The following is a 1,153,433-nucleotide window of genomic DNA, read 5'->3' as shown; positions in this document are numbered from 1 at the left end:
CTGACAGGAAGATGACAGTAACTCAGATAAACACACATTACAACAGTGGTGCAGAAGAGCATCTCTGAATGCACAACACGTCAAACCTTGAAGTGGTTGGGCTACAGCAGCGGAAGACCATAAACATGCACTCAGTAGTCATTTTATTACATCGGGGGTACCTAATAAAGTGGCCATTGAGTGTATACTTGTGATGTCCTGGAGAGAGGTCTAAAAATAAAGATGCAAGACGTAAATGACCTGGCCAAAAGCTTTGTCCACAATGGCAGAGAGCAGGCTGTGGTTCCAAAAGTGGAACATTTCAGAGGCACCCAGTGGAAAGCCTCATCAGACCAACTATGATGGAGTCTGAGAAACTGAGACTGATGCAAGAAAAGATAATGAAACACTTGTCCTTGACCTTTTCCTTTCCTGCCATATAAGGATCCTAACTGTCCAGCAGTGAAATTGCTGCTTCCCTTGCACTTGGTCCTGGTCTAGTTTACTGCATTTGCTGTTCACTGTGTGCGTGTGTGTGTGTGTCGAGGTGTTATGTACAGGACAGAACCCAGACTGAGTGATTACTTTGTGAAGGATTAGAGTTCAGTCCACAGGGCATCCTGTCCATAGCCATTTCTGTTAGAGGTCATCCATCTGTGACATTGGCTCAGTTATTCTCTTTCTATTAGCACAGCCTGATAATTCATAGTCCTGTACTTGACAAAGTTTTATACTTGTGTTATGACTTTGTAACTGCCTGTATTAAACTCTGGTCACACTCTTCACAAATGTCTTCTTTTTTATCTCTACACTTCTCTGCAATTTAAACTAATTGCATTTTACTTTGCCAATTCTAATAAAAGGGTCTTTGACCTGAAAAAGTAAGTATATTTCTCTTTCTGTAGGTACTTCCTGTCTGGTATGTGCCCCATATTTTTATTTACTATTATTTCATATCTTGTTCAAGGGTTAGAATCCTCTGCCTTCTACCTGTAGTACCTTGAGCACATAGTCAGAAACAAATTAAGTATATTACCTAAAAGCACTGTGTAAGATCTCATCTGAAAGGGAGCATCATGTAGAGATAAAATCCCACAATATCAGAAAACAGCAGCTTTTTGTTTAATGCCATGTAAGAAATGGGAGCAGGTGTTGGTCAGCTGGCCCAACATTCAGTAAAACTATTGCTGATCTGGTTATGGACTCAGCTCCACCTACCTGTCTTTTCCCCATAACCCTTAATTCCCCTGCTATACAAAAACTTACCTAACACCACCTTAAAAATACTTAACATAGTAGCCTCTACTGCTTCCCTGGACAGAGAATTTCACAGATTCACTACTCTCTGGGAAAAGCAGTTTATCCTCATCTCTGTCATAGATCTGTTCTCCCAAATCTTGGCCAATGTTCTCTAATTTTATTCTCACTAATCAGTGGAAACAGCTATCCTACCTCTGTCTTTTTCATCTCATTCATAATTTTATATGTTTCTCTAGGATCCTCTCTTATTCTTCTGAAATATGGCAAGTATCATCCCAGGTGACACACACAACATGCTGGAGGAACTCAGCAGGTCGGGCAGCATCCGTGGAAATGAACAGTCCACGTTTTCGGCCGAGACCCTTGTCTGACATGTTGCTTTGACCCCAGCATCTGCAGAGTATTCTGTGTTTATCATCCCAGTGACCCAATCTCTCCTCATAGTTTAACCCACTCATCTTCAGAATCAACCTCATGAACCTCTGCTGCACCACCTCCAAAACCAGTACATTTTTCCTCAAGAAAAGAATATCATAACTGCATCAATACCCCAAGTACAGTCTCACGAGTACCCTATACAGTTGTAGCATCACCTCCTTGCTCTTAAATTCAGTCCCTCAAGGAATGAAGGCCAACATTCCATTTGCCTTCTTGATAACCTGTTGCACCTACAAACCAACCTTTTGTGATTCATGCACAAACACTCCCAAGTTATGCACTACAGCATGCTGCATCTTTCTCCATTTAAATCAGTGGTTTCCAAAGTGGGCATATTGCCCCCCTGGAAGTAGTGGGAGTTTCTAAGGGGATAAAGATAAAGGGGGTAGTGTGGGGTGTGCACAATAGCAACAGGGGTAGCTGGGGATTTACAGGCTTAATTTAAGAAATGAATGACTTTGAGCTGATTAACATGCACACAATACTTCTGATCAACAGTGGGGCATGATGGGAATTTTTTCTTTGGAGAGATTGGGCTAAATCAAGGCATGGCAACAATGTGATGACATAGGCAGTTTCATGTAGTGAGCAACAAATCTTGGCGGAAGTTGTGCATGGCAGTTGAAACAAGATTTGTTGGTGTTAACCAAGGAAGTTGGTAAGGTTATGGACTGGCGGAATGGTGCAGGGACAGGAAGGAGAGACACAGTAAGAGAGTGAACCTAGGGAAAGGCAGTAGTCACATACTAAAGGTTTTTTTTGTCATTAAAGGACTTGTTGGAGAGGGATAGGGGATTGTGGAGAGGGTTGGACAGTTATGGGCCTTGGAGCAAGGGACTGTGATAGTTTTGCGTGTTTCATCTAACATTTCAATGCTTTTGCCAAATCTGGAAAGTCCTACACGATTGGAGAAGAACTGATTCTGCCAGCAGAAGAGAATTTCTGAGTAAGCTTTTGTACAAGTCTCCAGATTAAATAATTAAAGTGATACCACTCAATGACAACTCTATTCAAAGATGAATAGATGAGATGTCTAATAATGTGGAAGACACATTGTGCAACATACTCAGGACAGCAGAATTTGCTCTGCAGTTGGATGAGTAAACTTTGCCAGGCAACAAGTCTTTGCTTCTTGGTTATATGTGCTCAAGAGTTGTTACTTTTAAGATGACTAGAAACAGAAACAGATCTGAAAGCGGAGTCAATATTTTTGAGCAACTTTTCAAAGAGAAGGACCTTCTGCTCACCAACATTCTTGTTTATGCAACAGATGGGATACTATCAATTACAGGATGTTACTGTGGGATTATTACTTTCTTGGAAAATGCTGGAGCAAACATTTTTACCATTCACTGTGTAATTCACAGATAACATCTTGTTAGAAAAACATATGTGGTCAGCTGCTCAAATAATTAAATGCTGTTATTAAACTAAAATAAAGTCCTATGCTCTCCATTCTCAACTATTTCAAAAGCTTTGTATTGGGAATGATTAACGTTTTGTATGCTTGCTGTTGCACACAGAAGTCAGATGGCTCTCAAAGGGAAGCTACTGAAGATACTTGTATGTGCTTTTTGAAAGTGTGATAAAATTATTTGAGGACTTGAATGCTTCTTTCAATAATGAACTCAAGAAGAGTAGGCATGGCATTGCTTATTTGTCAGAATTATTTGTAAAGTTTGATGAAATCAGTCAATTGCGAGGAAATTATGTGAATCTTATCAAAGTTAAATCAGTCATCTCCACCTTTCTGTCCAAGTTAACCCTATTTAAGTGCAACATTGACCGTCACAACCTTTTCCATTTTCCAAACCCCAGGCATACTGTGGGTCTTCCAACTATACTGTGCCCACCTGGGTGAGCAGCATAAAGACGTGTCAGAGAGATTTCAGGATCTATTCTCAATCCAAATTCCAGATTGGATAATAAATCCATTCCTGAATGGTTGTAATGAGGAATTAACAGGAAGGATGGAGAATGAACTGATCTTGCTACAAAATTGCCTGAGCTGAAATCATCAAGACTTTTGGTTGCAGAAGAATGCTATCCTGCACTAAGGAAAATGATCAAGGTGTTCACTGAATATGAGGCTCAGAGACTCCTGAGTGACATTCAGCCTAATGTCGAGAACTGATATCAGTGCAACAAGCCCATCCATCTCATTGAAAGGTGAAAAAGCAATGAATTCATGAATAGTTGGACTCCTAATGTATGCTCTAAACTTGATGAAAATTGTTTTTACTATCTTTAAATAAGGACATATTTTTATTTGTAGCTTTAAATGGATTTGAATAATTTTTGCAATTATTTCTCACTGCTTTGAGTTTGCAGTTTCCATTTTCTTTCACTGTGCAATATAAATCAAATTCTTTGTAGCTTTTAATGTAATGGCCAAAAAGGGAAAGTGGGGTACTGAAGTTGTGGATGGGGAGACAAGGGGGCAGTAACGCAAAAAGTTGTAGGAACCACTATTTTAAATTATAATTTAATCTTCCAAAGTGGATGACTTCACATTTCCTAAAGTTGGGCTGCATCTGCCTGATCGTTGCCCACTCACTTAATCTATATCTCTCTGTAGACTCTCCGCATCTTCTGCGCAATTTTCTTTTCTACTCAATTCATCAGCAAACTTAGATATACAACAATCAATCTCCTATTCCAAATCATTAATGTCCTGTATATTGTGAATGTTTGTGGGCCCAGCACTGGCTCCTGTGGTACTCTGCTCACAGCTGACTACCAACCAGTGAAACACCCACACATCCCAACTCTCTGCTTTCTAACTATTTACCAGTCGTTTCTCTGTGTGATTACCTCAACTCCATACGACTTTATCTTACGGATAAAAATACCTTCTGGAAATCCAAGTGTACAACATCCACCTGTTCCCCTCTATTCACTGTAAGATATAGGAGCAGAATTAGGCCATTTAGTCCCATCGAGTCTGTTCCACCATTTTGTCATAGCTGATCCAATTTTCCTCTCGGCCCTAATCTCCTGCCTTCACGCCCTGACCAAGAATCTATCTACTTCTGCCTTAAATATACATAAAGACTTGGCCTCCACAGTTGCCTGTAGCAAAGAATTCCATAGACTCACTACTCTCTGGCTAAAGAAATTCCTCCTCATCTCCATTCTAAAAGGACACCCCTTTGTTCTGAGGCTGTGTCCTGTGAGATTCTCCCATCATAGAAAACATCCTCTCCCCATCCACTATATCAAGGCCGTTCGATTCGATGGGTTTCAATAAGGTCAGCCCTCATTCTTCAGAATTCTAGTGAATACAGGTGCAGAGCCATCAGACCCTCTTCATATGATAAGCCATTCAATCCTGGAATCATTTTTGTGAATATCCTTTGAACCCGCTCCTGTTTCAGCATATCCTTTGTAAGATAAGTGGCTCAAACCTGCTCCAAGTGAGGTCTCACCAGTGCTTTATAAAGTTTCAACACTACATTCTTGCTTTTATATTCAAGGCCTCTTGAAATAAATGCTAATATTGCATTTGACTTCCTCACCACAGACTCAACCTGCAAATTAAACTGTCGGGAATCCTGCACAAGGACTCCGAAGTCTTTTCGTGTCTCAGTTTTTTGTATTTTCTCACCGTTTAGAAAATAGTCAACCCTTTCATTTCCTCTACCTAAGTGCATGTCCATACACTTCCCAACACTGTATTTCATCTGCCTTGTAGCGTTGTGGAACACTACAGCACAGAAACCGGCTCTCACACTCTCACCACCCTCTGACTGAAGTTTTCCCCTCATCTTCCCCTCAAATTTCACCTTTTACCCTTAATCCTTGATCTCGACTTCAGAAACAGGTTTATTATTACCAGCATGTGATGTGAAATTCGTTAACTTAGCAGCAGTTATCCAGCAGAGAGAAAAAAAAATGAAATAAAAAAATAGTAATAAATAAACAAGTAATTCAGTTACCATAGAAACCATAGAAAAACTACAGCACAGAAACAGGCCTTTTGGCCCTTCTTGGCTGTGCCGAACCATTTTCTGCCTAGTCCCACTGACCTGCACACGGACCATATCCCTCCATACACCTCCCATCCATGTATCTGTCCAATTTATTCTTAAATGTTAAAAAAGAACCCGCATTTACCACCTCGTCTGGCAGCTCATTCCACACTCCCACTACTCTCTGTGTGAAGAAGCCCCCCCAATGTTCCCTTTAAACTTTTCCCCCTTCACCCTTAACCCATGTCCTCTGGCTTTTTTCTCCCCTTGCCTCAGTGGAAAAAGCCTGCTTGCATTCACTCTATCTATACCCGTCATAATTTTATATACCTCTTTCAAATCTCTCTTCATTCTTCTATTGAATTGAATAGATTGAAACTATTGAATAGATTTTTAAAAAAAACATGCAAAAACAGAAATACTGTATATTTTTTTAAAAAGTGAGGTAGTGTCCAAAGAATCAATGTCCATTTCGGAATCGGATGGCAGAGGGGAAGAAGCTGTTCCTGAATGGCTGAGTGTGTGCCTTCAGGATTCTTTACCTCTCCTGCCTGACGGTAACAGTGAGAAAACGGCATGCCTTGGATGCTGGAGGTCCTTAATAATGGACATTGCCTTTTTGAGATACAGCTCCCTGCAGATGTCCTGGGTACTTTGTAGGCTAGTGCCCAAGATGGAGCTGACTAGATTTACAACCTTCTGCAGCTTCTTTCAGTCCTGTGCAGTAGCCCCTCCATGGCAGACAGTGATGCAGCCTGTCAGAATGCTCTCCATGGTATATCTATAGAAGTTTTTGAGTGTATTTGTTGACATGCCAAATCACTTCAAACTCCTAATAATGTATAGCCGCTGTCTCGCCTTCTTTATAACTACATCAATATGTTGGGACCAGATTAGATCCTCAGAGATCTTGACACCCAGGAACATGCAGCTGCTCACTCTTTCCATTTCTGATCCCTCTATGAGGATTGGTATGTATTCCTTCGTCTTGCCCTTCCTGAAGTCCACAATCAGCTCTTTCATCTTACTGACGTTGAGTGCCAGGTTGTTGCCGCAGCACCACTCCACTAGTTGTCATATCTCACTCCTGTACACCCTCTCGTCACCACCTGAGATTCTACCAACAATGGTTGAATCGTCAGCAAATTTATAGATGGTATTTGAGCTATGCCTAGCCACACAGTCATGTACAGTATGTATAGATAACAGAGCAGTGGGCTAAGCACACATCCCTGAGGTGTACCAGTGTTGATCATCTGCGAGGAAGATATGTTATCACCAATCCGCACAAATTGTGGTCTTCCGGTTAAGAAATCGAGGATCCAATTGCAGAGGGAGGTACAGAAGCCCAGGTTCTGCAACTTCTCAATCAGGATTGTGAGAATGATGATATTAAATGCTGGGCTATAGTCGATGAACAGCATCCTGACATAGGTGTTTGTGTTTTCCAGGTGGTCTAAAGCCATGTGGAGAGCCATTGAGATTGCGTCTGCTGTTGACCCATTGTGGTGATAGGCAAATTGCAATGGGTCCAGGTCTTTGCTGATGCAGGAGTTCAGTCTAGTCATGACCAACTTCTCAAAGCATTTCATCACTGTATATTTGAGTGCTACTGGGCGATAGTCATTAAGGTAGCCCACATTATTCTTCTTAGGCACTGGTATAATTGTTGCCTTTTTCGAGCAAGTGGGAACTTCCGCCTGTAGCAGTGAGAGGTTGAAGATGTCCTTGAATACTCCAGTTAGTTGGTTGGCACAGGTTTTCAGAACCTTACCAGGTACTCCATCGGGACCTTCCTCCTTGCGAGGGTTCACTCTCCTTAAAGACAGCCTAACATCAGCCTTTGAGACAGAGATGACAGGGTCATCAGGTGCAGCAGGGATCTTCACAGCTGTACTTGTGTTCTCCCTTTCAAAGCGTGCATAGAAGGTGTTGAGTTCATCTGGTAGTGAAGCATCGCTGCTATTCATGCTAGTTGGTTTTGCTTTGTATGAAGTATTGTCTTTCAGACCCTGCCAGAGTTGCCTTCAACTTCATTCGAAATTGTCTCTTCACCCTTGAAATAGCCCTCCGCAAATCATACCTGATTTTCTGGTTCAGGCCTGGGTCGCCAGGCTTGAATGCCACAGATCTAGCCTTCAGCAGACGACGTACCTCCAGGTTCATCCACAGCTTTTGGTTTGGGAATGTACTTCTAGTCTCATTCAACCTTAGTGGGAAAAGCCTGCTTGTCGTGCCAAAGGGTTTTGGCCTGAAACGTCAGCTGTACTTTTTTCCATAGACACTGCCTGGCCTGCTGAGTTCCTCCAGAATTTTGTGTCTGTTGCTTAGATTTCCAGCATCTGCAGACTTTCTCTTGTTTGCATTTAAGTATCTATACCCCTCATAAGTTTGTATAGTTCTATCAAATCTCCCTCACTCTTCTGCATTCTAGATAATAGAGTCGGAACCTATTCAACGTTTCCCTATAACTCAGGTCCTCAAGTATTGACAACACCCTTGTACATTTTCTCTGCGCTCTTTCAATCTTAGTGATATCTTTTCTGTCGGTAGGGACCAGAACTGCACACAATGCTCCAATTCAGGCTTCACCAACATCTCATACAACTTCAATATAACATTTCAACTCCTGCACTGAGTAATTTAATTTATGAAGGCAATATGCCAAAAGCTCTCTTTGTGATCATATCTACCCGTGATTCCACTTTCACGGAATTATGGATCCCTCTATTCTATCACAGCCCTCAGTGCTCTACCGCTCTCCCTGTAAGTCATACCCTGGTTTGTCTTCGCAAAGTGCAACCTCACAGTTGTTTGCATTAAATTCCATTTGCCATTTCTTGGCCCATTTTCCCCACTGGTCCGGATCCTGCTGCAAGCTTTGATAGTCTTCCTCTCTGTCCACTATGCCTCCAGTCTTGGTGCCATCTGCAAATTTGCTGATCCAGTTTACCACGTTAACATCCAGATCATGGAGATAGATGACGAAACACCAACTGACGCAGCACTGATCCCTGCAGCAGACCACTAGTCGCAGGCCTCCAATCAAAGACGCAGACATCTACTACCACTCTCTGGTGTCTCCCATTAAGCCAATATCTAATCCAATGTACTACCTTATCCTGAATGCCAAGCAACTGAACCTTTTTGACCAGCCTCCCGGATTTCACATGGACAGTGTGGAATCTGGGTCTCTTTCTCTTTCCAATACACAAACTTAAAACACAGATAAGACAAAACAAAAATAAATGCTTGCACTTTTCTTCCTTCTGAAGCTTCACAAATAAATTGAAAAATATTTGGAACAAACAGTTGTTACACGATAAACATATTCCAAAGAACAAAGTTTTAAGAAACAATGGAAGAATGGGGCTTCCACACACACACATTCACACGATTTCTTAGAGACGTCTTGAGATAAGATATCCAACAAAATAATTTCACATTAAGTAACAAGATATTCCTCTTGGATTGATTCAAACGCCCTTCCAATACAGATTTTACAAAGACATAACAGACTATGCACTCACTCTCTCAAGCATATTCTTCCTCTCACTCGTGTGGTCACACTTCACACAATAGGTTTCAAACCATTTATACTTTTGTTACTTTCTCTCAAAGGCTAAACTCTCAACAAGACATCTTAAAGTGCACATTCATAACCACCTTCCAGAATTTTAGACCTTAAGGCCTTGAAACAAAGAATGTTGGAAATTATTGGCCCTGGACAAGTAAACAGTCAACCATCCCCACATCAATCAAAAATCCAACATCTTCTGAGCTTTCTAAAATTCATATCTCAGAATTATAGAACTCTGATTATATGACCTGCTTATCTTACTGTATGGGTGGTGTGTCCTACTTTAGAACAACACATCCTTCTAGTCTAGTCCCTAGCTTCCACTTATGTCGGGGATATATATATGTGGGTTTATATGGCTCTATTCTAATTGGGTCTATTCTGACTGGTTCATAATCTTGTTTGTGTTCAAAGTGTACCCTTGGGATCTCTTCATATTATCCAGATAGACCTTCCTGGCTCCAGGCCCTGCTGATCAGGGCTGCTATGGCCATATAATCAGTTCTATGAACCTTAAGTGTTGCATATCCTGATTTGTCCATGTCCTGTCTCTAAAACTACGACAGCATTATCTTACTAAATGCATTTATCCCCAAGATAGTGGCCTCTTTGTTCAGGCAAGCCCAGAAATCCACTGGAAAGTACACTCCCTCTATCTGGAGTACTTGAGGCTTACCTTTTCTCTTTCCTCTTTGCTTTCCTCCTTCACCTGTAAGATAAATAGCTCTCCAGTTGTGGACAAGGACAGGTCATTTATGGATACTGAAGCTCCTGTGTCCACTAACATATCCTGTGTACATATCCTGTGGGTGACCAGCTCTGGCAAAAGGGGCTTCCGATAGCGGCTTATCTGATTTGGATGCTGTCTTTACTAGTTCTATAATTTGGTCAGCGGTCAACATGGGTAGAGAAGATTCAGCCTGTCTTGGTGGGTGACTGTCACACCTTCTTTCCTTCTTGTGACATTGCCTCGGACCAAGGCCAAGAGGCCACAGTTGTAAAAGAAAAATCATCTTTACCCTTCTTTGTCAGTTCTGGTAGTCCTTTACTAGGTGACCTGGTTGCCAGCACACAAAGCAAGTTCTCCATGTCCTTGCGGCAGCTATATCCATTACAGTCATATTATGAACCCTTTTCCCTCTCTTTTGGTTTATTTCCTCAAGCCATGGAACTACTGTGGATCCCACCATTATCCCCAAGTCTAAAACCTCCTGGGGGACTGAGCTCAGCCCTTCCTTGAGCATTTTCAGGAAGACTGGATCATACTTCCCTGGATTGCCCAGCCCTGATTATTCCTCATAGGTCAAATAATTTCTCTCTGCATTGTCCATGGTGGGTTCATCGGCCTTCTGAACAACTGACATTGTCATTCCCCAGTTACTCTCATCTCCTCCTAGTCACTACTTCACTTTTTCCTTAAAGCACTGACATCTCTCCTCACTACTGGCATTCCCATTAGTTGCCCAGGTTCGATTCTGCAAAACTGGGGTCATACTGTCCCACATATTTCTCAGGCACTTAGCTTTAACCAATGCATCTGTGCCTTTGACGTGCATCTGGTGGATTTTGATCATTTCTTCTAACCCACGGGAAAATTCTGCACTGCCACAGGCAACTCTGAGAGCAGTTCAGATAGAATGCTCTGCTTTTCCCCTGAGGTGAAAGGTTTGTGGATGGTGATGATGAGTGTGACTGGCTGGCTGGGATCACTGGGGTTCTGAGCCTGTCTTTGCCTGGTCTCAAAAGGTACCGTTCAGACAGGCAGTACTGGGTCTACTGGGTACTTTCCCACTTGTCAACTCCCTGGTCCAGTTTCCCAGTTCAACTCATCACTTCCCTCAGCACTTACTCCCATGGCTGCTGCCCAGAGAGCACCCAGCTGCTGGGCCTTATCACATTAACTTCTCAGTATGCCCAGATCCCTGACTTGTTTTAATTGCTTTATCTGTTTTTCACCCACGTGCCTCTCTCTCTGTCAATGTTCTAACTGTTCTTTCAATCTGTCCTGCCCTACCTGTACACCGTTTCACTGTTCTCTGTGTTCATCCCTTTCCTTCTGTAGCTCTAATATTTGTACATGATGTGATCCTGACATCTTGTTCCCTCTCTCAAATACACATGAGATAAATTGACATAAATTCCCTTCTTCTTTAATTGGCTTTTCCACCATTGCCAATGTTCCTCTGGGCTCCAGGTCTTATCCCACCAGGCTTTGTCCATTCCCTGTTCAACCGTCCCAAGTTTAAGGAGTATATACTCTTTGAGTTCTCCACTCTTCATAACTAAGCCCATAATGTTTATGTAGAAAGCTAAATATTTCTGCACTATTGCCTGTCATAGGCTTTGATGTTCAGGTTTCCCCACGCACAATCAGACCCACACAAACAATTTCCTGACCGAGTATACATGCACTCTCTAGTGTTCTGAATGGTATTTTCCATTCTACCCACATTACACTTAGCCTACTGCCTGGGTATACTGCTCTGGCATCTCCAATGTCAGTGACCACCTTTCACAACTCGTGGCCCTGAGTCAACAAACTACCCAGCGTCGTCTGGTAACTGGTCCCTGGTCCTTTACACAAAACAAACAAACACACTATTACACTTTCACATCTACCCCTTCAGCTCCCCGCCATGTTCTTTGATACTTTGTGACCCCATGGTGACATGGTGAATGGCCTTAGCAGATCTAAACATCAGGCGTCAGGATCAGAAAAACTTACCCTCCTCAGACTGCAGAAGTTGCTGGCCATGCAACTGGGTCACAAATGTATCCTTCAAATGTTGCGATTGCAACTATGTCACTGGAGAAACTGAAGAAATTGTAGATATGAAAGACTTTATTCATCACAACAAATAGACACTGTCGTGGAATATCACATCACATTCTTATACCATTAAGATCAAAGATAACAGTAGGTGATTCAACACAATTTTAATAGTAACAATGGTATTGTTTACTTCAGTACTTTGGGTTGAAAATGCTTCCTTTGAATTGCATATCTACAGTAGGAGACACTTCTGAAAGTTCTAACTACTTAAACCCATTACTCAAACCCTAGATTGATGCAGGCTAATTAACACAACTCCATTGTCTTAACGTTTGGCTGATGTTTATGCAAATGTCTCATGGTCACCATTTTGAAAACCATACCTCTTAGTCTGTGCTACACAGACGGTATTGTTTATTTGTAAAGATGTGCATTTAACTTTAATCTACTGCTTGCAATTTACAATTTATTTTAAGAACTGAAGACTGCTTATTGCTTGAATTAATATCTGCTGTGTTCACATAACTCCAAAATACCTAAAGGCAAACAAGAGAAAATGCAGATGCTGGAAATCCGAGTTACAGAGTCGACATTTCAGGCTGGAACCCTTTAGCAAGGCTCACTGAACTCCCGTTGAAAGGAAGACAAACTTCTTCAGGGTAGGCATCCCTGGAACAGACTTCGCTGAGTAGTAATCAAATCACAAACAAGAGAAGGTCTGCAGATGCTGGAAATCTGAGTAACGCACACAAAATGCTGGAGGAACTCAGCAGGCCAGGCAGCATCTATGAAAAAAAGTCCTGCCAAAGGGTTCTGGCCTGAAACGTCAACTGTACTTTTTCCATAGATGCTGCCTGGCCTGTGGAGTTCCTCCAGCACTTTGTGTGTGTTACTTTGTCAAATGCCCAGCTAAGGTCTATGTAGACAACCTCCACTACATTTCCTTCATCAACTTTCCTGGTAACTTCCTCTCAAAAACTTTATAAGATTAGTGTAGACATGGCCTACTATGCACAAAGCTATGCTGACCATCTCTATTCACATCACATCCCTGTCTATCCAAATACTTATATATCCGATTCCTTAGAATACCTCAAAAAACTCCAGGAAGTATGTCAAACAGAATCTTCCTTTCATGAATCTATACTGTGTCTGCTGATGGAGCCATTCCTATCCCGTTGTTGCATTATTTCTTCCTTAATGATAACTTCAATCATTTTTCCAGCTACAGGTGTTAAACCAACTGACCTATTTGCCTACATCCCTTTTTTTGAAAAACATTCTCTGTCTCCCAATCCACTGGAATCTGCCCAGAGTCTAGAGAATTATGGTAAATTGTCAAAAACACATCTTCTATAACTTTCACCATTTCCTTCAGTACCCTGGGATGCATTACATCAGGGCCAGGGGACTTGTATACCTTTAGACCTCAAACACGAGGAAATCTGCAGATGCTGGAATTTCAAGCAACACACATAAAAGTTTCTGGTGAACGCAGCAGGCCAGGCAGCATCTATTGGAAGAGGTACAGTCGAAGGGTCTCGGCCCAAAACGTTGACTGTACCTCTTCCAAGAGATGCTGCCTGACCTGCTGCGTTCACCAGCAACTTTTATGTGTGTTGCCTTTAGACCTACCAGTTTGCTCATCACAACCTCTTTAAAAACAGTGACTGTATCGAGTCTTCACATCCCATCACATCTCGAATGTCTGCCTTTGGCATGTTAGATATGTCTTCTATCGCGAAGACCAACACAAAATAAACATTCAGGGCAGCGGCCATTTCCACATTAACCAATATTAATTCCACCCTTCTCATCTTCCAAGGTACCTACATTCACTTTATCCTCTCTTTTCCTCTTTATATGATTATAAAAATTTTATTATAATTTTTTATACTTTGGATTAGTTTACTTTTGTAATCTGCACTCGGTGGTCACTTTATTAGGTACCATCTGCTACTTCAAGGTTCAATGTGTTGTGCATTCAGAGATGTTCTTCTGCACATCACTGTTGAAATGCGTGTTTACTTGAGTTACTGTACTTTCCTGTCAGCTTGAAACAGTCTGGCCATTCTCCTCTGGCCTCTTTCATTAACAAGCCATTTTTGCCCAGAGAAATGCTGCTCACTGGATGTCTTTTGTTTTTCACACCATTCTCTAACTTCAAGATTGTTGTGAAAATCCCAGGAGATCAGTTTCTAGGATACTCAAACCACCCTGCCTGGCACCAACAATCATTCCATGGTGAAAATCACATTCCTTCCTCATTCTGATGTTTGGTCTGAACAACAACCGAACCTCTAGACCATGTCTGCAGGCTTTAATGCACCGATTAGATATTTGCATTAACGAGCAGATGTAGAGCTATACTTAATAAAATGGCCACAAACTGTTCCTTGGCTATTTGCTTGCTTAGCAGTTCTCTGTTGCCTTTTAAGTTTTTCCCAATCTTCCAGTTCCCACTACTCTTGGTGACTTTGTATGCATGAGCTTATAGATTGATGATCTCTTTTATTTATTTAGTTATCCACGGTTGGCTTTCCCCTCCCTTCCTGTCCTTGCTTTTACCGGATCTTCATTAGCACAAGTGCACCACAACTGTGTGTGCTGAGCACCCTGCTCTGCTCACTTTACATTTATCACTTTGAAGCTAAGCACAGTTTCATTGCCATATTTAAGTTTTCTGACAACACCACTGCCACTTGCCCAATCAAAGGTGGTGACAAATCAGCACATAGAAGTGAGATTGAGAATCTGGCTGAATAGTGCCACAACAGCAACCTGTCACTCAGTGTCTGCAAAACCAAGGAGCTGATTATTGACCAGGAGGAGGGACCTGGAGGTCCGTGAGGGAGTCCTCATCAGGAAATCAGAGGTGGAGAGGGTCAGCAACTTTAAATTCCTCTGAGTTATTATTTCAGAGGAGCTGTCCTGGGACCAGAAAATAAGTGCAATTATGAAGAAAGTGACAGTGCCTCTATTTCCTTAGAGGTTTGTGAAGATATGGCATGACATCTATAACATTGACAAACTTCTATCCACAAGTGGAGGAGAATATTGGTTGACTGGCTGCATCACAGCCTGGTACGGAAGCACCAATGCCCTTGAATGGAAAATCCTACGAAAAGTGATGGATACAGCCCAGTCCATCACAGGTAAAGTCCTACCCACCACTGAGCACACCTACACAGAGCACCATCACAGGAAAGCAACATCTATCATCACAGACCTTTTCAATCCACTCATACTCTCTTCTCACTGCTGTCAGTTATTACCCCTCAACCATCAAACCCTTGAACCAGAGGAGATAATCACTCAACTTCACTTGTCCCATCTCTGAAGTAGTCCCACGACTTCTGGAATCACTTTCAAGGACTCTTCATCTGATCTTCTCAATATTTATTGCTTATTTATTTACTATTATTATTATATATTTCTTTTCTCTTGTATTTGCATAGCCTGTTGTCTTTCGCACATTGTTTGTTTGTCCAGGGTGCAGTCTTTCATTGATTCTATTATGGTTCTTAGATTTACTGAGTATGCCTGCAGGAAAACAAATCTCAGGGTTGTATAAGGCGGCATATATAGTATGTACTTTGATAATAAATTTACTTTTAACTATTGATCTTGGAACTTCGAATATCCTTTCGTTGAGCACCATGAAAAATCACTTTGAAAGCTTTCCACTCCTTCAACTGCCCAGCATGTAGTCACAGTCTACATGAGCCAGCTCCTCCCTCATCCCCTCGTAATCCCCCTTGTTTAGGAATAGTACACTGGTTTTAGATTGCACTATTGCACTTACGTTTGTATGAGAGATTCACATATATTGTGATCTCTCTTGTCCTGCCTTCTCGCTTAGTGCTGCTCTCTAGTGTTTGTTCACTGGAATAACAAGCTGGACTAGGACAACGCATAGTCATGCCACTCAGGGACTTGGGCTATATATTTTTTCCTTTGTGACTGTAGGTTTTTTCTCAAATCATAACCACATGTGCTATTTGTGCCATGTGTTGTGTGCTGGTTGCAGATGGTAATGTGTTTAGCACCATGGCCTCAGGGGAGCATTTTTTCATTTGGCTATACTTAAGTATGGTTGAATGATAATTAAACTTGAACTTAACCGCAAGATTGTTAATTTTACCTGTTGCACGGGACCAGATCTAAATAGCACGTTCATTAGTACCGCACTTTTTTATTTGCTGGATTGTATGGGGCATAAATTTGGCCATGGGTAGGACTGTTACCATCTTCCTTAATCACAGCTTCTCTACTTCCCTTATGAAACATTACATGGAGCAGGTAGGGACATCTGTGAGGTACAGAAATTCAGTTATCTCATGCAATGTTGGAATAGGCTTCAGGGCCACGTGACCAACCAAATTTCTACTAAGTTTCTCTGGCTGCTACCTTGGCACAACAATATAGACTTTAACAATAAACAGACTTGTTTAAAAAAAAGTATGTTTTAGAAACATTTGAAAAATATTGCAGACAAAACAAAAGGAATGAGACCTTTCGTTGGTTGGGGTCAAGCATGGATGTTGAGCATGGACGTTATATGCAAGCCAGGGCAATTAGGCACATAGACTCAAAATAAACTAATTCTTTGTGTGGATTGATGTCATTTCTGACGAGTGCATTTTATTATGTGCCTGGCTTCTGAAAAATAGAAAAGCACCACAGAATAAAGCCAAGATTTATTCAACTTGTCACTCGCTGCTGCGGAAGCTGGCTCTGATAAAGAGAAATTGAAGTTTGAAGATTTCCGATTACTTGGCCATCCTGTCACCTAACTGTGAGCTCTTTTGCTCATTTGCTTTCTTTTTGTTGTATTTCATTTGCATCCATAAACCTCCTCAGTGTGGTGAAAAGAGTTGATAGCCACAACTGACCAATAGCTCATTCACAGCATATCGGAATGATTACCCATGGATTTCAGCTAAGCCTCATTTCCTACAGCCTTTATGTTTGGCTTAAGAAATAAAAAGAACCTGACTTTTCTCTACAAATGGAAAGGAAATAAGAGTTCCAGTCCAAAGATTCTCAACTTTGATAGCCTCTGCATAAATACCTTTGGTGAAATTTAAACAAGCTTCATAGGTCATAGGTTAAAGAGCTTCAAATGCACAATAAGGACACAGGGAGAAGCAGGGATTAGTTCCCAGACTTGTATATGACCACTGTCACTGCTCTGATGCAAAATTCTGCAAAAACACGCAGTAGGCGTCCAAGTAAATGATGGAAATGTGCTTTTCATTGGTCCTGCGTGCAAATTAATGGAATATCCAGTGTGGGACAAGCTGATCTTTTTTACAATTGTTGGAGATAAATTTATCTGATTCTTGCTTTTTGGGGAATAGCTTTCAAAGACTGTCCCTCACCACGTTTGCTTTTCCATCAGTTGGTTCTTCCCAGGTGCTGTGGTCAATGCTGAGTGCTTTCACATTTTCTCTGTAAGTATCTTTAAATCTTGACTCTGTCCTACTAATACAAAGTAGTTCCTCATGTAAGATTTCTGTGAATAATCAGCCATGACCCATTTAATTGGCATGGTCTCGGCGTCATGAGCATCTTTGGCCAATATGGGAAGCAAAAACATTACAAAACATCTATATTTGCTATCGAGTCATACTCAGTATGATTCAGGATGCAGCTGATGCTTCTTTCTCTGTTTTAGAATTGTCCTTCAATTTCTTACACCTGATTCTGAACATGTAAGGTTTTCATATTTATTGTTATGCTTGATGGGATTGACATCTTGCCAGTGCTCCTAATGGTTTTGGTTCAGGGCAAAAATCTCTGTGAAGGTTGAGCCAAGGCAGATGAATTTTAGCCATCATTGTTAACTTTGGGAGATGACTCTGCCGTGTTTGTTAATGGGATATTTTAAATATCTTTCAGTTCTTGTTTGGGGGATTTTCACCCATTCTTCCTTGCAAAAGGCTTCTAGTTCTGTGAGATTCTTGGGCCATCTTGCATGCACTGCTCTTTTGAGGTCTATCCACAGATTCTCGATGATGTTTAGGTCAGGGGACTGTGAGGGCCATGGTAAAACCTTCAGCTTGCACCTCCTGAGGTAGTCCATTGTGGATTTTGAGATCATTATCCTGTTGTAGAAGCCATCCTCTTTTCATCTTCGGCTTTTTTACAGACGGTGTGATGGTTGCTTCTAGAATTTGCTGGTGTTTAATTGAATTCATTCTTCCCTCTACTAGTAAATGTTCCCCGTACCACTGGCAGCAACACAAGCTCAAAGCATGATCGATCCACCCCCGTGCTTAACTGTTGAAATTCTGCACCCTTTTTTCTCCAAACATACCTTTGCTCATTGTGGCCAAAAGGTTCTATTCAAAAGGTTCAAAAGAAAATCTAAACAAGCCTGATACATTTTGGAAACAAGTCCTGTGGACTGATGAAGTTAAAATAGAACTAGAAGCCTTTTTCAAGGAAGAATGGGGGAAAATTCCCCAAACAAGAATTGAAAGACTCTTAGCCGACTACAACAAGCATTTACAAGCTGTGACACTTGCCAAAGGTGGTGTTACTAAGTACTGCCATGCAGGGTGCCCAAACTTTTGCTTTGGGCCCTTTTCCTTTTTTGTTATTTTGAAACTATAAAAGATGGAAATAAAAAAGTTTTCTTGCTTAAAATATTAAAGAAATGTGACATCTTTAACTTTATGCCTTTTGGAAATCAGTTCATCTTTTACTCGCTTAGCTATTCACAGTAACAGAAATTTTGACCAGGGGTGCCCAGACTTTTGCATGCCACTGTACATCCTGAAATTCTTTTTCTTCGCAGCTATCCATGAAAACAGAGGAGTGTCTCGAAGAATGAACGACAGTTAAATGTTAGAACCCCAAAGTGCCCCCCAGCTCCCCCCTCCTACACGTAAGCAGCAGCAAAGCAACGATTCCCCCTTCCCCCACCAGCAAAAAAAAGCATCGGCACCCCCCCACCGAGCACTCAAGCATGCAGCAAAGCATCAATAAAGACACAGACTTGCAGTACCCCAAAGGCTACTCGTTCACCCAGTAATTCGACATACCACAGGCTGTCTCTCTCCCTAATAAGGGAAAAAGAGGTGTCTCTGTTTCACAGCGAGAGGGGAGACTTAGAAAACAACTCACTGATTTACGATGTTAAAGGTCAGTTGCATCGCTTTTTCTAAGCTCTGTGCCCAAAGAACTCGGGTGACTGGGCTCACAGCCAGCTCGCTGCTTTCGATCTTACGTCTCCCACGACACACTAGTTTCCTGCAGAGGCACCGACCTCGAGTCTGTCCACCTCCAGAGCCACGAAATCCAGAAAATCCAAAGGCGCCCTAATTTTCTAGGCCACGTCCTTGGTATATCGAATAATGGCCAGTCATGAGACCCCGAGAGCAAGACCCATTCCTGCAAAGAACTGAAGTCAGCATGTAACTCCAGGTCAGGGTCTTCAAAGGAACCCTGATAGGGAAGAATAGAGATATTAAAGGTAGAAATAGAGCTGTTTACAAAGATGCAAGCAAAGTAGTTGCTGTTAGGCGCCATTGTCTCCTAAGCTCCACCCATGGGGAGTAATTCAGGAGGTGCTGTAGATAGGCCAGTTTGCTTGACCCCAGTCGTTGGTAGAGTCCATTATTAAGGATGAAATTTCAGAGTGTTTGAAAGTACTGATAAAATAGGATGAAGTCAACACAGTTTTATTAGAATCAGAATCAGAATCAATTTATTGCCAGTATGTGAAACATACCAGAACTGATTGTGACTCTGTGCCAAGCATAAAACACAAGACAACACCATAACAGCCAACACAACAGCAACCAACAACTTAGAAGACAATAGTGCAAACAGTCATGAACAATCAACAATTAGCAGAATGGTCACATATGCAGATGCCAAAATTCAAACTTAATGTGAGCATTTTGAACAAATTAAATAATTATTCACAGAAGAAGGAGAGCAGAAAAAAACATTTAACAGATGTTGTGCAGGGGCAGTTAGGCTATTACACCTGAGTGAAGCTGAACACCAGCAGGAAAGAAGCTTCAGAGAATCTCAGGGTGAGATCTTTCCTGGCAAATCATCTAAATCTTTGACGAGATAATAATAAACTTGTTTGACAAAGGAGAGTTGGTGGATGTTATTTATTTACTTTTTCCAAAAAGCCTTTGACAAAGTGCCACACACAAGGTTACTAAACACGATAAACGCCCATGTGTTAGAGGCAAGATACTAGCATGGACGGCTAGATTGGTTGATGGTCAGAGGTCAGAAAATGGGGGTAAGGGATGGCTGCTGATGACCACTGGAATTCTGCAGAGTTCATTGTTGCGACCACAATTTGTCGCTTTATGCATTACTGATCTGGATGGAGGAACTGCTGGTATTGTGGCCAAATTTGCAGGTGATAGCAAGGTAGGGGGAGGAACAGGCTGATTCGCAGAAGCAGAGAAGGACTTGGACAGGTCGGGATAGTGGGCAAAAAAGTGGCAGATACAACACAAACTAGGGAAGCATGGGGCAAAGTACTTTGGGAGGAAGAGTAAAGGTGTACACTATTTGCTAAATGGGGAGAAAATTCAGAAATCAGACATGCAAAGGGATTTGAGAGTCTTGGTTCAGGGTTCCCTCAAAGTATCTTGCAGACTGAGATAGAAGTAAGGAAAATGCAATGTTAGCATTAATTTTGAGAGGACTAGAATATAAAAGCAAAAATGTAGTGCTGAAGTTTTGTAACATGCTGGTTACATTGCATTTAGACTATTGTGAGCAATTTCAGGCTCCATATCTATGGGAGGATCTGCTGGTTCTGGAAATGATCTAGAGGAAGTTCACAAGAATGATCCCAGAATGAAAAGTTTAACTAATAAGAAGCACTTGATGCCTCTGGGCCTATACTGACTGGAATTCAGATGGGAGGGAGGGGAGGTGGTAAATCTTATTGAAGCCTATGTGACATTGGAATAGATAAATGTGGAGGTGATGTTTCTATTAGTAGAAGATTCTAGAGATCACAACCTCAGGATACAGAGACATCCCATTACAACAGAGGTGAGGAGGAATTTCTTCATCCAGAAGGTGGAAAATCTGAGAGATTCATTGCCTCTGAGGGCTGTGGAGGCCAAGTCACTGTGTGCATTTAAGGCAAAGACATAGAAGTTTTTGGTTGGTACAAGGATTAAGAATTACAGGGAGAAGACTGGAGAGTGGTAAAAAAGGAAGATCAGCCAAGATCAAATGACTTGATGGGCCAGGTAGCCTAATTCTGCATCCTACGTCTCAAGAATTAGGGGAAATGAATAGTGATGTTTTGAAACATCTGCACTTTATAAAAGAGGAGATGCTCGCAGTATAGAAGTAGATTAGGGAGGGTAAATCCCTGGATTCTGACCAAGTATGTCCTAGTTCATTGTGGAAAGCTAGGGAAGAAAGTGCAAGGGTCCTGGTGAAGATATTTACATCATCTTTAGCCACTAGTGAGATACCAGATTGCTAGAGGGGGACAAACTTTATTTCTTTAGTCAAAAAAGGCTGCAAGGTCAAGCCAGGGAACAATTAGCCAGTGAGAATAACATCTTTGGTGGAGGTGGGAAGGTTATATAAGAGGATTCTGAGAGTCAAAATATACCAGTGTTTGGAAAGGCAAGGATTGCCCAGCCTTTGTGTGTGGGAAATCATGTCTCACTAATTTGAACTTTTTGCAGAGAGGTTAAAACTGAAGAAGTGATTGGTAAGGCCACAACTGGTGTATTGTGTGCAGGTTTGGTTGCCCAGATGTAGGAAGCACAGTGCTGTGCAAAAATTTTAGGCAAATATGTATAGCTAGGGTGCCTAAGACTTTTGCACAGGATAGTAGTAATTTTATATGCTGTACTGTAATGCCACTGCAAAAAAAAACAAATTTTGTGACATATATGAGTGATAATAAGCCTGATTCTGATATGGGTCTCTATTGTGGACTGAGAATAGGAAGCCGGCAGGGAAAGGGGAATCATGGTTGGGAAAAGGGGAAGGGAGAAGGGAGAAAGCACGAAGCACCAGAGAGACATTCTGTAATGATCAATAAACCATTTTTTTTGAATCAAATGATCTTGCCTGTTTTCTCAGGGCTGGGTGTTTCTACACCCTCATCATCCCTGTTCCGGCATTCTTCTCTGCCACCAGCCCTGCACTCCTTCCAGGGCGCTCCACTCTTGCCTCTCCCAACATCCTTTTCTCCCAACAGATTCACAGGCTCGCTCTCCGGCCCATGTTGACAACTACAATATTGTTCCAACGTCCTAGGCACCCTAGCTATATATATGTGTGCCTAAGACTTCTGCACAGCACTGTATATCATTATGCTGGAGAGGGTGCAGATAAGATTCACAAGGATCTTGCGGGGACTGCAGAGCTTGAGTTGTAAGGAAAGGCCGGGGCTTTCTTCCATGGAGTGCAAGGGGCTATGGGTGTCCTTATAGGGGTAATAAAATCATGAAAGAGTATGGATAAGGTAAACGGACATCAGTCTTTTTCCTGGGGAGGGTTATATAAAACTAGAGCGTGTAGGTTCAACATGAGAGGAAAAAGATTTAAAAGTTATCCAAGGGGTAGGCTTTTCCACACAGAGCAGGCTGGATATTTTGAATAGGCTGCCAGAAGAAACTGTGGAGGCTGTCACAATGACGGCACTTAAACAACATTTAGGCAGGTACAGTGATGGATATGAAAGGTTTAGTGGGATATGAGACAAATGCAGGCAAATGACATGAACTCAGGCAGACAGTTTGGTCAGTATTGATGTGTTGGGCAAAAGGGCATGCTTCCAAGCTGTATAAAGATGACTATGAGTGTTTATTTCACCATTATTACAAGGCCATAGGTGTAGCTTGTGGAAACCTGTTAATGAAGAATTGTAGAAGAATTATAACCATTGCTGTTATGTTTTGTAACTTCAAAACATTAAACTAATTCAAGGGAAGAGGCGCAAGTCCGAAATACAGTCTAACTTCAAGCTTACTTTAAATGAGGCGAGCATGCATCTTATGGACATATACGATTAACACATTTTTACACTAACCCATAATTAATTATCTAAAGAAACAAGAATGCTTAATCAAACAATATATATACCAGATTACTCAAATATTATTGAATTACTAAGTACATAACATAGTCTGCTAAAAGCATCCTTTGACAATTGATTTTGAGGAGATATAAAGAGGCTGGTAGAATAGGCAAATTGGTGGCTGTTGAACGTTAATGATATAATCTGTAACATTTTGGTTAGTAGTACAAGAGGAGGCAGTGTAGAGGGCAGAAACTTAAAAGGGATACAAAAACATGGATCTGCAGGTTGAATAGCGTTGTTTGTTGAAATTGGCAGGAGAAGTTTGAAAATATGTGTGGAAAATACTGGGTTTTATATATAGAGATACAGCAAATATATGTCAATTTCAGTACAGTTGAAGTTCTGGGGAGACACAATTTAGGAAAAAAGCAAAGGAGTTTATAGAGGGTGAAGGTGAACTACAAAGGTGAGATATTTTAGTTTGGCAATAGATCGAAAAAGCTGGAAATATTCTTGGAACACAAGAGAATCTGATCCACAAACTTAAAATAAGTAAGAATGTGTACAAAATAAATAGAGAGAGACTAATTTTATTGGTGGAAGGCAAAGATCCAGTGGACAGGGGATGAAAGGGAGTAGCAATAGAACCAAAATGGAGAGGATGAAAAGCTGCTATGCAGCAATTGTTTTGAGGTGCAAAATGCAGTGCTGGGATAATAATGGAGCCAGGTACTACTGTTGCCTTTAAAGGGGAACCACAGAGAAAAGAAGTCAAAGATCAAAGGTTCATTTTATCAAGGTATGCATATACAATACAACTCTGATATTTGCCTTCTCCAGATAGCCATGAAATACAGAAAGACTTTGGAAGTTGAAAGAAAAGACATCAATTCCCCCAACCCCAGCACAAAAAGGAAAAGAAAAATAAACACACAGACCACAAAATCCCCCACCCACTGAAAAAAACAGTAACAATAGCATCAAAACCCCACCCCTCCCCCACAGAAAAAAAGAGACAAAGACAATCCCTGACCCCTCACTTGCAGGAAAAAAACAGCGACAATAACAATATCTGAAAGGAAAGAATTTACAGGGCTATGAAGAAAAGGCCTTGAGACATTTTAGACTGTAAAGCAATTCCTTTTTACCATGTGTGGAAATGTACGCCTTTGGCTGTATTGCTGGGAAAACAGAGCTAAAGCAAATAGGAAGTATAATCAAACTACATAGAACAATCTATTATGCTGCTCTGTTCCCTGCATTTTGCAATGAAAAATGATCATTTTCAGTACTGAGAGGGCAATGGATTTTGTTTTTTAAATTAATCACAAAGAGGCCTTCCCATGAGTTCAATGTTTTCTTAGGTCAATAAAATAAAGTCACCATGGTGTTGAGACTTCACAGTCTACAGCTGATCTATCTGTCTTAAAACCAACTATATACTTAAAATTAAACATCTATATTTGGGTCAGTTGCCTCTACTTCCTGAGGAGACGAAGTTCTTTGGAGTATGCAGGCCTCTCCTTCACATGTTCTACCAGTCTGTTACCACCAGTACAATCTTCTATGCAGTGGTGTACTGGGGCAATGGCATCAACACAGGTGATTCCAACAGGCTCAATAAACTGATTAGAAAGGCTGGCTCTGTTGTAGGAGTCAAACTGGGCAACATGGAGGCTGTGGTAGAACAAAGGATCCTATGGAAAATCACGGCAATTCTGGACAATGTTTCTCACCCTCTACATGCCACCTTGGCTGAACAGAAGAGCACTTTTAGTCACAGACTAAGACAACTGCGTTACTCCAAAGAGGTCATTCTTACCCTCAGCCATTAGGCTCTATAATGAGTCAATCTATAGCAGAGGAAGTGATAACCCCTTCCCGTTAGACTGCTTGTGGTAACTTATTTTTTATTCTTTCTTTCTTCTCTTCTAATATTTGCATATCTGTGCACTTGTAATGCTACTGTGACACTATAATTTTCTTTGGGATCAATAAAGTATCTATCTATCTATATTCTGGATCAGCATTGCCTCTGCCTCTGCACTTCTCCCTGCTGTCCACTACCTCTGTGCCCCATGTGACTGGCTCTCTCTTCCCTCTGCTTACTCAGCCTCTTCATCCTTTCCCCCTTGAATCTCTTCGTATTTCAGAGACCACTTCAAATCACTTCGCTCTCCCTGCTCCACCCTGCAGTGATGACCTGTGCACTCTGGGGCTAGTTGCCCCTTAAAACTCTCTCTATTCTGGCTCCTGGGTCACTCTAAACAGCCCACTGGGCCATTGCCCTTTCAAATCTGCTTGAGCTCCTCGCTGTCCTCACCCTTTCAAGTCGACATGAGCTCCAATCTGCCCTATCCCTTTCAGGTCTGCTAGTGCTCCACCCTGCCCAATTCACACTGTGTTTGCCAGATCCAGTCCAGACCATCCTGCTGTCCCCACGTTTCTCCCCACTGCCCATTACCACCTGGTTGCTTTCTTGATACTTTAACTCTAGAGTTTAGAAGATGAGATGATCTCACTAAACTGTATAATGTTCAACAGGATAGTTTCAAGTTGATGTTTTCCATTAGCTGGAGTATCCAGAACCAGGAGTAACTGTCTTAAAATGAGAGAGTTGGCCTTTTAGGAAGAAGTTAAGAAAAAACTCTTCACATCCAGGGCAAACAGCTCCGAAGATTTATTACCCAAAAGTGTTATGGGTGCTCAGTCTGTAAATAGATTTAAGACAGAAATCAATAGGCGATTAAGGGATTATAAGGTTACTGTAGGCAAGTAGTGAGGAGGTAAAAGATCAGTCATGATCTTAACAAATGCTGGAGGAAGTCCAAGGGACCTATTAAACTATGGTTGATTCTGGTTTTTGTGTCCTCTATGCTTTAATGTTTATATTCTAGTCATCCCAAAACACCTCATACAGGTGTCATCTTACTAAATTTAAATCTGCTAACTGAGACGACAAAGTGCTTAGATGAAGAGCAGCATTAGGACAAGGGTCTTTAAAAAAGGATGGAGAAGGGTTGTGGTTTAGGGAAGGAATTCCAGATCTTGGGTCCAGGCAGAAGACACTGTTAGAATGAAATAATCCGGTATGCAGGGCAAGTTTTTCATTTGGGTACTTGTGACAATAATAGACTTATAAATTTATAAGCCAATTTCTGTTGTAGTGTTGACTTGATTGTTTTTTTTTGGTGGGGGGAGATCTCAAAAGTATTTGGTTGAGATGTATAAGTCATTCATGTCTGCTTGGTTGATTGATATTAATTGGCAATGTTTGAAAAGAGTAAATAATTTCTACAAATTCCAATCAATCCTTTGTCTTAATTAGGTGTTAGTTTTAGTGCAAAAAGTGCTTGCACCAGTTTTCTCTGCAGTTTTTGAGAGACAGTATTGGATAAATCATTGATATTTTATAAGATGCAAGGTTGTACTTAATTGTTCTTCCCTGTACGGAATGAATTAGTTGCCAAACAAGAAGAGGGTATTAATGATGTTAGTGTTGTTCAACTAGTGGCATTATCACCTAATTGAGATGGTTGACAGATTGCTGCATTCAAAGAGGTGCTGTTCTTGAAAGGAAAAAATAAATCAACTTCTTTCCTGCCTTTTCAGATGAAGTTTATCAATGGGAGATGTTATTTTCCAAATGCCACCATTTCTTTCAATTACAGAAGGGATGACTAAGGCAAAAAATAAACAAAAGTCATTCCCAACTAAAGGCTAATATTCATCATGATTCCTACTCTCACTGAGATGTGAAGCAACAACCTGGCACTCAACATCAGTAACATGAAAGAGCTGATTGTGGACTTTTGGAAGGGTAAGAAGAAGGAACACATATCAATCCTCATAGAGGGATCAGAAGTGGCGAGAGCGAGCAGGTTAAATTCCTGGGTGTCAAGATCTCTGAGGATCTAACCTGGTCCCAACCTATCGATGCAGTTATAAAGAAGGCAAGACAGTGGCTATACTTCATTAGGAGTTTGAAGAGATTTGGTACGTCAACAAATATACTCAAAAACTTCTATAGATGTACCATGGAGAGCATTCTGATAGGCTGCATCACTGTCTGGTATGGGGGGGGGGGTGCAGGGTGGCTGAATAGGACTGAAAGAAACTGCAGAGGGTTGTAAATTTAGTCAGCTCCATCTTGGGTACTAGCCTATAAAGTACCCAGGACATCTTCAAGGAGCGGTGTCTCAGAAAGGCAGCGTCCATTATTAAGGACCTCTAGCACCCAGGGCATGCCCTTTTCTCACTGTTACCATCAGGAGGTACAAAAGCCTGAAGGCACACACTCAGCGATTCAGGAACAGCTTCTTCCCCTCTGCCATCCGATTCCTAAATGGACATTGAACCCAGGAACACTACCTCACTTTTTAAATATATATTATTTCTGTTTTTTGCGTGATTTTTAATCTATTTAATATACATATATTGTAATTGATTTACTTATTTATTTATTATGATTATCATTTTGTTTTGTTTTTTTCTTCTATATTACGTATTGCATTGAACTGCCGCTGCTAAGTGAATCTCGTCACCACCTGAGATTCTACCAACAATGGTTGTATGGTCAACAAATTTATAGATGGCATTTGAGCTTTGCTCAGTCACACATTCATGGGTATATAGAGAGTGGAGCAGTGGGCTAAACACACGCCCCTGAGTTGCATTAGTGTTGATTGTCAGTGAGAAGGAGATGTTATCACCAATCCACACAGCTTCCAGTTAGGAAGTTGAGGATCCAATTGCAGAGGGAGGTGCGGAGGCCCAGGTTCTGCAACTTCTCAATCAGGATTGTGGGAATGATGGTATTAAATGCTGAGCTATAGTCAATGAACAGCATCCTGACATAGGTGTTTGTGTTGTCCACGTAGTCTAAAGCCGTGTGAAGAGCCATTGAGATTGCATCTGCTATTGTCCTATTGGGGCTTTTGGGAATTTGCAGCGGGAATGTATACTGCTATCAAAATGACCCTGGAGAACCCCATGGTAGGTAAAAAGGACGGCACTTAACTGCTAGATATTCCAGGTCTGGTGAGCAGAATTGGGACAGCACTGATATATTTGTGCACCAAGCAGAGTTGATCATGAAGCATACTCCTCCACCTCTGCTTTTGAGAAACTCTATAGATCTATCCTGACGGTGTATAGTAAACCCGTCAATCTGAATCGCTACATCCAGTATGGAAGGAGTTAACCAGGATTCCGTGAAACAAAAGACACAGGTGGTCCTAAAGTCCCTCTGATTCAGCAGCTCTGAGATCATCGATTTTATTCACCAGAGACTGCGTGTTTGCCAGCAAGATAGTCGGTATAGGGAGTTTAAAAACCCCATTTCCTTAAATGCACTTGTATCCCTGACCTGCAGCCATGCTTCCTCAGTGGAGTTCTACGTGGACGCTTCTGTCCACAATCAGTGTTGTTTCCTTCAGTTTTAAGCAGCGGTAATTTGTTTAAACATATTAAGACATCTTTGTTGACTGTACTGACCTTGGAAGCAGTTGTGCTCTTTAGCTGTATCAGGCTGAAACGGGAATATTTAATCGTATCCATTGAGAGTACTGCCGCTACTCGAGTCGCCACTAGGCGCCCCGGAAGATACATGTACCAGTCAAGACTATTCCCACCTCTAACACTTCTTCTGGCAGTTCATTCCATTTTTATGTCTTTCCAAACATTCCGAAGTGTGTTACAATGGGCAAGGTACTTCCAAGTATTCTTATTATTGGAATTATTGAAGAACCTCACAAATAGTTGTTTCTATCCTCTGGAAGAAGGACAAGGGTAGCATTGTATGGAAGGCCACCCACCGTCCACATGTTTCCCTCCATGTTGTATCCTATTCTGATTTGAAACACTCCGTTATTGCCACTGGCTCCAAGTAGCCATAAGTACATGCAGCAGAGAAACCACTAACATCCATTTTCATCTCCCTCCCCTTCCTGCCTCGATCCATTTACTACCCACACATTTCCCCAGCTGGTTCTACCTTTCCTCCCGTATGATTCCCAATATCGCCCCTACTAAATAGATTTCAGCATTGGTGTCCTGTGGTTTCCTCTTTTCACCCTCCAGTATCCTTTTCACCCTTGTCTGCTTCCACATATCGCCTACCTACTTTTGTCACCAAATTCTACCTCTCCCCTCCCCCCACTGCCCATCATCTTTCACCTCTCCTTGGTCCAGCTATCACCTACCAGTCCCTAGCTCTCTCTCCCCTCCCCCTCCCTCTTCCTCTTTACACCAGCTATCTCCCCTCTCCACTCTCACTCCTGATACAGGGCCTAGACCTGAAATGCCCACATTCCCTCCCCCTCCTACCCACAGATGCTGCTCGGCCCAGCAGTGCTTCCTGGCTCCATATTTTAGCATCTGCAGTCTTCTGTGTCTGCATGAAAACAGGCCCTTCAGCCCACTGATTTAGTGCTGACCATTAACCATCAGTTTACACTAATCCTACATTCATCTCATTGTTTAAATTCTTCTCACATTCTCATCGTCATCTCCCGATTTTCTCACGTGTGCAGTTCATACATGCCAATCCAAGTGATAATCCACACACCTTCGTGATGTAGGAGGAAACCAGAGCACCTGGAGGAAACACAGGTAGAAACAGTAAGAATCTGCACACAAGCGACAGCCTTAGAGAACGTTGAGATGGAAACAACATCTATAGAGGATTGAAATTTCAGATGACTGGAAGCTCAGGATGTTGTGTAAAGTCAGCCAGTCTACATCTCCACTGCAGAGGATGCACATCATTAATAGTGAATGCTGCATGCTTAATTCAAAGGACAACTAAATTGCTGGAAGGAGCATTAAGGACTCTGGACGATAACCCATTGTATCTTCTGTGCATGCTCTCAGAAAGGGGAGTGGATTTGGAGTGCTTCAAAGATTTAAATTAATAGAAATGTACATTCCTTTGGAATGGTATTTTGAAGATGGCAGATTAGATAGGAAATGATCAGTTGAACTCTGACCCTTCTCAATCAATGATGGAAATGCCAACTTCAGTATCATAGAGTAGGTAATTATGCAAGATAACATTTATCTCTGTAGCCAACAATGCATTAATTTTTCAGTTGATTTGACTTCACTTTCTCACTTGTAAGTATTCTACCCTTGATATTTGCATAAGATGAAAGCTTAGTAAACGGGATCAGTAAGCTACTTGCCTCCTGGCTTTATAGCATTTTAGCTTAGTGCATAAATGTACCAAATCCTTTGAGAGCAAATTCCTTAAATACTGATTTTTTAAAAAACTTTAATCCTCACAGAGATTTGCCCATATTCATAAACAGACTCTCACACATAGTCTCACATAGACAGATTAACTTGTACCCTTGGAGGCCACACATTCTTTCTCCTTCTCTCTCTCTCTCTCTCTCTCTCTCACACACACACACACTCACACAACCACGCACACATACACACACACTCACACAAACACATCTTTCCTGATAGATGTACTTCTTTGTTCCGTTGCTCTTTTTGTCAGTGGCTGTTCATTTTGATTCAAGGAAATTGCTCTTTTATCCAGCAACACTCACAAGAGTGTCAAGTAGATCAAAGCATTTTCCCAAGTGTAGAATTTACAATGAGAAACTTCTCTCTCTTTGTATCTGTGTATATGTGTGTATGTGCATTCCTATGATTATTTTTTTTTCTGACCTAGTGTTTTTCTTCAGCATTCTGGCTCCCACATTCTCCTTCTTGCTTTTCCTTCGTAGATGGTGCAATTTTCCCCACGTACAGCTACTGAAAATGGAAGCCTGGATCCCCTTTTTTTTAGCAATTCACAAATTAACTGCACATTCTGCTGTGATTCAGAAGATTAGAGGTCAGTCCTGCAAAATCTCTAATGATGTCGGAAAGAATGATTTCCAGTAAGAGGTCTAGAATTTTCACTAATAAATCTGCTTTGTTCTCATCCTTAATTATGTCATCTGAGCTCCTTAATTAGATTGGAAACTTATAAGGATTTCTCACATATAATCACATAAGTTTTGTTTCCATCCAGCAAGAAGTAGTCGCATGGCCAAGACGATTGTTTCATACATTGTTAAAGTTTTATTTGGTTTGCCACCACTAATTAAAATCAACCTCCACCATACTTTTAAGTTTATTTTTAATTTTATTTGTGATAAATGTAGATGGGGTTATACCATCCATTTTTACTTTTCTATGTCTCTAAACACTACCTTTCATTTTCTCCATTCACCTGTTTGACCAAGTACCTACCCCCACTTCCCGACGTTTGTCTCTCCACCCACCCCTCCCTCCACGCTCTCACTAAAATCAAAAGATAGGTGGCTCCAAAGCAAGGTAACAAGATAGCTTTCACTCATTGGATAACTAGATCAATTAAAATCAATAACGGGCATTTACTCCAGACATTAAAAATAGCTGTTGGGTGAACAACATAAATATGTTAAAAGGGAAGCTAAATAAATATAGAAAGGATGAAAATGTAGAAGGGTTCATTCATACAGAGCAAAGGCTTGTTAATGACAATGGCCTATAAGACAAAAACAATATAAACCATAAGACATAAGAGCATAATTAAGCCACTTGGCCCATTGAGTATATTCCATCACTCCATAATGGCTGATCTATTATCCCTCTCAACCACATTCTCCTGCCTTTTCACCGTAACTTATCAAGAACCTATCAACCTCCACTTTAAAGATAGAGGGATCAGAAGTGGAGAGAGTGAGCAGTTTCAAGTTCCTGGGTGTCAAGATCTCTGAGGATCTAACCTGGTCCCGGCCTATCGATTCAATGCAGTTATAAAAACAGCGGCTATAACTTCACTGGGAGTTTGAAGAGATTTGGTGTGCCAACAAGTACACTCAAAAACTTCTATAGATGTACTGTGGAGAGCATCCTGACAGGCTGCATCACTGGTTTGGTGTGGGGCTACTGCACAGGACCGAAAGAAGCTGCAGAGGGTTCTGAGTTTAGCTGGTTCCATTTTGAGTACTAGCCTACAAAGTACCCAGGAAATCTTCAAGAAGCGGTGTCTCAGAAAGGCAGTGTCCATTATTAAAGACCTCCAGCACCAGGGCATGCCCTTTTCACACTGCTCCATCAGGTAGGAGGTACAGAAGCCGAAGGCACACACTCAGCAATTCATGAACAGCTTCTTCCCCTCTGCCATCCGATTCCGAAATGGATATTGAACCCATGAACACTACCTCACTTTTTAAATATATGGTATTTCTGTTTTTTGCACGATTTTAATCTATTCAATATATGTATATTGTAAATTGATTTACTTATTTATTTATTATTTAAATTTTTTTTTCTTCACCTTCTATATTATGTATTGCATTGAACTGCTGCTGCTAAGTTAACAAATTTCACGACACATGCTGGTGATAATAAACCTGATTCTGATTCTGAATATATTTAATGACTTGGCCTCTACAGCCATCTGTGGCAAAGAATTCCACAGATTCCCCACCTTCTGGCTAAAGAAATTCCTTCTCATTTCTGTTCTAAATGGACGTCCCTCTATTCTAAGGCTGTGTCCTCTGATTCTAGACTCGCTCAATAAAGGAAACTTCCTCCCACATCGACTCTATCTAGGGCTTTCAATATTCGATAGGTTTCAATGAGATCTCCCCTCATCTTTCTAAACTCCAGCAAGTACAAGCCCAGAGCCAACAAATGCTCCTTATATGTTAACCCTTTCATTCCCTGAATCATTCTCGTGAATCTCCTCCGGACCTTCCCCAATCCCAGTTCATCCTTTCTTATATCAGGGGCTCAAAATTGCTCACAATACTCCAAGTGCGATCTGACCAATGCCTTATAAAGCCTCTGCATTACATCCTTTTATACTCTACTCTCAAAACAAATGCTAAAATTGTATTTGCCTTCCTTATCACTAACTCACCTTGCCAGTTAACCTTTAGGGGATCCTGCATGAGGACTCCTGAGTCTCTTAGTACTTCTAGATTTGAATTTTCTCCTCATTTACAAAATAATCTACACCTATAATCCTTCTACCAAAGTCCATAACCATACACTTGACTATACTATATTCCATCAACCACTTCTTTGCCTATTCTCCCAATATGTCTACGTCCTTCTGCAGACTCCCTGCCTCTTCAACACTGCCTTCCCCTACCCCTATCTCTGTGTCATCTGCAAACTTGGCCACAAAGTCATCAATTCTGTTATTCAAATCATTAAGATATAATGCAAAGCACCACTGGTCACTGGCAGCCTACCAGAATAGACCCCCTTTACTTTCACTCTTTGCCTCTTGCTTGTCAACCAATCCTTTGCACGTGCTAGTATCTTTCCTGTAACACAATGGGCTCTTATCTTATTAAGCAGCTTCATGTGTGGCACCTTATCAAAGGCCTTCTGAAAATCCAAGTAAACATCATCAACTGACTCTCCCTTGGCTATTCTGCCTGTTATTTCCATAAAAAGTTCAAACAGTTTTGTCAGGAAGATTTCCCATTCAGGAAACCATGCTGACTTTGGTCTATTTTTTCATGTGCCTCCAAGTACCCTGAAACCTCATCCTTAATAATGAACTCCAACATCCTCCCAATCATTGAAGTCAGGCTAACTGGCCTGTAATTTAGAAGTTGCTGGTGAACGCAGCAGGCCAGGCAGCATCTCTAGGAAGAGGTACAGTCGACGTTTCAGGCCGAGACCCTTCGTCAGGACTAACTGAAAGAAGAGCTAGTAAGCGATTTTATGTGTGTTGCCTGAAATTGCAGCATCTGCAGATTTCCTCGTGGTGGCCTATAATTTCCCTTTTTCTGCCTCCCCTCCTTCTTAATGAGTGAAGTAACATTTGCAATTTTCCAGCCCTCCATTACCATTCCAGAATCTAGTAATCCTTGAAAGATAATTACTAATGCCTCCACAATCCTTTCAGCTACCTCTTTCAAAACCCTGGGGTGCCCTGCACTGCCCTGACTAGCATGTGATACTGGGAGTAATCCAGAGATTACTACCTTGGAGCTCCTGCTTTTCAGCCTCTTACCTAACTCACGGTACTCACTGTGCAGGATCTCGTCCCCCTTTCGACCTATGTCATTGCGCCACAACCTCTGACTCTGGCTGCTCAACCTCCCTCTTGGCAATCTTCCACAGCTGCTCTGAGATATCCTGGACCCTAGCACCTGGGAGGCAACACACCATCCTGTTGTCTCTTTCTTGGCCACAGAATCTCCTGTCTATACCCCGAACTATTAGGTCTCTTATCACTACCACTCTGCATGACTTTATGCTGATCATCAGAGCCAGCCACAGCACCACTGGCCCAGCTGCTACTGATGTACCCCGATAGGGCATCCGCGCAACTGTATCCAAAGGGTCCTACTTGTTGCTGAGAGGAGTGGCCACAGGGGAACCCTGCACTGACTGTTTACTCCCCTCACACCTCCTGGTGGTCACCCATCTACTAACTAAAGCCTGCATCCTGGGTGCGACCACCTCAGAAATCGTGGATGAGTTTTTCAGCCTCCTGGATGGTCCTGAGTACATCCAGCTCCAGCTCTAGTTCCTTGACCTTGTCAGTCAGGAGCTGCAATTGGATGAACTTCCCAGAGCTGTCATCAGGGAGACCGTCAGGCATTCCACTGCCTTAGCTATCATCCTGTCTACGCTTGTTATACCTCTAGCTTCTCAAGCTTAAGTTCTAGCCTATGCCTGTTCTTGCCTAAGCCTGTTGAGCCAAAGCCTTGCCATTCTGACACTGTTCACTCAACAGTGGTTGCACCTTGCTTCTTTTTCTTGGCCCCTGCCAAGTCCCTACGAGTTGGTTATGATTGTAATCTGCCAAAAAGTTCCAAAAGGCATGAGCTCCTTTTAAACCTCATGCTGCTTCTTGCAATGATTGCAGCCAGCCAGAAAGTTCTGAAAGGCCCCAAGCTCTTTTAAAACACTGCACTGTCTCAGCAATGAACAACTTCTCACAATAATTGCAGCCCGCTGAAAAATAATGACACTCATTAAAAATAGTTCTGGGGACTCTGGGGATACGGACGTGGCTGGCAAGGCCAACAATCAGGGATCTGGGAGGTTGTATTGCAGAGTCCCTTGTGAGTTGCTGCCACATTGTGCTGATGGCAGAGAGTGATGTTGAAAGTGGCAGATAGACTTATAAACATGTGGGGTGTTTTATCCTGGCTAGTTGCAAGCTTTGTGAATGATTTATTGTATCACCCATCCGGGAAGGCATTCCTAAACATTGCTCTGTAGCTATTGGTAGGAGTTGGAATTGAGCTACTTGCTGCAGACCGCTCCACACAGTTCACTTATATGTGACTGGCTCGTCTAGTTGAATTTCTGCTCAGTTCTGCCCATTCAATGTTAAGAGACGGAAAATTAATAAGTCTCCTGATAGTTCTCAATCTTGCGTGCAACAGAAAAGGAGAAAGTAAAAATTATTTTAAAATGCAGCAAGGCACTGGCTTTAGACTGGAGAGCTGGCGGTTCTGACTCATTGATACTTTTTCCTAGTTCAATGTCATCATTAGAAAAGGAGCAAGGATGGTCACAAATCATCTGCACTTCCTGGACCCTGAGCTTATACCCTGACTGTGCTCCAGGAAATTTTCATTCAGAATGTTCAAGAGAAGAGCAGTGTGTCTGTGCAGGCTGGGGAGAAAGGGCAGGACTCAAGAACTGGGTAGAATACGACAGCAAAATAAAAAGAGGAGTGTGTCAGAGATCAAAGAACAGGCTCTCAATACACAGAAGTCCTCTTGAATTCCTTTGCTTTTTAAACTAGTGAAACATGAAGGGATTCTTCAAAGTTTATTATTCTTCTTGAAAAATGAAGGAAGAACCTTCAACACAGTGTAAAATTCAGATTCTTTAGCTTTCTGGGGAGTAACATCTTTGCTTATCCCTTTGACGAAAAGCTAAATAGATCCTTTCATTTCCTCTACCAACATCAGTAATTCTAAAGTAGAGTTGAACCATATGTCATTCCCTTTCCTTGTTGCACATACACTCAGCCCACATCTTGAGGATAATTGGAAGCATAGCAATTGGAAGATTAGTTAAATCAGCTAGATTTATTGTCAAGCTCCTTCCTCTGCACCAAACACAAATGATAAAATGTAATTGAAATACTGGAAGTTGTTCTCGTACAAGCAGATATTTTAAATGCAGTACATTTACATAACACTTTTCAAGATCTCAAGATGTTGGACCTGTTAACTCAGAAGTGAGAACTTTGCAGTCAGTAGGTAAAATTCACTGTGCCATGAGGTTTTCAGCACTTGCTGCTTTAAAGTCTTGGTAACGTCCTCATATTCCCTCACTTGTAGTGCTTACCTAATGTGAGAATATGGTTCCAACTTTGCCGTCTGTGCAATGATCTTTGGAGGTGCTGAAAATGGTAAATGACTTGGTGGTGTTGGGTTCTGATGTTTTTAATCCAAGATTCTTTCGGAAGTCAGGAAAGAGGCAGAAAACGCGTGGCTACGTGATCGTTTTATTAAGCTATTAATAAAAAAGATATTGAAAGCAGACAGTAACAGGAGCAGAGGCTAGAAGCAGAAGAAGCAAAAAGAAAGAAGAAGATGCTGCCATCATGTAACCAGATCTTTTAATACTTCATAGCAAAGGAACATTCCTTTCAAATTCACCGATCAGAATCAGGTTAATGTCACTGGCATACATCATGAAATCTGTTGTTTTGTGGCTGCACTACATTGCAATACATTGTAGTAAAAACTGTACATAAATTGCAATAAGAAGTATATATAAAAATAAAATTCACTTAAATAAGTAGTGCAAAGTAAGGGGGAACAATATTGAGGCAGTGTCCATGGTTTCCTTGTCCATTTAGAAATCTGATGGCAGAGGGAAAGAAGTTGATCCTGAAACATTGAGTTTGCATCTTCAGGCTCCTGTAACTTCTTGATGGTAGCAACAAGAAAAGGGCATGTCCTGGGTGAGGGGGATCCTTAATGATATGTAACTCTCTCACTGGGGCTCAAATACAATTTGGTTCATTAGGTAACTCTGCTAAAAGCCACGTGACTCCGCGGTGAGAAGGCCTCTTTTCATAAACGATATACATCTATGGTCAGTATGATTTGGGGTTCAAACAAACAGGAAAGTCATGATATTTCAATTAAAGGTATCTCGATTTGAGTGACTGCTGTGCAAATACTGCCCATACACAGTCATTAGTAGCCCAGAAATGACAGATGGTACACCAGTATAAAATTATAAAGAAAGTATATTTACCAGATTTTCAACTTTAACAAACAGTTACAGAAAAAGAGAAGGAAAATAAAAGGGCCCATTACAGTTAAACCAGTCCAATGTGCACATATGTTGGAGCTCATACTGGACTACTCGGGAGTTATCCCTTATTCAAGTGCTGGGCCCACGGTCTGTGCAAAAGCACCCACCACATTCTGAACTCCCCTCTAAGACCATGTTGAATGAATTGGCTCTCTCAGGAGTATTGGCCCTTCCTCACTGGAGCTATCCATCTGCACAAAGCACTTCTTCCAATGGGGACTTGCCTTCAAACAGCATTCTGCAGGATCTCCCCTCGTGCCCCGCTCTGCAGTTCCCGCCAAAAGACACCAAACCAGACTACTGTCCTTCAGAAAACTCTTCCCTGTTCCACCACCCCCCCAGCTCTCCAGAATCTTCTCTCACATCCCACAGTCCTGAGTGGCTGACACACATTCCTAAATTGGACAACATGGCTCCTTATCTTAGCTGAAGCCAAAACACACTTCCCAGCATGGCACACTGCTTTTACAGAAAATTGCTAATATAAACTACCTCAATGCACAGCAGTAGAAATCTTAATCAGGGCATTACAGATGAATGCCGCCTTTTTGAGGCATCGCCTTTTGAAGGAATCCTGGATGCTGGGGAGGCTAGTGTCCATGACGGAGTTGACTAAGTTTACAACTTCTTGCAGCTTTTTCTGATCCTGTGCAGTGGCCCCTCCATACCAGACAGCGATGCAATCAGTTAGAATGCTCTCCATTGTACACCAGTAGAAATTTACGAGTCTTTGGTGAAATACCAATTCTCCTCAAACTCCTAATGAAATATAGCTGCTGCCATGCCTTCTTTGTAATTTCATTGATATGCTGGGCCCAGAATAGATCCTCAGAGACGTTGACACCCAGGAATCTGAAACTGCTCACTCTTTTCATCGCTGATTTCTCAATGAGGACTGGTGTGTGTTCCTTGACTTCCCCTTCTTGAAGTCCACAATCAATTCCTCTGTCTTACTGATGCTGAGTGCAAAGCTGTAGTTCTGACACCTCTCAATCAGTTGATCTCTCTTGCTCCTGTATGCCTCCTTGTCACCATCTGAAACTCTGCCCACGATACCTGCACCAAGCCTTCTATAGTAATGCTCCCAACTCTTAATGTGCTGCTTGTCAGTACCTCCAGTTGAACTTTGTCTCTTTGTGTGTTCCCCCCTAGCTGTCAGTCTGTGGTTTTGTAATGCCATGTACTCCTGTCCCTGCTCCTGTTCTACTCCGGCCCCTGTATTATTGAGTACTCCGTCTCTCTTCTGTTTCTCATTATTACCTGCATTGCTGCCACCTCTGTCTCATTGTGCTCCACCTATCATCTGTATTTTCTGTGTTTTCACCTGTTTGTTGCCAGATTGTGCCAGTGAGTTTTCCTGAGCCTTTCCAGCATTTGTATCTGAACTCTGTCTGTCTGAATATCGACTCTGCCTGTTTCCTGATTCTGTTTTTTGGATTTTTCTGGATATTTTGATCTCTGCCTGAACTTTGACGCTGACTTTGTTTGCACCTCTGGATTTGTTACTCCATTAATATCAGTGTGTGCACAGTACTGGGTCTGCGATTGGATCCCTGCTCCAGCGTCCTGACACTACGTTAATGACTGCATTGGTTCTGCTTCATGCACTCATGTTGACCATATCAATTAATGAACTTTGCCTCCAACTTCTGCCCTGCCCTTAAATTCACTTGGTCCATTTCTGACACCTCCCACCTCTTTCTCGATCACTTTTTCCATCTCTGGAGACAAACTGTCTACTGACATCATTAATAAACCTACTGATTCCCACGACTATCTTGACTATATTTCTTCTTGCCCTGTCTCCTGGAAAATGCTGTTCGTTTTTTTTCAGTTCCTTTGTTTCCACCATATCTGTCCTAGGATGAGGCTTTGCTTTTCTTTCCAGCACATCAAAAGTCCTCTTTCTTCAAAGAGCATGGGTTCCTTTCCTCCACCTGCATCTCCTCCATTTCCCAGACATCCACGCTTACCCCATCTTCCCACTGCCTTAACTGCGTATAGATTTCCTCTTGTCCTCACCTATCACCTCATCAACTTCTACATTCAACACACCATTCTCCACAATTTCCACCTTCTTCAATAGGATTCAATATTAATCATATTGTTACTACTCTTCCACTCTTTTTCCACAGGGATTTCTCCCTTCATGATTCACTTCTCCATTCATCCCTCCACACTAATCTTCCTCCTGGCATATATACCTGCAAGTGACCAAAATGCTACACCTGCCCATTTACCTCCTCCATTCAGGGCCCCAACAGTCCTTCCAGGTGAGGCAACACTTCATTTGTGAATCTTTTGGGATCATCTACTATATCCAGTGCTCCCAATGCAGACTCCTCTACGTTGGTGAGACCTGTCATAAATTGGGGGACTGCTTCGTCAAGTACCTCCACTCCATCTGCCAAAAGCAGAACTTCCTGGTGACCAGCCATTTTAATTCCTATCCCTATTCCCATTCTGGCATGTTGGCCATGGCCTCCTCTTTTGCCACGATGAGGCCACTCTTAGGGTGGAGGAACAACACCTCGTATTCTGCCTGGGTGGCCTCCAACCTGATGGCATGAACATCGATTTCTCCTTCTGGTAAAAATTTCCCTTTCTCTTCCCTCTTCTTCTATTCCCCACTCTGGTTTCATACCTCCTCCTCACCAGCCTATCACCTCCCCTTGGTGCCCCGCCTTCTTCCCTTTCATCTCCCTTTCATGGTCCATTCTCTCCTCCTACCAGATTCCTCCTCCTCCAAAACAATTAAAACTTTTTTTTCCACGCTCCACAGGCTTGTACATATTTAATTATTTCCATACTTCACCCAATCATGTACTTAATTAGCACTCCACTGGCTTGCATATGTAATTATTGCTCTGCTGGCTTGTGTATTGAATTTTTACAGACCTGTATTTTTCAAAATAGCAACATAATAGTTCCTCACTCCTACTTCTATCTGATGATATACTGAAGCCAGAACTAGTGGGATTGTATTACAGACCACCCAATAGTCAACGAGACTTGGAAGAGCAAATCTGCAGAGAGATAGCAGGCAACTGCAGGAAACATAAAGTTGTGGTGGTAGGGCACTTTAATTTTCCATACATTGATTAGGACTCCCATACTGTTAGGGGTCTAGATGGTTTAGAGTTTGTAAAATGTGTTCAGGAAAGTTTTCTAAATCAGTATATAGAGGGACCAACTAGAGGGGATGCAATATTGGATCTCCTGTTAGGAAACGAATTAGGGCAAGTGACGGAAGTCTGTGTAGGGGAGTACTTTGGTTCCAGTGATCATAACGCCATTAGTTTCAATTTGGTCATGGATAAGGATAGATCTGGTCCTAGGGTTGAGGTTCTGAACTGGAAGAAGGCCAAATTTGAAGAAATGAGAAAGGATCTAAAAAGCGTGGATTGGGACAGGTTGTTCTCTGGCAAAGATGTGATTGGTAGGTGGGAAGCCTTCAAAGGGAAAATTTTGAGAGTGCAGAGTTTGTATGTTCCTGTCAGGATTAAAGGCAAATTAAATAGGAATAAGGAACCTTGGTTCTCAAGGGATATTGCAACTCTGATAAAGAAGAAGAGGGAGTTGTATGAAATGTATAGGAAACAGGGGGTAAATCAAGTGCTTGAGGAGTATAAGAAGTGCAAGAAAATACTTAAGAAAGAAATCAGGAGGGCAAAAAGAAGACATGAGGTTGCTTTGGCAGTCAAAGTGAAGGATAATCCAAAGAGCTTTTACAAGTATATTAAGAGTAAAAGGATTGTAAGAGATAAAATTGGTCCTCTTGAAGATCAGAGTGGTCGGCTTTGTGCGGAACCAAAGGAAATGGGGGAGATCTTAAATAGGTTTTTTGCGTCTGTATTTACTAAGGAAGCTGGCATGAAATCTATGGAATTGAGGGAATCAAGTAGTGAGACCATGGAAACTGTACAGATTGAAAAGGAGGAGGTGTTTGCTGTCTTGAGGAAAATTAAAGTGGATAAATCCCTGGGACCTGACAGGGCGTTCCCTTGGACCTTGAAGGAGACTAGTGTTGAAATTGCGGGGGCCCTGGCAGAAATACTTAAAATGTCGCTCTCTACGGGTGAAGTGCCGGAGGATTGGAGAGTGGTTCATGTTGTTCTGTTGTTTAAAAAAGGATCGAAAAGTAATCCGGGAAATTATAGGCCGGTGAGTTTAACGTCAGTAGTAGGTAAGTTATTGGAGGGAGTACTAAGAGACAGAATCTACAAGCATTTGGATAGACAGGGGCTTATTAGGGAGAGTCAACATGGCTTTGTGTGTTGTAGGTCATGTTTGACCAATCCGTTGGAGTTTTTCGAGGAGGTTACCAGGAAAGTGGACGAAGGGAAGGCAGTGGATACTGTCTACATGGACTTCAGTAAGGCCTTTGACAATGTCCCGCATGGGAGGTTAGTTAGGAAAATTCAGTCGGTAGGTATACATGGAGAGGTGGTAAATTGGATTGGACATTGGCTCGATGGAAGAAGCCAGAGAGTGGTGGTAGAGAATTGTTTCTCTGAGTGGAGACCTGTGACTAGTGGTGTGCCACAGGGATCAGTACTGGGTCCATTGTTATTTGTCATCTATATCAATGATCTGGATGATAATGTGGTAAATTGGATCAGCAGGTTTGCTGATGATACAAAGATTGGAGGTGTAGTAGACAGTGAGGAAGGTTTTCAGAGCCTGCAGAGGGACTTGGACCAGCTGGAAAAATGGGCTGAAAAATGGCAGATGGAGTTTAATACTGACAAGTGTGAGGTATTGCACGTTGGAAGGACAAACCAACGTAGAACATACAGGGTTAATGGTAAGGCACTGAGGAGTGCAGTGGAACAGAGGGATCTGGGAATACAGATACAAAATTTCCTAAAAGTGTCGTCACAGGTAGATAGGGTCGTAAAGAGAGCTTTTGGTACATTGGCCTTTATTAATCAAAGTATTGAGTATAAGAGCTGGAATGTTATGATGAGGTTGTATAAGGCATTGGTGAGGCCGAATCTGGAGTATTGTGTTCAGTTTTGGTCACCAAATTACAGGAAGGATATAAATAAGGTTGAAAGAGTGCAGAGAAGGTTTACAAGGATGTTGCTGGGACTTGAGAAACTCAGTTACAGAGAAAGGTTGAATAGGTTAGGACTTTATTCCCTGGAGCGTAGAAGAATGAGGGGAGATTTGATAGAGGTATATAAAATTATGATGGGTATACATAGAGTGAATGCAAGCAGGCTTTTTCCACTGAGGCAAGGGGAGAAAAAAACCAGAGGACATGGGTTAAGGGTGAGGGGGGGGGAAGTTTAAAGGGAACATGGGGGGGGGGCTTCTTCACACAGAGAGTGGTGGGAGTATGGAATGAGCTGCCAGACGAGGTGGTAAATGCGGGTTCTTTTTTAACATTTAAGAATAAATTGGACAGATACATGGATGGGAGGTGTATGGAGGGATATGGTCCGTGTGCAGGTCAGTGGGACTAGGCAGAAAATGGTTCGGCACAGCCAAGAAGGGCCAAAGGGCCTGTTTCTGTGCTGTAGTTTCTATGGTTCTATGGTTCTAGTCAAACCTCAGAAAATTTGGAATGAGGACATTGACCCCAAGCTCGCTCAGATCCTCCACACTGCCAAGGGTTTTACCATTTATATTATATTCTGTTCTCAAATTGGACCTACCAAAATTAACCACTTCACACTTATCCAGGTTGAAGTCCATCTGCCACTTTTCAGCCCAGTTCTGCATCCTATCGATGTCCCGCTGTAACCTTTGACATCTCTCCAGAATACCCTCAACACCCCCAACCTTTGTGTCATCAGCAAACTTACTAACCCATCCCTCCACTTCCTCATCCAGGTCATTTATAAAAATCACAAAGAGGAGTGATTTCAGAACAGATCCCTGCAGAACACCACTGGTCACTGACCCCATGCAGAATACGAACCATCCACTGCCAGCCTTTGCCTTCTGTGAACAAGCCAATTCTGGACCTACAAAGCAGGTCTCCTTGGATCCCATACCTCCTTACTTTCTGAATGAGCCTTGCATGGGGAACCTTATCAAATGCCTTACTGAAATCCATGTGTACTACATCCATTGCTTTACCTTCATCAATATGTTTTGTTACTTCCTCAAAGAATTCAATCAGACTCGTAAGGCTCAATCTGCCCTTGACAAGGCCATGCTGACTATTCCTAATCAGATTATGTCTCTCCAAATGCTCATAAATCCTACCTCTCAGGATCTTCTCCAACAACTTGCCCACTCATTGGTCTATAATCTCCTGGGTTATCTCTACTCCCTTTCTTGAACAAGGGAACAACATTTGCAACCCTCCAGCCCTCTGGTACTTCTCCCGTCCATATTGATGATGCAAAGATCATCGCAAGAGGCTCAGCAATCTTCTCCATCGCTTCCAACAGTAGCTTAGGGTATATCTCATCGGGTCCCGGTGACTTCTGTAACTTAATACTTTTCAAAAGCTCCAGCACATCCTCTTTCTTATTGTTTATTTGCTCATACATTTCAGTCCACTGTAAGTCACCAATTTGTCGACGACACTACATTGATTGGCCTTATCTCAAACAATAACAAGGTGGTCTTCAGGGAAGAAGTCATCTCTCTGACACGGTGGTGTCAAGAAAACAACCTCTCCCTCAACGTCACAAAAACAGAGGAGCTGGTCGTGGGCTACAGGAGGAATGGAGACGGGCTAACCCCTATTGACATCAATGGATCTGGGGTTGAGAGGGTAAACAGCTTCAAGTTCCTCGGCATCCACATCACCGAGGACCTCACGTGGTCAGTACACACCAGCTGTGTGGTGAAGAAGGCACAGCAGCGCCTCTTTCACCTCAGATGGATGAGAAAGTTTGGTATGGACCCCCAAATCCCAACAATTTTCTACAGGGGCACATTGAGAGCATCCTGACTGGCTGCATCACTGCCTGGTATGGGAGCTGTACCTCCCTTAATCGCAGGACTCTGCAGAGAGTGGTGCGGACAGCCCAGAGCATCTGTAGTTGTGAACCTCCCATGATTCAGGACATTTACAGAGACAGGTGTGTAAAAAGGGCCCGTAGGATCACTGGGGACCCGAGTCACCCCAACCACAATCTATTCCAGCTGCTACCATCTGGGAAATTTTACCACAGAATAAAAGCCAGGACCAACAGGCTCCGGGACAGCTTCTTCCACCAGGCCATCAAACTAATTAACTCACACTGATCTGAGTGTACTCTATATTACATTGACTGTTCTAGTTATTATAAATTACTATGATTGTACATTGCACATTTAGGTGGAGATGTAATGTAAAGATTTTTAGTCCTCATGTAGGTGAAGGATGTAAGAAATAAAGTCAATTCAGTTCAATTCATCCCCACAATTGCCAAGGTCTTTTTCCCTGGTGAATACTGAAGCAAAGTATTCACTAAGTACCTCCGCTACCTCCTTCGACTCCATGCACACATTTCCACTATCGTACCTCATTGGTCCTATTCTCACACAGCTCATCCTCTTGCCCTTCAGATACTTGTAGAATGCCTTGGAGTTTTCCTTAATCCTGTTTACCAAGGCCTTCTCATGGCCCCTTCTGGCTCTCTGAATTCCATTCTTAAACTCCTTCCATGCAACGTTGTACTTTTCTAGAGCTCTAATAGCACCTAGTTTCTTGAACCTTTCGAAATCTTTCCTTATCTTCTTAACTAGATTTTCTACACACTTTGTGCACCATAGTTCTTTAATTCTACCATCCTTTCCCTGCCTCAATGGAACGTACTTATGCAGAACTCCATGCAAATATTCCTTGATCATTTGCCACATTTCTGCCATGCATTTCCCTGAGAACATCTGCTCCCCATTTACGCTCCAAAATTCCTGCCTAATAGCATCATATTTCCCCCTAACTCAATTGAATGTTTTCCCAAATTGTCTGCTCCTCTCCAGTGCTATGGTGAAGGAGATAGAGTTGTGGCACTACCTCTAAGATGCTCTCCCACTGAAAGATCTGACACCTGACCAGGAGAAGAAGGAGATCAGCCTTCCTGCTATGTCACTCCATTGGAGATTATACTTTCTTCTCTGTGGAAGTCACTTAGTTGCATGAAATCTCTTCTAGTGATTCGGGTAGGGAATACATCACTGCTTTCAAAGGAAGCTAAGCACAGGCATCCCAAGATCAGCTTTTCCATATCAAGCTAGAAGGGATGATCCATCTGGGTCTCTTATTGAGAGGGGTGTCAATCTATGTCATTAGTATTCTGTTACTGTCTTCCACTGCTGTTACTTTTGACACTGGAAAACATACTCAATCTAAATAAAAAATATGTTCTCACTTACCTCACTGCTTCATGGAAAACTTTGTAGATTGCTGCTGCAGTTTCTCTCCAGCATTGGTGTCGCAATTCAGCACGGATTGTGCACTCTAGTGTCTGAAGTCATAGCAAGTCACGCAGCATGGTAACAGCCTCCCTAGTTAAACAAGTCCAAGTCCATGCTGACCACGAATCCCCCATAGCACCAGTTGCGTTTTACACACTCCCATCAACAACAGCTTACTCCATGAACTACCCTACCCACCACCAATTTCAAATGCGTTCAACACGCTAAATACTATCCACTAACACATATATCTCTGGGAACTGGATCGCCTGGAGGAAACCCACACCATCACAATTAAATCATGCACACTGCACACAGAGAGAGGGAGGGCACAGAACTGAACCCAGATCCCTGAACCAACAAAGCAGCTGCTCTGTAAGCTGCACTACCATTCTGCTCACAAAGTGGGATAACTTCCACTTGCTTCTGACTCAGAGGCAAAAGTTAACTGCCTTTGCTGTACACATAATGTTGAGAAGTGTTAACAACACATTTTTAGACAATGAAATAATGCAGCTACGTTTCCACACAAGTTATGTTTTGCAAGAAGTGACAGCAATACGCTTGACATGGACTTTCAGAACCGACAGATGTTGAAGTTTTGCAAAACGAATTTCAAAAACCAGCTTTGCTGTATCATTAAAAGATGAACAAACAATGCACCTTTGATCTTCTACCAATGTCTACTTCTTCTTGTAAAGTTTAATGGTAGTTGGCAGACCAACACAGGGTGCAACAGTGAGGTAGAGTGTGGAGCAAAGATACAGGAAGCAAACCCACTAACTCTCGCCCCCGCTCCCAATCTTCAAATAATATCAAAAAGTCTAATTGTTTTCTGAAAGTCAAATCTGCACTCATATACATTCCAATAGCAATGATACCATAACAACATTTCATTTTAAACCATGTCTGTCCCAAAGATCTCAATTTAGTAATTAAATGTTTCTTTCGCACCCCATAAGACCAGCATCCAAACAATATGAGCTGCACCATCTCTTGCATATTAATTCCGAACAGGAAATTATTCAACCTAGTATGTCCAATGTGTAAACATGTACATTTAACTTCTTCCCTCCTTTTATACCCATCTCCCACTTGAGTTCTCACCATCTTCTGAATTTTATATAAATGCCATCCTTTCTTTTTCTTATCACAACTTCGTTGCCACAGTGATTGAATACTTTATAATTATGGCTTTCACTTCCCCTTTATACAAAGGGACTACTAACTTTACATCCTTGATTATAAGTGATTGTTTAGCGAGAATGACCGCCACCTCATTTCCTTCAACCCAACATGGCAGGGACCTATAAGAAATGGATACACAAGCCCAGACCCTGCAGCCTCAACAGATATGTCCATTCTCAAGAAAAATGCCTGGCCTGCAATTTGAAATCAATGTTTTGATAGATATCAAAACTGAAAATAAATCAGAGCACAGGAGTAATAATCAGGCATACTTCTTCAACCCATTCCAAGGCTAAAATGATAGCAACTATCTCAGACGTGAATACTGATTCTTTGTCTGATAATCTTTTCTCAAGAGTCACCTGAAACCCTGGAACGTAAACGGAAATTCGTTGGGTCTTTTGAAGCATTTGTATAGATATGTAAGAAACCATACTATCTGCCTTGCATATATCGCAGAATTACCTGTGCCACTGATGTACAGTCCATCTTCATCTTGATCGTCTCTTAAATGCTTAAATCAACCACAGCTAAAAGGGAAAAAAAAAGGAGTGACAGAAAGGGGACCATACTGAGACCATAATCCATATTAAGGAAAGGTACGTCGCATCCGGAGTGTCTCCGTTTAGCGGATGATTTCCTTCCACGCCTCTCTGACGTAGTGGGGAACTGCGTACGAGGCAAGTTACAGCAGTAGTTTGCCATTGGCTTCTGTCGGGTGAGTTTCCAAAGAGATCACCAGCTCGTAACCCAGCACGGATGGAAAGCGTGCAGGGGAGCCGGCTGGATTCGATCTCAGGACCTTTCGTCCCGAAGTCCGACGCCATATTAAACAAACCAAAAATTTGGGCCCATTCACTTCCCGTCCACCCAAGACTGAAGACCTTCTGAATGCAGTGCTCTCAACACTCTAGTAAAGTTGCCAATATTGGAAAACCAACTTTATGTCTTCTTACATTAACCCAATAAAACATTGCAAACTGTAGCCTACATAGGTGTAAAGGTACTTCACCCATTTCTACCAGCAATGCCGAAATTGGGGGTGATTTAACAGCACTGCAACATAATCTCAATGCTTCAGCTTGAACTTTTTCTAGGGGCTTTAAGATGACTGGTGAGGCAACCCATAAGCAACACATCGATAATCAAAGACAGATCTGATTAAAGCAATCTACAGTTGTTTAAGTGACCTCCTATTCACATCCCAATCACACCCAACTAAGCACTTGAGCACATTAAGGGCTTTTTACGCTTCTCTAGAATTTTATTCACTTGCACCTTCCATGTTAGACTTTTGTCCACCCACGTACCTAGAAACTTTCCCACTGACTCTTGTTTAAGAGATTCACCTTATAACTTGAGATCAATATGGGGTAATGTTCCTTTTAGAAAAAAAGACAAATAACCTGAGTTATTGCAAGAGAAAATGTAAATCCTCACCGACATCCCCATTCCTCTGCTTCACTAATAGCTGCCTGCATTTTCCTAACTAGATAATTTATGTTCTTGCCTCTCCTCCTCACTGCATTATCAGCATATAACAATCTGGAAATGCTGAGCCAACGTTTAAGAATATATCATTAATCATAGTATTAAAAAGGAGTGGGCTACACACACATCCCTGTGGAGTCTCATTCTCTATCTCATGCTCCTTAGAGAATGTTGTTCCCACCCTAACTTGTGTCTTCCTGTAACATAAAACATCTCGAATCCAATTGAACATTCTATCACCTATTCCCATCTTTTCAAGTTTAAGCAGCAATGCTCATGTCCATAATATATCATACACTTTCTCTACATCAAAGAAAACTGCTAGCATTGATTCCTTATTAACGTGGGACTTACAAATCTCAGATTCCAAACTTAGCACTGAGTCCAAGATCATTCTCCCTTTATGAAATCTAGATTAGTATACAAACAATTTTCCATTACTTTCCACAAAAATAAGAAAACCTTCCTATAATCATTCGTTCCATTACCTACCAATGTTTAACCTTCTACTGTTACATGCCTCAAGGAGATCTGTTTTTTTTTTGTGAGAACGATGTAATGGTCTTTTGGAGGTCACCTGATGTGATTTTCCCACCGATGTGAGGTCACGTGATGACATGTGAACCATAGGTATATAAGGGAAGACCCCAGTTGACGCAGTTAGTTTTAAGTTTGTAGATTTCCAGTTAGAATGTGCTGTGTCTCCGTTTCTGTTGCGTGTTTGTTTTGGTGACGCAGTTTCATTTTTGAAACAGTTGTGCGTTCTGTTGCAAGATACGATATTATTGGACTGGAAATTTTTGGCTAGATGTGCTGATTTACCCTATTCCAGCAGTAGACGGGAGAGTGAAGACTTTATTGAAGTACAGGACCCGAAGGTGAGAGAAGTCAGCATCGTTTGGCAGTTTAACAAAGGCTCGACCTTATTGAGTCTTCGTTGAAGGAGTAGCGACCTGCATTAAAGATAACTCTTGCCAAAAGAGAAAAGAGTTCATGCAAAGGTTTGCTCTCTCTAAAAGAATTTAAGGTCAGTTGTTTTAAACTGTTTATTTACTGCATCATGAATCCTTCGGACAGAACCAGCAGGAAAGTCGCGTCTAGGAAGAAATCCTTCTCCAGAGAAAGTCTCTCCCAATTGAATATATAAATCTGTTGGACTTTCGAATTTACCATTTTAAGAACTATATCTGACTTTATCGCCTTAAGAATTGTTTTCGCATTTAACACTTTAAGAACCAGTGCTGAGTGACGAGTTGTTGAACGGCTGCATAACGGTTAACTTCTGGTTAAAGTTTTCGTTTTTTTTATCGTTTATCCATGTTTAATAAATGTTTGGTTGTTTTTATATAACCTGTCTCGATTGATATTGATTGTTGCCGGTTATGTAACACTACAATTAACTTTTGATCTTATCTCTATTTGCTTCTCCATTCAATCCTCACAATAGTTAGTCAGCTGTGGTTGAGCGAACTTCGGATTAGCGAAGGTTTCCACACATGACCACCTGTAGCAAACTACCATTTCCCTTCTGCCATTCTACTTTCAGGTACACAGCCTTCCTGCACCAATTAGAACTAGAAAAGTTCTTCATCATCCAATTGGATTTCTCATGACCAGCAGTGAAGTAGCTTTTTTCCCTGTAGACACAATGTTTTTCCAAGTATTCAAAGAACACACTTCTCCCTTTTTGCTTGGAACAAAATCCTGGAGATTAAACTTCAGTTCCCAGAGACTCCAGGAGGAATGACAACTGTAACCCATGGAGATTTCAAACTGATTAACATGACATCAATGTTGATTTAATTTTCAAAGGATAATTCAGGCTAGAAGTGGGAAAAAGACACGACAAGAATTATTTATTTATAATTGCAAGCAGAAGTTGAATGATTCATTAATCAAATTTTCCCACCATGAGTAAAATTTAAAAAAAAGTAAAACATTTCTAGTTTCAAAATGACAGACTGGTTGCATTCCAGATGTTAGTTTCCTTCACGTAGGCCTCTGATATTCTGTTTCCAGTACAAGAGTGGCCAAAACCAAAGCTGGCTGTGGTCAGTCACCAACTGGAGTGCATCAAATCCTCCCACTGATCCTTCATAGCTGTGCTGAAGTGTTATTGGCATCACTTGTCTTGTACCAGGGCGTCTCCATTAATTGTGAAAACCCATGGGAAGAAAGAGAACTGAAAAATAACTTTAGGAAAATGTTTCAGGCTTTCTCATTCAAAAGGCTGTGGTGATCGTAATAAAATCATCAAAACAGTAAAAGGATTTGGTATGTTAGTAGAAGCCTTTACATGAACTGAGACTGTGCTAATATTATTTTGTGCCTGTATGTGCTGGATCATAACTATATGTGCCATGTGTATTATGCTTTGGGCCTTGGCCCCAGAGGAGCGATGTTTCATTTAGCTGTACACATGTTGAATGGCTGAATGGCTATAAACTTGAACTTGAAATTGAAATCATTGAAATGTTTTTAAAAATCTGCACATGCTAGAAACATGGAGCAGGTTAGGTAGCCTGTGAACAGATACAGTGTTCACATTGCAGGTGAGCATCTGATGATGGATTTCTGACATGAAATATTAATTCTTTTTTCTATCCATTGATGCTGCCTCAGCCCTGGTTCTCTACAGCTTTTTGAATTTCCCTTTTATATTCATTTGGCACTGTTCATGATCTCAGGATTTCTAGACAATCAGATCTTATTGAACTGCAATGTTGAAAGCACAGTAGCCAATTTGTACTGGTTAATGTCCCTAAAACAGAAGTGAGATCAAGATCAGATAATCCATTTTAACCTAGAGTGTAGAATGGAGAAACTACATTCTATGTCAAGGAAATACATAAAAGGGCAGAATCATTAAATAGGAAAGAGGCCATATGGGAAAGAAGTCTCAGGAGATGTTTCAATGATTGGGGCAAGGAAATTTTCAATTCTCATTCTCAAAAGTTTGTGCATTCCGGGCCTCAGGGTGGAAGATGTTCAACTCTTAAGATGGATAAATTTTCACATTGAAGGGAGGATAGAAATATGATACACATTGACCATATTTAGCTTAGATGAGTGGTGGAGATGACCTAAAACATGAATGGCCCTGTTACTCACTGCTCTTCTGGATACTTGCTGATCTTGTTGAATAGCCTGCAATATATTTCTTCTGTGTGAACCTAAAATAGATTTTGCCAGGTTACTAATCTGTGGAATAGACAGAACAATGCAGTTGAAACTAATATTTCACGCACAGGTAGGTATCCATAGAAATGCACCATGCAACAACCTTGGTGGATATTATGAAGAAGACTTGTTTAATTTTAGCCAGGGTTGCCTTAGCTTCATTTTGCACTTTCAGTTGAGCTAACTTGGCTGTACTTGGGATATCTCCAAAAAGCAAATCTTTGCTTTAGAAGTGAATAGTGAAACAATTTAAAATTCAGGCTTTGGTGTCCAAAGCAAAGTCAGACTGACTTAGTAGCTTTTACAGATTAAACTTGTTGAAGGAAACATTAAATTTACAGTGCCTATCGTGCACAATTCTCTGCAAGTTTATTTGAAGAATGTTGTAGATTGTGGCAGATCAGTTGCATGCAGTTACAGATTGGTGAAGATGAATGTACCTGACAATCTGACATGAAATATCCAAAGAAGAATTGACCATCTCAAGCTGAAGCATGGGAAGAAACTGTTTATGCCTGCTGTGATGGGACCTTTTCCAGTCTATCACAGGTAAAGCCCTCCCCACCATTGAGCACAAAGTGTGCTGTTGCAAGAAAGCAGCATCCATCATCATGGATCCCCACCATCGAGGCCAAGCTCTCTTCTTGCTACTGCTATCAGGAAGAAGGTACAGGAGCCTCATGACCCACACCATCAGGTTCAGGAGCAGTTATTACCCTCAACCATCAGGCTCTTGAACGAGAGGGGATAACTTTACTCACCCCAACACTGAACTGTTCCTAGAATCTATTGCCTCAATTTTAAGGACTCGAAAAGTCATATTCTCAATATGTATTGTTTATTTTATTATTATTATTATTGCCATTTTTTTCTCAGCTCAAGCTGTTAAAACCTGAGGTATGGCATAGCCAAACACACTCATTTCTCAATTGCAAGGAAATTTCAGATATTCTAGTGGTGTTTAGTATTGTGGCCTTCTGGAAATTTACATAAATATTGATCTGTAAACCTAATTGTTTAATGCTATTGCGTAGTGTCTTTAGGATGATACCAGTTGTAGATATTATTATTGGGATGGTGCATACCCTGTTCATATTCCATAGTCTTCCAATTTCCTCTTTCAATACAGCATATTTCTGGTGCTTTTCACATAAGTTATGTATGTTTGGAATGGCTATATCTATAAAATAAATTGTTCTTGCTTGTTTATCCTGTTTTATTATATCCAGACAGTTATTACGGATTGTCATATCTGTTATAAATGATCAGTTGTAATATAATTTGTGCTACTCTGACTCTAAAACAGGATCAGGCTTGGATTTATAGGCAGGTGTGATTTCTTTTATGAGTTTGTACTTTAAAGCAAGATGTTGCTGAATGATGTTTGCCACTTGATTGTGCCTGTGTAGGTAATCAGAATGTGTTAAACTGCTACAGGATCCCGTAATGTGTTGGATTGTTTCTGTTTTTTCTGGCCATTTTCTACATTTATCATCTTGAATTTGTTTGTCTTTTATTATGTATTTTTGATCATCTTTTGTGTTAACCACCTGGTCCTGTATTGTTGTTGTTGTTATTATTATTATTATTATCCTTTCTTTTTGTATTTGCACAATTTGTTGTCTTTTACACATTGGTTATTTGTCCACCTCTGTCATGTGTGTTTTTTCATTGATTCTTTCTTTTTACTGTGAATACGCACAAGAAAATGAATCTCAGGCTAGTAGATGGTGACAAATATGTACTCTGGTAATAAACTTACTTTGAACTTTGAACTTAAAAATAACTGGTGAACCCATAATGGATTTCTTATGCATAATGCAGCTTGCAATTCCAATGATAGAGCACGCAGTCCATTAGTTATTTGGACAACTACACCCTTCTGATTGTACCTGTAGATGCAAAATTTACGACACCATCTAAAATGAAGGACAGTTGCTCATGAAAAGTGTACCCTACAGGACATCATTGGCTATCCATATAGCACCTACTGCAAGCCATTTGGTATCTCAAATCTTACTTTATTTATTTAGTTAGAGATACAGACCCTTCCATCTCAATGGCCCACGCCACCCAGTAGCACTAATGTGATAAATTAACTTTCTAGCCATAATCATGTTGTTCTTTTTCATGCCTTGCGGCGCATCAGATGGCAACCTTGCTTTTTCTTTAGGACTTTGTCTGTTTTTCTCTAGGCCTGAGTTGCTATCTCGATGTTCAACCCAGCGTGGATGGAAAGTGTGAAAGGAGCCGGGACCAGTCACACCGCAGTCTGATGTGGATGCCACTGCACTACTGCCTGGGACCGCCAAATCATAGTAGCGTAAAACTCCACTAATCTGGATCCCTCAATACATTTTGCAGAAAGTTCAAATTGCAGCTATGGTGTGCCTATCGGGGAATGAATGAATAATTATACTGGTGGATGGGACGGCAATCAAACAGGCTGTTTTCTCTCGAATGGTATTGAGCATCTTGGGTGTTGATGGAACTGCATTCATTCAGACATGTGCCTGTTAGATTGTGGAAGGGCTTTGGGCTTCTAGGAGATGAGTCATTCATCACAGGATAACCAAGCTCTCACTTAGGAAAGGAAAACTACTAAAAACTGACCTACATGAGACCACACTAAGTGAATTATAAGTAGCAATGAGCAATAAATCAGGCCTGGCAAAACCAACATACCCATATTTTGAATGCCTCATGAATGCACGCTAATAAGTGATGCTAGTTCTACTGGCTAAGGTCACTTAATCTGCTTATTCTGTCCAGAGGAACATTACAACATCTCTGGATACCCCAGCAATTTAATAACTTTTGTTTCTTTCATTAGGAAGCTCAGGAGTGTTCCTTTTCACTCTAAAATGAAAATCTAGCCCTAAATAACAAAACAAAGGGAGGCTTCCATCTATCTGGAAGCCTTCTTTTGTAAGATTGTCTAATACTCTGTTGCAGACAACCTCTTTATCCCTGCTTAATGTTACATCTAAGCCTCCCAAAGAGGTCGTGATGCAGCCAGGCTCAGTTCTTCCATTCTTGTTGCCCTTCCTGCTGCCCACTCCCCTTCATCCATCTCCGTCCCCTTCCCTGTCCTCCATCCACCAAATTCACACAGAGGCTTCTTCCCCAAACATCCCCCCTCCCTCCCCACCCACTTCCCATCTGGTTCACCTCTCCCTTCTCCTTTAATGGCTCCAATTCTCACCTCGTTTACTTATCAGAATACAGCACTGGCGCACCTGCTTATCTACCTCCAGCAGTTCGCCCCCATCTTCTCACTCCCCTCCCCCAACTTGCTCTTTCTGTTGTTTTTAGATCTCTCTTTCACCTCCACGTGCCTCCATCTATCATTCACCTGTCACAACCTTCCAGCTCCACACCTGCAACACACACCCCTCTCCAGCCCACTCGTCAGTCAGAGTGCTTTCTTGTCATTCCCTTTCTCTCCTCTATGCAGACAAATCTTACCTCTCCACTCTCAGTCCTGACACAGAGTTTCGGCCCAAAATGTCACCAATTTCTTTCCTCCCGTTAATGCTGTTTTACCCACTGAGTTCTTCCAGCAGATTGTTTGTTGCTCCAAATTCCAGCATCTGCTGTGTTTTGTGTCTCACTGGGATCTTCTGTTTCCTCAGACCCTTTCTGACCGGGAAACGTGTGAACACAACCAATAAAAGTGACCACTGGTTTAGCACTTTAACAAGGGCAAGTGATCATAGATACACCAAAGGAGACTTTAACTCACAAGATGTCAGAGATTATCGTCTTGCAATGCACATCACTCTGCACATAGCTGAGATAGGGGTATAAGAGGTGGGGTTGATAATAGAAATGATTTAGAATTGGAAGATCATCTCAGGGTCAATTACAATGCACATCAACCTGTGCATAGCTGAGGTAGGATGGAGACAGACTATGTTGGAGACATTCTAGGTGTAAGTTGGTGGTTTTGAAAATGGGAAGGTTATGGAATTGGAAGAACAGCTCAGGGTCAAATAGGTTCGAGGTTGTAAATATTCTGCTTTGGCTTTAAGTGGCCAAGGAGGTGGGTACAGCAAATGGTGTCATTTTGGCAGGAGCACTGTAGTCTTACAAGGATCAAAACATTTTGCAAATTACCTGTGGATCAACTAAGACTATAGAGCCATTGTTAAAATGCAACATATTTCTGAAGTGATGAATATTAAAATGAAAGTTCTCTGTATTTGTATTGGGTTAATCACATGTCATCCACCACTCAAGTGCATTAAAGAATAGAACAACATTTACTAATTTTGCAGTCATGGTGTTCAGAAACAATTGAGATGTTACAAAGTTGCAAAGTAAATATATTATCAAAGTACATATATATCACCATACACAACCCTGAGATTCTTTTTCTTATGGGCATACTCAATAAATCAAAAAATGACACCGTGTCTCCACATGAGCTCGTCTAGTGAGATGTTGTGGGTGGAAATGAGTAATAAGAAAGGTATGACCATGTTAATGGGCAATATTACAGACCACCCAACAGTCCGAGGGATTTAGAGGAACAAATTTGTAGAGAGTTCGCAGACTGTTGCAAGAAACATAACGTTGTTTTAGTAGCTGATTTTAACTTTCCACAGATTGACTGGGACTCTCATACTGTAAAAGGACTAGATGGGATAGAGTTTGTCAAATGTGTTCAGGAAAGTTTTCTTAATCAGTGCATAGAAGTCCCAAGAAGCGGGGTATGGAATGTCGACTCAGACCATGAGAGGCCTGCATCCGGCATTTTCATGCCTTACAAGGCACAGATTGGAAGTCTGTGTGGGGTGCACTCCTCGCACAGACACTAGAGCAATGTGTGGTTAAGTGCCTTGCTCGAGGACACAAACACACTGCCACAGCTGAGGCTCGCCTTAACCACTTGGCCACGTGCCCAACAAGAGTGTGTTGAGACAGGGCCGGTGACAGAAGTTTGTGCAGGTGAACACGTTGCATCTGGTGATCACAAAGCCATTAATTGCAGAAAGGTCAATTTTGATGGTATTAGAAAGGATCTGTCAAGTGTGGATTTGGACAGTTTTCTGGTAAAGGTGTACTTGGTATGTGGGAGGACTTCAAAAGTGAAACTTGAGAGTACAAAGATGGTATGTGCCTGTCAGAGTAAAGGTAAAGATGACAGGTGTAGGGAACTTTGCTTTTCCAGAAATATTGAGGTCCTGGTTAAGAAAAAAAAATGAGGGCTACAAGAAGGCATGAGATTGCCCTAGCAGACAAGGTGAAGGAGAATCCGAAGAGATTCTATAGATAGGTTAGAAGCAAAAGGATTGCAAGGAACAATACTGGTCCTCTGGAAGATCAGAACGGTAATCCATGTGTGGAGCCAGAAGAGATGGGGGAGATCTTAAATGCATTTTTTACAAATGTATTTACTCAGCAGATGGACACTGTGTCTACAGAAGTGAAGCAAAGCAACAGTGATATGATGGACCCTATACAGGCTACTGAGGAGGAGGTGTTTGCTGTCTTGAGGCAAATTAGGGTGGATAAGTCTCTAGGGCCAAACAAGGCATTCCCATGAACCCTGTGGGAGGCAAGAGCAGAATTTGCCGGGGCCCTGGCAGTGATATTTATATCACCTTTAGCAACAGGTGAGGTGCCAGAGGATTGGAGGTTAGCTAATATTTTTCCACTCTTTAAGAAAGGCTCCAAAAATAAACCGGGAAATTATAGACCTGAGCCTGACATCAGTAATGGAAACGTTAGTGGAAGGTATTCTAAGGGACTGGATATATGAGTATTTGGATAGACATGGACTGATAAAGGATAGTTAGCATTGTTTTGTGTGTGGTAGGTCATATCTAATGAATCTTATAGAGTCTTTCAAGGAAGTTACCAGGAAAGTGGATGAAGGCAAGACAGCAGATGTTGTCTACATGGACTTTAGCAAGGCACTTGACAAGGTCCTGTGTGGAAGGTTGGTCAAGAAGTCATTTGGCATTCAGGATGAAGTAGGAAACTGGAATAGACTTTGGCATTGTGGGAGAAGCCAGAGAGTGGTAGTAGACGCTTGCCTCTCTGACTGGAGGCTTGTGTCTAGTGGAGGACCACAGAGATTGATGCTAGGTCCGTTGTTGTTTGTCATCCATATCAACAATCTAGATGAAAATGTGGTTAACTGGATCAGCAAATTTGCAGATGACACCAAGATTGGGGGTGTAGTGGGCAGTGAGGAAGACTACTGTGGCTTGCAGTGGGGTCTGGACCAGCTGGAAAAATGGGCTGAAAAATGGCAGGTGGAATTTAATGAAGCCAAGTGCAAGGTGGATAGGATCAACCAGGATGGGTCTAACACAGTGAGTGGTAGGGCATTGAGGGGTCTGGGGGACCTAAGTTATAAGGAAAGATTGAATAGGTTACAACTTTATTCCTTGTATTGTAGAAGACTGGGGGGAGATTTGATATAGAGAATTATGAGGGGTATGGATAGGGTAAATGCAAGCAGGCTTTTTCCACTGAGGTTGGGACTACAACCAGAGGTCATGAGTTAAGGGTGAATGGTGAAAAGTTTAAAGGGAACATGAGGGGAAACTTCTTCACTCAGGGGGGTGTGAGAGTGTGGAATGAGCTGCCAGCACAAGCGGTGCATGCGAGCTCGATTTCAACGTTGAAGAGAAGTTTGGATAGGTACATGAACAGTAGCCATATGGAGGGCTATGGTCCTGGTGCAGGTCAATGGGAGTAGGCAGCTTAAATGGTTTGACGCCGACTAGATGGGCCAAAGGGCCAGTTTCTGTGCTGTGCTTTTCTATGACTCTATGAAATCCTACCACACATTGTAGTTTATGCATAATCTAATATGTATTTCCTGCGGTGAATGTATGGTTCCATTTCACTTCTTCCTCAATCGCACATAGTTTATACTGTACTGTAAATCTGTATTGTAAATTTTAGTTCTCTAAGGGATTTGAATTTCAGCCACCAGACCACTTCATTCTTCCCATAGAACAGTGCAAATGGCCGTCTCTTGCTGAAAGTTAAACAGGTTGAGTTCCTTTCCTGTTTTAGCCTGTAAAAAAAATCATCTAATGGAAATGGAGATCTAAAAATACTCAAGAGTATGAAAATAACAGCAGTCAGACTTTTCAACATGGCACGCCAACTTAAACATCAATTCACACATCACCTCATCATATTGTACCACACAAGTGAAATGTAGAACCACAGTTTACACACAATTGCCTAGAAGTTGGACCCACTTATGCATTTCTCATGCATCATTTGTGCATAAAATTGATTTGGTCATATTAGATCATGCTGGCCATCATTTCCAGGTTAATCATTGGGATATTGGTTTAAGCACTTCCAAATGGAGATCCCACTAGCACAACTAATGTTTGTCTGGCATCAATTGCACACTTAACAATGGCAAATGGTTGCATAGCAAACAATTCTTCCATTGCCGATAGAAGTGGGGGCTTCCTTATAAAACAATAGAAAGATCATGAGCATAAATTCAGGAATGAGATGGTAATTAAATTCACTTTTGTTCTTGGTCTGAATTGTACCTTTATTATTGGTTTGCCTCCATCTTAAATTTAATTAAAGATTTGTATGCTGGTGAACCCTGTCTGCATGGCAAGTGCTCGTTATGTGTTGACTCCCTTCAGTGTATCAAGGATATGACAGCAGAGAGCTCTGCAGGTAGATGCCAGTAGGCAATATGTTTTCAAGAATAATTTAAGAAGAAAAACACTGATTATTTCCTTATCTTTTCTGTTGTAAATTTTGCAATTTTTCTTTGCAGATCACCCCCTTGTGAACCAAAAAAAAAGGGCAAACTTGAGCAAAAGCCTCGACTGCACACTGGACCCTGGCTCACGTTCCTGACTAATGTGTGCGCCAAGTGCTGAACCGTCAAGATTTCAGAATAATCAGAGTTTTACTGCATTAAACATACCAATTCAGAGACCACTCTCATGTGAGTGCAATATATTATTAAAATAATAATTTACAGCACTGCCAAGATATTTCGGCCCCAAGAATTATTGGGTGGAGACTGTGCCCACGGATTGCTGATAATCAAATTTGAATTAATGTCCAGCAAAGCTACTGGAAATAAAGAGGATAAGCCAAAAACAGTATGTTTATCTTACAAAGTACTTTATAAGAATATATTACATTTATATGCAAAACCATATGATAAAAAACAGAAATTACAACCAATCAATGAAAACTAAAGGAAAAACTGTCTGGAATAATAAATATATTGAAACTAATTAAGATTTATCCTTGACAGAAAACTCATCTCATTTACGAGTAGGTCTGCAAGAAAATGAATCTCAGGATATATGATGACATATATATACTTCGATAATTAATTCACCTTGAACTTTGAGCATTCTGGGGCTTTCGAGTGTGTTGTCTCGCAGTTCATGGTTAAAATCGGCTGCTGCAATGAGAAGTCCAGCAGGCTTTCAGTGGACACAAGATGACATGATAAATATCTCAGGTATCGGAATATAAATTCATAATTTTAATTTTACTTAGGCCTCATTAGAATGCAGCATGCGGTTTTGCTTTCTCTAGTACAGGAAGAACGGAAGTATGAAACAAAGATTGATATCCAGCATTCAGGATTGAGCTGGTAATATTTCTAAATGTTAAACAGATATTTATTAGAGATATCAGAATCAGGTTTAATATCACCTGCATATATCATAGAATTTGTTAACTTTGCGGCAGCAGTCCAAAACAATACATGACAATATTAAAAAACAGTGAATTACATTAAATATACACACACACACACACACACACACACACACATATATATGTGTGTGTGTGTGTGTGTTGGCGCATGGCCAAGTGGTTAAGGCGTTCGTCTAGTGATTTGAAGGTCGCTAGTTCGAGCCTTGGCTAAGGCAATGTGTGTGTCCTTGAGCAAGGCACTTAACCACACATTGCTCTGCAACAACACCGGTGCCAAGCTGTATGGGTCCTAATGCCCTTCCCTTGGACAACATCGGTGGCGTGGAGAGGGGAGACTTGCAGCATGGGCAACTGCTGATCTTCCATACAACCTTGCCCAGACCAGATCTATATATATAAATTAAATAAGTAGTGCAAAAATAGAAATAAAGAAGTAGTGTTGATGGGTTCAATGACCTTTCAGGAATCAGAAATCAGAAATTAGATGGCAGAGGGGAAGAAGCTGTTCCTGAATCGCTGAGTGTGTGCCTTCAAGCTTCTGTCCCTCCTTCCTGATGGTCGCAATGAGAAGAGGGCATGTCCTAGGTGGTGGACTTCCTTGAAGATGCCTTGGATACTATGGAGACTAGTGCCCAAGATGGAACTGACCAGTTTTACCACTCTCTGCTGCCTATTTTGATCCTGTGCAGTAACCCTCCCACATACCAGACAGTGACGCAGCCTGTTAGAATGCTCTCCATGGTACATCTGTAGAAATTTGTCAGTGTTTTTGGTTACGTACCAAATCTCCTGAAACTCCTAATGAAATGCTTTCCTTTTTTATAGCTGCATCAATATGCTGGGACCAGGTTAGGTCCTCAGAGATATTAATATCCAGGAAATTGAAATTGCTTGTTCTCTCCACTTCTGATCCCTCCATCACTGCCATTCACAATGTTTGCTTTGTAAGAAGTACTGGCCTGCAAACTAGTGAGAGAGTCACACATGTATCTACTCTGTTGAACCTCCTTAGTACCTAACATGTTTGAATAAAGTCACCTTGTATTCTTATAACTAAGCCTCAATCTCTCTAGAGCCATGTGAAGAATAAAGACATGCTTTGACCTGTTGATTTGTTCCAGTCCTATAAGTACCTAAAGATCCATAAAGTTTAAGTATGACGCCAGAACTTGTATTGGCAACTTGCTTCTTCTGCGCCCACACACGAAGAAAATTTTAGAACAAAAGGCAGAAAACTAAATGGATCTCTCTGGTAAAGTAAGTACAATACTTATTCCAATAATGAACCAGAAAGGCTGGAAGTGCCTTGAGATTGACAATCCATTCAGCAGCAGGAATACAAGAAGGAAGTTTGGGCACATAAACATTAAAATACCGGTACTGTACCCAAAAGTAGGAAAGCCTACAGAAAGCAGTGGATAAAGCCCAGTTCATCAGAGAGAGAAAAAAAAAAGCCCCTCTCTTACCATTGAGCACAAGAGAGCCGCTACAAGAAAGCAGCATCCGTCATTAAGGACACCCACCATCCAGGCCATGATCTCTTCCACCATCAGGAAGGAAGTACAGGAGCCTTAGGTCGCATATCACCAGGTTCAGGAGCAGTTATTACTCTTCAACCATCAGTCTCTGAAACCAGCATTGGGCACTTTTACTCACCGCATCTCTGAACTGACCATTGAACACAACCTTTGGACTTAATTTGAAGGAGTCTACAACTCAGGTTCTAAGATCTATTTATTTATTTTTTTATCTATCTATCTAACTATTTATTTATTTATTATTGTTGTTGTTACATGTTTCTTTTTGTATCCGCAAAATTTGTAAGTCGTTTCTCATTGATTCTTTTCCCTTTCTTTGTTCTACCATGAATGCCTGCAAGTAAATGAATCTCGGGATAGTATTTGGTGACATATACATTCATTGATAATAACATTTAATTTGAACTTTGAACTTTGAAATTGACCAGATCACTCCATAATTAAATAAGTCTTTACATCAGTTTGCAGTATATATATTAAAACCAATTGAAAGATCAAGTTCATATGTTTACTTGTAAGGTAGTTAACAAATGTGTTTTAACCAAGCAACCCAGTCAAGCTTGTATCATAAAATTTTAATAATTATTGAAAGTGAGCCAAATTATACACTAGGAAGGACAAAGCCAGAAATACAGCTAAATCCTGATAGAGTGTCACTTTTGAGACTGCGCTAGTCATTTGGTCACAAGGTAGTGGATTTGATGGACGATTGGATGATACTCCCTTTGATACCCAGAAACACTTCACGTGCTTCACTTTTTTGCATGTTACACAGTAGTTCAATAAATCCCCAGTGAACCCAACAAGAGTCAAGGGAGCAGGAAGTCCTCACTGTGAGGACAGCTGAGAGGATCATTCGGTCTGTCTTCCACCCATCAGACATATTTATCCGACTGCATACGCAGGGCACTTAACGTTGCCAATGATGCCTCCAATTTGTCAACAATTCCTTCGATCTCCTACCATCAGACAGAAGGATAAGAACTGTTCAGATAGGAAACAGCTTCTTCCCCCAGGTTGTAAAGCTACTAAGCTACCTGCCACCACCTAGATCTCATCATGTATGAAGCATCAGTAGTGCTATACTGTTTACTGTTTAAGTGTGTGTCATAAATGCATCTTATTGTGCGGGGCCTATCAGTGGTGGCAACTGAGCTCGATGAAGGAGTGCTTCTCGCAGGTGAGAGTCGGTGATTTAAAACAAGAGCTTCGCAGGCGTTAGTCCATTGTGTGGGGGCTATCAGTGGCGGCAACTGAGCTCGACGAACTAAATAAAAGTACAGAAGGGATGAGCGGGATGGCCATCGTCAGGAGTAGGCCAGTGGCGATGACCTGAGAGAGGACAACCGTGGCAATTGGGTCTCTGGCACTGAGCCTGGTTCCCTGGTACAGAAGGGAAAGAGGAAGATGAGGAATGCAGTAGTCACAGGGGATTCCATAGTGAGGGGAACAGACAGGAGGTTCTGTCAGCCTGATAGAGATACCCGCATGGTGTGTTGCCTCCCAGGTGCCAGGTACCGGATGTCTCAGATCAGGTGCAGAGTATTCTGAAGGGAGAGAGTGAACAGCCAGAAGTTTTGGTACACGTTGATACCAATGACATTGGTAGAAAAAGGGAGGAGGTCCTAAATAGAAAATTCAGGGAGTTAGGTAGGAAACTGAAAGGCAGGACCTCCAGAGTGGTAATCTCAGGATTGCTGCCTGTGCCACGTGCTAGCGAGTGCAAGAATAGCATGATCAGGCTAAGAGACTGATGGGTGGCTGAGAGACTGGTGTAGGGGGCAGGGAATCAGATCCCTGGATCACTGGGGCCTCTTCTGGGGGAGGTACGAACTGTAAAAGAAGGACAGGTTACACCTGAAACCAAAGGGTCCAATATCCTAGCAGGCACATTTAATAGAGCTGTTAGGTAGGGTTTAAACTAATTTGGCAGAGGGATGGGAACCGGAGTGATAGCGCTGAGGAAGGGGAAAACAGAAATAAATCAAGGATAGCATGCAACAGAGATTATAGAAAGAACAGGCAGGAGGGATCTCATAGAAACATTCCGAATGTTAAACGGCCTGAACAGGTTAGATATGGCAAAGTTACCACCCGTGGTGTGTTGGCACATGGCCAAGTGGTTAAGGCATCGGTCTAGTGATCTGAAGGTCACTAGTTCGAGCCTCAGCTGAGGCAGCGTGTTGTGTCCTTGAGTAAGGCACTTAACCACACATTGCTCTGCGACGACACCGGTGCCAAGCTGTATGGGTCCTAATGCCCTTCCCTTGGACAACATCGGTGGCGTGGAGAGGGGAGACTTGCAGCTGCTGGTTTTCCATACAACCTTTCCCAGGCCTGCTCCCTGGATACCTTCCAAGGCGCAAATCCATGGTCCACGGATGCCTATTTCCCATGGTAGGGGAGTCTAGGACAAGAAGGCACAACTTCTGGATTGAAAGATGTCCATTTAGAACAGAAATGCGGAGAAAAATCTGTGGAATTTGTTGCCACGAACAGCTGTGAAGGTCAAGTAATTGTGCCTATTTAAGGTAGAGCTAGATAGGTTCTTGATTAGCCAGGCCATCAAAGGGTATGGGGTGAAAGCAGGGGAGAGGGGATGACTAGAAGAATTGGATCAGCCCATGATTGAATGACGGAGCAGACTCGATGGGCCGAATGGCCTACTTCTGCTCCCATATCTTGTGGTCTTATGGTCTTATTATTTGTGGTAATATTATTTTATGTGTTGTGTGTTTTTTGTGTGTGTGTGTGTGTGTGAGTTATTGTACTGTGTTGTGAACCTTAGTCCAGAGGAATGTTGTTTTGTTTAGCGGTATGGTTGAATGACAGTAAACTGGATTTGAACAACCTCTGGACCTTGGCTCCAGCCACAAACATACTCATATTGCTCACTCCGGGGGTCTGCACCCACTCCTGGTGGGCTGACCTGCCCCGGCTCTGACTGTACTCTGCTCCTTTGGCTCATATTCGGGACTAATGAGTGAGCCAAGTGTTGAAACACCAGGATGTCTGAACAATTGGAGTTTGACTGGGGCACCAAATCAATTGTCGTCGCGAGATCATTATATGCCCTATGCCACCACACCAGCAGATGGCAATGTCAGACCACACACATTCCATCCTCCCTTTAATATGGACATTGTTTCATGTGAGAAGAAGATCGGATAATTCTCCATGGTTTTAAATATTGCACCTTAGCAGAATGAATACAACTGAAGTGTAGACACTTTGGCTCCAAACTAGTTACGATTCTTACAAAAATCCTTTGATCCTACTTAAATTACGTTAACTTGATATCTCCCGCTTACCGAACGTTCTTTGCTGGAACGTTAATAATCTAATCTAATCCATGTGTTAGCTCCTGTGAATTAGTGCCCGTGCAATATTTTTTACTACTCTACATCACCGTTCCTGAGGAATCAGGTAAGGACCGGCTTGGTATCTGACATCCATTAGTCCTGTGAAATGGTGAAGAACTGTGGAGCTCCAATTCTACGTCAATCAGTACTTTCAACAGAGCAAAGGCAAAAACATGATACATCAAAGAAAATTAATGGTTGGGGTGAGAAGAGAGGGAACAGGAAGCCAAGCTAAGGGTCTTTAATTTATTAAAATTGAAATGTGGATTCAAGTCTTATCCGTATTTCCTACCTTGACAAAATCCTGTTGTAAATTTGGAAAGACTAAGATGCTTCATGGGGAAGGATGAAAAGCTATTTATATACTCACGAGTGAAGCCAAACCAAGGTCACCCTTAGGAGTTAGAATATAAACAATATTTTATGACTTCGTCTGAAGTATTCCTTTTTAATATTGCATGTAAAAATATATTCACATACACTGGTAATAAATGGAGAGCCTTTTGAAAGTTGCTGGAATAGGTGAAACTGACTGAGACACTTGATCCACTTTATGATGTCATGAGGAAATGGTCTTGATACTTGAGAACTTATGACAACAAGAAAAAATGCTTAATGGTAGATTATAAAAGGTAAGAAAAATAAAAAAAAATGCTTGTGGAATTGACAGCATTAAGTGCAGCACAGGTTTAATTTCATTTGCACAAAAATAAAATGATGAAAATATCGGATATTACAGTGATGGCTCCTACAGTCCCCAGATCACGTATATCAATTCGTGTTAAATAAACCCATGTTCCAGTTGAACTGGAGGGGGATGATATATAAATGCAATCAAAGGAAGGTCTCTATGTTTGTCCTTTAGTGGCCAGACACTCTCTGCACAAACGCGTACATTATGTACAGTGGTTGGCTCTGAATTCAAATCAATTATAACCAAACCTGTCCAAACACTGGAAAAATTCTCCATCGGCAACTTTCACTCATGTCTACGTCAACCTGTTTCCATTGGGGGGGGGTTGCCTTCCCTTCCCCCATGCCAACTCAGTCCGAGTCATTTTAACAAGTAAATAACAAGTGGGGTTTAAAAGCAAGCAATAATCCAAAACAACACAGAGCTTGTTGTGCAGATCAAAGAGATCTCTTGTACTGAGGCTGTGCATGGGCTGCCTGTTAAATGAAGGCTGATGGTGTTGGCTTTGTGTGAGTGCCTGTGTTTTCTTTGGATTGGTTGCAGAAGACTTTGATTATTTATGATCTGGGACAACTAGAATGTTATGCTTCTGCTGCCTATTACTCACATCTGAATGTCAAGACACCCAAACTTGACATTTAGGGCCCTGGCTCCTCTTTGATCTGTGCTGCGTGAAGAAGCTTGGTCTCCAAAAGTGCTCCTCCTCATTGAAATGTAATCTCTGTGTCACCACTTACTCCAAAAGCACATCAAAGCCACAGTAACCTACATGCACATCAATAGGAAATTTACAACAGGGCCTCCTGAAGAGAGTCATAATCCTGAAAGGCGGGCATGAAATTCTTGAAGCTCGCATAGGAGGCCACTTGGCCCTTCATGCCTGTGTCAGCCATACAAAAGAGAATGTTTCAGTTAGTCCCTCACTGTCAACGTTACTGCTGAGCTTGCAATTTTTTTGGAAGCTGAAGGTTATGGTTTCTGCCCCTCACTTACCAACTTGTAGAGCAAGTTTTCCTACCCCATCCCCCACCACATGAATCAATTCTTCTCATGCCGTCTTTTGTTACCCACCATCTGCATACACATTCCATAACTATCATCACATATTCTATGCTACCTGCAGATATTAGTGACAGTGTGCCAGCCGGTCCTATATTAATGCTGATTCAGCATATTTCTGAACTATAACCAGCTTGGCTTGAGTACCTTTGGATCAGACAGGCCTCTTGCTCCCTGGTGTCTGATGCTTCAGTTCAGATGAAGTTAGAAAAACATTGAGAAAAAAATAATTTTGAAGTGTTAAGTCTTTGATATTGTTATCTTTTTTTTATTATTCATTGAAATGAAGAGAGTTTTAAAGGCTGAGTCAGCAGTTAATTGTCCCTCCTTAGTTGCCCTTGAGAACATAGAACATAGAAGAGTATAGCACAGGAACAGACCATTCGGCCCACAATGTTGTGCTGAACCAGCTAAAAAGCAAATCAAAAACGCCCAAACACTAATCCCTCCCGCCTGCACCATGTCCATATCACTTCAATGTCCTTTCATCCATGTGCTATCCGATTGTTTCTTAAAAGCCTCAAACGTATTTGCCACTACCACCATACCAAGCAGCACATTGCAGGCATCCGCCACTCTCTGAGTAAAGAGCTTACCCCTCACATCCCCCTCGAACCTAAAGGGGTAGTGAGCTGCCTTCTTGAACAGCTGCAGTCCTTGAGATGTGAGCACAGCCACAATGGTATTAGGAAGGGAGTTCCAGGATTTTGACCCAGTGATGGTGAGGGAATGGCAATGTACTTCCAAGTCAGGGTGGTATGTGGCTTGGAGGGCAACTCCTAGGTGATGACGTTTCCATGCTATTGCTTCCCTCGTCCTTTTAGCTGGTCAAGCTTGTGGACTTGGAAGATGCTGTCTAATGAGCCATAGTGATTTGCTGCAGTGCACCTCGGAGATGGCACAGGCTGCTGCTGGAGTGAATGAATGGTTGTGGCTGGGGTGCTTTTCAAGTGGGCTGCTATATCCTGTATGGTTGCAAACACGAGGAATTCTGCAGATGCTGGAAATTCAAGCAACACACATCAAAGTTGCTGGTGAACGCAGCAGGCCAGGCAGCATCTCTAGAAAGAGGTACAGTCGACGTTTCGGGCCGAGACCCTTCGTCAGGACTAACTGAAGGAAGAGCTAGTAAGAGATTTGAAAGTGGGAGTGGGAGGGGGAGATCCAAAATGATAGGAGAAGACAGGAGGGGGAGGGATGGAGCCAAGAGCTGGACAGTTGATTGGCAAAAGGGATATAAGAGGATCATGGGTTAGGAGGCCCAGGGAGAAAGAAAAGAGGGAGTGGGGGGGGAAAACCCAGAGGATGGGCAAGGGGTATAGTGAGAGGGACAGAGGGAGAAAAAGGAGAGAAAGAGAAAGAATGTGTGTATATAAATAAATAACGGATGGGGTACAAGGGGGAGGTGGGGCATTAGCGGAAGTTTGAGAAGTCACTGTTCATGCCATCAGGTTGGAGGCTACCCAGATGGAATATAAGGTGTTGTTCCTCCAACCTGAGTGTGGTTTCATCTTTACAGTAGAGGAGGCCGTGGATAGAGATATCAGAATGGGAATGGGACGTGGAATTAAAATGTGTGGCCACTGGGAGATCCTGCTATCTCTGGCGGACAGAGCGTAGGTATTCAACGAAATGATCTCCCAGTCTGCGTCGGGTCTCACCAATATATAGAAGGCCACATTGGGAGCACCGGACGCAGTATATCACCCCAGCCGACTCACCTGGAAGGACTGTCTGGGGCCCTGAATGGTGGTAAGGGAGGAAGTGTAAGGGCATGTGTAGCACTTGTTCCACTTACAAGGATAAGGCCAGGAGGGAGATCAGTGGGGAGGGATGGGGTGGACGAATGGACAAGGGAGTCACGTAGGGAGCGATCCCTGCGGAAAGCGGGGGGTGGGGGTTGGAAGGGAAAGATGTGCTTAGTGGTGGGATCCCGTTGGAGGTGGCGGAAGTTACGGAGAATTATATGTTGGACCCGGACGCTGGTGTGGTGGTAGGTGAGGACAAGTGGAACTCTATTCCTAGTGGGGTGGCGGGAGAATAGAGTGAGAGCAGATGTGCGTGAAATGGGGGAGATGCGTTTGAGAGCAGAGTTGATGGTGGAGGAAGGGAAGCCCCTTTCTTTAAAAAAGGAGGACATCTCCCTCGTCCTGGTATGAAAACCTCATCCTGAGAGCAGATGTGGCGGAGACGGAGGAATTACGAGAAAGGGATGGCATTTTTGCAAGAGACAGGATGAGAAGAGGAATAGTCCAGATAGCTATGAGAGTCAGTAGGCTTATAGTAGACATCAGCAGATAAGCTGTCCCCAGAGATTGAGACAGAAGGATCTAGAAAGGGGAGGGAGGTGTCGGAAATGGACCAGGTAAACTTGAGGGCAGGGTGAAAGTTGGAGGCAAAGTTAATGAAGTCAACAAGCTCAGCATGCCTGCAGGAAGCAGCGCCAATACAGTTGTCGATGTAGCGAAGGAAAAGTGGGGGACAGATATCAGAAAAGGTTTGGAAAATAGATTGTTCCACAAAGCCAACAAAAAGGCAGGAAAAGCTAGGACCCATACGGGTGCCCATGGCTACACCTTTAGTCTGGAGAAAGTGGGAGGAGCCAAAGGAGAAATTATTAAGAGTAAAGACTAATTCCGCTAGACGGAGCAGAGTGGTGGTAGAGGGAAACTGGTTAGGTCTGGAATCCAAAAAGAAGCGGAGAGCTTTGAGACCTTCCTGATGGGAGATGGAAGTATATAGGGACTGGATCTCCATGGTGAAAATAAAGTGGTGGGGGCCAGGGAACTTAAAACCATCGAAAAGTTTAAGAGCGTGAGAAGTGTCAGGTAGGAAGGGATTGAACAAGGGGGGATAAAACCATGTCGAGGTTGACTTCTCAAACTTTCGCTAATGCCCCACCTCCCCCTCGTACCCCATCTGTTACTTATTTATAAACACACATTCTTTCTCCCTCCCTCTCCTTTTTCCCCCTCTGTCCCCCTCACTATACCCCTTGCCCATCCTCTGGGTTTTCCCCCCTCCCCCTTTTCTTTCTCCCTGGGCCTCCTGTCCCATGATCCTCTCATATCCCTTTTGCCAATCACCTGTCCAGCTCTTGGCTCCATCCCTCCCCCTCCTGTCTTCTCCTATCATTTTGGATCTCCCCCTCCCCCTCCCACTTTCAAATCTCTTACTAGCTCTTCCTTCAGTTAGACCTGACGAAGGGTCTCGGCCTGAAACGCCGACTGTACCTCTTCCTAGAGATGCTGCCTGGCCTGCTGCGTTCACCAGCAACTTTGATGTGTGTTGCTTGAATTTCCAGTATCTGCAGATTTCCTCGGACTTGGAAGATGCTGTCTAATGAGCCTTGGAGATTTGCTGCAGTGTATCTCGGAGATGGCACAGACTGCTGCTGGAGTGAATGAATGGTTGTGGCTGGGGTGCTTTTCAAGTGGGCTGCTATATCCTGTATGATGATGGGCTTCCTGACTGTTGTTGAATTTGCACTCGTCCAGGCAAGCGGAGAGTATTCTGTCACACTCCTAACGTGAGCTTTGTAGATGGAGGACAGAACTTGGAGAGTTAGAGGATGAATTACTTTCTTCAGGAGTCCTAAATCTCTGATCTACTCTGAATGCTCATTGTGTATATGGCTACTTCAGTCCATTATCTCTGTTACTTCCTGTTCCTTAATTTATTTACTTAAGGGTTGTACCTTTATTCTGTGTCTCAGTCCTTATGATAGACTTTAGAAGGCGTAACCTCTGACAGTAGGTCTTCCAAAATGCATTTTTTTACACCAATGTATGTGAAGTGTAAATGCTGACCCATAATTCTACTCTAGGTTGGATCTTATTAAATTCAGTAGAGAAGAACTGTGAGAAAGTCCCTGACATCACCTTTATCCATTGTTAAAAGGTTAAAAAAATGGAGCTCTTTAAATTGACCTTCTTAGTGATTTAATGGAGTTAACTTTGTGATGTTTCAGATTCTGCAGGTACATGTATACAGGCCTCTGAACAGTAGCCAGAATGTGGAGTTCAAATTACAACAAATTGTCAAAAAGGCAATGTTATTTCAGTATGCAGGTAGCTTGGGAATGTTGGGTTGGTGTTGAATCCCAAGAGAGGGAATTTGTAGGATATCTACAAGAGAGTTTTTTAGAGCAGCTTGTGGTTGAGCCCACTAAGGAAAATGAAGTATTATGAGCAGTTCTGGGCCCCTTATTTAAGAAAGGCTGTGCTGACATTGGAGAGTATTCAAAGAATGATTACGGGAATGAACGGGTTATCATATGATCAGCGACTGAAGGTTCTGGGCCTGTACCCGCTGAAATTTAGAGAATGAGGTGGGGGAGAAATTTCGTTAAAACTTATTGGATGTTAAAAGGTCTAGGTACAGTGGATGTGAAGGGGATGTTTCCTTTGGTGGGTGCATCAAGCACCAGAGGGCACAGCCTCAAAATCGAGGGATGTCCATGTGTAGTGATAAGGAGGAATTTCTTCAGCCAGAGGGTGGTAAATCTGTGGAGGCCAGGTCATTGAGTGTATTTAAAGCAGAGGTTGATATTCTTGATAAATCAGGGCATGAAAGGTTACGGGGAGAAGGCAAGAGAATGGGATGCAGAGGGAAATGGATCAGCCATGATCAAATGGTGGAGCAGATTTTCCATGGGCTGAATGGCTTAATTCTGTTCCAATGTCTTAGTGCCTTATGATAAAATAGGCCGAGTTCGGCGGGATTCCCTTATGAGGAAATCTTGCCTGAAAAATCTGTTGGAATTCTTTGAGGAAATAGCAGACAGGATGGACAAAGGAGAGTCAGTGGATGTTTTACTTGGATTTTCAAAAGATGTCTGACAATGTGCTGCACACCAGGCTCCTAAACAATTTAAGAATTCCACTCAAGATGGTGCCAGCGAAAGACTCCATGGGCGACATCTTCTAGATAGTCAATTATTTCAATTATTTCACTTTTTCTATGCCCTCTATTTATTCTTTTTATCTGTTTCCAAAACATTTGGAGCCTGTGACTTACAGTTTGGAGTTCTACTGAGTGATCTCGCGTTCTGCTGTCCCCAAGAAAATTCCGGGAGAGGACTGTGAGCATGAGCTGCCTTGCGCAGAAGACCAAGGATGGGCGCAGGGCCATGATCGTCTCCACTTCTCGCCGATCGAAGCCTTGAGGAAGACTGGAACATTGAGGCGAATGTGGAGGAGGCTGGGTTGGCAGTCACTCTCCACGAGGCCTCATCGGGTTGGTGGTTGGGAGCCCGCGTCAGGCCAGCAATTGGAGGTCGCGGGTCGGCCGTCACTCCCCACAGAAGGATTGAGTTTGAGCTGTCACTGTCCTCGACGTTGATGGAGGATGTTTTCAGAATTCCAAGACTTACGTGATTATTGGTGTGGACTGTAGTTTATATACTTTCCTTCAGTTTCTGTGTTTTCTTTCTTGTTGTCATTTTCTAGGTGGGTGATGCATTAGCTTTTTGTGTGTGAGAGACGGGATTGGGGGTTTAATGTTATTGTTGCTGTTTTCTTTAGTATGGGAGGAGGTTGGGGGTTAGGGGTTTGATGTTCTAGGTCCTATTTTCCAGGTGTGCATTATATTAGTTTTTGCGCAAGGGAGGGTTTGGGGATTTGGGGTCTGATGTTCTTGTTGGTATTTTTTCTGTGTGGGCGATCTGTTAGTTTTTTTTGTCTGAGAGAAGGGGTTGGGAATTTGATGTTATTGTTGCTGCGTTATTTTGCATTGGAGGGAGTTGGGGGTTGGGCTTTGATGTCCCAGCTGCCATTTTCCATGCGGGTGATCTGTTTGATTTTGTGCGAGGGAGCAGTCAGGGGGGTTTGGGGTTTGTGAGTTTTGTTTCTTTTTCTTATTTGTGTGGGGGATTGATGTCTTTCCTTTCAACGACCACCATCGTTTTTCTGTAAGTGAAACATAGACACATAAAAAGCCTACAGCAGAAACAAGCCCTTTGGCCCACAAAGTAGTGCTGAAAATGTCTTTACTTGAGAAATTACCTAGGGTTACCCATAGCCCTCTATTTTTCTGAGCTACAGGAGTCTCTTAAAAGACCCTATCATATCCGCCTCCACCACCGTCGCCAGCAGCCCATTCCATGCACTCACCACTCTCTGCATAAAAAGCTTACCCCCAACATCTCCTCTGTACCTACTTCCAAGCACCTTAAAACTGTGCCCTCTCATGCTAGCCACTTCAGCCCTGGGAAAAAGCCTCTGACTATCCACATGATCAATGCCTCTCATCATCTTATACACCTCTATCAGGTCACCTCTCGTCCTCCGTCGCTCCAAGGAAAAAAGGCCGAGTTCACTCAACCTATTCTCATAAGGCATGCTCCCCAATCCAGGCAACATCCTTGTAAATCTCCTCTGCACCCTTTCTATGGTTTCCACACCCTTCCTGTAGTGAGGCAACCAGGAATGATCACAGTACTCCAAGTGGGGTCTGACCAGGGTCTATATAGCTGCGACCTCTCGGCTCCTAAACTCAATCCCACGATTGATGAAGGCCAATGCACCGTATGCCTTCTTAACCACAGAGTTAACTTGTGCAGCAGCCTTGAGTGTCCGATGGACTTGTTCCCCAAGATCCCTCTGATCCTCCACACTGCCAAGAGTCTTACCATTAATACTATATTCTGTCATCATATTTGATCTACCAAAATGAACCACCTCACACTTAATTCCACATTTTAATTTAATAACACATTTTAATTCCACATCCCATTCCCATTCTGACATGTCTATCCACGGCCTCCTCTACTGTAAAGATGAAGCCACACTCAGGTTGGAGGAACAGCACCTTATATTCCGTCTGGGTAGCCTCCAACCTGATGGCATGAACATCGACTTCTCTAACTTCCGCTGATGCCCCATCTCCCCCTCGTACCCCATCTGTTACTTATTTTTATACACACATTCTTTCTCTCACTCTCCTTTTTCTCCCTCTGTCCCTCTGAATATACCCCTTGCCCATCCTCTGGGTTCCCCCCCCCCCCGTCTTTCTTCCCGGACCTCCTGTCCCATGATCCTCTCGTATCCCTTTTGCCTATCACCTGTCCAGCTCTGGGCTGCATCCCTCCCCCTCTCGTCTTCTCCTATCATTTTGGATCTCCCCCTCCCCCTCCAACTTTCAAATCCCTTACTCACTCTTCCTTCAGTTAGTCCTGACGAAGGGTCTTGGCCTGAAACGTCAACTGCACCTCTTCCTAGAGATGCTGCCTGGCCTGCTGCGTTCACCAGCAACTTTTATGTGTGTCACCTCACACTTATCTGGGTTGAACTCCATCTGCCACTTCATAGCCGATTTTTGCATCCTGTCAATGTCCCACTGTAACCTCTGACAGCCCTCCACTTTATCCACAACACCTCCAACCTTTGTGCCATCAGCAAATTTACTAACCCATCCCTTCACTTCTTCATCCACGTCATTTATAAAAATCACGAAGAGTAGGGGTCCCAGAACAGATCCCTGAGGCTGACCTCCATGCAGAATATGACCCATCTACAACCACTCTTTGTCTTCTGTGGGCAAGCCAGTTCTGGATTCAGAAAACAATTTCCCCTTGGATCCCATGCATCCTTACTTTCTCAATAAGCCTTGCATGGGGCACCTTGTCAAATGACTTGCTGAAATCCATATACACTGCATCTATTGCTCTACCACCATCAATGTGTTTAGTCACATCCTCAATAGTATTTCATGGCTATCTGGAGAAGACAAATCTCAGATTTGTATTCGGCGTACGTATTTTGATAACAAAATGAACCTTGAACCTTTGTAGATCCCACGGTATTACAGTAAAGATACTAGCATGGATAGAAGATTGGCTGACTGGCAGGAGGCAAAATGTGGGAATAAAGAGGGGAGGGCTTTTTGGTTAACTGCCATTGACAAGTGATGTCAATGATTTGGATGATGGATTAATGGCTTTGGGGCTAAGATTATGGATGATATAAAGATAGGCGGAGGGGCAGGTAGTGTTGAGGAAGCAGGGAGTCTGCAGAATGACTTAGACAGATTAGGGCAAAAAAGTGGATGATAGATATAGTGCAGAGAAGCGTATGGTCATGCACTTTGGTAGAAGGAATAAACGCATAGACTAGTTTCTATATATGGAGCAAATTCAGATTCTTTTCTAAACGTGGAGCAATGCCTTTGTAAGGGATTGGTCAGACCATACTTGGTGTAGTTTATGGAGTAGGAGTATTGTGAGCAGTTTTGGGTTCCTAATCTAAGAAAGGACGTGCTGACATTGGAGAGGGTCCCTTGGAGAATCACAAGAATGATCCCAGGAATGAAGGTTTATTAGAAGCATTTGTTGGCTCTGGGTCTGTACTTGTGGAGTTTAGAAGAATGAGGGAATCTCATTGAAATCTATTAAATAGTGAAAGGCCTAGATACAGTGGACCTGGAAAGAATGTTTCCTAGAGTGAGGAAGTCCAGCACCAAAGGGCATAGCCTCAAAATACGAGAAGGTCCATTTAGAGCAGAGATGACAAGGAATTTATTTCGCCAGAGGCTGGTGAATCTGTGAATTTGTTGCCGTAAAACGGCTGTGGAGGCCAAGCCATTGGGTAAATTTAAAGCAGAGTTTGATAGTTCTTGGTTAGTGAGGGTGTCAAAGTTTACGGAGAGAAGGCAGGAGAATGGGGTTGAGAGAGATAATAAATCAGCCATGATGGAATGGGAGAGCAAACTCGCTGGGCTGAATGGCCTAACTCTGCTCCTATACCATGTGGTCTTATAATCCGTTTTTTTAGAATATTTTTGCCTGATTCCAAACTTTTTTGGTCGGATAGCCTTATCACATATTATTAGTCATACTGCATAAACACCCACAATACTGTAAAGGACCATTTTTAGTGTATAAACATCAGAGTCAGTAGCAGAACAGGGTTTATAACCACTGACATATGTTGTAAAATGTGTTGCTTTGTGGCAACCACATAGTGCAAGACACAGAAAATTACTATAGGTTAGGATAAAAATAATACACAAATAAATAGACAGATAGATAAAAATAAGGCAAAAGAGGGAGGCAGTGTTCATACATTTGTCGACTATTCAGACGTTCAATGGTAGGGCAGAAGAAGTGTTGAGTGTGTGTCTTCAGGCTCATGTACTTCCTCTCCGATGTTGGTACTGAGAATAGGGCATCACCCCTGAGGTGAAGGCCCCTCGTGTTGGATGCCACCTTCCTGGTGCACCGCCTTTCAAAGATACCCACAACAGTGGGGAGGCTTGTGCCTGTGATGCAGCTGGTTGAGCCTGCAACCTCTTTTCATCCTGCAACTTGGAGTCCCAGCACCAGGCAGCGAATCAAACCATCAGTAGGGACATGCTTTAGGAACTATGACACCTTGCCGTCCTTAAAGGTTATGTGCTCATACAAGAAGGGACAGAGCCAACTTTACATCCTGAGGAGGCTCCTGTCATTCAGCGTCTGCAGTGCTAGGCCGCAGACGTTCTACGACTCGGTGGTGGCCAGCATTCTATCCTACGCTGTAGTCTGCTGGGGCAGCAGGGTGAGAGCATCTGATACCTAGAAGATCGATAAGTCAGGAAGGCTTGTTCTGTTCTGGATTTCCTCGTGGTTGTGTCTGAGAGGAGGATGCTGCAGAAGCTACGGAGCATTATGGACAATTCCTCTCTCACCCCCTCCATGACATACTGGACAAACAGAGGATCACCTTTAGTGACAGATTGATTCCACCACTGAACTCCACAGCAGATCCTTTGTCCCTGTGGCTCAGACTCCACAACTCCTCCTCCTTTAGTCCTTAAGCATATGCTTTCATTGCATAGCTATATTTTGCATGTTACTTTTTAATGTACATTTTGTATTTTCTTTTGTATCTCAATGCTCACATTTTTTATTTTAAAGTATATACTTCTGACTGAGCAACCTTGCAACAATAATTTCCTTTGGGATAAATAGTCTTATTTTTATCTTATCTTACTTATCACAACATAGACGGGGGTCATTTATCACAATTAAGTGCATGCCGGACACAGCAAAACAATACCAATTCTCCCATCCCCTTCTCCCAGTGCTCAATATCAATTATTGACATCAGATACAATGGGACAGACCTTCAAATTACTTTTGAGATGTAAACCTGTCACTTGTGGACTGACCTTCCTATAACACAAGTAAAGGATTTACTTTTGAAGAATTAGCTATGATTCAGTGATGATCCTTTCATCCAATTCTTCACTGACTTCTAGACATCATGACATGGTAAGATTGAAAATGTGCAATCTATATGCACTTTGAACTTCATCCCTGGTTTCGGGTTCAAGATTTCCTTAGGCAATATAGTAACTAACCACTTTGCAATTGTTAGCTCTACCCGTTTAATTTCCTGAATGAAAATATGTCTAAACACTAATTATTACTGCCAAGGAAGAACATGCACTTATATGGTATCTTTTAAAATGAAATTTTTGCAGCATACAGGGTATTTTGAAATGTTGTTTTTGCTAAGTGCAGGAAATATGACAACCAATTTGCACACAATAAGCTCACAGACGCAATGCTAATGGAATGACTGCATAATTATGACCTCCCACTATAAATCTAAAGGAACTGAGCAAATTCAGTACAGAATTGCAGGTCGATTACTGCACAAAAGCAGGCCTTTTGGCAAGAGTGGCTCAGAAAATCCTTTGGTGAAGCAGTACATTTTGAATCCGTTTATAGTTCCCTTCTTTGTAGGAAGGTCTGCCAACTATAGTTTAAAGTATTCATAGAAGTTTAGCAACTAAACTTCCTGTCTCCAGCCTCCCTACTCCCACCCACCCAGTTATGTTACCCAGAAAGCTCTTCTTGCCAATCTTTACTTTTAAAAGTTACAAACTCTTTTCTCATGGATACAGACAAAAGATTAACCTTCTTGGAGAGTGTAAGTCAGTCCCGCCTCCTCCTCACCCTGTAACAAAGACAATATGGTGAAGGTTAAGCTTAAGTGGGGTGACAATTCACCTTTGAGAAAACTAATGAAATTGTGCATAAAAGTTCTGAACAAAGAGTTCTCACAGATAATTTACTGTAAGTTGCCGCTAGATTCGAAAGGCCTTACGGAAAATCAGTTGTTTATGGAGCAGGAATAGACTGTGGCACTGAACATATTGACATTTTCCAGCTAAGCACACTAATGAAAGTCACCAATCACTGGAATAAGCAGAACAAAGGAAAAATATACCCTTTATGGGAGTGTCTCACTTAATTATCATGTTAGCCAGTGTCTCTGGTGACATACTTATTGGAAGTGGAGATCTTGTAGTTTGAAAATAAGGCTGCTATTATGTTAAAATGGATTACAACAAACATCGTAGAGCAAGGGCCAGAAATCAGGTTTTTCCCAACTGCACCAACTTTATTGGTTTTCCGCTCAGTTGGTGATGTACTAATTTTGAGCTTGAGTTCACTGTTCCATTTAGACTTAAACCACAGATTGGATTTTACTCCAGGTGAAAAAGCAACAAATGGAACAAAATCAGATCAAAAGCTCAAACTTCATGCAACAAATGAATTAAAGAAGCTTGAACTACTATGACCATCCAGAAGTACTTCATAACTAGTAAAGTGTAATCACCATTATATGGAAATTTGAGAGTTACCTTCCCCAAAAACAGCAGTAAAGTAACCACCAGTCAACTCATTTTACAGTATGCTTTCTGATGGTTGCAAAGCAGTGTCTAAGTATTTGTGACTAAGTTTATATCCAATACCATATTGATGAGATCACTGTGTATCTAATTTGCCCAAAGGAGTAAACGCTTCAGTGTTAGTGAGAGGCCGCATTGACTACATCCCATTCTGGCTTTGTAAATTGGACGAGGTTCTGGGATATGGGGCTAGCGGAATAGTAAGGAGGGCCAGGTATGAGAACAAAAAGTGACTCTACCACGGCTGGGAAATCAGCACCAGTCAGTTCAATGGTAGCGAGCGTCAGCTGAGTTGGGGGTGGGGTGGGTATGGTGAAGGGAAGAGAGAGAGAGTGCACGAAAGACACAGGAAAGGGGGACGGACATACGAAGACCTTTGTCCCAATGGCATCATTAGTGTCATTTCTAGGTGTACTTTACAAAGACCCGCAAGAGAGAGGGAGCAGTGCATAGAGGACCGTGCTGCAGTCTCGGGAATGCACTTGTCTTGGCTGAACAGCAGGCTGTATGTGCCACCTGTGAGGACGAGGTGTGGGGCTTGCTGTGGTGGCAGGACCATAGGGGTAAGGGCAAAACTTTGCTATGTAGGAATGATTCTTGACTTATACACAGCCTGGTGAGTGAAGATGGCAATGGAATGTGCAGATATTTTCATAGACTTCAACCTCACGTCAAGTTTTTAGACTTCATATCTGCCTTCAAATTGCCCTTCAATGGCTACCTGTGTCCATTAGCTTTGGAGAACTTTCTGACCCCCCTCAATAATCCACATCTCTTTCCCCCTGCACACGCACTCTGTTATGGCTTTCGGCCCAAGTTTTGTCATTAATGTCCAAGTCAATAATAATGCATCTCCACTTTAGGAGCAGGTTGCCTTTAGCCTTAGCCCAGATGTGTCATTGGCTCCTGCTGAGAGGCTTCTACATGGTTAGCATTGGATGCACACAGCAGACATGGCAGTCAGCAGCAGCGCCAAGCTGGGATGTTGGCTGTATGAGAAGTAAAAAGCAGTCACTAGCTATAAAATCCTGAGTTTGTCTCCAAGGGCTATCGAACCTAGCATGTGATCTGTTTCAGGGATGTATGGTGAGAGATAGATATTGGCCCTGGCACTGTGAAAATTTCTTTGCACTTATTTGAATGGTGCTTTTGAATTGGTTACTTGGTTCTTTGATTTTACATCTGAAGTGAATGATAAAACCTCAGGAGGTTGAACCTTTCCTTTAAGATTATGAACAGAGTGTGAAAGATTGACGCAAAAGACTTAAAATGCTGTTTTCTTTCCAGTCCTGATGAAGGGCCTTGGCTCGAGATGTTGAAATTACTCTTTTCCATAGATGCTGCCTGGCCTACTGAGTTCTCCAGCACTTTGCGTGTGATATTTAAATGAGTATCCTGGGCAGCATGTGATAAAATCAAGATGCTTTTCCACATCTTTGTTCAACCAGTCTTTCATGGTTTTCTCCCTCTTCCAAATGATCTTAGAAAGATGTTAGAGTTTATGAGGTTAACTTATTGACTTGTCCCCAAAAGAGAAGCTGAGAAGATCAGGTTATAACATTTATCTACTTCTTGGAGCAGCTCAGGATATGGAAATTGAGCAATGAAGTTAATGATGGGTTAACTGAAGGGTTAAATGGGCAATATCCCAGTGCTCAGTGCTGAGAATTATAGTTTAAATGAGGGGCTGCCAACTGGTTCAAGGTAAAACTGTTTAGTGGAATCAAGAGCATAGTTACCATAATTTGGCAAAGATGTAGATTCCCAGCAGTCTGATCTCTAATTTATAACATCTAAAATCCAAATTTTCCAAAACCAGAGAGGCTTTGGGGAAAATCTTTGAATTTCACCCTGGGTGGGCCCACTAAATAAAAGGGGATGTTTTCTTTTGCATGTTGTAATTTAAATCTACACATCCTGTTACCGACCCACTGTGAAAAAACAATGGGAAATGGGAAGGCTTCTGGTTGTGAAAGTCTGTAATTTCAAACTTTTTAAGAAACTAATTATTTTTGCAGCACAGGAAGAGGTTGCTCGGCCCATTGTAGCTGTGACTGTTAGAACAATCTAAAACAAACCCACATCCTCGGCTTCAAATATTTATCCAATCTTTCTCAAAAAATGCAAACGGTGCCTGTCTCAAATACTCCCAATGGCAAAACATTCCTCATTCCAACAACCTCCGCATAGAAAAACTTGCCCAAACTCTTTCCTCTTACTCTACGGCAGTTTTAGATTGTTGACCCTCATTCAGTTTCTCAACAACTGGAGTAAAGGTTGCTATGCTCAAACTCGGGAGCCCCAAATAAATTCTGATCTGAAGGCTTGGAGTAAATAAGCCCTCAAATTCCAATGGCAATGAGCTAACGAAGTTAACAAGAACGCCTCTATTCAGGTCTAGACAGAAACCTTTGTTCAGCCTATTTCAATGTCAAGGGTATGGGGCACATCAAGGGACTTCAGCACTAAATCCTGGGTTGAATCCGCAGTCCACTACAGGCAGAGAGAGCTGCAATACTGAAGATGTCACCTTTTATCTGAGCTGTTGCTTTATATGCTCTCAGCTGGACAAATAGTATCAATCAAAAAAAACAAGGACTAGTATAATGAGTAGACATTAGCTTCCAAGATGGTGGCAGTGACCAACAGTGACATTTTGGCAGACAGCTCATGAAACAACTAGATACTCTTCTTCTTCTTCTCCATTTTGGGTACTAGCCTACAAAGTACCCAGGACATCTTCAAGGAGCGATGTCTCAGAAAGGCAGCGTCCATTATTAAGGACCTCCAGCACCCAGGGCATGCCCTTTTCTCACTGTTACCATCGGGTAGGAGGTACAGAAGCCTGAAGGCACACACTCAGCAATTTAGGAACAGCTTCTTCCCCTCTGATATCCGATCCCTAAATGGACATTGAACCCTTGGACACTAGCTCACTGTTAAAAATATATGTTATTTGTTTTTGCATGATTTTTAATCTGTTCAATATACATATACTGTAATTGATTTACTTATTTATTATTCATTTTTTTCTTCTGCTTTATTATGTATTCCATTGAACTGCTGCTGCTAAGTTAACAAATTTTACCTCACATGCTGGTATTAATAAATCTGATTCTTCTAACATGTACTTCTTCTGAACGGTGATTGATTGCAGCCTGTAATTTCCCTTTTCAGGATGCATTTTTGAGCTGACTAAAGGATTTGGCACTTTTGCGATCTCCTGGGGAATTCTGCGTGGACGATAGTGGAGGGTGCAGTTACAGTTGTAGTGGCCATCGCTAGGGGTGGCTGCATTGATTCCTGATGGCTGAAGATGAAACCTCTGGTCGGCTCCATTACTCTGCGCCAATTAAAGCATCGGGCAAAATTGAAATCATCGAGAATGATAGCGGAAAACGAACAGGTGATCAGTGCCGTCCGCCTGCGTTTGACTGGTCTCCCTCTCTTCTCACTGCTACCATCGGGCAGAAGGTGCAGCTGTCTTGGGCACCACGTTGCCAGGTTCGGGAGCAGTTATTGCCCTATTGCCATCAGGCTCTCGGACAGGCTTTACTTAGTGCTAAATGCACTCCACAGCTGTGGACTCACTTTCAGGGAATATGCAGATCACGTTCTATGTGTTTTTCCTTACTTTTTAAAACTACTTGCACAATTTGACCAAAGTGCTTCAGCACTGAACTGACTCCATGACCGTGGCCGTGGCCCAGCTATTGCCAAAGCCAGCGCCGCCTTTGGGAGACTCCATGAGAATGTCTGGGAGCAGAGAGGACTCAGCATTACCACCAAGCTGAAGGTCTACTGTGCAGTGGTCCTTACCACCCTCCTTTACGCCAGCAAGACCTAGACTGTCTACAGCAGACACGTCAAACAGTTCAACCACTTTCACCTGAGCTGTCTCCGCAGACTCCTCCACATCAAGTGGCAGGACAAAGTTCCCGACACGGATATCCTGGAACGAGCTGGGCTCTGCAGCGTCTACACCCCCCTGCTGAAAGCCCAAGCCAGGTGGGCTGAACATGTGGACAAGTGGACATGTGGTCAGAATGCCAGACAGCCGATTGCCTAAGCAGCTGCTTTACGGAGAACTGTGTCAGGGCAAGCGCTCAGTCGGGGGGGCAGAAGAAATGTTCCAAAGACTGCCTCAAAGCATCCCTCAAAGGCCTGGGTGTCGATATCAACACATGGGAGACAATTGCCCTCGACCGTCCAGCTTGGCGCAGCAAGATCACCACAAGAGCCCGTGCAGCTGAAGTCAGGCGCATTATCGAGGCGCAACGAAAGCGTGCTGTGCGCAAGGCCCGAGCAGCATCCACTGCCACGACAGCACCCACCCACTTGTGTCCCACATGTGGGCGAGCCTTCAGGGCCCGGATTGGCCTCTTCAGTCACCTCCAGACCCACAGCCACCAATCTCCCATTTGACTTTGAAGCCATGGTCATCTTCGACTACGAAGGACGAACAACAACAACAACAACAACAACATCAGGCTCCCAGTCCGGCTTCACTCACCTCAGCAGCTCTGTGACTGTGGGTTCACTTTCAGGGACTCTGCAGTTAATGCTCTGTGTGCGATTTGTTTACTTTTTATTATTTGCATGATTTGTTCTTGTTCACACATTGGGTCCTTGATGGCCTTTTTTGTGTAGGGCTTTTCTTTAAATGGGTTCTCTCGTGTTTGCTTTGTGGCTGCCTGCAAGAAGATGAATCTAATGGCTGTGTACTGTATACGATGGTAATAAATGTACATTGAACTTTGACTCGGCACCAAGCTGTCTGTGGCAATGAATTCCACAGATTCACCACCCAAAGGTCAAAGTACATTTATTATCAATAACACACATAAGATGGTGGAGGAACTCAGCAGGCCAGGACGCTGCCTGCCCTGCTGAGTTCCTGTGTGTTATTCGGATTCCTGGCATCTGCAGATTTTCTCTTATTTGTGATTGGACTATTATCAATAACTTTGGGTGGTAAATCTGTGGAATTCATTGCCACAGACAGCTTGGATGCCAAGTCAAAGTACCTTGATTATCAAATTATGCATGCAGTATACAACCCTGAGATTCACCTTCCCACAAACAGCCACAAAGCAAGAAACACCATGAAAGTTATTGGGTATATTTGAAGCAGAGGTTGATAGGCTCTCAATTAGTAAGGATCTCAATGATTCTGGGGAGAAGGCGAGAGAATTGGGTTGAAAAGGATAACAAATCAACCTTGCTGGAGTAATGCAGCAGACATTATGGAGCAAGTAGTCTAATTCTGCTCTTATGTCTCATTAATTAACAAAAAATAGAAATTACCTGGCCATTTATTTCATGTTTTATGCCCAAATTAACAGCCTTTTTACTCTATATTATTTTATTGGCTACATTATCATCTTCATTGACTGTGATTGGACTTATGAGAAGCTGAAGGATTGCCCAAGGATACGGAGTTAATTTAGGAAGGCTGCTCACTTATCATCTATTAGCTGACTTCCCTAATCCAAACCTCCCACCTCTTTCGGGCTTTAAATCCTTTCCATCTACCTCTGTGATGGTCCTCAGAGATTAAATGCAGAGCTCCTTTAAACCTTTGCTTTTTGAAATGCATGATTTTGATCTTTTTTTTAAAAAGGTGTCAGTGATACTTAAGGACTAATCTTCTGCCTCAGTTGCAAATTACAGTTGACTGGAAATTGCATTACGTCAGTGCTTTGTGAATGGAAATGGAGTCTTTGCCCCACCTCCAAGATGGAACTTAATAATTACCATTTTCCAGCACAAGTTATACTTCCACATTTTCATCCAATACTCCTAGGATCAGGGCTAAGAATATTTATGTCCTGGAAGCCTCTGTCATTAGGCCTACCAGGGCAAAACAGCTTTTAATAACTTATTCCTTGCTGGAACCCACTAATGCAAGTTCCATTATTTACGTGTTATTCTTCTTTACCTCTTTGGTCCTACTTACTTCAGTCACCAATTACCTGGCTTATTCCCCAGACTCTTAATGCACAATGCTCTGCATCTACACTTCTTCCAATGCTTGCCCAGACTCAAATCAACTGCCATATTGCAATCTTCACTGCTCCCAGTGAAAATGAAGATGTGAAAGCTAATGTGATAAAATGCCAGGAGCAGTGGTTTAAAATAATCCACCAGTTTTCACCTTAATACCCCCCGCATTAGCATCTTCATTCTTGCAATGACCAACCATCTTTTTAGATTTACTTATATAACCATATAACGATTACAGCACAGAAACAGGCCATCTCGGCCCTTCTAGTCCATGCTGAACTCTTACTCTCACCTAGTCCCACCGACCTGCACTCAGCCCATGACCCTCCATTCCTTTCCTGTCCATATAGCTATCCAATTTAACTTTAAACAACAACATCGAACCTGCCTCAACCACTTCTGCTGGAAGCTCGTTCCACACAGCTACCACTCTCTGAGTAAAGAAGTTCCCTTTCATGTTACCCCTAAACTTTTGCCCTTTAACTCTCAACTCATGTCCTCTTGTTTGAATCTCCCCCACTCTCAATGGAAAAAGCCTATCCATATCAACTTTATCTATCCCCCTCATAATTTTAAATACCTCTATCAAGTCCCCCCTCAACCTTTTATGCTCCAAAGAATAAAGACCCAACTTGTTCAACCTTTCTCTGTAACTTAGGTGATGAAACCCAGGTAACATTCTAGTAAATCTTCTCTGTACTCTCTCTATTTTGTTGACATGTTTCCTATAATTCAGTGACCAGAGCTGTACACAATACTCCAAATTTGGCCTTACCAATGCCTTGTACAATTTCAACATTACATCCCAACTCCTATACTCAATGCTCTGATTTATAAAGGCCAGCATACCAAAAGCTTTCTTCACCACCCTATCCACATGAGATTCCACCTTCAGGGAACTATGCATCATTATTCCTAGATCCCTCTGTTCTACTGCATTCTTCAATGCCCTATCATTTACCATGTATGTCCTATTTTGATTAGTCCTACCAAAATGTAGTGTGACAAGAATACACATAGATTAAGATGTTAGGTGTCCTGTGGGATCAGCAGTTGGTCTGCCACCTGTCTTCAGGAGAGAGAGAGATAAGGAAAACAGTGGAGCAGCATTTGGAGATGTGTAATGAAGGGACGGGAGAGAGAGTAACAGAAGCAGGGAGCTGTCAAGAGCGGCTCCTCCTTTGAACCCTGAACTGTTTGAAGTGATGGACAGGAGATACCCCAGCAGGGGGATAAAAAGGGACAGGTTCGCTAAGGCAGGACACACACGACACTCGAGGTAACAAGACCCTGGAAGCGGTGCGTCTCTCACAAGTCGGTGGGAAGTACCGGGCCATAAACGCACAGGGTGGAAAGGCACGATCAGCGGGAACCTGGTGTGTGTCCACCCTTGCCTGGGTGCCAGGTTCAGCGCAGGGAAACGTTCGTATCTGGAAACGGAGGGGTCACGGTCGGTGACCTCATATGACATCACAAAGGACTCGCCCGACAGCTGACTGCGAAGGTCTGTGTGTGGAAGCCATTTGAATATTCATTCGTTTTTGCTCTCTCTCTCCTTCCCCCACACTGTCCATCTCCCACGGCAGCGATTACTGCGAACTGAACTGAACTTTGCGTCACTTTGAAACTGGTCATTTGCCCCTAGACAACGATAGAGCTTGATTGATCCTGTTATCTGAATTCTGTGTACATGTATGTTTATCATTGCTGAACTGTTGCATTCATTATCCTTTTAATTAGAGTACTGTGTTGCTTGTTTCTTTAATAAAACTTTCTTAGTTCTAGTAATCCAGACTCCAACTGAGTGATCCATTTCTGCTGGTTTGGCAACCCAGTTACGGGGTACGTAACAGTAGCACCTCACATTTATCAGCATTAAACTCCATCTGCCATCTTTCAGCCCACTCTTCTAACTGGCCTAAATCTCTCTGCAGGCTTTGAAAACCTACTTCATTATCCACAACTCCACCTATCTTAGTATCATCTGTATATTTACTAATCCAATTTACCACTCCATTATCCAGATCATTAATATATATGACAAACAACATTGGACCCAGTACAGATCCCTGAGGCACACCACTAGACACCGGCCTCCAATCTGACGAACAGTTAACCACTACTACTCTCTTGCATCTCCCATCCAGCCACTGCTGAATCCATTTTACTGCTTCAATATTAATACGTAACAATTGAACCTTCCTAACTAACCGTCCATGTGGAACCTTGTCAAAGGCCTTACTGAAGTCCATATAGACAACATCCACTATTTTAACCTTGTCAACTTTCCTATTAACCTCATCAAAAAATTCAATAAGATTTGTCAAGCATGGTTTTCCATGCACAAATCCATGTTGACTGTTCCTAATCAGACCCTGTCTATCCAGATAATTATATATACCATCTCTAAGAATACTTTCCATCAATTTACCCATCACTGACGTCAAACTCACAGGCCGATAACTGCTAGGTTTACTCTTAAAATCCTTTTTAAACAATGGAACAACATGAGCAATATGCCAATCCTCTGGCACCATCCCCGTTTCTAATGACATTTGAAATATTTCTGTCAGAGCCCCTGCTATTTCCACACTAACTTCCCTCAAGGTCCCAGGGAATATCCTGTCAGGACCCGGAGACTTATCCACTTTTATATTCCTTAAAAGCTCCAGTACTTCCTCTACTTTAATCATCATAGTTTCCCTAACTTCCCTACTTGTTTCACTTACCTTACACAATTCAATATCTTTCTCCTTGGTGAATACCAAAAAGAAATTATTCAAAATCTCCCCCATCTCTTTTGGCTCTGCACATAGCCATCAACTCTGATTCTCTAAGGGACCAATTTTATCCCTTACTATCCTTTTGCTATTAATATAACTGTAGAAACCCTTTGTATTCATTTTCACCTTACTTGCCAAAACAACCTTGTATCTTCTTTTAGCCTTTCTTAATTCTTTCTTAAGATGCTTTTTACATTCTTTATATTCCTCGAGCACCTCATTTACTCCAAGCTGCCCATATTTATTGTAGATCTCTCTCTTTTTCTGAACCAAGTTTCCAATATCCCTTGAAAACCATGGCCCTCTCAAACTCTTAACCTTTCCTTTCAATCTAACAGGAACATAAAGATCCTGTACCCTCAAAATTTCACCTTTAAATGACCTCCATTTCTCTATTACATCCTTCCCATAAAACAAATTGTCCCAATCGACTCCTTCTAAATCCTTTCACATCTCCTCAAAGTTAGCCTTTCTCCAATCAAAAATCTCAACCCTGGGTCCAGTCCTATCCTTCTCCATAATTATATTGAAACTAATGGCATTGTGATCACTGGACCTGAAATGCTCCCCAACACATACCTCTGTCATCTGACCTATCTTATTTCCTAACAGGAGATCCAACACTGCCCCTTCTCTAGTTTGTACCTCTATGTATTGCTGCAAAAAACTATCTTGCACACATTTTACAAACTCCAAACTATCCAGCCCTTTTACAGAATGGGTTTCCTAGTCTATGTGTGGAAAATTAAAATCTCCCACAATCACAACCTTGTGCTTACTACAAATATCTGCTATCTCCTTACAAATTTGCTCCTCCAATTCTCGCTCCCCATTAGGTGGTCTATAATACTCCCCGTAAGCATTACTACACCTTTCTCATTCCTCAATTCCACCCAAATAGCCTCCCTAGAAGAGTCCTCTAATCTTTTCTGCCAAAGCACCGCTGTAATAGTTATCTGACAAGCAATGTAACACCTCCCCATCTTGACCCTCCGATTCTATCACACCCGAAACAACAAAATTCAGGAATATTTAGTTGCCAATCACACCCCTCCTGCAACCATGTTTCACTAATAGCTACAACATCATATTTCCAGGTATCAATCTATGCTCTAAGTTCATCCACCTTTCTTACAATGCTCCTAGCATTAAAATAGATGCATTTAAGAAACTCTCCACCTCTTACTCTCTGTTTATCCCTAATGGTGCAAACAACTTTGTTATCATTTTCTTCCTTCTCTCCTACTTCTTCAGTCTGAGTGCTCCCATTGTCTGTCCCCTGCCCACCCTCCCTCACACACAGTCCACCAGCTCTCTCCATCTGTGAACCAACCTCCTCCCTCCTAGTCTCTTCAATTTGATTCCCACCCCCCCCAACCATTCTAGTTTAAAGTCTCCCCAGTAGCCTTCGCAAATCTCCCCGCCAGGATATTGGTCCCCCTAGGATTCAAGTGCAACCCATCCTTTTTGTACAGGTCACACCTGCGCCAAAAGAGGTCAATACATTCTCCAGTTCCTTTAATCTTCCTCCAATATTGCAGACTTTGCAGTGTTCAATTTTACATTTATTTTTAAAAACAAGATTTCAATTGCTTGAACATACACATTGAGATCTATTTATTTAATATGGGGCAAGGAACATGTCATTATGGTGCTGGGCTAAAATCTGCTGCTCATATCCCACAAGCAGTAGGAGAATTTGAATAGTTTTCTTAAAATCTGAAAATTAAGATCCTGGCATTATTAATAGATAAACTGTTGAGGTAGCACAAATCTGACTGCTTCACTGGCATCTTTTAGGGAAATAATTTGACCTGACAGGGTCGACTTCAATGGAGCTGCTGACACACCAAAGTGAAGGTATGATGAACCAAGAATGGTAGTTAAATTTTGGCATTTCCAACATACAATGATGACACAAAATAAACTAAAAGAATGCTTTAGTTTAACAATCTTCCTCAACTAAAATCATGGTTTGCAGATAGCTGAAAGGAATCCATTAATTTCCAAGAATCTCCTGTTTGTAAGTTGAACTCCTCATGGATTGTGACGTGCAAGTACCTTTAATAATAAAACAAAAGCTGAGGGTACTCTCAAAGTTTCACTTGCTCAAATGTATCAGCAGAGTCAAGATGAAAGAATAAGAGAAAGTAGGAGCAGTTGGCTATGAGGAATGGGATTTCCATCTCTTCTGAGAGAGATTTTCCAATTCCATGCTCATTCATGTATCGCCCTTCTCCTCAAAACACCTTCACTGATCCATCTTCTACTATTCTCTGAGGTAGAGAATTCCAAAGATTCATCACCCTCTGTGAGAAGTTGTTTTTTTTCTGTATCTCAGTTTTAAAAGACAATCCCCTTATCTTGTAAACGTGACCCCTTATTTAAGGTTTTCTTACTACTGGGGAAAAAGTTTAATACACCACTCTTTTATATACGACCCCCAAGGATCATATCCATCTCGGTAAGATGGTGCTTTTTCCCCCCTAAACTCCAAGTATCTAACTTGTAGCAGTGATAAGGATGTGAGAAAAAAAAAGTGAGGTTATTGTACAATGAGTGTAAAGGCTGATTTATACTTGTGCGTCAAATGTACGCCGTAGGTATGCCGTAGCAGTGTACCCTACACTGTACTCTACGCCAACCCTATGCCGTAACCTAACGCGCACCTCTCCTAAAATTTAACTATGCGTTGCGGCGACGCAGACCGCAACAACTGTGATTGGTCCGCTTGGTAGCATCGCATTTCCTCCTACGCTGCGATAGCTTCCCATTGGCGACTGAAGGGCAGGGAAGGAACTCTGGCTGCAATGCTTTCAATAAAGCTTTACAGACCTCTGAGATTATGGAGGACCCTGTGCTTGACGCCAGTTTGTAGCTAGCTGCAACGACCTGTTGACTTCCACCTGAAGCTAAAACTCGAATGGTGATTGCCAGTCTCTGAGTATACTGTGCGTACACGGATGCGAAATAACTGGTTGGAGATGATGAACTAAATCGTCAAATCTACCTGCTGACATCTGAAAATATTTGAAATGCATTTCCTTGTCCATGTCTCTCAGTGGCTGGACAAGCACAGAACACTCACCCTCCTTCAGTTTCAGTCACCATTGTTTTAAGTTTGAGTTTCTTCATGTTGAGTTTCAACACGAAGAAACTCACAGTGGCATAGAAACCCCACCGCCAACTAGTGTTTTGGCGGTGAATTGCAGAGCGACACAGACACACCAACGCACAAGTATAAATGCTCACAACGGCGTAGCCCACTTGTGTAGGCTGCAGTGTAAGCTAGTACACACAAGTATAAATCAGCCTTAAATGGATAACTGACGGTCAGCACAGACAAGGTAAGCTGAAGTGCCTCTTTCTGTGCTGTATATCTGAATCGGTGGACAGGACCATCCTTTCAGTGCAGGTATTAGGTTTGAGATTCTCTTTGAGACTGCCTTCAATACATCAGTTCTTAAATAAAGGATTTAAAATTGTGCTCAGAACTCCAGATGTGGGTAGTATGAAATTTCTGGCAAGTTAAGACCATAAGACAGAAGAGTCTGACAGCACTTTATATTCCAAATGAAAACACAGTGCTTTCTGTTAAATAAATAATGCATTTAATTAAGTCCATATACAACACTATACAAAAAAACCGCAGTGAAGTCCAATAAAGTAGAACTATTATGAAAGGTCTTTTTCTTTTACAAAAATATCACTACAATATGGTATTGACTACTTTTAATAACATATCTGGGAAAATACTGTCAACATAATATGGGAGAAATCCACACAAAATTGGAATGTAAGTATTACAGTGACATATTGCCTTTGTTCATAAACAAATGGGTCAGCTCCAAATTGTGACCAAGTTTTCAATACATTTCAACAATGACCTGTGGTACAGAAACATTCTGGCATCTTGACAAGGCAGTAATGTTTTGCAATGAATAACAGATTGCAAAGGGTTTGCAAAAGTAGCATTATCTAGATTGGGGGCTCATTTTTTAAAAAAAAACACATAGATCAGTTTCTGAAATGGAAAGAAGTAAACATTCGACATTTCGGGCGGAGACCGTCCCCTTTCGGGCAGAGTTCTCCTCTTTCTTTCCAGTCCTGATGAAGGGTCTCGGCCTGAAATGTTGACCGTTTACCTTTTCCATAGGTGCTGCCTGACCTGCTGAGTTCCTCCAGCAGTGTGCGCGTGTTGCTTTGGATTTCCAGCATCTGCAGATTTTCCTCATGCTTCAGTCTCTAAAATAGTCTGTTCTAGGTCTTGGGTTGATCAACGGTCATTTCAACTTTCTCCAGGAGTTTTATTTTAATAAAAAAAAAGAATTGACAGCGACACAACTGAAGATATTTCTCAAAACCCCCCTTGTCAAATACAATGAGGTTCGTGAAAGGAACTGTACCAAGGGTGAACCAGAACAGAGGTGGAGCTGCTGTGTTAGCAGCCTACTCGCAAAGCATAACATCACTAACTGCTTCAAGGTGTACAGACCTCACAGGTGTAGAGCTTCTTGTAAATGCCTGGTAAAGACAAAGCAAAACTGTGCACATTGCATTGAAATCAATCACAATGCCATACACACGAAATACAACAAAAATTATGAGGTGTTTCTTAAGAAACAAAAAAAAGCCAAATAATTCCCGATGAAAACCAGACCCAATTGATAATGTTAGCAAGATATAACTAAAAATAAAAGATTTATCAATATATGAATAAATTATATTTTTAACAATGGTTACTATGTGTTACATTCATCCTTATGGTGTTTTTTTTAATACATGCTGATAGACTATTCTATGTTTTGGTTCATAACATTAAACACCGATTGGTATCCCACAGTAAAGTTAATCTTGCTTTGACAGAGGAAGCAATTCACTAAATGACTCGTGGAATGAGCTAATGGCTCCGATAGAGATGGGACATCATGGTAGCTCATATCTGTAGCACCACAGAGCAAGCGAGTTGTAATGTTTCCAGTCCAGTAAAGAGAAGTGGAAGTCCATTTCAGCTAATATTAAAACGATAAATTCTGACGTTTATATTTTTTTTTAACGCAGCGGAGTAATGGCAGTGGTGTTTCAAATCTTCTTGGATTATTTTTCAAATAACATTATGAATAAAAAGAAATATAAAGTAGGCCTGTGCTTTGTGATGGGCAGTTCCCTGCGTAGCTAGGAGCTGCACGTTTCACACCAGTCAAGCAGGCACTGGGGATGAGGATTAAATAAAAGTGATTATCAACCCTAAAGAGATTTGCACATGTATCAGTTCAAACGAAAAAAAAAGTCCCCAACTGTTGCTTCATTGCATCAGCTCAAAAATGTTTGCTACCATCATACGACATGTACAAAGTACAGTAGTGATGTGGACAGGCCCACAACTGGGGGCTTTTGTTTTCCTGCTTGCTTGCCGCTGTTGCCGGCTCTTCACGACTGATGGTAGTGGTGGTAGTGATGGTGATGATGGTGCTCGTGGTGGTGATGGTGCTCATGTCGCTGAACGACCGGCATTACGTAGCCGTCGCTTGACATGACCGGTGGAAGGTCACGGACGAACTCTTGCTCCAGTGCCAGGGGCTGAACGTGAGCCGACTTCAGCGGAGAGTGGATGTCTTTTATTCGTTGCCTGTACTTTTTGTGGTTGTGCTGCTGCTGCTGCTGCTGCTGCTGGAAGTGATAATGGTCGTGACCCGGGTGGCTGGGCTGGGAGTGGTAGTGCAGACCTTTACCTGCCTTGCTTCCACTGCTCTGGCCGGGTGCAGCAGAAACTTTCCCCACCCCTTTAGGAGACTTCCCCAGCATCTTCTCCTGGCACTTCAGTCGCTGGTGTGCTTCGCCTGGCCGCAGCTCGCCCCCACTTGTTGGAGAGGGCTGCTCCAGGAGCAGCTGCGATCGACGCTGGTGACTGCTGTGGGTCTCCGATTCCTGGGATCGTGACCTGCTTTGGGAGTGAGGGGTTTTCCCGTGGTGTTCTTGCCTGGTTTGTAGCGGCGGGGACCCTGAATGGGAAGAGACAAAGCAAAATCAGCAAGATTAGACAAGTACAAGAAATCTGATATAATTGATCATTTTTACTAATAATCAAATGAAATTAGCCTCTTTCAGATTTTTCATATGCCAGATGTTTGGATGACTTTACACGACTTGGAAACTTTGATTGCTTCCAAGTGAAAAAGGCTTATCTGGAAACTATCAAGGTAATCAAATAGCAGCTATATTTAACACTGGAAGACTTGGCCTACGATTATTTCATCAGAAATACACAAACAAAAATATAAAATGGCTGATGTAATTTGAAATAGAAGCAAGAATGTTGGAAACACTCAGCACATCAGGCAGCAAATGTATAAAGGGAAACAGAGTTAACATTTCTGTTCCAAGAATCCTTCAAAAGAACTTTAAAAAATTAAGGATAAACATCTTTTCATCTGCTTTCCTCCCTACTACAAACCTCATCTTCTATATTCTCTTTAGTGTTGGCGCGTGGCCAAGTGGTTAAGGCGTCGGTCTAGTGACCTGAAGGTCGCTAGTTTGAGCCTTGGTTAAGGCAGCGTGTCGTGTCCATGAGCAAGGCACTTAACCACACATTGCTCTGCGACGACACCGGCGCCAAGCTGTATGGGTCCAAATGCCCTTCCCTTGGACATCATCGGTAGCGTGGAGAGGGGTGACTTGCAGCACAGGCAACTGCCGGCCTTCCGTACAACCTTGCCCAGGCCTTCGCCCTGGAAACCTTCCAAGGCGCAAATCCATGGTCTCATGAGACTAACGGATGCCTATAAATATTCTCTTTCCTACCCCACTTTGGCTACATCTTTACTAGTTCTCCAAAGGGCATCCATCTGCCGATGTTAAGCTAGTAAGCCAAGCATTTCCATCACTTTTTTCTGCTGATAGCCTTTCAATAACACCATCAAGAAATGTGCAACTGGCAATGCAAAATTATTCCTTCATCTTTAGAAGTGAAGCATCAATCATGTCCAGATAACATTCTTCTTCAGTCCTTTCATACGAATTAAGGTCATTTTTAACAACCTGGAGGGGAAATAATGGGGGCAATGGCTGTTGTGCAGGGTGAGCTGGAGATAATGGAGGAAGAGTCATCATCTCTGCTCCATCCAGAACTTGTGTACTCACTCAATCACTTGGAAAACTGATGTTTGAACCTTAAATACTTTCATTTCTCTTTGTTCGAAGCAATCAATGGACTTTGCAAAACACACACACAGAAAGTGCCCGATGAACTTAGGCAGCATCTATGGTGGGAAATAAACAGTCGACTTCTTGGGCCGAGACCCTTCATTGGGACTGGAAAGGGCCAGAGAAAGGTGGGGAAGGTGAAGGTGGCAGGTAGTAAGTGGAAGACAGGTGGGTGGGGAGGAGGGAAGATGACACAAGAAGCTAGGTGGTAGGTAGAGACGGTAAAGGGTTGGTGGAGGAGGAAGCTAATAGAAGAGGACAGTGAACCATGAATTAAAGGGAAGGAGGTGATGGGCAGGGGAGGAAAGAAGGGATGAAAGGGTAACCAGAATGGTAAAAAAGAGAGGGGGGTGGTGGTGTGAATACCAGAAGTTAGAGAAATTGCTCTCTCCAACTGCCATTTAATTCAATACCTGGTCCAAATTTGGATGTATAATTTTCTATCCCAGCCAAGTCTAAATAATGGTTTCTCCTCTCTGTGTTTTCATCGACACAGTATTGCTCACGAATATTTGACTGCTGCTGGTCACTGTTGTATCTTCTGTAAGGGAAAAAAAAATCAAAATTGGCATTTCTTTTTATTACTCTATGGTTGATTCACCCAACATAATAGGAACTGGGTTCTGTTTAGATTCAACCTTGAACCAGTGTTCTCAATTCAAACACTGGCCATGTTTTGGATTTCCTCAGCCAGGCCTGGAACATGCATCGTTACACTTCAAATTAAGTCTCTCTTTACATTCTTCTGTTGTTTTGTTTGAACTTTGACCTGGCAGTTGTCCAATCCACTGAAATGTGGCATAAAAAGGCTGAACAGTCAAGTACTTTAAGAGTCCCTTCAAGATAAATACAACAAATGGAAAGCAACCAATGAATAAGAATCCAGAAGCTAGCAGTGTTAAGGAAAGAAGAGTCACCAAGCAGTTAGTTCCTATTGTTCTTTCTGTTAAAGAGAAGAAATAGTTAATTGAGTGGAACAGATTGTTAGAGACTATCAAAGCGTGGCAAGTAGCTAGTGTAAATATTGCTGAAGGAACAGCGTCTTTACAAATTACAGTTTGAACGTAAACCACCCACCCTAGATTTTATCTGTTGAATTGTGAAAGAGTTACACACTAAAATTAATGGAGCTGTCACAAAATATCTCGGCAATTATGCTAAATTTAAGAAAGGATCAAAAGGAAAATGAATAAAATATTCCCAATTTAAAAAGATTGACGAGAAGAAAAGTTGCTGGATATCCAATTTGGAGAGATTTGGAGTGAGTGATCTTCAGTAATAGGAAACTTCGAGCTTTTAGAAAAAGATTGTGGATGTGGGGAAAGAACAAAAACCAATCCAACTGGATAATTCGTTCAAGGTGCACCAAAGGAAAGATGAGCTGAATGGCAAGATGCGGTGCTGGAAGGTTCTGGGCAAACTGGGCAGGCAGGCTACAGCTAAACAGCACAAGACACCAGTGTTTTTGACAGTCAGTATGGACTTGGAAGGCCAAAAGTATGATTCTGTATACAGAACAAAAAATAAGCATATTCAAATCAAGGGGCATAAAGTTAATAACACAAAGCAAAATGATTGTAAAGCCATACGTACATACACAGACTATGGAGGAAAGTTACCTAAAACATTACAAAACATCTTTGGATGCCCTTTAATGGAAAAAATGAATTAAGAATTAGGATGAATAAAAAGTAAATTACGTGCAAAGCGGATACAAGTTTATCCGTTAAAGAAAATAAGATAATTCTTCAGAGTTCCTCTCTTAGTTTTGGTAACACAAATTGAGGAGATGGTTCCAATTATGCAGGACTGCTTAAGCAATCAGGGAGGGAGATCATATCAGAAGATCAGCCTCTCAGAAACACACCACTCAAAAGCCCTCACCTTGCCATATTCTGCCAGGAAATCAGAAACATATTTAAATGCTCAACATTTCCCAAGCTGAATGTGTTTCTTTCCCACTTCGTCTCCCTTTCCAATGATCCCTGTAATACCTAGATCCAGCGTTGAGGAATTGGATTAGCTTCCAGTACCTCAGCTGGGCAGACAACCTTTTGTCTGGACTCTTCATTTCTTCCACATGTTCAACTTCATTTCTGCTCCGGTTGCTTTCTCGATCTGCAAAATGTAAACGCAAAAAATCGGTCCGTAAATCCGTGCAGCTCAGCTGCTGCTTGCTACTTCACAGCTCTCTGAAGCAAACTCCCCCAAGTGAAATCTCGCATGCTTATCATGTGGAGGAGAGCAAGATATCCAGGACAGAATTCTGAACATTAAAATAGCCTCTCCTTTCTGTTAACTGCTAGGTACACAAAACTGAACCTCTTCTGTTTACAATCAAGGTCTTAGTGACCATGAAGCAACTTAGCAAAGTGATCATAAATTGCCATAAGTAACTCATATTTGGAGACTGTTAGGAGGGATGGGAAAATAGAAGTACAGTGGATTCTGGTTAATTGGGCCATTGGTTAATTTGGACAGCTGCTAATTTGGGACAAATCTTAAAGAACAACTAATTGAGAAAATAGGCAGGATTCCCTTGGCTTCTTTGGGACACTATGCTGTTTGACTAGGACAGGAAATGGCTGCTGAACGATTTCTAACTAGCCTCAGTCACAAGCAATTGTGTGGCCATTGGGCACTATACTGTGCTTAAAGCGAACAGTTCTAAATAACATCAGCTGTGTGTGTGTGTTCAAAAAGCAGCCAGTTTTGTCAGAGAGAGAAATAAGCAGTAAGACAACTCAAAATTTTTGCTCACTGCGCCTTCAAGCATTTGGGGATGCCGGAAATGGCAGAGAATGAAAATGAAACAATTTCACTACTTCAGTAAGTTAGGAACTACAAAGAACTTGAAGGTGTTAACATTCATCTTGAACGTTGCAACTAAAATTAAGACTTGGAGGATGCAATCATCCCAAGCATTACCTGAAAGTAGTCCATTATCTGTACTATGTCTCTGTACTGATTTGATTCATTTACACTGAATCGAAAGAACACAGCAGGGTATGCTGGATGAATTCCTCCATCCTTAGCTATTAGGAACTAATACAGTTTTATTGTACTATAGTAGTACTGGTAGTATTCTAATTTGCTCCGTGTTTCATTTAAATAGACAATTTGTTACAGGGTTAAACAGTAGCTTGTCTTTTTTTAATGCAACTTTTTAACCATGTCCATGAGCTTCGGCTAATTGGGACAGCCACTTAATTGGGCCAAAATGTACTGGCCCTGATGTGCATTACATTCATATAGCTGGTTTCCCTTAAGGGGATGGAATTCTTGCTGAGGAAAAGACAAACTGCACCTTTTAATCTATCCATTTTTGCCTCACGCTCTCTTGCATTGTCCAGAAAAACACTAAATCAAAAATGCCCCCCTCCCCACTCTCATTTTGTTAATAGCGTGATCAAGTACATGCTGACTAACTCACAGTGGGATTAATCGTGCCATGGTGGGCACATCAATTCAATCATGATTTCCTTTTTGAAAAACACCTTTATTTTTACTAATGTAGTGAAATTAGTGAGGTACATTGGAATCTCTAGCATGTTATGAAAGCAAACACTGACAAAAAAAGGAAAAAAGAGACAAGGTAAACTATTTAGTGCTTGGCTTATGCTACATGAATAAACATCAGGTGGCTGACCTTGACCACTGGTAGGACCATCTTTCTTCCTTTGAAGAGGTTCAGGGGTCACTGTCAGTTTTACCCTCAAGGTCTTGCTGCTGGTGGATGACTGGTTCACTGAAGCATCTACAACTTCATAGATGGTGTGCATCAGGCTGGACATGTCCTATATGAAGAAGACAGATATACAGGTGGTGACCAACTTCATTTTTCACACTAAAAAGCTCTTTGGTGCAGAGAAGTTTCTTTCCATAATAGAAAATGTGCCCAATTCCAACTCCTATATATCAAAGTTGAAAGCATACGAAGTACTCTGTTTAAACTTCATGTTTCTTGCATGTTCCTTTGATGGCATAATTAAAAGATTTTATTAATATTACAGTTAAATTTAACATGGCAGCCAGAGATTTCTTACAGCAACAGAAGAAAGCCAGATTACCATTGATAAGTTTCAATTTAGTGGGCCACTTTTTCCCCATATCTCTTAATATTCTACTCCAACTAAAAGTATAGCCTGACATTAACAATTAGTTAAGCAACCATAACCTCTTTGATCAAATTCTACCATTCCTTGCACTTTATGACTGATAGCAATCTAATTTCATAGTTACATTCCCAATGTTCTGGATTCTTTCACATGTGGAAGTAGTTTCTACCTTTTCATACATCAAATCTTAACTATCTTGATATGGTTAAAAATGAACCTCTTCTCTCCAGATTAATCAGCACTGCATCATCTCAGACTAAGTATGTGTACGTTTCCTCTGTTGAACACCGAAAACAACTGAATAAGGTCTACTGATGGTTTCCTACATCTGCAGCAAATTTCCAACCTGTCATATTCAAACACCTTCAAGGTAAAGATTGAAAAAAATCAATTGCGGCCACTTCGGTGGTGATGTCTGTTATCTGTCAAGTAGGGGACGGTGCACAATTATGATTTGATGGAGACGGATGTGAGAGTACGGAGGAACATTTGGAAAACTTCAGAAATGCCCGCTTTGCTGCTGCTGCTACTCTGTGGGTAACCGGAATCTCCGGAGCAGAAGGACCCGAAATCCTCGGCTTTGCTTATTTCAGCGGCCAGGGCGAGGTCGAAGGCACTCAGCAAAGGATAGCGTTCGGGAGGCTGTATTGGAGAGGCTGGTTGGAAGCTCTAAGTTTTCGGATGGATGTACTCAGTGTCAGCTGTGGCCGGCTGCTTCCAAGGCATTGGCAAGTTGACGGTGCCTGGAGGTTTATGGCAGAAGGTTTCTCCCTTTTGCTGCCTGCTGTCGGGGACTCAGGAGTTGATTGACTCGGGGACTTTTGAGACTTTATTTACCATGCCCATGGTTTGTTCATCATCAAATTATGGTATTGCTTTGCACTGCTGTGATTATATGTTATAATTATGTGGTTCTGTCAGTGTTAGTCTTTGGTTTGTCCTTTTTTCTGTGATATCACTCCGGAGAAACATTGTATCTTTTCTTAATGCATGTATGCATTTCTAAATGACAATAAAAGAGGACTGAGTGTACTCATAATCTAAAATGTAATGTTCACCTGTCCACTAGGTTCTTTGCCTTAAATCCAACTCTCACTTCAAAAAGATTGTATCAGAAAGAAAAATCCAAAAGCATTGAACTATTTAGAGAAGTGACTGGTAATTTCCACAGTGAATCTGACACCAGGTAAGAAACTATTGAAGGAAGTGGTAAGAAGGCACTGGGGAAAACATGAACAGGATTAAGGGGAGACAAAACGATTTAGAAATGATTTATTGACACTGAAAGCAACAGAATAGCCAAGGAGGAATATGGAGTATTAGGGTTTTCAGAACACCTTTGAGAAGTTGTCATCCAAGATATTATCGGGTAAAATGGGAATACATGGTAACAAGGATAAATATCAGCCAGGACTAAGGAATGGGAACAGGAATAACAGGTCATCTTCCAGTCAAGAAGCCATGACGAGCAGGACAGGGAAAGTGTTCACAATTTAGAGCAGTATAGGTGAAACACATCCTTGTTTGTTGATGATTCAATCCTGGATGGCACTGTGGGTCATGAGAAAGATGCTGCAAGGCCTCCAGGAGATTTTGACAACCGAGTGGCCTTGAATGTATGAGACAGACTATAATGCAGAAAATGAAAGATCATATTTGATTAAAATAATGCATTTTAAAAAAAAATGAGGATACATTGAAAGTCATTGATGTTCCAAGGGACCTGTGTGTTCTTTGTACATTAATGGTTAATAATTAACATGCAAGGTAAGCCATCCATTAAGAAAGTTGCAGAAGGATTCAGGTTTAAAACATCTTGCTTCAATCACAGTTGGAACATTGTGTACAGGTCTGGTCTTCTTACCCAAAGGAGATACATTTCTGGTAAGAAGGTTCTCCAGATCGATTTGTGAAAGTTATTTTGGGGACGTGGGGGTGGGGAGCATGCTGTCCACTCAGCGAGGTTCAGTATATTGAGAGAATACTCTTTTGTATTTAGAAGAATAAGGGTGGACAGTGCAAATACAAGGATGGGTCACCACCTCGAAATAAGAGTCAGCCTTTCAGGACTCGGATGAGAAGTAACTTCTTTACTATAGACAATAAATCTTTGAAATTCTTTACTCAAGGCGGCTGTGGTACTTATTATCTCTAATACATGTCTAGCATTTCTCTGCAAGGCCCAGTGTAAAGACTAAAGGCTCTGAATTGTTTGGCATCAGTTGGCAAGTAACCCATGTTGCATTGAATTGACTCCTAACCTGCAGGGCTATTTTCTGCAAAACACAATAGTCAAAGGGCTTGTAAGAAGCCAGCTATCTTCAGTATCTTGACGATGAGTACTACTTTGACGCTTGGAGCCCAAATCAATTTGCAACATATTAACCTGTTACCTGCCAACCTGCGCAGAAAGCAACATGTCAATCAATTCCCCACCACAACCCCTAATTGTCAAGTCAAATCTCAACACCAGTCAGACCTTTACACTTCCCTTCATTGCCTTTGCCCAGCCACTGCTTGTTCTAAAATTAGCCAAAATCAACAAAGGCAGAAAAAAACCGTTACAGTTCACACTGATAATTCAGTTTAAATTTCAACGTTCAACTGAACAATGCATGATAAATGTCTTGTTCCAAAAAGGCAAACCATATAAAACACATAGGACAAAGAACAGATGTTGGGACAAATCAATTAAAAAATATGTAATATAATGGATGAAAGAACTTGTAAAGAGATTAATGACTGTTCCAAAGCTAACAAGTTAAAAATTACTGGAATCTCTTTGCAATAAAAACTAAACTCACACTAGATTCCCCACAAGAGATTGTTCATTTCCTATTTTCAAAGTATGTGTTTGAATAACACTGGTGCCTCAGCTTCTCCCATGCCAACAATGCTGATGGACTTAAGATGGGTAAAACTGCTTGTAGAACACATTACTTCCAAGTTGCCTCCTCTGGTCTTTAATTGAAGCATTACTCAAACGTTTCAATATACTTTAAGCTTCACATCTAAGCTTTGAGAAAAGTTTGTTTCACAGCTCCATTGTTAAACAAACTGTCTCCTTCGTTCCCAACTGCCCTCCTGTCATATTTTAAACCCCTCCACCCCACCTCTATTTCAGCAGCTTCAATACTACTTCTAAACCAACTGTCTTCTTAAGCACAAAAACACAACAGATGAATAATGGAGCAGGAGAAAGTGATCATCCACCCAAGCATGCCTCACCATTCAATATAATCATGGGTGATTCTAAACAGGCCTTAACGTGTTTTTTGTGCCATTTCTCTATACTCCTCTATTCCTCAATTTATCAAATGTTTACCCACTTCCACAAGAACTATTTCCAATGACCCATCTTCCACACATACTGGGCAGAGAGCTTTAGAGATTCATCACCCTCTGTGAGAGAAAAAAATTCTGCAGATGTGTCTTAAACGACCCCAACCCCTGACTTCGCCGTCAACGTTTACTGCCTCCTTTTTACGAGCCTTTGTGCCCGACGCTGGTCCCCTCGGCCTGAGTCGATGTAGCAGTAGTTTTTCCGAGCTCGGCTAACTGCAGTGAAGTGCTTCCTCAAATTATTCTAGCAGCGGCAACATTGGAACCTGCACTCCTCGAGACATTGAAGAGATCTCAGTTGAGGCAGCAAGCTTTAGTGGGTTTTATCTTCTAAAACACAATTTAGAACTTCAGCATTGTCAGAGTCACTGAGCCCAAAAATCAGCCACTCAGCCCACAGCTGCCCATGCTAACAATCCAGTAACCATAGACTAAGGAGCAAGCTTGGAAGGATGAAAAATTAAATAAAAGTGAGGATGAAGGAAGTTTGTCGAAAGTTGGTTATACACCTGCAGACAATTCGCCCACCCATGAGCTGCTTAACCAAGGGTACAACAGCAAAATTTGCAAGTTAAAACACCACAACATCCTAAAAAGCAAAACAAATGTAAATGTACCTCCTTAGTAACCTTGCCACTGTTGTCAAAATCATAAAGAGTGAAGATCCATTCCTGATGGTTATCTTCTTCAACAGACACGTCACATTCTAGCTCCTGAAAAGAAAGTGCATTTCTCCGTTCTAAATCTCTCCTCTACTGTGGGATTCTTCAACAGACTGAAATTGTGTAACCCAAGGTAAATCACCACACCGATGTATAGCGTGCCAGAATGGTAGATTCTGCTGTAGTGGGGAAATACAGGAGGCTTAGCGTTGCCTCAAACTTGGGGCAGCTTTAGCTCATTTCTAACTGAAACAACAAAATCTTTTGCCTTCTTGTTCTTAGTTCCATTAGAATAAAATTGAACAATACGTGTTCACTTTTTGATGAATTACTGGCCGGTGATTCAGAGCTAGTTGATGCAAGTTGCGGCCTTACACATCCACAACAATTACCCTTATTAACAGGTTCTATATTTGTTGTGTTTTTGTGGCATTTCAGAAGCAGTTAAAGGTCAATAGGCTTTCCTTGAAACTGGTCATCAAACCCAAATTAACTCTTTCTCTGCCATAGATGTTATCTAACCCTGCTGAGCAGTTCAATCATTTTTGCTTTTAATTGTGGGAAAGGAGTAACAGGGACTGAAAGGTCCACTCCTACACCAATATTGGCCCCTGGACACTCAGCGGGGATTTGAGCTAACAATTGTGTAGAAGGCAAAAGTCCCCAGCATTATAATCTTGATTATTCTATCCATACTCAAGATCCCATTCCAGCGGGATTGCAGAATTACCTCACACTTGGTACCTGTAATAAACAAACGTCTTGTCAACGCAACAGCAAAAGTTGAAAAGACTGTTTCGCTTGTGAAGGACACAAACTGACTTTGTTCTCAATATTTTTCATGTCACACAATATACCCCATAGCCGCTTGATAACAAATTTGCCATTTTCTTGGTTTTAAAACTCACATCAAAGTTCAGCCTTTTTTTGCTTGTGCCTCTACTGGTTTCTTTACTGGGACACTTTTCTCCATCTTCCTGAGTGAAAGTTGACGTAATTCCATCACATGGTTCCACCTTTTCTGGGGGAAGCACCACTGGAGAAAGGAGAAGACATGAACAATGATGAATTCAGTTTTATTCAGTATTGAGGAAGAACTTGTTTTTACATAGAGACCTTTGAATCTTAGAGCACACAACACACTTTATAACCAATGAAGTAGATTTGAAGTGTAGGTATTGTTTTAATGCAGGAGATATGGAAACCAACAAATTTTCAAAGTTAAAAACAAATTATTCATTTCAATGGCTAGTTGAGGAATAAATATTAATCCCATATTGGGAGTGGCTCCACTATCCTTCTTTGAATAGAGCCATGGTGGCTTTCACATCCACAGGTAAACAGACCCTTGGTTTATCTTTAGAAATAACTGGAATTTTTAATAGTGCAGCACCTCATCTGTAGTCTTTGGAAATGTTAGACTCGGAGCTTGATTACTTTATATTTATGACAAGCCTTCCTCAATATCTAATCCACTTAGCCAGGGAGATTTGGCTACATGTGCATCATCTTTTTTGCTCCAAAGATAAAGGTGAAGTTGTTCTTTCAAGTTTGAAATTAAGTGATAATTTTGGATCCATAATTTTGAAACTGGCCCTGAATTACTGATTGGAAGGCACAAGATACCATAATCTTTTGCCATGCCAGAAGGAAGATACTAAAGACTTCCAGACCAATATACACTGGCTATTAATACTTGGTTATACTTACTTACAGATTGAATAATAAACAACAAATATTACCAAGATATAATATGTCTCAACACAATTGTGTAATTCCTTCTGGGCTCAAACTGCAAATGAAGGAATTGAAGCATACAAGACAAGTTGATGTTCTTGGAGCAGCAATGAAGACATTTCAAATTAGTTTACATCCACAGCAACTGAGTGTTAACATTTCCTATATTATAACAATGCTGAAAGATTGGATCCCAGAAAACAAGCCAGTGAATGATCAACCAAGCAGTATTCCGATAAAAACCATTTGCTATCCAAACTCAATCCTATTGGCTACTAGCTCACAACAGGGCCAGAGTCCCATAATCTTGATACAATTGTGCAGCAAACCTTTACAGGACCACATGATAAATGCTCTTCTCTGTATGTATATTAGTACTTCAGTGTTTCTGTGTTATTCCATGTGCCATTTACAGCTTATGAGTGGATTAAGGTCCCATTCCAGGGACTTTGGACAACAAAAAAAAGATATTCTCAGTACTGTACCAAGGGATTGCTGCACTAACAGGACAGCTGCAATTCAGTTCAACCAAAGCCCTGCGTCAGAGGGCTGCACCATCCCGCTGTTCTGGCTACACCCATTTCTCAATCAATATTAACATCTTACCTTCAGCACAGTGCAAAAAATTCAGGAGAGGTTTAGATATTTAAGAAGGGGGTTCCCGAGCCAAGTCCCAAATGAGCTGTTAGCCCGGTTTCAATGGTGGGCTGAAATCCAGAATCCCCATCATTGACAGAAACCTAAATTGATGACTTTCTGAAGTAGCATGACTGATGGAGGAGATAAAGGAAAGAATCTGAGCACACAGATGACAATTCTGAAACAAAAACATTGGCATTGCCGACATCGGTTTGTGAGCAAGGATGAGGGGGGGTGAGGCACAATGAGATACAAATGCCAAGTTCAGAATTAAATCAAATTTAAGGTAATGCGGAAGAGTTAGCTTTGAGAATGTTAGCATTCACAAAAGTCCATTGGTTGGTGCTTTGATATTGAATCTTCTTTCCTTCCTTCTGGGTTTCATTATTTAATTTTTTCTGTGTATGCAGGCTTTTTGTCTCCCCTTATACAATTCACAAAAATTTCCAAAGAAATAGAAATATTTTCCCGTGTAAACAATGGACATAGCTTTTAAAAGAGCAAAGGAATGTATGGCTCAGGATCAAGACAGCCAACCACACTGGGCCAAATGGCCTGTTCCTGTTCCAGATTGTTAAAGTTCTTGCAGTCCCAATGTGAAGTCATATAAGCAGTACATTAATTAGGTCAAAGGCAACTCTGTTTCCTCAGTGTATCATTCACGTTAATTATCTTGGCCAGCCGACAGCTCACCAAAGCCGGTAACCAAAAACAAAGTAAAATTCCTACAGCTTCTGAGCAAATACTTCATACCTTCACCTACTAAAGGTTTGGAACTTGTACTTATATAGTACATTTTATGCTTTCAGCATCCTCAAAACATTTGCAACAATTTGCACTCAAGAGAAAAATTTGACTCCAAGTGAGAAGAGGATTTCAGGACAGATAATAAAGATCTGTCTGTTGAGGTAGATTTCAGGGAGCATCTTAAGAGACAGCTGGAAATTGAGAGCCTCTATGACTGAGGATTTTAAATGTTGCACAATGTCATAGGTTAATGGAGGTGAAATAGGTAAGCTCAAGTATAATGGGTGGATGATGACAGTTTTATATGGTAGATGATGTTAGCTGGAGAGCAACAGGAAAAGTCAAGTCAAGAGATAAAGGGTTGGAGTGGGATGCAGGGATGATCCAAACAACAGGTGTGCTGACGCAAGGACTTAATGCCAAAGTTAAAGTTCAGAAGCATGGAGAGAAGATGTCATAGAGAATACTTTGGCTGCAAATAATAAGAATGAAACCCACTGATAATTTCAAAATCAGACAACCATCAGACTGAGACACCAGAGATGTTGAGCAATCATAGGGTCATGTCAGTGTAGGACTATCCAGCTGGAAGATAAAGGAGGGACATAGAGAAAGATAGAGTGGCAAATTTTAAAAGAACAAGATAATTTCAGGACTACAGTTCAAAAACAGAATTGAGAAAAAGGTGGGCTTGGATTTGGAGATGTAGACACACAAGGAGGTTGGATGTGACACAATACTCTGAATGAGCAATAAATTAAGAGAATGATGATAGAATTGGTCTCAATAGATTTAGAAATGGCGCATCAAAACAGGAAAGAGAACTGTTAGCAAAATTAGCTCTCACTGGGCCCAGAAAGAGATCGGAAGTCAAGAATTTTGTTGTTGAACCCAGAGGCAGGTCTCATGGAAAAGATGAGACCAGAGAGAGCAAGACACACTGGGAGAAAAAGTGGCCACAGATGTTATTTAATAATCAGAGAAGTGGGAAAAAATAGCTAGTTTTGGTAGTGGATATGGCCTAGTCCATCACAGATAAAGCTCTTCCTACTATTCAGCACTATTAAGCGCTGTCACAGGAAAACAGCATCCACCATCCAGGTCATCCTCTCTTCTCGCTGCTGCCATCAGGAAAATGGTACAGGTGCCACAGGGCCCACACTATCGGGTTCAGGAACAGTTATTATCCCTCAACCAGAGGGGTAAATTTCACTCATCCCATCACTGAACTATTCCCACAACCTGTGGACTCACTTTCAAGGATTCTTCCTCTCAGGTTCTTGGTATTTATTGCTTATTTATTGATTTTTTTCTTCTGTATTTGCACAGTCTTTTACACATTGATTGTTTGTCTTTCCTGTTGGGTGTGTTTTTTCACTGATTTTATTGTTTCCCTTGGATTTACTGTGTAGGCCTGCAAGAAATCAAATCTCATGGTTGTATATGGTGACATATACGCACTTTGATAATAAATTTACTTTGAACTTTGCTTCAGGGCAAGTTCACACACAGCAGGGGAAAATATCATCCATCTTTATGATAAATTATGCATTTCTCGAAGGCAAGACTAGTTTAAAAGTTTACTTACAATCAAGAGACAACAGGGTTTTCCTTGTATTTCAGAAAAACTTTGGAGAGCAAGACGTTTAGAATGGTCCAACCAAATCTGGCGAGAGATGGTGAAATCAGTTTCCCATCAAAGACATTCAACCTTGGTCTGAAAGTACTTCAGTGGAAATATGAGGCATGGGGAATGACTAGCCTGAGGGTGGGATGCTTTTAACGTTTGAAGTGCAAAGCTCCAAAAACTGCCATGCAGCCGAAGGAGATAATGAGAAATGTATTGTGATACCTGTCCGAGAGTAGGTACTGTTTAATGTAGGAAATGCAGCTGCCAATTTACACACAGAAAGATTGCAAAAAACAGCAACAAGATAAGGGATCAGGTCATCAGCCTTGAAATTATGTCAGCTGAGTGATAAATATTGGCCAGGAATTCCTTCTACTGGAAAGGAACGTGCCATGCAGGAAGGCCTTTAAGTGATAGCACAGATGGGATTTTAAACCAGCCAGGTGGTAGAGAAGGCCAAAAGTAATGGAAACTTTGGTTGCAGGGGAAAGATTCCAAGACAGAAATATTCACAGAAATTTATTTCATATTAGAAAATTCTGGAAATTCCTAGAATTGCTGGGACCATTTTGTTTAAAATTATTTTACAAGTATATACAACTTACTTCAACTGGGTAATGAGCACAATTGGACAACATGCATTGCCTTGATTCCATATGGCTACAGTTATCTCAAGCTTCAAGCAAGAGTCTTCGATTAATTAGTTCTCTTGGAATCTGGTCAGGAGACAAGTGTCATCCATTCGTGTTTCATGATTGGATTCCCAGAGATATGGTTATTCAAAGATGGGTGCTTGAAGCTTGTGTGTAACTGCAATCATTTGCAGACATTACCCAGATGGGAAACCAAAGAGAAGGAGTTAGTGAGTGAGTGTGTGAGTGTGTGTGTGTGTGTGTGTGTGTGTGTGTGTGTGTGTGTGTGTGTGTGTGTGTGCGTGTGTGTCTGTGCACGCGCACAGTTGGTGAAAGAGCACTCATGCCTAATTTGGGCCCAGACTGTGTGGCAAAGCCCAGTGGTAAATGTTAAATATTGACAGTATATTGAGCACTGCACAGTAATGTGCTGCAGATAAAGCAGTGTAATACATCCATTGGTTTCAAGGTTTCCAGAAGGCAAGTTGCCACATCAAATGTTATCGCTGACAATAGAAGTTCTTGGTGCAGGAGGTAACATGCTAGTGTGGACAGAAGATTGGCAGGCTAACAGGGTGTAGACATCACGTACATGTGGGTCTTTTTTTCTGGTTGGCAGGATGCAATGATAGGTGTGCTGCAGAGATCAGTGCTGGGGTAAACATAAGTAATTTAGAAGGCAGACCTAGAAAATGATTGCTAAATTTACTAATGAATTTACTAATGATACAGGAAGGAAAGGCATGTTAGCTTTAGATGACTGGTTTAGTACGACTGGAACAAGTGCATTGACACACTTTGGAGACCAAGTTGGCTTGAACTTGTTAAAGGCAAATTAACAAGAAAAAGAAAAAAATCCACAACTGCTCTCCAAGAGTCAGGAAGACTCTACGGTTCTTGTAATGGTCCCCATTTGCATCCATTACTGTAATTCCAACTCTACCTGCAAACTCAGTCCTGGTAAACTGTTCCATCTCCTGGTCCTGCCACATCATCAGTCTGCCTCTAATGATAAAACTTGCTTGATGTCTTTTACTGAACCAAGGAATACGGCTGTATAAGTGAAGCAAATTGCTTTAAAACTTCCATTCAGCCAGATCAAAATTGGTTCTCCCAAGATACTGAATATGGACAAACTATGGACATCCAACCTGGATCTTCATGGATTCACTTTAGAAGCAATAATCTTGGTCTCACAGGCTACTCATGAACCCATGTTCTTTAAAAGTTGCTTTCAGATCTACAAGCAGTTAAAAAGGGTTGAAATCTATTGCAAGGGGCTATTATATTTCCTAATCTGCTAATAGTAATCAAAAGACTCCAGGGTCCTCATGTATCTGTTGATCAATAAAAAGCAAGCATTCCTGACTTGATCCATGGAGATATTTGGATTTTTGCAGCCAAGGGCAACAGGAGGAAACGTAAAGCCTGCATACCCATAGCATGTCTTCAGGCTCTGGCTTCAGTTTCCATCTTTATACGCCAGAAACTACAGCCAAAAAAGCTTATTGATGCCATTTCCGTTTGAAATGCACAAAATGTGCAATTCTTCTCAATGTAATTGTGTAATGATATCACATATCATTAATGCAAGCTGAAGTAATTTCACTTACAACAGGAGCTAGGTCTTTACAAGGAAGAACATATACTTTTGTGTTTTCACAACCAGTCACTGCTGAAATAAAAGGAAATGCAGTAGCCTATTTGTGAAAAACAATATCCCATAAATATTAATGAGCAAGTTACCAAAAGGTTAAATATTGACAGACGTCTGCAAGAGCTCTAGCATTATTTCAGAATAGCTCTGGTGGACTCTAAAAGTCCAACCATTAGAGGTTGGGAGGAAAGAAACTTAGGAAGTGGTATCGCCAAAGTACCACTTAGAAACTTATAAATGGGCTTGTACCTATGAAGGATTGTACATTAAAAAACAAGCAGCTTGCATTGGACTACTAACATTTGATCAATTATTAAAGGATTTCTACCATTTAATAACTATCTTCACTTTATTTTCAAAAAAATATATAAATATTTAATTCATAACTGCTGACTCAAACATCTTTGCTGCTTTGTTTTATCTTAAAAATGGCAGATGGTAAACTAAAAATACCAGGCGGTAAAGCATTCAGGACAGTCCCACAAAGCTGCTGGAGCCTTTATGTTTATCTTTATACCTTTTTCCATTCCTCCTATCAAATAGTTCTTGCCTGAACCATTACCGCAGAAGTGAATTCCACAGCCTCAATGTGAATGGCATTTCTCCTGTCAAATACCTTACCATTAACCTCGCATCCAATATCCTTCCTTTAAAGTAAAAAGATATTTGGGTTACTGCAACTAATTTCATGTTCATAATTGAGTTGAAATCTCACATTTAAAGATGGATTAAAAAAAACCATGCTGCCTAGTTTTCTTTCAACAAATTATAGGCAATAATCAGAATTCATCTGCAAGATGCCATGGGTATTTCTTCCAGCAAGACTAAAATGCCAAGATTAACGCGAATAGTCCTGGATCTTGGGTTAACCAATCTTAGCTCATCACACTTTAATGGACTTAGTATTCCCCAGACTATAAGCACCAGACCAAAACCAGCCAATTGTTCGTAGACTATAATAGAACGTTGGAACAGAATTAGGCCATTTGGCCAATCAAGTCTGCTCCACCATTCTATCATGGTTGATTTATTATCCCCTTCAACCCCATTCTCCTGCCTTCTCCCCTTAACTTTTGACACCCTTACTAATCAAGAAACTATCAACTTCCACTTTAAATATACCCAATGACTTGGGCTCCCCCACCATCCGTGGCAATGAAATACACAGTCACCACCCTCTGGCTAAAAAAAAATTCCCCTGCATCTCTGTTCTAAAGGAATGTCCTAAGGCTGTGCCCTCTGGTCCTAGACTTCCCCACTAAAGGATACATCTTCTCCATGTCCACTCTCTTTAGGCCTTGCAATATTTAATAGGTTTCAATGGTCATCCAAATGGCTGCTTGACCATGTGCTAGCCATGTGGAAAGTGGGCATATTGGATGCAGTCTATAAGCTGCCCTAGCTCCACAATTCTGAACAGATACACACTCCTCCATTTTTGACCTTCGGCCTACACAAATTTTCTTTGCTCCAGCACAGATAGCTGTGCCTTCAGCTAACTCAGGCCTTAAGTGATGAAACTCCCTCACTAACCCGCTCCTCCTCTGTTATCCTTTAATAAGCTCTTTAAAATTTGCCTGTCCAAGTATGCCTTATTGCCGGGCATCACATTTTCCCCAATTGCAGTATCGTGGATTATTCTGGGACCTTTTAAATGATCAATGCATTTAAAAATGCAAGTTGCTATGTTTGTCAGGATCAGAGATGTATAGCAAAGAACTAAGAGCAAAGAACATTGGCAGTTCCCTTACTCCTTGCTCTTTTTTTAAAAAAAATAGGTTTTTACAAAGGCACGACCTCAGTGAATGAATGAATTCAAGAGCAGCAGCAGCAAGAGATCACTTTACTGAGATTATAAGGTTTATACTAACCAAACCAAAACCAAACTGATTGGCAATTACACACCATCTAGAATCCTCCAGATCAACTATTTTAAAAAGAAATTTAGCCTTTTGATAGACGGAGGTAACTAAGAAAAGTATTCTGCAAATCTTAAACCGACAGATTGAAATAATTTACTCTACAAGAGATTAGAGAGAATAAAGGGTACCTGGAAGTTATTATCAGGTTATAATCTCACTGGAGAAAGGTCAAACGACATATTAAAAAAAGAGAGAACCATGAAATTTGGAGATGAAATGTGAGCCGATTAATTATTTCCAGATACGAATTATTCCTTTTTCTTTACTAAGCATACATGGACAATTTACTCCTGGTATTCGATTGGGATAACCTTGGCTCAATTTAGTAAAGAAAAAAAGGTTTTCCTTGGAACTTGAACATCAAGTCTCAAATGCTAAACAGAACCAGGTGGCTTGCAGATTTGTCACAGAGAGGTTTCTGTCATCTATTCATCTTTTCTATCACACATGCACACTCATTCATAGAGATAATTAAAATGCCCACTTTTATTCTCTTGAGAAGTCACGGAGACACGGTCCACCATATCAATTTAGACTGGCCCCAACAGATAACGTCAATACAAAGAAATCAGGCAGATTTTGAAATAAGATGTCAATTAGTGTTTGCCTTTATGGTCCAAACACCTGCAACCTATTTTCACTTTCAAAAAACACAATTTTAGATCACACACAAAAGTGATTTGAGACATGATGCATGGTAAATGGAAGAGGAATGGGTGACTCTTAACTATTACTTCCCAAACCTTTCCGGTACCAGGCATTTCCTGATATCACATACACTTCAAATTGATAGGAGATCGCTAGAATTATTCAACAAATAACAGAATTGTAAGAGACAAGTTAAACAGTAAATCCAAAGCAAACTTTACAAAATTCTCTGAAACACCAATGGGATCAAGTGTCAGAGAACAGGTTTTCATTTAGTCTACCTGCATACAGGCTTATGACATGGTGCAAACATCAGTGATTTAGCCGAGGGACTTAAATGCCACTTTTCCAAGTTTGTTGATGATCCAGAACTTGTTTGGATTGTAAATATGAAGGGGGATGTAAAAAAGCTCCCATTTTTTCAGTTTGCAGTACAAAGCAAGCTTGGCTTTAAGACAGCAAACGTTTCACCCACCGAAGTAGTAATACACAGTTTTTAATTTTCATTCACTGAGTGTGGGTGTCAATGACAAGAACCATCCTTAACTGCCTTTAAACTGAGTTACTGCTAGGCATCTCAGAGATCAAGAGACCAATCACATACGTTGCTAAGGGATCTGGAGTTGCACTCAGATTTGACAGAAAGCATGAAAGAACCGATTCCTTGAACATCAGTGAATAGATTTTTGCAGACATTCGAGGGTTGGGAAAGGCAAGGAAGTATGAAACTGACCAGCAAACATAACCAGTGCAGGCAAAGGCTGATTTGATTTGAACAATGTCTGCTTAGCAGGGGAAACAGAGCAATGTGATGACGGTTTTAAGCATTCCCTCAATAGCTTGTAAATTTCAGGGTTCGGAATTCCTATCTGGCCCACTCCCTCTCCGTTGGTAGTAAACGCAGGTTTTGAAAAGGAACTAAAAAGCTGCCACAGACCCTAGGGCCTTCATTTGAAGACAAGATTTAATGACTGTTTTTAGTAAATAAGCACTTAGAACCAACAGCAATTTTATTCACCCGTAACTAATTAGAAATGCACGCAGCGTCACTGGGAAGTGACATTTAAACTCGCATTATCATCCCTTTGAAATCCTAAAACAGCTACTGACTTATTTAATTAGAACCATTCTTTAGAATACTTAATTCCTTCACTAGTGTGGGTGAAGAAATGCAGTAAACTCCAGGGTGTAGTTGACTGCTCTGTCACGAAATGCAGTGGAAGTACATCAGCAAAACAGGATTGCTCAGCTGAGCTGGATTAGTATGGGAATCAAACCTCTGAGCACGTGAAAGGACAAGGGAAGGAAGAGAAAAGCAGGATCAAACTCATTAAGCGATCAAGTGCCCAACATTAAATATGAGTGGAATGTACCGTATAATAACCATCTAAATAGGGTCAGATATAGCATTTCTATCAACTAGTAGAAAGACCATTAAGGTTGTTCTTTCCCAGTTGCCTTTGAAGTTGTGTTGGCTAAGGAATTCTGGCTGCAAAAAATTGAAGTTTTCAAGACTTCAGGTTTGTAGTCGTCCATATATTTGATATTTCTAAAATGTATTTTCATGTTAAAGTAAATTTCTCTTCATCTTTGAATTAGTACAACTGATTATTAAGGGGACCTCTCCATCTACCATCTTTGCATTCTACCATCTTTTCTCAGTCCTATGTACAATTGAGAAATCAAGGAGATACATAATTATCTCAGCCAAGACCTGCCAATGCTACTGAGATGTACAAGCTAGCCAAGCCGAGCAACTCACTCTCAGATTTTCCTCATTTAACTGCAAGTGGCCAACAAGGTTCAGGAAGGTGAGAATTGTGGTGTTCTGATGCCTTAATGTCTGTTGTATCATTCTTAAAAATAAAACATTTACACACACACAGGACAATTCTAGTAAGGAAGCAGTTAAGCATTTAACAGAACCAACCCACCACACCCCCCCCCCCACCGCAAGTACACGTCATACTCTTCCTAGAGAAAGAGGAACGAGGGAGGTGCCTGCTGTTCAGGAGAGAAAGCAAGAGTGAGTGATCGGGAGTCAGAAAGGAAAACAGAAGAGAAGCACAATTAGATAAAAACAGGGTGAAGTGAGTGAAGGACTGAAGAAAGAGGGAGACAAGAGAGAATGAAAGATGAGAGAAGTAGGGGGTAAATTTTAATTTGCTTAATGGAATACAGGTCCAAAGAACCCGAAACTCTTAGTTAACAAATTCAGTTTTCTGTAAAGATTTAGTTGTGCAACGTAGAAAAATGTGAGATTCCAGTTTCAGTACAGCAAGGTCTCGTGGAGTAGAGTCAGAGTTAATGTCACCAACATATGTCGTGATATTCAATAACTTTGCTGTAGCAGTACATTGCAACACATGATAAATATAGAAAAATAAATGCATTACAGTAAGTATACGTATATTAAATAGTTGAATTTAAAATAGCAGTGCAAAGTCAGAAATAAAAAAAAAGGTGTTCATCCAGCAGCCCAGCTCTTTTCCCACACTTCCTCGGTAAATAGTGCATCTTTCCAGGTTTCCATCGACGCAGTGTGTTGTTTGGCAGCTCTGAGGTAAGTGGACGCGTTCCGCGGGGATCGATCTGCGGGTCACGTCATCGTGCGCTCCGGGTTGGGCCGAGTAATGGGGGAGGCACCACTGCCACTTCCAGCTGCCGGGGACCTGGGCTGTCGATTGGGTTGGGCCCCGAAGCCGACACTTAATCCCGGATGGCCGGGCTCCTTGCTGAAATAAGCCCTTAAGCCGAGTCAGAGTTGCAGAGGTGAGAGTAAGAGTTCGGCATGGACTAGAAGGGCCAAGATGGCCTGTTTCTGCGCTGTAATTGTTATATGGTTATGGTTATAAAGACGAATAAACTATCAGAAGGCTTTACATAATGGAAAAAACTTGGAGAACAACTTCCTTGCTCTTCTTCAAATAAAGCAATGGGATATTCTATAAATCTGATATTTATAGTATTTGATAAGTAGCATGCTCATAATGCTCAGTTGCAGCACCTTATTGTGTGCTTTCATAACCCACAGCTTTTATAACTCATGTGATGTCTGGACATAATCTTAGAGTGAGACCATCACAGCTGAATGGTTTTTCTCCTATCTGTGGATTCTACATAAACCTCTGAAAGTACTCCATTAAAAAAAGCATTTTGCAGAGAAAAAGAAGGTTGGCACCCCCCCCCACCCCCAAATAAAAACTACTTCATGTGTTCTCTGAATAGTTTCTGAGCCAACAGATTATTTCATTTCCAGGCTAGCCACAATCTCCCCCAAGGTGAGATAAAAGTGGACTATTTAGTGTGCATGAAACAAGATGAAGCAGAGACATGAGCCACCTGCAGGAGGTTGTGCGTTCGACTCCCACTTAAACAATCACAAACAATGCCAACACAATTACCTTTTGGAGAGAAGGGGAGGGGTGGCTTTTTTAAAATCCTGTTGATCATCCTTTCTTTCTACATTTCCCCCCATTCCACGTGGGCTACAGGAAAAATGCATCCCGCTCAAGTCTTGTTTGCATGTGACCCCACTTAATGCAGTCTCAAGAACAAAGGACAGCAATTGGCAGCAGTAGACAAAACACTGGAACAGGAGATTTTAAAATAACACCAGCAATTATAGCTACTTTACTGAAGGCTCCACTGTGAGCAGCCAATACCGGCAGCTATATCCAAAGACTGTATATAGCTATACGATACTGTCTGGGTGGATTAGGCAAACACACAGAAAACTAAAAGACATTGTTACTTTCCTCTTTGCCATCTGGGCTTGTTTACAAGCATGTTATGTTTCACCCTGTCAGATTCCGATTGAATGCAGGCGGCACTCTGTTCTACCTGCCCTGCCTCTCCCAGTTGCTTCACTTGTTACAGTTTGTCATACCGCTCGCCAGAATCCACTGCCTCCCTACCATGCGTGGGAAAGGTCAATGCGGCTGCCTGCAGCCCCAGCTACTGACTCCATCCCTGTTCCTGACAACAGCTTGAGGAGCTTGTTGGCAATCATGGCTATATTTGACTATCAGGATAAGCTTCTTGGTTCCATATGTGCCTCATCCCAATTCTACTTCTACCCCCCGTAATACCACTCGGTAAAAATCGGGCAGCCATCATTCATCTCTTTGCTCCTTCCAGAGTTCTGAAGCTTCTGGCTAGGGTAACAGAAGTTGAAATTACTCAAACCTCTCTTGGCCAGATTCAAACATGTGAAAGCAATAATTCCATTGCTTTTTGACTAACAGTGCCTCTTGGTTCAGAAATTCTGCTCCATACGCAGAAGTCCTCCCACCAGTCAAATTGCACTTTGCTTTCTGCTCCTCTGATTCCAGTCTCTTGGGATATCCATGATTTTCATTTCTCCAGCCCTGGTGGCTGCACCTCCTAATGCCTATTTCCCTCCACCTCATTCTGTACCCCCAAGTTGGTCCTTAAAAGCCACTTGTGGCCAATCCTTAGGTTAAATGATCTAAGATCTCTTTATGTGGTTCAAAAAAATCAGAAGTTGTCAGATAATTCTTGTAAAACTTTGAATATTTAAAACGTCAAAAGGCAGAAATTGATTAAAAGAACCCTTCACTCTAGATTCCCATTGGCAACCTCCTCTAGTCTGACAGAACTTTCGAAATTCCCACCATACACCTTGTAAAAGTGAGGACCTGATGTTCTAAAACTTTACAATGCACCACCCTCTGCCTCATCCATAAGAGGTGAGAGAAAGCGTCTAAAAGCAAAGCAGCTTCCTTAACTGGAATCTTGTCCACCACCCAGGACATTCATCCTTTTGCCCCCAGTACACAGTGCAACCCGTCTCCAAAAGGAACAGCACTTACTTGCCCATACTACTTTGAAGGTACCTTCCAAACCCACAATCTCAGATAGCAAGAGGATTAAAAGCAGCAGGTGCATGGGAATACCAATAACTGCATGGTCCCCTCCACCACACAGCATCCAGTCTTAGAAATATTTGGTCATTCCTTCATTGCTACCGGACCAGGAACTTCTTCCCTGAATACATTCTGGAGGTAACTTCACTTGATGACACCCAATGGTTCAAGATGGCTACTCGCTGTCATCTTCCAAAAGCAATTAGAGTCAGGTATTAAACGCTGGCTTTGGCAGTGACACCCCAACTCAAAGGCACAGAAAAGACATCCCTCACCAAAATACAGTGTTAAGTATTGCTGGATTCTACCAAATTTCATAATTTAAATCTCTCTTAAATTCTTTTATATGTGTAATGAGATGAAAGCACTAGCTTTATGACTTTGAGTGAGTACTTTCAACAGTCAGCTTCTGATGAATTGAGCACACATAGAACAAAATCAGTCTTCTAAATGTTAACTGACTTGCACCTTGTGGGCTTGCTACTCATTTTAACTCTACAATGACTGACTGTGCTGCATTTTTCACTTACCCTCTAGGGGGCACTGGTCATCAAGGAACTGAGCACCTTTCAGTTCTCCATTCAAAAGTTCCTGCAAAGAGAGAGAGAGAGAGAGAGAAAATACATTTTATAGACAAGTAACAGATGTGGGGGGAATAGGAAAGAATCTCAGTCGATGAGTCATTAACAAAGGATATGCACTTCCCTGCAGAGAGGAACTCAGATAAAAAGAGCAGCAGCAAGTTGCATATCTGCTGCCCCAAATTCAAAACAAAACCACTGGCGATGAACAGTTTGTTGAACTGATTCAAGTATCCTTTCATTATTTCGAAAAGGAAGAGTTATGTATACAGTTGGACAACTTTACTGACATTGTTTATATTCTTTATGTAGAATTGTACAAAAGTGGGAATTATTTGACTTTTCTACTTGTGCTCTCATTGTTATAAGCTTCATTTAAGTCACTATGTTCTTTGTACTCAGTTTTCAGCTGCTTATCCACTTTCCCTGCCTGTTCTGATTAGGCATCGCATTGCTCAATAACTACCCTTCATGGTCCAAACCTTCAACATAAGGAACTTATCATCTGATGCTTCATTCTTTCAGTGAATAATTTAATCCCCCCAAATTGCTCATCCACTGAGCAGCAAAATTCATTTTCCATTTTTACTTCAAGAAACACCACCTCCAGATCTCCCCTTTAACTTACAGTACTTTGATCTAATGAAAGGGACCCAGTTTGTTGATTTTCTTTTTAAACAAAACCACTCATAATAAATTTCATCTGTACTTTCTCACCACTAGCACAACCTTCCTGAGGACAAGCAGACAGACATCCTGTTCCAATAGTACCCTGACAATAGATTTTCACCAGTTTAACATTCGTAATTGAAGTTTATATTTTATGATTTTATCCACAAACATTTCTTGTTAAAGCACATTTTTATTACAGATATTCTTCTCACTTCTCAGCTTTGTGGTTATAAACCTTTTCCAATTTTAGCCAAAGATGCCCAATATTTCAACCACATGAACCTTCCCACCTCCCTTCTTAAAACACACTTTTTAAAATAAACTTTTGGCCACTTGTCCCAGCGTCACCTCCTGTGGCTCAGTGAAAGTCTACCAATAATTTTTATCCAACAGCAGTGAAGGTGCTTGACAGGAGTTTTGTCACATAAGTGCAAGTTGTCCAGTTACACTGTCATTCTGAGACAGCACCAAAGAATGAATGACCCAATACTCCCTGGATGAGCTTGCCCTATGAAATTAGATATGAAGAGATTTGGCAATAAAAATAAGTACATGTTGCATAGAATTAATGCCAGAAATAGCAACGCAAATGCGCATCAAGAAAATAAAAGCATGAAACAAATAACAAAATCTGCAGAACCATTATGGATCAGGCGGCAGAGAAAATTGCAAACATTAAATTGCACAGAATAGACAATACTGTGGGGTGGTGGGTGGGAACAACTCAGTCAACTGTTTTATTAATGCTGACCCTTATCGCATTTGATTCAGCCTTCTCAGCACATCTTTCCATTTTTTGCATCCCCATTTATCTTCTCAATCTTAAACATCACATTCGTGGATTAAAGCAAAAACCCATTTTTACATTGAGTTCCGTTTGTAAGACAACTACCGCACAGAGTTCTGCAGCTTGCCTTTGCATTGGGACTTGCACCTGCAACTCATGCAATTGATTATTCTAGCCTGCAGAGTTAAAGCTATCTGGTGAAATCTGAGAAACCCTTTAATCTCCCTTTTCGACCTCTAATGGGGCTCAGTTTCTTATGAGCAACAGTGAATTGTTTAAATTCAACTAGCCTCTTGCAATGAAGTTTCTCTAGAATCCATTACCTTGTCCTTGTCCCAGCCACCTTCTTTTTCTTCAGTTCTTTTCATCCCTGTGAATCATCTGTACCATGCCCGAAAAGTCTAAGTGCATAGAAAGTTTACAAATCTACCAGCAAACAGCTGCCACTAATCAGAAATCCTAACAGATGATCCAGATTTTTTAAAAAAAAACTCAACTCACACAGATTTGCTTTAAGGGGGAAGGTTAGGGGTTGCTATAATTTTTAAAGTTGTGTTGAAAACAGAATACAATCTACCCCACATCTTTAATACTACCTTCCTCTCTCAAACCCATCAGCTCACCGATGCTCGTAACAAATTAAGAGCAAGATTACAGAAACACAAATATTTAGTACCAACTATTACAAAAAGTTACGAGGCCAACTCCAGATTACAAGTGATTTCTTATTGCTTTAGTCGACCTTGATGGGGGGTGGGGGGGTGGTTCGATTTCCAATAACTTACGGTCAGTGGCCACTTTAATAAGTACCTTGTGTACCTAATAAAGTGGCCACTGAGTGTATGTTTGTGGTCTTCTGCTGTAGCCCATCTATATCAAGGTTTGACATGTGCGTTCAGAGTGGCTCTTCTGCAAACTACTGTTGTAATGCGAGTTTGCAGGGTAATGTAATGGGTGGAAATATGCATAATTCACAACCACTGACATTGAGTTGGGGTTCACTTAAAGAGGCGGGTCTGATGTAATGACATGAAGTTTTTTTAAAACTTTTATGTTCTGTGTTAAGCTAACAATATATGGAATTGTTACGGTTTCTCTTAAACTTACAACGCCTCTGCCATTTTATTTACAAAAACCTACAAGGTTATTTGAGTTACTGTCACTTTTAACAAGTCTGCCCATTCTCCTCTCTCATTAACAAGGTACTTTCATCCACATAGCTAACACTCACTGGATTTTTTTTTGCTTCTTGCACCATTCTCTGTAAACTGTAGAGACAATTATCCATGAAAATCCCAGGAGATTAGCAGTTTCTGAGATACTCAAACCACCCCGTCTGGCACCACCAATCATTCCACAGTCGAAGTCACTTAGATCACATTTCTTCCCCTTTTTGATGTTTGGTGTTTGGTCTAAAAAACACCTAAACATCTTAACTATGACTACATGCTTTTGTGCACTGAGTTGCTGCCATCTGATTGCCTGATTAGATATTTGCATTAGCAGGTAGGTGTACAGGTGTACTAATAAAATGGGTACTGAGTGTATTAAGAAAGGGTTAACTTTTCAAGCTTTGTAATTTGATGCTGATAACTGGGCAACAGATTTCACGGAATTCTTAAGGGCAGTTTCGAGAATAATATTTGTTTAAATTCTACTGCTTCAACAGCTCTACAGCAGATACAATCTCACTAGCTCTCCAATTTGTTCTGCAGCACCCAGAAAACAGCAAAACACACATCAGGGAACAGTTTATCAATGACAATTTGGTACTCTATACCAAAATCCCCCTCAGTATTAATTACCAAGTATTAAAACCTGGACCTCTGTACCCCACTCGAGAACGGATCCTGAACTTCCCCATTGGAAAATTACAGTTAGTATGGATCTGTAAAAAGAGCACTTCCTTGCTGAAAGTCAACATAGGCACCCCTCAAGGATAACAACTTAGCCCAATGCTCAACTCTCTCTGAACTCATGACGGGGTGGGAAAGAATAGAACAAGTGCCATCTATAAATTCACAGATGTCATCACTGCGCTGGTAACATCTCAAAAGGCAATACAGGAGTGAGATAGATCTACTGGTCGACTGGTGTTGCAACAACCATCTCACTCTCCATCAGCTAGACCAAGGAATTGACTGCAGACATCAGGAAGGCGAAGTCAGGAGGACTCGCACCAGAACTCATTGAGGGATCAGTGGTAGAAAAGGTACGCAGCTTCAGGTGCCTGGGTGTCAGCATCTCAGAGGATTCATCTCGACACATCGATGCAATCGCAAAGGCAGCATGCAGTGGCCTACCTCATTAGGAGTTTGAAGAGAGATTTCTATCGATGGACAGTGGGGAGCATTCTGAATGATTGCACCACCGCCTGTATGGAGGCTCCAATGCACATGATTGTAAGAACAGCAGAGGATGGTAGCGTCAGTCAGCTCCAACACAGGCACAAACCTTTCCATTATCAAGGTCATCTCCAAGAGGCGGTGCCTTAAGAAGTTGGCAGCCATCACTAAGGATAGTCACCATCTCGGGCAAGTTCTCTTCTTCCTACTACCACAAGGGAGGTGGAAAACAGGAGCCTGAAGACCTACACTCAAATGGTTCCTCCCCACCATCAGATTTCTGAACAGTTCATGAACCCAGGAGCACTATGTCATGCCATTTTGTTTTTGCGCTATTCGTTTTTGTTATTATAGTAATTTTATGCCTTTGCTCTGCACTGATATGGCAAAGCAACAAATATCACATCTTGCAAAATAGTGACAATCCACCTAATTCTGATCACTGGCTCAGGGTGGTCCACAGTAAAATAAGGCAGGAATTTTGTGGGCAGTCCAATAGCAGTAAGGGCCAAGATTATGGGCTTTGCACTGAAAGAAGCAATTGGTGAAAAGTGCATAGTGCATATTTAATTTACATAAAAGTCAATAGTAGTGATGTGCTAACTTGTATTTATTACAGAAGCATAGGGAAGGAAGGCATATGGCTGGCGCCTCTCTCCATAGACCTAGACACTGTTCTTTGCTTATAGTTCAAATGTATCTTTTTCTCTTCATGTATTTATAAAATCCCTTTTGGTAAGTTCCATTGAATTTGCTTCCAACATCCTTTCTTAAAGATGCACATCTATCATGACATTTAAAAAAAATATGTAGCATCATTCATGTTATTTAACTTGCCATACCTTAGATAATCATGTGGTACAGAAACAGGCTGTTTGCCCATCCATCAAGCACCCATTTAAACTAATCCTGCATTAACTTCATTTTACTGCCACATTCCCAGATTCTTCTATTCCCGTACAGAGCATAACACAGAGAATTTAGTGGTCAATGAGCCAAGCAATCCCCACACTCCTGTGATACAAGGAAGAAAATGTAACATTCAGAAGAAACACGATCATATGGAGAACGTGCAAACTCCACACAGAAACACCAGAGATCAGGTTACTGGAGCTGTGACACTCTGGCTGTACAAGATGTACTACTGTGTGGTCCTTTAAGTGCTTTGAATTATAGCCATTGCTCTGTAGACTAACATGCAAGTCCATGTTCAGCTAAGAAGTTCGTCATTTTCTTTTGGCAAGAAAACTTAATTGCAGTTTAAGGGATCGCCCCAACAGATCTTCAAAAACAACTGCCAAAGTATTTTTCACACCCACCCAAGACAGCAGACATGGTATCAATTGAACAGTCCCTTCACAAGGATTTCAGTACTTCACGGGAGTGCCAATCTGGGTTAAGTGTTCAAATCCCTGGAGCGGGACTTGAATAGACAATATCAAAGATTGAGAAATGGAGAGCTACCCATCAAGTTCAGCTGACAGGTGATAACAAACAGGCAGCCTCTGTATAGCGTTAGTTTCCTTTCCAGTCAGAAGCAACAGGGTAATCTCTTACAGTTTGCCAATTCACTCTATGGTTGGAAAATTACTATGGATCGTTCTGCACCTGAACATTAACCTGCATGCTCAAGATGAGCCCCTTCCTCAACTTGGTGGATTTTAAAAAACCCTATACCATTTGAGCTTTGAGTTAAAATCCCTTCTTTAAACAAACCTTTCCTCATCTTTGTATTGTTTGATGAAATCCCAATATGCACCATTCAAGGCAGTAGATTATAATCTCATACACAGATCAATTGTCCAAAGCCAGAGCTTCGGTTTCATTCAGAAAGCTTCTGTGCAATGAAGCTTCGAAGTTGACCTTTCAGATTTATTTGGTACATACACATATACACACACACACACACACACACACACACACACACACAAATAATCAGCTGACAGCTGCATCTGTAGATTTGCCACCAAACACCTTTCAGCTCTACCAGTTCCAGCCTTTCAAGTGGAGTTAGGTTACGGAGATGCTGTCATGACTTAGAGGGGAAGAAAATGGATCATGTGACTTGATCCCAAGAACTGCCAACAACTCCCATTGCCAGCAAACATTCTCCCTTTCATTCCCAAGCAGCCAAAAGCCCAGAGCTTTGATTAACACTTCCCATTAAAGGCAAACTTCATGAGCTGCACATTACAGATTAACAAAAACATTGCACTTGTACTCAGAGAGAATCCCAAGTACATTCAGCCTTCTGGGTATGGGAATAAGCAGACTGGAAATCATAGATCCAATAACAGAACCTTAAAGGTTAAAACCTTGACCAAGATCATAAAAGGACCCTTTCTGTTTCACTTCCAATAACATGGCACTTTCTGAATGAAAGATGTTTCTTTTCAAAAATCAAAAGATGAGGAAACTAAAAATTTGTGTTAGAGTGAGTGAGACATATATATCATCTTAAAGTGTGTACAATATGTGTATATATTCTATTTTCTAAATAACAACGATTTAAGTGCTTTTATCAGTGTGAAAACAGCATGGCAAAGCAGGATATTGTTTAAATCAGCGGTCCCCAACCACCGGGCCGCAAAGCATGCCCTACCAGGCCGCGAGGAAACAATATGACTTGGCGATAGGAGTCAGCTGCACCTTTCTTCATTCCCTGTCACGCCCACTGTTGAGCTATTACGCACGCGAGGTCATTACCCGCGCGTCATCCATGTCAGCGCGGGAAGAAGATCTACTCCTCGAGCTTGCAAATGGCGGCGGACTGAAAAGTCTGATTGACGTAACATCTCTGCCGGCATTCTGGATCTCAAAGTCAAGGCTAAATATCCTGAGGTAGCCATGAAAGCACTGAAAATGTTGCTTCCATTTCCAACACATCTCTGCAATGAATGCAACGAAAACCAAATTGCGGAATAGACAGGACATAAGGAACTCCGTTCAAGTATCACTGTCTCCCATCACCCCTCGATGGGACCATCTTGTTGCAGGGAAACAAGCATTCAGCCCAGGGCTCCCACTGATTCAGCGATATTGGTGTGTTGCAATAGTTTTATATGTTCATACGGGAAAAATATGTGCTGTGTGTTTAATATCCAAACGTTACTTAAAATGTTATGATGCTATTGACTTACTTATATAACCATATAACAATTACAGCACGGAAACAGGCCATCTCTGCCCTTCTAGTCCATGCCGAACGCTACTCTCACCTAGTCCCACCGACCTGCACTCAGCCCATAACCCTCCAATCCTTTCCTGTCCATATACCTATCCAATTTTTCTTTAAATGATAATATCGAACCTGCCCCTACCACTTCTACTGGAAGTTCGTTCAACACTTACTTCAAGCTCCCCTGTCCTTCCCTGATAATTAATTTATCACTATATTCTTGCGAGGAAAATATGCGCTGTGTGTTTAATATTAAATTCGTTAGATAAACCCTTTTAGAAATGAAATTGTGTGTATTAACCACTTATCACCTATATTCCGGTCGTGATTAACAACCCCACCCCCCTAGAATCGCCAAAAACCATTTGTAGAAAAAAATCGGCACGTACACGCATGCGCACTGGTGCCCGCACAAGGCTTCATGGTCATTGTAGTCTCTCTGTGTAAACAACGTATTTGGCTCTACTCTTGTCCGTTGGCAACCCTATCCCCTCCCCCCACCCCACCCCCCGGGTCAGCCACTCCGCATGAGTATTGTCAATATGAAACCGGTCCGCAGTGCAAAAAGGTTGGGGACCCCTGGTTTAAATGAAGAGATATAAATATAAAGGTGGCAAGCATGCTAGTAATAAGGTGGGCAAATGGCAAATTGCAATAGTGAAGGAGAATAAAAAGTGACAAGTCCTGCTTTGACTATAGAGCTTTGATGAGACCAGACCTGAAGCATTGCAAATCTCCTTACTCAAGATAATATATAATTGCATAGAAGTTCACCAGGTTGAATTCTGTGATGAAGGGGTTATTTTTAAAAGAGGAAAGATTGGCCAGGCTGGAGTCTTATGGAGTAGAGAACAATGTGAGGTGACCTATTGAATGAAAGGTTTGCAGAGGGACAGATACGTTGGACACAAGGATGTTTCCCCTTATTTAAGATGGGGTTGAAGAACAGTTTCTTCATTTATGGTTCATGAATCTTTGGAATTCTCTGCTTCAAAGAGCTGGAGTCTGAATCATTGAATATGTAAAAAGTCAAAACAGTCTCCAATATAGACCAAAAATAAGTATGTTTATGGGGAACAGGCAGGAAAATAGACCGAAGGCCAAGATGAGATAAACCACGATCTTATTGAAAGCAGAACAAGCTTGTGAGGCCACACGTCCCATTTCTTCTCCTATTTCTTATTTTCCTTATATTTTTCCATACATTGTACAATTTTAAACATTTAAGACAAGGATAATGAAAAACTGACATAGAATCTCTTGTTTCACTCCATGACTGTCTATTTGAAACCTGTCCTAGATATCCAAATGTAACGACTGTGCCTCAAGCAAGATGTTCTCTTCCAAGCCAGATGTAGTAGCCTCAAAAATCCCCAGTGGGTTTATCCTTGGTTAGGGGGAAAATACCTCAATCTCTTTGAAATAATGCTGCAGCAACTTTTACATCAAGCTGTGGGTGGACACCACTTCGGGTTTAATGTTTTATCTGCCAGGTACCATGTCCTGCACTATGGTACATCCGCAGTGCAAAACCAAGGTGAGATTAATGTAAAATTAGTCTGAATGTGCGGTTGATGCTCAGCATGAATTTAGTGGGCTGAAGGGCCTGTTTCCATGATGTACGAGTATATTTAAATACTTATTGTTCTGCTTTGGATCTATAGATCCCAATGAGTTCTCGACTTCAAGACTGGAATCTTTCAACCAGCCCCAAGGCTGTGCTGAGACAGCCCTTGGCTTTGCCCTCTATAGCAGTCTCCAAACATCACCGTCCAGCAGACAGCGGCGGTACCCATGACAACAAGCAGCTCCGTTCAAGGAGGCAGCATGGTGGCTTGATTCAGTGCAGCCGCAGAATATGCAACCCCTGACGCATGTGGAGCTGCTGTCTACTATTGGCACTTGGAGAAGCAATAGTCGCGAATACCTCATTGTCACGTGATGTGGAAAAGTGTTAAAAAGGTAACAGCTTCATTTGTTGATTTGTGCATTTACAAATCAATTATTTTGGACAAATTAATAATTGGATCCTGCAGCTAAGAATTGGTGCCCTTTTCTCATTTCAGTTCTGGGTTGTAAAATCAGAAGACCACAAGACATAGGCACAGAATTAGGCCATTCAACCCAACAAGTCTGTACTACTAATCCATCACAGCTGATTTATTTTCTGTCCCAATCCCATTCTTCTTCCTTCCTCCCGTAACCTTTGAAGGCCTTACCAATCAAGAACCTATTGAGAGCCGCTTTAAATAGACCCAGTGACTTGGCCTCCACCGCTACCTGTGGCAGTGAATTCCACAGATTCACCACCCTCTAGCTAAAGAAATTCCTCATCATCACAATTCTAAAGAGATAGCCTCAGAATAGAAGGACATGAGCTCTGGTCCTAGATTTCCCTACTATAAGAAACATCTTCTCCACGTCCACTTTCTTATTCCATAGGTTTCAATAAGATCTTCCCCCATTCTTCTAAACTCTAGCAACTACTGGGCCAGAGCCATCTGCCACTCATGTTAATCCTTCCAGTCCCAGGATAATTTTTTTGTGAACAGTAATTAAATAGGAGATTTCTGGAATAGGTGGTGAACTATATCAAAACCTCACAGATGGCCTCCCATTCTCTTAAAACCCACATAAATGAATAAACAAAGAGTCAGTTGCATGTGTTTGCATTCAAAAGGCAGTATTTATGCCATTGATAGATGGTGAGAAATAAACAGCAAGACAATTCAGAACTGTTTTGTTCACTGTGATTGCAAGCATTCAGGCATGGAGATGCTAAAATCTGCCAGTGTCAAAAATGCAACAATTTCACTACTTCAGCAAGTTATGAACTACGAATAATTTGAAGGCATCAACAGTCATCTTGAATGCTACAGTGGAAGTGAAGATTTGAAGGATGCAAAAGTTTCTAACTAGCATCAGTTGCTTAAGACACTACAACATGCTTAGAGTGAACAGTTTTTAAAATAGCGTCAGTTGCATTTGCTTGGGTTATGTTATTCATCTGGGCTGAGATATTGAAGTTTGACACAACTTCGTGCATGATAGCAATGAAGTCAGTCCACTATCTGCACTTGGTGTCTATGCTGATATTATTCATTTACAGTCACGAGAACATGGCAGCGTACACTGTATGAATTCCTGTGTCATAACTATTAGGAAATAGTTTTATAGTACTGTACCAAGTGGTAGCATTCTAATTTGTTCTGTATTTTATTTAAATACATAATTTGTTACTGTTAAACATATAGTAAAGGCATCCGTTAGTCTTGTGAGACCATGGATCTGCGCCTGGCAAGTCTTCACTCTCCAGGGCACAGGCTTGGGCAAGGTTGTATGGAAGACAGGCAGTTGCCCATGTTGTAAGTCTCCCCTCTCCACGACACCGATGTTGTCCAAGGGAAGGGTATTAGGACCCATACAGCTTGGCACCAGTGTTGTCACAGAGCACTGTGTGATTAAATGCCTTGCTCAAGGGAACAACACGTTGCCTCAGCTAGGGCTCGATTCAGATTGCTAGTCGAACACCTTAACCACTTGACCATGTGCCCACAAATAGCTTCATGAAAATAGTTCAAAAAGACCAACTTCAGCTAATTGGGGCAGCTGCTTAATTGGGCCAAAATGTACTGGTCATAACATGTCCCAATTAACTGGAATCTACAATATTTGAAAATTCCAAGATATCAGTGTCACTTCAATTGTGACCTTCCTTAGTTTTCACATCTGTATTCTAAACTGTTCTAGGTTCCAATTCCTTCCCCAAATGAGCATTTCCCCTTTAAGATTATCCTAAAATTTATCCCCTGGACCATGCTGTTGCTCTATATGACTTGTTATCAATATTCATTTGAAATACTTCTGAAGTTCTTATAGAATGTGCTGAGGTTAAAGGCACTATGTAACTGCAGGTAACAATTCTTTACATTAAAAGCTGGCATGCATCCAGGGCTTATGGTATCAGTTAGCGTGGAAGACCAGGACAGAAAGGAGGAACTTTGTGCAGTGCTTCATTCACACACAGCACCCGAGTTAAAACCATTGATTAAACAAAGCTGTTTTAGTAAATTTTGATGAAGGTTGTCTTAAAGCAGGAAGCACACCATTTGATCAGTTGATTCCCGCACCGGCCCCATAGTGAAAGGAAATTAAACTGCTTGGCTTCAAGCAAACTCTTCAGATGAAAAAAAAAGGTCACAACCAGATTTAAAACCACTTAATACTTTAAAAATCCAGAAGTCAATTTATAATCTGGTCAGGTTTTCCTGGAACATTTTAGGCAAAGATAGAGCTTCATGCTGTTTCTTCAAAATGAAACTGTTCATTGATCATATTACATTAGATCAAAGTTGCATTTTAAATCAGAGCACAGTAAGTCCATGCATGATAATCTGAATCTACTTCAACAATTAAGAGTTAGCTATATTATACAGTCACAAATTAAATTTTAAAGTACTTGCTACTTGATTAAAGTAAATCACCAAGTACATTTATGTTACAACATACTACTTTGAGATTAATTTTCTGGCATACAATTTCAGGAAAAAAATGGAATTTTACAAAAAAAACTATACATAATCTAAGACCGACAAACAACCAATGTGCAAAAGACAAACTGTGCAAATAAAAACAACCGAGACCACGAGTGGTAGGTTCCTTAAGAGTGTGTCTACAGGTCACAGAATCAGTTCAGAGCAGTGGTGAATGATGTTATCCATGCAGGTCAGGAGCTTGATGGTTGCAATGTAGCGGTGTGGGTCCCGAAGCTTCTATACCTCCTGCTCAATGGTGGTAGCAAGAAGAGGGCACGCTGGGAATCTTTGATGATGCATGCTGATTTTGTGCAGCAGTGCTCCATGCAAATGTACTTACTGGTGGGAGGGTTTTGCCTGTGATGGACTGCTGTGTCCATTACTTTCAGTAGTGCTTTCCGTTCTTCAACATTGGTGCTTTCATATGCAGGTAGTGATGCAACCAGTTAGGACACTCCCTACTCTGCATCTATAGAAACTTGTCAAGTTTTTATTGACATGCAGCATCTACCGTAGTTTTCAGAAAGCAGAGGCACTTTTGTGCCTTCTTCACTTCACTTGTGTGCTGGTCCCAGGACAGCTCCTCCGATTATGTTAATACCAAGGAAATTAAAACTAAACCCCCTCTCTACTCTATTCCCCTAATGAGGCCTGGCTCATGGGCCTCCGGTTTCCTCCTACTGTAGTCAATAATCAGATCTTCGGTTTTGCTGACATTGAGTGAAAGATGTTGAGGCACCACTCAGCCAGATTTTCAATATATAGCAATTTAACACAACCACCTCTGTTTCAGCCAACAGTGGTATCCACAAATTTAAACACAGCATTGGACTACAAAATGAGTAGAGCAGGGGGCTAAGCCCACAGCCCTGTGGTGCACCTGGCTGATGGCAAGTGTGGAGGAGATGCTGTTGCCTGTCCATACTGAGGTCCACCAGTGATGAAATAGAAGATCCAGTTGAACTAAGAACTGAGGGCCAGGTCTTGGAGCTCAGTGATGAACTTCAGGGAAATCCTCAGTATCCAGGTGTTCCAGAGCGTTGTGACGGTAGGGAAAATGGAACAGACTCAGGTCTCTCCTCAGGCAGAAGTTGATGTGCTTCAGGACCAATTTCTCTCAGCACTTCCTCATGGTGGATGCAAGTGCTATAGGATGATGGCCATTGAGACAGGTTGACACATTCTTCTTGGGCACTGGTAAGACTGAAGCCTGCCAAGCAGGTGGGTACCTCAGACTGCCGAGGAAAGAAGCTGAAGATGTCTGTAGACATTCCAGCCAATTGATTAGCAGAGGTTGTCAGTACTCAACCAGATATCTGGGCCAGATGCTTTCACCCACCTGAAGGATGCTCTCATGTCGACCTCAGGCAGATCACAGGGTTGTTGGGGGCTGTGTGGGCTTGTGAATATGCCTCCACATACTGTTGGTCAAAGCAAGAATAAAGGACATTGATTTAATCGAGCAGAAAAGTTTGGTTGCCATTTATGTTGCTTGGTTTTGCTTTGTCGAAAGTGATGGTATTGTATACCTGAAGGAGTCCGTCCATTACTTTTACCAGAAGCCCAGGCCCAGTGAGAATATACCAACTGACAGCAGTTGGTATCAGAAACAGAATGGAGTACAGAGCAGATGAAAAACTTCTCTCCCCCCCCGCCCCCCCCAATCACCTGGTTATATTCATCATCTAGAAAAGGGGAAAAATTGCAAGCTAACAGGATAAAACAAGGAACTGGAATACCTAGGGGCCTCTTTCAACGTGGTGGAATCACAGAACAGCGTTGGAACACAAAATGACCATTTAAAGCCAAGTCAGCTAGGGCCGGGTATGAAAGCAACTTTTTCAGATGAGCAGACAGAATATGAATTTCCAACCACACGACTTCATCATCACCATCTCAACTAACCACAAGCAATTCCCAGTTTGGTCTTCACCAAGACCAATCAGCCCCCAATCTCTTCACAGACAATTCAAAAATAGACTTAAAAGCAGAATTCCAAAATGAGGTGAAAGTGACTGTCCCTGACATCAGGTATCATCTGACTGAGTGTGGCACTGAGGATCTGGGCAAAAGGCTGAAGTCAACAGTCAGAGGAAACACTCCAGTGGGTGGAGTCATACCTCCCAAAAAGGAAGATGATTGTGGTGGTTGGAGGTCAATCCTTCCGGCTCCAGGGTATCATGGTAGTGTTCCTATTTGCAGTGTTGGACATCAATGATCTTTGGCTGCTTTATCAGTAACCTTCTTTCTAGCAGGATCAGAAATGGGGACGTTCACAGCTGTATTAACAATGTTTAATTTTATTTGCAAGTTTTCAGCAAAGGAACTGATTGCACGTATCCAAACTAAGACAACATGTAGTCTTGATGTGACAAGTAGCATTTTCCCTATGAAACCAACCAGAAATGACCAAACAGCTTAACTACCTGATCTTGACACTCAATGGCAATGATATTATTGAGTTACACCACCAACACCCTGTGGGTTTACATCAACTAGAAACTCAAGTGGATTAGACAAGTGAATATTGATGCTAAGTAAAAGCCTGGCTTTACCATCATAGATGCTACTTGCCTAGAAGAGAGCAATTTCAATAACCCTACCCAGTCAAAGCAACCAGTTTAATGGGCACCATCCACTTATTTAATCAGTCATTCCTTTCATCGCCAGTCTAACCTGGCAGCACCTGCTAAACCTGTGATCCCTTGCCATAATGGAAGGCAAGGACTTCAGAGATTCGCCACACAAGTCCTGACTTGGAAGTATATTGTTGTTTCGTTTCTGTCAGCAATTCTAAATCTCACCTATCCAACACCCCTGTGGAAGTACTTTCACCAGAAAGTGCTGTGGTTCAAGTCTGAGATTTAACATCATATTTTTGGGAGCAATAGGAGATGTTCACAAAATGCCTGACCTACCACTGATGCCCAAATCACAAGATATGAATAAACAATAAAAAACACTCCCACTTAAAAAGCATCCACTATTTGGATCAATCTGCAACCTACTGAACTCAGAACAAGGTATTGGGTTCAGTCTCACTCCAGGGATGCACACAAAACCCATGCTCTCTCCTATTTCAGTGGCACACAAGTGGCTAAAAAATCTTCAACCCTGAAACATTCTTCTCTCTCAAAGACATAAAAAGATCATAGTATCTACAAAGAATACCGACAGAGCAATCAGAGTCCTGGCCAATCTTTATCACTATAAATAACCTCATGCCTCTTACCTCAAGCATCCATCAAAGACTAGCACCGTCTAGGTCATACCCTCTCCTAGCTGCTACCATCGGACAGGAGGTACAGAAGGGGATTGTGCGTTTTCCCTATGACAAACCCCTTACAGACAGTGGCAGAATTTAACCTGGGCTGCTGGTACTGCAGTAGAGTTTTACTAACTGCTATAGTGCTACTGCATGTATAGCTTTGTTTTGTATAGTTTTTGTTCATGTATAATTTGTGTAAAATTCTGTTGCATTTTTTCTTGTAAATGCCTGCAAGACAATGAATCTCAAGGTAGTATATGATAATATACATACTTTGATAATAAATTTACTTTGAACTTAAACTTCAAGGCTCTTTGAGAAACATTTCAGCACATAGATGGACTACAACAGTGGTCGACCACATATAGAATTGTGAAATTGAAATACAGAAAATGAGTTCCATTTCATTCTCCTTGAATTACCAAATTAATTTGGCTGAACTTTTGATTTAAACATTCTAGTTCAAGTATTTTTCCCCTTACCTGCTTTCAGAATCCATGTATGCAAAACCAAATATGGAAGTAGCTCATAATATCCAATAGTTATTTCTGCTGAAATAACTATTTCTTCATGTCTCCAAGGAATTTCTGCACTCGTCAAAGAAGAAGTTGCCTTTTCCCATAATCTGACTTCCCTTCTTTCCTCTCCCTCCTCTCTTCCCCTCCTCTCACACACCAGTCACAGAGAAAGCTTGATTTCATTAATATCAAACAAACTATTCCGGGAATGAAAAGAGTTTCCAATGATCAAAGTGTACATTATTCACAGTATGTTGCCCAAAGAAGCAGCTCACCCAACATGTCATGTCATTCCCACAGAGGAGATCTTGGTGCACGTCCAACAACATGCATACCATTATATACACACAAAAACATGTCGTCAACACAAGTCAAGGCATTGGGCAGCCTTCAAACATTTTTAATCACTGTAACAGCTGGACCAAATATCAGTGAAAGCAACAAGGTCACTCTCTGTAGTAAGTAGAATGCAAAGGCATTTGGCAGAGCTTTTGAGGTTGCTCCCTGGTCAAAGAGCAGCTACATTCATTTAATTAACATTAACAAGGAGAATAACACCTCCCCCCCCAGCCCACCCCAGTCTAACTTCCATTTAAAAAGGGGTTTATCTGCCCACACCTTTTCTCAAGTTTCATTTTATCCTGGAAGGGGATTGACACCAACCTGCACATAAAGCTAGATTCATTAATTCACAAAACACAAGCATGTAAATTGCACAATGAGCGGACTTAGCCCTGCGGAGGAATTTTTAACCTCTGTATATCATAGTGGGCACAGATCTTGAAATGGAGCATTTGAAGGAAATTTGATTGAAAACAGAAAATACATCTGATGTAGGGTTGCGGAACAAAATGTTAACTGTTTCTCTTTCCTCAAACACTGCCTGACCTGTTGAGTGCTTCCAGCATTTTGTTTTTATTTCTAAGCTTTCAGCACCTGTGATTTTCTTTCCATTTTCATGCAAGAGAATACTGTTGTGGCAAAATCTACAGTTTTACAACTTGGTCAAATTGTTCCAATTACAATCAGGTGACCAAACGAAGAATCTATTTGGCAGATAGACACAGTATACAGTTACCTCCATCCATCTTTCTGCCTGGAGCTCAAGTATGGATTTACTTCTTATAGTGGTTGATGATTTTATTTTAATAAGCAAGGCAAGTCTATAAATTATGTTTTGTGATCTTTCACCCATAGCGCTGCGTAATACCTATTCCTACAGAACTTGCCAAAGGTTGTTGTTTGAGTCGAATTACAGTAAGTTTGCCACAGCACCTCACCCCGTCTGGAAATGTTGTGATGAAATTTCCAAAAATATAATGGAAAATGTATGAGCAATTGCTGTTTGAGCTGCACAGGGAGTTGGAAGACAGCAAACTGAAATGCTTTGCCACCAGTCTTGTCCCAACCATATATTCCCAGGAGTCCTGACGAAGGGTCATGGGTCTGAAATATTAGCCGTTTCTCTCTCCATGGATGCTGCCTGACCTGTTAAGTATATCCAGCATTTTGTTTTCATTTTAGATTTCTAGCATCTGCAATCTTTTCTCTGTTGTTCATCCATCTGAATTGCTAACTGTATTCCTCTTTCCACAGATATTGCTTGACCACAGTTCCTCAACGGGGTCATCTGAATACAATGGGAATACTTAACCAAGTTTTAAACCTGCAGTACGTCACAATAATATCCACTTCTCTTCAAATAAGACCATAAGATATAGGAGCAGAAGTAGGCCATTCGGACCATCGAATCTGCTCTGCCATTCAAACATGGGCTGATCCAATTCTTCCAGTCATCTCCACTCCCCTGCCTTCTCCCCATACCCTTTGATGTCCTGGCTCATCAAGAACCCATCTATCTCTGCCTTAAATGCACCCAATGACTTGGCCTCCACAGTCACTAGTGGCAACAAATTCCACAGATTTCCCACCCTCTGACTGAAGTAATTTATCCGCACCTCAGTTCTAAATAGACGTCCTTTAATCCTGAAGTCATGCCCTCTTGTCCTAGACTCCCCTACCATGGGAAATAACTTTGCCATATCTAATCTGTTCAGGCCTTTTAACATTCGGAATGTTTCTATGAGGTTGCCCCTCATTCTCCTGAACTCCAGGGAATACAGTCCAAGAGTTGCTAGACATTCCTCATACGATAACCCTTTCATGGAAATATGTTCCAACTCAACATGTGCCCATCCAATATATAGCAATTCCAATATCTTATTTTTTAAAAATCTATTAATTTAAGCAAGAAAGCTACTTGATAGAAACCAAGTTAGACACAGAAAATGGATCCAAAGTCATTGATGTATGACAAAGTAAAATAGTCTGGGGTATCTCCAGACTTCTTGAACCTGCTTAAACGTTATACCACTGTGGATGAGCACAGGCCAACGGAACACAATTAGGTAATAACTGAAAAATAGCAGATCTATTGGAGGCAAATGGAATTAATGTGGATGGGCAAAAGAAGCCCTGTTTTGACTAAGACGGATGCTAACTGATCAAAGAAAGACTTAAGAAATATCATGCGGATCGCAATCAGAACACGCCGATTGAAGTGGTAGCAGCAAAGAACATTGATTCACCCAATGCATACTAAAAGATTTCAGAATGGTCCGTGAGTCCACAAACACTACCTCGCTGTTTTGATCCCTCTCATTATTATATATTTTTAAGTAGTAACTTAGATTTAAAAAAAATATGTATCACACTGCACCTACAGAAGCAAGTTGCACAACATATGACAGTGATACTAAACCCAATTCTGCAAGCTGGGATACATGGAAAGGATTTGAAGGAATTATAAATGGAGAATGTATGTGAAGCATCAGCAACGGCACAGGTCAGTTGAAGCAAATGACCAATTTCTACCCTGCCTTTTTTAAAAAAAACAATCCTATGGAAGAGCATGACTTGGGATGCATGGCTTACACAACGAATGGAATACAGTCACTGCTGGCTGGTTCATTTTCTACTAATAGAGGATTTAGCAGTGAAGTATGAATGAGAAAGAGGGGCAAAGTAAATCCAGAATCAAAAAAACAAATGCATGATGAAAAATTTTGACTGACACAAACTTAGTGATAAAAGGAAAACAATAATCAAAGGGTGTTGGGAATCATAGATCTGAAGCAGCATTCTAGATTACTCCAAAACTTTAACCCAAGAAGTTATTTTCTGAAACGTGCCTATCCAAAATGTGTTGGAATGAATCAACGCTAACTACCTTTACCGTCTCCCAGGGATGCCGAGTTCTTAGAAAAGCAAACAAGTTAATTTGAAAGAAAAGCATCAGGGAATAAACTCATCAAACCCATAAAAAGGTTGTGTGGGAAACAATTTAACAGTTCTAACAAGATGCTAGCTCTGCTTTTGGCCAACTGAGCACATTCCTGCAGCAATATTCTCAGCATTTGGCCCAAGCACTGAACTCATGGCGCACACACAGAATAACTGATAAAGCTTAAGGGATTTGTTACACATTCCAAGGACCTTCGGAAAAGTTCTGACCCCATGCTGTGACATGGATGGGTCGCCAGCTGGGCAGAGCCTCAGAGCTACGAGGCACCAGATGAATACACAAGAACAAAGAAAATGACAGCAGTGATATCTCACTGCCAATTCTTCCTGATCTCTCACTTCGTTAGCTTATTTTGCATTGCTTAACAGCTGGAGTTTAGTTTTGTATCATTTATACAAATTGGGAAACCCTTCAGCACAGAGTTAAGTTGGATTTCTAGGGTTTATTGATGGAGTGCGGTAGAAATGAACCATTAGTTCAATGCTTGCTCTGAAAATAAATTCCAATAAGCATCCCATGACAACACATTTCTGGGGAAGAAGCAAACGCATTAGATAGGTCTAGACCTGCCCCTTATAAAACCATAAGACACAGGAGCAGAATTAGGCCATCTGGCCCATTGAGTCTGCTCCGCCATTCAATCATGGCTGATCCTCCCCAACCCCAGCTCCCGGCCTTCTCCCTGTAACCTTTGATGTCCTGTCCAAAAAGTGGAGCAGCCATCCCATTTCACGTATTCCATCGGCCCCCATCTACATTTTGAAGGCAAAAATCTTTGTGACTTTGATTCTGCAGAGTCCAAATGCACTAAGAATGATAGAACAATCAGTGGATCCTTAAACTATCTAAAGACAAGAGAAAAGCGGTAAAATGCACAATACTGGTACAATTAAACATCAGTAGCTGTATCCTCTTAAATTTTGGACACAGAATTTCCATCAACGGCAGAAAACCAATTAAACCCCAAAAATCCGGGAGCAAAGCATCACCCAGAATTGCTTATTTATGGGCTCTGAAACAATGAACATGGATAAGGGTGCAACAAGTGAACTGGATCACTCAGTGGAGCGTTACCCCATTCAGATCATGACCAATCTGCCCTGCAGTGCCACTTACCCCTGCTCAAGCAGTCCAAGTGTAAACCATCTGGTGAGGCATTAACAGTCTTAGTGAAATGTCAACCAAAGGTCACTAACCATTACCAGCGTAAAAAACATACCATCACTAGACAGGTTTAACCAAATACACCAACACCTGTAGTAGATTTGATGCTTGCATTTCATCAAGAAACTTATGGTGATGGATCAAAGCTGAAAGTTACTCCAACAGGTCATCTTTTTTTAGCTGTCATTTCTCCACATCTCTGCCCATCCTTTGAAATACTAATGGCTGCACATTGTAGATACGTTGACCAAAATAACAGGTATGTTGACCCACATTTTGGGCCACGAGCCTTGGCTGAGTTCCTCCAGCTTTTGTGCGCATTGCCCTGGATTTCCAGCATTTGTAGATTCTCACGGTTATGGTCTGTAGTCTTGATGAGTATCACTAATTTTGCTACAATAAACGAGGAGAGCCTTAGACCAATTTCAAACCAAGTCCAAGAATGTATATGGAAGAAATTCAGAAATTAACCACTTCACACTCCTAAAAGGTTCAATTTCTAATCTGTTAAATTCATCAGGCTTCTATAATTAGTGGAGATTGATTAGGAGGTGTAAAGATTGTACATGGTATATTGATTAAATGACCAATCCAACCGTGGAAAAATTTGACAATTGAGACCAAAGTTTATGCTTGAGAGTCTTCAAGTTGAACTAATTCCAGTTGTTACATATGTATTGAATCTAAACTATCTACACACAAATTTCAGACTCTTAATGAAAAAAATCTCAGTCTCTATAGGCCAAAACTGTGGTCACATGTTAAGGGACTGGTATTTCCGATTGCTCAATCATTAGTGGGTAAAGGTATTCGGAAACTAAATTTGGCCATCAGCCGAACAGAAAATATTTTCTGTTGCAGTCACAAAATGTGTAGGGTATTTTTTTTGGACAAAGGCAAAAAGCTATGTAATAAAAAAGGATACAGAGGCATTAGAGAAAGAAGTGCTTAATTTAAAAAAAAAGTAGGATTATAATGGACACAAAATGCTGGAGGAACTCAGCAAGGCCAGGTAGCATCTACGGAAAAAGAGTAACAGTCAACGTTTCGGGCTGACACCTTTCTTCAGAAATATAACAGAACGGAGATTAGAAATATCAAGGAAAGGCTGGACAAGCTCCAGTTTCTTTCTCTGGAAAAAATACTGTGGCAGAACCAGATGAACACCTATAAAAATGTTGACTGTTGCACAGGGTGGGCACAGAAGCTGACAGTACTCAGAGGAAACAAATTTCGGGTGTTTAAATAGCCAGTGAAAATCTAGCAGGAAATTCAGAGCGAAAAGTAGTCTTTATCAAGAAAGTGGCATAAATGTAGAACTTAAAGGTGCAGACAGGAGGCAGAAAGCACACTGAAGTTTAAAACAAAAATGCAGAGGGAAAAAAAGGACAAGGATAAGTGAGCCTTTAAGACTGAAACAAAACTGCAGGTCAGTGGCACTCAGCAGTGATGAATTTCAGAAAGTTTTCCCAACAGGCAATGTTGAGTTTCTCTCACCATGTGTACTGCCCGATCTGCTAATCATTGTTATTTACTGCTTTGATCTCAGATTTTCAGTATCCACCACATTTTATTTTTGCTTTACAGTAAGTAATATCTCAGTTTAGGGGTCAAACAAATAATCCAAACTGACAGGGTGGTGCATCTGCCCAGCAATCTCTTTGTTCCTTATTCAGAATTTGCAGTGTACAAATAAGCTTTTTAAAAACAAATGTACCTTAAAGAAAATAAAGCGGGGAAATGATCAGGACAGGTGTAATGATCTCTCGACAGGAATCTAGCCAAATGAGTTGTGGAGACACTGCAAGTGGGGCAGCTGGAATCAATCTTCATAGGACATGGGGTGCAGGCAAGCAGAAAAATCACCAAGAGCTCCTACTGCTAAAAATGAACACTGCAATAACTGGAATGCCCTCACCCATCATCTCTAACTTGTTCAAGTAACAATGGTTTGGACCAGCCAACAAATCGGCAGGGTGTGTGGAGAAGGGGGACATGGCTAACAAGAACATGCAAGGATAGCAAGTGTGAAAGTGACATCAGCACAATGCTTCTGCAGGTAAGTGGATTGTGTCCTTCAAAAACCACAACTACTGTTTAAACTTTATTTCAAACCCAACTTAATAAGTTTAAAGATTAAGATCAAAAACCTACAAGTTTAACGTCTTTCCTCATTTAGTTCTAATCTTGCATGGACAGATGTTTTTTGTTCACAAACAAAAACTGCGCAGTATTCTCTCCTGAACTGAAATATATATTCTCTTTAGCAGCAGCAGTGCTCTAAACAAACTAGACTCCTACTGAAAATACAAGAGTTAGAAACAGGCCTATTTGTATGGATGTGGTAGGCACTTTACATCATGGAACAGTAATGTCAGTGGAAAATTAATGCTTCAAAGAAACCTCTCAGTTTCAGACCTGGGGAACTCCTTTGTAAACAGTGATTGAAATATTTGACAGTGTGGGTTCTGCAAGGGTAGGAACTGATATATATGAACATGCTACAGTGTTTCACAATGTTTGCATTGTACACTTTAATACAGGTTTCTCCTGCAATTTATTAGATTAGTAAAAGCAGTCCAGATAGAAGCCCAAACTTCTATCTGCTTGTTGCATGATGCCATGCATGGGAGCTGCAGACCTAATACAGAAAATTATCGTAACAAAATAAATACTCAGCAAAACAACCTAGCGATATAATAAAGACACGTCATTCTGAAAATACAGATGAAAAGTTGGTTGAAGGGTAAACAGAGTAATGGCCTATTTTATTTCATTGGGGTACACACACCACTGGCGAAGGAGATACTTGTTGGCAATCTTTTGCTCTTGGAAAAAGGGATGCAGGTTGCCGATATCTCCTGCAGCCTGTGAGGTTTGATGCTACTGAATGCCTTGGTGGGCTCCTCGGAGTCAAGTGTGTTGCTGCGACTCTGGAGTCATACACTGAAAGGACATCACTAAAAGCGGCTAGGTTATTGAATCAATGCAACGGCTACACTACAACGATCACTTTGGTTGATGGCAGTTTGTAAATCCCAGATTCTCAAACCACCATGTTGGTGGTGGAAGTAGCATTCTGCAGATTTTTCATTGTGCAGTGGTATCAAACAGGAGAGCCATCATCAGATAACTCAGATATTCAAAACCCAACATCTCAAAAATAAATAAATGGAACTCAAAAACTTCAAATAACAACTACTGACTTAACAATCTGCAGTCACACACCCACATACCAAAAGCTTTCATCTAATTAACCATCCTCAAACAACAGCATACAACTCACATGGGCTTAGGGCACCCCAAGCTATCGCAGTCACCCTTTCTGGTGCTCAAATCTCCACATATTCTCGGGCAGCTGTATTTGTAAAAAAAAAGTTCAAAACCCACCATGAACAGAATGCTCCTCCAATGCTCATTATTATTGCCAATAGGAAATGCAGTATTAATCACGGCTACACCAGTTTCACAACCACTTAGTAGAAAAATAATCCTTTTAAAGCCAAGTTCTCTTAAACTTCAAATGACCGAAAATTAGTGTCCAACCCTCCCGTTAAAATATGCTTTAGATTTTAAAGTGTTTCCTTCAAATGAGAATTAAAGACTCATACAGAGCAAAACATACTCATAATATGTTCTTCCACACAACAAGTTTGGAAATTAAGACCTTTCTCACACCCCCACCTCCATCCACTACTCCCATCACCTTCCCATCTATTAATATCCAACCTTAGACACGTCAGCTGCTAGAGCAAAGAAATGAGGGGAATAAGGTGTTGATGTGAATAATAGAATCAAAACTTAAACCTCAACATGACAAAAAGAGCCCGAGCTATTTCCGTAATATTGATGCATGACACATAATGTGCCAGCCTGGCAGCTTTTGCCTTTGTGAGGAATAGTCCGGTTAGGATAAAGAGGCTCTGAACTCTTCTCAAGTACTCAAAGCAAGCACAAAATGGATTCAAGGCTTGAGTAATGCACAATGCAACTGTGAATTGCCAAAACTCGGGCTCACTAATAACAAGAAAATCAGGCAGGCAGCTGTTTGCATTTGAACATTCCTACAGGTTATACTTCAGAGAGAGAGAAAAAAATAAGAAAATCACAACAAATTCCAGACTCCCACGGTGACAGTACATCTTCCAAAGTACATGATGTTCATGTTCCACTCCCATACCGGTAGATCAAGAGAACTTTTGAGCATCAACTGGTGCATGAATCGAAATGTATTTACCCCATCACTTAGCAGCAACTGTTTCCAGTTTTTGATTTCAGTCCGATAAGCACATCACAAGGGGGTCACAGAAAGGCTTATCTGTCATCAACCTCAACAGGATTATGAGCGTCAAATCTTAGATCACTCCTTTAACGGAGACCTATGCACATTCTTCCTGTCACTTAAGTAGTTTTCAAAGAAAAAGTTACATGGATAGCTAAACCAAATAAAAAGGAGCTTCCTTCATGGTGAGGACCTGGCAGAGTTTTACAACCAATAAAGTGCTTAGTTGTGACTGCAATTTAAAATGACAGCTTTTTTAAAAAATGTGTCACAAAAAAATAGCATGACAATGGGCAGATAACATTTGCTTTTGTGAATGAATAATATTGAAAAGTTTATCAGAAAAATCTCCAAAAATCACTTCAAAATTGGGTTTCCAAATTTAAAAAGCAGGTGGCAACATTGTTAATGTCTCCTCCGAAGGACAGTACATGTTGATCAATTTCACTTCCAATCGGATATATCAAAACAGAGCACTGTCAATGTGGTACTCTCCCAGTATTGGAGCACTAGCTTCTGGAGTGAGATTTCAGGAGGCAAAAGAACATCTCTTAAATATTAAACATACAAAAAAACACTAATTTTAAAATGTTGGATATATTATTCTACATCCTTAATTGTTCAAACATTTGTGTATTTTTCTCCTTTGACCCCACTTCCTTCTTCCTGACTGTATCAATTCACCAACAGTCAGAGATCCCAGAGTAGGGCACGAAACAGTATCTCAAATCTGGCTTCAACTGCATCCTTTATCCTCAAGCCACATTTCCCTCAGAGATTAAAAGGTCAGCCATCAGAAGCAGCAACTCATTAACGCCCCAGTTCCATCACAGCAGCTGGTAGAAACCTTAACCCAGTTTTATTCAAGATCAAGCAAACTGAGACTTGCCTCATCTCTAACAGACCCAAAGATATGGCGCAGAAGTAGGCCATTCGGCCCATCTAGTCTGCTCCACTGTTCAATCATGGGCTGATCCAATTCTTCCAGTCATCCCCACTCCCCTGCCTTCTCCCCATACCTTTTGATGCCCTGGCTAATCAAGAACCTATCTATCTCTACCTTAAATGCACCCAATGACTTGTCCTCCACAGTCACTCGTGGCAACAAATTCCATAGATTTACCACCCTCTGACTAAAGTAATTTCTCCGCACCTCTGTTCTAAATAGACGTCCTTCAATCCTGAAGTTGTGCCCTCTTGTCCTAGACTACCCTACCATGGGAAATGGCTTTGCCATATCTAATCTGTTCAGGCCTTTTAACAGCTTAGCTTTTAATTGAACCACCAAGTTAAATGAGAGGCACTGAAAGTTAAATTGGGAAGGATACATTAAATGGGAACATTTTACTCATAAGCATACAAAGGGATGATGATCTTTAAGGTATTAAATATTTACTGAGAGACCTGTGTCCCAGTTGTCCACTCCCTAACCTTGCATACGTCCTTATCTCTGCTTTAACAACAATGGATTGATTCCAAACAGGAAGATTCAAAGAGAATATTTGTGACTTTACTTCAATAAAGCGGCCCATAAACATGCTGGTTTTGGACACATTAAGAACTGCATCTGCTTGGAGAAACATTTTACACTGATCGTTCCTGAAACCATAGGGGTATATACATAGCATTGCCCACATCTTAGTCTCCCCAGATGCAAGTACAAAACAGAGCTCAGGTATAAACTGGATCTTAGGTCAAAGTCGAACCACTGTAGTTGGCAAGCATGTTCTCTGTTTTCTGTAAGAACGTAAAGCCAAACACTTCTTCAAGGTGCAAATGCACTCTAAAGCAGAGCCAGTGTTCCAGTTTCAAGGCTTGAAGGTTGTTGCCCAACACCCAAACAGCACCTACCACAGCCCTTAAAGGAACCACTTCAACATCACACACACCTCAGCAAGTGACAACACAGGTGGACATGGACACAGGGGAGCATGTCACCATGTTCTCAGGGAGAGATAAGATTCTTTGTAGAAGCAAATAGTGAAAGAAGAGATCTGCTTTGTACAAGGGTAGAGGTACCCAAGCTCTAATACTGAAGTGTTAGAGAGTGGCAGAAGTGGTTAAGTTTGATCTCAAGGACAAGGTACATAATATAAGAACTCTGGGTAGCCCACACAATATGCCAGTGTCCTTTATGTACAATGGATTCCAGTTGATTGGGCAAATCAGGACAAAGTGTCATGGAAATAATTAGAAAAGTATAGAGAAGACAAACAAAATAACAGATTATGTACTTAAATGCAATGGAAAAAAGAATCAATGCAGCAGAGATTATGGTTCCTCAGAAGAATGCTATGCATATCATATACAGACAGGATAACCAACAAAGAAGCTCTACAGAGAATGAACACAAAATGTATATTACTTAAAACATATATCAGAAAACAGCAATCAAGATTCTTTGGACACATCATGCGAAGAGAGACATTAGAACATTTAGTTACAACTGGAAAGCTGGAAGGAAAAGGAGCAGAGGCAGACAGAGAATGAAAATGATAGATGGAATAACATCATGGTTAGAAACAGTGGAGGCAACAACTACAATTCGGAGGGTCAGGGACCGTGATGGATGGAGAGACATGATCGCCCACGCCAAACGGCAAGGCACCTGAATGAATAATGTACTTAAATGAAATACAGTACAAATTGGAACACTACCAATACTACTATAGTACTTTTAAACAGTGTTTTAGTTCCTAATACTTATTGACAGAGGAATTCATCAGCATTCTATTGACTGTAGATGAACAATCAGCACAGACACGTAGTGCAGATAATTTACTCCTTGATACAATGCTGTTAACGACTGCATCCTTGAAGCCTTCATTTTCATTGTAACATTGAAGATTATCATAGATATTTTCAAATTCTTCATAGTTTCCAACTAGAAATAGTAAAATCATTTCCCAGCCGTTTCTGGCATCTCCAAGCCAGAATGCTTGAAACCGTAGTGAGCAAAAGAGTTCTGCATTGTCCTACTGCTTGCTTCTCTCCAACTATCAGTGACAAAATTTGCTGTTTTTTTTAAAAACACAAACAGACTTGATGCTATTTAAAAATTCTTTGCCCAAAGTACACTGTTCAGTCGAACAGCCACACAAATGCAAGTGACAGATGCTAATTAGAAACTGTTTGGCAAAAGTCTCCTGCCTCAATTAAGCAGCATCGTGTCCCAAATAAAGGAAGGGAATCCCAGACAATTTTATTTTTAGGAAAGAACAGTTAAAAAAGCCGTACATTTTCAAACATCACTAAGTATCTGCAGTCTTCAGTATCTTAAGACTGAACATGGCATACGATTTTGGGAAAAGCATCGGGGGAAAAGTTTAATGGTGAAAGTACCATTATTTGGCATGAAAAAAGCATCAGTTCAAGACATTAGCCAGCTAGAAGACCATCTCAATTAAATTCAATGGCTACAAAGCTGCATAAACCCATTATACGCAAACAATTTTGATTCAATCTAAAGCTATTCAAATTGTCACCCTGAACATGCCTCAGGTGGTAGACAACAGATGATTATGGGACTGACTGGATGCTGTATTAAAACAGATACCCAATTCAGACTAGTGCTATCTTCACAACCTAAAATGGGCTAAAATCAGCACCATCTTATATCTGCACCAGGTTAACCCAGCCTTCTGTTTGGTCTATTCAACTGACCTTCTGAGATGGTTTTCAAAGAGTTAAGACATTCATTGGTACCTCACACAGAGCAGAAAGGCTCTTATCCTTCATAAGTGGGATAAAGTTCATTTCTCCTCAACTTGGAAGTTATAGTGCAACAACTTCAATGCAGAAAAAAAAAGAAGCTGGTTCCACTTACTGAAATGTTAAATGATAAAGTATTCAGCGAAAAACAAAGATATTTAAATAATGAACATTCATGCATACACTAGTGCACAAACATAAGGTTAAGATCTCCTATTTTGAAATACTGAAATTTCCTGCAATTATTCACATATGCCCATATTCAACTTCTGTGAAGCACATCTGGCACAAAACCTATCAAAAAAAAACTTGGTATTAAAAAGATTTGTGCGAACATAATAAATGCACAACTGCTCCACACTCACCATCTGAATGGAATTCAATACCAAGGTGATCTGCTATGAGGGAGTCTGGAAATACCATCGAAGCTTTTGAAGCTCGAGTCTCCTTTTCAACAGCTAAAACAGTTTCAGATGTGACAATGTGGTTTTATAGCCTGAATAATACCTATATACTCAGGGCTGAGGTCCACAGGGGGTGCATAACAACAATAGTGAAAGATGGTTTGCAGATCACTGGGCCCCTCTAAGTGTTAATATGTATTGCCCTTATTTTTTTAAAAACAAAAATGGAGTTTAGAAAACTAGAGAAAGTTAAAGGAAACCAGAGGAAAAATAAAACATTTATTTTGGCTCCAGGAACCACTAAATAAAGTTCTGTCAGCTAATGTTTCTCTTATTACAAGATAATCCTGCTTTTTAGCCTTTAACCCAGCATATAATACTGACCAGAGATACCCAGTGTTGCTTCATACATAATGGCAACAAGCCCTCTGAGAACAAGAACAAACAGATATTCCCTCCCCTTATCTGGGCGCACCTGCTTTATTGACTTGGCTCCTGCCTTGCAAGAACTTGCCAAGATAGGACACTAACTTTAATGTTTTATAAACTACTAATAAGCTCTGTTCATACAGTAGTTCTGTTATTGGGCTAATAATGTAGAGGCCTGCACTTATAATCTGGAGAAGCAGAGCTCAAATCTCTTCCTGTCAGTTTAAGAATTCTACGTTAACTTTTAAAAGAATAAAATAAGAAAGCCATAGAAAAATGCTACTGTGAATTAGGGTCCAGTTCATACACACCAAGGGAGAAATTTACATCAACACCCTAAGCCTGAAGCTCACAGAGTTGCTTTCAATGATACAACAGTATGTTGGCCATCTGGCCCATCTTATACAAGTGGAAGACTATTCCATAATGTTACATGCCTGCCCTTTCCATGTAGCTTTGCAAAATTTTCCTTTCAAATCATCTATCCATTGCCTTTTGAACACAGATCAGTTTCAGAAAGTCTATTCCACATCATTACTAATTGCAATTAACATTTCTCCATTTGCCTGATTTTTCCAATTTCCTTAACCTGTCCCTTCTCTTGAAAAGGGAAAGTAATTCACTTCATTTATGATCCAAATCCTTTCATGATTTTGAACACCTCTATTAAATGTTTTTGTTGACTATCATCAACTGAACTAGGTCAGACAATTCACTACACAAGTTTTAGTCAAGTTTGCACTTTATTGTGTACAACATCAATGGAACAATGTTGATCTCAGACCAACAACTTAAAACATGAATTCTACTGTTCCTTCTGTACCAATACTCACTCAGCTACTTCTCCAATTTATAAGAGGAAAAGGGGATCTCCTGTTGGCCCAACAATTGATCCTTCTCCCAACCCCTGACAACTTCTGATCCCTCTATGAGGATTGGTATGTGTTCCTTCGTCCTGCCCTTCCTGAAGTCCACAATCAGCTCTTTCCTCTTACTGACGTTGACCGCCAGCTTGTCGCTGTGGCACCACTCCACTAGTTGGCACTAGTTCTCACTCCTGTACACCCTCTCGTCACCACCTGAGATTCTCCCAACAATGGTCTTCCTTGCAATAGTTAGTCTCTGGAGTTCTTGCTGATTTGCTTTTGAAGCTCCTCATTCTTATAACCCTCATGGATCAATTCAAATGTTGTTTTTCAATTTTGGTTGGCTCTGGCCTATCTAGCTAACGCATGTCAGCTTCCCATTGACTCTGACTCAGGCCAGCATCATTTTATTGCCCTTCTTGCAGTGGGAACTTGGAGTTAATGTCTCTTTGCTCTGCAGCCGAACAGACCGGCCAGTTATTAGGGTCAGTTATTCAGGCCAGTCACAGACTCCTCCATTCATAAATTACAATCAGGTTTATTATCACCGGCATGTGACATGAAATTTGTTAACTTAGCAGCAGCAGTTCAATGCAATACATAATATAGAAGAGAAAAGTAATAATAATAATAAAGTAGTAAATCTTATTCAGTATACCTTACACAGTATATGTATATGGAATAGATTAAAAATCGTGCAAAAAAACAGAAATAATGTATATTAAAAAAGAGGTAGTGTCCAAGGGTTCAATATCCATTTAGGAATTGGATGGCGGCTGGGAAGAAGCTGTTCCTGAATCGCTGAGTGTGTGCCTTTAGGCTTCTGTACCTCCTACCTGATGGTAACAGTGAGAAAAGGGCATGCCCTGGGTGCTGGAGGTCCTTAATAATGGATGTTGTCTTTCTGAGACACCGCTCCCTGAAGGCATCCTGAGTACTTTGTAGGGTAGTACCCAAGATGGAGCTGACTAAATTTACAACCCTCTGCAGCTTCTTTCAGTCCTGTGCAGTAGCCCCCCACAACCCCCATACCAGACCATGATTCAGCCTGTCAGAATGCTCTCCACAGAACATCTATAGAAGTTTTGGAGGGTATTTCTTGACATACGAAATCTCTTCAAACTCCTAATAAAGTACAGCTGCTGTCTTGCATTCTTTATAACTGCATCAATATGTTGGGACCAAGTTAGGTCCTCAGATCTTGACACCCAAGAACTTCAAACTGCTCACTCTCTCTACTTCTGATCCCTCTATGAGGATTGGTATGTGTTCCTTTGTCTTACCCTTCCTGAAGTCCACAATCAGTTCTTTCCTCTTACTGACATTGACCGCCAGCTTGTCGCTGTGGCACCACTCCACTGGTTGGCATATCTCACTCCTGTACACCCTCTCATCACCACCTGAGATTCTACCAACAATGGTTGTATCGTCAGCAAATTTATAGATGGTATTTGAGCTACGTCTAGCCACACAGTCATGGGTACATACAGAGTAGGGCTAAGCACACACCCTGAGTTGCACCAGTGTTGGTCATCAGTGAGAAGGAGATGTTATCACCAATCCACACAGATTGCAGTCTCCCAGTTAGGAAGTTGAGGATCCCATTGCAGAGGGAGGTACAGAGGCCCAGGTTCAGCAATTTCTCAATCAGGATTGTAGGAATGATGGTATTAAATACTGAGCTACAAGCCCATGAACAGCATCCTGACAAAGGTGCTTGTGTTGTCCAGGTGGGCTAAAGACGCGTGGAGAGCCATTAAGATTGCATCTGCCGTTGGCCTGTTATGGCGATAGGCAAACTGCAGTGGGTCCAGATCCTTGCTGAGGCAGGAGTTCAGTCTAGTCATGACCAACCTTTCTAGTTTAACATATTATCAGGAGCGTCACTGTGTCCACTTTAAAGCACTTTGTTCCAGCTATTTCCAAGCAAAACCAGTTCACAAAATGGAGGTTACAGAGCAGCTTCAGAAAATGGCAGCATCCATTCCTTCAACTACTTGGCAAGAAAAAACGACAATTAGTTTAACCATTTCCACTGTCTTTTACTCTTTTAGGTCACATGTTCTCTTCCATACTCCAATTCCTTCATGGCCAACATTTTAATCCTACCCATTCTAAAATGTGCACACCAGTTTAGCTTGTTCCTAAAACATAGGTACTGTAGCCCTGATACAATTTGTTGGTCTCCTCTACCCCCTATGCAATGCTTTGATACTTTTCTTGAATAGTGATGCAGTGAATATGGGCACCATCTGCTTTACCTACTTGACTCTTCATAGTGGTGAAATGTATCCTTCTTAAATCGCTGCAGCCTGGAGTGGTCATTTTGGCTAGGGTACTCCACAACTTCGAACTTAATTGAACTGGAGACAATCAGTCCTGATGAAAGGCCCAGTTCCAAAATTTTGTGTGTGTTGCTGCAGAGCTTGTGTAACCTCTGAATACTTGGTTCTAGCAATATGGTAGTTCTGCACTTGTTAACCTGGTGAAGTCATTTGACCCGTGGTACAGTGGATTTGCTCATAGTCAGGATCGAACCCAGAGCATTAAACGACTGCAGTGAATCGCCCCCAACCCAATAGCCCCTTGAACAACAGTGGTAGGAGGATCACCTCCTGGAATACAAGACCCAAGGAGTTTCTACTCCCCAGTGGGTGCAGTCAACTTGCAAGGTCAGAACCCCTTGCCCTCCAGAGGCAGAGAGAGGGTAAACATCAGGTCAATGACCTTTCATTAGAACTGGTTATCGGGTATTTTAGTTTGATGAGAAGGAGAGGCAGTGACTGACAAATGGTGCTTGTTGTGCGGAGGATGGAGAAGTCTTGCCAACTGCAACCGATGTGTCAGGTGCAAACTGGAGACACACAAGACAGGACAGTGCAGTACAAAAATCTGCAGCTACTGGAAATCTAAAAATTCAACAATTGTTTGAAAACTGGCTCGCTCTAATAAAAGGGTAGATGATGAACTCTGACCCCCTCTCCTTGCAGATGCTGAGCGCCCTGCCATTTCTACCAGTTTCAGTTTTTATTTCAGATTTCTAGCATCTGCAAGTATTTTGTATCTCATTTCCAGCATTGTCCCTTCTTTGTTATCATTCATCACTTCCTGTTCACATCCCATTTGAACTGATCAGCTGCAATTACCAAGACTTCACCTACCCCAGCAAATACCACTAGCACTTTGGCTTTGCAGTCTCTCAAACCCTCTCCTCTAACACTGGGGCTTCTCATCATCTGTAACTTAAACATATTTATCCTTACTAACCTTTCCCAATTCTGACGAAAGGCCAGCAAACTGAAATGCCGGCTCTGATAGTATATATATTGCCTAGCATGCTGAATATTTCCAGTATTTTCATATTTGCATCTGCAGTTTATTGCCTTTCAGACTCTTTAATCTTGAGAAGCCCATGGTATTTCCTACGGCTTTGATTATTGCGAGCATACAAAATCCCCTGATGTATCCAAAAGGTGCAACAAGTGCACTCCATGAATTTTAACTCTCATGTTTTACTTAAATGGTTCTCAATTTGCAGTGTCCTAATCCTTATTACATCAGATTTTGTTCAATGCATTTCGGATCCTTTTAATGTTGGTCTCCAGTTCTATCAATGTTCCATCTTTATATTATTGCTAGTGAAATTAAACGATGCATTTTTCTAATTCCTAACAAGCATTAACATTTCAAATCCACATACTGTTTTATCTGTCATTCTCTCTGTTGGTTAATCATGCAGTTAATAATTGTTCAATTCCCAATTACAAATGCTCGAAAGCTGACCAACTTCCTCGTCTTTAAGATTACATTTTTGATATTGGCTTAGCAACACTCTAATACCTGATAGTCAGAGGAATTTGATGAGTGGAAATTAAGTCCATACTCTGCAATTCATTCAGTTTAGCAGATCAAACACTGCATTTCAAGCCCTGCCAAATACCTTTTTCCAGGGGCTAACAGTACATAACACTCAGTTGCATCAGAGTATAACCTTGTTCAACACTCCCCACCTCCCAGCCTTGGAATGAATTCTATGGTTTTACTTCCCTGTGTGGAGAAAATAAAACAGGTTCACTTGATTTCCTTTCCAAGTTATTTGCATTTAATCTACTGTCACTGCCCCCTCTGCCTTAAATACTGGATACTTCCTACTTTTATGTATCCCGCCCAATTGTTCCAGTTTTAAAACCTATTTTGTTATCTGTAATTTTCATTGCTGTAACAAAATAAGAACCCAGTTTTAAATCTGTCTTAGACAATAAAGTTTTCTGAACATTCACTGCGCAGATTCACAAAAATTGCTAAAGGGTATTATAAACTATTATAAAAAAAAAGACATCTTAAAAAAAAAACCCAAAAGCCTTGAAAATTCCTTGGAGCTGGACAGTTAACTTCAGTATTCAATAACCTTCTACTTCTGCCAACAGCCTGCAGCCTGGCTTCATTAAGCCATGTTCATAAGTCAAGCTTAAACACAATTTGCAGACTCCAGAAGGAAATCTAATAAATTATCATTTTCATAGTGGTTGATTCTGGATTTCTAAATGATTTTGGTTTGGCACATAAACAAAGAATATGAAAATATTCATTGCCCAGCCAAACACTGATATGCGAAAACAAATCAAATAACACTAGATATTTTTCACATTAGGGGCTCCTCCTTCAGTGATAAGAGCCTTCTCTCAAAATAAGAACATTCATCATTTCACCAGAACAACTAAGCAAGTATTTTAATTGGAAAAGCAAAAGGAAAGCAACTATAGATGCTGTTAATCTGAAATTAAACTGGGATATGCAGGAATGTTCAGCAGATCCGGTGAAATCTGTGGAAAGACAAACGAGGTTAATATTTCAGTTGCTATATCCTTTCAGCAGGAGGTCTGGTGAAAAAAATCATTTGACCTGAAACAGTAACTCCAACCAATGTACAAATGTTTGTACTTAATTCCTTTAATATGCAAAAGTATGGGGTGTATGGGGCGTCAGGGAGGGGTAGCACCTCATGTCACGCCCTTTTCAAGGCTGTTAGCACACCTTTGGTCCCCACCTGGCACTCAGCTGTCACCTGTGCCTCCCTGTAGCTGCTTGCTTGCAACAGCGGCCACACCCCGGGCAACGGCTTCGACAAGCTGGCTAAACCAGGTGAGGGTAGCCGACGGGTCTCAAACCCTTGGTGAGATAGGGAGTTGTCTATCCCAGCATGTGAAGACAGACTCCAGCGGATTGAGCAGATGAGACCTATGTAAGGTCCAACGGTCAAGAAAGTGGTCTCTGCAAGCGTTGTGGAAGGTGTAGAGCACAATAAGGCACAGAAGACATCCTGGTCATCCACTGCACCTAGTCCCATCTCTAGCTGTCTCGACTCTGTCTTGCCACTGGATCCAGATGGGAATTGGGAAGACGAGAGTGAGGCTGATGCTGCACAATTCTCCCTCACTTAAATCCAAATGACGCGCTAGTCTCGACACCATCATCATGGTGCTGCGGTCCTCATCGATGCCGATGTTGGACGAGCACATGCAAAAGATCAAGACTCGAGGTGCAAATTATACACATTGTGCAAGTTTCATGTAAGAATAGGTTGTCAGATGAAAACTCTGAAGAAATAACTAGAAAAAGATTAAAATGACATTGAACTAGTACATCAAATTAAAATTGTAAAAAACTTTCCGGCATCATTACCAGACACTGGACAAACTGGAGGCCAAGACACCAAAATGACAAAGTTATATGGGTTCAGTAATGCAACCTAATCCAAAGATTATTCCATGTTATATAGATGAAAAGTTGTAGGATATCTCAGTGTTCATAAACAGATAATATCCAACTGATAGTATGAACTCGAACTTGTATGAACTTTAAAATCATTTTGCTTACATGACCTGAAGATGATAATGACTTTCATTAATTGCTAATTGCAACTTCTTCCTCCAGCAATAGTCAGAAGAGAGTGGGACTGGCTGTTACCGCTGAAGTACGAGTGCAACAACATTTCAATTAAAGTCTCCTGACTCCATCGCTTCTTCATCACTGAGGCCTGACATCGTCATCCTGTCAGAAACTTTGAAGCAATTGCTCATGATAGAGCTTACAGTGCCTTGGGAAGACTGGAATGAGGTGGCATACAAGTTAAGAAAAGCAAATACCGACAGCTGGAAGAACAATGGCAGAGACACGGGTGGAGGGCACGATGTGAGCCTATAGAGATTAGGTGTAGAGGTTTTTTGGCTGCTGGCTCTGCAGGACCTATTCTCACCTTGGTATTACAGGGTTGCAAAGAGAAGAGCCATCAGCACCATCACAGAGGCTGCTGAGCGAGCCTCCAGAAGGCTGTGGATCAAGAGATGTGACCCGTGGACAAGTGGAACCTGATCAACGCTGGCTGGGTCACCTGGGTAATGGTACTGAATGTTGAAAGACCCAAAACACCCGATGACCCCATGTTACATCACTGATGATGTGTCCCAGGATGCATCTCAGCATCAACAGTTGCTTATTTGGATAAAGCAAATCGAGAAATCATCCCCAAATCTTAATACAGGTGCCAACAGTTATACAAATGTCTAACGCTGAACTGGAATATTGCCTGAAGGATCTTAATTATGGGAAGAGATTAGAAATAGAGATTTCTTTAGAGTGAAGGAGGCCAAGGGGTGATCTGTTAGAGGTGTATGCAGTCATAAAGAGGCATAGACTGGGTAGATAGAGTATTTTTCCTATAGTCAGGTTATCAGAAAACAAGAGGGCAGAGGTTTAAGGTGAGAGGAAGGAGTTTTAAATGGGGCTTCAATGCAGAGAGTACATGGTATCTGAAACCTTTTAATGGACTTTTAAAAAAACAGGCACGCAAGTAGGTGAGGCAGATAAGGATAAAGATCTAATGTGGGCAAATGGGATTAGTGTAAATGGGCAAAAAGATTGGCATGGATGTAGTGGACCCAAGAAAGCATTTGTGTGTTGCTCAAATTCCATGACTCTAAAGCCAAAAGACGAGGGTGTTTCGAGAATAAGAGCACACGGAAAGGAATTTGTACAGATACAAGATGTAGAACTAGAGGATATGGCAGTGGAGCAGAGGAAATGGTGGTGGTGGGGGTGAAAAAAAAAAAGAAAATCGGGACTGCACAGTAGCGTAGCGATTAGCACAGTGCTCTACAGTACAGGTAACCTGAGTTCCATTCCCGCTGTAAGGAGTTTGTATGTTCTCCCTGTGACCGCATATGGTTTCCTCTGACAGTCTAAAGACATATCGGTTAGTAGGTTAATTAGTCATTGTAAATTGTCCCGTAAATAAGCTGAGGTTAAACTGGTGGGTTGCAGTGTGGCTTAGTTCGAAAGGACGGAGGAGCCTATCCCATGCCGTCTCTCAATAAAATAAAAAACAATTAATAGACAGGCAAAAAAATTAAGCCATTATCTCATATGAAAACTTATGGTAGAAATACACTTGTGATGCAGACAGTTGAATTTGAATGTTGGCGCCAACCTGAAGTTAAATGCCTGAAATTGACTCAACCTACCTCTCTGCTCCTACATCAACAATTAAGGATTTGATTGTACTTGTGCAAAACAGTAATAGCCCTACAGTAAACAAAAATATTATGAGGCAATTTTCAGAGATTTTGCAGTAGATAATTTACTGGATGTGTGGGAAATCATTTCAAGCCTCAAAAAGGAAATAATAAATTTGAGTTCTCTAATTGGAAATTGAATTTGGATAAACGTATGGACTGTAGATCACCAGTCACTCAGAACTTACTCTAATCCAATTATACTGTTGCTGATTTCACAACTCTATAAACCTATCCAATTTTCATACTCCCAAGATAGTAATTTATCTTGGAAGCATCGTCAACACAGGATTCACAGCTTTTTGACTATGTTCCATGTAAGTGCAGAAGAAATCTATGAGGTCTCCAATTGCTTTCCAAAATGACCCAATTTTATATTTTAAACTTTAATACTTGTTATTGAAGAAATTGCTCCATAACTATCCTAGCAGATCGTGCAACATGTTACCAGATTAGTCTTCAATCTCCTACCCCAAGAGCCTGAACTTAGACATGCAATTTTCAGGTTTTCCCCTCCCCCCCGCCCGCCTTAAAACTCTTCTGAACTATCTTCAAAGCATTCTACCACTGTCAACTCTGAAGGCAACAAATCAGAGCATTTCAGCACTCCTTCCCAATTCAGAACTAATAGATGCCAAGACTGAATTTTGTTTTTTTGCCAGCAGAATGAACAAACATATCTTTAAGTAGGAATAAACACTGACAGCTAGTCACCAGATTAATGGGCATTTTTGCTCAACATTGCAGCTTAAGTTCACATTTCATCAGCAAGTTATTCACGTTCTGTGAAAGACTAGAAAGTTGGCACTGCCACTGAAATTAGGCATATCCACTGATTATTAAATAACCTGAAGAATATTTTATTTATTTAAATATTTACTTATGAGATGCCTCACAGAAAAGGCCATTCCAGCCCTTTAAGCCACACCACCCAGCAACCCTGATTTAATCCTAGCCTAATCACCGGACAACCTATAATAATCAATTAACAATAACTGATACATCTTTGGACTGTGGGAGAAAACCTGAGCACCTGGAGAAAATCCACACGGTCAGAGGGAAAACATACAAACTTTTTGTTTTATTTTACACGGACAGCGGTGGGAATAGTTCTACACAGTGATAACACCAATCACCACCCCCAACATCCCCAAAAGCAGGCAAAGGAGGGATAAAAAAAGGCGAGGCCACTATTTCAAAATAAACTTGAGTCTGAACATCACAGATTGGGTTGTGGTTCACACAAACCGCAATGAGCCAGTCTGCACTGGCTCATGTTCTCCTTCATCCTGAACACAGAAAGGCTTTATTGTTCTTTGAAAGCGATGATGGGTTTCCAAAAAAATATAGAGGGCAAAGCTTTACTTCGGAATGGTTTACACACAGAGTCCAGCAGAAACTCCGTGCCTGGTGAACTGGCTGAGTTTTGAGTTATCGAGAGATGCTCACTGTTGACTTAATGTTAATCTGGCAGGTTTCACACAAGACTCCTGCTGCTCTAGAACATGTTCCACAAGCAGGTCCCAATCTGTAGTGCCTGGCCTGAGAAACCTTTCTCAGCAGGATATTTCATGAAAACAATTAGCAGGTTGCCATTATATCAAACTGTACAAACGGAATATTATGACACTGAGAAGTAACTAGCAAAGAGAGAGAAGTTATGGGTTCAGTCTTTACCAGAGAGAGCACACAGTAGGTATATGTTACCATATGCTACCTTGAGGTTCTTATTTCTGCAGGTAAGTATTTATAGGGGGAAAAATACAACAGAATTTTATGAAAAACACAAAGAACAAACAACCAGTGTACAAAAAAAAAGAAAAACTATGCAAATAAAAATAACGCTGAGAACACAAGTTGTAAAGAGTGCTTGCAGTGAGTCTGTAGCAAGTGGAATCAGAGGTCCAAAATGAGGCACCATTTACCCCCTGCAGGTGCATGGACACTCCCTCTCCACGGCCAAAGGTAGAACAGTAGGCAAGTTCACCTTGTGTCTTGGCCAGTACTGCTCTCTCAATACCTCTTTTTATATAAAAAAAAAATTGCCTGCTCACCTCCAAAATGGTGTTTGGACAATTTTCTTTACACTAATAAGCCGGTGCATTCCGTAATTATGAAGTGACCAAAGTTCATGGACCACCTTAGAGAAGACTATATTTAGTAATGGTGCTAGTTCAAGACAGTAGATGTGATTGGGTAACCTCTCTGTCAATCAACTCTGGCGACTACATTGCTTCAATTACTTGAGGCAGAATTCAAACACAAATTCACATGCAGCCATCCTCCACGCCCTGAATGGGGCACCACAGTAGCATCACGGTTAGCATGACGCTATCACAGCTCAGGGCAAAGCTCAGACGCCATCTGTAAGGAGTTTGTATGATCTTCCCGCGACCACGTTTCCTCAGGGCGCTCCAGTTTACTCGCACAGTCCAAAGACACATAGTTAGTAGGTTAACTGGCCACTGTAAATCGTCCTGTGATTAAACTAGTGTTGAATAGGCAAGTTACTGGGCAATGTGGCTTGCTGGGCCAGAAGGGCCTGTTCTGTACTGCGTCTCCAAATAAATAAATATTTGGCAAAAAAATATGCTTAGATTGGAAGAATTTGTTGCTTCTTTCCTGAGTTGCATCCTATCAATAGAGTATACATTAGAAATTCCCCAAGTAAAACTGAATTAATAGCTGTACATTTGACTGCTTGTTGCAAGCACAGGTCTATACCCTTCCCTGTTCAGCATTGACTGACAACGTTCGTCACAGACATTCAGGTGGTAAAAACAACCAACATCCAGCTGCTGGCAAATCTTAGCTCATCCTAAACCCAACCAGTAGTTTACTATCTACCATCCCTTTTCTACTTGCACAAGTGTTTTATTGACCATCATTACACAAGGTTTCAGAAAATTATAAGTACAAGCATTTTGAGGGGGATGGGTTGAGGGGGGAAATATTAAGATTTCACAGAGACTAGTTTTTGAAAGACAATAACTGACAAAAATGCCAGTGAAATGCGCACCTTGTATGCAAGCATGAATACAGAAGGAATCAAGACAAACTTTCCTTGAGAAATCACGACTACATGGAAGGCAGGCAAAGCAACTTGTGTCCTTCAGACTAACAAAATGCCCGTCACCCATCAAGTCACCCACCCTGACAAGATGCCTTTTCACCATCACAGTGTCAAAAACCTTCACAACAGGACTATAGGAGCATCTTCATTACTTGAGACTCCAGGAGCTCAAGGTGAAAGCGTACCACGTCAGGGGCAGTAGTATATTCAAACACTGCTAACATGCTTAATCTTCCCAAGACTGAAAGCAAAACACAAAAAATCTTCTTAAAGGAATGAGTTGCTGAGTTACAATCAGAATGTTTCAAAGCACACTTTCACAATCCAAACAACTTGATGGCTGAAAGAGAAAGGTTGAAAGCACAGTTGTTCAGAATGCATTCACATGTGCTGTCACAGGTTGAAGTACTTTTATAGGACGACCATCACTTTAACAGCTGAACTGTGCCAGCACATTAAAAAACTTCCTATGCACGTTCAACTGTTAATAAGTCTGTTGTTACTGGCTAGACTTAGCTGGAGATCAAACAGGGAATAAAATCAAGGGAATTGAGCCAAAAAACGTGTGCAATAAGCTTTTCTCCAAGCCATGGTATTCAATTCACTCATTCAAACAGCTAAAAGACAGTCTTATGTAAAGAATTTGGGGGAACTGTAAAATATTACTGTGGCTGAACAAAGAAGTGTGCTTCTAATGAATTTATACTTTTTTTCTTACTACATCCGGGGGTACAGTTAAATACCTTCAGAAAAATAGACAACAAATAAAATAATGCATATTTTGAAAGAATACAGCGGTGTCTTTGTTTTCTAAACAAGTTTGCCTGCTGCTATTTCACCATACAAGATCCTTGACGAGAAATAACAGTGCTTTTGTTTTAACAAATCCTACACTTTGGCTTTTCTGAATTGCCTGATTTCTGCCCTGCCAACATTAGGATTATGACAATTGAGCCCAATGCTGAATGGGCAGGAAAGGGTTTGAGAAAGCCAGATTAGCCTATGGAACGGTACCAATGAACCTCCCCTTGGCCAGCAAGTGGATTCCTGGCCAGGAAATTCAGAGGTCGGTTATAGTGTTGCTATTGAACAAGATACTTATGGAAGAGATTGTTTTTCATTCTCATCTTGGAGGAAAAAGATGATTTGACACCCCAATTCACATATTATGGAAAAAAAATCAAGTGTTTTAAAATGATTAGAGAATTGATCCAGTCAATTTCTCCATTGGCATCATTTTGCTCTTTGCTGCCTAGTCTCTTACCGGATGAGTCAATGTTTGTATAGTCATTACCATGAATCATATCTTGACCAAAGTGGGATGGAAGCACTGAATTGCAACACCTGCTACTGTACTGAAGACATATTCCAGAAAACAGGATGCAACATGTAGGCATTACCATATCATGTTTAGCATAAGAATTTCTCCATCTTTCCAAGCTGAAAGGGGTTGAGGTGGCTGTGCGGGAAGTGACAAATAGTATAATTTGCTATGAATGAAATAGCAGTAAGTGGAACTCCAAAATAATGGTGCATTTTAAAGTCTCTGCGTTAATATTTAATGGACTGCATGACGCAAGTTTGGAGTAAAGAGCAGAAGACTTATTTTTCTTAATTAGTGTGAGGCCTCCATAGGTCGAAATTGACTATGGACATTCCAACCTGGCTGTCTAGAGACATAAGCCTGGGCAGTACAATACGAAGAGCAAGCTGTTGCCCATGTAGCAAGCTCCCCCTCTCCACGCATCCGATGAACAGAAAGGAACAGAGGAGACAGATACAGTTTGATACCAGCAGCGTCGCAGGAGTTGCCAGTCAGCATTGAACGCAATGTAGGATTGTCTTCCGGACTCCAGCTCTGGATTTTTGCCCTCAGGGCTTACTCCCGAAGCCTTCACCATGAGCACGTACAGGCGCAAGGCAGTGGTGGTTTGAGATAAGAGTTTTCCTTCTCTCAATTAGTAATTTAAAAAAATCATGTTGTACTAGGGGTTCAATTTATTTATTTTTTAAACGACCTGGATTTTTGGTCAAAAGTGAATGAATGACAACCACTTACAAGGGAACAAGCAGGGCAACCATTCACTTACAGATTTCCACAGGCCTTACATGAGCTTTGGAATAGTAATGTTATTTAAAGACTGTTTAAAAAACACCATCTCCTGCAATGGATCTACGATAGACTCAAATAGAAAAAGCAACAGTAGATTTTTTTCCAATCAAACAGACCAAAGATTTCTCTGCCTTACATCCAATTAATTATCAGATCTTTAGCAAGGCAACTGCATTGCAAAACTATTGGAGCAGCAGAGCCACTGGATGAAAATACCCCAATATTTTCACTTACTGAGAACACATGGATATTGGAAGTTACTGTCCTATTTACTTCTTGACCAAGGGGAATTGCAAAAACCTTCCGGTTTGACCCACTGTACAACCTGAGCACTAGAGCCCTCCCAGGGAGCACGGTTCACCTCATAAAAGCCATAGGAAATGAGAGGCTTCAAATACATACAAATAATTTTGAGCACATTGTCCACTACAATCCTCATTGTACAGCATCAGGCATATTGCTCAAAATAAATCACAGAGGTCACTTTTTCCAGGTGAAGCAATTACCCACGGCTGACTCTCAAAAGATCCCAGAAGGAGCAGTATTTGAGTTTCCTTCTGCTTTCTGACTAAGCTTTGCCCTATTACCTATAAAATCTGACCTTTTACCAAACTGGCTTCCTACGCAAGTGCAAATAATCTCTTTACAAAGGAAAGGTACTTTCTCAGCTTGAGTGGAAATTATTTATAATTCTGTGCGCCACGATTTTGCATTCTACAGAGCACTGAATAAAGCAAACAATTAGAACTCTAAAGTTTCATTATCTAATTTCCACAGCCATCTAATTACTGGGAAGTCCATTGCATTATCCATTGCATCACCGTGCACTGACAACCGTCACATCAAACCACAAGGAAACTCCCTCCTGGAAGTCGAATGCACCAGTCCCTTCCTCTATCTGTAGCAGGGATTTGGACAAAAGATGACACACTGCTACTTTCCACTGTTTACTAGAACGCTAATCAACTGAAGTCTAGTCAGACTGGGATCCCATTCCACTGCTCTACACTCAATTCAGTGGCACTGAACAAGCAGGGCAACATTCCCTTGCTTGGACGCTGGCTCTTCATCTGGGGAGTGGGGGGGGAGGGGGCACAAACAACCCTGCCGTTGAAATCCATGCTTGGTTAATCAAAGCTGGTCCAAGTCCAAACCTCAGTTACAGAGCAACCCACACAAAAATCCCCTGTGAAGTGTTGATAGAGGTGGTTTTGGAAAACATTCAAAAAGGCTGTCAGTCAAAAAAATGCACAGCTGTCTCTGCAACTCCCAAATAATTGCCCCAGTTTTACAAAATGTTGTTCTGCCTTGTGCTGCATAAATAAGCTTACTATTTGGTAATCCCAGCGGTCTCTGTGACCCGAGCATCCAAAAACAACTACTCTCTAGTACTTACCAGCAACTTCAGAATCAAATCAAAATAATTCTTGACATAACATTAAAAAAAATACAATAATGAGACATAAACACGAGAAAGTCTGCAGATGTCGGAAATCCAAAGCAACGCACACAAAATGCCGAATGGAACTCAGTATCTGTGGAAATGAATATAATCAACATTTCAGGCCAAGACCATTCTTCGGGACTGAGAAGGAAAGCGGAAAATGCCAGAACAGAAGGGTGAGTGGGAGAAGGGGAAGGAAGCTAGCTGGTAGGTGATAGGTGAAGCCGAGGTGGGGAAGGTCAAAGGCTGAAGAGGAAGGAATCTGATAGAGGACAGTAGGCAGAAGCCAGACCCTAGTCAAAGCTCAAAGTTTCCAAGATATTGTGCATTATTCATTTATATGCAATCCAGTAGGATGAAGTTACTGATTTGGGTCCAGGTGGGAAAAAGAAACACAAATATCATTGGCAGGCCATTGTCAAGTGCAGAAAACAATCTGGATTTGGTGATGTTTTTGGTGACGCAGAACAGCCTAAAGCACAATATCAAATTCTTTTTGAATATAGAGCTACAACACACAAAATGCTGGAGGAACTTGGAAGGTAAGGCAGCATCTATGGAGAGGCTCATTTGACCGAAATGCTTCATCAGGACTGGCAAGGAAAGCAGGGGGGGTAGGAGCCAGAATAAAAATATAGGAGTAGGGGGTGGTGTTCAGCGCCATCTGCCTGCGTTTGGCCAGTCGTCCTTTTCTTCCTACTACAGTCTGGCTTGAGGTGCAGGAGCTATGGGTCCCGCGCTGCCAGATTTGGGAGCTGTTGTTGCCTTGCAATCACTGGGCTCTTGGACCAGCTTCACGTACCTCAGCGCTGAACCGGCTCCGCGGCTGTGGGCTCACTTTCGGAGGGTCTGCAGATCACCTTCTGTGTATTATTTGTTTACTTTTTAAAAAAAAACTATTTGCACGATTTGTCCACTTCTGCACATTGGATGTCTGTCAGCCTTATTGTGAGCGTGTTTTTGTGGATTATATTCGATTTCTTTACTTTGTGGGTGCCTGCAAGAAAATGGACCTCGAGGTTGTATTTGGTATGCATACTCTGATCATAAAGTTGAACTCTGTACAGTTGGCAGGTGATAAGCGAGTCCAAGTGCGAGGGTGAAGGTAGAACCAGAAGATAGTGGTGGTTGGGGGAAGGAGAAGGGATAACAGGTTCAACAAAATGAGGGAAAACAAAGGGGCAGGTGGGAAACAGGAGAGTGGCCACCAGAAGTTAAAGAAATGAATATTTTCTCCAACTTGATGGCATCAACATCCAAGTACTGCATCCAGAATTTGGCTCAAAACTGTAACATTGTGCCTGAGCAGTTAAAAGTGTAAGAAACTGGGCAAGTCAACGCCACTAATGCATATTGTAATACAGTCCAGAAAGCAATACTGCTCAGTTCTTGCATGCTGGCAATGAACCAGAAAACTTGGAGAGGTTTGTGAAAGACCAGATGCATTCTTGGAATTTCTTCAACCAAGCAGCTAGAATACAAGGGAACACCTTATCGTACTGTAAACACCGGTCCTTTCAACCATCCTTGCCTTTACATGTTTCTCAGGCATGACATTTTAAATACATCGTGATCCATAAGGAATGGAAAACACAGGCAAATATAGTAACATTCAAATTGATTTGACAGTGACTATTCTAAAAATTAAATTTAAGATCCATACTATAAACTTAAGAGTTCTTAAAATTATAAATGGTATAACTTTAAAGAAATAAATAACATTAAAAATTGCCTCCTCAGCTTATGATAAAGTAGCTTTTGTCAGCAATGGTGCACTGAAATCATAGAACTTAGATCAAAGACGTGATTACACAGGAAGTGCATGCAAGAGGTACAAAGATTAAAGTTGTTATCTTTAAAAACAAATGCATAAATACTAATTTTTGCATTGCATCGAGATGAAAGATCTCACTGCGATTGAAGAGAGAAACAATGGAAAGATCTGGCATTTTGATTATATTGAAATGCTGAGAAAGAACTCTAACCTGCCAACATTGGTTTCCCTACAGTGGCCTGGGTTCAGTGGTAAAGCTTCAGCAGAGTCTGCAATACCAGAGTTCAAGGCTCTCGCCAGGAATTCAGCATAAAATCTTCAGTTCCGTACCACTGGGAAGCATTAGACCAATGACACTTGCCCTTTCAATTTAATCGTAGCAAATACCTCATTGTTCTCAAAAGACAGGACGTGTCTTCAGATTATTAGAAGATCTCTGTAGCATGGCTGCATTATAGTCAATACATTAGTTTTGCAATGTGCAAGTCTATGCACCTTCTATACTTCAGAGACAAGTAGGTTTTACGGAATTTTATTTGTCTTTAAAAGTTAAATCAAACTCTTGAAAGAAAATTATAGGCTATAGAATATGCCCCAACATATTTTAACCTATAGATAATATATGGGGAGATATTATTAAGATATGGGGGGGGAGGCAAAGAACATACACCACTAGCAGCACATACAAAATGCTGGAGGAACTCAACAGGTTAGGCAGTATCTGGGAAAAAAGAGTAAACAGTCGATGTTTTGGGATGAGACCCTTCATCAGTACACATTAGTTATACTACTAATTGTGTAAATGTCAAGGAAAGTCAATACTTAAATTTAAGCCACCTTATCCCATTAATTGCAAGAATGGGTGAAGGGCAGTTTGTGACAGGAAGTCATGTGACTACCACCAGGAACACATCCAAGCACAGCTAACAGCCCTACATGGGTAGCTCCAAGACATAGGAAATACATTTTGCAAAATATGTAGTTATTTGCCAGTTCTCTTGTTATACAAACATCCTCATGCTATTCCAACTGAGGCCTTGCGTTCCCAACTGCCCTTGAATTACAGTGTGGTGCCAATTTGAGGTGCATTCGCAGGCTGCACTACATCAGTTAATACCACTGCTGAAGTCTCAACTGTGGTTTTGATCATCAAAAGATCAAAGGAAAACACACAGGCTCCAATAAGCAGTGATGAAATATCCAAGACTCTATAGACAGTTGGCAATCTTCAGGCAATCTTTTTGATGTGCTAATTTTGAGGTTAACTCAGTAAAAAGGTACAGATTGTGCAAATACAATTATCAAATAAAGACAGACAGTTTGGATCAGCTTGGATTCGAAGATAATCCTTTTGTCTTTAACTCACAGTATGGAGAATATACAGTAATGCCTTTAATTATCAATTTCCACAATGACTATTTCCCCCTAGCATATTTAAAATTAACTGAATTTACTGTTGAGAAAGTGTATGTATGCAAATTGACAGTTGAATTTCCCATGTTAAAATATGAAGGCCGTAATGTGATTCCAACCCCACAGAGTTATTTCAAAAACTTACCATCAACTTAATTGTGTTTGCTGGTTGACCTCGGTTGCTGTCTGTGTTTGCTGTGCAACTGGATCCTCGAATTTCTCACTGGTAGACCCCAGCTAGTAAGTGTGCAACAAGATCTCCTCCACATTCGCCATCAGCACAGGTGCACTGAAGTGCGGCGTGCTCATCCCTCAGCTCTACTCACTTCATACTTAATATCGCGTGACTAAGTACAGTTCCAATGGCGTATTTAAGGTGCCAAGATAGCCTTGTTGTTGGCCGATTCATAGGTGGTGATGAATTGGCAGAGAGAAGGGAGACTAAAAAATACGGCCGCAAAGCAGAATCGGTTTAACAGCACTGGCGTACGAGTGGTGCCACAACCTCTCACTCAACGACAGCACAACCAAAGAGCTGATTGTCGACTACAGATAATGAGAACCGAGAGGTCCATACGCCAGCAGTCATTCGGGGAGCAGAGGTAGACAGGTTCATAACAACACACACAGAATGCTGGGTGAACTCAACCAGGTCAGGCAGCATCTATGGAACTGAATAAACAGTTGGCATTTCAGACTGGGACCCTTCATCAAAACTGGAAAGGAAAGGGTGAAGAAACCAGAAAAAGGTGGGGGGAGGAGTGGAAGGAGTACAAGATGGAAGGTGATAGGTGAAGCCAGGTAGGTCGGGGAAGTGTGGGGGGAGGGGGAGAAAATGAAGTTAGGAGGAGGTGACAGATGGAAAAGGTAAAATGCTGAAGATATGATGGGAGGTGAGAGTGGGTCATGGGAGAATGGGAAGGAGGAGGGGCACCAGGGGAGTGATAGGCAGGTGAGGAGAAGAGAAGAGGCAGTGGAGCAGAGGAAGGGAAGAATTACAGCAAGTTGATGAATTCAATGTTCACATTATCAAGTTGGAGGCTTCTCAGACGGAATGTGGAGGTGTTGCTCCTCCAACCGGACAGCGGCCTCATCACGGCAGTAGAGGTAGCATGGATTAACGGTCAGAATGGGAATGGGGATTGCAACTGACATTCAGCCTTTTGCAAATCGAGTGAAGGTGCTTGACAAAGCAGTCCCAAAAGCAGCATCGGAGCTCACCACCGTAGAGGAAGCCGCAACAGGAGCATCAGATCAGTTGACGACTACGACAGATTCACAGGTGAGGAGCTGCCTCACCTGGAAGGGCTGTCTGGGACCCTGAATGGAGGTGTGGGAGAAGGTGAATGGGCAGGTGCAGTATTTTTTTCTGCTTGCAGGAGTAAATGCCAGGAGGGAGATTAGTGGCGGGGGGGGGGGGGGGAACAATAGACAAGGGAATCATGGAGGGAGTGATCCAGCAGAAAAAGGAGCCGGGGGATGGGCTGGAGTAAAGATGTGTTTGGTGTTAGGATCCCATTGAAGATGGTGGAAGTTGTGGTGAAAGATGTGCTGGATGCAGAGGCACATGGAGTGGTAAGTGAGGACAAGAGGAACTCTATCACTGCTAAGGCATTGGGAAGATGGGGCGAGAGCAGATGTCCAGGAAATTGATGAGATGCAGGTGAAGGCAGCAAGAGTGGTGGAGGAGGGGAAAGCCTATCCTTTGATATTCTGCAAAGTCTTATCCTGGGAAACCATATGGTGGAGAATAATGAACTGAGAAAAGGGAGCATCATTTTTACAGGAAACAGAGTGGGAAGAGATACAGTCAAGATGACCATGGGAGTTAGTAGATTTATAATAGACATCAGTAGAGATTTGGTCTCCAGAGCTGAAGAGAGAGAATACTCGTGAAAGCGGAGAGAGGTGTCAGAAATGGACCAAAGCAAACTTAAGGGCAGCATGGAAGCTGGTGGCAAAGTTGATAAAAATGACGAGCTCAGCATGGGTGCATGAAACAGCACCAATGCAGTTGTCAATGTAGCACAGAAAGAGTTGGGGGAGTATTACCAGGGAATGTTTGAAACATTCACTGTTCCACAGAGCAAACAAAAAGCTGGCATAGCTGGTGCTCATGGCTACACCTCGAGTTTGGAGAAGGTGGGAGGAGTCGGAAGAGAAACAGTTGAGTTTGAGGACCAGTTCCTCTGAGGAAGGCGGTAGTGGAGGGAAACTGGTCAGGTCTGTTGAGAAAGCGGAAGAGAGCTTGAAGGCCTTCTTGATGGGGGCAACAGAAATATACAAGGAAGAGATATTCACAGTGCAAAGTGAGATGATCAGGGCCAGGGAATTGAAAGTTGCTGAGGAGATCAAGAGCATAGAGAGATTCAGTAGCTTTAAATTCCTTGGCATTAACATATCCAAGGATGTGTCCTGGGATCGTCACTTCTGTATCATCACAAAGGTGGCACAAAAGCATCACTACTTTCTTATAAGTTTGCATAGACTCACCATGTCACCAAAAAACTTAATCTTCTACAGAGACTCAATGGAGAGCACCAAGGCCTGATATGGAAACATGAATGGAAAAGTCTACAGTAAGTGATGTATACAGTCTAGCCCACCCACCAGTAGGCACTTTTACATGGAGCACTGCCACAAAGCAACACCTCTTAAAGACACCCAGCATCCAAGCCATACCCTCTTTTCATTACCAACACTGCGCAGGAGGTACAGAAGCCCCCTGGGGTGCCACAGTAGTGAAGCAGTTAGCATGACGCTATTACAGCTCAGGGGGTTGGAGTTCAGAGTTCAATTCCAGCATCCTTTGTAAGGAGCATCTGTACGTCCTCCTCATGGAATGAGTGGGTTTTCTCTAGGTCCTCAGCTCCCTCTCAGACATACTGGGTACGTTAATTGGTCTTTATAAATTGTCCCATGATTAGCTTTGGGTTAAATCACAGTTGTCAGGGGTTGCTAGGCAGTGTTGCTGGAAGGGCTAGAAGGGCCTATTCTGCACTTTAAATAAATAGTTTTCAAATCTTTGAATACATAAATAAACATTTATTTATTTTTGGACGCTTTACTTCCCATTCAAATACATTGGTGTTTCCATACCAGGCCATGTTGCAATCAGTCGGTATAATAATTAGGCCCCACATCACCAGGCTCAGGAACAGGTTTTACCCTATAATCATCTGGCTTCCAAACCAGCATGGATAACTATTCTCCACTATACTGAACAAGTTTTACTGTACAAGATTCACTTTCAAAAAAGCTCTTTATAACTCATCTGTTTCATGTTTGTAAAATTCTACCCCATTTCTTTTTTTCATGTAAATGCCTGCAAGAAAATCTTAAGGTCGTACATACTCCTTCCGCCTTTTACCTCTTCCACCTATCCCCTCCCAGCTTTTTACTTTACCTCCCTTCTGCACCCTTCCATTACAGCCGGGATGGTGGGGGTCCCTGATGATGGATGCTGCTTACAGTGACAGTGCTTCATGTAGATATGCTCAATGGTGGGGGGGGGAGGGGGGCTTTACCTCTGATGGACTGTAGTCATTACTTTTTGGAGGCTTTCTTTTCCATACCAGTCCATGTACATTCCCCATCGAACACCTATAAAGCTTTGTCAAAGTTTTAGGCGACATGCCAAATCTTCATAAACTTCTAAGAAAGTTGAGGCGCTTGTCATGCATTATTTTGTTTGGCACTGATGTGCTGGACCCAAGACTAATCCCCTGAAATTGTAACGCCCACGAATTTAAAGTTGCTGACCCCCTCCACCTCTGATTCCCCAGTGAGGACTGGTCATGGATGCCCAGTTTGCTCTTCCTGTAGTAAATAATCAGCCCCTTGTTCTTCCTGGCATTGAGTGACGAGATTGTTGTTGTGGCACCACTAAGCTAGATTTTCAATCTTCCTCCTATATGCTGATTATTAGCTGCGTTTGATTCAGTCAATGACAGTGGTCTCTTTTGAAAATATAAATATGGCACTGAAGGTGTGCTTAGCCTCACAGTCCTAAGTGCAAAGCGAGTAGAGCAGGGGAGAAGTACACAGCCTTGAGGTGCAGCTGTGCTGGCAATTGTGGAGGAGATGGTGTTGCCAATCGAAACTCACTGAGGTCTGCAAGTGAAGAAATAAGAGTCCATATGCACAAGAAAGTATCGAGGCCTCAGTCTTGGAGCTGATTGATTAGTTTTGAGGGGATGATAGCATTGAATGCTGAGCTGTAGTCAATGAAGAGCATCCTGATGTATGCATCTTCGCTGTCCAGATGTTGTTACATTTAGGAAAGGGCAGGGAAATGAGGATTATAAGGGAACTGGCACAAGAGAAGAAATAAGGCCTGGCAGATCAGTCATAATCACATTGAATGATGAAGCAGGCCTGAAGCGTCAAATGGCCTTTGAGCTCCTATTTCCCTTGTGCTCGTTTTCCCAAACCTCTCCAGTTCTCATTTAAAAGATACCATTATCTTGACTGTGCTTTTGCTCACTTCAAATAATGGGCATTTGACAAGGTTGAGCATGGGAGGCTGGTCAAGAAGATTCAGTCGCTTGGCATTCAAGATGAAGTAGTAAATTGGATTAGACATTGGCTTTGTGGGAGAAGCCAGAGAGCGGTAATAGATGGTTGCCTCTCTAACAGGAGGCCTGTGACTACTGGTGTGCTGCAGGAATCAGTGCTGGGTCTGTTGTTGTCTGTTATCTATATCAATGACCTGCAAGATAATCTGGTTAACTGGATCAGCAACTTTGCAGATGACACCAAGACTGGGGTGCTGTGGACAGTGAGGAAAGCTATCATGGCTTGCAGTGGGACCTGGAACAGCTGGAAAAATGGGCTGGGAAAAAAAAAATGGCAAATGGAACTTAAGGCAGGCAAGTGCGAGGCATTACATTTTGGGAAGGACAACCAGGGCAGGTGTTACACAGTGAACAGTAAGGCACTGAGGAGTGTGGTTGAACAAAGGGATCTGGGAATATAGGTCGATAATTATTTGAAAGCGGCATCACAGGTAGATAGGGTCACAAAAGGTTTTGGAACATTGGCTTTCATAAATCAAAGTACTGAGTACAAGAATTGGGATGTTATGTTGAAATTGTACAAGACATTGGTGAAGCCTAATTTGGAATATTGTTTGCAGTTCTGGCCACCTGCCTATTGCAAAGATGTAAATAAGATTGAAGTGTGCAAAAAAAAATTTACAAAGATGTTGCCGGGAATTGAGGACCTGAGTTATAGGGAAAGATTGAATAGATTAGGACCTTATTCCCTAGAATTTAGAAGATTGAGCGGAGATTTGATAGAGGTACACAAAATAATGTGAGGTATAGATAGGGTAAATGCAAGCAGGCTTTTTCCACGTAGGTTGAGTGAGACTAGAATTAGAGCCCATGGGTTAAGGGTGAAATGTTAAGGGAAACTTCTTCCTCTAATTCAACGCTTAGAGAAATTTGGATAGGTGCATGCATAGGAGGGGTATGGACGGCAACGATCCAGGTGCAGGTTGATGGAACTGGGCAGATTAATGGTTTGGCGTGGACTAGGTAACCCAAAGGACCTGTTTCTATGTTGTAGTGTTCTACCACTCTAATAATGTATTTGCAAAGATGTGGAATGATTCAATACAATTACAAGTGATTGTTTAAAGAGCCCTTTTAAAATACATTCTGAAGTTTTTGTAAATTATAACTACAATAAGCTTCCCCAGGATGTTATAGACAATATTTGGATGTTTTTAGTTTCCACAGAGACATATTTGATACTGCCGCCAAGAAAACATACAAGCCAAGAGGAGGAAACCATACAACAGAAAAAATAACTTTTATAAATCTGGTAGTGAAATGCCATTGTAAATAAAACTTAATGACCCCTTCCTTTTAAGCATTATTTACAGATGGTGTTTCTCTTCCACCTCATTTTTAGTTTCTAGACTTTTAACACATAGTTATGGTAAAATGAAGCTCTATACAAAAGTACAAGCTCCTTCCCCAGCCAACAACTACAAATTCCATTTATTGTAAGAGTTTTTAAGCACGATGAGATGCCTAGAGGTGCTTGTGAAACAAAAATATGATAGAATTTGATGCATCAAGAAGATTTTAAAAGGAGCATATAGAAAGCAAGGGATAAAATACAAGGTGTTTCCAGTGATATGGATGAAAAGAACTTAAAACATAGCCCCATAATCGTGAAATATTAAAAACTTGGATGCACAAGAGGTCAGGCTTGGATAAAAGGAGACAATTCTGTGTTGGAAGAGATTATGAGCGGTAGGGATGAAACAATGGAAGGATCTGAACAAAAAGATGACAACTTCATAACTGAGGTAATTGCAGGTCAACAAATTCAGGACTTGGTAAGTAGGTCTAAAAATTGCCTATTTATTATTCGTCTAATAAGGACTTCATTTGATGAATGGCAGTTACCAGAGGGGTAGGGACAGCAGCTAACCCAGCTGATTCAAGAATGGGAAGTGGACAACATCGACCCGTTCCTGCTGCATGAAGACGGTATTGAGCTTATCTGCTATGCCCACTGAAATCAACTAGCCTGATAACATTCATAGTCTAATTTGACATTGGAGTGAGGCACTGTGGGTGGCCCAGCTACAGCAACCAGGGTTCAATTCTGACCTCCGGTACTGCTCAAGTGGAGTTTGCGTTCTGTCCCCCAGACCTGCATGGGTTTCCTCTGCATGCTGTGGTATCTTCCCACCCGAAGAAGCCCGAGGTTTAGATTAATTGTAGGTTAGTGGTATAATCTAAGGGGAATTATGGGAATACAGGGAAAATGTGCTATTGATAAAATTAAAGGTGGGGAGCGAGGACGCAGGAAGCTTCTGTGAACTGGCATAGATGGAGCGAGTCAAATAGCCTCCTTCTACGTTGCAATGTATGTGAAATCACACAACAGTTACCGTCCAGCACCTTTGAGGAAAGGGAAAGAGTAGTAGGAAACAGGAAAGGCCATTCAGCCCTGGGAACCTAGTTCACCAGTGAATGAGATGACGGCTGATTTGCATCCGGTCTCCAATTACCCTCAATGGCTCCTTACTCCTCCAAACGTTTTAATAGCAAAATTCCAATGATCTCAGTTTTAAAATGATTAATTGAACTAATGCCTAATGCTTTTTAAGTGCTCCACACTGTACAATAGATTCATTTTTTAAGCAAACAAAGAGTTATTCTCTACAGCCTTCGTCATTTGCTGCTTCTGCCTAGCCTCCCTCCTCGTACCCTCTTCCCCCCCCCATCTGTCCTCATCCACTACAACCTGCCTTCCCTTCCCCAGGCCCCACCCCCACTCCTCTGGTGGGATTTGTTAGAAAAAAAGCACAAACCCATAGCAGATGTTTACTGCTGTAATGATGAAAGACTCTGCTGTTCTGGATGCCAGCCATACGTTTCTCATTCAGAGATGAAAGGTTCCACATGCCTCTCAGCCACAGTACAGTCTCAAAAGCCAATAAAAATTCTAAACCCCCCCCCCCACCATCAACAACAGAAACACTCTACACAAGAAAAGCTTGTGCACTTGGCAACACACGATATCCTGTGTAGATAATTCTTCCCCCAGTACGCATTGTTCAAAAACTTACCTCTTGTGCGTTTGCTTGGCTGCGTGTTCAGGCAGCCAATTTTAAACTGATTTTTTTTTTAAAACTCTCAGGAGTCAAGGAACTACAACTGGCTGAGGTTAGGGTCATCAGCTTCTGATCCTCAAGTTACCAGCTTCAGCCGCGTGCTTATTACCTGCTGGTTTGCAGCCTGCAGTTGGGCTTTCTGTGTGAAGTTAATTGGAAGCCAACATCCAAAGAATTACTGCTTTGCCGAATTTGTGTGTGCTATTTGATGCTGCAAAATTGATCGTTCAGAATGACGCAGATGGAGTGCATCAGCTACACTATATTGCCCTCTCAACTGCCTCAAATTGTCCCCACAGCTTTCTCACAGGGTCACTACAAAAGGCCATTCAGCCCATCCCCATATGCACACAAACACAATCCACTTGTTTCAGCATTCAAGTAATTTCCATAACTTATCCCTGGATTCCTGACTACACCCTCTGCCGATGTGAGAATACATTCCCCTTTCACTTACAATCGCAGTTCCATTGCTCCCCAGTTCAGCATCAGCTACAAATATGTCGATTTGCTGCAGACATCCAAATTCAGTTATGTAAGTTAATAGCCCATTATTTGCACCCCACTGAGTTCTTTGCTTTTTGCCTTTGACACAATTAAAGTCATAAGCACAGAAACAAGCCCTTTGGCCTACATCATTCATATTGACTTTTGACTACTCATCTCTCGTTTACCAGGATTTGGCCTGTAGGCTTTGGTTGCTTGACAAGTCAAGTACTCATCTAGATAGGTTTGCAATGCTACAAGAGCACCTGCCTACTCCACTCATTCAGGCTGTGTATTCCAGATTCTAAACCATCATAGACAATAGACAATAGCTGCAGGAGTAGGCCATTCGGCCCTTCGAGCCAGTACCGCCATTCACTGTGATCATGTCCAAGTCACCCTGCATTCTCATAACATCCTCCTCACATTTCACACTGCCACCCAGCTTACAGGCCAAATCCTGGTAAACGAGAGATGAGTAGTCAAAAGTCAATATGGATGATGTAGGCCAAAGGGCTTGTTTCTGTGCTTATGACTTTAATTGTGCCACCCATGATCTAACCAATCAAAAAAAAAATCTTCCTCATAACTGTTCAAAACCTCTTAAGCCTTACTCTAAACTTATGCCCTCTAAATTTAGATATCTTTACCACAGGAGAAATTTCCTACCATCTACCTACCCAATGCCCCTCAATGTTGTATTCCTCCATCAGGGCCACCCTGCTCCAAGGAAAACAAATACCATCTTTTCCTCACAACTTAAACACTACACTCCATCCCAGGCAATGTGATGCTCTCATCTCATGAAAATTGGCTTGGTAGGATTTGATATTTCTACCCTACTGCTCATTCAAGTTTCTGTTCCGAATATGCACCTTAACCTTCTGTACAGAGCTTTTGGAAGTCAAAGTACACTGATTCAATGTCCCCCACCTCCATTTGAGTTGTCATTTCCTCAAAATCATTAGATGGTTGGTCAGGTGGGGTTCGGCTTCTCTGCAATGCAATTTTGAAGGCCTTTTTGTACAGACTTCAATGCCATTTAGAGATAATTTTAAGACCATTATCTCTCCTCTTCTTCATTTCACATTAGTCCCTCATTTATAGATGATCACACCTATACAGTACGTAGTCTTTAAGTATCACTGGTGTCCGCTGGCGGTCAGTGCCCCTCACCCGTTGTCTTTTGACTCTGAGACAGTCCGCCCATCCATGAAGCCTCATTTGCATATATGCCACTTAGCCTGGCAAGAACTTTAGTAGCAATTCCTCAAGTAAAACCGAGGAAATGTTTGTTGGAATAACATAACCCACGTCTCAACAGTATCACTGACGTCTTACAAACAGAGTCTGCTGAGCCACAACGTTGCAGACTGACACTTCAATTCAGCGTAAGGAGTGCTGCAGTGTTTGAAGTGCTGACTTGTGGATGAATCATTCATTCAGATCTCTCTGCTATCTAATGAAAACACAGAGACATGAAATTGCTGCACAAGTAAAAAGGAACAGATTTCAAATACGATATACGAGGAGCAGATACAAGAACTGCAACTTAATAGGGTGCAGAGATCCTTGGGGTATAGAGATGTAAATCTTTGAAGGCAGAGGGACAAGCTGAGAAAAGAGTTTTGGGAAAAAAAATGAAACAGTACCCGTGGCTTTATAAAGAGCATCTAAATGCAAGGAAGATATGCTAAACAGTAATTAAAGGATATTGTTTAACCTCAGCTTTAGAGAATCACATTCAAGTTTAAACACCACATTTTGGGGAGATGCCAACATGGAGAGAATACAGAAAGCCTTTAGTGAAATAGTACCATCAGTTATAAAAGTCATCACAATGCAAGGTTTTCTCTTGAAGCAGAAACAAATGAGATGTTGAAATAAGTAAGATCGAAGGTTCTAAGCAGATCCATGACACTTACTATGTTCTGTGACACTTAAATAAAAATTTCAAATCCCTCAAGAGATCTCCCAAGATGTGTCAAGCCATTGTTCCTTCACTTTTAAGCACCTGCCAGTCAATATTTCACTGTCAAATAACCAAACCTACTGTGCATTTTCTGACCAAAGTTATTTCCTGCAACAGCAACTACGTCAAAAAACTATTGATCTGGGAAAGCCTTGAGAGTCACATTTTTTTTTAAAAAAAAGTACAAAAGGAAGGCTTCATTATATGAGAATATTGTCTAGAAATTCCTGTCCAAATTTCCAGACTTTCACTCTCCTCAACTGCTGTCTTTGCAGCAGTGGTCCTGAAAGTATATAATCAGTTATATTCATTCAAGTCACCCTTCGTGCAGGTTTCCATTTTAGTGTGTTTGTCTCAGTACCCCTCTCCCCTTGTAAAAATGCAATATTTTTATCTTTGATCACTTTTAAATCCGTTTTTGGGTCCACACAGAAACCTGCATGGTAACTTTAGGAATTAGCTGTTTAAATACTGCCCCTCATCCCTCTCCCAGATTTCCACAGAAAGTTAGAAACATAGAAACCTACAGCAAAATACAGGCCCTTTGGCCCACAATTCTGTGCTGAACATGTACTTACTTTAGAAATTACCTAGGGTTACCCATAACCCTCTATTTTTCTAAGCTCCATGTACCTACCCAGGTGTCTCTTATAAGACCCTATTGTATTCGCCTCCACTACAGTTGCCGGCAGCTCATTCCAAGCACTCACCACTCTCTGCGTTATAAAAAAACTTACCCTGCCATCTCCTCAATACCTACTTCCAAGCACTTTAAAACTGTGCCCTCTTGTGTTAGCCATTTCAGCCCTGGGAAAAAGCCTCTGACTATCCACATGATCAACACCTCTCATCATCTTATACACCTCTATCAGGTCACCTCTCATCCTCCATTGCTCCAAGAAGAAAAGGCCAAGTTCACTCAATCTATTCTCATAAGGCATGCTCCCCATTCCAGGCAACATCCTTTCTATGGTTTCCACATCCTTCCTGTAGTGAGGTGACTAGAACTGAGCACAGTACTCCAAGTGGGGTCTGACCAGGGTCTTAGAGCTGTAACATTCCCACTGGGCTCTTGAACTGAATCCCACGGTTGCTGAAGGCCAATGCACCATATGACTTCTTAACCACATAGTCAACCCGCGCAGCAGCTTTGAGTGTCCTGTGGTCTCGGACCCCAAGATCCCCCTGATCTTCCACAATCAAGATACTATATTCCGCCAGTATATTTGACCTACCAAAGGCACGACCTGCCTTTGACAAAGCCATGCTGACTATTCCTAATCATATTATGCCTCTCCAAATGTTCATAAATCCTGCCTCTCAGAATCTTCTCCACCAACTTACCAACCACTGTAGTAAGACTCACTGATAAATAATTTCCTGGGCTACCTCTACTCCCTTTCTTGAATAAGGGAACAACATCTGCAACCTTCCAATCATCCTCTGCTGTCCCTATTGATGATGCAAAGGTCATCGCCAGAGGCTCAGCAATCTCCTCTCTCGCCTCCCAGAGTAGCCTGGGATATATCTTGTCTTGTGCCAGTGACTTATCCAACTTGATACTTTCCAAAAGCTCCAGCACATCCTCTTTCTTAATGTCTATATGCCTCAAGCTGTTCAGTCCACTGTAAGCCATCCCTACAATTACCAAGACCCTTTTCCATAGTGAATACTGAAGCAAAGTATTCATTAAGTATCTCCGCTATCTCCTCTGGTTCCATAATCACTGTCACACTTGATTGGTCCTATTCTCTCATATCTTCTCCTCTTGCTCTTCACATACTTGTAGAATGCCTTGGGGTTTTCCTTAATCCTGCTCGCCAAGGCCTTCTCATGGCCCCTTCTGGCTCTCCTAATTTCACTCTTAAGCTCCTTCCTGCTAGCCTTATAATTTTCCTAGATCTCTATCATTACCTAGTTTTTTTTAAAACTTTTGTGAGCTTTTCTTTTCTTCTTGACTAGATTTTCAACAGCCTTTGTATACCATGGTTCCTGTACCCTACCATTGATTTTTCCTTGTCTCATTGAAACGTACCTATGCAGAACACCACACAAATATTTGGCACATTTCTGCCGTATACTTGCCCGAGAACATCGGTTCCCAATTTATGCTTCTAAGTTCCTGCCTGATAGCTTCATATTTCCCCTTACTCCAATTAAATGCTTTCCTAACTTATCTGTTCCTAACCCTCTCCAATGCTATGGTAAAGGAGATAGAATTGTGATCACCATCTCCAAAATGCTCTCCGACAGACCTGACACCTGACCAGGTGCATTTCCCAATACCAGATCAAGTACAGCCTCTCATTTTGTAGGCTTATCTACATATTGTGTCAGGAAACCTTCTTGAACACACCTAACAAACTCCACCCTAGTTAAACCCTTTGCTCTAGGGAGATGCCAATCGATATAGGGAAATTAAAATCTCCCACCACAACAACCCTGTTATTATTGCATCTTTCCAGAATCTGTCTCCCTATCTGGTCCTCAATGTCCCTGTTACTATTGGGTGGTCTATATAAAAGAAAACACCCAGTAGAGTTATTGACCCCTTCCTAACTTCCACCTACAGAGACTCCGAAGACAACTCCTCCATAACTTCCTCCTTTTCTGCAACCGTGACGCTATCTCTGATCAACAGTGCCACGCCCCCAACTCTTTTTGCCTCCCTCCCTGTCCTTTCTGAAACATCTAAAACCCGGCACTTGAAGTAACCATTCCTGTCCCTGAGCCATCCAAGTCTCTGTAATGGCCACAACATCATACCTCCCAGTACTGATCCACACTCTAAGCTCATCTGCTTTGTTCATGATACTCCTTGCATTAATATAGACACATCTCAAACCATCAGTCTGAGCGTATCCCTTCTCTATCACCTGCCTATCCTCTCTCTCATACTGTCTACAAACTTTCTCTATTTGTGAGCCAAGCACCCCTTCCTCTGTCTCTTCAGTTTGGTTCCCACCCCCCAGCGACTCTAGTTTAAATTCTCCCCAACAGCCTTAACAATCCTCCCCACCAGGATAGTGGTCCCCCCCAAATTCAAATGCAACCCATCCTTTTTGTACAGGTCACTCCTGCCCCAAAAGAGGTCCCAATAATCCAGAAATCTGAATCCCTGCCCCCTGCTCCAATCCCTCAGCCACGCATTTATCCTCCACCTCATTCTATTCCTATACTGGTTCAGGCAATAATCCCGAGATTACTACCTTTGAGGTCCTGCGTCTCAACTTCCTTCCTAATTCCCTGTAGTCTGTGTTCAGGACCTCCTCCCTTTTCCTACCTATGTCATTGGTACCAATATGTACCACAACCTCTGGCTGTTCGCCTTCCCGATTCAGGATATCATGGACGCGATCAGAAACATCCCGGACCCTGACACCTGGGAGGCAAACTACCATGTGTTTCTTTCCTGCGTCCACAGAATCGCCTGTCTGACCCCCTAACTATAGAGTCCCCTATCACTGCTGCCATCCTCTTCTGTTCCCTACCCTTCTGCGCCACAGGGCCAGACTCTGTGCCAGAGGCGCGGCCACCGTTGCTTCCCCCAGGTAGGTCATCCTCCCCAACAGTACTCAAACAGGAGTACTTATTGTTAAGGGGGGCAGCTACAGGAGTACTCTCTAGCACCTGCCTCTTGCCCTACCCTCTTCAGACTATTACCCACTTATCTGTCTCCTGAGGCTCCAGTGTGACTACTTGCCTATAGCTCCCATCACCTCCTCACTTGTGACCAGAAGGTGATAACTGAGCTGCGTCTCCAGTTCCCTAATTCTGTCCCTAAGGAGCTGCATCTCGAAGCACCTAGCTGGGCGTCTCCCGGACATCCCACATCTGACACCCAGTACAATACACCGGCCTCACAGACACACTTCCTATTTCTATTCTACACAAGTAACTTACCTCGCCTCAACCCTTTATCACCGAAGCCCCGTTGAGCCAAAACCCTCCTCCTCTGACTCCCTCTACTTTCATCTGCTCTATAAAGCTGTCCTCCTTTTAAATTCTTCCCGCCAGTCTAACTCGCTGACATCCACTCACCTGCACAGTCGTGCCAGTTAAACATCGGCCTTTAGATTCACCTAGAGGCCATACAGATCCATCTCCAAATCCTTATCTGCTTTATAAATGGCAAAGAACTGAAGCAACTTCTTTAATGCTTTTAGACTACCAACTTACTGATTGAACAGAAGTTCCAGAATGCACATGTAATATACAAATTAATTTTTCTTATTTTTATGCAAAGTCCTACCACTATCAGCACCTTCTGAGGTAAACAGAGTGCATTTGCGTATTACTTAGGACACCAGGCCTTTATTCCCCTTCGATTTTAAGCAATTGGCAATCATTTAAATGTCAATATACTTGCCAGGCAAAATATTTCTGATTATGAATATCCATAGAATTCTCTTTTCCTCCCATTTCTGTAAAATATTTCTTTTTTTTAAAAAAAAGATGCATTTCAAACAATTTATAAAAATCAGAATTTTTCCCTTCGCCACCTTATAATTTCACTATGTGAAAAAGGGAGCACGTCTGCATCTGAGGAGTGTTTCAAATGCACTACCTGAATATGCTAAATACTCCTGACATTGTGTCAGTCCACAGCAAATCCATAGCATGGACCAATCAAGTGGAGAAGATGGCAGAGCGAAGCAGCGCGCGCGGCTGCTCCGAAATGATATCGTATTTGTTAAGTAGGTACCATGCACAATCCTGACTTGATGGAGACAGACGTGAGAAGCACAGAGGAACACCTGGAGAAACTTCTGAAATGCCTGCTTCGCTGCCGCTGCTACTGTGCGATCGAGAATCTCCAGAGACGAAGGCCCCAAATCCTCGGCTTTGCCTGCTGCCTGCTGCTGGGGCCAGGGACAAAGCGCTCGGCAGAGATGGTGCTCAGTGCTCGGCGTCGGAGGGCTGGTCAGAGGCTCGAACTTTTCGGACGGACTCAAGAGTCGGCTGTGGTCGGGTGCTTTTTGGTCAATAATAAACAGAAAGTAAATAACAAATATATTTGGCCAGTACACAGCAGGCACTGCCTCAAGAAGGCAGTTCTATCAAAGATGCCCATCACTCTTACAGCTAACACTGGACAGTAGGTACAGAAGCCTCAAGTCCCAACTACCAGCTTCTAGAACAGCTACGACCCCCTTCAACCATTCAGTTCTTGAACCAACCAGCAAAACCCTGATCACTACAGTCTAGTAACACTATGACCACTTAGCACGAAAATGGTCTTTTTACCACAACACAATTTAGAACAGAAAAATTGTGTATAGTGTAGGTTTTTCTTGTGAATGCTGCTTATTTTAAACCATCACCCTGCAATACTGCTGTAATTAAGTTTTTCCATTGTACTCATGCATACATATATTCTTTTTTATGACACTAATGCTGACTGACTTTATAGCTCTCCCAGACATCTGTTTTAAAACAGCATTAAAGGTGACATAGAATGATCAAGTATCACATTTTTGATGCTGTTAGCTGTGAGAGGAACACACATCAATGCAGAAGAACCTCTAGTCTTTAGATCGACACCTTTGTTAGAGGGGGCAGAGAGGCTGCTAAACACAGTTCTGCAGATGCCGGAAATCCAAAGCAACATACACAAAATGTTGGAGGAACTCAACAGGTCGGGAAGCATCAATGGAAATGAATAAACAGTCAACATTTCCTATTTAACACTCCATGTGAAAAAGAACTGCTCCATCTTCAATACTACACTATAAACTCTGCTGCTGCTATAAGAGGGTGAGCAATTTCAAGTTTGCAAGTGTCCATATTTCTGAGGATATAACCCAGTCCCTATATATCAATGCAGCTATAAAGGCGGGGAGACAGCAGCTATATTTCATTAAGAGTTTAAGGAGATTGTTTTGTCACCTAAAGCACTCGAAAATGTCTACAGATGTACCATGGACAGCATTCTGACAGGCTGAGTCACTGTCTGCTATGGGGGGGGGGGGCGTAAATGCACAGGATCGAAAGCAGCTAGAGAAAGTTGTAAGATTAGTCGGCTCCATCATGAGTACTAGCCTCCATAATATCCAAGAAATCGTCAAGGAGCAGTGCCTCAGTAAAGCAGCATCCATTATTAAGGACCCCCACCATCCAGGCCATGCCCCCTTCTCATTGTTACTGTGAGAAAGGAGGTAAAGAAACCTGAAGGCACACACTCAGCAACTCAGGAACAACTTCTTCCTCTCTGCTATCCGATTTCTAAATTGACATTGAACCAATGAACTTTTAGTGCAAAACTTGTGCTTGTGCTCTCAAGGAAATTATAAGCCTGTCTTTTGGGTCACCTCTTCCTTTTTATTGTGCTGTTCCTTCTTGCTTCTGAAAGTTCCTCCAACATTTTGTGTGTGTTGCTTTGGATTTCCAGCATCTGCAGACTTTGTGTTCAGGAACCTCTTCTGCCCCCTCTAGCAAAGCTGTCTGTCTGAGAAGAATAGAGATTCTTCCTGCTGTGTGTATAATATACACACACACACTTATTGTAATTGATTTACTTTTTTCTTTATTTATCATCCATTGTATTGTACTACTGCTGCCAAGTTAACAAATTTCACAAGTGCTGGTAATATCAAATCCGATTCTGAACGCATCATTGAAGACCCTAACTATACCAATATGCCTGCTTTGTAGACAACTGATTGGTATGAGCGTTGCCTTCAAATAGGAACTAATACAGTAGTATGTTTTACATTAATCACCAAAAGGTTACTCTAAATGGTGGACAAGATGCAGAAGGCTAGATGAATAATTTATGAAAATTATTACAATCATCTGTAAGAAACCCCAAAAACAATAAGGATGCAAGCACCATAAAATCTTCTCACTGTGCTGTGAGATGTTCTACCTGGATTGGAAATACGGCAAGAATGGGTTTCAACCATTTTGGAAATAATTGGGCTGGCTGTCCAACAATTCCAAAAGGATTTCAAGTATTCATCCGCTCCAAAACAGGCAAGCAACAGCCCAATGCAAGTTAGGGGCATGTTAATTAGCAGTACCTGGCACATCTCACACCGCACCATAGCTGGCCACTAAAGAGCTGGCAAAGGATTACAGGATCCTTTCATTTTAATGAGAACGAAAAGGCAAAAGTTTGTTTGTTTATTTAATATTTAGTGGCTTTAACAGAGCAATTATATTGATTTTTTTTTAATTGAATAGCTATTATACATATCTGAGATAGCCCATAGGTTTTAAACAGGAGATAAAACTTTGTCTCCTTTCAAAAATTGTTAGAGGCTCGTAGGGGACAGGGTTTCTGCATTAAACCTGTTAGGGTGTTGGAATGCCTCAATTTACACTTCCCAGGGGTAGTGGAACAGATCTGTCACTCCTTTGTATTCAGTCTAGGTAAAATGTGCAGACTCAGTGTGTGGAATGTCTGGGTGCCGGGAACGTATCGAGCACCATGTGGCTCAATATCATATGGACAGCTCTCATTCAGATTCTTGCTTCACCAAGTGGGACGTCCACCACTAGAACAGCCTAAAGAAGCAGTCACTTCTCAGAGTTTCACCATGTCCTCCCACACTAATCAGACCCTTCCATAGGGATAAAGTAGTACCAGAGAGCAAGCACTGTGCCACCAGATGTGGCTTCAGCTGTTGCATGGTGTTACATTTCAGAATTTTTGATCATTTTACTTGGCCTTTGCAGAATGAATCTAGGGAGGGAGTTATGCTTAAGTGCTGCATGTTAACAATGGACAAATTCACACAGGTTTTATATTTTAAAAAGGCAGCGGACTGCAAACCTACTGATGAGGTTTATTAAAGCCAGACGGGCCAGCTTGGGGAGCTGAAACTGACAGGGTCACTTGAATCATCCCTGGCCCATCAATCAGGATGGCACCCAGTCATCTTGAGAGCAGATGTGGTGTTTTTTTTTTAAAAAAGGAAAGAAAATACACCTAAACACAGAGGAAAGGATTACTGACCAGCCTTTTGATGAATCATTGTCTAGAAAGTTAGAGTCACAGCCCTCATAGTAACAACACTTGGGGGTGGGATTAGAGATCTATCAGGAGAGAGCAGGTATCGGAGGAGCAGCAATGGAGGCAAGTGGCAATTCTCTCACCCAGTTGTGGTGGTTTCTTGTGAAAATATAAGCAACTAGAATTGAAATTTTATGGCCTCAATCTGAAAATAGAGAAGGTGGGCAATTAGATTTTAACTTTCAGAAGCAGGAAGAACAGCAAGCCAAAAAGGAAGTGGAGAGCTCATAAAACAGGCTTATAATTTCCTTGAGGAGAGCACAAGGTTGAGCTATGGAATTCACTATGTCTGTTACTCTCCATTTTTACTTGATTCAAAAAAAAAGGAAATGAGACCATGAACGCATAATCTGATCTCAATATGTCGGCAGTGAAGCATGCAATAGCACAAGTCGCAAAACTCCATCTTAAATAATGAGCACCCGTTGGTGGTCCTGTCCTCAGGTCAAAACAGGCATTGATGCCAGTTGACCAAATTATTCAGAGCGGACCAGCATCATCGTAGACCACAAGCTAGGCCAGCAACGTCTCGGCATTCTGCTTCAGAGAGCATCACCTTCCAGAGAGAACTTAAAACAGATGCTCTGCTTGCTTGAGCGAAGAGTAAATATTGAATGGTCTTATCCAGAGCCAGTTCAGAGTTTGACAGTGGATAGGGGTGGAAGGTTGGATTCTTTCACGCCCTGGAATTCATCAGAAATGGTAATCTGCTCATTTACTTCTTGCTGTCAAAACTTATACAAATTGATGCAGTGTATGCCTACTGAGCAAAATGGTGGCTACACTTCAGAAGTGCGGCAAAGTTGGATGTCCAGAGGGCATGAAAGATGATATATAAATGCAAGTTTGTTATTCTTTTGAAAATGACGTGGATATTTGGGAAGCCTGCCAGGTGGGATAAATTGTGAACCCAGATTGGTTGGTATTACATTTCCACTGGGAAACCGTTAAAAGGCATTTCCCCAGCAAACGTGGCAGCAGTCAGTTGCTTTATTTAGAATATGAATTGGAGACAGGCTTATCTGGCACATCTCCAACATGGTCTGGATAGATCTTGTTCCACAGACGCTTAATAATGTCACGACCTTCACAGCTACAGAAAGATGTGCTGTAATCTTGATCAGCTGCAAAACTCAGCCTGCAGGTGGCATAGGTTTATTCCCTCGGCATTGGAAAGAATGCAGGAAGAAAAAAGTCTTCACTGATTTTTTTTATTGATCAGAAAGGCATCACCTGTAAGCAAGAGGCAGGAATAAGGAGAGGTTCCTGGCAAGTGGAAATACATAGATGCTGCTAAGAGGGTTGACAGACCCAAATATTTTGGCTGTTCATTGATTGGTTTTGCATCTCCATGGTAATCTAAATGATCAAAAGATGCATGCTGTGTGGGGAAGAAGTAAAGTTGGTAAGAGTTTAGATAATTTAATGCGATGAATAAAAGTTCATTTTGCATTTGGCAATGGGAGTTCCTGGATGGATTTAGTGAAGACCCTGGAGTGCTCAGCTAACTTGGGGCAAGCAGCTTTTTGGGGGGAGGGGAAGAAAGAAGGGGGGCACCATCCAGGCCATTCTCTCTTCTTGCTGTTCCCATCAGGAACAAGGCACAGCAGTCATAGGTACCACAGCACCAAGTTCAGGAAAAGGTATTGCCCTTCAACCACCAGGCTCCTGAGCCAGAGTGGATAGCTTCACTCACCCCAACATTGCACTGATTCCATAACCTATGGACTCACATTCAAGAACTCTACAACTAATGCCTGTTTGAACGCAGTTTTTCATTAACTTTGCATCTGTATTTACTAGAGAATCTCAAGGTAGTATACGCATGTCACAGTATATGCTCTTCGATAATGAACTTACTTTGAACTTTTGAGATTGCCTATTTGGATGACTGAATTTGTAGGGCTAGATTTGGACCAAACCCAACAGGCTCAAAAAGCTAAGCTTTGCCCTACAAAAGCATGGAGCAGTGGAGGACTACAAATATTAAGTGCTGGGACACAAATGTCTTTCCTTTACATTCAGTTAGTTGCTAAATCCTCAGTGATGCTGATAACTTCAAAAGCCAACCCCACCTAATACAATAAACTCAGCTTTTCCCCAGCATTCACTTTGCCCTCGCAGTCTATTCAAAAAGACAGAATTCTAACTACTCCTTGGTTGGTGTGAACCAAGGTCCAATTCTAAAAAGACAACAAAGCTAAGAATGGCATGATCAAAACTAATAAAGCCTCTTCATGCTGGGTTTGATCTCGCTTGGCATGTATGCAACTTGGTATGCTTTTTATGTACGGATATTTCAGATTTGCCCCTGTAACAACATTCAAAGGCCAAGGCTGTATTCACTCTTCCTGAGAACTCCTAGTACTTGGACCAAAAAATGCACAAAAAGGCATTCACTACTACTCCATCTGAAGACTGAGGAGGCATCGTGAAATGTCAACTGCTGGTTGAAGCACTGCCTGAAAAGAGTGGAAGCACTTGCATTTTGGAGAATGTACAGTTTATGCTGTTGAGAATGAAAAAATTCTTTAAGCCTGCCACAGCTGCACTCGATCAGCCAAGTGTAATAAAAAACGAGCAAATCGAGAGAGCCAGCCACATGCCTGGAAATAAATCCTGCCGATTTTCCGGTACACACTGTGGCGAAGTTATCCATGCAACCTAGAATATCAACCACGCAACCTCCCCCTGCACCAGATTTTCTTTAAATTAAAAAAGGAGCACACCTTTCAATCAAAAGCAAAGCAAAACTCCATCCTAAACAACATTCAAAACAGATTTCCCATATCTAATCATCAGGAGGCAAAAGTTTCCTCTAATTTCCCCTCTGTCAAAGATTTTGCTTTAGTTTAAACATACAGAATGCTGTTTACAATTGGTTTCATTTATTTGATGCTGATTGCCATGTGGGTCATTTATTTAAGTATTACCGACATAGTGAATAGGCAGATGTTAAGCTATTGTTTTCCCATAGCAGCAAAGTTCTGAAATGGTTTGCTGAATAGTGTGATATTGCTACTCTGCACTCCTTTCAAACAGAGATGTACAGCTGCTTAGCTGGGAGATGTTAAACAATTTATAGTTTGCATAAGCAGCCTTCTGGATTGTTTGAGTGAAGAGGACAGTGGGAGTTTTCAGATAATGGGTGAAATCAAGATGATAGTCAACCACTGGTTCCAAAACAATCTGAGGTCAAATGTTGATTCATCTGACCTCCTCTTCATTGGCAGTGTCATCATTCAGCTCAGTGCCGGCACACTGACTCGCAGTCCAGGTGACATTTATGTCCAGCTGCTCAGCTTGAGTCTGGATACCACACTAGAAACCGGCACGTCTCTCAGAGCTGGTTCAATCTCGGTAGATGATTCTTGAGTGTGAAGGGTCGCTGCATCCAGCAAATGGAAGCTCCAGGAAGTTTTGGGGGGGGGGGCGGGGGGGGGTTCAGGCTATGATGGGTGCAAATTATTATTTTTTTAATATAAAAAGTCTGGGAAGCAGTTCAGTGCAATATGTTCCTGTCTTTCTTGTCATTTTTGGAACAGGTTTTTTTTGTCTCAAATGATTGTGTGCATCTGTCTAGAAGAAATGGAAGTCCTTAGACATGCACTTATGCTGAGAGGAGAAAGTTTAAAGGAGAGGCAAGAGCCATTTTTTATTTTTAGAAAGCACAGAGTGGTAATCACCTGAAATGGGTTGTCAGGGGTGATTGTAGAAACAGAGAATAGTGGCTTTTAACGGAATTTCTAGATGGACAGAATAATAATACAAGGAATGGCAGAATATAGATAACGTGCAGGCGGAAGAAATTTTAGTTTAATTTGGCATTAAGTTCAGTGCAGTCACTGTGGGCTGAAGGACCAGTTCATCCACTGTACTGCTCTCTACTCTATGATGCTTCAAACCTGATAGTGTTGAGTATCAAGATATGAATGCACTTTGGCTTGAAATTTGGTTCCATTTCCATCTGAGTTACATCCTCCAAATCAGTCATTCATAGAACAAACGAAAGTGGCACGGCAACTGAAGGTTTAAAATAAAAAGTAGACAAAACGTAGCAAAATAATGTAGGACCTCTTAAACACGACAAGAATGCACAGAATTGCAATTGCAACATCTGGGAGTTAGATATTAGTATTTTGACTAAGGCTTTTGATGGGAGAGTGTTGTAGAATAATCCAGGCTTTCAAGTCCTTTGTATTTGTGCCAACTCTTTGAAAGTTATCTGATTAGTCTTATTTCCCAGTGCTTACCTATGGCCCAGATATTACTTGTGCTTCAAACATTCACCCAATTCCAAGTTCCAACTGAAGTTGCTTCTACTTCTTAGGACAGCTCACATTTCACACCATTTTATTGCCATGACTGGTCATTTTAATTCCGTTAAACGCAATTAGATCGAATCAGATTGGATGTCTGACCTCAATTTTGATTTGATTCATCCTAAAGTTTGGGAAGCTCTCCCTTCCCTTTGTCTGCTTTGAACAAGATAGAACTTAAAAATGCCTAGCTTTCAAAAGCAAAATGTTAAAAGGAATCCCTGGAACACATGAAAGGAAAAGCTGCAGCTCGGAATTTGGCAAAGGTACATTTTCCAATATTTTCAAAGTCAAATCTGCGCAGAGATATGGTCCCATGCCAGGTGATGTCCTACCGCAGAACTACAAGACTTAAAACAAGCTTATAATTCCATACAGGAAGATCTGTAGCAACATAGGGCAGAGAGTTCAAGTGGTATACGTTTCACCACATTAATCTTTGGGGTCAGGGACTGAATTCTTGCCTTTGAGTCAGAAACAGCTGGATTCAAGTTCTATTCCAGGAAGTTCTAAGGAGGAGAGACCAAAACATAGTCTACAAATACTGGACTGACATCTAACAGGAGCCTCAAGCCCACACAAACCAACTACCACTTCAGGAAAAGTTTTCCTACACAGAGGTTGGGCTGGACTCAACCCGTTCTGGACAGTCCTGATAAGCGGAGACCAACTGGATTGTTACCCAGCAAGGGAACCTGCAGTGAAACTGGCAAGTGGTTGGGGGTGCGGGGAGTAATGAACTTAGGTGGAGCTTTTGGCTGTGTTGGGAGTTCCACTCTATAATAAAAGTTCTTAAACTGCATACAGAGAAGACTCACTTCATTGCCACCACTGCTCCAACCCCCATGCAACCTCACAAAATGTCATATTTCAGGCACTAAACAAATACAACATCCAATTATAAAGTTTCCAGTTACAACACACAAACAAGGCCCAAGAGGGAAGGTAATCCAATGGAAGTGGAAATTTTCAAGTAATATCCACCAGGTCTACCTTTTTTTGGAGTAGGACCAACATTAGTTCTGTTCTAGTACATAACTAGTAACAGGAATGAATATTTCAAGATTTCTATCATCATGCAAGGCAATTCTAACTGTAGGTCCTGAGAATATTACACCACGTAATGTAGATATGGATAGGAAATAACACATTGTTAATGTCTGTTAAAAGAATATATTGTTCAAAATAACCCATCAAGTTAAGACAGCATTAGATCAAAGGAAAAGTCTTATTATTGTAGCAACATAAAAAGCAGAAGATGCATGATTGGGAAAATTCCAGAATTCAGCAAGGGCAGTCCATGAGCAGAATAAGTGAATAACAGCATCCAATAAGAGTACAGCCAGCAATTAGGAATGGCAAATGGTACAGTGGTTTTTATTTAAAGGATTTAAATACAAGCACAGTACATTTTGTTCCAATTACACCTCCTGGCAAGATTTCATCTGGAATATTCTGTATAGGTGTGATCTCACTCTACCAACAGAGAACCGCATAGAACTGCAACAAAAGTGCAGCAAGGTTCCAAAAGATTGATCCCTGGGACACTGGATTTGTCATACAAGGAGAGATTCAGCCTTTAATGTCTTGAATTTAGATGAATGAGAAGTGATCTCATCAAAACATACAAAATTCTTATGGTGCTTTACAGTATACATAGTTAAGCTTTCAGGACCAAGGCAAGAAATTTCTTTGCCCAGAGGATAGCGAATTACTTCTCACTCTAAATCTTTGGACCATCTACACAAGATAGATGTGAAGGTCAGATTTTTAGATTTTAAGGGAACCGAGGGATTGACACAGGAAAGAAGCAATGAATTGAGATCTTATTGAATGGCATAAGAGGCTAAAAGTTTTCTTCCACATTATATCTCATTTTCTTGTGACACCACATTGGTATGTGACTGTACGATATGGTGACAACTCTGAAACAAGCAGCATCTTTTTACAATTCACAGAATATCTAACTTGCTCAGAATTCATATTTAAATCAAATTCCCAGCAATCCTTCATCTGTTAACTTTTTGAAAGTGAAGGAGTTTGTGCCCGAAACCAACAAGCCTACAACCCGTTTGGAGAAAGGTTAGTCTTTGGGTGCCTTTAGTTTCCATGGTACAGTCCCTAATAAAGGTTTATGCTTTCCAAGATTTTCTTGCGTAGTTTTTTTTGTTATTACGCCAAATCTAATTCATTACTACACCTGATTACTTCTGGTGATACTTTTAATGAACATTGGTTCCAGCTTCAGTTCAGGGGGATTGCTCAAGTTGGAGCCAGAAAGTTGTGCATTCAAGATATTTGAGTGTAAAATGCACGTCAAAGCATTCATGCAGCATTGAGTGAGGTAATGTCTTTGAGATGAAATTAATGAAACATTTCTTAAAAGGCCAAGTATCTGATGATATTTAACTTCTAAACTTCCCAAAAGGTTATTTCTTCGTTCATCTCATTGCAGTTATGTGAGATCTTGATGTATGCAAATTCACTAACAAGTTTCATACAGTGCAATTATAACATTATTCCAACACTTTGGGAAGAAGAGTTTTAACAAATTTAATACACTGAGGCAGCACTTCACAGAGCACATTTAAGTGATGAGAATATATCATGCTATTAAAATATTTAATACTGGAGGACCATAATCATCATCTCTTTGCTAGAACCTGTACAGTTGAAGGTAGACACTTTGCCTTTCCTTTCACAGCCGATGTCCAAACTGAAAGCGACACCTATTTAGCTTTAACACTTTGCTGATGTAAAGGGTTTGCAATTACATGACTAGTCCATTAATTGATCGCCATCATCTCAAATCTGAATACCGCTGATTTGATTCACACCTGAATTCTTTTGAAACTAGCTTGGTTTCAAAAAAAATTTGAGGTGCAAGTGAATTCCGAATAACCAGAATATTCAAGTACCAATATTCTTTAGAAGAGCACTGGGTAACATCTGCCATTAATACAGAAAGGAGAAAGGCCAATTTCTAAAATACCCAGGAAAAGCTTGATCAAATCCCATAGTGGATATGTTCATGTCATTAAATAAACTTTGAATAAAACAATTACCGTCTACCATTTCATAAACAACATCAGTAACCCCAGTTCAAAACCTCAGCCTAGGCCACACAAGATGAGAAAAAGTGCTACTGAATGAAATGGTAACAATACAGTGGTCAAATATATTCACAACCCTCTGAAATGCTTAAGGACTATTAGGACAGAAAATAAATGCAGGCTTTTCTAATAACGTCTGCATTCTCTGAACCAAATGAAAGTAAACTATATTTAAATTCTCAATTCAGCATTATGGGATTTGAACTAACATTCTCTGGATTACTAGTCCAGATTTCTAGACTCCAGTCTGAGTAACACACCCACTATGCTGTATTTGCAAATGTGTTTACCAATGGGAAGACCCAATAGCTGCAGGTTTTGATACGCACGTTGGGGAACATAATTTGTGGAAGCATAGTCTAACTTACACTTCAAATTAATACTTTGAAAATAAAGCTACATTTCCAAGCAATGTTCTTGAAAACACAAGGTCTGTGAAAATTTTATGCAATCACAGCTGAGTTAAGCATTCTCCAAATACAGAAATCCCTTAAACTACAAAAGCTTATCAGAAGGAAACTAATCTTAACAGTGATATATACACAAGTCTCTTCTCCACTCAACTTGAAGCCTCTAATTTAAACTTTCTGGATGAGAAGGTGGAGCAGATGGTTCTGGCTGGACACTGCCATTCAAGTGATGGAATAACCCGGAATAATTCTCCTCTCAAGGCACTTTGATGTTTATGTGGAGCAGCTGTGGAATCCAATTACCCAACTGCTTGCAAAAAAAACGCCCTCATCCCCTTCTCAAATGTATCTTAACGGAGTCACCGCATTAGTATCCGTTCATAGTATTTAACACCACTTATACATTAACGTTTGGGGTTAGAGCACATTTCCTTTCCATAAAGGAGCCGAGTCAAACTGGTGGAGATATGAAAAGTTTTATGTTTTCATATTTAATTATTCACATACCTTTACACCTGGAGGTCAGTACATGCTATTTAATGATATAAATATGAAGTAGCTGAGGTACAAACATAGATGACAGTGGCACTTAAGAGGTTGATGATGTACAAGCAGAATGCATATTTGCATGAGATACAAAAAATGCAATGGAAGTGCTTTTCAGCTATGGGTAGATTTAATTAGATAGTAATTAAATTAGTTATTTTTTTACTATGATGCATACAAGTTGCATATTACAATGCCAAGGATTAAGCAGATCAACAATTCAGAGAAAGGTAGAAAAATAACCGCAGATATTCACATTTCTTCTGCCTAACGGGGACCACAGACTGGCTTCCTTACTGATGAACAGAACTAAATAAGGCCTTAGTTCTAAATAAGAATTGACAAATACATACTGAAAGAACAAACTCTTCCTTGGCACTGGCATGCAAGAGCAGTACATAGAAAACACCAATGAGGTTTTCAATAGTCATTTACCCAAATTGTTCAATTCATCTAGAACCTTTATATTTATTAACAGAATTTTCAGTTTAGGTTAGTCTGTTCCAACCCAAAACATATAGCTATTTATAACTTAACAATTCTGAGCACACAAGTATCTTCAACACTATCAGATGGGCTTTCAAACACTAAAATCTCAAGATCTGGAATACCACCCTTAAGCTTTTCCATCTCTCTAACTCTAGATCCTCCACAAAACCCAAATGCTGACCAGATTGTGACATCTCCCATCTAATCAAAGAACTTTATTTACTAATTGTCTTACAAGGCACCAAGGTCCACATTACCAATATTAAAAGATTCAGAATAAATACAAATTAGTATTAGGAAAAAGTACCCTGCACTGCATGACTTTTCTACAGCTTCCAAGGAGATGAGCAATAATTTGCAACTGAAACATGGCTGACAATATTGTCCAAATCACAAGGTCATGGGATCAAGGCTTGTTCATGAGAGTCCCAAATCTTATTGGCAATACAGCGTGCTGCACTTAAGTAACAACCAGTGCTTCACCTATTTCTCAGATGATGCCAAAAGCCCCAGAGTACAAGATCAAGTGCATACGACCATTGCCTCTTGCAATTCTCAGATGTTCATCCTTTAATCAATCGTATTTCTATTGTAGCATGTTCTACATTGGTTATCGTACTCAAGCGAGGCATCACCTGTGAACTGATAAGCAGAGGTAACATCTCACATTGGTGACCTTTCATAGAACAAGGAAAGGTAAAAAACACATTGGGTTTTAGAGAAGAGGGAGGGATGGAATGAAGAAAGGGAATGTGTATGGGAGGTAGAAATCAAGACAGATAAATGGTAGTGACTGCTAAGAGAGGATGACTCTCAAAAATTGTGCCTGACCTGTTTAGAGGAGTAAGGAGTGCGAGAGGAATGAGGACAGAGGACAGAGGCCAGTGAACAATACTGGAATTGAGAATTCCAGAACATTACAGTTACCAGAAATCCAAATTAGAAGTGGGAAAAGCCCAGGAGGTCTAACAGCATCACCACAAGGAAACAAAAAAAAACTTGAGTCAAAATTGTAGGTTGATGACCCTTCATCAAAATTGGCCATTTCTACTATGAACTGGAAAGGCCAATTATCTGACACTGTTGAATTCAGGGCTGAGAGCTGCAGCATGCCCATTTGGAAGATAAGCATTCTCTTTCATTTCAGATTCTAGCAACTGTGCTTCTTCGCGTCTCAGCTCTCACATTGATTTTTTATCTTCTCTCTGTTCTTCTCCTATTTACACCTCCTTATCCGCTGCAACTAAGCCTTCATTATTCTTTCATACTGAATCCCATCATTTGTGTCCCTGAACACCTCTCAAATCATTCCTTTTATTATTTGATTCTTTCCCTTTCTCAGAAACCTATTTATGGCTTTTCATATTTGCCCTGGTTATGTTTAAACATTACAAATGATTAAAAAAAAAGAACAGAGAGGTTATGCTAGTTAGGACATGGACTGAACAGTTCTTTCTGTTCTGGGCACTCCATTTGGAAACGTGAATGTATTGCCGAGGCTGCAGCAGAGATTTACAATTATGCTACAAAGATTGGAAAGTTGTAGGTATGAGGAAAGATTAGATAATCTAAAGTTGTTTTCTTTGGAAGAAAAGGGCAAATCTAGACCCAGATGCACTACACAGAAGGGAAGTATTTTCCTTATCAATGAAATTCAAAGTCAGTGGCTTAAGATTCAGGCAGAATTAGATGGGGGGGGGGGAAGAGTGAAAAAAAGGCTTCTTTCATTCATTGTATGGTTGGAGTTTAGAACTTGCTGCTTTAAGAGTGGTATAGGATGAACTCTAAACATAGTTTGAAATAGCTGGACGTGTACTTGAACTGTCATGACTTGAACAGCTATGGACCAAGGTGGGATGAGATTAGGTGCTTCTTTTCCAACTAACATGGACACAGTGGACCAAATAGCCCTTACTGTACTGTAAACTTTCTGGGGTGATTAAGGATTACTGATACTCATATCCAAGGTGAATCCTTGGTTCTTCAGTTAAGAGTAGGGTTACACATCAGAATTGCCAGAAGTTGGCAGCAGTAATAAAAATTTTCACCTTATTAACTATTTGGGTTTTTCTGAAAATTTGAAGAATGTCAGCTTTGCAAGTTATAGCTAATAATGTTTAACTTTTAAAAAAACAGATTACTAGATTGCTTACAGGGCACACAATTCTTGTAGAACTTCCAATTTCTCATTAGCCAGGCTTTGCTTTTACCACCACCACCACCCCCACCCCTCTCGCCCTCAGATTTCATGGCTTTATCAAGTATTATAAAGAAAATGCCAAAAACATTTAATTCAGTGATTATATCCATCTCTATAGTAAAGGAATCATCATCATCAGGTGCCATGCCCAGTTTGAGCTTTGAGTGCCATGGCCCACACACTCCTGTTTCCGGTCAAGTGGATCAATTCATTGATATTCATTTCCAGTTCCCTGGCTGCTGTCTCCATCGTCATTTGTCTTTGTCTTCCTCTTGCTTTCTTCCCTTCAAATCTTTCCCATAATTACTGTGCATTCTAACCCCTCTTTCCTAATCACATGTCCAATGAAGTTACGTTGCCTTTTCATGATCTCATACATTATTTCTCCTTTTGTGTTTGCTCTGTTCATGACATCCTCATTAGATATTCATTTCGTCCATGATATTCTTTGCATCCTCCTCAAAAAGTAAAGGAATACCTTGTCAAATTTGCTGAAAGATAGCAATTACAAATAAAGAATGAATCTACTCTTATGAGTGCCTTGAATTGGACAGGGGAATAACCACAGTGAGATGAAGAGATAAAAATTCTAATACTCATTCAGTAGATTAGAATACTTATTGGAGGACAGCTAATAAAAAGTAATTCACGTCAGGTTGCTGGAATTAGAGGAAATACAAATACAAAGAAATATTAGAAAGGCAGGCAGCGCCCATACATGCATGCCAACTGGTACATTGGATTTATCTTTGGTTGTTGGGGCAATCAAGTGTGGAAATTACATTAGTGCTGGTCATAATCTAATTCACCATAAAAATTAGGTGGTACCAAATGAGAAAGAGAGGTGAGGGTTGCAAATCGTTCAATGTAAAGTAATTTTGGCCCTGGGCTTTATGAACAGATATATCAAGTACAAAAGCTAGGAAGTTATGCCATATTCAATTAATGGTCCAGGATAGTTAGTGTCTAAGCCTGGGCACCATATTTTAAAAAAAAGACATGAATGTTTTGAAGGTGATATACTAGATTGCGAAAAATGCTTTAGGGATGATGAACCATATTTACATCGATTGGGATGGAGCCAGGATTATCTCCATAGAACTAAGGAGGCTAAAGTATGACTTGATAGGGGTTATTCCGCATCATGAAGGGGTCATGAAAAAGAAATTATTCCCACTGTTGGAGAAAAGGGCAGATGATTAGGACCAACTAGATTGCTCTTTGAACAAATTGGTGTACAACCCAATGGGCTGAATAGCTTCTTCTACCGATATACTATTCTACATTCATCATCTAGCTAATGAGAACAGAAGCTAATGGTAGCCTCAAAGAAGGTAAAGATAGCTAGAAAGTAGTGCTTGATTAAAAGGCAAACAAATAATAGATTTAATCATAGGCGGTTAGCGTACTGGCAGGACACAAATAAAATTTTCCAATCAGCCTGTTTAAAATGACCATCGGAACATGAGAAATTTTAATCTTCAAAATGAAATTATAGTTCCGTAAAGTCATATCATTTAGACCAAGATTTTCTTTTAAATGAGCAACAGCTTGAGACTTGGAAAATAATCCAAATTCAAAGTCAAATCTGAAGCTGAATGTGCAAGTTATCTTGCTTCTGGACCCTAGTCAGGAGGAATTGATAAGATCTTGCCTTTGTATACACTAATTGGCCTGCATATACCATATCAGCTCATGTTCAGCAAGGTTTCACTTGATGTGTTCCAATTGCTTGCAGAATTCTTATGATGAAATTTGTTTTTAATCTCTTTAAATCTGTCTGTTCCAAGGATAACAATCATTTTGTTGGCATTTCCTTCTTTCCTCTTATTTATGCATCTACTTCCTCCCCCATTTTACAGACTCAAGCTACCACCTTATCATTTAGAAATTAATAGAACTGACATTACAGTGAATAAACCTTCAGCATCCTGGTCCTTATTTAACTGTCAATCATCACAAAGCAGATTATCTGATGTTATCACATCATTTTTTTGTGGGGGAGGAAAAACTGCAAATTGCTTACCACATCATAACGATTACACTTTATAAGTCCTTTACTGACTCTAAAATGAGATCTCACATATAATGGGGTGATAATGACCAGAGGATCAAGGTTTACTGGCATTTTCGAAACACAAGAATTGCCAGGGCACAGAAGTGAACGTCTGAACACTACGTCAGCATCACAGGGAGAGAGGGCGGTGAAAGGCAGACCGTGCATTGGTCTTATCAGTTCGGGCACTGAGTTGAGGGGTTGGGACATTAATTTGCTATTGTACAATTGACTGGTGAGGTTGCACTTGGAGTACTACATACAGGTTTGGTCACCTTGTTATAGAAAAGACATGGTTAAAAAGTCAGCAAGAGTGCAGAGAAGATTTACGAGGATCTTGCCAGGATGGGAAGCCCTGACTTGTAGGGAGAGGTTTACTAGGCTACGCCTTTATCAATAGAGCTTAGGAGAATGAGGGGCAACCTTAAAGCAGTGTTTAAAATGAAGAGACACATAGATAAGGTAGATGGTAATTGACTTTTCCCCACCTCCATTTGTGGCAGAGTCTGAAGATCCTACATTGGCTTTGTCTGCTTCCTCAGACCAGCAGACCTTCAGACCTTCAGAAATGACTTCTTTAAAAAACTCAAGGCAGACTATTTAACTCATAATAGTATTGATCTTCATGTTTAAGTATGTTCCTTTTCATCAGCTGACAAGGTATGTGGATAATGAAACTTCCCACATCCCTCTGAAACTCTCAACATGCTCTATCTCATCACTAAGCTCCAAGACCTGGGCCTTGGTACCTGTATGTGCAGTTGGATCCTCAAATTTCCCCACTAGCAGATCAGTTAATATACATTAGCAACAACAGCTCCTCCACACTCACCATCAGCACAAGTACACCGCAGGGAAGGCATGACAGAGCCCCTACTTTCCTTTACGTTTGAGTAGATTCAGCATGACCTGACAAACTTCTACAGGTACACAGTGGAGAGCATCCTAACAGTCTGCATCTTAACCGAGATGGAAACACCAATGCACAGGAACAAAAAAGGGTGCAGAAAGTGGCGGATGCAGCCCAGTCCATCACAGGCAAAGCCCAACCCATCACAGAGCACATTTACACAGAGTAATGCCACGAGAAAGTAGTTTCCACAAAAGACCCCATCATGCAGGCCACGGCCTTTTTGCTACTTCCTTCAGGCAGGAGGCACAGCAAGCTTTACGTCCCACGCCACCAGGTTTAGGAAAAGTTATCACCCTACAACGAATCAAGCTCCTGAGCTGCATACACCAATATGCTATAATGGTTCTAGATTAACTGATTCACCTTAAAGGGCTCTTTACGAGTCAAAGTACGTTTATTATCAAAGTATGCATACAACTGAGATTCTACGTCCCACAAGCAGCCACAAAACAAAAACATCGATCACCCAATGCGTCAAAAAAAAAACACTGATTGCACAGCCGGCAAGAAGTGAGCAAACACTACAGAATATTGAAGATCAAACCAGGTGTCTAGTAGTATTCCATTCAGTTCAGTTCAGCACGTGTTAGCAGGCTGCAGAGCCATTCTTCACCAAAGCATCTCTCCACATCGATTGGCCCAATCACACTGCTCAAGAACAGCAAAAGTGACCAGAATCCAGAAACGTGTGCAACATGAACCTCAAAGTCCCCCAAAAACAAGACCACAGCCTCGCTGATCAATCCTTGTAATGTGGATCCCAAGACTCCTGCACTTTCCTCCCACAGCAGCTAGCGAAAGGGAGAGGAAGATTCGCCAATTGCAAGCAGACGGCATTGAACACCGGCCCACCTCCCACTGTTGTCCGTGTCAACTTCAACCTTACTCAACGCCCCAATCGGAGAGAAGCAATCGGGGAGATCATGGGTTCACAACCCGTCTCCAGGCCACACACTCCACTCCCAACCTCACCAAACTGCCTCAGGGACAGCAAAGTGCCAGATTGCTCAATCAGCCCAAAAACACACCAAAGTGTTAAGTCACAGGTTCCAATTACTTGCAGCTTAGTAGTAGAATCATATTTGAAAGAAGTAAATTTGTGTACTATCTGCAGGATGTAATTGCTGGTTGCATTGTTCACTGATGCCATCTTGAAGACTTTATAACTCATGCTCTCAGTATTAATTTATTTGCATAGTTTGTACTCAGCAGATTGGTGTTTATCAGTCTGTCACTATAGTTCTAAAATTCTATTCTACTTTTTTCCTATACATGACTGCAATGAATCTCAAGGTAACATACTGATTACATACTTTGAAAACGACCTACTTTGAACTTCGAATGTAATTAATTTGTACATGAACAAAATAAAAGTGAGAAGGCATGGCCTCCCGACCCAGATGAATAACAGAAAAATTCAAAATCAAAATTATTAAATTACTACAATAAGCTATCCAAGTTGCTTTAGTTTTACATAGACAAACTCCATACCACATACATTTTCAAAGTAGTAGTAGTATGGTATGAGAGATCAAAAAGGAGACAGATCCTATAACTCAAATGAAAATTGTGACAATTTAGAAATCTTTTCATAGGGATAATGTTCTCTCAATAACACAAAGCAGGGTGCAGTTAATACTAATTTAATTCATGAGTCACAAGGAAAATATAATTTCTGACAATACATCCCATTTAAAGTGCCTTTCAAACTTGCGCAATGATGTGCATTTTGGTGCAGACTGCATTCAGTGTCCTGATTTCAGATAATACTGCTACAACAGACACCACTATAACCACAAATGTCACACCCTCATACGGACAGTCTGAATGCTGCCAAATTGCATTCAGCCCTCCAGGAGCATTGGTTAACATGCAGACTCAGCTGACTGCAAGTAGATATAGTCAACAGTCTATCACATTATCAATGCCAAAGTGCCTGGGTAAGGAAATTAGTGAAATGGACACATTAAGGAGTACCAATCTCTCGTTCGAGGTGTTGAATGCGGAAAGCTGTGCAAAAAAGCAGCCTCTGATAAAAGATGGACTGGTGCTCAACACCTCAAGACAGCTGCTTCTTAAGGTCATCTCAACTGTTCCAGAAACAACTCATTTTAATCCCACTTCACCTGTGAGTCGGCTGGGGTGATATACTGCGTCCGGTGCTCCCGATGTGGCCTTCTATATATTGGCGAGACCTGACGCAGGCTGGGAGATTGTTTCACTGGACACCTACGCTCTGTCCGCCAGAGAAAGCAGGATCTCCCAGTGGCCACACATTTTAATTCCACATCCCATTCCCATTCTGATATGTCTATCCACAGCCTCCTCTCCTGTAAAGATGAAGCCACACTCAGGTTGGGAAAACAACACCTTATATTCCATCTAGGTCACCTCCAACCTGATGGCATGAACATTGACTTCTCAAACTTCCGCTAATGCCCCACCTCCCCCTCGTACCCCATCCGTTATTTATATACATTCTTTCTCTCTCTCTCCTTTTTCTCCCTCTGTCCTTCTGACTGTACCCCTTGCCCACCCCCTGGGTTTCCCCCCCCCCTTTCCCTTCTCCCTGGGCCTCCTGTCCCCTGATCCTCTCATATCCCTTTTGCCAGTCAACTGTCCAGCTCTTGGCTCCATCCCTCCCCCTCCTGTCTTCTCCTATCATTTTGGATCTCCCCCTCCCACTTTCAAATCTCTTACTAGCTCTTCCTTCAGTTAGTCCTGACGAAGGGTCTCGGTCCGAAACATCGACTGTACCTCTTCCCAGAGATGCTGCCTGGCCTGCTGCGTTCCACCAGCATTTTGTGTGTGTTGCTTAATCCCACTCATGAGGTTTCCATGCATGTGACAATACAGAAATTTCTCCCATCAAGGCCAAGAACAGCATCAAATCTGACTTTAACAAAAGGTAAATTAAATTACCCTTTCTCATTTGTGACCTCCTGGCCATTGACAACCAGTCACAATCTCCTTCAACGTCATCCTGCAGAGAGAGACAATGCTCATCCATTTGCATTCTACCTAGTTAAATCACATGCAACTGGTTCCAAAGTATTCCCACATGACCTTGTCATGGTGCTTAGCCTCCTCATTTCTGAACTTCATGCAGACCCTTAGTGCTAGTGATTCAATGCAGTGTGTCAGGTTTCACATCTCTCATTCACTTTCTCTTGGCAACTCCTGCCTCCTAACCTTCAGCTTGCAGGCAAAAAGTAGAAGATAGAATGGTCAAGTGCATCTTACACTGATTGCTTCCTTAACACCATCACCATTCCTCTCCTTCAGAAATGTCAAGCTATTGCAAATATGATGCACAGAAGAGCCTCAAAGCACAGATGCTTCATCGAAATATCACCCAATTCATCTGCTAAATAAATCTTTGCTCGTCTTTTTCAGAAAACCTCTAGACATGGCTACTTCTTGGCCCACCTCAGTTATATAGAAACATAGAAAACCTACAGCACAATACAGGCCCTTCGGCCCACAATGCTGTCCCGAACACGTACTTACTTTAGAAATTACCTAGGGTTACCCATAGCCCTCTATTTTTTTAAGCTCCATGTACCTATGCAGGATGATCTTAAAAGACCCTATTGTATCTGTCTCCACCACTGCCACCTGCAGCCCATTCCACACACTCACCACTCTCTGCATAAGAAACTTACCCCTGACATCTCCTCTGTACCTACTTCCAAGCACCTTAAAACTGTGCCCTCTCGTGTTAGCCATTTCAGCCCTGGGAAAAAGCCTCTGACTATCCACACGATCAATGCCTCTCATCATCTCATACACGCAGGAGTGAGATGGATTAACTGGTAGAGAGGTGTTGGACAACAATCTTTCACTCAGCATCAATAAGACCAAGGAACAGATTGCTGACTTCAGGAAGGAGAAGTTGGGAGAACACACGAACACACGTCCTCCTCTGGGGATTAGCAGCTTCAAGTTCCTGGGTGCCAATATCTCTGAAGGTCTATCCTAGGCCCAACATATTGATGCAATCACACAGAACGCTTGCCAGCAGCTATACTACATTAGTTTCGTATGGCAACTGAGACTCCAGGAAATTTCTGCAGATGCATTCTGTGGCTGCATCAGTGCCTGGTGTAGACACTGCAATGCACAGGATCAAGCAAAGCCGCAGAGGTTTGTGGACTCAATCTGCTCCATCGTGGTCACAAGTCTCCCCACCACTGAGGACATAGTCAAAAGGGAGTGCCTCAAGGCAGCATCCATCATTGGGGGCCCTCACCCTCCAGGATATTCCCTCTTCTCACCACTGCCGTCAGGAAAGAGGCACAGGAGCCTGAAGACACACACTCAATATGTTAGGAACAGCTTCTTCCCCTCCATCTTCAGATGTCTGAACAGTCCGTGAACAATACCTCGCTATTCTACTCTTTTTGCACCATGATTTATTTTTAACATTTATTATAACTTGCAGTAAATCTTTGTGTTGCACTGTGCTGCTGACACAAAACAAGAAATTTCACAACACATACCAGTTATAATTCAGTACAGCCCACATGTACAAATGTGCATTTGGGAGATTGCCCTCTGTGGGACTGCAAGGCGTATCATGCCATAGGGGGACTTCATTCACAACTGCTTTTCTGATTTGGAGCTTACAAGCAGTTCATGGGAATAGAACCTGCCATAACCTGCAGAGGACCTTTAAGTCACTTTAAGGATGTTTGGTAACATTATCGTCACAAGGTTTTGGACCTTCGACTTTTGCTGGAACAGTCCAGTTACATGAGCAGCAACTGCACTGCAATTACTCCATTGAAGCCTGCTCACCCTGTTCCCAGCCCCCATTTTCTTGAGCGCTTCCCTTTCCACACAGCCTTCCTTTGGGGATCAGAATATATTTCTAAAAACCTGCAGCTGTTGAAAATCTAAAATACTGAAATTCAGGGCACATTCAACCTGAAACTCTGTTTCTCTTCCAACAGATGCAGACTGACCTGCTGTGTATTTCCAGAATTTTCAAGTTTTACTTTTGGTGGGGGGGGGGTGATATTTAGGCATTTTTTTTCATTTTTGTATTTCTCAGGTCAATTGCTCAGAGAGGTGGGTGGAAAGAAGAAAGCTAAGAAGAAAATGGAGACAAGCTGAAGATAATTGTTTGGGTGGCTAGGCACACATCCTTTTTGAAGCCAAGCCTCCATTCCCCTGGTCTCTTTGCAACTCCCCATAGCAATGAAATTAATGTCATAATTAGCTCAAAAACATCGCTAAATTCCGCAGTTCTCAGTGAGCATAAGAAAATATCAATTCAACCCATTTGTACACATGAAAAGAGCAAGATGTATTCTGAAAGAATAATTAATGTTCAGAGACCAAGCTTTACAACTGGAATGCTACTTTCGTATGAAAACAGAATAGACAGTTCAAATCTGTTGCAAGCAAGGTTATATTTTTCCATGGGATATGGGCATCACTGGCAATGCCAGCATTGATTATCTATGCCTATGCTATTGTTGAACTGAAGGGCCAATTAGGAATCAATCATTTTGCTTGACAAGATACGAAGGGGCGAGTTTCCCTCCCTGGAGAACATTAGTGAACCAATTCATGACACAAATTTCTGAAGAAACTTGCCAAGGCAGGCAACAACTATGGAGGGAAATGGACTGTTGACATTTTGGGTCAAAGCCTTCAGGTGCACTCTCATCAGTCCAGATGACTGGTCTCATTCTGGAAATATCAACTGCCCATTTTCATCCATAGATGCTGCCTAAGCCACCGAGATCCTCCAGCATCTTGTATGTTGCCTCTGATTCCAGCATCTGTAATTTCTTGCATCCTTGTGGAATCATGTAGGGAGTCCAGGAGCTTCACAATTATACTGTACTAGATAAGACAAACTTTATTTGAACACAAGTTCCCTAGCCATTCTGGTATTGTTTGAACAGTGTCTTTGAATCAATAATCCAGAACACTGGTTGCAAGTCCAATAATGTAACCACTACACTAGTTAAATAAAATCTGTACTTGAACCCCTACAATTTACGTGATTATGGAATCACAGCAAGTTAATAGTTTGTCAGCTTTGGTAAATATCTAAATCATTCAGATTTGGTTGTTAATGGACCAAAATGATAATTCTCATCGGGAGAATTCTTTCCCTCGTAACAGGATCCATGTTCCAAAGAATGATTGCATCTGAAAACCTGCCTGGAAGGCAGAATATTAAAAAAAAAAGAAAATCGGTTTGATCTAGAATGGATGGTGGTAGTACATGTCATCTCAGGGCTTCTCTCTTCTGCACCCGCACAATTCCAGTCCCAAAACTGAACTGGAGAGAGAGAGAGAAAAAAAAGCCGGCAAGCACTCGAAATCACAGGCAACGAGTGAGGCAAGCTGGAATCCGAGGGGAACGGCTGCGCTGCAGAAACGGGCAATTGCAATTTATGGAGATGAATTGAATCCCAATTACATCGTATGAGCAGAGAGGAGACTTGAGAATTAAATATTTGCAGTAAAAAAGCTGAGATGGAAAGCGATTTTTTTTAAAAAACGAGGCTGTTGCCTCTTGCGCTGCATTCCCCTCGGATATATCTGGGTATATACAGTAGATGTGTTTTAAAGCTCCCTAGCTAGGGCCGTGTCTATTACCGTGGAGAGCGGTCGACATCCGCGCTGCTTCGTTGGCTCCGGGACAACGTTCGAAGCCCTTTGCCGTTCATACTCTTCCAGACCCTGGCGATTCAGATAGGCATTCACCACGAAGCTGTCTCCTACAATCAAAACATACAGAGAGGGGGCAAATGCAGGATTAAAACTGATGAAATTGTTGCAAGAAAACTAACTGCAAGAATAAATACGAAGGTTAAAAGTACAAGTTGAAGAGTGATGGGGAATCAAATTAAATTTAATACAAAAAAGTATATTTCTATCTAGATTAATCCTTGTTAGTCGGTAAAGCCATTAAAGAAAGAATCTCACCTTCAGGATTTTCTCTTCGCTTGCATGCTGCCAGTTTCAATCGAGCCATGTTTAAAAAAAAATTAAAGTTAGCAAAGCTGGCGAGTTTCCTTTTTTAAATTAACTAATCTTAAAAGAAAAGCACCCTGTGAAAATGCGAACAGACCCCACGTGTGCGCGGCAGTGGGATGAGTTTTAATTTCCCTACCATGTTTTGATTGAAGCTTGCCCATTTTCAGCAGTCTCTTCTTCGCTTCCTCGCCGAGAAAAGCATTTGGAGTTTTATTGTAATTCTTCCTTTGCCGAAGAGAAAAAGAGAGAAGAACAAAAAGGAAAACAAACAATAATCCCACAAGTACAAATTAAGCTCTCCCCAACGAAAGGAATATCTTCTTCAAAGAGTTTCCAGGAGAGCTGTCAGAGACCAACTGGGACAGAGAAGCGAGGCGTGCTCGAATACATTACTCTCCGCTCTCACTCATACCACATTAAAAACCTGCAGTTTACACTCAGCGGCACTTTAAAGTGGGAGAAGAGCCTCCCCTTTGAATCCAATGCTCCAACCACTTCAGCTCTCGCAGACGCGATCAATCGAATGCCGAGCCCTAAGCAACTGTTTCAAAGTAGACATGCAGCGCACGTTCAGAATATCGTGCAAGAGGCCACGCTTCGTGTTTTCTTAAAGAAGTACGCTCAAAAAAATCATAGCTGGAAGAGGCTTTGAAAAGGCTATCCACTCCGTCTCAGCTGGTTAGCCATTCTCCACAGTTTGTATACTTTACACCTTTCAGTTCTTGTCCATGCACTGCTTTCATAGGCATGGACGTGTGTGGATATACAGTCGGAAAGGAGAGTTGTCTGCTTTCTAACGACGTAACCAATGACAGACTGGAATGTGCAATCTGTAGTCTGGAAATTCAGTGTGTTCATAGGTTGTCTTCACTTGGAAAAAAAACCATGCGCTAGTGAAAAAATTTTTAAAGTTGTATTTGATGGGCGGATGATCAGACGGTTTTACTTCGGGGTTGTTGGATACAATCGGAAAGGTTTGTACTCTTACCCCAATCCATTACATTTAAGAGTAAAAAGCAATTCCAATTGAGGCCAGGGACGGAATCAGACGCACATCAACTATGGTAGGGTGTGCAGGTCATTACTTTCTACAAAGTGAATCCTACCATCACGAATAGCTGCAATGCTTCACTCCCAGAAGAGCTCAAAACCTTTTATGCGCGCTTTGAAAGGGAGAATAGCACTACACCTGTGCAAATTGCTGCAGCATCTGGTGACCCTGTTATCTCTGTCTCGGAGGCTGACATCAGAACATCTTTTAAGAGGGTGAATCCTCAGGAGGCATCAGGGGTATGCGGTAGGGCTCTGAAAACCTGTGCCAACCAAATAGTGAGAGTGTTTAAGGGCAGCTTCAATCATTCTCTGCTGCAGACTGAGGCTCCAACCTGCTTCAGAGGGATGATAATCAAACCAGCCCAAGAAGAACAGGGTGAACTGCCTCAATGATTACACCCATTGGCACTCACATCTAAGGTGATGAATACTTTGAGAGTTTGGTCATGGCTAGAATCAACTCCCGCCTAAGCAATGACCTGGACCCACTGCAATTTGCCTATCACCACAATAGATCCACAGCAGATGCAATCCCTCTGCCTCTCCACTTGGCCTTGATTCATCTGGACAATAGAAATACTTACATCTGGCTGCTGCTAATTGACTACAGCTCAGCTTTCAACACAATCACCCCCTCAGTTCTAATCAAACTCTCCAAATCCTGGGCCTCTGTACCTCCCTCTGCAATTGGATCTTTGACATCCTCACTGGGAGACTATAATTTGTGCAGGTTGGAAATAATATCTCCTCCTCACTGGCAATCAACTCTAACACAAATCAAGGATACGTGCTTAGCCCACTGCTGTACTCTCTCTGCACCCATGACTGTGTGGCTGAGCACAACTCAAACACCATCTATAAATTTGCAGACACAACTATCATTGGCAGAATTTCAGGTGGTGATGAGGAGACGTGCAGGAGCTAGATAGATCAGCTGTTGAGTGGTGTTGCAGCAACTAACTTGGTAAGACCAAGGAATTGATTGCAGACTTCAGGAAAGGGAATTCGAGGGAACTCACACCAGTCCTCGTCAAAGGATCAGAAGGGAAGGGGTGAGTAGCTTCAAACTCCTGCGTGTCAACATCGCTGAGGATCTGTTCGGGGCCCAACGTATTGATGCAGTTAAAAGAAAGTACAACTGGGGTTCTATTTCATTAGGAGTGTAAAGAGAATTGTTATGTCACCAAAGACACTCTCAAATTTCTACAGATGTACCATGGAGACCATTCTAACTGGTTGCATCATCGTCTGGTATGGAGGGGCCACTGCACAGGATCAAGACATTGTAAACTCAGGCCGCTTCATCATGAACACCAGCCTGCCCAGCATCGAGGACACCTTCAAAAGACAATACCTCTAAAAGGTGGCATCTATCATTAAGGACACCAATCACCCAGGACATGCCCTCTTCTCATTGCTACCATCAAGTAGGAAGTACAGGAGCCTAAAGACACACACTCACCATTTCAGGAACAGTTTCTTCCCCTTCATGATCAGATTTCTAAATGGACAATGAACCCATGAACATTTCCTCAGTATTTTTCCCTCTGCACTACTTATTTAATTTAATTTTTATATATATTTCTTATTTTAAGTTATTGTTTTTGTTACTATGTATAGCAATGTACTGCCGCAGCAAAACAACAACTTTCACAATATATGCCAGTGATATTAATCCTGATTCTGATTCTGATTCTGACACTTGCCTGGTAAGTTTTGAGACCAATTCAGTTAGTTGCTCTCGTTGCTATAGCTACCACTCTCCACAGTTCTATCAGTTTAGAACAGTCAAATGTTTCAGTGGTTACAAGACCAGAACTCATCTCTTACATGCAATCATATCTGTTTAAGGCTAATATCTTTAACAACAAAAATGTGTTGCACTGCATGTCACAGTACAAAAGGAACAGTGATAGAAACATAGAAAACCTACAGCACAATACAGGCCCTTCGGCCCACAATGCTGTGCTGAACATATACTTACTTAGAAATTACCTAAGGTTACCCATAGCCCTCTATTTTTCAAAGCTTCATGTACCTATCCAGGAGTCTCTTAAAAGACCCTATCGTATCCATCTCCACCACCGTTGCTGGCAGCCCATTCCATGCACTCACCACTCTCTGCGTAAAACACTTACCCCTGACAACCCCTCTGTACCTACTTCCAAGCAGCTTTAAATTGTGCCCTCTTGTGTTAGCCATTTCAGCCCTGGGAAAAAGCCTCTGACTATCCACACAATCAATGCCTCTCATCATCTTATATAGCTCTATCAGGTCACCTCTCATCCTCCACTGTTCCAAGGAGAAAAGGCCAAGTTCACTCAATCTATTCTCATAAGGCATGCTCCCCATTCCAGGCAACATCCTTGTAAATCTCCTCTGCATCCTTTCTATGGTTTCCACATCCTTCCTGTAGTGAGGTGACTAGAACTGAGCACAGTACTCCAAGTGGGGTCTGACCAGGGTCTTAGAGCTGTAACATTCCCACTGGGCTCTTGAACTGAATCCCACGGTTGCTGAAGGCCAATGCACCATATGACTTCTTAACCACATAGTCAACCCGCGCAGCAGCTTTGAGTGTCCTGTGGTCTCGGACCCCAAGATCCCCCTGATCTTCCACAATCAAGATACTATATTCCGCCAGTATATTTGACCTACCAAAGGCACAACCTGCCTTTGACAAAGCCATGCTGACTATTCCTAATCATATTATGCCTCTCCAAATGTTCATAAATCCTGCCTCTCAGAATCTTCTCCACCAACTTACCAACCACTGTAGTAAGACTCACTGATAAATAATTTCCTGGGCTACCTCTACTCCCTTTCTTGAATAAGGGAACAACATCTGCAACCTTCCAATCATCCTCTGCTGTCCCTATTGATGATGCAAAGGTCATCGCCAGAGGCTCAGCAATCTCCTCTCTCGCCTCCCAGAGTAGCCTGGGATATATCTTGTCTTGTGCCAGTGACTTATCCAACTTGATACTTTCCAAAAGCTCCAGCACATCCTCCTTCTTAATGTCTATATGCCTCAAGCTGTTCAGTCCACTGTAAGCCATCCCCACAATTACCAAGACCCTTTTCCATAGTGAATACTGAAGCAAAGTATTCATTAAGTATCTCCGCTATCTCCTCTGGTTCCATAATCACTGTCACACTTGATTGGTCCTATTCTCTCATATCTTATCCTCTTGCTCTTCACATACTTGTAGAATGCCTTGGGGTTATCCTTAATCCTGCTCGCCAAGGCCTTCTCATGACCCCTTCTGGCTCTCCTAATTTCATTCCTAAACTCCTTCCTGCTAGCCTTGTAATCTTCTAGGTCTCTATCATGACGTAGTTTTTTTTTTAACCTTTTGTAAGCTTTTCTTCTTGACTAGATTTTCAACAGCATTTGTACACCATGGTTCCTGTACCCTACCATCCTTTCCCTTTCTCATTGGAACGTACCCATCACCACGCAAATATCCCCTAAACATTTGCCACATTTCTGCCGTACATTTCCCTGAGAACATCTCTTCCCAATTTATGCTTCCAAGATGTTAAATGGTAACCGTACTATTACGTGCACCATGCTCAAAGGTCAAAGTTCAAAGTAAACTTATTATCAATGCAGAAATATGTCACCATATACAACCCTGAGATTTATTTTTTTTGTTAGAATTCTCGATCCATAATAGAATAATAACCATAATGGAATCAATGAAAAACTGCGCCAACTTGGGTGTTCAATCAGTATGCAAAAGACAACAAACTGCAAATACAAAATAAAGAAATAATAATAATAAATAAATAAGCAATATATATCGAGAACATGACGTGAAGGGCCCTTGAAAGAGAGCCCATAGGTTGTGGGAACATTTCAATAATGGGGCAAGTGAAGTTATCCCCTTTGGTTCAATGATTATGGAGTAATAGCTGTTCCTGAACCTGGTGGTGTGAAGCCCGAGGCTCCTTCTTCCTGATGGCGGCAGTGAAAAGAAAGCAAGACCTGTTCAGTGGGGGTCCCTGGTCATAGATGCTGCTTTCTTGTGACAATGCTTCATGTTGATCTGCTCAATGGAAGGGAGGGCTTTACCTGTGATGGATTGAGCGGTATCCACTAATTTTGACAGATTTTCCATTCAGAGGCTTTCCATCCAGCTCAGGCTGTGATTAAAGCCAATCGATATAATCTCCACCACACACCTATATAAGTATTGGAGGGTATATTGACTGGCTGCATTACATGTTGGATAGGAATAGCACAACATGGCTGTTCGAATTATCTGTTTCAGGAGCCATAGCATGTGAGACTGAGCTAGCAATTCATGTGGCTGATATATCAAATGAATAGATGTGTTTTCTTTAAACTGAACAAATTGTGGAGGTTGAACGATAAGTGATTTTGTGAGAGCCCAAGACAATGTGATACTCACATCTCATCACATGCACATGTCAGATCAATATACCTGAAAGATGTGGTTGAATGGCAGATGGTCTAATTCTTATGACTTATGGACATATTCTGCACTGTTATTGTTTTACCTCGTATTACCTCATTACACTATTGGAATGAATTGATCCATTTGAACGGTATGTAAGACAAGTTTTTCACTTTACCTCAGTATGTGTGACAATAAGAAACCAATTTGCCAGAAATATATAACATGCTGTTGAAGTTCACATCACACTAAGGCAAACAATGTCTTGCTTAATGATGCTATGTGGAATCTGGAAGATTACCCTAGCCTGAAGCCATTAGAAACAGATAAAATCTGAAAACCTGGGATGAGAAAAAGAAACAGATTACATTGCTCCATATGGGACCTGTCCTTGCATTGCAATTTTGATGTCATGTTTCTTGATAACTTCTTCGTGGGCTTGTAGATGAATACACTTGGTCAAAGCTGCTGAGCATGAAACAACTGACATATGAGTTTATCAGTGAAACTGCTGTATTGATGAAAAGAACATCTAAGAATGTTGGAAATTTTTGTTCACCACAAGCCATATATGTAGTCCACAGTGTGAACATGTAGCAAAGTCCAAGGCTATGAAACCAGACCCCAAAGTATCCAGTGAGATGAATTCAGTCAGTTGCTACCATTGTAACAAGCACCACTCACCGCCAAATGCTTCTCAGTTGCCAAAATTAAGATCACTTTTTGAAAGCCTGCAGATTCAAGGCCAAGATATGCAACAAAAGGAATTTTAGTGCCGTTCAAAATGACAGATGGACTTCATAGATTGAAGTTTATTCAGGCAATGAGGAATTGCAATTATATAGTATCTATACTGCAAACAGCAATGACAATAAACAAACAGACTTTTGAATAACAATGTTGATCAACAACCAGTACATTGGGGTGTGCACTGTTATTATCACAGTGTCCAGTCATAAGGGGTCAAGACCCTCTATCTAGCAAGTTGAGCCAGAATGGCAACAGCATCACATAGGAAATATTGGGAGGCAGATTTTAGAAAGTTGCAGAAATAACAGGGTTGTTGACATGCGTGATTTCAACTTCCCTAATATTGACTGACACTTTCTTAGTGCAAAAGGTTAAGGTGGGGTGGAATTTGTTAGGAGTGTCCGGGAAGGATTCCTGACACTATATGTAAACAGTGAGGCCATACTGGATCTTGTGCCAGGCAATGAAACAGGTCAGGTGTCAAATCACTTAGTGGAAGGGAATTTCAGAGACAGTTGCCACAACCCTCTGACCTTTATCAAAGCTTTGGAGAAGGGATAGGAACAGACAGTGTGGGAAATTATTTAACCGGGGGAGTGGAAATTATGATGCTCTTAGGCTGGAACCTGGGAGTGTAAATTGGGAACAGATGTACTCATGAAAATGCACATTGGAAATGTGGAGATTGTTTAGGGAATACTTGTATGGAGTTCTCGATATGTTTGTCCCGTTGAGGCAGGAAAACAAATGGTAGGGTGAAGGCTCCATGGTTGACAAGAGATGTGGAATGTCTGCTCCAGAGGAAGAAATCAGCTTACTTAAGGGTTAAGAAGCAAGGACTAATCAGGGTTCTAAAGACTTACAAGGTAGCCATGACGGAGCATAAGGATGAACTTAGGAGAATTAGAAAGGACATGAGAAAGCCTTGGTGAATATGATTAAGGAAAATCCCAAGGTATTCTACACCTATGTGAGGGACAGGAGGATTCAGAGATTAAGGGAGCTAGGGCTTTACTCTTTGGAGAGAAGGAGGATGAGAGGAGACATGATAGAGGTGTACAAGATAATAAGAGGAATAGATAGAGTGGATAGCCAGCGCCTCTTCCCCAGGGCACCACTGCTCAATACAAGAGGACATGACTTTAAGGTAAGGGGTGGGAAGTTCAAGGGGGATATTAGAGGAAGGTTTTTTACTCAGAGAGTGGTTGGTGCGTGGAATGCACTGCCTGAGTCAGTGGTGGAGGCAGATACACTAGTGAAGTTTAAGAGACTACTAGACAGGTATATGGAGGAATCTAAGGTGGGGGCTTATATGGGAGGCAGGGTTTGAGGGTCGGCACAACATTGTGGGCCGAAGGGCCTGTATTGTGCTGTACTAATCTATGTTCTATGACTAGACTGAGGATAGGACTAATCAGGGATAGAAGAGGAAACATGTGCCTGGATTTGGAGAAGGTAGGGGTTGTCCTTCATGAATACTTTGCTTCAAAATTCACCAGTAAGAGAGAACATGACATTTGTGAAAACAGTGCAAAACAGGCTATTATATTAGAATATGTTGACATTAAGAAAGAGGATGTACTGGAACTTCTGAAAAACATTACCACAGATAAATTCCTGGGTTAGGATAGGATAAACTTCCTGGTACTAGATTAGATTAGATTATGAGGACACTCTTTTATTGTCATCTAGTAATGCATGCATTAAGAAATGATACATTGTGCCTCCAGAATGATATCACAGAAACACAAGACAAACCAAGACTAAAAAAACTGACAAAAACCACATAATTATAACATATTGTTACAACAGTGCAAAGCAATACCATAATTCGATAAAGAACAGACCATGGGCATGGTAAAAAAAAGTCTCAAAGTCTCTCGAAAGTCTCATCATCTCACGCAGATGGTAGAAGGAAGAGAAACTCTCTTCCTGCCATGAACCTCCAATGCTGCAAACTTGCTGATGCAGCACCCTGGAAGAACTCGACCACAGCCGACTCTTGAGTCCGTCCAAAAACTTCGAGCCTCCGACCAGCCCTCTGACACCGAGCACCGAGCACCATCTCTGCCGAGCGCTTTGACCCCAGCCCCAGCAACAGGCAATAGGCAAAGCCGAGGATTTGGGGCCTTCCCCTCCGGAGATTCTCGATCGCACAGTAGCAGTGGCAGCGAAGCAGGCATTTCAGGAGTTTCTCCAGATGTTCCTCCGTGCTTCTCACATCTGTCTCCATCAAATCAGGATTGTGCACGGTATCCTACTTAACAAATATGATATCATTTCGGAGTGGCCGCGCATGCTGCGTTGTGCTGCCATCTTCTCCTCCCATCTTATTACAGGAAGCAAAGGAAAAGATTGCAGTGTCTTTGATGATCTTTGTGTCCTAACTGGCCAGAGAAGTACCAGAAGATTGGAGGGTGGCAAATGTTATTTCTATGTTTACGAAAGGGAGTTGGGATAACTCTTGGGAATTATAGACCAGTGGTATGCATATTATTGGAGAAGGTTCTTAAAGACAGGTTTTAAATAGTTGTAGAGACATAGTCTGATTAGGGATCGTCAGCTTGCTTTGTAAGGGGCAGGACATGCCTCCCAAGTCAGATTGAGTTCTTCGAGGATGTGACAAAACCCTCCAGGAAGACCACAACCATGTCAGGATTTGGAGGCTTGTGTGCCTCGATGACCCAGAGAGCTATATTGACTGGAGTCAGGGCATTATGCTTTGGCTCTTGGTAACGTTACCCATGCCAAACAGGTCAAAGAGTAGAGGCCAGATTAAGAGTGGTCCAGTGGTCCTCTAGGTTCGTGGGTTCAATTCAGTGCCAACAACCCTGACTGGTCAAACAAAACTGTTACGGGACCAGCAATGAACTATCTTTCTACATGTGCAATGGTATTGTGATTCTCCAACAAGAACTTGCATGACTGACAGTAGTGAAAACTGAGAGGAAGCTACTGATGCAATGGAGGGAGCTCTGAACACCACCAGAGATGGAGGACCTTCATTGTTGCCCTAAACACCAGTGATGTAATGGGCAGTAATGTGTGAGCAGTGGATGTAGTGTATATGGATTTTAGTAAGGTGTTTGATAAGGTTTCCCATCATGGGCTTATTTAGAAAGGCAGAGGGCATGGGATCCATCCAGGGAAACTTGGCTGTGTTGATTCAGAATTGGTTTATCCATAGAAGCAGAGGGTGGTATTAGGTGGAGCATATTCTGCCTGGAGGATGGAGAACAGTGGTGTTCCACAGGGATCTGTTCTGGTAATCCTGCTCTTTGTGATTTTTATAAATGACTTGTGTGAGGAAATGGAAAGATAGGTTAGGAAGTTTTCGAGTGACACAAAGGTTGGTGCTGTTGCTGATAGTGTAGAAGGTCGTCATATGTTACAATGGGATATTGACAAGATGCAGAACTGGACTGAGAAATGCAGATGAAGTTCAACCTGAAAAAGTGTGAAGTGATCCTGGAAGATTGAATTTGAAGGCAGAATACAGGATTACTGGCAGGATTCTTAGCAATGTGGAGGATCACCCTGGGTCCACATCCACAGATCCTGCAACGTTGCTGTACAAGTTAGTAGAATTATCATCTTCTGGTAAGATGGTGGTGCACTTGGTTGCAGCATCCTCTCAGGATCCAACAAATGGTGCAAATGTGTGTCTTGTGATCACAAGACCCCGTTGGACATTGGTAATATAAAATATTGCAAGTCCAGTTCATTGGTTCATTGGCGAGACCAATGGCAGGGGAGCTGCGTGGCCTCGGTTGTTGCATGGACCAGGTCCCTATGCCACGGCACTGCCTGATACAGCCATTCCAGGAAGGAGTTGAAGAGGTGATGTGAGAGAGTACAGAGGAGCGGTGGGTGTGCTGGAAGTATTCTCCTTGCTGGCTGTGGGGCTGGCCACTCCTTTCGGTGCTGCTGTCCAGAGCTTACTCCCTGGAAGACAAACTGGATCACCTGCAGCTGACTCAACATGAGGCAGGATTATTTGCCTTTGTCTGCTGAGTCAGCGTTAGATGAGGCACTGCTACGTACTTGTTTTTGCAGAAACATGGCTCCAGGTCAACATCCATGCACCATCAGTATTCAGGTCATACCACTCAGGAACTTATGCTAATTTTTTGTAACTATATGCTATCATTACTATATGTGCTGTGTGTGACTGTGGGTACAGTGTTTTGCACCTTAGCCTCGGAGGACCACTGTTTCATTTAGCTGTATACACATGTGTGGTTGAATAACAATTAAATATGAACTTGAACTTGAAGGCATATGGTGTGTTGGCCTTTATTAGTCGGGGGATTGAGTTCAAGAACCATGAGGTAATGTTACAGCTCTATAAAAACATGACTAGACCATAATTGGAATATGACGTTCAGTTCTGGTTGCCTCATTATAGAATGGATGTGCAAGCTTTAGGTAGGATGCAGAGAAGATTGACCAGGATGCTCCCTGGACTGGAGAACAGTTCTGATGAGGATAGGCTGAGTGAGCTAGGGCTTTCCTCCTTGGAGCGAAGGAGGAATAGAGGTGGCTTGATGGAGGTGTATAAGATGATAAGAGGCATAGATCTAATAGTCAGCCAGAGACCTTTTCGCAGGGTGGAAATGACAAATACAAGAAAGTAAGGTGATCGGTGGGAAGTGTAAGGGGATGTGTAAGGTAGGTTTTTTACACAGAGAGGGACATACTGTGAAAGAGACTCTTAGATAGGGACATGGATGATATGAAAATGGAGGGCTACATGGGACTGAAGAGTTAGATCAGGGGTCCCCAACTTTTCTTGCACCGCGGACCGGTTTAATATTGACAATATTCTTGCGGACCAGCCGACTGGGGACGGGGGTATAGGGTGTTCAAGTAGGGTTAAACTCACCTCAACATGTCTTTTACAGTTAGGGTTGCCAACTTTCTCACTCCCAAATAAGGGACAAAAGTAGCAGTCAAATCCTGACGAAGGGTCCCGGCCCGTAACGTCAACTGTATCTCTTCCTATAGATGCTGCCTGGCCTGCTGCGTTCACCAGCATTTCTTGTGTGTGTTGACGGGACACTTGGGCTTACCCCAAGAAAGGCTACCATGATCATGAAGCCTTGCACGGGCACCTGTGTGCGCATGCGTGATGTGCGCATATGTGACGGGCGCATGTGTGTACTTTTTCCCCCACAAATCGGTTTTGCTTTAATCTTCCCGACTATGCTGTACATACATTATTTCTACTTTATATGGGCTGTGTATTTATCGTATCATTCCTGCTTTTACTATATGTTAGTGTTATTTTAGGTTTTATGTGTTATTTGATATGATTTGGTAGGTTATTTTTTGGGTCTGGGAATGCTCAAAAATTTTTCCCATATAAATTAATGGTAATTGCTTCTTTGCTTTACTCTATTTCGGCACGAAAGGTTTCATAGGAACGCTCTACCTTAGCAGGGGAAATACGGGACGAGGGCGGTCCCGTATGGGACAAACCAATTTAGCCCAATATACAGGATGTCCCAGCAAATATGGGACAGTTGGCAACCCTATGTTCAAGTTCAACAGTGCGTGACAGGGAATGAGGAAAGGTGCAGCTGACTCATATCGTTTCTTCGCGGCCCAGTGGTTGGGGACCATTGAGTTTAGAGTAGATTTAAAAGTTGGCACTACATTGTGGGCTAAGGGGTCTGGACTTTGCTGTAATATTCTATGTTCTATGTTCCATGTTCTAATATATTGATGTAAAGCACTGCCAAAATGAAACCCAGGTCTGGTAAGGTTATACAGACATTTTTACTCAAATGGATTTCTAGATGCACTATAATAGACAATGATTTCAGCTACCCATCATTATTGCAGTCCAAATTTAATGGGAAATGAGTGGTAATTCAAGCTTGACTGGAGGCAGGATTTCATCATTGACTCTTCAAAATCTTACCTTGAAGCTTGATTGGAAAGCTTTAAGGATATGTTCAAAGTTTTATATATTCACATAAGACTTATTAAGTCATTCTTTTGCAACTCCACATCAGTCCAGTTTACTTTAAAGATCAAAATGGTGTGGTTATGATAAAATGTGTAGAGTGGATGGGCCACATCAATGGATTGTGCCTTAGGCAGACGAAATTAAATAGTGCTGCAGAGAGCTAGACTAAATCAAGCTGCGACTTAATTTGCTAGACTTGTGTGCATAGTTAGCAGTATCAAAGTTTTCACAAAATTATCTGCATAATTGAGTTTAAGGGAGATAATATGCAGTTCCTGACCACCAATCAACTCAGGAGTCTCCACACTTCGGCAATTTTATCCTAATGAGCAAAAACATCATCCAAAATTTTCCATAGATTGATATGATAAAAAATCTTGCAATGAGTGGGTGTCTGGTCATCAAGCTGGGATGATTGTCAATTAACATGGCAATAGAAGGATGTATTCTGATATTAGAGGAAGCATGCGGGGGACTGCATGAGTACAAAGGTCATCGCAGTGTGACATCTTCTGAAAATACAGCAGACTTACGATCACTCCCAGGGGTATTAGAGCCTTATGTGTGATTCCTTCCAGATCTGGTGACAGTCACTTGTTAAAAAATGTAAGGAAATCGATATGGACAGCGAAGAAACCGGTTGAATTTAATGCATGCAGCAAAAGGTTGGCAAATGAAACTCTCCTTATTCTTTGTGCCTCCCCGCCAAAAAGCTGAAGTTGACATGGGATGAGTCAAGTTATGTAATGGGTGCAGTGACAGGCAAAAATAAAATTCATCTTTTTGGGGTTTTATACGTATCAGAAATCAAGAAGGAAGTACTTGCAATAGTATCTGGAGTCAGGGGATTCCATCATTTTCCACCATCAAACTTTACTTCCTGGTAACAGATCACAATTAACTCTCCACAATATTATTTCTCGGATTAATGACATCTATCATGGAGGCACCCGAGAGATTGCAGATACTGCAAATCTGGAGCGATGTGCATAACAAGTTCAAATTCAAGTTTAATTATCATTCAACCACACATAAATACCTATGAATACAACCAAATGAAACAGTGTTCCTCCAGTGCCAAGGTGCAAAGCACAGCATCAACAATTATACACAGCACAAGACACATATAAAATAGCAGTAAACGTACAGTCACACAAAAAAAAATGCATGACAGCCCAAGTCCCTGAGTGACATCTCATGCAGATTGACAGTGCATGGATGAACGTAGAAAAGAACAAACCCTCAACAGTCAGCAGATAAACACGCGCACACACACACAGGCACACATTCCACCTGATCTTACACCAAGCGAACACTGGGGGCAGCACTGATCGGAGGGTCATGCTCCCCATCCAGCATAGATGCTGTACCATAGCACCTCCGACATCTCCTCTCCTGGTAGATAGGTGGGGGAGGGGGTAATTGGCATGATGCGAAAAGCAGGATGGTGATAGGTGGAAGAGAAAAAGGGATGAACAACATAAAATCTGATAGGAGAGGACAGTTGACCATGGAAGAAAGGAAGGGAGGTGGGGAACAAGAGGGAGGAAGGTGTGGGTGATGGGCAGGTCATGAGGATGGTGGAGGGGAAAAAGAGGAGGTGAAGGGGCCAGCGGAATAATGGAAAGCAACAGAGAGGGGAGGCATGAGGGATGTTTTCACCGGAAGTCAGAGGTATTGACGTTGATGCTGTCAGGTTGGACATTACCAACACAGAATATGCGGTGTTGTTCCTCTAATCTGTGTCTTGCCTCAACCTGACAATAGGAAAGGCCAAGAATAGACTTGAGAGGGCGGGAATGGAAGTAGAATTAAAAAATGATGGTGGTATCAAGGATGCAAAGATGAGCAATTGTCCTTTGTCATTACAACTATACAAGTTCCAAGCAGAAACCATTGCAGGTGATCCGTTGAGGTCACCTCCGTGAACTCTTATGTAAAAAATGAAAATGTACAGTCGATGAGGACGTTATGGAAGTTGTATCCAGAATCATAGACAAGAAAGACCCTGTACTGAGAAGCGTCTATGAATAGATACACAAGGTGGACAGATCATTAGCAATGTACAGATAAGGAACTGAAACTACTCTAACAACACAATGAGTTGGATTCCTGATTGGTCAGGGTTTGTAGGGATACAGCGGGATAGCAGGAGATTGGGGCTGAAAGGAAAATTTGATTAGCCGTGATGAAATGGTAGAGCAACCTCGATGGGCCAAATAGCCTAATTCTGCTCCTATATTTTATGGTCTTTATGGTCTTATGAGTTGTCATACGAACAACTAGTGGGGTCATTGATTGAAAAGTTTGGATCAAGTTTCTTAACGAACATAAAAGAATAATTAGTGTGCAAGCAATTACAAGCAGCTTAGTTTACCATCCCTTGAATTGTTGGTAGGCTCATGCACTATTTACCTAAATTGTAGGAACAAGCAGTCTGAAACCCCAATGGAGCCAAGGACCTGTAGTCTCTGAAAGGTAGACTAGATCACCTGAACTAATGTGAAATAAGGATTGACAATTTCCCAGAACTGATCAAGTGAATTGAAGTGGAACACTTGGTTTTGTGTAACGCCACTAAACATACTATAGATGAGTTGAAGCCTGAATGTCTATGTCATCATTAACTTGAAAAGCTCTTTCTGACAATAGCCTCCAGGTTTGGTCTAATCAGTTTGCAAAATTCATGTAAAAGAAAGAAATCAAGCAAACTATTTTTCCTTCATGTCTGTCTTCAAATAGAGTAGCGAGGAGATTATTCAGAACTGTTAAAGAAACTCACAAGAAACAAGTATTGAAGAAATAATCAAATCTCAGCATGCAACATTGCTCATCCAATTTCTTGCTGAAATACAAAAATAGTGCCACACGCTACCATGGGTATGCATCTGCAAAATTCTTAGTGAAGAGATTAAGAACATGCTTGAGACTTGTTCCAACTGAACTTGTATTCAAGAATGGAACAAAAGCAATTGAATCCAAAATGTCATGGGGACCTAAATCAGTAAGAATCCATTTTCAAAGAAAATGTGCATTTGTGCTCTCAGCCCCCCTGCTGGGCAAACATATAACAGTGGGAAATGGGAAATGGGAAATGGAGTAGCTTGCAAATCTAAAAGTTATTTGGTTGAATTTAATGGCAAGATCCAAAGTCTACATGTAGAATCATATGATCACCTCTAGAGATAAAACAAGTCTGGATGGTGAAATACTCAATCATGAATTATTGTCTGAATTGTGTCCAGTGCAGAGCTCAGGAAGTGAAGTATCAAATCCAAGAAAGCCTAAAAAAAGTAACTGAACTTTCTTTAAATTCATCTCCTAAACCAAACAATATAAAGATTTATTGTAAGGAAATCAGGAAGACTTTGAAAACTGATTGCTGGATGAAACTTATTACTAGTTCATTTAAACGAAAACCCTTTTCTTGTATTTATTCATTGCTGCCAATTCACAATTGATTGCCAGTCTCCAACTGCCTTTGATAAGGTGGTGGTGAACCATCTTAAAGAATATACAACAGTACAGAACAGGCCCTTGGACCCAGAATGTTGTGCTGACCTTTTAACCTACTCTAAGATCAATCTAACTATTCACACCCATATAGCCTTCCATTTTTCTCTCATCCATGTGCGGATATAAGAATCTCTTAAATGTCCCTCATGCCTGTTTGAACCACAGCAGTCCTTCATGGTGCAGGGCACTGCAAATATCCCAAGGAAAATAGGTAGGCTATTTCCAAATATGAGAAAGAAAGTGTAAAAATTATTATCAAGATGTAACCCTCAGGCTCGCCCACTGGTGTTCATTTAGGGGAATCAGCTTTCGGCCCTGCCAAACTAGGTATTCACGTTTGGGTGGATGCTGTGTAATGTATCCCCAATCACAAACCCACAACGCAACATATCAGACAGTACACCATATGCAATTAAATGATAGGCTTTATGAATCTTAATCTGAATATAGGGTTAGTATGAAAATAAACAAAACAAAAAAGGGCCCAAAATTAAAGTCCCAGTTGGAGCTCACTCAGTAGGCGTTCCTCCACTATCGATCTCCGCTGAACGTCGCCGACCCTCGGATCCTCGGATTTCAGTATACGCTGTCCGGTGGTCTGCCAGCACTCTCCACATGCGTCCTTCCTCTTCCTCTCTCCTTGACGAAAAACCTGCGAAAAACCCCGGCTCCCAGACACACAAGAAAGAATAACATTTCTCCCATTGGATAGCCACCCGTTATCTCTAGTTATAACCCAAATACAGCTGCTACAGAGAAACCATTACCTCAGCAGTGCTAAAGGCAGAAAAAGCACTTGGAAGTGAATGAGTGATAGAGCACTTCCGAGTGCTTTTTCTGGAGGTTTCTCAAAACTCAGAGTTACAGGTATAAACATACATGTTTAAGAAAGGGTGTAGGCAGAAAGTGAGAAACTATAGGCTAGCTAGCTTAATATCTGTTGTTAGGAGGATGCTGGAATCTATAATCAAGAAGGAAATAACTAGTCTTTTAGAAAAGTATATTGTAATCAAGCTAAGTCAACATTGTTTTATGAAAAGGAAGGGTCCTTTGAGATTATAATAAGCAAAGTCGATAGAAGGGAACTTCTTGTTGTGGTCTATTTGGATTTCCAGAATATATGTCATAAGGTGCCACATAAAAGGCTAGTGCATAAAAGAAGTGTTTTTATCAAGGATTGAAGCTCTGTGAAGAGAGAGTCAGAGTAAATTGATCTTACTTAGAAATTCAGAATGAAGAAATTCTGTCAGGACATTGACAATCACATTAATGGCTCATTCAAAATATTAGGGGTATGTAAAAACTTCATTCCTTTAAATGTTATTTGTTATTTATCAGCTCATGCCAAAATGTTGTCCAGGTTGTGTTACATGCGGACATGGACTGCTTCATTCTTAATGAATGCATTCTGGCAACATTGCCTTCCTCTGTCGTTGGCTCACTTCCATATTATTCACATGAGGTGTCAGCTTTGGTTCAGCTGGCGGCACTTCCAAGTTTGAGTCAACAGATTAGTTACGTTCCTCAGAACTGATGGCACGATTTCTGTTGATGGTCCAGTGCAGTCATAAAGCACTGCTGCACTTGCAGAAGTGTAGCCTTTCAGAAAAGATGTCAAACTGTGGTCCTGACTGCCCTTAAAAAAGAAACATAGAACAATAGAAAGCCTACCGCACAATACAGGCCCTTCGGCCCACAAAGCTGTGCCGAACATGTCCTTACCTTAGAAATTACCCAGGGTTACCCATAGCCCTGTCCAGGAGTCTCTTAAAAGACCCAATCGTATCTGCCTCCACCACTGCCGCCGGCAGCCCATTCCACGCACTCACCGCTCTCTGCGTAAAAAACTTACCCCTGACATCTCCTCTGTACCTACTACCAAGCGCCTTAAAACTGTGCCCTCTTGTGCTAGCCATTTCAGCCCTGGGAAAAAGCCTCTGACTATCGACACGATCAATGCCTCACATCATCTTATACACCTCTATCAGCTCACCTCTCATCCTCCGTGGCTCCAAGGAGAAAAGACCAAGTTCACTGAACCTATTCTCATAAGGCATGCTCCCCAATCCAGGCAACATCCTTGTAAATCTCCTCTGCACCCTTTCTATGGTTTCTACATCCTTCCTATAGTGAGGCGACCAGAACTGAGCACAGTACTCCAAGTGGGGTCTGACCAGGGTCCTATATAGCTGCAACATTACCTCTCGGCACCTAAACTCAATCCCATGATTGATGAAGGCCAATGCACCGTATGCTTTCTTAACCACAGTCAACCTGTGCAGCAGCTTTGAGTGTCCTATGGACTCGGACCCCAAGATCCCTCTGATCCTCCACACTAACAAGAGTCTTACCATTAATACTATATTCTGCCATCATATTTGACCTACCTAAATGAACCAGTTCACACTTATCTAGGTTGAACTCCATCTGCCACTTCTCAGTCCAGTTTTGCATCCTATCAACATCCCGCTGTAACCTCTGACAGCCCTCCACACTATCCACAACACCTCCAACCTTTGTGTCATCAGCAAATTTACTAACCCATCCCTCCACTTCTTCATCCAGGTTATTTATAAAAGTCATGAAGAGTAGGGGTCCCAGAACAGATCCCTGAGGCACACCATTGGTGACCGACCTCCATGCAGAATATAACCTGTCTACAACCACTCTTTGTCTTTTGTGGGCAAGCCAGTTCTGGATCCACAAAGCAATGTCCCCATGGATCCCATGCCTCCTTATTTTCTCAATAAACCTTGCATGGGGTACCTTGTCAAATGTCTTGCTGAAATCCATATACGCTACATCTACTGCTCGACCTTCATCAATCACATCGTCAAAAAATTCAATCAGGTTCGTAAGGTATGGCCTGCCTTTCACAAAGCCATGCTGACTATTCCTTAACATATTATGCCTCTCCAAATGTTCATAAATCCTGCCTCTCAGGATCTTCTCCATCAACTTACCAACGACTGAAATAAGACTCACTGGTCTATAATTTCCTGGGCTATCTCTACTCCCTTTCTTGAATAAAGGAACAACATCCGCAACACTCCAATCCTCCGGAACCTCTCCCTGCCCCATTGATGATGCAAAGATCATCACCAGAGGCTAAGCAATCTCCTCCCTCACGTCCCACAGTAGCCTAGGGTACATCTTGTCCGGTCCTGGTGACTTATCCAACTTGATACTTTCCAAAAGCTCAGCACATCCTCTTTCTTAATGCCTACATGTCTCAAGCTTTTCAGTCCACTGTAAGTCATCCTTACAATGACCAAGATCCTTTTCCATAGTGAATACTGAAGCAGAGTACTCAATAAGTACCTCTGCTATCTCCTCTGGTTCCATACACACCTTTCCACTGTCACACTTGATTGGTCCTATTCTGTCATGTCTTATCCTCTTGCTCTTCACATACTTGTAGAATGCCTTGCAGTTTTCCTTAATCCTGTCTGCCAAGGGCTTCTCATGGCATCTTCTGGCTCTCCTAATTTCCTTTTTAAGCTCCTTCCTGCCAGCCTTATAACCTTCTAGATTTCAATCATTACCTAGTTTTTTGAACCTTTTGTAAGCTCTTCTTTTCTTCTTGACTAGATTTACAGCTACAGATATAACAGCAATTTAAAATTCTTCCTCATACCCCTGGCAATATCTGTTTCCTCACAAACATTTCGGGAGTTCAGTCAAGAGTGTGAAAAATTGCGGATGTTGTTCCTTTATTCAAGAAAGGGAGTAGAGATAGCCCAGGAAATTATAGACCAGTGAGTCTTACTTCAGTCGTTGGTAAGTTGATGGAGAAGATCCTGAGAGGCAGGATTTATGAAGGGATACTGCTTATCTGATAATTAATACATCACTGCTTCAGGAGCCTTGTTGGGTGCTACTTTGATGATAATTTCCCACATAAAAGGTGAGAAGCATGTCACCAGAAATGAGTATGAATAAATACAAGGTTTTTATTATTTATTTCAAGACCTGACTTCACCAACACCCTATTAACTACCCCTTGATTTATACCTTGCACCATTTCCAAGCAGAGACTGGGGCTTTTCCACATCTGTCATGTGTTCATTTATCCCCACTGACTTTCACCTACACTACAATTGTCATTTGGTGGCCTCATGACTTAAGAAAGATCAAAATGCATCTTATTCCCTACATGGAATTCATGTTATAGTTCCAAAAAAAGATGTGGAGGATAATTCCGGAATTTGCAACAGCACAGAATTTACTTGCTATCACATCAAGGGTTTTAAACAAAGCATAATATACAATTTTTCACACTCTTGTCTGAACTCCCGAAATGTTTGTAAAACACACAAGGTGCTGGAGGATCGCGTTGGGCCAGGCAGCATCTATGAAAAAGATTAAACAGTCAACGTTTCGGGCTGAGACCCTTCATCAGGACTGCAGCGTCTCAGCCTGAAATGTCGACTGTTTAATCTTTTACATAGATGCTGCCTGGCTTGCTGGGTTCCTCCAGCATTTTGTGTGTATCACTTTGATTTCCAGCATGTGCAGATTTTCTCTTGTTTGTGTCTCCCAAGATGTTTGTTGGCTAAAGGTTTTCAGCAACGATCAGGCAGAAAATGTTATTTGATAATATTTTATATAGGGTTTCTAAACCAAAATCGAGTGAGTCACATGCGTGCCCTGTGTAATTGCACCTTCATGGTCCACTTAATGGAGCAGATGTGAAGGAACTCAAGTTATAATGAACTGGAATTTATTTAAATCAAAATGTATAAGTATTTGCTACTTAACCAGAGGTGTTATTGATATTTCTTACGACTACAATAAAAGAACTTAATAGAACATGAAGCAAGAGCTAAATGATCTGGGTGTTTTTTTTTCCTGTTCTGAGAGGAGAGTATGGCAAAAGAGAGTGGTGGTGAAGTGTGGAGCCATAAGAAAAATCTCTGTTCCTCCTGCTCGGCTAAATCGCTAAATCAATATAAGGCTTACAGAGCTTCAAACGCCTTTAGCTAGATAGGTGGGCAGGGCACTGGTAAGAGCAGTTAGTGCCCCTGCCTCACAACTAAAAGGACCCCAATTGACCCACCAATTGATCTTGACCTTTGATGCTGTATGTGTGAAGTTTGTGCATCCTCTCTGTGACTGTGGGAGTTTCCTGTAGGTCCTTTGGTCTACTCCAGTATCTCAAAGATTGTGCTTTAATTGGCTATTGTGGTGGGTGCAGTTTGATTGGAATGTGAGAAGAAAAACTGATACATTGGTTCATGTAGAAGGGTTCAGAGGATCAGCCTCAGCCAGCACTCATGGACACAAGCCTCCCCATCTTTGAGGAGATTTTCAAAAGATAGTGCCTCGAGAAGGCAGCATACATCATTTAGGACTCTCATTGTCCATCTTCTCATCACTACCCTCAAGGAAGAGGTGTAGGAGCCTGAAGATGCACACTCAATGTTTTAGGAACAGCCATCAGATTTTGAACGGTCCATGAACATTACTTGCTATACTTCATTCACCCAATTTATTTATTTATGCAACTTAAGGTCTTAATGTCTCACGTTGTACTGCTGCCACAGAACAACACACTTCATGACCTACATCAGTGATTATAAGCCTGATTCTGATTCTAAGGGAATGCAACATAGATTCACCAGCCTAGATCCCAGGATGGCTGCTGTGTCATACTAAAAGAGATTGAATAGGTTAGGCCTCTATTTTTTGAAGTTTAGGAAATCAGAGATGACTTCACATAGTTCTCTCAGGGCTCAAAAGGGTGGATACAAGGAGGATGTTTCTCTTGGCTGAGGAGTCTAGAACTAGAAGCCACAGTTTCAAAATAAGGGGTCAGTCATCTATGACTAAAATTTCTTCACTCGAAAGCTAGTAAATCTTTGGAATTATGAATCTTAGAGGTCTGCAGAAGCTTGGACTGAATTCAGAGATCAATAGATTTCTGTACTTCTGGGTACCATGATAAGAGAGAGATCGGGCAGGAAAACGTTGGTGAGTTACTAGATCAGCCATTATCTTCTTGAATTGTGGAGGGCTCTCAATGGGTCAAATTAATGATTCCAGCTCCTATTTCTTATGTTCTAATGGGCAAAAGCCTGGAGAACAAATTTGTCTTTGGATTCTTTGGATATTCTTGTGTTATTTATCTGCTTCCATTTGCTTTGCATTGAAGTGTAGGTGAGCATGGAGCTAGTGAGTAAATAATTTCTTTGCTGATTACTCCAGGTTTCTCAGTCTGGTTTGATAGATCAGTTGTTTTATTCCTCCCCAATATAACATTAAATCATTGAGGAGATCAGGTAGTATGGAGAGAGAAATAGTTAACATATCTGTTCCAAGACCTTCATCAGAATTGATCATTTCATCTGTCTTTCCTTTATTTTTATATATTCATATGGTGGGAGCAGGATGAGTAAAGTTTAGTGATTTGGTGACACTTACCCCCACATTAGACCTTCACTTCGTGGTTTCTTACACAATTTGTCCAACTTCCTTCAAGATGGAAATCTAGCTAGTTTAGCCTGAGTGTGACTTGATGCTTTCCAACATTGTTGCATCTTAACAGCCAGGGGCAATAGGGGTGGATATTAAATGCCAATATTACAAGGAACGTCCTCATTCTGGGAATGAATGAGTAAAAGGAAAATCCAGGTTTCAGTAAAATTGTAGAATTGGTTGTGTTTGCCAAGACTTGAATTTTCTGAGGCTATATGTTATTCATTTTTATGATAGCCTGTAGTTAAAAATTCAACCAATAATAGTGAATAAATAGCATTTTCATTTGTGAGGTAATGCTACGAGGCAAATGCACTGAGTAAAGTACTGTTCAACTGCTTTTCAACACTGATTAGAAATTATCCATCTAAGACAGAACATTTGTGAAGCAAGTCATGGGTAAGAGAAGTACCGGGACTTGAAGAAAAGACAGAGAGGAAGCTAATTGTTGCTAGTGACCTTCTCAGCTAATTTTATTTCAAGTCAACCCAATGTTTACAATAACAACAGCTAGCATTTAAATGATGCCTCAAACATACAAATTATAGCAAGGCCCTTCACAAATGGATTTTAAACTTGATCTTGAGCTACATTAAGAAATATTACCACAGGATATAGTAATAGATTTTGAATTGGATTGACTTTATAACTTTCATCCTTCGTATACAGGAGTAAAGATCTTTACATTACGTCTCCGCCTAAATGTGCAATGTGCAATTTATAGTAATTTATAATAAACAGTTTGTACAACAGGACAGTCAATATAACATAGAAATACAATTGTATCATCATGAATTAATCAGTCTGGTGGCCTGGTGGAAGAAGCTGTCCTGGAGCTTGTTGGTCCTGGTTTTTATGCTGCAGTACTGTTTCCCGGATGGTAACAACTGGAACAGTTTGTGGTTGGGGTGACTTGGGTCCCCAATGATCCTTCAGGCCCTTTTTACACACCTGTCTTTGTAAATGTCCTGAATAGTGGGAAGTTCACATCTACAGATGCGCTGGGCTGTCCGTACCACTCTCTGCAGAGCCCTGTGATTGAGGGAAGTACAGTTCCCATACCAGGCAGTGATGCAGCCAGTCAGGATGCTCTCAATTGTGCCCCTGTAGAAAATTCTTAGGATTTGGGGGCCCATACCAAACTTCTTCAACCATCTGAGGTGAAAGAGACACTGTTGTGCTTTTTTCACCACATAGCTGGTATGTACAGATCATGTGAGATCCTCAGTGATGTGTATGCCAAGGAACTTTATCTTAAAGTTGAAAAGAAAAGGGAGTTTCAGGGAGGAAATTTAAAAGCTCACACTCTGGAGGGATGGAGGCCTGGCTGTGGGTTTGGGATGAAAATTGGAAATGCACAAAAGGATAGAATTAGCTAAACGTATGGATCTTAGAAGAGGTTGCAAACAAATGAAAAGGCAGACTTGGATAACAAGGAATAAAAATTCTGATGTAAAGGAAATTGCATACACCATTTTTTGGGTGAAAATGTTTCGCCCATTGACTATTTGAAAAGTTATCTTCTACTCACTACTACTGGTCCCTGAATCCCCATCCCATGCCCCAACCTATTATTAAACTGTGACAACCAGACTCATGTAAGCTTAAATTTCATGCTTCAGAAGTATCAAAAAGATGGAAATTTATGACTGCTAGCTACGCTGTTTGCCACAAAGTGTTGCTCACTATTGTGCAAGTTGTTCTTATTGGTATACCATGAATCAGGCAATTTACCATTCCCTTCTAACTGCTCTTAACATCTTTCATCCAATAATAATTTGAAGGGAGACTAAGATAAATTGGTGAAGGTAATGCTTAGTACTGTCTTAGTTGTGGGTAGTCTGTGCTGAATAATCCTTCTTAGATCTTGCAATCACACAGTTCATGTGCTAGGTTTCATACACTTTAAAGAAAAGTGTTTGGTTGGATCATTAGGATCACAAGGTGTACAGCTGACAATTGGAATAATGATTTGTCTTTGAAGTGATTTTTTTATGGAGAAGCTGAAATGAGAAGAGCTGCAGTTGGTGGCAGCTCTGGAGAGATTAGGAAATCAGTGATCGAGCGGAGCAGAAGAAGATAGATAAAAGATACATTCAAAAAATAGGTTATTTTGATAAAGTAAATAAGGTTCTTATTGGCAGTAATCAAAAGTGCACAGATTCAAGACAACTGGAAAATTAGCTAAATACAAAACACAGTTACAATGATAAGTATATACAGCCTGAAAGTTTGATAAAAACACATTCTAAAGTAAATTCCAAAGTGCTGGAGGCTAATTTTAATGAAAAGAGGAAGTTTTAATTATCAAGGCTGAAATATTTGTTCTTTTCTCTAGAAAAAAGAAGGGTGGATTGGGCTCATCAGATCTTTAAGGGCTTCAATAAGAAGGATATAAAGAAGCTGTTTTAAAAAAGGTAATAGATTATATTATATTATGTATATATGGGAATACATTAATGCATCCAGCATAGAAATCAAGAAAGGGTTGGTTTCTTTTGTGGATTTCTTATTCTGACCACTTAATTATAGGCTAACAACATTATTAACCCTTGTATGAATGGGAAGGTAATAATGTAATAATGTTGTTAACCTTTCTGACATTATTACATTACTCTTGTTGGGCAGGAATAACTCCACTTTTCCTTAGTTGTATGTGTGTGTGGGGTGATTAGCCCTTTCTCCGATGGTTTTCATACCTCACACCACATCTACTTGAGACATCTTTCCTTCCAAGTAATTGTTGCTAATGGTTTTCAGCATAATGTCGGATTCTTGACGTTGGTCTCTTGCTGGGAGAATACCTGCTCTAGCCCACTAGACAGGTTTTGATTCCTTCCAGCTCTGAGTAGATGTTCAAAATTTAGCTGGGTAGGTGACATGAGAGCTTGTGTCCCTTCAAGGCTGTCACAGAAATAGAATGTAAACATACTCCATCTCACCATTACAAACCATTGCCATTCTAATTTCCTCTTATTTCTGTCGGTCTGAAATAATGCATGATACAAAAATTAGAGTCCTATATGTGTTGCACTTACTGCAACAACCTGCTCAGTTTGTGCTATGCCGAGACCATCTAAAACCAGTCCTGATTATAGCTTTAGATCAAACACGGGTTAATTTCTGGAGTAAGACATGAGCGGCTGCCTTGTCATCAAGGTAGCATTTAACTCAGTGAAGCAAGGTGTAATTGGCATTGGTTTATCATTGTCACATGTACCAAGATTCTGTACGGCAAAAAGCTTGTCTTGCATACTTTTATAGATCAAACTACTACACAGTCCATTGAAATAGAACAAGATAAAGCAATTACAAAGCGAACTAAACCGTAAAACCTACAGAGAAAATGCAGTGCAGGTAAACAAATAAGATCATATCAAGGTAGATAGTGAGGTCAAGAGTCTACCATGTTGTACAAGAGGTCTGTTCACACAAGTTTGATAACTGGGATAAAAGCTGTCCTCGAGCCTGGTGGTACATTCTGTGCCCCTTGAAAGAGAGGAGGCAGGTTCCTTTAGTGTGCTGTGCTGTGTCCACAACTCTGCTGTTTCTTAAGGTCACATGCAGAGCAGTTGTCATACCAAGCTGTTATGCATCCAGGTAGAATGTTTTCTATGGTGCACCAATAAAAATTGGGAGTAACCTGCTCAACTGCAGAACACCACTGCAAAACTTCATCGTGGCATATTCCAAGGTAAGTTCAATAGTGAGGTGTGTGCTAATGATTGTTTTATTTAGATATTTATTGAGATACAACGCAGAATTGGCCCTTCCAGTCCTTCGAGCTGCATCGCCCAGCAATCCCCAATGTAATCCTTAGCTAATCAAGGCACAATTTGCAATGACCAATTAGCCTACCTACCGGTATGTCTTTGGACTGTAGGAGGAAACCAGAGAGCCCAGAGGAAACCCATGCAGTCACAGGGAGAACAAACAAACTCTTTACAGGCAGGGTGGGATATAATATCACATTGAATTTGCAACGCAAAAAGGTACAAATCCTTCAAGATTACCATTCAGAAGTGAATCCATATGACATAAATTGCACACAGGTGCCGGAAGATAATAACTATTTCCCCTAAGGAAGAACCCAACCACCCATCCTTAACATTCAGCAGCATTATTATCGATGATCCACATCATCAACATACTAGTAGACACCATTGATCATAAACTTAACTGGATTAGCATATAAATAACGGTGGAAGAGAACAGAGGCTGAATAACCTGCAGTATGCATGGTTTCCCAAACCATTCCACAACGTCTTAAAATTTCTTTGACAGTATCTCCGAAAGGTTAATATGCAAGTATGGTAAGCAATTAAGAGGACGAGAATTATAGTAACCATTGTTGTAAAAGCATATGAAAATGTCTTGTTCCAGTTGACATATGAAATGATAAACGTGTGATAAGTAGCTCACCATCATGGGCATTTAGAGGTAGGTATAGATGAAGGCCTTTCCGGCTATGCACACATCACAAGAATGATAAAAAAAAAAGCAAGTAAAGATGTAATGATCATTAGAAATTTGTATAATAATACAGGTCAACCTTTACTAATCCGACTACCTGTAATCCGGTTCCTTCGATAATCCGGCATTGATTATGCTTAATGTGATCCTTCTGTAATTCGGCATTTTCACTAATCTGGCACTTCTCAGGTCCCAATGGTGCCTGATTAGTGAAGGTCGACCTGTACAATACGTCATAATTGCTCAAAAAAAGAACTGACATTCAAATGAGTCACTTTAAGCTTTTCAATTTCAGTAATGTATCATTGTCTTAACCCGGCTAGTGGCGTAGTGAAATCAGCACCAGACTTTGGGACAAAAGGTCCCGAGTTCGAATCCAGCCAGCCGGCTCCCCTGCACCCTATCCATCCGTGCTGGGTTACGAGCTGGTGATCTCTTTGGAAACTCAACCAGCAGAAGGCAACGGCAAACCACTGCTGTAACTTGCCTCGTATGCAGTCCCCCACTACGTCAGAGAGGCATGGAGGGAAATCGTCCACTAACCAGAGAAACTCCGGATGTGACACACCTTTCTTTCTTATTATTGTCTTACCAGCGACCATTGCAGCTAACCTCTGTCCAGTACAGATTGGTTAGAAGTATCAGAACTGAAGCAGTACATGCAGCCATCTACAGTTCACCCATATGGAGATCTTTCCCCCTAAAGTATGTATCCAACTTCCCCAGAAAGTGCTTGTGGCATGCATCACACCTACTGTGGATTAATCAGCCTCTCCTGAATTCTTCATTAGCTTTATTGGCAATGTTAACTATAGCAAGATTAACTATAGGGGCCTCTAGTTCTGCCGTTCCTCACAATTGGAATCATCCTTTCCATGTCAATATCATGAAACTCTTCATTGTTTTGAACACCTCTAGCAGAGCAGCTGCTAACAAAAAGAGCGTCACCTTCTTCAATGCATTTGGTTTATCACTTCCCCTACTACACTTGCGAGACAACTTTGCTCCTTCTCCACTTCTTAGATATTTTTCTTTTAATGGGGAGACCAGACCTCCTCACAGAATGCAACTTGACTTTCACTGTTCTTTCAGTTACCTACAAACCTACTTATTTACCTAAAGTCATCACCCTTACTGGGGCATAGGCTTCCGGCAGCAGCTCACCAGAATCTTCTATCTTGGGCCAATCCCTCAAGTTGTCCCCAGGTGTAGCCCATTTTCTATGTCTTCAAAGTGAAGATCCTTCCTCTCTCTTTGGATCTTCTGTTGGTGTTTCTGTAGCTCTGGGTTTTTACCGATTGGGGTGCTAACTCCATGTTCAACCCTCCTCCTTTTGGAACTAATTACTCGCAAAGCCTTATCGTATTGGCACCACTTTGTTTTTGAGGCAGTCTCACTGTACAATAAAAGTACCTTATTCTTTTCATTTAAGGATATGTTCTTTATTCACAGTTCACCTTCTCTGCAATTCACCAATGATCTAGAACTGGATTTTGCAGACATGTTACCCTTTGTCTTCATCACTACTTTTGAAGAAAGTTAAATCCATATTAATTTAACCCTCATACCAAAATTAGTCAGACTGATTTTATTCGTTCCACATTGGATTTTATTTCAAACTGATATACATTTCTAGTTTTAACAGTGTGCCAACAAAGTGACACCTAAAGTTACACAATTTCATTTTGAGTTTTAACTGCTACAGTTAGTGGCTCAGTAGAGAAAGAGAAAAAGATATCAACCAGAGATGAACATTGCTCTGGTTTTAGTACTGTTCTAACACTGAAAGACAAAGAAGGGTTCAGGTAGTTTTATCTTTACTACCAACAGCTTTCTCAGCTATGAGCAAGCCCTCCTTTAATGATAGGGGGCCTTCTGAAAGGGTGAAAATTCTCCATCTAGTTTCATGCTGTTTTACGCTGGCAAGACACCTAAGACACAGTCTGGAATCCTGCTGTGTTCGTTTCCTGAGGAATTAGACTAGGATAAGTAAAACTAGAGAAACAGCCTGTTCTTTGTTGTTACAGCACATATGTGTTAGGGTTTTGTTTCATCCATTTTAACAACCATGTTTTTTTCAATTTGGCTTACATCCTTAAGTGTTTGGAGAGTTGAAACATTTGGCAGATGTAATGGCCTTTAAGAATGTGATTCTTTAGCACCAGCTGAATATCACAACAAAGTACGCTTCAGTTTATATCACACTTTAAGAGTATATTTGTTTAGTTCCTCACTTCTGCGCATGTTGTATATAGATGTAACTGGAATGGCAGCACTCCTGAGTTTAAATTCTGAGTCAAGAAATATTAAGGTCAAATCCTTTTCTGGAGATTTGAGCCAGGGAAGGCCACCTACCCCTAGTCCTGACCGAGAAAGTCCAGTTCTCTTTCCACACTACCTGGCATTTGTCTTGTTCCCCTGAACTCCGAGAGGCATTTCACTCAGTAGCTTTCTAATGAATGTGGTTGCGTTTGCAGTTGGATTCTTACATGACAAGAGTGACATCCTTGACTTTTTGAGGTGATGCAAAAAAGGCTGCGGTCATCATTAAGAACCCCCATCACCTAGGATATTCCCTCTTCTCATCGATACCATCAAGGAAGAGGTGCAGGAGCTGAAGACACACACACACACACACACACTCACTCAACGTTTCTGCAAGTTTCTTCCCCACCATTATCAGATTTCTGAATGAATAATGAACTCATGTATACTACTTCACTATTTTTGCTCTCTTTTTGCACTACATATTTAATTTATTTATATATAATTTTTTTCTTACTGCAAATTGTATTTTTATATTAAACCAGATTCTGATTCTGTGCAAGAGAACCTAGCACCCTGTGGGAAAAAGTTCCCATTGGGTAACCTTCCCATTGTCTCACAGTGTTTGAAGGGGTTGAGGAAAGGAAGGGTGAAATGAAATGAGGTGGGATTTTAAAGTAAATGGCGATTTGGGAGATAGAGGGATTATACTGAGCTGAATTTCAAAGATTTGTGGGAAAAGGTCTCGAAGTGTTAAATATTACGGCAGTATGGGGTAGGTGAGATTGGAAATCAAAACAGAAACGCTCAGCCAATCAAGAAAAAATTGTGGAAAGAGAAATAGTTAATGTTTCAGTTTGCTGACTCTTCATCAGAGCTCAGAAAGAGAGAAAATAAATGTAGGTGAAAGAGGTGTTGGGGGAGGAGGATGGGTGGAAAGAATGGAAAGAAATCTGGCATGGTGAGACTAGATGATCTAGTCTGATAGATAAGAGGCAGTTTAGATTACATTAAGATTCTTTTTTCTGTATAACATGTTACTAATGGCTGTGAGACATGCCCAGTCGGTTAGATTATAAAAAGAAACAGAAATAAAAAGAAAAACCAAGCCAAAATTATGGTAAACAAAGTGGTCATTTCTGATACAATGATTAAAAGTGAGTCAAGTATTTGAACTTCTGCAGGATGCAAGGTACCCCGGCAAAAGATGATGTGTTGTTCCTCAAGCTTACATTGGACCTCATCGTAATGGTGCAGGAGACTTATAGGCAGAATGGTCATATTGGGAGTGGAGGGATGAATATAAGTGGCAGGGAATTGGTGAATCAGGGCTGTTTATGCCTGTAGACATAGGGAGGGAAGGCACACATCCACAGCTTCCAAAGATCTTACTGTTAATTTCAGATACCATTTCAGATGGAGTTTAAAGCCAGCAATGAGCTAGAGGCAATATTGCAGTGAGGGGATACTAGAAGTGGAAAAGTGAGAGCAGGGGCAACAACAGCAAGGAAACCCAGCCCTCCTCAGCCTGAACTCGCTTCCTTCTTTGTAGGAGCCCAGTATGTATGTTTTGCAGTGCTAGGTCAGTCAGTTGATAAAACCAGTGCTGGCAGGATCTTTCCTGCTGCCAGATTAATTGGTCACCAACAGCATTAGAAGCCAAGACACAGTTCAACCCAGTTCACAGTTCAAGAAACGTTGTCTCGTTTCTATAAGCATTACATGGTTATAAGTTATATACATGTATGTAGTTAAATGACAATAAACTTCACTTGACTTGACTTGATATAGGAACAGAATTAGGGCCCCTGGCCCATTGAGTCTGCTCTGTCATTTCATCAGGGCTGATTCATTCTTCATCTCAGCCCAGTCTCCTGCCTTCTCAACACATCCCTTCATCCCCTGACCAAGAGCACTGCTTCCACCTCTCCAGCCTTTAATAACATTCTGACTGAGTCTGAGACAAAAAAAATTTTATTTTCAAAAATAAATTAGGATTTACGATAGCTTATTGTTTAGAGTCATGTCTAACAGCCACAGCTAAACCTGTTATGTCAATACATCATTAGTCCATAAAACCAATAGGGTACATGGTACATTCTATTGACTTATCACACATCCTATTATGTTGAGTTTATAATCCAGACTGAGAAGCCATTTTCACGATTCAGTGTATCTTGCATCGTTGAAAATGTTACCTTTAGAATAGGTTCCAATACGAGCAGTTAAAGATTCAATAGCACCCTTTAAAGAGAAGGGGTTGTGGAGGGTTGTAACACTTCCAAAAGTCTTGCCCATTATTTAAAAAGTTCTAGAAACAATCAACCAGCATGACCAAAATAGCTATTTCAGCATTATCCATTTTCTAAGGCCTCATTCTGAGCAAATTAGTTCCGGCACTTCTTGCAACACAATACTAATTACAATTCAGTTATTTCAGTAGTGGTAAGGTGTTTTGAAATGTTGTAAAGTGAGAGGTGATATAAATTATCTATTTATTGAGATACAGGGTGGAATAGGCCCCTCTGGCCCTTCGAGACATGTCGCCCAGCAATTCCCAATTTAACCCTAGCCTAATCATGGGACAATTTACGATGACCAATTATCCTACCAACTGGTACATCTTTGAACCATGTGAGGAAACCGGAGCACCCGAAGGAAATCCACATGGTCAAAGGGAGAATGTATAAACCCACAGGCAGCAGTGGGAATTGAACCCTGGCCACTGGTGCATTAACTTTTAATTACTATGAAATTATTTTGATGTGATTCTTAATAATTGTATTTTACAACTAGACGGATTGAATTAGCACTCAAGCATCCATTTAGCTGGGGATGTGATAAAATGGACAATTTCAAACTACAAGCATCAAAGAGTCTGACACTTACGATGACAATGGGAAAGTAATGTAGATTTCAATGAATTTCAACTGTTTTCTTTTCTTTGTTGGTAATGTGGAGAGTAGTGAAAGTGGGATTAATCATCTAAGCACAAAATATCTGTGGTCCTTTTTCACCAAGACAGTGTTATAAATTTCATCTTCAGAGTCAATGGCACTGGGGTGACTACTTTTATGAGGATTATGAATGAGCTTGACTCATGGTCAAACCCAGTATGTTTTCATAAAACTGGAATGAATTGTGAGTATAATTAGAACCAGTTATTAAGTAACCCTTTGGGTACTGAATGTCCTGCAGAAAGTTGTAAACTCAGCCAGCTCCATCATGGGCACTAGCCTCGCCAGCACTGAGCACACCTTCAAAACGCGATGCCCCAAAAAGGCAGAATCTATCATTAATGGCTTCCATCACCTAAGACTTGACCTTTTTTTTCATTGCTACCATCAAGAGGAGGTACAGGAGCCTGAAGACACACACACAACATTTCAGGAAAAGCTTCTTTCCATCCACCATCAGATTTCTGAATGGACAATGAATGCATAAACACCACCTCACTAATTTTTGCCTCTCTTTTGGCACTACATATTTAATTAAATTATATAATGTATGCTGTAATTTTAGGCTGAATATGTCATGAATTGTTATTCTTTCGCATTGATGGCTAAATATGAAACGCTGTGTGTGTGTCATCACGCTCCTGTACCTCCTCCTTGATAGTAGGAATGAAAAGAGGGCATGTCCTGAATGATGGGGGTCCTTCATGATGGACCTTTTTGAGGCATCACCTTTCGAAGGTATCCTGGATGCTGGGGAGTCTAATACTCATGATGGAGCTGGCTGATTTTACAACTTTCTTCAGCTTATTTCTCCATATACTCCAACTGTACTCCAACCAACACTTTATAAGATTGTACCATAACATCGCTACACTTATATTTTGTACTTCTGGTCTTGAAGGCAAATATTAGTTATGCCTTCTTCACCATCTTATCTACCCATGCTGCCACCTTCAGGGATCCTTGGACTTGTACACTGAGGTAATTTTATTTCTCAATGCTCATTAAGATTCTGCCATTCATTGTGTATGTCCTACCTTCATTAATCCTTCCAAGTACAACACCTCTCACTTATCAGGATAATATTCTATGTGTCATTGCTCTGCTTAGCCGGTAAAATGGTCAATATGTAGAAACATAGAAACATAGAGAATAGGTGCAGGAGTAGGCCATTCGGCCCTTCAAGCCTGCACCGCCATTCATTATGATCATGGCTGATCATCCAACTCAGAACCCTGTACCTGCTTTCTCTTCATACCCCCTGATCCCTTTAGCCACAAGGGCCATATCTAACTCCCTCTTAAATATAGCCAATGAACTGGCCTCAACTATTTCCCGTGACAGAGAATTCCACAGATTCACCACTCTGTGTGAAGAAGTTTTTCCTTATCTCGGTCCTAAAAGGCTTCCCCTTTATCCTCAAACTGTGACCCCTCGTTCTGGACTTCCCCAACATCGGGAAAAATCTTCCTGCATCTAGCCTGTCCAATCCCTTTAGAATTTTATGTTTCATCTGCAGTCTTTGACAATCCTCACTATTAGCACTGCTATAGATTTTTGGATATTTGCAAACTTATTAATCATGTCACCTGTATTCCTATGCAAATCATTGATGTATACTTTGGAAGTAGAGGGTCCCAATACAGATCTTCGTGGTACAGCATTTGCCACACGCTTCTGAATGCAAAAGGAAACATCCATCATCTCCTTCTGCCTCTGGTTACCAAACCAATTTTGGAAACAATGTCCTGATGAAGGGTCTTGGTCTGAAATGTTGACTGTTTACTCTTTTCCATAGTTGCTGCCTAACCTACTGAGTTCCTCCAGCACTTTGTGTATGTTGGTTGGATTTCCTGCATCTGCAGATTTCCTCTTGTTTGGAAGCAATTTGGCAATTTGCCCTGAATTGCATGGGCTCTAACTATTGAATCTGTTGGACTTTGTCAACAGTCTTACTGAAAATCATGACATCAACTGCACAGATCTCAATACATTTTGTTAATTGTATGAAAAATTTTTTCAACTTGGTCTCCATAACAAAATCATGTTGGCTATCTTTGTTTAATTCCTGTCCTTCCACACGTATATTAATCCTGTCCTCTGGAATTACTTCCAATTACTTTTCACCAATTATACTAGACTGACGGGCCTTTAATTACCTGACTTTTCTTTGCTGCTCACCTTGAATACATATGTTTCCTTGTCCTACAGTCACCTGGTACATAACTTGTGTCTAGTGCAGATTCAGAAATCTCAGACTGGGCCCAAGCTTTCTTCTCCCATGCTTTCCATAAAAGTATGGAACACATTTCATTAGATCCTATGGATTTACCTGCCATTAGGACTGCTCATCGTGGCTATCCCTCGAAGTCGAGGATAATGGTCTTCGTTCCATTCGTTCAAGTGGCTTGTGAGTCCAATCTTGGCTTTGAAAGTTCTTCCACATTGAGGACAGGTAGTTCCAGATGGCAGATCAGGCTTTGGTTGTTGCCGCCTCTCTTTCCATTTTCTTCTCTTTTCTTCTGATTCTGCGCATCTGTTGGCTTCGAAAGTTGCTGTTCCTTCTCGAATGATGGTTTGCCAGAGTTTCTTGTCCTTGGCATTGGCTTCCCAATTGTTGATATCGATGCTACATTTCTTCATGTTGGCTTTTAAGATGTCTTTGAATCTCTTCTGTTGTCTGCCTCTTTTACAATTGCCTTCTTTAAGCTGGGAGTAGAAGATTTCTTTCAACAGATGTTTGTCTTTCATCCGAACAACATGACCACTCTATCTTAGTTCGTTCTTGATGATGTAGGCTTCAATGCTTGTAGTTTTTGCTTCATTTAGCACACTGACGTTGGTTCTTCTATCTTCCCAGCTGATACTTAAGATGTTTCGAAGACAGCATTGATGGAACATTTCAAGTGTCCTCAAATGTTGTCGGTGTGTTGTCCAGGTTTCTGATGCATACAGGAGCGTTGGGATCACCACTGCTTTGTATTCTAACATTTTGGTGTCTGTTCAGATGTCACAATCATGAAAGACTCTTGTTTGGAGACGTCCAAAAGCTTGCAGCCTTCATCGGCCTTCACAGCCGTTGAGTTCGAAGTAACTTCGTCCGCCTATTCCACCGTTGAGGTCTTGGTTGGATTGTTCTTTGACAGGGACCTCACCCTCGACCTTACTGCCATGGGTGATCCTACCAGGAGCATAGCTCCAGGCAGCTTTGCTCTCGAAATCTCAGGACCTCACAACCTTCTCCACCGCGACAAGATGACAATCCACAGAGAAGTATGCCTGCTAAGATATATGTAGATCCTGTTTTTAATGGTAATGTACAATATTGTAGCATATCATCATGACCCTTCATATCATCATGCATTGGTCATGATCTTCCAGAATCACTTGATTCTGGCATGGTCCTGCAGGTCTGGAAAACTGCAAATGTCACACCACTCTTTAAGAAGGGAGGAAGGCAAAAAAAAAGGAAATTATAGACCTATTAGCCTAACCTCAGTGGTTGGGAAAGTGTTGGTGTCTATTATTAAAGATGAGGTTTCAGGGTACTTGGAGACTATTGATTAAATATAGAAACATAGAAACATAGAAAATAGGTGCAGGAGTAGGCCATTCGGCACTTCGAGCCTGCACCGCCATTCAGTATGATCATGGCTGATCATCCAACTCAGAACCCTGTACCAGCCTTCCCTCCATACCCCCGATCCCTTTAGCCACAAGGGCCATATCTAACTACCTCTTAAAATAAATCAAAATAAATTAAAAAATAAAAATTAAAAATAAATTAAAATAATTTAAAGTCAGCATGGTTTCTGTAAATGGAAATCTTTCCCTTAAGAAATCTGTTAGAGTTCTTTGAGGAAGTAGCATTTACTTAGATTTTCAGAAGGCATTTGATAAGGTGCCACACATGAGGCTGCTTAACAAGATTAAATCCTACAGTGTTACAGGAAAGATACTGGAATAGATAGAGGAATGGCTGACAGCCAGGAAGCAGTGAGAGGGAGTAAAAGGGGCCTTTATCTGGTTAGCTGCCAGTGACTAGTGCTACTCCTCTGGGGTCAGTATTGGGACCACTACTTTTCACATTGTTCGTCAATGATTCGGATAATTGAATTAATGGCCTTGTGGCAAAGTTTGCAGAAGATTTGAAGATAGGTGGAAGGGTAGGTAGTGCTGAGGGAGAAATGTGATTGCAAAAGGACTTTGACAAATTGGAAGAAAGGGCAAAAAAGTAGGAGATGGAATACAGCGTTGGGAAATACATAATGCATTTTGGTAAAAAGAACAATAGTGTGATTATTATCTAAATGGGGGGAAGGTTCAAACATCAGAGGTGCAGAGGGACTTAGGAATCCTTGTGCAAGATTCCCAGAAGATTAATTTACAGGTTGAATCTGTGGTAAAGAAGGCAAATTCAATGTTGGCATTTATTTCAAGGGGAATAGAATATAAAAGCAAGGAGATAATGCTGAACCTTTATAAGACTCTAGTCAGGCTGCATTTGAAGTATTGTCAACAGTTTTGGGCCCCAGAAAGGATGAGTTGTCTTTGGAGAGATTCCAGAGGAGGTTCACAAGGAATGAAGGGATTAACATATGAGGAGTGTCTGGCCGCTTCGGGCCTGTACTCAGCGGAATTTAGAAGAATATGGGGGGACCTCATTGAAAAATACCTAACATTGAAAGGACTAGATAGGGTGGATGTGAAGAGGATATTTCCTATGGTGGGGGTATTCAGAAATAGAGGGCACAGCCTCAAAATTGAGGGGTGACCTTTTAGAACAGAGGTAAGAAGAATTTTTTTTTAGCCAAAGAGTATTGAATATGTGGAATGGTCTGCCACAGACTGCGGTGGAGGTCAAGTCGATGTGTATATTTAAAGCGGAAGTTGATAATTTCCTGATCAGTCAGAGCATCAAAAGATATGGCAAGAAGGTAGGTGTATGGGGTTGTGTGGGATCCAGGACCAGCCATGATGGAATGGTGGAGCAGACTCAATGGGCTGAATGGCCTAATTCTGCTCCTATGTCATATGATCTTCTTGTTTTATGGTCTTCCCTAAATTCTCCAACTACAGTGTCCTTCTTCTCAATGAATACAGAGAGAAGTATTCATTTAAGGCTTCACCTACATAAAACCATAAGACCATAAGACATAGGAGCGGAATTAGGCCACTCAGCCCATCGTCTGTTCCATTTTCCAATGTGGCTGATTTATTACCCCTTTCAACCCCAATCTCTTGCATTCTCCCCATAACCGTTGGTGTCCTAACTAACCAAGAAAATAGCAACCTCTGTTTTAAATATACTCAATGACTTGGCCTCCATAGCTACCCGTATCAATGAATTCCACAGAGTAACCACCATCTGGCTAAAAAAAAAATCCCATCTCTGTTCTAAATGGACATCCTTCTGTTCTAAAGCTGTGTGCTCTGGTCCTAGACTCACCTACTATTGGAAACATCCTCTCCACATCCTCACTGTCTAGGCCTTTCAATATTCAATAGGTTTCAATGAGTTCCTCCTTCATTCTTGTAAACATCAGTGAGTACAGGGCCAGAGCCATCAAACACTCTTCATATGTTAACCCTTTCAATCCTGAAATCATCCTCATGCACATCCTCTAGACCCTCTCCAAAGCCAGCACATCTTTTCTTAGATAAGGGGCTAACAACTGCTCACAGTATCCCAAGTGCAATCTGAGCAATGTCTTAAAAAGCCTCAACATCACGTCTTTGCTCTTACATTCCAGTCCTCTTGAAATGAATGCTAACACTGCATTGGCCATCCTTACCACTGACTCAACTTGCAAATTAACTTTTAGGGAATCCTATACAAGGACTCCCAAATCTGTTTGCACCTGCGATATTTTAAATTTTCTCCCCATTTAGAAAATAGTCTGCACCATTATTCTTTCTACCAAAGTACATGGCCATACACTTCCCTACACTATATTCTATCTTCCACTTATTTGCCTATTCTTCAAATCTGTCCAAGTCCTTCTGCAGACACCCTGCTTCCTCAACACTACCTGCCCCTCCACCTATCTTTATATCATCTGCAAATTGTCCACAATTCTGTCATCCAAATCATTGACATATAATGTGAAAAGAAGTGGTCCCAATACTGACCCCTATGGGACATCACTTGCCACTGGCAGCCAACCAGAATAGGCCCCTATTATTCTGACTTGTCGCTTCCTGCCAATCAGCCAATTTTCTGTCCGTGCCAGTATCTTTCCTGTAATACCATGGGCACTTATATTGTTAAACTGCTTCATGTGTGGCACGTTGTCAAAGGCTTTCTGACAATCCAAGTAAACATCATCCACTGACTCTCCTTTGTCTATCATGCCTGTAATTTCCTCAAAAAATTACAGCAGGTTTGCTAGGAAAGGCTTTTCCCTCAAGTAAACCTTCTTTATCATGCGCTTCCAGATACCCTGAAAGCTCATCCTCAACAATGGAGTCCAACTTCTTTCCGACTACTAAAGTCAGGGTAACTGGCCTATAATTTCCTTTCTTCTTCCTCCCTCCCTTCTTAAAGAGTGGAATGACGTATACAATTTTCCAGTCCTCCGGAACAATTTCAGATTCTAATGATTCTTGAAAGATCATTACTAAGGCCTTCTCAATCTCTTCAGTTACCTCTTTCAGAATTCTGGGGAACAGTCCATCTCCCAGGTAACTTATTTACCTTCAGACTTTTCAGCTTCCCTAGCACCTTCTCTCTAGTAACAGCAACTACATTCACTTCTGCCCCTGACAGTCTTGAATTTCTGGCCTATTGCTAGTATCCTCCCCACTGATGCAAAATACTTATTAAGTTTGCCTACCATTTCTTTGCCCTCTATTACTACCTCTCCATGATCATTTTCCAGTGGTCCAGTATCCACTCTCACCTCTCTTTTACTCTTTATATATCTGAAAAATCTTTTGGTATCCTCTTTATTATGTTTGACTAGCTTTCCTTCATATTTCATCTTTTCTCTTTTTATTCTTTTTAGTATCCTTCTGTTGGGTTTTAAAAGCTTCCTAATCCTCTCACTTCCCTCTAAGTTTTGCTATATTATATGCCCTCTCTTTTGTTTTTGAGCTTTGACTTCTCTTCTCACCCACAGTTGTCTCACCCTCCCTTTGGAATACTTCATCATCTTTGAGATTTATCTATCTCGTACCTTCCAAATTGTCTCCCAGAAACTCCAGCCATTGCTGTTCTGCCATCATCCCTGATAGAGTCCCCTTCCAGTCAACTTTGGCCAGATCCTCTGTCATGCCCCAATAATTCAGTTTAATCCACCATTAAACTGATACATCTGACTTTATCTTCTCCCTCTTAAACTGCAGGGTGAATTCTATGATCACTGGCTCCTAAAGGTTCCTTTACCTTAAGCTTCCTAATCAAATCTGGTTCATTACACAATACCTCATCCCGAATTGCCTTTCCCTTAGGTAGCTCAACCACAAGCTGTTCTAAAAAGCTATCCCATAGGCATTCAGTAAATTTTCTTCCTTGGGATCCAGCACCAACCTGATTTTTCCAATCTACCTGCATATTGAAATCCCCCATGACCGTCATAACTTTGCCCTTATTAGATGATTTTTCTATTTCCTGTTGATATTTATATCCAACATTGTGGCTACTGTTCGGGGACCTGTATATAACTCCCATCACAGTTTCTTAACTCTACCCATAACAATTCTACATCTTTTGATTCTAAGGACTTGATTTCAGTTTTTTTTTTACCAACAAAGCCACCCTATCCCCTCTGCCTACCTGCCTGTCCTTTCAACAAAACGGTGACTCCTCGGATGTTAAGCTCCCAACTATGATCTTCTCTGAGCCATGTCGCAGTGATGCCTACAACGTCATACATGCCAAACTCCAACTGCACTACAAGATCATCTACCTTATCACATATATTGCGTACATTCAAATATAATGCCTTTGGTCCTGTATTTATCATGCTTTTCGATTTTGCCCCCATGTTACATTTCACCTCATCCCACACACTGCAATTGGCATGAAGCAACTGAGAGGACGAGTCTCCCACCCCCCGGATAGGACACCAGTCTATTGCGAGGTTAACCTTCAGCATTTTGCCAGTACCCATTTTCAGCTGGGTGGACTGGAACAATGTGTGGTTAAGTGCCTTGCTCAAGGACACAACACGCTGCCTTAACTGGGGCTCGATCTCACGACCTTCAGATTGCTAGACCAACGCTTTAACCACGGCCACACGCCACCCATTCCCTTGTAAGCATGCTCAATAATCCAATAACCATAATAGAATCAATGAAAGACTGCATCAACTGGGTGTACAACCAGTGTACAAAAGACAATAAAGTGCGCAAATACAAAAAGAAAGAATAAATAAAAATAATAATTATAAAAAGCAAAGAAAATAGATCATACCACAAAGAAGGGAAAACTTTTGGACAAAGTTTACTTCAAGGCTTACGAAAATCTGCCAAACAAAGCTCAATAGTAAAAAATATAACAAAGGCAATAAACACTTTCCCTATACCCAAATAAACATGTTTTTTTGGCAAAATACCTTGGTCCAAAACCCATCTGGAAAATTTACAAAGAAAAATAAGAACTGTAATGACAAATTTTAGAAAAAACTATGTACACTTGAACACACTTAGATTAACACTACCTAGGGCAGAAGAAAAGGAATAACAGACATTAAAAATTTACACAACAATCAGTAAAGACTTCTAAGGATATATTTTCATCAACTAAAACAGCTCTCCAAGTGAGCATATGCAATTCTTAAAAGTAGTACACACCACTAAACTTAAATGGAAACTCAACCCAGAAAAATGAAGAAATTCTCACTATTGAAGACAAATTTAACCAATGGAAGAGCGTGGCCTTACATGCAAGACATCACCACAATCTAAGCAGACTAGATTCCGACAAGGAAGTGTCAAATGCCTGGCTCAAGTTGGAGACCCTTTTCCAGAAATGAAAGGGTTCCTTGTAGCTATACAGGACTAGTCGGTTAACACAAAAATATCTCAAAAATACGTAATAAATGAACAACAAATTCAAGATGATAAATGCAGAAAATGTCAAGAGAAACCAGAAACAATGCAACACAACACAGGATCCTGCATCAGTTTAACTCAATCTGATTACTTACACAGCCCCAATCAAGTGGCAAATCAGACTAAATCATTCAGTCTCAGGCCACCTCTAGCAGCTGCACTACCCACTGATGCAGGGTCTCAATCCGAAATGTTGACCATCCCTTCACTTCTACCAATGCAGCCTGACCTGACGGGTTCTCCTGGAGTTATCTTTCAGTCCCAGTGAAGTCGTGTCTACACCATCACCCCAGCACTTTCCTCATTCTTTCTCCTTGCAGTCTAGTACTTTGCTTCCAATCACATTCCTGTTGGTCCTGACGAAGGGCCTCGGCCTGAAACGTCGACTGTACCTCCTCCTAGAAATGCTGCCTGGCCTGCTGTGTTCACCAGCAACTTTGATGTGTGTTGCTCGAATTTCCAGCATCTGCAGAATTCCTGTTGTTTGCATCATTTACCAAGATCTTGCTTTAAAATACATACTCATAAAAGACACCATACCTTACTATAAATACAAGCTTGATCCAGTTTTAGAGTTAAAGTCCTACACATTGTATTATGACCGGTCCATTATTAATGATAGGACAATCCATAATAACCATCCAGATATAATATCACAGGATAAAGAAGCAAGACAACTTACTTAAAAGATACACCAATTCCAAACATACATAGCATAAAGAAATCGATAAGTGAAAAACACCAGAAATATGTTGAATTAAAAGAGGAAATTGAAAGACTATGGAACATGAATATGGGACAACAATTGTCCCAATAGTAATATCTACAACTGGTATCATTTTTCAGTCACTACACAAAGTTTTAAACTCAACAGCAGTACCTATGTAAATCTTCAAAAACGCACAAGACTAAACACCACTAGAGTAGAGGGAAAGTTCCTAGTGATTGAAAAATGATTGTGCTTGGCTATGCCTGTGCCTTAGGTTTTACCAGCTAGAGCAAAGAAAAAAATAAAAATAAATACATAATAATAATAAATAAGCAATAAATATTGAGAACATGAGATAAAATGTCATTGAAAGTGAATCCAAAGGAATATTTCAGCGATGAAGCAAATGAAATTGAGTGATTCAATGATTCAAGAGCTTGATAGTTGAGGGGTGATAACGCTTCCTGAACCTGGGTATGTGAGTCCTGAAGGTTCCTGTCCTTTATTCCTGATGCAGCAGCAAGAAGACATGACCTGGGTGGTGGGGGTCCCTGATGATGGATGCTGTTAACCTGCAAAAACACTCCAGGTAGATGTATTCAATGGTGGGTAGTGCTTTGCCATGATGGACTGTGTCATAACTTTTTCTTCTTGTATGATTTTCTATTCAAGGGTATTAGTGTTTCCACACCAGGCTGTGATGCAGCTAGTCAATATACTCTCCATTACACCTCTGTGGAAGTCTGTCAAGGTTTTAGAAGTCATGCCGAATCCTCACAAACTCCTAAGGAAGTAGAGGCGCTGCCGTGCTTTCTTTTGTAATTGAACTTACTTGCTGGGCCCAGGACAGATCCTCTGAAATGATCATTCCAAGGAATCTAAAGTTGCTGAGTCTTTCTACCCCTATTCCCTGATGAGAACTGGCTCATGGATTTCTGGTTTTATTCTCCTGACATCAATAATCAGCTCCCTGGTCTTGCTGACACTGAGAAAGAGCTTCTTGCTGTGGTACCACTCAGCAAGATTTTCAATCTCCCTCCTATATGCAGGTGTCCCCCGCTTTTCGAATGTTCGCTTTACGAAACCTCACTGTTACGAAAGACCTACATTAGTAGACTATTTTCGCTAAAAGAAGGTGTTTCCACTGTTACGAAAAAAGCAACGCGCGAGAAATGGCGGTGTGCGAAAAAAAAGCAGTGCGCGCCCCGAGCAGCCAAGTTCCTCCCCTGGAACTGCTTAAACACGTGCTTTATCTCGATTTATTTTGTGCATCTGTTAGCAAGATGAGTTCTATGGTATCGGAAAAGCCTAAAAGAGCTTGTAAGGGTGTTACACTTAGCGTAAGACTAGACATAATTAAACGTTTCGATCGTGGTGAACAAAGTAAGGACATTGTCCCCACGTTGAACTTGCCTGCGTCCACCATTTGCACTATTTATACGCAGAGAGAAAAAATCTTGAAAGCTGCCGATGTTACTGTTGGTTCTGCTCGTAGCAAAGTGCTCTTAGTCGGCATCCAGTAATGGATAAAATGGAAAGTCTATTGCTTGAGTGGATTGATGGGTATACAAAACGTGGTGTTCCTTTAAGTTATCTTATACTTAAGGAGAAATCCGTCAGTCTTTTAAATAAGCTGAAACAGAAAGCACTGGCCGATGGTGATGAAAGTATTCTGAAAGTGGAATTTAAAGGTAGTCACGGGTGGTTTGATCGGTTTCTGAGGCAAGGGCAGCTTCGTAGTTTAACGTTTACTGGAGAGAGTGCTTCGGCTGATACTGAAGCTGCTGAAAAGTTCCCAGCAGAACTGAAGAAAATAATTACAGAAGGTGGTTATTTGTGTAAGCAAGTGTTTAACTGTGACGAAACTGCAATTTATTGGAAAAAATTGCCGAGTAAGACATTTATTTTGAAAGAAGAAAAGCAGGCTAAGGGACACAAGGCATCGAGGACAGGTTTACCCTAATGCCTATTATTAGCACCACTGGTGATGCTGTCCTTAAGCCTCTACTAGTGTACCGTTCAGAAAATCCGAGGGCACTTAAAGGCGTTGATAACAAAACACTTCCCGCCACCCCAACTTCCGACAGCTCAGCCTAATACACCATCCCGATTCCCATAAGTGAAACTACACTGTACATATATTATTTCTACTTTATATAGGTTGTGTATTTTTGTGTTATTTAGTATGATTTGTTATTTGGTATGATTTGGCAGCCTCATAGCTTAAAGGTTACTGGAGACAGCGCCTGCGCCAACAGCGCTTCCGCTGAGTGCTTCTGCCGACAGCACTTGCGTGAGATTTTCGCTGTGCTAGACAGTGCTTCAATGATTGCAAAAAGTATTTCTACTTTATATAGGCTGTGTTTTTATCATATCATTCCTGTTTTTACTATATGTTACTGTTATTTTAGGTTTTATGTGTTATTTGGCATGATTTGGTAGGTTATTTTTTGGGTCTGGAAACACTCAAAAAATTTTCCCTTATTAGTAAATGGTAATTGCTTCTTCACTTTACGACATTTCGGCTTACGAACTGTTTCATTGGAACGCTCTACCTTCGGATGACAGGGGAAACCTGTACTGATTCATCCGCCTTTGATTCAGCCTGACAGTGGTGTCATCGACAAACCTGTATATGGTATTGGAGCTGTGCTTAGCCACAAGGCCGTGTGGTTAGCCCTCTGCTCTGCTTGCTTTATACTAGCAGGGGGCTAAGCACACAGCCTGTGGTGCACCTGTGCTGATGGAGATTGTGGAGGAGATGTTGCTGCCAAACCGAACTGACTGGGCTCTACGAGTGAGAAAATCAAGGATCCCATTGCACAAGGAGGTATTGAGGCCAAGGTATTGAAGCTCATTGGTTAGCTCTGAGAGAATGGTAGCCGATAAAGAGCATTAAGATGTATACATCTTTGCAGTCACATGTTCCAGAGTTGAGTGAAGAACCAGTGAGATGGCATCTGCTATGGACCTGTTGTGCTGGTAGTCATTGGTGCCAATGTGCACCGTGACCTCTGGCTGCACATCCTCCTGCTTGAGAGTCTTCTGCAGCCATTCAGAGACATCCTGGATCCTGCACCTGGGAGGCAACATGCCACCCTGTCTTCTCTTTTGCAGCCACCTTATCTTCTGTCTGTCTCCCTAACTCTCGAGTCTCCTATCATTACCATTCTACCTGACTTTATATTACCCTGCTGAGCCTCAGAACTGGCCGCAATGTCACTGGACTGGCCGCTGGTGCTGTCCCCTGATAGGTCGCTTCCCTTTCCCCCACCCCCCACCCTCCCACAGCAGTGTCCAGAGGGTTATACATGTTGCTGAGGGGATTCGCAGCAGGGGACCCCTGGACTGACTGCTTACTCGCCCTACACCACAGCCTGGTGGTGTCTCATCTATTATCTGATGCCAGAACTCTGGGTGTGACTACCTCAGTAAAAGTCTCATCAATGAATTTTCTTAGACTCCCATAATTAAACTCTTTTTCCCTAAATTCAAGCCTTAATATTCAGACTACACATGTCTCTTTGTAAAACTACCTTGAAGCTAGAGGTATCATCACCAAATCCAAAATGCTCTTCCACTGATACTTCAACCAGTCGCCCAGCTACATCCATTCCCTTTGATTAGGTCCTGTACTACCTCCATGTTCCCCTACCTCAAGTAAGACTATCTATTACAGAACAAAAAGTTCTGCATGCTCTTCAAAATTGTCATCTCCTCTACACTGTTCACATGAAAATGATCACAATTAATATTGGGGAAGTTGAAAGCTCCTTGCTACTTACTATAACTCTATTTCTCTTACGTTACTCAGTAATTTGTCAACACATCTGATCATCCATGTCCTGTTTATTGTTACGAGGCTGATAGGATATCCCCCCGCAAAGTGATGGTTTCCCTTTTGTTTCTACACATAAGGCCTTACTTAAAGAGCTTTCTTAGATGTCCCCTGTTATTACTGTAATCACGGACTTCTTAAAGAATGTCTCCTCCTCTTTTATGCACATCTATTATACCCAAAGATTCTATACCTTTAAATATTGATTTGCTAGTCCTGGGCTCCTTTCAATCATATCTCCATGATAGCAATAATATAATATTACCATGTGCTGAGTAATGCTCTAAGGTCTTCTGTCTTATTATTGCACACCTTGCATCCCATGTTTAGAAAGGCCTTTGACAATGGACCATGAGGGGAACTCCTTCACTCAGAGGATGGTGAGAGTTTTGAACAAGTTGCCAGTGGCAGTAGTGGTTGTGGGTTCAATTGCAACATTTAAGAGAAAATTGGATAAGTGGATGAACAGAAGGGGTACAGAGAGCAATGATCCAGGAGCAGATCAATGAGACTAGGCAGAATCATAATTCTGCATGAGCTAGATGGGCCAAAGGTATTTCTGTACTATAGTGCTCTCTGACTTCGGGAGACACCATGGTAGTGTAGCGGTTAGCCTGACACTATTGTAGCTCAGAGTGTCAGAATTTGAAGTTCAATTACGATGCCGTCTACAAGAAGCTTGTATGTCCTCCCCATGAACAAATTCCACATTCCAAAGTCGTACCAGTTAGTAGGTTAATTAGTCATTGTAAGTTGTCCTCTGATTAAGCGAGCATTAAATAGGGGATTTGCTTGGTGGAGTGGCTCATTGGGCCAGTTCCGTGCTGTATCTCTAAATAAATAAATAAAATAAAAAGTAAAATAAAGGCTTTCCAAGGAAGTGTACAGGTCCACTCCCTCGGAAACAGACTCAACGATGCAGAAGTATAAAGCCCTTTCACTATTGCTTTGGTTATACAGTATTTCTTTTCCTCTTCCGATATTCACCTCTGGAAGTAATCCAGGGAATACATACTTAGAGATCCTCTCTTTAACATCGGATCTAAATCCATGTTGCAAGATCTTATCTCTCTTTTTACCTATGTTATCAGTACTAATGGATTCTGAGCTAACTGATGAAATCAATGTAGGACTTACAGATCATGTAACAGTTGGCTGGAAAGTGTTTGATGGGACTGGTGTATGGGCAGTTTATTGGATGGTACATTCCTTGGTACCGCCGTGTGTCCCAATGCATGTTCTCAATTTTCTTTCTCCATTTTGAGCAGTCATGGGCAGGGATCTACAAGATTTTGCACTTTTTCCATGCAAGTTTTGAGATCCTTTTCATCTGTCTTCCAGGTAATCTCTTCCTGTGACAAAACTCAGAACAGAGTATTTGTTTCAGATGGTATGTATTGGACATTCAAAAAGCTTGATCAATTGACTGAGTATTATTAGAAGTAGGCTAGGAGAGGATTTTGATATCCTGCCAATGACTTGGACAGCTTTTAAGAAGGCACATTTGTGCTTGCTATCCAGTACTCCAAGGTGCTAGCTGAATGGAGCTCAAGTCAAATGGGACAGTGATCACTGCTACCTGATAAAACCAGGAGTTGAAGACCCTGATATTCAAACACTCCTTTCCTCGGTTGACCAAAAACTGTATAGACTTGCTGAAGATGATACTGTCACATTGAGGTGGTTCCTAAGATATAGAATGCGATCCACACCTGCCATGGTCTCAGCATAGATTTTTCTGTTGGAAGACACCTTCGATCACTTGGCTGTTTGATAGAGGGCTCCTACTCCATGAATGCTTATTATAATAATCCTTTTTTTTAAATATATGGGCAATCGTAGGCTGATCACTCGGTGATGATCAACTCATTCATGGAAGAACAGGAGATGATGTCATAGGGATTACACCTTTATGGGTGATAACCTTTTCAGACCATTGTGCAACAAATAGTTGCAAGCTGTGCCAAAATGAGTGTGGTTTCATTAGGAAATGAACAAATCCTCTTGTAGCACATTTCAGGGTGTAAACTACCTTGAAGCTACTCAAAGAACGTTCTGGTCAGTTTCACACTTTTACGGAAGGAAGCTGAATAGCACTAGTATTTCATGCAGCGACATTTAGCACACTAAAAATTGGACTGCTTCTACCCCACTGTTATAAGACTATTAAATGGCTAGTACAATAAGATGGACTCTTGACTTCACTTCATTGTGATCTTGCAGCTCATTGTTCATCTGCCCTGCACTTTTTCTGTAGTGGTTACACTTTATTTCACACTTATACCTCACTTTTCCTCAATTATTTGATCAGTATAAAGAGCATACAAGACAAGTTTTCACCGTATCTCAATACATGCAACAATAATAAACCAATTCCAATTTCAATTCAGCTGGGAGAAAAGGAACTGAGTAGGAAAGTTCTTAGCAAAGAATAGCCATTCATGAAGAGATTCCAAAATTGGTTGAACTTACTTATGAGGGGATTTGCTATAGTTTGGCATGGAGTGCCACTAATTATGGGGCATTAATTATTTAGGTTCTTAACACAATCAGTGGACCTATATTAGTACCAAAGGTAATCTCATGTCCCAAGTTCCAATCCCATAATATACTGCCATCAACTTTGCCTTTGGAATGGGCACTTAGGCTCCCAGTATATCTTTACCAAAGGCACTTTAAATACCTATATATTTAAAATATGTCCTGCTGTCCTGCTTCTGTTTTCTGCCCAAAGCAATCCTGCTACTTTGCCGATTTTCTTAAAATTGAAATAATTTTCCTTAAGTGCTCCCTAAGTAGTTCATTATTCACCTAATTTACATGGCAAAATATGACATACAAACAAATGGTCGTTCAAGCCTGAAGTATAAATGAGAATGTTAATTATTCCCAGCTTGTCCCCACCCATTTTTCAAGTAAACTGTGGTGTGTGCTTTCAACTGGGCTCCAACATTTGTGATCAAACATGCCATCGGAATGTAAATCAGAGCTGTGTAGCCATTTCCCATGTACTCCTCTGCTAGGCAGAAAATCTAAATGGAATGGAATTTGCTCAGCGCTTAAAAAAAGTTTATTTCATTTTCTAATGCAAAGCCTGGTAACAGATGAAGAATTAACTTATTAGTATATCCAAAGCATCTCTTGTAGATTGTGCTCAGGTCATTGCTGTGTCTCACTGTTAATTCCCACACACTGTGGTGCACTGGGCAGCATTTTTTGCCGTTTCTGTAGCATTTGACTGTTTTTTTTTTACAACGCCGAGTTACTAGCTTGATGCTGAACCCAGCATGGATGGAAAGCACACAAGGAGCCAGCGGGATTTGAACTCAGGACCATTTACCTCATTGACCGTTGAGCGGGGCTAATGCCACTATACCACCAGCCGTTGCTGTTTTGGAATGCATATATGCAGTAGATAAAGTTTATCAGCTCTCTGCTCCTGATGGGAATCAATGGATCAATTTATTCTTGTGAAAAACAGTACATCGACATTTCTAAAAGGAGGTTGCAAATTAGTCAAGAAAGGATTTGCATTTCATTGGTTGCTTTCACACTTCCTGTCTACCACACAGCTATTTACAGCCAACAGATTACTTTTGAAGTTTAGTGTCTGATATAAGAAATCTGAAAAATGATTATTGTCAGTCCTGCAGAGGCAGGCGACCCCAGTCTCCACCGAGCTAACAGGAATCACCTGCCACTTGTTTCCAACTCATCACCTGCCATCAATTTAAATCTAGCTCTCAGTCACAGTCCTTGTTCACTCTTCCCGTTGCTCCTCAGCTTCAGTTACCTTGTTGCCTGTGAGTTTAGTATCTGCCCTCGCTTGTTATCTGGCCCCTTGTGGCTTGTGATTTAGCAGTTTATTATTAAAATCACCGTTCACCACTGAATTGTCTCCACTGCTCTGTGTTTGGATCATGCCTCCTCCACTTTTCCTGACCGTTATTGTGCAAGGTCAAAACCTCGTGTATTTTTGCAGCAGAGTTATCAAAGAAAAATCCCCCAAGTTGCTTCTCAGTACTCAGTCAAAAATGAAGAATATTTTGCGAGAGATGGCTGGCAACAAGCTGGTGAACAAGGTACTTCTTAAGGAATTTGTAAATAGTGATAGTGAACCAGAAATGCTGAGAGATTTAGAAGGTAAATTCTGAGCGTTGACCTATAAATTCTTCAGTACTGAAAGAACAGAACTAACATCATTCTAATGTAAATTAAGCAATCCTTTCTTGTGCTGCAGCCCCTTTGACACAATGTTTGATTAAAATCACAGTGTAAGTGCAGCTGCACACTTTAAAAGGAGCAATGTTTCATTTTGTTTTGCCCGGTTCGCTTCCCTTTCATTACCAGTGTTATCCTGTGTACCTGTGGGTTCATTGATTTCATACTGATCTCAGCGCTCCAAACCTTAAATATTCTCCGATAATGAACCATATCCCTGCTGTGATTGGAAGTGCTGCAGTCACGTTATGAATACTTCATGATCAGCATTCTGATCCTCTTTACTAAGTGGCAAGCAATCCATTAAAATTACAGAAGCTGCTGCTGGGGCAGCATGGCAGCATAGTGATTTGCATAGCGTTATTACATTGCCAGTGACGTGGCTGCAATTTTACCGCTGTCTATAAGGATCTTGCTCATTCTCCCATTGATTATGTGTGTCTCCTCCGGCTGCTCCAGTTCCCTCCCACATTTCTAATAGGTTAATTAGCCACATGGGTATAGAAACATAGAAACATAGAAAATAGGTGCAGGAGTAGGCCATTCGGCCCTTCGAGCCTGCACCGCCATTTATTATGATCATGGCTGATCATCCAACTCAGAACCCCGCCCCAGCCTTCCCTCCATACCCCCTGATCCCCGTAGCCACAAGGGCCATATCTAACTCCCTCTTAAATATAGTCAATGTACTGGCCTCAACTGCTTCCTGTGGCAGAGAATTCCACAGATTCACCACTCTCTGAGTGAAGAAGTTTTTCCTAATCTCGGTCCTAAAAGGCTTCCCCTTAATCCTCAAACTGTGACCCCTTGTTCTGGACTTCCCCAACATCGGGAACAATCTTCCTGCATCTAGCCTGTCCAATCCCTTTAGGATTTTATACGTTTCAATCAGATCCCCCCTCAATCTTCTAAATTCCAACGAGTACAAGCCCAGTTCATCCAGTCTTTCTTCATATGAAAGTCCTGCCATCCCAGGAATCAATCTGGTGAACCTTCTTTGTACTCCCTCTATGGCAAGGATGTCTTTCCTCAGATTAGGGGACCAAAACTGCACACAATACTCCAGGTGTGGTCTCACGAAGGCCTTGTATAACTGCAGTAGTACCTCCCTGCTCCTGTACTCGAATCCTCTCGCTATAAATGCCAGCATACCATTCGCCTTTTTCACCGCCTGCTGTACCTGCATGCCCACTTTCAATGACTGGTGTATAATGACACCCAGGTCTCGTTGCACCTCCCCTTTTCCTAATCGGCCACCATTCAGATAATAATCTGTTTTCCTATTTTTGCTACCAAAGTGGATAACTTCACATTTATCCACATTAAGTTGCATCTGCCATGAATTTGCCCACTCACCCAACCTATCCAAGTCACTCTGCATCCTCTTAGCATCCTCCTCACAGCTAACACTACCACCCAGCTTCGTGTCATCTGCAAACTTGGAGATGCTGCATTTAATTCCCTCATCCAAGTCATTAATATATATTGTAAACAACTGGGGTCCCAGCACTGAGCCTTGTGGTACCCCACTAGTCACTGCCTGCCATTCTGAAAAGGTCCCGTTTATTCCCACTCTTTGCTTCCTGTCTGCTAACCAATTCTCCATCCACATCAATACCTTACCCCCAATACCATGTGCTTTAAGTTTGCACACTAATCTCCTGTGTGGGACCTTGTCAAAAGCCTTTTGAAAATCCAAATATACCACATCCGCTGGTTCTCCCCTATCCACTCTACTAGTTACATCCTCAAAAAATTCAATGAGATTCGTCAGACACGATTTTCCCTTCATAAATCCATGTTGACTTTGTCCGATGATTTCACCGCTTTCCAAATGTGCTGTTATCGCATCTTTGATAACTGACTCCAGCAGTTTCCCCACCACCGACGTTAGGCTAACCGGTCTATAATTCCCCGGTTTCTCTCTCCCTCCTTTTTTTAAAAAGTGGAGTTACATTAGCCACCCTCCAATCCTCAGGAACTAGTCCAGAATCTAACGAGTTTTGAAAAATTATCACTAATGCACCCACTATTTCTTGGGCTACTTCCTTAAGCACTCTAGGATGCAGACCATCTGGCCCTGGGGATTTATCTGCCTTCAATCCCTTCAATTTACCTAACACCACTTCCCTATTAACAAGTATTTCGCTCAGTTCCTCCATCTCACTGGACCCTCTGTCCCCTACTATTTCTGGAAGATTATTTATGTCCTCCTTGGTGAAGACAGAACCAAAGTAATTATTCAATTGGTCTGCCATGTCCTTGCTCCCCATAATCAATTCACCTGTATAATTGGGAGGTGCAGGCAGATTGTACTAGAAGGACCTGTTACCATGCTGTTTCTCCGGATAGATAAATAGATAGATCAATGAATGTACCCAACAATGTTTACAATATTTCTTGTAGTATATGTAAATATTTCTGGTGTCCTTTGATTATTGTTCTAGAAGCTTAATGGTAGCGGATAGTCTTCAAAATATTGAAGTCTTCAAAGTATTAAAGCAAATTGGTTGTTTACCACAAATTCTTTCTTTCTTTTTAAATTTTTTTATTAATTTTCAAAATTATAAACAAAATAACAATGTTAATACAAAGAGATTGGAATAATCTTATTATTAGTAAACATACACAAAAAAGATTTCAAATAACACAAGTATAATAGATTTCCAAACTCATGATGTAATTAATCATAAAGAAAAAAAGAAATAAGAAGAAAAAAAATATATACAAAGAAACACCCCCCAAAAAAAAGAAAAAAAAAGAACTAAATACTAAACCCAAAAAAAAAACAAATGGAACAAAACAGGGCTAGACCCATATCTTAAATCGAACACATTCAGTAATGTCTTCAACTCTGCTCCTCTATTCACGTATTTTAAATTAATAAGAAGGATTCGGAAAGGTCAAATTACATCATATTTACCACAAATCCAATGCATTGTCAGCCAAAGATTTGGTTGGCAATCCTGATCGTTTCAGTGTGAGAGGATTAACTAACTAGCATTCGGTAGGGAAGTTGAGGGGTCTGTAGACACTGCCAAGGGGGCAGGGATAAAGGGAACTCCTTGGAGGCAGATTAGAAATCACTATAAAGAATTCACTTATGAATTTTCTTTGGAGTTATAGATCGACGGAAAAATTTCTCTACAAGATAGACTCCTGTAGAATTACTGAAGCACAGAAGTCTCAGGACACCATCCAGCCTGTTGCAAGAAAACCTGGAAGGGAATGTGAAAGAAAGGAGGTTGAAATAGAGCAAACTTCATGACACATGCTGTAAAGAGAACACATTTACATTATGTGCTAAGGGTCATGTGCTGAAACCTCAAGGCAAGTTAGAGATGGAATAAGTGAGATTGCTGACACAATTACCTTGTAGAGTTTTAGAAAGGTACATGTAGTTTATCTGATATCAGCTCAAAACACTCCAGAGAATATTATGAAGATTGTGAGTTTGACTCTGTCCTGAAGTGATCTATAATGGCAGGGATCAATCCAGAACATGACTGAAGAGAGTCAAAGCTCACAATTAGTCCAGAGATGAATGCTACATTATCAACATCGGTTGAGTCTTCAAGTTTAACATAAGCAACACCAGTATGAGTGGGAAGATTGAACAGTTGAAAGACCAGTGAAATGATTGAGTACGCAATTTAACTCTTTGAAAAGGAGTAGCAATATATTATCTATAAACATGTGTGATATAATTTGTAACATATTTGATCGCATATGCACATGTGGTAGTCCAAGGCGGTCTTGAATAAACTTGAGGCATCTTTCAAAGCTCTTCATAGTCCTCCCCCCGCCCCCCATTTACCTTGCACATCCTGTGTACCACACACAAAGCTAACAGAACAAATACTTTTCATGTCTGATGAGAAAAACGTGACCATTGTAAATGAGCACAATCAATTGCTGCTCTTGTCGCACAGCAAAACTGTTATAGTATATTCTGCAGAAGTAAATACCAGCCCATGTGAATGTGGGGGACAGCGTGTTTCTCAAAAAATGTGACCACTAATGAAAAATTCGCAACCAATGCATTAAAATTCAATCACATTTTACACCAAATGTTGTGAATCCCTGTAGAATTTTGTCGGTTATTTGACTGTAGGACAGGAAAAATTAAGGAGAATGGCAGGGCTGACACCATAGATGATTTAACCATGATAGTCCAAGAGAAATAGTCATTAAAAATCTCAGACATCTCCTGCAGTTCCATACATTGCCAGTTCTGATGATCTTTTAAGAGGATCTAGTCTTTCCCTAGTCACCCTACTGTTAATATAACTGAAGAACTTCTTCGAGTTTTCTTTAACCCTGTCTGCTAAATCCATCTCAGACATTATTTTGCCCTCCTGATTTCCCTCTTAAGCCTGGTCTTAAATTTTTTATGTTTGTCAAAGAACTCTGCTATATTCAGATGCCTAAATGCAATGTAGGCTTCCTTCTTTTTCCTGAAAGAGTTTGGAAATCTCTTATCAGCCAGGGTTACATGAATTTGTTATGTCTACCCTTTGCACTAACAGGAATCGCTGCCCTAGACTCTTGAAATGACCTTTTTAAGAGCCAAATATTCCTGTGCCTTTAAATGAGTCACCCTGTCAACAGCAGACAGATCTTGTTCAGTGGCATCAAAGTTGACCCTGTTCCAGTTTAGGACTTTAGCCTCTGTACTTGTTGTAGTATTAAAGCACAGCAGTTATTGTAATGATAATTACAGCACCAACTGTAAGATTAGGGTTCAATTCCCACCACTGTCTGTAAGATGTTTGTATGTTCTCCCTGTGACCGCATGGGTTTCCTCCAAGTGCTCCAGTTTCCTCCCACATTCCAAAGATGTATAGTTAGTGTCAATGAGCTTTGGGCATAGTGACACTTGTGGGCTGCCAAGCACAAGCCTCGCTGATTTGATTTGATGCCAATGACAAACTTCATTGCATGTTTCAATGTACATATAGCTAATCTTTAATCTTTTATCTCTTTAATTTTTGTTCTATCTTTTTCCATAACAATTTAAAAACTAATGAAATTGTGGTCACTGGATCCAAAGTTCTCCCCAATGGGGTACAATTAAGTTTGAGGACTTAATGTTCCTAGATATAGAGTAATGAAGTCAAGGTGAATAAGTTCAATATGAGTGAGATATCTAGAGCTGAGCATTGGAAGAGTGACTTTTACATGGATAGAAATATGGAAGCTTGCCTGGAGAGAAAGGGATATTCAAATATAGTGGTAGCAAAGTTATGGTTGAAGACCCAGTTTGTAAATCCTGGAACCAAATTAAAATCATCAGTAATGATTATACCCTAACGTCATACATGAGTGAGACTGAGGCAGGCCGACACATGAAAAGGAATTCAATCCATCCGAAAACCACTAGATCAGGAAACATCCACAGCAAAACCAACAATAACTCCATCAGCAGCAGCAGAGGTGATAGCAACAGGAAGAACTAACATTCCATCTCCAAAGCATAGCACTAGCTCATCGCAGAGTGGAATGATTACAATCAGTCGGCAAAATAATACTGCTTAAAGTTACTGGGAGTAAAACAGTGACAAGAATAACTAAGTAACATTCAAAATAATATGTATTATAGCAAGATTGAGAAGAAACTATTTCGTTAAGTGTAAGTACAGTATATTGGTTTATAGATGCCTCATTCACTGTTAAATTATATTCTTCACCAAATACATGTTACAGCATTCAGTAAGCACATGCATGGAATCTAGAAGAACAAACCAATGAGGAATGAACTACAGATGAGTATAGAAATATAATTATCAAACAGTTCTTTGGAAAATGATAAGATGTACCAGAGGGTGGATGCACCACCCACACATAAATGTGTGATTCAACGTTGCCATGTGAACTATGTATTCTATGTACATACAATTGCATTTCACAAGCAACTTTACATCTTGATTTTCTATTCAGAATCAGAATCAGGTTTAATATCATGGGGATATGTCGCGAAATTTGTTAACTTTACAACAGTGGTACCATGAGACACATGATAAATGCATATAGAGGAAAAAACTGAGTTACATTAAGTGTATAGTTATCTATTAAATAGTTAAAATAAGTAGTGTGAAAGAAAACAGAAATAAAAAAGTAGTGAGGTAGCGTTGCCCATTTAGAGGTCGGATGGCGGAGGGGAAGAAGCTCTTCCGGAATCACTAAGTGACTCTGTAACCTCCTTCCCGATGGTAACAGTATGAAGAAGGCGTGTCCTGGATGGTGGGAGTCCTTAATAAAGGATGCCGCTTTCCCAAGTTTTGCTGTACCTTGTATTACACAATGACCACACTTTTAAGGTACCCATGATGGAACTGATTAATTTTACAAGCTTCTGCAACTTTTTTCGATCTTGTGCAGTAGTCCCCCACACCACCCCCCCCCATACCAGACGGTGATGCAGCCTGTCAGAATACTCACCACAGTACATTTGTAGAAGTTTTTAAGTGTTTTAGTTTACAAACCGAATCTCCTCAGACTCCTAATGAAATACAGCCACTGTTTTGCCTTCTCTATAGCTGCATCAATCTGTTGCATCCAGATTAGGTCCTCAGAGATATTGACACACAGGAACTTGAAATTGCTCACTCTCTCCACTTCCGATCCCTCTATGTGATTGGTTTGTCTTCCCTTGTCCTACCATTTCTGAAGTCCACAATCAGTTCTCTAGTCTTGCTGACATTGAGTGCAGGTTGTTGCTGCAGCACCACTCAACTAAATGGTATATCTTGCTCCTGTTCACGTTCTCACCATATGAACTTCTGCTAACAGTGGTTATATCACCAGCAAATTTATAGAAGGCATTTGAGCTATGCCTAGACACACAGTCATAAGTGTAGAGAGAGTGGGCTAAGAACAGATCCCTGCGGTGTGCCAGTGCTGATTGTCAGCGAGTAGAGATGTTATTTCCAATCCGCACAGATTGTTGTCTTCTGGTTAGGATGCTGAAGATCCAGTTGCAAAGGGAGATACAGAGGCTCAGGTTCTGTAGCTTATCGATCAGTACTGTAGGAATGATGTGTTAAATGCTGAGCTATAGTCAATAAACAGCATCCTGATATAGGTATTAACATTGAACAGTAAAGGCATCCGTTAGTCTTGCGAGACCATGGATCTGCGCCTGGAAAGTCTTCACACTCCAGGGCGCAGGCCTGGGCAAGGTTGTATGGAAGACCGGCAGTTGCCCTTGCAGCAAGTCTCCCCTCTCCACGACGCTGATGTTGTCCAAGGGAAGGGCATTAGGACCCATACAGCTTGGCACCAGTGTCATCGCAGAGCAATGTGTGATTAAGTGCCTTGCTCAAGGACACAACACGTTGCCTTGGCTGGGGCTCGAACTCACAACCTTCAGGTCGCTAGTCCAATGCCTTAACCACTTGGCCACATGCCCACACCATTGAACAGTATAGTGCATAAAAACATACAAGTATTCAAGTGAATTTCAAGGCTATCAAACATTCTGCAAACTTTTATTCCTTTGATATCCATATACAAATCATTGCCAGGTCAAAGTCTACCAAATGATTTCTCAGTTGGAGAGCTATATACAAGTCCCAGTATACCCTCAGTGGCTACGTTATTGAGTATCTCCTGTACCTAATTAAGTGGCCTCTGAGTGCACAGTATACTCATGGTCTTCTGTTGCTGTAGCACACACACTTCAATGTTTGACCTGTTGTGTGTTCAGAGATGCTCCTCTGCACACCACTGCTGTAAGATGTGATTGTTTGTGTTATTGTCATGTCCTTGTACATGTAAACCAGTCTGGCCATTCTCCTCTGGCCTCTCTCTTGCCCACAAAACTGCCACTGACTGGATGTTTTGTTCTTCACACCAATCTCTGTAAACACTGTTGTGTGTGAAAATCCTTGGAAGTCAGCAGTTTCTGAGATACTCAAACCACCCCATCTGGCAGCAACAATCATTGAACGATCAAAGTCACTTAGGTCACATCGTTTCCCCATTCTGATGTTCCCAATTCTGACAACAACAGAACCTCTTGATCATGTCTGCATGCTTTTATGCATTGAGTTGCTGTCATATGATTGACAGATTAGATATTTGCAATAATGAGCAGGTGTACAGGTGTACTTAATAAAGTGGCCACTGAGTGTATTGTTGAAACTGATAGGAGAATGTTGTTTCTTTCTACAACATCTTGAGAGAAGTACATGAATATTTACTTACCAGTGCTATTAAAGAGGGAGAAGATGCACTATCAGAGCTAACATTTATGAGATGTGATCCTTAATTGAAATGTGTGCCGGATGAATATTAAAGGTACTATGCCACTGTTCAAGGATTTCTCCCTTAGCTAATACCTTGAACAGGTTTATTAATTACCACATTGCGACTTGCAAGAACTTATTTGTGCAATTTGGTTTACAAACATGAGAAGAAGAGTCTTGGTCTGAAATGTTGATTGTTTACTCTTTTCCATAGCTGCTGCCTGGCCTGCTGAGTTCCTTCAGCATCTTGTGTGTGCAGGTTGGCTATTTTGTATCTTGTGTTACAGCAATGACTACACTTCAGAAATAATGCAGTTGTTTAAATCAATAGGGTACTGATTTGACAGCAAAGGCTTTTCAATGTGGACAATTAGACAGCCTGTTGGAGGAGAGGTCACCAGGAAAGTTCCCATCCTCAGTGATGGAGGATCCAGCACCAGAATTCTAAAAGAGAAAGGCTGAAAGAACCACAAATACATTCAGCCAGGATACTGAATAAAGGATTCAATTATTCCCATCTTTACAGAAGCCAGTCTCCAACAAAGCCAATTCACTCCATGTGATATCATAAGAACATAAGAAATGGGAGCAGGAGTCGGTCATCTGGCCTGTTGAGCCTGCTCCACCATGGCTGATCTGACCATGGACTCATCTCCACCTACCTGCCTTTTCCCCTTAACCCTTAATTCCCATCACAAAATGGTTGCGAGCGCAAGGTACAGTAACAGTGATAGGACAAGATGCACCCCACCAGTAATACTGAAGACCCATGCACAAGAACCAGCTGCCACCTTGACCATACTGTTCCACGAGGTGTGTCTCGTTCACAAAAATAGGACAGAACTAATTAGGCTAATAACTGCCCAATCAGTCATTTCTCAATTATTAGCAAACTGACGGAAGATGGTGTCAACAGTGCTGTCAAGTGACTCTTCCTCACTTAAAACTCACTCACTGAGGCTGCTTGGTTTCAGTTTCACCAGGAACACATAGCTCCAAACCTAATCATGGCATTGGTCCTAAACACGGAATGAAAAGCTAAGTTCTTGAGAAACGTGGAAGTTATTGCCATTGATATCAAGGCAGCATTTGATTGAGTGTGGCATCAAGGTAATGCAAATGGCCATTAAGTGGAAAATGCTATGGTGGCTGGAGTATATCTGCACTAAGGGAGATGGTCGTGTTTGTGGGAGGTCTGGAACGTCACTGCAGGAGTTTCTCATGGAAATGCCTCAGGACCAGCTGTCTTCAGCTGCTTTATCAATTCCATCGTAAACTCAGAATTGGGGATGCTTGCTGGTAAGTATTACTGGTAGGTCAAAAATGATGACAAAATATAGTATTAATGGTAAGACTCATGGCAATGTGGAGGATCAGAGGGATCTTGGGGTCTGACTCCATAGGACGCTCAAAGCAGCTGTACAGGTTGACTCTGTGGTTAAGAAGGCATACGGTGTATTGGCCTTCATCAATCGTGGGATTGAGTTTAGGAGCTGAGGGGTAACGTTGCAGCTACTGTATATAGGAACCTGCTCAGACCCCACTTGGAGTACTGTAAACAACAGGAATTCTGCAGATGCTGGAAATTCAAGCAACACACATAAAAGTTGCTGGTGAACGCAGCAGGCCAGGTAGCATCTCTAGGAAGAGGTGCAGTCGACGTTTCAGGCCGAGTCCTGACGAAGGGTCTTGGCCTGAAACGTCGACTGCACCTCTTCCTAGAGATGCTGCCTGGCCTGCTGCGTTCACCAGTAACTTTTATGTGTGTTGCTTGGAGTACTGTGCTCAGTTCTGGTCATATCACTATAGGAAGGATGTGGAAACCATAGAAAGGGTGCAGAGGAGATTTACAGGGATGTTGCCAGGATTGGGGAGCATGCTTTATGAGAATAGGTTGAGTGAACTCGGCCTTTTCTCCTTGGTGCGACGGCGGATGAGAGGTGATCTGAAAGAGGTGTATAAGATGATAAGAGTCATTGATCATGTGGATAGTCAGAGGCTTTTTCTCAGGGTTGAAATGGCTAGCACAAGAGGACACAGTTTTAAGGTGCTTGGAAGTAGATTCAGAGGAGATGTCAGGGGTAAGTTTTTTTTTAAACAGAGAGTGGTGAGTGCGTGGAATGGGCTGCCGGCGACAGTGGTGGAGACAGATATGATAGGGTCCTTTAAGAGACTCCTGGACAGGTACATGGAGCTCAGAAAAATAGAGGGCTACGGGTAACCCTAGGTAATTTCTAAGGTTCGGCACAGCTTTGTGGCCGAAGAGCCTGTATTGTGGTGTAGGTTTTCTATGTTCCTATAATTGTGCAATGTTTAACTCTATTTGTAACTCCCTGGGAAATGAAGGACCTCATGACTGCTTTCAGCAAGTAACAGACAGGAATGGGCTGAAAGGTGGCTACTCACAATCTCACCACAGAAAAGCCAAGCAAAGGCCAACTCTAACGAGATGGAGCCTGACCTCTCACTCTCGGCATACTGCTGCTGCATCCTTCACCTTCAACATTCAGTGAGTCATCACTGACCAGAAACACAAGTGGCCTGACAACATAAATGCTGCAACCACAAGAGGCGGCCAGAGGCTGGGCACCCTGTGGCCACAAGGCCTTTCCACCATCTACGAGGCGTAAATCAGGAGCAAAATGGAATGCTGACACCATTCAGAATAAAGCAGCCCACTTGACTGGCAACCCATTAACCAACCTAGACATGATTCTCTCACCATCGTACCATGTGTACCATCCAAAAAAAATGCACAGTAGTTACTCACCCAGTTCGTACTTCCAAACTCATGGAATTGATTGTGCACTTCAGGAAGGGTAAGTTGGGAGAATACATTCAGGGGTCAGTGGTGGAAAGAGTGACCAGCTTCAAGGTCCCAGACATCAACATCTCAGAGCAATCACAAAGAAGCCACGCCAGCCGAACTACTCTGTTAGGAGTTTTAGAAGATTAGGAACGTCACCTAGGCTCTTACAAATTTCTATACATATACTGCGGAGAGCATTCTGACTAGCTGTTGTACGGCCTGGTATGGCAACTCCAATGCATAGGATTGCATAAGGCTACAGATTGCTATAGACTCAGTAGACCCCATCACAGGTACAACACTCCCCACCATCAAGGACATTTTCAAGTGGTGGTGCCTCAGGAAAGAGGCAACCATCACTTAAGACCCTTAGTATCCGAGACATGCTCACTTCTGGTCATTACCATGGGGAGGAGACACATGAGCCTGAAGACTCAGTTAATGATTTAGGAACAACTTCTTCCATTCCGCCATCAAAGCTCTGAATGGCCCTTGAACACCATCTTATTATTCTTTTTGTTCACCATTTATTTATTTTTGCAGCTTATAGTAATTTTACGTCTTTGCATTTTACAGCTGCACAAAACAAAAAATTTCTTTTCACTTAAGTCAGTGAAAAAAAATCTGATTCTGACTCATGACTAAAAAGATAAGGGCAGCAGGTGTATGGGAACAACCAAACCTTGTGGTTTCCCTCCATTTTGTTTACCACCTTAACCTGGAAATTTATCACTGAATTCTTCATCATTGTACAGATCAGGGTGGTGACCTTTTATGGAGCATGTGCTCAAATTGGTGATAACCTATCTAAAGGATTTTCTCACATGCCATGGAAGTTTTGAGCAGAGATTATCACTTATTAATGTATTTGTAACAATATTATGGATCTTTTGAAGGAAAAAGGACCAGTCCTGTCATATTCATAGTCTTACTATTAATAAAAGTACAACAGAGACAGATTAAAATAAATGAAGCATTTTGGAAAACCTGCTCAAAATTTATTAATCTTTTAAAAAGACAATTGAAAAATAACATCATTCCTAAATAGTATTGTAATTGTAACTGTTTACTACCCAAATACTGATGTGTACACCAGGTCTGTGAGGATTTCAAAATGTATCATCCAATGTCACCAATATCTCACGACCATCATGGCAAGGTGGCGTGATCCGTTTCCTGTGAAAATGTCTCACTACTCTCAAGTTGTAAAACAATACTTTGCTGCTTCATTTGACAGTAAAGAAAATAATTATATATCTTTTATTATGGGTAGGGTTTAACTAATCGAGGGGCAGCGTTGCATGCCATGTGCCAAAAAAAATTTTTGGATGTATCATCTCGAGCACACGTGCCATACATTTGCCACCCCTGGTGTGGATCCTGGAGGTCACTGCCTACCAGCACTGTGGCAGCACCTTCACCAGTAGAGCAACAGTGATTCAAGAATAAGGCTTTCTGCCATTCTCTCAAGTGCAATTAAGGATGGGGTATAAATGCTATTTCCCAAAAATGAAAGGTAAGAGGTGTCCAAAGAGTAATTCAAATGAAGTACAGCAATAAGTACTTAGCAAAATATCAAACAGAATTTGTAATTTAAAGGGAGTGCCTCTAACAAAGATTAAATGTTGCAGATGCTTTAAGGGTAAAAAATAGTAAGAACCCAATAAACCAGGCAAAAATGTGGAATTATCCAAGTGATCCTATTTGGAGATTGAAACAATGCAGGAAGTTGACCTGAGTGGGAGTGAGAATGAGATACTCCCGTGTGGGCCTCTACAGCCACAACAGATGCTGCTCTACCAACACAGACTGAAGCAAGACTTTCCAGGTGCAGATCCATGGTCTCACGAGACTAACGGATGCCACAACAATAGGAATAAAATAAAAGATTTACAGGGGTTATGAAGGCCTTTTCTTCACCCAGAGTGGTCAGTATTTGGAATACACTGCCTGAGGGAGTTGTTGAAGCTGGGTCACTGGTCCATTTAAGAAATGGTTAGATAAATTCTTGATTCATTTAGGCGTAGAGGGCTATGGACAATGCGAGATGGAATTAATGAACAGGGGTGGCCAGTGGACAAATTGTACCAAATGACCTGTTTCCACATTGTGTGGTGCTCTGATTCTATAACACAAGTTAAACATTGCTTCAAATATAAAGATTGCACTCCAGGACTATGGGAAGGGAGAAGGTAAAGGGGAAGATCTTGCATCTATATCTACTGAATTGGATGTGAAAACCAAGCATCTTGTATTCTCCCCTCAGGGGATAAAATTTTTCTCTTGGGTGCATCCCACTGTGTGTAATGAGTTTGTGCATTCTTCTGTAACCATATAGGTTTTCTTTCTGGGTGCTCTGCTTTCCTCCTACATTCCAGAGACATACAGCTTAATAGGTTAATTGATAACATGGATGTAATTGGGTAATATAGGCTTATTTGTCTGGAAGGGCTTGTACCATGCTGTATCTAGAAATAAAAAAAAAACACTCAAAATAAATCATTTTTAATCATGCTTTTTTCCCAAATCTCTGCTCAAACTAATTTGCAAAGAATTGAAGACAAAATACCCCATGAACTTATAAAACCAAGTTTTGCAATTGAGCCTTAAATGTTAAAAAATATTTGAAATTTAAGTATATTGAAGGTCAATAATGGTGTATTGTAATTAATATAGCTGGAAATTGATTTAGCACAAAAACTGAGCATGTGGTTACATTGCAATACAACATTTCAATTGACAGTAAATGATATTTAAGATGTGTACAGAATTATTTCCTTGCTAAACCAGGGTATAATAGTGAACCAGAGTCGTAGAATCACAAGGTAATACAGCACACAAATAGGCTCTTCATCCCCATTGGTCCAGCCAATAGTCCTCAACACCACCCCCCCCCCCACCCACCCAGTATTATTCCTTTTTGAATAGGTTTCTGTATATATTGCGTGAGGAAACGGTCTTGGACACAAGTCACAAACTCTGCTCCATCAAAACCCTTTACCCTTTACACTCTGGTGGCCCGGTTGAAACCAGGAAAATTGAAATCACCCACTACTGTAACCTTCCTACTCTCAAAACTATGTGCAGTTTCTTGATGTATTTACTCCTCTAGTTCCTGCTGATTATTGGGGGGGGGGGGGAGAAAAAAAGTCTCTAATGTAGACATACTAAAATGACCTCTCCCTTCTTATTTCTCATTGTTACTCTAATGCTCACATTAGAAAATCCCTCAAGAATATCCTCTCTATGTCCTCCATTATCAAAAATGCAACACCCCCTCTACTCTTCACTGTTTCTCTGTGATGCCTAAAGCATCAGTGTCCCAGAACCTTGGGCTGTCACTCCTGTAGGTCTCTCAGCCACATTTTTGTTACAGCCATAATATCCCAGTTCCTACAGTCAATCCACACTCAGGTCATCTCCTTACCTGATATGTTTCATGCATTGATATACTGTAGATGCAATTTAAAACAGTGGTTCTATCAGCCCTTTCACAATACAGTAATCAAGAGAGCCACGTTTGTAATGTCTACACTCTTGGTTGCTGCACATACCCGTCTTTTCACTGACTTCTCTATCTCGAGTACCATCCCCTGCCAATCTAATTTAAACCTTCCCTGGTGACAAAAGCAAAAAATCCCCATTAAGATATTGGTACTCTTCTGGTTCAAACATGGAGGGAGCTTCACAAAATCCCACAACCCCCAATGACCCTATGATTTCAGACTCTGAGGCTGACGTGAGAGCATTCTTCAGGAGGGTGAACCCATGGAAAACATCCAGCCCGAACAGGCTACCTGGCTGAGTACTGAAGACCTTTTCTATTCAACTAGCTGGAGTGTTCACTGATATCTTTAACCTCACACTTCTCCAAGCTGAGGTAACCCAATTGCTTCAAGCAGGCTTCAGTTATACCAGTGCCCAAGAAGAACATGGAAATGTGTCTCAATGACTGTCATCCAATAACACCTACACCCACTGTGATGAAGTTAGTGATGAAGCATAGGAACTCCCGTCTGAGAAGCAACTTGGATCCACTAATTCTCCTAACTTCACAACAGGTCAGATGTCATTTCTTTGGCTCTCCACTCAGCTCTGGAACATCTGGACAGTGAAGATGTATACAACAGAATGCTCTTTGTAAACTACAGCCTGGCATTCAATACTATCATCCCCTCCAAAAAATTAATCAAGAAGCTCCAAGACCTAGGACTCAATACCTCCTTGCACATCTAGATCCTCCATTTCCTTACTTGTAGACTCCACTCACTTCAGATTGGTAATAACTTCTCCTCCACAATCTTTATCAGCACATATGCTCCTCAAGGCTGTGTGCTTTGCCCCCTGCTCTCCTTGCTTTATATTATGACAGTGAGGCAAAGTACAGCTCCAATGCCATATATCGGGAAATGTAGAGGAGGCTTGACACAAAAGCAGAGTAGCAAAGATGACTTAACAGCAAATGATATTTTTTCTAATAAAATAACAAGCCACAAGGAGCCACAAAAGAAGAGAGAACAGATACTAAACACAACAAGGCATCAGGGTAACGGAAGGTGAAGAGCAACTGGTTGAGGCTGGCCAGTTCAATGGGTGAACAAGGAGTGTGGCTGAGAGCTGGGTTTAAATAGAGTGCAGGTGATGACTGGAAATGAGTGGCAGGTGACTCCTGTTAGCTGGCTGGCTGGAGACTGAGAAGTGCCTTTCTGTGCAGACCCGATACCACATTTAAGTTTGCTAATGCCGCCACTGCTGGGTTGAATTAAAGGTGTGGCAAATCAGCATCCAGGAGGGAAATCAAGAATCTAGCTGAATGATGCCACAACAACAACTTCTCACTCAATGTCAGAAAAAGCGAAGAGCTGATTATTGACTGTAGGTGGAGGAAACCAAAGGTCCATAAAGAGGTGGAGAGAGTCAGCAACTTTAAATTCTTAGTGTTACCAATTCAGTGGATCTGTCCTGGGTCCAGTATATAACTACCATTAAGAAGAAGACACAGCAGTGCTTCTCCTTTCTCAGAAGTTTACACCGATTCAGCATGTCATCTAAACCTTTAACAAATGTGTGGTGGACACTATACTGACTGGTTGTATCATGGCCTGGTATGGAAACACCAGTGCCCTTGAACAGAAATAACTATATAGAGTAGTCGATATGGCCCAGCCCGTCACAGGAAAAGCCCTCCCCATCATTGAGCACATTTACAAGGAGCGCTGTCCTAGGAAAGCAGCATCCAATATCAAGGAACCCCCACTATCCAGGCCATGCTCTCTTCTCACTGCTGCCATCAGGAAGGAGGTACAAGAGCCTCAAGTCCCACACCATTAGGTTCAGGAACAGCTATTACCCTTCAACTATCAGACTCTTGGAACAGAGGGGATAACTTCAATCTCCTGAACATTGAATTGATTCCACAACCTATGGACTTACTTTTAAGAATTCTATGACCTGTGTTTTTTAAAATTTATTGCTTATCTATCGATCTATTTATTTATTTCCAGTTTGTTGTCTTTTGCACATTAGTTGTCCTTTTCTGTTGTGTGTACTTTTTCATTGGTTCTATTGTATTTCTTTCTATTACTGTGAATGCCCACAAGAAAATGAATTTCTGGGAAGTATATAGTGACAAAAACCTACTTTGATAATAAATTTATCTTGATTTGATTTACTTTGATTCAAGTTTTTGTTGAACAAGTCATCTCTACTCCAGAAGAGATACCACTATCACTAGTAGAGAGACAAAGTTCCAAAGACACATAACAGATAGAGAAAATGTTTTCACTCCATGATTTTTAAACAGTTACCCCTTAGTTCCAGAAGCCTTCAACAAGAATCATCCTCACCAATCCTTTCATACCGAGATCCTGTGAGATTTTATGCTGCAATCAAATGTTTTCACTTTTTGAAGCCTAGCCTATTCCCAATTTCTTTATAATGTAACCTTGCATTCAGAAATGGTAAACATTCCCTGGGATACCCGCATCCCATTTATCCCAGAGCTGTAAAGTAACCTCTCACCACTAAAGAAACATTTTTTTTTACTACTGAAATGGCCAATTTCACATTATTCCCTGAGGCTTCTTCCCTGAGGATGTGACACTGCTGAACCTCTCATCACAGCGCTAAGCAGTATTGCATCCGTATTGTACTGTCTCAGCACTTTCATACTTGTGTGCTGTAGCACTTTTTTTATTTGCAGTTATTTTGTAAATAACACTATTCTTTGCTTTTCTGGTCAGATGCTAAATGCATTCCATTGGCTTTGTACCTGTACTCGGCACAATGACAATAAAGTTGAATCTAATCTATTCTAATAGTCCAGGTGCCAGATCTTTATCCACTCCCTTGACGCACCTGTATCCACTTTCAACTTTATTCTTCCCTCTTACTTTCTCCTTAGCTTTGTGTTCTCTGCTAAGTTAGCACACGTCTTCCCTTATCCAAGTTATTCAGATTCCAACACCAATGCCCAAGGCATACCATCCATTCCATGCTGCTTATCAGAAAATAGACAATACGGTGGATTCCAGTTAATCAGGACTAGTACATTTTGGCCTACTTAAGCATCTGCTCTGTGTATATATACAGTAAAGTCCCCAGAATTTCTGTACTCCTCTTGCTACATGCACCATTAACTTTCAGTTTGCCTTTTGCACATTAGTTGCCCGTTTCTGTTGATACAATGCCCTATGCAACCATTAGAGTTCCAATTACTTGCTGTTCCTTAACTCCACATAAACTGATTCTGCTCCTTGATTTTTCTGAACAAAATTTTTTCCTCCATTATGTCTTTCTCCTCTCCTTTAAAATCAGGGTTACCACACCACATTTTCTATTTTTCCCCTTCTTTGGAAGAATTTAATTCTCAGCTTTGGTCTCTTTGCTGCAAAAGAGTAATGGATTCCAGATAATCAATTGCAATACATGTGGAAAATAACTTTCCAGTTTTATTTATGTTCGTATTTATCTGTAGATCAAAATGTTATGCAGCAAAAGTACTTGTTCTGCTTTACATGAACCCAGCAGACAAATCTTCAATGGATTATGTGTTAATTAGTGATTGTTTGTCCATGGACAACATTATGGTTTTCAAAATGGCCATTCTAATAGGTATTTATCTGTTACACGATTCTAAGCACACAGGAAAGACAGCAAAACTGCCACAGTACTACACTAAAGCACTCCTTTGATAAGTGTCTCCTAGACCTCTTGCACATACAACCTGCTGAATCACAGGATGATGGTGTTATCCACTATGATCTCTTACCAACATTGCTAAGTTTTACCCTACGCCGAAGTGGATTTCAATCATCTCTTTAAATCTCTTCGCTCTAGAAAAAAAATACACTGTAAACTTTATCCTTCAATTGAATCTCTCCATAAGACTGGACATATGGTCAAATACTCAGAGTCTATTTTAGAAACAAACAGGCTTATTTTCCCATTAACCCAAAAATTAGAAGCAGGCGTGCCCTTTGTCGTTTGATATGTCATCAAAAAATGAAAATCAAAACAGTCTGCAGATATTGGAACAACAAACAACAAACTGGAGGGACTCGGTGGATTGAGCAGCAGCTGTAGGAGTAAAGAGATTGCCAACATTTCAGGTCAAAGCCCTGCCTAGGACTGAGCGAGCTAGTGGAGAGAGAAAAACAGAGTTTCAAAAAAGAATCACAGTTTGATAACTTACAGACGTCACCAATACTGAGACACTCCAGTATTACAACAGGTTTTCAAAGGTTGAAGAAACTGGTATTTAATTTAGAAAGCTGTAATGTAACCAGAAAGAAGATGAAATAATGTAACAGATTGATTAAAGTGGGAAGGCAGTTGGAAGTTCCTGTAGACTGAGCTTCTCTGGAGTTTAAGTGTTTCACCTCAATTCGTAACTATTTTCTATAATCTTCTTCACAACAGTAACTGCACCTTATCATCTGTAGAGTACCCAGGCATTCGAGAACAGTTAAATACATTATGGGAATAGCAGTCTATTAATTTGCCTAATTTAGTGCACTGCCTTAGATGCTCAAGTAAATGTGTATCACTGAGCTTGAGTGCAAGTACTCTGTGTGCACGTGTGGGGGGGGGCAGTGGGATGTGAAGTCTTCGTGTGTAAGAATGGGAAGAGAAAAGGGTGAACGCTAGCCATCCATCCACACGTAGTACCCTGGAGCTCCTGAACCCACCATTGCCTAGACAATGACTGCTTCCTCCCAACGCCCCCCACCTTCCCCACCCTTTACCATGCTGCCTGAAGTAAATGGGCACTGTGATGAGAATACACATAGATTAAGATGTTAGCTGGCCTGTGCTGGCACCAGTGGGATCAGCAGTTGGTCTGCCACCTGTCTTCAGGAGAAAGAGAGATAAGGAAAACAATGGAGCAGCATTTGGAGATGTTAATGAAGGGACGGGAGAGTTTAACGGAAGGAGAGCTGTCAGGATTGGCTCCCCCTTTGAACCCTGAACTGTTTGAAGTGATGGACAGGTGATACCCCAGCAGGGGGATAAAAAGGGACAGGTTCGCTAAGGCAAGACACGACACCCCGAGGTAACGAGACCCTGGAAGCGATGCGTCTCCCACAATTCGGTGGGAAGTTTTGGAAGGCTGGTCGCGGGACCAAGCCATAGACGCACAGGGTGGAAAGGTACGATCAGCGGGAACCTGGTATGTGTCCACCCTTGCCTGGGTGCCAGGTTCACCGCAGAGAAATGATCATATCTGGAAACGGAGGGGTCACGGTCAGTGACCTCAGAAGACATCACAAAGAGCTCGCCCGAAAGCTGACTGCGAAGAATATCGAAGGTCTGTGTGGAAGCCGTTTGAATATTCATTCGTTTTGCTCTCTCTCTCCTTCCCTCCACTGTCCATCTCCCATGGCAGTGATTACTGCGAACTGAACTGAATTCAATTGAACTGAACTTTGCGTCACTTTGAAACTGGTCATTTGCCCCTAGACGACGATAGAGCTTGATTGATCCTGTTATCCTAATTCTGTGTACATGTGCGTTTATCATTGCTGAACTGTTGCATTTGTTATACTTCTGATTGGAGTGCTGTGTTGCTTGTTTCTTTGGTGAGGCTTTCTTGGCTCTAGTGGTCCGGGCTCCATCTGAGTGATCCATTTCTGCTGGTTTGGCAACCCAGTTACGGGGTACGTAACATAAGAGGGGGCTCGTCCGGGATTTTGAACGCTAAATTTGGGACGGAGGAAATTGATTGGGTTAAAATTCCCGAAAGAAAGAAAAGACAAACAGCAGAAATGGAGGTTGAGGAATTTATAAAGGCGCCAACCTTGGAGGCATTAGAGGATGCCAGGAAAGCGGAATTGGTAGCTGTGGCCAAACGGTTGAATCTTGCTAAGGGGAAGTCGACAATGAGGGGAGAGGAGATACACAGAGCTATCGTAGAGCACTATGCATCTAAAGGTGTGTTTCCCCAAGGAGAGCTGGAGGTGGTGTCTATTGAAAAGCCTGCTGGAGACGCGGTACAGGTGCAGCTTGAAAAACTGAGACTCGAGCACGAGTCTGGGTACAGCAGTTGGAGCGAGAAGAGAAAGAGAGGGACAGACAGTTGGAGAGAGAAGAGTTAGAAAGGCGGGAGAAAGAGAAACAGTTAGAAAGGCAGGAGAGAGAGAGAGAGAGACAGTTGGAGCGAGAGGAGAAACAGAGGGAAAGGGAATTCGAGCTGGAGAAATTAAGGATAAGGGCAGAGCAGGGGCCCGTGCCGAACCAAGGTGGAGGGTTCTGGGCGACCCAGGAGGTTAGGCTGGTTCCCCCATTTGACGATACCGACATGGATCGGTACTTCCTCCATTTCGAAAAAGTTGCTACAAGTCAGGACTGGCCGAGGGATAAGTGGGCTGTTTTGCTTCAGAGTGTACTGAAAGGGAAAGCCCAACAAGCTTACTCAGCTTTGTCCACGGAAGATACCCAGAGATATGAGGTGGTGAAAGAGGCCATCCTCAGGATTTATGAGTTGGTCCCGGAGGCATACCGGCAGAGGTTCCGGAATGCGAGGAAGCAGTGGGACCGCACGTATTTAGAGTTTGCCCGTGAGATGCAGACATATTGTGAGCGTTGTTGCGCCTCGAAGGGGGTAGAGGGGGATTATGACAGACTGCTACAGCTGATCCTGATTGAGCAGTTTAAAGGTTGTGTCCCTGAGGGTATGAGACCCTACCTAGATGAGAAAGAGGCAGCCACGTTAGCCTCAACTGCTAAGTTAGCAGATGAGTACGCATTGACGCATAAAATGAAGTTTGCCCCGAGTAAAGGCTACCAGAAGGGTAGTCAGGATGGCGGGGAGAGTCCACCAGAAAGGTCAAAAAGTAAGCCGGGGACTAGTGAGAAGGATAAGGTAGACCGCGAGCAGTCTGGTAGGAAGTCTCCTGGGGTCGTCTGTTATAATTGCGGGAAAGTTGGACACTTTGCGTCCGGGTGCTTTGCCCCAAAGAAGGAGACGGGAAAAGGAAAAACGGCAATTTTGACTGGCCGTATTGAGCTGGTAAACGAACCGCTAGGAGAGGACAGGTCTGCCAAAGTTCAGGAAGGGTGCGAGAGGCTTATCTCGGCCGGATTGGTGTCAGTGAAGGAGGGGTTAAAACCAGTTCCAGTGCGGATCTGGAGAGACACGGGAGCGTGTCAGTCATTGATATTGAAGAGTGTATTAGAGTTTAGCTCAGAGACCCAGACTGGGGAGGTCAAGGTCAAAGGTATTGGGGAAGGGACAGAGGCAGTCCCTTTGCACCAGATACACTTACAAAGCAACCTGGTCTCTGGACTAGTCACGATCGGGGTGAGGCCCGAATTACCGATGAAAGGCGTGGAAATCTTGCTCGGTAATGACCTCGCCGGGGGGATCGTGTTCCCAGCCGTGAGATTGACAGGTCAGCCTGCCAGCATTGAGGCCCCACCCATGGACTCACAGGTTCATCACGGGACTGCGGGAGTAAACTTAGCTGAGACGTTTCTGCCAGCCTTGTACGAGAAGGGGGTAGAAAGTGAAAAGAAGGAGTGTAGTGAAACAAGAGGTAGTGAGGGAGCTGAGACAGACTTAGCATTAGCCAGGAAAGAATTTGTGCAGGCGCAGGAGCGAGACGAGGAGCTGATGGTTTTGGCGGAGACAGCTCTCTCTGACGCAGAATTAACATGGGAACCAGTAGGAGGAAGTGCTAAGAAAGAAAGGGAGACCAAGTACCGTACCCACAGATGAGGAATGGGGGGTGGTGCAAAAGAGTTATGGCGATGAGATTTTTAACCTGGCCCACAAGGTACCCCCCCGGTGGACATTTTGCGGTGCTGGAGGAAACAGTTGGTGGAATCATGAAAGAGGTTTTCCGGCTGCCCAGGAGGAAGGATGTTATTGATCATGGCAGACGCGAACTGAGACGGTCACAGGCTTTTGATGTGCTAACAAACCTAGTCGGTGTTAGCGCAGAAATCAATGAAGCTAGGGTCCCCCTGATAAGAAAAAAAAACCATTTTGAAAAGATGAGTATAGTATCGACCAGATGGGAGAAGGCTATTGTTTTGGCCAGCTCTGCTGATAAGGTCTCTCGCTTAATCCCCGGACAAAGCGACTCTTTAGGAGAAGTAATTAAACAACTCGCACATGTGTGTTTGATTGTCCCGAGGTGATGCAAAGAACTGGGACGCTGGGTGGTGTTTGTTACGCTAGGTCAGCCTAGTGAACAACAATCCTATAGAATGAGTAATTCAGTGACGAAAGGGCTGATGAACACAGTAGTGTGTATTGGCGATGTAATACGGCTGTCTGAAGCCAGCTTGATAGTGAACCTTGAAAAAAATGAGTTCGGCCACACTAAGGTCACTTATCTGGGAATTGTGGTGACACAGGGGCAGCTGGCAGCGATGCAAGCTAAAATGCCGGCTATCTCTGACATCCCAACCCCGACAGACAAGAGGGCCCTCAGAAGGCTCTTGGAGATGGTGGGGTACTGTAGGGAGTTTGGCAATAACTCTGCAGTTACTACCCCTCCCCCTCCTACTAAGCCCTTGCGAGAGAAAACTAAGTCGGAGTGGGACGACCCTTGTTATTGTGGTCCAGGACAAAACCCAATGAGAGGTTACATTGATCGCAATTCATCAGTGTTTTTGGCCACTATGAAGTTTGCTAAATTGGAGCCTGGTCTAAGGGATTATTAATAACACATATAAAAGGAACAGAAAATGTAATGGCTGACTGTTTGTCAGGTGCTGACAACTTAAAATTCGCTGTATTAGCCAAATAGCTGATAAAGATGTATATTTGTGTGTATCAAATAATGTATTCATGTTTGTAATTTTTACCCCGGTAAAAACCCTTAAAGCTGGGAGGTGTGACGAGAATACACATAGATTAAGATGTTAGCTGGCCTGTGCTGGCACCAGTGGGATTAGCAGTTGGTCTGCCACCTGTCTTCAGGAGAAAGAGAGATAAGGAAAACAATGGAGCAGCATTTGGAGATGTTAATGAAGGGACGGGAGAGTTTAACGGAAGGAGAGCTGTCAGGATCGGCTCCCCCTTTGAACCCTGAACTATTTGAAGTGATGGACAGGCAATACCCCAGCAGGGGGATAAAAAGGGACAGGTTCGCTAAGGCAAGACACGACACCCCGAGGTAATGAGACCCTGGAAACGGTGCATCTCCCACAAGTCGGTGGGAAGTTTTGGAAGGCTGGTCGCGGGACCAAGCCATAGACGCACAGGGTGGAAAGGCACGATCAGCGGGAACCTGGTATGTGTCCGCCCTTGCCTGGGCGCCAGGTTCACCGCAGAGAAACGATCGTATCTGGAAACAGAGGGGTCACGGTCAGTGACCTCAGAAGACATCACAAAGGGCTCACCCGAAAGCTGACTGTGAAGAATATCGAAGGTCTGTGTGGAAGCCGTTTGAATATTCATTCGTTTTGCTCTCTCTCTCTCCTTCCCCCCACTGTCTATCTCCCATGGCAGTGATTACTGCGAACTGAACTGAATTCAATTGAACCGAACTTTGCGTCACTTTGAAACTGGTCATTTGCCCCTAGACGGCGATAGAGCTTTCTTTTTCAATCTTTTTATTAATTTCAGAATACAGGAACAAAACATAGCAATAATACAGATAATAGGAGATGCATTGTTACACTTAAAAAAAAGTAATTGCAAAACCAAACAGTGGAAATTAACAAAACTCCCATACATGTAGAACTGATCACAGGTAATATAAAGCAAAAAAAAAGGAAAAAAAAACAAAAAGAAAAAAAACAAAAAAAACCCATCCCAAAAGAAAAAAAAATCAACTAAATTAAACTAAAAGACTTGGGCAAAACTAACAACTTAAAAATGGAAAAGAAGAAAACCTCAGCGTCGATGCCTCCATTCCCCTCCAACAACAGTACAGAGAAATAAAACCAGTTTGGAAATGATCAAATTACATCAAATGAAAATGCTGAATAAATGGCCTCCAAATTTTTTCAAACTTAATAGAAGGGTCATAAACTGCACTTCTAATTTTCTCCAGGTTCAAACACACCATAGTTTGTGAAAACCAATGAAATACAGTAGGAGGGTTGATCTCTTTCCAATTCAACAAAATGGACCTTCTAGCTATTATAGTAAGAAATGCGATCATCCTTCATGATAAAGAGGTTAAATTATTTGAGTCTATCATTGGTAGTCCAAAGATAGCAGTAATTGCATGAGGTTGTAAGTCTATATTTAGGATCGTTGAAATAATATCAAAAATATCTTTCCAATATTTCTCCAATAAGGGACATGACCAAAACATGTGAGTTAAAGAAGCAATCTCAGAATGGCATCTGTCACATATTGGATTAATATAAGAGTAATAACGAGATAGTTTATCTTTGGACATATGAGCCCTGTGGACTACTTTAAACTGTATCAACCTATGCTTAGCACATACAGAGGATGAATTCACCAACTGAAGAATTTTTTCCCATTTTTCAGTCAGTATATTAATCTCAAGTTCTCTTTCCCAGTCAGCTTTAATTTTATTAGAGGCATCAAGACATAAGTTCATAATTATATTATATATAATTGCTATTACACCTTTCTGAGAAAGATTTAAGTCTAAGATTTTTTCCAAAGTGTCCATTGGATATGGGTGTGGAAAATTAGGAGAGACAGTAATTAAAAAGTTGCTAGTCTGTAGATATCTAAAAAAGTGAGATCTGGGTAGAGCTTGATTGATCCTGTTATCCTAATTCTGTGTACATGTGCGTTTATCATTGCTGAACTGTTGCATTTGTTATCCTTTTGATTGGAGTGCTGTGTTGCTTGTTTCTTTGGTGAGGCTTTCTTGGCTCTAGTGGTCCGGGCTCCAGCTGAGTGATCCATTTCTGCTGGTTTGGCAACCCAGTTACGGGGTACGTAACAGCACCACTTGACCCCGAATTAACTAGAGGGCACAGCATCAGAACAGAAGAACATCCCTTTAGGTTAGAGATGATGAGGAATTTATTTATGCAGAGGGTGGTGAATTGATGGAGTGCATTGGCACAGATGTCTGTGGGGGCCAAATCGTTGGGTATAGTCAAAGCAGAGTTTGATAGCTTCCTGTTTAGTAAGAGCATCAAAGGTTACGGGGAGAAGGCAGGAGAATGGGGTTGAGAAGGGTAATAACTCAGACTCAATGGGCCAAGTGGCCTAATTCTGTTCCTATGTCTTATGGTCTTAAGAGAGTCCAATGATCCAAGTACCTGAGTCCCTGTGCCCTGCACCAGCTCTTCAGCCAGGCAATCAACAGGCCTGTCTCGTTCTGTTCCTGGGCTTATGAGCACTTGGCGCTGGAAGTAATTCAAAGATAACTACTCTCAAAGTTCTGATTTTAATTTCTGCCCTCTGTAGGACCTCATCTCTTGTTCTACCTAGGTAATTTGTACCAATGTGTACAGTGACCTCTCTGGCTATTCACCCACCCCTCGAGAATTTTCTCTAGCCACTCAGAGGTATCGTTGAACCTGGCACCTAGAAAGCAAGAGGCCATCCAGGCCTCTCTTCTGCGACACATTGTTTAGAAAATATCAAAAAGTACTTACAAGCACTTTAAAATTTTCTTACTATTCCTTTTAACAACTTTGCAACAAAATAAACCGGGCTAATCAAGAAAAGTCCGGCTGCAATTAGCTGATAGTGATTAATTCACTCGAGGGAAGGGCGCAGTCAGTTTTGCTGGGTGTTGTGGAGACTGATTCCAATTTAGTGGTTTATAAACTAGTGCAAATGATTGCAGGGATACTTCAATTTAGGCTGGACTGCTTGAAGTTATCCAATGTTTCTAACCGGTTTTGCTGATTTTGGATGAATTATTCTAAAACACAATCAACTTTTCAGCACAGTAATGCAAACTGATGGGTACTTGTTTATTATTGTGACTAATTCCTTATTTAGCACAGTTAGCTGCTTTTTATTAATGGTCAGTGAAATAGACTCAACATGTACAAGAAGAACAAAGGACAAAAATAGCAAAAACAACAGTTTGCATTTATGACTTCACCCCACCCTATCTCTCTAATCTCTTCAATTCCTACAAACCTCAAGAGATTTCTGTGTAACTTGGATTGTGGCCTCATGGTTTTTATTTTCCCCCCAGCGGCACAGTCACTGTTGAATTGGCACAGTGAGGCCTCACACAGGTCCAGGAGTGAGAGATTTGAAAGAGGAGCTTTTGTAGGATTTTGTCTTTTTTCAGTGGCACAGTCATGATTCATTAGCAAGGGCAAATAAAAATAAGGTAGGGACAAAGGGGAGTGGGCATTGTTGGAGTGGCCATTGTGTGAGCCGACCAGTATAGATTGGAGACGGTTTGGCTCAGCAGCCTTCGCAAGAACCAGCCTGGGATGGTATGTATCTGGTAAGTTTCTTCTTCTTCACCCTTCGTCTGTTAGTGCCTCATTAGAGCAGCAGGGATGACTCCGGAGGATGCATTGTGCTCTTTGTGTGAGATGTGGGAATTCTGGAAGACCTCCAGCCTCCCGGAATACCACGATCTGCATCAGGTGCACTGAGCGGCAGCTCCACGGAGAACGTGCCCAGGAACTGGAGCCGCAGCTTGGTGACCTTCAGCCCATATGGGAAACCGAGGAGGTGATAGCTACAGGGAACTGCCACCCCGAAGTTGCAGGTGGTAGGTACATGGGTGTCTGTCAGGAGAGGGAAGGGAAATAGGCGGCGGTTACAGAGTACCCGTGTTGCTGTCCCTTCAATAATAAGTGTACTGTTTTGGATACTGTTAGGGGGGGCAACCTACCTGGGAGCGGGGGCACAGTGACTGGGTCTCTGGTATTGAGTCTAGTGCTGTGGCTCAGAAGGGAAGGGGGGGGAGAAGAGGAATGCAGTAGTGATAGGAGATTCTATAGTTAGAGGAGTTGACACGAGATTCTGTGGACGCAGTAGAGGCGTCCCGGTGGTATGTTGCCTCACGGGTGCTAGGGTCAGGGATGTCTCGGATTGGGTCCACGACATTCTAAACGGGATGGGTGAGCAAGCAGAAGTCTTGGTACATACTGGCACCAATGACATAGGTAGGAAAAGCGAGGAGGTCTGAAAGAGAGAATTTCGGGAGTTAGGTGGAAAGTTGAAAAATAGGTAGCAATCTCTGGATTGCTGACTATGTCATTCACTAGTGAGGGTAAGAGTAGGTTGATATAGCCAATGGATGTGTGGCTGATAAACTCTTGCAGGGGTCAGGGCTTCAGATTTCTGGATCATTGGGATCACCTCCGGGGAAGGTATGACTTGTACAAAAGGGATGGGCTACACCTGAATCTGAGGGGGACTAATATCCTTATGAGCAGGTTTGCTAGAGCTGATGGGGAGGGTTTAAACTAATTTGCAAGGGAATGGGAACTGGAGTGATAGGGCTGTTGGTTTACAAATAGAGGCAGTGTGTAGTGAGATAGTTAGGAATGACAGGCAGATTATAGGGCAAAATTGCAGTCAGGAGGATGAGTTGCAGTGTTAAAAGGGAACAAAATTGAAAAGAGTGATAGATACAAGACTGAAGATGTTATATTTGAAGACACTCAGTATTCCGAATAAGGTAGATGATCTTGTAGCACAGTTAGAGGTTGGCAGGTATGATGTTTGTTGACATCACCGAATCCTGGATGAAAAAATATTATAATTCAGAGTTTAGTATCCAAGGATACATATTGTATTCGAAGGACAGACAGGTAAGCAGAGGGTGTAGCAAAAAATGAAATCAAATCCTTAGAAAGAAATGACATAGGATTGGAAAATGTAGATAGAGAATAGGCAAAGAGGTAGCAAATGGAATATAGTGTCGGGAAGTGTACGGTCATGCACTTTGGTAGAAGGAATAAAAGCAAAGACTATTTTCGAAGCAGAGAGAACATTCAAAAGTCCAAGGTGCAAAGGGACTTGGGAGTCCTCATGCAGGATTCCCTAAAGGTTAATTCGTAGGTTGAGTCGGGGGTAAGGAAGGCAAATGCAATGTTAACGTTCATTTTGAGAGGACGAGAATATAAACACAAGGTTGTAATGCTGAGGTTTTATAAGGCACTGGTGAGGCCTCATTTAGAGTATTGTTTTGAGCCCCTTATTTAAGAAAGGATATGCTTACACCAGAGAGGGTTCAGAGGAGGTTAATACGAATGATTCCGGGAATGAAAGACTTTTCATATGAGGAGCGATTGATCACTCTGGGGTTTTACTCGCTGAAATTTAAAGGAATGAGGGCGATTTCATTGAAACCTATCGAATGGTGAAACGCCTAGATAAAGTGGATGTGGAGAGGATCTTTCCCATGGTGGGGGAGTCTCGAACCAGAGAGCACTGTCTCAGAATAGAGGGGCGACCTTTTAGAATGTAGATGAGGAGGAATTTCTTTAGCCAGAGAGTGGTGAATCTGTGAAATTCTTTGCCACAGGCGGCTGTGGAGACCAGGACATTGGGTTTATTTAAGGCAGAGTTTGGTAGGTTCTCGATTAGTCAGGCTGTGAAAGGTTACAGGGAGGAGGCAGGAGAATGGAGTTGAGAAGGAAATCGATCAGCCATGATGAAATGGAGGAGCAGACTTAATGGCCTAGTTGTGCTCTTATGTCTTAAAGAAATTACTTTAGTCAGAGGGTGGTAAATGTGTGGAATTTGTTGCCACAAGCGGCTGTGGAGGCCAAGTCATTGGGTCTATTTAAGGAAGAGATAGATAGGTTCTTGATTAGCCAGGGCATCAAAGGGTATGGGGTGAAAGCATGGGAGTGGGGATGACTGGAAGAATTAGATCAGCCCATGATTGAATGGTGGAGCAGACTCGATGGGACAAATGGCCTACTTCTGTTCCTGTATTTTATGGTCTTGTGATCTTATAATCACTGCCAAGGCTAATTGTTCCACAACTGGTGTCTACTCCTTCATCTTAAGTGTCTCTGAGCGTTGGTATTCCCTTTCTAAACCTCTCCGCCTTCTTTCTTACCCTTGAAAATTCTCCGTGAAACCTAATTCTTTGATCAAACTATTCATTATCTGTTCAAAAACACGGTTCAGTGTCAAGTTTTCATTGGTCACACTCCTATGAAATGCATTGAAACCACTGTAAAGACACTATATAGATACAAGTTGTTGTTCTTGTATGCTGCATAAAGTGAGAAAAAGAACAGCAGAAAATAGCAGTTTCCTGTTTTTCAGAATTCATAAGATGGCTCCTTCTCAGATTTATTTTGGGTCGACTTGAAATCCATCATTTTGTTCATCACGGTAAGATATCTCTGATTGCTGACTGTAGCTCTCCCTTGAACCCACGCAGGACTTGGAATTATCGCTCTTGTCTGAGGGCAGCACCAGCTGACAATCTGATAACAACCTATTTCACCGCTCGCCACTCAACCATGTTTTCACACTTGACAACTACCCTTAACATTTTAACTCTGAAGCACTTCAGTGACCCTAATCAAAACACATTTGAGAGAAAGCTTGACCTTTTTAACTCAAAATTCATGAACCAGTGCGTATGGTTTTGCAGAGTGCCTGTGCTCTCTCCACAATGCCCTTCTCAAGCTATCGGTTGCATGTCAGAATCATTTATTAGCACTGACATTGTGTGAAATTTGTTGTTTTGTAGCAGCAGTGCAGCGAAATACATAAAAACATTACAAATTACAGTAAGAAATAAATGTCATTTTAACTCTTCTTCCCACGTCCTGACCAACCTGTCTGTTTTTGGCTTTCTCCATTGTCCCAGAGAGGCCAAAAGCAAATTTGAAGAACAACATCTCATATTGTGTGTATGCAGTTTACAACCCAATGGTATGAATATTGACTTTTCCAGTACCAGGTAACCCCCACCCCCAGTGCCTTCTTCCAAAACACTTCCCTCACCTCCCCATTTACTGTGTTTCCTTTTCCTCTTCCCTCTCATCCTCTCCCACCTGATTCCATATGTCCATCATCTTCTCCCCATTTGGCTCCTCATATAGCCTACTATCCTTTCTCCATCCCAGAACCCTTCCCAGATCTGATTCTATCTGTCCATCATCTCCTTCCTGTTCAGTTGTTATTGCTGTTAGTGGTATTGAACAGCAAACAGCATGTTTTATACATTATTACAGTCCCAGCGATCCAGCTCCCATCTTGTCCTAATGTGGAATTTCCGTGTCCCATTGTTACAATGTGTACTTTTCCTATGTGTTCTGGCTTCTTCCCTCATCTAAAAGCTGTGTGAGTTGGTAAATTAAATGTCCTATGTAAATTACCCCTGGTGTAGATGGCTGGTAGGAGAAATATCGCAGATCTGATGGGCCTGTGAGAGAATGGAATGCCTCAGAAAATTGGCAATGCCTTGATGGGCCAGATAGCATCCATCTTTGTTGGAAGATTGAGCAACAGATGAAAATACATTGAAATTCTGGTGACATATGCTGGAATCAAGAGCAACACAAAATATATTGAAGGAACTCAATAAGTCAGGTAGCTTCAATGAAGGGAAATAGATAGTTGGTGTTTTGGGTTGAGCCCCTTCATCTTGCTGGAACAAAAGGGAAAGATAGGCTGCATAAAAGGGTGGAGAGAAGGGGTGGAACAAGAGCTGGGAAGTGATAGGTGGATCCAAGTGGAAGGTGAATGATAGGCAAGTGAGGGCTGGGATAATGTCAAAAGCCAGGAGATGATAGGTAAGCTGAAGATAATGGGATATAACAGGAGATGACAGTGGAGGCTGGAATTAGAGGAGGGAGGTGGAAAAGGGTTAGAGAAGAAGGTGATGGTGGTCATTTGGAGGAATAAAAATATAAAGTAGAAGGGGAAAAAAAAGGAAACCAGAGGTAAAGAGATGGAGGACAAGCAGTTATCAAAAGTTTTGGAATTGGATGATTATGCCTCCAATTTGGAGATTACTGAATTTGTGGTGTAGATCTCCTGATTTTTGAAAAAGATCAGCTGAAGAAAATCATGATTCACAAGGCTGTGCTACAAACTTCATGTCTATTCCAGTCAGCCCCAGTTACAAGAGATATTTTTCGTGTTTTCAAATTCCCCCCCCCCCCGGTACTATTATGAATCAAGTGATACCCTGACCTCCTCTCCTATCTCCCCCTTCCTCCAACCACATTGGGTTCACTCCTTCCAGTCTGAAAATTAGTATGGTAGGCCATTTGATCAGAAAAATAATCCTGATGTGATCTGATTTGGAAATGTTCTCTTAGGTCTTTAATCTTTTCCACAATTGAGTGTATTTTGTATCAGCTGTTAAAAGAAGATTGAGGCTTGTTAAGAGAACAGTTGCTCTCTGGGTAACAGCAGTTATGTATAGAGGCAACCAGAAGAATCTTGAAACTCCCTGGAATTAACAGTTATGTTGTACTCAGCTCTGAGTTTGAGTTTTCATCAACAAAATTACATAAAAAGCAGGCACTGCATCAGTTGAGCCAATGAAGTTTGGTTCTAGGGTAGTTTGAGAAATCTTGAAGTTGTGAAAAATACGATATCAATGCAAATAGTTTCATTTCAGTATCACTAGCTGCAAAAGGGAGGATTTGTTTCTCTTCAAAATCACTTTTCTTACCGTTTGTTCCTTCAAGTTTAGTTAAATTGACATGGACATGTCAGCACCCTTATCCATGGGCAGTATTGCCAATATTTTCTGGCACAGGACTGAAGTGGTCCCTTGGCTTCTGGTCTTCTGGGCTCTCACTATATTTTGCTTGCCTCTCTGCTACCTCACTGAGCAATTATTGTGTTGTTTGTTATGTCGAAGACTGAGGGTTGGAGAGTGAGCATAATTTAGAAACTACTATCTGCTTGCGAGTGCATTTTAACTAAATGAATGAAAAGCTTCTGGTCTTCCACTGCACTTCATGTTAACTGCTATTCAATCCACAATGCTAAAATCAGATCACCGCAGACAGATGCAAATAGTCAGTTGAAAGCTTATTAACTAAATAAATTAATGAAATGAGGATAAGTAGAGACAGGTGATACATTGCAGTGATAATATTGTGGAAGGTGAGGGAAGTGATGAGATCAAGGACCTCATCAAGAGTAACTGGTGACAGCTCAAAGAGCTTTGTCTAGGAGCTGATGTGCTGGAGCATGAGAGGGGCAAGATCATCTGATCACTTCATTCAAAGAGGCAGCCACGCTCTTGGAACCACAGTTACACAACAGAGAAACATCCCTAATGTCCATCATGTCCATACAACTATCAATGGTACTGCCAAATTGACAGGTCAAGAATTAGAAGAAGGCATGGCTACAGATAACGTTGGTAAATGTTTCCAGGAGAACATTCTGCCTGTGTTGAAGAGAGCAGTGACTGCAGCAAGGATGAGCAAAATCACTGTTCACTGTTGTACAGGTGATCCATCGTTCAAGCAGATGAAGTGGAAATAAATGGAGCAATGTCAGCAGACAGTATAATTATGTTGATGGACAAAGATCTCTGTAACCTAGAGTATGAGTGCTGAAGGCTGAGCTGCCTGTCCAATGTGCTCAGGTCTAGAGAGCAGCTAGAGTGGGAGGGGTCAATTCATGTGGAAACCAGTGACAGAGGTAGGACCATAAACCTGCTGAGATAGAGTGGGCAGCTGGGCTCCAAAATGAATATCCAATCCACACAGCTAGAAATCCCTTTAATTCCATCTGGATAAACTCAAACTGACACAGGAGTTGGCCCTGTAGCTCAAAGAATCATGGGATCATGTGAGAGAAATGGGTTTCAGTTCAGCAGGTCCTTCGTCCAGTGCCTATCATTGCTTCCTACACAGACCACGAAAATGGGAATCTTTCCTATCCAGCTCCAAATTCCTAAGTGGTCCTGAACTGATGTTCTTAGCACTGACACCAGGCTGGCAATACAGTAGGTGACTGTAGAGCACAGTATACATTCCAATAACTATACAGACTCCTCTCTTTCCTTTTCGTCTGACCAAGTAGTACTGTACTGGAGAAAAGGAGAGCTGTTGTAACAGGATGTGCTATACTTGAATCAAGTTGAATCAAATAGTGTCCTATTAAATTGAATGTCTATGTACAGTACAAAGCTTTAAATTTAATAGTGTTGGAGTTGTGAGTGAAAGAGATGGGTCTACTGTGGAGAAATTTAGAAAGTTGAAGAAAAATCAAAAAACAGAGGTATAGATAATGATAATCAGAATGTGTCAATATATAAAAAAGGACACTTCTAAATAGAATCAGAGGAGTGCAAAATAGTAAAAAGAAAAGAAACAGTGCTTCTTTATCTGAATACATACACCATTTGTAACAAGATATCAAATTAATAGTGTATCTTCAAATGAAAGGGTACAATACAAGTGACATTATTAAAACTTTTCTGCAAAATGACCAGGGCTAGGGATTAAATATTCCAGGATACTTAACATTTAGCCAAGAGTCAAATTGGCAAAGAGAAAGGCCTAAAAAACAAATTGCTAGAGAAAATGAACAGGTCAGGCAGCTTCTGTGAGGGAAAAGTATATTCAATACTTTGGATTGAGACCCTGCATCAGGACTTGAAGAGGGGAGGGAAACGTCTTCAAAGCGGACTTCACATTGGAGAAGAAATTGGAGACACAAGAGACTAAAGATGCTGGGATCTGGAGCAAAAAAAAACAAACTGTTGGAGGTACTCAGCAGATCATTCAGCATCTGTATAGGCAAAGGGATAGACATTGCTTTGGCTCAAGACTCTGAATGCTGATGCAGAATCTTGATCCAAAGCATTAACTAACGCTTTGCCTCCACAGATCGTGTCTGGCCCACTGAGTTCCTCCAGCAGATTGATTTCTGCTTCAGATTCCAACATCTGCAATCTCTTGTATCTCTGAGGAGCAAGGATTCCCTTTTGAAAATAAAGGATAGGATAAAGTCAGTAGAGTGAGGAGCTTAGTTAAAATAATTAGAATGGAAAATCAGCTTGGGTGGAGCTGTCTACAGCTTTCAAACAGCAGTGATAAAGCATAGGTCAGAAGATTAGAGGCACATGCAGCAACGATAATACAATGATCTGATCTACACAAGGACTAGACAAACTTAATTAACTGTAAAAGTATGGCAGATTGATCCATAGAATGTATACAAGATGTTTTCCTTAATCAGTATGTTGAGGGACCAGTTAGAGAATAAGGCTACTGTACATCTAATGAGAAGGGGTTAATTAAAACTTGTAGATAAAGGGCCTTTAGAGGAAAGATAAGAGGAAAGTATTTACATAATAATTGAGAGTAATTTTATTCAATCTGAAACGAGGGTCTTAAACCCAAACAAAACAAAATATGAAGGTACGGCTATTTGTTGGCCACAATATTTTGGGAAATTTCATTAAAATATATGATAGTGAGTGTACAATGGCTTAACAAATTAATATATAGATTACAGAAAATATATATCCCTTAAGGCAAAAAATAAACAACAAGAGACGTGTTCCAACCATGGCTAACAAGTGAAGTTAAAAACAGTGGAAAGTTAAAAGAAAAGGCTTTCAATGTTGCCAAAAAGAACAGTGAACCAGAGGGTTGGAAATTTTTCAGAATTCTGCAAAAGACCATTAAATCTGTAAAGGAAATGTAATGTAGAATTGGAGTGTAAGAAAGCAAGAATCAAAAATAGATTCTAAAAGCTTCTGCACTTTAGGTAAAATAGGTTTTTTTGGTCAATTTATTGCTTTTCAGCATCTGGACATCGCAGGCTGGACCAGCACTTGCTGCTCTTCTCTAACGACTCTTTAGGAAGTTGAAACTCCAGTCATGCAATTCCACAAATTTAGACTTAATGAAGATGTGGATCATTGAGTCGTAGAGCACTACAGTACAGAAACAAGCCTATTGACCCACCTAGTCTGTGCTGAACAGTTATTCTGCCTAATCACCTCAACCCATAACTGGACCATAGCCTTCCACACCACTCTCATTCATGTACTTATCCAAACTTCTCTTACGGGTTGCAAATGAACTGCACCCATCATTTCCACTGGCCACTTGTTCCATACTCAAACCTTCTTCTCAGTGAAGACATTCTCCCTCAGGTTCCCCTTAAACATTTCATCTTTCACCCTTAACCTATGATCTAGTTCTCATCTCACCCAACCTCAGTGGGAAAGGCCTGCTTGCATTTGCCCATTCCATACCCGTGAAATTTGTATACCTCTATCAAATCTCAGCTCATATTCCCATGCTCCTGGGAAGAAAGCCCTGGCCTGTTCTCTGTAACTCAGATCCCTTATAGACTTAGTCAAAAACTATAGACCCGGCTGATGGTGCAGTGGCATCAGCGTCGGACTTCGGGACGAAAGGTTCCGAGTCCGAATCCAGCTCCAGCCGGCTCCCCTGCACGCTTTCCATCCATGCTGGATTACGAGCTGGTGATCTCTTTGGAAACTCACCCGGCAGAAGGCAACGGCAAACCACTGCTGTAACTTGCCTCGTATGCAGTCCCCCACTACGTCAGAGAGGCGTGGAGGGAAAACGTCCGCTAACCGGAGAAACTCCGAATGCGATGTACCTTTCCATTCCAAAAACTATAGAATATAAAGAAATATTTTGTGTCAATCCTCCCAGAAGAAAACATAAAGAGCTTCCAGGAAACAATGGAAAGCCAGAAGCCGAGAATAAATGAGGAGCTGAAAGAACTGGCAAATATAATTCCATTATTTAAGAAAGGAAAAAGAACTACAGGCCTGTTAGCTGGACATCAGCTAAAGGAAAAATGTGAGAATCTGTTAGGACACGGTAATGAGACAATTCGGATGACCCAGGTCAATGTAGGTTTATGAAAGGGAAATGATAATGAAAATAACAGGAATTCTGCAGATGCTGGAAATTCAAGCAACACACATCAAAGTTGCTGGTGAACGCAGCAGGCCAGGCAGCATCTCTAGGAAGAGGTACAGTCGACGTTTCAGGCCGAGACCCTTCGTCAGGACTAACTGAAGGAAGAGTGAGTAAGGGATTTGAAAGTTGGAGGGGGAGGGGGAGATCCAAAATGATAGGAGAAGACAGGAGGGGGAGGGATAGAGCCAAGAGCTGGACAGGTGATAGGCAAAAGGGATACGAGAAGATCATGGGACAGGAGGTCCGGGAAGAAAGACGGGGGGGGGGGACCCAGAGGATGGGCAAGGGGTATATTCAGAGGGACAGAGGGAGAAAAAGGAGAGTGAGAGAAAGAATGTGTGCATAAAAAAAAAGTAACAGGTGGGGTACGAGGGGGAGGTGGGGCCTAGCGGAAGTTAGAGAAGTCGATGTTCATACCATCAGGTTGGAGGCTACCCAGACGGAATATAAGGTGTTGTTCCTCCAACCTGAGTGTGGCTTCATCTTTACAGTAGAGGAGGCCGTGGATAGACATGTCAGAATGGGAATGGGATGTGGAATTAAAATGTGTGGCCACTGGGAGATCCTGCTTTCTCTGGCGGACAGAGCATAGATGTTCAGCAAAACGGTCTCCCAGTCTGCGTCGGGTCTCGCCAATATATAAAAGGCCACATCGGGAGCACCAGACGCAGTATATCACCCCAGTCAACTCATAGGTGAAGTGTTGCCTCACCTGGAAGGACTGTTTGGGGCCCTGAATGGTGGTAAGGGAGGAAGTGTAAGGGCATGTGTAGCACTTGTTCCGCTTACACGGATAAGTGCCAGGAGGGAGATCAGTGGGGAGGGATGGGGGGACGAATGGACAAGGGAGTTGCGTAGGGAGCGATCCCTGCGGAATGCAGAGGGGGGGGGAGGGAAAGATGTGCTTAGTGGTGGGATCCCGTTGGAGGTGGTGGAAGTTACGGAGAATAATATGTTGGACCCGGAGGCTGGTGGGGTGGTAGATGAGGACCAGGGGAACCCTATTCCTAGTGGGGTGGCGGGAGGATGGAGTGAGAGCAGATGTACGTGAAATGGGGGAGATGCATTTAAGAGCAAAGTTGATAGTGGAGGAAGGGAAGCCCCTTTCTTTAAAAAAGGAAAACATCTCCCTCGTCCTAGAATGAAAAGCCTCATCCTGAGAGCAGATGCGGCAGAGATGGAGGAATTGCGAGAAGGGGATGGCGTTTTCCTCCGAGCTTCAACTGTCGGAGGCAGAACGCTCTGTCCTCAGTAAGGGCCTCACCTTTGTCCCCCTTCGCCCACACCTCAGCGAGTTCCGTGTTCGCCATGATGCGGAACTTTTCTTCCACCGTCTCCGTCTCCAAGCCTACTTCTTCGGCAAGGACTCTTCCACCCCCACCGATGACCCCTTCTCCTGTCTTCAACCCTCCTCTTCTTCATGGACACCCCGCTCTGGTCTTCTGCCTGTTCTGGATCTCTTTATCACTAACTGCCGACGGGACATCAACCATCTCGACTTCACCGCACCTTGTCCCCATTCCAACCTCACTCCTTCGGAACGCTCTGCTCTCCACTCCCTCCGCACTAATCCTAACTTATTGTTAAACCCGCCGATAAGGGGGGCGCTGTTGTAGTCTGGCGTACTGACCTCTACCTTGCTGAGGCACAGCGACAACTCGCAGATACCTCCTCTTATTTACCCCTCGATTGTGACCCCACTAAGGAGCACCAGGCCATTGTCTCCCACACCATTACCGACTTTATCCGCTCAGGGGATCTCCCATCCACGGCTACCAACCTCATAGTTCCCACACCTCGCACTTCCCGTTTCTACCTCCTACCCAAGATCCACAAACCTGCCTGTCCTGGCCGACCTATTGTCTCAGCTTGCTCCTGCCCCACCGAACTCGTTTCTGCATACCTCGACACGGTTTTATCCCCCCTTGTTCAATCCCTTCCGACCTATGTTCGTGACACTTCTCACGCTCTTAAACTTTTCAATGATTTTAAGTTCCCTGGTCCCCACCGCTTTATTTTCACCATGGATGTCCAGTCTCTATATACTTCCATCCCCCATCAGCAAGGTCTCAAAGCTCTCCGCTTCTTTTTGGATTCCAGACCTAATCAGTTCCCCTCTACCACCACTCTGCTCCGTCTAGCGGAATTAGTCCTTACTCTTAATTTCTCCTTTGGCTCCTCCCACTTCCTTCAAACTAAAGGTGTAGCTATGGGCACCCGTATGGGTCCTAGCTATGCCTGCCTTTTTGTTGGGTTTGTGGAACAATCTATGTTCCGTGCCTATTCTGGTATCTGTCCCCCACTTTTCCTTCGCTACATCGACGACTGCATTGGCACTGATTCCTGCACGCATGCGGAGCTCATTGACTTTATTAACTTTGCCTCCAACTTTCACCCTGCCCTCAAGTTTACCTGGTCCATTTCCGACACCTCCCTCCCCTTTCTAGATCTTTCTGTCTCTGTCTCTGGAGACAGCTTATCCACTGATGTCTACTATAAGCCTACTGACTCTCACAGCTATCTGGACTATTCCTCTTCTCACCCTGTCTCTTGCAAAAACGCCATCTCCTTCTCACAATTCCTTCGTCTCCGCCGCATCTGCTCTCAGGATGAGGCTTTTCATTCTAGGACAAGGGAGATGTCTTCCTTTTTTAAAGAAAGGGGCTTCCTTTCCTCCACTATCAACTCTGCTCTTAAACGCATCTCCCCCATTTCACATACATCTGCTCTCACTCCATCCTCCCGCCACCCCACTAGGAATAGGGTTCCCCTGGTCCTCATCTACCACCCCACCAGCCTCCGGGTCCAACATATTATTCTCCGTAACTTCCGCCACCTCCAACGGAATCCCACCACTAAGCACATCTTTCCCTCCCCCCCCTCTCTGCATTCCGCAGGGATCGCTCCCTACACAACTCCCTTGTCAATTCGTCTCCCCCATCCCTCCCCACTGATCTCCCTCCTGGCACTTATCCGTGTAAGCGGAACAAGTGCTACACATGCCCTTACACTTCCTCCCTTACCACCATTCAGGGCCCCAAACAGTCCTTCCAGGTGAGGCAACACTTCACCTGTGAGTCGACTGGGGTGATATACTGCATCTGGTGCTCCCGATGTGGCCTTTTATATATTGGCGAGACCCGACGCAGACTGGGAGATCGCTTTGCTGAACATCTACGCTCTGTCTGCCAGAGAAAGCAGGATCTCCCAGTGGCCACACATTTTAATTCCACATCCCATTCCCATTCTGACATGTCTATCCACGGCCTCCTCTACTGTAAAGATGAAGCCACACTCAGGTTGGAGGAACAACACCTTATATTCCGTCTGGGTAGCCTCCAACCTGATGGTATGAACATCGACTTCTCTAACTTCCGCTAGGCCCCACCTCCCCCTCGTACCCCACCTGTTACTTTTTTTTTATGCACACATTCTTTCTCTCACTCTCCTTTTTCTCCCTCTGTCCCTCTGAATATACCCCTTGCCCATCCTCTGGGTCCCCCCCCCCCACCCTTGTCTTTCTTCCCGGACCTCCTGTCTCATGGTCCTCTCGTATCCCTTTTGCCTATCACCTGTCCAGCTCTTGGCTCTATCCCTCCCCCTCCTGTCTTCTCCTATCATTTTGGATCTCCCCCTCCCCCTCCTACTTTCAAATCTCTTACTCACTCTTCCTTCAGTTAGTCCTGACGAAGGGTCTCGGCCTGAAACGTCGACTGCACCTCTTCCTGGAGATGCTGCCTGGCCTGCTGCGTTCACCGGCAACCTTGATGTGTGTTGCTAGTAATGAAAATTGTCATTTTAGAAATTAGAATTAAGAAGATAAAAAACCAGTTTCTGGTTGGGAGGTTCTGATTAGAAGGTGCTACGGGGATCAGTGACAGGACCCAAGCTATTCACAATATATATAGATATGTGGACCTAGTACTGTGCAGTAGTGTGCATTGTGAGCCTGTTTCAGGGATTTAGACAGGTTAAGTGATTGGCTGAGGATATGGTAGATTGGATATAGTTTGGAAAAGGTAACATCATCACCTTCCGCAGGAGTATTAGAACAGCAGAGTATTATTTTATATATGGTGAAAGAATGAAGAATATGATGCAAAGAAGGAACTGGGAGTTCCTGAGCAATTAGGAAAGGAATGATATGTTGGTTTTAATTGCAAAAGATTTGAGTGCAAGAGTAAAGAAGTTGTACAGGTGTCCCCCACTTTTCGAACATTTGCTTTACAAAACCTCACTGTTACAAAAGACCTACATTAGTTGCCTATTTTTGCTCACAGAAGGTGTTTTCACTGTTACGGAAAAAGGCAGCGCGCGATGAAAGGATATAATTTTGCCGATTGCGTCGCCTCTGATCTGGGCCGACATTTATGTGTCGGGCGGCGCCTAATTAATTAGCTTGCTTATTTAGGTTTTTTCTTAAAGATGCGCTGGGTGCGTCCCGGCTACCGCTGCATTCTCCATGGATCGGTATCAGTTGGCGGCCTGGAGGGTGGGGGCCACTGCACCATCCCAAACTCCAACGACTCAGCCTAACAAACTATCATCAGTGTGCTCAGCGCTGTCTTCCTAATTCTGGTAAGTGATACTACACTGTACATACATTATTTCTACTTTATATAGGCTGTGCATTTTTATGCGTTATTTGGTATGATTTGGCAGCTTCATAGCTTAACGGTTACAGGAGAGAGTGTTTCTGCCGAGAATGCTTGCGTGAGAGTTTCGCTAAGGAGAAAGGTGCAGCAATGATTGTAGAGAAGTATTTCTACTTTATATAGGCTGTGTATTTATTATATCATTCCTACCTTTACTATATGTTACTGTTATTTTAGATTTTATGTGTTATTTGGCATGATTTGGTAGGTTATTTTTTGGGTCTGCAAACGCTCACAAATTTTTCCCATATAAATAAATGGTAATTGCTTCTTTGCTTTACGACATTCCAGCTTACGAACCGTTTTATAGGAACGCTCTACCTTCGGATGGCGGGGGAAACCTGTATTGCAATCAGATCATGGTGGGAGTGTAAATGGTACTGTATATATTACATCTGAGAAAGGATATATTTGCAAAGGAGGAAGTTCAGTGTAGGTTTATCAGACTGGCTCCAAGATGGGAGGATGGGAGGAGAGAATAAGCAGGCAGGGTCTACTTAATCTTCCCTCCCATCTTCCCATCTCAGAGCAGATCACTCTGAAACATCCATAATTCTAATGAGGTTTGACAGCTTAAGTGTAAGGAAAACATGACTCCTGGTTGGAAAATGTGGAGCAGTCATAGTCTGAAAATACGGGGCCAACCAATCGGCACGGAGCTGAAGGGAAATATCTTCACAAGGAATATAATAAATCCAGGCAAACGTAGAGGTTCAGGAACTGAATAGGCACAAGGATCCAAATATTTTGGACTGTAAGGATTGGGTGGTTCCTACAGGAAATTGGCACAGGTTCTCTCATTGAATGGTTGAGCAGATACGAAGGTTAGAATGGGCCATTCCTCATTCTGATCCCCAACAGAAGATCTTCATCAGTAAATGTGGAAGTTTTCATTAGAATAGGCTGTCAAATATTTAATTAATGAGCATTTGACACTTACATGGGCTGAACACATTAAAGTTTTCTGAGCATTTAATTATTCTGTTTTATTGCCAGGTCATTTTTTTACCCTGTTGGGGTTAAGGTACTGCCGATGATCACTGTCAGAACTGAAACAAATTAAAAGGGGCATACTTCGGACACATCTAAAATGACTTATTAAGGATGTGTTTTTCTCCAGTTTTAAGGAGATTTACAAATCAATGAAATGTCACATCTTTTTAAAAAAGGAGCTGCTCTGCCTCTCTAACTGGTTGCTGTGTATATGCAAACATCTCATTATGAGTTGAAATAATCACAGCGAACGTTTAGCAGGTCAGGTAACATCAGCGCTAATCTTTCAGAACTGGGAAAAAAATAGAGGTAAGAATAGTTCTAAGTTGCACAGAAATAGGGGATGATGGGGGATGTGGGACAAAGAAAAGTCTGCAGTAGGATTTGGAGGAAGTGATGGGGGTGGACAGGACAGACTGCATGATAAATGAAGCTGCAGGAAAAGGAAAACAAATAACTAAAAGTAAAAGTAACAAATAAATAGAATGAGCTCTAAAATTATTGGCAGTGTTGCAGAAATTAAGAAGAACATTGAAGGTCCAAGTATTTTAAAATCTGAAGCTCGTAATGCAATAAATAAGAAGAAGAAAGGAAAGGCAGCAGGCCCTGATGAATTAGTAATAGAACAAATTATTGCCCTTGAAGATTATGGAATTGAAAAGCTTACTGATTTAATCAATGACATTTATGAGACTGGAATAATACCAGAAGAGATGAAAAAAATCAGTATTTATCATTCTTCCTAAGAACCCTGGAGCTATAGACTGTGAATTACATAGCACCATAAGTTTAATGAGTCATATCACTAAGATACTTCTATGAATTTTGATGACAAGAGCTAAAAGTAAGATACAAGCTGAAGTAGGTAAAGAACAATGTGGTTTTGTGAAAGACAAAGGTACAAGAAACGCGATATTGATGTTAAGGATACTATCAGATATGTATGTGTTTTGTGATATCACACCGGAGGAAATAATGTATCATTTCTTAATGCATGCATTACTAAATGATAATAAAAGAGGACTACTTGTCTTCATAATCTAAACAAGCTATCTTTTTAAATCTAAACAAGTGCAAAAAGATTTGTTTGTTTGTTTTATCAACTACACAAAAGCATTTGATAAAGTGAAGCACAATAGTTATTGAAATACTACAGGAAACTCTAAATAGATTTGAAAAACCTCCACCTAATCAGAAATCTGTACTTGGAACAAACTGCCGCTGTAAGAACAGATGGAGAAGTGAGTCAGTTTACGAAAATCAAGAGAGGCGTTAGACAGGGGTGTGTTTTCTCCCCTGATTTATTTAATGTGTACAGTGAAACAATATTACAAGAAATAAGAGACATCTTGGGAATCAAAGTTGGCAGTAAAAACATCAATAATTTCAGATATGCCGATGATATTGTGTTAATTGCAAGTACGGATGAAGAACTACTAAACTTAATTGATATAGTTGTTGAAGAAAGTGCAAAAATGGGTCTATCTATCAACTGCAAAAAGATAGAATGTATGGTGATATCCAAAAAGAAGGAGAATCTTATCTGCAGGCTGAAAATAAACGGGAAAGACATGAAACAAGTACAGAACTTCCACTACTTAGGAAGCTGGGAGACATCAGATGGCAGGTGTGACATGGACATCAAAAGAAGAATAGGGATGGCAAAAGACACCTTTATGAGAATGAAGAGTATAATGACCAACACTGAACTAGGCATGACAACCCCCCTCAGAGTACTGAAATTTTACGTTTATCCAGTTATGCTATATGGATCAGAATGTTGGACAATATCTAGTAACATGAGGAAATGAATTGAAGCAGCAGAGATGTGGTTTTTGAGGAGGATGCAAAGAATATCATGGACAAAATGAATATCTAACGAGGATGTCATAAACAGAGCAAGCACAAAAAGAGAAATAATGTATGTGATCATGAAGCAATGTAACTTTATTGGACATATGATTAGGAAAGAGGAGTTAGAATGCACAGTAATTAAGGAAAGATTGAAGGGAAGAAAGCAAGAGGAAGGCAAAGACAAATGATGATGGAGACAGCAGCCAGAGAACTGGAAATGAATACCAATGATTGATCCACTTGACCCGAAACAGGAGTGTGTGGGCCATGGCAGTCAAAGCTCAAACTGGGCATGGCACCTGATGATGATGATGAGTGTTGAGGAAAAAAAATGTCACAAAAGCCTGGAATAGCTGCTTATCTGTTATTGCTGAATGGATGATCAGGAAGGCTGCAATACCTGTAATTGAAAGTTGAAGAGCTGTACCTTGAGCTTATGTTCGGCATCAATGAAGTAGGAAAGAAGAAATCAACGTGAAAGTAGGATGAGAATTTAAGGTAACAGACAACTATCAGATGCTCGTGGACTAAATGGAGATGTTCTGCAAAGTGGTGACCCAGTTCCCATTTGCGTTTTCCAATGGCTGGAAAGGAGACTGCATTGTAAGCACTGGAAGGAGGATTTGAATTGTGGGGAGTACGGCAAATAATGTTTGATGTCTCGGAGCTCTGACTCTGGGCAATAGGAAGAGAAGTGGTAGAAGGCTTAGGTTTTTTTTTTATGGGTTATCTGTATGGTAAGGTGATTAAAAGAGGAAAGTTTGTTTTTTGAAAATTGAGCAATGAAGCAGAAGTGGAAGGAAGTTGAACTTGTGTCTGATGGTAGCTGTTAGACGTTTTGTAACTTCAAAACATCAAGTTACGGTAATTCAAAGGATGACATGGGAGTCTGAAATGTGAAACTAACTTCAGATTTACTTTAAGCAAGGCGTGCACATATCGTGTGGTAGTGTGATAACGTATGCAATTAATGTATTGTTATATATAACCTGTAATTATTTACTTAAATGAACAAGAATACATAATCAAACTATATATATGCACAGACGCACAAGATTACAGAAATACTATTGAAGTATTAAATACACAACAGTAGCATTACATTAACTGTGGTGAAAATTCCAGAGGATGACCCACTGAATGTGGAGAATGATGGCATAGATGATGAAGGCATGTATCCATTACTGTGTATACCTTTCAATATCTCTGTTAGCTCCACCTTATCACAGGCCACCTCTATTTTATTCATTGCTCATCCCCATTTTCCTTGAAACATGAAATAATTTTGATCTCAAGAATTTCCCAGTTCCGGTGAACTTATCAACCTGAGATGTTAGTGTTACTTTTCTGGCTGAATGTTTCCAGCAGTTCCTATTTTCATTTCTGCTTTCTAACCTTTGCAACTTTGTGTTCTTGCATTACGGACCAAAAGAACATAAGATATAGGAGTAGAATTAGGCCATCTGTCCCATCAAGTCTACTCCACAATTTCATCATTACTGATCCAATTTTCCTCTCACCACACCCTCCAATCACCTGCCTTCTCCCCGTATCCCTTCATGTCCTGACCAATCAAGAATCTATCAACCTCTGCCATAAATATACATTAAGCTGCCTGTGGCAAAGAATACCACAAATTCACCACTCTCTGCCTAAAAGGTTTCTTCCTCATCTCCGTTATAAAGGGATGCCCTCTATTCTGAGGCTGTATCCTCTCCCACCACAGAAAGCATCCTCTCTACATCCACTCTATCTAGGCCTTTCACCTTTCAATAGGTTTCAATGAGGTCACCCTCATTCTTTCGAATTCTAGTGAATAAGGGGCCCCGAGCCATCAAACCCTCTTCATATGACAAGCCATTCATTCCTGGAATCATTTTTGTAAACCTCCTTTGAACCCTCTCCAGTTTCAGCACATCCTTTCTAAGATAAGGGGCCCAGAACTGTTCACAGTACTCTAAGTGAGGCCTTACTAGTGCATTATAAATTTTCAACATTACACCCTTGCTTTTATATTCCAGTCCCCTTGAAATGAATGCCAACATTGCATTTGCCTTCCTCACCACAGACTCAAACTGCAAATTAACCTTCAGGGAATCCTGCACAACGACTCCCAAGTCCCTTTGCACCTCAATTTTGTTTTTGCATTTTCTCTGCATTTAGCAAATAGTCAACCCTTTTATTTCTTCTACCAAAGTGCATGACCATACAATTCCCAACATTGTATTCCATCTGCCATTTGTTTTCCCATTCTCCCAAGTTCTTCTGTGCCTCTCTACTTCCTCAAACCTATCTGTCCCTCCACTTATCTTCATATCGTCTGCAAACCTTGCAACAAAGCTATCAATTCCATCATCCAAATCATTGATGTGTAGCGTAAAAAGAATCAGTCCCAACACAGGCCCCTGTGGAACACCGCTAGTCACCGACAACCAATCAGAAAAGCTCCCTTTATTCCCACTCTTTGCCTCTTTCCAATCAGCTTTATCCATGTTAGAATCTTTTCTGTAATACCGTGGACTCACAGCTTGTTAAGCAGGTTTGTGTGTGACTCCTTGTAAAAGTCCTTCTGAAAACCCAAACACACAACATCAACTGATTCCCTTATGTCTATCCTGCTTGTTATTTCTTCAAAGAATTCCAGCGGATTTGTCAGGAAAGATTTTCCCTTGAGGAAACCCTGGTGACTAAGTAGCGCCTCCAAGTAAACTGGCACTTCATCCTTAAAAACCAACTCCGATATCTTCCCAACCACTGAGGTCAGACTAACTGGTCTATACTTTCCTTTTCCTTCCTCTCTCCCTTCTTGAAGAGTGGAGTGACATTCGCAATTTTCCAGTCGTCTGGAACCATTCCAGAATCTAGTGATTCTTGAAAGATCATTACTAATGCTGAATGCCTTCACAATCTCTTCAGCCTCCCCTTTCAGAAACCTGTGGTGTATACCATCTCATCCAGGTGACTCAATCTACCTTCAGACCTTTCAGTTTCCCAAGAGCCTTCTCTCTAGTTATGGTAACTTTGCACACTTCATGACCCCTGGTTCCTAGAACTTCCACCATACTGCTAGTGAAGTCTTACACAAAATACTTATTCAGTTCATCTGCCATTTCATTGGCCCCCATTACTACCTCTCCAGTATTGTTTTCTAGCAGTCCGATATCCACTCTCACCTCTCTTTTACGCTTTATGTAGCTGAAGAAACTTTTGGTATTCTCTTTAATATTATTGACTAGCTTACTTTTGTATTCTATCTTTACCTTCTTAATGACTTAGTTGCCTTCTGTTAGATTTTAAAAGTTTCCCAATCTTCTAACTTACTTCCCACTAATTTTTGCTCTATTATATGCCCTCTCTTTGGCTTTAATGTTGGATTTGACTTCTCTTGTTAGCCACAGTTGTGTCATCTTTCCTTTAGGATTCTTCTTCCTATTTGGGATGTATATAGCCTGTGCCTTCAAAATTGCTTCCAGGAATTCCAGCTATTGCTGTTCTGCCATCATCCCTGCCAGTGTTCTTTTCCAATCAATTCTGGCTAACTCCTCTCTCTCTCATGCCTCTGTAATTCCATTTACTCCACTGTAATACTGACACATCTGACTTTAGCTTCTCTTTCTCAAATCCCAGGGTGAGTTTGATCATATGATGATCACTCTCTCCTTAGGGTTCTTTTACCTTAAGCTCACTAATCGATTCTGTTTCATTGCACAACACCCAATCCAGAATAGCTGATCCCCTAGTGGGCTCAACCATGAGTTGCTCTAAAAAGCCAACTCGTAGGCACTCTCGAAACCCCCCCTGCCCCTCCTGTAGGGATCCAGCAACAACCTGATTTTTCCAATCTACCTGCATATTGAAGTCCCCAATGATTATTGTAACGTTGTCATTTTGGGATGTATTTTCTATCTCCCTTTGTAACATGCTTTCTACTGTTGGGGTCTGCGTACAACTCCCATCAGGGTCTTTTTACCCTTGCAGTTCCTTTGCAATGATTCAACACCTTTAGACCTTATGCCACTTCTTTCTAATGATTTGATTTTGTTTATTACCAACAAAGCCACACCACCCCGTCTGCCTTCCTGCCTATCCTTTCGATACAATGTGTATCCTTGGACTTTAAGCTCCCAGCCATAAAGTTTCAGCCAGGATTCAGTGGTGCCTACAACATCATGCCTGCCAATATGCAACTGTGCTGCAAGTTTATCCACCTTATTCCGTATACTGCGCGTATTCAAATACAACACCTCCAGTCCTGTATTCATCCTTTTCAATTTTGTCTGCCTCTTACGTTTTAACTCATCCTGTTGACTGCAATTTTGCCCTATCAACAGCCTCTGTTTACTACACATTGCATCTGTTTGTAAACCATCTTTAGCGCTATTGTCCACCTTTCCTACGATACATCTTGCATTGAATTATACGCAGCTCAGAACACTAGTTGCACCATGCTCAACCTTTTAATTCCTAAGTTTGTTTAAGGTCTTAGCAACATCTGCCTCCACAACCTCTCCACTAACTGTTCTGGCACTCTGGTTCCCAACCCCCTGCAACTCAAGTTTTAAATTATGAGTGTTGAATATACGTTGCTGTCCCTAATAATAGATTCTAGTGTTTCATCTATTACTTATGACTGGCCAAATATTTCCTGATGTGTCTCTTCCTCCTTTCTTAAACAACAAGGTACTTGTCATTAGGGAAAGAGAGGAATAGTTGGAGAGGAGCTATAGGCAAGTTGTCACACTGGGGCCTTGAGAGTCAGATAAGTGAGTAACAGTCAGGAGAGGAAAGGGCAAGAGTCAGATTCTAGAGAGTACCCCTGTGTCTATCCCCCTTAACAATAAGTATTCCTGTTTGAGTACTGTTGGGGGGGGGGGGGGGTGGCCTACCTGGAGGAAGCAACAGTGGCTGCGCCCCTGGCACAGAGTCTGGCCCTATGGCTCAGAAGGGTAGGGGAAGGAAGAGGATAGCAGCAGTGATGAGGACTCTATAGTTAGGGGGTCAAACAGGCAACTCTGTGGATGCAGGTAAAAAACATGAATGATAGTTTGCCTCCCAGGTGTCAGGGTCTGGGATGTTCCTGATCGCGTCCACGATATCCTGAAGTGGGAAGGAGAACAGTCAGAGGTCATGGTACACATTGGTACCAACAACATAGGCAGGAAAAGGGAGGAGGTCCTGAAAACAGACTACAGGGAGTTAGGAAGGAAGTTGAGAAGCAGGACCTCAAAGGTAGTCATCTTGGGATTACTGCTTGTGCCACGCAACAATGAGTATAGGAATAGAGCGAGGTGGAGGATAAATGCGTGCCTGAGTGATTGGAGCAGGGGGACAGGGATTCAGATTTCTGGATCATTGGGACCTCTTTTGGGACAGGCGTGACCTGTACAAAAAGGACAGGTTGCACTTGAAACCGAGGGGGACCAACATCCTGGCAGGGAGGTTTGCTAAGGCTTTTGGGGAGAGTTTAAACTAGAATTGCTAGGAGGTGGGAATCAAACTGAAGAAACGGAGGAAGGGGCTGTTGGCTCACAAATAGAGAAAGCTCGGAGACAGTATGAGAGGGAGGATAGGCAGGTGATAGAGAAGGGACGCGCACAGACTGATGGTTTGTAATGTGTATTTTAATGCAAGAAGCATCTTGAACAAAGCGGATGAACTTAGAGCATAGATCAGTATTTGGAGGTATGATGTTGTGGCCATTACAGAGATTTGGTTGGCTCAGGGGCAGGAATGGTTACTTAGAGTGCCATGCTTTTGATGCTTCAGAAAGGACAGGGAGGGAGGCAAAAGAGGTGGGGGCGTGGCACTGTTGATCAGAGATAGTGTCATGGCTGCAGAAAAGGAGGAAATCATGGAGGGATTGTCTACTGAGTCTCTGTGGGTGGAAGTTAGAAACAGGAAGTGGTCAATAACTCTACTGGGTGTTTTTTTTTATGACCACCCAATAGTAACAGAGATATTGAGGAGCAGATAGGAAGAGAGATTCTGGAAAGGTGTAAAAATAACAGGATTGTGGTGGGAGACTTTAATTTCCCAACTATTGATTGGCATCTCCCCAGAGCAAGGGGTTTAGATGGGATGGAGTTTGTTTGGTGTGTTCAGGAAGGTTTTCTGACACAATATGTAGATAAACTTACAAGAGGAGAGGCTGTACTTGATCTGATATTGGGAAATGAACCTCATCAGGTGTCAGGTCTCTCAGTGGGAGAGCAATCTCAAGGTAATAATCACAATTCTATCTCCTTTACCATAGCATTGGAGAGGGATAGGAACAGACAAGTTAGGAAAGTGTTTAATTGGAGTAAGGGGAAATATGAAGCTAACAGGCAGGAACTTAGAAGCATAAATTGGGAACAGGGAAATGTACGGCAGAAATGTGCGAAATGTTCAGGGGATATTTGCGTGGAGTTCTATATAGGTACATTCCAATGAGACAGGGAAGTAATGGTAGGGTACAGGAACCATGGTGTGCAAAAGCTGTTGAAAATCTAGTCAAGAAGAAAAGAAAAGCTTATGAATGTCATAAGGTGGGCGCTGGGAGCGGACCCAAATGCAAGACACAGACACTGAAGTACTAAGAACAGGACTTGACTAGAGAGCAGGGACAAGAACACCAACTTGGGCTAGGACATTAGCTAGGCAAGAGGGACCAGGACAAGGAACTGGGAACTAGGAGCCTGGGCATGGACTTCAAGCCGGAGACTGGACAAGGACCCAGAACCTGGGTCTTGACTTGGGCTTGGACCCCGGAACTAGGCTCGGACATGACTGGACATGGCTTGGGTACTTCATGGCTTGGGTATTTCATGGCTTGGGTACTTCAAGGCGAGACAGTTCCCAACATTTGGTAGCAGCAAACGGCCAGACCTACCTAGCGAAGGCATGGACACAGAGACGGCAAGGCTCCAGACACAGGGCTGCGGGGCAAGGCTCCAGACATATTCCCAGCCCCAAGACAAGCATCAGGTGCCTATGATTAAGCCCAACTGAAACAAGGGACAGCTGGAAGACCCGGAGTTCGGAGCCTACAGACCAGACCGTGAACTGGAATGTGGACTTCACGGACCAGACCATGATGAAAGATTCAAAAAAACTAGGTAATGATAGAGATCTAGAAGATTATAAGGCTAGCAGGAAGGAGTTTAAGGATTAAATTAGGAGAGCCAGAAGGGGCCATGAGAAGGCCTTGCTGTGCAGGATTAAGGAAAAGCCCAAGCCATTCTACAAGTGTGTGAAGAGCAAGAGGATAAGATGTGAGGGAATAGGACCAATCAAGTCTGACAGTGGAAAAGTGCATTTGATAGCAGAGATACTTAATGAATACTTTGCTTTAGTATTCACTACAGAAAAGGATCTTGGCAATTGTAGGGATGACTTACAGTGAATTGATAAGCTTGAGCATGTAGATATTAAGAAAGAGGATGTGCTGGAGATTTTGGAAAGCATCAAGTTGGATAAGTCTCCGGGACCAGATGAGATGTACCCCAGGCTACAGTGGGAGGCGAGGGTGGAGATTGCTGAGCCTCTGGCAATGAATTTTGCATCATCAGTCGGGACAGGAGAGGTTCCAGAGGACTGGAGGGCTGCAGATGTTCCTTTATTCAATAAAGGGAGTAGAGATAGCCCAGGAGATTATAGACCAGCAAGTCTTACTTCAGTGGTTGGCAAGTTGATGGAAAAGATCCTGAGAGGCAGGATTTATGAACATTTGGAGAGGCATAACATGGTTAGAAATAGTCAGCATGGCCTTGTCAAAGGCAGGTTTGTGCCTTATGAGCCTGATTGAATTTTTTGAAGATGTGACTAAACACATTGATGAAGGAGAGCAGTAGATGTAGTGTACATGGATTGTCAAAGCATTTGATAAGGTACCCCATGCAAGGATTATTGAGAAAGTAAAGAGGCATGGGATCCAAGGGGACATTGCTTTGTGGATCCAGAATTGGCTTGCCCACAAAAGGCAAAGAGTGGTTGTAGACAGGTAATATTCTGCATGGAGGTCAGTGATCAGTGGTGTGCCTCAGGGATCTGTTCTGGGACCCTTAATCTTCGTGATTTTTATAAGTGACCTGGATGAGGAAGTGGAGGGATGGAATAGTAAGTTTGCTGATGACACAAAGGTTGGGGGTGTTGTGGATAGTGTTGAGGGCTGTCAGAGGTTACAACGGGACGTTGATAGGATGCAAAACTGGGCTGAGGTGTGGCAGATGGAGTTCAGTCCAGATAAGTGTGAAGTGGTTAATTTTGGTATGTCAAATATGATGGCAGAATATAGTATTAATGGTAAGACTTAGCAGTGTGGAGGATCAGAGGGATCTTGGGGTCCGAGTCCATAGGACACTCAAAGCTGCTACACAGGTTGACTCTGTGGTTAAGAAGGCATACGGTGCATTGGCCTTCATCAACCGCGAGATTGAGTTCAAGAGCCGAGAGGTAATGTTGCAGCTATATAGGACCCTGGTCAGATCCCAATTGGAGTACTGTGCTCAGTTCTGGTCACCTCACAACAGGAAGGATGTGGAAACTATAGAAAGGGTGCAGAGGAGATTTACAAAGATGTTGCTTGGATTGGGAAGCATGCCTTATGAGAATAGGTTAAGTGAATTCGGCTTTTTCTCCTTGGAGCGACAAAGGATGAGAGGTGAACTGACAGAGGTGTATAAGATGATGAGAGGCATTGATTGTGGAAATAGTCAGAGGCTTTTTCCCAGGGCCGAAATGGCTAACACAAGAGGGCACAGTTTTAAGGTGGTTGGAAGTAGGTACAGAGAGGATGTCAGGGGTAAGTTTTTTACGCAGAGAGTGGTGAGTGCGTGGAATGGGCTGCCAGCAACAGCGGTGAAGGCGGATACAATAGGGTCTTTTAGGAGACTCCTGGATAGGTACATGGAGTTTAGAAAAATAGGGAGCTATGGGTAACTCTAGGCAATTTCTAAAGTAAGTACATGCTCAGCACAGTATTGTAGGTGTAAGTTTCTATTATTTTCCATTCCACAATCTACAATGAAAGGGATTCTGAAAGATCAAAACCGTTCTGTCCACTTTCGTGTGTGTTCACTGCAGCTAGCTCATTTAAGATGTAGAATGTCAGGTATATGGAATATGACAGCTTTATTCTCATTACTTCCTCAGATTTTACAATTAGGAGCATAGATCTGAGAGGTAGATACAAGTCTGAATGGGTGCATTTAATGTTAAATTAGGTTCTGAAAAATAAAAATAAAGAGAGAAAGAAGTTTGGATAAAAAGAATAAGGCAAGTCAGAAGGGAAATTTAAAAATATTTTAAAAGATAAACATTATATACAAAAATTTCTGAAAATCATTTCAAATCTGATGCAATAGAATTCCATATTTGTTAGTAGCAGATTTTGACTAGCAGGAAGTTTGGTTGTTATTACTCTCCTTGTAAGTTGTGAGGAAAATGAAAAAGTATAGATAGGAAAAATCAACTCTGATCACATTGTTAGAAGATCACCTTCTATGGAATGGGAAAAGCATGATCTTCAGAAACAAGTTTAACTCGTTTCCACCATTGACCAAAAGCAGATTCATGTCAATCAATGCATTCCAATGATGAGGCAAGTATGCTCAATTGGGCTAGAAGGGGTGAATAAGTTAGACAGACTCTTTGCTATTTGTGTTTAAGTATTTTTTCATCTCTCTATCATCTGAAATTTCTGCAACATTCAGCATGTGGTACAGAAAACATCTGTAACACCATCATCTATGCACACAAAATGCTGGAGAAACGCCTTTATTTTGTTAAGTCACAAATTAAATGCCTCGATCTACTAGCATCCTCTTCACAACTCCATATTCCAATAATAAAATTCCACCATGATGGCTTGGAAAATTTGGACCACTTCCCATGTATGAAGAGCCACATCTCAGACAAGGCAGTCATTGACTGGAGAGGTATCACCCATGCTGTCTTCAGACAATTCTCCAACTCCAATGGCAATGTAATCGAATCAATGTGCTATCACAGGGCAACATCCCAGATGAGTCCAAAGGGTAGTACCATATTCCCAAAATAGATACTTCATTCTGAAATCTGTCACAGCAAGAAATTGCCAACTGGACAGAGGAAAAGATTCAAAGTTCTCAAAACATTGTTTAAAAAGGTGTAACATCACTACTATCTCATGAGAATCTTTTGCCCACGACTGGTTAAAATGGAGGAAGGAGATGTTGGATCTGGTAACGCTGTGATCCAGGGGCCCTTCAGAAGTCAAGAATGAGGCCTGTGACTTGGTGGTACAGCCCTTTATGAAGTGTTGCACAAGCAAAGAACAAAAAAAGAAAGAAAAAAGCAGAAGTCATGGTCATCTTATACAAAAAACTAGCTCAGACAAGAGAGATAACAAGGCATTCCATTGATAAGGAATAATCCATTAAATAATCTTGTTCAATATGTCACATAGGCTGCCAAGAAACTTCTGGAAAAATACAAAATCAGCTGTAGTACAAGAGGTGAAAATTCACTGAACATTTACATACATGCAGGTGATTATATAAAAATTACAAGCAAACATTGGAAAATTAACTACAAGAAAAATAACAATTCTGCACAGAGAATTTAGGATATTGTTGAGAATCTTGAGTTATTTGTCAAAAACACACAGGAGCTCAGTAGAAACAATGGAAGAAGGGCAAGTGTTCAAAAGTTACCCTCTTCTCACCCCACCGAGCATCTTCTGCCCCACTTCCAGCAGTGACTGTGCATCCCACATTGAAGACACCAGCCAGCTCAGAACCTACAAAATTAGGGTGGAAAGAAGTACCGAGTTTGGAGGGGCTGCCAAAGAAGAAAGAAGAAGCAATCTTGTGTACTTCCAGAATGCTCCATTCTCCATTGAACGTGAACTGATGTCATGGTTTGATTATAATTGTACAGTGGGAGGTGTGCAGGGCCATGACGTTGCAGGTTGTGATGACTTGCAGCTGCTGATGGTCCATGTGCTTCATTCATCATCAGTTCTGAAAGCCAGAGCTTCTCTGCAAGTACTCTGACCTAGTACAATGGTACTTGGCGCTAAAAAGTGTCCTCCGTGTGAAAACAGATTTATCTTTACATGCAGTTTCTCTCATCTGTGTTCCCAAATTAGAAAGGGATATCACAAAGCAAGTACGTCACCGAACCACTGATACGTCTAAAGACAAGACCTAATTATTTCTAAAGGCTCTCACTAAGCACTCAAACACTAATGTGCAGAATACTCCGAAACATATTTTAACTAGTGCAGAACCATTGCCTTGGGGACAGAAAGGAAACTTGCAGATAGAACTTCGAAGACGTAGCTGCTACTTTGCCTTGGAGATCCGAGCATGATCTACCCCACCAAGACAGCTATAGAATTTATTCATTTATTCTCTGAGCAGTTGAACAAATGTAATTAGCTGTCACTGAGCTCAGTGGAGAGGATGATGTGTTAAGTTTTCTTCATCTATTATTAATTTTGCCAGTGATACCCATTAGTCAGTAATCGAGGTGGAGGTGGATATTTGCACTATTCTTTCAGTTTTGTAATTTATTGATTTTATCTCTATGCATGTAATGCTGCCACATAACAGCACCTTTCATGTCATATGTCAGTGATAACAAATCCGATTCTGATTCCAAAAACTGTTAGCTTGGACATCTCCTCCTCCTTATCCAAAGAACAGAGCAGGATCTTTAACAGGCAGATGGAATTGGGATTGGAATCAGTTCATTATTGCTACATGCATCAATATACAGTGAATTGTTATCTTGCATACTGTTCATACAGATCAGATCATAATACAGTGTATTGAGGTAGAACCATGTAAAACAATAACAATGCAGAATAAACTGTAACAATTACAGTGAAAGTCTGAAAATGCAGGTAAACAATAAGGCACAAAATCATAATGAGGTAGATTATGAGGTTAAGGGTCCATCTTATCATACCAGGGAAATACTTAAATGTCTTATGACAGTGGGATGGAAGCTGCCTTTGAACCTGGTGGTACATACTTAGAGGATTTTGTATCTTCTGCTTGATAGAAAAGGACAGAAGTATGCCCAGGGCAGGTGGAGTACAAGCTGGCAGGTGATAGGTGGACCATGTGAGGAGTAGGGGGATAGTTAGAGGAAAGGGACCATGACACAAGAGGCTCAGAGGTGATAAGTGAAAGAGTTATAGGGCTGAGGAAGAAGGAATCTAATAGGAGAAGGCAGTGGATCATGGAATAACAGGAAGGAGGAGAGAACCAGATGGAGGTGAGAAGAGAAGTGAGATGGTAACCAGAATGGGAAATGGGAAAAGGGAGAAAAAGGGGTGGTGGGGGGAGATATATCCAGAGGTTAGAGAAATCAATGCTCATGCCATGGGGTTGGAGGTTACTCAGACAGGGTAGGAGGATGTTCTTGTCCAATCTGAGATCATTCTCATCATGGCAGTAAAGGAGGCCATGGAGAGAAATATCAGAATGTGACTGAGAAGTCGAATTGAAATAGCTGGTCACCAGGAGATCATGCCTTTTGTCGGGGGCTAAGTGCTCAACAAAGTGGTCCTCAATCTACATCAGATCTCGTTGATGTAGAGGAGGCTAAACCAGGAGCACCAGATATAATCGATGACACCCCCCAAAATACAAACATAGAAGGATCATTCAAATCCAATTTGTTTAACCACAAGCAGCCCACTCCAATTTCATGCAGTGAGATAACCTTGAATGTGGCAGCTTAGTTATCAATATAGGACACAAATACTTCTCCACAGACCTCAGATCTTTCAAAGCCATCCTTCAAGATAAACCAAGGCACTGAAGCAGCATTTCTTTCGGAGGAAAATCAATTACAGGCTCTTCTGTCACTCTCACCCTGCCTTAGCACAACAGTGCGGGCTTTGTGACAGATGTAATGTTGCTTTTTACCAATATTCTTTGCTCATAGAAAACAGCATTCTTATTAAGAGCAAAATAATCATTTCATCACAGGGGTCAGGGCAACTCCCATGGAGATTGTTACTATTCAGAAACTCAATGGCTCACCAAATGTCAAGCTAATGAAATACATTTCAATGGTAAATTACATATTAATTTCTTGTTTAAATTAATCAAAAGAGCTCATCATAATACAACTGCATAGCAATGATTCTACAGCACAGTTTCTCCCTCTATAGACCATAAGACCATAAGGTATAGGAGCAGAAGAAAGCCATTCGGCCCATCGAGTCAGCTCTGCCATTCAATCATGGGCGGATCCAATTCTTCCAGTCATCCCCACTCCCCTGCTTTCACCCCATACCCTTTGATACCCCAGCTAATCAAGAACCTATCTATCCCTGCCTTAAATACACCCAGTGACCTGGCCTCCACAGCCACTCGTGGTAACAAATGCCACAGATTTACCATCCTCTGACTAAAGCAATTGCTCCACATCTCAGTTCTAAAGGACATCCTTTTTTAGATTAGATTATGAGGACACTCAGTCCTTGTTTATTGTCATTTAGAAATGCATGCATTAAAGATGATACAATGTTCTTCCAGTATGATATCACAGAAACACAGGACAGACCAAGACTAAAACTGATAAAACCCACATAATTATAACATATAGTTACAACAGTGCAAGCAATACCGTAATGTGATAAGAGCAGACCATGGGCACGGTAAAAAAAAAGTCTCAAAGTCCCGATAGCCCCAACATCTCACACAGATGGTAGAAGGGAGAAACTCTCCCTGTCATGAGCTTCCAGCGCCGCAAACTTGCCGATGCAGCATCCTGGAAGCACCCGACCACAGCCGATTCTGAGTCCGTCCGAAAGCTTCGATCCTCCGACCAGCCCTCTGACACCAAGTACCGAGCACCATCTCTACCGAGCGCTTCGAACCCGCCCCAGCCGCTGAGCAACAAGCAAAGCCAAGGATTCGGGGCAGCGAAATAGGCATCTCAGAAGTTTCACGAGATGTTCCTCCATGCTCTCACATCTGCCTCCATCAAATCAGAATTGTGCACAGCACCCTACCTGACAAATAACAGATGTGCATCACTGGAGTGGCCGCGCGCGCTGTGTCGTGCCGCCATCTTCACCTCCCCTCCATATCTTTAATCCTGAAGTCGTGCCCTCTTGTTCTAGAATCCCCTGCCATGGGAAATAACTTTGCCATATCTAATCTGTTCAGGCCTTTTAACATTTGGAATATTTCTATGAGATCACCCTTCATTCTCCTGAATTCCAGGGAATACAGTCAAAGAGCTGCCAGACATTCCTCATACGGTAACTCTTTCATTCTTGGAATCATTCTTGTGGATTGGAAAAAAGTGTTCAACATGGATGTTTCAAAAGTTATACTGAGTCAAACTGTTGGGTAAGTGGATGGAAACAGTGGTGCAGCAGGTAATGGTAGCAACTCACAGCTCTAGGAATCCTCAGTTGATCCTGACTTTAGATGATGTCCTTGTAGACTTTGCATGTTCTCCTCTCCCATGGTAGACTGGTGTTCTCCTAAATTCCAAAGGCATGATGTCCAGTTGATTAGCCACAGTAAATTATCCCCTAGTGTTCTAAAGATTCAGAGGGGATTTGGTGGGCTTTTGAAAACAAGAAGTTGAAAGGCTACAATGAAATAAGGATGGACAGTGGTGCAGCATTTAGTGCTTTGTCCCCTCCAAATCAGGTTCCACCCTGACCTCCTATCCTGTCTAAATGGAGCTTGAACTTTTACCCTTTGACCTTTAGGGTTTCCTTCTGGTTGATTAGTTTCCCAGCGGTTGGAAGGTTCATTGCTTTTACTGTAAATTGACCCTGATGTTGGTGGGTGGCAGAGTACAGAGTAATTGACAGGCAAGTGAGAGAGAGAAAGTAGATAGAGAAATAAATGGGAGAGTGCAGCTAAAGACTGTGTACGTTCAATCTATCTCTGCACCTCTTAAAGATCACCTCTCAGTATCCTACACTCAATGGAATAAAGACATAGCCTACCCAATCTCTCTCTGTAACTCTGTCCCTCAAGTCCTGGCAACATACTTGTAAATCCTTTCTGCATTCTTTCCTGTTTAATTGCATCTCTCCTATAGTAGGACGACCAAAACTGAACACAATAGTCCAAGGGTATGGTACAACTGCACCATGATCTCCCAACATTTATACTCTGACTCATGCAGGCCGCATTTCAAAGGCTTTCTTCATCATCCAGTCTATCCCTGACTCCACATTCAGGGAGACACGTACTTGTACTCCCAAGAGTGTTCTACAACACTCTCCAGAGCTCTTTATCAATCCTACCTGGATTTGACTTTACAAAATGCAACAAATAGCACTTAACCAAATTAAAATTCCATTTACCATTCCTCAGCCCATTACTCATTTGGTCAAGATTCTCCTGTAATTTTTGTTAATCTTCTTCTTTGTCCACTATACTGCCATCTGCAAACTTACTAACCAACTCTGGAGAAAAAAATCTTACTTTTTTCGAAGTCCTGCTGAAGGGTCTCGGCCCGAAACGTCGACTGTACTCTTTTCCATAGATGCTGCCTGGCCTGCTAGGTTCCTCCAGCACTTAGTGTGTGGCTTGGATTTCCAGTATCTGCAGATTTTCTCATGTTTGTGATTGAACCTACCTTGTATTCAAATTGTTGATATAGACCAACAACACCAGCCCCTAACGCACACCATTAGTCATGGGCCTCCAGTCTAAGTAACAAACTTCCACCATCACCTCTTGTATTCTCAGTGTATTCAAGTCTTCAACCACCCTCTGTGTGGGAAAAGAATCTCCCCCCCATATCCCATATAAGCACCTTACTTCTTCCTTTGAGATAATGCTCTACCCTGTCTCCCTCAGAATTCTAAATACAGTATATTTAATCAGGCCATTCTCTGCTCCGGGGAAAACAAACATAGCCTATCCAATCTCTCCTTATAGTTGTAATGCTCCAATCCTCCCCATATCCTGGTGAAACTCTTCTGGATGGTCTCCATATTGATCACTTTGCTTCGATAAGAAAGGCATAGAGGCTTACGGATCTAATACAAGCTAATGGGATTTGTGTAGGCAGGGATCACAGTTAGATTAGGTAAGGTGCACTGAAAGAGCTTATTTCTGTGGCGTATATTTCTATGATTCTATTATCTTTCCTATCGTGTGGTGACCAAAACTACACAAAATACTACAGTGTTAACTGTTTTATTCTAATCTTCATCAATCTATGGCATTTTGCTTTGTTAAAAGTCCATATTTCTTTTGAGTTAAATTTTATCTCATAACTCTCATCAGAGGCCATTGGGATATTTGACTACCACAGTACCATGTATAAGCTACCCTTGTACATGTTTAAGTTCTCAGTATGAGATTCAATTATGCTCCTTTGCTGTGTAAAGTTATTCACCCAATTGTACCTCAGGGTTTAGCAGGAGAGCACTGAACATGCCAACCTGAGGCCTGGTCTATTTAGGCCCAAGCCCTGACATCCAGCTCAACTGCTGTCTGAGCCCAGTATCAATGGCTCAAGCTGGCTCATGGGATTTAAGGAAGAGGCCGCACCTGAAAACCTGTGGGAATAGTTCCTGGAAGTCGCTGACTCAGTGGAGGGGCTGTTTGCAAGGGAGAGTCAGGGAAGGATGATGGTGAGTTGTTCTGCTTCTTTTTGGACTTCTCAGCTTTCTCTTTGCATGCTATTACTCGATGCCTGTTTCCATGGCAATAGTCGTAACACCAGGACGGACGTACACTCCTTAACGAAGAGAAGGGAAAAAGCAAAAAGAAAATCCATGTGACATTTCTTAAGAAAGTTAGCTTTGGATTGAGTGCACAGAATGATCAGTAATTTAAATCTTTCAGTTGACTTTTTCATCTGATAAACTGCAAATCCCATGATTGATAAAAGGTTCTGTGTATTTTTATAATAGCACAAGTCTAGACCACAACTATGTGAAGTAGCTTTGATGAGCTGTGAGCCAAGACTTTCCTCTGAACTGTATCATGCCATCACCTTATCTTTGAGGCACTATTAATGTGCTTTTTTTGACCGTGGCTGGTGTTTGCCATTCTTTTTAAAATTTATTTTGCACATGGAACAGTTCCAGGGAACTGAAGTAAGATCCATGTAATATCAAGAGTTAACTTAATTTTGCCTGAACTTTAAGCCCCATGAAAAGATAGTATATTAGAGATATTGCCTTATTGATGACCTTTTTTAAAACCATTTTTGATATACATCAATGTAGACCTTTTGAGGAGTTTGATAGGAGATTGCAGAACTGGATTGTTAACCTAAAAATCGTCTGTTCAAATGCCACTATAGTGAACCGTAAAGTATTATTTCATAAATCTAGAAATTTAACAGTTGGCAAGCAGCAAAAATTTGTATGAGAAGGCCATGCAGCTTCCCATTTCTGTTCTATCATTTAAGCTAATGGTCCCTGATCTGTTCATTACATTAGGCCTGTGAAAGAAGTACAAATAAAGATTATGTATTATGTTGACAGTGTATGAAGGAAACTTTACCAACAGCCGTTGGATCTACCCGGAATAATTGCAAGCTCATCATTCTAAATAGGATTATATCGAACTTTAGGGAGCGATGGTCCCATGATTTATTTATGATTGCATTAATTTTCTCTGACACTCTGTGAACTCGAGCATCAAGCAGGAGTCTCTGAGCTGCAGAGCCAACAAAGTTAAAAGTAAGACTTAAAAAAGATTCTTCAGATGTTTTCCAATTAGAAGCATCTACAGCAAGTCGGCGTGAGCAGAGACTAAAATTCAACTTTGTAATGAGGCACTGTTCATAACTGTTCTGCTTTTTATCACTTGTGGCAGCGTCTTCCAGGAACAGGCCTTTGAATAGCAGAGATCAAACGTTGCTCTCTCTCTCTCAAGGCTCTCTGCCAGCAGGATCTTTATTTCTCAATTTCTTTTTTTATACAGGGCTCAAAAGATCATGCTGCTAAGACTCTGAAGTGACATGATCCTGTGATCTTTGCATTGTGTTCGCAATGACTTTCAGGGGACAATGAGTAAAGCTTATTGAGTATACCATATGCTATGGGCTTGTTATCGCCATGCAGTTTATATCATCACTGTTGGTAAACTGTTAAACTCATTTATTATTGTCACACATACCAAGATACTGTAAAAAAACTTCTCTTGCATACCATCCTTATACGCCCAGTGGCCACTTTATTAGGTAACTCATGTACCTAATAAACTGGCCACTCGGTGTACGTTTGAGGTCTTCTGCTGCTGCAGCCTGTCCACTTCAAGGTTCAACGTTGTGCATTCAGAGACTCTCTTCTGCACACCACTGTTGTAATGTGCGGTTATTTCAGTTACTATTGCCTTCCTGCCAGCTTGAACCAATCCGGCCATTTTCTTCAGATCCCTCTCATTATCAAGGTATTTTCACCCATGGAACTGCTACTCACTGGATTTTTATTTTGTTTTTCACTCTATCCTCTATAAATACGAGAGACTGCTGTGTGTGAAAATCCCAGGAGATCAGCAGTTTCTGAGATACTCAGACCACCCCATCTGGCACCAACAATCATTCCATGGTCATAGTCACTTAGATCACATTTATTTCCCATTCATTTTTGTCTGAACAGCAACTGAACCTCAAGTTCAAGTTTAGTTGTCATTCAACCAATATATGAATACAGCCAAACGAAACAGCATTAATCTGGGGCCAAGGTCCAAAACACAGTACCAACAGTCATTTACAGCACAAGGCACACATAGCACATATAAGACCGCAATAAAACACAGTCACACACAAAAAAATATAGTCCCTGAGTCCACAAATGCTGCAGCAGTCTGCAGTTGAACACAATACATCTTATCTTCTGCCAAGCTACACCAACTCCAGCGTGGACACTGCACCTCACTGCCTCCAGCACTCTGTTGGAGTACACTGACTCCAATACCTCTCTCCTGGGCAGCTGCAAACAGGCGACACCATGGTTTGAGGCCTAGTCCTCGCCACGACCGAGACCACACAGCTCCCCTGCTGTCCATCCACGTCATTCACCGATAAAACAGAGGATCAGACTTGCAGCTGTCCACAGTCCAACAGAGCCTTGTGATCGCAAGAAAAGTGACTGAGACAATAACTCGCCGTTAGACTGCACACCGCCTTTGAGCACCGATGCCTCTCTGACGCAAGCAGCAGCGCGATCCACACCAAGTCCAGCTCCTTCAGTTTCTCTGCCAATGAGCAATTCACTGATGGGGTGGACCTGCAGTACTTTAAGTTCTTAATGTCCATCAGGGTCTTTAATGTTTGCATGTTCTTAGGCATTGAATTGCCTCCATGTGATTGGCTGATTAGATATTAGTATTAGCAAGCAGGTGTACTGGTGTACCTAATAAACTGTGTAGATCAATTAATTAAAACTGTACATTGAGGTGAAACAAGGTAAAGCAATAAGAGAATGCAAAATAAAGATGAAAATGCCATGCTGGTAGATGGTAAGGTGCAAGGAAACAATGAGGTAGATTTTGAGATCAAGGTTCCATCCTATCATCGCAGGGAACCATCCAGTTTTCTTATAACAGAGGGAGAGAAACTGTCTGAGCATATTAGTACATGCTTTCAAGCTTTTGTATCTTCTGCCCAATGGCAGGGAGGAGAAGAGAGAATGTCTGGGGTGGATGGGATCTTGACCGAGGCAGCAAGAAGTGTCGTGGCAGAGTCCATGGAGAGGAGGCTAGTTTCTGTGATATGCTGAGCTGTATCCACAACTCCCTTCGGTTTCTTGCAGACACCAGTAGAGCAGTAGGCACACGAAAGCTGAGAGGTATCTAGATAGATACCTGGTGGGAGGAGAGAGAGCAGCACGCAATGTGTGCACAGCCCTCCAGTGAAAATGATATCGTATTCGTTAAATAGGAGACGTGGACAATTCTGATTTGATGGAGAGGGACGTGAAAGCACAGGGGAACATCTGGAGAAATTTCTGAAACACCACTTCGCTGCTGTGTTACTGCGCGATCGGGAATCTTTCGGAGGGAAGGCCTCAAAATCCCTGGCTTTGCCTGCTGTTGGTGACTGAGATTGAGGTCGAGTTGTTCGGATAGAGATGGCACTCAGTACTCGGTGTCAGAGAGCTGATCGGAGGCTCGAAGTTTTCAGATGACTCAGAGTCAGACTGTGGTCGGGCATGGCAGGGAGAGTTTTTCTTCCTTCTCCCGTCTGCGTGAGATGTGGGACATTTGAGAGACTTTGAACTTTTTACTGAGCTCATAGATTTCTTCATCAAGTTATGGTATTGTTGCACTGTTGTAACTATATGTTATAATTATGTGGTTTTGTTAGTTTTTTCAGTCCTCGTCTGTCCTGTGTTTTGTGATATCACACCTGAGGAAATATTGTATCATTTCTTAATGCATGCATTACTAAATGACAATAAAAGAGAACTGCATGTCTTCATAATCTAAAAAGAAAGATAGGATGGTTTATATGATGAATTGATAAAAATTTGTAAGGGTCAAAGGGGACATGATAAATTTCTTTATTCCCCTGTGGAAATAGAGGCACTGTTGGGCTCTTTTGACTGTGGTGTTAATGTGGTCGGACCAGGACAGGCTATTGGTAATGTTCACTCCCAGGAATTTGAAGATTTCAACCATCTTGACCTCAGCACCATTGATATATAAACAACAGCGTGTGCAGTACCCCATTCTTGAAATCAATGACCATTTCTTTTGTTTTGCTGACATTAAGGGAAAGGTTCTTGTCATGACAACATGTCACTGGGCTTTCTATGATTAATACATCAACCAAAGGTATCTACCAGTCAAATACATTGAAAATTAAATAGAAAAATAGACATTTAGCAAGACAGGAAGAACAGTGGTAGAGTTTTAAAATGAATTACATATATTTCCAATTTAAGTAGCCTCTTCATAATAAATCAAGTTCAGTATTGTAGTTCATATTCAGTACAACTAAATGCTGAACAACTTAAGAGAACATGTTTGATTTTTGTACATTCAATTACATCCTGAAGGCTGGTATCTTGTGAGCTGAATGAAAAAAGACATGCAATGAACACATTGAAAATGGTTATGAACATGTAATTTCATGTGTCAAATTAATGAATGCTCTTGGACCAGTGAAGGGAAGACTTGGGAAACAGATACAGTGTGAGAAAGATGGTGTAAATTACATATGAAGACCCAAAATGCTTGGTATCAAAGAAAACTCTGTATAGAAATCACAGTTGTATTCTGGCAATTTGTACACAGCTAGCTCCCATAAACAGGAATATGATAATGATCAGCCTATAGTTTAGAAATTGGAGAACAATTCGTAAACAATTTTGACTTTACCCAGAGTATACAGAACTGGATTGACTAGTTTCAGAGACAAAGCATCCTATTTGGAACTATCCAGCTATCTATTTGCTGGATTCAGATTTTTCACAGCTGTCATCACCAAGATATGTGACAATTTATGGGAAGAACTCTTGCTGTGCCCTTGTACCCGTACTGCTCTCTCTTTGGAGGTCAAGTTTGCACTGATTCTCAGCCTTCTCACCACATGATTATCTCAAGCAGCTGCTGGAGATTTTTGTCTTGTCTTCTAATTTTCTGCTCCCTATCTGAGGTCATATATTCACGGAGAAATGATTTCATCGACTTTTATTTCAATGAGGGTCAGGTGACATCTCAGAAACTTGAGTTTCGCTAGCACTGTGACTGCTCAGTATTGCAAATAGACATTCTCTGCACTCATGTTCCCATCATAACTTCCAGTAATGTTTTTCAATCTCACAACATACAAGTCATTGAGGTCACAAGAAGAATTTCCTCAAGATGTACGTCATAATTCCAGGAAGCACACACATAACCTCTTCATCCTGGGCATTTTTTGAGATTGGTACTGCCCAATGGACTTCTTTCCTGGCTCTTTACGCCAATGTGCCCTGCACATACTCCAGATGAATGCCGTCACCTAAGTATCAGCAGAGCAGAGGAAAACACTTAGGCCTATTGAAGGTGAGACTTCATTATCTGCAGACATGAAGATTTAATAATTAGTTTTTGCATGTTGTCCAACATTGCCAACTATTACTGAAGAGTAAAGGATCCAAGACCTGATGGCTGTGAGACTGAGCTAAAAGAGCAATAGTTATGGTGCATTACAGCACAGAAATAGGCCCTTTGGCCCATCTATCTGTATAGAACTGTTATTCTACCTGGTCCCATTGACCTGCACCTCGTCTATAGCCCTCCATACCACACCCATTGATGTATTTATCCTAACTTCTGTTAAATATTGCAGTCAAGCCCACATCCACCATTTCTGCTGGCCAGTGGTTCCACACACTCACCGCCCTCGGATCTGAAGAAGTTCCTCTTAAATTTTTCACCTTTCCCCTAACCCATGACCTCTAGTTCTAGTCTCACTCAACCTCAGAGGAAGAAGTCTGCCTGTGTTTACCATATCCCTCAAAATTTTGAATACCTCTATGAAATCTCTCCTCATTCTCCCACACTCCAGAAATAAAGCACTAACTTATTCAGTATTTCCCTATAACTCTGGTCCTCAAGTCCCAGTAACATCCTTGTAAGTTTTTCCTGTACTCATTCGATCTTTCTTGTAAGCAGGTGACCAAAACTGCACACAATATAGCAAATTAAGCCTTACCAACATCTTATACAGCTTCAACATAACATTCCCTACTCCTGTGCTCAATACTCTGATTTACTAAGGCTAATGTGCCAAAAGTTCTCTTTATGACCGTACATGTGATGCCACTTACAAGGAATTATGGACCTGTATTTCCAGATGCCTTTGTACTTCCGCACTCCCCAGTGGCCTACCATTAATTGTGTAAGTCCGACCCTGGTTTGCCCTTCTAAAGTACATGTCTGCATTAAATTCCATCTACCATTTCTCTGTTGATTTTTCCAGCTGGTCCAAAACCCACTGCAAGCTTTGATAGCCATCCTCACTGCCGACTGTCAATCCTGGTGTCATCCACAAACTTCCTGATTCTGTTTATCACATTATCATCCAATCATTAATATAGATAGCAAACAACAATGGACCCAACAATGATCCCTGTAGCACACCGCTTGTCACAGGCCTTCTATCCAATCTACTAACACTCTCTGGCTTCTCTGGATAAGTCAATGTTGAATCCAATTTACTACTTCACCCTGAATACTGTCTCCCATGTAAGTCTTTGTCAGAGTCCTTGCTAAGGTCTAGGTAGACATGCCCACTTCGTTTCCTTCATCAACTTTCCAGGTAACCACCTCAAACAGCACTATAAGATTGGTTAGACACGTTCTGTCAAGAACAAAGCTGTGTTGACTATCCCTATTCTGGCCTTGTCTATCCAAATAACTATATATTCTATCCCTTTGAATACCTTCCAAAAGTCAAACCACTGCTTACATCAGGCTCCCCTGCCTATAAGTTCCTGGTTTGATCTCAGACCTTTTCTTGAATAATAGAATGACATTAGCTATCTTCCAGTCCTATGGTCCTCACCTGTGGCTAAGGATGTTTTAATAGCCCTTCCAGGGCTCCTGCAGTTGCTGCACTAGCCTTCCACAATGTCCAAGGGGGCACCTTGTCAGGTCCTGAGGACTTATCCACCCTAATTACCCTAATTTTTTCTGTAACCTGGATATGGTCCATGACCTCACAAGTGTTTTGCCCCAGTTCTATAGACTCTGTGTCCATCCCCCAAGTAAATATAGATGCAAAGCATCAATTTATGATCTCCCCTATTTCTTTCTGCTCCATGCATAGATGATCTCACCGATCTTCAAGTGGACCAATTTTGCCCTTTGCTGTCCATTTCCTCTTCGTACATATATCTGTAGAAGCCTTTGGGATTCTCCTTCATCTTACCTACCAGAGCAACCTCATACATTCTTATAGCCCTCTGATTTCCCTCTTAATGTTTTCTTGCAGTTCTTATACTCCTCCAGCACTTTATTTGTTCCTTTTTGCCTATACTTTCCATGCACCTCCTTCTTCTTAACTACAGTCTTACTATCCCTCAAAAATCAAGGATCCCTGAACCTATTAGCCTTGCATTTTATTCTAATAGGAATGTCTACAGTCCGTGCTCTCAATATTTCACTTTTGAAGGGTCCCACTTACCAAGCACACCTTTGCCAAAAAACAACCTATCCAATCCCCCACCTGCCAGAACCTTTCTGATGGCATCAAAATTGGCCTTCCTTCAATTTAAAATCTCAACCCGAGGACAAGTCCTATCCTTCTCCATAATTATCTTGAAACTAATGAAATTATGATCACTAGATCCAAAGTGTTCCCCTACACACACTTTTGTCACCTGCCCTGTCTAGTTCCTTGAAAGCAGTTCCAGTATCACACTCTCTCTAATTGGGACCTCTGTATATTGATTAAGGAAACTTTCCTGAACACATTTGATTAACTCCATCTCATGCAGTCATTTTAAAGCTACAGAATTCCCAGTCAATATGTGGAAAGTCAAAATATCCTCATACCACAACCTTATTTTTCTTGCAACAGTCTATCTCTAAAAATTTGCTCCTCTAAATCCCACTGACTATTGGGAGGTCTATAATATAATCTCATTAATGTGGTCATGCCTTTCTTATTCCACAATTCCATCCATAGAGTCTCAATAGGCAAAGTCTGACCTGTTTGAGATCTGTAGTGACAGTTTTCCTGATGAATAAAGCCTCTATCATGTATAAACCCACCAAACCCCAGAACTCTGAGCTATCAGTCCTGCCCTTCCCGCCATCAAGTCTCACTAATGGCTACAATATCATAATTCCATGCGCTGATCCATCCTCTAAGTTTATCTGCCTTACCTACAATACTCTTTTCATTGAAATAGATGCTACTCAGAACATTAGTCCCAACATGCTCAACGTTTCAGTTCCTGCCTTTATTCTTTTATGTAGGTTTAAGATCTTGTTTCCCCATAACCACTCTACTTGCTGCCCGACACTGTGGGTCTCAGGTTCTCATCCCTCTGCAACCCTTCTCAAAACTTCCCAGAGCAACACTAGCAAACCTTCATCAAGGATAATATTTGCCCTCTAGTTCAGCTGCAAACCAGCCTGCTTGCATAGGTCCACCTTCGCTGGAAGGGAGCCCAATGATCCAAACATATGTGGCCCTGTCCTTTAACCTAGCACCTAACTCCCCGAACTCATTGCATGACCTGATCACCCTTCCTGCCTATGCCATTGGTACCGACATGGACCATGACCTTTGGCTGCTCACCCGCTTGCTTAAGAATGCTATGGACTTGATTTGGGATGTCCCTGACCCTGGCACCTGAAAGGCAACATAGCATCTGGAAATCTCAGACTTGTCCATGGAACCTCTTCTTTGTTCCCCTAACCTATACTAATAGGAATATGCAAAGCAAGAAGCCAAAGAAGAGTGTCCCTTTTCATTATTGAATACCTCACATCCCAACTGAGAAGAAGAGGGAGACCCTGGCAACACAGAGTATAAATTCTCAAATATTATTTAAGAATCCTGCAAATTAAAAATCACATAATGTGAACCAAGTGAGACATTCCTTAACGACTGCAGAGTGTACTAGCAATCAGCCAGAGAGCCTACTGTGTATGTGGAAGCAATCTCCCTTTCCCCTGTAGCTCCTGTCTCCTCCATGACAAAGTGCATGTTGCTCCTGAGTAGTTGCCATGAACAATCTGTCTTTGAAGGATAAATGTCCTTTGATTATTACACAGCAAAATGCAGGGAGATAAATGAAATTGGTAAGGCCCCTTTGTAAATCTTGTAGGTCCTTTTTAACACTTGTTTCAAGGTATATTCCATCACAATGCCATTTCAAATTGGATTTTAGCTAATTTAGTGATGCTGTTGCAGGGAACCTAATTGAATACACGCAAGTACAAAATAAGTCATGTTTAGAGCAACAGAAATGGGTACAATCCAATTCCAAGGCACATCTGTTTTAGGCTATATAATGGTGGAATAAAGATTGCAGAGAACACGAATGTGAAATTTGTTTGTGCTACTTCTAAAAAGTACTTCAAAGTAAACTGTGCTGTAACACAGAGTGACACAGAGTCAAAATGATGTTCTATATACATTTTATACTCAGATAAGATTGTTCTTCTTCAGATGAATAATTAAGGAAATACTTTGAAGCTAGTTATTAACTGGATACATGTAATGAATTATTGTCTCCTCTACTGGAATGGATATCCCAAAATGGAAAAAAAATCTCTATATAGTTTGTGTAATTAATATGTTATCCTAGATCGTTGTTAAAACCTGGGACGTGGACATTTCTGTCAAAGCTGTCAGTTATTTACTGACTTTATTTGCCATTGAATAAGTTACAGGTGAGCCACGCTTCTTAAGTTTCTGCAGTTCATGTTGTGAAGGTGCTGGAGGCAGGGATTGCTGATTGCAGGAAATTCAAAATGAATTTGCCAACCTGAACCAAGCCTATGAATGATATTAGGGAATATATATATATATGTATCAGGCCAATAAATTCCTCACAGCTGTTCCCAGCTCACCAACATTACTTTACCAGGAGTGCAGCCAGCCGCCTCATTTATGGATCAGGAGTAACTGCGAGGAATTTCCTAGTCTTGATTTTGGAGTAGTGGTTTCCGCTTTCTAAAAACTGAAAATGCCTGTCCCTCTTCTGGGCCTGAGAACTTTGTACTATATTGATTTGACTTGGTCTAGCTCAGATCCTGCTTTGCAAAAGCAACAAACAATTAAAAGAAAATAAACAGCACATTTGACTCCTGCCTTACCCATATCATATTTTATACTGACATGGTTCATTTGCAGTCTTACTGATCTGAGGTTTTAAGCAAATAAACAAATAATTCGTAACAATTTTTGCCTCCTATTTCTTGAATGTTAAGGAGGCTAAACCCATTATGATTCTCAGAACCCACTCATTTCCTCTTCCTAAGTTCTATATTAGTTCTCAAAATACAGCAGTATTGTCCACTCCTTGTCTGTATGTGGGTTGCCATATATGACCCTAAAAATGTTTAAATCTGAAATATGACTGCTTTTTAATGTTAGTTTTTTTCCTGCAATTGTCCACATTCATCATAATGAAAGACTCCAAAGAGAGATTAAATATAACCTAAAGTAGCTTTCAAAATGAATCAAATAATTGCTCTGGAATGCCCTTTCCATGCATTTTTTCCAAATGCTTGAAGACAGTAAATACGTCTCTTTTTAAGTGGCAATATTTGCCTTTCATGGGATTTGAACCTTCATGCATTAGTTCTGAGTCTACCATTATGGTGAGGTTGAAATTCCTAAGGAAAGTGCCCACCACACAGAGATTGTTTGCATTTATCTGCTTAAATACTGTAATAACAATTTAAAGCTTAAATCAGATCTTTCAATGAAAAACCATAGCTATACCAGCAGCAATGCTAGGCTTATTGCTAATTACTGTATAAATTCAGACAAAGAACAAACTTAACAGGAGCCAACATTGTCACTAATTTGAATGCTTGTGACAATTTCATGACTACTAACTATCCATTGTCAATTGCAGTCTTTTACCAATTAACATGTGCATGATTCAATATTTCAAACACTGCTGATTTTACTATGACAAAATAAGAAATGTTTGCAAATATTTGAACAGAATGTTATAGAATCATAGAGCTACATATCATGGGAATGTGCCCTATAGCTAACCATATGCACACTGACCTATTAGCCCATCAAATCTAATCCCATTTGCCTGTACTAGTTCTGTATTCTTCTATGCTGTCTATTTTATTGTCTGCCTAAATTGCAAATGTCTTTTAATGAGCTTTTGTAACATACAGTACTGCACAAAAGATTTAGGCACATACTGTATATATAGCTAGGGTGCCTAAGACTTTTACACAATACTGTTTGTCAACATGGAGCGGAGAGCGAGTTTGTAAATCTGGCAGGAGCAAAGGATGTTGGGAATAATGAGGGTGGAGCACCGCTGGAAGGGCGTGGGACAGATGGCCACAGGTGGGGGGGAGCAGGTACTGAGACACCAGGCAAGGTCACTTGATTCCAAACAATTGTTTTATTGATCATTACAAAATGTCTGTCTGGCTCTTTCTGCTCCCTCCCCTTCCCTTCCTCTTTTCTCAATCATGATTCCCCTCTCCCTGCCTCCTTCCCCTTCTCAGTCCACAATAGAAGCACATATCAGAAACAGGTTTGTCATCACTCTCATATGTCAAGAAATATGTTGATTTTCTGCTGCAGCAGTACAGTGTAATGCATAAAATTACTATAGGGCTGTGCAAAATTCTTTAGCACCCTAGCAATACATATGTGCCTAAGACTTTTGCACAGTACTGTATATTTTTTACATAAATCTGTACAAAGAATTTCAGAATTTACTCTGCCTAATTAGAAAAAGTCTTCTAATTGTGCAGTAAAGTTTGGCTCATTGGCAAAATGACAATATGAAGGTCTTACAGTTTGGGCTGACGTGTACTTAAGATAGAAAAGAGGTAGTAAGGTATCAACCTATTCAGAATACAGGTGTCCCCTGCTTTTCGAACGTTCGTTTTATGAAACATCACTGTTATGAAAGACCTACATTAATTACCTGTTTTCGCTAACAGAAGGCGTTTTCACTGTTACGATAAAAGGCAGCGCGCACCCCGAGCAGCCGCTCTCCCCGGGAAAGGCATTCTCGCCGGCATTGCTTAAACACGTGTCTGTGAGCAACCGTTTGCAAGGTGAGTTCTAAGGTATCGGAAAAGCCTGGAAGAGCGCGTAAGTGTGTTACACTTAGCGTAAAACTAGACATAATTAAGCTTTTGGACCGTGGTGAACGAAGTAAGGACAAAGTGAGTTTGGCTTGTGGAAGTTGACGAAGATGATGTTGAAGAGGTTTTGGCATCTCATGACCAAGAACTGATAGATGAAGAGCTGATGCAATTGGAAGAGGAAAGGATAACAATCGAAACCGAATGCAGTAGCGAACGGACCAAAAGTGGCTGCGTGAGATTTTCGCCGCAATGATAAAGTACAACTTTAATTTTGAAAGGGTACGTCGGTTTAGGGCATATTTGCAAGATGGTTTGAGTGCTTACAAAGAACTGTATTATAGATAAATGCGCGAGGCTAACAGTCAAGCATACTGTCATTTTTCAAGCCTTCCACATCAGCCACAGCAGATGACAAACCTCGACCTTCGACATCGAGGCAGGCAGACATAGAAGACGATGAGCTGCCTGCCCTAATGGAAACAGACGACGATGAGATGACACTCCAGTGTCCCACCACCCCAACCCCCAGGCCGCAGACAGATACTGATTTGCGGAGAATGCAGCAGTAGCCCGGCACGTAATTAATTAGCATGTTTATTTCGGCTTTTTTCTTAAAGATGTGCTGAGTGCATTCCGGCCACCGCTGCACCACTGCATTCTTCGCTGATCGGTATCGGTTTGCAGCCCGGAGGGTGGGGGCCTCTGCACCACCCCAACCTCCAACGACTCAGCCTAACACACCATCATCAGTGTGCTCGCTGTCTTCCCAATTCCCGTAAGTGATACTACACTGTACATACATTATTTCTACTTTATATCGGCTGTGTATTTTTACGTGATATTTGGTATGATTTGACAGCTTCATAGCTTAAAGGTTACTGGAGAGAGTGTTTTTGCCAACAGCGCTTGCGTGAGATTTTCTGCCGAGAGCGCTTGCCAGGAGCGCTTGCATGAGATTTTTGCTATGGTGGACAGTGCAGGCAATGATTGTGGAAAAGTATTTCTACTTTATATAGGCTGTGTATTTATCATATCATTCCTGTTTTACTATATGTTACTGTTATTTTAGGTTTTATGTCTTGTTTGGCATGATTTGATAGGTTATTTTTGGGTCTGCAAACCCTCACAAAATTTTCCCAGATAAATAAATGGTAATTGCTTCTTCGCTTTACAACATTCCGGCTTACGAACCGTTTCATAGGAACGCTCTACCTTCGGATGGCGGGGGAAACCTGTAATGTCTTGGAGGCCAAACTGATTTTGATTTAAGGATCAAGATGGTGCCAATGAAGAACGTGACCAATAACAACATCCTGCTGACAGTTCACGACACGACTTGTTTGACTTCTTCTTTCAAATATGATTCTACTACTAAACTGCGTGCGATTAGAAACTATGATTTACATTTTGCTGGTGTGTTTTGGGGTTGGTTGCGTGATCCAGGACTTTTGCTCTCTCCGAGGAACTTTGGTGTGGTTTGGTGCTGAGTGTATGGACTGGAGGCCTTGAAGCCCATGATCAACTCCATTGTTTCTCTCTGATTGAGGTGTCAAGGGGACGAGCCCATGATCGACTCCATTGTTTCTCTCTGATTGAGGCATCGAAGGCACAAGCCCATGATCAACTCTACTGCTTCTCCCTCATTGAGGTGTTGAGGGTACAAGCCCATGATCAACTATTCCTTCTCTCCGATTGAGGCGTTGAGGGAACGAGCTCACGACTGACCCCATTGCTTCTCTCTGATTGAGGCATCGAGCAAGGTTGAAGTCGACAAGGACAAGAGTGGAGGATGAGCAGGTGTTCAGCGCCATCTGCCTGCATTTGACCAGTCTTTCTCTCCCTTTTGCAAGGGGCTTTCAGAGGAAAGTGCAGGAGTCTGGGGACCCACGTTGCCACGATTGACCGATCAGGCTGTGGATTCATTTTGGGGGACTTTGGGGTTCATATTGCATTTATTCCTGGATCTTGGTTACTCTTTCTTTTATTGAGCAGTTTGATCGGGGCAATTGATATGGACTGGGGTACTTTGACAAAGAAAGGGCCTGCAGTCTGCATTGGCTAGCAGCTCGGCACTGAACTGAACTAAACTGAATACTACTGAGTTCTGGTTTGATGTTTGATATTCATTGTGTTATTCGCTTGCTTTTGGCCATTTGCTCAATTTGTTCTCTTTTTTCATGTGTTGGGTGTTGATGTTTTATTGAACGGGTTCCATGGCGTTTCTTTGTTCCCTGGCTGCCTGTGAGAGGACAAATGTCGGAGTTGTACTCTGTATACATACTTTGATAATAATTTTACTTTAAATCTTTGAATCTTTGAATGAGTAAAACTTATTATTATATTCTTTCAAGAAAGACTCTTGCCTGCATCTGGGAGTTCAGTTTCAGGTAAGTAAACCACTTGCAACAAGGGTCCTGCACCCTAAATGAAAGATGGGGAAGTCTGTTGGAGGTAAGAGAACAAGATGGGATAAGAAGGGAATTGGGAAAACGATGTCCAGATGCAAATTACACCCAAAGCAGAGGATTGTCACTGAACTTTTGTGACATCTTTTTCTGGTGAGGAAGGTAAAGAGTGGTAGGGTGAAGGAACCATGGGTGACAAGTGAGGTGGAAAATCTAGTCAGGTTGAAGAAGGCAGCATACGTGAGGTTTAGGAAGCAAGGATCAGATGGGTCTATTGAGGAATATAGGGTAGCAAGAAAGGAGCTTAAGAAGGGGCTGAGAAGAGCAAGAAGGGGGCATGAGAAGGCCTTGGCGAGTAGGGTAAAGGAAAACCCCAAGGCATTCTTCAATTATGTGAAGAACAAAAGGATGACAGGAGTGAAAGTAGGACCGATTAGAGACAAAGGTGGGAACATATGCCTGGAGGTTGTGGAAGTGAGCAAGATCCTCAATGAATACTTCTCTTCAGTAGTCACCAATGAGAGGGAACTTGATGACGGTGAGGACAATATGAGCGAGGTTGATGTTCTGGAGCATGTTGATATAAAGGGAGAGGGGGTGTTGGAGTTGTTAAAATACATTAGGACAGGTAAGTCCCTGGGACCTGACGGAATATTCCCCAGGCTGCTCCACGAGGCGAGGGAAGAGATTGCTGAGCCTCTGGCTAGGATCTTTATGTCCTCGTTCTCCACGGAATTGGTACCAGAGGATTAGAGGGAGGCGAATGTTGTCCCCTTGTTCAAAAATGGTAGTAGGGATAGTCCTGGTAATTATAGACCAGTGAGCCTTACGTCTGTGGTGGGAAAGCTGTTGGAAAAGATTCTTAGAGATAGGATCTATGGGCATTTAGAGAAACATACTCTGATCAGGGACAGTCAGCATGGCTTTCTGAAGGGCAGATCCTGTCTAACAAGCCTGATAGAGTTCTTTGAGGAGGTGACCAGGCATATAGATGAGGGTAGTGCAGTGGATATGATCTACATGGATTTTAGTAAGGCATTTGACAAGGTTCCACATGGTAGGCTTATTCAGAAAGTCAGAAGGCATGGGATCCAGGGAAGTTTGGCCAGGTGGATTCAGAATTGGCTTGCCTGCAGAAAGCAGAGATTCGTGGTGGAGGGAGTACATTCGGATTGGAATATTGTGACTAGTGGTGTTCCACAAGGGTTCTGGGACCTCTACTTTTCATGATTTTTATTAACGACCTGGATGTCAGGGTAGAAGGGTGGGTTGGCAAGTTTGCAGACAACACAAAGGTCGATGGTGTTGTAGATAGTATAGAGGATTGTCGAAGATTGCAGAAGTGGGCTGAGAAGTGGCAGATGGAGTTCAACCCGGAGAAGTGTGAGGTGGTACACTTTGGAAGGACAAACTCCAAGGTAGAGTACAAAGTAAATGGCAGGATACTTGGTAGTGTGGAGGAGCAGAGGGATCTGGGGGTACATGTCCACAGATCCCTGAAAGTTACCTCACAGGTAGATAGGCTAGTTAAGAAAGCTTATGGGGTGTTAGCTTTCATAAGTCGAGGGATAGGGTTTGAGTCGCGAGGTAATGATGCAGCTGTATAAAACTCCCGTTAGGCCACACTTGGAGTACTGTGTCCAATTCTGGTCGCCTCACTATAGGAAGGATGTGGAAACATCGGAAATGGTATAGAGGAGATTTACCAGGATGCTGCCTGGTTTAGAGAGTATGCATTATGATCAGAGATTAAGGGAGCTAGGGCTTTACTCTTTGAAGAGAAGGAGGATGAGAGGAGACATGATAGAGGTATACAAGATATTAAGAGGAATAGATAGAGTGGACAGCCAGCACCTCTTCCCCAGGGCACCATTGCTCAATACAAGAGGACATGGCTTTAAGGTAAGGTGAGAAGTTCAAGAGGGATATTAGAGGAAAGTTTTTTACTCAGAGAGTGGTTGGTGCGTGGAATGCACTACCTGAGTTAGTGGTGGAGGTAGATACACTAATGAAATTTAAGAGACTACTAGACAGGTATATGGAGGAATTTAAGGTGGGGGGTTATATGGGAGTCACGGTTTAAGGGTCAGCACAACATTGTGGGCCGAAGGGCCTGTACTGTGCTGTACTATTCCATGTTCTATGTTCTATCTCTTCATGGTCTGACCACTTATTCTGATATAGCTTGCACTGGCAGGGAAGCAGCCTAACTCAGATGTTAATAATGTTGTTGTACCCCAATGGTGTCACAAGGTCCCACATTCCTGATCTTATTTTGAAAAAAGGAATCTGCTAGCTTTGCATAAATGACTTTGCTGCCTGTAGCTTCCATTTCCAATTGGCAGAAAAGTCAAAGTTCATTGATGAGTAATGACGACCACGTTTCAAGAGTGTCCAGAGTTTGTGAAATGTAATGTATTTTAGCGTTTGTTAAACAATAGTTGGACAAACATGCTCTACATTGGGTTCAGAAGCATTAGTCAAAGAGTCATAGAAAAGTACACACAGAAGCAGGCCCTTTGGCTCATCTAGTATGTGCCAAACCATTTAAACGGCCTACTCCCATCGACCCGCACTGGGATCATAGCCCTCCGTACCCCTACCATCTATTGCTGATTTGGTACTTTTCTTGGTAGGTTCATTCCAGGATGTCCTAACATGACTCAGCTTGGAAATTTACTGCCTGCTCTTTGAGTGCATTGTAAAATTCCTTACACCAACTTTTTCATACACAGACTCGATTGGTTTAAGAAAACAGCTCATCAAAAGAGCTACTCAAGAGCAATTAGGGAGGGTCGGTAAATTCTGGTCTCCCCAAGGATGATCCTGGAAAGAAGAAATATGAGGAAACAGCTGTGATCAACCATAGGAGTGAGCCAGAGCTTTTGGTTTCCTGCGACTTTAATTCGCCATCCTACTTCCACTCTGACCTATTGGTCTGTGACATCCTGCACTGTTACAATGAGGCCCAAAGCAGCCTTCAGGAACCACAATTTTTTTTCTTTTGGGGCATATTGCAACCTGAAGGACTCAAATTGAATTTTCTGCCTTAATATACAGTAGATCACTCTTTCTTTTTGTTGGTATCACGATTGGACATTTTTACCGGCCATCCCTTTTCACCTTTTTCTTATCTGTTCAGTTAGGCCTGCTAGGCATATCCCAGTAAGCCAAAGTACAACATCATGTAGACTGAACAACATCAGCACATGACAAAGACAAAGCAGCTTACCTGCCACATTAATTCAACAATAATGCAAGTGGGAAGAGAGGCAAGTAGAAACAGGAGCTTGCATCCCTAAAAGATTGATGGTCAAGTGAAAAGAATAAAGCGTGTAAAATTGGCAGCTCCACTACAAGCCTTCTTCATGATTCGAGGACATAAGTAATATTGATTTGCATCTATGTTCTGAACAATGAACATGTCTTAAGACCTTAAGACCATAATACACAGGAGCAAAATTAGGCAGAATGGCTCACGGAGTCTGCTCTGCCGTTCTATCAAGGAAGAATTATTAGCCTTCTCAACCCCACTCTCCAACTTTCTCCCCATGTCCTTATGAATAGTGTTGATGAACCCCCACTTTAAATAGACCCAATGACTGACCTCCATGGTCATCTGTGGCAATGAATTCCACCAATTCACCACTCTCTGGCTAAAAGATTCTCCTCATCTCTGTTCTGAAAGGATATCTTCTATTCTGAGTCTAGGCCCTCTAGTCTAGACTCCCCCACCACAGCAAGTATTCTCTCGCTGTCCACTCTATCTTGGCCTTTCAATATATCAGAATCAGAATCAGGTTTATTATCACCGGCATGTGACATGAAATTTGTTAACTTTGCAACAGCGTTTCAATGCAATACATAATCTAGCAGAGAAAAAAATAATAATATATTTTTAAAATAATAATAATAAATAAATAAATAAATGATATTGTATGGATTTTTTAAACGTGCAAAAACAGAAATACTGCATATTAAAAAAAGTGAGGTAGTGTCCAAAAATTCAATGTCCATTTAGGAATCGGATGGCGGAGAGAAAGAAGCTATGAATCGCTGAGTGTGTGCCTTTAGGCTTCTGTACCTCCTACTTGATGGTAACAGTGAGAAAAGGGCATGCCCTGGGTGCTGGAGGTCCTTAATAATGGAAGCTGCCTTTCTGAGACACCACTCCCTGAAGATGTCCTGGGTACTTTGTAGGCTAGTGCCCAAGATGGAGCTGACTAGATTTACAACTTTCTGCAGCTTCTTTCAGTCCTGTGCAGTAGCCCCTCCATATCATAAGTGAGAATGCTCTCCATGGTACAACAATAGAAATTTTGGAGTGTATTTGTTGACATACCAAATCTCTTCAAACTCCCAATGAAGTATAGCCACTGTCTTGCCTTCTTTATAACTACATCGATATGATGGGACCAGGTCAGATCTTCAGAGATCTTGACACCCAGGAACTTGAAACTGCTCACTCTCTCCACTTCTGATCCCTCTATGAGGATTGATATGTGTTCCTTCATCTTACTCTTCCATAATCAGCTCTTTCGTCTTACTGATGTTGAGTGTCAGGTTGTTGCTGCAGCACCACTCCACTAGTTGGCATATCTCACTCCTGTATGCCCTCTCGTCACCACCTGAGATTCTGTATCATCAGTAAATTTATAGATGGCATTTGAGCTATGCCTAGCCACACAGTCATGTGAATATAGAGAGTAGAGCAGTGGGCTAAGCACACACTTCTGAGGTGCACCAGTGTTGATCGTCAGCGAGGAGGAGATGTTATCACCAATCCACACAGACTGTGATCTTTCAGTTAGGAAGTCAAGGATCCAATTGCAGAGGGAGGTGCAGAGGCCCAGGTTCTGCAACTTCTCAATCAGGATTGTGGGAATGATGATATTAAATGTTGAGCTATAATCAATGAACAGCATCCTGACGTAGGTGTTTGTGTTGTCCAGGTGGTCTAAAGCCATGTGGAGAGCCATTGAGATTGCGTCTGCCATTGGCCTATTGTGGCGATAGGCAAATTGCAATGGGTCCAGGTCCTTGCTGAGGCAAGAGTTCAGTCTAGTCATGACAAACCTCACAAAGCATTTCATCACTGTCGATGTGAGTGTTATCGGGTAATAGTCATTAAGGCAGCCTACATTATTCTTCTTAGGCACTGGTATGATTGTTGCCTTTTTGAAGCAAGGGGGAACTTCCACCCATAGCAGTGAGAGGTTGAAAATATCCTTGAATACTCCCGCTAGTTGATTGGTACACATTTCCAGAGCCTTGCCAGGTACTCCATCGGGACCTTCCACTTTGCGAGGGTTCACGCTCTTTAAAGACAGCCTAACATCAGCTGAGATGGAGATCACAGGGTCATCAGGTGCAGCAGGGATCTTCACAGCCGTAGTTGTGTTCTCCCTTTCAAAGCGTGCATAGAAGGCATTGAGTTCATCTGGTAGTGAAGCATCACTGCCATTCATGCTATTGGGTTTCACTTTGTAGGAAGTAATGTCTTGCAGACCCTGCCAGAGTTGCCGTGCGTCCGATGTCCCCTCCAACCTCATTCGAAATTGTCTCTTCGCACTTGAAATAGCCCTTCTGGTACAGGCCTGGTTTACCAGATTTGAATGCCACAGATCTAGCCTTCAGCAGATGACGTGCCTCCTGGTTCTTCCACAGCTTTTGGTTTGGGAATGTACAGTAAGTCATTGTGGACACACACTCATCCACACAGGTTTTAATGAAGTCTGTAACGACTGCAGCATATTCATCCAGGTTTGAAGATGAATCCCTGAATACGGCCCAGTCCACCTATATATGATAGCTTTCAATAAGATCTCCCCTCATTCTTCTAAACTCAAGTGAGTATAGCCCTAGACCTTTCAAATGCCTCCTCATACACTAACCCTTTCATTCCCAGGATAATTCTTGTGAACCTCCTCTGGACCCTCTCCAATGCCAGCACAGCTTTCTTAGATAAGGGGCCCAAATCTGCTCACTACACTCCAGATGTGGTCGAACCAACAATTTATAAAACCTCAGCAGCACATCCTTGCTTTTATATTCTAGTCCTCTCAAAATGAATGCTAATGTTGAGTTTGCCTTCCTTACCTCCAACTCATCCTTCAAGTTAACCTTTTGGGAGTCCTGCATGAGGACTTCCACGTCCCTTTGCACCTCTGACTTCTGAATTCGCTCCCCATTTACAAAATAGTTTATGCCTTTATTCATTTTCTCAAAGTCCATGCGGATATCTGATGTTAGAATTTCACTCCTAATTGTCAATTTGGATCACACTGGACTTCCTGTAGTATCATTAATTAAAAGTGTTCTTTATTTTAAAGGACCACCAACAGAAAGCACCCTATTTATAAATAAAGTGAAGTAAATGTGATAAGTTAAAAGATATTTATTTATTTTTGCATAAAGTCCATTCCCGCCCCTTCAGTCAAAGAAACCAAAATAGCACATCTAAAGAAGGCTTTCACTCAAAATCTTAACTGTAGAGCTAAGGGAATGTGTGCCAGAGCAAGCCAATTACTTGATTCTGCATCAACTTGCTAGTGCAAGTATTTTTAAGAACTAAAACCCATTTGTAAGCACTTTTCTTAGTTTTCTAAAAATGAGGCGGTTAAAGAACAAATATTCAGATGTTTTTGATACGACTGTTTGATTCTTATTTCAAGAGACTTCTGGTTCCTAAGAGTTTAATTCATTCCTTTGGGGAAATAAGTGGGGAAAAAACACCGCACATATTTCACAGATAGTAAAGGAACTCAAAGATTAAAAAAAGCAAGATTAAACAGTCAACAATCTAATCATCTCAATCATTGTTCTCAAGCTTTCGCCTTCTGATTCATCCTGTTGCCTAACCAACGTGCAATTTTTGATGAGTAAATACAGTATTTTTCCAATTAAATATCCAATAAATGGAAACCATTGTCTTCAGTCACTCTTTCCCATGTGTCCGCTGTATTTCTCTTTCTGCTCGCTTCCTGAGATTGATCCCCATCAACCCCCAATTCTGATACCTTACTGAGCCCACTTCAATGTTTGTAACTTCACCTCCTCTCCATCAACAAGGCTCACTGACTTGATCAGGACCACCTAATGGGCCGGACGTTGTATGGGACATTGATGTAAAGCTGCCAGCTTTGAGAGCGCCTTTCATGGTGCAGCTTACAATGTGCATGGTCTCATAACAGTATGGCAATCTAATCTCAGGCAAGACTGCAGAGAAACCGCTTCAGAAGAGTGTCATCTCTGGATAAGAAACAGATTTATTCTCGTTGGTGTATGTCGTAAAACTTGTTGTTTTGCAACAACGTTACAGTACAAGGCATGAAAATTACTGTAAACTACAGAATTTTTAAAAATGCAGAAGTGGAAAAGTGGGGTAGTGTTCAGGGGTTCATAAATCATTCTGAAATCTGATAGCAGAGGGGAAGAAGCTATACTTCAAACACTGAATGTGAGCATTAAGACTCCTGTACCTCCTCCCCAGTGCTAGTAATATGAAGAGAACATGCCCAGAATGGTGAGCATCTTTAATGATGGCTGCCACCTTCTTGAGATACCACCTCTTAAAGAAGTTCTCGGTGGTGGGGATAACTGTGCCAATGATTGAATCTACAGCCCTCTGTTTATCTTCCTTTCAAAGCATCCATCCAGGGACTAAGAGCTTGCTAATCAATGGAATCAAAGCCCTGATGCAGAATGTTAGGGCATGGCCATTAATTCATCGTGAATTCATCTGACCGTCCACAAATAGGAACCACAGCGCTGCAGTGCTTTTTGCATCCATCTGACAGGAAAGCTGTGGCCTCAGTTTAAAGATATTATCAGCGAGGGAATTGAAAAGGCAGTAGTTGTGATCATTTATTAATAGGTGAGCATATGATGGATTCCAGAGCCAAGGTGAGTGGCTGGAGTCACGACACAGATCCATCCATAATCCAACTGAATGGTAGGACAGCCTTAAGAGACTAAATGGATCACTCTTGTATTTGTATTCCTAAGCTTCCTCAAAAAAATGGTGCTGCTTTCAATATTGCATCACATTTCCTGCCTAAATTATGCACATCTTTTAGTGTAGCAGTTTAAAGTTGTTCTCCCTTAAAGTTTTTCTATTGAAGAATAATACCTGCAACCAAAAGGCACTTATTCATTAATTCTTGTGGCTTTATGTTGCATCAGTAAACTTCTCTGCTTGATTGTTTCCTCACAGTGCCTTCAGTGCTTGGCTCCAGAACTGAAATCCAAATTGCTTCCAGCCTGAAAATTACCCTGTGGAAACATGTTCTTTAAAACTCAATCACTCCCACTTGGGGATTGACTTCATCATTCTTGCCTTACAGCTGGAGTTGATCCAGCAAGAACTAATCATTTAAATGCATCTTAGATTAGAAGGAGAGGAATAAATAATTAGCACTGTGATCTTGTGAAGATTTTTTCCTCATTTATGCTTAAATATTTACTCTTGTGAGATTTATTTTTTTTAGGAATGCTCTTTAAAAAAACAGAAAGCCAAGCTCAATTACAAGATCAAAGAAGAGAGGAGACTGAGTTCCTAAATTATTTTACTACTTGACACCAGTTTTACATGGTTTTAATTCTGTCACCATTACATATTAAGCCTGTAACTTGAAATTTAGCAGTGATTTGACATAGGGAAAGCATCCCTAAACATTTCACAGAGGCACCATTTAGAAAAATTATGCCAAATTTAATGAATTCAAGAAGGAGATATAATGAACATTAGTTCAGAGAATTTGAGGAAAAGGGGAAAGATAATGAGTTTTTGAGCCTGTTTGAGAAGCCTATTCGGACAAATTCTTGCCCCCTTTGGTGGGTTGGATGATTGATTTGCAAACTGGAACAAGAATACACAAGAATGCTTGAGCTGTTCTGAAGTTTCAAGGAACAGGGGGATGAGAACTTTGGAATAGTCAGATTTAATGAACTCCTTCTTGAAAATATCAATTGTCTCTGCATCCACACCCTTTTATAGAACAGAGTTCCAGAATTTCATTTGTGTGTTTCCTGCTTTGACTCGAAAACCCACAAACTCTAATAATGAAATCGTAACCTCTTCTTCTCAGTGTCCCTGCTGCAGGAAGTGTTCTCCACGTATGTTAAATGTTTTAACATTTTAAAGGCTACAAATAGATTGTCCCCATTAGTCTTTTAAATCCAAGTTAATAGAAGCCAAAGTTATTCAACTTGACTTCATTATTTAACACTCCAGATCATGGTGTGATTCTGGTAAATCAGTTTTTTATTCATTCCAAGGCTGAGATATAATTTCAATGTTCCTAATGAACCTTTTATATTTATTTAATTAAAGCTATCTATTAAGCATCCTTTAATGCAAATAGATATTTGAAATATCGCTGGACTCTTTTAGGCTTGGTCATTGGCCATTATTTCTCTCCCTTACAATGAACTATCTGCTGGAATACCAAGAAAGGGATAAAAGGTTCCGAATGAACAAGCTGTCCTCAGCTTCCAGCAGCATTAACATAAATCAGCTGACTCTTACATTTTGGGAGGATTCTATTTATGAACATAATATGTTTCTTGGCATTAAGTTGTCCTTCTCTTTCTCTGGTGGCACACTGCCAATTTTCATTCTTTGCACTGTCCACTTCAGTCGCAATTGGTGCTTAATTTTCCCACACACCTAAACACACTTCAATAACCTCTTATCTGCCCATGACTTATTGTGTACGTATTATTAGCCTTTCACTGATTGCCAAAATGTTATTCATGACTGACATCCAACCGCATATGTCAGGCCTTCTCAAGCAGGCACATCACAGACACTCCACCCAGCTAACAGGAGTTACCAGCCACTCACCTCTAACTCACCACCTGCAGCCTATTGAAACCCAACCCTCATCCTTTGTTCACCTATTCAACTAGCCAGCCTCAACTAAATGATCCTGGTTTTCAGTTACCTCGTTGCCTTGTCGTGTTAAGCATCCATTCTCTCTTGTTTTGTGGGTCCTCATGGCTTGTTTGTAAAATATTATTTACTCCTAATTCATCTCTGCTGATCTGCTTTTGAGTCAAGCCTCCTTGACATTTCCTAATATGATGGGTGAACCAACAATTCATCCAGCAGGGTATGTTCGCCTGAATGAAGTTGTTTATCGACACAGTCCCAAAACAGCTAGACACCATTGACCATCTGCCTGCCACTCTCAAACATCTCTCCATCTTGATACCCCATGCCAGGCAACCTCCTCCCTCAGAGCCCTGGATCCTGGTGACCAAGTGCTTTGATGGATCCCCAACTTGATGCTGCAGCTTCCTGTCCCAGTGCATCTTGCACTTGGTGCTCCAGCCATCTCTGGATTCCATAGACCGAGCCAAAATCCCTTCGTCATCTGTGTCCTGACTGGTCAAGTTTTGAACTGAGGCAATAAAACCACCATTTGCAACAAATATGAGGAATTCACTGCAGAGATGCGGCAGGCTTTCAACCATGTAGGAAGTGGAAAGAAGGCAGAGGATCAGATACTTTGTCTGCGTCAAGGTTCACCCTTGGTGCTGGATTACACCATGGAATTCAGCACCCTTGCAGCAAAGTGCAGCTGGAATGCAGAAGTGCTGTTGGCCCATTACAGCCTCTCGGCGTGCATGAAAGACAAGCTGTCCAACCAGGGGGTGCCCACTGACCACAAAAGCCTCATCGGTCTGGCCCGGTGAATTGACAAGCATCTTAAGGAATGACCCTTCAGATCATCAGCCAGAATGGAATCCAGTTCCATTCCCAGAACCATTTCAGGCTGCAGAAGCCTCATCAGCAATGCTTCTGGAACCCCTGCAGGTAGGTGAGCTCCCCACCCCCACCCCAAAAGCATGAGCATCATGGAGAAACAACTTGTGCACTTACTGCAAAGCCACCAATCACCTACGCATCAAATCCCTACTGCGTCTAGGGAAAATGACACCACCGGACAGAAATAAGAAGTCTTCTATCTGTTAAGCTCACCCTGGTCTCTTGTTCCAGCACCATAGCCCGACTTTCTCTCCCTGCCCTCTTCCACAACTCCTCCATGACCACAGGCTTTACACGGATGGCTCTGGCGGATTCCGGCGCAGCAGGCGAATTTCTGGACCAGACTCTGTATGTGCAGCTTGGACTCCCTACGAGCCTGCCTCATGGATGTTGTCTACGTGGAGTTTAGCAAGACAATTTACTACCTCATCTTGAATGCCTAGTGACTGAAACTTCTTGACTAATCTCCCATGCAGGACCTTCTCAAGTGCCTTGCTGAAGTCCATGTAGACAACAACCCCTGCCTTGGCTTCATCAACCTTCCTGGTAACTTCCTCAAAAAGCTCTACAAGATTGATTAGACATGGCCTACCACACACAAAACCATGCTGACTATCCCTAATCAGTCCATGTCTATCCAAGTACTCATATATCCGGTCCCCTAGAATACCTTTGATGATAAATGTAATTTTAATCTTTGAATCTTCCAACACTTTCCTACTACTGATGTCAGGCTCGCCAGCCTATAATTTCTTGATTTATTCTTAGTGCCTTTTCTAAATAGTGGAACAACATTAGCATCCTCCAATCCTCCAGTACCTCACCTGTCACTAAGAATAATTTAAATATCTCTGCTAGGGTCCCTGCAATTTCAGCACTTGCCTCCCACAGAGTCCGAGGGAACACCTTGTCAGGCCCTGGGCATTTGTCCAAACTGATTTGCCTCAAGGCAGCAAACTCCTCCTCCTCTGAAACCTGTATAGGGTCTATGACCTCGCCACTGCTTTGCCTCACTTCTACAGACTCTGTATTTGTCTCCCAAGTAAATATCGATGCAAAAAATTCATTTAATATCTCCCCCATCTCTTTTGGCTCCACGCATAGATGACCATCCTGATCTTCCAGAGGACCAATTTTGTCCCTTGCAATTCTTTTACTCTTAACATATCTGTAGAACCCCTTAGGATTCTCCTTCAACTTGAGATTGCTATAGCAGACATGTCTTCTTCTAGCCTTTGTCATTCTTTCTTAAATGTTCCCTTGCATTTCTTATACTCCACAAATACCTCATTTGTTCCCTCCTGTCTATACCTGCAATGCATCTCCTTTTATTTTCTTAGCCAAGGCCTCAATATCTCTTGAAACCAAGGTTCCATAAATCTTGCCTTTTATTCTGACAGCCACATAAAAGCTTTACACTCTCAAAATTTCACTTTTGAAGGCCTCCCACTTACCGAGTACACCTTTGCCAGAGAACAACCTATCCCAATTCACACTTGCCAGGTCCTTCCCAATATCATCAAAATTGGCCTTTCTCCAATTTAAAATCTCAACCCAAGGACCAGACATATTCTTTTTCATAATTGCCTTGAAACTAAAGGCAATATGATCTCTAGGTGCGCAGTTTTCCCCTACACAAACTTCTGACACCTGCCCTCATTCCCTAATAGGAGATCAGGTATTGCACACTCTCTCATTGGGAGTTCAATGTACTGATTAAGGAAACTCTCCTGAACACATTTGACAATCTCTATCCCATCTAGTCCTTTTACAGTATGGGACCCCAGTCAATATGTGGAAAGTTAAAATAACAACCTTATGTCCTTTGCAACAGTCTGCGGTCTCTCTACAGATTTGTCCCTCTAAATCCTTTGGACTGTTGTTTGTTCTGTAATATAGCCTCATTAATGTGGTCATACCTTTCTTATTCCTCAGTTCTACACATAAAGCCTTACTAGACGAGTTTTCCAGTCTATCCTGACTGAGCAGTGCCGTGGCATTTTCCATGACTAGTAACACCACCCCTACCCCCTTAATCTCTCCCCCCCATTGCATCTAAAACAAGAGAACTCCAGAATACTGAGCTTCCCCTCCTGCAACCAAGTCTCACTAATGGCTACAATATCATAATTCCATGTGTTGATCCATGCCCTGAGCTCATCTGCCTTTCCTACATTGCATCTTGCATTGAAATATATGCAACTCAGAACATTACTCCCACCATCTTCAACCTTTTGATTCCTGGCTTTGTCTTTGTCTTTTAAATGGTAAATTCTGGTAGGCAGCATTGTCTGCTGAAACTCTGCAGATGATTACAAGTACATAACACAGTAATTGCTTTTGACTGGATTTATTCTTTTGCTGTACACAGAGCATAGCTAAGCAACTGTCTACACTGTCGAGAATAAATTTATTTTGTCCTCCGCTGCAGTTGTTTAGTTAGAAGTATGGCTAGCTCTGGAGAATAAATCTTCAATATTGCAGCTGGGATGTTGCCTGGTACCATACCTTTTGCTGTATCCAGGGATCTCAGCAATCTCCTCTTTTTTTTGTAGTGAATGGAAAAAGCTGTAGCCTGATTTCTATGATGCCCAGTACCAGCAAGGGTATCTGAGATACACTGCCTATCCTGCACAGCTGGCTGAAGTTAGTTCGGACATTTTCAGCCTTTCCCTTTTCCACTCATATACTGGGATCTGCTTTGACAGATGCTTATGGATCTTCTCCCCACACCCTGAAACCCCCACCCCACCGATGTTTTTGATTGTTTGCCACCACCATTTGTGAGGGATGTAGCAAACCTGCAGATCTTTGATCTGACCGCTTGGGTATAGGAATAGTTGTTCTCTGTATTGTTTGTTGTTTTTTGCGGCAATGGACTGTATTGTATCTTCAGATGGTTCCATTTATTATCAGAGAATGTGTGCAGTATACAACCTAAAATACTTAGACTTCACAGGTATTCATGAAAGCAGAAGAACCCCAGAAGGATGAACAACAGAAGAACGCTAGAACCCCAAAGCCCCCTCTTCCCCGCACAAGCAGCAGTAAGTATCAATGCATCAACCTCTCCCACCTCCCCCTCACTCAGTCAGCACAAAAGGCATCAGCGCTAACCACCCACCACGCAGCAGCAAAGCACCCAAAGAGAGACCGTGATCTGCAGTCAACATAAACTATTGTTTACTTGACAACTCGACATGCCACCGGCTCTCTCTCTTACTAACAAGAGACAGAGATGTCACCCATTTCACAGCAAAACAGGAGATTAACAGTCGCTGTTACAGTGTCAGTTTGCCATGTCACTTTCTGTTCCGAGATTGTCTAACTCGATAATCTGCAGCAAACTCTCCCCCACCATCGAGAGAAAGGGAGACTATGGAGACCCCATCCACCCATCAGCCACAGCAAAATCCTGAAGTTTCACGTCCCGCGATGGCTACACCGACCTGGAATCGGTCGTCCACGGGGACACGCAGAGCCACACCGCAGACGCACCATCTTCCAAGCCACGTCTGGAGAATGTTGGAAAGTGGCATCCTATTCTGTAGTGGAGTGGTTCTGTCGGTAAGCATTTTGCTGACTGTCCAGTGCGGCTGGAATGGAGATTTTGCTATGTGCCAATACCAGCCATTCAAAGCACTTCATGAGGATTGGCATCAGTGCCACTGGGTGATAGCTGTTTAGTTCTGAAAGTATAGATTTCTTTGGTACAGGGATGATGGGGACTGACTTCAAGCATGTGGGGACACCATCCTGGATGTGTGAAGTGTTAAAGATGCCCGTGATAACGTCACTGAGCTGGTGTGCACGCTTCCTGAGTACTGGGATGTTGTCTGGCTCAGCCGCCCTACTGCGGTTGACTCTCTGCCGAGTCCTTCTCACATCTGCTGTGACAGACTATTGACTGCTCACCTGGGAGGGGGTAGCTTTCGTGGCTGACGATGTGCTGCATGGCTCAAAGCATGCATAAAAGTTGTTTAGAGCATCAGGCAGGAGGTGTCACTGGCACAGTCAATGCTGTTTTTCCTGTGTAGTCTGTAATGCCCTTGATGCCCAGCCACATAGGCAGGGGAGCGTTGTCAGGCAATTGTTCCTGAATTTTTGTCCATAGGTGGCCTTTGCCCTCCTGATGACTAAAATCAGACTTCTCCTAGCTTCTCTGAGATCTGTTCTGTACCCAGACTTGAAGGCAGCACCCGAGCTTTTAGTAGGGAGTGCACTTCTGCGTTCAGCCAGGGCTTCTGGCTGGGGCATGAGATGACAACTATCCTCTGAGTAAGTAGGTTACCTCTCAGATCTCTTTCAAATTTATCCCCTCTTATCTTGTATCTGTGTCCTCTAGATTTGCGCCCCGTAAACCTGGGGAAAAGACTTTGACCATCAAACTTATCCTTATCCCTTATAAATGTATAAACCACTGAGGTCACCTATGCTTCAAGGAATAAAGATGCAGCATGACCAACTGCTCCCTCTAACTCAGGCCCTCTAGTCGAGGTAGCATCCTTGTAAATCTCTTCTGCACCCTATCCAACTTGACAATGTCTTTCCTATAACAGGATGACTAAGTGCGGCCTCGCCAACGATTTGCATAACTGCAGCATCATGCCCCTGCTCTGAAACACGATATGTCATAGGATTCGCTCTGGTAGGGGCTATGATTTGATGGACAAAGGTATGGGAGTCTACTAAGAATTGGTGAATATGACTTTTGGAAGACTTGAGCTCCAACATGTGAGCATTTGACTGTTTAATTATAATGGCTCCTTTTTGTTTTTTCTCTCTTTACTAACTCTTTAGTTAAGTTAATACTCATAAATATACTTCCTTTATGCAGTGTTAGATCTGTTCTTTCCTGCCGATGAGTTGTAACAGGGCAGCAAATCACACAGCATTCACACAAACCACGGCTTGGGAGAGAGAGACATCCCCATCTCACAGATTTGGCGGATCCGGGTGTGCATACCCTAGACATACGAGGCTGGGGAATGGTGGGTTTCTCGGTGCTGAGTTGGGAGACTGCCAGCGACAGATAGCGAGCCATTTCCTGAGACGCCCGGGGAGAAAGGGGGTGCACAGTTTACATGTGACATCTGCTTTTAACTCACTGTAGAAAAGCATGGATATTTGGTATATCTGCATAGAACAGAATCTACCGTAGATTAGCACAGTTAAGGACAAATGGTTCAATGTACTTCAGTTTTGTTTCTGCATCCACATGGTATTAGCCCTGGCCCAGGGCTGGCACTTCAATCTCTTAGGTTAAATCCAGGACAGATTCTACCTGACGGTCCAACATGGAGAGAATTACATTCTCAAAAGTGTTGTACAATAATTTTGGATTCCGTATTGCATCGAGGGCCCGTTTGCCCTCTCAAGTGCAAATAAAAAATGCATGGCATTGTTTCAGAGACGAGCAGGGAAGTTTTCCACAGGTCTTGGTGATTATGCTGTATATTCCTCAACAAGTATCAAAGAGACAGTACATCTTCCTTTCTGGGGAAATACAGGGCAGGAGGGCATTGGAAAATTAGAAAGTAGGAGCAACATCAGAAAACCTAGAATTTTCCTTTCCAAAAATCTCATCCGGCAGTCACTGAAACTTTCATGACAAAGATGAGTAGATATGTAGAAAGTGAGAAAATCCATGGGATACACTAACAAATTGGATCATGGAGCTGATGTACATTAGCCATTGATTGGGGTAATCAATTTGACGGGTTGACTGAGCTTCGTATATAATATTTTGTTAATTTTTATTTAGAGATACAGTGCAGAACGGGCCTTTCCAGCCCAACAAGCCACACCATCTAGCAACACAGCTACTTAATCATAGCTTAATCATAGGACAATTTATAATTACCAATTAACCTACTAATCAGTATGTCTTTGGACTGTGGGAAGAAACCAGAACACCCGCAGGAGAGCCACATGCTCCGGGGAAGACGTACAAACTTCTTACAGACGGTATCGGAACTGAACTCCAAAATCCGACACCGCAAGCTATAACAGTGTCGTGCTAGCCATATTAAAGAACCTGCTGGGCTCAAATTGATTTCTGTGTCGCAGCAGTAACATTATTTCAAAAGTATTTGTTGGAGCGCTTTGAACTAGAGGACAACGCCTCAAGATTCAGGGAAATTGATTTAGGACCGAGATGAGGAGAAACTGCAGTTCTCTGAGAGGAGTGAATCTATGGATTTCTCTCCAGGGAAGCAGCAGAGACCATCTCATTAAATACAATTAAGACACAGTTAGATAGATTTTGCAAAGCAATGGATTAAGGGTTAGGGGTGAAAGGCAGGTAAGGGGAGCTGAGTCCACAGTCAGATTGGTCTAATTGAATGAAGGAGCATACTCCTGCTTCAATTTATTATACTCTCATCTTCTTATGAACAGTACTAGTTTACTTCCCTCTGTTTTACAAAACGAAAGTTATCCTTTCTAAAGGTATTTTTAAATGTGGACTCTAAGGCTCTTGATGGATATCTAGACTGCATGAATAAGCAGGCTGACTATCTCTTCCTCTAAGCATTTGACATAGATTTCCTTCTCAGAAAATTTAAAAAAGTCACTCTTTGATCTTATGGGTTTACCACAGCCAGACTGTGATTGCTGTGGTGAAGACCATGAATGTTTTGTGTCTACAAGAATCCCATGCCCACTGGAAAATCCCTGTCAATTATTTAAAACAAAATCTTATTGCAACTGAAAAGTACAAATGGTACAAAAGATATTCATTGCCCCAAGACCACACGTGGCTCAAATACTTCTTTTCCAAATAAACATGTTTTATAACTTAGCAAACTGTGATGTTCAAGTTCAAAATATGGAAGAAAATATTTGTCCAAACCAGAAATCGGATTTGTATTAAACCATAAAAGAGAACTTTCTTGTAATGGGGCACAGGACCTGGGAATAACTTCCAAGATGTTGTTTCTGTTTGGAATGTAACTTTGTCTAAGGCAGTCAATTACTGACCCAGAGTCTTACTGATCAAAACTCCCAGCTGTGAACAAGAGACAGTGGCAAGTCTTGAGGTGATTTTAAGTGTGCTTGCTGTGTCTGCCTATCTGGGAAGATAAAATGTGTAGGTCAGATCTCAGATGCAATTTTAGCCAGTGGGAGAAAGTGATGCTTTGATACATTGATAAACATGACAATACTTTTATATATAGATATGAACTATTAATGTTTATTTTATTGTATTAACTATATATGATGTAAGGCAGTCATCATTCAAGCCTGTTCCAGGGTCATGAGGAGCCTTTTGGTGTATATATCCAATAAAAACATACAGCAATTCTCCTGATTTTTCAGCTCGGAAAGAGAAAGTAAAGGAAGCTGAGAGCAGATAGAGGTGTACAAGGTTATGACAGATTAGAAAGTACATATGACAATAAACTTGACTTTGACTTAAAGCCAGCGCTTTTTTTCTCCAGGGTGGCAATGGCCAATAACAGAGGACATTCATTTAATATGAGCGGAGGAAACTCTGGCTGTTCTTTCACACAGAAAGTGCTGAGTGCACTGCCGGGGGGGTGGGGGGTGGTGGTGGTGGCTGATATAATAGGAACATTTCAGAGACTCTTCAATAGGCACATGGATTTAAGAAAATTGGAGGTCTATGGGCTGTGTAGGAGGGAATTTTTAGGTTGATTGTGGAGTAGACTTATACAGGTCAGCACAACATTGTGGGCTGAAGAGCCTATACTGCTCTGTACACTTTTATGTTCTGTGTTCTGTCACCTCTCTAATAGAGTATTGACCACTTTGCACCACAATGGACTAATTTTGTTGTTCTAATCATGCTTTTTTGTAAACATTGTGAATTATTTATGTTTCATTTATGTTTTTCGTGAACGTTGAATATCTGATGTCATATGTCTGAGATGCTGTTGCAAGTAGGTTTTCAATGTACTTGTGCATATGGCAATGAACTTGGCTTTGACTTTGGCTTGAATCTGTGCACCCAGAAATAAAACTGGAAAATGCTTTCTATTTCAACATTGTGATCGGAAGAGTACTTTGAATGAAATTAAATATGATAAAGACCATTTCCTTTCCCATTGCTCTGGAAATTTGCTCTGTGTAAGTCAAGCACGTTCATCAGATACAACATAAACACGAGGAGTTCTGCAGATGCTGGAAATTCAAGCCACACACATCAAAGTTGCTGGTGAACGCAGCAGGCCAGGTCTGTGTAGCCTCCAACCTGATGGCATGAACATTGACTTCTCTAACTTCCGCTAATGCCCCACCTCCCCCTCGTACCCCATCCATTATCTATTTATATACACACATTCTTTCTGTCTCTCTCCTTTTTCTCCCTCTGTCCCTCTGACTATACCCCTTGGCCATCCTCTGGGTTTCCCCCCCCTCCCCCTTTTCCTTCTCCCTAGGCCTCCTGTCCCATGATCCTCTCATATCCCCTTTGCCAATCCTTCCCCCTCCTGTCTTCTCTTATCATTTTGGATCTCCCCCTCCCCCTCCCACTTTCAAATCTCTTACTAGTTCTTCCTTCAGTTAGTCCTGACGAAGTGTCTCGGTCCGAAACGTCGACTGTACCTCTTCCTAGAGATGCTGCCTGGTCTGTTGCATTCACCAGCAGCTTTGATGTGTGTGGCATCAGATACAACATTTGGATTGGATGTGCACTTAATGATGTCACACATTGCTCCTTTAAGAATGTTGCTAGTGGCATTTGGATCACTTTATCCCTGGAATGACCATTCTTTATTATTCTCAGGATAATTATTTTTAAGGTATATTGTTGGACTAAGATCCCAGAATTAATAGTTCCATCTTCAGTATTTTAATCCACTCTCTTCCCCACACGCACATTACTACTGCCAGTCCATGCACTCCCGACTTCCTGATTGTTCAACCCACTCCTGATGACTAGGCTCACTCATGGTGTAATGTATCTGACCAACCAGTCACTTGGAGGTTCTGATCTCCTGGTTTCTACATCCCAGCCACCCCCATCTCCACTCCAGTGCTCTAATAGGTGACCAAACATTGCCCAATTCTCTGGAGCTTGATAATTAGATACTTAACTCAAGGAGAAGAGAAGATGGCAGTGCGACGCAGCTCGCAGCAACCACTCCAGTGGTGATGTCTGTTATTTGTCAAGTAGGGTGCCATGCACAATCCTGATTTGATAGAAATGGACGTGAGAGCACGGAGGAACATCTGGTGAAACCTCTGAAATGCCTGCTTCACTGCTGCTGCTACTGTGTGGTCCAGAATCTCCGGAGGAGAAGGCCCCAAGTCCTCGGCTTTGCTTATTGTGCTCGGCAGACGATGGTGCTTGGAGAGGCTGTGTCGAATGGGCTGGTTGGAGGCTCGAAGTTTTCGGACGGACTAAGAGTCCATGTGGTCGGGTGCTTCCAATGGTGCTGCATCAGCAAGTTGGCAGCGCTTGGAGGTTCATGGCAGGGAGAGTTTCTCCCTTCTGCCACCTGCATGAAATGATGAGTCTATCAGGACTTTGAGACTTTTTTTTACCGTGCCCATGGTCTGCTCTTTATCAAATTATGGTATTGCTTTGCACTGTTGTAACTATATGTTATAATTATGTGGTTTTGTCAGTTTTAGTCTTGGTTTGTCCTGTGTTTTCTTGTGATATCATTCTGGAGGAACGTTGTATCAATTTTTAATGCATTAATTTTTAAATGACAATGAACGAGGACTGAGTGTCGTCATAATCTAAATCTAATCTAACTCAACTCTCCCTCTCACCACTGATCCTCTTATCCCCTCAGTATCCTTCAGAGTGAATTTGGTTCCATACATGTTCCAAAGTGCACAATGCCTGAGCATAATTTTCCCTTGGTGATCTCATGGCCAGAATGGTTAATGGCTTTCTCTGTAATGACCTCATGGCCTGCTTTTGGCACTTCTCCACAAGCTGAGTTCTGTCTCAACAGCCACCTCACACTCAACGTAGCAAGACCAAGGAAATGATTCTGGATTTCAGGAAGGGAAATTCGGGAGAATCCAGACCATTTTTCATCGTGGCAGTCAGTGGTGAAAAAGGTTAGCAGCTTCAAGCTCCTGGGCATCAGCATCTCAGAGAGTCTATCCTGGAACAAACACATTGTTGCAATCATGAAGAACACATACCAGCAGGTCTTACTTTGTTAGATTGAGGAGATTTAGTATACTGTATCTCATTAACATACACATTTCTATAGATGTAAGAGGATCAGCATTCTGACTGGTTGCATCACACCTGACATGAAGACGCCAATGAAAATGATCGCTAGAGGCTACAGAGGTTTTTAGACTTGGTCAGTTCCATCACGAGCACAGCCATCCCCGTTCTCAAGCACATCTCCGGGAAGCAGTGTCTCAAAAAGATAGCTCCCACCATTAAGGACGATCACCATCTGGGATATGCCTTCTTGTTATAACGATCAGGGAGAAGGTGCAGGTGTCTGAAAACCCTCACTCAATGATTTAGGAATATTTTCTTCCCCTCGCTATCGGATTTCTGAACTCTCTATAAGCCCATGAACACTACCTCATTATTCCTTTTTTGCACAATTTATTGATTTTTGTAATTTATAAATGTAACTCTCGCTTCGGCTAGCGGCTTAATATAGGGGGTGATAGCCCCCAGCCCAGCCAAACTTAAGAAATCCCACTTGGGTGGATGTTGCGCGATGTCCCCTGTTACAAATCAGTACCCTGAAATAACAGCACACAATATGTGATTAAATGATTAAGCTTTACAATTCGTACTTTGACTATATAGTCATAGTCATAGTCATACTTTATTGATCCCAGGGGAAATTGGTTTTCATTACAGTTGCACCATAAATAATTAAATAGTAATATGTAAATTATGCCAGGAATTAAGTCCAGGACCAGCCTATTCGCTCAGGGTGTCTGACCCTCCAAGGGAGGAGTTGTAAAGTTTGATGGCCACAGGCAGAAATGACTTCCTATGACGCTCTGTGCTGCATCTCGGAGGAATGAGTCTCTGGCTGAATGTACTCCTATACCCAACCAGTACATTATGTAGTGGATGGGAGACATTGTCCAAGATGGCATGCAACTTTGGACAGCATCCTCTTTTCAGACACGACCGTCAGAGAGTCCAGTTCCATCCCCACAACATCACTGGCCTTACGAATGAGTTTGTTGATTCTGTTGGTGTCTGCTACCCTTAGCCTGCTGCCCCAGCACACAACAGCAAACATGATCGCACTGACCACCACAGACTCATAGAACATCCTCAGCATTGTCCGACAGATGTTAAAGGACCTCAGTCTCCTCAGGAAATAGAGATAGCTCTGACCCTTCTTGTAGACAGCCTCAGTGCTCTTTGACCAGTCCAGTTTATTGTCAATTCGTATCCACAGGTACTTGTAATCCTCCACCATGTCCACACGGACCCCCTGGATGGAAACAGAGGTCACTGGTACCTTAGCTCTCCTCAGGTCTACCACCAGCTCCTTAGTCTTTTTCACATTAAGCTGCAGATAATTCTGCTCACACCATGTGACAAAGTTTCCTACCGTAGCCCTGTACCCAGCCTCATCTCCCCTGTTGATGCATCCAACTATGGCAGAGTCATCCGAAAACTTCTGAAGATGACAAGACTCTGTGCAGTAGTTAAAGTCCGAGGTGTAAATGGTGAAGAGAAAGGGAGACAAGACAGTCCCCTGTGGAGCCCCAGTGCTGCTGATCACTCTGTCGGATACACAGTGTTGCAAGCACACGTACTGTGGTCTGCCAGTCAGGTAATCAAGAATCTATGACACCAGGAAAGCATCCATCTGCATCGCTGTCAGCTTCTCCCCCAGCAGAGCAGGGCAGATGGTGTTGAACGCACTGGAGAAGTCAAAAAACATGACCCTCACCATGCTCGCTGGCTTGTCCAGGTGGGCGTAGACATATGGTTAGTAAAGAAATGAAAACAAAAGAAAAAAAGGGCCCAGTCTTATTAAACAGTCTGCTGCGCAATGTTGGAGCTCACTGATAAGCCGATCGTCCACCATCAACCTCCTCCGATTGTCACTGCCCTTCGGACCCTCGCTCCAAGTCCACCCTGTCCAGCGGTCTACCAACTCTCTCCATTCATGTCTTCTATCCTCATCTCTCTCCGGTCAAAAAGACTGCAAAAATCTCTCTTCCAGCTCACAACAAAGAGCAATAGCATTCCTAACCCCATTATCTCTAGTCATAACCCAAACATTGCTGCTACCATTGCATTATCAGTGAAACCTTACAGCATGTTACATAAATTTTGATGTTGAAGTTCAAAGTTCACAATAAAATTCAATGTAATTTATTATCAAAGTACATATATGTCATCATATTCAAGCATGAGATTAATTTTCTTTGGGCATACTCAATAAATCCAGTAACCATAATAGAATCATGAAAGACCACTCCAACTGGGCATAGAACCATTGTGCAAAAGGCAACAAAGTGTTCAAATAAAAAAAGAAAGAAGAGATAATCATAACAATAATCAGCTTAGCTTTTTAGTATTTGGCCAGGTACCCCATCTGGGCTGGATGCTTCTGTGGGTTCACCCTCCTAATGGATACCGACATGTGGGTCTCAGAGACTGAAATCACAGGGTCATCGGGGCAGTGGGAGTTCATGATGGTTCCTCCATATTCCAACGGTCAAAGTGAGCATAGAAGGCATCAAGTTCATCTGGAAACATAGCGCTGTTGTCACCTATATCATCTGATTTTACTTTATAAGAGGAGATAGCATTCAAGCCCTATCACAACTGTCGAGTATCCTTCAGTGATTTGTTTAGTCCAGAATTGCTACTTTGCCCACCAGCCAGCTTTCTGGAGATCGTACCTGGATCTCTTGTAATTTTCTTGTTCGCCAGACCTGGATACCACTGATCTGGCCCTCAGCAAATTGTGGATCCCATAGTTCATCTAGGGCTTCTGGCTGGGGAATGACTCTGAATAATTTTGTGGGGACACATTCATCTATAACTGTTTTTATAAAGTCCATGACAGCCATTTTCTGTGACAATCTTTGTACTATACTCTGTCTGTAAAGCAACATGTGTTAATGTTAATACATCTGATTCTGATCAGATTCTGAATTTTTAGGTCAGCATATTTTATTAGAAGTCTGTTTTACATCTTCTGTTCATCAGTCAGTCATTCTTCCTGGATTAGTAATAAAATAATTTCACAAGTGGTTATGAAAATTGGGATCTTCTTTACAAAATAGAAATTGATAGATTTTGTTTTTGGACATTATTATGAGGTGTGAACCCAAAGCTAACAACAGAGGTAAGATGCATATTAGCCATTATCAGATTGAATAATAAAATATTCAAAGGGCTGAATGGTCTATATTGGTCCCTGTGTTCCACAGATGAACTATACTACTGCTGGAAAACTATTGCCTCTTTAATGGTTACAGCTTTCTGCCTTTCTGGACTTCAGATCCTTCAGAACAAAAACTCCCCATTCAAACTCCATTAATAAAGAACTTCAAAATTCTTTTATGAATACTGCATTGCTTTCCAAATGTTAAAGATCTTCAAAGAATCAGCTTTACAAATCTCTTGGCTTTTGGAAGAGGCATCAGTAAGACACCAATCAAAGAAGTCGGTATCTTTTGGTACTTCTTAAAATGTCTTGTATTAAGAAGTTGAGGGTTTTGAATAGTTAGGATTTATGTTCGGAGTGGAGATACAAAAGGTGCTGTTGTGCTCTGAGCACTGGAAGTTTTATGTGCTGTTCATTGTTAGAGAGCTGGAATGGGCTACACTGGCAATTAGATTTTTAAAGCAATGGAAATGTCCTGAGGCTGTTACTGGTTTTCACTTAATTTTCCATAACATGTGCTGCAGAAAAGTGCCCCCGCTTTCCTAGTTATAATTGTCCTATACTAATGTATTGTGCTATTCTTACAAATACTGAGCCAAATATCCTAAAGACAGGCTTTTGTTTCCTAACATACCAGAGCCAGTCATTTTGAATCTCTTTCATATTTACAGCAGCTATGCGATTGAATTATTAACTACTTATTCATTGTGGCACCAAGAGATCTTTATGTCTTTTGCCAAATATCATCCCTGAGGCAAAGTCTTAAACCAGCTCATCAGTTTGTTCAGTCAAATGGATAAACTTACTTTCATGAGGGACTAAATTTGACTTCAACCTTTTTCTCTTATCTTCCTATTTTGCCCTCTGTGGAATGATTTGCACAAGGAACTCTCAATATTTAGTTCTTTGCTGATGAAACTGTTCCTTAGTTTGAACCTTTTTCTGGAGGTGGACATCATTGTGAAGTTATTGCCTATCCTTAGTTATCCTGAGGAGATACTGATGGACCTTCATTATAAACTACTGAATTTCCTTCTGTAAGGGACGTTGATGAAGTAGTCATGTTTTCAATGACAATCCAGCTTATTTCTGTTTTTCTCTTTTACATTTTTTGTCTTATTTCAATATATTTTATCAGTCATGTGATGTAACCTTGTTTCAGATTCTAAAAGATTCATAGGATCCTGGTTACCTTTATTAGCTTTTAGGACCTCAACTTTGTCATGTGATCTACATTCGACAAACAGGCAGTAGTTACTGCTGAAAAAAAACTGAAAGGCATATTTTGTTGATACCTCATTGCCCAGGTGGAGTGCCCCACCTCCAAATTTTGCCTCCATTTCTCCAGATATTACAGCTGTGCAGTTAACTAATTCAGTTTTGTAAACAGTCAGGAAAAGCCACTTGGCTCAACACATCCTAGATCAGTGCTAATGCCTCTCATAAAGTTCCTCCCTTCCTTTAGAATTGCTTGGGAGAAAGGAATGGAAATATCTGCAGTAAAGGTTACATGGAACAAAGGTGGAAGGAATTCTGTGGGAGGCATGAGCACTGATCTAGATGCGTTGAGCCTAGTGGTCAGTGTTTGTGTTGCTCCATAGAATCGGTAACACAGTGGTTAGTGCAACACTATTACAGCTTAAGGACATGCCAGAGTTCAGAGTTCAATTTGGTTAAGCTGGCACCTTCAGTTGACATGTTCTGGATAGACCATGGAAACATATATTCCACTTTTTATGTCATTTATGTTTATTTTTCATTTGTGTGTGATTCTGGAACTGTTGGAGCCAGTGATTTGCAGTTTGGGGATTGTTCAGGTATTTCAGAGCTCTGCAGGCTCCAAGAGGATTCTGGGAGGCAGAGGCAGCATGTGGGAACCTTGTGGCAAGAGGGCCGCAAGCCGATGTTCGACTCCATTTCTCCCATTAAAGCTTCCATTGTTTGCCGATTAAAGCAACGAAGGAGATCGAAACATTTAGGCAAATGCGAAAGGTGAGTGCCAGCTGCCTGTCTTTTTTTCGCTGGTGAGATCACTCAGTTATCAGAGAGGGGAAACTGCATTTTTATCGCTGGTGAGATTGCTCTACTGCCAAAGGGAGGAGACTGCCTTTTTATCGCTGGTGAGATGCTCTGCTATGGCGAGGGGAGACTGCCTTTTCATCGCTGGTGAGATGCTCTGCTATGGAGAGGGGAGACTGCCTTTTCATCACTGGTGAGATCAATTGCTGCCAGAGAGGGAAAGGCCTGCCACTATGCCTGAAGAATGTTACCCAGCTTTTCTACATTTTGGATATGGACTTGTTCTATAGACTTTTTTTCAGCCTTATAGTTTTTTTATATTCTGTGTTTTTCACCCGATCTCTCTTGTTTTTTTTTTGTGGTGGGGAGGGGGGTTTTGGGATCGACGTGTCTGTTCCTTTTTTGTTCATTTTTTGTGCGGGGAGGAGGGACTTGGGGGTTGATGATCTTTTCTTTCTTGGTTTTATTGCTATCTGGAGAAGAAGAATTTCAGAGTTGTATACTTTGATAATAAATGAACCTCTGAACCTACGAACCTTTTTTTCAATTCCTGCACTGTCATTGTATGTTCTGCCTGTGAACAGTCTGGGTTTCCTCCGGGTGCTCCGGTTTTTTCCCACAGTCCACAGACGTACCAGTTAGCAGGGTAATTGGTCACTGTGAATGGTCCTGTGATTAGGTTAGTGTTAGATATACAGTAGGTGGGGTTGCTGGGTGGTGTGGCTCATTAGGCTAGAAAGGCCTATTCCACAATGTATCTCTAAATAAAATAAAATTCCTTAATTAATTCCCGGACATACTTAGCAATGCCTGTTTCCTTTTCCTGATGATTCACAAAACTGAGTTGCAGTCGATCGGCTGAATAGCCTAAGTCTGCTCCTATAACTTACAGTTTTATGGGAATTACTGGAGCAATGGAGGCAAAAACTGGGAAGCGGGGCACTTATCTTGGTCCCATAAAATATGCCTTCAGTTTTTCTCCAGCAGTAACTACTGCCTGATGTTAGTCAAATGTAGATCACATGAGCAATGGCAGTCCTGATTGGGGAGCTAGGAGGGGGATTTTGGGGTTCTAACATTTAACTGTCAATCATTTTTTGGGGCACACCTCTGTTTTCGTGGATGATTGCGAAGAAAAAGCATGTCAGGATGTATATTGTATACATTTCTCCGACATTAAATGAACCTTTGAAACCTTAAAAGCTAATAAGGATAATCAGGATCCTGTATTTTAGAGTCTGAAACATAGCTACGTGGCATGACCCATAAAATATATTGAAATAAAACAAAAAATCTGGAAATGTGTAAAACAAAAACCTGGAAACACTCAGGGGGCCAGGCAATGTCTGTGGAGAGAGAAACAAATTTCTGATGAGAAGTCCTTGACCTCAAACATTAACTTTGTTTGTCTTTCCACAGATGCTGCCTGACCTACTGAGTAGTTCCATCGTTTTCTGTTGTTAACTCACAAAGTATAACTGCTTTTTAAGTCAAATAATCTTTACTCCCTATTATCAATGCTTAAATAAAAACAAAAGGAAGGAGTGAAACATTTTTTTAAAGTTTCTCCTAGGATGTTTGTCTCAATAATGTCAGATCAGTCTATACTTCCTGTAGTTTACTGGGTCATCTGTGACTGTTGATCGCCTTAAATTGTAATGGGTCCCCGAGCACGCCCCCCCGCCTCCAATTTTGTGATTTCTGTCATCATAAAAAACAAGGGCAGCAGCTATGTGGGAATACTACCTCCTGCATATATTCTGACTTGGAAATATACTGTATCACCTGGAACTCCTTCACCAATAGCACTGAAAGTCCACCTTCATCAAAAGAGCAGTGTAGCGTGGATGAAATCACCATAGAGACAGAGTCACTGGTAGATACAAAGCAGCTTCTTTATTCGACACAACAAGGTACAGCAGGCATCATACGGACGGATATTTATATGCTAAACACAAAGGCAATCGCTACTTAAAAGGTTATAGACATTGCATAGGCAATGCTTCCTTTTGAAGCTACCTACAAACATTACATCTTCGGACTTCACTCTTTCCTTCCGATGCCAACATGTTTGGGTTGGTACCCACAGCCTTTAGTTAAATCCGCAATACATTTATTTGGCATTTTACGTGTTAACATAGAAGACAATTAATATTTATAATGTATAGATAATACTGTCTTCTAAACTACAGCATCAGGTCAAACTACGGCTCCAGTACTTTGTCAAATAGTTAAAATAGAAGTCTGGTGGCCAAAGTCATTTAAGTGTAAACGAATCACCTACCCAAAAAAACTCACTCTAACAAGCAGTGGTTCAACAAGGTAGTTAACCATGGACACCAACAACACCCATATCCCAAAGAAGAATAAAGAAGAAAGCAGATTCCAGAATCTAGGAAAGCACATCTACTAGGGTCAAGATGAAAGAATCTGCCTGCAGTTGTGGGGTATAAGAGATACGCAGAAGGCCCAGTTCAGGGTTATTGGAGAACTGTGCAGATTACTGGTGAGGCAGGAGGGGCTGGAGGAGTGAAGGAATTTAAGGAGAAACAGTTCTATAAGGGAGGTTAGATGAATGTATGAAACCTAGTGTTTATTTGAATACAGACAGCTGAGTTTTAATAGAGATGAAATCAAAAACGGTGGATATTTATCAGTATCACAAAGATACTGATAAATATGGAACAATATTAGAGTTGCAAAATAAACCTATCATGATATGACTGATTGGCAGAACATGCTCAAATGAGGTTGAATGACCACACTTGTTCCCATGTTTTCTCATACTGACAGATTCATTTTATTCCCACCGATGAGTAACACAGCTGTCACGATACCTACCATCTGTATTCAAACAATCAAGAGTTCTTTTGCTGTTGTACTCTGATTGTCCTTTCTATTCCTTTCACTCAGATGTGCATGTCATTTTCCAGCTAAACGTTGACCTGAAGAGATATATCAGCTTGAAGTTTCTTCCTGTCCAGTCAGGTCCCTTCCATTCTTTGCCAATTATCCCTGCAACAAAGACCATCGTTATTTTAAACCAAGTGCAGGTGATTTCTGTTGACCTCAGCCAAACTCCAATGCCTTTCATATAAACCGGCGAATTACTGCACAAAGACCGCTGTTCAGTCACTTAAACAATAACCCCATTTGAGAACTGGACTCTGCGTCACCAGCACATCCTTCCAGAACAGAGATAAAAGTGATCCTCCGAGTTAATCACCATGATCAACAGGGTTGCAGTAAGTCTTGGAAAAGGAGGAAAGAATTATTTGTATTCATTGTTTTAGAGCTATCTAGACTTCGGATGTAACATTTGCTGAAGTTTTAGCTTTATTTTACCAATACACTATGGATTTAGAATCATTCCCTTGCAAGATTTCAACTTCAAATTAAAATTTACTGTCATTCAACCTTACACATATACCGCCAAATGAGATTGCATTCCTCCAAACCAAAGGCACAATTCAGTACATATAACTCATACACATAACACATAAAGTATCATTACCACAAATAGATTAACACATAATAAGTTGCATATACAATACAAGTTAAAAAGTAAACTGTATAACACTACTAGCACGTCATACATGATAAGACCTGGGTGGTGGCAGGGAGTTCAGTCGTCTCATGGCCTGGGGGACGAAACTGTTTCTCATCCTAACAGTCCTTGTCTTAGCACTACGGTAACTCCAGCCTGACGGTGGCGAGGTCAAATAGATTGTTGGATGGATAGGAGGGATCATTGACATTGCTAAGGGCCCTGCACAAGCAGAGCTCCTGATAAGTATCTCTAATGGGTGGAAGAGAAACCCCGATGATCCTCCCAATCCTTCCAATTGTTTGTAGGGACTCACGGTCAGATACCTTGCAAATCCCGTACCAGACCATGATGGAGCTGGTCAGGACACTCCATGCGTCCATAAGGTCATAAGGCATATGTGCAGAATTAGGCTACTTGGCCCATCGAGTCTACTCTACCATTCCATGGCTTATTTATTATCTCTCTCAACCTTGCTTCTCCCCATAACTTTTGACACCCTGACTAACCAAGAACCTGAATGCTTTAAATATAGTCAGTAACTTGGCCTCCACAGCCATCTATGCCAATGGATTTCACAGATTCACCACCCTCTTGTTAAAGAAATTCCTTCTCAGCTCTGTTCTAAAAGGAAGTCCTGCTACTCTGAGGCTATGCCCTCTGGTCTAGACTCATCCACAATGGGAGACATCCTTTCCATATCCATTCTTTTAATATTCTATAGGTTTCACATAGCACACTCAGTGGTGCTCTTGTAAAAATGGGTTAAATGGTGATGGGGGAGGGGGGTGTTGGAGTGCCTCTCTCACCTCAGTCTCCTCAGGAAGTGTTGTTTTTACCAAAGAGGTGGTGTTGAGGGTCCAGCTGAGATCATCAGTTACTCACACTCTCAGAAACTTGGTGCTCCTAACTCTCTCTGTGTGTGTGCAGTGAGGAGTGATCAGTCTGCACCTTCCTAAAGTCCACAATCATCCCTTTGGTCTTGTCCACGTTGAGACTCAAGTCATTCTACCTCCTATCTGTACGCAGTCTCGTCATCATTGTTGATGAGGACAACCATCAGCAAACATGATGATTCATTTTGAACTGGATCTAGTAATGCAGTCATGTGTCAGTAGCATGAGTAGCAGTGGACTGAGCACACAGCCCTCGGAGCACCAGTGCTCAGCATGATGGAGCTAGAGATCTTTCTGCCAATAGTGACTGATTAGAAACATAGAAAATCTACAGCACAGTACAGGCCCTTCAGCACACAAAGCTGGGCCGAACATGTCCTTACCTTAGAAATTACCTAGGATTACCCATAGCCCTCTATTTTTCTGAGCTCCATGTACCTGTCCAGGAGTCTCTTAAAAGACCCTATCGTTTCTGCCTCCACCACCATCACCGGCAGCCCATTCCATTCACTCACCACTCTGCATAAAAAACTTACCCCTGACACCTCCTCTGTACTTACTTCCAAGCACCTTAAAACTGTACTCTCTCATGCTAGCCATTTCAGCCCTGGGGAAAAGCCTCCGACTACCAACACGATCAATGCCTCTCATCATCTTCTACACCTCTATCAGGTCACCTCTCATCCTCCGTTGCTCCAAGGAAAAAAAGGCCGAGTTCAGTCATCCTGTTCTCATAAGACATGATCCCCAATCCAGACAACATCTTTGTAAATCTCCTCTGCACATTTTCTATGGTTTCTGCATCCTTCCTGTAGTGAGGCAACCAGAACTGTAGCACAGCACAATACTCCAAGTGGGGTCTGAGCAGGGTCCTATATACAGTAGCTGCAGCATTACCTCTCAGCTCCTAAACTCAATCCCACGATTGATGAAGCCCAATGCACTGTATGCTTTCTTAACCACAGAGTCAACCTGCCTTGTGGCCTTTCTGTCAAGAAGTTCAGGATCCAGTGAGAGGTGTTGAGACCAAACAAGGCCAGTTTACCTGCCAGCTTCTGAGGTATTATAATAGTGAATGCTGAGCTGAAGACAATAAAATAGCATCCTGCCATATGAGGTGGGACAGGATGGGGTGGAGTGCAGAGGCTATGGCATCATCAGTGGGCTGATTTGAGTGATAAGAAAACTAGAAAGGATACAATGTAACAGGAAGATGGGATTTAATGCAATCCATAATTAGCCGCTCATTATTTTTGAGGTCAGTGCCACTGGACAGTAGTCATTCAGGCAGGTTACTGTTGGCGTCTTGGGTACTGGGATGACAGCGCCCACCTTGAAGCCTGAGGAGAAAGTGGACTGTTCCAGAGAGATGTTGAAAACGCCCTTTGGAGCCTCGGTTAACTGGACTGCATAGTCTCTCAGCACTCGACTAGGTATGTTATCGCGCCCTACAGCTTTACGTGGATGGACCCTGGCTAGATTCTTCCTCACTACATGCCCAAGAGCTGGATACATCAAAAGTCTTGTGTTCAAACAAGAGTCAACTGCCTACAGTTCATATTTCCCATATCCTTCACTGTTCCCCCAAAAAACCCTCAGAGTCAATTTTGAAGGAACATTAAGAGCTACGTGGCATTTAACAGACTAATGCTAAGAGAGAATTTGCAGGGACTGGACACATAGCTTAAGAGAAGGAAAATTTAATAATGGAATCAAAAAAGGCAATGGTTTCATCACAGTTTAATAAGGTATCCTTTGATATTAAGTATGATAATGACCAAGAGAAGATCTGCAGACGTTGGTAACAAGATAACACACACAAGATGCTAGAGAAACTGCGCAGGCCAGGCAGCATCTGTGGAAAAGGGTAAACAGTTGACTTTTCAGGCCGAGACCCTTCATCAGGTCTCAGCATTACCAAGTATGATGACAACTGGGAAGGAACCCCTGTTCTGCTTGCAGCAACAAGTAAAACTCACCACTGTGGCAACGAAGGTAAAAGTTTGAGGTACACTTGTAAAATGCTAGAGGAACTCAGCAGGTCAAGCAGCATCTATGGAGAGGAATAAAGAAGCCGAAATTTCCAGCTGAGACCCTCCACCCAAACTGGAAGGGAAGGGGGTAAAAAGCCAAAATAAGAATGTTGGTGTGGGCAGGGGGGGAAGGAGTACAAGCTGGAAGGTGATAGGTGAAACCAGGTGAGGGGAAAGGTAGGTCAGTGGGGTAGGTGGAAGGTAAGTTAATAGGTGAAACTGCTAGATTTCCGGCCTCTGCAGAAATGCCTGTGTTTATAGCTTGAGGTAATAGATGGAGCAGGGGGTCAGTAGTGGGAGAGTAGTGCACTGAATATGAACATAATAGAAACAGTTCAATGACCAGGAAAGGTGACTGCAGCTGAGGCTTCGCAGTGAATTAAGTTTAAGCGCCACCCATATATCCACTTTCATGTACTTCCAACACCACACTCACCCAGTCCTTATGTAATCTGATTTTGCTTCAGACAACTAAACAATTCTCAGTATTGTCCTCAATTGCCATTGTTAGCATTTTACTGAAATACACACCAATAAGATGCATGAAACACTGCCTGACAGTCCCCCACTGCACCTGTCCAATGCTCACGTCTGACAGATCCTCGTGTGTTTATTTGATAGATAGATAGACATACTTTATTGATCCCGAGGGAAATTGGGTTTCGTTACAGTTGCACCAACCAAGAATAGAGTATAAATATAGCAATATAAAACCATAAATAATTAAATAATAATATGTAAATTATGCCAGATGGAAATAAGTCCAGGACCAGCCTATTGGCTCAGGGTGTCTGACCCTCCAAGGGAGGAGTTGTAAAGTTTGATGGCCACAGGCAGGAATGACTTCCTATGACGCTCTGTGTTGCATCTCGGTGGAATGAGTCTCTGGCTGAATGTACTCCTGTGCCCAACTAGTACATTATGTAGTGGATGGGAGACATTGACCAAGATGGTATGCAACTTGGACAGCATCCTCTTTTCAGACACCGCCGTGAGAGAGTCCAGTTCCATCCCCACAACATCACTGGCCTTACGAATGAGTTTGTTGACTCTGTTGGTGTCTGCTACCCTCAGCCTGCTACCCCAGCACACAACAGCAAACATGATAGCACTGGCCACCACAGACTCGTAGAACATCCTCAGCATCGTCCGACAGACGTTAAAGGACCTCAGTCTCCTCAGGAAATAGAGACGGCTCTGGCCCTTCTTGTAGACAGCCTCAGTGTTCTTTGACCAGTCCAGTTTATTGTCAATTCGTATCCCCAGGTTTTTGTAATCCTCCACCATGTCCACACTGACCCCCTGGACGAAAACAGGGGTCACCAGTACCTTAGCCCTCCTCAGGTCTACCACCAGCTCCTTATTTTTCACATTAAGCTGCAGATAATTCTACTCACACCATGTGACAAAGTTTCCCACCGTAGCCCTGTACTCATCCTCATCTTCCTTGCTGATGCATCCAAGGGATGGCCATAAGAACTCCCTCCCCAGCACTGTTCCTCAGTGACAAGGAATTGTTAAAATTCCCTTTCAATTCAGACTATGTGAGTTAATCAAGTGGCCATTCAATGATAACGGTTTAATTGTAGTCACCTTCCCAAAGTGACAAGAGAATAAACTCAGTATGTTAGACAGCCCTGAACTCAGCATGATTTGACAGTGTAGATATAACGGAAGACACCTTCTTGAGGATGTATCTAGATAAATTGGACGGTGATTTGGAGACCAGAGATCTTGTGGTCAACCTGTTGATGAAATAGCAGTGACCATTTTTAAACTCATGACATTAGTATGGTGCACAGCAAGATGTCAAGTTCTCTTCAGTTTACATTTGTTGATTAAGGCCTTGTGTACTTGGATCTTTGTTAGTCATTTAATATTTAGATCCTGCAAGCACTATTCCAATATTCAGTTAATGTGAATAGATCAGCAAAAATGTGCATAACAGTCATTTAAGTAAGAAAACCAACTAACTAGAATTCAAAGAATTTGATTTGCATTGGAAAGCAATAGATCTGTTCAGATATAGATGTCAATATTTGATGATAGGAAGCTATGTGTTTCTCCCTGTCTTTATAACTAAGTTCTACACTAACCTTCCAATATCACTGGTTCCTCCGATCCATTTATTTTGTGTTATCACCATTTCTTATACTGGGCATTCTCCTGGCTGCATGAGCTCCAGCTGTCTCCCCTCTTTAAGTTGATTCTAATAGTCAGGCTCCTGGATGAAGTTTTATCACATGTCCATAAGCCTCTTCTGTGGTTTGATAACACGTTTTGTCTGTTAAAGATAGTTTGACCTTTGACTTTCAAAAATAGACTTTACTCATAAGAATTCTATAGAAACAAAGAAGCAGTGCAGAAAAACTTATACCTGTATTCTTGATATATTCACTAGTGTAAATTTTATGTATGCACAATCAATCTCTCTCTCTCTCTCCCTCTATCCATCTTTCCTGATTAGAGTTTGCAGTTCCTCTCTGAAACTTGAGTTAGACCCAGTGAGGGATTGAAGATCTTATTATTTCACTAGGGGTTCCAAACGTCTGAATTGGGAGGCAAAAGCAAACAGTACTTATTAAATATGAAATAAATTAAATTTCTGGCCTTAATTATTCCTGTGTGTGTGTATGTGTATATATATATGTGTGTATTTGTATTTGTTGTGTTTTTTATTATTGTGTTCTTTTTCTTTTTTCTGTGCTGTATAGGATTTGGAGTAACAATTATTTTGTTCTCCTTTAAACTTGAGTACTGGAAATGACATTAAACAATATAGATCTTGTATGTTGAATTAATTTTTTACTCCAGGCAGTGGGGTAATGGTCTCTCTTGCCCCATTAATTGAGACTGCACTACAGATATCTGTGTAGAGCAGATAGATCTAATTTCTCATTCCCTCTCCAAAACCCATGTTGGAAAGTGTGTCCATCATGTATCTGAGTGATATTCCTTTGAAGGCCTTTTCCGAATCCAAGCTGACCAAGCAGGCATCCACGCCTCCAACACATGGACAATGATAGTGCAAAGCTGTCAGACATGTTCCTGCTTGCTACAGCACAGATTTGATTAGGGTAGATCATCTGTCCCCCAACAGGCTTGACCCAGGGTGGAATAGCCTTAGACAGGATCGTATAGTCCACATTCAACAGTGAAATGGATGTCTGGTTCCTGATGCCCCTTCTGCTTGTTATTGAAAGCAGTTTTGTATTTCCTCATGGAGTCTGATGCAGTCAGTCAGAAGCATATTAATATACACTTCCAGCAGGTCCGGGCCTATCCAGTTCTACAGAGCTGAGTACAACTCTGTTGGTGAGCCGTCAGTTCCAGGAGATTTATTTGTGCCATGCAGCCAGACAGCACCTCCAGCATCAGTGGCAGACCCAGACTCTCATAACTGCATTGTCTAGATAGATAGCTACTTTATTGATCCCAAAGGAAATTACAGTGCCACAGTAGCATTACAAGTTCGCAGATATACAATACTAGAAAAGAAGTAAGAAGGATAAATAAAAATAAGTTATCTAAAACAGTCTAACAGGAGGGAGTCATCACTTCCCCAGCTATAGGTTGACTCATTATAGAGATGGCCGAGGGTAAGAATGACCTCATATAGTGCTCTTTAGAGCAACACCGTTGTCTTAGTCTATTACTGAAAGTGCTCCTCTATTCAGCCAAGGTGGCACGCAGAGGATGAGAAACATTGTCCAGAATTGTCAGGATTTTCTGTAGGGTCACTTGTTCTTCCGCAGTCTCCAGCGTGTCCCGTTTGACTCCTATAATGGAGCCAGTCCTTCTAATCAGTTCATTGAGTCTGTTGGCATCACCCGCATTGATGCCATTGCCCCTGCACACCACCGTATAGAAGATTGTATTGGCGACAACAGACCGGTAGAACATGTGAAGGAGAGGTCAGCATAATCCAAATAACCTCAGTCCCTTCAGGAAATAGAGGCAACTCTGGACTTTCTTGTACACGGCCTCAGTGTTGGTACTCCACTCAAGTCCATCGTCCAGGTGCACCCCAGGTACTTGTAGGTCCTCACCTCATCCACATCTAGCACCTCTAAGATAGAGTATAGGAAGCTCTGGGAGGCTGTGTTGTTTATAGCCTTTGTGTATACAGATAGGCATAGAAGAATCTGTAGAATAACACAAACAAAATACTGGAGGAACTACAAGAGTCAGGCAACATCTATGGAAAAGAATAAACTGCCAACACTACAAGCAGAGACTAAATGAGTCCTGTTGAAGGATCCCAGCACAAAACATTGACTGTTTCTTCATTTCCATAGATGCTCGCTGACCTGCTCAGTTCCTCCTGCATGATGTATGTATGTGTTACTATGGATTTCCAGCATCTGCAAAATCTCCTGTGCGAAGGATCTGCCGATCCTTGGTGTGTCTGTCTGTGAGGATATTATTGAGCCATCATCTTCTTTAAGTCTGAGGAACCACAGAGCCCCTGTGCTGAGCTTTTTGGAAGAAGAAAAGTGAGCACAGCTCATCCTGCTCCACAAAGCGGGTTTTGTATCGCTGGATGATCTTGGAGGATTCACAGGCAAAGAGTGCAGCTTGCCGGCTCTTCATGTCTTGGAGCTACTTTGATGCACATGGGACATTTTATACTGGAGAAAATAGTCCATGATACTATGTCAGGCTTTTAAACTACTCCAAGATCAATCTAACCCTTCCCTTCCACACAGCCCTCCACTTTTCTTTCATTCTTGTACCTAGGAGTTTCTTAAAAGTCCCTAATGTAACTGCCTCTACCCTGCCCCTGGCAATGCATTCCACACACTTGCCACTCACACTCTGTGTAAAACTCCTGCCTCCAACATCCCGCAGCCCCACTGTACTTTCCTCCAGTCACCTTAAAATTATACCCTTTCTCATTAGGCATCGTCACTGTGGCGGGATGTCTCTGGCTGTCCGCTATATAAAACAGCATTACCTCAGTAGCAGCTAGCACTCCTTTTCCTATGCAGCACCCACATCAAACAGACCCAGCGCATGACCGATTTGAAGCAAAGCAAAAATGTGTTGACTCTATCGTGGAAAAATATCTGGGTCTCTGAAAAACAACGTCAATTATTGCAGTCATTCTTCAATCCCTAATGAACACATCCATCAATTAGTAAACAAATAGGAGAAACTTTCGGGATTAGCTTCATTAATGTTAGAAGAGGATTAAGGCCGCACAGTTAACTCAGGGTCCTTTGACAGGCAATCAGTAAACGTTTATCCCCACAGCTAGCTACTTAACGTTGCTTGTTCCCATCCTCTCTGATTATATAAAGTATACAGTACAACTGGTGAATATTGATGCAATCCTCATAATAGTTCATTTCCCACTGTGATTACCTCTTTACACACCTTCCCTCATACTCCATATTGTGTCTTTTATGCAGCAACTCCTCTTAAATGCGTATTTATCACTTGCTTTAACCACTCTGTGTAGTAATACTTTTCACATACTTAATACACTCTGTAAAAAGAAATTCGTCATAAATTTACCTCACACTTATTTTAATTTCGATAACACCTTGTTCTGGATTCTATCACAAGTGGAAGCTCATATTCCACATCCTCACCATTGAATTCCAACATAATTTTAAAGCCCATTATTTGTCTCTTTTCCAGAAAAAGCAGACCTAAACTGTAAAATCTTTCCTGACAATAACATCCTTCTGATTCTAGGCACATTGTTTATTTTGTACACTTCCCCACTTTTGCAACAGCCCTTCTACAGAATGGAATGATGTCTGGAACTGCACACTGCACTGCAAGTGTGGTCCATCCAAAGTTTCCAACAAAAGGAGCACTGCTTCCCTGCTCCTGCTTTCAATTCCACTTGAAATGAGCTGAGTGTTTTGTTCCCTTTCTGTATGGTCTTTTCTCTTGTATTGCTACTTCTAGTGATTCATGTGTCAGCCTGTTGTTGTCATTCCATGGTCCCTATATCAGACATCTCTCTGGGGAGGATATTGTCAATCCAACTTGTACACCCACTCTTCAGCCTGCCATGCAAGCTTTTTGGCAGCTGACAGAACAAACAGTGGGAGAAGGAGGTGGCCTTGTTCCACAATGGTCTTTGAAGTGCCATTAAAGAAGAAGGAATGGAATGTTACTTTTGGCCCAAGAAGTCAATATATTTCAAACGAGTTGGAAGAGCTTTTCACAATGTAAAAGAGAAAATACAATAGTAAGCTGACTTTTTGCTCAACATCAGCAACTATCCGGTCCGCTAGGAGTCAAAATGTTTTTGTACTTCGCTGGTCTTGCAGTGCTGATTTCTTACTATAATCAAAATCATGAGATCCTTCTTTTTTAGATCAAGATGTAAAGAAAAAAGCAGTGTATTTTCTGAATCTGTTGCTTCAAATGACTTTACAACTGAAGATGGGCCCATTTTTGTAATGTAGAACACATTGAAATTAATGGAAGATCCACTTCATTCCCAGATTGCCTATTTACTTTGGTACTCTAGTCATCTCTCCCTCTCTTTTGTTAATGTTCTGTTGCTTTTTAAACATGTTCTCATGATTGAAGTTTGCCATTGTTTCAGGCAACATTAGGAAACTCTCCCATTAACCGAGCAGGCTACCTGGCTCTTTATGTTTTGATATTGGCATCTTTCAGACTGCTGAGAATTTAAAGCATTGTGAAAAGTCACTATCAATCCCATACACTTGACTTGCAGCTACCTCTTATTGAATCCTAAAATATAAATCATTATGTTTTAATCTTATTAATTTCCAAGGTAATCTAGTAAACTACAAATATGAATTTCTTTGATTCTGACAAACTTGTTGAATGTTGTTTGCATCCTTTACAGTGAATACTAATTGTTCCTGCTCTCAGTCATGGTCCGATTAGATTTTTGTACCTTTTTCAACTTGTAAGGAATCCATATTTGCTTTCACTGCTTTCTTCCTTTTTTATATATATATTGGAAGTTCTTATAAACTTTCTTCACATTTCCTGCTTTGTCTTGCACTCTCTTTTCCTTCTCCATATTAATTGCTTTCTTATCATTCACTGCTGATTTCTAAAATCTTCAAAAGTCTCAGTCTTTTTATTCTAACATTATGAGCCTCCTTTCTTAATCGATGGCATTGAGACATATAGCATTGAAATTTTCCCCCTTGGTGTCCAAAATAACTGATGCCAATATTAAGGAAGGCATTTTTTGTTGGTCCACAAATCGAACAGGTCATCAACAACAGGCAATTTGAAGAACTTCTAGTAGGACCAGAGAAAATCACATGGAAGGCATTCAAGGATGTTGTTGGATTACAGAGCAGCAATCTATGTGCGGTTGGTTGACAACATGCTTCAGACACACAAAACTATGAAGTGCAACGTGTCATTAAAGATTCATTTTCTGCATTCCCTGCAAATCTTGGTGCTGTCAGTGAAGAGCATGGTGAAAGGTTTCACCAGGACATTGTGGTCATGGAGAAATGGTATCAGGGCAACTGGAATCCATCAATGCTGGCTGATTATCATTGGACATTTAAACAAAAAGCCTCAGACACTGAGTACAAATGAAAATCATCAACAAAACATTTTTAGCTTAGTTGAACTATAGTAATTATGCAATTAAATGCATTATACTCAATAAAAGTTAATTTCTTGTTCAGCTGAATTCCTATGTGATACAAGTGGTCTGAAATTATATTTATATTCAGATTCAAGAGGTCTATCATGAACAAAAAGAAAATTCGAGGAAGTAACACTTTCGAAAAAATTTGTTGTCCAGTGCAATGACAAATTAACCTACCATCTGCACATCTTTGGACTGTGGGGGGTAATCGGAGTGCCCAGAAGATACCTACAAATTTACAGGAAGATCTCCACACAGGTAGCGTTGGCGATCAAGCATGAACTCAGGTGGTTGGAGCTGTGAAACAGCAGATTTACTGGCTGTACCACTTGTGTTGCCCCTAATGTAGTACAATTCAATTATTTTTTAGCAAACCATGGATGAATCATCTTTCTCATGGAGTTTTATTTTTCAATGAAATACACATTTGTTGATAAGTATAAAATATTTCTAAATATGTTTGATATTTTTCAATAAACAGGATGAACCTATATTAATGATATTAATGATCTGGTTCCCTGATCTATTTAAGTCATCTTGGTTCTCATACTTATGTGAATAGTTTACTCTCTGCCCGTTACGCCTTCTGGCATTTAGGGCAGCAAAGAAGGTCCTTCATCTGTCTGTCCTTGGCCATGCAGATGTAGAAGGATTCTTCATTGCTGTTTCCGTAATAATTTTGTTTTACCAATCAGTGTTGTTAGCCCTGAGGTTGAAACCCTGAACCTGTAAGACCAGTAGATGGCCTCTATCCTTTGATCTGTTTGACGTGGGTGACCCTACGAAGAGCTAAAACATAAAGTTCTGACTCCAGCCAACATAACCCTCAAGGTCATTGAGGCATGCAGACCTCCAAACCACAACCAGGTTGTGGTCCTCTTGGAGAGTGAATAGTTTTACTAAATTACTAAACCAGGGAACTACAAGGCAGTGGGCCATATATCAGTGGAGGGAAAATTATTGGAAGTGATTCTGAGAGACAGGATTTACCTGCATTAGGAAAGGCAAGGACTGATTGGGGATAACCAGCAAGGCTTTGTGCATGGGAAATCATGTTTCATAAATTTGACCCAGTTTCTTGAAGAGGTGGCCAACAGGGTTATCAAGGACAAGGTGATGGACATTGTCTATGCAGACTTCAGCAAAGCTTTTAACAAGGTTCTACCTGAGAGGCTGATCAGAGCAGATGGGACCAGGGTGAACTAACAAACTGGATATGCATTTGGATTGGTGAAAAGGGAGGGTTGAGTTTCAGGTTGGAAATCGTGCCTAGTGATGTACTCCATGGATCACCTCTGAGTCGTTTGTTTTTTGTTATGTATATTCATGATTCAGTTGATAGTGTAATTAGCTTGTAGATGATACCCACATTGATGGTATTGTGTACAGTTAAGAAGGCTGTCAAAGTTTACATCAGGATATTAATCCCCTGGGTAATTGGGCAAAGGTATGGGAGATTGATTTTAACCCATATAGGTGCAAAGTGATGAATTTGATGAAGTTACATCATGAATAGCTGGGACAGGGATGTGTTGTTACACAAAGACCAGAGGTACATAACATGGTTTTATGAAAATGGCAGCACTGGTAGACAGGGTGGTTAAGAAGGCATATGGTGTGCTTGGCTTCTTTGACGTTAAGTACAAGAGTTTAGACAGTTGAACTAAATTTTGGTTAGGCCACTCCTGGAGTATTGTACAGTATACAGCTCTGATTGCCACATTACAGGAACATTTGTGATGGAGCTAGAGAGGGTTCACAAAGGATTCACAAGGGTGCTGCCAGGATTGGAGGGCTTAAATTATCAGGAGAGATTGTACCTGTTTTCTCTGGAGATGAGCAAGCTGAGGGGTGACATGATGCAAGTATGTAAAGTTATGTGTGGTATAGATGAGGTAAGTAACCAGAGAATGATAGGGGTGTCTAAAACTAAGGCCAAAGGTTTGAGGTTAGAGAGTGCAGGTAAGTATTTCAGGCAGAGTAGCTGGCATCAGGAATAAACTGCCGGGAGAGGCGCTGGTGGAGGAAGGAGCAGTAGCAGCATTTACGATACATCTGGACAGACACTTGTATGAGCAGGGCATAGAGGAATATGGAATGAATGCGGGGAAATTGCATGAGTACAGATAGGCATGATGATTGGGATAGAAGTGGTGTTTCAAGAGGCCTGATTCCATGCTGTACAACTCATTGAAATTTTACTCTGATGCCTCTTACTTTAAGTCATATTCATGTTATGTCAACAATCTTCCCAAGAGATTCTTGGCACTTCAGGAATTAATGGATATTCTCTCAGAAACAGCTGCAGCAACCTTAAAGAAAAATTGTACAACTATGAGAAAATATCACTTTCAGTGGCAATCAAGAATCATGCAGAGGGGCAAGGAAGTGTCTGTTTGCATAGAGAGTCGTAATGATGGATATGTCATGCAACCACGAGTAAAAGTAGGAGGTGGAGATAAAGTGTGAAGTTATTCAATGTAACTGCATCAATAGTATTTATATGTCCACATTTATTGTTGTATTTTGCACAGGTTTCTCCAAACACGTACTTTGTACCTTCCTATTCATCCATGCTGTCTATCTACATGAAGGCGAACTTGGGACGTGAATGTTCAGTTCTGCTGGACTTCCTTTGAGAATATTGTGTCCGGAATTCTCGTATACCTTCTGCTTCCTCAAGTCTCTATTGTGTGCTTGTTGAAAACGTGTTTGTGCCATTCTTTTTTATTCAAAAGAACTTCTGCTCATTTCCTGTTTTGGATGAAGAACAAAGTATATTTTCCCTTTGATTTTGTTTGAACATGTATCAGGAAATGTAAATGTTTATCCCTTTACTTTAGACAATAAATGTTGAAGTGTTAACATCCCCTTACAAAACTGAACATGAAGAAACTTCCTTACAACAGGTGATACTGAGGAATTAAACTCCCAGTTTTTAAAATGTAAACTGTATAAGGTTGAGGTTAATTCCCGTTAAATTGATATTACAGGTTTGGTGCATAATTTGCCTATTATAAAAAAAAGAGTTTACAATTTAATTTCAAGAAAAGATGCTTATCCTCTGAAAGCACACATGAGAACCTTGGGAGCATGTTTCAAATAGAGTTCCTACTGTTTTAAACTGAGGTTGGACAATCATATCCAAAGATGTAGCCTAATCAAAACGGATGAAGTTTACTTATAGGTTAAAATTCAGAAGAGCCCACAAACAAACTTCCTTCAACTGTAAAGCCTGGAATAGATCTGGGAAAAGAAAACAATATCTAAGGTACAACTGGATAGATCTAACTCGAGCAATTTTAATTGCTGCCAATTAAATTTCTACATTTTAACACAGGCTAACTTGAATCTCACCCAGCTACCATCTTTCTTCAGACTACACATTTCTACAAAAACGTATAATAAGAAAAAGTATTCTAATCATTTGATCTCATTCCATAATTTATACTACAACTGACTACTTATCATTATACCATATTCTGTGATCACATAATCTAACAAAATTTTACCAGTCCCAGTCTTAATAATGCTACTACTCAGTCTCTTTTATAAGATCCATCCTTCTTGGTGCAAAAAGATGCTCCTGACTAGCTTCAATTTTTAAAGTTCATATGCGCTTTTTCTAAATTCTACGATCACATGTAGTTTATCAATGATCCCCATGCTAAGTGTAGGTCCTGATATTGACCCAACACCTCACCAGTTCTTTTTTCCCCACAGATGTTGCTTGACCCAATTTCCTCTGTAGGTTGTTTTATTGCTCCTGATTCCAGCATCTGCAAATGAGAGCATCTCCTGTGTTCCCCATACTAAATCACTCTTCCATCTCAAATATCTTGACTTCACTTTTGGCTGGACAAGCTCTCATTTATGATTATACACTCTTGGGTATTATGGTACACTATAGTTGAAGAACACTTACTATTCCTATTTTAATATAAGAAATGTGGTGATTTACTTAAGAATGCTTTAGAAAGGATAATGAGGTAAACGATAAGAACCTGTTTTATTTCTTGATTTGAAGGGTAATTTTTGGCAGAATATTGACATGGCTGTGGCGTAGTGGCATCAGCATCGGACTTCGGGACGAAAGGTCCCGAGTTCGAATGCAGCTCCAGCTGGCTCCCCTGCACGCTTTCCATCCGTGCTGGGTCCTAAGCTGGTGATCTCTTTGGAAACTCACCCAGCAGAAGGCAATGGCAAACCACTGCTGTAACTTGCCTCGTACGCGGTTCCCCATTACGTCAGAGAGGCGTGGAGGGAAATCTGCCGCTAATTGGAGAAACTCCGGATGCAACGTTCCTTTCCTTTATTGATAAAAACTATCAGACCCTTTTTAAAATAAGTTTTCACATAAAATTTTATTTTGACACTCCTACGAAAAGCCATTTATAAACCTGAAGCTACTCTGTAAATACAAGTTATTTTTGTTCCCCATGGATTTAAACCGTAACTGCTGGTTAAATCTGTGCTGAATATAAACAACAACAACTTGCAGGGGCACCACAAAAAATATTCGTTGAGACATGATTGCATTGGAGTTAACTTGCCAAGCTATCTGCCAGTCTTCTGAGCCAATGATTCAAAACCATGATTCTGAACACCAAGATGGCAATCGCAAAACTTGAATTCAAATAATTAAATCTGAAGTTACAAAAAGAAGAAAGGCTAATCTCAGTAACAGTAATCATGAAATTACAGGATTGTTGGAAAGGGAAAAAACAGACTATTTGGTCCATTAATATCCTTCAGGGAAGAAATACTTTCCTGATCTTTTCTAAATGTGATTCGAGGCAATGTAGTTGACTCTTAACTTCCTCTTCAAATCAAGGCAATTAGAAATGGTTAACAACCGCCAACATTGGGGAGAAACTGAACCAAAATGGTATGCAATTTTCTGTGTTAAAATGCTTACAATAAACTACCCAGCACACCAAGACCATTGACAGAGAATTTTAGTTTTGAAAAATAAGGATTTTTTGACAAATGTGTGAATTTTTTTGAGTATGTCTTAGTTAAAAATATTGCAAACTGTGTAATGCCTGCTAAATGAATGAGACTAGAGTGTTTAATTGCTGGTGCCTATCTGGTCCTGTTCTGCCTTAACACACAAGTTCCCACAAGGCAGTTAAATTAATCTGCAGTCTCATCTGTATGCTAGAATCCTACCACAAGGAAAGAACTCATTGCACAATCACAGCGCTGAAAGTATTTTAAAATTAGTCCCACTCTCTGCGCCCTTTCCACCACCTTTTCAGGCAGTGGATTCCACATCAAAAGCCGGCAAAAATAACTCCTGTCAGCTGTGCCAGGGGTATGGGGTCAGAGTTGCATGAGCTAATGAGAAGCCCACCTATTGAGTTGAACGCAGGCACAGGACTAGGCTTTGGTTAAAAAAAAAAGCAGCAGAGTCACAATGGAAGCGAGTGCAGGACCTCCACTTTAACTCTTCCTCCATTCTGCCAGGCAAGGGAGGTTAAAATCTTTCCTCAATGCCTTTATTTCTGCTAAAGCAGCTTTAAATATCATCCAGTGTTGGTTAGTTCTTATAACTTTAATTTGAAGAAGTTCCATTGAGCAGTAACTTCAGAGGTTTTTGAAACAGCTCAAGACTCTCACATAAATGATTTCATATCATCAGTTCAATCAGACCTGAAAGCAAACTTCTCTGATCTCGAAGCCAATAGTATACTGAGCTCCACAGTACTGGCAATCAGATATTCAGTTCAGTGGTTCAAACACCTCACGTTCGCCTGGTGGAAAGCCACTTTGGAGTTACTTCTGAATGTACAAATTAAAACCAGGCTGGCCACATTAAAACGTAACTCTATTAAAGGCAGAGAGACTGAGCAAGATTAGATGAAAGCTAGTTGTATTGCCAGGTCTTTAAAATGGACCATCCACTGGGGCCCATAAAAGATTCCTACTAACACATTGATGAATGAAAGTTTTTTTTTCTAAAAACTCAGCATTTTAAATTTTATAACAGAATGCAAAAATCATTTATTTTCAATACTCTTCGATACATGGAAAGGCACTCTATGACTTTCTAGTCAATTTCCTCTGCCTAATGTTGTTATCTACACGAAATCATTTCCTCTGCCTGATGTTGTTATCTACACGAAATCATTTTACATAGATTCTTTGGAAAAAACACATATTTTAGAATTATGAATGTTTCAAAAGAGTCTTACATTAATTCTTACTTAACAGCATAGCTGTTCTTCTATTTCTGCACAAGGACAATACACTCTAGTTTTGTAACTATTTTAAATGTCATGTAGGTAGTTTATAAGATGACCAAGTCGCTTGAAGACAGTCAGGATTTCTGTGTGCTACCGATTCATCCCAAATGCTACTCTGTCTTTGAATAGTTGTAGACCAAAGGTTCTCAGATGTTGTTGGAGTTATTGTATTCCTTCAAGGAAGGTATGAGTACATTTTTCCCCCAGGTCCACTCAGCAATTACCTCTCACAACAGGGTTTGGAATAGTGTGTTTACCTAGGGAGTCCAGTGTTGGGAATGCAAACCCATGACCTGCCATCGTGCTTCGGATTTGGTTCCCCAATCCCGCCAGTGAACTGGGATGGTTTTGCATTGACGATGTGTTTCCAGTGACTTGAAGTTGCTGCCGTAGGTAACCCAGGTCTCAGAAACATTCAAAGGGCACTAACAATGAAACGATTAAGCTATTTTCACAATTATGAAATACTTTAAAAATTCCTGAGCACATTTACTTTAACCATAGATGGAGTCAGTACTTCCATGCCGGGGCTAGCCTCACACAAGTTCTGAAGACAGATTTCCTAAGGTAAGTGATGGCAAATTGTAGCCAGTTTACAGTGTTCTTGCGACATGGATACACGAAGCACCTTCAATAACTCCAAAAGACTGAGGTTTGGTAAAATACTGAAAGGCTTTTATTCGCTGTACAATACGACCTCCACAGTGAGTGTCTGCCCCCAGACTGAGGGGTGGGGCAAGGCGAAACACCTTTATACAGGACTCTGTGGGAGGAGCCACAGGGGTAGTCAGCAGAGGGGCGTGTCCAGACAGTTAACCCAGTTACAACATATATACATTGTTTACTACAATACATATTAGCAAAAACAGAAGGTTCAATCCCGATAATATAGATGCAAAATTATTTTCCCAGAATATAGCCATCCTGTTGTGTTTTAATGAGTTTCCTTTCTGCTCTACTATTTAAAGTGGGTTTTTTTTTTCATTATCCTCAACAGCAGAATTTGAATGAAGTGATTTTATTTTAGTTTGAGTCAAAGGTAAGAAACTCAAAATTCAGCTGGGGGTTATTGGCCCAAACAGTGATATTCGTGCTCTGAGTGGCTTGTTGATTTCCTGCGAAACCAATATGTCTCTGTGCAAGATGGCGACAATGAGTTCACATGGTATTATTTAAGCAGTTGTACCTCTGTGATTATTACAAGATATGATGCATTCTCTAGCACATCCTATTGATCTATTAACTGCATATTTTCCCCCAGAGACACCACTGGGATTATGTACCACTGAGTAATTTCCACTATTTTGGCCATTACTTTGACGTACACTGAATGCACCAGAAAGTGAGGGTTTGCCATAATGCAGAATCATGCAGTGCAGTGAGACCGCTGGCCTATTGGATCTGTATCAGCTCTTTGAAAGGCCTTGTCCTGGACCCTTCATTTTACAATCGTTTTCCCTTCAAGCATTTATCATTTCTTTTTTGAAAATCTAAGCCCTTTGTACTAAGACAATTCCAATAAAATGCAGGGAAAAAATGCATCACCCTTATAAACATATTGCTTTCATACCTTTCTGACACTTGTTTACATATCTATTTCTCTGATTCCTACAACTACTGAGAGACTGATAGTATAACCCCGCCAAAGTAATTTTATTCCTGGGTACTACCAATGTTGTCTTATTGGATGTACCTCTAGGATATCCTCCCCAAGTATTGCCACTATGTTCTCCCTAATCAGCTGTGCAACTCCCCTTCTTCCTTTCCATTGCCCTCTGTCATGTCTGAAATCTCTACGGCCCAGGGCATGAAGCTGCCAGTCATACCCCTCTCTCAACAGCATCATAATTCCAAGTGCAGATGTGTAACTAAAGATCATCTGACATATTGGTGAGGTTCTCTGCATAGAAGTAAAAGCAGTTGACACTGCCAGTCCTCCCATGCTCCCTAATATGCCTCTGTCTGCTCTGCCCACTGGACTTTCTCGAGCCATGTGAGCAAAACTCCATGCAAGGATATTAGTCAAACCCCGAGTTAGAAGCAACCCATCCTTCTCGTACAGGTCTCACCTAGCCAAGAAGTGAGCTCAAAGATTGAAGCACCTATGACCATCTCTCCTGCATCATCTGCCTTGTCTTCCTATTTCTTCCCTCTCTAGGACATAGTACAGGGAGTAATCTTGCAATTATGACTCTAAAGGTCCTTCTTTTTAACATTCTGCCCAATTCCATAGACTCACTTTGCAGGAACTTAACTGCTCTTTCTACCAGTGTCATTGGCACCAGTGTCTACTACAACTGCTGACTGTTTCCTGCCCCCTTCAGAATGTTCTGTCCACAATTTGAGACATCCTTGACCTTGGCAGTCAGGGAGGCAACATAACATTCTGGCATTTCGTTCTTAACAGCAAAGCATTTGCCCATTCCCCTCACAAACAAATCCTCTACCACTCCAAAAGTTCAGGGCAGCACCGGAGGCAAGCATGCAGCCATTAACTTGGCTTCTGCTGCTGCCGTCCTCTGAGAGACCAGCTTTCTAATAGTATCCAAAATGGATACTATTTTGAGAGGGGAATGACCTTTAGAGGAGTCTGCACTTACTTCCTGGTGGGCACCAGTCTCCGCTGTTTCTATACATGAGGTATTACCAACTCATGAAGTGATCTCCTCCATTTTCTAGATCCAAAATGTTCTGTTCCATAGTGAGTCCAACCACAGCTCTAACTACTCTATGCTGTCAAACAGGATCTCTTCTAAGTCACAGCCCCTCTCATGAAGGTTGCTCCCATTCTACCTACAGCACTTTTTATCCTTCTCATTTGCTATTGATCTCACAGTTGACAATGACCTTAGCTTTACTGATCTCTCCAAGGAGGCCTTGACACAATTCTGAAAATTGACATCCAGAATTAGAAATAGTAAAGACTAATCACTGATTTGTAAATCTTTTGTTTAAAATAAATATCCCGTGTTTTTTTACTTATTCAAGATCAAGAATAGTCTTTGTAACTTCCATTCGGTCTTGTGAACCAAAAATAACAACCTATTCTTTTTTCCACAAAGGAGATGCTGGAAAAGTGATATGTTCGCTAAGCATTTGAAAGATACAGAAACCAAGTTTGAGTTCACAACCACCAGCAACACTTCATTAGGAATTTGAGGAGATTTGGTATGTCACCAAAGACTGGGCAGCAAAGTTCTACAGATGTATGGTGGAGAGCATTCTGACAGGTTGCGTTATCACCAACGCTGCGACCAATGCACCAAGTGACTGCGAGACTCAGCCAGTTCCATCATCAAGGACACCTTCAAAAGGTCGTGCCTCAAGAAGGCAGCATCTATCACTCTCATCATCTGGGGTGTGACCTGCTCTCACTTCTACCATCAGGGAGGAGATATGGGAGTGTGAAAATCTACACACAATGTTTTAGGTACAGCTTCTTCCTCTACACCATCAGATTTCTGAACAATCCATGAACTCATGAACACTATCTCACTATTCCTCTTTTGAACAATTTATGTATTTCATTTTTGCAAAATATTGTAATTTTTATGTCCTGCACTGTATTGCTGCCACAAAATCAACAAATTTCACAACATAGTGCATGTCAGTGATAACAAAGCTGATTCTAATTCAGATCCTGACAGCCAATTTTAGAAATAATTTATTTTGTAATTGCCTCAGTAAGAATCAGAACAAAAAAAACCTGGTAATTTGAGTACATCCAAACTTGTAGAATGGTTTTGAAGATTAACCCTCAAGGTGTTCCTAAAGAGCAAATTACCCCAAGGCTCAGTGCAGAATCAGTTTCAGCCAAAATTTGTTTTCAAGTTAAAGGAAGATTATTTTAGGTCCTGTCGAAGGGTCTCAGCCTGAAACGTCAACTGTACCTCTTCCTAGAGATTTAAAAACGCAAACAACAGGATCGCAAACAAAATGGCATGAACATCGACTTCTCTAACTTCCACTAATGCCCCACCTCCCCCTCATACCCCATCTGTTACTTATTTTTATACACACATTCTTTCTCTCACTCTCCTTTTTCTCCCTCTGAATATACCCCTTGCCCATCCTCTGGGTTCCCCCCCACCCCGTCTTCCTTCCCAGACCTCCTGTCCCATGATCCTCTCGTATCCCTTTTGCCTATCACCTGTCCAGCTCTTGGCTCTATCCCTCCCCCTCCTGTCTTCTCCTATCATTTTGGATCTCCCCCTCCAACTTTCAAATCCCTTGCTCACTCTTCCTTCAGTTAGTCCTGACGAAGGGTCTCGGCCTGAAACGTCGACTGCACCTCTTCCTACAGATGCTGCCTGGCCTGCTGCATTCACCAGCAATTTTTATGTGGGTTGCTTGAAATTCCAACATCTGCAGATTTCCTCGTGTTTGTGTTATTTTAGGTTAGGTGACTTTTCCCAAAATCTGACCCATTAATAAGTTTGAACAACTAACCAAGATGTGTACCGAATTTCTATATGCTCAGCACTACCTCAAATTTCCTAATCATTTGGCTGGTTGGTTACATCTTCACTTTGTGCAGATCACACTTCACCCAACCTCTCAAAGTCAGTCATACCTTCAGCCATTTGGGCTGCTCGATCTGAACTGCTAACCCAGAAACCAAAGGTTTGATTATTTAACCTTTGAGATTCCCCTTAAAATCTTGCTCTTTGGCCAAACTTGTAGTCACCACTGTACTTTCCTAAAGATAACTGAAGTATAAATTCACAATGGTCTTCCATATTGTAACTTTGGATTACTTATTGCACTGTGAGAAATGAGTATTGTGCTCAAAAACAGAGAGGGAATTTATTCAAGATCAATTAATTGAATTTGTCTTTATTTTAATGAGAATGAAAAGGCTAGAATAGGACACATTTTTAAATAAGAAATGAAGAATGCAACTTCAAAGATTTAAAGTCACTTAGAACTGAATTCTTAGAACTAATAATATTATTTTCTCCAATCTTAGGTGAAACAAATCCTAGGGCCCTATTGTGATCCAACAACCCCACACAAGAAGGGAGGAGGAAAACATTAATTCATACTGAATGTTTATAAATAATTGTTTAGATGAAGATATACTTTTGGAAAAGATTGTGTTCGACCTGGTATTGTCTCTCATGAGATGACTGTATTCATGGCATTAAGGCCAGGGATGCATAGCTTTCTAAAGGCCCTGGTGCCTCCAGTCATTCTGCAAGAAGGGATTGGATCAGCTCCACAAGCAGTACTGTCTGAAAGTCTTTTCAATTGTTTCTAAACATCTCTGAATATTTAAAAATTTCTCTTGTGCTCCAGAATTGCTGTCGGACACAGATTTAAGATCATTGACTTCTGAACCAGAGCACTCCTTTTTCATGCTATGAGTTTTTATGTGCTGGAATGCATTGTCTGAAAGAATAGAGGAAGTAGATTCAAGAGAAACTTCTGAAAGCAAATAGAATAAATTAAATAGGAAATCTTGCAGCGGTATGAAGAAAGAGGGGTGGGATGGTACTGGGGATATAAACCTTCCAAGTGCCATCTGAGGTTGGTAAGTTTCATGGTCTTCACGAGTGCTGCATCTTTCCAAGATTTCGATAAATATCAAGTGACAAGGCTGCAGCCTACACTTCCCTTGAAATCCTCCTGGGCTGAAAAAGTGCCTATTATGGTCATTCCTCTTTAAAAGAAAACAAGAAAATTACAATGACAGCCTGAATAATTACTCTAAATGAGACATTTATGCTAAAGCATTCAAAAGTAAAGAAATACCTTCCTTGCCATTGTTGCTTCATACTTCCATATGATTTGAATCAGAATTTGTGATTATGTTTTGGATAAATTACTTTATAACAACTAACACATGGCATTGAAATGATCATCTGGCTTTTTTAAGCTAACCACCCATCCTCAGTTTGTACAAAATTGCCAAAAATAAGGCACCATAAGCAATTTTACAATTAATTTAATATGGAGCACATAGCTCAGTAAAAATCTGAAGGCAAACAGAACTGGCTGTCGGCTTTTCAGCAGAGTCTATACATGCAACTCAGAGCCTGAAAGAAGCAACAAATCAGTCAAATGAACAGCAAATGAAAGACAGAGCGCAGCACACTGGCACGATGATTTACTGAGGGTTAATTCAACATGTGGGTGAAGTAAAATCAGGAAACACTCAACAAGTCAGGCAACATCTGTGGAAAGAGAAACAGCCAATGTTTTAGGTCTGAGATCCTTCATCAGCATCCATCATCAAGGACCCCCACCATACCAGCCATACTCTCTTCTCACTACTACAATCACACAGGAGGTACCGGACCTTTCGGTCCCACACCATCAGCTTCAGGAACTGTTACCACAACTACCAGGCTCTTGAAGCTGTGTGGATAACTGAGCATCTCAACTCTGAACTGCTTCTACAACCTAAAGACTGACTCACAAGGACTCTACAACTCATGTTCTCAGTAATTTTTTTTATTTGCATAGTTTGGTCTTCTTTTGCTCATTAGTTCTTGGTCAATCTTTGTTTATATATTGCTTTTCATAAATTCTGTTGTATTTGAAAAAGGATCTAGGGCTTTCCTGGCATTTATGATAAATAAACTCTTCTCGGGCTTCCAGACAAGTACAGGTATCAATTTTAACCAACATTTTGATGACAAACTCTGTCATCTTCATCAGAGATGATGCCCGGGCATATCTAGTCCAGTGGTATTTATACCCCATCACCCGTCCCTCCTGACTGGTTAATCCTCATCCAATCAGGTTTCCGCTGTCCCACCTTGTTTATTGTAACATAGTAATTTTTATATCTTGCACTGTATTGCTGCCATGAAACAACAAATTTCATTATCTATGTCAGTGATAATAAGCCTGATTCTGATTCTAGCCATTATAATGCAGTTGGATAATAACAGTAATGGGAAATTAATATAAATTGCCAAGGCTTGTAAGAAATAACAAATTTAAGGCAATACCTTAAAATAGAGGTGTGTCAGGTTAAAGAAAAATACAATAAACTCTTGCTTTGGTGTTCAAGCATTCTCATTCTACAGAAAAAAAAGTGTTTTCAATGATATAAAACCATAAGACATAGGAGCGAATTGGGCCCAATTGACCCATCGAGTCTGCTCTGCCATTCCATCATGCCTGATTTATTATCCCTCTCAACACTGCTATCCTGCCTTCTCCCCATTACCTTTGACATCCTTAGTAATCAAGAACCTATCAAACTCTATTAAATATACCCAGTGACTTGGCCTCCTCACCCATCTGTGGCAATGAGTTCCACAGATGCACCACCCTCTAGCTGAAGAAACACCTCCTCATCTCTGTTCTAATGGAATGTCCTTCAACTCTGAGGCTGTTCCTTCTAGTTCTAAACTCCCCCACAGTAGGAAACATCTTCTCCAAAAGCATTCTATCTAGGCGTTCCAATATTCGATGAGATGCCCCCAACTTCTTCAGAACTCCAGTGAGTACAGGCCCAGAGCTCCTCATACATTAATGCTTTCATTCCCAGAATAATTCTCGTGAACGTTCTCTTTTCTTAAATAAGAGGTCAAAGACTGCTGACAATACTCCAAGTGTGGTCTGACCAATGCCTTATAAATTTTCAGCATTATACTCGAGTCCTCTTGAAATAAATGTTAAATTGCATTTGCCTTCCTTATTCAGACTGTAAGATAACCTTCAGGGAATTCTGCATGAGGACTCCAAGTCCCTTTGCAGTTCTGATTGCTGAATTTTCTCTCCACTTATACTTCCCTACACTATATTCCATCTGCCACTTCTTTGACCATTCTCCTAATCTATCTAAATTCTTCTGCAGACTCCCCCCTCCATCTATCTTCGTACCATCTGCAATCGGGCCACAAAGCCATCAATTCTATCATCCAAATCATTGACATATAATGTGAAAAGAAGTGGTCACAACACTGTCCCCTGCAAAACACCACAAGTCAGCACAGCCAACCAGAAAAGGCCCTCTTCATCCCCACTTTTACCTCCTTCCAGTCAGCCAATCTTCTATTTGTGCTCATATCTTTTTTGTAATACCATAGGCTCTAATTTTGTTTAGCAGCGTCATGTGCAGTCTTAGTCAAAGGCCTTCTGAAAATCCAAGTAAACAACGTCCACTGACTCTACTTTGTCTATCCTGCCTGTTATTTCTTCAAGGATTCCAACAGATTTGTCAGGCAAGGTTTCCCCTCAGGGAAACTACACTGACTTTGGTCTATTTTGTCATGTACCTCCTAGTACTCCATAACATCATCCTTAATAATGGGCTCCAACATCTTTGCAACCACCAAAGTCAAGTGAACTGGCCTATAATTTCCTGTATTTTGCCTTCCTCCCTTCTTAAAGAGTGGAGAGACATTTGCAATTTTTCAGTCCTCTGGAGCCATTCCAGAATCTAGTGATTCTTGAAAGATCACTACTAATGCCTCTTCAATCTCTTCAGCTACCTCCCTCAGAACCCTGGGGTGCTGTCCATCAGGTCCAGTTGACTTAAATACCTTCAGACCTTTCAGCTTCCCAAGAACCTTCACCTTAGTAATAGGAACTACAGTCACTTCTGTTGACTGAAACTCTTGAATTTCTGGCCTACTGCTGTGGTCTTCCACAGTGAAGACCAACAATGAAGAACATAACTGAGTGAGAACAAGGAAGAAGGGATACTTTGAGTTTATTAATGTTTATGTACAAATGTAGTGAAGTTGTGTTCTTTGTCTTATTGTGTTTTGTTTTGTTCTGCATTGGATCCAGAGCAACAATTATTTTGTTCTCCTTTACATCCGAGCACTGGAAATGACATTAAATTATCTTGAATCTTGAAATTGGGGTGGTCTACCTGTTGCTCCCAGATTTACACTCATTGAATTTACATTCCACCCCCATACCCTTTCCTCAGAGCTATCTAGTTGTCATGCTAAATAGTTACCCATCTACACACACATGTAAATAGACATTTCATCTTCCATTCACATCAAGTAATAACATGATGATAGGCATCCTTACATTATATAAAGTGCCAATGCTTGATATACACCTTGACTCAAATAAAAGTTCTTTCAAAATCCCTTCCATCCTTTCTGGTAAAGATTAATGATTCAATTTCACAGTTTTCTCTGATATCCTGACCAATGTTTATCCCCTCACTCAATGTCATTAAAATAGATTATCACATTGCTGATGATGAGAACTTATGCTCAAATTAGCTGCTAGCCTTTATTTTACCAAAATGATATTGCTTAAAAAAAACGTTAGCTTTCTGAAAAGCCCTGAGGCCATGAAAGATATAAGGATGCAAGTTATTTTTTCTTCTACCCATCATCTATTCATATATCTGCAGCAAGAACCCAAAAGACTTTGTTTCTCTCCCAAGACAAACTGCAAGCAGCAAAGGAGTGCACCCCCATTATTAATAGAGAGTCACAGTTAAACCAGAGGGGAGCTCCTGGCAGGGTTTACCATGCAAAGTTATATCAGCCAGAAGTAACTTTTGGCAGGTTGAATCACTTGAGGCATTTTGTGCATGATGATTAATTTTGAATGGAATACAGTTCTGTTAACTTTTTCCCCTTTTTCTGTGCATCTATGGCATCTGATGCTCAATCTCTACCTTCATATTTATGATCCTCATGGAGGGATCAGCAGTGGAGAGAGTGAGTGTCAAGATCTCTGAGGATCTAACCTGGTCCCAACATTTTGATGCAGCTATAAAGAAGGCCAGACAATGACTATATTTCATTAGGAGTTTGAAGAGATTCGGTTTGTCACCTAAAACACTCAAAACTTCTATAGATGTACAGTGGACAGCATTTTGACAGGCTGCATCACTGTCTGGTATGGGGTGGGGATGCTACTGCACAGGACTGAAAGAAGCTACAGGAAGTTATAAAATTAGTTAGCTCCAGATTGGGTACAAGCCTCTGTTGTTTCCAAGATATCTTCTAGGAGCGGTACCTCAGAAAAGCACCATCACCCAGGACATGGCCTCTTCTCATTGTTACCATCGGGTAGGAGGTACAGAAGCCTGAAGGCACACACTCAGCAATTCAGGAACAGCTTCTTCCCCTTTGCCATCCAATTTCTAAATGGGCATTGAACCTGTGAACACTACCTCACATTTTTTTTCTTTTTTTAATATATATTACTTCTATTTTTGCACTATTTTTAATCTATTCAATACACATATACATACTTACTGTCATTGATTTACCTTTTTTCTTTATATATTACTGTGCATTGCATTGTTTTTCTGCTGCTAAGTTAAATTTCACAACACATGCTGGTGATAATAAAGCTGATTCTGATTCTGAAAACCTTGTATGATATGATGAAACTACAAAGAGACTATTGGATATAAACTAATACAGGCTGAGTATCTGGAATTCTAAAATCCGAAAACCTCCGAAATCTGAAATTTTTGGAGTGCTGACATGATGTCACAAGTGGAACATTCCAAGGCGCTGGGAAGACTCATGGGTAATGCACAGGTCTCTGCACACCATAGACAGCTCTGTGAAGTGACCTCACATATGTAATGAACAGAGGTTAATGAAAAATAAGAAAACACTCCAGAAAGCAAAAAATTAAAAGCTCAGTTGTGTATTGAAAGAGTGGAATCATCAGCACTGGAGTGAATATACGTTGTTTAACAGTATGTTGATCATGAGGTAAGCAGAGCGATCACAACGAACTGAAAATTGCAGTCTAGTTGCAGAAATTTAAGAAAAGGCATGGCATTAAATTTTTAAAGATTTAAAAAATTTTAAAGTTAACATGTCTGCTGATCATGAAGTAGCAGGGAGGTCCATTGATCTTCGCAAATTCATCATCGCTGATGAAAATCTAACACCAGAACAAGTCTATAATGCTGATTGCTTTTTACATAAAACCTAAAAAAAAGTAAAAGACAAATACAGTGTATTGCAAACTTCTCATCAAAACATGGCATCGTAGGTGGAGAATGAAATCGTGCCATTGTTTGTTGTTGTTGTTCAACAACTGATTCAGGTGTTCTGTCGATGCTGCTGGTCTGCCATGGCTACCCTGCACACATTATATTTTCATTAAATTAATGGTATGTAATCATTTTTACTGTTAAGTACATATATTTATAAGTAGCTCATAAATACAGAAGCAGAAATGATGGCAATCCCAAACTATCTCATTATATATTACAAAATATGAAAAAATCTGAAACCCAAAACACTTCTGGCCCCAAGTATTTCAAATAAGGGGTACTCAATCTGTACTGTAGAGAACAACCTCAGGTTAAAATATTTTGAGTCTCTACCTCTTCCTCTAAGTTCCTGATTATCAACCATTTCATAAAACGAACTATGTTCATCTGCCTTATTATTTCTTTTGTTCATTCTCCAATTTGTTCAATAAACGTTCCGAAACTTTATTTTACATCAAGAGCACAATATGAATATAATTGCTTTTTTTTTTACATTATCATTTGATAATTGCCTGATTTTGGCCTTTCTGGCTTGGTAGGTATTTTTATTTCACAAAGTAGGCAAAAATTCCCCAATCCAGCATTTTATATTTGGGTCTCCAGGTTCCCTCGATACCAGAAAAAGATTGAAGTCAGTGTTAAAGATTTCCTTGAGAATGCAGTCAATTGTAAAAATATGTTACTCCATTAATACGAATATTTAGGCTTTGGAAGGACTTTGAGAGACGTCTTGAAGGTAAAACTTCTATCAGCAGATCAGATACAAACAAGTAACACTACAGAGAAAAAGCAGCATATTCAATGTTCCATTGCTAAAAGCCTGACACTGCAATGTTAGAACCCTGCTGAAAACACCTTAGGTGTCAGAAATTTTGGAATGATCACTTGCTGCTGTTGAGTGTTAAGAGTTCAGGCTGTAATATGTACTGACAATCTGAACTTGCATCAGGAGAGGTAGTAACATACTCTTGTCTTCAGGACTGAGTTGCCCATGAAAGAGCACTGATACCTCGTCTGTGTTCATCTGTTTGGTCCTGTGCAAAATGGTAATTGGATTCCAAGTACTAGTCATTTATCCAAGGCTTGTTTAACCCTTCATCGTCCACTTGTGATTGCTCAACAAAGCCTGCCCTGTGAAGTATCACCTCTCACTTCTTCAAATACTTCCAGAACAAATTAAATTATTTCAATCATTTATTTTACTGTCATTGACTAAATTAGTTCAACAATGATGCCTGTTATGAGGAATGGTCGGTTCAGAACTGAAGGATCAACAAAATGTGAAAAGTAATGTTCTAATCTTTGCACCTGTGTTCAGCAGGTTACTCTTCGTCAAAGGGGGAGATAGGCCTTTCGTAACCAAACAACCAAAGCCCAATCTGCTGCTAACGGCCAGGTCCTGGGAGATGAGGGTTGATGTGGGAAGGAGGTTGCAGCTCCCGGATGTGGTGCACACAACCCTACGCCCGGACATTGTACTGTGGTCACCCAAAGACAAGAAAATAATTCTGGTTGAGCTGACTGTGCCATGGGAGGAGGGATGGGAAGAGGCCCACGAGAGAAAGGCCTTGAAGTACCAGCCCTTAGTGCAGGAGTGTAAAGACAAGGGATGGCAGGCATGGTTGTTCCCTGTGGAGATCGGCTACAGAGGTTTCCCAGCCAAATCAGCATGGCGGTTGTTCTCAGATCTGGGCCTGGACGAAAGGAGCAAAAAACAAGCAGCTCGTAGGATGGGGGAAGAGGCAGAACGAGCCTCTTGTTGGATTTGGAGTAGGCGAGAGGAGGGAAGCTGGAAGCCAGGAGCAGATGGGCAGTGATTTGGCCACCACTGCCGGCCCACCAACTGGAGAGTGTCATGGTTAAGGGTCGAAACACTCTGTGAAGGTTGGGAACCACCTGATGACATCTGCTCCTGGCTGAAGGCTATGGTTACCTTATAAGGTAACTGGAGAACGCACCCTAATAGGTGTATGTAACAAGTATAATAATTCATACAAATGCTGTTTATACTTATAAGTACTTTCAATATCAAAGGAAATATTCCTACTAAATCTCAAAACCATAAACTCCCCAAACCTGACATTTTTGCATCACACAAATCATTCTCCCTTGTATCCTCTGTCTACCTTCCAAACCCACATCCTCAGTGACCTAGGAACCCTGAGACTCACATAGCCCCACCCTGGATACGCAGCCTCTTCGCTGTCACTGGAACTTCTCACCTAACAGGCTGTAGAGATGCAAGAGGAAGGCCAACGAGTTTTCACGCGAGGAACGCAGGATAGCCAATAAATTAAAGGGAGCACAAATGACCTACGACGTATACTTTAAAATATATAAAAGAATATGAAAAATGGATCCTTTTGTATATAACTGATTTATTTATTTATTTATTTTTATTTAGCGATTGCACACAGTAACAGGCCCTCCCATCCCAATGAGTCCGCACCGCCCAGTTGTTTCCATGCAACCAATTAACCTGCTAACCCGTATATCTTTGGAATGTGGGAGGAAACCAGAGCAACCGGAGCAACCCATGTAGTCACAGGGAGAACGTGCAAAGTCCTGTCAGATATGACAGCAATTGAACCCAGGTCACTGGCACTGTTACAGTAACCATTATGGTTCAGTGCTATCCCCTTTCACATCCCTTCAATCTTTTGCACTATTACTTGCTGCTGTTTATAGCTTAATGGAAGAATAATTATGTTCAAGATCTAGTAATTGGATTCTCTAGATTCATAAAGTTAAGTGATAGGGTAAAAAAAATTAAAGACAATGGAGGAACATATCAGCAAGTCAGAAAATAGTACTGAAATGCTGCTTTCTGTACTGCCAGCAAGATGGCAGATCAAAGGTGACTCTTTATGACGTTTAGGCAGAGGGCCAGTCTTGAGAAGAAAAATCATGAATCTACAGAAGCTGGAGATCTGAATTAAAAGTAGAAAGTGCTGGAAGCACCTAAAAGGTCAGGCAGCATCTGCGGTAGGACATCTGCTAAAGGCTCTTCAGCTTGAAATGTTAACTTTATTTCTCTTTCCACAGATACGGCCCGACCATTTGGGTGTTTCTAACATTTTTGGTTTTTATTCCAGTGCAGCGAAGGTGGTTGTATCTTTGCCTTATTGAGCAGCAGGGACAAATCTGAATGCTTCACCTCCAATGGGTACAGGCGCTGTCTCTTTGAAAAACAACATGTTTTTTTTTTAGGAATTGTGTGGAATAGTATCCATTAGAACAAATGAGAACCAATCTACAAATGATTTTGAATGTTACTCCTACAAGCTGTGATTGATTTTGAAATTATAAGGATGGAAGCACAAGGAACTCGCACTCATCTATGAAGTGAGCAGGCTAGCACCTCAGAGCAGGGGACCACTTAGAGGGAGTAATTTAGAAAGTGCCATGACTGTGAGTGTAAACACAAGTCAAACCTACAGAAAACAGAACTATGCAAAATGACCTTCGTCAAAACAAGCATCGGACATTCTTAACTAAGAAATTTTGCACCAGTGTATTCAGTGAATAAGCCCTCAGAACTCTAATTTGAGCGTCTGGAGGCTTTGTGCAGAGAAATTTTTATTCCATCTATGTGAATTAACTTGTGCCAACGAAAATGTTTGATAATTAGTTCGTTAACACATGCTCCCCTTGTAAATATATAATTCTATAGAATCATTTGTCTACACCTGATAAAATTGAAGAAATCTATGAAACTCTAACTATACAAACAATATTTAATCACCTGTTAATATAGTTATGTTTAATGAGTACATGACCTCCATGTACTTTTGAGCCCAGAAGGATTATCCCTAGAATTTTTTCTCCAAGTCACCTCCTGAAAGTCCAGTTGTCATGCTGAATATTTTCACATCTGCAGCGCTGGTCGAAGTGCAATTTATTCTGAGTCACAACAGGTTTTATCTGCAAAATAACAACCTGGATCATTGGCAACAGCACAGCACACCTGTCATTAGTTACGTCTTAAAAGCGAGCTACAAGAATGTAAACAGTTGAAACAGTTGTGCATCTTGCTCCTAAAATAACCTTGTAACAGCATTCCCTTAATCAGTGTTTGGTGCTTTGCATTTGTTTGCAGTTCAGTGGTTGTAACATTCACTCACTAGTATCAATCTACCAAAAATCTGATATAACATTTCTCTCCTGATAAGATGGGAGCACTTTAGTGCCTCCATGAACAAGTTAGAGTGGTGCAAGTCTGACAATTGAAAGAATAAATGACTTGGACCTTGGCCACTGTAATGGAAAAAGTTGTATACTTTACCTCCTGAAGGGTGGCAGAATTTTTTTCCCACTGTACACTTCTCATTTAATTTCACTAGATCTACAGAAAAACAAATTTTGGTCTTGAACAAACTCCCTGTGGGCATTTTAAACTATTCTCTTTCAAGAGGTACTTAACCAGAAGTCTTCTCGATATATTTCAGTTGCCTGAGGCATCAGCTGACTGGTATGATCAAGGCTAAGTTTCTACACCTTGCCAATTTGCTTTTAAATTTGCAAAGCCTCATATTGCAGAGACTCTGGTGGGTAGATAAGATCTAATGGCATAAATTGAAGATCAGCAGGGGATTCCTAACCACTTTCCTAGCCAGTATGTATCTATTCATGTCCATAATTCTCTATCTCACTATATTCCCACTTGACAGAGATCACCATACTCATATTCCCTCTTTCATAAAACACTCACCCAACATTCATGACCACCTTCCTGACCTTGCTACATCAGTTGAAATTCCATCAACACAGTTACACTTTCAATCAATTTGCTTCGCTCTCCATCCACAATTCCCACATCCACTCGCATCCCAAATTACATTTTGTTCCTGTCTGTTCTGGGAAAAACTCTTTCCCTTACGTGCATTTAAAATCTTAACATCTTTCCGGTTTTCCTTCATCTTTAAGTTCAATGCAGTTATTAATCTGTCCAATCAAAGCATCAGTACTTTTTCAGCTCCTCATTAAAACCAGTGGTCAATTTCAGCATGGCTCTTCACCCAATATGGCCCTCTTTTCCATCCCTTAGATCAAGGAACACAGACTTAGCAAGCAATTGTTTAAGGCATTCATCATCTGGTTATGGCTGGACCATGCAATATTCCGATCTACCAAAGCTACTCACCACTTAAAGATCACTGAAGAATGCAAACATAACTTCCAACATTGCTCCTGTCTTACCATCCTGAAAAACTTCTTTCCCCTCTCCACCCTCACCCGTAACACATGGGAAGAATTCATTAATTTCTTTGTAGCTGATTGGTGAACTTCACCACTGGCCAAAACTTCAAAGATTTTTTCTTTCCCTAGCCCTAGACTCAAATCTTCTGTTGGTTTCTCCCCCATCACTTGAATCTTAGATCATCGTGTCCATGAGATATATCTACTCCGTCTAACCTATTCCCACTAAACACTGTCCACCTTGTGTCCTTTCCCTAACATCTGTATTGCCTGGTGTTGAAAATGATTCTTTCTCCTCAGGTTTCAAATCCATTGTCATTCCCCTCAACAAATTCTTCTTTGCAAATCCAGGAAATGGACCTCTCTTTCTTATTCACCTGGTATAGTCATCCAAGTCTTTCCCAGATATTTCAATGAGCACAAAGCTATGCCCATGTTTTAATCCCTTTGATTATGTTTCCACCCCACATGTACTGGTGGTAGACCTGAGGAGAGCTAAGGTACCGGTGACCCCTGTTTCCATCCAGGGGGTCAGTATGGACATGGTGGAGGATTACAAACACCTGGGGATACGAATTGACAATAAACTGGACTGGTCAAAGAACACTAAGGCTGTCTACAAGAAGGGCCAGAGCCGTTTTTATTTCCTGAGGAGACTGAGGTCCTTTAACATCTGCCGGACGATGCTGAGGGTGTTCTATGAGTCTGTGGTGGCCAGTGCTATCATGTTTGCTGTTGCGTGCTGGGGCAGCAGGCTGAGGGTGGCAGACACCAACAGAGTCAACAAACTCATTCGTAAGGCCAGTGATGTTGTGGGGATGGAACTGGACTCTCTCACGGCGGTGTCTGAAAAGAGGATGCTGTCTAAGTTGCATGCCATCTTGGTCAATGTCTCCCATCCACTACATAATGTACTGGGTGGGCACAGGAGTACATTCAGCCAGAGACTCATTCCACCGAGATGCAGCACAGAGCGTCATAGGAAGTCATTCCTGCCTGTGGCCATCAAACTTTACAACTCCTCCCTTGGAGGGTCAGACACCCTGTGCCGATAGGCTGGTCCTGGACTAATTTCATAATTTACTGGCATAATTTACATATTACTATTTAACTATTTATAGTTCTACTACTATTTATTATTTATGGTGCAACTGTAATGAAAACCAATTTCCCCCTGGGATCAATAAAGTATGACTACGACGATGACTATGAATGAAGTGCACTTCAATGCAACAACAATGGAGCACTTGACAATGACAGCGATGAATTAACGTGTTTCACCATCCAGTACTGTTGACTACACCATACTCCTCCAAACCATTTATAGTCATAGTCATAGTCGTAGTCATACTTTATTAATCCCGGGGGAAATTGGTTTTCGTTACAGTTGCTCCATAAATAATAACTAGTAATAGAACCATAAATAGTTAAATAGTAATATGTAAATTATGCCAGTAAATTTTCACCACCATTCAGCCTGGATGGGCCACATTCACTTGCTCCCATTAATGTACTTCTGTGATCAGATAGACATTTACAATGGTTTCTCATTCTGCCACCACAGCATTACTTCATTTATCTGATGAATCATTCTTCAGCCTCCTCATTTCATTCCTACACTCCCTAACCCCTGCAGCATCATCTAATATCTCAGGCTAGGTGTATACTATTAACACTGATACTAACACAGCCTGGCATAGGAACACCAATGCCCAAAAACAGAAAAGCCGTGAAAAAAGTAGTTGATACAAAATCAGAATCAGGTTTGGTATCACCGGCATGTGTTGTGAAATTTGATAATTTAGCAGCAGCAGTTTAATGCAATACATAATATAGAAGAAAATAAAACAAAATAAAGTAATAATAATGATAAATAAATAAGCAAATCAATTACAGTGTATGTATATTGAACAGATTAAAATCGTTGAAAAAGCAAAAATACCATATATTTTAAAAAAGTGAGGTAGTGTTCCTGGGTTCAATGTCCATTTGGGAATCGGATGGCAGAGGGAAGAAGCTGTTCCTGAATCGCTGAGTGTGTGCCTTCAGGCTTCTGTATCTCCTCCCTGATGGTAACAGTGAGAAAAGGGCATGCCCTGGATTCTGGAGGTCCTTGATAATGGACGCTGCCTTTCTGAGACACCGATCCCTGAAGATGTCCTGGGTACTTTGTAGGCTCGTACCCAAGATGGAGACATCTAAATTTACAACCCTCTGCAGTTTCTTTCAGTCCTATGCAGTAGTTCCTCCCCCCCGCCCCCATACCAGACAGTGATGCAGCCTGTCAGAATGTTCACCACGGTACATCTATAGAAGTTTTGGACTATATTTGTTGACATGCCAAATCTCTTCAAACTCCTAATGAAGTATAGTGGCTGTCTTGCCTTCTTTATAACTGCATCGATAGGTTGGGACCAGATTAGATCCTCAAAGATCTTGACACCCAGGAACTTGAAACTGTTCAATCTCTTCACTTCTGCTCCCTCTGTGAGGATTGGCATGTGTTCCTTCATCTTACCCTTCCTGAAGTCCACAATCAGCTCTTTCATCTTACTGATGTTGAGTGACAAGATGTTGCTGCAGCACCACTCCACTAGTTGGTACATCTCACTCTTCTACGTCCTTTCATTACCACTTGAGACTGTGTTGTCAGCAAATTTATAGATGGTATTTGAGCTATGCCTAGCCACATAGTCATGGGTATAGACAGAGTAGAGCAGTGGGCTAAGCACACACCCCTGAGGTGCTCCAATGTTGATCGTCAGAGAGGAGGAGATGTTATCACCAATCCGTACAGATTGTGGTCTTCCGGTTAGGAAGTCGAGGATTCAATTGCAGAGGGAGGTACAGAGGCCCAGGTTCTGCAACTTCTCAATCAGGATTGTGGGAATGACAGTATTAAATGCTGAGCTATACTCAATGAACAGTATACTGACATAGGTGTTTGTGTTGTCCAGGTGGTCTAAAGCCATATGAAGAGCCATTGAGATTGCATCTGCGATTGACCTATTGTGGTGATAGGGAAATTGCAATGGGTCCAGGTCCTCGTTAATTTATGATTATTATTTGTTTTTTTTGTATTTGCACAGTTTGTCTTCTTCTGCACTTTGGATATTTGTCAGTCTTTTTGCGAGTGTAATTTTTCATCTATTCTTTTTATTTCTTAGTTCTACTGTGAATGCCCACAAGAAAATTAATCTCAGGGTACTTTGATAATAAATTTGCTATGAATTTTGAACTTTCAACTAACAATTCTTCACACTGGAACTCTCAATCTTTCCATTGTCAGATTGCTTAGAAGATAATTATTGATTTTCTCCTATTAGCTTTGTTTAACACCTTAATGATATTCACTCTAAACCTCTTCCTGTAAGTAATCTGAATTAAACCAATATTTCACTACATATCTGACTCAATGAGGAAGTTCTAATTACATATCTGGACTATCATTATGACCATCTCTTTTACCTCTGTAACATTATCCAACTCTGCTCAATTTCACCAGCTGATGAAATCTCCATCCATGTTTATTTTTAAACCTCTAGACTACATTAACACCCTCTTGTTCTGCCCACAGAAACCTTGAGGTAATAAAATATGTCCCATCTTATACTCAGCCACAGTTGTCCATTTCCCCTGTGTTCATTGACTTGTATAATTTCCCAGTTAAGCAATGCCTTGGTTTTAAAATTCTTGGCCTTATTTTCAGATCAAGCCATGATCTCATGCTTCTCTATTCATTCCAGCGCCGTAAGCCTCCAAGACACCTGCACCTCTCCCAATTCTATTCTGTTTGGCAAACCTGGACTTAATCATGCCATCATCAGCAGGCACCATCAGCTGCTGAGGCCTTAGTTCTGGAATTCCTTCAAAACCTTTGTAACTCACTTTCCTTCTCTAATAGGCTTCCTAAACTTTACCCCCCAACCAAAGATTTGCTCATATTCCTTCATAAAATGTAATTACTTATGCCTCTGTGAAGTGCCTTGGATCACATCACCATATTTAAAACCTAACATAAACAATTCCATTGTGTTAACATTAGTAAAACAGATAAGCTCATGATTATCAAGTTGCTGCCTGTGGGATCTTGCTACATTTGCTATATTTGCTGCATGCAATTACTGAACTTCAAAAAGAACAATAGATAGTGATATGCTCATGACTTGAATTCATGCTCGAAATATGCACTTTTCCTGGTGTATTTATACCTATGGTTTAGCAAAGTGCATCTTCTTTGAAACAATGGTTCCTTTTTCCATTGTCTGAAACACTTCCCTGTCCTGTGGCAATAATGTTCTATTTTTCTTTTCTACAGGGTGTTTGAAGTCTTGATGAAAGGAGAGGACAGGAATTAGTTTGCACAGTCACTTCTGACGGATGTTAAAAATAAAGTACCTGGCAGCTGTGATGAAGGTCAGTGCAGTTGTTCAATATGGAAAGGGAACGACTGAAGCAAAGAAGTGACACAGATTAAATATAGGCATAAGGCGAAGAGTTCTCAGCTCCAAGGACTCAGGCGGAACTTAGATCCTACATTGCAACTGTTCGTGCCAGCAACTACTCGACTGAATATAGAAAACTAGATTCTCTCTTGATCGATGGCCAACTGAATTTGTTTTGCCTGCAGTGTTATATCATATATTTAGGCCATCAGTTAAAATACGGACTTTCTTCTTCAGCAATAAAATGTGCCTTTCAGAGAGACAAGAAAATAAAAGGTAACATGAACTGTGGAAAATAGGTACAGATATTTATTTCTGTTGAGATCAATGTTGGATACCAACCAATGGAATGTATTGGGACACTAACCCTTTGCCAGCTTGAATAGGGTTGCTTAGCACCTTCCGCTGTCTAGTTGTTCTGAAGTCTCTGGAAGTCTCAAGATGCTTCTTGAGGGAGGTTTAGGTATGCTTTGGAAACTAAAAACACAATCTCTTTGAATTGACACTTGTACAAGAACACTTTGTGAAGTAATGTCAATACTGTAAGGCCACTGGAACCAACTATTAGGCATGAAACATCTTGAACACTACACCATTGATGAACACATGGGGAGGCAATAAAATAGATCAATATATGCTACATATACAGCTCAAATTTCTATGTGACATATTTAAACAAAGTCCTCAAATTCTAGTAAAATTCTGATTATGTCTGGAAACCTATAAAATCCTTGTAAATTTCACCACCACCTGATGTCTTCCACCCTTTTTCTTTTATTATCCTTAAAGCCAGAGTGTTGTCCTACTGGAGAGACTTAAGTAAATGACACTGATACAATATGGGCATTACCTAAGACCTTACTGGTTCTCTCTGAAGAGTGTAAAAGATCCCACCTCATTAATTTAGGAAGAGCAATGTAATGTTCTGCTTGCTGTTTATTTTCTGCAAAAGCACATGAAAACAGATGATTCTATCATTAATTTCATCGCTAACTGAGGCATCATGGGAGAACACAGATGATCGGGAGCAGCGAGCTAGCTGCTGGCTGTGTGTCCAGAGACCTGAGCTCTCTAGGCACAGAGCTCGGAAAAAGCGACACAACAGACTTTTTACACCATAAATCAGTGAGTTGTTTGTTATGTCTCCCCTCTCGCTGTGAAACGGGGACACCTCTTTTTCCCTTATTAGGGAGCAAGAGAGCCTGTGGTATGTCGATTTACCAGGTCAACGAGTAATCTTCGGGATATTGCAAGTTTGTATCTTTATTGATGATTTGCTGCATGCTTGAGTGCTCGGTGGAGAGTGTCGAATGTTTTTTTGTTGGTGGGGGAGGGGGGCATTGTTGCCTTGTTGCTGCTTGTGCGTGGGAGGGGGAGAGTTTGGGGGGGACTTTGGGGTTCTAGCATTTAACTGTCATTCATTCTTTGGGGCACTCCTCTGTTTCATGGATGTTTGCGAAGAAAAAGAATTTCAGGATGTATATTGTATACATTTGTCTGACATTAAATGTACCTATTGAACCTATTTGTGGTTCCTTATATTAAGCACAGAGATTTGCAAGTTATACAGAAATGCAAATTGTACTGATTTTACTAAACTAACAGCTGTGACATGTGTCAAACAAAGCAATACACACAGGTTGCTGGGGGAACTGAGCAGGTCAGGTAGTATCAGTGGAAAACAGTAAACGGTCAACGTTTTGGGCCGAGACCCTTCATCAGGATAGAGAAGAAAAGGGGAAGATGCCAGAATTAAAAAGGTGGGGGGAGGGGAAAGAGGCTAGCTGGAAGGTGATAGGTGAAGCCAGGTGGGTGGGAAAGGTCAAGGGCTAGAGAAGAAAGAATCTGATAGGAGAGTGGACAGTAGGAGACAGTAATAGGCAGATGAGAAGTGAAAGGTCAGAGTGGGGCACAGAGGAAGGGGAGGGGTGGAAGTTGTTCACCAGTAGAAGAAATCAATATTTGTTCCATCATGTCGGCGGGTACTCAGACGGCATATAAGGTGTTGCTCCTCCATTTTGAGGGTGGCTTCATCTTGGCACAAGAGGAGGCCATGGATTGACATGTCAGAATGGGAATGGGAGTTGGAATTAATAAGCCTGGCCACTGGGAAGGCCGGCTTGTGATGGATGTGGCGAAGGTGCTCAGCAAAGTGGTTCCCCAATTTATGACAGGTCTCACCAACACAGAGGAGTCTGCATCCAGAGCACCAGACACAATAGGTGACCACAGCAGATTCAAAGCTGAAGCATTGCCTCAGCTGGAAGGACTGTTTGGGGCCTTGAATGGAGGTGAGGGAGAAGATGAATGGGCAGGTGTAACACCAAGGCCATCTTCGGGTATAAGTACCCAGAGGAAGATTAGAGAGGAGGGACGAATGGACAAGGGAATAGCGGAGGGAGCAATCCCTGTGGGAAGCAGAAGAGGCGGAGGTAAAAATATGTTTAGTGGAAGGATCCCTTTAGAGATGGTGGAAGTTGCAGAGGATAGTGTGTTGGATGCAGAGGCTAATGGGGTGGTAAGTAAGGACAAGAGGGACTCTATCACTATTACAACAGCAGGAAGGTGAGATGAGCGCAGATGTAGGGAAGATGGAGGAGATGCGGGTGAGGGCAGCATCAATAGTAGAGGAAGGGAAACCCATTCTTTGAAGAAGGAGGACATCTCCTGGAAAGGAAAGCTGTATTCTGGGTACAGATGTTGGGGAGGCAAAGAAACTGAGAAAAGGGAATAGCATTTTTACTACAGGAGATAGGGTGGGAAGAGGTAGGGTTGAGATAACCATGGGAATCAGTAGGTTTATAAAGGATGCTGGTTGATAGCTTGTCTGCAGAGATGGAGATAGAGAGATCAAGAAGGGGGTGGGAGGTGCTAGAGATGGACCAAGTTAAACAAAGCATGGCTTATAATCGGATTTTTTATTAAGTATACACAGCAAAAGTGCTTATTTTACATTTACCTTTGTAATTAGTAACTTCAAGTGGCAATAGCAGGAACAAAATAATTACAGGCCCATAAAATGTTTCTTATTTCATTAATGAATTATTTGCATAACTAAGAATTTTGGGTGGGTTCTGGCAACGTAGACCCTCTTCACCTTCTCACATATGGTAGCTAGATGTTAGTGGTTGGGATGGTGGTTTTTGCCATCAAATCTGACCTCTCAGATAAAAGTAAAAGATTTTGCACTTTATTCAGAGAAGAACAGAAGAGTTTGTCAATGGTCTGTCTAATATTATCACTCAGCTATGACCAGGTTATTTGGTCAATATCACATCGCTGCTTTGTGGGCATTACAGCGCAGAAAATGTACACTGTATCACTCTTGCAAAGCATTTCTCAGTTTGTAAAGGATATTGATATTCCTCGTGCCATATAAACATACCTGGTCACTGCCCAAAATGCCCTTCATTTATTATGAGAATCAATCCACGTCCAGGAACAAGCTTTCGAACATGATTCATTCTTCTCAGTCCTAGGGAGGGTGCGGGGGGAGAGGATGTGTATTAGACACAAGTTTTATGTTGCTCTTATTAACATAATGTGTTTGAACAGGTAGGGGGTATACATACAGACAATGTGAAATGTGGAAACATTTATTCTAACACCATTTTCTTCCTTCCCCGCTGTTTTATATTGCCCATTTATGAGAGGTGAAATGGAAAAATAAAGTTGTTGATGCAATTTTTTGGTCTTACACCAAATCTCAACAAATCCCGGAATGCTATTGCTGAAAGACTGGGGTCAATCTGTTGATCAGCCAACAGACCTATCCAGTTTTTGTGATGCAATGAAAATGCTTGGGTGATATTAGCTCCAGTTAGTGTCCATATGACCTCTCCATAACACACTCACTCTCCCACTCTCCTTCTCTCATAGAATGTTATGAAGTCAAACCACTCCATAAAATTGAGCACAAATTCCAGGTGACAGGGTAGAAATGTTAAACTGAGATTTCCCTCTTGGTCTCATGATATTATCCTTGGTTTCTCTGTGATGTCTTGTCCAAATTTATCTCTGTACCAATATCATTTTAAAAGAAAACAGATTTTTTTGATCATAGTGTCAAACTGTGGCTTTAATATTTTGGCATATCCTATATAACCATATAACCATATAACAATTACAGCACGGAAACAGGCCTTCTCAGCCCTTCTAGTCCGTGCCAAACTTTTACTCTCATCTAGTCCTACCAACCTGCACTTGGCCCATAACCCTCCATTCCTTTCCTGTCCATATATCTATCCTCTCTTTAAGAAATTGCTATTATTACTGTTTGTGTATAAAATAGTTTGTTTTTCAGTGGTGATCAAAGCTCAAGGTATTTATTGGTTGGAAAGTGTTTTGGGGAGTCTTTGGGTTATGAAAGTCACTCTATAAATGCAAGTTTTTCTTTATTCTTGACTGACCCTCTATTTTACACCCCAAAGCTGGCATTACTCAGTGACTATCCTGCAGTCTGCAAGGCATTAAAGATTATTCTGCTGCCAGCAACTTGGGGAGAAAGATCAAGTGAACAGTAAAATCAAATGCATGGTTTCTTTCCTTCACTTTCTTTAAAATATCACTTCATTTGTTGTAAGTTGATTGGTGATGGGGAGAAATTTTCTGGCAATTTGGAGTGATGAAACTTACTAAAATATAACAAGGTGGCAACTTTCCCTTACAATAGTGAATTCAAAAAATGAAAATCCTGTATATTGTCAATGGGTCTGATAGCATCTGTAGTGAGAAGGATGGAGTAAATGAATTACATCAAAGACCTTTCACCAGAGTTGAGGTATCATTTCTATTTGTCTTCAATGGAGAGTTAAAATGGATTGGTGTGAAGTTGGTGGCCTGCTTAATCCAGACTCCTTCAGGTAATTTGGGTTCAGATTATCCTCCTGGCATCTGGTGTTCATCCCAACACATTTAGTGCAAACACAATGTGGCTGATACTGAGGCAGATAAATCAGGTAAGTGCTGTAAATCAAAGAAGAGAGTACAAGTTATTAATGAACAAATTCTTGCAGGAATAGAGCAAAGAAACGAGGAAACAATCTAAGTAGCCAGGTAGCTCAATCACTCAGGTCTTTCTCCAGATGTCCTGGGCAATATTTATTCCTGACCACTGGAAATGATTCACATTTCTTTCTTAACTGTTGTATGCAAGAAGTCTCTCCTATTTTGCTACAGACAGCAACTGAAGTTGAAAACTATTTCATTGGCTGAGAAGTGCTTGGGATCTTCTGAGGTTGTGAGAGTTCTATTTTTCCAGGACGTATTTTCATGATACAGAAAAGAAGGAATACATTCCAGAGCAGATCACAGTTACTTTTCAACTGTGTGGTCACAGCGGCTGATGGGATGTGGTTTTACACCAGTCATTTCCTGCATAACTCTCAGAGTCAACCACCCACTGTGAGGAGGCTTTGAATAACATACAAGAGCTTCCCATGAGGAGGGAGGCATCTCGGGATGAAGAGGCTCCATTGAACTTTACTCACTCCCCTCCCATGAGTTGACTTCAACCCTAAATAAAACCTAAAATGCGCAGGAGTTTGGTGCAGACACTGCAGGTACAACAAACATGCAGGGTACAATTCTTTTCCAATATAATCTATGGGTGACTGATACAGCAGCCAAGAACTTTATACAGATTGGGGACATATTATGTTTCTAAAAAAAAATGTGCATTTACTTTTGCACCATTGACCTAAGAAATTGTCCCAAGGGTCTTTCTGACATACTGACAAAAAAAAGAAATTTGGCTACATAAGCAGGTAATGGGACTAATAGTTGAAGAAGTGATTAAAGGAGTCAAGAAAGAGAGCAGAAAAGGTTTAAAGATGGCCTGAGCTTGGAGCCTAAAAGTGTGTTTGTATATGGTGGTTGTGCAGAAGCCTTGAACATTATGGATTGAGAATGATTGGGCCATGGCGATTTCTAGGTTTTAAGTCTTAATTGTTGGGCAACTAGCTTCAAATCCATCCCTGACAAACAGTATGAGATATTTACCGTCTGATGATTGCCAGCACCCGTTATGAAATAGAGTTGGACAATGTCAGCCCAGTGGACCTGCCCACCAATTGAACCTAGGACTAGGAAGAAGAAGCTAATACAAGTCAAAGCAATGACAACGGTCAGTAACTGCACAGTAAATTGAGTACAAATCTGTGTAAAAGGCCAAACCCTATGGGTGCCATCTGGTACAGCAAGTGGAAAAAGTGTTAAACAGATGCAGTGGGTGAACTTAGAGATTGTCAATATGTAGAAATTACTGGACATGTCATGCATGCTTTAATTTATGGTGTACTGAGAGTTCAGATAACAGCTGTGGGTCACACATTTAGGATACAATTTCTGCTGATAGGTCGAAAATCTGCATCATGCATATTGACAATGTCAACGAATGAACAGAATCTAATGCTAAAAAGATTTTAGCATTAGGGATCCAGATAGTACAATTGATCTGATCCCTTGGCCCAAATTCCCAATTGGATCAGATCTTCTGAAGAAGGATCAACACATGCACAAAACGTTTTTCATGCCTGTTTTTATGTAATTACAAGGCTCCAACTTTTAATTGAATTTTTCAAGGTAAGTGAATAGACTTCCACATATAAAGAGTTATTAAAAGAATGAGACAGCAAGGTTCACTGAACTGGAAGGTTGTTCACACATCTTCTGGGACATTTGGCTGCTGCAGACTGCTTTAGAACATCCTGGGATTGCATTAAGTGAAAAAAATAGGAACTCCTGTATTCTTTCATATAATTAAAGAGAATAAAATTATTCAAAGATGGAACTGAGTAAATAGAATCAGATGTTCCCAGCAACAAAATCGGAAAATGCTGGGAAAAAAACTCAGCAGGTAGGACAGCATTTGCTGATTTAAAAATAGAGTAGTTGTCAAAGTTCTTTCATCTGAATGAGGAAATTGGAAAAATACCATTTTAAGTCTCATGCAGTGGGAGACAGGTTGATAGGACAAAATGGATATTCTTGATAGGGCAAGACTAGGGGGTGCCCTGTTTGTAAAGCAATCTGGTTGATAAATTAAGGATAGCAGCTAAAGGAAAAGCTGTGAAGTGCAGCTAAAAGCTGAACTGAAAGAGTATGTGTTACATCTCCAACGCAGTTGCATGTGAGAGGATTTGGTTGATGGAGATATAAGAACCACTCAGGGAGTTGCAAAGGGAATGTTTCCCTTCGGAATGCCGGAAGGGGAGGGGAAGATGTGCCTGGTGAGTGAACCTTGTTGATACCAATAGAACTTGTGAAGGATAATCCAGTGAATGCAGAGGCTGTTAGGGGGAATGGGAGGACTAGGGTATCTCTGTTCTTGCTCTGTCCAGGAGGACAGGTATAGAAAATAGATGAGATGTGATCACAGGCTGTCCACTATAGTGGCGGGGATGCCATGGTTCGGGTAAAATGTAAGTCACTTCATAGGAGCAAATATGATGGCGATGGTGGAACTGGGAGAATTGAATGTTAGTCTTACAGGAGACAAGGTGGGGGGTGGAGGGGAACACAGTCAACACAACTGTGGGTTTATCATGGATGTTTGAGGCTGGCCTAGCCCCTGAGATGGAGACAGATCCAAAAAGAGAAGGAGAGAGTCAGGGATGGACCATGTGAAGGTAAGGGTGGGGTAATAATGGTTTCAGGGTTGATCCTTAGTTGACAGGAACAAGTTCAGAAAGTGAGTCTTCAAATGAGTAAAGAATTGAGATGGTCAAAGATGGCTGTTAGCAATGACTAGAGGTAGATGGGTTAGAGGCCAGAAGGAGGGATCAAGGCAGATCTGGTATTCTGGAGACAACAGAAAAAGCCCTGTCTGGTATAAGGTTGGCAACAAAGCAGGGGCAATGTTGTGCTGGGCTTGGAACTCATCAAGCTGAGAAATGAAGTGAGGCTTCTGCTGAGATCTGATTATTCAGCATCACAGACATGAGGATCCGAAGGGATGATAAAAACATGGAAGAAGGTGGGAATGGTAAGTACGATTGTTTCAGAGGAAAATTAAAGGAGAGCAAGACCTGAAGCAGTAGTGAAATTATACAAATATGCAGAGGATGGTTTAGAGGGAAATATTAGTGCAAGCATATTGTTCTTGGGTCTGGAATGGACTCAGTGGGCAAATGACCTCCTATGTCATGTGGAAATAAAAATGTAGAGGTATTGAAGTTTGCAATGTTTGACAGTGGGAGCAATTATTGGTTCAAGAATGATTAGACATGCTAACTTAAATTCAAGGAAGTAGAGCAAAATGACATGATAAATTTCTTCGGATGAGTTGAGAAGCAGCAGAATTCATATACAAGCCTTATCACTCTTCAGTGTTGATTGGACAAGTGAGGGGATGAAGGACTATGGAAACAGGATAGGTGAATATGATTAGAACTATTGTTTGTATGGAACGTAAAAGTCAACTTCAAGTGATTAGGCCATATGGCCCTATTCCATGTTAAAATTTCCTGTTTTTCAATCCTGCTGTACCTCACGGAGCCTGACTATAAAACAAATAGAGCAAAAGGAAACCAGAGAAACACTGTTCAGTGCTATGAAAACACTGTTTATAAAGCAGCAAATCTAGGATTAAAATGTGTAACACTTAACAAAACTTAAAGCGGAACATTGTTTTTTTCTTAGACACAACATTGCCATCTAGTGAATATTTATTGCATCAACCACTGTGAAGTTACGTACTTTGGTGTGATGAGTCAGTATTCAGAATCAGAATCAGGTTTAATATCACTGGCGTATGTCATGAAAGTTGTTGTTATGTGGCAGCAGTACATTGCAATACCTAATAATAAAACAGTAAATTACAGTAAGTAGTATATACATATACTTTTAAGTTAAATTAAATTACTGCAAAAAGAGAAAAAAAAAGGAGTGCAATAGTACTCATGGGTGCAACGTCCATTCAGAAATCTGATGGCAGAGGGCAAGAAGCTGTTTCTGAATCACTGACTGTCTGCCTTCAAGTTCCTGCATTTCCTCCCTGATGATAGCAATGAGAAGGGGCATGTCCTGGGTGATGGGGGTCCTTAATGATGGCACCACCTTTTTGAGGCATTGCTCCTTGAAGATGTCCTGTATACTGGTGAGGCTGGTGTCCACTGAGTTCACAACTTTCCACAGCTTATTTCAATCCTGTGCAGTAACCCCCCACCACCACCACCCCCATACCAGACGATGATGCAGCCAGTTAGAATGCTCTCCATGGTACATCTGTACAAATTTGCAAGTGTCTTTGGTGACATACCAAGTCTCCTCAGCCTCCTAATGAAATATAGCTGCTGTCATGTCTTCTTTGTAACGGCATCAATATATTGGGCCCTCAATAGATCCTCAGAGATGTTGACACCCAGGAGCTTCAAATTGCTCACCCTTTCCACTTCTGATCCATCAATGAGGACTGGTGTGTGTTCCCTCACCTTACCCTTACTGAAGTCCACAATCAATTCATTTTGTTTTGTTCCTACACTCAGCAATTTTCTAGAAATTAATTTGGAAAAGTGTCTGTTCATTTATTAACCCAGATTTGATTGTACCTGCTCAAGACCAAATGAAGGTGACTGAAAAGAATTGATTGTTAATGCATTGTATCCTATGTCACTCTTCCTATCCAAAAGTGGCAGTAGAGTGAGCCAAGGCTCAATATGGATTAGATCAGTATATACAGTAGGTTAAGGAGAAAAAATATATAGTTGTCTGTCAACATATCAAGGTAAGAAATTTGCAGGCCTTAAGCTCTGAAGTTCTTTCTCAATACTTTCCCACACTCTATTTGCTTTAAGATAGTGCTTAAAGCTCTTCTCTTTGACTATTTGCTCTGGAATTATCTCATGAACATTGGATACTTTTTTTTGCCTGTGAAGAGTTTTGGGATACAGATCCACCTCCACCACCAAGGCTTCCGTCTCCATTGAACGGATGACGGACTTTTCTTCTGCTATGGAGAACACAAAGGAAAATGTGACACCTGAAAGACTGAGAGAGAGAATCAATGGTCAGAGACCTTATCTTGCTCAAAGGCAGGAGAGAAGGGTCAGATAAAGCAGATGATCAGAATCAGGGTCCAAGGTATTGGTCAGCAATACAGTGGTCAGGCTATGAAAGTGATGAGGCTGATGATGAATATGATGAGAAAACCTGGGCCACAAGCAATGGGTAGAAGGCTCAATTATTTGGAATCTGGATGAAAGTGGTAGCAGTGAAGAATAAGAGAAATGAGCCTGAAGAAAGCTGATGTAGTGGTCAAAGATTAGACTGAAAATGTGGATTGGGCAGCAAATGTGGACAGAGTAATAAAGTTAAAATTTCAGGTTGAAGACTGTTTGCGGTTGCATGAAAGAAGTTACCAGAGAGAAGTACTGATAGACATAAAGCAGTCTCTATATTCAACAAAATATTTCAAACAACCTTTGGAGTCACGAGGGAGAGAGAGAGAGAGAGAGAGAGAGAGAGTGGGGGGGAGAGAGAGAGAGAGAGAGAGTGGGGGGGGGAGAGAGAGAGAGAGAGAGAGAGACCCTTTTGAAGCAAGATCTACCTGGCCCAGCACTACGCAACATTTTAAGTGCTAAAGATCAAAGAAAAGTTAGGACTGATAGAACGATTTTTGGGCTTAGCACATATGCCAAATAACTTCAGCCATCAATCTTCAAATCTGAATATAGATTGTAGTTTAAATTTAAAATGCAGCTCTGAACAATGGATCCCTAAAAGCCTTGAATCACCGACCAGACAATGCTGATTAAAATTCATTCAGATGTCTGTGGTGTGGGTGTGAATCAGGGGTGTGAAGTTTGTGTGTAGTTTCAAAGAAAGCATCTCTCCTCCTCTCCTCTCTTCTTCTTCTTCTTCTTCTTTTTTCTCTTTCTCTCTCTCTCACTCTCATGTTGATAAATCGATATACTGATCTCTCCAGTATTTCTCTCCGGTGACTTTGTTCACAAAACAAGAACAATTTAAACAATTCCATATTTACAATGCTCCCTTTGAACTACATGCAACATGTTTCAAATGCCTGGATCTTCCCACCATCGCAATCACAATAAGTGTTAATCACTGGTGTATCCATGCAATGGGATGTTCGTTGGATTCATGCATATGTAGAAAATTAGTTAAGTCCCCATTTCCTGGTCTGTCTGGTCTGCATTTTACAGTTCTGGGTGGCATTTTAAATTTAATCTACAATGCATATTCAGATCTGAAGGTTAATCACCGAAATCAATATTTTGCTATATGTCCTAAACCCAAAATATGCCCTAGCACCAGTGTTAGAATCAGGAAGGATTTCATCTGTCCTGATTAAGGGACTCAGCCCAAGATGTGACTCTATAGCTGCTGCCTGGCTTGCTGAGTTCCTCCAATATTTTGTGTCTGTTGCTCAAGATTTCCAGCATCTGCAGAATCTCAAACACGAGGAAATCTGCAGATGCTGGAAATTCAAGCAACACACACAAAATGCTGGTGGAACGCAGCAGGCCAGACAGCATCAATAGGAAGAAGCACAGTTGACGTTTTGGGCCGAGACCCTTCGTCAGGACTAACTGAAAGAAGAGATAGTAGGAGATTTGAAAGTGGGAGGGGGAGGAGGAGATCCAAAATGATAGGAGAAGAAAGAAGGGGGAGGGAGGGAGCTAAGAGCTGGAAAGTTGATTGGCAAAAGGGATATAAGGCTGGAGAAGGGAGACGATCATGGTACGGGAAGCCTAGGAAGAAAGAAAGGGGGAGGGGAGCACCAGAGGAAGATGGAGAGCAGGCAAAGAGTTATTGTGAGAGGGACAGAGAGAGAAGAAGAGAGAGAAAGAAAAGGAAATAAATAAATAAATAGAGGATGGGGTGAGAATGGGAGGAGGGGCATTAACAGAAGTTACAGCAGTCAATGTTCATACCATCAGGTTGGAGGCTACCCAGACGGAATATAAGGTGTTGTTCCTCCAACCTGAGTGTGGCTTCATCTTGACAGTAGAGGAAGCCATGGATAGACATATCAGAATGGGAATGGGACGTGGAATTAAAATGTGTGGCCATTGGGAGATCCTGCTTTCGCTGGTGAACAGAGCGTAGATGTTCAGCAAAACGGTCTCCCAGTCTGCGTTGGGTCTCACTAATATATAGAGGGACGCACCGGGAGCACCGGACGCAGTATATCACCCCAGCCGACTCACAGGTGAAGTGTTGCCTCATCTGGAAGGACTGCCTGGGGCCCTGACTGGTGGTGAGGGAGGAAGTGTAAGGGCACATGTAAGGGCACTTGTTCCGCTTACAAGGATAAATGCCGGGAGAGAGATCGGTGGGAAGGGATGGGAGGGACGAATGTACAAAGGAGTTGCATAGGGAGCAACCCCTGCAGAAAGCAGAAAGGGGGGGAAGGAAAGATGTGCTTGGTGATGGGATCCCGTTGGAGGTGGCAGAAGTTACAGAGAATTATATGTTGGTCCGCGGGGTTTTCCTTCCTCCACCATCAACTCTGCTCTCAAACGCATCTCTCCCAATTCACACACATCTGCTCTCACCCCATCCTCCCACCACACCACTAGGAATAGGGTTCCCCTTGCCCTCATCTACCACCCCACCAGCCTCCAGCTCCAACATATAATTCTCCGTAACTTCCGCCACCTCCAACGGGATCCCACCACTAAGCACATCTTTCCCTCCCCCCCTTCTGCTTTCTGCAGGGGTTGCTCCCTACGCAACTCCCTTGTCCATTCGTCTTCCCCATCCCTTCCTACTGATCTCCCTCCTGGCATTTATCCGTGTAAGCGGAACAAGTGCTACACATGCCCTTACATTTCCTCCCTCATCACCATTCAGGGCACCAGGCAGTCCTTCCAGGTGAGTCGCTGGGGTGATATACTGCGACTGGTGCTCCCGGTGCGGCCCTCTATATATTGGTAAGACCTGACGCAGACTGGGAGATCGTTTCGCTGAACACCTACGCTCTGTCTGCCAGAGAAAGCAGGATCTCCCAGTGACCACACATTTTAATTCCACGTCCCATTCCCATTCTGACATGTCTATCCACGGCCTCCTCTACTGTCAAGATGAAGCCACACTCAGGTTGGAGGAACAACACCTTATATTCCGTCTGGGTAGCCTCCAACCTGATGGCATGAACATCGACTTCTCTAACTTCAGTTCATGTCCCTCCTCCCATTCTCACCCCATCCCTTATTTATTTATTTATTCATTCATTCATTCCTTCCTTTTTTTCCTCTCTCTCTCTCTCTCTCTCTCTCTCTCTCTCTCTCTCTCTCTCTCTCTCTCTCTCTCTCTCTCTCTCTCTCTCTCTCTCTCTTTCTCTCTCTGTCCCTCTTACAATAACTCCTTGCCTGCCCTCAATCTTCCTCTGGCGCTCCCCTCCCCCTTTCTTTCTCCCTAGGCTTCCCATCCCATGATCCTCTCCCTTCTCCCTTTTGCCAATCAACATTCCAGCTTTTAGTTCTATCCCTCCCCCTCCTGTCTTCTCCTATCATTTCAGATCTCCCCCTCTCACTTTCAAATCTCGTACTACTTCTTCTTTCATTTAGTCCTGACTAGGGTCTTGGCCCAAAACGTCGACTGTGCTTCTTCCTATGGATGCTGTCTGGCCTGCTGCGTTCCATCTGCAGAATCTCTTGTGTTCAGGGTTAAAGAAAAGGTTGCATTGGGTTGCAGAAAAAGTGACAATGGGGATGGGCAGGAGAAAGGGAATATCTGTGATAGTGTGAGGCCAGAATTACTGTGGGGATGAATTGTAGTAGTCATCTGGTCAAATGGGTTAATGGCAGTTATCACAAGAAGGAAAGGTGTCACTAATAGCAGGGCTACAAGATATGGGCAGCAGGCCAGGCTGTGTTAATGAAGAGATAGAATCTGAGCCAATATTTCAGAAGATGAACTACAGCAGAAATGCCCAGTTCAGACTTTAACAAGAGAAAGTGAGTTAGCCAAAGTTGGAGCTTTGATATGCAATTCAAAGGCTCCAATGAGCCAAGATGTTGTTTCTCAAGCATGCAGCAGGCCTTATAATAACAACACAGGCGGGTCAGAAAGGGAGGGGAATGGCAAATTATGTAACTAAGGGTCACTCATGCAGACTGAATGAGGCTGTTCTAATCATTTAGTCTATATTTGGTTTTGCTGGTATGGAGGAAACCACGTTACATGTACAACATTGGAGAAATTAAATACAGAGAGAATGATCACACTGAGGAGCACAGGAGATCAAGGGTCATGGGTGTAAGGGTCAGAGGTCAGAGCACTGGAAGTGTTGGGGTTGAAAATAAGAATATTGAAGCCAAGATTAATGAATATTGAGATGAAAAATCACTGCATTTGTGGTCAGGAGCAGGGGATGTGGACAAAGATCAGGTTATTGGGGCTGGGGGATGAGGTAATAAATGTCAAAAATCAGAACTGGGCCAAAGAGTGATGCATTGGGACTTGGGAAAGGCTGTTGGGTCCAGCCTGGGAATTAAAGGTTGAGCAGCCAGCATAAGGATTGAAGGTCAATGCAATGGAGCTGGAAGGGATGAAATCTGTTGCCTGCAAATCAGAACTGCAAGAGTAAGGGGCTGTGAACTGAGCACCAGGACTGTTACCAGAGTATTCTGTCTGACATTTAGATCGATGAGCCCAGAGGTGATCAATCAGGGTCAAAGTCTGAGACTGACGTGTGGTGGTTGGACCAGATTCCGGAAGGTCAGTGTTGGGTTGGTCCTCTGCTGGTGAATCATTATTCGGATGGTTGCTCCCAGACTGTATGGACTTATTGCCCCAGGAGCTTTCCAACCCTTGACACTCCTCGTATTACAACCATGAATTTCTCTGCTATTTCACGCAGTTCTCCAAAAACATGGAGAAGATCATGCTGAATGTGTGGTTTTGATATGTACACTTATCATAGAACAGGGCTTCCCAACCTGGGGTTCATGGATCAACTACTTAATGGTATTGGTAATTAATGGTAATGGCATAAAAAGGGTTGGGAACCTCTGACCTAGAAGAATACTGCCAAAGAGTTTAGGAAGTCTCAGTTTATATGGATCATCCATCCATAATAATTTCAGTGATGGCAGTTTCTTCATATGGAGCTAATTGCTAAAAATATCTGTTACTTATTAGCACTAACATTTATGACCTCTCCCATCACCCAAAATTTTCATCCCCATCCCTCCCTAACCTTGTAGAGAGGGGAATTTATCTGGTAAACCATTCTCTTACTTAGGTCTTTGTGATACAAAACTTAATAAAAGAACTCCCAGATGACCACAACTGTACTTTACTGGGTTTGCAGCCTTTTAATCATTCCATGATATTCATTGTTCTGTGCTCATATTGTAGAAGTTCAAAGAATCTTTTTTTGGGAGGGAAGTAGGTTTTCTCCATAGTAATATTGTAAAACGTATTCTTCATATGCAGGAATGGTATTTTTACTACAGATAAGATGAAAAGATAATCCTTCCAAAGTTCTTTACAGAAATAACCTTTGTTTTGATTCAAGACTCAAAGGACACATTGCAGAGTTGCAAATGCCCTCTGGTTTACAGCTGCGGTCCAGAGCTAAATTAATCATTTTTGAATACAATTAAGCTCACGTACTATATATACTTCTAGGTCAGAGCAATATCCAAGGAGATGGAGCAGGTTAACAGATGAGGAAGGGCAAGAACTCATAGAATTCACATATGCTCAGTTAAGGGAGTTCTGAAGAGTTCTGTATTGCTCCATTTCTGGTCTGATTTCCTTTGTCCCTCCATTGAGCTCATGAGCTCCGTTAGCCATGTCTGAGGGTCTAGGATCTTTTCATCATCACCACTTCTCTTCCAATTTCTCCTGTCAGAAGCTCCTTTAATATTATTACTTTCAGTGTGCCTTGGCAATCGTCCTAACAATGTCAGATTATTAAAGATGGGTTATTAGCAATGATACAATGTAATTGGCCCGACAATCCAGTCCAATAGAGTTATCTATCAAGCAGTCCACTCATTCATTTGGCCATAAATACAAGTTAATACACACAGGGCTCAGTTCTTGTGAGAAATACATCTCTCACAGTGCTCACACATTACAATTATCAGAAATATGATGTTGGTTTAGTTTCTCTCGATGTAATCTAAACCCACAGGGGTGGAGATGAAAGGCTTATGCGCTGAGTATAGTTTTCCCAATGTGAGTGGTCAAGCATAAATACTTTTGAACTAAAAATTTTCTTTGCTTGTGAGGAAAGAAATAAGTTCTATTGCACTTGTTCAATTAAGTTAGATGCAATCACACAGGGCAGCGAATCCGTGAGATGTGAGCCTGTATGCAATGGTTGCCTGCTCGATATATGCAGAATAGGGAGACTGAAATCTGTGTCTATCACTGATTTATTAAGATAAGATTAGATTTAAGCTTACCTTTATTTATCACATGTACTTTGAAACATTGAAACATACAGTGAATTGCATTATTTGCATCAATGATTAACACAGTCTGAAATATGCTTGGGCAGCCCATAGTGTCGTCATGCTTCCAGTTACTAACCCTAAATTGTATGTCTTTGGTATGTGAGAGAAAACCAGAGCACCCAGAAGAAATCCACGCAGTCTCTGAGAAACGTAGAAACTCCTTACAGATAGTGGCGGGAATTGAACCCTGATCTTACAGCTACAAGATTCAAAGATTCAAAAAACTTGATTGTCATTCTAACCATACATCAGCTCTGCAGGGCAGAATGAGACAGCGTTCTTCAGGGGCAGTGCAATCATAAAATAACAAACGCAACACTAAATAATAAACATAACAATAAATAGTAAAACACAGCAGCCACATGTCAGTTAAATCAGTTATAAGTGTCCAGTGCAAGTTAAAAGAGTCCAAAGCAGAGTCAGGTGGAGCAGCTATTTAGCAGTCTGACTGCTTGTGGGAGGAAGCTGTCTAGTAGCCTTGTGGTTTTAGTTTTGATGCTCCTGTAACGTTTGCCTGATGGCAGAAGAACAAACCATTCATGGAGAGGGTGTGAGGGGTCTTCAATGATGTACCGTGTCTTCTGGAGACATCGACTCTGAAAGAGGTCTTGGACAGAAGGTAGGGAGACCCCAATAACCTTCTCTGCTCCCCTAACCACCCTCTGCAAGGCTTTTTTGTTGACAGCACTGCAGCTGGAGTACCAGTTTGTGATGCAAAAGGTCAGCACACTCTCAACCACGCCTCTGTAGAACGTAGTTAGGACGTTAGTGGGGAGTGATGCTTGTTTAAGCTTCCTCAGAAAGTGCAATCTCTGCTGGGCCCGTTTCACAATCCCAGTGGTGTTCCTGGACCAGGTGAGATTGTCTGAGATCTGCACCCCAAAGAACTTGATGTTTTCCACTCTCTCCACTGTGGAGCCGCTGATGCTGAGGGGTGTGTGCTCAGGCTGAGACCGTCCAAAATCGACAATCATCTCCTTGGTTTTGGTGACATTAAGCATCAAGTTGTTATCCCTGCACCAGCTCTCTAGATGTTTGACCTCCTACCTGTACATAGTTTCATCATTTTTGCTGATGAGCCCCACCACTGTGGTATCGTCTGCAAATTTAATGATCAGGTTCTCCTTGAATCTGGCTGCACAGTCATGTGTTAGCAGTGTAAACAGCAATGGGCTAAGCACACAGCCTTGTGGGGATCCAGTGCTCAGTGTGATGGAGTCAGAGATGTTCCTGCCAACACAGACTGACTGTGGTCTCTCGGTCAAGAAATCCAGAATCCAGCGGCACATGGCAGTGCTAAGGCCAAGCAGCAACAGTTTCTCCACTAGCCTCTGCGGGATGATGGTATTGAACGCTGAACTGAAATCGATGTACAGGATTCTGGCATAAGTGTCTTTGTTGTCCAAGTGATAGAGAACTGTGTGCAGTGTGGTGGATATTGCGTCCTCCGTAGAGCGATTTGGACGATAAGCAAACTGCAGAGGATCCAGCGATGAGGGGAGGCTGGCTGTGATATGAGGCTTGACAAGTCGTTCAAAACATTTCATCACTATGGGGGTCAGGGCAACAGGACGGTGATCATTCAGACGGGCTACAACTGATTTCTTTGCTACAGGGATGATTGTGGAGGTTTTGAAGCATCTGGGGACAATAGCTTGACTAAGGGAGATGTTGAAAATGTCTGTCAGGACATCTGCTAATATATCAGCACGTTCCTTGAGCACACATCCAGGGATACAACTATAAAGTGTTGCACGAATCACTACGCCACCACCCTAGATAACTGAGCCTCGTCTGGGAGCTCAGTGTTTCGGGTGTATAGGCGGGAGGAGAAGATGGCGGCGCGACGCCGCGCGCGCAGCTCTCCGGTGAAATGATATCATCTCTGTTAAATAGGGGCCGTGGACAATTCTGATTTGATGGAGACAGACATGAAAGCACAGAGGAACATCTGGAGAAATTTCTGAAATGCCAGTTCACTGCCACTGTTACTGGGCAATCGAGAATCTTCCAGAGGGAAGGCCCCAAAATCCCCAGTTTTGCCTGCTGCTGGCGACTGAGGCTGAGGTCGAATCGTCTGGATAGAGATGGTGCTCGGTACTCGGTGTTGGAGGGCTGATTGGAGGCTTGAAGTTTTCAGACGACTCAGAGTCAGACTGTGGTCGGTCATGGCAGGGAGAGTTTTCTTCCTTCTCCCGTCTGCGTGAGATGTGGGACATTCGAGAGACTCTGAACTTTTTTACTGTGCCATGGCCTGTTCTTCATCAAGTTATGGTATTGTTGCACTGTTGTAACTATATGTTATAATTATGTGGTTTTTGTTAGTTTTTCAGTCTTGGTCTGTCCTGTGTTTTTGTGATATCACACCGGAGGAATATTGTATCATTTCTTAATGCATGCATTACTAAATGACAATAACAGTGTCATTTTATGTCCTCATAATCTAATAATCTAATCTAATCTAATCCTTTCTCTTAATATCAGAAAATAACAAAGAAATCCCCCTCCTCTCCAATCATCCCCTTCTCCCATCCCAGCATTATAGAGAAATATCTTCAACTGCTTTCAGGCTAATTGTGGACTAGCTGCTATTGGCTATTGCTATAATTCCAAGCGGTTTTAGTTCTGTAATGAATACCAGTGCCCAGGAAGAGCAGGGTGAGCTGCCATAGTAACCGTTCAGTAGCAATCACATCTACATGATGAAATACTTCGAGAGGTTGGTCATAGCTAGAATCAATTCCTGCCCCAGCAAGGACCTGGACCCGCTGCAATTTGCCTATTGCCATATAGATCTACAGCGGATGTGATCGCATTAGCTCTCCGTACAACCTTGGATCACCTGGACCAAGCAAATAGCTCTGTCAGGATCCTTGTTTATTGACTACAGCTCAGTGTTTAACACCATCATTCCTACAGTTCTGATTGAAAAGCTACAGAACGTGGACATCTTTACCTCTGTCTGCAACTGGATCCTTGAATTCCTAACAGGAAGCCCCCCACCTTTACAGATTGGAAATAACATCTTCACCTCGCTGACAATCAACACTGGCACACCTCAGGGATGTGTGCTTAGCCCAAGGTTCTACTCTCTCTACACCCATGACTGTGTGGCTAGGCTCATCTCAATTTCCATCTATAAATTTGCTGATGATGCAGCCATTGTTGGCAGAATCTCAGATGGTGACGAGAGAGCGTGCAGGAGCGAGATATACCAGCTTCTTGAGTACAACAACTTTGCACTCGGTGTCAGTAAGACCGAAGAGCTGACTGTGGGCTTCAGAAAGGATAAGACAAGTGAACACACATCAGTCCTCAAAGAGAGATCAGAAGTGGTGTTCATATCTTTGAAGACCTAATCTGGTCTCAATATATTGATGCAGCTATAAAAAAGGAAGACAGCGGCTATACTTCATTTGGAGTTTGAGGAGAGTTGGTATGTCACCAAAACCACCTGCGAATTTCTACAGATGTACCGTGAAGAGCATTCTAACTGGCTGCATCACTATCTGGTAAGGTGGGGGTGGGGGGGTGGCTACTGCACAGGATCGAAGTAGGCTGCAGAGAGTTGTAAAATTGGTCAGTTCCACCTTGGGTACTAGTTTCCATAGTATCCAAGACATATTCAAGGACCTCCACCACCTAGGACATGCCCTCTTCTCTTTGTTACCATCAGCAAGAAGGTACGGAAGCCTAAAGGCACACACTCAGCAATTCAGGAACAGCTCCTTCCCCTCTGCCATCTGATTTCAGAAAGGACATTGAACCCATGAACACGACTTTTATTATTTTTGTTTTTGCACTATATATATATATATATATATATATATATATATACATACATACATACATAGATTCTTCACAAATACATTACTCCTAACATGGGTACATTAGTAGCCACTGCCCTTGAACTAAGCATGACTGGGAGAATAAGTGAGGGGCTTGCAGAACATGGCAAGGAGCTGGAAGATGGACGAGGAATTGAGGGGGAGTTCACACAGTGTATTTGGGACAGTTTCTTATAAATGCAGTGTTTTAACTTTGGAATGATGTAATGACAAAGGATTACCTAATGATTTCATGGTAGAAACTGAACATTAAGAGCATAATGGAATTTCACCTTGATGTGAGAAATCTGACTTTAAAATTACATGCCATGAATTTAAACAATATGTGTAGTCAGAGCTAAAGTGGTTTAGGAAAACATGATAGATTAAACAGTAGAATGGTCAATCAGCCATGACAGACATTTAAGGAGACATAATCTCAGCAAGGATATATTTTAGTGAGGAAGATGGGTTTTATCAGAAGTATGCACAATCTGTGGCTAACAAAAGTAATTTGTTATCAATGTTATCAAATTGAAAAAGATTAGTGATAGGCTAGAGAATTGGGTAATTTTAAAAATGCACCAAATATGACTGAGTAAAAAGGAAGATGATAGATCATAAGACAAACAGGAAAGTACTAAAAAGACAAGCAATAGTTTACACTATTACAACATTTTCACAATAGTAAGCATTTGTTTCCATAAGTACAGTATATATGGTTCCACAAGTGAAAATATCCATTGTGGACATCTTCAAAAGGCAGGGCCTCAAGAAGTTGACATCCATCATTAAGGACCCTCACCATCCTGGACATAACCTCTCCTCATTAGTACCACTGGGGAGGAAATCTAAGAGCCTGAAGATTCACGCTGAATGTTTTACATACAGCTTCTTCCCCTCTGCCTTCAGATTTCTGAATGTTCCATGAACCTATAAACACTGCCTCACTGTTCTTCTTTTACACTGTTTATTTATTTATTGTAACTGGTAGACATTCTTATGTTTTCCACTGTACTACTGGCACAAATCCTGATTCTGATATAAAAAAGAGAGTATCTAACATAAACATTAGTTATCTAGAAGCTGGCAGCCAGCTAGAGAAGAGTGTGGGAGGATATGAGGTTATCTACTTTTGGAAGGAGAAAGTTAAAAAAAAAATCCAATTACCATTTAAATAGAGTGAGGTTGTGATGTGTCACAATGCAAAGGGATCTGGGGCTCCATCCTTATAAATCCACAGTTTCTGATAGTACACTTTGAGGAACATGGGTTTCTTTTTAAAATGAATCACAGAAAGTTACCCTGCAGATAGAACAAGGGCTTAGGGAGGCAAATGATACATTAGCCTTTATTGTAAAAGAATCTAAGCACAGGCTTTACCATGCTGTTCTGCAAATATACGGAGCCCTGGTGAGACATCAGCTGTAATAATGTTTGACCTGTTCTTTCAACTTAAACAAGGTCATATTTATGATAGGGGGAATGCAGTGAAGGGATAAATGCTCAGTGAGGAAAAGTTAACTAGGGCTGGATCAATATTTTCAAGTGTTCTGAAGAATGTGGTGTGATATTAATGAAACTTCCAAACCGGGGTGCTTGGCAGAATAGATGTTTTCCCTGACTGGGATGTCTAGAAATAGAGGGTCATCACTTCAAAATAAAGAGTCAACCTTTCTGCACGAGATCCAAGCAAGCTGGGGAGGCTCAATTACTGCTTATAGTCAAGGCAATTACCAGTAGGTCATTGGTTATTAAAGGAATCAGAGGAAATGAATTAGTACAGGAAAGTGACACCAAGGTAATGTACTGGCCATGATCTAATTGAAAAATAGGTAGAGCAGACACAAGAGACTGAATGGCCCGCTCTTGTTTTAGTTTTTCATGTACCTATGAGGTGAGAACTGTGGGAGCTGGGTCCTAGATTTGGTTGTGGCTGCAAATGGATACTGGAGGCAATGGAAATAGGAATGGGGGCCCTGTGGAGAAAATAAGGACTGGAAGTGACAATGGTAGTGGTATGGAGCAGTGTCTCAGAGCAGCAATACGCCAGAGGAATTTACAACAATAGTTTCTCAGAGTGAGCGAGAGGAACTTAGCATTAGATTGAGGCAAAATTGAAGAATACAAAGAGTGAACAGATGAATTAGTCTAGCTGAGACATTAAGGGCCACAAGGAAAATGAGGTAACAATGTGTAGGATCTAGAAGGATGTGGGAAGTGGAACTTTGTTTCGTGGGATATCAGAAATACTAGGACCGAGATATTGGAAACAATAGGAGACAATGGAAATAAATTTAACAGGATGAAATTCAACTGAAGAAGCCTCTTTTGAGGAACTAACTTCCTTAGGATTTGCCAAGCAATGTCAGAAGATAACATTCAGAGGCTTCTAAAATCTCTCGCGGGAAGGTACATGGCAAAGAAGACAGTTTAAGACAATCCCGTCCCAATCCCATGCTGAATGACTGTAGGCAGGATGGAGAGTGTAGGTTACTGGAGAAACAACAAGCTGGAGGTAGCACAGAGTGAAGAGAGGTAGCAGAAATAGAGACCAGAAGATTGTTATCCACACAGTTTCAACATTAACTCACTCATCTCCATTTTGATTAGGAGATGCAATGCCAAAACCAAACGTAACTAGTACTGGCCGAAGGAAAGATGTTAATGCATCAGAAACTGATCAGAAAACATTTAATACATGGAATATTTTGTTGTCAGGAGGAAAGGTTGAGGTTGGGCTCAGTGGAGTTTAGACGGAGAAGGACTCTTTGAAATATGTAACATGTGCCTGAGGGGTCTTGACAAATTGTAACGGAGAGGACATTTTCTAAAATACAGGGTTTAAAAATAAGAGATCACCCATTGATGACCAAGGTAAAACAAAAAGAAAATCCTCAGGAAATTATAAATCTTTGAAACGCTCTTCATGCTGAATCTTTGATATTTTAAGGTAGAGTTAGACAGGTATAGCAATAGGAATGAAAGGCTATGATGGGTGGAAGGAATGCACATACTAAATCAGATCAGACATGATATTATTAAATCTAGAGCAGGCATAAGCAGCTAGGTGGCTCTATTTATACAGTATGTTCGTTTTTATGTTTATGAAATTTTCTGTTCCTTTAAGAATCTGGTCATGTTGGAACCTGATCATCTGTTCTCATCCCACCATCTTTAAACAATATATTACAGTTTGAGGGGGAAAATACTCTTAGGAACATTCTTAGCACTTAGTAGAACTTAGAGTTCACAACCAAATGGATCTTTTGCCAATTCTTTATACATCATCAGGGTCTCCTGTGTGGTAAAACTGGAGAACAGGTGGGGTCAAAACAAGCCCGTCCATAACATTAGTACACTATGTCACCTATTTTTAATGTAATGTTCTACTTAATCATTTTGAAAAGGTGATTCATTTGAACTAAGTTTACCCTTGGGGAGATTACTAGACTGTACACACAAGTTTCCCTTTCATGCTTTGTAAATAATGTATAAAGTGGCCAAATAAATAATTCCTCAACAAGCAACAGAATAGTAAATTCAACACTGCAGTCTATTCATTGGCTCAGAACGTTGTCATGCCAGCTTAGGTATCAGACTCTGAACCATTAAATAACATCTCACTTAAAGTTTGGATTGAAAAATAGTTAGAAAATACCAGATACTGTAAAGACCTCCCACAACAGTTTTCAGCCAAACATTTGAGAAAATATTTGACTAATGTGTCTTCTAGTAATCCAGGTTCGCCCATATATTTGCTAGTTAATTGGCTGAAGTACTGGAAACCTCTCACTATCTCCAGTTGGATATAGTGCCTATAAAAAGTATTCACCCTCCCTTAGAAGTTTTCATGTTTTATTATTTTACAATATTGAATCACAGTGGATTTAATTTGTCTTTTGACACTGATCAGCAGAAAAAGACTTGTGTCAAAGTGAAAACAGATCTCTACAAAATGATCTAAATTAGTTACAAATATAAAGCACAAAATAATTGATTGCATAAATATTCACCTCCCCCCCCCCTTCGAATCAGTATTGATCTAGATGCACCTTTAGCAGCAAATACAGCCTTGAGTCTGTGTGGATAGGTCTCTATCAGCTTTACACATAAAGACACTGCAATTTTTCCCCATTCTTCTTTACTAAACTGTTCAAGCTCTGTCAGATTGCATGGGGATTGTGAGTAAACAGCCCCTTTCCAGTCCAGCCACAAATTCTCAATTGGATTGAGGTCTGGTCTCTGACTTGGTCACTCCAGGGTATTAACTTTGTTGTTTTGAAGCCATTCCTGTGTAGCTTTGACTTTATGGTTGGGGTCATTGTCTTGCTGTAAAACAAATCTTCCCCCAAGTCACAGTTCTCTTGCAGACTGCAGTAGGTTTTCTTCCAGGATTTCCCTGTATTTTGCTGCATTCATTCTACCCTCTACCTTAATAAGCCTTCCAGGGCCTGCTTACGCCAAACATAGCATTTAACCTGATGGCCAGAAAGTTCAATTTTGGTCTCATCAGACCATAGAACCTTCTTCCAGCTGACTTCAGAGGCTCCCACATGCCTTCTGGCAAACTCTAGCTGACATTTCATGTGAGTTTTTCTTCAGCTTTCTCTTTGCCACTCTCCTATAAAGCTGTGACTGGTGAAGCACCCAGGCAACAGCTGTTGTATGCACAGTCTCTCCCATCTCAGCCACTGAAGCCTGTAACTCCTCCAGGTTGTCATAGGTCTCTTGGTGGCCTCCCTCACTAGTCCCCTTATTGCACAGTCACTCAGTTTTTGAGGGCGGCTTGCTCTAGGGAGTTTAACATCTGTGCCATATGCTTTCCATTTCTCGATGATTGGCTTAACTGTACTCCAAGGGATATTCAGAGACTTGGAAATTTTCTTGTGCTTTTTCTCCTGACTTGAGCTTTTCAATAACCTTTTCAGGGAGTTGCTTGGAGTATTCTTTTGTCTTCATGGTATAGTTTTTGCCAGGGTACTGACTCACCAGCAGTTGGACCTTCCAGATACCTGTGTATTTTTACTACAATCAATTGAAACACCTTGACTGCACATAGTGATTTCCATTTAATTAATTACACGACTTCTAAAACCAATTAGCTATACCAGTGATGATTTGGTGTGTCACATTAAAGGGGGTGAATATTTATGCAATCAATTAATAGGTGTTTTATATTTGTAATTAATTTAGATCACTGTAGAGATCTGTTTTCACGTTGACGCAAAAGAGTCTTTTTCTGTTGATCAGTGTCAAAAAGCTAAATTAAATCCATTATGATTCAATATTTTAAAACAATAAAACATGAAAACTTTCGGGGGGGAGGAAACACTTTTTATAGACACTGTATCAAGCTGTTAAAAGTGAATATAAAGAAACACCTGACCCAGGCAGGTTACTTTCTACAACCCCTCATCAGTACCTTGCAGAAGATTACCCGCTTACAAAGCTGTAGTTGTGTCAAACTCTAATAATTTTCATTATGGGTTTATTGTGTATCCTGGAACAGCAGCATTGTTGAGGAACCTAGGAGAGTTCTGGTTTTGGTGTTGCAGTAGGCAAGAAACAAATTTGAGAAGTTGGCTGCAAAAGGCTTAACACAAAGGCTGCAGCATGAAAAATGAAGCATTTATTGGGAATGACTTGTTTGAGAGTACATAGCACGTGAAGAGGTTTCTTACACCACACTTCACTGGATTGAATGTTATTGTGTAATTTTAACTCAATGGTGGACATACTGGTGTTAAAGTGAGTTATTATGATGGACATTCATCCAGCTCCTTCTTGACCGTTTACTGCATAAATAAAATGTTATTTTTTCATGCATTTAATCCTTTGTCATTCATAGTTTAGAATTAATACAATTGCAATGTTTGCCACATAGATCCTAATTCACTTTGTGGTTGGTTCAAATCATCAACTCAAAAGGCACTGAACAACAACTATTTAGGAGTTTATTCAATTTGTCAGTGCTATTTCAAAAGTAAAGATCTTAAAAGAAATATATATATATAACCTGCTTATGGTGTTTTGTTTATGGTTTAAGATTATACTGAAATCAGCCACTGAAAAAAAAACTCCGTTTCAATGCAAATAGTAACAATCATTGTTAACATGGTCCATTGCACTTGGAAAAAACCTATTAACTCGTTTCAATTTTCAAAAACCAATCATCAAAATATCTCAGATAACAAATAGACAAGAACTTGTTTAAACAGATTGAGAATTAGCCTAAGATCTGAAGAATATATGTTCTGCTTAGGATTGAATAATACAAGGTATTTAGCTAGAATCTCAACAGCAAATTATTTTCAACAGAATATTGTTTGCTCATGTAACATTATGTGTCTAGTAATTGATAGAGAGAGATGCGCTAATGTTGCATTTGGACTCAGATACCACATTTGGATATTGATCTACTTTTATATGCAAGTTATTGTTTAAAACACCATTACAATATAAAAGCAGTTCCCATGTTTTGTTCAGGTTAAGCAATTGAATGTCCATTGATCATATTCTGAAAGTAGACAATTAATAGAGTTGTTAATAATGCAAAATGGAGGTCAAGGTCTTCTCCAGAACAATTAATGATAAGATAGAACAAGGTACACAAACCTTTTCTGCAGCAATAGTAAGACCAGTTTTGCAATATATAATGTAATTTCGTCATCTTATACCAAGGAAGTTTATTAGAAAATTCAATGAAAAATGGACAGGATGTTTTCATGTTTTAAGATACGAAGTTCTACTGAACAACTAAATATAATTTGTGGACCTGAGATGTGACATTGAAAGGCCTGGTTAAAAGTAAAATAATATTTGTAAGCAATAAGCATACTTTCAATTTACATGCCCTTCTGATGGTTGGACACCACTGTCAAGACTGACATTAATTGCCCTTCCCAGTTCTTGTTTAACTCACAGGCAGTTAAGAGTGAATACCCTTTATCAGTATATTGATCCAACACAGCAAATAATTCACCTTTGCAGGATGTTAATCTTGAACGAAAGGGCAGGAGTACAAGGTTTGAGGCTTTTTTTATGACAAGTCTTCGTCTTCCTGAAAACAATAGATACATGGAACAGCTCTGAAAATTGAATTAATTTTAAGTTAATTGACACATTGGGGACCTAGATTGATACATGCCAAGAAGGAATATTATAAAAATATTGAATCTGATATTTTTGATCGCTTATGGGGTAGGAAATTATATTTCTTAAATTAGAACAGATGGCTGCCTTGGGAAGTATCCTTGCAATGGAATGACCATCCATATGTTCTGAATCAGAGAGACTTGATCAACGTAATAAAGAATTATTGCTTGAAAATTTCTCTTGCTCTTTTTCTCATTTGCCAGCCCCGATGTAATCCCTTAATTTGGACCCAAAATAGTCTTTCTTACAGAGCAGCAAGGTTCAGCAGAATGGTAAGCTGACAGATATCTTCAAAGGGATTTCATATGCACAGCCATCTACTGGGGAATTTTGTTTCCAAAGTCAAGACCATAAAAAAACCCATGTAACATTATTTAGGATGCAAGAATATATGTAAATAGCTGCATGCAGTCTCTTAGCTGCCTTGCTCAAAGAGTTGTCTTATGATCAATCATTGTATCTCCTTCATCATGCATAATCATTGTTTGCAACCCTAACAACTTAAGGATGTGGAAGATTATCCCTTCCAGGAGTCACAGGATGGAATGATTTGCATTGGGGTTGTCCATGGACAAATTAGTATTCTCACTGCATGGCATGAGTTCCCATGATATATATTTTCATGACATGTTTCATTTGGCCCATCAACTCTATGCCAGCCCTCAAAGCAAACTCATCAGTCTCATTCTCCTAGATATTTCCTTACTCTATTACCTATTTTCTCCCGCAGACCGATCAGCCACTTCCAATTCTCTTGCAACCCATCTACAGTCATTTATAGTAGCCGCTTAATCCACCAACCTGCAAGCATTTAGGAGATGGGAGGAAACTAGAAACCCCACCAGAAATCTGCACCATCATAGGACAAAGGTTCAAATTCCAGCAGCAACAATCATCGCGCAATTAACCTGAGCTCAAGCTCTACTTCACCAGCCATGGCAGAAGTATTCTTGTAGAAGTCAAGTTGACTATGAAGCTGCTAGAGTGCCATGAAAATCTTCCCGATTCTTTTGGTAGGCAAATCTGTTTTTTTTTGTCCAATATGGTCCTTGTCTGGTTCTAAGCTCCCTTCTGAAGTGACTTTATCAGACTGTTACCTAGAGACCAAGAAGTCTGTCCTGTGGCTTAGAGGAACTGATAAAGGGCAATAAACAACTCCCTTCCATTGTCAACTACATGTTATGATTTTAAGGAAATATGTTCTAATTTATCATTGGTTTCCAAATGATGCATCTAACACAGCAATGTTGCTGTGAAATCCACCCATCAGGGTTGGAAAGGCAAACACTCTTCCCTCAGGAATGGTTTAAGCCTTTCACTGCTACTGGGGCATAGGCTGCCAACAGCAGCTCACCTCTGTCCTCTGTCCTGGGCTAGTCTCTCAAGTTGTCCTCAAATGTAGCCTATCTTCGAAGATCTTTCATCTCCCAGGGATGAGGTCTACAGAGCTTCTATCGGCATTTCTGTAGCTCTAGGTTTTTACAGGATGGGATTGCCCACCCCTCCTCCTGGGACCGTCCATGACAGAGTTTCCCTCAGGAATGAACGAGCTCAGATTGCACACCCAGTAGAACAAGTGGGGCTTTTGGAAACAAACTTAATACCTTAGTTATTTGATCAACAGATTTTAGGATGGTGTGCACGCTTCAAAGAAGGTTCAGGGGAATTGTACTGGAATGGCATCAGTGATGAGGGCTTCAGCATGCAGAGACCCTAGTAAGGCTGAGATTATTTTCCATGATTTGATGAAGTTAATAGAGGCTTTCAGAGAGGCAGTGAGAAGTATAGACAAAGCCCATAAAGGGTAGGCTGGTCCCTGTGATCTGCTGAGTTCCATGCACAACTCTGCAGTTTCTTGCAGTCATGTGCAGAGCAATGACCCCAAGCATAAAGCCAATATAGGTAATTAGCATAAGAACTAGTGGGAAATGAGTAGAATTTTTACAAACAAGAGAGGATCTGCTGGAAATGCATCTTGCCAAAGGGTTGCGGCCTGAATCGTTGACTGTACTCTTTTCCATAGATGTTGCCTGGCCTGCTGAGTTCCTCCAGCATTTTGTGTGTGTTGAGTAGAATTTTTAGTTGGGCAACTAATTATTATGATCTGGAATTCATTGCTTGCAAGAAAGAAGCAGAGTCAGTACCCTACTTTCAAAGGAAAATCAGATAAAAGCTCAAGAAGAACTTATTGCAGGGTGGATGAGCAGGAGAGCAGGACTAATTGGTCTGTCCTAGCTTCTTGATTCAAAGGCCTGGGACAGGTCTGATGAGGCAAAAGCTCTCCTGCTGTGCAATATACTGTGCAAAGGAGAATAACTTTAACATATACACCAGTGTTGAGTGCATCTGAGGGTATCATCCGCTGATTTCCACTGACTTCAATGGAACGGGAAGTATACAAGGTGAATACAATTGGCAGACAATACATTTGCACATGCTTAGTGTGCTTTACTTGAAAGCAATAAGTTCTATTTAATGAACTCAAAAGCCATATCTGGCACTTCCTAGTATTTCTTCTCGTTTACCTTTCTGTGCTAAATTTGATAGTATTTATTTCACAATTAATAACACCTTCGTGATCATTCTTGCAAATGGAGTGAGGACCTTATAGAGAGGAAATGGAGCCAATCAAAATGTGCAAATCAGAGGAAATCTGAGTCCTCTGAATAGTTCAGTAATTTGAATCCTTTTCTGCCAAGTGGAAACACATTTGTTATGTGGTAATGTGAGATCTTTGTGTAGGTCTTTCATTTCTCTGCTTCTATTTTTCTAGTCTGTGTAAACTCTTACCTTTTCAACTTTAATTCCCAGAGAGAATAACATTGAGATGAAACGGACTTTTTTTTTAAATTCTGAAAGTATTTGGCAAACTCTGGTTTATATATAGGCCAAACACACAGGCTCAATGAGGTAACATTAAAAACACGTCATATCACTGAAACATCAAGTCCTGACCCTGCTGGAATGTTATGCAGTAAGTTTCAGATATCCTTCCTTATTGTACGTTGGGCCTCCCTTAAAACTGTTTCCATTCATTCTTAGATTAAAAAAAAGATTGATAATAAATTTCATTTATGTGACTGGTTTGAATTGAGCGTATTTGTAAAGTGTAACAAACTCTCTTTACAATAGAGCCAAAGATTTAAGTGAACTGTGCTGAGCAATTCCATGGTGAAATTGCTTTATGTGGGGAAGTTAAAGGAATTGGGTTTGTTTTCTTTGGGTGAGAGGATTTGAGGTGATCTCATTGAAGGGATTTGACAAAGTTGATTCAGGCAAATTGTTCACAAAAGTGAATAATTCAAAACCTCAGGAGATAAGAATTGGGAAATTAAAAAGGAAGTCAGTGAGCTTTTTTTCACACTAAAAGAAACAGTGTTCTGGAATAAAAGTCAAAGGACTGAAGTTTGACAATAAATGCAAGTCAACCAAGTGATTGTCTCACCCCCCCCCCAAAAAGTGTAAAAGAAAAGGTCTTTGCTTACTTTCAGTGGTACCATAAAAGCACTTATCTCCTATAAAAAAACACATCTGGTTCACAGGTGATCCTTGTGGAAGAAAGTAGTGCCATTAAGATTGATCTCTAGGCATACTGAAACATGAGGGAAGAAGGGAGGGAGGGAGAGAGTTCTCAATATTGATTCTGGTCTCTGTGAAGTCTCATAAAGTTTGGACAAATGTGAGCAAAGAAACCTCTTCTAATTATGATCTATTGCACTTTGACGATGGATGTGTTACTAATCTTCCTTACTGAACTCTAGTCGGAAGAAACACTAAAAGTAGCAAGAACACGCAATGTACTCAGGGTGAATGGCTTCAGTATCCAACACTAACTACCATTGACCAAGCTAGCCAGATCCTGAAAAACATACTTCCTCATCTGGGTCTGTGGCTTCTGAACTGAGAACCAAACCAATAGAAAGGCATCTTTCACTTCATCCTTGCCAATCTGCCTCAAGCAGTTGCATCTGATCATAGTGATATGGAAAGGAGACTTCACTGTGTGGTCCTTGTTCATATTAAGTCACATTTGCACATTCAGTATATACTTTACTGAGTTACTACCATGGTACAGTAAATCAGGAACTAATTAGACACAGAAAAAGCTGTATTTTAATAAGAGCATAATCTCTTCCAGTGATATTTCTAGAGAGACAAATGTATGCCAGTCTACAAGGGAGAACTCAATTGCATTTTTTTTTCCAAATCAGTCTGTAGGATTTGTTATATCAAAGTCAGCTATGCCTTGCCACATCTGAAGGACTATACTTCCAATAGCTCAGTTTATGTTCAGTTCTGAATGTTAATTTAGAATATTTGCTCATGAGGATTCAGACACACCACAGATTTCTGATTCACAAGTAAGACTGTTGCCCACTGGGTCATAATTGTCATTTAAGACCGGCAAACCACCTGGAAAGAGGCTCATTTTGGAAGATGCACAGTAGCTTTGAGGTATAAACAGGATTAAGTTTGCCATCTCACTCACTGCTGTTGCTGTCTTATATTTACAGAGGCATTCAAGAAGAAAAAAGTCATTGTGTCCTGGATTCATAGAGAAATATTTATCATTGGATCAGATCATAGCATCAGCCTCATAAGCAGCTCGTTGTATGGAGGCAATGCACTGGTCCACTGGGGAAAAGTCATTGTCATGAATGTCAACTATCATCTGGGTGCCCTTGGTCTCCATGACAACGGAAAAGGTGACATTACTTTTCTACAAACAAGCAAAAGTAAACGTCACCATGAAAGACACTTCAAGTACTTTATTGTAGTAAAACATTCCATAATTCTTCATAGAACCATTATATGAAAAAAAGCCGATTTGGTTAAGCGGAAGATTTTTAAGGAACATGCCAGCTAAGGAAGTAGAAATGTATTGGGAGGGAATTCCAGAGTTTATACCCCTGACAAATGAAGGCATGGCTGCCAATAGTTAGATGATGAAAAGCAGGAATGTGCAAAGAGCCAGAAACAGAAAAGCTCAGAAATCTCAGTAGGATTTAGAGCTGGGATTAAGACAAGGAGGGGCAAGAGCACAGAGGAACTTAAAAATAAGAAGAATGTTTTAATCAAGGAGTGGCCAGGTCAAGTGCCAACCCAGAAGTGATGGGTGAAGGAGTTAAGCTACGGGGACAGAAGTATGTAACTGCAAATCAACTGCCCACTTTACTGTTCTCCCTAGTATCAGCAACAGAAAGAAACATATCAAGAGAATAAAAGTGGGCTGCCAAATCACTAGCACCTTTTGCATATACTTTCAGAAGGCATTTGACAAGATGCCACACATGAGGCTGCCTATCAAGTTGAGAGCTCATGGTATTACAGGAAAGTTATTAACATGGTTAGAGCATTGGCTGATTGGTAGGAAGCAGCGAGTGGACATAAAAGGATCCTTGTCTAGTTGGCTGCCAGTGACTAGTGGTGTTCCTCAGGGGTCGGCGATGAGACCACATCTTTTTATGCTGTATATCAATGATTTGGCTGATGGAATGGATGGTTTTGTTGCCAAGTTTGCAGATGATGCGAAGATTGGTGGAGGGGCAAGCTGCAGAAGGAGTTAGACAGATTTAGAGAATGGGCAAGGAAGTGGCAAATGAAATACAAAATGCATGGTCATGCACTTTGGTAGTAGAAATAAATGTGCAGACTGTTTTCTAAATGGGGAGAAAATCCAAACTGACTTGGGAGTTCTTGTGCAGAATACCCTAAAGGTTAACTTGTAGGTCTTTCTTTTACAAAATGACAGTTTATCTACTCTGAGTTAGCAAAACATGGAATACATTAAGGTGTCTAGTTAAGAATGTGCCTTCCTTCAGATCACGAACCTTCCAGGATTGCCCTGGAGTCTTCAGAAATTTGTGATTTACATTTCATACTACGGAATTCCATGGAATTGTGTCTCCAATTCTTAAAACTGATTTCCCACACAAAAGCTATCCTAGATATGTAATTCTTCAAGAGAGGGAGAGGGAGAGATTGTTTTCTTGACACCACTGTGTCAGAGTGATGATTTCCTCTCTGTAGGCTGCCTCATTATTATTTGAGATTAGGCCAATCAGTGTAGTGTCGTCAGCAAATTTAATTAGCTGATTGGAGCTAAATGGATACATCTCCTTGATGTGGGCTTCCACCGTGCATCCCATCTCGCCGATATACGCTGCTCAGCATTCAAAGGGAATCTTGTAGATGCCAGCCAACCTGAGTGAGTTCCAGGTCATCTTTGACCTGTATAAGCTGTGATCTGAGCTTCCTTATGGGTTTGTGGATGGTATTAATCCAGGAATTCTGCAGGATCCTGACAATCCTTCCAGAAACCATGGAAATAAAGGGAAGATAGGCAGTAGGAAAGGGCTCCTCCTAGTTGTTAGGTTTCCTGTTTTCTTTTCCGTCGGCCCTTTTAAGGCTGAGAGAAATAAAGACTAGTTTTATCATCTCCACCTCTGAATGGGTGTGAACTATCTCTCATCTAATTTCCCCTTCCCTTTTTGTGCTCCATCACCTACCACTCCTATCACTCTGTTTCCTCTGCAGACGTGCTACTGCACAGAGTGGTGATGCCGAGTTGTGAATTAAAACCTACTCTGTACTGTCCGCAGAGTTGCTCCAGCAGTGGGAGTGGGCTGCCCATTGGAAGACAATGGTGTCATGATGTTCTGCCTGAGGCATGCGCCTGCTAAAGAAGTTATGTTGACTATATAACAGAAAGAAGCTGATCATTGTTCTTCCATTTGTACTTACGATAGTTGGTAACTTATTTTTTGTACATAGTTTTCTTCTTTCAATTGTTCTTTCTTTCCTCTCCTTTCTATAAGTGTATACCTCAGATAAGTATTATGTGGAGATTTGTGACAAATATGATTATATGATATATATGTACAGTATCTGAAATACATCTTATGGAACTGTTTGTTTGATGATGAACTTCAATAAAAAATAAATTACAAAAAAGAAATTATGAAGTGAATATAAAATGTAGAAAGAAAGGAAGGATGGCAAGAAATGTAGAGGAGCCTTAACCCAAAAGCAGAGCAGTGGATATGATTCAGTGGTGAATGATAACATTAAAAATAGACCACAAAATAAGAAGCTACGAGAGGACAGAGAATGGGAGAACAGAAACTAAACACAACAGGCAACACAGTAAACTTTAGGCAGGAAGAATAAAAGCTAGGAGCAACTGGTTGAGGCTGGTTGGTTCAATGAGTGAACAAAAACTATGGATGAGAACTGGGGTTAAATAGAGTGCAGATGATGAGCGGCAAGTGAATCTTATTAAATGGGCAGAGGAGAAGGTGTCAGCATATGCTGGCTGGAAGGTGTCAGAGGGAGCAGGCCTGACAAAGGAAAACTCAGGACTAATGCTTGAGCCATAAAGATATTATGCTCAGGGGCTGAAAAGCCTACGCACAATGTTCTCAATCAAATGTGGACCCATATCTGCTTGAATTAGTTCTTGCCTCAAATGCATAAGCTGTGAGTTCAAACCTTGAACCCCTGGCACTGAAAAGATAATGCACTGCTGGAAGTTAAACTGAGGCCACTTCTGACAAAAGGTCCCATAACACTACTTGAGGAAAGACCATGGAATTTTCCATCATTAGCAGTTAATATTTATCTCTCAAACTGAAAAAAATCAGCTGTGATTAACTGGCAGAGCAGATTTAATAGGCCAAATGGCCTAAATCTGACCCTATCTCTTATGATCTTATGGCCTTATCTGAACTGGACTACTCAGTCTATCCTGTATGATTTCAATGCCCTCTACAAGATCAACACCCCTTCACACAGAACAACAATTTCAGAATGAAAGAGAAAATTGAAAAAGTAAACAATTCAAGAATAATTTGGTGGAGTCAATTTGAGTAGGCCAATTGGAAGAATGCACCATACTTTTCCAGAAGGAACTAGCTAATCAACGAAGCCTGACTTCCTGAAACCAATCACACCAATCCATCACGGGGAACTTGAACTTTGTGTCACCAGACAGCCTCTGTTCCCAACTATCGTGGCTCCATCAAGATTTTCTGGTGCATCCAGATGAAATTTAGAGATGCCTTTTGCAGGGTTGGAGACCTGAGAGAACTAACTCTCTGGTTTATTCTATGACATTTTGGATGGGAGTGGGGCAGGAAGGGCAAGACTGAACTCAATAGCAACTCCCAAAAAATTATTAAATACTTGAAAACAGCTTTTATCCCGTAAGGCCTCATTAAATGCTAGACCCATTAAATAAGAGAGATTTTTATTTAAAAGTGACGCACATATAAAAGGCGCTGTAGGGAAAGCTAAGAGTTATTTCTGATGTTGAAGCCTAATATTCCACTCCATGGTTCCATAATTGCTTTCCAGTGCTGAGCAAGTCCTGAAAAAAGAAACCCTTGTTCTGGTTACACTTGACAGAAATACTATTTTAATCAGCATTATTGAAAACAATGCACATTACTTGGTCTGTCAGTTCAGTGTATGGTACCCTGCTTCAGCTGCTAACACAGTCGTGTATTATATTACAGGTTACTTTCATCTTAGTGCTCAGGTTTCATTATGCATCCCTGCAAAACATGTGTCTTACATTTTATTGATCTCCATTTTATTGCTCATTTTATGTAACCAAGGTGCACTGAAGCCAGCTGCCTCATCACCTAACATTTTAGTTTTATGTCCAAAACTGCATTTAAAGCAAAACTGTACATAATTTTAAAACAAATGTCATAGTTTTACATTTTTCCCATCATACTTGGAAAGAAAATTAATAAATGTGAAAGTTACCATGTACAGATCATTAGATGATCATTTTTCTTATAAGTTTATAAGTCTATGTATTGTGTGTAAAGGTATAGTATTTATATGGATTGAAGAAGTCTATGGCTACCAAGATTATATTTTTGTTCCCAATTTGCAATGCATTCTAACATACCTTTGGGTAAATGTAATAAATGGAATGCATTAAGTTTCATGCAATGTTTAACAAATGCCCAGCTACTTCATTTTATTTTAAATCAAACTCTTAATGCCATAGGAGGATGCAATTTTATTATTTCAACCACTGAAATCATGCTTAAACTCCAATCACGCTGTCTGTCACAACATAACAGCACAAGTCTTGTCATCATCAAGTGAATAAGTAGACACCTAAGGACTTTGGTTTAGCATTGTATCAAAATATGATTTTTTGTAGTGCAAGGCTTCCTAAATTCTGTAAAAGAACAGCTTGGATTATATGCTCAAGTCGCTGTGGCAGAATTAGTATCCCTATCTTTTTGATTTAGAGTCGAGACTGCTATCCTGTGAACCAAAGCTGACTCCTACAGTTGGTCTGGTAAAGTTTCATGTATCAGGCAGTGTAAACATCATGCAAAAATAGCTCACCCTAGGTTTTTCTTATGCACATTGCTATAACCAATATATATTTACAGTGGTTCACATTGCTTCCTAAGGTTTTCATGTTGAAGGTTTCTTGGGAGGATTCCGATAGGTTTCCTTAGGAAATATCTTATGCACCTCCTCCTGTAGCAGATTTCCATTTCAACCATAGGTCTTTGTGCTGGCCAGTGCTATCCCCTTGCTAGATCATTTGAAAGCTTCCCTTCTGTTGAGAATAAGAAACCAAGAGTTGAGGAACCTGTATTTCCCTAAGTGTGTCCTTCATGGAGCTATATGGAGATCAAATGCTTCCCTACAGGGAGAGTGATTGTCAATGTAATCTTCATTTTTCCCTCCTCGCTCTTTCCTTCAGAACCTCCTTGAACCTTGTCTATTTGAACAAGCTTTTGGTCACCTATCCTAATATTTCCTGCTATACTTTGTTTGTTATATTTCAGGAAGGGTAGGACAAGGAAACACGAACCAATCCTCATCAGAAGTGGAGAGAGCAAGCAATTTCAAGTTCCTAGGTGTCAAGATTTCTAAGGATCTAACCTGGTCCCAACGTATAGATGTAGCTATAAAGAAGACAAGACAGCCACTATGTTTCTATAGGAGTTTGAGGAGATTTGGTTTGTTACCTAAACACTTGAAAACTTCTATAGGTGTCCCCTGGAGGGTATTTTGACAAGATGCATCACTGTCTGGTGTGGGGGGTAGGGGCTACTGCACAGGATCGAAGGAAGCTACAGGAAGTTGTAAAATTAGTCAGCTCCATCTTGGGTACTAGCCTCCATAGTATCCAAGACATCTTCAGGGAGCAGTGTCTCAGAAAGGCAGTGTCCATCATTAAGGACCCCCAGCACCCTGAGAATGCCCTCTTCTCATGGTTACCATCAGGAAGGAGGTTGTAGTAGGTGGACTGTGTCCTCTCCAGGGCGTAAGCCTGGGCAGGAAGATTTGACGAACAGGCTATTGCCCATGCAGTGGGTTCCCGTTCTCCATGTCATTGATATAGTCCAAGGGAAGGGCAAGCGCCGATATAGCTTGGCACCAGTGCCATCACAGGGGTTACCAGAGTGAAGTTGTAAACAACATCAAACTGCCTTAGGGACCCCAGCTCTGGATTTCTTCCTCGGGGTTTACTCCCTAAGCCATACCCATAGGTGGGTACGACTGCAAGGCAGCAGAGGTTTAAAATCAGAGTTTTCCTTCTCCTAGGCGGGCTGCCATCCGAGGCTGACGAGCCCCACCTGCTCGAAGCAACTGGTTTTGAGGCGCCAGTGGTCCGCCTTTGTCCTTTCTCTTGTCAGTAGAAACAGTTCTACTGGGCCTAGTAGCTAAGCCAAGCGTGAAGGCCAAAATTTGGACCTGGTTGTCAGAGGCTGTTAGAATCGCACACTATTTGAAGCACTTTATAGGTAGAGGGAGTTTATCCCCACTGTCACCCCGGCTATGACAACCTCAGGAACCAGGAAAGAGGTACAGAAACCTGAAGGCACATACTCAGTGATCAGTAACAGTTTCTTCTCCTCTGCCATCCAATTCCTAAATGGACATTGAACCCATGTACACCACTTGTATTATTTCTGTTTTTGCACTTTTCTTAATTTATCTATTTAATATGCATATATACTTACTGTAATTGATTTACTTATTTTTTTCCTATATTAACACATATTGCGTAGTACTGCTGTCGCTAAGTTAACAAATATCATGTCATATGCCAGTGATATTAAAACTGATACTGATTGATAACAATTTATAAACAACAAGTGATATGGTATGGTTGCTGAGGTAGATCTTTCACAGATTCCGTCTCCTAATTAATCCCAAGTTGAATTTCCCAAAGATATATACACAGTGACAAAGGTCACCTAATTTTGCACCTGTAACCTTACCCATTTCTGACACTATCTCAGCGATCTGCATCTACAACCCCTATCCATGTTTCTGTGTCATCCAGATTCAGCTGTCCCCCTATCTAGCCTCCCATCCTTCAGCTCATTCTCAGTTCTACTGTTTCTATACTATCATACATCAGGCTGTGACAATGATGGAAGCTGCTTTTGAAGATTTTCTCTACAAATAGTCTCTTATGTTCTATTTATCAATCTATCTATAGCTTTCTCTTTCAGGAGACAGCATGGAACAGGTCTTTCTGGCCAATGAACTACACCACCCAGCGACCCATCTAATGTAATCCTGCCCTAACCACAGGACAATTCACAATGACCATTTAACCTTGTTAGACCCGTGCGAATGTCTGTCTGTGGAGTGGGGCAATGAATGTGGCAGATGTGCGGACCGAGATCTCAGTAGCTGAGCAACTGCTCTCTCTCTCTTTCTCTCTTTTTCTCTCTTTCTCTCGATAGTGGGGAGAGTTTGCTGCCAATTCTCGTGTTGGAGAATCTCGGAATAAAAAGCAACGTGGCAGACTGCAGCATCGTAACACTCACTGTTAGTCTCCCCTTTCACTGTGAAATGGTGACAGCTCTCTGTCCCTGGTTAGTGAAGGAGAGAGAGCCTGCTGCATCTCGATCTGTCGGGCAAACAATGTTTTTGTTGACTGCAGATCATGGTCTCTCTTTGGGGGCTTTGCAGATGCTTGGTGAGTGGAGGGCACTGACACTTTTTGCTGAAATGGGTGGGGGAGGGGGATGTTGAAGGGATGTTGATGCTTTGCTCCTGCTTGTGCGGGGGAAGAGGGGGCTTTGGGATCCTAATGGTTTTCTGTCATTCATTCTTATAGGGTTCTTCTGTTTTTCATGGACGTCTGTGAACACTAAGTATTTCAGGTTGTATACTGTATACATTCACTGATAATAAACAGCACTGCTTGAACAACTAAAAACCTCCTGTCCTCAGTTTCACTATGAGTAGCAACTACACAAGTAAAGACTACTTTTACATGTGTAAGGGGTTTCTTCTTTTATGTTACTGCATAGTCTAATTAAAATGGCTGCTTTGTTATGTTAACTGCTGAGAAAGTCCTCCCGCTAGCAGTTTGTTTGGATCATGTTACTGATAAGAGGATGAACAAACCAATTGGGATAGATGTTATTCTTTCTGTGTGTCTGTAAGTTAGTGTGATGCGCAGGTTTTCGGGGAGAAGGTGGGAGAGAGAGAGACAGAGGATGGACCAGGTGCTGTGAGTCCGCTAACGGGGTTGGACCCCGAGCAGGAGTCCGAGGTCCAGGGTGTTCGGTGAGGAGAGGAGATGGAGATGGACTCATGTGGAGCGTCTGGTCGACCACCGTTGTTGGTCTCAGGCAGCAGGTCGAGGTGGTCCGAGGGGATCACAGAGTGAAGAAGGAGGGTCCTGAGCTCCAACTGTTTGTGCACGAAGAGATTGAACTTTGATAAGTGTGGCACCTTTTATTTTCCTTTTATATTTTATTCTCTCTTAATTATATAGTTCCAGTAATATCTGTAAACTGTAAATCATTTAATTGCATCTGGTGTATTGTCTGTTATTTGCGCAGGGTGGGGTACATCACACAGCATCCACACAAACTATTACCCAGTTAGGTGGGGCCGAGGGCTGTTTCCCTAGACGACAGCGAGCTGAGCGACCCTGAGGCTGGCCAGGGGGGCTACACATAAATGTCCGTTGTGACTTTTGAGCCACACGGAAGCTATAACTGGGAAATATAAAAGTCTTTATTCACACATCAACCCTCTAGAAGAGACAGTCCAGGAGAATCCAAGATAATCTCACTCTCCTGACGCAATGTTTTATGCCTTTTCAACACAAAGTTAATAATAAGTGACTAAGCAACACACACAAGATGCTAGAGGAACTCAGCATGCCAGGTAGCATCATGGAAAAAGTACAGTTGATATTTCAGGCCAAGACCCTTTGGCAGGTCTCCGCCTGGAATATCAACTGTACTTTTTGCCATAGATGCTGCCTGGCCTGCTGAGTTCCTCCAGCATTTTGTGTGTGTTGCTTGGATTTTCAGCATCTGCAGATTCTCTCTTGTTTGTAATAAGTGACTAACTACAGCTTCAATTGTAATAATCACCTACTTAACTTTAACATTTGGAATATAGTCAGGTAACTTTGCAGTATTACATATTTACAATGGTAGTACATCCCAAATAACAGAACCCCTTTGAATCTTCAATATTGGTGTCTGGTCTAAAAGCCAAACACCCAAACTAATCCCTTTTGGTTTCAGTGTTGAAGATGGTTCTATGAATATACAACTGACCAGAAGATTAGGTGATAAAACAAATCTGTCCTGAACTGTGCCTTAAATAGCAGGGATATACCTTTAGCAATGTGCTAATAGCAGGAAAATCCATCTATTATTTTTCCCCTATGTAGTTTCAATGGACAGAGGATGTCCCATATACAAGAGAAAATCTGCAGATGTTGGAAATCCAAGTGACAAACACAAAATGCTAAAATGTTTCCATCCTGACCTCAAATTTACCTGGTCCATTTCTGACCCCTCCCTCCCCTTTCTCAATCTCTCTGTCTTTAACTTTGGAAGCAGTTTATTTACTGATGAGCTTCAATAAACCCACTGAATCTCACAGGTACCTGGACTATACCTCTTCCCACCTTGTTACTTGTAAAAATGCCCTTCTCTTCTCTCAACTCCTCCATCTCACAGGATGAGGCTTTTCATTCCAGAATGAAGGAGATGTCTTCCTTTTTCAAAGAAAGAGACTTCCCTTCCTCCACCATCAATGCTGCCCTCAACCACATCTCTTCCATTTCATGCACATCTGCTCTTACCCCATCCTCCTGCCACTCTACCAGGGATAGGGGGTCCTCCTGTCCTCACCCACCATCCCACCAGCCTCCGTGTCCAGCACATAATTCTCTTTAACTTCCACCACCTCCAATAGGATCCTAACACCAAACACATCATTCCCTCCCCCCAGTTTCTTCAGGGATCATTCCCTATGTGACTCCCTTGTCCATTCGTCCCTTCTGGCACTATCCTTGCAAGCGGAGCAATTGCTACTCCTGCCCCTACACCTCCTCCCTCACTACCCTTCAGGGCCCCAAACAGTTTTTCCAGGTGAGGCAATACTTCACCTGTAAGTCTATTGGGGTCATCTACTGTATCCAGTGCTCCCAGAGTGGCCTCCTGTATATTGGTGAGACCCGATATAGCTTGGCACTTCGCCAATCACCTATGCTCCAGCCGCCGGAAAAAGCAGGATCTCCCAGTGGCCCACCCATTTTAATTCCACTTCCCATTCCCATTCCAACATGTCAGTCAATGGCCTCTTCTACTGCCACGATGAGGCCACACTCAGGTTGGAGGTGCAACACCTTAAATTCCATCTGTGTAGCCTCCAACCTGATGCATGAACATCAATTTCTCTGAACTACTGGTAATGCCCCCACTCTTCACCATTCCCCATTCCCATTTCCCTCGCTCACCTTATCTTGTTACTTGCCCATTACCTCCCCCTTCCCTTTCTTCCATGGTCTTCTGTTCTCTCCTATCAGATTCCCCTTCTCTAGCCCTTCATCTCTTTCCCTAATTGACCTCCCAGCTCTTTACTTCACCCCTACCCTCTCTCAGTTTCACCTATCACCTACTACCTTGTATTTCTTCTTCCCCTTCCCCCACCTTCTTACTCTGACTTCTCATCAATTTTCTCCAGTCCTGATTAAAGGTCTCACCCCGAAACGTCAACTGTTTACTATTTTCCATAGATGCTGTCGGACCTGCTGAATTCCTCCAACAATTTGTGTGTGTTGCCCATGCCCACATGATTGATTTCACCAGCCACAAAGTATCAGTTAGAAGTTAGATTGTGTACAGGTTTTATTCCCTGAAGATTGGTTCTCATTTTAGTTGATCCATAATTATGCTATCCATAATTTCATAGTACGAATTTTTCAGGAAGATTGAATTAAGTGGAACAGCAAAAGTGCCCATCACTTTGGATCTCCTCCCCAATTACTTGCTACCATGCCTTACATGAATCTGCTTCTGTTCTATCTATCATCTCTATCACCCATATCTGGCCATACAATGGGGTTTGTGGTTAGCATAACAATTTACAGTATTTACAGTCGACATGGGTTCGACTCCCGCCACTGCCTGCAAATAGTTTGTAAGTTCTCCCCATGACTGCATGGGATTCCTCTGGGTGCTCCAGCTCCCCACCCACAGTCCAAATACCTACCAGTTGATAGTTTAATCATTGTAAATTGTCATGGAGCTTTGTTGTTTGTGACATTTTGCATATGGCCTCCACTCCTTTCCTGCTGGTGGTATATCACTGTGGTATACGTCACAACCTATCTTCATCCATTGTTTCTGATAACTGAAACTATAAGATATGCCTGTCAGTCATCAGAAGTCAGAGATGAAGTTCTTGCTTCCATCTGCTGAACTACACGTTTGTATCTGTAACAGGATTCAAATGGGGCAAATGCTTAAAAAGCAATATAAATCAATCATATTTTTCAGATTTGATTTTCTTAATGAACATATTTTCTTTGTAATATTCTCAGAGGGAGCAGGAAATATAAGGAAAAACATTAAGACTCATCAATAAATGAAATGAAAAGTAACTCACAATGAGCCAAGTTCCTAATAAATATTTATAGTTTTTAGAATAAAAAGCCATTCATTAAAATACCTCAATTTATTCAGAACCCTCATTCCAGTGACTTTGGTTTGTATCTCTTGCCAGTTGCTATTTATGGGTTTTACCTATTAGTTCTGTATTTTGATTCAATTAATTGAACACTTCAGGTTGTGATGATGGACTTCAACTACTGCCTTGGGCCACTTGGCTTCCTTAGCATGCTGTATGTGAATGCTGTTAGCATTGCTACTTTCTTGGACATGTGCAAAGGGCTTCAGTAGGTAAGAGACAACATCCTGAGTTTTGAGAGAGATCCCAGCTGCATTCCATTATTTGGTGATAGTTTATCTTCCCTATGGAAAATAAGAGTGCTGCCATACAAAGAACACTGCCAGTGTAGAGCTGAAATCAAGAAGAATACCCATTCCTCCTCTGCATATCCTATTAACTTCTTATCACACAATCTTTCCTGATACTGTATATAACCTGCTGAATCAACACTCTGAATTATCAACTTTGTTACGGAAACTAAACAACCATCTTACAAGAAGAATATGCCTATAGTAAGTTACAAGCATGTGTGGCCTGCTCCTCAAGGTGGAAGACCAAGATGAGGACTTCAATAAATCAACCAACAGAATAAAACTGATGGTTATTCATAACGAAATGCCTGATGCATTGGCAGGTTCACCAGAAAGCTTGCATGTATTAACAAATATGGAGAATAGCACCAACCTGGCAGAGAGCTTAAAGTCTATTCATGCAAGCATGGAAGTGAGGAACATTATTAGTACGTCTGCGCATCCAATCATAAAACAGAACTTAGACACAAGGGAGGCTATAGATGCTGGAGCAAACACATATGTTTGTGTCTGAAGGAGCTCAGTAGGTCAGGCATCTTCAATGGAAGGAAATGGAGAGTTGATTTTCGGATTGAGAACCTTCAGCAGGACTGGAAAGAAATAGGGTAGAAACTATTGTTCAGGACCCTAAACAACCCTGTCAGGTGAAGCAGTATTTTGCCTGTGAATCCATCAGAGTCATTTATTGTTTAGTGTTTCTGGTGAGGCCTCCACTACAATGGTGAGACCTGATGCAGATTGGGGGATTTCTGTCGTGTACCTATGCTCCGTCTGCCAAAACAACCAGGCTCTCCCAGAGGCCGCTTTCCATTCCCATCTTGACATGTCTATCCTCAGCCCCCTCTATTGCCACAGATTGGAGCAACACTTTGTATTCTGTCTTTGTAGTATCAAACCTGTTGGCATCAACATTGATTCCCCTAACACCTCTGGGGACCACTCCCCTCTGCCCTGCCTTGGTTTTGCCTTATCCTTCTGGCCTCTTCACCTCTTCTCTTTCCAATCCCCTGACCTCATGACCTGTCCTTAACTTATACCTTCATCCCTCTGGTTCCCCACCTCCTTTCCAGTCTAAAATGTCAACTATCCTTCTCCCTCCATAGATGCTGTCTGACCTGCTGAGTTCTTCAAACACATTGTGTGTGGCATAAAACAGAATTTCCCAGCATCCAATGCATCAGTATCTCAGTGTTATAACAGAAGATCAAACTTCAATCATTCATGGTCAGATTGTTGTCAATATGATTGTCAAAACAAATGTTCAAAGGACCACATGGAATGTTGCAACAGTCAAGCAATCATCCTATAGAATATTATTTATTAGGATAGCAATGGCTCTGTGGATCATATTTAGATATCCTGTCTCTGCCACTCCTTCAATTTTGTTGGCCCCTCCAGTGAAAGTTAGGAGGCTCCAGTGTAGAACATGCAAATGCATAGAGAAGCTGAGTACAAAAGAAATGCATTAGATAAACTAACATTTCATTGCAATTTGGCAGACTTTTGTTTAGATCATAAAACATAAAGAGCAGAAGTAGGACATTCTGCCCACCTGGTCTGCTCTGCCATTATATAATGCCTGATTTATTATTCCCATCCTCTCAATTCTCCTCATAACCTATGTCATCCTCACTGATCAAGAACCTATCAATCATCACTTTAAATATACGTATCTAATGACTTGTCCTCCACAGCCATCCATGGCAATGAAATCCACAGATTCACCAACACCCTGGCTAAAGAAATTTCTTCTCATCTCTGTTCTAAAACAATCTCCCAATTTAATTCTAGCCTAGTCACAGGACCATTTACAGTGATTAAACTACAACATTTATGCCACCCTGAGCAGGGTGAATGTACGGAAGGCAACTGGTCCGGATGGAATACCTGACCGTGTGCTCAGAGTCTGTGCAGGGCAGTTGGCCGGGGACTTCACGGACATTTTTAATCTGTCCCTGGCCCAGGCAGTTGTCCCCACAAGCTTCAAGATCACCACCATCGTGCCAGTGCCGAAGCATTCCACTGCCACGGGCCTGAATGAATTCCGTCCAGTTGCACTCACCCCCATCATTGCAAACTGCTTTGAGAGACTGGTTCTATCACATCTGAAATCCTGTCTGCCCTCTACCCTGGACCCCCATCAATTTGCCTACCACACCAACAGGTCAACAGAGGACGCCATTTCCACAGGACTTCACTCTGCCCTGACCCACCTGGACAGCCCCAACTCTTACGTCAGAATGCTGTTCATTGACTTTAGTTCGGCATTCAATACTGTGATCCCTTCCAAGCTAATCACCAAACTTCGCCAGCTTGGTATCAGTGTATTCCTCTGCAATTGGACCTTGGACTTTCTGACTAACAGACCCCAATCAGTTAAGTTAGACAACTTCTCCTCCTCCACTCTCACCCTGCATACCAGCGTGCCTCAAGGCTGTGTGCTGAGCCCTCTTCTGTACTCCCTTTTCACCTATGACTGCATTCCTGTACATGGTTCTAACTCCATAATCAAGTTCGCAGACGAAACCACGGTGGTTGGTCTGATCAGAGGGGATGATAAGACGACCTACAGGGACGAAGTCCGGCACCTGGCCACGTGGTGTGCCGACAACAACCTGGCCCTTAACACTCAGAAGACCAAGGAGATCATTGTGGACTTCAGGCATGCCAGGAGTCACAGTCATGTCCCTATCTACATCAACAGAACTGTAGTGGAGCGTGTATCAAGCTCCAGATTCCTTGGTGTCCACATTTCCGAGGATCTCACCTGGTCCCTGAACTCCTCCATCCTGATCAAAAAGGCACAATAGTGCCTTTATTTCCTGCAGAGCATCAAGAAAGCTCACCTCTGTCCCAGGATACTGATGGACTTTTATCGCTGTACCATTGAGAGCATACTCACCAACTGCATCTCAGTGTGGAATGGCAATTGTCCCGTATCAGACCGCAAAGCACTCCAGCGTGTGGTGAAAACTGCCCAGCAGATTATTGGCACCCAATTGCCCACCATTGAGAACATCTACCATAAACGCTGCCTGGGCAGGGCGAAAAGCATTATCAGGGATGCATCTCACCCTAACCATAGACTTTTTACTCTCCTCCCATCCAGTACGTGCTACAGGAGCCTCCGCTCTCGCACCAGCAGGCACAGGAAGAGCTTCTTCCCTGAGGCTGTGACAGTGCTGAACCTCTCATCACAGCGCTAAGCAGTATTGCATCCGTATTGTAGAAACATAGAAACATAGAAAATAGGTGCAGGAGTAGGCCATTCAGCCCTTCGAGCCTGCACCGCCATTCATTATGATCATGGCTGATCATCCAACTCAGAACCCCGCCCCAGCCTTCCCTCCATACCCCCTGACCCCCGTAGCCACAAGGGCCATATCTAACTCCCTCTTAAATATAGCCAATGAACTGGCCTCAACTGTTTCCTGTGGCAGAGAATTCCACAGATTCACCACTCTCTGTGTGAAGAAGTTTTCCCTAATCTCGGTCCTAAAAGGCTTCCCCTCTATCCTCAAACTGTGGCCCCTCATTCTGGACTTCCCCAACATCGGGAATAATCTTCCTGCATCTAGCCTGTCCAATCCCTTTAGGATCTTATACGTTTCAATCAGATCCCCCCTCAATCTTCTAAATTCCAACGAGTACAAGCCCAGTTCATCCAGTCTTTCTTCATATGAAAGTCCTGTCATCCCAGGAATCAATCTGGTGAACCTTTTTTGTACTCCCTCTATGGCAAGGATGTCTTTCCTCAGATTAGGGGACCAAAACTGCACACAATACTCCAGGTGTGGTCTCACCAAGGCCTTGTACAACTGCAGTAGTACCTCCCTGCTCCTGTACTCGAATCCTCTCGCTATAAATGCCAGCATACCATTCGCCTTTTTCACCGCCTACTGTACCTGCATGCCCACTTTCAATGACTGGTGTATAATGACACCCAGGTCTCGTTGCACCTCCCCTTTTCCTAATCGGCCACCATTCAGATAATAATCTGTTTTCCTATTTTTGCCACCAAAGTGGATAACTTCACATTTATCCACATTAAATTGCATCTGCCATGAACTTGCCCACTCACCCAACCTATCCAAGTCACCCTGCATCCTCTTAGCATCCTCCTCACAGCTAACACTGCCACCCAGCTTCGTGTCATCCGCAAACTTGGAGATGCTGCATTTAATTCCCTCATCCAAGTCATTAATATATATTGTAAACAACTGGGGTCCCAGCACTGAGCCTTGCGGTACCCCACTAGTCACCGCCTGCCATTCTGAAAAGGTCCCGTTTATTCCCACTCTTTGCTTCCTGTCTGCTAACCAATTCTCCACCCACACCAATACCTTACCCCCAATACCGTGTGCTTTAAGTTTGCACACTAATCTCCTGTGAGGGACCTTGTCAAAAGCCTTTTGAAAATCCAAATATACCACATCCACTGGTTCTCCCCTATCCACTCTACTAGTTACATCCTCAAAAAATTCTATGAGATTCGTCAGACATGATTTTCCTTTCACAAATCCATGCTGACTTTGTCCGATGATTTCACCGCTTTCCAAATGTGCTGTTATCACATCCTTGATAACTGACTCCAGCAGTTTCCCCACCACCGACGTTAGGCTAACCGGTCTATAATTCCCCGGTTTCTCTCTCCCTCCTTTTTTAAAAAGTGGAGTTACATTAGCCACCCTCCAATCCTCAGGAATTAGTCCAGAATCTAACGAGTTTTGAAAAATTATCACTAATGCATCCACTATTTCTTGGGCTACTTCCTTAAGCACTCTAGGATGCAGACCATCTGGCCCTGGGGATTTATCTGCCTTCAATCCCTTCAATTTACCTAACACCACTTCCCTACTAACATGTATTTCGCTCAGTTCCTCCATCTCACTGGACCTTCTGTCCCCTACTATTTCTGGAAGATTATTTATGTCCTCCTTAGTGAAGACAGAACCAAAGTAATTATTCAATTGGTCTGCCATGTCCTTGCTCCCCATAATCAATTCACCCATTTCTGTCTGCAGGGGACCTACATTTGTCTTTACCAGTCTTTTCCTTTTTACATATCTATAAAAGCTTTTACAGTCTGTTTTTATGTTCCCTGCCAGTTTTCTCTCATAATCTTTTTTTCCCTTCCTAATTAAGCCCTTTGTCCTCCTCTGCTGAACTCTGAATTTCTCCCAGTCCTCAGGTGAGCCACTTTCTCTGGCTAATTTGTATGCTTCTTCCTTGGAATTGATACTATCCCTAATTTCTCTTGTCAGCCACGGGTGCTCTACCTTCCTTGATTTATTCTTTTGCCAAACTGGGATGAACAATTGTTGTAGTTCATCCATGCAACCTTTAAATGCTTGCCATTGCATATCCACCGTCAATCCTTTAAGTGTCATTTGCCAGTCTATCTTAGCTAATTCACGTCTCATACCTTCAAAGTTACCCCTCTTTAAGTTCAGAACCTTTGTTTCTGAATTAACTATGTCACTCTCCATCTTAATGAAGAATTCCACCATATTATGGTCACTCTAACCCAAGGGGCCTCTCACGACAAGATTGCTAATTAACCCTTCCTCATTGCTCAAAACCCAGTCTAGAATAGCCTGCTCTCTAGTTGGTTCCTCGACATGTTGGTTCAAAAAACCATCCCGCATACATTCCAAGAAATCCTCTTCCTCAGCACCTTTACCAATTTGGTTCACCCAATCTACATGTAGATTGAAGTCACCCATTATAACTGCTGTTCCTTTATTGCACACATTTCTAATTTCCTGTTTAATACCATCTCCGACCTCACTACTACTGTTAGGTGGCCTGTACACAACTCCCACCAGCACCTTCTGCCCCTTAGTGTTACGCAGCTCTACCCATATCGATTCCACATCTTCCCGGCTTATGTCCTTCCTTTCTATTGCGTTAATATCTTCTTTAACCAGCAACGCCACTCCACCTCCCCTTCCTTCATGTCTATCCCTCCTGAATATTGAATATCCCTGAACGTTGAGCTCCCATCCCTGGTCACCCTGGAGCCATGTCTCTGTGATTCCAACTATATCATAATCATTAATAACAATCTGCACTTTCAATTCATCCACCTTATTACGAATGCTCCTTGCATTGACACACAAAGACTTCAGGCGCTCTTTTACAACTCTCTTAGCCCTTATACAATTATGCTGAAAAGTGGCCCTTTTTAATGCTTGCCCTGGATTTGTCGGCCTGCCACTTTTACTTTTCTCCTTAGTACTTGTTGCTTCTACCCTCACTTTACACCCCTCTGTCTCTCTGCACTGGTTCCCATCCCCCTGTTGTGAACTAACCTCCTCACACCTAGCCTCTTTAATTTGATTCCCACCCCCCAACCATTCTAGTTTAAAGTCACCTCAGTAGCCCCCGCTAATCTCCCTGCCAGGATATTGGTCCCTCTAGGATTCAAGTGTAACCTGTCCTTTTTGTACAGGTCACGCCTGCGCCAAAAGAGGTCCTAATGATCCAAAAACTTGAATCCCTGCCCCCTGCTCCAATTCCTCAGCCACGCATTTATCCTCCACCTCATCGCATTCCTACTCTCACTGTCGCGTGGCACAGGCAGTAATCCCGAGATTACTACCTTTGCAGTCCTTTTTCTCAACTCCCTTCCTAGCTCCCTATATTCTCCTTTCAGGACCTCATCCCTTTTCCTACCTATGTCATTGGTACCTATATGTACCACGACCTCTGGCTCCTCACCCTCCCACTTCAGGATATCTTGGACATGATCAGAAATATCCCGGACCCTGGCACCAGGGAGGCAAACTACCATCCGGGTCTCTGGACTGCGTCCACAGAATCGCCTATCTGACCCCCTTACTATCGAGTCCCCTATCAACAACTGCCCTCCTCTTCCTTGCCCTACCCTTCTGAGCTACAGGGCTAGACTCTGTGCCGGAGGCACGGCCACTGTCGCTTCCCCCGGGTAAGCTGTCCCCCCCAACAGTACTCAAACAGGAGTACCTATTGTTAAGGGGCACAGCCACCAGGGTTCTCCCTATTACGTGACTTTTCCCCTTCCCCCTCCTAACCGTGACCCACTTGTCTGCCTCCCATGGCCCCGGCGTGACCACCTGCCTGCAACTCCTCTCTATCACCTCCTCACTCTCCCTGACCAGATGAAGGTCATCGAGCTGCAGCTCCAGTTCCATAACGCGGTCCCTTAGGAGCTGCATCTCGATGCACTTGGCGCAGATGTAGACGTCTGGGAGGCTTGGAGACGCCAGGGCCTCCCACATCCGACACCGAGAACAACAAACTGCCCTCACACTCATACTGCCCCTCTCCTCAAATAACAACAGAAAATGAATACCAAACCTTCCTCGCCTGTTTCCGCCTAAGCCCGTTGAGCCGAAGTCCTTAAGTCTTCACTCTACTCCCGGCTCACTCCGCAGCCCGCAAACTACGCTGCCCGCTCTATGAGGCTCTGCTCCTTTTAAATCTGCCGCACTGCATAGCCCAACGTCACACGCCTGCGCAGTCCCGCCTCTCAGAACGCCGTTGGAGAAAAAAAAATAACAAAAATTTCAAAAATGTCTTTCTCGGCACTCCCACTCACTCTCAGACTCCTTCTTCGAATTGTACTGTCTCAGTACTTCTATATTTGTGTGCTGTAGCACTTTTTTTATTCGCAGTTATTTTGTAAATAACACTATTCTTTGCATTTCTGGTCAGATGCTAAATGTATTTCATTGGCTTTGTACCTGTACTTAGCCCAATGACAATAAAGTTGAATCTAATCTAATCTAAAACAACAGGAATTCTGCAGATGCTGGAAATTCAAGCAACACACATCAAAGTTGCTGGTGAACGCAGCAGGCCAGGCAGCATCTCTAGGAAGAGGTGCAGTCGACGTTTCAGGCCGAGACCCTTCGTCAGGACTTCTAATCTAATCTAAACTGGATTCTGAGACTGTACTCTGTGGTCCGAGACTCCCCCACTCGATGTCTACTCTATCTCGGCCTTTCAATATTCCATAGGTTTCAATGAGATCCCCCTTTATTATTCTAAACTCCACTGAATAGAGGCCCAGAACCATCAAACAGTTCACATTAACCCTTTCATTCCTGGGATCCCCGTTTGTACCCTTTTCTTCCACATTTATTTTCTGCTGGCTTTTATTTTTGTACTTTGGCCGAATAGACAATTGATTATCATGCTGTAAATACACTTCACAAGAAATACTACAGTTATGAACCTGTTACCAGTATATAACCCTAATTGGGTATTAGCCCTTTCAGTTTGCCAAATTAACCCATTATGTTTTTAACATACCCTTTGCCCATGTTAACAATACATTTGGCTGGAGTTTTCTGATCAGTGGCAAGTCATCCATGTTCAGCAGGAGCCTACATGCTGTCTGTACTTACCTTGTGTGGATTCTCCAATGACAATGGCAAGACTTTGCTGACAAGAGTGGAATGAGGAGCAGAGTGAGCGAAAACAGGTGGAGCAATTGCCACATACAACCCATTTCTCATCATTAGCACAGCAAAGCCTAAGATAGGGCAATGAAATACACCTTTCCACAGGCAATCACTGGGGAAGTTAGACTGCCCATTGCAGCACCTATTAAAGGCATGCTGGAAGAGACGCATCCCCGGGGGTGACAGCACCAGGAAAAGTTCACACCTCAGGTGAATTAGTGAATAAAAATAATACAAAAATTATAAATATGTAAACATAAATACATATATATATACACACACAGACACTTTCAAGTTTCATACTCAAAGTTCTTACTTATTGGAGCATTCAATCAGCAAGTTATTGTCTGCTAGTTATTCAGCTGTTTTGTTAGGATTTTATTTTAATCTATTCGATTACTTACAAGCATATTAACATAATTTTATACTTCATTTAAAAAAAAGAGAACATCTTCAAATGTTTATAAATTCAAGTATTGCCAGGATTTGAAAGGCTGAGTTATGGGAAGGTGGTGGGTAGGCTGGAATTGTATTGGGTAGTGCATTGCAGACTGAGGGATGACCTTGTAGATGTGACTGAAGATAAAGTTTTTAGTCATTTATGATTAAATAAAACATGAATGGCCTTTGGAAGTGTTTCGACTGCTCAGTCCAGCTTTACAAATGTCTTATTGCTTTGTAAACACGCAAAATTCTTTTCTTTTGGCACAAACTAAAATTAATATGGAACAAAAGTTCCTTTACATTTACAACCTCAAGACTCCCTCTAGTGGAGCAATATTGACAGCATTCTTAATTTCATCTTTGGACTCCAAATTAAATTATACGTAAATGATTTTCTACTGGTGGTTTTTCCACCAGAGAGAAAAAAAATCAAGTATTTCCTGTTTGAGGTTTACTTTTGTACTTAAAAAAAAATCAAAAACTAATTTTCTTTCCAGCCATCCTGTCTCCTCTGGGAACTCTCCATGAATTGTAGCTTCTCGATTGGGTGAATTGTTTTACCTGTTTGGAGATCTGGTTGCCAAAAATCTAACACAAGAATACAATGAAAAGAAACAAATGCCTCTCAGGCTCATGGCTTACTGGACCTATTTAACACACAATGGGTAGAGGAATATTTCCAGCAAATGTTCAGGGAAGTATATTCCAGCCTTGCAAATCCTTAACTTTAGGCTAGATTGCATTCAAGCTACCAATCAGTGCAAATATCAGGACACTCTGGACATGCAGAGAACATGTACAGTACTACAACACATAAAGTTCAGATGCAGTTACAGGTATATGTGCAATTGATCAGCTGTGATGTCACTAGATTTTGTGCCAAGTCCAGCTGCACTTCCTAATTGTTGTGAGGACTCACAACCTTTGTACTTAACTCCTCAAATAAACACCAACCTTTTCATTTGAATGGAATTAAAATCCTTCATTTAAAAGGCAATAGTTTGTTTTTGGTCAATTTAATATTTTTGGTCAATTTGCAAGGCAGAAAATGAAGTCTTTTAATACAAGTGTTTTCTAAATACTTCTGAATTTCAGACATTTAGAGAACTAGAATATGCATTGATATTATGAACTCTCAGTACCAAAGTACATATGGGTTTGAGCATCAGAGCAATCAAGGTTTGATCTCTGAAGTTAATCTACAGAGGCAAGTTGCCACTAAGATTACTCTGCTTTGCAAGATGGCTCTAACAGTGAGGCTTCCAATTTAGGTTACAGCCAATGATTGCACTATCAAATATACCAGGCATTTAATTTTGGAACCATGGTTTTGGCCAGGGCATAAAGAGTCAGGCCATGTCAAACATAATCTATTCCAAATGCATCTGACATTCATTATCTAATAGTCAAGAGACTTCATTGCATGTAGATAGCTGGAGCTGTGAATCTTTGCACCATTAGCCCAATGCATTTGAAACAAGTTTGTATTGTTACTAAAGATATTTCATCTGCATATGCATAAAATTAGAGAATGATGTTAATGTTAGGCAACAATGGCAATACAACACAAACAGAATTGGGATCTTGATCAATCATGCAATGACAGAGTGGTGTAACAGAGTGATCTACTCCTATATTTATAGAAACATTAAGAATACCAGGAACCCAAACGGATATTCACTGGATATTGAGCTGGCCTAAATTCATAATTACCGACATAAAATTTGTGAACTTCACTGCAGCCAGATCAGATTGGACAGGCAATTCAAACCAGTCACCAGTGGTATGCTCGGCTAAATAAACCTACACTGTTTTTTGACTTATTTTTATTAACATTATCAAAAATATTAGAAAACAGTCAAATACAAAACATACAATCAGAAACATGCCAAGAGCAATCATTTCAACACCTGCTAATGTTCTGTGAAAATATACTGCTGAATATCTTGAAAACAAGTGTTTTAATGGAATAAAATAAGACAACAGATGGAAGTTAATTTCCTTAACATTGCACATAAAAAATTAAAGTTAACTTGTTAAGCAGGCATTTCTTCCCGTACATACCATATAGCTTATGAAAAATCAAATTTCACAAACACAAAATATTCAGTTGTGTAAAGTAAAATTAAATTTCTAATTTATTTTTGAATGTTGGTCTGGTTCTCCAACATAATACCGCATAGATAAATACAGTTTATGTAGTTTCACTATCATCTTTAATTACATTTCTAATCATGGTACAGCAATATGGTCAGACAGTATAATGTGTATCAATAATTAATTTACTTAGTACAATATTCAAGTAACATCAATATTTTTGGCAACAATTTAAAGATAAACTATGTGATGTACACAGGGCTTGGGATAATTCTAATGCTTATCCTCAAGAAATTATCTATTGACTAATAAAGAGTGATTACTGCATTATATCTTACAAAGTAAAAATGTACACAATAAGATACAATGAACATTTGTTTAACAAAATAACTGGGAAATCCCTTCTTAAAATCAATGCCCCAGTTACCAAAACCAAAAATTAAATTACATGAATTTGTTGGAGTCTTTTGTTTTTAGTTCTTAAGACTTCAACTATTACACCACAAATACTTAAATCCAGTCAATATGGTAAAACATGCAGAAAATTCACCTTAACTTTGTTATAAAACGTAACATTATTACATTAGTTTTTCCCCATATTCCCAAGTTCAAAACAATAGAACAGAATCTTAATCATATGCAAAATATAGATTTTGCACAGCACAAGAGTATGAACACAGATTTATTGATATAATTAAAAATATCTCCTATCTCCCCAAATGTCAATGTTTCTATTCTAAGTGTTATGGTAATGAGATAACTACTCAAATATAAAAGGAATGGAATCTGCCTCTTGATCCAAGGTGCTTAAATTCTTGAAAAAAGTCATTAAGTTCAACTACGGAAATCATTTGGGATTTCCTTTGGTTTGAATGTAGGGGAAATTTTGTGCACAGTTCAATAATTACGTGGTGGTAATAATGTTAGCATGTCCCTACAATTTAACATTAAAGAATCTTTTTGCTTATGGGGAAAATGGGTCAGCCAATCTTTTGGAGGCCAGAAGAGCAATCTCAGAAATAAGTTAATAGGAAGTGCAAAAGAAACTCCTTTACTCAGAGAAAGACTGAAATATGGAACATAACATGACAATGAGCTGCTGTGATGGGTACAGTAGAGACACTTAACAGGATAGCACTGAGTGAAAAAAAGGGATAGACTGATAAGAGTTGCAAAAAAAAACTCATGCAGAGCACAAATACCACTATAAATACCATCAGCATAAATTAGTGTGATCAATTTGCTTCTACATAAATTCATTATGTTGCAGCACCTCTTAAAATAAGTATATAATCTTAAAATTAATTACCTAGGTAGGTGCGATATGCAATCATACATACTGAAGTGTGACTGGCAAGTGATTTGAGATAACTGCATGTCATGGTCCTACCATATGCGTAAATCTATTACAAACTAATAGCTGTCAATGGCTAATGCTTAAAGTAGGTATTTAATAGAGAAAAAACAATTCTAAAAACGACAAGAATTTTTTCCAGAAATGGGAGAGTTAATGTGTGTAAATGCATCTTGCACTGCCATTACCTGAAAATACCACAACACGTTTTTTTTAAATCCTTTTCCAAATATTATTGTGGCCCAAGTAGTCATAATCAAGAAATTCTGTTACTTCATATTTTAGGTAATAGTTTATATTTATTTATACATATATATCATTCCTGAATTAATGTAAGTACTGTAAGTACACTAAGCAGAAAGTGAAAAAATGAAATGCTGATAGTTGCTGGATTGGGCAAGCTCATGCAGAGGACAAGCACCAATGCAATGCATTCCTGTGGCCAAATAGTCTGTTTATGCATTGTAGATTCCATGTAGCTTTAGCAGGAGAGGCAGATGAAACAATGATTAAAGGAAAACCTCTGGGTCTTGGGGTATGAGGTTGAAAGATTATACCATGTAATTTCAGAGAAACATTGTTTACTAATGTGGAAAGAAACAACATACATATCCGTTACCTCTACTGTAATAAAAAATAAAATGGTGCATATTGAAGGCAATATTACCAATACTTAAAGATAGGTTTTTATGCCACATAAATATACTTGTCAAGAGCAGCACTAAACCTTGCTGTTAATATTGTTTAGGTTTTTCTTTTCTTCAAATTGTCTGTCCACCACCATGGATAGAGCTTCTAGGAACTTCTCCACTGTTACAGATGATGACTGAAAATATAGTGCAAAAAAAGATAAAAATACAGAGCAGTTCAATACAGAACATATTAACATAACAAACATAATTACTAATGGAATGAGAGACTGATTATTTTCAGAATGTCATAATTTTTGTTTAGTTTTTGTCTGGCAGAAGAATAATGCATGTATTCTGATGGTTGTGTTCAAATGCTGACCCTGGAAATTTTGAAGTCAAACTCACCCCTATACCAATGTCGATTTTTAAAATCTGAAGCAAGCACTTGATATGGACAGAAAATTACAGACATGTCATTGTATACTGATTGGCAGTTTTCATTGAACCAGGAAACAAATGGAGTAGCCATTGAAGTAGTTGAGGTGGATATGATAATGACTCCACACAAAGGGAGTAGAAGGAAAATTATAAAACTCATGAGGGCACACCACAATTTTCAGTAATGCTTCTACAAGGCAGTTTCACAACATAAAGGATTTCACACCAAAACTGACAATACTGAGAAGCTGAGAATTCTTGATACATTTGTGTTTAAGAACTATGAATCATATCATAAATACTTTTGATTGCATATTCTGATCAACTTAAAATTTCATGTTAAATCAGAACTGCAGTAGTAATGAAACAAAATATCAGAGAAGCATTGCATGACAAGCAGAATCTACAGAGAGTGAGGAGTTCAATATTACACGTTGCTGATCTATTACCAAAATTCAAACTATAAATTGTGACACTCTTCAAGGATGTTGCCCGAGGGCTGCTGAGCAACACCAATGCATTTTGATATTCCCCACCCTCCCAATCCTATAGAACCCAAAATATTTTGCTTATATGAATTTAAGAACTAGAAGGAATCACTTCATGGACAAGTAACACCAGAGTCAACTGTATCTAACTACACCTACATTTCAGGTGAGTGTACATATAATATTTACACATCATGTATGCATTCATTAGCACACTCACAAATGGCTAAAGAAACCTACCCGAATGAACAGCGCATGAGCTAGAAAGGGTAGCTTTCGCAAAACTCGTCCGCTAAGTCCTTCACTTTTCCTGAATTTCACAAAAATATGGAAAAATCACCACGATGAAAAGTTTAATTCACACATCAGATCTTACGTAAATGTTGATAGCACATTAGTCACATCTAGAACCTGGTTGTACATTCCTAGCGAGACACAACATCAAGATCTTATAGCAGTATCTTTTTGTGGCTCATTTAATAATGGAAGGGCAACAGCTCCAACATTTGCCTTCAAACTATTAGATAATTTAATCTCAATGTTTGAGGGCAAAAAACTGAACACTACCCTGCCATGAAGCTTCAATCACAACATGGCAAAGTGTTCGATAGAGTGATATAGGGTTAAGTCACAACCCCTAAATCTCCCAGTATAGGGAGTGAGGAGCAGATGTCAGCTATTTTCATATTTGGTGGTGTGGGGAAATTCACAGGACAATTGCAGAGAATGCCCAGCTACTTAGCCTTCCAACACTGTTTTTAAAATGGAGTATTTTTCCCCTCATGCACAAATGATAACTGGGAACAGAAACATGAGGAAATCCGCAGATGCTGTAATTTCAAGCAACACACATAAAAGTTGCTGGTGAATGCAGCAGGCCAGGCAGCATCTCTAGGAAGAGGTACAGTCGACGTTTCGGGCCGAGACCCTTCGTCAGGACTAACTGAAAGAAGAGCTATTAAGAGATTTGAAAGTGGGAGGGGGAGGGGGAGATCCAAAGTGATAGGAGAAGACAGGAGTGGGAGGGATGGAGCCAAGAGCTGGACAGTTGATTGGCAAAAGGGATATGAGAGGATCATGGGACAGGAGGCCTAGGGAGAAAGAAAAGGATGAGGGGGGAAGCAAAGAGGATGGGCAAGGGGTATAGTGAGAGGGACAGAGGGAGAAAAAGGAGAGAGAGAAAAAGAAAGTGTGTATCTAAATAAATAACGGATGGGGTACGAGGGGGAGGTGGGGCATTAACGGAAGTAGGAGAGAAGTCAATGTTCATGCCATCAGGTTGGAGGCTACCCAGACGGAATATAAGGTGTTGTTCCTCCGACCTGAGTGTGGCTTGATCTTTATAGAGGAGGTCGTGGATAGACATATCAGAATGGGAATGGGACGTGGAATTAAATTGTGTGGCCACTGGGAGAGCCTGCTTTCTCTGGCGGATAGAGCGTAGGTGTTCAGCAAAACGGTCTCCCAGTCTACGTCAGGTCTCACCAATATATAGAAGGCCGCATCGGGAGCACCGGACACAGTATTATCACCCCAGTCGACTCACAGGTGAAGTGTCCCCTCACCGGTGAAGGACTGTCTGGGGCCCTGAATGGTAGTGAGGGAGGAAGTGTAAGGGCATGTGTAGCACTTGTTCCACTTACAAGGATAAGTGCTGGGAGGGAGATCGGTGGGGATGAATGGACAAGAGAGACGCGTAGGGAGCAATCCCTGCGGAAAGTGGGGGGGGGGGAGAGGGAAAAATGTGCTTAGTGGTGGGATCCTGTGGGAGATGGCGGAAGTTACGGAGAATTATATGTTGGACCCGGAGGCTATTGGGGTGGTAGGTGAGGACAAAGGGAACCTTATTCCTAGTGGGGTGGCGGGAGGATGGGGTGAGAGCAGATGTGCGTGAAATGGGAGAGATGCGTTTGAGAGCAGAGTTGACGGTGGAGGAAGGGAAGCCCCTTTCTTTAAAAAAAGAGGACATCTCCTTCATCCTGGAATGAAAAGCCTCATCCTGAGAGCAGATGCGGCGGAGACGGAGGAATTGCGAGAAGGGGATGGCATTTTTGTAAGAGACAGGGTGAGAAGAGGAATAGTCCAGACATCTGTGAGAGTCCGTAGGCTTATAGTAGACATCAATAGATAAGCTGTCTCCAGAGATAGAGACAGAAAGATCTAGAAAAGGGAGGAAGGTGTCGGAAATGGACCAGGTAAACTTGAGGGCAGGGTGAAAGTTGGAGGCAAAGTTAATGAAGTCAACGAGCTCAGCATGTGTGCAGGAAGCAGCGCCAATGCAGTCGTCGATGTAGTGAAGGAAAAGTGGGGTACAGATACCAGTATAGGTTTGGAACATGGATCTCCCGCCCGGCACTTATCCTTGTAAGCGGCACAAGTGCTACATATGCCCTTACACTTCCTCCCTCACTACCATTCAGGGCCCCAGACAGTCCTTCCAGGTGAGGCGACACTTCACCTGTGACATACTGTGTCTGGTGCTCCCAATGCAGCCTTCAATATATTGGCGAGACCTGACGCAGGCTGGGAGACCATTTCACTGAACACCTACGCTCTGTCCGCCAGAGAAAGCAGGATCTCCCAGTGGCCACACATTTTAATTCCACGTCCCATTCCCATTCTGATATGTCTATCCACGGCCTCCTCTACTGTAAAGGTGAAGCCACACTCAGGTTGGAGGAACAACACCTTATATTCTGTCTGGGTAGCTCCAACCTGATGGCATGAACATTGACTTCTCCAACTTCCGTTAATGCCCCACCTCCCCTTCATATCCCATCCGTTATTTATTATTATTATTTTTTTCTCTCTCTTTTTCTCCCTCTGTCCCTCTCACTATATCCCTTGCCCATCATCTGGGTTCCCCCCCTCCCCCTTTTCTTTCTCCCTGGGCCTCCTGTCCCATGATCCTCTCATATCCCCTTTGCTAATCAACTGTCCAGCTCTTGGCTCCATTCCTCCTCCTCCTGTCTTCTCCTATCATTTTGGATCTCCCCCTCCCCCTCACACTTTCAAATCTCTTACTAGCGCTTCTTTCAGTTACTCCTGACCAAGGGTCTCGGCCCAAAACGTCGACTGTACCTCCTCCTAGAGATGCTGCCTGGCCTGCTGTGTTCACCAGCAACTTTGATATGTGTTACTAGGAACAGAAGGCAGGGGAAAAATGTATTCCACACATACTAATCATTTGATAGCTTTTAGAAATCAATCAAGAACCACCAATTAGTTTTGAATTATCCTGTAATGTAATGATTACCATGCAAGTACCTTATTGTTCTTCTATTATCAGAGCATATTGAAAACAAAATTAATTGAAGATGTATGTAATCTTCACAGATTTGTTATATGGCAACTAAGTTATGAATAATACCTAATGAGGAAATATCAGTACATGGAACTCACGCTGCAATATTCTTCAGTGCCAAACTCAACCTTGATACATCATTTTCCAAGAAACTGATCATCTGCAATTCTCTCAGCGTCAGCAGTTGCTGTCTGGGGTAGATGATCTGCCGCTAAAAATAAATAAAACTCTATAACGTATTTCATCTTGCTGTTATGGTCTAGCCTCAAAAAAGAAATTCACTTTGCAATCTGAACATGAAATGACATGCGTACCTCACGTCAGCTGTCAGTACCATACCTTCATCAATTCTTCCAGACAACCAAGGTAAATTTTAAAGATGGCAGCAGCAGACGGTGGCCCAATGTATTGCTTGATATCTGCTCGGTCCACAAAAGCCAAATCTATCTTTTCCGTGATATTTGATGTTGTTAGAATTACCACATTAGGAAATCTGAGCAAAAGAATGAAGGTGGGAGAAGAATGTGGAACCTTTTAGAGAGAAATGAACAACTTGAGAACAAAAGCTTTATTACACTTTAATAGCACAGACACAGAACTTAATGGAAGAAAGCTATATCCTAAAGTGTGGAGTTTGTGGTTACACCACAAAGATCATGTGTCAGAACAATTTTACCATTATTTGCCTCCATCCCCAAATAAGCTGATAGAGGGTGAAATGCACATAATGGGTCAATCATTGCTAAATTTATTTATTTTTAATTGACTGGAGATATCATGTTTAACTTAGTTACAAAGCACTTTCCATATTTTCAACTACTTAATTAGAAAGCTTAAAACACTAATAGCAACTTCTACAAAATTAAAATACATCATCACAATTATCAGAAAGATTAGTTCATCTACAAAAGGATTTATTCATAATTAACTTCATACCTACATTCTCACATGAGCACTTATACATGTAAACACGAGGAAATCTGCAGATGCTGGAATTTCAAGCAACACACATCAAAGTTGCTGGTGAACGCAGCAGGTCAGGCAGCATCTCTAGGAAGAGGTACAGTCGACGTTTCGGGCTGAGACCCTTTGTCAGGACTAACTGAAAGAAGAGATAGTAAGAGATTTGAAAGTGGGAGGGGGAGGGGGAGGGGGAGAACCAAAATGATAGAAGACAGGAGGGGGAGGGATGGAGCCAAGAGCTGGACAGGTGATTGGCAAAAGGGATATGAGAGGATCATGGGACAGGAGGCCTAGGGAGAAAGAAAAGGGGGAGGGGGGGAAGCCCTGAGGATGGGCAAGGAGTATAGTGAGGGGGACAGAGGGAGAAAAAGGAGAGAGAGAAAAAGAATGTGTGTATATAAATAAAGAATGGATGGGGTACAAGGGGGAGGTGGGGCATTAGCAGAAGTTTGAGAAGTCAACGTTCTCGCCATCAAGTTGGAGGCTACCCAGACGGAATATAATGTGTTGTTCCTCCAACCTAAGTGTGGCTTCATCTTGACAGTAGAGGAGGCCGTGGGTAGACATATCAGAATGGGAATGGGGCGTGGAATTAAAATGTGTGGCCACTGGGAGATCCTGCTTTCTCTGGCAGACAAAGTGTAGGTGTTCAGCGAAACGATCTCCCAGTCTATCCACGGCCTTCTCTACTGTAAAGATGAAGCCACACTCAGGTTGGAGGAACAACACCTTATATTCCATCTGGGTAGCCTCCAACCTGATGGCACGAACATTGACTTCTCAAACTTCCACTAATGCCCCACCTCCCCCATCTGTTCTTTATTTATATACACACACATTCTTTTTCTCTCTCTCTCTTTTCTCCCTCTGTCCTTCTCACTATACCCCTTGCCCATCCTCTGGGTTTCCCCCCTCCCCTTTTTCTTTCTCCCTGGGCCTCCTGTCCCATGATCCTCTCATATCCCTTTTGCCAATCAACTGTCCAGCTCTTGGCTCCATCCCTCCCCCTCCTCCTTTCAAATCTCTTACTAGCTCTTGTTTCAGTTAGTCCTGACAAAGGGTCTCGATCCGAAACGTCGACTGTACCTCTTCCTAGAGATGCTGCCTGGCCTGCTGTGTTCACCAGCAACTTTTGTGTGTGTTACTTATACATGTGCCTGGTTTGTGTTTAATTTTTCTTCATTAGCAAATAACTCAAGCAACTTTTCGCCATTTAACATGTTGCTCTGACAGTTCCCCACTCACACAATCTGGTTTTGTGCCAAAATTCATTGTACCTGACCACTCCACTATTTTTATTTCAGAAAACAAGATTTTCACTGACTTAAATATATGTGCCCTGAGGAGCGAATACAAGGGTCATGATACTAAAGTTGGTAATCCAGTTCAGGCCATTCAGTCCTTAAAACTTAACCACTGCCATCCTTTTTTTAAAAATCAATATGGCAAATAATTTATTTCCTATTCTTAATTTCCTTCCACTACACCATCCTTGTCATATGCTAAAAAATGATGGGCTGTAGGATCATGCAGCAATCTTTACATGACAAGTTTGCAATCTCTGCCTAGTCACCAAAGAAGCCAGGTAGTACAGTTTATTATAGATATTTTTATTGACGTATTTTATAAACAGATACACATAAGAAAAAAAACCAACAAAATACTCCCTTCATTTCTGCAGATCTAATTTAACCCGATTCAATAATTTAATGTAATTATCTTTAAGGATTTTGTCTGCGGGTCTCCTAATTTCTACGCCTAAATATTTAAATCCATTCAAGCACCACTGCAAGGCTTTGACTAGGTTCTTAATGTTATCATCCTGTATATTAGAAGACATGACTTCACTTTTTGAAAGGTTTAATTTATATCCAGAAGCAGCACTGTATTTTTGGAAACATTGTATAAGGGAGGGTAATGACTTTTCTGGATCAGACAGGAAAACTACGAGATCGTCTGCATAAAGGGCTAGCTTGTGTTCATTTGGGCCAAATTTAATGCCAGTAATGGTGGGATTAGTACAAATAGCAATAGCAGCGGTTCAATAGCTATTAAGAATAGCAGCGGAGTCCTTGGACAACATTGGCGGACTCCTCTGGATAGTGGGAAGGTACCCGACAGGACTCCATTGGTTAGAATTTGAGCTTTAGAACCGGCAAAAAATGTTTCAATATATTGAATAAATCTCTCTCCAAAACTCATTGTTTTAAAAATTTGCAAAAGGAAGGTAGGTTCTATCCTGTCCAACGCCTTCTCTGCATCCGGCATTATCAACATGGGATTATTTTGCATATGAGCCTCTTCCATTATGTGAAAAAGTCTCCGTACATTATCAGATCCATATCGATTTCTCACAAAACATGTCTGATCAGCATTAATGGTTTTAGGGATAATGTCATCTATTCTTAATGCAATTAATTTTGATAAAATCTTGTAATCTGAATTCAAAAGACTAAGGGGCCGATAAGTACATTTTTGACGGTCCTTCTCAGGTTTTGGCGGTAATATTATTGTAGCCATTTCCAGAGAATTAGGCAGAGGGTCAATATCACAAATGACCTGACTTGGTCCAACCAAGCAGAGCTCACTGCCAAGAAGGCCCACCAGCGCCTTTACTTCCTGAGAAAACTGAAGAAATTTGGCCTGTCCCCTAAAACCATCACTAATTTTTATAGATGCACCGTAGAAAGCATTCTTCTAGGGTGCATCACAACCTGGTATGGAAGTTGTCCTATCCAAGACCAAAAGAAGCTGCAGAAGATCGTGAACATGGCGCAGCACATCACACAAACCAATCTTCCGACCGTGGACTCACTTTACACCGCACGCTGTCGGAGCAGTGCTGCCAGGATAATCAAGGACACGACCCACCCAGCCAACACAATTTTCGTCCCTCTTCCCTCCGGGAGAAGGTTCAGGAGCTTGAAGATTCGTACAGCCAGATTTGGGAACAGCTTCTTTCCAACTGTGATAAGACTACTGAACGGATCCTGACCCGGATCTGGGCCGTACCCTCCAAATATCTGGACCTGCCTCTCGGTTTTTTTTGCACTACCTTACTTCCCATTTTTCTATTTTCTATTTATGATTTATAATTTAATTTTTTAATATTTACTAAGTTTAGCTATTTTTAATATTTTTAATATTTAATATTTGTAATCCAGGGAGTGTGAAGTGCAGAATCAAATATCGCTGTGATGATTGTACGTTCTAGTGCCAATTGTTTGGTGACAATAAAGTATAAAGGAAGTTTTATTAATCAGTGCCTCCTTGAACATATTTGTTAAAGGGGTTAAAAGCTTATCTGAAAAGGCTTTAAAGCATTCAGTTGGAAAGCCATCTGACCCCAGAGCTTTATTGTTCTGTGGAGACTTCATAGCACCAAGAACCTCTTCAGATACATCAGAATCAAGACAATCTTTATCCTTAGGATCTAACTTGGGCAGATTTAATAAGTTCAAGAAATGTGTTGCTTTAGTATTTTCTACATCATGATCTGTCTTATATAGCGCTTCATAAAACTTTCTGAATTCTTGATTTATGTCCTGTGGGTTAATGAGGGATCTGCCATCATCCGTACAACAGATTGGATAAATCTATCTGTCTCTTCCTTTTTTATTTGCCAGGCTAGTAACTTACTAGTTTTGTTTCCAAATTCGTAATAATGGTAGTTAGTTCTGGCCATATCTGTCTCAGTTTTACTTGTACATAGATTATTGTATTGAATCAGTTTTAAAGTCAGTATATTAAGTATTTCTTCACTTTTAGTAAAAGCATGTTCACTTTCAAGATTTCTAATCTCTTCCTCTAGGGATACAAGAGTTTTCCTTTTCTCTCTTATCTTATGTGTGCTTTATGAAAGGATTTGTCCTCTCATAAGCCTCCCATATGTTAGCGTAGGAAGAAGAATTTGAATTAGTTTCCATAAATAAATCAATGTGACTGTTCATAAATCTGAGAAATTCAGGATCATTAAGCATAAATGTTTTAAATCTCAAACTATAAGATGATGACTGAGTAATATCCATCCTCCAAGTCACCTTTATTGGATTATGGTCAGACAGTACAGCTGGTAGGTAGGAGCATTCAATAACCCTGGATACCATACTTTGGGATAGTAAAAACATATCAATTCTAGGACAGGAGCAGTGGACATTTGAAAAGAAGGAAAAGTCCTTTACATTTGGATTAAGTTGACACCAAATATCGCAAAACCCCAGAGCCTTCATGCCCTGATCCAGGACAGACTCTGCCCTCGAACGATTAAGAGATCTTGGTGTAGATCGATCCATAGCAGGGTCTAAGACCAAATTAAAGTCCCCACCAACCAGACAGTGGTCTAAAGCTGTCATAACTTTTGATACCAAATCATTTTTAAAAAACGGGATCATCATGGTTGGGGCCATATACATTCATCAATGTGACCCTGTTCATATTTAGTTCACAATTAACTAAAAGTCTACCGTTCTTGTCTTTTTCTGTTGATATTAATTTAAACTTTACGTTTTTATTAACGAGTATAGCTACTCCTCTTGCTTTTGTGGTAAATGAAGAATAGTAAACATGTCCAACTAAATCCCTTTTTGTATCAGAAAGGTGAGTCTCTTGTATAAACCCTATATCAGTGGAATGTTTCTTTAAATATGTAAGAATTTTTTTCCTCTTAATTGGAGAATTAATCCCCCTTACATTCAAGATTATTTTAAGTTGACTAGTCATGCCTTAAAGAAAAAAATAATAGATACCTCAGAGCAAAAAGATAGTGCAAGAACTGTAAGAATAAGAGTAATTAAGAAACAGAACCATACTATATCCCCGTATGAGACCCAACCGTTGACGCCAGCTAGACCAAACATCCCCGGTGGGTAGGCTACTCTCTCTAAAAATGCAAGGGTTCTCAGCAGTTACAGAAAAATATAGTGAGCATTAAACCACATTAATTAGGAATTCTAGCTTCTACAGCCTCTAAAAGAGTACTATCGATGCCTAGGAACGTGCACATAATATCTGGCAAAGCAACTTGAACAGCACTCAGACCACAACATACAAAAATATTTAGTAAAGGGATCACCGCAAATAAACAACATCTCAAGGCACAAGTGTGAGATGAAATGTCATCAAAAATTAAGGAGATGCACTTTCCACAATAGCCAGGTGGGAAAGTATCCATATTGCGAAACTTACTCGTGACCTCATATCAGTCATGGCAGTAGATCCAATAATCACTTAAGAGTCACTCAATGTATAGAGCGCTTAAGCATCACGGTAACCTGACCATAGCGCACGGAGCGAGAGGACTATCAGTCATCATTGTCGATAACTTTCAAAAGCTCCATTACTGCATCAGGAGTAATAAACCACTTGGTGACTCCCTTATGCATAATCCGAAGTTTAGCTGGATAGTGCAGGGAATAATCAATGCCCCTTTCCCGTAGGGTCTTCTTAACCTCTTTGAAGGTGACCTTATGGCGTTGCAATCTCGGACTACAGTCGAGAGATATGTAAATCCTATTATTTTCATAGTGAATCACTCCTTTTTGCCTGGCCAGACACATAATCGTCTCCTTGTTCTTAAAATTGGGGAGCTTTGCGATTATAGGTCTTGGTCTCTGTGAGTCGTCACCACTGCTGGGGAATTTTCCCAGGCGGTGGGCTCGCTCACAGGTGATGGGGGTAGGAAAGTTTTCAACGCCAAAAATTTCTGATAGGATTCGTTCCAAAAATCCAGCTGCATCACAACCTTCAGCTTTCTCAGGGAGATTCAGTATCTGAATATTGTTCCGCCTACTCCTGTTTTCCAGGTCGTCCACCTTGTCTTTCAACAATTGCACCTCTTTCTCCAATTACTCGACGTGCGTGGTGACTTCTGTTATGTTATCTTTATTGGCAGATACACACCCTTCTATTTCCTTAACTTAATCAGCTAGTGTTGATAACGCAGATTTGATTTTAATTAGCGAGGATTGGATGTTAATCATTTTAGTGTCAATTTGTGTTGATAGTTCTTCCTTGCGTTCCTAAATGGCTGCCATAACTGTCTCGAGGGAAAACTTCCCCCTTTTCCAGAGGCTGCCATCTTAATAAAATACAAGGGTCTGGTTGTTCCTTCAGTTGGCAATAAAATACCCTTCTTACTTCTAAGATTACCACTAGCAAGTGAGATTTGTTTTAGAAATATTAGGAATACGGTTTTAACAATAACATAGCAAAATAAAGATTGAGAGACACTCGGGGAGCTCACGCTAGCATGTCTTACCTCGTTGCTGCCTCATGTGATGCCCCCAGGTAGTACAGTTTAAAAGCAATGTTCCCTCTAATTTTTAAGTGACCAATGTGCACAAAAATCTTGTACTGTGCAAATTTTTTGCTCAGTGACAATATGTGTACATGAATTTTATATATAGAGGTATTCATTCTAACAGCTAGCAAAACACTGTCACCAACAACTTCGATCTCCTCTTCGTTTCATCGTTTTCACTCTTGGTCATCTGCACTTTCACAAAACATAGATAGCAGGCCTGTGGCAGGTAATGAAGGAAGGATTTCCTCGCTGGAACTTTTACACACTATCCATATTAATTTGCTTGATAAATAACACTTAAAGTTTCCAAATATCACTCCACTTCTTCCCACTTGCAAATTCTCCAGCAACTTCTGCATCATGACAGTACACACAGGTAACACTAGTTTCTGTACTGTAAATAAATATTTCTCGTAGCTGCACATTCCTGATCTCGTGGGTTTTCAGTGTAGCAGTTTCTACTGTTTCATTAAGCCTTTTCACTTTAAATGAACAAGGAGTTCTTTTGTGTTTCACGCCCTTTGCTTCTTTGGAATTCAACATAGTGAATCAATAATTTCTTCAATAAAAACAGTATAAATAATCCAGTTCTAAGATCTGCAGATGAATCAGCACAAACTCCACGTTGTCAACACCATCCACGAAAGAAACCGGAAAAGGAAATGTGATTGTGTACGATCGCGAAATGTACTTAACATGCCAATGAGATAGAGGGTGACAACCTTTTGTGCACTGTTTAAATTCCTTTGTGCACTAGTAGCAAATGATCGGTTCACCTTAGAGGGAACATTGTTCAGAAACCAAAATTAATTAGCAAACTGAGTGAACTACACTTTCTTATTGTAAACAAATCATTTCAATATGCCTGCCAGCATTCTCCGTCAAGTCAATAAGCTTTGTAGGTGCGTAGTGTAGTGGTCAGAAGTAGTAAAAATACATCTTTTAACTCCTCTATTCAACTCCTAGTATCATCTATTCATTGCTTCAAAATCCTCTCACCAGAAATTGGCAATATCAGTTAATCAAACATTAAAGTTGAATTAATTTGATTCACAATTTCAGGATGTCATTCAGCAAGTACTGCACTCGGTTTTTCAAATACTTAATCATGTGTTTCCTATTAAAATGGATATGACATTAAGACCATAAGATATAGGAGAAGCAGGCTATTCGGCCCATCAAGTCTGCTCCACCATTCAATCATGGGCTGATCCAATTCCTCCAGTCAGTCTCACTCCCCTGCCTTCTCCCCATACCCTTTGATGCCCTGGCTAATCAAGAACCTATCTACCTCTGCCTTAAATACACCCAATGACTTGGCCTCCATAGCTGCTCGTGGCAACAAATTACACAGATTTACCACCCTCTGACTAAAGTAATTTCTCTGCATCTCTGTTCTAAATGGTCATCCTTCAATCCTGAAGTCGTGCCCTTTTGTCTTAGAATCCCCTACTATGAGAAATAACTTCAACATATCTAATCTGTTCAGACCTTTTAACATTCAGAATGTTTCTATGAGATCCCCCCCTCATTCTCCTGAATTCCGGGGAATACAGCCCAAGAGCTGCCAGACATGCCTCATAGGTAACTCTTTCATTCCTAGAAACATTCTCGTGAATCTTCTCTAAACCCTCTCCAATGTCAGTATATCCTTTCTAAAATAAGGAGCCCAAAACTGCACACAATACTCCAAGCGTCATCTCACAAGTGCCTTATAGAGCCTCAACATCACACCCCTGCTCTTATATTCTATACCTCTAGAAATGAATGCCAACAGTGTATTCGCCTTCTTCACAACCGACTCAACCTGGAGGTTAACCTTTCAAGTATCCTGCACAAGGACTCCCAAGTCCCTTTGCATCTCTGCATTTTGAATTCTCTCCCCATCTAAATAATAGTCTGCCCACTTATTTCTTCCACCAAAGTGCATGACCATACACTTTCCAACATTGTATTTCATTTGCCACTTCTTTACCCACTCCCCCTAAACTATCTAAGTCTCTCTGCAAGCTCTCCTTTTCCTCAACACTACCCGGTCCTCCACATACCTTTGTATCACCAGCAAACTTAGCCACAAATCCACTAATCCCATTAGCCCAAATCATTGGCATACATCGTAAAAAGCAGCAGTCCCAACACTGACCCCTGTGGAGCACCACTGGTAACCAGCAGCCAGCCAGAATAGGATCCCTTTATTCCTACTCTGTTTTCTGCCGATCAGCCAATGCTCCACCCATGCTAGTAACTTCCCTGTAATTCCATGAGATCTTATCCTACTAAGCAGCCTCACGTGCGGCACCTTGTCAAAGGCTTTCTGAAAATCCAAGTACACCACGTCTACTGCAACTCCTTTATCTACCCTGTTTTTAATTTCCTCAAAAAAATTGCATTAGGTTTGTCAGGAAGGATTTTCCTTTCAGGAAGCCATGCTGGTTTTGGCCTATCTTGTCATGTGCCTCCAGGCACTCTGTGATCTCATCCCTAACAATTGATTCCAACAACTTCCCAACCACTGATGTCAAGCTAACAGGTCTATAGTTTCCTTTCTGCTGCCCCCCACCCTTCTTAAATAGTGGAGTAACATTTGCAATTTTCCAGTCATACGGTAAAATGCCAGAATCTATCGATTCTTGAAAGATCACCGTTAGTGCCTCCGCAATCTCTCCAGCTACTTCCTTCAGAACCCGAGGGTGCATTCCATCAGGTCCAAGAGATTTATCCACCCTGACCATTAAGCTTCCTGAGCACTTTCTCAGTTGTAATATACACTGCACAGACTTCACTTCCCTGACACTCTTGAATGTCCAGTATACTGCAGACGTCTTCCACTATGAAGACTGATGCAAAATATGCATTCAGTTCTTCTGCCATCTCTGCGTCTCTCATTACAATATCTCCAGTGTCATTTTGTACTGGTCCTATATCTACCCTCGACTCTCTTTTACCCTTTATATACTTAAAAAAGCTTTTAGTATCTTCTTTGATATTAGTCACCAGCTTCCTTTCATAATTCATCTTTTCCTTCCTAATGACCTTCTTAGTTTCATTCTGCAAGTTTTTAAAAGCTTCCCAATGCTCTATCTTCCCACTAGCTCTGGCTTCCTTGTATGCCCTCTCTTTTGCTTTTATTTTGGCTCTGACTTCCCTTGTCAGCAACGGTAGTGTCCTTCTTTGAAAATTCCTTATTTGGAATATATCTGTCTTGCACTTCCCTCATTTTTCACAGAAACTCCAGCCATTGCTGCTCTGCTGTCCTTCCTGCAAATGTCCCTTTCCAGTCAAAACCATACAGCAAATCATTTGTTTTAAACTATTACTGATAAAGCTAGATTATGTACAGGCAAGGGAGGTTTAAACTAAAATGGAAATAAAATCAATTTCAGTGCTTGAATAGATAAACTTCTCACACTTTTTAGTCTAGCAATGAATTGAACTCAGTTACTTAAGAGTGAATTTAAAAGATAGAAAACTGCCTGGAAATGGTATCTGTTAACTGATTAATAGGACCGTTGAAGTATAATTCTGTAATTTTTGTTGGAGCATTCAGATACAAATATTCAGATGCAACCTCTTTGCAGTTATAGTTACAAAGCTTCCCAATAATCAATTTCAGCTAATGTGCAACGACTTCAGTATTTAAAAAGGCAGTTGGCATTGAACCTTGTCAGACTCTACAAGGGATGTGATGGCAGGGATGACAAATGCGTGGGGAGTGTTAGAAGTACACCCCCAGATTCACCAACCATGAGTGTAATATACTACTTCATGGAATTCACACCTGAATAGAGGCCCGAAGCATCATGAGGCTTTCAATGTTGGCAGTTAAATTCTGAACACTCAGAAATATCAACATATGCCTTAAGTATTACAAGTTCATAAACCACTGTATATGAATGTTTTCAATGGGTCTTCAGTTGCCCTGGCATCAGTTGTCATACTTGAGGCTCTGAACTGTTGATGGGTATAGGGATGAGACTGGTGGGATTGCTCTGTTTGGAACCAGAATGGGTTCAATGGACTGAACAACCTCCTTCTGTGTCATAGTAAGTGATGTTGCCTTGCAGATCAAAGCAGGAGTTTAGGCCACTGTTGGCATGCTTATCTTTCTGCTAACAGAGGATTGATTACTCTGCTGCAAAGCATATAACAACTAGAACAAAAGAGAAAACCTTTAAAACTAATAATTAGAGACTGCAGAGGAGGTTATACTATATGTGGCTTGTCATCTAGTTAAACTATAGGAATTAAGTTTACCTTTTGATCTGATCTATTTGTGTCAATACAGCGTTAACTACTCGAATGGCATCAGATGGCTCTGTGCCAGCCTTTGAAATATTCCTGGCAGCTGTCAAACTTTCAACCTGCAGCACAAGAGACAGCAAGTGACTAAATAATGAAACAGTTGCTCTTTCAAAAATAAAGTTATTAATCAAACTTCTCCTTCAGTTAAAATAAAAACGTCACAGGAACTTTAGCATAATTGTGTTAACAGATTTAATTTTTACATCCTTTGATAAGTTCTGCTTTTAATGACATTTCACTAGAGAAGGGCAGGAATATCATTTCTTTTTTAAAAAAGCAAAGGGAACAACACATTACAAGTTAGCCACGCACTTCCTATGTGGATAATGGAGGAAGTTACTCCAAAATATGAAAGAAAAATTAATTTGACAGCCCGTTTAGATCTCTTCATATTTCCAAGGATTGCAAATTCAACTTTGAAACTCATGACCTAGAATGAATCACCTAGATTTATTAAAAGAATTTTCTCCCTTTCTGTTGTTCCCAATGATAAACAGCAAAAATCAAGGATTAGCAATACAAACATGCAAAGTGGACAGCAAAAACAAGTTACTGCATATTCAATGGTAATGGTAAATTTCTGGTGAATTACAAGTGTACGGGGGTTTCGATTTTTATGTTACTGCGGAGGCTAATTAAAATGGCGTTTTTGTTATGTTAATCTGGAGAATGCGGCTTTGTTGTGCTTTAACGCTGAGAAAGTTTGTGCTAGCAGCTTATTGTGGTCTAGAGGGTGATAAGGGGGTGCTATTAACCAATTGGGATAGTTGTTATGGTTTTGGTGTATTTGAAGATACTGCTTGCGAGGGGGTTTGGGGGCAGAAGGCGGGAGAGCGATACAGAGGATGGACGAGGTGCTGTGAGTTCGCTAACGGGGTCGGACCCCGAGCGGGACGTTCGGCGAGGAGACGGAGACGGACTCGTGCGGAGCGTCTGGTCGACCACCGTTGTTGGTCCCAGGCGGCCAGTCGAGGTGGTCCGAGGGGGTCGCAGGGTGAAGAAGAAGGTCCTTGAGCTCCAACGATTTTTGTGCACGAAGAGATTGAACTTTGATAAGTGTGGCGCCTCTTATTTTCCTTTTATATTTTATTCTCTTTTAATTATATAGTTCCAGTAATATCTATAAACTGTAAATCATTTAATTGCATCTGGTGTAATGTCTGTTATTTGGGCGGGGTGGGGTACCTCACACAGCATCCACACAAACTAATTACCCAGTTTGCCGGGGCCAAGGCTGTTTCCCTAGACGACAGCGAGCCGAGCGACCCTGAGGGTGGCCAGGGGGGCTACACAATGAAAAAAAATGACTATAAAACTGGCCCTTTGTTGGTAAAAGGACAGTTTAAGCCATATTTGCATAAATAAGATTTAGAAGACAACTCAGATTTTGTAGCACAGAAGTATTTGGACAATATGTTCTGAGGTGGAACTTGTGTTCTTGAATTTTCTTTCTACTTTATATCATAGCATTCAAAACAAAAATAATCTAGAAAATATCTACCCAAGGTAATCTGAAATTCTCAGTAGTTCTGTTGAATCATCTTACCTCGTCAATTAAAACAAATACAAGGGATTCTGCATCCATTATTAAGTCCCGAATAGTTTGAAACATCTTTGAAACAAGTTTTCCGCTCTGTTTAAATGATATTTTAATCAAAATTCAGTTAGTAGGATACTACATCACTGTTGCAAAATGAAAGAAATAGTTTTACAGAATAAAACAATTAAGGGGTAGAAGTTAAATTATGCAGTGCATCTGTATGTGTTCCACATCCTCATTTGTGCACAATTCTGATCTAGTCTCATGCCCATATATAACATACCTGTGATCTCCTCATTAAATCACAAATGTTTGTGCACACATCCAAAAAACATAGCATTAATAACAATTCACATGTGATGCCGATGGTATAATGTGCCACTGTTTCCATACTGGAAGGCATGGTTCTATGCAAATCTGAGTGCAAGGACCAGGATGCACTCCCCTCACTGTTTCTCAGTGCACAGCCTTTCAAGATGGCCTTGCAAGTGACCCAAGATTTATGTCAATCACCCTCTATTCTTTATCAAATCCTTCAAAGCAGAAACATTCTGCTCACGGTTCACTCATGGCTGATAACACAGCAAGTACAAACCCTGACAATAACATACTATTCACAGAATGCAAAATCTAAGCTTGTGAATGGCAAGAAGAGTAATGGGACATTCTCCTAACTTTCTGGCAGCTCATTTGTATATATTTGTTTAATGTGCTTGATAGTACTGCCAATGATCTTATGAATAATTAGGCTCAACTATTGTGAAGCCTAATTTTTTGTTGACTCATCTAGGACATAAAAGAGAAATTAGACACAAACATCAACTTAGAATTGATAAAATAACCAGCAGGCATGATAGATTTACTAAACTTCAGTCAGTAATTATCTTAAATAATTAACTTTAGTGATCAAAATTGAAAATATTTAGCAAGAGCTTAAAGCAAGATTCTGGGGTGTAAAAGGCAAGGCTTATAAGATTGCAATTTCTTGTTTGCAAGTTCATTTTTCACAAGAAAATAATCACAAAAATGTGAATAAGTACTGGGCATACTTACCTCTGAAAACCATTTGGAGAAGAGACTGTGGCTGTTGATTTCAATTAGTTGTCCATACCGGTACCTGAAAGACACAGTTGCAATAACATTTGATTTTATTAGCCTCCTCAATTATTTTCAATTACTGATGAAGTCTCCATCTTTCCTCATGTCATTCACACTAAAAACTTTAAATTAAATATGGCTCAATAAAATGACTGGGCGACGAAATCTGGGCCTGGAGCAATCGCTGGAAAGAGCAGTCTAGGACCAGAGCCTTTCGTAGCAGCAGTGACTGGGTCTAAGTGTGAGGTACTATATGCTGTTTAGACATTTAAATGCTGGCCCAAATCGGAGATGAGAGCCGATTTCACTCACTCTCCACGATCTTCACTCCTCTCTCCATTCGCTGTTTTGTCACTGGGTCAACTTAAACACTGGCCTAGATAACTGAAAAGACAGGGCGTGGGTCAAGACGAGAGCCAATTTTACTCATTCTCTGCAATGGTCATCTCCATGGCACTAAGGCTATGAAGACTGCCCCAGCTGCTGTGCTCCGTGCTTGCTAATATGATGAACTCATAAGCTAGGCTTTAGGTCTGCTCCTGAGTTCAGATCCAAGGACTAATTTTTCATTTGGAATGCTGCTGTTTGCATGATTTGTATTTTTTCCTGTGCATTGAGTGTTGGTTTTTTAATTTGTATTACTTTTTCCCCTTTAATTGGGCTCTTTAGGGTTTCTAGCCTTGCGGCTACCTGTGAGCAAACAAATCTCGAGGTTCTATAATTTATATATTCTTTTATAATAGATGACTCTTGAATCTTAAAAATACCAGTCGTGCTCTTCACTGCCAGCAGTTTTTTTTTGTTAAATACCAGCAAATAAACATAGAATACTACAAAGTTTATTGCAATAGCTTAATTCAATATAACATTAACTTTGTGATCTCTCACCGGTGAGAAAATCGAATAGTGAGTTTTTGAGCCAGTGCCTTACATAAAGACGTTTTCCCAGTTCCTGGGGGACCTATTTTAAAGAGACAAAACAGTACAATATTAACACTTATCTTGCAGTGATTACTGCATTATGATCAGGAATGCGCTGCACAAAGAAGTAATGTAAGTAGATTTAATAGCAAATTTCAATTGGGAAGTGGAGACATAATTGAAAGAAAAGGTAAAGATAGGAGAGGATGCGGCTCTTAAGTGCAGATGGCCCAGGTAACCAACCCTCAAGGGAGCGTGAGGCAATCAATCTTGGAATGACTTTTCTCACTTCCCTCCCAGCTAGCTCACTTCCACAAAAGAAACCACAATAGCCTATATAATCCGGAAAAAAATTTCTTCATTTCAACATAGATATGATTTTTGGCAAGTCTCTGCCATGTTATCATAATGAAACACTTTTTCCCAGTACACGTATGTATTCAAATATACTTTAAAGTGTAGATTTTATGCAGCAATCATGAATGCAAATTCTGTACCTCGGTGAAAAGGCTTAAGTATTTTTCTGTAAGCTAAGTTCCGAAACACTATTTTAAACAACTAGTCCATTTCCTTTGGGTCACGATTTAATAAAGCAAAGAATTTATTTCATCATTTTCTTTTCACCTTTAAAGACAATCTTCAACTTCTTTTAAAAGCTCTTTGTACAGCTGGGAAATATTTTCTGCATTATTCATGCAGAATCTTAAACTGTTTCTAAACCAGGTAGTTCAAGCAGATTTTGTGTGTGTTGCTCAAATCAAATAGTATGGTTGTAAAATAGAAGATAACATTGTTGTTCAAATCTAATTGTCTCAAAGTGCTTGACACCAACATTCAGTACTCAACTACCTAGCATTCTATTTTCGACTCCTGTTTTACACCATTGCTTTCTAATGATTTCCAGATTGCAGACTTGCTGTTCACCAAATATCTACCCTAAATACAAGAGATTCTGCAGATGCTTGACACCCACAGAACATACAAAATGATGGAGAAACACTGGTCAGGCACCATCTATGGAAATGAATAAATAGTCAACATTCTGGGCTGAGACCCTTCTTCAGGACTGAAAAGGAAGGGGAAGATACCAGAATAAAAACATGGTGGGGGGGAAGGAGAATAAGCTAGGTGATAGGTGAAGCCAGGTGGGAAAGATAAAGGGCTGGAAAAAGGGAACTTGATAGGAGAGTGGACCATGAGAAAAAGGGAAGGAAGGGCACCAGTAGGAGGCTATAGGCAAATGAGGAGAAGAGTTAAGAAGCTAGAGTGGGGAATAGAAGAGGGAATGGGGTGGAGGGAAAAAAATTACCAGGAAGAGAAATTGATGTGCATGCCATCAGGTTGGAGGCTATCTAGACGTTATATAACGTGTTGCTCTTCCACCCTCAGAGTGGCCTCATTGAGGCAGAAGAGGAGACCATGGACTGACGTGTCAGAACAGGAATAGGTATGGGAATTAAAATGGTCGGCCACAGTAAAATTCTGCTTTTGGCAATTTATATCTGGTCTCAGTGTAGAGGGAGCCACGTTGGCATATTTTTCCAATACAAATCATTGACAAGTACAAGGAGCAGGAAATCTTTACTGACTGGAGTGTTGAAAGGAAAAAAAAACATCAGTTTTGACCCTGTTCTTTTACCCAATTCTATAGTGGTTCTAAAGCTGAGAAAATACTCACAAATTATCAGATTAAATGTGGTGGTATGCATTATAATTTCTAACCTCACAAACCAATGCATTTTGAAAGTTCCAATTTGGATACATTATACTTAACAAAATGGTTTTAAAATCTGGAGGAAATCGATATCTACATGAACAAATACCCAGATGCATAGAGGATCCACTGATGGCAGTAATATTAGGAGATGGAGCATGTCAAATTAACTGGTGTACTAAGACAAAATATATTAATAACAGCAAACGAGCCAAGACTAACCATGGAGCAGCACCACTCGATTCCATGTAATCAGATTGCTGTCAACATTTCTGTCAGAAAACAGCAAGGTGGTTGAGACGTACTCAAGTAACTGGAAGAAATTAGTTATTGTAGGTTAGCATGTAAAAGAATATCCAGTTCAAGCATATTCTAAAAAAATAAAGTAGATAAATTCAATCAGACTTTGAAAAATAGAGAAAACTGCCAAAAACAAGTGTTTTATTGCATTTAAACATCCACAGTACTAATTATTAAACATTTTCCTGCTTTTACTGTACATATAAAAAATTCAATGCTGCCCCGCCACACTAACCATTTCTCATCCTATCAATATCATTATTCCTAGTTTCTTGACATTGTTTAGCTCAAGTGTCAAACTATTGTCCTCTTCTCAGTCTCTGCATTTCTACAATTATACAGCTGAACATTTGGCCACTTTTGAGTTATTGTTCCAATGATTATCAATACCCGATAGAGCTTTACAATTGATGACCAATGACAACTTTCCAGGGAATTATTTTGCAAGTGAGTATTCCTGATGGCACTGAAGTATCGAAGGTTATTTTTAAAGAAATGAGGGGAGATTGATACCAACATGAAGGACTGATATAGAATATTAGAAATATATCAGAAAGCAATTTGAATGAAATTAATATTTTTGAGGGTATTCCAAATAAATATTCCTAAATGCATCTACAAGTCTAAAACAATAACACTATAAATAAACTCTACAAAACCAATGTAGTGTTGTAACTTTTGGAATCACTTACTTGTGATTTAACTTCACTATCATATACCAAACTCTCCCAGAGTCCATGAAATTCACCTATAAAGATGGGATTTAAAAAAGTATATTTAGTGACATATAGCAATAATTTCAGTGCATAAATTTCTAAAACATATAGCTGTTTTTCTACAAGTACTCCCGTATATGATGAAAAATTCAGTTTTAACACACTTTTTAGGACAATAAATTACCAGTCAGATAATATGCATACCATGATTCTTATAAACAGCTAAAGTAAATTTAACTGTTATTCTTTGCAGACATACATTATGCAGACAGGTGAGCATAATCCAATTAGATTCAAAAATAGTCTGAACACTCAGTGCTGTACATCTTCTAGCAATGAATTGAAGAATACCTTCAACAGTTTTATAAAATCTTGTAAAGATTTTTGATTTTATTAATTATTCTTAAACTAAGAGCATCAAAAAATTTTATATATACATACATACACACACACACAAATATATATACATATATATATATAAAACTATTTTTACCAAGAAGTATTTAATTCTGTTCCTCAAAATGTGTTCTGCTACCTTGAAAAAATGGCTCTGATTGCAAAAGGTTAATTTGAAAGGCTTGCAAAGGATCTAACAAGGTACTAAAAGTAGAAAAAGAGATGAACCAAAGGCACTGTTCCTAAGTCACAGAATCATGTAACACAGATGTTTTGTCCATTGAGTCTGTCCCAAATCTTCAGTGAAGTTTTGCATTAAGCTTTAAGACCTTGGCCTCAGTACTTTCTTGTGTAATTAGATCCTCGATGCCCTCATTTGGCAACAACACCTCCTCCACAAGCTCCAACAGCACAGGTGCATCTCAAGGCTGTGTGCTCAGCCCTGTGCTCTACTCATTTTACCTTTACGACTGTGTGGGTAAGTACAGCTCCAATGCCATATTCAAGTTTGCTGACGACATCACTGTCGTAACCATCTGGCCCATCGAGTCTGCTCTGTCATTTAATCATGACTGATCCTTTTTTTCTGTCCCCTCAACCTCAGTTCCTGGCCTTCTCCCTGTAACCTTTGATGCCATATCCAATCAAGAACCTATCAATCTCTGCCTTAAATACACCCAATGACCTGGCCTCCTCACAGCTGCATGTGGCAACAAATTCCACAAATTCACCACCCTTTGGCTAAAGAAATTTCTCCACATCTCTGTTTTGAAAGGGTGTCCAGGATACTGAGGCTATGCCCTCTTGTCCTAGACTCTCCCACCATGGGAACAATCCTTTCCACATCTACTCTGTCTAGGCCTTTCAACATTCAAAATGTTTCAGTGACATCCCCCTCATCCTTCTGAATTCCAGCAAGTACAGAGCCATCAAATGTTCCTCATATGATAACCCTTCCATTCCGGAATTGAAGGAGTTGAAAATCTGGCTAAGTGGTGCCACAACAACAACCTCTTAGTCAATATCAGCAAGATCAAGGTGCTAATTATTGACTTCAGAAGGATGAAACCGAAGGTCCATGTGTCAGTCTTCACTGGGGAAATCTGAGGTGGAGAGAGTCAGCAACTTTAAATTCCTTGGTATTATTACTTCAGAGGACCTGTCCTGGTAGTGGCACACTTCTACTTCCTTAGAAGTTTGTGAAGATTCAGCATGACATCTGGAACTTTGACAAACTTCTAGAGATGTGTGATGCTTGCATCACAGCCTAGTGTGGAAACACCAATGCCCTTGAACAGAAAATCCTACAAAAAAACAGTGGATATGGCCCAGTCCATCATGGGTAAAGCCAACTCCATCATTGAGCAAATCTACAGAGCGTTGTCGCAGCAGAGCAGCATGCATCATCAGGAACCCCACCACCCAAGTCATGCTCTCTTCTCACTGCTACCATCAGGAAGGTGGTACAGGAACCTTAGGACTCATACTATCATTTTCAGGAACAGTTATTACCCCTCAACCATCAGGCTCTTGAATCAGAGGGGATAAATAACTTTACTCAATCTCACTTGCCCCGTCAATGAATTGTTCCCACAACTAATGGGTTCACTTTCAAGGAATCTTCATATGTTCTCAATATTGATTGCTTAATTATTATTACTTCTTTTTTTCCCGCCCACAGAACTGAAGGTTATGGCATGTTTTTTTGTTTCTCACACCTTTTTCTGTAAACTCTAGAGACTGCTATGTGTGAAAATCCCAAATCAGTAGTTTCTGACATACTCAAACCATCCCATCTGACACCAACAATCATTCCATGGTCAGTCATTTTAATCATATTTTCCCCATTCTGATATTTGGTCTGAACAATAACTGAATCTCTTCACTATGTCTGCATGCTTTTATGTATTTAGTCGCTTTCACATGATTGGCTGAGTAGCTATTTGCATTAACAAGCAGGCGTACAGGTGTACCTAATAAAGTGGCCAATGAGTGTATCTTCATTCAAATCATTGCTATAAATTGTTTACTACTGAGGCTCCAACATCAGTCTCTGTGGCAAGCACTGGACACAGCTTCTCAACCCGAAAATGACAAATTTATTCTTTGTTTTCTATTAACTATTGTACAATTCACTCCAGTGATGCTAAACCCAGATACAAACCCTTTTGAGAGATAGTACCAAAACTGATTTTTAACCTTTTCAGGTAGAGAATTTTACAACCTTTGAACAAGACGACACTATAATTTGGTCATCACTAATAGACAAACATTATCACAAATAATGAAAGTTTAACAACCTGAAATACTAACTTCCTTTTTTTTTCCCTATACACATGTTGAATGTTTCCAGCTTTACACATTTAGTGTTCAGAGTCAGAATCAGGTTTATTATCACTGGCATGTGACGTGAAATTTGTTAACTTAGTAGCAGCAATTCAATGCAATACATAACCTAGCAGAGAAAAAATTAACAATAATAAAAATAATAATAAATAAACAAGTAAATCAATTACGTAACACACATCAAAGTTGCTGGTGAATGCAGCAGGCCAGGCAGCATCTCTAGGAAGAGGTGCAGTCGACGTTTCAGGCCGAGACCCTTCGTCTCTAGTCCTGACGAAGGGTCTCAGCCTGAAAAGTCAACTGCACCTCTTCCTAGAGATGCTGCCTGGCCTGCTGCATTCACCAGCAACTTTGATGTGTGTTGCTTGAATTTCCAGCATCTGCAGAATTCCTGTTGTTTGCGTTTAAAATCAATTACGTATATTGAATAGATATTAAAAAACATGTAAAGACAAATACTGTATCTTTTAAAAAAAAGTGAGGTCATGTCCAAAGATTCAATATCCATTTAGGAATCAGATGGCAGAGGGGAAGAAGCTGTTCCTGAATTGTTGAGTCTGTGCCTTCAGGCTTCTGTACCTCCTACCTGATGGTAACAGTGAGAAAAGGGCATGCCCAGGGTGCTGGAGGTCATTAACAATGGACGCTGTCTTTCTGAGACACCGCTTCCTGAAGATGTCCTTCCTATAGTGAGGCGACCAGAACTGGACACACTACTCCAAGTGTGGCCTAACCAGAGTTTTATAGAGCTGCATCATTACATCGTGACTCTTAAACTCTATCCCTTAACTTAAGAAAGCTAACACCCCATAAGCTTTCTTAACTACCCTATCTACCTGTGAGCTTTCTTAATTACCCTATCTACCTATGTTAGGACTAGGTTAGATCCTCAGAGATCTTGACGCTCAGAAATGTGAAGCTGCTCATTCTCTCCACTTCTGGTAGCAGCGGAGGTACTGAGGAGCAGATTGGAAGGCAGATTTTGGAAGGGTGCAAAAATAACAGGGTTGTTATCTTGGGTGACTTTAACTTCCGTAATATTGATTGGCACCTGATTAGTTCCAAGGTTTGGACGGGGCAGAGTTTGTTAAGTGTGTCCAGGACAGATTATTGACAGGCCGACTCGGGGGAATGCCACACTAGATCTAGTATTAGGTAACGAACCAGGTCAGGTCACAAATCTCTCAGTGGGTGAGCACCTGGGGGACAGTGACCATCACTCCCTGGCCTTTAGCATTATCATGGGAAAGGATAGAATCAGAGAGGACAGGAAAATTTTTAATTGGGGAAGGGCAAATTATGAGGCTATAAGGCTAGAACTTGCAGGTGTGAATTGGGATGATGTTTTTGCAGGGAAATGTGCTATGGACATGTGGTCAATGTTTAGAGATCTCTTGCAGGATGTTAGGGATAAATTTGTCCCAGTGAGGAAGATAAAGAATGGTAGGGTGAAGGAACCTGGGTGACAGGTGAGGTGGAAAATCTAGTCAGGTGGAAGAAGGCAGCATACATGAGGTTTAGGAAGCAATGTCTATTCAGGAATATGGGGTAGCAAGAAAGGAGCTTAAGACGGGGCTGAAAAGAGCAAGAAGGGGGCATGAGAAGGCCTTGGCGAGTAGGGTAAAGGAAAACCCCAAGGCATTCTTCAATTATGTGAAGAACAAAAGGATGACAGGAGTGAAGGTAGGACCAATTAGAGATAAAGGTGGGAAGATGTGCCTGGAGGCTGTGGAAGTGAGCAAGGTCCTCAATGAATATTTCTTTGGTATTCACCAATGAGAGGGAACTTGATGACGGTGAGGACAATATGAGTGAGGTTGATGTTCTGGAGCATGTTGATATTAAGGGAGAGGAGGTTTTGGAGTTGTTAAAATACATTAGGATGGATAAGTCCCCGGGGCCTGACGGAATATTCCCCAGGCTGCTCCACGAGGCGAGGGAAGAGATTGCTGAGCCTTTGGCTAGGATCTTTAGGTCCTCGTTGTCTACAGGAATTGTACCGGAGGACTGGAGGGAGGTGAATGTTGTCCCCTTGTTCAAAAAGGCAGCTGGGATTGTCCGGATAATTATAGACCAGTGAGCCTTACATCTGTGGTGGGAAGGCTGTTGGAAAAGATTCTTAGAGATAGGATCTATGGGCATTTACAGAATCATGGTCTGATCAGGGACAGTCAGCATGGATTTGTGAAGGGCATATCCTGTCTAACGAGCCTGATAGAGTTCTTTCAGGAGGTGACCAGGCATATAGAAGAGGGTAGTGCAGTGGATGTGATCTATATAGATTTTAGTAAGGCATTTGACAAGGTTCCACACGGTAGGCTTATTCAGAAAGTCAGAAGGCATGGGATCCATGGAAGTTTGGCCAGATGGATTCAGAATTGGCTCGCCTGCAGAAGGCAGAGGGTCGTGGTGGAAGGAGTACATTCGGATTGGAGGGTTGTGACTAGTGGTGTCCAACAAGGATTTGTTCTGGGCCCTCTACTCTTTGTGATTTTTATTAATGACCTGGATGTGGGGGTAGAAGGGTGGGTTGGCAAGTTTGCAGACAACACAAAGGTTGGTGGTGTTGTAGATAGTGTAGAGGATTGTCAAAGATTGCAGAGAGACATTGATAGGATGCAGAAGTGGGCTGAGAAGTGGCAGATGGAGTTCAACCCGGAGAAGTGTGAGGTGGTACACTTTGGAAGGACAAACTCCAAGGCAGAGTACAAAGTAAATGGCAGGATACTTGGTAGTGTGGAGGAGCAGAGGGATCTGGGGGTACATGTCCACAGATCCCTGAAAGTTGCCTCACAGGTAGATAGGGTAGTTAAGAAAGCTTATGGGGTGTTAGCTTTCATAAGTCGAGGGATAGAGTTTAAGAGTCGCGAGCTAATGATGCAGCTCTATAAAACTCTGGTTAGGCCACACTTGGAGTACTATGTCCAGTTCTGGTCGCCTCACTATAGGAAGGATGTGGAAGCACTGGAAAGGGTACAGAGGAGATTTACCAGGATGCTGCCTGGTTTAGAGAGTATGGATTATGATCAGAGATTAAGGGAGCTAGGGCTTTACTCTTTGGAGAGGAGGATGATGAGAGGAGACATGATAGAGGTATACAAGATATTAAGGGGAATAGATAGAGTGGATAGCCAGCGCCTCTTCCCCAGGGCACCACTGCTCAATACAAGGGGACATAGCTTTAAGGTAAGGGGTGGGAAGTTCAAGGGGGATATTAGAGGAAGGTTTTTTTACTCAGAGAGTGGTTGGTGCGTGGAATACCCTGCCTGAGTCAGTGGTGGAGGCAGATACACTAGTGAAATTTAATAGAGTACTGGACAGGTATATGGAGGGATTTAATGTGAGGGGTTACATGGGAGGCAGGGTTTGAGGGTTGGCACAACAATGTGGGCTGAAGGGCCTGTACTGTGCTGTACTATTCTATATCTGATCCCTCTATGAAGATTGGTGTTCCTGTGTAAGCTTTAATTTCCAAGTTCTACTAGAAAAAAAATAAAAATATGATGGGCTGCTTGAATATTAATTGAAAATTGTTCAACTTGGAAACTCCGACATTAATGTTGTTTGCTTATAGGTCACTGCACAAGTAATAACCAGGAGGTTGTTTTGGGTGTTGAGATACATACCAGCAGGTAGAAGCCAGTTATTTGATGCAGGCATATTCTCCTCTTCCCCTTCCAGAATCTCAGGAGACGGACCTTCTTCATTCAGGTGGAATATATAAATTGAAAGATTGGATTTTGTCAGGTCAATAGGCTGCAAGAGACACATAACAAAATGATAAGAGCAGCGAGATGTTTAATAATTATGTAAAGATATATGTTGTGGTTTTGTATCCAAGAAGTGGAATAACTCAAAAAATAAGCACTGTCGAAAGATGATTTCCCCCCGTGAGGAAATGATTTATTTTTAATTTAAAAATTGCACTTAATTAACTTTAAACCTATGTACATGGGTAATAATGTATACCTAAAACCAAGAATTATATTTTTGTACTAATATTTCTTAAATTAATTTACAGAACATAAAATTTTTATAAGTCTCCACAAAATAGTATTCATGGGTTATATTTAAAATTTATTATTGATGTTTATTTTTCTGGAATCAATCTATTAAGATGTAGATATTTTAATATTTTTTTAAGCACTGCTGACAGACATCAGCACTCACATTACAGGGTAACAAATCACAGAAAGGGAAACATGATTAAAAATAATATTTGCTGATATAAAGCACTGGTAAAGTTTATGCTCATCTATTTCATTCAATGTCTGATTTGTAACTTCTGCCCTGCCCTCAAGTTCCAGTCCAGATGACGGTTCTTTACTTGAAGCACCAACTGTCTATTTCCCCCTACATACGCTGCCTGACCTGCTGAGTACCTCTAGTAGCTCGTTTTTTGCCCTGATTTCTATCAATTCAGCAGGGAATTGATTCTCCCTTGAGTGCCTGCCTGTACATTTTACTTGTCAGGTTCAGTAAATAAACTATGTTTCAGACATAGAAGACACAAAAGCTCCTAGTGGCCACAGCCCTCCAAGAACTGAAATGGGTTCCATCATCCCCATGACAGTCAGACTGGTGCATTTAATATTTCAGTACTATTTGAGTAATATTCTAAATATATTGTTTGACTAAGCATTCTTGGTTTAAGTAATTTATTACAGGTTTCATGTAATAGTGCATGAATGACATACGTATTAAGTGCTTCGTGCTAAATGTAAAATTAAGAATGCACACGAGTTATCCCAACTCAGTGTTTTTCTTTTGATTAATGCCTGGAGTTACCAAAACATAACAGTAGTGACAAGGAAATTTTAAACAAATCTGAGAAGAATACCTACCTGTTAAAGTGCAGCGAGACATTAAAGTTTTTTTTAAAAGCACAGTGAGACAGAGTTTTTTTTTAAAATAAAAGGCAGAAAACTGACAATTTTGCAGGTTCATGAACAGTGAGTACTGGAGGAAAATAATCTTAAACTTGGAAAACAAAGCAGAAATGATTGCCTACATCGTAAAGATAGACACGGTCAATTGCACAAAAGATTAGCTGAAATAGGTATACTGAACATATTAAGCAGAATTTTAAAGCAAATGAAATAGCCTACGAGAAGCGAGTGCCATATTTGCTGAGTGCATTGGGTTGAAAGGCATAATTTACTTAGACGTTTGACCGCTTCAAGCAGACCAGCTGAAATGAGCTTTGCTGATATTCTGAAAGTAATATAGGAACATTTAGAACCAAAATCACTGTTGATTACAGTACCCTTTAGGCTTCATAAGCAGAATCAAAAGGAAGGGGAGTCCATTTCAGCTTATTGAAGCGATTGTCTGAGCGTTGTCAGTTCAATGATGGACTTAATGATGCATTGAGACTTCATTAACTTTGTAGAATCTTACAAGAAAGCATTCAAAAACTGCTCCTAACTGAAGCACAACTTACATTTGAAAGAGCAGTTGAAATTGTTGTAGCAATAGAAACAGCAGAGACACATCTGAGTAGGAGTCATGAATGAAAATGAGTGCGAACAAAATTGCAACATCTAAACAGAAACTAGCCTAAACAAACAAATTGCATTATCAATGTTGCAGGAGCTCACATACACCAGACCAATGCAGGTTTAAGGGTGAAACTTGCAGAAAATGCAAAGTAAGACATACAAAAAGCATGTCAGGCAGGCAAAACTAAATGCATTGCACGAGGAAGATAAAAAGATAAAAAGTCAAGTTGCACTTTCAAAAAGAGCACTAATCAGCATGCTGTTGATGACAAATATGATGATGAGAATGATACGGGACTGCATATGCTTGAGATTTACAATGCGAAAACTAACAAGTGACAATATGACTGATACCAGAAGTGAAAGAAAAATTGAAATGAAACTGGGCACTGGCTCAGTTCTTTTCAGTCATACTACAAAAAGAGTTTGAATGGCATTTCAAAGATACTGAACTGAAACCTACAGATATCCAACTAGGAAATTATACTGAAGAAAAGATAACTCATGTGGGAATGGTATTTGTAACAGTTAAATACAACAACTAATAAGTCACATTGGGTAAAAAAAAAAGGGAGGGCCAGCATAGTGGGGCTGTGATTGGCTGAGACAACGACAAATTGGTTGGAGATCCATTCACAATGTGCATGCCACATCCCCTGTAATAGAGTGAACTGAAAGCAAGTTAAGAAAGGTACTGGATGATTCCACAGCAGTGTTCAAAATGGCACTGGACAACTCAAACATATGAAAGGTAAAATAGTGTTGAATAAAAATACCACACCCAAGTTTTACAAAGCCCTTCTGGTTCCTTATACCATCCGTGATAAAGTAGCTAGTGAGCTAGATCACATGGAGGCTGAAGTAATTCCTTCTAAGACTGAGTGGAGCCAAGGAGAATGGATCTGTCAGGACCTGTAGTGACTTTAAGGTCACCATCAACCCAGTACTGAAAGTAGATCAATACCCGCTGCCCAGGATAGAGGATGTCTTTGCAAATCTTTCTGGAGGAAAACACTTCAGCAAAGTGGACTTAACTGAGGCCTACCTATAGATGGAGATGAATGAGTCCAAAATGTTTCTCACCATAAATACTCAGAAAGAGCTTTATCACTATAATAGGTTTATTTTTGGAGTAACACCTGCGTCTGCACTCTGGCAGAAAGCTATGGACCAGATGTTGCAAGGCTGTCCAGGCACTGAGTATTACCTGGATGACATTTCTACAGGTAAGGATAGTGAGTTAGTTAGAGCTTCATTGTCATTGCTGAGGACAAGATTGCCATGCTACTCCATTCAATGCAAAACTGAACAGTGCACACTGGCATATCAATTACTAAAAACACAATGACTAAATTTAAAATAACAGAGTTATTTAGAATGACATCTATGTTACAACTGAATTAAACAACTCTGAAATTAAAAGAAACACTGGCTCACCCATTCAAGTGTTGCACATGTCCATGTTGTAGAATACATTAATTAAATATAAAAAGGCATCAAGAATTATGTTTATGTATCGTATATAGCACCTATTGTTCAGTTACACAACAGCCCTGGGGAAAATGTTGTTTTTCAGTCTGGATGTCCATGCAGAGATGTTTCTATATCTCCAGCTGCATGGTACAGATTGAACAGGTGTTTCCTGGGGTGGGGTGAGTCCATCATGATTTTGCAAGCCTGCCATAGACATTTGAGAGTTGTAGATGGCTTCCATAACTGGTAGTCATGACCCAGTGATGTTCTGTGCAGTCCTGATCATTCATTGGAGTGCTTTTGGTTGATCTTGTTGCAGCTAATGAACCAGAATGACATGCAGTAGGTCAGTATGCTCTCACTTACACATTGAGAAAAGTTTAACAGCAGCTTTCGGGGCAGATTTGCTCTCTTTAAACTCCCAAGGTACTATAGGCACTGCTAAACCTTTCCTACTATCAAGGCAGTGTTGGTGGTCCTCTGTGATGTTGTATGCTGCAGCGTTGCTGTGACTGTAAGCCGTATCCTGACCTCTGAATAGGTGCCGGACAATGTTGTTCATCCATGGCTTCAGATTTGTGAATACACGGATATTTTTATTGCTGGTGACATTGCCTAAACAATACTTGATATAGTACATGACTGTAGTGATGTGCTCCCCCAAGTCAGTTCCCAAATCATGCATTGCTTGGCATGCAAGCAGCTTCCAGCCGACGCAGTCCTGAAGCCGTGAGACAGCTCCCTCAAAACCTTATGCAACTGACTTAGTAATTGGTTTTAACTTGCTGGTAACTGGTCTGTAGGCTGGAATTAGAAATAAAAGACAGGTGGTCAAACAGTCCCAGATGAGGGCACAGATAAGCCCTGTATGCACCTGCAATATTGGTGTAAACCTGGTCCAGTGTATTGTGTAAAGTTGGCTCAGTTGAAATCACCTGCTACGATGAAGGTGCTGTCAGGGTGGACAGACAGTTGCTTATTAATAACATCACACACTTGTGTTAATGCTAACTTTATTGTTGGCTTGAGGTGGAATGAAGACCATTGTGAAGCGAACAACTGCGATTCCTCTTGTCGGCTGGAAAGGCCTGCAACTTAGGTTGGGACAGCAGTGACCATCAATGGTGAGACACAGTTCATGCACCAGGCATTGTTAACATGAATGCATCAGCCACCGCACGATTTCTTATCAGAATCTCACGTTCTGTTGACCCAAAGGCCATGCAGCCTGATAGTTCAATAACTGTGTTGGACACTTTATGATCCAGACAGATTTCAATGAAGATCATTACATATGAATCGAATAAATTCCTTTGCGTGATAAGTCTCAGTCAGATTTCATCCATTTTATTAGCGATTGATCAAGTGTTTACAATGATGACACTTGGAAGCAGGGGCTTGAAAAGTGTAGTTTTTAGCCGAGCTTAGCATGGATCCCAGCTCACTTATCACCTTCTGCTTCTTCTTGTGGCACTGTCTGTAATGCCTCCCGGTTTGGGCTGGTGACAATCCTCAGTATTATGGCAATCTCTAATGGTATGTGTTCTGAGAGAGTGAGCTGAGAGTTCTTACTACTCTTAATACACTTCATATTAATATTCAGAAGGTCCTTTTGGCTGTATCGTAGAACAAATGTCTGATTTGGAGAGTTTGAAGCCACTGGAAATATGCACGTTGCCATCTATGTTTGGAGATGACGAGGAACATCTCCGAAATCTGAAAATAGTGTTAAAAAGGTTAGGAGATTACGGTCTCGGAGCAAGCATCACTCACTGTGGTTACACCGTTGACGAACAAGAGTGCTGTGAAAATTCAAGTGGTGGATGTCCCAAAGCCAAAGGACATGTCACATTTGCAGTCCTTTTCAGGATTTGTCAATTACTTTAACAGATTTCTGCCAATCTTGGCTATAATGCTCCACCCCTTGAACTCATTACTACAGATCGTGAAGAAGTTGTAATGGACAAAGCAGTGCAAGGTGCCTTTCAAAAAAAGTAGAGGAAGTGGTGACATCAGACACTGTACTCACACATTATGATCCACACCGTCCACTAAGGTTGCCTGTGATGCCTCGCTTTATGGTTCAGGTGCAGCCATGTCACATGTTACGAGTGATGGTAGTGAACACCCCATAGCCTTCACATCACGTTCCCTTACTACTACAGAGAAAAATTATGCACAGATTGACAGAGAAGCCTTGAGTCTGGTTTGGGGTGTAAAATGATACAACCATTAACTGTGCAGAGAGTTTACCCACATTACTGATCATTAGCCAACAGTGTCCACTTTCAACGGAAGCGTGTTCCAAATAGCAGCAGCATGAATGCAGAGATGGGCTCTGTTTCTTGGAGGACACAATTACAAGATGGAATTCAAGAGGATGACTAATCATGGAAATACTGATGGATTGTTCCATTTACCTTTGGAAAAGGAAATAACAGGAAAATATACAAAAGATGACACTCTTGACATATTCTCCCTCAGGCAAATCAAAAGTCTCCCTATTATTTGTTCACGTAATTCATTACAGGTTATATGCAATAGAACATGAAAATTATACGTCATTACACTGCCACGTCATAAATGCATCTCAGTAAAGTAAAACTAAGAACATACACAAGTTATCGCAGCTCCATATTTTTCTTACGATTTCTGGAATTACCAAAATATAAGATTCACTGTAAACAGATGAAGCATGACATACATACTGTATTGTTGTTCAGCAAGATATGTTTTTGCAAATGTACAAGCTACAAAGCTGTAACAACACATAACGCCTAATGCACAGAATGTTCTTTTTAAAAGGGGTAGCATATCTTTCTTTTTCATTTTAATAAACTAATACTGAAAAATGTTGTTGATTCCCACAATGTATTTGTCTCAAGAAAACTTTCCTCCAAAGTGGAATGAGAACAAATTCTGATACAGCCTTGATCCTGCCCTTGACCCATCTTAAGACAACATCACAAAAGAACTTTAGCAGTACCAAATGCAACATGTTTCACAAGAAGCATTTCTGGACATAAACATTTGTTCTAAGTATTCAAAGATTAAAGATTATCTATAGTTGTCACACGTACATCAAATGTTTTGCTTGAACATTCAGGTATATACAAAATGAATGACTGTGTAAAAGACCATCCACTAACATTGGAAAGTGGTGGCCGAGATGCCTTCTTTTGGATATCAAATTAGCAATAAGATCCAGGAAAATCCAATTTTCTAGGCAGCTTCTCAAACTGCAATTAAAACACCACAAAGTTCAATCACTGCAGCTCTACCTGTTCAAGAGATCTATGAAGTAGTGTATCTTTCTAATCTAATCATACTTCCAGTATCCGAGTAACACCCTGTCCATAAATATCCACGATTCAAAAGTGACACAATAATTGTTTACAAAACTAGCAATGCATATAATGAACAAAAATAGAAGTAACCAAAGAAATAAAAATGGTTATTAAATTATAGATCAAGTTTCTTTTCCCTCCATGCTTGCTGGTTAGTAAAGAGAAGCCCTTCTAGAACATTAAGTACATCACATGGAGTAAAAAAAAAGTCAATTTTACAAAAAATTCCATTAGCATTTTTTACAGTATCTTACTGTTTTGCCTTACCTGTTTTTCCTTAATTGTAAGGTCTGTGTCCACAATGCTCACAGAATTTACATTCCTTGCCAGAAATTCATCATCAAATTGCGTCCACACGTAATCTCCAAACACTACTTGATGCCTACTTAGTAACTGCAGTACACTCAAACGCACATCTTCTTGCTTCACAGTACTGTAATAGAAACCAAGTAAAAATAATCACCTGCATTTACTAGTTACATTTTTATTAAACAAAATATCTAGCTTGTTTCTCTCGCTAAATTAAAATGGACTATCCAGTGACTTTATTATCATAGCACATTGACACAACACTTGATCAACTGGTGCCTTGACGTTAAAGGGAGCCACTTTCAAGCTCAGTTCTCTGATGTAATGCTTGAAACAAAACTGTGATGAGATCTCGTAAAACCCAAAACAAAAATTAATGATTATTGATAAACAATGCTGCTTGGTGGCACTTTTAAAAACATGAGAAATCACCTTCCTGATGACTGAGAAGCAATTAGCTGGATTGGATTTGTCCTGCTTTTTTTTTTGCAAACCGGGAGTTTCTTGGGCAATATTCTATATGGTCAGGTAGGTGGCAAAGTTATAATTGTATCCTAAAGCTTGACTAGAGGTGTGATTTGTTCTGCAACTCAAGTCTTACAGATGACTCTTCCCATTGCTCTTCTCTCTTAGCTGTTCTCTGATATCAGGTGGTGTGACTTATATTAGCTGAAAACCAGCTTCTGTTTGGAGATGCATCATGCACAGAACACTTCTTGTTAAGTGCAGTTTCTACTGATCATAGAGTCAGCACAGAAGCGGGCTCTTTGCACCAACTGGTCCACGTTGACCACAGTATCCTCACTGCTAGTCCCAGTTTCCCCACATTCAGCCCATTATCCTCCATGACATTTCCCTTCTTATACCTATCCAAACGCCTCTTAAATGTTACAACTGTACCCACCTTAACCAGTTCCTCTGGCAGATCATTTCAGATAATCATTACCCTCTGTGTTAAAAAGTTACTTCTCAGATTTTTAAAAAATTTCTTCCCTCTTATCTTGTAGCTGTGTTCTCTAGTTTTGACTCCCCTACCAGAGGAAAAGACTATGACTGTCCAATTTATCCATAGCCCTTATTGATTTTATAAACTTCTATGATGTCACCTCTCAATCTTCTGATGCTTCAAGGAATAAAGATCCAGCGTAACCAACCTCCTCCTAGAACTTAGGCCCTCAAGCCCAGATAGCATCCTTGTTAATCTCTTGTGCACTCTTTCCAGCTTGACATCTTTCTTATAACAGGGAGTCCAAAACTGTACATAATTCTCTAAATATGGTCTCATCATTAACTTGTGTAACTGCAATATAATGTCCCTACTCCTCAATTCGATGGCCTGACTGAAGGCCAGCCTGTTAAATGCCTCCCTCATCACCTTGACTGCTTGTGCAGCTGCTTTCAGCAAACCGTGCACTTGTACTCCCAACTAACTGTCACCTGAATACGGCTAAATTTCTCTCTATGGGGAAAAGATGGGATGTGGATCCCAAAAGGGCAGCCAAAACATCGGCAGGACAGGCTGAAGTGCAAATTGCTTTGCTGTATATTTTTCCTATTTTCCTCTAAAATTTAAACTCAGTATTCCTGTACATTCTGTAACATAGCTGAAATACTCAATTCCCGTAAATTTGAAGGCCCAGGATCACTCTAATTTGAATTAGTGCTCTATTGACTTCTGTACTTTCTTTATACTTTATTGTCGCCAAACAATTGATACTAGAACGTACAATCATCATAGCGATATTTGATTCTGTGCTTCCCGCTCCCTGGATTACAAATCGATAGTAAATATTAAAAATTTAAATTATAAATCATAAATAGAAAAATTAGAAAAATGGAAAGTAAGGTAGTACAAAAAAAAGCCGAGATGCAGGTCCTGATATTTGGAGGGTACGGCCCAGATCCGGGTCAGGATCCGTTCAGCAGTCTTATCACAGTTGGAAAGAAGCTGTTCCCAAATCTGGCCATACGATTCTTCAAGCTCTTGAGCCTTCTCCCGGAGGGAAGAGGGACAAAAAGTGTGTTGGCTGGGTGGGTCATGTCCTTGATTATCCTGGCAGCACTGCATCATGTTTAAGTGCATTTTTCCTATCCCTGTTTCGCTTTTCTATCCTATTATGTCATGAGAAATAAGGTAAGAATTGCACTTAGTGATAGAAGCCATTGGGCCTCATCACCAGAATTGTTAAAGCTCAAAATTACTCATTTTACTTTGCAAAATAAAATGACTTACCTGTTCTGTTTAACACAGACTTCCACGTGTATTTGCATTGATTCAAATGATGGTAAAGCTTGCTTTAATTCTCCAGCTGCTGCATCCATTTGAGGTTACTAAAATATATATTTTTAAGAAGTTAATCAATCAATCGACAAAAGCATACCCCCAAATTCAATTTCAGCATTTCAATAACAAGCCATTCATTCAGAAAAATCTGTTGGAACCCAAACATGCACAATTAACTGACCATTTTAAAGCAAAAATATAGTTTTCTCACAATTGCACAAGTTTACTCTCAAAGTATTGCATATCGTCTTTATTTCTTTATTTAGAGCAGGACAGAGAAACTTATCGACTAGGTTGGGACTGAGAATGACAGGTGATTTAAACATATTAGGTTCTAAAAGTGCATGACCAGATAAACAACTTTCCTTTGAAGAATTTGCAAACCAGTAAAGCAAGATACAGAAAAGACCAGTAGGGATCACTTCACTCGCCCCATCACTGAACTGTTCCCACAACCAATGGACTCACTTTCCAGGGTTCTTCATCTTATGTTTTCGTAATTTATTTATTATTTTCCTCTTTTTCTTTTGTATTTGCACAGCTTGTTGTCTTTTGTTCATTGATTGTTTGTCCGTCCCATTGAGTGCGGTCTTTCATATTATATTTCTTGGATTAACTGAGTATTCCACAAGAAAACGGGTTGTATATAGTGACATATTATACTTCGATATTAAATTTACTTCGAACAACTCAATTAAAAAAAACAATTGCTACAAATCATCATGATTTTCCGTCAAAGTCGTTTAGTGATTTTGTTCGAGTAAGAAACATCAACTAAGTACTGTAACCTGGAAAAAATCTCCTCACTCATATCCAGGACCTGTGATGTCTTAGAATGGACTCGCTGGTTAACCATGAAACCAACACACACCCTCCGTTGTGCCGGCCTAGATTTTGCCTCAAGCTTCGGGAACGAGACAAACTCCCAGCTCCCTGATTGAAGGTAACTTGCAGAAAAATCTGTTCCACACACCCTACCATTAACGTTCCTTCAGTCACTACCTACTCACGCTCAATTTCAAGACTGCTCTCCGCTCAGAGAGACGCCTTTCTTCACCAAGTCAAATGCACCGCCACGGGCTCGGAATCGCGCTCGACGTCAAACAGGCGGAGCAAGGTACAGGGGGCGGGGTCGATATCCATAGCTTTCTTTTTACTGGCTATAAAAATGTAGATCAAATAATACTATTATTCGATTGGTTATAATCTACATCAATTATCACCGGACCGTCTTCCTTGCCCTTCTCAATTCTGGATTGGCCAATGGTCCTAGTTTTGTAGTCTGATTGGTCCCCTTGGCCGACGGTCGGATAGAGGCGGGCCTTCTGCATAGTTGGAGGAAAGGGCAATGTGATTCTAAAGTACCGGCAGATGGGATAATGCAAGATCTTTGAATCATTTTGTTTAACTTTCGTACTGGGATTGGGTGGTGGTTGGATAGAGGACTCGCGCGTTGACTCAGCTCCTCGGCCTGGTGCCGTTGGGCCGATCAGGCGCTGGGCCTTGTGCGCCTGCGCGGCGCCAGGGCCGGACATGGGGAAGAAACACAAGAAGCTCAAGTGTGAGTGGCGCTCGTATGACGGTGAGTGAGGCCGGTTTTCTCGGCCCGCCCTGCTGCGACGCGAGATCCCTCCGAGAAAGTTCGGGAGGGTCAGCGTCCCGTCAAAACACTTCCTTGGGATGAGCTGGCCCGGAGGTTGGGGAGAGGGGGTGGGGGGTGGGGGGTGGGGGGTGGGGGGAAGGGCTCCTGTTTACTCAACACTGAGTTTAGTGGCCCCCTCGGCATCTCTGTAAAGGAGCCTGCACCAGTGGAGCAGACCAGGGCAAATCTCTGGCTGCTCGTTTATGCAGGATCATTTACTTATTTATTTTGCTTCTATTGCTTAAGCCTAATAGTTGTTAATCCGTATACACTAAGAAACATTTTCAGCGCGGGAAAGAGCCCTTCAACAGCCGTGTGTATCCACACCTTCCCCAACCTGGAGCTTTTTATCACCCCTCTTTTCCTCTCACCCCATCATCTCTGTTATGCACTCGGTCAGTTTCCCCGTTAAAATCATATATAACATTATCCCCAACCAATCATTGCAGCAGAGCGTTAGAAGGTTTCTCCTAAATTTATAGAATCACTTCATAAGTCAAGGCACGAAAAGAACCATTGTGTCCGTTCACACTAACAAAACTTCAGCCCACTTTAATTTCTAGTTTTTTTTTAATCAATGTGGGAACCTATCTATTTTTAAATCAAAAATAACATTGAGTCAGAGCGTCATAAAGAACAGAAAAGGCCCTTCAGTTCAACTTGTCCATGCCAACTGTGCTGCCAGTAAACTAGTCCCATCTGGCCTCCTTTGGAGCACAACCGGTAAACCTCTCCTATCCATGTACTAGATTGCTTTTAAATGTTGCTAATGTGCCCTGTTCATCCACTACTTCTGGCAGCTCATTCCAGATACTACTACCCTTTGTGTGAAGGAGCCAGTCCTAATGTTCTTGAATATGGCCTCTAATCGTAAAACTATATCCTCTGGTTTTCAATTCCCCTGTCCTGGAAAAAAAACTGCATGTGATCTTACCAAGACATGCCTTAATCTTTTATATTCCAGAAAACAAGGTTCTAGTCTATGCATTGTAACTCAAACCCCCAAATCCATGCAACATCCTGATAAACCTTTTTCTGCATAGAGTAACAGGATGGAAATACTCAGCGCCTTGATCTTCATTTTCCATTTAATAAAATCATGGATTTCCTGCATTAATCCCATATCTCTGGATTTCTTCATTATCTAAGGAAATCTTACTTGTTTGACCAGAATATACTCAGTGAATGAGCCTCCATGGCACTCTGGTAAATTGAAATCCAAAAAGTTGCAATCCTTGTAACTTTGTGCCATCAGGAAGAGCTACGGTGTACAATGGAAGATATACATTAAGTGAAATAGTGAAGATTACATGCAGGTTTTTGGGGTTTTGGTGAGACTATACCTGGAACAGTCTATATTCTTGTTCTCCTTACCTACAGTTGCTGTTGGAGGGAGGGCAGCAAAACTGATTGCTTGAATGGTGGATTTGTCTAGGCCTCTATTTAGAATTCAGAAAAATAAAATTTGAGCTCACTCAAAAGTACAAGGTTCTGAGAGGGCTTGCAGCTATATTTCATTAGGATTTTGAGGAGATTTGGTTTGTTACCTGAAGCACTCAAAAACTTATATAGGTGTATCATGGCTGCATCACTGTCTGGTTTGGGGGAGGGGGGTGCTACTGCACAGAATCGAAGGAAGTTGTAAAATTAGTCAGCTCCCCCAAACTAGAACTAGTGATCACTGTCCCAAAATAAGAACTGGGTCATTTCAGATTGAAATGTGGAGAAGTTCCTTCATGGAATGTGGTAAGTCTTTAGGATTCTCTAACCTATGGTGGACCACTCAGTGATTTAATTCAATACTGAGATCACAAAGTTTGGATATCAGAGGAATCAAATGGAAATAGGGCGGGAAAATGGTGTTGAAGTAAAAGAATGGCCAGAATTCTTTTGAATGGCAGATCAGGCACAAGGGAGCAAATGACTTACTCTAATTCCTGTTTCCTGAGTTCATATGTTCTCATGCTGTCATTTAGATGTGGCCCATTATTTCAAGTTTGTCATTACTGATTCCACCCTTTTCAAGTCCCATTGGAACTTTTGTATATTAACCTATGTTTGCTTTCATATTCATTTTTTGTGCCTTTGGTGATTTGTATTCAGTAGAAGCTAGGTCCCTCTGAACACTAGTGCTTTGCAGATACTTAACATCAACAAAAATTATGCTTTATTTTTTGCTGTCCAATTTTACAGTGATTGCCCTTAATCTTCAATTCCATCCATATTCACTTTTAGATTCATTGCTCACTGTCTTGTAATTAAGGTCAGTGTCTTAAAAATCTTTGTTTCGATTTAGTTTTAGGTTAATTTGATTGTAAAATCAGTAATAAAAATATTGTGATAACATGAGATGTGTCATAAAAACTCTACACAAACACTTGTAAACGCCTTTGAAGTTTTAGAGCTGACATAGGTTGAAATATGCTGTGTACTGAAAGCAATTTCAGAGCAGCATTGACACTACAATTTGAGAGAAATACTGGGAAAATGTGAAAGTTTGCCGGCCTAGACAAATATTAAAATGGAAAGGATCATAATCAGGTTTAATATCACTAGCATATGTTGTGAAGTATGTCATTTTGTGGCAGCAGTACATTGCAATACATAATAAAAACTATATACACAATAAAAATATATTTATAAAAACATTAATAGTGAAAAAAGGAAAATAAAGTGGGGGGTAGTGTACATGGGGTCATTGTCCATTCAGAAATCTGATTGGGGTGGGAAGGAAGTTATTCCTAAAACATCAAATGTGTGGCTTCAGGCTCCTGTACCACCTCCTTGGTGATGGTAATGAGAAGAGGACATTTCCGTAGTGGTGGGGTCTGTAATGATGGATGCTGCCTTTTTGAGGCATTGCCTTTGGAAGATGCCCTTAATGCTGGGGAGAATAGTGCCCATGATGGAGCTGGCTGAGTTTGCAACTTTATCCAAACCTGTGCAGTGGCCCCTCCATACCAGACAGTGATAAAATCAGTTAGAATGCTTTCTGCGCTCCACTGTAAATATTTGAAAGAGTCTTTGTTGACATACCAAGTTTCCTTAAGCTACTAATAAAGTATAGCCACTGTCATGCCTTCTTTATAATTGCATCAATAGGTTGGGTCCAGGATAGATCTTCAGAGATGCTGACACGCAGGAACTTGAAACTGCTCACACTTTTCATTGCTGGTCCATCAATGAGGACTGGTGTGTGTTCCCTCAACTTCCCCTTCTTGAATTCCACAACCAATTCCTTGGCTCTATCGACGCTGAGTGCAAGGTTGTTGTTGCAATGCCAGTCATCCAGCTCATTGACTTTATTTCTTACATCCTTCACATACATGAGGAGTAAAAAACCTTTACGTTATGACTCTGTCAAAATGTGTAATGTGCAATCATAGTAATTTATAATAAATAGAACAGTCAATGTAATATAGAAATACACTCAAATCTGAGTGAAGTTAGTCAGTCTGATGGCTTGCTGGAGAAAGCTGTCACAGAGCCTGTTGATCCTGGCTTTTATGCTGCAGTACCATTTCCCAGATGGTAGCAGCCAGAATAGATTGTGGTTGGGGTGACTCAGGTCCTCAATGATCCTACAGGCCCTTTTTACACACCGGTCTTTGTAAGTGTCCTGAATCATGGGAAGTTCACAACTACAGCTGCTCTGGGCTATCTGCACCACTCTCTGCAGAGTCCTGCAATTAAGGGAGGTACGTTTCCCATACCAAGCAGTGATGTAGCCAGTCAGGATGCTCTCAGTTGTGCTTCTGTAAAAAGTTCTTAGGATTTGAGGGCCCATACCAAACTCCCTCAACCGTCTGAGGTGAAAGAGGCACTGTTGGGCCTTTTTCACCACACAGCTGGTGTGTACAGACCACGTAAGGTCCTCGGTGATGTGGATGTCGGGGAACTTAAAGCTGTGATGTGGATGCTGGGGAACTTAAAGCTGTTCACCTTCTCAACCCACTTGATCTATTGATGTCAATACGGGTTAGCCTGTCTCCATTCCTCCTGTAATCCACAACCAGCTCCTTTCTTTTTGCGACATTGAGAGAGAGGTTGTTTTCTTAACACCATTGTGTCAGAGAGATGACTTCTTCCCTGTAGGCCACCTTGTTATTGTTTGAGATATGGCTAATCAGTGTAGTGTCATGGGCAAATTTAATTAGCAGATTAGAGCTGTGGGTGACGACATAGTCATGGGGAAAAAGGGAGTAAAGGAGCAGACTTAGTACGCAGCCCTGAGGGGCACCTGTGTTGAGAGTCAGAGGGGTGGAGGTGAGGGAGCCCACTCCTACCACCTGCCGGCGATCTGACAGTAAGTCCAGGATCCAGCTGCACAGGGCAGGGTCAAGGCTGAGGTCTCTGAGCTTCTTGTTGAGTCTGATTGGAACTATGGTGTTGAATGCTGAACTGTAGACCAAGAACAACATTCTCACATAAGCATCCTTCTTCTCCAGATGTGTATGTACAGCAGTGGCTTTTGCATCATCTGTTGATCAGTTGTGTCGGTAGGCGAATTGTAGGGCTTACTCCTGTGGGTCTCCTTGTCACCATCTGAAATTCTGACCACGATAGTTGTGTCATCAGCAAGTTTATAGATGGCGTGTGAACTGTGCTTAGCCACACGGTTGTGGGTGTAAGGAGAGTAGAGCAGTGTGCTAAGCACACATCCCTAAGGTACACCAGTGTGCTAAACGCACATCCTTGAGGTACACCAGTGTTGATTGATTGTCAGTGAGGAGGAGATGTTATTTACAATCTGCACTGACTAGTCTCCTGATGAAGTTGAGGATCCAGTTGCAGAGGGAGATACAGAACCCTGGGTTTTGGAACTTGTTGATTAGTACTGCGTGTGATGGTGTTGAATGCTTAGTCTAATCAATAAACAGCATCTTGATGTAGGTTTTGCTATTATCCAGATGATCCAAGGCCAAGTGAAGAGTCAGTGAGATTGCATTCACTGTACAGGTTTCCCCCACCATCCGAAGGTAGAGCGTTCCTATGAAGCAGTTCGTAAGCCGGAAGGTCGTAAAGTGAAGACGCAATTACCATTTATTTATATGGGAAAAATTTGGGAGCATTCGCAGACCCAAAGATAACCTGCCAAATCATGCCAAATAACACATAAAACCTAAAATAAGAGTAACATATAGTAAAAGCAGGAATGATATGATAAATACACAGCCTATATAAAGTAGAAATACTTTTCCACAATCATTGCCTGCACTGTTCTCCGTATCGAAAATCTCACGCAAGAGCTCTGGGCAGAAAATCTCACGCAAGCGCCATCGGCAAAAACACGGCGCAAGCGCTCTCCAGTAACCTTTAAGCTATGAATGTGCCCAATCATACCAAATAACACCTAAAAATACACAGCCTATATAAAGTAGAAATAATGTATGTACAATGTAGTATCATGGGAATCAGGAAGACAGCGAGCACACTGATGATGGTTTGTTAGGCTGAGTGGTCAGAGGTTGGGGTGGTGCAGTGGCCCCCACCCTCCGGGCAGCGAACCGATACCAATCCGCGAAACGTGCAGGGCTACAGCGGTAGCCGGGACGCACCCTGCACATCTTTAAGAAAAAAGCTAAAATAAACAAGCTAACTAACTAGGTGCTGCCCGGCACGTAAATGTCGGCCCAGATCAGAGGCGACGCAGTCGGCAATTGGCTCTGATCTGGCTTGTTTATTTTGGCTTTTTTTTTAAAGATGTGTTGGGTGCCTCCCGGCTACCGCTGCATTCTCCGCGAATCGGTATTTGTCTGCGGCCCGGGGGTTGGGGTGGTGGGACAGTGAGGTGTCATCTCATCGTCAATCAGGGCAGGCAGGTCATCTTCTATGTCTGCCTGCCTCGATGTCGAAGGTCGAGGTTCATCGTCTGCTGTGGCTGATGTGGAAGGCTTGAAAAACGACAGTATGCTTGACTGCTTAGCCTCGCGCGTTTTTCTGCCATACAGTTCCTTGCAAGCACTCAAACCATCTTGTAAATATGCCCTAAACCAACGTACCCTTTCAAAATTAAAGTCATACTTTATCATTGCAGCGGAAATCTCACGCAGTTGCTTCACGTTCAGTTCCTGGATGACTTCACTTTCGGTCCATTCACTACTGCATTCGATTTCAATTGTTATCCTTTCCTTCCAATTGCATCAGCTCTTCATCTGTCAGTTCTTGGTCATGGGATACTAAAACCTCTTCAACATCATCTTCGTCAATTTCCACAAGTCAAACTCACTTTGTCCTTACCTCGTTCACCATGATTGAAATGCTTAATTATGTCTAGTTTTATGCTAAGTGTAACACCCTTACGAGCTCTTTTAGGCTTTTCCGATACCTTAGAACTCATCTTGCAAACGGCTACTCACAGGCACGTGTTTAAGCAATGCCGGGGAGAATGCCGTTCCGAATCTGGGGGACAGCGGCTGCTCAGGGCGCGCGCTGATTTTTTTTTGCGCGCTATTTTTTTCGTAACAGTGAAAACACCTGTTAGCGAAAACATGGAACTAATGTAGGTCTCTTGTAACGATGAGGTTTCGTAAAGCGAGCGTTCGGAAAGTGGGGGACACCTGTAGACCTGTTGTGTTGGTAGGCAAATTGCAATGAGTCCAGATCCTTGCTTAGGCACAAGTTGATTTTGGGCCAAAATCTTCATCTCAGTAGATGTGAGTGCCACTGGGCAAAAGTCATTGAGGCAGCTCACTCTGCTGTTCTTCGGAACTGGTATGATTGTCAGCTTTTTGAAGCAGATGTGAACGAACCTTCCTCTGCAGTGAGAGATTGTAGATGTCCTTGAACACTCTCACCATTTGGTTGGCACAGGTTTTCAGAGGCCTGCCGGGTACACCATCGGGGCCTGATGCTTTGCGAGGTTCACTCTCATGAAAGATGTTCTGACATCGGCCTCCCATTCAAATTACAGGGTCACTAGAAACCGCAGGCATTTGCACAATCTAGTTGATTCTCCCTTTTAAAACATGCAGAAAGGGATTTAGCTCATCTGGGAGTGAAGCATCATGCACATTGAGGAAGTTAAGTTTCACCTTGTTGGAAGTAATGGCCTGCAAACCCTGCTAGAGCTGACGTGCGTCTAATTCAAAGTTCAAAGTAAAGTTTATTATTCGAGTACATACATGTCACCACATACAACCCTGAGATTCTTTTTCCTGTGGGCATGCTTAGCAAATCTTTAGAACTTACTGTAAGCCGGATCAATCAACAACAAACTGTGCTCGTGCAAATATAAATAAATAGCAATAAATAATGAGTATGAAATAACATGGAATGAAAGAGCACGAAATAACAAGTTAAAGAGTCCTTAAAGTGACACCATTGGTTGTGGGAACACCAGAAGTAGAATAAGTGTAGTTGCCTCCTTTTGTTTAAGCACCTGATCTTTGAGGGGCAGTAACTGTTCTTGAACCTGGTGGAGTGAGTCCTGAGGCACTTGTACCTTCTACCTGATGGCAGCAGCAAGAAAAGAGCATAGCCAGGGTGGTGAGGATCTTTGTTGTTAGATGCTGTTTTTCTACAGTAACTTTTCATGTAGATGTGCTTAATGGTTGGGAGGGCTGTACCCGTGATGTGCTGGGCTGAATCCACCACCTTTTGTAGGATTTTCCACTCAAAGGCATTGGTGTTCCTGTTCCATACTAGACTGTAATGCAGCCTATCAGCATACTTTCCACCACACATCTATAGAATTTTGCCAAGGTTTTTGATGACATGCCAAATCTCCCAGACTCCTGAGGAAGTAAAGGTGCTATCGTGCTTTCTTTGCAATTATATTTATATGATGGGCCCAGGAATGTCCTCTGAGATAGTGACGCCCAGGAATTTAAAGTTACAGACCCTCTCCAACTCTGATCCGCCAATGATTACTGGCTCATTGGCCTTTGGTTTTCCTTCCTGAAGTCTACATTCAGTTCCTTGGTCTTATTGACATTTTGAGAAGTTATTATTACACCACAAAACCAAATTTTCAATCTCCCTCCTTTACACTGATTTATCACCACCTTTTACATGGCCCACAACGGTAGTATCATCAGCAAATTTCTATATGGTATTGGAGGTATCCTTAGCCACACAGTCATAGGTGTAAAGCAAATCGAACAGGGGGCTAAGCACACGTCCCTGTTGTGCTCCTGTGCTGATGGAGATTGTGGAGGAGATGTTTTTGTCATTCCGAACTGACTGGGGTCTGTAAGTGAGGAAATCCGTGATCCAATTGCACAAGGGGGTATTGTGGCCCTGGTCTTAAAGTTTACTGATTAGTTTTGAGGGGAAGTTCCATCTCTAACTTCAATCAGAGCTGTTGCTTAACTTTTAAAATAGCTTTCCGTAGGTTGCATCTGGATTTTTTATATCAATCTGTATCACCATTTTTGAATACCACAGATTTAGTCCTCGGCAGATGACGAATGTGGAACTGGGTAGATTTTGGTTTGGGTATGTCCGGTATGTTCTTGAAAGTACACTGAATTCACACAGATCTTGTCGAAGTTGGTGGCAACTGGGGTGTATTTGTTCAGATTTGAATCCCTGAATATTATACAGTCCACTGACACAAAACAGTCCCGTAAACACACCTCTGCCTCACTTGACCATACCTTGGTCGGTCTGTATGCCGGGAATAGAAGTATAGCCAAGTGAATGGACTTTCCAAAGTGTGGTGTGGGATGGCACATTCAGAGTTCTTGATGGTGTGTAACAGTGGTCACGTGTGTTGGCTCCTCTGGTTTGACAGGTGATATGTTGGTGGCAGTTGTTCAGAGACTTCTTCAAACTAGCCCGGTAGAAATCCCCCACAATGATGAGGGGAAAACTACACCAATGTATTGAATCAGCTCTGATAATATTAAAAAGCATTTTAATCTAGATTAATCCACAATATATTTTTAAAAAATCAAAACAGTTCTCAAATTAAGCTACAGATTCTACTGAAAACATATTTGCATTTAACTAGCACAAACAATCCAAGCTGGTTGTTTCTAATAACTAAAAAATTTCAATGCTCTTTGTTGCTCCTTTTTTATTTATATATTACTGCAAATATCTTAATAGATATTAGGGTGTTAAAATTTTCTGGGCTAGGAATATTGGGGTGACCAGAGTTTCTGTACTAAGCCAAGACTGCTAGATCAGGGATATGAACAAAAAAGTGGAGGTGAGGTATATGATCATTTATGACCGCATCAAGTAGCAGAGCAGGTTTAAAAATAGTGTGGTTTTATCCAGCTCCTGTTCATTATGTTATATTTACACATCTGTGAATTTCCATATTTTATTGTGTGGTACAGGTAATATGCATACTTTTCTAATCTAAAGGAATAAAATGAAAACCACAACACTGCAAATTCTGGAAATTCTAAAAGAAAAACTGACTGCCTGAAATACCCAGTAGCTTAAAGGATAGAAAAGATTTAACATTTCTGTTGTTCACCTATCATCAGAACTGCCTTTCGTCACATGCTGCTGGACCTGTTATGTATTCCCAACATTTTGGAAATTATGTGAACTTTGACTGATTATAGTTGGAGCATCTGTAATATTCTACCCTTTAAAACTCAGTTCTGGTTACAGAACTTGTTCTTGTTAATTTTTTTAAATATGGTAGCTTTTTTCAGGTTTATTTTTAGGTCATCATTTTGTAGATCTCAGTACTTGTCTCTTTTTGTTCACACTCAAAATAATGAAGGAATTTTAATTATCAGAGATTCTGCTATCAATTTTAATCTGAGGTACTGTTTCGATGGTACTGCTCTTCAAGGGGAAAAGCAAGTGTTGTCAGTCTGACAATGTTTACCTTTCACTAATGCATCACAATCAGATTGCTTCTAGTTGCTTATCCTATTGTTGCAAAATACAGCCTTGCTGAAAGTGGATTGTCTACTGCATTTTCTTATAATAAAGTCATGGTTATAGTATGGTTATGAAGGAATCTAGTAAACTCCATGGAAAAGGATGAACAGTCAATGTTTCAGCCCAAGAGCCTTCTTCAAGTCTCAGCCCAAAATGTTGACTGTTTACTCTTTTTCCATATGTGCTGCCTGACCTGCTGAGTTCCTCCAGCATTTTGTGTGTGTGGCTCTGGATTTCCAGCATCTGCAGACTTTCTCGTTTGTTTCTCTCAATCCTTTTTTTTCTAAGTAAATAAAATGAATAAAGAAAAAATCAAAACAGATTTATCTTGATTAAAAAGAACAAAATAAATTTAGAAGTTAAATTTTTCATAGAATGATTGATCTTGTTAGAATTGACCTTTATTTTTACTTCTCTTTCAAGCAAATGTTTGCTTAAATGTTACATCAGTTTTTTCCTAATTCTTGTATGTGTGATGTTCATTTTAGGATTTATTGATAAACCCTCTGAAAAACCACTTAAGCTTGTGCTGAAAGTTGGAGGAAGTGAAGTAACTGAGCTTTCTGGCTCAGGCCATGATTCCAGTTATTATGACGATCGATCTGATCATGAGCGAGAACGGCACAAAGACAAGAAAAAGAAGAAGAAAAAGAAATCTGAGAAAGAAAAACATATTTCAGATGAAGAGCGTAGAAGAAGAAAGGTAAGATAATCTATTTGCTTGATCAAGGCTGGTGTTTATGTGGGGAAGTGTGATGTAATAAACTTCGCTAAGAAGAATCACAAAGTAGATTATTAATTCAGGAGATTGCAAATGGGTGATGTTCTGGGGGAATCTAGGTGTTCTAATGGATGAATCACTAGGTATTAGTAGGCAGGCCCGACAAATACATGAGGCAAATGGAATTTTGGCATTTGTTATGAAAAGACTGGAGTTGAAGAATAGGGAGGTTTTGTTACTGTGATACAGGGTGTTGGTGTTGCCTTAGTTTTGTGCCCTTTATTTAAAAGAAGGTACAGTAGGATGGAGGCAGTTCATCTGGCTATTTCCTGGGGTGATAGCGTTCTGTCAAGAGAGACTTGACATTGGATCTACATTCCTTGGAGTTTAGAAGAATGAAATTATAGGCACTTGTCAGGATGGATATTCAGATATTTTCATACATGGGAGTCACAAACAAAGGGCCATAGTTACAAAGTAAATTTCTTCTCTTGGAGTGTTGCCTGGATAGAAATCTCTGCCCTGAGAGCTGTGGAGGTTAGATTATTGGGTATATTTAAGATGAAAAAAGAATGATTGAGAAATGGAGAATTATGTGTTACGTACCCCGTAACTGGGTTGCCAAACCAGCAGAAATGGATCACTCAGTTGGAGTCTGGATTACTAGAACTAAGACAGTTTTTATTACAGAAACAAGCAATACCGTACTTCTAATCAAAAGGATAACAAATGCAACAGTTCAGCAATGATAAACACACATGTACACAGAATTAAGATAACAGGATCAATCAAGCTCTATTGTTGTCTAGGGGTAAATGATCAGTTTCAAAGTGACGCAAAGTTCAGTTCGCAGTAATCGTTGCCATGGCGATGGACAATGTGGGGGCAGGAGAGAGAGAACGAAAACGAATGAATATTTAAAACGGCTTCCACACACAGACCTGCGCAGGCAGCCTTCGGGCGAGTCCTTTGTGATGTCACCTGAGGTCACCGACTGTGACCCCTCCTTCAGATGCGGTCGATCCTCTGCAGTGAACCTGGCACCCAGGCAAGGGCGGACACACACCAGGTTCCCGCTGATCGTACCTTTCCACCCTGAGCGTCTAAGGCTTGATCCCGCGATCAGCCGTCCAAAAGCTTCCCACCGACTTGTGAGAGGCGTGCCGCTTCCGGGGTCTCGTTAACTCGGGTGTCGTGTGTGTCCTTGCCCTAGCGAACCTGTCCCTTTTTATCCCCCTGCTGGGGTATCGCCTGTCCATCACACTTCAAACAGTTCAGGGTTCAAAGGGGGAGCCGATCTTGACAATACCCAGACTGATGGCTCCTTCATTAACATCTCCAAATGCTGCTGTATTGTGTTCCTTATCTCTCCTTCTCCTGAGGACAGGTGGCAGACCAACTGCTGATGCCACTGGTGCTAGCCCAGGCCAGCTAACATCTTAATTTATGTGTATTCTCGTCACACTTCCCCCCTTTAAGGGTTTTTACCGGGGTAAAAATTACAAACATGAGTACATTATTTGATACACACAAATATACATCTTTATCAGCTATTTGGCTAATATAAAGAATTTGAAGTTGTCAGCACCTTGACAGACAGTCAGCAATCACATTTTCCGTGCCTTTTATATGTCTAATTTTTATATCAAATTCCTGTAGCACCAGACTCCAACTTAGCAATCTTTTGTTTTTATCTTTCATAGTGGCCAAAAACACTAATGGGTTGTAGTCAGTGTAAATTACCAGTGGTTTCCGTGCCGGGCAAATATAAACTTCAAAATGTTGTAATGCTAGTATGATGGCCAGTAGCTCCCTTTCCACAGTGGAATAGTTCCTCTGATGGGTATTAAATTTCTTAGAAAAGTAAGCGACTGGGTGCTCAACCCCCTCTTTGTCTGTCCGCAACAGCACCGCCCCGGCAGCTTTGTCGCTAGCATCTGTTGCTAGGGAGAAGGGTTTTGAAAAATCAGGCGCATTTAGCACAGGATGGTGACACAGAATCGCCTTCAGACTCTCGAAGGCTTGTTGACAAAGGTCGTCCCACACAAACTTCGCATTCTTTGGCAAAAGCTTAGTGAGAGGGAGAGTAATATCCGCAAAGTTTTTGCAAAACTTCCTGTAGTACCCCACCATCCCCAAGAACCTTCTCAGGGCTCTCTTGTCTGTCGGGGTGGGGACCTCCGAGATAACCTGCACCTTAGCCTGCATCGGAGCCAGCTGCCCCTGTCCTACCACAAATCCCAGATAAGTGACCTTTGCGTGGCCGGACTCACTTTTCGCGAGGTTCACTGTCAGGCTGGCTTCGGACAGCCGTTTAAATAGCTCCCCCACCGCCACAATGTGCTCCTCCCACGTGTCACTCCAGACCACTAAATCATCAATATATGCTTCTGTGTTCCTGAGTCCCTTTATTACTGAATTTATCATCCTCTGGAAGGTCCCTGGGGCATTTTTCATGCCAAAAGGTAGAACATTATACTCGTATAAACCGGAGGGGGTGACAAATGCCGAGATTTCTCTAGCCCGGTCGGTTAAAGGGACACACCAGTATCCTTTCAGCAAATCGACCTTGGTGATGTACGTAGCTCTCCCCACTTTATCGATGCAATCGTCTACCCTTGGGATGGGGTAAGCATCAGTTTTTGTGATGGCGTTTACCTTTCTGTAATCTGTACAGAATCGGATGCCCCCATTGGCTTTCGGGACAACCACGCAGGGGGACGCCCATTCCGACTTGGATGGCCTAATAATATCTGTGGCTAGCATGTACTCAATCTCTTTCTCCGCTAGTTTGCCCTTCTCCAAGTTCATCCTATAGGTGTGCTGTTTAATAGGCTGACCTGAGGTGACCACAACATCATGCACCGTCCCTTTGCATCGCCTCGGGACATCGGGACATACATCTGTGTGCCGTTTAATTAGCTTTATCAATGGCCCCCTTTGTTTGGGGGTTAGGTGAGAGACCTTGTCAGCAAGATTAGCCAGAACAATAGAGTTCTCCAATCGGGTCGGCACCATATTCATCTTTTCAAGATGGGTTTTTCCTGTCTCATTCGACACCCCAGTCTCAGTAATTTTCGTGATAACACCAACCGGGTTTTCTTTCTGATCGTGGTAGGCTTTTAACATGTTAATGTGCACCAGCTGTGTGGGTTTATGCCTGTCCGGCGTTTCGATAACATAGTTCAAAGGGTCTATCTTTTTAGTTACCTTGTACGGACCATGGAATCTCGCCTGAAGGGGGTTGGCTACCACTGGGAACAGAACTAAGACCCGATTGCCCACTTGGAACTCTTTTTCGCGGGCACGCCTATCATACCATTTTTTCATTTTAGTCTGGGAGTGTCGCAGATTTTCTTTGGCAAGGTCACAGATCCTTTCCAGCCTCTCACGAAATTTTAAAACATAATCAGTCACATTAACTTGAACTGTCGGACTGGACCATTGCTCTTTTAGTAAGGTCAGGGGTCCTCTGGGCCGATGACCAAAGACAAGCTCGAATGGGCTGAACCCCAATGACTCTTGAACCGTGTCCCTCACGGCAAATAGCAGGAGGGGCAAAGCATCATCCCAGCTCCTAGCGTTTTCTTGACAGTAAATTTTAATCATTGTCTTTAAGGTGACGTGGAATCGTTCCAACGTCCTTTGTGACTCAGGGTGGTACGCGGAGGCCAAAATCTGCTGTGCTCCCATCTCATCCAACATCCGTCGGAGGGTGTGAGATGTGAAGACACTCCCCTGATCCGACTGGATTTCCCTGGGCAGCCCCACCGTAGTGAAAAATTTCACAAGCGCCTTTACCATGGCGGGTGCCTTCACGCTTGCCAGGGGCACAGCCTCCGGAAACCTGGTGGTGGCACACATCATAGTCATCACATACTCCTGCCCACTCGCAGTTCTGGGCAGGGGACCGACAAAATCCACAATGACTTGGGAAAAAGGTTCCCCAAAAGCGGGTACCGGTCAAAGGGGCGCTTTAGGCAGGACCTGATTTGGCTTCCCTACTACCTGACATAAATGACATCGTCTACAATATTCAACAATATCTTTCCTCATGTTCGGCCAGTAAAATTCTTTCATAATTCTGTCGACTGTCTTCCTCACCCCAAAATGTCCACCGAGGGGTACCTTGTGGGCCAGGTTAAAAATCTCGCCCCCTATAAATCTTCGGCACTACCACCTGGTGTACAACTCCCCATTCCTCATCTGCGGGCACAGTAGGTGGTCTCCATTTCCTCATTAGTACTCCCTCCTTTACATAATAGCCTACTGGCTCCTTTTTAATTCTGCCTCGGAGAAAGCTGTCTCTGCCAAATCCATCAGTTCCTCGTCCCGCTTCTGTGCCTGTATAAAGTCCCCCCTGGCTAATGCTAAGTCTGCCTCAGCTCCCTCACTTCCTCTTGTTTCATTTCGTTCCGTCTTTTCACTTTCTATCCCCTCCTCGTACAAGGCTGGCAGAAACGTCTCAGCTAACTTCATGTCGGCCTCTGCAGCTTTTCTCGACATCCGCCGAGTTACTGCGCAAATGGGATAAACCTGCGAGTCCATGGGTGGGGCCTCCATGCTGGCAGGCTGACTTGTCAGCCTCACGGTGGGAAACACAATTCCTCCCGCGAGGTCATTTCCGAGCAAGACTTCCACGTCTTTCATCGGTAATTCGGATCTCACCCCGATCGTGACTAGTCCAGAGACCAAGTTGCTTTGTAGGTGTATCTGGTGCAAAGGCACGTCTTCAGTCCCTTTTCCAATGCCTTTTATCACACTGACCTCCCCAGTCTCGGTCTCTGAGCTAAAGTCTAAAACACTCCTCAAGATCAGTGACTGACAAGCTCCCGTGTCTCTCCAGATCCGTACTGGAACTGGGTTTAACCCCTCCTTCACCAACACCAATCCGGCCAAGATAAACCTCTCGCGCCCTTCCTGAACTTTATCAGACCTCTTCTCCCTTGGGGGTGGGTTTGCCGGCTCAATACAGCCAGTCAGAACCCCCGTTTTTCCTTTCCCCGTCTCCTTCCTTGGGGCAAAGCACCTGGACGCAAAGTGTCCGACTTTCCCACAATTATAACAGACGACCCCCGGGGACTTCCTACCAGACTGCTCCCGGTCTACCTTATCCTTTTCACTAGTCCCCGGCTTACTTACTGACTTTTCTGGCGGACTTTCCCCGCCATCCTGACGACCCTTTTGACAGCCTTTACTCGGGGCAAACTTCATTTTATGCGTCAACGCATACTCATCTGCTAACCTAGCAGTTGTGGCTAACATGGCTGCCTCCTTCTCATCTAGGTAGGGTCTCATACCCTCAGGGACACAACCTTTAAACTGCTCAATCAGGATCAGCTGTAGCAGTCTGTCATAATCCCCCTCTACCCCCTTCGAGGCGCACCAACGCTCACAATACGTCTGCGTCTCACGGGCAAACTCTAAATACGTGCGGTCCCACTGCTTCCTCGCATTCCGGAACCTCTGCCGGTATGCCTCCGGGACCAACTCATAAATCCTGAGGATGGCCTCTTTCACCACCTCATACCTCTGGACATCTTCCGTGGACAAAGCTGAGTAAGCTTGTTGGGCTTTCCCTTTCAGTACACTCTGAAGTAAAACAGCCCACTTATCCCTCGGCCAGTCCTGACTTGTGGCAGCTTTTTCGAAATGGAGAAAGTACCGATCCACATCGGTATCGTCAAATGGGGGAACCAACCTAACCTCCTGGGTCGCCCGGAACCCTCCACTTTGGTTCAGCACAAGCCCCTGCTCTGCCCTTATCCTTAACTTCTCCAGCTCGAATTCCCTTTCCCTCTGTTTCTCCTCTCTCTCCAACTGTCTGTCCCCCTCTTTCTCTTCTCGCTCCAACTGCCGTACCCGGAACTCGTGCTCGAGTCTCAGTTTTTCAAGCTGTACCTGTACCGCGTCTCCAGCAGGTTTTTCAATAGACACCACCCCCAGCTCGCCTTGGGGAAACACACCTTTAGATACATAGTGCTCTATGATAGCTCTGTGTATCTCCTCTCTCCTTATTGTCGACTTCCCCTTAGCAAGATTCAACAGTTTGGCCACAGCTACCAGTTCCGATTTCCTGGCATCCTCTAATGCCTCCAAGGTCGGCGCCTTTATAAATTCCTCAACCTCCATTTCTGCTGTTTGTCTTTTCTTTCTTTCGGGAATTTTGACCCAATCAATTACTCCGTCCCAAATTTAGCGTTCAAAATCGCGGACGAGAACCCCACTTATGTTACGTACCCCGTAACTGGGTTGCCAAACCAGCAGAAATGAATCACTCAGTTGGAGTCTGGATTACTAGAACTAAGACAGTTTTTATTACAGAAACAAGCAATACCGTACTTCTAATCAAAAGGATAACAAGTGCAACAGTTCAGCAATGATAAACACACATGTACACAGAATTAAGATAACAGGATCAATCAAGCTCTATCGTTGTCTAGGGGTAAATGATCAGTTTCAAAGTGACGCAAAGTTCAGTTCGCAGTAATCGTTGCCATGGCGATGGACAATGTGGGGGCAGGAGAGAGAGAACGAAAACGACTGAATATTTAAAACGGCTTCCACACACAGACCTGCGCAGGCAGCCTTCGGGCGAGTCCTTTGTGATGTCACCTGAGGTCACCGACCGTGACCCCTCCTTCAGATGCGGTCGATCCTCTGCAGTGAACCTGGCACCCAGGCAAGGGCGGACACACACCAGGTTCCCGCTGTTCGTACCTTTCCACCCTGAGCGTCTAAGACTTGATCCCGCGATCAGCCGTCCAAATGCTTCCCACCGACTTGTGAGAGGCGCACCGCTTCCAGGGTCTCGTTACCTCGGGTGTCGTGTGTGTCCTTGCCCTAGCGAACCTGTCCCTTTTTATCCCCCTGCTGGGGTATCGCCTGTCCATCACACTTCAAACAGTTCAGGGTTCAAAGGGGGAGCCGATCTTGGCAATACCCAGACTGATGGCTCCTTCATTAACATTTCCAAATCCTGCTGTATTGTGTTCCTTATCTCTCCTTCTCCTGAGGACAGGTGGCAGACCAACTGCTGATGCCACTGGTGCTAGCCCAGGCCAGCTAACATCTTAATTTATGTGTATTCTCGTCACATATGAAAAAGTGACAGAATAGAGGAGTTGAGGCCAGCATCAATCAGCTATATTCATAGGTGGGCAGATTTGATTGAGGGGCCAAGAAGCAGCTCATGCCCCTATTTTCTTGCGTACTTGTTTATTCTGCTTTGAAAATTTAACAAAAATAAAACTCTGCAGATCAGCGATGGAGAAATAGTACAGAGAATAATCTTGTGTGCCTCAACTCCCTTTCCTCAATTGTTTATTTTCCAAAGTGGAAAATGTGTTACTTTAATTTTCTCATTTGATTTTTTTTAATGTTTGTGATGTTTTTGACGGTACATTAGTCTAGTTAACTGATTTCCCTTTTTTTTCTTTTCTGGTATATTGCTAGTGAAATAATCGTGAGATTTCAACCCATGAAGCTCTTTTCTTAACTTTGATTGTCTTTATTTATGTTGTTATGCCTCTTGTGGATAAGTCACCCTATTTTTTTTTGTTTCCCCTAATTTGAGCAAACTTTTTCACTCACTTTAATAGCTCCCTTACTTCTGGATCTAAGAACAAAGTCTTGAGTTAACAGTGCAGGTGGTTAAAGCAACCTTTAATGACAGGTTTCTAGCTGTTTGCTCCTGGCTCACATTTGGGAGGAGTAAGGAAATGAATACTTCATTGAGGCATAAATCTAGAATCACAGTGTCCTTGAGGTGCTGCTACAAGAACTGTTGCCTCCCAGCTTCATTGACCTCGGTTCAATTCTGAGCTATGCTGAGTATGTGGAGTTTGAGTATTCTTCCTGTGATGGCCTCATTTCCTTCAGATGCTCTCCCACATCCCAAAGGTGTGTGTGCTTGGTATATCAAGTCTGTCAAGTGGTAACTTGAGTGAACCAAAGGTAACATGAGAAGAATAAAATAAGATTAATGTAGGTGTTTGAGATAATGTGGACTGTGGGCTGAGGGTTATTTTTTACGTTATGTGATTCTATGACCTGCATTCAGTAATATTACAATAATGAATGAGTTTGGTACATCTGGGACTTGATTTGAAGGAGGCATCGTGGATAAGGCAAGATAACTGTTCACTGAAGAATGTGTGTGTAAATGAGAATAAGAGTGTATCAGCCCCAAAACAATAGATATAGGAAAGAGCATTTATCAAGAAAGAAAGGGGCATAAAAAATATGTATTCATTATTGATTACTTTAAACTTTATGTTTACCAAATTGGAAATAGCAGCCATTAGGTTGAATTCACAGACTGCTTGGGGATAATTTCCTGAAGTAATACGTTATGGAGCCAACCAGGGAATGGGATGTTTTGGATCTGGTGCTATGTAATGGAATAGGTTTAATAAATTACCTTGAAATAAAGTAATCGCATTCTTCTAAATTAAAATGAACAGAATTTTCTATGTGCTTTTGAAAATCTTATTTTAGAATGATGACTCTTGTTGCATTTTTGTGACAAAATAATGTCCTTTGCTTCTGACTTTGAGGCTGCACATCTAATTGTACTCTGTTTGCCATTTAGAAATTACATTATTCACTGTCAGCATTGATGATATTGGAAATATGGTATTTGCTGGATGGCATTTGTTGTCTTATAACAGGAAGAGAAGAAGCGAAAACGTGAGAAAGAACACTTAGATAGTGAAGCTGATGCTGATGAGTTTGACCCAGGCAAAAGGATTGAAGTTGAACCCCCAACAGATCGACCAGTACGATCCTGTAGAACAAAAGAACAAGGTAGGAGAAACTTGGTTTTAATTTAGTTATCCCGACCATACTGATAAGAGTCATATGCGAGGAGTGTGTCACAGAAGACATGAACACAGACAGGAACTCAATTTAAGATTTTCAACAATACCAGTAATAAATGCAACACACACAAAATGCTCAGCAAGCCAGGCAGCATCTGTGGAAAAGAGTACATTCGGAGTTTCGGGCCAAGACCCTTCATCGGGACTGGAGAAAAAAAGATGAGAGGTCAGAGGAAGAAGGTGGGGGAGGAGAGAAAGAAACACAAGGAGTTGGGAAGTTGATTGGTGAAGGAGGTACAGGGCTGGAGAAGAGAGAATCTGATCGGAAAGGACAGAATGCCATGGAAGAAAATAAAGGGAGAGATGCACCAGAGGGAGGTGATGGGCAGGTAAGGAGATAAGGTAAGAGAGAGAAATGGGAATGGGGAGTGGGGCATTACTGGAAACTCGAGAAATCAATGTTCATGCCATCAGGTTGGAAGCAACCCAGATGGAGTACAAAGTGTTGCTCCTCTAACCTGAACTTGGTCTTACCTGGACAGTAGAGGAGGCCATGGACTGACATGGAATTAAAATGGGTGGCCATTTGGAGGTCCCATTTTTTCTGGTGGAGTGGAACGTAGGTGCTCGGCAAAGCGATCTTCCAATATACAGGAGGCCGCACTGCGAGCCCCAGATACAGTAGGTGTCCACAACAGACTCACAGGTGAAGTGTCACTTGACCTGGAAGGGCTATGTGGGACCCTGAATGGTAGTGAGAGAGGAGGTGTAGGGGCAGGTGTAGTACTTTTGTTCTGCTTGCAAGGATAAGTGTTAGGAGGGAGATCAGTGGGGAGGGATGAATGGAGATCCCTACAGAATGCAGAAAGTACCACTTTCTGTTTCTTTCCCTCCTCATCCCCCCACTTTCTGTGTCTTTCCCTCCCCCACACACTTTCTGCATCATTCCTCCCCCCCACATTTTCTGCATCTTTCCTTCACCCCACACTCTCTGCATCTTTCCCTCCCCCCACTTTCTGCATCTTTCCATCCCCCCACTTCCTTCATCTTCCCCCAACTTTCTGCATCTTTCCCTCCCCCCACTTTCTGCATCTTTCCTTCCCCCCACTTCCTGGATCCCCCCCACACTTCCTGGATCCCGCCCACGCTTTCTGCATCCCCCCCACTTTCTGCATTTTTTCCATCCCCCCCCCACTTACTGCATCTTTCCTCCCTCCCCCCACTTCCTGCATCTTTCCTTCCTCCACTTTCTGGATCCCCCCACACTTCCTGGATCCCCCCCACACTTCCTGGATCCCCCCCACACTTCCTGCATTTCCCCACGCTTTGTGCATCCACCCCACTTTCTGCATTTTTCCATCCCCCCCACACTGCATCTTTCCTCCCTCCCCTCACTTTCTGCATCTTTTCTCCCCCCCACTTTCTGCATCTTTCCTCCCTCCCACTTTCTGCGTTTTCCTCCCCCCACTTTCTGCATCTTTCCTCCCCCCTCTTTCTGCATCTTTCTTCCCCCCACTTTATTCATCTTCCCCCCCACTTTATTCATCTTCCTCCCCACTTTCTGCATCTTTCCTTCCCCCCACTTTCTGCATCTTTCCCTCCCCCACTTCCTGCATCTTTCCCTCCCCCACTTTCTGCATCTTTCCCTCCCCCACTTTCTGCATCTTTCCAACCCCCCACTTTCTGCATCTTTCCATCCCCCCACTTTCTGCATCTTTCCCTCCCCCCACTTTCTGCATCTTTCCCTCCCCCACTTTCTGCATCTTTCCCTCCCCCACTTTCTGCATCTTTCCCTCCCCCCACTTTCTGCATCTTTCCCTCCCCCGCTTTCTGCATCTTTCCCTCCCCCCACTTTCTGCATCTTTCCCTCCCCCCCACTTTCTGCATCTTTCCCTCCCCCCCACTTTCTGCATCTTTCCCTCCCCCCCACTTTCTGCATCTTTCCTTCCCCCACTCTCTGCATCTTTCCTTCCCCCACTCTCTGCATCTTTCCTTCCCCCCCACACTTTCTGCATCTTTCCATCCCTCCACTTTCTGCATCCTTCCTTCCCCTCACTTTCTGCATCTTTCCTTCCCCTCCACACTTTTTGCATCTTTCCATCCCCCCACTTTCTGCATCTTTCCTTCCCCCCGACTTTCTGCATCTTTACTTCCCCCCCACTTTCTGCACCCACCTTCCCCTCCTCACACTACTTTCTGCTTTCCGCAGGTATCTTTCCGTACGCGATTCCCTTGTCCATTCGCTCCTCCCCATTGATTCCTCTCCTGGCACTTACCCTTGCAAGCGGAATAAGTTCTACAGCTGTCCCTGCACCTACTCCTCACTACCATTCAGGGCCCTAAATATTCCTTCCAGGTGAGGCGACACTTCACCTGTGAGTCTGTTGGGGTCACCTACTGTATCTGGTGCTCCTGGTGTGGCGGCCTGTATATCTGTGAGACCCAACATAGGTTGGGAGACCACTTCGCCGATCACCTACATTCCGTCCACCAGAAAAAGTGGGATCGCCCAGTGACCACCCACTTTAATTCCACTTCCCATTCCCATTCATGGCTTCCTCTACTGTCGTGATGAGGCAACACTCAGGTTGGAGGAGCAACACCTCATATTCCAACTGGCTAACCTCCAACCTGATGGCATAAACATTGATTTCCCGAACTTCCAGTAATGACCCATTTCCCCCTCTTATCTTCTTGCCTGCCCCTCACCTCCCTCTGGTGCTTATCCTCCTTTTCTTCCATGGCCTTCTGTCCTCTCCCATCATCCCCCTTCTCCAACCCTGTATCTCTTTCATCAATTAACTTCCTAGCTTTTCACTTCACCCCTCCTCCCACCTTCTTACTCTGACTCTTCCACTTTTTTTCTCCAGTCCTGATGAAGCGTCTTGGACTGAAATGTCAGCTGTACTCTTCCATCGATGCTGCCTGGCTTGCTGAGTTCCTCCAGCATGTTACTTGGATTCCCAGCATCTGCAGATTTTCTCTTTTGTGACCAGTAATATATGTTAATTTTGTGAATTATCTTATAATAATAGAGAAATATTGGTAGAAAGATGTTTTCACTATTCCACTGTTTTTTGACTAATTACATCCAGAATTTAATGAAATAATGTAAATGTGTAGTTAACAACTCCTTGATGCGATTATATTAAATTTCATTTTAGGTATTCAATAATGTAGATTCATTTGAAAGATCTAATGATACTGCTTTATTTACTGAACAAAAGTGTAATGTCAAATTACTTCTCAGTATTAATCACTTAGGTCTGTAAAAGCTGTTGTTAATTATGTTCAAATGCTTTGCGACCTTTGGCAAAGATGTCATCCCACTGACATTGGAGATGACAAGAATGACATAGCATTGGCAATAACATTTATTCTGACTCTTTAGGAAAACAGTTATTGGACACTAAATTTTATTTTATGTTGGTCGGTTTATTCGGCAGATAACTCACAAAGTTGGCCTGTCTTTAGTTTTTAATTGCTTCAACGTGCATAGGCCAAAATACATTCAGACCACTAAATTATCACTAATTACTTGAAGTTTTTCAGTAAATATTACTTCTGTTTATCTAGTGTACTATACTTATATAGTTAAAAGGACTTAATGTAATAAATTATATTTATAATGTAGTGATTTATGTAATACAGATTATCATCTGTCACTGCTAATGGAAAATTTTCTTTGTATTAAAAGCTGAAAGTGAGAATACACCCCTGCAGCAATTATTAGAGCATTTTTTACGCCAATTACAGCGGTAAGTTTTCAGTCATAACTAACCACCATGTAATATAAAAACATTTACCATGAGTACAGTAGTAATGGATAACTTTCACTTTTGCAACACCTTCAACTATATATGTTCTTATGTGCTTAGGAGGATAAATGGGCTTCAATGTTATGTTAAAATGTGCATGAGAATTTTCACTTCCTTCTCTTTGAGGCAGAATCTAGCTTTTATTTGCCAATTATATTCACCTTCAGGAAGGATTTTTTCAATAGTAGGCAGAAATTTTAATCTAATGTATTGTTTCTAGTGTAGTTTGCTGGAATTTCATGATTGTAGCCAAGAATATTTCTGTCCTCAACCCCACAGTTTTAACCATGCTTGTGATTTTGATACTCTATTTAACAGTCTGTTTAGTTGATTTAATTTGCTAAGACGTTGCAAACAGAGCAATCAGGCTGCATTCATTCTATCATAACTGCATTCTAATAGATAATTCCCTTCATGTTTAAACTTTTGGGAACATATTAAAACCTGAGGAAATCTTCCCCAGAAGTAGAGAATCCTGGTTAACTATTTTTGTCTACCATGGTATAAACCATGAAACCAACCACAATAAAAGTATCACTGACCTTAAGGAGATCAGCTAACCAGCAGAGATCAATAATACTGCATAGTATAAACAGCATACAATTTTCTTCTGAGTTTCTACTTTTAGACGTTGAAGAAGTACTTGAAGATAAGGAAAGAATAAATGAAATTGATGACACTTAAGCAGTTACCAAAAGGAAATCACTGATTTTTACTTTTAGGAAAGATCCTCATGGATTTTTTGCATTCCCTGTTACGGATAGTATTGCACCTGGTTATTCTATGATAATAAAACATCCAATGGATTTCAGCACTATGAAGGATAAAATTCTGGCAAATGAATATAACTCCATTACAGAATTCAAGGTAAGATTGATATTGGCTATATATGAGTACTTGTAAATACTGAGGAAGTGCAAGGAAATGTTTGAAGAATGCTGTGTTTCCATAATTTTACAGTTAATGGTTTTTCTTTTAAGTAATATCACTTACGGCCGCTTAGTTTTGACATACTTACTTTAAAAGTATTTTCTTAATGGAATCTGAATGAACGATCCAATAGCAATTTTATGTTTTTGCATGTGTTGTTTCTGTAAAACAACACATTTCATGTCATATAACTGGTAATAAATCTAATTCTGATTCAAACAGACTAGATTTGCTCCATTTCTGGACTGGGGATGCGGGTAATCAAGTCTCTCAGATAGTCATATGTACTTTGAGAGGATTCGTATTAGAACTTGTTTTTATAAAATTGAACAGGCTGAATTAGATGAAATTCAAAAATATGCTTGCCAATTGGAATGCATTATTAACCTGCACTGTTGCAAAGAGCGTGCCTCTTTTATGATTGAGAAGCATCATTTTGTTGTAGACTACTAAATATATAACTTTTAAGTGCGTAAGTACGAAAGGTATTTTGGCAGGATCAGATGCTGGTAGTTTTAGACTTGAGAGACACTGATAAATTATACATATCTGGAGTGCTCTTCCAGACATGACACAAAGGTTTTAGTGAAGGAGGTGAAGAAAGAAAGGTATGACTTAATGCATTTCCCTCTTCATCTTACCAAAATCTGGACTTTGGACTGCATGCCTTTCTTTTATGCATCCTGTCCTTGTTATTATTAGAAAAGCAAAACAACTGCACCCTAAAGTCCCAACTCCTAAATTCAAGTGTCCTGATTACAGAAGGCCAGTGTACCAAATGTCTTCTTTACTACCTGTCTAACTGCCAAACCACTTTCAGGGAGCTATGTACTTCAGTTACTCTTAATATACCGTACCTAGAGAATATATCTTGGGATTTTTCTTAACTCTGCCTGCCTGGTCCATCACATACCCTTTTATTACCCTACAAAATTCCCCCATAACTGTACTCCTACACATTCTAGTCTTCAAGTAACTCCCTTGTTTCTTATAAGCTAAACTTAATACTCCTTTTTACTGACCATAGAAACATAGAAAATCTACAGCACAATACAGGCCCTTCGGCCCACAAAGCTGTGCCGAACATGTCCTTGCCTTAGGAATTAGCTAGGCTTACCCATAGCCCTCTATTTTTCTAAGCTCCATGTACCTATCCAGGAGTCTCTTAAAAGACCCTATCATATCTGCCTCCACCACCGTTGCTGGCAGCCCATTCCATGCACTCACCACTCTGCGTAAAAAACGTACCCTTGACAACTCCTCTGTACCTATTTCCAAGCGCCTTAAAACTGTGCCCTCTCGTGCTAGCCATTTCAGCCCTGGGGAAAAAGCCTCTGACTATCTACACAATCAATGCCTCTCATCACATTATACACCATAGCTTCAGTATCTCTCATCAATCAGTGTTGCCAGCCTTGACCTTCACCTTATACTGCATCTGGACTCTTGATATCACATCTTAAAAGCCTCCCACTTGCTAATCATTGCTTTACCAGCAAACAGTCTCGCCCAGTCAACCTCTGTAAAATCCTCCTTAATGCCTCCAAAATTGGCCCTGTTCCAGTCTAGGACCCTAACCTGTGGAGCAGTCCTGTCTTTCTCTATAACTATTTAAAATCTAATAGGATTATGATCTCTGGATCCAAAATGTTCCCCAAATGACATTTAAGAAACTTGCCCCTCCTTGTCCCCTGAGGGGGCCAGTGCTGCACTCTGCCTCTCTAGTGGAACCCTCTGTATATTGATGAAGGATACTTTATTGGACACATTTAACAAATTCAACCCTATCCAAGCCCTTTATATTATAGATAGTGCAGACAACATCAGGAAAATTAATATTTCCCACTCCACTAATGCTACCTAGTTATTATCACAACTATTTGCAGTCTCTTCACAAATCTGCTCCTCTAATTACTGCTGACTATTATATTACAGTCCCTTCAATGTGACCATCCCTTTGCTTCTAAGTTCTACCCAAAAGGCCTCACCGGATGATTCCTTAGGGAATATCATGTCAAAGAATTTTTTGTTATGTACTCCCTCAACAAAAAGTTGACCCACCTCCTTACCTGAAGCTCTATCATGACTGCAGCATTGGTATCTGGGAACATTGAACTGCAAGACTTGCTCTTTTCTTAGCCATGTTTCTGTTATGGCAATAGCAATCCAATTCCCGGAACCAACCCATGCTCTGATTTCAGGATTCAAGATTGCTTAATGTTATTTCCAGTACAGAAGTGTAAGGAGACCAAAATAATTGTTACTCCAGATGTGATGTCACACAAAAAAAACCAAAAAAGATAAAGAACACAATAATAATGGAAAAAACCCACAATGGATATAAATACATAAGATAACTTTTATACATAGATTGATTGTATGTCCATAAAGTGACGCTAGGCTGTATATAAGGTGACTGACACAAAATAATAAAGCAGTGGTGGAGTTAGTGGGCGAAGGTGTTGTTCAGCCTTTCTGCTTAGAGAAAGTATCTGTTTTTGAGACTAGTAGTCCTAGCGTGGATGCTAAAAAGCCTCCTTTCTGATAGGAGTGAGACAAACAGTCCATAAGCAGAGTGTGGGGGATCCTTCATAATGTTACTGGCCCTTTTCTGTACATATATCCTTGACGGGAGGTAGGCTGGTGTTGGGTAGTTTTGATGACGGTTAGGATTCTCTCTACTGCACGTCAGTAGAATGTCACAGGAGTATGGATGTACAAAGTCCAACTCTCTTCAGCCTCCTCAGAAAAAAAGAAACATTAGTGAACTTTCCTCTTCTGGGACCATGAGAGACTGTGTGTGATGTGCATTTCCAGGAGTTTGAAACTTCTTGCAGTTTCCACCACAAGGATAAAAGGGGGTGTAAGTACAGTGAGTTCTTCTGAAGTTGATAACCATCCCCTTTGTCTTATCGACATTAAGGAAGAGGTTATTTGCCTGGCCCTAGGCATCAAGGTCTTCCTCCTCCTCTCTGTGGGCTGATCATCGTTGGTGGTGATGAAGCCCACCATTTTCGTGTCATTGTCGAATTTCACGATATGACTGCTCGGTTGTTTGGCAATGGGCTCAGCATACTGTCATGAGAGGCACTTGTGTTGAGGACGATGGAGAAGGTGGAGCGGTTCTGTATCCTGACTATCTGGAGTCTGTTCATTAGGAAGTCTAACACCCATTTGCAGTGATGTACTTAAACTGAGGCGTAGGAGTTTGTTGACCAAGGTCCTTGAGACAATAGTGTTGAATGCCGAACTGAAACCCAGAAACTGCATTCTGAAATCAGTGTAACACACATCAAAGTTGCTGCCTGGCCTGCTGCGTTCACCAGCAACTTTGATGTGTGTTACTTGAATTTCCAGCATCTGCAGAATTCCTGTTGTTTGCGTCTGAAATCAGTGTGCTTGTTTTCTAGATGTGATAGGGCCAGTGCCTGATAAATAACAGTAAGAATATTGGCGAGTGTCCGGTGTGGCAGGAATGGAGTTTTTGATATGTGCCATTATCAGCTGCCGAAATTACTTCATGATGATTGGCGTCAGTGCCACTTGGTGGTAGTATTTAGCTCTGAAGGTGTAGAGTTCTTCGGTACAGGGTTGATTGCTGATTTGAAGCATGTGGGGGCAGCAGCCTAGTTGAGCGAAGGCTTGAAGATGTCCATAAAGACATCAGTGAGCTGGTGTGCACACTCCCTGAGTACTTGGCCTGGGATGTTGTCTGGTCCAGCCACCTTGTGGGGGTTGACTCTGCAGAGTCCTTCTCATGTTTGCTGCTGTTACAGACAGTAGTTGCTCAGCTGGAACGTAACAGGTTCATCTCCTTCTAGATGCAATCCACCCTTTTTGTATAGTGTACCTCAACCAAGCTCATCTCCCCAGGTTAAGTATCCAGCAGCATGAGATACAGTTATTGACTCTTGATCTGTCATCACAACACAGATCAGGCATATAATGGCGTAAACACGAGGAATTCTGCAGATGAGAAGGGTCTCGGCCCGAAACGTCGACTGTACCTCTTCCTAGAGATGCTGCCTGGCCTGCTGCATCCACCAGCAACTTTGATGTGTGTAGCAGGAATATAATGGAATAGCTACTACTTGACTTGATGACCACTGTTCTGACAATACTTAAGAGGCTTAATATTTTGCTGCACAGCAGGCTGCTTCAGTTGAACAGAAATCCCGAGGCTAATAGAGCCTCAAGCAATCTGACCTTAAGTTATCTTTTTAAGGAAATAAGTGAAATCATTTTTAAAAGACTTTATATGAAAAAGCACTTTAAAGATTTCTCTGTGCAAAGGCAAAAAAACTGTACTTTTGGTTTTCTTTCAAATGACTGTAATATCTGAATTCAAGCTAATGGGTTCACAGATCCAGAAGTAGGTTCTCCAGTGTAAAGTTAAGGAACTTCAGTATGTTCTTGTCCACTTCTTGACTTAAGAAATTGTCAGCAGAGAGCAGTCAGTAACTATGGATCTTTTGTATTTGTGTGGTCGTACCGTATTGCTGCCACTTGCTGACAAAGGTTGGCAGTTCCATACAGAACTGCAGTCAAAACCCAGGGAAGTATATGCATTAACTTGAAGTAATTTTGGTTCTGTTTCTTCCCCAAGGGTGACTTCAAGCTGATGTGCGATAATGCAATGACTTACAACCGACCTGAAACTGTGTACTACAAAGCTGCAAAAAAGCTGCTTCACACAGGATTTAAGATGATGAGTAAAGTAAGATGATTTATTTTCTTCATCTGGTTATCTGATACAAGGTGTGTTTAGTGGTGGATCAGTATCGTGTTTTACTAAAACAGACATAAATTAAGTCTTCCATTTTGTTGCTTGCTAATATTGGTCCCATAACTGATTTTTATTAACTTACTCATTTTTTGGCTTGTGGGTATTGCCAACAAGATCAGTGCCTGTAAGTAGCTCAAAATAAGATTCCTTTCTGAATCACAGCTTTTCGTCTGGCAAAGCTGTTGGGCAGGAATTTCCTAGATTTTGAGCATCTGGTGATTAAATCATTAGTTAAGTGAAATAGCTTATGATGAATGCTAAGATATGCTAAATATATGGCAGATGGAATACAGTGTCAGGAAGTGTATAGTCATACATTTTGATAGAAGAAATAAACGGGTTGACTATTTTCTAAATGGAGAGAAAATTCAAAAACCTGAGGTGCAGGGGGACTTGGGAGTGCTTGTGCAGGATTCCCTGAAAGTTAATTTGGAGGTTGAGTAGTGTTGAGGAAGGCAAATGCGATGTTAGCATTCATTTGAAGAGGACTAGAAAATAAAAGCAAAGATGTTATGTCGAGGCTTTATAAGGTACTGGTGAGGCCTTACTTGGAGTATTATTATAAGCAGTTTTGGGCTCCTTAGAAAGGATGTGCTGAAACTGGAAAAGGTTCAAAGGAGGTTCACGAATTATCATATGAAGAGTGTTTGATGGATTTGGGCCTGTATTCACTGGAATTCAGAAAAATGAGGGGTGACCTCATTGAAACCTATTGAATGTTGAAAGGCCTCGATAGAGTGGATATGGAGAGGATGTGTCCTGTGCTGGGAGAGACTAGGACCCGAGGATACAGCCTCAATAGAGGGGTGTCCTTTTAGAACAGAGATGAGGAGGAATTTCTTTAGTCAGAGAGTGGTGAATCTGAAGAATACGCTGCCATAGGCAGCTCTAGGGCCAAATCTTTACATATATTTAAGGTAGAGGTTGATAGATTCTTGATTGGCCAGGGCATGAAGGGATACGGGGCGAAGGCAGGAAATTGGGGCTGAGAGGGAAAATGGATCAGCAGTGATGAAATAGTGGAGCACACTTGATGGGCCAAATGGCCTAATTCTGCGACTATATCTTATGGTCTAAATAAAGTGGAAGGATGATTATGAATCATGTCTTTTCTCTGGTATTACAACAATTTTAGAATAGGCTTTGCGCATTACAGATCTTTCCATTTAGGACTGTCCTCCTAAGTACACCACAGCGAGATTAAAGAATTGATAAACTTTCACCAGTTTAAGGAATTCTGCTTGTAGGTTTTTGATTTAATCAACCAAAGTTTGTGTTGCTAGAAATAACAAAAGAGAACAAATATGAACTAAGTATACTTCAATTGCATTTTATTACGATGCAAAATTAAAGTAAGATAAAATTAGATGATCTCATTGTGTTTATGCACTGTTCGTTTATTATGCATTTTCTCATTTGGGAGAGATAGAATGTTATCTAGTTTAATTTTCAGCGTTAACTATTTCCATCATTGTATTTCTGTGGCTGTGCCTTATTGTGTTGATGGTTGTCATGTCTTTGTCACAGGGCACACCATAGTTTATGATCCATTTACTTTGTCACTTCTAGTGTCCTTCACCATTGAGCCCTAACAATGCTCATCTGTAATCACTCTCATTCACAAGAGTGTCAGTCATTAAGCTCAGTAAACATCAATGACCAGCAACTACTAAATGCTGTGCATGTGCATGCAGTTCACCCCAGGACTTGGGGAGAAGAAAAAAGCGTGCCCTTCTATGTTCTTTGCTTACAGGAGCGTCTGTTAGCTTTGAAGCGCAGCATGACATTCATGCAGGAGATCGATTTTTCTCAGCAGGCAGCACTGTTAGGCGACGAGGATGTAGCACAAGAAGAAACTGTTACAGAAGTTACTATAGTACCTGTCGAAACAACAACCAAAAAATCCAAGAAGCAAAGTAAAGAGGTCATCAGGTAAGTTCAATTTGAAATTGCTGCACTTTGGCACTTTGTAAATTGGGTACTCTTTTAAAGAAAGTTTCTGGACAATGAACTTTTCAAAGATCCAATTTAGAAATATGTTAGATTTATTAAAAAAAGCCTTTAACAAAGAGTTACTGAAATATTAGGGACACTTGAATTGTTGCTAGTAAATTTACATATCCCACAACATTTTATTTTGTTTTGTAACATTATCTCAGAATGATCTTCTAGCATTGGATAGCCTGATGATTTGATGAACAAGAATGCCAAAGAAGTAATGATTCAAGTTTCTTGTAGTGTGTTTTATTGAAATTATTCTTCCTAATGATTTTTTAGCAGCCACAAATAATTATTCTTTTTTCTCTAAGACCCTTATCTTTCTATCTGTGGGGTGCCAGAGTAGTGTAGCGGTTAGTGCAATTCTATTACAGCTCAGGTCCTCAGAGTTTAATTCCGACGTCCTCTGTAAGAAGTGTATGTCCTTTCCATGAGCACATGGGTTTCCGCCCACAGTCCAAAACCATAGGTTAATTGGTCATTGTATATTGTCCTGTGATTAGGTCAATGTTAAATAGCTGGGTTGCTGGGCGGTGCAGCTGTATCTCTAAACTAAATGAATAAATAAATATTCCTTCTCTCCTGGATCTGTCAGAATGCAGCTCAGAGAAGTGTATTACACACTTTGGTGGAAGGAATGAGGGCATATACTGTTTTCTAAATGGGGAGAGAATTCAGAAATCAGAAAGTGCAGAGGGACTTGAGAGTCCTCGTGCAAGATTCCCTATGGGTTAATTTGCAGGTTGAGTTGGTAGTAACGAAGACAAATACAATGTTAGCATTCATTTCTAGAGGACAAGAATGTAAGAGCAAGGATGCAATGCTGAGGCTTTATAATGCATTGGTCAGACCACATTTGGAGTATTATGAGTAGTTTTGGACTCCATATCTGAGGACGGATCTGCTGGCCTAAGAAATGGTGCACAGTAAGTTTACAAGAACACTCCTGAGGAATGAAAGGGTTTACATGCTGTATGAGGAACATTTAGTGGCTCTGGAATTTAGAAGCGTGAGGGGGTTTCTCATTGAAATCAACTTGATATTGAAAGGCTTAATAGAGTAGTTGTGGAGAGGATGTTTCCTCTAGTGGATGAATCTAGGACTTGAGGGGCAGCTTCAGAATAAAAGGACATCCCTTCAGAAAGATGAGGAAGAATTTCTTTAGCAAGCAAGAAGGTGGTATATCTGTAGAATTCATGCCACAGATGACTTTAAAGGCCAAGTCATTGGGTATATTTAAAGCGAGGTTGCTAAGTTCTTTATTAGTAAGGGTGTCAAGTGTTGCAATGAAAAGGCTGAAGAATGGGGTTGAGAGGGAATAAAAAAATCTTGATGAACTGAATGGCCTAATTCTGCTCCTATGTCTTATGATCTTCTGGAGACATGTAAACTTGCAATTACAGTTCTGACTTTGACAGGAGATGAAGTGCTTTTCACTGCTTTGCCTGTTGCTGTGAGAGTCTTCCAGGGTAAGGGTAAAACAGCAATACTGTACCTCTTGAGGTCTCACTCCATCTCACTGCCTCATCCTTCAGTGCTTGGAATAAGCAGGAGTGACATTTCACACCTAGTACAGATGAGCCCAAATGGTTAGGGACCACAACTATAAATATGTAAGCTGTTCAGTAAGATCCAGCCCAGTGACTCCTTGCTATGCTATGGTTGTATAGTACCAATCACCTTTATCCAATTGCATTACATTTTTAAGAGATTATAATTTGTATTTTGAAATCTTGTAATATCTTGGTTCTGTCTTTAGTCCTAAATAGAACTTATGTACTAATAGTTGCATAGCGTCGGTGGAGCTGATTTACTAGATTGTTCACCTCCTGTTACCAATCTTTTTATAATATTTCAGTTACTTATATGAGCCAGAAGGAAATGCATGCAGTTCAACTGACAGCACTGCTGAGGAACATGTCTTGGCGTTGGTGGAACATGCAGCGGATGAAGCTCGAGATAGAATTAGCAGAAGTGCTGTTAATTCTAAGGTATATCAGTAAGTCAGTTGGATAAGGGATATGCTGTGCGTGAGAGTACAATCTAAAATGGTGTGAAAACATTCCTGACTGCATCTCTGTCTTCTGACTGGAACCATCTATATTTGTAAGATCATTCATAAACAGTACAGAAGGAAGGTACCTGCACCAGAATTCCTCTGCAAAAAATCAGAATGGTCTCCCATACCATACCTCCTCTTCATCACACAGTTTAACATTTCCATTCTTCCTCCCAACTAGTTGTTTGCTTCCATTGTAAAAAAAAAGCTGCAATGGATCCTCCCTCTGTCATTGTAGATATTTTATGTCTTGATAAACCTCTGCAGGGGAACAAACCTGCTGCTCCCTTTTGGTGTTGATGGCTTAGGCCATAAGACATGCAGAATTAGGCCAGTCGGCACATCAAGTCTGTCTGCCATACTAACATAGCTGATTTATTATACCTCTCAACCCCTTTTATCTGCCTTTTCCCTGTACCCTTTGACGCCCTTGCTAATTAAGAACCTATCAAACTCCGCTCAAATATTCCCAATGACTTGGCCGCCACAGCTGTTTGTGGCAATGAATGCCACAGATTCACCACCCTCTAGCGAAGATTTTCCTCCTCATCTTTGTTCTAAACTGGTGGTTCTCTCTTCTGAGGCTATGCCTTCTGGTCCTAGACTATAGAAAACATCTATATTACATCATTATAAACATCACTATAGGAAACATCTTCTCCATATCCACTCTATCTAGGCCTTTCAATATTCAGTAGGTCAATGAGATTCCCTTGCCCCTCCTCCACCCCATTCTTCTAAACTCATAGTACAGGCCCACTGCTATCAAAATGCTCCTCATACATTAACCTTTTCATTCATGTGATTGGTCTCGTAAATCCCTCTGGACCTGCTCCAATACCAGCCCATCCTTCCATAGCAAGCAGCCCAAAACTGCTGACAATGCTCACAAGTGCAGTCTGACTATGCTTTATAAAGCCTTGGCACTACATCTTATTTTTATAATCTAGTCCTCTTGAAATGAATACTAACATTGCATTTGCCTTCCTTACCACCAACTCAACCTGGAAATTTACCTTCAGGGAATCCTGCACGGGGATTCCCAAGTCCCTTTACATATCTGATTTCTGAATTTGCTCTCCATTTAGAAAATAGTCTATGCCTTTATTCCTTCCATCAAAGTACTTAACCATACACTTCCCTACACAGTATTCCATTTGCCAATGCCTTGCCCATTGTCCTAACATGTCTAGGTCCTTCTGCAAACTCCTGGTTGCCAGCATAGTAATTGATAATTGTTTATCTCTGTGTAAACAATGCAAACCTAATTTGCTTGTTGATATTGTTTTGAGATTTATATTGATTTAGTAAACTGCACCTTCATCAGTGAAGTGAGCTAAAACTTATTTGCCTTCATTGAGCATGGATGGTGACCAGCTGTTTGTGAGTCAGGTTGAATCTGACTTCTGTGCCCTCTACTTAATTGCTGAAATCAAAATTAAATGGGGGGGTGGAGGGTCAGATGCCGAGACTTACCAAAAGCACTGCCTTAGTATGCACAAGCTGAGGCAATGTCACTACTTGTATTATGTTAGCCTTACAAGACAGCTACAGAATGAGGTGTTCAGATTGTTAATACCACAAAGCTGCGAAAAATAGTTGTCATGGGAGCTTCACATTTTTGTGAGATGGGAGGGCAGTAGGGAAAGGAGCGGATGTGACCTAGTCTTCAGATATAATTGTTTTCAATAATTAGCAATTTAAAATGAAAAAGTTGTATAAACTATCTGCATTAGATTTAAAATGGGGCATTCTTGTAAGGATTCATGATATTAAAGACCTTGGTTATCATTAATTGAGAGAACCTGTTACTCCAGACTGATCCTTTAGAATTTAGGATACCAACAATGTTTTGTTTTGACACGAAAGTTCTTGTTTCATGCAAATTTTAATTGACAAAATGGATTGTTAGCTTTATTGCATTCTGTTGATAACTGAAATAGATACAATTGATCTAACTATATTTGTATTTCATTCTAGATTGGCTACCTCAAAAAGGATGGTGATGGTCCTTTGCTCTTTGCTGTTGTAAACCAATCTGATCCAGAAACTGAAGGCAAGTTTACTCTGGTGCTTGCAATTCTTAAAATGTTCCAGAGTGCCATAAAGCAAGAGACTTTGAATTGGCAGCAATTTTGACAGCATGTCTAATTTTTTTCATTCACTCATTGGTGGGGTTATTACCAAAAAGGTCATCATTTAATGCCCATACCTAATTAAGCTGATAGTCACCATGAACTATTGTAGTCTCTTGGTAAAGGATCTTCCACAGATCTGTGTATTGCAAGGAATACCATTATTTTCAGCCAGCATTGATAAAGGAACAAGACCCGTACTTCTCAGGATTGTGTGGCTTGGTGGAGAACTTATAGGTTGGCATTCCCAAGTATCTTTTGCCCTTCTGTGTGGGGCAGGTGGTTGGTACTGTTCAAAAAGGTCTTGTAAATTTGCTGCAGTTAACTTTGCAGATGGAACATATGGTCGCCATAAAGTGAAGGCTGAGATTGGTGGATAGGTTGTTAACTAGATTGATTTAATTGATCCCTACAGTGAATTGGGCAATGCTTGTAAGGCCAGTACTTATTCTTCACTTCTAATTGCTTTTGAAGACAATTACTTGCTTGGTAATTTCAGAGGGCATTCAGTTATCAGCCAGATTGTTGGATCAGGTAAGTGTGGTATAAACCCAAAAAGCTTTTAAGGAGTTCTGGGATTTTGATCTGGTGATAGTGAATGTTTTTGAAGTTGCGTTCATCCAGGCAATTGGAGGATATCCCATCTTAGTCCTGATCTGAGCCATGTAATTGTTGTTTGGGATTCGTAAGTTAGGAAGTGAATTATTTTCCTCAGGATTTCTGTCTTTCGACTGTGTAGCTACATTGAGTATATGGCTGTCCCATTTAGTTCCTGGTCAATGGTAACCTGCCCAGGAATTTTTTTTAGTGGGGAATTCATTGATGGTAATGCTGTTAAATGTCAGGGGATAAAAGCTGAAAATCTTGTTGGATATTGTCATTGCCTGGCACTTAGGTGTGAACGTTACTTGCCACCTAGCAACCCAGCCATGGATATAGTCCAGGTCTTGTTCCACTTTGTTGTTGACTGCTTCATTATATGATGAGTCACAGGTGGTCTTGAATGCTGTGCAACCGTCCGTGAACCTCTTACCTTACAGTTGAAGGAAGGTCATTGATGGAACAGCTGAAAATGGTTGTACCTAAGACATTACCCTGAGGAACACCTGATTTATGTCCTGTTTTCATCCAGCTATCTGGGATACTAGAATGTTAACTAGAACTCTACTATTTTATGATAGAGGCCACTTTACTTCACACCTGATGTACCTTGCATATTGTTGAAAGTGCTTAGGGGTCAGGATGATTTGCATGCCACAGAAAGCCTAGTTTCTAATATTTTTTAACCACTGTATTGCTGTTTTAGTTGAGTTTTACTGAAGGTTAGTACTTGTACTTCACTGCTGCCATGGTAAATGCAACTCCATGCCAACCATAATCAATTTGCAATGGGGAAATTATCACGGGGTTATAATGTGGATGTATACTCAATAGCTGCTTTATTAGGTACAGGAGTAGAAAACAGTGTGGTTCTGCTGTAGCTCATCCACTTCAAGGTTCAATGTGTTATGCATTTGGCAATGCTCTTCTACACATCACTGTTGTAATGTGTGGTTATTTGACAAGCTGTCAGATTGAACCAGTTTGGCTATTCTCCTTTAACCTCTATCATTAACAAGGTGTTTTCAACAACAGAACTGCCACTCACTGGCTGTTTTTTTCTGTTTTTCGCTCCGTTCTCTATAAACACTAGAGGTTGTTGTGCAGGAATGTCCCAGGAGATCAGCTTTTTCTGAGATACTCAGACCACCTCTGGCACCAACAATCATTCCACGGTCAAAGTCACTTAGTTTATCTCTCTTCTTCATTCTGATGTGTGGTCTGAACAGCAAATGAACCACTTGCCCATATCTGCATGCTTTTATGCATTGAGTTTCTGCCACATGATTGGCTAATTAGATATTTGCATTAATGAGTTGCTGTCCCTAATGAAGTGGCCGTTGACTGTATATGTGTTTGCAATGTAGGTATGTTGACTTGAGAACCTCTTCTGATTTATCATTTGCAATATATACGTATCTGGTTTGAAAATGTGATAAAAACATTCCCATTGACATTGCAGAGGAAGAGGTTCACCCAGTGGATCTGAGTTCCCTTACAACTAAACTCCAACCAGGAATCAATACAATGGGATTTAAAGATGATCGGAGAAACAAAGCGTTATCGGGTAAGACCTCTCCCCTGAACTAATTTTTGTGAACGGCTGTTCTCTAGATTCCGGAATAGGCTGACAGATTGGGGGGTGTTTTGAGTAAAAGGAAGGAGAGAGAATGGAAATCTGTTGAATAGTCAGCCTCACATCAGCAGTCAGCAAAATGGTGGCCTCCATGTTAGCAGCCTGTTTAAAAGATCAGCCTAGTTTTTGATGGAGCTATTTATTTCATGGAATGTATACAGCAGGATTGAAAAGGAGAATTGGTGGATGTTAAGGAGCTGAAGCTGAAAGTGGGTGACCTCCACATCATTCGGGAGGCTGAGGCGTTGATAGACAGGACATACAGAGAGAGGTAGTTACACCCCAGGTGCAGGACACAGGTAACTGGGTGACCATCAGGAGAGGGAAAGGAGATAGGCAGCCAATGTAGAGTATCTTGGGGCCATTGAGGGGAAACAACCACATGATGCTCTACATTGGCTGCCTAGAGGAAAGCCACAGCTGTTAGGTCTTTGACAGTGAGCCTGGCTATTTGCCTCAGAAGGGAATGGGAAGCGGGGAGAGAAGAAGCAAGCTGTAGTGATAGGCAGTTTGTTGGTTAGGGGAACAGAAAGGAGGTTCTGTGGATGAGAATGAGATTTCCTGATGGTATGTTGCCTCCCTTGTGCCAGGTTCGGGAACCTCTCAGACCGATTCCATAACACTCTTACATTGGGAGGGTGAGCAATCAGAGGTCGTGGTCCATCCATCCGTTTATTCTATTCCTATCAGATCAGCAATGCCACGTATGTCTTATGGGTAGGAGGTGTGGTGAGGTCCTGCAAAGTGAGTTCAGGGAGTTAAGTGTTAAGTTAAAGGACAGGACCTCCAGGGACGTGATCTCACAATTGCTACCTATGCCACGTACTAGTGAGGCCAGAAATAAGAAGATCAAACAGCTTAACACGTGGAAATGGTGCAGGTGGGAGGGCTTCAGATTTTTCGATCATTGGGCTCTCTTCCAGAGAAGGTGGGACCTGTACAGTAGGGACTGTTTGCACCTGAACTGGAGGGGGACTACTATTGTAGTGGAAAGGCTTGCTAGGACTGCACAGAGGGGTTTAAGCTAGAGTTGCAAGGGAATGGGAACCAGAGTGCTGGAACAGATAGTGGAGTGATTGTGGAGAAAGATATTGTTAGGCTTATATACAAAGTCAGGAATCATAAGGTTGAGAATGCTGAGACTCGTGGTGTAAGCTGCGTATATTTCAATGCAAGGAATATTGTAGGAAATTGTATTAGAGCATAGATCAGCACGTGGAACTATGACATTGTAGACATTAATGAGACTTGGTTGCAGGAGGGGTGGGACGGGCAGCTCAGTGTACCAAGGTTCCATTGTTTTATATGTGATAGAGCAGGAGGGATTAAAGAGGAAGGGCTGTCGTTACTAGTCAGGGAAAATGTCACGGTAGTGCTCAGGCTGGAGAGCTCGTCTAGTGAGACTTTATGGTTAGAATTGAGGAATAAGAAAGGTATGACCATGTTAATGAGATTATATTAAATATCACACAACCGTCCATGGGATTTAGAGGAGGAAATTTGTAGAGAGGTCGCAGTCTGTTGCAAGAAACAAGGTTGTGATGGTAGGTGATTTTAACTTGACACACATTGACTGGGGCATCCATACCATAAAAGAGCTGGATGGGAAAGTTTGTCAGACGTGTTCAGGAAAGTTTCCTTGATCAGTCCCAATGAGAGGATGCAATACTCGATATCCTATTAGGGAATGAGACAGGGCAGGTGATGGAAGTTTGTGTAGGGGAACACTTTGCATCTAGTGATCATAATGGCATTAGTTTCAAGCTAATTAGGGAAAAGGATGGGACTGGTCCTCAGGCTGAGGTTCTGAATTGAAGAAAGGACAATGGCATCAGAAAGAATCTAGCAAATGTGGATAGGGACATATTCTTTTCAGACAAAGATGTACTTGATAAGTGGGAGGCTATCCAAAGTGAAATTTTGAGAGTATAGAGTTTCTACATTCCTGTCAGAATAAAAGGCAAGGATAACAAGTTTAGGGAACCTTGGTTTTCAAGAGATATTGAGGCACCAGTTAAGAAAAAGTAGGAGGTGCATAGCAGGTATAAGCAGGTAGGAACAGGTGAGATACTTGAGGACTAAGAAATGCAAGAGAACACTTAAGAAGGAAATCAGGAAGGCTAAAAGAAGGCATGAGGTTGCTCCAGCAGACAAGATGAAGGAGAATCCTAAGGGGTCCTATGGATATATTAAGAGCAAAAGGATAGCGAGGGACAAAATCGGCCCTCTTGAAAATCAGAGTGGTAATCCATGCGTGGAGACGAAAGAGATGGGGCGATCTTAAATGGAATTTTTGCATCTATATTTACTTGAGAGATGGACACAAGAGTCTGTAAGAAGTGAAGCAAAGCAGCACCCAGATCATGGAACCTATACAGATTATAGAAGAGGAGGTATTCGCTGTCATGAGCCAAATTAGGATTGATAAATCCACAGGACCAGACAAGATATTCCCTTGCACCCTGTGGGGGGCAAGTAAAGAAATTGCAGGGGCCCTAACAGAGTTGCTTAAAACATCCTTAGCCACAGGTGAAGTGCCAGAGGATTGGAGGATAGCTAATGGTATGTTTTTTTTAAGAAAGGCTCTAGGAATAAGCCAGGATTTATAGGCTGGTGAGCCTGACATCAGTAGTGGAAAAGTTATTGGAAGGTATTCTAAGGGACCAGGCATGTAAGTATTTGGATAGACAGGAACTGATCAGGGATAGTCAACATGGCTTTGTGGTAGGTCATGTCTAACTAGTCTTACAGGATTTTTGAGGAATTTACCAGAAAAGTTGATGGCAAGGAGGTGACTGTTGTCTACTTGGACTTTAGTGAGGCCTTTGAGAAGGTCGGTCAAAAAGATTGATCAGGAGGTCTAAAAGAAAACCTGAAGTCGCTTAGCATTCAAGATGGAATAGTAAATAGGATTAGACATTGGCTTCATAGGAGAAGCCGAAGAGTGGTAGTAGATGATTGCCCTTCTGACTGGAGTCCTGCGACCACTGGTGTGCCACAGGGTTCGGTGTTGGGTTCATTGTTTGTCATCTATAGCAACGACCTGGATGATAATGTGGTAAATTGGATCAACAGATTTGCGGATGATGCCAAGATGTAAGTGAGCAGCGAGAGAGCTATCAAAGCTTGCAGCAGGATCTGGACTAGTTGGAAAAATGGGCTGAAAAATGGCAGATGGAACTTAATGCTGACAAGTTGCATGAAGGGAGGACCAACTAGAGTAGGTGAACGGGGTCACAGGTAGATGGGATCATAAAGAAAGCTTTTGGCACATTAGCCTTCATAAATCAATATATTGAGTACAAAAGTTGGGATGTTTTGTTGAAATTGCATAAGACATTGGTGAGGCCTAATTTGGAGTATTCTGTGCAATTTTGGTCACCCACCTACAGGAAGGGCATTAATAAGATTGAAAGAGTGCATAGAAAATGTACAAGGATGTTGCTGGGACTTGAGAACCTCAATTACAGGAAAGGTTAAATAGGTTAGGACTTTATTGCCTTGAACATAGAAGACTGAGGGAAGATTTGATAGCAGTATACAAAATTATGTGCAGTATAAATCGGTTAAATACAAGCAGTCATTTTTCACTAAGTTGGGTGAGGCTACAAATAGACACCATCGATTAAGGATGAAAGGTGAACTGTTTAAGGGGAACATGAGGGGGAACTTCTTCACTTGGGGTGGTGAGAGTGTGGAACTAGTGGTAAATACAAGTTTGATTTCAACATTTAAGAGAACGTTGGAATAGGTACGTTGATGGGAGAGTTAATGATCTGGGTGCAGGACAATGGAACGAGGCAGTTCAATGGTTCAGCTGAGCTGAAGGGCCTGTTTCTGTGCTGTAGTGTTCTAAGCCTCAATGTCTCTAGATCAAATCACCACACTGTGTATTAAGGTAAAACAATATAGAATATATTGTAACAATTACAGAGAAAGTGCAGTGCAAGTAAACACTAAGGTGCAAGATCAAACAAGGTAGCTAGCCTTATAACAGATAGAAGTTGTACTTGAGGCTTTTGTGTCTTCTGCCTAATGGAAGAGGGGAATAGAGAGATTATCTGGTGTGGGTGACGTTTTTGATTATGCTAGCAGCTTTACTGAAGCAGCCAGATATAGACAAACTCCATGGAGGGGAGGCTTATTTCTATGATGTGCCAAGTTATATCCAAAACTCTGCAGATTCTTGCAGTCCTGGCAGAGAAATTGCCACACCAAGCCATGAAGCATCCCAATAGGATGCTTTCAATGATACAACGATAAAAATTGGCAAGGGCCGTGCCAAATATCCTTAGCCTCCTACAGCAGTAAAAGTGTCGGTGAGCTTTCTTGGCTACAGTGTCTATGTGGTTGACCCAGGAGAGGCACCTGGTGATATTCATTCCTGGGAACTCGAAGCTCTCAGCTGTCTCAACCTCAACACCACTGATGTAGACAGGAGCATGTACAGCTCCTCTTTTCCTGATTTGAATGCTGTAGGCCGAGACTTTGTAGAGAGTGAACTCCCAGTTAATCCATGGTTTCTGGAGTCTGTAAAGATGCATGTAGAAATAGGGTAGCACCTGGAGTAAATTATAGAAAATTCAGGAAACCTTTTCTCCCAAAATCAAAGCAATTTGTTTTAAATAATATAAATTATGTAAATCTTCAAATACAGAGAATCTATGGTGTGTTGGTTCATTAAAAAGAAAGAGTAAGCATATACATAGAGCAAGCTGTTGGTCAGGTGAATGGCTTGTTGTCTTTTATTGCAAGCAGTTTGAAAATAAAACAGTAAGAACCTCTTGCTGCGGTTGTTTAAGCATTGATGCAACTGAGCCTGGTATACTCTGTAGAATTGTCTCCATGTCTGAGGAAGGATGCTCTTTCCTTGGAAGGAGTGTAGAAGGAGCATAAACTCACAACATTCATTCTTGGGATGAGTGATCTGTCATAAGAAAAGCAATAGAATATTGTAAGTCTAGGTCATCAAGAATGAAAGAAAATCCCTTGAGACATACAAAATACCAAGAATTATGGAGAAGGTATATGCCAAGGAATCCTTTTTGATAGGCTGAAGAATCTGCATGCATTAGTTAAGTTAAGGGCAAGTTGTATAGTTCTGATATGAGGATATTAGTTATCTGGAACTCTGTGCTAGAGAACTATGGATGTTTATTAACTGTTAAAGTAATTTCAGTAATTTCTGTATCCAGCAGGTGTGAAATATTAGACTTTTTGCCTCTCTGTGCTAAGTAATTTAGTACATTGTTATTTACTGAATTTACATATGCCAATTTTTTTGGTATCTTTTACAATATATATTACACATGTGAAATGTCTTTGTTATTCTTTGCTTTTTTATTTAATCTCATGATTCCATCAAGACATTAAAATAATTTTGAGAAAAAACTGAGAAAATTGGGTATGGGGAAATAAGTTATAATTTGAGGGAGATATTCCTGTATATTTTTAAAAATTTGAGAGATATTGCTGTACTGCCTTAAAAATTGAATTACATTACAAAGACTTAACGATTAGTAGGTTAATTGGTCATTGTAAATTGTCCCATGGTTAGTTTAGGGTCATTTGGGGATTGTCAGTGGATACTGGGTGGTTTGGCTCAAAGGGCTGGAAGGGTCTATTCCACACTGTATCTCTAGATAAGTTAAATGTAATAAAATGCTTGAATTTATCAGAACTAGTGTTTCTTGCTTTCATGTTTAATATGAGACGTATTGAATGCAACAGCATTAAGACTTTTCTTTATCCACTGCAGTTACTTATCTCAACTGTGTGTACACTGCACAGTCCATCCAAAACAACACCATCTTCCCAAATCTGACTCCAGAGGAGACAGAATTGCTGTATTCCACATATGGAGAAGAAACTGGGGTTCAGTGTGCCTTAAGGTAATACAAGTCATAGATATGTGCTGTAGAGTAAGCATTTAGTTTTTGAAGTTCAAAGTAAGTTTTACTATAGAAGTACATATGTCACCATATACAAACAACCCTAAGATTAATTTTCCTGTGGGGCACACTCAGCAAATCTAGAGAATAGTAGCTAATATAGGATCAGTGAAAGATCAACCAGAGTGCAGAAGACAACAAACTGTGCAAATACAAATATAAATAAGTAGCAATCAATAACAAGAAAAATGAGATAAAGAGTCCTTAATGGTGAGATCATTGCTTGTGGGAACATTTCAATGAGGCATCAAGTGAGTGTAGTTATTCATTTTGATTAAAGAGCCTGATGGTTGATTGCTTTAATATTTCATGTAGAAAAATACGGGTCCACAATCCCTTATCCGAAATCCTTGGGGCTAGTTGCAATTCGGAATTAAGAATTTTTCAGATTTCAACCCCCCCCCCCCCCATACCAAAAAACACGTATGCTCAAGTCCCTTATTTAACCTGTCTCAGTGCGGTGGACTTTAGGACCCGGCGGCGCACCAACCCTACACACATCCTCCCGTATACTTTAAATTATCTCTAGGTTACTTATAATACCTAATACAATGTAAATGCTATGTAAATAGTTGTTATACTGTATTGTTTAGGGAATAATGACAAGAAAATTTTTTATTTCCAATGAAAACATTCAATAAAACATAAAAATATTCAGCTTCAAACGAACCAAATCAAACACATGGTAAATGACTTATTGGAATAAATGTAGAACGTCATTGTCACTATAAAACTTTAGTAACTTGTCTTTCTGTTTATTTAAATCATATACAGTGGTAGTTCCGACACTATTTTCTTCAGTAAGACGCTGCACAAACACAACACGATCAAGCTTCTGCAATAACTCCACTTTCTGCGTTATTGATAATGATAGATGCTTCCTTCTCTTTTTCTCATTGTTACCCATAGGGGTATCTGCAGCTCTTTTTGACATTTTCACAGTGAAATTAAACATAAAGTCAACAGTGAACGCAAAATATCAGTGCACAACAAATGCACGTGTAACCAGTACGAGTGCTGAGCCACAACTGACGTCTGGCAGCCTCTGCTGGTGCTGCCGCGTCACACCTGAGTGACATCAGCTGTTGGCAAAAAAAACTTCGGTTTTCGGAGCTTTTTGGATTTCAGAATTTCGGATAAAGGAATATGCACCTGTACTTAGAATCAAGTTGTAAATACAAGTAAATCAAGTCTGAGTCAAGTTTATTGTCATATGCACTTATATGTATGCACAGCTGAAGTGAAAAACTTACTTGCAGCATCACAGGTATATTGTATATAAGCAGCAAAAACATGAACACAAACTATACACTTGTTAATTTATGAAATTTAACCACTTTAGTTGTTCCTTAATACCTAAATATGCAAGATATTTTAAAATGGTGAAATTATCTTGAACAACTTTGAATTGTCAAAAGCTACCAGTATATATTGGAAGTGAAGCCACATCAATGAAGCCTTATTACTACCTGCTGCCCACTCAGCATTGCAAAAGGACTGTTAAAAGGAGGCTCTTGTTGGATGTTGCCATTGCTTGCTACATGTGTGCAAATGTTACTTGCCATCTATCAACTTCACATCCTACCGTATTTGAATGTGGATGGTGATGTACCATGGAGAGCATTCTGACAGTGAAGCGGGGGGGGGGTGCTACTGCACAGGACTGAAAGAAGCTGCAGAGGGTTGTAAATTTAGTCAGCTCCATCTTGGGTACTAGCCTACAAAGTACCCAGGACATCTTGAAGGAGTGGTGTCTCAGAAAAGCAGTGTCCATTATTAAGGACCTCCAGCACCCAGGGCGTGCCCTTTTCTCTCTGTTACCATCACGTAGGAGGTACAGAAGCCTGAAGGCGCACACTCAGTGATTCAGGAACAAATTCTTCCCCTCTGCCATCTGATTCTTAAATGGACTTTGAACCCATGAACACTACCTCACTTTTTAAATATATATATTCTGTTTTTTTACACAATGTTTAATCTTCAGTATTACAGTAATTGATTTACTTATTTATTTATTTTCTTCTATATTATACTGCTGCTGCTAAGTTAACAAATTTCACGACACATGCTGGTGATAATAAACCTGATTCTGATTCATGAATCACAAATTGTGCTACTGTGCAGCATATTCCTAAGATGTGGAATATGTCCAGCAGATGGCAGCAACAGTTAACGTAAAAAAGATACTCTTGACTAAATATCACTATGTATATTTGCTGCCAATTAATGCTTTTTCACATAATAGATAACATTTATTTTAGTAAATACTCTTAAGATTCTACAACATTAAAATACAGAAACAACAGAAAGTTGTAATATGACATTTTAAGTTTTGAATGTAATTTTGTAGGATTTTTTTAGAGAGTCTAAATTTCCTTTCCATTGTGTATTTTAAATTTTTTTTCTGCAGTTTGCAAGAGTTTGTTAAAGATTGTGGAAGCTCCACAAAGAAAATGGTTGATGATTTACTGAACCAAATCACAGCAGGGGAACATTCCAAGACCGTCTACCACTTATCACAGGTAAGAACAATTTTGCGTGGCTGTAATAGACATTGATAAGGACTGCAAGTTATCTAGTGGATCATGCAACATCTCTAGAGAGAGTGCAAAATTTGTTTGATTTAATAGGGCATTGGAATACCCACCTTTCTAGCACAGCTCCAGAGTGGATTCAAGTTACATAACTGAACATAACCATTTGACATTTGGACAAATATCTACAATGATACTTATGACTGGCAGGGTCAGAATTTATTACCCATTCCAATTGCAGTGGAGAACATGGTGCTGCCCATTTGGATTGCCACTGTCTTTTGAGAAAGACACTCCCATAGTGCAGTTCTATTACTTAGAACCACTGTCAATGAAAGGAAATGAATAAATTTCCAGAAGGGGTAACATACTGTATGTTTTATGGAACAGCTTGTATTTCCATACTTCCTGCAGCCCTTGCTCTTCTGAGCATTTGATGCCACAGATCTATTTTAGTGCCACTCAAAGACCCCTGTAACAAATAGCTGCACTTCATAGCTGACACCAGGAAATCCTACTATTTTAATATACGCAGGCAATAATTAGAACATGCAGTTTGGTGCCACTTGCATTGACTGGAATGAAAAGTATTGATGTGATTTGGTCAGATCTACCCAAGAACCTGTGAGAGAAAGAGATAGACGATTATGCTGGTAGATTAGGAAGTAAAGACTGATGTGTAGCATAAATATTGCAAAAAGCAGTTGAGCTGAATGAGCTACAAACAATTTATAATAGCTTAACTGTGTTTGAATCCTTTCTTTTTCAGAAGAGAAACGTTGAGCAAAAAACAAATAAAGATACGAAAATGAATCTTGATGAAGTGCAGGTGCGTAGCTTGCCCTAAGATTTTCTTTACGGGAAACTGAAGATTTAATATCAATACTAACCACAAGATGCAAATTAAGTCATGATGGAAAGCTAGTTAAAACACAGAAGTAGAGTATGGGTAGAAGCTGTGGCAAACACCCTCCTTTTGCTGCTCCTGATAACCTGAAGATATTCCCACTGTTTTCACAAGGTAAATGGGTCGAAGGGTCACAGCTGTTGAGACTTTGACATCTCTGTTTTTCACTGGGAAGATAATTTTTAGAAACTTGTGTAGGTTCCTGCAACCCCAACCCCCCTCCCCCCCCCCCACCGGATGTAGGAAGTACTCCCAGAGTGTCGTGAAGCAACAGCAACATGATTTTTTCCTCAGCCAGGCATATACAAGAAAAAACGTTGAGAACACCTGAAGCTCTGTTTAGCCTTCCTTAATATGATTAAAGTTTTCGACTACCTTTCACAAAGTGAGAGTCACTTGAATAGCCTGTCTGAATAAGAATACCAAACAAATTTATCTCAGTTTCAGGATTCTTCTACAATCAGGTGACTGCTTCCATCCTGTGCAACAGATTTCCCTCTAAGCCAGTTGCCAATGGAAATGGCATACAGCAGGATAATATTAGACTGATGATATTGTCATCTCCGTGCAAGAAATAAAGTAACTTTGGTGCTGATCAATTGAACTCTGTTATGCAGATAATTGTTTTTAGTTGCACACTCAAAAGAAGATCTACAAGCAGCTTTTAACTACTACTTTGCTTACAATACCCCAGGCAAGCCCTAAACATCAGCAAAACAGTTCGCCACCAGCCTACCGATCAGACCCAGAAAAATTAATGTATATTGATGCTAACTATTGTTAATGTAGAACACTTTGCATATATAAGCAGCCATTTCTGGCAGAGGCTAAACACATAGTTGTGGATACTAGGTGTAGATTCAATTGTGCCAGCCTTTACTGCAGCTTATTGTCATACAGTGGTAACATCCCTGGCATTATTCCGGCTTTACAAAGCAATGAATCTCTATTTTTAGTCTTTCACTGCCTCTATTTTCTAATTCAAGTGTATTTATCTTTTCTGCTACTGACTCACTTTTTGTTTCCTCAGAAACTTCAACGCCTTAACTGTTTTTTATTTGTAGGCTCCAGCTATTTTTATAAAAGAGGAACCCAAGATGCAACCTGTCTGTACAGAGATATCAAAACCAATAATGGTAAGAGAACTAGAATGTACAATAACTATAATAAAAACACCACGAGTAATAAATTTGATTTGAAGACTTAGCTTATTCATGCCTTTCACAAGTTCAAGACTACTGAACCCACTTTAGATCACATTAAGTACTTTAAAAAGTGACTGGTGTATTTAGTGGCCAGTTTGCTTGGAATAAGCTCTCATAATGAACAGAAGGTAGGATCATGCTATAATATAGAACAGTGAAATCATTCAATTCCATTAAGTACAACATACATTTGTCCAAAATGTTTAATTTTTGAAGAGGTGGTTTTGTTGTTTTTAGGGAAGTTTGGGCAGGTCTTGTGAAGACAGTGGAACTGTCTGGTACTTGAGTTTGCAAATTAGAGCTGATGTAGCATGGAAATCCTATCATAGAGATCTATAACGCTCAGAATAGGCGCAACATTCTGTGGCTGTCAGACATATTGGTCAATCCTGTGACCATGACTGTGGTTATTTGTTTAGAAGCTGCTAAGCAGAAAAAATGTCACACTGGTGAAGTGTCCAACAATCACCGAATGTTTTAGCAGCAACTGTTGCCTATGAGAAATGAAGGGAGAGGGGTGGTTTGGGGGAAAGCCGTCTACATATCTATAAATGTCTGGATCAAAACGTTTAATAGCTTGGAAGAAAAAAATACCTTCAGAAAGTGTAAAAGTACTTTTGAGAACTGTGCACATAAAATTCAGGTGAGGGATAGGCAGTTTAGAAAGCTGGAATACAGAACTTTGTTATGAATGCTGAACTTGCATCTTGTATGAAATTTTTAAGCACAAAGTTAAATGGGATTGTACAAAGTGTATATTTGCCACCTTCAAGTCTGCAAAAGTTAATTTTCAAGAAAAATTTAACTCACAGTTGGTCGATTAGCAGCTCAGGAAAGTCAACATGTCACTTCATCAGATTTGAGTGTTTCACTTTTCAGTTATCCATTATTCAGTTGATGATTTTTATTCTCCTTGTATACCACGTTCTATTATACGTTATTGATCAAGAAGGTTGTGAGGGTTTGGGCCAATTCTTCTAGCAGTAGCGAGTCAGCAGAGTGTTTCAAAAACAGGCTTGTGTGAAATGAATAATTACAATTGCATGTATTACCTGGTTTTGGAAAGATCTTCATCTTCCTGAATTGAGACTATTTAACAAAAATCTATCTGTATTAGTGGGTTAATGCAAGTAGATCAGTATTGTGTAGAATATTTTTAAACTGGAAAGTGGTACATTCATCTAGAATTTATGAGAATTACTGGTTAATAATCAAGGTTCCGTGTTATGACTTTTAAAAATTGTACTTTGTTCTTTGTTATAGGCTGGAGAGGCAAATGGCAGTACAGGCGACAACCGGCCTGGTCTGGATTTCATTCCTGTGAAGTCTTATTCTGATGTTTCCTTAGATATTTCTTTACTGAACTCACTAGGTAAGTGCATGTTGCACTTGGAACATGGCCTTTCATGTTGGTTGGTTCCATCTTAATCCTAATGTAAACAGCAACCATCAAATAAAAAAATGCTTTTTCAAAAGAGTCATGAATATTTAACCCTTTTCCTTAGGGGAAATAATCTTATGAAACCAAAAGTAGATCATCTTGTTGCAAAGTCTTAATTGGGATTGCCATAATTAACTTTTGTTTTTCATTGTCACATATGACAGACTGGAGTATATTTAAACTTCATAATCATTTTCTCTCTTTGCTCAACTTCTGAGGGATGCTATCATCAGGGCTTGAGGTTGATGTCAAGCAAACTATTGATGGAAGTTCCTCAAGAGTGTCATCTTGGCCTTTATATAATCTAACGATTTCAGTAATGCAAGCAGGTGAACTAATAGAAGCATGAAGATAGTTGTGTTGCAATAGTATAGTTTTTAATTTAGCAGAACTATGACCTACTGACTGTTTCCAAATCGCCAGCTGTAAACATTGGGCTATTAAGTTTCTTAAGGATGTGGCGTACACTCTATTTACTTGCAATTTGTGTCAAGAATACGAAGTGGAGTTTTTATTGACTGCGTAAAAATTACCAATACCCAACAGTAAGTTCAAAGCAGTTTCTCTGACTTGTTTTAATTTTGCCTTCATAGTTAAATTGCAAAATTAACACCTTTTGATGTCTGTTGGAATTGCTATTTCTTACAGACATACCTTTCTTTGATCTATGGAATTTTCAGGTCTTCTCAAATGAGAATTTCTTGCTTGATTTTTTTTTGCTGTTGCTTTCCTGCATTATTTCTTGAATGGTAGAGCTTTCATCTTAGTTTTCACAGCACTGCAGATCCAATACTAAATAATTTCTGTGGCTCAGTAGTTTGAAAACTTCTCATTCTGAATCATTTCAGCAAAAAGAAATGTCCGACATTGGCAAATTTTATATGATTATAGATAAAATATTTACACCAAAATCCAAACACTGAAATGCTGTGACTTCTGTAAATTGTTTAGTTATTTGATTAGCTCATTAATTTACCCTGGAATACAACTTTGAAACCAGTTGAGTTGAAAGTCGCTCTCTTCATGTCTGCATTGTTTCCATTAAAAAAAAATTGAGTCGGCAATCATGTTGCTGATGGGTTTGATTTGTAGATTGATCTGGGATCTATAATTTTTTTTACTAACTGAGCAATGTTCCTCATAAGACCAGATGATAATAGTAATGGAGGTTACTGAAATGAGAAATGTTCTATTTCTCACTTCTAACAACCTTTTCTAATGAGCAGAAAAATTCCTGGTTTTCTGGGAAAAAAAACTTTTATATTTTGCTCTATTTGTGCAGATAGAATTTTATTTACCTTATCCCTTGAGAGTTTAACCAGCTTTCTAAAGCTACTTAAACTGTACTTTAATTTAAAATTTGTCACATTTTAGGGAAAGTAGTGAAGAAGGAGCCTGATCACGATGATAACCAGAGAAATCTAGATGAGACCACCAAATTGTTGCAGGATTTGCATGAGGCTCAGACAGAACGTGTCGGTTCCCGACCTTCTTCAAATCTCAGCTCAATCTCCAGCAACTCCGACCGTGAGCAGCACCACCTAGGTATAAGCTAAGTTAAAATAGTTTTGGTCCAGTTTGCACCTGATGAATATAAATTGATTATTCTTCAGTAACTTTTCAACAAAAGCCTCTTTAGCTGTTTGGCGAAAAGTATGCAATATTTGTGTCTCGGCATGTTCTGCCATTCTGTAGACTTAAAAGTTGAAGATAAATGCAGATGACGGAGGCTATTTAAGCTTGATACTCTTCCTTTTGAATCCTATTGCTATTTATTCTTTTTGTTCTTCACCCCACTCTTCTGCTTCCTCACTAATTCAGTTGATATTTGAATGATTCCAGAGCTAATGTCTCCACTAACCAGCACAGAAGATTATTCCATGCATTATTAATTTCTGTGAAGAAATGTATTCAGGTATCAATTCTGAAATTGCCTTGTACACCTCTCTCGCTTAACTTGCAGTGGAGATTGAATTTAACATTTCTGGTTCTTTAAGGTCATTCTTAATTACTTTAATGATTGTAGAAGTGGAGTTTGCCAGTTGAAATACTTTTGTCAGTAGGAGTCAAACCTTTGCTGCTAGTAATGTTTCTGCCAAACCTCAGGGTTTAATACTCCATTTATATTCTCTATGTCATCTGTCCACTGCAACTTACGTTATGTTATTCAACTCATTTTGTCTAAGCTATACTTGCACAAAGCCCTGTTCCCACATGAGAGATATTACGGTTTTAAAAAAATAATGTTTGTATAAAATATAAGATCGCCTTTGTCTAAGATGCATTTCTAGAAGACTGAAGTATTTTCCTCTGGTTCATTTTTGTTTATACCTATCTATTTATACCTATTATATATGCTGTTTCAAAAGTTTAATAGGAAACTTGGTGTACAAGTAAGTTGTTTTATGGTTATTATTGTAGCATATTTTAAACTTTAGATTAAAAAAAACATTTCATCACAACAAAACCACAATGGCATGGGAGAGAATGAGTAAGAATTATTTCTTATTTTCCTGGTACCCTGCTTAATGCTACTCAGAGCCCTGATTTGTTATAGTACACTTGGCCCTCCAGATACGTATGTCTACTACATTTTTTAAAAAGGGTCTCTGTTTAAGATAAGCGCAGCTATGTTGGGTATCTAGTGTGAACTCCTGCCTGTCACACTGGCTGTGCAGTGCTGTGCCAAGAATCTGCAGCATACACATGTCTTTCAGTGGCATACAAGTAGCAATGGATTGCTGAGGGCTGGTGTTGGGCAAGCCATATGGAGCAGTACAAATGTTCAGTGATGAGTTGGCAAGAGGAATAAAAGCCATTGCATGGGACCAGCAGCACATATTTCATGTGTTGACAGGTCACTTGGATCCAACAGACATTCTCATCACCCCTCAAAGATTGGTCTCTTCACGCTGAGCTTTGAAACAATGCATTGTTGCTGGAGCACAATAGAGGGCAGGAATTTCGATAGTTCAGTAGTTCCATTTAATATCAGAGAACATTTACAATATACGACCTGAAATTCTTACTCTCTTCAGACATCCTCGAAACAAAGAAAAAAAGCAAAGAATGAATAGTAGAAAAAAGATGTAAGAACCCTACCCACAACCCAGCAGCATCAACTCTCCCCCCACTTATTCTAGCATAAAGCATCGGCATTCCCACCACCCAATATGCCAGCAACAGGAAAGCCCTTAAAGAGAGACCACAGTCTGTAGTACATCAAAAACTAACTGCCCACTCCAACAACATTTTTGATATCCTACAAGCGCAAGCGCTCTCTCTGTCTCTGTGTGTCTCTCTCTCTCTCTCTCTCTCTCTCTCCCCCCCCTCCCCCTCTCTCTCCCTCATTCCCCCTCTCTCATTCCCACTCTCACAAGGGAGATATCGCTCCTTCAACATTGATAGGGAAGACAACAGTTGCTGTTTTAACGCAGTCTGAAACGTGGCTTTTATTTCAAGTTCTCCAACTCGAGAATCAGCAAATTGATTAACGAGTGCAGAGCCCTGTCTTCGATGTTCTGACTCCCGCTATGCTTTAGTGCGTGACACTGGCAAGAATTTATGTCCACGGGGCCACGCAGGCCCCGAAGTCACCCAACTTCAAGCTGAACCTGGACATACTGAAATGCGGCCGATTGGTGAGCTCCAAGAATGGGAACGTACTGTTGTGCAGAACCAGTGTTGGCCCAAAGTCAACATAGTTACATTGCTGTTTGTACAGAGATAATAAAGTGCAAGCTTTAATTAATTACGAGTTGCGTAGTGAATTTTCTAACCTAGTTCCATTGACGAATGAGTAGTTTTTGAGTGTCGCTGTAGATCGAAGATCCTGATAGGACCCCAACCAGCTTGAAAAGGAACATAAAGACATTAGAATAGGAAGATTTTTTACTGTTTTGCTGATGAGCTGGGAGAAGTCATCTGCAGGAGCCATACTACTAGCAGGAAAGGAGGGCTTCATGTCCTGTTCTCAATACAGCAGCAGGGGTAGAAGGGTTCTCACCAGATTCCGACACAGCAGTGTTGTTGGTAATGAGACCCTATGTATAATGCTCTAATGACCCTGTTTAAGACTGATTTCATTATCACTCTCTTTCCTGGTAAGGCATCCAGAGCCCTAAGCAAGGTAGCATTGACACTGATAAGATTAATGATAACCTTATCTGCTAGTATTGCTTTGCAAGTAAAGCACACGCATCTACATTTTGAATTTATGCTGTTAGTTTGGGAATTGCAGGTATTATTGTAAACTGTTGTCAATCTGTATTTTGTTAATACCTCCAAACCCTAAAGGAGTAGCAGCAGTGGGTTCAATACAAAAATCCAATGTTCCTGCACCAGATCTTTAGTTGCCTTTTCTCAGTCCTTTGACTACCTCACACGCCTCCTTTGCAGTGTGCCATATTTAGTCCAGTTTCCAGCTTCAGGTATTTAAACTAAAATATCTATCTAAGCATTTGATCCATTGCTTTTGTTCCGGTCAAGGAAGAGACAGAACAGAAAGGAATAGAAGGTAATGCTGATAGGATTGGATAATGAGGGATGGAGGCAGACTTGTGTGCAGCAGTTTGGCTCACTGGTTTGGATGAAACTAACATTAATGAGGATAATTCAGATCAGTAATACCATCTTAAAAAATATTCCTGTTGAATTTGTATGAATTATAAATTGGATCATGTCATTTTGGAGATAGCATTGAAATTATGTGGATAAAAGTCTGAACCAGAACTGTGAAGTCCACTGAATGTTGCATGCTGGCTTAGATGCAAATCTGCTCCAGGTGATGAATTAATATTTTATAATAAAGAGTGGATCCTTCAAAGCAGCAGCGCAGAACTAAACTGGTAAAGTAATAAAATGTTGGAGAAATAACCCAATTCCAAAGAGGGCACTGGCACTTCCTTTTCCAGCTCAATAATGATGTCAGTGTTAATGAGCTCCAGTTGCAAATTCATTTGGTGTGCCTTGAGATAAAACTCCCCACTCAAGTGCTGCCCAATATTAAAGAAAATAGTTGTGAAAATTAGTAACTGTAGTTGTTAATTATAAAATATATTTACCATTAGTTACTTCAAGCAATTTTTGGACTAAAGAGGTATTTGTTTCCTGAAACTGTTTATATTTTATCTATACACACTTCATAATGCAAATACTGATACCTAGGGGTAGGATCACCCTGTATTTGATGGTTGTGATTTAGACACTTGGTCATGCAAATATTTAATGACCAGTTGTATTGACAAAATTTATAGGACTGTTAAATGCTCCCTCTGTAGTTAATAAAGAAGTTTCTCAGTTTAAGTGAGAACCTGAATAAACTGCTTGATAATTATTCAAGCATAAATGTTGTTAAGATATTAAGACTCTTTATAGCATCAGTAAACTCAAGTTTATATCATAAACATTTTATCATCCAACATTCCCTTTGAGAGAAAATAGGCTACAGGAAACTATGCACATAATTCGGCCCGCTTCAAAAGTGACATTGATTTTCCTACAAACACAAGAAAATCTGCAGATGCTGGAAATCCAGAGCAACACACACAAAATGCTGAAGGATCTCAGCAGGCCAGGTAGCATCTATGGAAAAGAGTAATGAGTCTTCATTTCAGGCTGAGATCCTTCATCAAGACTAGAAAAAAAGATGTGAATTCAGAGATCCTCTGTTGAGTTTGTAAACTTACAAGCCAAAAGTAGTGGACTCTCTTCTGTCCATAAGTACCTCCCGAATTATTGATGTCAAACAAAGTCACATGTGAAATTAGATTTCAGATTTACTTGAGGGTGACAGAAAAATTATATGCTATTTGGTTAAGATCTGTGTTGAGCTTACAAGTGATTTTTATTTAGTACATGGAAAGTAGGAATGTTCAATGACAAGGGCAGCATCTTTTTGTAGTCCTAAAAAAACATCAAAGATCTCTTCCTGTTGCTAGTATAATCCTTCAAAAGGGGCAATCATTTTTTGAGATTGTAATGCTACACCTAACTCTGTGTTACATGAAGTCAAAATACAACTTTAATTTGTCTTAAGTTGTTTCGAGGTCCTTCAAATGGAAGTAGTTTTCATTATCTTCTAAGACTGCTAAATCCATCGTCTTTATGACAGTACCAAAATAGATTGATGTATTTAGTTTTTGATTATTTTTCTTTTATTGGGAGTAGGTGTGTATAGGCAATGTGCAGTTAGCATGGGTAGCCAAGGGCAGAGGACAAGGACGGGCTTGACATCCAGTATTGAATAGCTGGGCCTGTTGGCAAAGAACTGACGGTCCCTGCACATCTATAACACCACCTTTAACTGGGAGTGCTTAGAGAGGAAGGTTCTAAAAATTCTTGTTAGTGTAATAGATTGAAGCTACAGATGGAAAACTCAAGTATAAAATTCAATTATGCTAGTTACTAGCAGATTTATTTTGCAATTATTTCTGATAGTAAATAATACATATGAGTATGAGGAGGCCATATATCCCCTTAAACGTGTTGTTGCCAAGTGTAGTTACATAATTAAGCCCGTTACTCCGACTGGGGCATAGGCTGCCAACAGCGGATTGCCGGAGTCTTCTGTCCTGAAACTTCTGTCGGTGTTTCTGAGATTCTAAGCTTTTACAGGATGGAGCTGCTCACCCCATGCCCGACCCTTCTCCTTTCACAGACAGGCTTGGAGCCGTCCATGGCAGAGTTTTAAACCTGTTTGGCTGTTCATTAAAATATTGAGTGATTTAATTCACCAATTCAACTATTTTTTGCCCAGATTTATTTATTTATGCTCCAAACCTTTGTTTCCTCATCCAAAAATGCATCTCAGCCTTGGATATTCTTGGTGCTTGAATTTTCCAGTTTTGTTTTAGTTCAGTTGACTTTTTTTTCCCCATTTTGCTTTTGGTGATGTGCCAAATCATCTCGTTTTGGTTACTTTAAAAACATTTTATATTATCTCTCTTTAGTGTCTTTCTGACTCCATGGGTAGCTAAACTGAAATTTATGAAATTGTATGTTCATAGTCAATTATAATCAGTTTGCCATCAGTTCTGATGTAAGGTCTTTGACACAAAAACATTAACTAGTTTCTCTTTCCACTGACTGGCTGAGTTCTTCCAGCATTTCTGTTTTGTTTCTACTGAACTGAATAGTTCAAGGCCTTGCTATATTCTTTATTTCTGTACATCATCCCCCTTGAGTAAAAGTCAATGTCCAATTTCATGTCTCCCAAATTATTGAGTAGCAGATTGTTAAACGTGAGACTCACATCATTTTGCAGATTGTAATTGAGCATAATGAAAACTTGCCAGAACAGAAAACAATTGTACAATTTTTATACTTCTAATTGCTGTTTGAAAATAAACTATCATTAATGTTTCCCACCTAATTTTAGTATAAAGATGTGATGCTGTAATTATTATTCCTGCTTTCTGATGCCAGGTACTCTGCTCAACTTGAAATTACAAAGAAATTGAAACGTGAAAAGTTATTGAGCCAGTCTATCCATATTAGTGTTTATCCTCCACACAGTCTGTACTCTTAATCCCATTACCTTTGTTTAAATGCATATAACCAACCCAGATATTTAAAGGCTATCCTGGTTTCTGTTTTTATTTTCTGATACCGACAATATTTGCTTTGTGGCCTATTAATTTTTTTGACATTATCATAACAGGCTAAAATTAAACAAGACCAATGGTAGGAAACTATTAGGTCATCTTTATATTTCAAATTGTTTTTTTAATATCCTTGTCATAGAACTCAGAATTCTCTTAATTGCTGTATTTTTATCACCATATCAGCATGAGAAACTGGTTTAAATGACGTGTGAGCCTGAATGCCTAAATCCTTTAGTTCTTGTAAACCACCCACTTTTATTTCTCATGCAGTCCTATTATACATCCTTATATATTTTTATGCAAGCAGTAAAGACCACCACACACTTACTGCCATTGAATTCTGCACTTTTTGCACATTCCACAACCTTACTATCCACAGCCTTATTGAAAATGCTGAGCCATACATCAGTTTTACTCCTATAACTAAATTGTTGATGGTATGCAGTGAATAGAGTCTATCAGATAACAATATAACTTCCAGGTGCTGCTTCTCTTATTTCTGAGATTCCATGAATAGCCCACTTTATTTTATTCTTCCTTAACTACCTTGTGTAGGATCTTCCTTTTTATTATAATGTGCCTCATCTCTTCAATTAATTCAAGATTTGCCTCTGCTCCAATGTTGTAAAACTTCCTTTCTGTTCAGTTTTAATAGGCTATTGCATATTAGTTCTATGTTCCTGTTTAATTATGAGCACAATAATTAATCCTCTTTGCATTTAAAAAAAAAATTACATGATCCTTTATATATGTGCTGTAGTGGAATTACTGTAAATGCTGTAGTGCTGCATTAGAAAGCCAGATGCAATCTATCTAGCATTTTGTGGTCAGTTGCTTTTTTCTATTCCACTACATTGGGCTTGTACATCACTATCTGTACAAGGAAAAAGTTAGCACAGAAGAGCATGTGTCACAAGTCTGTTGCACAGTGGCAACTATTGATTAAGAGGAGATTTGAACTTTTCAGCTTAAAAGTGAGGAACCTGAGATGTTGTCAAGAACAGTTGTTTACAATAGTAAGTGAATTTGTAAAGAAAATCCTGAAATATTAGATAATAAACAGTTGGAGTAAGATGAAAAAACAGCTTCCAGTTAATAAATATATTTTTTAAATTAATACAGGTCCACAATCCCTTATCCGAAATCCTTGGGGCCATTCGCATTTCGGAATTCAGAACTTTTTGGATTTCAGACACCACCACCCCCCCCCAATACCAAAAAACACGTATGCTCAAGTCCCTTATTTAACCTGTTTCAGTGCGGTGGACTTTAGGACCCCGGCGGCACACCAAACCTACAAACATCCTCCCGTATACTTTAAATCATCTCTAATTACTTATAATACCTAGTACAATGTAAATGCTACATAAATAGTTGTTATACTGTATTGTTTAGGGAATAATGACAAGAAAAAATTTTATTTCCAACAAAAACATTCAATAAAACATAAAAAATATACAGCTTCAAACGAACCAAATCAAACACATGGTAAATGACTTATTGGAATTTATTGGAATAAATGTAGAATGCCACTGTCACTGTCACTACAAAACTTCAGTAACTTGTCTTTCTGTTTATTTAAATCATATACAGTGGTAGTTCCGACACTTTTTCTTCAGTAAGACGCTGCACAAACACACTACCATCAAGCTTCTGCAATAACTCCACTTTCTGCATTATTGATAATGATAGATACTTCCTTCTCTTTTTCTCATTATTACCCATAGGGGTATCTGCAGCTCTTTTTGACTTTTTCACAGTGAAATTAAACACAAAGTGAACAATGAACACAAAATATCAGTGAACAACAAATGCACATGTAACCAGTACGAGCGCTGAGCCACAACTGATGTCTGGCAGCCTCTGCTAGTGCTACCACGTCACACCTAAGTGACGTCAGCTGTTGGCAAAAAAAACTTACATTTTCTGAGCTTTTTGGATTTCAGAATTTCGGATAAAGGAGTGTGCACCTGTATTGTAAAGTTCTTCATGCAAAGATCACCAGATAAAATTGCAATCCAAAGATCAATTAGAAATAACCTATTGTAGTATTAGGGAGTTTTTTTAGGTGGGTGTAAACAAATGGACTTGTGTGGCTTATGTTTTCCTGTGACTATCTGTGGTTTTGTTCTGTAATATGTCGAACGTTATTGTCTATGAATCTGCGAGTCTGTTCGACGCAGAGGCGGCCTGTCCTGGGGTTGGAGGACAATGTATGTACATTGGGAAGAAGGAACAAGCCTTGTTTTGCCATTTTTGTTGTTGTTTGTTGTGTTCCATGATGTTCTTCTGAACATTGGGGGCATGTTATGTTGGCACCGGAATGTGTGGCGACTCTTGTGGGCTACCCCCAGCACATCCTTAGGTTGATATGATTGTTAATGCAAATGACATATTTCACTGTTTGTTTCAATGTGAATGTGGCAATTAAAATGAATCTGAATCTGAATTTTTACTTCAAACATATTCTGGTCCAGCAGATGACTACTAAGTAATTATGTTACTATGGTATCTGAAGAGTGAACATAGGATAAATTATTTGATAATTTGCTCTCATTTACTTGTTATTGCCATGGTTAATGGATTCTGTAGTGTATTTGAATAACATGCTGAGGTCTCCATGCAGTTTGCATCTGCTTTATTTGCAAATATAGTACTTCGTGTAATGTACATTGTTTTTTTTCTTCTCCTACGAAGAGCATTTTAGTTCCTTAGCAATGCATTAAATATGCAAATTCATTATTCCAAATTTGTAGCATTAATTTTCATTTGTTAAGTGCAGTGCAATGTATTCCATCCCTTTCAATGATATGTCCTCACCACAATCACTGAATTATATGGTTGTCTTCAGATTACAATGGGAAATCTGATTAAAATTTTAAATTCACATGAATATATGACTGGAATTGTTGTTTAGAAAGTAAGGTGAAATGATAGTTCAACCCTGTAGTATTTAAATCGTAACAGTCAAAATCAGAGTGATGTCCGTGGAAAAGATAATTTTTTTCTATTCATTTTTTGAAATCAGTGCATCACTGGAAAAGCTGGCATTTATTATCAGTCCCTGATTGCCCTTAAAAATTTGTTGATGATCCACTTTTTGAACAGAACAGTCATTCTGATTAAGGTATTCCCACACTGGTGTTGCAGACTGAGTTCCAAGGTTTGGATCTAGTGACTTTGAAAGTAAGACAATACTTCCAAGGCAAGATGGCATGCAACTTGGGGCCTTAAAAGTTGTTGGCAGTGTCTCCATGCACTTTAGGCCCTTGTCCTTGGTACGTGCTGTCAGGAAAGCCATGAGGAATAACTGCAGTCCATTTGGTTGACCATTAGGCTCCTGAACTAGTTTAATTTTTTATAAAGTTTTATTGTTTTTTTTCCCCCTGTAAATGCCTGCAAGACGATGAATCTCAAGCATGTATGTACTTTAATAAATTTACCTTGAACTTTGAGATGGTACATACTGCAGCCACTATAACAGTAATGGCAGATAGTATACCAGTGAAGTGGGCGATCATGTCCTTGAAGGCATCAAAGTTTATTGAGAGCTGTTGGAGCTGGATTGAATCAGGTTTAATATCGCTAACGTGTCATAAAATTTGTTGTTTTGTGACAGCAGTGCATGCAATATATTTTAAAAATATAAATTGCAATAAGAAATATATATTTTTAAAAGTAAATAAATAGTACAATACAAGAGCAAAAATAGTGAGATTGTGTACATGGGTTGTTCAATTGTCCATTCAGAAATCTGAAGGTGGATGGGAAGAAGCTGTTCCTAAAACGTTGAGTGTGTGTCTTCAGGCTCCTGTATTTCTTACCTGATGGCCGCAGTTAGAAGTGGGAATGTGCTGGGTGATAGGGGTCCTTAAAGATAGCTCCGGAAAATTGAGAAAGCTGTAGAAGATGACATCTAGATTTTTTCAGCTTCATGATTTTGTATTGTGTTTTCCAAAACCTTCAAGAATTCCCAGCTGAGCCTCAACTAGAATATTAGTCCAGATCTTGTTAAGCTGGTTTCCCTGCCCAGAATTAACATTTGTAACTGTTCAGTGTCAGACATATCTAATACGAACGCAGGACCCATACTTTCCAAGCTTGATGGTTTCTTTATGCTAGTATTTTGCTCTGCGCTAATGCCCTACCTCCTGCAGTGCAATGAGATGACTTCATCTCATAAACTTGCCTTGAATGTTTTTCAGACAGCAAAGCCCTGCCTCCCAATTTTGTCACCTTGTAAAAGTTGAATTTTTTTTAACATCTCTGGCATTTTAAAACAGTTTTTAAAGTACTAGATAGAAGTACAAACCCCATTTCCAGAAAAGTTGGGATATTTTCTAAAATGCAATAACAACAAAAATCTGTGATATGTTAATTCACGTGAACCTTTATTTAACTGACAAAAGTACAAAGAAAAGATTTTCAATAGTTTTACTGACCAACTTAATTGTATTTTGTAAACATACACAAATTTAGAATTTGATGGCTGCAACACACTCAACAAAAGTTGGGACAGAGGCATGTTTACCATTGTGTTACATCACCTTTCCTTTTAATAACACTTTTTAATCGTTTTGCAACTGAGGATACTCATTGTAGTAGATTTGCAATTGGAAATTTTGTCCATTCTTGCTTGATACAAGACTTCAGCTGCTCAACAGTCTGTGGTCTCCGTTATCTGATTCTCCTCTTCATGATGCACCATACGTTTTGAATAGGAGATAGATCTGGACTGGCAGCAGGCCAGTCAAGCACACACACTCTGTGTCTACAAAGCCATGCTGTTGTAGCCTGTACAGAATGTGGTGTGTCATTGTCCTGCTGAAATAAGCATGGACGTCCGGGAAGAGACGTCACCTTGATGGCAACATATGTCTCTCTAAAATCCTAATATACACCTCAGGATCAATGGTACCTTCGCATACATGCAACTCACCTATGCCATGGGCACTGATGGATCCCCATACCATCATAGATGCTGGCTTTTGCACCTTTCGCTGATAACAATCTGGATGGTCGTTTTCATCTTTGGCACGGAGAACTCAACACCCGTTTTTTTCTGAAAACTAGCTGAAATGTGGACTCATCTGACCACTGCACACGGTTCCACAGTCTTTCGGTCCATCTGAGATGAGCTCGGGCCCAGAGAACTCGCTAGCGTTTCTGCATACAGTTGATGTATGGCTTCCTCCTTGTGTAATACAGTTTCAAGTTGCATTTCTGGATGCAGCGACGGACTGTGTTGAGTGACAATGGTTTTCCGAAATACTCCCGAGCCCAGGTGGCTATAATGGTTACAGTAGCATGATGGTTTCTTAGGCAGTGCCGCCTGAGGGCTCGAAGATCACACGCATTCAACAGTGGTTTCCGACCTTGCCCTTTACGCACTGAGATGTCTCTGAATTCTCTGAATCTTTTCACAACATTACGTACTGTAGATGTTGAGAGACCTAAATTCTCTGCAATCTTGCGTTGAGAAATGTTCCTTTTGAACTGACTATTCTCTCACGAATTTTGGCACAAAGGGGTGAGCCACGACCCATCCTTGCTTGCAAAGATTGAGCCTTTGATGGACGCTACTTTTATACCCAGTCATGATACCTCACCTGCTACCAATTAGCCTGCTTAATGTGGAGTCTTCCAAACCAGTGTTACTTGAATATTCTGTTCACTTTTCAATCTTATTTTAACTCTGTCCCAACTTTTGTTGAGTGTGTTGCAGCCATCAAATTCTAAATTTGTGTATGTTTACAAAATACAATTAAGCTGGTCAGTAAAACTATTGAAAATCTTTTCTTTGTACTTTTGTCAGTTAAAAAAAGGTTCACGTGAACTAACATATCACAGATTTTTGTTTTTATTGCATTTTGGAAAATATCCCAACTTTTCTGGAAATGGGGTTTGTAGATAATTTTAAAACTACATTGTTTAAATGACTTTTAAAATAAAGATGTTGTTATCAAAACACCTGATAACACATTTAGAAATTAACCTTTTAATTTCAAATGGTTTAAGTGGTTTCATTTTATTATCATTGGAGAATATATACAGTATCTGACCTGAAGTCCTTGCTCTTCACAGACATCCACAAAAAAAGCCAGAAGAGCACCCCAAAAGAATGGACAGAAAATGTTAGACCCCAGAAGCCCCCTCTCCCCCTTCCCCCCCGACAAGCAGCAGCAAAGCATCAACCTCCCCCTCCCTCCCACTCATTTCAGCAGAAAGTTTTACCACCCACCAAACAACAGCATAGAGAGATTATGATCTGCAGTCCAAAAAAAAACTTATTGTTTACCTGACAGTTCGGCATGCCACAGGTTCTCTCTCACTAACAAGGGACACAGAGATATCACCCATTTCACAGCAAAAGGGAAGACCAACAAACAGTCACTCTTACGATGTTAAAGTCTGCCAAATCACTTTTATTCTGAGGTTCTCTGACTCAAGAATTGGCAGCAAACTCTGAGTGAGAATGGAGAGAAAAAAGAACTACAGAGACCTCCATCTGCAGCATCCACTGTCACGAAAACTTGATGTTCCTTCCGTCCCCAACGCCTCAGTTAGCAGCATCCACCTTGAATTGGTTGTCCACAGGGTGGCACACCGGTGTTTTCCACGCCGCTGCTGGAGAATGTCAGAAAATGCCGGTCAGTGAGCAAGAGCGGGAACTCATCTGCTGTTTGAGTGTTTGCAGATCAGGGACTTCGATAGAACCCCAACCACCTTGAAAGAAAATAAAGAGACATTGAAGAGAGGAAATTGAGTTGTTTCCGCGGATGAGCTTGAAGAAGCAGCCTTTTGGTGCCATCTTAGCTCCACCCTTCAAATTCAAAAACCTGAAGTATATTTTTAAAAATACTTCCCCATTACCTCTCAGTCTACTGCCCATTAAACTCACTGAGAGCTCTGAACATTGAAAGTTTAACCTAATGAAGGATCCACTTCCCAAGTGCTATTAAGTAGCTTGAATGAACTAACGAATTAAACACTTAAAATCTGTTGATTTGTCTAAGACAGTACAAGTGTAAAAGTCCTAAACTTACTTCCACTGAAGTAGCTAAATACAGCAGTTCAGTGTTAGTCAACGGCATCTGGAACAATCTGTTTAATTCTGAGTGTTGCAATTTAGAAAAGTTCCAAGATATTGGGAGAATGCATAGAATGATGCTGGAGACAAGTGGCATTCATAGTACAGAGATTATGTGGAGATTGACAGATCAATAGGTTTCAATAGGTACATTTAATATCAGAGAAATAAATACAATATACATCCTGAAATTCTTTCTCTTCGCAAGCATCCACAAAAACAAAGGAGGGCCCCAAAGAATGAATGACAGTTAAAACATTAAAACCTCAAAGCCCCCCCCATCTTCCCCTCCCATGCACAAACAGCAGCAAGGCAACGACCCCCACCCCTACCAGCAAAAAAGCATCAGCACCCTCCACTGAGCACTCAAGCGTGCAGCATAGCATCACTAAAGACACAGACTTGCAGTACCCCAAAAACTACTCGTTCACCCAGTAACTTGACATACCACAGGTGCTCTCACTCCCTAATAAGGGAAAAAGAGTTGTCCCCGTTTCAGAGTGCGAGGGGAGACATAACAAACAACTTGCTGATTTACGATGTTAAAAGTCTGTTGAGTCGCTTTTTCTGAGCTCTGTGCCCAGAGAGCCAGCACCAAAAAGGCGCAGCTCTCCGTACACACAACCCCTGGCAGCTAACCACCTGCTCCTGATGTCTCTGTTCTCTTGTGATGCTTCAGTCAGGAGCGCTGGCCTAGAATCAGCACACCCCGAAGCCACAAAATCCCGGAACCCTGAAGGTGCACTCGTCTTCCAGGCCGCATCCTTGGGATATCAAAAAGCAGTTGGTCGTGAGGCCCTGAGAGCGGATCCCATTCCCGTAAAGAACCGAAGTCAGGGTGTAACTCCAGATCAGGGTCTTCAAAATAACTCCCCACACCTTGAAAAGGAAAACATAGATATCAAAGATAGAAATGGATCTGTTTCCGAAGGTGCAAACAAAGGTTAGCGCCATTGTGACTTCGCCCTGCCTCCAGTAATTCTGGGCATTGCAATTTAGAAAAATTTCAAGATATTGGGAGAGTGCATGGAATGATGCTGGAGACAAGTGGAATTCGTAGTACAGAGATGTGCTCAAAATCAGTAAATGTTCTAATGAAATGAACAAGTTATATAGAAAGCTATTTTCAAGAGGATACAGGGTTAAGATAATTGGTAAAAGAACAAAATAGTTAAAGTGAAATTATCCCATGAATTTGTGTTATGATTTAAAATACATTGAAAGGATTACCTCCCAGCCAAGATCCACTAAGCAGACTGTCCTGGAAGGCCTGTTGTCTCTGCCTGCTCCTACCCTACTGAACTGATGTCCTCATGTCTGAATTCTGTTCTATCCCGCTTGGTTCAGTCCGTTCCCACCTACATCCGTGACACTTCTCATATCCTCAATTTTCTCAGTAACCTTAATTCCTTGACCCTGACCACCTCATGGATGTTCAGTCCCTATACACTTCTGTCCCCCATCAGGAAGGCCTCAAAGTCCTCTGATTCTTTCTTGAGAAAAGAACCAACCAATCCCCCTCCACTACTACCCTGCTCCAAACCCAAGGGGTAGTCATGTGCACTTGCATGGCCTAAGCTATGCTCGTCTCTTCATCGACAATGTAAAATAGTCGATGTTCAACGCCTTCCCCAGTTATACTCCCAACTCTTCCTTAGCTACATTGACAACTGCATTGGCTCTGCTTCATGCACCCTCATTGAGGTCGTTAATTTTATCAATTTTTTTACTCTTCACTTCCACCTTGTCCTTAGATTCACTTGGTCCATCTCTGACATTTCGCTGCCTTTTATTGATATCTCTGTTGCCATCTTCAGAGACAAACTGTCATCCAACTTCTTTTATAATCCGACTGATTCCTATGGCAACCTCGACCGTACCTCTTTGCATCCAATCTCCTGTAAAAATGCTATCTCTTTTCTTAGTTTCTTCACCTCCATCCCATCTGATCCCAGGATGCAGTTTTTCATTCCAGGACGTCAGAGATGTCCTTCTTCAAAGAATAGGGTTTCTCTCCTTCTCCTATTGATGTTGTCCTCACCCACATCTCCTCCATTTCCTGCACATCCGTGCTCACCCAACTTCCCGCCGTCGCTCATGTCCTTACCTACAATCCCATCAGCCTCCGCATCCAGCACATTATCCTCCGCAACTTCAGCCATCTCTAAGGGGATCCTAACACTGAACATATCTTTACCTCTCCTCCATCCCACCCCACCCCACCCCCGGCTTTCCGTAGGGATCACTCTGTTTGCAATTCCCTTCTTCAATCGTCCCTCCTCCAATCTTCCTCCAAGCACTTATTATGCTACACCTGCCCATTCACTCCTCCCTCACCTCCATTCAGGGTCCCAAACGGTCTTTCCAGGAGAGGCAGCATTTCACATGTAAAGCTGCTGGGGACATCTGTTGTGTCCAGTGTTCCCAGAGGGGCCTGGTTTACATTGGTGAGATCCGCTGCAAATTGGGAGACCACTTTGTCAAGCACTTTCACCCCATCTGCCACAAGCGTAACTTCCCGGTGGCCAGACATGTTAATTCTGATTCCCATTCCTGGGTCCCCTCCTCTTTCCCTTTCTCCTATTGTCCACTCTTCTCTCCTATCAGACTCTTTCTTCTTCAGCCCTTGACCTTTCCTGCCCAACTGTCACTATCACCTTCCAGCTAGCTTCTTTCCCCTCCCCCACTATTTTATTCAGGCATCTTCCCCCCTCCCTTCTACCTTGGCTCGAAATGTCGACTGTTTACTCTTTTCCATAGATGCTGCCTGACATCCAGCATTTTTTGTGTGTTGATTGAAACACAATCTGTAATAACGTTTGCATTAAAATTGGTTAAATGCTTGATGGGAAAAGGCAGCAGGAGAGATCCCATGTGCAATACAGCCCCTATTTTAGCATTCTTTGTTTCTTGTACTTAACCATACAAAACAATTAAAAGAACCTGTGTGAAGTTACAGTTGGTTAGCACATTACATTGAAATTGGTAAATTATGAGTGGCTGCCTTTGAATAGCTTTGCAGCTGAAATCTCTACTATTTTCTCCCTTAACTTTGGAACTGGAAGATTCAGTATAATGTGACACCATCCTGCCTGTTGTTTGATTGGAAACTCAATTTCTCCAGAGCATTACATTGTAGTATTAATTAGACTTCTTCCTAAGTGTTTGGATTTAAGAATATTTGCATTTGAAGTTGCAAGTGAATAATTGCATGAGGCGTCTCCCATCTTGGTGAGCGGCCTCTGACCAATGAGATACAGGAACAGAAAGTTTAGTGTTGATGAAAATTAAGGTGAAAAGGAATGGCAGAAAATATTGTTGGTAGTTGGAATGGAAGGGAAAAAAAAGATTTAATCATGAGAGTGTGAGTGATAGGAAAGTAAAGAAGTAGAAAGGAAAGTAAGAAAACGGGAAAAAAAGAAAAATTCGGAGTTAATTCACGACTGAAAGGTATGAAACTCCATATTTATAATTATTTTCAAGGCAGGAGAGGTCAGTTAATTGTCATTAATAGCTACCACATTATCAAAAGTATACTTGTATTATTAATTGGTCATCATTTTGTGAGTTTAATGAGTAGTTAACAGAAATTCAATGTCCTGAAAATCATTGGGGGTTTAAGCACTGGGAAGCATTTTCACAAAGCTGACTGGAGTGGTGTAAGTGGGCATGTGGCGAATGATTTGTAGTTCAAGGGCTGTCTTTTCATCATTACGTTGCTAGCTAATAAACATTTATAATGTACATTGTTTACATGCAATTTTTTCAACAATATATTCCCTGTTGTGTATGAACTAAAGAATTATTTTTATTTGAGTTACAGACCTTCCATGGATTGTGCTTAAATATTAATAGGGTGTTCTGTTACTCTACAGAGGATCTGGAGTCATAAATGTTTAAGAACAGAATTAAGAAAGCTGAGTACTGTTTATGATTACACTAAACCAAGGTATACCCTCTGTAAGTTTGAGGTCTTCATAACTCTGCTGAACATGACCTAATGTACAGCAGCTCCATTTGCTTACCATTGCTGTCAGTTAAATAGGTTCATCCTCTCAACTTTAAAGCCCTCCATGGTTTCACTTTCACCATCCCTACTGACGCTGTCCTTTGTCATCTCTGAAAATTCCTCCAGTCTTACAAATTAAATCTCTTTATTCCAACTCCACTGTTGTTCTTACTCATTATGAATTCAAGCACTGATGTTTCGCTACCAACATTTTGATTACTGAATTCTTCCCACTATTCCTTTACCTCTTTCCTTCTTTAGCACACTTATTCAAAATTATCTCTGACCAAAACTTTTGCAATCACTTGATTTCGAACTTCTATTTATTAATGTTTTTGTGAAGCACCTTTGCATATATTGCTAAGTTAAGGAAGTTATACAAAAGCTTTTGTTGTAGGGTTGCAATAAGCAGTTACACCTGATTATGCTTTTCCAAAATCAGTATTTGTATTTGACTGAGCAACACACAAAAGATGCTGGAGGAATTCAGCAGGCCTGGCAGCATCTATGGAAAAGAGTACACTCGATGTTTCGGGCTGAAACCCTTCGGCAGGACAGATGCTACTTGGACTGCTGAGTTCCTCCAGCATTTTGTGTGTGTCACTAGGTTTTCCAGCATCTGCAGATTTTCTCTTGTTTTTGATTTGTATTTGACCTGCTGGTTATAGATTTCTGGCTGGCTTTTATTGGAATGGAAAACTGATTTTTGTGTTTTGCCCTTAGGGAGTCCTCATAACCTGAGTGTTGGAGAGCAACGGGATATAGTCCAAGACTTCCGTGAATTTCTTCAGTCTCCAAGTAATACAGCTGCAGGCAGCCTGAATCGAAGTGCTGAAAACTCCTAGAACATTCACAGTAGTGAAAGTGAGCCATTTTGTTAAATGAAAGAATGGATTTATCTTCTTTTTTTTCGCAAAGACTCTTATAAGAGGAAACAGACCTTCAGGTATCTTTCCAATGCAAGGTGATCATTTTCTAGTCTGAAATCTTCTGAACTCAGGTTATCTCCTGTTCTCTGGTTTAGTGTGAATTGAAAGGGCAAAGTGTGTTGGATCGTATAGTTGTGATCATGTCCAGTTTGTACAGAACAAAAGATGTTCAGGCTGTGTGGATTCCAGAATATTTGCTCGGTTTGGTCTAGTAGGTATATGTTTAGCAGTTTTCAAAATATGTACAGACTTTAGGAAAAAAATTTTGTATATATAATGGTCTTGCCTTAATCTTGTTCTTAGCAATAGTATGCATTATCATATGTTTGCTTACCCTTTTCAAAACCATACTTGAGGATAATACATCATGATGAAGAATGTAAATTTGTACATCATTTCCTTCGATTCTTGTTTGCACACCCCTATATTCCAGATAGTATTCTGGAGTGCTAGTGCAAACTATGTCAGTATTTGCAAATATCTTTAAAAGGTAAATCTGAAAAATAATGACACCCAAGAGTTAAACTAATTTACAGATTCTGTAGAAGTTTGTTTCACCATGTATTTATTGTAATTTTTAAAGAATATACCACTGGGTGTACTAAATCTAGACAACAAATCATTTTAACAGGAAATCTAAATTGATTTATTGAAGCTGTGATGGATTTTTCAAATATTGCTAATAACATATTTTATACCAATCTTGTGACTTCTTATGTAAACATCCACTACTACAAGGTGCTGATCTGAGATTGGTAACTGTTGTGATACACCCCATCAGCCAACATTTACCAGTCATTTGAAGATCTAACCTCTTGTAGAGTATAATGGATCTCCTACAGACAGCAATTGTAAGAAACTGTCAGCAGTACCCGCAACAGACCTTTCCAATTTTCTGTCCTTAATTTAAATGGAAATAATTGGGAACAGCCTTTTACAAGGATGTCTTTTGACATGATATTTGCTCCACCATTATTTCATTCAGTCTAAGAAACATCATCCATTTTATCTGTGTTTCAGATCCCCAGCACTGCTGCTGGTTTCACAATAACCTGTATTTTTAATGAAGTAGACATTTAATACTAGGTTGACTTAACATACTGGTGATATTTTGTATTGTTTGGGAAAATTCACATTTAGCTGAATGCAAGTTAATGCCTCTTCCATAGTTTTAGTTTTCTTGGGCTGTGCTAATTTATTCCTTTCCTTATGCCAGTGAGTAGTATACACAAAATATTTTAGATTCAATCTGAGAAAGGAAGCACAAACATTGGAACACGGGATTCAAACATTGTGCAAAATTTGTCACACTTGCTGACAATAATATAAAGCATACTTACAAGTAATATTTTTATTGAATAAATATGAATTAGATTTTGTTGATATGTACATAATATTCGTAGTATGAATTTTACTGTTTTATCAGAATAGTATTTAAAGACAGTTATCACTAAGCAATAAACCAGAACAAAACCACAGTTAAATTAAACGAGAAAGCTATGCAATAAAACATTGAATTTTATCTAATGTTTTGACAATGACCAAAGTGCTCTGATTATGAAATTTGAGATTTTCTTCCTTGAAATGTTGTTTTCTTTTGGGTCATGTGGTCAGGGTATAGGCTGTTCTTTTTAGTTTATCTGTTCTTTACATCTAATTTGTACCATTTAATTTGGCTGATTTTTTAAGTATTTGATTCTGCAAAGTTAACTTTAAAAATGGTTCAGTTATCTTCCTTGCTGTTAAATTATGAGATTACTTTGAATTACTATTCACACCTGCTTTCTCTTATTACTGTGGTTTTATATTTGATGAAAATTTAATTTTTATTAAAATTATCTGATGAATAGAATTTTATGCAAACTTTAGAATTAAATGTTCCAATCCAAATTAATTTAAAATTAAACAAGAATTTTCATCATTGCAGGCTGCATTCTTTCAAATTCTTGCTTTTTCTTTAATCGTTATGCTGATGAATCAGAACATTGTGAGCTCAAGCCCCACTCTAGAAATGAAGCATATCATCTAGTCAGACCTATAGTCATTGAATTATTAAGGGATTGATGTGTTGTCAGAGATGTCATCTTTGAGCTGAGGTATTAAACTGCTTCTGTTAAATGGTGTGTGTAAAGATTCCCTGGCACGATTTGAATTCTCTGTGCAATTGTCCCAACAATTATCCTTCAACAAACACTAAAGAAAATTTGTTGCTCACTTCTCTCATTGCTGTTTGAAGGACCTCCAATGCACAAATTTTCGTCCACATTTGCTTGATTAACAGCAGTTACTTCTTTTCAAAAATACAAAATTGGGCATAAAGCACTTTTGGGTGCCTTGAAGGTATGAATGACATTGTATAAATGCAAATGTTTCTAAATTAGATTCATAATGATCATGACTGGTTTTCAGTTCAATAACATGTTACTGAATTTCTTCATTTTCTCTGTACTCTTTTTACAACAGATGTGGATCAGTATTTCACTGTGTTTTTAAGCATACAGTAAATAAATTCCACTTTTTTTAAGGAAGCAGTTTAATCAACAAATATCTGAATATGTCAAAATTACATTGCTGTCTACTGTTTGTCTGAAAGAAGACTGCTAATAGAACTGTTGTTGAAGGCATGTTGTAAATATGAAATAAACTATATAATAAATATGTTGGTAATTTTACTGATAAATGCTTTACGTTCTGCATAAATGTACAAAGAAAGCTATTTACAATACATCTCTCCATCAATGACATTCATTGTGTTCAAAATTAAAACAGACATAAGCAAAAGAAGATGCCAAAGATGACTGATTATTCTCCCCATGTGTATTTCTATGCTTTATGAGGATACTACTTCTTTGCCTTTTTCCGCTGCACAGATGTTAATTACTCCCATCTAACAGCTTAATCACGCGAATTCATTCTTGCTGTCCTGGCTAATACTTATACTCAGCTAACACTGAAAAAAAGCTAATTATTGGGAGTGATTATAAAATCCTTGTTTGGAAACTTGTGTTTGTAAATTGACCCTTGTATTTCTTACCTTCCAACATTGCTTTTAAAAGTATAATTTCACTGGGATGTTTTGTCATGAAATAACACCTACATAACATAATGTTCAGTTATATTTGTCACAACATCAAGGTATCATAGGTTTTGTGTGATGCTATATACTTGCATCCAACGGGAAACTACAGTCTTGTGTATTCAGTATATCATTTAATTTTATAATTGAGTCTAAGTACAGATCCAATCGTGTGAAGGGCTGTTTGGGATCTTCATAACAAAATACGAAAGCAATCAACATGTTCCTTTGCAGCACACACAAAATGCTGGAGGAACTCAGCAAGTCAAGCAACAACTATGGAAAAGAGTAAACAATTGACATTTTGGGCCAAGACCCTTCTTCAGGACTGGAAAGGAAGGGGAAGATGCCCGAATTAAAAGGTAGGGGGGAGGGTGAAGAGACAAGTTAGAAGTTGATAGGTGAAGCCAGGTGGGTGAGGAAGGTCAAGGACTAGAGAAGAAAGAATCTGATAGGGAGAGGAGAGTGGACAATTAGAGAAAGGGAAGGAGGAGGGGACCTGGGGAAAGTAATAGGCAGGTGAGAAGAAGTGAAGGGTCAGAGTGGGGAATTTGTTCACAGAAAGGAGAAATCGACATTCTTGCCATAAGGTTGGAGGGTATCCACACAGAAAATAAGGTGTTGCTCCTCCCCCTGAGGGTGACCTCATCTTGGCACAAGAGGAGACCATGGATTGACACATCAGAGCAGGAATGGAAATAAGAAATAAAATGATTGGCCACCGGGAAGTCATGCTGATGGTGCGGAAGTGCTCAATGAAGCAGTATTCCAATTTATGATGGTCTCTCTAACGTGGAGGAGGCTACATCGGAAGCACAGGATAGGATAGATGACCCCAGCAGATTCACAGGTGAACCGTTACCTCACCTGGAAGGACTGTTTGGGGCCCTGAATGGAGGTGTGTGGGTACGTGTAGCACTCAGGCCACTTGCAGGGATAAGTGCCATGCGGGAGATCAGTGGGGACGGAGGAATGAACAAGGGAATTATGGAGATATGTTTTGTGATAAGACCCCTTTGGAGATGGCGGAAGCTGTAGAGGTTGATGGGGTGGTAGGTAAGGACAAGAAGGACTTAATCGCTATTACGACAGCGGGAAGATAAGGTGAGCGCAGATGTACGGAAAATGGAGGAGATACAGATTAGGGTAGCATCAATAGTACAGGGAAGGAAACCCCATTCTTTGAATGCTCCCTTTAATGTTCCTTGTGGAATTGCCATTGTCTCCTTCAATAAGAGTCAGGAAATTAAAGACTTGTATGAGATTGAAAGTCCTGAACATCTTCACAGCTATTCAATGTGGCCTCCTCGATTTTGCTCCAACTGTATAGTACAAATGTTCTGCCACTAGGGTATGTGCCTGTGTCAGACTAGACAATGCAGGAACAGCAACTCTATTATTTATTTTAAATATATCTCTGTCTATTCAAAGATTCAGTTGCCCTGCTCTTTCCACTCATCAGGACCCAGTTCCTGCACTTTCTTTTCTCCTGCCATCAGCCTTGTTCCTCTGCTCCATTTTCCTGGTTCCCACACTCTCATTAACCTTACTTAATTGACTATGATATGATTCTGAGTAACGTCAAAATAAAGTGAATTAAAAGTGTTGAGCTATTAATAAAAATAACACCTTGTAGTCCGGACAACCTGCACGTGTAGCATCACTGAATCCTGAGTGTTTTAGATATTTTACTCTATAATAATTTAACTTAAATAACTCTGTGTTTTCATTTAAACTAAGTAATCATTGTTTTGAAAGTTTGATGCATAAGTTATTGTATGTTTTTAAACCTACTCCTAATTATCTGAATTGCACATCCTGTTGAACTGGCTAATAGTTTCAACATTTTTATATAAGGGGAGCCTCAGGAATTCATTGCAAATCAAACCAGCACCAAAGCCTTATTTGGTTCTTTAGTATCCTGCTCGTGTTTTGATGAGAAACAGTTGTATACAATGTATGCAAGGTCCACTGTCTCTACACTTCAGACTGTGGCTAAACATAGCTCAAGCACCATCTAAAATTCCCTGATGACACCACTGTTGTTGGCAGAATCTCAGGATGGTGACAAGGAAGTATGTGGGAGTAGGGTGGATCAGCTGGTTGGGTGATGTCACAACAACAGCCTCACAATCAGTGTCAGCAAGACCAAATTGATGGTAGACCTAAGGGAAGTAGGGAGAACACTCACCATCCCTCATCGAGGGATCAGCAGTGGAAAGAATTACCATTTTCAAGTCCGGGTGTACAACTCAGTGGATCATCCTGGGCCCAACAAACTGATGCAATCACAAAGAATAGAGCCAGCAGCTCATTAGGAGTTTGAGGAAATTTGTTATGTTACCAAGTCTTGAAAATTTCAACAGATGTACCATAAAGAGCACGTTGACTGGTAGCATCATAGTCTGGTATGGAGTCTCCAATGCCCAAGATCACAGGGGGCTCCATTATGTTGTTGTTCGTCCATTGTTGTCTTTGATGAAGACCTCGACACCATTATGATGGTGTCGAGACCAGTGCTTGATTTGGATTTGTGAGGGAGAGTTGCGCAGCGTCAGCCTCACTCTCTCTTCCCAATTCCCATCTGGATCCAGCGGCAAGACAAGAGTCGAGATGGCTGGAGATGGGACTAGGCGCAGTGGATGACCAGGACGTCTTCTGTGTCTTGTTCTGCTCTACACGTTCCACAACGCTTGCAGAGACCGCCTTCTTGACCGTTGGACCTTCAGTTGATCTCGTCCGCTCAGTCTGCTGGAGTCTGTCTTCACATGCTGGGATAGACAACTCCCTACCTCACCGAGGGTTTGAGACCCGTCAGCTACCCTCACCTGGTTTAGCCGACTTGTCGAAGCCGTTGCCCGGGGTGTGGCCGCTGTCGCATGCAAACAGCTACGGGGAGCCACAGGTGAAAGCTGAGTACCAGGTGGGGACCAAAGGTGGACAAGCCGCCTTGAAAAGGACGCAACATGCTCCCCTACCAGAGGTGCTACCCCTCCCTGACACCACATACACCCTGGGGGCTCCATTACACACACACACACACACACACACAACCATCAATGACATCTTTAAGAGGCAGTGGCAAATAGGTGGCATACATCATTAAACACCCTCACCATCTCGGAGTTGTCCTCTTTGCCTTACCACCATTGGGGAGGTGGTACAGATACACTCAAATGTTTTACATACAGCTTCATGCCCTATGCCATAAGATTCCTAAACAGTCCATGAACAGCACCTGATTATTTGCTTCTTGCACTATTTTTTTATCTTCATAATTTAATGTCTTGCACTGTACTCTGCCTCAGATCAACAAATTTCACAACATATTATCAGTGATAATAAACTTGATTCTGAACCATCTGGACTGAAGTCCCAAGACTTCAGTATCATATTACAAGCAGTGAGCTGAAAAATCTTAATTAACCCTCTATGAAAGGTATCAAATGGACTGGGGGATTTTAAAGCATTTTGTATAATTCAAAAATATGACCAGTCTGCAATCCAAGCTATTTAAATGAGATCTTCATTCATCAATTGTATTTCAATCACTGAATTGGCTCTGCTCATATGATGAAGAGATCCTGATAACCCACTGTATATGGTTTGGGAATATTAACACAGTTAGGAGAGGAGAAGAGAGATGGATACCCATGATGGTAAATTTCCCTTCCTCTCCTCTTCCCTACACTACAGACAATTGTAAAGAACTACAATATAACAACTGTTGCACTTGCACAAAACTGCTTTGTGGAAATAGGTGAGGATATAGTTTTGAGATATATAAAAGGATCAGTAACTTTGATTTAAAAACACATTGAATTATTACAGACACAGACCAAAAAAAAGGCCTGATCCACCATTTGACATGATAATAAAAGATTGTCCACTTCAGTACTATGTACCTTCTCCCATACATCGTGATCCCTGAAGCATTCTTCCTGAATAATGTCTTGGCCTCTACTTCCAGGTGAAATTATTTTCCTGATCTCAGATCTGAATGATATATTAAGTACTTTGAGGATGTGACCTCTGGTACTCAATTCTCTAGCCATTGCAACCATCTTCCCCATATCTAGTACTGTTTGAATTTTAAGCAACACGCAGAAAAAATGCTGGTGAATGCAGCAGGCCAGGCAGCATCTATAGGAAGAGGTACAGTGGACGTTTTGGGCCGAGACCTTTTGTCCTGTATACCTCTTCCTATAGATGCTGCCTGGCCTGCTGCGTTCACCAGCATTTTTTATGTGTGTTGCTTGAATTTCCAGCATCTGCAGATTTCCTCATGTTTACTGTTTGAATTTTACTAGTTTCTTCGTGATCCCTTCTCATTCCTATTAGCTCTAGTGACTTACAGCCTAATCAACTCTGTCTCTTGTTATTTATTAGTCCTGCTGAACCAGAAATCAGTCCAGTAAGCCTTCATTGCACTCCCCCCTTGGTAAGAACAACCCATCTCAAATAAAGAGACCAAAATATCGCAAAATTCAAAAATGCAAGATATTAGGTTAATAGATTTCACCGGTTGATGAAAGATCATCTGAGGAGAATGAGTTACTAATTGCACGGTCTTCTCTTCTAAAATGCAGGTAAAAGACCTTACCAATATGTAAACAACAGAGATATTGGTTATGCATTTAAGCAGGGTGCCATTTCAAAGTGTCCTATTTCAAATATATTCCATTACACATTCCCAGAGCTGTGTATTTTAGAATTAGATATAATTAAGCACCAATTTGTCCATGGCAACTAATCATAAATGTGAATATGAAATAAAATTATAATGAAAAAATTCCGTTCAAAGTTCTTGCTTACATCTATTTTAGAATGGTGTCAATATATCGAATCACAAATTTAATAAATGGGCACTTACTAAAATATTGATATAAAATCCTTTTCTTGATACGATGTAGAAATTTCTTTGGGGAGTCAGGAAATGGCAGAAATGTTATTCAAATATTTTTGTCAAACATTCACAAAGACTTAGCATGGAAGCAGGGCCGTCAGCTCAGTGGTCTCTGCTATCTCATCAGCCACCCACTTACATTAATCCTACACTTATATATGCCTGACTTCATCCGATAAGACATAAAATGGAAGTAATGGAGAACAACAGGTGAATGAGTGGAGTGATGAAAGATGTTGGCATTAGGAAGCCAATAGCGAAGCCTTTGAGATATACTGTACAGCATAGAAAGAGGCTATTCAGTCCTCTGAGAGAATGGCACAAAGCTAGGAGGCGTTGTTGATAGTGATGAAGGTTATCATAGATTACAGGGGGATCTTGAACAGTTAGGGAAATGGGCTGAGCAGTAGCAAATGGATTTCAATGCAGATAAACGACAAGTGATACATTTTGGAAAGTCAAACAACCATAAGACTTTTACTATGAAATGGCATGGCACTAGAGAGTATAATGGAACAGAGGAATCTTTGGAGTACAGATTTGTAGTTTGTTGGAAGTGGAGTCACAGGTAGACAGGGTGGTGAAAATGAGTTTAGCATGCTGCTGTTCATCAGTCAAGGCCTTGGTTATAGGAGCTTGGACATTTTGTTGCAGCTGTACCTGTCATTGGTGAGTCCACATTTGGTGTACTGTGTACGGTTTTGGTCAACCTGATAGGTTCAGCTGGAAAGAGTGTAGGATGTGAGGATGTTGCCAGGGTTAGAGCAACTGACTTATAAGGAGAGGTTGGTCAGGCTGGGTCTTTATTCCTTGGAACATGGGAAATTATGAGATGACCTTGAAAATATTTACAATTATAAAAGGCAAAGATGGTAATAGTCTTTTACCTGGGGTAGGGAAGACCAAAATGAGAAACCTTAGCAACACACACAAAATGCTGTAGGAACTCGGCAGGTCAGGCAGCATCTATGGAAAGGAGTAAATGATCGTCATATTGGACCGAGATCCTTAAGAGGATAAAGACTTAAAAGAGATCTGAGGGCAGCTTTTTCGTGCAAAGGATGGTGAGTATTTGGAATGAGGTGTCAGAGGAAGTTATTGAGGCTATACATTTAAGAAGCACTTGGATAGGTACATTGAGGAACAGGGTTTAGAGAGATATGGACTGAATGCAGGGAATTGGGACTAACTTGTTTGGCATGGTGGTTGATGTGGACACAATGAGCAGAAGGTCCTTTGTCCATGCTGTATTATTCTATGTCTCTGTCTGTCCAAATATTTTCCATCCATTTACACTAATTCTATATTAATTTCATTTTGTTCTCCCCACATACTCATCAGCTCCCTCATATTCTACCACTCACCTACACACCAAGGTCAATTTTGCGGTGACCACCTACCAAGCTGCAAATCTTTGGGATAGTGGGAGGAACTTGACACTGAAGCAAGAGGAACACACAGACACTACAGAAGCAGCACCAGAGATTAGGACTGAGCGCCAGGTTTCTGGTGCTGCAAAGCAGTGGCTCTTCTTAGCTGTGCTAGTGTGCTGGCCTTAAACATTGGGGAAAATTAATGGGACTGAAATGGCCAATAGTTCCCAATATTTTGGAAGAGGTGATATTAAAGAATGTGGACAATATGTAAGATATTCCAGATATTCCATGTATTCTAAAATGGCTCTGACAGTTTGGAAGAGATCAAAGTTAACTCATGTATTTTATAAAATGAAAGGAGAAATATAGACCAATTATTCTGACAATAAAAAAATTTACCAATCAATTATTAAGGAAGTGGTAATACACTTGGAGAATAGTATGTTTGGCGAGAGTCCGCAGGGATCTATGAAAGGAAATTTGTGTTTGACATCAATTGGATTTTATTTGATGTAATTAGCAGGAAAGACAAGAAGGAGCTAATTGAGGGGGTGCAATTGGACAGTCAAATGGCTTTTGATAAGATACCAACAACATTTTATGAAAGAAAATTATAACATGCTTTAGAGTATTGGGGTAATATGCCAGTTTGGATTGAGGATTCATTAAGGGTAAGAAAATAGCACGATTAAGCAAGGTTTCCTTATGGATTGGTAAGCTACATCTAAAGGGATACTGCAGGAATGGAGGCTCAGATCTTCACAATCTGTATCAACAATCTGATATAAGACCATAAGACATAAGAGCAGAATTAGGCCATTCAGACCATCAAGTCTGCTCCATTCTCCTGCCTTCTCCCAGAAACCTTTGATGCCTTGACTAACTAAGAATCTATCAACCTCTGCTTTAAATATACCAATGACTTGGCCTCCATAGTGGTCTGTGGCAAAAATTCCACAGATTCACTAACCTCTGGCTAGAGAAATACCTTTTCACCTCAGTTCTAAATGGACGTTCTCTTTTCTGTGGCTGTGCCCTCAGCTTCGACACTCACCCACTAAAGGAAACATCCGCTCAATCTAGGCCTTTCAATATTTAATAAGTTTCAGTGGGAACCCCCCTCATTCATCTAAACTCCAGCGAGTACAAGTCCAGAGCCATCAAATGCTCTTCATATGCAAACCCTGTCATTCCCAGAATCATTCTCACGGACTGCCTCTGGACCCTCTCTAATGCCAGCAAATCTTTTTTTTTAAATAACGGGCCCAAAACTCCTCACTATATTCCAATTGCCTTATAAAGCCTCAGCATCAAATTCTTGCTTTTATGTTTTACTCCTCTTGAAATGAATGCTAATATTGCTTTTGCCTTCCAACACAGCCCGCAAGTTAACCTTCAGGGAATCCTGCACAAGGACACCCAAATCCCATTGCACCTATGATTTTTGAATTTTCTCCCTGTTCGTAAAATAGTTTACACTTTTATTCCTTCTATCGAAGTGCATGACCATACACTTCACTACAATATATTCCATCTACCACTTCTTTGCTCATTCTCCCAATCTGTCTAAGTCCTTCTGCAAACTCCCTGCAGTCTCAACACGACCCAACTCTCCATCTATCTTTGTATCATATGCATACTTGGCCACAAAGCCATCAATTCCATCATCAAAATAATTGACATATAGCTTGAAAAGAAGTGGGCCCAACACCAGCTGCTGCAGAAAACATTAAATCACCAGCAGGCAACCAGAAAAGGTTCACTTTATTCCCACAATATGCCTCCTGCTAGTCAGTCAATCTCCTATCTTTCCTGTAATACCATGGGCTCTTCCCTTGTTAAATAGCCTCATATGTGGCACCTTGTCAAAAGCCTTCTGAAAATCCGAGTACATAAATTTCATGACTCTCCTTTATCTATTCTGCTTGTTATTTCGTCAAACAATTACAGCAGATTTGACAGGCGAGATTTCTCCTTCAGTAAACTATGCTGTCTAAGGCCTATTTTATCACATGGCTCCAAATACCCCGAAACATCATTCTTATTAATGGACTCCAATATCTTCCCAACCACTGAAATCAGGCTAACTGACCTATAATTTCCTTTCTTCTGCCTCCCTCCCTTTTAAAAGAGCGGAGTTGCAATTTTCCAGTCTACAGAACCATTCTGGAATCTAGTGATTCCTGAACGATCATTACTAATGCCTGCACAATCTCTTTTGTTACCTCTTTTAGAATCCTCAGGTGTAGTCCATTTTGTCCAGGTGACGTATTTATCTTCAGATCTTTCAAATTCCCAAGCATCTTCTCCTTAGTTATAGCAACTACACTCACTTCCGACTCGGACAACTTCAAATTTCTGCCATACAGCTAGTGTTTTCAACAGTGATGACTGAAGCAAAATACTTAATTCATTTTGTCTGCCGTTTCTTTGTCCCTCATTACTACCTCTCTAGCATCATCTTCCAGCAATCCAGTGTCCTCTCTTGCCTCACTTTTACTTGTTATGTATTTGAAAAGACATTTAGTATCCTCTTTTATAATACTGGTGAGCTTACCTTCATAGAAACATAGAAACATAGAAAATAGGTGCAGGAGTAGGCCATTCGGCCCTTTGAGCCTGCACCTCCATGTTTTCTTTCCTTTCTGTTTTACTAGTTGGTTTCCTAATCCTCTAACCTCCTGTTATTTTTTGCTATATTATATGCCTTCTGTTTTGCTTTTATGACGTCTTTGACTTCACTTGTCAGCTGTGATTACTTCATCCTCCCTTTAGAATACTTCTTCATCTTTGGGATGTATCTATCCAGCGCTTTCCGAATTGCCGCAGAAATTTTAGCTATTGCTGTTCTGCCATCATCTCTGATAGTGTTCCCTTCCAATCAACTTTGAGCAGCTCCTCTCTCACACCTCTGCAATTCCCTTTACTCCACCGTAATATTGAAACATCTGACTTTTTCTTCTCTCTAGGAAACTGTAGGGTGAATTCTATCATATTATGTTCACTGTCTCCTAAGTGTTTCTTTACCATAAGCTTCCTGATCATGTCTGATTTATAACACAACACCCAATCTAGAAACACACATAAAAGTTGCTGGTGAACACAGCAGGCCAGGCAGCATCTCTAGGAAGAGGTGCAGTCGACGTTGCAGGCCTTCGTCCTGACGAAGGGTCTCGGCCTGAAACGTCGACTGCACCTCTTCCTAGAGATGCTGCCTGGCCTGCTGCGTTCACCAGCAACTTTTATGTGTGTTGCTTGAATTTCCAGCATCTGCAGAATTCCTCTTGTTTGCGTTTAAACCCAATCTAGAATTGCTTTTCCCTTAGTGGAGAGGTCCAGATCTTAGATATTCCATTAGAAAATAAATGTTATGGTACTTGGGGGTTTAGTATTTTTTTTCTTTCTCATTTCATTGATACTGTTCTTACATGTCTAACAGTGTCTAATTTCAAAAGTACTTCATTAGCTATAAAAAGATGTAGGACATTCCCAAGATTATGAGAAATGCAAATCCTTTTATTTCGTGTGTTGAAACGAACTGTGCGTTTTATGATGATCACAACACTTTTGCTTTATTGCAGATTTCAATGAGCCATTACAGCAGAGGCATTATCCTCCGCTCCCAAATGTACAATTTGGTGCGAGATGTCATGAATCTTGTATATTTATTCCACAAACTGCACCTAAAGAAACAAATAATTTGAGAATTGTTTCATACTTGTTCGGTGGGATTTTGCATTGTACCTCGTTTGCTAACTGGCTTCCCTCCAGCGCAACTTCCAAAAATTTTTACTGGCTCCAAATATTTTTAAGGTATTGAACGAAACTGAACGCGTGTGACTTGAATAAGCGTCATCTGTTTCAGGTGAGCGCTAGGACCCGGAGCTGTGCCAAGGAGTAACTAGCAGTTTCCATAGTGTTATGTGGATTTCAATGTTTCCAGCAGTAAGCGGCTGCCCAGAGACGCAGGGCGGGCGGTTCGCGTCCCTGAGCCATCTTAGGCCATCGCAAGAGGCAGAATACCGTTTGCCATTTCGCTTCGTCTGTGTGTGTGTGTGTGTGCGCGCGCGCGCGCGCGCAATCCCACTTCATTTTCTTTTTGGTGTGCGTTTTAATTCGTTAGATCACTGGGGCAATATTTACTGGAAATGTACGAAAACCTAGGAACAGAATGGCAATGTGACGCCTAAAACGCCCGTACAAAGGAGACTGAAGTGAGTTACTGACGCTTACTGGAAATGCGCGTAACCTAGGAACAGAATGGCAAAGTGAAGCGTGAAACGCCCCCGTACAAAGCAGACTGAGGCGAGTACGAACCCTCCCCACGAACCTGTTTGATAAACATATTTAAAGTCTGGAATGTTTAATTTGTGTAGTACGTAAAACAACGCTATCCGCAGTTATTAAGTTGTAGCGCACTGTTACTTGTTCTCCTGCTCATTAAACTACTCAATTTTTTTTGAGGGGATGGAATGGAATCGGCAGTAAAACATTGTTATCACGAAGTAACAATCCGCTACAGATCACCCAACCCTCTTAATGCAATGGATTGATTTGTTGAAGTCTCGCTATTGTTGATGCTTATGATTTATATTAGTAAAAGGAATTGTGGTGGGTGGAATGAAAGGGGTAGGTTGGAAGTTTGGTCAATTCGACTTGCGCGAGATTTCCAGCTAAAACTTCCAGCACCTTTGTAACCTGAGAAGAACCTTTTCAACCATTTCTATCACGTGATTTGTGCTGAGGGCAGAAGGTGAGTGTGCACGTGTGGGTTGGGGATTGTCTGAGGTGTTTGATGCAAATTTGTAATCTATAATTGATTGCAGTATCTGAAAGCTGTAACCAAATGGGAATCGCGTTCTCTAATGCCTCTTCGTAAAGATATACAGTAGTTAATGGAGAATAGGGTGCCCACACTAAAATGGGAAGAAGCCAATGTACGTCGAATCAAGTACATGTACTTTGAAGAAGTATGATTAATTGAGGTGAAGATTTGATCTTGAGTTGGATTGGTTGTTTTTATTTGATTCATCATTTAAGAGTTGGCGTGGGCTCTCTTAGTTTCCTATTACGTTATGAGAAATATGTATATTTATTTTAGGGTGACTTTTCTAAATGTAACTTAATCTGCCATCAAACCGCAGGTACAGAATTGTAACTAAATTATACTGAAGGTGTCTTGTCCCTCTTGAATCTCAGTTAAAATGTTTAAATTACTATAATGATTTTAGGATGTTTTAAATAGCTTTGCAGTGAATTAAGTACTTTTGAAATATAATTATCTTTGGAGTGCAGGGAAACGTGGAAGTCTTCGTTGTGCATTTTAAATGTCTGAAATTGCAATAAAGTAAGGCCAAAACAGTCTTTAAGTGATGAGTATTAACGGCTAAATGTTGATTAACGTACCAGTGAGAAGTAACCTGCTTTCTTGAAATCAATACCACAGAATTTGAATATCAGCCTGACTTAAATGTCTTTTAAAAAGATGAAACATTTGGCAGTGCAGTATTTCCCTCAAACTCAGCCCTTGGATAAAGGGCTCCAATCATTTCACCTGGACTAACGTAAGTGACTTCAGCACTTTATCCAAAGTGTTCACTTTAAAATTATAATATTGCCAACACTAAAATTAAAATTTCATTCCCACCAGATCAGGTAAGGGTAAAGAGATCCAAATTTTTGATTATGTAAAGAGTAACACTGGAGTCATTGGAATATAATGAAAATAGAAGGCAAATATCTAAGCAGCCCAGTAACAGTTTGCTTCGTTGGTTGAAGATATTATTAGTTGACTATCAGTTTGCAGTCACTTGAACAATATTTTTCTTAGAAATTCTCTATGAAAATGTGTACACTTAGCACAAATAATATCTCATTAGGTAACACAACTAGCTTCAGTGGTTCTGGTAGCTTTCTGAGTGAATGCAGAAATTAGGCATGATTTTAATTCTGATCCGGGAGGATATTTGGATGTAAATTTGAGATGTTTTTTTTCATGGTGACTTTTTTCAACTTGCTCATTTTGGAGTGAATGAATAATGTTTTACAGCATTTGAATTTGCAGACAGCTGTCTGTGGTTAACAAGTTGCATTTTAGCCAATGCAAATTAGTGTGTCTATTGTGAGAGATGCCGGCCGGTGGTGTAGCTGTAGTGGCATCAGCACTGAACTTCAAGCTAAATGGTCCCCAGATCAAGTTCAGCAGGTTCCTTGCGCACTTTCCAGTTGAGCTAGCAGCTTGGCCTTGTAAAAGAAAAACAGAGAATTACTAAGGAAATGGCTAAAATGCCGCCCGATGCGCCACAAGGTTCAAAAAGGAGCAACAACAATTCTGAGAGATCCCTAGTCTAGGCTGAACCAGCTTCATTGATGCCTTCTCTTTCACCACAGAGGCTGTGATGAGTTCTGGAACTAAGCTTCAGTAAGCAGTTTTATCAGTAGCTAAGAGCTAGTTGACAGGACTACCATTATCACTTTGCAGTTTAAGATAAACTGGATGGTAGTTAACCAGGATGGGTTTATCTAACCTCTTCTACCTAGGCAATTTTCCCAAGTTTCAGTAAGATGCCACTGTCAAAATATTACATGAACAGCTTGGTGATTTGGAAATGTTGCTGTTGATTAGACTGTGTTCATTTCTATGTGCATCACTTCAGATCTTGAAGGAACCAGGCTCTACAATAAAACCTAGGCTGATAAATGTCTGTGCTTTGTATGTATCATGCAGTCTTCAACAAGGAAAGTCCAGTCACATTCTTTTGATATGATACTTTGATGTCACTGAGTATCAAAAAGGTGACCATTGATCTGAAACCCCATCATCCAGGTCTCTGGCTACAAGGACAAATCTTAGAAGTTCAGCAGCAAGTGTTATCTCAGCTTCATTTGCACCTATCCTGTATGATCTGAAATGCAGCTTCTGTGACCCTTCGACCACAGCATTGATTTGATTTTATTCTATGTCCGTTCAAGCAAAATATCATGCATTTTTTTGATGATACTGAAGATGAGATGTTTGAAAATACCTCTATTGATAAGGAGCTTAATTTCAGGAATGTGCTTATTTTACCAAGAAAGAATGTCTTTATGTCATTGAAGGTGAACTCTGTAAGATCTGGACTTTGCTCAAGTAATGATAATGACACTGAGGTGCTAGTATTCATTACAGGGTAGATGTTGAGATGTTCTCAGGAGCAAGAGAGTCATGGATAAGGGGATATACAATGCTGTGCAAAAGTCTTAGGTACCTTAGATATTTTTATATGGTTTTAGATGGCATGGCCTTCACGGAACCCTGATCTTAACATCATTGAGGCTGTCTGGGATTACCTGGAGAGACAAACAAGCGAGACAGCCAAAGTTTGCAAGGGAGCTGTGCAAGTTCTCCAGTATGCTTGGAACAACCTACCAGCTAATTTTCTAATAAAACCGTGCAACAATGTACCTAACGGTATTGGTGCAGCTTTAAAGGCAATGGGTGACCACAACAGATATTGATTTGATTTAGTTTTTTACTGTTTACTGTTCTTTATAGTAACTTTTTTGATATTTAGAAACTTCTCCTTTCATTATTTTTGAAAGCACCTTCACTTAACACTTTTTTTTACATGTACCTAAAACTTTTACACGCTACTGTAGATACAAAATAAAGGGCCAGGCTATTAAAATTGAGATGCTGAGAAACTACTTCTGAGGGCGGTTAACCTCTGGACCCCCTCCAGATGGTGATGAAGGCTGTACCTTTTTGTTGTTGTTCAGTCATTAAGTCGAGTCCAACTCTTCGTGACTGGGTTTGTTTTTCTTGGTGTGAAGACTGAGGGAGGGTGGTTGACTTGATTTACTTACGTACGTACAATTATGAAGGGCATAGTTAGGCCTTAGAACTGGACAGTGTACATTTAAAGTCAGATGACATGCAAGGGATTTGAGGAGATTTTTGTTTTGCAAGTAGTGAGCAGTTGAAATCTGGAATTCCTTACCTGAGTGAGAGCTGAAAAATGTATGCTCACAACATTTAAGAACTATTCACTTGAGCACTGGAAAGACTGGCATAGAACGCCAAAGACTGAATGCTGAGAAATTATATTGCTGTGGAAAGGTATTAGGTGGCTGGTGTAGACATGCTGGGCCAAAAGGCCTCTTTTCCTGCTGCGACTTTTTGGGCTTCATAATGAACGGTGAATATAGGACCACAGATGCCCTGCTGCATTTACTTAGAAATTTGGTAGACAGCACACGGGCTATTGTGTGCAGTTTTGAACTCCTCATCCAAGAAAAGATCTATTTGCTATAGAGTAGGTGCAGCAGATATTTGCCAGACTGAATCCTTGACTGATTAAGTGAGTCAGCTTTCTGTTCAGTACAAATTAGAATGCCTGAATACTTGATTGAAAGTTACAAAAGTTCTCACTGTATAGTGATTTTTTTTTTGTGTGTGTGTTCATGTTTACTCCCTGGTTTTATGGTCTGCGTGCCTCTGTGAAGATTAATCAAAGAGCTTCCCTGCTGAATGTCTCCACAGGAAAATGTTTTTTTCAAAAGAACTATTTTGGACAACTTTATTGAAGGTAAACAGGGACAGTAGCTGCTGCTCTGTTCTGTTATGTTGAAAACATTAGACTGTGTTACTTATCATGTGGCTGTTCGGGGAAAAAAAAGATTTTATTGATACCTTAGGCACATGGCCATTTACAATCTAGTAGTTTCTAAGGCAACAATTTATCACATTACTTTTACCATTGCTGGTGCCTGTTTAATATAATGAAGAATATCTTGATTGAAGCAACACACACAAAATGCAGGAGGAACTCAGCAGGTCAGGCAGCATCAATGGAAAAGAGTGAACAATCGATGTTTCGGGCCGAGACTCTTCAACAGGACTGAGAGATCTCGGCCCGAAATACCTGCTGTGTACTCTTTTCCATAGACGCTACCTGGCCTGCTGAAAGTTACTCTAGCATTTTGTGTGTGTTGCTTGGATTTCCAGCATCTGCAGATTTTCTCTTGCCAGTATACTGACTTATGTGTTAGTTTGGTAAGTGAGTGGTCACTGAGGGATGCAATTTGGACACAACTTAAAAAAGATAAACACATCTTATGCCTTTTCATTCAGATTCTGGTAAAATACTACGGTTGCTGGGAATCTGATACAAAACCCAGAAAAAAAATCTGGAAATATTCGGCTGTGTGCCCATTTCAAAGGGAACAGATACTTAGATGGTGCAATATCATTTGGAAATGTTCATGAACAGTCATCTGCTGTTGGGATGAAACTCTTCTGCATTTGTTGACTCTATACGGTATCATGTGAACTGAATTTAAGTTGCAATCCGTGGACTCAGCCCAAATGTATGATAGTACTGATAAAACAAAGCAGCTTCAATGTTGACAAAAGGAGTAGTAAGGCACATTGTCTCTGCGCTACATCTTTGTAAGGGTATACCTATTTAGTCCCCCTACACAGACCTTTCTCCATAGCTTGCCATATATTTTTGCTTTTCACGTATTTATCCAGTTCCATTTTGGAAGTGAGTATTGAATCTGCTTCAGTGCTTTCTAGATCACACAAGGCAGGCTGTGCTCTTTTTAATCCATTATCTGTCTGATTTGTTTCTCAATGGTGTTTAACTCAATGTCTTGTGATGGCAAACAAGACATGTTTCTGCTCATTAACTCTACTTTTCAGCTCTTTTCTGAGTATTCTCAAACCAATAGTCCTGACAAGTGGATAAGATCAATTCAATATTGAGAACACAGAAAATCTGGAACTGAAATAGATGGAAATAAGAAATGAAAGGACAGAAAGCACTATTGGGCATAATTTATAAACTAGGGTTTTTAACTGTGGTTGTATGCTTATTACTGTATAAGTTAGCAGCTTAGTAAGTATTTATCACTGCAATGATCTGTGGGTGTTGGACTTCCTATAGAGTGAGCAAAATAAACAGAAAAAGCTTGGATGATTTGGCTCAGGAAATGCAATCAAACATTCATAATATGCTGATCAAGCTTCCTAGGCCTAGGAAGTTTAATAAGTTGGAATCAATTAATCTTTTAAAAAAAAAAGATTAGTCATGGGAAAGGATGTTGGTTCAGAGTGACATTTAGGCTGAAACTTGTACAGCTGTATCTTAAAGCTAACGTGGGGCAAGTTTGGACATTTGACTAACAGACACAATGATAACAGTAATGGCAACTATAATTTATAGTTTTCATACAGTATGCATTCTACTAAAGTACCAATCACCAGGTAGTTTTTGTTCTTGTGTAGGTAGCCAAAGAAATAGAGGATTGTATTAGATTACAGTGTTAATAAAAGGAGCAGCAAGGCAGGTGATGGGAGGGTTTTAAAAAATCACTATAGGATAACCAAGAGTTGATGAAGGGAATGTCAGAAAATAGCAACAATTATAAGAACTGCCATAAGTAAGTAAAAACTAAAGGAAGGAACTGTCAAAAACAACTGTGGATTACTTCGAAGCTGTAAGAGAATTTTTTACAGTTGGGAAGAACAAAGTTGTAATTAAAGTCTTCATTCCAGAAGGCAGAGAAAGTAAAGGAGCAGCAAGGCAAGTAAGGAAACGATCCTTTTGAGGGATTTAAAGAAACAAATTGAGCAAGAAAGATTTAGTGAAGTTTGCTTTCCATCGTTAAATGTTCATAACATTGATCACCTCATTCAATCTTGGCATAACCTTTTCCACTCTAAGAACGGCCCAATATTCTATTCTGCATTGTTCCCTGGAACTTGATTTTTTTTGTGTGACTACTTGTTATTTCAAGGTCTTAGTGTACTTTGTGACCAGTTGGCAATTGTTGTCTCATGTACTGAGATACAGTGAAAGACTTTGTTTTGAATAATTCATACAGATCATTTCAAAGCATAAGAACATTGAGGAAGTACTGTGGAAAAGCAATTAACAGAATGCAGGTTATAGTGTTACAGTACACAAAAGTGCAGTACAGGTAGACAACAAAGTGCGGTGGCCAAGGCAAGGTAGCTTGTGTGGTCAAGAGTTCATATTTCTCATACAAGAGACCCATTCAGAAGTCTTGTACTATAAGATAGATAGAAGCTATCCTTGGGTGAAGTGGTGCATTTTTTTTCCCCAAGATTTCATATCTACTGCTCATTGGGAGGGAGGAAGTGAGCAAATTTTTGGGATGGGAGGGGTGTCTTTGATTGTATTGGTTGCCTTTCTGGAACTATAGAGGGGAGGCTGATTTTTGTGGTGGACTGTGCTGCGACTGCGACTCTGCAGTTTATTAAAGTTTTGGGCAGAGCAGTTGTCAAATTTGGCTGTTATGCATCTGGATAATGGTGTATCTGTGAACATTGGTTAGAGTCAATGGCTTTGACCAGAAGAAGCTGTTGGTCATGTTTACACATGAGAACTTGAAATTCTCAACCATCTCTACCTCAGCACCACTGAAACGCTCAAGGGTGTGTGCTCTGCTCCACTTCCTGAAGTCCCTGACCAGCCCTTTTGATGACATTGAGGGAAAGGTGGTTGTTATGACACTAGGCTCTCAAATAACTGCTGTTTGAAATGCTGTTGATGTATTATGTGTGTTGGTTTGGGAAATAAATCAAAGGCCAAACATGGGGAGAACTTCCCTTCCATAGATCTCTGTACTCGTCTGAGAGTCAGATTGGGTTGAGGTTTAAGCATCCTGTATAAATGATAGCATTTCAAAGAACTGTGTTCCCCACTCACTGGTCTTAAATTTGGTGAATGGAGTAAATGTAGTCTCTATTAAATATATCCTTTATCCTATAAACCTCTACTAATCAATAGTAGAGATTTATAGTCATTCACTTCTGGGAACTTGGTTCTTTGATTATATCTGTGTGCCAGTAATCAGTAGCTGTATGTTTAAAATGGTACATTTTAAAATGTAACACTTTAAGCTGCTGATAAATTTTAATGGATTTTTAATATTTCATCAGTAAACAAATGGAACACTACTTTTTTAATTGCCTAATTGCTACCTTAAAATCTCCCCTGCAATAAATTGAATGAAAGGTATAATTATTTTTTCCTCATTTGGCTTACATTTATATCAACACTTGGTGATGATTCAGTAATGAACCGAGTAAAGTGCATGCTCAAAGTCACAAGGGCTTTGCAATATTTAATTTCCTAATAGAATAGCTTATGCCGCCTTTTAAAGTGCCGATTTGTGGTTCTTTTGAAACGATGCGTGAAGTCAAGTGGCTTAAAGCTAAATGATTAATTTAAAATCAACTTCCAAAGAAGATGCTGAGACATGGGAAAAAAACTGATGATAGAGTTGTTGTCTATATCACACAAGTTCTGTTCTTCAGTGTGCAATCCAGTTAGATCAATGCGTGAATAATGGCCTCAACAGCTTAGAAGTCTTGATCACTTTGCTTTAAAAGGTGGCCCACAATAACATGATCTAATGACTTCATTCCAAACAGTGCTTTAACGGGAGAATACTGATCTTTTTCAACGGGAGAATACAGACTGCAAAGGATTGGGAGGTGTAAGGAATATATCATTGAAGAGCAATGATAAGAGTATTTGTGCACCCAATAATGAATGTATACTGGGTTATTTATGGGTGATATCTTTACACATAAACAGTGTTTCATTTATCTGATGTTTAGGATGGCATCTATGATCAGGAACCCATGCATTTTTACTTCTCCTCTCTACTACTCGTTTTCCTGGGTACTCATTATATGTGGGTAGATGATATTTGAACTGTTTTTAAAGTTTGTAATTTCTGTCCACAGTGATACAAAGGCTGTAGGGTTGCTTGAAATATTGTGTGATGGTCTAGAAATATTTTAATTATTTAGTTCTCCAGTTTTCTATGTTCTTTGAAAATTGCTTGGCAGTATTTGTTGAATGATTGTGAAATTTACATTGCAAATGTGTTGATGTTATGGAATGTTATGCTGAAGTTGTACAAGATGTTGGGGAATTAAAATTTGGACTATTGTGTGAGCTTCTGGTCACCTACCTATAGGAAAGATACCAATAAGTTTGAAAAAGTACTGAGAAAATTTACAAAGATGTTGCTGGGACTTAAGGACCTAAGTTATAAGGAAAGGTTGAATAGGTTAGGGCTTTATTCTGTGGAGTGTAGGAGAGTGAGGGGAGGTTTGATAAAGATATACAAAATTGTGAGGAGTGTAGATAGGATAAATGCAAGTGGGCTTCCTCCTCTGACGATGGGTAAGACAAGAACTAGAGCTCAGAAGTGAAGGGTGAATTATTTAAGGAGACCCTGAGGGGAACTTTCTCACTCAGAGGGTGCTGTGAGTGTCAAACCAGCCGCCAAAGGAAGTAGTGGATGTGGGTTCAATTGTAACATACAAGAGTAATTTGAATATGTACATGGATGGGAGAGGTATGGAGAGCTATGGTCCAGATGTGGGTTGATGGGACTGAGCAGAATAACAGTCTGGCACAGACTAGAAGGGCCAAAGGGCCTGCAACTGTGCTGTATTACTCTGAATCTAAGTACAGTACCATATTGAGGCCAAGAGAATAGTGACTGCTTCCAAAGGCTGGTCACCAACTCTTTTGCAAATTTGATTATGCTGACCATAATTCAACAAGTACAGTTTGTTTAAATTGAAAGAAACTGAAGATGATTATAAATGAAGTACTAGCTGTTCACTATGACTGTACAAAGATTGCTAATGTCCTATTTAGGCAAATACAGAGAATATGATGTTTTAAAATTCTGCGACATGTACCAACTTAGAAGTAGCAAAAACAGATAAAGATAATGTAACTAAAGTTCTGAATGTAATGTTAAACCTCATAGATACATTGAAAGTATGTTATGATGTGGGTTACTTTAATGTGCTTGGACATATTTCATCACTTATTTTAGTGAAATTCCAGAAAGGTAGCAGTGCTTTTGAATGCAGCAGCCCCTCGGTGTTTTGTTTTGTCTTTTTTAAGTGTTTTTTTTAAATCAGAGGATAATGCTGAACATTAAGAACTTCAGGTACTGCAGGTCTATCCCATTAGCAAGCTGCACGTTGGTGGAGGACTTGGTGTGGGCCGTGTTACTGCCTGCTACAGGAAGGTATTGGAGTTGGCGCGAAAGTGGTGTGCAGTCTCTAAATGCACGTGATTGTCTTGGATGTTTCTCTTGTGATTGCTAGACCCTGTTGGACATTGATAATGTAAGATGCTGCAAGTCCATTTCCCTGTTTATTGGTGAGACAGACAGTGGAGGAGTTGTGTGACCTTGGCCGTAGAAAGGAATCGGCATCAAGCCTTGGGCTTGTCTGTTGCGGCAGTCCAGGAGACGAGACACTAAAGGCTGTGCAGTGTGGCGTCCATGTTGGGTTGGGGGCTGATCCCGCCTGTTGGTGCTGCCCTCTAGTGTTCAATCTGTGGAACGACGAGCTAAATTGCATGCGAGCATTCGTCTGTCAATTGCTGGAAACTGCTTGTTCTTGCTGATAACACCCGTACACCATCAGTTTACAGGATGGGTCACTTGGAAACTTTGGCTATATATTTTTAGTGTGACTATATGTGCTATGTGTGTTTTGTGCTGTGTAGGGCCAGTAGTAGTGTTTTGCACCTTGGCCCCAGAGGGATGCTGTTTTGTTTGACTGTATTCATGGGTATTAATGTAAGGTTGAATGATAATTAAAGTTGAACGAGCTTGAATGTAGCGAAAGAGGGAAATATTTCCCTAACTTTTCCTTTTCTCTCTTTTTCCTATCCCACGCACCTCCTTAACCTCTGCCACCCAATTCAAGTTGCCATGGTTGGATCTGTATTGTGCTTTTTCGATTTATTAGTGGATAAGAGGTGAATGAGGAAATAGATGCTGAATGTGGTGATTGAGGAAAAGTAACCAAATGTATGAACACAATTTAACTGAAGTCACTGTTTGCGAGATCTAGAGAAGGTTGGGAAAGACGTACTCCTTGTGTAAGAAAGGATATGACTGCATTGGAGGAGTTCAAAGAAAATTTATAATTGAAGGCAGGGGCTGTCTATGAGGAAGTTTTGGATAAGCTAAATCTGAATCCATTGGAAGTTTAATGAAAGGTAACTTGATTGACACACATAGGATCCTCAGCGGAAAAAAATAGACTATGGATGCTAGTAATATGAAATAAAAACAAAGATTACTTGAAGTACTTAAGATCATAACTAACTTGGTAGTTAGATGGTGCTATCGAATACATGTGACATCTCATTGGTAGTTAGGCAAGAAATTTCACAAAAAAATCACTAAAAACATCTTTTTCTGAGGTAAATTATGTAAATTATCACCACAAACAGTGAAGGGCAAGTTCAGGGGATGAGCCGGGAAGGCCTGTTTCAGAATCGATGCATTTGGAGTGATCTATTCAGAGAGAAGTTGGGGCAGAGAAGTTTTGATGCCCGTACAACAGGCCTGGGTGCAAGGTTGGATTGCTCTGGGTGCCGAGAGGAGATTTGATGTTCCTGTAACTGGCGTGGGTGAAAAGTTGGATTGCTCTGGGTGCTGAGCTTGAGAGTGACTTCAGGCTGGGGGGCAAAATCTGGGCCTAGAGTGAATTGCTGGGCAGCGTGGTCTAGGCCCTAAGCCCCTCATAGTCATTGGGTCCTAGTGTGAGGCGCGATCGGCTGTTTAGACAATTTAAATGCCAGCCAAGATCAGAAACGAGAGCCAAATTTCACTCATTCTCTGCAATGTTCACTCTTCTCTCCAGGATGCTGGAGCCTTTCGCTGTTCCGCTGTTCTTTTTCAATTTAAATGCTGGCCCAGATAGACTGAAAGGACAGTATGTTGGGATCTCACTCGCTGTCCGTGATGGTTATTCCTCTCTGTGTACTGAGGCTATGAAGACTGCCTGGCTACTGTGCTCCATGCCTACTAATATGATGAACTGATAAGCAAGGCTTTGGGCCTACTCTAGACTGCTCCAGGGTTTGGATCTGAGGACTCCATTCGGTTCATAATGTTGTTGTTCGCTTCAATTGTTTGCTTGATTTGTGTTTTTTTTTCTCTCCTTTCCCATGCACTTCAAGTGTTGGTCTTTTATTTTTTTCTTCAATTGGGTTCTTTCGGGTTTCTTGCTTTGTGGCTACCTGTAAGCTCATAAATCTCAAATGTTTATAATTTATACCTTCTTTGTTAATATATGAACTTTGAATCTTGAAGGATTCTGATGAATGGATGGAAAGAGGAAGTTCCCTTTTGTTGTGATATCTAAAACTAAGCTCACATGTTTATTTTTAAAAAGCAGTTGTTTTTTGTTTGAGGATTGTGAATCTCGGACTCTGTTGGAAGGGCAATTTAATCAACACTTGGAATATTTTAAAGATTGAAAATTCTTTGAGACCAAATAAGCAGGTGGTGAAAGAGCAGAGGTAAGGAAAGGTGGCAGTGGGCAAAAGACGTTAGTGTGAACTGGAATAGAAGAAACTATTCCAAACACGAGAAAATCTGCAAGTGCTGTAAATCGAATGCAGCACTCAGAAGATGCTGGAAGAACACTGCAGGCCATGCAGCATTGATGGAAAAGTGTAAACGGTCAACGTTTCAGTCTGAGACATTTCATCAAGACTTAGAAGAAATTATTGTTGTAGGCTACGGGAAGAATATTTAATGCTACACTTCTTCTTAAGCACAAGAAGTAAATGTGGACCGGGGATTGCAGGAATGAAGAAGTACAAATTAATGAGTTTGTTTTGGGAGGGAAAATGGCATTGAGTTTCAACGAGGAAATAGACTTTCCAGCAGTGTGACTACACATGAACATCTCAAACTGGTAACATCTGCCTAATTTGGAAAGGGTGCCGGTCTGAAAATTAGTTGCACCAATCAATTCTAAGTATCACTGCAGTAAGTGTTAAGATTCTCAGATATCAAAGGATGGGTATCATGGATATTTTGGGTTGTCTGCTTGTTCTGGCATGGCTCTGGAACTAGTTACTGATCATAGAATTATAGATTCACACAGCACAGAAATGTCAGACGCCGTGTTGACCATGCTGCTTGCTATGTAAATCCCATTTACCTGCATTAGGCCCGAATGCCCCTATGCTTTTCCTATCCAAGTACCTTTCCAAATCCTTTTTAATATGGTGATTGTATTTGCCTTCTCAAACAGCTTCTTTCAAATATTCAACACCTTCTGGCGGGGAGGGGGCAACTTGCCCCTCAGATCTACTTAAAATTTATCCCACACAGGTTTCTCTGAGATGAAAGCCTATCTTATCCTAACCTTACTATAAAACCTGCCGATAAAGGGGGTGCCGTTGTAGTCTGGTGCACTGACCTCTACCTTGCTGAGGCACAGCGACAACTGGCAGATACCTCCTCTTATTTACCCCTCAATCATGACCCCACTAAGCAGCACCAGGCCATTGTCTCCCACACCATCACCGACTTTATCCACTCAGGGGATCTCCCAACCACTGCTACCAACCTTGTAATTCCCACACCCTGCACTTCCCGTTTCTACCTCCTACCCAAGGTCCACAAACCTGCCTGTCCAGGTAGATCCATTGTCTCAGCTTACTCCTGCCCCACCGAAATCATTTCTGCATACCTCGTCACTGTTTTATCCCCACTTGTTCAATCCCTTCCTACCTATGTTCGTGACACTTCTCACGCTCTGAAACTTTTCGATGATTTTAAGTTCCCTGGCCCCCACCGCTTTATTTTCACCATGGATGTCCAGTCTCTATATACTTCCATCCCCCATCAGGAAGGTCTCAAAGCTCTCCGCTTCTTTTTGGATTCCAGACCTAACCAGTTCCCCTCTATAACCACTTGCTCCTTCTAGCGGAATTAGTCCTTACTCTTAATAATTTCTCCTTTGGCTCCTCCCACTTCCTCCAAACTAAAAGTGTAGCCATGGGTCCCAGCTATGCCTGCCTTTTTGTTGGCTTTGTGGAACAATCTATGTTCCAAACCTATTCTGGTATCTGCCCCCCACTTTTCCTTCGCTACATCGACAACTGCATTGACGCCGCTTCCTGCAGGCATGCTGAGCTTGTTGACTTCATTAACTTTGCCTCCAACTTTCACCCTGCCCTCAAGTTTACCTGGTCTGTTTCCGACACCTCCCTCCCCTTTCTAGATCTTTCTGTCTCTATCTCTGGAGATAGCTTATCTACTGATGTCTACTATAAGCCTACTGACACTCACAGCTATCTGGACTATTCCTCTTCTCACCCTGTCTCTTGCAAAAATGGCATTCCCTTCTCGCAATTCCTCCGTCTCCGTCGCATCTGCTCTCAGGATGAGGCTTTTCATTCCAGGCTTTTCATTTCTTTTTAAAGAAAGGGGCTTCCCTTCCTCCACCATCAACTCTGCGCTCAAACGCATCTCCCTCATTTCATGCACATCTGCTCTCACTCCATCCTGCCACCACCCCACCAGGAATAGGGTTCCCCTTGTCCTCACCTACCACCCCACCAGCCTCCGGGTCCAACATATAATTCTCTGTAACTTCTGCCACCTCCAACGGGATCCCACCACTAAACACATCTTTCCCTCCTCCCCCCCACTGCTTTCCACAGGGATCGCTCCCTATGCGACTCCCTTGTCTATTTGTCCCCCCCCCCATCCCACCCCATCGATCTCCCTCCTGGCATTTATCGTTGTAAGCGAAACAAGTGCTACACATGCCCTTACACTTCCTCCCTCACTACCATTCAGGGCCCCAGACAGTCCTTCCAGGTGAGGTGACACTTCACCTGTGAGTCGGCTGGGGTGATATAATGTGTCTGGTGCTCCCGATGCAGCCTTCTGTATATTGGCGAGACCCAACGCAGACTGGAAGACTGTTTCACTGAACACCTATGTTCTGTCTGCCAGAGAAAGCAGGATCTCCCACATTTTAATTCCACATCCCATTCCCATTCTGACATGTCTATCCACGGCCTCCTCTACTGTAAAGATGAAGCCACACTCAGGTTGGAGGAACAACACCTTATATTCCGTCTGGGTAGCCTCCAACCTGATGGCATGAACATCGAATTCTCAAACTTCCGCTAATGCCCCACCTCCTCCTCGTACCCCATCCGTTATTTATTTATTTATATACACACATTCTTTTTCTCTCTCTCCTTTTCCTCCCTCTGTTCCTCTCACTATACCCCTTGCCCATCCTCTGGGTTTTCCCCCCTCCCCCTTTTCTTTCTCCCAGGCCTCCTGTCCCATGATCCTCTCATATCCCTGTTGCCAATCACCTGTCCAGCTCTTGGCTCCATCCCTCCCCCTCCTGTCTTCTCCTATCATTTTGGATCTCCCCCTCCCCCTCCCACTTTCAAATCTCTTACTAACTCTCCTTTCAGTTAGTCCTGATGAAGGGTCTCTGCCTGAAACATTGACTGTATCTCTTCCTAGAGATGCTGCCTGGCCTGCTGCGTTCACCAGCAACTCTTATGTGTGTTGCTTGAAATTCCAGCATCTGCAGATTTCCTCATGCTTGCCTATTTTGTCCAATCTGTTCTTGCATCTACAGTGTTCTGTGCTAGCCAATATGCTAGTGTATCTTTTCTGCTGTCCCAAATCATTCTCAATATTGAGATTGCTTCCAGTAGCTGAATAGTGCATGCAGTGCCACATTTAAGGTGGTGTAGCTAGTTTTAGACTGTTAATCTGTGGTACATTACAGTTTTTCATTTTATTAATCCTGTTTTGTGCAGTTTGAAAATTGAAGCAGCACTGCAGTTATTAGGCAGTAACTTTAGTGTGCTGTCATTGAGATACTGGATTTCATAAATGATCTGCTAAATCCACAGTGGCTTTGTGAATGAGCTTAATTATACTTTGGATTGATACACTTGGACTCCAGTGAAAAGAGAATAGATCAAATTCTTTCTTTTACTTCTACCATTGTGGATCTTTGTGGCCTCACATGCCTGTGCTTTTTCACTCCAGACTGAATTGAGTTGTGTAATGTAATAAGGTAACAGGTGCAGTGAATTAATTGGATCAAGAGGGATAAAACCAAAGCAAGAAAACTGAACCATAATAAAATTAATTATTTAAATTTGTAATGACATGTTTTAAAATATAATACTTGTCTTGCAATTTTCTACTTTTGTATATTTTTTGGTAATTTTTGAAGTCTTCTAATGTATATTCAATAGTGATATATTAATTTACACAGTATAGATAGATCCATGGAGACATGGGATTTAGGAGTTACAGGTTTCCCCCGCCATCCGAAGGTAGAGCGTTCCTATGAAATGGTTTGTAAGCCGAAATGTCGTAAAGCGAAGAAGCAATTACCATTTATTTATATGGGAAAAATTTGTGAGCGTTCGCAGACCCAAGAATAACCTACCAAAACATGCCAAATAACACATAAAACCTAAAATAACAGTAACGTATAGTAAAAGCAGGAATGATATGATAAATACACAGCCTATATAAAGTAGAAATACTTTCCCACAATCATTACTGAACTGTTCTCCGTAGTGAAAATCTCGCACAAGCGCTGTTGGCAAAAACACGGTGCAAGCGCTCTCCAGTAACCTTTAAGCTATGAAGCTGCCAAATCATACCAAATAACACGTAAAAATACACAGTAAATATAAAGTAGAAATAATGTATGTACAGTGTAGTATCACTTACTGGAATTGGTTCAGCGCCGAGCACACTGATGATGGTGTGTTAGACTGAGTCATTGCAGGTTGGGTGGTGCAGTGGCCCCCACCCTCCAGGCTGCCGTCCGATACATTGCTGCGAAGCATGCAGGGGTACAGTGGTAGCTGGGAGGCATCCAGCACATCTTTAAGAAAAAAGCCGGAATGAACATGCTAATTAATTACGTGTCAGGTGGCACCTAATTAATTAGCATGTTTATTTCAGTTTTTTTCTTAAAGATGTGCTGTGTGCCTCCCGGCTACCGCTGCATTCTTCGCGAATCGCGGGGTGGTGGGACACTGGGGTGTCATCTCTTCGTCTGTTTCCATGACAACAGACAGCTCATCTTTTCCTATGACTCCCTGCCTCGATGTCGAAGGTCGAGGTTCGTTGTCTGCTGTGGCTGATGCGGAAGGCTTGCTTGACTGCTGAGCCTCGGGCATTTTTCGATCATACAATTCTTTATAAGGACTCAAACTATCCTGCAAATATCCCCTCAACCTACGTACCCTTTCAAAATCAAAGTCGTACTTTATCATTGCAGCGAAAATCTCACGCAGTTGCTTCATGTTCAGTTCCTGGACGACTTCAGTTTCGGTCCGTTTGCTACTGTATTCAGTTTCAATTGTTATCCTTTCCTCTTCCAATTGCATCAGCTCTTCACCTATCAGTTCTTGGTCATGGTATGCCAAAACCTCTTCAACATCATGTTCGTCAGCTTCCACAAGCCAAACTCACTTAGTCCTTACTTCGTTCACCACGATCAAAATGCTTAATTATGTCTAGTTTGACGCTAAGTGTAACACCCTTACGAGCTCTTTTAGGCTCTTCCAATACCTTAGAACTTATCTTGCTAACAGCTGCTCACAGGCACGTGTTTAAGCAATGCTGTTCCGAATCCGGGGAGAGCGGCTGCTTGGGGCGCGCGCTGCCTTTTATCGCGCGCTAATTTTCCCCGTGCGCTGCTTTTTTTTCGTAACAGTGAGAACACCTTCTGAAAGCGAAAACGGTACTAATGTAGGTCTTTCATAACAGTGAGGTTTCGTAAAGCGAACGTTCGAAAAGCGGGGGACACCTGTATTCAGGTGAGAAATAGTCTTCAGGTTTTAATGTAAATTGCAAGCAGTAATCAGTTTGAAGTCAAAAGGATAGTTTTGCCTACAAACAGTACTATATACAGAACACAGGCTGCTGGGCTACAGCAGGGGCTGGCTGCTCAAGAGATACATGGGGTTATGTTCATTGGCCTATATCAAATCAGGAAACATGGGCCAAGTTATTTTGCATCATTGTTACTGGATTCAAAATAGCTTGCGAGCCAGGCTGATTTTGTAATTTAGTATATCAAGTACAATCACAGGTACATTTGATCAATCGTTAGTTGGGAATTATGTGTACTCTAGAGTCAGATTTGCAGCATTAATTTTGGGTCCTAATGAAGTGCCTCAGTCTGAAACATCAACTATTTATTCATTTTCATGGATGCTGCTTGACCTGCTGAGTTCCTCCAGTACTTTGTGTGTTGCTCTGGATTTCTAGCATCTGCTGGATCTTTTGTGTTTATTAACTTTGGGTGCCCAGGTTGTCTGTCTTCAGAAGCTTTCAGATGATTCTTGTGAATTACTTTGTCCCAATAAAGATGTACTAGACAACGGGGTGACCCGTTGGGGCACCCTTTGAGAGAAGGGTGGTGCAGTCTGATGTGACCAGAATGAACATTAAATTTTCCTGAATGCTATTGGTATTGCTTTGCTTTAGAAACTGTAGAAAACCTCAGTTTATTAAAGAAGAACGACACATAGCAAAGCAAATATAGCTGCTTCTCGTTTAACGAAGGACACTTTTGATGGCATCATTTCTGGTTTATCTGCCACCCTTGTGCCTCTCGTTGTCATTCTGGAGACATGCAGCCCTTTCATCCCCCATCTCTTCATCTCTTCTGCTGTTTATTCTTTCTCTCTGATCCTGGAGACATGCATGCCTCTCCTCCTCTGTCTCTTCTGTCATCTTTATTTATCCTGACTCTTTGATCCTGGAGTCGTGTAGCCCTGGCCTCATCTGATTCTTGTTCTCCCCCTCTCCTTGCCGCTTTGACTTCTCTTGTTAGCCACGGTTGAGTCATCTTTCCTTTAGAATACATCTTCCTCTTTGGGATGTATATATCCTGTGCCCTGCGAATTGCTTCCAGATATTCCAGCCATTGCTGCTTTGCTATCCTCCCTACCAGTGTTCTTTTCCAATCAATTTTGGCCAGCTCTTCTCTCATGCCTGTCTAATTCCCTTTACTTCACTGTAATACTTGACTTTAGCTTCTCCTTTTCAAATTTCAGCGTGAATTTGATCATATGATCATTTGCCCCTCGGCATTCTTTTTCCTTAAGGTCTCTAATGAATTCTGTTTCATTGCACCACACCCAATCCAGAATAGCTGATCCCCTTGTGGGCTGAACAACGACCTGCTCTAAAAAGCAATCTTGTAGGCATTCTTGAAATTGCCCCTCCTGGAATCCAGCATCAACCTGATTTTCCCAATCTACCTGCATATTGAAGCCCACCCATGACTATTGTGACATTGCCCTTTTGGCATGCATTTTCTAACTCCCATTGTAATTTGTAGACCACAATCTTACTGCTGTTTTGAGGTCTGCATACAACTCCTGTCAGGATCTTTTTACCCTTTCAGTTCCTTAGCTCTGTCCACAAAGATGCAACACCTTCTGACCTTATGTCACTTTTTAATGATTTGATTTATTTTTTGTACCAACAGACTAGCATCACTTTATGGATGTAGAATCAGTCTATGTATATAGCTATTTTATGTACTGTTATGTACTGCATTTATACTTATCGTGCTTTTCTACTGTTATTTATCTTTTGTGGAGTTTTTTTTTCTACATTGATCCAGAGTAACTATTATTTCTCCTTCAGACTTGTATACAGAAAATGGCATTAAACTATCTTGAATCTTAAAGATATCTAACTTAGAAGAATTGTGAGACTCAAAATACTGAAGTTAACAATGTTATTGTAACTATTGAATCTGTATTAAATTATCTACCATAACCTTTGATCTTAAGAGTATCAAAATGTGTTGTATTTTGAGTTTGGAGACTGTAATAGGAGGGTCTCCAGGAGTATGCCTATTGTGTATTTAATCTTTCAGTAATATTTGTGTAATATTGCAAATATACAGTATTGCTTGATGAAGCATCCTTTGTTTACATAATTGTGGGTTATATGTAAAAGTTCATTAATAGGATACGTCATCACGATGCCATGTCATAAGTGCACACCTTACAAATGTAAAATCGAAAACATGTTTATCACTGGCTCTCCAGTTGTTTTTCTTTTGCTTAGTTTTTGGGGTTATGAAACATAAAAGTAGCGACGAGTAAGTTCTAAAACGAACCAGAGACGACTTCCAGAGTTGAAGTGCAGCAAGTTCTTTTCTCACATTCAAATATTTTTTTTCTAAAATAGAGTAGCAATTTTTTTCATCAGAAGAGCAGTGAGATGTTCGAGTTTAAAAAGACAGAAACCAGATGCAATTCATGGGTTCATCAACAGTGTGTCCCAGGTAGTGATGATGATATTTAAATAAAAAGCAGGAATGGCTGGCTACATCTGGAAAGATAGATGTGTTTGATTGCAAAACAGATAACTGGATTTTGTATACTGAACAAATTGATTAGTGTTTTAGGAAAAGAGAGTGCCAGTTTTGCTGAGTGCATTAGGTGGAAAGGCATACAGTTTGTTTAGTTTGACTGCTCCAAACAACCAAGCAGAAATGAGCTTTGCTGTTATCGTGAAAGTAATACAGGGCCATTTAGAACCAAAGCCATTGTTGACTGCAGAATGCTTGAGGATTCATAAGGGGAATCAGAAGGAAGGAGAGGCCATTTCAGTGTATGTGACTGATTTGAAGATAATGTCTGAGCATTGTCAGTTCAGTAGTGGGCTTAATGATGCATCGAGAGATCATTTAGTTTGTGGAATCTTACATGAAAGTATTCAAAAATGGCTTGTAACTTAAGCACAACTTACAGTTGAAAGAGTAGTGGCAACCGCTGTATCAGTGGAAACAACAGACAAACACAAGTGAGTTGCGGTCAGGAATGAAAGTGAGTGTAGTCAAAATTTCAATGTCTAAACAGAAACTGGCCTGGCTGAACAAATTGTGTTATTGTTGTTGCAGGGGCTCACATCCACTTGACCAATGCAATGCAGGGCAAAACTCACAGAAAATTCCACAAAGTAGGAAACATACAAACAGCATGTCAGAGAGATAAAAATAAATGGACTGCACAGAGAAGAGAAAAAGATAGAAAGTCAAGCTGCAGTTTCGAAAAGAGGACTAATCTGCATGCTGTTGACGAACAATCAGATAATGATAGTGATGCAGGACTGCGTAGCCTTGAAATTTACAATGTGATAACTAACCAGAGATGAGCAATATGGCTTACTGAATGGCAAATTAATTAGAATGGAATTGCACACTGACTCAGCTGTTTCAGTCACCCCACAATATGAGCTTGAACAGCATGTCAAAGACCTTGAACTGAAACCTGCAGATATCCAACTAAGAACTTGTACTGGAGAAAAAATAACTCCTGTGAGAATGACATTTGTAACAATAAAATACAAAAACAAATAACCTTGTCTGTGGTAAAAACAGAAGGGCCAGCATTGTCGGGCTGTGATGGCTGAGACAACAGCAACTTAATTGGAGATCCATCCACCATTTGCATGCCACATTTGCCTGCAATAGAGTCAACTGGAAGCAAATTAAAAAGTGTACTTGATGCCACAGCAATGTTCAAGGATGGCATTGGAAAACACAAACATATCAAGGGTAAAGTAGTGTAAAATGAAAATGCCACATCCACGTTTTACAAAGTTTGTCCGTCTCCTTATACCATCTGTGATAAAGTAACCAGTGAACTAGATCACATGGAGGCTGAAAAGATTCTTTCCAAGGTTGAATGGAGCCCATAGGCAAAGCCAGTGGTTCCAGCAGTCAAGAAGAATGGGTCTGTCAGGATCTGTGGTGATTTTAAGGTCACCATCAACCCAATGCTGAAAGTAGATGAATACCCTCTGCTCAGGATAGAGGTTATCCTTGCAGACTTTTCTGGAGGAAAACTGTTCAGCAAAGTGGATTAAGCTGAGGCCTACCTACAGATGGATATGGAAGAACAGTCCAAAGTGTTTCTCACCATAAACACTCACAAAAGGCTTTATCACTATAATAGGCTTGTTTTTGGAATAGCGTCTCTGTCTGCACCTGCACCATGGTAGAAAGCTATGGGTCAGGTGGGGTGAGGTTGTCCAGGCCCTGAGCGTTACCTGAATTTCACCATTGTCACCAGCCAGGAAAATCTACAAACACTCCAGTGTTAAAAATATTTTACGATTATGGGCTCAAAGCTTGGCACAACAAATGTGAATTCTTTAAACCAAGCCCCACTTGCAGTGGTCACACCATTGACAAGGATTACACAGTTGTGCTGAGCACATTCGAGCAGCAGTGGATGCCCCAAAGTCAAAAGATGAGGAACAAAACAGTGACATTTTAAGATTTGCCTATCAATATAATGTTCCTGTCAAACGTGGCTACTGTGCTCTGCTCATTGAAGTCATTACTGCAGATCGGAAAGAAACGGCAATAGTTAAAACGGTGTGAGGTGGCTTTCCAAAAGACAAAGGTCGGACACTGTACTCACATGTTATGATCCATATTGTTTAGTGAAGCTTGTCTGTGATGCTTCGCCTTATGCTAATGGTCCATTCATGTCACATGTGATGTGTGATGGAAGTGTACAGCCCACAGCCTTTGTGTCATGTTCTCTTACTGCTTCAGAGAAGAGTTCCGCACAGATTGACAGAGATGCCTTGAGGGTGTAAAATATTTCAACCAGTAATTGTATGGGAGAGAGTTTACCCTCATTTCTGATCAAACTAGCTTCACTCCATAGAAGGGTGTTCCACTAATAGCAATAGTTGAATGCAGAGATGGTCTCTGTTTCTTGAAGGACACAACTACAAGATCGAATTTAAGAGGATGACTAATCATGGAAATGCTGGTGGACCATCCCGTTTACCCTTGGAAAAGGAAATACCAGAAACATTTACAAAAGAGGACATTCCTCTTGACATATTCTCCGTAAAGCAAATGGAAATTCAGATTCAGAATCAGGCTTATTATCACCGGCATGTGTCATGAAATCATTGCAAAAAAACAAAGTATTGTATATTAAAAAAGTGAGGCAGTGTTCACGGGTTCAGTGTTCACTTAGGAAACAGGAGAGGGGAAGGAGCTGTTCCTGAATCGCTGAGTGTGTGCCTTCAGGCTTCTGTACCTCCTACCTGATGGTAACAGTGAGAAAGGGGCAGGCCCTGGGTGCTGGAGGTCCTTAATAATGGATGCTGCCTTTCTGAGACACCGCTCTTTGAAGATGTCCTGGGTATTTTGTAGGCTAGTACCCAAGATGGAGCTGACTAAATTTACAACCCTCTGCAGCTTCCTTCGGTTTTTTGCAGTAGCCCCCCATACCAGACAGTGATGCAGCCTGTCAGAAAGCTGTCCATGGTACATCTATAGAAGTTTTTGAGTGTATTTGTTAACATACCAAATGTCTTCAAACTGATAATGAAGTATAGTCACTGTCTTGCCTTCTTTGTAACTGCATCGATATGTTGGAACCAGGTTAGGTCCTCAGAGATCTTGACACCCAGGAACTTGAAGTTGCTCAGCAGAGATAATCCAGAGGGAAACCAGAAAAGATTCCACAGTCTGTGGTCTAAATGGTGAATCAAAATTGCTGGAATATGCAGCAGAAATTACCCCATTTTTACCAGCACTGGGATGAATGTGCCCTTGATAGAGGTGGCTTGTATGCTTCTATGGGGATTGAATGTTGTTGTACCATCCAGGCTCAGAGCTAAGGTGTTGGAGGAGCTACATGCCAATCGTCTCGCATGGTCAAAATGAAAGCGTTGGCTTGAAGCTCTGGTGGCCTGGGAAAAATTAGCAGATCAGATAGCTTACTAAGCACTATTTGGGAAACCAGTACATCCAGAAAATCTCTCCATCCCTGGGACTGGCCTGCATTGCCCTGGCAGAGGATTCATGTGGATTTTGCTGGACGATTTGTGGACACAAATTAGTTGGTAGTAGTGGATGCAGCTACAAAGTGGCCAGAAGTGTTCCCAATAGCCTCCACTACAGCCTCACACACTGTTGATGTGTCGAGAAGCTTCTTTTCAAGGACTGGTGTTCCAGAACAATTAGTGACAATTGACCACAGTTTGCTGTGGAATAGTTTTAGTCATTCCTGAAAATAAATGGAACAAAACATATTACGGGGGCCCGCTAGTGCGCATGCGTATGGATTAGACGTGTTTGGTCAGTGCTCCTCTCCGAGGCCTCGATAAAATTACTATTATACCATGTTTTATTCATTCATAGGCCAACAGTGTATGTCTAAACTAAGTGTCTGGAAAAGTTTGACAATGTCGAAAGCAAATAAAGTTAAGACTGCCGACTGCCAAACTACCGAAGTTAGTGCTAACAACGAGTCGGTAAACAACTTCTCTGTGTCTGAGATACTGCCGGATAAAACTTGTACCATGTGCAAGGAATTAGGTCAGGAGATTTCTCAGTCAGTTCTGCATGGCATTAACGACCGCTTTGATGTTTTTGAGACCAAGTTTGAGGCACTTGTGGCCTCCCAGGCTGACTTACAAGCCCGTGTGGCTAATCAAGAACTAACCACAAGTGACCTTGAAACACGCATGCAAGAGCTTGAAGTTAAGTATTCAGAGCTAATGAGACAAAATAGCCAGCTTGAAGCTAAAGTGCATGACTTAGAGGCTCGTTCCTGGAGACATAATATTAAGATTGTAGGGATACAAGAAGGCGAGGAGGATGGTAAACCTACTGAATTTGTTTCCAGACTGATTCCCAAGTTGCTCGGGGAAGAGCATTTCCCATATCCGGTTAAAGTCGATCGCGCGCATTGCTCTCTCTATCCGAAGCCGGCTGCCAGCGGGAAACCGTGCACCACCTTGACCAGTTTTCATCACTTTCAAATGAAAGAGCTGATCCTGTGCTGCAGCAGACTACAACCCATGGAGTACAAGGGAAATAAGGTCTTGATCTTCCCGGACTATACTAAAAAGGTGATGACTCAATGTCATGCTATTCATGATGTACTGCGAACTCTGCGCGATGGAGGAATCAAGCACACCCTGCGGTATCCGGCTAGGCTCTATATTTATCATCAAGATGGAAGAGGGCCTAAAGTATATGACGACCCGATAGAAGCAGCACAATTCTTGGAAAGGAATAATGCACGAAAAAGGGAGTAGATATATTGACACTGTTTATTCAGCTTGTATTTGTGACAGTTTCCATGTTGGGATATGAGGAGGGACTTGCTTGTTATATGTAGTTTTGCAATGCTGTATGCCGCACTGGGATTTAATTGCAGAGAATGTTATAAATATTTTTGTTATTATAAGGGTTAAATTTGAATTGGTGTCATGAATGTTCAGCTTCAGGTGCGGACACTGGATAACTCTCCCCAGCCCTAATAGCCTTTGTTTAACGGTATTGTATAATTTGTGTTATAATTTTCTCGGAGAGGGAGTTTGTGATAATTTTGTAATGTTCATTACCTGCCCAGCAGCTCCTTTTGGGATGGAAATGGGGAACTATATGTCTGGTTTAGGGAGACACAAAGGGGGGTGGGTTAGGGTGTGTGTTGTTTTTGTTTATGACTTAGACATGTTTTTTGTTGTGTATGTTGTGTTCTTATGAGGCTGCCAGTTATTTTGCATTGTTTACTATGTTTGTGCTCAACTCTAATAATCTTTTTTTATTCTCATATGCAGAGGCCTTGCGGTAGAACACAGCTGGGGGGTAAAGATATTACAATAGTCTCGTGGAATGTTAAGGACCTTGGTCATGTTGTTAAGAGGGATAAAGTTTTTAGACATCTCAAATCTCTATCTGCAGATGTGATTTTTCTTCAGGAAATCCATATCAAAGTAACTGAGCAACGCAGATTGAGGTCTAGCTGGATATCACAGGTTTACTAGTCGCCATTTATTTCTCATGCCCGTGGTGTGGCTATCCTCTTTAGGAAAAATATTCCATTTCAACTCACTTCCGTGACCACAGATTCTGTCGGCAGGTTTATTATGATCTCTGGCACCATTAATTCGTTTCTGCTAACCTTCCTTAATATTTATGGTCCAAACACAGACGAGCCAAATTTTTTTAGGAAAGTTTTTGATTACTTCCGGATGCCGGTAATTCAAATGTAATAATCAACGGTGACTTGAATTGCTACCTGGACCCATATTTAGATAGATTGTCCTCCCACCCACCCTCAAATATCGTGTCAGTGCAGGTCCTAAATAATTTGATTAGATCTAGGAATTTAGTAGATATTTGGCGAGTTCAACATCCCACCGACAAGGATTATTCTTATTACTCTCATGTCCACAAATCTTGTAGTAGAATAGACTATTTTTTGGTTGATTCTCATTTAATATCTCGTGTTACCAATACAAAATATCATAATAGATTAATTTCTGACCATAGCCTCTTGACAATGTCCCTAAATCTCTCACTTTCCAAACAAATCTATTCCTGGCGTTTTAACCCCTCCCTAATCACCGATAAGAAATTTATAGAGTATATCACCATCAGATTAAAAGATTTTATAGAAATTAACAATTAACAGCGAGGTGTCAGATTCCACACTCTGGGAGACATTAAAAGTTGTAATTCGTGGGTATATAATTTCAGATGAATCTGCTGCTAAGAGGGAGAGAGAAGGGCAATTATTAGAGATTGACAATACTCTCCCAACCCTCGAAGCGACATATCAGGCTTCGAAATCCTTTGAAGATTATAATAAAATAATGAAGCTTAAGTATGAGTACAGTTGTATCTTGGGTAGAAAAATAAATAACCTCCTCTTAAAATTAAGACAAAAGCATTTGAAATGGGGGACAAGCCTGAGGGGCTCCTGGCTCGGCAGCTCAGGGGCGCCCAGGCCCTAAGGTCAATTCATTGCATTAGATCGAGGGCGGGTACCCTGTTAACTAACCCCAGAGAGATAAATGACTGTTTTAAAGAATTTTACAGTGAACTCTACACCTCTAAATGCAACGCCACTCAATCTGATTCGAATGACTTCTTTGATTCTCTTTTAATGCTGAAACTTAGTGACACTGCTAGGGAGGACTTAGATTCTGACTTCATAATTGGAAGAAATAACTTCTGCCATTTAGTCACTTCCATCCGGCAAGGCTGCTGGGCCGGATGGATTTGGCTGTGAATTTTATAAGAAATTCTGTGATATCCTTGCCCCACTTCTTAGAATGATATCTTGATCTGAGAGAGATAAAGCCTTGCCTAGGACATTGTACGAGGCTAACATTTCCCTCATTTTAAAGAAAGGTAAAGAGCAAACAGACCCGGCCAGCTATAAGCCTGTTGCACTCCAGAATTTTGATAGAAAGGTAATTACTAAAATGCTGGCTAACTGACTAAATACGCCTTTGTCATCTATCATTCATCCTGATCAGACAGGATTTGTCCCAGGTAGGTTCTCTTTTTCCAGTGTCAGATGCCTCCTTAATACTATGTATGCTGTTCATGGGAAAGCTAATGGGGCAGCAATTTTATGCTTTGATTCACAAAAGGCTTTTGACCAGATTGAGTGGCCTTACATGTTTGAGTCACTATACAGGTTTGGGTTCAGCGAGTCATTTATATCTTGGGTAAAACTGATATCTGCCAGCCCAATGTGTTCTATTATAACTAATGATGACAATTCAACTCTGTTTCCCCAGCACCGTTCAGTCCAGCAGGGTTGCCCTCTCTCGCCGGCCCTTTTTGCCGTCGCGGTAGAGCTCCTTGCCTTAAAAACAAGAAGTCACCCAAATATTCTGGGTTTGAAAGTGGGAGGTAATGAAACACTTATTAGTTTCTATGCTGATGATGTGATACTCTACTTACAAAACTCAGAAAAGTCAGTCCCCCTTCTTCTAAATTTAATCTCCTCTTTTGGCAGACTGTCAGGATACTCAATCAATTGCACAAAAAGTGACTTTGTGCCCCTCTCCAACGACTACACATGGGGTTTTTTGGAAAGTGTCCCGTTCAAAGTAGTTAAACATCACTTTACTTACCTCGGCTTGACAATCCCCAAAGATCCTAAATTAATATTCAAATTAAACTTCGCAGAGTTTATTTCAAAACTTAAGCAGAATATAGAAAGTTGGAAAACCCTACCTCTGCCCATGATTGGTGGTATAAGTTCAATTAAAATGGTTTCCCTTCCTAGGTTTTTCTCTCATTGTCAAAATCTCCCCATTTTTCTTACATCAGCTTTCTTTAAAGAATTGGACTCCATAATATTGCCTTATATCTGGAATTACAAGAATCACAGGATTTCGGAAATTCATTTACAAAAGCCCAAGTCTGAAGGAGGGCTGGGTTTACCTGTATTTGGACACTATTATTGGGCTGTCAATGTTAGGGCTTTAATGTTTTGGCATCGGGGGGTTCCGGATAACCTAGCCGCTGGGGCTCCCTTGTGGCTATGTATGGAGTCCAACTCTGTTGTCAGTTCCTCCTTGTCAGCCATGCTGTCCTCTAAGATAGAAAAGCCTGGGACTTCAAAAAATTTGAGTTTTGTTTTGAAAAATTCCGTCAGAATTCTAAATCAGACTAGGAGCATTCTGAATTTACCTGAGACCTCTGTACAAACACCAATCTGTTTCAATCACTCCTTTCTACCCTCATGGTCAGATAAAACCTACCATGCTTGGAGGGAGAAGGGTCTAGTTTCTATTGAAGACCTGTACATAGAGGGATGGTTTGCAACATTTAGTCTGCTGAAAGAGAAGTTTGAGCTGCCTCGTTCGCACTTTTTTCGTTATTTGCAAATTAGACACTACATTCAATCTAAGATTTGTAATTTTGAAATCCTTCCGGGGAAACATATGTTTTTGATATATTAAAGAGCCCTCCTGACTCCAAGCATCTCGTTTCTAAGTTTGTACGTTTGTTTGACAATTGCACTGTAGCATCTACTGTGAAGATTAGAGATGCCTGGAGAGAGGAGTTGGGCAGTGAATTATCTGAAGCTGCCTGGGATAAGTGCTTGTCTATGATACAGGCTTGCTCTGTTAACTGCAGGCACCAACTGATCCAGTTTAAAGTTGTCTACCATCTCCGTTACTCTAAACTTAGACTGCACAGGATTTACCCTTCTATCTCGCCAATGTGTGATAGATGCCAAGGGATGGAAGCCACATTGTCACACACCTTTTGTTTTTGCCCATATCTGACTGGATTTTGGTCCAAAATATTCGACTGGTATTCAAAGGCCTATAAAAGATCCTTCCCCTTGGAAGCTGGTCTCGCTATATTTGGCTGCTCACAATCTACTATTTGTTTCCCTGCAGCCATACAACAGTCTCTGATGCTGGGGATGATTGTTGCTAAAAGACTTATCTTGAGGGAATGGAAATGACACTCTTCCCCCTTCCTTTCGGAGATGGATGGCTGATATGATCTCAGTCATACAGATGGAGAAACTTAGGTTCTTGAGAACCAATTCAATTAAAAAATTTTCAGCTATCTGGGATCTGTTTCTTGCCTACCTGGACGAGGCTGGGGGTGGATGAACAATTTCCCCTCAGCTGATTTCTCACTGCCCTCATTTGAGATTTAATGTTTAGTATTTTTGAGCACTTAGTACAATAGGCATCCTTCTAATGTTATGTCTTTTTTTTTGCTTATTTCTTTTTTATACATGTCTGAGCTGGTATGTTTTTGTTGATCCCATTTTTTTTTTGCAAATGTTGAAAATAAAGTATTAAAAAAGATATTACATCTGCACTGTACCACCCAGCTGCAAATGGCTTGGTGGAAAGGTTTGACCAGAGTTGAAGAAATGTACTGTGGGCAATGTCAGCAGAACACACAACACTGACACTGGATCAGAAGCTCCCCAATTTCCTCCTCGCATATCACGATGCTGTTCCTGGGTCATTCATTGCACTCGTGCTTGGATCTCATCAAACCTACTCTCAAGAGTATGCAGGACAAACAACTGAGGCTAACAGAAAGCTCCTCAAACAAGGAAGTTCAATGTTTCATTCCTGGACAAGCAGTTCTGGCAAGGGACTACAGAAGTCATCAAAAATGGGTACTTGAAAAGATCGTGAACAGAACTGGACTCTCTCCTATCTAGCGGAGATTGTGTCTGATGTCATCTGGAGGTGGCATGTGGAGAGCAGGTTTGATTGTTAGAGAAGAAAGGTGTTCTGTCAGAATCACTTTCTGCAGTCCAGAGCCAGCTCGTACAGCCAACACAGAGGAGTCCCCAGAACCTGAGATTGTTTCACACCTGCCAAGCAGAGTGATCCACATTGTCAGGAAAATCGTTACCCACAAGAGTAAGAAATCCCCCACAGTGATTAAATCTTTGAGTTGGAATAGGACAATTTAAAGTTTATTATGCTGTGGATATCCATATGGTAGTTGTATTATATAGTACACTGTGTATATAAGAGTTTACTATGCTATGGATGTCTATATAGTAGTTGTAATATATAGTATACTGTGTATGTAAGTTGAGATGCAGTATATATTGAGTTGGAATTTATAGCAAAGCAGGGAGGAGTGTTGTGTATTTAATATTTCAGTAATATTATTACTGTTCTTTGATTAAGCATTCTTTGTTTAAGTAATTCGATACAGGTTATATGTAATAGTAGGTGAATGATGTACATCGTCACACCGCATGACATAAGTGCACGCCTCACTAAAATAAAAAGGAAGAGCACATGTTTATTCCCGATTCTCCTGTTTTTTTTTCTTCTGATTAGTATTTGGAGCTACAAAACCTATCTGACATGATGAATAAATATTTTTATATCCCCCAGCTTCAGTGTTTCTGGTGACTAAGATAACTGTCACAACACAATACACAATGGAGACAGGCCTTTCAGCCCATTGAGTCCATGCTGACCATTTCTCCCCCCCCCCCACCCTTTTTACATTAACCCACTGCTAATTTTATCACTTACCTACTTGCCAATGACAGTTTTCAGTGACCAGTTAACTTTAGGAGGGATGTGGAGAAAAATCATGATCACAAGGAAATGGACAGGCTCCACCGAGACAGCATCAGGTCAAAGTCAAGTTTATTGTCATATGCACAGCATCACAGGCACATAGCATCTTATCAGCAGCATTCACAAGAAGGAACAAACAAATTATCCTGACAACTTTTAAAAGGCATCAACTTATACAGAATTTTCACAAGAAAGGACACAGTTAGAACAAAAAAAAAGCCAAGTCCATTTTAATGCAAAATGATCGAAGTGGTTGTAGTATACACTGAGGTATTAATTATGTTTGTGTTTGATACAAGATGGCCTGGGTGGTGGGGATCTTTGAGTATTGCCTTCGAAGGCAGCACCTTCTGTAGATACCACCAACAGTGGGAAGGGATGTGGCCATGATGTACTGGGTTAAATCTGCTACTTGTTGCTGCTTGCATTCCTGCGCACTTCATTTGCCGGCCTGTACCACGATGCAATCAGTCAGAAGTCAGAATTGAATTATGTTGCTGTAATTGTGAGGCATCAGCTCCAATAGAGTGGTCACCATTCTGTCCTGTATGTACAGTATTTAAGTGACGAAGCTTATGACTATTCTTCACTTGTACAATCTCCAGAATTATGGCAGAACCAACAAAGGCTATGTCGTTGATGGAGCTATAATGTAAATATCTGTTTGCATTATGCATTCATCTGTAAGGTATACATGTAGAAAAATGATATGAAAATTATCTACATAGGCCATAAGCATGTATATAAAATACGGTTAGTTTGGGGATTAACTCCATTAGGAGCCATACGTCCATATGTGAATCATTTCCTATGTCTTCAGTGCTTAAACCTGTCAGAAGATGAGCCATAAATTAGTTGAATCTCTAATGATTAACCAGAAGTAATATAATTTCCTGTTTATCACAAAATTGCATTAATGTATAGTTTATGTACTGTATGTTGCTGGGTTATGTTCATTCAGATGGGCATGTTCTGGGAGGTCGTTGTGCAATTTTATTTCTTTGGTTCCCAAAAATCATGGTTTTGTTTAGTCTGGAGAAATACAGTGGCATAAAAATAGTTTATAATTGTGCTGAACATAGAGCAGGAACAGGCTCTCCTAGCCACGGTGTCTGTGTTGACTATAATGCTAAATTAAAGTAACCTCATTTGTCTGCACTTGGGCCATATTCCTCCATATCCTGCCTGTACATGTGGCTCTCTAAATGCCCCTCTTAAAAAAAAGTTGCTGTTTCATCTGCTTCCACCACCTTCCCAGATACATCAGAATGGGAATAGGGAAAGAAATTGAAATGATTGGCCACTGGGACATTCTGTTTTGTTTTTGTGGATAGAGCTAAGGTGCTTGACAAGTAGCCCCCCCCCCCCAACCTATATCGGGTCTCACCAATGTAGAGGAGGCCGTATCATTAAAACAGGATACGGTAGATGACCCTCAACAGGTTCACCGCTGAAGTGTTGCCTTACCTGGAAGGATTGTTTGGGGCCCTGAATGGACGTGAGGGAGGAGGTGAATGGGCAGGTGCAGTGCTTCTGCTTACAGAGATAAGAGCCAGGAAAGAGATTAGTGGCAATGACATATGGACAAGGGATCACGGAAGGAACAATACCCACATGAAATGGAGAATGGTGGGAGAGGGGGTGGGGAGGTGTGGAAGGAAGAAGAGATGTGTTTGGTGGTAGGGTCCCATTGAAGATGATGGAAGTTGCGGAGAATAAGGCGTTGGTGTGTTGGATGCGGAGGCTCATGGCATGGTAAGTGAGGACAAGAGGAAGTCTATCCCACTTACTACAGTCGGAAGATGGTTGAGTGCAGATGTTCGAGGAATGAAGGAGATGCAGATTAGGGCAGCATCAGTGGTGTGGGAAGGGAAACACAGTTCTTTGAAGAAGGAGGACATCTCTGACATCTCTACCTCCTGTCCCCACCCCCAGTCTCCACTGTTGTGTACTTGGATTTTCAGAAGGCCTTTGACAAGGTGCCACATGTGAGGTTGCTTAACAAAATAAGAGCTCAGGGTATTACAGTAAAGATACTACCGTGGAGAGAAGATTGGCTGACTGGCAGGATGCAGAGAGAGGGATTAAAGGGAACCTTTTCTGGTTGGCTGCCTGTGACTAGTGGTGTCCCACAGTGGTCAATGTTGGGAATACTTCTTTCTACATTATACGTGAGTGATTTGGTTGACAGAATTGATGGCTTTCTGGCCAGTTTTGTGGACGTTATGAAGGACAGATTGCGAGAAGGGGCAAAGAGGTGGCAGATGGAATACAGTATAGAGAAGTGTACGGTCATGTACTTTGGTAGAAGAGGTAAAGGCATAGACTATTTTATAAATGGGGAGAAAGTTTAAAAATTAGAGGTACAAAGAGACTTGGAAATTCTCATGCAAGATTCTCTAAAGATTGAGTCAGTGATAAGGAAGCTAAATGCAATGTTAGCATTCATTTAGAAAGAACTAGAATATAAAAACAAAGATATAATACTGAGAGTTTATAAGGCATTGGTCGGACCACACTTGGAGTATTTTGAGCAATTGTGGGCCCCTTATCTCAGAAAGGAGGAGGCTCATGAGAGTGACTTTGAGAATGAAAGGGTTAATGTTTGATGGTTCTGGGCCTGTACTCGCTGGAGTTTAGAGGAATTAGGGTGGGGGGGGTTGATCTCATTGAAATCTTTCAAATATCGAAAGGCCTAGATCAAGTGGATGTGGAGAGTATGTTTCCTATAGTTGGGGTATCTCAGACCAAGGCCACAGCCTCAGAATAGAGAGATGCCCATTTAGAACAGATGAGGAATTTACTTAACCAGAGGACAGTGAATGTGTTGGAATCCGTTGCAATAGATGGCTGTGGAGGCCATGTCATTGGGTATATCTAAAGCAGAAGTTGATAGGTCTTTGTTTAGTCAGGGTGTTAAAGGTTATGGAGTTAAGAGGGATAATAAATCAGCCATGATGGAATGTCATTGGGCCAAATAGCCGAATTCTGCTCCTCTGTCTTATGGTCTTACCTTTCCCTCCGCCTCACTCTCTGCTTTCTGCAGGGATTGCTCCTGTTGGATTGCGATGATTTGATCTGAAGTTCCTTGGAAGTCAGGAATGAGGAATTTAGGAAAGGGGAGGAGCAAAAGCAGAGCATAGTAGCAGGGAGAAGGTGAAAGCGAAAAGAGGCTGATCCAATGTGGTCTAGTCTTCTGATACCAATTTGCTAAATGGCAATAAATTCCTTTCAAATTCCGTTGCTTGAATCAACCAATAAGATTGCTCCCATTCAAATAATGTGATACCCACCACTGAAACCAAGAAGCTTCCAGAAAAATTAGGAACTATGCTGATTGGGAAACATGCTGAGCAATTGCTTAGGCATAGGTAACTATACAAAAACACATACAAGCATCAGAAAGTTAAACTACAAAGAAAATAACAATTATGTGGTCTGATCCAACACTCCCTCCATGATTCCCTTGTCCATTTGTCCCTCCCCACTGATCACCCTCCTGACAATTAACCCTGCAAGCAGAAGTGCTGCACCATTTTATTCACCTCTTCCCTTGCCGTTTAAGGTCCCAAACAGTCCTTCCAGGTAAGGCGACAATTAAGCCTCAAATCTGTTGGGGTCATCCACTGTGTCCAGTGCTCTCGATACCATCTCCTCTACATTGTTGAGACCTGATGTTGATTGGGGAACTGTTTTGTCAGACACCTTCGCTCCATCCACAAAAAGCAGAATTTCCCAGTAGCCAACCATTTTAATTCCAATCCCCATTCCCATTCCCATTCCAACGTGTAAGTTCATGGGCTCCCCTACTGCCGCAATGTGGCCACTCTCGGGTTGGAGGAACACCACCTCATATTCCATCTGGGTAGCCTCCAACCTGATGGCATGAACATTCGTTTCTCTAACTTTAATTCCCGCACCCCCCCCGCCCCCTTCCCTCTTTTTCCATTCCCCTCTCTGGCTCTTCTCTTACCACTTCTCACAGGCAATACGCGGAGAAAAAATGAGGTACGAAGGTAAACTAGCCAAGAACATAAAGGGGGATAGTAAAAGCTTCTTTAGGTATGTGAAAAGGAAAAAAATAGTTAAGACCAAAATTGGGCCCTTGAAGACAGAAGCGGGTGAATTTATTATGGGGAACAAGGAAATGGCAGACGAGTTGAACAGGTACTTTGGATCTGTCTTCACTAGGGAAGACACAAACAATCTCCCAGATGTAATAGTGGCCAAAGGACCTAGGGTAATGGATGAATTGAAGGAAATTTATATTAGGCAGGAAATGGTGTTGGATAGGCTGTTGGGTCTGAAGGCTGATAAGTCCCTGGGACCTGATGGTCTGCATCCCAGGGTACTTAAGGAGGTGGCTTTAGAAATTGTGGACGCATTGGTAATCATTTTCCAATGTTCTATAGATTCAGGATCAGTTCCTGTGGATTGGAGGGTGGGTAATGTTGTCCCTCTCTTCAAGAAGGGAGGAGGAGAGAAAACAGGGAATTAGACCGGTTAGCCTGACGTCGGTGGTGGGAAAGATGCTGGAGTCAATTATAAAAGATGAAATTACGACACATCTGGATAGCAGTAACAGGATTGGTCCGAGTCAGCATGGATTTACGAAGGGGAAATCATACTTGACTAATCTTCTGGAATTTTTTGAGGATGTAACTATGAAAATGGACAAGGGAGAGCCAGTGGATGTAGTGTACCTGGGCTTTCAGAAAGCCTTTGATAAAGTCCCACATAGGAGATTAGTGGGCAAAATTAGGGCACATGGTATTGGGGGCAGAGTACTGATATGGATTGAAAATTGGCTGGCTGACAGAAAACAAAGAGTAGTGATTAACAGGTCCCTTTCAGAATGGCAGGCGGTGACCAGTGGGGTTCCGCAGGGTTCAGTGCTGGGACCGCAGCTGTTTACAATATATATTAATGATTTAGATGAGGGAATTAAAAGTAACATTAGCAAATTTGCCGATGACACAAAGCTGGGTGGCAGTGTGAAATGTGAGGAGGATGGTATGAGAATGCAGGGTGACTTGGACAGGCTGGGTGAGTGGGCAGATGCATGGCAGATGCAGTTTAATGTGGATAAATGTGAGGTTATCCACTTTGGCGGTAAGATCGGGAAGGCAGATTATTATCTAAATGGAGTCAAGATAGGAAAAGGGGAAGTACAACGAGATCTAGGTGTTCTTGTACATCAGTCGCTGAAAGCAAGCAAGCAAGTACAGCAGGCAGTGAAGAAAGCTAATGGCATGCTGGCCTTCATAACAAGGGGAATTGAGTATAAGAGCAAAGAGGTCCTTCTGCAGCTATACAGGGCCCTGGCGAGACCACACCTGGAGTACTGTGTGCAGTTTTGGTCTCCAAATTTGAGGAAGGACATTCTTGCTATTGAGGGAGTGCAGCATAGGTTCACAAGGCTAATTTCGGGGATGGCAAGACTGTCATATGTCGAAAGATTGGAGCGGCTGGGCTTGTGTACTCTGGAATTTAGAAGGCTGAGAGGGGATCTTATTGAAACATATAAGATTATTAAGGGATTGGACACGCTGGAGGCAGGAAGCATATTCCTGCTGATGGGTGAGTCCAGAATCAGAGGCCACAGTTTAAGAATAAGGGGTAGGCCATTTAGAATGGAGTTGAGGAAAAACTTTTTCACCCAGAAAGTGGTGGATATATGGAATGCTCTGCCCCAGCAGGCTGTGGAGGCCAAGTCTCTGGATGCTTTCAAGAAAGAGATGGATAGAGCTCTTAAAGATAGTGGAATCAAAGGTTATGGGGATAAGGCAGAAACTGGATACTGATTGTGGATGATCAGCCATGATCACAGTGAATGGTGGTGCTGGCTCAAAGGGCCGAATGGCCTACCCCTGCACCTATTGTCTATTGTCACCTCCCCTGATGCCCTTCCTCCTTCTCTTTCTTCCATGGTTCATTTTCCTCTCCTATCGTACTCCTTCAGCCCTTTATCTTTTCCACCTATTACCTCCCAGCTTTTTACTTTATCCTCCCCTACCCACCCCTCCGTCACCTTTGAGCTTCTACTCTTTTCCCCTACCCCACTTTTCCACCACCTTATCCTTCTTATCCTTTCATTTCCAGTCCTGATGAAGGGTCTTTGCAAAAACGTTGACTTTTTATTCTTTTCCATTGATATTGCTTGACCTGCTGAGTTCCTCCAATGTTTTGTATGTGTTCCATTGTATAAACCACTCCAAGGTCACCTCTCAGCCACCTATGTGCCAATGAGAATAAACCCAGCCTATCCAAACTCTGCTCAGAACTAGATTCCTCCATTCCAGGCAACATCCTGGTGAACATTCTGTATTCTTTCTGTTGTGCCATATTCTTGCTGTATGTAATAACTAGAACTATACAATAAACTAAGATTAGTCTTGTCAGGGTTGTGAAGCTGCAACATGATGACCCAATCTTGTACTCAAAGCCCTGCTCTTGAAGGGAAGCTTATGAATGTCGTACTACTTATGCCAGCCACTTGTGTCATTACTTTTAGGAAGCTATGGACTTGTACTTCTGTACATAAGCGCTCCTGATGTTCCAGCCGTTTACTCTACATGTCCTACCAGAATTTAACTCCCAGATTTGATTACCTCATACTCGTTTGGATTAAATTACATCTTCTGCTGTTCTTCCCAATTAACCAGCTGATCTGTGTCATTGGACAACCTTCTTCACGATCCACAACTCCTCATTAACAAATGTATTAATCATATTTCCTACATTCTCATCCAAGTCAATTTTAAAATGAAGGTCACGGCACCAATCCCTGTAGTACACCACTTATTACACACTTCTAGTCAGGAAAAACACCTATCTCCACCACTAACCTCCTATTATCATCCAACTTCTTTTAATGTAGTTTGCCACCACACTTTTGATCCCTGTATCTTAACCTTCTGGACAAACCTACCATGCAAAACATTATGAAAATCTTGACTAGAGTCTATGTAAACCACGTATGCCACTTTTCCCCCATCAGTTTTCTCAGTTACTCCCTAAAAATTTATTTAGATTTAAGGCATTTTTTTTTTCTACACAAACTGTGCTGCCTTTCCTGTCCCTCAAAACCATTTTCAACAACTTCTCTTAACTATCCTCCAATCTTTCTGGTGTCTGCTTAAGGGTAATGAACATAAAAATGTTCCCATTTCTACCTTTGCTTCTCTGAGCATTTTGGAATAGATCATGTTAGACTCTGGGTTCTTATCCACTTTAATGTGCCCCAACGTTTTTAGCTCTTCTTCCTGAAACAGATGGGTTTCGGATATCAGCACACTCCAATGCTAAGTCTAGCCTTTTCATCCTTCTCCCTAGCAAATATTGATGAGAAGCATTCATTTGAATCTTGCTTATGCCCCCTACCTCCAAGTATCAATCACCCCTGGTCCCTGGGGGGATCTAGTTCCTTGTTTAATCATTCAGGGAGGATGATTATGTCATGTTGTTGCTTGATAAAGTTGTCAATTTAAACACCTGTGCCACCAACATTATCATTCCTCAATTACTTTCACTTCACCCCCCACCTCCCCAGTCGCTGCCTCTGTTCCCTCTTAAAGCAGTGATTTCTCTCCTCATTACTGGCAGTCCCTCTGATTGCCCATTTACCATCCCGCACTCCCTTGCCCATGTATTCCTCGGGCATTTTGCTTTTACCGAAGTGTATATCTTTCAGGTGTACATGGCGAATTTCAATTATTTCTTTGAGCTTGTGCCAGAATTCCAAATACCCACAAGCAACTTTAAGTGAGGGCAACTCAGACAACAGTGCTCTGCTTCTTCCCGGGGGAGGAGGGCTTATGGTTGGTGGGAATCAGTGTCCAAGGGCTGTCTGGAGTCTTTACGATTCTCGATTTGCTATTGTGCCATCCCGATAGGTATATATACCGGGGTATAACCACTGTCTCAAATATTTCCACAATAATTCCAATATTAAGCAATACCTAAGGGACAGATAAAAAATAAACAGTACATACGTAAAAGCAGTGTAATCCTCTACTTCTGAGCTGATGATGCTGTTGTATTCTCTTTCATACAAGTCTGTTACCCCAAAAGTTTCAACCATCCTTAAATCTCAAAAGCACACTCACAAACATGTATGCTACTGTACAGTCTCCCAAACAAGTATATGTGCACCCCTCTGGAATCTCAGGTGGTCACCAACCACTTTATGTAACTCATGGCCCTGTTTCCCCAAACTACCCAAAACTGATAGCTGGTCCCTTACACAAAAACACCTGCGCACATACACCACACTCTTATATCTACCAGTTCAGCTGTCTGCAGTGTTCTTTAATACTTCATGACCCCATAGTTGTTAACATAAACAGATTTAAACATGGGTACTGCTCTTAAAAATGCTTGCCCCCTTAGACTGTTTAAGTTGCTGGCCACACTGTGGGTCACTAGTGTATCCTGGTTGAGCCCCAAATGAAAGGACTTGGCCACATCCATATTCTGTGTGAAGATTACAGCTGGGTGGACCATTCAATACCATTCTTATGCCATTTCACTGTTGCAGCTATGGTACAACTGAACAACTTGGTACTCAATTTCTTAGTGCAATTAGAAGTTAGCCACCCCACTGTCTTAAGTCAGGAATTGCATATGAGCCAGACCAGGTAAGGGTGGTAGATTTTCTCCACTGAAGAACATTAGTCATCTTTAGTGATGAGTTTGTTCATTTTGAAATTTCAGATTAAAGTTCATAGTGGCCATGTTGGAATTTGAGTTCTTCAGATTGTTCGTCAGTCTCTGGATTACAAGTTCGGCAGTTTAATTGTGGCTGCCACATCTATTTTAGATCACACTACAACTTTGCTGATATTCTTTAGAATATACCCAGCGGTTTGTTTGATGGGAAGTGATGTTCATAAGAAGTGTGTTTGTTTGATGGGAAGTGATGTTCATAAGAAGTGTATCTTCATGGTACCCTTGCTTTACACCCTTTTGTGATGTTGTCTATGCTGGGTTCTTTAAAGGGAACGTCCCATCCTTCTCGATGCAAATGCACAACAGCCAGATTTTTTGATCCATCTTCTAACACATTTTACATATTTTCCACTATACAGATAACAGTTCACCTCAAGAATGTGCAAAATGTAAAATTGTATCATATTGCATTCTGTTGATTCAGTTCAATTATGAAAGTTCAGTTAAGCTAGCCACTTCCTTTCACCATTTCCTCTTCCAAAGGAGGAGGGTTTTCAGGTAGTTGTGACAGACCAACATCATCTGAAGGAAATGACTTGCCTATGACCCAGCAAGCATGAGAGCACTAGACTTGGTTACTGAGCACTGCAGCAGCTGAAGTACTGTGAAGATGTAGATCAGTGTAGCGATCAGCTTATTTCTGTGCACAGTGTTGAGAGTTTACAAGTGGGTTTTATTTTTTAATGCCTTGGGGTAAAATGTCAGTAATCCATTCTGCAGTACACTATCCATGCTCATGTGGTGCTCAAAGCTGCGTTCCTACCAAAGGATACAGAACTGTGGTGAACCATTATGGACAAGTACAATTTTTTCACCATTATTTTCAATGCTGCTGCATAATCTGGGACTGGGTATGTATGACCTTTATTCCAATTAGCTTTAATTGTAATGTCACAGCTAAAATCATAATGAAGGTAAATGAAACTGTTGAATATAATTTCAAATAAACCATGTTTAACTATTATAGATTTCATTATTAAAAATAACATTCATTTTTAAAAGGGTCATATTCATTCTGCCTATCCTAGCCAGCTAGTACTGAAAAGATGTTAGTACCTCATTTAACAGCTTGCTTCCGGTATATGTTCTGAATGATTCTGTTCAGTTTATCTATTACAGTATTATAGGCTGTGTTACACAAATAAACTGTTCATGTGTGCACATAAATGGTTTATGAATATTTCATGCTTATTTCTGAGTGATGTTTTAAAAGAAAAATTCAGAAGCAACTCATGTCTGAACTCAAACTTGGATCATAAATGTAAGAACTTGCTTCAAAAATGTTTGGATCCAAAAGTGGATTACTTTAAGTGAAACCTTGAGTTTTTAGAACAGGAGAGAGTCTGAGATCTTAATAATTTGTTAACATTTAAAACAGACTAAAAGGTTAAAGAGTATATGGCTGTGAGAATTGCAACGACTCAGTCTTTCAAGAGGCATGGAGATTTAACATTTTTGGAATTAGTTGCCAGAGTTGGATGTTTTAAAATTTTAATGCGTGTTCAGCAATAGTGCACTGCCATTGGCTTTCAAAATGATACTATAAAGGCTGCTGTCTACATACTACAAAGTGAACACGTTAAAATGTCAATACTTGGTGGTTTTCTGTCTATCCTAAGTTGGAGAGATGAGGTTTGTTCCGCTGGCAGGTTAATCACTTGTTGCAAGAATAAGAAAGGATAAGTAACTGCTTTATGATGGGATTTTGTATAGCTAAGGAATATAATCAGAAGTCCAGAAGGAAGACTTTAAATATGAACAAAGAAAGAAGTGCTTAGACGTAGGTGGTGCGTTGAAAATACACTGAAATAATTCTGTGCATAAAGAACGTGTCTCGTCTCCGTTATGATGTGGAAAACATGGCAGCCAATTTGCAAATAACAACTTCCCACAAATGGCAGTGGGGTAATACAGTGGATTCCAGTTAATTGGGCCATTGGTTAATCGGGGCAGCCACTTATTTGGACCAATTCTTAAAGAACAGAAACTAGTTGAGGAAATAGCCAGGATTCCCTTCATTTATTTGGTACATAATGCCACTTAATTTGGGTAGGAGACTGTTGCCTAACAGTTTCTAACTTGTGTCATGCATCCACCAGTGTGGCCATCAGATTTACACTGTGCTTAGAGGAAACAGTTTTTAAATAGCACCAATTTGTGTTCAGAAGCTGTGATTCCTGGCACTGATAGTTGGCAAGAAATAAGCAATAAGACATTTCAGATCTGATTATTTGTTCACTGTGGTTTCAATCATTCAGGCTTGGAGATGCCAGAAATGGCCAGGAGTGAAAGTGAAAAGATTTCACTACTTCAAGTTAGGAGCTACAAAGAATCTGAAGATATCAACATCTTGAAATGTTATAATGAAAATGAAGATTTGGAGAACACAATCATTGATAGCTTTGTAGAAGGCAGTCCATTACCTACACGAGTAGCTGCACTGATTTTGTTAATTTGCAATCAATTAAAAGAATGTGGCAGTGTGTGGTGGTTTCCTCCATTGATAGGAACTAATACAAAGAGTTTTGCAGTACTGTAGTAGTATTGTTGGTGTTCTAATTTGTTTTGCATTTCATTTAAATACATAAGTTGTTACCCAGTTAATTGGTAATTTTTAACCTTTTTAACTATTTCCATGAAACTTTGGTAATTGGGCAACTGCTAAATTGATCCAAAATGTACTGATCCCAATATGTCCCAATTAACCAAAATCCACTGTTTATTTGTTATAATGTACATTTTCCATTAATTATTGAGCGTAAGTTGTGGATTTGATCAGATCCTTGTGCAGTTTCGAAGTAAAAGACTATATGTACTGAAAATCTGTAATTATAACATAATAGAAGTTCTTAGCAGGTCAGGCAGCAGCTGCGGAAGAGGAACAGTTAGAAATCAAACGTATTTTTAAGTTGCAGTGAAGGGAAAGGTTGGTGAGAAGAAATGGATAGATTGAGCTGCTCAGACACAAGAAGTGGTTTTGCTGGCTTAAAGAGAATAAAGTTCTGTTAATTGCAATTGAGGTTCGGTTGAAGGAGATGACTGAACACAGAACAGAGAAAGAGTACTGTAACTTAGTAATTCAGTGTACCTTTCTGGAAATCTTGAACAGAATATTAGAAAAACTTAAGTCAGTGTCTCAACCTGAGATGTCAACTTGAACTTATCTCCATTGATTCCTCGTTCCTCGCCTTTTTTTTTATGCCATGGACCAATACCAATAAACAAGGGGTCTTTGGCCCCCAGGGTGGGAATCGCTGCAATAGATGCTGCTTGACCTGCTGAGCTCTTCCAGTATTCTGTTTTTGTAAAGAAAAATTCTGAAAGTAGGGCAGCATCTTTGGAGTGAGGGAACCAAGTTAATGACAAGGTGATGTCTTTTTCTTAGAACTGGCCATCTGATTACAAACTGCTTATCTGAAGGTGTTAAAGTCATCATTGGGTCCTGAGGACTAGCATTTCCCTCCATTTTCCTGACCCCTCTGTTTGCATCACTGCGGACAAGTTGCCAAACACTGACTTTGGCTCCCCCCCCCCCCCCCATCTCAATAGAGTTCATTCCATTAATTTTATTTCTACCCTTATTCTCTGCTTCCACTAAAAGGCCTGTAAAGTAAGATGGTTGCTTTAATTCTGTCATGAATCTGCGTGGGGTGGGATGGGGAGGTTTTGTTTAATCCAGATCCATCCTATTGTGAGTTCCTGATTTGCCTGGTGAAGGATTTTCATGTTAATTATAGATTTGGTTCTCTCAATGACCTTAGCTAACTAGTAGCTTGTTGTGGCTGTGGAGAATTGATGCTGGTGAACCACAGAGATGTGGAAATCTTTATGTACACCATAGCACCAAACTGTTGCATGAAGATGCCCAGTGATATCAATAAGAAAACAAATATGAAAGTTCCTCCTTTCATATCAATTCAAATATGAGATCCAACTTAAAAGCAAAAAGTGCATAAATTGGAAATTAGTATTTTTATTTGTGTCCACCAGTTGCATTTGATTGCTGAAGGCATGCAAACTGGGTAGTTTATGGGGTTTTGTTTTCCTTTACTGGAGCAGTTTACTAGAATTTACACCAAAGATTAGAATCTATGGGCAGCTGTTTACTTTGTCATTTGAAGCTAAGCAGCAGAAAAATGAAACTAGGTTCCCTTGCGTGTTGCACAATGACAATGTGGAAGGAATGGGTAAGATTTACAGCTACCAACTCCATTAATATGTTTAAAAAATACAGTGCAAGGCAGCAGATGTTTTTGTTTTTATTCTCAGGGTGCCATATTTATTCTACCTGCCTTAGAACATAGAATAGTATAGCACAGTACAGGCCCTTCAGCCCACAATGTTGTGCCGATCCTCAAACCCTGCCTCCCATATAACCCTCCACCTTAAATTCCTCTGTATACCTGTCTAGTAGTCTCTTAAATGTCACTAATGTATCTGCCTCTACCACTGACTCGGGCAGTGCATTCCACGCACCAGCCACTCCCTGAGTTTAAAAAAAAACCTTCCTCTAATATCCCCCTTGAACTTCCCACCCCTTACCTTAAAGCCATGTCCTTTTGTACTGAGCGGTGGTGCCCTGGGGAAGAGGTGCTGGCTGTCCACTGTATCTATTCCTCTTTATATCTCGTATACCTCTATCATGTCGATTGAAAGATAACAGGCACTGGCCGGCCACTTAACTGATGGAAATTTTGACTCAATACTGGAGGAAGGGTATATAGTTGCAAGTCAGAGTGGTGTGTGAAGAGAGGGTTGCTTTGGGTGTACAGCTGATAGCCTTATCCTCCCAGATGGTAGTGTAGCTTCTTTGAGAGATGCTGCTCTGGCCTGTTGCTTCAGTATGTCAGTCACAAGTTGCATCAGGCATACTGTAGACTGGCCATTTAGGCTAACAGTTGATCAAGACATGGTGCCAATCAATACTCAGTTGATGTCACGTTGACCACAAAGTAGGTTATGAGTTCAGGTTCCACTGTAGAAACCTATGTGCTAAAAGCTCAGCTCTGCAGTGCTGAGGAAAAGTTGCTACATTGGAGATGCTGGCTTTCAAATAAGTGCTCTAACTATGGCTCCTTTGGATGTAGTATATCCTGTGGCGCTAGTTTAATGAAGAACAATACTGGTATTCCCATGGTTGGGAAGATTGTTAATTTCTCTAAAAGAAAGAGTTTGGAACAGTTTATCTTGCCTTGTTGATTGCTATGACTGCAAATTTTACTGTTTTTATTTTAAATGGTGGTTCTCTGAACCTCAAAAGCAAATCCGCTGAATTCAGGATATTTGACTTTTGAATGGCATTATTGAAGGCTTAAATAATTGCTCCATCTGAATAAAGGAAAAGGACATGTATATAAAAGAAGCTGTTCCTGAGTTGCTGAGTGTGTGCCTTCAGGCTCCCGTACCACCTCCCTGGTGGTAGCAATGAGAAGAGGATATGTCCTGGGTGGTGGGGTCCTTCATGATGGGTGCCGCCTTTTTCAGGCATTGCTCCTCGAAAATGTTCTGGATGCTGGGGAGGCTAGTGCCCATGATGGAGCTGATTGAGCTTACAGCTTTCTACAGCTTACTTCGATCCTGTGCAGTGTTCCTTCCATACCAGATGGTGATGCAACCACTTAGAATGCTCTCCATGGTGTGTCTGTCGAAATTTGTGAGTGTTTTTGGTGACATACCAACTCTCCTCAAACTCCAAATGAAATATAGCCGCTTTTGTGCTTTCTTTAGAACTGCATCAATTTGTTGGACCCAGTATAGGTCCTCAGAGATGTTGACAACCACGAACTCGAAATTGCTCACACTTTCCACTTCTGATCCCTCTATCAGGACTGGTGTGTGTTCCCTCATCTTACCCTTTCTGAAGTTCACAATCAATTCTTTGGTCCTACTAATGTTGAGTGCAAGATTGTTGTTGCAGTATCACTCAACCAGCTGATTGATCTCGCTCCTGTATGCCTTCTTATGACCATCTGAAATTCTGCCAACAGTAGTTGTGTTGTCAGCAAATTTATCGATGGCATTTGAGCTGTGCCTAGCCACACAGTCATGAGTGTAGAGAGAGTAGAGCAGTGGGCTAAGCACACATCCTTGAGGTACACCAGTGTTGATTATCAGTAAGGTGGAGAAGTATTTCCAATCCGCACAGACTGTGGTCTTCTGGTGAGGAAGTCAGGGATCCAGTTGCAGAGGAAGGTACAGAGGCCCACATTTTGGAGCGTTTTGATCAGAACTGTTGGAGTGATTGTGTTAAACGCTGAGCTGTAAGCAATAAACAGCAGTTCTGGACATCTGTCAACAGCACCTGTTGACAGATGTCCAGAACTGACTCTCCAGTGATTCATGTTTCTCTCCAAGTATTGACACACGTCACTCTATAATTTCTTATTTGCATCCTCTCCAATCTGGGCACAATTTTCTGGCTTTTGTTGTCCATACCCTGGCTGCAGTCTGTGTTATCTCCACTATCTCTTACAGCCTGCTCTCATTATTGGTTCATTAATCTATTTTGAAGTGGGATTACTTTTTTCCTGAATTGTTGAAACATGGACATACAGAAAAGACTGAGCTCAAGGGACTGGTGGTCCAACATAATGAGACATTGTACGACCTCCAAAAAAGTCATAGAAATTTGTACCCAATGTGAAACTTATCCTCATGGGTGTGGCTGCACGAGGACATGTTCCATTTGCAGTCACTGAGTGGGATATAGATCTCAGTTGTGACCGGATAGAGCAATACCAGATGCACCTTACACTGATGACCTGGTTTATTCCTGCAATCAAAAGGAACAGTGTGAGTATGTACCTCACTTTGTGATCTAATTGTGAAAGTTAGTCAATTTGTTTTAGTTAATCATTTGTCAAAGTATGGGACCTGATTCTGCTGTGATTTGTTTTAACCCCAGAGACCAGTTACAAGATTCAAGATCGTTTATTCTCATTCTTCAGTACATGGCATAGAGGAGAACAAGATGGTTGTTACTCCTGATCTGATGCAGCATAGAAAAAACCGTGAAAACACAGTAAAATATAAAAGCAATCCTGTAAAGCATGTTGTAGAAGTAATTGTGTTTGGCTGTATATAATTACAATGAGCATATATGCATAGACTGATTGTACATGCAGAAAGTGACTTAAGATGACTGGCAGGAAATGAAAAGGGTGACGGTGATTCTTTGCAAGAGGAATACCAGGTAGCAACAGGGCACATGAAACATCGTGCAGTATGACAGTGTGTCTGTGTAGGTATGAGGTGTGGAGTGTAAGCATAAAATGGCAGTGCTTTGGCGGGGTTTGAAGGGTGCTGAGGGGTTATGAAGAGGAGCGGCTGGTGTGGATGTCGTGGTAATTGGAGGTGGTAGTCTGTGCTAATGGATGGAGGTGGTGATCAGTTGGACTGCTTGTGGGAAGTAAATATGTTTGAGTCTAGTGGTCCTGGGGTGGATGCTGCGTAGCCTCTTCCCTGATTCAAGTGGGGCAAAGGGACTGTAGGCGGGGTGGGTGCATTCCTTTGTGATATCGCTGGTGTTTTTCTGGTCCTTAATGTTTCATGGTACTCATTGTTCTGCTGACCAAAAGTGGATCTGAGCTGAAAACAGCTATGTCATCCCATTAGAGGCAGAGTTTGACTACCTCCACTGACTCGGATTATCACTTCTTGATTTTCATCGTCCCTGATGGGTTTGGGGGAAGAAAGAGGCTCAGTGCAGTGTGCAAGCAGCAGTAAAACCAGAAGGAAAAATTATTCTTTGTAAAACATGACAATATTTGTGATACTTTCTAACAGAAGTAGAGCATACAGTACTGTGCAAGTCTTGGGCACACCCATATAGGTAGAGTGCCTAAGACTTTTGCACAGTACTGCATATTGGTTAAACTTCGCAACGTATGCCAATGATATTAAACCTGGTTCTAAAATAGGAAGGTAGTTGGGAAACAGAAATAAAGGTATTTAGCTTTGAATTGGTATCGGTAGTATTGGGTGTTATTTGATAACTGGAAAGACATAGTATACAGTACTATGCAGAAGTCTTAGGCACTCTAGCTATAAAGGTGTGCCTAATTCTTTTGCACAGTTCTGTAACTATATCATTCCTTCTAAGTCCATAGGTGTTCACTTTTCAGTTGGGATAATTGAAGTGCAGGCCTATTTTGTTTCCTTCCCTGGGACCAGAACTGCCAAGACAATTTCTGGAATTTCCTGATGTGTTTAAAAGTACTTGGCTAGGTACTGCTAGTCTATCAGAGAATGAAATGTAGCAGCACATGTGGACTCTATTGGCCCTTTGAATTGAATTGACTTTATTACTTACATCTTTCTTATACACCAAGGAGTAAAAATCTTCATGTCACGTCTCTATCTAAATGTGCAATATATAGTAATTTATAATAAATAGTATGTACAACAGGATGGTCAATATTAATCAGTCTGATGGCCTGGTGGAAGAAGCTGTCCTGGAGCCTGTTGGTCTTGGCTTTTATGATGCAGCTGGAACAGTTTGTGGTTGGGGTGACTCGGGTCCCCAATGATCCTTCGGGTCCTTTTTACACATCTGTCTTTGTAAATATTCTGAATAGTGGGAAGTTCACAGCTATAGATGTGCTGGGCTGTCCACACCACTCTCTGCAGAGTCCTGCAATTGAGGGAAGTACAGTTCCCATTCCAGGCAGTGATGCAGCCTATCAGGATGCTCTCAATTGTGGCCCCTTAGAAAGTTCTTAGGATTTGGGGGCCCACACCAAACTTCTTCAACCATCTGAGGTGAAAGAGGTGCTGTTGTGCCTTTTTCATCACACAGCCAGTATGGACAGACCACGTGAGATCCTCGGTGATGTGTATGCCAAGGAACATAAAGCTGTTCACCCTCTGAACCCCAGATCCATTGATGTTAATAGGGGTTAGCCTGTCTCCATTCTTCCTGTAGTCCACAACCAGCTCCTTTGTACCTATGCAAGCTCTCTGAGTGAGCTATTTGGTTACTACTAATCCTTATTTCTCACAATTTATATCATTTACCAATAAGAAAATATGGACCTTCAGATCTATCCTACCATTCATCAAGATCATTAGATTAGATTAGTTTTTTATTTGTCACACGTTCATGAAAACATACAGTGAAATGTGTTATTAGCGTCAATGGCCAATAGAGTTTGAGTACTTGCTGGGGGCAGCCCGCAAATGCTGCCATGCTTCGGGTGCCAACATAGCGTGCCCACAACTTACCAACCCAGACATCTTTGAAATGTGGGAGGAAACCCACCCAGTCACAGGGAGAATGCATAAAATCCTTATACACAGCAGCGAGAATTGAACTCTGATTACTGGCGCTGTAAACCATTATGTTCGCCACTGTGCCACCACTAGGCTGTCTCAGCACAATTGTCATGTCTCTTGATTCCCTTGAAATTCATGGATCTATTGGATCCGTTTCCATCCTTTGAGGTAGAGATTTCCAAAGATCCATCTCTTCTGAGGATGAAATAAACTGCCCATTATTTCCAAACAGTGAGGCCCTGGTCCTAGATTCTGTGTTCAGATGAAGCATCCTCTAGGATGTGAATCTCTTTAATAATTCTATAAGTTTTTATGAGATTTTCTTGCTTCTGAATGCAGTCCCAGTCAGTTAATTTTTCCTCTTACAGCAAATTCGCCATCCTAAGGACCAACCTTATTGAAATCCTTCAATGACAAACATCCTTTCTTGGGGAAGGAGACCAAACTGCAGTATTTCAGGAGTAGCACCACCAAGGTCCTATACAATTCCATTAAGACTTTCTCACTCCTGCATTCAAACCCTCTTGTTTTTTGATCACTTTCAAGTTTATCACTCCTCTGGACTTTTTTGTTGACTAAAAGTTTCTTTAGTTTCTGGCAAACTAACACCAACATATCCACCTGTGCAACAAGAGGAGCCAGTACATGTTTCACCACCATCAGCACTTACCGTGCCATCCCTTGCCTGTACTTTGGCAAGTCTGGTTACCTGGCTCCTGGCTGTACTTCTACTCCTGGATTATAGGCAGAGACTGAGGACCATAATACTAGTAGTGAGGTGCACAGAGGTATGGTCAAGCGAGATGGAGGAGCATTTTCCAGACTGCTTTGAACTGGTGGACTGGACCATAGTCAGGGAATCATCTTCATATCTGAATGACTATGCCACAGTCATCACTGACTTCATCAAGACTTCTGTGGATGAGTGTGTGCCTTTGAGGACATATCGACCATGCCCAAATTAGAAGCTGTGGATAAACCAGGAGACTTGCAGACTACTGAATGCTAGATCTGTGGCATTCAAGACCTATGATCCACAACTCTACAAGAAGTGCAGGCATGATCTATGGAATGTCATGTGAAGTTAGAGACACAAATAGATATATGACATCTGTGGCAGAGTTTGCATTGCATTACTACTTATAAGGCAAAACTTAACACTCACTCCACCCCCCCCCCCATGAGTTCAGCACCTTTAATTACACTTTGAAATGAGAATAACTCTATACCAATGAGCATCTCCACAGCATTTGGCAACCTTGTGATCCCTGTCTAGGAAACTGATGTCACAATATCCTTCAAGAAAATAAACCCTCACAAGGTGTCAGGCCCTAATGGTGTACCTGGCCAAGTACTGAAAACTAGTGCTGACCAACTGGCTGGAGTGTTCATTGACATCATCTTCAGCTCAATACTGCAATCCTGGAGGTTCCCACATGCTTCCAAAGGGCATCAATCATACTATTGTCCAAGAAGAGCAAGAGCAATGCTTCAACAACTGTCGCCCAGGAGCACTTGCGTCTACAGTAATGAAGTGCTTGGAGAGGTTGGTCATGGCTGGAGTTAATTCCTGCCTGAGCAAGGACCTGGACCCATCACAACAGGTCTACAGTGGACATAATCTCGTAGTTCTCCATTCTGCTTTGGAGCACCAGGTCCCAGCAATAATGAGCTGAAACAGTCCTAGTCTGAATGGACAGGAGCTACTTCAAGTTCCTGGGCATCATCATTTCAGAGGATCTATGCTGGGGCCCAGCACATTGATGCAATCATGAAGAAATCACACCAGTGACTATACTTCATGAAGAGTTTGAGGAGAATTGGTATATCACCAAATACTCTAGTAAATTTCGGCAGATGTGTGGTGGAGAGTATTCTGACAGGTTTGGAGGCTCCTGTGTGCAGGATCGCAAGAGGTTGTAGAGAGTTGGTGAAACAGCCAGTTTCATCACAAGTACAAACATCACACCATCGAGGATATCTTCAAAGGGCAGTGCCATAACAAGATAGCATCCAGCACTAAGGGCCTTCACCATCTAGGACATGCACTCATTTCATTCCTACCATCAGGGAGGAGATACAGGAGCCTGATTATGCACACTCTATGTTTTAGGTACCGCTTCTTCCTTTCTGCCATTAGAGTTCTTACTGGGTCACAAACTTATGAGCCCTAAATATATCACTATTCCTATACCCTGTTTGTTTATTTTTTGTAACTTGTACATATTTTTTCTCACTGCTGCCTCAAAATCACAAATTTCACATTATAGGTCAGTGATAATAAACTTAGTTCTGATTCTGATTTGTTTTATCTGTCACCAGATCCTTGATTCTCCAATATATCTGGCAGGGTGCTGTATCCTCCAAGTTCAAAGTACAATTATTATCAAAGAATGTATAAATTATACAGTCTTGAGATTTTTTTGCTTACAACCACAAAGAAGAAACCTAAAAGATCCAAATTTTTAAAAAAAGACCAACACCCATTGCGCAGGGAAAGGGAAATAAAACACAAATCATGCAAACAATAGAACCTTCTGAACCATAATGAGTCCTTAGCTCTGAACCCTGCAGCAGCCTGGAGTAGACCCAAGCCTTGGTATCAGTCCATCATGTTAGTAGGCATGGAGCACAGCAGCTGGGAGCAGTCTTCATAGCCTCAGCTCCATGGGGAGAGGACTGGCCATTTGGAGAGAATGAGCGGGGTCGCCTCTTGCCTCTGGTCCCAACACCCTGTCTTTCCAATATATCGTTTAAATTGTCCAAACAGCATATCGTACCTTGCACTAGGACCCAGGCACCGCTACACCAAAAGGCTCCAGGCATAGAACACACCATCCAGTGACTTACTCCAGGACCAGATTTTGCCACCCAGCCTGAAACTGCTCTCAATTTCTCCAAATCGGCTTGGCACCCAGAGCGATCCAACCTCGCACCCAGGCAAGTTGTACTCCTCTGCCTCGACTTCTCTCGAAATGGCTCAGTCCATTTGCATCGATTCTGCAACGTACCAGCATGGTTCCTCCCTCGAATTTGCTTTGCTTTCGTTCTCTCCTTCATTGTTTGCGGTGATGATTTTCCACAGTTTTCTTCAGAAAATGTGTTGTTAGCAATGTTTTTAGTTGAATTTCTTGCCTTTTGAAGTAGCAGTGAGCTGTCACACGCATTTGGTAGCACCATCTTAAACCAGAACCTCCATGAGGACAAGATGTAAATCAATCTATTCTCCCCTCCCCCACCACTTTATTCTGGCTCCTTCCCTCTTCCTTTCCAGGCCTAATGAAGGGTCTCAGCCTGAAAAATTGATTGTTTATTTACTTCCATAGATGCTGCCTGATCTGCTGAGTTTCTTTGACTTTTTTTTGTGTTGCTCTGGATTTCCAGGATTTGCAGAATCTCTTGTGTTTAATCCCTTTGTAGTTTCTTTAGTTGCCTACATTCTGGAGTTATATGAATATAGCAGATATTAATTCAAGCAAGAACCAGTCTTCAATTTACTGCTTGAAATTTACCACTTCCATTAAAAACTGAAGTTAAAAGCACACTTTTGTAAATGAATATTATTGTCTGTACAGCACAGACTAAGAGATATAGTTGCAAAGTGGTGATCATGAGATGTTCGCGTATGCATCAGCCAAATATTAAGACAATGGAGTTATATTAATTGGCCTGAATCAAACCAGGCAACATGAGCTAAATTATTTGCACCACTGTGACTTGAGTTCAAGCTGGCAGACCTGGCTGATGTAGTCACATACAGTAGCATGTCAAGTATGGTCACAGGTGTAGTTGCAGTCACTAGCTGATCTATTGTGTACTCAGGAAGTTCACACATACACTGATCTTGGGCATCCGTCTCTCTGTCTTAAGAAGTTTTTAGAGAGCTGTGTCAATTAGTTTGTCCCAGCAGAGCTCTTTGAATGTTCAGAGGTGTCTCCAATGTAGATATGTAATTCAGAGGAAGCATTGTCAACCCAAAATATTGAAGTAAACAAAGTCATTGTAACTAATGAAATTATATTACATCACCTTCTGTTATCTTTGATCAAAGGGTGTAAAATGTGATGTACTTTTGAGTTTGGGAGACTCTACCAAGGACGTCTTCAAGATGTTGTGATGAATAAAAACTTTCATTGCTACAACTTCTCTGTTTTCTCTACTGACTTAGTCGCAGCCAAAACAACCTGTTATTAATTCTCCAGTCTCTATTTGTCATTTGTCATAGTCTTTCCTTTTTTAATGTTACATATTCATCTTTCACATTACAATAGTTTGATGATATAATTCTTCTTGTTCGAGCAAAAAATGTCAGTGCGTAGCAACTTGCAACTCTTTATCCGTTTCTTTCTGGAATGTTTTCAGAACTCCACCATTCCAAAAAAGAACTATCATGGTTAAGATAGTGAAAATTTAACAGTGGAGATTGATAGATTTTGACAGAGAGGGGTAAATGGATTTGAAGTCCATCTCGCCCATGATCTAACTCAATGGTGTATCAGGTTGTAGAGCATCAATGGTTAGCACCTATATACTTGTTCCAAGGTACATTTGGTGCAATTATATCATTAATCCACGCTTCCCAATATTTTTGTGTAAAATTTTCATTATCAGCTGTGTGGTGTCTCTTTAAATATGCACCACTCAATTTTTATTCAGGTCACAATGTAGATCTTCAGTCATTACAATTAGCGACAGGAAACAAACTGGTTTTAAGTTCTAGGAAGAGGCTTATAGTTGCACAGTGAACAATTTAAGAAATAACCACCAGGATAAGATTACGACATCTCCTCTGCACAAATAACTAGTTTTCATTTTTGTATGTTTGTGTGCTTTCTTCGTGATTGCCCTGTTGTTGTATCATTTCCAAGTTTGTATCAGTGATTGAGGTCATTGAAGAAAATTCACAGGCGAAACCTTTTCTTTGCTGATGTTTATTCTATTTTGAATGGCATTATCATTTGAAGTTAAACTACGGATACATAGTTTTCAACATCCAACAATGTAATGCATGGACGACCTTGTTAAGGAAGTATCAGTATAGTTGTGGTATTCCAGGAAGTGTGCATGAACAGTTTGAAAAGTACAAAATTATCACCAAATGCAAACTACAGATGCACACATTTTTCTGTTTTTTTTACATAGTGACTTTGGACTGAAGCTTACCTTAAAATTTTTTTTTTTTGTTTTGCATGTATTAGAGAAATAAGGATTCAGTACTGTACCTTGCAGCCCTCAGTGCCAAATAGGGACACCCAGCCTAAGTGAACCATATAGAGACTTTTGAGAAATAACTTGTCTAAAATCACCCCCCTTTTAGGCTGCAGGATCCATCATTGAGGATGCTCACCAAGACTTTGACATTCTCTCCCAAATTTCTGACCTCCATTTAGAAGGGTGAAGGCAACATGTACTTCGAAATGCTTCATTCGCCAACATGCCCACTATTCTGACTGGGTTACCTAGTGTTGTTACCAGATTAATAACTTGTATTACTCCCACCATCTCCAGATTCATAGCACAGTAGTTTAAGGAGATGATCCATGGTCATCTTAAATGCAGCTAGCAACTTGGACTAAATTCTGGCCTTGCCTGCCGTTACCTGAATGAGATGAAGTTGTTCTAGTCAAGTCAAGTTTATTGTCATTTAACTGTATACTTGTATACCATCAAACAAGATGATTCTCTGAACCAGGGTCATAACACACAACACATAATAACTTATGAATTAAGGATGAAATCTACAGATGAATTACACATAAATAAACTTAAGTGTATAAATTAAATATTGTAGGGCACAGAACAGATTAACCAGTGACACTTGGAATGCAATGCAGCAGGGAGTTCAGAAGCCTCATGGCCTGAGGGAAGAAACTTTTTCATCCTGACTGTTCTTGTCTTTATGCATTGGAGTCTCCTGCCTGATGCTTAATGTCAAAAGAGGATGCTGGATGATTGGGTGGGATGCTTAATAATACTAAGGGCCCTGTATATGTAGTGCTCCTGAAAAATGCCTCCGATGGATGGCAGGGAGACCCCTATGATCCTCTAGCCCAGTTAATTTCATTAGTGCTTCAATGTTAAATACAGATGCAGGCAGTTTGGTGTTTATTTTCACCATGAGATATATAAAGGAAGTTTTCCCATAACCCTTGATGTGTGCGACCATTAATGGAACTAACAACAGGCTCCTACAAGTGGGATTACCAAGTGTTTGTTTCTGTGATGTGAGATAAATATTACTGAGCGCTCTACACCTTCACTGCTTAATTATGTGCTTCTGTCTCCAGAGGGGGACTTGGAACTCAATCTTCTGATTCACAGGTGCTATGTAGTGAAATACTGCTGACTATGAAAGGGGAAACTGTGTTAATTTAAACAGTTTTTGATCTCTTTGCAGCACAGTTGAGGTTTAGGACCATAGATACAGCTGTTGTGCTACCAAGTATCAACCTGGTACGGGTAGCTATGCTATCCTCAAACCTACTAGCACCCGAATAAATAAGCTGTGTTCTTTTCAGGTATCAAAAACAAATTATGTACTTCAGCTGAGTTTGGAGTGGCTGTCATCATTGTAGGTCAATTTGTGTTATAATTTAAAACTCTAAGAGATCTTTAAGCTACGGCACTATAATGGCATTGAAGATATTCTGTTTACACATCAAAAACACTGAGATACAGCATAAACAAAATTAATCATTACAATATGCTCATGAATGTGTTGCTATAGAGCTGATCTGCTGTAGATCAGAACTGAGAAATTTCCTGTTATTATGCAGCAATATGCAAAATTTATTGCAAATGTTCTCAGTTGTTGATGTATTTAAATTGTATTCGGCAAAATGAACTCCTGTCTATTTAACAGAAGGATTACCCCATCAGCTTTCTTGGTCATGCTACGGAAAGAAAAAATAGCATTGTAAATAAAAATGATTTCAGCCTTATAATTGCCATGCAAAATACAAGTAAAATGTACAAAAAATCAATAGCTTCATTTATCAAATGGTTCCTAAAACTGCTGCCCCAATAATCATTCATGTGTCTCCATATTTTTTGTTAAACTCTCTTGGTTCAAAGGGTTGCATTTATATAGTGACTTTAACGACTTCAGGCATCACATGGCCAATGAAGTGGCTTTTCTTTATTCATTTTAATGTTGGAAAATTACAGCTGATATGTGCTGACTACCTTGCCAGAAATAGCAATGAGAAAATGGAGGCACAATAGACTGTAGATGCTGGAAGTTGGAGCAAAAATCAAACTGGTGCGAGAACCTGGTGGGCCAGGAAGCATCAGACCTTTAACCAACAAAAATCTCTTGAAATTTTCCATTTCTTCAGCAGCTTCAAGAGGGATAGTTCTAGACTTTGGTTAGCGTTTTATGTGTAAATGTGTTCCCTTCTATCATCTTGAATGTTCTGGTTCTAATGTATATACTACCAAAACTCTCATTCTCTGTCTGTCTGATTGTGACCTCCAATTAGTGCAAACTGTGCATTACAGTGGCACTTTTTTTGGCTAAATCGAATTAAAATGCGCTAACTTACAGAATGCAGGCAAAGTTCAGGGTTATATATTCGTATAAAATTGCTCATTTGCCAAAAATAAATAGGCTGGCTTTCACCTGAGACCCGATCGGCCATCATGGAAATCGGGACGCGACAGCCCGACGCATGTGCATGGGAGCCTCAGCAGCGACACCTCCCGGAGCAAAAGGGCAGGGCAGCTCTATTTCCAGGAGTCACCTTCTGCTAATCACCATCAGCATGTGCAGGATTGGGACAGATCTAACTGCCACCCATCAATAAGAGATAATTAAATCTTATTGTAATGACGTACTCCGAGACACCCATAAACCCTTAGCAGCAGTCAAGGGACAGCGGTGACTATATCACATCCATTTAGGAGAGCACCAACCACATCATCAAGAATAATCAGCATCCTTTGGTGTTACTGCTTCGTATCTTCTATCCAGCATTAGGGTTAAAAAAAAATGGTCTGCCTAATTATGCCACGTGGAAAGGGAAGGGGGACATTATGGTCAAGAGATGACGCCAGACGTTGTCAGGAAGCGGCCAGGAGAGGGAGAGAACAAGAATCGGATGAGGCCAGGGCCGCACGACTCCAGGATCAAAGAGTCAGAACAAAAAAAGATGAGAGAAGAACAGACAGAGGAGGAGAGGCATGCACGTCTCCAGGATCAGAGACAAACACCAAACAGCAGAAGAGATGAAGAGACGGGGGATGAAAGGGCTGCACATCTCCAGAATGACAACGAGAGGCACAAGGGTGGCAGAGCAACACTCACAACACACTGGAGGAACTCAGCAGGTCAGGCAGCATCCGTGGAAACGATCAGTCAACGTGTCAGGCTGGAACCCTTCGTCAGGACTGAAGAGGGAAGGGACAGAGGCCCTATAAAGGAGGTGGGGAGAGGGTGGGAAGGAGAAGGCTGGTAGGTTCCAGGTGAAAAACCAGTAAGGGGAAAGATAAAGGGGTGGGGGGGGGGATAGGCAGGAAAGGTGAAGAAGGAATAGGGGAAAGCACAATGGGTAGTAGAAGGAGGGGAAACCATGAGGGAGGTAGTAGGCAGCTGGGGGAGGGAGCAGAGTGAAACTGGCATGGGGAAGGGAGGGGGAGGGAATTACTGGAAGTTGGAGAATTCAATGTTCATGCCCAGGGGCTGGAGACTACCTGGATGGTATAGGAGGTGTTGCTCCTCCAACCTGAGTTTAGCCTCATCCTGGCAGTAGAGGAGGCCATGTATGGACGTATCTGAAGGGGAATGTGAAGCAGAGTTGAAGTGGGTGGCAATCGGGAGATTCTGTCTGTTGTGGCGGACGGAGCGGAGATGCTTGACGAAGCGGTCCCCCAATCTGCGTCGGGTTTCACTGATGTAGAGGAGGCCGCACCGGGAGCACCAGATGCAATAGATGACCCCAACAGACTCACGAGTGAGGTGTTGCCTCACCTGGAAGGACTGTTTGGGGCCCTGAATGGTGGCAAGAGAGGAGGTGTAGGGACAGGTGTAGCGCTTACGCTTACAGGGATAAGTGTCGGGTGGGAGATCCGTGGGGAGGGACATGTGGACCAGGGAGGGAACGATCCCTGCGGAGAGGGGAGAGGGGTGGAGAGGGAAAGATGTGTTTAGTGGTAGGGTCCTGCTGAAGGTGGTAGAAGTTGTGGAGGATAATGTGCTGGATCTGGAGGCTGGTGGGGTGATAGGTGAGGACAAGGGGAACTCTGTCCCTGTTGTGGTGGCGGGAGGATGGGGTGAGGGCCGAAGTGTGGGAAATGGAGGAGATGCGAGTGAGGGCGTCATTGATGACAGCAGAAGGGAAACCACAATCCTTAAAGAAAGAGGACATTTGAGATGTCCTGGATGGCAGATAAACCAGAAATGATGCCATCAAAACTGGCTTTCATTAAATGAGGAGGAGCTATATTTGCTTTGCTAGGTGTCATTCTTCTGTAATAAACTGAGGTTTACTACTTCAGTTTCCAAAGCAAAGTGATACCAATAGCATTCAGGAAAATTTAATATTTATTCCGGTCACATCAGACTGCACTACCCTTCTCTCAAAGGGTGCCCCAACGTTTCTTCTGAACTGCACTAACAGAGGAAATAGTTTTTTTGTCAATTTTTTTGATGATCTTAAACAACTTCCAATATTACTTACATAATCAGTAATATTTAAAAGAGTATTACCTTAATCTGTTCATGAATAATCAGTCATGACACAGATAACATAGCTTTTTTGAATAAGGATGTTATGACTTCAACAATTAAATAAAGGTTGTGTGTTTAAAAACAGAAACATAGAAAACCTACAGCATAATACAGGCCCTTCAGCCCACAAAGTTGTGCCGAACATATCCCTACCTTAGAAATTACTAGGCTTACCTATTGCTCTCTATTTTACTAAGCTCCATGTACCTATCCAAAAGTCACTTAAAAGACCCTATCGTATCCGCCTCCACCATTGCCGGCAGCCCATTCCACGCATTCTCCATTCTCTGAATAAAAAACTTAAACCCTGACATCTCCTCTGTACCTACTCCCCAGCACCTTAATCCTGTATCCTCTTGTGGCAATCATTTCAGCCCTGGGGAAAAAGCCTCTGATTATCCACATGATCAATGCCTCTCATCATTTTATACACATCTATCAGGTCACCTCTCAATCCTCTGTCGCTCCAAGGAGAAAAGGCCAAGTTCACTCAATCTATTCTCATAAATATTCACTCCTTTGTACACTTTTCGCCTATAACTGTTTTGTTTGTCAACTGAATTGGTTTATCAACACTTGTTAATCTATACCTTGGGCTGAACAAATTGTTTAACATATTGAACAATTAAGAATGTCTCGGATGTTGGTAAATAATTCAAAAAACAAATTAAGACGTTTAATTTGAATGGACCAGAAAACAGAGTTAAGTAAATTTAAAATTTTCAGTTAAATTTAAAAAAAATAAACAATCTGTTTCAGAGCTGTTTCTGAAATGAATGTAGAATTAATATCAAGTATAAAACTATTCCCTGATGCAGGATTTCAATTCAACATCTACAGTTTGTTTCCCCCCTCAGATGTTACTTAACCTCCTAAATTCCTTCTTATCTGTTTACCAAATGTCTTGCCTCTGCTAACCTCCAGAAGTGCCCAACTTTCCTTCTACTTCCAAAACATGTACTGGTGGGTTAATTGTCTACTGTGAAGTAACTCTAGTAGAGGTAAGTGATTAAAAGAAGCGTATTTGATACACACTAAAGAGAAAGAATGTTTCTGGACTACAAGGAAATGAGGAATGGGGTTGGTGAAATTACTCTACGGGGAGCTGGAATGACTTGATGGACTGAATTGTTTCCAATGTTGAAATAAATAAGATGGTTAATTGCTACTCATTCTTCCGAACTCGAGCAGGTATTTAACCTCCCATCACAACACAGCTTTCCAGTTCCAGGTGTTACATTAGTAAACCTTTTCTGAGCTGTTGGTACCTTAACATTCTTCCTTAAATCAGGAAATCAGTGCCGTCGATATCTTTAAGTGAAGTATATACTCCCTACCTTTTGTATTCAATTCCTCTTGCAATCAATGGTATTATGTTGTCTTTCCAAATTACTTGCTAAACCACCTCATATCTTTGGCAGGACATGCACAGATACCCAGGTCCTTTGATGTTTTAGTTATCGTTTTTGTTATTATCTTCAAAAGCTACAGTATGTGTGTTGTTTCTAGAAGTTCAATTGTTGTGTCCTTTTTAATCTAATTTCTAGACCTGCCATAGTGTTGAAACAAATCTTATCAAAGCCACAGAGACTGATGAAGTCAAACTGTACCTACTGTATTTTCATTCTTCACATTTCTGCAGTCATTGATTATAGTTGACCATACAACTATCTTTCCAAAGCTCTTTCATTGTTGGACTACACTTATTTATGTCTATGCTTACCTAGAAGGTTGCATGAAGTGGCTTCTTTTCCTATCTAAGCCTGGCCCTATTTCGCAACCAGATGCTGAGCCTTACTAACGCTGTCCATTTCCTATGTACAGAAACATCCCAATCTATCTTGTCATCATCTCTCAACTCCACTGACTAAACCTAAACTGTTTTCTCTCTTCCCTTTCCCTGAGGCATCTATAACTGGATGAGTTGAAACTTCCTTCAGTTTAAATTTATTTTGGAAACGTATATTTATACATTGAATATACGTTTACCTTATAGACTTCTGAACTAGTCATATATAGCTGTAACTTTATCATGACAATTCCATTTGTCACACTTCATTAACTTTTATGTGTATGCAAAAGTTTTCTTCTTGGATCCTCGCTGACACGCATTTATTACAAGTCGGGCGAGATGGAAATATTAAAATTCTTAACCACTTTAAATTCTTCCAATGTTCTGTCCCTTGTTCCTGAAACTCCTGCCTTGCAACTCTCTGAAATACTTGTGCTTGTTTAAGTGTAGCCCACATTAATGGCTCTGAATTTTACTATTATTATCATTTCACTACTTGGCTGAGACTTTAGCTGCCACTACCTGAAAGTCTGGATCTATTTCCCTGAATCATTTGCTACCCTGTGATTATTTCTCCTCTGCTTATACGTACGGTGTGTTAAACTCAAGGTTTTGATCTTTCATAGACTGGTGGCACATTTATGAAATGAATGAACTTGACAGGTGCAATCGAAATGAAAGTGTTTCACTTCTCTCCTTCTCTAACACCAAATGTTGAATTTCCATAGTAGAAGTGGACATGCTGACTATTGTTTAAAAATCTTCCAGTAAGAAGGCATCGAAGGTCACGGAGTGGGTGTGTGAGGGTGGTGTGCGAAGGTGGTGTGCATTGTAACCATGGGTGATTGTCTTGGACCTACAGTGGCATGCAAAAGTTTGGGCACCCCTGGTCAAAATTTCTGTTACTGTGAATAGTTAAGTGAGTAGAAGATGACCTGATCTCCAAAAGTCTTAAAGTTAAAGATGAAACATTATTTTCAACATTTTAAGCAAGATTAGTGTGGTATTTTTATTTTGTACAATTTTAGAGCAGGGAAAAAAAAAGGAAAGGAGCACCATGCAAAAGTTTGGGCACCCCAAGAGATTTGAGCTCTCAGATAACTTTTACCAAAGTCTCAGACCTTAATTAGCTTGTTAGGGCTATGGCTTGTTCACAGTCATCGTTAGAAAAGGCCAGATGATGCAAATTTCAAAGCTTTATAAATACTCTGACTCCTCAAACCTTGTCCCAATAATCAGCAGCCATGGGCTCTTCTAAGCAGCTGCCTAGCACTCTGAAAATTAAAATAAATGATGCCCACAAAGCAGGAAAAGGCTATAAGAAGATAGCAAAGCGTTTTCAGTGAGCTATTTCCTCAGTTCATAATGTAATTAAGAAATGGCAGTTAACAGGAATGGTGGAGGTCAAGTTGAGGTCTGGAAGACCAAGAAAACTTTCTGAGAGAACTGCTGGTAGGATTGCTAGAAAGGCAAATCAAAACCCCTGTTTGACTGTAAAAGACCTTCAGGAAGATTTAGCAGACTCTGGAGTGGTGGTGCACTGTTCTACTGTGCAGCGACACCTGCACAAATATGACCTTCATGGAAGAGTCATCAGAAGAAAACCTTTCTTGTGTCCTCACCACAAAATTCAGCATCAGAAGTTTGCAAAGGAACATGTAAACAAGCCAGGTGCATTTTGGAAACAAGGCCTGTGGACTGATGAAGTTAAAATAGAACTTTTTGGCTGCAATGAGCAAAAGTATGTTTGGAGAAAAAAGGGTGCAGAATTTCATGAAAAGAACACCTCTCCAACTATTCAGCACGGGGGTGGATCGATCATGCTTTGGGCTTGTGTTGCAGCCAGTGGCACGGGGAACATTTCACTGGTAGAGGGAAGAATGAATTCAATTAAATACTGTACCAGCAAATTCTGGAAGCAAACATCACAGTCTGTTTAAAAAAAAAAGCTGAAGATGAAAAGAGGATGGCTTCTACAACAGTATAATGATCCTGAACACACCTCAAAGTCCACAATGGACTACCTCAAGAACTGCAAGCTGAAGGTTTTGCCATGGCCCTCACAAGTCCCCTGACCTAAATACCATCGAAAATCTGTGGATAGACCTCAAAAGAGCAGTGCATGCAAGATGGCCCAAGATTCTCACAGAACTAGAAGCCTTTTGCAAGGAAGAATGGGCGAAAACCCCCAAACAAGAATTGAAAGACTCTTAGCTGGCTGCAGAAAGCTTTTATAAGCTGTGATACTTGCCAAAGGGAGTGTTACTAAGTACTGACCATGCAGGGTGCCCAATCTTTTGCTTTGGGCCCTTTTCCTTTTTTGTTATTTTGAAACTGGGAAAGATGGAAATAAAAAAGTTTTCTTGCTTAAAGTATTAAAGAAATGTGTCATTAACTTTATGCCTTTTGGAAATCAGGTCATCGGATACTTAGCTATTCACAGTAACAGAAATTTTAACCAGGCGTGCCCAAACCTTTGCATGCCACTGTATCTCTTGTGATTGCAAGACCCTGTTGGATATTAATAATGCAAGATGCCACTGGACTGTTTCCCTTGTTTGATGGCGTGACAGAGGGCTGGGGAATCTTTGTGGCTTTGATTGTAGTAACTAGCCTCTAACCATGGCCTTGACTGCTGCTACAATCCAGGAAAGGAGACAGTTGAGGTGGTGTAGCACGGCTTCTGTGCTCAGCTGGGAGCCGGCCTCTCCCCCCTCGGTGCTGCCCTCCAATGTTTGATTGCTGAAATAACAAGCTGGGTTCCGAGCGCGTGTTTGTCTATGGACTGGCGGGAACTGCACCTTCAATTTATGAGACATGTCACTCAGGGACTTGGGCTATGTGTATATGTGTGTGTGTGTATATATATAGTGGGACTTTATGTGTGCTCGCTATCTTGAATGTGGTGTGTTGTATCGTGTATGTTTTTCACCTTGGCTCCATGGGAGTGCTGTTTCGTTTGGCTGAATGATAATAAACTTAAATTTGAATTTGAACTTGCAACTTGCTGCACAGTGACTTCTTTATTGTAACATATTTAAGCTTGGAATCTGGGAGGTTGTAAATCAGGGTAATTATCACTTTCAAATATTGTAAATTTTTTGCTTCCTGGCAGCAGAATAGTACAATGCAAAAAAAAATGCTATATTTACAATAAGGAATATATAATACTACAAAAAGAGGGCAAAATGGTGAGATGGGGTTGATGGACCATTCAGAAATCTGATGGCGGAGGGTAAGTGCTGTTCCTAAAACAGAGTGTGCATCTTCAGGCTCCTGTACAACCTCCTTGTTGGCAGTAATGAAAGGAGGGCATGTCCAGGCGGTGAGGATTCCCAATGAAGGATGCTGCTTTCTTGAGGCACTGCCTTTTGAAGATACAGACTAGAAACAGAAGTAGGTCAGTCAAACCATTGTGGCGACACCACTATTTATAAGAAAAAATGGCTAATCTGTACATTAGCTGGACAAGCCTTTAGTAACCTTCACCCACCTTGCTTATCGACTGTCAGTCTTCAAAATATTTAAAGGCTCTGATTCAGGGACCTGCTGAGGAAGGGAATTCCGGAGACTTAACCTTGTATGGAAAAGAAAATTGCTTCACTTCTGTATTAAATGCATGACTCATTTTTAAACAGGTTCTCCCATGAGAAGAATCCTCTACACATACCTCATAATCTTGTATATTTCAATTCCATCTCCAGTGATTGCAAGCCAAGCTTGTCTAATTTTTCCTCATTCAACTAACCCACTCATTCCAGGTCACGGTCAAGTAAGTCTTTTCTGGACTACTTCAACATGTTAACATTCTTCCTTAAACAAGAAGATTGATGCTATAAATGCTATTCCCAGACACAATATCACCAATTTCCCATGTAAGCCTGAGGCTCTGGAGGGTTCCTGTATTGTGGAAGACGTCCTGCCTCGTCCCTGTGCCGAAGACGCCGCGCCCCAGCGGCCTCAATGACTACAGACCAATGGCATTGACCTCCCACATCATGAAGTCCCTGGAGAGACTTGTTCTGGAGCTGCTCCGGCCTATGGTCAGGCCACACTTAGATCCCCTCCAGTTCGCCTACCAGCCCCGACTAGGAGTTGAGGATGCCATCGTCTTCCTGCTGAACCGTGTCTACGCCCACCTGGACAAGCCAGCGAGCACTGTGAGGGCCATGTTTTTTGACTTCTCCAGTGCGTTCAACACCATCTGCCCTGTTCTTCTGTGGGAGAAGCTGACAGCGATGCAGCTGGATGCTTCCCTGGTATCATGGATTCTTGATTACCTGACTGGCAGACCACAGTACGTGTGCTTGCAGCACTGTGTGTCCGACAGAGCAATCAGCAGCACTGGGGCTCCACAGGGGACTGTCTTGTCTCCCCTTCTCTTCACCATTTACACCTCGGACTTCAACTACTGCACAGAGTCTTGTCATCTTCAGAAGTTTTCAGATGACTCTGCCATAGTTGGATGCATCAGCAAGGGAGATGAGGCTGAGTACAGGGCTATAGTAGGAAACTTTGTCACATGGTGTGAGCAGAATTATCTGCAGCTTAATGTGAAAAAGACTAAGGAGCTGGTGGTAGACCTGAGGAGAGCTAAGGTACCGGTGACCCCTGTTTCCATCCAGGGGGTCAGTGTGGACATGGTGGAGGATTACAAATACCTGGGGATACGAATTGACAATAAACTGGACTAGTCAAAGAACACTGAGGCTGTCTACAAGAAGGGCCAGAGCAGTCTCTACTTCCTGAGGAGACTGAGGTCCTTTAACATCTGCCGGACGATGCTGAGGATGTTCTACGAGTCTGTGGTGGCCAGTGCTATCATGTTTGCTGTTGTGTGCTGGGGCAGCAGGCTGAGGGTAGCAGACACCAACAGAATCAACAAACTCATTCGTAAGGCCAGTGATGTTGTGGGGATGGAACTGGACTCTCTGACAGTGGTGTCTGAAAAGAGGATGCTGTCTAAGTTGCATGCCATCTTGGACAATGTCTCCCATCCACTACATGATGTACTGGTTGGGCACAGGAGTACATTCAGTCAGAGACTCATTCCACTGAGATGCAGCACAGAGCGTCATAGGAAGTCATTCCTGCCTGTGGCCATCAAACTTTACAACTCCTCCCTTGGAGGGTCAGACATCCTGAGCCAATAGGCTGGTCCTGGACTTATTTCATAATTTACTGGCATAATTTACATATTACTATTTAACTATTTATGGTTCTATTACTAGTTATTATTTATGGAGCAACTGAAACGAAAACCAATTTCCCCCGGGATTAATAAAGTATGACTATGAAGTGAAGCACATTCTTCCTACTTTTTTTTGCATTCAATTCCCCTTATAATAAAAAATAACATTCTGTTTGCTTCATAATTTTTGGAAATTATTCACTAGGACACCTAGATTCTTCTGCATCTCAGAGCTTTGGTTAAGTATTCTGTATTGGTGAGCAAAGATATAAGTACTGAAATGATTCCTGAATTGTCCCAAAGACTCCAAGGACTAGAGTCAACATCCTCAGCACCACTATGAACAAGCTGTGGAGGAAAATCAGGGATTAAAACAATACTGAAGCTAAGGTGGGGCCAGAGAGATGTTAGTATAATGTTTCAATACAAAGAAACATAGTTAGACAAGACCTTGCATTCTAGTTAATGTGGAAAGGCAGTGTGCAGTTGGTATGTGGTTGACTGGTAACCTCTTGGAATAATTAGTAAGCAGTCTCTGGAAAAGGTAAATGTCTGACAATACAGTCAATGTGACCTTAGACCATAAGACCATAATATATCGGAGTAGAATTAGGCCATTTAGCCCGTTGAGTCTGTTCAGCCATTTTATCATGGCTGATCCAATTTTCTTCTCAGCCCCAATCTTCTGCCTTCATCCTGTGTCCCTTAATGCCTTGACCGATCAGGAGTCTGTCAATCTCTGCCTTAAATATACATAAAGACATGGCCTGCATAGCTGCCAGTGGCAAAGAATTCCTCAGATTCATCACTCTCTGGTTAAAGATTTTCCTCATCATCTCTGTTCTAAAAGTATGCCCCTCTATTCTGAGGCTGTGTTCTCTGCACTTAGACTCTCCCCCTATAGGAAACACATCCACTCTAAAGGCCTTCCACCATTCAATAGGTTTCAACGAGGTCACCCCTCATTTTTCTGAATTCTAGTGAATACAGGCCCAAAACCATCAAACGCTGTTCATGTGACAAGCCTTTCAATCTTAAATCATTTTTGTGAACCTCTTTTGAACTGTCTCCAGTTTCAGAATATCCGTTGTAAGGTAAGGGGCTTAAAGCTGCTCACAGTACTCCAAGTGAGGCCTCACCAGTGCTTTATAAAGTTTCAACATTACATCCTTGCTTTTATATTCTAGTCCTCTTGAAATGAATACCAACATTGCATTTACCTTCCTCGCCACAGACTCAAACAGCAAATTAACCTCTTTGGAATCCTGCACAAGGACTTCCAAACCCCTTTGCACCTCAGTTTTTTTTGTATTTTCTTTCCATTTAGAAAATAGTTGACCCTTTCATTTCTTCTACTAAAGTGCATGACCATACACTTCCCAACACTGTATTTCATCTGCATTTCTGTGCCCGTTCTCCTAATCTGTCTAAGTCCTTCTGTAGCCTCCCTACTTCCTCAAAAGTAGCTGCCCCTCCACCTATCTTCATACCATCTGCAGACCTTGCAACAAAACCATCAATTCCATCATCCAAATCATTGACATATATATTAAAAATTGGTCCTAACACAGACCCCTGTGGAACACCACGTCACCGGCAACCAGTCAGAAAAGGCTCCCTTTATTCCCACTTTCAGCCTCCTGCCGATCAGCCACTGCTTTATCCATGCTGAAATCTTTCCTGTAATACCATGGGCTCACAGTCTGTTAAGCAGTCTCATGTGTAGCACCTTGTCAAAGGCCTTCTTAAAATCCAATATCAACCAATTCTCCTTTGTCTATCCTGCTTGTTATTTCCACAAGAATTCCAGCAGATTTGTCAGGCAAGATTTCCCTTGGAGAAGCCATGCTGACTATGGCCTATTTTATCATGTGCCTCCAAGTACCCTGAGACCTCGCCCGTAATAATCGACTCCAACATCTTCCCAACTATCCCAGATAGTTTCCTTTCTTCTGCCACTGTCTCCTTTCTTGAAGAGTGGAGTGGCATATACAATTTCCCTGTCACCCGGAACCATTCCAGAATCTAGTGATTCTCCAAAGATGCCTCCACAATCTCTTCAGCCACCCGTTTCAGAAGCCTGGGTGTACACCATCTGATCCAGGTGACTTATCTATCTTCAGATCTTACAGTTTCCCAAGAACCTTCTCTGTCGTTATGCTAACTTCACACCCTTCATGCCCTCTGTCACCTGCAATTTCCACCATAGTGCTAGTGCCTTCCACAGTGAAGACTGATGCAAAATACTTATTCTGTTCGTCTGCTATTTCGTTGTCCCCCATTACTACCTCTCCAGCATCATTTTCCAGCAGTCAGATATCCACTCTTGCCTCCCTTTTACACTTTATCTGAAGAAACTTTTGGTATCCCTTTAATATTATTGGCTACCTTTTGGTGCTCAACCACTCTGACAAATGTAGGGAGTAGCATCAATCACCATACATTTCCCTTCTTTGAACTTATAAAAACAAAATTGACTGTGAATCAAGAGAGGCTGTAGAGAATGTATTTCAGATTTGGTTGCTGTCAAGTTTACTGCCATTTTAGATCTGCATATAGTGATATGCAAACAACAGTCTTCACCGATAGTGTTCTCTGTCTGTCTAATCCCAGTGCAGACTGGTGTCACGCAAGGCTGTGTTATCACTAATTCATCTTCTGTCCTTCTCACCACAATGCTGCACCTTGCTATTCACAAGGGAAACTGTTCACACTTCAAAATCACCACAGCTTCATACAGTATGCCATTCATGACTAAAAAGTATGGAACATTTCTTGCATCAAGAGAGATGTGTCTCAGGAAACACAAATGATGGACTTCACCACTGCAACCATGTTCAACACAGAATTTGGCTATGAGAGGGGGAAAAAAGGGAAAAAAAAAGCACATCCTCAACATCTGGCAGGAAAGGTCAGTTTATATCAGTGATTTTTCCTGGGCCAACATCTCCAGACTGAGATCCTAACTATATCTTGTATTTCATCAGCTTTAATGGGTAGCCATATTGTTAATCTCTTTGAGCTCTTGAAATAAATACTCTAGCATTGTGGACAACTTACTAGGAGGGAGGTGAAATACTTCAGGCATGTTCTCAAAGCTTTACTTTGGAAAAAGTAGCATCATCACTGACTTGGGAATTCCTGCCTCATGACTGCTTAAAGTAGGGAAGTATTCAGGAGGGAACTGAGAACCTGTCTTCTCTTTGAGAGCCAACAGAAGGTCAGGAGGAAGAGCAGAAGCAACACTCCCCATCTTATTTTACACACTCAATAGCTCTGCCAAGCATCTCCTGTCTTCAGGTCCCATATGACAATGGCAACTCAGAAACAGTGTTGAAGCAAGACATTGTCAATCCCAAATGATTACTTGAGTCTGAAAAATTGATAAGTAGAGAGAGGGTGTGTTAGGGTATTGTGCAGTGACCTGAGGGTAGTGGGGAAACTTTTCTATATCCAAAGGTTTATTTATAGATGTTCTGAATTTCAATTTGTCTTGAATCACAGAACTTCTTATACTGGGAGTCTCTCAACATGGACAGAAGCAAGTAGGAGAAGGACTCAACCATAAATCCCGTCCTGCCTATCCCACTGTTCAATATAATCATGCCTGATCTGATGCAGCCCTCAATTCAGGATATTGCATATATGCAAGCCAGAAAAATAATGATTTGAGCTTATCACACCTCAGAATTCATTGTAGTTTCTGCAGTGTCTAGTGCTCCTCAAAATGATTTTCACTATGATGTGTGCTTCAGCCTCTGCTACCATTACCACCCCTTCAGGCAGGAAGTTTCAGAAATCCACTGCTCTTTGGCTTTTGAAACACAATTCTTCCACTCTCCTTTAGTTTCTCTTCCTTCTGCAAATTGCAGACAATCAGTATCCATTCCATGGTCTTCTGTTCCTCAGCAGCTCTCACAGCCCTATGATTAACTATGTGCTTTTTCATCAAAGTATCCCCACACCTGGATGGATGTGAAAGATCCTCTGGCACTACTTCAGAGGAGAGCAGTAAAGTTATCACTGATATCCTGGTCAGAGGTTCTAGTTGTTGCTTGAATGAAGTCGCCGGAGAAAAGTACTGGTACCTATGAAGCAGCCCCTTTATTCGACGAAATAAGATACAGCAGGAATCATATGGAAATGCTTTTGGTGGAAAGGCCTGCATATGGCCAGCACTACTCACATATTATGTGCTACAGACCAAAGAAAATTCAAGATAATTCAAACAAATCCAGATTTACAATCCTCCTGCCGTCACACACATAACAGATGCTAATCACTGTCGCATCCATGCAGAGGAATATTGTTTGGACTCATGCATATGCTAAGTGCCTGCTTCCTGGTCTGTCAGCTCAACACTGCAATGGAGTCATCACCTTTGTGAGAGCTGGAGAGCAATGAGAATCCAGAGTAAAGCCACCCACAAGGATTCTGGCACCCGCTCATGACTGACCTGGAGATTCAATGTAAAGTTCCCACAGCACATTGTCAAGACCGCCTTGAGATCAGACATCCTCCTGGTCTCGGAGACAGCAAAACATATCACCTTGATGGAGCTGATGGTGCCATGGGACGAGCGTCTGCAGGAGGCCCATGAGAGGAAGCTTGCCAGGTATGAAGAACTGGTCGGTGACAGTCGGCGGTAGGGATGGAAGGCAGAGTGCATGTCCGTTGAAGTTGGATGCTGGGGCTTCACTAGACGTTCTCTACACAGAGCCTTCAGTCACTGGGCATCACTGGTACAAGGAGGCAGAGAGCCATTAGCAACATTACTGAGAAAGCCTGAAGATGGCTCTGAGTGAAGGTAGCAGGTTCATGGGGATATGCAGCACATGTCACCTGAGCACAAGTCATGACTTGATCAGCCACGACTGGATCGCCTGGGTGAGGGTTATTTGGAGTGATCTAGATCACTGATGATGTGTCCAGAGCATCGTGAGATGTATTTTTTAAATAATTCACCAATGTGAAATTTTGCTTATGTACTGTTAGTTCCTTATGGATTCATTTTCCAAAAGCCTCCCAATTGTGGTTGGAAGAGTTATTTGCTTTGCTTCTAAATGAATATTCATGTGTTTCTTTCTATAGCTACAATCTGCTGCTCAAAATTAGACGTTTTTATCTACTGCTTCCTCTCGACATGCTATGAGCCCAAAACTATGAATTTTTCTTGAAAATGTGCTTCTTTTTCTTGTTCTCTGTCACTTCGCTACTCCCTTGGCCTTGGCTCCACTGCTTAGATTCAGCCAGTACCAACCTTTCCAATTCGGCTCGGCTCTTAAATCTATCAAACTTGGATTGTTTCTCAACCTTGCTTCGCCTCGCTCTACTGTATTGAATTGCTTCCAAGTCTGCTCCAGCAATCCAGTCTGGACGTGCTGCAGCTGACCTGCCTCTTCGAGGCACAAGCCTACTCTGCAAAAATGCCAGGCCATACAGGCGATTCAGCTCAACCCTGACGGGGAAGCCACAGGCCACTGATTGCAGAAAAAAAGTGTGAAGGGCAAAGTATTTATTTGCTTCCTTTGTTTCATTGGCCACCAGCAAGTAGACGCTGAACTTCATCAGTGCCATTTTAAACTGGTTTAAGAATCTGAGACTGAGATTATTTGGAGTGCAGGAACATTTGGGGAAATGGAGATGGAGCAGATAGATGGATTTAAGGTTTCAATAAGTATATTTAATGTCAGAGAAATGTATATAATATGCATCCTGAAATTTTTTAACTTTGCAAACATCCATGAAAACAGAAGTGCTCCAAAGAATGAATGTCAGTTAAATGTTAGAACCCAAAGCCTCCTCACCATTTCCCCCTCTCATGCACAAGCAGCACAAGGCAACGACCCCCCCACCAGCAAAAAAGCATCGGCACCCCCCACAGAGTGGCAGCAAAGTGCAGCAAAGCGTCAATAAAGACACAGACTTGCAGTACCCCAAAAACTACTCATTCACCCGGTAATTCGACAAGCTCTCTCTCTCTCCCTAGTAAGGGAAAAAGAGGTGTTCCCTTTTACAGCGAGAGGGGAGACATGACAAAACAATTCGCTGATTCATGGTGCTAAAAGTCTGTTGCATCGCTTTTTCCGAGCTCTGTGCCCAAAGAACTTGGGTCTCTGGGCACATGGACAGCAGCCATCTCGCTGCTTTCGATCTTCCATCTCCCACAATGCACCAGGCAACAGCACCAACCTCAAGTCCGGCCACCTCCAGAGCCACGAAAATCCGGCACCCTGAAGGCATGCTAGTCTTCTAGGCCGCATCCTTGGCATATCGAAAAGCGGCCAGTCGTGAGACCCCGAGAGCGGGTCCCATTTCCGCAAAGAACCAAAGTCAGCGTGTAACTCCAGGTCAGGGTCTTCAAAAGAGCCCTGAAAAGGGGAAAAAAAAGGAGATATTAAAGATAGAAATAGAGCTGTTTCCAAAGATGCAAGCAAAGGGGTCACTGTAAAGCAGCATTGTCCTCCTAAGGTGAAGGGTAGTTTGTGGTCTTGAATTGTGGGGCTTTCTTTTTGTGGTACGGTATCACCATTATTGGTCTTAAAGGGACCGCCTTGTTTGTGCACTGTCAATTCAAGAGCTTCTGTGCTCTTCTGGTCCATCTTTCAGACCGCAGATCCTTTGTGTCGTAATTGGGATCAGAAGAGCAGCTTCTTGAATTCTGCCAAGTTTCTCCCTTGAGTGGGCCACATCTTGTAGGTTGCTTTTATCTCCTAATTAGGAGCCTGGAGTTTCAAGTTGTACTTGAACAATGAAGTGTTTATGCTGATACAGCAGCAGGAAGTACTGCACATTGGCTCTTGGGACAATAAACCAGGCCAACTTTCCCCTCCCCCTCCCCCTGCCCATCCCCATCCTGCACTTTCTGAGATGGTTTTAAAACACCATGGGAATAACTTAATGAGGAAAATGGGTGACCGAGGCATAATGAACTTCCTGAAAATAAATTATCTGGCCAGGATTGTGTTATCATTTTGGGTTCATGTTTTATGCAAAGTTGCTGTCACATGTTGTACATTGAAACAGCTATTAACACAAACGAGGAAAGGAAGTTAAGTGCTTTTGGAGCTGATTTTTTTTTAATTCTATTTTTTAGGCCCAGCCTCTTTGGCCAGATTTTTTGTTCATCCATCTGAATGTTGTCAGCTTTGATCAGATCTGTTTGATTGAAACTTGGTAAATTATAAAGTTTTTACTTCATTCATGTAAATTACAAACATTAACTGGGTGTTGTTTTTATACATTTATGAGGTTACAAGTGGTTGGAGAAAAGTTTCAGTTGAGAGGTTCTCATTGCTGCGTTGAAGTTGGAGAGAAATTTAGCACAAATGGGCTGTTTAACCATTAACCACCCATTTACTCTAAATCGATTCTCCTCACCCTCTTATTAACTCCTCCCGGGTTCTACCTCTCTCCCACACACTAGGGACAATTTACAGTGGTTAATTAACCAACCAACATGAACAATTTTGGGATGTAACAGGAAACCTGAGCACCTAGAGGATATGCATGCCTGCCCAGGGAGAATTGGTGAGTTAGCTTATTATTGTCACAGGTACTGAGGTGCAGTGGAAAACTTCATTTTGCATGCCGTCCATACAGATCATTTCATCACGTCAGGGCGTTGAACCTTCAAATTCCATGCAGACAGATCCATGGTCAGGATTGAACTCGTGTCTCTTGCACTGTGAGCTGCTACTAGTTGTCCCACCATGCCGTCCTCAAAACAACAATGAATCAAAGCCTTCATAACTTCATAAGGATGCATTTCACCCTAACCATGGACTTCACTCTCCTCCCATCTGGTGGGCGCTACAGGAGCCTCTGCTCCCGCACCAGCAGGCACAGGAAGAGCTTCTTCCCTGAGGCTGTGACCCTGCTGAACCTCACATCACAGCACTAAGCAGTATTGCATCCGTATTGTACTGTCTCAGTACTTTTATATTTGTGTTTTGTAGCACTTACTTTTTATTCACAGTTATTTTGTAGATAACACTATTCTTTGCATTTCTAGTTAGATGCTAACTGCATTTCTTTGGCTTTGTATCTGTACTCGGCACAATGACAATAAAGTTGAATCTAATCTAATCTAATAGTTTAGTCCCGGGCAAGTTATTTTTATGTCATTGCAACACACACTAAATGCTGGAGGAACTCAGCAGGCCAGGCGGCATCTATGGAAAAGAGCACGGTCGACATTTTGGGCTGAGACCCTTCGGCAGGACTGGAGAAAAAAGGCTGAGGAGTAGATTTGAAAGGTGGGGGGAGGGGGGAGAGGAACACAAGGTGATGGGTGAAACCTGAAGCGGGAGGGATGAAGTAAAGATCTGGTTGATTGTTGAAAGAGATACAGGGCTGGAGAAGGGGGAGCCCGATAGAAGAGGACAAAAGGCCATGGAAGAAAGGAAAGGGGGGAGGAGCACCAGAGGGAGGCGATGGGCATGCAAAGAGATAAGGTGATAGAGGGAAAAGGGGATGGAGAATGGTGAAGGGGGGGACATGACTGTAAGTTAGAGAAATCAATGTTCATGACATCAGTTTGGAGGCTACCCAGACGGAATATAAGGTGGTGTTCCTCCAACCTAAGTATGGCTTCATCACGACAGTGGAGGAGGCCATGGATAGACATATTGGAATGGAAATAGGCAATGGAATTAAAATGGGTGGCCACTGGGAGATCCCGCTTTTTCTGGTGAATGGAGCGTAGGTGCTCGGCAAAGCGGTCTCCCAATCTACGTCAGGTCCCACCGATATACAGGAGGACACACTGGGAGCACCAGATACAGCATATGACCCCAACAGAAGTGTCACCTCACCTGGAAGGACTGTTTTCAGTCATATAGTTCTCCGACCCTGTATTTCTTTCACTAATCAACTTCCCATCTCTTTACTTTATCCCTCCCCCTTTAGGTTTTACCTATCATCTTGTGTTTCCCTCTCCCCTCCCACACCTTTTAAAGCTTCTCCTTAGCATTTTTTCTCCAGTCCTGCTGAAGGGTCTCGGCCCGAAACATCAACTGTATTCTTTTCCATAGATACTGCCTGGCCTGCTGAATTCCTCCAGTATTTTGTATGCATTGCTTGTGTAGGGCTCTCAGTAATACTAGATGAACTGTTAACTGTTGATCGCTTGTTACCAAAATGGCTTCTCTGAAGTGTTATATTAAAATGGCTTCTCGTAATGGTAACTGCTGAGCTAGGGGTTCTCTGTAACAGCAATGTTTGGGTTATACAGTGTGATAATGGAAATTGTATTTATTTGTTATCCAATGGAAGTCATGTTCTGTTATCTTGTATATGTGTGCTGAGTTGAGGAGCGGGGGCTTTTTCGGGAGGCGAGCAGAGAGGACGGACGTGTGAGGAATGGACAACGGTTCCAAGGCGGCGGACACCGGAGCTCAGGGGTTCGGAGGGTGGTCGGAGTCTCAGAAGAATGTTGTGGATGGAATCGGAGGCGTGAGCTCCAACGTATTAAAATATTATGTGCACCAGACTGATAAGTTACTTATGTGGTGCCTTTTCTTGTAGTTGTTTCTACTAACCCATCACCAAAAATTTGCTATAAAGTATAATTCTTTACTCACACTTTGTATATTGTTTGATATTTGTGTCGTGGCTGATCACTGGGCGACTCGCACCTTATCTGTACCAAAGCATTTGCACTGTTTGGCGGGGTGGACGGCTATTCACCCTAGGCAACGGGGGTCAGTAGGGCAAAGACCCTTACACTTGGATTTCCAGCATCTGCAGATTTTCCTTTTGTTTGTGATTTTTATGTCATTGTTGTGATTTCTTATTTTTGCTTGTCTTCATGACTTTTCAAAGGATTTGAAGTACATTTATTTATCGAGTATGTATAAATTATGCAGCCTTGAGATTCTTCTGCTTCCAGGCAGCCTCAGAGCAAGAAACCTGAAAGAACCCATTAAAAAAAAATTCCAATATCCAATGAGCAGAGAAAGAGGGGGAAAAACACAAATCACGCAGACAATAAAAGCAAGCAACAGCATTCCGAACCAAACTGAGTGCATAGGCCCAAAGCCTCAGTCTCAGTTCATCATGTAGTGGGGCAAATCGCTATGAAGCTAGCAGACACAAAGGGCCGGACCCATCTCATAGCCTCAGCGTCGCGAAGAAAGGAGTGAACATCACGAGAGAGCAAGCAGAATCGGCCCAACCCTCGCTTCACATCCCAACATCCTGCCTTTCCAGTCTGTCTGGCCGTCACTTAAATTGTCTAAACAGCAGATCGTGCCCCACGCTAGGACCTGGGTCCTGTCACAGCGATAACACTTTTGATCATAACACCCCACTCCCATGATTGCAAAATTTTGTAACAGCTTCACTGACAAGTTTACAACTATTGAGATCAAAGTTAGTTAATATTAGCACATGCTGCACTGGGGAGGGGAGAATGTTTGTTGCTGAGGTAGGCAGAAATAGAATAAACTGATTGGCAGCCTATGGAGCCATCAAGCAAAACAAGATGTAGCTGTAAATCAAAAAATGGTCTGAACAATGCCAAATTGGAATGAAAATTCAAAGCAAATGAATTGGACCTGGTGTGAATTGTTTGAAACATATTGTGTTATTTTGAGTGTGATTTCTTCTACTGGTTGTGAATTCCAAGGTTAATTAGGAAGTGCTGAACTAAATTAATGCTGAAGGTATAAATTAAATTCTGCTCAGTTATCAATTGTAATGTCAGTGGAATTAAACATGATTGTACTTTTGTTGGAACTCATCCTCTTTAACTTTGTGGTTATAATGTTCAGCTTAAACGGTTTCCTGCTTTGGTGACAGACTTAAGCTTTGTGAAATACGTATAGCCTATGCACAGTATCATTGTTTTCCTTTTGGTTAAGAAGCTGAGAGAATTACCATTTAATATCACTTTGTCAGATTTCCACTTTTACTAACCTATTCTTTGGTTGCCCGCCTTAATGGAAGACTTTAAAATGTTTGATGGTTTCTCCTGTGAAAATTTTAAAATATTCTAAATAAACTTGTTATTTTTTTAAATTCATTTTCAGAATCTTAAATACAGCTTTGGAGCTGTTCTTAACCTCACAATCATAAGAATAAAGCGGATAGAACAGGGGGGCTAAGCACATAGCCTTGTGATACTGATAGTGATTGTGGAGGAGACGTTGCCGATCTGAACTGACTGGGGTCTGCAGGAGGGAAGATCATGGATCCAATGGTACAAGGAGGTATCAAGGCCTAGGTCCTGGAGCTTGCTGATTAGTTTTGAGGGGATAATGACTCTGATTGTAGAGTGAGGTTTAACTTCTTACTGCTGTTCCTCTTTGTAGAAAGCACGTGTGCACTTTCCGGTTAAAAACTTAGTAAGCTATCTACCGGATTTGAAACAGATCTTTGTAAACTTCACAATATGAACACTGTCTGCCAAACATGGCTGCCGCCGTGACGCAGCTGTACAAACTGGAACAGGATAGGTGAGGTGATGTAAATTAGTGACATGCATTGTGGTATTTGAAAAACTGACTAGCTAGTTAACAGAAACAGTTAGCTAAAAGATTATTTTCAATAAGTATAATTATTAACTACTACATTATTTTAGGTAACTAACCTTTTGTATGCACATTAATTTCCTTTGTGCGCTGGTTGAAAAACATGTGCGCGCGCACAGCTTAGAGGGAACTATGCCCAAGACTCCTGCACCTTCCTTCGGTAGCGGAGAGGGAGACCAGTCAAACACAGACAGACAGCACCGAACACACCCTCACCTTCTACTCTTGGCCTTGTTGATTTCAATCTTGCTCAACAATGAGATTGACGAGTAATGGAGCTTATAATTACGTTTTCACACTCTGCCATTAGGCAACCTTGCTCTCAACCATGCCAAATTCCCTCAGGGACAGTAAAAGTACCAGATCTCTGTCAGTCAAAAAATACATTATCAAAATGTAAATTATAGGCTCTAATCTCTCACAGATTAGTAGCAGAAGTATATATATGTATTTTTTTTTTAAAAATAGTTGTTTTGTAAATTGTCTGCAGGACATCACATTGGTTGCTGGTGCCATCTTGCTAAATCTCGCAACTTCCCCAAACTCAGATTACTTTTATAGATCAATACAAAGCCATATCTCCAACTGATGTCTGTGGAGTCCTGCTGTTCATAGTACAATTTAGATCATAGGACGGTACAGCACAGGAACCTGCTCGTTGGCCTATGACGTCTTCGCCAACCATGTCGTTTATTCACTTTCCTCCAGTCGAGACAAACAGCCAATCACCGTGATCCTCTCTTGCCTCTTCAATTTAGCATTATTTTCATCTATGCTGTCAGTGTCTTTTTTTTACGCCATCTGCTTCAACTTTATTCATAAGCCAATACAATGGCATCTTATTCAGTGCCTTCTGGAAGTTCATGTGTACATCTGTTGCACTGTTCTCATCAATCTGCCTCATCATCAAAAAAATGTTATCAAATTTGTTAAACATAATTTGCTCTGAACAAATGCATGTTGGGTTACTTTATTCTTCTAAAAGCAAGCATTAATCCTGTCCTAGATTAATAGATTCAAAAGCTTTTCCACCACAAAGGTTAAACTGAATAACCTGTCTTTACTCCCTTTTTTAAACAAGGGAGTAACAATTACAACTCTCCAGCCCTCTGATGACACCCCCTGTATCAAAGAGCATTGGAAAATTGCAGTTCAGTGCATTCTATATTTCTATCAAAATACTAAGATACATCCCATCCAGTCCTGGTGATAGAACTACATTATTTTTAATGATTTCAGTGTCTCAACTATCACTATTACTTTGGTATCACCTTTTCCCCCTTGTGAAGACTGAGATAAAGTACTCATTTATCACTTTAATGGTACCCTCACTATTCTTGTACAAAGCCCTGTTTTTGTCCATAGTCAGCTCACTCCTTCCTGCACTGCCATTTTAATCTTTGTATGCCTATAGACTGTATGGATTCTCTTTAAATTGGTATCCTTTTTCATTAGCTCTCTTCTTTGCTTTAATTTTCATTTATTTTTTCATCATTTTATAATTGGCCTAACTTTTCTTGAGGTTTACAGCCCACCTGTCATACTCTGTTTGTGTTTTTGCTATATTATTAGGTACAACTAACTTTTCCATACCTCCAAGCAATCAATCTTTAGTATATATACTGAATTGAATTAACTTTTATTTCTTACATCCTTTACACATATGAGGAGTAAAAATCTTTACATTACGTCTCCATCTAAAGGTGCAATGTGCAATCATAGTAATTTATAATAAATAGAACAGTCAATGTAATGTAGAGTACACTCAAATCAGTGTGAGTTTATCAGCCTGATGGCCTGGAGGAAGAAACTGTGCCAGAGCCTGTTGCTCCTGGCTTTTATGCTGCGGTACCACTTCCCGGATGGTAGCAGCTGGAATAGATTGTGGTTAGGGTGACTTGGGTCCCCAGTGATCCTACGGGCCCTTTTTATACACCTGTTCTTGTAAATGTCCTGAATCATGGGAAGTTCACAACTTTTTGAAAGTTCAAAATAAATGTGTTATGTATTAGTATATAATAAATAAATTTAGTGTGTGTATGTATATATCTGAGATTCATTTTCTTGCAGGCATTCACAGTAAACATAGCACAACACAATAGAATCAACGAAAATCTGCATACAGCAGAGACAGACCAAAAAAGCAATGTGAAAAAGACAACAAATTGTACAAATACAAAAAAAAACAACATAATAATAAATAGATAAGTAATGAATATTGACAACATGAATTGTAGAGTCCTTGAAAGTGGAAACTGGAAAGTGGAATCAGTTCACTGTTAGTTTGAGTGAAGTTATTCACTTTGGTTCAGTAACCTGATGGTTGAAGGGTAATAACTATTCCTGAACCTGGTGGTATGGGACCTAAGGCTCCTGTACCTCCTTCCTGATGGTAGCAGAGAGAAGAGAATATAGCTTGAAGGTGGGACTCCTTGATGCTGGATGATGCTTTCCTGCAACAGTGCTCCTTGTAGATGTGGTCAACTTTTCACATGAAGTTCCAAATTTGTTTCTTCCTTCATTGCTTCTCAGGAGAATTGCCTTTCTGTACCTGAGCTAATCCCTCCTTAAAAGCAGATGCCCGTCAACTTTTTAGTTCTAATTTACCTCGGCCAGATCCACTTGCTCCATGGAAACTGACCTTCCTCCAATTAATTATTTTTATTTTGGGTTGCTGCTTCACCTTTTCATATGATGCTATGATCACCTTCTCTTAACTGTTCCCCTGCCAAAACTTGGTACACTTGACTGACCTTATTCTTAGAACCAGATCCATCAATGCCTCCTTCCTTGTTAGACAAGAAAAATAATGTTCTAGAAAATTATCCTGGGCATATTTTGGTAACTTTTCCTTAACAACCTTCCCTTAACACAATAATTCTGCTAGTTTACATTGGGATAATCAAAGTCCCCCACTACACTAACTGTGGCAATCTATAGATACACCCAGCAGTACAACTTTCCCTGCACTGTGTCTGAGATCTAACCAACAGGTCAGGTTTACACTTCTGAGATAGCCTCTTTCCAGTCTTTCTAGCTCCAGTCTTGTTCTTCAACCAAATCTGCTAATCCCTCCTTTATTTCTTTCCTGAATGTTTGAGTTTGGGAATATTTAATACCTCTTCCTGCCTCTTTTTCAGCTAAATTTGTTGCAACTACCATATGTTCCATTGCCTGTAGCTTATCCACATTAGTGACTGCACCCTGCATATTCTCATACATGTATAGGAAACCACATTTAGTTTCCACTTCCATTTGCACTTTCACTGACACCAGTAAGATCCTTATGCTGGTTTAATTTCTTGTGAACTGCCTTCCCCATTTTGCACATTAGTCTGATTTTTCTTTGCTCTGATGCAGTTTGCTGGTGCATTCGTATGCTGTGCAATTATCACGTCACCCAATTCTTTTCTACCCCCCCCCCCATCTCCAATGATTGTCCTGCACTATAATAGCACTGTAACATAGTTTATAGAGCTGATACATCAAAGTTCAGACAATTCAATCCAGGTTCCAAATTCAGTCCTGACTTTTGCAATTGTCTGTGTAGAGTTTGCATATTCTCCCTGTGACTGGGTGGGTTTTCTTCAGAAGTTGTAACATGTTGATAGGTAGTTAATTAGTCACTGTGAATTGCCTTTGGTGTGTAGTCAGTGGAATTAATGGGTACATCAGGAAAGGGAATGGAGTCAGTGTAAATGTGTGTTTGATGCATGGCACAGTTATTTATGGGACTGTCTCCTTGCTGTACAACTCAATGACTCTGCTGCCCTCACCTGCATCTTCTTCATTTCCCAGACATCGGCGCTCACCCCACCTTCCTGCCACCTTAACAGTGATAAAGAGTTCCTTTTGCCTTCACTTACCACCTCATGAGCCTCCACATCCAAAACATCTGCAACTCCTGTCATCTTCAATGGGATCCTACCACTAAACACATCTTTATCTTCCCCACACTATCGGCTTTCTGCAGGGATCGCTCCCTCCATGATTCCTTTGTTCATTCATCCCTCCCCACTAATCTCGCTCCTGGCACATATCACTACATATGACAGAAATGCTACACCACCAAATTTACTTCCGTTCAGGGTTCCAAATAGTCATCTCAGTTGAGGCAACACTTCACCTGCAAATCTGCTGGGGTCGTCTGTAGTACCTAGTGCTCCTGATGCAGCCTCCTTTACACTGGTGAGATCCTGCTGTAAATTGGGGGGGGGGGGCTTTTTTGAGCACCCCCACTCCATCCACCAAGAGCAGCATTTCCTAGGGGCCAACCATTCTCCTCGTTCCCGGCATGTTTGTCCATAGCCGCCTCTTTTGCCATGATGAGGCCATTCTCAGCGTAGAGGGGATTTCTGATGTGTTACCAATACAAATTAAGTAGCTTCAAATACTAAATTTTAACTACTACAATGATTGTCTGTTAAGTTTTATAGCTCTAGCTCTCCTCACCTCCCACCCCACCCCAGTAAAGTTTTTCCTTACCTCGGAACATCACCTTTTGCTCAATTGCTGACTTTCTATGCTCCTTCCTAAATTAGACTGTACTAAGCTCCATTGTGTATGAAGACAACGATGCATTAATTGGTCTGGTGGAATAATACTTCTTTGGCTGTCCCTTGGGATCACGGATAATATGCTTTCACTCCCGTAATAAGCCAGGAGGCCATGGGGTAGGAGAGGGCTGATGTGATGAATGAGTGGGCAGTTTGTGAGGTGACGTGACTCTTCCACTGTTCATAGTGGACTTCTATCTGTTCCTTATGTATGGAGTCTTGGTTCTTGATGCCATCTCGTATACTCCTATCTGTCGAGCTTTCAAGGGCCCTGTCAGTTGGGAGTATGTATTTCTGCAAGGAGGCCTTGACACCAATATTGCTTTTTTCACTCTGTCTGCCTGGCAATTCCTACCTGGCCTATTGGTATAATATGTCAATTTTGAATATCTGATGCCAGGGACACGAGCGGTGTGGCCTGCTTAATGGAACTAAATGAGTTTAATTAGGCCGGGAATATTGGCCTGAGAGCTTAGGCTGATATTGCTTTGCTTATGCTTCTAGTTAATTTTGCATAGGCAGCACTGGTGTTACTGTACCAGAGCTTTGAGGTGTCTGCTGAAAGGAGTCCAAGACCATATTGCAACTAAAAAATAAAAAGTCCAGAGAAAATGGAAGCCAATCAGTAAAGACAGACGTTAATGATGAAATTATCCATCACAAGCAGCCTTTGGCCAACTGAGGAAAGGGATCTGGAAGGTCAAGGCCTCAGACATGGCTTAAAACTCGTAATCAATCAGGAAGAAGTGATCCCTGTCACTGCATACTTCTCAGGACATGCTGTTCGATGTTGTACAGTTCATAAAGAAGAAGTTAGGTAATGTATGATTCATCCTGAAGTTGCCTCAGAATTCTTGCTTACTTGAAACTACTTTTGGCACTCTTCTGCTTCCCTGTTGGAGGCAGTGGAGATGCGGAGTTGTTGATATTTAATTCTATTGCACACCACAAAACTCAAATAACTCAAGTGAACTGTGGTCTATTGTCAGACTCTTACTCTGCCTGATTGCAAATGTAACAAAGACCCATCTCACCTCATTTCACTGTCTTGAAAGTCCCAACAATTCACACTTCAATCCATTTTGTGTGTCCATCGATAAGCATGGGAAGGGATTGTTTCACTTTTGATTAGAGAATGCTTGTGCGCTACAACTCAGAAACACTGCCATGTTCCATTCTAAAGCTACTGTATGTGACTAAGCTGGTGGTCATACAATGGAGCATTTCTGTTACCTGTGACATTATATTCCTGCTGTCTCATGCCATTGCTGTCTGTGACACAGATGCAATAAAAAGTAATTTCTGCAGCAGCTGCATGATGTGCAGATTTCCTGTGTGTGACTTCTTTTAGAAACTCAAGTTCTTGCCCATGATGTTGCATTTGAAGCTACACTCCTCTCTGTCCAGTGTTTGATTTTCAAGTGCCCTGGTTATGTGTCCATTTTTCTGTTGTGAGAAGAACACTTGCATTGTGCCTGACTGGTGGTTGATCCAGACCAGTGACTCCCTCCACTTGTGGTCACATGATGTTGCCTTTCCTCTGTGACGGAAGCTTTGGGGATTGTCCCTTTTCCTGAGGGCGACTGTTACATTTGTGGCTGATTTAGAGATTAATTGATGCCATCTACATGAAAGTCACAACAGTTACTTGTACATTGTGTTTTATAGGAGTGCTTTTATATTTATTGTGTTTTTCATGCACATAGGGTTTTTTAATGTTGCATCAGATCCGGAGAAACAGTTACTTCGTTCTCCTTTATTCATGTAATGAAGAAAGATAATTAACAATCTTGAATTTTGGATCTTGAACCCAATCTTGAATCAAATATCTGGCTTTTTATGCCAATCAAGTTTAGCTATACCGTTTAGTCCCTTGTTGATATGTCTCTGGGTGCATGATTGTAAAGAATTCTAGAATTATAAAATTTGTATCTGTTAGGGCTTTTAATAGGCAAATGTGCGCGTACACACAGACACGCACATGCGAACGAACTAAGTAAATCAGGCAGTATCTTTGGAGGGGAACAGACAACCAGCTTTTCATGCTGAGACCCTTCATTGGGATGGACTGTTTATTCCCCACTATAGATGCTGCCTGGCTTGCTGAATTCCCCCAACATTTTTTGTGTTTTACTCAAGACTTCTAGCATTCTCTTGTGTTTTGACATAAAATCTATTTTAAATAAATTGCTTTTAGCTTCTCCCAATGTTTGATTATGTCTTCTTAAGGATAAACTCTTCTTGGGCTTCCAGCTGGCTATGGGTATTGATTATTCCCTGAAGAAGATAGCAGAGTTTGTAATTGAAATGTCAGTTATAATCGATACCTGTACCTGGCTGGAGCCCAAGGAGAGTTTATTTGTCATAAACACCAGGAAAGCACGAGATCCAATGTCTCCTTAAATTATAGATTTTTGCTGTCTCATATCACTGTAGGTTTAAGGATTCTTTAAATTTCTGAACTACGTCTAACAAAGTTCAAAGTAACTCTATTAACAAAGTGCATATATGTCACCATATACAACCCTGAGATAAATTTACTTGTGGACAATCACAGTAAATACAAGAAACAATAAATCAATGAGAGACCATCCCTACAGGACAGACAACAACCAATGTGCAAAATACAACAAACTGTGCAAACGCAACAAGAAAAAATGAAAAGAAATAATAATAAATAAATAAGCAATAAATAGAGCACCTGAGATAAAAAGTCTTTGAAAGAAAGTCCATAGGTTGTGGGAACAGTTCAGTGATGGGGCAACTGAAGTTGAGTGAAGTTATCCCCTCGAGTTCAAGAGCCTGATAGTGAGGGGTAATAACTGTTCCTGAACCTGATGGTACAGGTGCTGAGACTCCTGTACCACCTTCCTGATGGCAGTAGAAAGAAGAAAGCATGGCCTGGGTGGTGGTGGTTGCTGATGATGATCTTGTGACAGGGGTGTAGATGTGTTCAATGGTGCAGGGGGCTTTACCCGTGAGATATCTGAGACTTCTGACAGAGTTGCATAGTTAATGAGCAATACCCTTAAGGAGCTGATTTTCATGCTGTTGCTTTCTGACATTCCTCATTGCAACGCTCAGTTCCTGCATGGGTTCATCACTTTCTGCGCAAGAACATTATTAACCATGAGATCGTGTCCATCCTCTCCATGTAGTCATTGTGTGACTCTCACATTTTCTTATAAAATCCTAACTTGCCTATGAATGTTGTATGTGCTTAAGCCATCACAGCTTCTGATAGCAGTGGTGTGATCACTCAAGTTGAGTACGGTGTTCTCTGAAAGGATTCCCAATCTTTTTTTATGCCATGGACCCTTACCATTAACTGAGGGGTCTGAGGACCCCAGTTTAGGAATCCCTGTCCTAAGGGGTGCCTATTGGTGGGTCCTCAGGTGGCTGTAGGGAGCCAATCTGGGATCTACATAGTCTGGGATGTTAGAGTGGATTCCCTCAATGGAGAACGCTTGTGCATGAGTTTGCTTAACATGGGGAGGCTGATGCAGAAGCTGCCACCACACAGTCCTTGACAGATCGAGGTCAGGATCCAGTGGTATGGAATGCAAGGCGACTCGGGATCCTTTGTTGCTTCAGCCTTCCTTTGCCTTCACTGCCGTTGTGAGGTGGCATCATCTTCTGCCAGCTCCACCATTGAGGTCTTGGTTGGATTGCTCTTTGTCTGGAGCCTCCTCCTTGATCTTACCACTATGGGTGACTATGGCAGGAGCTAAGCGCCAGATGGGTAAACTAAAGACAGTGTCACTCTCAGGATCTCCGGGAATCACAAGTCTCTCCACCATGACAAGGTGACAGTCCTTTGAGAAAAAATTCCGGTACAGCACTCAGGCCCCCTGTGTTTGTATTTAACTCTCAGCTCATTCACTCACTGAAAGTTTACACAGTCTAATTTGCTTTAATTTTATTCTTAAAGTTCCACCAACCATGCTTGGAATAATTACTGCCTGTCGAAAGCAGCCATCTGGGGGTTTTCAGATCTGTTTTTGATCTGACCCATGCCTATCTGTGAATGTAGATAAAATGCAGACATCACATTACACCATCAGAGCCAATTTTCTGCCGTTTCAGCACCCGTCCAGTTTTAAGCAAGGGTGCTTGTTCTAATTCTATCCACGTATGCTTATGTCCTATATATGTTGATGTCACTACAATCTCTGGCCATGGGTTATTTAGTAAATTATAAACAAATGCATTGAAGTAGCTCTTCAAAATATCTACTTGGTTGTAAACTACTTGAGGAAATCCGATGTTGTGAAGGATAAAAGGTTATTGCAAAAGATGAGATTAAATGGTGGGGTAATAGTTTGGCATGGATAAGAAAGTGGCTGTCTGACATAAAATCCTGTTATTAAGTCATAAGTGTATACAGCACAGAAACAGGTCCATTAGCCCAGCATGTTTATACTGACCAGGCACCCATCCAAGCTCATCCAGTTTTGGCCTACATCCCTCCAAACCTTTTCTATCCATTTAACCTTGCTAAATATCTTTTATACATTGTAATTGTAGCCACTCCTACTACTGTTTATGGCAGCTTGTTCCATATAGCCACCATCTTCTATGTGATAAAGTTTCTCTTCAGGTGTCTTTGAAATTTTCCCCCTTTCCCTTAAATCTATATTCTCTAGTTTTGAACCTCCCCCCCCCCCCCCCCCCCAGGAAAGACTGTCCGTAGTCTTTCAATTTCCTGTTTTAATTCGGCATATTTCTGGTGTTTTTCACTTGATTGATTTCTGTATGCTATGTGTGTTTGGAATGGCTGTATCTATAAAGTAAGTTGTTCTTGCTTGTTTGTCCTGTAATGTTGTATTCAGGTGGTTATTACAGATTGTGCTTTCTGTAGTAATGGATCAGTCGGAATATAATTTGTAAGACTCTGACTCTGAAGCTGGATCAGACTTGGTGTCTTTTATGAGTTTGTATTTTAAAGCAAGATTTTAGTAAATAATGTTAGCTGCCTTATTGCGCATGTGTAAGTAATCAGCTCAAGTTAAAAAGCTGCATAATCTTCTAATGTGTTGGATTGTTTCTGGTTTCTCTTGGCATTTTCTGCATTTATAGTCTTGAATTTGTTGGTCTCTTATTATGCATTCTTGATCATTTTTCTGTCTTAATCATCTGGTCCTGTATTGCCACAAAGAACCCCTCTTTTTTTTGGGGGAAGAGGCATTCCTTGTTGATGTGTAGTCTGCTCAGATCATGGGGATGTCTTCCATGGAGGGTCATGTTCTTCCATTGGTTAACTTTTTCTTCAATGGTGATAACTCCTTCATTTTTCGGGGTTGAACTTTAATCTAAGTTTAGTGGTGTGTACTTCTTATCAGATTTGAATACGTGCTCATGTGAAGTGCTGAATCCTGGTTTCATTGATGAAAATATATCCTTAGAAGTTTTATCTGACATTGTGTGTTTTTTTATGTCTGTTATTCCTCTTCCTCTTTCTGTCCTGGGTAGTGTTAATCTGAGTGTGTTCAAGTGCACATAGTTCTTAGTATGAAATAATCTTGCTAAGCCTCAGCATAGCCTAGACTCTCAACTACAGTTTTTGTAACCGAGGAAATCCCCTCCTCCTTTTGACAGTCTCTGGTGTGGATGGACTATATTGTCCAATGACGATGTTGTCTTGTCTTGAGGAAGAAGTGAAACTATAGATCAGTCTGAAAAGAACCTGCATTTAGCAGTATTTCTGCAAAGATTGAACCTTCTCCAGATCAGTTGAAGCCAACACTTATATTACACTGACAAGAATATAATAGAGGTGAGGACTTTTTAAAGGGGGAAATAAAAAGAGTAGTTCAACAGAGAAGCATGTCAATGCCATATTTTAAATTTTTTGATTGAGATGAAACAAATTTGAGGGGAGTTTGGTGAATTAATTAGGGTGCCCGAGAGGGATCAAGGCTAGGGCTTGTACAAAAGCAAAATAGCAATGAAGCTGAAAACCTGGAATACAAATACAAGGCTGAAAATTATCAGTCGACCAGGCACCATCTGTGCAGAGAGAAACAGAGTTAACATTTCTAGTCAGTGACCTTTCATCAGCAAAGACTCTATTCCTTGTATATCCAAATGCACTGATTTTTATGCATGTCACTTAAATTGACCAATGCATTAATCCAAGAAACAATAAACTACTTTGGGATAACAAAGTAAAAACAGTGCTTGTTTTAAATGGTGTGTAAACAGTAGGTGTTAGATCTTCTTTCTTTCTATTTTGGAGGTTTAACCAACTGTAAATTTTCATACCAAATATTGATCACTGGATTCATTATTCTTGCATAGTTTCATCCAGACCATATGACTTTAGATTCCATTGGAGGCCTTTGTGAATATGAACATTGCTTAAAAGTATCTGGAAATACAAGGGAGGGAGGTAAATGTCAGTAAAGTGATCATGAAACTGCTTATCTTAAAACATAACTGATTCATTGACGCATTTCAGGGGTGGAAAGCAATCCAATCTACATGAGCCTTTTGACCGATAATTAAAGAAGGTGCTTCTTAGTTACAGAAAAACGTCCATGCTCATAGCAGTGCTTCAGAAAAGTCGACCACATCCTTTCATGGTTGACAAAAGAGTGTTAGTAAATAATTACCATGCCAGTCAACCCCATCCCCCGCATTTGTGAATAATTAAAATGTCCTAGAAGCAAAATTCTCAAAACAAAATCTGGGATGATAAAACAATAAAAGGGAGTAGCGGAGGGAGCAAAATGAATTAATTTGATTTCTTTTCTTTCTGCCCCCAGATGAATTGTTATGACCGAAGATTACGGAAAACTGTACCTGAACGAGAGAACAGCAGAAATGATCTAGTAGCTCCTCCAACACGTTCAAGAGTCAACGGTTGGACCTTACCTCTCCATTCCTTCCAGTTAATTGCCTGGGTGCTCTACAACTACCTGGCAATTGTTGCCTTTGGAATTTACATACCAATGTTGCCATATGCATGGAAGTACATTGGTTATGCTGTATCCTTTATAAAATGTGATTGGCTTTACTCAGTGCATGTGATAGTTTCCTTCGAAATTTAATGACACTCTCTCCATGTAAGAATAACATTGTCAAATGTTTTAGATACTGTTTGGACTTGGGAAGAAAGTTTATTTGATTGATGGACATAACTCATTCTAAAGATAAACAGGCAAGAATTAGCCAAGGGCAGCGAAGCCTATTCACTTTCCGGTTGATATGAAAAAGCTAAGCAACAAAGGCCCTGTGTTTTAGGTCTCGTTCAGTAATAGTGCAGGAAATGGAACATTATTCCGATATCTTGTGACATTGGAATTGTGTTCTGTGGGTCTTAATGAATAGATCTATGAGGAGCTGGCATTCCATTCGGGGTTGTCATTGTCAGAACAACCACAGTTGCAGCAATATTTTTTAAAATGGTACATGAGATCCCTGGAGGCTAGTGCACACAGGGCATATTATGCCTGGCTGGCATGACACCACAGCTGATAAAGATGGCAGCCATTATTATGCCTTTGCATAGCCAGGGGTGTATAATGCTGTCCTTGTCAGTGATGGAAAAAAGAATTATTTTTAAAAAAATTACATGCAAACTGCATATTTTATGGCCAAGAAGAATTTGCAAATTTTAGTTAGAAAGTACAGAGAATTTGTGTCTTTATTAGAGACTAACTAGGGAATAGCATGAATAGCATGAAATTAATACAGGAATTCAGAAATGGAGATATTTATGGTATCATTGCTGGCCAGGATATCACAACTAGCATTTCCTAACAAATCATGATAATCATCAAAACCTGTTGAATTATGATGGCATATGGTTGTAAGAAAGAGTTAATCATCCAGGAAATTGAGTTTGTTTATTTATTTACTTGTTTGTGTTATTTAGAGATTCAGCATGGTGGCAGGTCCAATGAACTAGCGCCACTCAATTATGCCCATGTGACCAATTAATCTACTATCCTGTATGTCTTTTGAATGAGACAGGAAACTGGAGCACTGAGAGGAGACCCATGCCGTCACAGGGAGAACGTGCAGACTCCAAACAGACAGCGGCAAGATTTGAACCTGGGTCACTAGCGCTGAAATATCATTATGCTTCTATGACACTGTGCCGCCCCCAGTTTATATTTATTTAATTAAATAACATTCTCTGGACTGAAAATCCCAGTTTTGGTAGCTGACCTGGTAGCAGCGCCGAAGAAATTAATTGTTTATTGGATCTACCTGGTCTTTCAGTATGATGCATGAAGACCTACGGTATAATACTGATCTCATCTGGCTGATGTGTTAACGTGGTTAATTCTAAATTGAAATAATTGTGAGCCTTGATAGCAGTGCCCACAGCCTGTGAATGAAGATAATCTTTATCAAGACTTCAGTGAGTTAATATGACACAAAGCAGTCATTATTATTGTAAGAAAATATACAACAAAAGGCAATTGATCTAAAAAGAGACTAGTGCTATCAAGCAGGATGTCTTCATGCCTTGTGTGTCATTCAACTATGCTTTTTCTTACTGTGAAGGATTTTTAAAATTCTGCTTTGAAAGAAGTCTACTCCTGGTTTACACTGTTGGTGTGACCCACAAGCTCCCTTCCACTTTAATTATCCCCTTTGCCCTGGATACGTCACAGACTTCATTGGCTTTTTCTACATGCATATATCATTTCACCCTTAAATACAGCAGTCTGATCTGCTGTAGCAGCCAGTTCCATGTTCTTCTCTCTTTAAAAATAAAACTCTCCTTTATTTGATCTCTTGGTGATTAATTATATTTATATATGTACTATTATCTTCCAGGCATGGTAAGCAACAGGGATTAGAGAAGGATATTTAAATGGAAAATCTAATATTTCCAGGAGATGAGCCAGTTCCTTTTGAGTCAGTATGACTTCATATAGTGCCGATTTTTTTAAAAAAGTATTCACCCCCTCCCCTTTTCTGGAAGTTTTCATGTTTTATTGTTTTACAGCATTGAATCACAGTGGATTTAATTTGGCTTTTTTTGACACTGATCAACAGAACAGGCTATATTGTGTCAAAGTGAATGTAAAATTTCTACAAATTGAGCTAAATATATTACAATTATTAAACTAAAAATAATTGATTGCATTATTACTCTCCCCCTTCCAGTCAGTACTTAGCAGATGCACCTTTGACAGCAATTACAACCTTGAGTCTGTGTGGATAGGTCTCTATCAGCTTTGCACAAATGGACACTACAATTTTTTCCCTATTCTTCTTTGCAAAACTGCTCAAGCTCTGTCAGATTGCATGGGGATTGTGAGTGAACAGCCCTTTTCAAGTCCAGCTGCAGATTCTCAATTGGATGGAGGACTGGACTCTGACTTGGCCAATCCAGGGCATTAACTATCTTGTTTTTTAGCCATTCCCCTGTGTAGCTTTAGCTTTAAGCTTGGGGTCATTGTCTTGCAGGAAAACAAACCTTCTCTCAAGTCACAGTTCTCTTGTAGACTGCATCAGGATTTCCCTGTATTTTGCTGCATTCATTTTACCCTCTACCTTCACAAGCCTCCCAGGGCCTGCTGCTGTGAAGCATCCCCACAGCATGATGCAGCCACCACCATGCTTCACGGTAGGGATGGTGTGTTTTTGATGATGTGCAGTGTTTGGCTTACGCCATATATAGTGTTTAGTCTGATGGCTAAAAAGCTCAATTTTGGTTTCATCAGATCATAGAACCTTCTTCCAGCTGATTTCAGAGGCTCCCACATGCCTTCTGGCAAACTCTAGACGAGATTTCATGTGAGTTTTTTTTTTGAACAGTAGCTTTCTCTTTACCACTCTCCCATAGAGCAGCGACTGCTGAAGCATCCGGGTGACAGCTGTTGTATGTGCAGTCTCTCCCATCTCAGCCACTGAAGCCTGTAACTCCTCCAGAGTTGTCATAGGTCTCTTGGTGGCCTCCCTCACTAGTTCCCTTCTTGTATGGTCACTCAGTTTTTGAGGATGGCCTGCTCTGGGCAGACTTAGAACTGTGTCACATTTTTTCCATTTCTTGGTGATTGACTTAACTGTACTCCAAGGGATATTCAATGACTTGCAAATTTTCTTGTATCCATCTCTTGACTTGTGCTTTTCAATAACCTTTTCATGGAGTTGCTTAGAGTATATTCATGTCTTCATGGTGTAGCTTTTGCCAGGATACTGTCTCACCAACAGTTGGACCGGTGTATTTATACTACAATCAATTGAAATACTTTGCCTGTACACATCTCCAAAAACAGATCTCTATTTAACTGATTACGTAACTTCTAAAACCAATTAGCTGCACCAGTGATGATTTGGTGTGTCATATTAAAGGGGGTGAAGCAATCAATTATTTAGCGTTTTATATTTGTAATTAATTTAGATCACTTTGAAGAGATCTGTTTTCACTTTGACATGAAATAGTCCTTTTTCTGTTGATCAGTGTCAAAAAAAAACAAATTAAATCCACTGCAATTCAATGTTGTTAAGCAATAAGACATAAAAGCTTACAAAGTGGGTGAATACTTTTTATAGACACCGTACAGTACAAGAAAAAGGAATAGAAAAACAAATTGAGAGAAGCTTTCACTTTGTATCTTAATCATCCTATAGGAACAGTAGTATTGATAGACTGTATCATAAATAGTTGTAACATCTCTCCCTCCTCCCCTGCCCCACCACTCACCCACAGTGAAATATGTAAAAGGAGGTTGAGAGGTGATCTTACCATGATATTAAAATACCATTTTGATTTTAATTAAGAGATATGTGTCCATTTAGTGAAGAAACACAATGTGACGAGGGGCATAATCTAAATCAGGACAAAGCTATTTAGTAGAAAAACCAGCAGGGAAATGTCTTCACACAAAGATTAACATAAACTTGCGTTTTTCCCTCAAGTTTTAACTACAGTGGTATCTCTTAAAAAATAAACAAAGGTTGGTAAGATTTTGTTAAATAGCATCAAAAGAAGTCGCAGAAGTCTGCCATGGTCTAATTAACCCAAAAGAAACAAAACAAGACATCATAAGTGAAAATGTGACTGGTGTGGAAAATAAAACGGGCTGAATAAGGGAGACTCTCCTGGGGCTGGGAGGAGGAAAAAGGGAGTGTACAAGAAACTAACTTTTTCAAACCCTTTCTGTACTTTTATTAAGCAGAGGAAACTTTGACATTCTTTTAAAAATTGAAACTCATCTCTTTAAAATAGATTTGGACAGCTGTATGCAGGCAGGTAATTAATTTTTGAATTGTAGTAAAGTCGGAAGTAATGGTGAATGAAGAGATAGATATCTTAAAGATGTAATTTGTGGATTAGTAGTTTCTGAGGTAGAGGACTGTGTATGTAACCAGGACAATGTGTCAGTTTAGAACAAGTAATGCACATTAGGAGATGTTCTCTGAGTGAAGGTTTATGCTAACATTAAAACTCATCACAGCCAATTAGGCATATTTTGAAGTGGAACAAGTCCTGAAAAAATTGCAGTAGGATAACAGATTGTTCATATATTTGTAATGTTGGTCAAAATAATAGGACAACTTCCCTTGCTTGTCTTTGAAGTAGAACCAATAGTTGAGTTGTACTGGTTTATACAGAAGGAGGGGTCCTTCGGTACGGCACTGAAGTTTTGCTGTCAGAGTATGTGCTTTAAGATCTTGGAGTGGGTCTTGAACCTATAACATTCTGGCTCAGAATTTGAAGCAACAGAACCATGGCTGAGAATTAACATATTCAAGCCAACGAAATCCGTCCCTACAGACTGACTGAGGAAAACACTAAAGTATGGAACATGTGTTCGATATGCAGCAAGTCTAATTTCTCATAAAATAAATAGAGTTTAGGAGCTCAATTGCTTCATATTTTAAATATGCGTTGAGATTAATAAGAGTGTGGTAGCAGGAACAATATTGCCATAGTAACAAGCAATAAACAAAGGCCTGAGGCTACAAGTTATGAGCACAGAGCATCAGTAAATTTTGCATTACAAATAGAGTTTATCTTAATGTGAAACCCTGTCACTGTTCTTTGTCAGGCTGCAGCAATGAGGTCATTGTAGTCTCAGGGACCAATGGAAAATAAAATTAAAAGTTCCTTTCCCTAAAGAAAATGCATCTGTGTTCACAAAACCAAATTGATGGGTGTAGTCACATTTGTAATGAAGCAAATAAGGTAACAGTTTACACATAGCTAGAGATCAGGTAATCTGTTTGTTATGGTGATTAGCTAAATATTAGAATGACAAAAACATTCCTGCTCTTCTTCAAAAATAATTCCAGGGATCTTTTCTCCCACAGTACTGGGGATAGAGCCTTGATTTAACATTTCACAGGAAAGCATGACAGTGTAGCGCTTTCTTGGCACTCTCCTGAAGTGCTTGTCCAGATTACTTCAGTGTTTGAGATGGGACTTGAACTTCAAACCTTCTGACTTGGTGCCATCCATTGACCAACAGCTATGATCTGTAATAAAGCTGCAGTTAGTGATTGGGACACGGGGGCTGTTTCATGTATTTTTACTGTGCCGTGTTCCAGATTGCCTCATGAAAATGACAACTGATTTCTTTCTCATGCAACCTGAAAATGTTTGATAGGAAAAGACCAGCTAACTTGCTAAGTTTGTCTGTTACAGTTACGAATGTTCAGACTCCTGCAGTGCAGCAAAATCTAGTTTATAGCTATAAGAATGGGAGACTCATGAGTATTAGACTGAACTTAAATTCCCATCAACCAGTTTGTGGGTCTTGGTTCCTGTGCGGAATCTTTGACCAAAATGGAGCTGAGTTGATTAATTTTCATTTCCTTTCCTTTCCTCCCAGAGTTTACTTTTGGCCCTTAACACTGAGTTCAGATAATTGGGCTGTTGTTTGTGTATCATTTCATTGTCCACCTGGTTGCTGTATCCATCGACCCAGCAGACAACAGTGTGCGGGCCAGGAAGAACTATAACATTCCAATGCCAGCACTTGACCGAGCCAAGCATCCCCATGTAATTCAGAACCAGCACTGCTACCTCTGTGAAGTGGATGTGTACGTATCTGCTTAGTTAACCATTATAACTGATTTGTGAACTATGCACTCCATTCTGTTTGGGTGTCTGCACTAGAAATGCTGAAAGACTGGGAATAATTCAGTTTAGTTGGTGTATCAAACTAATCTGTGCATGAGGTGAAGCAGCTGGGTAATACAGTGAACTATGAAGACAAGAAGTTTCTAGACTTGACTTTTTTTTTGTTAGGTTGGCTTAGCCCACTCTGGGGCCTGAGTCCTGGTTTCTACAACATGAAGGTAGAGGCAAGAGGGAAAGCACTGGCGGGCTGGGCAGGGAGGAAATTCAGCTTCTCCTCCCAGTTATAAACTCATAATATATCCATTTTCCCTTGCTGGAAGTTCCCTTATATACATTTTCTTTGACTTGTATATGGGCAGTAAGTGCCAAGTGCAAGGCTGTCAAATTGGGCCCGTTCTTAAATGCCCTTGAAGGTAAAAGTACGTGATCTCTGAACCAATGCAGCTCATGTGTTGAAGATAGGCTCGGAACGAGCAGCAAAGAGAAAACAGTAACAAAATCCAGATAATGATGCTCTCAGAGTTGGAGGGGACCTTGTCACTGAAGACACTCACATACATTTTCTCCCCTTGCCTTTCTAGCTCACTAAAAGATGCTGTTGAAGTTACCCTGAGATGCTACAGTGCCTTTGGTAGATGTTGCACACTACAGCCCCCGTGTTGGTGATGGAATTGGGGTCATTTGGGATGGGATAGTGGGTCACTTCATCCTGAATAATGTTCAGTTTTTTGAGTGCCTGTTGGAGCTGTACCCAGACAAGTAGACAGCCTGCTCTGGCCCTTCAACTGTCTTGTAAACCTTGTAAGCAGTTACGACACACGACATAGATACATTTCTGACGATGGGTTTTGATTTCAAGGATCTTGGCAGTGATAGTGTCATTTGCTGATCAGAAATGTTGGTTTGGTACTGTTCTTGGGGATGATCAGAGCTTGACTTTGCTATGAAGACTATTTATTATTTTGAGGATCAAGCATGAGCGATGTCCAGGTTTTATTGTTTGTGAGCTGGATGCATAAAATCTGCAAGAGGCACTATAAGAGTTCATCGAGGCCTATTTGACAACAATTCCCATAGCTACAAATTGGTAGTTACAAACTACAGGCTGTAAATACACGGCACCCATAGGCCTTCAAGAGACAGAGACACACATGCACACAATATTTCTGAGTTGTTGAGCCAAAATCCTAGCACCTGAATCCAACTTAGAATGTGTTAGTTGAAGACAGTGGTTTCCTGTTGCCACCTCAAGAGCTATTGGCGATGAGCAGTAAATGCCCTTGCTATGCATTCACACACCATGTGAATGAGTTAAAAAGAAACACTTATGAAAAGTATGCAGCCTACCCATTTGCAATTAGAGACTGGAGATTCAGGATTAAATTTGCAATAAGTGGTTCACGTAGATGCAAAGTTCAGAAGGCACGTTCAACTTGTTATATATCTTTCCAGTAGACTACAACTGTTCACAAGGAGGACAATTGTAACTTGACACAGTTCCTGAAAGAACAACCAACTCTGCTATTTCTTTTTTGAATGTATCTTTTCCAAATAATTAATGCATATCTTTTGAAAACTCTTATACTGTGTCTGGTTATTCATTCCCAACCAGACCACAGAATAACTTTCTGCTAATTCTCCCTCTGTTCTTTTGGTTTTAATTTTAAACATTGCCCTTTAGACTGATTCTCCGAACAGTAATTACATATTATATTTGCACACACTTGTATACTGTATATCACAATCAAATGTTCCTCTTATCCTTACTTTCATTAGTTCTAATGATGAAATAGGGTTTTCTCGCTGAGCTTGGTGTAAAAATGTAGGTTCCTAACTCGTGTATACAGAATGATTGCATTTTGAAAGCACTACCATAATAACCTCTTCATGCTTCTTTGCCTTCATGAACACCAACTAGCATATTATAACACTTTTATCATGTTAACAAAAGATTCTTTTCTAATGTAAAATGAGATATGTTTCCTTACTGCCAAAAAATATTTTAAATGGACGTATGCTGACCTGAATGAATCTTGCTTTTTGTTGTTTTTCAGAGGAATGAAAGCCAAACACTGCAGCACTTGTAACAAATGCATTTCAGACTTTGATCATCATTGCAAATGGCTCAACAACTGCGTTGGAGGAAGGAACTACTGGTCAGTTGTATCAAAGTTCGAAGTACATTTATTATCAAAGTATGTACACGTTATACAACCTTGAGATTTGCCTCCCAGCAGGCAGCTACGAAACTAAGAAACCCAAAAAAATAATTTTAAAAAAAGACCATCAAACATTCAAAATGCAGAGAGAGAGAGAGAGAGAGAGAGAGAGAAAACAGATTATGCAAACAATTAACACAAGCAAACAGGGTTCTGAACTGAAGTCCAGAGAGAGTCTGTCCCCAGACCCTTAGTTTAGTGCATAGCGGAGCAGTGAGCTGTGCCAGTCCATCCCTTGCCTCGGACCTTTTCAAACTGGCCTGGTGTGTAAATCATCATCCTAAGAATTTAGTTCTAAGATTTTAATTTTGTCCCAAAAGTTAATTAATCCATTGTTTATCCAGTGGAGGAGTTTGATTAATGGTAAGTATATCTGTTGTGTCTGTGCACAACTGGATATATATTTGATAAAAGCACAAATGCGGGAGATGGCGTTAACTGGTGTATTCACATTGCAGCGAGAGAGCGAGAACAATATCACATGCCAGACAACAGATCAATACATAGTGCTCATTGCACTAAAAGAATGAGCTCATTGCTCTAAAAGAAATAGATCCGTACATTACACTTTCTACCCCTTCAGATTAATGCACCATAAAACTATATGTACAAAACATTCAATTTCCCTTTCATAAACCCATATTCCAAATAAACATGCTTTCACAATAACAGTCTATAACTAACTTTACACGTCTAAATGTTCAATCTTTGGGTGGCGCTCTGTTTCTTTCAGAATAGCTTCTCTGGACCTGTGGAGTGGCATCAGGTTTAGAAGGTGTCTCGTCTAAGACAACGTTCTTGGTTTCCAGTGTCAGGTTGCTGTCGGTGACATCATCACTGAGGGGATAGTTTGGTGACTGTAATGTGTCTGTCTTGTTGGATGCAGCCGACTTGGATGTCTTCGGTTGAGCAACCAGTTTCTGGTCCACATGACTTTTCCATGCCTGATCTCCAACATCCACTGTGTACATCAGTTGTCCAGTTCTTGTAGCTATCCTACCAGGTGACCACTTGTAGGCTTGGTATTCACGTGCTAGGACTTGCTGTCCAATCTCGAAGCTTCTTGTTGAATCACTTGGCAACTGGTTGAACTGTTTATTCTGTACTTCCCTCCAGAGGACTAGTGTCAGGAGGTCTATGCGATATCTCAGATTCCAGTTCATGAACAGCATTGCAGGTGTTTGATTTGTCGTTGCATGAAAAGAGTTCCAATTCACAAAAAGGAAGTTGTTCACCTTTTCCTGTAGAGAAATATCCTCCTTGTCCATCACTCTAATGGACTTGAAGGTTTGGATAAAACTTTCAGCAAACCCATTCATTGCTGGGTGGTGAGGAGCTGACTTGCAATATCTGATGCCATTTTTCTTCATGAAGAGTTGGAATTCTTCTGATGTCACTCCATGTCACTCACAATTTGTTCCGGTAAGCTGTTTCTGGTAAAGATAGTCCTCAAAGTGGAGACAGTCTTTGCTGAGGTGTTTGACTTCATTGGTATAACCTCCGGCCACTTCGAATGAGCATCCACAGCAATCAGAAACATGGACTCCATGAGTGGCCCAACAAAGTCAATATGTACTCTTTGCCATGGTGACAACTGCCACACCCAGGGGTGTAATGAATGGTACCTGTGGCAGTGCAGTTTGAACTTTTTGGCATCCCGAACAGCTTTTGGCTATGACTTTGATTTGTTTATCTACTCACAGCCACCACATGTAGCTCTGGTTGAGACTCTTCATCTTGACTGTACCCAGGTGTCCTTCATGCAGATTCTCTAACACTCTGTTGTGCATTTTAGAGGGAATCACAACATAAGATCCGCACATCAGCATCCTTTGACGTACTGACAGTTGGTCTTATCTCACTGAGAACTCTGGAAACATAGGGTTACCATGGGCTCGCCATCCTGGCGTGGTGATTTCACAGACTTTTCACAATGTCGGGTTATTCCTTGTTTCCCTTTGTATTTCGGAATTTGTTACCGGCAACTGGTCTACCAATGTGGTGTGGAACACTTCCGCTGGGTCACAGTATGAAGACTTTTCTTCTTCAGTTGCCAATAGAGGAACAAGTGACAAGCCATCAGTGTTGCTGTTTTGTTTGGTAGCCTTGAACTCTATGTCATAAGAGTGGGCTCCCAGGAATAGTGCCCAATGTTGTAACCAGGTACCAGGTAGCAGTCATCACTGGGATTCCCTTCCTGCATGAAGGTATTGAAAACGAACACAAGGGGCTGGTGACCTGTCACTAGCTAAACCTTTGTCTGTAGAGGTAGTGGTGAAACTTCTTTATTCCCCGTACTAAGGGCCACACATACAACAGATCAATATGTTGTGTTAAGTGGGGGTCATTGCTCGAAAAGAAATTGATCCATACATTACAGTATCTACATTTTTGGTATCTTTTTTTGGGAGAATTGATAAATAAAGTGAAAAATAATGGCCTGCTTTAATATTTAAACCACCACAGCTTCATGAAATCACAAAGTCTTTTGCATCTCTGCGAGTGTAACAACACCCAATTTCCATGTAGCAAGCTCCGACAAAGAGTAATGACCGGACTCACTTGACAGACATTATTTTGCACGTCATATATAGAACATAGAATAGTACAGCACAGTACAGGCCCTTCGGCCCACAATGTTGTGCTGACCCTTAAACCCTGCCTCCCATATAACCCCCCCCACCTTAAATTCCTCCATATACATGTCTAGTAGTCTCTTAAACTTCACGAGTGTATCTGCCTCCACCACTGACTCAGGCAGTGCATTCCACGCACCAACCACTCTCTGAGTAAAAAACCTTCCTCTAATATCCCCCTTGAACTTCCCACCCCTTACCTTAAAGCCATGGCCTCTTGTACTGAGCAGTGGTGCCCTGGGGAAGAGGCGCTTTTCTCAATAACTTGTATACCTCTATCATGTCTCCTCTCATCCTCCTCCTCTCCAAAGAGTAAAGCCCTAGCTCCCTTAATCTCTGATCATAATGCATACTCTCTAAACCAGGCAGCATCCTGGTAAATCTCCTCTGTACCCTTTCAATGCTTCCACATCCTTCCTATAGTGAGACGACCAGAACTGGACACAGTGAAGTGTGGCTTAACCAGAGTTTTATAGAGCTGCATCATTGCCTCACGACTCTTAAACTCTATCCCTCGATTTATGAAGGCTGACACCACATAAACTTTCTTAACTACCCTATCTACCTGTGAGGCAACTTTCAGGGATCTGTGGACATGTACCTCTAGATCCCTCTGCTCCTCTACACTACCAGGTATCCTACCACTTACTTTGTACTCAGCCTTGGAGTTTGTCCTTTCAAAGTGTACCACCTCACACTTCTCCGGGTTGAATTCCATCTGCCACTTCTCAGCCTACTCCTGCATCTTATCAATGTCTCTCTGCAATCTTCAACAATCCTCTACACTATCCACAACACCACAAACCTTGGTGTCGTCTGCAATCTTGCCAACCCACCCTTCTACCCCCACATCCAGGTCGTTAATAAAAATCATGAAAAGTAGAGGTCTCAGAACCGATCCTTGTGGGACACTACTAGTCACAACCCTCCAATCTGAATGTACTCCCTCCACCACGGCCCTCTGCTTTCTGCAGGCAAGCCAATTCTGAATCCACCTGGCCAAACTTTCCTGAATCCCATGCCTTCTGACTTCCTGAGTAAGCCTACTGTGTGGAACCTTGTCAGATGCCTTACAAAAATCCATGTAGATCACATCCACTGCACTACCCTCATCTATATGCCTGATCACCTCCTCAAAGAACTCTATCAGGCTTATTAGGCACGATCTGCCCTTCACAAAGCCATGCTGACTGTCCCTGAGCAGACCATGTTTCTCTAAATGCCTATAGATCCTATTTCTAAGAATCTTTTCCAACAGCTTTCCCACCACAGACGTAGGGCTTACTGGTCTGTAATTACCTGGACTATCCCTACTACCTTTGTTGAACAAGGGGACAACATTCACCTCCCTCCAATCCCCCGGTACCATTCCCGTGGACAACGAGGAGATAAAGATCCTAGCCAGAGGCTCAGCAATCTCTTCCCTCACCTCGTGGAGCAGCCTGGGGAATATTCCGTCAGGCCCCAGGGACTTATCCATCCTAATATATTTTAACAACTCCAATACTTCCTCTCCCTTAATATCAACATGCTCCAGAACATCAACCTCACTCATATTGTCCTCACCGTCATCAAGTTCCCTCTCATTGATGAATACCGAAGAGAAGTATTCATTGAGGGCCTCGCTCACTTCCACAGCCTCCAGGCACATCTTCCCACCTTTATCTGTAATTGATCCTACCTTCACTCCTGTCATCCTTTTGTTCTTCACATAATTGAAGAATGCCTTGGGGTTTTCCTTTACCCTACTCACCAAGGCCTTCTCATGCCCCCTTCTTGCTCTCCTCAGCCCCTTCTTAAGCTCCTTTCTTGCTACCCTATATTCCTCAATAGACCCATCTGATCCTTGCTTCCTAAACCTCATATATGCTGCCTTCTTCCACCTGAGTAGGTTTTCCACCTTACTTGTCAGCCATGGTTCCTTCACCCTACCATTCTTTATCTTCCTCACTGGGACAAATTTATCCATAACATCCTGCAAGAGATCCCTAAACATCGACCACATGTCCATAGTACATTTCCCTGCAAAAACATTATCCCAATTCACACCCGCATGTTCTAGCCTTATAGCCTCATAATTTGCTCTTCCCCAATTAAAAATTTTCCTGTCCTCTCTGATTCTATCCTTTTTCATGATAATGCTAAAGGCCAGGGAGCGGTGATCACTGTCCCCCAGATGCTCACCCACTGAGAGATCTGTGACCTGACCTGGTTCGTTACCCAATACTAGATCTAGTATGGCATTCCCCCTAGTCAGCCTGTCAACATACTGTGACAGGAATCCATCCTGGACACACTTAACAAACTCTGCCCCATCTAAACCCTTGGAACTAATCAGGTGCCAATCAATATTAGGGAAGTTAAAGTCACCTATGATAAAAACCCTGTTATTTTTGTACCTTTCCAAAATCTGCCTCCCAATCTGCTCCTCTGTATCTCTGCTACTTCCAGGGGGCTTATAGAATACCCCCAGTAGAGTAACTGCTCCCTTCCTGTTCCTGACTTCCACCCATATTGACTCAAAAGAGGATCCTGCTACATTACCCACCCTTTCTGTAGCTGTAATAGTATCCCTGACCAGTAATGCCACCCCTCCTCCCCTTTTCCCCCCTCTCTGTCCCTTTTAAAGCACTGAAATCCAGGAATATTGAGAATCCATTCCTGCCCTGGTGCCAGCCAAGTCTCTGTAATGGCCACTACATCATAATTCCATGTATGTATCCAAGCTCTCAGTTCATCACCTTTGTTCCTGATGCTTCTTGCACTGAAGTACACACACTTTAGCCCTTCTACCTTACTACCTTTACACCCTTTATTCTGCTTCTCTTTCCTCAAAATCTCTCCATATGTTAGGTCTGGCTTTACTCCATGCACTTCTTTCACTGCTCTATCGCTCTGATAGATGACTGTTGTAATAGAACAGTGCACTGTCAGTATTACATGGAAATACTTGTCTTGACCATGCACTTGAGCTTGAAATCACAGCCCCTGACCTGGAAAAGAGAGCTATTGCTGAGCCAGGTTTTTAACAATGTGAATTGTTAAGCTGGTTCTTCACTTTAAGGAATGGTACGATTAACATTCTATCTCATAATCCTGGTTTGATTTTAGAAATGATTAAATTGTACTGGTGCACTAACTCTGGACTCCCTCATACTTAACCATTTTCGTTAACTCCAACTTATCCCTTCAGCCTTCTCGTGAGAGGAAAGACTAGCCTATTAAGTCTTTTCTGATAGTTGTAACTGCAAAGTAATACAGGAAGTCCTCACGTTATGATCAGTTTCTGTTCTTAAGTGTAACCCAGACTGTTTGCAAATCAGAAATGAACCGAAGCAGCCGTGATGAGAGCCACTGTCAGCTAACCTCATTAACTCAGTGAATGAGTGAGTTTGCTCACTGCATCTTGTTCCGCTCGGCTAGACACAATCCCCCGTTTTTAGAACATAGAACATAGAATAGTACAGCACAGTACAGGCCCTTCAGCCCACAATGTTGTGCCGACCCTCAAACCCTGCCTCCCACATAAGCCCCCACCTTAGATTCCTCCATATACCTGTCTAGTAATCTCTTAAACTTCACTAGTGTATCCGCCTCCACCACTGACTCAGGCAGTGCATTCCACGCACCAACCACTCTCTTGAGTAAAAAACCTTCCTCTAATATCCCCCTTGAACTTCCCACCCCTTACCTTAAAGCCACGTCCTCTTGTATTGAGCAGTGGTGCCCTGGGGAAGAGGCGCTGGCTATCCACTCTATCTATTCCTTTTATTATCTTGTACACCTTTATCATGTCTCTTCTCATCCTCCTTCTCTCCAAAGAGTAAAGCCCTAGTTCCCTTAATCTCTGATCATAATGCATACTTTCAAAACCAGGCAGCATCCTGGTAAATCTCCTCTGTACCCTTTCCAATGCTTCCACATCCTTCCTATAGTGAGGTGACCAGAACTGGATACAGTACTCCAATTGTGGCCTAACCAGAGTTTTATAGAGCTACATCATTACATCGCAACTCTTAAACTCTATCCCTCGACTTATGAAAGCTAACACCCCATAAGCTTTCTTAACTACCCTATCCACCTGTGAGGCGACTTTCGGGGATCTGTGGACATGTACCCCGAGATCCCTCTGCTCCTCCACACTACCAAGTATCCTGCCATTTACTTTGTACTCTGCCTTGGAGTTTGTCCTTCCAAAGTGTACCAGCTCACACTTCTCCAGGTTGAACTCCATCTGCCACTTCTCAGCCCACCTCTGCATCCTATCAATGTCTCTCTGCAATCTTTGACAATCCTCTACACTATCTACAACACCACCAACCTTTGTGTTGTCTGCAAACTTGCCAACCCACCCTTCTACCCCCACATCCAGGTCGTTAATAAAAATCATGAAAAGTGGAGGCCAGAACAGATCCTTGTGGGACACCACTAGTCACAATCCAACCAATCTGAATGTACTCCCTCCACCACCACCCTCTGCCTTCTGCAGGCAAGCCAATTCTGAATCCACCTGGCCAAACTTCCCTGGATCCCATGCCTTCTAACTTTCTGAATAAGCCTACCATGTGGAACCTTGTCAAATGCCTTACTAAAATCCATATAGATCACATCCACTGCACTACCCTCATCTATATGCCTGATCAACTCCTTAAAGAACTCTATCAGGCTTGTTAGGCACGATCTGCCCTTCACAAAGCCATGCTGACTGTCCCTGATCAGACCATAATTCTCTAAATGCCTATAGATCCTATCTTTAAGAATCTTTTCCAGCAGCTTTCCCACCACAGACGTAAGGCTCACTGGTCTATAATTACCCGGACTATCCCTACTACCTTTTTTGAACAAGGGAACAACATTCGCCTACCTCCAATCCTCCGGTACCATTCCCGTGGACAACGAGGACATAAAGATCCTAGCCAGAGGCTCAGCAATCTCTTCCCTCGCCTCGTGGAGCAGCCTGGGGAATATTCCGTCAGGCCCCGGGGACTTATCTGTCCTAATGTATTTTAACAACTCCAACACCTCTTCTCCCTTAATATCAACATGCTCCAGAACATCAACCTCACTCATATTATCCTCACCATCATCAAGTTCCCTCTCATTGATGAATACCGAAGAGAAGTATTCATTGAGGACCTTGCTCACTTCCACAGCCTCCAGGCACACCTTCCCACCTTTATCTCTAATTGGTCCTACCTTCACTCCTGTCATCCTTTTGTTCTTCACATAATTGAAGAATGCCTTGGGGTTTTCCTTTACCCTACTCACCAAGGCCTTCTCATGCCCCCTTCTTGCTCTTCTCAGCCCCTTCTTAAGCTCCTTTCTTCCTTCCCTATATTCCTCAATAGACCCATCTGATCCTTGCTTCCTAAACCTCATGTATGCTGCCTTCTTCCACCTGACTAGATTTTCCACCTCACTTGTCAGCCATGGTTCCTTCACCCTACCATTCTTTATCTTCCTCACCGTGACAAATTTATCCCTTACATCCCGCAAGAGATCTCTAAACATCGACCATATGTCCATAGTACATTTCCCTGCAAAAACATCATCCCAATTCACACCCGCAAGTTCTAGCCTTATAGCCGCATAATTTACCTTTCCCCAATTAAAAATTTTCCTGTGCTCTTTGATTCTATCCTTTTCCATGATAATTATAAAGGCCAGGGAGCGGTGGTCACTGTCCCCCAGATGCTCACCCACTGAGAGATCTGTGACCTGACCCGGTTCATTACCAAGTACTAGATCTAGTATGGCATTCCCCCTGGTCGGCCTGACCACATACTGTGACAGGAATCCATCCTGGACACACTTAACAAATTCTGCCCCATCTAAACCCTTGGAACTAATCAGGTGCCAATCAATATTAGGGAAGTTAAAGTCACCCATGATAACAACCCTGTTATTTTTGCACCTTTCCAAAATCTGCCTCCCAATCTGCTCCTCTGTGTCCGTATCCGTATCTGTATTTTGTTGCTTATGGGGAGTAGTGGTGTGGAGGGATGGAGCAGGAGCAGAATGGTGGGGTGGAGAGAGATGACACGTGGAAATGCCCCGTTCCCACCCTGCAGAAGGTGCCTGTAGCTCTGTACCAGCCGTCAAATCCAACCCCATCCATCCTGCTGGCCTCCCGAATGCTCATGGTTGGGTACAGGTATCCGTAAGTTAGGCATTTGTAACCGGATCAGGATCTGTACACAAACAAAAGAAAATCTGTAGATGCTGGAAATCAGTCCTGCTGACGGGTTTTGGCCTGAAATGTCGATTGTGTACTCTTTCCCATAGATGTGATCTGGCTTGCTGAGTTCCTTCAGCATTTTGTGTGCAGGATAAATGCACACTGCTTGGAGCTCAATCCTTAAAGAGTTTCAGTAATATACTGTGGGGAAAAATCGTAGCACTTCTTTCTCACTTGTTGAAAAAAAACTTGATACCTGGTGAATTATGTTTAAGTTTCTTTAAGGAAGAGCTATAATACAACTTCTGAAGGGATCTGTTGGTTGCAGATATTTTAATACTTTGCAGTAATAAAAGGAGAAATGAAGAATTAATATTCTGAGGCTTGGCGCCTCAGTGTACTAAGAGCCCTTTATATTTAGAATCTTTTTTTAAAGTTAATCTCTAGCCCAAAGAGCTTAATCTTTTACTTTGTGTGGTAATCTTTTTCTAGACTTGCCCTTGTGCTCTTATTGGGCAGTACTTGACTAAGCTAGCAATCTTATTAGAATTCTGATTTGCAAACAAAATGAGTCAGAGATTTAGTGTCATCCTGCAAGAATCACAAAAATCCCTTGAGCCAGATGCAGTTAATGGTTAACTGCTTAACAGAGTAAGCAGTTAAAAAGGGTACACAATTTGCGTGTACAGTTGCCAACCTGTGTACTGAGGCTTAATGAGCTTGATTTGCTTTAAGTCACTTGGATCACTTTTGCAACTTGTTTTCGCTCAGTCATTATCCTAACAATAGGTAACCTTTCCTCCCAGCCTCAGTCTGTATTTCACCTGCCTGCCATTCATTTTCAACAGGACCCACACTTTTCTCAGCAGCTCTTCTTCCAACCCTTCCCTTCCCCATTTTATGCTGGCTATCTCTCCTCTATCTTTCAGACAAAATATGAAGTGTTTTGACTCAAATCATTGACTGTCCATTGCCTTCCACAGATGCTGCCTGATTGGCTTGGACATTCCTCTTACTCTTTGCTTCCTCATTATGTCCTGAAACTAACTAAGCTAAAGTGCTGATTAACTGTCTTGAAATTTCGTTGCATGACTCGGTGTCAAAATTTGTCTGATGGCTCTTAAGTCACATCTAGGGACAATTGAACTTACTGCTGATTTGACACATGCTGCATTTCTTTATTGAGCCTCCTTTTATTTATTTTTTTCAAGGAAATAATTTGATCATCTCACTGTGTATTTAGATTCTAGATACTAATCCAGCCCGTTTTGGCTTGTTGAGCAGCCTGGTTTGGAACTGTTCTCCTGCTGTTGTCAGTTACTAGCACATGACTCCACCAAACATTTTTGAGCTGTAGGCTGTAGAGGAAGTTTAGCCAATAAAGTACAATGCAAGAAATGCTTCTTAAGCAAGGGCAATGGTTTTTGTCCATTTTTTTAAAAAAAGAATAATGGGAGCTACGGCTGTGACACTTGAAAGGCTGAATTGTTTCCGTGACCTTTGTGTCTTTAATACAAGTTGGAGTAAATATTGTTTCATTGCATAGTTATTCTTGAAATGAAGTGGAAAACTATCACACCATAAATTTCATTAATGGTTTACTGACATCTCATGTTTCAGCCGAGTAAAAAATTAGATAAGTGGGACCTCCTGTTATAAGTTATCACTTTGCTCTTTGAAGGTATCATTGCCCGTTTTTTTTCAAAGAAATAAGAAATTAGAATGTTGGAATCTGGTGCGAAAAATAAGCTGCTAAAGTAAAAACTGCAACTTGTCATGCAGCATTTATGGGGGCTTAAAGGCATGAGGAGTCAGGTTAAGACCCTACATCGTGACTCAATGTTTTCAATGAAGGGTTGACTTGCATCTTTTGCCTCTATAGATACAGCCTGATCTGCTGAGTTCTTCCACCACTATTTCTCTTGTCAATAAGAAGCCCTGCGCTAGACATTATGGCTTCAGGTTCCTCACCAAACTTGAGAGCACAGTCCAAGAATAAGCTTACTCTGCAATGCAAACAGACTGCTGTATTGCCAATTGAGCCATTAAGCCAAGGGCCTGTCTACTCCTTTAGGTGGACAGAAGAGATGCCATGCTTCACTTGAAGAGGCAGTGTTCTTCCTTCTGCATCTTGCCCAACAATTGCTCCTGATAACCAATCCACAGATAAGGGGAAACATTAGCTGGCCTTTCATTTCATTTTTGTCTGGGGGGGTTTGCTTGTGGTGACTGGCTGTGCTGTCTTTCTCTGCGATGGGGTGGCATACTGGTGCAGCTCAGAGAGCTGACTACCTCACAGCACAAATCCTTACTTCGGACACTCTGTGTGGTATTTGCTTGTTCATTCTTTGACCACATGGGTTTCCACTGCGTGCTCTGGTTTTCTCTCACATCACAGAGATGTGTGGATTGGTTGGTAATTGGCTACTGTAATTTCCTCCAGTATGTAGAATCTGGGGGGGAGTTGATGGGAATGTGGTGAGGAAGAAAAACTGGTTTAGTGTAAATGGGTTGTTGATGGCCAACTTGGATTAGATGCGTTAAAGCGCCTGCTTCCATACTGTGTGCCTTTCTGACAGTTTATGTTATTAGACTGTGAGAACTTCAGGAAATCCTGAGGCTGTGAAAGATGCTGTTTAAGTGCAAGTGCTTTCTACCGACACCTGCCTAGACCTTTCATAAGAGAGCTGCCCTTTTACAACAGCGTGTGAATCAATTACAAACGAGAAATTCTGCAGATGCTGGAAATCCAAATAACTCGTGTGAATCAGACTTCAGACCCTCTCCACCCCCATCCCTAATGTGCAGCTAGTTGTGAAGGTTTCTGCATCAGAGAACATCTCTTGGGAAATGCAACGAGGCACTTCCACCTCCACAAATCACAATAGCATAATGGATATTAATTCAGTGATGTTATAGCTGATGTTAATGTTTCTTTAGACCACTCAGGAGAAATTAGGTAATGTAATTTTGAAGTGTGCCTTTTGTTTGATACTCCGTTTTTAAAGACCTACAAGTTTATAGCTACCAAACATTAAACTGTGAAAATGTGTTTTAATTCCTGTATGTGTGAAATTTAACATAACCCTTTATTCTGAATCTCTTTTAGGTATTTCTTCCACACCGTGGTGTCTGCTGTTCTCGGTATTCTGCTGATTGCACTAGTTGTCGTTTACGTTTTCATCCAGCAGTTTGTAAATCCTGCAGAACTCCGCACGGCTCCGCAGTTTAAATGTATGTGCGATTTAAAAGTGGCATTGAGTTTGTCACAAAAATGGAGAGTTTGTGATTGGTAATGTTCACTGTTCCCGATAACAGCCACATTTGCTGCTGCCCATCCTTGATAGGTCTGTTGGCAGAAATTTCAATGCAACTGCTTTTTGAGGGGTGTGTTAAATACACACATTACACACAGGCATCCTGAAGTTAGTATCTTTATTATACCTGATTTTCTAGAGGTGGGGCCGAGTGGTGAGATGTTCTGAGGGAGCATTCTTGTGCACATGACTGCACTCTGAAATTCCCCTCATGAACTGCCAACATTTAAAGATGTTACATAAATAAATACTTTGGCTCTCACAGAAGTAGTTATTGTATTTTACATTCCAGTTCAGAACTCGTGAACTTGTCTCAATGATGAATAAACTCTTCTTGGTCTTCCAGCCGGGTTCAGGTATCGATTATAACCAACATTTCGATGACAAACTCTGCTATCTTCTTCAGGGATGGCAGAGTTTGTCATCGAAATGTCGGTTACAATCGATGCCTGTGAAGCCCGAGAATTGTTTATTCGTCATACACATCGGAAAAGCACTAGATCCTTTTGTCACGGTGATGTTGGGAGCCAGAGTATGTTTGCCAAGTCTTGTACTTTAGGAAGTATTGCAATCTCTTTGTTCTCTTCTCCCTACTGTCATTCCCCAACCCATCCAGAACTGTGCGGTGGTTAAATGTCATTGAAATGTTGGATTTGTTCCTCCTTCCACAGATGCCTGACTCACTGAGTATTTCCAGTGTTTTCTACACACATTTCATATTTGCAGCCTAAGTGTTTTACCTTGTTGTTTTTCATCTGCCTGCTCTTTTATACCCAGCTGGTTATTGTGACTTTAAAGATTAAGCTGTAAGGAACTAGTATGGTACCACATTTTTAAAGCAGCTTAGTTTTATTTAACCCTGACATTTTATTTCACCCTAATGTCCATGATAAAGGACTCCCACCACCCAGGAAGTGCCCTCTTCTCATTGGTACTATCAGGAAGGAGGTACAGAAGCCTGAAGGCACACACTCAGCGATTCAGGAGCAGATTCTTCCCCTCTGCCAGCTCATTTCTGAATGGACATTGAACCCATGAACACTAACTCACTGCATTTTTCTTTCTTTCTTTTCTTTAGCACTACTTATTTTAAATTATCTACAGTATTTAGTAGACATATACTTTGATCCAGTTTTTTTCTCTATATTTATGTATCATGTATTTCATTGTACTGCTGTTATAAAGTTAACACATTTCATGACATATGCCAGTGATATTAAACCTTATTCTGATTCTAATGTTCTAACTATTGAGGGTACATACTATGGTAAACAATAATTTTTTTGGTGACTAGGATTCTTTGCGGTATTTTGTACTTTTCACTGTGCCAGTATACTAGTCATAGTAGCAATGAATAGGTGCTTCCAGACGAGGTTCTCAAGGAGTCTGGTCTTCGCTAGAAGAAGAAAACAGCATCTAGGAGAGAGTATCTCAGCCACAAAGGATCTACATTCACTTTGAGTGAATGGGTTCTGGAGAAGGACATTAGTCATACAGGGGCAAGGCTGATCGTAGATGACCTTCTCGGCCATCCAGTCTGTCTCATGTAAAGTACATGACAATATAGAACACAGGACAGTACAGCAAAGGAACAGGCCCTTTGACCTATGATGTGCCAAACTTAATATTGAAACTAATACCTTCTACCTACACAATGTTGATATCCCTGTTTTCTGGGTGTTCATGTGCCTATGTAAGAACTTCTTAAACACATCTTTTTATTTCCACTACCACTCCCAGCAGTGCTTCAGTGCATTCTGGGCACCCTCCCCCTCCCCCAACCACTCTGTGTTTTAAAAAAAATCCCGCTTGAACTTGCCCACTCTCCCCTATATACTCTTGTCATGTCATTGAAACCATGTGGTCTGCAGGTGAGATAAAAAAGACACGTTAAGAAAATGTCCAGAATTATTTGAAGTGCAAGTACATTTTTTTAATCACATAAAAGGAGGCTATTGGCACACAGAGTCTTTGCCTCTGCTTGGTGCAATTGCGTCAATTTTATTTATATCTTGGCAACGCATTCTCTCTTGTTCATTGGCTCCACCCCTTTTCCTCTGTCAGCCATCTATACAAGTGGTAATTTATGGGAACCAATTAATTTGCCAATTAGGTTATAAGTGCGTGGAGGAAACTCATTGTAATCATGGGGAGAACATGCAGGGACCACATACAGCATCTGAAATCAGGAACCATGCCCTTCTCTGGCCAGTATACAGTAGCTAAAATAAATTTTCCAAGCTCTCTAATATTCCCATCACTTTAAGTCTCTTACGATAACTGAGATGGTATATTTTATATATCTTCTCTGCAGCTTTATCTGATCAGTGACTTCTATTCTATTCAATCTCACTTAATATGTCAGAGGGGATTTTGAGTAAGAAAGTTTTCTCGAATATAGTCAAGAGGCAGGCTTTCCATTCTTCTCCAACAGTATTAACTTGAAAGCTTGCTGGTTTATGTACACAAGCCCTGAGCTACTGACTGAAGCTAATTGTTGTAACTCAACTTGGTTGGATGTTCATATCTCTGCTGTTTCCTCACACAAGTTCCTGTTTCCAGCTGCTGTGTTTGGTCAAACAATTTTTATTTTCCTTTTCCCAATTTACTTTTCTCACTTTAAAAAAAGGATATTCCAATATATAATTACTCTGCCACTGATCTGGACAAGCTTAATAGATCAGCTAGTTGTACTTTGTCCCCTTTGAGTCAGCAACGGTTCTTTCACTGCTATTGGCAATTTGGCTACAAGCATCACCCACATTATAAAAGATCATGTAGTGAAAATTTGCCTGTAAAGAATTCACAACTCTACTACGAAGTCTGAGATACAGAGTTAAAAATCCACTTTAGGTGTCATTTTTTTTCAGCTTTCCTAACTTGATGCATACGCAGATGATGTGGCTTTGCATTATGGAAAATTGCAATATTGGTGGAGGGGCAGGTAGTGTTGAGGAAACTGGTAGGATGCAGAAGGACTTAGACAGATTAGGAGAATGGGAAAGAAAGTAGCAAGTGAAATACAATTTTGGAAAATGCATGTTCATGCACCTTGGTAATAAAAATAAATGTGCAGACTATTTTCTAAACGGGGAGAAAATCTAGGAATCTGAGATGCAGAGGGACTTGGGATTCCTTTGTGCGGAACACACTGAAGGTATACTTGCAGGTTGAGTTGGTGGTGAGGAAGGCAAATGCCATGTTAGCATTGATTTCAAGAGGTCTAGAATACAAGAGCAAGGATGCAATGCTGAGGCTTTATAAGGCACTGGTGAAGCCTCACCTTGAGTATTGTGAACAGTTTTGGGCCCCTCAGCTGCGAAAAGATGTGCTTGCGTTGGAGAGGGTCCAGAGGAGGTTCACAAGGATGATTCCAGGAATGAAACGGTTATCATAAAAGGAATGTTTGATGGTTCTGGGTCTGTACTTGCTGGAATTCAGAAGGATGGGGATGGATCTCATTGAAGCCTTTTGAATGTTGAAAGGCCAAGACAGAGTAGATGTGGAAAGGATGTTTCCTATGGTGAGAGTCAGGACAAGAGGGCACAGCCTCAGGATAGAGGGACGCCCTTCCAAAACAGATGCAGAGAACTTTCTTTAGCCAAAGGGTGGTGAATTTGTTGCCACATGCAGCTGTGGAGGCCAGGTTGTTGGGTGTATTTAAGGCAGAGATTGATAGGTTCCTGATTGGACACAGCTTCAAAGGTTACAGGGAGAAGGCTGGGAACTGCAGTTGAGGAGGAGAAAAAAAAAGGATCAGTCATGATTGAATGGCGGAGCAGACTTGATGGTCCAGATGGCCTAACTCTGCTCCTATGTCTTATGGTCTAATATGGAGAGTTTTCTAGAACACAGCCACCTCCCTCCTATATGGAGGTTGTATGTAGTATGCTTTGGAATTCTGCAAACCCCTCTTCCTCTCCCTTCACTGACTTTCCCTCGATCTTATCATTTCTCTCAAGCCGTTAACCACCTGATCTAACACATTTGCTCAGTCTCAGATTATGTTAAATCTGCCTGTGGAACACCAAGGGATATTTTACTCAACTGAACATGTATTGTTACTTGGTCTAAGAAACAACCAGTGCTGTTTGTCACGAGATGGCAAGTCAAAGAATTTGGACTCAAACCTTTCACATATAAAATGGATCAGAAATGCAAATGCCCTTGTTGAACTATCTGCTGGAGCAGGGATACGAGGATAGAATCAAAATGTCTCTGACATTTCGCTTTATACTTTCCTCCATTCACCTTAGCATTAAATGCCCTTGCATTATCCATTTCTGCTCTGGGATAAAGCCTCTGGCTGCCCCCTCATTCTGTGCCTCTTCTTAATCTTGTACACCTCTATCAAGTCACCTCTCATCCTCCTTCGCTCCAAAGAGAAAAGCCCTAGCTCGCTCAACATATCCTCATCAGGCATTTTGCAAACGTGAAATAGTTGATTTGATTTAAGGCATGTTATAATTCAGTCAATAGTACTGTGTATAGTAAGTAACTGTATTTTGCTTTATTTGCACAGATGTTCAAGGAAACAACACTTGGTTGGCATTTTTGCCCATTGCCCCCGTGGAGACGTCGCAAGTTGGAATTTTAGTCATAGCAGGAATCACCATCATCCTCAGTCTTGCTTCACTGATGCTGCTTGGTCATCTGCTGTGCTTTCACATTTATTTATGTGAGTGTGGAGCAATGCAGATTTAATTTCTCATTTCAAGATTTGTTATTGCTAAGGTTTGTTTCCGTGGGACAGATGGGGGAAGAATGATGAGATTGTTCTAGATTTCAGATTGTTACAGAGAGGCAGATTCTAGATCTTAGCTTGTTGCCGAGAGGCTTGTGTGGTACATTTTGGACGATTGCAGAGAAACTGTGTTCTAGACTGCTGTCTGTCTAGAGGGACCTGGAAGGATTGGGTGGTTGAGGAGGAGAAGTGCAGTAACTGACAAGGAGGCTCTCTCTTTGGTCTCCGATAACAGCAATTGATCCCTTTAGAGAACGCAGGCTAGCCCACGTGTAGTTTCTGCATTCCTGGACGGTGCAGGCATGCAACTAGTTGAATTCAGCCAGTTTCAGGAGACTATTTTGAATGTTATTCCTGTACTTTTCTAGTCTTCAAGAAGCTGAGCACGTATGAGTACATTGTACGAGAGCGTCACAATCAGGACATCCGAGATCATGGGAAAGACCCTGAGTCTGCACACACTGCATCAGCTCGCATGACTGTTCTTCAGGTACAGTGCAAAAGAGACTAGATAATCCAGGCAGATGTTTCTGTGCTAAACTCTGAAGCTAAACTATATTAAAGCAGGTGATTCTCTCTCTCCTCCCCCCACGTTTTAAATCTACTCAGTTTTTTTTTTCCCCCAGTCCTGTCGAAGGGTTTTGGCCTAAAACATCAACTGTACTTTTTTTTCCCCATAGATGCTGCCTGGCCTGCTGAGTTTCTCCAGCACTTTGTGTGTGTTGCTCTGATTTCCAGCATCTGCAGATTTCCTCTTGTTTGTTAAAGCAGGCCTTTACGTTTCATACTGGGACTTTAAAAGAAATTATATTGAGTTCTCCTGGACAAGAGCCCACCCAATTGAATAAATGCAAAGGAGTCTCAATACAATAGCTGTTCTCTTTGATGAAGGAGTTCAGAACTGGAGGTCACAGGTATAAATTGAAAGTGACAAGAACTAAGAGCAACTGAGATGTGGTTGGATTCTGAAGATGTGGAGGCAGGTTCCATTGTAGACTTCAAGACAAGTAAATATGTATTGAAGTAAAATTTGTGAGGCTACAGAGAATAGGCTGATAGATAGAAGAGGCCATTTACTACTTGTTGAGAGCCGGCACAGACAGGCCTTACGCCGGCCCCCTAGGCCTGAGTCAATGTAGTAGTACAGACAAGATGGGCTTTGTTGTAATCATTCTACAATTTTATGATATGTTCAGGATGCAGAGATTGCTTACAAATAGACCAATGATGTGCTGTTAAATGGACCATTAAAAAGCAGGAATATTACAAGAGAGGCAAAAAGAGCAAGTGTAGGCCAATTAGCCTGTCAAGTTTGCATTCAATGCAATCATTGATAATTCATTGTTGGTCTCCACAGGTTTCCCATTCTCATTCACCCTCTGTGATATCTATGAGTTTCCAGCTGGAATTTATTCAATGGCTCTGCAGTTTTGAATCTATTCAAACTCACCCACAGATGTAACACTGCTCGTGTATCTTAGCAGCTGTATCCTCACACGAGACAATAAGCTCCTGTGCTGGGCATTAATGACACGGCAGTATTTCATTTGGAATAAATACATGTATTTTGCTGCATAATGTGCAGCACAACGCGCTTCAGGAGTGAGTGGCGAGGAAGCAATTGTGATGTGGGACGTCACCAAAGCCGTAGGTAAACATCATTGAATTTTGAGGTGTTTTTAGAGGGAGGATTGAAACATCCTGTCCCTTTCCACCTTGTCTTACACAGTCCCATGCTGTTGGCTTTCAAACGTTCCAGTTCTTGCTTCAGATTCTCTACTTTTCCAGCTTGATAAAGGGTTCTCACATTTCACGGAAAGGAATAACCTGATGAAGGATCTTGGCCCGAATCGTTGACTGTTTATTCCTTTCCATAGATGCTGCCTGACCTGCTGAGTTCCTCCAGCATTTTGTGTGTGTTGCCTTGAATTCCCAGCATCTGCAGATCTTCTCGTGTTTGTGTCTCACATCCCATGTTGATTTTGATATATCTTGCTGTGAACAGTAGCCTGATGACGGATGAGTCTCACCTGTCGTACATGAGTGTCTCTACCGAGTGAGGAAACGTTGCCTGTGGGGAAGATCAGCTTCGCACTGTTCTTCATATTCTTTTCTCTATCCATGACCATGATTTGTTCTTGGCAAATTTTTGTACAGAAGTAGTTTGCTACTCTTCAGAGGTCGCATAATCAGGACTTGAGATGTGCACCAGCTGCTCACATGACCATCCACCTGCTGCTCCCATGGCTTCATGTGATGCTGATTTTTGCTTGGTCCAAGGGTGACCTGCAGGCTAGCAGAGGGAAGGCCTTGCACCTCCTTTGCTGGAGACATATTTCCACCCTGCCACTGCCACCTCAAATCCCCTATCACCATGATGATTCTTTGTGACTTGCAGTGGTCCTTTGATTCTTGCAAGGTATCATTAAAAACTTCTATATATTCTTCACTGCTATCGGCTATTATTAAAATGTTCATAGGTTGCCCTCAGAGTTTTACAAGCAGTACTCTGTCCAATAATGCCCAGTATCCCATAAGGCTTTTGCTTCTTTCAGCATCTAATATTATTCCCACACCTCCTTCATGTTTATCACCATCTAAACAGCTCAGTTTGTCATCATCAGAATTGAAACATCCAGTCACTTTTCACCTTGTCTCACACAGTGCCGTGACCTGTGATATGCAGACACAGTGCTGAAAGCTACTTCTAAAACAGAGGTTCCCAACCTTTTTTTATGCCATGGAGCCTTTCCATTAACCGAGGGGTCCATGGACCCCAGGTTCTAAAGAGAAGCTCCAAGAAATGCTAGATAAAGTCATTGAAGAAAGTGCAAAGCGAAGACTGACCATCAACGGCAACAAAACTGAATGTACGGTTGTCACAAAGAATAAAATACAGAACTGCGAACTGGAAGTGGGCAATGAAACAATTAAAGAAACATGGTAGTTCAGTTACTTAGGGAGCGCAACACATCTGATCGTAGGGCTGATGTTGAAATTAGAGGAAAGATTGGGATTGCTAAATGCACATTCAAATGTTTGAGCCAAATACTAAAGAGTAATATAATTTCTATGGGTATGAAACTCGGTGTTGCCGTGCTACGTTCATTCCACACTAACATATGGAAGTGAATGTTGGACAATTTTAAAGCAAAATGAAGGAAGACTTGAAACTGCAGAGATGTGATTTTTTTGGAGAAGAATAATGAAACTATCATTTAAGATTAACAAATGAAGTATTGCAAAAAGCTGGAATAAGAAAAGGGCTGATATCATCAGTCAGGAAATGGCAGCTGGAATTTCTGGGACATTTACTGAGGAAAGAGAAGCTCAAACATTTTGCAGTGACAGAAAAATCTGATGGAAGAAAAAGTCATGATTGACTGCGCATGACCTTCATGATTTACATCAAGGGATGGACAGGCAAAAGTTTTGAAGAGTTTGTAAGAATTTCTCAGATTAAAGATAGGTGAAAGACCATGATTGCCCATATCATATGGCACAGCACATAATAATGATGATTTAGAAGCAGGGGGACAGAATTAGACAGGGGCACAGGTTCAAGATGAGTCATGTGGAGATGTGTGCATGAGAGTGGAAAATCTTATTGAAACAGGGAGAAAGGCAGTATTCTGGATTTAAATTATGAGAAAGGGGGAGGTGTTGGTATTATGGATTTTTCATACATTCGTGTTAGGCTGCAGTAGTCCCAGTGGCCATAAAGGGGAATTCCCTCTTTGTAGAATTTACTTTTCCATTCTCTCTATTATTATTGCAGGGTCTATCTGAATCTAAGTCTCAACCGGAAATAGAGGTCACCACTTCTGCCCGATCAAGGTAAAATGATCAAAAATGTGAAATGCTTGTGCTGCTATCTTTGTGTATCAACCAACATGCCTGTATTGTCAGCAGTTGAGCGTTAAAATCTTGTATAATATGCTTGCACCAAGGACTTTGAAGTTTAACCTTGCACATTCAAGCCAAGGAAAGTTGATAGTAAGTTAGCAGTACAATGGCTCCCATCATACTGTCCCTTCGATGCATTTTCATGAGGCTACTTTTAGTCCCTATTCACTGTCCAATCCTTGTTACATTTTTATACAACTTCCACGGTTTGCTGTGACCTGTCAACATCCAGTTTTAATTTCTGTTCATTCTGCATTTGTGACAGTATTACTGTGTACCTGACTCTATCTCGGAGGGATAGGAGTACTCTTCCAACTGTCTCTCTCTCATAACTGCAACTTGGTACTTCTGTGAGAAATTAGGTACCAAAATAGTCCTGGACTGGAGTCTGTTGTCAATCAAAATCAACCTGCCAATTATTTGAGAGAATTTAGAAGTGAAGAAGTATAACACTGGATTCAGGATCTTTGGTGATTGGACAATGTTTGATTTTGATTTCCTAATATTGACCTGATGAAGCTCTGTCCTCTGGAGGGCATAGTTTATTCCGTTCATAAGCCACAGCTTATTTTCTGGTGCACTAGTGCCCCCTAATGAAAGATAGCAGGAAGGGATGTTGAACGTAATATATAGTGAGGAGAAATCCATAATGTTAGTAGATAATATTAACTCCAGCTAGACCAAAGTAATTGCATTACAAAACCTAGCATTTGTTACCTGATAAAGGAAAAATTGGAGCTGAGAAACAGTTTAATTTGTTTGTACACTGAAGGCCATAAGACCTAAAGACATAGGAGCAGAATTAGGCCACTTGACCCATTGAGTCTGCACTGCCATTCATTTTGGCTGATTTATTATCTCTTTCTACTACATTGTCCTGCTTTCTCCCTGTAACCTTTGATATCCTTCCTAATCAAGAAGCTATCAGCCTTCACTTTAAATATACTCAATGACTTGGCCACGACAGTTGTCTGTGGCAATGAATTCCACAGAGTCACCACCTTCTGCCCTGAAGAAATTCCTCTCATCTGTGTTGTAAATGGACAGCCCTCTATTCTGAGGCTGTGCCCTCTGGTCCTGGACTCAACCTCTCCATATGCACTTTCACTAGGCCTTTCAAAATTCGATAGCTTTCAATGAGATCCTCCTTTTAAACTCCATTACGCTCAGGCCCAGAGCTATAAAGCACACCTCATATGTTAACCCTATCATTCTTGTGAACCTACTGTGGACCCTCTCTGGTGCCAGCATATCCTTTCCTACATAAGGGGTTCAAAACTGTTCACAATTTTCTAAGTGCGGTCTGACCAATGCCTCATAAAGCCTCAGCATTACATTCTTGCTCACGGTAGCGTAATGGTTAGCACAATGCTTTACAGTACCAGCAACTCAGGTTCAATTCCCGCGCTGCCTGTAAGGAGTTTGTATGTTCTCCCTGTGGCCACATGGGTTTCCTCCAGGTGCTCCGGTTTCCTCCCACAGTCCAAAGACCTACTGGTTAGTAGGTTAATAGGTCGTTGTAAATTGTCCCGTGATTAAAGGAAGGGAAAATGGACATGGGAAAGCCAGTGGATGTAGTGTACCTGGACTTTCAGAAAGCCTTTGATAAGGTCCCACATAGGAGGTTAGTGTGCAAAATTAGAGCAAATGGTATTGGGGGTAGGGTACTGACATGGATAGAAAATTGGTTGGCAGACAGGAAACAAAGAGTAGGGATTAATGGGTCCTTTTCAGAATGGCAGGCAGTGACTAGTGGGGTACTGCAAGGTTCAGTGCAGGGACTGCAGCTATTTACAATATACATTAATGATTTAGATGAAGGGATTAAAAGTAGCATTAGCAAATTTGTAGATGACACAAAGCTGGGTGGCAGTGTGAAATGTGAGGAGGATGTTATGAGAATGCAGGGTGACTTGGACAGGTTGGGTGAGTGGGCAGATGCATGGCAGATGCAGTTTAATGTGGATAACTGTGAGGTTATCCACTTTGGTGGCAAGAACAGGAAGGCAGATTACTATCTGAATGATATCAAGTTAGGAAAAGGGGAAGTACAATGAGATTTAGGTGTCCTTGTTCATCAGTCACTGAAAGTAAGCATGCAGGTACAGCAGGCAGTGAAGAAAGCTAATGGTATGTTGGCCTTCATAACAAGGGGAGTTGAGTATAGGAGCAAAGAGGTCCTTCTGCAGTTGTACAGGGCCCTGGTGAGACCATACCTGGATTATTGTGTACAGTTTTGGTCTCCAAATTTGAGGAAGGACATTCTTGCTATTGAGAGAGTGCAGCGTAGGTTCACGAGGTTAATTCCCGGGATGGCGGGACTGTCATATGTTGAAAGATTGGAGCAACTGGGGTTGTATACACTGGAATTTAGAAGGATGAGAGGGGATCTGATTGAAACATATAAGACTATTAAGGGATTGGACACGCTAGAGGCAGGAAACATGTTCCCGATGTTGGGGGAGTCCAGAACCAGAGGCCATAGTTTAAGAATAAGGGGTAGACAATTTAGAATGGAGTTGAGGAAAATCTTTTTCAAAAAGAGGGTTGTGGTTCTGTGGAATGCTTTGCTTCAGAAGGCAGTGGAGGCCAATTCTCTGGATTCTTTCAAGAAAGAGTTAGATAGCGCTCTTAAAGATAGCGAAGTGAAGGGATATGGGGAGAAGGCAGGAAAAGGATACTGATCAGCCATGATCACAGTGAATGGCGGTGCTGGCTTGAAGGGCTGAATGGCCTACTCCTGTACCTGTTGTCTATTGTCTATTGAAAGGTGTGTCACATACGGAGTTTCTCCGGTTAGTGGACGATTTCCCTCCACGCCTCTCTGACGTAGTGGGGGACTGCGTACGAGGCAAGTTACAGCAGTGGTTTGCCGTTGCCTTCTGCTGGGTGAGTTTCCAAAGAGATCACCAGCTCGTAACCCAGCACAGATGGAAAGGGTGCAGGGGAGCCGGCTGGATTTGAACTCGGGATCTTTTGTCCTGAAGGCCGATGCTGTTGCTGCTACGCCCCCAGCCGGATCCCCATGATTAAACTCGTATTGAATTGGGGGATTGAGGGCCAGTGTGGCTCCAAGAGCCGGAAGGGCCTATTCCACGCTGTTTCTCAATATGTAAATCAATATTGTACTCCTCCCGAAATTAATGCTATCATTGTATTTGCCGTCCTTATAATTGACAACCTGCAGGTTAATCTTTAGGGAATCCCACTTTGCATGTCTGATTTTTGAATTTTCTCCCCATTTGAAAATAGTCTACATGGTTCTTCCTTCTACCAAAGTGCATGACCATACACTTCCCTACACTATATTCAATCTGCCACTTCTTTGCCCTTTCTCCAAATCTGTCTAGGTCCTTCAGCAAACTATCTGCTTCCTGAACACTACCAGACCCTCCACCTGCCTTTGTATCATCTGCAAACTTGGCCACAAAGCCATCAATTCAATTCCTACAAAATCCTACAGGAGGTGGTGCATTCAGCCCAGTACATCACTGGTAAAGCCCTCCCACCCGTTGAGCACGTCTACATGAAGCACTGTTGGAGAAAAGCAGCATCCATTATCAGAGATCCTCACCACCTAGGCCATGCTCTTTTCTTGCTGCTGCCATCAGGTCGAAGGTACAAGAGCCACAGGACTCACTCCACCAGGTTCAAGAACAGTTACTACCTCACAACTGACAGGCTCTTGAACTAAAGGAGGTAACTGCACTCACTTAACCATGCACTGAGTTGTTCCCACAGCCAATGTTCCCTCTTTAAGGACTCTTTATCACGTTCTAGTTATTATTGCTATTTATTTATATTTGTAATTGCACAGTTTGTTGCCTTCTGCTTTCTAGTTGATCTTTCATCAATCCTCTTATGGTTACTGTTCTATAGATTTGTTGAGTATGTCCACAGGAAATGAATTTCTGAGTTGTATGTGGTGACTTGTATGTACTTTGATAATAAAATTTACATTTAATTTTGTCATCCAAATTGTTGACAAGAAGTTGTCCCAATACCAACCCCCTGTGGAACACCACTAGTCACTGGCAGCCAACCAGAATACAGCCCCTCCACTCTTTGCCTCCTGCCAATCAGCTAATCTTCTATCTATGCCAGTATCTTTCCTGTATTACCAGTGGCTCTTATCGTGTTAAGCAGCATCATGTGCAGCACCTTATCAAAAGCTTTCTGAAAGTCCTTTGTCTATCCTGCCTGTTATTTCTTCAAATAACTTCAACCTTCAACAGATTTGTCCGACAGGATTCCCCTTGAGGAAACCATGCTGACTTTGTCCTATTTTATCACGTACCTCCAAATACCCCGAAATATCATCCTTAATAATGGCTCCCAACATCTCCCAACCACTGAAGTCAGGCTGTATTCATCAGCCTTTTTCATTCCCTTCCCCCGGTATAACTCTTCAACTCATTCCACTGCAATTTTTCCCTATCGTGTCTGTCCTTCCTCACAGTCTCACTACACAATGCATCGACTTCTATACTTAAATACTTCATCCCCTTGCCAAATAAGCTTAATCCCTCCCCAACAGCTCTAGCAAAACTGCCCGCAAGGATATTGGTCCACCCCGTTCAGGTGTAGCCTGTCCTTTTTGTACAGATCATTCCTTTCCCAGAAAAGTTCCCAATGATCCAGAAATCTGAAACCCTGTCCCCTGGACCACTCCCTCAGCCACTCATTCATTTGTGCTATCATCCTATTCTTTCTCTGATTGGCACAAGGTACTGGGAGTAATCCAGAGGTCTTGTTCCTCAGCCTTTCTCCCAACTCCCTATACTCAGTGCGCAGGACCTCTTCCCACTTCTTACTTTTGTCATTTGGGTCCAATGTGCAACATGACCTCTGGCTGCTCACCCTCACACTTTAATCTTTTGCAGATTCTCTGAGACATTCTGGACCCTAACACTGGGGAGGCAACACATTATCCTGGTTTTGTTTTCATGGCTACAGCTCGGGTCTGTCCCCCAACTATTGAGTTTCCTATCACCATGTCTCAGCTGACTTTATCTTTCCCCGCTGAGTGTCAGATCTGGCCACAGTGCCACTGACCTGACTGCTGCTGCTGTTCCTGTCATCCCCTCAGCAATAACCAAAGGGATATATTGGTGAATGGAATGGCCGCAGGGGAACCCTACACTGACTGCTTACTCCCCTTAATTCTCCTGGTGGTTACCCACCTGCTTTCTGAAATCGCCCACTGGGTGTCACCAGCCTCAGGAAAAGGCTCAGCTATGAGGTTTTCAGCCTCCCGATGATCCTGAGTACATCCAACTCCAGCTCAACTTCTTTGACCTTAAAAGTCAGGAGCTGAATTTGGGTGCACTTCCTGCAAATATAGTCCAGTTTAGGTACCCTGAAATCCCTCATCTCACAGGGGAGCATTCCACTATCCGAAATAGCATCCTGCCTACACTTGTTAATCCATCTAATTTCACAAGCTTAAGTTCTTGTGTGTGCCTGTTCTTGCCTAAATCTGGCCACTCTAATCCTGTCCACTCCAACAATGGCCAATCTGTTTACACCTCACTTCTTTTTATTGGCTCCTGTTGCATGCCTAAAAGATCATAGTTATTGTAGCTGCCGAGTAGTTCCGAAAGGCCTCGAGTTCTTTTTAAACCTCTCGTTGCCTCACCAACAGATAACCTCTTGTGATAATTGCAGCCCGTTGAAAAGGTGCGGTTATAGCTTGTACCTTCCATCCCTGGGTTCTTCTTGTGCAAAAATTGGTAGGGGTAGAAATAGAAGTGCTCTGTATGAACCTTAACTTTGAAATAGCAAACCGTCCATGTCCAACTGGCTGGGAGGCTGGATGTCTGCTGAATTACGTGCTCCACAGTTGTAGAATATTTCTGCTGAGAGCCCTTTCTACTTATACCTTGGCCACAAGTGAGTACTTCCAATGACAAAAAATCCCAGGAACAAATCCAGTGGATGTAATTACTAGTTTAAAGTTCAATTGGTTTTGGGAAGAGTCAAAAGAAAAAAAATATTTGGATGGGATTTTGAAATCAAATGAAATACTCTGGTTATTTGGACAGACTTGTGAGACATCTCCTTTCTTCTCTCACTAGTGCTTTAAAATACCAAGATCAAGGTCTAGCTGCCAGCAGGTTGTCCAATGGAATCTGTTTAGAGGCTTCCAGTGTTTCTACAGCTATAAGCTCTTCTCATAGTGGACAGGTAACTTGTAAGATTTAGTTGCAACAGATCTTGATTGCTTATTAACACATGATTTTGCCAGAGTCAGAAGAATACAGTATTGAAAACAATTTTAAGTCTATTTAATAATTTCCTTTTTAGATTGTATGTGACTATCAGCTCCCACTGCACAAAATTAGGCTGACCTGCTAGTTATCTTTTTTTTAATTACTTTAATATGATTGACTATTAAGGCTTGTAAACCAAGTAGATTGCAAGTTCTAACTCTGATTTCTACAGAGCCTGTTTGTTACAGGTGGGGCTGCAGGTGTGTTTTCTCCTCTTGGACAGCAGCAAAAAAAGATCTAGAAAGCATTCTCATTTCCGATCAACATTTAATAAATGGGAAAGGTGCTTGTATGGTACAAGTACCCTGATTCCGTTGGCTGTTTATGCTCAAATAGCCCCATTTCCACACTCTGACAAGATCTGTGTGTTGAAGGCTCTTCAGGGTAAGATTTGTACCAAAGCCCTGCCAGATCTCCAGAGACAGACGGGATCTTACAGAAAACAAATAAAACTACAGCTGCTGGAATCTTAGAAATGCTGGAAAAACACAGCCAGCCAAGGAGTGTCTCTGGAAAGAAAAATTCAGTTCCCATTTCAGGTTGAAAGTACTTCAGGTATTTTGATAAACGTAAAAGAAACACAAGAAGGAGCGAGCCATATTTTTTCTGGGGTCTCCTCAATTATTCATTAAGGTTGTGACTGACCTTGTCGCCCAGGTTATTTTCCCTACCCAATATACACAGCCTCTGATTCTTCACTTTCAAAAAATATATCCCTTATTCTTAAAAAGAGAGTGGACACAGTCCACCGCATAGGGGGTTAAAAATTGTTAAACTGACTTGTGTGAAAGAAGTTCCTCCATCCCATCAAGGAGAGGAGAGAAGTCGTCCATATTGTCCTGGGCAATATCACAGTCATCATCATCATTACGCGCCATGTCATATGATGTGGGTGGTCACTGTTCTTGGCAAATTTATCTGCAGAAGTGGTTTGACATTGCCTCCTTCTGGGCAGTGTCTTTCCCAGACGGGTGACCCCAGACATTGTCAATACTCTTCAAAGGTTGTCTGTCTGGTGGTTGCATAACCAGGAATTGAGATATACACCCGTTACTCATACTACCATGGTTTCACGTGACCCTTATTGGGGGTGGGGGGGGGGAGCACTAAGCAGGTGCTACACCTTGCCTAAGGATGACCTGCAGACTAGCAGAGGGAGAGAGTGCCTTACACTTACTTTGGTAGAGACATACCTGCATCCTGCCACCCAAGGACAATATACATCCCCCATTAAATTAAAAAAATTATCTTGTCATTGCTAACCATGGCTATTTCTAGCAATGGGTGTAAATTGGGGGATACAGTTAAGTCAGAAGTTTACATACACCTTAGCCAAATACATTTAAACTCAGTTTTTCACAATTCCTGACATTTAATCCGAGAAAGCATTCCTTGTCTTAGATCAGTTAGGATCACTACTTTATTTTAAGAATGTGAAATGTCAGAATAATAGTAGAGAGAATGATTTATTTCAGTTTTTATTTCTTTCATCACTTTCCCAGTGGGTCAGAAGTTTACATACACTTTGTTAGTATTTGGTAGCATTGCCTTTAAATTGTTTAACTTGGGTCAAACGTTTTGGATAGCCGTCCACAAGCTTCCCACAGTAAGTTGCTGGAATTTTGTTCCATTCCTCCAGACAGAACTGGTGTAACTGAGTCAGGTTTGTAGGCCTCCTTGCTCGCACACGCTTTTTCAGTTTTGCCCACAAATTTTCTATCGGATTGAGGTCCGGGCCGTGTGATGGCCACTCCAATACCTTGACTTTGTTGTCCTTAAGCAATTTTGCCACAATTTTGGAGGTATGCTTGGGGTCATTGTCCATTTGGAAGACCCATTTGCGACCGAGCTTTAACATCTTGGCTGATATCTTGAGATGTTGCTTCAATATATCCACATAATTTTCCTTGTTCATGATGCCATCTATTTTGTGAAGTGCACCAGTCCCTCCTGCAGCAAAGCACCCCACAACATGATGCTGCCACCTCCATGTTTCACAGTTGGGATGGTGTTCTTCGGCTTGCAAGCCTCACCCTTTTTCCTCCAAACATAACGATGGTCATTATGGCCAAACAGTTCAATTTTTGTTTCATCAGACCAGAGGACATTTCTTCAAAAAGTAAAATCTTTGTCCCCATGTACACTTACAAACTGTAGTCTGGCTTTTTTGTGGCAGTTTTGGAGCAGTGGCTTCTTCCTTGCTGAGCAGCCTTTCAGGTTATGTCGATATGGAACTCGTTTTACTGTGGGTATAGATACTTGTCTACCTGTTTCCTCCAGCATCTTCACAAGGTCCTTTGCTGCTGTTCTGGGATTGATTTGCACTTTTCGCGCCAAAGTACATTCAACTCTAGGAGACAGAATGCATCTCCTTCCTGAGTGGTATGATGGCTGCGTGGTCCCATGGTGTTTATACTTGTGTACTATTGTTTGTACAGATGAACGTGGTACCTTCAGGCGTTTGGAAGTTGCTCCCAAGGATGAACCAGGCTTGACATCATTTTCTGACCTCAATCCGATAGAAAATTTGTGGGCAGAGCTGAAAAAGTGTGTGCGAGCAAGAAGGCCTATAAACCTGACTCAGTTACACCAGACAACAGAAATTCTGCAGATGCTGGAAATTCGAGCAACACACATCAAAGTTGCTGGTGTCCTGATGAAGAGTCTCGGCCTGAAACGTCGACTGTACCTTTTCCTAGAGGTGCTGCCTGGCCTGCTGCGTTCACCAGCAACTTTGATGTGTGTTGCTTCAGTTACACCAGTTCTGTCTGGAGGAATGGAACAAAATTCCAGCAACTTACTGTGAGAAGCTTGTGGAAGGCCACCCAAAATGTTTGATCCAAGTTAAACAATTTAAAGGCAATGCTACCAAATACTTAACAAAGTGTATGCAAACTTCTGAACCACTGGGAAAGTGATGAAAGAAATAAAAGCTGAAATAAATCATTCTCTCTACTATTATTTCAACATTTCACATTCTTAAAATAAAGTAGTGATCCTAACTGACCTAAGACAGGAAATGTTTTCTAGGATTAAATGTCAGGAATTGTGAAAAACTGAGTTTAAATGTATTTGGCTAAGTTGTATGTAAACTTCTAACTTCAACTGTATATCTCCTACATTACAGCAATAGCTATGTTTTTAAATGACCTGCAACCTTATCCTTCAATCTCTTTGAATTATGGAGGACAGCATGTGTATAAATGTCTCTCTCCAGCAGACTTCATCATGATCATCATGACTCCAGTATTTCTACTATTTTTTAATGTTTCTTAATTGTACATATGATTTTTCTTGTTTTCTATCGCTGAGCAGCAGTGAACACTGATTGGCCTATCAGAGTTCTGTTTGGGAACTAGTTGACTTGATCAGCATCTCTGATCTGGCTATTGTTCACGATTGCATTTAATAAAAAAAAATTGGCTGTAAAGCATTTGGGACCTTGAGAAGTGATGAAAGGCACTAAGTTTCTGCAAGCCTTTCTTGGAGCAAGAATCTTGGAGCAAAAGTTTGGAGAAGCTGCAGTTGGAATATTGTGTATAATTCTGAATGTTGCATTGAGGAAGAATGTGGAGGCTTTGGAAATGGTACAGAAGAGGTTCACTGGGACGCTGCCTGGATCAGAGGGTATGAGATGTAAGGAGAAGTTGAACATTTAGGTTATTTTCAATGGATCATCGAAGGTTGAGGGGAGATTTAATAGAGGTACACAGCATTTATGAGAAGCATTGATAGGGTAAGCAGTAAACTGCTTTTCCCAGGATATAAATATCAGATAGAGGATATACACTTAAAGTGAGAGGAGGGAGTTCAAAGGAGACATGCAGGGTAAGTTTTTTTAACGGAGCGTGGTGGGTACCTGGAATGTGCTGCCAGGGTAATGGTGGAATACGTGCAGTATCATTCCATGTTCAGAACATAACCATTAGCTTCAACATGGTGAAAATGTTCATATTCCATTCCATTCAATCTCTTCTCATGTGTCTATTTCTAGTCACTGAATATGAAGATCAAAAATGGCTCTAAAGGGGCCTTTCACTTCGACGAAACTAAGTTCACTTCTGAGAGAACATCCACTGGTAAGAAATAGATTTTTAGAAATTTTATCATCACAAGGTTTATCCTATGATGTTATTTACTTTCAGCAGTTCCTAAAAAATATCATTGTCACCTGGGTACAATGATAAAATGTGATGTATTCATGTGGCTCCTTTCTATTAAGTATGAACTAGCCTGGCACATTATTACCTTCCACTTATTTATCTAGCTCTCCATTGAAAATTGTGATGAGTTTTGATTCTCCAAGTCTTATTAGACAATACTTTCCAGATCTTCATAAATTATAGTCTTTAAATAAAGACTCATCTGTATCCTCTGGTATCTGGTCCTTCTTGCAAGCAAAAATTGTTCTTTCTTTTTGTTTTGAAGCTCCCCATGATTTTGAATACGTTTGATAAGGAATGTATGGAAGAATGTTCTCTCCTATTGCATTTCCTTTATTCTACGCACCCTGCATTTTCTGTTTCTGTCTCACTATTTGCTATTGCTCTTGGTTGCACTTGCATTTCTTTGCATTTATTAGATGCATGGGTTGGGGAAATGGGCTGTTATGGAGATGTGTCTTGTAACATGGAGAACTAAGATTGAAAAAGCTGCTTCTCTTATCCCCTGGGCACTAGTGAGAAAAGTTTATTCCCATGCTATCACTATAGATTTCTTTCTCTTTCCAGGGATTACAGCATTTAGAGTTTGTTTTAATCTAGGTAGCGTCTTTGATTTTGGTGGTGAATTTAAAAGCAGTATTGAAGGTTGTTCAGAGATATGCAAACAAAAAATGTAAATAATATCACAGTCATTATCTGCTTGAATAAAATGGCCAACCTCCACACGAGGGCCAGAAACAGCTGTCGGTATGCAGCACCAACACATCTGGAACACATAGGGGCGCCACTGTAGTGTAGCAGTTAGCCCAGCAAGTTTACACCTCTGGGAGTTGGAGTTCAATTCCGATGCTGTCTATAAGAAGTTTGTACGTCCTTCCTGTGAGCATGTGGGTTCCTCCGTGTGCTCCACTTTCCTCCCACATTCCAACGACGCACTGGTTAGTAGGTTCATGGATTATTGTAAGTTGTCCTTTGACTAGGCTAGGATTGAATAGGTGGGTTTCTAGGCAGTGCAGCTTGTTGGGCAGGAAGAGCCTGTTCCTCACTGTATCTGTAAATAAATAAATAAAACAAAACACAGGCACTTTACCAGGTGCCATTTTACAAAGTTCAGACAGGTGAACCTTTTGTCAAGTTCTTTCAAGTCACAGTCCTTCGAATAGGATGTTACAATGAGATAACCTCTACCCTTACAGCTGGATGTAAGATATACTACGGTTTTACAGAAAAGTTGGAGATATCATAAGTTCCTAATATTCCGGAAAGTGTCCATCTTGCAACCAACCATAGAAAATTACGCAAGTTATATCTGTTCAGTTATATGCATTTTTTTTGTGGAATGTTGAGTGCCAACTTAGTCAATTCAACTATCACAGGAAGAATAAATATTTAAGAAATGCTCAATTGGCCATGAAGTATTTTCGTCAGATAGTGCCTCACCTACTGATTATTTCTAGTACTTTGATTTTTTTCTTCTTAAGTATCAGGATTACAGCATTTGTTTGCATTTACTTTGTATTTGTTCCATTTATGTAATACATTTTAATTAGCAGATCTCAGAAAGCAAGTTCCAAAATAATCAGTGAGAAGGTTAGTTCTGAGCTACTGGAACAAGAGTTTAGTCAAGGAAGTGGGTCAGCTGGTTCCTTAAGAGGAAAAAGAGGGGCTAAAGGCTTTGGTGAGGAAATTCAAGAACATGACTACATAGGGAGCAGCAAAAAATGGGTGCTGGTTGTATACTAAGGTAACAGAGATAATGCAATGGCCAAAACTGTAGAGGCATGGAGAATTCATGCAGAACTTAGACCTAAAGAACTAAGGAGTGGTGGGCATGGAGCACAATAGAGCAGTTTTAAAGTTGATATTTAGAGAACTGGGAGGTAACATTGGCCAGTGTGTCATAATTGAGTCCAGCATGGCAATCCAAACCATTCCCAAACAGTTTTTCACAATGTATAAATGCAACTGTACTTTATTTAATCTTTTTCTTATTGTTCTCAATAGTTAGCTCCATTCCTGATCCACTGGAAAACTCTGAAGAAATGCTACAGAATGATCAGAAGAACTTCCAGGGATCTCATCGCCAAAGCTTGGAGTCCATAGAAGAGATCCCAGTGGTACAAAGCCCTCTTGGCAGTGCATCAATGGACAGTGGATGCAAGGAAGGAATGACTAATACAGAGAAATGTTTTGATGCATCCAACCAAAGTGTGCTCCCTGATAACTCTCCGAGCTTCCTAATAAATCCAAGAGACTCCACGCAGTTAACCACAAAAGCTGTGAACCAGCAACCAACAAGGACTTACTTGGTTAAACAGGATACTGAAACAACTCATCAGAGGCACAGCCAATTACCGCAACAGTCCAGTAAAACTAGCCAGATTAGTCTTGGGTAAATTAAATTCCCCTAAAACTTTTGAGCTGTCAGCATCGATTTAAAATACCAACATTAAAGTTGTCTTTCTTTAATTATTCAACAATCAGTGCATCAGACGAATATAGAATTTCTGTGTGTGAAATTATTTGTGTCAAGTGTCCCACTCCCTCTGTATCTGTATAGATTGATAGATCTTGTCTATTAAAACTGGTGAAAGGAATAATTTCTGTAGAAGATTCTGGCTAATGTGAACCACTTGAAATTCAAATATTCTGGAGACCCTCTTTTTGACATGAGTGGAGTGTAGCTCCCTCATATTCTTATTCTCATACTTGGGACCCTGTGCCAAATTTTGGGGGAATAATAGAGGCAGTCACATGACTCCTGAAAGGGCACATCTGCACATGTTGATCCATCCACTGGAAGAGGGAAGGACCCATCCTACTCACCAAGAATCCCACCCTGACTCATGGGAGAGAATAGGAATGGTTTCATTTCTTAAGGAAGGCAGGAACCGTGGAAAGAAAGGAAACCAATCGTCCTGAGCATCTAGTCACATTCTCCCTTGAACTTGCAATGACTAGCCTGAGATCCTGAAAACTTCCTCCAATCTTGTTTTTTTTTTTTTTTGCCTTCCACCACCAGAAATTTTGGGGCTCTGTTATTACCATAATAACTGCTTGTTTTTCTATGTGTCACACCTGATGCTGTCTTTCAGGGTTGAGGATGAATTACTTCCACAGCAGTTTAGTGTGGACTGAGGTTGCTGATGAGGTCACTGTGGAAACTGCCAGCCTTCTCATAGGTGGGTGGGTGGTGAGTGAGTAGTTTGGGAGGCGTTGTGCCCCTTCAGCTGGGCTTCTGTGTGCTTGCAATGAAAAGACTCGATGTTCACCATGTCCTCCTGGATATTTCTTCTCCACTTTGATCAGTCAGGGCCCAGGAATTCCCGTGAGTCAGTGTGTGATTTTTGTCTTGATATAGAGAACTTGAAATTTAAGTATACACCACTTTGCGGGTGACCAACAGTGCTGCAACATAGGAACATCAACAAATGGAAAATCCTTTCCAATTTCTTTTGTCCAAAGTGCACCTAATAATGTAAAGCTAGTTCCAGATTACAAGATTATTTCCAAACATGAGCCACCTTAAAAAGCCAATACATAAAATATAACAAAATAAGAATCTTGATGACTTCGACCTAAATTGTTAACTCTGTTTCTTTTTTTGCAGATGCAGTTTAAGTATTTCCAGAATGTTTCCTTTTTATGTTAGGGATAAGTATATTCGACTTAGCGGCATAAATTACTTCAGCAAGCATATATTTGGTACCTTCACCTCCCATGGATATAGACTTCACGTTGAACTGATAGCCAGCACAAAACACAGTGTTAGAATCTGATTTGATCTTAGCAGTTGCACCCTTAGTTTTACAGCACCCACATTTCACAAGCTCACAGAATTGTGAGCTGCTTTTAACCAAATTTACATATAACACATCTACTTTTCTAAAATGAGGGCTGTTAAATGTGAACAAGGTTAATGCTTTTATACACTAACAAGCATGTAGAATTCTTTTATGTTATCAACACAATTCATCCTTGGTTCTGGAAAATGGTGAAAAGCTTTTTGTTTTTCCTGTGGAGTAGTGCCTCTATAATAGAAGTCACTTGCTAAGGGGTATATTTAAAGTGGAGGTTGAAAGGTTCTTGATTAATCAGGGTATCAAAGGTTACAGGGAGAAGGCAGGAGAATGGGGTTAAGAGGGATAATAAATCAGTTATGATTAAATGGCGGAGCAGAATCTTTGGGCCAAATGGCATAATTCTGCTCCTAGGTCTTATGCTCTTATAAGAGATAAAAGAGAGAGGGGATACAAGTGTTAAGAGATAAAAGATTAGCTTTATTTGTTACATGTACATCAAAAGACTCAAGGAAATGCATCATTTTGCATCAACAAGCAACACCGTTTGTGGATTGTGCTGCGGGCAGCTCGCAAGAATTGCCATGTTTCCAGTACCAACATATTATGCCCGCAAGTAACTGACTAACCCTAGCCATACGTCTTTAGATGGTGGGAGGAAAGCCACGTGGGCAAGGGGAGAACATACAGACAGCTTGGGAATGGAACTCCCGATGGGTGATCGCCAGTGTTGTGAAGTGATGGCGCTAATCGCTACGTTACTGTGTCACACTTTTGATTGGATGCATGGTCTGATACTGCAGTGAGAAAGAATGTGAAAGTATTTATTCCTAATGACATAAAGTCAGAACTTTTGAAGTATCTTCTACATTTAAGTAATGATGTTCAGTTATTTGGAAGAAATAAGATATAAATGTAAAATTAAATGAATTCTTGTATCTATTAATATCTACACTAATCCATTTGAGTAAATGGTATTTACTCAATGATCTTTATTAAATATTTTCAGTGCTGCCAATCTATAATGTAAAAATCAATTCCATTCTCTCTATACTTTTAGTTTAAAATACTTCAATCATAACTTGCTACATTACTATTTATGATAGAAATTATCTAGGCATGCTGTCATATTCTAAATACAACCTTCATTCAACAGTTCGTGTCAGGAAGGCACTGTTTCAGTGTGACAAATTACAACATGCATTTTCCATTATAAGCTTTGAGGTAAAAAAAAATTATACTGGGGAAGTCTAAAAAATGACAATTTTGACTTGAATTAGGACTAAATTATTTCTTAATCATGATCCGGTTATTCTGGGCTGTTAAATCCTATATGTGAAGACTAAAGTTGGCCTTCATTTTCTGTATCTATTACTGCAAGAGTTTCATTAATGTTGAATTTTAAATATTGAAAATCAGAATCAGGTTTAAATGAGAAATCATTTATCATAAGCAGTGGTCATCAAGTAATCATTACTTCACAGTTGTTTATGGCCAGCGCACAGGTGTTTTTGATGTTTTTCATTAAACTTAAGTGAACATAACCAGCCAGAGTTGAACCAGTACTTGAATAGAAATGTTGGAAGAACCGTAGGATAAAGGCAAGTAGTTTGTATTGGTGTTTTTTTGAAGGCCCATTATATAATCAGGAATAATGATGTGCACTATGGTTTTGACATACCCTTTCCTGCTTACACAGGGATGGATTGTGTTATCGATTTAGCATTTCATTTGTCTTACAAATGCACTATTCTGTTGATTAAATATTGTGTTCAATGTGACAGTTTTTAAGCTGTAATAGTTTTGATTTGGTTTGTGTTTTAGTACCCATTATGTCAAACTTGAAACTTTTTAAATGTGCAAATGTATATAAAACAAGATTTTGTAATATTTTTATGTCACTTTCACTGGTGTTGAAAGCTGTTTAGAATATTTCATTCTGTTTCTTTGGTAAATTCTGCTTATTATAAGGTTATGTTCGGACTTGGCACAGTATCTAAATCCAGCGTTCCTAACCTGGGGTCCACTGACTTCTTGCTTAATGGCACTTAGTCCATGGCATAAAAAAGATTGGGAACCCCTGATCTAAATTAAACCAGTGTTGTATGTTAGCCACATGAGAAATTGAGTATGCAGATATTGCAAATGCATTTCTGATTTGTTTATATTAAGTAATAAAGAAAATCATTGGGTGTGTGATCTCCATGGTTACATGGCATAGACATATGACTTGGATTTAATTTTTTCATATATATATATATAGTTTGTTGAAATGTTATGATTTTATTTATCAAGGAACTGCACATCATTTCACTTAGGCAGATTAAAGTTTTCCAACCTCAGTACTAACTTTATTTCCTCAGCATGTTACTTCAATCTGATAGTTTCTGTGATCATTATCACTATTCGTTGTTTTATTAAATTCCAGATTAATAACAGAACTTTGGATTGTTCAGCTAAATCTCCAAATTATTTGTCCAGTAATTTAACTGCTGTATCCCCACCATGCTCATTGGCATAGAATAGAGGTAAAGATTATTGTCTAGCTATAAATTATCTTGCCCCTCCCAAACTATTCCACATAGATCTTAAATTTTCATCAAAGGTTCAATGGTAGGGAAATATGGCAGAAATTCTTAAGTTCCTATAGCTTAATAGAGCCTGTAAGCTTGAATGTGTCTTCCTGCTGATTGTTTAGTAGCTGATATAGCAGAACCAGAGACCGGTGAAGGGCAGGATGTGAGCCTATAGAGGTGGGTGTGGAGATTTTGCTGGCCTACTCTCTCCTTGGCATTATAAGAATACAAGACATAGGCCATCTGGCCCATTGAGCCTGCTCTACCATTCAATAAGATCATGGCTGATCTGACCAGAGACTCATTTCCACCTACCTGCCTTTTCCCCATAACTCTTAATTCCCCTACTAGCCAAAAATCTATCCAACTTTGTCTTAAATATATTTACTGAGGTAGACTCCACTGCTTCATTGGGCAGAGAACTCCATAGATTCACCACTCTTTGAGAAAAGCAGTTCCTCCTCATCCTGGTCCTAAATTTACTCCCCTGAATCTTGAAGCTATGTCCCCTAGTTCTAGTCTCACCTACCAGTGGAAACAACATTCCTGCCTCTATCTTATCTATCCCTTTCATAATTTTATATGTTTCTACAAGATCTCTCATCCTCCTGAATTCCAGCGATCTATCGTGTGGATAGTCAAGAGGCTTTTTTCCAGGGCTGAAATGGCTCGCACAAGAGGGCACAGTTTTAAGGTGCTTGGACATAGGTACAGAGGAGATATCAGACAAGTTTTTTACGCTGAGAGTGGTGAGCGCGTGGAATGGGCTGCCGGCGCCAGTGGTAGAGGTGGATACGATAGGGTATTTTAAGAGACTCCGGACAGGTACATGGAACTCAGAAAAATAGAGGGTTATGGGTAACCCTAGGTAATTTCTCAGGTAAGGACATATTCGGCACAGCTTTGTGGGCTGAAGGACCTGTATTGTGCCGTAGGTTTTCTATGCTTCTATGAGTACAGTCCCAGGCGATTCAATCGCTCTTCACAGTCTTAACCCCCTTATCTCTAGAATCAACCTGGTGAACCTTCTCTGCACTGCTTCCAAAGCCAGTATATCCTTCCTCAAGTAAGGAGACCAGAAATGCATGCAGTACTCCAGGTGTGGCTTCACCAGTACCCTGTACAGTTGAAGCATAACCTCCCTGTTCTTCAATTCAATCCATCTATCAGTGAAGGCCAACACTCCATTTGCCTTCTTGATAGGCTGCTGTACCTGCAAACCCACCTTTTGTGATTCATGCAGAAGCACTCCCAAGTCCCTCTGCACAGCAGCATGTTGCAATTTTTTGCCATTTAAATAATAATCTGATCTTACATTTTTCCTTCCAAAGTGGATGACCTCGCATTTACCAACATTATATCCCATCTGCCAGACCCTTGCCCACTCACTTAACCTATCTATATCTCTGTGTAGACTTTCTATATCTTCTGCATAGTTTGCTTTTCCACTCAGTTGAGTGTCATCAGCAAACTGAGATACACCACACTCGGTCCCCTCTTCCAGATCGTTAATGTACATCATGAACAGTCGTGGGCCCAGCACTGACCCCTGTGGAACACCACTCAGCACTGATTGCCAGCTAGAGAAACACCCATGTATCCCAACTCCCAGATTCCTATTGGTTAACCAATCCTCTATCCATGCTAATACATCACCCCAGCTCTATGCATCTTTGTGGAGAAGTCTTTTATGTGGCACCTCATCAAACACCTGGAAATCCAAGTAAATAACGTCCATCTGTTACCCTCTACCACTGTGCTCATTATATCCTCAAAGAACTGCAGTGAGCTTATCAAACAGGAGCTGCCTTTGCTGAATCCATGCTGTGTCCGCCTGATGGATCCATTTCATGCCAGAAGCCTTGCTTTTTCTTTAATGATAGCTTCAAGCATTTGCCCAACTACATATATTAAACTAACTGGCCTATAGTTACCTGCCTTTTGCCTGCATTCTTTTTGAACAGTGCTGTGACATTTGCCTTCTTCCAATCTGCTGGGACCTGCCCAGAGTCCAGAGAAGTTTGGTAAATTATCACCAAAGCCTCTGCTATAACCTCTGCCATTTCTTTCAGTACCCTGGGATGCATTCCATCAGGACCAGGGGACATGTCAATCTTTAGGCCCACAAGTTTGCTCAGCACTACCTCTTTAGTGATAGCTATTGTATTGAGGTCCTCCCCTCCCATCACATCCATACCGTCTCTCTTCGGCATGGTAGATGGTACCATATATGGTACCATATAATGATCCACCGTGAAGACCGACACAAAATAGTCATTCGAAGCCTCAACCACATTATGCAGGTTGCAAGGAGAAGAGCCATCTAGAACGTCACAGAGGCTGCTGAGAGTGCCTCCGGATGGCTATGGATCAAGAAATGTAACCCATGGACCAATAATGCTGGGCCACAAGCCAGGGCCTGATCAATCCTGGCTGAGCTGCCTGGGCAAGGGTGTCTGATGTTGAAAGACCAAAACGCCTGATGACCCCAATTTACCTTGATGATGATGTGTCCAGCACCTCCTAGGATGGATCTCAGCTTCAAATGCGAAAATGTTATTTAATCATGCATTTTTCTGAGGCCCTCCATTGGTGGGAGTCGAACATGATTATTGTGCCCTAGTTGTCTATGGGATACGCAAGCTAGTGCACTCTGGTATGGAGAGTAAGCTGTTGCTCATGTAGCAGGCTCCCCCCCCCCCCCTCCATGCAGCTGAATGAATCCAAATGAGTGGCAGAGACCGATACAGTTTGGCACCAGTGGTATCACAGGAGTTACCAGTCTGCATTGAACTCAATGTCGTAGGGACTCCAGCTCTGGATTTCTCCTTGGGGTTTTCTCCTGAAGCCTTCCCCATAGTGGGTATAGTCGCGAGGCAACAGAGGTTTGAGACAGAATTTTCCTTCCCCAAGGTGAGCTGCCAACCACGGCTGATGAACCCCAAAAACCTGAAGCGATTGGTTTTAAGATACCAGTAGCTTACCTTTGCTCCTTCTCCAGTCAGTAGAAATAGTTCTGCTGGACATAGTAGCTAAGGCACATGTGAAGGCCAGGAGTTGGACTTGGTTGTCAGAGGCTATTGGAGACTCACGCCATTGGGAGCATTTAATAGGTAGTGGAACCTTACCCCACTACCTCCCCTGGCAATAACAACCTTAATCATAAAAACATAGTTCTTTAAGGTTATAAATCTCAAGACAGTTGGTAAAAAAAATCACCAATGTTATACAGAAAGCCTATTGACTTGGATTTAATTTTTGACAGTTTTATTGAATTGGTATAATTTTACTATTAAAAGAAAAGCACATCAAATTTCTATCAGACAGATTACAGCAATTTGTTGTATTTCAGCAGTTTGTTGAACTGTTGAAATTACAATTTCATTTCCTAAATATTTCTAACATATTACAACAGTTTCAGTGGTTATCATAATTATATTTTTCTCTTCCCAAATTCCAGTTTGTGCTGTCCTCATCTCTCTGCACTGTGCCACCATTGCAAAAGGCTAATTTTCATGGTATTTATACCCTGTGTTTGCATGCCTATGACAACAATTGAAGTTGAAAGATAAAACTAACCAGTCTCAATTTCCTCCTCTTCCATCATCATAGAAGCTTTTTTGTTGACTAATTACATAATTTATTCTACTTTCCTTTCTGTTATAAATATATCTTTAAAAATGGAATAACACACACAAAATGCTAGAGGAACTCAGGTCCGGCAACTTTCTATGGAGAGCAATGAACAGTCTGCTTATTCCTCTCCATAGATGCTCTCAAATCGACTGAGTTCCTCCAGCATTTTGTGTGTGTTACTCTGGACTTCCAGCATCTGCAGAATCCCTAGTGTTTGTGTATATATTTTTTAAAAATCTCATCTTACTCCCTTATTATAAATGGAACCATAGTGTACTAAAATCTGCTAGTAGTAATAACTTCTCATTATTCACTCCACCAAATCCCTTTTGAAGTCTATATGACTTCCCTACATTTATATGGTGACTGTACTTGCAGAATTACTTTGCTGTTCACCACTGGGAAGCAAGATAAACATTTGCTTCATTTATTTATTTCTATTTTCTGTTTAGAGGTTCTTTAAAGAGCAGATGTCTAAGACTACATTCACCTTTCCAAATGCAACCTCACTGTTACAGGTAAAACCTCACAATCACTTTCACCATTCCTCTTGCACACTCAGTGAAGCCTGAGTGCTCTATTCACTTCCTTAGAAGTTTGCGAAGATTTGGCATGACATGGAAAACTTTGATTCTATTATATTTCTTGGATTTATTGAGTATGCCCGCAAGAAAACAAATCCTGGGGTTGTATATAGTGGCATACAGTATTGTACTTTGATAATACATTTACTTTTAACTTTTTACTCTTGAACAATAACAATAACACCAGGTAATGGTCAATGCTCTTCCCTGCACATCTTTTCAATTGTTAATGGACATCTATATATTTCCTTCAAAATATCACATTAAATTATAGGGATGGATAACCTGGTTTCTTCTGCATATTTTTAAATTGCTGTTTTTCTCATGTTGATTATTCTTTGGATAATTTAAGCAAATTTGGAAATTGGCTCTTTAAAGATTTTTATATTTTCTAGAGAGAAAACCTATTTCTCTGCAAACTCGTAGCGAGAATCAGCATAGAGGGATCTTGGAGTGGAACTCTCCGAAAGTGGCAACACAAGTATTTGGGGTGGCAAAGAAGGTGTGCTACATACTTTACTGGTCAGAGTGTGGAATATAAACATCAGATATTGTTTGTTTGTTGATCCAAATTCCAGCATCTGCAGTCTCTTGTGTCTCCTTGAAACTTGCGGTCATATTGCACCTGTATAAAATTCAGTTTTGGCCACATTGGAATATTGTGGGCCATTCTGATCAAAACAGGGAGAATGTGGAAGCTTTGGACAGGATGCAAAAGAGGGAGGTTCACCAGGATGTTGCATGGATTAGAGAACGCTACCTGTAAGGAGAGATTGGACAAACCTGGATCTTTTCTCTGGAGCATTGGAGGCAACCTGATATAAAATTATGTAAAAAAAATTAAGAGATGGTCTGACATGTTAAAATAGCTACGGTTGGAATGATCTGACAAATGGAACATTTGATGCCAACCGCAGTCACAATTTAACCATAAGTTATGTGTATGTGACTGTCAACCTTCATCCAGTAAAAATGCACAAATGACAGTGTAATAAACATATTCAGTTTTGGTATGATTACTCGATGGTGAGATAATATCTTAGACAATTGGGAAGAAAACCCCATGCAATATTTTAATTAGTGTTGACTTCCTCTCTTGTAATAACCTTTTATGTTTTCTCTGTGGTTTGCATGATGTGAATATTCCAAAATATGCTGCTACTAAATTCATCTTTCTTCCTCACCTACTCTATCCTTTCTGTAGGAATCACTCTCTACGTGACTGCCTTGTCCACTTGTCCCTCCCTACTGACGCTTAACCCTGCAAGTGTGACACCTGCCCCTACACATCCTCCCTCACCACTGTTCATGGCCCCAAACAGTCCTTCCAGCTGAGGTGACACTTCAGTTGCCAGTCTGTTGGAGTCACCTACTGTATGCAGTGCTCCCAGTGCAGCCTCTTCTATAGCAGTGAGACCTTCTATGGACTGGAGGACGTACAAAATCCTACCTTGGCACCTCATCGTAACGTAGGAGTGATACTGGCAGAACATCAGCGAAAGACAGTGGAGGTTCGTTCTCTGGCAGGTCTGACCAAGCCGTGAAGGTGATGTTCCATCGCTGTACTACTAGACTAGATCTAGTAGTAGAATCGTGGCTGGCTAAGTCAAGGAGGTAAGCATGCCTTTGCTACTTTGTAGGTTATACCTCTTCAGGCAAAGGCTGCACCCAACGAGGACGCCGACAGCAGAGCGTCTGATGGTGTCTGTGGCAGATGAATCCAAAAGGGTCAATGGTACAGCCACCCTGGTGGCATGCGGAGGAACCAGAGTGCTGGTCAACGGACGGCATCACTAGACTAGTTAGTTGTCACTGTGGGGCAGCGTCCTTATCCGTGAAGTCTGTTACACTCCTGTGTACCACTTAGCATCAGATTTGGAAGCCCAGAGAGACTGTACGGTGGGAGCACGGCACCGTCTGTCTTATTACTGCACAAGGCGTGTCAGTCAACATCAAAATCGATGGACAGCTGAAGAAGAAGAGAAAGACTGGAGGACCACTTCATCAAGCACCTTTTCTCTGTCCATCACACAAGGTGGGATTTCCCAGAGGCCATCCATTTTAATTCTACCTTCCATTCCCATCCTGATGTGCCAGTCCGTTACCTCCTCTATGGTCATGATGAGGCTGGAGGAGCTGCAGCTCATATTCCATCTAGGTAGTCTCTAACTTGACGGAAGGAAAATTAATTTCTCTAACCCCCTTCTGCTTCTGTTTCCCCATTCCCCATTCTGACTACGCTCTTAACTCTTTCCCCTACTTGACCATCACCTACCTTTGGTACACTTCCTCCTTCCCTTTCTCTCATGGTCCACAGTGTCTCCTATAATTCCTCCTCCTCCAGCCTTTTATGACCTCCATCTATCACCTCCCAACTTTCCACTTTATTCCCCTCCCCCATCCACCCACCTCTTTCCTTACCTGTTTTCACCTATCACCCGCCCATTTGTGCTCATTACCCACCCCGAACTTTTTCTACCTTCTTCCCTTCCCTTCCAGTCCTGATGAAGGGTATTGGCCTGAAACATCAACTTTTTATCCCTCTACTATTGATGCAGACAGCATTTTGTGTGTGTTATTCCAAAATACGTTGCTTTGTCTGCTGTGTTAATGCCACTTTGTGGATTTCTGCCACTTTGCCACAATCCAGACAAATGCATCAAAAGGCCTGTTTGGGGGTGGGGGGGGGGAGAAAAAGGTTTTATACAAAAACAAGTTGTGCATGATCCTTTTTTCCAGAATGCATGCGGCCTAACACTCAAATGAAACACATCCGGAAGCTTCATCCTTTATTGAGGATTTCTGATATTTATATCTTGTATTAAATGTTTTGTTTTCTTGCTGTGGTTTTCAACTCAAAACAGTTCATTACCGTTTTAATATATCCTTGAGTCCTGTGCAATAGAAAGACTTTAATTAATATTGGATGGAAGTTGACGTATTTGGTTAAAACAATGTGCATTGGGTTTGAATATAATCCAAACTGAGACAACCAGTTTATTTGTGGTGCCGTTGCTGCAGTGCAAGTGGGTGCAATATTGGATTGGATTGCAAGCTACTGTCAAACCACAGAGAAGGGCTGGCGTGCGATGAAAGTTAATAAACTGTTGGTTGGAAATCATACAGTCTCAATGCGGAATTTACTACAACTGAACACAGAGGTGAATATTTCCATCAGATTGTCCGTAGCCGAAGGAATACCGAGCTCGTCATCTTACAGTACAAAAGGAATGAAGTGCAGCAGTGAATTTAAAAAAAATGGAATTCAGAAGACAGAGTACGTGTTAAAATAGCAAAAAAAGGGCAAGTAAAAAAACTAATTTTAATAAGGAAAATGTGATACACATAACAGTAGGACCTCTTAAAATGAAAAATTATCTGTCTGCAAGTGACATATCTTGGTATAGTTTTAAGTGACTAATCCTGTCTCAATAAAACTGGGAAAAGATTAATGAAGGAAATTTGTGAAATGTGAAACAGAGCTGATTCTCGCTTGGAAATGCTGATCTTTGTGAGTGTATAATCACTAATCCCGTGTGCGGCCGAATGGCCGAATCCTGGTCCCATGTTTTACTGTATTTTGCTTTCAACTTTAAAGTCATATTTGCAACATAATGGGATACTTGTGACAGGGGATTCGTCTTCTAAAACCAACCATAACGCTTGAATTGCCGGCATCACATTCGTATAAAACACAAACACAAACACACACACACACCAGGTATTCAACATACTTCCGCAAAAACAATCTGCCACCCAGCCAAGCACAGATCCACCAAAACCCCTAAACCTGCTTCAAGAGTGAGGGAAACATAAATCCAATGTAGACAAAGATACACGCAGCTACAGCCAGGCAGAACCCTCAACCACATACGTACACAACTACAGAGAAGGCATCGACATGGCCAGGCACAGCCGGTTAGGCACCACCAATGCATTAAGACAGAGAAACAAACTAAACAGACACATAGTGCTGACAACACAAGGTTTAAAACACACATGCCACGGAAGCGTGAAGGCGATTGGACCTTGCACACGGTAAATACGCCAGCCTGTTCTGGGAATCCCATTCTTCGGGAATCTCCCATTTAAGGGCAACGGCAGCTCCGCGGCGCAAAAGTGACTTCAGTAGGAGGATTATGAGTGTCATTTACCGAGGCTGATTGATGGCTGCTTTCGCCGATGAGCGCCAGATTTCCGGAACAGGGACGCGACGCACGGACCAATGGAGCCCCGCGGAGCGCCAAGCAGCGCCCGCCCCTCCTCCTGTAACCGTGCCCAGGGCCAGCACTCGTGTACCTGCCAGTACGGAGACGGCGAGGAGTAGTTGTGAGTATTAGACACACTGATCAGTCTTTCGGCTTCTGTCTTGTGTCTTTACATCCACAAAACAAGGGAGGGCAAATTTATCCTTTCCTCTAAAGAGGAATGCGAGGTGTTGCAATCTTTACGCGCTTGCCTCCCTCCGTCCCGGATAGTGTTGCTGATGTGAACACCCCTCTGGTAATTTGGATTTCTTTTTGTACAGAACGATGCTGTACTTTTATTTCTCAACTTTTCGGTTAACCAAGTGTCATAGTAACATTAAACACGATGATATCAGGGAGTTGACTTTTAGTTCTTAACTCCAAGGTGTATAGATAGTTCCCTGGTGGCGACAGGGGTGTACAACTTTTGCCTGGCTTTCTAAATTGATTGTTTTGGGGTATTTCTTTTCTCTGTAGTCTGTGGCTTATTTGCATTGTTTTTTGCTTTGGCTTGTATTACATTACTGTAACTTGTAATCGCATGTGCGAAAATGGAAGCAGCGTTATGCGCAGAATAGGGGAAATGTTAGCAGGTTTGACTGCTATTGTTTCCTGTATTAAACTGTAATCTAGGCCAATAATATTACTCCAGAAATAAATTACCGCAGGTGTTGAAGATAATCAGAAAATGCTGAAAATACCCTTCATTTTCAGGCAGCATCCTAATAATTTAGGTTGGTGATTTTTGGGCAGAATGAATTTTACTGGTCCCTCGGCTGTAAAACAAAATGTGTACATAGAGAGACTGACGGCTGAGTTGCTCCAGCAGCAAGTTTTTTTTTTTGCTGCATCTCGAGTGCCGGCTTCGATTGATGCCCTTTCTGGGCAGTTGTTTCAATTAACTTTGGTTTAATTAAATTCGGGACTGCAGATGCTGGAATCTGTAGGGGGAAGAAAAAACAACGAAAACTGCTGGAGGAGTTCAATGGGCCAGGCAACGTCTGTAGAGAGAAAACAGCCAGTCGAGATCCTTCACCTGGACCAGATTGTTCGGCTGGAAACCGATGAATATTATTCGGGCTTTGCCTTGTGGTCAACCACACCCTCCTCAGTTTAAATACTTCAGGTGGATTTTGCATCAGGACGAGTTTTTCCTTCGGGCGAGGAATCGAAACACGATTGAATTTGCTGTAATTGTGTATGTTGCTAATTGTACATAAAGTTAATGCGATGTGGAAAAGTTTTACCACTGTTTGTCAGTGTCAAAATCTTTCCATTTCACAAACGACTGTAAATTTACAGTTTGTTCTCTTTATTGTCTTAAAATGGAAAATATTTTGAGGGCACAGGAGTATGTGGAGGGGACGACTTTAATCTACTAAAGTTAATCCATAGCTAATCCCACAAAACATAACTTCATTAGAGATATGGTATATCTAGAATGATTTCCCTGAAAGCTGTGGGTGTTTTGGGATTAAATAAGTTTTCCAGGTTTATTATTGATAGAATAATAAAATGTATGAATAAATCAGATAAATAGAACAGACATGCTTTATCCAGGCTTATTTAAATCATAGATGGCATTTAATGAGCTGAATTTCCTACAGTTTCCTGTGAGCCTATTGCTTTCCACCTTAATAACGAGGAAGGGGAGTGGGTATTAAACATTATTAAAATTAATTACAAAGTAGAACCAAAATTAAACTGGCAAAGATTTGCACGAAGTAATGCTCTCTGATATGACCCTGAGAGGCATTGTTTTGATTTTAAATGGTTTTTATTATTCTAACTTTTGTAGATGGAGCTTTAGCAACTGCTCCAGCAGCAAGGTATTTATTTATTTTTCTCGGCATCCTTTTTCAGCGTCTTGTTTCCTCATACCTATCCAAGTTCATCTTGTCTACAAAGGCCACGTGGTGCTCCCATGACAACTTCTGCTTCTTGCCTCCACGTTGGCTGGCAATGGTATCAGTTCCCCGTTCTTGACTACTATCAACCCCTTCAAGCTACTTTTCCTTGTTGCTTAATTTGGTAAAGCACCACTTTTTTTTCTTCAAAAAGTGTTGTCATCAAATCCAGACCTGTGTTTACTTTGATTCAAAGTCTGATTTTCTGGTATTGTCCAACTGGACAGAGCTTTACTTAACCTCAACTAATTCAAATTTTAACTGTACAATTGTAGAAATATAATTATCTTTTCATGTGTTCACATTGTTCCCTCTGTGGACCATTATTCCCTGTTGTTTTATTGTTTACACCCTGCTCTTGGGTCAAAGTCATTTTTTTAAACAAATACAATGGCTGATTCTAGGTTTCAGCTGAGAATGCACACTATCTCACCCATCACTGTGCCAATTCTTGCATTAAACAAGGCAAGATTTGCTCATGTTTGTTAACATTTCCTCATGTCATTGCCTTTTATCTTCAATCCCAGAACAAAGTTTTTTCCTGAGTTCAAGAATTTAATAAACTAGGACAAAATCAGATGACCCAAGAACCAATGATAGTGATTTTTTTTTAAAAATTAAAGAATCCGCAAGAGACAGAATGGATTTAAGTTAGGATACTGGCAGTTTTTCTGGAAAAAGCTCCAGCTCATTGATCCAAATCAAATTTAGTATTTTACGCTGAGCTGAATCATTGACCAAAACAAAACAGTGCACTTTGCCGTTGGCTGCTAAAATCCTTGATCGTTGTTGCAAAAGTGAAGATCAGAATTACAATTTTTTTTCCCATCTAAAACCTGCACGAGCTTCAGAACAGCTGTCAGTATCCAAACTTAATCCCATTCTGCCTCTTGTGGGCCTGTTTACTTTTATAAGTCACTCAACCATTGGCTCTTGGGTTATCTGAATTAGGCCTAATTTATTGAATTCTTTCCCTAAACCCCTCTGCCTCCATTTCCAGAGCCAGAATACTACTTAACGTATCCATTTAGCTACTTTTATTTTAAGATGTTACCTTATTTGGCTGTTCTTGGTATCTGCAGACCGGTCCAGAAGATAGAATCTTAACCTGCCCCTGCCCGGTCCCACCCCAACTTAAGGATCTTGCAGCCAGAAGTATCAACTGTTCTCATGGTCCAATCGTCCTTAATTAATTCCAGGCAGACTTTTTAAGTGAAAGAGATATAGTGTACTCAACACCTTTTATGATCTGGGTATATCCTGGAAAAAAAGTTACAGGATGAAATGTTTTACATCAAATTAAAAGTTTTGAAGTATAGGAGACTCAACAAGCAAGATGTGCGTTGCATTGACCCTTAATCTGTGATTTGTCCAGATGTTTCTTGAGTGATAAATACTTGCCATGATTTGTGGAAAACTTCCCCATACTTCAAAAACATGTTTTGGGATAATATCTTCCTAAGAGGCTGTTACAATAATTTATTGTGTTAACAGAAGTGCACGAAAAATTGACAGCTGAAGGTTATGGCCCGTAAGCAAACACAAGACTGCAATTGACAGGGAATAAACTCTGCAAAAACCTATGAAAATCCAGTGAGCGGGCCAAATGCCTTGTTCATGAGAGAGGTCAGAGGAGATTGGCCAGACTGGTTCAAGTTGATAGGAAGGCAATAGTAACTCAAATAATTGTGTGTTACACCACTGGTGTGCAGAAGAGAATCTCTGAACACAAGGCATGTCGATGCTTGAAGTGGATGGACTATAGCAGCAGAAGATCATGAAAATGCACTCAGTGGCCACTTTATTGGGTATAGGAGGTACCTAATAAAGTGGCCACTTAGGTATTTGTACTTTGATAATTTACATTAAACTCGAAACGATAACAAAACAAAATGTATAATCTGCATTGATACCATTTGAATAAAAGTTTAAAAAAAAATCAAGTACAATTTTCTATTTAAAATTCATTTTGTACGTTTACAATGAAAGTGTCATCATTTCTTGGGTAACATTGAATTTCTTGGATCATGTGTGGAGCATCCACGTGGTCTGTTGTGATCTACTGACGGTCAGGTTACAGAACCTCACTTTTATCAAGGGATGAATTTTACAAAGTAATGTTCACTATTTTACCTGTTACACAAGCATTCATTTTTCTGCCCTGCCACGTTTTATCTCAAGGGCTTATGTTTACTCTGCCCTCTGTGGTGATTTTTAAGGAATAGGCAGTCTACATTCAGCACTGGAAGAAGCTATTTGATTTAAAAATTGTGATATCTTAGCACATCCATTCAAACATGATGTAAACCAAGCTATTTTGAATGTTGAAGTTGAAGTGAAGAGAGTGTACACAGGAGGAGGTAAAGGAATGTGACAAGCTGATATCTTGTGTGTATAATTGTAAACAATATATGTGCACCTGTATCTTTTTTATTTATGTGCACATTTTTGGGTTTGCCACACACACCAAACAAATGATTAATTTTTCCTGGCGTTGATGTGTTTCTAGGCCCTCTCCATTAGAAGACAAAGCCATTGTACAGGTGAAATCCAGTCAGCTTTCTTTTTCATTAGGGAAAGGCATAAACGTTTTTGTCACATTTTGTTGTTTTAAAAAAAATCTTTTTCTGGGCAATACCTGTGTGAAATAAAGTATGCTACAATAGGAGTTTGAAGAGATTTCGTATGCCATTAAATACTAGCAACTTTCTATACATGTACTGTCGTTACATCACTGTCTGGTATGAGGGAATCAATGAACAGGATTGTAAGAGGCTTAGTCAGCTTTGTCATGGGTACCATCAAGAACATCTTCAAAGGATAGTGCCTCAAGGAAACAGTATCAACCATGAAGGACCCTCACTGTCTGGGGCATATCTTATTACTGCCATCAGGGAGGATGTACAGGAGGCGCACAATCAGTGTTTTAGGTACAGCTTCTCCCACTTTGCCATCAGATTTCTGAGCAGTCCATGAACTCATGAACACTGTTTATTTAATTTTATTGTACCATATAGTAATTTGTTAAGCCTGCTCTGTACTGCTGCCACAGAATAACAAATTTCACGACTTGTGTCTGTGACTAAACCTGATACTGAGGATAAATGTATGTTGGCACAAACAAGTTTACTCGGAATTTGGTTGAACACTGTAGTTGTTTGTCAAAAGAATACATTTAACTGCACCTGGCCTGAACTATGATTAATATTGTTAGTCAAAGATAATGATTGTTAGAGCAGAGAAGAATAATGCGATTGTGGCAGGTTCACAGATGTGATTTTGTAGAGCACAATAAAAAAAAGTCTATATGTAATTAATTGTGGGAATTTAATTTTTCTATTAAGTACTTAAATATGACTTCATTCAATGAGTAGCTGACTTTCTTTCCGAGCAGGGCTTGCTGCTAGATATTATGTGTATCTTCAGAACAATCTTGTTTTAATTGGAGACTACTCTATTCTTTCTGACTGGATTACTTTCCTTACATTGGTTTCCAAGTAACCGATATTGGAAAAAGTAGTCACAGTTGTTCATTTTGTTTATATAAAAAGTCTGACAAATCAATCTACCAGACAACTTTTCACCAGGAATTTTGGAATACTCAATTCAAGGAAGGTTTGCTCTGCTGATAAACTGCTAGCAGGTTTAAGAATCTGTATTTTGTCACATTTCCCAGATACTTGTAACAGTTCTGTGATGGGAATGTGCATTTGCTGGGTTTGAATGAAAATAAGCCACGTTTAATTGTCAGAGAGGTTGTGATGAGCAGAATAAAAATCGAGTTTGGAAATACTCACTCTGCCAGACCGAAACCAACGAGCAAAGTATTATTTAAAAGTGCCTTTTAAAAACCAGTACTTTCTTTCAAAACAGGAGATGCTTCATTCCGTCGTTGTAGCTTAAAACTGTTCAGAGATTAAAGATTCTAGGAGGTGTAGTTAAAAGATATAATTGTGGGGGTATAGGCTGGGGATAGAGAAACATTATTTACAAAGTGGTTGTGGAATGCATGAGTAGAGTTAATGATTGAAGTAGATGGAAAAATATTAGGCCAGCAATGACCTCAAGAAATGCTATTACAGTTTGTAGGCAATTGCAAAAGTGACTACACTTCATAAACAGTTAATACAGGGGAAAATAACTGACATCTCCATGCAATGAGATCCTTCCAACTGCATTACAATAATCTGGTTTCATATGCCAAATTTTTCTTCTGCATACATTTGTCCTTCAATTCCACTACATTGTGATTCCACTTCTGCTAAGCTGTTGCAAATTTCAATAGCCCTTTATTTTATAATTACACATACCTGTATAAATCTATAGTCAGATTGTTCAAAGCTGGCTTGGTATTCCTGGATCTAATCTTATCAGTGCAGATATACAACAGTGATTATTTCTGCAGAATCTTGAGGCAAGAATGACTAACTTGGTTAAGTATTTGATTCTGCAGTTTTTTTTGTTCTTGTTTGGGAAGATATTAAACATAGAAATCTACAGCACATTACAGGCCCTTCGGCCCATAATGTTGTGCTGATCATGTGACCTACTCTAGAAACTACCTGGAATTACCCTACCGCATAACCTTCTATTTTTCTAAGCTCCATGTACCTATCTAAGAGTCTTTTAAAAGACCCTATTGTATCTGCCTCTACCAGCTTCACTGGCAGTGCATTCCACACACCCACCACTCTCTGTGTGGAAAAACTTACTCCTGACATCCCCTCGGTACCCATTTCCAAGCAGCTTAAGACTATGCGCCCTCATGTTAGCCTTTTCAACCTTGGAAGAAGCCTTTGGCTATCCACACAATCGATGCCTCTCATCTTGTATGCCTCTATCAGGTCACCTCTCATCCTCCATCACTCCAAGGAGAAAAGGCCAAGTTCACTCAACCTATTCTCATAAGGTATGCCCTCCAATCCAGGCAACATCCTTATAAATCTCCTCTGCACTCTTTATAGTGTCCATATCCTTCCTGTAGTGAGGTGACCAGAATTGAACACAGTACTCCAAGTGGGGTCTGATCAAGGTCTTATATAGCTGTAATATTACCTCATGGCTCCTGACCTCAATTCCATGGTTGATGAATGCCAACACACCATTTGCTTTCTTAACAACACTGTCAACCTGTGTAGCAGCTTTGAGTGTCCTGTGGATACACATCCCAAGATCTCTCTGATCCTCCACACTGCTAAGAGTCTTGCCGTTAATACTATATTCTGTCTTCAAATTTGATCTACCAAAATGAACCACTTCACACTTATCTGGGTTGAAATCCATCTACCATTTCTCAGCCCAGTTCTGCATCCTATCGATGTCTTGATGTAACTTCTGACAGCCCTCCACACTATCCACAACACCCCCAAACTTTGTGTCATCAGTAAACTTACTAACCCATCCTTCTACTTCTTCGTTCAGGTCGTTTATAAAAATCACAAAGAGCAGGTGTCCCAGAACAGATCCCTGCAGAACACCACAGGTCACTAACCCCATGCAGAATACGAGCCATCTACAACCACCATTTGCTTTCTGTGGGCAAGCCAATTCTGGATCCATAAAGCAAGGTCTCCTTGGATCCCATGCCACCTTACTTTCTGAATGAGCCTGGCATGGGGAACCTTATCAAATGCCTTACTGAACTCTATATACACTACATCCACTGCTCTACCTTTAATGTGTTTTAATACATCCTCAAGGAATTCAATCAGGCTCATAAGGCATGACCTGCCCTTGACAAAACAATGCTGACTATCCCTAATTGGGTTAGGTCTCTCCAAATGCTCATAATCCTGCCTCTCGGTGTCCTTTCCAACAACTTGCCCACCACTGAAGTAAGACTCACTGGTCTATAATTTCCTGGGTTATCTCTACTCCCTTTCTTGAACAAGGGAACAACATTTGCAACCCTTCTGTCCTCCTGTACTTCTCCTGTCCCTATTGATGATGCAATGACCATCATTAGAGGCTCAGCAATCTCCTCCCTTACCGTCCACAGTAGCTTGGGGTATATCTCATCCGGTCCCGGTGACTTATCTAACAATGCTTTTCAAAAGCTCCAGCACATCCTCTTTCTTAATGTCTATATGCTCAGGTGTTTCAGTTCGCTGTAAGTCATCCCCACAATTGCCTGGTGAATACTGAAGCAAAGTATTCATTAAGTACCTCCACTACCTCCTCTGACTCCAAGCACGTTTCCACTATCGCACCTGATTAGTCCTTTTCCCTCACGGCTCATCCTCTTGCTCTTCACATCCTTGTAGGATGTAGGGTTTTCCTTAATCCTGCTCGCCAATGCCTTCTCGTGGCCCCTTCTAGCTCTCCTAATTTCATTCTTAAGCTCTTTCCTGGCAACCTTGTAATTTTCTAGAACTCTATCAGTACCTTGTTTCTTGAATCTTTTGTGAGGTTTTCTTTTCTTCTTAACTAGATTTTCCATATCCTTTGTATACCATGGTTCTTTTACCCTACCATTCTTTTTCTGCCTCAATGGAATGCATCTATGTAGAATGCCATGCAAATATTGCCTGAACATTTGCCACATTTCTGCCATGCATTTCCCTGAAACATCTGCTCCCAAGCTCCAGCCTAATAGCATCATATTTCCCCCTACCCCAATTAAATGTGTTCCCAAACTATCTCCTTTACCATAGTGCTGGAGAAGGATGGGAGCAGACAGAGATGTGATCACCACCTCCAAGGTGCTCTACCTCTGAGAGAGCTAACCAGGTTCGTTTCCCAATACCAGATCAAGTGCAGTCATGGGATCCAAGGAGATCTTGCTTTGTGGATCCAGAATTGGCTTGCCCACAGAAAGCAAATGGTGGTTGTAGATGGCTATCATTGGCTTATCTGATGTTGCATTAGGAAACCATCTTGAACACACCTAACCAACTCCACCCATCTAAACCCCTTGCTCGAAGGAGATGTCTAAACCATTTGTTTGAAGGATTTTTAATGGTTATTACTGACAATAAGATGTGACACTAGTTTGCTCACAACTTACTCCACTACTGGCACTAGCCTTGAGTCAATGAGGTGAGCAAAAAAAAAGCAAGAGCTCTGAACTGTTTTGGTGTGACCTGAAAGGTGTTTGTGTAGAGACGGTGGGTCAACTGGTAAAATGCACCCTTAAGACCACATGACATCAGAGCAGAATTAGGCCATTAAGTTGAGATTTTTGATTGCAGCCCTTTGGCTTGAACCAAAATGTTTGGATAGATTTTATTGGCTTTTTGCATTGTCTTAATTTAATTGACAAACAAATCTGTTGGTGTTTTTTAAAAATTGTTCCTGTTTATTAACAGTTTTTTAAAAATAAAGTTCTATAATGTTGATTAGAAGGATGATGGGGGGTATTGATATCACAATCTTTGTTGTTGCACTACATCAGTAGAAGACTGTGGTCTTCCTGAGTGATATATTTAATAATATCCCTGATGTTTTAGTAGTTCAGTCTAACTGCTCCCTCTCTGGGATTTGCTGTTCACAGACAAATATTAAGAAATCGTCAAGGAATAATTTAACAAGATAATTCTTTGCAATGATTTGATGTTGAAAAGGAGTCCAGATTGCAACATTCCCTTAAATATTATTATTTTTAAAATAAACCAACTCCAACTTCACTCACTGAGTTCAGATTCTTGAACTGTGGTAATTATTCGCTTTGCGCAGCCAGGAGGCATGTCTGAAGCCCACAGTGGACTGTAATGAAAAATTGGACCCTACAGTGTTTAGAATCTGCATTCATTAACTTCTTGACATTGAGCTTGTACCATAATGCAGTCAAGTACTGCTTTTACAAAACAACTGGATGTTTCTGGTTTCTTTGCACTGTGACTTTTAAATTTGACCTCATTACAGATGTGAAATATCCAGTGTTTTTTTTTGAGTTATTTTTAGTTTACTGGCATTTTTTTCCTCAGGCCTCTAACTCCAGACAGATTGGCACACAGAGGGGAATACCAAGCCCATCTTGGATGAGTGACCCTCAGTAGCAGGCCAACTGTGCCTCTTGACTAACTCAAAACTTAATGACAGAGTGACAGAGCTTCAAGGATTAAAACTTGGCAGCAGTGACTTGTTTGCTTGCCGTCTTTCTTCAAAACTGATGGTCACTTGATCAGATCAAAGAATGAATATAGATGTGAAAGACCATCAGACTCTCCTAATTCACATTTCTCACTTTTATTTGTAAGTGACTGCTGAAATTTCCAACTGCTTCTCAAGAGCAGTCTTGGAAGATCTATCAAGTTCATTAAATCCATACAATGTGAAAATCAAACAGCTGTGTGCTGTAGTGTCCCAGTGCTTTATGCACAAAAAAAACTGTGGGATGGCGGGATACAGGTGACTGGGTCAAAAGCATGTTGGCAAATTCCTGGTTGCTAAGGCAATGAACTAAACACTGGTGACTGGCATTCCCTCCTTAATAACTAGCCATATTGGCTCAGCTCAGAAACTTGCCTGACTCTGTTTACTAACACTGTAGAGAATTAATTCTCACTACATTTCAATAATCTTTTCCAGAGGGCGATGACAGTATAAACAGAAACATAAGTTAGCCCTCCTCCTAAAGCCCTTAATGCAACTTGTGTCAGTTAACAATTATTGTGTCATTGTAGTGAGTAAAACTGAACTGAAATGAAGGTGAAAGCATTTTCATCTGCTCCTGAACTGGATGAGACTCTCAATACTTTATAAGACCATGAGACATAGGAGCAGAAGTAGGCTATTTGGCCCATCGAGTCTGCTCTGCCGTTCAACCATGGGCTGATCCAATTCTTCCAGTCATCCCCACTCCCCTACCTTCTCTCCATATCCTTTGATGCTCTGGCTAATCAAGAACCTATTTATCTCTGCCTTAAATACACCCACGTTTTTAATGCTCTGACATTTCTGGCATTAAGTTACTGGCCTTTTTTAACTTCCGCTTATTTTGTGTAATGACGATAGCTTTTCACACCCAAGAGCCACCTATTGTTAGATGGAACAGTAGACAGTTCTGGAATGAAATAAGCACATGTGTTTCCCTGGTGCACAGAATATGTTGCAGCTTGTCTTATACCATCCATACATTGAGAGATTACATGTAAACCCTTGGGTGCAATTAGTCACTCCTTGAACCTGCAGGAAGCTCCCAGTGTGGCCAAGAATTCCCTGATGTCCATGTTAAAGGAGAAGGGTATGGTGCAAATTGTAACACATTTAACATAGCAGTCTGGCAGTCCAGAGAAAAACAGGTTCACATTTGAAGTGTTCAAATCATGGGTACGTGGATGGAACACTAATTGCATAGGGACAATGACCTCTGTCATTAAAGCCTTTGAAAATCCTAGCCTGAAAATGCACTTCAGGATGCTCCCAATATTCATTTTATATTCTTTCAGAATCAGGTTTAATATCACTGGTATATGTTGTGAAATTTGTTAGCTTTGTGGCAGCGGTACAATGCAATACATGACAAAAGAGGGAAAAAAGAGAATTGTGAATTATAGTAAGTATATATGCATTAAATAGTTGAATTAATTAAGTGGTTTAAAACTACGTAATTAAAGAAAAAGTAGTGAGGTAGTGTTGATGGGTTCAATGTCCATTCAGAAACCAGATGGCTGAGGGGAAGAAGCTGCTCCTGAATCACTGTGTGTACCTTCAGGCTTCTGTACCTCCTTCCTGATGGTAGCAGTGAGAACAAGGCATGTCCTGTGTGTTGGAGGTCCTTAATGATGGACGCTGCCTTCCTGAGGCACCTCTCCTTGAAAAAGGCCTGGATACTACAGAGGCTAGTGCCCATGATGGAGCTGACTAATTTTACAACTTCTTGCAGCTTACTTTGATCTTATGCAGTAGCCCCCCCCTCCCCTCCCCTCCCATACCAGATGGTGATGCAGCCAGTTAGAATGCTCTCCATGGTAAATATGAAGAAAATTGAGGGTTTTTTTTGTGACAAACCAAAACTCCTCAAAAAATCCTAATCAAATATAATCACTGTCTTGCCTTCTTTATAGCTGCATCGATATGTTAGGTCCAGGTTAGGTCCTAAGAGATAAGATACTCAGGAACTTCAAATTGCTCACTCTCTCCACTTCTGATCCCTCTATGAGGACTGGAGTGTGCTTCCTTATCTTATCCTTTCAGAAGTCCACAATCAGTCCTTGGGTCTTCCTGAATATATATCCCAAGATATGATATATTTTGCTCACTGTATGCACCGAGGCTGTGCTGAGACCTGGCAGCCAGGATTACTAGACAATGCCTTGAAGCTACACCCAAAAGTGGATACATTGTAATAATCTGCGGGCCACTAGCTTGAGGAAGTGCATGGAGACACAGACACAGCAAAGAAGTCAGTTAGTGGCTCAATTAAAGAATCAAAATATCAATTTGTACTTTTCAAGAAATGTTTTACAAAAAAAATGAAACTAATGAATGTTTTCCACTTTCTGCTTTCTCAGTGGGCTTTTGCTTTCTGTATTCTAGATTCTCCAACTAGTGAGAAATGACCTGTGGCTAACTATAATGTCAGATCTATTTTTTTTGTTCCTACCATTCTGCTACCAGGAAACCCATCCTTTCATTTATCGCCTGTTGGGGGGGGTGGTGGGAATGGTGTGTGTACTATTGGTCCATGACTAAAGATGGCTCTTTATAGGGAACAGATCATGAGACTAGATAACTGTGTAACAGTTAATTGAATAAAATGTAAGGGAATGGCAGATCAGACTAAGGAGCTGATTATTGACTTTGGGAGGAGGAAACTGGAGGTCTGTGAGCTAGTCCTTATCAGGGAATCAGAGGTGGAGAGGGTCAGCAACTTTAAATCCCTTGGTGTTAACATTTCAGAAGATCTGTCCTGGCTCAGAACTTGAGTGCAATTATGAAGAAAGCACAGCAACGCCTCTACTTCCTTAGGGGTTTGTGAAGATTCGGCATGACATCTCAAACTTTGACAAATTTCTATAGATGTGTGGTGGAGAGTATATTGACTGGCTGCATCACAGCCTGGTGTGGAAACACCAATGCCCTTGAACTGACAATCCTACAAAACATAGTGGATACGGCCCAGTCTGTTATAGGTAAAGGCCTCCTCACTGTTGAGCACATCTGCACTGTAGTGGGAAAGTGGCATCTATCACTGAGGGGCCCCACCATTCGGGCTACGTTCTCTTCTCGCTATTGCCATCAAGAAAAACAGTACAGGAGCCTCAGGACCCTCACCACTGGGTTTAGGAATAGTTATTACTCTCAACCATCAGGAGCCCTCAGCTTCACTCGCCCCATCACTGACTGTTCCCACAACCTATGGATTCACTTTCAAAGACCTTTCATCTCATGTTCTCTATTTATTTGCTATTGCTATTTCTCTGATATTTGCACAGTTTTCTGTCTTTTGCACATTGATTGTTTGTCTGTCCTGATGGTGGCAGTCTTTCATCCATTCTCCAAGCTCAAGTACATTTATTATCAAAGTATGTTTACAGAATACAGCTCTGAGATTAATCTTCCCGCAGGCAGCCACGAAACAAAGAAACACCATGGAATCTGTTCAAGAAACCAACAAACACCAAAAGAAAACATTAATAAAAAGAACAAATTGCGCAACAGTGAAAAGCACGAGAACAGCACATAAAATATCAAACATCAAACCAGTACTATGCATTTTAGTTCAGTTCAGTGCCACGCCCCAAACCAATGCAGGCTTCTTTGCCGAAGCGCTTCCAGTCTGCATTGGTCGCCCTGATCAAGCTGCTCAAAAACAGCAAAAAAAAAACAATCCAGGAACAAAAGCAACATGAACCTCAAAAGTTCCCCAAAATGAGTCCACAGCCTCACCGATCAATCTTGGCAATGTGGTGAGACTCCTGCACTTTAATCTAACAGCAAGTAGCGAGAGGATGAGGAAAACCGGTCAAATGCAGGCAGTTGGCACCAAGCACCTGCCTGTCCTCCACTCCCATCCTCCTCGATTTCAACCTTGCTTGACGCCTCAATCAGAGAGAAGCAATGGAGTCAGTTGTGGGCTCGTGCCCTTGACATCTCAGTTGGAGAGAAGCAGTGGAATTAATCGTGGGCTTGTACCAACAAGGAGACACAAGTCAATGTGGTACAGAACCTTGGAAGTGTAAGCACAACTACAAGTAACGCGACAGGACGTTGCCTCAGTGGTGATGTCCTGTGGTCCCTTAAGCACGGGGACAGCAATTGAACATCAGCCACGAGAGTCCTAGTTATTCCTGCCCCATTGTGTTTCTAGTATTTACTGTGAATGGCCACAAGAAAGTGAATCTTATGGATGTATTTGGTGACGTGTACAGAATGTACTTTGATAAATTTACTTTGAACTTTGATTTTGTTTTCCTTTTGTGTAGGAGGGGAATCCTGGAGGAGGGTTTAATTTAATTAAAAGGGTGGGAGATTTTCCTCTCACACCAAACACAAAAACATGTGAGTTCTTGAAATACTTTTTAAGTGCAATATAAATATTCTTGGATTTCTTTTAATTCAGAGGTAAGCATATTCTTGATATACAGTGGAGGGAATAATTAGTTGGGGTGGGTAAGGATACAGATTTGAGGCTACAGTCAGATCAGCTATGTTCTTAGTGAATAGTAGAGCAGGCTCAAAGGCCCAAATAGCCTCTTCCTGCTCATGATGCCTGTGTCCATGATTTACATGGGCTGAACAGCCATCTTGGATTAATTGGAGGCTCCAAAAAATTTAAATTAAACTGTTGTGTGAACCAGCCTGCAAATGCAGAAGGCACTCTGTATGATTTTATTTAAAGTTCTTGAATGTTGGTGTTCATCGAGGGTGAAGAATTAAGAAGAAAGCTTGATAGTAGATGCCATTGATGAGGGTTTTGTTGGATTTCCTGTGGTGCAAGCACTTGGAGGCAGTAACTTACGGATGTTATGAGGGGAAAGTGTCTAAATCTCATTGTGTAGTCTGATATAATTGATCTGAAAGTGAGGCAGGTAGCTAACCATGCATTGCTCTCACTTTAAGGAGTAAGAATGTCACTTTATTTTGTGTATCTTCTATCTGGGTGTAGGTCATTGTGGGTACTCTAGTTTGATTGTGAAGGTAATGGAGGGATTTCTTCATTGAAATGGTTTGATACAACTGAGTGATTCTTCAGCCATTTCAGAGGACAGACGAAAGCCAACCACATTTATATAGCACTGAAATGACTCCTTGGCTTTCTTCCTGGAAGCAAGTTAATGGAATCAGTTGAGTTATGATGTTATAGCAATTAGTGAAACTTGACTACAGGAGGGGCAGGACTGGCAGCTTAATATTCCAGGGTTCCAATGTTTCAGATGTGATCGAGGCAGAGGAATGAAAGGTGGGGGAGTAGCATTGCTTGTTAGGGAAAATATTACAGCAGTGCTCAGGCAGGACAGATTAGAGGGCTTGTCTACTGAGTCCTTATTGGTGGAGCTGAGAAACAGGAACGGTATGGCCACATTAGTGGGATTGTATTACAAACCACCCAATAGTCAATGAGACTTGGAAGAGCAAATCTGCAGAGAGATAGCAGGCAACTGCAGGAAACATAAAGTTGTGGTGGTAGTGGATTTTAATTTTCCATACATTGATTGGGACTCTCATACTGTTAGGGGTCTAGATGGTTTAGAGTTTGTAAAATGTGTTCAGGAAAGTTTTCTAAATCAATATATAGAGGGACCAACTAGAGGGGATGCAATATTGGATCTCCTGTTAGGAAACGAATTAGGGCAAGTGACAGAAGTCTGTGTAGGGGAGCACTTTGGTTCCAGTGATCATAACACCATTAGTTTCAATTTAATCATGGACAAGGATAGATCTGGTCCTAGGGTTGAGGTTCTGAACTGGAAGAAGGCCAAATTTGAAGAAATGAGAAAGGATCTAAAAAGCGTGGATTGGGACAGGTTGTTCTCTGGCAAAGATGTGATTGGTAGGTGGGAAGCCGTCAAATGGGAAATTTTGAGAGTGCAGAGTTTGTATGTTCCTGTCAGGCTTAAAGGCAAATTGAATAGGAATAAGGAACCTTGGTTCTCAAGGGATATTGCAACTCTGATAAAGAAGAAGAGGGAGTTGTATGAAATGTATAGGAAACGGGGTAAATCAGGTGCTTGAGGAGTATAAGAAGTGCAAGAAAATACTTAAGAAAGAAATCAGGAGGGCTAAAAGAAGACATGAGGTTGCGTTGGCAGTCAAAGTGAAGGATAATCCAAAGAGCTTTTACAAGTATATTAAGAGCAAAAGGATTGTAAGGGATAAAATTGGTCCTCTTGAAGATCAGAGTGGTCGGCTTTGTGCGGAACCAAAGGAAATGGGGGAGATCTTAAATAGGTTTTTTGCATCTGTATTTACTAAGGAAGCTGGCATGAAATCTATGGAATTGAGGGAATCAAGTAGTGAGACCATGGAAACTGTACAGATTGAAAAGGAGGAGGTGTTTGCTGTCTTGAGGAAAATTAAAGTGGATAAATCCCCGGGACCTGACAGGGTGTTCCCTCGGACCTTGAAGGAGACTAGTGTTGAAATTGCGGGGGCCCTGGCAGAAATACTTAAAATGTCGCTGTCTACGGGTGAGGAGAGTAGACCATAGGGGAAGGGGGAGGGGATCCAGGCAAGTGAGAAGAAATAAAAGGTCAGAGTGGGGAATAGAGGAGGGGGGGGGGATTTTTTTCATCAGAAGGAGAAATCGATACTCATGCCATCAGGTTGATGAGTACCCAGACGTAATATAAGATGTTGCTCCTCCACTCTGAAGATGGCCTCATCTTGACATGAGGAGGCCGTGGATTGATCTCTTGGAATGGGAATTAATATTTCTGGCTACTGGGAAGTCCCACTTGTGGCGACGGATGGTGTGGAGGTGTTTGACAAAGCGGCCCCCCGATTTATGATGGCTTCTCCAAGGTAGAGGAGTACACATCAGGAGCACCAGGCACAACAGATGACTCCAGCAGATTTGCAGGTGGAGTGTTGCCTCACCTGGAATGACTGTCTGGGGCCTTGACTGGAGGTGAGGGAGGAGGCGTATGGGCAGGTGTAGCACTTAGGCTGCAGGCAGAGATGAGTAGTTAGTCATTGTCGTAGTCATTCTTTTTAGTAACAAGTTTTATCAAGTCAAGTTTGTCATATACAAATACATAGTACAGGTACAATGAAAGGTTTACTTGTAGCAACATCACAGGTACATCAATTTAGACAACACACCAAGCATTAATTATGTGAGGGGCGATTAATAAGTTCATGGCCTAAGGTAGAAGGAGTCAATTTTAGAAAACCTACCACATTTATTTTTCAACATAGTCCCCTCCTACATTTACACACTAAGTCCAGCGGTCGAGGAGCATAAGGATCCCTGCTTTGTAGAAGTCGGCGTCTTGGACCTCCAGAAAGTGGTCCACAGCAAGGGTGATTGATAAGTTCGTGGCCTAAGGTAGAAGGAGATGAGTTACACAGCTCTCATTACATATCATCGTCTGGTACAGCAATTCAAATGTACAGGAAAGTAAGAAGCTGCAGAGGGTAGTGATCTCTGCTCAGTACATCACGGGCACACCCCTTCCCTCCATTACCTGAGGCCCTGCCTCAAGTAGGCAATATTTATCATCAAAGATCACTACCATCTGGGTCACATCGTCTTCTTGCAGCTACCGTAAGGCAGGGGATGCAAAACGCTGAAGTCCCACGCTACCAGGTTCAAGTACAGCTATTTGCCTTTAACCATTTTGTTCTTGAATAAACCTGCACAACCCTAATCACTAGAGTTTAGCAAGATTATGAGCACGTTGGTCACTTTGCACTAAAATGTACATTTCCATGCTCTGATCGTGCTCTTTCTTGTAACCGTTGTGCATAGTTACCGTTTAATTTGTGTTTTTCTTGTGAATACTGCTCAGATAATGCTATGAGCCTGTGATACTCCTGCAAGTGAATATTTTACTCTTCCTGTGCATACATGTACTTGTTCAGATGACAGTAAACATGACTGACTGTAACCAAATTAATTACTCATTTATGTCATTGCTATTTGTGGGATTTTGCTTTGTTCAAACTGACCCTGCAGTCGTGATAATTTTTCATGCGTACTTGGTTGTAATATGCTTTGCAACTTTTCAGATAATGAAATTCACTACATAATATACAAGTTCTGTTAAAACCTGTAGTAAGTGCTGGATTCTGTGTTAAAGAGAGAGTGTAACTGCGATCACACTGTGTAGGTCTGTTTGCATGGATCCTATTGGCCATGAAAAGCAGCAGTCATCAGCATTTTTAGCTTCATTAGCCTGCGGACTTTACTGGAACTGATCTGCACTTGTCCTTTATGAACCGGATCATTACTTGCAAGTTTACTTGTTACTCTCCTTGCCAATGATTTACCCTGAAACTCTTGCAGTTCAGGGTGTGAATTTAAAATCAATTGCAAATTAACAGGTTATTACTGCAAAGTGAATTTGTTTTTTTTACAATATCAAATGTATTAAGTCTGTTACAGACCAGAGTCAAATTCTATATGATTACAATAACCTTACTTTAATTTCATGCATTGTTAAACTGCAAAGCTTTATCAAGATTAGCATGATCAGACAATGCATTGCAAATCTTGTTAACAGATCTTTTATATTTCTTTTATAAAACTTGTAAATTAGTATAGACATAACAAATACCGTAATCCACCGGTAACTTCAGCAATGTTTGTTTATCTGGCTTGTTAGCTTCTGAAATTGTAGGTCTAACGTCTGACTTTCCAACTGATCTGCACAATGGCAGTGTATGATTACTCTGCACCAGCAAGTCTAGGACTAAGGAATAAAAGGCAGAGAATACACAGCTGAGTCATGGCAGGTTAGGTTGCATCTCTGGAGAGAGAAAAAGTTAACTTTTCAGATTAACAAAACTTCATCAGAAAGTTCAATTTAATATGTCCAGGAACCCTCTTCAACAATGTAGCAATTCCCTCACTTTAAAAATTATATCAGATTTCCAGCATCTGCAGTTGCTTACACTTTGCAGTCATAGGCCAGAAGATCTCAGAAAAGCAAGTAGATTGTTCTAAATGAGCAGAGATCACTATTGACCAAGGGAATATTAATAATCTTATTCTGAATACTAACTCCACCCTGATGCAAACTATACTTAAAGTCTCTCACATTGAAACTTTGTTTCATACGAAATATATTACCACAAAAGACAGTGGGTAAGTTAGAGTTGACTATGCAGAATTCTAATTAGGAAAGAAAGCCAAGGTGTTTGAAAATAATGTTCAATGCAATGTATTATCGTATACGCACTGAGAGCAGTAAGCATAAAGGAGGGGGGCTGGTGGTTCTGGTAAATAACAGATGGTGCAGTCCTGGGCATATTACGATCAAGGAACGTGCCTGTAGCCCGGATATTGAACTTTTTTGCTGTTGGACTCCGGCCATATTATTTGCTAAGCGAAATCTCGCATGCAATTGTGGTTGTTGTGTACATCCCTCCCTCTGCCAACCTGACGTCGGCGTGTAACAGCATTTACACCGTTATAGCCAGATTACAAACCCAGCACCCGAGTGCCCTCATTACCATCTCGGGTGACTTCAACCAGATTACCATGGCTAGAACACTGCCCAACTTCACGCAGTATGTGAGCTGTACAACCAGAGGGGAGAGGGCTCTGGATTTGATGTATGCTAACGTTAAGGATGCATACAGTTCCTCTCCTCTCCCCTCCCCCCACTGGGAAGGTCAGATCACAACCTGGTGCATCTAAAACCCTGCTACGTGCCTCTGGTGAAGAGTTTATTTCAACCAATTTCCCCCGGGATCAATAAAGTATGACTATGTATTAATGCCATAAATATAGCAGGTGACTATTTTGTTTTGTAATGCTCTTTGCTCAAGTATCTAATATTTATCCTTTTTCTCCCCCCCCCACCAGGGCTGGGAAAATATGGCTGAATGTAAAACCAAATCAGTAAGAGGAGCAGCTAAGCGTAACCAGGCGAAGGAGAAAGAAACTAAATGCCATATGTCTGATTCGAATGGCACCAATGGAGGAGCTGCTGCAATGGAAGAACTCAGTGCCCTCGAAGAGGCCTTTAGGAGATTTGCTGTCCATGGAGACACGCGTGCCACGGGCAGAGATATGAACGGCAAAAATTGGTCAAAATTATGTAAAGACTGCAACATCATAGACAAGAAGAATGTGACAACCACGGATGTTGACATTGTGTTTTCTAAAGTCAAGTATGTTCTTCACATGCTGTCCAAACTCTCACCTGAAGTAGTTTCTTAGTTAAGCAAAGCACTTTAAAAGTTACAGTATTTTTAGTGCAACTTGGAGATGGATTATATCTTGAGATCTGTTCAATTTACAATTATTCTTTTTATTTTGGCCATGGGGAAATTTGCTGTACCATTTACACCAGGGTTTATTGTACACTCTTAATAGTCCTTGTGGTGAGCTAGAAGCTGCACAGTCATTCTGGTGAAGATGCTTTACAGAGTGGTCATGTAGGGAACTTGGGTTAGTGTGTGTCTTGGAGGGGAGTCTGCAGGTGCTGGTGATCCCAAATTCTTGCTGATGTTATCCTTTGGGAGCTGCTTTGAGATTAGCCGCTGTGTATTTTGTAGGTGATACTGCGGCCGTAACCACAGTGTATCAGTACTGGTGAGAATATTGTGCAAGGTGATGGTTGGTCAATTGATACAATTGACTACTTGGTCTGGATCTTCACGAGTTGAAGGAAGTGTATTGACCCAGGTTTTTACATGGCAGAAATGCAGAGTTAGGTCAAGCACTGCAGAATATCTGGCCTTTGATCTGCTTTTGCAGCCAGTGTATGTATAGGAATGGTCCAGTTAAATTTCTGCTTGGGGTGATGCTGATAAGTTGATTCTGGGGCTTTTGAAAATGTCGAGAAGCTGATTAGACCATCCTCACTTGTTGGAGATGGTCATTCCTTTGAACATCTCAGTTGAAGTCTGAAGTGTTTCTGGGTGTTTCTGCATGTGAGTATGTATTGCTGCATTATCTTAGCAGTTGTAAATCAACCTAAGCACTATGAAATCATTGGCATGCATCCTCAGTGAATACGTGATGGTGGAAATGTTATTGAGAAAGTGGGTGGAAAATGGCAGGGATTTGTTCTAAGATGATTGGCTGAAACAACAATAACTTATCTTTTTTATAATGAATTTGAATCCATTGTACATCGGCTACAAGAGCAGATCAATGGCCGGGTATTCTGCAGTGCTTTAATCCAGCCAGTAGAAAGTTGTACCCTAATCTCGCTTTAATATTTTTTTAATAGCTTTATCATACTGCATTTGGTTAAGGTGCTTCCATAGTGATGGGGAGGTGATTTGTTGTCTATGTTTGACCAGATGCCTCAGGATTTTGTGGTAGACAGGATTGGCTTTGAGTCTATCACATTGGTAAACACTAAAGCCAGAGCATAAATGAGTGCAAGTTTTCATCCCAGATGGGCCTTGGGGGTTTTACTCCACTACGATTAGTCAGCTCTTCATTCCAAGTTCACTTCACTCTCATATTAATTTGCAAAAAATCTGTTTTATTCAATTTCAACAACACTTACTCAATTTCATCTGTTGTCGGCTACGTCAGTAAGTGTGTAGATGACGTTGGTACCTCAAGAACGGTCATCTCACAGCCCAACCAGAAGCCCTGGTAGCACGTAGGGGAGCACTCCCTATTAAAAGCCTGGGATGCTGCCTTCAGGTCTAGTGACAGAACAGCTCCCAGAGCAACCAGAAGAAACCTCCTCTTGGGCATCAAGAGGGTGAAGGCCACCTACGAGCAAAAAAAAACTGAGGATCACCTTTCGAACAATGATTCGCAGTGTATGTGGCTGGACATCAAGGGCATTGCGGACTACGCAAGGAAAATCAGCGTTAACCGCACGAGTGACTCCTCCCTGACACACTAAATAACTTTATTCATGCATCCAGGCATGCAACACCACACCGGCTTTGAAAGCTACCCCCTCCCAGGTGAGCAGCCATTATCTGTAACAGCAGCAGAGGTGAGAAGGACTCTCGTAAGGTGGCCAGACAGCATCCCAGGCCAAGTACTCGGGAGTGTGCACACCAGCGCACTGAAGTCTTCACGGGCATCTTCAACACATCACTCATCCAGGCTGCTGTCCCCACATGCTTCAAATTGGCCACCATCATCCCCGTACCAAAGAACTCTTCAGAATTAAACGACTACTGCCAATGGCACTGACACCAATCATCATGAAGTGCTTTGAATGGCTGATAACAGGACATTCCTGTCAGATTGAACACTCACCAATGTGCTTACCTGTAGAGCTGCTCTACAGCAGATGCCATAGCGTCTGTCATGTGCGTGGCCCTGACACACCTAGAAAATAAGGACACTTGCCTCAGAATGCTGCTTCTGCATTTCGGTTTGGCATTTAGCATTACTGTCCCGCAGGCCTCGGTGAGCAAACTGCTACTCCTTGGTCTAAATACACCACCGTGCAACGGGCTGTTGGACTTCCTCACGAACAGACTCTGGTGATCAGGGTGCACAGCTGCTCCTCCCTCCCCATCTTCAACACAGGTGCCTCCCAGGGCAGTGTGTGAGCCCATTGCTGTATTGACACCACTTGCACATCCAGACACCTGAGCAGTCACATCGTCAAGTTTGTCGATGACATGGCAGTGGTGTGACCCCTCACCAACAATGATGTGATGGTCGACAGAGAGGTGAGAGAGCTCGAGGCCGGTGACAAGCAAATAACCTTTTCCTTAATGTCAGCAAGACAGAAGAGACGATTATCAACCTCAAGAGAGCTGTACCTCTTAACACGTCCCTTTACCTCGGCAGCACACAGTGGAAACTGCATGCGGATTCAAACTCCTGGGAGTGTACATTGCACACAACTTCTCATGGCCCCAGAGCACATCCTACACAGTCAAAAAAGCTCACCAATGCTTCTACTTTCTGAAGGGAGCTGGACTTTGCACGTCCAGGTTCATGTCATTCTACCGATGTGCTGTAGAGAGCATCCTAACAAACTGCATCGCTAGTTGGTACAGAAACTGCACCGAGGCGGGCAGGAAGACTCCACAATGGGTAGTCAAAACGGCCAATGCATCACTGGCACCAGCCTGCTTGCCATCAAGGCCATACAGTAAGATACTGAAAAAGACCAGTAACATCATGAAGGGTCCTACCCATCTTGCTCGTGGACTGTTTGTCCCAATCCCATTAGGGAGGAGGCTACGTACCATCCATGGCAGGATCACCACACTCACAGTTACTGTCGCCAAGTAGTAAGGGTGATCAACACCTCTACACATTAACTCCACCGTTGCTTTATTATTTCCTGTCAGTCACCTTTATTGCTGTACAATTAGTCTATATGTATATAAGCTATCTTGTGTATTTATGTTTATTGCTTTTTATTATTGTGTTCTTTTGTGATTTTTTTTGTGCTACATCAGATCTGGCGTAACTATTATTTCTTTCTTCTTTACACTTGACATTAAGCAGTCTTGAATCTTGAACTTAATGTCTATCAGTTTTCTCAAGCAGAATTCATCAAACCCTACTGCATCTGGTGATACTTTGGACTAATTATCTTTCAGGAAAAACCTATTCTCTCCTGACCCAGTCTGAACCTTCAAGCGTGTACATCTAAACCCACACCAAAGTGACCTTAACTAGTCCCTGAAACTACTCAGTTGGGTTTTACCAGTTCATCAAGGCAGCCATTAATTTCACAACCATGTTGGATCAGAAAAGGGGTGATTGATAAGAGTCATCCTCACTAATGACAACCATGTCCAGTAATTGAATTTGTCACTTGTGGCCTTTCAGCTGAATTACAGCAGACTGATGTCAACTGCAGGGACATCAGTGAGAAACGTTAAATTGCCCTCCTGCTGTGGCTGTTTTTTTCCCAGTGTTTTAACGGGGTTGACTAGTTTTACTGTTACCTCTTGATCAGCTGTTTTGCTCACTTGGATTTCTTTAATTTCATTGTTTTTATCAGTAGTTTATTTTTCATCTGAGAGCATTTGAACCCAGAATTGGAGGAGAAAGTAGTGGTTAAAAATAAAATGCTGCAGATGCTGAACTTTGGAGCTAAAATCACAAAAAATCGTAACTAAAATCACAGGCAGAATCTCTGGCAAAAGAAGCAAAGTTAACATATCAGGTTGAGGAACTTTCCTCTGGACTGGAAGGTGAGAACAGCACATCATGGGGACTATACCAAACACGATGCTAAAAAGATGTAATTCCCTTCTACCATCTCATGATCCATATTCCTCCATTCCCAGCGTATCTTGTGTGTCTATCTGGAAGCTTATCACATCATGGTCCTACTTCTTCTCCTGGTATCCTGTTCCAGGCACCCAGCACTGTCTGTGCAAAGACAAAACCTGCCCTGCACATCCCCTTTAAATTTTATCCCTCCCACTTTAAATGCTTCTCCTTTCAAGTTTGCCCTTTCTACCCTGGGGAACAAGATATAGCAGCTTTCGGTGAGCTAGAGAGCAGTGTGATTGGTGGTGGTAGGTGGAAGGAGCGGGGTAAAGAAAGAAAAATGGGGAAAAAGATTGCAGTTGTGTGGAAGTTATCACTGATTAAATGACAACACGCGGCAAAATTAAAGAAGCAAAAAATCGGTCCAGGGATGGTGTGAGTGGCAACAACAGAACCATTACCAAGCTGAGAAAATGCAAACGTGGTTATAATCAATAGTTATCGCGACAGAGTCTGGAAGATGAGCTTCTGTTCATTTTGATTAGTCTATTATAGAGGATGGGGACAGAGCACAAGGAATGGGATAGATAACATTGTGCATCAGTCTCAAATATGAAAGCAAATAATTCTAGTGTCCATGGTAAATCTAGGATGGTAGAATGAATCCTTGTTTTACGTAGTGGAATAGCCAAAGATTATTAATGATTTGTTGCTTTATACTAAAAAATATCTTAGAATTCTAACACGAGGAATTCTGCAGGTGCTGGAAATTCAAGCAACACATCAAAGTTGCTGGTGAACGCAGCAGGCTAGGCAGCATCTCTAGAAAGAGGTACAGTCGACTTTTCGGGGCGGGACCCTTCGTCAGGACTAACTGAAGGAAGAGTTAGTAAGAGATTTGAGAGGGGGAGGGGGAGATCCAAAATGATAGGAGAAGACAGGAGGGGGAGGGATGGAGCCAAGAGCTGGACAGTTGATTGGCAAAAGGGATATGAGAGGATCATGGGACAGGAGGCCCAGGGAGAAAGAAAAGGGGGAGGGTGGGGAAAAAACCCAGAGGATGGGCAAGGGGTATAGTGAGAGGGACAGAGGGAGAAAAAGGAGAGAGAGAGAAAAAGAATGTGTATATATAATTAAATAACAGATGGGGTACGAGGGGGAGGTGGGGCATTAGCGGAAGTTAGAGAAGTCAATGTTCATGCCTTCAGGGGGAGGAGCTACACTCAGGTTGGAGGAACAACACCTTATATTCCGTCTGGGTAGCCTCCAACCTGATGGCATGAACATTGACTTCTCTAACTTCCGCTAATGCCCCACCTCCCCCTTGTACCCCATCCATTAATTAATTAAATACACACATTCTTTTTCTCTCTCTCCTTTTTCTCCTTCTGTCCCTCTCACTATACCCCTTGCCCATCCTCTGGGCTTTTTCCCACCCTCCCCCTTTTCTTTCTCCCTGGGCCTCCTGTCCCATGATCCTCTCATATCCCTTTTGCCAATCACCTGTCCAGCTCTTGGCTCCATCCCTCCTCCTCCTGTCTTCTCCTATCATTTCGGATCTCCCCCTCCCCCTCCCACTTTCAAATCTCTTACTAACTCTTCTTTCAGTTAGTCCTGACTAAGGGTCTCGGCCTGAAATGTCGACTGTTCCTCTTCCTAGAGATGCTGCCTAGCCTGCTGCGTTCACCAGCAACTTTGATATGTGGTTCTTAGAATTCTAGTTGGGATATTTCCAAATGAGGCTCACAAGGTTTATCAGTGAATTGTAATGGTTAAGAATAGTCTACACACTTGACAGCATGTCATCTTGAACAAAAGTCTGAGTTTGGTTTAATTCTAAGCTTGCAAAATGTTTCCTGACACTAGTTATTCACCTTGGTTTAGATCCAATCACTTCATTTGTATTGCAAGTTTTTTGTTAAAAGAGGGGTATGAATCTAATTGGGAGCCACCAGTAGCTAGAATTTATAATCACTGCATTAATGTGGTGATACCCCAACCATTTTGGATACTGATACTGAGCCCTAACAACTGCATTACATTATTGGGGTTTGTGTTGAAAAGTATTTTGGCTGCTGTTCTTCCAAATTAGAGGTCAAAAAGTTGTCCATGGACTCTGATGTGGTTAAGCATCTATCTGAACAGCCACTTTCTTCAGGCATGTTTTGGAAATTAGCTTCATCAGTTAATCATTAACATTCAGCAAACAAGTTAAAAATAGATTGAGAGATTGAAGGGAATAGCTTTTTGTGGAGCAGGAAATATTGAAAATCAATACACTATCTTGAATCATCAACATAGTTGTGTATTGTAAATTAATCTGTGGTTTAAAGACTATTGAAAGATTCAGATAATAAAACCTTGAAAATAAGGGCTCTTGGTTAGTCCATTTTTAATTCCAAATTTCTTAAACCTGCTGCTAGAAATATGATGTATGTATTCTGCATTTATTTTGATGCCTTGATACACTTAGGGAGCTCCCAAACTTTCCCAAGTTATGACTTCAGTTTTACAATGCATGAGTTAGCATCAGAGTTTAGAGGATAAGGATTTGCTCTTGAAATTGTCTGAAGCTATAAATTTAGGTCGTAGAGTAAACTGTGAGGCAGAAACAAGGAATCTGTAAAGGGACAGGGGTTAGATTAATAAATGAAAAGGTGGAATTTCACTTGGGGAATTAGAAGCCTATTCCATTTGGTAGGGGAAAGTTCTTTTTAAAATGGCAATAAGCTTTTAAGTGTTGGTGTTTAGTGTGGTTGTGCCCTTGAATGTAAAACACAGGAAGTTACTATGAGCAATGATGTAGGCAAAGTTATTTTGGCCTTCATTGTGAGGAGCTTGGAGTGTAGGGCAAATGAAATCTTATTGCAATTGTACAAAGCTTTGAAGTGAATATGCGGAAAATATTGTGCAGTTTTCTTCTCTGAACCAAAGGATGGTGATGTGCACCATTGTAGCTGGTAAGCAATGTTCAATATGTTAATACCTGGTTGGGAAACAGAACAAGATGAGAGGTGGTCTTACAGAAACAAAACCTGAGAATGCTTACAATAGTAAACACCACGCAGCTCTCTCCCCAGAGAGTCTGGAATGGCGGGGAAGATTGTTGGTGATGGTGATCATAGGATGAAATAACTTGGTAAGATTATTTAGCTCGGACAGAAAGAAATTTGCTCCATTCTGTATATACTGACTCTTTCACCTCTGATCCTCCAAGGAGGACTGGCTCATGGACCTCTCTTTTCCTTCTCCTGAAGGCAATAATCAGCTCCTTGGTCTTGCTGACACTGTGTAAGAGGTCGTTGTGGCACCATTCAGCCAGATTTTCAATCCTCTTCCTCTATGCTGATCTGTCACCACCTTTGACCAAGGACGGTGGTCTAACCTGCAAACTTGAATATGGCATTAGAGCTGTGCTGAAGCTCATAGTCATTGGTATAAAGTGAGTAGAACAGAGGGGCCATGCACACAGCCTTGTGGTGCACCTATGCTGATGGAGATTGTGGAGGAGATGTACCGATCTGAACTGACTGGAGTCTGAAAGTGAGGAAATCGAGTGAGGATGAGGATCCAAGTGTACAAGGAATTATGGCACACAGAGTTGTGTGTGCTTTTGCTTTTGCTGCTTGTGTTCTTAGGTTTTTAATTCTGATGCTCAGGAAATCTTCAGTTTGGTGTTCTTGTCTTTATTGCTCTCAACTTTTCAACAAAACAAAATGAAAATTGGATTTACATATTCAAGAAGGTAGTAGCAGTAATATAAAATTGCTTTAGTTTGAATTTGGAGTGTTTAAATAATTATTCTGATGAAAATTGATTCTAAACATATACAATTAGCTTTGTTGAGACTAGAGAAGCTGTTCAGCAATCCTAGTCAATAATGCATTAAAAAAACAGTTCAACAATATTTAACATTGAATTTCATACAATCATCGCAAGCCCCAGGACGTCCCTACAGAAGTTCTGTAGGGTATTTCCTGTGCCATAGGCAGCTGTGTCATCAATGCCGGCCTTCTATCATGAGATCTGAAATAGGAATATTTTCTGATTGCGCCATTTTCAGTTCCATTCTCAACTCCTCAGCAACTGAAGCGGACCATGGCTGCTTTTAACAAAGCCCAAAATGACATTCAGGCATGGCCTCAAAGTGCCAGGTGATAGCTACCTTCAATAAGACGATGCCTTGACCTCATCTTTGATGTTGTCATAGATATCCATGTGTCACCCTTGGCCAGAAACTCCACACAAATTACGGGTGATTCAGATGTTGGGTAACATCTAGTGCAGGGGTTCTCAACCACTTTTATCCCATGGACCAATACCATTAAGCAAGGTGTCTGTGGACCCCAGGTTCAGAGCCCCTGCTCTAAATTCACCTGATGCCCCAGGACCTTTCCAGTATTTATATGGTACAAGTATGGAGCATGAGAAAGTGTGCAATTTGTGTTAGTAACCAGTCTTGCTACTTGGTGCCCCTTTGGGTCTCTTCTCTAAGAAAAGTGCATAGGAGAGGGTTAAGAAGTTGTTCACAAGAATGATTCTAGGAATGAAAGGGTTAATATATGAGGAGTGTTGATGGCTCTGGGCCTATATTCACTGAAGTTTAGAAGAAAGAGGGGAGATCTCATTGAAACCTATTGAATATTGACAGGCCTAGACAAGGGAGAGGTTGTTTCATATAGTGGGGGAGTCTAGGACCAGGGGCCAAAGCCTCAGCACAGAGAAGAGGAGGAATTTCTTTAACCAGAGGGTAGTCAATCTGTGGAATTCATTGCCACAAATGGTTGTGGAGGCCGTCATTGTGCATATTTCAAATGAATGTTGATAGGTTTTTGATTAGTAAAGGTGTCAATGGTTATGGGGAGAAGGCAGGAGACTGGGGTGAAGAGGGATAAGTGACAGGATAGAATAGTGGAGCAGGCTCAATGGGCCGAATGGCCTAATTCTGCTCCTATGTCTTATGGTCTTATATGTCAAAATTTTAAAATTGCAGTGTGAACTGCTAAAAATGGATCTTAAAAAATGTTACCTGGAAGTAACCGAGTATTAATGAGTTTTGAATGTTACTGGCTTTGACGATGTATTACTCTGTAGATTGCTGTAATGACTGGCTCTCATTCAAGAGAATTCTTCTTGCCCACACAGAATAGTAGTTCAGTATGAATTTGACAGGCCAAATGGCCTGTTTCTGTGCTGTAGTTCTGAGACACTAAAGCATGTTCTGTTTTGTTCTGTGTATTATTTTGAGGTGATAAGCAGTGCTGTCTTTATTTAGTTATTTTTAAACTTTTCTTGTTTGTAATTTTTAAGGCTGATTTCTTGGGAAGTATAAACATTGACACTCCCTTTTTGGTAGTTCCTGCTGCTGTGAACTGAGGATGGTTCTACTTTAAGAGCTATTACTCTTCAAGAGCCAATTGCTATTATATTTCAGTACTTAAGAAGCTGGAATGTGAGGTTTGTGTTTATAGATAGAAGTAAAGTATGTAAAACCAAAGACCTCATGCTAGAACTTTATAAACTAGTGATTATGCCTTTACTGAAGAAGTGTGGAAAATTCTAGATGTTCTATCTCGGGGAAGATTAGAAGTCTTGGGTATAAAGGAAGCTAGTAAGGCTGAAAATGGTAAAATTAATTTCATGGAGAGAGAAGGTGGAACAGTGTAGTGCTGCAGTTTTTCAGGATCCTGTTGAAATTTTCAAGATGACAGACATTGTGTATTTAATATTTCAGTAATACTTGAGTAATGTAAATATGTAATCAAGAATGCTTAACGTAATTACAGATTGTATTGTCAAAGTACATGAATGGCATACATCATTACGCCGCCATGTCTTGTGTGCGAGTCTCACGTACAAAGTAAAACCAAACTAAAGAAGATAACACACTACTTCACAGCTCCATGTTTTCTCATTCAATTAATTTTGTGCGTTAGTGTTTCAAAACATGACAACAGGTTTCAATATAGAAAATGCTTTCCTTCTGATGCATTGTTTAATCAGTGAAGGCCAGGAATTCAATGATATGGGGCCTGGAAATCCTTTTTTTTTGGTGGATAACTGTCTGATCTGGAATGTTCTACTGAATAATGTGGTTATTGTAGAAATTTTCCAAGGGAGTTGGACAAGTGTTTGAGGAATGCGAACTCTTGGGGTATTGTATGAGTAGCAGATTGCGAGTGCAATGTCTATCGATCATTTCCGTTTCCCTTCATATCGGCTAACAAAGGTACAGGACTGACAGCACCTTCACATTTCTGTAAACATGACTGTTTAGAGTGTGAAACAGTACAACACAGGAATATGACTGGAGTTCACAATGTCTGTGCTGAACTTGATGCCAAATTAAACTAATCTCTTCTGCCTGCACACAATCTAAATCGCTCTGTTCACTGCATATTCATGTGTTTATCTAACTCCTGAATACCACTTTTGTATGTTCTTCCACCACTATCCCTGGCAGTGTGCTCCAGGCACCTACAACTTAAAAAAAAATGCTCCACTCATTCCCTTTAAATCTCCCACCTCTCACTTTAAAGCTATGACTTTTAGAATTTGATATTTCTACCCTGGGTAAAAGATTCTAGCTGTCTATCTTATTTATGCCTCTCATTTTATAATTATCTGTTGGGTCTTTCTTTCTGTACAAAAATGAGTCTCAGAAGTCATATATGGTGACATATACACCCTGGCCACTTCATTAGGTGCAGGAGTGGAACCTGGTGTAGTTTTCTGCTGCTTTAGCCTATCCACTTCAAGGTTCAGTATGTTATTTGTTCAGAGATGCTCTTGTAACACATGGTTATTTGGGTTATTGTTGCCTTCCTGTCAGCTTGAACCAGTCTGGCCATTCTCCTTTGACTTCTCATTAACAAGACATTTTCACTCACTGCATGTTTCTTGTTTCGCGCACCATTCTTTGTAAACTCTAGAGACTGTTTTGTGTGAAAATCCCTGGAGATGAGCAGTTTCTGAGATATTCAAACCTGCCCGTCTGGCACCAGCAATCATTCCTTTGTCAAAGTCACTTAGGTCACATTTCTTCCACGTTCTGATGTTTGGTCTGAACACTAGCGGAAACTCTTGGCCTTGTCCGCATGCTTTTATGCATTGAGTTGATGTCACATGATTGGCTGATTCAATATTTGCATTAATGAGCAGGTGTACGTATTGAAGTGGCCACTGAGTGCATGTACTCTGATAATAAACTTACCTTGAACTTCAGCCTCCAGTGCTCCAGAGAAAACAGTCTACGTTTGTCCATCCTCTCCTGTTAGTTAATACCTTCTAATCTGGGTAGTATCATGGTAAACCTCTGTAAAGTCTCCACATCATTCCTGTGATGGAGTGGTCAGAATTGCACACAATACCCCAAATGCAGCTTAACTGAAGCTTTGTACAACTGCAACAGGACTTCCTCACTCTTGTTCTCCATGCCCCTTGTGATGAAGACAAGCATGCCGTATGGCATCTTTACCATTCTATTCTGCTTGTATTGTCACTCTCAGGGAGCTGTGGTTTTGTACCCCAAGATTCTTCTGTACATCAACACTGTTAAGCATAGTTCCCCAAACATCTAGCTTCCCAAAGTACAACACTCAGCATGCCCAGTTTAAACTCCACTTGCCACTTCTCTGCCTATAACTGTAACTGATCTATAATTGCTGTATCCTTTGTTCTTCAGTGACCATAACTTAATGTGTTTCATCTGCAAACTTAATAATGAGCCAATCAAAATTTCTGTACTGGGATATATATTATATTACAAGCAATAGAGGTCCCAGTACTAATCCTTCCGAACAGCACTAGTTACAGACCTCCAGCCAGAATAACACCTTTCCTCCACCACCCACTGTTTACTATGGGCAAGCCATTTCTCAACCTAAACTACCAATTTACCATGGATTCCATGTAAATTATTCTTCTCTGTGAACCTACCACAAGGGCCCTGTCATGTCCATGTCGCCAACATTCACCACCCCACCCTCAATCATCTTTGTCACATCTTCAAAAAAAAGTTAAACTTTGTAAGGTATGACCTGCCCTGTTCAAAGCCATGCTGACTTTCCCAATTAATATTCAAAGTAAATTTATTATCAGAGTGGATGTAAGTCACCATGTACAACCCTGAGATTCATCTTCATGCAGGCATTCACAACGGGTACAAAGAAACACAATAGAATCTTTGAGAAACCGCACATAACAAGACGGAAAAACAACCAATGTGCAAAGAAAAGACTTTGCAAATACAAGAAAGCAATAAAAATTGAGAACATGAGATGAAGAGTCCTTGAAAATGAACGCAAAGGTTATGGGAACAATTTAGTGTTTGAGTAAGTGATGCTATCCCCTCTGGTTCAGGAGTCTGCTTCTTAAACAAGGGGGTAGAATAACTGTTCCTGAATGTGATGATGTAAGGTCTGAGGCTCCTTCTGGGTGGCAGCAGCATGAAGAGAGCATGGCCTACTAGTGATGTGAGGGACATTGGCTGAACATTTCCTGGATTATACCCATTTCCCTTCTTGAACAAAGGAACAACGTTGGCTACTTTCCAGTCCCCTGGGACCATGCCTGTTGCTAGTGAGGATACAAAAGTCTTGGTCAAGCAACCAGCAATCACCCCTTCTGTCTCTTTGAAGATACATTTATATATCCCATCAGCCCCTCAGTAGAGCAGTGGGCTGAACTTGCATCCTTGAGGTGCACCATTGTTGATCATCAGCAAGGAGGAGATATTATTTCTAATCCACACTGACTCTGTGGTCTCCCAGTGAGGAAGTCAGGATCCAGTTGCAGAAGGAGGTACAGAGGCCGAGGTTTTTCAGGGAGGAAGTAAAGGATCAAGTTGCAGAGGTCCATGTCGATTAGAACTGAGGATCTGATTGATCTGAATGCTATAATCAATGAACAGCAGCCTGACAGTACCATTCTCCAGGTGACTGAAGGCCAAGTGGAGAGCCAATGAGACTGCATTTGCAGTGGACTTATTGTGGCAATAGGCAAATTGCAGCGGGTTCAAGTCCTTGCTTAGGCAGGAGTTGACTCTGGCCATGGCCAACCTCTCAAAGCACTTCACCACAATAGATGTGAGTGCGACTGGGCAATAGTCATCGAGGAAGCTTACCCTTCTCTCCTTGGTCTCTAACTACCCCCTTTTTTTAAAAAAAAGTATAAACAGAAGCTGCCTTGGGATTTTCCTTAATCCTACTTGCTTAGGACATTTTTTTGCCCACCCTCCTTTGGCCTTCCTAATTCCTTGCTTCAGTTATTTCCAGTTTTCCTGATACTCTTCAAAGTCGCTGAGTTCAGCTTTCCAAACCTTGCATATGCTTCCCTTTTCTGTGTTCCTTTCACTGTTGTGGGCTTTTAATAAGGGAAACGATCGCTCAGTTTGTTTTAGGAGGAAAAAAAGTAATGTATCTGTTTTTAGGCCGCGATGATCTTTTCCCAAAAGGTTGAACAGCAGCCAAGTTTACTTTTGACATGGAGAGAATGGTGTAAGTTTGGAACTCTCCAGATCAGCTCTTTCACAACCTTGGGGTTACCTGTATTCTGGCAATTAAAAACCGTATCCTTGATTTGCTTTCCTAATTTCCATTGTAATATCACTCCTCCACTTTCTTTACGTTTCCAGGTCTGTTAACGTATTAAGCTCTAGGTATTTTACACAGCTCTCCTTTTTGCCTTGTTTTACTTGCACCTTGTTATCCAGAGCACTCCAGATTTGGCCGTCCCACTCTTTTCTCTTTTTGGGAATATGTTTACCTGGAATGCCTCAATCCATTCTTAAATGCTTCCCATCATTCTTGAACTGAATTACCTTCAAATTGAATCAGCTGATCCTATTGAAAGGCAGACCAGATTCGAGGGGCTGAATGGCTCCTATTACTTATTGTTTTATGGCTCTGTCAGTCTATTTCTGATGAATCTATTGGCTTGAGACCAATTTGAAACATTTACTGTTTTTCATCTAGTCCGTTTATCATAACTCTGTTTAATCTAAACAAGTTAAAACTCTATCTAGTGTTGTCTCCATATCACGTTGCTGGGCTTACTACACTTGACTAATAAGTTATTTGTTCTGTATGAAGTTTAGGACTTCTGTGCTCTATAACTTTTACTATGATTGTATTTCATGAGAGGGATTGAATCTATTCTTACTCCATCTGTATAATACATTGCTGATGTAAATCTCCCTTTTTTCCTTTATTTTAACCCATGAGGCTTAATGCCTGCTCACAGCTGTGATAACTTTTTTATCCCCTTTTCTAAGCTCTCTCCCTGAAATGTAAGTGAACCCACTAACTAGGAAGTTTAAACCCAATTTAATCTGTAGATAAAAGTGCCAAAGGTCCGAAAAGGAGGGAAACTCGATGGGTGATAGAGCTAAAGGAAAGCCTGGCAGTGATGAGCAGTCAAAGCTGGAGCAGGAACCGTTTCAGGTTCTGCAGTAGAGAAGTACAGAGTAATTGGCATCTGGGGCATATCAGGTATTGGAGGTAGTTAGGCAAAAATATCTCAAGGCTGTGCTCATGAAGTGGGGAAAGACATTTAGACAATACATGGAGGATAGAAGATGTTTAGAGGTTTATGAGCCAGAGGCAAGTGGGGCCAACTTGGATGTACACCTTGGTCAGCATGGAGAAGCTGAGCCTGTTTTCTGTATCGTATAACTTTAAGACTCTAAGATACAGATCAAGGCTTCTTCTGTTGATGCAGGGCTTGTTAGAATTGTGGAACTTTAACATTTTTCCAAACTTTGAAACCTTTAATTTCTGTGTATCTGAACGCACTTTTTTTTAACTGCCTGTAGAGAGTTTGTACGTTCTCCCTGTGACTGTGTGAGTTTCCTCTGGGTGCTCTGGTTTCCTCCCACATTCCAAAGACACACCGGTTGGTAGGTTAGTTGGTCATTGTGAATTGTCCCGTGATTAGGCTAGGATTAAACTGGGATATTGCTGGGCAGTACAACTTGAAGGGCCGGAAGAGCCTAATCTGTGCTGTATCTCTGTGGATGGATATCGCAGCCTGATGCTCTGCAAGTACACCGACCTCAAATATGTATCTCTGAAGCCAACTTTTTTGAATAATTTGTGCTTGCAAGTGAGCTTAATCTCTCCACTCTCCTCTGAAACCTTGGTGTCAATGCTGGAGTTTCAAAGCCTTCCCTTGAAGTGGATCGATTGAATGTAATTATTAGTCTATTCCCCCCCCCCCCCCGTTTTTCCCTGCCGCATGGAGAAGAGCAGAAAATGCAGCAAAATGTTGCAATTTGGAACGTGCTCCCTGAAAGTGTGGTGAAAACAATTCCAAATGTAAAATTTAAAAAGGAACACACACTTGAAAAGTAACAAAAATAGATAGATTGGAAGAAACTGGTAGCTACCTTCTTTCAAAGGGCTTTATGATGGCCTGAATGGTCTCAATGTACCCTAAGATTTTATGAAAAGTTGGTGATTAATCAAGATTCTGAAACACTAGTTGTGACACTGCCTTATGGATCTTTCTACTCTCCACATTCTGTAGGAATAGAAATGTCATACAAGTTGTACTGAAATTAAATTACTTAAAGCAAACCTTGCCTAGTATTGATGCTTTATGATGGGCAATATAAATTATTAAACAAATATGGCTGTGTGGCCTCTTGTTTGGAGACTGGATTGTATATTCTCGGATAACAGTACTTGGGGAATGTTGAACATGGTGACAGCTTTTGGGTGAGATGTTGTATCAAAACCCGGTTTACTCTGGCAAGTGGCCATAAAAGATCTCTCAGCAAGACTTTGAAATAGAGTAGGTGAGTTCTGGCCAGTGTCAGGACCAATATTTATCCATCTCACATCGTCACTAAAAGCAGATAATCTGCCTACTTATTTTATTGCTGTTTGTGAGAGATTACTGTGTGTGGGTTAACACTATGTTTCAAAGGTACTTGATTAGCATTAGGATGCATTGGGATAGTCTAAGAAGGTAGAAAAAATTGACCCTGAAATTCAGGCAAATTTGGTTAAACAAGAAAGGAAGTTAAAAGTTAAACTTGCAGGAAATTATGAGAACTTCCATTTGTTATGTCCAAGGTTTTCCATGTTTTTGGAGAAAAATCCTGATATTACTTTAGGTGCAATACTACTCAGTTGTTCAGATTTTTGGAAGGGAGATGCTCGACGTGTTCTACTTGTGTCTGAAAAGGGAGGGGTTGCCACCAAACACAGAAATAAACTGATCTCACGGGCTCACTGTAAATATATCACAGGGCATGCTGCATGTGTGCAGTTAGACTGCCTTCTGACCTCTTCTGCTTGCAACTCAATCCACACTGCCAGATCCTCCCACAAATAAGAGCAAATCTGCAGATGCTGGAAATCGATCCAAGCAACACACACAAAGTGCTGGAGGAACTCGGCAGGCCAGGCAGCATCTATGGAAAAGAGTACAGTCAACGTTTCAGGCCGAGACCCTTCGACAGGACTGAGAGTCTCGGCCCGAAACGTCGACTCTACGCTTTTCTTTGGAGAAAATCAGAAGTCGAACTTTTGATCCTCGATTTGACTTTGAGAAAAGGTGGGGTTCTTTTGCCCGCCATTATCATCTGATTTGAGTTAATTAAGATGGTTTCCTTCTGATTCTTGTTTAAGGGGATTTGAGTTGGCGGATTGATGTTTTTCTTTTATGGAAGATTGTATAGCTCCAGGGTTGTGCTCCCAATGGTTTTTTTTTCTTTTCATTTTTTTTTGTTAGCAGGGTTTTTTTTGTTTTAGTTAGTAGGGGTTCTTTTTTTTTCCTTTTTCCAAAAAAAATATTCTTAACACTTTATTTTTTTCTTATTATTATTGATATATTGTTTAGCTTTGTTAATCAGTTATTTGGTAATTTAATTCCTCATTGTACATATTGACATGTTGACTTGGTTTCTTTAATTTTTTTTTGTTGATCTTAAATAATAATTAATAAAAAGATCTAAAAATGAAAATGACTCTGTACTCTTCAACAGATGCTCCTTGGCCTGTTGAGTTCCTCCAGCATTTTGTGTGTGTTACCAGTCAGTTCCTCCCTCAGCAGACATAATTAAATCAGATCATCTGGTCATTATTTCTTCGTTGTTTGTGTGAGCATTGTGAAGATTGGCTGCTGCCCTTCCCTGTGCAGCAATGGAGACAAGAGTTTGAAATTACTAGTTAACTATAAAGACCTTGGGGATGTCCCAGTGGTTGAAATAAATTGCAGATATGCAGGAATGTTAAAGACTGGGCAATGAGAGATTGTATGGCACCACTGAAGTTTTGAAAATGGTAGGAACTGCATTTTATTGTAATTGTTCAAAATGTCATTTTTATATCTGAAGCTCTGTGTTTCAGGCCAAAATCTTTTAGGACCATCAACTTTGATCAATTTAAAGATGCTCTTCAAGAACTTGCGCAGAAGAGATTTAAAGGAAAGAATGAGGAGGAAGCAATCCAAGAGATCCACAAGTTGATTGAAGGAAACTCCCCTCTAATAGCAGGGGTTACGGTATGTTAAAAGTTTGTTTTCTCAGAACTGTACTGCATGATCCTTTGCAACAATTGACATCCCAATCAAGAGAAAATCTGCAGATGCTGGAAATCAAAGCAATACGCACAAAGTACTGAGTTCCTCCAGCATTTTGTCTGTAATTGACATCCTAAAGTGATTACCCAGCTATTATGTAAGGGATTGGCTGCAAGGAAGTGTAGCAGCAATTGCTGTCCCACTGAAATCTATTTTTAAATTGTGGATCATGGATTTCACAATGTTTATTTTAGTGGAATCTGATATAAAGACTCTCTCACAGTTTTGACAGAATGTGATGATAAGAGCAGCAGTATATAATTTTTACAAAAAATTGGTCTTTTTTTAAAATAAAAACTTTTACTGCTATTCCTTCTTGGTGTGGCCATCAAACCCCAAACACTCAACCTCCTCCTTCGCAAAAAAAAAACACAGCAACAATAACATCAAATCCCCCAACCCCTACCTCGCAGAAAAGAACAACAACAATAGCATCAAACCCCTAACACCCGTCCCTCACAAAGAAGTAATGACAATAATGTCAAATCCCCCAACCCCACCTCCTCGTAGCAAAAAAAAGGTGACAATAACATCAAACCTCCAATCTCTTTCACACAAAAACTCAGATTGCCCACGCAGAACAACACCAACAACATCAGACCCCCAGGTACTCAACTCCTCCCTCAGAAAAAGCAACACATCGACCGCCTGCCAATCGGCAACAAGAAAGAAAACGCCTCAACTGAAGGAGACCAATATAAATTACACTCCAATAATCCCACAAATCTCAGAATATCATAACATAGTTTGGGAGAGCAACTGCACAAACTCGGTTCTTTTGTGCAAAGCGACCGCCAAGTCCTTATGCCACCAACCCGGTTGTGGACCACCACCACCACCATCATGGCCTCCGTTGGGAGCCGCTGACTTCCTCTGCATTTGCCTTGATGCCTCAATGCTCCTCAGTGCTTCCAAATGGAGTTGATCATAGTCTTTGGTCTTTTCCATGAGGCAGCTCGTGTTCTCGGCCCTCTTTGGGACCCTGTGTCTGGTCTTGTCCACAAGTCAGCTCGTGTTTCTGGTACTCTCCGGACACGGCAGAGTGCTAGATCATTCGATTGAACTCCAAACTGCACGCCACAGGCTCCAGCAGTTTCCGTAACGTGATCAAGACAGAAAGAAGAAGCAGAAGACGTAAAGAATGTGAAGTAATTGAAGAGATCGGCAATCTGGAAGATGTTGCCTGAGGAATTGTTGTTTGCTGGCACCATCTTGACCGGAAGAATCCAGGTGGAGTCAAATGTAAATCAGACTAAGGCTGGCAGGGCTTTTCTATAAGGTACTTGGAGAGAACCTGCTGGATCTTTATGACATTCCTTTCAGTTAATTGTACTACTATTTCATGGTAAGATTTGAACTGTTTTTATTTTGATTATTAGTCCATACTCATGGTTAACATTACCATTACATTATTACTTGGGTCTGAAATCTAGGGGTGACAGTACTGAGGAAGAGCTGCACTGTCAGAGGCTTATCTTTCAGAGAACATGTCAGTCTGGGATCTACCTGCTCAAACAGCCCAACATGCCCTCAGAACTCCCTGAAGACTAGTGCTGCTTGCGGCACCTTGGGTTCACTTGCATAATAACAGTGAGGGCATTAAAAATTAATGAATTTGCTCTGAGGCATTTTGGGACATCCTGCATATTTAAAAGGTGCTATATAAATGCAAGTCACTTATTGTTCTATTTGCTGAAAGCTCATAACAATTGGATTACAGAAATTAACTTGGCATTAATTATTTTAACAAAATATTTAATTTGCTCATCAAATTTACCGTTGTACAATGCATATGTTTATGTTGCTGTTCATAGTACAAGGCACATTATTAGAGTTGCATGAGATCAACGTGGTATTTTTTTTGTCTCTAATAAATGTTCGTCGGGATTGAGAGGTTATTAGGCAAATCCCAGCCCCTCCGTGTACAGTGGTAGGAGGTCCCTCAGCTGTGGCCCCCCATCAACTGCAAAGGCAGGAGTTGCGCAAAGCTTTAGTACACCTCGGCCTGTGGTTCCAGACCCTGGAATGTGTCAGTCTGCAGCATGCAGCTCCAGGCAACTCCTTGCACCAGAAAACCAGCAAGTTTTGCACACACCAAACACCATCGTCATCCGGTTGGAGTATGTTTGCGCCCCCCACCCCCGCCGTGTCTCTTGTAACACGGAATGCTGTTACGCAGTTGCTCGTGTTGGAAAAAGAGACACTGTAACCAGCCTCCAGGAGATGGCTTTCAGAATGACTGTCGTCGCACTTGGCCCAGAGCCTTCAGTGCCAGGGAGTACAGGCTTCAGCACCCACTCAGGCAGGGTGCTCCAGGTTCTAAGCACCCTCTGGTTTAGGGGTTCCTAACCTTTTTTACCATGGGCCAATACCATAAAACAAGGGATCTGTGGACCCAGGTTGGAACCCCTGGTCTGGATAGAAAAACTACTTCCTGAAATATCCTTTTAATCTCCAAATCCTCAGATTAAATCTGTGCCCTGAGATTAAAGCCACCTCTTCGAAGGGGAAGTGTCTCACTACCTAAACTCTAGCCCTGGTTATTTAGTATACCTTAATCAGTAACCCATCTTCCACCTCCCCCCCCCCCCCCCCATTCTTCACTGTTCCAAAAAGAACAGGCCTAGCATAACCAAACCCTCCTCAAGACCGAAACACAGTGAATCTCCCTCAGAATCTTCTCTAGTGCGGCCGTCTCCTCCATGTAGGCTGGTGACAAGAACAGCATGCATAGTTCCAGCTGTGACCTAAATAATGTTTTATACACCTGTACTATACCTGTGCTTATAGTCTTTACTCAGCTATTGAAGACAAATATTCTTTATAGCTGTTAATCACCTTATTTAGCTATGGGCTGGCTTCAAAGACCCTTGGACACATAACACTAAATTCCCTGTCTTCCACACCCACACAGTATGGATTTGAGCTCAGCAAATGTGAACAGTGCATAAAGTATACAAATGAGGTGCCAATGGAACATTGAACTATTTGCAAAAAAACAAGCTGAAAAACAATTGACTTGCATTTTATAGTCTGGGGGTGGGTGGAGGGGCAGGAAAGAGCTGCTCGACGTTCTCGGAGGGTCAAACAGCATCTGTGGAGAGAAATGATAGTCAAGACCCATCATCTGTACATTTTATTTTTTTGCTCCAGATTCCAGCTTTGCTGGTCTCTTGTGTCTTGCATTTTAAAACTGGTGATATTTAGAAATGCACAGTTGTGTGTATTAGAGCACAGTTTGTGCATAGCAGGCTCTCACAAATGGCTGTAACAGAGATGGAAAGATACTTAATGTTTCTTTAATGAGTCAGTTGCCACATGATGAAATTGTCTGCTCTTCAAAATAATGTCAAAGAATACTCAGTGGACTCTTTATTAGGTAGATCTGTCCATCTGCATGCAGACATGGTCAAGAAGTTGAGTTGTTCAGATCACACATCAGAATGGGGAAGATTCTGGTCACCGAATTATAGGAAAGATGTCAATAAAATTGAGAGAGTACAGAGGAGATTTACTAAAATGTTGCCTGGGTTTCATCTCATAAGTTACAGAGAAAGGTTGAACAAGTTGGGTCTTTATTCTTTGGAGTGTAGAAGGTTGAGGGGGGACTTGATAGAGGTATTTAAAATTATGAGGGGGATAGAGTTGATGTGGATAGGCTTTTTCCATTGAGAGTGGGGAAGATTCAAACAAGAGGACATGAGTTGAGAGTTAAAGGGCAAAAGTTTAGGGGTAACATGAAGGGGAACTTCTTTACTCAGAGAGTGGTAGCTGTGTGGAACGAGCTTCCAGCAGAAGTGGTTGAGGCAGGTTCAATGTTGTCATTTAAAGTTAAATTGGATAGATATATGGACAGGAAAGGAATGGGGGATTATGGGCTGAATGCAGGTCAGTGGACTAGGTGAGGGTAAGAGTTCGGCACGGACTAGAAGGGCCGAGATGGCCTGTTTCCATGCTGTAATTGTTATATGGTTAAGAACTGTGATCTCAGTGACTTTGATCATGGTATCATGATTGTTGCTACCAGACAGGGTGGTTTGATTATCTTTGAAACTGCTGATCTCCTGGGATTTTCTCTGGCATCTATAGAGAATGGTGTGAAATACAAAAAAAATCCAGTGAGTGGCAGTGTTGGTGATTAATGCCTTTTTAATGAGAGGGATCAGAGGAGAATGGCCACATCCATTCAAGCTGAGAGGAAGGCAACAGTAACACAGATAACCATGTGGTGTGCAGAAGAGCATCTCCGAATGCACAAAATATCAGACCTTGAAGTGGATGGACTACAGCTGCAGAAGACTGCACTGGGTTCCACTGGTGTACCTAATAAAGTGGCCATTGAGTGTATTTCTCATTGTCTGAGAAGAAAGACTACTTTCCAGTCCTGATGAAGGGTCTTGGCCTCAAAAGTCAACTGTTTATTTCTCTCCATAGATGTTGCCTGACTTGTTGCTGTGTGTATTGCTGCAGGAAGACAAACAGGAAACTGTTGGAGGAGCTTGGGGTCGATCAGCATCAGTGGAGGCAGGAGGTGGTTGCTGTTTCAGGCCGAGATCCTGCTTCTGTAGCAGTTTGTTTTTGCTGCTTTATTTTAAATCTCACAAAAATCTGTCAACTTTGACCATGCAGCGTTTCCTCAGTACTGCAAGGAGCGGCTGACCTAGATTTTCTGCTCCTCCTGTAATTGGACCTGAATGCATAATCTGAGATGAAAGAATGCTTTCAAATGAGTCAAGGCTGAAGTCCCAGTAAACACCTGCCATATCAAAAGTTCCGTTCTATGGTAATGTTTTTTTTTATTGGTCTCCCTGCAGAAAACTGTACTCTCTCCCACACTGACTCGACTTACTGACACATCGAAATTTACCGGGTCTCACAAGGAAAGGTTTGATCAGAACGGGAAAGGCCGTGGAAGAGCAGGCAGAGAATACCTGGTTAATGATACTGGCTACGTAGTGGGATACAAACATGCAGGAACATATGACCAGAAAGTAAAAGGAACAAAGAACAATTAATTTTTTTCTCTTTTAAATAAAGGCAGCACTTCCACTGCGATTTGATTTTTTTTTTTAACTCCCAAGACGACCTTGCCTGAAGAATCAAAGAAATAGGAACCAGATGGTTGCTCATTTCAACTTGTTGGCTAGGAAGACCTTGTTTCAGACAGTTCGTAAAGTGGAGCAAGTCATTTCTACCTGCAGCTTAAAGATAGGAAGCACCTCCTCTCATCACCTATGCTGGATACTTCTGAAAATTTTTTATCCCTTTTCAATGAAGCTCACTGAGCAACCGTGAAAGGCATGAAAATCCTGATAAGACGTCCAATGGATGCCTTCAGATAATTGTGTCACAAGGAATTAGACCATCTCCTCCTAAAGAATTCTTGCTTTCGCTTTAGGTGATGCAAAAGATTCCATGTTGACGACTGGAACTTGTGCCACTGCTCACAGAAGTTGGTGGGACATTGCAAAGTACTTTGATGTGTTACTAAGTGCTTATTGAAAAGTGCTACAAAAGCAATAGAATGGAGTAGCCTTTTGTGATTTAAAAAAAAATGGGGACATTGAAAAGTAATAAACATGTTGGTCTCCATGTAGCTAGTGCAGATTTGTCCTCTTTAATTGCAATTCAAGAATAATTTCAGGATGGGAAAGGAAATGTCACTGCAGTCTTTGAAAAGTTATTGCTGAAGGGAAAATGCAGAGATCATGAAGAGATTATTGTTGAGAACTCATCTACAGTCATCGCATATCAACTCATGGTTCTCCAAATTTAATGATTGTGTGCCTCATTGATGCAAAAGACATGAAATTCTTTCATTAAGGTGCCACAAAAGAAACACTTAAACCCCCAGAAAACATACAGTAAGACTTACTGTGACAAGAATTTCCCTTGTTCGCCATGACCAAGACTGGAACCAGTACTATAGGAAGTACAGTTGAGATGCATTGTACCCAGAGAAAAGAAATGAAGAACTTTGTAGTAGGTAATGATTACTATGATGAAGTGTTGGATGAGAATGGGCAATATGAAGATAAAGATTAGTGTTAGAATTGACTGAAAATAATGAAGGATTGCAGATGACTTAATCACATCCTTAATATACACATTAATCATAATACTTTTCTGTTTTGAAATGGGATGAGATTTTAAGTAGTTTTAATGATTCTCAGTCAAATGTTTGAGACAAACAGTTGGCAACTGATGCTGATGGATGTTTTGCATTTGTCAAAATATTTAAACCAATGGAAGTTTTGCCAAAAATAGATGATCATGTTTCCAAACAACTAATGATCTGCTTTGCAACAGACTTGCAAGTTACATACAATGAGTATATTGTTCCTTTTGCCCTTGGCTAACTTGGGTCTTTAGATGTTGCCAGGAACAAGGTATTGTTATGTTGGACTTGGTTCTAATTCTGCTTGTATGAATACTGCCATCCATTGATCCAAGATTCTCTCAAAAGGAGTAGAATAGCTGTTTATATATTGGCATGGGCCTTTGACCTTAAAGGAGGAATTACAAATGGGTATCTGGTCACCTTCTATGTTTCTGGCATTCCAAAACATAATTTCATTCCACTACATTTAGTTCTTAAGTTGAGAACCGTTACATTCTACCTTGGATTTCTCAGTAAATTACACCCTTTTGCATGCTGCTGAAGATTGATTCAGCACTTCATAGAATAGTCCTGCTGTTGCTGAAGAAATGAAACTTTCAGCTGTGCCCTGATGAGTATTTTATTTCTGATATTTCTCCCGTGTACAAATTCACCCTAGCTGGTAGATGAGGTGTCGAGCACAATGTGCATATATTTATTAATAGATATGAAAATCACAGGTAAGGTTATATGTTGAGGAAACAAGGTAGTAATTACATAACCTAAGATGGATAAAATGAACAGCAAATTGGTGCTTTGCCTTGTGAACTGCTCATGAGACAAATGGGGCAAACTGCGTTCCTTAGCACGCAGCTGGAACGAATATCATCAGTACACACGGTTCACAGGAGCCAAATGCACATTCCATTCCAATGTTATGGGGACAACCCTCCGCTATTCTTGACATTTTAATATGCCAAATAATGTAATGCTTCATTTTACAATCCCCCAATTTTTAAAAAAATGAAATGCAATGTTTTTACTCAAATGTTACATATTTTCTTCTCATCTTATTTCTATCTCGGCTGTTGTTTTCTCCATTTTTGTTCAGCAACCTGTTTTACTTGGAATCACATCTTCATAGGAGAAGATCAGTCAGTGTATTTCCTAAGTGTTACTTTATGGTGCAAAAGGAGGCCAGCATTGACTTGTTGATTCTTGTTAATAATGGGTTGGACTTGTCCCACTGTGACAAGGAGCATCAATTGATTGAGTAAATACTACTGCAATTGTTTCATGGTACTCAAAAAATTCAGCATGCAGAATGAGCTGTAGCAGAAATGAGTAGCTCCAGATTTTTTTTCTTACTATAAAAGGCTTTAAATATTGTACAGCGGTGATAGTTCACGTAGAAAAGATATACCTCAAATGATACAAAATAGCTGATATAGAGACCTGTTGAACACCATTACTGCATCAAAATATCCAAACTGTGATAAAGTACAATTCCTTATTGTTCTGGTAAGATGAGCTTCTCAGTAATTGCACCCCAAAATACAATGGGCAGGAGTATGCTTATTGTGGTTCAATCATTGTGTTTACCACAATCCCCATTGCCAGACTAACTTCCCATGGCACAAGGAAAGACTTTCTGCCGCAGCTGGTCTGTGGGCAGTTGCCAGGCCTTGGGTGGTGGGTCCTGATGGCCTTTGGACAACCTGTGGTTTCATTTCAACTCTTTCTAAATATAAATGATAGAGGCATTTATGAAAGTTCACAGATTTAAATGATTAAAGAATACATTTATTTAAATACACATTTTAACCAATAATTTAACCCATTAAATTAATTAAGAGTAATTTTTTAAAAATCACATCCTATTTATGTAGATACCACTGAGCTCCATCTCTAGGGGTGATGCTGCATCCAGAATTGGAATGGGAGCTCAAACGTGCTGGCTGCAAAGCACCACTGTGGCAGTCGGAATGCACTAACCCAATATTGTTCTTTTTGGGACAGCCAGATGACGAGGAACATGATCCAGGCCAATAATACTTTTCCCTAGCATCAAAATGTATATAAGTACAGATAGTCCCCCCGTGTGGTTTATTATAGGATACAATCCCTACTTCACAGATACAGCTGATTGCTGCTGTTAAATACCAGCTAAGGTAAGTAGGGCATATGCATTGAGCTAAGACTGCTGCTCTTCTGAATTTGGGACAAATTCTGCAATTGACCTAATTTGCACTGCAGAGACTACTGATTAAGTTCCTGCTTCAATACAATTCCATATTCTGAAGTTACTTTTTGATGATAGAAAATGTCATTAGAAGCCTTTTAATGGATGAAATGGCTGAAAGCATTGGTCCTATTCTTCCCAAGGCCTAGCATTTTTAATCGACATTATATCCTTTGTTTGCTAAACTATAAGTGAACAGATGCACTGTTTTAAGGCCGCAACAGTTTGAAGCAAGCTATGCATATTTTAAATAGTTCTTTGCATAACTTTCCATTCTTCTTTCTGCTTTGCTTGCTCCATCTCTATCATCAGAAACTGCCAGACATTGTCACTAAGAGCATTTGAAACTTTGACGAAAGTTTGTAAGCATAATTATGGAATTAAATTTCATTTATAAAACTATTAGGATTCTGTGTAATTTGTTTTCATAACTCTTGATAAAGAATGACATATCAAAAGCTGGTAATTTTTATCTGTCTCTACAGTTAAATGTAATCTTTCTGGTATTGCTAGCATATGTATAAAGCACTTGGATTTTAATCTCATAATCTTAATCTTGTGATAGAGGCTCCAGTGTGTTATTCTACAGAACTGGTAGCTTGTTTCGATTTGTAATCGTAAAACAATTTAAGATGCCAGTTAGGTACTGCTGAATCCACTAGTTCTGAGGGCATTTAAACTTTATGCTCCCTGAAAATTGGTGCTGTTTGTATTTTTAGAGACTCCAGTTACAATCACTGACATTTCTTTGCAAAAAAAATGAGGCCTACAATTAAAATGTAAGCAGAGGATATTAATGCTGGGTGTATTTATTCCATTTGCTGCAATGTTCTCCTGTGACTGGGTGCTCTGAGTGTGGGAAGCCTGCCTGCTGACCCTCAGCATGAGGCCCCATTCAAAGTATGGACAAGTTGGCCGCTGAGAGAATGGTCTGTGGAGCATTCTTATTGTTTACTTAAAATGCCTTTAACTTCTGTGTGTTTATGTGTGCACATCTACTTTTTAAATTTGAGAGTTCAAGGTACATTTATTAGCAAAGTATGTATACATTACACAACCTTGAGATTCTTATAACCCGCAGCCACACAACAAAGAACCCACTTTTTAAAAAAAGACTACCGGACATGCAGTGTGCAGAACTGGAACTCCCTGGATTGATTGAATATTTGTGAAAAAGAGATTCACAAATATTGAATAGTAATGGTAGCTTTGACAGCTGATGAGTGTGTGATGCAACTTCAGTGGCTGTCAAAGCCACTCTGTGCATGTAGTCCATTGCTAGAGTTCAGACTGTACATAGATTCCACACTCAGGTAGGGGTGTGTGTGTGTGTGTGTGTCTGTGTCAGGGTCCTGGAGGATGATTACAGCTGATGGAAGTAGCAGCATGGTCCTGTAGCAGCCGACCAGCTGTCAAAGTCCGGGTCAACTGAGTTTCTGCCCCATTGAGCCAAAAATGGTGCTGATAACATGCAGTAAATTTCACCAAATAGTGTATTGGAGAGAGGGACAAAAGAAGAGGAGGGACAGGAAAGTAAGATAGAAGGGGAGAAAAGAGGAAATTGGGCTTTTAATTATGGGAAATGATTCAATGCAGAATTCTGGTTGAAGTATAGAACAGACTATTTTACTATGTTGTTAACAGATACCCTTCCTCCATTGAACTTTCATTTCCACAAGCCTCTCATGAGTAATTTTAGAAATTACAACTTATTTTCTTCAGAGAGATTTGATTCCAAACTTCCAATGCCAACAAGGTCAAATTAAGATGAATTTAAAAACTCAAAAAAAGTAAATACTATTTCAAAAGTATATTTAATTAAGATGTATTAGTTGTATCAAATTTACAAAATAAATATATCTACAAGTATAAATGTTTACATTTTTCTGCCTTTGTTATGAAATGTTAACAATCTAATAAACAGTTCAAAAACATACCCTGTACGTAATTTGTAAACATTCGAATTGAATCGTAAAAATTTTATGTTCTCATGGTACAATATTCAGAAGCCAGTGCTATGTAACTTGTAGCAATCTTCAGTGCAGGAGCCTGAACTGTATTAATAACATAAAAACAACTGCATTGCTTTCCAAGATGCTGCTTATCTATGGAGAGTAAGTGACAGATAGAGCATGGCAAATGGAAGCAAGAGGAGAGCTCTTAATGGAAATCTTCAGAAATTAAAGACAGCAGAAAATAAGAAAGCAGGATTTTTGTTACTGAACCAAAAGATTGTGAAAATTGATATTACAAAAGTAATCTTTTAGGAGAAAGAGTAAAATATTAAATGCCAAAAGTAACTGATAAATCAGATGGAATGGCAAAACATATTACGAGTAGTAAGATCTATAATTGGAGCAAAAAAAAACCGCTGGAGGAAGTCTGTGGGTTGTGCCACAACCGTGGAGCCAAAAGGTCGGGGTCCTGCAACAGGATCTGTGCTATCTGCCTTGAGCTATTGCAATATTAGGTTTGTACTGATGTCATGAGGCTATGGAGTTAGAATCTGGGGTTGAAACAGTTAATGTGCAAACTATGGTTCAGCAGATTAAAATTCTAAGTTAATAAAGAAAGGTTTTAAATAATTACTTTTTGGCAAATTCCATGAAACTGGAATCTACTTCTGTTGATAATTTATGCAAAAATCCACTCAATCTCCATAACAATGGAAAAACAAACATCACATACCCTTCACTCCAGAATAAACTCTTACACTAATACTACATTACTACTTTTGACAAATCAACCAAAAGAAGAAATTATTGTAAAGGAAGAAATCACTTTATAAACAAAAAACGCTTTTAAATAATTTTGGTGAGGTTGTTGGGAGACACACAGGCACTTCATAGTTTAATTGCATCTGGATATAATTAAGGACATTGCTGCCAAGCAAACAAGCAGACTTGTTTAGCAGCTTATCTGTAGGCCAGATCAGGATGTTTCTCAGTAGGTTGGAAAAACAGCTCCTTGATGCTGCTGCTGCTAAGTCCAATTCACATTAGCTAGTTTACTAACTCTTACATAAAATATCATTTGCATATATAACTAAACAAAATATTCCTTTATCCTTGGTTCAAAGAGACTAACAGCTCATTTGCATTTCCAGATGACTTGTGTCCATTTAAAATGTCACTGGATAGTTTGGTGCTGGGATCATGGTTAAGACTGAATCATTCATTTCTCACTATAACAAACTTGCTGTTGGTTTGAAAAAGCATGATGTCTTTTCAAAATTTTGTTATTTGTTGGAACATAACAGAAAAACAGGGTATCTGTATTAAAGAATAGGAAACACTTTATTTCCTACTCTTGATTTGGTTATGCTGTCTATTAAACAACATGAGGTATTGTATGTGGACCTTCATAGTTTATTGATGGCCACATACAAACTGCAGAGTTGACATATCACCTACTTGGTGAATAACTTAATATAATTCAGTATGTTAGCTATATTTAAAGGAACCATTCTGCCACCTATAAAGCAATAAAGAACAAAACAACTGTGTCTTGTGGATTTTTTGTCTCAATATTTTTCCCTATCCTCTAATGTGCTCCTTCATACCTACAGCTTACTATCCCAATATTTTGTGTGGCTTACTGACAACATTTTGAGAACTCTCCAAAATATAATACTTTTTTTTAATGCAAATTGTTGTTGTTGACAGAAGTGGGGTGGATAAATGGGCTTTTAACTCATCCTTGTCTAGGGAATTCCTTTGATATTTCACATGTGTTAGCTGAATATGAAATGCAAAATAGTTTAGACATTTTGGCAAAGAGTAAGTATATACCAGAAGTTTCTTGCCATTATTCCTTCCGCTACTAGAAACTCAGATTTTGAAAATTTAAGGGTATTGTAGCAATACTTTAGTAACATCAGTTACATTCAAGGGAACTGAGGAATTAGAATTTGTAGTTTATTGGAGTATTACTTTATGTAAACAATATTTTTCCACTCTATACTGCAATCATGTATAGGACAGGTAAAGGTGGTGTGTTAAATTTTAACCAGTTTCATTGAGTTAACAAAATGTTAGGAATACAATAAGGGTCTACAGGAAGGTTAAGATGTTAGCTAAGAAGTCGTATCATAAACTACATGAGAGAGCAGGATAGCTATTTTGAGCAATTTGCATGTAGTAACTGCATAGGGAAGGAATGAGAGAGAGTTATTTATTTTTGATTCACAAATCACCAGTGTTAAGTTTCTGTTTATCTAAGTGTGGAGACGGAGTCATCAACTGAGGATGGCAGACAGAATAAGGAAGGAAAGTGGAAAGCAACAACTTAGTGAAAGACAGGTAATTTTACACTTCCTTCTCCCCTTCATCCTATTTGAATTATTATTTCTTGTCCATATTGCTGAATAATTGCAGGAGACAGACTGAAGTTTTTATGTTGGTGAGAATATAGGCACAAACTTAAAATCAATCTCTGCCAATCACCCCCCCAAACCAACTTACATGAATACTAACATATTCACAGTTATTTAAAAAAGAGCAAAAACATTTTTATCTTGCACTTCAAGACATAAATGGGTTTACTGCACATTTTCCATTGTAAATATTACTGAATAGCAAATGTTACTGAATTATTTTAAAATGACAAAGGATTTTCAAACAATTGTTATAAATTACTAATGAAAAGTGCTTGGTGTAAAGTATTAATGTAGAGTAAACTAAATACAGCCAAAGCTGTACTGGTAATTCAAATTATTCAGGTGCCAGTACAACATGAAATTAAAAGTCTCAGAGCATATGAAAGGAAAGTCCCTTTCCCTGGAATCATTTTGAAACAAATCTCTCCTGCACTCTTTGCAGCAACTTTCTGAAAGCATGGTTCCCAGAAACAAACACAATACTTCAGTTGTGACCAAAACAGTGCTTTATAAAAAAAATTCATCAAAACTTGCTCATTTCCTTTGCCTCTAATTTATTAAGTGCAAAATTGCATACTCTCTTAAAAAACACTTTCATACCTGCCCTGCCATTTGTAACAGTCTCTGATCTTGTAGTGCTTTTAGAATTGCTGAGGTTTATATTCTTTCAAGAAGTAATGCTTTAAATTTCTTGGAATTAAGCTGCATCTGCCACAAATTTACCAATTCTACCAGTTAGCCTACATCTCCCTGAAGCTGATCACAGTTTGGAAATTGTACCCTGAGCACCATATACATGAGGTCCAGGTACAAAGTCCTGGGAAACTCTACTGCACACTTCTTCCACTTGAAACACAAATAATCTTTCAATATTTCTTGTTATCTAGCCCATTTTCTATCCATACTGTGACAAACTCCTGTGATTCCATACATGATCTTCATTCTTGAAGACAAACCTAATTTATAGCACTACTTTTATTGTCTTCCAGGAGACACATAGTGTATCAGTCACATTTTCATAGATAGCCCTGTATTTTAAGGAAAAAGCTCAGATATTTAGACACAAATTGATGCCTACTTTTTCCAATTAATCCACATTTGTGTAAGTAATTTATTCCTAGATTATCATTTATCCAGACCATTAAAGTTGAGCTCAATGGTATGTAACTACTGTATTTATCTCTATACCATTTTGTTTGAATAAGTGTATAACATTTGCAGTTTTCCAGTCTCCAGGCACTGCTTCTGGATCTGTACGCGGCATCCTATTTTGGTACTAGGAGATTTATCCATTTAAAGTGTCACTCACTTTTATTTTAGTACTTCTCTTTATCAATTTCTAACCCATCTAGAATCCCAGCTACATGTTCCTTTGCTGTCAGTGTTACAGACTGGTGAAATATCTACCTAGTCCTTTGGAGATAGTGCACTTGGAGCAAAGAGTGATAAAGTACAAAGCTCCATAATCTTGCTGATAAAGTAAGCTCGTTAAATTTCTATCTTTGGTACATGAACTTTAAACACTGTTAACACATATCTGGCTGTGAGCAATTAAAATCTGTATTGATGTAAGGGGAAAACATTTGGTAAACAAAGTGATGTCATACAGGCTCCTTCTAGTTTGTTTTCTCTGGACCACTTCACAGAAATGTTACGGGTTTCTTTCAGCGCCTCCGATTTTCCATGTCTCTGCCTGAGTATGTATAACCAGTCATCGTCGTATTCTGAGTTGACTTCTCTACAAATTTTTTCAGCTGAATGTAACTCCAGTGCAATTGGTCCACTTCTGCCTTGTGTCGGGCTCGCATTTCATTTAACTCTCTCAGTAAGTGTTCGTTTGTGCATACCAGGGCTCTGGAATTAAGACAGCAATTAATCTCAACAATGCTGAAAATTCAGATGTTACAGAACTCTTGGTAGCTTGCATCTTTACAACAGCTATCCACAATTTTGTTGTTAAGAAAGGATCAGATCCAGGACATCAGGTACAGTACATTTAAATGTGACTATATTAAATTCAAGTCTCAGTCATATTTCAAACTAAATAAAATAGCTGCACAAGATCAAAGCAAGGAATTGTAAAACAGCTCACATTTACAGCGTGATAGTGTGAAAATATTATGCCAGGTTGCTTGGAGACAGTTAAATAATGACTGTTTACAATCCTGTTGAACCTACACTAATGCAATCCTGCTATCAGCAAATTCCCATGCAAATCATTTCCCAGCCCCTAACTTGTAACATCAGAAACAGGGTTAGTATTACCGGCACAGGTCGAGAAACTTGTTAACTTTGCGGCAGCAGTACAATGTAATACATGATAAATATAGAAAAAACTGAATTACGGTAAACATATTAAATAGTTTAAGTAGTGCAAGAACAGAAATTTTAAAAAAAGTAGTGAGGTAGTGTTCATGGGTTCAATGTCCATTTAGAAATTGGATGGCAGAGGGGAAGAAACTGTTCCTGAATCACTTCAGGCTTCTGTACCTGCTTCCTGATGGTAACAATGAGAAAAGGGCATGTCCTGGGTGGTGGGGGTCCTTAATGATGTCTTGGATACTACAGAGGCTAGTACCCGTGATGGAGCTGACTAATTTTACAACTTTCTGCAGCTTGCTTTGATCCTGTGCAGTAGCCCCCACCCCCACTACACCAGACAGTGATGCAGCCTGTCAGAATACTCTTGATGGTACATCTGTATTAAGTTTGTGAGTGTTTTAGGTAACAAATCTCAAACTCCTAATGAAATATATATAGTGAAACAGAGATAAAAAGTAACGATGCAGATATTCTTGTGTAGAGTGAGTAGAGTTTTAAAAAAACTGCAAGGTTAACAAAATCCTGATGGAAATTGTATACTTTACAGGCATCCAAACTGTAGCCAGGATGTGGGGTATAAATTACCACGGGACATAGAAACACATGTAAAAAAAAAAGGGCAATGTTACAATGGCAATGGGGAATTTCAATATGCAGGTAGATTGGGAAAATCAGGTTCATGCTGGATCCCGAGAGAAGGAATTTGTAGAATGCCTATAAGATAGCATTTTACAGCAGCTTGTTTGTCATCGAGCCTAGGAGAGAAAAGGCAATTCTGGATTGGGTGTTGTATAATGAACCAGATTTGATTAGGGAGCTTAAGGTAAATGAACCCTTAACAGGCAGTGATCATAATATGATAAAGTTCACCCTGTAGTTTGAGAGAAAGAAGATAGTCAGATGTGTCAGTTTTGGAGGAAGAGGAAAAGGATTTACAGAGGCATGAGAGAGGAGCTGACCAAAGTTGATTGGAGAGGGTCATTAGTAGGAATGATTGTAAAGTAGCAATGGCTAGAGTTTCTGGGAGAAATTTAGAAGGCACATAAGAATTGTTTTTCTTTGCTCAAATAAATTCATAAGAATTAAAACAAATGTGCAGGTAAAATGTTAGAATTGTTTATAGAAAATTAATACAGAATCAAGTGGGCCTTTGTCAACTTTTTCTAATATCCTAGCTTAAAGGTATTCCTTACAGAATGTTCAACACTGTGATGCATTAAATTCTTCACATTTTGTCACTGTCAACATCAGAAAAATTGAGTTTTCCAATCTACATTCATGTGTCTGTCCAACTGCCTCTTAAATGTCAGTATTGTGTCTGTTCCACCACCACCCTTGGCAGTATGTTCCACTTTCTATTTAAAAAAAAAATTGCCCGAGCATCTCCTTTTTAAACCCCCCACCCACCTTAGACTTGTACTAGTTATAAAGGGCATTGGCATATTATCTTTCCTATTCTTATAGATAATACACTCTAATCCAGGAGGCAACATCCCATTAATTTCTTGTGCTCCCTCTCTAAAGACTCCACATTCATCCTGCAGTGTAGTGACCAGAATTGTGTACAGTATTGCCAAGTATTGCTCAACCACAGCTACAACATAACTTGCCAACTTTTACACGCTTTGCCATGATAGATGCAGGTAAACTTGTTGAATACCATCATTACCACCCTAACTACCTTTGTTGAAACTTTCAATGGGCTTGCTCCAAGATTCCTTTCCTTAGCATCTGCTGTTTAGTATATCCTTTTGCATTTGACCTTCTAAAATTCATCATCTCACATTTGTCTGGACTAAACTCCCCTCTATTTTTCCTGTTAAGATTTCCAGCTGATCTATATTCTGCTTCACTATCCACATCTCTACCAATTTTTACCTTTGTCTGCAAACTTGCTAAACATAACATGTTCATTTTCATCTAGATCATACTGTTCACTTTATGTATTATTGATCTGGATCAAGAAACTGATGACATTGTCACCAAGTTTGCAGGTAATACCAAGATAGGTAGAGGAACATGTAGTGTTGCAGAGGCAGGGAGTCTGTAGGACTTGGACAAGTTGAGAGAGTGGATAAAGAAGAGGCAGATTAAATACAGCATAGCGAATGGTGAGGTAGGAAGATTAAAGATGTAGACTAAATAGAGAGAGAATTCAGAAATCAGTGGTGCAAAGGAACTTGGCAGTCCTAGTTCAGGATTTCCTTAAGTTTAACTTGCAGATAGTAATTAAGTCAGTAGTAAAGAAGACAAAAACAATGTTAGAAAGACAGATTCTGCAGATGCTGGAAATCCAGAGCAACACACTACATACTGGAGGACCTCAGGAAGCATCTATGGAGGAACATAAACATTCAATGTTTTAGGCTGAGACCCTTCATCAGGGCAATGTTGGAATTAATCTTGAGAGCACTAAAACATAAAGGCAAGGTTGTAGTGCTGAGACTTTATAAGGCATAAGTTAGATGGCATTTGGAAACTGGGCCCTGTATCTGAGGATGGTTGTGCTGGCTCTGAAGAGGATCCTGAGGAAGTGGACAAGAATGATTCCAGGAAGAAAGGCTTTCTGTGTGAGGAGCATTTGATGTCACTGGGCCTGTACTTCATGTTGCTGAAAAGGATGAGGGAGGATCCCATTGAAATCTACTGGATATTGAAAGGCCTGGTGAGAGTGGGCAAAGTCAGTAGTTTTCATTAGGATCAAAGAACGCAGCCTCAGAATAGAGCGACATCCCTTTGAAACTAAAAAAGGATTTTCTTCAGGCAGAGGGTGGTGAATCTGTGGAATTCATTGCTACAGAGGGCTGAGGTAGCTAAGTCATTGGGTGTATTTAAGGTGTAGATTAATATGTTTTTGATTGCTAAGGGTTATGGGGGAAGACAGCAGAATGGAGTTGAGAAAAGTAAATCAGCTATGATTGAATGGTGGAACAGATTGATGGGCTGAAAGGACTAGTTCTGCTCCTACATGTTTAAGTCTACATATACTACAAACAGCATTGATCCTTACGGGACACCACTGGTCACAGATCTCCAGCCAGAGTAGCGGTTCTCTACCACTTCCCTCCTTCTTTGACCAAGCTGATGCTATATACAAAGTTGCAATTATTTTCACAGACTGCATTATCTACAGCCTACAGCAGATTGATCAAGGCATAAACGGGGAAGGAAAATAAGACGAACATTACACTGAAAATCCAAGGACACTTCCAGAGTGGGCCTGTAATTGCAATGCACTTTCAAGGAGAAGTCAACCTGAAAAGTAATTTCCCATGGGGGTTTGATGGGAAACTTGTCTATTCCAGCAGCATGTAATTGTGTCAGTCACTTAGGGTAAAATTCAACCAAAGTAATGTCAGAATTACTTGCTTACAGTCATTTGACAGCTTTGTAAATACCTGTGGTTTGAAGAAGAAGAAGAAAGCCCTTAACTCCAAGTGGAGTCAGCGGGGCGCCGTCATGACGGCGTTTTTTTTAAGCAGGCTTTCTTATTTTTACAAGGCCAAGTTGATAGCTTGACATTCAACACAGCACGGATGGAAAGTGTGCAAGGGAGCCGGCTGGATTTGAACTTGGGAGCCTCCACTCTGAAGTCTGGAGCTGATGCCACTACGCCACCAGTCGTTTAAGCACTCCTCAAAGTTATATCCTTCCCTCTCCCACATAACTGCCAGTTACCTGTGGCTTTCTTGGAGCTTTTCAGTCAGGTCCTGAATTTTGGTGTAACATTGGGTCTGGTGCTTCAGACTGTCAATCTCGCAACACAGCTGCTCATTATGTTTCTGCAGGTCTAAATATACAAATATAAAAATGAAGCTCAGAAAAGTGGTGCAAGCTTATGTCAGGAGAGGAGTGAAGTTTTAGCAATGGTGCTATTCAAATCTACATTTTCCTTATTGAACGGTGGTCACTAATGCTGTGGAGTGAACAGAAGTAGTTACTTTGTGCATAGCAAGGTGTCAGGTATAGATGTGAGAGAAACGACTGCTCTAGCAACATTGGCCGAAAGACAAATGTTGGTTTGGGAACAGTAGGAATGCGCTGCCCTCCTCTTATAAATATTCCAGGACATTCAGCCTTTGAGCAAAAGGGAAAAGGATGGTGGAGCACTATTGATAAGGGAGATCAGTGTAGAGTTGAGAAAGGATCTTGAAAAAAGAGTAGACCTTTGAAGGAAAACAACAATAAATTTGGGTCAAGCTAAGAAACAGCAATGGGTGCAACGGTAGCATAGTGGTTAGCGTACCTCTATTACAGCATCTGCTCTAAGATCGGGATTTAATCTCTGCCGCTGTCTGTAGGGAGTTTGTACATTCTCCCTGTGACCATGTGGGTTTCCCCCAAGTGCTCCAATTTCCTCCCACATTCCAAAAATGTACGGGTTAGGATTAGTAAGTTGTGGGCATGTTATGTTGGTGCTGGAAGAGTGGCAACACATGTGGGATGCCCAGCACAATTCTTGCTGATTTGGTTTGATACAAACAAAAAATTTTTCTGTATGTTTCAATGTATGCATGACAAATAAAGATCTTTATCTTTGTCCAGAAAATGTTGGTAGCAATTATTTGTAGAACACAAAATGCTAACTATAATATTGACTATGGTGTAAATCAGGAAATCATAAGTGTGTGCGTGGGGTTAATACTGTAGACTTTAACCTACATAGAGTTAATAAATCAAATTTGCTGTAATCAGGTAGAAGATCAATTCATAAAGTTTCGAAGATGTTTTTCTAGACCAATATGCTGAAGAGGCAGCAGGGGAAACTCCTATCTTGTTTTCTGCAATGGAAAAGGATTAACTGGCAATCTTGACAAACTGTCTTTAGAGGAAACAGTGACCATAATGTGAAAGAATTTTCTCAAGGATCTGATGACTTGTGTCCCAGAGGTTTGAAAAAAAGGCTATTTTAGAAATGATCGATGCTGTTGTATCACCCACTGAGGTTCTGTAGATTTTAGAATTCTTCCTGTGGATGGAAGGGTAATAACTATGACTCCACTATTTACAAAACAAAAACAAAAACGGAGACCTACTGACCTGTTAGCACAAAACAAGTAGGAGGACAAATGTTGGAATCAACAACAAATAATGTAATTACAGAATACACTGAAAACAGTAGGAATGAACAGAGTCTTATTGACCAATGTACAACTAATCTTGGGAGTTCTTTGACAATGTGACTAGCAGAACAGGTGTAGAGGAACAACTGGATGTGATAAATTTAGATTTCTGAAAATCTTTCTATGAGGTAGCAAATAGGAAATTGGTTAACAAGGATAGAGCACACAATTAAGAATAATGAATTAAAATGGATTTTAAAATTTTCTTAAATTGGACTAAAGATGGAATAAACATATTCTACTTAGGTAGGCAGACTGACCAAATGGGTCAATGCAAGAGCCTCAGATAATCACACACTATACCAGCAAATTGGATGAGGAGGTAAAATATCATAATCCCAAGTTTGCTGATGAAACAAAAACTAGTTGACATTTTGGGTATGAGGGAGGATGTGAAGAACCACTGCAAGGATATGAACAAATTTGAGGTAAGATATGAATGACGTGTTTACTGACTGAACTATAGTATGGCCAGAATTGTCAGGTGGTCGCCAAATAGAGTCCAACATTGACTAAAGGAATAATCAAAACTACGTTGTACATTTGGAACGTAAAGCTCAGTGAAATGTGCAAAAATGTGGACTTGCCGAAAAGATCAAAGAAAGAAAGCATAGGCAGGCTTGCTTGTTCACACCAGACTATTGTTCAATTGTATAAAAAGTGACCCAAACACACACAAATTCAATCAGGTCATGCACTTCAAACCTGCAAGGACTAGTAATCCAAGACCAGGTTAGAGCTGTAAACTCAAAGTAACTGGGGCCTATAATAAAGTCAGTTAGTTTCACATGATTCTGGGATCATGATTACTTGAAAGCAAAATTATTTGGGGAATTTGTTTGCATATTTCTTATGTTAAACAGTGCATTGGAATTTTTGTGTATTAAAAGAAGAACAGTTTAATATTTGATGTAATCAATTGAATTGAGGTAAGCCAAAAGGTGTCTTGGTGAGAAAGCAAAATAATGACAAATGGCTTTGCTTATTCTCAAAATCCTAAAATACAACTAGCTGAGATTTAAACCTCAGAACAAATGGCGCACTAGTTTCAACAAACATGTTGATAAATTCACTACACTCAGTGCCCACTTTATTAGGTACCTCCTGTATCTAATAAAGTTTGTCACTGAGTGTCTGTTTGTGGTCTTCTGCTGCTGCAGTGCATCCACTTCAAGGTTCAATGTGATGTGCATTCAGAGATGCTCTTCCCCACACCACTGTTATAACCCGCTGTTAGTTGAGTTACTGTTGCCTTCCTGTCAGCTTGAACCAGTCTGACCGTTCTTCTCTGTCCTCATTAACAAGACGTTTTCATCCACCGAACTGTCACTCACTGAATGTTTTTTTTTTGCTTTTCGTACCAAACTCTACAGACTATTGCGCTTGAAAATCGCAGGAGATCAGCCATTTGTGAGATACTCAAACCACCCTGTCTAGCACCAACAGTCATTCCATGGTCAAAGTCAATTAGATCATACTTATTCCCCATTCAGATGTTTAGTCTGAGCAACTGAACCCCTTGACCATGTCTGCACGCTTTTATGCATTGAGTTGCTGCCGCATGTTTGGCTGATAGGATAATTGCATTAACAAGGAGGTGGCCACTCAGTGTATGTCGGAAGAATTTATTTTCTAATCTTCTATCATGCAAGATATAGGTTTAGCCATTCCACAGTTTGCAAACTGGTTAGTTTTTAATCATAAAACAAAGCTTTTTCTTCAAAATACATATTCATACATACTGCTCAAACAATGAAAGTGAATAAGAGTTCATTTATAGCATCACACCTTCAACTTGTTGGCTTGTAGAATTGGAAACATTATGTGATTTTTGTTCTAATTTTATCAGAACATTCTGTAGTTGATTTTTCTCATCCGCGGTCTGAGTTAAACGATTCTTCACGACTTCCTATTAAAATAGAATGACAATTAAGCAGGATTAATGGAAGTATTAAAGTTATATCAAAGAGGAAAAGGACAACAAATATTTACTTTAATAACATCCTAATTGATTTGCAAGTAGTTATATGCTGATAAATTGCAATGGGTAAAATACAAAAAACAGCAATCATTATGATTTCACATGATTCTGGGATCATGATTACTTGAAAGCAAAATTATTTGGGGAATTTGTTTGCATATTTCTTATGTTAAACAGTGCATTGGAATTTTTGTGTATTAAAAGAAGAACAGTTTAATATTTGATGTAATCAATTGAATTGAGGTAAGCCAAAAGGTGTCTTGGTGAGAAAGCAAAATAATGACAAATGGCTTTGCTTATTCTCAAAATCCTAAAATACAACTAGCTGAGATTTAAACCTCAGAACAGAGTTTGATTGGTCGAGACATCTCAACTTCCCAGTTTTGGTGGGACCCAAATCATACCAACCCCAAACGTATGGAGTTTGAGAAAGATAGTTTTCTCACGGCTGAGTCCAGTGGCTGTTAGCAAAGGGCTAATGAGCCACATTTCTAGAGACACCCAGTAAAAAGGGGTTTCATATGTTTTAGCCATATGTTTCTACCACTATTGAGATCATTTCCACTTTTCATTTTTTTTTGGGTTTATGATTTAATCTTTTATGTTCAAAACAATACAGTGAATTTTGTTATACTTGGCAATCATAAACTCATTGCCTTTCCATGCATACCTAAGTAACCATACACCTAAACAATCAGCCTTCCTCTGTTTTTAAAAAGGCATTTACCTCAAGGAAGATTGTTCTCAGTGTTAAACTGACTCTTAGTTACACTGCAACTAGCCACACTTTCACAGCATCTTTCATATAACAAAACCTCACGCTGTTAACTCCACGTAAGGATCGTGAATAAAAATTGATGAGGGATGAGATATTTGAAAATGTCCTTAAATAGGAAGGTTTTCAGGATTATCTTAAAGGAGGAGGAGGAGAGAAATAAAAAGACCTAAAGCTACAGAAGTGGAATTCTAGATAGTTGAAGGCAAAGCTACCACAGGTGGGATGCAAGAAAGGGGGTTATAACTGGAGTAACGCAGAGGGTTATTGCATTGAAGAAAGATCAATTAGGCACATTATTTCCCCCACCCCCACTAAATGATCAACCATTCTACATTGGTTTATGTGCTTCATTCTATGTGACTAATTTCCTGCTTGAACCCTATTTCTACTTATGTTATCAGTCATAAGCGTATGAATTTTGGATGAATGTCCTCTATAACTGAGCTTTTCACTCTGTCTGGGGAAGCACAAAATATAGAAAATTACAACACAGGACATGCCCTTCGGCCCACAATGTATTGTGCTGACATTTTAACTTACTTTGGATCAAGCTAACCCCTCTTTCTTACATAACCCTCCATTTTTTTATCATCCATGTGTTTATCTGTCTGCCTCTACCACCACCCCTGGCCAGGCGTTCCACACACCCATCACTCTCTGTGTAAAGAGGCAATGGCTAGAGGTTGTACCTTTGATGTCTGGCAGCTGCACTCTACCTCGTAGTGTGGACGGGCATCACTGGTCCTCATCTATCTCCTAAATCTCGTCTGCCTCCAAGTGGGACACTGCTTCAGCTGGCAGGCTAAATGACATGAGAGGGTGATGTTAACACGGCACCACTGGGTGAAGGCCCTCATTGACAAAATCACTGGTCAGGACTACAACGGCCACATGTTCGAAACCATGGAAAGCCATTGAGTTGGAGGACATTGGCTGTGATCTGGCCTGGAGAAGGATGGGCACTGCCAGGCCTTACCAGCCCAAGGCATACGACATGATGGACATAGTAAAAGGCCCCATATCAGACTGGTCACCACCCGGGTCACCCAAGGACTGCACCATCTGTTGCACACCAGGGTGGAGGTGTTAAGTAAGCTACTAGTGTAACCTCACCACAGAAGATCCATGGGAAAGATTATATCTCATTAGCTACACAGAACATGAGAAAACTTGCCCAAGCAGGGAAAGAGCAGGAGCTCACATATCAGCTGGAGGGGTATACCTGGCACATCGTGTGACTCTGAAGTCAGATGGAAAAACCTAAGTGAACATCTTACTGAGGAAGGCCATATACTATACAACATTGGAGAATTTGACAAACATGCCAATGGGGTAGGATTTCCTGTCAACAAGAGCATCAAGAACTCAGTACTCGGGTGCCACCCAGTATTAAACACGCTTATTTCCATCTGCCTCAGAGCACCATCTTTCAACATCACAATAATACAGGCCTGCAAACCAATGACTGACTATAAAGATGACCAAGTGGAGGAATTCTACACCCAACTCCAGGCCATTATTGACAATGTGGACAAAAAGGGCATTCTAATCATCAAGGGGCCTGGAATGCCAAGGTGGCTGCAAGGAAGATTGGGAAAAACACGATCAAGGCCAAGGACGAATGGATTGAGAGACAATGTACAGAGATAGAAGATAACCTGAACAAGAACAACAACAGGCCAGCATTTCAAATTGTGAAGGACCTCACTAAACAGAGACCGTCATGAGCCAGCACCACCCAAAACAAAGAAGGAATCTGTCTCACAGAAGATGAAGACATTCTTAGCAGATGGATTGAGTATTGTTCAGACCTTTACAACTGTCAGACCTAAGGAGATCCCAGTACTCACAAGCCAGGACTTGTCAAACGATGATGACTTTCCAATTCTGCAGGAAGAAGTAGAAGCAGCCAGAAGATTGCTGAAGAATGGGAAAGATGCAGGAATAGACGACATCACGGTTGAGCTGATAAAACATGGGGCAGAGACAGTGATAGACATCCTCACCACTATCTGCAACAAAATCTGTCATTATTTGCTCCAGGAAAATTTTGAATGGCGGAACGAGGAACGGCCAACGTCCTGGACAAAATCACTCGTCATCACTCTCCGCAAGAAAGGGAACCTTCAGCAGTGCCAGAATTATAGAACCACAAGTCCTTTCAGCCCTGAAAGCCAAGTGATGTTGAAAGTCAGGTTTGCTGATAACATTAATGGGCTGGCAGGAAGTGAGGATGAATTGGCCTGCCTCATGAACCGTCTGGACGATACATCTACCAGATATGGCATAGAGATCAGTGCTGATAAAACCAAGCCGATGAGAAACAGTGAGGAGCCAATCACAACAAAAATCACAGTCAATAGACAAGAACTAGAGACTATCAAATGGTTCAAGCATCTTGGCGCCATCATCAACCAAGAATGATCAAAGCCTGAAGTCCTCGGAAAGACAGCCCGAACGACAGCAACATTAGCTAAACTAAAACCAATCTGGAGAGACGACAACATCGCTCTCAGATCCAAGTTGATACTCCTGCATGGACTATATTCACCATCCTCTTGTATGCATGCAAATTATGGACTTTTCGACAACAGAACTGCAAAAGGTGATCTAGGCAGTAGAAATTAGGTGCTTCAGGCAGCTCCTCGGCATCTCCTATACAGACTATGTCTCAAATGATGAAGTATGAAGAACCATCACCCAGCACGTGAGACACTACAAAGATCTACTGTCCACAGTAAAGAAGAGGAAACTGAGATGGTATGGCCACAGAATAAGATCAAGTGGACCGTCAAAGACCATTCTTCAGGGGATGGTTGAGGGGAAAAGAAAAAGGGGCAGTCAGAGGAAGAAATGGACAGACAACGTTGCAGAGTGGACTGGAGAGAACTTTGCCGCAACCCAGGTACTTGCCCACAACTGTGAGAGATGGAGGCAACTGGTGCAAAGCTCATCTGTACAGCACCCCTATAACCCAGGCCACCCAGGCAGGATCCGTAGCCGTAAATGTATCCCTTCACTATATTTTCCTCCAATCAACTTAAAGTTATATTAGCCATTTCCATCTTGGGGAAAAAGTCTCTGGCCATCCACTCCATCTATGCCTCTTATCAGGTCACCTCTCATCCTCCTTTGCATCAAAGAGAAAAGCCCTTGTTAGCTCAACGTATCTTCATCAGACAAGCCCTCTAGTTCAGACCTGGTAAATCTCCTCTGCACCCGCTGAAGTTTCCATACACTTCTTATAATGAGGTGACTAGAAGTGAACACAATATTCCAAGTAGCCGCACAGTACTCAAAAGATCCTTGATCTCACAATCTATTTTATGATCTTGCAGCTTATTGTCTAACCATATTGCATTTTTTCTGTAGTTGTTAACACTTTATTCTGTATTATTATTGTTTTACCTTGTACTACCTCAATGTACTATTTAATATATAAACAGTAAACAAGACAAACTTTTCATGGTACCCCAGTACATGTGGCAATAATACACCAGTTCCAACTCAGTAACCTTCCAAATGAAACTTCTTCCCATCTTGTCCTTCCAATGGTGATACCACCACCAGTCATTAGCACCTACTGTATCAAAATCTTTTAAACACACTATGAGACTTTGAACATCATTAGTTGCATGTGATATTACAGGAACGGATGAATATAACCACCTCTACTTTTGGAAATGAGCTGCAGATTTCTGGATAAATGATGGGAAACAGTGGAAGAATAGGCTTTGAAATAAACAAAAGACAGTATGTTCTCAGCTCCCATCTGTGAAGTTGGATAAAGCAATGGCAAATGGAATTTAATCCTGACATACACTCAGTGGCCACTTTATTAGGTATAGCTGTATACCTGCCTATTTATGCAATTATCTAATCAGCCAATCATATGGTAGCAACTCAATACATAAAAGTGATTCCCCTATTCCTTCTTCACCTTTCCTGCCCATCCCCTCCCTGCTTCCCCTCCCCCACCCCTTGATCTTTCCCCCTACTGGTTTTTCACCTGGCACCTACCAGCCTTCTCCTTCCCACCCTCCCCCCACCTTCTTTATAGGTCCCCTGCTCCCTCTCTCTTCAGACCTGACGAAGGGTCTCAGCCTGAAACGTTGACTGTTCGTTTCCATGGATGCTGCCCAACCTGCTGAGTTTCTCCATTGTATTTTGCATGTTGAACAACTAGGTAAATTTTGGCAAGGGTTTCAGATATTTTAGAGCTGATAAGGAAGTACTTGAAAAAGAGCTCAGTAATCCAGAAAACTCTTTCCCAGAGAAAAAAGGTGTATAGGCTGAGGCTTTGTTTAAAAACCTAAAATTGAAATGAGTAGATTTTTATGGATAATAAGGGTAATGAAACTACAGTCTGCAGCTGAGTTGAGATGTCGATAACTATGGACAGGCTTGATGTATGTAATATCCTACAACATCACATTAATTTAAAATCCTATCAAATCACACTGTCTACATTTCACACAGTGAATCAATGAATCCTTACCATATCTCTTTGAGCTTGAGTTAGCTGCGTTGAAATTGACTGAAGTTCTTCAGTATATCTTAGCTTTTGCTGACAAAGACATGTTTCCAAAGACTTAATCTCTGCTTTTAAATTGTTCGATTCATCTTGAAACATTGTTATTTCTTCTGATGTGTTTTTGATCAACATATCTTTCTGTAATGCCGTTAATATTTTCCCAGCCTGATCTATCCACACAAACAGAAAAGTGAACAGTTAAGTAACATACTAAAAGCCTTACATTGTGGGGGGGATTAAAAATGAGCACTGAAGACTGGGGAGTTGAGGCTAAAGGAAGGAGGGAAAAAGAGTAGAGAAGAGGGAGAGGAAAAGGCTGAAGAGAGAAGGAGAGTAGAGGGAAAAGGTGTTGAAAAATCAAGGGTAGAAAGTAAATGAACAAGAAAAAGATGAGAAGTGTACGATAGACTAGGAATGCAAGCAAGGTAAAGAGGAAAGGTGAACGATGGAAATTTGAACTAGTGGATTAAATTTTCTCTGGGATCAATTAGATAAAGGAATGTGAATAAATGGATATAATTCCCTTTCTTAATTCTAATTATAAATTAAATAAAATATTATGGTAAGGTTTTCCTGATTCTCTGTCTCACCCAGAGGTCTTCCAATTAAATCACACAAACTTTATTCTTTTGTTGCTCTCGGATGACTTCTCTGTAGTCCCTTTTTCACATCTTGAAACAAATAAATTAAAAAATCTAGTACAGAGAGAAGTTGAAGCACTCTCCATGAAGGCAGTAAAGTGATAATCTTTTACTGGTAGGGAGATATAATTTTTAAAATTTTCCAATTGAGTCCCTGAAACTATGATAAAATCAGTAGCTGGAACGTCAGTAAGTGCAGAGCTCCATAGCATGTCTGGTGGACAGGATCCCAGAACCACTTGTACACTGACTGCAAGACATTTTTAGTTGAGTGACTGCAGTACTAAAATCATGACTTCACCAAATTTATAGTATATTCAATAATAGATACTATTTAAGCATTATGCCAATAAAGATGAAGCTCATAAATACTCCAATTTAGTTATGAAAAAAAAGCTATGTTATTTGTTTGACATAACCCAATACATTCAAACACCAGCAAATGCAGCAGAAGAATCAACAAACAACAGGAATTCTGCAGATGCTGGAAATTCAAGCAACACACATCAAAGTTGCTGGTGAACGCAGCAGGCCAGGCAGCATCTCTAGGAAGAGGTGCAGTCGACGTTTCAGGCCGAGACCCTTCGTCAGGACTTCGTCAGAAGAATCAACATCTCTTTTAAGTGCCTCATTAAAAGAGACAAAATTTAAATTCACATCTGGGCCCTTGCTGTCAAAAATGTTGCCCAGATTGGAACCAATGATAACTAGGAAAAAAAGGGAACTAATTTTATTGATATCTGGACATTCTGAAGTGCCTCACAGAGATAATGAAGGACATTGTGTGCAGTCATTTGAGTTGATGGTTGTTTTGGCCAAAGTGCCAAGGAGTATTCTGTACTCCTTCAAAATAGCATCATTACACCTCTTACCTCCCTCTTTTTTCCCCTCCCCCTCCCCTCTTCTTCTATTCTCCACTCTGACCTCTTCTCACCTGCCTATCATCTCCTCCTGGATCTGCTTCTCCTTCCCTTTCTCCAATGGTTCATTCTCCTCTCCTATCAGATTCCTTCCTCTCCAGCCCTTTATCACTCCTATGGACTACTCTCCTCTTCTATTAGAGTCCTTCCTCTCTAGCCCTTTATCACTCCTATGGACTACTCTCCTCTCCTATCAGATTCCTTCCTCTCCAGCCCTTTATCACACCTATGGACTACTCTCCTCTTCTATCAGATTCCTTCCTCTCCAGCCCTTTATCACTCCTACGGACTACTCTCCTCTTCTATCAGATTCCTTCCTCTCTAGCCCTTTATCTTTTCTACCCACCTGGCTTCACCTATCACCTTCTAACTATCCTCCTTCCCTTCGCTCCACCTTTTTATTGTGGTGTCTTTCCCCCTTCCTTTACAGTCCTGAAGAAGGGTCTTGGTCCGAAATGTTGATTGTTTATTCATTTCCATAGATGCTGCCTGACTTGCTCAGTTCCTCCAGCATTTTGCATGTGTATCATTAGAACTTTTCTATCTCCCTGAAAGGAACACGTATAATCTCAGATTAAAACATTATTCAAAAGTGAAAACCTCTGACAGGGCAACATTCATTTAGTATGCACTGAAGCACCAAAGATTTGGAGCAAGGATTGAACCCATGATGAAATTCTAACTGGGAATCCAGATTGACTCGTTGATAATATAGTTACAGTGAGGAAATGGGGAGGGCCAGGCAAAACTACACCCATCCTCTGAAATAAACATACATTTATCAAAGCAACAAAGTACTTACACAGAAATTTTTCATTACAATGAAGTGATTTAAATCCATTCCAGTATCTGTCAACAAGATCTAGGAAACTTTTCATGAGATTCGGATTAAAGATGATTCGATCTATTGTTGGAGAATTCGTTGTTTGTGCTTCAAAAGGTACTGATTGAACCTTCTGTACAATAGAAATCATACAACAAAGAAAATGATATAAAATTACAAATTTAAAACAGAAGATGCTGGAAATATTCAAAGACCTTGCAGCATTTCCACTCTGCTTTTCACTTCCACCATCTGCAGCTTCTTGATTTTAAAATATTCTGATGCAATTTTCTATGGTCCAAAAAACTGGTATATCAGCAAACTGCTTCTTAGCATCCACTCCAGCTAACGATGGCTAAACGTCAGTTTAGCACTGGCTAATAGCATAGTAATAGTCTACTTATGTTAATGACCTAGCAGATATCACAACAGAAGTCTTTTGCCAATTGTACTTTCAGTATTATGAGCGAGCTTACCAATTTTCTCCCCAAAGACAGTTTCTTCCTCCTTAGTCACTGTCTGACTTAATAAATACTAACATTTTCTGTTCTTATGATATTACTTGCATTGGGACTGTTGTCGCCTTGGTACATACCACATTACTTTGCGGAAAAAGAGTTTCAGACCATCTAGATTCGTCATTTGCAATACTGACTTTTACTCATAGATACAGCAACCCTGTTTAAACTGAGAAATAATGCTGTAGGGAATTGTAATTCTCTGGCCAATGATAATTGCACTTCTAATTGCACATTCTGATAATCACACTTATAGCCATTCTGGGATAATTTTCACGTAGCAAAAACTGAAAACAGAAGAACTGCGGGGGATATCACCAGGTAGTCCATATTGGACATTCATCTGACTGATGCCAGAGTGCAGCAATGGCTCCTGTTCATGTACAATGGAGACACTAGAAATTACAGATGCTAGAATCTGAAGTAAAAGGCAATATGCTGGAGGAACTTGCTGAGGTAAGCAGTATCTGTGGGAGGAAAGGAATTGTCGATGTTTTGGTTTGGGACCCAGCATGAGGACAATTTGGTTTCTGGGATCAAAAAATCAGGGCATAGAAGTTAGTACGATGTCATTACAGCTTGGGGAGTAGTTTAATTCGGTTGCTGTCTGGGAAGGAGACTGGACATTCTCCCTGTGGCCGTGTGGGTTTCCCCCAGCTGCTGGTTTCCTCACACAGTCCAAGAAAGTACTGGTTAGTTGGTTAATTGGTTATTGTAGATTGTCCTGTGAGTAGGCTAGGTTTAGTTAAATAGGTGGGTTGCTGGCGGCTCGGCTCGTTGGGGAGGAAGGGCCTGTTCTGTGTAGTATCTCCAAATAAAATTAAAGAGTGAAGTGCAACAACTTTCAAATAAACAGAGAAGTGCTTTCTACAATATGGGATTTACATACACAACAGAAGAAAAGAATAACGAATCATACTTTCCCAAAGAAATTAAATGAGGGAGAACAGTGGCTGTCTTTGGAGGGAAACAGCTAATGCAAGTGTAATCTTACTCAAAGCAAAATGACAATAAATGTCGCACTAATAATCCAGACTAGTCTGAATAAATTGAGTGCTAATGACCCTCCAAATCCACCCATCAATGAATATAAAATAAAAATTGAAAATGCTAGAGAAATTGTAACAACCTCAGAGAGAAAAAAAAAAGAGCTACCATTGCTGTGACAATGGCTAGGGTTACTGGATTACTTCTTCCAACGTTTTCATTTTATTTCAGTTTTCAATATCTATACTGCTTTGTTTTTTTTTTGTTTTAGCCTAATTATGATCTTAGGTATGGTGAAGTTGCTATGGGCAAGGTTTATCTACAGCAACTCACCTCACCGCATCTATTGCTGACGTCACTGCCCCTATGGTCAGGACCACAAGATCTCTGAGGTGCAAGTGGCCTCCTGAGATGTGGCTCCTCTACCTGGCAGGAAGCTGCAGTAGTCGGGACGGTGTTGAGATGTCCGCCAGGTAGTTTCAGCACGGCTGTGGGGTGACCATACACCATTCCGGCAGATTGGTTCTCAGCCTTCTGTGCTTCTTCATTCATCTCAGTGGCTGGCATGACACCATTGGAAGTGCAAGTTGCTGATGATCCAGGGTGTTGACCCTCTACATTGCGTGAGTAGCCTGTGGAGAATATGCATAAAAGTTCAAAGTAAAATTTATTATTGGAGTATATACATGTCACCACATACAACCCTGAGATTCTTTTTCCTGCGGGCATACTCAGCAAACCTATAGAACAGGAGCAATGAACAACCAACTGTGCAAATGCAAATATAAATAAATAGCAATAACGATATAAAGAGTCCTTAAAGTCAGACCTTTGGTTGTGGGAATGCCAGAAACAGAATGAGTGTAAGATCAACTTGCCATGCTGTAATATCTAAGGATCTTTAGGATAAATTGCTCCTGAAGTTCATTCACTATTGTATAACTTATCAGTGGTGAAAACAACTATTTTCATTTACTAAGGCCACACAAACTGTAATTAAATACAGAACTAATTAATTCCTGTGCTAATGATTGAGGAATAAGTGCTGAACAAGGCTTTACAAAAAATTCTCCTTTCATTTGAACGGTACCTTGGAGGACAGATGGCGCCTTAGTTTAATATCTTCTTGTGAAAAGTGGTGCACAGTCCATAGCTTGGGGAGCAGAATCCAAATTATTTTTAATGTCTTTTTATAGGCCTTTCCAGCCCTTTGAGCCATCCACCCAGCAACCTTCTGATTTAATCCTAAAAACGTCACGAGACAATTTACAATGACGAATTAACCTACCAACCAGTATGTCTTTGGACTGTGGGAGGAATCCAGAACACCGAGTAGAAACCCACATGGTCACAGGGAGAATGTACAAACTCCTTACAGGCATCGGTGGGAATTGAACCCAAGTTGTCTGTACTATAAAGTGTTGTGTTAACCACGACACTACTGAGCATGTTCCCCACAGCCATCATGTAGAAATTGTAAGAAATGATCAGTCCTCAAGTAAATTTGTTGTGAAGTTGAGGAGTAAAATATGCCTTTATAAAAGCACATTAAAAGCGTGCTACAAACAAACACAAGCAATCACAGCAGGTCAATCTTATGTATTCTTTTACTCTTTGTGTATATGCATTACACTCTGCAACTGGAAGTTCCAACCAAGACTCAAGACAAGTTCTGTTACATATTATCAGAGTAAAAAAAACACAACTGTGTCAGCTGTGTAACCAGCTCCCCCAAAGTTTCATCTACTAAAGATGCAAATGAAGAACATAGTATTAATCTCATGCTTGAAGAAATCACAAGCAGGTTTTTAAAGTCCTGGAAACAATATTGTTAAAGAACAAAATGTATTAAAGAACAATTAAACAACCCCTCTAGTCGTAAGGGAAGGTGAACCAGTGGCAGTGGTATGAGTTCTTGTTTAAGAGTTTTCCGAAAAAAAACTCTAACTCCCAAGGGTAAGTAGCCAGATAATTTGAATTGACTTAATTTCTTACATCCTTCACATACATGAGTAAAAATCTTTACGTTACATCTGCATCTAAATGTGCAATGTGCAATCATAGTCATTTATAATAATATTTAATAAATAGAACAGTCAATGTAATATATAGAATACACTCAAGTTAGTGTGAGTTCATCAGTCTGATGGCCTGGTGGAGGAAGCTGTCCCGGAGCCTGTTGGTCCTGGCTTTTATGCTGCAGTACAGCTTCCCAGATGGTAGCAGCTGGAATAGATTGTGGTTGGGATGGTTTGGGTCCCCAATGATCCTACGGGCCCTTTTTATACACCTGTCCTTGTAAATGTCCTGAATCATGGGAAGTTCACAACTACAGATGCGCTGGGCTGTCCGCACCACTCTCTGCAGAGCCCTGCAATTAAAGAAGGCACAGTTCCCATACCAGGCAATGATGCAGCCAGTCAGGATGCTCTCAATTGTGCCCCTGTAAGAATTTCTGAGGATTTGGGGTCCATACCAAACTTCCTCAACCATCTGAGGTGAAAGAGGCACTATTGTGCCTTTTTCACCACACAGCTGGTGTGCACAGACCACGTGAGTGAGGTCCTCGGTGATGTTGATGCCGAGGAACTTGAAGCTGTTTACCCTCTCAACCCCAGATCCATTGATGTCAATAGGGGTTAGCCCGTCTCCATTCCTCCTGTAATCCACAACCAGCTCCTTTGTTTTTGTGACATTGAGGAAGAGATTGTTTTCTTGACATCACTGTGCCAGGGATAACACAGTGGTAGTAGAAGTTTCTGATGCTTATTTTATTTAGGTGTGACAGAAGGATGCACAATCCGAATGATGATTAAATCAGAATGCTCTCTCAGAAAGACTTACTTTGATATTTCTCCAGAGATGCAATTCATAATACACAATAAAACGTGAAAGCACAAGTTGAGCATTGCAAGGCAGCAGGTGGCACTCTTATCAAGAAATCCTCTACATCAATAACCATCTCAAAACAAATTACAAATAGGAATGAAATAAGAATCATTCATCCAACAAATAAGATAAAATTGCAAGAAATAGGTATGGGTTGACTTTAGGGTGTTTCTGCCAGAGCTGATAGACTGAAACATTCACTTCCATACTGCAAACATCTGCACTAAAAATTGAATCTCCAGCCGCTGACAAGTGACATTCTTCATAAAGATATTGTTTTGTACTGCAACTAAAACCATCCACAGCATCAGATTTCAGCACTTCCTACATTATTTCACCTAAAATCCGCAACCAAAACCGAAATCAGAAGTTTTGAGAAAAGGGGATTTCATTCAGGTCCACTGTCCGAGTAGAAAGGGCAGCAGCGGGTGGCTACAGGAAAAAAGAGCTTTGACCAGTGACCAGTGACCAGCTTTGATTAGCAAGAGCAAATTAAAAGAAGGCAGGGGCAAGCAGAGTGGCCATCATCTGAGTGGACAGTCAGAGTGGTGATCTTGAGGATTTAGTTCTTTGCGGCTTCTGTGAAGAGGCTTCAGTCAGAGAAAGCCAAGGAAAGAAAAGCTCTCAAGGTTATGTTTTTTTTTTCCCTTCTTTTCTTTATATCTGCTCAGCTAGGACAGGCAGGATAGTAGAATGCTTCATTTGTGGGATGTGGATTTGCGAGAAGTGCATCCAGCTGCAGCTTCTAACAATCCGCATTAAGGAGTTGGAGCTGGAACTGGATGAACTCCGGGTCATTTGAGAGGCTGAGGGGTTCATAGTTAAAACATATAGAGCGGTAGTTACACCTCACCCAAGGTGCAGGACTCCGGAGACTGGGTGACAGTCAGGAAGGGGAAAGGAGTTAAGGAGCCAGTGCAGTGTACCTCTGTGGCCATCCCCCTGAACAACAGGTATGTTACCTTGGATACCGTTGGGGGGAGGGGGGTCGATCTAACAGAGGAAAGTCTCTTGCATTGAATCTGGCTCTGCGACTCAGAAGGGAAGGGGGGAAGAAGAGGCACACTGTGGTGATCGGGGATTTGTTAGTTAGGGAAACAGACAGAAGGTTCTGCAGACGAGAACAAGATTCCTGGATGGAATGTTGCCTCCCAGGTGTCAGGGTGGTGGGATATATCAGATTGAGTGCATCCTCAACATTCTTAAATGGGACGGTGAACAGCCAGAAGTCGTGGTCCATGCAGGTGCCAATGACATGGATAAGACAAGTGACAAGATTATGCATAGGAAGTTTAGGGAGTTAGGTGCTAAGTTAAAGGGCAGGACCTCCAGGGTTGTGACCTCAAGACTGCTCCCCATGCCACACGCGAGTGAGGCTAGAACTAGGAAGACTACACAGTTTAATACATGGCTAAGGAGTTGCTATAGGAGGGAGAGCATAGGATTTTTTGGATCATTGAGTTCTCTTCCAGGGAAGGTGGGACCTGTACAGACAGGGCAGTTTGCACCTGAACTGTAGGGGACTAATATTCCATCAGGAAGGTTTGTTAATTTCTGCATGGTGGGGTTTAAACCAGAGTTGCAGGGGGATGGGAACCAGAGTGCCAGAACAGTTAGTGGAGAGGTTGTAGAGGGAGATGTTAGTAAGACTTCAGACAATGTTAGGAATCAAAAGGTTGAGCATGGTGCGACTAGTGACCTGAGCTGCCCATATTTCAATGCAAGAAGTATCGTAGGAAAGGTATATGGTAGTGCTGAAGATGAGGGAGCTGGTTTACAAACAGACACAATGTAGTGAGGAGAGCATATTGATAGGGTAAAATTGCAGTTAACAGGATGAGTTGCAATATAAAAGGTGGAAAAAGTCGAAAAGGGTGAACACAGGACTGAAGGTGTTATATTTGAATTCGTGCAGTATAAGGAATAAGGTAGATAAACTTGAGCACAGTTGCAGATTGGCATGTTTCATGTTGTAGGCATCACTGAATCATAGCTGAAAGGTTATAGCTGGGAGCTTACTGTCTAAGGATACACATTATATTGAAAGGACAGGCAGGAAGGCAGAAGGGGTGGTGTTGCTCTATTGGTAAAAAATTAAATCAAGTCATGAGACAGATCACATAGGGTCAGAAGCCATTGAATCATTGTGGATAAAGCTAAGCAACTGCAAGGGTAAAAAGACCCTGATGTGAGTTGTATACAGACCCTCAAACATAGTAAGGATCTGGTCTACAAATTACAATGGGAGATAGAAGATGCATGCCAAAAGAGCAATGTTACAATAGTCATGGGGGACTTCAATATGTGGGTAGATTGGGAAAATATGGTTGGTGTTGGATTACAGGAGGGGGAATTTCTAGCGTGCCTACGAGATGGCTTTTTAGAGCAAATCATGGCTGAGCCCACTAAGGCAGTAGTCCCCAACCACCGGGCTGCACGGAAACGATATGATTTGGCAATACGAAATGATACGAGTCAGCTGCACCTTTCCTCATTCCCTGTCACACACTGTTGAACTCGAACACCATCCCCACCCCCCGATGGCCAGTCCGCAAGAATATCGTCAATATTAAACTGGTCCGTGGTGCAAAAAAGGTTGGGGGCCCCTGCACTAAGGGATCAGCTATTCTGGATTGGATATTGTGCAATGAACCAGAATTGATTAGAGAGCATAAGCTAATAGAACTCTTAGGGGTAAGTGATCATAATATGATTGAATTCATCCTGAAACCTGAGAAGGAGAAGCTAAAGTCAGATATATCAGTTTGCAGTGGAGTAAAGAGAATTACAAAAGAATGAGTGAGGAATTGGTCAGTATTGATTGGAAAAGAAAAATGGCTGGAATTTCTGGAAGCAATTTGGAAGGTACAGGATATATACATCCCAATGAAGAATTAGTATTCTAAAGGCAAGATGACACAACAAGGGAAGTCAAAGCCAACATAAAAGCCAAAGAAAGGGCATATAATAGAGCAAGAATTAATGAGGAATTAGAGGATTGGGAAGCTTTTAAAAACCAACCAAAGGCAACTAAAAAAGTCATTAGGAAGGTAAAGATGGAACACAAAAGGCAGCTAACCAGTAATATTAAAGAGGATACTAAAAGTTTCTTCAGATACATACAGTGTAAAAGAGAGGCAAGAGTGAATATCGGACTGCTGGAGAACTATGCTGGAGAGGTAGTAATGGGGGCAAGGAAATGGTGGATGAACTGAATAAGTATTTTACATCGATCTTCACTGTGGAAGACACTAGCAGTATGGTGTAAATTCCAGGTATCAGGGGTTATTAAGTGTGTGAACTAACCATTACAAGACAGAATGTTCTTGGGAAACCGAAAGGTCTGTAGGTAGATAAGTCACCTGGACCAGATGGTATACATCCCAGCATTTTGAAAGAGGTGGCTAAAGAGATTGTGGAGGCATTAGTAATGATCTTTCAAGAATCACAAGATTCTGGAATGGTTCCAGAAGACTGGGAAATTGCAAACGGGGGAGAGGCAGGAGAAAGGAAACTATAGGCCAGTCAGTATGACCACAGTGGTCGGGAAAATGTTGTAATTGATTATTAAGGATGAGGTCTCAGGGTACTTGGAGGCACATGACAAAATAGGCTGTAGTCAGCATGGTTTCCTCAAGGGAAAATCTTGCCTGACAAATCTATTGGAATTCTTTGAAGAAATAACAAGCAGGATAGTCAAAGGAGAATCAGTTGACGTGTACTTGGATTTTTCAGAAGGACTTTTACAAGGTGCCACACATAAGACTGCTTAACAAGCTATGAGGGTATGGTATTATAGTGAAGATTCTGGCATGCATAAAGCAGTGGCTGATTGGCAGGAGGCAAAGACTAGGAATAAAAGGAGCCTCTTCTGGTTGGCTGCCAGTGACCAGTGGTGTTCCACGGGGTCTGTGTTGGGACTGATTGCTTTTACATTTTATGTTGCAGAATGGCTTGTCATATGAAGAGCGTTTTTGAAGGCTCAGGGCCTGTATTTACTAGAATTCAGAAGAATAAGGCGAGATCTTATTGAAACTTACCGAATGCTAGATAGAGCGATGTGGAGAGGACGTCTCATATGGTGGGTGAGTCTAAGACCAGAGGACACAGCCTCAGAATAGAGGGGAGAAATTTCTTTAGCCAGAGAGTGATGAATCTGTGGAATTTTTTGCCAGGGGCAGCTGTAGAAGACAAGTCTTTACGTATATTTAAGATGCAGGTTGATAGATTCTTGGTTGGTCAGGGCATGAAGGGATACGGGGCGAAGGCAGGAGATGGGGGCTGAAGGGAAAATTGGATCAGCCATGATGAAATGGGGGGGAGCAGACTCGATGGAGCAAATGGCCTAATTCTGTTCCTGTATCTTATGCTCTTAAATTCACTACCTGAAATTTATAAAGCTTTTTTTTTGTAGATTTTTCCATCAATGATCCACATATCCTGTCGTAAAATGAGATGCTGCTCTTTGTGGCAGGCACTCGTCAATGACAACAAACCAAAGCAAATGTGCTGAGGGGCAACAGATGAATTGGCCAAAGGTGTGGCTCTTCCTGCCTTTGTAATTTGGTACAGAAATTTAAAGAAGTACAGTACCTGGGTGTGGGGTGAAGTGTGGGCGGAATGTGACCCTGTGATAGGCCTCAGCCTCATCCTGAAATTTCAAGTTGAGGTCCAATGTAGAAAACTTTCGTGGTTTTTCATCTGCAAATTTTACTCGACTGGCTCTTGCGGTGGCATCTGTGCTGGTATAAGTTCGTGGACAGGAAGCATTGGGTAATGACTGATAGTCTAGGCAGAAAGGAAAAGTACAGCCCTCAGTTAAAACAAACAGATTAAATTATTAAACATAAAAGGAACAGGACTGGCCATTCAGTCACGTACAATATAGCCTGCAATTTAATGAGGTTATAGCTGGCACTTTAACTTTGCCTGCATATGCTAAGCAACCTTGTCAAACAAAAGCTGTCAGCCTCAAGAATGAAAATTTCTAGTAAGGTTTCAGGTTCCACTAGTCTCTGTGTACAAAAAGACCTTCCTAATTTCATTTCGGAAAGCCAGCCTTAATTGTTCAGACATCAAAATTGCTTTGACAAGATATTACCAACAGCAAAATACATTCAGAAACAGGATCTGTAAATGAGGCTTCTGTGTATTAAAATTTTATGGACAACTACAGAACACAAAGCACTAAATATGATTACAAAAAAAACCAAGAGTTTGTGCAGATACTGGAAAACCAGTGTAACACACACAAAACACTGGCGGAAGCATCTATGGAAATGAATAAACAGTCAACATTTCGGGCCATGACCCTTCTTCGGAACTTAGATGCAAAAATATTTATTTCCCTGTCGCTGCTGATTATGATACCACAAGAGGGCGTCTAAGGAACATTTCAATCATAGCATTGAACCGTCTGTGTTGCAAACTGTTAAGAATGTTAGCTGAGTACCTGACTGATTCCAGGGTAGCAGAAGATATTGTGATTTTTCTGCCAAACTGACACTGATCATAAGATGATATGCAGACAGATCTGTATTCCGGGTAAAGGCAAAGTATTGTCATAACAGATATTCAAGAACTCAACCAATTTAGTCATGACATACAGAAGGTATAATATCAGAATGCTTTCCTGAATCTGAAAAGCAATTTCCTTTCAATATTCTCTTTCAGAAATAGTGGCACAAGAAACTAACATTGCTTATATCAAGAGACTTTAAGACAGATTTTCTTAGATGGGAGAAGGTTAAATGAAATGTGTTGTAAGTTAAGAAGGGTTTTGAGAGAGTGAATTAGCAGAAGTCAGGTGACCAAGGTATCAGAATGGTGATGAGAAGAGTTTCTTGTGTAGTGAGGTGATTGCTCACCTGTGTAGCACAACCTGAAAATGTGGTGAAAACAAATTCTGTGGCAATTTTAATAAGGTAACAGAGTATTCATGCAAAAGCAAACCATCCAGAATACTGGTGAAGTACAGGTAAGTGGCTGTGCTGAATGTGCTGCATGAATTAATAGAATGGATCCTGCTGAAAGGATATTGGACAAGATTTTTTTCAAATCACTGGCGAACATTCACTGAAATTTCATCTCTGAATCAGTGTAGTTGGTTGTTTTGGGGAGCAGGGTCTCTGGGATTGTTGACTCTGAAAAAGTAGAATTTACAGATTTTCTTACAACCAATTCTTTCCAACTACTATTGACTAGATTTCATCTTGAACATGAAGGGAGAGAGTGATGGTGCTAGAAAGTCCTAATAGGATCTTGATGAAGAAAAGAGCAGATTCAAAGGGCTACGTAGTGTAGTCCTTATATTTTCCTTGTGTACAGTAGCCAGATCCAAATTTTATTTTTTAAAAATTCCTCCTTCCTTCTGAAATCCTTTAAGAATTTGACAAAGTCAGTAAGAATTCATTGAATGGTGTGCACTGTGGTTGCACCTGCATAGAGAAAGAGCTTGCGCATGGCGATTCAAAAGATCTGACCCATTATTTTAGAATAGCTCAATAACAAAACTGACAAGGAAAGACTAAAAAAGAAATTTAAGAGAGCCTATTCTATGATTGCACCTGAAGCGTTTCTCCCTTCCCCACCACTGAAATTACTGAATGGTTGCAGTAGTATAAAAGAATTCATCCTGATGTGAAATCAGGTGTTGATCCAGAAAATAGGAGGATTAAACAAGTTTGCTGTCACCGGTGTGCAGATCAGAATTCAGATTTATTTTAAAGATGGAGAACTCATAAAACACTGGCATTTGAATTATGTTTCGCTGTTTGCACCTGACATGTGATTTATCTATTACCTGGAATGTTTTGTCTGCTACTGAGGTCAGCAAGTGTTTTGGCTTTAAGTTTGCACCTGTTAACTTGAGAACAAGTGCCCCAAAATTATGACCTGTTTCTAAAGTAACTGGGAAGACCGGTTAAGGGAGATAGATGAGATAGCAGGTCTACTGCAACAGAATCTATTGTCCGAGTTTGGCCAAAACTGCAGGAAAGGTTTCACATGATCAAATGATGCTGCCAGAACTACTCCCCATCCCAGTGACTGCAATGTACACAGTCCGCAATCTAATAAGGACCCTGTTTGAAAGCTTTTGAAGATCTGAAGCTGCCATACTGATATTGTTTGACGTTGACAGTATTAAGTGCCCCACTGTCAACAGCCTGATTGTTGGCTCCCAGTACATTCCTCCCCACCTGATGGGAGCAGATTCAATCTCACCCTGGGACAGCAACTCATTCCTCCACCATGACTGGAACTGTCCCTCTCCTGAGTTTTCTCATGAGGCTTTCACTGGGAGGAGCAAACAGCTGTTGGGAGAATAGAGTGCCAAAGGTGAAAACAAAACAGGTGGGAAGGAGAGCTTGAAGAATTAAGCAGTGTCCTCTGGAAGTGTAACTTCTAGAACTTTTTCTAATGGAACTCTGTCCTTGACTTCCACTCCAGAACACTCAACCTGTTCCAGTCTCACCAGCACTTCAGACCAAGAATCAAAAAAGGTCATATGTCAGCTGAAAAACCATTAGAACAGAGAGTATTCCTGATGAATTTCCAAAACTCTTTGGTGAGCAAATTCAGACACAAAGACACAAGAGGTGGATATGTCAGGGGACCTTAAGGGAATCGTTATCATGACCACTTACTGTTGTAACCTCCCTGCCACAATGAAAGTCATTGCATTGGTCCACCTAGAGTCCAAAGAGTTGCTCCCAGAATCATACTGTGATTTCTATCAATTAAGATATATGCTGGAGATGAAGTCCTGATGAAGGGTCTGGGCCTGTAACGTTGACTTTACTCTTTTCCATAGATGCTGCCTGGCTTGCAGAGTTCCTCCAGCATTTTGTATGTGTCACCATCTGCAGATTTTCTCTTGTTTGCGATTGGATAGATTCATCAATGCCTTTTCTGTAAAATCCTCCAAATCCATTGGCAACATTAGCAAATGAATGTCAATGGCCAATCCCAGGCAGACAACACCTCATTAAGACTTTATTTCCACTCAGACAGCTTGGATCCCAAAGCAGGAGCTCTCCTATGGGCTCTGTCACAGCAAAAGATTAACAGGAGAACTGGGGAAATGCTTCAAGGATGTTCTGAAAGACTGCTTGAAAAGATACGTAATACTGTCAATGACGTGAAAAGTCTTTTCCCTGTGACTAATCAAAATGAAGAACCAAGTATCTAATTTCTTATTTCTCAAAGGGGTGCATCATCTCTCATAGTATCCACATATCTAGCCTATCAAACACCAGCTGGCTCCATTTCTAGTAGAGTTTATAGTCTTCGCTGGTCTCAACTGCCACCTAAGTCCATAAACCGAGAAAGCAAGCAATTATTCTTGATGCTGAGCAATTGCCATTAAGGAACACCTACAGCAGGGCCACACTGGCGAAGTTGATGCAAAGAAAAAGGGTATTGAGATATCTTGATGGAATGAGAAGATGGATGGCTGGGGCAACACACAAAGAGACTTGTCAACCTACTTGTTTTCTCATTTGCTATTTGGATTCTCTACATTTATGTGGTTCAGATAGATACATACCTGAAAAAAAATCATGCATAGGGCCAAAAATGAGATTAATTGGACAACTGCTTCAAACAGCCAATACCTACAAAAATTATCCTATAAATCTTCTGATATGTGGTTCTTGATTAGCTCGACATTGCAGAACTAGTCTGTGGAAAAAGTTATCATTGGATGACAACGTTCAAGAAGGGGTAGAAAACAATGGGAGCGTAGTAGCAGATTTCAGGATCTAGACTCACAGGGTGAAGCTACTCAGTCCTATTGAGTCAATTCTGTCACTAAATCATAGCTGTTTTGTAGTTAACTCCACCCATTCACTTACGTTCTGTAACACCGTATCTTTACTTAACAATAATTATCTCAGTTTTGACGGTTTCTATTTATCCCTACTGGGAACATTTCAGATTTGTGTTCTTTATTTGAAAAAACACTTTGTGATATCAACTCTGTACAGACTAGCTCTAATCTGAGGGTATGCCTTCTTGATATGAATACTCCCAGCAGATAATTTTGTATTTTTACAAGGTAGTACTGTAACTACATTGGCAAGGAGCAGCAACCCATATAAAGATTTCACAGAGGTGGAAACATGCAATAATTGTAATGTTATGTTGTTTGTGTAAAGCTCTTGGAGACTAGATATGACACCAAAATTAGATTTTGGTTCAGTTTCGCAGCTACCTGAAATAGGAATGGGATTGGTGGATAAGCAAGAGAGGTTGTGGTAAGGACTGAAAACAATGGATTTAGTCCTTCCAATTTTTAGTTCAGAAAATGGTTCCTCATTTAGTATTGGATGGTGGAGATTCATTGAAAGTATCATAGTTGATGACTTAAAAATGTGTAATGCCAGCAAGCATGTGATTTTGGATAATACTATCACAGGGCAGCAAATACATGAGGAATAGGACAGTGATCTTTGGAATATACTAAAAGTAACTCTGCAGGTGCTGGAAAAAATGCCATTAAGGGTGATTCACTGGAAACAACTGGATAGGTAAGAATGGAACAGGTCAAGTGAAGTTCTTGTGGAGGAGGACCTGTGATAAATGATTGACAACAGGTAAAAGAACAAAAAAGAGAAATAGATCACAATTACATAGGTTGTCATTATAAACATTAATCAAAACCATTCCAGTGTGAGATAGGAGGTGGAACCTGATTAGTGGGATTTGAACAAGGAGTTTCAGGGAAGATAGTATTATACTGGAAACTATGACACATTTAAAGTCCTTGCTGGAAATGAGGATAGAAAAGGGCCTGAGGGTTTTTTTTTGTTTTTTGAAGACTGACGTAATGACAGTAGACTTGAAGGAGTGGGAAGAAGTACTTGTGAAGACAAAGCTGTTAGCAGTGCAGCTGTGAGTGTTTCATGCCACACATTCTTAGCTTGTATGGTTAAAGATTATATTCCACTGATGCATTCACCTACCAGGCTCTTGACCAAATGTACCTCTTCCTGAAATTTTGAATTTAAAATTATACTTGCTGATTTATTTTTCAAACTCTGGAATAAAAGTGGAAAATACTTGAAACACCTAGAAGCTTAAGCAGCACATCTTGATAGAGAAACATTGTCTACATATCAACTCCTTTGTTAGAACTCTTTCTTTTTCCATAGATGATGTCTGGTCTGTTGAATTTGCATCTTCTGTTCCTACATTGAACAAAAGACTTGCCCTATTAACTAATAAGAAACTCCAAGGAAATGGCATAATTAATGCAGAAATTTATGTCTCTTGAAGTAATTAGCTGACTCGCCCTTTAATACAGATACTTCTTAATAAAGTACTGGAATGATCTTATTCACAACCAAAAATCAAACAGTATTATATTTTCTCTAGTCCTGAATAGTTTGTGATTAAAAAAAATCTTGGGATGATTAAGAGTCCTGACTGATGCTGTAACTCCCAAGATCTTGAGCCAAGATCTAGTATTGCATTTTCAGTTTCTTACATATTGAAATACTTAAAAAAGTCTAAGGGCATCAAAGAAAAGACATCATAAATTGTTAACTTTATAAAACCATTTGACTACAAAGAATAAGTAGCCCAGTGTATAAAATAAGACTACTGAAAATCAAGCAAAGCATTTATTTTGTAAAATGCTTTTTTTAAAAAAAAAGTTGCATGCTGGTTTCTAGAATGCAATGGAAACAGCAACTCATACATGAACCCGCTGGTATGTATTCTGTCAAAAACTGGGTTGGGTAATCCTAGTTCTAGTCCAAGAGGTGTGGGTTTCCTGTACCTGGTCACGGAACACTTGCACACTTTAGAAAGAGTCAAAGATATGGACAATGAAAAACAGTGACAAATAATTAATAATAAAGTCACAGATATACATAGCACAGAAACAGGTCCTTTAGCCTTCCAGTCCATGCCAATCATAAAGTACACATTTATACTTATTCCATTTACAGCACTTGGTCTGTAGCGGAATTTTAATACTGTCACAGGGCAGGAGGTACAGGAGCTTGAAGACCCATACTTCTGGGTTTTACAACGGCTTATTCCTACTGCGATCATGTTTTTAAACATGACCTAAAAACTGTAACACTACCCAATTTTGTACTCATGTTGTTGTTTATTTTGCATATATGCATAACTAATGTTAAGATTATAACCTTACATTTGTTCTTATCTTGTAACATGGTTATATGCTGCTGCTGTAAAAAGCCCATTTTCATGGCATTTATATACTGAATACATTGTGTATGAATGCCTCTGCCAATAATAAATTTGAAATTGAATGCACTGACATCATGCGCTTATCTGGATTCTTAAAGATTGTGAGACTCTCTGACTTCACCATCCTCTCTACCAAATGCACTCTAAATTCCAGCAACAGACTTGGTGAAAAGAATTTTTCCATATATCCTCTCCTAATCTTTACCTTAATATTTTGCCCTCTGCTCACAGATACACCTACTGAGGTGTGGAATTTACTCATGTCTACTCTACGTATGCTCTCATAATTTTGAACATCGGGGCACCCCTTCCCTCAGCCATCTCCACTTCATGGAAAACAAAGTCAGCCTATCTAGTTTCACCTTACAACAGTCTCAGGCAATATTCCAGTGAATCTCCACTGTAACCTCTCCAGAACAATCACTCATTTCTATATTGCTGCGACCAAAATTACATAATATTCCAGTTGTGGCCTCACCAATATTTCATAAAGCAGTATGATAATTTCCATGCACTTACATTCAATGCCCAGGCTTGTATCCTATATGCCTTCTGTATCACTTAACCCACCTTACCACCTTTGTGGAACGGAGGGATCTAGGAGTGCAAGCGCATAGTTTGCTGAACAAGTAGCATGATGAAGATGCTGGTCTTCATCAGACAAGGAATCAAGTTTAGGAGTAGGGTCGCTATGGTGCAATTATACAAGTCATTGTTGAGGCTGCACTTTAAGTATTGTGTACAGTTTTGGCCACCCGATTATAAGACAGACATCATCAAGCAGGAGAGGGTGCAGAAGAGATTTATAAGGATGATGCCTGCACTTGAGGGCCTGAGTCATAGGGAGAGATTTGCCACACTGGCACGCAGAAGAATGAGGACCTCATAGAAGTTTATAAAATCATGAGAGGTATAAATAAAGTGGAATGTCATAGAATGTTCCACAGGACTGAGGAGTCCTAAACTATTGAGCAGAGATGCAAGAGAGAAGAGATTCAAAAGAGAGGTAACTGATCTGCAAGTGGAAGTGGTCAAGACAGGTACAACTGTAACGTTTAGGTACGTGGAATGGAGGGGCTTGGAGGGTTATGGTTGGAATGCAGGCAACTGGGACTAGCAAGGAGAATGTATAGACTGGTTTGGCTAAAGGACTTGTTTCCATGCTGTATTCCTCTATGACTCTAATCTATCTATCCTTGAGGGATCTTTGGATGTACATGAAGGTCCCTCTGTTTCTCAAGAATTCTACCCCCTGCCAAAATCCTGCAGAAATTTTCTATGCCAGTCCTGGTTTTTCTGGGCTGGCTTGTCGACTCCACAATTTAGGGCAAAAGTTGAGTCCTCCTTCATATTATCTAACTTCTCTATTTCAAAACCTTTCCTTATATTGATTTTCTGCTCTGTTTAAATTAAATTTTTGTCTCTCCGAGTCTCTTGGATTATATGATTGATTGTTCTCTTCTGCCTTCTCTGTATTTGTTTCTCTTTGCTCCTTAATGTTTGGTGTGATTGTGACCTGAAACACTATATCATGCATCATTAAGGACCTTCATTGCAATTAACTAACACTCTCCTGAATCTGCGCTTCTTTATCAGTTCATTTTGGGAGATTTATCCCATTATCCTTGTACTTTTAGGTATTAAGCTGGCTGGGTCATGTTCACAAATACTACATTAAACTATCCACAGTTAATAATTCCATAAACTGGAAGTCAATTGAATATTAAAGAATTACCCAAATCAATTAGTCTCAGTGAAACAACAATCAATATAGATTTCAAAATTATTACCTTCTAGTGATATATCTGAAGCAGGAATTGTTACAAATTGAGTATTTTCCTTTCAAAGCAGAAGGGCACTTCCCATGAACAGATTTCACTATAATCATAAAATTGTGTCATGGATTAACAACTAACTCCTCCCCAACTATGTTATGTAATTCACTGGGGATCGCTTGAGATCTAGCACGTTCTCATGGCATTCTTGAATATCACATCAATAAACTAATATGCATTAAATTAATACTACATTATCACATTTATTTACAGGCTAATCACTGACCAGAAAAATAGCAAAAAAACAAGAGCAAAATAAAAGACAGAGCACTCAGAATTGAAATAGGAAAAGTTCACCAACAGCCAAAATTTACTAATGTTTTGTTGGTGCAGTGATTGGAAGAGGATAAGTGAAATAAATCTGAGCTTCTGATTTTCTATCATAATTCACTGCCAGTGATACCAAGGAAAGATCCCCTAACTGCCTTGACTGACCACTTTACCCATTCATATATGTGCACTGGATCTCTTTCTCAGATATCACAGGGGGAATACATTAGCTCACCTAGATCATTTACTTCCCTTGTCTCTATTACTGGAAGGTGTGACTAACGATGAGCCTAGATTTTACTTCAGATTTGTAGGTCCATCTGGCTGTAAATATTAATATATGTTTTTGGAAGTTTCTTAATTGTATGAGTTATAATTATTTGCTTTTACAATGCTGAACAGTGCTCTTTATTATTTTTAAAGGCAAAGACATGAATATGAATAAAAGATGTTTATGGTCATTGAAGGTCAATCATCCCAGCTCCAAGAGATCACTGCAGGAATTCTTCATATTATTGCCATGGACTTATCTATATTAAGCAGCTTCAACTATGACCTTCATTAGAAGTAAAAATGTTTGCTGATGATTGCGCAATGTTAAATTCTAGTTGCAGCTCCTTGGAAAATGAAATAATCCACACCCACATGCAACAACAGCATGACAACCTTGAAGCATGAGCTGATGAGTGGCAAGTGCCAGGCAACAATCATCTCCAACAAAGAGTCTAACCACCTTTCTTTAATATGCAACAGCAGTACAATTATTAATTCTCCCATCACAAAATCTTCAGTGGCCAGAATTTTTAAATGACGAACTGTGTAAGTGTGGTTTTCAAGAGCTAGTTACAAACTGGATTCCTTTGTTTTGTGACTCAGCACACGATGTCCAAAGCCTATGCTGAATTATGTCGATTGCTGTTTTGAGCTGCAATCACAGAGGTATCTGGAGAGCGTTCCACAAGCCTCCTAACTTAAGCCTTGTAGCTGGCAGAAACTACTAGTCTGGAAATCAGAAGTCTGGGCAATTAACATGGATCCTTGACTTTGAATCTATCCACGGCAGCAAGAAAATACATCAATCAATGTACTTAATTATTTAATGGATAATATCAGTGATAGTGACTTAAAAAATTACTGGCCAGCTTAAAAATTCACTTATCTCCTTTGAGCATAGAATTCTGCTGTCCTTATCTAGGCTGGCACCATGTGTTTGACTCCAAAGTGCCTTCTAATCTGGTGCAATGCTGGATGAATGATAACTGACAATGATGTTCTTATCACATAAATAAGCAAAAACTTTCATCTAATGGAGAAATCTTGTCTCATGTCTAGAGGTTAAAAATAGATAGGATACTGCCAAAAATTATTTGTTCATATATTCATGTATATCCTTATGACTGTATTCAATACAAACAGGTGACACGAAAAAATAGCGTGGTATTTCGACCGTGAGATACCTGTCAGTATTCAGATTCTGGGCACTGTGTACAGCTGATCTAGAAGGTTAAGTCCCATGGAATGCAGGGAGAGCTGGTTAGGTGGATTCAAAATCATCTTGGAAAGTGGTGGGTGTAGGTTGTTTCTCAGAATAGAAGCCTGTGACGAGTGGTATTCCTCAACAGTTGGCTGTTACTCGCTGTTTATATAAATGATTTGGATGTGAATGCACAAGGCTCCATCCTTATGTTTCTAGATGACACTAAATCAGGAGGTGTATAACGTTTAGACTTGAGCTGTCATAAGCTCTGCTGCCAAGTAGACCCGGAGAAGCTCAAACTGGGAACCTGTGAGCTAATTACTGAAGATTCAATGCCATGTGATGGCACAATACCATCCTTCACTCTGCTGATGACTAAGAATAGACAAACTAGGCAATAACGGGTTTTAAATTTAAACATAACTAGACAACCTGGTAACCCGTTGGGACACCCTTTGAGAGAAAGGTAGTGCAGTCTGATGTGATGTGCTTTGGAAATTAAAGAAGAAAAACTCAGTTTATTAAAGAAGAAAGACGCGTAGCAAGACAAATATAGCTCCTCCTCGTTTAACGAAGGATATTCTCGAGTTGATACTTCCTTTTCTCCTCTGTCTCTTCCTCTCTCCTCCTTCTCTGCCTGCTTTTGTCATTCTGGAGATGCGCAACCCTTTCATCCTTCGTATCTTCATCTCTTCTACCATTTGTTCTTTCTCTCTGATCCAGGAGTCGTGCAGACCTGGCCTGATCTGGTTCTTGTTCTCTCCTCCTTCTGTGCCTATTGTTGTCATTTTGGAGATGTGAATGCCCCTCCTCCTCTGTCAACAGTCAATAGTCATACTTTATTGATCCCAGGGGAAATTGGTTTTTGTTACAGTTGCACCATAAATAATTAAATAGTAATAAAACCATAAATAGTTAAATAGTAATATGTAAATTATGCCAGGAAATAAGTCCAGGACCAGCCTATTGGCTCAGGGTGTCTGACCCTCCAAGGGAGGAGTTGTAAAGTTTGATGGCCACAGGCAGGAATGACTTCCTATGACACTCTGTGTTGCATCTCGGTGGAATGAGTCTCTGGCTGAATGTACTCCTGTGCCCAACCAGTACATTATGTAGTGGATGGGAGACATTGTCCAAGATGGCATGCAACTTGGACAGCATCCTCTTTTCAGATACCACCATCAGCGAGTCCAGTTCCATCCCCACAACATCACTGGCCTTACGGATGAGTTTGTTGATCCTGTTGGTGTCTGCTACCCTCAGCCTGCTGCCCCAGCACACAACAGCAAACATGATCGCACTGGCCACCACAGGATCGTAGAACATCCTCAGCATCGTCCGGCACATGTTAAAGGACCTCAGTCTCCTCAGGAAATAGAGATGGCTCTGACCCTTCTTGTAGACAGCCTCAGTGTTCTTTGACCAGTCCAGTTTATTGTCAATTCGTTTCTCCAGGTATTTGTAATCCTCCACCATGTCCACACTGACCCCCTGGATGGAAATAGTGGTCACCAGCACCTTAGCTCTCCTCAGGTCTACCACCAGCTCCTTAGTCTTTTTCACATTAAGCTGCAGATAATTCTGCTCACACCATGTGACCAGTTTCCTACTGTAGCCCTGTACTCAGCCTCATCTCCCTTGCTGATGCATCCAACTATGGCAGAGTCATCCGAAATCTTCTGAAGATGACAAGACTCTGTGCAGTAGTTGAAGTCCGAGGTGTAAATGGTGAAGAGAAAGGGAGACAAGACAGTTCCCTGTGGAGCCCCAGTGCTGCTGATCATTCTGTTGGACACACAGTGTTGCAAGCACACGTACTGTGGACTGCCAGTCAGGTAATCAAGAATCCATGACACCAGGAAAGCATCCAGCTGCATTGCCGTCAGCTTCTCCCCCAGCAGAGCAGGGCGGATGGTATTGAACGCACTGGAGAAGTCAAAAAACATGACCCACACAGTGCTTGCTGGCTTGTCCAGGTGGGCGTAGACACGGTTCAGCAGGTAGATGATGGCATCCTCAACTCCTAGTAGGGGCTGGTAGGCGAACTGGAGGGGATCTAAGTGTGGCCTGACCATAGGCCGGAGCAGCTCCAGAACAAGTCTCTCCAGGGTCTTCATGATGTGGGAGGTCAATGCCACCAGTCTGTAGTCATTGAGGCTGCTGGGGCGTGGCGTCTTTGGCACAGGGACAAGGCAGGACGTCTTCCACAGCACAGGAACCCTCCGGAGCCACAGGCTCGGGCTGAAGACATGGCGAAGTACTCCACGTAGCTGAGGGGCTCTTCTTCTCTCACTTTTTTTGTCCTGACTCTTTGATCCTGGAGTCGTGCGGCCCTGACCTCATCCGAATCTTGTTCTCTCCCTCTCCTTGCCGCTTCCTGAAGCGTTTGGTGTCATCTCTTGACCATAATGTCCCCCTTCTCTTTCCACGCAGCATAATTAAGCTGTCCATATTTTTTTTACCCTGATGCTTGATAGAAGATATAAAGCAGTAACACCAAAGCCTCCAGGATGCTGATTTTTGTTGATGTGGTTGGCGCTCTCCTAAATGGCTGTGATAGCCCTGCCCTTTTGCTGTGGTTGGTGTCGCTGCTGTGAGCATCGTGAGGCGCTGCTGAGGCTGGCCGTGCGCATGCGTCGTGGTGTCGCGTCGCGGTTTCCATGAAAGGTGGAATCGGCTCAGGCTGTGGAAAGCGGGGCCTGTTGATTGACGAGTGAGCAATTTTATACAAATATATAACCCTGAACTTTGCATGCATTCTGTAAGTTAGCGCATTTTAAGTTGATTTAGTCAAAAAAAGTGCCGTAGTAATGCACCATTTGGGTTAATTGGAGGTCACAAACAGAGCATGAGAATTTTAGTAGTATATATTTAACCCAAGAAGCTGGATCAGGAGTAGACTAGGTGCCTCCTCAAGCCTACTGTGCTATTTAATAAGACAGTGACAAATCCAGTTTGGTCTCAACACCAACTTTCTATTCTTTTCTCATTCCCCTTGACTCCCTTATAATTCAAAAGTAGATTAATCAGCTATTTTTTTGTTAGCAGGACAAAAAAAAAACAGTAATTTTCTACATTGCCGTGGCTCTTTTTTACAGCTGATAAGAACAACAATTGGTATTACAGTTCTTTAATTGCTTGTGAAGCAATTTGGGATGGCTGGAGGCAACGGAAATCTGCTGTCATTGTCAAATAGTATTTGGGATCTTGTAGTTCAGCAAAAAAAAGCAGTTGAGTCTCAGTTTAAAGCCTCAAGCACATCAACAAAGTACTAACCCAGTATTTGAGCCTGCAGTGGGGCTTGTCATATTTAGCCTCATGCTAGTCTGAGTCTGTTAGTTACATTTGTAATTTTATCCTTCATCTCCATTTTTAAAAAATATTTCAATTTTATACAAACTATGACTACTTGTTCCCAGATGTTTAACACTGTTTTTAATCATTCTAACCTATGTCCAATGATAGATGTCTTCAGTCGGGTTATTGCTTTCTAACTACACTCATGTAGTAGATAAACCCATGGTTTGATACTGGCCTGTGCTGTTCGATCTACGAAATAAAATTTCATGTGACAAGTGTGATTTATATTCACTTATTTGTTTGAGAACTTTATTTTGCTTTGATTTCTATGATATAAATTGGAATAGCCATTATGAATGTGTGCCTATTCCTGTTATCTCCCTGCTGAAGAAATACTAATGTTATTATTCTTTCCTCTGCACACCAGATAAATGATAATATACTTTCATGTATCTAAGCATAACAGGTGCAAATTACAATATAATTAGTATAATCGATATAATATTTAAGGAAATTACAGGCAATATGAGCTGATTTCATGAATTATATAGTTTGACAATAGATTCTGGGACTACAGTTTCCTGTTTTCTCACCCAATGAGATCTGACAAAATGGGTGAAAATTTTAAATTAAAAATCTGGGATTATTTTTCAGCATTACTGTATATGATTATAACACTAAGACATGAAGATGAAGATATTAAAATATTGTAGATTCACTGAATCATATTTGGATGAGATAAAATGAGAATAGCACATTAAGTTATTGTTGTCACCTTGTATAATCAAAAAGACACTTCAGGAGAAAACAACAGCAGCACGTCTTTCTGTGCATTTAATTCAGAAAATGCCACCAAAATGGGTTTACAGGAGTAGCCAGAAAGGTTACAAAATAGAAAGATAAAAGAATATTTAATGCACAGTTATAAAATGTGATTAAAAATTTAGTGACGGAGATGATGTTCGTCAGCCAACAGTTGGAGAGGAAGATGGACGTCCAGAGAATGGATTGGTCTCCATAGACCAAAAATAACTCTATGTGCCAAAGGTAGGTGGAATACCAGAGGCAGTGGAAGAGGAACAAAACCCATAAAGAAATTGATTATTAGGATGAGCTCCAGATAGGGAAGGATCAATAAATAAATAAAATTCTCATGTAGGAATAAGATACCAATGCAAGTCTAAAAGTAAGGGAGTGGTAAGTGAGAAAGACATAATGTGGTAGAGTTAGGCAACTGAGTTTTAAACAACCTAAATATTTTATAAGAGGCTAAGAAGGCAGAAGGTGGTGAAGAATTTTAATCCAGAAATCAAAACGTTTCAATTCAGGTGGAAGCTTTGGATTAGCATGGCATCAAGGTTTTGCACAAGCTGGTTCCACTTGTTGAACACTTGTTAATAATTATGGTTACGATCCCTCAACCCACCTGGATCACAGGGGTGCTGTACAGATGAATTGCCTCCATCTCTCACAGCTGTAGTGAGTGCCTGCGTTGAGGCAAGCCACTCTGGTCCACTCTGCAATGTTGTCTATCCATTTCTTCCTCTGTCTGTCCCATTTTCCTCTTCCCTGCACTGTTGCCCTGAAGACTGGTCTTTGAAAGTCCACTTGATTTTATTATGTGGCCACACCATCTTAGTTTCCTCTTCTTTACTGTGGACAGCAGACCTTCATTGTGTCTCATGCTGGATGATCCTTTCTACTTCGTTGTTTGAGACATGGCCTGTATAGGAGATGCTGAGGAGCCTTCTGAAGGATCTCGTTTCTACTGCATGGATCTTCTTTTGCAGTTGTCAAAGTCCATGATTTGCATGCTTACAAGAAGATGGCGAGCACAAGAGCGTGCAGGAGTTTCAACTTGGATCTGAGAGTGATGTTATTGTCTCTGCAGATTGGTTTTAGTTTAGCCAGTGTTGCTGTTGTTTGGGCTGTCCTTGCAAGGCCTTCAGGCTTTGACCCTTCTTGATTGATAGTGACATCAAGATGTCATCAAGAACCATTTGGCAGTCTCTAATTCTTGTCCACTGACTGATTTTTGTCATGATTGGCTCTTCACTACTTCTCATCAGCTTGGTTTTCTCTGCAATGGTCATGCCATATCTGGTAGATGTATTGTCCAGATGGTTCACAAGGCAGGCCAATTCATCCTCATTTCCTGCCAACCCATCAAAGTTATCGGTGAACTTGAGGCTGGTTATGATCTGTCCTCTGATGCTGACTGTGCCGATATGGTCTTCTAGGCATCTGACATTACTTGCTCCAGGAAAATGTTGAACAGTGTGGGTGAAAGGAGGCAGTCTTGTCAGACTCCAATTGATGTATGGAACCACTTTCCAACTGTGCCTTGAACAAGTACTGCACTGCTAGCTTTGGTGTAGAGCTGTTTGATGGTTTGGGTCAGCTTCTGGTCCATGTTGTATTTTTTCATTGTGGCCCAGAGTGCATCATGCCACACCTTATTGAAAGTCTTTTTGAAATCTATGAACATGTGGAAGATGTCCTATTGATGTTGTTTGTATTTCTCAGACAGGGCTCAGAGCTTGAATATCTGTTCAGTTGTACTTCTTCCACTTCTAAATCCAGCCTGCTCTTCTGCAATTATTTCTTCTGCCCATGGTTTCAGTCTGTTGAAGATGACTTTCAATGTCACTTTGCTTGTGTGGCTGATAAGACTTATGGTTCTATCATTCTGACATTGCTGTTAAATTGCCTTTCTTGGGGAGAATGATGATGAGTGATTTTGTCCAGGGTATTGGCCATTCCCCAGTCTGCCAGGTTTTGTTGCAGATATTGGTGAGGATGTCTATCACTATCTCTCCCTCATGTTTTATCAGGTCAGCCGGGATGTTGTCGATTCCTGCAGCTTTCCCATTCTTCAGCGATCTGATGGCTGCTTTTACTTCTTCCCACAGAATTGTAAGGTCATTGTCGTTCGAGGAGTCCTGGCTTGCGAGTATGCTGGGGCCTCTTGGATCTGATAGTTGTAAGAGTCTGAACAAAACTCAGTCCATCTGTTGAGAATGTCTTCATCTTATGTGAGACGGGTTCCTTCTTTGTCTGGAATGGTGCTGATTTGTGACTGTCTCTGTTTAGTGAGGTAATTCACAATTTGAAATAATTGCCTGTTATTATTCTTGTTCAGACTATCTTCTATCTCTATACACTGTCTCTCAATCCATTCTTCTTTGGCCTTGATCATGTATTCCCTGTACACTACAGCTCCTGTTGCTGTGTTCCTGGTTTTCTTCAAGTCTCTTCTAATGCGACACATTTCCAGAATCCCCTCTGTTACCCAGGGTTGGGTTTACGAGCAGAGTTTTCCAAGCATCCCATTGGCTGTTTCTGTCATCACTTCATTGAACTTACCTGTCAATGCTTTAACATTTTCATCAAGCATCAGCAGTGGTGGAAACTTACTGCAATGGAGGGGTCATTCAGTCTGTCCAAGTTCAATTTCATTCTGATGTGCCTGGGCTTCTTGACTTTCTTCAGCCTGATTTTAAAGTTCATTATCACCAGGTCGTGGTCACTTCCAATATCAGCACCTAGGGACGTCCTTGTTGTGACTCTCTTGATCTTAGACCGGAACCAGTTCTGGTTCCAGTTTTCTTCTGGTGAAACTAGATACGTAAATTTTGACATGAGTTTTGTGGATGATATCAGCAGGGGGTAAGGACAGATTAACAGGTGATACCATTACCAACAGACCTGCACCCAATGATGTTTACTGCCTTCTCTTCTATCAATGCCTCATTTTAAAATTCTCATCTTTGGATCCTATCACTGCCATTCCTTGTAATGTCTTTTGGGCCAGCCACTTTTCTCACCCCTCTCTCTATTCCTTTAAATAACTCCTTAAAATTAATCACCTTCACTTAGCTTTCCGTTGTCAGACTTAATGAGCTGCTGCTGCAACAGGATATCAGATAAGTCCTGGGCTGCAGCCAACTAATGTTTAATGGCAGAAAAGACTAATATGTATGGAGATGCATGAGCTGGGCAAGAGTCATTCTTTTTGGTAGTGTGAAGAATGGGTGAATGAGGGCTTTTATTGATGGGCATCCAGTGAGTAAATAACTTAAAAAGGGCCCTACTTCTGTTCCCAGCACTCGTCTAGAACCCACATATGAATGCCCTTTAAATTATATATCTGCAGAATGGTGCCAAAACACCTGTATGGATTATGAGTGGGCAATAACACATGAAAGGGTTAACATATGAGGAGCGTTTGATGGTTCTAAGCCTGTACTCCCTTGAGTTTAGAAGAATGGGGGGGATCGCAATGAAACCTATCAAATATTGAAAAGCCTAGATAGAGTGGACGTATAGAGGATGTTTCCCAGAGCGGGGGAGCCTAGGACCAGGGGCACAGCCTCTGAATAGAGGGATGTCCATTTAGAACAGAGATGAGGAGAAATTTCTTTAGCCAGAGGGTGGAGAATCTGTAGAATTCATTGCCACAGATGGCTGTGGAGACCAAGTCATTGGGTATACTTAAAGTGGAGGTTGAAAGGTTCTTGATTAGTCAGGACATCAAAGGTTACAGGGAGAAGACAGCAGAATGGGGTTGAGAGGGAAAATAAATCAACCATGATGGAATGGTGGAACAGACACGTTGAGCCGAATGGTCTAATTCTACTCCTATGGTCTTATGGTCTAATTTTGTTTAGAAATTAACATTGCTGTAACGTAATTTCCAAAAATGCATTGCAGTAGGAATAATTTAATTCAGTATGAGTCCCTATAGAATGTGACCCAGATGTGCAAACATGATTTGCAATGGTAACTGTCCACTTATGTTACCAGGGTTGACAGTCAACATTGAAAAACGCTTTATACTTCAAAATCACTTTATACAACAGAAATACCAACTTTCATACACATGATACTGAAAGGGTTAGTGTAAAATAGCTGAATTTCTAGGCAAATGCAACAAAATCACATTAATCATTCAGTAGCTAACTTGTTGGAAGTTTGTCAAAAACAATATTATGAGATAAGGAGTTGGCTTGAGTTCAGAGAGGTAGGATTGGAATGGGTTTGATGGGAGAGAGGAAATACAAACTGAGAATAACACCGAAGAATGGACTAGAGCTGGACCATTTGGGAGAATAAGTCAGTAACAAGGAGTATGGATAATATGAAGACATGGAAATCTCAGCAAAAAATAATGCATGTAGAATATCAATCAACAGGTTTGGAGAAATTCAGACAATTCTGGAGGTAAGGATGGGATTAATCAAATGGCAGACTGAAGGTACAGTTAACTTTGAAGGAAGGCACAACATCACCAAAGTCACTAAGTAAACAGAATGGGGACCACCAGTTATTACTAATATGTCAAATTCAATACTGTTATTTCATTAGTCCTACTGGATTGCTCAGCACTATTGGCAAAGTATATATGAAATAAAATTAATTACCTTCACTCAGTGCTTGACATTCTACAGAGCTTTTCCTTTGCGAATTCATGACACCCTAAATGGAATTAAAAATCGTAACAGGAAGTATTATTCACAGGAACAGGAAAAAAGTTAACTCAAAAGTGATCTTTCAGTCCATTGAAACTGTGTATACTGTGCACACTTTGATATACTGCAATTACTAAAATAAGCTATTTTAAGCAGAACGGTCAAAATGAAATTACTGTGGAATTAAGCAGGATAATTAACCTTACAATACACACTCCAAACTTGCTGCATTCCACAGATAACAATATCAGGTAAAAAGAGAGACATGCGTTGGCAGATGCAGAACAATTTGGTAATTTCACTTTAATATGAGAAAGGGGAGAAAAACTATCACATTTTAATTTTATATATAATGAAGCTCATCAGATGACAGATTTTTGGGTTGGTGAGCACTTCAGAGATAGTGGCCACAATTCCCTGACCTTTAGCATAGCAATGGACAAAGTTAGGAGCAGACAAAGGAGAGTATATATTTAATTGGAATAGGCTAATTACATTGTTAATAAGCAGGAACTTGTGAGCATAATTTGGGAGCAGATGTTCTCAGGGAAATACACAGAAGTGTGGAGGTTATTTAGAGAGCATATGCATGAGGTTCTGGGTAAGATTGTCCCATTGAGAGAGGGAAAGGATGAAGAAGAAAATTAACTTTATTTGTCACATGTACATTGAAACATCAAAATATACAGTAAAATGCATTGTTTGCATCACAAATGTACTGGGGCCAGCCACAAGTGTCCCCATGCTTCAGGCACCAACAAGCATGCCCACAACTTACTAACCCTAAACCTGTATGTTTTTGGAATATGGGAGGAAACACACAGTCATGGGAAGAACATATGAACTCCTTACAGACAGCAGCAGGAATGGAACCCCAATCACTGGTGCTGTAAATCACTGTGCTAACCGCTATGCTACTGTGCTGCCCCTTTGACCAATGTAGGCTGAAGGAACCATGATTGACAAAAGAGGTGGAACATTTAGTCAAGTGGAAAAAGGATACATACTTTAGGTTTAGGAAGCAAAAATCAGGCAAGGTTCTTGAGAGTTATAAGGCACCTAGGAAGGCTCTTAAGAAGGGATTTAGGAGAACTAGAAGGGGACATGAGAAGTCCTTGATAAGTAGAATCAAGGAAAACCCAAGGCATTCTACTCTGACGAGAGTAAGGGTAGGACTGCTCTAGGACAAAGGGTGTAACATGTGCCTGGAGCTGAAGTAGGTAAGGGAGATTCTCAGTGAATACTTTTTTTCAGTGTTCACTAGTGAGAGGGACCTTGCTGAATATGAGATCATTGTAGAACAGGCTAATGTGCTCAAACACATTAGAGGTTAAGAAAGAGGTAGTATAGAAGTTTTTGATATGTAAGCCCCAGGCCAGACAGCTTGTACCCCAGGTTACTGCGGGAAGTCAGGGTGTTGACAATGATTTCTGAATTCTCACTGGCCACAGAAGTAGTATCAAAAGAATGGAGGATGGAAAATGTTGTTCCTTTGCTCAAAGAAAGTGATAGAGATAACCCTTGGAATTATAGACAAATGAATATTAAGTCAGTGGTTGACAAACTAATGACGAACATTTTTAGAGACAGGATTTACAAGCATTTAGAGAAGCACAGAAATTTTAGGGATTCTCTGCATAGCTTTGTGAAGTGCAGTTCATGCTTCATGAGCCTGATCGACTTTTTCTCGGGAAGTGACAAAACAAATTGATGACAACAGAGCTGTGGACATGGTGTATGTAGATTTTAGTAAGGCATTTCACAAGTTCCCCATGGAAGGTTCATCCATCAAGTCATAGGCATGGGATCCATAGAAATTTGGCAGCATGGATTTGGGATTGGCCAGCTCACAGAAAAGAGGGTAGTACAGTAGTAGATAGAGTGTATTCTGCCTGTAAGTCAGTGATGAGTGGTGTTTGGCAGAGATCTGTTCTGGGACCCTTGTTCTTTGTGATTTTTATAAATGACTTGGACGAGGAAGTGGAGGGTGGGTTTATAAGTTTGCAGGTGACTTGAAAGTTGATGGTGTTGTGAATAGTGTAGAAGGCTGTTGTAAGTTACATAGGACATAGACAGAATGTATTGCTGGGTTGAGAACGTAGAACAAAACATAATTATACAGGGCCTGCAATCTTGTGCTGATTTTTAAGATCAATCTAACCCTTCCTTCCTCCATAGCCTCCATTTTATTTTCATCTATGTGTCTATCTAAGAATTTCTTCAATGTCCCTACGTGTCTGCCTCAGTCATTCCCCAGGCAGTGTGTTTCAGGCACCATCACTCTCTGTGTGAAAATAAACCTAATTCTGACATCTCCTCGATACTTCCTTCAAAATCACCGAAAAATTATGTCCCCTCATAATCACCATTTCCAACATGGGATAAAGTCTCTGACTGTCCATTTGATCTCTACTAAGTCACCTCTTATCCTTCTTTGCTCCAGAGAGAATAGCCCATGCTCAATTAACTAGACATGCCCTCTCGTCCAGGCAGCATCTTGGTATATGTCTTTCACACCTCTTCTAAAGCTTCCACATCCCGGTGACCAGAATGGAACACAATACTCCAAGTGTTGTCTAACCTGTGTTGTATAGAGCTGCAACATTATATTGTGGCTTTTGAACTCAATCCCCCGACTAATGAAGGCCAAAACACCATACCCCATTCTAATCGCGCAAGTGAGACTAGGCAATGTAGTTCAGTTCAGAAGAATTTGATATGATACACTTCAGAAAGTTGAACTTGACGGCAGAGTACAAGGTTAATGGTAGGATTCTTAGCAGCCTGGTGGAACAGAGGGACCTTGGGGTTCACATCCATGGGTCGCTCAAAGTTGCCGTACAAGCAGATAGGATGATTAAGGTGTGTAGCATGTTGCCCTTCATTAGCCAGGGGATTGAGTTTAAGAGCCACCAGGTGATGTTGCAGTTCTATATTGCATTCAGTTCTGGTTGCCTCATTAGAGAAAGGATGTTGTAACTTTAAAGAAGATGCAGAGGAGATTTACCAGAATGCTGCCTGGATTAGAGAGCACATTTTATGAGGAAAAGTTGAGTAAGCTAGTGCTTTTCTGTTTGGAGCAAAGGAAGATGAGAAGCCATTTGATCTAGTTGTGTATGATGATAAGTGGCATAGATTGTGTGGACAGCCAGCAACTACTTCCCAAGCAGGCAACAGAGGACATCCTTTCAATGTTAGTGTTGGAAAGAACAGGGCGATAGAATATTTTTTTTTAAAACATAGAGAGTGGTAATTGCCTGGAACGAACTGCCAAGGGTAATGGTAGACGTAGATACATTAAGGACATTTAAGAGATTCTTAGATTGGCACATAGATGAATGAAAAATGGGCTAGGTAAGAGGGAAGTAGGTTAAAAGGTCATCACAACATCATGGGCCAAAGGGCCAAAGGGCCAAAACTGTGCTGCACTGCTCTATATTCTATATGCTGTACCCTTTGTTCTAAATTTTGGCCTTTCAATTTTAATTAAGATTCAATAGTGTTTCACTTACAGGTCCTCCCCAGGTTATGAACCCGAGTTATGGATACCCTGAACATATAAACAAACACTTGGGAGACCAATCCGGTGGATGAGAATAGACCTACTGGCTGTTGTAACTTCTTAGGGACAGGGCAATTCCATGCAACTTCTCTATCCATCCCGCTCTGAGCCATCAAAATAGGGGCTGGGTCTAGCCAAGCAGAGCTGGCAGCACTGAGTCAATAAGTCTGACTGGTGACTGCTCTTCCCACTGCTGCTCGCTCTCCTGTTAGGAATGGTCTATGACCCTCTCTCACAAACTTTGATAATTTCTGACTTTTGAACAGTTCAGGCTATGAACAGTTCTCAGGAACAGAAACCTGTTGTAAACTGGGGACTGTCCCTAATTTCTAATCTTATGAATCCCTACCCCTGAATGAGCAGATAGTCAAATGGAAATTTGTAGCCCCTAGAGATTCTTAAATCAGTTTGAAATTCCACCAAGAATCCAAAATAATGGTGATATTGTTTGGATGTTCATTGCAGCAACAATTTTTGCTGCTGGAATATAAAGAACTCTTATCACTAAGAAATCTGCTGCTTGTAATTGTGTGAGAGGTGTTGAGAAATGAAGTTTGATCAAAACTGGTCCCTACTACAGAATAATGAGAACGTCTTTACTTTTTAATACATGATAATTTAGATTTCATTGTTATCTATAAAAACAATGTTAGTATTTAAGCAGAAAGGTAGATTTTAAGAGGAGGTATTATAAAGGCCAGACAACAAGAAAAAATAGAAATTGAAATATTTTTGTGCTGATCTGATGTCTATTTTCTAGAAATTTATTTAATGGTAATAAGGCTGTTCTGAAATTCATGCTTTGTGATGGTTCCTTTATTGACTTAATGCTAAATGTAATGCATGCCCTCACTGAGTTAGTCGATTAGTTACAGAAGTGACTGTGGGAGAAGGCAAGTCTAGAGAGCCTTTACTTGAGCAGCATTTTCTGTATGAACTAATATATGACAATAACAACAAAAAGCTGATCATTTTCTAGACCTGCCAGAAGGGAGCAGTTAAAATAAAAGGACATTTAAATAAGTGTCTATTGGAAACAAAGCTCAGATGAAAAACAATAATCAATTTTCTATTAATGAAAAGCCAGTATCATAAATAACACCTTTGTGAATTTGTCAGTTTTTATTTTGGTTAATCAGAAAACCAATCTGCAATTGGCTCTTGTGAAATGTTCTTAATACATAAAGAAATACTCTGAATGCTACTGAATATTAATAATAATATGTCATACACCAAAACAGTACTCTTATTTTTAATTCCATTAGTAAGGACTGGTCCTTAAACCTTGGGGATGCTGACTGGCCGGGACTTGGTTGCTTGTGAGGTATTTCTTGCTGCGGATTCTTGGATTCTTGCATTGTCAATCTCATGAAGACCTTTGGGGAAAAGATGAACAGCTATTATTAAACCACTGATCTAGAGCAAGATAAGTGCTCAATTCCAATTGGCACCGCTGGCAATTTTTTTTTAAGTATGAATCTGCTCCACAGTGTCAATATGAACGCTATAGATGTGCAGAATCAAATTTGCATTGAAGAATTCAAATTAAGAATAAATTATTGCCATACATATTATAGTCAATCCTGGAATCTAAAATCAATATTAAAAGATCTGGGTCACAAAAAACATTGACTAAAAGAGCTCAATTGAGCAAAATGCTAAAAATCTGATACAATAATCAACACAGTTTTTAATCTTACTGTTTTTCAGTGGGATTAAAACGTTCAGCACATGCACAATGATCCAGCTAATAAAATGAATTTGCTGTTAATTTAAGAAAAATAAAGTTGTAAATTTACCAATTACTTGATAAGACAAACTATATGTATTATAATAAGAGGCCTCTATGATAATGCCTCAGGACATGTCTATATATTTGGTAGTTTAAAATCATACTCAGTTCTGTGAAGTGCATCCAAACTCTATTAGACAACTGGAACTTTTTTTGCCTATATTGCAACAGGTCCTCAAATGACTTATTTCTTCATTTGCTTAATAACACTATCGGGAATTACCTCCCTAAAGATCTCTGTCTCTCCCTCCTCCCTTGCATTTCTTAATGTATCTCTTGGTGTGTCATGCAGCAAATTTTATCTGATTAACAGCAGTAAAACATTTTGGGATTGTTTATTTTATAATGATATTTAAATGCAATCTTTAGCTGTCCTGAAATGACTTGTGTAATAATTCTAATCATAATGCAATTTTCAGTGCCAAGCTTTAAATGAGTATTTTAATCACAGATAAAGTGGACCAAGTGATTTCAGCATACTGTCAGCATTGCTGTCAAACTAATTTCAGCTTTTTGAAGTAATAGGAAAACAAGACAGATATGTGGTCTATTAAGTAATTAGTAAAGTAACAGAAGATGTCCTGGTCAGCCACTGCACCTAGTCCCATCTCCAGCCGTCTTGACTCTGTTTTGCCGCTGGATCCAGATGGGAATTGGGAAGAGAGAGTGAGGCAGACGCTGCGCAACTCTCCCTCACTTAAATCCAAATCACACGCTAGTCTCGACACCATCACAATGGTGTTGAGGTCCTCATCGATGTCGAGGATGGACGCACACAAAAAAGTAAAGCACTGATTTTAGGGATTAATGATTTACCTCAGCACACTAGAGGCTCTACATAGCTAGAGGAAAGTCTGGGTTCACAGGGAGCATGCTTGGCTTATGGAAGTTGTTATTTTATTATAATCAGCAAAATAAATGCAGGAGAAGAACCTGAACTGCCGAAGTTATTTCAATAAAATTGTTACAGCAAGCATACTATTCAAAATTAAAACTCATTGAACAGTCTGAGTTAGACAGTCCTCTATCATTCATGATTCACATTTTTAGGCTGACTTGATAATAGAAACTCAGTTGTAAAGTACATTATCTGATGTGATTAGCTGCATCACTATGCAGGGTGATTTTGTAACTAAATTTCTATTCTGGAAAGAACTCAACAAGTCTACAAGGCTCTCCTGTAGGTCACACTATGAACCCTGTATATGTCAAATGACACATTTCTCATGCCACTGACGAATACAAATTCAGATCTTGATTCTATACTCAAATTGATTCTCTGTTACTGTTACATTCAAAATTCAAATCAGAAACAAGGCAGAGAACAAACTCAAACATGTAATACCCAGAGGAATAAGACATTGAATGAGAGGATAAAAATAACTTAATATAGAAGCACAACTTACCTAAGTCAGGGCAAAAACCAAGGTTGTGTTAGTATGTCAAAATTAAGACCATAAGGTATAGGAGAAGTAGGCCATTTGGCCAATCAAGTTTGCTCCACCATTCAACTGGGGCTGATCTAATTCTTCCAGTCATCCCCACTCTCCTGCCTTCTCCCTGTACCCTTTGATGCCCTGGCTAATCAAGAACCTATCTATCTCTGCTTTAAATGCACCCTGTGACTTGGCCTCCACAGTCGTCGTGGCAACAAATTCCATAGATTTACCACCTTCTGACTAAAGTAATTTCTCCGCATCTCTGTTCTAAATGGACATCCTTCAATCCTGAAGTCGTGCACTCTTGTCGTGGACTCCTCTACCTTGGGAAATAACTTTGCCATATCTAATCTGTTCAGGCCATTTAACATTTAGAAAGTTTCTTTGAAATCCCCCGTTCTTCTGAACTCCGGGGAATACAGTCCAAGAGCTGCCAGATGTTCCTCATATGGTAACCCTTTCATTCCTGGAATCATTCACGTGAATCTTCTCTGAACCCTCTCCAATCTCAGTATATCCCTTTCAAAATAAGGAGCCCTAAACTGCACACAATACTCTAAGTGTGGTCTCGCAAGTGTCTTATAGAGCCTCAATATCACATCCCTACCCTTATATTCTGTACCTCTAGAAATGAATGCCAACATTGCATTCACCTTCTTCACCACCGACTCAACCTGGAGTTTAACCCGTAGGGTATCCTGCACAAAGACTCCCAAGTCCCTAACAATCGATTCCAACAACTTCCCAACCACTGATGACAGGCTAACAGGTCTATAGTTTCCTTTCTGCTGCCTCCCACCCTTCTTAAATAGTGGAGTAACATTTGCAATTTTCCAGTCATCCGGTACAATGCCAGAATCAATCAATTCTTGAAAGATCATTGTTAATGCCTCCACAATCTCTCCAGCTACTTCCTTCAGAACTCGAGCGCACATTCCATCAGGTCCAGGAGATTTTCCACTCTCAGACCATTAAGCTTCCTAAGCACCTTCTCAGTCATAATTTTCACGGCACATACTTCACTTCCCTGACACTCTTGAATGTCCGGTATACCGCAGATGTCTTCCACTGTGAAGAATGATGCAAAATACGCATTTAATTCCTCTACCATCTCTGTGTCTCTCATTACAATATCTCTGGCGTCATTTTGTATTGGTCCTATATCTACCCTCAACTCACTTTTACCCTTTATGTACTTTAAAAAGCTTTTAGTATCTTCTTTGATATTAGTTGCCAGCTTCCTTTCATAATTCATCTTTTCCTTCCTAATGCCTTCTTAGTTTCCTTCTGAAAGTTTTTAAAGGCTTTCCAATCCTCTATCTTCCCACTAGCTTTGGCTTCCTTGAATGCCTTCTCTTTTGCTTTTACTTTGGCACTGACCTCACTTGTCAGCCACAGTAGTGTCCTTCCATTCAAAAATTTCTTCTTATTTGGAATATATTTGTATTGCACTTCCGTCATTTTTCGCAGAAACTCCAGCCATTGCTGCTCTGTTGTCCTCCCAGCTAGTGTCTCCTTCCAGTCAACCTTGACCGGTTCCCCTCTCATGCTACTGTAATTTCCTTTACTCCACTGAAATACCGACACATTGGAATTTAGTTTCTCCTTCTCAACTTTCAAAGTGAACTCGATCATATTGTGATCGCTGTTCCCTCAGGGTTCCTTTACCTTAAGTTCTCTTATCACCTCCAGATCATTCCACAACACCCAATCTAGCACAACTGATCCCCTAGTGAGCTCAATAACAAGCTGTTCTAAAAAGCCATCCCTTAGACATTCTACAAATTCTCTCTCTAGAGGTTCAGTACTGGTCTGGTTTTCCCAATCGACTTGCATGTTAAAATCCCCAACAATTATCGTGACCTTGCCCTTCAGACATGCCCTTTCTATGTCCTGCTGTAATTTGTAATCCACATCCCGGCTGCTGTTTGCAGGCCTGTATACAACTGCCATTAGGGTCCTTTTGCCCTTGTCATTTCTTAACTCAACCCAAAGAGACTCGATGTCTTCCGATTCTATGTCATCCCTTTCTAATGATTTATTACACACAGGGCCACACCATCCCCTCTGCCTACTAACGTATTTTTCCGAAACACCATATATCCTTGGACGTTCAGCTCCTAATGACAGTAGTCCTTTAGCCAAGTTTCAGAGATGGCCACAATGTCATACTTGCCAATCTGTAGCTGAATTTCAAGATTAATAATTCAAGATTCAAGATTTCAAGATTAATAATGTGTTCAAGTATAAAAGCAATGAGCTCAGTATAACAGGTGCTCTTCATTTCTGAAAGGCTACAATATTGAAAACTAACAAATTGAAAACATGCAGCACGTTGGTACTAGCAGAAATATGAAAATGTTTGCCTATAGAATCATGAAAAACATGAATAATCTTAAATGCTCTCCAAAAGAATGTTGCAAGATAAAGAAAGATAATAACTCTCTTGGGAGACTTTGGACAAGTAGTTTTCTCTCTACTCAGCAAGACTGCTGAAGCCAAATGACTCCATAAATAACAGCTTAACTAATACTTCTTTTAAAGTTTGATTACAAATGTTATTGGTGCCTACACCAGGCTAGAACAATGTGGCAAAATTGCAAATTTTCCCTCAAAATAGCTTCTAATAAGTCTTCTTATATCTATGAAACTGCTGGTTACTGAGTTAGATCTTGTCGGTTTTAAATGCAGCAATTACTTGCTGAATTATAATTTTAGATCACACAGCTGTAAGTCATGTCCTATGCCCTAGTAATTAGTTTGAGCCATCTATCACTGTTATGATCACTTTTTATCATGTTACTTAAACATGAATAAAAATTGCATGAGTTATTTCATCAGCTTTAACAAATGCATGAATTAAATGCTCAGTTACTCTCTGAATGTTTAGTTGAAGTCTGTGCTTTTCTTTCAACGTTACCATAACATATTATTCAAATAATACTATAAATCAAATATAAATGATAAATAAGATGCTACAAATTCTGAAATTAAAGATAAAGTCATACAAGGTAAGCTGTAATGAAAGCAGGTATTATCAAATAGTGCTTGATGTTAATAATCCTGATGACTAATGATTATAACCCATAATACAAGGATTAAAGCAGCACAGTGCACTACCTTGAGCTGTTTGCTGGAGTGAACCTACACAGCATTTGGGCATGGCAACTCAATAAAAGTAAGATTTTATATCCATGCCAAGAGTCAAAGTCTTTTGTGAAATCAAAAGAAAGGCCATGTTTGACGTTACTTCTTGAAGTTTTCTAGGAATTGATGATTGCGAAGAGAATTTCCATTGTGCCTTTAGGAAACGAAAAGTACACTGTAGTCTATAGAGTAGCAGTTCTGCCATTGGTAGAGGTGGTTTGCGGGGGCTCTGAATATAAATGTCAATGGTGGACAGAATGAAAACCCTGCTGCAGTGAACAGCAGGGTTTTCTCTGGCTTCTGACTTGAAGATAGTTAGGCTATGATATAAATGATCTCCCCTAGGCCTAGATGCAGTAAATGAGGTAGTGAATTTTTGACTAAGTTTTCTATGAGCTGTATTCTAGTCTGTTCTCAAGATTGTGTGCTTTCCAGTTGGCATTTGGCCTTTCCGACTTCAATAATCACATGGGCTGGTAATCACATGTTTTATTACCGAAAGGAACCAAAGGTGCTTATGTTAAAGCAGAGTCACCATTGAGTTCTATGGAACTAAATGCCTCCCTTTCCAGCTTAGCCCTTGAGTGTTAGTGCCACAGAAATCCTTGAATTTTTGGACAGCCCCACAGTGGACTCGCTTCAGTTCCTGTCAATTTGGGGTGACCAGGCTGTCTATATAGCACTACCGGAGAAGAGCCATCATTGTAGAATCTGAAATCTCCAACACCATTTTTTGATGTCAGGATGATGGGGACAACAGAATGGATTAAGAGAGGGTAAATATGTCATTCGTACCAATCCCATTCAGGCAATGATATTACAGGTGATCCTCCGAGATCAGAGGGGTTGACATGAGACCTTATGCATGAACATTTGGCAAAAATGTGTGGTTTAGAACAGTACCATGCTCCAATCATTTTGTCAAGAGAAGTCTTTTGAAGTGAGCTTTCCCTTTCCCTCCTTACTAAATTTTGCCTGGCAAGTTTCCCAAGAGGATCAGTTTGTTAGGCCATTTTGGTGTAGAAGTCCTCCTTGGCCACATTCTCAGCGTGCTCATTCTCTGGTAGAGTGAATTGGAGAGCTATGAAACATTCGCATATCCCACAGAGTCAAGGATATACTTAGGTGACTGAATTTCTTCATCGTCAATCATGCTTGCTCTATCTCCTCCTCCAACTCATCCTTAGACTCCTCATCCTCTCTTTCTTTCACTTTGGCACTTGGCCCCTCCTTCCATCTCTGCACCTAGCATCCCTCCCTCTCTCTTTCTTCTTGCCCTCCACTCTCCAAGTCACCATGCTCTGTATTCAATTGAAAGATATTCATTCCACAAATGGAAAGTATATAGTGACTGCGACTGTAACAACATGACCACAAAAGAGTGACTTTTAAATAATTTCTGGGTAAATGATTCCCTGTAACAATCCACACACATGGCGATTTCCAAAACCAGAATTTTTGGAAATGTAATTATATGCAATAAAGCTAAATAAAACACATTCACAAAATAATGAGTGATTTAAGGCACTTTTAAAAGTATCTTTCCAAGATTGCTCCTTTCTGTTCAGTAATCAAACTAGTAATTCACATTATATATTGGACACATTCTGAACCATATACATGTTGCAAATTGCACAACTCTACTGTTTGACCGACAACACTTGTTTTAACTACAAGGTTACAATTTTAATCTCTCATCAAGAATCAGAGCACATAATCTAGAAATCTAGATTACCACTGTAAAACACTAAAATCATTTACTGTTAGAGAACTCACGATGTATGCCAGCCCAATCTATTTGCTTCAGTGCATTAAGTGGATATTAAAGATCACATGGCTATATTCACAAAAGATAGTACATTCTACTGACACTCCTTTCAACAATTATTCCCACAATAAGTACCAGAAAATTTAAAATCAATTAAATAATCATTATGTCAAATCTTATTCACAGCACTGAACTCACATTGGAATTTGATAGTGCCTCAAAAACTTAATCACAGAGAGTAACTTAAAGAGGTGTAAAGAGCTTGCAGGACTGTAAAAAGAGTGGTTAGAGATTCTCAGTGAAGAGCTACCATTCAAAATGGATTATATTGCAAAACCAATACAATAATTGGTACAGCAGTCAACCCATTTATAAACAATCTAGCAAGGATTACATTTCAATGTCTTTCCATGAAGCATTTTACTTTAATGATGGTTTTTAATATACACCAAATTATTGATTAGTATATTAAAAGTGCTATGCCATCTTTAATTGTATTAGTCAGGATAGATAAAGCCATAAGTGTATTGACTGCAACTCAAAGAAAACTATGTGTGTATACTTATACTCAATTACATTGGCATGCAAAAGTTTGGGCACGCCTGGTCAAAATTTCTGTTACTGTGAATAGCTAAGCGAGTAAAAGATGAACTGATTTCCAAAAGGCATAAAGTTAAAGATGACACATTCCTTTAATATTTTAAGCAAGATTACTTTTTTATTTCCATCTTTTACAGTTTCAAAATAACAAAAATGTAAAAGGGCCCGAAGCAAAAGTTTGGGCACCCTGCATGGTCACCCCCTTTGGCAAGTATCACAGCTTGTAAATGTTTTCTGTAGCCAGCTAAGAGTCTTCCAATTCTTGTTTGGAGGATTTTCGCCCATTCTTCCTTGCAAAAGGCTTGTAGTTCTGTGAGATTCTTGGGCCATCTTGCATGCACTACTCTTTTGAGGTCTATCCACAGATTTTCAACGATGTTTAGGTCGGGGGACTGTGAGGGCCATGGCAAAACCTTCAGCTTACGCCTCTTGAGGTAGTCCGTTGTGGACTTTGAGGTGTGTTTAGGATCATTATCCTGTTGTAGAAGCCATCCTCTTTTCATCTTCAGCTTTTTTACAGACGGTGTGATGGTTGCTTCCAGAATTTGCTGGTATTTAATTGAATTCATTCTTCCCTCTACCAGTAAATGTTCCCCATGCCACTGGCTGCAACACAAGCCCAAAGCATGATCGATCCACCCCCGTGCTTAACTGTTGGAGAGGGGTTCTTTTCATGAAATTCTGCACCCTTTTTTCTCCAAACATACCTTTGCTCATTGCGGCCAAAAAGTTCTATTTTAACTCCATCAGTCCACAGGACTTGTTTCCAAAATGCATCTGGCTTGTTTAGGTGTTCCTTTGCAAACTTCTGATGCTGAATTTTGTGGTGAGGACACAGGAAAGGTTTTCTTCCGATGACTCTTCCATGAAGGTCATATTTGTGCATATGTCGCTGCACAGTAGAACGGTGCACCACCACTCCAGAGTCTGCTAAATCTTCCTGAAGGTCTTTTGCAGTCAAACGGGGGTTTTGATTTGCCTTTCTAACAATCCTACCAGCAGTTCTCTTGGAAAGTTTTCTTGGTCTTCCAGACCTCAACTTGACCTCCACCATTCCTGTTAACTGCCATTTCTTAATTACATTATGAGCTGAGGAAATGGCTACCTGAAAATGCTTTGCTATCTTCTTATAGCCTTCTCCTGCTTTGTAGGCATCATTTATTTTAATTTTCAGAGTGCTAGGCAGCTGCTTAGAGGAGCCCATTGCTGCTGATTGTTGGGACAAGGTTTGAGGAGTCAGGGTATTTATAAAGCTTTGAAATTTGCTTCACCTGGCATTTCCTAACGATGACTGTGAACAAGCCCTTGCCCTAACAAGCTAATTAAGGTCTGAAACCTCGGTAAAAGTTATCTGAAAGCTCAAATCTCTTGGGGTGCCCAAACTTTTGCATGGTGCTCCTTTCTTTTTATTCACTCTAAAATTGTACAAAACAAAAATAATACATTAATCTTGCTTAAAATGTTGAAAAGAATGTTTTATCTTTAACTTTACGGCTTTTGGAGATCAGTTCATCTTCTACTCACTTAACTATTCACAGTAATAGAAACTTTGACCAGGGTGCCCAAACCTTTGCATGCCACTGTATGTGAAGATCAAGATCTTTGCTTCAAGTTCCAAGGTTAATTGTTTTTATTTAATGTAAAACAATCCTGAATAGAACTTAGTTTAATCAGTCTATAGATCAATGGCTCAAGGCTCCACTTCAAGCGTCTGACAATGCTGAATGTTTGTAGCACTGCTACAAGTCCTAGTCTTAACCAAAAGCACCAAAATCAGATCAATTGATTCTCTTACACATTGCCTATATTATAACAGTAACTACATTAGTTCATTCTTAAATTCCTTTATCTACAGAACAGTTTGGATAGTTATAGTTTTGTAACTTTTACCTCCTGTATTTCAGGAGAATTCACCTGCATAGAGGAATATAGATTCACATTTCTCGTGTTTACACTCTCCTTGATTACTGTGTAAGGTCGAATGGTAAGAAAATTAGTTTAATGTACCAAATTGACAGATCAAAATGATGTACTATCAGCATTGAGTTACTTGTGTAATTCAATTTTGTATCGGATAATAATTGCCAATAATTTACAAAGAACATATGTAAAGGAATTGATTGTGCTGCCAAGTTGGTGAAGTTTAGCTATTTAATGAAGGTAGGTGTGGCACAAACTGAGTTGAACAAGAAAACCATTAAGTTATTTTTTGACGAAATACCTTGGATTAATAATAGCAAGAAAGAATGCTGATACATGTTCCTGCAATGAATATATCCTTTGTCAATTATTATCAAGTATGAATACGATACAATTGCTTATTCTGTGATGTCAAGCTAACAGAAAGCTGAGCCAAAGAGAATGCCTCGAGTTCAATCTATATGAGTTACACAATCCTCAGGGTGGCTTTAGAAATACTTCCAAGAATTTTAGTTTACTTGGACTAAAAAGGTTAAGAAAATTTTCTTCTGGGAAGTGTGCAAATTGGTTGAGGACAGAATCAGGTTTGGTGGTGACCTCCTTCACTCAATCAGGATCATGTGCAGTTTAGAATCAAATATGAACCTAGTAGGGTTTAGTAATCAGCCAAAGTTCTTAGCAAAGAGAGAGATAATGTCTTATTAAAACAGGCCAGCATAACCTTGCCACATTTATTTGAGAAGGAAGTAGCTAGTCAATTAACAGATAGCTGGAGAAAGACTCAACTTTAACTAAAAAGTGGTATGGTATGATCCTACTTCATAGAAATTTTTGATTAATGGTATGAAGCAGCCATTCTGCCCATCGTATTCCTTCTACTTAGCCTAATCCAATCTTACAAGAAATGGTCTAAAATCCTGCAGTTCATGACTTTTACAAGAGCACATCCAGGTACTGTTTAAATGAAATGGGAGTTTCTGCTTCTATCAACATTTTAGGCAGTGAATTCCAAACCCTTACAATTCCCCAGTTGAACATCTTTCACTTCTATTCTTTTTCCCAATTACATGAAATCAGGATTCGCCTGGTTTTTTGACCCATCTAAAAAGAGCAATATGTTCCTACCGTTTACTCTATAAAAGCACCACTTAAGTTTATACAGCACAATTCAATTCCTCCGCCCACAACCCCACCACCTAGCTATAACAATGGTTCATGGAAGCCTCACCCACATCTGCCCTGCTTTTGGTACTTGCTCTTACCCCATCTCTCCAAAGACACATTAAGAATTCCCTCTACTGCATACAACATATCTAGCACTTAATTCTTTGACATTTTGACCAGTTGAAATATGACCCTATCACCGTCCACATTTCCACTCCCCATACCCTTTTGTTTTCAGCAGAAAACACTCTCTTTCTGACTCCCGAGTTTACTCATCCCCCTCTCTCCCCAGGCACTTGTCCCTGGAAGCATAGGGGGCCCAACACTAGCCCACATACCTCCTCCCTCACCAGCAGACCTAAATAGATTCACATGCGTCTGCCCAACCTTGTTTAATGCATTTGGTGCTCTTGATGTGACCTCCTCTCTATTGGTGAAAGCAAGCACATTCAACCATTCTTCCACGCACCTGTTCTCCTTCCATCTTGGCTATTTGGAGCTCTTGGTTGCCAGCCATTTTAATCCTCTTCCCCATTTTCATACCAGCTTATCTGTCTTTAGCTCCCTCCATTGCCGGGATGAGGTTAAGTATGAACTATAGGAACCACACCTCATAGTTCACCAGGGTTTACTGTATACTGATGACTCGAGTACTAAATTCACCAATTACTGGTAAACTGCTTTCCATGTCCCTTCTCTCAGTTATCTTGATCTAGAACCCCATCCTACCTCCCTCAACTCCCTTTCACCTTATCTGTAGCCCTTTAGTACCTTCATACAACACCTCCCAGCCTCTCTTGCTATTTCCACTCTCTCCTTCTCTACCTGTCAACCTGGATCCCCCTATTACTTGCCAGCTCTAGCTCCAACCCTTCTCTTCACCTTTTTATTCTGGTTCGTTCCCCTCTACCTTTCAGTCCAGATGAATGGTCTCAACCTGAAATATCATTTTCTTCCACAGATGCTGCTCAATTCAACTCCCCTCAGCTCCTTCTGATCCAAAGAAAACAGTGCTAGCTTATCCAATCTTTCCCGATAACTATAATTTTCCAATCCTGGCAATATTCTTTTAAATATCCTATGCATCATCTCAAATGAACAAACATTCTTTCTTATTACATTTATAACAGCTGATTGTGGACTTCAGAAAGGCTAAGATGAGGGGAGCACACATCAATCCTTATAGAGAGAGCAGAGTGAAGAGAGGAAGCAATTTCAAGTTCTTGTTGTCAATATTTCTGAGGACCTAACCTGGTCCCAGCATATTGATGCAGCTATAAAGAAGGCAAGACAGTGGCTATATATCATTAGAAGTTTGAGGAGATTTGGAAGGTCACCTAAACACTCGAAAATTTCTACAGATGTACCATGGAGAGCATTCTGACTGGTTGTATCACTGTCTGGTGTGGGGGAGGGGGGCACCGCACAGGATCAAAGTAAGCTGCAGCGAGTGCTAAAATTAGTCAGCCCCATCATGAGTTCTAGCCTCTGTAGTGTCCAAGACATCTTCAAGGAACATTGCCTCAAAAAGGCGGTGTCCATCATTAAGGGCCCCCACCACCCAGGATATGCCCTCTTCTCACTGTTACCATCAGGAAAGAAGTACAGAAGCCCCACAGCACACACTTAGTGACTCAGCAACAGCTTCTTTCCCTCTGCCATCCGATTTCTGAATGGACATTGAAACCATGAAAACTACCTCATTACTTATTTTAAATTTATATTCCCTATATTATTATGTATTGCATTGTACTGCTGCCACAAAGTTAACAAATTTCACGACATATGCTGATGATATTAAACCAGATTCTGAATCAGAGACTCAAGAATACTGTTGTCAGGCAGATTCTGTACAGCTTTCATTTGATTGCATTCACCACATTCTCTATGAGTTGGACAATCCACACTAGGGGTGTGAAAAAAGAGCTACTTTTTAAATCAGGGTTGGCATTGAGATTTCAAAGGCAGGGTTTGCAGCAGATTCTCTGAGTTGAGGAGCAACCAATCAGCAAGAGGGATTCATTGGAAAGGGCCAATAAACATAGCAAGCCGCAAGTGCAGCAGCCACTGTTTTGGAGTGTGAAAAACTTTAGGGTGACCTTGGCTCTTCAAACCAGGGTGAGGTGGATCGTCTAGTAAGTTACTCTCTGTGTTCTTATTTGTTTATTCCTCATCTATTAGTGCCAAGTATAGTGAGAATGGCTCTAGGGGCAGTGCTTTGTAATCTGTGTGGGATGTGGTAAATCTGGGAGACTTCCAATCTCCCAGATAAAACACATCTGCACCAGGTGCACCGAGCTGCAGCTCCTAAAAGAACATATTAAGGAACTGGAGCTGCAGCTCAATGGCCTTCAGTTTACACAGGAGAATGAAGAGGTGATAGACAGGAGCTACAGGAAGGAAGTTACCCCTAGGTTGCAGGAGACAGGCAACTGGGTGGCTGCTTAGTGAAGGAGGGGAAATGCACAGCCAGTGCAGAGTACACCTGTGGCCATTCCCCTCAATAATAACTGTATAACTTTAGATGCTATTGAGAGGGACGACCTACCATGAAGCGTCACAGTGACCTGGTCTCTGGCACTGAGTCTGGTGCTGTGTGGCTCAGAAGAGCAGAGAGCTAAAGAGGACTGCAGTGTTGACAGGAGATCCCTTAGTCAGAGGAACAGAGACGAGGTTCTGTGGTCACAATAGACATCTGGATGGTATGTTGCATCCCTGGTGCCAGGATCAGGGATGTTTCGGACCGTCTTTACGGCATTCTCAAGGGAGAGGGCGAGCAGCCAGAAGTCTTGGTGCATATTGGCATCAATGAAGTAGTAGGGAGATAAGGTGAGGAGGTCCTGAAGAGATATTTTAGGGAGCTAGGTAGAAAGCTGAGAAACAAGATCTCCAGGGTAGTAATCTCTGGATTGCTGCCTATTCCACGTGCCAGTGAGGGTAAGAATAGGATGGTTTGGCCAGTGAACGCATGGCTGAAGAACTGGTGCAGGGGGCAGGAGTTCAGATTTATGGATCATTGGGATCTCTTCTGGGGAAGGTATGACCAATACAAAAGGGATGGGTTATACCTGAACTGGAGGGGGTACAATATCCTTGCGGGTAGTTGTTCGGGAGGGTTTAAACTAATTTGGCAGAGGGGTGGGAACTGGAGTGATAGTGCTGAAGATGAGGTAGTTGTTTTACAAACAAATGCAATGAGTACTGAAACTCCTAGAAATGAGAGGCTGATGATAGGGCAAAACTGCAGTCAACTGGATGAGTTGCAATGTAAAAGGTGACAAAATGGAAAAGGCTAAATATAGGTCTAAAGGTGTTATGTTTGTAAGTGTACTGTATACAGAATAAAGTTGATGAACTTGTAGCACAGTTTGATTGGTAAGTATGCTGTTGTAGGCATCAGTGAATCATGGCTGAAAGAAGATTATAGCTGAGTGCTTAATGTTAAAGGATACGCATTGTATCGAAAGGATAGGCAGGAAGGTAGAGGGGGTGTCATGGCTCTGTTGGTAAAAAAAAAGTGAAATTAAGTTATTATAAGAGGTGACATAGGATCGGAATGTGTTGAATCGTTGTGGCTAGAGCTAAGGAACAGGAAGGGTAAAAAAGTCCCGATGCGAGTTATATACATATCCCCAAACTGTAGTAAAGATGTGCTCTACAAGTTACAATGAGAGACAGAAAATGCATGCCAGAAGGGCAATGTTACAACAGTCATGGGGGATTTCAATACGCAGGTAGATTGGGAAATTCAGGTTGGTGCGTGATTTCATGAGGGGCAATTTCTAGAATGCCTACAAGATGTTTTTTTAGAGCAGCTCGTGATTCAGCCCACTAGAGGATCAGCTATTCTGGATTAAGTGTTGTGAAATGAACTGGAATTGATAAGAGGGCTTAAGGTCAAAGAACCCTTAAGGGAAAGTGATCATAATATGATCGCATTCACCCTGAAATTTGAAAAGGAGAACCAAAAGGTAGATATATCAGTATTACAGAGGAATGAGAGAGGAGTTGATCAGAATTGATTGGAAAAGAACATTGGCAGGGATGACGGCAATGTAGTAATGGCTGGATTTTCTGGAAACAATTCAGAAGGCACAGGATATACACATCCCAAAGAGGAAGAAAAATTCGAAAGGCAAGATGACACAACCATGGCTAACAAAGGAAGTTAAAGCCAAAACTAAAGGCCAAAGAGGGCATATAATAGACTAAAAATTAGTGTGAAGTTAGATGATTGGGAAGCTTTTAAAAACCAACAGAAGGCAATTAAAAAAGTCATTAAGGTAAAGATGGAATAAGAAAGTGAGCTAGCCAAAAAAATTAAAGAGGATACCAAAAGTTTCTTCAGATACATAAAGCGTAAAAGAGCGGCAAGAGTGGATATCAGACTACTGGAAAATGATGCTGCAGAAGTAGCAATGGGGAACAAGGAAACAGCGAACGAACCGAATAAGTACTTTGCATTAGCCTTTGCTGTGGAAGACACTAGCTGTATGGTGGAAGTTCCAGGTGTCAAGAATCATGAAGTGTGTGAAGTTACCATTACTAGGTAGAAGGTTCTTGGGAAACTTAAAGGACCGAAGGCAGATGGTGTACACCCTAGAGTTCTGAAATAGGTGGCTGAAGAGATTGTGGAGATTTTAGTAATGATCTTTCAAGAATCATGAGTTTCTAGAATGGTTCAGAAAGACTGGAAAATTGCAAATGTAACTCAACCCTTCAAAAAGGGAGAAAGGCAGAAGAAAGGAAATCATTTGCCAGTTCGTCTGACCTCAGTGGTTGGGAAGATGTTGGAGTCGATTGTTAAGGATCTGTTTTTGGGGGATTTGGAAGCACATGATAAAATAGGCCACAGTCAGTACATGTGTCCCCCGCTTTTCAAACGTTCGCTTTACGAAACCTCACTATTACGAAAGACCTACATTAGTTACCTGTTTTCGCTAACAGAAGGTGTTTTCACTGATAACGAAAAAAAAGCACGCGCCCCGAGCAGCTGCTCCTCCCCCGGACTCGGAACGGCATTCTGGCCAGCATTGCTGAAACACATGCCTGTGAGCATCCGTTAGCAAGATGAGTTCTAAGGTATCGGAAAAGCCTGAAAGAGCTCGTAAGGGTGTTACACTTAGCGTAAAACTAGACAAAATTAAGCGTTTCGATCGGGGTGAATGAAGTAAGGACAACGTGAGTTTGGCTAGTGGAAGCTGACGAAGATGATGTTGAAGAGGTTTTGGCATCCCACGAACAAGCACTGATAGATGAAGAGCTGACGCAATTGGAAAAGGAAAGGATAACAATCGAAACCAAATGCAGTAAAGTCGTCCAGGAACTGAACGTGAAGCAACTGCGTGAGATTTTTGCTGCAATGATAAAGTATGACTTTAATTTTGAAAGGGTACGTCGGATTAGAGCATATTTGCAGGATGGTTTGAGTCCTTACAAAGAACTGTATGATCTAAAAATGCGCAAAGCTAAGCAGTCAAGCAAGCCTTCCACATCAACCACAGCAGACGACAAACCTCGACCTTTGACATCGAGGCAGGCAGACATAGAAGAAGATGACCTGCCTGCCCTGATTAATGAGATGACACCCCAGTGTCCCACCACCCCAACCCCCGGGCTGCGGACAGATACCGATCCGTGAAGAATGCAGCGGTGGCCGGGAGGCACCCAGCACATCTTTAAGAAAAAAAGCCGAAAAAAAACAAGCTAATTAACTAGGTGCCTCCCGGCATGTAAATATCGGCCCAGATCATAGGCGATGCGTTGCCTCTGAACTGGGCCGACATTTATGAGCCGGGTGGCACCTAATTAATTAGCATGTTTATTTTGGCTTTTTTCTTAAAGATGTGCTGGGTGCGTCCCGGCCACCGCTGGACCCCTGCATGCTTCGCAGATTGGTATCGGTTCGCTGCCTGGAGGGTGGAGGCCACTGCACCACCCCAACCTCCGACAACTCAGCCTAACACACCATCATCAGTGTGGTCGGCGCTGTCCCAATTCCAGTAAGTGATACTACACTGTACATACATTATTTCTACTTTATATCGGCTGTGTATTTTTAGGTGTTATTTGGTATGATTTGGCAGCTTCATAGCTTAAAGGTTACTGGAGAGCGCTTGCGCCGTGTTTTTGCCGACAGCGCTTGCGCCGAGAGTACTTGTGTGAGATTCTCGCTATGGAGAACAGTGCGGCAATGACTGTGGAAAAGTATTTCTACTTTATATAGGCTGTGATTTCATCCTATCATTCCTGCTTTTACTATATGTTACTGTTATTTTAGGTTTTATGTGTTATTTGGCATGATTTGGTAGGTTATTTTTTGTGTCTGCAAACGCTCATAAATTTTTCCCATATAAATTAATGGTAATTGCTTCTTCACTTTACAACATTCCGGCTTACGAATCGTTTCATAGGAACGCTCTACCTTCGGATGTCGGGGGAAACCTGTATCGTTCTTCAACGAAAAATCTTGCCTGACAAATCTGTTGTAATTGTTTTAAGAAATAACAAGCAGGATAGACAAAGGAAATTTGGTTGAAGTTGTGTACTTGGATTTTCAGAAGGCTTTTGACAAAGTGCCACTCATAAGGCTGCTTAACAAGGTGTGAGCCCATGGTATTACAGGAAAGATTCTAGCATGAATAAAGCAGTGGCTGATTGGCAGAAGGCAAAGAGTTGGGGTGGTGGGGGGGAAGGGAGCTTTTTCTGGTTTGCTGCTGATGACTAGTGGTGTTCCACAGGGGTCTGTGTTGGGACCGATTATTTTTATGTTACATGTCAATGATTTGGATGATGGAATTGATGGCTTTGTTGCAAGGTTTGCAGACGATATGAAGATAGTTGGAGGGGCAGGTAGTTTTGAGGAAATAGGCTACAGAATGAGTAAGACAGATTAAGAGAATGGGCAAACAAGTGGCAAACTGAATACAGTGTCAAGAAGTGTATGATCATACACTTTGGTAGAAGAAATAAAAGGGTTGACTATTTTCTAAATGGAGAGAAAATACAAAAAAAAAGCTGAGGTGCAAAGGGGTTTGGAAGTCCTTGTGCAGGATTCCAAAGAGGTTAATTTGCAGGTTGAGTCTGTGGTGAGGAAGGTAAAAGCAATGTTAGCATTCACTTCAAGAGGACTAGAATATAAAGGCAAGGATGTAATTTTGCGACTTTATAAAACACTAGTGAGGTCTCACCTGGAATATTATGAGCAGTTTTGTGATCCTTATCTTTGAAAGGATGTGCTGAAACTGGAGAGGGTTCAAAGGAGGTTCACGAAAATGATTGCAGGATTAAGTGGTTTGTCAAATGAAGAGCCTTTGATGAGTCTGCACCTGCATTCACTGGAATTCAGAAGAATGAGGGGTGACCTCATTGAAACCTATCAAACGGTGAAAGGCCTTGATGGAGTGAATGTGGAGAGGATGTTTCCTCTGGTGGGAGTGTCTAAGACCAGATGACACAGCCTTAAAATAGAACAGCATCCTTTTAGAATGGAGATGAGAAAGAATTTCTTCAGTCAGAGAGTAATGAATCTGTGGAACTTGTTGCCACAGGCAGCTGTGGAGGCAAAGTCTTTATGTATTTTAAGGCAGAGGTTGATAGATTCTTGATTGGTCAGGGCAAAAAATGGATACGGGGGGGCAGCAGGAGATTGGGGCTGAGAGGAAAAATGGATCAGCAATGACAAAATTGCGGAGCAGACTCGATGGGCCAAATGGACTAATTCTGCTCCTATATCTTATCATCTTATGTTCCGAATGACACTATCTCACACTTGTCTGAGTCAATTTCATTTGACATCTATCATTCCAACTGACTAGATTATCTATATCTTCTTAGAATTTAGAACTTTCTTAATTGCTAATCAGGAATGATCTTAGAAAACCTATATTGACAGTCCCTTATTAACATGCAATTTTCTAACAGAAGGCTCATTAGAAACATTTCTAATAATTTTCCTACTGATGACTTGTTTATGCTTTAATTTTTATTAAGCAGCACAACCATAGCTGTCCTCCAATCATACAGCACCATTTATGTATCTAGGATTAAGAAATGATGGTCAGTGTGTCTGCAGTTTTTACCATTAATTCTTTTAAAAGGCTGCAATAGATTTTATCCAGGCCTGGCAAATAGTCCATTTTTGAAGATGTTATAACCATATAACAATTACAGCAGGGAAACAGGCCATCTAGGCCCTTCTAGTCCATGTCGATATCCCTTCACACTATTCTCTTTTATAGTGTGTATCTCATCCAATACTTCATCCATAACTGAGGCATCACCATTGTTCATTTTTGAGGAATGGCACAAGGTTTTCATGAAGTACCTTAACTACATCTTCCTACTCCATACAAATGTTTTTGAATCCTACTGGAACATACTCTGAATTATCACTATTTTCTTTGACTCTATCTGTCAGTGTTTTTCATACCTTTCTCCCACCCCCACCACATGTTTTAACATTACCCTTGCACTTTCCACACCTATTCAGTCTTTCTTTCTTTGGTCTTAGACTACACTTGTTTTGCACTTTTTTCTTGTCTGATCATGTTTATGCTAAATTTCATAACTTCCTCTTCAAATTGCATATTAGCCTAATAAATGTAACCACTTATGAAAAGCAGTACTGGTATAGATATTATTTATCTGATTCACATATTTTTATAATATTTTAAAATTCCTACATAGATGGGAAACAAGATTCAGGCTGCAGTACTAATGCTGTGGCAATAAATTTAAATGCAGGTATGTCAGATTGCAGGAACAGGACAAATCTACCTGAGCCACCTATTGCCACACAGCAACAATAATGACAACTTGCATTTATACAGAGCTTTAATTGTGCAAGTCTGGTTGCCCCATTAAAGGAGAATGTGGAGCTTTGGAAAAGGTGCGGTAGTGGTTTTACCAGCATATTGCAATATCAGAGAGAATGAGCTTTTGGGAGAAATTGGACAAGCTTGGGTTGTTTTCTCTAAACTTAAGAGCCTAAAGCATCACAAGCTGAGGAAAGACCTAACAAAAGTTTATAATATAAGCAGCATTCATAGTGAGGACAGAATCCTTTTCCCAGGTAGAAATGTCAACTATAAGAGGACATGGATTCAAGGTGAGGGGGAAAATATAATAGAGGAGTGTGGTGCAATTTTGTCTTCTACATGGAGAGTTGCTGTTGCTTGGAATGGACTGTTGGGAAAACTGGTAGGAACAAATACAATAGAGTCATTTAAGAGTCAATTAGACACATGAACGTAGTCATAGTCATATTTTATTGATCCCAGGGGAAATTGGTTTTCGTTACAGTTGCACCATAAATAATAAGTAGTAATAGAACCATAAATAGTTAAATAGTAATATGTAAATTATGCCAGTAAATTATGAAATAAGTCCAGGACCAGCCTATTGGCTCAGGGTGTCTGACCCTCCAAGGGAGGAGTTGTAAAGTTTGATGGCCACAGGCAAGAATGACTTCCTATGACGCTCTGTGCTGCATCTTGGTGCAATGAGTCTCTGGCTGAATGTACACCTGATGGCCTACTAGCAACTAGTGTAGTTTGATTTTCTCAAAGAGTGCAGCAACTAGTCACATGCAATAAGACTGGTGCTACACAGTTGTTACACAAGTATTCGGAAAAGGTCTCAAGAAGTGCCTGAGGCTGAAGATGTGATAAGGAGGTCTCAGAGAGTTAGGAAACCCCCAGATAGGCTGGCATATAATGCACCAGGGAAGCAGAGTGTTGCATCTATTCCCATAGTGAGATATGTTACTGCATTCCCAAATGGGTTGAGGGTCCTTCATTCACAAAATTCATTTGAATACTCTGTTATTAATAATGGCTTGATAAATTTCAAAGTCATGAGGACTTGACTATATTTGGTGGGTGGAGAATGTAATGCCTTGGTTAAGATTTTTACCACAAATGCTGTAGGGTATTTTAGTTAGTGGCTTTTCCGTAAAAAGCTGGTAGAATGTCCTGATGGTAGAATGTTTTGGTTTCGGCTAAAGATAGGGGGTTATGATGGCTGTTAGCAGAGCTGGCTAATGAGCCAAGTTTGCATATGAGCTCAGTGAAGGGTTACATATGTTTCTTTGCTGTCCACATGTTCTAGGATTGAGTGAAATAGCCTGAAATGGCATCTGCTGTTACATGTTTTGCCGGTAGGCAAATTAGAGCAGATCCAAGTCACGTCTAAGGCAGGAGTTGATCACTTTATCACCAATCTCTCAAACACACCAAGCTTGCTGTATAGTCTCCCTGTTGAATACCAAAGAGTTAGCAGAGAATGCTTGTATGCATGCACGCAAACACCTTGAAAATTTGTCACTGTTGGGGAAGACTTCTGACAGGTTGGAATCATACCAGAAGATGGATATAATTACCAAAGGTCAATCATTCCAGCCCCAGGAATTTCACAATATATGTCAGTGATAATAAACTTGATTCTGATCAAGCTGCCCACTTGATTCAACTACCATAACATTCATTCCCTACATTACCAGCACACAGTGGTGGTAGTGTGCACAAGTCACAAACTGTGCTGAAGTTCCTTGTCTGGGCTACTATGACAGCATTTCCCAAATCTGTAACTTCTGCTGCCACGAAGAATGAAGATGGAAATACCACAGGACTGACACAAAAAAAAAATTTAAGGGCTAATTGCTAATGGTCTAAGTCCTGAAACTCTCAGCACAATAGTTCTGTGAGAATACCTTTACCAGAAACATGAGCAGTTCAAGAAGGTTGTATACCATCATCTTTTCAAGATCTCTTAGTGAGTGCTGTAAACACTGGCCTGGTGACCAAGGCCCAGATCCTGAAAATACAATTTAAAGTTAGTAGGGTAAACATACTCACTACTAATTCCACTTTTAACAGTTCACGTCTTCAGCTTCTAATCGTTGCTTTGTTTCTCTCCTTGTCTATGGCTACATCTAGCCCACCCCACCCTCGCATAGGTTTTGTTTTTCAAATTCTCCTTTCTTTTTGGTAAACCTCGTTTTCATCCTTCCACAGGTGGAAATTTCTAACATTACATTTTTAGCTTTAATTATGAGCTACCACTTGCTTCTGCCGCCCCTGTCCATTACTTGTGCCTTCCGCAACTCAGGTTCCCCTGTCACCTGGCTGAGCTCAGCTTCATCCCAATTGCATTGGAGCCCAGTTTCCCTTCAATGTCTAGGGGTAAAAGGTTATTCTGATGAAAAATTTTGACAGGGCCATTCCCATCTTCTGGTTTCACTCGGAAAACTGGCACATTTGGCATCTGGCTCTCCACTACGTAAGGAGTAGACACCCGTTGGTCAGCCAACTTTTGCTTCCCTTATAACAATCTGGCAACTGTGGATGCCCTCTGATCCCTTGTGAGGAAGGCTTGAGCATATCTGGTGTAGTTATTAGTGAAGAGCAAGACATCTGGAATCAGGTTCCATGGAAAGGAAATCCATACACACTAGATCACACTGCACTCTGTAAATGGGACAATGGAGCAACTTTCATAGGAGTGTCTTCCTCTGCATCAGATGCATGACTTACAGTACTCTTCAACCTCAGGCGTCATTCAGGGCTGGTAGAACTCGTAGGGGTATGGTAGGGTGTTTCACCTTTTCAATCTGGGCCATATCCCCTTTTGCAACAGATGACCAAATGGCACCTATACAGGGGTCGTCTCGCTGGGCCACTGCCAATTCCACAGCACTCAAAGAAGGGAAATGCTTCATATCCAGAGGGGTAAAATTGCAATAAGCTTGTAGAATGACACAACCAGAAGGTCCCAAATGATCCACAGCTCCATCATACCTTAGCCTTGCCTGATTTCCCCGCTGAGGGAAACTGGCACATTGCTTTAACACCAGAGGCTGGAACACTCTCTTCGGCCATTTCCAGCACCTCATCCGAACTTTGGGCCAATGCAGCTGCATCAACGTTCCAGCTCCTCAGCCGATATTTCAGGCTGAAATCATAAGCAGACAATGCCGCCAACCAATAATGATCTGTGGCATTCAACTTTCCTGAGATCAGAATATAAGTCAGTGGATTGTTGTCAGTCCTCACCTAAACTTGGCACCATATAATTACTTAACATACACCACAGCCCATTTCAATGCCAGAAACTCCAATTTGTGCATAGGGTAGTCTCGTTCAGAGGGAGATGGACTCCGGCCGATGAAAGCAACAAGGCTCAACCCTTTGCCCAGGTCCTGATATAGAACACCCCCTGAACCATCATGGCTGATGTTGGCATGCAGTACATATGGCAACTGGGGGTTTGCAAAGGCCAACACAGGTGCTTTCGTCAGCACTTTTTCAACAGCTGAAAGGCCTCTTCCATCTTTCCCTTAAAGGCTCTGAAGGGTTAAGGTAAACTTTACTTTCTTCTCTCTTTCTTCTCCATGGGAGGGTAACCACATAGAAGCTGGTATACTGATTGCCTGCATTAGCCTGGTATAGAAACACCAGTGCCCTTGAAGGGAAAATCCTATAAAAAGCAATTGATAAACCCCAGTCCATCATGGATAAAGCCCTCCCCACCATTGAGCACAATTACACAGAGCATTGTTTCAGCAAAGTAGCATCCATCATCAGGAACACCCAGCACACAGGGTCATGCTCTCTCCTCGCTGTTGCCATCAGGAGAAGGTACAGGAGCTTCAGGATTCTCACCTCCAGGTTCAGGAACAGTTATTACCCCTTAAGCATCAAGCTCTTCAACCAAAGTAATTAACACTCAACTTCACTTGCCCCTTCAAAGATCTATTCCCACAACCTATGGATACACGTTCAAAGAGTTTTCATCTCATGTTCTCAATATTTTTGTTCAAAGTTTTCAAAGTAAAATGTCCTATCAGAGTACATATATGTCACAACATACAACGCAGAGATTCTTTTTCTGCAGGCATACTTAGCAAATCTATAAAACAGTAACTGTAAACTGCAAACATTAGGAACTGTAAACTGTAAACAAACTGTGCAAATGCAGATATAGATAAACAGCAATAAATAATGAGCATGAGATAACAATATGATATCAATATAACAGAGTCCTGAAATGAGTTCTTAAATGAACATAGCTATCCCCTTTTGTTCAAGAGCCTGATAGTTGAAGGTAGTAACTCTTTTTGAGCCTGGTGATGCAAGTCCAGAGGCACAGGTACCTTCTACCTGATGGCAGCAGCGAGAAAAAAGCATGGCCTGGGTCATCAGGATTCATTGATGATGGATGCTGCTTTTCTACGGCAATATAGATGTACTCAATGGGTGGGAGGGTTTTACCCATGAGGTACTGGGCCGAATCCACTACCTTTTGTAGGATACTGCTTTAAGGCATTGGTGTTCCCATACCAGGCCGTAATGCAGCCAGTCAGCACACTTTTCACCACACATCTACAGAAGTTTGCCAGGATTTTCGATGACATGCTGAACCTCTGCAGAATCTTGAGGAAACAGAGGCACTGTTGTGCTTTCTTTGCAATAATATTTACATGATGGGTTCAGGCCAGGTCCTCTGAGATAGTGACATGCAGGAATTTAAAGTTAATGACCCTCTCCAACTCCGATTCTCTATTGATTACTGGCTCATGGACCTCTGATTTCCCACTCCTCAAGTCTACAATCAGTTCATTGGTTTTATTGACATTGAATGAGAGGTTGTTGTTACTACACCATCACCCAAGTTTTCAATCTCCCTCCTGTATGCTGATCCATCACCCCCTTTGATATAGCCCTCAACAGTGGCGTCGTCAGCAAACTTCTATGTGGCGTTGGAGCTGAACATAGCCACACAGTCATAGATGCAAAGTGAGTAGAGCAGGGGGCTAAGTACACATCTCTGTGGTGCTCTAGCTGATTGTGGAGATGTGTTGTCAATCCAAACTGACTGGGATCTACAAGTGAGGAAATCCAGGATCCAACTGCACAAGGGGGTATTGAGGCCCAGGTCTTGGAGTTTACTGATTAGTTTTGAGGGGATGATGGTGATAAATGCTGAGCTGTAATTGATTAAAAGCATCCTGATGTATGCAGCTTTGTTCCAGGGTTCAATGAAGACTCTGGAACACTTTTATTATTATTAATATCATTATTCAAGAATATAATTATTCATTTTGTGCTGTGTCATATGATGTAGGTGATCATGGTCTCAATGGCCATAATTCTTCTTGGCAAATTTTCCTACAGAAGTGGTTTGCCATTGCCTTCTTCTGGGCAGTGTCTATATAACTGACCCCAGCCATTATCAATATTCTTCAGATTGTCTGCCTGGCATCAGTGGTCGCATAACCAGGACTTGTGATATGCACCAGCTGCTCGTACAACCATCCACTTCCTGCTCCCAGAGCTTCGTGTGACCCTGATCGGGGAGGCTAAGCAGGTACTACATCTTGCCCAAGAGTGGCCTGCAGACTAGCGGAAGGAAAGGGAACCATACACATCCTTTGGTAGAGATGTACTGCATCTCCACCCGCCACCCAAGTTATTATTATTATTATTATTTTTATCCTTTGTTGTCTTTTGCACACTGGTTGGCCACCATGTTGGTGTGGTCTTTCATTGATTCTATTGTGGTTATTGAATCTATTGTGTACACCTGCAAAAAAATGAATGTCAGGGTTGTACATGGCGACATATATGCACTTTGATAAAAAAAATTTACTTTTAACTTTGTCTTTGAACATTCCCAGGAAAAAGTGTGACAGTGGAACAAGCACCAAGGAGTAATTATAGCGCTATATAGTTTAATAAAGACATGCGTAACTGGAAGCAGTGCTGTGCACAGACCCTGGGAGTCGACTTCTGCCCTCTCCACTGGTGCCCACTGTGCACCAGGAATATGGATGAACCCTGAACTGATGATCCTGCAGCAAAGAAGCCATTAAACAGATCTCATCACTACATTACTCAAAGTGGAGCGAGTCATGGAGGCAATGTGCTGTGGCTGCTTGTGAGGACTGATGTTGGAAGGGCAGGGGCAAGCAATACAACCATTCATGTTGAAATGTGGGGCTCAAGACTGCGCCACAGCCAGCACAGTGAAAGCTGGCTATTATTATGGACTAGCAGTATCAGCTCCATGTGTTGACAGACCTTCTGGAATAAATCAGCTGTCTCATCACCTTTTGTTGGTTGTGATGAATGCAGCTGTCACCCTAGCCCAGACATTTTTTTTCCGATGGTTACTGTTCCAAGCTCACTTTTCTGCGGCGTCTGCCTTAATGTCATTGGAATACATTGAATAAGGAACAGCAGCAAGGTACTAAGTCCCACAAGTTGATGTGATTACAAATTATTCCTGTCTAATTGCAGTTCAAATTCTCGATTATCAAGTTACTATCTACATCTACATTAAAGAACTTTAAAGATTCTGATTACATCGCACTTTGGGGAAGTGAGTTCTAAACACACATGACCCTCGAAGGAAAGAAAAGTCACCACATTTCTATTTTAAATATGTGATCTCTTATTTTAAAACAGTGAGCTCTAGTTCACCACGTGAGGAAATGTCTTCCCCAAATCAATCCAGTCAAGGCACCTCAGAATCTGTATGTTTTAATCACCTCACCTTTCACTCCTCTATGCACGTTAGATTGTTGTCAAGTTCATGTTTATTGTGATTGGCACGCAGAGAGGACAAACATGACATGAAAATCTGCTTTTTGCAATAGCAGCACAGTACATTTGAAACATGACGAACATGAGTTGGAACATAGACCAGTACTGCACAGGATGTGTTCTTCAGCTATGATGTTGTGCTGAACTAATTGAACCAACTGGCTCCACATTGCTTCTGTCAGTGAATGGTCCACATTCCTCCATTCTCTGCACCTTTATAAACATATCTAAAAGTCTCTTAAACACGTCTATCATATCTGCATCCACCACCACCTCTGGCAGTGCATTCCAGACATTACAACTCTCTGTACTTGCCCTGCACATCTCCTCTGGTTTCCTCCCTCACCTTAAATAACCCCTAGTGTCTGACATTTTGACATGAGGAAAAAGATCATAACGATCTATTCAATCTATACCTCTGATAACTTCTATCAGGTCTCCTCTCACCTCCATCGTTGCACAGAAAGCAACCCAAGTTAATCCAAACCTTCCTTATAGCACATGCCCTCTAATCTGGTAATATCCTCGTCTGAACATCCTTCCTATAATGGGGAAACCAAAAATGAGTGCAATATCCATATGCGTGCTCACCAAAATTTGATAAAACTGCAAAGTAACTTCCTGATTCTTCAACTCAATCAATAAAGGCAAGCACACAAAATCGAAATGCCTTCTGCCTAGAGAGTTGTGTGACCATTTTCAGGAAGCTATGCTCCATATGCAAAACTGCACTGTTCAGTGTTCAGCCATTAATTGTGTACTGTCTCTCTACATTTTATCTCCCAAATGCAAAGTGTACACTTGCCCTAATTAAATTCCATCTACCATTTCTCCATCGTGTCTGAAGCTGATCTGATTTCTTTGGCCACCTAGGCTATCCACAATGCCAATAATCTTTGTATTGTCTGCAAACTTATGAACTCACCATTCCATATTCTCATCCAGGCCACTTAGATAGGGCCCAAACTGCAAATTCCCTAGTACAGGTCCTCGTGGAACACCCAGATCTCCAGTCAGTATAAGAACTATCAACCACTCAGTGCAATGTGCAAGCAAATTCTGAAAACAAATGGCCAAGTCACTGTGCATTTTGCTCTTCTGTATGGGCCTACCACAAGGGACCTTGTTGAATCTCTTACTAAAGTCTGGATAGACAACATCTAACCTCATAGATCAAGTCGTCCCCAACCACCGGGCTGCGGACCGGTACCAGGCTGCAAAGCATGTGCTACCGGGCAGCGAAGAAACGATATGATGTGGCGATATGAAACAATATGAGTCAGCTGCACCTTTCCTCATTCCCTGTCACGCCCACTGTTGAACTTGAACACACGCGAGGTCATCACTGACCCAAGACATGCAAAAGAATGAGTCCGTGACCCATTTGTGAATACTTCCGGTGAATCATCCATGTCAGCGCGGGAAAAAGATCAACTCCTCGAACTTGCAAATGACGTGGGCTGAAAAGTATGTTTCGCATTAACATCTCTGCCGGCATTCTGGATCAAAGTCAAGGCTGAATATCCTGAGGTAGCCACGAAAGCACTGAAAACGTTGCTTCCATTTCCAACATATCGCTGCAAAGCGGAATTTTCTGCAATGAATGCAACGAAAACTAAATTGCGGAATAGACTGGACATAAGGAACCCCTTTCGAGTATCACTGTCTCTCATCACCCCTCGATAGGACCGTCTTGTTGCAGGGAAACAAGCCCAGGGCTCCCACTGATTTAGCGATATTGGTGCATTGCAATGATTTTATATGTTCATACGAGGAAAATATGCGCTGTGTGTTTAATATCCAAACATTACTTAAAATGTTATGATGCTGTTGACTTATAATTCAGTGGTTCCCAACCTCTGGGCTGTGGACTGATACCGATCTGCGAAGAATGCAGTGGTGCAGCGGTAGTCGGAACGCACCCAGCACGTCCTTAAGAAAAAAGCCGAAATAAACAAGCTAATTAATTAGGTGCCGCCCGGCACGTAAATGTCGGCCCAGATCAGAGGTGACTGATGATTGCGTTGCCTCTGATCTGGGCTGACACTTATGTGCTGGGCAGCACCTAATTAATTAGCTTGACTATTTCCGCTTTTTTCTTAAAGATGTGCTGGGTGCATTCCAACTACCACTGCACCACTGCATTCTTCGCGGCCCGGAGGTTTGGGAACACTGTAGTAATTGACTTATCACTACATTCATGCGAGGAAAATATGCACTGTGTGTTTGATATTAAATTTGTTAGATAAACCCCTTTAGAAACAAAATTGAATGTATTAGCCACTTATAAGTGACTTATAGTTGACTTATCACTTATATTCCGGTCATGATTAACACCCTCCCCACCCCCGGCGCCCCCCCGCCGGGTCAGCCGGTCCGCAAGAATATTGTCAATATTAAACCGGTCCGCGGTGCAAAAAAGGTTGGGGACCCCTGTCATAGATCACCTTGGACAACTCCGAAGAAAACTCGATCAATTTGTAAGATAGGACCTGTCTCACAGAAAGTCATATTAACACACTGTGTGTGTTGCTTTGGATTTCCAGCACCAGCAAACCTACTCATGTTTGAGAAAGTCATGTTGTTTACTTAAACAAACTAACATAAATTATACATAAACACAAGAAATTCTACAGATGCTGGAAATCCAAATCAATACCTACAAAATAGTAGAGGATCTCAGCAGGTCAGCAGCATGTGTGGAAAAGGATAAACAGTCGACGTTTCTTCCGAGACCCTTCTTTAGGACTGGAAAGGAAGGGGGAAGATGCCAGAATAAAAAGGTGGGGGTAGGGGAAGGAGGATAGCTAGAAAGTGAAAGGTGAAGTCAGATGGGTAGGAAAGGTAAGGGCTGAAGATGAAGGAATCTGATAGAAGAGGAGAGTGAATCATAGGAGAAAAGGAAGCAGGAGGGGACCCGGGGGGAGGTGATAGACAAGTGAGAAAAAGTAACAGGCCAGACCATGGAATAGAAGAAGAGAGGAGGTGGAGGGAATTTTTTTTTAACCGGAAGGAAAGATCAATATTCATGCCATCAGGGTAGAGGTACCCAGACGGAATATAAGGTAGCACAAGACGAGGCTGTGGACCAACAAGCTGAAATGGGAATTGGAATCGGAATTAAAATGTTTGGCCACCATGAAGTTCTGCTTATGGCAGAGGGAGCAGAGGTACTTGATGAAGCGGTCCTCCAATTCACAATGAGTCTCACCAATGTAGAGGAGGTTGCATCAGGAACACCAGACACAACAGTCTTCCCCAGCAGATTCGCCAGTGAAGCGTTGCCTCAGCTTGAGGGCTGAATGGAAATGAGGGAGGAGGTGAATAGGCAGGTGTTGCACTTTGGCCGCATGCAGGGATAAGTTCCGGGAGGGACGAATGGACAAGGGAATCACAGAGGGAGTCATCTATGCAAAAAACTGCGGGTGGGCAGGGAAGGTAAAGATATGTTTGGTGGTAAGATCCTTGGTCCCACCACCAAACATATATAAAATATACATAATTTACATACATGACGGAGTAAACAGTATTTGTAGAGGCTGTGAGAGAGAGATAAAGAAATATGGTTGAGGTAGAATTAAAGCCAACCTTTCTTCATAAGGCAACCTAGAAAAATTAGTTTCATAAATTTTCTCTGATGTGCTGAATAATTAGCCGTTTTTCTTGCTTTTTCATTGGTTGAGAAGGAAATTGCACTTTGAAGGTTATAGATTCAATTTTTTTCAAAAGGTTCTGATTTTAAAAGGATGAGTATTTTAATCATAGATAAGAAAAAAGAAACCATATAGTGCTTTGCACTTTGGTTGAATGACTTCATCCATGATGAAAGAATCAGTAAAAACTGACCAACTAATCACTGGAAAATTAAAAAAAATAATTATTTACGCCAGATAACCCTAACCCTTGAACAGAAAATCCTACAAAAAGTAGTGGATACGGCCCAGTCCATCATGGCTAAAGCTCTCCCCACCATTGAACACACCTACACAAAATGCTGCTGTAAGAACGCAGTATCCATCCTTAGGGATCCTCACCACCCAGCATATGCTCTCTTCTTGCTGCTGCCATTATGAAGGCAGCACAGGAGCCTCAGAAATCACATCACCTTGTTCAGGAACAGTTCCTACTCCTCAATCATCAAATTTTTAAATCAAAGGGGATAACTTCACTCGCCCCCATCACTGAAATGTTCCCACAAACTATGGACTCACTCTCACGGACTCTTCATCTCATGTTCTTGATATTGCTTATTGATTTATTATTTTCTTTTCCTTTTTGTATTGGCACAGTTTGTTGTCTTTTGCAACACTGACTGGTGCAGTCTTTCATTGATTCTATTATAGTTATTATTCTATGCACTTACTGAGTATGCCTGCAAGACAAAGACAATAGACAATAGGTGCAGGAGTAGGCCATTTGGCCTTTCGAGCCAGCACCACCATTCACTGTGATCATGGCTGATCATCCACAATCAGTACCCCATTCCTGCCTTCTTCTCATATCCCTTGACTCCGCTATCATTAAGAGCTCTATCTTGAAAGCATCCAGAGAATTGGACTCCACTGCCTTCTGAGGCTGAGCATTCCACAGATCCACAACTCCCTGGGTGAAAAAATTTTTCCTTAACTCAGCTCTAAATGCCCTACCCCTTATTCTCAAATTGTGGCCTCTGGTTCTGGACTCCCCCAACATCAGGAACATGTTTCCTGCCTCTAGAGTGTCCAATCCCTTAATAACCTTACATGTTTCAATCAGATCCCCTCTCATCCTTCTAAATTCCAGTGTATACAAGCCCAGTCGCTCTGATCTTTCAACATATGACTGTCCCGCCATCCCGGGAATTAACCTCGTGAACCTCCGCTGCACTCCCTCGATAGCAAGAATGTCCTTCCTCAAATTTGGAGACCAAAACTGTACATAATAATCCAGGTGTGGTCTCACCAGGGCCCTGTACAACTGCAGAAGGACCTCTTTGCTCCTATACTCAACTCCCCTTGTTATGAAGGCTAACATGCCATTAGCTTTCTTCACTGCCTGCTGTACCTGCATGCTTACTTTCAGTGACTGATAAACAAGGACACCTAGATCTCATTGTATTCCCCTTTTCATAACTTGACACCATTCAAATAGTAATCTGCCTTCCTGTTCTTGCCACCAAAGTGTATAACCTCACATTTATCCACATTAAACTGCATCTGCCATATATCTGCCCACTCACCCAACCTGTCCAAGTCATCCTGCATTATCTCAACATCCTCTGCACATTTCACACTGCCACCTAGCTTTGAGTCATCTGCAAATTTTCTAATGTTACTTTTAATCCCTTCATCTCAATCATTAATGTAAATCGTAAATAGCTGCGGTCCCAGCACCGAGCCTTGCAGTACCCCACTAGTCACCGCCTGCCATTCTGAAAGGGATCCATTAATCCCTACTCTTTGTTTCCTGTCTGCCAACCAATTTTCTATCCATGTCAGTACCCTACCCCCAATACCGTGTGCTCTAATTTTGCCCACTAATCTCCTATGTGGGACCTTATCAAAGGCTTTCTGAAAGTCCAGGTACACTACATCCACTGACTCTCCCTAGTCCATTTTCATAGTTACATCCTCAAAAAGTTCCAGAAGATTAGTCAAGCATGATTTCCCCTTCGTAAATCCATGCTGACTCGACCGATCCTGTTACTGCTATCCAAATGTGCCGCTATTTCATTCTTTATCATTGACTCCAGCATCTTCCCCACCACTGATGTCAGGCTAACTGGTCTATAATTCCCTGTTTTCTCTCTCCCTCCTTTCCTAAAAAGTGGGATAACATTAGCTACCCTCCAGTCCTCAGGAACTGATCCTGAATCTATAGAACATTGGAAAATAATTATCTATGCCTCCATGATTTCTAGAGCCACCTCCTTAAGTACCCTGGGGTGCAGACCATCAGGCCCTGGGGATTTATCAACCTTCAGTCCCATCAATACCATTTTCTGCCTAATGTGAATCTCCTTCAGTTCTTCCGTTACCCTAGGTCCTCCGGCCACTATTACATCTGGGAGATTGTTTGTGTCTTTCCTGGTGAAGACAGATCCAAATACCTGTTCAACTCATCTGCCATTTCCTTGTTCCCCATAATAAATTCACCCGTTTCTGTCTTCAAGGGCCCAACTTTGGTCTTAACTAATTTTTTCCTCTTCACATACCTAAACAAGCTTTTACTATCCTCCTTTATACTCTTGGCTAGCTTGCCTTCTTATCTCATCTTTTCTCCCCGTATTGCCTTTTTAGTTATCCTCTGTTGCTCTTTAAAAGTTTCCCAATCCTCTGGCTTCCTGCTGATCTTTGCTATGTTACACTTCTCTTTTAATTTTATACTGTCCTTACAATTCTCAGGGTTGTACATGGTGACATACATATACTTCGATATCAAATTTACTTTGAACTTTGAAATTGGTCTTTGGTCTGATATTTTCTCTCAATGAATTAACAATGCAGATCTTTCCATTAATAAAAGTGCCTGCGTATTTTATTGAAAGTGATAATCAAAATACATCTCACAACATTCACAACAATCCAGGGCTGAAATGGTTGCCGCAAGAGGACACAGGTTTAAGGTGCTGGGGAGTAGGTACAGAGGAGATGTCAGGGGTAAGTTTTTTACTCAAGTGAGTGGTGAGTGCATGGAATGGGCTGCCGGCAACGGTGGTGGAGGCGGATATGATAGGGTCTTTTAAGAGACATTCAGATAGGTACATGGAACTTAGTAATATAGAGGGCTATATGTAAGCCTAGTAATTTCTAAGGTAGGGACATGTTCGGCACAACTTTGTAGGCTGAAGGACCTGTATTGTGCTGTAGATTTTCTATGTTCTATGTTCTGTTCTTACCTTGCATGTTATGCAACTTGGCCTCAGGATTATTTTTCACTGAACGTGTGGCTCTTGCAGGTACATTCATATCCCAGTTGGACTTTGCAATGAGGTTCAGAACAGCTTCATCATCTTTATCAAGTTCTGAGTATTTCTTTGCCAATGAGCCTACAAATTCTGCCCTTGTGTGCCGGGACCTATAGTGAAAAGAAATCAGTAATTTAGAGAATTTGTATAAAGGGCATGAATTGAATCAACACAAAACCCAATCTTACCTTTTTCCAACATACAAGCAACCTAAGCAATCACCAAGAAAGGAAAACTGGTTTAATTATACCCATTTTTTGGCTGGGTGCAAAACCAATTTCAGCTGGCCAAATTGCGAAAATGACTGAACTTTTTAAGTCTGAGCTTTTGTTTTATTTTTTTCTGTTGACTTTGCTAATAATTTTAGCTAGAGTGGTGAAACTGTGGAATTTCTTTGCCTTTAGCCAGACAGTGGTGAATCTGTTGAATTCTTTGCCACAGGCAGCTGTGGAGACCAAGTCTTTACGTATATTTAAGGCAGAGGTTTTTAGATTCTTGATTGGTCAGGCCATGAAGGAATATGGGGAGAAGGCAGAGACTGGGGCAGAGAGGAAAATTAGATCAGCTATGATGAAATAGCGGAGCAGACTCCATGGGCCAAAAAGCCTAATTCTGCTTCTATATCTTATAGTCTAAATACCTGCATGTACTGATTTACAGATCTATTGGTCTAACGATTAAAGATGGCTGTCCCATAAAATGGACTACAAAGAGTAAAAAAATGCAAGAGGAAAATCAACAATGAAGAGTCAATGATCGTTCTCAGGGGAACTTTAGGCAACCAGCAAGGTATTGCTTAGCCAACTATCTTAAAGGATTCTCAAAGAATGAAAAAAAAAGAACAATTTTTAGCGAACAAATTACACACTCCAAGTTCAAAATGAAAAGTGGAATACACACAAACTTACAATGAAAGCAATATAAATGTTTTTAAAACGTTGAGTTTTACAGTAGAGAGTTAACTGAATGGCAATCTCCAGAGACAAAATTCATTTTGATTAAGAGTCTGAGTCAGATGATAAGGAAGCTCAAAGGAAATTAAAATTCACTGACACCTCATGCAAAGTATAACACCTACTGAGTTTCTTTGACAAATATCATGGTTAAAAAAAAGAGACTAGATGACAAAAGGGATGATAATACTGAGAGGATAAAATTGGGTGCAATGACACAAGATACAGTAGATCCAAAGTAAATGCAAATACAGTATCATTATCTGAACGTGTCCAAAAGGTTTAAATGTGTCGGATGGAAATATCTTGATGCTCATTCTTCCAATTACCCTGATGATCATTAGAATACTACAAAGAAAGACAGATCAAAGTGGGAATGGGTTAGAGAATTAAAGTAGGAGGGTGACAAAATTTGAGACCATGTTTCTAACTGTTTCTCTTAGTTTCTACATCATGATTGAAGGGTGAACAATGATTATGGTAATCTAAACATACCATACAAGAAAATTACAGTTTCAGTTGGAAACAAATTGAAATAGTAGACAATGTAAAGGTGGTAAAAGTACAAAATTTAAATATTACTATTCTAAAAGACAAAAAGGCAATATAAAAAGAAATAAATCTGTAAGAGGAAAGGGGCATTGTTTACCTGCCCCTTACACTTTATTCTGCATTGTTATTGTTTTACCTTGTTCTACCTCAATGCACTGTGGAATGATTTGATCTTTATGAACTGTATGCAAAAAAAAAGTTTCACTGTATTTTGGTATATGTGACATAATAAAACAATACCACAGGCAGGACAATGAATAAAGTTAATTAAAATGTGAAGATTTTTAAAACAGTACCATTTAGAACAGTTAAATTTTGCTTACATCATGCTACAAACTGGTAAGTGCCAGACAACAATAATGATACTTGAAAAAAAAATAACAAGGCTGACAGCATGGCCGTCTAGATGACACAATTATTTTTACTTCCATATCGAAGAGAAATGAATACTTCCTGATTTACATCCCCCACCCCTGGTCAACTTGAATCCCCTTCCACCTTGACCAACCACACTCCTGTTCATGCAACTTTCCAAGATCAAAAGATGGAATACCTGCCCTTTACACTGCACCTTGCCTCTATTACAGACACATAGAGACTTTCCATGTGAAGCAAAAATTCACTTGCACTTCTTCATACTCATGATGTAGTCCTATGACACTAGTGAAACCCAGAGCAGGTTGGGTGACTGCTTTGTGGAACAACTTGGTTCAGTCCTCAGTGGCGATCCTATTTTCCCAGTCACTTTCACTTTAATTCTCTTTTTCCACTCTGACCTCACTGCCTTAACTTCAAAGTAAATTTATTATTGAAGTACATATGTGTCATATAAAACCCTGAGATTCATTTTCTTACAGGGATACTCAGTAAATACAATAAATCAATAAGACCACAACCAACAGGACAGGTTAACAACCAATGTGGAAAGGACAACTAACTGTCAAATACGAAAGAAAATACAAATAATAATAATAATAAATGAATAAGGAATAAATATAGAGACCATGAGATGAAGAGTCCTTGAAAATGAGTCCATAGTTTGTGGGAACAGTTCAGTCATGGGGCGAATGAAGTTATCCCCACTGATTCAACAGCCTGGTAGTTGAGGAGTTATTATGTTTTGTAACTCCAAAACTAATTGACAGAAAAACACAGAGCCAAGAGATATGTGTCCTGTTTTCCTTGTTATACTCTAGTGAGACGCGCACTTATGACATGGTGGTGCAATGGCGTATGCCATTCATGTACTTTTATATATATCCCATAATGAATTATGTAAACAACATAGAATGCCCAGTCAGACAATATATTTACAAAATTACTCAAATATTAAATATTTTCTGTAAATAACACATGCTTTGACCTTGGGGCATCCATCACCGCTCAGTAAATCTTGTGGGATACGACTTTCCTGACAAGGGAGATTGCTCTGCTTGGCATGTGAGACTTGTGACTGCTGTCAAGGGCTACTTCATCCAGGAGCAGGTAAAATGGGGGAACTGGAATTTCTGCAGAACATTCAAGCCATTTTGGATTGCAATATAGACCTAAGACAGTGTGGGTTCTTTTTCTGATTTCCCTTTGCATCATCTCTGCTGTAATAGGAAGACTTTTGATTTGCATTGGGGAGAATACATCAAGATGAGTGCCCTCTTTAGTAAGTTTTTAAGTATTTCCTTTTCCAAGAGTAAATGGGGCAATCCATCAGATTTCCCATGATTAGTTGTGTCTGTCAAGAACTGGAGCCTATCTCTGCACTTGTGCTGCTGCCATTAGTGGAACACCCTTCTGTAGACTGAAAATGGACACAAGTGGTTGGTCATTGGAAATGAGGGTAAACTGCCTCATACATGTACTAGTTGAAACATTTTACACCCACGACCAGACTCACTGCCTTATTGTCAATCTGTGCATAATTATTTCCCGTAGTTGTAAGAGAACATGATGCAAAGGCTACGGGCTATACACTTCCGTCACACATAACATGTGACATAACTGGACCATTACCATAAGGTGAAGCATCACTGGCAAGCTTCATTGGACAATGTGGATCATAATCTGTGAGTACAGTATCTGACGTCACCAATTCCTTTCCCTTTTGAAAAACCACCTCACACTGCTTCGTCCATTGCCATTTCTTCCTGATCTGTAGTAATGAGTTCAAGGAGTGGAGCACATTAGCCAGGTTGGCAGGAACCTGTATAGTAATTGACAAATCCTAAAAAAGATCACAACTCTGACACATCCTTTGACCTTGGGACATCCACCACTGCTTGAATTTTCTGAGCACACTTGTATAATTCTTCTCTATCAATGGTGTGTCCACAATAAATGATGCTTGGTTTAAAGAACTCATACTCATTGCATCGTGCTCTGAGCCCAGAATTTTCTAATCTTTTTAGCACTGTCTTAAGGTTTTGGAGATGTTCCTTGTCAACCTCACCACTAACAATGATGTCATCCAGATAACACCAAGTAACTGGGCAGCCTTGCAACACCTGATCCATAGCTTACTGCCAGAGTGCAGTGCAGATGCTACTCCAAACATAAGCCTATGATAGTGATAAAGCCTTTTGGGAGTGTTTATGGTCAGAAACACTTTGGACTCTTCTTAGATGTCCATCTGCAAGTCGCATTCAGCTGTCCACTTTGCTGAAGTGTTTTCCTCCAGAAAGATTTGCAAAGATATCCTCTATTCTAGGCAGCGGGTATTGATCTACTTACAGGACTGGGTTGAAGGTGATCTTATATTCACCACAGGTCCTGACAGTCCCATTCTCCTTGGCTACTGGGACAACTGGCATTGTCCATAGGTCCACTCAACCTTGGAAAAAATTCCTTCAGCCTCCATGCAACCTAGCTCACTAGGTATTTTATCATAGATGGTATAAGGAACCAGAAGGGCTTTGTAAAACTTGGGTGTGGTATTTTCATTTAACACTATATTACCCTTGATATATTTGAGTTTTCTAATGCCATCTTTGAACACTGCTGTGGTATCATCAAGTACCCTTTCAAATTCGCTTTCAGTTGACTCTTTTGCAGAGAATGTGGCATGCAAATGGTGAGTGGATCTCCAACTAAGTTGCCATTGTCTCAGCCAATCACAGCCACACAATGCTGGCCCTCCTACTTTTACCACATCCAAGCTCAATATGGCTTGTTGGCTGTTGTATTTCACTATTACGAATGTCATTCCCACAGGAGTCAACTCTCTCCAGTACAAGTTCATAGTTGGATATCAGTTCGGTGTCTTCAAAATGCCATTCAAACTCATTTTGTGGAAAGACTGAGACAGCTGAGCTAGAGTCCAATTCCATTTTAATTAATGCTGTTCACTTTGGTGTAAGCCGTATTGCTTGCTTCCTGTTAGTTTTCATATTGTAAATCTCAAGGTTACCCAGTGCCCATGTCACTCTCATGATTATCAGATTTTTCAACAACAGCACGCAGATTAATGCTCTTTTTACGAAACTGCAACTTGACTTTTTACCTTTCTATCTTCCCTAAGCAATTACTTATTTTTTGTCTGCCCAACCTCCTTTTTGTATTGTGCTACATTGCTGCATTTTCTGCAAGTTTCACCTCTAAACATGCATTAGTCTGGTGTATGTGGGCCCCTACCATAATGATAACACAATTTGTTCAGCCAGGCCAGATTCTGTTTAAACTTTACAATTTTGTTCACACTTGCTTTCATTCCTCATTGCAACTCAATTGCGTCTCTGTGAGAGGTTATTATTGTGGCACCACTCAGCCAGATCTTCAGTCTCCCTCCTATATACTGATTCATTACTCCCTGTGACTCAGCCAATGACAGTACAGTCATCAGAAAACTTAAAACCCGGCACTGGAGCTATGCATAAAGTATGTATAAAGTGAGTAGAGTGAGGCGGGGTGGGAGAGGGCGGAAAAGGCTAAGCACACAGCCTATTGGTGCACCTGTGTTGATGGAGATTGTGAGGAAGATGTTGAATCTGAACTGACTGGTGTCTGCAAGTCATGAAACCGAGGAACCAAACGAAAACTGCGTAAGACTTTGTGTACACTTCTTGCTGCCAGCATAATCAAACACCCTACTCATCATGAACATAATTTCTTCTCTCCCCTACCATTGGGCAGTAGATACAAAAACCTAAAAGCACAACCATCAGGCTTGAGCACAGCTTCTCTCCGGGAGTTATAAGGCTATTGGACAGCTTTCTAGTACGATAAGGTGGAGTCTTCTCTTACAACCTACCTCGTTATGACCGTGCATCCTACTGTCTAACTGCACTGTACCGTCTCTGCAACTGTAGCGCTTTATTCTACATTCTGTTATAGTTTCACCTTGTGCTACCTCAACTGGGCAACCTGGAAGTGCCTTAACACACTTAGGGCTGGTGTAAGTCGTTCAAAGGAGTCACTCAGCAAATGGGGATATACAACCAGCCCGACAACTTGTGAATGTGGAACTGAGCCACAAACTATGCAACATCTCCTGCAATGCCCATCGCTAGAGGAACCCTGTACTGTTGCAGATCTTGCTGAATTCAACAAGAAGGCGCAAAAATGTGTCCAGTTCTGGCTGAGCCATGTATAGACTGCCCATGGACATGATAGGAAGAACCTCAATACATTGTTGTATGAATTTACTTGTATGAACAGTTTTTTACTCTACCTCAGCATGTGATGATAATAGGACAATTTATCAATTTGCCTCAGAAGTGAATAATATCTTGCACAACACTGGACAAGGTTCATTTCTTCTTTATGACATAATGAAGTATCATGACAAGAATATAATAATAATATATTTAGTGGATCAACAAAGCTCTTATTTAAGACCATTAATTGCCTTTATCAGAATTCTAAAGGTCAAAGAGTAACACGGTTGAAGCTTTCACAAAGCAAGGCATCATTACATTGTTACTGTCAGGAAAAATACTAGCATGAATAGAAGATTGGCTGACTGGCAGAAGGCAAAGAATGGGAATAAAGGAAGCATTTTCTGGTTAGCTGCTGATGACTAATGGCATTCCCCAGGAGTCAGTGTTGAGGCTGCTACTTTTCACATTTTACATTAATAATCCTAACAGCACTGTGGGTGTACCTACACCTCAGGGGCTGCAGCGGTTCAAGAAGGCAGCTCATTACCACCTTCCCAAGAGCAACTAGGGATGGGCCGTAAATGATGGCTTAGTGGGCAACACCCACATCCCGTAAATGAATAAATAAAAAAATTCCAGGTGACAGATTTGATTGCTTTGTGGACAAGCAATACTGAGATAAGTACAGGGGTGGGCAATGTTGAGGAAGCAGAGAGTTTGCAAAAGAACTTGGATAGGTTGGGAGAACGGGCAAAGAAGTAGCAGGTGGATTACAGTGGAGGGAATTGTACAGTCAAGCAATATGGTAGAAGAATAAAAGCACAGACTATTTTCTAACTGAGGAATGATTTCAAAATTCGGAGGTACAAAGGGACTTAGGAGTCGAAGTGCAGGATTCCTTAAAGGTTAGCTTGCAGTCTAAATCAGTCGTAAGGAAGGCAAATGCAATGTTAACATTAATTTCAAGAGAACTAGGATACAAGAGCAAGGATGTAATGCTGAGGACTTATAAGACATTAGTCAGACCATGTTTGGAGTATTCCAAGAAAGGATACACTGGCAAAGAAGAATGTCTACAGGAGATTTACAAGAACGATCCCAGGAATGTAATTGCCAATCCAAATTGAGCGTTTGACAGTTCTTGGTCTGTACTTGCTGGAGTTTAGAAGGCTGAAGGTGGTTCTTATTGAAACCTACAAATATTGAAAAGCTTAAACAGAGTGAACGTGCAGAGGATGTTTCCAGCAGTGGAAAAGTCTGGGACCAAAAGGCACTGCCTTAGAATAAAAGGATGTCCCTTTATAAGAAAGATGAGTCAAGTCAAGTCAAGTCAAGTCAAGTCAAGTAGCACATTTAAAAACAACCCACATTGACCAAAGTGCTGTACAGATCAGAGCAGTTAGCTAAAATCACAAATACAAGAAACACAGACATAACCAACAAGGCAAACAGCTTATAGGCACAAAAGAAACAACACAAGGGCCTAGGCACAAGCCAAACATCAGCCACGTCAGGAGGATTCAAACACTAGTGAATAAAAGTAAATTTTGAGCCTGGATTTAAAAGAGTTGATGGAGGGGGCAGATCTGACAGAGAGGGGAATGCTGTTCCACAGTCTAGGGGCTACAAAAGCAAAGGTGCGGTCACCCCTGAGTTTAAGATTAGATCATGGGACAGCCAGGAGCCCCAAGTCAGCTGACCTGAGGGACCTGGAAGTAGAATAAGGGGTTAGAAGGTCTGTGATATAAGGGGGGGGGGTAGCCCATTTAAGGCTTTATAAACAAACAGGAGAATCTTAAAATCAATTCTGAACCATACTGGCAGCCAGTGGAGGGAGGCCAGGATAGGAGTAATATGGTCCCTTTTCCAGTGTTTTTTTTTAGCCAGGGGGTCTTGAATCTGTGGAATTCATTGCTACAGAAAGTGGAGGAGACCAAGTCATTTAGTATATTTAAAGCAGAGGTTGATAAGTTCTTGATTAGAAAGGGAGTCAAAGATTATGGAGAGAAGGTGAGAAAGATGGGATTGAGTGGGAATAATACATCAGTCATGATCAAATGGTGAAGCATACTCCATGGGACAAATGGTCTATTTCTACCTTTCTATCTTACAGTCTTTCCTATCTTTCTATGGCAAGACTTCAAAGCAGAAGCAGTTGAATCAAGATGATTATGTACGGTAATAATGTAGCTATCAGCAGCTCAGAACTTAGATGTGCCTATTCAGCAAGCATAGCCAGTAGGCTACAAAACTGGAATACTAAAATGTTCATTGTCTGAATATAATACTTCTAAAACATTGATTTCTGGTACAGTTTTGTTTACTATTATAAAATCAGTCAAGTGTGTTACTTAAACATGGACACCACTGTTGCCTAATTGATTTTTTCAAGAATGAAACCCATCAAAACCTCTAAATGTTCTACTCCATTTGTATGCGGCTCATTTTCCAGCTTTCAGTTGATCAAAGCCAACCAACCTCAGACATGAACCAAAACTCAGATATTTAACTGATATTTATAAACTACAAAGTAAAAGATTCGTGAGAAGCCAGAACACGAGAAGTCCTTCAGGCAGGTAAAGAAGCCTTTGAGATCTTTGATGTTGAAACACTAGATAGTTTTTTGTCTGTTATTTTCTTTCTCTCATCTGTTCTTTTCTCTGCACAGGCCTTGGAAGCTCTCATTTTCTCTTCCCAATCAGCACCCCCTTCCTCTTGCCAGCAGCCTCCCATGCTCTTTCTGAAGGTACTGAAGGAGGGAATAGGCTACAAATTGAAAATCAACAATAATTTACGCACTGTTCTCTTCTTCTTAGGCAGTTCATTAGGATAAAAATTGACTCATTTCCACAATGCTTTTGTGGGTTCTGGTGAAGACTAAGTAGGAATAGTCTATTCGTGCACAGATAATATAAAGGATGGTTCATAGAGCAGTCAAGTGGGATACTGATGAGCTGTGAGCTGGTGCAGAGCATCCTTTGCTTACACATGGTTTCTGTGCGTTCTTAATGCATCAACTCATAAGTTCTCAATACCATGCCAAATCGTGTCTTCTTGACTTTGAGTGGTCATGGGCCAAAAACTCTTCGAAATTAGTGGAAATGTTGCACATCCTTGAATCTTTTAATGTTGAACTGGGAGAGGACAATGAAGTCGAGACGTGCTTGGTAGTATCTTACCAGTACCATAAAACAACATCTGTACGTAGCAAGTCATAAATATGAGAAATTCTGCAGACACGAGGAAATCTGCAGATGCTGGAATTTCAAGCAACACACATAAAAATTGCTGGTGAACGCAGCAGGCCAGGCACCATCTACAGGAAGAGGTACCGTCAACGTTTCGGGCCGAGACCCTTCATCAGGACTTTCTGCATACGTCGGAAATCCAGAACAACACACACAAAATGCTGGAGGAACTCAGCAGATCAGACATCTAGGGAAGTAAATAAACAGTCGACATTTTGGGCCGAGATCCTTCTACAGGACTGAGAGGAAAGGGGAAGATACTGGAATGAAAAGGTGGGGGGAGGGGAAGGTGGGTAGCTGGAAGGTGATGCGTGAAACTTCCCTCTTCCTTCGCAGTTCCTGAGGAAGAGTGTGTGTTGTAGGCAGTAAGCTCTAGCTGCTATTGACTTTTGTTCACATCCGAGGTCATTTCCTTAATTGAATACATGTTGTGCTGATGCATTGGAAGTGACTATGAATTTCATCACTGCTGAGGGTAGCTTCAGAGATCTGAAATGTAGCCCACATTTCCCAGGGTCTTGCTGTAAGTCTTATTACTGGAAGGTTGAATAGGTTTTTATCTCTATTGTCCAATCAAAAATCAATTGAACTGATCCAAGTCTGCTGCTCAGAATACATTGTGTGAACTTCCACTTTTAGTCTTTTTTAAAAAGTGGCATTCAGTGTGAAGAAACAATGATTAATCAGCTGAGAGAAGCTTTGCATATTCTGGTGCTACACCCTGAAGTGAAGTGAATGTTACACATTCAACTGAGCGAAAAAATGCCTTTGTCACACCTGCTTATGTACCAAGAATGATGCTGTTGATCCGGAATCACATACAAGCTAAGGTTTTCTTCCTTAAAGGAAATCAGTCAATCAGTTAGGATTTCACAATGCTTTGCATTTTATTCCGAACATACACATGACCAAACTTATTCCAAAAGTGGAATCTGAGCACATGTATCCAGATTGTTTATATCAGGACTCTTGGTAATTATTTAAGGAACTAACCAACATTCTACTTTTCACCTGTAAATTATTAGGAAGCATCACAAGACTGTTCCACATTGGAACTGTATGCTTTATTGTAATAACTAACTACATTGATCTTGTCCAGGACATATTAACCATTGTTACTTGTGTAGGTTTACACAAATAAAACTGTGAGAAGCATTCTATGATTAAGAAAAAAACATAGAAAATAGGTGCAGGAGTAGGCCATTCGGCCCTTCGAGTCTGCACCGCCATTCAGTATGATCACGGCTGATCAACCAACTCAGGATGATCATAACATAACATATTTATTTGAACGTAACATTTTTTTTTGAACTCCAAAATCTGAACATGAGAATGGCACCACTGAGGACATAATTGCCAAAACACTTTACATAATTACGTCATGTCAAATCAGCCTCTTAAAGTGAAACTCCAACTCAATGTTGGTGGTTGTTAATGATGTACATTTCCACCAATTACGTTACCCTAGACAGGCACCCCAGAATTACTAAAACTGGCATTGTGAGCCTGTCCGGAGGTCAGTTAAGCTGCCCAGCTCAGTTCCTGTGTTCCATGGGTGATGGAACAGCAGGTAACTCTGGCTCGTCCAGAGGTGGTTGCAATGTTCATGGTCATGTCATGGTGCCAGGGCCATGGTGGCAGAATCATCCAAATGGACCAGTTTAAGGCGATCTACTGAAATATGCTCAGGTATGCTCCTCTTAGCTATGATAAAAGTATTTTCTTCCCATTCTAAAACGCAGAAAGGGCCACCATAACGGGACTAAGGGAATGCTGGTGTGCATCACGGTGGACAAAACCAAATAAGGCGGAACCCAACTCAGCCACGGATGACTGTACGTCCTCTTTTGAAGCTGATCTGACCCCCAGCAGGACCGACGGGAGACGATCATGTCAACACTCGTTGGTCAGGAAAGCCCTCACAGCAGCGTTTAAGGAGTAGTGAAACCACTTGCATAGGCCATTGCACTGCAGGTAATAAGCCATAGTGTGATGTGGCCCAACACCAAGGTCCTGGGCCATCCCAGCCCAGAGGTCTGATATGAATTGGGGACTGCGGTCAGAGGAAATATCAGATGGGGTGCCAAGCTGAGCAACCCAGGAGCTGATGAACATCCAAGCCACGCTTGCAGAAGTGGTCAACCTCTGGCCACCTAGAGTTATGGTCCGCATAGGAAAGATGGTGTGGGGAACTGTGATGGTTGGGGGGACAGAAACAGGACCAACAAGGTCCGTATTGACATGGTCAAACCATCGCGCAGGGACTTCAAGAGATGCCAATGGCGCCTGAACATGATGGTTAAGTTTTGCCCAACATAGGGTGCACTCCAATCATACACATCCTTTCAAAGGTTGTACTGTACAGACTTTAGTGCGACCAGTTTCTGTGAGGCCGTCCAGCCTGGATGTGAGAGGCCACCCAGCCTGGATGTGAGAGGCCACATATGAAGTCAGAAATAGTTCACCTCCAGTTTGCGGACACGATGGGGTGAGGGCAACTGGTTGAGACACCGTACAGGAGGAAAACCCCAGCTTCCTCAAACTTAATGTCAGCCAACCACAGGACAGAGACTGCTGCTCGGTAAGCTTGGAGCTCTGGTCAGTAGGTTGGATGGCTACCAGGCTGGCATAGTCAACTCCTATCTGTATGGCCTCAACGGCTGACTGTGAGAGGCAATCAGCAATGGCATTATTTTTCCCCTTGATATGTTGTATATCAGTGTGAACTCATATGTAGGTTAGGGGGTGTTACTGCTGTGCAGACCAAGGGTCTGATATTTTGACCATCAAGTGCACGAGGGGTTTGTGGTTAATGTACACTGTGACATGGCGATCTTCTAGAAGAAAATGAAAATGATGGACAGCCAGATACTGAGAAGTTCACAATGAAATGTGCTATACTGGGCTGGTGGCCAAAGAAGACGAGCAGCTGCCACATGCCTCCAACCAACAGTTCCTGCATAGCACTCACTACATCGTTTAAAGCATCAGTAGTTTTTGAATTGACTTTATTTCTTGCATTCTTCACATACATGAGTAAAAATCTTTACATTATGTGTCCGTCTAAATGTGCAATGTGCAATCATAGTAATTTATAATAAATAGAACAGTCAATGAAACATAGAAATACACTCAGATCAGCGTGAGTTAATCAGTCTGATGGCTTGGTGGAAGAAGCTGTCCCGGAGCCTGTTGGTCCTAGCTTTTATGCTGTGGTACCACTTTCTAGATGGTAGCAGCTAGAATAGATTGTGGCTGGGGTGACTTGGGTCCCCAGTGATCCTTCGGACCCTTTATTCACACCTGTCTTTGTAAATGTCCTGAAACATGGGAAGTTCACAACTGCAGGTGTGCTGGGCTGTCCGCACCGTTCTCTGCAGAATCCAGCAATTAAGGGAGGTACAGTTCCCATACCAGGTAGTGATGCAGCCAGTCAGGATGCTCTCAATTGTGCCCCTGTAGAAAGTTCTTAGGATTTGGGGGGCCCATACCAAAATTCTTCAACCATCTGAGGTGAAAGAGGAGCTGTTGTGCCTTTTTCACCACAGTTGGTATGTACAGACCATGTGCGGTCCTTGGTGATGTGGATGCCGAGGAACTTAAAGCTGTTCACCCTCTCAACCCCAGATCCATTGATGTCAATAGGGGTTAGCCCATCTCCATTCCTCCTGTAATCCACAACCAGCTCCTTTGTTTTTGCGACACTGAGGGAGAGGTTGTTTTCTTGACACCATTGTATCAGAGAGACGACTTCTTCCCCGTAGGCCACCTCGTTATTGTTTGAGATAAAGCCAATCAACGTAGTGTCGTCGGCAAATTTAATTAGTAGATTAGAGCCGTGGGTGGTGGCACAGGCTATAGCTGCATTGAGAGGAGATGCCGCAGTAGGTTTGTGTCAGAAAGAGCTCATTGGGTATAATCAAATGCCCTGGTCATGTCCACTGACCAGTCAAGCACTTGATTACAGGTATTGCCTTTAAACGCATTATACAGGGGGAGCATAAACTCAGCAGCTTATGAAATTCACTCTGCCTAAAAACTCCTGTAGTTTTTTAGTAGTGCGGGGCGGTGGGAAATCTATAATAGTGGCTAGCTTTGAAGGGAGAGGTCTTGTCACTTCTGCAGAGATACAATGGTAGAGGAAGTCAGTGGTTGACAACCCAAACTGGCATTTAGCAGAGTAAATAATCAACCCATGTTGGCTTAAGCACTCAAAAAGTCTGCGGAGATGAGATACGTGTTCAGATCTGGATGCATTGGTGACAAGTAGGTCATCCAGGTTAACAAAAAGAAAATCTAAGTCTTTTAATACAGAGTCCCCCAGCCATTGGCAAGTCTGTCCTGCGTTTTTCAGCCCAAATGGCATGCACAGAAACTCTGAGATCAAATGGTGTTATCACATGTATTTTGGAAAAGTCTTCTGGGCACACAGGCCCCTGATGGTAGCCCTTAACTAGATGAATTTTGGAAAAAATTTACTTTCCTGCTAAACGTGCCGAGAAGTCCTGGATGTATGGGGTCAGGTAATGATCAGGGGTGGTGGCCTTGTTAAGGCTCAGTAATCGCCACATGGCCTGCAACCACCATCAGGTTCAATAGATACATTTAATATCAGAGAAATGTATACAATATACATCCTGAAATTCTTTTTCTTTGCAAACATCCATGAAAACAGAGGAGTGCCCCAAAGAATGAATGAAGGTTAAATGTTAGAACCCTCCCACGCATAAGTAGCAGCAACCCCGCCACCAGCAAAAAAGCATATGCACCCACAACTGAGCACCCAAGCGTGCAGCAAAGCATCAATAAAGACACAGACTTGTAGTACCCCAGAAACTACTTGTTCACCTAGTAATTCGACATACCACAGGCTCTCCCTCTGCCTAACAAGGGAAAAAGAGATGTCCCCATTTCACAGTGAGAGGGGAAACATAACAAGGCAACTCGCTGATTTATGGTGTTAAAAGTCTGTTGCGTCACTTTTGCCAAGCTCTGTGCCCAAACAACTTGGGTCTCTGAACACACAGCCAGCTCGCTGTTTAAGATCTTCCATCTCCCTTGATGCATCAGGTGGCAGCAGCGGCCTTGAATCTGCCCACCTCCAGAGCCACGAAAATCCAGCACTCTGAAGGCTCGCTATTCTTCCAGGCCACATCTTCGGCATATCAAAAAGCGGCCAGTCATGAGGCCCCGAGAGCGGGTCCCATTTCCGCAAAGAACCGAAAGACAGCGTGTAACTCCAGGTCAGGGTCTTCAAAAGAACCTTGAAACAGAAAAAAAAGAGGTATCAAAGATAGAAATAGAGCTGTTTCCGAAGATGCAAGTAAAGGAGTCGCCGTTAGGCGCCACCATCCTCCTTAGCTAAGCCATATGGAGGGACAAAGCCTAGAGACTATTCGACCAACATACAATGCCAACTCATTCCACGTTGGCAAACTCAGCCTTTGAGGTTGCCAGCTTGTCTAGGTCTAGTCTGGAGTGTATGGGGTATCAGGGAGGGGTAGCACCTCTGGTGGGGAAACATGTTGCGACCTTTTCAGGGCGGTTTGTCCACCTTTGGTCCCCACCTGGCACTCGGCTCTCACCTGTAGCTCCCTGTAGCTGTTTGCATGAGACAGCGGCCACACCCCGGGCAACGGCTTCAACAAGCTGGCTAAACCAGGTGAGGGTAGCCGATGGGTCCCAAACCCTCGGTGAGATAGGGAGTTGTCTATCCCAGCATGTGAAGACAGACTCCGGCGGATTGAGCAGATGAGTCCAACTGTCAAGAAGGCAGTCCCTGCAAGCGTCGTGCACGTGTAGAGCACGACAAGACACAGATGATGTCCTGGTCATCCACTGTGCCTCGTCCCATCTCCAGCCGTCTCGACTCTTGTCTTGCCGCTGGATCCAGATGGGAATTGGGAAGAGAGAGTGAGGCTGACGTTGTGCAACTCTCCTTCACTTAAATCCAAATCAAGCTCTAGTCTCGACACCATCATAAACCGGCTGGTGGTGCAGTGACATCAGCGTTAGACTCCGGAGCGAAGGTTCCTGAGTCCGAAACAAGTCGGGCCACTCCCGGGCACGTTTCCATCCGTGCCGGGTTGAGTGTCGAGCTAGCAACTCGACCTCGTAAAAAGTACTAATGTTGTCAAGGTCTTCATCGATGACGATGGACGAACCTTATGCAAGTCTACACGCATGGGCACGGGCTGGCAGGTCAGTTCTGGAAATGTGGTGCGTGGCCCCATGGCCTCATGTTTTGAGAATGTAGTGGAGAAGGTGGGCTTGATGAGGTTTCACCCAGCAGTAAAGTAAACTCACATGCAGCGGTCCATGCGCCTGCCTGAGTCGTTGTGGGGAACTTACTAAGGGAGCAGGGTAACAACCCAAGCACCAGGCCATTGTCTCCCACACCATCACTGACTTTATCCGCTCAGGGGATCTCCCACCCACTGCTACCAACCTAATAGTTCCCGCACCTCGCACTTCCCGTTTCTACCTCCTACCCAAGATCCACAAACCTGCCTGTCCTGGCCGACCTATTGTCTCAGCTTGCTCCTGCCCCACCGAACTCGTTTCTGCATACCTCGACACGGTTTTATCCCCCCTTGTTCAATCCCTTCCGACCTATGTTCGTGACACTTCTCACGCTCTTAAACTTTTCGATGATTTTAAGTTCCCTGGCCCCCACCGCTTTATTTTCACCATGGATGTCCAGTCCCTATATACTTCCATCCCCCATCAGGAAGGTCTCAAGGCTCTACACTTCTTTTTGGATTCCAGACCTAATCAGTTCCCCTCTACCACCACTCTGTTCCGTCTAGCAGAATTAGTCCTTACTCTTAATAATTTCTCCTTTGGCTCCTCCCACTTCCTCCAAACTAAAGGTGTAGCTATGGGCACCCGTATGGGTCCTAGCTATGCCTGCCTTTTTGTTGGCTTTGTGGAACAATCTATGTTCTGTGCCTATTCTGGTATCTGTCCCCCACTTTTCCCTCGCTACATTGACAACTGCATTGGCGCTGCTTCCTGCACGCATGCAGAACTCGTTGACTTTATTAACTTTGCCTCCAACTTTCACCCTGTCCTCAAGTTTACCTGGTCCATTTCAGAAACCTCCCTCCCCTTTCTAGATCTTTCTGTCTCTGTCTCTGGAGACAGCTTATCCACTGATGTCTACTATAAGCCTACTGACTCTCACAGCTATCTGGACTATTCCTCTTCTCACCCTGTCTCTTGCAAAAACGCCATCCCCTTCTCGCAATTCCTCCGTCTCCGCTGCATCTGCTCTCAGGATGAGGCTTTTCATTCTAGGACAAGGGAGATGTCTTCCTTTTTTAAAGAAAGGGGCTTCCCCTCCTCCACTATCAACTCTGCTCTTAAACGCATCTCCCCCATTTCACGTACATCTGCTCTCACTCCATCCTCCCGCCACCCCACTAGGAATAGGGTTCCCCTGGTCCTCACCTACCACCCCACCAGCCTCCGGGTCCAACATATTATTCTCCGTAACTTCCGCCACCTCCAACGGGATCCCACCACTAAGCACATCTTTCCCTCCCTCCCTCTCTCTGCATTCCGCAGGGATCGCTCCCTACGCAACTCCCTTGTCCATTCGTCCCCCCCATCCCTCCCCACTGATCTCCCTCCTGGCACTTATACGTGTAAGCCGAACAAGTGCTACACATGCCCATACACTTCCTCCCTTACCACCATTCAGGGCCCCAAACAGTCCTTCCAGGTGAGGCTACACTTCACCTGTGAGTCAGCTGGGGTGATATACTGCGTCCGGTGCTCCCGATGTGGCCTTTTATATATTGGTGAGACCCGACACAGACTGGGAGACCGCTTTGCTGAACATCTACGCTCTGTCCGCCAGAGAAAGCAGGATCTCCCAGTGGCCACACATTTTAATTCCACATCCCATTCCCATTCTGACATGTCTATCCACGGTCTCCCCTACTGTAAAGATGAAGCCACACTCAGGTTGGAGGAACAACACCTTATATTCCGTCTGGGTAGCCTCCAACCTGATGGCATGAACATCGACTTCTCTAACTTCCACTAATGCCCCACCTCCCCCTCGTACCCCATCTGTTACTTATTTTTATACACACATTCTTTCTCTCACTCTCCTTTTTCTCCCTCTGTCCCTCTGAATATACCCCTTGCCCATCCTCTAGGTCCCCCCCCCCCCACTTGTCTTTCTTCCCGGACCTCCTGTCCCATGATCCTCTCGTATCCCTTTTGCCTATCACCTGTCCAGCTCTTGGCTCCATCCCTCCCCCTCCTGTCTTCTCCTATCATTTTGGATCTCCCCCTCCCCTTCCAACTTTCAAATCCCTTACTCACTCTTCCTTCAGTTAGTCCTGACGAAGGGTCTCGGCCTGAAACGTTGACTGCACCTCTTCCTAGAGACGCTGCCTGGCCTGCTGCGTTCACCAGCAACTTTTATGTGTGTTGCTTGAATTTCCAGCATCTGCAGAATTCCTGTTGTTTGAACCCAAATTCCTTAACACCTACAAACCGGCAGTTCTTAAGGTCGACTAACAGTCCTTGGGCAAACAGGAAATCTGCACCGAACAGAGGTCTAGACATTTTAGCCAGGAAGAAGTACCATGAATAATGTTGCCCACTGAAGCAGAGCATTACCTGTTGTATCCCATAAGTCCAGATCATGGTGCTGTTGGCAGACTCCAGCAAGGTTTCACCACTCTTTTCCTTCTCATCAATAGGTGATGCTGACAGTACACTCACTTGAGCAGCTGTGTCACACAAGGAGTGTCGTCCTGAAAGAGTGCCCGTATTGAATAGTAGATGACCCTGGCAGCCAGAACCCAGAGTGTTCACAGACCTCCTGATGTCCCGATGCACTGGCATTGTTGAAGTTGCAAGCTGGCTGGCACTTCCTAGCACTTGTACCAAAGTGAGCATGGTAAAAACATAGACCCGGAGTAGACTGTTTCGTAGCATTAGTCAGTAGTCTGTTTTGCAAGCTTCTGTTGGAGGACTTGTTGAGGAAGGGAAATAAGAAGGAATTATGCATCTCCATCTGGCTGAATGTAGACTATCAGCCATTTTAGCAAGCTCTCTATAGTCCTTCACAACTGCATTAGCGAGGGCTATGCACACTTGACCGGGCATTTACTGCATGGAGAGTTCCTTAAAAATAAAACAAGGATGGTGATTTTCCAGGAGAGACAACATATGGTCCATTAGCTCCGAAGGCTAAGCATCACCGAGACCAGGCAAGCAGAACAAGTGTCTGGTATGCTTTGACTCTGATAGTCGAAAAGTCTGTAAAAGGTGAGTTTTCAGTGATCTATACTTATCGTGTTCAGGCAGGTGTTCCAGTAGACTCGCCATTCTTGCAGCCATGGAAGACACTACCACATTAAAAAATTTGGTGTTGTTGGTGATTTCTCGCAGCGTGAATTGGGTCTCAGCTTGTACAAACCAAGCACTTGCACTTTGATCCCAAATCCCCAGCAGTTTCAAAGTGACTGGTTGGCCCGCATGATCAATAACTCTGGAATTGTCCTAGAGCATCAAGGTCACCAATGTAGGTTTTCACAAATAAAATGAAGTGGAAAAAAAGTAACATTTTACTGAACTCCAAAACCTGAACACAAAGCAAGCTAAAACCCTTTACATAATTACATCATCGCGTCAGACCAGCCTTTTAAAGTGAAACCCAAACTCAATGTTGGTGGTTGTGAATTATGTACATTTCCACTTGCTTCAGCAAACATTTCTCAGAAATGAGAAATCTTGGAATAATGGAGCTCATTCAGTTCATTGTGCTTGAGTTGGTTCTTGTATATCAATTAAATTAATACAAAGTCTCATTATGTTTTTCTCTTCAAGCACCTGCCCAATTGCATTTTGAATTTATCATGGAATCTGCCTCCACTATTTTTTCAAAGCAGTTTTCCAGATCACAACTCACCAAATAAAAAGAAACCGATGTGTCATAATTTACTTTATCAAAATCAAACATAAAGCTCCCCCTTGACTTCATAGTGATTTCTTCACATAACCAAAATCCCCCAATCACTTTCACACTCACTTCAATAACCAAAAATTTATAAAGTCTCAGGAATAAACACAACGGCCTAACCAGCACTTAAAAGTTCCTTGCTTTTGTATTTTAATTCCTGTGTCAACAATTCCAGAGATCCCTTATGTTCTTTTAAAACAGGTTTCCAATGTGCTACTATTTTCAAAGATTTGTATGTACATACCTTCAGTTTGTGCACCACTTTTATAAAAGTAAATCAGTTTTATCTGTCATGGATCTGGACAGTTCATCAGTCTTTTTAAAGGAAAAATTATGCATCACAAAATGATTACTGACTTCTTGGTTATGGCAGATTCTGTACAGCAAATGCAATTAACCACCAACTGGGAATTAGCTGCAAATTTATTTATTTTGAAAATGCAATTAATAGTGTTTACAACTCAAGGTAAAGAGTAAAGTTCAATGAAAATTTATCTGTACAAATAGCATAAATCAGTTATCTATTAGGTAATCCTGTATTACACTTTTTTGTGAACTCGTGCTCAAGAACATTGTAGGATAAAGCAATAAAAATAAATCATTAATTAATATAAGCTATGGAAAAATTCTATTCTAAGTTTTAATGTCAACGAATAGCAGTATCTGTTGTTTCTGCTAGATTACTCTGATTGTAAAAGTACGTAATTAATTGGCAGAGCGACTAAATTTTCTTCCATGCAATTGAATACAATTCAAATTCAAATTTGCAACCGGATCCCAGAAAACCTTAGTAGAAAGCATAATGCATTTACTTCCTGATGAATGTGGTCGAGTTTGAATAAAGAAACAGGATTAGTTCTTTTTTTATGTACAAAGTCCTAAAATGAATGGTTTAATTTTTACAGGTGGTGATTGGGGTTGAGGTTTGTATTGTGTAGTTTTTTTTTCCATTGTTGTCTATTAGCCATACTATATCCCTGAACATTTTGCTTTTTATCCTGTCAATTTCACTTTATTAGTTGCTAATTTAGAACAAGGCTGTCCCTCTCTTATTAATCTTGGCCTCCTGCTCCTGACTGCATGTGCTTCAGCATTTGTTGGTCTCACTTTCTCAGTGTCTTGCTAACTATCTTTGACCTGAACTCTATCCTCAACTACAACTCACTCGTATCTGATGCTGTACACAGGCCTTGCTTTTTCTGCTGAGTGAATTTTAGCCCAAAAGGGAGAAGCATTTTTATTAAATTGTCCATTAATTTTTTTTGTGATGTGTGTGATGTATGTATTATGGTTGCACCGTGGTCTGGATGAATGTTGTTTTGTTTGGTTGTATATATGTACAGTCAGATGGCAATAAAGAACTTGATTCTCAGAACATTAATCTACAAATAGTCTTATTGGCAGAAGATTTATTCAGTTCCTTCTCTCTGCAATCCAAACCAATCAGCATGACAGTTGTTAAGGTCACATTTCACTACAATCAGGGACCTGTATCAAACAAAGCCAAACATTTTTAAATCAGGCAGCAAATGCAGGTTCATTCCAAGAAAGCTAGCAAACTCATTTAGGCAAGACACAAAGGCAGCTGGCACAGGAAATTAAAGATTCATATTTTCACATTCACACACTTGGAAATACATGGTTTGAAACAAACAGAGCTACTCTAATATTGTAATTGATAGGTTAGTGTCAAAGGAGACAGAAACAAGAAAAGATTGGTGACTTTCACCATGATTACTTTCAATTTGACCTGAAAACGGGTGAGAATAAACATGGAGACAATCCATTAGTGGGTCAGATCAAGAAAACATTACCTGCAACAAGGTATCTTAGTGTCTCTTCCGTTCAATGCAGTTAAAAATTATATAACCTTACAAATAATTCAAATCTAAATTATTTATTAATACTTACAAATCCAATCCAATTCTTGAAATCCTTAAGCAGTTTTATCAATGTGTTTAAGACTAATTATAACATGTTGGCTCCTTTTAGTCTACACATTATACAATTTTCAGTTATAATTTTTGGATCAGCTACCTCCCTAAAATTAATTTTCAGTATTAAAAGAGAACTACCTGAGACCAAACTTTTGATCTTTATCTGAGATTCACTGCATAGGTACTCTTAAATCTAACAAGCAGTTGTGTTAATAACCACAGAAATGGCAACACAGACTAGTTCAACCATTCACTTCATTATTCCTTTGTCAACATGTTTATTTTCCTTCAGGTTATTATGCACAACTTCGACTTCCACCAAAGTCTTTACTCTTCTGACATATTTCACCTCTATCAGGCTACTGACCAGCAAACCACCAGACAAAAGGGATTGACTGGTCTCATCCAGGTACTTTGAAAGTCACACAGAGCATTCTGAAAAGAAACTAAAAAGAACTCTACTGCCATGATGAGACCACTCTCAGGTTGGAGGGGCAACACTTCATATTCTGTCTTGGCAACCTCCAACCAGATAGCATGAACATTGATTTTTCCAATTTCCCTCTTCTTTAACTCCCTGTTCTGGACCTCGCCACCCTTATCTCTTCTCCTCACCTGCCTATCACCCCGTCCTGGTGCCCCTCTTCCTCCTCCTCTTCTTTATCCCATGGTCCACTGTCCTGTCCTATTCCTTCTCCAGCCCTTCACATATCACCGCCCAGCTTCTTACTTCATCCCCACCCCTCCCTCAGCCACCTGGCTTTCACCTATCACCTTCCCTTTCCCCCAACTTCTTTTCGGATTTCTTCCCCCTTCTGTTCCAGTGCTGGTGAACAGTCTCGGCCCAAAACATTTAGACTGCTTAATAATTTCCTTAGATGGTGCCTCACCTGCTAAGTTCCTCCAGAATTTTGTACGTTGCTGCTCTGGATTTCCAACATCTGCAGAATCTCTTCCTACACAGTCCATCTTTACAGCTAATATGGAGTTTTATTGGTGAAAATAAAAACATTAAGAAGATGTAATAGTGGCCAAAGGACCTAGGGTAATGGATGAATTGAAGGAAATTTATATTAGGCAGGAAATGGTGTTGGATAGGCTGTTGGGTCTGAAGGCTGGTAAGTCCCCGGGACCTGATGGTCTGCATCCCAGGGTACTTAAGGAGGTGGCTTTAGAAATCATGGACACATTGGTAATCATTTTCCAATGTTCTACAGATTCAGGATCAGTTCCTGTGAATTGGAGGGTGGCTAATGTTGTCCCTCTCTTCAAGAAGGGAGGAAGAGAGAAAACAGGGAATTGTAGACCGGTTAGCCTGACGTCGGTGGGGGGAAAGGTTCTGGAGTCAATTATAAAAGATGAAATTACGACACATCTGGATAGTAGTAACAGGATTGGTCAGAGTCAGCATGGATTTACGAAGGGGAAATCGTGCTTGACTAATCTTCTGGAATTTTTTGAGGATGTAACTATGAAAATGGACAAGGGAGAGCCAGTGGATGTAGTGTACCTGGACTTTCAGAAAGCCTTTGATAAAGTCCCACATAGGAGATTAGTGGGTAAAATTAGGGCACATGGTATTGGGGGCAGAGTACTGACATGGATTGAAAATTGGCTGGCTGACAGAAAACAAAGAGTAGCAATTAACGGGTCCCTTTCGGAATGGCAGGCAGGGTTCAGTGCTAGGACCGCAGCTGTTTACAATATATATTAATGATTTAGATGAGGGAATTAAAAGTAACATTAGCAAATTTGTCGACGACACAAAGTTGGGTGGCAGTGTGAAATGTGAGGAGGATGTTATGAGAATGCAGGGTGACTTGGACAGGCTGGGTGACTGGGCAGATGCATGGCAGATGCAGTTTAATGTGGATAAATGTGAGGTTATCCACTTTGGTGGTAAGAACGGGACGGCAGATTATTATCTAAATGGAGTCAAGTTAGGAAAAGGGGAAGCGCAACGAGATCTAGGTGTTCTTATACATCAGTCACTGAAAGCAAGCATGCAAGTACAGCAGGCAGTGAAGAAAGCTAATGGCATGCTGGCCTTCATAACAAGGGGAATTGAGTATAAGAGCAAAGAGGTCCTTCTGCAGCTGTACAGGGCCCTGGTGAGACCACACCTGGAGTACTGTGTGCAGTTTTGGTCTCCAAATTTGAGGAAGGACATCCTTGCTATTGAGGGAGTGCAGCACAGGTTCACAAGGCTAATTCCCGGGATGGCGGGACTATCATATGTCGAAAGATTGGAGCGACTGGGCTTGTATACTCTGGAATTTAGAAGGCTGAGAGGGGATCTTATTGAACATATAAGATTATTAAGGGATTGGACACGCTGGAGGCAGGAAGTATGTTCCCGCTGACGAGTGAGTCCAGAACCAGAGGCCACAGTTTAAGAATTAGGGGTGGGCCATTTAGAACGGAGTTGAGGAAAAACTTTTTCACCTAGAGAGTGGTGGATATATGGAATGCTCTGCCCCAGAAGGCTGTGGAGGCCAAGTCTCTGGATGCTTTCAAAAAAGAGATGGATAGAGCTCTTAAAGATAGCGGAATCAAAGGTTATGGGGATAAGGCAGGAACTGGATACTGATTGTGGATGATCAGCCATGATCACAGTGAATGGTGGTGCTGGCTCAAAGGGCCGAATGGCCTACTCCTGCACCTATTGTCTATTTTTCCATGCAAGTCAACATGTTTTCATTTTGAACATAACCAAAAAAAAGAACACCTTGTAGGAAAATTACCTGTTGCAAAGAATACTTTGATAGCAATTTTGCACTTTCTCCATTTGCGCTCTCCTAGTGATAAGAGAACCCAATGAATTAAAAAGATGTAAAAGATGGGATGTTATGGTTTGACCTCTAGTGTAAGAGGGCATCCCTGAATCATCTCAAGTTCATTGTCATTCAACCATGCACAAGTATACCACCAAATGAGACACCGATCCTTCTGAGCAAGGTGCACAACACGGTACAAATAACTCACACGCATAACGCACAAAGTAACAGTACCACAAATAAATTAATAAATAATTATGTGCCTATATGATACACGTTAAAAAGTAAACAGTATAATGCTACTGGCACTTCATACATGAGGCCTTGGTAGTGGCAGGGAGTTCAATAGTCTTACAGCCTGGGGGGGGGAGAAAGCTGTTTCACATCCTACCAGTTCTCGTCCTAATGCTACGTTAGATTCTGCCTGATGGCAAAGTGAAAGAGATTGTTTAACAAATAGGAAGGATGACTGGCAATGCTAAGGTCCCTGCATACGCAGCGCTCCTGATAAATACCTCCAATCGGTGAAAGAGAGACTACGATGATCCTCTCGGCTATCCTCACAATCCTTTGTAGGGAGTTGCAGTAGATGCATTGCAATTCCCGTACCAGACAGAGATGCAGTTGGTCAGAACCCATCGATGTTGCTGGAAAAAAAATGTTTGAAATGGGGGAAGCCTCACTCGTCTCAATCTCCTCAGGAAGTGGAGATGTTGCTGTGCTTTCTTGATCAGAGAAGCGGTGTTGTGGGACCAGATGAGATAGTCTATTATGTGCACCCCCAGAAACTTGGTGCTCCTAACTCTCTCCACAGAGGAGCCATGTATGTGCAGTGAGGAGTGGTCAGCCTGCATCTTCCTGAAGTCCACAATCATCTCTTCGGTTATATCCACGTTGAGACACAAGTTGTTGTTCTCGGCACCATTCTACCAGCGCTCTCCCTCCTCCCTGTGTGCCATCTCGTTGTTGCTGAGGCCAACCACTGTCGCGTCATCAGTGAACTTGATGATTTGGTTTGAACTGGATCTAGAAATGCAGTTATGTGTTAGCAGCATGAACAGCAAAGGGCTGAGCAGGCAGCCCTTGGAAGCGCCAATTCTCAGCATGATAGCGCTAGAGATGTTTCTGCCAACAAGGACTGACTGTGGCCTTTCAATCAAAAAGTCTAGGATCAAGTTACAGAGAGAGGTGTTGAGACCCAATGAAAACAGACTACTCGCCACCTTCAGAGGTATGATTGTATTGAACACTGAGCTGAAGTCAATAAACAGCTCCCTAGCATTTGAGGCACCATTTTCAATGGGGAAAAGGATGGCGTGGGGAGCAGTCTATGGCATCAACAGTGAACCAATCTGAGAGATAAAAGAACTGAGAAGGGTGTAATGTAGCAGGACGATGGGATTTAATGCGATCCACAAATAGCCACTCAAAGCAGTTCATTATTGTTGAGGTCAGTACCACTGGATGGTAGTTGTTGAGGCAAGTTACTATCACCCTCTTGGGCACTGGATGATGCTGGCTGCCTTGAAGACTGAGAGTACAGTGAACTGTTCTCAAGAGATGATGAAGATATCTGTTACAAAGCTTAGTTAGCTGGGCTGCACAGTCCCTCAGCCTCAGCACCTGACCAGGCACGTTATCAGGCCCCACAACTTTACGTGGGTTGACCCGAGTTAGGGTCTTCCTCACACGAGCTACAGCCAGACAGAGTGCCTGCTCCTTTTGGGGTTGCGGGGGGGGGCCTTCCTCGGTGGCACATTGTTGCGTAAACCAAGCATAAAAGACATTCAGCCTATCAGGAAAAGAAGTATTACTGTTGTTGGCATGCAGGGTGAACTTGTAGTCTGTTATGGTCTGAATGCCCTGTCACATGCACTTTGTGACTCTGGCTGTATTTTCTCTGCGAATAATCCTGCCTTGCCTTCCTGATAGTGTGGGAAAGTGCAGCTCTTGCTGACCTGAAGCTGTCTTATCCCAATCTGAAAGCAGTATCCCAAAATCTCAGCCATGCTCAGACCTTTGATGGATGCAAGCACTTGTGAATATTTGCTATACAAATAGCAAATGTAAAGACATTCCCTGTGAAATGAGGACATCTAAACGAACCAAGCAAGCATATTAAAAGTTCTTGCCTGAAACACTTTTTGGGATTTATAACACCATGTGTAAAATGAACAGACCTTAGAACTGTCATTTTAGTTCAATGGTCCAGCATTCCTTACAAATTATAGAAGACATGATCCCGGGAATCTAACTGGGAGTAAGTCGGGAATGACTGTTTTCACTAAAGCAACAAAGAACTGAGAGATAGAGACTGCAGACGGACAGTGGAAGAGAGGATGAAAAGGCACTGTGGAACGGATTTTGTGAACTACATTTTTGAAAGGTGAAAGAGTTGCAGGAATGTGGTTATATTGTCAACATTTTTTTATGTCTTCAATTATCTGCGTGGAGGTTGTGTGTTCTGTCTATATCCATAGGTTTTCTTTGAAGCTGAGGTATCCACTTGCATTCCAGACATCAGAGATGATTGCCCTTTCTATGCGGGTGAGTGGCAGAATCTGAGGACAGGTATCACCTGGTTTCTTTCCCCTCCCCTACCTACTCCAGCTGTACTTCAGCACACACTCCACCAGTGAGGTCCCCTCCCCCACTGTTCCTGTCACCTCCCCTTCTTGGTTCCATGTTTTACCTTCCTTTCCTATCAGATTCTATCATCTACCGCCTTTTATTGCCTCCACCTTGTCACCTCTCAGTCCCTCTTGCTGTCTCCACCCCACCCCCTTCCTCCACCTGACTCCATACACCAGTCAACTCTTCCTCACCTGGTTCAGCTTGCCAGTTCTTACCATACCCATCACCCTATACTCTTTCAGTCTGGATGAAGGGTCAAGACCAAAATTTTCAGGTTCATTTCCTCCCACAGATGTTGCCTGACCCACCGAGTTCCTCAAGCAGCTCGGCTTTGCTCCAGATTCAAGCGTTTAGTCCCCTGGGTGTCAGTTTATCCAGTGCCTCTTTATAACTTTGATGGCCAAATCCAGAAAACAATCTGGTGAATGTCCTCTGCACCCTCTCCAGCAGCGTAAGATTCTTCCTGTTGTTCAGTGACAAGAAAGGCACACAGTGTTCCAGACGTGGCTTCTCCAATATTTTATGAAACTGTAAACATACCTGTAACATCATAGATCTTACATTCCATGCCATGGCCAACAAAAGCAGGCATCTCATCTGACTTCTTCACCACATTAACAATCTGTGCTGTTGCTTTTAGGAATGACAGGATTTATACCCAAGGAACCTCAATTCATTGAAACTCCTAGGGTCCTGCCATTTTCTGTGTAGCCTTCCCAAAATGCATCACCTTGAACTTCTCAGGAGTAAATTCTATTTGCTTGCTCTCCCCAATCTTCCATCTAATCTATGCTGTAGATCTATGTTAACATTTATATATAACCTTATGCAACACACACAAAATGCTGGAGGAACTCAGCGGGCCAGGCAGCATCTGTGGAAAAAAGTACAGTCAACGTTTTGGGACGTGGGGCTCATCAGCCTTGGACAGCAGCCCGCCTAGGAGAAGGAAAACTCTGATTTTAAACCTCCACTGCCTTGCAACCAAACCCACCCATGGGAAAGGCTTTGGGAGTAAACCCTGAGGAAGAAATCCGGGAGCCAGCATCCCTAAGGCAGTTTGATGTTGTTTACAGCTTCACTCTGGCAACCTCTATGACGACACTGGTGCCAAGCTGTATTGGCGCTTGCCCTTCCCTTGGACTATATCAGTGATGTGGAGGGGTGAACCCGCTGCATGGGCAACGGCTGGTTCTTTAAATCTTTCCGTCCAGGCTTGCGCCCTGGAGAGGACACAGTCCACCTGAGGTGCAAACCCATGATCCCCTGGGATCGATGGTTGCCTACTACAAATGCTCAAGCACCCTTCCTCATATTCAATACATTCTTGGACCACCTAACTCCTGCCATCCACTGGAATCTTTTTGAAGTTCTAGACCGTCTATCGTCTGTGTTTAAATTCAGTGTTCCCTGAGCACAAAATGCTGTAGCTTCCTTTACACTGCCTCCAGATTCTTCTAACAGAGATCTTGGAATTCAGTACTTTCCTTCTTGTGTTTCCCCTTCCATCTGCCAGCAAACTATTCAATTTAAGGCCCAGCATATTATTGACAAATAATGCGCATTTCTTTTCAATGATTCAAGAAATGTAACAATGTGCAGGTCAATGTTTGGGAATGAAGGTCAATATATACATATAAATACATAATAGAACTGCTGTTCTAAAATTTCTTTCTTTTAATATTGTGCAATCACTGTAATCATTGAGATGGATCAACTGCTTGTATATAATAGAACCTCTCTCATCATATCAAAGTGTCAGATTCTTACAATTTTATTTTACCATATTTTGCTCTCACCTTACATTTTCTGCTTCCTGAGCAGGATATTCATGGAATTCATGTGCCTGATTTGTACTGAAGTGCATCAGCGCCGCTTTGCGCTCACTATCTCTAACTGGTCGATCGTCTGTAAGACATTACATCATGGTTACACATCCTAGCTGCACATTGTTGTAGCATGTGCTATAAAAGTTAACAGCTATACTTATCAAACTGAGAACAAATTTTGAACACAGTAGAGTTAATCTTTCATGACTTTTAGTCAGGGAAGAAAAACATATCAACATATTTTTGCTTTAGGCCACATGAGCAAAGCTGTCACTCCCACTAGCTTGAAGGACATTCTCTACTCATACAAATTTTGTTCCAGCTTAGGTTCAAAATTCAGGGGATCGCCAACTTTATCAGTACATAGAATGCCATGCAAATCCATGCAGAAAACAACTTTTCTTACTTTCTTATTTGTGGAATGTCAAGGAAAAGATACTGTATTTGACAAGCTGGATACTTAAGCTGCTGTCAAGATGACCAGCAAGATTCCAGATAATAAAGGAAATAAAATTTTGTACTTAAGATACATTGTCACCTCAGAAATAGTCACATATTGTCAGAGGGTCAGGATAACCAAATCATATTTCATCACTTATATTTTTCCTGTTTACAAGTTTCCAATTTGATATAGTTTCCATCATATTTTCTTAAGCTGTCTTGACATTCATTCATCCTCATTCTTTATGATGGCCTTTGCAAAAACATATGTCTTAACTTGCACTGAGGGCTGTAAGATAAAAGTAGAATTTCTGAAGCACAGATCAATTACCATGAAGGGAGCAATAACATATACTTTTGAGTTGTAGAAATATTAAATTTAAGACGTTAGCAAATCCTATAGATGCAAGTTGGTAAACTTTTCCTATTAAAGCAGATGTCATGGACAACTTTGGACAAATGTCATGCAATCTGCAATATCAAGTGAAGATGACAATGCTTAACACAGAGGAGTCTAAGCTTAGCCTGTTCACTTTGCCTAGTGAAATTGTTCTTGCAGTGATGATGCTCTCCAATATGAAAGGTTTATTTAACTCTCTAAGCAAATGAGATTCACAGTACACAGATGCTCTCAAGCAATGGATAGCCATGAAACCAAGGATGCACTGTTAAATACAGATGTACAGTGCTATCTGCCACTAAACTTTCCCTTAAGTTTTGTCATACAAACACCATCTCAACACCTTGCAATAATAAACATCAGAAATGTATTACAAGAATGATACTCTTGCAAATATTTTCACACTCCCAAACCATCTGATCCTATTAAGACAGAAGTTGCACAGCTAGCATGGAGATTAAGTGGAATCGCTTGGAAAAGCACATGCACATTATGTATCACATGCACATGCCAGCCGAACACTGACTAAATTAAGCTGTTATAAAATGTAAGTAATGTTCAGAAGAACATAGAAATAACAGAAATCATGTGGAGTAGATGATAAAGACAGTGTGTACGATATGTACCTTTTTTGCATGTTGTCCTGAAAAACAGAATAAACTTATTATTTTTGGAATTATCACTCTTGCATCAATAAAAATACAGTATTACCTATACTTATCACTTGCTTGTTTCCACAGAGTTTAGTGGATTGCAGTTGAATTTTAAGGACTCAAACCTTCAAGTTACAACTGTGTATATCCACTGAATGACAGTTAAACAGGAACTAGAAGGAATCTTATTTAAAAGTGAGCATTTAACCAAACTGCTATACCAAAGTCCCTTATATACAAGTTCAGAGTACTGCAGACATTGCTGTCCTGCTCTGGAACTTAACAATAACCATTCCAGGGAAATGCAATATTTCATATCCATCTATTTTTCTCATTGGTCATATATTTAACTGGAATCTTAGTAAAATAAAAGTTGTAAAATGTACGATATGCCAGTTATCCCCCTTAATGATATCTCACGCACCCTGAAGAAAATCTAGAAGAGCAGCTATTGTAGTATGATCCACAACATATTTTTGTCACAGAAGAGTTGGAGGAGACAGAGGGGCATTCTAGTATTCACTTTTGATGTAAATTAGTTTTCTACAAATGATTATATGGTGAGTTGATAAACAGATATTTCAATGTCCACAGTAGCTTCATGTCACAGTGATAGCTCTGATGTCATAAAGACATCTTAATGTTAAATTATTTAAACAGTTTTCAACATTTAAAATTAAGTGATTCAGAGACCATTAATTAAATGAATCATTGCATCTGGTAAGATAACTAAGCAATTAATGAGTGATAATATTAGTTTTCCATTCAGGGAGAATTCCATTCCACGGAACAAGGTCAGGGGCCGGGTTTGGTACATGTAAATTTAGCAAAGTGGTTTATTCAAAAGTTCACTGAGAAACCAGTCAGTGTAGTACCTTTATTATCCACAACAAAGAGGAGGCAGGAATCAACCAGGAAGTTGGATGTTAGAAAAGCATGAAGGGGTATTATTTTCTCCCGAGCAATAACCAGCATGCAAGGTCATAGTTCATAGGTGTCAAAGTGACAAGTTAATGAAATGTACTTTACGTTAATACAAGTACAAGCCACCAAACGTGTTTGTTGTTATTTCAGAGTACTGGTTTATATTCTAATAGACCTTAGTCCTGATAATGAGGTTAAAAATATGAGGTGAATTCCACTCAGTTCTGACCATTAATATATAAAAAGGGATAAGTTCAAAATGCTCCTTATTGAAATGGTATATCAATTTTGTTTTAATCATCCAATGCCTTTTATCCCTTGATGTTCCAGGATTATCAGTGCATTTATTTTTCAATATTTCTGTAAGGAATACAAAAACTTCTGGAGCAACTCAACAGGAATTCCCCCAGCTGGCTGAGGACCAAGAGAACGCCATCTCTTGTGTTGTCAGGGTGAATGGGTCAGGGGAGCAGAAGGCAAGTGCAGGAAATAGAGGAAATGTTTGAGAGGAAGCAGATTTTTTCTATAAAGTCCTGAAGCCAACACCTCTTTTTGAGAGCAGATCCTTACAAGAGATTGGGTAGATGAGGTGTTGCAGAGGTAGCTGTAGGAGTCAGTGGATTTTTAGTAAATGTTAGTCACCTGAGATGATCTGCCCTCTTTATTCACTCCAAGATATCTCTACATATCATCCACCAGCCAGTGTGCCTCCCATCTCCACCCCTCAATCTGCCTGGTTCCAACTCACCATTATCTCCTTCTTACCTGATTCAACTTATTGCCTACAAATCCCTGGCTTGCCCCTCCCTCTCATCTCCTTATACTGGTTCTCATCTCTCTACACCAGGGGTTCCTAAACTGGAGCCCACAGACCCCTTGCTTATTGGTATTGGTCTATGGCATGATAAAGGTTGGGAACCCCTACTCTACACTCTCAGTCCTGGTGATGGATCTCAACACAAAACAGTGACTACCACTTTGCTTTTCAAAGATACTGCTAGGCTGCTTAGAAGCAGTTGGTTTTTGCTCTGCGTTTACAGGTATCTTGTGTCTACGTACAACCAACACTCTCTAGAAAATGCCATATCAACTTGTTTGCTCTGATATCTGTCCTAATTCTCTAAATTTTCCAAGACACACATCTTCAAAATAGTTTTCCCAGTTGTTAATATACTACAATAATGGCATGTTCTTTCTACAGCTTCAAGTATAGCTCTAAGTTTCTCAGGGACGAAGAAAAAGGCTTTGTATTGATATTTATCTTTCACTCTTGCCAAATACATTTTCGTGAAAGTCAGAGAATGTCGGTGGCAAACAAACTGGTAGCTGAACTGCTTATATGCTTAAAGTTTCACAATGTAAGAGAATGAGAATATATCTTCAAAATCAAAATCAGAGAACTGTAAAAAAACCATTATTGTGTCATAAAAGTATGCATTTTATTCCTGGAAAATCTCATTGCCAACATTATTGAAAAAGATTCTATTAAAAGGAATTAACCTTAGGATGTTGATGTTATTAGCATGTTACTGTTTATCCTAAATTCCCAATTGCCATGACCAAGTGGCACAGCATGCTGGTCTGAGTCAGGAGTACCATGTGGGCTATAGCTGAAATAGGCTGATTTTGCTTTCTTACAGCAACTTTTCCAATAGTTTTCATTTATTTTTCTCTAGACTCAAATCTGAATCTTGTAATCAATCATATATGCCATCAGTTTCTGCTCGTAGAAAAAACATCTCTGGATTGCTGCCAGTGGTACACACCAGTGAGGGTAACAATAGGATGATTTAGCAGGTGAATGTGTGGCTGAGGAAATGGTGCAGAGGGCAGGGCTTCAGATTTCTGGATAATTGGGATCTCTTCTGGGGAAGGTATGACCTGCACAAAACAGACAGGTTACAACTGAGGAGGACCAATATCCTGTGGGCAGGTTTGCTACAGCTATTCAGGAGGGTTAAAACTAACATGGCAGGGGGATTGGAACCAGAGTAATAGTGCTGAGGATGGGACAATTGGTTTACAAACAGAGATAATATGTAGTGAGATTACTAGCAAGGAGAGGCTGATGACAGAACAAAATTGCAGACAACCGGATGAGTTGCAATGTAAGAGGGAGACAAAATCAAACAGAGTGATGAGTAAAGGACTGAAGGTGTTATATTTGAATGCACACAGTACATGGAATAAGGTAGATGAACTTGTAGGACAGTTAGAGATTGCCATGTATAACATTGTGGGCATCACTATATACCTCGGAGCTTAACGTCCAACGATACAGATTGCATTGAAAGGACGGGTAGGCAGAAGGGGTGAGTGGCTCTGTTGACTAAAAATGAAATCAAATTATTAGAAAAAGGTGACATAGGATTAGAAGGTGTAGAATCATTGTGGGAGAGCTAAGAAACTGCAAGGACAAAAAGACCCTGCTGGGAGTTATACATAGACCTCCAAACATTAATAAAGATATGGTCTACAAATTATAACAGGAGATAGAAAATGTATGTCAAAAGGACAATGTTACAATAGTAATGGGGGATTTCACTATGCTGGCAGATTGGGAAAATCAGGTTGGTGCTGCATCCCAAGAGGGGAAATTTGTAGAATATCTACGAGATGGCTTTTTAGAGCAGCTCATGGTTGAGCTGTGTTGGCTCGCTGGATTTGTTCAACCTCTACAGGGAATGGATTTTTCGGGTATGCGACCATCAGGAGACAGGTATTCCAGTTGGAGGCCGGAAGGTGGATAACATCAGGTATGCGGACGACACCGCGTTGTTAACTGACAGCGAATGTAAACTGCAAATTATGCTGAATAAAGTGAATGAGAAAAGCCTTGAATATGGACTAAAAAATCAACCCTAAGAAAACAAAATCGATGGTGGTAAGCAAAACAAACACTAAAGACTCATTCATGATGGTATCATTGCAAGTGAATGGACAAGACATTGAACAGGTGCGAAAGTTTGATTATCTTGGCAGTTGTCTGACAGATGACAGGAGATGTGAAGTTGAGATCAGAAGGACAATAGGTATGGCTAAGACCCAGTTCATGAAGCTAAAAGATTTACTACGCAATAGGAAGGTAGATATCCAAAGTAGAATCTGCTTCCTCGAGTGTTATGTATGGTCAGTGCTGAGGTAGGGATCAGAAACATGGACCCTGAAGAAGGATGACATGAAACGAATTAATGCTTTTGAAATGTGGTGCTATCGGCGAATGTTGAAGATCAGCTTTGTAGAGAAAGTTTCAAATGAGAAGGTTTTGACCCAAGTTGGTAGACCACGGATACTGCTGGAGAAGATCATGAAGTTAAAAGTTGCTTATTGTGGACACGCTATGCAGAGAGATAACATCTTGTTGGACTTGCTATATGGAAAGGTGGAGGGAAAGAAAGGAAGAGGAAGGCAAAGAACAATGTGGCTGGATAACATCAAGGATTGGACCAAGCTGGACGAGCCTAGGGATGTTGTGGACAAGTGTCGGGACAGAGCAGCATGGAGGGAAATCGTCCGCCAACTGGAAATTCCAGATGCGACCTAACGATGATGTGGTTGAGCCCACTAGAAGACCAGCTATTCTGGATTGAGTGTGGTGCAATGAACTGAAATTGATTAGAGAGCTTAATGTAAAGGAAACCTTAGGGGCAGTGGTCATAATATGGCAGAATTCACCCTGCCATTTGAGGAGAAACTAAAGCGAGATGTATCAGTATTACAGTGGAGTAAAGGGAATTACAGAGACATGAGAGAGAAGTAGAACAGCAATGGGGTGGGGGGGGGAGGCTACACTTAGATTTTCAGAAGTCCTTTGACAAGGTGCCAAACATAAGGCTGCTTAACAGTTAAGAGCCCATGGTGTTACAGGAAAGATAATAGGATGGATAGAGCTTGGCTGACTGGCAGCAGGCAAGGAGTGGGAATACAGGGATCCGGTTCTGGTTTTCTACTGGTGACTAGTGGTGTTCCACAGGGATCTGTGTTGGGACCGCTTCTTTTTAAAATATATGTCAATGATTTGGATGATGGAATTGATGGTTCTGTGGTCAAGTATGCAGACGATATGAAGATAAGTAGAGGGGCAGTTGGCTTTGAGGCAACAGAAAAGCTAGACGAGGACTTAAAACAGTTTAGGAGAAAAGGAAATGAAATGGTAGATGGAATATTGTGTCAGGAAGTATATGGTCATAAACTTTGGTAGAAGAAATAAGAATGTAGGCTATTTACTAAATGGAGAGCAAGTTCAAAAATCTGAGGTACAAAGGGACTTGGGAGGCCTTGTGCAGCATTACCTAAAGGTTAATTTGCAGATTGAGTCGATGATGAGGAAGGCAAATGCAATGTTAACCATCGGGGTAGCTTCCAACCTGATGGCATGAACACTGACTTCTCTAACTTCCGTTAATGCCCCTCCTCCCGTTCTTACCCCATCCCTTATTTATTTATTATTTTTCCCCTTTTTCCCCTCTCTGTCCCTCTCACAGTAACTTCTTGCCTGCTCTCCATCTTCCTCTGGCGCTCCCCTCCCCCTTTCTTTCTCCCTAGGCCTCCCATCCCATGATCCTCTCCCTTCTCCAGCCTTGTATCCCTTTTGCCAATCAACTTTCCAGCTCTTAGCTCCATCCCTCCTCCTCCTGTCTTCTCTTATCATTTTGGATCTCCCCCTCCCCCTCCCACTTTCAAATCTCTTACTATCTCTTCTTTCAGTTAGTCCTGACGAAGGGTCTCGGCCCGAAACGTCGACTGTGCTTCTTCCTATGGATGCTGTCTGGCCTGCTGCGTTCCACTAGCATTTTGTGTGTGTTGCAATGTTAGCATTCATCTTGAGAGAGCGAGAATATAAAACAGGAGTCGGCAACCTTTTTGCCTCTGTGGGCCGGATCGCGTATTAATGAGCGGACGGTGGGCCAGATAAATGCCATAAAAATCTTGAAATATGGGAAATATCCATTTAAGTACATCTAGTTATGTTTTGCCTCAAATTAATGAATAACGCATGCTAGAAAATCATTTGTGCTTAAGGTTGCCTACCCTTGATATAAAAGTAAGGATATAATGTTAATGCTTTATAAGACACTGGCAAAGCCTCACAAAGTACTGTCAGTAGTTTTGGGCCCTTATTTAAGAATGTATGTATTGACATTGAAAAAGGTTCAGAGGAGGTTCATGAAAATGATTCCAGGATTGAAAAGCTTATCATATGAGGAGCATTTGATGGCTCTTGGCCTGTACTCACTGGAATTCAGAAAGATGAGTGGGGTATCTCACTGAAACCTATTGAATGTTGAAAAGCCTTAATAGAGTGGACATGGAGAGGATGTTTCCTATTGTGTGGGACTTTAAGACCAGAGGAAACAATCTGAGAATAGAGCGATGTCCATTTAGAATGGAGATGAGGAGTAATTTCTTTAACCAGAGAGTGGTAAATCTGTGGAATTTGTTGCCACAGACATTTTGGAGGCCAAGTCACTGGGTATATTTAAAGCAGAGGTTGATCGTTTCTCAATTAGTCAGGGCACGAAGGGCTACGGAGAAAAGGCAGGAGATTGGGGCTGAGAGGGCAATGGATCAGCCATGATGAAATGGCGGAGCAGACTCGAAGGGTCCAATGGCCTAATTCTGCTCCTACTGTACATTTTATGGTCTTAATCTCCTTGGCTGCAGGGAATATCCAGATTATTCTGCATTCGACTACTGTAAAGTCTCACAGCAGTGGATAGTCATTCATTTATATATTGACAAAGGCATGTTAAGAGTAGGCTCACCCGATTCATCTTACGCCATTCTATGATAAAATGACTCTAAAACGGCAGCTGAATCCATTAGTACATTTGCTGTTACTGTAAAGTTAAATATCTTTACCTTGTTTCATAACTTACAAGTGAAGAATATTGGTGCACAAATATTATTTAGATATGTACAGTCTTAAGTTTTGGTTTGCTGCTGAGTGGAGCCTCAGCATATCCCTTCACTGCATATTTTGACTTTGCAATATCACATCTCTACCATAAACCCTCTCCCCCACACCTGCATCTCAATTCATTGCTTTTTTTTTGTATAAACCCGTAAATGACCATCAACCACGACTGTTCCAATATCTTCTGGCTGACCTTCCTACCCTCCAACCTTCACAGTTAGTAAACATCAGCTCATCCGAAATGTTGCTGCCTACCCGGCATCAAGTTCACTTATTTCTGTCCTTGACTCAATTCTCATTTCCTCAAGATATGTAATTTAAATTCTTTTTTCTCACAGGTAGATTCCTCCAGAACTTCACCTTTCTCTATCTTTATGACATATATTTTATTAGGTGTGCTTGCTCATTCATGCAAATATCTATTCAGCCAATAATGTGGCAGCAACTCAATGCATAAAAGCATGCGGACATTGTCAAGAGGTTTGGTTGCTGTTCAGACTAAACATCAGAATGGGGAAAAATGTGATCTAAGTGATTTTGACTGTGGAATGATTGTTGGTGCCAGGTGGGGACGTTTGAGTTATCTCAGAAACTGCTGATCTTCTGGGATTTTCACACAACAGTCTCCAAAGCTTACAGAGAATTGTGCAAAAAACAAAATACATACAATAAGCAGTTCTATGCATGAAAATGCCTTGTTACTGGGAGGGATCAGAGGTGAATGACTAGACTGGCTCAAGCTGATAGGAAGGCAACAGTAACTCAAATAACCATGCATCGCAACAGTGGTATGCAGAAGACCATCTGTGAATGCACAACACATCAAATCTGGAAGCGCATGGACTACAACAGCAGAAGACCAGGAACATCCATTCATTAGCATTTTATTAGGTACAGAAGGTTCCTAATAAAATGGCAACTGAATGCATATTATGTCCTAATATTAAAGAAATTTCTCAGGTTTTATATGTTAATAGCAGAGGGTAATATTTTAAATACAGTGGATTCCAGTTCATTGGGCCATCGGTTAATCAGAGCAGCCGCTTATTTGGGGCAACTACAGAACCACAGAACCATAGAAACTACAGCACAGAAACAGGCCCTTTGGCCCTTCTTGGCTGTGCCGAACCATTTTCTGCCTAGTCCCACTGACCTGCACACGGACCATATCCCTCCATACACCTCCCATCCATGTATCTATCCAATTATTCTTAAATGTTAAAAAAGAACCTGCATTTACCACCTTGTCTGGCAGCTCATTCCATACTCCCACTTCTCTCTGTGTGAAGAAGCCCCCCTAATGTTCCCTTTAAACTTTTCCCCCCTCACCCTTAACCCATGTCCTCAGGTTTTTTTCTCCCCTTGCCTCAGTGGAAAAAGCCTGGTCGCATTCACTCTATCAATACCCATCATAATTTTATATACCTCTATCAAATCTCCCCTCATTCTTCTACACTCCAGGGAATAAAGTCCTAACCTATTCAACCTTTCTCTGTAACTGAGTTTCTCAAGTCCCGGCAACATCCTTGTAAACCTTCTCTGCACTCTTTCAACCTTACTTATACCCTTCCTGTAATTTGGTGACCAAAACTGAACACAATACTCCAGATTCGGCCTCACCAATGCCTTATACAACCTCATCATAACATTCTAGCTCTTATACTCAATACTATGATTAATAAAGGCCAATGACCCAAAACTTCTCTTTACGACTCTATCTACCTGTGACGCCACTTTTAGGGAATTTTGTATCTGTATTCCCAGATCCCTCTGTTCCACTGCACTCCTCAGTGCCTTACCATTAACCCTGTATGTTCTACCTTGGTTTGTCCTTCCAACATGCAATACCTCACACTTGTCTGTATTAAAGTCCATCTGCCATTTTTCAGCCCATTTTTCCAGTTGGTCCAAGTCCCTCTGCAGGCTCTGAAAACCTTCCTCACTGTCTACTACACCTCCAATCTTTGTATCACCAGCAAATTTACTGATCCAATTTACCACATTATCATCCAGATCATTGATATAGATGACAAATAACAATGGACCCAGCACTGATCCCTGTGGCACACCACTAATCACAGGCCTCCACTCGGAGAAGCAATTCTCTACTACCACTCTTTGGCTTCTTCCATTGAGCCAATGTCCAATCCAATTTACCACCTCTCCATGTATACCTAGCGACTGAATTTTCCTAACTAACCTCCCATGCGGGACCTTGTCAAAGGCCTTACTGAAGTCCATGTAGACAATATCCACTGCCTTCCCTTCATCCACTTTCCTGGTAACCTCCTCGAAAAACTCCAACAGATTGGTCAAACATGACCTACCACACACAAAGCCATGTTGACTCTCCCTAATAAGTCCCTGTCTATCCAAATGCTTGTAGATTCTGTCTCTTAGTACTCCCTCCAATAACTTACCTACTACCGATGTTAAACTTACTGGCCTATAATTTCCCGGATTACTTTTCCATCCTTTTTTAAACAACGGAACAACATGAGCCACTCTCCAATCCTCCGGCACCTCACCTGTAGACAGCGACATTTTAAATATTTCTGCCAGGGCCCCTGCAATTTCAACACTAGTCTCCTTCAAGGTCCGAGGGAACACCCTGTCAGGTCCCTGGAATTTATCCACTTTAATTTTCCTCAAGACAGCAAGGGCCTCCTCCTTTTCGATCTGTACAGTTTCCATGATCTCACTACTTGTTTCCCTTAATTCCATAGACTTCATGCCAGTTTCCTTAGTAAATACAGACGCAAAAAACCTATTTAAGATCTCCCCCATTTCCTTTGGTTCCGCACATAGCCGACCACTCTGATCTTCAAGAGGACCAATTTTATCCCTTACAATCCTTTTGCTCTTAATATACCTGTAAAAGCTCTTTGGATTATCCTTCACTTTGACTGCCAAGGCAACCTCATGTCTTCTTTTAGCCCTCCTGATTTCTTTCTTAAGTATTTTCTTGCACTTCTTATACTCCTCAAGCACTTTATTTACTCCCTGCTTCCTATACGTGTCATACAACTCCCTCTTCTTCTTTATCAGAGTTGCAATATCCCTTGAGAACCAAGGTTCCTTATTCCTATTCAATTTGCCTTTAATCCTGACAGGAACATACAAATTCTGCACTCTCAAAATTTCTCCTTTGAAGGCTTCCCACCAACCGATCACATCCTTGCCAGATCTTAAAGAACAAAAATTAATTGAGAAGATAGCTGGGATTCTCCTTGTTTCCTAGGGACACACAGCCACCTGATTGGAATAGGAGACTGTTGTCAAAGTTTTTAACTAGCATCAGTTGCGTGCATTTGTCTGGCTGCTAGACACTACACCGTGCTTAGAGTAAATAGTTTTAAATAATGTCAGTTGTGTTCAAAAAGCAAGGATTTTTGTTACTGATACTTAGCAAGAAATAAGCAGTAAGACAATTCAGAACTGCAGACCTGTTTTGCTCACTGTGGTTGCAAGCATTCAGGCTGCCAGATGCCAGAAACAGCCAGAGTGAAAATGAAGTGATTTCATTACTTCAACAAGTTATGAAACATGAAGAATTTGAAGGTATTGACAATTGGCTTGAGTGTTACAATGAAAATGAAGATTTGGGGGATGCAATTGTTCAAAGTATTATATGATGGCAGTCCATTATCTGCATTAGGTGCTGCAGTGACTTTGTTCATTTACAGTTAATCAAAAGAACACTAGAGTGTACACTAGATGAATTCCTCCACTGATAACTATTAGGAACTAATGCATAGTTTTATAGTATAGTAATATAGGTGTTATAATTTGTTCTGTATTTCACTTAATTACATAACTTGTCACTCCATTAAACAGTAGTTTGTCTTTTTTATATACCTTTTTAAACTATTTCTGTGAAACTGCAGCTAATTAGGGCAGCTGCTTAATTGGGCCATAACATACTAGTCCCAATGTGTTCCAATTAATTGGAATCCACCGTATTTGTTTTGAAAAAATTCTCAGAATTGCTGGCATTCAGTACTTCAACCTGATTTCCTAGATTTGTACAATGCCTTATTGAGAAATAACATAGGGGCAGGTTTTTCACAACTACTTACAGCTGGACTGCTTGTCCTGTCAAAAGAAGTACATATTCTTAACAGAACCTCAGGCTAATGCTGAGAAAATGCCAGCGGATAGCCAAAGGGAAGGCAAGTTATTTCTTTCAAATTGAGCTGGTTTTGTATAATGAATGACATTATTTTTTCCCACTGTTGTTAGTTTTAAAACCACTTACAAATAATTTTAAAATTTGTTAATTTACTTGAATTTTAATAGTTTTCAAATGTCTATCCGAAATCTTCACAAACCACTGAATTCATTGGCAACTTTAACAGAACACACAACTTTGCCTGAAGGCTATAAGTCACCAACCCACCCCCCACCATCACAAACTCATTAGGGCCTTTTAAACTAGACATGCAGGTGTTCAGGAATCACAGATTGCGATTCAGCCTTTTAATTAAAAAAGTACTGTGTATATATGCTTTCAATCACCGTTATTTTGTAATCACAGTAATTCAACACTGATGAAATGTCCCAGAACCTTCTCGGCCCCAAACGTTGACTGTTTACTCATTTTCCATATATGCTGCCTGGCTGCTGAGTTCCTCCAGCATTTTGTATTACTTTGATTTCCAACATCTGCAGATTTTCTCATTTGTGGCAATAATTTTGTGCTAGTTTCTGTCACCCCTTGGCTTTTGATGATTGTATTGCCTAGTTATCAAAAGTCACCGTGAACAAGAATAATAGACCTTAAAAAAAACAAAACATCGCTTTTTAAAAAAATACTTCTACAATGAAATCCATGAATTGTTAATTACTGGAAAGGAATGCACTTCCTTTTATGACCAAGGGACTTTGCAAAGAAATTTACTGTTAAACAGGTAATTTTTGAAAGTTAAGTAAACATACTAAATGCTGTAACCATATTCCATGAAACAAGATTTCGCAAGCAGTAACGTGATAACAATTGAATAATTTGTTTCAGATGTCAGCTGCTTGATTAACTACAATGCTACTTTTCTTTCCCAGTTGTGCAACAGGATCTACTGAGAAAGCAAGCAAGGCCTCAAATTTAAAAGCTCAGCTACAAGAATCACTGATGACTTGGTGTTAGCCTGCTGGTCCAATGGCTGAAATGAGATGGAAACCTAGGATCATCTGTTATGAATAAAGCTACCACCATGAAGCTCTACTCGTAAAGGAATAAATGGTGTTATTATAACCTTTGATCAATAGGGTACTCACCTAACCTTCTAAGATTGGGTAGCAGGTGCACAACAAAAAGCCGATAGTCTGATTCATTTTTGGACACAGGATTCAGTCTCAAGTCAAGCTCTTTCAAATTAGTCAGGTTACGAAGGAGGAATATCTCTTTCAAATCTGCTATGTTGTTATAATATAGGTTGAGCTTTTCCAAATGAACCAAGTGTTGAATCCCCTGTATGTGCAAAATAGACAAGGTAAAAATACATTAAAATTTGTAAGAATTGTTTTAAATCCAAATTGGCTACTGACAGGTTAAAAATCATCCTGAGTAAGTAACAAATGTTTGCATTTTGTCTTTTTGAGAGATGCTACTCATGCTCTCCTTTGTTATGGTGAAAATTAGACAGTAACATTGATGTTTATAAGTATTCAATTCAAAGTGAAAATTAATGTTTCTATCAGAGATAACTGATCCCTTCATTAATGGTGCTGTATCAAATACTCACCAATAAATATGACAACTAAAGCAAAAGAATGGTGCAGATTTAGGAAAAAATGCCCACAACATAGTTTCCACTTTACAGAAAATCTTCGGCTGTTACATTCAGCATTAAGTGTATCTTTAAATAATTATAAATCATAAATATTACTCTGCTGTCTTACATATTTAGGTCTATAAATGTGCCATTTCTTGACAATTTACTTAGCTTTGGAGAATTACAAATTAAAATAAAGTGTTTGCTAATTCAATCTGTTATCCGTCTCCTTCTTTAAACTTAGCTACTTGTCTCAAAATTTTCTTAGCTTTCAGTGCATCATCTAAATCTTATTTCTAATTTGTGGCTTGGGTCCGACAGGTTTCTAAATATCCTTCAGTCTAATTAATCAAAGAAGTCTTTTCTTGAAAATATTCAGACACCAGATATCTTCTTATTCCTTGTCTGGCAGATATTTGGGAACCAGGATAATTTGCTTCCATTCGGGTTTTGTAAATTCAGAAAACTTTGTGAATTCTTATCTCTTCTGGTAAGATGGCAGTGCAGTCGGGTGCAGCAGTCAATCCAGGTCGAATCAAAGGTGCATTTATTTTGTCTATGATGTCTTTGTTTTACAATCACAAGTCACTGCTGAATACTAAGAATACCAAGTACTGCAGGGCTAACCCATCGGCCAGTTGCTCGACAGCAATGGAGCTTTACATTGCATACCGTTGCTGTTGTTGTTGTCTGAACTTTATCATTGGACCGTGTGTAGTGCAAGTGATTGTGTTGAATGTTTTTATTGTGATTGCAAGACTCTGTCGGAATTTGGTAACACAGAATACTGCAAGTCCAGCTCACTCGTGAGACCAACAGTGGGGGAGCTGCATTGCCTCTCGTGGTGAGGAGTGCGCAGAGGCTGAGGAGTCGCCTGTTGCAGCCAACCAGGAGAGGAGATGTTGAGGCGATGTGGAAGAGCCCTAGCAAGGCATGCTGGAATCTGTACATATGTTGAGGGCAGGCCCCTGCCATTTGTGTGTGCTCCACTGTTTGCTCGTACCAATAACAAGCTGAACCAGGACAACTTACCATCAGTTCTACAGTCATGCCACTCAGGGACTTGGACTAGATATTTTTTTGTGACTCTTATGTTTTTTTCTGAAATTGTTACCATATGTGCTATTTGTGATACGTGTAGTGTGTAGCTGCTAATGTGTTTTGAACCTTTGCCCCAGAGAAACACTGTTTCATTTGGCTATATTCATAAGACCATAAGATGTAGGAGAAGAATTAGGCCATTTGGCCCATCGGGTCTACTCTATTTCATCATGGCTGATCCATTTTTCCTCTCAATCCCATTCTCTGCCTTCTCCCTTTCATGCCCTGACCAATCAAGAACCTACGAATCTCTGTCTTAAATATACCCAATGACTTGGCCCCAGCTGTGGCAACAAATTCCGCAGGCTTACCACTAAATGGCTAAAGAAATTCCTCATCTCCATTCTAAAAGTTCGCCTCTCTATTCTGAGGCTGTGTCCTCTGGTCTTTGGCTCCCCACTATTGAAAACATCCTCTCCACATCCACTCTCTTGAAGCCTTTCAACATTCAATATGTTTCTATGAGGTCACCCCTCATTCTTCTGAACTCCAGTGGGTAGAGGCCCAGAGCCATCAAACACTCCCCATATGACAAGCCTTGCTCCAGGGGATTAAAAAGAGGTTGAGAATCCCTATCTGTAAGTATAGTAAATGATTCCTGCTCCTCAAAACCTCTTGCAATGATACCAATATAACATTTGCCTTCTTACCTACATGCTACATCAATCAGTGTGTTTGCATTCCTGAACAAAACACTGTTCGTCAACATTTTCCATTCTAAATTACATTTTGCCTTTCTGTTTTCCAACTTTAGCAGATAACTTCACATCTGTTCAATTTATATTGAATCTGACATTAACTCATCTGTACAAGTCATCTTGCATCCACCTCACAACTCATAATTCCACCCAGTTTTGCGTCATTAACATTCAAAACGACACTACATTCTAAACCAGTCTTTCTCAATCTTTTTGCCCTGGAGGAACCTTTGAAATAATTTTCAGATCTCAGGGAACCCCTGTGTAAAAATTATCATATTTACAGTTCTCAGTACATTAGCGTGATCAGTAAGTTGTAGATATAATAATCCAAAAATAATTGTCAATGCTCTTTTGAGAATGAATTTCTAGCTAACCTTTCTTGAAAAAAAACAGGTAGTTAAGCTTAGCTTATTCTCCTTGAAATTAGTCTCTTTCTTTCCCTCCCATAAATTTTTAAAACTCATAAGGCAAACATAATAAATTTCTGTTAAATAACTGGCTTAAGCCAAAATGGGATTTAATTTTTCTCAAGGTAGGCTGGGTAGATTTAATTTAAATAAAGGTCATAAATTGATTTTAATTAAACCTATTTACAACATGAAAATTTATTGACAATATTGAATAGTAAAATTCCTAAAAACTATAAGCTAAAGCAACACAGTTGCCAACAGATTTCCTCAAGACAGACATTTCCAGATACGAAGACAAAAAATTAAATATAATTTGGCCTTTGCTTGTTTGGGCAATCCTTTGCAACAGAAAAAGTTTTCTTGAATTTCATCATCATTTACAAATCTTACAAATGCTACATGACATTTATTGGTGAAATCAACCTGAATAGAGAAGCTGTTGTTTTTTTTATTTTATCACACAAAACCTCTTCAGCATCATGTGACATGTCATCAATACATCGACTAATTGTACTGTTTGAGAGTGAAACCTTTTCAATTTCTCATACTGTATCTTGTCTAGCATTTTATCCACTATAATCTTACATGCTGGCATTATTAGGTTCTCATTAACTGTGACTTTTCCTTTTCTGGGTAATAAGCTCTGCTACTAAATAACTTGCATCTGAACCCTTTTACTAGCTGTAACTTCATTAACAAAAATTTTACTCTGTTTTGAGATTCGAATAGCTGCTTAAAGTAATCAGCACATTTACGTGTCAGATGTTGAAGGGAGTGAGGAAGGGGAGTGAGTGCAGTTACTATTACGAGGGTGTGCTCAAAAAGCTGAAAGATCTAAGGGTACGTAAGTCACTTGGGAAGATGAACTGCTCCCTAGGGTTCTGAAAGAGGTAGCAGTAGAGATTGTGGAGGCAATAGCAATGTTCTTTCAAAAATCATTGAACTCTGGCATGGTGCCAGAGGACTGGAAAATTGCAAATGTCACTCCATGCTTGAAGAAAGGAGGAAGGCAACAGAAAGAAAATTATAGACCAGTTAGCCTGACCTCAGTGGTTGGGAAGATGTTGGAGTCAATTGTTAAGGACTAGATATTGGAGTAGTTGGCGACACAGGACAGGATAGGGCAAAGTCAGCACGGTTTCCTTAAGGGAAAATCTTGCCTGACCAACCCGTTGGAATTCTTTGAAGAAATTACAAGTAGGATAGATAAAGGGGATGCAGTGGATGTTGTATATTTGTGCTTTCAGAAGGCCTTTGACAATGTACCTCACGAGGCTGCTTACCGATTCTTTCTCCCTAGGCCTCCTGTCCCATGATCCTCTCATATCCCTTTTGCCAATCAACTGTCCAGCTCTTGGCTCCATCCCTCCCCCTCCTGTCTTCTCCTGTCATTTTGGATCTCCCCCTCCCCCTCTCAAATCTCTTACTAGCTCTTCTTTCAGTTAGTCTTGACGAAGGGTCTTGGCCCGAAACGTCAACTGTACCTCTTCCTAGAGATGCTGCCTGGCCTACTGCGTTCACCAGCAACATTGATGTGTGTTGCTTGAGTATTGTGAACAATTTTGGGCTCCTCATCCAAGAAAAAATGTGTTGGCATTGGAGAGGGTTCAGAGGAGGTTCACAAGGATGATTGCAGGAATGAAAGGGTTATCATATGAGAAATGTTTGATAGTTCTGGGTCTCTACTCGCTGGAATTTAGGAGGATTGGGGGCGGGGGAATCTCATTAAAAATTTTCAAATCTTGAAAGACCTAGAATGGTAGATGTGAACGTTTACAGACAATAAGAGAAATTTCTTTAGCCAGAGGGTGGTGAACTTGTGGAATTTATTATCACAGGTGGTCGTGGAGGCCAGGTCGTTGGGTGTATTTAAGGCAGAGATTCATAGGTTCTTGATTGGACACGGCATCAAGGGTTACGGGGAGAAGGCCTGGGAGTGGGGCTGAGGAGCGGGGGGGAAAGAAAAGGATCAGCTATTATTGAATGGCAGAGCAGACGCAATAGGCCAAACGCTGAATTCTGCTCCTGTTTCTTATGGTCTTATATGGCTGTGGTTTGTAGCTAAGTGTTGTTTGCCACAGACTAGGCTCATTGGAACAGGACAACTTGGATCACCAGTCCATGTAAAACCCATTGATAAGTTGCTTTCATTGTAAAGATAGTCTTTGTTTATGTCCATTAGTGCACTAGTGCAGTGATTGTACCATTAGATATTGGACTGTCAGACATGTCTGTAAAACACAGGGGTTAATAAAATATAAAAAAGAACAGCATAATAAATAACTAAACAAGAAACTGCAAAAAATAATAAAACTTCACAATGCAATTCAGTTCTAACCGACACAATCCACCTTTTGCGAAGTTTACAACAGCAAAGCAGCAAGCCAGCAGCTGAATCGCAGCGTGTAAAAATTCTTTTGGGATGAAAATTTCTCTCCAATTTTCTACTGCACCAGTGGAATTTGTTTGCTCCCATAAATCAGTGGAAGTGGTGAGAAGTAATTCAGGAGGGAGAGGCTGACATCACAGCCCAAGTTGGAAGAGTCCACTCAAAGTTCGGAAGATGCACATAAGACAATAAGACATAGGAGCAGAATTAAGCCATTCAGTCCATCAAGTCTGCTCTGCCATTCCATGATGGTTGTTCCTGGATCCTATTCAAATGCATACACCTGCCTTCTCACCATAACCCTTCACGCTCCTCATCATCATACTGTTCTCGCTTCCGTGCAATACGGCACTCACCAATTATCAATGGCCTTCCCTATCTCACGTCAAAAACAAATGGACTCAACCAAATAAACACGGTCCTACTGTGCACTGTCATACTGGGTTGGAGACTTCTGACCAGATTGCTAACAGGGCTGCTTCGTCACTGCCCACCACTGCGAGCCCTACCGTTGTGTGAAGTTCAAAAAACAATGTTTTTTTAAAAATCGTGCTCTACTGTGGAACCCCGGTTGAGAAACCCTGTTCTAAACCCTCATCTTCATCACTGCCATATACAGTACACTGTGAATAATTGGGGCCCCAGCACTGACACCAATAGGACTTCAACTAACTATTGCTACTCTCAGTTTCCTGTCTGTCAACTGATTTTCAATTAATGTCAGTATTTTATCCCTAATCTTAAAACTCTTAATTTTGCACACTAAGTGGGACGTTATTAAAGGATTTCAGTAAATTCAAACAGACCACATCTACCGATTTTTCCAACGAACTGCATCATTTAGATCCTCATTGATGTTTGTCAAACACCATTTCCTTTTCTCAATGATTTTCTCCAATCCTGTTGATGTTTCCTAGGTGTCCTATTAATTACATCCTTTATTGTTAAAAGCAATTTACCTAATGCTGACATAAGGCAATCTAGTCTATAGAGAGCTGGTTTCTCTCTCTCTTCTTTTTAAAAGTTTGGACAGATTATATTTGCCACTTCTCCAAGCTGTTAGTTATAGAAATCTGGAATATAAGAACTATTTCATCCACTATTTCCACATTTATTGCTCTGGAGGGCAGATTATCATCTTTTAGTTTCATTAATTACACAGGCACTATTTTGTCTCCCTAATATTAATTCAATTCCTTTTCATTAAATGCTTGGTTCTCTAGCATTTCTGAGAAGAACAGGCAGTACAATTGCACAGCGGTTGGTATAACACTACTACAGTGTCAGCGAACCGAGTTTAATTCGCTACTCCTTGTAGGGAGTTTGTACATTCCCCCCGTGACCACATAGGTTTTTTCTGAATGCTTGGATTTCCTTTCACATTTCAAAGACATACAGGTTAGTGTTTGTAAGTGTGGACGTGCTCTGTTGGCGCAGGAAGCATGGCAACACTTGCTGGCTGCCCCCAGCACAACCCCAGACTGAGTTGGTCATTGAAGCCGACAACATATTTCACTGCATGTTTCAATATACATATTGACAAATAAAGCTAATCGAATCTAAATTATCTTTTTCTGTGAAGACAAAACCAAAGTATTTCTTTAATTGCTCTGACATTAACTCTTCCCTATTATAAATTCTCCCATTTATCTTCAAACTGATGCCAGTGCCTCATTGATGTAAATCTACTACTTCTTCACCAATCTTTAAGTCATGCTATTCATCTGAAAACCCTGAGATGATTTGCTTGTGACTCAGATAATCTAGAGATAACCACCTTTGTTGTTTTACTTTATAAATTTAATTCCCACTTAGCCCTACTTATGACTACATATAAACTTTATGGTAGATTAAATATATTGGACAACATATCCGATCAAAAATTGCACAAATCCTGATGGATTTCATCCACACATTTTAAAAGCATTTAAACAGATACAGGAGCTTACAGGAAAAAATTGTAATGCCACGGCACAGGCAAGTAACTGTTTTAAGAAAGATGATAAAGTGTGGCCAAGAAGTTACAAACTCATCAGCTTAACATCAGTTGTAAACAATGAATAAAAGTCCAACGTAAAGAGAGAAGTGTCCAGAACAGAAAAAGTACAATGAATAATCAGTATGGATTTCAAAAGGGAAAGTATTACTTGATCTTAGTTAATATTTGATAAGACAATGGAGGAAGATGAAACTGTAATATACACAGTACAATTTACCTACATTCTTAAAATCTTCAGTAAAGTACCATATAATGAAGTCAGAAATATTTACAAGCTGGCTTAAAAAGAAAGCAGATAATGGAAGCAAAGAGTAGATGGTAGGGAGAAATGCTCCACATAAATTAATGCTGGGATTACTGCTGTTCAGCATTTGATTAACACAATTTCTGAATTAGCAGATAAAAATCAAAAGATAGAGGAAAAGCTTCAGGAGAAAACAGGATCCTCTGTCCAGTTAACTATTGTGTAGTCTTCATTTAATCATTACAGTGAAAGATGCCAACAGAAATATTCAGATCAAAAGCTCATTATAGAAGTTCACCTAGACCTGACACATAAATATTGTAACTATAAGACATAAAAGCAGAATTAGATCATTCAGCTTTATCGTCTTCTTTGCAGCTCAATCATGGCCAACTTGAAATCTTTGATGCTCGTATCAAGAACCTGTCAGCCGCTGCTTTAAACATAACCCCAATGACCTGGCCTTCACAGTGATCTGTGGAAATGAATTCCAGACACTCACCACCCTCTGAATAAAGAAATTCCTCCTCATCTCTGTAAAAGCAGGTCTGATGCCAAGTACCCTGTAGTATTTGGTTCCTCCTGATACTTTCCATCCACCATCTACGAGATCTATTGAGTTTAAGGCTACGTCCACACTATGCCAGGTAATTTTGAAAACGAAGCTTTTTCTCTTCGTTTTGACCTTCCGTTCACACTGAAACGGTGTTTTCAGCCCCCGAAAACGGAGATTTTCAGAAACGGTCCCCAGAGTGAATAAATCTGAAAATGCCTAATATCCATTGCAGTGTGTACGGGGTAACCGGAGCTTTTTAAAACCGCTGTCGTGACGTGCCGGAACAGATGACAACAGCGCGGCATTTCATCGATTTCTTCTTCTTATTATTATTACTACCTTATTGTCGCCAAAGAATTGATACTAGAGTGTAAATCATCACAGCTATATTTGATTCTGCGCTTCGCAGAACCTAACAATTTCAGAACAGACGGCAACGAGACTGAAGCCAGAAGAGTTAGAAATGTACTCACCAAATACTTTGACCCATAGCTTACTGAATAAATAAGTATACTCACTTTGCCCTGTTTTCTGTCCTTGCTTGTATGAAGGTGATTTACCTATTTATGCAAGTACTTCTTTGACAATAGATGTGTAACAGCCTAATGTAACATTGTATGGAAATACAAGATAACACTGATGCAGACATGTTTTATACATTTAACAGGGTGCTTTATTAATGCAACAGAGTTAGTGAGTTTTTCAATGTTCGTTGTCAGCCGGGTCATACTGTCCGTGAACTCCCTGTCGGTTGCCTCCATACACTCCAGTATTTGTTTTTTTCAGTTTTAAGTCCTCCTGCACGAGAGCCAAGAGCAATTCCTTTTAAGTTTTTCTACTCTGTAACTGGACAAACACGCACCAAGTATATCGTTTCCTCTTCGCTTGTTTTCTGTGTGTCCTACGCATGCCCAGTAGGAGGAGATTCGCCCAAATATCCGTCTAATGTGGACAGAGATATTTTGAAAAACGCTTAGTGTGGACACCTATCGTTTTTACTCGAAACCGGCGTTTTCAAAATTATCCAGCATAGTGTGGACGTAGCCTAAGATGGTATACTCCAAAGCCTGAAGGCATGCATCTACAACCAAACCCATGAACGTCAATAATGTAGAGGGCAAACAAACACAGATGATTAGCACCCTGCCCAAATCCTGAACATTCATTCTCTTCACCATCAGCAGGCTATGTGTTCAGTATGTGTTATCCACAAAATGTGCTGCAGTTTGTTGCCTTGTGTACCCAGAACCTCTATCACTAAGGCTACACTAGACCGGATAATTTTGAAAGCGCCGGTTTCGCGTAAGAACGACAGACGTCCACACTAGGCATTTTTGAAAATACCTCTGTCCACATTAAAATGGATTTTGGGGAAATCTCTTCCTACTGGGCACGCACAGGACACAGAAAACAAGCGAAGAGGAAACAGTATACTTGGTGCGCGTTTGTCCAGTTACAGACTAGAAAAACTTAAAAGGAAATTGCCAAATGAAAGACTTGGTGCGTGTTTGTCCAGAAACATTTCCTACAGCCATAGTCTCTTCACCGATGAAAGGGACGACAGCTACAACTAAATGCAATAAGGCTTGTTACTGGGCAAAAGTGAAAGAGGTTGCGTTCAAGAAAACAATGAAATGCTGCGTTGCCACCAGCATTTGTTCTGGCACGTCAGGACAGCAGTTTTAAAAATAGCCAGTTACCCCGTACACACTACACCAGATATTAGGCATTTTCAGATTTATTCACTCTGGAGAGCGTTTCTGAAAAACTCCATTTTCGGGGGAGGAAGACACGTTTCAATGTGGACAGAGGGTCAAAACAAAAAGAAAAAGCTTCGGTCACGGATTTATCTGGTCTAGTGTGGACATAGCCTAAGACAAACATGCTGGCATAAGAGGACACCACCACCTGTAGTGCATGCCTTCATGTTATATTGCTAGCTAACTCGGTAATATAATAAACACAAGGAAGTCTGCAGATGCTGGAAATCCAAAACAACAAACAAAATCCTGAAGGAACTCGGCAGGCCAGGCAGCATCTATGGAAATGAATAAACAGTCGACATTTCGGGCTGAGACCCTTCTTCAGGACATGAAGGGTCAATGCTACCATTGCTATCATTCCCAGACCCTAACAAAATTAATCAGTAAAAATTGAATCAAATCAACACTGAAGAGGGTGATTTTCAAAAGGGAGCTTGCTGTATAAATCCAAAGTGGCAGCATAGGTAGATTGGGTGGGAAAGACGGCTTACAAGATGCTAGCCTTCATTGGACGGTGATAGACTAGAAGAGTAGGGATATTATAGTGCAGGCTTATGAAACACTGGTGGCATTACATCAGGAATATAATGTGAAATTTTCATCTTTACAGTGTAGAAAGGAGTGATTGTCTGGAGAGGGAGCAGGTGAAGTTCAATCAGATGTTGCCTGGGATGGAGTGGCTCAGTAATAAGGAGGGACTGGAGAGGCTGAGGTCCAGTGTGAACAATGATTTGCTTGAGGTGTACAAAGCTATGAGGGGTTAAGATAGAGCACCCAATACCAATCCTTTCCCAACAGTACTGGTGTTTATAATCAGAAATTGAGGGAATGCAAGAAAGATATCTTTCATCCAGAGGATGGTTGGAATTTGGAAGGCACTTCAGGAGGGGGTTGTGGGGGTGTATACTCATGACATTTAAGCACAGAGATGAGCACTTGAATCCCCAAGGCACAGATGGTTACTGATGGTATAAATTAGGCTTAGTACTTGATGGTCACCATGGACAGGGTGGACTAAGGTAACTGTGTGACTATGAATCTACGACAATAACGAACCTGAAGAATGACCAAACAATTGGTACAAGAGATTTAATGCAGATAAATGCAAGTAGTACATTTTACAGGAAGATAAGAGAGATTACTCATTACTTAGAAGGTGTGAGGCTAGGTGGAGTAGCGGAACAAAGAGATCTTAAAGAGTACAAATACACCATTCATTAAAAGTTGCGCCACAGGTTAGCAAGACCATGTAAAGAAAACAATCAAGCACTGGGGTTTGTTTCTAGAGGGGTGGAATCAAAAGCCTTGATTCAACCACACTGGCGCCACTGTATTCATCTTATGAAGAGTTAATGGACAGAATGCTGAGATTTTCATGAAAGATAACAAAAAAGCAGAAGTGTTTACATATTAGTAAAAGATGGTAAGTATGGGTCCTTTTACCACTGTAAAAAAAAAGGCTAATGGAACAGAAGCCATTCAAACTAAAAATGATATTGATAAAGTTGATACCACACAGCTAGATGCCATCCACACTATGTTCTGACCAAACCTCAAACTAAAAAAAAGGTACTCACTACAACGGAGTGATTGAAGTGCATATACCAGTGCATTTGACAGGACCCTTTTGATCAAGCATCTCAAATCTGAAATATTAACTGTTTCTCCTCTCACAGATGCAGCCTGATCAACTATTTTCCAGAAATTTCTGTTTTTGTTTTACATTTAACAGACCAAGCAAGCATCTGAAGGAAAAGAAAACTGAACAGGAAAGGAAGGAAGGAGATTGCATTGACTGGTTTGTCCAAATGTGCTGTACTTCTGGGGTAATAACTGGGAAAAATAATAAAAAGATAATATATGAAGTGTGGGACTCATTTATGACAAAAATGGGTACTTGCATTTTAATGCTGATGGCAGCATTACAATACTCAGTACTTTGCGTCAGTCTTCACCTGGAAAGAGAGTGCTTCTAAAGTAACAGTGAAGTTAAACACTAATTGCATGGAGGAATGAAAAAATTAGATGGACAAAGCAGACAAATTACTAGGACTGGTTTGAATCTGGAGGGATGTACTAGAAGAAATTGTGAAGACAATGACCACAATTTTCAAATGCTCTTTGGAAATAGGGATGATGCTAAAACACTGAAAAAGTGGTAAGTGTTAGAAACATAAAAAACCTACAGCACAGTACAGGCCCTTTGGCCCACAACGCTGTGCAGAACATGTACGTACTTTAGAAATTACCTAGGGTTACCATAGAACACTACAGCACAGAAAACAGGCCATTCAGCCCTTCCACACTCCCACCACTCTCTGAGTGAAGAAGTTCCCCCTAAACCTTTCCCCTTTTACCCTAAAGCCATGTCCTCTCGTATTTATCTCCTAATCTAAGAGGAAAGAGCCTATTCACATTTACTCTGTCTATACCCCTCATAATTTTGTAAACAAAATAGCACTCTATTTTTCTAAGCTCCATGTACCTATCCAGGAGACTCTTAAAAGACCCGATCGTATCTGCCTCCACCACCGTTGCCAGCAGCCCATTCCACGCACTCACCACTCTCTGCGTAAAAACTTACACCCAGCATCTCCTATGTACCTACCTCCAAGCACCTTAAAACTGTGCTCTCTCATGTTAGCCATTTCAGCCCTGGGAAAAAGCCTCTGACTGATCACACAATCAATGCCTCTCATCATCTTATACACCTCTATCGGGTCATCTCTCATCCTCCGTCACTCCAAGGAGAAAAGGCCAAGTTCACTCAACCTAGTCACATAAGGCATGCTTCCCCCATCCAGGCAACCTTGTAAATCTTCTCTGCACCCTTTCTATAGTTTCCACATCCTTCCTGTAGTGAGGTGACCAGAACTGAGCACAGTACTCCAAGTGGGGTCTGACCAGAGTAGTATATAGCTGTAACATTACCTCTCGGCTCTTAAACTCAATCCCATGGTTGATGAAGGCCAATGCACCGTATGCCTTCTTAACCACAGAGTCAACCTAAGCAGTAGCTTTGAGTGTCTTACAGACTCGGACCCCAAGATCCTTCTGATCCTCCACACTGTCAAGAGTCTTACCATTAATACTATATCCTGCCATCATATCTGACCTACCAAAATGAACCACCTCACACTTATCTGGGTTGAACTCCACCTGCCATTTCTCAGCCCAGTTTTGTATCCTAATGATGTCCCACTGTAAACCCTGACAGCCCTCCACACTATCCACAACACCCCCAATCTTTGAGTCATCAGCAAACTTACTAACCCGTCCCTCCACTTCCTCATCCAGGTCATTTATAAAAATCACAAAGGAAGGGGTCCCAGAACAGATCCCTGAGGCATAACACTGGTCACCAACTTCCATGAAGAATATAGCCCGCCTACAACCACTCTTTGCCTTCTGTGGGCAAGCCAATTCTGGATCCACAAAGCAAGGTCCCCTCGGATCCCATGCCTCCTTACTTTCTCAATAAGCCTTGCATGGGGTACCTTATCAAATGCCTTGCTGAAATCCATATACACTACATCAACTGCTGTACCTTCATTAACCTGTTTAGTCACATCCTCAAAAATTCAATCAGACTCGTAAGGCAAGACCTGCCTTTGACAAAACCATGCTGACTATTCCTAATCATATTATATCTCTCCAAATGTTAATAAATCCTGCCTCTCAGGATCTTTTTCATCAACTTACCAACTACTGAAGTAAAAACCCCTTACATTAATAAGTTACTCACTTATTGAAAGAAAGAAGGATAATCCTCATAACTAAATGCCGGTCAGTTAAATCATATGTGTTAGGAAAGTTTTCAGAAACATTGTTCTGGAACAAGATTAATAATCACCAAGAAGTAAGTGAATCAATTAAGACAAGCCAGTATGGATGTTAAGAGAAAACTGGGTATAACCAAACTGGAAATATTTTTTATTTAGAAATATTTAGAGATAGAGAAGGAGGAAGGAAAATGGAGCACCCAGAGAGGTGAAAAAAATCACATGCTCACAGGGAGAACATATTAACTCCTTACAGACAGTACTGGAAAATTTGATTAGGTAAAAGAAAGAGTTGAAGAGGATAATGCAGTGTAGGCTTTTGAGAATGAGTTAATAAAATGCTTATAAACAAAGTTGAAGCACAGTATAAAAGGGACACTGCTCACATGGATATGAAGTTGGCTCAACGGTCATAGTAAAAGGCAAAACACAAGAAATTCTGCAGATACTGCAAATCCAGAGCAGCACACACAAAATGCTGCAGGTCATGCAGCACCTCTGGAGAGGAATAAACAGTCAATGTTTCAGGCCAAGACCTGAAGACTGAAAGAAGGTGAAAAATAACATCCCCAAAAAATCAGTTTTAAGATCATCGACTTCTTTGAGCCATTAAGAACTTACATTCTGAACAGAGTAGATATGGCAGGGGAGTCTAGGACAAGAGGGCATGACTTCAGGATTGAAGGACATCCATTTAGAACAGAGATGCAGAGAAATTACTTTATACAGAGGATGGTAAATCTGTGGAATTTGTTGCCACGAATGGCTGTGGAGGCCAAGTCATTGGGTGCAATTAAGGCACAGAAAGATAGGTTCTTGATTAGCCAGGGCATCAAAGAGTATGGGGAGAAGGCAGGGGAGTGGGGAAGACTGGAAGAATTTGATTAGCCCATGATTGAATGGCAGAGCAGACTCAATGGGCCGAAGGCCTACTTCCGCCTCTATATCTTATGGTCTTAGCGGGGCTGCAAAGCACAATTTCTAAATTTGCACTTGATGCAAAACTTGGCCGAATTAGGAACTATAGAGGAAAGTGGTAGACCGCAGCAGAATGGACAGAGGCACAGCAGATGTGCAAGGTGATACAGAATGAGGGAACGTAAAATTCCCTCATACTGTTCCAAAAAGGATGCAGAAGCAGAGGAATCTGGGATTTGTGTGTTTAAATTACTTCAGCATAGAGTGGCTGAGGCCATTTCCTTTGAAGAGAAGGCTGAAGAGAAATCTAATAGAAATATATAAACTGTTGAGGGACTAGTTATCACAGACATGAAACAGGGGAGAAGAGAAATAACACTGATATGAAGATCACAGCGTACAACTTCAATCCATAGTACACGGCCTACAGATGTGTTGCGGACATGTATCATTGTGGCCTTCAAAAGAAAGTTCAACCTAATAAGTTGAGAAGTGTGCAAGACTAGAGAAGGGATTGGAACAGGTGATGGGAGTAAAGGGCAAATCTACTGAGTTGCTCTGTCGACCAAAAGCTCTCGTGCAATAACCATTGTGCTAATATAATTCACTTCTTTTGATCCAGCCAGACACAGTCTATTTCTGTCATTAAAAAGTTAATAAATCAGCATGATTTCACAAGCTATCAACTGAGAGATGTACTTTTCCCTGGGAAAACAATCATCCTCTTCAGTTCTCAACATATTTTGTAAATGACCAGCTGGATCGATTTATATTATCAAAAACTTGCATTTTTATAAATATATCCATTATATACAAGATTTGTAATATAGTAAACACCCACAGTGTTTCAAGCAAAATGTAACACCAACTCATAAAACGATTATCAGATCCAAGAAGAGGAAGGAGGGAAGTAAAGAGGTTCAGAGCAAAGTCCAGTGAAGAGAGCTGAGCCAGCTGAAAACAGCATCAATAAATGCGGAGGATGGAAAATCAGGGATACACAAGGTTTATCTAATGATAATCATTTCATTAGGTTATGTTCCAAATGTTTTCCAAGTGTGGGTGTGTAATCATTGCAGGTTTTCCAAGACCTGACTGTGTTGCCCTTAAGGCATTTATTTGACTTTGTTGGGTCTATGCTTTAAATAATTTGTTTGTAACTATTTTCTAGTTAAAGTTAAAGGTTGATAATTATGTTACAGTTTAACAGAGGTAAATTCATTGTCTACGGTATATCGCAGCATGCGATGATGTCACCTCCGGTTTCGCCGCGTCTTATGTGTAACCGGTTCGGAGAAGGTGTGTAGGTGGGTGCCATGCATGCAGCATGATCGTGAAGAACTCCGTTTCTACCCATAAAGAAACATTACAGAAGCAACGCCGTAAGTTCATAAGAATGTATTTGAGGTAAAAATATTAACGCGGTTTCTGTTAAGGAAGCAGCAGTTGGGGCGGTGCGCGTGCCGGCTTTTCAATTTCAAACGTGGGGTGAGCTCAAGCCTGATGGCGGTTTGACAGGACCCCCTTTGCCCGCTGCTCGGGGTGGCTGGAGACACTCACTAAAAGAAGAGAGTGCGCGTGGTCTCCAGAATGAAACAGACGCTGTATATGTTTGTATTTTTTTATCAACAGTTTTCACCATACGATGTTAATGTGGAAGAGTGAACAGTAAATGGTTAACCTTACTATGACTCTGTCTTCATTGGCTCTGGTTTAACTTGGTGTTTAGTCAGAGTTTCAACACATTGCACAAGAACACTACAGTGAAAAGGCAAAATCATTTGGTGTTTCGACAAGTGGTACAATGGCTTCGCGATCAAGCATCAAGTTGCTTGCATTAAGCACCAAGAGCAGTAGGACGTCGACAAGTGTGGCTGCCCTCGCAAGAGCTAAAGCAGAAGCCGGCAAGGTGCGAGCGTCATACGCTAACCAAGAAGCAAAACTGAAAATGGAAAAGCTGCCAGAGAAGCAGAAAACCAGAAGAAAAAGGCTGCCAGAGAAATGGAAAACCAGTTGGAAAAGGCAAGGATAGATAGAGAGTTAGAAGTGCTGATGCTACAAGGAGAAGCTGATGCGGCCACGGTAGAAGCACAAGTGTTGGAAAACACTGAAGAAATGCACATTCTAGATGAAACAGGAAAATCTACGTCAGAAAGGGCCAAACTGGAATGCACCAGCCAATATGTCCAATCTCAAACTGACCTGCAGATTCATTCTTTCTCTCCATACTTGCCTGTTGGCGTCCCATCTCATGTGAAATCACAGGGAAGCTTCGTTGCATCGCGTCCACCTGGGGAAGACAACTTACAATTGCAACCTTGCCACAAACTCAAGTATGAAAGGGCTGACTACGAATACTTCCCGACACCAAACTTACCAGATCCGGCGAGATCAGAGACAAAGGCTGAAGTCAAAACATCAAATCCCAACATGAACGTACACGCTCAGTCATATGTTCCCCAACATATTCCCTCAGCTAGCACGCACCTGCAGCAGAACCCTTGGCACAGTACTTAGTGCGACGAGACCTTGTCAATTCAGGACTGTACCAGTTTGACGATAAGCCTGAATCACCAGTGCCACCGGCGGAGTCCAGCTCACAGCAACCCAAGAGTTAGACCTTATGACTAAATGGCTGGGAAAGGAATCAAGTGAACAGGTGAAGCGCATACGCTCAGTGTACGTCAGCAACCCCAAGCTCGCCTTACACAAAGCATGGGAGAGACTTTGGGACTGCTACGCGGCCCCTGAAATTATTGAGAGGGCGCTATTTCAACGGCTGGACAATTTTCCTAGAGTGTCAGCCAAGGACCACACTAAATTACGAGAACTTGGAGATTTACTCATGGAGATTCAAGGTGCTAAAGAAGACGGCTATTTAACTGGCCTGTCGTACCTGGATACCTCACGCGGAGTTGGACCAATTGTGGACAAGCTTCCATTTTGGCTGCAGGAAAGATGGGTTTCTATTGGCTCAGAGTACAAGGAAGAGAACGGTGGTCGATTCCCTCCCTTTGAGTATTTTGGTAGGTTTGTGTGCAAGGAGGCGAAGAGGTGAAACGACCCTAGCTTCATGAATCAAGGCAGCACCACAACTCACACCAAGCCAGTCAAACCCATTTCAAACAATTTTGTCATCAATAAACCCACGTCAGTGCATAAAACCGAAGTCTCCGCAATCAACGATGACCCTAGCAAGAATTGTCCATTGCACAACAAACCCCACCCCCTCAAAAAATGCAGAATGTTTCGAAACAAACCCTTTGACGAAAGAAAGGCCCTTCTCAAGGAAAAAATAATATGTTTTAAGTGCTGTTCCTCTACCTCCCACCTCACTAAAGAGTGTACGTTCCCCGTAAAGTGCTTGGAATGTAACAGCACTAATCACAATGGAGCCATGCATCCCGGCCCATCACCGCAAACTGCCAAGGCTCCTCTGCTCCCACAAGAGGATGGCAGGGAGGGAGAGCATCATTCTGATACAACTATTGACAGCCCGAGCTGCACAGAAGTTTGCAGTCCAGGTCAGTCGAGCCGTTCGTGCTCAAAGATCTGCCTCATTAAGGTATACCCTACAGGAGCCAATGACAAGGCCATCAAGGCCTATGTAATTCTGGACGACCAGAGCAACCGCTCACTAGTGAGACCAGAGTTCTTCGAGTTGTTCAGTGTAAAGGGTAATCCATTCCCATACTACCTCAGAACTTGCTCTGGCATCGCAGAAACATATGGCAGGAAGGCAGAAGGCTTCCAGCTCAAGTAGCTGGATGGCAAAGTTGTCATCAGTCTCCCTCCACTCTTAGAGTGCAATGAGATCTTAAATAACCGATCTGAGATTTCCAACGCCAAGCACAGTGCTACACCAGCCCCATCTCCACCACATTGTCAAGCACATCCCAGAACTGGATCCGGAAGCAGAAATACTCCTGCTACTCGGAAGAGATGTTCTTAGGATGCACAAAGTCAGGCAGCAGGTCTATGGACCACACAACGCCCCCTTCGCCCAACGTCTGGATCTGGGCTGGGTGGTGATAGGAGAGGTGCGCCCTGGCATGTATACAAACTGACAGTTAACATGCTCAAGACTAATGTGCTAGAGAGAGGCCGCCATTCAATTTCTCAGCCCTCCACAAGTGTGGCGTGTACCAAGGAAGCACAACAAAGGCATGAGCATAGGAAAGTAACTGAGAAGACACTGGGACTATCAGTCTTCGCTCAAACTAAGCACGATAATAAACTTGCTCCATTAGTAGAAGACGCCATCTTCTTAAAAATAATGGACACAAAGGTCTTTAGAGACAAAACGAACAATTGGGACACCCCTCTACCATTCAGAGAACCATGCCAGCGCTTGCCAAACAACAGAGCAGGCAGTCAACCAGTTCACATCTTTACAACGAACCCTGAAAAGGAAACCTGAGACCAGTTACAGAAGTCGTTCTACTTCTACCTAAAGACTGATCTGGAGACTAAAGTTCTATACCATGTTTATAGTGACCTTACAAAGGTCAGGCGGGGAGTGTGTTGCCCTTAAGGCATTTATTTGACTTTGTTGGCTCTACGCTTTAAATAATTTGTTTGTAACTATTTTCTAGTTAAAGTTAAAGGTTGATAATTATGTTACAGTTTAGCAAAGGTAAATTCATTGTCTATGGTATATCACAGCATGCGATGATGTCACCTCTGGTTTCGCCGCGTCTTATGTGTAACTGCTTCGGAGAAGGTGTGAAGGTGGGTGCCATGCGTGTAGCATGATCGTGAGGAGCTCCATTTCTACCCACAAAGAAACATGATAGAAGCAAAGCCGTAAGTTCATAAGAATGTATTTGAAGTAAAAATATTAACGCTGCTTCTGTTAAGGAAGTGGCAGTTGGGGCGGTGCGCGTGCCGGCTTTTCAATTTCAAACGCGGGGTGGGCTCGAGCCCAATGGCAGTTTGACAGGACCCCCTTCGCCCGCTACTCGCTAAAAGAAGAGAGCTTGCGTGGTCTCCAGAATAAAACAGACGCCGTATATGTTTAAAAACGCAAACACGAGGAAATCTGCAGATGCTGGAATTTCAAGTAACACACATAAAAGTTGCTGGTGAACGCAGCAGGCCAGGTAGCATCTCTAGGAAGAGGTACAGTCGACGTTTCGGGCAGAGACCCTTCCTCAGGACTAACTGAAAGAAGATCTAGTAAGAGATTTGAAAGTGGGATGGGGGAGCTCTTGGCTCCATCCCTCCCCCTCCTGTCTTCTCCTATCATTTTGGATCTCCCCCTCCCCCTCCCACTTTCAAATCTCTTACTAGCTCTTCCTCCAGTTAGTCCTGACGAAGGGTCTCGGCCCGAAACATCGACTGTACCTCTTCCTAGAGATGCTGCCTGGCCTGCTGCGTTCACCAGCAACTTTTATGTGTGTTGCTGTATATGTTTGTATTTTTTTTATCAACAGTTTTCACCATACGATGCTAAAGTGGAAGATTGAACAGTAAATGGTTAACCCTACTATGACTCTGTATTCATTGGCTCCGGTTTAACTTGGTGTTTGGTCAGAGTTTCAACACACTGCACGAGAACACTACACTGACCTCATTTCTTTACTGTGGTAACCCAAAAACACATAATGAAATCTATTCTTAAATGTAGGGGAAATAGGGTAGGGCATCAGGAAAACAGTAATCCTCATTATATGTAATTTTCAAAATTATGCAAGAGGTTTCAGTATGGTAATCATTGTCAATATTCAATCACTGAATCAATATTACCCTAATTACATTTGAGAATAATTGAATACATATCTTTTATAAAATAACCCATATTTTCATCTTTAATTAACCTTGTACTACAGATTTTACTCAAGTGGAGAGACCAATAACATTAACAAAACAAAGATTCAATCAAAACTATGCAATACCAATCAAGCTTGAAAATTCAATAAGGGATACCCAGATAGCTTGCTGAAAAAGTATGTCTTCTATGGATCAAAAGATTTTAGAATTTAGGACTGGTTTATACTGAATTTGCTGATCTCAGTTAGCTGGGAAAGGAAGAAGCTAAATTTGTCTCAGTATTTCTTGACTACAGGAAGGGTGACAAAAGACAGCAAACACCAATATGAATGCTATCCAGTTGCTCCTCATTGATTAATGCATTTCATTTAATCGAACGAGCCAGTCAATTTTGCTCTGATGCCTTCCACCTGCTAGAATTCACAGCAGAGGCTCTTGAACAAGGATCACGCTCATTGATAAAGAAGTCTGAATGACAATGTTGCTTAGATAAATGCACCTTATCTGATAATCAAAATGTTAATTGCTCAAGGTCATATATTACTAATGAAAAATGTAGCTAACTCAGCTGCTCTTTAGTAAAGGTTAACAAATGATAACATATCAACAAGTAATTGATACTTTCACAATATTAGCTCACTATGCTCGAGTGGATATGAGTTGCAATTTGATTTCTATAAAAAGAGCAGAAAATACATTCTTTTTTATGTTTATAGATTAATTTATAAATTAGGGATGATTAGTCTATGAAAGTTGTTTTAACATGTGCAATGTTAAAAAGAAATGCCTGCATTCATTGATCAAACAATTTTTTAAAAATTTTGGACATACTTAAATGTTGTAGAACAAGAAATATTCCAGCCAATTTAGATAGTATTATGCTAATTTATATTACAGAAATAATTTCATAGAGCCAGGATACCAGCAAAAATTTATTTAATAAATACAATGGGATATTTTACAAGAGAAAGCACTTAACTTAATTTGAAAGACAGAACCTCCAAACATGCATCATTTCCAACATTACGCTATAATACTGTCTTATAGATCTTCTGCTAACTTCTCCGGACTTAGACTTCTGACCTGGAGGCAAGACAAATGTTAAGGCTGTTTGTGGCAAACCTAGTTAACCATATAACCATATAACAATTACAGCATGGAAATAGGCCATCTCGGCATTTCTAGTCTGTGCCGAACTCTTACTCTCTCCTGGACCCACCGGCCTGCACTCAGCCCATAACCCTCCATTCCTTTCCTGTCCATATATCTATCCAATTTAACCTTAAACGACAACATCGAACCTGCCTCAACCACTTCTGCTGGAAGTTCATTCCACACAGCTACCACTGTCTGAGTAAAGCAGTTCCTCCTCATGTTACCCCTAAACTTTTGTCCTTTAAATCTCAACTCAAGTCCTCTTGTTTGAATCTTCCCCACTCTCAATGAAAAAAGCCTATCCACATCAACTCTATCAATCCCCCCATAATCTTAAACACCTCTATCTAGTCCCCCCTCAACCTCCAAAGAATAAAGAATAAAGAGGCAACCCAGGCAACATTTTAGTAAACTCCTCTGTACTCTCTCAATTTTATTGACATCTTTCCTATAATTTGGTGACCAGAACTGTACATAATACTCCAAATTTGGCCTTACCAATGCCTTATACAATTTCAACATTACATCCCAACTCCTATACTTAATGCTCTGATTAATAAAGGCCAGCAAACCAAAAGCTTTCTTCACCACCCTATCCACATGAGATTCCACCTTCAGGGAACTATGCACCATTATTCCTAGATCCCTCTGTACTACAGCATTCTTTAATGCCCTACCATTTACCATGTACGTCCTATTTTGATTAATCTTACCAAAATGTAGCACCTCACATTTTCCAGCATTAAACTCCATCCGCTATCTTTCAGCCCACTCTTCTAACTGTCCTAAATCTCTCTGCAAGCTTTGAAAACCTACATCATGATCCACAACACCACCTATCTTAGTATCATCTGCAGAGTTAGGCTAGAGATAAGCTACTAACTCACTGAACAGAGACTCTGTGATGCTATGCTGCAGTTGTACAAGACATTGGTGAGGCCACAATAGGTAATATTGTGCTTAACTTTGGTCACCCTACTATAGGAGAGATGCCACTAAGCTGGTAGGTGTGCAGAGATTTCCATGAATGTTGCTCAGCCTGAAGGGATTGAATTATGGAATAAGGTCAAACAGGCTGGGACTTTATTCATTGGTACTTAGGAGAATGAAGGGTGATCTTATATAGGTGTATAAGATCATGGGGTGGGGGTCACACAGAGTGACTTCTTTTTCCATCAGGATTGATGAATTAAGAATTAGGGAATTTTGGGTCAGTTAAGAGATTTAATAGGAAGCTGCAGGGCAACTTCTGCCACAAAAAGGCTAGTCAGTCTCTGGAATGAGCTGCTAGAAGTACGAGGCAAGTACACACAGAGGAAAGGTTTAGAGCAGGTCCCATAGACTCCTCAGTTAATGTCGTGAGTCCATAGCATAACGAAAGGTTGGGAACTCCTGGTTTGGGGGTGCATGGGTTAAATACAGGAAATGAAACTAGCTTAAATGGGAATCTTGGTTGGCATGGACCAGTTGAGCAGGAGGGTGGGTTTCCAGACTGTATGACTCCATAAATGAGTCTGTTTTTTATGTCTCCAGTGTGTACTAGTTCTTTTTTTACTCTTTTTAAAACCTTTCATTACAATTTCTTTCTCTATCAAATTAATTCTCAGAACCATTGGAATAAAATGTAGAAATATCAGCTACCTTATCAAAAAAAAACAGAATAGTTTTTAAAATGAGAAGGGACAAAAACATATTCAGAGGGACCTGGGCATCCTTCTTCACAGGTCACTGAAATTTAATATGCAGGTCCAGCAAACAATTAGGAAGTTGCGTAATCTGGTATTTTTAGTGCAAACAAAAAAATATTTAAGTGCAAGAACAAAAGCATCCTACTGTAATCGCCTAGGGCCCTGTTGGAATGTCTTACTGAAGGAAAGATAAAAATTGCTATAGAGGCATGGCAGCCAACTTTTACTAGATTGATAAACATTATCAGTGAGCTTTACTATGAATAGATACTAAATAGACTGGGCCTATATTCTCTAGTATTTAGAAGAATTGAGAGATGCAGGGTAAGTATAGGAATGATTTTCACTTAGGTGAGGTGTACAGAACCAGGAATCACAATTCCAGGAATTGTGATCAATGACTTAGGGCTGGCATAACAAAAAATTTCTTGACCTAAAGGATATTGTTTCTTCAGAATTCTGCATCCAAAAGGTGAGAAGATTCAGTCACTGATTATATACAAGACAGAGATCAATAGATTCCTGGATACTAAAGGAAACAAAGGATATTAGAACATCTGCTGAGGAATTCAATTTTTAGGGAAAATTCATTGCCCAAGATTCAAGAAATGGTCAACGGTTATACAAAGCGATAGACAAAAAAAAATGCCCAGGAAATAATTCTTAGATCAGGCTACACCTGGAATAGTGATACAGAGTTAAGAGAAAAATGTTTCAAGGTTGGTGATGATCCACTAGAACTGGTAAAAATTAGAAATAAACATGCTTTAAAAAGAAGCGTAAGTGGGGAGGGGAGAAGAAATCAATAAAGGAAGTTTATAAAATCCAGGTAAAGGTAAAAGTGATTAAATGACAAACAAGGATAATAGGTCAAGGCAGAAAGAGGAAAACAGTGGAACATGTAAAGAAAATTTCTCTTGAAAAGTTACAAATAAAAGAAACAGAATCAAACAGAAATTACTAAATAAAATAGTGGCTACTGGATACTAAAATTTCTAAATGCTGATGTTTATTATCTGAAATTGTTGAATTTAATGTCAGGTCCTGAAAGCTGTAATATGCCTAGTTACAGAGTATCAGAAACACTAGACTTTGCTCTTTGGGTTTATGCAGTGCACTAATGGAACAACAAAGGATATGGAGGACAAATAGGTCAGAACAAACACAGGGGATAGGGAGAAATCAAGTGACAGATCACACTTGCAAACTGAATGGAGTGCTCTGCAAAACAGTTGCACAACCTGCATTGTGTCTATCTCCGCCAATGTACGTACAGCAGTGGACACAAGATATTGTTGAAGGCCATTTGATCTCCACCCCTCTACATCTTAAAAACTGTTTGTATCCAACTTTGTCCAGTTCTGATGATCAGTCATCAAGCTGAAAGATTAATAGTTGTCCCTTCATCAACACGATAATTTGCTGAATATTTTTCATCACTTTCTATTTTTCCAGCTTCTCAACTATTTTCCATGTTATATCAGAGGAAGCAAGTCTGAGACGTAACATTAAATGACTTTAGTCGCTAGTGCACTGCCTTCACAGAGGCTTTGTTTTTTTTTAAATTATACAATTGCATATCTCTACAGATCCAAAATTTATGTTGACTGGAACCAGGCTGAATTCAAGCTGAGAAATATGAGCTGTTCAATTTAGAACTTAGATTCCAAATTCACACTTCAAAGAAACAATATTTCTTATCATTAAGTTCCTTAATTTGAATCAGTTGTAATACTTGCATTGATTCAAGGAAAGTACCTGTTGGCAGTAACGGAAGTATTAGACCAGGGGTGGCAATCCAATTGCTGCTTTATCTGGCAGTAAAGATAATCATTATATTTCATTTTATTATAGGTCAGGTTTAAAGAATCAAGGGGCAGCACTGCATGCCACGTGCCAACAAAGTTTTTTTTGCATGCCATTCATAGGTTTGCCACCCCTGTGAAATTCGACCAAAGAGGTACAAATTATAATAGAAATAATGGTGAGGTTTAGTACCCACTATTCTCAAATCTAAAACAGCAGTAGTTTGCAGCAATAACATAAACATAAAAGTGATGCTGATGCTCACCTCTCTTCCAGAAGTTTCTTTATATATCAGCACTGCACTGAGAGACAACTTTAATGTAAATGAAAAATACAAAGCTGCAGTTTAGTGGTTTTACAAACCACTTGTTGCGAATCCATTAAACTGCACAAACAAGTGGTTATGAATCAAACTGTACAACATAAACCACAAGCACAGAATATCTTTTTAATAGAGCAATTATGAATATTAAATATGGACAATTAAAAACTCACCTCCAATGAAATCAAAGAATTACGGGATAGATCAAGTGTTTTAAGTCGTGTAAAGTTCCTGAGAGACTTGCCAAGATGCGTGATCTTTTCTTTGCAACTTCCTGGCAGGAACAAAGATCGTACATCCACTGAAGAAATAAAGAATCACAAGTGCAATCACTATTTAAAAACGAGAGTTCAACTATTTACCACAAAATTATCATTTTTGCTGTTCTGATTAAATACAGAAACAGGAACTATACATAATACATCTTTTTAAACCTAAAACATACTGTAGTCATCTTCTTTTGAAATACAAGTTGAGCACCCCTTATCTGCAATGCTCGGGGCTGAAAATGATTTGGGTTTCAGATTTTTTTGGATTTTGGAATATTTACATCTATATGATGAGATAACTTGGGGATGGGACCCAAATCGAAATATATACAACTTGTACATATACCTCGAAAGTAGTTTTACATAATATTTTAATAATTTTGTGCATGAGACAATAATGTATACATTGAACTATCACTATCTCAGCTGCCCAAGTAGACATTTAGTGGCTGTTTGGCATCATGATCATTCCGACTCTGAATTTGTGAGCTACCGGTAAACAGTGTTAATCTCACACTTGTTCATCAAACATATGTACTTAACAATGAAAATTATTATATGCCATTACATACACATACCAAGTGTTGGGGAGCACTTCGGGTCCAATGATCACAATGCCATTAGTTTCAATACAATTATGGAGAAGGATAGGTCTGGACCCAGGGTTGAGATTTTTGATTGGAGAAAGGCTAACTTTGAGGAGATGCAAAAGGATTTAGAAGAAGTGGATTGGGACAATTTGTTTTATGGGAAGGGTGTAATAGAGAAATGGAGGTAATTTAAAGGTGAAATTTTGAGAGTACAGAATCTTTATGTTCCTGTTAGGTTGGAAGGAAAGGTTAAAAGTTTGAGAGAGCCATGGTTTTCAAGGGATACTGGAAACTTGGTTCAGAAAAAGAGATATCTGCAATAAATATAGGCAGCATGGAGTAAATAGGGTGCTCGAGGAATATAAAGAATGTAAAAAGAATCTTAAGAAAGAAATTAGAAAAGCTAAGATACGAGGTTGCTTTGGCAAGTAAGGTGAAAATAAATCCAAAGCGTTTCTACAGTTATATTAATAGCAAAAGGATAGTGAGGGATAAAATTGGTCCCTTAGAGAATCAGAGTGGACAGCTATGTCTGGAGCCAAAAGAGATGGGGGAGATTTTGAACTATTTCTTTTCTTCGGTATTCACTAAGGAGAAGGATATTGATATAAGGTACGGGAAACAAGTAGGGAAGTTATGGAAACTATGATGATTAAAGAAGAGGAAGTACTGGCGCTTTTCAAGGAATATAAAAGTAGATAAGTCTCCGGGTCCTGACAGGATATTCCCTAGGACCTTGAGGGAAGTTAGTGTAGAAATAGCAGGGGCTCTGACAGAAATATTTCAAATGTCATTAGAAACGAGGATGGTGCCGGAGGATTGGTGTATTGCTCATGTTGTTCCGTTGTTTAAAAAGGGTTCTAAGAGTAAACCTAGCAATTATCGGCCTGTGAGTTTGACATCAGTGGTGGGTAAATTGATGGAAAGTATTCTTAGAGATGGTATATATAATTATCTGGATAGACAGGGTCTGATTAGAAACAATCAACACGGATCTGTGCATGGAAGGTCATGTTTGACAAATCTTATTGAATTTTTTGAAGAGGTTACTAGGAAAGTTAACGAGGGTAAAGCGGTGGATGTTGTCTGTATGGACTTCAGAAAGGCCTTTGACAAGGTTCCACACGGAAGATTAATTAGGAAAGTTCAATCATTAGGTATTAATATTGAAGTAGTAAAATGGATTCAACAGTGGCTGAATGGGAGACACCAGACAGTAGTGGTGGATAACTGTTTGCCAGGTTGGAGGCCGGTGACTAGTGGTGTGCCTCAGGGATCTGTACTGGGTCCAATGTTGTTTGTCATATACATTAATGATCTGGATGATGGGGTGGTAAATTGGATTAGTAATTATGCAGATGATACTAAGATAGGTGGTGTTGTGATAATGAAGCAGGTTTTCAAAGCTTGCAGAGAGATTTAGGCCAGTTAGAAGAGTGGGCTGAAAGATGGCAGATAGAGTTTAATGCTGATAAGTGTGAGGTGCTATATTTTGGTAGGACTAATCAAAATAGGGCATACATGGTAAATGGTAGGGCATTGAAGAATGCAGTAGAACAGAGTGATCTAGGAATAATGGTGCATAGTTCCCTGAAGGTGGAATCTCATGTGGATAGGATGGTGAAGAAAGCTTTTGGTATGCTGGCCTTTATAAATCAGAGCATTGAGTATAGAAGTTGGGATGTAATGTTAAAATTGTACAAGACATTGGTGAAGCCAAATTTGGAGCACTGTGTACAGTTCTGGTCACTGAATTATATGAAAGATGTCAACAAAATAGAGAGAGTACAGAGAAGAATTACCAGAATGTTACCTGGGTTTCGGCACCTGAGTTACAGAGAAAGGCTGAACAAGTTAGGTCTTTATTCTTTGGAGTGTAGAAGGTTGAGGGAGGTACCTTGATAGAGGTATTTAAAATTATGAGGGGGATAGATAGAGTTGACGTGGATAGGCTTTTTCCATTGAGAGTAGAGGAGATTCAAACAAGAGGACATGAGTTGAGAGTTGGGGGCAAACGTTTAGGTGTAACACGAGGGGGAACTTCTTTACTCAGAGAGTGGTGGCTGTGTGGAACGAGTTTCCAGTAGAAGTGGTAGAGGCAGGTTCGATATTGTCATTTAAAGAAAAATTGGATAGGTTACAGACAGGAAAGGAATGGAGGTTTATGGGCTGAGTGCAGGTCGGTGGAACTAGGTGAGAGTAAGCATTCGGCATGGACTAAAAGGGCCAAGATGGCCTGTTTCCGTGCTCTATTTGTTATATGGTAATATGGTTATTAATTTAATGAAAATATAATGTATGTGGCTGGCTGGTGGCGTAGTGGCATCAGCGCCGGACTTCGGAGCGAAGGCTCCCAAGTTCGAATCCAGCTAGCTCCCTTGCACGCTTTCCATCGGTGCTGGGTTGAGCGTCGAGCTAGCAACTCGACCTCGTAAGAATAAGAAAGCCTGCTAAAAAAAAAAACGCCGTCATGCCGGTGTCCTGATCACTCCACTCGGAGTTATGGGCTCTCTTCTTCCTCTACAATGTATGTAGGTAACAGAAGCAGCATTGGGATAATACCTGAATCAGGTTTTGAACAACAGCAAACAACGGCAGCCTTACAGTCTCAACCTACGATGCTGTGCACTATTTGTATTTTTTTTTTTAGGTAAGATATAAAAACAAAAGATTGAATTTAATCATAGGTAAATGCAATAAAAACTGAAAAAGGTTAATATTTTATTTTTGATGCAATAATTTGGTCATGTTACACTCAAACATGGTATTTTAGGTGGGGATGAAATTCAGATTTTATGCAAAAATATTATGTTTTGCAATTACCAAAATAATTATCATCACTGACAAAAGACGATAAATGCAGCACTAAACATCAGCTCTGAGAAACTTGAGGTAAAGGGTACGTCATCATTGACATCATTGTGAGGAGGCACACTAAACTTGTTCTGGTGTTAGATTTTCATCAGTGACTATCCTGGCAAACTCAATGAATTTCTCTGCTGCTTCATGATCACACAAATCTTTAAGAAATTAATGCGGTGCCTTTTTAAAATTTCTGCAACCAGCTTGCTGAATATTCACAATTTTCAGCTCGTGACAAATCTTTGCTTGTTTCATGAACAGTGTACTGTTAAAACAGCTTATTTTCACTCTGATGCTGATTATAGTAATCCACTTTTTCAAAACAATTGAGATCTTCATTTTTCGCTTTGTACAGTATTTTTTTCATTAACTTCTGTTCATTATTTTCAGGATAGAACAGTTTGTCCTCCTGTTTCTTCACTTGATAGATGGTGGTCATTCCAGTACTATTTCCTGTCTGATGCTTGACACTTACATCACTATCAAGTTTTCCAACAACTTGACTTTCTGTGTTATAGATAAACATACATGCTTACCGTTTCTTTTCACTATTACCTCTAGGGGTAACTACAGGCCTTTTTCACTTTTTCATCCATATCTTCACAGTACAGAGCAGGGAATAAGCACAAAACACATGGTAATGACTGCGAGCAATGCACGAAGGTCTGGCAATGATGACTACTGAAAATAAACTGGTGCCAACAGGCCCCATTCAAGGTATGTGAGGTCACTTCTCAGAACTGTCTGTGGTGCATGGAGACCTGTGCATTCACCTGGGAACTTTCCCAGCGCCATGTAGAATTTTCTATTTGTGGTGTCCTGTCAGTGCTCAAAATAAAACAAAAATCAGACTTTCGGATAAGGGGTGCTCAACCACCCCAAGTTTCACATCCCAAGTTGCTGATCCTGTAGGCAAGCATAGTCCAACACTCTACAGTAAATATTTGCTCACATAAGCTATCATAGCTCAGTGAAATCTTGCTTTTGCCTGACACCTTCATGCCGATACATTGCAAAGCAGATCTCCAATTGATGTTTAGAATTAGAAGTGTGCTGGTGTGTTCCCCATGTCTTATCCTAGATCATGGAAATACCCCAACTGCTGTCAAACCATGACTGATTAATAGGCTCAGTATGTTCTACAGTTAAACCAATAAAAATCAAAAAATCTGAAGGGGAGTCCAAGCCTGCAATCTATAAACTCCACAACCATTTGTCACGCTATGAGTCCCAAACTTGGAGAAGTTAAAATAAAAATCAATTTGGGTTCACACTTCCAAATAATAGCAGTATTCATTTTACAAGCAACAAATTAGTGTTTTGTAAACAACAGGATTTATAAAAACAGAATAACCCTTTCAAATATTAGATAGATCGCTGAGCTCTGAATTGGATATCATGAAAAATAACCTACACTCATTTATACTTGTTAATACAATATAATAAAATGGTCCAAGGCATTTCACAGGTACGCTTTCAAATTACGACTGGATACAAGGATTTGGGAATCTCTGAAAGAAATACATCTTAAGAGAAGTTTTAAGAAAGGGAAGGGAGGTGTAGAGTTAAAGGAGTATGGGAAATGGCTCAGATTTTATCACTGAATTTTACAACCAGTTTCTGTATCAGCAAAGTTCTTGCATTCTAAACTCCAACATTTAGAATTACATCATTAAAATTACCAAATCTGAGTGACTGTGCATCAAGTCCAATACAATGCCACTTTATTCCAAGTCACAAAACTGACCCTCCACTGTTATCCATTACTTCTTTTCAAAGCATATGTGACCAAATTTTGGAACCAATGAATCTCCTTTAGACTCATTGGTTTTTACCTCTCTGACCAGCCATCAATGTGGAACTCTATCATGCAAGCTATATCAAACATAATGCTTCTCAAAAATGTTCATTACCTCTCCAAGTATTCCATTAAGTCAGTCAGATGCATGCCTCCTTTAAGAGTGGATTATCAGTGGATTCCTAAATGTTGGCTTACAACAATGGATTTAGGAATACATTTTCTCTCCTGTTCTCAGAACTCTTGTATCGTGACCCATCAAATATGCTCCAGAGGATACGGAATATGGCTTGGGTGACTGCTGCAGCACAGGGACAGGGTATGAACCATGTCTGTCCCACAAGCAACAACAGACAGCATATTGCACTTGATGACCAGGTTCTAGTCAGCCATAGAGGGAGCACTGCTCCCGATCTTTGTTTCACCTTGGTCACCATGGTAGCGTAGCTCAGGACGTCAGAGCTCGGAGTTTAATTCTGGCGTCCTCTATAAGAGAGTTTGTGCATTCTTCCCATGAGTATGTGGGTTTCCTCCCACATTCCAAAGATGTGCTCTTTGGTAGGTTAATTGATCATTGTAAATTATCCTGTGATTGGGCTAGGGTCAAGCATGTAGATTGCTGTGCAGTGTGGCTCATTAGGGTGGAAGGGCACCTTCCATACTGTATCTCCAATAAAAATAAATACATCCATTCTAGTCAATTCTTGCTGTATGCCCTGGCTCCTCTAAACCAGAACCTCCGTACTTCCAGGTAGCTAGACTTGATGGTGAAAGGAACAGAGGGCCAGTCAGACTAGTTGCTAAAGACCATGGCCCCACTCTTCCTGCACCACCATGGCCCCAATGAGTACAGCTCACACTAGCTGCACATGCTGACATATCTGCAGATCAACCAGGATTTAAGCAGAAGATGATGATACTATCCTTGTACAGGAAGGCTTTAATCTGAGTGCCCCCACTACCTGGCATTACCACTCCTCTTCTGCCTGCATTCTTCTTGATGAATTCTTCAAAGAGGTGCAGTACAACACAAACAAAACAGAAAAGAGCATACAAACTTGCCAGACTCCACATTTGATGGGAAGCTTGCTATTTCCACCCACTAATTGGGACTGCACTGATGTCTGTGTGCAGCAGTTGTATCCAATTCCTAATGTTCAGCCTCCCACCCCCACCCTCCACCCATCATGCATGTGGACAATATTTTGTCAAAGGCTTTGCACTAGTCCAAGCTGACCAGGCAACTCTCTAAATTCTGATGTTCTTTCCCTTTCTCCTCTGCTTGTTGAAAAAGACGATGATGCCTTTCCTGAGATTTCGACATGGGTGATGGTCCAGACAATCCGCAAACTGTTGTTTAAGGCAAAATCTAAGACCATGGTGGAGGCAAACATGATAGGGGCATTCAAGAGGCTCTTAGACAGGCAGGTCAATGTGCAGGAAATAGAAAGACACATTGTGTGGGCAGTAAGGATTAGTTTACTGGGCATTTGATTATTTAAATAGTTTAGTGCAAAATTCTGGCCAAAGGGTCTATCTTCAGGCTATACTGATCTATATTATATGTTCTCATATTCTACATCTGTCAAAAAGGACAAGAGTTCAAGGAGATATCAATCATATCTGGTTTTTGTCATACAGACTGGCATAGAAGCTCCACAACATATCCAGCTCTGAGGATGTTGGTGAGCCTTCCTCTTTCCGAAGGCTCTGCATCACCAAGCACCCCATGAATCATTAGGAAGTAACACAAATGTCTCATCTTTCTCTATCGAATGGACTTTGGATGAGATGATGATCATGGAAGATTCCAAGGAAAAGAATAAGTCTTGCTGCTGTTTACCCTTAGGGTTCCTCCTTCATGTTCAGCACCTTGACTCCTGAGGAAAAGAATCTGCAAGCTTTTCCAGAATTGATCTAGTTCTTACTGACAGTCTTACATTATGAAACTTTCTCACCAATTCATTGGGGAGTCAAAGACAAGCTTCACAGTTTATGAGATAAGCAGGTTGATACTTGTCTTCTCTGTCACACAGTCTGCCATATCATCTTCATGAAGGTCAATCAATAGAGGCATTAGTCAGAAAAACCAGTATGATGACAATGGACTTGATTGTAATCACACCAAACATGGTGAGGAAGTCCATCTGCAATTGAGCTGAACCATCTATAGTCCATCTGCAGAGTTGCTTAAAACATTGTACAGCTATGCATCTTTTATCATTTCTATGAGTCTGGAGGTGTCAGCATTACCAGATCATCTATCTTCATTAGTGACGTAGTTGAAGTCACTGACCAGAACACTGATAAAGGCAGTGAGGGCTGCTGGAGGACAGCTAGCCACTCGATGTGCAAGATGTCCATTTTGATTAGACGGAGTGGAGTGTTACTCTACAATATACTTGCCACAAGGAGACACCCTTCAACCAACTCTCTGACTTCAGTGATTGTTAGGCTGCCTCCCCACAGAAGAACATCCAGGTAATAAGTATGGCAACTGTTGCCCCGTAACATATTGACAATCCACAGGACCACCATGATGCCTACTTTTGAAAGTTGTAGAGCTGCAGTATGCCTCACTCTTGCAAAAACATCACATCATCCTTGACCTTGGCCACGTATTCCAGGGCTTTTCACACTTCACACTGTTGATTGATGGGATTTTCTCATTCATTGTTTCTAGTTTTGAGGTTCAAAATCGCATTGTCACAGTCAATTGTCTTGTGCATGCATGCTCACACCTTCACAAACTGTTGCACACTTTTCTAGATGAGTTACTGGCATTGATCTCTCATAGAGAGTGGGCTCCCTGAGAGTGAAGCTGGCAAGTGTTAATGAGGGAAGATCACCCTGTTTTGTATGTGCTCTGAGCTGGTATTCTTAGTCTACCAGAACGCATCGAGTGCGTAACTGCTTCCAGAATCTCAAAGTTAGCGTGCAACAAGCTAATCACCCCTGCAGATTCTGGGATGATGTTTTTTCTTTTTGTCCCTTCCACAAAAGGGATCTGCATCCGTGGCTCACCATTGAGGCTTCACTGTCAGACAGAAAGAGGTTGCTGATAAAGATATCAATTTTTTTCTCCACCACCATTGCTACCTGAAACCCCTTGACTCTTGGGTCATGCCTGCTGTGCTTTCTTCCTGCTTGCCACCTGCCATTCCATTCTTGTTCCTTTGTGGGTCTCATTCGCTGCTGGAGTCTCAGTGGGTCTGGGGAAGTCCTCATTACTCAACGTTTCATTAACTCCCTTTCATATTCCTTTTGCATTAGTACTGTTGCATTTGGGACATGGTCTGCTACCAGTATTCCCTCAAAGCAGTGCCTGTGTGCACACGCGCACACATCTTTAGCTACTCGCACACAAAAGATTGTCACCCTCTAACTCGTTGGCACGTTAAGTATAGTTCACTATTATACAAAAACACATTTTCCCTTCTGGTCTCTGATGCAGATGGTGTTGACAACGCAGAGTTTGCGATGATTTATCTGGATGTTTCAGAAAGGGCTTATTTATACTGTTTTTATTGAAGAAATTATTCAATACGCACATTGTAGTCACTAGGCAAAAAATTGCACAGCACAAGATTTTGAGCACAATGATCAGTACAAATTAAGAGGGAACATTGCTGCTACCCCACACAAGTGACAGCACTTGGTCTCCGTACATTACTTGGTTATATTTTTTCAATTTTTGCGGATGATTGAATTGCAGTGGCTCCCAAATATCCAGGATAGGGCACCATAGGCTGACTAGCACACATCGTGCATCCAAAAAATTCCTCTCATTGCAGGTGGACAATTGGTTTGCTTTCATCAACTCAGCGTGACCTCAGCATGACCATTGCATGCCCACGTTCCAAATAGTCACTCATATTAATGCAGTATCTAGCATCCTCAGTGTATCCAGACAGGAAACTAAGTACAACTATAATAGAAATATGGGGTTTAGATGTGTGCATGGTGACAATATGTTCTCTCTGCATATGGCAGGTGATAAATGGCTATTCCTTCAGCAGTGACATTGCTGCTTCACTATTTCTACCATAACATTACCCTTTTGACATACATTCCCCATCTCCCATTGTAATTTGCAGACCATATCTTTACTACTGCTTGAAGGTGTGTATACAACTCCTATCAGGGTCTTTTTACCCTTGCAGTTTCTTAGCTCTATCCACGATTCTAAACCTTCCCATCTTATGTCATCTCTTTCTAATCATTTCAACAGAGCCACCCCACCTCTTCTGCCTACCTCTCCTATTGATACAATGCGTATCCTTGGACGTTAAACTTACAGCTATAACCTTCTTTCAGCCATGATTCAGTGATGCCCACAGCATCGTACATGCCAGTCTGTAACTGTGCCACTTCCATTCCTTTTCTTGGCAGTTACCTGCCTCCTGCAACCCAGGGATAACTATCTACCTGTTGCTCCTACCTATCATTGAGCTGCAGCTCCAGCTCCTTAATACGTTTTCTGAGGAGAACTAGCTCGGTGCATCTGGTGTAGATGTTGTGATCTGGGAAACTTCAGGTCTCCCAGAATTCCCACTGAAATATCACAAAGAATATAAAACTGCCCCTGGACTCATTCTCACTGCTTCATGCCCTAACAGATGAGGGATGAAGAATAAACAAGTAGATACTTACCAGATATTTAGCTCACTCAAGTCTGATGAGCCAAAGCCGAAACCAGTTCAAAATCATTCTTTCAATAGTTTATATTTTGCTCCATTCCATGGATACCACACTCAATGGGAACTGCACAGATTGGACTAACATAAACTGTAAAGATTTTTAAATAAGCTTTCCCCCAAATATAGTGGAATTGGGTTATTCTAACCTTTGGGCCATTAATTGGGCATTGGTTATCAGGGCAGCCCTTATTTGGGGGAACTCTTAAAGAACAAAATCTAATTGAGAAAATAACCAGGATTTTCTTCATTTATTTGGGACATTATGCTACCTGATTGAGATAGTAGACTGTTGTCGAAGTTTCTAAGTAGTGTCAATTGTGTGCACTTGTGCGGCTGTTAAGACACTACACTCTGCTTAAATAGCATCAGTTGCATGTGTTTGTGTTCAAAAGTAGTGATTTTTGTCACTGATAGTTGGCAGCAGAACTGATTTGCTCACTGCAATTTCAAGCATTTAGACTTGGAGATGCCAAAAACAGCTGGGAGTAAAAATGAAATGATTTCACTACTTCAACGAGTCAGGAAATGCAAAGAATATGAAGGTATCGACAATTACCTTGAATGCTATAATGAAAATGAAGATTTTAAGGATGCAATTGTTGAAAGCACTGTATGAAGATAGTCCATTATCTGCACTAGGCGTCTCTGCTGATTTTGTTCATTTACAGCCAATCAAAAGAACCTGACAGTGGATACTAGATGAATTCCTCCTTTAATAAATATTAGGAACCACTTTTTAAAAAAAAAGTACCTGTAGTAACATTGGCAGTGTTCTAATTTGTTCTGTGTTTTCAAGTAAATATACATTTTGTTACTCAGTTGAATGGTAGTTTGTCTTTTTTTGATATACCTTTTTAACTATTTCCATGTAACCAGCTAATTGGGCAGCTGCTTAACTGGGCCAAACGCTACTCGTTCTGACGTGTCCCAATTGAATTGACTTTATTACTTACATCCTCCATATACATGAGTAAAAATCTTTACATTACGTCTCTGTCTAAATATACAATGAACAATTTATAGTAATTTATAATAAAGAGTATGTACAACAGGATAGTCAATATAACACAGAAATACATTTGTGTCAGCACGAGTTAAGCAGTCTGATGGCCTGGTGGAAGAAGCTGTCCCGGAGCCTGTTGGTCCTGGCTTTAATGCTGTAGTACCGTTTTCTGGATGGTAGCAGCTGGAACAGTTTGTGGTTGGGGTGACTTGGGTCCCCAGTGATCCTTCAGGCCCTTTTTACTCACCTGTCTTTGTAAGTGTCCTGAATAGTGGGAAGTTCACATCTACAGATGCGCTGAGCTGTCCGCACCACTCTCTGCAGAGTCCTGCAATTGAGGGAAGTACAGTTCCCATAACAGGTACTGATGCAGCCAGTCAGAATGCCCTCAATTGTGCCCCTATAGAAAGTTCTATGGATATGGGGGCCCACACCAAACTTCCTCAACCGTCTGAGGTGAAAGAGGTACTACTGTGCCTTTTTCACCACACAGCTGCTATCTACAGACCACGCAAGATCGTCAGTGATGTTTATGCCAAGGTACTTAAAGCAGTTCACCCTCTCAATCCCAGATCCATTGATGTCAATATGGGTTAGCCCGTCTCCATTCCTCCTGTAGTCCACAACCAGCTCCTTTGTTTTTGCGACATTGAGGGAGAGGTTGTTTTCTTAATACCACTTTGTCAAGGTGATGACTTCTTCTTTGTAGGCTGCCTCATTATTATTTAAGATTAGGCCAATCAGTGTAGTGTCATCAACAAATTTAATTATCAGATTGGAGCTGTGGGTGGCGACACAGTCATGGGTATACAGAGAGTAAAGGACGGGGCTTAGTACACAGTCCTGAGGGGCACCCATGTTGAAGGTCAGAAGGACAGAGCCGAGGGAGCCCACTCTTACCACCTACCGGCAATCTGACAGGAAGTTCAGGGTCCACCTACACAAGGCAGGGTGAAGGCCAAGGTCTTTGGACTTCTTGGTGAGCCTGGAGGGAATTATGGTGTTGAATGTTGAACTGTAGTCCTAGAACAGCATTCTCACATAAACATCCCTCTTCTCCAGATGTGTAAGGTGGGTGTGTTGAGCTGTGGCTACTGTGTCATCAGTCGATCAGTTGTGTTGGTAGGCAAACTGTAGAGCAGTGGTCCCCAACCTCCGGGCTGCGGACCGATACATTGCCGCAAAGCATGCAGGGGTGCAGCGGTAGCTGGGATGCACCCAGCACATCTTTAAGAAAAAAGCCAAAATAAACAAGTTGATTAATCAGGTGCCGCCAGGCACGTAAATGTCGGCCCAGATCAGAGGCGACGCAATCGGCAATCGCCTCAGATCTGGGCCAACGTTTACGTGCTGGGTGGCACCTAATTAATTAGCTTGTTTATTTTGGCTTTTTTCTTAAAGATGTGCTGAGTGCGTCCTGGCCACCACTGCACCGCTGCACTCTTTGCAGCAACGTATCGGTCCGCGGCCCAGAGGTTGGCGACCACTGTTGTAGAGGACCCCGTGTGGTTGGTCGCATGCTGCAGATGTCGTCCTTGACCAGTCTCTCAAAGTACTTGCTTATTATTGAGGTACCTTGGTCTTTTTAGGTACAGGAACAATGGTGGATGTTTTGAAGCAGGAGGGCATTCTACACTGGGAGAAGGAGAGATTAAAGATGTCTGTAAACACACCCAGTTGTGCCGCGCACATCCTGAGTACCCACCCTGGGACGCCATTGGGTCCCGCCCACTCATTGGAAACACCTGCATACTTCGGCCTCAGGGATGACCAGGCTGCAGGTTGCGTCACCTGTGGGTCTCCTCAGGGGCTCAGTGTTGGCAACATTGAATCGAGCGTAAAAAAGATTTAACTCATCTGGGAGAGAGGCAGCAATGTTGGAAACTCCACTGCATTCAGCTTTGAAGTCTGCGATGGTGTGCAGACCTTGCCATAAGCTGCGTGCGTTGTTGGTGGAAAGTTGCATCTGGATCTTGTCCCTGGATTGCTGTTTTGCTGCCTTGATGATGCCCAGATCGTAGCCGCATTTCTTGAGCTCCTGCTGATTACCGGCAACGTAAGCTCTATGTCGCACGGCAAGTGCTGCTCGCACGGAACTGTGTTGATCCAGGGTTTCTGGTTTGGATAGACCCTGAACGATTTCTGGGGAACAATATCCTCGGTGCACTTCCAGATAAAACTCGTGACCACATCTGTGAACTTGGAGACATTCTCATCATGGAAGACATTTCAGTTGATGTCATCAAAGCAGTGCTGTAGTACGGAGGCTGATTAGTCGAACCAACAGTAGATGGTTTTAACTACAGCCGCCTCTTGTTTCAGTTTCTGCCTGTAGTTTGGCAGCAGCAAAATGGAGAAGTGATCCGATTTTCCAAATGGGGACACGAATGAGCGCTTTGTAAGCGGAATTAATTTAATTAACTGGAATCCACTGTACAAATCATCCTAAATTGCCCAGCAATTAGCTGAGGTCTCACAGCCATCATCTTCCATTAAAATCAACTCTAGAACCCCTTTAGCTCTCAACCTCATTTGCTCTATTTCCTGCAATTCGTATCGAACCCTTTAGTGTGGGACAGAACTAGGACAGAGATATTATGGTACTTGTCTTCCACCCCACCAGCCTTCATGTTCAATGTGTTATTACCCTGCACAATTTCCACTAGCTTAAACATGACCCCACCACCAATAACATCTCCCTTTTCTGCAATTGGCAGTGACTGCTAACTTCATGACATTCTGTTCCACTCCTCTGTTCCCAGCCACCTCTCGCATCACTTAGCAAACTTCCCAAGAAACTGACAGAGATGCAACACCTGCCCATTCACTTCTTCCCTTCCCTCTCTCCGGGAGAGTAAATAATCACTGCAGGTAAAACAGCAATTCATCAGCATTTCTTCCAATCTAGTCTTCTGTATTCAGAATAGAGAATATAGAAACTGAATAAAGATTAAGTAATCACTTTGTGGAACACCTACAGTTTACAGGGTGATTCCAAGCCTCCTGTTACCTGTCACTTCTATTCTCAATCCAACCCCCTTTCTAACCCGTCACTGTGGCCTCCTTCATTGCCATTGAGAGGTCCAACATAAAATGAAGAGTGACTTCTCAACTCCCTCAAGGCACTTTGCTTGTAGCTTTCTGGAATGAACAATGAATTCTCCGACTTCAGGAAGTAAACTGCTCCTTCAGCATTTCCCATCATTACACACAGGTCCTTTTTTCATGCCCTTTCTTTAAAAAGCCTTGCTGATGGTCAACCCTCAGGCTCCTTATCCCATCATCTGCTTTAACCTAGATCCACATAGTCTTACACATCACTAATTTCCTAGGCTCTGCACTCAAAATTGCAAACCCCCAGTTCTGAGGAAGGGTCACCAACCTGAACCATTGACTAGAGACATAAGAGACCTCAAATGCTCGAACTTGATGCCAAAAAAAAAAACAAAACTGCTGTAGAAATTCAGTGGTTCAGGCAGCATCTGCATGAGGAAATGGACAATCAACATTGACTGGTTTCTCTTCTCACAGATGCTGCTTAACTGACTAAGTTCTTCCAGTATATTTGTCCCTACTTACAACCACAAAGAGTGTTGGTATTGTTTGCTATCTGGTTTAATGATAACTGGTTTGATCCTTGAACAAACAAAGATAACCATTTACATGTTAATATTTCTATCTTCACATGATTCTTCATACATCTGTTTTCATATTGGTTCTCTTTTCTATTTCAAAGTAGATTTTCTCCCCAAATCAGTATTTCATTTTAAATGTGTACCATTAAATAACATGTGACTTTCTTAACTTAGAAAAGTTTTTGGTCCTGAAGAAAGGTCTTGGCCTGAAATGTCGACTGTTTATTAATTTCTACAGATGCTGCCTGACCTGTTGAGTTCCTCCAGCATTTTATGTGTTGCCTTAGAAAAGTTTGCATTTTATTCCGAAAGACCAAAACCTGCATTCAGTATGTGCTATAAATGTTCAACAATTAACTTGTATTGTACAATCCCAAAATCGAAAACTCAAGCCTGGAATAGAATCTCAAAGTCCATGTCACATCGAATAGTAGCACCACAACAACCATGATGGTTCCTCTGCTGAAACCAGTTGGGTCACTATGGTAATTTTATACTAATTCTCATGTTTCGTTGCTGTCCTCCATGTATTACCGTCTATAAATTCTGCTTTGTTCTAAATTAGTATTCCATTATGCTATATAACATTCACTCTGACTTACCCATCCTACCTCAACAGCCCCACTCTATATCCACTCTATATCCACCTCTGCTGCCCCACTGCCTTGAACCCTCTAGCAAGAGATTTCAGCAATATGGTTAAAGTAGATGACTTAGGCTTATTCTGCTTGGAGCATAAAAATAGAAGATTTAATGAAGATGCACCTAATAAGTTAAACAGAGAGAAGCTGTTAACATTAGCAAATAGCTTAATGTAATGAGGGTTTAACGTACTGAACAAAAAAAAACAAGGGAGATGCAAGGATTTTTAATTAAATGCAGAGATTTATCTGTAAAGGCACTGCAAAGAGAGCCTGAAAATGATTTCAAATTCCAAAAGAGGATTGATACTATTCCAATTGAGTCTTGAAGAAATATCCCCAGATACAGAAGAGTAGCACATAGTCGAGCAAGTAGTTCCAACCAACTCAGATTCAATCTTGACCACTGGTACCATCTGTATGAAGTTTGCACATTTGCTGTGAAGGCATTAGTTCACTTGGGTGCTCTAGTTACCTCCCTCAACACAAAAACATGTTGCCTGGTAGTTTAATGGTCACTGTAAATTGCTCTCAAGAGTGCAGATGAATGGCAGATTCTGGTGCAATTGTGGAGAAAACAGGTCAGAGGGAATATTTTGGGAGGGGGGGGGATGGAATTGCTCTGCAAACTGGTAGGGGCACAAAATGCCAAAATTAACTCAAGTGCATAAGGAAATATGGAGGCCAAAACAAGATTAACCTGAAGATACAAGGTTCTGAAAGAGTATTAACCTGAAAGCAGTTCAAATTAAGAAAGGAATTCAGTATATGGCCTTGGATCAACTGGACAACACATATACCTATATCAGGATGCTGTTTATCAACTCCAGTTCAGCGTTTAACACTATAATTCCTACAGTCCTGATTGAAAAGCTTCACAACCTGGGCTTCTGTACCTTCCTCTGCAAATGGATCATTGACTTCCGAACAGGAAGATCACAATCTGCGCGAATAAGAAATAATATCTCCACCTCACTGACAATCAACACCGGCACACCTCAGGGATGTGTGCTTAGCCCACTGCTCTATTTTTTCTACACCCATGACTGTGAGGCAAGGGACAACTCAAATGCTATATATAAATTTTATGATGATACAACCATTGTTGGCAGAATCGCAGATGGTGACAAGAGGAGCGAGATATACCAGCTAGTTGAGTGGTATAGCAGCAACAACTTTGGACTCAAGACCAAACAGCTGATTGTGGACTTCAGAAAGGGGAAGACAACGGAAGACACACCAGTCCTTGTTGAGGGATCAGGAGTAGACAGAGGGAGCAATTTCAAGTTCCCGGGGGTCAAAATCAATGAGGACCTAACCTGGTCCCAACATACCTAAGCAGCTATAAAGAAGGCAAGATGGTGGCGATATTTCACAAGGAGTTTGACGAGATTCAGTATGTCACCTAAAACACTCACAAGTTTCTCCGAAGTACCACGGAGAGCATTCTAACTGCATCACTATCTCGTATGGAAAGGCTTCTGCACAGGATCAAAGTAAGCCGCAGAGTTGTAAAATTAGTCAGCTCCATCATGGGCACTAGCCTCCATAGTCTCCAAGACATCTTCAAGGAGTGGTGCCTCATCTGGTCAAAGTGGCACGAGCGTATGACGCTCTCTCAGTCAACATCTTCCAGACAGTCCATAAAGCTGCTGATTTCACATCTGTTTTTCATCTTACATGTGTTTCTGGAACTGTTAAGAGCCTACAATTTACATTTTGGAGACCAGTTGAGTGGTCCAGTGCTTTGCTGTCTCAGAGAAGATTCTGGGAAGCGAGCAAGAGCTTGAATGCCCTCGAGGCGTCGAAACGTGGCGCGAGACGATGTTCGACTCCATTTTGCCAATTAAAGCATCAAGGAAAGTTTAAACATTGAGGTAAATGCAGAACGCAAGTGGCAGTTCAATGCCGACTACCTGCCTTTTGATCTTGGATGGGATCCCTCTGCTGCCGGAGGAGTCTGTGTAGCAGCTCGCTGTGGCCAGAGTATAGACCTCTATGTTCATGTTGTGTCTCCTTCTTTCTCCCAGTCCAGGTGTCACAGCTCCAAGTGCTCCTATCACCACCGAGATGACTCTGGCTTTAACCTTCTACATCCTTCCTATCTGCTCTTTCAAGCCCTGGCATTTCTCCAGCTTCTCACATTCTTTCATCCTGATGTTACCATCATTCAGGATTGCCACATCTATTACTACTGCTTTCTTCTGTTCCTTGTCCAGTATTACTATGTCTGGTTGGTTGGTCAGTACCTGTTTATCAGTCTGTATTTGGAAGTCCCGCGGGATCTTAGTTCTGTCATTCTCCACTACCTTCTCGGGAGTTTCCCATTTGGACTTGGGAGTGTCCAGTCCATACTCGGCGCAGATGTTCCTGTACACAATTCTTGCAACTTGGTTGTGCTGTTCAGTGTATGCTGTCTCTGCCTGCATCTTGCACCTGCTAACATGTGCTGGATGGTTTCACCGGGATTCCTTGCACAGTCTGCATGTTAGGTCTTGGCTGGTATGATAGACCCCTGCTTCTATTGCTCTTGCGCTCAGCACCTTAGTGTAATTCATGTTTTTCTATATTATCATGTATTTCATTGTACTGCTGCTGCAAAGTTAAAAAAATTTCACAGCATATGCTGGTGATACTAAACCTGATTCTGATATGGTTACATATGACAACCTTTTTAGAAAAACATAATATTCCTGTAAAGGACATATCTATTTCCAATATTTCCTTGTTATATTTCAGATCTCCATAATCTATGCTTGTTCACATTTTGCTTACTGCTGCACAAGTCAAACTGAAAATTTTAAACTTTAACTCTCTATACTGATGCTACTTGAGCTGCTAAGTATTTTCTGGCATTTCTTATTTTAGATTTCCTGAATCCATTATTTTCAGTATCCCTGCAACACACATCAAAGTTGCTGGTGAACGCAGCAGGCCAAGCAGCATCTGTAGGAAGAGAGTGAGACTGTTCCTTCAGTTAGTCCTGACGAAGGGTCTCGGCCTGAAACGTCGACTGCACCTCTTCCTACAGATGCTGCCTGGCCTGCTGCGTTCACCAGCAACTTTGATGTGTGTTGCTTGAATTTCCAGCATCTGCAGAATTCCTGTTGTTTTCAGTATCCCTCCTAAGTTTGTTAAAGAATCACTGTCTTGGCACAAAATCTAATAACATGCATTAATATGATTATAATATACTAACATATCTCAATGTTTACAAAAAATCAAGCACTGTATCACATCAAAGAGATGGTGATACAGATGACAAAAACATCGGTGACAGATCTTCAAGGAAAATCTGCAAGGTTCATCTGAAGAACCATGTAAATCAATTAGACATGAATCATACTAGCTTTCAGTCTAATTATCCCTGAATGCATTTTCACAGCTTCATTCAACCAGCATGCAAGCCAATGAACAAACATCTCAAGTCATAGTTACAACCTTTTACCACCTTAATCCAAACTGTACAGCAACAGCACTGCACTCATTGTGTATTTGTATGAGTACTGGCTATTAACTTCAGATTACAAGTTCCAAAACGCTATTATAGGAGTAATGAATGAGTCTGCACTTGGTCCAGTATACTTAAATAAAATCACAGGCCAACACCAGGACGTTTAATTCAGTCACTAAGATTTCTTGCAAGATGCAATTATATCGTTATAAGAAACTATTACCCACGCTCAGTAACATCTGTGTGCGATATAAATAACTGCTGAGTTTTATTCCTACTATATGAATAAAAGACACCAGAAGTGTACTGTAATCCAACCTCGCACCAGAGCCACACGCCCAGACCCTATGAGAGGCCAAGCTCCATCCCCGCCCTGAGCCTGCAAATTACCCTTACACCAAACCCAAACACTAGTGCCCTTATAGCACCATCCGCGCCCTTACCAAGCCGCTCCTCCTCCAATACCACTCTACGCCTCACCCATTCCTCCGTCGCTTTCAACGCCATTCTTTCAAACCAGTCCTCACTGCGCAGCCGCGCTGCCGGCCTGTCAATCAGTCCTGAAGGGGGGGGCCCGACGAGTCCGCTCTCGCTGGTCCTTCACTCGGCTGCAAGTGGGAAAGAGAGCTCAGGTAGTATTATTGTGTCCTACGTTGGAATCGGAGGAAATAAAAGGAGAGATAAAGAGCAAGCAACATGGGAACAAGATATAGCAAATAAGAGATATTTTTCAAATTGAAACTGGGCGAATAAAAAACTGGAACGATACCACCACATTACCGAACCATACACACATCCTATCAGCTACAGCCTGCCCCATCGATGGAAGAGATTACCTTCTCACAAGGATCTCATTAGCTACCTCATAGCTCACAAAACCTGTGTGGAAGGAAGCCCTCCTCCTCGATTATGAGGGGCTGTCTCAAAAGGCACAATAAAATGGTTAAAATGAGACTGGTGGAAGAGTGCTTGGGAAATATTAAAAACTGGAATTGTCCATATGGATTGAAATGCCTATTTATGTGCTTTTATTGTGGAGATCTTTTTAAAGCAGCAATTTTTTTTGGGGGGGGAGGACACATGAATGCAGTTAAAAGAAAGACTGAGGTACATTAGGCAGGACATTGCTGGTAGAGATGCTCCAGGGACCCAGGTTTCATGCTAAGCTTAGATGCTGTCTGAGTGGAGCTCGCTGACTCTCTCTTTAACAGGGTAGATTTCCTCAATATGCTGTGGTTTCCTCCTACATCCCAAAAGCTTCAGGTTAATTGCCTACTGTAAAATTCCTTTAGTGTACAGTTGAAGATAGAATGAGAGTTGCTAGGAATGTAGGAAGAATAAAAAAGAAAGGTTCAGTGTAAACGCAGTGTAAACTGCTCTTAAACGCATCTCCCCCATTTCACGTACATCTGCTCTCACTCCATCCTCCCGCCACCCCACTAGGAATAGGGTTCCCCTGGTCCTCACCTACCACCCCACCAGCCTCCGGGTCCAACATATTATTCTCTGTAACTTCCGCCACCTCCAACGGGATCCCACCACTAAGCACATCTTTCCCTCCCCCCTTCTCTCTGCATTCCGCAGGGATCGCTCCCTACGCAACTCCCTTGTCCATTCGTCCCCCCCATCCCTCCCCACTGATCTCCCTCCTGGCACTTATCCATGTAAGCGGAACAAGTGCTACGCATGCCCTTACACTTCCTCCCTTACCACCATTCAGGGCCCCAAACAGTCCTTCCAGGTGAGGCAACACTTCACCTGTGAGTCGACTGGGGTGATATACTGCATCCGGTGCTCCCGATGTGGCCTTTTATATATTGGCGAGACCCGACGCAGACTGGGAGACCGCTTTGCTGAACATCTACGCTCTGTCCGCCAGAGAAAGCAGGATCTCCCAGTGGCCACACATTTTAATTCCACATCCCATTTCCCATTCTGACATGTCTATCCACGGCCTCCTCTCCTGTAAAGATGAAGCCACACTCAGGTTGGAGGAACAACACCTTATATTCCGTCTGGGTAGCCTCCAACCTGATGGCATGAACATCGACTTCTCTAACTTCCGCTAAGGCCCCATCTCCCCCTCGTACCCCATCTGTTACTTATTTTTATGCACACATTCTTTCTCTCACTCTCCTTTTTCTCCCTCTGTCCCTCTAAATATACCTCTTGCCCATCCTCTGGGTCCCCCCCCACCTTGTCTTTCTTCCCGGACCTCCTGTCCCATGATCCTCTCGTATCCCCTCTTGCCTATCATCTGTCCAGCTCTTGGTTCTATCCTTCCCCTTCCTGTCTTCTCCTATCATTTTGGATCTCCCCCTCCCCCTCCAACTTTCAAATCCCTTACTCACTCTTCCTTCAGTTAGTCCTGACGAAGGGTCTCGGCCTGAAACGTCGACTGCACCTCTTCCTGGAGATGCTGCCTGGCCTGCTGCGTTCACCAGCAACTTTGATGTGTGTTGCTTGAATTTCCAGCATCTGCAGAATTCCTGTTGTTTGCGTTCAGTGTAAATGGTTTCTTGATGACCATTGTGGATTGATCTAAATATAATCAGATTAAGCAGGTCTTGTAAAACACTTTATAGTTTAATCTTTTATACTTGCGATCAGCATTAACTTACATTTATCACAGTGGAAGACATGAGCAATATACCTGATAGCCAGAGGTATCAGGGAATAGAATTATGTACGGTCAAGATAACTAGAGAGAAGGTGCTTGGGAAGCTAAATGGACTAAGAATAGATAAATCTCCCGGCCTGGATGAGGTGCACCCAGGGGTTCTTAAGGAGGTGGCTTTGGAGATTGTGGAAGCATTGGAAATGATCTTCCAGGAATCAATAGACTCTGGCATAGTTCCGGAGGACTGGAAGGTCCCAAATGTAGTTCCACTATTTAAGAAAGGAAGGAGGCATCAAAAAGAAAATTACAGACCTATTAGTGTGACATCGGTGGTTGGAAAGATATTGGAGTCAATCCTCAAGGACGAGGTTATGAAATACCTCGAGGTGCATGACAAGATAGGCCGAAGCCAGCATGATTTCATGAAGGGAAGATCCTGCCTTACCAACTTATTGGAATTTTTTGAGGTAATCTCGAATAAGATTGACAAGGGAGAGGCTGTGGATATTGTGTATTTGGATTTTCAAAAGGCCTTCGATAAGGTGCTGCATATGAGGCTGCTTAATAAGATGACAGCCCATGGAATTATAGGAAAGATATTGAAATGGGTGGAGCATTGGCTGATAGGCAAAAAGCAAAGGGTGGGAATAAAGGGACCCTATTCTGATTGGTTGCCGGTTACTAGTGGTGTTCCGCAGGGGTCGGTGTTGGGCCCGCTTCTTTTTACAACGTATATCGATGATTTGGATTATGGATTAAATGGTTTTGTGGCCAAGTTTGCGGATGACACCAAGATAGGTGGAGGAGCAGGAAATGTTGAAGAAACGGAAAGGGTGCAGAGAGACTTAGTCAGTTTAGGAGAGTGGGCAAAGAAATGGCAGATGAGATACAACATTGACAAATGTACGGTTGTACATTTCGGAAGAAGAAATAATCAGGCAGATTATTATTTAGATGGGGAGAAAATTCAAAAATCGGAAGTGCAAAGGGACTTGGGGGTCCTTGTGCAGGATACCCTAAAGGTTAACCACCAGGTTGGATTGGCGGTAAGGAAAGCGAATGCTATGTTGACATTCATTTCAAGAGGAATAGTGTATAAGAGTAAGGAGGTGTTGATGAGGCTCTATGGGGCATTAGTGAGACCTCATTTGGAATACTGTGTGCAGTTTTGGGCCCCCTATCTTAGAAAGGATATACTGATGTTGGAGAGAGTTCAGAGAAGATTTACGAGGATGATTCCTGGAATGCATGAGGAGCGTCTGTCGGCTCTTGGATTGTATTCATTAGAGTATAGAAGAATGAGAGGGGATCTCATAGAAACGTTTCGAATGTTGAAAGGGTTGGACAGAGTAGATGTGGAAAGGTTGTTTCCCTTGGTGGGTGAGTCCAGGACAAGAGGCCATAGTCTTAGAATTAGAGGGTACCCAGTTAAAACAGAGATGAGGAGAAATTTTTTTAGCTGGAGGGTCGTGAATTTGTGGAATTCGTTGCCACATATGGCTGTGGAGGCCCGATCATTGAGGGTGTTTAAGGAGGAGATTGACAGGTATCTAATTAGTCAGGGTATCAAGGGATATGGGGAAAAAGCCGGAAACTGGAACTAGATGGGTGAATAGTTTAGCTCATGGGGGAGCTGCGGAGCAGACTCGACGGGCCGAATGGCCTACTTCTGCTCCTTTGTCTTGTGATCTTGTGAAGTAAAATATTCTAAAGTATGCACATGAGCATAATCAGACAGGATCAATGCAAAACAGTGAAGGAAATATGAGAAAACTGTGTAAGGGGGTTTCGACTTTTGTTACTGTGGAGGCTAATTAAAATGGCGTCTTTGTTATGTTAATCTGGGGAATGCGGCTTTGTTGTGTTAAACGCTGAGAAAGTTTGCGCTAACAGTTTGTTTTTGCTTTAGTGTGTGATAAGAGAGCGCTGTTAACCAATTGGGATAGTTGTTATGGTTTTGGTGTATTTGAAGATACTGTATGCGCGGGGTTTTGGGGGAAGAAGGTGGGAGAGTGAGACAGAGGATGGACGAGGTGCTGTGATGCCTGCTAACGGGGTCGGACCCCGAGCGGGACATTCAGCGAGGAAACGGGGATGGACTCGTGTGGAACGTCTGGTCGACCACCATTGTTGGTCCCAGGCAGCCGGCCGAGGTGGTCCGAGGGGGGTCGCAGGGTCAAGAAGAAGGTCCTTGAGCTCCAACGGTTTTTGTACACGAAGAGATTGAACCTTGATAAGCGTGGCGCCTTTTATTTTCCTTTTATATTTTATTCTGTTTTAAATATATAGTTCCAGTAATATCTATAAACTGTATATCATTTAATTGCATCTGGTGTATTGTCTGTTATTTGGGCGGGGTGGGGTACCTCACACAGCATCCACACAAACGAATTACCCAGTTTGGCGGGGCCGAGGCTGTTTCCCTAGACGACAGCGAGCCGAGCGACCCTGAGGGTGGCCAGGCGGGCTACAACTGAACAGATGTTAAAAGAGTTACAGCATGGAATAGAGCTATTTAGTCAATTGAGTCCATAGCTACCAAGCCAAAAGGGTTGAATCAAAATAACATGTTTCAGCAAATACCCTGGAAGGTAAGAAATAGAGATGCAGAAACAATCAAGAAGTTTAGGGTCTGTCCTGAAACCATAATGGATTGAAATAAAAGGGCAATGAAGAACAGATTAAGAGGGTTAATGTACTGAAGGAGGTAAAAGGAAGGGAGGAGTTTGGCCATGAGGACATTTGAAAAAGAGTTTGGATATTTAAAACTCATGGTTTTATTGGCATTATAGCTAAGAGAGACATGTCCCTGAGTATGTTGTGATGCAACTAATAGAGATTTTAAAAAGCTTAAGTCTTTGAAAATGTCATACCTGAAGGTAACAAAAATATGAATGACAATTTTTGCAGCAGCACCTGAGTTAGATATGCAGACAGGTGATATTATGGAAGAGGAAGTAAGCAGTCTTCATTCTTAACGATGGCAGAATCTAAGCCCGCGAGCTAGTCGAGCCTGACACTAGATGGAATTAGTGAAGAAGTAACAAGGTTTATACTGTAGCATAGACTGAAGGAAATCAATGTTTAACTGAAGAAAATTATCATTTCAATTGAATTCTCCTGAGTCACCACAAAAATATTATTCAGAGAATTAGCATAGTCTGTCCGTTAAACAGTAACCAAGCAAGGAGATATTTCCTCCTGAGAGATGGACTGAAATCTGGGGGTGGGTGGGGGAAAGGGTGGTACCATGAATGCAATAAAAAAAAGCAATAGTCACCAAAATGAATGCTAATGACAGATCACCCATTGCCTCTTTCCCCTTCCACCATTCCAAATATGGGAAAACAAAAAAGGTGCTGGAAACACTGAGCAGATGGATGCAGAACTATATAACCATATAACAATTACAGCACGGAAACAGGCCATCTCGGCCCTTCTAGTCCATGCTGAACTCCTACTCTCACCTAGTCCCACCGACCTGCACTCGGTCCATAACCCTCCATTTCCTTCCTGTCCATATATCTATCCAATTTAACTTTAAATGACAACATCGAACCTGCCTCAACCACTTCTGCTGGAAACTCGTTCCACATAGCTAGCACTCTCTGAGTAAAGAAGTTCCCCCTCATGTTACCCCTAAACTTTTGCCCTTTAACTCTCAACTCATGTCCTCTTGTTTGAACCTCCCCCACTCTCAATGGAAAAAGCCTATCCATGTCAACTCTATCCATCCTCCTCACAATTTTAAATACCTCTATCAAGTTCTCCCCTCAATCTTCTATGCTCCAAAGAATAAAGACCTAACTTGTTCAACCTTTCTCTGTAACTTAGGAGATGAAACCCAGGCAACATTTTAGTAAACCTCCTCTGTACTCTCTCAAATTTATTGACATCTTTCCTATAATTCGGTGACCAGAACTGTACACAATACTTCAAATTTGGCCTTACCAATGCCTTATACAATTTCAACATTACATCCCAACTCCTATACTCAATGCTCAAGGCCAGCATACCAAAAGCTTTCTTCACCACCCTATCCACACGAGATTCCACCTTTAGGGAACTATGCACCATTATTCCTAGATCCCTCTGTTCTACAGCATTCTTCAATGCCCTACCATTTACCATGCATGTCCTATTTTGATTAGTCCTACCAAAATGTAGCACCTCACATTTTTCAGCATTAAACTCCATCTGCCATCTTTCAGCCCACTCTTCTAACTGGCCTAAATCTCTCTGCAAGCTTTGAAAACCTACTTCATTATCCACAACGCCACCTATCTTAGTATCATCTGCATACCTACTAATCCAATTTACCACCCCATCATCCAGATCATTATGACAAACAACATTGGACCCAGTACAGATCCCTGAGGCACACCGCTACACACCATCCTCCAATCTGACACAGAGTTATCCACCACTACTCTCTGACGTCTCCCATCCAGCCACTGCTGAATCCATTTTACTACTTCGATATTAATGCCTAATGATTGAACCTTCCTAACTAACCTTCTGTGTGGAACCTTGTCAAAGGCCTTACTGAAATCCATATAGACAACATCTACCACTTTACCCTCGTCAACTTTCCTAGTAACCTCATCAAAAAATTCAATAAGATTTGACCTTCCACGCACAAATCCATGTTGACTGTTCCTAATCAGACCCTGTCTATCCAGATAATTATATATACCATCTCTAAGAATACACTCCATCAATTTACCCATCACTGACATCAAACTCACAGGCCGATAATTGCTAGGTTTACTCTTAGAACCCTTTTTAAAGATGCAAAGAAAGAAAGATTAACAATTCATGTTGGTGATCTTTCATTTAAACTGGGAAAAATTGCTAAGAATGGAAATAAAGACAAGAGAAATGTCTGTGAATGGGATGGACACAAAAAAGATACTTAATGATGCAAATGTTTGTGGTGCTGTCTGAAAGAATGTGGTAAATGCTTGCAGATGAGGTGACTGGAGAAGAAATGCATAAAAAGAGATGGATGAGCACTGAGGAAAGAGAAAGGTACTGGAACTGTGAAATAAAGAATATTTCAGTTGGTAGAAATCCATCAAAAAAGAGGGATATTGGAAATATAGGAAGATAGCACTGTTCCTTCAATGTTCCAGAAATTAGGGTTTAATCCTGACCTTGGGTGCTGTCAATGTGGAGTTGCATATTCTCTCTGCAATCACATGGATTTCCTCCAGGTGCCCTGGTTTCCTCCTACAATCCAAATACATGCTGGATGCTCAATTAATTGCCTACTCAACATTTCCCCAAATGTAGAAGAATGGGTTGGGAGTGGGAAGAAGAGGTGGTGGTGGGGTAGTGGTGCCAGAGGGAAAATTGGATTGATGTAGATGGATGCCTAATGTTTGGTGTGGATATGATGTGATCTGTTTCTGAACTGTATGACTCCAATGAGATTCTGGAAATGCAGGTTAAGGAAAAAACTAATTAATAGTATACCTTGATAAACTTTCATCAGAACTGGACAGTCCCATCAAATACTGGAAAGACTAGTGATTTGAAATTGATGAATGTGATTTTCAGCCCCAGGGGTTGCATCATTCTAGATGGAAAATGATGATCTAATCAAACTTATAGTGGGCCTTTCTGAAATTATCTGGTACACCAAATACAGAGCAGTCAGAGTGGGAATAGGATGGAGATCTAAAGTGAAAGAAAGCTAGAACTTGAAGGTCAACTTTGTGGACTGAACAAAGATACTTTGAAACCAATTACCTAATCAGTATCAGTTGTGGTTGTTTTTTTTTCAAATACAGGTAAAGCCACATGATGAACAACAAATCCACTACACTCACTTGTAAGAACTACAAGTGAATCATGTAGAACAACTGTATCAGCTGGTCGCAAAGGGAGAGTTAAAAAGGCATTTGTTACATCTTCTGTGAAGTGGGGATCTCATTGAAACCTATTGAATTTTTAAAGGCCAAGATAGAGTGGTTGTGCAGAAGATGTTTCCAATAGTAGGAGATTCTAGGACCAGAGGGCACAGCCTCCGGATAAAAAAGCATCCTTTTAGAACAGAAATGAGGAGGAAATTCTTTGGCCAGAGGGTGGTGAATGTGTATAGAATTCATTGCCACAGACAACCATGGAAACCAAGCCATTGGATCTATTTAACATAGAGATTTATAAGCCTTGGTTGGTAAGGACATCAAAGGTTGCGGGGAGAAGGCAGGGGAATGGGGTTGAAAGGAAAAATAAATCAGCCATGATATATTAGCAGAGCAGATTCAATGGGCTGAATGGCCTAATAATGTTATGTCTTATGGTCTAATTTCATATAAAAATGCTGGGATGAGTGGATGTCAATGGGGAGTTCCAGAGGAAACAATCCTGCACAACACTACAAGGAGAAAGGAAGATGTGTGTGGTGGTGGTGGCATCTGTTGAAGGTGGGAGAAATTTTGTAAGGTTGTCCACTAGATGTGAAGTCTGTGTTATACGGAGGGCGTTGATGGCGGACCCAAGTGCAAGACACAGACACTGAAATACTAGGAATCGGACTAGGTTTATTGAGATAGCAATGTGAGTAAGGAAAAAATGACGCTGGACATTGACACAGGCCCTGGACGAGACTAGGATTCAGGGCCTGGGCTAGGTCTTGGACTAGAAACATGGGACCCTGACAGGGAACCAGGAATGAGGAGCCTGGGCTGGGAACATGGAACTCTGGAACCAGAGCCTGGACAAGGACCCTGAACCTGGGTCTTGGTTGGGACTCGGAACCTGGGTCTTGGACTCAGAACCAGAACCAGAACTGGATCTAGGCTAGGATTCAGAACCAGGATCTTGGCAAGGATCGGACATGGCTACAGAACTGGACGAGGTATCCAGGCACCGGGCTGGGCGAGGCACTGGAACTAGATGAGGACACGAAGCTCAGATTCGGACAGGGCTGGAACACGGCACCTGGACTTGGTCTTGGAACACAGGAACACAGAGCCTTGGATGTGTACTACACGCTCAGAGCATTGGATGTGGACTGGACAAGGTACTCCAGGGCAGGACATGGCTGTTGGACTAGGTTTGGCTCGGCTCTTGGACTCAGTTTGATTAGTCTCTTGGCTACGGAGCCGGAACTCCTCCTTGAAGCGCAAGGCCAGGACACTTTCTTGGACGCAGGGCTGGGATGCTTGCCGAAGGAACTGCCAAGGTAAACTGCTGAGGATTCGGATGGGGACGATCCAACACAGGACGGGGAATCTCCAGCACCGGGCTGGGTGAGGGACTCCTGGACTGGACAAGAACACGAAGCCTTGACTTGGACAGGACTGGAAGACAGCACCTGGAACTCAGAACACAGGAACACAGAGCACAGAGCCGGGACCCCTCCTAGGGAACAGAACCTAAGGCCAGGACTCTTCTTTGACATGGACACTAAACACAGGGACACAACGAGATAGTTCCAAACTCAACAATAGATAGTTCCTCATCTTGGCATGCAAGGCTCCAGTCTCACTCCAGCAGTTGAACTTGGCAGGGATGCAGGGATGCAAGGAAGGCAGACGGGGAAGGGAACAGTCCAGCAGGGAGTGCTTGGTTTGAGAGGTATTTATGTGCCAGCCCAAAACAAGAATCAGGTGCCTCAATTAAGGCACCCAATGGAACAAGGGAAAACAGGAAAACCCGGAATAAGGAGTCGACAGACCGGACCGTGAACCGGAATGTGGTCTTCACAGACCGGACCATGACAGTCCGACAGGATGACAAGGGGAAAGCCATGGTATGAGTAAACATGCAGAAAATAATGTAGATGTCATAGAGAACCCAATCCTTAGCAGTTAAAAGGTGGCCACAGTTGGGGGAAATAATTACTGTACAAAGCACTTCCTTGTTCCAGAATTACTCAACGGTTTCAACTTTTATTTTGCATCGAGATCATACCTATTGAGCAAGAAAAAAGATCTTTTACAAATAATTGCCAATCTTTATACCATTGTATAATTCACAATCAATTTGACTGTCCTGTCAAGTACGTAGTACAAGTTTTAGATAACATTTTATTTCCCAAGGAAAACAATGTATCCTAAAACAAATTGGAACAGGTATTAAACTCGATAACGATATTGATCCATCATAGATCAATAATAAAACTTTAACTCAACAATATCTTAAAACTGAAAACAGAAGTAATGCAATAAACCAGGTTTATATCGGCGGGGCACACGAAGGGAATGCAGGGAGCTGAATTGTCTTTGTTTCAGATACAAAACCTGTGAGTGCTATTTGCGATCGCTTGTTAACCTACCTTGACAGAAACTGGTTCACTACAAAATGCCCTGCCGACTGCTGACTTTCACCTTCCAACACTGAACCCGGTAGGCTTAACGCCGGTCGGAGACTGAGTTTGTTCCATGACATCAGTTTCCACTATTTGGCGGTTAGGATAAGGCGCTGGAAATGTCAGCGAGAAGCGGGAAAAAGACTGCCACAAATTGAAGAGAACTCACGCCACGTAAAGATCAGATCGCAGATCTACCACATTTACACATGAATTACATACACTGCATTAAACTTTGAGATGGCTCGCAAACTTTCTCAGGGGCTCTTATGGTGTGTGGGTAGAGACATCAAACGAATTCTAAAGCAACTAGTCAATAACTGGCTAAGGCTTTATTTGGGAAAGGGGCGCATTTGCGGAAATACTTTTCAAACGTCAGCATTACTGTAATATTGGAAACTAACGTGTGCAAATTACCGCGCCTGGAGTCGTGAACCGCGCCATTTAAAATGACGGTTCATTTTCCTCCTGCATTAATGACCTGAAATCAATGAAAACGTGTTTTTGTCCCACAATTATCGATTTAAAGTTCGATTTAATTATCGATTTAAAGCCCCAGCTTCATCCCTGAGGAAGATGGCAAAGTTCGTCAGCGGTTATAATCAATACCTGTATCTGGCTTGAAGCCCGAGAAGAGTTTATTCGCCCCAAAGAAATGTTTTGGAAACATTGGATCTGATACAACCGTATTAAGATTCAAAGCTTTCATGTAAAATATTAACACATTACTTATATTTTGTTTTTGGAATGCATTGTCTAACTTTTGCCCAGAAATAGTCATTTATTTTAATTTTCCACCAGATGACTAGTTGCCAGTATTTTCTGCTGTGTTTGTCCTTCATTACAGATTTATTAAATTTTAAAAGTTCTTTGATGAGAGAATGGCTTGTTTGCAAGTTGTAATGTATCTGGTTCCCAACCCTGGCTGGTTAGCAGGGAGTGGGTTGTTGGACACCAATGATCACAGGAGATCCTTGAAGCTGGAATAATATTGAGAGCATTTATTTTGAAAGTGTACAGAAGGTAAGAATAATCCTAGCTGCATCATCCATAGACCTACAACCTCCAAGAATCCCAAGGGGGCAGTCAAAGTTACTCAGGCAGGTCAATCCAGATGATAATAGAGAAGGGTAAGAAAATGGATGAGTGAATAAGTGTGGATTTCATTCAAAAGGGATGGGAACCACTATTAGCAGAATGATTGGTAAACAGTGAGGACATGGGAGCATACAATGTTCTGGTAATATACAATATATGTAGTCATATAATGCAAATATGCAAATAAAATCATTGTTGTAAGGTCATACAGTTAGAACAGATACTTTGCACGTCTGCACATCCTCATTTATACACTGCAGGATGAGTTTGATTATCTGAAGACTGATAAAAGGACATGTGGCTTCAGGAACAGTGCAATGTAGACAATTCACAGTATTTCCTTTCTGACTGCATGGAAGGGAACTATTTGCAGAGAATTTTAAAATCTGTTTATTTTTGTGATGAGCTAACATCTCTAAACGTCTTTACTTTTGGAAGATGACAGAAAAAATCTCTTATTCAACTGTTTAATATGTCTTTAACTGACGAGGAGTTAAGTATAAGAACGGGAAAATCATGTTCTAATGGAAAGGTGACACAACCGTGGCTAACAAGAGAAGCCAAAGCCAACATAAAAGCCAAAGAGAGGGCCTATAATAGAGCAAAAATTAATGGGAAGTACGAGGGGTGATTGATAAGTTTGTGGCCTAAGGTAGAAAGAGTCAATTTTAGAAAACCTAGCACATTTATTTTTCAACATAGTCCCCGCCTACATGTACACACTTAGTCCAGCGGTCATGGAGCATACGAATCCCTTCTTTGTAGAAGTGGTCCACAGCAGGGGTGATTGATAAGGTAGAAGGAGATGAGTTATTAACTTCAAACTTTCTGCATTATCACTCAAAGAGATGAACTGCATGTGCATGTAATGAGAGCATCTTGGACCTCCAGGTGGTCCACAGAAGGGGTGATTGATAGGTTTGTGGCCTAAGGTAGAAGGAGATGAGTTTTAGAGCTCTTGTTACCTGCACGTGCAGTTCAACTCTTTGTGTAAAAATGCAGAAAATTTGAAGTTAATAACTCATCTCCTTCTACCTTAGCCCATGAACTTATCAATCACCCCTGCTATGGACCACTTTCTGAAGGTGCAAGATGCCAACTTCTACAAAGAAAGGGTCCGTATGCTCTATAACCGCTGGACTAAGTGTGTAAATGTAGGAAAAATAAACATGTTAGGTTTTCTAAAATTGACTCCATCTAACCTTCTACCTTAGGCCACAAACTTATCAATCACCCCTCATAAGTTAGAGGATCGAGAAACTTTTAAAAAACAACTAAAATTCATTAAGAAGGTAAAGATGGAATATGAAAGTAAGCTAACCAACAATAGTAAAGAGGATACCAAAATTTTCATCAGATACATATAGAGTAAAAGTGAGGCAAGTGTAGGTATTGGACTGCTGGAAGACAATACTGGAGAGGTAGCAATGGGGGAACAACAAAATGGCAGACAAACTGAATAAGCGTTTTGTATCAGTCTTCTCTGTGGAAGACACTAGCAGTATGAAAGGATTAACTATTTTCTAAATGGAGAGAATATACAAAAAACTGAAGTGCAAAGGGACTTGAGAGTCCTTGTGCAGGATTCCTTGAAGATTAATTTGCAGGTTGAGTCTGTGGTGAGGAAGGCAAATGTGATGTTAGCAATCATTTTAAGTGGACTAGAATATAAAAACAAGGTTGTAATGTTGAGACTTTATAAAGCACTGGTGAGGTCTCACTAGGAGTACTGTGAGCAGCATTGGGTCCCTTATCTTAGAAAGGATGTGCTGAAACTGGAGAGGGTTCAAAGGAGTTTTATGAAAATGATTCCAGGATTGAATGGCTTGTCATACGCAGTGGCTCTGGGCTTGTATTAGATGGAATTCAGAAGAATGAGGGGTGATCTCATTGAAACCTATCAAACAGTGAAAGCCCTTGATAGAGTGGATGTGAAGGGGATGCTTCCTATGGTGGGAGAGTCTAAGACCAGAAGACGCAGCCTCAGAATAGAGAGGCATCCTTTCAGAATGGAAATGAGGAGGAATTTCTTTAGTCAGGGAGTGGTGAATCTGTGGAATTCTTTGGCATAGGCAGCTGTGGAGGCCAAGTCTTTATATATATTTAAAGCAGAAGTTGATAAGATTCTTGATTGATCAGGGCATGAAGCAATACGAGGAGAAGGCTGGAAATTGGGGCTGAGAGGAAAATTGGATCAGCCATGATGAAATCATGGAGCAGACTTGATGAGTCAAATGGCCTAACTCTGCTCCTATATCTTTTGGCCTTATGGTCTTATTTGCAGTTGTACGAAGCTTTCTATGGAGAGTGGTAGGTGCCTGGAACATGCTGCCTGTGGAAGTGGTGGAAGTGGTGGAAGCAGTTATGGTAGCAACATTTAGGGGGCATTTAAACAGGCACATAAACAAGAAAGAATAGAGGGATATGTACCATGTGCAGCAGATGGGATTAGTTTGGATTGGCGTGATGGTCGGCACAGACAAGATGGACTGTAGAGCCTGGTCCTGCACTGTATTGTTCTACATGCTATGCTATAATATTGCCCCTATGAGCAAGGTGAAATAGGATTGGTCATTTGTTAGAATTTATATATTCCCTCGAAAAGTGGAAAGCCAAAGAGGTGATACAATTGAAATATTTGTAATACCAAGGGAAAAAGTCTGCTGCTTCAAGTGAAAATCAAAATAAAAGGAATACTGGAAATCTAAAATAAAAACAGAAAATGCTGGAAGTTTGCAGGCTATGGCACACCTGTGGGAAGAGAAACAGAGTCATTGTTTCTTGTCAGGGACCCTTCAACAGGGACACCTTTAGCAATTACTTGGCATTATCATAGAATCATCGAATGAAGTCATGAATAAACTGTATTTCCCACTGAAGGAAATGGAGGTGATGGAGTGACTACTTCAGTCAACCAGTAACAGATCACCAAAACAATAGTACATCAGTATTATAATGTATTCTTGTTATTATTTCAATGAGAGGCACAAGATCTTCGGGCCAAAGACCAGGTTCATGTTCAGAGCCTTCTCATATCCACATTGGGCAGCCGTAGCAGTTTCACCAACATGCTGTTCACTCCCCATTCTAAACTGAACAAACATAATCTGACCTACTAATGTGGTGGCAAAGGTGTGCTGTACTGGTTAAGTATCGTTTTCATTGGTTCATTAGACTGAAACTTAAACTGCGCCTTCAGGGAGAATATACCACTTCAGTACTATAGAACAGCTTTGCCAATATCATGATATGATTTATATTCTTATTATTCCCATCACCCCTACTGAGGCAAAGGCTGCCAACAGCAGCTCACCAGAGTCTTCTGTCCTGCGCCAGTCTTTCAAGTTGTCCCCAGGCGTAACTCATCTTTTAAACTCCTTCCTCTCCAGGAATGAGGTCCTCGGAGCATCTGCTGGAGTTTCTGTAGCACTAGGCTTTTATGGGATATGGCTGGTAGCCCCATGCCCAACCCTCAGCTACAACTACTATATAAAAAGATTTTATGATCTTTTATTCTATAATTCCTTGTATTAGACCTTGCTCTGTAGGATCGTAATTTCAATTCCTTGTTACACCACTTTACTATATAGTTAACATTAAATTATGCACTTAAATGTTCAATTATTGTGAAAGACACCATAAAATGTAAGCCCTTCCTTTTTATATTGTTTGAAAAACCTTTGTTTATTTCTAAGTTCCACCTAGATTTCCAATAAACAAAAAACTGAGTTAGTTACCTGGAATGTGATTTTTGAGTTTCAATGACTCATGGATATTCTATAATGTTCCCACAAAGAGAAAAAATGTGAACACTCCTCTGCAACTATAGTTAGAAAGCAACACACTTCCTGAATTAAGATTTATTGCCATGTCCTGCTATATCTCTTTATTAATTAGAATGTAAAATAACAAATATCTAGTAATATGATCAGCATACATTGTGAACTTTCAAAACTTCCAGCATTCTCTGTTGCAATATTTAATTATATGTTGCCAGTATGACACTGCGAAAATCTTGTCCTCTTGCCAATTGAGTCACACCGCTTCACCTGATTTTCTCATCACTGTTTACAGTAACTACTTGACTGTAATGAACACTGACAGGAACAATCACTTTGATATGCATACACAATTGTCATAGAATTGTAGTGATATACAGCAGAGAAACAAGTCCCTTGGCCTACCAAACCAATGATTAAGCACGCATTATAGGAGATGAAAGTGCTGTAGTAGTCAATCCATCATCTTCATTTCGCTCATTGGTTAATCCTACTGTAACTCATTTTATCCTTTCCAAATTCCCACCAACTCTTACCCAAATTCACCTACACATTAAGGACAATTTGGGACGGCCAATTCAGCAGTTCCCTGTCCATTTAATTCTCTATTTCACTTGGACTCCAACTGTTTATAGCTTCCTGCAACATCTCAAAGAAGCCCAGACTAAACGAGTAACAGCACCTCATCTTTCATCTTTCACTGCAATCCAGGCTCAATATTGGAATACACCTATTTTGAGTTTACTTGTCTTCTCCATTTGTTTGAGAATCAGTCAGTACTACTATAGGGTCATCCATCACTAATGTCAACTCAAATCTTCTCTCTCCACAGACATGGTCTGTTTTTGTTTTGTGTTGCTCTCTATTTCCAGCGTTCTTTTTGGTTTCAGGGTTAGTACAAACTCTGACCTGCATTTCACAGCTTTATCATACCCTTTTTTGTCTACTTTTTCCTCTCTTTGATTGTTCTCATTAATCTATAAACCAAACCAGAGAAAACCCAGCCTCACCCTGTCTTATATATTCCCTTTGTCCCATTCACCCTCAACTCTTCTGCAATTTAAAACTAATCATTTTCTCACTTTCCCTGTTCTGATTCAGAAACAGATTCAGATTCATTTATTTATAACATGTACATGGAAACATACAGTGAAATGTGTTGCTTGTGTTAACAACCAACACAGCCTAAGGATGTGCTGTTGGCATGCCCATCGTGTTCAAAGAACAACACAAGCAGCAACAACAACAGCAAAACAAGCCCTGTTCCACCCACACACACACACACACACACACACACAGTCCTCCAGCTCCAGGAAGGTAGGAGAATCTTGGCTTCCAGAGTTACAATTGACCTTCAGGCTTCGATCTTCGATGGCATCTCGCCATTGATGATGAATAAGAACACTGGATATGGATTTTGAACTCCAAGCCTCAAACTCCGAACTCGCCGATGACTGGGACCCTGAACTGTTGGCCTCGAAATCCTGTCTCACCAATTTACATACGTAGGGGCCACTGGCTCTCATGCCTCCTGCCCACACGGTATTCCAATCCTAGATCCTGTCCATGACTCATTCATCTAAGCTGTGGGGGCACCAGCCCTTGTCCTCATTGTTCTGCAGGCCTGACTTCTGACCACGGATGTCCTTAGCCCCACGTCCTCATCATTTGCCTTCGAACGCAGAGCACGGAGCAGAGGCTTAGGCTCTGGCCTGACCTCAAACTCCCCACCTCCTTGTCCCTAAGCCCTATCATGACCTCTAATTCACTTTTCTGCCCTCAAAACCATCCCTAGGAACCTAAAAAGCAACCAAGTCTGAGCATAACCTCAACAGAGCATGGCCTCAGCCCTTGATGAAGGGTCTTTGATTTGAAGTGTTAACTCTGTTTATCTGTCCACAGATACTGTCTGAACTAAGTGTTTTCTTTTTTTCTGTTTCTACCAGTCTAATACTTGGAATGGAAAGTTGTCTCAGAGGGAAGCTGGACAGATTCTCTTGTACGCCCTGATGCTTAGATGCATGAGAAGTAACTTGACTGAAATATATAAAGTCTTGACAGTGATGGACAGGATGGGTGTTGAGCGGGTGTTTTCTCTTGTAGGTGCTCCTCAAATTAACAGTTGTTGTTTAAAGATATGAGCTTGCTCATTTAAGACAGAGTTGAGGCAACACCTTTGTCCTCAGAGGCTCATAGATCCTTGGAATACTTTTCCTTAAATAGTCTTTGAACACTTTTATGGCAGAGGTAAATGGATATTTAGTAAGAAATGACTGAAACAGGGCATGGTTAAACAGGAGTGTGGAACTGAGTTTACAATTGGCCATGATCTTGTTAAATATCAGAGTTGTCTTGAAGGGCTGAGTGACCTACTCCTGCTCTTAAATGTAAGATTATATGAAACAAGTTCTTTGAGCTTGTGCAAATACTGTACATCCACAAGCATCCACATATGTTCTAATTCAGAGTCTAAGGTCATATTTTGAAAACCATGAGTCACCCGTAATTTTGAACGGCCATATTGTTAGTTGGTCTTATTTTACCACTTTGGGAATGAATGACTGTGTCACAAATAGCATGCTTTCTGCTAGGTATAGAATTGCCACAGAAGTGCTTTAAATTGATCTTTTGCTTGAAATGTCAACTTCATGATTGTGATCTGGTGACTTGTTAAATATGTTGCAACTTCAAAATGTTCTTGCTAATCCCTTGGTTGAGATGAGTTATTTCTGTTACAATTCTGTCAGTTCTGAGGAGGTGGAGGAGCTCTATTATCTGGACTCCCCTTAAGTCTGGGTAGTTGGCGCTTGATAGAGAAGATGTGTAGATTGGGCTATTGTATACTCTTTCTGCTGTTTGTGTTTGGCCTCTACATACTCCTGTTTGAAAGTCTCAAAGCACTGAGATCCTATGCAAGTACATCCCTGCTAGACTGTGCAGATTTGGCCAGGGATTTCACTGATTTAGTGCAGACATCACAGTTTATCAAAGAACCTTTTTTTTTCAATCCTCCTTGAAACTGCAAGCCATAACAGAGCTTGGAATGAAGTTCTTAATTTGAGAATCTGGTAGGAAGAATGTGGATGTAGTGGCCCACATATTAAACATGATGGAGCATGAGCAGAGCCTTGAAGCTGGGTCTCTTAGACTGGGAAAGTTGATTTGCCAATGCTCTTCTAAGAACCATGTTTCCCAAAGGAGTACAGTGATGACTGCTTCATGATAGACCATGCATTTAGGTCTCTACCTTTAGGTACTTTTCCACAGGTAACCAAAGACATTGGATTTAGTGGTAAATTTCATACCAGCTGAGAAATGGAAAATCATCAACACCGACCAAAATCTGGCCATTAATTTTGACTTTTGGCCGTGGGTGGCATGTAAGGGGCCAGGCTGGCGAAGGACGTTTGTCTTCTGAATATTCAGTGGAAGGAATATCCTCTCTTTAACTTTAGTGAATGAATCAAGAATGGTTTGGAGTATGTCTGACTTTATGCATAATGTCATCGATGCGCTGAAGCTCAAAACGCTTGGACAGTTTTTCAGTCATCCGATTAATCCCACTCATGTAGGAAACTGATTGGAGGTGATGCGAAGTATTTGCAAGGAAGTTTGATAAGAGTGCTGGTGCAATGATACCATCTTGCTTAATCGCAGTCAACTCTGTAGTTAGGCTTGGAGTGGGCCTTCAGTTGAGAATTATGAGTTGCATGTCATTGTGAGCAGGTGCATTTTGGGGAATAGCCGAATGTGAAAAGGGTTCTTTACAATCCATGGTGGAGCTGAGTTTTTGTACTTAATATGTGAAGATCATATCCTTTGTGAGTCTTGATGAGCACAATCCACATTGTGTCTCGGAAGGATTTTTCAGTCAATGGGAAGGGGTGATTGGGCAAAGTGTGTCAGACAACGGGGGGGGACAGCTCTTTAATAATGTCATTTGGACTTACCTTTTATCTTAAAAATGGTCTTAATTCTGTGACATCTGATGACTGTCTAGCATAATCTTTCATTTTTTTTTCTAGATGATGGAGATGATGCCAAGAATTTCACTCTGAAATTCTTTGCAAATCAGCACTTCACTCTGCCCTGACCCACCTGGACAGCCCCAACTCCTATGTCAGAATGCTGTTCATTGACTTTAGTTCGGCATTCAATACTGTGATCCCCTCCAAACTTTGCCAGCTTGGTATCAGCGTATCCCTCTGTAATTGGACCTTGGACTTTCTGACTAACAGACCCCAGTCAGTTAAGTTAGACAACCCCTCCTCCTCCACTCTCACCCTGAATACCGGCGTGCCTCAAGGCTGTGTGCTGAGCCCTCTTCTGTACTCCCTTTCAACCTATGACTGCGTTCCTGTACATGGTTCTAACTCCATAATCAAGTTCGCAGACAACACCACAGTGGTTGGTCTGATCAGAGGGGATAACGAGATGGCCAACAGGGACGAGGTCCAGCACCTGGCTGCGTGGTGTGCCGACAACAATCTGGCCCTTAACATCCAGAAGACCAAGGAGATCATTGTGGACTTCGGGCATCCCAGGTGTCACACTCATGTCCCCATCTACATCAACGGAACTGTAGTGGAGCGTGTATCAAGCTTCAAATTCCTTGGTGTCCACATTTCCGAGGATCTCACCTGGTCCCTGAACTCCTCCACCCTGATCAAGAAGGCGCAACAGCGCCTTTATTTCCTGTGGAGCATCAAGAAAGCTCACCTCTGTCCTAGGATACTGATGGACTTTTACCGCTGTACCATTGAGAGCATACTCACCAACTGCATCTCAATGTGGTATGGGAATTGTCCCGTATCGGACCGCAAAGCACTCCAGCGTGTGGTGAAAACTGCTGAGTGGATTATTGGCACCCAATTGCCCACCATTGAGAACATCTACCATAAACGCTGCCTGGGCAGGGCGAAAAGCATTATCAGGTATGCATCTCACCCTAACCATGGACGTTTTACTCTCCTCCCATCCAGTAGGTGCTACAGGGGCCTCCGATCCTGCACCAGCAGGCACAGGAAGAGCTTCTTCCCTGAGGCTGTGACACTGCTGAACCTCTCATCACAGTGCTAAGCAGTATTGCATCCGTATTGTACTGACTGAGTGCTTTTATATTTGTGTGTTGTAGCACTTTTTTTATTCGCAGTAAATAACACTATCCTTTGCATTTCTGGTCAGATGCTAAATGCATTTATAGACAATAGACAATAGGTGCAGGAGTAGGCCATTCAGCCTTCGAGCCAGCACCGCATTCACTGTGATCATGGCTGATCATCCACAATCAGTACCCTTTTCCTGCCTTCTCCCCATATCCCTTCACTCCACTATCTTTAAGAGCTCTAGCTAACTCTTTTTTGAAAGAATCCAGAGAATTGGCCTCCACTGCCTTCTGAGGCACAGCATTCCACAGAACCACAACCCTCTGTGTGAAAAGGTTTTTCCCCAACTCCGTTCTAAATTGTCTACCCCTTATTCTTAAACTGTGGCCTCTGGTTCTGGACTCCCCCAACATTGGGAACATGTTTCCTGCCTCTAGCGTGTCCAATCCCTTAACAATCTTATATGTTTCAATAAGATCCCCTCTCATCCTTCTAAGTTCCAGTGTATACAACCCCAGTCGCTCTAATCTTTCAACATATGACAGTCTCACCATCCCAGGAATTAACCTCGTGAACCTACGCTGCACTCCCTCAATAGCTAGAATGTCCTTCCTCAAATTTGGAGACCAAAACTGTACACAATATTCCAGGTGTGGTCTCACCAGGGCCCTGTACAACTGCAGAAGGACCTCTTTGCTCCTATACCCAATTCCCCTTGTTATGAAGGCCAGCATGCCATTAGCTTTCTTCACTGCCTGCTGTGCCTGCATGCTTACTTTCAGTGGCTGATGAACAAGGACACTTAGATCTCGTTGTACTTCCCCTTTTCCTAACTTGACACCATTCAGATAGTAATCTGCCTTCCTGTTCTTGTCACCAAAGTGGATAACCTCACAGTTATCCACATTAAACTGCATCTGCCATGCATCTGCCCACTCACCCAATCTGTCCAAGTCACCCTGCATTCTCATATCATCCTCCTCACATTTCACACTGCCACCCAGCTTTGTGTCATCTGCAAATTTGCTAATGTTACTTTTAATCCCTTCATCTAAATCATTAATGTATATTGTAAATAGCTGCGGTCCCAGCATCTAGCCTTGCAGTACCCCACTAGTCACTGCCTGCCATTTTGAAAAGGACCCATTAATCCCTACTCTTTGTTTTCTGTCTGCCAACCAATTTTCTATCCAGGTCAGTACCCTACCCCCAATACCACTTGCTCTAATTTTGCACACTAACCTCTTATGTGGGACCTTATCAAAGGCTTTCTGAAAGTCCAGGTACACTACATCCACTGACTTTCCCATGTCCATATTCATAGTCACATTCTCAAACCATTCCAGAAGATTAGTCAAGCATGATTTCCCCTTCGTAATCCATGCTGACTCGGACCTATCCTGCCACTGCTCTCCAAATATGCCGCTATTACATCTTTTATAATTGATTCCAGCATCTTCCCCACCACTGATGTCAGACTAACTGGTCTATAATTGCTTGTTTTCTCTCTCCCTCCTTTCTTAAAAAGTGGGATAACATTAGTTACCCTCCAATCCGCAGGAACTGATCCTGAATCTATAGAACATTGGAAAATCATTACCAATGCATCCACAATTTCTAGAGCTACCTCCTTAAGTACCCTGGGATGCAGACCATCAGGCCCTGGGGATCTATCAACCTTCAGTCCCATCGGTTTACCCAACACCATTTTATGCCTGGTGCAAATTTCCTTCAGTTCCTTTGTTGCCCACTACTAAAAGCATCCGTTAATCTTGCGAGACCATGGATCTATGCCTGGAAAGTCTTCACTGTCCACGGTTGTATACAAGGTTGTATGGAAGACCAGCAGTTGCCCATGCTACAAGTCTCCCCTCTCCACGTTGTCCAAGAGAAGGGCATTAGGACCCATACAGCTTGGCACCAGTGTTGTCGCAGAGCAATGTGTGATTAAGTGCCTTGCTCAAGGACACAACACACATTGCCTCGGCTGGGGCTCGAACTCACGACCTTCAGGTTGCTAGTCCAATGCCTTAACGACTTGGCCACTATTACATCTGGGAGATTGTTTGTGTCTTCCCTACTGAAGACAGATCCAAAGTACCTGTTCAGCTCGTCTGCCATTTCCTTGTTCCCCATAATAATTTCATCCGTTTCTGTCTTCAAGGGCCCAACTTTGGTCTTAACTAATTTTTTTCCTCTTCACATACCTAAAGAAGCTTTTACTATCCTCCTTTGTATTTTTGGCTAGCTTACCTTCGTACCTCATCTTTTCCCCCCCGTATTGCCTTTTTAGTTATCTTCTGTTGCTCCTTAAAAGTTTTCTAATCCTCTGGCTTCCCACTCATCCTTGCTATGTTATACTTCCTCTCTTTTATTTTTATACTGTCCTTGACTTCCCTTGTCATCCACGGTCGCCCCTTACTCCCCTTAGAACATTTCTTCCTCTTTGGTATGAACTAATCCTGCACCTTCTGTATTATTCCCAGAAATACCTGCCATTGTTGTTCCACTATCATCCCTGCTAGGGTATCTTTCCAGTCAACTTTTGCCAGCTCCTCCCTCATGTGTCCATAGTCCCCTTTGTTCAACTGTAATACTGACACTTCCGACCTTCCCTTCTCCCTCTCAAATTGTAGATTAAAACTTATCATATTATGGTCACTACCTCCTGATGGCTCCTTTCCCTCGAGTTCCCTTATGAAATCTGGCTGATTACACAACACTAAATCCAGAATTGTCTTCTCCCTGGTAGGCTCTAATACAAGCTGCTCTAAGAATCCATCTCTGAGGCATTCCACAAACTCCCTTTCTTGGGGTCCAGTACCAACCTGATTTTCCCAGTCTACCTGCATGTTAAAATCCCCCATAACAACCATAGAATTACCTTTGCGACATGCCAATTTTAGCTCTTGATTTAACTTGCACCCTATCTCCAGGCTACTGTTTGGGGGCCTGTAGATAACTCCCATCAGGGTCTTTTTGCCTCAGTTCTATCCACACTGACTCTATATCTCCTGATTCTATGTCCCCCCTTGCAAGTGACTGAATTTCATTCCTCACCAACAGAACCACCCCACCCCCTCTGCCAACCTGTCTGTCCTTTCGATAGGATGTATAGCCCTGAATATTCATTTCCCAGCCCTGGTCCTCTTGCAGCCATGTCTCTGTTATCCCCACAACATCATACTTGCCAATTTCCAACTGAGCCTCAAGCTCATCCACTTTATTTCTTATACTCCGTGCATTCATATATAATGTATGCATTTCTAAATGACAATAAAACAGGACTGAGTGTTCTCGTATTCCAAAAAAACCTTTTAATCCTTTTGAAGTAATACTTTTACTCCCCTCACCTTTCACATCGATTCCTATTTCATTGGCTTTGTATCTGTACTCGGCACAATGACAATAAAGTTGAATTGGATCTAATCTAATCTAATGGACACTGGAAATATTTCTCTATCTCCTCTTGGTGCTTTAGGAGGCACTTTGCTCTACATTCTCCACGTGATCACATGGGTTTCCTCCAGGTGCTCTAGGTTCCTCCACTAAACTGTTTAGATTTAGTAATTTCTTCAATTACTCCACATATTCTGCCCAAACCTGTCAAGTGACATCAGCATTTTCTGTTCGGCTTTGCTCTTTGTTCAGATTCAGCTCAATCACTGTCAGAACCATGATCTATAAATTGCCTGTCAAGCTTAATGCTTAACACCTGATCCAAGTTGCAGGGTAATTTATGTACATAATGTGACATGTTAAAACTGACTGTGATATTGTTCAGTCTTTTCTGCTTTCCTGTTGTGATTTACTTTAAGTCATCATTCAGTGAACAAATGACAGGTATTGAATCCCTAATCCTGAAAATATGGTGAAAAATCTGATTCTTTGTTACAATGCATGAAAGAGTAGCAGTGATTAGAAGATATTTTAAGAATAGGGCAAGCCATTCAGCACCTTGACACCCATGGTTATTAATCAAATGACTGTAGATATGGGGAAACTTGGCCTCATCTTATTAGAAAAATCTTTCTTTGTTCTCTGTAACCCTATCTCACAGTACAGCTTAAAACCAACGTAGTTTCTTTTTCCCCAATTCTAGTAAAGGGCTATCACTCTGAAATATTAGCTTTGTTTCTTGTTCTGCAGATGCTGCCTAACTGGTTGAGTGTTTTCAGCGTGTTCTGTCCTTAATCCAGATCCTCAGTATCCAAAGTATTTTTTTCCATTAGGCTAGCTACCTGAAGCTTGGTTAAAGATGGGGATTTGAAGAGTAGTTGTAAGTGGAGAAAGAGAAGTGGAAATCAGATGCTTTTTGGGACAGTATTCCAGAGAACTATGACAAAGCCAGCAATATACATACTTGGTGGGTAGTTTGCAGAGGTATAGCTGCAGCTGCACTGCCTCCTCACAAATCATTCTGTGTGTTCAGGACATGGTGCAGTTCCATGTTTCACGTATCACCTTCTAGACACTGTCTCTATCTTTCCTTTCCCCAATCCCCACCTGTCTCCATGTTCCCATTATCTGGTTCCACCTATCATCCACCTCTCTCTGTCTCACCCCTCCTGCTCATCTTTTAATACTGGCTGTCTTCCCTCTTCACTCTCAGGCTTGATGCAACGTCTTGACCCGAAACATCAACCATCCCTTTGCCTCTGCAGATGCTACTGGGCCTTTGGGTTCCCCAGCAGTTTGATCTTTGCTGCACATTCAGTATCTTCAGCTCCAAATCAAGAGGATGTTTTGGTGGTCTGGTGGCATATGTACATGGATAAGCTTGACTAATTGCATTCTAGGATATTGTGGGAAGGAGAGGAAGAAATTGCTGGGACCCTAACAGTGATTTTTATATCTTCCTTAGTCATGGATGAGGTACCAGAAGACTGGAAGGTGGCTAATTTTGTGCTTTACTTTAAGATGTGCTGCAAGAACTTCAGGCTGGTGAGCTTAATATTAGTGGTGGTGAAGTTCCTGGAGTAAGTTCTTGGAAACAAGATCTAATTGCACTTGAAAGACAAGTCTGATTAAGGATAGGGAGTACATCGTGGTGCTTGGGAAATTAGGTCTCACAAACTTATTTGAGATTTCTGAAGCGGTAACCAAGAGGATTGGTGGGCGGGGGGCGGGGGGTAGGTGGCAAGCAGATAGGTAGATATTGTCTGAAGAGGTAACCAAGAGGATTTTAGCAAGGCTTTTGGCATGGAAACTTAGTATAGGATGTGAGATCACATAGGATCCAGTTTCAGCTAGTTAGCTGGATATAAACTTGGCTTGGTGGAAGGAGGCTGAGGGTAGTATTGGAGGGTTGTTAATATTTAAAATGTGTTTTAATTATATTAGATTTGGGAACATCAGGTTGATGTGGATTTCCAAAGAGGGGGAATTTCTAGAATGCCTATGAGATGACTTTTTAGAACAGCCCATGGTTCAGCCCAATAGGGGAGCTGCTAATCGGGATTGCATGTAGTGCAAAGAATGGGAATTGATTAGAGACCTTAAGGTAAATGAACCCTTCGGGGTAAGTGAATAATATGATCAAATTCACTCTAAAATTTGAGAAGGAGAAGGTAAAGTTAGATGTACCAGTATTACAGTGGAGTAAAGGAAATTACAGAGGCATGGGAGGGGAGTTGGCCAGAACTGATTGGAAAACAACACTGTCAGGGATGACGGCGGAGCAGCAATGGCTGGGTCTTCTGGAAGCAATTCGGAAGGCACACCTAAAGAGGAAGAAGTTTTCTGAAGGCAAGATGACACAACTATGGCTAACAAGGGAAATCAAAGCCAACATAAAGGCCAATGAGAGGGCATATAATAGAGCTAAAATTAGTGGGAAGTGAGGGTATTGGGAAACTTTTAAATACCAACGGAAGGCAACTAAGAAAATCATTAAGAAGGTAAAGATGGAATATGAAAGTAAGCTAATGAATAATATTAAAAAGGATACCAAAAATTTCTTCAGATACATAAAGTGTAAAAGAGAGGCAAAAGTGATATCAGACTGCTGGAAAATGATGCTGGAGAGGTAGAAATGGGGAGCAAGAAAATGCTGGATGAACTGAATAAGTATTATGCATCAGTCTTCACTGCGAAAGACTCTAGCACTATGGTGGAAGTTCCAGGTGTCAGGGGTCATGATATGTGTGAAGTTACCATTACTAAAGAGAAGGTCCTGGGAAAATGAAAGGTAGGTAAGTCACCTGATCAGATGGTATATACCCCAGGGTCTGAAAGGGATTATGGAGGTTTTAGTAATGATCTTTCAAGAATCACTACATTCTTGAATGTATCCGGAAGACTGGAAAATTGCAAATTGCACTCCACTCTTCAAGAAGGGAGAGAGGCAAAAGAAGGGAAATTATAGGCCAGTTTGTCTGACTTCAGTGGTTCGGAAGATGCTGAGTTGATTGTTAAGGATGAAGTCTCAGAGTACTTGGAGCGACATGATAAAATAAGCCATAGTCAGCATGGCTTCCTTAAAGGAAAATCTTGCCAGACAAATCTGTCGGAATTCATTGAAGAAATAACAAGCAGGATAGACAAAGGAGAATCAGTTGATGTTGTGCACTTGGATTTTCAGAAGGCCTTTGACAAGGTACCACACCTGAGGCTGCTCAACAAGCTATGAGCCCGTGGTATTACAAGAAAGATTCTGGCATGGATACAGCAGTGGCTGATTGGCAGGAGGCAAAAAGTGGGAATAAAGGGAGTTGGTTGACTGTCAGTGGCTATGTTGTTCCACAGGGGTCTGTATTGGGTCCAATTCCTTTAACATATGTCAGTAATATGGATGATGGAATTGGTGGTTTTGTTGCCGTTTGCAGATGATACAAAGGTAGGTGAAGGGGCAGGTAGTTTTGAAGAAATATGGAGTCTACAGAAAGAGAAGATTAGGAGAATGGGTAAAGAGGTGGCAGATGGAATACGGTGTCAGGAAGTGTATGGTCATACACTTTGGTAGAAGAAATGAAAGGGCTGACAATTTTCTAAATGGAGAGAAAATACAAAATTCTGAGGTACAAAGGGTTTTGGGAGTCCTGGTACAAGATTCCCTAAGGTTAATTTACAGGTTGAGTCTATGCTGAGGAAGGCAAATGCAATGTTAGCATTCATTTCAAGAGGACGAGAATATAAAAGCATATATGTAATATGGTGACTTTATAAAGCACTGGTGAGACCACTCTTGGAGCATTGTGTGCAGTTTTGGGTGCCCTGTCTTAGAAAGGATGTGCTGAAACTGGAGAGGACTCGAAGGAGGTTGATGAAAATGATTCCAGGCATTAATGGTTTGTCATATGAAGTGTGTTTGATCACTCTGAGCCTGTATTCACTGGAATTTAGAAGAATGAGAGATGGCCTAATTGAAACCTATCAAATGGTGAAAGGCCTTGATAGAGTGGACATGGTGAGGGTGTTACCTATGGTGGAAGAGCCTAAGTCCAGAGGACACAGCCTCAGATTAGAGGTATGACCTTTTACAAAGGAGAGGAGAAGGAATTTCACCAGAGAGTGGTGACTCTGTGGAATTTTTTGCCACAGGTGGCTGTGGAGGCCAAGTCTTTATGTATATTTAAGGCAGAGGTTGATAGATTCTTGATTGGTCAGGGCATGAAGGGACACTGAGAGAAGGCAGGAGATTAGGGCTGAGAGGAAAATTGGATCATGATGAAATGGCAGAGCAGACTTGATGGGTCAAATACCCTAAATCTGCTCCTATATCTGATGGTCTTATGCAGTATATTCATCACATATATTTGCAATTTAATGAAAATATAGGTGGCATGATTTCTAAGTTTGCAGATGCCACTAAAATTAGTGAAGGAATTTGTTTGAGGGTACAACACGATATAGATTAGCTATATGGGCTAAAGAACAACAGGCTGAATTTACTCAGACAGGTATGAATTGATGCATTTATGGAATAAAACCAGGACAGGATGTGCACTCTAAATGTCAGGGCCCTGGGGAGTGTTATAGAATGGACAGACCTAACAGTACAGGTACATAGTTCCGTGAAATTGCTCATACAGGTAGACAAACTTATGAGGATGGTTTTATGACCCAGTGGCCAGCCATTTAATTCCAATCTCCATTCCCATTTTGACATGTTGGTCCATGACCTCCTCTACAGCCACGACGAGGGTCATTCTCAGGTTGGAGTAGCAACATCTCATGTTCTGTCTGGGTAGCCTCCGACCTGATGACATAAACATCAATTTTTCAAATTTCCAATAATTGAAGGGCCGAGATGGCCTATTTCCGTGCTGTAATTGTTATATGGTTATTCCTTCTCCCCCTTCCTTCTTCTTCCATCCCCACACTCTGGCTCCCCTATTACTTCCTCAGTTCTCCTCTCATGCCTATCACCTCCCCTGGTGCCCCTCCTTCTTCCCTTTCTTCCATGGTTCACTGTGATCTCCTATCAGATTCCTTCTTCTTCAAGCTTTTCCATCTAGCACCTCCCAGCTACTCACTTCACTTCCCTACTCACCTACCTCCCTCTTTCACCTATCAATTTATAGCTTGTACTCCTCATCCCGCCCCCACCACTACCTTCTTATTCTGGCTTCTTCAGAAGGGTTTTGGCCCAAAATATCGACTGTTTATCCTTTTCCATAGATGCTGCCCGGTCTGCTGAGTTCCTCTAGCATTTTGTGTGTATTATACTAAGTGTCAAAACAGACCTGTCCTGAACTTCACAGAAAGGCAGTGGCCATTACTGTATTAAGGACATCCAGCACCCAGAGCATGCCCTTTTCTCACTGTTACCATTATGTAGGCAGACATCCCACCTCTCCCAGAAGTCTCCTGCATATTAATAGTGGCTCCCTGATGCCCGCAAATTATACACAATATCTCGGAAATCAATTTTTGTGAGAGAGAGCAAGCATGAGAAAGAGTGAGAGAGAGAGCGCAAGAGCAAGAGGGAGCTTGAGAGCGCGCGAGAGGGCGAGTGAGCGCAAGAGCGAGAGAGCGTGCGTGAGAGCGACCACGAGAGAGAGAGAGAGAGAGAGAGAGAGAGAGAGAGAGAGTGAGAGAGCCATGGGAGAGTGTTCCAAAAAAAGAAAATATAAAATATATGTCACCCCAGACTGCACTAAAGTGTACCCCTGCCTAATAGGGGTCAAAATAATGACAGTGTTGCTCGCTGCACAATTTGCAACAGTGACTTTTCTATTGCCGATGGTGGGTTAAGACTGTAAAAGACATGTTGAGATGAGTTTAACAGGTGTCATTCGTTCATTAGCATAGCTAACGTTATTTAAACTAGCTGGCTAGCTGCTAAGGAGCTACTCTGTTGCAGACATCCCACCTCCCTCGGAAGTTCCGGGAGTCTCCCGCAAATTGATGGTGCTACCTCCCTGAAATGAGTTTTTGCAGGGTGGGATGTCTGGGTAGGAGATACAGAAGGCTGAAGGCACACACTCAGCAATTCAGGAACAGCTTCTTCCCCTCTGCTATCTGATTCCTAAACGGACATTGAAGCTTTAAATGCTACCTCACTTTTTTTAAATATACAGTATTTCTGTTTTTGCACATTTTAAAGAATCTATTCAATATACATAATTGATTGACTTGTTTATTTATTATTTTATTTTATTTATTATCTTTTTTTCTCTGCTAGATTATGCTGCAAATTTAACAAATTTCACATCACATGCCAGTGATAATAAACCTGATTCTGATTCTGAAGTGAATATGCCTTTAAAAATATGTTAATACATGTGATGGGTGCTTAATACCTTCCCTGATCTCATTGTGAAATTTCTAATCACCACCAATTGACATGAACATTCAACTATTGCCTTCATCTCATGGTGTCAAACTCTGATGAGGGGTTGCAGGCTGAAATGTTGACTGTTCATTTTCCTCCATTGATACTGTCTGAGCCGCTGAGTTCCTCCAGCGTTTTGTGTGTTACCCAGATTTCCAGCATCTACAGTCTCTCTTGTGCCTGTCTTTGTATCCTTCTTTCCCAGTTCTGATAAATGGTCAGGATTGAATCATTAATATATTTTCTTTCTGCAGATGCTGTCTGACCTGATGATGATTTCCATTTTATTTCAAATTGCATCTACAGCTTTTTTTTTAACCTTCAGTGCTACTCCTGTTTGTACTGGGTATTGCTGAACATCAAATAGGAGGATTCTGCTGTGGTTCACGGTTTATTTGGGTTGGATGTCCTGTATTTGTGCTTCTGTTTTTCCAGTTGTATGCAGTAACCCAGAGAGCAATAGGGTTGGGTAGCATTGCTATTGCTTTCATAGCCTGAGGATATGTCCTTCCTTTACTGTAACCCTAGTTACAACTAGGCAGTATAGCATGTCTGGTCAGTAGAGGAAACCAGAATTAACAGGAGGAGCTTCAAAGGGATTTTTTAAGTATAGGTTCAGTGGTATATTTTTACAGTATGCCTATCTTTTGATGGTCTTGGTCTCATGAAACTATTTTTTTCCCCTCAGGAACCATGAACGTACAGTGACTTTGCTTTGGTGGTTTAGATGGACAGATAAAGGAAATTACAGTGTCACATTAGCATTACAAGTGCACAGATATACAAATATTAGAAGGGAAGGAAGAAAAGGATAAAAAGATTTTTAAAAATTTACCATAGAGAAGGATAAAAAATAAGTTCCCACGAATAGTTTAACAGGAGGGGATTATCACTTCCCTGGCTATAGGTTGACTTATTACAAAGTCTAATGGATAAGGGTAAGAATGATCTCATATAGCGTTCTTTGGAGCAGCACAGTTGTCTTAGTCTATTACTAAAATGCTCCTCTGTTCAGCCAAGGTGGTATGCAGAGAGTGAGAAACATTGTCCAGAACTGCCTGGATTTTCTATAGGGTCCTTTGTTCTACCACAGCCTCCAGTGTGTCCAGTTTGACTCCTATAGCAGAACCAGCCTTTCTAGTCAGTTTACTGAGCCTGTTGGCATCACCTGTGTTGATGCCATTGCCCAAAACACCACCAACAACAGACTGGCAGATTAGCTTGCCGCTGTTACATTCCTGTAGCAGCCACCTTGTACGTCCAGTCACCCAGCATTCACCATCCCAAGTTCAACTGGAAAATGAGGAAGCCACAGCCAGCTTGGATGACCAACTACTTTCCTTCATCAAAGTTTTAGCAATTAATATTGTGAAGCATTCAAAAGATTTAAAACGGTTGAGTCACAAAGTAGAAATAGGCACTTCAGCCCAAAATAACCATGCTGGCCATTTTCCTATAAGTAGAACCAGCAGCTGGACGCCAGCCTATTACAATGCTTGTCCAAGAGTTAGTGGAAGTCAGACATTACAGACTGGAAGTCTGAAATAAAACTAAAACATGGAATTATTCAGCAGGTCAGGCAGCATCTGTGGAAAGAGAAGCAGTTAACATTTTAAACCAAGGACCAACATATTCTGTTATCTTTTCTGTTCCTTTTTCAATGGCTCCACTGTTTTCCTCTGGATGGTTCTCACGAATGGCAGAGGAATCTAGAGGGACTGGCAGTGAGTGTCAGTGGATTTTATTTCGAAATTGGTGGAGAATTCTAAATCAATCGTTTCTTCATTTACCACTCTCTCTGCTACCATCACTGACTAGCCATCAGGCTTGGGAAGCTGAGTTAATTGCCTGTTCTTTAATCAGGAGGCATTAAAAACCAAATATTGTGTCCAGCTAATTCAGCATGTGGTGACAAATCCACTGAGGGTTTGCATGGCGCATTTACTTCACTGAGTGAATCTGGGACATGCCCAAGAGTAGCAAAAGGAGGGCCATGTTCCGACCCTAGGCTGGATTGTGAGCTTGACAATTTAAGATTTGTTGTACGTGAAGTTATTTACTGAAAAAATAAACACTGCAAGTGCATGGCCCTCCAAAACGCATTAAATTTAAATTTCTCTGCACGCCATTGATTAATCTTCATTCGCAATTGATGAAATGTTTATCTGTAATTTGAAATACAATGCTGATATTATCTATATCAGCTTTTACGTTGATTTCTTTTTATCTGTGTGTTGAACCTCAAGCCTCAGTCCTAGATCCCCAGGTTTAATGTGTCATAAATACCTGTGGCAAACTTCACCTTGAACTGTCTCAGGGACATTGAAATGTGATGCGTGAGGAAATTACAAAATACCAGCATTACTTTTGTTGGTATTATTCCGTAAATTCCATTGAGACCCACTATGCAATAGGTGTCATGTGATAGTGAACAGGAGCTTGCAAGATCTGGCTGACTTGTGGCATTTTCATAGTTGAATCAACTTTTGACATTGATTATCTTGGCTCACCTATGATGGCAAAATCCTGCGTCACTGGAGACGAACATCTTTGTTTGTAGTTTTAAACTAATAAACTCAACCTAACCTATTGTGAGATATTATCTGAACCCTTCAGCTCCTGAAATCAATACAAAAGTTGTCTCGTAGCAAATTGGGAACAAAACTCTTGGAATTGTGTGTGCACTTTAAAATTAGTGAGCTCAATGGAAGGGAGGGATTGATTGTGACACCATAAGTATACTCTGGTCCATGCTGGCTCCTAGCAAAGCTCACTCTGCTCTTCATGGGCACTGGTAGGACTGTTTGTAGGGTTGCTTGCCAGACCTGGAGGTTAGGTTGGAAACATTGCATAGCTAGTTGAGGTGACATCATCAGCACACAATTGAGTGCTGTTTCTGCATTTATATTGGCCTGACTCGTTGTTCTGATTGGTTGAGTGTTGCACTGGCCGCTAATCTCTGCTGGGTACTAGAAACTACTGGTTGGCTGGGCCCCAGCTGAGACTAGCGGCCAGTGTGACAGCCAAACAATCAGAACAATGAGTCAGACCAATACAAACGCGAGCACTCGGCAGAAACAACACTCATTTGCACACTGATGATGCATCTTGACTGGTGACAAAAATCACAAACAAGGGAAAATCTGCAGATGCTGCAAATCCAAGCAACACACGCAAAATGCTGGAGGAACTCAGCAGGCCAGGCAGCATCTATGGAAAAAAGCACAGTCGACATTTCAGGCCAAAACCCTTCAGTAGGACTTTCTGGTGATGAAATGTTTGCCAACTAACCTCCAAGCTCAGCAAACAACCCTGCAATCAAGCAGCCAACCCAAGCTACCTATCTTCTATTTCCTTTCAAACTGGTATGACTGAGGTCCTTTTGAAGCAGGCGGGAACCTCTAACTACAGCAGTAAGAGATTGATAATCTTATCTCAGGGAAGATTCAACCAATTAGATAGCCCCTTATTCAAATAATGCAGCACCAGAGAAACTTCCAGAGCTTTCCAGAATGATACAAAGATCTGTAACCACTAGGGGACACATTGCTGCATATACATACTAAAATCACTGGAAGATATGATAATCAACAAAATGTATATCAGTAGTTATAAAACAAACTAGCAGGCATAAATTGTTTAACTGCAAAGAAACTAACAATTAAACTGTTTAATCTCATCCAGCAACCACTCTTTGATTCTAAATCACACATTTAGAATAATTAAATCTCAAAATTCTAAGGCAGAAAAACTTGTGGTGTCTACGTTAAGTATAAATTAATCAAAGACTACCTAAGTTATGGAAATAAACTTCATAATGTCCAGTAGTTCTTGCCTTGTTCAAAGTATTCTGATTGGTTAGTGATTTTCTGTGTCAGGCAGTGTGTCAGATGTTATGGGCATATTAACCACAGCACTTGTTGTCCTTGTTGAGTACCACTTTTGTTCGCTTGCCGTGGCTGGCATGTATTCATTCAATTTTGCCTTCTACCTTCACCTCCAAGTTAGTAATTAACAGCACTTGATAAGGACCTTTGCACCTTAGCTCCCAGTGGTTCCTTATGTGGTTTCTTAATCAGGACTCGCTCACCTGGATTCAGGATCTGTCCTCTTTCTATCGGATCACTCCAAACAGCAGAAACCTGTTGAGAAGCAGACAGGACAGTTTGAGTTAATTTCACACTATAGTTAACTAAACTGTCAGCCACAATGTGTATGCTAGTATCTCTGAGATCGAGAACTCCTGGCAGTGACAAAGTATACTCTGTTATCACCTCGGATGGACTTAGTTTATTTTCTTGTTTGGTGTGGCTCTGATGCTACACAAGTCCAGGGTATGCCTTCTTCATGATACTTAGTAAGCCATTGTTTGATGGTTCCATTCATTCATTCAACTTGTCTGGGTGATCTGGAAAATGGAAAGACCATTTAATGTTTATCAATTGACATAATTCCTGACAAGTCCTCCCAGTGAAATGTGTTCCTTGGTCAGTATCAATTCATCATCTAGGAATATAGTCCTTGATCAGAGTATTTGCTATGGCTCTCTTTGCTGGAATAGCTTCTACTCATCTTGAAAACTTGTCTACTATTACTAGAAGATCTGAGTATCCTTGACATTTTCACAAAGAAGTGTAGACCAATGGGGCAGGAGCACTTAACCATGGTAGCTTTTCTGCTGCTGCACGATTCATTTCCTGGCATGTAATGTATCTTTCAAGCGTTTGTTCAGCCTGTGCCCTGAACTTTGGATTTCACTACCATTGGGAGAATCTGTTGATTATCTCCTCTTCTCCAATGTGTCTTAGGGAGAGTATCTGCTGTGCCACATAAGGAAGCAACAAGTCTATGACTTGCGCCATGTCTCCATACTTAATCATGTTTAACTTCCCACCATTCTCCATCCAGAACTACTTTTCCTGGTTACAGCAATCTCTCAAATGTCTTGTATGTTTGTCTATGATACAAAGTTCAACTTTGTTTCCATAATTCCATTTATCAGGTTCACTACTTCTGGTCTTGGTACCTCTACTTTTTAAATTTCTTTTACCCTTCCATTCTGCCCTATTTGCAATTTTATCCGTGGACGCATTTTCACAGATTTCCATTGTAGTCATTTTGGAGTGGCTTTCACATTTTACTTCAGCAACTTCTGATGACAATTGTATGACTTGTACTAGTTGGCCATTCTTGATTGGGTTTCCTACTGCCTTAAGAAATCCACTTTGTTTCCGTAAGTTTCCAAATCACGAACAACTTATCGAGAGTCAGTGTAAATGTTAGCTGATCTTTGCCATCTTGCAGGCTTCAATCAGAGCTTTCAGTTCTGCCTGTTGTGTGTAGGTACCAGGAGACATTTGAATTCCTCATTCAATCTTTGAGGAGCCATCTGTGTATAAAATAAGATCTTTGGCAGAGTAATAACCAACAGGATGCCGTCAGTCTCCATGTTCTTGAGTTAAAATTGTCATTATGTGTTTCTTGTTGACATAGCGGGTAAAACAACATACAGCATAAAACTCTTGTTGAGGGGCAAGGTGGCGCTAGTGAACAACATGACCAATGGCGATATCCTGCTGACAGTTCATGAAACTACTTCTTTCAAATACTATTCCACTACTAAGCTGCATGTGATAGAACTTGTGAATTACATTTTGATGGTGTGTTTTCGGGATGATTGAGCAATCCGGCACTTTGCTGTCTCTGGCGATGTCTGGTGAAGTTTGGTACGTAATGTTCAGCTGGAGACCTGGAAGCCTGGAGAAGGGGCATGAGCCCATGATCAACTCCATTGTTTCTCCTACTGTAACATCGAGGACACAGGCCCATGTTTGATGCCATTGCTTCTCTCCAATTGAGGCATTGAGGACGCAAGCAGATGATCGACTCCATTGCTTCTCTCCGTTTGAGACAAGAGCGGAGGATGGGCAGGTGTTCACTCCATCTACCTGCGTTTGACCAGTCTTCCTCTCCATCTCACTACTTGCTGTCGGAGGAAAGCGCGGGAGTCTTGGGATCCACATTGCCAGGATTGATCTGCGAGGCTGTGGACTCACTTTGGGGGATTTTGTGGTTCATGTTGGATGTGTTCCTGGATTCTGGTTACTCTTTTTTGCTGTTTTTGAGTGGTTTGATGCGGACTGGGGCACTTTGGCAAAGAACGGCCCTGCGGTCTGCATTGGCTGGCAGTAATAACTGTCATGCATTGAGTTGTCTCAGTTCACCGGGAATCAGAACTGTAACATAGCAAATACATTTACTATATTTTTATATACTGTATATCAGGGGTCCCCAACCTTTTTCGCACCGTGGACCGGTTTCATATTGACAATATTCTTGCAGACTGGCCAACCAGTGGGGGGGGGGGGGGGCGCGCGGGTAGGGTTGTCAATGGACAAGAGTAGCAGGCAAATACGCTGGGTTTTCCCCGAGAAGGACTACAATGACCATGAAGCCTTGCGCGGGCACCAGTGCGCATGTATAACTTCAGCATGCGTGTACGATTTTTTTCTACAAATCGTTTTTGGCGATTCTGTTCGGGGGGGGTTGTTATTCACCACCGGCATATAGATGATAATTAGCTAATACACTCAATTTCGTTTCTAAAAGGGTTTATCTAACAAATTAAACACACAGCGCATATTTTCCTCGCATGAATATAGTGATAAGTCAATTATCAGGGGAGGACAGGGGAGCTTGAAGTAAATGTTGAATGAACTTCCAGTAGAAGTGGTAGAGGCAGGTTCGATATTATCATTTAAAGAAAAATTGGATAGGTATATGGACAGGAATGGAATGGAGGGTTATGGGCTGAGTGCAGGTCGGTGGGACTAGGTGAGAGTAGCGTTCAGCACGGACTAGAAGGGCAGAGATAGCCTGTTTCCATGCTGTAATTGTTATATAGTTATATAAGTCAATAGCATCATAACATTTTAAGTATCGTTTGGATATTAAACACGCAGCACATATTTTCCCCGTGTGAACATATAAAATCATTGCAACACACCAATATTGCTGAATCAGTGGGAGCCCTGGGATTGTTTTCCTGCAACAAGACGGTCCTATCGAAGGGTGACGAGAGACAGCGATACTCGAATGGGGTTCCTAATGTCCACTCTATTCTGCAATTTAGTTTTCGTTGCATTCATTGCAGAGATACGTTGGAAATGGAGGCAACGTTTTCAGTGCTTTCGTGGCTATCTCAGGACATTTAGCCTTGACTTTGATCCATAATGCCGGCAGAGATGTTATGTCGAACATACTTTTCAGCCCACCGTCATTTGCAAGATCTAGGAGTTGATCTTCTTCCCGCGCTGAAATGGATGACGCACGGGTAATGAACTCGCATGCGTAATGGCTCAACAGTGGGCGTGACAGGGAATGAGGAAAGGTGCAGCTGAGTCCTATCGCCAAATCATATCGTTTCCTCGCAGCCCGGTAGAGCATGCTCTGCGGCCCGGTGGTTGGGGACTGCTGCTGTATATCATGCAAACTTGTAGGATAGGCTCTGTATAAATAAGACTTATGCAACAAGTACACAAGAAATTCTGCAGATGATGGAAATCAAAAGCAACATACACAAAATGCTGGAGGAATTTAGCAGGTCAGGCAGCATGTATGGAAATGAACAAACAGTAGACGTTTTGGGCCAAAACCAATCTTCAGGACAAGGAAGGCAGAAGATGCCAGAATAAAAAGGTGGGGAAAGGGGTGGAGGCTAGCTGGAAGGTGATAGGTGATGCCAGGTGGGTGGGAAAGTTCAAAGGCTGGAGAAGAAGGGATCTGATAGGAGAAAGGGAAGGAGGAGGAGACCGAGTGGGAAGTTATAGGTAAGTGAGAAGAGGTAAAAGGTCAGAGTGGGATTAGAGGAAGGAGTGGGGAAATTAGTTTACCGGAAGGAGAAATTGATATTCATGCTAACAGGTTGAAGAGTACCCAAATGGAATATAACGTGTTGCTCCTCCACCTTGAGGCTGGCGTCATCTTAGCACAAGAGGAAGTCATGGACTGACATGTCAGAATGGGAATGGGAATTAAATTTTTTTCCCACCGAGAAGTTTCACTTTTGCCGGATGGAATACAGGTGCCATGGACTCGTGTGGCCCTGAAACAAGTCTTGAGGCCCATTGTGTCTGTACTGTACCATCAAGTAGCACTGTACTCATCGTGCTTTTTCTCTTGTACCCCCATTAACAATACCCTGCCTCCCACTACCATCACCTTATTTTCATGAATGGAAGCCCATGGGGTGATAGGTGAGGGCAAGAGGAACACTATCCCTGTTAAAACAATGGGAAGATGGGCTGAGCACAGATGTCCAGAAACTGGAGGCGATGCGAGTGAGGTCAGCATCAATGGTGGAGGATCGAAATCCTCTTTTTGGAAAAGGAAGGATATCTCTATGTTCTGGAAAGGAAAACCTTAACCTGGAAACAGATGCAGTAGAGATGAAGGAATTGAGAAAAGTGAATGGCATTTAAAACATCATCCAAAATCCAACTGCACATCCAACAAAGGTAACAAGAATGGTTCAAAGTTCATTTATTATCTAAGTATACAACTCTGGAACTCCTCTTCTCCAGATAGCCATGGAAACAAGAAAGAAAAGACAGTAGCATGATCATCATCTTCCAAATACCCCTCCCCCCCACAAAAAACAAATAAAAACGGAACAGGAAGATCAATCCCAAAACCCCCTCCCCATACATAGAAAATGAAAAACACAGAATATAAAAAACTTGAAGACTGAAAGTCCATAGTCCATGGCCCACAACAATATCTATATCCATATCCATATCCAAAATGCAGAAAACCTCGGTAACAACCCCCGGGCATAGCGCTATTCCATCCTGTCTCCCCTCTCCAGCAGCAGAGTGATCCCACTAGTGATTAAAAGGCAAATGGCCAGCGCTCACTTTCCGCATTCGCCTTGATGTTTCATTCTCCCTTATCGCTTTATTTGGTGAACAATGGAAGCTTTAATCACGGAAGTGGAGTCGAACATTGGCTCACACCCCCGCAGTCTCTTTACCACGAGGCCAGCCTATGCCTCCCGGAATCCTATTGGAGACTGCAGAGCACTGGATCGCCCAAGTGATCTCCAAACTATAAATCACAGGTTCCAGCAGTTCCAGAAACACATTCAAGATGGAAAAGACATAAAAGAAGTGAAATAAGTTGTTCTGTGTTCTTTGGGAGTATTGTCCACAGGCGCCATCTTGACCAGAAGATCAGAAGTCAACACATCATTCCCTGCACCTTCTGCCATCTTCAATGGGATCCTATCAACAAACACCTCCCACCCTTACACTCCGCTTTCTACAGGGATCCCTCTCCACTAATCTTCCTCTAAGCAGCAGAAGTGTGACATCTGCTCATTCCCCTCCTCCCTTACCTTCATTCAGAGCCCTAAATAGTCTTTCCATGTGAGACTATACTTTACCTGCAAATCTGTTGGGGTTGCCTACAGTATCCGGTGGTCTGACATAGCCTCCTCTGCATTGCTGAGGCTCAACTTAGGATGGGGGACCACTTTGTAGAGCACCTCTGCTCAATCTGCAAAAAGTGGAATTTCCCTGTGGCCAACCAATTTGATTCCTATCCCCATTTGTGTTCTGACATGTCTGCCCTTGCCTGCTCTTCTGCCATATAGAGGCCACCCTCAGGTTGGAGGAGCAACATCATATTCCATTTAGTTAGCCTTCAATCTGATGGCATGAATATTGATTTTTCCAAATTCCAGAAATATTTCTCCTCCCCTTCCCTTTTCTTATTTTCCCCACTCTGGCCCCTTGCCTCTCCTCACCTGTCTGTCAACTCATCCTGGCGCCCCAATTCCTTCCCTTTCTCCTATGGTCTATTCTCATCCCCTATCAAATTTCTTCTTCTCCAGCCCTTTGCCTTTTCCACCTATCATTGCCCAGCTTCTTACTTCATCCCCTCACCTACCCAGCTGGCTTCACCTATCACCTTCTTGCTTATCCTCCTTCCCTTTCCTACCTTCTTGTTTTGGCATCTTCCCCCTTCCTTTCCAGTCCTGATGAAGGGTTTTGGCCTGAAACATGGACTGTTTATTCATTTGCATAGATGCTGCCTGCCCTGCTGAGTTTCTCCAGCATTTTATATGTATTGCTCTGGATTTCCAGCATCCGCAGAATCTCTTATGTTCTACACTCCATTCTCAGCTTGGAAATTTCTTCTCTATTAAAGTCAGGGCCACACTCTATTGAGTGGAATATTAATGCTGCAGGTGAATACTTGACATTGTCCATGTTCTGCAAATATTCTACCTTTGGCATTATTAAAACTTTTTAAATATTTGTTTAATTAACTAAGATGTAGTTTGGATCACCTGAGGGTGCGAAAAGCGCCATGGAAATATAAATACTTGTCTACCATCCAATCTTTTAATCATTTAAAGCATTGTTGTTAGATTTGTGATGTATTTTAAAATTGTGGTCTGAGATCCACTTTCATCTACACAAGCTAATTTTCTTCTAATTTGTACTTTCCAACAAAATTAGAACTTAATTAAATAAAGTCTACTTATGAATATCAATTATCACCTCTGGTAGATTTCATCCTCTGTAACAATAAATCATGCTCTCTTTCTCTCCCTCCCTTATGCTGATCCCTTCACTTCAGAAAACAATGTCCTAGGAGGCCATCCAATTGTCACGGGTTGTAGGAAACTTTGTCTTTCTTCAGATGTTCTTGAATCAGTACAAAACATCAATTATTTTACTTGAAGCCTTCTGTGATTAGTGGGCATCAAATAGACATTTAATTGATCACTATTTGTCACATTCTGTATGATTTCGATATTATTTATGTTCCTCTCAAAAAAGTATACTAATGAGTGATCTGTGTATACTTGTGTGTTGGAAACACTTCAAAAACAAGTCAGCCTTTCAGTCACTTCGTTTCTCTTCACAAAACTCATTGCCACCCTCAAGATACATGAGATATTCTTTATTAAGAGGCATTCAGGATACTTGTCTTTATTGAGTAAGAGCCCAGAGATCATGCTGAAGCGATATAAAACACAAACACAACTTCGGTTATCACAATGTGGGAACTCTGCAAGAAATAAGGTTCAGTGGAAACTTACACAAATAGTCCCAAGGTTGGAAGAGTTCAATTATGAGGAAATAATGATAGGCTGGGTTGTTTTGATTGGAACAATAATTGAGGGGATAATTAATTGAGGGGTAAAAAATTATGAAAAGTTTAGATAGGGATAGGAGGGACCTAATTAAATTTATAACAGAGATGAAAATCAAGCAAAACAGGACGGCAATGATACATGGGTATGAAAGTGGCTAACACTACATTCTTGATTTGACTGTATTGATAAATACTGTAACTACATGATTACAGTAACTACAGTAAGGAATTTATTACTTCTATTTATTGCTCATGTGTCAGAAAGGTTTGTCACTTGCAGAAATAGATACATTAATTGGAAGAAGAAATGAGAAGATTTAATTTAGTTGAGTTCTATAACTCAATTCCTGGAAAGGTGAAACCTTTATCATACTGTATTTTTAAAACACCTGGAACATGTAAGTAGCTGTACCTTACATGGATAGACTGAGATAAGAAAATCTGCATCTTCTGGAAATCTAAGGAACACAAACCAAATGGTGGAGGAACTCAGCAGGCAGCATCTAAGGAAAAGAGTAAACAATCAACGTTTTGGGCCAAGACCCTTCACCAGGACTCTGATAGACTGAGACCTGGCATATGGAAGTAATTTAAAGCAATTTCTTTTTTTGATTCTCTTCTGTGGTTTTCTTAGGTTTTCTATGTTTCATTCAAAAGAAGACCATGAAACTCCTGTCAGGACAGTATAATTTATAATTCTCATTTTAATATATGGTGTGAAAATGATTCAAATCAACTCTTGCTGACAGATCAGGGACGTGTTTTTTGGAAACTCACTATCATTCCCTGGCTGATTAATAGGTGGGTCTTTAAAAAGAGGAACGTTAATGACCTTAAGGTATGATAGCACCTTGGTTAACTGACTTGACTACCATCCAAAACTCTGGGCTAATGATTTGGAAAATGTGAAATTGAATCCTACTGAAACAGCTGGGAAATTTGATTCATTAAACTATAGAATAAAAATCAGTATTTATGTTAGTCAAGTTTCGTAACAGGCTGTCTGGTTCACTAAAATCCATCAGGAAATGCAAGTTACCATTCTTCCCTTGTCTGACGTCTATAATTCTTGACAACCCTGTGAAGTTATCAAGCAAGTCAATCAATTAAAGGATAATTAGACATAGGCAATAAATGCTAGTTTTGTGGGATGTTCACATCCTTAGTTAAATAAACAGAAGCCTATCACAGCTGAGCTGAGCTGAGCCCTGCCCATGCTTAGTTCCCACACCTCCTGTTCATCAGAAATCAGTTGACGTCAATTCTAAACATAAAGGTTGGATAGGTTTCTCCCAGTTTCCCAGTACCAAGGATTTGAAGCCACTTGAAACATCCATACAGTCATTTAGCTATGTTGTCATTAAAATATAATCAGCCTAAAAATGACACGTTTTATAAATTAGGGTCAGTAATGAAAGGTTTCGTCAGGGACGCTTTTCGGGGGGGGGGACATCAAAAGGCTAGAGAGGGACAAAATTCCAGAGTTTGGAATGTAATGTAACAACACACACAGGTGATCAGACCAGACAACATGTGAGCGATCTCTATGAATCGATGGATACGAGTAGAGCAAGTTTATCTCTTACCGGATTCCTCTTTTCCCCCCATTCTGACTTCTGTGCTTCATTTCCTAAATATTTCCGTTCCGGTGTTCACGTTGCCCATGATTTTCAAGGTTATTCCTTTCTCGCGAATATGTCTTTAATAGGTTAACACTTTTGTGCTCGATGTTACGGATGAGTTACCGAAATTTATGGCATGGTTGGAATTAGACGTGCGGCAGACTAAATATTTGAAGAGTTCTTCTCCTGAAGGCAATGCCCTTTTTAAGTTAAAAGTATCCAAGAACAAAAAAAAATGTGACGAGAGATAAGCGCAGGAGCGGTTTACAAACGCACTTTAGGATGCCCACACTGCTAACAGCATGTGGAACGATGAGTTTAATTATACATTATTTGACATACAGGACGAAGTGCGAAAATGCAAGCCACCCCCTTTTCTTTGCCTCCGCCTCGTCCCCTGGTGTTTCAGTTGATTTGCAAATTGACTCCCCCCTCCGCCCCCCAACGTTTAATTGGCCGAGTTTATAAATAGAGCGGCTGGGAGGTCTGATTCGAGTATTCGGAACCGGTTTCACTCAGGATCTGTTTAAAGGCAGACGCGCACACATTAGGGAAGGAGATGGGGAGAGGCGGGAGCGAGTTTGCGACCAGGTGTGCCTTGCTGACGGCTCTTGGGCTGTTGCTTTGCTACCCGGTGGCTTGCAGCTTGGGAGAGGAAGCGCATCCCCCGAGCGAAGACGAGTCTCCCGGAGAGTTTCACGGAGGTAACGAGACGAACGGGCACCAGCCTGGCTTTCATATCGTCTCCTTCCATTGGGAACATGTCCAAGCTCCTTACATCATAGCAGTATGGATTCTGGTGGCCAGTTTGGGGAAGATAGGTGAGTGATGGAATCTTGTCTATGGATGTGTTACGGAGTTTTTTATTACTAACTGGGCTACGTTGTAATGAAAAATGCACATTCTTTCTTAACGTTAATCCCTCGATAAGTCTCGCCTTCCAACCTTGTTGAGTGAGGATGCCCACTGTGGGAAGTCATTGTAATGCTAGATCACAGAATTTGTTTCCGACGGAGCAAATTGTGGCGTGAAGATGCATTAGGGTTGCTATTGTACATAGACATATAACATAACAGAAGTTAAGTGGCGTTAATTGTCTGCAAGTTAATTTGTTAAATCCAGGCTGCCTGTCACTTTAAAAAGTTGACCTACTCTACAATGGCTCTTGGTATCATTAGAAGCTTAGAACGAGTTGAAGGGCGTGTATGTCGAGGTGATAATTTTAAACAGGGGGCCAACGTTAACCATTATATAAAAAACTATTTGACGTGCTGAAATATTTATTTATAAATAACTGTTTTGTTTCTTATCAGACCACAGCATTCTGGGGCGCTTTACATGCACGTTTCCTTACAAATAGAGCTAATTAAAAGCCATTTGCAACTTGTCTGGTTGTCCGCTTCAGGCAATATAAGTTGTTGACCAAAACAGCTGGCAGGAAGAGAGTCCACCCTGGTTCAGTGTCCTTCCTGAACCGGACGTTCAGAAATGCCAGTGACTAGTCACTTGTACCAATTCCTCATCACCCTGGGACATAGCAACTGACCTTGGGGATACATGCAAGAATATTTCGAAGTATGAGAACAACACGAAGAACACATTTTTTTAGTTTTCTTGTTACTGACAATTTACCTCACAAAATGCATAGAAAGGGGCTTACCACACACTTTTAGTATCTTGTCTCCTTGTTGGTAGGGCGGGAAGTCTCATGGCTCTCCAGTCAGTCCGGACATCTTTCCGGAAACATGAATTTGCTCTCAGATAAATTTTGTGTTGTCGGGTTTAGATTGTTCCTATCTTTCGGCTACGTAACATCTAACAGTTGCGGCATAATGGTGCGGATCCCGGCTTCAGCAGCCCGGGTTCAATTCTGACTTATGGTGCTGCTTGTGTGGACATGGTACACACGGGGCGGGGGGGGGGGGGGGGGGGGAAACAGGTGCTTGAAATCTAAAACAATAACAGAAAATGCTGGATTTACTCGGCAGGTCAGGTCGCACGCAATCTGTGGGGAAAAAAATCAGGTCGGAGGCCATTGCACACCACATTTTCAGTTCGTTGATGCCGTTTACCTTCCCATCGATGTGGCCCAACACTTTCAGCATTTTCTGGTTCTGGTCTAGAGTTCGTTTTTCCTTTTAACCTTATGGGTTTCCTTCGGGCGCTATTGTTTTCCTCCAACATTCCGAAGGACGGCCCAGCTGGTTAATTGTGTACTGTAACTGAGTAGTAGAACCCAGGAGGCATTACTGTGTATATGGGGGACCATATATTAGACGGACATTTTGTTGGGGGCGGGGGGTGATGCCGCTCTGTGAACTTGAACTGAAATGGACGTCTCCCTTGTCAATGGAGCAAATTATCCATCAGGACATCTAGTGTCAGCAATATTCCACATGAAATAACAAACTAGCCTCCTGTTGTTCTGGTTTTGTGCTAAAACAGGTCTATGGCAGACATAGACTCCCTGGTCCTAGCTCCGGAGCATCTGGACAGTAAAGACATCTACCTTAGACTATTGTTTATTGACTACAGCTCTTCATCATATTCCTACACCTGGGATTCAACACCTCCCTTTACAACTGGAGGAAGATGGCCCTCACCTGACCTGCATTCTCTACAAAGGCTGAATTTAGTCTGAATACAAGAGTCAGATTCTTAGTCCATTGCTACATGTAGCGTGTGCTTTATGGCCAGGCAGCCCAAATTGAAAGAACCCTGTGCTCATGCATTCTCAGTGCCAAAGTGTGTGTTTGCAGTTGGCCTGGCCTCTGTCCCTTGAAGTGTAAAAGAGCTAAGTACTGATGAACCATTTTCCAGTCCTTATCTGTTTTACTTGCTTTGTAACTGAGACTGAGATATTAATATATGAACTCATAAATAAGTGAACTGGTTTGGGATGCATGTTGTTTTGGTCAGTTGTTGGATCCTGGGCCTGGTATTTTTCAAGTTGGGTTGCATATTGGTACTGTATCCTAAACAACTGAGAGCTAGGACCAAGTTTTTGGTAGGTTGGTTTATTACTGTTAAGTGTACCAAGGTACAGTGAAAGACTTGCCTTGCATATTGTTCATACAGATTAATTCATTACAACTCTGCATTTAAAGACAGGTGGGTTAGTAAGTCTGGAGGGTTGCCGAAGGTTACAGCAGGACATTGATAGGATCCAGAACTGGGCTGAGAAGTGGCAGATGGAGTTCAACCCAGATAAGTGTGAAGTGTTTCATTTTGGTAGATCATATTTGAAGACAGAATATAATATTAATGGTAAGACTCTTGGCAGTGTAGAGGATCAGCGAGATCTTGGAGTCCATGTCCATAGAACACTCAAAGCTTCTGTGCAGGCTGACAGTGTTGTTGAGAAGGCGCATGGTGTGTTGGCCTCCATCAACCATGGGATTGTGTTCAAGAGCTGTATGGTAAAGTTACAGCTATATACGACTTTAGATGCCGCTTGAAGTACTGTGTTCAGTTCTGGTCACATCATTGCAGGAAGGGTGTGGATGCTATAGAGAGTGCAGAGGAGATTTACGAGGATGTTGCCTGGATTTGAGGTTGAGAATAGGTTGAGTGAACTTGGCCTTTGCTCAGAGCGACGCAGGATGAGGGATTAACTGATAGAGGTGTATAATATGATGAAAGGCATTAATCATATGGATAGCCAGAGGCTTTTTCCCATGTCTGACATGGCTAACATGAGGAAGCATAGTTTAAAGATTCTTGGACATAGGTACAAGGGGAATGTCGGAGGTAAGTTTTTCACACACACAGTGGTGGGTGTGTGGAATGCACTGCCAGTGAAGCTGGTAGAGGCAGATACAATAGGGTCTTCTAAGAGACTCCTAGATAGGTACATGGAACTTGGAAAAATAGAGGGCTACGCGGTCGGGAAATTCTAGGCAGCCTCTTGAGTAGGTTACATGGTCGGCACAACATTGTGGGCTGAAGGGCCTGTAATGTGCTGAGGATTTTCTATGAAATAGTACAAGGTAAAATAATAACATTGCAGAATAAAGTATGGGTAGACAACAAATTGCAAGGTCATAATGAAGTAGATTGTTAAGGAATGTGCTGTCATCAGCGATGCTGCCTGACATAATTTTGTATCCCACTGTAGCATGTAAGCCCAGCACATAAATGACAGCTGGTCTGCAACTCAATTTTGGACAAGTATAGTCTCTTGGCATCCCTCATAGCTTTACAGAGGTCATAATTTTGAGTTCTTTTTGAGATCTTGGTCACCTGACCCAAAGTTACAATCCTAGATTTTAGTAAGTAGTGGACTTCCTGGTTCATCTATGGTTTTCAGTTTGGGGACATTTGGATTGTCCTCAGTGCACATGCTGCTAAAGCCGATGATGATGGCAACATACTCATTTAGACTGGCTGCTGAGACTTTGAATGACCCCTGACTCAGCAGTCAGATAGAAGCTCACCTAGTTTCCCAGACCAGCACTAACCTATTCTGGATCTTCATATTTCAGCTTCTGTTTGTATGCAGGGAGAAGGAAGCACAGCCTGATGGTTTGATTTGTCAAAGTTTGGGTGGGGTGTGGCTCAATAAGTATCTTCGGTTGTGTAGCAATGTTCAAGGGTTTTTAATCCCCTGGTTGGACAGGATATGTACTGGTAGTAACACACTTTTAAAGTTGGTCAGATTGAAGTCACCGGCAGTGGCGAAGAGGCTATCCCATTTCAAGGCTATTGACCACAGATATCGTTTATTGAGTGCAGGCTTCATGTCCACTAGGCTTGATTGCAGATTGCCATCAAGGTAGCTGAATTGGCCTCCTGTGGCAGGTAGTATGAGTGATGACTTTATCTTATTATCTTAAATGGTGGCTGCAGATGTTGGAATCTTGAGCAAAAATAGTTCCTCTGCTGGATTAACTCAGCTGGTTGAGCAACACCTGGGTCCTGACGCAGAGTTTTGATGCAAAAGTGTCAACAATTTCTTCACCCAACATCCCACCCTCACCCAATAGATACTGCTAACCTGCTGAGTTCCTCCTGCAGATTGTTTGTTGCTCTTTTATCTTAAATGTTTCTAAGAAGTCCAAAAGCTTGTTTACTTGGCCAAGATTCTTCACCTAAAAAAGAAAGTATGAAATGTATTGTCTATTGTTTTCTTATTATTGGTTGAAGGCCATTGTCAAGGAAATTGCCTATACACTCTCAACGAAACAAGAAAAAGAGGAGAAATTGCGAGAAAGACTAGAAGTCTGAGTAAAGAAGCTAAATTTGGACAGCTGGAAGGTTGGAAAATAAACACGTGAAGTACTTGGAACTGAATGTGATTTTATCATTTTGGTGCTTGGGTATGAGCATGCTCAGGTATTGACTTGGTAAGTTATGTTTGCTGAGGAACTGAGACCGAAGGAAGTTGTAAAGGTTAGAACCTATCTGATACAGTTTAATAAATAACGAGTCAGGTAGGAGGTGAGGGGAAGATTGCCAAGAGTAAAGCTTTGCAGAATATGAGAGGCTGCAACATAGCATTACAGAGAAAAGGCACTGGAAGAGGTCTTATGACAAACAAGAGAAAATCTGCAGATGCTGGAAGTTCAAGCAACACACACAAAAATGCTGGAGGAACTCAGAAGGCCAGGCAGCATTTATAGAGAAGATTATAGGCAATGTTTTGGGCCGAACCACTTCATCGGGACTTGGGGGGGAAAAAAGGTGAGTCAGAGGAAGAAAGTCTTATGGGTGGGATAAAGGCTGGGAAAGAAATCTTGTGGCTGGGATAAAGGCTGAAAAGGAATAGAGTCATACAGTCATGGAGAAGTACAGCACAGAAACAGGACCTTTGGCTTTTCTAGTCCATTTAAACTCCCTACTTCCAATGGCCTGCACCTGGATCATAGCATTCCATATCCCTACTAATCGTGTACCTGTCCAAATTTCTCTTGAAATGATGAAATTGAGTTCACGTGGATAACTTGTGTTGGCAGCTCATTCCATACTGTTACAGCCCGCTGAGTGAAAAAGTTCCCCCCTCGTGTTCCCCTTCAACTTTTCACCTTTCACCATAAACCTATGACCTCTGGTTGTAATCTCACCCAACTTCAGTGGAAAACGTTTGCTTGCATTTACCCTATCTCCCCCATAATTTTGTATACCTCTATCAAATCTCCTCCCAATCTTCTATGTTTTAAAGAATACAGTCCTAACCTATTCAATCTTTCCTTGTAAATCAGATACTCCATACCTGGCAACATCCTTGCAAATTTGTTCTGCATTCTTTCAACCTTTTTTACATCTTTCCTATAGGTGGGTGACCAAAACGGCACACAATACTCCAAATTAGGCCCCACCATTGTCTTGTACAACTTCAAATTAATATACCATCTTTTGTACTCAGTACATTGATTTATGAAGGCCAATGTGCCAAATGCTTTCTTTACAAACCCATCTACTGTACCTGTGATGCCACTTTCAACAAATTATTCCCAGATCCCTTTGTTCTACCACACTCATCAGTGTCCTACAGTTCGCTGTGTAAGACTTACCCTGGTTGGTCCTACCAAAGTGCAAAACCTTGCACTTTATTAAATTTCACACATAAAAGTTGCTGGTGAACGTAGCAGGCCAGGCAGCATCTCTAGGAAGAGGTGCAGTCGACGTTTCAGAAGGATCTCGGCCTGAAACGTCGACTGCACCTCTTCCTAGAGATGCTGCCTGGCCTGCTGCGTTCACCAGCAACTTTTATGTGTGTTGTTTGAATTTCCAGCATCTGCAGAATTCCTGTTGTTTTTATTAAATTTCACCTGACATGTTTCAGCCCATTTTTCCAGCTGATGCAGATTCCTCATCCTTATTATCCACTACACCCCCAATCATGGTGTCATCCACAAATTTGCTGATCCAGTTAACCATATTATTGTCCAGTTCATTGATATAGATGACAAACAACAAAGGACCCAACATCGATCCCTGCGGCACACCACTAGTCACAGGCCTCCAGACAAAGAGGCAATACTCTACTACCACTCTCTGGCTTCTCCCACAAAGCCAATGTCTTATCCAATTTACTACCTCATCCTGAAAGCCGAGCAACTGAACCTTTTTGACCAGCCTCCCATGCGGGACATTGTCAAATGCCCATGTAGACAACATCCACTGCCTTGCCTTCATTCACTATCCTGGTAACGCCCTACTACGCACAAAGCCATACTGACTATCCTTAATCAGTCCATGTTTATCCAAATATATTCTTAGAATACCTTCCAATAACTTTCCCACAACTGATGTCAGGCTCACCAGCCTATAATTCTCTGGTTTCTGTTCAGAGCCTTTTTTAAACAGTGGAACAACATTGGTTATCCTCCAATCTTTGGGTACCTCTTCTGTCGCTAAGGATGTTTTAAATATCTCCGCTAGGGCCTCAGCAATTTCTGCACTTCCTGGGTCTCAAGCAAGTGGGGTGTCAAGGAACACCTTGTCAGATCTGGGGACTTGCCCACCCTGATTTACCTCGGTATCAAACACCTCTTCTGTAATCTGTACAGGGTCCATGAAGTTGATGCCGCTTTGCCTCACTTCTATAGACTGTATCTGTCTCCAGCACAAAGGATGCTTTAAAGATCTCCCTCATCTGTTTCAGCTCCACACATGGATTACCTTTCTGGTCTTCCAGAGGACCAACTTTCTCCCTAGCAAAATTTTGTCCCTGTCATAGAATGAAAGCAAAGAATGTTGGAAATTCTCACTAGGTCAGGCAGCGTTTCTGGAAAGAGAAATTAGCTTTGGATTGAAGGTTTTTTGTCAGGTCAAAGATCTGCGATACTAGTTCTGTACTCCTTCCACAGATGCTGTCTGACCTGTGTATTTTTCCAGTATTTTCCTTTCTTTTGTTTTCCAGCAGTATTAAGTTTCATTGAAAGGGGTCAGACAGTACAAGGTAGTGGAGAATCGTGTATGGTCAGAAGTCCAAACTATGCATTGGGGTTGACTGAGCTGCTGTACTGTGGTTGCTGCTGTGAAGTGTATAACCAGCTTTTGGTTTGGGCCACTGCAGAGCTGTGAAGTAGGACACTTGGGGTCTGTGAGTAGTCAATTATTGTGATTCAAACAGGAAACAACTGTGTTCTCTATTTGTGTCATAGTGTTTTTATATATGCTGCACGCTTGCTTCTGTACTATTTATTCAGGACCCATCTCTAAATTTTATGGACTCTTGTCAACATAGCAGATCACTTTGGGACAAATGTTCATGGTAATATCCAGTGTGGAATCTGATTTTCCTTGGGACTACAATCTAGTCACACAGTAGAGATAAAGTGGCTGAGGGAGAGCCTGAAGGTACTTGCTGCAGTGCTCTTCTGTATTTGGTTCAACTTCATTTCTGGCTTTTTCATGGGAACAACCTAGATAATTGACCTCAATTGCAAGGAGGTCAATGGATAAAATAATATAGGAAAGGTTTCAAAAAAGGTTTAGCTTGAGAGAGCAGCAAGCAAAAATAGCTGTGCTTTAGAAAAATAAGTAAAAATAACTTAATGTAAGTAAAATCATTCTCCTTAATCATGTATTGTGTTGAATGAAGGGAAAATGAACTATTTTGGATTTTCAATGATTCATGTGCTTGTATTTGGAAAGGATTCAACTCAAGGTATTAATTTTTAAAAAAAAATCTTCTTCAACCTCTTGCCCAGCCAAACACTTTTGATGGTGAAATTGATAACCTAATTTGGATCTGAACCACTTAGTTAAGAACGGTTCCAATGATGCTCCTCAGACAAGAATGAATCACCTGATATCAATTGGTGTGGTATAAGGACATATTCTTTGTATCACTGCAGTGAGGGCAGATCAATTTAGCCAAAGTTCTTGTTCACAACTGATGGCTGAATTTAAGGTGGAAAAAAATCATATGGAGACCTTACAAAGAGATTAAGATTAGGTTAATGTTTCTTCACTCAACTACCATCCAAATCCCCGTCCCACCACTCTCATATGATGGAGCTAGTAACAGGAGTCTGAAGTTAAGAGTAGAAACAAGAATGTCATCTCAGGGTGTGCACCTCCATATGTATGCATGCACGATGGTTTGGAGGAGAGGGAAACTGGAAGAGAGGGGAAGGAGAGGCTGAGAACAAGCTTAAAATGTCATCTGTATTATAACTCAGAAACCCAGTCCAGCACCTTATCCCAATAATAGACTGGATCTGGGGTTGAGAGGGTGAACAGCTTTAAGTTCCTCGGCATAAACATCACCGAGGATCTCACGTGATCTGTACATACTGGCTGTGTGGTGAAAAAAGCACAACAGTGCCTCTTTCACCTCAGACTATTGAAGTTTGGTGTGGGCCCCCAAATCCTAAGAACTTTCCACAGGGGCACAATTGAGAGCATCCTGATTGGCTGCATCACTGCCTAGTATATGGGAACTGTACTTCCCTCAATTGCAGGACTCTGCAGAGAGTGGTGCAGACAGCCCATCGCATCTGTAGATGTGAACTTCCCACTATTCAGGACATTTACAAAGTCAGGTGTGTAAAAGGGCCCGAAGGGTCATTGAGGACCCGAGTCACCTCAACCACAACCTGTTCCAGCGTCTACCATCTGGGAAATGGTACCACAGCATAAAAGCCAGGACCAACAAGTTCTGGGATAGCTTCTTCTACCAGATCATCAGACTGCTTAACTCGTGTTGACATAACTGTATTTCTATGTTATATTGATTATTCTGTTGTACATACTATTTATTATAATTTAAGATAAATTGCACATTAGATGGAGATGTAATGTAGAGCTTTTTACTTATGTATATGAAGGATGTAAACAATAAATTCAGTTCAATTCGATCTGCTGGAGGTCTCTGCCAGAAACATCAACTGTTTACTCTTTTGCATAGATGCAGCTTGGCTTGCTGAGATACCCCAGCATTTTGTGTGTACTGCTTTGATTTCCAGCATCTGCAGATCGTGATTATCCCATTGATATGTAGGTTTACTTTTCTGGGAATGCTCCAAGCTCTTTTGCAGATTTGGGTCGTCTTATATTTTATGTAAATGGCCAATTGTTGATGCATTTCCCAAGTTCTGTATATACATGACTTGGTAATATTTAATGTAATACCTTTCCAACCATGTTGAACTCAGTGATATATTGGCACTCCTTTTGGCTGTGATGTTAAACTGTCTGTTTTAGTTGAAAGAAAGTAATCCCAGGGACTACTTGAAGAATTACACAGCAGCTCTGATTTGTCCAATAGTTAACGTTACAGAGAAGTTGGATAAAGGTACATCCAATAGCTTCTAGGTGGACTTCTGAGTGAACATTGATAGCATGTCTGTTACAGACTTCAAAAGTAAAAGATTATAATATAAAAAATTTCAAATGTCCTGCAGATCTGAAAAAGTAAGGATGAGTGTAAACGTTTCATATAGCTTCCATTCATTTGTGTGCATGTTCTTATCTTTTATTAAAAAATATATCCGTTGTTCCAAAATTAAAAAATAAATAGCTGAAACTTAATTGAGGACATTTTTGGTGATTATTGTTCCTGACTTACTATCAAGATAACCCTAAAAAGAGGCAAGAACATTGGACAATATAACATTCTACAGACTTCAATAGGATGAATTGCCACTTGGTTTATTTGAGGTGTGGCAGCAAACACTTGCAAAACTTTTTGTAATGTAGTGGTCGTGACTTGTACGTCATAGTGAAAAGGAAACAAAAACTGACATAAGGTATTGTTTAAGAAAGCCAACAATGCAGAGGAGCATGCAAGCAATGAAGGAAGTAAATGGTAAATGTATGCTCAGTTGCCACTTTATTAGATACCTCCCGTACTTAATAAAGAGGCCACTGTGTGTATGATCATGGCCTTCTGCTGTAGCCCATCCACTTCAAGGTTCGATGTTTTGTGCATTCAGATATGCTGCTTCTGCACACCACTGTTGTAAAGTGTGTTTGAGTTGCTGTCAGCTTCAGTCAGTCTGGCCATTCTCCTCTGACCTCTCACATTAACAAGATGTTTTCACTCACAGAATTGTCACTGAAAGGGTGTTATTTTTGTTTTTGCACCATTATCTGTAAACTGTAGAGACTGCTGTGCATGAAAATCTGAGGAGATCAGCAACTTTGAGATGATCAAATTGTCTCGTCTGGCGGCAACAGTCATTCCACGATCCAAAGTCATTTGGATCACATTTCTTCCCAAATTTGATGTTTGGTTTGAACGACAACTGAACCTCTTTACCATGTCTGCATTGAGTTGCTGAGACATGACTGGCTGAATAGATATTTGTGTTAACAAGCAGGTGTATGTAATAACTTGGCCATTGAGTGCATGTATCAAGTAGGGTGCCTGCCCCTCAATTCAATGTGATTACCACTGACCATATTGATCAAATATGATCGTCCCTTATCCTCATTCAGAAAATCTACCTCCTCTTTAAATACTTCCAGTATTCTAGCTCCATAACGCTCAGGCAGAGAATTCTGACGGTTCGCCGCTCCATGTGTCTGAGAAGAAACTCCTATGCACCTCAATTTTAAATGACTGGTTCCTTCGTAGCTTCTTTCTCTTGTTCAGGACTTTCCCACTTCTGCAATCATCTCACCATCTACCTTGTTTCCTTAGGATCTTTATCATTTTGTTAAGATCACTCTTCATACTTCTAAATTCCAAAGAATACAGGTCCAACATTTCTAGCCATTCTTGTCACAAAGCCATAAATGCTAAAACAGGCGCTTTGGCCAATCAATTTTGTACTGACCATTGTCCCCATACTAATCCCATTTTATTCTCCTCATATTTTTCCCAATCCTCTGCAAGTTCTGTTACTCAAACACTAGGTGCGTTTCGTTGTGGCCAGTTAACCTACTGACCCGCACATTGTTGGGAGGTGGGAAGAGATCTGAGCACCTGGGGAAACCCAGAATTACAAGGCAAATATGCACCTGGACCAGAGATTCAGGATTTTACTGGAGCTGAGGCATCCCAGGAATTAGCCTGGTGAATTTCATCTGGACTAACTCCAATGTCAGTATATCCTTTTAGATAAGGGGACTAAAGCTTATACAATATTTCAGGTGTGGTCTGAGCAACACCTGTCTATTGTAATATACTCTATTTTTAAACTGAACCCAGTTGCAATAAGGTCAATATGTCTTTTACCTTCCCAAGTATATGCTGCGTGTACACCCTAGCTTTTTGTGATTCATGCACAAGAACTCCAAAATCTCTCTGCTCATTTGCAGATTTTTTTCCAATTTGGGTTATAAATCTACCTTTTGATTTCTCCTTGCACCTTCTATATGCCAAGTTTTTGCTGTTTGCACAACCTTTCTATATTTAGTTGCATAATCCGAATATCCTCATTGCAGCCTGCTCTACTCACCTATTTCCATGGCGTCAGTATACTTGAATACCTGTTGATACCTAGTTTGTGAGGACAATGCTGAGATATGGCAGGGTAAGATGGAAAGGGACAAATTACGTTTTTGAAGTCTGGAAAGGAATCCTTTCTGTGGGAGGGATGAATGAGGCACAGATGTTGTGTCGTGGAATTGTAGAGAGAAGGGCTGTTAGTCCAGGCAAATATGCATTTTAGATTGGTACTGGAGTATTTTCTTACACCAAAAAGAGGCAAAATTCACTGGAATCGTCTGAGAAACACTCGATATGCAGAGTGTGAGTGTTTCCATTTATTGCCAGATTCTGAGACTATTGATGGAGGTAATTAGTTGAGCAATCTTTATTCTTCACTTGGAAATGATTTTGTTTTCTGTCAAATATTAATGTTATCTTTCTTGAACATTTGTCAGCTGGAAACTTAATGTCAGAGTTCTTATGTTCCAGTTAAGAAAGGGTTTACAATCCATTTCATAACTTCACACCATCCTCAAATGCTTTATGGGCAATGACGTACTAGTTACTTCATCATGTGAATTACTACTCCTTTGGCAGACCAGTACTTTTGAAAATGCAGCAACCTGTAGAGTATCCATCAAAATTATTTATTTTCTGATTACTGGGTAAAAGTTTTCAGCGATTTAATTTTATTTATATTATATATAGCTGAAATCATACACTGAATAGTTGCAACAGTTTCATAGTCAATGAGAGAGCTTTATTTCTTCCTTCTGATGAGCTCAATCTTAATTAATTTGTATGAATTTTTTTGACAGATTTATGGGTTATCTGCCCCGCCTTCACAAATCAGTGTGCATTGCATCATATGCCAGCAATGAGTCAATTTCTTGTTTTGGGAAATGTAGCTTCGAGATAAACTGGGTAGAGCTCCCAAATTAATGAAGCAGTGTGTTTTTACTTTTAGAAAGTATTTCCTCTCATTTTTCAAAACTGAATCAAATATTTTCTGCGATGATACAGCATAATAGTGATTCTAAGATTTCTCTATAAAAATAGCCTCCCGGACCCTGTTGTGTGATTAGTGAAACCTAATTGTATCAGATTCTTGTGTGTTTTTTTTTGGGGGGGGAAGAGTAGAAATAAAAATGTGAAAGCTAGCAGTTTTGTCTTGTTAATTGGGTTTGACTGGACTGTTCTGGAACTTTCAAAAATTTTTTTTGTTGTATAACTATTGCAGAAATAAGAACAAAATGTATAACTTTGTTAAAGAAATTAAACTTTTCTATCTGTACTATTTATTTAGAGATGGTAGCAGGGTTTCCAGCTCAATGACCCCTTGCTACTCAATTATACACATGAGACCAATTAACCTATGTATTTGAAATGTAGGAGGAAACCAGAGCACCCGGAGGAAACCCATGTGGCAGGAATTGAAATCCAATCACTGGCACTGTAAAATGTTACACTAACTGCTGGGCTGGAATGCTGTCCTGTTGTCCACTAGAGAGTGCAAAGCCCAGAATTTAACCTACGTGCAGTATAGGTATGTAAGGCATCAGAAGAATTGTAGCTAAGACATAAAAAATCACATTTAACTTGTATGAATCAGGATTCAAGTATATTATATCATCAAAGAATGTATAGATTATACAACCTTGAGATTTGCTTACTCACAGGTAGCCATAAATCAAGAAATCCAAAAGAACCCGATTTAAAAAAAAAAAAAAAACACCTGAAGAGAAAGAGAAAAATATAATACAAAACAGGGAAACAATTGAAGCAAACAACAACAGGCCGAACCAAAATTTAGTCCTCAGATCCGAAACCCGGAGCAGCCCACAGTTAGGCTCAAAGCCTCGCTTATCAGTTATTCATATTAGAAGGCACAGAGCTCTGTACCCGGTGCAGTCTTCATAGCCTCTGTGCCACAGAGAGAGGAGAACGAGTGAAATCAGCTCTCACCCTGGATCCCAACACCGTATCTTGTCAGTCTATCTAGACAGGTGATTAATTTGTTTAAAGACTCCAACATAGTTGGTAAAGGAAGGTTATATTGCGTTGTTAAAACACAAAAGACAATTCTGCAAGTTGGAGATTCTGATCTGTTGCATAACAAAAGAGGAACATGCTGATAATTCATTGACTTCTGGTTTATTTCATGATATGTGCATTTGGATTCCACAGTTCACCTTCAGACCATGGAAATGGTCCGTATCACAAAGCTGTCTATGGTATTGTACCAACCCTGCAATGCTTCATTTGTCCACGAAGCGGTGAGTGATAAGTCTGACTTTTTATTTTCACTTATTTGTTTAATCGTTGGGGGCCTCCTTTTTTGAAGGAACCCTAGATATGCAGTCCAAGCATGTGGGCTGCTCAGGTGAAATGACTAGTTATTCAAATAGCTGCTATTTTAGTCACATGTTGTGTATTTAATATTTCAGTAATATCGTAAATGTATTTGATTAAGCAATTTTTGTTTACATAATTCATTATGGGTTATGTGTAAGAAGTACATGAATGGCATATGTCATTATGCTATTACGTCAAATGTGCACGACTCGCTAAAGTAAAATAAAGTATAGGTATTTTCCCGGGCTTCTGTGTTTTTCTTTTGATTAATTTCTGGAGTTACAAAATATAACAGTGTCAATGAATACCTTTCAAAATGAACCTGAGATGACTGTCATTCTGTTGAAGTGCAGCGTATTTTTCTTTGGAAGGGGCAAGAGATAGTCAAGTTGAAATAAAAAGTCAGAAAATTGACAAAATTCATGGGTGCACAAACAATAAGTACCAGGTGATCATATTCATAAATAAAATAAAACAGCAGAATGGCTGGTTACATTGGGAAAAAACAGACCCAACTTGCTTGCACAACAGATAACTGGCGGATATATACTGTATGAATTGAACAGTATTTGGAAGCAAATGAAATAGCCAATGAGAAACAAGTGGCAGTTTTGCTGACTGTAATAGATGGGAAAGCATACAATTTGCTTAGAAGTTTTAACTCCTCCTACCAAACCAGCTGAAATGAGCAAACAAGTGAAAATCTGCAGATGCAAGAGAAGTCCAAGCAACACACACAAAATGCTGGAGGAACTCCTCTGCAGGCCAGGCAACAGCTATAGAGAAAAAGTACAGTCATCGATGTTTGGGGCTGAAACCCTTGGGTAGGACTGGAGGGAGAAAAAGCTGAGAAGTAGATTTGAAAGGTGGGGTAAGGGAGAGAGAAATGCCAGGTGACAGGTGAAATTTGGAAGGAGAGGGATGAAAAAGCTGGGAAGTTGATTGGTGAAAGAGACAAAGGTCATGGAAGAAAGAAAAAGGTGATGTGGTGGGGGGAGCACCAGGAGGAGGTGATGGGTGGGTAAGGAGATAACATGAGAAGGGGACAAGGGGATGGGAAATGGTAAAGGGGGTGGAGGAGGCATTACTGGAGGTTTGAGAAATCAATGTTCATGCCATCAGGTTGGAGGCTATCAAAACGGAATATAAGGTGTTGTTCCTCCAACCTAAGTGTGGTCTTATCTTGACAGAGCAGGAGGCCATGCATGGACATATCAGAATAGGAATGGGAAGTGGAACTAAAATAGGTGGCCATTGGGAGATCCCACTTGGTCTGGTGGATGGAGTGTAGGTGCTCGGCGACGCAGTCTCCCAATCTACGTCAGGTCTCACTGATATATGAGGCCATACTGGGAGCACCAAACACAGTATATAACCACAACAGAACTACAGGTGACGTGTCACCTCACCTGGAAAGACCGTTTGGGGCCCTGAATGCTAGTGAGGGAGGAGGTGCAGAGGCAGGTGTAGCACTTGTTACACTTGCAAGGATAAGTGCCAGGAGGGAGATCAGTGGGGAGGGATGAATAGACAAGGGAGTTGCGTAGGGAGCGATCCCTGTGGAAAGTAGAAAGTGGGGGGCGGGGGAGAGAAAGATGTGTTTGGTGGTGGGATCCAGTTGGAGGTGGCAGAGGTTTCGGAGAATTATAATCCGAACGTGGAGGCTGGTGGGGTGGTAGGTGAGGACAAGAGGAAACCTATCCCTGGTAGCATGGTGGGAGAATGGGGTAAGAACAGATTTACATGAAATGGAAGAGATGTGGTTGAGGGCAGTGTTGATGGAGGAAGTGAAGCCCCTTTCTTTGGAAAAGGAAGACATCTCCTTCATTCTGGAATGAAAAGCCTCATCCTGACAGCAGATGCGGCAGAGACGGAGGAATTTGAGGGAGCAGTGGAACAGCAGCCAGAGATACAAGTGAGCTGCAGTCAGGAATGAAAGCGAGTATGAACAGAAACCTGCCTGGCTGAACAAATTGTTACCGTTCTGCATTATATACACCAGACCAATGCAGATTTAAAGGTGAAACTTGCAGAAAATGCCACAAAGTAGGACACATATAAACAGCATGTCGGGCAGACAAAAATAAATGGACGACACATTAAAGAGAGAAAGACTAAAATGTCAAGTTGCAGTTTCCAAAAGAGCACTAATGCTGTTGATGAAAAATCTGATAATGATGAGAGTATCACAGGACTCAGTAGCCTTGAGATTTGCAGTGTGAAAACTAACAGGAGACAAGCTTACACCAGATGTGAATGGCAAATTAATTAAAATGGAATTGGACACTGGTTCAGCTGTGTCAGTCATTTCACAAAATGAGTTTAAACAGTATTTCAAAGATGCTGAACTAAGATTTTACTGGAGAAAAGAGAACTCCTATGGAAATGACATTTGTAACAGTGAAATACAACCAGTGGTCCCAGGTGTCAAGAAGAATGAGTCTGTCAAGATCTGTGGTGATTTTAAGGTCAACATCAACCCAGTACTGAAAGTACTGTCTGCCCAGGATAGAGGATATCTTTACAAACCTTTCTAGAGGAAAACACTTCAGCAAAGTGGAGTTAGCTGAGGGCTACTTGCAGATGGAGATGGAAGAGTCCAAAGTGTTTCTAACCATAAACACTCACAAAGGGTTTTGTTGCTCCTGAACTCTGGCAATAAGCTATGGATTAGGTGCTGAAGGGCTGCTTAGGTATTCAGTGTTACGTGGATGATATCGTTGTTACTGGTGAGGATGACAAGAAACATCTCAAATCTCAAGGCAGTGTGAAAAGGATGGGAATTCTTTAAACCAAGCATCACTTACTATGGTCACACTATTGACATACAAGGGTTACACAAATGTGCTGAGAAAATTCAAGCAGTGGTTGATGCCCCAAGGTTAAACTGTGTCACAGCTGTGGTCCTTTTTAGGATTTGTCCATTAATATAATAAGTTCCTGACAAACCTGGTTATTGTGCTTCATCCCTTGAACTCATTACTACAGATTGAGAAGAAATGGCAATGGACAAAGCAGTGTGAGGTGGTTTTCCAAAAGGGAAAGGAATTGGTGACATCAAACACTGTACTCACATATTATGATCCACATTGTCCAGTGAAGCTTGCCAGTGATGCCTTGCCTTATGTTAATGGTCCAGTTATGTCACATGTTATGTGTGATGGAAGTGCACAGCCCGTAGCATTTGCATCATGTTCTCTTGCCGCTGCAGGGAAAAGTTGTACACAGATTGACAAAGGTGCCCTGAGTCTGATTTGGGGTGTAAAACACTTCAATGAGTACCTGGATGGGGGAGAGTTTCCCTTCATTACTGATCATCAACCACTGGTGTCGATTTTCAATCCACAGAAGGGTGCTCCACTAACAGCAGCAGGACAAATGTAGAGATGGGCTCTGTTTTTTGGAGGACACAATTACAAGATCAAATTCAACAGGATGACAAATCACAGAAATGCTGATTTCCATGATTTTCCATTGGAAAAAGGAAATACCTGAAAATTGACAAAAGAGTACACTCTTAATGTATTCTCCCGAATGCAAATTGAGAGTCTCCCTATAATGGCAGAGATGATCCAAAGAGAAATCAGGAAAAAGACCCCTCACTGTCTCCAGTCTACATGGCAATTCAAAATGGCTGGAATATACAGCAGAAATCCCAGTTGCCCCATTTTTTACAAGCACTGTGACGAACTTGCCCTTGATATAGGGTGTCTTATGTGGTATTTGATAGTTAGCAAGCTGAGAGCTAATATTTTGGAGAAGCTACATGCCAGTTATCTAGCATAGCCAAAAATGAAAGCATTGGCTCAAAGCTTTGTCAAGTGGCTTGGGATAGATTAGCGAATCAAGCAGTTTTCCGTGCACTGTTCAGGATGCCAATATGTCCAGAAGATGCCAAGAACATTACCTCTCCAACCCTGGGAATGGTGTGCATTTCCCTGGCAGACGACTCAGATGGATTTTGCCAGACCATTCATGGGCACAAATTTCTTGGTACCATTGGTGCCACTACAAATAGCCAGAAGTGTTACCTACAACCTCCACTACACAGACTTCTGCACACTGATGTGTTCAGATGTCTTTTCTCAAGGATTGGTGTTCCAGAACATTCAGTCAATGACAATGGACTAGTTTGTTGCAGAACAGTGTCAGTCTTGAAAATGAATGGAATAAGATGTAATACACCTACACTGTACCATCCAGCTACAAGTGGCTTGGTGGAAAGGTTTGTCCGGAGTCAAGAACCCTCTGCGGGTAATGTCTGCAGAGCACACAGCACTGACGCTGAATCAGAAGCTCCCCAATTTCCTCCTTGCATAACACAATGCAGCACACTCCACGACCAAAAACTCACCAGCTATGCTCTTCCTGGGTCATCTTTTGTGTTCACGCTTAGATCTCAAACCCAATCTCAGAAGGAGTATGCAGGACAAACAGCTCAGACAAACTTGGCTCATCAAGCAGAGGGTTGACGTTTCACTCCTGGACAAGCAGTCCTGGTGAAGGACGACAGAGCTTATCAAAAGTGTACATTTGGGAAGATTAAGGACTGAAGTGGACCACTCTGCTACACAGTGGAGATTGTATCTGATGTCATCTGTCAGTCAATTGAGAGCGGAGTGAATTGTTTGAGAAGAGAGGTTTTCAAAGCTGCAGCCCTAGAGACATTCAACACTTCCTGCAGCCCTGGAGTCAACACCACAGCCACCACGAAGGAGGCCCCAGAACCTGAGATTGTTTCAGAGCCACAAGCCTCTCCTGCCATGTAGAGTGACCTCTCCCACCACTGCCCCCACCAATCCAGAAACACCTTATCCCACGAGTAAGAAAACCTCGACAGACATCAAATCTTTAGGCTTGTATGGGGCAATTTAAAATTTACTATTCTGTAGGTATCTAGATAGTAGTTGTATTATTCAGAGATTCAAAATACATTTATTAACTAAGTATGTATGCAGTATACATTTCTGAGATTCGTCTTCCCACAGAGATTCGCAAAGCATGGAACCCATTCAAAGAGAAACATCAAACCCCCAATACATGAGTTAAAAAAATCAATTCACTCAGATAGCAAAAAAAGTGAAAAGCATAGAAATAAAAGGCCAACCCTCAAAGTCCTCACCCTACGCCCGCCACCCCCAGTGAAAAGAGAGCACGCTTGGATGCTTGTGGTCCTTGATGAATGCTACTTTCCTGCGACAGCACTCCATGTAGATTTGTTCTATGGTGGGGAGGGCTTTTTTCCCTGAAGGACCGAGCCATATCCACTGTTTATTTTGTATGATTTTCCATTCAAGGGCATTGGTGTTTCTAGATTGGGCCATGATGCAACCAGTCAATAAACACTCTTTTTAGAAATATGTCACAATTTTAGATGTCATGCCAAATCTTCGCAAACTTCTAAGGAAGTAAAGGGATGGTGTTATTTCTTCATAATTCCACTTGGGTACTGGGCTCAGGACAGATCTTCTGAAATGATAACACAGAGGAATTTAAATCTGCTGATCCTCTCCACTTCTGATCTCCCTATGTGGACTGGATCATGGACCTCTGGTTTCTTTCCCCTGAAGTCAATAATAAGCTCTTTGGTTTTGCTTACATTGAGTGAGAGTTTGGTGTGAGAGGCATGATGTGGTCTCCATGTCTTGACTGATGTATTCCTGATGCCATGTCCCACGTTGGGGTGTCACTGGTATCAAAGCAGACTGCAAATGAGTCCAATCCAATCTCAGGTCTTCTAATGACATATCTATGGCACTCATTTAGAGGAGTTTCAAATATAATTTCCTAGAGAATGGTTGCAAACCTACGGTGGCACAGCTTGCATGCAAGCAGCCCACTGGGACAGAAGTACAGATGGATGATGCTGAGTGTCATCAGGCATGCATTGGACATTTTTCAAAATGATTTGTCTTGGTTAAGAGCTTTGTCTTGGACCTTGCTTGAGTTTCATACAGGATAATGAGTAACAGCTGATAACTGTCATCAACTTACATTGCAGCTACTGTGGGATCTATTATTGGTGAAGCAGACCTCTGTGATTTTCCCTTGGGTGTTCTGATTAGAGCTGTAACAACGTGGAAGAACCATTTTTGTTTTTGTCAATTCACTTTTAATGGGAAATCAAAAATATGTTAAATTGTGCATATGTGTTCTAATGTGTATTCCTGCTGTTTGTTGTCACTATGTTGATTTTTTTTTCCTCTTTCCAACATCATTTTGGCTTTCTATTTTTATTCTCTGCAAGTTTGGTTTGTTTCCAACTTTTTGGGTTGAACAGCAACTTTTAACGGAAGAGGTAATCATTTAACATTTGAGAGGCTGCCCTTTTTATCACTCTGGCTTTTCTACTAGAAGGAAAATAATTTTGTCAAATGTAGAAGCTATTAGCAGTGACGTGCAGTTATTAGAAATGTGGAATGCTACAGAAACTAAAAGGTTAGCAATGTTAGCAATTGACAACAGGTATTACAAATACATATTTTCAATGTTGAATGTTTAAAATGTTGTCTATGTTCTCACCTGAATTTTAGTTGATTATCTTTAGCTTGTGTGCCATTAAAATTCCTTTGCTTCTATTTTAAGCTACAAGAGATTGACTTTGAGCTAGCTATGCAAAATATTCCATGAAATACATTCAAGTTTGTACTTTGCAGTTTCCATGGTAGAGGATGGGGGAAATATTGTATGTTTTGCAATATTTACAAGTTCTGATACTTTATGCCAAACATCATGAACTAAAAGAATCTGGCCAATGGAATACTTGCTCTGGTTTCAGACCTCAAGTATTTGTTCAGTGAGCACTCCCATTCAGGTGTAACACAAACAAGACTGCAAAATAGGACAGCACTTTACCAGAGTAACTTGCTTCCATTTTTATGATGGAATTGCGAAGTGTGTTATGAAGTGTGAACAGGCCAACTGACTTACTAGTCCACGCCAGTGTTAATCCTCTTGCCAAGCTCATTTCTAATTTATTTTCCTTATCATCTTCTATTAGACCCATGAAATCTTGAATGTTACTATGGTTTTTGGCTCAACTGTTCATTCTGGAAGTGAATACTCAGTTTATTTCCTTTAATCTTGTATCTAAGGCAACTCATTCTAGAACTTGCAACTACTGATATTGTTGATCTTGTTTGTTTCTGTGTCATATCATTCTTAAACTAGGCAAGTTTACAGTTTCCAAGAACAACTCCACCAGAATTCTTATAATAAAATGCCCATGTGGTGTAAGGGCTTACTGCAACTTTCAGGAATGCAATATTTGCAGGGGAAATGGCATCGGTGTGTTGAAATATGAACACCAGTGGCTACAAGAAGATCGAGATGTTTCTATTCCCTGTCCACTCAATTCTATTTCCCCCCCCTCATTTCAAAGCATTACACAAAACCTAACTGTATGTCTCTGTCGGTGCCCGCAGTGTGGTAACATTTTGGCTGCTCAGCTCAATCCCTGTTTAAATTGACGCAAATGACACATTTTACTATGTTTTGTTGTACATGTGCCAAATAAAGCTCATTTCCTTTAATTGCATTATCACTGTAAACAGATTTCAAATGTACTTCAAATGTTAGATACTGATGCTGAGAATCTGAAATATGGCAGAAAATCCTAAAGATAGAGAACATTCCCTTCACATGCCATCTGACCTGTTCAATATTTCCAGCATTTTCTTTTATTTCACAAGTGCTGTTTGGTTGTAAAACAACTGGTGACTTCCTGAAAACAATAGGAGGCTTGAAATAGCTGAAGCCAAGGCCCGATGGCTGAAGCCTGGATCAATGAGTCCACTGGGACAGTTGAAGGCCCAATGTTTGTGAATCTAAGTCCACTGGAGGTTGGAGGCTAGACACGGCCTATCCTGGGGTTTGGAGGGCTATCTGCAGGTAGGTGGGAGGAAAAGGCTTGTTTTGTTGTATTATTGCTTGTTGAGTTCCATTTTGGTTTGTTCCATATTGTTCTGCCGAAGATTGAGGACATGCTATGTTGGCGCTGATGAAATGTGTGGTGACAAGAGTGGGCTGCCCCCAGCCCTCCAGCACGTCCTTGTGTTGGTTGTTAATGCAGATGATACAAACTGTATGCTTTGATGTATATGCGATGAATGAATTAATCTGAATTTGAAATGTAATACTTGGTGTAATTTGTAGGCTAAAACAACAAAAATACTTTGAACAAAATAAAGACATCTTACAAGTTGTAGTTTTGAGAATCAGATTTACTATCATTGACTTGTAGGACCTGAGATTTCTTGTTTTACAGTAGCAGTGGTACAAAGACATAAAATTACTATAAATTACAGAAACAGGAATATTGAGGTAGTGTTCATGGGCTATTAAGGAATCAGAAGATGGAGAGGAAAAAACTGTTCCTGAATCACTGAGTGTAAGTCTTCAGGCTCCTATACCTCCTCCCCATGGTAGTAATGAGAAGAGGGCACGTCTCTGAAGGGCAGTGTCCCCAGTGATGTCCCTGAGGCGCTGCCTGAAGAAAATGTTATTGATCCCTGTGCCTGTGATGGTGCTGCCTCGGTCAATAGCCCCAGAATCTATTAGGATTTGAGCCTCAGTATCAGTCCATGATGCAACAAGTCAGAATGCTATTGTACATCTATAGAAATGTACAGAAGTCTTTGGTGACATACCAAATCTCCTCAAGCTCCTGATGTAGTAGAACAGCTGGAGTGTCTTCTTCATGATTGCTTCAGTGTGTTGGGTCCAGGATAGGTCCTCTGAGATAATGACCACCAGGAATTTGAAGCTGCTCAGCTTTTCTACCACTCAGCTCACCATGTGGACTGCTGTGTGTGGTCCTGAAATCAGCAATTAATTCCTTGGGTTTGCTGATGTTGAGTGCGAGGTTGTTGCAACACTACTCAACCAACTGATCTGTTTCACTCCTATATGCCTCCTGATCGCCATCTGAGGTTCTCCCAACAACTGTGGTGTCATTGGTAATAGTCATGAGTGTGGAGACTTGAGATGCACCTATGATTGTCAACAAGGAAGAGATATGATAACCAATCTGCACTGACCCTGATCTCCTGCTTTGTGTCTAGTTTGTGGTATTGTAGTGTTTCTTTGGATACTACAGAACTGTTTGATTACTAGTGAAGAATTTAAAATAAATCTTTTGAGGGAGAGAAAGTAGTTGCAGGGTCATTTCTTGCCTTTGGTGTGCAATTATTTATTTTGTTAAATCTGAATGTGATTGGTTAGTAAGCCAACCTCTTTGATATATCTTCCTTTGTCGTACCTCAGAAAACTTTGCTATATTAGAGATGCTCATATAAATGCTAATTATCCATGCATTAAAGAACGAGGATTGTGCATAATTTATTTTGGTACGTATGCAAAATGGTTTATAGAAACATAGAAGATCTATGGTCATAATGCTTTTAACAAAGGATATTTTGTTTAAATTATCCTACTGTGTGACAGCAGTTTTTGGAGGGTCTTGCACCCAACATTTTATTTCCCCATTTTTCATTAGGGGATGCATCCTATGTAGATGTCTCATTCTCCAAACAGCTTCATTCTTTGGCAAACTGGTATTTCAGTGCAGCTTGCATTTTCAATTTAAAGGTTCAGTTGGGTTCTTTGCAGATTTTGGGAATGACCCTTTATTTTCTCCAGGAAATATTCATTGCAGTATCAGTAATTTTCAATTTTTTTTCACATTTTCAGATGTCCACATTTCCTGTTATTTCCTATGTTCAATACTTGTTGCACAAGTTTCCTTCCTGCCTTTTTGAATAATCCTTGAATTCTCAGCGATCTCTTACAATTTCCATATTCTCATAATGGAGTAGTTTACAAAAATGTAATTTATGAATATTTGTGTGCAAATTTAAAAACTAGTGGATCTTTACAAGGCAGGTTTGATGAAGAAGGTTAACTTGTAAGATACTATTTGGATGTCATTGTTGCTGCTGCTAGCAATAATGAAAATTTTGTTGCCTAATTGTGTGGTGATTCTTCACTGATGGACGTCCTGCGTTGTGCCCCAATGCATCATTAATTCCTTAGTTCTCTTGAACAATAAAAGTGTTTATTTTTGTGATTTTATAAATAAGAGACACTTAGTGGAAATAGAGGCACTGATAACTCAAGTGGTCAATAGCATGTATGTCATTAAGTTAGAGATGCAGTTGAAAAGAAATTGCCTAATTTCTGTTCCTTCCTGTTTGGTCCAAAATCTATCCAAATTGTGTACCATTTTTCAAAAATAAAAGAGCTGCTCAATAAGAGTTTGGGTTACATTGTTTGGAGACTGACTCTGGAACTTTTAAAAATGAGATGGTCATATCACCAATTAGGGATAACTGCATTCAGTCTTTTAGTGAACCAAAAAAATCATTTGTGATATTTAATATTCACACATTGCTTCACTAATTGTAAGGCTGCTAGACTTCTTTAACAAAGCCTTGTCTCCAAAATATCTTGAAGCTCATTTTCCTGATAAATGTTAGACTATATACCAAGAGTAATCAGGAAGTTTGATATTCCAATAACAAGAGCATGGTTTGGAACTTAAACATGATTGTCATATATTTGGCTGTACATTTGTCTCAGGCTTATGCCATAAAGCTGTAAATTGTTTTATCATCTTCCCTTGTCAGTTACTGCATAACTAAATTTCCCATTGTTCTCATTTGTCAGTCTTTCGACTTTATAATGAACTGTAATCCCCAATCGATAAAAACATACTTTCAATGAACAATATCCAATTGTCACAAAATAATTGAGGTTATGAAGGCTTATGGTCTATCTTTCATTGAAGAATGATAGCACGTCACTTTCCACCTCTGTGGTATGACCATTGTTACTTAAATAATTCGACTTGAGCACAATCGTCCCTGATGACTACACCTGTAAAAGGTGCATCCAGCTGCAGCTCCTGACAAACCGAGTTAGGGAGCTGGATGAACTTCGGATCATTCGGGAGGCAGAAAATAAACAGGAGTTACAGGGAGATAGTCACCCCTAAGAGTCAGGAGACAGATAGCTGGGTGACTATCAGGAGAGGGAAGGGGAATAGACAGAATGAGCAGAGTACCCCTGTGGCCGTTCCCACCAATAATAAGTATATCATTTTGGATACTGTTGATGCGGATGACCTACCAGGGACAAGTTGCAGTGATTGCGTCTCTGGCACCGAGACGGGACCCTCAGCTCAGAAGGGAAGGAGGGAAAAGAGAGCATTAGTGATAGGAGATTCAATAGTTAGGGGGACAGATAAGAGGTTCTGTGGAAGAGATCGAGAGTCCCGTATGGTCTGTTGCCTCCCTGGTGCCAAGGTCCGCAATATCTCGGATCGAGTTCTCGGTATTCTCAAGAGGGAGGGTGAGCAGCCAGATGTTGTGGTCCATGTAGGGACCAATGACGTGGGTAGGAAGAGTGAGGAGGTCCTGAAAGGTGAGTTTAGGGAGTTAGGCGCCAAGTTAAAGGACAGGATCTCCAGGATAGCAATCTCAGGATTTCTACCAGTGCCACGTGCAGGTGGGTTTAGAAATAGTAAAGCAGCGCAGATCAACATGTTGTTGGAGACATGGTGCAGGAGGGAGGGCTTCAGATTTTTAGATATTTGGGCATTTTTCCAGGGAAGGTGAGACCTGTTCCGGCAGCATGGTTTGCATCTGAACTGGAGGGGGACAAATATTCTTGCAGGTAGGTTTGCTAGAGGGGCTCCAGTGGAGTTAAACTAGATACAAAGGGGGAGGGGAAAAGATGTAGGGGAGAAGGAAGAAAAAGAAAATAGTAAAGTTTGCACTGTTAGTGATAAACAGAGGTGGAAAATTTCTTAATGCATTTATTTTAATGCTAGGAGCATTATAAGAAAGGTGGATGAGCTTAAAGCATGGATTGATACCTGGAAGTATGATGTGGCTTTTAGTGAAACGTGGTTACAGGAGGGGTGTGATTGGTAACTAAATATTCCTGGATTTAATTGGTTCAGGTGTGATAGAATAGGAGGGGCAAGAGGGGGAGGTGTTGCATTGCTTGTCAGAGAAAATATTACAGCAATGGTCTGGCAGAATAGATTAGGGGGCTCGTCTAGGGAGGCTATTTGAGTGGAATTGAGGAATGGGAAAGTTGTAGTAACATTTATGGGGGTGTATTATAGACTACCAAATGGGGAGCGAGAATTGGAGGAGCAAATTTGTAAGGAGATAGCAGATATTTGTAGTAAGAACAAGGTTGTGATTGTGGGAGATTTTAATTTTCCACACATAGACTGGGAAACTCATACTGTAAAAGGGCTGAATGGTTTGGAGGTTGTAAAATATGTGCAGGATAGTTTTTTGCAGCAATGCATAGAGGTACCAACTAGAGAAGGGGCAGTGTTGGATCTCCTGTTAGGGAATGAGATAGGTCAGGTGACGGAGGTTTGTGTTGGGGAGCACTTCTGGTCCAGTGATCACAATGCCATTAGTTTCAATATAATTATGGAGAAGGATAAGTCTGGACCCAGGGTTGAGATTTTTGATTGGAGAAAGGCTAACTTTAAGGAAATGCAAAAGGATTTAGGAGTGGATTGGGACAATTTGTTTTATGAGAAGGATGTAATAGAGAAATGGAGGTAATTTAAAGGTGAAATTTTGAGGGTACAGAATCATGTTCCTGTTAGGTTGAAAGGAAAGGTTAAAAGTTTGAGAGAGCCATGGTTTTCAAGGGATATTGGAAACTTGGTTTGGAAAAAGAGAGCTATCTACAATAAATATAGGCAGCATGGAGTAGATGAGGTGCTCAAAGAATATAAAGAATGTAAAAAGAATCTTAAGAAAGAAATTGGAAAAGCTAAAAGAAGATACGAGGTTGCTTTGGCAAGTAAGGTGAAAATAAACCCTAAGGGTTTCTACAGTTATATTAATAGCAAAAGGATAATGAGGGATAAAATTGGTCCCTTAGAGAATCAGAGTGGACAGCTATGTGTGGAGCCAAAAGAGATGGAGGAGATTCTGAACAATTTCTTTTCTTTGGTATTCACCGAAGAGAAGGATATTGAATTGTATAAGATAAAGGAAACAGGTAGGAAAGATATGGAAACTCCGATGATTAAAGAGGAGGAAATACTGGTGCTTTTAAGGAATATAAAAATGGGTAAGTCTCCGGGTCCTGACAGGATATTCCTTAGGACCTTGAGGGAAGTTCGAGTGGAAATAGCAGGGGCTCTGACAGAAATATTTCAAATGTTATTAGAAACGGGGATGGTGCCGGAGGATTGGTGTATTGCTCATGTTGTTCCATTGTTTAAGAAGGGTTCTACGAGTAAACCTAGCAATTATCGGCCTGTGAGTTTGACGTCAGTGGTGGGTAAATTGAGGGAAAGTATTCTTAGAGATCGTATACAGGTGTCCCTTGCTTTTTGAACGTTCCCTTTATGAAACCTTACTGTTATGAAAGACCTACATTAGTTACCTGTTTTCGCTAACAGAAGGTGTTTTCACTGTTACGAAAAAAGCAACGCGCGATAAAAGGCATTGCACGAAAAAAATCAAGCCACGCCCCGAGCAGCTGCTGCTCCCCCGGATTTGGAACTGCATTCTCGCCGGCATTGCTCAAGCACGTGCCTGTGAGCAACCGTTTGCAGGATGAGTTCTAAGGTATCGGAAAAGCCTGAAAGAACTCGTAAGGGTGTTACACTTAGCGTAAAACTAGACATAATTAAGTGTTTCGATCGTGGTGAACCAAGCAAGGACAAGTGAGTTTGGCTTATGGAAGTTGACGAAGATGATGTTGAAGAAGTTTTGGCATCCCATGACCAAGAACTGATAGATGAAGAGCTGATGCAATTGGAAGAGGAAAGAATAACAATCGAAACTGAATGCAGTAGCGAACGGACCGAAAGTGAAGTCGTCCAGGAACTGAACGTAAAGCAACTGCATGAGATCTTCGCAGCAATGATAAAGTATGACTTTAATTTTGAAAGGGTACGTCGGTTTAGGGCGTATTTGCAAGATGGTTTACAAAGAACTGTATGATAGAAAAATGCATGAGGCTAGCAGTCAAGCATACTGTCGTTTTTCAAGCCTTCCACATCAGCCACAGCAGACGATGAGCCTCGACCTTCGACATTGAGGCAGGCAGGCAGACATAGAAAAAGATGACCTGCCTGCCCTGATTGACGATAAGATGACACCCCCCGTGTCCCACCACTCCAGTGGTCCCAACCTCTGGGCCGCGGACAGATATCGATTCGCGGAGAATGCAGCGGTAGCCGGGAGGCACCCAGCATGTCTTTAAGAAAAAAGCTGAAATAAACAAGCTAATTAATTAGGTGCCAGGTGGCACCTAATTAACTAGCTTGTTTATTTCGGCTTTTTTCTTAAAGGCATGCTGGGTGCCTCCCGGCTACCGCTGTACCCCTGCATGCTTCGCGGATTGGTATTGGTTGGCGTCCAGGAGGGTGGGGACCACTGCACCACCCCAACCTCTGACGGCTCAGCCTAACACACCATCGTCAGTGTGCTCGATGTCTTCCCGATTCTAGTAAGTGATACTACACTGTACATACATTATTTCTACTTTATATAGGCTGTGTATTTTTACATGGTATTTGGTATGATTTAGCAGCTTCATAGCTTCAAGGTTACTGGAGAGAGTGTTTTGCCAAGATTGCTTGTGTGAGATTTTCTGCCAAGAGCGCTTGCGCCATGTCTTTGCTGAGAGCGCTTGCGTGAGATTTTCGCTATGGAGAACTCTGCAGGCAATTGTTGTAGAGAAGTATTTCTAATTTATATAGGCTGTGTATTTATCATATCATTCCTGCTTTTACTATATGTTATTTTAGGTTTTATGTGTTATTTGGCATGATTTGGTAGGTTATTTTTAGGTCTGCAAACGCTCAACGAATTTTTCCCATATAAATGGTAATTGCTTCTTTGCTTTATGACATTCTGGCTTACGAACCGTTTCATAGGAACGCTCTACCTTTGGATGGCGGGGGAACTGTATATAATTATCAGGATAGACAGGGTCTGATTAGTAACAGTCAATATGGATTTGTGCGTGGAAGGTCATGTTTGACAAACTTTATTGAATTTTTTGAAGTGGTTACGAGGAAAGTTGCCCAGGATAAAGCGGTGGATGTTGTCGATATAGACTTCAGTAAGGCCTTTGACAAGGTTCCACACGGACGATTAGTTAGCAAGGTTTAATGGTTAGGTATTAATATTGAAGTTGTAAAATGGATTCAGCAGTGGCTGAATGGGAGACACCAGACAGTAGTGATGGATAACTGTTTGTCAGATTGGAGGACGGTGACTAGTGGTGTGCCTCAGGGATCTGTACTGGGTCCAATGTTGTTTGTCATATACATTAACGATCTGGATGATGGGGTGGTAAATTGGATTAGTAAGTATGCAGATGATACTAAGATAGGTGGAGTTGTGGATAATGAAGTAGGTTATCAAGACTTGCAGAGAGATTTAGGCCAGTGAGAAGAGTGGGCTGAAAGATGGCAGATGGAGTTTAATGCTGATGAATGTGAGGTGCTACTTTTTGGTAAGAATAATCAAAATAGGACATACATGGTAAATAGTAGGGCATTGAAGAATGCAGTAGAACAGAGGGATCTAGGAATAATGGTGCATAGTTCCCTGAAAGTGGAATCTCATGTGGATAGGGTGGTGAAGAAAGCTTTTGGTATGCTGGCCTTGAGCATTGAGTATAGGAGTTGGGATGTAATGTTGAAATTGTACAAGGCATTGGTAAGGCCAAATTTGGAGAATTGTGTGCAGTTCTGGTCACCGAATTATAGGAAAGATGTCAACAAAATAGAGAGAGTACAGAGAAGATTTACTAGAATGTTACCTGGGTTTCATCTCCTAAGTTACAGAGAAAGGTTGAACAAGTTGGGTCTTTATTCTTTGGAGCGTAGAAGGTTGAGGGGGGACTTGATAGAGGTATTTAAAATTATGAGGGGGATAGATAGAGTTGACGTGGATAGGCTTTTCCCATTGAGAGTGGGGGAGATTCAAACAAGAGGACGTGAGTTGAGATTTAAAGGGCAAAAGTTTAGGGGTAACATGAGAGGGAACTTCTTTACTCAGAGTGGTAGCTGTGCGGAACGAGCTTCCAGCAGAAGTTGTTGAGGCAGGTTCGATGTTGTCGTTTAAAGTTAAATTGGATAGCTATACGGACAGGAAAGGAATGGAGGGTTATGGGCTGAGTGCAGGTAGATGGGACTAGGTGAGAGTAAGAGTTTGACACGGACTAGAAGGGCCGAGATGGCCTGTTTCTGTGCTGTAATTGTTATATGGTTATATGATTATTTTGTAATAATCCCTTTTAACATAAGTCTGCATAATATTAATTACTGAAGAAGGATAAACAAATTCCTACCCATTGTCCTGCTCTGCAATCAAATTTTAAATATTCTGGATTTTTTTGTCTCTATTATCTGCCATCTCCATCTCATTATCAATCGTGACTAAACATCCCAGTTTGACCAGATTCTCCTTTATGCTGTCAGCTGGTACTCAATGTGGTTGTGCTTTGCTTCCCCTGCGTTTTGAGAAGCAACAGCATACACAAGTTAGGGAACTGCAACACTGGAGCATAATGCTTCGACTTGTACCTGTTTAGTTCAAATGCTATTAGTTTTGATTTTACAAGTGGCTGGATGTGATCAAATGTTAATTAGTTAAAATGTGGGGATCTCTGGCTTCATAGTAGTCTTAAAGTATGGTAACCACAGATGTATGTTGTATTCCATCCGTGGCCTGTTCAGTTCCTTTGTATTGGAGGACTACCAACTGAGTGTATGTAATGATGAAAATTATTAAGATAAACAATAGTGCCGCTACTGTTGACTTTGCTTCAATGTTTAAAAAATTTTTTTTTTGACCTTTTTTTATTTCATTTGGGGATGGAACACAATAACAGACCCGTCTGGACCAACAAGCTCACGCTACCGAGTTACTCCCATGTCACCAATTAACTTACAAACTCGTATGGTTTTGGAATATGGGAACAAACGGAAGCAGCCACAGTAAGCCCATGGGGAGAATGTAGAAACTCCTTACTGTGCTGTAACAGAGTTACACTAACCACTACACTATTGTACCACCCCAATGTCTCCAAGTACAATATTTTCTTATATAAGCATTTACTATTTTTCACACTTGCAAACGTAATCTGAAAGCTGTAGAGTACTGAATTATTTTTCTTGCTTCCAAACAGGCATTGTGCAGTAATAATAGAACGTCTGCCAAGCTTAATAATTGTATCTCCGCCATAATATGAAAAGTTGGCCTCAAAGCTTAAAAGATGTATTGCAATGATGTTATTATGAAGCTGATTCAAAACCTGCTATATAATCAGCTGACACACATAAAAGTTGCTGGTGAACGCAGCAGACCAGGCAGCATCTCTAGGAAGAGGTGCAGTCGACGTTTCAGGCCGAGACCCTTCATCAGGACTAACTGAAGGAAGAGTGAGTAAGGGATTTGAAAGTTGGAGGGGGAGATCCAAAATGATAGAAGACAGGAGGGGGAGGGATGGAGCCAAGAGCTGGACAGGTGATTGGCAAAAGGGATACGAGAGGATTATGGGACAGGAGGTCCGGGAAGAAAGATGGGGGGGGGGGACCCAGAGGATGGGCAAGGGGTATATTCAGAGGGACAGAGGGAGAAAAAGGAGAGTAAGAGAAAGAATGTGTGTACAAAAATAAGTAACAGATGGGGTACGAGGGGGAGGTGGGGCATTAGCGGAAGTTAGAGAAGTCGATGTTCATGCCATCAGGTTGGAGGCTACCCAGACGGAATATAAGGTGTTGTTCCTCCAACCTGAGTGTGGCTTCATCTTTACAGTAGAGGAGGCCGTGGATAGACATGTCAGAATGGGAATGGGATGTGGAATTAAAATGAGTGGCCACTGGGAGATCCTGCTTTCTCTGGCGGACAGAGCGTAGGTGTTCAGCAAAGCAGTCTCCCAGTCTGCGTCGGGTCTCACCAATATATAAAAGGCCACATTGGGAGCACCGGATGCAGTATATCACCCCAGCCGACTCACAGGTGAAGTGTTGCCTCACCTGGAAGGACTGTTTGGGGCCCTGATTGGTGGTAAGGGAGGAAGTGTAAGGGCATGTGTAGCACTTGTTCCACTTACAGGGATAAGTGCCAGGAGGGAGATCAGTGGGGAGGGATGGGGAGGACGAATGGACAAGGGAGTTGCGTAGGGAGCGATCCCTGCGGAATGCGGGGGGGCGGGGGGAAGGGAAAGATGTGCTTAGTGGTGGGATCCCATTGGAGGTGGTGGAAGTTACGGAGAATAATATGTTGGACCCGGAGGCTGGTGGGGTGGTAGGTGAGGACCAGGGGAACCCTCTTCCTAGTGGGGTGGCGGGAGGATGGAGTGAGAGCAGATGTACCTTTTCCTATAGATACTGCCTGACCTGCTGCGTTCACCAGCTTTTTTTGTGTGTGTTGCATGAAAACAAAAGAGGTTTTTTACCTTCAGGTTTGATTTGAATTGGCATTTTGCTAGGGTTAGGTGAAAGGAATTGCGTGTTCAAAAGGCCAAACTTGCAGGAATTGTAATATGGTTCATGTACTGAAGGATCTTAAGGATATGAAAAGGTAGAGGCCAGGATGGATTTGACTGGATTGTAAGTATTTTAACTTTGTTGAAGTAGGTGTCAATGAAAGTCAGAAATCGAGTGATAGTTGAACTCTTTGCAAGTTCAATATAGACTGCAAACATTCAGATGAGCTGATGCATGAAAGGAAAAGTAAACTTGTCAGATCGTGACCAGCTCATGGTTTTAAAGTATCACTTTGTTTTCCTTTGCTGTTTTGCATAACACATTGTAATTTAAGGAAGGATGAGAAGATGGCAGCGCGACGCAGCTCGCAGTGGTCACTCTGGTGGTGATATCTGTTATCTGTCAAGTAGCGTGCCGTGCACAATCCTGATTTGATGGAGATGGACGTGAGAGCACGAAGGAACATCTGGTGAAACTTCTGAAATGCCTGCTTTGCTGCTGCTGCTACTGTGTGGTCCAGGATCTCCAGAGGAGAAGGCACCGAGTCCTCGGCTTTGCATGTTGCTCGGCGGCCGGAGCGGGGTCAAAGCGCTCGACAGAGGATGGTGCTCGGAGGGGCTGGTCGGAGGCTCGAAGTTTTCAGTCGGACTCAGAGTCTGCTGCGGTTGGGTGCTTCCAATGGTGATGCATCAGCAAGTTGGTGGTGCTTGGAGGTTTATGGCAGGGAGAGTTCCTCCCTCCTGCTGTCTGCGTGAGATGATGAGTCTATCGGGACTTTGAGACTTTTTTACTGTGCCCATGGTCTGCTCATTATCAAATTATGGTATTGCTTTGCACTGTTGTAACTATATGTTATAATTATGTGGTTTTGTCCGTTTTAGTCTTAGTTTGTCCTATGTTTTCTTGTGATATCATTCTGGAGGAACGTTGTATCATTTTTTAATGCATGCATTTCTAAATGACAATAAACGAGGACTGAGTGTCCTCTTAATCTAATTTGATTGCCAGATTGCAATTCCTCATTTACAAGTAATGCTATCAAATTTTTATGACTTTTAAAATGGCATAGACTTTGCAACATTTTATAGTATGTTCAATCACTTTTACAGTGTTGAATCTTATTTGAAACAATTCGAAGTCTACCATAAATCCCAGACAATGCTGCAAGTGCTAAGATGAATTGACATCTATAAAAGATAAGATCAATTATGACTAAGTGAGTGTTCCTGTTAGATTTATTCCTCCATAGTTTGCACAAGTTCTTGTTTGTATGTTTTTCTCTCTCGCTTGCTCTTTGCCTGCTACTTTATTTATCTGGGTGTGTCTCATCTTCCTTGGAATGCTGACTCACCAAAAAAAAGCTTTCACTAGGCATAAATGTTGCTTTATAGTGAGCTTTTGATTGTTGAAAGGAAGGCTCACATCATTCACCCCTTTCTCGTCTCAGTGACCGTAAGCCACTGGAGCAGAATTAAGGCCATTTAGTACATCAGTCTGATCATGACTGATTTAATGTTTCCTCTCAAACCCAGTCTTCTGCTTTTCCCACAGAATTTTAGACACCCTTACTAATCAAGGACCTATCAACTTTCTGCTAGCTAAAGAAATTCCTCTTCACCACTGTTCTAATGGGACGCCCTTTTATTCTGAGGCTGTGCCTTCTGGTCTTAGACTCATCCAATACTGGAAACATCCTCTCCAGTTTTATTATGTCCAGGTCTATCAATATTCAGTAGGTTATAATAAAATCCTTCTAAATTTAAAATAACTCCAACAGATTTGCTGGATGAGATCTCACCTTAAGGAAACCTTACAGACTTTAGCCTATTTTGTCATGTGCTTCCAAATACCCAAAACCAACACTTTTAATAATTGGCACTAAAATCTGTGGTGTGGAGTGACATTAGTGATTTTCCAGTCCTCTGGAGCCAGTCTCCACAATCTCTTCAGATATCCCTCTCAGGATCCTGTGCTGTTGGCCATCCAGTCCAGGTTGCCAAGCATTTTCTCTTACTAATTATGACTGAACTCACTTCTGCCAACTGACTTTCAGGAAATTTTTGGCACATTGTTAGTGTGTTCTACAGGGAAGACTGATGCAGAGAACTTAGTTTGCCTACTATTTCTTTGCCATTGCTACTTCAGCTTTGTTTTCCAGAGATCCATTGTTCACCTACGCCTCTATATGTATCTATAAAAACTCATATTATCTAGCTTATCTTCATATTTCATCTTTTCACTTCTTATTGCTGTTTAGCTGTTTTCTGTAAGTTCTTAAAAGCTTCCTAATCCTCTAGCTTCTGGGTAGTTTTTTTGCAATATATTTTATAGCCTCTCTTTTGCTTTTATGCTGTCTTTGATTTTCCTTGTTAGCCATAGTTACCACAGCCTCCCTCATCCTGATTACTTTTATAATCTTTGGACTTTGAAAGCCTTAATCACATGTACATGTGATTATGTATATACATATAAAACTCAATTTTCAAAGCAATCTCAAAACAGGTGAGTGTTATAAATATTCTTTCCACCCTTCCTTTTCCAGTCACAATGGCTCCGATCTTTTTCCTGTCCTCATCTACCTATCAAACCTCCCACATGGATCCACCTATCACCTGCACATTCTTGCTGAATTCCCTGTGTCTCTTTTTTTATGCTGCCTATTTCCCTCTTCCAGTTCAGATTAAGGGTCCAGCCAACATACAGTAGCTCTCCAGGTCATTGAGGCACACAAGCCTCCAAACCACAACCAACTCTTCCTTCAGTTAGTCCTGACGAAGGGTCTCTGCCTGAAACGTCGACTGTACCTCTTCCTAGAGATGCTGCCTGGCCTGCTGCGTTCACCAGCAACTTTGATGTGTGTTGCTTGAATTTCCAGCATCTGCAGAATTCCTGTTGTTTACAAGATTGAAAAGAATGTTAGAATATTTTTATTCTTGTCCCACATTGCATCATGTTGTATGAGTTAAGGGATGGATTGTGGAAGTAGCTTGATAACTGGCTGGTCAGTTTCCCCTTTACTAAATTATTTCTGTTGAAGATGCAACCCTTATCTCCTGACAAATTGACAAATGCTACTTATTTCTCTGTGGCCATATCTTCCCTTTTTAAAATTTTAACTTGTTAAAAAAATCCAAGCTATTTCCTCTGATAGCCTGTAATTTGTGGATATTTTGGACAGCACGTTATACAAAAAATAATGGAGTTTAGCTGAGCTCCTGTAAGTATTTTTGTGTGGCATTTTAATAATTTTCTTTTTACACAATTTGTGTATTGGTGCATGTATTTCCTTTCCACTACAATAATTATCAATGCTATTTTGTGGTGCTAGATGTGTTATAAAAAGGAGAGGATCATATTTTTTCCTAAATTGGACACAGAACAAACCATATCAAAATTTGATGTGGTTTAGTTAAGAGATAAGGGAACTGAACACTATAGATACCATTAGTGTGAGTCTGTTATTTTTGGCCACCATTCCTTCATTAAAGCCTCTCTAGCTTTTCCTTCTTCCCCTGTCCATCCTTCATAATCCCTGACTACACTGTGTTCAGGATATGTTTGCTTATTCCTAGATCCCTCTACTTTTTTAAAAAAAAGTTGCTAATTGCAATGTCTTATTTGGGGTTTTTGTTTCATCTTGCTATTAATGGTAATTTTATCATCCTTCTCCCTGCAAAGTACACGTGGCCTCAACCTTACTAGTCTTCCTTTTATCCATCTGCTTTCTCGTTGAGGATTGTGAATGTCACAACTTTCTTTCTCTAATCAGGCCTCATGAAATCCCTTTGTTTCAGCTTCAGGTGAAGCAGCTAGATCCACAGTGAGGAGTGAATTGTGTGTTGCCGAGCATAGTATACAGACATCCCACCTTGCAAAAACTCATTTCAGCGAGGTAGCATCCCTGCCCCCCTCCCCCCACAACCCCATATCCGTGCCGCCCCCCCCCCCCCCACGGTCGATCTCCAAGGGTGTATGTAATACTTTTTTTAGTGATTTTGTCTAATCTGTAAACCAAGTTGGGTATATGCAGAAAATGTGACATTAAGATATGTACTTGTATTATATTATCATGTTTATTCTATTACAACTTTAAACAAGTCTACAGGGAGTTTGGCCTCATCAAGTAGGACATCAATAGCATAGCTCCTTAGCAGCCAGCTAGCGAGTTTAAATAATATTAGCAATGCTAATGAATAACTGACTCCTGTTAAACTCACCTCAACATGTCTTTTACAGTCTTAACCCACCATGGGCAATAGAAAAGTCACTGATACAAACAGTGCAGCGAGCAACACTGTCATTATTTTTGAGGTCGACTGTAAAGCCCGCCCACAGAGAAAAGTGATGGGTCTACTTAGCAGGGGTTTTTGCACCGCAGACCGGTTTAATATTCACAAAATTCTTGCGGACTGGCTGACCGGGGGCAGGGGTGTTAATCACGACCGGAATATAGGTGATAAGTCAATCGCATCATAACATTTTAAGTAACGTTTGGATATTAAACACTGCGCATATTTTCCCCGTATGAACATGTAAAATCATTGCAACACACCAATATCGCTGAATCAATGGGAGCCCTGGGCTTGTTTTCCTGCAACAACATGGTCCTATCGAGGGGTGATGGGAGACAGCGATACTTGAAGGGGGTTCCTTATGTCCAGTCTATTCCGCAATTTAGTTTTCGTTGCATTCATTGCAGAGATATGTTGGAAATGGAGGCAACGTTTTCAGTGCTTTCATGGCTATCTCAGGATATGAGAGGATCATGGGACAGGAGGTACGAGGAGAAAGACTGGGGGTGGGTGGGGGGGGACCCAGAGGATGGGTAAGGGGTATAGTCAGAGGGACAGAGGGAGAAAAAGGAGAGTGAGAGAAAGAATGTGTGTATAAAAATAAATAACGGATGGGGTACGAGGGGGAGGTGGGGCATTAGCGGAAGTTAGAGAAGTCGATGTTCATGCCATCAGGTTGGAGGCTACCCAGGCGGAATATAAGGTATTGTTCCTCTAACCTGAGTGGTGGCTTCATCTTTACAGTACAGGAGGCCTGTCTTTCTCCCCGGATCTCCTGTCCCATGATCCTCTCATATCCCCTTTGCCAATCACCTGTCCAGCTCTTGGCTCCATCCCCCTCCCCCTCCTGTCTTCTCCTATCATTGAGCACCCCAGTGTATTTATACTTTGTTTTCAAATCAATGATTTCTTTTATTAAACTGGTGGAATCCTAGCAACCTTGATTAAACCCCTTTGTTCGCTATTACTTTACCTTAGTATTTTGTTTGATCAATGTTTTTGCGTAATTTTTCTCCTACTACTTAGAACATTCTCCACAACTTCCACTCAGTGATTTGTGGTCATCTGATTCCTAAATGCCAGCAAATCCTTTTCTTTTGACAATTCTCCTCAGTACCTACCTTTTATTTATTTAGAGATTCTGTGCAGAAAAGGCTCTTCCGGCTCAGCGAACTTTGCCTAATCACAGGACAGGAAAGGACTGTTCGAATTAGTGTACTAACCTGAGGAGAAAACCCGGGCACCGGGGGGAACCCACGCATTCATGGGGAGGATGTACAAAACTCCTCAAAGGTGACATTGGAATTGAATTGTGAATCTAATGCTCTGAGCTGTAATAGCATTGTGCTAACCACTACGCGACTGTGGTGTCCCTCTCTACCTGAACATTTCTTAGTGGTATCTAACTGACTCGTTGAACTTTAAATCCACGGTGTTTCTTGATATCTTTTGAAATTAATCTGATTTGCGGTTGCATTGATAATGTTTAATGTGAAGTGTAACCTACTTCGGGTCAATAATTCTAGTTCTGCTAAAATCTTGCCTTAAATGATTAACAATTTGGAGTGCAAACCCCACAATGATTTGCATATTAACAGGTTGTAAGTGTGCCTTTTGTTTCTTGAAAATACTCAGCAGGCTTGACAGCATTTCTGGAGACCAAAATTACTGTTAACATTTTGGATTGATTACCTTCCTGATAGGAGTATTTTCAGCATTTTGTTGTCCTTCAAATTTCCAGCATCCACAATAATTTTTATTTTGGATTCCCTTTGCTGCTGGATATATTATGGAGGTGTTTGATGTTTAAAACAACATATTTTGATATTTCCATGGAAGAATTTGGGCATAACCATTAATTTTATCTTATGTAAAAGAGATCTGGCAGGATCCTAATACACTGTGAAATTCCATGTACTCATGGTGTCCTGACACTGTGAAACCTCCATGTACTCTTAAGCGAGTGAAATGTTTTGTTATCTGATGGGCCTTTGTCAAGAAATTCTTACTCATTCATGTTTTGTAAAACATTGATATCGATTTGGCTCAGTTAGTGACTGAAATTTGCGTGCACAGTGAAATGTGGACACTATTCATGCATATACAGCAAATCCCCACCACTATAAAAGCTCAGCCAAATCATCATGCCAGAGTTCAACAAGGTACTGAAATCTTGCAGCTTGATGCCTCAGTGGAAAGAAAAAGTTCAAAGTATATTTATTAACAAAGTGTATGTCACCATATTCCACCCTGATATTCACTTTCTTGTAGGCATTCATATTAGACCAAAGAAATACAATAGAATGAATGAGAATGACTGGTAGTATTCAAAAGCGAGTCTGTAAATTGTATTCAGTGATCAGTTCAGTGTTGTGGTGAGTGAAGTTATCCATGATGGTTGAAGGGTAATAAGTGTTCCTGAACCTGGTAGTGTGGGACCTGTGGCTTTTGTATCTCCTTCCCTATGGTAGTAGTGGGAAGAGAGTATGGCCTGGATGGTAAGGATCCAGGATGATGGATGCTGCTTTAAGCAGACATGGCTTCATTCAACAGCACTAAAGCTACTTTTTGTCGGTAGATTTATTACAAGGAGTCATCAATGATTTGAGATTTCCATTTTCTTTTCACCCACTCTTGCTTTAATTATATACATGATGCTTTCAAATGTTTCAAGTTTCAAAAAGGCTCAAGCAAAGGGGTGACAGTTGTGAAAGGATATTGTTCTGATCTTGTCAGTGGCACAGAACAATATTTTTTAGATTATGAAGACACGCAGCCCTCTTTTATTGTCATTTAGTAATGCATGCATTAAGAAATGATACAATATTTCCTCTGGTGTGATATCACAAAACACAGGACAGACCAAGACTGAAAAACTAACAAAACCACATAATTATAACATTTAGTTACAACAGTGCAACAATACCATAACTTGATGAAGTCCATGAGCACAGTAAAAGTTCAAAGTCTCTCAAATGTCCCACATCTCACACAGACGAAGAAGAACTCTCCCTGCATACCTGACCACGGTCCGACTCTGAGTCATCCGAAAACTTTGAGCTCTGATCAGCTCTCCGACACCAAGTACTGAGCACCATCTCTATCTGAACGATTCGACCTCCTTCTCGGTCGCCAACAGCAGGCAAAGCCGGGGATTTTGAGGCCTTCCCTCAGAAAGATTCCTGACCGTGTAGTAATGACAGCAGCGAACGAGCGTTTCAGAAATTTTTCCAGATGTTCCTCTGTGCTTTCATGTCCATCTCCATCAAATCAGAATTGTCCACGGCCCCTATTTAACAGATACGATATCATTTTTCATTGGAGAGCTGCTCCAGGTACTGGTGTAGTAGCAGGTATTGAAATCTGGCATGACTTGGAAAGAGCAATGCAGACCATGCTGTATTGGAGCACAGAGAAGAGAACCTCTCCTTAATGCACTGTCATGAGGTTCAGGGAGCAATTAGTCCAACTGATCTTCAATGTAGAAACAATGTCGCATACATCTAGATTGCAATTCACTTAAACTACCATTTGCTCTTGATACATCTGCAAGTTTAGAGTGGGTCAGAGATGCAGTTTGTCATTGGCTGCTGATGTGGCTGTGCCAGTGAACTTCCATGCTTTGGGCTCTTCCAAGCATTGAGTTGGTTTCTGTTTAAATCTATCCCTTTCAAGATTCATTTATTATCAAAGAATTTATAGATCATACAACCTTGAGATTTGCTTGCTCACAGGTTAGCCACAAAGCAAGAAACCCGAAGGAAACTTAATTTTTAAAAAAAAGAACAAAAATAAAAGACCAACACTTGCTGCACAAGAGAAAGAAAAAAGAAAATACAAATCATGCAAACAACTGAAACAAACAACAGCATTCTGAACTGATAAGTCCTCGGATCTGAACCCCGGAGCAGCCTGGAGCAGGCCCAAAGCCTCGCTTATCAGTTCATTGTATTAGCAGGAACGAAGCACAGAAGCTGGGGCAGCTTTGGAGTGAAGTATTGCATAAAAGTGTTCATTAAAGCAGCTTGCGGGGTGGTTATAGAAACATAGAAGATCTACAGCACATTACAGATCCTTCGGCCCACAACGTTGTGTCAACCATGTAACCAACTCTGGAAGCTGCCTAGAATTTTCCCATCACATAGCCCTCTATTTTTCTGAGCTCTATGTAAGAGTCTCTTAAAATACCCTATTGTATTCACCTCTATCACCTTTGCTGGCAGTGCATTCCACGCACCCACCACCCTGTGGAAAAAAAAAACCTTACCTCTGACATCTCCCTTGTACCTACTTCCAAGCAGCTTAAAACTATGCCCCTCGTGTTGGCCATTTCAATCCTGGGGAAAAGCCTCTGACTATTCACACGATCAATGCCTCTTATCATCTTATGCACCTCTATCAGGTAATCTCTCATTTTCCGTCGCTCCAATGAGAAAAGGCCAAGTTCACTCAACTAATTCTCATAAAGTACATCCTCCAATCCAGGCAACATTCTTGTAAATCTCCTCTGCACTCTGTATAGTATCCACATCCTTCCTGTAATCAGGAGACCAGAACTGAATGCAGTACTCCAAGTGGGGACTAACTAAGGTCGTATATAGCTGTAACATTACCTTATTGCTCTTGAACTCAATTCCATGGTTAATGAAGGCCAACACTCCTTGCGCCTTCGTAACAACACAGTCAACCTGCACAGCAGCTTTGAGTGTCCTATGGACACGGAACCCGAGATCTCGCTGATCCTCCACGCTGCAAAGAATCTTACCATTAATATTGTATTCTGTCTTCAAATTTGACCTATCGAAATGAGCCACTTCACACTTATTTGGGTTGAAGTCCATCTGTCACTTCTCAAACCAGTTCTGCATTCTATCGATGTTCCGCTGTAACCTCTGACCTCAAATCCTCCTAGACAAAGTACAAACAAGTGCAGATTTTGGTCTAACCATCAACTGTAAAAAAAAAAAACAAAAAAAAAAAAACCCAAATGTATGGTAATATCAAAACAGCAAGATACCCCCAACTGCCGATCGTACATCAGTAACCAAGAGCTTGAACAAAAGACCAGCTTTAAATACTTCGTAGCTTTACATCACAAGATGCTAGAAGGAGAGAAAAGAAGAATTGTCATTGCCAAAACCAACTTCCAAAAAATGAAACCCATTTTTACCAGCAGATACATTTCTATGACAACAAGGCTTAGGCTACTAAAATGTTACATCTGGTCAATCTTGCTGTGTGCTTCCGGACTATAACACCAGAACTCCAAAGAAACTTAGAAGCAACAGAAATGTTTCTTAGAAGAATGCTGAAAATAAGACAGTACTCCAACATGCCCATACAAAAAGATCTTTAATGAGAGCATTAAATGAGGGGAAACTTAAATTCCTGGGCCATGTCATCAGAAAGGGAGAAATAGAATGCCTTACATTACAAGGCCGTATGCCTGGGAAACGTGGAAGAGGAAGGCAAAAAAAAATATATGGACACTGAAAGAACTAACAAATCTAAATGTGCGAGATATCATTGATGCTGCGAGGGATCGTTCTATGTGGAGAGCCATGATCGCCCAAGCGTGTAATGCGCAAGGCATGTGAAGAAGAAGAAGAATATTCTCCAAGCATATGCTTAATCCACAAATGCATGGGGAACATGCCTACAATTGCGATCAGCTACGCCATGAAATGTGATTGAAAGGCACTCCTGTAATGCACACAAGCAGATTACTTTGACAAAGGGCTTCTATAATAATCAGTGTTAATATTCGTAGTTTACTGTGTGCTATGCAAATTTGTCAGGATGAAGGTCCACCCTTTTTACCATTTCAATGGTAAGTATTTGAGAGGTAGGAACAAAATAAAGCAGATACATGATGATATATGTGAACAACTCATGATACCTCTTCGTGAAACTCCTGTTGTTCAAGTGTATTTTCACACCATGCATTGTTTCTATTTGGTATCAAGGTACAGAGAATTAGAAATAAATTGTCTGCTTAAAAAAGGGGTGTGAAATGCAGAGAATTTCCCTGTGGATGGGTACTAGGTGTTGAGAAAACAGATGTGGCTGAATGCTGATTTCTTGGAAATGTGCAATTCAAGAAGTGAATGAGAACTTTACATTTGAGTTTTTGCTGGAAAGCTGTTAATTAGTTAAGTAACCTCTAGGAATGGGGGTAAAGTGGAATAGAATAGAAACAGCAGTATTTTTCATTAGCTGATGTTTAAGAGATGTAACTTAGAAGGCAACGTTTGGCGATGTTATGTTATCTCTAGATAGTCCTGAGTTGTCAGAACGTTTTAAAAACAAGTCTGAGGAGTGAAGAGGGTTAAATTCATAACTTTTTGCCTCAGAGTTGAGAGCACTGCATAGTAATTGAGCCTCAGCTGGCACCTCTAGCCTTCTGCAAACAGTTGCAATTTTGTGCCTTTTATACCAAGCTCTTTGAACAATGAATTCATCACATCAGGTCGCCAAAACTATACATATTTATAGTGCTGTCTTTAAAATATTCAACTAAGGTGTTGTCTGCTCCCTCAGGTTGATAAGGAAGATGGCAACAGACTGCTATAGAGTGGAAACGTTCTTGCAGGTGTCCCAGACAAGATCCATCTCTTCCCTTTTTTTTGGAAATTGGTTATCTAGGCGATTATTACATTGTCATTTGAGGAAGCCTACAATGCACATACTATCCAATATTATAGTGGTGCCATTTGAAAGAGTTTAGTTAGTCCTGAGGTTGTGTAAGTATCTAAATTGTCCTGCAGGTAGTCAAACATTGAAGTTTCCAGCCATTGTACTGCGATCACTTAAGTCGAGTATGATGTTCTCCTAAAGCTGTAGAGGCTAATGCAGGATCCACATATCCAGGAACTTACGGTGGATTTTCTTAATGGAGAATGCCTTTGTGTGACTTTGTTTAATGCACAGAGGCTGATGCATGAGCAGCTACCACAGGTTTCTTGACAGATCTGGGTCTGGGTCCACTGACGTAGAATGCAAGATAACTGGAGTCCCTTCATTGTTGCTGCTTTCCTCTGCCTTCATGGCCATTGTGATATGTCATCATCTTCCACTAGTTCCACCATTGAGGTCTTAGTTGGATCGCTCTTTGGATGGCGCCAATAAGTGGCGACTTTTTGTGCAGCTCCAGTGAGAATCCTCAAGTATTCCCCTTTAGGACTGCTGAGCTGAAATCTAGTCACATCCATGGGTAATTCAGTTTGAAAATTGTTTTAAGATGTTTAAAAAAATCTATTGATCCTCAAAATTGGTGAAACCTGGATGGAAGACTTTGGTCGTGAGTGCAGTTCCCCTTTAACAGCAAGGAAAGTGAGCTGCTCTGCAGGTACAATTGAAATGCAGAGCTCTTAGGCCCCTACTCCTGACTATCCTGCTGCAGAATGTAGAGTCTCTGGAAAATAAAATTTGAAGAGCTTGGAGGAGGATTTCACAAAATTTACTCCTCTCTGCACTGGACTGAGGCTGTGACCTGCAACTAATGGGCGCCTGAATCAGCCGTGACTGGCTTCATGGCCTGTGGACTCACTTTTGTCAACTTCAATTCTGAGGGTTATTTAATTGCTTTCCATATTTTGTTTCATTTTCTGCACATTGGGTGTTTGAAGGTCTTTTTAATGGGCTCTATTAGGTTTCTTTGGTTTGTGGCTGCCTGCAAGGAGTATAGTTTGATAATGAATTTTGAACCTTTGGCCGATGTCAGGCAGGCACTGGATTTCAGCAGTCATGAAGCAGCACTCCTGGATGACTTCTCTATCACTGCAGGGGATTTCAGCCAGGCTAGCAGGAAGAAGTTTCTGAACAACTACCAACAACATATCACCTGTGGAACCAGAGGGGCCAACACACTTGACCACTGTTATACCACCATCAAAACTGCTTACCATGCCACCCCACACCCACACTTTGGAAAGGCTGATCACCTGGCTGTACTTCTACTCCCTGCTTTGAGTCAGTGGACTGGACAATATTCAGGCATTCATCTTCGAACTTGATTAACTACGTCACAGTTGTCACCCACTTCATCAAGTCCTATGTGGTTGAGAACATACTGGACATGCCCAAACCAAAATCCATGGATGAACCAGAAGATTCTGCTGAGGGCTTGATCTTGGTATTCAAGACTGGTGATCCAGAACTATACAAGAAATCCAGCTATGACCTAAGGAAGGCTAGATTAAGAGCAAAAGATCAATTCTGATGGAAGTTGAGATGGAATTGGATGCACATCAACTCTGACAGAGTATGCAGGCCATTACCTCCAACAAGGTAAAACCTAACATTATGGATGACTGTGATGCTTCAATCTCAGATGTGCTCAATGCCATTTATGTACGCTTTGAAAGAGAGAATAAAACTATACTTGTGCAAACCTCTGCATCTTCTGATGATCTGTCTTGGAGGTTGAAGTCAGAACATCTTTCAAGAGGGTAAATCCTCGGAAGGCATCAGGCCCCAATGGTTTACATGGGAGGGACCTGAAAAACTTGCCGACAAACTTGTCAGGAGTGCTCAAGGATATCTTCAAGCTCTCGCTGCTCCAGTCACAGATTCCCATCTGCTTCAAAAGGATGACAATGTCCAAGAAGAGCAGCGTGAGCTACCTTTGACTATAGCCCAGTTGCACTCACACCTACTGTGATGAAGTGCTTTGAAAGATTGGTCATGGCCGGAAACAATCTTGCCTAAGCAAGAACCTAGACCTGCAGCAATTTGCCTATCACCAGAATAGGTCTACAGTGGATGCAATCTCACTGGCTCTCCACTCAGGCTTGGATTGTTTGGGCAATAGCAATACTTACATCAGGTTGCTATTTTTTGATTACAACTGTGTACTCAGCCCCCTGCTGTACTCACTGTACACCCATGATTGTGTAGCCAAGTTTCCATCAAACTCAATATATAAGTTTGCTGATGACACAACAATTGTAGGCTGTATCTCAGGTAATGATGAGTTTGAGTACAGAGAGGAAATTAAGAACCTGGTGGCATGGTGTGAAGACAATAACCTATCCCTCAATGTCAGCAAGACGAAGGAATTGGTTGTTGACTTCATAAGGAGTAGTGGACCGCACAACCCAATTTACATCGGTGGTGTGCAAGTGGAACAGGTCCACCAATCTCCTGTCCATAGATTCACTTTACACCGCACGCTGTCGGAGAAGTGCTGCCAGGATAATCAAGGACATGACCCACCCAGCCAACAGACTTTTTGTCCCTCTTCCCTCCGGGAGAAGATTCAGGAACTTGAAGACTCGTACGGCCAGATTTGGGAACAGATTCTTTCCAAATGTGATAAGACTGCTGAACGGACCCTGACCCGGATCTGGGCCGTACCCTCCAAATATCTGGACCTGTCTCTCGGTTTTTTTGCACTACCTTACTTTCCATTTTTCTATTTTCTATTTATGATTTATAAATTAAATTTTAAATATTTACAAATTTTAACTATTCTTAATATTTTTAATATTTGTAATCCAGGGAGTGTGAAACGCAGATTCAAATATCACTGTGATGATTGTATGTTCTAGTACTAATTGTTTGGCGACAATAAAGTATAACTCAGCATTCAACACTGCCATACCCTCAGTGCCAATTAACAAGCTCCAAAACCAGATTCTCTGAAACTCCCTCTGCAACTGATTCCTTGGCATCTTTATTGGGAGACTACAGTCAGTGCAGATTGGAAATAACGTCCCCTCGCTGACAATCAACACTGCTGCACTTCAAGGATGCGAGTTTAACCCACTGCTCTACTCTCTCTACATTGTTGACTGTGTGGCTCGGCATAGCTCAAACACCATCCATAAATTTGCTGACAGCACAATTATTGGCAGAGTTTCAGATGGTGATGTGAAGATGTACTGGAATGAGATATAGTTCAGCCGGTTGAGTGGCATCGAAAAACAGCCTTGTGCTCAGCATCAGTAAGACTGAGTAATTGTGAACTTCAGGAAGGGGAGGTTGAGGGAACTCTCACCTGTTATCATTGTGAGATCAGCAGTGGAAAAGGTGAGCAGTTTCAAGTTCCTGGTTGTTAATATTTCTGAAGATCTATCCTGGTCTCAACATATTGATGCAGTTTAAAAATGGGATGACAGCAGGTGTATCTCATTAGGAGTTTGAGGAGACTTGGTATGTCACCAAAGATTCTTGCAAATTTGTATAGTTGTACTGTGGAGAGCATTCTAACTGGTCGCATCACCGTCTGGCATGAAGGGGCCACTGCACGAAGCTGCAGAGAGTTGTGAACTCGGCCACCTTCATCATGGGCACTAGTCTCACCAGCATCCAGGACATATTCAAAAGGTGATGCCTCAAAAAGGCAGCAACCATTATTAAGGACCCCATTATCCAGGAAGTGATATCTTCTCATTGTTACTGTCAGAAAGGAGGTGGAGAAGCCTGAAGGCATGCAGTCAGTGAATCAGGAACAACTTCATCCCCTCTGTGATCAGATTTCTGAATGAGCAATAAACCTATGTACATGACCTCATTATTTCTTCTGTGCATTTTTACACTTTTTATGGAATGTACTACTGCAAAGCAACAAATTTCATGGTGTATGCCAGTGATTTTTAAACCTAAACCTGAACCTCCCCCTTGACTTTACTGCTAAGGGTGACCATTCCAGGAGCTAAGTGGTAAATGGCTGAACTCCAGACAGGATCGTTCCTGGGATCACAGGAACTCTCAAGCCTCTCCACCATGATCAAGTGCTAATAGTCGAGGAAGCTTCCAACAGATCTGATCTTGCTGTATATGTGGGGTCACCACAACCAGCAAGGATATGGTTTATTGAGGAAAATCTCATACGGTTTCATATCTTACTGGGGGATATGTTTTTAATTGTATGTATTAACCAAATATATATTCTAATGTTAGGTGAATTCCATTAATTAATTATATTAAGGAACACATTTTCCTCAATTGTGACAGATGGATACTCAACACATATTGGGGTAATGTGTAGTATGGAACAAGTATCCAATAATCTTTATAACAGACTTATTGTGACAATCTCACACTCTGCTTACAACACTGCATGGTCTATCTTCACTGTTGGGAGCTCAGCATTAAAATTGCAGTACATTGTCTTTTCCAATAATTGTTTTAAAACCTGACTTTCACAATACAAACTAATGAACTGAGAGAGGAGATAAATAATGTTGTCTTTGGGGTACGTAGTCCCAATGGAGTGCCCTCTCTTGAGTGGTTTGAACTATCAGCCCGATTTCTTCAAGACATGTTGTGCTGTGTCTACCTCTTCCACTATTTCAGATTCTGGGGGCTAGGGTAAGAATAGGTAGGGTTTAAATATTGCTACAGATTTGTTTTGAGCATAGCGGGATTCTCAGAGAAAGTGGTAACTACATTTAAAAGATATTGGACAAGTACTTGGCTAGGAGATCAAACCCAGGCAAATGGGATTAATTTAGATAGGCATCTTGACGTGCATGGACTAGTTGGGCTAAAGGACTCGTATTACTCGGACTCCAGTGTTTAAATTAGTACCGAGAATGGGAGTGGGGGAGTACAGTCATTCCAACGGTGGGGCGCGCAATTTGTGTTTCAATCTGTTGAATATGTCCTGCGGTTTAGCCGTCCCAGTTGTTTGTGTTCTGAACTTTAACACTTGGACCTTTTTGTCTCGGGGGTTATCACAAGTAGTACTTGACATGAGTTCAGCCACGAAGTCGGCGCGATTTGCGGCGTGCTGCTCGGGACGAGGAGCGCTGGCGATCCCCTTAAGGGGTTGCTCTCGGGATCCTGGACGCCCGCGGCACCGTCGTTCGTTTTATGCAATGAATGGTCACGGATCTGATCGACGCTCTGTCCAAAGCAAGTAACATCTATCACGTTTTTGAATGGACATTCGGCTGTTTGGAATGATTCCGACATGATGAGTTTGAACTGAAGGACGGTGACAGGATTCCTCGCTGGCAGATTGAGGGTGACATTAGTCACTTTTAGTGGGAGGATTTCATTTAGTTATCCAGTAAGGGAGCGAAGGGACTGTAATTGAGTCCGAGGTGAGAGAGTGGCCCCACCTCCTTTAATTGACCAGTTTTATAAACAGAGCCGCCGGGAGTCTGAGTGATCGAACCAGTCTCACCCCGGAGATCTGATCGCCAAGAGCGAAGCGACATGGGGAGCAGTTGTAGGAGCGTGTGTGAGACCTGGTGCATCTCTTGGATCGTGTTTCTGCTCGGCCAGTCTTTGTTGCTCTGGCACTCGGTGGAAGGAGCCTTCAGCTGGCACCAGCAGAGCGGATTCGACTCGGTCCCTGGAAAGCTCCGCTCCAGCTCAGCAGAATTCGGTTCGAAAAACAGCGGCAACGAGAATATCAGCAGCTACGAGATTGTCCATTTCCAATGGAATCATGTTAAGAATCCATACATCATCTCAATCTGGATACTGGTGGCCAGTCTCGCCAAAATTGGTAAGCGAATTGGGGTCTCTGCTGGTTTTATTCGGACTCTCTCCACGCCGTTCTGGGGTTGTCCTTGTTCGTGCAACCTACTTTTAGATTGCATGCCCTAGAAAAGCTGTGTGGATAAATTGCTTTGAAAATGTATAACAGGACGGCTTCGACTGAAGTTGATATTTTTAGTTACATATTGTAAGTGTCCGTTTCTTTCACTCTCTGCAGCTATGTTAAAGTTAGCTGTGTTTTAATCGATTACATTATTTAACATTATAAATAATTTGACAGCATTATCGAGACACTAATATTCCGCATCCTTTCAAATTAAAGGCCTTTCTTTAAAGGGTTGCACATCTTCTCCAGGTAATTCAGATTATTATCTGAGTTCTGATGGGGGGGGGCCAGGTTTGTGGAATGTCAGTTCAAAGACTTTGCTGTGTCCTCTGATTGGACAGACCCAGACACTTCACCCCTTTCTCTCATTCCTCCTACACAATCTGAGTAAGACCAGAACATATCAACTATGTTATTTGAATAACACACACAAAATGCTGGAGGTGGATTCAGTGGATCAACAGGCCTATTTCTGGCTGAAACTAGTCCGAAATGTCGACCGTACTCTTTTCCATAGATGCTGCCTGGCCTGCTGAGTTCCTCCAGCATTTTATGTGTGTTACTTGGGCTTCTAGCACCTGCAGATCTGATCTCGTTTGTGATGTTATTTAAATGACTGGACCAAAAAGTGAGGTAAATCAAGCTTGGTTCCCAATGTTGCTTTGTAGTCAATGACATGCTTCTGGAGACCAAGCTGTTTAATGATGCAGGAGATGCAACAAGTTTACACGACAGTTTTAAATGTAATCTGAATTATAATTATATAGGCATCCGTTAGTCTCATGAGACCATGTATTTGCACCTTTCCAGGGAGCAGGCCTGGGCAAGGTTGTATGGAAGACCGGCAGTTGCCCATGCTGCAAGTCTCCCCTCTCCACGACACTGATGTTGTCCAAGGGAAGGGCATTAGGACCCATACAGCTTGGCACCAGTGTCATTGCAGAGCAATGTGTGGTTAAGTGCCTTGCTCAAGGACACACACGCTGCCTCAGCCAAGGCTCGAACTAGCGAATTTCAAATCACTAGACGAACGCCTTAACCACTTGGTCACGCGCCGATTTATTAGCCTGGAATGGGATGGAGTAAATTCTCTGTTCTTCTGTGTGATGCTATGATATTCTTTCCATTCACTTCAATGACCACTTCCCTCTGCAGCTTTTCCAGTACATTCATGTCTATATGTCATGGGCACATGGCCAAGTGGTTAAGGCATTGGACTAGTGACCTGAAGGTCATGAGTTCGCGCTCCAGCTGAGGCAACATGTTGTGTCCTTGAGCAAGGCACTTAATCACACATTGCTCTGCGATGACACTGGTGCCAAGCTGTATGGGTCCTAATGCCCTTCCCTTGGACAACATAAGTGTCATGGAGAGGGGAGACTTGCAGCATGGGCAACTGCTGGTCTTCCATGCAACATTGCCCAGGCCTGCGCCCTGGAGAGTGAAGACTTTCCAGGTGCAGATCCATGGTCTCGCAAGACGAACGGATGCCTTATGTCATGTCTATATTAGTGATGTTCCTGGACACAATGGTTGTCAATTTTCACTGCTATTACCTTCACACCAGCCACCTCAAGTTCTCACTTTCCTTTATTAATCCCTGTATCATCTTCTCTGGGGAAAGGCTAGCCACAAGCATCCATTTTAGTTATCTTGATGATACTTCCTCCCACCCAGCATCTTGTTAAAGATGCTATTCCATTCTCCTGAATCCTGCATCTGTTGTACTTTCTCCAATGAAGAGTCTTTTTACACAGATGACTCCTTTCTCCTACTTGGGTTTCTGCCTTTCACTCTAACACACTGGACAGGATTCTTGACCTCATCTCATTTATTTCCCATGCCTCTGCTCTTCTGGATAGGGTGGGGTTCCTTTGGATTTCACTTTTCACCCCACCAGCCTCTTCATTCAGTGGATCAACAAACAATGTTTCGGAGCCAGGCACTGCTCTCCTCCCTTCCCTTTTCACCATTTCAAAGGCACTGTTCCCTTCATGACTCCACAGGTTACTGTTCCATCCACATCAGCTACTTCATGTCAAATTCTACACCACCTAAATATTATATCAGAACAGACCTTATCTGCTCTAGGCCATCCATCTATGACATTGGCTTGGTCTTTGCTCTCCATTCACCACACTAATGTGTTTTGTGTTGCAAGTAACCTAATATTTGCATCACAAAACACATCTCTTATGTCACCTTCCAATTGTTCAGCTAACTACAGGTTTACAAAGCAACCCTGGCGTCATTTTTTCAACAAGATTCATATTGTCCTTTCCATCCTCTCAGCAGCTTACTGCAGTCATCTCATTTTCTCTTTCTGACCTCTGATATTGGGTCTTTAGCCTGAAAAGTTGACCTCTGTCCTTTCACCCATGCTTCCTGACTTGCTGTGTTTCCAGCATCTGCTGTTTTTTTTGGTTCAACTTTTTAGCATGGTTTATTTATGACTTTCACCTCAAACAGATTTGGTTTTCTGTCATTTAGTTTCTGAATGTCAAATTCAATGAAGTGCATAATCCTGGAGTCACAAGGCTGACAGGCTGCCTACATTTTGTTTTGTAGTCTGAGTGAGTCGATATGTGGAATGTGAGAGGTTTCATTCCTTGTCTGAGATCTTGAAGGGGTGTCATCTTAAAACCTAGTTTCACTTCAGTACCACACTCCCATACTCCTGAACATTGGTCATCTAGTAGGTGGGGGGGGGGATGTGGAGAGTGAAATGGGAGGGATTTGGAGGTGGTGTGGCCTCCTTTGTCAGTCTCTTCCTCTTGGGTAATAGTGGCCATTCACAGATCTAGACAGTTGGCTATTAGGGTGTCAATTATGATTGTCAGATCCTCTGAAGATACACTTATGCCCTGGGGTCCTTGGAGGGAGAGAGAGAGAGCACATGATGGAGGAGCATTTAATCCTATTAATAGTTTTGGCTGCCAATTGGAGGGAGGAAGATAGAAAAGGTGGTGCCCTCTTTGTACCTGACAGCTGAATAACTAGCACAAATCTCTGGAGGCTCTTAGCCAATTAGTTCCATTGCAGCTGTGGTTTTAATAACTGTTGGAAGTTTAAATTAAAATATTTTGTCATCTCTTGTTCATAATTGATTACCTATTGAAGGATTACAAAACGAATGGTGCAAGGTTTCAACTGAATGTGTGAATCAAAGTTGACTGAGGCTTAACAAAATAGATTGAGAAAATGTTTAAAATTAATTGCTTTTAGTCAAATTTTAAATCTTTAACAATTAAAACCTGTTTTGAGAATCCACACTTGTTAAATTTTTTTCCAGGAGTGTTTGACAGGAATTAACACTAAATCCCTTGTCTGGACTGAACACCTATCAGTCTCTTGATTTCCTTTAACATTGAAGTCTGTTAATCTGTCTTTCTTCAGCCCTCTCCAAAGATTCACTCTACATTGCATAGAACAATTTCTTGTAGTTAAATGATTGACTCTCTATTTTGAGGCTGTGATCTGTGCTTCTAGGGGAAATGTTAACTGTGTCTACCCTGTCAAGTCCCATAGAAATTGTATGCATTTCAATGAAATTCACCTGTACTTTTTAAACAGATCTATTTTACATTACCTCTAGGCACAAGACAATCCCGCTTCACAAGATTTAATCACTTTTGCTCTGTATCATAAATGTATCCTTCCTTTGGTAGGAAGATTAGACCTCCAAATACAATCTCATCAAGATTTCCATTTGGATAAGATATTGCAAACACGAGAAAATCTGTAGAAGCTGCAAATCAAAAGACTGTCAGCTGGCATGTTTTATAAACCTACTGATTCCCATAGTTATCTTGACTATACCTCTGCAGCCAATCTCCTGTAAAAATGCTATTCCCTTTTCTCAGTAGTTTCTTCGCCTCTGCTGCATCTCTTCTCCGGATGCAGCTTTCCATTAAGAATGGAGTTTCCCTCTCTCTACTATAGATGCTGCTGTCACCTGCATCTCTTCCACTTCCTGTACATCTGCGCTCACCCCATCTTCTTGCTGTTGTAATAGTGATGGAGTCCCTCTTGTCGTTGCCCACCAACCCATCAGCCTCTGCATCCAACACATCCTCCGTATCTTTTGCCATCTCCACAGGGACCCTACCATTAGACATTTCTTTACCTCCTCCCCTGTTTTCTGCATGAATTGCTCCCTCAGTGATTCCCTTGTCCATCCATCTCTCTCCACTAATCTACCTCCAGGCATTTATTCCTGTAAGCAGTCTAAGTGCTACACCTACCCATACACCTCCCGCTTCCACCCCCACCTCCATTCAGGACCACAAACAGTCCTTCCAGGTGAGGCAACACTCCGAATCTGCTGGGGTTGTCTATTGGGTCTGGCCTCCTCTACTATGGTGAGACCCGTCATAAATTGGAGGACTGCTTTGTCAAGCACCTCCGCACCATCTGCCACAAGCAGGACTTCCCAGTGGCCAAATATTTTAATTCCACTTCCTGTTCCAATGTATTGCTCCATGGCTGCTTCCTGTGCCAAGATGAAGCCACTCATAGATGCTACCTGACCTGCTGAGGACAAGATATTGCCTTTTGTGGTGAAAATCTCCTATTGCTTTCTGTCTGCTAATCTGTCCTCAATTTACACCAGGGTTGATTTCTATGAGCTTTAGTATGTTAACATCTATTTAAGTTACTATGCTTCTTCTGTGAGGTTAGATGTGATTTGATCTTTTTCCCTTAATACCAACGTGGACTCACTTCCACTACGCAAGTTTGTCCTATGCTTCTTGCCCTAACCCTGATACTTAAGATTCTGCAATGAGATCCTAAAACGCCTGGATCACTTTCCGTACCTTGTGATCCACCTTTCAGTAAAGGTAGTAATTGACAATATGCTTAACTTCCTCCAGTGTGACAGCACAATTGTAGGGCAATTGAAGGAATTGGTGTTGGTGACCAAGGGTTCAAACCAGTACCAAGCCACTCAAGCATCAGCATACTGCACCAATATGCCTTGAAGCCATGGAGAATCCGCTGTAGACATTTTGAGTCATTGGAGAAATTCTCCCAGAGTTGCCAACACAATATTCTCTAACTTGTTCAATGACTATGTGAATCAACATGAGTGTCCTCAACCAGGAGGTATTTCCTGCATTTAGGCTCTGACCAGTTCTGTTGGGGGCACCATATTGCCTACATGTCTATCACCAGAATCCCAGAGAAGTACTCAACTTTCAGCTTCATCACAGCAAGAGATTTCCAGGGAGTAAGAAAAATAATGATTTTGAGGATGTTCTCCAAGTCTTCTCAGGATGAAGAATATCAGCATCACTGACTCAAATCAGTGGCTTGTGATTGTACAAAATGGAGGATGATAATTGGGCACATTATATCTTCATTATGGTTGAACCTAGAAGGTGGTCCCAAATAGAGGAACATGTGCATAACATTCCAAGCAAGTATTATTAATCTCTGTGGTCTTTGGTTCCTGTAGAAGCCTCTGAAACATTCTCAGAACTCATGAGTGGAAGGGAATCATTCTGAATTATCTAAGAGGAAAATTCTGAAGAAGAATCCTGCCCCTCCAAAAACAGCACTAAAGTTGATGCACAGCACAGGTATTTTCAACTACAAAGGGTTAAGGTTCACAGGTTCATTTATTATCAAAGTACACAACTCAGAAGTTTTTCTTCTCCAGATAGCCACGAAAACAAGAAAGAAAAGAACGGCAGCTTGATCGTCAACCTCCAAATCCTTCCTTCCCTGCAGGAAAAAAAACAAAAACTGAACAGCACGTCGACCCCCCCCCCCCCAATCCCTTTCCCCCACACATTAAAAAAAACTGAGAAAGATTGTGTGAAAAACGCAATAGTAAAAAAACTATAAGACTGGAAAAAAAAAAGTCTATACTCTAAGTCTATATCCAAAAATGCAGAAAACCTGGGTAGCAATCTCGGGGAACAGTAGCAGGCCTTTCCCTCTTTGGCAGCAGAGCAATACCACCAGCTCTCCAATTACAGTGTGCTCCCTCAGTGATCAAAAGGCAGTCTACCCTCTCCAATAGCAGAGCATTCCCCTAATGCTCAAACTCATGGTGTGGACAGTGATCCTTCTTAAACGCTGACCTTACTGATCCCTACAGGGAGTCTCTGTGATAACTTTTCTGTACGTTTCCTATTCCTTCATTTTTCTCCTGTTCATGAGAAGTTTCCTGAAGATGATGCTTAAATATTTCCCTTGGGCTCTTCAGCTGATAAATAAAGGTGGGAACTTTTATTTTTAATGATTCAAAAATGTTTTCTTTGTACAAACTTTGGAAAAAAGTCAAGATAAACTTGTTTGTGTGGGGTGTGTGCTGACATCAGATGCCATATGTTGTTTCAGGCAATGTTATTTCGTTTGATAAATTATCTTTGATATTTGTCCTGTGCTTTGTCTTCTAGAAGGCTTTGAGGCTGAAATGGGATGTCGGATTATTGCTATAAATCGTAGACAAACACATGGTGGCTCATTGCAACTTTTTAACTTGTTTCTCTACTTGGAATTCTTCATGTAATTTTTCTTACAGGAAGCTGGTATTCATTCATCTTGTCCCAGAAGCCGAGCGCTGATTCCAAGCAAACCAGATTTGTCTGCAGAGGACATTGTCATCTATTGTGATTTTAATCATGAGTGCTGCATGTCACTCACTTGCCCTTTGTTGTCAATCACATCACTGAGTTAATCTGCACAACACAATTCCCAGTTTATAGCTTTCGGTGAACTTTGTTGGCAGAGGTGCGGGGCTCCAGATGAAATGTTAATCCAGATGCACGTTTGTCCTCTAAACGAATGTGAAAAATCTCATTTGCATTACCTTAAAAAGATATTGAAAGAATCCCATCCTTGAAGTTCTTACTGAAACTGATTATGGTACGTTATCCTGTAACTCTTCAGAAATGATCAAATAACTGGCTGTAAGACGTACTTCAGTCATGAAAGGTACTTGGTAACTGGAAAAAGAATTGTGTCAGAATAAGTCATGAAATTATTTTGTGGCAGCAGTAAAATATTGCTACAAGTTACTGCACTACAAAAATAAAATGAATAGAGGTAGAGTTCATGAGTTCATGGACTGTTCAGAAATCTGATGGTGGAAGGGAAGAAGCCGTTTGTAAAACATTGACTGTGTCTTCAGGCTTCTGTACCACCTCCTTGATGATAGTATTGACTGGCTGTTGAGGGTCTGCTATGATGGATGCTTTCATCTTGAGATACCACCTCTTGAAGATGTCTTCAGTGGTGGGGTGGCTTGTGCCTGTGATTGAGCTGTCTGAGTCTAACAGCCATCTGCAGCCCCTTGGAGCCTCCATACTAGGCAGTAATGCAACCAGTCAGAATGCTCTCCACAGGTTATCTGTAGAAATTTGATGGACTATTTTGTGATCTACCAAATCTCTTTAAACTCCTACTGAAGTACAGCTACCGGTATGCTTTTGAAGCCACCTTGGTTTCCTCTGCTGCGTAAGTCTAGGGAAGACCATCCCTGGCCCTGCCAAGCTCGTGAGATTGAGACACGCCCGATCCCACCCCAGACCCTGGTTTGTGTGGAGCTGTGTCATTTGCTACCCGTTACAAATTAATGCCACAAAATAACAGACAGTACACTGCATATGATTAAAGGAATTATATTTATGAATCTTAACTGAAGGGTTAGTAGAGAATAACAAAAAGAAAATGGCCCATTCCAATTGAACAGTCAAATGTGCACATGTTGGAGCTCATCTTGAACTTCTCTGTCACTTGCACACTGGGCCCTTGGTCAACGTGAAAGCATACACCCCCTTCCGAACATTGCTTGCAATCCATTTCGGACAAACGGGTTTCCTACTGGATCGTATACTACGACCAGTTCTTTCCAGTGTCTTCTCTCTTCATCTCCTCTTGAATAAAAGCCCCAAGCCCAATCTTATTGTCCCTCACCAAGAAAACATCCTGCTAATTGGATGGCACACATTCCACATCATCCCTCATCTTCAACAATAACCCAAACAGGCTGAAAGCAGAACAAACAGTTCTTACAAAGCTGCTAAGCAAAATACCTACAGCATAACAGTAAAGATGTGAACGAGGGCATTACGCTTTCTCTGTGATTACATCAACATGCTGGGCCTAGGGTAGATCCTCTGAGACATTGATAGTCACGAACTTGAAGCTGCTCAACACTGCTGATCCCTCAATGAGATCTGCTGTGTGTTCTCCTGACTTTCCCTTCCTGAAATCCACAATGATTTCCTTAGTCTTGCTGGCATTGAGTTTTAGGTTGTTGCAATACCACTCAAACAGCCGATCTATTTTACTCCTGCACAAGCTCATTGCTGCAGAAGTTGTGTTTAATGTAATGCCTTTTATAACTTCAGAGCATCTTTAAACATTTCAAAGAGTATAAATGTACTCTTGTGATGTGATAGTTGAGGGAAATAGAACTACCTGTTTCTGTATTATTAGGGAAAGTAGTCCAAGCTTTCTATCAAGGATCATTCGGCAGAGTCCACTATAGTCAATAGTCTTCAGGAGTCTTGAAGATATGACATGGTAGTGTGCCAAGTAATTCTTTGACTTTGCTTTGTCATGGATCCTGTAATTTACAAATAGAGACAGAGTCAAAAGCAGGAAAGTTAGATTGAACCTTTTCAAAATATTGGTTGGGTGATAGCTGGTATATTCCAGCAAGTTATTAAAATGGCATTGGTTGGGTTAATCCTTTTCCCATGGTGGAATCTAGAGCTAGGGACAATACTTTCAAAAGTATAGGGTCACCGTTTTGAAATGAAAATGAATTGTTTCACACAATTTAAAGAAGATGTGAACGTCAATAAGCAGATGCAGGAAAAGTGCACTAAAAGTTCACAGGATGAGGGCTTTCACCCATAAATTTAAAATGGAGAAATTGGGTTTGTTTCCTCCTTTGGAACAAAGAAGGTGAAGAGGAGATTTGATAGGGGTGTGCAAAATTATGACTAGTTTAGACAGAGTAAATGCAAGGAAATTATTTTAATTGCCAGATGGTTCAAGGACTGAGAAGGTAAGTGTGAAAGGGCGGTTTGACAGAAGTCTTTTTGTAATCAATAGTTAGGTCTTTGAATTCACTGACTGTGAAATTGGAGGAAAAAATCCAGTCATACCATTGAAAGAGCATTAGACAGGCATGCAACACAGTTTTGAGGGTGATGAAAAAGAAATATGATGGTACTCATGACTCTATTAGGAGCCAGCTTGGACTTGAATAGCTTTCTTTTATGCCGTAAGGAATCTGGAATAACTTTTTCCCATAAGCAACTTCCAAAAAATGTACATCTCAATTAAATAAAATGAACATAACTTTATGTAGTGTACCAAACATGGTTTCACTGATACCTACACCATCTACATTTATAAACACTCCTCTTTGTGTAGTCCATCCTATCTGGGGAGAACAATCACCATTCCCTTTTCTTTTCTAATTACTTTGCTGCATTTCTTTTGTGCTGCATGCCTAAGGACCCCAGGATCCTCTGTGGCAATATTCTTGTCTCCACTGTTTAAGCAATATTATTTTCTAAAATCATTCTTCTAATTTACTCCTATTATCCACATTATGCTCTAATTATCAAACTCTTGCCCACTCACGTTCCTTGTCTATATCCTTTATCAATCTCTGCATTCTCCTTACAACCTGCCTTCGCACTTTATTTTGTCAGAAAATTCTACCCATGTCATTAATACAGAATGTAAATAGTTGAAGTTGATCACTGTGGCACCTTAGTCTTTACAACCTGTTTCCTTGAAAATGACGTATTCATCCCAATACTTAATCCTGTGTTTAACCATCAATCTTACGATTTCTTGTTCAGTAACTTTTTTTATTATGTCTTATTGGATGTGCTTTGGAAGCAGGTGTCTGTCAAATATTTGTTGATTAACTTCTATTTAAGTAGTTAGTATGTAAGGATGCCCTTTCCACTTCTACTTCTTTTCTGAGTCCACCATGCCTAAAGTGAAGTCCAGTATATATTGTACAATGCTAACAAACTGGAAGATTTCAATGCTAATATTCTAAAAGTTTGGTAATCAGACATTTCAAATTGCAAGGATATTCTTCAATATTTATTTTTTCCATAGGTTACATAGCAGGAACTATCAATGAGAACAAGATAAAACTGATTTCTCATGGGCCAATCATTTGTGTACCTAATTATTGATTCAAGGGTTACTTTATTATTTAGCTTTTTCAGAACACACTTCCATATCAAATCTTAATCAAATTTATGAATGGGCTATTCTCTCAAGAAGAGTGTTGTTCTGCTGAAGAGGAATGAGGAAGGAATTAAATGGAATCTTAAAATACGTGATGCTATGACCTTTTTGATTAATCTGCTTCCAATCTGAATATTGTGAAGAAATAAACGCTCATGTCTCTACTGATTGCGCAGTTGTTTTTAGACTCTTAAAGGTCAATAATGGCAGAGTCTGTTGATGTGTGGACAACTAATCATTGGTTGAAACCCTGAATGAACCATCTGGAATTCTGAGGCTTGGCACAAGGAAAACTCAGTGCCTAATATATTTTGATATCAAATCATTCCGAAGACACTGCAAATCTGAGTGTGAAAACAATTTTACAATTAGTAGTAAAATGAGTGTTCCCATCTCTTCTCAGTATTCAGGCTATTGGCATGGGTCAGAGTTGAGAAAAATCTCAGGGGCCCACCTTGTAGGTTACAATTTAATTGCCTCTTTCATTCCTGCAACAGATCCGTACATCTCCAGGTCAACCCCCAACGTGCTTCATTTATGTTCAGCTATTGATTTTGTAGGAAGATGAAATAAAATCTTTCAGTGGAGAAGAAACAATATTTTCTGTAAGATTAACCTTGGAAGTTCCTTCTGTTGTGGCAGAGATAGTGGATACTGAGAAACTCAACAAGGTATCCAAACCCAGAGGTCTCTGATTTAAGGAGAGGGCCCAGGGGTCTGGAGGGAACATTTAAAAAAGAATTCACCCACGGGTAGATGTGAATTGAAGGACTATCCTGAAAAGATGGCAGAGACAATTTAAGCATCTGGGCAATGAGTGGTGGGCTATAGACAAGGTACTAGTAAATTGAATTTGGTCAGAATGGACATGGTGGGCCGGTGCGGCTGTTCGTGCTGGATGATTCTGATTCTAATTGAAGATGCACACATACCGGTGACCAATTTTAATACTTGATCTATAGCAATGGAACCTTAAGCTAGTTTAAATTATGACTTGCGCATAATAACCAGAATTTGCATAACATAGGAAATAAGTACAGGAGAACAATTAAAAATTGAATTGAATGAATTTTCAACATGAGACCTCAATCCCTCCATTACACCCATGATATTCGGCCTACTGCCTGGTTAGCTTCTCTACTTCATTTCTAATGTTTTGGGTATTTTACTTATTCTCCTTTTTATATGTGTTTATCTGATGGTCTTGCAGAATACTGAATAATGACCATATTCAAGATCGCACCGTGTTGCATGTTTTTGCCATCAGGTCTTTTAACGGACAAGTGTCCCGTAACAGCAATTGGTGTACAGATTTTCTTCCTCTGCCACCCGCTGTCGTAATTCTAGGGGACGGGAGGTTGCACTGCTGACTCTCAATTCCAGAGACTGGGTTCGATCCTGAACTCTTCTGCGTGCGTGGCATTGGCAAGTTCTGTTTGTGATCTGATGGATTTTCCCAGGTGGTCATATTTTTCACCCATGTCCCAAAAATGTGTGGATTAGTGCCCAATTGACTTCATTAAAATACCCCTACTGTTGGAGAATTCCAGGAGTTGATTGGCATAAATTGCAAAGAAATTGACGGGGAAATGAAACTAATGCAATTGCACTGAGGGCCAGAATAGATTTGATCAGCTGAAGGCAAACTGTGTTGTAAGGAAATATAAGGGATTACAGGGTACAGAGTTCATCTGTGACATGACAAAATGGGAGTAAAGATTAAAATTTATACTTCAGAGAAGAGGTGGTTATTTATGAGAGGATTGGTCATGAAGATTTTACTAGCTGTGCTTTTGACTAAGGGGAGATATTGAAATTATATTTGCTCAGAGATGGATAAGGGACTGGGAATAGTCTGAGTATTTTTTTCAGAGGTGAGCAGCAGGGATTGAGAAAGGCAATGCTCTGTTTTGTTCTTATTTCTACACAGTGTACAATTTGGTGTGAACATATGGATTACTGATTAAAATCCTGCTTGTATGGATTAAATCCATTTCTTTAGGGAACCGTGTTTCTGATACAATAGCTTCTGCTTAAGTTTCTCTAATCTTAGCATTGTTTTACTTCTAAATTACACTGTGCTACTAGTGTTATCAGATTATTCTACAGTATCTCTGTAATGCACTCAATGAAATGCAGAAAGCTAACCTGATGATAACAAACTCATAAACATGGATAATTTTTCACCAGTTTGCAGGCAAACATTTGGTTCGTTTCAATTGTTATCTAAATTTAGAACTGCAGTTTTTATATCTGTCAAGTCTTGCAAAGGTGGGAGATTCTATTGCGCAGAAAGTAGTTGAATAGGGTTAAAATCAGACGTGATGAACAATACAGATATTCATGCTCGGAGAAAGCTTGGCAAAGAGTCTGGCATCTGAACCTAATGATGCAGAGGATTGATTAATTATACAAAAGGTTGTACTCATGTTTGTTTATGCTCTGCATGAGTGATGGTTGCAAGGTGGTATTGGCCACCCATTCCTACTTTTCAGGAAAACATATAGGTCTTCCTGAAATGATGCAATCCTTCTGACAAGGGTGTTGGAGTAAAGATAAGCTTTATTTGTCACATGCACATCGAAATGTACAGCAAAATGCATTGTTTTCATCAACTCAAATCAGTGAGGACTGTGCTGGCAGTTTGCAAGTGTTACTGCGATTCTAGTGCTATCATATCATGGCTACAGCTCACTAACCCTAACCATTCATTTTTGGAATGTAGGAGGAAACTGGGGCACACTGAGGAAACCCACATGGTCGTGGGGTGAACATACAAACTTACAGGCAGCCATTTTACAGCTGGAGTTCTCAACCAGGGGTTCATGGGCATCTTAATGGTATTGGTTCCTGGCATTAAAAAGGTTGGGAACCCCTGCAGTAGTGACCCCCACCCCCCAGAGCAAGCATAGCAACTGTGACATTCTGGGTGGTGTGCCTAGCCTTTTCCTCATCCAGTGCATTGTTGTGGTTACAAGTTGTTGAAAGAGCCATTCCTGATATTCAAAATGCTGGAGGAACTCAGCAGGCCAGGCAGCATCTATGAAAAAGTACAGTCAACTTCCTGGCCTGCTGAATTCCTCTAGCATTTATATGTGTATTGCTTGGATTTCCCATATCTGCAGACTTTTCTCATGTTTGTAATTCCTGACATTAATTTGTTGTAGTCCTCTGAAAAATGAGATGTTTTTAATGACTTTTGCATTTCCTCATAATTGTGCAGTGGGTCCTATTGCAGCTCAGAATGGAATTCTTCAAGCAGCTTTGAGATCATGATGGTTGGATTTTTTTTTATTACTCTGAATAGGATGTGGTAGGGTGATGGAAATTTGACTTAATGGCTGTGGAAGGTACTTGCTATTTAGAGCAGCGCAATGAACATTTTAGAAAATAATCCAAATAAAAATTTCAGAATGGAATGTACACAGAATAAAGCCAGGGTCTAAAATGGCTGGTAGTTTCACAATAGGAAGAAAAAAAACTTTGGACATGCTCTTTTTGTAATGCAATTACTTAAGCAAATTTGCCAGATGAGGTGTGCTGTGGGGGTATATATTTGCATTCCCTCATGTTTTCTCATATCCTCAAAGGAGACCATTTGACCCATCAAGTTTATGTTAGCTCTCAGAGCATTCCCAGTAGTTTCATTTTGTGCCTGTAATCAATTCCCTTGTGTTGCTGTCAATTTTCCCCTGATTTTCCTGTACTCTAAACTCACAGTTAGCAATCAATCAAGCAGCATGTCTTTGGAAGGTGATAAGAAACTGGAGAATCCAAGCTATTATGCGGAGAACATGAAACATTTTGTAGATGGCACTGAATGCCAGAATCAAGCTGGCATTGTGTGCCGACTGCATGAGCCATTGGATGACAGCGCTGCTCATAAATTTCCTCTGTCTTAGTAACTTGGAGGATAGGCATGTGCAATTTCTTGGCATCTGAAGTTGTGCAATAGAATGCAGCATAATAGTAAATGATAATTGACTGAGCCATTTGCCTGAAAATAGCATAGAAACTGGCCCCTTGGCCCACGTGGTCTGTGTTAATTCTTACTCTATTCCTACACTGATCCTATTTTACGGCCAAACATTCTCTTCAACTTGCTTCAGATTATATCATGCACCTATATTACTGGGGGCAATTACAATGGGGACGAAGGAGCACACAATGTTGCTAATTATCCATTCATCACCTACCCCATCCGTAGGTTTTCTTTCTCCACCTCAGAAAGCACAAAACCAGTGCGGAAGTAATTCATTCTTGATTCCAAGGAACAGCCAGAGAAGGATCAGTGGCCTCTTGTAAAAGCCATGTCCCTTCCATTGTTTGAAGTTCAAAATTAAAGAAAAACTTACTGCTTTTTGGTTTAGGTGACCAAGGCTCATAAAAATAAAAACTACAGATGTTAGAAAACAGAAATCAAAACAGAAAATGCTGAAACCACTCAAGTTAGGCAGCATTCGTGGAAAGAGAAGCAGTTAATATTTTGGTTTGAAGACTGTCAGAGCTAGTGAAAGTGTTGGGTGTCGTTGTGGGGAAAGAAAACAGGTTTTAGATTGCAGAAGGTTGAAGGGAGGATAGATAGGAGAAAGGGAAGATTTCTGATAGGATGAGGCCACAGTTGTCACAGCAATACATTGCAGAGATCCCCAGAGCAACAAGGGAGATTAGAGGATGATAATTCAAAGTGTGAAACATTGTAAGGTTCAAGGCTATGGGATGTATCCAGTAGCTTGTGCTGAGTGAATGGTGAGAGAATAATTGAGCCAATATCCAGGATGGATCACCTGAAATTACGGAGCTAGAAATAGTCTGGAGGACAGCATCATGACCAGGTGGAAGTTGAGTTTCTGATCACCAAGCTTGTAACTCTATAAAAAGGCACAATTGAACAAGTCAGAATGGGACAGAGAATTGAAGTTGCAAACAGCAGTAAACTCTGTGGTTCACACAGTTTGAATGCAGGTGCTGTCAAAGTGGTAACCTCATCTGCCTTTGGTTTCCCCAGGGTAGAGGGGTTCACATTATGAACACTGAATACAGTACATCAGATTGGAAGTAACAGAGATTGTTATTACTTAACTTGGAAAGACAGTTTTAGTCCTTGGATAGTTGAAAGAAGTGTAAGAAAAGTTTGATCTGTTAAGACTTTCCACCATTGTGTATCCTAAATGTCTACCTTCTTTGTGAAAGTGATCCCTTGACCACTTCAAAACCAGCTCCAACACAATTCCATCCTCAGTCAGATCTTCCCCTCTTATCCCCTTAGAGCAGGGGTTTCCAACCTGGGGCTCATGGACCCATTGCTTAATGGCATTGGTCCATGGCATAAAAAAGGTTGGGAACCTCTGCAGTAGAGTGTTTCAAGAAGACACTTCCTTGTGATGCCCTAGTGCGCTCTTCTGTACACACAAACCACTCCCCTTCTCACCACACTTTTCCACACAACTCCAAGAGATGCAAGAACTGTTTTTTCAACTTGAGTAATTAATAAAGTAATTAATTGAATCCTAATTTCAATTGATGTTCAATTGTATTATTTAGAACTAGATATTTTGAGTAAATTGATATATTACCAAGAGGTGTTCAGATGAAATAAACCAAAGTGTAATATTTTGTATAGTATTTGTTGTGGAGAAACCAAAAATGGGGAAAAAATTCATATGTTCTATTTTCTCCCCATTTGAAAGCATATTCATAAATTATCATTTCCATGCTTCAGTGAAAAGTCAACAATGAGTTTGGCTGATGAGGACACTGAAGTGTAAGCATCATTTGCATGCTTCAGCTTGAGTGATGAATCTTGGGTGACCTTTGTATAGGCTGTAGACACCAGAACTAAAGCAATTTCCTATTAATTCTGGGGATTATCTTCAATCCAGTGAGGAGTTTGTTAGAGGTGATGACAGTTTAAGAAAAGCTGTGAGTCAGTCTTGTATGATATTAGTCTTCATGTTGGTAGACATTGACCTGTATGCTGTCTTGGAGCAAAATCAGATGGAAATGAGTGTCTGTGGCAGCTGAATGTGTGAATGTTCCCTCTTGATTTCTGGACTCAACAATGCCAGTGAGGTTGAGATATGTGAGTTATAGTGGCTGATGCTGCCTCCTGTATTTTTCTTGAGTTGTGAGATCAGGTTGGTGATGATCATATCTGAGCTGCATCAGGATGGATGGATCTGATTTGGTGAGCACTCCTCAGCCTCTGGAATGAAATCATTGAGGAAAAACCTCAAAGTGATGAGGTACCCTGTGGTGTCAATCTGGCATAGCTCAATTATAGTAAATGCAGAAGGAAGCTATGCAGTACTGAGAAGGGAAATAGTGTTTGAATATTTGCATAATGATGTTTTGAAGAGATGGATTAATTGGATGATCTTGCCAGGAGCTAACATGTGCATGATGTGCCAAAAGTTCCCCTTTTCCACTGTTTAATTCCATAACTATGTATTACAACATTGTTAAGTTTTATCTTAAACTTTTCAGACCTTATTGACTGATAATTGATTCTGGAAGAACAGTCTATTTGCAGATGCCACCAAAAGTTAAATTTAGACCAAATCCACTTATTAGCAATGTCTCATATTTTAGGACTGTTATGCCAACAAATACAAAGGAATCTGTCCACCAGCCAATCAATCTCTTTATTTTAACTGGTAAAATATTTTCTAGATGCACTCTATGAAATAATGCAAAAGAGTTTTAAATATATGAAATATACATGCTTTAACACTATGAAGAAAAATAATGGCTGAATGGGGAAAACAGTTTTAAATAAAATTAACAAATAGTTTGAAACTGAAATAAATAGAGCATAGAGTTAGTTGAATGTTACTTTGATCTGTACGTGATCATTGCTCCCAAGATGTAAGCTTGCATCTTATGACGTTCCATTCATGATCTCGGTCATTCTGAAGTATTTTGTCACCAGTGAGGAACTTCTTGCAATATATTTACTTTGACATAAAAGACATGGCAGCCAATTTTTTTCATAGCCAGAGCCCATAAAAAAGCATTCTGAAAATAACTTGAAAATCTTGTCCACTGAAACAAATTGAAAGTAAATGTGAGCTGCAGCATCTGAAGTAAGTTCAGGTACCAAGAAACTTCCATGTCTATGGGACATGATTTAAACATTGTATTCGAAGGGTATCACTGGTGAAATAATACTCCCTTTAGAATTGCACTGTACAGCCTTTTTTAGAATTTGTGCTTGAGGCTCTGGAGCAAGTCTGCCTCAGATAATTACATGCAGACGTATGAATTGACGTTAAAAACCTAAATATGACTCTGGATTAACAACTGAAACAATAGAACCTTGTGATTTCTACAGTCTCCCTATGAAATATTGTTCATTCTCTCCATTCTCAATCTCTTGTATTTAATCCTGTAATCTTGCCCATCATTGTTGATATCTGAATCACTAATCCTTTCTCTTAATTCAAACCAAACTCCTAGTATTGATATAATTTTCAATGTTCAAGAAATTCAACACTTTCAGATTTGTTAGTATTTTATGTATATGAAATGGAATTTTTGTATATAAGGCAAACCATTTAAATTATACACAAAATTTGCAATAGGATTGTTTGTCAATCAAAATCCAAAAAATATTTTGGGCTAATTAACAATAAATCTCAAGAAGAGGCAATATATTTTGATTTTGAATATAAGTTTTCCTGGAAACTGTACTATTCTACTGAGTGTGGATGATAGAATATCCCGTACGTACTGGAACAACGCGCTGCGTTAGCCTTGTGTTACTTTGATATTAATGTCATATAGTCAAATCCTGTTTGAAAATTTCAAGGCCTTCAGCATTGTCACCCCTTCATCTTTCATGTTTCAATTGAAAAATAATGTTTACTATTCCTTTGTCAACAGAAATATGTACCCAGCTTAGGTTTGAAAAAGAATTGCAAAATAATTTGTCTAGGCTTGGCCAAAGAATGTGCAGTTCTTCCCTTGACTGTTCTGCACTCTGTTTAATCAATGGAGGCTTAAAACAAGTAATTGAATTATGCTTTCTATCACTTAATTTCTAAAAACTTCCGCTTCATTAAGTTTGCTCTGATATTTGAACATTGCACATTGTTGGATTGGGCAGGACAAGAGATTTGGAGAATTTGGAGGATTTGTTTGCTGTGGCAGTTGCTATATAAATATTTATTTACCAAATTGTTTCTCATTTATGTTCAGATATGTAACTTAAAAAATTAAACAGTGGTTAGCTGGGCTACCACTCGTGTCTTTCAAAGTTTCTGGGTTCGGATCCAATTTTAGAGAGTTCAACACCATGCTGGAGGGAGGAAGTGTGACACTGTCAGGCTCTGCCTTTTGACTGAGAATTTAAACTGCAAGCTCAGTGGACATGGTGTTCTCCTTGAGTGTCATGACCACTATCGCTATATTAACAGCTTTGAATAGATTGTCTCATCATTTTTGCAGTGTTGTCTGCAGAAGCTGTGCTTTTATATTGCAACAGTGATATTGGTTGTAAAACAATTTGAGAAATTCTGAAAGGTATAGATGTCATTCCACCCTTCCACTATGAATTACTGATGAATAATAAGCAGAGATTAGATTAAGCATTCTTCTGGCATTTGAGGCTTACAGCTGTAGGTATTGTTTACTTGGAGTGCATATCCCAAAGTGCCAGAAGAAGAATGCTCCCTGGATGCAACCAAGTAAGCATTTGTTGGAGAAAAGCTTCATAAGAACGTAAGAAATAGGAGCAGGTGTAAGCCATCTGGCCCATCAAATCTGCCCCGCCATTCAATAAGATCATGGCTGATCTGTCTGTAAACTCAGCTCCATTTACCTGCCTTTTCCCCATAACCCTTATTTCCCCTACTATGTAAAAATTTATCTATCTTAAATATGTTTCATGAAGAAGCCTCAATTGCTTCCCTGGGCAGAGAATTCCACAGATCCACCACTCTCTGGGAGAAAAACAGTTTCTCCTCATCTCCGTCCTAAATCTTCTCCTGTGAATCTTGAGGCAATGTCCCCTAGTTCTAGTCTTAACTACCAATGGAAACAACTTTCCTACTTGTATCTTATATACCCCTTTCAAAATTTTGTATGTTTCTATAAGATCCTCTCTCATTCTTCTAAATTCCAGAGAGTATAGTCCCAGGCGACTCAATCTCTCCTCACAGGTTAATCCCTTCACCCCTGGAATCAACCTGGTGAACCTGCTCTGCACTGCCTCCAAAGACAGTATATCCTTCCTCAAGTATGGAGACCAGAACTGCACACAGTACTCCAGGTGTGGCCTCACCAGTACCCTGTATAGTTGTAGCATGACCTCTCTGCTCTTGAATTCAATCCCTCTGGCAATGAAGGCCAACATTCCGTTTGCCTTCTTAATAACCTTCAAACTGCTGCACAAAAAATTAATATTCCATTATGACTTCGATCATTCTGACAAATATACCTGGCAAATGGATCTAGAATTATGAAGGAAGAGAGCATTGGAAGAAGCTGTTGAAGGGCCTCAGCCCTGAAATTTCACTGTTTATTCCTCTCCATAGACGCTGCTTGGCCTGCTGGGTTCCTCCACAAGTATGTGTGTGTTGCTCAAGATTTCCAGTATTTGCAGAACTTCTTGTTCCTTAAAAGCTTTTTCCCTAATTTGGGATCGAATTGTTTTTTTCTTTAGATTGACGACAGAATTTTTAGTGGTTTCAGATAATTTGCAACATGATAGCAAGAATTTTAATAGGGACGATTATAAATGAATTACACAACCATTACCCTATTCCCCAATCTTTCCATGATCTCATTCCCTCAAGCAGCCGGCTAGTCCAAAATCGAGTCTTGATTTTTTTTTGGGCAATGCATGAAGGCTATGAAATCTTAAGTGATAAAACTCATCATTTTCATCTTGCGGTATGTGAGATTATACCATATGTAATTCCTTTACTTGATTTCAATCCCAAAAATAAAAGTGTACTTCAATTGTTACACCTTTGGCTTTGAAGATCTTTCTGGTGTCTGGTGGTTGTATATAAATGCAGGCCTCTCTCTTAAGGGTCAAGAAATTTATTCTTGATTAAAATATTTGAATTAGCAGGAGGAGACATTTGCTCTGCCATTTAATTAAGATCTCAACTGATCTGACAGTAATCTCAATTCTGCATTCCTTTTCTATCCACAATCAACGTTTCTCTACTTATCGATTAGTCACAACCCTTTACATTCAACATATTCAAAGTCTCTGCTTCTGCTCATTGAGAGAATTCCCAGGATTTCTGACCCTCAGAAAATTTTCAACTTATCTCTGTCTTACTGGTGACTAATCTTAAAGCTAATATTGTGTGTATTTTTCACACTTCGGGCTCAGTTATGATCTCCAATGGTAATTTAACGCACTAAAACTCACAGTGGAACTGGATTCCAGTATTAGTTAACCTTAACCCAAAAAAAAAAGATATTTGGGGTTGTGTTAAAATATATGCATCAGAGTGGAGTGCAAAATTGTTTCTGCAGTGTCTTTGTAGCAGGTAATACATCTTTTAAAGAACATACAGTAAATGAAAAATTAATTCCATAAAATTAGTAGTAATGGCTTTTTTGCATTTCCTTTGATTTATTGCAGGCCATTCAGTGGAAGAGTACTGGTATGCAATAGTAGTTTAAAAAGTAGACATTACAGCTGGAGAGGTGCAGCTTTTTATAAAGTGGACGTATAGGAGCATTAGTTAATCACTCACTTTGTAAAAGTGTGAAATATGCAACACTTTTAGATCAAAGACTTCCAAGGGCATTATTATTCCCGACCAGTTTCAGTCTACATTTTCTTGCTTTAATCTTGTTTTGGCTCCTTGTGGGGTTAAGGGTGCTTGGGTTGTTCATGTTCTACGGTGCAATTATTTATTTGTGGCTGTTGATAGTAGATGCAGGGGAGTTTTGATAGCTGGGCATTGTGGAAGAAATCAGTTTTGCTGGATTTCTCCCATAATGTTTGCTTGTTGCTGGATGGAGTCGGAATCTGAATCAAGTTTATTATCAATGTCATGAAATTTGTTGTTTTGTGGCAGCAGTACAGTGTAAGACATAAAAAACTATGAAAGTTAAAAATAATATTGCAAAAGAATAACAGTGAGGTAGTGTTCATGAATTCATGGACTGCTTAGAAATCTGATGGCTGGACCTAATCATTGAGAATGTGTCTTCAGACTCCTGTACCTCCTTCCTGATGGTAGTAATGAGAAGAAGGTGTGTCCTAGATGGTGAGATTCATTAATAATCTTCTTGAGGCACCACCTTTTGAAGAAGTCCTCAATGGTGACGAGGCTTGTATCCAGGAAAGAGGATTGCTCTATTGACACAGTCTTGGCTCAGGACAGCTATTATATTGAGAAAAACTGGAAGCTACAGTATATCTCAGTTTCAAGGGGGGCCAAAACTTGAAGACAACCTTTGGCATTTTATTCAGATCAGTTGACAAATTCTACCATCTGGATGACTGTAGGTCACTGGACTTGTGTATCTTCGAGTATTTGGGATCCTTTTCCTGAATGTTAAATCAATTAATTATTACTATTATTGAACATTCCACTCCTTCAACCATTGAATATTCTTCTGCCCTTCCTCTTACTTTGCCCCTCCCATGCTTCTCCCCTATTTCCTTCCTTTCCCAGCCTTACTCTTAAACCTGGAGCTACCCAAGGCCTTTTGTTTTCTCTTTTCACGACATCCCTTTCAGAGGAATAGCAGTAACCCACTTAGACTCCCCAGGCTTGTTCTAACATGAGCTATAGTCTTCACCTCGACTCCATTTGCTCATTCAGGATTGGTCGAATTGCTGAAATGGTATGGACATTTTTGTTTGTGGGGGAGGGTGGGGGGGAATGTTAACTGGTGCTTCAATCAGCATGAAAGCTTTGGAATTGCTGGAGTGTCTAATACTGGCCAGTGAGCTGCTCAAGCATGGTGTACACTCGATTGGTCACAGCTTGCGAACAAATGATTGCAGTTCAGTGCAAAGCAGAGCTTCTCTTGGCATAATTAGCATCTTCTTCCCACTTACATTGACCTGATCGCCAGTGAGAGTCTGCTCCAGGCTTGCCAGCTGTTGAAAATGTCAGCTCAATGTCAGTGGCATACTCAGTTCAAAACCATTTACCCTATTCATTTTTTAAATGCATTTCTACATAAATTAAGAATTAACTAAATTACTGTAAGCACAGATGATTAAAACAATTGTTTATTTCAACCTAATTTAGAAAATTAATTTAATATTTCAGCTAATATCTTCCCATTTAAACCAAAATGTCTGCTGCACACCTGGCACAAGTTACAGTTTAAGAGCTACATACAAATACCAGTGGAAACCTGTGTGATCCTTTTGGGTCCCAAAAGGGGTTCAGTGTTCAAGGCTAAGTAGGCCAATATCTGCGATCAGTTGGATTACGACCTATGGTTGTAGTCCTGAACTTTGACCCAATTGGCTAGATGAGTCTCAAGATGAGTATAAAATCATGATTTTAATATAATTATCTATATCCTTCAACTTTTAATACTGGTGTGATCACTCGTGTTAAATATGATCTGCTAAGTGGGGAGTGGTGGGTGGAGGGGATGTCCTTCATGGAGAATGTCTATGTGTGACTTTGATCAATGTGGGGAGGCCCCTGTTGTCATGGCAGCCACCATATGGCCCTTGACCTATGAAGGTCAGGCTCCAGTGGCATGGAATGCAAGAAGACTGGGGACCCTTCACTGCTACAGCTTTCCTCCGCCTTCACTGCTATTGTAATGTGTCATCATCTGCCACCAGCTCCATCGTTGAGGTCTTGTTTGGGTCACTCTTTGTCTGGAAACTCCGTCTTGTCCTTACTGCTGTGGCTGACCGTACCAGGAGCTAAATGCCAGATGGCTAAACTCTGAACGGTGTCACTCTCTGGACCTCAGGAACTCACAAGCCTCCCCACCACAACATCCTTGGAGAGGTAGAGGATGACCCACTTACTTCATTTGGGCTTTGGTGTTCAATCAAAGGGATCCACTCTCAGCATGGAGAAGCAGCACCTCATTTTCCATCTGGGTGGTCACCAATCTAATGGCATAAGCATTGTTTTCTCCTTCTGCAAAAAAAAAAAAAAAAAAAATACCTCCTCTTCTATTCCCCACTTTGGCCTCTTACCTCTTACTTGCCTACCACCTCCCCCTGGTGTCCTTCCTCCTTCTCTTTCTCCTATGGTTCACTCTCCTCTTGTATCAGATTCCTTCCTCTCCAGTCCTTTACCTTTCTCACCTTCTTGGTTTTACCTATCCCCTTCTAACTATCATCCTTCCACTCCCCCCACCTTCTGATTCTGGTGTCTGGCCCCTTCCTTTCAAGTCCTGAAGAAGAGTCACTGCCTGAAATGTTGACTGTTTATTCATTTCCACAGATGCTGCCTGACCTGTTGAGTTCCTTCAGCACTTTGTGTGTGTGTTGCCTATGAAGATTTGTATATTTCTTCTCGTGGAGACGGAATGAAATTTCTGTTCAGTCAAGCAATTTCAACTGTGTTTAGGAAGTACGTTTTAATTGGTAAATCAGCAATGCAATTCAGCATAGTATTTTTGAGGGCTGAGAAAACGGAATCTGGAAACCTGAAACAAAAGCTGGGAATGTTGTCGGGCAGCACTAGGGGAGAAGAAAAGGTCAAATCTTTGGGTCAGGGGCCACTGGTGCAGCTGGGCCCTTCCAGCTTTAATTTCCATATCTCTAAAACCTTTGTCCAAAATGGTTGGAAAAATTGGGACAATGATAATATTGTGTACTCAGACAGTTGGGAACTTCAGCTGGATTGTGTGATGGAAGTACTCATCATGTTGAAAAGATCATCTCCAAGTAATACCAAGGAGTTTTATATTATACAGGAAATACTTATTCTAAAGGCTTGCTAACTCCATTTTTATTGCATACTATTGGCTATGCCACCCTGTATCTTTCCAATAATCTGAGCTATTACCTAAACCACATTGCATGGACATAAACAGATTAGAGAGGTAACAGGGAGCATGTGGCTAAGTGAGACGTGTGGAGGAGGGCTTCCATTTCATAAACATGAGATCCTGGAAATCTTGAGCAATACACACAAAATGCTAGAGGAACTCAACCAGTATGGCAGCATCTATGGAGGGGAATAAGCAATTGACATTTTGAGTCGAGACCCTTAATCAGAATTGGGTCTTGACCAGAAAAGTTGTCTGCTTATTTCCTTTCATAGATGCTACATGACTTGCTTAGCTCCTCCGGCATTCTGTGTGGCTTCCATTTCATAGCTCCTTGGTTCCTTTACTGGGAGAGGAAGGGACGGAGCATGTGCTGGAGGCAAGAAATTTGTGTAAGCACTTCTAACACTGCTGCACCATGGATGTAGAGTTGCCAAAGGAGCTTCAGTAGAATCTACCAAACCTACGACACCAAGCTGCCATGGAAAAACTACTACTAGCTGTTCCTCCTGGGTGGTGGGGGGAGGAACTATTGTCCTCCTGATTTGCAGAAAGATTGCCATTTTGCTAGGTTTATGTCCTGGAAACCTCCAATCAATTTGCATTGTGTTTTCATGACATGGCTAATGGTCAGCATTTCAAGAACAAATAGGAATGAACATTCAATCATGGACTCCCAGTGCTACCAACATCCTGTAAATAAGTGTCACTTTAGAATGGAAGAAAGGTTACAGTGAATAGCCCAAAAGAAGATTATTTGTATGAATTGTTAGAGTATAATAATTTGATTGCCCGCAAGCTTGAATTCATTTTGGAGATATGACATAGTAGCAGATACTAAGGCATAGCTATCGGATTCAGGTCTAGGAATTGAATATACTAGATTATAAAAGTACAAAGGACAGGTAGAGAAAACACATTGACAACTAGTTTTTAGCTTAAGGAGAAGATTTACTTAAATGATGATGGATGCTTCAGGGGCAATAGTTAAACAACTGGAAATAACTGAAGACTCTGGTAAGAATTGTAAAGTATAATGACTAAAGTATTCATTCACAGAGCAAAAAGTCATGGAGCATAAGTGTTGTGGTATTACTTGTAATACAGGTTAGGATGACTGGTGGAGTGACTTGTTATAAAGGTAATTGATTACTCACGTTCATGGATTTTAATGCAGCTTTTGTTATTAATCTTTCTTTCCGAAAACATATCTTGGAACCAGAAATCATGCAGTATTAAGTGAGGAGCCAGATTTGGTGAACAGTTTAACTGTATGTTAATATTTATCTTTCTGAGATTATTCTGATATGATTCTAACTTGCATTTGAAAGGGGTAAAAGAAGGTGCTGGGATTCATGATTTAGTAAAGCTTACCTCCACATGAGGAGAAGGTTGTGCATTGTAAACTAGAAGTTCTATTAATGGATAAATGACAGATGGTCAGTGGGAGGTGTTCTTAATAAAAAGAAATTGATATTGCACAGAGCCAGTTTTAAATCCTAACAAACTACTTGATCAAAACAAAACACGAATGATTAAAGACATAACAGAGAATAAAAAGAAACATAAGAAATTCTCATATGGGGAAGGGAGAAAAATGAACAAACAGAGCTGATGTGAGGAACTACAAAAAGGGAATGTGACAAGAAAATTGCAAGGGAACAATTGAAATTACTTTTATAATTAGGAAAAAGATATAATACATGGTAATATGAGCCTTTGAATCTGCTGAGGGTGGTTTATTATAAATAAATAAATGGCAGGCATGTTGAGGTATTATTTGCAATTGAAGAAGGGAATACTATGGTGGCCATTATGAAGAAACTATAATGAATCAGGAATGGAGCCTAGCCAAAACTTATTTTGATGAAAGACATTAAGAAGAATAATGCCATAAATGTGCCATCAAATGGTTTCCAGCACAGGAGAATGTAAACATCAAAGAAACCTTAACTAACATCCTTATTTGGGAGCAAATAAGATGATATTGCCATTGAAGGCAAGTTGGAAGTGGAAACCTGGAACTTACTAGTGTATAAGCTTTATATCTGTTTGGAGGAACTGTCTGTCTGCAGTTTCAGAACAACATGGAATATTTTTAGTTTATCAATGATTCTGCATGGATTTTTAAGAGTGTGCATGCTTTTCTTTATTTTTAAGAGAATGTTAAGTTTTTGGGCAGAGTATCTATGACTTGTATGAAAGTCAGAGATGTAATGATTCACTTTGGCTTCCTTCTGTGATTTCACCATCACAGTAACTAGTCTTCAGTCACTTTGAATCAAGAAGTAGCTGAGAGCTCTGGTTGCACTGAAGGCAATACAACCAGGCTGTAAGGCTGAAGAACCAACTGCAGACCCATCAATTAAGATGCATGTAGCTACCTGACCATAGAGAAAACTGGCAAGGTATATGTCGTTGATAATGAAAGGGTTAATCCCAAATTGCTTAATGATTATCCAGTCAGTTTACTCCCATCATGACTAAAACAATGAAGTGTCATTGATAATATTCTTAAATAGTACTTTCTCAATGGTAATCTGCTCACCAATGTTCAAAAACACAAATTACAGAAGTAAGGAAAGTGTTATTGCCCATGACATCAACACACCATTTGACCCAGTTACACTGTGGATCCCTGGCAAATAGACATCAAGGAGAAAATAATTTATTGGTTGGATTCATATCTCACACTGAAGAACATTTTTGTTTATTAGAGCTCCATTGCCCAAGCCTGATACACCACTGATTACTTCCTAATCTGCTTTGTTAATTCCAGCCTCGCCCTGTCAGCAGCAGCAAAGACAATGTCATAGAGAGATCTATACTGAAGCCTCAAAGACTTTATAAAGAGAGATTTGTAGATAGTGCCTCATATAATTTGTTCACTCCCAGCTAGTCGAAGCTGATGAGAATCTGCACTGCTCTGAAGTACATGATAATTACCATCTGTGAAGAGACTCTTGGCCTTTTTACCAGAAGGAGCCAAAATAGTTTTAATGATTATAACAGGAAGACCTACAAGCTAATTTATTTATTGAGATAGTGTGGAATAGACCTTTCCGACCCTTTGAATCATGTCGCCCAACAATCCCCCAATTTAATCCTTGCCTAATCATGGGACAATTTAAAATGATGTTTTGGGATGAGATCATTCATCAGGACTGGAAAGGAAGGGGGAAGAAGTCATAATAAGAAAGTGAGTGTGGGGGGAGGAGTATAAACTGGAAAGTGACAAATGAAGTCAGGTGAAGGGAGAAGGTGGGTGGGGGGGGTGATGATGAAGTGAGAAGCACGGAGGTGAAAGTTGGAAAAGGTAAAGCTCTGATGGAGGAGGAATCTGATAGGACAGGACAGTGGACTATTGGAGAAAGGGAAGGAAGAGTGGACCTAGAGGGGTTGCTCGCCATAGGCAGGTGAGAAGAACTGGAGGAGTAAGAGAGGACCCAGAATGGGCAATGGAAAAGGAGAGAAGAGGGAGGGAGGAAAAATTACTGGAAGCTGGAGAAATTGATGTTCATGCCATCAGGTTGGAGATTACTCAAAGAGAATGAGATATTGCTCCTCCACCCCAAGAATGGCCTCATTGTGTCAGTAGAGGAGGCCATGGACTGACATGAAAGAATGGAAATGGGGAATGGAATTAAAATGGAAATTGTCCATGTTGCAAATGGAACAAAAGTTCTTGACAAGGCAGTGTCCTAACCTACGTCAGGTTTCACTGATGTAAAGGAGGTCACACCAGGAACTCCAGATACAGTAGATGACCATGACCGACTTGCAGTGAAGTGTTGCCTCATCTGCAAGGACTGTTTGCGGCCCTGAATTGTGGTGAGGGAGTAGGTGAATGAGCAGGTGTAGCAATAGTTACGTTTACAGGGATAAGTGCCAGGAGGGACAACAAAGGCAGCCAGCTTCTGCTGGAAGGAATACTTCCAGCAGAAGTCCTCAACTGTGAATATGTCCTTGATGTGAGTGCCCTTGACTTCATTCCACAGCAAGCTTATCAGGTCCAGTCTTCCTGCTACATCTGACTGATCACTGATATGGTAATGCCTCTGAAAGGTAGGCTTAAATTGTCAAGCATGATTATGGCCCACTTTATTTTTTAATGTTTATGTATGACTGCTTTTCTGATGTGCTTGGTTACAGACTTGCTCTTGTGCAATATGATTTCCTGCCAAAGCTTGGGGCTAATCTGACCCTCTGAAAGATTTGCTCATAAAACATTCTTATTCAATTGAGGAAGTATGTAAATATGATCTTTTTAATACCCACTGATGACAAGAACATTTAATGCCAGTCATTGGATTTCCAACACTACAATACTCAGAATTGAGCTTGAAATCTGATAAACCTGATATTGTTTATTTCTTTGTTGTCTGGTACAAGCTATTTGAGTGAAATTGCAGTAATCATTAATGGCTAAGAAAGTTGTACCATATACAAAATATTCTTATCAGTAAATATGAGTATTTAAAAAAAAGAGTAAATCTAACAAAGCAGTCATGCACACTATTAAATCTAACAAAACATTAAAGCACACTTTTTGCTTATATACTTCTGGCCACATTAATGCCAAGTAGCAATTATTCTAGTTATACCCTGCAGTAACGATGTAATAAATAATGCCTTCTGTCACAATCTGAAGCTGTTTGGTATGCAGGATTGCAGATGCCTTGAGATAATTACCTGCCCAAGGCCAATTGTGCATTGTTATCCCAAGAATGTTGCCCACTCTTCCTATATCTGCTGATTCCCTCTCCTCACCGATGTGAAGAAAGTTAAAGCATGCTTGTAGCACTTTATTACTGCGGTGAAGATGTTAAAAATTGAACATGTGCAGTTCCTTTCAAATTCCAGGGTGTGAAATGGTGGGAAAATCTGGGAGCTAAATATGTCCATATCAGGCTCACTCAAGTAACAATGACATCTGCAAAAAATGAATTAATTTGGAAATAAATATTGGTGAGGACTCCTTAGGGAATTTCTTAAAGCATGTGGCGTTAGGCTCGCTTATCATGCCTTCACTCAAAGCATTTGTTCCATTTTATTTTCTCTTGTTCTTTTGGTTTAAAAGTTAATGTTTTAAAAGCTTTCCTTTTTGTTTCAGCTTGACTTTGACATGTTAATTGAGGAAACTGACTATCCTGTTATTTCTTAACTACAGATCTAATTGACATTTTTTTCACATCCTACAGAAATTAATCTCATGGTTGAGGTTAGTAGCATTCAGCTGAACGTTGTGTGTGAGCAGACCTGATTTTTCACTAGCACCTGCAAAACCTTTCATCTTACTCCTTACTTCAGATCATTGGCATATTTAGTACACACAGGCCTGAGGAAACAAAGTAATTATTTTTAAAACTATCTTAAAAGCTAGAATCAAAGAGAATGACCTCACTTTGCCTGGCTTTTAGGCAAGTTAAGTGCTTGAAAGTCATAGTTTAGAGAAACTAGCCTGGTTATTTTGCTAGTTGGAAGAATTGGAACCCTGGCTCGAATAACCATGAAATAGCAATTTACAAAGTTATGTGCTCTTGAATGAGCTTCACAGAGGGATAAAATCCCATACATCTTGAGTCTGTGTTGGTACTGTGGTTAGAAGTGGTGTGCGAAATGTCATTCCTTGTATCTGTCAGAATCCCGTCTTTCATTGACCTCATTAGGTAAACTGGAAATCACTCCGTTTTTTACTCATTGTTCCCCAGTCAGCCCCAAGCATAATATGAAAAATCTAATTATTTTCACCCAAAAAACTTGAATATTTCTTGACCTTTTGATCCTATTTGCTATTCAAAAATATAGAGGAATGATTTATGATTTATCAGTTTGAACAGGGAAGTGTCCTTTTTAAAAAAAAAAATAAAATCCTGAGTTTAATATATTGTACTGAACACTTAGGTTTGAAGTTCCAAGTAAAATTATTATCACAGTACATATTTGTCACCATATACTACCTTGAGATTAATTTTCTTGCAGCCATTTACAGAAAAATAAAGGAATAGAATTCTATGAAAAACTATTTAACAAATATCCAATGTGCAAAAGAGGACAAATTGTTCAAATAATAAATACAAAAATGTAAATAAATAATACTGAGTTGTAGGCTCCTTGAAAGTGAGGCTGTAAGTTGTGGAATCAGTTCAGCATTGAGGTGAGTTATTCACACTGGTTCAGGAACCTGATGGTTGAAGAGTGATAACTGTTCCTGAATCTGGTGGTGTTGGCTCCAAGACTCCTTTATCCCCATTTCCAAAGACAGCAGAGAGAAGAGAGCCTGGTCAGGATGGTGGGGATTGTTGATGATGGATGCTGCTTTCTTGTAGCAGAGCTCCTTGTAAGTGTTCACAATAGTGTGGAAGGGTTTGGCTGTGGTGGACTGGGCTGTATCAACCACTTTCTGTAGACTTTTCCATTCCTAGGCATCGATATTTCCATACCAGGCTAGGTTGCAACCAGGCAGGATGCTCTCTGCCATGCAGATATAGAAGTTTGTCGATGAGCTGGGAAATTAGTGGAGAGTTGCTATATCAGCCTATAAAGCAAGTGAATTTGTATTCCGGAGTAAGGATATCTTAATAAAACCCTAACCCTGTTTAAAGCCTTGGTAAGATTGTACCTGGAGTCATCAGATTCTGAAAACCATGAGCAATAAACAAAGTGCTGGTGGAATTCAGCAGGTCAGGCAGCATCTACGGAGGGAAATAAACAGTTGATATTTTGGGCCAAGATCCTTCACCAGTCCTGTCTCCAACATTTTGTGTTTTTCTCACATCAGGAGTGCTGTGTGCAATTGTGGTCTCTTTCTTGAAATCGAGGAAATAGAGTTCATGAGATCGGTTCTTAAGACCTGCTTTCTTTCAAATGATTAAATAGAGAACATTAGGTCTATAATTTCTTACGGAGTTTAGAAAAAGAAACTGATTTAATTGACAAGTACGCAACTCTTAGATGTCTCAACAGGATAGATGTAAGCAGGTCCATTATTATCAAAGTATACAACTCTGAAATTCTTCTCCAGATAGCCATGAAACCAAGATCATCAACCCCCAACCTCCAAATCCCTCCTCCCTGCACCAAAAAAAAACAAAAGCAGAACAAGCACATCGACCCCCAAATCTCACTCCTTGCACATTTTTTAAAAAAACATGGAAGATCAGGAAAGAAACCACAGAATATAAAAAAAGACTATATAAGATTGGGGGGGAAAAGTCTATAGTCCAGGTCCGTATCCAAAACACAGTAAACCTGGTAACAATCTCTGGGCACAGAGGCAGGCCTTTCCCTGTCCGGAAGCAGAGAGACTCCCACCAGCGATCAAAAGTCAGTCTCCCCTCTTCAGCAGCAGAATCTGCGAACAATGGAAGTTTAAATTGGCAAAATGGAGTCGAACATTGGCTCACCCTCCGCAACCACCCCATAGCCTTCTCGCCACGAGGTTTGCGCACGCTGCCTCCCGGAATCCCCTCGGAGACTGCAGAGCACTGAAACACTCAAATGGTTCCGACAGTTCCAGAATCACATTGAAGTTGAAGAACAAACGTAAATGACATAAAAGAAGTGAAAATATATGGTTTCATGGTCTATCCAGAAGATGTTGACCGAAGGAGCATTGTACACGGGTGCCATCTTGATCAGAAGAATCCTATCCACAGCACAGAATCAGGTCCTCTCAATTTAGTACACACCGACCGTCAATAACCCTACTTTCGTTCCACTTGCTTTGTTCTATACCCTCATTAATAGTCCCAGATTCTACCATTCTACTGGAGGTAATTTGCAGTGGCCAGATATCCTATCAACTTGCATATCTTTGAGAGGTGGGATGAAACTGGAGCACCTGAAGGGAATGTGAGGTCTCAGGGAATAATGCAAACTCCACACAGACTGGCTGCAGAATACTGCTGTTGTAGCTTTTGGGGTGGTGTTAAGAATTGTGAAAATGCTATTTGTTACACCCTGATTTGTCACTGTTGGTGGTAGCACAGTCATTAGGCCATTGTAATTATCTTTCCTTTCAGATTACTTGGGAGAGGTACCTTCAAACGTTTTGAAGGGCGGGCATGGATAAATTGCTTAGTTCCTCTGGAAATTTTAACATCATGCAATTATAATTGACATTATCATTGTAAAGGTCAGCTGCTTCTGAGGAGTGGTCAAGAACTCCTGCCTCGATTGTGCAATGGAGGGTATGCATAAAATTCTCTTGTGTAGTGAGGTCCCTGAGTTGAAAGAATGGGGATGGGTTTGTAAGTCCTGCTGTGTGACTTACCACAGGGCATGATGATCTTAAGATGGGTGGTGGAAATGAACTGTTAGGGGATGCTGCAGAATTAATCTTAATCAGATGTAGAAGTGGAAATCAAAAATCACTTGCTCTCCTAATTTTCTGCTGTTTCAAATTACCGAAGTAGGCATAGTATGAGCAACACTGAACACTGTTAACATTGAGGGTATTATTCACACTGTGGGGAAAGAACATTTCACTTATTCTGCAACAGCAGTATGTCTAACTTTCTCACTGTGTATTTTCCATTTATGAATTAATCACCAAGATCTGTATCTCGGGTCTCTCCAGTACTACATGTTCCCATGTTTGAAGCAGTTGAATTAACTGGTTCAACAAATAAAAGGAGATTATACCATTTTCCTTGGGAGAAACACACACACATCCAAAAAGTAGCTTGCTGCATTTCCCAGGATTTCGCCCCATACGGCACCAATTTAATAGCGCTGGGTAATTATACTGCAAATTTTGCCAAGTCTGCACTAAAGGCTACTCTATTTCAGTGCAGCTATAAAAAGCGTGGGACCAAATTTTTTTAAAAAAACAAGCCTTGATTAATGACCACCTCTGATCAATTGATAATGATTATTGCCAGAAGTGGTTTCCTCTAATGCAGTTATAATACTGTTACTGTGAATAGAATTCTCTTTCATTGTCCTGACCCTATTAACTTGGGATGTATTATAATTGTACTTTGTGTAATGTGCCTTGAGATTTGTTCATTTCCTCATAAAAATAGTAATCTTAATGAGTTTTAATCGCTTTTTGAAAGTTCAGGGCTTTTATTTTGTAGGTGACAGTAATGCACAAAGCCTTGGCCTTTGAGAGGTGTACGCAGAAATACTTCGGGAATTACTTAATCCATTTTAGGAACACCTAAGGTCCATTTGAAAGTCACAACATTTAATCTAAGTTGAGCAGTTAGTGTAGAATTATGAGGAATTACAGAACAGAAAAGGCTACCTGGCTTGGGATGAGGGTTGAATTTGTGAAGAAATCTGTTTTATTTTTTGGTACAGTGGAGCTACTGCCTCACCTGGGTTCAGTCCTGATCCTGAGTGCTGTATGTGGCCCTATCATCCCTACCAGGGCATAGGCTGCTTGACAGCAGCTTGCCGGAGTCTTTTATCCTGGGCCAGTCTTTCAAATTGTCCTCAGGTGTAGCCCATCTTCTCTTTCCTCTCCCAGGGATGAGGTCTTTGGAGCTTCAGTTAGTGTTTCTGTAGTTCTGGGTTTTTAATAGGGTGGGGTTGCTAACCCCATGCTCACTCCTCGGGACAGTCTGTGGCGGAGTTTGTCTATCTGGCGTTTGCATGTTCTCCCTGTGGCCATAAGGCATGGGAGCAGAAGTAGGCCATTTGGCTCATAAGAGCCTGCTCCGCCATTCAATCATGGCTATTCCTCTTTTTCCCTCCTCAGCCCCATAATCATTTTCTTCCTCCTCAGCCATGTGTGCTTTCTTCCAAATCCCAAAGGCGTTGGTTGGCAGGTTACTTGGCCACTAACCTTGATGAGTCTTTGAATCTGGCGGCAGTTGAACAGAAGTTCGGAATAATGGGGGAGAAAAAGGGATTGGTGTAGGATTCTCCTTCCATTATTTCTTACTTATGTTCTGTTTTCTGCATCTCCCCTGCAACAAAATTTCTGCATATTCATTTACCCCTACAACTCTTGTCATCGCCTTTTCTTCGGCCCCATGTATCTTGCTTCTCACAATCCTCCATCCACCCCTCTACCCTCCCAGCCCCTGTGCCTTCATTCTGATCCCATCTTTTTGTAAATATTTGAGGTTATGTTACCTTAATTCAGTGCCAGGGTTTGTGCCACCCAGTCATAATTTGACAAAGGATGGTTCATCACATACTAATCTTTCCAGTTGCAGAATGTCAATGAAATCTTTTGCTATAATGAAACTCCAAATGTTTGCACCAGAATTAGTTACTTCAATCTACTGCTGACTGCCTTATTTGGCTGGATTCTTTTTAAGCATAGTCGGCGAGTACCCAACTACATACTTCCTAACAGAAATTCTCATTACTCACCATCCCTCTGCTTTCTGATGAGCAGTCAGCCTGCATTAGTTCAAAAAAATTAGTTTTCAAAGATCTGCAGTTTTTGAGCCTGCTCCGTCACCCACTGTCTCTCCCTACCCACCCCCATGGTCCTCCTGGAGAAGGTGGCAGTTGTCTCTTCCATGCTTTAACATCTGCCTTAAGCATCTTTTGACCCTACGTTCCTTTCAAGATGCTTTTAAATAGCTAACATTTTGTTAACTGCTTTAACAATGCTTGTGATATTTTGTGATGGCACTGCTTGAGAAGTGCCTTATATATTTGTGCCACACAAGGTGTAGCTGAAGATGGGGGAGGTTCAACTCGTAAACAAGCTACCATTTGTATTGCTCTAGGTTTCCAGCATCTGCAGTACCTCTTGTGTCAAACGTACCCTTCAACCAACTGGACCAAAGTCTCCCCATGGCACTGATTGGAGTATCCAACCATCAAACATTGGAGGCTTTGGTTCTTTTTGAGTATGGGGTAGGTTTGTTGAATTAACTGGTTATTGCTTGCCCTTTTTGAAATATATGCTTGTATTGCAGTTTTGATGACATTCTGGACATGTTTTATCAGTGTCATTAAATGTTTATAAAAGTACTCTGACTCTGACTCATCTTTGATTTTCCTCATCTTTGCACTCTCTGCCGCTTCCAATTGGACTATCTTTTCGTCTCTTAAAAAAGGGTGAGTTTGGGTAGTGTCAGACCTTTGGAATTTACTTTGGTCACAATGTCCCAAAGTGGAAGAGTCAATGAAGTAGAGCCTTGGAGCACTATAGCACAGAAACGTGCCCTTTGGCCCATCTAGTTATGCCAGTCTATTATTCTGCTTCATCCCATTGACCTGCACCTGGACCATAGCCCTCCATTCTGCTCCCATCCATGTGCTTATCCAAACTTGTCCTAAATGTTGACATTGAACCCGCATCCAAAACTTGCACTGGCAGCTCATTCCACACTCAGCACCCTCTGACTGAGGAAGTACCACCTCATGTTAGACGTTTCACTCTTAACCCATGACCTCTAGTTCTAGTCTCACCCAACCTCAATGGAAAAAGTCTGCTTGCATTTATCCTATCTATACCCCTCATAATTTTATATACCTCTATCAAGTCTCCCCTCATTCTCTTACACTCTAGAGAATAAAGTTCTATTCAGCCTTTCCCTATAATTGAGGTCCTCAAGTCCTGGCAATATTCTTCTAAATTTTTTGTCCTCTTTCAATCTTAATTACATCTTCCTGAAGTTAGGTGAGCAGAATTGCACACAATATTCTGAATTAGGCCTCACTAATGAAGTAGTTTTGACATGCAAGTACTTGTAGTAAATGTGGCACCCAGTCTGCCTGGCCTTGAAGTAATATCACCTGCCCAGCTTGCAAGGAGAAGACTGTTCCTTTTGGCCTCATCCAAAAGGTGGTGCCTCTAACAGTATAGAATTTATTCAATATTGCATTAGCTTATATTCAGAGCTAAAAACCATAATCTGCAGCATCAGAGGGTGAGTGTAGGATCACTGCTAACGCCAACAGCCAGAAAAATGCAGGTATTTGAAGACGTCAGTGCCAGCATGAATCCTTACTGTGACAAACCACCAAAATAAAACTTGTCTGATCATCCATTCACACTTCCACTGAACCATAGTCATCCTCGCATAGCCGTGTTTATCAACGTTTCAAAAAGTCAGCAGTATTAAGCTGTTGCCACAAAGGTGTGGGTTCTCATTATGGTATCAGGCTTTAGTTCTTTGCCTGCATTTCCAAAGTTTAGTGTGTGACAAATCATCCGGTGATGAAGCAGGGGAGGAACAGTTGGTTAAAGCAGACTGTGTGGTGGCTGATTGGCCAGCTGAACTTCTCCATCTTCAGTCTTTATCCATATGGCACCTCCTTTAAAGGTGGCACATATATTGCAAAGTTCTTAACTTGGCCTCATATTAAAAACAAAGTCCACAAATGCTAAAGAAACGGAAAGGTTGCTGCCTGATGTGTCACAGGCGTGGAGAGGAACAACAACAATATAGCATCATGTATGTTTAAAGGCAGCAATGAAACATGTCTAGAATGTAGTCACGATGCAATACAAACAACTATTTGACTTTTGTTTCCATGAGCTTTATGTTTGTTCAATGGATTGAAATCTTGTACTATTTTCATTTAATACCACTTGAGGTCACACCAATCTATCATGGCCAAGAAGAGTAAACTGAAGGTCTACATATGCTGCTTGAGTTGTCATAAAGTTCTCCCAGAGCTAACTGAAGAAGACCGAAGAATTTCTTTTGGTGTCCTGAGCTGTGTTCCACCCTAATGGTGATATCAGACATGATTGTCAGAAATACTTCAGTTGCCAGAAGCTCCTTTCTGATCAAGGGAGTGCTATGGGCATCAACAAATTAGAAATGATAATTCCTCTTGAAGACCAAAACCAAGCTTTGTAATTATTAGGCACTAATAAATACCTTTTCCCAAAATGCCTGGAATGTGGAATGTTCTCCTACATGGAACTGTTGGGGCAAATAGCAAAAATTTTAAATTAAAGTGAGTGCACAAAGGAAAATTAAATGTAATATGCTGGTAGGGTTAGTGAAGGGGTTTTCAGCCTGGGGTCCATGGATCCCTTGCTTAATTGTATTGGTCCAAGGCATAAAGGGTTGGGTTAGTGGAAGCTGATCAAATGGGCATTCTTGTGGCAGATAACATGGTGTCAATTAGTAATACCAAATGACTCATTTTTGAGCCTAAATTCAGTGTAATAGTATAAACAAGGAGGCAATCTGTTCACTATCTCATTTACCGTTTGTGAGAAATCATCACAGAAGCCACTCTAGTTTGAAAGTGAACCATTGTACATGAGCAACACACGCAAAATGCTGGAGGAACTCAACAGGTTAGACAGCACCCATGGAGAGACTAAGACCCTTCATTAGGACTGGAAGGAAAGAGGGAAGATGCCAGAATAAGTAAGTGAGCAGAGGGGAAGGTGTACACACTAAAAGATGATAGGGAAAGCCAGATGGGTGGGGGAGGGAGGATGAAGTAAGAAGCTGGGAGGTAACAGGTGGAAAAGGTAAAGACTTGGAGAAGAAGGAATCTGATGGAGGACATTTGAGGAAAGGGAGTGGGCGCACTGAGGGATCTGATAGGCAGGTGAGAGGGAGGAGGTAAGAGTTGTAAATAAGGGAGTTCAGGATGTCCTGGAGATATGAAATTTGCAACAGAAGTGCATGCTTGTGAAGAAGAGTTGTCACTTGAGCAAGCAGTGGGAGGAAGCGAGTTCATGCTCTTCGCTCATCTGATGACACCTCCCACTTGCAATATGTTGAATGGGTGGATAGCGCATGAACATTTTACCAGCTCTGTAGAAAGCCAGGTTTCTCTGTAATTTTAGTATTATTTTCTTGAGAGTCGTACATGCACCTCAGATTTTTTTTAAAGACTGAGAGTTTTGTCTTTGATGTCTAATCCAGAATCGCTGGATAAAACCTTTGAAAGATATCCCAGCTGGACTTATTCTTTGCTAATCATGCAAAATCTTTTGTGATGATCTTTGTGGTTTTCTTTTTGCCTGCCTTGATCTTTGAAAATGTCTTAAATTTGTGTAAGATGAAATGGAGACCTTCCTTCCATTAGTATGGACACCCAAAGTTTTGAGATATTTCAGTGTATGTTAATCCAGTTACTGAAGTTAAGTGCCATCTGTAACCAATGATCATTCATTTACTACTGCTGCATTTTGACGTGAGTATCTGAATAATGGCTGGTGGCGCAGTGACATCAGCGCCGAACTCTGGAACGAAGGTTCCCGAGTTCGAATCCAGTCGGTCCGCTCCCAGGCACGATTTCCATCCGTGCCGGGTTGAGTGTCGAGCTCGCAACTCGGCCTCGTAAAAAAAAAACACACTCTGCTGTAAGAAGGATGTGGGGAACCACTCACAGAATCTTTCCTACAAGACAACCACTTGAAAAAAACGGTCACCGAGGCTCTGGCAGAGTATGGCACACAAAAAAAAATCTGAATAAACAATTAAAAAAAAACTGGGACTTTAACATTTCTACAGCACAATACTAGGTTATACAATATTCTGAAATGAACATGAATAAAGTCCATAAAATTTATAAGAGGGTTTAATGAGGTAGAAATGACAGTTCTTCAAGATGAAAACACGAGGCTGTGGTTTTTAGACAGTCAGTAATAAATCCACTCTAGGAAATCTTCCCCCAACATACCTAGAATGTGGATGTATTCCCATGTGGGGCAAGTTACTGTAGTTTTAAAGAAAAGCTGATTGTGTACACAAAGTGAAATGCAATGTGCTGATAAGGTGAATTGAACTGAGTGAATGGAAATTCTTGTGGCCCAGAAACTATGGCATTGTTTAGTAATGTCAAATGGGTTATTTCTGAGCCTTAAATTCAGTGTAATTAGTGCAAACATGGAGTCACTCTGTCCGCTTTATCTCATTTGGAGCGATTTTTACAGGAAATGACTTTGATAACTTAGTCCTGCCTGGGATTGAAATAATTTTGGATTTTAAGAGAATGGAGATCCAGCTAATTTTTATTTATTTGTTATCTGATCCTCAAAGTGCCTAGATACTGAAATTTTCTGTCTGTTCAGCAAATGTGAGAATGTGAGTAAACTTTTTAACTGTGTATGCTTTTCAATCATCAGACTTGCACCAAGTTAACTTCCCAATTCCATAACAAAGTGTCACGTAGTGACCAGAAGGCAAAAATAAGAAGACTTGAAATTCATGCCCCCAAGTGTTTGTAGTTGGTAAACCTGTTTGCGAGAGATCTTTAATAGCATGCTATCAGATTTATTGGTCACTTTATAAATGGGAGGAAATGAAATGGCATCTCTTCCCCAAGGGGTGTTAGTGGTAATAATTTATTCACATTAGTTCTACTCTTCTGAAGACTTCTGATGCTCCTTTAGCTTTCCAAAGAGTGATATTCTTAATGATTTGCGTTTAGCTTGGAGAAAATAAATTTAAAAATCAAATGTTCATTTTGTTTTTACTTTCAACTGGACCACATTTGTAGCCTGCACATCTCCTGAGTCAAGAAATCTTGGATTTTAAATCTCACTCCAATAAATATAGGTCCTCTGATGATCAGGGTTGACCTTGGATGTTGCATCCTAGCCTTCTCCACCAAGTCAGGGCGGTACGATATGGAGAGCAAACTGTTGCCCATGCAGCAGGCGACCCCTCTCCATGCAGCTGATGAATCCAAAGAAATGGCAGAGGCTGAAACAGTTCGGCACCAGCAGCGTTGTAGGAATTGCGAATGAACTCAATGTAGGACTGTCTTAGGGTCTCCACCCCTAGATTTTCTGCCCGGTTTACTCCTGAAGCCTTCCCTGTGAATGGGTATAGTCACAAGGCAGTGGAGTTTACTTTCTAAATGAGCTGCCAACCATGGGCAATGCCCAGAGCAATTGGTTTTAAGGTACCAGTAACTCACCTTTGCCCCTTCTCCTGTCAGTAGAAATGGTTCCACCAGGCCTAGTAGCCAAGTCACATGTGAAGCCCAGGAGCTGGACAAGGTTGTCAGAGGCTATTTGAGATGCATATCATTGAGTGCATTTAAAAGGTAGTGGGAGCTTATCCCCATTACTCCCACCAACTCAAGACAAAAACATGAGCACATAAAACAGGATAATACTACCAGGGTGGAGCTGAGAGAGTGCTGCAGTCATTATTTATGTCTTCTGAATATGAAATTTAAATTGAGTTCCTATCTGATTACAATGGTTAGGAAAGATCTCATTGTTATAGTAAATGCTCAGTTATCTTATATTTTTCAAGCCTGTATGCCTCACTAATCATTGTTTCAGAGGGAACAGGCATGCTATTGGATGGACAGGATCATGGGAGCAGTTTGGAGAATGGAGAGACAGTGGCAAAGGAGTTCTTTGTTCAAAGTGCAAGCAGGCCTATGTGAGTCCAAGGGCAGAGGGGGAGAGAGTAGTGCTGAGAGAGCAGCCAGTCTGCCATTGTGACAAAGGCAAGGGAATAACCAATTCTACGCTTTATCATCCAGTGCAGTTGATGAACTGGCACTTGTAGAGTTAGCAGCAAAGGTGATAACCAAGCTTTTTATGTATTTTGGTGAAGTACAGTGTATTTCTGATGGGTCTCCAGGCCAATATTAGTCCCTCATAGTGAACAAAGTAGGATAAATATTCTTTATTGCATATAAAGTGACTGTTTAACCGACATGAGCTCAATGGCTTCTAATTCAAAAATAAATCATTGGCTGAAAAGTGATTTGCTTCTGATAGGAAATGGGTAAATGCAAGTCTTTAATGAATGCATTTTGTTTCTAAGTTAATATTTACCATTTGGGAAAAAAATAAATAATTAAATGGGCTTTTTATAAAGAAGCTTTGCAAAGCACTGGTTTGTCTTGATCTTTAACCAAGGTATTGTAACATCAATATAATTACAGATAACAAGCTCCAAAGATCATTGTTTTATATTGTTCTGTTGAAGATCCTGCTTGGGTAAATTCCACTTCCACCTTGAACTGTGCTTCTGCTATGCCTGTGGAATGATTCTGAAATTAAAGCCCAGCCTCATTAAAACAAAGCTAATAAAGGAGGTGTGTTTTGATGGTGCAACAGCATAATAAAACAGCCAAAGTCTCATCCTGTAAACATTATCAAAGTAGGAAGTTTAGGCTGATGGCTGTCCTGCATCTTGTGGATAGTGGAGTCATGGTGTATCATTCCTACACAGGGTACCAATCAAATGGACTACCTTTTCCTGGTTAACGTTGTGTTAGTTTGGCATTTGGTCCAAGATACCTGAGGGTGGTAGCACTGGAAGTTAAGATAGTTAAGAAGGCATATGGAATATTTGAATTAAACCAAAGCCCTGGAAGAAGTCAGCAGTTTTAAGCAGCATCTGTGGAGGCAGAAGAGTAAGTTGCCATTTCAGGTGGAGGCTCTGCATCGGGACTGAGAAAGAACAGGAAAGATTGCAGAGTAAAATAGTATGTTACGGGTGGTGGGGTGGCAGTTGCATAGAGGGCAGTAGGTGAAAGGTGGAACAGGATAGGAAGGAACAATGAGAAGATGGAACTAAGCAACGGGAGGGATGAACAAATAAAGAAAACAAGTTGGTGGATTGGAGTTTGTGGTGTGAAGAGCACTGTGGATGTTAGTTACCCAAAAATGTAAAATTCCTTATTCATATCATGAGGTTGTATACTACACAGGTGAAATTAGATGTTGTTCAACCTTCATTATTGGGTATTAGAACATAAGCAGCGATGTTGTGGTACATTTATATCAAACATTGTTTAGGTCACAGCTGGAGTTCTGTGTGCAGTTCTGGTCACTAGGATTTAGAAAGCAAGTGATTTCACCGGAGAGCATGCAGAGCATGGACATCAATAACAGTAAGTGCACTTCTGATGCCCCCAACCTTTTGCACCTTCAAGATGCAAGTCAGATTGTGGTGCAAAATTATCCACTTTGTTTGAAAGAGCATCTGAGAGACTTAACACCATCCAGGTCAAAGTAGGTACTTGATTAGCACTCAGTCAACCTCCCTCAACATTTATTCCCTCTATCACTTGTCCATAGAGGCTGAATTGAGAACTTTAAAAGAAATGCACTGTGGTTACTCATCCAGTCAACTGCAAAGGCCCTTTCTAAACCTGTGTCCTTTACCATCAAGAAAAACGTGGGCATATCACCACCTGCAAGGACCCCTCCTCTCAAACCATTCTTTGTGCCTTGTTGCTGGTTAAAAAAAAAATCCTTTCAAGGAGTATATGTGGGAGTACCTTTGTCAGAAGGAACAATGGTCAAAAAGTGCTAGCTTTGCACCTTCTGAAATCCAGTTATGTACAGGCGGTAACCCGGCCTTCCCAGCAACGTGAATAAATTAAGAAATTTGGTAATTTGATGTACAGATATGATGAAAGGCATTTTGCATTGGGTGTCTAATATTCTGTCTTCAAAAGTGTTTCAGTTATTAAATTAATTTACTTTGTTTATTATAGTAACATCAGTGGTATGTTAGAGATCGGCTTCTCTCCAAGATTCCTATTGGAGTGAAGTTACTCTACAGGATGAGCAAAAACCTATTGAATACTCATCTCTTGTATTCTCAAAAACAAGTCTCAAACATAAGGCAATGCTAGCTTAAAGGATGATCTCCAACTGGTGCTGATTTTTTTTCACTGAAGCATACAGAGAGGCTGAGCCTTGCACTAATTAACAAGACCATGATCCTTCGATCATGATCCTTCAACCAGCTGCTACTGAAAACTACTACTGCTGCTGATCACTTCCCAGATGTCAGGAGCCACCATAGACTGAAGATGGACAATGACACGATCCATTATCATTTCTAATCTGCCAACATACCTTTGACCGCAGGGAAGAATATTTTAAGCCCAAGACCTAAGTATTTGATCTAGTGAGCAGTAGAGATTTCCACATTTCCTCTCTTTCCATGTCCATTGGAGACATGAACAACTTAGAGTGGAAACATCAGACTACTAAGGACTATCAACAACTCTGCTCTTGCAAACTCTATTGGCAAGAGAGATGTTCCTTTATCATTGACCATTTTCTAGACCAACATGAGGATCTGATTCAGTTTAATGTATCTGGGTGGGTCACATTGTCTGCATGCCTGACACCAGATTCACAGTGTAAGCATTCTGCTCTGAACTCCACCATGAAAACCAATTGACAGAAAAAGCATTCCAATGACATTCTCCGAACCTACTTGGAAAACATTTAAGAATCTCACTAGCAAGTTACAATAGGTGGCCCAATATGACTGAAAATAGTGGAGTAACATCTAGGGATGGAGTATGCAAGAACACAACCACCTTATTTACCCACAGCCTCTTTAAGTTCCCACCATTTTGTCCTATGGCAGAGATTGTGGATCCCAAATAGGACTCTTCAATCATTGATTTCAGAATTGTAGTGGAAGCAAGTCATTGTTGATCCTGAGGGATTGCTTAAGAACAATAATGTCTGTCATGACCTAGCAAATTAAATAGATTGCATAAATTGTTGGCTTATTTCCCAGCTATTGAACTATCACTTTCATTATGAAGAGCTACTTGAAATCTTACATTTAGTTTTATCATACTAATAACATATTTGTTATGAAAAGAGTAGGCTATACTGTTTGTGTTTCTGTTACTAATTATCTTTAGCACAGTACTATTTGGAGTGTTGTAAAGTTTAACTTTAGAGGATTTATTTTAGAAACATGCCTATCAAGGTAAGTTCTTTGCATTACATGACAAGCATAAGTTAACATAAACTTAAATTAGCATAAATTATATAGGAATATCAAAATTGATTACACAAGTGCAAATTGAAATGAAAATAAATGTAGTTCACAGTCGAGCTATTATTTTTCAGGTTAAAGAACACAACAGCAGTAAGGAAGAGGCTTCTGTAGAATCTGGAGGAGTGGGTCTTTAGGCTCCTATAGCTCCTGTCTTAACGGCTGCAGTGGGAAGTGGGCATGGCTGGACGGTGGGGTCCAGATGGATTTTGTCTTCCAGAACTTAATTTTACTTGGATGAGTGAGACTTTCAGTTGACTAGTTAGCAATAATAAGGTGGATTTATATATACTGTAAATCACCTTTTAATGTGTAGGAAATCACAATGGTACTTCACAGGTGCACAAGAAGACAAAAATGTACTCTGTATAGAATCAAAGGAGAAGACATTTGGATCAGGTTTTTATGAAGCATCTTTCAACAAAATGAAATGGAAAATTTCAATACAATTGAGCTTTTTGTCAGGTTGAAAATGAGGAATTGCAAGGAAAATGGAAGCATTCAGTTTGAATGTATGTGGTCTGTTGAGTATATCTCTGAGGATCAAAAGGAAGATGGTGTAACTTGGCTTATTACGCAGAAGAAAGCCAGAAGTATTCAGTGACCCAGATGAAGGGCCTCTGCCCGAAACGTCAACTGTACCCTTTCCATAGATGCTGCCTGGCCTGCTGATTTTGTGTGTGCGTGTGTGTGTTGCAAGGATATAATGTCCAGGCTTTATAAGGCAATGATGAGACTGCACTTGGAATATTGTGAACAGTCTTGGGCCCCTTATGTGACAAAAGATGTGCTGGCATTGGAGTGGGTCCACAGAGGTTCATGAGAATGGTCCTGGGAATGAAAGGCCGAAGGTGTGAGAAGTATTTGATGGCTCTGAGCCTGTACATGCTGGAGTTTAGAAGTACTGGGGGAGGAGAGATCTCATTGAAATCTACTGAGTATTGAGAGGCCTAGATAGAGTGGATGTGGAGAGGATGTTTCCTATAGTGGGGGAGACCAGAGCCAGAAAGCACAACCTCTAGAATAGAAGGGCATAACTTTAGAAAAGAGATGAGGAGAAATTTCTTGAACCAGAGGGTGGTGGATCTGTGGAATTCATTGCCACAGATGGCTGTAGAAGCCAAATTATTAGGTACATTTAAAACAGTGGTTGATAGGTTCGTGATTAGTCAGTGTCAAAGCTTATGGGGAAAGCGCAGGAGAATGGCATTGTGAGGGAGCCATGATGGAAAGGTAAAGCAGACTCAATGGGCTGAATGGCCTAATTCTGATCATATGCCTTAAGGTCTTAAAAGTGGGTTCACCCCACAGTAATTACTAATCTTTATTTGTAGCTTTCTTCAATGCAGGGATAAATGTTGATGCTCCACTGCATGTAGTGACAATCAAAACGAGCAGATTGCACAAACTGGCTCAAGTTTCTAATGAATCACTTTGAATGCATCTTTGCCAGAGGACATCACGACTTATTTTACTTTGTTCACCAGACAATACATTCCAGGAGGAGGTAATGGCCCAGTCTCATTTCTGAAATGCACTGTGATTTTGATGGTGGGGTGGAAGTTGATGGTGAAGTTGATGAAATAGTCGAGCTCTGCATGGGTCCAGGAAGCAGCACCAATGCAGTCAGCAGTATAGCCAAGAAAGAGTTGGGAAGCATTTGACAACTGACCCCAACCAGCTCTGTTCCACTACCACTTTCCTCTGTTTGGCAGAATTAGGTACTCAGCTCCTCCCAATTCTTCCAGACCAAAGGGCCCCTGTGATCCCTGCTGTTTCATTGGCCACGTGGAACAATTTGCGTTCCAAACCTACACCAGTAACTCTTTTGCTGCTCTATTAACGACTGCGTTAGTGGTGCTGCTTCCTGCACCTCTGAACAGCTGATCAATTTCACCAACTTTTCCACTAACTTCCACCCTGCTTTCAAATTCACATGATCTTTCTCTGGTTCCTCTGTCCCCTTTCTTGATCTCAAGTCTCCATCATCAGAGGCAGATTACCTGCTAATATCCTTTCCAAACCCACCGACTCCCACAGTTACCTTGTCGACAGCTCTCTCCACCCTGTCACTTGCAAGGGTACTATTCTCTTCTTTCAGTTCCTGTCTCCACCGCATTTGTTCTCATGATGGGGCTTTTAATTCCAGGACATTCAAGATTTCTTCTCATTCCTACCCATGCATCTCCCTCTAGGATCTTGGTCTGCAACTGCCCTAGGTATAACATGTGTGCCCACAGCTCTTCCCTCACTGACATCTGGGACCCTGGCAGTGTTTCCAGGTGAGGCAGCACTTCCCATATGAATCCATCAGTGTAATTTTTGTATGTAGTGCACCTTGTGAAACCTCCTCTAAATCACTGAGACCTGAAACAGAATGGGGGAACTCAATTTGTTGAGCATTTTTGCTCCAGCCACCTTAATAGCCTGAATTTTCTGGTATCCAGCCAGTGTCTAGCCATTTTAATTCCACTTCACATTTCCACACTGACACATCCATCCATGGCCATCTCTAATGACAAGTTAAGGCTAGATGCCGATTACACCTCATGTTCCATTATGGTAGTCTCCAACCTGATGGTATCAAAATTGATATTTCTAATTTACGGTAACTGTTTCCCTTCTCCCCCACCCCCACCCCTCCTGCCTCCATTACCTTTTTATCTCCCTTGCCCTAGTGACTTGCTCATTGCCCACCCCTTCCTTCCTCTGGTTTCCCACACCCTAACTTTATTGCACAAATCTCTATCCTCTCCTATAAGGTTACATCTTCTTCAGCCCTTTGCCTCTTCTATCTATCACCTCCCAGCTTCTCACATCATTCCCATTTCCCCCACACACCACCTCATCTTCCCTCACCTTGTTTCACCTACCACCTACCAGCTCATGCCCCTCTTTCTTCCTCCCCACCCACCCCACCCTTTTATTCAGGCATCTGCCCTTTTCCTTTCCGGTTCTGATGAAGAGTCTTGGCCTAAGATATTGACAATTTATTTCCTTCCATAAATGCTACCTAGCTGCTGAGTTCCTGTGTGTTGGATAGGTACATAGGAATAACACAGTAGAACATGAGCCTAAAGTAGGCAGGTGGGATCAGAGTGGACAGGTTCATGGTCAGCATGGAAGAGGTGGAATGAAATGATTTGTTTTTGTGCTGTGTAATTCTACGCATTTAACGATGTTCTGGAGATTTCCTCTATCGCCCACTGAGTTCCTCCATTAATGCCCTATGTATCATGAAAGGAAAACTTGCAATTACATTGTAACTTTTCTAATTTCTGGACTTCCTAATGCAGATTTTAATTATTTTAAGTACTTTTGACGTGGAGTAGTTTTCGTAGTATGGTGAAATCCTGCAGCTAATCTGTGCACAATAATGTATCTTAGACAGCAACCAGGCGAAGGCTAAGTATTAGTCAGTAAATGGGAGAACTCTGTACTTTGAATTGGATCCTTTACATTCACAAAGGACAAATTGGTCATTAACTTAGCATCTCATCCAAACAGCAGCAACTTCAGTTGTCCATCAGGGGTTGCAAATTTCCATTGTTTATATTTGACTTTTCTGGAACTGTGGTTGAATGATATTTGTCTCTGACTTCCCAAAGAAAAAAAGCACCTAATGCGGCAGGCAGGTTCGTGATTTAGCTTTTCACTCTAAAGACGGCAGTTTGTACAGTGCAGCACTCTGTTACTAAACTTTCTGGACTGGGGTTTGAAAGAAAGCCTTGAGTTAAAAGCACTACTATTGATTCACAGCTTGTACTTGTGATGAGAGGAAAAAGGTGCCACTTAAGTTCTATATATTGTAGCCTTTTATATATTGGTGAGACCCGACGCAGACTGGGAGACCGCTTTGCTGAACACCTACGCTCTGTACGCCAGAGAAAGCAGGATCTCCCAGTGGCCACACATTTTAATTCCACATCCCATTCCCATTCTGACATGTCTATCCACGGCCTCCTCTACTGTAAAGATGAAGCCACACTCAGGTTGGAGGAACAACACCTTATATTCTGTCTGGGTAGCCTCCAACCTGATGGCATGAACATTGACTTCTCTAACTTCTGCTAATGCCCCACCTCCCCCTCGTACCCCATCCGTTATTTATTTTTATACACATTCTTTCTCTCACTCTCCTTTTTCTCCCTCTGTCCCTCTGACTATACCCCTTGCCCATCCTCTGGTTCCCCCCCGCCCCCCCATCTTTCTCCCCGGACCTCCTGTCCCATGATTCTCTCATATCCCCTTTGCCAATCACCTGTCCAGCTCTTGGCTCCATCCCTCCCCCTCCAGTCTTCTCCTATCATTTTGGATCTCCCCCTCCCCCTCCCACTTTTAAATCTCTTACTAACTCTTCCTTCAGTTAGTCCTGACGAAGGGTCTCAGACTGAAACGTCAACTGTACCTCTTCCTAGAGATGCTGCCTGGCCTGTTGTGTTCACCAGCAACTTTGATGTGTGCCACTTAAGTTCATGTTTTCTTTTCTCCCCCAACACTTACACACAAAGTAATCCTATTCTATTTTAGAGTTTTGTAATAAGCAACATCTATCTGGTACAAGGAGGAGTTGTTGGCTATAGTAAACCCATTGCAATGAATAACATTGGAATTGGAGTGTAGAGCCATATCTGAATCATTTAAGTAAGCAATTTCCTATGCCAAGCCCAGTGCTACCCATGAGCAAAGCCTTCTTGATCGTGGTGACAAACCAATCCTGAAGTTTGGCAAACCAAACCCTGCTGGAAATCAGAACAGGTAGTCTTGGCTCAAGGGTAACAGGATCATCCGAGATTCTCCCTGCTGATTTGAAGATGGTTCTGAGCTTCTTCATGATGCCAGCTATGATGGGATAGCTCAGCACTTGCTGTCACTGCACAAGAGCTAAGAAATGGATGTTAGAACTAGGGACTGTTATTTTATTATCTTAGTACTTTATTCTGATGTGCGAACTTAACCCTGAAAAGTTAGCTCTGCTTCTCTTCCCATGGATGCAGCCTGACTTGCTGAGTATTTATAGCATTTTTATTTCACTTAATGCCTGCATTTTTTAATTTAAGAAAAATTCAGAGACAGGATATAGTTGATGGACAAATATAAAACATGAGTTAAAGGCTCATTGAATTTATTGCTGGAAGACAGTAATTTCTTAATACATGGTAGTAAGTAAAAGTTTAAAAAAAACAACTAGGTAATGTGGGAAACACTCAATGGAAAGAAAATAGAGTAAAAGTTTCACAGCTGAGATCCAATCCAAGGTGCCAGATCCCCAATCAAAAACCTTAATCTGATTTCCCTTTCCACAGATGCTGCCTGACGCTGCCCAGCGCTTCTAACATTTTCTGTTATTTTCCTTTCAGATTTCAGGTTTTAATTTTAATTTATCATAATTAATGCATTTGTGATCCAAGGAGCACCAAGTCATATGACACATTCGTCAAAGGATGGACAACTTTAAAGGAACCACCATTCCATTATCTACTGATACCGCTAGAAGTATAGTGAGTTCTTTGCTGCTGTGGAAGAGCTAGTTATACTTTTGACCACTCTTAGGATTGCAGTTGTCCTTGTCAATTGATTATTGACCAATAGGTGATCTTTTTAAAGTTATTTTTGGGGAAGAGAAAAAGGATTGGTAACCATGATCTTGAATTAATGTTAAAGGTAAATACAAGGAGGTCTGGGAAGCAAGGATGTGTGCTGCGGAGAGAAGAATAGCTGTACTTTTTGATCCATTGAGGAAAGATCAATGATCTTGGGATCTTGTAAATTATTTTACTTCATACCTCTGTCTGTCATTCATGTCAAAAAATCAATGGTGTACAATTTGCAACAATATTGGAACCAGAATAATTTAGAGGTTGAGGTTAATAAACCATTGAACACACATATTTTACCATATCCAAAGTAACAGTGGTTAATGATAATGGACATAAAAGTCAAATGTTATTTGCTCATTTTTAGTGTGATCCATAAAATTTTGTAAACAAACTTGGATCATCGACTTTATTCTGTAATATTTAACATAAATCTTTCTTGCATGATCCAGAGTCCAAAGTTGTATATTCATAAATCCTGATCTCATATCTGCACACGTTGATTTTTCTCTGAAGAATTCTACATCTAGGGCAAGTGGGAGAGGAAATGTTTCAGGGTAAGAGGCAAGCTGTATAGCATTCTGAGATTTAAAGCTACACAGCATCTATGCAGAATAACTGCCGGAAAAGTGAAGATAAAAATTGTCATTAGAAAAGCTCCTTCAGAAACCCTGCCTGTAGACCATAAAGGCAATTTTCCTACATTGAAAGTGCAGAGAAAAAGTTGCTCTATGGATTAGTGGTTACTGCCTCAATAGCCAATCATTGAGAAAGTTGGGCTTAAAGATGAGATGGGGGCCAGGTGCTCTGGACATGGAAGATACTGGGTATCGAAGTAAAGAACTGATTTCCATTTACATGACTCTTTTACTTTGGTATGCCCCCAAACACTTTACAGCTGGTGAAATACTTTTTGAAATATAATCACTAATTGCATTGAGATTTGAAATGACCATTAAATAACTAGTTTTATTTCCTTTTTTAAGTTTTAAAAAATATCATTTTCTTGAACAATTATGAATTACCAATATTTCAAAATCTAGCTCAGCAAAGTTTTGGTGTCCATGTTGAAATTTAATGGCTGTTGGGTTATTGTCTCACATACAGAACACTAATTGTTTATACATCAGTGAACACACTTTCAAGTTACTGAATCAACTCAACTGTTTTTGGGACCCAATATTGTGATACATCAAATAAATTCAATTCATGAGAACTTTAGAAATCTGACAGTCTTATGAAGTAACCAATCTGTGTTTTGTGTTCTGGAAACCCCAATAAAAGAATATTTCCTCTCTAGATAATAAAAAAAAATAAGCAATTGTTCAGAAGGTGAGAACAGCATTACATTTAGGGCAACATTTTATAGTGCCAGTGATAACTGACTGGGGTTCAAATCCTGCTGCTTTCTGTAAGGAATTTTTACATTCTCCCTGTGACTGTGTGAGTTCCTTCAGTTTCCTACCACACTTCAAAGTTACGGGTAGTGTTAGTGAGTGGTGCTCATTCAATGTTGGTGGAAGTGCGGTGACATTTGTGGGCTGCCCTCAGCACAATCCTCAGACTGTCCCGGTCATTCACCCCATATCGTGGATTTCTCTGTGTGATTCAATGTACATGTGATGAATAAAGCTCATTTTTTAATCTTTAAACCTGCTACTCTTTGAGTTAGATTATATTAGATTAGATTAGATTATGAGGACACTCAATCCTCGTTTGTTGTCATTTAGAAATGCATGCATTAAAAAAATGATACAATGTTCCTCCAGAATGATATCACAAGAAAAACAAAGTTAGAAGATCTTGAAGTTAACCGGCAGGTGTGGAGACCAAAGTTGTCAATCAGCATTTTGGCTGGGGACCCTGCATCAGGACTGAGAAGAACAAAAGAAATGTTGGCGTGTAGCAGTACACACGTGGATGCGATAGAGACTGGTAGCTTGTAGGTGGAACTAGATGAAGTGATGATAGGAAGATGGAATTGGGTGGGATAAACAAAGGAAGAAGAAACCAGATGAGGGAGTGAGTGTGTGTGGGAGGAGAGTATCTGGTATGTGGATAATATGAAATTATTAAGATCCGATTTTCATACTATTGGCTTGTAAGCAACTCATGGAATATGCGGTGTTCTTTCAATTTGTGTTTGGCCTCTCCATAGTGATGCAGAAGGCAAAGAACAGACAAGTCATTGTGGGATTGGGAAGGAGAGTTCAAATGACATGCAATGGAAGCTCAAAATTGGAGGAGAAATTGAGAAAAAATGGTGACATCTTTACAAAAGGTAGGGTGGGAGCAGGTACAGTTGAGGTAACTGTGAAAGTTGATGAATTTGTAGATGATGTCAGTGACATGTCTATCTCTTGACATAGAGACTGATCTAGGAAAGGAAGGGAAACTTGAGGACAGAGCAAATGTTGGTAACAAAATGGACAAGTGGACAAGTTCTGCGCAAGTGTAGAAAGAGTTGTGACTAGTAGGCTTGGAACAAAGACTGTTTCATATAGCCATGGAGGGGAAGGACAAGTTCCTCCAAGTGGATGACAGTATTAGTGGTGAAGAACTGTTGGAGTCTTTGTCCAAGAAAGATATGTAGGGCTCTATATCCTTCAAGATGGCACTGGTGAATGACAGCGGCATGTTGCAGGCTGCTTACAAAACTCCAAAATATACTTCTGAACTATTCTCACTGCAGCCTGTAATTTCAGTGTACTTTTGAACCATCTCAATGAATTAGCAATTTCACAATCTTCTGGTACTCTTGGGCAGTGTGAGGTAGAGGGACTGAGGTTTAGAGGCTGTGAAATGGAGATTTTCTGATTAGAATCGAAACAGCCTCATTGTCTCATGTATTCTGACTGTGTGGAAAACTTAGTTTTTCAAGCCGTCCGAGTAGATAATTTCAAAACATAAGTACACTGAGCTTGAAGTGCTCAACCATCTCCACCTCAGCACCAATGATGCATTCAAGGGGATGTGTTCTGCCCCACTTCCTGAAGTCAAAGATCAGCTCTTTTGTTTTGCTGTCCTTGAAGGAAAGGTAATTGTCTTGGTACCATGCCACCAGACTCTCAATCTCCTTGTACTTTGTCTCGGTGTTATTTCATATCTGATCCACTATAGTGATATCATCTGCAAACTTATAGAAAGCGTCAGAGCAGAATCTGGCCACAGAGTCATGAGCAAATTAGGGGGGTGAGAACAGAGCCTTGTGGGGTGCCAGTGTTGAGGATAATCATTGCAGATGTGTGGAGTCAAACCATTGGATGGTTTAAAGTGGAGGTTGTTAGGTTAGAAACATAGAAAACCTACAGCACAATGCAGGCCCTTCAGCCCACAAAGCTGTGCTGAACATGTCCCTACTTTAGAACTACCTAAGCTTTACCCATAGCCCTCTGTTTTACTGAGCTCCATGTAGCCATCCAGGAGTCTCTTTTTTTTTAAAAAAAACCCTATCATTTCCGCCTCCACCGCTGCTGGCAGCCCATTCCATGCACTCACCAATCTGTGTTTAAAACAAACTTACCCTGACATCTCCTCTGTACCAACTTTCAAGCACCTTAAAACTATGCCCTCTCATGCTAGCCATTTCAGCTCTGAGGAAAAGCCTCTGACTATCCACACGATCAATGCCTCTCATTATCTTGAACACCTTTGTCAGGTCACCTCTCATCCTCCATTGCTCCAAGGAGAAAAGGCCCAGTTCACTCATTCTATTTTCAAAAGGCATGCTCCCCAATCCAGGCAACATCCTTGTAAATCTCCTCTGCACCCTTTCTATGGTTTTCACGTCCTTCCTGTGGTGAGGCGACCAGAATTGAGCACAGTACTCCAAGTGGGGTCTGAACAGGGTCCTATACAGCTGCAACATTACCTCTTGGCTCCTAAACTCAATCCCATGATTGATGAAGGTCAATGCACCATATGCCTTCTTAACCACAGAGTCAACCAGAGCAGCAGCTTTGAGTGTCCTATGGACTCGGACCCCAAGATCCTTCTGATCCTCCACACTGCCAAGAGTCTTACCGTTAATGCTATTTTTTTGCCATTATATTTGACCTACCAAAATGAACCATCTCACACTTATCTGGGTTAAACTCCATCTGCCACTTCTCAGCCCAGTTTTGCATCCTATCAATGTCCTGTTGTAACCTTTGACAGCCCTCCACACTATCCACAACACCCTCAACCTTTGTATTATCAGCAAATTTACTAACCCATCCCTCCACTTCCTCATCCAGGTCATTTATAAAAATTACAAAGAGAAGGCCTCCCAGATCAGATCCCTGAGGCACACCACTGGTCACTGACCTCCATGCACAATATGACCCGTCTACAACCACCCTTTGCCTTCTGTGGGCAAGCCAGTTCAGGATCCACAAAGCAATGTCCCCTTGGATCCCATGCCTCCTTACTTTCTCGATAAACCTTGCATGGGGTACCTTATCCAAATGCCTTGTTAAAATTCATATTCACTACATCTATGGCTCTACCTTCATCAACAATGATTTTAGTCACAACCTCAAAAAATTCATTCAGGATTGGTAAGGATGTCAAAGGTTATGGGCAAAACGCAGGAGAATGGGGTTGAGAGAGATAATAAATCATCCATGATGGAATGGCAAAGCAGGCTTGATAGGCCAAATGGCTTATTTTCTGCTCCCTTGTCTTATGGTCTTGTGCTGCTTTTCCTAACTTACTGAAATCTGTAATGGTCCAAGATGCAGTGGCCTTCATTAGTGGGGTCATGTTTCAGAAGAAGGTATGAGGAGGTGTCAGAAACTTTTGATAGTTCCCTGCTGTGTAAACCTTCAATCAAGGTTTCAGATCTATTGCCTTAAGGGGTGGGCATAGGGATTCAAATTTGACTGCTTTTGAAGAGGCATGTAAATCTACAGTCCTGCATGCATATGCACACATCTGTAACATGATCAACAACAATTGGGGTGGATCTGTACTCATTTCTTTCTTCATTCCATTCTCCTGCTCTCCATTGCTATGGAATCTGGAATAAATATGTTGCACTTCAGCGAAGCTGTGTTTTTAATGTTGCAAGAGAATATCCCCTCCAAGTTCTGAAAGGAAAATAACACTTGCAAAAAAAAATTGATTTATGTTGGGAATAGACATCCACAGTTTTCTTTTGATTTTGTGCTCAGAGCTCAAGGTGTTTTGATATCATTGAATAAAGAAACACACACAGAATGCTGAAAAACTCAGCAGACCAGACTGCATCTATGAAAAAAAAGTACAGTCAGCGTTTCAGGCCGAAACATCAACTGCTTTTTTTTTCCATAGATGCTACCTGGCCCGTTGAGTTCCTCCAGCATTTTGTGTGTGTTGCTCGGATTTCCAGCATCTGCAGATTTTCTCTTGTTTGTGTTACTGAATAAAGTATCTATATTGTAGAACAAACTCTGCCTATGGTTACGAATTCTTGAATGGGTATCAGTCACCAAACATAGTGGGTCATCAAATGTTTTGAAATTCACAGATCTTGAACCTACCTAATGTAGATGTGCATTTTTGGTTCTGAATCTCTTCCAGCTATGAGGAAGGGACTGTTTCTAGAATACTGTCCCAATAATTTGATTCAGTGATTAAATTTTGAGATAAAATTAGAATGAAACCAGTTGGGCTTTTCTTCCCAGCAGTTAAGTCATTTTTGGCAGTTTAGAAATATAAATGATTGCTGTTACAAAAAAAATCTGAAAGTATACATGTTCAGTTTTGAAATGGTTGTACTTGTTCCACAAATGCATGTTTATTTATGCCATTACTGAAGAGGAACTGCAGTATTGTGATATATGGTCATAGTGCTATGGGTCAGCTCAGTTCCTAACATTGTGCTCTGGGTATTATTTAAGCAATTTCTGCAAGGCAAGATAACCAGGCTTAGAGCTCCTTCAAGTGTCAGTGCTGTAAATCAGGGGTCCCCAACCTTTTTTGCGCTGCGGACTCGTTTAATATTGACAATATTCTTGCGGACCGGCCGACCCGGGGGGGGGCGGGGGTGTAGGGTTGCCAACGGACAAGAGTAGCGGTCAAAGAAAGACTACAATGACCATGAAGCCTTGCGCGGGCACCAGTGCGCACGCGTGTACCTGCCGATATTATTCTCTGCAAAGCATTTTTGGCGATTCTGTTCGGGGCGGGGGGTGTTCATCACGACCGGAATATTGGTAATAAGGGGCTAATACACTCAATTTCATTTCTAAAAGGGTTTATCTAACGAATTTAATATTAAACACACCGCATATTTTCCTTGCATGAATATAGTGATAAGTCAATCATCGGGGAGGACGGGGAGCTTGAAGTGTTGAAAGAACTTCCAGTAGAAGTGGTAGAGGCAGGTTCGATATTATTTAAAGAAAAATTAGATAGGTATACGGACAGGAAAGGAATGCAGGGTTATGGGCTGAGTGCAGGTCGGTGGGACTAGGTGAGAGTAGCGTTCGGCACGGACTAGGAGGGCCGAGATCGCCTGTTTCCGTGCTGTAATTGTTATACGGTTATATAAGTCACTTATCAGTCAATAGCATCATAACATTTTAAGTAACGTTTGGATATTAAACACACAGCACATATTTTCCCCGTTATGAACATATAAAATCATTGCAACACACCAATATCGCTGAATCAGTGGGAGCTCTGGGCTTGTTTTCCTGCAACAAGACGGTCCTATCGAGGGGTGATGGGAGACAGTGATACTCGAAGGGGATTCCTTATGTCCAGTCTATTTAGTTTTCGTTGCATTCATTGCAGAGATATGTTGGAAATGGAAGCAACGTTTTCAGTGCTTTCATGGCTATCTCAGGATATTTAGCCTTAACTTTGATCCGGAATGCCGGCAGAGATGTTATGTCAAACAGACTTTTCAGCCCGCCGTCATTTGCAAGCTCGAGGAGTTGATCTCCTTCCCGCGCTGACACGGATGACATGCGGGTAATGGCCTCGCGTGTGTTCAAGCTCAACAGTGCGTGACAGGGAATGAGGAAAGGTGCAGCTGACTCCTATCGCCAAATCATATCGTTTCCTCGCGGCCCAGTGGTTGGGGACCGCTGCTGTAAATATTCTTTTAAACTTATAAGAATATTTAAATAATTTGTTTCTCTAAGGAATTGTGTATGAATAATATGATTAATCTGTCTCTGATACAATCTGGAGAGTTTATTGTGCATATTCAAATAGAGGAGTATCTTGTTGCAGAAGGACAACTCAGCTCTTCCTGCTGAGTGGGGTCATCTATTTGATTCTTTAACATGGCCAGCCACAGAAAAGTAACTCAGTTATTTTTCTACTTTTTTTCCCTTAGTTTTCCACCTGTCTGAAAAAGTCACCTCTGTGATTCCAGAGAGTGCCCTGCTGATTGTGTTGGGTCTCATCCTGGGAGGAATAGTCTGGGCAGCCGACCACACTGCCTCCTTCACTTTAACACCGAATGTCTTCTTCTTCTACCTCTTGCCACCTATCGTATTGGATGCCGGATACTTCATGCCCAACCGACACTTCTTTGGCAACATTGGATCAATTCTCATGTACGCTGTCATTGGCACAGTTTGGAATGCTGCAACTACTGGTCTCTCCCTCTATGGTGTCTTCTTGACTGGTATAATGGGTAAGGCACAGATCTGGATTGTAGTTTTGTTTTATGCAATGGAAGTGAGCCAGGGCCAAGTAATAAGCTGTGATTTAAAATTCCAAAAGTAGTCCAACTTGTTTTATGTTGATGTATTCTCCTGCCAATATATACCAACAGAGTTCTGTCACTGTTGCTTTCTTAGTGGTTATTCATACATGTATATGAACGAGTCCAGGATTTTGTGTTAGTTTTTATCCCTCTCTTGTGTGGGTACACATCTGACCTTGTTGGAACAGTCCTACTGATTCCCCGAGCACTGAGGCAAGCTCACCAGAAAGTTTCCTTTCTCCAAATAACTGTGAATTCTAAGGACATTGAAAACTTCAGCACCAAAATTAATAAATGAACATACACAGTGATGAAGAAAACCAAGAAGATTTTTCATGTACTGATCAGCCTTGATCTAGGTCAAGGGATGAAATATCCTACATGGTTAGAAAGTGTAATCTAGCAAAATTAGAGTAGATGGCTGGTCCCACATTTCCACTTTCAGCCATAACTTGCTGCCCTCCATAACTTAAAAGCCTTCTGTCTCAATTAGCTGACCTGTGCAACGTTACCAAGGCCTTTTCTCATTTTTTTTTATATAGAAGAGAATTGTAATAGTTTACATTTAACTTCATGGGAGTGGTTTGACCAGGCTGTTGTTCAGGTCCTGAAGGTCAGAAAGATGTAGGCTTCTAAAATGTAGGCCAATTCTTTAGTGCAAATAAGAAGCTGAGGAAGTGCTGTAATGAGGAAGATAACATCTTTCACATGAGATTTTAAGCATCCCCTTGTGTGTTTTGGTGAAGAGCCAGTAACTTCTCTCCACACCCGTGGCCTTGTTAATCTGTCATCAGTAAAATATTTCCTGACCATAATCTTTCATTAATAGGAGTGTTCGATGGCTCTGGGCCGACATGTGATTAGGAAAGAGGAGTTAGAATGCACGATAATTATGGGAAAGATTGAAGGGAGGAAAGCAAGAGGAAGACAAAGACAAATGATGCAGACAGCAGCCAGAGAACTGGAAATGAATACCAATGAATTGATCCACTTGACCCGAAACAAAAGTGTATGGGCCACGGCAGTCAAAGCTCAAACTGGGCATGGCACCTGATGATGATGATGAATCTTCCATTACAGCAATAAGTTTTGAAATTTAATTTATTGTCTGGAAGTATTTTAAAAGTCCTGGATTAATATGGCACCATTCAAGTTCTTTTGTGGATTCTTTAAATTGAGTGGTTATATTTTAATTACGCTGTATTTGATCAGAAGGTTGCACCTTACGGTTCATTATCTCCAGCACAACAAAGGAGGAGTAGGTATGGTAGATATTGCAGCACAGTTTTGTGAGCTCCATTTGCATTGCTGTCTATCACCACCAGCACCAAAGACCAACAACTATTAAGAAAGGCCTGAAGAAATGTTTGACTGTGGGCTGCTTGCTTGCATCCCCATTTATTAGTTCATCATATTTATAATATTTGATAACAAAAGTCACCATTTATTCTGAATTCTATTTATTCTGCAGGAGAGCTCCAGGCTGGCCTCCTGGAATTTCTTCTGTTTGGAAGCTTGATTGCTGCAGTTGACCCAGTGGCTGTATTGGCTGTGTTTGAAGAGGTTCATGTGAATGAAGTGTTGTTCATCATTGTCTTTGGAGAATCTCTTCTTAATGATGCAGTCACTGTGGTAAGTTCAGAGGTCACTCCTTAATAGGTTTTCCTCTAGTCCAACACAGCACCAATATCTTAATGGATTTTCAAAGTATTGCCTCAATATTTATCAAATGACAATTTCTTTTCTCATACCTCCTTGGGATCCAATGATCTTTGATATTTGCCAATCTAAGTTGCCCCTAAAGATTGAGAGATTGGCTTTTTATACTGGTTTGATCCTGTTTGCACTAGCTCAAGAGTTTGATGCCATTGAGTGGTCAGATCTCAGGGCACCTTAATGAAATCTGATGTCAAATTTAGGTCAGACCATGCAGGAATGGCAGGCATTGATCCCTTTGATGGTCCGTTCTGTTTTTCTGTTTGTTTCGCTACTTGATTATCACTTTAACTGATTGGGAATACTTGTCACTTTTTTTAAAGAAATCAAACAAATTTTAACTTCCATTTTCTGAATTGTCAATCCGGTATGACTTTGTGGACTATTTTCTAGATAGGGAGAAAATTTTAAAAAATCAGAGTTGCAAAGGGAACTGGGAGACCACGTACAGGTTTCCTCGGAAGTTGAGTCGGGTAGTAAAGAAGGCAAATGCAATGATAGCGTTCATTTTGAGATAGCTATGGTACAAAAGCAAGAATGTAATGCTGGGGCATTATAAAGCATTGGTTGGACCGCACTTGGAGTATTGTGAACAGTTTTGGGTCCTTTATCTAAGAAAGGAGAGGACTGGATTGGAGAAGGTCCAGAGGAGATTCTTGAAAATGATCCTAGGAATGAAATGACTAACAGGAGTGTTTTTTTTTTAATGTAAAGCACCCTCCATCTAAAATATATCCCCACTAGGCCATAAGACTATAAGACTTATAACTGTGTGGTTCTCATCGTGTTGAAGTGGTGAAATCATTTTATTTCCACTCTCGGCCGTCTCTGGGCTGGTTTGTGCTGGCATTTAGAAGAACGAGGGAGGGCATCTCATTGAAACCAAATTTTGAAAGGCCTAGATGGAGTGGATGTGGAGAGGATGTTTCCTATGGTGTTCCCAATAGTGGGCGAGTCTAGGACCAGTGAGCACAGCCTCAGAGTTGAGGGATGTCCACTTAGAACAGAGATGAGGAAAAATCTCTTAAGCCAGAGGGTGGTGAATCTGTGGAATTTATTGCCGCAGATAGCTGTGCAGGCCAAGTCATTGGGTATACTTAAAGTGGAGGTTGAGAGGTTTTTGATTAATCAGGCTGTCAAAGGTTACAAGGAGAAGGCAGAATGAGGTTGAGAGGGATAATAAATCGTCTATGATGGAATGGCAGAGCCGGCTCAATGGGCCAAATGACCTATTTCTGCTCCTGTGTCTTATAGTCTTATGGCCTGGTGGGGATATATTTTAGAAGGAAGGTGCTTTACGTTAGTTTTCGGTGGAGCTTTCCCATGAATTGATGTGCATTGATACTGTAGAATAGAATTGTTTCATGTTTATTCACAGGCAACAGGAAATACAATGGATTCTGGTTAATGGTGACCACTACATTTTGACCCAATTAAGTGGCTGCCACAATTGGCTAAAGTTTCATGGAAATAGTTAAAAAGGCATAAAAAGATTATCTACTATCTAATTGAGCAATAAATTACATATTTAAATGAAATACAAAACAAATTAGAACACTACCAATGCTGCTGCAGCACTATAAAACTGTCAATTCCTAGTAGTTATTGACAGAAGAATTCACCCAGTGTACGCTGCCTTGTTCTTTTGATTGACTGTAACTGAACAAAATCAGCGCAGACACAGTGCAGATAATTGATTGCCTTCGACAATTGCATCCTCCAAAACTTGATTTTCATTGTAACATTCAAGATGATTCTCTATACCTTCAAATTCTGTGTGGTTCCTATCTTGTTGAAGTGGTGAAATCATTTTATTTTCACTCTCTGCCGTCTCTGCTGTCTCCAAGCCTGAATGCTTGAAACCGCAGTGAGCAAAACAGTTCTAGATTGTATTACCGATTATTTCTCATCAACAATCAGTGTCAAAAATCACTGCTTTTTCAACACAAACACATGCAACTGACTATCTAAAAACTGTTCACTCTAAGCATGCTATGGTGGCTAATGGCCACACAGGTCCATAAGACTGATGCCAGTTAGAAACTGTTCAGCAACAGTCTCCTGTCCTAGTTAAGCAAAATAGTGTCCCAAATAAGCAACGGGAATCCTGACTATTTTCCCAATTAGTTTTTGTTCTTTAAATATCCCGAATAAGCAGCTGCCCAATTAACTGAAGTATCAATTAACTGGAATCCACTGTATTCCTAATGAACTAGCAATGTCCACAAGTCGAGGATGTGTTTCCAATGGTGACCATGCTTAAGATCTCGCTCTGTCAGAATAATACTATTTTACATTGGGTATTTTGCAATGGGGTAATCTTAGTAATTAATACATTCTATCTGATTCAACTGTCCAACTTCAATTCTGGAATAACTATAATAACTATTATTGACAAATCATAGAAATAATTTGTTCACATGTGTAAGGCAAGGGAAAAGCCAAAGGTGGAGAGCTTTTGGAATCAGATGTCCAGAAAAAATTATCCGTCCCACATTAGAGCCCAAATAACAAAGTTTATCTTCTAAAAGGATTCTATTTTACATCTTTTTGTAGATGATGCCCTCTAATCCAATCAGATGAAAATCCAGTGTCTAACAATTGAGTAGAATTATCAATTAACTTAACAAGTTGATGATCCCTGTCACTTCATTTTACAAGCTTATTTTTTAAAACAATACTTCCATTTTACACGACTGGGGAATAAACTGAGTTAACATTTGTTGTGATTTTGTCACAGCTTTTGACTTAGTGCTGTCATTCTCCAGATACACAGTATTAATATGATGTGCATTCCATGGCAATGTGATAAAACTAGGACACTTGGAGATCTTGAAAGATGATGGCCTGGAATCAATTCTTCAAAAGGAACAGAAAATATCTCAATAAATTAGGAATTTCTAAAAAAAAGTCATTAATCTGAGAGCCCATTTAAAAAAAATATGTTCATGAATCATTTGGGATTGCATTGCATATCACTGCTAAAGGTTTTAAAATCTCCCCAGGGTGGAGCAGCGTTTGTGTTAAGAGCTGTACTGCAAATCAAAATTAATTTTATTTATTGAGATACCACAAAATGATGACCAATTAACCTATGAACTGGTACGTCTTTGGACTGTGGGAGGAAATTGGAGCACCAAAGGGAACATGAATAATCGTGGGGAAAACGTACGAACTCCTTGCAGGCAGCAGCAGGAATTGAACCCAGATCACCTGTACTGTAAAGCATTGTGCTAACCCCTAAGCACTATCCTCTGTCACAGGTGCTAAATGTGCATTTAATCGCAGCTTGCTTCCAGCAAGATGGCGGTGCGCTAAGACGCAGCAGTTTTTCTGCGTCCAACCAAAGGTACAATTGTTCATCCTTTACATCTTTTCACAATTACAAGACACTGCTGGAATTGAGGACACCAAGTGCTGCAGGTCTATTCCACTAGCGAGTTGCTGGATAGTGGCAGAGCTGGACTCGTGCATTGCGTTGCGGTGGTGCGGGAGGTTTTTGTTGTGATCTCAAGAGCCTGTCGGGCGTTGGTAATACTCTTGAGTCCAATTCACTGGTCTATGGGCGAGATTGACAGTGGGGGAGCTATGTGGCTTCGGTTGTGGAACAGACCAGACCCTCATTCGTGCTTCGGGTTTCCGGTTGCGGCTGCCGAGGAGGGAAATATGTGCTGCTGGATTCCACACTGGGTTGGAGGCTGGCCGCTACTGTCGGTGCTGTCCTCCAGTGCCGGATGGCTAGGAGACAAGCTGAATTGCTTTTGTCTGCAGCTACACTGTACGGTATGAGTACTGCAACCTGTTCTTGCAGAAACCTCACTCCAGTCCAACATCTGTGTGTCATCAATCTACAGGCCATGCCACTCGGGGACTTGAGCTCTATTATTACATTTTTTATATTTTTCGTAACTGTTTTTCTGCTGTCATAATTATGTGTCCTGTGTGTGATTGTTGGTTCTACCTTTTGCACCTGGAGGAATGCTGCTTCGTGCGGCTGTATTCATGTGTATGGGTGAATGACAATTAAACTTGAATTTGTGCCTTGCTTCTTGAAGTCAGCATTCATATTCAAAGAAACATTGCAGAAGCATATCACAGACATCCACGTCTCTATTATGTGTTTCCTGTCAGCAGTTGAGCACAAGTTCTCCCATCAACCCCTTCCCATCCTGTTACTCCCCTCCACTCCATCTAAAGTCGAGTAACCTGTTTATAAATCTGCGGAAGCTGGAACTTGTGCTATAGTACAGTGTGAAAAATGTGATTTAACCGAGGCATCTGAAAGCCTTAATCAGTACATCAATATAAAAGATGACATTTCTTTTGTGATATAAAGCCAATGTTATCATTTGTGAATTTAAATAATGAGTTGACTGATCCCCTTCAAAAATATTTCAGAGCTATTGTTATCAGAATTCAGCTTGTGGAAATAGTTTAATTTGTCTCTGAAACGTTAAGCTTGCTTGGAAATACAACAAAGCGTAATAAGCATTTAATTAGTTGTATGGATAGTATTGAAAATTCAAGTTCTGTCAGTCAAATTCTCTATCAATTAGTTCCTGACTTCTCTACCCTAGCGAAGAGAGAGTTCCTCTATGGAATTACTTGTTACTATGGAGATAATTCTTTATCTCATCTTCTGTCTGAATATATGCATGTATGTGAATCTTGTTATGAAAAGATATAAACTTGATTTGACATTTCTGTACCGTTTACCAAAGAGCCAATAGGGTTACCAAGTCTGGCTGTATACCTGGAGGTTTCACATCACTTCCTAACACTGACTGGCCAACATATTCAGCCGTTAGCTTACTACAGGCCTGAAAGTGGTAAGGGTGCTATTTTTGTGTAACCTGATTTTGGTCATTCTTGACTCTCTAAACAAATCCAGATCTGGACAGATAAATGGCAGGTGAAATTTAATGCAAGTAATATAAAATATTACATAGGAAGTAGAAATATATATAAATGTACAATAGGGAGTCTTGAGTTAGTGCACTGTATGAGAAGGATTTAGGAGTCCTGATAAACTCACCAATATCAACATCTAGACAATGCACGGAAGTGACTAGTAAGGCTGATGGAATGTTGGGCTATATAATGCACTCAGTAGAGGTCAAGTTAGAGATGTTCTCTTTAGGCTGTATAGTGCGCTTGTGAGGCCACACCCCTTGAGTACTGTGCACAGTTTTGATCTCCATATTTTGCGAGGGATGTGGAGGCACTGGAATGAGTTCAGAAAAGGGTGACAAGACTCATTTCAGGTCTGCAGGGTATGAGCTATGAAGAAAGCATTAATTTTTTTTTTAACTCAAGTGGACTTAGAATGAGAGGAGACACAATAGAAGTGTTCAGAATCATGAAAGGTATAAGTAACGTGGATGCCAGCTGCTACTTCAAAATTAATCCATCAACGAGGACACGGGGCCATAAATAGAGACTGGGTAAGGTGAGATTTCAGACTAATATCTGGAAGCATTTCTTTACACAATTGTGGACACATGGGACAATCTACATTGTTGTGTAGTTGTAAGTAGTACCTTACAGACTTTCAAATCTAAACTTGATAGTTATTTCAACACACTATGTGAATAGGAATTTGGTAAGTTTTGTTGGGTTGAATGGTCTATTCTTGTCAAAAACGTTCTAATGTTCTGATATCCCAAGCAGCCTTTTTCTTCCATCCTTTCGTTATGGCTAATAAACAAGAGTTGAAAGAAAATGGAGGTTTAAAAAAGAATTATTATTCAGGCCATGTGACTTTTGTTCCCCAGTTTGCAGGTGCCTTAAATTCTGGCGAATCCATAATGACCTTTGCAGTGTAGGCAGAAAATTCAATTAACAAGTGTTTTACACACTGCACCATTCTCTGGATTCTGCAGGCAGGCTAATTTATCTTTGCTGACAAAATTCAGGTCTTGGGAAACTAAAAATAACCCGGATCACTATCTTTGGGGAAAATGCAGAACAGCACGGTTATATATATATATATATGTGTGTGTGTGTGTGTGTGTGTGTGTGTGTGTGTGTGTGTGTGAGAGAGAGAGAGATATCGCTCTCTCTCTCTCTCTCTCTCTCTCTCTATCTCTCTCTCTCTCTCTAGGTCATTTTCATCTCAGGTATCTGGAACTACTGTTGCTGTGATAACTACAGGGCTATAAATCTTCTGGAAGGTAGACTGGACCCATAAGTGACGTGCTGGTTACCAAGTGATGATATGGCCTTTGCTACCTGGTGTAGTGCATCCAGTTAAGATATTGGAATAAATCGTCAATAGAACTCTCAGTATTTGAACTTAATATTAAAACCAAAGGTTGAGGTAAGATGTGTAAAATATATAGTAATTGGAAAGCTAAAAGGATATCTGTGTAAAACATACCTGATTATGCTTTTTATTGGCCTGAAATCACATGAATTAAGTCCCTTTATACAATCATGGGGTGTTACTGTCTGGCAAGTTTGACTTGTACAGGGGAAGGGAAATAACTTTGAAGTTCTGCCACATAGAACAGGTTGCTGAAGGCCACCATGAGTGTTTTTAAATTGTATTTAAATTTTGAACTCAACTCTGTTCAACGTGGGATTACTGTTCCTTCCATCTACTGACTAGAATGGACATAATGGGAGAAGAAGATACTTTTATAATGCTCTTTGCTGCCACTTCTTTCCTATTATGTTAATGAACCAACAAATACAAAATGCTGGAGGAACTCAGCAGGTCAGGCAGCATCTATGGAAATGAATCAACAGTTGACATTTCGGGCTGAGACCTTCTTCAGGACTGGAAATGAAGGGGGAAATATGCCAGAATTAAAAGGTTGAGGGAGGGGAAAGAGGCTAGCTGGGAGGTGATAGGTGAAGCCAGGTGGATGGGAAAGGGCAAGGGAAGGTGGAGGGAAATTTGTTTACCAGAAGAATAAATCTATATTCATGCCATCAGGTTGGAACCTACCCAGACAGGATATAAGGTATTGCTCCCTCTATTCTGAGGTGACCTTATCTTGGCACAAGTGGAGACCATGGATTGACATGTTGGAATGGGAATTGGAATTAAATTGTTTGGCCAGCGGGAAGTCCCACTTGTGGCGGATGGCGCGGAGCTGTTCAATGAAGCGGTCCCCCAACTTGCGGCGGGTCTCACCTATGTAGTGGAGGCCACATCGGGAGCACGGGACACAATAGATGACCTCAGCAGATTCACAGGTGAAGTGTTGCCTCACCTGGATGGACTATTTGGGGCCCTGAATAGAGGTGAGGGGGGAGGTGTGTGAGCAGGTGTAGCACATAGCCCACTTGCAGGGATAAGTGGCTGGGGGGACATTAGCAAGGAGGGACGAATGGACAAGGAATCATGAAGGGAGGATCACTGTGCAAAGTGGAGGGTCGGTGAGTAAAGATATGTTTAGTGGTGGGATCCACGTGTGAATTTGAAGACTGGTTGCTGTTGTACAGGATTGGACAATACATGCAAAGCAGGATTGTACAGCAGCAGTGAGTTAAATAATCGGATTTAGTGATTAACTGAGGCATGGATAATTATCATGACAGAGGGAAAGCTCCCCTTCTGTGAAATTTTTCAAGGTATCCCTGAGGGAGCAGATATAGCCTTCCCAAATCCTTATGAACTTGGCTTTGTCAGAAAGATGGTGGTACTTGTATGGTGAGGAATGTCTGTATCATCAGTACGGCAATGGAAACTCCACTTTCTGGAGTCGTGGGCCTGCAATATTCTAATTCAATGTCAGTGTTGACTGAGATTTATCATTCTTGTCAGTGGAGAGAAGACTCCACAATGGCTGCTATTCTTGATGTAAAGGGCCGAGAACTAACGATATGCCATAGCACAGTGTGTCCTGTCTGTGTGAATTAAGAAAATGCTGAGATGTCTTGTGGTCAGGCAACCTATTTGCTAATTTCTTCAGGTTAAGTTCTTTAATGTCAGGATACTTCTCAAGAAATGTTATCGGGCGTAGGAGAGGTGTATGGAGATTGAAATCCCGATGCTCGTGGACACACTGACTAAATGTGACTGTGTGTGCCATTACCAGAGCACTGACTGTTCCCGAGTTCCTGGCACTGGTGAACCTCCCCACCACTTTGTTTTGGCAGTCACACCTTTGTGAGCCCATCACACGCCATCTTAAGCAAGGTTGAAGGCATGCCCAAGGTGTGTCACATTATCAAGGAAACCACTGTAGATGGAGCTCAAGCTATTCCACACAAGTTAAAAGGGAGGAGTGTCCAGGCATTAATGGAACCACAACAATGTCTTGAATGAAGACCTTGACATTTCCCATAAAGAAACAGGAGGATTTGAGCTAGGATATACAATATGTAGGAACCAAACCCAAAAGATGTGGTTATGTTACACCATGAACACTATAAATTAAGTCCTAGTTGTGGGCACGTGGCCAAGTGGTTAAGGCATTGGACTAGCGACCTGAAGGTCGTGAGTTCGAGCCCCAGCCGAGGCAATGTGTTGTGTCCTTGAGCAAGGCACTTTAATCACACATTGCACTGCAACGACACTGGTGCCAAGCTGTATGGGCCCTAATGCCCTTCCCTTGGACAACATTGGTGTCGTGGAGAAGGGAGACTTGCAGCATGGGCAACTGCTGGTCTTCCATACAACCTTGCCCAGGCCTGCGCCCTGGAGAATGAAGACTTTCCAGGCGTAGATCCATGGTCTCGCAAGATGAACGGATGCCTTCAGTTGTGAGTGTGAAGGAAAGTTGAGTGGTGGAACACATTGCCAAATATGAATCCTATAGATTGTTTCCTGGGCATGTGCTGATATCACAGCAGCATGTGAAGAGATACAGCAGCCTAGCTTAGATGGTAGCACTCCCGCTCCAGAGATTTGAATACATTATCCAGTGAGACATTGCGAAGCAGTCAGCTCTTGCTTGCAATATACATTGAACCCATTTGTTGGAACTGCTTTAGTTTGGTGCCCCCTAGTGATAAATATGGAGTTGTGCAAGTTTTTGTTGGGACTTTTTTTTTGGAGCTAAAGCACATCAGAGAAGGTGGTGTAGGCTATTTGGTTTTGATCCTGTTCCACCATTCATTAAGCTCATGGTTTAAATCTGTCTTTGCCTTAATATCGCTTCTCCCTCTGTCCCCACATGCTTGGCCCCATTGTAGCTTGGCTGATTATCGGTGCTTTATGTGTATTTGCAGATACCTCCTCCAAAGCCCCAATCCTCAGAAGAAATTTATTCACATTTCCAACTAAAATGGATGATCTCTTACTTTGCAATATGCCCCTTGGTTTTATAATTACCATTATAGCAATTGTCCTTTCAGCATCCAAATTGACATTTCCCCAGCAGTGCAAGTACATCTACCTTAAATATGAAAACCCAAACCATAGAAAATAGTTCAGGTGTAATCTCACAAGTGCTTTCTAAAGATGTATCAAAGCTTCCCTACTTTCATATTCCATACTATTTGAAATAAAGACCAATGCTCAATTACTCTTCCTATTTAGAAACATAGAAACATAGAAAATAGGTGCAGGAGTAGGCCATTCGGCCCTTCGAGCCTGCACCGCCATTTATTATGATCATGGCTGATCATCCAACTCAGAACCCCGCCCCAGCCTTCCCTCCATACCCCCTGATCCCCGTAGCCACAAGGGCCATATCTAACTCCCCCTTAAATATAGCCAATGAACTGGCCTCAACTGTTTCCTGTGGCAGAGAATTCCACAGATTCACCACTCTCCGTGTGAAGAAGTTTTTCCTAATCTCGGTCCTAAAAGGCTTCCCCTTTATCCTCAAACTGTGACCCCTTGTTCTGGACTTCCCCAACATCGGGAACAATCTTCCTGCATCTAGCCTGTCCAATCCCTTTAGGATTTTATACATTTCAATCAGATCCCCCCTCAATCTTCTAAATTCCAACGAGTACAAGCCCAGTTCATCCAGTCTTTCTTCATATGAAAGTCCTGCCATCCCAGGAATCAATCTGGTGAACCTTCTCTGTACTCCCTCCATGGCAAGGATGTCCTTCCTCAGATTAGGGGACCAAAACTGCACACAATACTCCAGGTGTGGTCTCACCAAGGCCTTGTACAACTGCAGTAGTACCTCCCTGCTCCTGTACTCGAATCCTCTCGCTATAAATGCCAGCATACCATTCGCCTTTTTCACCGCCTGCTGTACCTGCATGCCTACTTTCAATGACTGGTGTATAATGACACCCAGGTCTCGTTGCACCTCCCCTTTTCCTAATCGGCCACCATTCAGATAATAATCTGTTTTCCTATTTTTGCCACCAAAGTGGATAACTTCACATTTATCCACATTAAATTGCATCTGCCATGAATTTGCCCACTCACCCAACCTATCCAAGTCACTCTGCATCCTCTTAGCATCCTCCTCACAGCTAACACTGCCACCCAGCTTCGTGTCATCCGCAAACTTGGAGATGCTGCATTTAATTCCCTCATCCAAGTCATTAATATATATTGTAAACAACTGGGGTCCCAACACTGAGCCTTGCGGTACCCCACTAGTCACCGCCTGCCATTCTGAAAAGGTCCCGTTTATTCCCACTCTTTGCTTCCTGTCTGCTAACCAATTCTCCATCCACATCAATACCTTACCCCCAATACTGTGTGCTTTAAGTTTGCACACTAATCTCCTGTGTGGGACCTTGTCAAAAGCCTTTTGAAAATCCAAATATACCACATCCACTGGTTCTCCCCTATCCATTCTACTAGTTACATCCTCAAAAAATTCTATGAGATTCGTCAGACATGATTTTCTTTTCACAAATCCATGCTGACTTTGTCCGATGATTTCACCGCTTTCCAAATGTGCTGTTATCACATCTTTGATAACTGACTCCAGCAGTTTCCCCACCACCGACGTTAGGCTAACTGGTCTATAATTCCCTGGTTTCTCTCTCCCTCCTTTTTTAAAAAGTGGGGTTACATTAGCCACCCTCCAATCCTCAGGAACTAGTCCAGAATCTAACGAGTTTTGAAAAATTATCACTAATGCATCCACTATTTCTTGGGCTACTTCCTTAAGCACTTTAGGATGCAGACCATCTGGCCCTGGGGATTTATCTGCCTTCAATCCCTTCAATTTACCTAACAATTTACTTGCTGTATCTGCTTGTCTTTTTTGTACTTCAACACCGGGAGCACTGGATTTTCAAGTATCAATACATTTAAAATGCTGGTCATACTCAGCAGTTCAGGCCACATCTATGGGAAGAGCAAGAGCATTAACTTTTCAAGTCAAGGCTGCATTGAAATTTTGTAGTCTTACTCCATTTAAATAATTTTCTGTTGTATTTTTCTAAGGCATAACCACATTTTCCCTGCCTAAACTACCTACATACTAGTCCCTAATTTAATCCAAATACCTTTGTAGATGTTCTGTTCCTCAATTTACTAACATATTTTATTTCATCATCAATTTGTTCACTGGACACTTGACTGTTTCATCTGAGATATTATATTGAAAATAGTTAAGGTCTCTATATTGATGGAGGCAGCAGAAGAAATTACCAATTGTCTAACCAAACCCAAGAAGACCCATTTACCCACACTTTATTGTGGGTGGCACACTAGCATAGTGGTTCACGTAACACAATAAAGGAACCAGCAATCAGGGTTCAATTCCTGCCTGTCTGTAAGGAGCTTGTATGTTCTCCCCGTGACTGTTTCCTCTGTGTGCCATATTCTAAAGATGTACATTAAGGTTAGTAAGTTGTGGGCCTGTTTTGCTGGTGCTGGAAGGGTGGGGTCCGTGCTAGGAAAAAAGCAAGCCCTGGCCCGCTGGCTCTGCCGTCCATTCTGCTCTCCAATGTCTGCTTGCTGAGGAAATTGGGCCCACAGTCCTCGGAGTCGCCTGATGTCAGTGGCCAGAGGTGGGGACGTCGTAAGCGGTGTGCGAGGAAGCGGAAGCGAGGCCAACGGGCAGGAGTCCGTGCCAGGAAAAAAGCAAGCCGGCCGGCTGGCTCTCCCGTCCATTCTGCTCTCCAATGGACATTAAATTGGACTGCATCCGACTTCAACGAATACTCGGCGTGAGTACAGAAATGGATATGATCCTGGACGCTGCCGTTCAGCTGTTTATTTATGTAACAGTTTTTCCCTCAAGCCATCGGACTACCAACCTACTGCCCTCCTCTGTGCCTATTGTCTTGTTTATTATTTATTGTAATGCCTGCACTGTTCTGTGTACTTTATGCAGTCCCAGATAGGTCTGTAGTCTAGTGTAGTTTTTGTGTTTTACGTAGTTTAATGTAGTTTTTGTATTGTTTCATGTAGCACCATGGTCCTGAAAATTGTCTTGTTTTTACTGTGTACTGTACCAGCAGTTGTGGTCGAAATGACAGTAAAAAGTGACCTGATGGCAATGCTTGTGGGCTTCTCGCTGCACATCTGCGGACTCTATTGATCGTTAATACAAATGACACATTCCACTGTATGCTTCAATGTACATGTGACAAATAAAGGTGATCTTTAGCCAATCCCATCAATATTATTTTTGTGCTTTTATTGGTCTGGTAAAGTTTATATGTGATACCTTACCTGCTGTAAATCCATAAACACTCTATTAATTCCCTTATTTCCCCATTGGTTCTCAAAGAACTCTAGCCAAATTTATGAAACAGAATTTCTCCTTCATTAAACCATGTTGACCCTGCTTGATTTTTCTTCTTGTTTTATGATTTAACTGCCCGATGATAATGTCATTTATGGTTCCCAACAATTTTCCAGTAAGTGTTGAGCTAATGGGCCAATAGTTGCCTGGTTTTCATCTCCTTCCTTTATTGGTGGCATTACGTATGCAGTTTTATCATACCCTTCAGAATACGGATGATTTGGACAGATGACAATCAATGTCTGCGGCCATTTTCTTTTGGAAGCATAAGATGCAGGTCCACAAGGCACATCAAACTCAACCACTGGTAGCTTTTCAGAATCAGGTTTACTATCACCAGCATATGTTTTGTGGCAGCAGTACAATACAATACATAAATGGGGAAAAAGCCTGAATTACATTAAGTCACATATGTATATCAAACAATTAAATAAGTAGTGCAAAAACAGAAATGACGAAATAGTGAGATAGTGTTCATGGATTCAATGTCCATTCTGAAATCGGATGACAGAGGGGAAGAAGCTGTTCCTGAATTGTTGAGTATATTCCTTCAGGCTTCTGTGCCTCTTTCCTGACAATGAGAAGAGGGCATATCCTGGGTAGTGGGTGTCCTTAAATGATGGATGCCACCTTTTTGAGGCACCACGCCTTGAAGATGTCTTGGATACTATGAAGGCTGGTACCCATGATGGAGCTGACTAATTTTACAACTCTCTGCAATTTTCTTTGATCCTGTGCAGTTGGCCTCCCCACCCCTCCCCAACACCACCCCCTGTATCTGACAGTGATGCGGCCAGTCAAAGTGCTCCCAAGGGTACATCTGTAGAAATTTTTGAGTGTTTTAAGTGACATACCAAATCTCCACAAACACCTAATGAAATATTACCACTGTCTTGCCTTCTTTATAACCGCATCAATATGTTGGGGGCCAGGTTACACCCTCAGAGATATTAAGACCCAGGAACTTGAAATTGCTCACTGTTTCCACTTCTGATCCCTTTGTGAACACTGATGTGTGTCCCCTTGTCTTACCCTTTCTGAAGTCCCCAATCAGCTCTTTGGTCTTACTGAGGTTGAGTGCAAGGTTTTTGCTGATACATCACTCAGCTAGCTGGTGTAACTTGCTCCTGTACGCGCTCTCATCACCATCTGAGATTCTACCCACAATGGTTGTGTCAACAGCAAATTTAAAGATGGCATTTGAGCTGTGCCTAGCCACATGGTCATGGGTGTAGAGAGAGTAGAGCAGTAAGCTAAGCACACATCCACGAGGAGCACCAGTGTTCTATCACTGTTGTCTAGTGATACTGATTGCTTCTAGTTCCTAACTCCCTATAGTGCTTCAGTTGTCAATTATTGTTAGCAACTTTCAGTATCTTCTACCATGGAGACTTCTGAGAAGTAGTAGGTGTAGGTAATTATGTCTATAAATTATTTGTATTTATTATTGTTTCTAAGTAGTTTAGTCTTAGAAATTTTACAATTTTTTCCATTTTAGTAACTTTAATAGCTTTTGAGTGGCGGGGTGGCGATGCGTCCCTTCCCAAACTAGCCTGCAGGTCACCCTTGGGCAAGGTGTAGCACTTGCTTAACCCCCTCCCCCCCACACCCAATCAGGGTCACATGAAGCCATGGCAGTAAGTGGTCGATGGTCATATGAGTAGCTGGTGCATAACACAAGTCCCGGTTATACGACCACTGATGCCAGGCAGACACTCTCTGAAGGTTACTGATAAGGACTGTGGTCACCTGTCTTGTAAAGCACAGACCAGAAGAAGGTAATGGCAAACCACTTCAGTGGAAAAATCTGCCAAGAACAATCATGGTTGCCCATGTAATATGACACGGCACATAACGAATGATTAGCTTTTAGTGAGATCTTAATTTCGTCCGAAACGTTCAGAATTTTGACAAATTTGGTTCCTGCGAGTGCTTCATCATGAACTACAAAGTTGGTACTTGACTGTAATTGTAGAATGGGAGTATGGTGATTGATAATTAGTTTACAATTGTAATTGGTATTGAGATGTAATGAAAAGCTTACTTTGCAGGCCAGGCCCATAGTTCATTCCACACAGAAGTATATTCATGTAGTACAAAAGGAAAACTAATAACTGAATGCAGAATATAGTGTTACAGTCACAGAGGAAGTGCAGTACATATGGTCAACTGAGGGGCAAGAGCCATGATGAGGTAGATTCAAGATGTTCAGTGCTTTATCATAGGAGATTAGCTCAACAGCAGTAGAAGCTGTCCTTGACCCAAGTGATATGTGTGCTGAAGGTTTTGTATCTTCCACATGGAGGGGGAGGGGGGAGAAGAATGTCCAGAGTGAGTGGGGACTTTGTGGATTGAGGCAGCAGGAAGTGTAAACACTCTGTGGAGGGGAGGTTGATTTTGTGATAACCAGAGCTTCCTGCAATTTCTTCAAAGTTCAAAGTGAATTTATTATTGAAGTGCATATACAGTGGCATGCGAAAATTTGGGCACCCCTGGTCAAAATTTCTGTTACTGTGATTAGCTAAGCGAGTAAAAGATGGCCTGATTTGCTAAAGGCATAAAGTTAAAGATGACACATTAATATTTTAAGCAAGATTACTTTTTTATTTCCATCTTTTACAGTTTCAAAATAACAAAATAGTAAAAGGGGCCGAAGCAAAAGTTTGGGCACCCTGCATGGTCAGTACTTAGTAACACCCCCTTTGGTAAGTATCACAGCTTGTAAATGCTTTCTGTAGCCAGCTAAGAGTCTTTCAATTCTTATTTGGGGGATTTTCACCCATTCTTCCTTGCAAAAGACTTCTAGTTCTGTGAGATTCTTGGGCCATCTTGCATGCACTGCTGTTTTGAGGTCTATCCACAGATTTTCGATGATGTTTAGGTCGGGGGACTGTGAGGGCCATGGCAAAACCTTCAGCTTGCGCCTCTTGAGGTAGTCCATTGTGGATTTTGAGGTGTGTTTAGGATCATTATCTTGTTGTAGAAGCCATCCACTTTTCATCTTCAGCTTTTTTAAAGACGGTGTGATGTTTGCTTCCAGAATTTGCTGGTATTTAATTGAATTCATTCTTCCCTCTACCGGTGAAGTGTTCCCCGTGCCACTGGCTGCAACACAAGCCCAAAGCATGATCGATCCACCCCAGTGCTTAACAGTTGGAGAGGTGTTCTTTTCATGAAATTCTGCACCCTTTTTTCTCCAAACGTACTTTTGCTCATTGCGGCCAAAAAGTTCTATTTTAACTTCATCCGTCTACAGGACTGGTTTCCAAAATGCATCAGGCTTGTTTAGATATTCCCTTGCAAACTTCTGTTGCTGAATTTTGTGGTGAGGACGCAGGGAAGGTTTTCTTCTGATGACTTCCATGAAGGTCATATTTGTGCAGGTGTCGCTGTGCAGTAGAACAGTGCACCACCACTCCAGAGTCTGTTAAATCTTCCTGAAGGTCTTTTGCAGTCAAATGAGGATTTTGATTTGCCTTTCTAGTAATCCTATGAACAGTTCTCTCAGAAAGTTTTCTTGGTCTTCCAGACCTTAACTTGACGTCCACCATTCCTGTTAACTGCTATTTCTTAATTGCATTACAAACTGAGGAAACGGCTACGTGAAAACGCTTTGCTGTCTTCTTATAGCCTTCTCCTGCTTTCCAGGCATCATTTATTTTAATTTTCAGAGTGCTAGGCAGCTGCTTAGGGGAACCCATGGCTGCTGATTGTTGGGACAAGGTTTGAGGAGTCAGGGTATTTATAAAGCTTTGAAATTTGCATCACCTGGCCTTTCCTAACGATGATTGTGAACAAGCATAGCCCTAACAAGCTAATTAAGGTTTGAGACCTTGGTAAAAGTTATCTGAGAGCTCAAATCTCTTGGGGTGCTTAAACTTTTGCATAGTGCTCCTTTCCTTTTTTTCCCCACTCTAAAATTGTACAGAACAAAAATAATACACTAATCTTGCTTAAGATGTTGAAAAGACTTGTTTATTTTGCACTGTATAAATCTCCATTTTGTTGATTTTTTTCTGTAGCTCTATTGTAGAAACGCATAAAAAATTAATTAAAAAAATTGAAAAGAATGTTTCATCTTTAACTTTGACTTTCAGAGATCAGTTCATTTTCTACTCACTTAACTATTCACAGTAACAGAAATTTTGACCGGGGGTGCCCAAACTTTTGCATGCCACTGTATGTCTCCATATCCAACCCTAAGATTCATTTTCTTCTAGGAATAAATACCAGAAACACAATAGAATCAACGAAAGATTACATCCACCAGGATGGACAATCAATCAATTGCAAAAGACAACAAGAAGTGCAAATAAAAAAAAGAGAATAATTATAATTATTCTCTTGGAGGAGCAGAGGGATCTGGGGCTACATGTCCACGGATCCCTGAAAGTTTCCTCACAGGTGGATAGGGTAGTTAAGAAAGCTTATGGGGTGTTAGCTTTCATAAGTCGAGGGATAGAGTTTAAGAGTTGCAAGGTAATGATGCAGCTCTATAAAACTCTGGTTAGGCCACACTTGGAGTACTGTGTCCAGTTCTGGTCGCCTCACTATAGGAAGGATGTGGAAGTATTGGAAAGGGTACAGAGGAGATTTACCAGGATGCTGCCTGGTTTAGAGAGTATGCATTATGATCAGAGATTAAGGGAGCTAGGGCTTTACTCTTTGGAGAGAAGGAGGATGAGAGGAGACATGATAGAGGTGTACAAGATAATAAAAGGAATAGATAGAGTGGATAGCCAGCACCTCTTCCCCAGGGCACCACTGCTCAATACAAGAGGACATGCCTTTAAGGTAAGGGGTGGGAAGTTCAAGGGGGATATTAGAGGAAGGTTTTTTACTCAAAGAGTGGTTGGTGCGTGGTGGAGGCAGTTACACTAGTGAAGTTTAAGAGACTACTAGACAGGTATATGGAGGAATTTAAGGTGGGGGCTCATATGGGAGGCAGGGTTTGAGGGTCAGCACAACATTGTGGGCTGAAGGGCCTGTACTGTGCTGTACTATTCTATGTTCTATAATAGTAAATAAGCAATAAATAGGGAGAAAATGAGATGAGTCCTCGAAAGTAAGTCCATCAGTTGTGGAAACAGTTCAGCGAAGGGGTGAGTGAAGTTATCCCCTCTGGTTCAAGAACCTGATGGATAACTGGTAATAGCCATTCCTGAACCTTTAAGTGTGGGTCATGTGGCTCCTGTACCAGCTTCCTGATGACAGCAGTGAGAAGAGAGCATGGCCTGGATGGTGGGGGTTCCTGATGATTGATACGCTCAGTGGTGGGGAGGGCCGTACCTGCGATGGACTAGGATGTATTCACTACATTTTGTAGGCTTTCCTGTTCAAGGGCATTGGTGTTTCCATACCAGGCTTGTGGTTTTGGGCACAGCAGTTGCCATATCAAACTATGATGTATCTGAATAAGGATACCTTCTACGGTGCATCTGTATAAGTTGAGGCTCAGCGGATACATGCCGAATTTCCTTGGTCTCTTCAGGAATTACAGGTGGTGGGGTGCTTTCTTGGACAGACTGAATATGAGGCTGGTCCAGAAAAAAATGATTTCTTTAATTTTGGAGGTCAGCAAAAGCAGCTTGCCATTTCACCATATTTTATTGTCGCAGGATTATTTAGCTGTAGACTGAGACTGGAGATGGTGGGGCTCTCCTAGGCAAATAGAGGTAGGCAGCCACTGTTCGTGATAGGCCTTCCAAGCGGCCATTCGGATCGGAACAAAAGTTTCATAAAGTGCTTTTATTAAAAATTTAATTGATTGCAATTATGTTTTGCTTTATTTTAGGTACTGTACAATGTTTTTAAATCATTTGTTGAAGTTGGACCAGGGAATATTCAAGGTCTGGACTATTTCAAAGGCATAGGTAGGCATCCTGGGTTGACAATACATATTAATATCTCTGGTCGTGTGCTGTCATCAGGTGTTTTTGTCCAAGTAATAAGTATTTTTCTAGATTGGAACATGAATTTACTTGCAGATGGCAATGAAATTTCCTCCAGCTTAGCACTGAAAAGATGTGATTATATCCTTTTGTCCCAACTTTTCTCTAGCCACTGATTCCAACCCTCTCTCTGCCAAAGGTCTGAAACTGATTCAGATTCTTGACAACCATGGCATTTAGTACAGCCCCAGTGTTAGCTTCTGATGATGTATTCCTACTGACTTTAAGTCTTATTACATCTAACACTCCCAGGGCTTCATTCCTTTCTGTGCATTCTGTATCTAAACTATTTAACTATATTCCTGACTGGACTGCTACTTACTGTTCTGCATTAACATTAGCCTGTTGTCCAAATCCTGTTTTCCCATAGCTGAGGCCCTTATTAATACAGATTAATTTGATCTTAAAGTTAATTTCCTTGTTTTCAAAATTCCCCCATACTTCCCTACACCCCGTCACTATATTTTCCTCCAGTCCTGTAAGCTTTAGAAACATTTGTGTTCCATCAATTATTGCCCTTTGTGCACGTCCAGTTTTGAAACTACTTCCACTATTGACTGGAAAGCTTTCAACTGCTGAGATCCAATAGATTAGAACTCTTCCAATCTTATCCCACTCAATTGTCTATTTCCCTTTACGGCATTCTATAAAATCTATTCCTTTTAGGCCATGCTATTGTGAATTTGTGAATATAAGCTGCAAGGATCATTTTATGTGCTTAGCAAAAGCTGCAACCCATTACTTCCATTATGAACAACCCAAAACCAGTCGCCTTACACTGACGTTATTGTTAGATACTATCTCTTAAAGTGAACACAACAACTCAATACAGTGTATGTGAATCATATAGAACAGTTTCTATTATGAACAATATATGTCATGTGTCATCCATTACATTATTACCCTGCAAGATCATATTATCTACTGGAGGTTGGGTTGTCAATTCAAATTTAATTCAATGTTACACTTGAGAAATCTATTGTAACATTTACTGTATCAAAAACACTAAATGTAAGTTGTTATTGTCGCTATTTTCTATCTCTCCACTTCTGTTTGTGTTGGGCACATGGCCTAGTGGTTAAGGCATTCGTCTAGTTACCTCAAGGTGGCTAGTTTGAGCCTCAGCTGTGGCAGTGTGTTTGTGCCCTTGAGCAAGGCACTTAATCTAATCACACATTGCTCTAGTCTGTGCAAGGAGTGGCGCCCCACACAGACTTCCAATCTGCGCCTTGTAAGGCATGAAAATGTTTGACGCAGGGCTCTCATGGTCTGAGTCGACGTTCCCTCCCCTCCCCCTCCCACTTCTGTTGGATGTTTAATTAGTGCATTTTTATTCACAGTTTGACCATACTGAAGCCAGTGTGGGGTTTTAAATGGTGTTTTCTTTATCCCTTCCCATTCCCTCTATTCCCTTAGTTTCTTTTTTTGTTGTAAGCTTGGGTGGAACCGCCATCGGTGTCGTCTTTGCATTCTTGTTGTCCCTGGTAACCAGATTCACCAAACACGTAAGAGTGATCGAACCGGGATTCGTCTTTGTGATTTCATATCTCTCCTACCTCACTGCCGAGATGCTATCTCTTTCTGCCATTTTAGCGTAAGTAAAAGCTGTTCATTTCTGGCTATACGGTTCCCGGGTCTACCAGTTATTGGCAGATGCAGAGGAGGTGCTTCCACTGTTACAGCTGTGACTGTTGTACGGCTTAGGAAGGCCCAGTAGTGGGTGATATCTGAAACATGCTTGCAGAGGAGCGGTTGAGACAGATATAATTACGCCACTTAAGAGGCATTTAGACAAGCACTTGAAAAGGCAAAGCATAACAAGATGCAGACTTAATGTGGGCAAATGGAATTATTGTAGATGGACATAATAGTCAGAGTGAAATTGGTGGGCTGATAGGCCTAGTACTGTGATTTACAAATCTGACTCTGTAGTAGAATGGGAAACAAGGAGTCTCTTTAAGAAGGCTGAAGCTAGAAGATACCAGATATGGTTTCTGCTTTGAGATCAGCTAGCTTAGTATTGAATTTTTCAGTTTGGCATGTATGAAAGGAACTTTGATGATCAAGTCTATGCCAGCTCTCAGAACAATCCCATTCCCTTATCGAGTCCCTTTAACCTTTCCTCTGGGGAAACTTGGCTGGCACAAACCACTGGCAGTTGGGATTTGTCACTGGAGCTGTAAGACCACAACACTACCTGTGGTGCTTTTCCCCACTCTGACCTTTTACTTCTTCTCACCTGCCTATTACATCCCCCTGGGCCCCTCCTCCTTCTCTCTCCTATGGTCCACTCTCCTCTCCTATCAGATTCTTCTGTCTCCAGCCCTTGACCTTTCTGACCCACCTGGTTTCACCTAACACCTTCCAGCTAACCTCTTTCTCTACCCCCCCCCCACCCCATCTTTTTTTTATTCTGGCATCTTGCCCCTGTCCTTTTCAGTCCTGAAGACGGGACTTGGCCCGAAATGCCGACTGTTTATGCTTTTCCATCGATGCTGCACAATCTGCTGAGTTCTGCAGCATTTTGTGTGACTTGCTACAGAAGAATTTTATCTGATTACTGATAAAACCTTTAAAGAATTTTGAGAGGTCAAAGGAAAGATGTTTCTGTTTGTGGGGAAAGTTGGTGTCCTAGACATGTTTAAAAATAAGGGGTCACCATTAAAATAGATCAGGCAAAATCTGTATGTCTTTTGGAAGTCACTTTCTCAAAGGGCAGATGGAAACAAATATTTGAGTATATTTAAGGCAGAGGAAGATGGATTCTTGATGAGGAAGGGGATGAAAGGTTACTGATGGTAAGCAAAAACGTGAGATTCTGCTTATAGTCAGATTAGCATGGTATAGTGGCATAGACTGAGGAAATGAATAACCTGCTGATTAGCTGCAGTGATGGTTACATGAGTCACAGGAGATCACTTATTAAAAGTGACTCCTCTCCATCTGTCATCAGTTCAGAACATGTTATTAAAATTTTGGAAATGCATAGACACTTGTGTTCATCAATTATTGCCCATCGTACATCCCCTGTTTTACAGCTACATCCACTATTGACTGGCAGGCATTAAATTGCTTGAGATTCAATAGATTAGAACTTTTCCAAAATTGTTTTGCCACTCTGTTTGTCTTTTTCCCTTTAGGACATTCTATAAAATCTATCCTCTTTTGGCCATGGTATTGTAGGATTCTTTGAATAAACCCTGTAAGAGTTGTTTTATATGCTTAACAAAAGCCTTTACTTCCATTATGAACAAACCGAAAAGCAGACACCTTCCACTGATGTTATTCTGTTAGACACCACCCTTCAAAGTGAAGGAACTGTGAAGGATTTTCTGTGGGTGAATTAAGTCTGAAGATGAGTAGATACTGTACTGTTCTGCACTGTCAAATTAATTGCCTTTTGAGGTTCCCCCCCAAAAAAAGACTTTCAATTAATGTTGCTGAAGTTTATGTTCTGTGAGCTGGAGAACTTGAATGCATACATGATGTGATGACGTGATGGAGCATGACTAGTTTTGTTCAGCCTTACACTGCTGTAGGAGTCATCGTGCAAGGGTCTGAGTTCCTTTCTCTAGCTGACCAGCATCCTTCTAGTAGGAGTGGGGGAGCAGGGGACATTTACTGGTTCATGGGGGTTCAGGGTTGCACACTGGAGTCTCAGCTGCAGCAGATTGATGGTCCAGATCAGCCAGATCGTGATGATGTTGTGCGGTGTTGAAGGGGTGGGGGGATTGGAAAATGAAGCGCCCTTGTACATTTTGTTCTCTGTGTTGTTGTCAGTGTTTTGCTTCGGTTCTCCTAACCTTAACTTTTAATGTTTCTTTTCTATCAGAATCACATTCTGTGGCATTTGCTGTCAGAAGTACGTGAAGGCCAACCTCTGCGAGCAATCCATCACCACCGTCAGATACACAATGAAAATGCTGGCAAGTGGTGCAGAGACCATTATCTTCATGTTTCTGGGAATCTCTGCAGTGAATCCTGAGATATGGAAATGGAACACTGCCTTTATACTGCTCACACTGGTCTTCATCTCTGTTTACAGAGTCATTGGTGAGTGCTGGACAGCCAAGGTACAGGCACAGACAAACGTATAGAGTGCAGGAACAGATCCCTAAGCTAATCAAGTCCACGCTGACCATCAAACTGTCCATTTGTACTAATCCCATATTATTATTTCTACTTTCTTATTGACTTTAGCCACACCTCCTGTTTCTACCCTGCATTATAATTGGTGCAATTTAGAGTGATCAGTTAACATACTAACCCATGCATTTGAGACTTGGAAGGAAACCCATTATTTAAACTGAGAAACATGCAAACTCCACACAGCTTGTATCCAAGATCAGAATCAAAGCTGGGCCACAAGAGCTAAGGCAACATCTTTACAGGCTGTGCTACCAACAAAGGCTGTTGCTTTACTTGAATGTCCTTGTTTTAATTGACCACTGCTTACTACTCAACAATTGCTGAAGTTGGGAAGAATCAGTTTTTATGTAAATATCCCTGCTCAATTTTTGAACACCTCAACTTTTCCTTTTGCATGTGGAGTGGAATGTGAATCAAACAGTGGCTTTGTTACAAGGGAAACATCTTTGTCAGGCAGCACCTCTATAGGGAAAGAGAGTTAATACTTTGGCAGGATAATCTTACATTTGTGATGTGGTGGACTCTCTCTCTATCTATCCAGACCCCTTGTCCACATTTGCAGTTAGCTAACAGGTTAATGGCCCAGAAATTGACAGATGCCATAAAAGGTCTGTGGTGTGATTATTATGTGTCATGCCAATATGTTTTGAATATAGACCATCCACAGTAAGTGTTACTAACACCCAAGGTCTTAAATAGCTGTAACATTTCTTTTCAGTGCTGCCGAGCATTTGCGGTAATGTACGGTTTCTGTAACACCAACTGGATTGGGAATGGAGGGACTAGGAGTGAGGGAGGATTAGGCGTCAGAGGGGGTGGGTGGGCATATCTCTTTCTCGACTGAGAGGTTGGAGGGAATGTGGATGCAGCTGCAGACACCAAGCAGCCTGATTATGAGCCAACAATAGAGTTGGGGATTTGTCTGGTTGTGTAGGGAGGTGAGTGGAGATCATCAAGGTGTTGAAAGGGTTAAGATCAGGGTACGGTCAGTGTCTCAATTAACTGGAATCCACTGTATAGAAGAGTGAGAGAAAGCTTGATAAAATAATTGGGAAATCTCAACAGGGTGGCTGCAGAAAGGATGTCTTCTCCTTTGGAGAATATTGAACTCAACCACTGTCTTAAACATCAGGGATGTTCATTGGTCATAACTGGTTAGATAATCACTTAAGAAAAACACTTAAATATTGTAGGAATTGGGATGGATTGAAGTGTTAAACATTGATAGATGTGAATAGATAAGAATTTTTTGGATAACTGCTTTACGTCTTTTGAGCAGTTATCTGAGAAATTTGATTTGCCTAGATCCCATTTTTTAGATACTTAAAAATAAGACATTTTTTAAATATTACGTTGCCTACCTTTCTGACTTCCAATCCTTCTGGCATTCTTGATAAAATTTTAGGTTTTAATCCTTTGCAGAAGGGATTAATAGCAATAATTTATGATATAATTATGAAATTACAGCCAGATATATCTGATAAAATTAAAAATGAATGGGAAAGGGAACTTTAACTTTCCCTACCTACAGAGAAATGGGGAAAAAAATTTTCAATTAGTTAGTACTTCTTCTATATGTGCTAAACATACTTTAATACAATTTAAAGTAGTACACAGAGCTCATATGTCCAAAGATAAACTAGCTCGTTTTTATTCCCATATAAACCCTACTTGTGATAGATGTCACTCTGAAGTGGCTTCTTTAACTCGAATGTTTTGGTCCTGTCCTCTTTTGGAAAAATATTGGAAAGACATTTTTGATATTATTTCAACAATTCTATGCTTCGATTTAAAACCCCATCCTATTACGGCAATCTTTGGATTGCCAATGGTAGAACATAGATCTTTGTCTTCTTCAGCCTGTTGAATGATAGCTTTTGTTACTTTAATGGCGAGAAGATCTAATTTGTTGAACTGGAAGGAAACTAATCCTCCAACTACATTCCAATGGTTTTCTCAAACCATATTAAGATAAAATTTAGAAAAAATTGGAAGTGATATTTTTGACCCTTCGGTTAAATTTGAAGAAACTTGGAAACCTTTTATGCAACGTTTTCATATGATGTAATCTGACCTTTCCGAATCTTTTTTCTAAACTTAAATTATATGATGAGAGGAGCGGAGTTAACGACATTATTGAACGTGTCCGATACAAGCTGTTGGTCTAGCCCTGTTTTGTTTTTTTTTTCTTGGTGTTTTTTTTTCTCTTTTGGGGTTTTTTTTGTTTATATATTTTTTTTCTTTTTATTTCTTTTTTAATGTTTAATCTCATTATGAGTTTGGAAGTCTTTTATATCTATGTTACCTAAAATTCATTTTATATATGCTGATGAACATTTTTCCAATCTCTTTGTACCAACTTTGTTATTGAGCTTATAATTTTGAAAAATTAATAAAAAGATTTAAAAAGAAAGAAAGAATAGATGAGAAATATGGAGGTGCTCAGTAACTGGGATGTGCTTATGTGTTATGGTGGAGTTTACCTGCATCATTGGACACGAAAAAATGTGAAGGAGCTATCATAAAGCTATCTGGATTGATGGAACTCTATTCAGGAAAGCATTCTTCTGGTGAAGAAATTGAAGAAGCATTAAAATTGATTTCAAAATGCTGTTCATTTGTCCTTTTATCGTTTGTAAAGTACAATCTTGTAAAATTTTGAGAGATCCTTGGTGAGCAAGTTTGTACAGTGAATACATTATGCTAACTTGGATGTTTTATTTTTAAATGCCAGTTGATTAAGTAAAATATTTTTCCTTGTTTTCTACCTGTGTTAGGTGTTGTAGTTCAGACCTGGATTTTGAACCATTTCCGTGTGGTGCAGCTGGAGATCATAGATCAGGTGGTGATGTCATACGGGGGACTACGTGGAGCTGTGGCCTTCGCTCTGGTAGCATTACTGGATATAGACAAAGTTCATGAGAGATCTTTATTTGTCAGTACAACTATCATTGTGGTGTATTTTACAGTCATCCTCCAGGTAACTATCAACTCTCTTGAGTGCAAGACTTCTGAAGTAACACAGTCAACATGATGTAAGGTTGTTTTGAATGAAATTTTAAGCTGAGCCCCTGTCTATGTTTTCAAGTAGATGTGAAAAATCTAAGGAGATATTTTGTCTTTGTGCTGGCAAATACACGTTTTGGGTCACTTTATTAGGTACTTCCTGTATGCTAACAAAATGGCCACAGAGTGCATGTTCGAGGTCTTCTGCTGGTGTTGCCCATCCATTTCAAGGTTCGATGTGTTGTGTGTTCAGAGACGCTCTTCTGTCGACCACTGTTGTAATGTGTGTTTATTTGAGTTACTGCTGCCTTACTATCAGCTTGAACCAGTCTGGCCATTCTCTTCTGACCTCTCTCATTAACAAGACACTACTCACTGGATTTTTTTTGTTTTTTGCACCATTCTCAGTAAACTCTAGAGACTGTTGTGCATAAAATTCCCAGGAGAACAGCAGTTTCTGAAATACTCAGGCCACCTCATCTGGCACCAACAGTCAAAGTCACTAGGATCACATTTCTTTCTCACTCTGATGTGTGGTCTGAAGAACAACTGAACCCCTTGACCATGTCTGTGTGCTTTTATGAGTTGAAGTGCTTTCACATGATTGGCTGATTAGTTATTTGCATTAACGAGCTAGTGTACCGAATAAAGTGGCCTGTGTGTGTGTGTATATATGTACCCCAGTGTTGCAGTTATCACCTTTTGTTTATCCTTGGCTCTTTTCCAGCACGCACAAAACTTTTAATACTTGTGGGTGCTGGAAGAGAATCAAGGATTAAGGAAAGGTGGTAACTGTAGCATTGGTGAAAAATTGAACAGCCCTTGCAATTCATTTGGATGTGGAGGACCGTGTAGAAAGTGGCAACGATGATTTGCATTTTTACACAACCTTTAATGACCAAAGTTTCTCAAAATGGTTCACGTGCTTGTAATCAAAGAAAATTTGACATCCAGATTTTAGGGCAAATGACAAAAATCTTGGTCAGCTGAAAACGTGAGAGCCATTGATGGAGTGACTGAAATTTGGTATTTTCAAAGTAACCAAGTTGAAGGACAAATGATTTAGAACATAGACATTGAACAGCACAGAGCAGGAACAATGGCCCACAATGTTGTGCTGAATCAATTAAATTAGCAAACAAATGGCCAACTAAACTAATCCCATCTGCCTGTAAAGTGTCCATATTCTTCCAAAATGCTGGAGGGTCTTCGCAGGTAAGGCTACATCTATGGAAAGGAATAAACAGTGGAAGTTTCAGGCTGAAAGTCTTCATTGAGACTGGAGAGGAAGGAGGAAGAAGCCAGAAAGAGAAAGTGAGAGGAGAAAAATGAGTACAAGCTAGAAGGTGATGAAGCTAGATAGGTTGGTGTTTTGGTGATAGGTGGAAAAGGTAAAGGGCAGGAAAAGAAGGGATCTGATAGGGGAGAGTGGCCCACAGGAGAAAGGGAAGGAAGATAGGCAAGCAACAGTAAGAAGGAAGCCTGAGTAGGGAAATAAAGAAGGGTGGGGGGGGGGGGGAGAGTGGTGTGTGTGAAATCAATGTTCATGCCATCAGGTTGGGGGCTACTCAATGAGAATATGAGATGTTGCTCCTCCAACCTGAGCGTGGACTGAGTGTGGCTGTAGAGGTGGCCATAAACCAACATGGAATTAATATGGTCGGCCACCAGGAAATCCTGCTTGTTGCTGATGGAGAGAAGGTGCTTGACAAAATGGTCCCCCAGTCTATGGCGGGTCTCGCCAGTTTAGAGGGGGCCACGTTGGGAGCACTAGATACAGTGACCATCCCCAACAGATTTGCAGGTGAAGTGCTGCCTCAGCTGGAAGGACTGTTTGTGGCCCTGATTAGAGGTGGAGGAGGAGGTGAATGGGCAAGTGTGGCACTTTGTCTGCTTGCAAATATGTGCCAGGAGGGAGATTAGTGGGGATGGATGAGTTAAAAAAGAAATCACAGAGGGAGTGATCCCTGCAGAAAGTGGAGAGTGGTGGTGGCCAGGAGGTAAAGACATATTTAGTGTTAGGATCTGCTGAAGATGGCAGGAGTTGCAGAGAATGATGTGCTGGATGCCTAGGCTTATGCGGTGGTAGGCAATATGATAGATTTCAAATAATGTTTAGGTGTGGCAACTTAAAGACAGTAAATCTGAATCAATAGGGAGTTGTATGTGTTGGGTGAATACAGCCATTTTCTGTTATTTAATTGCCTTTGGATCGATTTGGAGTGAAACCAGGCACTTTTGGTCATGTCTAGGAGATTGACAATGTTGAGGCACTGGAGGTGAATCGTGTGATCAACATATGAAAAGCTGCAGATAGACACAGGCAAAGGATGCTATTTGGCTTTTTGATCTGTGCTATTTTGATGAGATCAAACATAGTTGTGAGGAAAAGCAAGATAATTAAATGTGAAAGCAATACTGTTTCCTTTGTCGTTGTTGACAGCAATCACAGCAACAGCAGGGTTTGATGGATTTCCTACCAGTGTTGCAGTTAGTATTTTTCCTTGATTCTCTTGATTAGTTCCTAGCACACACTCATCAGTGCAGAGTGAAGGCTGTGCAGTTCTCCACAATGTGACGATTGCCAGGGAGGAACAATCTGAGTTTTCTGAATGAATGGAAACTTTGCCTGTAACTGTGACGTGGAGATGAATGATTCCTATGCTGACATCTGATCTGGGGGATAAATTATATTCAAGTCAGAAATATTGCAGTGCTGCTCAGTGATGAGACCAAACTGATGGTGATATTTTGCAGGGTCTGACAATCAAACCTTTGGTGAAGTGGCTGAAAGTAAAGAGGAGTGAGCAGAAAGATCCTTTACTCAATGAAAAACTCCACGGAAGAGTAAGTCATATCATAGTCATAGTCATACTTTATTGATCCTGGTTTTTGTTATAGTTGCACCATAAATAATAAATAGTAATAGAACCATAAATAGTTAAATAGTAATATGTAAATTATGCCAGTAAATTATGAAATAAGTCCAGGACCAGCCTATTGGCTCAGGGTGTCTGACCCTCCAAGGGAGGAGTCGTAAAGTTTGATGGCCACAGGCAGGAATGACTTCCTATGACGCTCTGTGCTGCATCTTGGAGGAATGAGTCTCTGGCTGAATGTACTCCTGTGCCTACCCAGTACATTATGTAGTGGATGGGAGACATTGACCAAGATGGCATGCAACTTAGAAAGCATCCTCTTTTCAGACACCACCGTGAGAGTCCAGTTCCATCCCCACAACATCACTGGCCTTATGAATGAGTTTGTTGATTCTGTTGGTGTCTGCTACCCTCAGCCTGCTGCCCCAGCACACAACAGCAAACATGGTAGCATTGGCCACCACAGACTCGTAGAACATCCCATGTAAATGAACAGCAAAAGATTACAGATGCTGGAAATCAGCAAGTTAGTCCGAACCTGTGGAGTGAGAAATGGATTTCATCATCTTTATGTGCTGTGTTTTATGTTGTGGATGATCATATTCTCATGACCAGGATCATTACTTGGCAAATGACTCTACAAAAGTGATTTTCTACCATTTTGTGGGCAGTGTCTCTATGAGATGGATGGCTCCAGCCATTGTCAATACTCTTCAGAGATTGCCTGCCTGGCGTCAGTGGTCGCGTAACCAGGATTTGTGAATTGAATTGACTTTATAACTTACATCCTTCCTGTACGTGAGGAGTAAAAAATATTTATGTTATGTCTCCATCTAAATGTGTAATTTATAATAAATAGTATGTACAACAGGACAGTCAATATAACGTAGAAATGCGATTGTATTAGCATGAATTAATCAGTCTGATGACCTGGTGGAAGAAGCTGTTCTGGAGCCTGTTGGTTCTGGCTTTTGTGCTGTGGTAATGTTTCCTGGATGGTAGCAGCTGGTACAGTTTGTGGTTGGGGTGATTCGGGTCCCCAATGATCCTTTGGGCCCTTTTTACGCATCTGTCTTTGTAAATGTTGTGAGTAGTGGGAAGTTCACAGCTACAGATGCGCTGGGCTGTCCACACCACTCTCTGCAGAGTCCTGCAATTGAGGGAAGTACAGTTTCCATACCAGGCAGTGATGCAGCCAGTCAGGATGCTCTCAATTGTGCCCCTGTAGAATGTTCTTTGGATTTGGGGGCCCATACCAAACTTCTTCAACTGTCTGAGGTGAAAGAGGTGCTGTTGTGCTTTTTTCACCACACAGCTGGTATGTACAGACCATGTGAGATCCTTGCTGATGTGTATGCCAAGGAACTTAAAAGCTGTTCACCCCCTCAGCCCCAGATCCATTGATGTCAATAGGGGTTAGCCCAACTCAATTCCTCCTGTAGTCCACAACCAGCTCCTTTGTTTTTGTGACATTGAGGGAGAGGTTGTTTTCTTGATACCACTGTGTCAGGGTGATGACTTCTCTGAAGGTGTTTCACTGTCATTTCAGATTAGGCCAATCAGTGTGGAGTCGTCAGCAAATTGAATTAGCAGATTGGAGCTGTGGTTGGCGACACAGTCATGGGTATACAGAGAGTAAAAGAGGGGGCTGATGCGCACCAGCTGCTCATGCAACCATGCACTACCTGCTCCCATGGTTTCACATGACTGTTTGGGGGACTAAACATGAGCTTACACCTTGTCCAAGGGAGATCTGCACGCTAGTGGAGGAAAAAAGCACCTTGTACCTCCTTTGGTAGAGGCGTATCTCCACCACCATCCTTGAGATAGATGTAATGCTTCAAAGCCATGTTCCTTCATTGGAATGAAAAGGGATAAATCAAGAGTGTTTTACCTGCCAAGAGAGGGAGAGAGAGCTGGATGGACAAAGGGAATATCTATGATGGAGAGACACCAAAGTTGTCCAGGAGATATAATGAGTGGAGGGAGATGAATGAAGACAGTTGTAAAAAGGCGATAGGGGGATAGAACATGCTGCAACTGGGATGCAGAACCTAGCAGTGGCTTAACATCTGAAGAAAAGATGCTGGAAATGCTCAGTATCAGGTAGTATGTGTGGAGAGAAAAGAACAAAATTAATGTTATGGGTGAATGACTTTGCATCAGCACTGACATAAAGAAGAAAGCTAGTTATCGGAAATACAGAGAATCAAAATGTTGCAGCACAGAAATGAGGATTTCAGTCCACTGAGTCCAAACCAACAATCAAGCACCCATTTACACGGAACCTATTTTATTCTACTCTCCCCCCCCCCCCCCACACCCACCAACACCATTTCCATCAACTCCCCAGATTCTACCATTGACCTACGCACAAGAGACAATTTCCAGTAGGCAAACAAAGTAGCAACCCGTAGCAAAGTAGTAGGGCCTTTGAGGTCTGGGAGAAAATTGGAGCACCCTGAGGAAAACATTCGGTCACAGGCAGGTGGGTTGGGATTGACCCCAGCTGGCTGGTGCTGTGATGCAGCAGCTTTGCTGGCTGCACTGTTGCACCATCCCAATGCAGGTTTCCCCCGCCATCCGAACGTAGAGCGTTCCTATGAAACGGTTCGTAAGCCGGAATGTTGTAAAGTGAAGCAGCAATTACCATTTGTTTTCTGGGAAAAATTTGTGAGTGTTCACAGACCGAAAAAAAAATACCAAATCATGCCAAATAACACATAAAACCTAAAATAACAGTAACATATAGTAAAAGCAGGAATGATATGATAAATATGCAGCCTATATAAAGTAGAAATACTTTTCTACAATCATTGCCGCACTGTCCACCGTAGCGAAAATCTCACGCAAGCGCATTCAGCAGAAACACTCTCTCCAGTAACCTTTAAGTTATGAAGCTGCCAAATCATACCAAATAGCACACAAAAATACACAGCCTGTATAAAGTAAAAATAATATATGTACAGTGTAGTATCACTTACCAGAATCGGGAAGACAGCGCCGAGCACACTGATGTTGGCGTGTTAGGCTGAGTCGTTGGAGGTTGGGGTGGTGCAGTGATCCCCAACCTCCAGGCCGCCGACCGATACTGATCTGCAAAGAATGCAGTGGTGCAGCGGTAGCTGGGACGCACCCAGCACATCTTTAAGAAAAAAGCCTAAATAAGCAAGCTAATTAATTAGGTGCCGCCCAGCACATAAATGTCGGCCCAGATCAGGATATCACGAGCGATTGCCGATTGTGTCGCCTCTGATCTGGGCCGGCATTTATGTGCCGGACGGCACCTAATTAATTAGCTTGCTTACTTAGGCTTTTTTCTTAAAGATGTGCTGGGTGCGTCCTGGCTACTGCTGCACCGCTGCATTCTTCACGGCAATGTATTGGTCCGCAGGCTGGAGGTTGGGGTGTTGGGACACTGGGGTGTCATCTCATCGTCGCCTGTTTCCATCAGGGCAGGCAGATCATCTTCTTCTATGTCTGCCTGCCTCGAAGTTGAAGGTCGAGGTTCGTCGTCTGCTGTGGTTTGAAAAAATGATAGTATGCTTGACTGCTTAGCCACATGCATTTTTCTATCATAGAGTTCTTTGTAAGCACTCAAACCATCCTGCAAATATGCCCTAAACCTACGTACCCTTTCAAAATTGAAGTCGTACTTTTCTGCAATCATTGCAGCGAAAATCTGAAGCAGTTGCTTCACGTTCAGTTCCTGGATGACTTCATTTTCGGTCCGTTTGCTACTGCATTCGGTTTCGATTGTTATCCTTTCCTCTTCCAATTGCGTCAGCTCTTCACCTATCAGTTCTTGGTCATGGGATTCCAAAATCTCTTCAACATCATCTTCGTCAACTTCCACAAGCCAAACTCACTTTATCCTTATTTTGTTCACCACAATCAAAACGCTTAATTATGTCTAGTTTGTGACGAAAAACCAAGTTATCAGAAGATTGATGCTGATGAGAGAGATAAGAGAGACAAATGGAGAAGTGTTCAAAATGTTAATGAGAGAGGAGAGAGATTAACGAAAAGAGACACAGTTCCGAGTATTGACAGACCGGTTGCTTTGAACCTGAACTGTTTGAAGTTTGATGGACAGGCGATACCCCAACAGGGGGATAAAAGGAACAGGTTCGCTAAGGCACGACAGACACCACGAGATCACGAGATAACGAGACCCTGGAAAAGCAGTGTGCCCCCACAGTCGGTGAGAGTTTGGAGGGTGGTCGCGGGACCGACCATAGACGCATAGGGTGAAAAGGTACGATCGGCAGGAACCTGGTGTATGTGTCCGCCCTTGCCTGGGTGCCGGGTTCACCGCAGAAGAACGGTCGTATACGGAGCAGAGGGGTCACCATCGGTGACCATAGAAGACATAAAAGGGTCCGCCCGAAAGCTAACTGCGAAGAACAAAGGTCTGTTTGAATCCGAATTTGCATATTCACTCTCTCTCTCTCTCTCCAACGGCACAACAGCGATTACTGCGAACTGTACTCAGCTGAACTGAACTCTGCGTCACTTGAGACTGATTATTTTACCCCTAGACTGCGAGAGAGCTTGATTGATTCCTATTACCCTCGTTCTGTGTACATGTGCGTTTTATCATAGCTAACCTGTTGCATTTATATCTTTACGATTAGAGTACTGTGTTACTTATTTCTTTAATAAAACTTTCTTAGTTCCAGTAATCCAGACTCCAACTAAGTGGTCCATTTCTGCTGGTTTGGCAACCCAGTTATGGGGTACGTAACAAGTTTTACACTAAGTGTAACACCCTTACGAGCTCTTTTAGGCTTTTCCGATACCTTAGAACTCACCTTGCTAACGGATGCTCAAAATAAATCGACATAAAGCACAGATGCTCACAGGCACGTGTTTAAGCAATGCCGGCTAGAAAGCAGTTCCGGGGGCGGAGCTTGGCTGCTTGGGGCGTGCGCTGCCTTTTATCGCGTGCTGCCTTTTTTTGTAATGTGGAAACACCTTCTGTGAGCGATAACGGGTAAGTAATGTAGGTCTTCTGTAACAGCGAAGTGTGGTAAAGCGAACGTTGGAAAAGCGGGGGACACCTGTGTTACTGAATTCAGTACTGAGTTCTGGGGGCTGCAACATGCCATGTGGAAGATGAGGTGTTCATCTTTGAGTTGGCTTTGTTGGATCAGCATGAGAAGCTAAAGACTAAGAGATTAAAGTCAGAGTGAGAGGGAAATTAGTCACTTTTGGAAGCTCAGGGCCATCTTACAGATTGTACAGATATGTTGTGTGAAGCAGTCAACTATTCTGCATTTGGTTTTCCCAATGTAGAGGAGACCTTGTGTTACGATGTAGGGATTTCTAAGGATCCACAGACTTCCTGGAATAGAAATTCCTCTTCACCTGAAATGTTGGTAGAAAGCAGAAGGTGATGGTGGAAGGTTACTTTTTGGATTGAAGGCCTGTGACTCATGGCATATCTCAGGGGTCTGTGCTGAGCCCAGGCAGACAGGTTTAAAAAATAAACACATTTAGGTAACTCTCCCTTCCAAGTCAAGGAGGTAGAGAATTTCTTAGATGCTGTGTTTCAGGAGGTAGTCTCACTCATGAGATAAACTGGTCTGTGGTCAGGGACAAGTGCAAGTAAAATAGGGAGGGGATCCTAAAGGTGGTTCTAGAGGAGCCTCAGCCATTGAGTTTGACCAACAGGTCTGGAATTCTTGCACTCTGTGCGTGGATGTGAATGGGGCTATAGATGAGCACTGTGATTTATGAGACATTCGACAGTGGCACAGGGGTGGGGAGAGAGGATGAGAAATGTATCCCTCTAAATATGGGGTTAGTGCAGTCAGAGGAATAGACACAATTGTCAGTCACAAGGGTTGAGTCTTGAAGGCTTTGTTGCTTGTCTGGTTCCTGTGTTTGGGTATTTCATCGGACCTGCAAAGGAATTTGGACAGGGAGGGAAAAAGATCCTGTTGTTGTGGTCCATGTGGGTACTGATACATAAGTAGAACAGATAGAGTTTCTGCTGACGGATTTTGAGCTAAATTTGAAGTCAGAACCAAAAAAGGCAATAATCTCTGCATTTCTACCCAAGCCACATGCAAACTGGCACTGGATTAATAAGATTAGAAAGTTAATTGTGTTGTTCAGTGATCAATATGGGAAAAGTGGGTTTGAATTCGTGGGACATTAGCACAAGCATTGGGGAAGGAGGGCGTTGTTTCGATGGGATGGGTTCCACTTCCATCACGCTGGGACCATGTCCTGACAAATTGCATCATTGCGGCTGTGAATAGGGCTTAAAACTAAGTAGTGAAGGGGTGGGTTCAACTGGATTGGAGAAAAATGGATAAAGCAAAAGGGAAGAATGTTGCAGAAGTTTCCAAAGTCTCCATAATAAAAAGAAAGACAAAGTTTAGGAAGGGATAAGAATTTTATTTTAGTCAACATGAAGACAAATCTGAAAAGAGGGATGGTGCAGGACTGAAGATGTTATATTTGAATGCATGCAGTATATAAAACAAAGTAGATAAGCTTATAGTATAGTTAGAAATTGGGTATTATGTTTGTGCGTGTCAGGGATTAGATTAGATTATGAGGACACACAGTCCTCTTTTATTGTCATTTAGTAATGCATGCATTAAGAAATGATACAGTTTGTTCCTCCAGAATGATATCACAGAAACACAAGACAAACCAAGACTAAAAAAACTGACAAAAACCACATAATTATAACATATAATTATGTAGCTGAATCAAGATATACATCCTAATGAAAAGTCGAGGAGGTGGGCAGAAGGGATTATGGCCAAACAGTTCAATTTTTGTTTCATCAGACCAAAGGACATTTCTCCAAAAAGTAAGATCTTTGTCCCCATGTGCACTTGCAAACTGTAGTCTGGCTTTGTTATGGTGGTTTTGGAGCAGTGGCTTCTTCCTTGCTGAGCAGCCTTTTAGGTTATATTGATATAGGATTTGTTTTACTGTGGATATAAATACTTGTCTACCTGTTTCCTCCAGCATCTTCACAAGGTCCTTTGCTGTTGTTCTGGGATTGATTTGCACTACTCACGCCAAAGTATGTTCAACTCTAGGAGACAGAATGCGTTTCCTTCCTGAGTGGTATGATGGCTACGTGGCCCCATGGTGTTTATACTTTTGTGCTATTGTTTGTACGGATGAACGTGGTACCTTCAGGCGTTTGGAAATTGCTCCCAAGGATGAACCAGACTTGACATCATTTTCTGACCTCAATCCAATAGAAAATTTGTAGGCAGAACTGAAAAAGCATGTGCGAACAAGGAGGCCTACAAACCTGACTCAGTTACACCAGTTCTGTCTGGAGGAATGGAACAAAATTCCAGCAACTTACTGTGAGCAGCTTGTGGAAGGCCATCCAAAACGTTTGACCCAAGTTAAACAATTTAAAGGCAATGCTACCAAATACTAACAAAGTGTATGTAAACCTCTGACCCACTGGGAAAGTGCTGAAAGAAATAAATGCTGAAATAAATCATTCTCTCTACTATTAGCCTGACATTTCACATTCTTAAAATAAAGTAGTGATCCTAACTGATCTAAGACAGGGTATGTTTTCTTGGATTAAATGTCAGGAACTGTGAAAAACTGAGTTTAAATGTATTTGGCTAAGGTGTGTGTAAACTTCTGACTTCAATTGTGTATCAGTCCTTCATCCCAGGATCTAGCCTGGTAAATCTCTGCAATAGCTCCAACATAATTACATCCTTCCTGACTTGGAGACCAAATACTGCATGTACGTTGTACTCCACTGTGTTGTCTCACCACTGTCCTGTAAAGTTGCCTAAAATCCTTTAGCCACCTTTACTGCAAACTTTTGTAATCTGACTTTGTTTAAATAATGATTTCCTTTTTCATTCTATCCAAGTGCATAACCTTTCATGTGTAAATGTGTATTATTCCAGAAGCTGACATCCAAGAGTGACGGTACTATTTTCTGATCAATCAACTAATCGGTCCCTTGTGACAATTCCACAGTTTCTGTGAGAAAGCACTTTGCCAGTTGTTTTTTCCCAAAAGTTTAAAACTAAGTTCAAATCTTTATACTTCAATATCAAGTGTTAACTCTCTCTCAGTAACCAGTATATTCACATAACCATTACACTACCATTTCCATGAAATTAGTGCCGGTGGCATTTTGATAAAGCCCCTTTCCCTCTGCTCACAACTACCACCTATAATCCATTTAACAGAAAAGAGTGCCACACAAAAATTGCTGGTGGAACTCAGCAAGTCAGGCAGCTTCTGTAGAGAGGAGTAAATAGTTGTTGTTTTGGGCAAAGATGCATCATCAAGACTGAAGAGGAAGGGAGCAGAAGGCTGCACAAGAAAGTGGGTTGAAGGGGTGGGGAAGAAGTACAAGCTGGCAGGTGATAAGTGAGACAGGTTAGTGGGAAGGTGGGTAGGGAGGTGTATGAATTAAGAAGCTTGGACTTGTAGGTAGAAGTGGGTGGGGGGGGACAAGATGCAGGTAGCTGGATGGGGAGTAGTGGTGGAAGAAGAGGAGCAGAAGACCTTAATAACAGTGAAAAAAGTTCTGGGCTTCTAGGTGGTCAGGACTGATGTCAGAATTGTAAGTGGCCAGCCCTACAGCCTACAGGAGACCACTACTGAGATCTAAGTTGGCAGCATCTGGCTTTGATCTTGGCACCCTGCAGGTGTATAGCCCCGGCTGCCTCCAGCTCTATCCTCAGACCCGATAACTTGCAAGCCAAGACTTCTCACTGCTCATCTTCTGCCATTACTCCCCACCCATCCATTCTCAGGTTCCCCTCTACCCCTTGTTTCTCTCCCCCCCCCCCACCTTCCTCCTCACCTGGTCTCGCGTATCATTTGTCATCTTTGTATTCCTTCACCTCCCCCCACCTTTTTCAGGCTTCTACCTTCTTTCTTTCCAGTCATGATGAAGGATCTTAGCGCGAATGTTTGACTATTTAGTCCCCTGTATAGATGCTGCCTGACTTGTTAAGTTCCTCCAGCATTTTGTGTGTTGCTCAAGATTTCCGGCATCTGCAGAAAAGAAACTTCGAAGGATCTGATGTCAATCGAACATTGTATGCTATAACCTGACTTATTTTTTACAGGGTCATTTATTTATTCTAAAATTAACAACCAATTAGATAATGTGCCCATTGTAAATGTGGCTGTTTATTTGTTAATAACTTGATCTGAGCAGATGGCTTTCGGAATTGCATATGTTTATGGGCAAAATCTCTTCCTGAACTAATGGTACTAAGCAGCTAAAATGACATTGAAGAGATCAGCATAAACACACGATAAGTTTGTCAAAGCCAATTTCAAAAGTTGAAAGAAATAGTTGGATTAATACATCAAAGATGATCCTAACTGACTAGAAGTCTGTCACCAGAGAAATCTTTGGGTTTGTTGATACTTGTAAGTAAAAAATTTGGTTACAGTAGTTTTTGGATAGGGAAATATGTTTTACATTAAGAATCTTAAAGCAATTTATCTTTTACCAGAGAAATGTTACTGCATTGTGTTTAAGAAATTTTGTCTGTCATTCTTCAAAGGCATTTGATCATATACTCTCTGCAATAGAAGACATCTCGGGGCAAATTGGACATAATTATCTTCGAGACAAGTATGTAAATAGTGACTTCTATAATGTTGCATAAATGTCTGTATCAACTTTTTAATGCTTCCATGATTGTGCAAGTTATCTATATTTTTTAAATGTCTAATTGGTTTGCATTTCTGCTCATTTGTTTGCCAGGCCTGTGTTTGTATGGAAAAATTAATCATTACAGAATTTGAAACACAGCTTGACATTGTGTCTGGAACAACACCAATATTTCATTATTAAATTATTCCTAATAATTGCCATACCAATGATATTTTTCCAAATTATTTCAGATGTTAATGCTTTGTGAATCTTTCTTGATCTCCCACTTTGATTAATCTACATAAGGGGTAATAAGGCGGTTAATTCTTTTTTTAGGTGGACTAACTTCGACAGGAAATACCTGAGTAAAATCATGATGAGGAAATCGGCACAGATTAGTCGGGATAGAATCCTCAGTGTTTTCCGTGAGCTGAATCTGAAGGATGCCATCAGCTATGTGTCTGAGGTAATCTTGTCAGTAGATCAGTTAATCAACCAGGTGCGGAGAAAGTGGCCCTGCATTTGGAAATTGGTGTCGTGGACAATTTATTAGTCTAGGAAAATTGCCATACTTTTAATGATAACATAAAATCTCATGAATTGCTGGCTGCTATTTGGCTGGAGCATTGGATTTGTTTCTAGGTACAATTCCAACAGTATCTGTTGTATGATGAGACGGTAAATACAACAGAGTGCATTGAAGCAATGCTTGTAGATCATTTATATTTAATTGAACATGATACAGTAAGTGCAGGTCCAAATGAGCAAAATTGTTGCTATCCAATAAAAATGTACTAACGGTCATGACCTAGGAACAATTAAGTATAATTTTTTTACAAGTGGCAAGCCACTGGTTGTGTTTGGTTAACAAAAGATACAATTGTCGATTTATTCTGCTAATCTGCTTTGTCCAAAGTGATCATATTTCACTGGAAGTAACATTTAGCTCATTAAGGCCATACCAGACCAAAGACTCTGTTTTAAGTCTGTGTAGAGGGACTTGAATCTTTGGTCCTCCTGCTTTATAGAGTGCTTTACTTTCTCAATATAAAATTTATTCTCCACTTACAGCTGCTCCATGTGAGATTGGTGGCTTTTATTATTTGTAGGGAGAGCGGCGAGGGTCCTTGGCTTTTATACGCACGAGTAGCGATGTTAATGTTGAGTTCACTGGTCCTCGTCAGTCTATTGTAGATTCATCGGTCTCTGCAGTGCTGTAAGTATAAATCATGAGATAAGATTCAAAGTGCATTTATGTATGCAGTAGCAACTCTGAGACTTGCCTTCCTGCAGACAGCCATGAAATAAAAGAAACACCATGGAACCCATTCAAAGAAAACATCTAACACCCAACACTCAAAAAAAAAAAAAGAACAAATTGTATAAACGGCAAAAAAATGAGCTAATAGTACACAGAATATAAAACATCAAACCACATTCTAGCAGTGTTCAACTTAGTTCAATTCAGTTCAACTTCGTGCTCTCTCATTCGTTAACTGCAGGCCGCAGAGCTAGTCTGCCTGAATCAAAATAGCAATAAAAAAGAGTAACACGAAACTAGAAAATCATATAACATGAACAGCAGAGTCCTCAAAAACAAATCTGATCCACCAACCATGCTGATCAAACCTTGCCCAGGACCCAAGGCTCCTGCAGCTTCCTAGGGTGAGAGAGTGTGAGAGGGAGGGCGAGCACGGGGGAGGGGGAAAGAGAGATTAACCACAGGTGGACAGTACTAAACACCACTCACCTCCTGCTCTCATCCTCATTGATTTCAATTTTGCTCAACAATTTAACTGGCTAGATGGTTGAAAGCTAGAGCCAATTGTGTGTTTGCACTCTGCCGTAAGGTCACACACTCCATTCTCAACCTCACCCTCAACCGTGCCGAATCCCCTTGGAGATAGCAAATGCGCCAGATCACTCAGCCGGCCCAAATACACATTATCAAAATGTAAATTACTGGCTCCAATCGCACAGAGATTAGTAGTAGTATATTTAAAAGAAGGAGATGTAGTAGTAATTTTGTAAACTGTCTGCAAGACATGTCAATAGTCGTATTGGTCACTGGTGTAACCTTGGTCTAATCAATATCAGTCACAACCAATGAGAGCTATTTTAAGCCTACATTTTCTCTCCAACCCAGATTGAGAAGTGACTTTTGCGGAAGATTTCTAAACTAGTTTTCAAAATGATTTAGGAAGGGTTTGTGTTCATACAACTGTTTTCACAATGTCAAAGTGCTTTACAGCCATTGGTGTTAGTTTGAATGTTCTTATATGTGTACACAAAACAGTACAGTGCAGGAACACCATGACTGCACTGATCACAGTGCCACCTAAACTAATCCCATCTTGTCTGTAGCTGAATTAATCCACTTCCTCTTGTCTGCATCCATGGTAGGTATCACTTTGTTCTCTACTTGTTCATGCGGGTGTCTGAATGCTTGCAGGAATGCCTACATTCACTTTACCAAATACTACAATGAATTTACACATAGTGACTTAACAGTTAGATCGTAAGACCTGAAGAATATAGGAGCGTAAGTAGGCTATTCAACCCATCGAATTTGCTCCGCCATTCGATCATGGCTGATTTATGACTCTCTGAACCCTATTCTTCTGCCTTCCATTTTAGTAATTTTCATTATGCTTCAAAGATTGCTTAAATTTACCTGTCAGGTCACGTGGCACCTCAGCTGATCTTGGTTCCCTCACTCTGTGAAATATTGTATTCTATACGTCAATACAGTTGCTGATTTGAATTTACATTTATTTAGTGTACCTAATATTTTTCCTCATGGAATTTTCTACACTTCTAGAGGAACATTATGATTAGGGAGGCTATTGGTTTAATATGTCACTTCCAACTGCACAGTGAATCTCTCCGTTGTTAGTTGGGTAGTATTAAGTTTTTGGAGTGGAATTTCAACCCTCGATGTACATCCATAAAGATGAATGTTCCCTTCTTGGGCAAAGGTGATTACGACAAAGTATTTTTGTTTTTTTTTCCAGGAGAGAGAGCACCAGTGAGGTGTGCTTGGACATGAATGCTCTTGAAAACAGGGTGAAGAGCCAAAAGGAGCGTGAGGAATCAGTCACTCACCATATGTTGCAACAACATCTGTACAAACCCAGGCAACGAGTAAGCAAACCCATGTAGTTAATTCAGACTAATCTGTCCTTCGTGTTGGGAAGTGTTTCACATGGTACCTAGTCAATATGCCATTTATATCTTACTCAATGTTCTGCTACGTGCAAATATGGCAAAGCTGCATCCAATATCACTGAATAAATATTAGTTTAGTTACATGTATTTGCATTTTTCCCAAGAAGCTTTGAGAAATAGATAGAAGAGGTAATAGGAGAGAGGGAGAATATTTTTATTGAGTCAAGTGTTGGCTTGGTGCTCTCCTCTTCACTTGTTGCCAATTTCTTGCCACAGAGAAGCCAGTGTCAGCACTCTTGCTGCATTTTGCTAATGTGTGCGCACCCAGGTTATCTTGATGCTTGAACAGGAGAAAGTCATGGTCCACATATCGTCAACCAATATACTGGGCTGACCACGCGTTGGGTGCAAACAAGGGATACCATGTTTCCGTGTAGAATTCATTTACAAGCCAATCAGGTTTCAAATTAATTTATAGTTTTCATTTGTTTAATGTCTACTTGTTCCTTCCCAAAATTTTCATTTTTTCAGTTAAAAATTAGCATCATGAATATGTTATTTAGCTCTCAATCTGTTCTGCCATTTAATATGTTCCACTGATCTTTGTTCTGTAATTATTGATACCATAAAATCTAAAAAGAGAATACTGGAAATACTGAGCAGGCTAGGCAATATCCATAGAGAAGTAGTTGACATCTTAGCTTGGTTGACCATTCATCACAACTTAAAGATCGAACTTGAAATCTAAATCTCATTAATTGGATGAGAGTGGAAATGATCAGATTGTTAATTTGTGAAATCTTTTGCATCACGATATGTTTATTGGCCCAATTGTTTCTTTTTAAAGTACAGGCTTAATTACAGCCGCCATAAATTAATACGTAATGAAGACGAGAAGCAAGATAAAGAGATTTTCCAGCGGACCATGAAAAAGAGACTTGAAAATTTCAAATCTACCAAACTTGGAACCAACTACAACAGCAAGTTTAGGACCTTAAAGAAAGAAAGAACAGGGAAGAAGGTAAACTGAATGCATGCCAACTGGATTTTCATTGAGAATAGAAACTTGTTTTACATAGCTGTGTTATTCCTTGTAAATAATATCTTAGTACTAACCTCAGAAGCTAACCCTAACTTCCTGACAGTGTATAGTAAGTCACGAGAGACAGGAGATGATAGAAATCTTGAGCAACACACAGAAACAATGCTGGAGGAACTTGGCATCTGGGAGAGGTAGGTAGATGGAAAATAAGAATGATGTCAGAAGTTGGGAGGTGATAAGTGAAAGAGAGCTGAAGAAGATGAGTTCTGTTAGGAGGGGATAGTAGACCATGAAATAAAGGAGCTGGGGAACCAATGGGAGGAAGGTATGGGTGATGGCCAGGTCGTGAGGGTGGTGGATGCGAAAGAGAAAGGGCAAAGGGGCCAGAGGGATAAGGGAGAGCACAAGGGAGGGGGTTGATTACTGGAAATTAGAGAAATGGAGGTGTTAGAGTATACTACAGCAAGTGGTAGGGACAATTTGTTATGATTGTGGAGTTAGTGCTTGGAATGCATTGCTTCAACAGTTGGTGGAAACACACCTAATGATCACTTTAGAAAAGAATTGAATTGACTTTATTTCTTATATCCTTCACATACATGAGGAGTAAAAATCTTTGTTACGTCTCCATCTAAATGTGCAATGTGCAATCATAGCAATTTATAATAATTTATAACAAACAGGATAGTCAATGTAACAGAGAATATAATCAAATCAGTGTGAGTTAATCAGTCTGAGGACCTGGTGGAAGAAGCTGTCCCGGAGCCTGTTAGTCCTGGCTTTAATGTTGCGGTACCGTTTCCCGGATGGTAGCAGCTGGAATAGATTGTGGTTGGGATGACTCGGGTCCCCAATGATCCTACAGGCCCTTTTTACACACCTGTCTTTGTAAATGCCCTGAATCATGGGAAGTTCACAACTACAAATGTGCTGGGCTGTCCGCACCACTCTCTGCAGAATCCTGTGATTAAGGGAGGTACAGTTCCTATACCAGGCAGTGATACAGCCAGTCAGGCTGCTCTCAATTGTGCCCCCATAGAAGGTTCTTAAGATTTGGGGGCCATACCAAACCTCCTCAACCGTCATTGTGGGAGTTTACTTTATTGTCGCCAAACAATTGATACTAGAGCGTACAATCATCACAGCGATATTTGATTCTGCGCTTCGCGCTCCCTGGAGTACAAATCGATAGTAAATATTAAAAATTTATATTATAAATCATAAATAGAAAACAGAAAAAGGGAAGTAAGGTAGTGCAAAAAAACTGAGAGGCAGGTCTGGATATTTGGAGGGTACGGCCCAGATCCGGGTCAGGATCCGTTCAGCAGTCTTATCACAGTTGGAAAGAAGCTGTTCCCAAATCTGGCCGCACGAGTCTTCAAGCTCCTGGGCCTTCTCCCGGAGGGAAGAGGGATGAAAAGTGCATTGGCTGGGTGGGTCGTGTCCTTGATTATCCTGGCAGCACTGCTCCGACAGAGTGCGCTGTAAAGTGAGTTGAAGGACAGAAGATTGGTTTGTATGATGTGCTGGGCTGTGTTCACGATCTTCTGCAGCTTCTTTCGGTCTTGGACAGGACAACTTCCATACCAGGTTGTAATGCACCCTAGAAGAATGCTTTCTACGGTGCATCTACAAAAATTAGTGAGGTTTTTAGGGGACAGGCCAAATTTCTTTAGCTTTCTCAGGCAGTAAAGGCACTGGTGGGCCTTCTTGGCGGTGGACTCTGCTTGGTTGGACCAAGTCAGGTCACTTGTGATATTGACCCCAAGGAACTTAAAGCTTTTGACCTGTTCCACATTCGCACCACCGATGTAAATGGGGTTGTGCGGTCCGCTACTCCTTCTGAAGTCAATAACCAATTCCTTCGTCTTGCTGACGTTGAGGGATAGGTTATTGTCTTCACACCATGCCACCAGGTTTTTAATTTCTTCTCTGTACTCAAACTCATCCTTACCTGAGATACGGCCTACAATTGTGGTGTCATCAGCAAACTTATATATTGAGTTTGATGGAAACTTGGCTACACAACCATGGGTGTACAGTGGGTACAGCAGGGGGCTGAGTACACAGCCTTGTGGGGCGCCGGTGCTCAGAGTGATTGTAGAGGAGTTTGGAATGCCATTGACTGGTGTTTTGTGGAGGGAAATCATTCCCTCTTTCTTCAGTTGCCATGGGAGGCATTCCTGTGCTCCTCACCCAAGAGCAGTGTTGGGTAAGAAACCTCAAGAGAAAATCTGCAGATGCTGGAAATCTAAGCAACATGCACAAAATGCTAGAGGAAGTCAGCAGGCCAGGCAGCATCTGTGGAAAAGGGTACAGTCGACGTTTTGGGCCAAGACCCTTCAGCAGGACTGGAAAAGAAGATGAGGAGTCAGAGTAAGAATGTTGGGAGAGAGGAAGAAGAACCACAAGGTGAGAGGTGAAACTGGGAGGGGGAGTGGGAAGACTGAAGTAACGAGCTGGGAAGTTGCTTGGTGAAAGAGATACAGGGCTGGAGAAGGGGGAATCTGATAGGAGAAGACAGAAGGCCATGGAAGAAAGGGGAGGAGCACCAGAGACAGGTGATAGGCAGGTAAGGAGATAAGGTGAGAGAGAGAAATGGGAATGGAGAATGGTGAAGTGGGTGTGGAATTACTGGAAGTTCGAGAAATCGATGTTCTTGTCATCAGGTTGGAGGCTACCCAGACAGAATATAAAGTACTGCTCTCCCAACCTGAATGTAGTCTCATCGCAACATTAGAGGAGGCCATGAACTGACTTGTCAGAATGGGAATGGGAAGTGGAATTAAAATGGTGGCCACTGGGAGATCCCGCTGTTTTTGGCGGATGGAGCATAGATACTCGGCGAAGCGGTCTCCCAGTCTGCGTCAGGTCTCACCAATATACAGGAGGCCATACCGGGAGCAACAGATACAGTGGATGACCCCAACAGACTCACAGTTGAAGTGTCGCCTCACCTGGAAGGACTGTTTGGGGCTGTGAATGGTAGTGAGGGAGGAGATGTAGGGGCAGGTGTAGCACTTAATTCTGCTTGCAAGGATAGGTGCCAGGAGGGATGTCAGTGGGGAGAGATGAATGGACAAAAGAGTCACTTAGGGAGCAATCCCTGTGTAAAGCAGGAAGTATGGGGGAGGGAAATATGTGCTTGGTGTTGGTGGGATCCCACTGGAGATGGCAGAGAATTATGTGCTGAATGTGAAGGCTGGTGGGGTGGTAGGTGAGGGAGAGAGGAACCCTATCCCTGGTGGGGTGGCAGGAGGATGATGTGAGGGCAGCTGTGCATGAAATGGAGGAGATACAGCTGAGGGCAGCGAGGAAGGGAAGCCCCTTTCTTTGAAGAAGGAGGACATCTTGATCTGGAATGAAAAAACCTCATCCTGAAAACATATACAACAGAGACAGAGGAATTGAGAGAAGGGAATGGCGTTTCTACAAGTAGCAAGTTGGGAAGAAGTATAGTCCAGGTAGCTGTGAGAGTTAGTGGGTTTATATTAGACATCAGTAGATAAACTGTCTCCGGAGATAGAGACAGAGAGATTGAGAAAGGGGAGGGAGGTGTTGGAAATCGACCAGCTAAGTTTGAGGGAATGGTGAAAGTTTATAATAGGCATCAATAGATAAGCTGTCTCCAGAGATAGAGACGAAGAAATTGTGAATCTAATAAACATCAGTAGATAGTTCAACTAAGATAAGAAACCTCCTTGTGCATACATGTGATGGATTCTAAAGGTGCTTGTACTCTTTACTTTTTTTTTACACCCTTCCACCTTCTACCACTCATTTTTGGAGGTCAATATTAAGGGAATAATTAGTTGTTCACTGAACTTGTCATCACTTGGTGGGATGGCTCCCAAATGAAGAGCTGGGTTGAGCATGCAATGATAATGTTCCAAAGAAAGGCATTTGCTCCACTCTACATCTTGCAAGATTGTAGACACAATTTCTAAATGTTGTTTAGTAAATGAAAGGTTAAAAGTTAACCTAATAATCATCATAAAACTAGTGCCCCTTTGATTTCTGACGCAGCTTCATTGATTTTGTTACAGAAACACGGTGATGCAATGTCAAATGGAAAGATCCCCACACACACTGTTGCATTCCATGTTGATAAAGGTAACCATTTATTGCATTTTTCCTTAGCACCTCTTTCCAAACCTTTTTATGCTGACTCAATGATTCAGTTTTATTGATGTTTCTTTGTGTTGCCAACACTGTTGTGGATGAGGCTAAAACAAGCTCCAGTGTAAACCAAGATCCTGAGAGCAGCTAGTGTGATTTGACTGAACTGTACCATGTCACTGTGGATGTTGAAAGAGAAAAACAAAATAAAGTGCAGGATCTGCTGGTTTTAGTTCCTGGACAACACATTCTAAAGACAGTCTACAAAGCCACACAGGAAAAAGTACAGAGCTATTTATTTCCCCAGAAGATATCCATTCACACTAAAATCAGAAGTTAAGCATTTTCCACTCGCATAGGTCAAGAAATTGGACGTTTCCTCCCTGGTGTCCCACAATCACTGTCCTGGGCAGCACCGGCATTATCTCAGAACCCAACAATATGTGTCAGTCTCTAATCAGGGTACTATCTGGGAGTAAATCATTGTGCATGTGACAGTTCTTTAAAATGATCTTTCCAGTAAGAGACTTTTACAAGTCCAAGCTGGTTCCTGGTGCTCACTCCTGACATTCGATGGTCCCTTCTGTCCAATCCAAATGATGAGGATCCTTAGTGATGGATAACACCCTCTTGTCGATGTCTTCTGGTGTGCCTGGAATGGAGCTGGCTGAGTTTATAACTTTAACCCTCACCATGCCCCCTTCTCCGACTACCATTGGAGAGGATGTACAGGAGCCTGCAGACCCACGCTTGATAATTCAGGAACACTCCTTTACCTCCACCGTCTGACTTCTGAACAAACCACAAACCTATTTTTATAATTTATAGTAATCTTATGTATTTGCACTGTACTGCTGCCACAAAACAACAAATTTTACTTCTTATAAGTCATTGATGTAGTTCCAGTGATGTTGTAAAGTCAGCTTTGAGGAAGTAAATAAACACTGGCTGCATGCTTAGGTGAAACTAAAAATCTATTGATTTTGTTCTGAAGAAGAGCATGGAAATTCCAACTATCCATTATTTGTCCCTTAACTTTTAATTACTATAGCAGATGATCTAATCTTTATCATGTCTATTGCCTGTGCGACTTTGCAGTCTGCAAATTGATTAATGCACCTCCTTCTTTACAACAGCAATTCAGGTTTAAATTGATTTTATTGATAAAAATCACTGGACTATGTTAAATTCATCAAACTGCTGTATAAATACAAGTTTTCTTCCTCTTAATTTGCCATAAAATGGAGATTAATATTAGTTTGCTCAGGGAGGCGTAACTCATGAGGTATTTTGCTGGCAAATTTGCCTCATTTCTGCTTTACCTTTGCCTTCCTGCCAAAGTAAAAGAAAGCTTTTCGGTTGGCTTTTGAGTTGGAGCTTTACATGTGGGGAAAGTTCAAAAAAAATTTGAGGCACATCCTTTTGGAAGATTTTGTTTCCTTGATTTGAGTTGAGTTATTGAGGCCTGTAGCCCAAGAATATCCCAGGCCCTTGATCTGAATTAGTTGAGTTGGCTATGCAGCAGCAACCTGAGAAAGTTAAAGGCTACAGCTGTCTCAAAGTAAAAAGGAAGTTCCCTTATTCAATGGATGATCTTCATATACAAGTAAATTACCATAAACACAAAATATTCTGCAGATGCTGGAAATTTTGAGCAACACATAAAATGCTGGAGGAACTCAGCAAATCAGGCAGAATCTATAGAGGGGAATAAACAATCAGAACCTCATGAAGGGTCTCATTGATGGTTCATGCCCCTGTGTAGAAGCTGCCTGACAAACTGAGTTCCTCCAGCATTCTGTGTGTGTTGCGTTGCAAATGCCGAAAGATCTAACGTGTCATATAATTGTTTAGGTACTGTCCATCAACACCTCTATCCCCATCTCTATTTGTCATGCCAGCTATTGCTCAATATTTCAGGTTTTCTGCACCAAACAGAGAAAGAAAATAGTTGTTAATTAAAATTTCAATTTCTGTTAAAACTGCTTGGCACCTAGAACTTCTACAGACACTTAATTGAATCTTTAAATCCTGTTTCAGTCAGATCTTTTGTCAAATGTCCAAAGATTGAATTTTGTTTTGCATGATCTGGTTTTAATTCAGCACATTTGCTAAAGAGTAAGTGATCACCTGAATGATATTTGTTCTGTTACATGCTTAGGAATTGTCTCCTATCCATGTCTTCCAGACTCCGACGTAGAGGACAATTATGAAACAGTGGAGGGAGGAATTAGTTTTCTAATTACTCCGCCAAGTGCAGAACCGGATGAAACAAGAAATGGTAATCTACTTTGTGCACAGAATGGATAAGTAATGGATATTTTGGCTCTTATTTGTGTTATATTTGAAAATTTCAGCCAGTGCATACAGCTTCAGAGAGCTTTCCACAATGTTTTTTTAAACTGCTTTTGCTAATGTCAAATAATTATTTTTTGATGCACATGCACCCATAAATTCACTTTTCTGGTGGCTGTGGCTGAATTATTAGGTTATAATTCAAATCTGAATGGTTATCTAAAAATGGGTAGATCCTACAATGGTCAGTTCTGAAGCCAAACAGTTATACTGGAAGATGCCAACCTGTCATAATTTCCCAAACTCCAGAAATGCTACATGTCAAGCATTACTCCCAAGAACAAAATTCTCCACAGAGATGTGGTCATGTCACATTCTAACTTTCTGATTTCATTACAGCTGTATTGTTTTCTCATGTCAGTGTTTGAGGTGATGTGATTAGATTGGACCAACGATTAACTTGTGAATACTTCAGATATTATCTTGACTAATCTGTTTTTGCAAAACTAAATTAATCCTGCAGGAATCGATAACCCAAGCTTTGCTTCTGAGGAGGATCAGTCAATTATCCATATGACTCCACCGTGGTTGACCAGTGAAGAAACAGTCATTCCGTCTCAGCGGGCGCGTTTACAGCTTCCGAGGAGTCCCAACAACTTCAGGCGCCTTGCACCTTTGCAGCTCAGCAACCGGTCCATTGATTCATTTTTACTAGCAGACATATCGGAGGAGCATCCATTGTCTTTCCTACCCGAATCATCAATGTAATTTCATTATCCACTTTACTCCATTACGTAACATTGCATTTTGAACTTCAGTGGTTTCCATTAATCACAGAACTTGCAAACATGTCAATTATGTAGTAGATTTATTGTTATGAAATAAAAGTGGAGTTGCTGACCAGCTGAGTTAAGAGAAAATAACAAGTAGCCAATAACTGAGGGAGTGACAGATGGGGGGCAAGTGGTAATTCAGAAACAAATCACCATCAAGGAGACAGGTGTAGAATAAAGGGAAATGTAATGAGCTGGAATTACAGCTTTAAAGGGAAAAAATTAAATACAAAGATGATGAAAACTTTTGGAATGAGTTGTAGTGTCACAGAGGGTTGTGTTCTGGGGTAGCTTCTCATCATTGTTTGCATCAAAGGTTTGGACAAAGGACTGGAAATAATGTACAAATAAATGGCCAAGTTCATTTGAAGCTGCAAGTGCGTATTAATAAGTGATGGAATGAATCAAACAGTTGGTCAAGTTGATTGTGAGGAGTTGATTTTAATCTTTTAAAAAGTTAAATTTTTAGGGAAGTATGGGTAACATAAAGGTAGAATATGACAGTTTATTTAAAAACCTCAGATGATTAAACTACTGAGATTTTCGGACAAGTGGTATGACTTTTAAAATACAGATATGATTGTGAAATCCATTTAAAACCTTGGGACTTCGTGTTAAGTCACAGGACTTGATACAGGGTTGGTTTCCAGTATATAGAAAGGATTTTCAGGTACAACAGAAATTCATCTTGTAGCTGCAAGTATGAAGATATACAAATATGAAGTAAAAATGGAAAATGAGGGTTTTTTTTATAGGAGCAGAAAATACCTGAAGTAATTTCACAGAGGCTCAAAACTGAGAAGAAGTGGGACATTTGGAATAGAAACAATTTATCGATTGTTAGTTTAGAGCGAAGGATATATATCAGATAGGCAATAAAGTATAAGATAAGATTTTAGAAATTTTGTCAGCAATAAGGAAGTCTTTATGCTTGAAACACTTTAGAAAAGAATTTTATTTGATTTTGTGTAAATAATATTCAAATCTCTTAAAGCTTATAATTTAACCTATTGTTTAGATCTCTCCTATATGTTTTGATAGGTTATTGAATACAGTCTTACTCCCATTTTCTGTACATATGCTTTTTCTATCCTCATGCTTAACTCTCTAACTTCACTATTTCTTTCAGATCTGTCAATACCTTACGGCTATATTTGAGCAGATTGTATAAGGGCAGCTCATAATGTGCTATCTGGAAGACTGGAAGACCTGCAATTACTTTGGGGTTTTATTGGAATGGGGAAAGGGAGATGTGACCATGACTGCCCAGTCAATGTTCCTCCTCATGTTGTTCACAAAGTTGAGTTAGTCACTTGTGAGAAGGGAACTGTACTCAGTGCCTAGTGCACACTGTCTGATTTGTTGACTGTCCAAAGTGGATTGAGGCCTCTGAAGTGGCTTGAAAAGTTAATCTTGGCACTGACACTCCCTAATTTGCAAACATACCCCTCCAGTTTTATGATGCCATCTAGGAGAGGGATCAACACTTCAAATAACTCATTTGAACAAAAGAGTTATTTGACCACTGCAGATTTTATTTTGAGCACAAGGCTATTAACCTGAATCTTAAGCTGTTGACAAATGATTGTGATCCATCTGCATTCTGCGGGATATGGGAAATGCACCTTTCTATTTCCTCACATCGCTAAGCCTGTCATCACCTAGCACTGTTAGTTTTGGAAGTTTACTGATTAAATTGCCTGTTCATTAACTCTTCACTGAAGCTCTTATTAACTGACTTTATTTTTTTCTCCAGCACTTCTTTAATCACTTTAATTCTAACCCTTCCGATCTGCTGCATATTTCCTTCTGTTTATATCTAGATTCAGCTGTGGTTTGCTATGGAAAAAGTACTGGTCTGAAGTAGACTCTCAATAGTACTAATATCTCAGATTATGAAGTGAACCGAGTTCCTGAAACACTGCAGTATTGTATACAAACTCAGGTGGCTATCAGTTCCACCTTGTTGCTAATTTATGATTTATTTATTATTTTAAATTGTCAAAATCTTGCAGCTTTCTGATTCTCCAGTTTGATCTCATTCAATATCTAGAGCAAACTTTAGGTCCAAAAATGAATTAAAGCTTTTTTCAATCTGATAATGAGGACACAGTGAATTTTTTTTTCAGAGAACACCAAATCCCTCTGCCTTTAGTGGAAAATTGTATTTTGCACAAAGTATAAACTGAGCTTCTATTTAGTGAAGATCTTAGTCTGGGCTACATGCTGTCCAGTCATAAGAAAACTCCGCAAATTTTCAGTGAGTCAAGATTTTTTTTGTCTTTGCCTGAAACAAGAAGAGTTCAGCCGTTAGTCAAAATGTCTTTACTTTCAAGCGTTTACAGGTTTAATATGAATTTAATATTGGCCAGTTCTGAAGATAAGTGGAATATAGTTTGGGGTTAATAAACTGGGTTTGACACTAAAATATTATGATATTGATTTTTGAATAACTATTTGAATAAGACATTCTGAAAGTGCCAAACTATAGGAAATTCTACAAATATTGACAATGTTTTTCTCTTAGTTCCAAAGTGTTTTTCCATTTTTTAATGTTCAGAAAGTTTCTAGAGCACTGATCCTAGGCTCATAACTATACGGCTGGGGAATTCACACTAAAATAATTAAATAAAATTTAAAATTCTAAAGTAAAATCTAGTAATGGTAACTGTGAAGTTAACAGATTGTTACAAAAGCCTACCTTAATTAATTGAAAGGAAGAATATTGGCTATACTTTGCCTAGCCAAAATATGACCCCAGTCCCATTGACTGGTTGGCTCTTAACTACCTCTTCAGTTTAAGGCACTGCAGCTGCAGGAGTCTGAAGCAACACACAATCTGCTGGAGGAATGCCCAATTCTGCCCACTTTCCCCTCTCCTACCTGCCATAGCCTGCCTGTCATCTTTCACCCCTCCTTAGTCTGTCAATCATCTCAGACTCCTCACTCCGTACTCCCCTTGTGCTTTTTACAATGGTTACTGGGCAAATGGAATACAGTGTATATCATGTAATTTGGTAGAAAGAATAAAGATGTCGATTGTTTTCTAAGCGTGGAGCAAATTCAGAAATCATGCACTTCCAGGAGTCCTAGTGCAGGAGTCCCAAAATGTTAACTTGCAGGTTGAATCAGTAGTAAGGAAAGCAAATGTAATATTAGCATTCATTGCCAGAAAACTAAAATATAGAAGCAAAGATGTTATGCTGAGGCTTTATAAGGCATTGGTCAGAGTGTATTTGGAGTATTGTGAGCAGCTTTGGTCTCCTTGTCTAAGAAAGGGTGTGCTGGCATTGTGAAAGGTCCAGAGGAGGTTTATGAGAATGATCCAGGAATAAAAGGGTTAAGAAGCATTTGCTGGCTCTGGGCCTATACCTACTGGAATTTGGAAGGATAAGGGGAAGATCTGAAATCTGTTAAATATTGAAAAGCCACGATAGAGTTGATATTGAGGGGATGTTTCTAATACTGTGGGAGTCTAGGACCAGAGGGCATAGCCTTAGAATACAAGGACATCCCTTTAGAATAGATGACGAGGAGTTTCAGAGGGCAGTGAATCAGTAGAATTCATTGCCACAGATAGTTGCGGAAACAAAATCATTGAGTATATTTAAAGCGGAGGTTGATTGATTCTTGATTAGTAAGAGTCAAAGGTTACAGTGAGAAGGCAAAAGAATGGGTTGAGAGGGATAATAAATCAGCCATGATGCAGTGGCAGAGCAGACTTGATGGGCTGAATGGCCCAATTCTGCTCCTATATCCTTATTTTCTCCCCCTCCACTGATGCAAGGTTTTAACCGAAAGCCGTGATAATTCCTTTCCTCCACAGATGCCATTTGACTTACTAAGTTCCTCCTGTTTGTCGATTGCTGTGTTTTCAATTCAGCAAAAAAATCCCTATTAAATTAATAGATAAAATCCAGGATTGCCCGTAATATCTACATCCCATGAACAAATAAATAAAAGAAGAGGACAAGAGATGAATAATTTGCGAACAGACTGAAGTGTTTTTTTTTCAGTTTTATGGATGATTAGATACAATTTCTTGTTTTCCTATGCTGACTCCTTTGTTTTCTCCTTTGTGCAGGTAACACCAAGACAATCCCAAGTCCCCCTCCATTACCTAGCCCTTCTAACCTGGATGAGAAACTCTTTTCCTGGAAAGATGAACAAGCAAGCCAAAATGATTCAAATGCTGAAAGGCCCTCGAGGGTCTTCCCATCTTATCTCCAGAAGAACTGGGTACAGAACTATTCCTCACTGGAAACCATAGAATCGCAGGTGCCCACTATTTCAGAACATGTAGCTGCACAAGAGGAAGATTCTACTGAAACTGTTTCAAAAGCACCTGTTGATAAGATCAGTGAAGCAAACCTCAATGAAGATGACCAGCTTCTTCGTCCTGACAACAAAGAACTTGAAGCAAAAGTGCAATACACTGAGACAATTAATGAAGAGGCAGAGGACAGTAGTCCAAAGGACCAAGTGGCACAGGAGCAGAAGCCATTGATCAGTAAAGACACTAAGATGCACTCTGCAGCAGCCAAGCGAGTGCAGAATCGCCGTTCTTTCCATCGACCCAAGCCTTTGCGTTACCCAGTTCTCCAGAAACTTGGGTCTCTCCCAGTCTCTTGCCACATTCCTCCTCATTCCTTGGAACAAGAAGAAACACAGTTTTAAGCACAACAGTCCATTGCTTCACCAGCAAAAACATAAAGCCTGTTAATTAGCCAACTATTCATCTGGTTATGCCATTCAAACCTCAGTGAAGGTCCTCAACAGTGCACAAGTATTGATAATTGGAGCAATCCATTCAGAAAGTGATACCTGTCATTTTCTACTTATAAAACACATTTACTTCTACAGGAGTCTTAAGGGAACAAATCTTGAAAATGCAGAAATTTTTCCTCTTCAAATTTTATGGGGGTCATAGCAACTTATTTCAAGATGTTTTTCCATCTTATTCTCAATTTATTATTTTAAGGTATTTCTGGCTTTGTTACCAATTGGGTTTTCATTCTTGTCTTTAAAGTATTTAATTAGAATTAGTGACAAAGTGCGGTAAAACCAATGAGCCATGGAAGTTAACCACCCTGTTATCTCCGGGAGAAATGGGGGTGAAAGGTTTCTTTTTAAAAAAAACTAAAATTTCAGGTGATATTTGGACATATAGTTGATATTTAGGCTGTGAAATTTGATTAAATGTTCACATTTTGGTGACAGTAAAATGAAGGCATATGTAAATTTTTGTGATAGGCTTTAGCAAAGATATGTTTCAAGTTATTTCTTATGGCCAAAATTTGAGAATTATCATCTCAAGCTACAATGGAAGTTAAAATTGTATCATGTGAGTTGAATGGTTTTTTTTAATGCTGTGAGGATTTCAAAATACTTCATCCAAATTGGACTTGTATTTGTGCTTTGGAACACAAGAGGAAATATTATTGTGCACGTGAAATGGGTCTTACTGACTACCAAAAGTAGTTCATGCACTCTTCCCTTTTCTCCACCCATTGTGGTGAAAGGAATCTAGGTATTCTCGCCCAAATATAGCTGCTCTGAAGTTTAACTATTAGTAAGAACCTGATACTAAAACTGGAGAGTATTTGTGGCAGAAATTATTTTTACTCCCTACCCAACCCCAACCCCTCCCCCAACCCCTCCCCCAACCCCTCCCCCAACCCCTCCCCCTCCCCCCCTCCCCCCCTCCCCCCCTCCCCCCCTCCCCCCTCCCCCCCCTCCCCCCCCTCCCCCCCCTCCCCCCCCCTCCCCTCCCCTCCCCTCCCCCCCTCCCCCCCTCCCCCCCTCCCCCCCTCCCCCCCTCCCCTCCCCCCCTCCTCCTCTCCTCCCCTCCTCCCCTCCTCCCCTCCTCCCCTCCTCCCCTCCTCCCCCCTCCCCCTCCCCCTCCCCCTCCCCCTCCCCCTCCCTCCCCCCCTCCCCCTCCTCCCTCCCCCTCCTCCCCTCCCCTCCTCCCCTCCCCTCCTCCCCTCCCCCCTCCTCCCCTCCTCCCCTCCCCCCTCCTCCCCTCCTCCCCTCCCCCCCTCCCCTCCTCCCCTCCCCCCCTCCCCTCCTCCCCTCCCCCCCTCCCCCCCTCCCCTCCTCCCCTCCTCCCCTCCCCCCCCTCCTCCCCTCCCCCCCCTCCCTCCTCCCCTCCCCCTCCTCCCCTCCCCCCTCCTCCCCTCCCCCTCCCCCCTCCCCCCTCCCCCCTCCCCCCTCCCCCCTCCCCCCTCCCCCCCTCCCCCCCTCCCCCCCTCCCCCCTCCCCCCTCCCCCCTCCCCCCTCCCCCCTCCCCCCTCCCCCCTCCTCCCCTCCCCCCTCCCCCTCCTCCCCTCCCCCCTCCCCCCTCCCCCCTCCCCCCTCCTCCCCTCCCCCCTCCCCCCCTCCTCCCCTTCCCCCCCCTCCCCCCTCCCCCCTCCCCCCCCCTCCCCCCTCCCCCCCTCTCCCCCTCCCCACTCCCCTCCCCCTCCCCACTCCCAAGTGCTAAAGCAATACAGATGTCATGGGTTTAACTCACAGTTGTGAGTGCCAATGAAAATAGAGCATGTGAAACAAAGCCAAAGCCATCAAGGTTTAATTTTCCACCTGCCTCACTTCTTAACCCTTCACTCTCCCAAGTCGCTGAAGTTGTATGGTGATTGACGCAAGCTGCATAGCTGTAGAATAATGTTCCAACAAGAGCCAACTGCTGCTTTCTTAAGGCATAAACTTTTAATTAAAAAAACACTTGCCATGTGGAGTAAATGACAGTGAGAATTTGCAAACTATGCAGTTGTGTTCTCCACATTAGTGATATAATATCTCTGGCTTACGATATGAAGTATCTCTAAGTTGCCAAGGTTGAACTCCAGCCTCATGAGATGTGTAGGATTTCACTGAGGTCCCCATCAGATGCAATTAAAATTGGGCATCCATCATAAAAGGAATAATTCAATTCATCTGTATAATTACTCACAGTGTATATTGTACACAACAGAAGTAATTTCCTGCATTATTCAGTGTAAAATAATAGACATTATATGTGAATGATTTATTACTAAGATACTGCCTTGGTAAGCCTGATCCTTTAGTATGTCAATGGTTTTTCAGTTTTTTGTTAGATATTTTATAAATTTCATTTCTTTCACTCCCTTTTGTCGAACAATGGTATACCTTGTCAGTGTCTATTAGAACGCTTCAGTGTGTTGTTAAGTCACACTGTAAATAGCAAGATCTGATGGGCTGAACTTTAAATGCTGGTTCTTTGGAGGTGATGGTACTGGGTAATGATAATGTTTGACTTCAGTGAGGGCTCTGAAGGGGTGCAGGCTCGTTTGTCCCTTTTTACCCCTATCTTCATGTGCCAGCCAATCAAATGTTGTATATATTCCAAATCTGCCAGTTTGATAATGTACATTCATGTCTTTCTCAATTCTGGTTAATTTGTCTTCCATATGTTTTATATTTGTTGATTAATACTGCATTTTGTCTAAAGTTTTACTAGTTCTTGTTGCGAGTAAAAATATATTTTAACTTTAAAATAAAATTTTAAAAGGAAATGGTGGATTTTTTTTAATCCAACAAAACAGCAGCTGACGTAGATGCCAACCTTCAGGAATATGACTAACCTTTGGCATGTGCTGATCACTCTTTCTGATTTAGTTTAGAGTATCTACAATGTAGAAATATTTGTACATTTGTATACAGTGTTACTAAAGTAGGAACAGTCAAACACCTTGGAATTTGGATCATATTTTTCAGTTCCTTTCACTTTAAAATGCCAGGGGTTGAAAAGCTTAAAATTAATACAGAATGAGCGGGCTACAACTCTCCATTGTTAGCCAAGAAAAACAGTCTGACTTAAATATTAAACTGAGATCGCTGACCTTTTGAGTTGGAACGGAACTGTCTGTCAATAGTTCGATGAGAAAATTCAGTATCGTTTGTTGTCTGTTACCTGCTGGAGATTGCATATTAGCCATTTAAGTATGTGTTGTCTCCCTTGATTCAACACTAAACTACAAGTCTGGCAGTTTTAAACTTTGCTCTTGGAATTTTAGCCTTGTGCTGTTCTGATGGTAACATCTTTTGGGTGACTTGCACTCTTGGGTCTCATCTATAGACATACAAAACCGTGTGTTCTGACTAACTTTTGAAGTAACACCACTAAGATGGATAAATTAAAGTTATCCCTGATTTAAAAAAAACATTATGATGATAATGCTAAACTAGCCAAACACTGTTCTTTGGGAGTTGTTGATAGCAAGATGGTAGACTTTATTTTCCAGATTGTGCAAACCTGGAAAGAGCAAATGAACTCAATATTAATCCTCAATATTCCTTTTCAAGGAAATATGGTGGATTGTGAGAGACCTTATGTGGTTCATAAAATCATGAGTAGCATAGGAAAGTAGGGTAGAGTGTATAAAACTAGAGGGCATGTTTAAAGTGAGAGAGGAAAGGCTTAAAGGGGTTCTGAAAGGCAAGTTGTTGCATACAGGGTGGTGGGTAAATAGTCAGTGTGATTACAATTACAACATTAAAGACATTTTAGAAACAGGTTTAATATCACTGGCATGACATTTGTTGTTTTTGTGACAGCAGTACATTGTAATACATAATTAAATCTGAATTATAGTAAGTATATAGTGTTCATGGGTTCAATGTCCATTCAGAAATCTGTTGGAGGAGGGGAAGAAACTGTTCCTGACTCACTGAGTGTGTGCCTTCAGGCTTCTGTACCTCCTTTCTGATGGTTGCAATGAGAAGAGGGCGTGACCTGAGGCTGGGGTTAACGAGAGTACATTTAGAGAGGTTTATGAATAGGAAAGGTTTAGAAGGGTATGGGTCAAATGCAGACAAATGGGAAAACCCAGGAAGGCAGCTGGTTGTAATGGACAAGTTGGTCCATACAACTCATTTCCATGTTTATATCTCCTTTATTGATTCTTTTTTGATAAAGCACTAATTTTATTCTTTAACACTTTTATGTACCCTATGGCAAATGTCATTCAGTCACCATTTCTTTACATTATTAAGTAAATATATAATTCATAACATATTTTCAGTGGTCATGATGAAGGAATTGCCTTTCTTTAGTGGCCTGGTTGATTTTGCTTCTGACTGGACAGTAATTTTGTATCTCATTCTCAGCTCCATCTTACTGCTGTTTGCTTCTGTTTTCACATTAGAGACTGAAGCCTATTTACCAATATTGTGTTAAATTCACCCTCCTTATTTTCAAATCTCTCTAATCTTTCCTTTATAATTATTTGGCATCTTCTCCAGCTCTCAAACCTTTGAAATCCCTGCCTTCCTCTAATTATGGCCTCTTTACCTTCTTCAATTTTCATCAACTATTACCTTGGTCCCTGTGTCTCTTGGTCCCCAACCCTAGAATTCCCTCTTCCAGAATACACTTTCCCACTTAATGCAACCATTGTAAAATCCCAATTGTCTATTTCCAGTTGATTTAGCCCAAGCTGTTTCAGCTGGTTTAACCTTGTCTTATGACACCAATTAAAACCTTTACCCAGGTCAGTAGAACTTGAATGATGAGAAAGGAATTCCATTTCCAGTTAGGGCTTTGTTTTGAAGTTAATGTTTTAACATTAACTTAGTAGACTTTCCCTTGCGTTTAAAACATTTTTACCTGTTTGCATGTGTAATGAATTCCCTGACCATGCCATTCAGATCTGTATCAATGAATTGAGTTCTGAATGATTTGTTTAATGGAGGACTGAGTTAATTATTCTCTGGAATTAGTCCTGTTTCAGCCATCATTCAACCAGCTTGATTAAACATACTTTTTTAAATGCACCACTGCTGCAAATCTCAGACTGGATTGTGTTGCTGGCTGAATTCACACATTCCCTTTTCATCACTTTTAAAACAGATAAAACTCCTGGCAGATATCTTGTTTACAATGGATTAATACTAAGAGGGTGCAGGTGAGATCAATTTGAAGTTTGAACACCTAATCAGGTTCGAGTTTGCCTATTTTGTTGCAGTCTTTGAAAAGTCCTTAAATTGAGTTGTTCTTACAGGAAAACTATATTTCTTTTACTGCTAATGGCATTGTGGCAGCTGTAAAATGGTTTGCACTGTAACAATTTGCATTCTCATTTCAACTAAAGTGCTATTGCACCATATGATGCAGACTGCATTGAAACTGAATGGTATGAGGGATGGTGAGAATTTCCTTACAAAGCGAATGCTTTTCCTTCCAAAATCTGAAAGTGAACGGTTGAAAATCTGGAATTCAAGCTAGTTTTTCTGAGGAAAGTCATGTCAGTGTTGAGTGTTATGCTTTGTAGCACCAAAACAAAACACATTGAAAGGAAACCATGGAGCCAGGAGATTGTGCTCAGTTTTGTTTTTATTTTAGTGAGGTGAGCAATATGACGTGATGGCTTAATAATGTATGCATTTACATACTTTTACATATAACCCACAATGAATCATTTAAACAATGAAGAATTAACAAACAATATATTTACAATGTTACTGAAATATTAGGTCCACAACAATCCTCCTCTTTAGCTGTAAACTCCATCTCAATATAGAATACATCTCAACTTGATATACAGTATACTATATAATACAACTACAATAATAATAAATACTTTGATCCCGAGTGGGAAATTCTTTCACTACAGCAGCATTTAAAAACACACTTAGTGTGCAGACTTAACTAATAAAGTACAGAATAATATACACAATAATGTACCAATGTGCAGTAATTTTCAATGTGCAAAAATGATATATGAAATAATTAAACAGAGACAATTGTACAATGATGTGTGTTCTCCTGTCACACAGAGATAAACTTGTATATGTTTATTGCATTTGGTAGGAAAGGCATCCACAACGTAGTCAATTTTAACTTGTCCCATTTGAAACATTTAATCCCTGGGGAGTATTTCTTACTGTTGTGGGATAATGTCTTTCCTGACAAAAGAGGGGCACTCTGCTTGGCAGGTGAGACTTGAGGCTGTGAAACATTGTCAAGTTCTGGGGCTTCCTCCATGATGGTTGTGGGAATTGACTATGGGACTGCAGGAAGAGGTTCTGACACCTCTGGACACCTTTCTTCTAGATGTGTTGGCATCCTGAACAGTGCATGGCCATCTGCTGATCGATCCCAGGCCACCAGGCAAAGCTGTGAGCTAACGATTTCATTTTGACCATGCCTAGATGACCGGCGTGTGGCTCCTCCAATACTTCAGCCCTCTACATGGGTGGTACAGCAACACTCTATCCCCACATAAGGCAACATCTGTCAAGGCCAAATTCCCTGTTTAGTTGTCCTCTTGAATTCAATTTTTAAATTCTGTCCTCCAAGAAATAGCCGTCTCAGCCAATCACGACCGCAGAATGCTGGCCGTCCTGTTTTTACCACATACAAACCCAATATGGCTTGTTGGTTGCTGTATTTCACTGATATGAATGTGATTCCTGCAGGAGTTATCTTTTCTCCAGTATTAGTTCTTAGATGGATATCTGCCGGCTTCAGTTTAGTACCTTTGAAATGTCATTCAAACTCATATCGTAGAATGACTGAAACAGCCAAGCCAGTGCCCAATTCCATATTAATTAATATGCTGTTCACTTCTAGTATAAACCGTGTTGCTTGTCTTTTGTTAGTTTTCACATGTAAATCTTAAGGCTACATAGTCCTGTGTCACTCTCATCATCAGATTTTTCATAAACAGTCTGTGGTGTTTTTGAAACTGCAGATTTGCTTTTTATCATTTTCTCTTCCTTGTGCAATCCATTTAGTTTCATCTGCCTATCATTCTCTTTGTATGTTTCCCAAGTATTTTGTTGCATTTTCTGCAAGTTTCATCTTTAAATCTGCATTGAACTGGTGCATGTGAGCCCATGCCACAATGGTAACGCAATTTGTTTGGCTAGGCTGGTTTCTGGTTAGATGCTTTCTTCACCAGGCGGTCCCAAAAGCCACTGGTGCATCAAAGTCAATCCTATGGTCATTGTGAATGCAATGTTCTGCTATCGCCGATTTCTCGAGTAGCAGAACATTGGTGAAGGAAGTCATTGAAATAAGCTTAGAGGAAAAGAATTTTAACAAAGTCAAAGGTCTCGCTCTAAGAACTAGAACTTAATTGTAAACAAGGTGGGATGACGGAAACCTGATTGGACGAGGACTGACCAATCAGGATGGACAGATGACGGGGATGTAAATACCACTAGACTAGACATGTCCAGGCATCATCCCTGATGAAGATAGTAGAGTTCATCATTAAAATGTCTTCTAAAATTGATGACTGTGCCCAGCTGGAAGCCCGAGAAGAATTTATTGGCGAAATAAAGTTGTCTTGGAATATTAATAAAAGTGACATCCAATTGTCACAAATCTTACAACCACTATTGTCCTGAGGGTACTGATTTATCTGTTCTTCTGTATTTGTATCATTGTTATTTTCATTGCACCCATTGGCTGTAAAATCACTTGTGATTAATTTTATTGAACGGTAATCTTCTTAACCTGACTCCACCTTCTAAATTAATACTGGCTTCTGCCATAAGTCTGCCTAAGTGTTTGCTGTTGATGTCTCTGCTAGCTGCATGTGTAGATGGACAGTCTGCTGTGATGAATTGCACATGCTGTATTCACTGACCAGTTTGGAGCCAAATTGAATCTTGACACCATTATTTAATTATCAACTCGCATCCTTAAAAGGTGCAAAACAAAATAAATTCCATGGAAATGCATGTACAAGCATATGAAATAGGGGAAGGAGTTGGCCATCTGGCCTATTGTGCCTGCTCCACTATTCAATAAGAGCATGGCTGATCTGGTCATGGAGTCAGCACCATCTGTCTGCCTTTTCCCTATAACCCTTAATTCTTCTAGTGTGCCAAAATGTACCTGTGTCTTAAATAGATTTCATAAAGTAGCCTCTACTGCTTCTCCTTGTCAGAGAATTCGCCGCATTTATTACTCTCTAAGAAAAGCAATTTCTCCTCATCGCTATCCTAAATCTACTCTCCTGCAGCTTGAGGTCAAGTCTCCTAGATCTAGTCTCACCTACCAGTAGGTACAGCTTTCCTGCCTCTATCTTATCTATCACTTTCATTATTTTATATGTTCCAATCAGATTCCCCCCTCAATCCTCTGAAATCCAACTAGTCCCAGACAACTCAATCTCTCCTCATAGGCTAACCCCCCTATCTCTGGAATCAACCTGGTGAACCTCCTGTACATGCCTCCAAAGGCACTATATCTTTCCTCAAGTAGGGAGACTAGAAGTGCATGCAATACTCCATGTGCAGTCTCAGCAGTACCCTGTACTGTTGCAGCATAACCTCCCTGCTTTAAATTCAGTTGCTCCAGCAATAAAGACCAGCATTCCTTGATAACCTATTACACTTGCAAGCCAGTCTTTAATAATGCTTGCATATCTCCAAGTCTCATGGACAACTGCATGCTGTAATCTTACTCCATATAAGTAATAATTGACCAATTTTTCTTCCAAAGTGGATAACGTCACATTTACTGACATTGTACTCAATCTGCCAGACTCTTGCCCACTCAAGTGAGCCCATTTAACTTATCTATATTTCTCTGCAACCTCTGCACAATTTGCTTTTTCACTCAATTTCGTGTCATCAGCAAACTCAGATATACCACACTTGGTCCCCTCTTCCAGATCATTAATGTACTTTATATCGTGAACAGTTGTTGGCCCAGCACTGACCACTGTGGTACTTCACTCACCACTGATTGTCAACCAGGGAAACACCAATTTATCCCAACTCTCCACTTTCCACTGGTTAGCCAATCCTCTCTCCATGCTAAAACGTTACCCTTAGCTTTAAGCATCCTTAATCATAAGTATTTTATGTGGCACCTTATCAAATGCTTTCTGGAAATCCAAGTATGCAAAAAATCCACCTGTTCTCTTCTATCCACTGTGCTCATTGTATCCTCAAATAATCTCTGGTAAGTTCGTCAAAAAGAGCCTGCCCTTCCTGAATCCATGCTCTATCTGCCTTTTGGAATCACTTCTATACAGATGTCTCAATATTTCTTCCTTTATGATAGTTTCAAGCATTTTTCTGACTACAGAGGTTAAGCTAGCTGGTCTATAGTTACCTGCCTTTTGCCCACATGCTAGCCTGTTCCTTCCACATTCTGTTGTAGTCTCCCTTAGAGTCATCAGACACAGGAGCTGAGCCAGCCATTCGGCCTATCGAGTCTGCTCCGCCATTCCATCATGGCTGATTTTATTATCCCTTTCAACTCAAATTTCCTGCCTTCTCCCCATAACCTGTGACACTTTGACTAATCAAGAACTTGCCAACCTTTGCTTTAAATATACCCAATGTCGGCCCCTGCAGATGTCTGTGGCAATGAATTCTACAGATTCACTACCCTCTGGCTAAAGAAATTCTGCGTCGTCTCTGTTCTAAATAGATGTCCCTCTATTCTGAGGCTGTGCCCTCTGGTCCTAGACTCCCCTACTATAGAGAACATCCTCTCCATATCCACTTTGACTTGGCCTTTCAATATTTGTTAGGTTACAATGAGATCCCCCTCATTCCTATAAACTCCAGTGAGAATAGGCCCAGAGCCATTAAAAGCTCCTCATACATTAACCCTTTCATTCCTGGGATAATTTTCGTGAACCACCTCTGGAACTCTCTCCATTGCTGGTGCATCCTTTCTTAGATAAAGCTGCTCTCGATACTCTAAGTGCGATCTGACCAGTGCTTTATAAAGCCTCAGCATCATATCCTTGCTTTTAAGTTCTACTTTTCTCAAAATTAATGTAAAAATTGCATTTGCCTTCCT

The 1,153,433-nt window shown here is 41.2% G+C and overlaps 8 protein-coding genes and 1 long non-coding RNA gene across 31 annotated transcripts in view; 5 read left to right on the top strand and 4 right to left on the bottom strand.

The window, feature by feature from the left end:
- The window catches only part of LOC140212531 (solute carrier family 12 member 7-like), a 266,651-nt gene extending 263,552 nt beyond the window's left edge, over positions 1 to 3,099 (top strand). For 2 of the 4 annotated variants that reach the window (XM_072283464.1, XM_072283466.1), the window contains one exon: positions 1 to 3,099. This exon is cut by the window's left edge and continues 4,189 nt beyond it. The gene's annotated coding sequence lies outside the window, so the exon portion shown is untranslated. The other 2 variants (XM_072283465.1, XM_072283467.1) reach the window with 1 other exon arrangement.
- Positions 3,100 to 90,966: 87,867 nt separating this feature from the next.
- Positions 90,967 to 204,324, bottom strand: nkd2b (NKD inhibitor of WNT signaling pathway 2b). 3 transcript variants are annotated; one of them, XM_072283461.1, is made up of 10 exons: positions 203,935 to 204,324; positions 203,748 to 203,774; positions 203,418 to 203,539; positions 117,735 to 117,795; positions 103,612 to 103,739; positions 102,659 to 102,754; positions 98,231 to 98,378; positions 96,615 to 96,699; positions 94,995 to 95,122; positions 90,967 to 93,380 (listed from the first exon to the last, which is right to left on the bottom strand). In XM_072283461.1, the coding sequence occupies exons 1-10, from the start codon at positions 203,957 to 203,959 to the stop codon at positions 92,809 to 92,811; spliced, it is 1,392 nt and encodes a 463-aa protein (XP_072139562.1). In that variant the 5' UTR covers positions 203,960 to 204,324; the 3' UTR covers positions 90,967 to 92,808. The 3 variants fall into 3 exon arrangements, with proteins under 3 accessions (XP_072139562.1, XP_072139563.1, XP_072139564.1); XM_072283462.1 differs by lacking the exon at positions 102,659 to 102,754 and having other exon boundaries at positions 203,935 to 204,321; XM_072283463.1 differs by lacking the exons at positions 117,735 to 117,795; positions 203,748 to 203,774; positions 203,935 to 204,324 and having other exon boundaries at positions 203,418 to 203,533.
- Positions 204,325 to 450,072: 245,748 nt separating this feature from the next.
- Positions 450,073 to 491,079, bottom strand: trip13 (thyroid hormone receptor interactor 13). Of its 3 annotated transcripts, none has more exons than XM_072283050.1 (14): positions 490,991 to 491,079; positions 489,930 to 490,027; positions 487,655 to 487,820; positions 480,693 to 480,822; positions 474,301 to 474,356; positions 473,531 to 473,621; positions 471,562 to 471,634; positions 470,629 to 470,692; positions 469,582 to 469,668; positions 467,988 to 468,094; positions 456,809 to 456,962; positions 456,568 to 456,680; positions 453,406 to 453,475; positions 450,073 to 452,433 (listed from the first exon to the last, which is right to left on the bottom strand). In XM_072283050.1, the coding sequence occupies exons 2-14, from the start codon at positions 490,016 to 490,018 to the stop codon at positions 452,329 to 452,331; spliced, it is 1,305 nt and encodes a 434-aa protein (XP_072139151.1). In that variant the 5' UTR covers positions 490,019 to 490,027; positions 490,991 to 491,079; the 3' UTR covers positions 450,073 to 452,328. The 3 variants fall into 3 exon arrangements, with proteins under 3 accessions (XP_072139151.1, XP_072139153.1, XP_072139152.1); XM_072283052.1 differs by having other exon boundaries at positions 490,987 to 491,009; XM_072283051.1 differs by lacking the exon at positions 490,991 to 491,079 and adding an exon at positions 490,449 to 490,654.
- A 227-nt stretch (positions 491,080 to 491,306) lies between these two features.
- brd9 (bromodomain containing 9) lies at positions 491,307 to 563,403 on the top strand. 4 transcript variants are annotated; one of them, XM_072283449.1, is made up of 17 exons: positions 491,307 to 491,562; positions 501,963 to 502,177; positions 510,868 to 511,003; positions 514,715 to 514,775; positions 515,558 to 515,702; positions 520,372 to 520,482; positions 522,305 to 522,483; positions 524,408 to 524,540; positions 526,589 to 526,664; positions 528,806 to 528,910; positions 534,738 to 534,870; positions 537,341 to 537,452; positions 538,234 to 538,293; positions 539,436 to 539,507; positions 540,840 to 540,948; positions 542,392 to 542,562; positions 560,444 to 563,403. In XM_072283449.1, the coding sequence occupies exons 1-17, from the start codon at positions 491,514 to 491,516 to the stop codon at positions 560,563 to 560,565; spliced, it is 1,989 nt and encodes a 662-aa protein (XP_072139550.1). In that variant the 5' UTR covers positions 491,307 to 491,513; the 3' UTR covers positions 560,566 to 563,403. The 4 variants fall into 4 exon arrangements, with proteins under 4 accessions (XP_072139550.1, XP_072139552.1, XP_072139551.1 ...); XM_072283451.1 differs by having other exon boundaries at positions 522,368 to 522,483; positions 560,444 to 563,402; XM_072283450.1 differs by having other exon boundaries at positions 522,365 to 522,483; positions 560,444 to 563,402.
- Positions 563,404 to 573,961: 10,558 nt separating this feature from the next.
- zdhhc11 (zinc finger DHHC-type containing 11) lies at positions 573,962 to 708,088 on the top strand. 7 transcript variants are annotated; one of them, XM_072283459.1, is made up of 11 exons: positions 573,962 to 574,221; positions 662,348 to 662,569; positions 668,413 to 668,591; positions 670,686 to 670,826; positions 682,774 to 682,898; positions 687,504 to 687,659; positions 688,094 to 688,215; positions 691,504 to 691,562; positions 697,709 to 697,817; positions 701,898 to 701,982; positions 704,071 to 708,088. In XM_072283459.1, exons 2-11 carry the CDS (start codon positions 662,348 to 662,350, stop codon positions 704,460 to 704,462), a joined length of 1,590 nt encoding a protein of 529 aa, XP_072139560.1. In that variant the 5' UTR covers positions 573,962 to 574,221; the 3' UTR covers positions 704,463 to 708,088. The 7 variants fall into 7 exon arrangements, with proteins under 7 accessions (XP_072139560.1, XP_072139557.1, XP_072139559.1 ...); XM_072283456.1 differs by having other exon boundaries at positions 573,962 to 574,312; XM_072283458.1 differs by lacking the exon at positions 573,962 to 574,221 and adding an exon at positions 574,476 to 574,760.
- LOC140212529 (uncharacterized) lies at positions 645,080 to 670,752 on the bottom strand. The gene is made up of 3 exons (XR_011889740.1): positions 670,654 to 670,752; positions 661,845 to 661,950; positions 645,080 to 645,861 (listed from the first exon to the last, which is right to left on the bottom strand). It is a non-coding gene; the product is annotated as an uncharacterized lncRNA (long non-coding RNA).
- An 8,661-nt stretch (positions 708,089 to 716,749) lies between the features above and the next one.
- On the top strand, positions 716,750 to 764,901 carry tppp (tubulin polymerization promoting protein). 4 transcript variants are annotated; one of them, XM_072283448.1, is made up of 4 exons: positions 716,750 to 716,991; positions 736,734 to 737,041; positions 754,394 to 754,547; positions 759,060 to 759,433. In XM_072283448.1, exons 2-4 carry the CDS (start codon positions 736,746 to 736,748, stop codon positions 759,282 to 759,284), a joined length of 675 nt encoding a protein of 224 aa, XP_072139549.1. In that variant the 5' UTR covers positions 716,750 to 716,991; positions 736,734 to 736,745; the 3' UTR covers positions 759,285 to 759,433. The 4 variants fall into 4 exon arrangements, with proteins under 4 accessions (XP_072139549.1, XP_072139545.1, XP_072139548.1 ...); XM_072283444.1 differs by lacking the exon at positions 716,750 to 716,991 and adding an exon at positions 717,001 to 717,165; XM_072283447.1 differs by lacking the exon at positions 716,750 to 716,991 and adding an exon at positions 717,002 to 717,165 and having other exon boundaries at positions 759,096 to 759,433.
- A 2,725-nt stretch (positions 764,902 to 767,626) lies between these two features.
- Positions 767,627 to 947,793, bottom strand: cep72 (centrosomal protein 72). Of its 3 annotated transcripts, none has more exons than XM_072283441.1 (16): positions 947,456 to 947,793; positions 938,900 to 939,089; positions 936,992 to 937,156; positions 917,770 to 917,897; positions 892,494 to 892,686; positions 878,855 to 878,963; positions 850,312 to 850,490; positions 817,284 to 817,375; positions 812,390 to 812,444; positions 793,455 to 793,649; positions 786,306 to 786,604; positions 784,447 to 784,600; positions 782,048 to 782,253; positions 776,579 to 776,699; positions 773,346 to 773,457; positions 767,627 to 769,199 (listed from the first exon to the last, which is right to left on the bottom strand). In XM_072283441.1, exons 3-16 carry the CDS (start codon positions 937,053 to 937,055, stop codon positions 769,010 to 769,012), a joined length of 2,097 nt encoding a protein of 698 aa, XP_072139542.1. In that variant the 5' UTR covers positions 937,056 to 937,156; positions 938,900 to 939,089; positions 947,456 to 947,793; the 3' UTR covers positions 767,627 to 769,009. The 3 variants fall into 3 exon arrangements, with proteins under 3 accessions (XP_072139542.1, XP_072139544.1, XP_072139543.1); XM_072283443.1 differs by having other exon boundaries at positions 937,029 to 937,156; XM_072283442.1 differs by lacking the exons at positions 938,900 to 939,089; positions 947,456 to 947,793 and having other exon boundaries at positions 936,992 to 937,188.
- Positions 947,794 to 980,555: 32,762 nt separating this feature from the next.
- Positions 980,556 to 1,144,336, top strand: LOC140212522 (sodium/hydrogen exchanger 3-like). 2 transcript variants are annotated; one of them, XM_072283440.1, is made up of 17 exons: positions 980,556 to 980,857; positions 1,086,847 to 1,087,149; positions 1,088,693 to 1,088,853; positions 1,107,361 to 1,107,439; positions 1,108,934 to 1,109,111; positions 1,111,350 to 1,111,570; positions 1,114,444 to 1,114,646; positions 1,117,430 to 1,117,519; positions 1,127,094 to 1,127,164; positions 1,127,522 to 1,127,651; positions 1,128,295 to 1,128,401; positions 1,130,200 to 1,130,329; positions 1,131,201 to 1,131,374; positions 1,135,442 to 1,135,508; positions 1,137,703 to 1,137,795; positions 1,138,333 to 1,138,573; positions 1,142,727 to 1,144,336. In XM_072283440.1, the coding sequence occupies exons 1-17, from the start codon at positions 980,596 to 980,598 to the stop codon at positions 1,142,728 to 1,142,730; spliced, it is 2,514 nt and encodes an 837-aa protein (XP_072139541.1). In that variant the 5' UTR covers positions 980,556 to 980,595; the 3' UTR covers positions 1,142,731 to 1,144,336. The 2 variants fall into 2 exon arrangements, with proteins under 2 accessions (XP_072139541.1, XP_072139540.1); XM_072283439.1 differs by lacking the exon at positions 980,556 to 980,857 and adding an exon at positions 1,029,670 to 1,029,967.
- The last annotated feature ends 9,097 nt before the right edge of the window (positions 1,144,337 to 1,153,433 follow it).

The sequence above is a fragment of the Mobula birostris genome, chromosome 19 (assembly GCF_030028105.1).
Source record: "Mobula birostris isolate sMobBir1 chromosome 19, sMobBir1.hap1, whole genome shotgun sequence".
NCBI lineage: Eukaryota > Metazoa > Chordata > Chondrichthyes > Myliobatiformes > Myliobatidae > Mobula > Mobula birostris.
This window is presented reverse-complemented; position numbering and strand designations above follow the sequence as displayed.

What these genes read in the sequence shown, in the direction of transcription:
- cep72 (XM_072283441.1), bottom strand. Translation starts at nt 937,055, where the DNA reads ATGGCGTTGAAAGCGACGGAGGAATGGGTGAGGCGTAGAGTGGTATTG. An exon ending in ACCCAATCTTAGAAGGTTAG is followed by an intron (nt 878,964 to 892,493) that starts GTGAGTACCCTA and finishes AATGTCTTACAG; the next exon opens with ACGATCGACCAGTTAGAGAT. An exon ending in CAAGTTGCATAACATGCAAG is followed by an intron (nt 817,376 to 850,311) that starts GTAAGAACAGAA and finishes TTTTCCCCAAAG; the next exon opens with GTCTTCATGAGATTGACAAT.
- trip13 (XM_072283050.1), bottom strand. Translation starts at nt 490,018, where the DNA reads ATGGATGCAGCAGCTGGAGAATTAAAGCAAGCTTTACCATCATTTGAA. An exon ending in TAACTGGCTTCTACCTGCTG is followed by an intron (nt 474,357 to 480,692) that starts GTATGTATCTCA and finishes CCATCTTTATAG; the next exon opens with GTGAATTTCATGGACTCTGG. An exon ending in TATTTGTTTTAATTGACGAG is followed by an intron (nt 468,095 to 469,581) that starts GTAAGATGATTC and finishes CTTGTGCTGCAG; the next exon opens with GTTGAAAGTTTGACAGCTGC.
- LOC140212522 (XM_072283439.1), top strand. Translation starts at nt 1,029,673, where the DNA reads ATGGGGAGCAGTTGTAGGAGCGTGTGTGAGACCTGGTGCATCTCTTGG. An exon ending in GGCCAGTCTCGCCAAAATTG is followed by an intron (nt 1,029,968 to 1,086,846) that starts GTAAGCGAATTG and finishes TTTTTCCCTTAG; the next exon opens with TTTTCCACCTGTCTGAAAAA. An exon ending in CATAATTATCTTCGAGACAA is followed by an intron (nt 1,127,165 to 1,127,521) that starts GTATGTAAATAG and finishes TTCTTTTTTTAG; the next exon opens with GTGGACTAACTTCGACAGGA.
- zdhhc11 (XM_072283453.1), top strand. Translation starts at nt 614,191, where the DNA reads ATGCCTTGGGGTAAAATGTCAGTAATCCATTCTGCAGTACACTATCCA. An exon ending in GGAAGTACATTGGTTATGCT is followed by an intron (nt 662,570 to 668,412) that starts GTATCCTTTATA and finishes CACTGAGTTCAG; the next exon opens with ATAATTGGGCTGTTGTTTGT. An exon ending in GCTCTTCTCATAGTGGACAG is followed by an intron (nt 697,818 to 701,897) that starts GTAACTTGTAAG and finishes GTCTATTTCTAG; the next exon opens with TCACTGAATATGAAGATCAA.
- nkd2b (XM_072283461.1), bottom strand. Translation starts at nt 203,959, where the DNA reads ATGGGCAAGCTTCAATCAAAACATG. An exon ending in CAAGCTTCAATCAAAACATG is followed by an intron (nt 203,775 to 203,934) that starts GTAGGGAAATTA and finishes TGAAACTGGCAG; the next exon opens with CATGCAAGCGAAGAGAAAAT. An exon ending in TGACCAGTGCCCCCTAGAGG is followed by an intron (nt 103,740 to 117,734) that starts GTAAGTGAAAAA and finishes TCCTTTCTCCAG; the next exon opens with TGGTGCTTCCCCCAGAAAAG.
- brd9 (XM_072283449.1), top strand. Translation starts at nt 491,514, where the DNA reads ATGGGGAAGAAACACAAGAAGCTCAAGTGTGAGTGGCGCTCGTATGAC. An exon ending in AGATATCAAAACCAATAATG is followed by an intron (nt 539,508 to 540,839) that starts GTAAGAGAACTA and finishes TCTTTGTTATAG; the next exon opens with GCTGGAGAGGCAAATGGCAG. An exon ending in CCGTGAGCAGCACCACCTAG is followed by an intron (nt 542,563 to 560,443) that starts GTATAAGCTAAG and finishes TTTTGCCCTTAG; the next exon opens with GGAGTCCTCATAACCTGAGT.
- tppp (XM_072283444.1), top strand. Translation starts at nt 717,091, where the DNA reads ATGCGAGGTGTTGCAATCTTTACGCGCTTGCCTCCCTCCGTCCCGGAT. An exon ending in CTGATGTGAACACCCCTCTG is followed by an intron (nt 717,166 to 736,733) that starts GTAATTTGGATT and finishes CCCCCCCACCAG; the next exon opens with GGCTGGGAAAATATGGCTGA. An exon ending in CTCTAATAGCAGGGGTTACG is followed by an intron (nt 754,548 to 759,059) that starts GTATGTTAAAAG and finishes TTCTCTCCATAG; the next exon opens with ATGTTGCCTGACTTGTTGCT.